The sequence below is a fragment of the Agelaius tricolor genome, unplaced genomic scaffold (assembly GCF_023055355.1).
Source record: "Agelaius tricolor isolate 1412-34295 unplaced genomic scaffold, bAgeTri1.0.p SCAF_1, whole genome shotgun sequence".
In the NCBI taxonomy this organism is placed as follows: Eukaryota; Metazoa; Chordata; class Aves; order Passeriformes; family Icteridae; genus Agelaius; species Agelaius tricolor.
In genome coordinates this window covers 97,807,513-98,960,945 of record NW_027269261.1, presented here as the reverse complement: position 1 = coordinate 98,960,945, position 1,153,433 = coordinate 97,807,513, and the positions used below count along the sequence as shown (strand labels likewise).

The 1,153,433-nt window shown below is 36.7% G+C and overlaps 2 protein-coding genes and 3 long non-coding RNA genes across 20 annotated transcripts; 2 read left to right on the top strand and 3 right to left on the bottom strand.

The window, feature by feature from the left end:
* Positions 1-371,328: 371,328 nt before the first annotated feature.
* Positions 371,329-716,558, bottom strand: LOC139598717 (uncharacterized). The gene is made up of 2 exons (XR_011681993.1): positions 716,062-716,558; positions 371,329-371,425 (listed from the first exon to the last, which is right to left on the bottom strand). It is a non-coding gene; the product is annotated as an uncharacterized lncRNA (long non-coding RNA).
* Positions 531,035-977,611, top strand: ADGRB3 (adhesion G protein-coupled receptor B3). 13 transcript variants are annotated; one of them, XM_071445310.1, is made up of 33 exons: positions 531,107-531,282; positions 533,992-534,760; positions 709,185-709,295; positions 711,557-711,586; positions 714,467-714,628; positions 721,848-722,012; positions 724,901-725,065; positions 725,917-726,081; positions 732,699-732,800; positions 733,364-733,470; positions 748,230-748,424; positions 754,877-754,945; positions 759,325-759,433; positions 786,982-787,128; positions 787,852-787,927; positions 796,739-796,841; positions 802,783-802,826; positions 880,681-880,807; positions 882,430-882,533; positions 885,209-885,311; positions 934,153-934,303; positions 934,866-934,935; positions 939,693-939,759; positions 941,889-941,974; positions 945,472-945,570; positions 945,883-946,054; positions 952,538-952,633; positions 953,980-954,019; positions 956,568-957,211; positions 957,370-957,483; positions 966,477-966,512; positions 974,777-974,881; positions 976,798-977,611. In XM_071445310.1, exons 2-33 carry the CDS (start codon positions 534,007-534,009, stop codon positions 976,984-976,986), a joined length of 4,707 nt encoding a protein of 1,568 aa, XP_071301411.1. In that variant the 5' UTR covers positions 531,107-531,282; positions 533,992-534,006; the 3' UTR covers positions 976,987-977,611. The 13 variants fall into 13 exon arrangements, 11 of the variants coding, with proteins under 11 accessions (XP_071301449.1, XP_071301497.1, XP_071301506.1 ...); XM_071445321.1 differs by lacking the exon at positions 531,107-531,282 and adding an exon at positions 531,396-531,533; XR_011681988.1 differs by lacking the exon at positions 974,777-974,881 and having other exon boundaries at positions 531,035-531,282; positions 957,386-957,483; positions 976,798-976,860.
* LOC139598711 (uncharacterized) lies at positions 855,524-879,510 on the bottom strand. Its single transcript, XR_011681991.1, has 4 exons — positions 879,281-879,510; positions 870,796-870,933; positions 868,813-868,972; positions 855,524-861,205 (listed from the first exon to the last, which is right to left on the bottom strand). It is a non-coding gene; the product is annotated as an uncharacterized lncRNA (long non-coding RNA).
* A 68,232-nt stretch (positions 977,612-1,045,843) lies between the features above and the next one.
* LOC139598657 (uncharacterized) lies at positions 1,045,844-1,068,350 on the top strand. 3 transcript variants are annotated; one of them, XR_011681973.1, is made up of 3 exons: positions 1,045,848-1,055,210; positions 1,056,399-1,058,985; positions 1,061,222-1,068,350. It is a non-coding gene; the product is annotated as an uncharacterized lncRNA (long non-coding RNA). The 3 variants fall into 3 exon arrangements; XR_011681975.1 differs by having other exon boundaries at positions 1,045,849-1,055,210; positions 1,058,876-1,058,985; XR_011681972.1 differs by lacking the exon at positions 1,061,222-1,068,350 and having other exon boundaries at positions 1,045,844-1,055,210; positions 1,056,399-1,059,923.
* Positions 1,068,351-1,068,492: 142 nt separating this feature from the next.
* LMBRD1 (LMBR1 domain containing 1) lies at positions 1,068,493-1,133,931 on the bottom strand. Of its 2 annotated transcripts, none has more exons than XM_071445273.1 (16): positions 1,133,777-1,133,931; positions 1,133,129-1,133,305; positions 1,124,975-1,125,035; positions 1,120,451-1,120,548; positions 1,119,411-1,119,478; positions 1,114,904-1,114,992; positions 1,110,904-1,110,977; positions 1,094,678-1,094,803; positions 1,092,088-1,092,240; positions 1,087,769-1,087,833; positions 1,086,905-1,087,007; positions 1,085,660-1,085,764; positions 1,085,077-1,085,226; positions 1,079,933-1,080,008; positions 1,069,652-1,069,743; positions 1,068,493-1,069,491 (listed from the first exon to the last, which is right to left on the bottom strand). In XM_071445273.1, the coding sequence occupies exons 1-16, from the start codon at positions 1,133,834-1,133,836 to the stop codon at positions 1,069,372-1,069,374; spliced, it is 1,617 nt and encodes a 538-aa protein (XP_071301374.1). In that variant the 5' UTR covers positions 1,133,837-1,133,931; the 3' UTR covers positions 1,068,493-1,069,371. The 2 variants fall into 2 exon arrangements, with proteins under 2 accessions (XP_071301374.1, XP_071301383.1); XM_071445282.1 differs by having other exon boundaries at positions 1,119,411-1,119,475.
* Positions 1,133,932-1,153,433: the final 19,502 nt, after the last annotated feature.

Genomic DNA, 1,153,433 nt, shown 5'->3' with positions numbered 1-1,153,433 from the left:
AAAAATTAATATTTATTTCTAATATATTATCCTAAATAGTAGTTATTCCTGAACTCTCCTCTTTTATGTAATATTGAATGTAAATTTTGGCTTTAATGAAGGGAACTTTAAGGACTTTATTAAAGGCTTCTTTCATAATGATAATGCTGGAGAAAGTTTTTCCTATTTTTTAGTCTCATCTTTAAGAGTCTACCTTTAACTGTGTTATGAAATTTTAATCAAACCAATGGGACAATGCCATATGAACTGATTTTGTAGTTTAGCAAGACTATAGTGCTTTCTAAAGACATTAAAGGTAAGAGGCGTCCTCTCCCCTTTTTGTGTTATAACATCATACAGAGGAAAAAGTTCCAACTATAGTATCATGAGAGCAATGATGTCTTATTTTGGCTAAAGTGCTGCTACTTGTGTGAATTAAAGAGTTGGGAGAATTGATTGTGATACTTTCACGTGTTAAGCAAGTACTTACACAGTGCTGCTGTTCATACAGGTGGCTGTGATTGCAATAGCTCCATCTTTGTCCTGAATTATATATGTGAAGATGAAATTTTTGAACATTCAGCCTGATAAGAATTGAAAGAAAAATACAATGTCATGAAACACTGATGGGAAATACAGGCAAAGAAGAATGAACTTGATTTCAGAAGATAGATAGCTATCTGAGGATGAAGACAAGCAGCCACTGACATTTTTACTATGCCACTGGGCTTTCATTAGCCTTACTGCTCTTGAAAGAAAAGCTATGAGTTACTGAAAATCATACTATATGCCCATTTAGGCAACAAAGTATTTAAGTCTGGGTCAGATGCTGTAATTGTAAAAGCAGCATGATCTCTGGTTGCACATCATTAGTAAATAGACTGCACTGTAGTAAATTAAATCAGAGTTGGTGTCTAGACATATTTGTGTGCAAATCACTGAAACTACAATGTATATGGGAAGAGTAGTGCACTTTGTAATCAGGGTTCTTGATGGTAAATAATATATCAGAAAAAACCAAAACATTTCTTCAAACCACACCTCTGTATCATCTCTACAATGTTTAATAATTCTTGTGGGAGAACAAAAAGGAGGTAAAAAAAGGCATTTAAAGCTACAATCTGTTCATTAATTAGTGCAAAATATTTTGATTTCCTGTTAAAGAACATTTTTCAATGTGTTGAAATGTGTCCAGTTTTGAATCTAGGAATTCAGTATTGCAGTTTGCATTACTCATTGATGGAGCAGATTATAAGGCTTAGGAAAATGAGTTACAGGGTTAAAAGAAGAAAAAGCAAAAGAGGTGAAAGTGCTTTGAATGCAGCGCTATAATCTGTTAAAGATACATATTCATGTTTTAAGTTTTTGAAAAGTCACTAACTGCAGATTTTGTCTAAATTTATAGGAAAGATAAGGGAAAAAAAAGAGAGCAAGAAAAGACAAAGAAAACTACCAAAATTTTCAAATTATCCTCTGTGTAACTTTATCATAAATACCTGTAAGAGCTTATTTTTGTCTTCTTTCAACTTATTTATCAGAGTTTGTTAGTTTACATCACTGGAGAGTTTATAAACTAAATCAGTAATTACTACCAGTAGAGATTTCTTTCTACAAACCAAAAGCTTTACTTTCAGCAAGAATGTACAGTAATTCAAAGATTTCTAACAGGCATCTCATTATTTATGGAACAAAGAAGCATCATGAGTATTAAATGTATTTTGATTATTCCATAATCTGTAGCAACTACTGGATACCTGTTGAAGAAAGTATCAAACACATAAAATCAGATGTGGTTCATGGCTACAATCACCTGTTACCTAATGCCCTGAAAGTTCAAGAAATACTTATCTCAATTTCCTCTTAGTTTATGACTTTTTGTAACAGGTAGTGCACACAAGAAGAAGAATTCAATGCCTTCCATAGAAACTGGTTCTCAGCAGAACAGAGAAAATTGAAACACTCTTACTACAATGCTTGATATTTAGAGATTTAAAACTATTATTTATGAATTCAATTCAACATAGTGTTCAGTTTTTGTGGCTCCAGTGCAGAAAAGGATAGTCTACCTTCTCTATTACAATTCAAAGTTGCCACAAATAGTGTTCTGTCTGCAGTATGCCATCTTTTCTCTGGAGATATTTATAATTCTTATTTTGTCTGAGGACTTTATTGAGATCAGTATATATTCACCATCACTGCACTACTTGTATTTTGTAATTTTTTTTCTAGCCAGTTCATGCTGCAAGGGAATGAAAACTATTAATAAGGTTTCAATTTTTTTTCCCCAGCAAGAAACCTTAGATTTTCAATGGCATTTTATTTGGTAGCAGAAGATTAAAAAAGTGATGAACAGTAGGTTTTCCATGGCGCTCAGTGTCATAGCTGAAATGACTTTGTCAGGCTAGCAACTTGCATTGGTAGTATTCTTTTCCATGGGCCATGTTTTGACAGATAATATTCCACAATACAGTAAAAAACTGCAACCCATGTCAAATTTAGATTTACTTCTTACACTAAGAACTCATGGTTTTTGTACAAGTAGAACACATAGGAATTTCTAGCATCAGGTTTTTTATGTGTTACTTTGTTTTTTTCATTATGTTTGACATTATGAGACAGATGATTGCTATTGACGGCCAGCCACATTCTTAGGAGAGTAAAACTTCAGTGAAATATAAAGTATGCAACAAGTTCATAGAAACTTGAAATGAACTTGTCTATGTTGGTAAATATTCTCAGAGATAGTTTATTATCTCCAATCAAGTGCAGAATATACAGAATATATCTGCAGAGAACTTTCAGAACAATGAAGATTCTTCTTCCCTATAACAGACCTTAACTGAAAAAAACCTTACATAATTTAAAACATTTGAGATGACTTGTTAGAAATTATTTCATGACTCAAAAATTGCAGCATGGTTTGAATAAAATTTTGCTTTATACCTACATGCATATTTCTTTTTCTGTGTGATATACTAACAATTTTAATGTAATTTAGAATTAGGATGTAAAATTAAGTATAGGTTTCTACTCACTACATGTATGACCTTTAATTGTAAATATCAGTTGTTTCCTATGAAGGAAGTGAAGGACTTTATTTAGTCCAAAAAAAGCAAACAGTATTCTGAAGGAAAGCTATTTATTCAAAGAGTATTCAACAAATTAGAGAAGTGGATATAAAGAAAAAACATGAGTTCAGGAAAAGAAAATGACCAGCCTTGCACTTGGGATAGAATTAGGCAGCAAGAGGAGAAGGTGGTAATTGAAAAGAGCAGAAAGCAGCTTTGCAGCAAAGGATTCAGTTTCCTGATGGGCATCCTGTTGATCACGAGTCACCAGTGCACCCATGCAGGGGTGAAGATAAAACATGTTTGGTCTGCATAAATAAAAACTAAGCTGACAGATAGAATGATGGGGTTACTCAAATCTGTCCATCATGTATGAGACCAAATCTACAGTTTTGTGTCTAGTTTGGGGATTTGAAGTGCCAGAAAGATATTGCAAGACTGGAGAAAGTTCCAAAAATTGCTGCTGAGTGACAGACTGGAGTTCAGAGGAATGAGGTGAGGCTACACAACAGAGTTTGTTCAGCCTGAAGAAGTTGAATAGGAAGGAAGAAAATGCCATGTTCAATTACCTAATCATAGAATCATTGAACAGTCTAAGTTAGAAGGGACCTTAAAGACCATCTAGTTCCAATCTCTCTGCTTCAGGTAGGCACATCTTTCATTAGACCAGGTTGCTCAGAACTTTATCAAGCCTGACTGTAAATACTTTCAGGGATGGAACACCCACAACTTCTCTGGGCAGCCTATTCCAGTGTCTCACTGCCTCCACAGTAAAGATTTTTTTCATAATCTCTAACCTAAACCTGTTCTCTCTCAGTTTGGATCCATTCTCCCTAGTCCTGTCACTACTCTTGTAAAAAGTCCCTCTCCATCTCCCTCGTGGGCTCCCTTCAGGTACTAGAAAGCTGCAATTGAGTGACCCCAAAGCCTTCTCTTCTTCAGGCAGAAAAATCCTAATTCTTCCAGCCTTTCCTCATAGGAGAGGTGCTCCATCCATTTACAGAATTATCTTCATGGCTCTCCTCTGGACTCACTCCAACAGGTCCATGTCCTTCTGGTATTGGGATCCCCAGAGCTGGATGCAGTACTCAAGGTGGGGGCTCACCAGAGAATGGCTGTGTGTGGAGAAATCAGACTCAGGCTTTTTTTAAGGTGAACAGTGTGAGGAATAGAGACAGTGGAGAGGAGTTTCAATAAGAAAAAATCTAATTAGAGTTGAAGAAAAACATTTTCAGCACAGATGTGAGCAAGCATGGGAGCAGTTTTCAGAGAGAAATAGTGAATTTTCTGTCTCTAGAGATGTATGAAACTAAACTGGCCTTGAACAAAACTGTATTACTTCAAATTTAATCTTGTTGTATACAAGACATTGCACTAGGTGACTTCCAACTTCTAACTTGCATCCTTCTATGAGCCTGCAATATCTAGACAGGGCTATCAAGGTTTGGTAAAGGAAATTAAACTTTCTTGAAACATTTATTCACTGGTATCTTACATAGGCTCTTCTAGTGTCTTTAAAATGGAGTTGGAGGTCTTTGCACAAATATATGAAGATGCCAACACTATTAAGTGATGTATTTTATGGACAATATGTACACTGAAGCAACATGAAACTTAAACTGGAATAAATATTGTAATCATAAGTTGGAAAATATTTTTATTTTACCTTTAGATCCCTGCTGAGTGTTCTATTTTATTCAGACTGTATTCAAGCATCTGACCTCCATATGTCTTCGAACACTTATGAAAGAAAGGAAAATAATCAATTTACACTAGATGGCTTACCTGTTAAAGCATCAGTGGTGGTCACAGATTTCTGGAGTTCAGGGCTTCCTAGTGCATAAGGCAGTGGGCACTGCTACAGTAAGCAGGCATGTTTTGGATTTTTTGCCACCTACCTAACAACAATGTGAAGAACTGTAAAAATAATGCATATTAAAAAAAAGCACAATTTTTTTTAGTGATACTATTGAAAGTGATCCAGAAAAAGATCTTCAGTTTTGAAGTGTTATCCTGCTTGATTTAATTTAAATATTTATGATCTGGTGAAGATATGTAGTAGATGAAATTATTTGAAGGCATGTTCTTACACTCAAAGTCATGTTATAGGCCATAGTCTCATTAATAATACAGTTAAATTGTGGGGTTGTTTTTTAAAGTCTCCCCAGTATCTATGCATTTTCTCTGATGTTACAATTATCTTCACAACATCCCTCTGGGTCCTAAGGTTGATGCTTCAGCCCTTCTCAAGAAGTATGGGAGACAGGGTCACAGTTACTTGTCAGCATGTGCAGGTGTCTGCCAAGAGAAGTGTGACATTGATGTTTTCTTTCTCCTCAGGCTTGGGCTCTGTCTGGTGCTATATTTATAGGTTTCCCTGTCACATTCCACTTACTTCTCCTGCACTGCCAGCTGCAGCCTGGCAGTGGGCCCTATCATCCCAAAGGGACTCCAGGCACACAAAGAGCTATAGTTTTTCAGACACTGACTGCAGTGGAAAGGGGTGACACCTCTCTGTTAACCTCAGAGCTGAAGCTGAAACAGGGGAAGTAGAAGTAACCGGCTCTGGTGCAGGGCTTAAAACAATGACACCCAGCTCAGTCTGGTCAATTTTCAACTTCTGTGCTTGCTGAGAGGATGTATGAATTTGATATATGTTGGATATTGTAAGAATCACATGCTTGGCTTTAATACCATTCAAAAATTTGACCTGAAAGATGAAATAAAGAATTTCTTATATCAGTGAGCTAGGCAAATTAGTAAGAATTCTGGAATGCAGGATTACAAATACACAGTGCTGTTGAAAAGTTAAAGGAATAGTTTGAAATAAAGTACCATAGAGGAGAGTATAAAATATTTCATCTGGGTAGGAATACTAATCAGTGTATATATTCAAAATGATAAATAGTGGGCTAAATCAAATTTCACTGCAGAATGTGACTTAAGAATTGAAGTGGACCACAAAAGATGTTATCCCAAAGAATAAGGTGTGAATAGCCTCAGGTGTCTGTCTGTTCTATCTCTGATTCATTACAAAAATATTCTGTGTCATCCTCGACCAGTGTTTGTCCAGTTTGTTCTCAAGGACTTAGAGTATATGCTTTATTCTCCTGATTTTTATCTAATGTTTGATCTTTTTTTTTTTTACTGCAATATAATCTCATTTTTTTTTTTCCTTTTCTATTGTGTGCATAGAAACCATGCTTTACTTTTTCATTTTGCAGCCTGTTATGAACATATAAACATACCTTTCCCCTTTAGGCATGAGGCCTATAGCTGTGAGATATGTGGTGAAGTGATTACTATGATAGGCTGCTGATAAGGATACCAGGTTATCAAGCAGAGGATGACCCTTACTGCTACAATCAGCCCTGTGGTGGGGGAGTGATACTGAGGTGCCAGACGCGTGATCTGCAGTCTTTGTGATCTTGCCCTTTAGTTACAAAGAGAGATACTAACTCAAACCCCCTCATTTACATGTGAAGTGGCTGCCTTTCCCTCTTCCCCTCCTCCTCTTTAGAGGGCAGCAACAAGTCATTTGGCTACTGCCTCACCTCCACTTCTCCCAAAATATAATTTTGTCATTTCTAATACTCCATGGAAGAATACAGGGACATTTCTTTGGTAGGATTTGTGCTTCTGGCTGCATCGAATGATACCCAGGTGAATTTAAGTTTAATTGATGTCAAAATTAGCCTGATTTAATTGCTACATTTATGAATGGCAATTCTGAATTTGTATCTCTGTAGTTTCAACAAACCATGAATCTGTGATTGTAAAAGTTCTTGTTGAACATTGCAGTCTTACAACGTCAAAATGGTTACAACCAGAAATTAACCCCAGCTACACCTGATATCTCAAGAGTCAGAGACACTTAATAATAAGCCTAGGGAGTCACAAGGAAAGTGAAGTGGATTCTGAAAGAGGGTCTTGCCTTATCAGTAAATTGAAAAACAAGCCTCACAGTCTCAAAGATGGGGAATTATATACTGCTTTGCTTAGTTTGTTTAGGCCTACAGTTTTACAGCAGAGCCTGGGTAGGATGTGCTATTGGTAGTGGACAGAGCTCAATGACATTTGGCAGAGATGAGAAATTAACCAAATCAGTTCAGCAACTGTGCTGAAATCAGTTCAAACTAGGTAAAAGGTAATTCCAGCAGGAGGAGATTGCAACACACAACCCACCTACTCAAGAAATCATTCAGCTCAGAAGAAGAGAAAGACTGAGTATGTGGACTAGTTAGCATGAGAAGCAAGAGAATCATTTAATATAAGGTAATATAAGCAATATAAGGCAGAATATCAATTAAGACAAGAACTACGTAACTTGTAGTAAATGAATCAGAACACTTCTGTGTATTAAAATGCATAAATAGTGTAAATTTTTGAGAATCAGTGTGCTGGCCTAGTGGATTTACTACCTAGCACCCATCTTCACGCAATATGAAATAAATGAAGACCTCTGCTCTGTGTGTGAGATTGGTTTATTGCACACTGGATGACAAATCCCATTTTTAAGCACAACACAATCAGCCCTCCTAATCTCTGAGGTCCAGCTAGAAAGCAAGGGTGCTTATATCCTTCCAAATTTCTATACTCTAAACTTGCAAATCCTTTTTGCAAGATAGCAAATAAGTTTTTTGCTCTTTCTATGCTACTAAAGATGCTGTCTAACAGTTTGAGCTGCTTCAGGTAATCATTACCAAAGCAGTCTTGGCCTTGAGATCATTGGTTTTCTATGAAGAAGCCAGGGGCTAATAAAATTAGCATTATTCAGGTTATGCTACAACTTGACTATGGGAACATCCAGGGCTGGTTTTGCAATAGACTCCTGCAGAGACTTTTCCAACACCCATCTGCAAGCTCCTATGTTGGAACCTGTCCATGGCTTTGCAAGGTAAATGGTACCTACCTTTACTGTAGAAAGGTATGATATGTACCTGACTGGAGGTAAACTGTTGTTACAATAAAGTGTTGCATAATTCTGGGCATAGCCAAAAAACCCAAATTGCTCTGTTAACTGATCAGATCACAGATATGATCACTGTAACTCAATGTTAAATTAATGCTAATGTTAAATTAATAGCACCATCCCTAGCTTTCTTTGAGATGGTTCAACTTGTCTCCACCCAGGAAATTTCCAGGCACTATTTTATGGCTGGCATAGGTCAGGTACTGTTCCCAATAGGCAATCTGGATGTAACATCCTTGGTATGAAATTTTAGGAATTGAATAGTGTGGATATTTAGACTGTTTACTTCAGGGTCATGGAGCAAGCTCTGGCTCTTATTCAAGTCTTTGTAATGCAGTTCTGCCTTTTTACCCTGCCCACGTCTCGGCACCACACTTCAAACATATGTTGGTTTAGTTAGAGCAGAAAATTGTGTTCTAGAAAATGTGTCCTAAACAAAATATTGAAAGAGCTAGTATTTTATGACAGTAAGTAGAAAAGATTTCAGAAGTGTACAATAATAGCATTCTATGAAAGATTGTGGCAAAGAAGCAAATAAATAATTGCCCTCTACACTATGAACAAGACAAGAAACCACAGGCCTATTTTGCAGGAAAGATTAAGCCTGAGCATAAATAAAGGCTTCCTGATGGGGAGAGAACTAAGCACCCAAGTGAGTCACTTAGGCAGTCTATGGAAATAAGATGGCTAAAGATTTTTAGATATACATTAGAAAAAAAATAAAAGTTCAAATTAAGTAGAATTAAAATAGAATATTATGGGTTGGAGGAGATTCATTAAGGATCATCAAGTCCAATTGTTGACTGCACATAAGGCAACATAAAAGTTCAACTATATGTATAAGAACATATACTCTTGTTGTCTTTACACTTGTTGAACAAGAGAGGTCATAACCACTTCCCTAGGGAACTTGTTCCAGTGCTTGATCATCATCTCAGTAAAGAACTTTTCCCTAATATCCAGTCTGAACGTCCTCTGGGGCAGCTTTACACCATTTCCATGTGTTCTATAAGACACTAGAAAGAAGAGATAGACACAAAATCTCAGAGTATTCTAAGTTGGAAGGGACTCACAAGGATCACTGAGCTCAACTCTGAAGTGAATGGCCCATTGAGGGCTACAAATTTGGCATTATTAACACCCCCTTCTCCATTCTGTCTTATAAAATGTTGTGGACAACAATGAGGTGACTCCTCAGAAACTGAACAAAGCATTCTTAGACACTTCATGTAAGTCATGGCTCTAGTACTTTTACTTCTCTTTTATCCTCCTTTGACACATCCTAATATTTTTATGTTCTTCTTATATTGTGGAGCTCAAAACTATTCACATTATTGGTGAGACTGCACCAATACAAAGTCTAGTGGGGCAATCCCTTCCTTTAACCAGTTATGCTGTGCTTAATGCTCCCAAGGACACTGTCAGTACTTTTAGCTGCCAAGGCCCACCATTGTTTCATTTTGGGCTTAATTGAACATTATTTGACATAGCAGTTGGAGAAGGTCTCCCTTTATGGCTTCTTCCAGCCCTATAGTACTACTACCACACCTATGAGTGATACCAGGGATGATGGTGTCATGACCCACTGATAAGGGAGATGATATTCATTATAAATTCTCCTCAGGCTGAAAATGACACCAGACCTCACATCAAGGGAACATTTGTGCTTTTATTAGTTGCCTTAACTTTGGCAATAAGCCCACTATTTAGACTCAAAAAGTGTTGGCTAATGCCCTCAAATTTTACTTCTCAAAAGTGGTGACTGACTAGCTCTTTTTTTTTACAGCTCTTAAATTCTTAGAGTATACTTCAATAAACTCCCAGCTCCCACAATCAACTTCTCAACAGTGCTGGGTTAAAAGGTGCTGGCTAAAAAGTCACAACACACCTCCTCAAGCTCCCCGCTCCCACAACAAACCTCAGTATGGAGTATGGGGTAGAATATGACTGACATTATTTGCCCAGACAAAGCAAAGCAGGAGAGCAATAAAGGTGGAAAAGAGAGAAAGAGGACAAAGACCATCTGTCCTCAGGTGGTCTTGCCACGTGGATGGTCCAGATCTGGATTAGTTAAACAAAGAATGTGAAAGAGAAGCAAAAGAGACAGAGGGGGACCAATTTGCTTCATTTATTAAAGTTAACCTGGTGCATGCCTCTTATGTAAACAAGAGTTTTTGGGCCATTTCATTCATGCAGGTGCAGCCAGCCCTTTTGAGCTCTGCTCCAGGAAGCGAGTCTGAGGCAGGGCATTACTGAGCATAAGTTTCCAGGTGAAACCATCTCTGCTAAGTTTGAGACAAAACATGCTTATACCTGGTTCTCTACAGGCAGCAGCCTCTGAGCTGAGCCTATGCATTGCACGAGAGATTAATGGTTGGATGGAGCTAAAATGGTGCTGGGGATCCTGCTAACAATTCAGGGCTATGCTGCTTCATTACTCCAGCTTGTGCTCTGGATCTGACAGTATCCCTAGTGCAGATTTAAGCCTGCATGGGATGATCAGGTCATATCTGTGTGGTAAACCAGTATTACTGTAGAATTTAAAACATGTAAACAAAGGGATTTGCGAGATAATAGCTAGGAAAATATTTAACAAATGTTTAGAGCCAAGAGAGAAGATATGGAGGACTGACAAACCTGTAATTAATGTTGCTGAGACTGGAACAGGGAGAGACATGGCAATCCAGCATGTTATCCAAGGTTCAAATCAGGAGAGAACTCGAAAACCTGGAACAGAACCTTAAAATAAAAGTAAAAGAAATATTAATTTGGGAAAATTTTCCAGTATTTTTGAGAGAAAAAATATTTCTTATATTGCTATATAGGTGGCAGTCTAGGCTAATGGTTTTAAAAATTGCAAAGAATAGCTTGTTTTTATGTAAGTCTACATTTAAAAAAAAAGCTTTAAATCGTTCCTCCTTTTTTTTTCCTTTTTTTTTTTTTCATAATGGAGAACAGCCTGTCACACTCTGGCACTAGACTAAAAAAAGTGGGAAAGTGGATTTTTCCCAGCTTCCTGAAAACTAAATATACACCCCCATTTTAAGGCAATGACTAATCCTGAGGGAAGCAAGGCAGTCTTAACCTATTTAAGGTTTTCATTTGAAAACCAGGGATTTTAATGAAAATTCTTCAATTAAAAATAGAGTTTTTAACATTCAGAACAAATATATAAATCTGACTATCTGACTTTCATTGTCTAAAAGGTTTTTTACTGACTTGGTGAAGTCACTGAAGCTACTTATAAATGATGTATGAAATGAAAGCTCACTGTCCAAGGCACAGAGAGAATACTGACACCACTTTTCAATCACTGCTTCCATGAGCTTTATAATTTACTATACTGCAGGGGGTTTAGGTTTTGTTTGTTTATTTTTTCTCTATTCTGAAGAGGAGCCACAAAACAGCATTAAGAAAAGTCAGAAAAAATATATAAGGAAAGCTAATTTTCAAAGAAAGCTTGGGTTTGGGTTCTTACATAAGTTTTTCCTTTATTTTTTCTGAGGAGATCTGTTTAAAACAATTTCCTATGCTTGTTTTTACTAAGAGAAGTTACACCAAATCATACATGTACTTCTTCCAGTCTCTAAGAATAATGCCTATCAGCTACATCCCATAAAAATGTTAGAAAATGGAAGGTCTACAAGGCAGTATAAAATAAATTTTAAATTCATTTAAACAACAAAATACATGATTTTAAATGCAGAGGTTTTGCCTTGGGGTAACATAAATGCATCCTTTTTGATCAAGAGTAATGTGAAACTCCAATTTTTAGTAGTATAAAGAACATGATTAAATTAATTTCTAAAAAAGTTCATATTGCACAGGTATTTACACATACTGCTGAAGTATGTCCATAATCCAGATTCAGAGGACGGACATTATCCACATCACTAAAATATATGCGGCTACATTTGAAGGTGACAATACCTGATACAGTTTTTTATGTTTTCCTGTTACTGGTTTCATACGTCATGGTTTTTAACCCCAGCCAGCAGCCAAGCCCCTCACAGCCACTCACTCCCACACCAGCAGGACTGGGGAGAGAATTGGAAGGGTAAAAGCTGGAAACTCATGGGTTGAGACAAAGACAGTTTACCAGGGAAAGCAAAACCTGTGCACACAAGCAAAGCAAAACCAGGAATGAGTTCAGTGCTGCCCATGGGCAGGCAGGTATTCAGCCATCACCAGGAGAGCAGGCCCCATCACAGTTAACAGGGACTTGGGAATACAAACACCATCACTCCAAACATTTCCCCTTACCCCTTCTAACCCCCACTGTACACACTGAACATGATGACATATCATCTGGAATCTCTTAGGTCAGTTTGGGTCACTTTTCTGGGCTGAATTTCCTCCCAATCTCCCTTGCACCCCCAACTTTGTCATCAGCCTGGCCACACCAATAGCAGAAAAGGCCTTGGCTCTGTGTAAGCCCTGCCCAGCAATAACAAAAATCACCTCTTTATTATCTACCCTGTGTTCAGCACAAATCCAATACAGCCCCATGCCAGCCATTGGGAAGAAAATTAACTCTACCCAGCCTAAGCCCAGCACGCTATAATTTTTTGGGTAATTGTACATACCGATGAAAGGACTATGTATTCAGATAACATAATACTACTCTGCTGTTACTCAAAATAGTAACATGTACCCCTTGCAAGGCTGAAATGTTTCACAAAAGTCAGTCAGAGGTCTGTTAGGACCTCTATTTTCTTTCTCATCTGAAGAATAATTCAAATACATGCATCAATATGAAATATTAAAGTAATATGTATTTATTAAGTTGATACTTCAAAAATGTATTATTATATGAAAATATTTGATATAAAATTTCAAAATACTTGTGGCATTTATTTTGTGTAGAAGACAAATCCTGTTATGTTGTATTGTTGAATTTTCTCAGCTAAATAAGAACAAAGTCAAAGGAAATGCACTCAACCTGAGTTTGTAGCAGGTATTTGCCTATTGTATGGCATTTGTTGCAGCTGGGTCAAGGCTTAGCAGGAGTTAAGATAAGTATCTATCCCATATATCTTAAATTCCAACACTTGATTGTTTTAGCATTGGATTCTCTTTCATTTATATATGCTTCTTACCTAACAAAAGAGTTGAGAATATTCAGAAAGGAGAAATAAGTGTTTCCTTCCAGGTCTCTTTTGAATGCATTACTTAACAACCATGTTATGATTGCTTTGTCACATGTAAGAGACTAATTCTTATTTATAGTATAAATTTGTGTCTCATCTCAGGATAATTGCTCTAAATAAAAAGATATGCACTATATGAAATGCTCACATTATCTTTAGATGGTTTAAAAATTGTGTTAAAATAACAAGCAGGAACTTGAAGAGAATAAAGTACATAAAAACTCTTGAATCTGTATCTTGTAGTACACCACCACAGTCAATACTTAATTCCTATATGTGAAGAGGTGTTTTAAAAAACAGAACCAAAAAAAATTTAGCTGTAGAAAGCTTTCTAGAAATGTGTATTTCTCTCTACTACACAAGGAAAGCTACATGTGAATTTCAGAATCTCAATAAGGCATCTAACTACAGGCAAAATGGACAGAGATGTTTCTTCAGTTTTTGGATGATAAGTAATTTTAAGTAGTATGGTGTTTTTTACAATATATTAAGGTAGGTTCTTTGTGGAAACAAGGCTTTTTGCAGATTTCTTTGGTCTGTGACAAATCTGTATCTTTTTACTTGTAAATATTATATTTGGCAGACAGCTCTTTCAAGTAATACAAGTCTTGCCCATCTCATTTAGTGCTTATAATGCAACTAGAATAACAAGAAAACTAATATTAAGCAATTGTAAGTGTGATAAAACTGAAAACTACAGTGAACAGAAATCCAAGTTGTCCATATTTCTCCCTTCATCATCAAACTAAAAAGGAATGTATCTTGATGCTGAAAATGGTGAAAAGACAAGATAATAAGGTTCTTGATGATTATGATTAAATACAGAATGACAAAGATGAATTTGGATAAGAAAATCAATAACATTTGTCACACACATAGAATCAGGAGTGTTGGGCCCCTTATCAGCAAGAAAAGAAAGAAATTGCAAAAACAAGATCTGCAAGAGTAGCCTGTTTCATTAATTTGGATATGACAATTAGAAAATCTATAGTTTTGAATGGAAATCACTAAAGGAAAACAAACAGGCATGTAAGGCAAACTAACAAGAGGATTTTTTTTCTTTTAAGCCTGGATTTTAACAGGCTTTGTGTTTATCACTGGTGTTCATCATGCATGAGTGGAGGGAAAAAGATGATGAACTACCAGGAAAGAGAGAGACTAACAAAAGGTTTTAAACAAATATGAAAGCCAGAAGGCAACCACCAGCCTACACAGCTGCCTACCTGCCAAAAAAGTGCAAATAATTGGGATGCTCCTATCTAAATTGAGTGCGTGGTTCAGTTGTTGAATGTTCCTTTATTAGCTGTTAGGAAATTATATCACTAAACAACCAAAGAATTTGCCACACAACAGCTGAGCATTCTGTAAAAAATGCAAATGTAATTGAGTGTTTTACATAACAAAAACACTTCTGAAAGGGATAAAATGTACTCAGTAATTAATTTTTTGTTTATGATACTTGTGCTGCATTCCAGTGCTTGATTAACAAATGCAAAATAAAACGCTTCCAGAGCAGCCCTAAGAGAAGATACCAAAAGAAAAAAAGAAAAAATAAACAAGGGGTACAGTGATTACACTGATTGGTCTTTCTATTTTTATTTTAAAATATGAGCCTTCTAAGAAAGGCAGAAAGATTTCATTGTTAAACATCAGGAGGGCAATACAAAGTCAAAATACAGCCAGGTTCTTCAAGGTTCAATGTAAAAGCTATTCATTTATTCCAGGAATTAAATTTGTCAGAGCAGTGAATGATAACTATTGTCTGGCACATCTCCCTCTTTTACTCCTTCAAACCATTAAATGAAAATCTGACATGAATCAAATCAAGGATCTTCATGGAAAGAATCAAACCAAGGGATTCATTTGGCTTTCAGGCTGATTAGTTTCAGAAGCTCTGTGGATTTTGTTTGAGGGACTGAGCACTACATTGTTTAACAATGGCAGAGAACACATTCCTATAAATTCCCAAGACAGACAATCATAGCTTTACCAAACTTTGACTATGTTTTAGTTTGGATAGACTGTTTCAGTCAACAACTACATAATGTTCTTTGTGGAATGTGAGAGGGAACAGGAGGGTAGAGTATGTGGTCAGCCATCATTTGTGTTACTGAACTCATGGCTATTAAGCTATTTGAAGAGTGTTGCTTCTTTTTAGCTGCTCAATCATACTCTCTTCAATTATTTTAAGAAATAGCAGACTCTGAGAAATAATTTGCCAACTCAAAAATAGGTATTGCTGTGTACTACTGTCAATGCTCAGTTACATGTATATATTTTTTAAATTTATTTACATGGGCTTGAATATAGGCATACATTCCCTAATAAAATTATAGGTTCTAATATTTATTACAATTTACCTAGGATGTATGATATAGATTTTTGTCACTTTATGCTACTTTAGTGATGGGAGAGTTAAAGTGGAATGATTAACCTATTTTCTTCTAAACTTTCCTGCTTTCTAATGGTGAGATATAGCTAAGTACCAAAGTATCCTCTGTTTACTATAATTAATGACATTCCCACTGATCACAATAGATACATTATTTTTCAGATGACTGATCTCCATATATCAGCATTCTGTACTAATAATACATTGTCAGTAAGTCAGTATCAATTCAGAACAGAAGAGCAGTTGAATTGTAGCTCCTTTATCATAAACCTACAAATGAATAATTCTTTCTGCTTATTGCCTCTTCTAGTTTTTGTCATTCCACAATAAATTATCTAGTAACACTTTTATAACTCACAAAGTTTAATAGCAAAATATAAATGGACTGTATTTGCAGCAGTTTTTTCTTCAGATTAATTTCCATGGCTAGAGTCAGTATTTTATTAGTGGCTTGTTCTAAACTAGGAAAAAGAAATTTGAGGAAAAAAGATCAGGAAACCATGTTAGATTAGTATTTTCTGAAGTGCTTCTTTATAAATCAGGCTGAGGATTTGGGGACTAAATTATTTCTAATGAATAAAGCGCCATTAACTACACACAGTTGGAAGAGAGTACATGCAAAAATGAACAGAATTTATGAAAAAGGAAAAAAATAGTGGAAAATTCTACTGCATCATGTATGTATGTATATATACATGTATACATGTATATATGTATATATGTATACATGTATATATGTATATATGTATACATGTATACATGTATACATGTATATATGTATATATGTATATACGTATATATGTATATATGTATATGTATGTATTATTCCAATAACCTTGCTATTAGAAGGATCTCTGATATTTCTAAGGTTCAAATGCTTTAGATGAGCTATTTTGTGTAGCATACCTGATATTTTCTGACAGATATTGACTTGATGCTGGATGAAACTGTAAAATGAGTCCTAAAATTGTCATCCCTACTCCTAGCTAATTTCACTTGAATATTTTATTTTACTTTCCCCCTCTCTATACATGTTTAGTAACTATATAATCTAATACACTTCCTTTTAAATTAATACAAAAATTTGACAGTTAATGTGTTTCACACTTTTGTGGGAAAAATTTTGTCTAATTTAAATTTTATCAGATTTAAACAGCAAATATGCCTATTTTGAAACTTGAAATTATATCCACAGTTTTACATTGCAAATAGTGCATCAGTCCTACTTCTTTTAAAATCAGTGGTTGTCTATACACCCAGTTTAAACAGAGCTGGATCAGGTTCAGAATCACTGACAAATTCTTGCACACCAGACTAAAAGAGAACATATGATAGGTTTTTCTTCTCTAATCTTTAAGCAGTGAAGGATAATCAAAATGAAAAAATGCCAACTGAATTTCAACATGCACCGTTTCCAAGTATGAACTGTATTAGGCTTCTTTTTTCATCTAGAAAGATCAGTAACTCAGCATCTTGGAAGAAAATTGTCAAGTATGAGATGATATATAAAGTTTAAGATCAATAGTTGTTCAGTACACATTGTATATGGGAGAGGAGTGAGTATATAACAATAACAAAATGTATATTGCAGGTGATGATTATCATCTTCTTTAATAGGGCTCCAATCACATAAGAGATTAATGATAGTCTTAAAATCCAGGTAACATTTCTGATAAAAATCTATCAGCCAAATTAGTGTTTTGTATATTTGAAGGCAGGAAGAAAATCCGCACAAGTGCATTATTTTACTTTAATTTCCTTATATGCTCTCAAATACAGTTTCATATCCATCACACATAATAGAATATATTAGAGGGGTAAAAATACATATGTCTGCCTTGAAATGGTGCACATTCAGTGTATTCAGGTATGAAGGTATTCTGTCCTGTTGCCTTCTTGTGAAGGCCGCGATGACCTGGTTTCAGGGGTCCAGCACTTCGATCTCCTTTTGTGGGATCCCTTGTGGCCAATAACGGACGCTGACACCAATGTGGTGGACGGTTAAAGGCGTTTATTGAGGGGTCTTAAGGGTATTTATGGACTAAGGGGTCTCTCTACATCAGACAGGGGTTTGGCTATACTTTCTAGGGTTAGTATGGAGTGGAAAGTTACTGGCATGCATAGGTTAGGGGGGCTACACGTCTGGCTACATTCCAAGGGTGATCCTTATCTATGGGGAGAGGGGTAGAAGGATTCCTGTAACTTTCCGTTACAACCCGAAATCTTCCGAGCGCCTGTCCCTGGCCTACCACACTGTCCATTTCTATTTTCACTGTACTTTCTACAAAAAGATTGCAGAAATGCAGGGAATTGGTGTGAACAGGACAAACATAAATTCTTTTTTATGCAAAAAAAAAATCATAAAATATCAATTTGAAATGAAAAGACATGAGTTCAATATATATTGCAGATGTTTTATAGTCACTTATGAAGTTTTTCAAGAAACAAGCTAAACAAAACCTGCAAAGAATACGTCTCCTTAATTCTCCTCTGTATAAAGGCAATCTGCCAGTCTGCTAGAAAGCTCACTTTTCACATCTATGTGAGTGATTTAGAATATGTGAAACCAGTATTTCTTCCATCTGTGAGTGACAGTTTGTGACTTTAAAGATATATGCTTCTTCCATTAAAAGAATTTTGTTTCCAGAACTAAAAATATTTTCTGTCATAAGCAGTATTTAAGTTGATGTGAAAGTGCCCTGCTTCTCTTCCTATGTGGCAAAAATGAGAAGGTAAGATAGAAAATGTAATCATCTAGATAAAATACAGAAACTTAAACTTTCAAATTTTAATTACACACAGTTCAATGGAAAAATCTGAGGTCATGAACTCTGGAAACAGGTTTTTTTTGTTTTTTTTTTTTTTTTTTATATGGAACATGAGATATATGATATATTCTTCAATTGACTTTTCATTCTAAAATCTGATGTGGCCACCTAGAGCTAATCAATGATTATTTATTCATGAAAGTTATCAGTCATAACCCGAAGCAGTATGAACTCCGGTGTGTAGAGATGTATTTGCAAAGACATGAGCCTTTAAAACATGTGTTGTAATGGTTTCAGGCTTTGTGAGGGACTGGAAGGACTGCTGGCTTGAAACATTTCAGGCACACGAGTGGGGAAAGGGGCAGGTCAGGTCTTGCCCTGGCAAGGTGCTGCCCTGCTCCACACACCCCGCAGCCCCAGGGGCTGGATTCCAGCAGTGGGGCCAAACCCTGGCATGTGGGAGGCAATGCTCCACACTCCAACCCTGGAGCCCCTAACCCAGCTCCCAAGTGGAAAAATGACCAAAAGTCTCATCTAGGGAAGGGCCCAGGAAAGCCAAACTGAACTTAAGCCAAAGCATCACCTGAGCATGTCTTTGCCCTACCTTCCCTTGGATTTTATATCAGGTAAAACACCATTGGAATCAGGAGTGGTAGCTATAATTGTTCTTTTCTATAACTCCTAGCTCTTTCTTGTTCTTCTAATTCCTTCTTCCTGAAGTTTGAGTAACTTAAATCTTATGGGTTGGAATGTGCTGAGTTGAATGGGCTTAGAGTTTGCTAAGGTAATGCTTTGTGAAAGGCTTTATATTGATTGAATGTTGTCATAAACTTTTGCCAAAGCTCCCTGATTTTCTGAAGTTTGCCAGTAAAGTTTTTTGTTGTTTTGACCTTTGAGAAAATCTTGTCAATGTTTCTCTTTAAACTCAAGGTATGTAAAAAACACAACCGTAAGCTCCTTTAAGGGACTTTGGCAAGTGCCTTCTAGGGCCTCACAAGCTTCCACCATGTACATTACAACTGTGGGCTCCTGCTATCATTTGTTTGCAGTCTAATTTTAGACTGAACTCAAAATTATATCCTAAAGTTGAAAACAGCCCTCAGACATATATATAATCCACCTGATTCAGTTGATACTATAAAATCCTTGCACTGCTTTATTTTTTTTTTTTTTTGAGTTGAAGAACCATAAGCATTCTTGGATCCATAATAGCTTGCTTCCTCATTTTGGATATCTGAATTTATCTTCCAAAATTCAGTCAGATAGATTTTGACTTTTTTTTACCACTAGGAGAAAAATTATTTTTATACACTATTAATGTGTGTTCTTTTAGAAACAACGACTAACAATGTCAAACAGCATGCTTTGCCACTGGTTTATTATACAAATGTAATTTTCCCTGTTTAACTAACAGTCAAATTTCTATACAGTCCCTTTATTATGGGTGGCTCAGGTAGTGGGCAGCTGTTATATCATCATGCTTTGCTCACTGTATAGTTTAAAACCAAGCTCTGTAAGTAATCTGAAGGTTACCATGAATCTGAACAGTTTTTACAAGACTGGTCTTGCAGCACACTTCTTATTTAGTCTATCCTGCTGTCCTATGCACATATCACAAGTAACTAAAGCAAGTTAGTATGCAGAATAGTTTATAGTTTCATTGCTGTGGGCTTAAATTTCATTATGCTTACACATGAATTAGAAATACTATTCTTTGAAATTTTCAGTAATAAGAATTAATACATAACTAGAATACATGCTTATTATAGTGCTTTATAGGATAATATTACTCATTTTTTAAGCAAAACATTAGAATTATATTCCAAGTTGAGTGAAATGTAGGCATAAATGGGGTAAAGAACATTTTATTTCAGAGTCTATCATTTGGATTCACTGTTGGAAAATGAAATACAAAGATATACATAGAAACATATCTATAAAATATATGTGGAAATATATACATAATTTTGGTTGTTTTTTTAGAAAACTATAGCATTGCTTTTCCTGCATACCACTGGTATGCAGGAAAAAAAGACTTTCTTGTCTAGAGACTCTGTCTTAAGACTCTTTATGAGAACTTATTTGTCTCCCTCTCTATATCTTAATGCTCTTGCTTTGAAAATTTTTCTTATTTTCATTTTTTACATTTAAAAGACATAGCTAGCACAGTCTCAAAGGCATTACAGTCATTCACTGAAGTTGAGTAAGCAACAGGCAGCTGGGACAGGGATGACAGATGAGACAGACATCTCTGAAACAAAATATTTATCTGAATACCTACATCATTATTGTAATTCAGGAGATCTTGCATCACACACAGAAAAAATACTTGTGTATAATTGACTCAGAGTCAGGCTCTGCAAGGTCATGTTGACTTGTTGCTGATGCATTTAAATTCTAATTAAGGGAAGAAAAATAGAGGTGGTTTTACCATCTGGGAAAGGCAGGTGATCCCTGCTCTGAGGGTGGACACATAAAAAGAAGGAGGGCTGCAGTATAATATGGTCACATTTTACACCTGTCTCAGAGAACTAGAAGCTATCTGCAAGAAACTGTCGTTTTGATACATTTCATATGTCTTTTTCAGGTAGGAAAGTCAGCTTGTCAGGTGACAGCCACTTTCCCAGCTGATATAGTTGCATTCACCCTCCGTAAATGCTCAGTAAGGAGTTGGAGGTTTGTCAGTTAAATATATGACATTGTTATGACTCTTGATGACATGTGCAATGACACAACTTAGCTAGAGTGCTAAAAGTCATCTCTCTGCCAACAATGTGAAGTGACACAGCGCTCATTCCATTGCCAGTTTTGCCTCTTCTGTAATTGATATGTTTGCAACAGTTGAACCAGTGATACAATTTTGCAGCTTTTATACAGTTTTCATCCAGGTCATGTGACAGCTCTGAGAGGCTCCATATTTATCCTGCAGGAAAAAAGGATAAAGAGGAATTACTCCACTTCAAATCCACCTTAAAAATTCCAGTCTCATCTGGCCTGTACTTAGTTAAATAGTATGCTCAGATACAAGAAGGGCAGACTTTTACCTTCAATGCCAGTGTTTTAATGTTATGTCCAAGAAGAAAAACCTCAGCTGAAGTCTGAAAATGTCTGCAAATACAGAGTTTATTGTGGCTGTTCACATCCCAGAGATAGTTTTGAGAATGTAAAAAAAATGTTCTGTTTTGAAAACAGCATCTTAAATGTTAAGAGAAAACCTTAAACCAAAGTGTGAACATATTGCCACTAAAAAAAAAACAAACTTATATGCTTACAGCCATGAGAAATGAAAAGATTTTTTTTTTGTTAAATACTATGTGATAGATGCCTTGTTTATTGCCACTAAAGTAATTGGAAAGCTTCAGCTGATTCCCACAAGAGGTGAAAGTAACTTTTGTGCAATAATGGAAAAATGGATAAAGGAATTAGCTTCCTAGAAAAAAGAAAGTTGTTCCTGGAATAAATCTGTATGTTTACTGCTTTAGGAAGTACATTATTTGCTATTTCTAACAGTTCTTAGATGCAAAGTGTGATGGTAAATGTCCAAAAATATACATGAACCTTGTGATGCTCAGCACTGAGTTATGCTTTTCTCTGCAACGTTATAATTTTAATTTTTATTTTTAACTGAAAAGATAGAGGTGCCTAAGCATGGGACTCACTTTAGGCAAAATACTAAGTAGAAAGGAAAGTGCTTCCACAAATCTCACTTCCACCAGAATTTCACAGAATCACAGAATTTGCTCAGCTGGAAGGGACCCACAAGGATAATTTGAGTCCAAGTCCTGGCCCTGCACTGGATCTTTAGCTTCTAGTTAGGCATTAAAGGGAAAAGTTAAAGGAAAAATCTACTTCTGTAGATGAGGTAGATGGTAAATTAATTCCCAGGGAAAGGTGGAAACCTGAGCTTCAGTAATTCTTAAAATTTAGGGATGATGAATGAATATCTCTTCTTTTAAAGAAAAATCATTATATCTTTTTGCTGTCTCAGCTGAGCCGTAATGTAAATGCAAGATTCATATGAGCTGAAACAAGAACCACAGCTCAAATACACTGGGCAGTGCCTTCAGCTGCAAATCAAGTGTGACTTTTGCTGTCTGAGTTTTTTAGTTTTTTGTGTTCAATATGAAATAACATGAAACCCTTAAATTTCTTATAGACATTTTGAACTTACACTGGGTACTATTCATTATTATGTGAGGTGGTTTATTTTTTTGCCTATAATTTGTTCATAACAAATCACTCTAAAAGTACTATTCAAATTTTGTTAACCTGATTATTACTCTTTTTCTTTTGTTTACTTTTCTTCTTTTCTATTTTTTTTTTTTTGTTGTTTTTGCAGCCCTTTGAAAACTGACAGGCTCTTTAATGCAATACTTTCTGTATTAAATTTGGGCTATAGTTTGGGAAGAAAAGTACATATTATAAAGGTGACAAAGAGCAAAACATGGCAATTACAGATGAAATATTGTGATGAAGATTAGATTACATGACCAGCCATTAGATTACATAATCAGCAGAATTAAGAAGCCTTTCAAGAAATTGGTGCTTTCTGCTCATTCTGCTTTGAGCTTTTCTCCTTTGCTCAGGTTTTGGGGAAGGTGGTCAAGGACATTAGCAATTAGCATTGCTTTCATAGACTGATACTGACTCATGTTTTGCTATTGAGTTTTAATTTCAGTTTGCATGAATATCAAAATAAGAGAAGCAGCAGAGGCAATTTTAGTAGGTACACTGAAAGAAGCATTTGACTTTTGATATTGGAAATGTTTTGAAACATTTGCAAATATTGTAACTTTATTCTGATACAAATGTTCATCAAATGCAAAAGACCACAATGTGCCACACATCTGACAGACATTTACATTTTTTAAACTAAATGGAATAATAGATATAAAACACAATGTGATATAAAACACAGTGTCTAGTGTAATTTCATTTCAATGGTGCCTTTTAGCAACACTTGGCAACAGTTTCATGGAAGACAGAAAAAATATAGAAACTTGTTTCTGAATGATTAAACAGCTTTCTTTTATAAATATACAACATTTCATTCTGAGCATGGATCAATCTATGAGGTAAAGTGGCTTCTTGAAACATGAAAGTAAATAAAACCCTATTCTATTATTGCACTGATTGTATTTATGCAAGACAAAGCAAAGGGAAAAGAAAAAATGCAGGGGAGTAATTTTTACAATTAAGTAATTTCTGATAATAGTAAGTACCAAAAATGCTGAAATTATTATTCAGATACGAGAACTGTTGGTTTGAAGAAAAGACATGCCTCAGATATTCCAGAAAGGGGTGTACAATGTGCTAGAGCACAGGGACCTTGTATAATTTGAGAAAGACAACCAATTCGGTAGTAGCTCAAAAGCGAAAGCAATTTGTTTTTCAGAATTATTTTCTGGTAAATACATTTTGTCTATCAAGATCTACTTAACCAGCAGTTTATTAAACTCTGGTTTGCTTTTCTTTGTATTTTTCCTCAAATTAGACATGTAAGACCAATGTTTCACCTATTGTTTGTAATATTTATCAAAAAGAAAAATATGCCGTAATTTTTCAGGGCTTTTTTTCTGTGTGGCCTGTGTCTCTGAATTTGTAAGTTAATCTGTGCAACTTGTTCTTAAGCTTATTTACTTTTAAAATTACAAAGTAATTCAACCATAAATAGTACTTAACATTAGTTTTGACGATTCTTCAAATATACTTCTGGATCGATGGGTATAACTTTATTTGAAGGTCTGTGGAAACAACATCAAAAACTTGATAAATTATGAAAGTGCCTTTCATTTTCAACTTTAATAATAGTTGATATTATATTTGCAAAGCAAATCACTCCAAAGTTAGAACAAGTTAGTATGAAGTAATCCACAGAATCTTGTGTTCTTGAGCATAAACAGTATAATAAAGTTTTTAATTCATTGCTCGTGTACTGTTCTGTCCATGAGACCCTTGCATCATTCAGCACACATGATAAATAGCATTCAGGAAATAGGTAGCAATTCAATATTTTGTTTTCTTGTTATTATTCACTGAGCAGCCTAAGGCCACTATTGAAGTGCTGCTAAGGAGACAGAATTATTAATCTCCTCATGTTTTATTTGATGGCAATGATCATTGTAGCATCTAATGCTTCACAAATAATAATTAATTTGTTCTAACAGAACTCCTGTGAAATGAGAGGGTATTATTCCTGTTTAAAAGGTGGATAGCAGAGATAAAGCGATATGAATGACTGAAGCTTATGAACATTTTGAGATTTCTGAGATCTGCTTCCTTAGAAGAATGTAAAATTTTGTAAATTTCATTTATTGAAGACATAAATCTCATTTATTTCAGATGTAATGTGAGGTGTGAATTGCAGCAAAAGCGGGCTCTTAGGGCTGGGGATCAACTCATGAAATACAGATGCTTACATTGCAGAAAACAGTAGTTGATTTAGATGCCCTTGACTCCATTCCTAGTCTGTGGAGATACTTTTAAGGTTTAGCTCATCTCATCTTTAAATAGGTAAGTCAAATGCTACAAATGCCTATTTTTCTCTCTCTCGTAGTCTCTGCTACAAGAGTCAGTGTAGACTAATCATAACGTAAGCTCCTCATCTTAATGCTCATCCTTAGTAACACTGAGTCAAAGACTGCATTATGGTTGTGAATTGTGACAGAGAGAAGGAAAGCTGGCAGACCTTCTGTGCCTTCTGTACTCTCAGATTCTCACTTTAGACAACAGTTGTCAATATTCTATACTATTAAGTAGGAAAGTAATTCACAATAATAACTGGGAGCAAAACTTCTGTGGGTAGAATAAGTGATGTAGTTCCCTAAAAGGATTTAGAGGATTTTGATGGGCAGATTGAAAAATAAAGATTATATCTGTGCTAACACATGCTTTCTCAAAACTTAAACAGAGGAGGTAGCTTTTTATGCTAAGAAACACCTCTTTGATTGCATGTTTCCTCATGGGTAAGTTGGGTGTGTGTATAGAAGCTGCAAAAAATGATTCAAAGTAATCTAAAACCAATTCTTTAAATTCAACATAGATTTTATTTCAACAAAATCAATAGCTCTGTAAGATCACAGATTTTTAGTTGGCCTATTCCTAGGAATTAAATATCTAATTTTGTGTTTTATATTCAATTAAGCAGGTTGCAAGTTTTAGTTCCATAAGCTTCTTTTTTCACATATCCGATATTTTCAACTGAGAGTATAGAATTAAATTATATAGAACCTAGTTACCAAATCTAATCACTGTTTGAAATTCACTGTTACATTTACCTAATGGTTTGTTTTGTGCCTGTCTACCATGACTTGCCAATTGACAGAGTTAATGGAACAATCAAAAATACCTTTCTTATATTGAAGAGTAGTTTTTAGGGCAACCATGAATGATAGATGTGATTTATTCCAGACCAATGCATTCCATTCTTTCTTTTTTACTTTACAGTTGTGAGAAAACACCTTTCATTTGACAAAAATTGGAACACATCTGCTCAAGGCTGAGTGATAGAAGTCTCTTGATGTTTGAACATGCAAAGCACATCATCACTAATGCAGAGAAGTGAGAGAATATGGGGTCTTGCTATGAAGCAAATAGTGTGAACAGTGAATAAGGATATAGCAAATGGAAATGCTTTCCTTTGTACTGATTTTTTTTTTAATCATTAAAACCTTCACAAGACACTTGTATCTCTGTTATTGGGTTCCAATTTTTATTCTAACATGAAAACTGGACAATGAAAACTTAAAAAAGCATAAAACCTTCAGAAATTTAGGAGCTTATGTAGATAGATATATGACACATAAATTCAGTCCAACTATTTTTCCAAACACTTTATTGAAATAAATATTTAACTCTTCAAAGCAGGCAGAGATTCTAAATTCAAATAGCTACATTAGAAAATAGATTAAAGTAGTCATAAATAGTATAGGTGTGTTCACTTTAAAATAAGGCAAAAAATGAAAGTAAAAACAAACTAAACCCTAACAAACCCTTCCAAAATATCATACGAAAGTGTAAGAAAAACTCACACTAAAGAAATAAGAAAAAAAAAAATTCCATGCTCCTTGAAGTGTTTGGAGTTATCCTTAGCTGGAGATAAATGTAACTAAGACTGCCCCCTACAGAAATATTTTCTTTTAATTAATTCCCTTATGCTTCAGTATTTTATTGACCCATTCTGCCCCCAGTTAAGCAGAAGACCAAAAATGTGTACACTTAAGAACACAAAGAACACAGAGAAGCAACTCACCTTGCTGTAGCAGAAATTGATATGTAGGTGCTAATAAAAAGCTGTTGAAACATCACCAGAAATTCAAAGGATGTCTCCAACATGAAACAGAATGCTTTTCCTGCTAGAGATGAAGAACACACAGGCTTTAGAGAATGTCAAGCTTGTTTTGCTTTGATGGCTTAGATCCTTATATTCATACACGAATAATAAAATTAATTTGGGAGACTTAGTGGATTTATTGTCCATTTATGCTTGAGCTGGAAGAGGGTGATTAGCTGACAATACTTTGTACTTAGAACTCCTATGTTGGTTGAAATTTGATATTAATAAAATATCTTGATACTAATACCAATTCTCAAACATAAAATTATGTCTACTATGTTTTTATATGGTCAAAATGAATAAAAACAAACATTTTCCTAGTTTTATTTGATGAAAGGAATCTGTAATTTTCTTAAATTATAGTTTTAATTCTATTAGCATGTGGTAAAATATTTTATTGTTCAAAGACAAAACCTAACTACTGTCAAGTCAATATCACCTAAAAAATGAATACATTGGTGGATATTGGAAATAGTATTCCGATGTGTCTAATCAGTCACTGTAGGGCAAAACAGTAAAGGAGTAATTATAGTCTGCAACTGTTCTATCAGAATTTAGAGCACATAATTTTTGGACTATAGTGCTGTACAGCTGTGAATGATCAGAAAAACAGTAGTGAGCATGAGGAGAGTGAAAATTTTAAAGAATCATTTGCAGCGCTTTCACATGAATATGGCAAATTGCATTACAAACTTACCCCACAGCATTGAGAGGCATGAAAGGAATACCTGCTCTATCTGTATTAGAAAATCAAATTCCCAACTGCAGTAAGTCATCTCTTCCTGAGCAGTATGTCATCTTTTCCTTTTGCATCAAATAATATTTGAACCTATTAAGATATGATTATTGAGAGATGCCTCTGCCTGAATCAAGGTGCAAAAGATACCATGTGCTGAAGTCCATAATAGGGATTTTATTTAACAATAAAATGTGAGGTATAGAGATTGAAATAAATAGGAAGGGGAGGGGGAGAGAGAGATCAACATATCAATATCAAGCAGAAGAAAGTCATCTGTCATGGATTCCTTTGGTCTTTCTTCACTCAGGGCTTCTCATTGCTGGCGGTTCTGAGGGTATTCAAAACTTCACTGTTCATACCTTTTAACAAACTGAGTAAGCAATGCTCGCTGGCAACATGATTCTCTTTATTGCTCAAATGATTCCCTCACTTCTAAGGCTAACTAATTCATATGCTTAGTCTTTCTCTCTTTCTCTTGAGTTAGTGGAATTGTTGGATTGGTGGGATATGAGTTGGTGGTCATGATTTCCCCCCTCCAGAATTACCTTTTACCTCGTCAGAGCTGATTTCAGAACAGTTGCTGAGCTGGCTTTCTTTGTGGCCCTTAAATTCTGCATTCTTTTTGTCCATTGTCAGTGATAAATTCTTCTCCCTCAGCTTTGTTAACCTCGCACAAGGTCTGAGATAAGATGATAGTACCACCTTTGCCTTCAAGTTTCTGTGGTGGCTTAACCACAGTTCCAGGTATCCATGGAAGAATCTTCAAGGGGGTTTCAGTGGTTGCTGGTAGTCACAGGAGTCGCAGAACTTGAAGTGATCTTTATTTGACTGGTGATAGGTGTATAAGCAGTTGCTTCTTCACAGAGTTTGCCACAGTGGGAATTTTTATCTGGATGCATTACCCGGTATGTACTAACTAGATCTTTTCTCAGCCAGGCTTGGAGTTAGTGTCCTGTCTCTCCTTTCTGTGCTTATCTCATGGCAATGTCCTTTTGTGTCCTTAACAGTGCTTGAGGTGGGAAACTGTGGTCTTTAAGACCTTAGAGAACCATACTCTTTTCAGATGACTATGTAGAAATATTTTCTGAAAAGGTAGTTTATGGTATATACAATGGCATCTGCTGATCATCAGAGATTATGTTGAGAAACAGAAGTTTCTCAATGTATTGAGAATATTTAACAACAATTTACATTAGAGCTATTTGGCTAAACCCCTTAAACAGGTTTAAATAGATCAATCTCACTAATTCAGGCTATGTACCCTGCATGATTTAATATTATTTGGGTACATCCAGGAGTCATGTCTGGATGGTTTATACACTAGGTGACTTACATAGGAACCCATGGCAGGAACCAGGAATAAAAGGCAAGGTAGACATCATCTCACTACTACTCCTATCTTGAAGACAGGATGGTAAAATGAACAGGCAGAAAATACGGTAGTGCCTTAAATCCCAATTCTTTCCTTTGAAGAATTCAGAAGTTTAGGGTACTAACTTAATGACTTTTTTGTAACCATGAAATTAAAGGTTCTATAAAGGTTCATGACAGACACTTTTGAGCATAACATAGACTGTGGTGTTGCAGTTTTGGTACTATGTGTCTACTGAATCTGAGCACTTAACTTGTCTGGGACTAACTCATTTTGAATCTTAACTGAGAATCAGATAGAGCTTGCACAGTGTTGGTTTGGAACTTAGATTTTCAATGCTGCTGTGAAACTCTGACTTAACAGAAAAAAAAAAATTACCCTTTAATCTGTTACACTACAATTAAAACAACATAACCTTCTCATTGAGGTAATAATGATATAGCTCGGTCTCATGTGGGGAGATAATATTAAGTACTTTTACCTGTTTATTAGTACATTCACACCAAGTTTTGTATTGACTGTGCCTCATTTGATTTCATAGTATTGTTTGTCTATGTATACATCCCTGGTATGATTATTTAAAAAATCCACTAAAATCCTTGTCTCCGTTTATCTACAATTTGGCTGTTAAGACCTTGACAAAGACTGTGGATCTAGGCTGTGGGCAACAAAATAAAAGGCTTCTTTCAAAACTGTTTTGCAGGGTTAGGCAAAAAGGATGCATTTCTTCAGGGCTTTCATTAATTCCTAACTCAAAGAACAATGGAATTCAAATAAACAGTGTGGTTCAACAGTAAGGAAAATACCTATTAATATTTCTCATCCAAAAAGAAGTTTCAGACTGGTAAGAAGTTTTAGACTTTTTAACTACCTTTGGTTAATTGGCAATCCAAAGCTGAACTTCAATGACACGGTGCTAATTTACTTCCTTTGTGCATCTGATTTGTAACACAGCAGTTTAGATAACACTGCATATGTGAAGATCCTGTCCTGAAGATTTTATGCTGGAAAGATACAGAAAAGTAATAGCCATCACAGGAAAAACAAATTAACCAACCAACAAAACAAAACCACACTAAACAATAAGAGCAACCTAACAAAGCAAGAAGTGTTTTTTCACTTGTTCAGGAGTTTGTTCCTGGGTGAGGTGAAAATCAATAATTTAGCTGTACTCTCAAATAAAATAGTGTATTTAAACAATTTTTGTCTGTTAGAGATTTACTGGACCCCTTACCATCAAAATGATATTCATAAGGCAGGTATAGATGTGACATGCTGTCATATGAAAGGGGAAGATTTTCTTGAACCCTTTATATTTGATCAAACTGTTAGAGCCCCAGTATAAACAAGATCCTTGGGCTTTGCCAGTCTGTCTGTGGCTATTTATATGGATCCCACTTGTTGCCTAAAATCAAAGGAGCAAAAACCCTTGCAACAGTTTTAAAATAGTAAAGTAAAAAGTAGACCTTTATTTGGAAGATTCCTGGTGGTGATGGGCACGTGTTCATCAGATTTCTGCAATTTTATAAGGTTTATTAATTAAGATAGACAACAGGTACATCCAATAAGAGATTCAGTTGCCCCAGTAACCCACCCCTGAGTCAGCCCCTTGGTGCTGGTCCAAGGGCTTCTTTGCCCAACTTCTCATTATGTCTTCTTTGCCCTACTTGGAAATAATACTAAACAGTATTTCAGGAATATGTTAGAAGGTTAGTTTATTACTCTGAAATCTAACAGGGCAGAAAAAATACCAGGAGCTTCATAATTAGTATACAGAGCTATGAATATATGAAAAATGCATAAAATTTAAAAATTTTTAGGCATCACACATCACACAGCCCACTGTATCAGAGTGTGGTCTGACTAACCTATTCAGGGTCACACAATGACAGCATGCACATTCTTGGTATATTTTCCACTGCTGGCTGCTGCTGCTGTCCTTGAAGGACTCACAGTTCATGGAATAACACACTTTCTTAACAAACACACAGATAATAGAAAACATTAGTGACAAAGTTCAGAGATTGTCGTTGGTAGTAACTGACTGCAAAGATGAATCTGAAGCACTATACAGACAAACTAGTCACCAATTAAAGCTAGCTTGAGGTGATAATTTAGCACACACAAAGTATGGCTCTTACCCAGTAGGCCTCCATATGAAAGAAAAGACAGGTTTAGCCCACTGACCAATCCCAGAAGTTACAATGAAGTAGTCTTTGGCCCACTTAAGCTACATTTACGTCATTTGCTTTGAGGAAGAGGAAGTGATGAAGTTACAGCTGATGTTATTTCATGTTTGGGTGGAATTGAAGTGACTTTAGTCATTAGCATATGTAGGGACATAAAAAGTAATATGCATTTTCAAGTTAATGAAGCAAAGTTCAGCTTTCTGTTATCATCTGATCATTCTTTTGATCGAGTTCCTACTGGCTGTATGGTTCTTGATGGAGCACAACCACAGCAACAATCACAACACTGCTGTGTTGCTCCATCTTTGTTTCATATCTGCATTGATTTCAACAGAGCACCACTGTAAGCACCTATGTGCAATCTTTTGTTTTATATCTGCTTTAGAGCAGCACACCAAGCACCCTCAGTGTTCCTGCTCCTATAGTGTGCAGTTTGTCACTGGTGTGCTGTAGGCAATATGCACAATTATTCTTGCTGAACTTTGTTTTTAGGTCCCAAACATGCACTGAATTTTTGCCATGACCTTGGTATATTTAAACATTTCTGGTTTTCATTCATATTAAGTTCTTCACATTGCTGAATTTTATTATTAGTTTTCTCACTGAAGGTAGGGACTTTGACCAAAGAACTAATGGGCCAGAATGCAGACAAATGTAGTACATTAGACATTACTTTAAAGCTTTCCACCAAGAAGGTGCAGAAGTATTGGTCCTTTCCCTCTTCAAATTCTATTCCTCCACAGGGAACACTCTAATGATTATTCACTGCCTTTCCTCTCTATTTTTCCAACCCAATTGAGTTGAAAACCATTATGTAACACTAACATAGTTAGAATTCTCTGCATGAAGAAATGACCCTTGATATTTGTTTAGAATTTGGTGATTTCCTTTATTTATTTCTTTAGCCTATACTCTGTAAATCTCAAGCATATAATTTTTTTTTCTAGAAAAGAGCCTTTTTTGTTCAATAATCTTTCAAATGTCTTCTTATAAAGCATTTTACATGTTTAAAAAGGCTGACTATGCCAAGGAAATCAATACATTTTCCTACCTTTCACACTAAATTTTCTTCAAAAAGCTGATAAAACTGATATAGGTAGCATGCAAAAATCATAAGTTGGAAAATCATAAGTTGGAAAATAATAATCTGCAGAAATTTTTGTTGTTCTAATATGCAAGTAAGTATTAATTACTGCTGCAGGGAATCTTTGCTCTGGGAAGTGGAACAGCTTCTTCCCTTCTCTCACTGACGCTGGAGTCAACACAGTTTTGTTCTCACATATTCTCACTCCTCTGTCTCACAACTTCAGCATTTTTTCCCCTTCTTAACAATGAGATGGTAACAGCATCACTGATGGCTTAACATCAACCAGTGACAGGTCCTTAGACATGGTTGGAACTGTCTACATCCAACAGTGGGGCAGCTCTTGGTGTCTCTTCACAAGCCCTGCCTCTGCTACAAAAACCCTGCTGTAATTCAAATACATTAAATCTAAAACAAAACATAACCACAAAAAATAAAAAAAAGCCGCAAAACCTAAACAAAACATGAAAACACCTCCTCCAAACCAAGCCAGCAGGAGTTGGGAGAAAAATGAAATAGAAGGAAATTTTGAATCAGATTTATAAGCAGAAAATGCTTTGTTCCCTTCTTGCTGAAAAGAGCACTGAACTGTTTTTAATGTGAGTCAGTCTTGCTTTCTGACTCACAATCTTCTGAATCACAATCAAAGGTTCAGAACCATCAATCAAAAAAGAAAGGTATGAGCCCTTGAGATGTTTTGTTGGTGTAAATAAGTTTGCTTACAGATTCGAACTAAAGCCAAATTATCCATGGCTGACTTGCAACAGATGAGGATCTGACTGATCGGTTCTGAAGAACTGTCTAAAGTCAGATGTTTCACCAGTTCTGCAAAGAAAACAAAACAAAATATAAAACCTTAAGATTAAACCTATGGTAAATTGTGAAATTCAAATTTATTTGTTTTGTATACCTTCATCTGCTTGAGATTCATAGTCATTGGCCCCTTCTTGAAGATAATTCCAAACTTTTCTCAAGACTGAGTCAATTAAACTTTTATCTGACAGATAGCAAGATATCACTTCTTATAAAGATTCCTTATGAATCCTCAGGCTAGTGTAAAATCTTATCTGCTATGAAGGAAGGAGAACAAAAGAATACAGCTACTGGTCAGTGTCCTGAGATGACACAAGAGTGTTCTGGACTTAAGTAATTTCTTGTGACTAGGTCATCCTTCTGCTAAAGCATGCTTTGCTGCATATTCCATGAGAAAGTTACCTTTAGGACTTAGAAGTCTGGAAAAAGACAACAATTAATTCAGATTTCCTAACTCCTAAACACGTCCATTAATTATTTTCTAACACAAGATCTTTACAACTTCCTGATTACATTCTTCAACTTAAAAATAAAATGCTATAAAAAAGCTAGCAGCTCTTACTTCTTGGGCAGGGGCTTGTCCTGGTCTGTATGCACTAGGACAGTGCTAAGAGCAGCAGCCAAGCTCTGCCTTTCAGAGAAGCTGGGCTCCCTTGCTATCTAACTCTTAGTCTTTCTTTAGTTCTAGTCAAGGTCTAACAAAAGCACAAGCAGAACATTCTGACCAGATGCTCTGGGTCTGTATCTGTTCCAGAAGAGGGGTTGCAGAAAATGTCTGGTGAAGATGAGGACACCTACTTAGAGTGGCTGAGCAATGGCTGAGGAAAAAGGTCTGTCACTGCAGCACTGTTGCTTTCTTCTGACCATGTCAAATTTCGACAATAACTTTTCAAGAAAGTGTCTTTCTCTTAGTTCCCTGGGTCATGGAAAGTTCATGGAATTTCATTGCCTACATATGCAGTGCATTAATAATAGTGGAATCATGATCAACAAGAAGCATACATGGCAGAAGCTCTCTCTATGCTGTGATAAACCCATCTTATCTTTGACAGAACTGTAGAAAGAATTATAGAGAGCAATCTAGGCATATAGGATTTGGGCTGGGGAGATATTATCTTTTTTTTTAATTTTATTATTTGATATAATGTCCAAAGAAATTTTAGACTTTTAGTTCAGATCTAAATAGGCATGAAGTACTATGGATGAAGATTCACTGAGGCAATGCAGAGAATAATCAAGGACAACATTTCAAGATGAAATGAAGTGTCATATACTGCCCCAGGGGTCAGAATCATCTCTTGTCCTATTAGACATCTTCATTAACAACCTGAAAGTGAGAGTAAAGAGCATATTAATGAAACTTGCAACTGAAAGTGCAGTGAGCATTCATGAGAAAGAATACAAATTCAACTAGAAAGTACAGAAGTATTTGAAGAAAAAATTTGAAAAACATTTTAATTGGAAAAAAAAAGTATTATGTAGGAAGGTAACACATGGATGATATTGTTAAAGTAGCAATAATTTAAAACAAATATTCACTATGATTAAAAATGGTAAGAATATTTTTACTGAGTTCATTTTTTAGGATGTGTCAAATTGTTTATGCTATGAATATCCATAGAAAAAGTGGATTTCTACATCTCGTTGCATACTAAATCATGCAGAATTATTCAGAATATCCTATTTTGACCTTCAATATGCTTAAAAAATTATTAGCTTTTTATGAAAAAATGTTAGTTAATTATAGGTGACGTCATTCAGAAGGATAAAATTGCAACATTTGGAAAATGCCAAAATGAAATATTCTAACTGACTTTAATGTAGGAGATTATTGGTTCATATATTTTTTTTACTATTTAATTCAGTTCTTAAAAAAAGGAGAACATCTAATATTTGAAAAAATTCTGGAAGTATTGACATTTCTCTTTCAGCTCTAAATGTGATGTTTCAGGGCAAAAAATAATCCAAGGTCAATGGAGATTTTGGTATCATATGCCAAAACATTAACTAATCAATCATGAAAGTATTAGTCACTGTCTATCAGGTCTGTTAAGACTGTGTCTGGCATACTTTATATAGTTCTCAACATCTTGGTACCTGATTGGGAAGGAAAAAGGAACAAGCTGAATGAAGATCAGAGAAAAGCAGGTAACACGATTAGATTGCTTGAGAAAGTCATTTAAGAAGAAAGGTCACAAACACTTAAATATTCACTACTTGACTTACAATGAGCATAGGTATGCAGAAAATTTAAAAAATGATAAATAGAAACACTTATTTATACAATGCCTAATCAATTATGTGTCCTATGGGACATATTGCAATGAGATGTAATTAATGGTAGATGCTTGAAATTAAAAATAAAAAAGACAAGAAAAAAGTCTAAGCTTTCTTGAACAATATTTACAACAGCAACGACAGAAAATATACTAAAAACAAAATATAAGAGAAACTACAGAATGGTTTTACATCTTCTAAAAAAAAAAAAGTTTTCTGTAGGTGCAAAACAACCAATTTTTGTAGTTTATCTCATAAAGCCTCATTCCAAGGTAGAGAATTTCTCTATCAGGTCAAATGTGTTGGACTAGATGAGTCCTTGATAGGAAGTGTTTCTTTTTCTTGTACAACCAAAGAGGAGAGACACTACAATAGAGATAGATTTGATACTGCAATGAATGTAGTGATGGAGTAAGATGTTTCCTGTAAATGCCTAACAGAAAAATACAGGCTGACTGTCAGTCAACAGGAATTTCTCAGGCTCAGTCTTACAAGGTCTTAGTGAGATTTATATGGTGCAACAGTGTGGAGGGGTGAAAAAGAGTCAATCTTGTCTCTATTTACTTCATCGCTTTCTTTTAGTTATACAGAGCAACTTTATTCCTCATAACATTAATAACCAGAAGGATTCTATTGAAGGTAAATCTAAAATCCTGATCAGTCCCTTTCTCAAAACACAGCTACCTTTCAAAGATGAAATCTTAATTACTACTTCTTCATGGCTACACTGCACACCTAGAACTAAACTTGTGAACTGGGAAACCTCCCTTCCCATTTCTTTTTTACCAACTAGTTACTGACAGCTAAATATGTTTGTTTCTTTGTGGGTTTTTGGGTTATGTTGTTTGGTTTTGGTTTTGGGGTTTCTGTGTTCTTGGTTGGGTTTGTTTTTGTTTATTTTTTAATTTGGTTTAGTTTCTTTTCTTGCCCCCTCCCTTCCCCCCAGTCACCATCTTGGATTTTGGAAAGTTAATTTCCATCCAAGTCCATTTTGTTATTTCAGTTTTTTTTTTTTTTGTTATTTCATTTTAAGATTTGTCTTATTCACAGGGAATGTAATAATTGTTCTATGTGTAGTTGCACTGCTTCTTAAGTATTTAGAAAACAGTCCAAAAGAAAGAAATATTACACATAAAGTGCTAAAATCAAGCTTAGGTTTACAGTTGGTTTTGGGTTGTTTTTTTTTTTTTTTTTTCCAGAAAACTGTTCTTTTCTTTAAATTCCTCCTTCTCATATTTCTATCTGTCATTTTCTAAACAGAAATGTTTCCAGAGATACAGTGTGCTATATATGTAGTGTGAAATGAATTCAAATCTGAGACATGCACCCTGCACAGATGCTTTTCATTTGCAAAATTAATTGGTCACATTGGAAACACATTGGATTCATGCTGAGAGGCATTGGTGGGATTTTGGCCCAAAGGAACTGGAAAATATCAGATCTATTTATCGATGCTTGAATGTTAATAAACACAAACACAAGAACTGTGTTTAGAATTGTTGGTTCACAAATTTTAAACAATTGTTTACATTTTCCTGCTAGTAGTCACAGAGTAGATGTAACACCTCTGGAGAAAGGAACCCACTTTAATAAATAGTTCCAGTGAAAAGGAAGTGAAGACAAAATCTATTTTGTAGAATAAGGAGCTTCTTGGAAGATAAGCTAACATACATGAATGCTTCTTGAAAGCAATTATAAAGGAGTATTTGCCATCTTTATAGCTATTTTTGGTCTAGTTTTTTGGTGCTGTAATAACCCCTTCACCTACTTGATTACCTGACTGGTAGGATTCATCTTACTGCAACCTAATTATTTCTTCTTTTTTCTACCTACAGATTACTCTACTGACAATTTCAAATTCTTTTTCTAACTGACCTGATTTCAGCTGGGATAGATTTAGTTGTCTTCTAAGTAGCTGGTACAGTGCTGTTTTGGATTTAGTATGAGAATAATATTGATAAAACACTGATGTTTTAATTCTAAATCTAAGACTTTCTAGTGTGTCAGAGTCTGCCATTGAGCAGGTGCACAAGTAATTGGGAGGAAGCACAGCTGGAACAGTTGACCCAAATCAGCCAAAGGGATATTCTACACAACATAGCATCATGGTCAGTATATAAACAGGACAGAGTTAGATAGGAGGAGCCAATCATTATTTGGGGCTGAGTTGTGCATCAGTCATTGGATGGTGAGCAGTTGTACAGTGCGTTGTTAGCAACACATTAATTTTAAATTGACAGATCTTGAGACTGCAAGTTAATGAGTGGCTCTAATATGATAGGAGTACATGGAAGATATTTTTTGATTGAAGGCCAAAATTTTGCTGTAAGTCTTTCCATCTCTTGAAAAAACTATTTTAGTTAATTTCTGCAGTCTCTCTTCATGTCTGGCAAAGCTTATTTCAATTAGTTATTTCAGATTTCCTTTTTCTCTCAGCTTTTATTTATTATGTCATTATGCTCCTAGACTGATGCATTACATCATGTAATACAAAATAAGTATAATTGAGTTACCTTAGGGATAGTGGTAGCAATTCTATAGTTGAAGTTGAATTGGCTGTTATACTATAAATATTTGAAGCATGATTAATACCTTGGCAATTTCTAGTTTCCTTTTGAAAAAAAAGTTGAGATGTAAGCTGAAAATATAGCTGTAAATCTACATAAAGGGAAAATAATCTGAATTTATCACCTTTTCTAAAACCTATCTAGGGAAAAATTTTCCCCTCCGTGTAGAAAGAGAAATTTCCAACCAAGTTCTTGTTCAGTTTTTTATTTGCTGAATTCTTTGAAGCTTTGTAATGCTCACTTTTTTCCTTGGGTTATGTCTTAGGACAAAAAAGTTCTCATAATCATGATCTTCTATAACATCAGAAAGACTTTTTAAATTGAAAAATTGAAGAGTTTACCTCTATAAGAAGTGAAAATTAAGAGTTGCTGCCCTATAAACAAGGCAGTAGGCTAAGTATGTGTAAAATACCTTAAAAACCACATAGAACATTACAAACTACCATTTAGTCTGTTAGGAAAAGGCTGAATTTCCACAAATAAATATGCCCCTCTACATTGTACGTTAAAGGAGTTTAAAACAGCTAAATTCCCGGTCTCTTTCTCAAAGAAAGTAGATAAATCCAGCCCACAATACCACATAAATATCAGAGAAATAAAACACCTCAGGAGGAATATGGACCAAAGAAAACTTGACTAACAGCTAATTTAACTTCAGCCCAGAAAGACTTTGAATTACTGTGATGAAGATTTCTCCCATTTCCTCCTCCCTTTATATTCCTCCTTTTAAACCTTATGTACATTAATTTAGAGAAGGAAACAGTATAACCACAGCTTAAAAAAACACACCTAGTATTTTCTCAGACTGGGATATTAAGGTTGCCTCCTGTCTTATCTTGGCTTGAAGGCACTTGCATTCATTGGTGTAATAAAAGGTTTGATGGGCTAAAACCCTCACAGGAGTTTCAGCAAGGACAGACCTTTGGGAAAATAGATGAAAAAGCGTTAGCATTTTTTGTCCTTCCTATATCAACAGTTATTGTTATTATATTATTTATAAAATTTCATTTTTTATTTAGTTAATAGCACCTAAAACTGGTGTTTATAAAAATAAAAATAATAAAAATATATTTGCACAAGCATAGCAATACATATTATAAAAAGAGGAGCTAGCACTGTATGGTGCACTGTAATTTGCCAACATATAACAGTTCTATTAGAACACGAACCAGAAACTTGAGCAAAGTAAAAATCAGACTTGCTGCCCCAAATTGATTAAGCACAAGGTTTAAAAAATAAAGATTTCCAACTTTCTGACTTTCCAACTCCATTTTTCTGACAAATTTGGCAACTTCAGGACTTCAAACATTCTTACTGTGAGCATAACAGCTTCCTTGTCTATAGGAGTAGTTGTTGACCCTTTTTAAGGTTAGACTTGGCTTTGCTCTCTGCATTGACTTCTCCTCTGCTCACCACATTCTGCATGGGTCAGGATGTGCCCTCTCTGCTCCTGTATACTTGCCTAACCCATGATCTTGGAGATTCTCCCCACTGTGCATGCATCCATTAACTCAATGGAGCAGAAATGTTCCCTTTCCCCTTGGTCCTGCCTGCCAAAGCATGCAGCAGCCTTGACAATGAAATCACTTCTCCTCTCTGCTTCCCATCTTGTTCTATACAATACGTAGGACATGTACAATGAACTATGAGCAGAAACTCTCAGTGAGTAGGTAATTTGTGACAAACATGTGAATTTGTCTTGAACACTAAATACTGCATAACTGGTCACTCGGCTGATAGAAATAAAGGAAGAATTTTATATATATAATTTTTTTGAAGTGTGTGAGCATAATTAATATAATAAAACCACCTGTCAGAAAAATAAGTTAATTTGAAAATTATATATACTAAGATTTGAAATTTTATACTTCCTTCAATTCCTATTAGCAGTGTTTATGCTCCTCACCAGGTGCTAGTCCACAATCCACAGGAAATTAACCTCATCATAAAAGTCAATACAAATTCTAGCTCTCAATCAACATTATCTCAAGGGCTTGGGGAGGATTCAAAGTAGAGATAGGCTTTCTGTTTGAAGCAGATAACTTAATTCTAGATAAAAAAATGAAACAAATGGCAATTATGACAACCATTTCTCAATTTTTGTGACTTTTAAAATGTATACATCAGATAATAACATTTCCTAAGCAACAGCCTTAAAACTTGCATGAAAAATATGGTACCTTCTGAAGAAACAGACCACAGTTTATTACAGCATTGAAAGTTTTACTGAAAAAAAATTAACAAAATTTATGCCCATTATTATATGTCATTCTCTCCGAATAGTTTTTTTTTCCCCTCTTGCAAATAAATACACAATCCTTGTCTGGTTAAAAGAAAAATGAATAGAAAAATAATTTCTTATTTGAAATAGAAAACCAGGTCTTCAATATGATTTATATGAGATTACATAATAATTGATTTATTCATTAAACGACATAAGCTATATAAACTAATCTATATAATTTAATATATAGAATATAATCTATATAATCTTAATATCATTTTGAAGTCAGATAAAATAGTTAATATATAGAAACTAAAAGAAGTTGGAAGTTTCTTAAAATGGTTAAAAGCAAAAAACAAGATTAAATATTTAGAGTGGACTAAAGCTTCTAATTGGCTTGAATTATTTCATATTTTAAAGAGTCATCTAGAAAATAACCACATTTAAAAGGCTTAAAGAGTTTTAATTTTATTTAAAAATCTGCTTTTTCTTTTTTTTAACGTCAAAAATTAAACATCAGCTTGCACAAATCTTATTTAAATTTGTAAGTTTTTATCTCCAAATTATTTTCTATACTCTCTAATCTTGAACTGCATGAGGAAGATGTAAACTCTTCCTGATAAAATAAATGCAATTACTAGCAAATATTATTTTGAGGGAAGAAAACTGAGATGAAGTGGGATATGTGAGATTATTTTGTGATAGCTTGAAGAACTGTTTAAGGTAGCTATTCAGAGCAAAAATATTAAAAATACTGGAGCAAAATGTATTGAAATATATGTTACTGGGTAATGACTTGCATGCCAAATCTAATGACAATGACATACAGAATTTTGATAAAGTTTAGTGAAAAATGGACTTAGAACCTATCAGCTGATACTAAAATTATAATACTAAGGATATTTTCCAAAAAATACTTTCCATAAAATTTCATGAGATGAAGAATCATTTTTTTTAACTGATAAAGCATCCTTGCAAATAAATTTTATCTATCTGAAATGTAGAATAAAATATACATTCATTAGTTACTACAGATTCCAGTATTTTTTTTTTTAATAAAATTCAATATAACTTGGAGGTCATGATAAGACTGTTGAGACCTTAGCAGTAACATTCTAGACACTGCATGTGTGTTTTTGGTAAAAATGTATTGTTTCTAAATTCATGGAAGCTAGGAAAAAAAGAATAAAATAATGCTTATGAAGTGACAGGTAAATGATTCATAGGGAATGATCTCTGAAAGTTCTCTATTTTCTTCTTTTTCTACAAGCACCAGATCAGGAAGACAGAAAAGAGGATATTACTTTTTTTCAGTCTCCTTTCTCTGCATAAAAAGGAAAGTTAATGTACTATAATTAACTGTGAGTTTTCTCTCCCTTTAAAAATTGCAAAATTTTAAATATGCTTTAAAAATTAGAAATAGTTTTCCCTTCTTAATTACCTAACTGTTCAGAGAGTAATCCAAGGAAATGATTTCTCTGAAATGTTCCTTCTAAGTATAAATATCTTATAATTTCGTCATGTGGCTAGTAAGTATGCATTTACCAACATAACAAAATTGGTTACTATTGCTAAAGTAATCAAGCCTAGTGTAGAATATTTACAGGAGGATTAGTAATGTACTTGGAAATCATAAAGCATTTATTTATAACAAAAAATAGAAAAGAATAATTCTAAAGAAAATAAATCTTGAAAAGCTTTTGAGTTTTGTCTCTGGTGATCATGAAAAAGACAGCCCTTAGGCTGAAAGCATTTCTATGAAAATATAACAAGTGTTAGGAATATTTTTAAAAATAATTTTCTGTCTTATCCATAATATTGATGCATCCAAAATAATGTCTTTAAAAATATCTATAATTGAAAACAACTTTGTAAAGACATTGTTAGACTAGCTTTTTACAAGCACAAAATTACCAATCTGCTGCATTGTTGAAAGATTAAATACTTACAAATTTAAAATGCAACTGAAACTATCAAATTTATGTTCAGCCAATAAAGGAATGACAGCATTAAAATTTTAGTCCAGATTAAATTTCAAAGAGGAATATCTTCCTCTTTCAGTGAAAATCTGAAAGACAAGCAAATAAACCTCTCTGAACCAAGTAAGCAACTTTGCCAGTACTCTGTTCTTTTGAAGCAAAATCCTGAAAGTGTTCTCTCAGGACACTGAGGCTTGAGGAAGGAAGATGGTTTTGTGTGGTCCTGTGCATAATGCTTATTGCAGAGATTTGATTACATCTAATGACTAAATATTACCAGGTTTTGCCAGTCTCCCAACTATTAATTCAAACAATTTGTCTGGTCCCAGGAAAACCCGAGCGTGATCTGCCACTTTGATTATGTATGGTTCATTCTGTAATGAAGCAAGAGAGGTCCAAATTAGCAGGATACACACAAACAATGTGATCTGAAAATTCTTACTTTACTATGTGCCTATGGTTTTAAGATAACTGAAAAATTTATTAAATACACCAAAAGACATAGCAATACTCTGATGCCCTTTGTTTAACACTTTGAAAATTGTGATGACAATTATCTATGAAGAATTGTATTGGGTCTACAGATTACTGGCTGAGAATTTTTTCATTGTTTCAATTATAAGCAAAGTATAAGCAAAATATGTCTGACTATATTAGAGACGAATTTTCTCTAATATAGTCTTAGAAATATTAGGCAATCTAATCACTTACTATTTCAAGTGATTTTGTTAAAAAAATTATCTATCACTTAAAGTATTGTGATCAATTTTCTTCACACTTTGCCAAAACTTTTCTTTTTCATCTCAATATTTCATTCTAATGCAGGAATTAGTAAGCCAAGTATGCACAAAAGGTAGGTCTATAATGATACGTACCTGCTGCATGACTGAGTTATGCAATTGAATAAAGATTTAAGTAAATAATGATTATTATAGTTTCTGACACATGAAATTCCTCTGTAAGAAAAGAATCCGCTTTTCTGTAAGATAACCATTGCACAGAAACTTCTGAAAAAGACGGATATTTACAAGTGAAGAAGGCTTTGTGGAATATAATACCTTTGTCTACCTGTGCACATTATAAAGTCATCCCTCAAAGTACATATAAATATGAAATTGGAGCCTAGGACAACACAGATACGGTAGAAAAATGTTAATGTCAATGAGCAAGACTTCCCTTCACAAATGAACAGAGGAATTTGGGATGCTGCTGCTCTGTCACTGTGTCAGATTCACCTTCTATATGCAGAAAGAATGACTACTTGATCACTCAGGGGGTGTGAATACCTGTTTCTTGATTTTCTTGGTATAGAAATACTTCTCTCCCTCCTGAAGTTTGTTTATTCTTTATGTAAAGAGAAATTGTCAAACTTGATTTCTTAAAACTGGTCCCATTTCCACTGGATATGGAAACTGAGCTTAAAAATGGTTCTTTTTATGCTTCCTTCTATTTTAAAAAAGGTAATTTTGTGCTTATCTCATCTTTCTCCCCTTCACTTTTTTACTGAGAGACGAAAGGTGATTGGAAATAGCCAGCATAAATTCATCAAGATAAATCATGCTTGATTGTTCTTGACTGTGTCTGAAATGCTATGTCCAGTTTTGCAACCCAAATAAAAGAAAAATATTCATAAACTGGAAAACAGCCATCTGAGGTGGTCAGGAGCTAATTGCAATCTTCCAATACTTTCAGAGAGATCATCAAGATGTTAGAGCCAGCCATCTACCCATCAGTGTCCAAAACCCTAACAGGGTGACAGGGGAAGTTCAGACTGAACACAGGAGCAGCAATTCACTATGAAAATCAGTAAGAATTGGAAGAAGTTACCAAGCCATTTGTGTAAGCTCCATCATCAGAGGCTTCTGAGAGCTGGGTGGACCAAATCTGAGTAACCTGCTCTAAGGTCAGTGCTGATGAGGTGAAGCAAGAAGAAGAAATTGCCCCTTTCTCAGGATGTGAAAGGTCTCATCCATGTGCTTTGTGACAGCAGATGGTACTATCTGTAGGATACAGAACAAACCTCTTTAAAGCCCTGATCAGAGATGGTGGAAAGGCAGGCAAGGTGATGGGGTGGGGGTGATGACAACAGGGGGAATGGAATGATGGAGGGGGCAGCACCTGGGGCTACACGGCATGACACTGCATGCACCCATGTAATCAAAGACCCAACTATATTTTGCTGTAATTACATTAAACCAATAAACATTAAAAATAGCAGTAGAAGATTCATTAATAAAATTATTCATAATAAAATTAGAATTCTCAGTTCTTAATAAATTCTTTCTTCATGCTTGGAAAGAAGGTTCAAATAGAACAGATTTTTGGAAATTAAAGAGACTATCTTGCAGTGATCTCATCTGAACGAAAGAGGAGCCTGAATTCCATTACTAAAAATTATATTCCATCACCACCGGTACATACATAGTTACGGGCAGAAAGCAGTCATAATAGTCAATGTTTGAAGTGTAGAGCTATTATGTAAAACAGGATTTTTTTTCTTGTTATTAGCACACCCATATTCTAAGCAACAAAGTCTTCACCTTGTTTATATAAATAAGGATTCAGAGGACTACCTAGAAAATTATGGCTGAACAAAACTCTTCCAATTGCAAGTACTTCTTTCAAACTGTTTTCAATGACAAATACAACCTTGAATATGTACTAAAGCTAAACAATAAAAACCAAACAAATCATGATCCTTGCAGCCATATACACAGTCACTCATGGCCATTTTCTCATCTTCCTTTAGTATTTTCTTCATCCTGGCAGTATAACAAATGATAGCATAGGTGCTGTCTCTCCTGATAAAGTTTCTGTGCTCTTTGCTGTTAGCAACAGCTCCAAAATACAGTCTGAATGGTCTATAATTTCCAAGTGCTGCAAGGCTGATTTCAGTGCTGCCATTCTACCCACTAAATCACTGTCTAGCTCTCTAGTACTTTTTCTTTCTTTTCTAGTATTTGGGATAGTGATAAGATTGCTTCATGACAGCTTTTTTTGTTTGTCCTGACAGCACCCACATCTGTCCAGGTAGTGTAAGCAGGGTTGAGGTTCATGTGACACTGGGTAACTGTGTACTGACTTTATGAAGTTGTGTTGTAGTGTGAGGATGGTGTTCCCCATCAATGTTTTTTTTTCTCTGTTGAATGTGATGAAGTACAGGTTTGTTACAGCAGTTGCTGCAGTTGCTTGTCCATGCTGCTGGAACCAACATCAAATCTCCATGCTGATGGCCTGAAGTCAGAAGCATTGGACTTGTAAGATACAGGCAGATTCAGAAATTTTGATGGACTTTGCCAATAGGACTTGAATAGTTGCCTACCCAGGCTTATGTGTGCTAAGTTTGTTTACTCATCCTCACTAAGGCTAAAGTCTCAACAAAACTCATCCAAGACCATCCTTATTCTCATCCACAAGTCCCAAGTCTACTGCTTTGGATGGAGACCATTTTATTCAGTTATTAGTGTATTTGATTTCTTGTTCTTTTTCTGAAGAAAAATTATATCAGGATGGTCATCCTGACACCATGCAAAGCTTAAAAAGATCATCAAACCCTAAAAAACATCAGAAATATACATTGCCAGAGTATATTACAGAGTATACTGGAAAATTTTATAGTTACATGGAACATAACCAGGATATATCATAAATAAGAGAGATGTATCCCCAACATAACAACATAAATAAAGGTAAATGTTTACCATGTATATTCTGCAGAGGCCCAGAATAGTTTTTGTCTAATTAGGAAAGAGCTAAACAGTTCCAAGAGTCTCATTCTGACTTCAAGATTCACTTGTAATCTACAATGTGCAGTCTGTGATTCCCACATCCTGTTTTATTTATCCACTCAAATGGATTTTTCCTCCATACAAACAATATTAAAAAAGATTTTTTTATGAAAAACAAAACAAAAAAATCCCAACTTGATAATATCTTTTGCTATAATATTTTTGAAACAATATATTATTTATTTTTATTCTATTTTTTCAAACTTCAGAATTTTCTAAACTATTCTGGAAATGTTTTATAGCTTAACCTTAAGATAAGATCAGCTGGCCCTAAGGATTTATCTAACTTTTAGCTCGCATTTCCTACATATTCTTGGCTTTTTTTTCTAAATAATATTCTGTGCTCAAAGTGGGTCTGTGAGCAACATCCATATTAATTGTTCATAGCAGTTGTTATATTTCAAGTAAAATCTCCTTGCTTCTCTTTGGTGATATACTTCTCCACCTACCATCTCTATTTCACTGAGGTGTATAAACTATAGTTAGCAGACAAAAATCTCAACCTAAAAGTGGCTTCAGTGTTCAAAGGTCAGCTTTAAATTCACTGCTCATGCATGTTTTTCTCTGATACCTAAACAGTCTGAGGTCAGAAGACAATACTGAGTGTTTTTTTTCATGTGTGTGTGTTTGTTGCAGGGTAAAGTAATCCTCCAGGAAGAATTAAATAAAACATCAAGATAAACCTTGATGTTTTACTCAAGTATTGGAAAGAGTGTAGAAGAAAAACGAGAGAGGCTTCAACTCTGGTTAGAACTGAACTTCTTCAAAAAGTGTTCATAATTTTTGAATTGGACAGATAATTATGCACATGATGAAGTGGGTAAAAAAAGTAATGCAAATTTCAAATCCAAGGCCAGAAATAAACAGCCATTTATAAAGCCATAAATTTGAAAAGTTTGATTAAATGTACTTTTCAAGTGGCAAAATTGAATGAATATAGGTACCACAGGGTACAGCTTGACCTTTATTTCTCTTACAACTGTCACAAATACTGAATGGATTTGTATGCCACAAATTAGAAAAACTGCTTCTAATTTTGCCCATAGGAAGAAAATGCTAGTTTAATCAGTTCATAGAACATGCAATATTGAATTCAGAGCTTTAGGGAAAGTTATATGACAGAACTGAACTGTGATTTATGATAAGTTAAACACCTTCATACTTCATTAGAATTTTCCAACATTGTGAAATATTTTGGAGACTATACTTGGAAATTTTGCAGTGAAGGATTCAACCTGTGGTTATGACTTATTTGTAAGCATGTATATTAAGTATGTGACTCTTGTAGTACCAGCACATTATTCTTGATGTATTCATGGCTCAACGGGAGCTTTCCCTGGATGAACCAAGCTCCACTGAAGTGCTAATTTACACATATATAAGAAAACCAAATGCATTTATTAACTAGAAAATACAGCTGTTATACCAAGGGTTAGGAATGTTTGAAGTTACCTGTGTTTTGTACAGTGTAACTCAATTATTTTTCCTTATTAACATATTTCTTTTAATAACATCTGTGCACTTAACTTGCAGAAAAACCTAAATCTAAAAAAAAAAAATCTCTACGAGGCTTCTGAAGCATGTCTGCACAATTTAAGCCCAGAGGGTAATTTTTTGTAGTAATACTATTTCTTTTAAGATTCTGATAAATGTAAGAGGTGCAACTGAATGACATATGAATGGAAAGAGGGAATCATAAAGTGTGCACTAAACTAATTATTACATCATACTCAGAATTTCAGTGGAATTAGAAGTTTAAAGTACAAAATATTAGTCCAGTAAAATACTTGACTAGGATGTACTTAGTAATGAGGGTGTGGATGGAGAGGGAGAGAGAGACAGATTGACAGGCAAATAGATATGTTAGATTAAAATGTCCATGTACATTAATGTACAGCTTTCATACAAAATAGACCGGTCAATATTTAATAAGCTCTGAATAACAAGTAAATTTCACCAAGTGTAATTTTTGTTTCAAAATCTGAATTGAAGTTCACCAGATCCTGAAACTCTTGTTTCCTTCAAAATTTGGTTTGCTGCTCAAAAGTAGAGCACAATGGAAACTTACTGTCAGAGAACGTCTAACTCTTTCTCTTGGTATAACTGAGAAGATATTTTAGCAAATTTCCTTTGAAGCCCATCTGATGGTCCAAAATATCTGCCAACTAGTTTTAAATTTAGAGTTATTAATGGAATTTTAAAAACTGCGACTCCATTTCAATGTGAAAATATTTCTTTCCTGAATTCATGTTTACTCGTGTTCCCATGATACTTCAGTTTCCTCCTGTTCTTCTTTTGATTGGATCCTACACTCTTCCACCTCAGCATGACTCTTTCAACCTGAATCTCATAATAGCCTCTCTTGAAACTTAAAACAGTATAACACAAAAGCATTCTTTCTTTTCCATGTCACAAGTAAGTGAGTATTCATTTTCTCTATTTCTTTTTTTTTTCATTCCATAAAGCTTTAAACTCAACATCAGGAACAAACTTATTTTTTAAAATGCAACAGGATTGCAAAACCAGGTGCACAGTGAACTCACCGTTATTCTGATATAGAGGCACTTGAGGGATCAGGTTTTTATTGATTGCAATTACTCACAAGATGCATCCTTCACTAACACTTTTTCTTCTTTAAATATTGTTCCTTATCAGAAAGAATGCATGTCTGTCTGAACAGAAATCCAGTATTTCCATTTACACAGGCTAGATAACCATCTTTCAGTAACAGCTTTCTTACAGGCCTCAAATGCAGCAGTTCAATCTCAGCTGGGTCCTCCTCAGTTCACAAACCAATCACAAGCAATTGCTAGTTCCTTTCATAGGATCTCACACTGCCAAAGCACCTCTAGTTTCTATATAGAACTCAGATTGCTGTTCTCTTATTAATGATAATTCCAGTTGAGGCGATACTCGGCTCACATTCAAAATTCATTCCACTAAAAAGTTATTTATGAGAAGGAAATGCTACCTGCCTTCAAAATATGAAACACATAGAACCTACACAATAGAGGATTATTGCCTTTAAATTCTCTGAATATTTGCAATTCATTTATATTTGAAATGCACTTACATATTGATGTAGGAGAGATTTTTTTCACTGTGTTATTATCATAATGATTTAGTTTCCTTTTCTCTACCTTTACATATTTGAATCTACTATTTTCTGTTCAGTAGACAAACATCTGTATTGCATTCCTCTCAACCAAAGTCTCAGCCAAAAATAAAGTCTGAAAATGGAATAAAACAAAGGCCTTGATAATGCCCTTATTTACAAGCAAATTTAATTTTTCATTTCCCTGAATGGGTTAGTAAACATATAAAAACAATAGGATAATCATATTGCTATGAAAATTGAATAGAATTTTGAGCATAAAAACATTGCTACTGACCACAAGTCCTGAAGGAAGCAAAATAATCAATTACTTCATTACCATGTGATAGAGGAAAAAGCAGCATTGTCATCACACTTCAGTCAGAGGGACAGATACCAAGGTGTCCAAATGTCAATTCAAAAACTTAGTGAGATTCTTATCTGGGTCCAACCAACCAACCTTACTGTTCAGGTGTTAAACTAATATAACATATGAGATCTTCTCGAGCCCTCCTTTTTACTGATTCCAATGTTTTATAAATTTTCATCTCAAAGGGGAAATACTACCTAGGAGGAATGAAGAATGCTAATTTCCATCAGAAAAGGAACTCTATTATTTATAACACATTTAAAAACAGCCCCCAACACTCAAAAGTAATCATAGGCATTGTCTCCAACTTGAAATAGATTTGCTTAGAAAAAATATTTAATAATGTGTACTGTTCCTAGAGCAATCTGAAATACAGATGATTAGCCTGTTTCCCAGATGAGCACTCTATACAATTACTGTGAGAGACAGATTCTTCCCATTCTTTTTCTGTCCATCACAAGTTTTTCCTACAGAAAATGCTATCACTTTATCCATCTGGGGAAATGTGGTAAACTCTTCCTCATTTTCCAATGCAGACAGTCTCTTGTCTGCTAGTCTGTTTGAAACTCCTAAGGCACAGGAAGGGACTATATTTTCATTTCCCATATGTGAAAGCATTGCATGGTTATGACATAATCTCTTTATTCATCTGTGTTCTAAAATAAATGAAACTTTTTATAACATGTTGCGAAACTACTAATCCAGGGCTTTGTTTTTTTTGGTTTTTTTTTTTTTTTTTTTTTTTTTTTTTGTGTTTGGTTTTTTTTGTTTGTTTTCTTCTAGCTATATCCTAAGAAATCCTGCTTATTGAATTTAGGAAGAGAAATATACATATATTAAGAAAGTATCTAGAAAGAGTTGCATCTAGAGATCTCCCTGCCCATTGCAGGTGGGTTGAACCTAGGTGAACTTTAAGGTCTCATCCAACCCAAACTGTTCTATGTGTCTATGATTCTATGATTCTGTGCTAGAGTAAGGGAAAAGTTATTAGTTTCACTCATTCTGCACATGGTTATTCACCTCAGCGGGTATACACAGAAATAAATCATGCCTGTTTGAAATGGCTAAGCTATAAAGGTATCCAAGATATGCCTGGAGAACATTCAGCTTTACTTCAGCTTTACACACCAGCTTCACTCCATACTTGTCGCTGCCAACATTGCTTTGAAATATGTGTGAATTTGAACATCATCTGCTAACACAATGTGATGCCATTCTGCTTCCAGTCAGCATGGTTGTCCCACATTAGGGGCATGATACAAGCCTTACCCAAAGATTCAGGTCTCTATCACTCATTCTGCTTCCAGTCAGCATGGTTGTCCCACATTAGGGGCATGATACAAGCCTTACCCAAAGATTCAGGTCTCTATCACTCCAGATTTCTCATTCACAGGGTGAACATATTAAACCACAGTGAATTCATATAATATTTTTCTGAAGAGGCTTTCAATATATCCTTATACTAGCTTTAATTGATGATGAAAGATTTTCTCCTATTTACAGCAAAATTCAATAGAATCAAAACATAAATGAGAACTGTTTCCCATCAGTTTCATTCTGGTATCTTATTTATTATGACAGGTAAATGGAAATTATTAACCCCTAACATAATGTTTTACTACTATGATACCATTAAACCTGAGATTTAAGCTTTATGTAAGTATTGCACTTGTAGGATTAATTTGGGTCTGATGCTTTAAAATAGTCCCTAGAAGTAAAGCCTTGAGTCAAAAAAGCTCTCTCACTTCATGTGATAAAGAATTTGACATAGAGTTACATAGTGTTTAGTGGACCAGTCAGTGTAAGGTTAATGGTTGGACTCAATCTTAGAGGTTGAAAAAACCTTAATGATTCTATGATTAAAAAAGATAAATAAATTTGAATGCAAAGGGTAAATTCTTATGATCTGATATTTATGTAAAATCCTGCATAACAGTTTAATTTTCCAAAGACATGAGCGACACAGCTTTTGCAATAGGCTGTATTAAAGGTTATTTGTATTGTGTTTAACCTGTGCAAAAGTTGAAGCTGTCTGTTAGGTTTTGCCCTATGAATGCCTAAAAAAACTATAAATAATTATATCACTGTATTTCAATGTATTAAATTGAATCAACATTGTATTTAAATATAATACTGTAAAATATAAATATTCATTTGCAAAGAAATAGTTATCTGAAACTTGCAGGAAAAATTGCATTATTTTTATAAAATGCTCCTTCACTTTTGAGATTTATTTATATATAGATATAAAAAAATTAAGAAGCTTTTAATATACTTTTCAATTGATTTTGACATCTATATTGTTTTAGCCAGAGGCTAAATATCTTCAGAACTGGACTCCGTAGTACACAGACCGATTCAATATTACTGGGGACATTTGATTCTTGATAAACTGATGCAGGTCTAGTATAATAACACCAGGTTTTTAACCTCTGCTTCCATTAAGCAGTTATGTATTTTTCTGAAAATTCAAACCAATGGAACTTTCTAATACAAGAAAACAAAAAAATACATTTGACAGAACTGCTTCTTTTCACAGTCTATTTCAGTGATTTTGGATAGTATATATTCTGAGCATATTTAAAAGACTTTAATATTTAAAAACATAGAAATTTATATATGAAAAAGTTAAATATTTTGAGCAAAAATATATTTTATTTTTGCATTCACTGAATTGCCTTTGTCTGTCAAGTAGCTGAGTTGAATTAAAACATAAAGTAAACAAAATACTATAAAAGTAGTAGTTATTTTGCTCTATATATCAAAGCTCAAATGACATTAGTCCATGATAGCTTTTTAGTGCTCTAAACAGCTTGTAGGTTAAAGTTTTGACCACAGCTGTAAATGGGATCTTGTAAATGCCAGTTGAGAGAAGCAGGAAAATCAGACATTGCCGTTTGGAATTGAAGATTTGTTTCTGTGCTTCTATCAACAGACCTTTATGCATACCTCAAGCACGTTGCTTCTTCAAATAATCACAATGTCAGTAAAAATTATGACATAATTTGAGTTCCTAAATTATTTACTGTATATCAAAATATGCAAAGGAAGCATAATAATGTTTGGATTTCTTGAAGCTGTAGTGCCAAAAGTGAACTTGTATTCAAGGTAACTGTGAATTTTACGTAACAAATTATTATTATTATTTATTAAACCTGCCATGCAATACTATCTCATCAACTAATGCAGAGATATCAGCATATCTCCTCTGACCATTCTTTCTGCCAACATTCTTTTTTAAAATAACAAGAACCTCTGTTTGGCCTTCATGTTCATTTCTCAGCAAAACGCATTCAGTTCCAGATATGCTATTCCGTTAAATGTCATTCTTTAATTATCAGACTCAATGCCCAGCATTTCACTGACAGCATCAGCCATATAGTGTAATTTACTGCATCCTGAATTGCACAGTGAATTTGTATTCATTAGCAGAGAGAAAAAAAAAAAAGACATCCTGAACTAGCCAAATCAAATACAGCTGGCCAGCCAACCATACAATTGAAAGCGATAAGCATGGCAGACGTTGGTGTTTACCCTTCGTTTCCATCCACTCTTTGAATTTAAGAGTGGATATTAGCTAAGTAGTTGATAAATGGTGTCTGATCTGAAAGCCATTATACTAGCACATCAATATATTCCTTTCAGATTAATTCAATACAGAGTGTTACAATAATGTAATGTCAGGCATTAGGTGTTCTGCAACAGAATTCATTCTGGGTACATTCTGTGACTGTAAATAGACAACATATGATCCAAATATTTGGCAGGCAGAAGTGAATCTTGTGAATTACTCATGAATGGTTTAAATCTTTTAACTATTTTATCTGTTTAGTACAACTCCATTTAAGTAGCAAATGTAGTTTTTTTGAGGGAAGGTAGCAAAGGAAGTTTTGTGACTATAAGTAGGGGCTTGGTTGCTTGGCTGCTCTTGTGTGCATAAAGTTTACAAGTATAGGAAGAAATATTCAATCACAATCTCATTTAGGAAATTTCTTTTATTTTTACTTTCATGGTCTATTTTGTACCTCTAAAATGATCACATTTTTGTACCTCTAAAATTATCATATTCAGCATCATAGGTTTTTGTTCCCAATTCCTGTGAAATTTTACACTGAAATAGTAGTGATGAAGGAAAAGAAAAAAGTAGATGACGTTTCATATGTGCTTTTTATTTAGTTTACATTGGTCATTGGACTAGCCTTAGACAGATCAGTGACACATGTACTATAAAGATATTGAAGAGGAGTATTATGTCCTAGTTCCAAAATTCCTTGTATAAACATGTCATACTTAGAGTTATAAATATCAGTGTTTCAATTTATAATTTAGTGATTTTCTTATTGAAAATCCAACATATATATATGATCCCTCTGTGAAAATGTATTTACTTTATTGACAATAAGTCAATGTTGACATTAACACTATCGCCAGTAATGCAAAATTATTAAAAATGTCAGTAAAGTTCTGGCTCTCTGTTACACTATAATCAGTGGCCTAAATCTAGCAAGCCTCTTAGCTTTGTATATATTTTTTATATATTTACATTGTAGTCATATCTTTCTTAAAATATATGTGGCAGGTCTGTTAATGAGTTCAAGTGATGTCTGAGAGACTCCACTTGCATATCAAGAAGATTAAAACTTAAATGTCTTAAGGTAGAACAAAATGTTTGTGTTATTATGGTAAAATTTCTGTAATATTATGGTAATATTGTAGAAAACATAGCTTAATCTTCTGCAGAAAGCTGAAGCTGCAGAAAACAAAGTGGATTTAGGAGTTTCCCAAAAGTAACAAAGTCGTTAAAGCTATCAGATATCAAAAAAACAGAAACAAAAATTATATCAGTGACCATACGTTAAGGGTTTTTTTAATCACATTTTTTATCAAACCCTCTTTCTTTAAGTGTTTTATTTGTAGGGATCATTTTAAATCATCAGACCCAAATGAACTGAAATAAAAGTTCTAGCTTCAATTAAGGTGAAGTTTCAGAATACCATGGAAAATTGAGTCCAGTGTTCTTTTTGTTTCTTAGTAACCTTCTAATTTTTGAATACAGAAACAATTCAGCAATGCCATTTAAAACATATTCTTATATCTACATTTAATTCTGAAGAGCTGTAAACTGATAAATGTAGTCTGCAATTAGGAAAAAGATGAATTAACATCCAGCTAAGAAGCTGCCAACTTTGCGGTCTGAGGATAGAAGTACTTCCTGCCATGAGAAATTATTCTTCTGATTGAAAAGGAGAATAATGCAGTTTCTGCTTTCTAAAACATCCTAAAACCTTTCCAAATACATTTTAAGGAGCTATATTTTCAATTAGATTTATTTGTAAAATTCTTAAACATATAAGAACAACAGTTCAACCAAGTATTTAAGTAGTGAAATAGTGAAAATCATTGTGACTTGATATGAAATTCAACATTCAAAAAACAAATTGTCTGACACTCTAAATTTGTGATATTAGCACTCATTCTCTGATTGTTAATATTGCAATTCTATGAGAGAATGTTATAAATTCTACTGAAGAATATGAAACTTTTGTTAGATCTGTTTAAAACTGCCCAAAGAGTGTACGAACAATTGAAATTCAAAACTGGAATCATAAAACACCTTTCTCAGACACCCTTCCCAAGCAAAATTATTTCCATATTTTCTCCTTATTCTAAAGAAGTTACTTTTCTTTTAATATTTGGAAATTCACCTAGATGCAATATCTCTTGTGGATGCAGTGAGACTGCCCTTAAAGGAAAGCTCTTATCTCTCTCCGTTTCAATTCATAAGCATTTTTCATCTATGTAAAAACAGATTTTCAGTGAGACAAATAAACAATATATACAGATTTTACCTACATGAGTATTTTATCCAGAATAGTGTGATTTGTTAATGAACCTTCCAATAGTTCTTACTTAGAGTATATTTTCTTAGTCTGCAGTTTTGGGCAGACAGACTTGGTACCTTTTGGAGTACTGTATCAGATGTAAGCAAAATGTTCAAGGACCATATTAAATTTAGTTTAATCTAACCATCATATGCTTCAATCCACTCCTGTTGGGCCAAATGCTTATATCACAGCACTTGCATGTTCATTTCACTCACGGGAACATGCAGATATGGATAGCATATGTAGATAAATAGTCTTTGATGACTAGTTTGAAAAGCCTTTTAATGCAGCTGAACTAGTACCTACAGAGTTTAGAGCAGGAGGGTTAACTAAGATAGAAAAAGAAGCCAGAAAGAAAACCAGTTAGTGGTATAGCAGCATTTGTGTTTTCACAAATAGGCAAGAAATGTGTATAGGAATTGCCACAAGTAAGTTGTTCTTTCTTGTCCAAAGAAAAATGAAAGTGTGAGTCTATGAACTGTTTATTGAAGATCAGAATGCATTGAATCTGTGAGGAACTCATTTCCTACAGCTTTGTGCAAGGGCACTGACAGCCTTCTTCAGAATACTTTTATTTCCCCTTTTTTTTTTTAACTATGATTTTGGAACCAACACTCAGAAAGTAATCAATAAACTAAAACATCTGTCTGCAGTTACAGAGTATTTGCTTCACAGCTTGAAGTTTAGACTTGAAATATCTCCATTTATGTGTCAACAGGATCAGAAAAATTATACCTACCAATTTACATCTCTTTAACAACTAGACATACTCCTGTTGTTACAGGAATGCGCTTGGAATTATTTTAGTATTCTTGTCAAGGAAATGGGTCTTCTTATAGTTTTTTAGTGTGGAGAAATTTTTCTGTAACTTTTCTTGAAAGATTGCCATTTGTTCATAATTTTCTGTGCCTGCTTTCCTTGAGCAAACCAGCAGTTTTGTGAGCCAGCACAGATGTGTTGCCTCTTTTGTCAGAAATTTAGACACCAAGAACACTACAAATGGCCTTCAGAACTGGTATAGGTTGTCATAACTCAGCTAAAACACTGCACAGTTCTTAGTATTTCACCAGTTAGAATAGGTCTATGGCATATATCACAGACACCTTCATGTTTAGGGAACAAAAGTTATGAGGAAAGCTATGATTCTAATACTTCTAACATAAAATATGAGATAATATAGTTAAAGACTACATATAATAGTTGAGGTGTTCATTCTTGTTAGCATGCTTCCCAGGCTAGTGTATATTGTGAAATTCTGAAAACTAGTGTATAGTTTTCAGAATTTCCGCGAGAATTTTCTGCTTCAAATTGAGACATTTGGTGGGAAATGAAATCTCAAAATATGTATTGAAATGTTATATAAACTTTACTGAAATTTACAGCAAACAGAGACATTTAAAACACTGAGGAATTTATCCTACCTGAATTGGATAGCTTTTTTTACTTTTCTGGAATACCTAGGCCACAGGATGGCTGGCTGCAGCCCTTCAGTGTGAAAAAAATTAAGGCTAGTGGAAGAATTCCAAATGCCTAATTGGGTCATCTAAAAACCAGATATTTAATTCTAAGCCGATCAGCACAGATTTTCTCAGTACCAGTCCAGAGAAATATCTATTTCTAGAAATAATTTTATAGGATGTTAAACCTCCTTCTAAAATATATGAGTGTGATCCTTCAGGTGAATTTTCCTTTAAAAAGTATAATTCTTCCCTAACTGATTATTTGAACAACTAGATACTGTGCAAGCATTTGAAAAGGGGTATATACATACCATTCAAAAAAGCTGTTGCTTTTTCAAAAGCTAGATATTGTATATATAAACCAGTCTCTAGTATGAGTTTAGTGGTAAAACATGCTTGAGACAATACGAAGGTATTTTGCTTAATGAAGGTATCCTTAAGAAACTCTTAAAAAAAATTAAAGTATCCGTGAGGAGGCTGATGAATGTCAACAATGAGTTCAAAGGTACTGTTCTGATAGATTCTCTATATATTACCAACGAATTTGAGTGCATGGGGTCTCTTGCACTTGTTAGGTATGCTACTTCTGGCATGACCAGTGTAAAACTTATGTTCTGCCTACTTGGTCCACCTATGAAATTAATTTAAATGTGATGAATATAATTGGATTTTATTGTCACATTTTTTACTTTAAAAGCATAAACTTCTTGTATTTTCAAAAACTAAGTAATCCTTTAAAGGGCTTTTCATCACGACAGACTACTCTGTTTCTGAGGAGCACATTCCACACTCTGGTTGTCCCTTTGAATATTGTATAGCAATAGAAGTTTTTACAGTTGAAACACTGTCATTTCAAGAAATGGGTTTTTTCAGCACTTATAAATGTTAACTGTATTCTCTGCTGAATTATTTTTTTCCAAAGGTCTTTTCTAAGTAATAGGATGCCATGATTTACAAGTCAAGATCTAATAAATATTCTTTCTGACTTAACAGAAAACACTATTTGGTTTTCAGGTTGGATTAGACAAGACCTATCTTATGAACCCTTTGTGTTAAATTATTTCAAAGAACAGTAATTATTCACATCAGAAAGAAGAAGACTGGAAACATTAAAAATATTTATTCATGCTAACTTTTTGAGGCATCCAAGTTAGAAGCTGTAATGGGTTGACCCTGGCTGGATGCCAGGCACACATCAAAGCCCATCACTCCCCTCTGCAGCTGGACAGGAGAGAGAATATATAACAATCGGTTCCTGAGCTAAGGACAGAGAGAGATCACTCCCCAAATACCTTCATGGGCAAAACAGACTCAAATTAGAGATATTAATTGAATTTACTGCTAATAAAATCAGAGCAGGATAATGAGAAGTAAAATAAAATCTCCAAAACACTTTCGCCCTCACTCCTCCCTCCTTCCCAGCTTTACCTCCTCCCCTAGGGCCCAATGAGAAAGGGAATGGGGGTTATGGTCATTTCATCATCCTTTGTTTCTTCCACTGCTCTGGGAGAGGACCTTGCCCCACTCCACAGTGAAGTCCTTCCCACAGGACATAGTTCTCCATGGACTGCTTCAACCTGAATCCATCCCATGGGCAGCAGGCCTTCCCAAACTTCTGTAATTTGGATCACTTCCACAGGGTGCAGTCCTTCAAGGACAGGCTGCTCCAGCATGGGCTCCTCTCTCATGGTCTCTCATGGGGTCACAGTCTCCTCCCAGGCACCCACTTGCTCCAGTGTGGGTCTCCTCCAAGGGCTGCAGGTGGGTCTCTGCACCCCCTGGCCCTCCATGGGCTGCAGGGCACAGCTGCGTCACCAGGGGCTGCGCCAGGGGCTGCAGGGGAATCTCAGCTCTGGGGCCTGGAGCACCTCCTGCCCCTCCTTCTGCACTGACCTTGGTGTCTGCAGAGCTGTTCCTCCCACATGTTCTCACCCTTTTCTTTGGCTACAACTACAACAGCACAAGAACATTTTATTTCTTCTTTTTAAATGTCACAGAGTTATTGCAGAGGTGTTACCACCATGTCTAACTGGCCCAGCCTTGACCAGCAGCATGTGCACCTTTGGAGCTACCAGGGATTGGCTCTGCTGGACAAGGAGGGAGCTTCTAGCAGCTTGTCACAGACACCACCCTGCTACAACAGCTTGGCCATGCAAACCTAATACAGAAGCATAGATTGCCTGGCTTCTGTGCATAAAAATTTAAAACATAGGTCACCTTAAAAAATTTTGAGTTAGATCAAAACACCTTAAAAAATTTTGCTTTAGATCAAACCAGCGATATTTACTACATACATTTATTATGCTCCCAGTTCAGATGCTTTAATGATATGTTAAATATGATGCACTTAATAAAGATATTAAATCAATCTGAGAAGTATAGAGGGAGTATAGAGAATGAGTCCAAGATTCATAACTTTGAAAACTCTGGTTCTATTTTTAAAAAAGGCAAGAATTCTTAAACTACATGCCTGTAGACTGAAGTATGCCTTTCTGAAGGCCATATGTACACCATATGTATAGCATTTTTAGATTAATGATTTCTTTTACTTAATAGTGCTCCTTTTCTACATACAATCCTTTCCCTATTGTTTTAGATTTGAGAATATTTTAGACTACAGAGAGCATTGGAAGAACAATAAATACAAACTGTGACTATGGCTTAGTTTCCTGAATATTACAACCAATTCTGATTCCATGAAAGGTTTTTTATTTATACTAGCAACAGCTGAATTAGGCCATAATATGAGAAAAAACTGTTAAATGATATCACTTTTTTTTTACACAAGACTGTAATTTTTGTCAACACTTTCAAATTCTTTGACTAAAGAAAATTAATTCACCTGAATGAAAGGCACTGGGTTTTGATCCTTTATGCACACATTTAAGTGTAATATCCCTAATAGCAAATAAATTAGATTAAATATAGTTACATGTGCTTAGGAATGGCTTTGCATAAAAATGTAAATCTACAAGCACAGAAAAATTTCCACTTTATTAAAGATATTAGATGATTGCTGTATCCTTTATAGAAGCATTCTTGTTACTTTGATGTTGCAAATCCCTCAAGAAAACCTTTTACTTTATGGAACTAGTAGTATTTTAAATTATTTTCTTGAGTCATGGCCTAGATTGAATTCACAATAACTAGGATCATTAAAACCTTTCTGCTTTCGTATTCATTTTTAATTGAAAAATTATTTAGTATTTTGGTTTTAAAGTGTAAATGAATATAGGGTTATTTCCATATCAATTTCAATATTAATGAAAGAGCACAAATTATTCATACTTGTTTGTATGAAAATTAAATTTTTAAAAAAATCAAAGATATAAACTAAAAGTTTTTTACTATCCCAGGCTTGACCCAAAAAAATCTTCACAAATCAAATAATGTCCAAAAAAAATCCATAAGTTAAAAACAAATCAAAATAAAAAAGAGAGACAACAACAACAAGAAGAAATGAGAGAATTCCCAATGTGATTCGATCACACAGAGAAACCATCATTCTGGTGTCACAGGATAAGAATTGTAGAGGAAGATAAGACTTGTTTATTGCATATATGACGATTGACAGCAGAACAATTTATTTTCTGTAGCCTGGGAAATTAAAAACTTACCTGCAATTGACTCAGTAAATTGTTGTTGTTATTAAATTATTTTTTCAGAAATATAACATAATTAATATTGGCACCAGCACTTTATGTTTGCCACTGTTATCTAATTACCATGGGATGTATAGTTCCCCAACCTCACACACAAATTTGTACACGTGAAACTCAAGTATAATGCTAAATGAGCTGAAGTAAAAGACCTTATGTATGACCTACATAAACACATATGTATCACAGATGCAAGTTTATTTGCTGTAGCATGCCATCATGAGGACTCACATGCATGAGCCCTTTGTATGAGTTTTCCTTTGAATGAATAGCTGGAAAGCCATTTTGTTGTTAGATGCATCTGTATAGACAAATGCATCATCTAAACATATTTTTTTAAGTACTGTTTCTAGTACTTTTGGCATTATACTGTATGAAAAAAAAAATTCTGTTTCTGATTCACAGTTGTTTCATGCAGATGCAACCTGATGACATATCAGAGGATGGATGGTATCTGAGAATTATTTTGTAGATGTGTTTGTGACTGAATTCAACACATTTCTTCCCTCCTAGCTCTGATATACATACATAGGTATAATTTTATATTTTATGTTCATCTTCTTCCCTTGTGAAGAGGTCTTCTTTTGTCCCAGGAGAAAAGCAGGGTATCTTAGACCTTCAGCTCACACTGCCAACTACCTGAATGAAGATTTTGCTACAGATCCCAGGGTTCTGATAAAAATGATTTCTTAGTATTGACAGTGGTTTTCCTCTTTTGGTACGCTGCTACTGGAAGCTTTTACTTGGTAAATCCCCAAAACTGGAAGAGCTGGGGAAATATATTAAGGGAACATACCATTATTTTCAATCTATAATCTTTCCTCTTAGCACAAAACATTTTCCTGTAACTTTTTATTACCACTCATATCCTCTGTTTTTTCCTTTGCATTATTGTGTTCTTCTGTCAGCCACTCAATAAGTATACTAAAAAAACTCTCATCTGTAGCAGCTTTATTAGTCTTGCTGGCTTCCTGCAAGAGAAATGCTACTACCAATTTCAGGCTTTCAAAATCAGCTAAAAGAAAGAAATCAGAGTTCTTTGCTGCAATACCAGACTCTGAGCCCAGCTCCTCATTTTAACTACCAAATAATAACCAAGAAAATCTACAGACTTCAACAGAAGCAGCTGACTCTGTAAAATGAGTACAGAGCTGAGGAAGAGAGGAGAGCCCATGCAGATGCAATAGAATATTTCCCTGTTATGTTATCAGACATAACAAATTCTGAGTTCTTCCTGGAACTCAGAATGTGATAGATAACTTTCATGAATCCTTAATGTATGGCAAAATGGAGGATGAAGAGAATGTAAAATTGCACATCAGAAACTGGAAAGACTGACAGAAAAGTCATTTGTAAACTGAGTTTCAGAGCCATAGTAGGAAGAAATTATTCTGTGGTGACCTTTTTGAGTTATAGGCTACAAACTAGAAGGCTGTCTTAATATAATCAAAGCCTTTTACAGGATGATTCCAACTCTAGGTTAGGACATATAATATGGCGTCTCTGAAAATTTGTGTCAACTTGTAAATGAATGAGTCCAGTCAGTAGAGTCAGCATATTCCACTAATCAGCTACCAGGTTAGGATTGGTTGCCCAGACATAGGACCAAGTGCCAGCTGAGACACTGCATGGGTCATAGCTCTTCTGGAATGGAAGCTGAGGGTCAGGTAGGACATCCCAGCATGTTTCAAGTGACTTCAAATGCCAGAGCCTCAAGGTTTGATTCAGACATTAGAGGAGTATTTTTTTGATGAACTAAACTGCTTCCCAAGTTATATGGACTATACTGAGATGGGCGATGATTGTAATGAGATTTATACACCACTAAGAAGTTTTAGACAGTTGGAAATATAAATGTGGGTAATTAAATCTTGAACTGAATCAAAACTGGATGTGATTCACCTGCCTAAAAACAAACTTGCAGTGCCATTTCAGTATCTTATCTAGATTCCTGTCACCAGCTCAGAGAGAAATTTTTCTGATTAGGATCTGTGTCATACCTCTCATTTTCTCACGTCTCTTTGGCACCTTTCAGCATATGGAACGATACTGGATATTTAGGAAACAGATGCCAGCATATCTCTATATCTCTTTAACCTCTTGTGAAGAAAAAAGCAAAAGAAATAAAAGGAAAGTAGTTATAGGTTACTCAAGAGCAACCACTGGTAACAAACATATAAATAAGGAATATATAACAGTGTCAAATGATAATGGCTTTAATATCACTATGTTAGTCATCCTAGTAGTTCCAGGAGGTGCTCTAGTATTTGCAAAGATTCTGATCTTCCTTGCTCTCAGATAAAAGATGTTGCACTGCCATCATAATATTTAAATAGTTTATATAATTTTTAAACATTAAGGAATAAACAAATCTGATATTAACAATATATTCCTCTGAAGCTTTCTTAAGTATAGCTAGTAACAATGAAAGACATTATATTGTTAGTATAGATCTAGATACATTCTTGTATTTAGAATTTCACTGTTCTGAGAGCTTTGTGTTTAAAATTCTCGCAAACTGTGTTAGGATTACCACCAGTGGTGTATTAAAGCACAAATAAAAGGCAGTTTTATGACCTCCTAAAAAGTAGAGACACTACTATTGGTAGATAAATTATGCATGTTCATTGGTACTCTGCATCTGTTGATTTGCCAAAAGCTAATTAAAATGCTTTAAAGCCATTATGCTGTTTTAGGCACATTTTGTGTTTTCATAAAATGTCATTTATTTAGTGAGAACCATGCTTGTTTGAAAATTCATTTCACAAAGAAAGAAGGACACAGCTTCTGCATGCAAATGAATCTCTCAAGAAACATGCCTCAGACTAGTTTGACCTAGAGTGAACAAGAGACAAAGTTTTACCTCTATTGACAATAAAAGTTGTTGCAACAAGACAAATTTCAGTGATGAATTCAATGTGGCTTAAGGGAAAAAAACCCCAAAAGAATAAAGCAATCGAAAAAGGACATTTTTTTATCTTTACCTAGAAGGCTGTATGTTCCAAACAATGGGAAATTCAATTATGCTGTGAAACACTTCCTACTCTCAAAAAAGAAAAATTAAAAAAAAAACAAAAAGAACCCAAACAAACAAACAAATACTGAAGTAGGCTAAACAAACAAACAAAAAACCCCAGAAAACAAAAAACACCAACACACACACACACACAAAAACCCCACCAAAAAAAAGCATTTACATTCATCCAACAAATTGTAGCCTATGTTTTCAGGAAGACCATTTAAATGATAATAGTTTTCTTCATGTAGTATTTTAATCTTAAGAGGATTGCAACAACAATAACTAATTAATCTTCTAAGCAATTTTACAAATTAGAAATTGATTTCTCCATTCTCTTTGTACAGAAAGAAGACTTGGAATCAAGTAGTTTAATTTGCTGAAATTGCAGCAACTTACACAAGGCTTAGTTTGGCCAGAAAAGAGGAAGAGCCAGATTGTCAGATGGTTGTAGGAACTATGACATACAGTATGTAAGAAATAAGTATGTAGTTCTGAAAGGGCCTTTCAAAATACAGAACTAGAAACCTGTAGAAAAAAATTGGAATGAGATTTGCAAAACTCAGAATGAAAAGTGAGAACATGCAAATTTCAAATAGTAACCAAACAGGATGAACAAAATGTCTAACATTGGCTGCCTGTATTTTATCCCTGCAGGGAGCAGTTGCCGAAGTTTTCAAAACATCCTCTGGATTACACAATGTATCTGGGAAGCAGAAACCTAAGAAAATCTTAGTCTGAAGAATTTGGATTGATGGCCAACACTGTGCTCTAATGCAAGCCTAAAAAGAATAAAATTTAGTTCCTTCATCTTAGTTGACATTCAACAATCTGTAACCAGAAATGCCAAATTCATAGGAGTTGAAATTGAATAATAATAGACATTCTGATAATGCAGTTCACCAATAGGACAATTTTTTTGTTTGGATGTCAGGTTAGCTTAGATAACTCCTACCAATTTGAAATTGTGAGACTTGAAATGGTCCACTTGAAGAGCTCTGATTACAAAGTTTATGTTTACAAGTAGATTGAAGAAAAAAAATGTCACTTATATGTGTCTGATTTTCATCCTACTAAATTTCCTTTGGCTAAGATAATTGTTTAGTATTTGACACATGGGGTGAGATTTAGTTACAAATAAAAATAACTTATTTTAGAAGTCTACATACAAATACCTATGCCTGTGCTAAATATCCTGGTATAAGGAATAATAGATGCTTAGTTAACAAATCTCCCCCCCAAAATTAGCTCACTCTAAAATCAACCTCTATAGTTTCATTCAGCTCCTGAAAGACATTTATTCCCAAACAGAACTCAGTAGAACAGTTAAGACATTAATACAGTTCTAGGAGGAGTGACACAGAGCCTATGTGAGAATATAGAAGAGCAAGGAGACACCTTTAAGACAGCTGGGAAACATTATTAGTATGCCCACATAATCGAGTATCTGGTGATCAGTCAGAATAACTTTGGGTTTTTTAAGAAAACTTTTTGCTATTGACTATGTTGATTAAATTTTACTGTGTGTGACAGAAACTTAGTCACCTAGAATGGCATCAAAATCTGTTGGCAAATATTTATTTTTAGGTCATAAAAATCTACCCTAATGGAGACATTCACTCAAAAACTGTAAATGTTTAAGGAAATTTTGGGGAAAATGTACCTAACAACAAAGTGTAAATTCTGTGATTAGAGTTTGGTACATATAAGACCTTACAGATCCAAACTTTGGCTTTACCAAAAGAAAAGTAGCAAGTTGTTGCTGGGAAAAACTGCTGAGCAGTTCAATTTAAACTCACTTTATGGAGTTTAAATCCAATCAGGATTGATTCATCCATTTATTAATGGCATTTAATTAACTGGCAGTCAATGAACTATATATTGAGAATCCATATCAGTAATACAGCAGATAATCAGCAATACGCTCAGTTACAAAATGCTAATAAAGACCTATTTTTTTGCTAAACTAACTTATATATCTAATCCCAGATGTCAATCACACACACACACACACACACACACACATTTACATGCAATCCCAGCCAGTGTGGTTTACACATAACCCCCATCCCAGAGTGTGGATGCAGGTTTCCCAAGCACAAACTCTCCTGTGGAGATGTGGGTGCTCCAGCTGAGCATGTATGCTTGCTACTGCCCATGCCCAGAGAAAGGAAAATGCATGGGCAGAAGCAACGTGCAGCCCCACATCCATCCTGGGAAGTTGTGCAGCCTGGTCACGGGCTGGGTGAAGGCTGTTCCTCAGTTCAACTGCGAGGTGCTGGGCCTGGCCCAGGCAGGAATTCAAGTGCCACAAGGTGATACTTGGCAGTGTCCAATCAAGGCTGCTGCTCCTAATCCCACTTCAAGGCTTCTTTTCCACCTTTTAAAAAATTTCAGGTTTGCTTTCAGTTTCACTAAGTTTTAGTGTCTTCCTGTAATTCCCTGATTTGATCTTGACTGTCTGCCAAGCTCCCAGCCAGCCTTTCTCTTTCTCACCATCAGCAGAATGAGAGGATAAAATAGGGTGGAAAAACTCCTGGATTGAGATAAAACAGGGAGATGATTTACCAAATTACAGTCATGGACATTGTCATGGTTTGACACTGGCACAATGCCAGTGCCCCCATGAAAATACATTCTCCCTGGTGTCTGCTGTGAGATGTGACCAGGAATAAGCAAAGCAGGCCCCCACTTAGAAATAAAGAAGAGAAAACTTTATTAACTTACAACTACATGTAAAAAGAAACACACAGAAAGAATGAAAACCTTCCAAAAACATTTCCTCCTCCCCCCACCAAATTTCCAATACATCCATCCCTCAGATCACCAACTCTCCGTCCATCACCACCCTTTAGATAATCAATTCTCAGTTCATCAAGCAGTTAGGAGTCCCCCTTGTGCCATAGGCTTCCCCTGGAAACACAATTGAGACCTCGTGTGTTTCCTGTCACTCGTGGCACCACCCAGAGATCATTTGCCATCGTGACATCTTCCTTCCATGCCCAGTGCTCCCACCACTGCCCATGGACCAGAGCTGCTTCTAGGGGTTTCCTTTTAAGTTTGCTTTGCCCAGTTCCAAAAAGAGCACAGTCTCTCACTTTTGGGACAGCTGTCCCCCCCAAATTCACCCCCTGGGGCGGAGGGGTCTCAGGAACAGAGATCTTCTCCTCCACTGAAGATCAAGGGCACCAACCACCCTCCTCATCCATTGTCTCTGTTCATTCACACCCATAACATCACTGCACTCTCTTGGGATCAAGCCATTGCCTCCCCCTAAATGCAGTCTCTCTGTCACAGGAAAAAAATTATTCTGTCCATGGCTATACAAGAAAAGTCCAGCCAAAGGCCACTCCATCACCTCCTCCCACCTAAGATTCTTCTCCACTTCTCTCCTGGCCCATTTCCTCTTATCTCTATCTCTCTTCTCATTCAGCTCCAGGAGGATAAGCATTTGTAAGGTTTCCATCATCCAAGAAAAGAGTTAAAAATCTCAGTCTCTGCCGGTCCATGAACTCCCACGCTGCCCTGCCAGGGACCTTCTCACCGCACCCTCCCCTTCTCTCTCTCTCTCTCTCTCTCTCTCTCTCTCTCTCTCTCTCTCTCTCTCTCTGAAGGGGAAGGGGAGATGGGGGGCGGGGGAGTGGCTGCCTGATGCCTCTTGGTGCTCCTCCTCCCTTCCATCCTCGGGGCCCAGGGGCCTCCCTCACCCGGCCGCATGGCTTCCCCTCCCCTGTCCGCCGCAGCAGCAGCAGCTGGGCAAGGGAGAGGCCTGACTTGTTTCCCTGGCGGAACCCAAAAGAAAGATTTCCCAGGAGTTATCTGCTTTTAACTCCTTGTGTTGTCAGAGGTATCCATCTCCCCAGTGGCCACACCAGGTGCCAATATTCAAATCTGAACACCTATTGGTTTGACCACAGCATCCCAAAAAAACTCACTTCCTCTCAAACCAGGACAGACACAATGGACTCATTTTGGGAAAATATTAAAATAGACTTGGATTTTGAGAAGCAAAGACAAAATTAAAATAAAACCTTCTTCCATCTTCCCTTTCTCAAGGCTCAAATTAACTCCTTCATTCCTGACTCTTCATTCTTTCCCACTCGCCAAGCAGTGCAGTGGGATGGGGGAATGAGGGAGTTATGGTTAGCCCATAAATTTTTCTTTTCCTCCTCTTTTTTTCTTTCTGTTTCATCATGGACTGTGCTTGAGCTTCAGTTTCCTTATCAGGTATCAGGTCCTCAATGTGCTACGTTCTAGATACCTGCTTGGGTACCTGGAGCACTTTGTCCCCTTCTTCTTTCTCTTGGTGTTCACAGGTGTGTTCTGTAAATTTTGGGTTTTTTGGGGTTTTTTTGTTTGTTTGCATTTTCTCACGCCTTTTTGCTCTCTGGTGTTTCCTGTGCTTTCTTAAGCATTGTGAATGCCTGGACACAGACAACACAGACAGCAGACACAAAAGCTGGGGGCTCCTTCCATGTTAAACATGATTGTTTGAGGTAATGAGGGTACCTTTTTCACTCAAATGCAAGAGGTTTTGGGCAAACATCCTACTGACAGTATACTGGATGTGCACATGCTATTACACCTACAACATAACAGGTGTTGTCATCCATGATGTTTTCAAGGGTGGACCATACAGGCACTCTCACATTAACTCAGCAACAAAAATTGTGACAGAATGCATGGAGGTTCAGTCTTTGCAGCTTTGTATCACTAAACTTGTATAATTTAATTTATTTGTGTTGCTGAGATGGTAATTATACTTTTATTCTATATCCTACTGTTGCACTGCAAGGACAGACTGCAAGTCAAGAACATGTTTTAATATTTCCCCCAATGGAAATTCAAATTCAGGTCATTTCAGTTAGAAATGGCAATGAATGCATAGCAGACACAAGACAAAAAAATCTTAATGTACTGTGATTTTAAAATGTGGCATTCCAACATATAGAATTAGAACAAGAAAAGTAAAAAGTACAGAAATTCACACTTACAAACTCGGTGAATCACAGAAAAAGTTTATCCCTCAAATTAAACCTATAAAACAAGGAACTCTAATTCTATGCCTAGGCAAAATCGTATTTCCCATCTGTTTCTTACTTATTTTCCCTAATTTTGCAAATTCACCTCTTAAGAACAATCAGATAATTTTAACCAATTAGTCATTCTGATTTCTTATAAAAACTGGACTGGAAATGATCTTGAGAAGGCTTACATTTTATCCCTCTAATCTAAGGAGATAAAATTCCTGACTTACACTTGTTTAAATATGTTTTTAAATACCCATCCACTGATGGATGCCAAAATCTTCCTCCAAGCAGTGTATGCCAGCACTTAATTATTATTACTGTTGTAATTTTTTCTAAATGTCTAACTGGAAACTTTCTTGCTGAATTTAATTTTCAACACTTCTCCATAGAATCATAGAATGGTTTGGATTGGAAGGGGCTGTAAAGATCCTCTAGTTCTAATCCCCTCACCATGGGCAGGATGCCACTACATCAGGTTGCCTGAAGTCCCATCCAACCTGACCTTGAGCATTTGTGGGATGAGGCATCCACAACTTGTCTAGACAACCTATTCCAGTGCCTTGCCTCCCTCACAGTTAGGAATTTTTTTCCTAATATCTCATCTAAACCTACCATATTTCAGTCTGAATCCATTCCCCCTTGCCCTGTCACTACATACTCTTGTAAAAAGTCCCTCTCGATCTGTTTTGTATGCTCCTTTCAGGTACTGAAAGGCTGCAATTAGGTGATTCTGGAGCCTTCTCTCCTCCAGGCTAAATGATTCCAAATCTGTCAGTCTTTCCTCATAGAAGAGGTGTTCCACCCTCTAATATCTTCCTTAGCCCTACTCTGCACTTGCTCCAAGAGGTTCATCTTCTTGCTCCGTTGGGGTCTGCAGAGCTGAACACAGTACTCTACTGAAGACTTAGTAAACAGGTTGTCCTCCTCTTTGCACCAGTATTTAACTTATGAAGACTGCTGTATGCTCTCACTGCAAACGCCTTTAGACTAAAAATCCTACAGCTATTGCAGTCATGGACCTATGTGCTGACCATTTCATTGTTTTACAATAGTTTCACTTCAGTTATGCAAGACCACACATGCTCAGGATAGCTTCCAATCATTTTATGGAGAAATCTATTAAGCAAATTTTCCCTGTCTTTTTCTTTATGCAAACAAGTATTCCAAACTCTACTACACTGTTTAAATTCAACCTATCTTTACAAACATCCCTTCAGTTTTTAAAACAGTGTGGAATTCCACTGTTATATTTCTATGTGATGACAGACCACCCCAATAATGACAGGTCAGAGACTAATTCTACATTTTAAGACTAAATTTCCATGTATGACATTTTCATCTTTCAAGCAAGGAAAGAAAACAAATTCTTTTAGAATTCCATTTCAGAATGTGTCAAAGTATTAATTTGCCAAAATCATATACTTACTATCACATAAGACAAAGATTTTAGTGATACTACTCTATTAATTCCAAATCACATGAGTTAGAGCTGAGAAATGAGTTACAGTATTTAATAGGAATAGAAAGCCCATGAAAAATATACAAATGTAATACTAAAGCGAGAACCACTGATCTGAATTTCTTTTTACCAATAACATTATTTTACTTGTACTTAGAAAAAGAACCAAAATAAGAAGAGTATAGCAAGCACTTTTTTTCCAAAACCAAAAAAATGCCCAAACTCTATCAATGATGCCAGAAAAGCTTCAACTACAGTTTCTCTTTAACTATGCCTTTTTAGTTGATATAATAGTGTTCTAAGTCTTCTGTATCCAGTAGAACTTAACTTGTATTAGTTATGAAAGCAATTACTTGTAGTGCTGGAACAGCTCATTAAATTTTTTTCTTTTTTTTCCTTTTTCTTTTCAAACCATATAATTGAGTGCTGTACCACTGGAACAATTAAGCCGTTGGTGAATTGTATGCGTTTATCTGAAACCTCATTGAACAGAGAGATATAGCAGGTCATTCATTTTTCTTTTCTGTCCATGCTAATACCTCCTATGTCTAGTTAAGCAATGACTTGATTAACTTAATTAACAGAAACTTTCTTAAGGCTTCAATGCTTTCTGTATAACAGATATGACACAATATATTTGATCTGTTATTCTTACATTCATTCTAATTGAAATGTACTTATTTCTTTTCTATCTTTATATAAGTCCTACTAGCACAATATCCACATGCCACACAGACATGTTTGCAACTTAAAAAAGAAGTTTAAATGTGTTTTCATTGTATCAGATAAGACACGAGTTTAGTTTGCACATAGCAAATGAGAAAACATTAAAAATGGCATCAGATAGCATTATAATATTTACAGTTGCACTTAAAATATCATTTGGTATAAAGAGATGATGACATTGTCATGTTTATTTTGCCTGGCTGCATATGGCTTCCAGGAATGGAAGCCAGTTACATTAGAATGCTAATGGTATTCTTGACATGGAGGAGATCTTTGAATTAAGAGTATCTACATTTTAATAGTAGAGATAAGTCAGTTCTTCCCATACTGTTGTCAATAACGGAGGGGATTAATTTTGTACTATGGTCTCAGCCTACAATCCTTGCCTAGGAAGATCAAATAAAGATGTTCAGAGACACTGACACTGGTATGACAATGAGTCTCACCTCAGGCTTAGACATCACCTGTCTGTGTAGACATGTAGAACATGTATACACATGATGGTAATATTTTACTTAATCCTGCATAACCACAGGCCTGGGCCATGTGAATTTGGGGGTGCTTTTAATCTGTAAAAATTATCCAGTAATGGGCAAAACTCCAAAGCCTAAATTAGAATTACAGAAGTTGGAGTATGATTTCTGCTACCCCAAAAAGGAAAAGGTTTCTTTTAGATCCTGCATTATGTTAAAATTTTCATCAATGTCATAGTGGGATTGAGTGCACTCTCAGACAGTTTGCAGAACCCATCAAGTTGAATGACATGGTAAAGGGGAAAGGACATCATCCAGGGGGACCTTGACAAGGAGAGTCTGTGCAAACCTCATGAAGTTCAACAAGGGCAGGTGGAAGGTCCTGCATGTGAGTCTATGTAATCCCAATCATAAATTCAGGCTGAGCAGAGAATGGATTGAGAGTAGCCCTGAGAAGAAGGACTTGAGATGTGGGTTGACAAGAAGCAAAATATGACTTGGCAATGTCAGTTGGCAACCAAGAATGTTATTCACAACCTGGGTTTCATGAAAAGATGTATGGCCCAGCAGGCCAGGGAGGGTGGTTCTACTGCTCCACTCTGCTCTGGTGAGACGCCACTTGGGGTATCATGTCCAGCTCTGGAGTCCTCAGTACAAGAAGGACAAGGACCAACTGGGGTGGGTCTAGAGAAGAGCCGTAAAAATTATCAGAGGGCTGGAGCACCTTTCCTATGAGGAAAGTCTGAGAGAGTTGGAGTTGTTCAGACTGGAGAAGAAAAGGCTCTGGAGATATCTCATTGCAGTGTTTCTCTGCTTCAAGGAGTAGAGGCCTTTCCCCATAAGATGAGGACAAACTATTCAGTAAGACCTGTTACAATATGAGACATTGCCACTTGCTCTAGCATGGGGTTCTCCAGAAGCTACATGGTGTAGATCTGCTCCACCATCATCCTCCAAGGGCTGAAGAGGTCTAGAACTACTGATAGATTTATTATTATTATTATTATTATTATTATTATTATTATTATTATTATTATTATTATTATTATTTTGCATTACTTGAGTAATGCTTCATGATCCAGCACACTGATGGTGGTCTTAAGTTAGTAACTCTCATGGTAGTTGGGACAAAACTAACTTGGCTTAATGCAAGACCTCTCACATGTCCATAAACTACAAAGTGCATCTACTGCAAGTTTATTCTCTTCCTCTTAACCTTATCTGATTATGAATTATCTTTCTTTAGGAAATCTTTTTCATGCATAATTTCTTTGACTTTCAAACTCAAACTTTTCAGATCTTTTCAGAGGTTTATACACAGATACAGAGTGACCAGAGAAGTTTTCTTAGGCCTATTAATAGGGCAAATAGGTAGCACTCCACAAGTTTCACACAGTACAGCTTTTCCCACTTTGCATACTGGACTGTGTCTGTATTTCTAGTTAGAGGTTTTCCAGGTGTTTCCCATTCAGTTCAATGAGCTGGCACCACTAGCAGGGGCAGACTCCTATGGGCTGACCATTCAAGTGCTGAAAGGAAAACTGATTTCTCTGTTCACTACTTGTTTCTCTTTTTATAAGCATTTAATTAGTGTTTGGTATAACAGTGGTTCACTCAGTATGAGGAAGATATCTCTAAAGAATATCAGACCTCTGACTTGGTGCTTTTCAGGGCAGTCATCCCATAAAATTTTTATATGGACAGCTTTGCATGTGGTTGCATTGAAATAATTATCTCACATTGTAACCAAATTACCAGATGATCCAAACCATACTCGTAACCATATCATATTTTATTTAATATTTATTATCCTACTAGTTTAGCTTTAAAAGCAAATATTTTCTACAACCACCTATAATTTTTATTAGAATTACATTTAACTGTGATGAAGGAGAAGTCTCCCCAGAGTACTTCTGCTTCTAAATATGTTTCATTTTTTGTTTAGGTAATTTATGTTTTCTCCATTTAACAATTGTGTTTTGAAATTTGCCCTGTGCATTTAGAGAGGCATAACTGTGCTTTTCCATCTATACACTCAAGCAAAAATTATCACGAGGTCAGATGTAAAGTACTAATGATTTTAATTAAGGTTACAGAAGATCTACAGGATATGAAATCTACAGGGTATGAAATAAAGTATCACAATAAAATATTCTATTTTCAGCAGTTGCTGAAAAGTTTGCAGTTATCAAAGAATAAACTAGGTGGGAAAAGATCTTTGAGATCATCAAGTCCATTATGAAGGCCCTTACTAAAAATCATGGCTATGTAGGCAATATAGCACATCTTTAGAGTGTCTTAATATAGAAAAATCTGCTCAGGTTCACAGACGATAAATAAAAAGTACAAAAATGTAACACACTGAGAGTTTGCATAAAAGAAGCATAATTTCATTTTCAACAAACACAATTCCAGTCAGATTTTTACCAGAAAACTTGGGAATCTAGCCCAAGAACAAAAGGCATGAAATGCCCTGGGTTCTTTCAGCACCTGTGCATGTTATACACCTCAAATCATTCAAAAAACTCCAGCTAATCGTTTTCTTGGTGACTCAGAAAAGATGTTTAAAATTCTTCTTATGATTAGCAAATCCTTAGAGATTTATTTCCCCAAACATAGGCAAATTTCTGCCATGTCTACATATAAAATGGCTTTGTAAAATGGGCTTCCTACAGGCAAATATATCATTCTCTAAACAGCACTGTTTTGCTGCTGTTGTGTCCTCAGACAAGTATTTTTAAAATATAGACATTTAGGAAAGAGTCAGATGACTACTCAGAATCCCATGGAGGAGAATAGTGACCAGTTTCATCATAAATAGTGCATCACTGGCAATAGCCCAAGATAAAGGTGTGAGATATAAATATGTATCACTGCCAAGAAAAGCATTTGTAAAGCACAATGAGACAGGACCATTTCACAGCTTTTGCTCTGTTTTGACTATATATTTGGGAAATGAAAATGAGAAAGCTAAGGAAAAAAAAATAAGAGAAACAGAATAGTGAGTGACTCAAATACAGATTTGACACTGAATAAGATCAAGGTGTGTAAATCTAAGAAACAGATTTGGGTTTTCCAGATTCCAGCCAAGACAAGGTTAATTACTGCAGTAGCTGTGAGGGGACATGGGAGGGCACAGAGGTTATGTTATAACCTCACACCATTGCCAGGGATAAGGAAAAAGGTGAAGGGTTTCATTCTGGTTGAAAAAATGTGATGGAGTGAGCCTGCTGGTAATATCTGTTTTTTGGGGGTGGGGGGAGGGCAGTGTGTATACATGAGTTTGTTCCGACTTATATCCTCTGTCATTGGTATTCCTGCTCTTACTGTTCATTTTATCTCATTGTGGTTTCCAGGAAATTGTTCTTAACTCAACTCATGATCTTTGCCTTTTGTGCTTTCAGTCATAGCCGGGAAGAGGAGTGGTGCACGGTTTTAGTGGAAGCACTAAATTGGAAAATACCATTTCTAAACCATGACAGGGGTTTATGGTACTGTTCCTCTTAATGTATTGAAACATGAATTATTGGAGTTTTTTTTTTTTCCTTAAGAACAATGCAGAATACTGCAGATTTAACTAGGTGCATTCATACCTTAAAAGCACAGACCACAATATGGTGAAGTTATCTTGTGGAAGAATTCTTTCTAATCATAAAATATAACTTGATAAACTTAGTCAGAAACCAACAGGTTTACATTCATGACCGAAACATGCACAAGTCGTCCTCTTACTACCTGTCTGTACCAAACACCGTGTCAGGTGTAAATTGGTGCTGACAATATCAGATACCTGTTGACTAAGAAGATTGACCAAGAAGAATTGAATGATCCCACCCAAATATAAAGACAGTACACTGTAGTAAGACTAATTGTAAATAATGCAAATAAATCCTCACAGAAATTATTAATATAATTTATCAATACTTATGTATCTATGAAAAATATACTTCAGTGTGGCAGTGTGATGCCATTTCCTGTTTCACCTATCCCAACCCCTCAGGTGTGCCAACCTCTCCTTTCCCCTTTGCCCTCCTGCTAAGAGCTGTCCATCAATCTTAACATTCCAGCAAGGGCGTGGCGTCATGTGGTTGGCAGAAGTTCAAAAGATGCCCCTCAGGTCCGGGCTCATTGGCCTGTCCAAGTGTCTGTATCCCTTGAGCCTTCCCCTCCTCACACCTGGTTGGCCCTCACCTGTCCCTTCCCCTCCCCCTGTCCCCAGGGCTTAAAAGGAGACGGGACCATGTGGCCCGGATTCTGTTGGGAGCTGTTACCACATTCAGAGGTCTGTCATCCTGGAATAAAACTCTGGATTAAAACTCTACGATAGAATCCTCTCCTTTCTCTTCACTGTCGCCTGAACCTTTTCCACCAGAGGTAAACTGAGTTCCTACTATGCCTGGATTTGTTCCGAGTGCCCAGCTGCAGCACCCAGCTGGCCAAAGATATCTCTGAGGTGAAACACCACAGCTGCCACCTTTGGTCCAGCAGCGAGGGTCAGACGGGGCCAGGCACGTCCCACCCGGTAATACTGGGATATTATCCCAATACTTCAGCTTCTCTGTTGAGATACAATGTTATTGCTTACTGTGCATTGTAACTAAATTAAATGCAGTCATGTTCTATCCATGCCCACAAATAAAATGTTATGAAAGCAAGTTCTAAATATGCTTTTTAGGCACAGTGATTTATTTCATGCTCATTGATCTCAACTTATCCATAAGTAAAAACTACCAAGTGAAAATCTCCAAGTTGTTACTGGCGAAGTTATTAAAATCACATTATGTCAGCTACAAAAATATTCATTTTTGTTATATACTTACATTCTAACTGTACCAGTTTTACACAAAGTTTTTAAGTGGAATGAAATCTGGTATTTATAGATAGTCTGTTAAACTCCAGAATTTAGTGTGCGATGCAAATTCCTACAATTAAAAACAAAGTTTATTTTTCTGAGAGGCTGAAAGTCTAAGATTATTTTTAGATTTTCAACTTCAGATTCTGAAGCCTGAAGTTTGATGCAGCTTTACAGTTTGTAACTTAATATCCTTATTTGCACATTGGTCATGTATTTCAAGTACTTTGAAACAAAGAATCTAACACAACAACAGCTCTCTAATGCATGAAATAATCATGCACTTACACCCAAAGACAAATCAGTACCAGAGATAATGTATAACAAAAATCAGGAACAAAAATCAACTCAGTGCATCACAGAACTTACAAAATTTTCAATTCAGTATGAACCAGTTAATTTGTCAACAAACTAGATAATATTATTGTATGGCAGCCCAACATTTTGTAAGGTATGATTCTACTTATTTCCAGTTTGAATGGCATGGCTGGATATACTAACCACAAATATTAAGTAGAAATAAGATACTAGTAGTAACTGTCTGTATGACATAGTGGGTCTCTTGCTAGAGTATTTGGCTTTGTTCTAGTGTCCTTATTTTGTAATGGAAGTTAAAAATATTGGAAAGAGATCTGTGAGTAATAAAATAAGAATTTAAGATTTTTACTATTCATTTTGCCAAGAGATGGAGGCAATTGCAATCTTCGAAGACCATCTTTTTCTGCTGAACAGGTTTTTCTTAGCATAAAAAGCCATACTATAGCCAAGTAGTTGTATGTTCTGGTTTAAAAAGTAATTCTGGACTGAAAATTCGCAAATTTTAAACAGCAATTTAAAATTACTCAGGAGGTCATGCAAGATTATTGTAACATCTTTCTCTGACAGTAAAACTTGCCACCCAGTGTATGAATTAGCAGAAGACACAGGTAAAAAAATTAAACTGAAGTTCAGTTTTCAGCTGCTTTCACAGGCTTCAGGAAGATAAATTACTCCATGTACTCAGGGCTAAGCTTATATAACTAACATGTCCTGAGTGATAAGAATGGTATATTCTCACAATCTGGTAAATGAACCTGCTTTGCATCAATGTAAAAATAGGGGGGTTTAATTTTGTCTTGGTAATTTAAAAGCATGATTAGTTAGAGTAACAGCTGAAACTCTCAAATAAGCTTTCCTTGAGAGCCAAAGGCAGGAGTAGTTATTCAGTAAAACTGTTTATCAGCTATATTACCTATAACTGAAAAATGGCACTCATTTTGTGCTACTTTGGATGAATTTTTAGAAGACTGTGAACATAAAGTTGGTATTAAATGACTTCTAGATGTTGATGAATTATGCCTATGATCACAGTAAGGAACCTGATTTATTTGGAGAATCTGAATTAAATTTTGAACATTACATTTGATACCTGCTCAATATTTTATATTATCATTTGTAGACTATTGCTAGACTTCAAGTCATCCTTATCTTGTACAGTCTGTAAACAGCTCATTCAGGCTTTCATTGCACCAGATCACTGCAGAAACCTATTTCTGTGTCTGTGAGCATTCATAAACTCAATTTTCTCATGCTTTCACTAGAAGGGTGTTACTAACACGTTGTACCAAGATGCAATATTATTTATCATCTTTCCACTCTTTTGAATGGGGGCACAAATTTTAAGTTCTCAGACAAAATTTAAAATAAATGTGTAAAAGAGCTACAATACAACTACTGTAAGTAACAGCAATTTTCTTTCACACTAGGTTGCTTTTTAGGTGAGAACATTGGTCTTCTAGATCTTTTTAGTAGACTGGGGAAAGATTGGCCCCTTGGAAGTTAAAACTACTGTTCTGCTGCATAAACTTAGTATGTATTTAAATATGTCCTGACAAAAAGTCTAGTTATAAACCCTCACAGGCTATTTAAAGAATTAAATTAATATAAAAATTTTCCTTTTATAGCTGTTCTTCCATCAGTTTGAAGGATATGTTTTTTAAAGGCAGACACACAGGATTGTTGTAAGATTAGCCACACCATCTGCCTATATTTACCAGAAGATCACATTTTATTTTTATAATTCATATTTTTCTGATGTTATTAGCATTTTCTTTTTAAATTAATCATCTATATTACTCAAAGACAAAGAGTGCCAGACATCTTATAGGTCAGAACAATTTCAGATATACCCTCTCTTTAGGGAATATCTTTTTAAAAAATCCCATATTAATAGACAAATGGGCATAGACTCAGTCTCCTAGACAATTTTTTTCTGTCATAATATATGCCTCAAATGCACCATTAAATTCCTTGAACATTTGACAGTAAGTAGCAAGGTAACTACCATCACATTGTCTAACTCACAGGGTGCAACAAGGGACTTTCCTGATAAAGTAAGTATTCAAAAATACTAACTAAACGGAGATATAATAATGAAAGAACCCTATTCCTGCACTATTGAGAGAAATAACCTAAGTTTCACTAAATACCTTAGGAAAGACAGATTTGCATATGGCTAAGAAACACTCTTAGGATATATTTAACCTAGTTAATGATATTGAAAGCTGAATTAAAAAGAAATCTATTGTAGTTTAAGGACATTTTAATAGGTACTAAAACAGGCAGAGAGCACAAATACTGCCCTGGCTTAGCAAGCATGTGGATTCACTGATTAACTGAAGTTTTCTATGACATATACTACAATATTGTCCAGAATTATGAATTTTAATAAATTTATGCCTGAAGTTACTGGCCTTGAACTTAAGGTGTCCGTCATAGTAATTAAAGTGCATGCTAAATTTTTTGAAGTCCACTGAGGGACTTCTATAGTTTCAAAGAGTTTATGTGTTTTTATGTTCCTCTGAGCTTATAAAAAGTATAGAACTTAGGTGCAAAGTTTAGAGGTAATGACAACAATTGTAACAAAATTTTTTTCAAAATGGAAGGTGTCAGCATCCAGCTCTGCTAAGACACTATGTTTTGGAATCAGAGAATCATTCAGGTTGGAGAAGACCTCCAAGAACTCTGAGTCTGACTTTTTATCATCACTTTGACAAATAGACCATAGCACTAAATGCCAGTCTGCTTTTGGTTATTTCTTGGACACCTCCAGGAATGTTAACTTCACCACCTCCCTGTCCCAATTCCTAGCAATCCTTTCCACTAACAAATTCTTTCTTATGTCCAACCTGAACCTCTCCTGGTGCATCCTGAGGCCATATCCTCTTCTCCTGTCACTGACTGCCTGGGAAAAAAGGCCAACTCTCACCTCACTACACTCAGGTAGTTATAGACAGTGGTAAGGTCTCCCTGAACCCCTTTTTCCTCAAGCTAAACAACCCCTGCCGTTTCTCATAGGACTTACTCTTCAGACCCTTCACCAGCTCCATTGCCCTTCCATGGACATGCTCCAGCACCTCAATGTCCTTCTTGTACCGAGGAGCCCAGGACTGGACACAGGATTTTGAGGTGCAGTCCCACCAGTTCTGAGCACAGAGGGACAATCCCTGCCCTGACCCTGCTGGCCACACTCTTGTGATACAGGCCAGGATGCCATTGGCCTTCTGGGCCACCTGGGCACATGCTGGCTCATGTCCAGCTGCTGTTGCCCAGCACCACCAGACCCTTGTCTGCTGGGCAGTTTTCCAGACACTTTTGCCTCAGCCTGTAGCACTGCATGGGGTTTTTGGGACCCAAGTGGGTGAAGTATCACTCTAACAGGTGTAAAAATACTTTTACTTGAAGAATAAGAGCTACTGGGTACTACTGAATATATTGGTAATTAGTTTTTTCAATAGCACTTTATCTCACATGATGAACTAGTTTAAAGTTTTAATTAGTATCTGACGAATTTTAGTTTGCTTCCTCTTGGAAAAAAAGCTACTAATACAAAAACAACAGGATTATTCAAGAAAGGATTTTAAAAAATATAGCCTGATATAGCTCTTGATACTATTTTGGTTTATCTTGATTAAAATAACGAAATACTTAAGCATTCAAGTTAATGAAAACTAGATTAGGTTAAGTATAGAGGCAGTGAATTTAAGATTAAGGTTAAATAAATTCAGGTATTGCTGTGTCTACTAAATCTGACAAAAATGTGTGTACAAGTTTGCTATTCAGTTTTTAATCTCTGACATTTACTTTTAAAAGATATTGAAAAGTAATTTACAGAACAGCCTTTAGGCCCAGTAGTATCATACATATGCACAATAAATAAGACTCATTCTGGCTCAATTTCAACTATTTTTTAGGTTGAGACTTAGGGGGATTTTTTTAATTAAACATTTTAGTAGCTACAAAAAAAAAAGGAGAAAATTACCACTGGATAATATTTAATCCACAACAGTAAATGATATCTATTTCCAGAAAGGAACATCCAGAGATGAAAATTTCAAATCTTTTCCTCAAATAACATTTAAAAATGCCTTAGCTCAACAGTATAAAGGAGCAAGAGCTTATTTCCTGCTAATGTAGGAACAGAATCCACAGTATTTCAGTACTGTTATGATATAGATTCCAAGATAAATTTTTCATTCCAAATGTGAAAGGTTGATATATTTTAATAAATACAAGAAATCTCTTTTGCTAAAGAAATACAAAAAATCTGAAAAATCTGATTATTTTATTAACAAATTTATTTGGATGAACTTTTACCTTAAAAATTAGAGAGAAAGATCTTGTTCTCTATTATTTTAAGTGACTGGCCTATTTGGCAAAATATAACTTTTTTTTTTTTTTAATTTACTAACTCTTCAATTTCTTTCCCTATTCTCATTTTCCACTTGTCCTTTTTCTCTTTCTTCTCTTATCACCATTTTGCATTTTCTTCTTCACTTAAAATATTTTTTGTTAAAAATTATGCATGTTTAAAAATATTTCTAATTTAATAAAAATAACATTTTCTTAAACATTCTTATCCCCAAAGTCTTTTTAAAATAAGAACTCCTTCTGAAATTCCTATGCAAAATCTTGTTTTTATAAATTTCCATTAACACTAAGTATGCCTTCCACTTGAAGAATTCTTTTTCCAGATGAAGTTCCAGAATTCTAAGAGTTAATTTGAGCTTGTCAGTCTTGGAAACCCTGTTGAATATATGGAGAACTTTGGAAGAAGGTCAAATATCATATAAATATTTTCCATCATTCACCATCCAATTATATTATTCAGGATTAGCTGTCAGAACTCTAGAGCTTCACATAATTATTGATTATTTGTCAGATTATGCTAATATGGTCAGTATTATGGCAGATAAATATTTGTACAGCCAAATAATATTTGATAGCAAATGTGTACATACCGTTTAAGGTATAAATGTCAATGAATCCATTCTGGTGATTGAGAGGAAAGTGCATAGATCATTAAGATCCACCTTTCCCTAACGGTCACAGGAACAGAAAATAGAAAACATGATCAAATTTTCTTTTTCTTATTGAGGCTGATTTGAAACAAAAATATCTATCATAGCTTAAAGATGTGGACGCAAAATATTTAAGAGTGAGTGAGTAAACAGTTTTATGTTTCCCTAAATATATTTATACTGTAGCATGGTTAACCAAAATTACTAGATAGTAACTTTGTAAAAATTAAAATAAATCCTCCAAAATTAATACTCAGTGTTTATTTTTTAGATCTAGATACAGACTATTAGATCTAAAGTGTCTAGATCTATAACACTATTTTGACATTTAACTTTATTTTCCTCTTTGTTCTAAGTACTTTGGTTCTAGACTCCATAAAATGATACAAAGACAAGAATAACAAATGTCAGAGAATGAGATTTTATAAAACTAGGAGATTCACCACCTTAGTCTGCTAGAAGTAAGCAGAAGTCTTCAATATTTTGGTTCTTGCAGAAAAAGTTACTCTACTATGCATGAAATCCAGATGAGCTATTTCTCAAATAACTAAGGAGCTAATGGCTATCCTGTCAAGGTAATTGGAATTAAGAGTGCTTCCCTTGAGCTATGCAAATTTAAGATGTTGTGTTGTCTTTAGGACAGTCACAGTTCAACACAACAATCCATCTTATATGATTACATTCCTAATGCTGCAGAGGAGTTTAACAGACAGAAAAATTGAGCTTCTTACTTGCTTGACATGAACTTCATGCACGGAAATTAAGTATGCACTTTGGATGCCCAACTGGTACAGCCAGTTTCTCCTTGACATGACCTGATGTTTCAGAGTTGGAAGTCTAGGACTTGGGCAATGAAGGCAAAAACATGAACTGTAATCAAGCCCTTTTACTAATGAGATGTGCATTAACATAATCCAGCTCCAGTTTTGTCAGAAAAAAAAAATTAAATATTTATCATACTAATCAAATAGGTTTCATCTGCCAACAGGGAAGGAAAAGAATGTGGCAGTATTTGAAAAGAAAATACCAAAGAATAGTCATCAGAACTTGATCACCTACTCAATAGAGTTCTTGTAAGACAGTACAAAATTAAAAATGAAACAAGATGAATGAAGATGTTGCTCATTGATATTCTTTCAATTAAAAGAAAGAAAAGTTCAAAGGGAATTTAATGAAAACAATGGTAAAAATATTACAAAAGTATGCCTCATATTGTACACCACTGAAAAATAAATGCAGATAACTATTCAGCAATCAGCCCTATTTGGTGATCCAGTCCCTGTTTTATGATTTATGTGCATTGTATTTATTAATTAGAGTTATTGAGCACACTAATTCCTTTGGAGAACCATACCTTGTTTTTCCTAACCCATGGAATATAATCAGCAGATTGCTTATAAATAGAAACACTGCTGAAACATAGTATATAGGAAATTATCTCTGGAGTTTTAACCCACTGTTTCTCACAAGATAAAAATATTATAGCTTGCTTCCTCCTCTTCAGTTGTCAACCTTTTCAGTAGAATGAATTTTTAAATGGAATATTGTTCAGAAATGCTACCTTGTGCACAAAGGAGTGAATATTGTTACATTTTTATGATGTGGTCAGGCCATAAGACTTTGCAAAAGAGGACCCCAACTGAGGGATAAGGAAGACAGCAAACACAGAAGTAAATTAAAGCAGGTGTTTTCATGAAGAGTCAACCTGAAACCTTGAACGCAGCTCATACCAACAGTGCTGGCCGGTGGGAACAAAACTGGTGTTAATCTGAGTGGGTGAATATGCACATATAATGAAATTTATAATTAATAAACAGAATGTAATTTTAAATATGCAATTAAATTTACCTTATTATATATACTTAACTTTATTAAGAAGTAAGCTGCTAGCTATAGTAGTTTTAGACTAGAACTAAAATATTCTTAGATGGGCATGGAGATACTTCAGTATGAGATGAAGCTTTGAAGTGATTTTCAATGAAAATGTCAATGAAACTGAGACTAAGTGCCTCTGGAATATCTAAATATTCTAAATTAATGGACACCTTAACAAGATCATCAACCAATGACATCAACATCAAAATTCTTAAAAAAAAATAAAACCTTCATTATGAAGTGAAAGCAATACATATGTAAAAAAATTCTTTGCTTTACTTCAATCTGCTCTTTAACTTTCTTCTCCATAATATTTCTTTAAAAACTGAGACAAGTACAGGAATATATATATCTCAAATTTATAATTATAATTCAGATGACTTTCATACTGAATAACTACATATAAATATCAGGCCAGATAAGGAGCATTATATTGTTTTCCAGAAATTTCTACCCAACAGGAAGTGTATAGTTCACTTTATTTATTTATTCATTTAAAAAGATATCATTAGAAACACAGATTACTTCAAAGGAAAAGAAAAATACAGATACAAAAAAATAACAGCTCATTATGGAAATTTGTCTATATTTATCTAAAACCTTCAGGCTATTATAAAGGACATTGCAACCTTATGCAAATTTAGCAGTTCTTCTAATTACATTATGATTGATATGTAGCCTCTGTAGAATATGCTTTTGGGTTTTTCTCATCTTTGACATTAAAATTACTGGTACATTATGGTCATTGAATCAACTAATGATTCTGTATTCAGAGCTCCCCCAATGAAATGAATATCAGGTGTATATTCATTTCAAAACAAGCTTACTAGGCTAGCATTTATGCCCATGACACTGATTTCCCACAGATTTCCCTACCACGACCAACACTACCTTTTTATCTTGTTCAGAGATGTCCAGTGAAAAGAATCCTTACAGCACATAATGAGACCAGTGGTACGAACAATAAGCTGTATAGTCTCTTCTCTATCGATTTCACTGTCCTTATGTAATAAATATGAATATATTAAATTGATGAATTTATTGTGTAATTAAAACATATGTGTTGCTCTGTGTGAGTGGGATTGTTTAGGAGTCAAGCTCTTGGCTCTTTTAAGCTGTCTTCACAAAAAACTTAAATTGACCGAAATTTGGTCTTAAAGCAATTTTTTTACAATTTTTTACAATTTTTTTCTCAGCTCATTACTAGGCAAAGGGAAAAAAAACCAGTCTGGCAAAATTGACCGTAAACTTGCATGAAACAGATATTAAAAGAGATGCCTCTTCCATTTTGTGAAGAGTATGAGCCTCACCTGACAAAATAACTATAGAAATGCATATAATTTTCACAAAACCAGCATGGGAAGGCTGCTCCCTTGAAATAAGTAAAAATTTCTCTTATGCTCCAATTTTCAACTGAGGACCTCAAAAGAGATTATGACTAGAAATTTATTCTGTTTCTGCTTTTGAAATTTTGACAGACAGCATCTGTTGCAAGAACATAAAGCAGAGGAAAAAGCTTCTCTTTGGGGCTAAGCCTAAGTAATCTGTGTAAGCAGAGTCACTTGGATAATACAGGTATCTGAGTACTTGAAGGGAGCTGTTTAGAGCTGACTTTAAGTTTCAAAGTACGACAGTAATGGGAAATACTAGGATACACAAAGACTTAATTGGTCATCCTCAAAGAACATTATAGTTCTGCATTTGATGAGGAAAAGATTCAGAAGATCAGATTCAGCAATTTTTTTTAGATTTTGTCATATTGAGAACAGAAGGGCTTAAATATCAGACCCCTTTGGACAGATCAACACCCACATTTGCTAGTCTGTATAAATTTTAAGCTTTTCTCTTTGGAAGACATATAGATCTGATTCATAGTTCTAAGGGTGGTTTCTCCATGGCTGAGATTCAAAGACTACGGAACTGTGAGCACCTACTTGGAACATTACACATTTAATATTCATAAAGAGAAAACTTCAGACTGTAGGAGGTGCCACACTGACAGCTCTCAAGTATCACATTCTCCAATTAAAAATAAAAACCAGTACTGGTACATCTAAAAGTTATCCAAAGAAAACTTCCCTACATATTTTAGTTTCTGTGACCCATTTTGTGGGAAGACAATGACACCATGTGAAGTAGATCTTTAGTATTTCTGTCATGCTGAATATTGTAATTGGAGATATATGGCTCAGCCTTCCCTGAGGAAGAAGCAAGTACAACCTTAATGAGTTTCCCTAATACTGCAACTTGCTTAAATAAAATAAGAATACAATTAAGCTTACTCAAATGTAAGGCTAAATCAGAATGCCATTAACTATTGTTCAGTGCACTGAAATGTGAAATATATGCTTTTATGTTGCTGCAAAAAAGCATGCACTTTTAACTTTGAAGGCATTGGATGTAGTAATACAACAAAGAAAAGAAAAGATAAATAATAGATAAAAATAGCTACAGTCTGAGACTTGCATGCATAATAAAATTCGTGAATGCACATGAACAAGTAAAAAACCCAACAGTTTTGCAATGCCAAGGGAAATAAAACAGGACAGAAATCCTTACCAAATTATTGAATCAGCTAAATTTCTGATACTGCCTGAAAATTGTATTATAGACCCTTTCAAACAGAATGATCTACAATTGAGTAGAAGCAATCCAATCCTGTCCTCCTATCCTCATGTTCATCAACATGTACTCAGATTGGTTAGACATGTCCAGACTGCTTTAGCACCTGTGGTCAAGAAGAGACTCGCATTCTTGGAACCAAATGGTGCTGTGGTCATGGGTTTGCTATGAACACAAGGGCACGAACCACATACATAGTGCAAAGAGTTTATTATTAGCTCAAAGTTTAAACATAGTAATCCAAAGGGTTAGTTCAGTTACGGAATTATTCACTAATAATCCAAATTAACACAGAGAAACCTCTAATGTTAGCTAATATAGCTAACAGGTTGTAGTGGGAGAAAGGGAATAAACCAAACTAAACCACTTGTCCTGGTGCTGTGCTCTCCCTCCCCTATCTCTGGCATCCTAACATTGTCAGCCTAGAAGAAGGGAGAATGAGGGCAGGTTGCAGTGAGCTGTCAGCACCCTGATGGTTTTGAAGGGAAGAGGATGATTTGCCAGCTAGGGTTTTCCTCCTACTTTTTGCCAGGAGAAGTATGGGGATTATAATTTCTTGCAGTTCAAGTTTGCAGTATGTTTGAGTTTGAGTTTAAATTTTTCAGTGTCACAGCTCACTCGCTTCCCCCACACAGAAAGCTGTAGCCTGGCACCATCCCCCAGAGCCACCCTCCCCTCTCTGCCCCAAGGGTTTGTCAGACAGACAGAAAGGGGATGTCTGACCCCAACAGAGATACCCCCAGAGCTCAAGTTGGAGCAGGGGAGGCAGCAGCCACCAGCACCTGCACAAGGGTTAAACAACACCAGTCCAGGTCATAACAAAGTGGAGCCCTTGTACTGTCAGATCAATGCACAGGAGCCGAGGACCTTATGCAAGCAGTGGCAAAAGTCTTATTTTTCTAGGCTACAGTAGCACAGACCACGTTCAGCTTATTGGCACAACTCAAGTGTGAACTATTTACCTTTGCCTTAATTTCTCAACTTAATTTATCTATCTATAGAAAGAGTTGTCTGCCTTCATCCTGCCACTTTGATGAAAGTTGGCACAGAAACAACACCAAGAAGTCTGAGCTGGAGGACAAGCTTGATCCTTAAGCTTCTAAGATATTATAGACACACTTTTAGAAACCCATCATCCAACAGATACAAAAAAACATGAGGTAGTGACTAAAAGAAAAAAGGTGATGCACCCGTGAAGATATCTGGTGCATATAACCTGAAATTGTATACATTTTTCAAGTAAGTAATGATGGATTACAGTAATAATAATTATGAATATAGGCTATGAAAAATCAGAAATGTTTTAACATTGGTGTTATGAAACTTTTTGGTTGAATTTTAAAAGGATCTATTAATTAAACATGAAGAGTCATGAAGTTCTGACTGAATTAACTTCAAAGAGGATTTGCACTAGAGGACATCTAGCTTTCATTTCATTTCTCAACAAGAGTAGGAAGCCATTGTGTAGTGTTTGCCATCTTTTTTTTTTCTTTTTCCTCGTCCGACTGATCAGACCCATAAGGTTTTAAAGAGCTACAATTTTTTCACTTTACTGTTATAACCAAAGATGCAAGAGTTGATCCCATAGATTGAAGGAATATAAACTACAAATCAGTAAAGACTAAATCAGTGATATGTTTGGTGTGTAAGCAATGTATTTGTTTAAGGTTTTTTGGATGGAGCCTGATTAGTAAATAAGGGTTCTGCTGTGAACCTGTCCCAAAGGGGGAAAAGGATCTTTGCACAGGAGTTAGCAGGGAGCTTTAAACTAATTTGAATGAGGAAGGGAGTAAACCCAGGATAAACCTGGGAGCAGTTCAGCAGTGTTTGAGATCCTTCAGTCTACTATTTCAGCGTAAGTAGGAGATGTAGATCCATCCAGTGGTAAAGATCCAAGGTTGATCACATAGGAATTAGGGCTAGTCTCCCCAAAAGATGGTGGATTCAATAGCCCAACTGAAGTGCATCTACACCAATGCACACAGCATGAGCTACTAGTAGAAGGAGCCAGAAGCCATTGAGCAGCAGGAAGAATACAAAAAAATAGTCATCATGGAAAGATGGTGGGACTGTCAAAACTGACGTGTTGCCACAGATGGCTATAAACCCTTCAGGTAGGATAGGCAAGGAAGGAGAGGTGGTAGGGTAGTCCTGTATGTTAGGGAATGTTTTGGTTGTTGATGATTTAAGGATGGTGATGACAGCATTGAGTGCTTATGGTTAAGAATAGGGATGGGGAAGGCCAATAAGGCAGATATGGTGGGAATTTTTTTTTCTGGGATTTTATCCTTGATAAAAATTTATTATATTAATCTGAGTGTCCTCTTTTTCTCCGTGTCCTAGTTCTGTTGATGGTATGGATGCACACAAATGCTGTAGGACTGAGGCAACTTTCATCTTTCATCTCCTAGAGTTTCAGTCTGAAACTCATTCTTAATGTCTGAAACTTATTCAGTTAACTTTTGTCTGGCTATGATATCTACCAGAATAACCTCCACTAAGTCCACTAATAGATAATCCTGATCTTCAGTGGAAGTTTCACTGATGCAAAAGAAATGAATGCTGGATTCTGCACCCAGGCTGGGGCAACCCTGGGTAATTGTACAGACTGGGGAATGAGCTGCTGGAAAGCAGTGACACAGAAAGGGACCTGGGGGTCCTGGCTGACAGAAAGTTGAACATGAGTCAGCAGTTCTGTGGCAGCCAGGAGAGCCAACCCTGTCCTGGGGGACATCAGGCACAGCATCACCAGCTGGGCAAGGGAGGGGATTGTCCTGCTCTGCTCTGCACTGGGGCAGCCTCACTTCAAATGCTTGGGGCAGTTTTGGTACTGCAATATAAGAAAGACATTTAACTCTTAAAGGGCATCCAAATGATGGCAACAAAGATGGTGAAGGGCCTTGAGGAGAAGCTGTGTGAGGAGCAGCTGAGGGCAATGGGTCTGTTCAGCCCGGAGGAGAGTGAGGGGAGACCTCATTGCAGTTTAAAGCTTCTTTGTGAGGGGCAAGGGAGGGGCAGGCACTGATCTCTTCTTTCTGCTGCCCAGTGACAGGATCCAAGGGAATGGCCTGAAGTTGTGTCAGGGGAGGTTTAGGTTGGATTTTAGAAAAGGGTTTTTCCCCCAGAGGGTGGCTGGCCCTGGAACAGACTGCCAGTGGTAAGTGGTAACTGCACCAGCCTGACAGAGTTCAAGAAATATGTGGACAATACTCTCAGGCATATGGTTAGATTCTTGGGGATGGTGCTGTGAGAAACTTGGAGCAGAACTTCGATGATCCTTGAGGATTTCTTCCAACTCAGTTTACTTTGTGATTCTGTGAATAAAAGAGAATTTCAAAAAATTTAATTCTCCATTGTTGGATTTGTTGCAAGTTACTTGTATGACTTTGGTGAGACACACTATGTGTTTAACTTTCTATTTTTTGATGTCCATCTTCTTTCCAATAAGGAGCAGTATAGGACAGTTCACTCTGATGGCTACTTGTCATAAATGCATGTGTAGAATTATGGTCTTTGTAACAATAACATTAACATCTCAACTAGCACAAGACTGGATGTATTAAAATTTACTAAGCAGTAAATAACATAAAGTCATTTTTCCCTGTGTTACTTCTTCATTATAAATAATAAGAAATAACTTAAAAAACTTCTAAAATGTTTACCATGTTTGATCTTTACTCAAAGACACAAAATATTAGTGAAAACTCAAGACAAAAGAAGTATTGGAGATAAGCTGAGAGACTAAAGAAATTGGAAAAAAGGATCTGACTAAAAATACTTTTAGAGACTGCAAAAATAGAAATAAAGACAGACTTGGCAAGAATGAACGTATCTGATTGCAAAAGAAATAATAACATTACCATTTTTTGTTATTTATTCTCCTAAAAAATAAAGATAAAATAATTGGCTTTGCTATCTAATGGGGGTGGATAGTTATGAGGATAAGCCAGATAATAATGATAGTATGTCTATCATTACTAAAGATAGACTGTCTAAAGATATCCCAAAACCTTTGTATCACATTTTAGTAAGAACTGCCTAGCAAAGACAAGTGGGATATTGAGTTCATATACAAAAGAAAAAAGAAAACTATCATATATGTAATGAGAATAGAATTTAGGCTTTTAAGAATTTTTTTTTCTGTTGAGGAGCCTGACAATATCAATCCTATAATATTGCAAGAATTGGCACACATAATCATAGTTGTAGCAAGCAATGATGATCTTTAATGGGTCTGTTGAACCAGGGCTAGTGCTATGTGATTTTAGAATAGCAAATATTCCACTTACATTCAAGAAACATCAGACAATTCGGTTTGCCCTTGGTAGTAAAGTAAGCCAAATGTGGCCTGCAGTCCATTGCTTTAAACAAAACTACATATTTTCTATGTACATGTCATATACATATGACAAGAATGTGGAATCCACTCTTTAAGATAGAAATGTAAGTGCAAGGGTGGGTGTGTAAATCAAACATGAAAAACTGCCTGAGAGGAGGTTTTAAATATTAACCAGGGAATTACAAAGAGGTACAAAAAGTTCAACAGGAAAGAAATATAAAAGAAACAAATAAATGTGTAAAAGGTGGGGGTAGAGGCCTTGGAGCAGGATGATGAGCAGTGCCTCTAGCTGGGCCCTGCAGGGCATCACCTGTGGCATTTCTAGCCCTACCTTGACAAGACTCAGCACTTTGTTTAGGACACAGAAACAGCTTGCAACTTGCCTACAACACAGGACCAGTGTGGGGCCGCCTCTGCTTCGAGTGTGTGGGTCTACCTGGGGGCCCTGCCCACAGACGGTGCCTTAGTGGGGTGCCAGCAGTGGCACGGGTACCTACTCATGTAGTGCATCCACACCTTCACAGAACAATCTGTCTCGGTCCCTCTGCGAGCCTCTCAGGAACCCTGGGCCACTCCCGAGTCGGCAGACACCGGGGGCAGCCCCGACATGGCCGACAGCAGGGAGACACTGTGTGTGCCCCGAGGGTGCTGAGGGCACCTGGGCTGGCAGGGAGACACTCTCTGTGTGTGCCCCGAGGGTACTGAGGGCACCTGGGCTGACAGGGAGACACTCTCTGTGCCCCGAGGGTGCTGATGGCACCTGGGCTGACAGGGAGACACTCTGTGTGTGCCCCGAGGGTACTGAGGGCACCTGGGCTGACAGGGAGACACTCTGTGTGTGTGCCCCGAGGGTACTGAGGGCACCTGGGCTGGGGGGAGACACTCTCTGTGTGTGCCCTGAGGGTACTGAGGGCACCTGGGCTGGCAGGGAGACACTCTCTGTGCCCCGAGGGTGCTGAGGGCACCTGGGCTGGCAGGGAGACACTCTCTGTGTGTGCCCCGAGGGTGCTGAGGGCACCTGGGCTGGCAGGGAGACACTCTCTGTGCCCCGAGGGTGCTGAGGGCACCTGGGCTGGCAGGGAGACACTCTCTGTGCCCCGAGGGTACTGAGGCCACCTGGGCTGGGCGCCTGTGCAGCACAAGAGACACCAGAGATATCGGTAGAAGAGAAAGGGCCGACTCTTAGCAGGGGTTAATCCAAGGTTTTATTAGGAGTCCCGAAGGAGCTCCTGCACCTCAGGGGGCCTCCTGCCCACAGCTCTGGGAGTGGTGCCAAGGTCACATTTAAAGGGAGGTGGAAACCAAAAGCAGATAACATTTTACCAACCAATAAGTGACCCTAAGGGATGGGTACTGGGGGATAGACATTTAGGACAGCGTATGGGGCAAGGCTTGGGGGGCTGACTCCCAGCCTCTGGCTAATCACTCGATGACTTGGACTGAAACTTCTGGATGGAGGGATGGGATGCTGAGTGATTGACAGAGAGCCAGGGTGGGGGTTTGGGGATGATCTCATCCCGGGAGAGAGATAACACAGGTAAAGGGAGGGGGGTACAGTCTGGGATAAACCATTTGGGAAAAATATGGGGATACAAAACAAAACTACTTCAAAGTATTACAAAATATAAAAACACACTACAACAACAATCTACATGTGGTGGAGCCTCACCTACACACTAGGTGGGTTACATTTCAGCCAGTGTGTGGTCATTGTTTTCAAGAATGAGTTAGAGAAGGGTTGTTATTAAATTGAAGTGGTTTGATAATGTTTTATGCATCAAATATTGTGGTGTATCTTTTGTTCTGCTTTTATTGGTGGACAGTTAATGTTAATATGTTGAAAACTTGCCTCTATACTGATTAGACTAAACTACACGAGTTGAGTTTTCCCATTAGACCAGCAAATTATTGAAAAAAAAAATAGAGTCACAGAATATGCTGAGTTGGAAGGAACCCACAAGAGTTATTGAAGCTCAGCTCCTGTCCCTGCACAGAAGAGCCCCCAAGAATCACACCACGTGCCTGAGAGCATTGTTCAAATGCTTCATGAACTTGTGTCAGGCTTGGTGTTGTGACCACTACAGAAGTCCTGTAGCCTGGACAGGAGCCTGTCCCAGCACCCAACCAGCCTCCAGGAGAAGAAACAGATTTTTCTAACATTTAATCTAAACTTCTTCTGACACAGCTTCAGGCCATTTCCTTGGGTCCTGTCACTGGTCACCACAGAGAAGAGATCAGTGTCTGCCCCTCCTCTTCCCTTTGTGAGGAAGCTATATGCTGTGATTAGGTCTTACCTCAGTCTCCTCTTTTCCAGGTTGAGCAAGACAAGTGACATCAGATGCTGTTAGTATGACCTCCAAATGTTGCTCACCTTCCTTCTCTGCTTTCCAATTTTCCCTATTTTCATGCTGCAGGTGACAGAACTGCTGTAGTGGTCACAACACCAAGCCTCACAAAGGTTCATGAAGCATTTGAACAATGCTCTCAGGCATATGGTGTGATTCTTGGGGCTCTCCTGTGCAGGGACAGGAGTTGGACTTCAATAAAGTATGAAGGCCAAGTAGAGTGAATCCTGAAAGGAACTGAGATGTATAGGCATGACAATATCTAGGAGAGATTGAAGGAGGTCATGAGAGCTACAGACATATTCAGTCTGATAAGTCAAAGTTCTTCAGAGCTTGACCACTCACTTGAGTTGTATTCTCCTTCTTTAGAAAATATTTGAACAAAAGGCTGAAGATATTAATGAAAAATGGCATAAAGATTAGCAAATGTGGATCACACCTGACCAATTTCATTAATGTTTGGAGGCCACTACTGACCTCCTATTAAATAAAAGAAGGCAGCAGATCTAAGCTCTCTGGATTTCAGATATATACTTGCAAAGGTGCCAAATAGGAAAGTAGAGAAAGGGACTGAAAGAGAAACTGAGTATAGGGAGAGAATTAACTGAAGAGTACTCATGGATACATGATATTGAAGTAGGACTACTAAAATGAATGCTTAGTAAAGCTTTTAACAGTTAAGACATTATATGAACAAAAGAAAAAGAGGAGTATTACACATATGTGAAGCTGAGAATTCATTTTTAGTCTTCTTAAAAGTTTTACCAGTGTAGAAAAATGCAATAAACATTATTATTAGTCCAGCTACAATAATACTAACACTCACTTTCTAAATTATCTAATCAATACAATATAGATCTTGCTAGTAATACTAAAGGTAGAAGTTATTATATATGACAAACCTGCCATTATCTATCCCTTTCCCCAGCTAGTGTGCTCATTATTCTAATATTCCTCTGTATTCTAAGAAGGATGGTTTTAGCTGGTGTAGGAGGCATACAGCAAATTTCAGCATTGTGAGGTCTCTTGAGGGAGGGCTATGGTATTCATGGTGAAGAGGTTTCCTCCTGCTTGGATGTGAGCTTTTCTTGGCTTAGTTTTCTTAGTTTTTTAATCACATCTCACTTTCCCACTGCAGCCTGGTGGTGTCTCCCAGCCCCATGCACACACAGAGATATTGTGTGGCAGACAATGACTTGGGGACTGGGGGAGAGTGTATGTCCAGAGCTGAAGCTGGAGCACAGGAGCCAGCATGACCACGGCAGGTCAAGGTCAAGATTTTTTCAATCAGTAATTGCAAAATTATATGTCCTAGCTATGGAACCCCTCAAGAAATATCCATTGAATGATGCAATACTGCTTTCTTTTTAATTTTCCTGGCACAAAATTTATGTATGTGTTGATAAATTTTTCAGATAGGTACATTGGGAGGAAGGTTTTTTTTTTTACCTGAGAAATAAAGCAATAGAAATGGAATAAACATTGGAGACTAAAATATCTTTCATTTAGGAGCTAATGAGAAGAAATTCTTCAAGAAGTTGTAGTCTCATTAGCTAAAAACTGCTGAAAACCAGAAAAGTTTGCATATATTAGTCATTGAAAGTTTACAGAATGCCAGAGTGACATAATAAAAGTGGAAAATAGTCCTATAATTTGTCAGACTAGGTTTTACTTACCGAATAAAGGAGTTATTAATTTCATTATATGTAGTAACAATCTTTTCTGTAATACTATATGCATTTTTGGCCCACCAAATAGTTAGTGAAGATGCTTGCAGATTGGAACAGGGGCAAGAATGTCTCACAGCTGCAGTGATCAAAAAATGAGCCTCAGATGTTGACTTTGTAAAGTTCCTGGGCAACTGCCTTTGAATATAAATGAGAACACATTGAGTATCCAGGTGTGCAGGGAGGTGGCTGTTGCAAAGCTCCCTAAAAGGCAGCAGCCTCTTCCATCTGCAGTCAGATGGGCTAACTCCAGGGGAGAAGCACTCAATGACAAACACTAGACTTAGGGCCTCTCACCACCCACCTGAAGGCAGCAATCACTGCTGCTTACTTCCAGTGAACACCTCTGAGAGCATGCTTCATTTTTCTAGTCTGTGTGCAATTAAAGACCACCTGTTTGCATGCAGGAGTTGTTTGCAGCTGTTTCCCACAGCTGAGACCACTTCTCATTACCTTTCAGCAGATAGATGTTGTTTGTTGAAGCCAGCCATGAGCATAGAATTCCACCTGACTATAGCAAAGCTGATTATGCTAGTGGTCATCAGTCTCAACCTGAAATAAAAGATTAATAGAACCTTCTAAAAAGAGACACGGTGGGAACGTTCCTCTCATCCTCTATACCAAGTAGGGATCAATGAATCATGGAATGGTTTGAATTGGAAGGGACCTTACAGATCATCTAAGTTCCAGTTCCTCTACCATGTGCAGGGAACATTACACTTGACCAAGTTGCTCCAAGCTCCATCCCACATGAATACTTACAGGAATGAGGTATCCACAGTTTCTTTGGCAACCCGTTCCTATATCTCAACTCTCGTAACAAAGAATTAGTTCCTAATATCTAGTCTAAACATGCCCTCTTTCAGTTTGAAGCCATTCCTCCTTGTCCAAGCACTACATGTCCCTGTAGAAGCCCCTTTTCAGCTTTCTCACAGGCCCCTTTTAGATACTGAAAGGCTGCTCTTCCTGGAGCCTTCTCTTCTCCATGCTCAACAACTCCAACTCTCTCCACCCGTCTTCAAAGCAGAGATGCTCCAGTTCTCAGATAATTTTTGTGTCCCTCACCTGGACTTATCCCAACAGGTCCACATCCTTCTTATGCTGGGGCCCAGGAACTGGATGCAGTGCTCCAGGTGGGATCTCACAAGAATGGAGTGGGAGAATCACCTCCCTCAACTTGTTGCTCCCACTTCTTTTGATGCAATCCAGGATGCATCTGGCTTTCTGGGCTGCAAATGCACATCTGGTCACATTGTGCTTCTCAGCAACCAACACCCCAAGCCATTCTCCTCAGGGTTGCTCTCAATTCTCTGCATAGCCTGTATTTCTGCTTGGGATTGCTCCAGCCTGTGTGCAGGACCTTGCATGTGGCCTTGTTGTACTTCATGATGTTCACACAGGTCCACTGCTCAAGCCTGTGCAATTAGCTCTCTTCTTAGTCAGAAGGTATCCCCTTCCTTCAGATTATCGACTGCACTGCATTTGGCATCATCACACACTCTGAGCCCCACTGTTCATGACAAAGATGTTAAACAGCCCCAGTCCCAATACTGAGCCTGAACAGCACTGCCTTTTCATTGAGACTTTTTGATACTGAATGGCATGGTATTGGTATAATTAGCAGCTTCCTAAACAGATGGTTAGAGAACAAAAGTTCTTTAAACAGTCCTCAATCATAGCTATTTTAATTATTTGGCATTCTGGCTCTCGTGTTTATCAACATGATCCCTAGCTTGGCACAGAGGAGGCTATAACACACTATAGTATAATCAGCACCTCAGGCCTGTAAGGATTTTATGTTAGGGAGTGTAGATAAAGGCAAGCTCTTGGGTTGAGACCTCAGTCAAATATACATTCTAGGAACAAGTTTTATTGAAAAGAAGAAAAAAGCTTAAGGTTACTATTTGCAAATGTACAAGGACACCAAGAAGCCAATTCATGCTGGTAAATAAACAAGCAGGTGTAAATTCACCAAGAAGAAACACAGGAAATTAAACGAAGCTTCTAATCACCAGCAAGTGAGAGCTGAAGAAGTGGCAGGAATAAAACCAGCTTATTTAAAGTTATGCTTCTATATCAGATAATTGACTATGACAGGAGAAATCTGGTTTTAGTATTTTAAGAAATTCTTCCAAATTTTATGTCCAATACTCATGGGATTTTTAGATATGATTTTTACAGTGCCAAAAGCGACAGTGCCAAAGTATGTCTTGTTATTTCTATATGAAATCTAGTTTCTGTGTTGCAGTATGCAACAATCACCTGGTTGGTGTTAGGCAGTTTGGGTCCTACCAGCAAGCCTTTAACCATGTAGGTAATTTTAAGTTTTATAAGCATCAACATCTATGGGTCAGACAGCACCTGAGTGGGAAATCTTCATGAAAGGGTAAGGTAAGATTTGGTTGATAAAATCCTTCTGTGGCTTTAATCCAAAATCCTTTTGCAATTCTCTCTAACTTATGAGAGTGGGGAAAAAATTCAATTCCTGCTGCAAAAGTGATCCAAGGGCCGTCACGCTTCTGAGAACAAAGCCAGAGTAAAACCACCCTCAGTTCAAAAACTTGACATGGGCAAAATCCTAGCTGATAATTTTTTGAGTGGATTAGGGAGGATTAAAGAAGAGAGAGCAGTAGAATAAAAATAAGAAGATAAGAAATTTTTCTCCAGTCACTTCTGAGCATAGTAAATTGGTACCTCTAAGATTTTCACAATGCCAAACGAAATGCTTTCGTTTTTGACACTTCACAATCCAAATGTCCAGACTGAGCAGTACTTGTAGGCTTATATTCTTAGATTGCAGTCAAGGCTCAAAAGAAGGAATAGAAAGTAAGCCAAATATTGAGATATAAAGATTTTTAAATTACTGTAGTCCACTTTTTTTGTTTTTGTGGTTTACATGTTTTCTTGGGTTTTTTCTGTGTATAATATAGCTAATGGAATAGTAATATAGTGCTGAAGCAATACTTTCTACTGGATTTAGACAATTCTTTATCCTTTGAAAATTCTTTATTGCAGTCATTAAAAAATTTTGTCCTTGCATTCATCATAACTTGATAACTGATGGAAAATTCAGGTCATGATCTTGTTGATATTCTTGATCTTTTCTTTTTTTATGCATACACATATGTATATGGGCTAAGCTGCTCAGTTTCTATGAATCGTTTTCCTCACTATTTGTGTATGTGTGAGTTGCATGTGTGACATATACAATGAAACATATCTCTCCCACTAAAACGTACTGACAGTCCAGGGTTTTTTTTTGTTTGTTTTGGTTTTTTTTGCTATCCAACCACTTATTTTCTTTCTGCTTCTGGATTTTGATTCATTGTTCCTTGTTTTAAAACTGAAAACTGGTGGGGACCTAAGATTTATATTAAATGGAAGAAAAAATAATGCACTGTGGAAGTATGTGTAAGGAAGGCAGGTAACATGCATAAAGTTTAAGACTCGTTAGAAGATCTACAAAAACAAAAAATATTTATTTTTATTTCTTTGTGGCTATGCCTATTGCTAGTTAGTGCAAATTTTCTCTATACAGTTACCTAAGAAAAAGTTTTGGCTGACAGCGTTTATTCTGAAATAAAAGTAAATTTTCACTCTTTTTTGCAAAAGGCATAGATAGTTCACATGAATGATATTAAATGAGAATGTTATGCAACTGCTTCTTTTTCTATACAGGTTGCAAAATCAGTTCTGTAGGGAAAGCCCAAATCCTGCTCTGCTGAGTCTTGTCATCAGAGTAACTTCTGGCAGAGAAGCCATAATAAGTAAAAGTAAATAAGTAAGTGTATTCATTGAGGAAAAAAAAGAGAGTCCCTTGATAGCTAGGACTACATTCAGAAATTACTTTTTGAGGCAAAGTCACATTTTTGCTTAAATACATATTTAAAAATATATTCATGAACAATGCACTGGTTGGAGCCTTATGGCTGTTAAGAGTTCCATAAAGAGTCTGCAAACTGATGTCACAAGCCAGTTCTGCACATACCCTTGCACCAGCATCAGGCCTGTAAGTGACAACATAGACTGCCTCACTCTGGCATTGGTCCATCCCTAATCACCACACCTGCTGCCCAAAGGTGGCCTCGAGTGTTTGCATACCAGGAAGGCTACAAGACAATGCTGTGATGATTTCTTAACTTATCACCAAAGTAAGATCACTCCCTTACAGGTAATTGTGTTGTCTCTGGCTTTTCTGCTTCCGGCCAGACATATCTTTGGCCACAAGTTACCAATGCAAGGCAGTTATGATTTTAATTTCCCTTTCAGGTAGCTGATGGCACTTCCCCTCAGCTGCTTCTATTCTTAAGATAAGGATGACTTTAAATCCAACATGGTGTCTGATATTAGCCAGATCTGGTAATCAGTAGGGACTGGACACAGGTGGAGTGGATGAAGCTCATTTTGTGTCATGAAGAACATAAGACTAATTGCACAAATCGGGGCTTTGTTTGTGTTAGAGCAGGTTCCTTGCTATAGTGTGTTGAAAATCAGGCATTAACAATGGCCAGGAGCAGAACCCTAGGCAATGATTATAAGAGGTAGGAAAGCAAACTGTGATATTTTCCTAAGTAGCTCTGCTACTAAAACTGCAATTAGATTCTTCCTACTGTATGTAGGCACCTTAGAGGTGCCTTAATGAAGGGTATCCAATATAATTATTCTTTCTTCTTCCATTAGAAAGGACATTGAAATAACTCAAGATTATATTGTAGTACCCTGTCTTTAAACCTGATGCAATCCTATCAAGTGCAGCAAAGATCATTTGTGAGCCTTTCCTATGGAAAACATAGAAATGTAAACCACCTATAAACAAATACTAAACCAAACAAATAACAAATACATTATGGAAAATCAGAAAGACAAAATCCAAAAACCTGAAGCAATACAGTGAAGTATTAGCCCCTTTTTTTTTGTTGTTCATAAGGAAATGAATTATTAGGATTTTAATAAAATTTCCAAATGTGTTTTTGAAATATATGCACATTTATATTATGCCTATTTTGCAGTGGTGTCATTACACTAGAGGGAAAAGACACAGATTTTAAATAGCAAAATAAACCACCTTTTTCTTTTAATGCTTGGTTGGGTACTTTGTTAAAAATCACGCAGTGGGAGAACATATGCACTTTAATCTTTATCACAATAAGCTATGTTTCAGACAGGGATGAATAGCAGTTGATCCATCTAACAATCCATCCATCCAAGTTTGTATCCTAAGTTCCTCATTAAAGTATCTGAAAGCCATCTCTTTCCATACTCACTTCAATGCAATAATATCCATGTCATTTTGATTCATTTTGCTAGATGGCTGTGAATAAAGAACTTAATAGATACTCTACTCATAAAACTGTTGAATCCTGTTTATACTTTGGCAGATAACAGATCTAATGAGTCAGTGTTTTCCATCATCTATCTACATAGGTTCACATATTGGCAGTCTTAACCATAGTATCTGAGTGCCTCCATAATGTCTGAGCACTATTTACTATATTAGGTTATTAATCCTTAGACACTGGATTGGATTCCAACCTTTCTTCTTTCTTAGGTGTTTTATTTTTGCAGCTCTAATTGTTTTTAACTTACACTTTTTTCGCTGTAATAAGCCCCTAATACTGGATGGATACAAGAGAGAAGCCCCTAATACTGGATGGATACAAAAGAGAAGCATGCCACTCAGTATCATTTTGATTACACCCATGCAATATTACACTCTGATTTTTTACTAACCTAGAAAAATATTTGAAAATAAATGCTAAAAATGTTATTTTGCATAAATGGAATCTGTGGAGACATATATCCTATGAAGACAATAGATAAGCAAGTTAAAAAAATGCAGGAAGGAAAAAATAAATTTAAAAAAATAATATTTAAATTATTAGTTTATTACTAAAATACATGGTTAGGACAGAATTATTCTTTGTTCAGAAGATGACAGCTATATTTCTAAACATTGTATATATGACAGCAGTATAATGATATTTCAAAAGTCTTTTCAGGTATTACTTAGATATCTTTACTCTTTGTAACAAAATTTTGAAGGACTGAAATTAATGGAAAATTATATGAAATATTTGACCTGAAGCACCCCACCTCATCCCTATCTTCCAGACTGTTTCATTGTATTAGCCTATTGAGATAACAATATGAAGTAGTAAAACAGATTTCTGCCTTTAAATATCCATTTGGAGCAAAATGGTACTTCAAACTATTGCTTTAGTGTAAGACTGCTGCATAGTGCTGCAGAGAACTAAGAGGAGAAAGCATGACAACTAGAAAGTATTCATGCAGTTTTGCCACAGCCTTTGTCAAGGAAAATGCAAAATAAATAAGCATATCCATTCAACATCCATCAAATAATGAGACTTTCATATGAGTTCTGGGTCTCTGTTAAAATATCTTGAGCAGAAGGTTTAGGTTATGCTCACAAAAGAGAACACTCACTGTGTTTTAAAAAAAAAGATTATAAGCAGTTACTCAGGACCGCATTATTCAGTTCTAACTCCTATTGGTATTTACTTGATTTAATTATCCTCTTAGAAAACTACTTTCATGGGTAAGCTTTGGATAACATAAGAGCTTAATTATCAGACTCTTTATTTTTTATTGCCAAATTTGGCAAAAGTTCCATAGTAACTTGCTTAAACAGGGAGGTTGGACCAGATGACTCACTGTACTCTCTTCCAACCTTACCATTCTCTGACTCTGTGATTTTGCTGACATTAATTTTAATAATAATTCCTCTAGAATGCCTTCTTGGTAATTTAGTTATGTAAAAGGCTTTTGATTTCGTCAGTTTACTGATTGTTTCATTTATATTCTATGTTACTAGATTGTTCCAGTACTAATCTTCCCTTCTCTCCCCCCACCTGCACCTCTCTTCTTTTATAATCCATTACAAAATCCACCTTGAAACACTGTGGATTGCCCCTGTTCCTAAGAGGCAGGAATTTGATCTTACCCTTCTTGTGTTGCTAATAATGACCTCCCTTGACCCAAATCCTGAACTACCCCCCTGTGATACCTTGTAAAAGCCCACAACCCCGCCTTTGCCCAGTCTTTTGTCTTCATCCTGCCCCTCCTGCCCCGGGGTCATAGATGGATTCTGGAGCTTTCTGAAACGAGGACCTTTGCTCCCCTGCCCCATGCCAGCTGCTGCATTCTCCCCGGTCACAATGAACTCAGTTGACACACGCTGCAACAGAACACAATAATGAAACTGAGTTCTGAATAGCAAAACAACTCCCTCATGCCCCCAAAACTTGAATCCTTTCTTACAGATTTTGTACTTCCTTAGCATAACATCTAGTTTTAAACTTCAAGCAGGATTCACCAGACAATCTTTCTTTCCATTTAACCTGCACTAAGTGTGACTGACCCTCTGGAGTCAAAACAAACATCCCCCCCATACAAGTGATACATTAATTAATGCACAGCCTTTCTTCCCCTTGTTATTGGTCATGTGTCCCAAGAACAGCTCCCAGGTCACAGCTACTCAAGCAGCTTTTTAGCTTTAAAAAGACACTAGCTGCTCTACTCCCATAATCCAATATCATCTTTCCCCACCCATGTTCAGTAGCAGTTCACACTCCTGCCCTGACAGTGTGTCCTGCCACTGCTCTCCCCCGCATACTTCTCTGTCTAATCTTCAGGTGACTCCCTGAAGAATGAGTAGGATCAGCACCTTACTTTGGGACTGGTTCTCAGAAAAAATGTGTACCTCATGTCATGGGTCCACCACCCCATACAGGAGTCAACAGCTCAGTAGGCATTGCTTTGGTGAACAAATTGGTTTTTTTCCAACATATCATACCAGTCCAATGCCTTGTGTATTTTCCTAAATCCTTCTCTAAAACATCCCTATTCTGGATATATAATGGGAAAACCTGAGGAAGCTGAGTAGTAGACACTTGCCTGCTGGTGGGACTAGCCTTATTTTATATATGGGTAGATAGATAGATAGATAGATAGATAGATAGATAGATAGACAGATAGACAGATAGATAGAATATAAATATTTATAAATGTATCATCAATAAACTGACTGAACAATGCTTCAAAATAATTTATTTTCAAAAGTCAAAGAATTTTGAATTTGACCAAATCTAAATTATGTACAATGTATAAAGATTTTACTTCACATGTTTTTAAAGCTATAAACAATTTTGATTTCTTATTTTAATAATGGGATCAATAACATACACTGGTGCATTCATTAAAAAATAAAAAACCCACAACAAACCAACATGTTTTCTAGTAAATATATCACTGTACATTACCTGAGAGAAAAATTATTGATTCTTTTAAATGTCTATCTGCTACACAGCTTTCTGCAGGATACATTCTGTGCTCATTTTACAGCACTACTGCCTGAGACTGATAATTTAGTCTCTGCAATATGATTCCTAAATACCACATTTGAAGAGAGGAGTTAGATAAGCATGTCATAGTTTTCCAAAAGCATGGTAGTTATAGCATCTGTTAGTTGTCCTCAGATAATTTTTGATCACTGTATGTGTACAAAAACTGCCGTACTTTTGGAAGGCAGATAGAATGCCAGTAGTTTATGATGTCACCCAAAATAGAAAAGCATTACATAGCTCTACAATCCCACACAAATAAAGATCATTTTAAGCTTTCTACTGAAGATGCATTTTCCCAGGTGGTCAATTGCGCTTGTCATCTGTTATTTTGGAAAATGCACAGAATTTAATAGATGAGGTATATCAAACTAACTACATTAGGAACACACCAGCTGTCAATATGGCTTCAGCCCAACAGCATCTTTTGGGAAAAGCAAATTCCAAAATGAAGACCGTATACTATTAGTCTGATAGAATGATTATAAGTTTCACCATCTGTTGCATATTTCACTATTAATCGTGATTTGTATGAACAGATACTTTCTAAAATCCACATTTTCTTTTTTATACAACAACAAAAGCAGAATGACAACACATTGTCTCAAGTAAGCATGTACCAATGCTGAAGCTAAATCAGGCAAACTTCACCCTTGTTTAACAAGGTAGATATCTAGGCCACTAATTACAGTTAATAGATCTAAAAATATCAGTGACAGAACAGAAAAACAAACCAGAATTATCCATCTTTGCTTGGAAAACTTAATAAATTTGCTTTTCAAATTTATTCAATTGTCCAATCATGTACTAGCTATGTTTAATATTTCAAAGCCCATCAGTTGAATGTGATTGGATTTTAATTGCATTTAATCAAACGTAAGTGCAAAAGCTACAACAATTTCAAAATGTTTCATGGCTAGATCTAAACTAGAGAGAAATTTTTTTCATGTAAAATTGAATATCTAGTCAATGTATTTAATGTGAAGGATTATGACATTGTTTAAAGGTATATCAGAAAAGAAAGAAAAATAAATATTTAATTATGTTTGCATCTTGGGGTTGGGTTTTGTGGTTTTTGCAAAGGTTGGGGTTTTTTTTGTAATTGTTGATGGTTTTTTGTTTTTTTGTTTCATTCTTTCTTCCTATATTTCTTTCAACATGATCCCCATCTGTTTCCGAGTGAAAGGCCTGGTTCTAGTCCCAGCCACTATTCTTCAGTTTTGGCTTGTTGCCTATTACATTATTAGGCTCTGTACAGGGCTATAGAATTTATTTAGAAATAAGATGAGACTCATGGTCAGACTAAGGGTTGATAATGTTTGCAACACTGTAAGCATAAGTTAAAGAATTTTGAAAGAAAAATATGGTATTATTTAAATTTTTTTCATTCTTCTCACCTTAAACTAATATTTTGCTTGACCTGAAAATAAGCCATCACTCATGTCATCTTTGTCCAAACAGGACTCAAAGCAAAAGGAAAAGCTGTAACAACAGGTACTTAGCATTATTGCCTAAGCCACACACTGAATTCAGATAACATTTTGGTTTTTTCAAAAGCTTTTTCTACTTTGTCTTCTTTGTATTAAAGAAACTATAATTTCTGGTTCTTCCCCTGCATTATTGTAACTTCATTAACTGATTAACAAAGGGAAAATAAAACAGAGCTCTGCATTGCCCAATATGAGAGCACTATTCACTATAGGCAGGAAATTACTATAGTAATTTTCACTATAGGAAATGACAATCCAATATTTAGAAGTCTCTGGAAAATCTGAGAAATAAAAATGAAGCCATTCACTCTTTCTCAGATTGGAAGCCATATCAGTGATTGCTCATGTCATCTGAAGCATTTGATGATATCTGCATTAGTAAGGGAATTTTTTTTGTTGGCCTCTTTGGTAGGTTTTTTTGGTTTGTGTTTTCTTTTGTCACTGTTTGGCAATCAGTCAGCACAGCAAGTGTTATCTTTTAGGACAACTGTTATCAATCTAATAACCAGTGCTTACCAACTTGCTTTACCAGATGAAAAACAGGCTTTCAACTTACCGGGGAAAAAACAATGTCCTTTTCAAGACATATGATGAAAAGTGGATCTACCGACACTAACAGCTTTTTGAGAATTTGCTGCGACAAGAACAATTTAAAAGTCTGTATCATGTCCATTAAAGCAGAGATAACTTTCTCAAATTTTCTTTAATCTTCATATGAAATTCTGTTAGAAATATAACATTCTGTGGAATTGAGAAACATAATTGTTCCTTTATAATTTCCTTCATGTTTATAAAAATATTATTGACAGAGAATTAAAAGGAGTGTTCGGGTTTGTTTTTTTTTCTTTATTTCATGCAAGGATCTGCTTCTGGAATGACATTTCGAAAGATCTGCGTGTTTTATAAGTACAACATCAGGCCACCACGGTGTATGAATGAATTTGGAGAGAGACTATTACAGATGCACAGCAGATTTTTGTCAAGCAAAGTTAACTAGATGTATTTCAAATTGATTGCCAAGGTTATGGCATTGCTGGCATACAACCAAAAGTACCTGCTTTTGCCCAGTACTATAAAGGTATTTTATAATATTAAACTTCAGCGTTAAGGAAAAGGCCATATATGGGTATTTTTAGAGAAGACATATTTATAACAGATCTTGAATCATTTTGCACTCTGGTGACAAATTCAAACACTCTAAATAATATTCTATATGACCTAGTGACATGCTTTGTTTTTCTAGGATATTCTTTGTTTCCCATCAATTAGTGAAACATCACATTTTTCTTTTTAATTTTCAAGGTCTTTATATTAATATTTTTACTCTTAGTCTTTATTGGAACTGCTAGTGAAGTCAGATTCATGTTCTGGCAACAGCATTCTCTTTCTTCTTACCAGCTCTTGAATTCAAAGAGCTATATCAATCATATTTTCAAGCCAATTACATTACTCTGCTTCTTTTGGATGACTTTAATGTATTTCTGAAAATGAAAATATGTCAGCCTGCTAGGAGCTGAATCCAAATTCCACATTTAATGACAGCACCTATGTCTATCTCTTCTTTTATCCTATGGTCAAATAGCAACTCCAGAAATGTTCATTATCCTCATTTCTTTGTAATGCTGATCCTCCTATTTGTAATTTTTGAAGTTGAAGCAGAAGGTCCATTTATCTGTTTAATATTTTCAATGTCTCTCTTCAGTCTTGAAGTAGTGTTCAGGTCTCGTCCCTTACAGTACATACTACATTCTGAAGGATATGGCAATGGAACATTGTTTCACAACCAGAGATTTTGCCACAAGATGGTATTTTTAATATCCACTACAAAATAGAATAGTGACTTAGTTCTGTGACTTTTCAATTTTTTAGTTCATTCATTGTCTCTTCCTGCATTTCTACTGTATAAGCAGAAGTTTAGCTCAGAAATGCTTATTTTGAAGTACTACTATTTTGAAGTACTACTATTTTTACTTCTATTTTCTACAGAGTAAGGTAAACCTAACCCATCTGATTTGGGGCTATTGATATCTCTGTGTAGCAGGAACTTGAGCAACTTTATCAAACTTTGTGTTGGCAAAGAAGCACTAAAGACCCTAATGTCACCACTACTGGTAAAGGACTTTTGTAGTGTTGATTAGAAGAGTTCCCTCTTAAATCAGTCTGAAAGACCACCATCAAAATGGTAACATCCAGACTTGTAAAAGTCCTTTGTCTGTTGATGTTAAAAATTTGCTTCATTTTTATTTTTAAACAGCTCTTTGCCTTAGAATCGTAGAATAGTTTATGTTGGAAGGGACCTTCAGATGTCATCTAGTCCAATCCTCCCTTCAAATACCACAGATATCATCAGCTCAGTCAGGTTGCTCCATCCGACGTGACCTGACCTTGGATGTTTCCATGGATAAGTCATCCACCTGGTCAACCTGTTCCAGTGTTTCACCACCATGTTGCCTAGTCTAAAATGGCCTTTTTCAAAGTTTAAAACCCTTACCCCTTCTGTTGCAACATGCCTTCATTGAGGTCTTCCTGGAGCCTTGTCTTCTCCAGGCTGAACAACCCCAGCTCTCTTGGCCTTTCCTCATAGGAGAGGTGCTCCAGTCCTGTCACCATCTTTGTGACCCTCCTCTGGACTCGCTCCCTATGTCATTCATATGTTGGGGCCCTCAGACCTGGAAGAAGTGTTCCAGGTGGTGTTTCAGAATAATAGAGTAGAGGTGGGCAATCACCTCCCTCAACCTGCTAGCCATTCCTCTTTTGATGCAGTCCAGTATATGGTTGGCCTTCAGGGTTTAGGTACACACAGTGGCTCATATCCAGTTTTTAATTCACCAGAACCCTCAAGTCCTTCTCCTCAGTCTTCTCCCAGTCTGTGCTCATGTCTGGGTTGTCCTGACCTATGTGCAGGATCCTGCACTTGGCCTTGTTGAATCTTATTAGTTCTCAAGGTCCCTCTGTACCTTGAGAGGGTATAGGTATAGGGTCTATATATAGACCCTATACCTCTGTATAGGTCCCTCTGGATGGTATCCCATCCCTCAAGAAATCCCTTTTTTCCCTTGCATTTGCTTCTAGCTCTTTAGTTTGATCAGTAGTTTCCTACTCAGCCAAACTGAGCTCTTGCCTTCCTTTCCTGATTTCTTACACCTGGAGACCAAGAGCTCTCTTGCCCTGTGGAATGATCTGCAAACTCTGTTCTGCTCCCTTCTCCCTGAGGACAGTTTCCCAGAGGGTCCTGCTGACTAACTCTTTTGAAGAACTGAAATATGCCTTTCTTAAAATTCAGGGTACTTTTTTCTTCATCTGACCCGTATCCCTCTGGACTGTAAATTACAGCAGTGTGCAATCATTGTAGCCCAAGCTGTCTTCAGTTTTGATGCCACTGATGAGTTCACTTGCATTGATGATCATCAAGTCCAGTAACTCACACCTCTGGTAGGGCTGTCTATTACAAGTGTCAGGAAATTATCCTCCATGCATTACAAGAATCTCCTGGATTGCCTACCGCTTGTTGTGCTATTTTTCCAGTAGATATTGGGGTGGTTGTGGCCCCCCAGGAGGACAAAGACCCTGTGAACATCACTCTGCATGATCAAGGGAAGCCTGTAGCAGACACAGACAAGTAAGTTCCTTTTGTTGCCTTGGACTCTGATTCTTACCCACAAGCTTTCAATTTTCTTATGGCTGTTCTTCAGAGACAACTCTTCACACTTAATCCAGGTCTTGATGTAGAAGGTAACACCTCCACCCCTCCTTCCTTGGTGGTCTCTTATGAATAGGAGGTACCATCAACAGCTGCACTCCAATCATGGGATTCATCCTTCTCTGTATTGCCTTCTGTTGCCTGGATCTATGATTCTAGGAATTACCTCACAGTGTGTCAATCCCCTATAATCTCTAGAAAAGGATCAGCCACCAAAGAGATAGAAATACCCCATAAAGAAACTAATGGCACAAAGGAAGCTCCCAAACTTAACAACTACTTACACCCCATAACAGATGCCAGCTCCAAACCAGCTGACCAATAATACACTGAAGGATTAGACAAAATTGCTAACCCCCCAAAAGAAAGCATCATCCTAAAAAAATAATATAAATTGAGTCATAGCAGTTCTTTTTTGGCTTTTCTTCAAGGTCTATGTCCTGATTAAAAAAAAAAAAAAAAAAAGTGAAAGGATCCAGCTTGAATGAACTGTCAGAATGAACTTCCCTACAATTCATTTCTTGCCTCCCACAGTTCTATCCAGCCAAAAGGTATATCCAGTAACAGGCACAACCATGCTACTTTTAAATGCATGACTCCCAAAGGGGAAAGAATTTTATGCATGGCTGCCACTGTATCTGGCAGTGAATCAGGGGCCTGTGTTCCCCAGACAGAACTAGGGAAGATTTATGTGTCTCAGAGTAGGGTCAAAAACAGTCAGCATGCTGAACAAGCAGCTGGTAAAGTAACACTGAGAACAAACTGTTGCAGAACTTCCACTTCAGTCTAGAATTTGGGTTGAAGTTTAGGCAGCTATTTCAGGATCTGATTTTAAAACATACTGTTGATGATATTTTGCATTTTCATGTAGTAGATGTCAGAAGTATTTCTGCAGGGATTGTTTACCTGGGCTCAGTGATATTTTCAAGATATGAATTCCTTTTCATATAAGATGTGAATTTCTGCCTACCCAGGGAAAAGCCTGAGCTGAATGCTGCCAGTGCACAGAAAACACATCATCTTAGTCAAAAAACCAGAAAGCTACAAGACAGGTTCAGAATCTGGAAATAAGGAATATCTCAACCTAGCAGGTTCCTGAGCCAATAGGCTTGTATTAAGATGCTTCCTAGGATTACTGTCCTTGACCCAAGGATTCAAGCTGTTTACTGTGCAGTAACTCACCTTAAACACAGAAACAGAAATTGATCTCTCCCATCTCTCTTCAAGCAACAGCCTCAGAATTAATAAACTTCCATGGAAAATATGAACTTGGATGTTCTTCCCTTTACCTCCCAATGCCTTACATCAAAGCTATAGGAAAAGATACACCTAGACTTTCTGAGTGAATATTTTCTCCTGCAATAGAAATGTATGTGCTTTTTATTTGAGGTATAAAAGCAAGCTGTATATTAAGTACTGTTCCATAATATCCTGTAGTTCCTCAGAAAAGTGCTAAATGTCTTCCTAAGAAAAATATATTTTCACATCAGTTTCAGTTCTTTTCTAAAGTCCTCAGGGACAAATTCAGCTGAAGTCAACATTTCACCAAAATCATAATGCAGCTTTTGGTAGTGATCCAAAGTAACAAAAAACTGAAAACAAAAGGGTCCAGCCACCCTAATCACTGTCACAGCCCTGATGTCCTGTGTAGTTCATTAATGTTTTGTTCATCTTCCTGTCTTGGCTTAACCACAGTCAACAGCCAAGCCCCATGCAGCTGCTTGCTTACTCCCCTACCAGCAGGATGGTGCAGAGACTTGGAGGGGTAAAAGCTGGAAAATTCGTGGGTTGAGATGAAAACAGTTTATTATGGAAAAGAAAAGCAGCAAACACAAACAGGGAAAAGCAAGGAATTAATTCATTGCTTCCCACAGACAGGCAGGTGTTCAGCTGTCTCCAGGAGAGCAGGGCCCCATCAGGCATCTTAGTATTTACCTCCATGCTGTCTTTAAAACAGAATGATTCCGTATTATTTCCTTTCTGATTTCCAAAAACAGGCTATTATCCAAATTTAAAGCTAAAAAGCTAACCAGCCCAAGAGATCCTGAATCTTCAAATGGAAATTTTGTGTAATTTCAGTAGTTTTTGCATACTTGCCTAAATATGTTTAGAATTAAAATTTTGCAAATGAATGGAAAGACCACTAATTGTGGCTGTTTGCAGATGCCTCTATTTGTAGAAGTTGCTATTTCTATAACTCTCACTGTATGCAGTCTTCTGATCAGGAGGAAAAATTGTCCAGCCACTTAAATTGTGAAGTCACATTTTACCCATTTAACAAACTACAATGACTATCAGATAATTAGAATATTCTTAGTCTTTACCTGGAATAGATATGTGCAACCATTAAATTCTGTCTAGATGAAAACTTTTTTATTTTAAGCTTGTTTACACCTTTAAGAAACTGCTGTGGCATTATTCATGTGTTTTCTTTATGTAGGATATGATTTATCAGTTCCCGGAAAATTCTATGTCATAGACATCTTACAAATATCATCAGTATATGGGATATTGAAATTTTAAAGATGTTCAGCAAACCTAAATAAAGTCTCTTTGGTGTAGATGATGGAAACTGGAATAGAACTGTCAGAGCCAAATTTGTAAAAGCTCTTCACTAGGCAGTGAATTTATGCTTTAAATATATAATAAACCTTCCTCACAGATGGAGGAATAAGCTGCTGCTGCTGCTGCTGCTGCTGCTGCTGCAGTGACAGAGCAAAAAAGTTGCTGCTTTTGTCATCTGTTAGAGCCAGCAGTTGTGATGGGAATGGCATCACCAGCACTGTCACAATCAGCAGTGCTAATAGATCTGTGGAAGTGGAAGGAGACATGAGAATTTTCAGATGGAGAAAGCTTATTTAAAAATTAATAAGCCTTTCCACTGTTGAAAAACGAAGTTTAATGCATATGATAGGAAGGAAGGAAGCTATTACAAAACAGAAAGGTTAAATTTAGTCTACAGCTCCATGTTTGAGTTTAAAAGATGAGAAACATAATTTTCCAGATGAAATAAAGTACCTTAATTTTAATGTCTTTTTCATGTCCTTCTCTGGTTATAACTATAATCGTTTATGGATATAGCAACTAAGAGTTTGAAGAGTCCACATTTTACTAGACCAATGGCTGAAAATAACAAAAACCCCCTGCTTTCAGCCACACAAAACTTTCAGATCTCATATTTTAGAATAGGTTAAGAAATAAGGACAATATTATGAGCACGAACAGCCCACATATAGCAGAAAATTAAATACAGTCTATGCAATGCATTACTAAATATTTTTCACATTTTTTATATATGATCCTCCTTTGTGCTGACTGTTATCTTTACGTACAGAAAAAAAGTGCCAGAATAATGTGAGCATAAGTATCTAATATTTATGTACAGATGTCCTTCATAAATGAAATTACAGCAGAACTGGCAAAAGAAATAGTGGCATTTTATTTAAGTGAAATAAGACAAAGTTATACCATTTTTCTCTAGAATGTTTTGTTAAAGTCAGATAAAAATAATATATTGAACTTGTCATCTGCAAAATTTTTCTTGTCAAGTACAGCCATCAGCAGCATCTATCACTACAAAGCAGTTGCAAGCACTGATACCAGGTGTTTAGGAGTAAAAGCAGCTCGCCGTTGTACAGGACTTTCAAGTCTTGCATTTCCCAGTAGTGCATGCACTGTAGTTTGGGATCCATGGTCCTAACCTATGCAATCCTAGTTGTGTCTATAATATCCTTCATTAACCAGCAGGTGATACTTTTCTAGAATAATGTTTGGCACTGTATGTATATATTATGTATGAGCACTATTATTCATATTTTTTCTTCATTTTTGTCAAGGTCAAGCTTCCTTTTAGCATTTCAGACACTTTTTGAACTCCTAAAATCCATCTGTCTAGACACTTAGATGCCTTTCCAAAAATTTTTCTTGCTGCTTACCAGTACACTATTTGAATGCATCATGAGATTATTTATAAATGATGCATAAATCCTGGTTTTACCTTAGAATTATGAGATAAAATTTACATTTACATGTACATAGGTGCAATTACAACTATGAAAAAAAATAAAAAAGGCTTTGGCTTAAATAATATTTCAATGAGGAGGAGGATGTGCATTTAACTGCTTGTTTTGCACATATTTGGGCAATTTTACAGGTATTGACAATTAAAAAAACCCAGAAATGTATCTGCCAAACCAAACGTAATGGAAGTTGATGGTTCATTTTTTAGGGGTTTTGTTTGGCTAGTTTGTTTTTGTCCTAGCATTGAATTTATTTTTACAGCTATTGCTAAATAATTTTTATTTTCAGCATTTGTATATATAGGGCCAAGGGCACTACTAGGCTTTTGGCACTCTGAGCTCAGGGATGTGCATCATCAGGGATGCACACCCCTGAGCTACATCAGAGGTGTGTCTGTGCTCAGCCTTGCTCTGGCCACTCTCAGGTACTGAATGGCCTTTGTGGATGGGTACCACTCCTGGCTCTTTACCTCGCCTTTCTGGGACTGTGGTACACCACATCCCGGTCAGAGAGAGAGAGGGATTGGCCTTGGGTACCTTTCCCTAGGCTGCACTGGGGGACCATGCTTGGCCCCTGGCTTGTGTTTCCTTGTGGAGCAGCCTCATTCTAGCATCTGCCTGATCCTAGTATAGATTCTGATTCTGTTAGACAAAACTGACAGATTTCTGGATTATAAACTTATCACAAGACACACACAAACACATAAAGAAAAGAAATTCAAGACTCATGTCCCACTGATTTGTTAATTAGTCATTCATGAGTAAATAAAACAGATTGCAGTATCTTTCCAATCAAGTCACACATAGAATTAATTTTTTAATGATTACTGAGCAAAAAAAATTGCCTTTTCTCTTATTCACATTTTCAGAAATGAAATGTTTTTCCTGATATAATGATGATATAAACCACAAAAAAAAAAAAAAAAGTTAGTATCACTAAACAACAGAAAATTAAGTCAGTTATTCATGAATACAAAGCATATTCTGATAAACAGAGATTGACCAGAACGGTAACAAAGGAATTTTAAGGTAGACAATTGCAAGTACAATACAACTGTCTACCTCACAGCATTTTAGTCTTGTGCAAGCTAATCTAGTTGACCTTGCTATGTACAGAAGGTTGAACTAGATCATTTCCAGAGGTCCTTCCAAATTCCTCCTTTCTGTGATTCTGCGATTCAAAAGTTTCATAACTTAATAACATAATAGTTCCATAACAGTTTCATTCCTCATCCTTTTGACTCTTCTGAAACCACCAGCCTTTGACTATGCAAGTTTCACTTTCACCTCAGCGTGTACCATGATGGATAAGCACGTGTACATCTCTAGGTTTCAGTTTCTCATAACAAGCATCTGTAAAGAGCTCTCCCCACATCACAACCTGACAGTGATGTCAGCCCTCTGCACCTGATGTGCTTCTTTCCTGTTTTATGTCCCTATCCCCTCACATATCATCTCACATTCAGGACCTAAACATACAATATTATTTCCACTCAAAGCAGTGTCACGAAAAACTAGTGCAACCAAAGATAGAAGTTCCATTTTAGGATTTTTGCTGAGCTACAGATTGCTAGTGGCTCAGTTTTCCATACTAGAAATATGTCACAAAAGGTCTTTCTTGTCCTTGGAAACCTGCAATGTCATGTGGGGCTTTTTTCCTACAGTTGAATATAATTATAAATTATATATTTCTATTTTCCCATGTGTATATTTCTATATGCCTCTGTATATGGATGCAATAATTGGGTTCTACTGTTAACAGAATGCTGTCAGAGGCTCCCCCTAGTAGCATTAAAAGGAAACACCTACAGGAACATAAAGTAAGAGACAATTTTAGGAAATCTACTTCATAAATTCCAATTTCTTGCCTCTATTTTAATTGCTTTTTTAAAACAATTTCCCTAAATAATTTTATTTCATCTAAAGTGATGAAGATTTTGTCATCCTTGTGAAGTGTTTTGCTATGTACCGATGACAATAAGAGCTACTATAAAAGATAGTAAACTCTGTATGTATGTAGGTTATATACTAGGAAAAGGCTCTTCACCCAGAGGGTGGTTGGGCACTGGAACAGTCTCCAGGGCAGTGGTCACAGCACCAGCCTGAGAGAGTTCAAGAGGCATTTGGATAATGCTCCCAGGCACATGGTGTGACTCTTGGGGTGTCCTGTGCTTGGCCAGGAGCTGGATTTCAGTGATCTTGATGGGTGCCTTCCAACTCATCATATTCTCTGATCCTACATCTAGAGATAGCACAATTGTTTATGGGATTGTGCTTACCCAGTCCAAAATATCACTCAACCCATCACTTTAGAAACCCCAACTAAAATGGAAGCATGCAGCAAATTCCAACCCATTAACAGAATATAGGGTTAGAAGATTATTTGCAAATAATGGATTCAGTCTCCGAGAATAGGACTTATTTTCCTTAACATCTGTCTTCTATGTTAAATTTCAGTGTTCTCATTGCACAGAAGAGAAGGCAGCACTTTCAAATGCATAAGCAATCTCATTTTTAACATTTGGTCCTGGATGGGAAGAATAATATGGTAAAAGAACCAACTTTTTCCTCCTAAATGTGAAAAGTCTAGCCAACTAAATGAAATATAGGGGTGAATCTTGTAGACTCTTGCACCTGTACAGGTAATAATAAAATTCTGAAGTGGAAACAAAATTGACATTAGTTTAAAAATATTTTGCAAGTATTTGTAACTTACTACTGTGCCCTCTGATCCTCCTTAGTGACTGTAGCACTCATTGATTTCCAGTGGAGATGATTATACCACCCTAGTACTACCCAGTACTGAATTGTTCTATAGAATTACATGAGATATTGCAGATGAATGACATAACTAAACCTACACTCACTTTTTATAGGAACCAGGTTTGAGGTACTAATGTGAGTGACCAATTCATGAGACTGTGACTGAGTTCTATGACCTCCCAGATTCGCTAGTATAGAGTGCCTTAAGGATGACATTTTGACACCCCAGTGAAAAGAACTTCTGATAGGAAAATGTCATTAGTAATTTGTAAACTCTGGGAAAATCAAAACATACTTCTAGCTGAAATAATTGGTGTTTCATTATGAATGAAAGCAGCAAAAATGTAAGCATCTGAATACTTACTCATGCTGTTAAACCTGAAAGTGTAGGAGATCCAAAATTGTGGTTAGACATCTTAGGTTCCTATATTTGTGTGATTCTAAATATGCCTTATATAGCTCATCTTGACTTCATAAAATTTAAATAAGCAGCTGTTAAGAATGCTTTTGTACATTCTATACACAAAGGAACATGATTTATTCCTGTTGTAGCTGTATTTCAAATTGTTGAAGTTGCACTGATCTGATGTTTCAGTATTGTTCATTTTCATAAGTCTGTCGTTAGCATATAATATGATTTTAACAACTTCCTTAGTTTAATTTTAAATTTGAATATTCATGGAATGTATTATAAATTCTAATCAGAATGATGACTATTGATATGCTTGTTCACATCCCCACATGAAAATTTTCAGAGTTTGCCTTCATACCACTTATGGGACTGAGTATCTTCTCATTTCAGGCTCTGGCTGCACATATTCTATCATTAAGCATCTGACATTCTCCATTTGTGATACAGAAGAAGTAGGTGCCAGATCAGGGACTGCGAATTCCATGTGTATTCTGAGCCAGGTGTCCAAAATATATGTTCATCAACTTTAAGATGGTGAAGTAATAGACCATACCATTTATGGCACATGGAAAAGTCATTACTTGAAACATCCACCATGCTGAGGGTGAATATTTCAAATAGAGAGACCAGGCAAAATAGGCAACTGTTTTGATCTCTGTATTCCTGGTGGCTACACCAAAAGTCCATTTGGAGCCTTTGGGTCCTTGAAGTACTCTTTTCTGAGGGTACTTGGTTGGTTAACACCAGAGGAATTTCTAAATGTCCTAGTCCTGCCCAAACAGAACCCCTACAAAGCCTGGGAGAAGATAAAGCTCCTGTAGTGAGAGATTGGGAAAGCCAGTGTAGATTATTCCTCACTTGTGAAAAGGCAAGCAGCTGTGGGATTGTCTTCACTCAAGGACCTGGGTATACTTGGTAAATAATGCAGAAGGATGAGGAGATCCAGTGCCTGCTTTCTGGAGGATTTTCTTCCCTGGGAAGAAATAACCAATGATGTGAGTTGCATGTCATAGGAAGTAATGTAACAGAAACTACCTGAACTGATGAAAAGGGGGCTTCACAACGAACTGGGTGAGTTCAGTGATGACCGAAATCAAGCTGGTGTAGGCATTCGGCAATCAAACATATTGCTTCTCTTGTCCTGAGCAACCACCATGACGCATGAGTCTCAGATCACAGTCTGTTCTTCCGGACATTTTGTGGAGTGACAGAGACTCATAGAGTGGGCAAATTAGGTCTCTCTGCTAAGGCATGGGATAGTTAATCAAAATCTATAAATCATAAAGACGGTTTACAGATGTAGCATAATTTTCAAGTGTTGGTAAAAGGGGATTTTGGGAATAAGAAACATACAATTGAATGGTCAGAAGATATCTAAATTTATCAGTTTATGTGGGACCCGAGCATTTTGCAAATGGTATGGAATATGGGCTAGAGATTTATTGGATTTGGCTGTGATGGAGTTAACTTTCCCCAGAGAATCCTATGTAGCACTTTGCTTTTAGTTGTAGTTGGAAGAATGTTGATAATATTTTGACTGTTGCCTAGCAATACTCCTACAGTATCAAGGCTATCTTTCCCAAACTCCCACATAATTGCCACTAGGCTGGGTTCAGGCAAGAGTTTGGGAGGACACACAGCTGGGACAGATAACACAAACTGTCCAAAGGGATGTCTCATATCATATGACTTTGTGCTCAGCAATAAAAGCTGAGGGGAAAGAGGAGGAAGGGGAGCAGTGTTCGTTGTCAAGGTGATGCTCTCCAAAGCAACCGCCACACGTACTCAGACTCTACTTGCCCAAAAGTCACTGGACGTTACCTGGTGATGGGAAGTGGAAAAAAAAATCATGTTTTGTTTTGCTTCTCTGCACAACTTTTGCTTTCTTTCCTTTCTTTGCTTAAGCTTCCTTTATCTCAGCCCACAAATTTTTCATCTTATTTTCTCCCGCTGCCCTGTTGAGGTGGAGAAGTGAGAAAGCCACCAACCAAGATTAACCCACCACATTTACTTAAAAAGCAGGTCCAGTCTTTGGAGTCAAAATACGCTCCAGTGACAAGCCTTCATGCCTTTTGCAGATCTGGAAAATCTGAGTAGTTAACAAAAGAAACTTGAAACTTGAAAATTGAACTGAACATAGACACAGAATGAAACTAAAACAGAAAGAAGACAGAAAGAATTTCTGTAAGATAGAAATTATCTTTGCAATGACTGAAGGAATTGAATTTTCATTGACTTCTGTGGGATAAAAATTTTGTGCTGGTTTGTTTTCTGAAGTTCCACCAAATAACTTGATTTTTTTTCTGGAAATCACTGGTTCTAAATACTTTTATACATTCATAAAATAGATTGATATTTAATCTTTGGGGAAAATGCATCTGTTAACATTTTCTGCAAAGCATTAGTGAGAAGTATTTCCCAATTAAAGTCAGAAGTTTTCAGAGGATATAATGGAATCACCATAGATATTTTCCAAAGAGTAGAAATCTCAGCAGGTGGAAAATGTTGGGTTTGTAATTAACAGCATGTAATTATTGTTAAGGAAGGTGATTTTTATTTTTAAAGCTGACAATTTTACTTCTATGTTTCCATTTAAATTTTCTACCAGGAAAAAAATAATGAAGACCAAATATGAATGTTTAGATAAATAAAGATTTTTTTTCTCATCAAGTGCATGCACTTCTCCTTTCCTTAGGCCAGTGATACCGAATGTCTGACATGTTTTGTTTTTTTATATCATGACCCATCTTATGTTGCTTCTTGTTCCCATCCCTCTCTACTATTTTTTCTCCACACAAGTCCTTGCTTCATTTCTACCAGTCTGTTCCCAAACATGAAAATAAGCTTATTCTAGTAGAGTGTGAAAAAATGTCCAAAGATAGCATATTAAAATTTCCAAACACTGTTATGCATCATCAGAAGATGGAATTAAAAGAATCATTTCTTCCTCAGTAGCTCCAGACAACCAAGGAATTCTGAAACACATTTCTGTATTTTCAATAGAGTCAAGTATGGTTGCATTTTTTGACATTCAGATAATTCCTCAACACAGTCTCCTCACACATTTGTTTTAAAGTTTGGAAAGGCATTCATTGGCATGAGGCTCTTTTCTTTTCTTTTCTTTTCTTTTCTTTTCTTTTCTTTTCTTTTCTTTTCTTTTCTTTTCTTTTCTTTTCTTTTCTTTTCTTTTCTTTTCTTTTTTCTTCTTTCTTTATTTTCTTTCTTTTTGATAACTTTTCTTTCTTTATTCTTTTTCTTTTTGATAACTTTTCTTTCTTTATTTTCTTTTTCTTTTTGATACCTGATATTTGTTTCGATAGCAACTACCTATATAAAATTGTGGTTCTAACACAAAAAGAGAGAAAAAGTCAATCAAACTAGCCACAGACATCTAGTCAATTTGAGAAACTGTTAAGTCAAGTAATGGGTAAATCAAATAAAGCCGATGAAATTCCCTTTCTTAATTGAATATTAGCAGTCAATATCTACTGGATCACAATGACTTTTTGTCACATAACTCATTAAATGCATAAATTGTATGGCTTCATTTCCATATTTCTCTTTAAATATGTATAAGGAGTAAAAGATTAGCAATGCATTTAACTAACTCTAAATACCAACAAACTGAGAGCTTTTCATGAGCCACAGTGGCATGTAATTCCTGTGAAAAGCCTCTTATAAACCTGTTTGTTTTTCTGTTTTTCTACAATTTGCCTTAAAAGTATTAAAACAATTCATCGTTCAAGAAGGAATTCCACCTGATTTCAGAATCACATAATTTAGGTGTGATAAGGATTGCAGTCATCACCTCAAAGATTTTTCTTATATGGATAACGGGAGCCAATCAGGGAATCCTGGGTGGATTACAAAGAGTAGTTGTGCCTCTAAAGAGACCAGTTGTAATCTAAAAACTTCAATAAAATGAACAAGATTTTATATAGAAAATACAGAGTTCGAATTCTATTTAGCTAGACGATGTACAACTAAATTTAGACAAAATTACATGTGTTTATCAAGCCATGAATAATTCTGTGCCTGTTTTTTGTCTATTTGTTTATTTTGTTGTTTGTTTATTTTGTTGTTTGTTTTTTGTTTGTTTTATTTTTTATGGTTTTATGGTGTTTCTTGCACAGTCTTCTCTAATTTGGAATTTTATCAGCATATCCAAGGATATCCAAAGATGTTCCTTCACTGATATTCTCTCAACCATGACATAGTAAATGGGTCCTTATTCAAGTTGTTCTAAAATTGCAGTTGTGTACCTAGCCTTCATTTTTGTAGTGCTAATATAAATGTCTCAGGACACTCCAATGAGATCAGTCTCATGGGGGGGTTGTATCTTTGGGTGATACTGTAGTAGAAGTAATTAAATAACTGCTTTCTCTCTTCTACTTTCCTTTTTTTCCTTTGTAGCTTATTTTCTTGTTTCAGACTGCTCCCCTACCCCATAAAATGCCTTCTTAAAATGATAATATCTAGAAAAAGAGGTGAAAATATTAATTGCTTAAAATTAAAAAAAAAACAGGACTATTTCTTTAGTTAACCTTAATATTTTATGCATAATTATTTCAGATCCTAGACTTTTTGCTGGGAAAACAGCCCAGACTGATTTACAGTGTGCTCAGTTTTTCTCTAGCACTTCAGCTTTCAAGAGACTGATAAGTTTTGATCTCACATCTCAGCATTTGCAGAACAATGCTCTCAGAGGATGGGAGCTAGAAGGCTTCTTTTCATAGCCACAAGGTATACGACCCATCACTTCACACTTTTCTTCTACTTTGTTGATAGTTTTTGCTTTTCTTGATTTAAACACATATGGGGCTTCCTTTGACTTAATTTTATGCTTTCAGACAGGCAGAAATACAAAACTGAGCAAAAAAGGTCACAGATAATAGTCATTAAAATTTAATACAGGCATTTTCTCAGCTCTTCACAGGGGATTTTTTATAAGCATAAACAAGGAAATCTTCAATAAGAAGAGCGTTCAGCTCTGCATTTCTTCCTATAGCAGTATATGAAATCCTAGAATGTTTAATAATTATCTGGTAGTGGAAAAGCTATGCATATTTTTAATTTGCTGGCTTAGTGTATATTGAGATACTGATAAATAGCATGTTGCAGGTAGTTAGGTTTGTTATTAGTTCTCCCCTAAAAGCATTGAAGCATTTTTTATATAAATATTGTGAGGAATGTTTTTCAACATAGGAAAGAAACAGAAAAATGAAACATGTAAAATTGCCAAATATAATTGAAATAATAAAATATTCATGAACCAAATAATGCAAACTAGCTTTTAATGAAGTGATTTTAACATGCTAACACCATTAAGTAATTTGGGTAATATTTTATTTTGATAAATATATTTTATATTTTAAAATATTAACAAGTTTTGGTATGAGATTACATAATGAAAATCAAAATTAACTTCTTTTTGCAACTGAAATTACTCTATGTGAGTAATAAAAGCACTAAACACATAAACAGAAGGTGGAAGAATGTAGTATTAAGTATGACTATAGAAGGTAAAATTTTAAAAGGCATCATCTCACTATTATCTGTGTGCTTGCAGAACATGCAAAAGGAAATATTAGAACTTGTGGAGATGGTAAAGTTATGAATTTATCTCTATAAATGAAAGAGCATGTATTCTTTAACAAAATGAAAATACGTATCTGTTTACTTTAATTAATGCACCTTTTCCCCAAACACTCACTTGCACCTTATTGCTGAGTCAGGCATATAAATACATGACTAGTTCTTGAAAAGCTAAATGACAGTAACTTTGGGTTTCTTACATTTCTCAGTGAATCTAAGCTATAAGCTTAGAAGAAAAATCGGGAACAGTTGCAGGCCTAGTGGAGATACAGAAAGCAGAACTGCATCATTTATGTAAAATAGGAAAATAACCCTAGATACTACAGAACTGTAGATGGAAATAAAACCAGAAATACCTTATAACAATGTTGTAGTGTGTTTTTATATTTTGTAATACTTTGAAGTAGTTTTGTTTTGTATCCCCATATTTTTCCCAAATGGTTTATCCCAGACTGTACCCCCCTCCCTTTACCTGTGTTATCCCTCCCCCGGGATGAGATCATCCCCAAACCCCCACCCTGGCTCTCTGTCAGTCACTCAGCCTCCCATCCCTCCATCCAGAAGTTTCAGTCCAAGTCATCGAGTGATTAGCCAGAGGCCGGGAGTCAGCCCCCCAAGCCTTGCCCCATACGCTGTCCTAAATGTCTATCCCCCAGTACCCATCCCTCAGGGTCACTTATTGGTTGGTAAAATGTTATCTGCTTTCGGTTTCCACCTCCCTTTAAATGTGACCTTGGCACCACTCCCAGAGCTGTGGGCAGGAGGCCCCCTGAGGTGCAGGAGCTCCTTCGGGACTCCTAATAAAACCTTGGATTAACCCCTGCTAAGAGTCGGCCCTTTTCTACCGATATCTCTGGTGTCTCTTGTGCTGCACAGGCGGCCAGCCCAGGTGCCCTCAGTACCCTCGGGGCACAGAGAGTGTCTCCCTGCCAGCCCAGGTGCCCTCAGCACCCTCGGGGCACAGAGAGTGTCTGCCCACCAGCCCAGGTGCCCTCAGCACCCTCGGGGCACATACAGAGAGTGTCTCCCTGCCAGCCCAGGTGCCCTCAGTACCCTCGGGGCACAGAGAGTGTCTGCCCACCAGCCCAGGTGCCCTCAGCACCCTCGGGGCACACACAGAGAGTGTCTCCCTGCCAGCCCAGGTGCCCTCAGCACCCTCGGGGCACAGAGAGTGTCTCCCTGCCAGCCCAGGTGCCCTCAGCACCCTCGAGGCACACACAGAGAGTGTCTCCCTGCCAGCCCAGGTGCCCTCAGCACCCTCGGGGCACACACAGACAGTGTCTCCCCTGCCAGCCCAGGTGCCCTCAGCACCCTCGGGGCACACACAGACAGTGTCTCCCCGCTGTCGGCCATGTCGGGGCTGCCCCCCGGTGTCTGCCGACTCGGGACTGGCCCAGGGTTCCTGAGAGGCTCCCAGAGGGACCGAGACATAACAATCTACTTATATGCTATTCAGTTTCTGTTTCCATGTAAATGATAAAAGCTGCATCAGGTACGTAGAGATCTGGAAACATGCATCATTGAATAATCTGTCAGGAATCAAATTTATAACAATACATCTAATGAGTTTCAACCTCCAAAGTCTTCATGTTTTGGACCTTATAATTTACCACAGACAAAATCCTGTCCTTATGACAACCTTAAATTAAATATGCAGTATGATGGGGTAGGTTGGCCCTGGCTGGACACAAGGTGCTCCCCAAACCCACTCTATTGGTCCCCTCCTCAGCTGTCAGGAGAGGGAAAATAAAATGAAGGCTCATAGGTGAAGAAAAGTGCAGGGAGAGATCACTAACCAGTTACTGTCATAGGCAAAACAGACCTGCCTCGGAGAGTTAATTTAGTTTATTACCAAGCAAATCAAAGTAGGATAATAGGAAATAAAATAAAATGTTTAAAAAATTTCTTCTTCCAATGCCCACCTTATTCCTGGGCTTAACTTCACTCACTAAATTCTCTACCCCCTTGCCCCTGGCTGCACAGTAAATGTGGGTTGCATTTAGCTCAGCACATGCTGTCTCTGCCACTTCTTTCTCTTCAGGGAGATGGCTCCTCATACTCTTCCCCTGATCAAATGTGGCATGCCTCCCATGGGAGACAATTTTCCGTGACTTCCTCCAAATCCTTGCCATAGATTTCAATTCTTCATGAGCTGCTTCAGCGTGGATGTCTTACATGGAGTTGCAAATCCTGCCAGCAAACCTGCTCCAGTGCTCCTCTCTCCACAGGATCACAGGTCCAGACAGGAGCCTGCTCCAGCATGGGCTTCCCACAGGCTCACGGCCTCTCCCTTTGGGCATCCACCTGCTCATTTGTGGAATTCTCCAGGGCCTGCAAATGGGTATCTGCTGCCCTGTGGACCCTCGTGGGCTGCAGGGTCACCATGGTCTTCACCAGGCTGCAGAGGAATCTCTTCTCCAGTGCCTGGATCATGTCTACCCACACATTCTGCACTGACCTTGCTGCCTGATGAGTTGTTAATCTCAAAATTCTCACTCTTCTCTTCTGTGGCCACAATGGGTTGCATGAAACATTTTTTTCCCCTTCTAAATTATGTTATCCCAGAGGCACTACCATCATCATTGGTGGGCTCATGATGCCTTGGCCAGAGTAATTGGAGATGTCTGGCATTGGATGTTGAGGAAAATTCTAGTAGTTTTTCTGAGTCCATCCCTGCATCCCCCTGCTACCAAAACCTGCCACATTGACTCAATACACACCATCCCAGTGTTCCCAGGTAAATTAAAACAGTTCTTTCAGACAGTACACACACACACATATGCATGCTTATTTTTGGGTGCTTGTGTTCATGAGTATGTTATTTTTCCATTGGCCTCCAAAAGGACTGAAAAACAGATCTTAACTCCTTTAACAGTTTTTTTTCTGTGATTTCATTCTTCAATGTATACATTCTTTAAAATATTATGTGTGGCCATTATCCACTTTACCAACTTTATGAAGCTATCCATCTAAATTTCCCTTACTTGGACTTTGATCTTTTGTCCATAGGCTGTTTTTTTTGCTGAAATTTTCTGATGCTCTGCTTTTGATTTAAGTTATCTGACTTACATAAAAAAAGACTACCTGAAAAAAAAAATCAAGAAATCTCTAGATGTTTTGAGGACATAAGTGTGATGATCTCTTCAGGGACAAATTAATCTTTGCTGTCTTGTGAAGCGTTTTTACTGAAAGTATAGAGACTCCAGACTGAGGTATTCCCCAGTAAGTACTGAAAAGAGAATAGACATAATTTCAAAAAGTGAGAAAGAAGGAGTAAAAAGTAAGCAGCTATGATTTGTAACATATCTTGTAATCACTGAAATATCCAAAACTAGAGATAACCATTGAATAAACGATCAAGACTGGTCAGTGGTGTAAAGTAAGACAGAGACTGTTTAGGAACACAGGGGTCCAAAGAGAACATGTCATAAAACAGTTCTGCTGAAATTGTTTTTAGGATTTTTGTGCTACATTTGTGCTCTATTTTTAACTGCAATACAGAACTGTAGATTTTCCATCCTAACTTCCACACCATTTTTCACATCATCATCATTTCAGCCAGTGTCATGACATGGAACCATACCGTGAACTGTCATGCTTTGTTCTTTCAGTGGCAACAGTTTCAGAAAGTATATGAATTATGTTTCACTCAACTGACAGATAAAAAGTTAGGATTTCTTTATTCTTTTAACAACTCTTAAATTATTCATTAAGTGGCCTTTACAATGGTAGCAAAAAGTCTTTTTTTTCTGCTGTTTATTTGGATAGAATACCTTCAATTTAAACTTAAGGGTAAAGACATTTTTTGTGTAGCCTAGCAGTTGCCAAAAAAGAAGTTACCATTATTTTTTTATCTATCAGTAAAACGTTCTTATGTTTTTTTTTTTAATGATCTTCTTTACTGGTAAGCCTAAAAATTAGAACTAAGTCATAGCTGTAGTGGGTTGACCTTGGCAAGCTGCCAGGTGCCCACCAAACTAATTGCTCTATTACTCACCCTCCTCAACATGATACAGAGAGAAAAAATTTCTGGGCTGAGATAAGGACAGGATGATCACACAGAAATCACAGGCAAAACAGATTCAACCTGGGGAAATTAATGTAATTTATTGCCAAATAAACAGAGTAGGATGATGAGAAATAACAAACCCCCAAACCCCCAAATCTTTTCTTCCACCCTTCCCTTCTTCCTAAGCTCATCTTCATTCCCATCTCTTCTGCTTCCTTCCATTAAATGGTGGATGGGAATGGAGACTGCAATCTTCTCCCTTTCTTCTTCATGACCTTGGTGCTTACAGAGTTGTTTCTCTCACATCTTTTCACTCCCATCACACAGAAATTTTTAAATGTGTAACAAAAAAACAAAAAACCCCTCTTTTTGATATCAAAGAAGAGCAAACAGCTTCAATCAGCCAACAGCTGATTGTCTCAGCTTTGACCAAGAGTGTCCATCCTGGAGCTGGCTGAATTTAGCTGTGTCTGATAAGGTGACAGCTTCTGAAAATTTCTCACAAAAACCTTCTCTGACACTCCTTCCATCCCCTGCAACCAAATCTTGCCACATAAACCCAATAAAATAGTTCTGAATAAAACCTTCATAGAGTATTTTCTGATTTTTGAGATAAATTCCCTAGGTGTTAAATTCTAACTCTCTCTGAGGCATTTTTCTTTACCTTTCTAAATAATATTAAAAATGTTAATTTCAAGAAAAGGTGCTAAAAATTGTTTGCTGTGATTTTACATATTTGAAAATTAAAATTTGTGCAAGAAATAAGAATTCCACTTTCCTACCCTTTTACTTCTCACTTTCCGATTTTAAACTGTCAGTCCTTACCCATTGTATCTTTGTATGTTGATTTGCAGAAACAACTGAGAGAAAAAAAGCCACAAGCAGCATAATGAATACATTATATCTTTAAGTACAACACGCATTTTTTAAAACCAGTTCAGCCCCAAATGAAAATTGTTTTCTTTGCAATCAGCTCATGCGAACACATAGACTATAATTACACAGATGTTACAAATATATCATGACAAACAATTCTTTATGAGTTTCAGCAGAGAAAAAATTAACCAAATAAATCTGATGCACTTTGAAATAAATGTGGATTTTACCTACCTTTTTTGTTTATTTGAATTAAATATTTCATTACACTGTGATATTTTTAGAGCATGAAAAAATTACCCTAAACTTGAAAAAATGCTCAAATAAAAGAGGAATCAAGGTATCATGGCTTTGTTATCTCATATTTCATAGCATATTTTTTGTTAAAGCCATAAGACTATCAATATTTTAGCATCCTTTTTTTTACTATTTATAAACGTTCTTGCATATAAGTGCGAATAAGCAAACTGTGTCTTTAATGTACATACCTCGAGAAAATATATTTTCCCTAATACAAGATGTGGGCAATGACTCTAAATTAAATATTGATAACCTTGTGAAATAAATAAATACATAAATAAATAATATATGATACAGTATTTACAGAATATATACAGTGATAGTATTTTAGTTTTAGGGCTATTGTCTTAAAGAATCAAATAATAAACAATTAATGCTCCCATTTTCATTTCACCATGCTTTTTACTGATTACTTCAATGAAGCATTTTGGTGTCACTGACTTTTTTTAGTAAGATTGGTTTTAGCTGGACCTTAGAACATTATTTCATGCACAAAACAACACTTAGTAACAACCTACTCTGCTTCCTCCTTTTAATATAATATAATAGCTGTAGTATTTAACTCAGAAAGTATAAGACAGAATGTAATTTCATTGTATCTGAGATGTAGATTGTTAGAGTGAATTACGAGATACTTGAGTTTATGTGTGAAGAGTGACATATTTATTAAATATTCAATGTTACTTCTAATCTTATCCAAATCCTGATACATTTGACCATAATTAAGGCTATTAGTTCCTTGCAGCTTTCAAAAATTAACTTTAAAGCTAAAAGCCTATTGAATTGATTTTCTTCATGTACGTAAAACTAGTTTTTAAAAGATATCTGAGGAGACCCTGGTATTTTATTTCTACATCTGAATTGAATAAGAGACACCTCACTTCCAAAAACTGTTTGGATCCTTAAAATGTTACTATACTCTTTAAAAAGTCCTTCCTATTGTCAAAAGTCCAGAACACTAGGGGCCACTACCAAGGCCAAACAGATTCAGGTTTACACAAGTTTTTCTTTAATTAGTTTTAAGATGATCAAAACTAAAAAATTTTAAATTTTGGAATATTTTAGGTTAGACTAGATTGTCAGAGGTCATTTTATCTCACCCCTTGCTGAAAGCTGACCCAGTCAAGCATGTTGCTAAAGAGCCATGTCCAGTTGAGTCTGAAATTTTATTAATGTTCTTAAAGCTTCTGAGGATTGGCTATAAAAATTTACTGGTTATACATTTGAGAATATTTTGAAATTGTTTGCATGCAGGAAATGGCGTTAAGACACATATAATTTTCCTATTGTATTGCAGAATTTACATCACTAATATTACTTCATACCTACATATTTATATGAGGGACTGTTTGAACTGACTGTACCTAAAGTCTCAAAAAAGAGAGACTAGTTCTCTAACATTTATTCTTTAAAATTTAAAGACCTCGTGATAGATACTGGACATTAACATAATGCTATTGTCCACAGAATAGAGAAAAACAGTCACCTGCTCATCTATGGGGCTCACATCACTCTCTCATTCACATATTATTTATATTGTTTTGAGACCAATCAGATGATACAGTTTAGTGGAAAACCCAAAAAAAAAAAAAAGAATTGTCAAAGAACCTGTATTTTAAATGAGCTCTTGTAAATACAATCTACAATAAGATTGCCTCGCTTACTGTATTTCAGCACTTCTTTTTTTTTATTTCTAAGTATTTGCAAGTTTCCCTGAAACAAAGGGAAAAGCAACTTCAACTGTCATTAAAATAGTTCCATAGGTGTTCCCATGCCATGAAATCCATGGTTTCCACTGCTGTCCAAAAAGTAGATACTCTGTGAAAAACTCAATAAATGCTATCAATGACAAAGGCAGTCAATGACCTAACCCAAGTATTATCATGTTAAAACTGTTTATCAGATACAAATTTGCATTTTTTAAGTGTAAAAGTTGGATCACTTAATTTAGATTTTTTTCTGCTATTTATTTTTAATTGAAAGAGTTCCATAAGATAATGAAAATTATTTAGAGGATCGATAAGGTTAACATATTTGCTAGTCAGTTTTTCTGTCAGTTTTTTTTATGCCAATGTTTGTGAAAATCAGTTTATAAAACTAATAATGAGGTATCTAGTCTAAGTTTTTCATTCATGTCCCACCTGTAGCTCATGCACCTGAATAAACAGCCATCTGGTAGAACTTGTCACTTTGTAAGGTGGCAGAGCAAAGCCAGACAGACCTTTTTGTAGTTTGTACTACAAGACTTGCTTTTATATGATCAGATTTGTGGAACATGACTACTGGGTACAGGGTTTCTTCATTAAAAAAAAAAAAAAGAAAAAAGAAAAGGACTAGGAGGTGTTGGCCTTTGAAAACAACTTACAAAAAGTGTTTTATTAGAACTAACTGTACTGAATTGTTTGGATTGAACAGAACATTAATTTAGTAAAAAGTTTCCATGATCCTCAATACTTATTTTATGCTCAAATGGACCCATATCCACAGCAAATGGTTCCATAAGCAGAATGGCATGATGAAATTTCTATCAGCAGAAATATCCTCCAGTTATGAAAACCTCCACAAAAGATCTTTTGAACATGCATTTATGATATTATACAAAAATATTGTATACCAATATCAAAGAGCACAACTGTCCAAGAGTGACAATTATTGAACATGAAAAGGATACAGAAAACACTGTACTACTACTGTGTTTACATAGACTAATTGTTATGAACAATTTTTTTTTTGTTTTCCAGAAAATTTAATTTATTTATGAAGGGCATTGGTTAACATTAAAAATATTAATATTATAGTATATCTTCCCTAATGTACATACAGAAAAAAACAGGTAGCAAATCATTGCTTGAGCATTTGTGAGTAGTGATTTATATAACTCAAAGAATTCACTCTTCTGAACAGTCACTTCACCTAGTGACTGCTATAAGTATATCTCTGATCTATAGACTGATATCACTGTCTTTAATTATTAAGTGGAAGAGTTTTAACTTCAAACAAAATTTAGCTTTTGTTAACTTCCAGTTTCTGACTTGAAGGTCAAAGTCAGGACTGCAGGGTAGAAAACAGTATCCACATTTTTTTGCATTAGTGAGTCACAATAAAGTTGACATAAGAGCAAAGCATATTAAAAGTAGTTCTCCCAAAAAATAAACTCAAGAAAAGGGGAATGAATGAAACAGCTAAGAGAGGGAACAAAACTGTAGAATAAAAATCAGATCATAAGGAAGCATTTTCACAGCACTAATTCATTGACTTGGTAAAATTGCTGTTTTACTATCTTTTGTAAAATTATGCTTATCAGATTTAGCTTTCCTGGAATCAATGCATTTACAGTAGTATCAGCTCAATGAAAAATGACCAGCAAAGTCAATAACTCCTTTTGGTGTTCAAATATACATTACAAAATAAATTTTAGCATCATTTTCCTGTGGGAAAGGTAGAATTTTCTCTTGTAATTTACTGCTTCACTTTTACAGCCCTGTCCATAGTTGTCTGCCTGCCACATTGGAGTCCAGAACTTAAATTTCCAAGTATTATAATTAATACACTTAACAATAGTGGGTAACATAAAATTAAATTTGTACTACTAAAAAAAACTGGGGAGGAACAAATTGTTTATGCTAGGCTGAAGAAAAAATGTTCTTAAACAAAATATGTAAAACTCAAACATTGAAAAATTGGGTGGGTTTTTCATTTTTAAGTCTACAGATGAAACATTGGGCAGAAGTTTAAAGAAGCTTGCTGAATATCTCAACCAGGTCACAATGGCACCTGGCAAAAAAAATTAGTCTGATTTTATAAAAAAGCCTATTTAATTTACTATAGTATGGCTAGGATTTGAAATGATCTTGCTGAAATATCTACTTTTAATTATGCTTATAACTATTGCCAATCATGAAAAGAAAGTAGAAAAAAAATTTCAAGAAGGAAAACTTAATAAATATTAAATCAAACTTTAAAAGACATCTTTCACGCTATCCTATAAAGGGATACCTTCCTCAGACAATTATAATAAAAATTATTCCAGTCCACTAAGCTTGATATTTAACTAAATATTTTCAGAAACACAGACAAAAGGTCAAAAAATGTATTATAATATTTACTGCTACTTCAGTTCCAAACCTAATCTCCAATATATTGTACATCATAATCAAACTTCTAATTATCTATGGAGTAGGCAGTTAAGTAGGTACAGGACATGCCCATTGATGCAACTGCAAAATTAAAAAAAAAAAGAGTGAAGAATAAAAAAACAAATACTCTGCCATTAAATAATTCAAATTACCACTCAGTAAAAGTTCAGTTATATGCTGTCACCAAGGAGCATCCTCCAGTCCTTTTTTTTTCATTTTTTTACTTTTGCTAAGGCAAATATAGTCTACCACTTGCAACAAAGCAGCGTAAATATTAAGTTTCCCTGTTTCCCTCTGCTGAAGTCCACCAAAGATGTGCACATTCATTCTAATGCCTGGCTTACTATCTGACCTATAACTTAGATCAAAGAAAAGTACATTATATAATAGAGGCTTTCCAAATAATACTTAGGCGAATATTGACCAGGTATTTGATCATCAGTGCTTGATATTCAACAAGATATTTATACAGGCATTTTAATTATATCTTCCAATAGATTTAAACATAGTATTCTGATAAAAAGAAATCTTTAATTCTTTTAGGTCTAAATAAAAAGTGTTATTTTTTTTTAAAGAAAACTATTTCAATATAATTTCTAAATTTGTTTTAATTGTGAATTTTTAATACTTATATTATGCACCAAGAATTTTCATCAAGGAATAAACACTGAAACATTCTAAAATAATGACATTGTAAATGCTAATCATTACAAAAGATTGAAAATCTTTGTCCTCTAATCAAAAGTTTAAAAATTTCATCTTTATTAAAAATTAAAATGTTTAAACCGTGGTTCAAGAAACTATTCCATTGTGCATCTAAGTTGAAAATCAACCACCAATTCAAAGACTGATTTTACAGCTCACTTCTGTAGTGCTCCTTGAATAGCACTTCTTTGATGTTCTACATGGGTCATTTTCAACCATGGCTGGTGAAATACTGTAAATATACATCTTAAATAGTGAATGCATTAACTCAGATACGCTTTATCAGATATACTAGAAATCAAAAGTCTTGCAGTAATCTGCACTATAATACAGAGCTAAGAAACCCAATTTCCAGTCCATATTTAAATGTGTAACTCCTGTGTGTTATAGCATAAATTATTCCATCCTAGATTCTTCCATTAGCTGAGTCACTCCCTCTTCTTAAGATGCATAGGAGCTGATGTTACCTTTCCTACCTTTGAAATGAAGAAAAAACCCCAAGGTTCTGTGGTATAGGAAAAATGCTTACCAAAAAAGAGTCTTTGAAATTATAGTGAGAGATTTAAAAACTACTAATAGATGCTTGTGTAACAATTAAAACATGGAATTTCTTACCTTCTCCACTTCTCTATCTTTCTGTGTGTCCTGCAACACATTTATTAGGACCAGTTAACTATAAACCAGATTAAGTTTTCAGCTAATATGGACGAGTTTTATCAAAAATTAGGAACTAACCAAACCCGGTGGAATATGTTCATCTGAAAGTTAACATACACAATTCACTTCATTTTTATTTCCCACAAGATTTTCTTTATAAGATCAAGGAAAACTTCTTTCCTGAAAGGGCTGTCTAACATTGGAACAGGCTGCCCAGGGAATTGAATGAGTCTCCATCCCTGGGAATATTTAAAAGCTACAGATATGGCATTTAGGGGCATTTGGACTCATTAATGTTACCTCAACAGTTGCATCAATATTCTTAAGGATCTCTTTCAACATAAATGATTCCATTATTCGGACTTACTGCTTCATATTATCCATGTCCACTTCTTTTCCTTTCTCTTCTTTGTTCCATTCTTTTCTTAAGTAACAGAATGTTATTCCTTTCCTTTCTTTCTTTTTGTCTCTATCTCTTAAAAGAGACCTGAAAAATAATTTGCCTTTTTTTTCTTTATATCAAGTGTCTTTGAGTGTAATCTGTCAGATTTTGTGTTACTTAGGATCAGAGGGAAAAAATCAGAACTCAACTCCTAGATATCTTTTTTCCATTTCTTAACAAACATTATCCGAGTGTATTATGAGCTGCATCAGGTAGACGCAACTAGAGACCTTTTTTTTTTTACTTCTTCTCCAGTGCCTAGTTTTGTTTTCCTTCTCAATATAAATATACTGTTAAATTGTTTTCTGTTTCTGCTTAAGAGTCAGTAAATTCAAATATTTCCGTTTCCATGCTGAAAACAAAGGCCAGAGCAAGGTATGCAAGACTGTAATCTATTTTTACTACCTGAAGCTCTGGAAAACGAAGAACAGTAGAAAAATTGCAATTATCCACTTAGTTTACTTCCTAATTCTCCAAAGAACCATTATGAAAATGGTTCAAACGCATATGAAATTATTATTTCTTTCCCAGAATTTTATATAAATTGACTGTGTTTTTCCCTGGAAATTTGAAATTGCAAAGACTTTTTACAAAAATACCAATGTTTTATTTTCACTTCTGAATTGATATACTGACTTTAAGGATAAATAAAAACCCAATACTCCGAGTACTAAAAGCACCTATTAAAAAAGCCAATAAAAGCAATGAGTTATGGAAAAATGTCCAGCTGAAAATTAAGCCCTCCTTCTACCCCTTCAGGCAACAGAGACAATAGGTGGAGATATTATGAAGTAGAGATATTGAGGCTTGAGATAACAATTTACTAGAAACAGCAATGAGATCAGAAAACAAACGATAACAGCAACAATGTACATAACAACAGTGTATAAAAGAGAGCGATTACATGCAAAATGCTCACCAAGCGTGACCTGATGTGACCAGGGCCAGTCAAAGACACAAAGGACAGAATGGCCACCAGACCCTCTGTGAATACGTTTTTTCCCTAAGCCTGAGACATGGAAAAACAATTGCAGACAAACCCTGCAGTCATGACCAGCATTACCCCATGGCTCCATTCACTGCTTGCTCCCCGGAAAAGGACAAAATGGCTCTGGAGCCCTTCTTCTCAGAGGTGAGAATGCTCTACTTCTGTGCCCCAGGAATGATGTATGTGGTACAGAATAACAACCTAGACACACCCACATGGCTTCAGACTGTGCCCCCTCACACCCTGGGCTGAAATTAGAACAAGAATTTTGAAATTACCTACTTGCAAATGTTCTTAAATAAGCAATAATTATTGTCATCAGTAGGTCTTTAGTCTTCATTAATTTGACACTAAATGTTGAGTCTCCAAAGAGAAGCAAACATATTTCTAGCTTCAAATTGTAAGATTAACAGAATCAAAGAACCTTTTTAATTAAACATAGTCACCTTGTCAATTACAAAAGTAAGCATAAAGCACCCTTGGAGAGTGAAAAAGAGAGGAGAACAGGATCAGTAAGCTTAAAATATTCACAAACAGCTCCAAACCAATCTTAATAAGCTTTTTACTAAACTTGAGGGGAAGAAAAAAAAGCAAACAACCGCTAAGCTGTAGGGTTTATATAATTTTCTTTCCATTCCTGTGACCCTGTAGTTGTGTGAAAATCATTCCAAATGTGGGTTAGAAACAAACCTATGCAATAAAATTCATATAATACATGGGCACAATGGAACCATAGACCACATTATAAATGTATTTAAATAATTGCAGTAACTCTTACTAAATAGCGGACCTTACATTAAACACAGTACTGAGAGACAAGCACTGGTTTACACTGAGCTAAAAAAAAATAACTGGGGTTAATATTAATTAAAACCTATTCATGTTTATATTTCCAACTTTAAACTTTTGTGTGTTTAACAAAGTCAATAAAAATTCAGGAATATATCCTGTATAAATGGTTTACCTCTGTGTAACATGTTTTGGCCATATACACCAAGACAAAGTTGAATCAGTATAATACAGGTGAATTATTCAAAAAGCTGATTAATATAATAAAAGAAATATTAATATATTTACAGATACAAATAAAAGACTAATAAGACATTTACACAAGTTATGTTTAAAGGAGGAGGTCTGGGGGGTTAGGGCATTATTACTGTTATGCTTCTACATAAATATGATTCTGACTGTTTAGTTATAAATAAATTTTTATATAGCTCTGGATAAAAAGGAAAAAATAATGCCAACAGGCTCACAAACAAAATCTTTTTAGGTAAAGAATTTAACTGTGTAATCCGGTGTATCAAATTACAACATTCAGTATTGACACAGTGCTTTTATTTCCTACCTATAATATTGCAGTCAAAATTATACTATAGGTAAAAGAGGATGGCCTCACATGAGTATCAATGAAGTTACTGTAAAACTAATGCTAATTATATAATGAATGAACTAATGTCCCTTTCAGCAGTTCATCACTCTCATATAGAAAAGTCCCTTTTCCTCTATTTACCCTTATTTCTCAGGTGCTATATTCAATCTTACACTGCCTAAATCCTTGGGCTGATGATACCCACCTTACTTCAGATGGATACTGGGGCTTCCAAAGGGTTGGTAATGACAGATATTCTTCACTGAGAGACAGCAGGTTTGATGGAGAGAGATTTCTTCCTTCTCTGTCTTTGATCTGCTTAGTGTGACTTTCATATATTTGCTAATGCAGTCTTGCTCTTTTTTCACTGATCCTCTGCACAGATTTGTTAAACATTTATCATATATCAGATTCATGAATATAACCAAACTCCCAAGACAGTCAATCATTACCCAATTATTAGGCAATTATTATGACAGCTTAAACAACCTAAACTTAGCTCACGCCAAGTCTACAGTTCTTCAGGCTTCAATGGTGGAAAAAGCCTGGGTCTTTTATTACTCATATCAATGATGTATTTCGTGGGCTACAGAGCTATAATTACAAATATTAATTAATCCTTTAATATGCCATTTTTGGTTAATCAATAAACTCTATGGGAAAAAATAAAAGACAGAATTAGATAGCCCACACTTGCAGAGCATTACTCTGAGAATTTTATGGGATTCTTTTTCATACAGATAGTGCAGAAGACTAGCAGATCTTTGAAACAGTCATGTTTATACCATTATTTGAGTGGACTTGGTGAATTAAGGACATATTAAGTGCTTTGAATTGAAAGTTTGTCTAATCAAACTTGACCTTCCTCACAACTTACCTTGAATTTTCAGGTTTCTGGTAACAGATGTGTATGTGAGCTGAAATGGAAGCTTTTGACATAGTCTTACAGTGATGGGATCATATATTTAGATATGCAAATAGACATAAAATTTTTACCAACCAGACAGAATGATTTATCCACCCCATCTCCTCTTCCATGTCTTTTAATCTGTGGACTATAGTAAGAAATTAATCATTAGGGATAATAGTTTATCTTATTCTGTGCACAGAGAATTTATTGGGAAAGATGGAAGTTGCATGCTGGCATCTCAGGAATAGTCCTCTAGAGCTGAATTACACTTTATTTTCTGTCTCTTCCTTTTACAATCACAGTTTCAATTCTATGATTGTAATTAGTATTTTTTTTTACTCTTGACAAATTATAGACCATATGAACTCTAATCTCCAAATCAGATAAAAAAATCCTATATCACTTAAACTTTTTTTCCCTACAGTTATATATAATTACATGCTCATGATTGACTTCAAGAAACAAAATTCAACTCAGCCATGGAATAAAGTTGTCCTGAGAATAAGAATAATTCAGGAATAAGCAGTTTAAGTGTTTAAAAAGCTCTAGATTTATATTTCCAATAATCTCAAGGCCTTTGACCTTAGCATTTCCTCTTTGTAAGTTACATAATCATGAATAATTTTCTTTTTTCCATACTTTATTTTTTCTGGATAATTAGGAGTACTAATTCATTTTAGGAGTTATAAAATAATTCAAATTCAATGTTTTATTCAGGAACAGCTCCTGTGTTGTGCTGCACTGTTCACTTCAAAAATTTCTAGGTGCACTTTTATTTTATAAATATGAACATAAATTATACTGATGAACGTCTTATTCACAGCCTGTCCATATATCCTTTGTTTCAAATAATTTTAGAGATGAGGAATCTATTGCAGCTGGGGACCTATGTAAGTTCCTTCTGCCATCAGTAAGGTGTGAACTATATGGGCTTTCAGACTCTCTATACATACTCAACCATCCTTTTAACCTTTAGTATCACAAAAGATAGCTGGCAGAGAAAACATGTTATTAATTTAAGAAAACATGTTATTAATTTAATTATTTTTGCCAGTAAGCTAGTATATTAAGAATTTGTATTCAGCAAACACTAAGATCAGACCCAGGGACTGAAAGCTAAGTGTTTGGAAAATAGTTGAACAGAATAGTGTAAAGAAAGAGTAGATATTTAGGACTTTAGTTATCAGTACAAGACATAAGCTATTTGGCTTAAAATGATATATCAGTTATGCGAGATATAAAGACTGCAGCACATCCAATGTTATGTCCATAGGGAACAATATAACATCTCTGCCAATGACCACTGAGATCAGTTGGAGAATTCTATGAAAGGCAGAAATGTGATGATATTTCACCATAAAGTTTTCTCACCTTCAGCATTTAGTGGATTGTGAACATCCAAAAGATCTTTTTCTTCTGCTTATTTGTCCAGCAGACTTTTCAGAGTTCTCTGAAACTGCCTGACATTTTTAGGGACTTTGTTGTTGTTATCGCTTTCTTTATATATATATATATATATATATACACTTATTTACTTTTAAATATATATATATTTAAAAGTAAATTAAATAAAAACATGATTTTAGAATATCTGTTGTTATTTCAGTAAAACATCTCTCTGTTAAAACATGCTGTGACATTTCATGATGCTCATTATGGGCAGCACATTTGGATATTCCTTTGTTTCCTTTACTAAAGTTGTGGTAGAACTAGGCTATTGAAAATATGATATTTAAAGTGGAAAAAGAGAAATTCAATCATATACAAAACCAATAGCTGTGCATTGGAGAGGTAAATGGCAGAAAGTGGAAACAATTCATGTGTTGGGAAATTGCTCCCTAAAATCTTCAGTGAAAATTTCTGCATCTATCTTGAATGATGGGCACACATAATTTCTCTTTATGGAAGCAGAGAGAAAAAAGGCACAGCATCACAGAATAGAAGAAACCCAAGAAGTTCTATGGAGACTCTGTAGTTCAATACACTCATGCTAAAAATAGGGTCAGCTAGAGCAGCTTGTTCAGTTGGGTTTTAAATATCTCCAAGGATGATGACTCTGTGGCATGTTCCTGAGCAACCTGTTCCAGTCCTCAACCAATCTTACAGTGAAAACATACCCTCTTCATTCCAATGGATTTTCTTGTGTTTCAGTTTGTGCCCATTGCCTCTTGCCCTGTCACTGAATACCACTGAGAAGAGTTTGTCTCCACCTTCTTTACTCTCCAATCAGGTATTTATACACATTTCTCTGTGCTTCTCTAAATCCCTTAAAATTATAAATAAAATGAAGTACCTTGTTGACAGGTGGTATTTTGTTATTATTTTATAAAAATACCATATGGTTAATTTAAACAACTCTCTCCTTTTGAGCTTAGGGAGTATTTATAATATTTAGCAAGTGTGATGAGAAAATTATAGTGGTCCCAGAATTAAATCCTATAGACTTTTCATTGAATGGTTGTTTATATACTTGCTATGTATTTATGTACATTTATTAATGTTTTAGTTGGTCAAATGTTTGTTTAATAATAATAATAAGCATTAAAAGAAAGTTCTGTGAAAAGCCTCTGCCATGAAATGCTGAAAATCCCACATATAGTTTGAAACAACCATGTTTTTTCTTTCATTTTGAAAGCATTTTTATATTTAATTATTTCAATTAAAGAGATAAACTTTAAAAAACAGTAAGGAGAAGATTAGCAACAGCTTATTGAAATCTGCAGGTTTTTAAAAATTTAGATTTTTTTTCGTGTTTGGCAAAGTTAAATAATCTATAAAATTGATTGTAGCCTTTTGAAGGTCCCTTTTTGAAATGTCACTTTGCAGTACTTAGCATTTAATTTGCCTGAAGTGCAATAGACTGTTTTTGTTGACATGTGTGATATATTCATTTATTTAAACGCATTAGGAAATGTACTCAAGTTTACTTCATATAGGCAGATTCTTACCTATCACTCTCTCTCCACAGAAGTTACTGTCAATTTGCATTTGTATGAATAAGAGAAAAATATTGTAAAATAAACAGGTTTATATTATATATATAATATAATTTTATTACAGAAAAATATGAGCCAAATCTAATTGCTGTTTCTTCATCTAAAGCAAATAGACTATGTATTTTTTCATGCAAGTGGTAATTTTTCCAGACCCTCATCTCTCTGGCACAATATGGTTAATTAAAATGTACAGCAAGATGAGTTAGAAATGGCTGTTTACCTTGCATTACTTGCCAGATAGTCACTAGCAAATATTTTAAATTTTTTTTAAAGGGCATGTGTAGAAAGGGTTAGCCTTTCTAGCATTCACAGAAGGTAAAGTATGCTTTAATGAGTCACAGTAAGGAATGAAATCCAACAGATTACATCCTGTCAGTAATTGCCTCCCACTTTAAAAGAGAAACACCAGCTCAGAAGTTGCCACTGGCATAGTCTGCAAGATTATATTCATGAGAGAGTGAGCAAAACAGAGGAGCTGAGACATAATAGGTATATTATAGGTTAACACAAAGACCCTGCATAGCCTGCAGAAGCTTTTTGAAAGGCATTACTTCTCAGAAAGTGATGTGATGTAGTCACAACATGAAAACTGCAGTTAACAAGCATGATCCACACAATGTATTGCTTCATTCTCTGAGTAGCCTTAAGGTGGTGACCACTGTATATTTCATTACACCTATAACAAAGGAATAACAAAGACTTGAGAACATTAAACTGTGTCTCAAGTGAACAGGATACACTCTTCTTGTACACAGATGAGAATTTTGGGCTCAGCTAGAGTTATTTGGGCATGAAAGAGAAATCCTGCGTACATTCTAGGGTATTAATTACTGATTTTTTTCAGCCAAAATAAAGTTGATTTTTTTTTCAAAATAGCATTCTTAACTTTCTCAGCTACAGTTTTTGTGGCCTCCCTTCAGCCAATGCTAGAATCATAGGGCCCTACAGCAAGTTAAGATTAACTATGATTGGAAACTAATCATGGGGGAAAACAATAACCAACACCAAAGATAAATGATTTGACTCCTCTGATTGCAAGTGCTGATACAAGAATGAGAACAGTTAAGAGTCCCTTTCAGCAGCAGGCAGAGTTAATTTAGTTTGTGCAAATTGTAAATCAGTATAATTAAAAATCTACCAACTCTTCTTCCCATTTTTCCAAAACTATCCCCCACCATCTCTCCTTTACTTCACAAGAGATTTATAGGTCTCTCAGAAGTTCATATAGGCTCAGGAAATAATTCATAAAAACCTGAGCTAAGTTAAATAAAGAATGTCAAGATGCATTCCTCTCTTTGTGCAGTGGTATAGTGATTATGATGGCTACAGAACAAAATAGACAGTAATTTTAAAATTATCCTTTGTAAAAGACACTTAAGTTTCAATTTCCCACATTCCAGGAAATTGCACTAAACATCAGTGTTTTGGCCTACAGTTCTTTAAACATTTTCTGAGGAAACTCTTTTACCTGAAATACGTATTTATAAAACTTGAATGAATATATGCCCATACTAACTGCCCAACATCTATTGATGACAACCCTGAGCACTGAGCTGTGGCAGCAGTCAATCAAACCTCTCTCTTACTCATTCTTCCCAAGCAGTGAACACAAGTTTGAACTCTGCTAGTACCAAGACCTCAGCAGTTTTGCCTTCTTTCACTGACTTTGGTCCCCAGATCTGAGGTGCAGATGTGCTCTGCCATCTGACACCAGACAGCGAAGAATTGCATCCAGATGAATTCCTAGTCAAAGCCAACCTGTGCATAGTCAAAACAAATCCATCAATATCCATTTTTATCTGAACAGCAAACTGGTATAATTTACACAAGCAAATGTAATGCTCACAACAACAATAAATTAACTATGCAAATTATTACATTATGTACACATATAAATTCACTTCATAAACAACCAATCTGTCATACAAACCTTGAGTTCCTTAACTTTAATTGACCTGTCACAAACCATTAAATTTGACACATAGACAGTATCCGAATGTCACGGATGGATCAGGCCATGAGTGCTACTCTTCTCTAGGTAACTAATTTTCAGTGGGGTCTCAAACACAGCACTAAGGTCAAAAGATAGAATCTGAACAAATTTAAACCCATAAATAAGCATCTAAAACAGCTCTACTAATTTTCAAAGGAATTCCAGAGATTCTACAGGCTTGACTGAATTTTTTTGAGCTTCTCATATAACTGGCAGTCTCTGGAAGTCCTATGTATACAAAAATTTCCAAAATAAGGCTATTTCATGGTATAATATGGGCTTGAAATACATATTTGCAGCAATATTGCTCTTATTTTTCAATCAGCACATTCATTTTCTAAAGATCTTGAAAAATTTTTTAAATAGTTTATTTATTTTAGTAATTATATTTATTTTATCTGTATTTAATTTGTTTTTTTATCTGTTTTTAATATGCATTTTTAATCCATATTTCATTTATTTTATCTGTTTTTCTGAGGAACCTGTACACGAACAAGTCTGTAAGATCTAACAAGATGTATCCCAAGTTCTAATATAGTTGCTATGCTGTTCATCACTGTATTCAAAGCAGCAGTCAGGAAGATCACCAGTAACTGGAAAAAAAAGAGAAATATCATGCCCATTTTTAAAAAAGGAAGAAAGGAGGACCCTGAATACTATTGACCAGTTCGACTCGCCTCTTTGCCTGATAAGAACATGGGAAAGATCCTCCTGGAAGTATGTCAAAGCACATGAGGGACAGGAAAGTGATTAGTAATAGCCAACATGGCTTCAAAAAAGGCAAATTGTGCTTGACTAATCTGATCATCCTTCTATGATGCAGTGACTGCATTGGTCACCAAGCAACTAATGTTGTCTGCCATGACTTTTGCAAGGCCTTGGACATGATTTCCACACAACAATTGAGTTGCTAAATTGGAGTGATATGGGTTTGATGGATGGACTATTAATTGGATGACAAATTGTCTTGATAACCATGTGTTGTCATTATATTGCAAGAGTTCTATTATTATCATATTGCAAGGGCTTCGTACTCCTAGAGTTTTATACATCCTTGATGTTTCTTGCAGGCAGCTTCTCTAAGCACTGACTCTTCCTTGTCCTCACAGTAGCTAAATGACTCCAGTTCCCCTCAGCCAACCAATCCACTCTTTTATAACACTCTTCTGATTGGCTACAGGTGTGGCCTGTTAAAATCAGGCTGGTTCATAATCTTTAGTAATTAACCCGGCTGCAACTCTTTAGGGGGTGAGGTTACTTTCTATACTGCCTCTATTTACTTATATTCTATCCCCCTACAACCATGTCCAAAGAGTAGCAGTCAATGGCTCAATATCGAAATGGATATCCATAAAAAATATGGTGTCCCTCAGTGGTCTGTATGAAGAACTGGTAGAATATAATTGCTTCAAACTGAAAGCCTTGCTGATGTAGTAGGCAATGGGATTTATGCTAAATATTTTGGTTCTTTCAAGAGTTTCCTCTGTGATACTTCTCTTCAAAAGCATTTGTATTTACTGTATGGAATTTCTTATTCTTTTGCCTGAATATTTAGGTTTGTACTTTTTTTCTTCCACAAGAGCTATGAGCTGAACAGTTTAGGGTGTTAAATCATCATTGCATCTCATAGAAATATATATTCCTCCTGAAAATCCTTTGTACATTTTGGATATGCAAAACTATGAAAGACTTTAAAGTAGACAGACATTAGTTATAGAACTTCTTTCTAGAGAGAAAAAAAAATATTTTATGAAGAAATAGGTGGTTTATTAGAAAGAAATTCCAAATCACACAGCTATCAGAGCTATTTCTGTTGAAATCCCAACAAATATATTTCTTTCAATCACTTCTAAAACCTCAAAATTTACTGTATGTTAGCAAGCACTGGAGTCTGAGTTTCTCTTGCTGTTTCAGATCCGTATGTTAATTTATGTCAGATTTTAACTTTTTAGTGACACCATCATATATTATGAATCAAAATTTGGATTCTGTTTTTCATTTCACAAAAAACTTGAAAGGGTTAAAATGCAATATATGGCTTTGGCAGATTATGAGGCTGGTGTTCAAACATTAGCACAAGTAATTCATGAAGAATAACTGGCTTTGGAACACTTTAGACAAATACTGAGCAATTCCTGTTGATTTATGCTTCTTGCTGACTACTGTGTTGTACAACATTTGTAGGAAGTAACTGTGTTCCAGGAGATTAGAAGAATATATGTCAGCTAAATAAGGGTCCTATAGGAACAATCCCTTATTGAGTCTGGGAATGGTGGTTTTCAGATAGGTTTTTTGTTGTTTGCTAAGTTCCTCTTAGAGAAACCATTTACATTCCAATTAATGCAAGGTTTATTCATCCTATTCATGCCAGAGTAAGAAATTCCTTTTACTTCAGAGACCATTAACAGAATTTCACTGCTGGTTGTAGGACTGGATTTCTCATGTCTCTTTTCAAACATATTAAAAGCTATGATATGTACAGAAAAGAACAGATGTGTAAATAGGGGACTTTCTGGCTGCGTGAGTTATGAGTAGGATAGGTTGTGCATGAAGTCACTCAAATTCCAGTACTTTGTAATGGTATACTTTAAGTTGATGACCAACCAGTGTCCTTTACGTAGGATAACTAGGATGGCCATGAGAGAAAAGAATTTGTCATACCTTCTTGTCTGGTATAACACCAGGAAGATGAGCCCAGGGTGAACAAAACAAAACAAAACATCCTTGCTTTAACCACTACATAAAGATTAAATAGACAGAGGTTGTCAAGTGACAAGGAAACTCTCCTTGAACCTCTCTGCAGTGTGGCCTGGGGTTTTAGCTGTTGCCTGGAGATTCTTGCCAATATAAATTAAGAGAAGACTTTTTAGGTAGGAATCATTTTGGGCTTTTAATTCGACTTTTGCAGTCAACTGCTTTTCAATTTGTTTAAAATACCTACACACAAAATTTAAGTTAAACAATATATACTGCTGGTTTACTTCTGCAAAGATTGCTTCCTCATCACGTCTCTCACATGATCCTTCTGGACAAAATGTCCAGCATTCACCTGAATAAACACATTGTGAAATGGGTGAGCAACTGGCTCAGGGGTGAGGTGCAAAGAATTGTGGACAATGGGGTGACATCAGACTGGCAAACTCACTACTGGGGTTCCACAGGGCTCTATCTTGGGCCCTGTGTGCTTCAACATCTTCATGCATGGACTTGAAGGGATACAAAGCAAGTTTGCGGAAGATACAAATCTGGGAGGAGCTGTTAATTTCCTCAAAGGCAGGGAGGCCCTGCAGAGAGACCTCAACAAGTTCGAGGGCTGGACAGTCAGCAATCATATAAAGTTCAACACAAGAAAGTGCCAGATTCTGCTCTTGGAATGGGCAACCCTGGATGAATGTACAGACTGTAGAATGAGATGCTGGAAAGCAGTGGTGTGGAAAGGAATCTGAGGGTCCTGGTTGACAGAAAGTTGAACATCAGCCAGCAGTGCCCTGGCACCCAGGAGGGCCAACCTCACCTGGGGAGTCATCAGGCACAGCATCACCAGCGGGGCAAGGGAGGGGATTGTCCTGCTCTGCTGTGCACTGGGGTGGCCTGGGGGGCACTGCTGGGGGGCACTGCTGGGGGGCAGTTTTAGGTTTGACAACAGAAGAAGGATACTAAAGGATTAGAGAGCATCCAAAGGACAGCAACAAAGATGGTGAAGGGCCTTGAGGGGAATCCATATGAGGAGCAGCTAAGGTAACTTGGTCTGTTCAGTGTGGAGGAGACTGAGAGGAGACCTCACTGCAGTTAGAACTTCCTAATGAGGGGAAGAGGAGGGGAAGGCACTGATCTCTTCTCTCTGGTGACCAATGACAGGACCTGAGAAGGCTTGAAGTTGTATCAGGGGAGGTTTAGGTTGGATTTTAGAAAAGGTTTCATCACTCAGAGGGTGGTTGGGCACTGGAACAGGCTCCCCGGGAAGTGGTCACAACACCAAGACTTAGAGAGTTCAAGAAGCATTTGAAAAATACACTCAGGCACATGGTGTGACTCCTGGGGCTGTCCTGTGCAGGGACAGGAATGATCCTTGTGGGTTCCTTCCAACTCAGCGCATTCTGTGATTCTGTGATTCTATGTCATAATGCATAACACTATTTAATTTATTATCCCAATGAGATTATTATAATTTTTCTGTGTTTAGTAAAGAACACATGGAAAATCAGGCATTTTGTCATGATCGGTTAATGTGGAAGAATCTGCTTATGCAGCTCTTTGTGTAACACAGAGACGCTAATAAGCTCTGCATTTAACCATCACAAAAACAGTATTCATAAAAGTGCAGTATGTCCTAAAATCACAAAAAGCTACAGTTTTAATATTTTTCTAATACAGTATATTAAATAATTTAGCTTCAGTCCTCCTTTACATCTTTTGATTGCTAGATTTAAAGGTTTAATTTAATGAGATCTGGTTATTAAAATATATTTATTGCCTGCATATAGCATATAGAGCATGAATAAATTATATTACTGCTAGTACATTTTGAAAACATTTTGTTAAATATGCAGGAATATTTCTTTGTAGAATCCTAGAATTACAGAATGGTTTGAATTGGAAAGAATCATAGATATCATCTGGTTCCAACCCCTCTGTTATGGGCAGGAATACCATGCACTAGATCAGGTTGTTGAGAGTGCCATTCAATCTGGCCTTGAGCACCCCAAGAACTTTTCTGTCAAATCCTGTGAGTCAGTGATTTCTGACTGACTTGTAGGATCAACACAGCACTACTCAGGTTCCTTTTCACTGTAAGAATAATTCCTTCTTCCTTCCTCCAAACACCTTTGCTGTCACCAAATTTCCTCTTGAAGCATTTGTCTTTGTCTCTTTCACCATCTCAGACTCTTGTACCCCTCAAATTACAAGTCTTTGTCACCACTCCAGTGGTCTTGATTAAAGTTAAAAAAAAAATATTATTCCTTCACTGCCAATCCTATAGCCATCAATTGAATAGACACTATCATTCTTCTGAGGTTATCATTGCTGTGATGATTTAAATGCCTCACCAACAAATACTTTTTTTTTTACTAAGTATAAGTATAATCAAAAGTATAATCAAAAGACTGTAATTTTTTTATTTTTTTTTTCTTATGGTATTTTACTTAAAAAGTATTATTTCAAGCATATAATCAATGATCAAATTGTATTCCCTCCACTCATTTCTCCAGAATATCTTGCTATAACTTAGCTCACCATTAAAATTAAGTGTGTGTACATATGAAACTGAATTTGTAAATCTTCTGAATTATACTGGCTGAAAAAGGCAAACACAAATTAAAGGTACTCTCTAAAGATAAAGCTGACATTGAAAAATTAATATTTGCAACTGAAATGGTATGAGGCCATTTAACACTGTACTGCAATACATGAAAACATACAACAGCAAGGATTGGTTTATGTCATTTTATACACAAAATGAAATGCCACAATATTATGAATAATCTGTTTGATACAATTGTTGATACAATCTTCTACTCCACAGAAATATTTTTTTGCATACAATTATTAATCAATACTTACTCTAATGAATTGGTAATAAACAGGGAAATTCATATTTATGCATCTTTAAAGCACAGCGAGTTTTCATTTCCCAGTAGATAAAATGTATATATACATTCATTTAATCAAACATCTAGGAAGCTAACTACATAGACAGTCAAGACAATAAAAAATGTAGATTATGCCCTTCATTCATGACTCAGTGGAGCATTGTAAGTGCCAAAATCTGTGCAAGCAGCCCTGGTTGAAAGGTCTAGGCCAAATTGATAACAGCATTGATTTGAAAACTCAGCAGTGACGTGAGCTCTACTGCTAAGGTTGGACATATAAATAAGACACTGACCCATGTACATATCTTAAACAGCTACCAGGTACTGGCAATATAAATATCTAAATTTAATTGCTTTCTAGCAGTTGAATACCTGCAATTAAAGAAAAAAAAATCAAGCTCCTGGGTGATGATAGATATATATACATCCCAAAAGAGATTCTTTCTCATGAAGACATCTAGAAGAATCTGGCAAAAAATCTGGCAAAAAATTTTGGTCAAAAGACATATCTTGTGTCTATTGTAATAATATGGAATCTCTTTTGTGGAAATTCTATCAACATTACATCATATTGGGTTAGGGAAACTGCCCTTTTCAAAGTAGTGATCACCAAGATCATTAGCAACTGTTTAACTTGTCTTTTCTAGAGGAATAAATGTCAGGGTACATATGTATGGATTTAATCACAGCCTGTACAGTATTTTTTATGACACAACATTCAATCAGAAAACCTGAATACAGAACTGGTCATGTAATACGGTGTTTTTTTCTGCAAGAGTTGTTGAAGGAGGTGGAGAATTACTGAATTTTTATGAAGCTTTTTCCTTAGAATAAAGGACAATTTCTTCAGATCTATGAAACACAACCTGAACTGTCCCTTTATGTACATCAGGGATTAGAAACTGACCAAAGTTTTAAACAAGATACAGTAGCTTTTCCCTTGCTTACACCATCTACAATAAATACATCTCCAACCATAGTTGCATCTGTGGGAAGTAATTGATTGAAAAATCCTGTAATCATCCTGGAAAAAAAAAAGACAAGCCTAAAATAAAACTTAAAAAAAGAAACAATAAAATAGCAGCTATGTCCCCACCAAACAACAAGAACGAATCACAGGCTTTCCTAGGTGCTGTGGTTTTTTGGACAAGGCATATTCCAGAGTACAGTCAGACTGTACAACTTTCCATCAAGTGAACGATATTCCATCAAGATGAATGATATTGAGCAGTGTCCTGAAAAATAACAAGCTTTTGAACAAATTTATCAGGAAATAATTTGTGCAGTAGCCCTTGGGCCAATCAGTATAGAACAAAATGTGAAAAATGTGCTCTATGCTGCAGCTGGGAAGAATGGTCCCTCATGGAGTTTTTGGCAAAAAGTAGCTAGGGAGACTTGAGGATAGCTCCTGGGATTTTAGAGTCAGAGATACAAAGGATCTGCAGCCTGCTTACCTCCAACTTAAAAAGAGATACTGTCAGCTTACAAAGGGGTTTGAGCCACTTCGGAAGTGACTGGCACCAAAGCACAGCCTCTCCTGACACCTTGACTGCCAGTGCTGGTCTGGATGTCAAAAGGGAAAGTCCCTTCCACATGTCATGCCACTGATACTGCATGGACCAAGTGTCTCACTTGATCACACAGCAAGCTTGAATAGTAAACCCCTATTGCCCAGGAATCTTGGGAATTATCATGAGCTGGCCTGAAGGCAAAATATTTGGGCTATCATCAGAAGAGGACATGCTGAGGAGGCTTCACCATATAATCAGCTACCAGAAAATGAAAAGTGATATGCTCTCTTTACTGCCTGTTGCAGCTATGTTGTAGGGCTACACACACTCTGTATGGAGTCTGGCATTGCGAGCCTCAGAAGCTCTTGGGCACAAGGAGGCTGGCTTGTGGGCTCTGTGACCAGTCAGGTCACAGAGCTGGAAGCCATCCATCTGGCTTTAGATATCGCTGAATGAGAGAAATGGCCAGCACTTACCTCTACACTGACTCGTGGATGGTAACAAATGCTCTGGGGCTGTGCATGACCAGTGGAAAAAGACCAATTGGTGTCACAGAGGTAAAAGCCTCTGGGCTGCTAAAGTGTGGCAAGACATCACTTCCCAGGTAGAGAAGCTGGGTATAAAAATGTGTCATGTCTCATGAGGAGAGTAGCTCATGGACCCACGGGCTGGGCTACTGAACAGCACTGAAATAATAGACAGGTAGATCAGGCTCCCAAAATAAAACTGTTTCCCTGTCAACATCTGATCTTGACCTTTTCTGCCTTCAATTCTCTCTCCAGTGCAATGCAGTAGGTTGGGGCGGGGCAGATGCGGGGAGAGAGGAAGCAGCGCATGATTTGGAGTGTTTCAGTGGAAACACTAAACTGGGGAATGCCAGTCCTAAATCATGATAATGAGATGTGCTGAGGAAAGGAGCATGGAATAAGAGCTGTAGGAACTTTTTTCCCTATTTTCCAGCAGTATGTGGGTAGACTTTTTAAGCTAAATATTGCGCTTTTAGGGTGAGCGCCTAGTCTGTACATGGAAAATTGGCAATATATGTATATAAGAGAAGCCATTCCAGCTTTTTGAGTTTCAACAAACACTAAGTTTTTCATGCAATTGTAGATGTTGTGAAGGTCTCCTGAGGGGCGGAGCTTCAGACTTTCTCTTCTTGGATGGAGTTTATTACAGTCTGTCTTGGGGATCACCATGCTCCCTTTATTTTACCAAACACCTAAAGGGGGTCTAAAAGAAAGCTGGAGAGGGACTTTTTGCAAGGCCATGTAGTGATAGGACAGAGAGGAGTGGCTTTAAACTGAAAGAATCATTTAAGGAAGCAGATCTTTACCGTGGGCTTTGTTAAGCTCTAGAACAGGTTGCTCAGACAAGTTGTGCCCCATCACTTTAAGTGTTCAGTCTGGATAGGGCTTTGAGTAATGCAGTCTGGTGGAAGATTTTCTGCCCAAGGCATGGAGATTAGAATAGATTATTTTTACTTTCCCTTCCCACAAAAACTTTTCTATGATTCTATTAATTTACCCCTGGTGAAAAAGCCCATCTAAACTCTGATGTTCTCAGATTTAGATGCCTAAGTTAGGACTAATTTTGACTGGTGGAGCTGAATGTTTTTATTTTTATACATTTCAGACCTGAGCATTACTATCTTTTTTAATACAATCTTCTGTATTAAGTGCCTTTTTAATGCCAATTTAATAGGCACTATTTCCTGACATCAAATGGGAGGATGAGAGCAGTGAACTTTCATCCTGGTCTCCCTGTGAAATAAAAAAAAGTGAGGTGAGACACTTTGCTTGTAAGGAAAAAGCCCTAGGAGCCCTCCCTGTGAGTTTGCAGATAAAACTGTGCCTTGCTCTTCCATAGCACAGATAACTGCTTGTAGACAGTGAAGTTACAATCTGTATGCTCTTATTTCTCATCTTCTTAGTCTTTAAGTGCCAGTTTACTCAAAAACTATCTTGATGTGTAAAATAAATGGATGGCATAGCAAAGGGTAAAGCAAATACCACTCTGCTAAATGGATGGCATAGCAAAGGGTAAAGCAAATACCTGGTGAAATTCTTCTGTGCTGTAGTCAATTCTCAGTCACCTGTCAGAGATTGCTCTCACATAGCTTGTTCATGTGTTAGACTGACTTCTCTGATAGTTGAAACAGATTCATTCCATTTCCTTCCTGTAGCTTTCAGTTATTGGAATTTTTTTTTCTCCATATTAGCTGGTTCCTCTTCTTTGCAGAATACATCATGATTTTGATTCTATGACTCTGTGTCTAAACACTATACAGTACTGTATGGACCTAACATATTTTCTGGTTAACACTTCAGGTTCAAGGCCATTTGAGAAATAGGGACTTTCTTAATGTCAGCAACAACCTCTACAAACACTACAAGTTGTCCTGGCTTTTTTCAGCATCTTCTTAGCAGTGCAAATAGCAGTGAATATTCTTTGCCATCAGACAAAGTAAATAAATAAAGAAATCCAGCCAAAGGAACCTAGATTTGTCAGTTCCACTTCCCAACAGATAAATCTGTTACCTTGGCGTCAAAGCTCCAGATGAAATTCTGCCTTGATCTTGTCAGCGTACTGCAAGTCCAAAGTTCCCCTAAGATTTGTGAAGCAAATTTCCTCTCAGGAGAATGACACTTTTCTTCACCTCATCACTATTAGCTGAGCGTTTGTAGTATCAGTATAAAATGTCATTTTAGTCCAAATCCCAATGCACATAGAAGAATTGCAATTAGAACTCAAGCTTCAGACACAGAGGTTTAATTTCCCAGAACAAAATTACCTGTAACTCTGGATATTAAATGAATATTATTTATTCAACTAAGTGATAGGTTGTTTGAAACCTCAACTTTTCAGCTACCCTTAATGAAAGCAAATATGTATCTGATGTCTTTGAATGTACTATTCTACTGCAGAATCTTACAGAATAGCAGTCTATAGAGTCTGGTTGAATTTAGCCTTCATAAATTTTCCCAATCATGTATAAGAGAGAAATTCTAGAGATGTAAAATGCAATAAAATAGAAATTCTAATTTAATTTTGGCTGAAAAAAAGAAGAAAAAAAATAAGAATGTTTATCCTGAGACTTCTTTATGGATTTTAACTTTATGATGGACAATAGTTTTTAATCAAGAACCACTGTGACGAAACTGACTGCAGGTTTACACTTATATTATACAAAATGCTTAACCAAAAGAGAGTTTCACTATCAGTTAATCTGCTTCTGGAGTACATTAAAGATACACCCTAAGGACAGAGCTTCTTAGCTGGACAAAGATAGAAAACCACCTGTGAAGAGTTGATTTTATGCTTACCTTACCCATAAATGCTCTATATATCAGTATTTGAAGTCATATTTGTGTCTGATATGACTTTGCATGGAAAATAAATCTGTTGTTTATGCTAAATAAATTAGGACAGCATTAGAAAATAAAAATCAAACAAGAATACATTTCCATCAGATAACTACAGTGATGCTTTATCCCAGCTGTTTTCTAACACATTAATATTTTTTCCATCTAAGCAAGGTAGTAGGTAATACCAAGGTATCCTTCCTCTTCAGTGTTATTTTCTCAGTCATGCAAGGGTACAGAGGCAATCAGAACAAAGAGCACTAAATGTCCTTATCATGCATGTGATTCAAACCTAACAGAAGGTTGTTTTTCCAGCACATGTACTTCCTCACCTGCAGGGCTGTTAACACCACAAGAAAGGATACCCCGATGAATCTACTGTGTTTTACTGTCATCAGCCATGTAATGTCCATCATGCAAGCAAAGAAAAAAATATTCCTATTTGTTTCCTGAACCCACTCCTCATTTTGAGCTGGTCAACACCCACATGAAGAGGTCACTGCTAGGGGAATAGTTGATTCTTGGAGAATACTGCTGCTGAACTCATCCTGGTCATCTTAAACTGCCTTTTGTATAAGGAAAATCATGGAATGAAAATAATAAGAAACCATGTTCTGTCTTTATTTTCTTCTTCCTCATTACCTTTTTGGTACTCCATATTACTTCTGGTTTATGTATTAATTTCAGCATTGTCTGCTAAGGTATATCTCTCTATTTCTGTCTGAGTTTCAAGTTGTCCGGGGGTGACTTTATGATGTATGAAAGTATCTCCATTCATCTCTATAGCCCAGAAATAAGTCCTGGGCCCTTAAGACTGGTTCCAAGAGCAAAAATGGGGGGAGAAGAAGCGTGGAGTTTGTTATCAGAAACTGCACTTGCTCCCTTGCATCCTTCTCCTGGACTGTGCTGGTTTTATTGTTTAATATTGTTCACTTTTTTGTGCTGGTGAATGCTTTACCTGAAAAATAAACAGGTTTTTTCCACTTTTCTCCAAGGAAATCTTTTCCCAAACCAGTTGTGGCAGGGGCCGCTTGAATGTGCTTTCTAGAGGAACTCCTTTGGAAGTTTTCTCCCAGATTTGCCCTTAACCAAGATACAAGTTTAATGACTATTTCTATGCTGTCATGACAATTTTGTGGTCTAGGTAACTTTGCAGTGGTGACTGCAAAATAGCTTAGGATTTGTCTTCAGCTGCCTGAATATCCCGAAGAAAATATTTTAACCAAGAAAATAACAAGACTGCAAAACCAAATAAACGTCACCAAACATAAAAATATTTGAATTTTTAATTTATTAATGTAATCCCAAGAAACTCTCATCCTAAATAAATACCCTTATTAAAAACCCTTCAAAAGATTGCCCTCTGTCTGACCACATAGCCATCTTTGGAAAAAATTCGGTTGTTGAGGCACGACATCCTTTGGTTGCCCCATGCTAGCTGCTCTCATTCCAGTATAGAAAATTCATGTGTTTTGGGAGTATTATGCCTTAGTTTTCACTCTGGACTCCTTCTTGGATCTACAGGACTATGTAGTTTAATAATTATCAATATATCCTTACCCTTTTAAAAGGAGATGTGTTTTCTGTACCTTACTCTAAATCCCTGCTGAAGGACAGTGATGTAATTTGAATATAGAAGAGTTGTTTCAATAGCCTGGAATGCCACAGTCCAGACACAGGTATTAGGTAAACTGGACTTTCAAGACAGTATGATCAGGAGACACAGTGAAAAATAAGTTTGTTTAGCTAGGATCAAAATGATATAAAAAGAAATAGAAGTTATTAAAGTGAGCTTTATATTCCAATTTCCAGCATTCATAGAGGTAGCACAACTTTCAAACAGTTTTAATTGGGTGTTTATGTTAAGTAATAACAATTGTATCTTTAAATTTGAGACACTGGACTGAAGCACCCCCTTTAGAGTCAAAGAAATATGGCTATCTCAGATATCAAGTAGAATGATCTTATTAAAGGCATTGGTAAAATTCTGAGGTGTGATTTCACTTAACCAGCCTATGAGACTACCTAGTTTATCTGGGATGAAAACTTTTAAGGATATGGAAGAATGTGAAATTATTTTTGTGAACATATGTCGACTTCAAAGCAGTCCTTTATCTGAAGACATGCTATTTTTTCTCATGTCTTCTTTTGCAATCTAAATTTACTACCTTCCAGTTCAGTAACTATTTAATTTCTTTAGCAACATATATCTGAAGAGAAGAGAAAGAGATAGAGAGAAACTTATACATTGGAATAAGAATTGGAACTGTAAGTGGGTTTATAAATCATAAAAATTATGTTACATTAGTTTGGTTTTTTTTCCTGTATATCCATAGTTTTTCTCTGTATAGGAGCAAAATATCTGCCCTGATCTATGTTTGAAGTTACTATTATAATGGAAACTGGGATGTCCTTCCATAGTTACTGTGTCAATGCTTTCAGGGTTGAATAAAATGACAGTAATACATATTTTTCAAAATCAAAATAGAAGTGAAAACTCTACACACAAAATTGTCCTTACTAGGTATTTTGGGTTAAATAAATTAGGACTAAAAATTTAATATGGAGGTGATAAAATAGGAGGATAAACTGAAAGTCAAAACCAGGATTCCTTCAAAAGCTTAGAAATATAGGGAACATCAAAAGGAGCATCTGCAGTACAAGTAAACTAATGTAGAGAATTTAAAGATTATCAGGAACTTGGTTTTGTCACATTTTAGACAGGATGTCAAGCAATTCATCATCACACTGCAGCACCAGTGAAGTCCTTGAAGAAGATGTAGGACTGCTGACTCATATATTCTTCTGAGAGCTCTTTGGAGGACTCTGCTATAAATACTGGACACACACAGCTTGTGTAGCTCATGGTTCTCCCTGGCAAAAACTTGTCAAATATCCACAGAACCAAATTCTATTCTAGTTACTTTATTGACAATATTTCTATGATGCACATCTATAAAGACACTGAAGTTTGTGACACTCTTTAGTTTTATCTCTCTTTTTTTGGTGGTTAGGTTCTTGAATGCCTGCTGGAGATCTGATATATGCATTACCAGAAAATAACAGCCTTTGAACAAGATGAGAACTCACTGCTTTACATTTTGCCAGCTTGCAACATATTCGTGAACTTCTTATCAGAACTCAGTAAGCACAGTGTGAAACCTTGTATTTTTAAAAAATGATAAAATTTCTAACAAGGTCCTCCTCTACCCCACCCCCTCAATAAAAGAAAAAAATGAATTATCTTTTGATTAACAGATATTTCTTTAAGCCCATGCTATATGTACTATATATAGGGACTTCCTATTTGTCTTCCTTGGCAAAACTGCTCATTTAATGATATCATTGTTTATTTTTGCTTTGAGAATTATTTCCTCCCTAGAATAAATATTGAGGTGTAAAATGCTGATGTCACTATAAAGCATGAAAGAGATACAGCAGATCTGGGAAAAAATCCAAAGTGCTTCAGACTGACTTTTCTGCCAACCTCAGGCTTTTTTACCCGACGTTCTCAGTCCTTAAAAACACAGAGACATCTTCAGAGATAATGCAGGCGTAATCTTAAATATTGGATTGGTGTGATCGAAATGCAATATGTCAGTTCCTTTTGTCACAATAGAAAAAAACCCAGACTCTATCCAAAATTCACTTCTAAAAGATGATGTAGCCATTTGTTATCTAAAGCCATAATTTTGTAGTTTATTTCCCCCCATCAGTACTAGATATTTATGTATTTTCCAGCACTATGCATATTTCAAGGAATGTGTATATAGGGACGAAAGAGGAACACATTTTTGCAAGTACTTTCTCTTTATAAAAGAGTTTCAAAGTGCAATCAGCAAAGCTACATGCAGAAAGCAGTCAGACATTTAAATTCTACCATTAGCAACAAAAGTGTTGTCAAGCAGGTGTCTCCTGAGAGACACCTGAAATCTGTGGGGTTCCAGTACTTTCATGTACTGGAAATTTTCTCTGTCATGTAGCTAGAGAAAATTTCAGATTTTAAGCTGACATAGAAAATGAGAAAAAGGTTAGACTAATTCTAAAGCAAGGACTTATTTTTCTAGCTTTATTGAACAAATGGAGGGAAACATGAATCCATACTTGTGAAATTAGGAAATGGCCCAATAAATGGACAGAATATAAATTCTCAAGTTCCATGAGGAGAAAATAGGAAAAGAAATTTGAGACAAATATAATTCTGTAGAGCACAATTCTACACTGTGGATTTATAAAAGTTTTGAAGTTGTTTGTAGCTCTCACTACCTTTCTTGTAAGGTCTTCTGCTAAGAGATGTTTTAACAACCTACCAGGAGCTCTTGGAAGCACTGCTCTGCTAGGCTGTCCTTGGTAGTTACCCCTTGAAGTGGTTTTATTTAGTACGCAGCCAAGAGCCACTTTCAGGAAGATGTTTGTTGCTTCTGAGGATGAACATTCATTTTTAGTCAGAAAGGATTTTCTTTCTCATGCAGTAGGCAGATAAGGTCAGGACATTGATTTAAGGTGAAACGCACAGTGGCTTGTAGAGAGCGGGCAGGGAGGAACTCAGGCCACCCTCTGCTAATGGAGATGCCCCCACCACTCCAGCTTTTGTATTCAGAGGGATTTCATCCATATTTGGGAGGCACCTCTTGCTGGGACAAGAGTGTACATTGTAAAATCCCATGTATGCAGTGAGCACCTGGTACATTCAAGTTTCTCTGTGTTCCTTGCATTTTGTGTTGACTGAGTTAAGTGGCTGAAAGTGTGGGCTCCTGAGACAGTCCCCTGAAAGAGTTCAGGGTCTTCCTTGCCCTGAATTGAGCTACCAAGGCCACTCCAATAAGATCACTAAACAAATGTGAGACACTAAATCAGGCTGACTAGGACTGATACTTATTTTCTGGTATTGCTAAACATGATACCTACTTCGTTTGGTCTCTGAACTTTCCAACCGTAAAATCAAATGATGGTTTCATCATCCTTACTGCAGTCACTGGTGGAAAAAACTAGTCATGGGTGTATTTTTAAAGGTTTAGAGGTCTGGTTTATTTACACAAACAAAAGTGTGAGCATTTCTTTGCACAGTGAATCTGAACATAATAAATGAGTATTTAAGAAGGTGATATCTGAAGGAAAAATATTAGATTTGTTCTTTCTTAGCTCCTTTATATTAAATAACGGAAAAATACAGGTATTTTCTTACCTTCTATTTGATTTTTAAATTAGAAAATCATGCCTTTCATAGTTAGGCAACTAGTGAAACAGTGAAATAAAAATGTCATAACAGCAAGAGAGTAAAGTTTGAATTTGAATTATGAAGTAAAAAAAAAATCAGTCAGGAATTTAAAATGCAGGGTTTGCTTTCAGGTGCCCTTAAAAAAATTTTGGAGATAAAAAAGTGGAAGAAAACATTTAGTACTCCAACTATTCCTTTAAACAGATGAAATTTTAAATTTACTATTCTGAAGCTCCTAAGAACTCCTAAGACAATGAAATAGCAGAGATGATTTGCACTTCTCATCTGTTTTAGGGATTAAAAGCTGAAAAATCCCTAATATCTTCTTTAAAAATTTTGCATTTTCCAAAACTGATATAAAGAACTTTCGAAGGAAGCAGAGCTACTTACAGACATAAACTTTGATAAGACTACTTACATATTCTTTATCTGGGAAATCAGATTGGGAAACTTCCTTCAATAGATTGTCAAAGGACAGACTGAAGTAATCAGACAGGTCAGAAAAGTAGCCTGATTATACCTGACTAGGCCTTTTTACACTCCAGCCCACCTCCCATACTTTCTCCTACCCACATTTATCTCTACTTTTTTCCACCATCATCTTTTCCAGAATACAGAAGCTACTCCTAGTTACTTTTTTGCCATTGGTCTTAGTTTTGGTACCAGAGGAAGCTGACTTTTGTTTATCTACTGTGACTACCTAGGTAATCTCCTTTTGCGGTTTTGCTAATAGATAATTCTGGTATTATCAGATTCTCCTCTCCAGTTTAATATTCTGTTAAATTATCTGTGAAATTTTGCCATCACTCCTAATCCTCCTGAACCATCAGTGAAATCACCCATACCTCATGGCACTATCTTCTACTAGCATAAACTTCTAATCCTAATATGCCCATCAGTTTCTTACTCTGAATCCAGTAGTTTCTCATGGTCTTTACATTTGTCTTAACATCAGCCCACTAACATGAAGATATGTCAATCAGGAGCTGAAACCTCATGCCTAACAGCTGATGGCTGGATTACCAATTGACTGTTTTGGTATGATAGAGTCTGCACTGATTATAAAAGAGGACAAATGCTGTCATCACCACTTGGACTCTTTCTTCAAATTGAATCTTACCCTTTGAAACATTGTTTGAAAATCTCCAGCATACTCAACACCTAGAAATATTGAGGGAAAGAGCAAAATCAAAGTCCCGAAAGGCTTCATATACTACAGAGATACAAAAGGCCTTGAGCAGATTTAATTCTGAATCATACTGTATTTATATGAACCTCATCCCTTGAAGCCAATTTTCCACCAACCCATCTCAACTCACACTGTTCAGCTCTACATACAAAGTAATGTTTTTCACTTTCTCTAACCTCTGTCTCTTGAGATCAGTTTTCTCATAATCTATTTCTTCAAAACTTAAACTACAAGAACTCATGAACTAAAACCTCTTTTCCTCAAATGGGCCACAGGCTACCTTTACAGTAAACTTATATGCTACTTGCTGTGTCCCCAGACACAGAATGCAACTGGTAGAAAACAACCTATATCTATGTTGGTAAAATGTTTTAGCCTCCAGAAGAGCATGGCTACACGCTAAATGCATTGGAAATGGTCAGTAGAGTCTTGTAGCTCCCAAACCTCATCCAGAAATAATTTTGAGACCTCTAGTTTACAAAGATTGAAAACATGAGACGTCCTTAGCAGTTTGGCTGCAGAGATGATTGAGTTTCAGCACCCAGGAGTATTTCAGGCACTGTTTAATCTACAAGTAGAACAACAGCCATATGGTCTCCAACAAGAAGTGCCTCATCATTCAGTCTCATTAAACTGACATGTGAAAAAAAAAAACTGCTTACCCTGACCAGGAAAACCTGGAGCTGTTTGCCCTCTTGTTTCAGAGGAGTCTCTGAAAGATTAGGATAATCTTCAGCACCTACACATGATTAGAGAGATCTAAAATGACAATATAAATGTAGCACAGAAAGAATGCAAAAGGGAAGAGGGAATTTTTTTTCTATGCATGAGAAAAATGATTCCTGAAAAAGACGAAGCTGCTGAAGATATTTTTCCCTTTCCTTGCTTAACTGAGGTTTGATTAATTAGAGGAATACAAAAATGCTTTGAGCTCTAAACCTTACCAGCAATTTGTTTAGCTTTCAAAACAGTGTATTGAAAATGAAAGATGAGCTTTCTATTTTTCAAAGGAAGAATGTGGCATATGTATCTGTATTTAGTCAAAGTACACCTAATCTAAGCCATTACGTATGTGTCACCAATTTGTCTGTGGATAAATCGGTGGATAGGTGATATCATAAGTTTGCTGACTGAAAGCCCCATACTAATGTGGTATTGACTTTGAGTATTTAACAGATGTTATTTCACTTCAAGCATGTTCTACACCTATAAAATAACTTGGTTTCTTGACTTACTCCTGGGTCTCTGTTTGAAATGCATGCATTTTCATTTACAAAATGAAGACTTTTGCTACAATGTAATGAGCCTTACACACTGAAAATATTCTATGGTAGAGGGACAGTTAACATTCATTACAGAAATACAGATATAATCTTGCCAACCTTCTCTCTGTCTGCTCTAATCTTCCAGCATAGGGGATGCAACATATATGTCTTTATAAGCTATGGAAGTACTACTCTTCCAAACATTAGTCTATTTCCACATTTTTCAGGTAAACTACTATACAGAATAGTAATCACATTTTGGGGAACAGCACACAGACTTTAGAAGAAACCTGGATCAAGTACTCTGCAGACAGTTCAGTAGAACGCTAGATGTTAGCCACATTTTAAGATGTGGAGCCAGGAATCTCAAGGTAGCAATCCACAGAATGAAAGTGCAGTCACAACATTGTGAAGTAAAATATAGATGGTTTACCTTCAGTGACAATGCAATATATTGTTCCTAATTATCTGCCAGGCTGGCATTTATGGTCTAGCAAGAGATCAGGTGTATTAAGTTTTCCTCTTTTTTCAGTTGGAACAAGACATATATTTTAAATCACTGATTCCAATCTGCTTCTGTATTAAAACCCTGTATCTAAATGTAACCCTTTATCTAAATGCTCAGAAATGTATCTTAAAAAGCTCAATTATCATCCTGAAAAATTTAAAAAACAAATTTTTTCATAAGACTGTGCATTTAATGAAACTAATTTTCATAATCTCTTTACAAAAATACTCACTGCAATTTTTTTGGAAATTTAAAAACAATACCCTTTTTTTCTTTTTTTTTTTTTTTTTTCTTTTTAGGTAATGCAGACATTATTTTGAAACAATGCGATCTATTTTTTTCTATAAGACTGTATGCCTGAGGTGAGTTTTGGGTTTTTTTTACCATTTTATGGGTTTTTACATGTTATTCATATAACCTGAAATTAACATACACACTAACAATGCTAGTCACGGAGAAAGTCTTGAACCCTACAGAAAAAACTATCTTTTTGGATGCTGAACATGAGGTGACAAATGACAGAAAAGGCAGTGTTTACCTTTCTGTCCCATTGAAAATCGAAGTAGTCTTCCAATTATCTTACACTTTTAGTAGTAAAATGTCATGAACTTACTTTCTTTTTGTTAGATATTTTTCCTGTCTAAAATCAAGCCTATCAAGGCTCAGCTCTCAACACATTTGTAATTGGAAGAGGAAAAGCAAACCCTAAACATTGCACATTGGCCTTCCTTGTTATCATCAAATACAAGTGATTTGTTTCGATAGTCCATTGGAAGCAGGAAGGAAGAAGGTTGTCACTGTTAGTATGTTAGTTAGACTTCACATTTTTCTAACTTTTTCTAAAGGGACTTAAGATGTAGTTCAGCCTATGAAGGAAGAATATTGAGAATTGAACTCTTCCTCTCCTATACCTTGTCAGACCATACACAACATTTTAACCTTGATCCAATTTTCTTACTAATTATCTGGCAGCCAACCAATACCTTTTACCCATTTCTTTTTCTTTTTTTTTTTTTTTAATTGTGATACTCTTTTCAGTGAGAAAAAGTTTCTTGGGTGTTAGAAATTTTATACTTATATAAATAATATTTACTTACTTTTAAGTAGCATAAGTGACACAGCTAAATGTTTCAGGCTACAAACCTCTCAGAAATAGAACTTTAGACATATGTTTTAAGCTTTAAGTGGATGACGCAGATTCATAAAGTTTATGTCAAAAGAAGAGCAGAAATATATCAGACATTATATGTAACAATAGGCACTGTAGAATCTGCTGCCTGCTTCAAATGATAAATTCCAAAGACAGATCATGGCATAGCATTCAAAGTATGAATGTGGAGTGCGTTTGTATAGACTTCTGTTTATATTCTTTATTTACATCAGAATATGTGAGATATGAAGTTTACTCACAGCTTTGCCTTTGAATGGAGGAGTAGAGATCAATTCTTGTAACAAGTGAAAGCAAAGTCATTCAAATGCCTATTGGCATTTCTCAGATTGGAAAGGAGCAGATATGCCAAAATGTAAAGACAAATTCTTCTGATTTAAAATTAATCTTAATATCCAAAGCCTATCTGATCTTCTTTATTAAATTATTCCACACATTCTCAGTAATTTGTTGTAGTGATATACAGCCAGCTGATATGTGAAAACATTCCTCACAAAGATATTCTATTTAAAACCCATGTGAGTGCTTCAGTGCAGCCTATTAAAATATTGCTGTCCTGTACCTTTCCCTACAGATGTATACCTTGTGTAGTATAAAGAGATTCTGTGGGGAAGAATATTTTCATCAAGGATGAGGAAAAGACTGAAGTATGTCGTACCTTCTTTGCCTCAGGCTTTAACAGAAAGACTGGTTATCCTCAACCAGAAGATAGACCAGACTCTGAGCTGACAGACAGGGATGGGAAGCAGAATAGACCCCCTGTAATCCAGGAGGAAGCAGTTAGTGACCTGCTGAGCCACTTACACACCCATAAGTCTATGGGGCTGGAGGGGATTCACCCAAGGGCACAGAGGGAACTGGAGAAGAGGCCACTAAGCCTTTCTCCATCATTTACCAGCAGTCTTGGTTAATCAAGGATGTCCCAGATGACTGCAGGTCAGCCAGTGTGATGCCCATCTACAAGAAGGCTCAGAAGGAGAATGTGGGGAACTATAGCCCTGTCAGCCTGACCTGCTGCCAGGGAAAGTTATGGAACAGATTGTCTGGAGTGCTGTCATGCAGGACAACCAGAGTATCAGGCCCAGCTATATCAGTTTAGGAAAGGCAGGTCTTTCTTCACCAGCCTGATCTCCTTTTATGACCAGGTGACTTGCCTAGTGACTGAAGGAAAGGCTGTGGATGTTGTCTACTTTGGGCTTCAGTAAAGTCTTTGACAGTGTCTCCCACAGCATTTTCCCGGAGATGTTGACAGCCCACAGCTTGGACAGGAGCACTCTTTGCTGGGCTAAAAATTGGCTGGATGGCCGGGCCCAGAGAGTGGTGTTGAATGAAGTCTTATCCAGCTGGCAGATGGTCACTACTGGGGTTCCCCAGGGCATAGTACTGGAGTGAGTCCTGTTTAATATCTTTTTTGATGATGTGGATTGTGGAAGAATGGCTACGTGACAGGGGCCACGTTCTGGACCAAGAATCAGGAGGATGCAGCTAATCTGGGTCCCTGCACCTGCAAAACACTGTGTCCTTGAGCACAGCTGTGGTACAATAATAAGTAGTGAGAGAGACATGAGAAAAGAAAGATGTTATCCCTAAGGTATGAGGAAGAGTAGTATAGCCAATTGTAGTATAGCCAATAGATTGCTTAGCTTGCAGAATATGTATGAGCTTATTACTTGTTGTGCATAAAGGTCTGATGCTCTCTTCAATAAACGAAGCTTGCTAAACACTCATATTGAGCCTCCAAGTTTCCCTCACCGCGACACTGGATGAGTGGATCAAGTTCAGCCTCAGAAAGGTCACAAACACTAAGTTGTGCTGCAGTGTTGATCTGATGGAGGGCAGGAAAGCTGTGCAGAGGCATCTGGACAGGTTGGATTGATGACTGGCGGCCAATGGTATAAGGTTCAACAAGGCCAAGTGCCAGGTCCTCCACTTGGGCCACAACAACCCCAGGCAGCACTACAGGTTGGGAACAAAGTGCCTAGAAAAGGGCTCAGTGGAAAAAGCCCTGGAGGTCCTGGTTGACAGCTGGCTGAATGTAAGCCAGTGTGTGCCCAGGTGGCCAAGAAAGCCAATAGCATCCTGGACTGTACCAGCAATAGCATGGCCAGCAGGAGCAGGGCAGGGATTGTCCCTCTTTGCTTGGCACTGCTGAGGCCACACCTCAAAGTTCTATCTTGCAGTTCTGGGCCCCTCACTGCAAGAAGGACATTGAGGGGCTGGAGTGAGTCCAGAGAAGGATAGTGAACCTGGTGAAGAGTCTGGAGAAAAAGCCATATGAGGAGAAGCTGAGGGAACTGGGGATGTTTAGCCTGGAGAAAAGGATGCTCGGGGTAGACCTTACTACTGTTTATAACTACCTGAAGGGATCTTGTAGCAAGGTGGAGGTCAACCTCTTCTCTCTGGAACCAGCAACAGGACAAGAGCAAACACGCTGCACCAGGGGAGGTTCAGGTTGGTCAGTAGCAAGAATCTTTTCACTGAAAGGATGGTTAAGCATTGGAATAGGCTGCCAGAGAAGTTGGAGTCACAATATTTGGAAGTGTACAAACAATGACCAGGTGTGGCACTTAGTGCTATGATTTAGTTAGTGATGTGGTGTTTGCTTAATAACCTTGGGGGTCTTTTCCTATCTTAATGATTCTATCATTCAATGTCTTCTTTTTCCCTATCTCATTGAAACTTTAGTTTTCTTTTGGAAGAAATCTTTTTTGTGTGAATGTTAAATTATGTCTGTTTTGACACTTTATTGTACCTTGTGGTTTCAGCCTAATTTGAAAATTTTAACTACACAAAGTATCAAATAGCTTTATATCACTTCCTTGTTGTTTTACCATACCTAATACTTCTGGAACTAGAAAAAGATGCATAGTTTTATTCTGCAATGTCTTTTTCTTCCTGGCAAATATTTTTTCCTTAATATGTTAAAGTACAGTGTATTTGATTGTCTCATAGTCTTTAAAATAAAAATCAGACCCCCCCCCATCAAAATAGAGAGAGATGGTAGGTAAAAGAGAATAGACCTATATTTTTAAAGCCTTTTACTAACTAAATTTATGAATATTATTAATTTTGACTCTGATATACATCAGTGGGTTCAAAAGCAGCCCTTTTACTATCTTCATAACTATATGTAAATGATAGAATCATGTACCAATGTACCTCAAGAGAGATGGCAGAGAACAGACATGGCAATCATGCTGACATCAGCACAACATCTGGGATAAATCTGTTGATACCTGTGAAATTATAAAGTTAGCAATGTGAAGTGGCAGCTTTGTCTCCTTGTGCATGGGTGGTCCTCAAAGGAAAATCTGCAAGTTGAATCTCTGGGCATTTTCCTAATTCTCTCATTGCTGTTTTGTAACACCGGGGGAATAAAATGTGTCCAGTAGCTTGGCATTATCCATCATCCAGACAGTGTACAGTTGGGAATGACATAGATTTGGTGCCCAAAAGCACTGTCTACTAAAATAGAACCTGGTTTCCATTCATCAAACTCTTAAAGCATTATCTCCCACTTACTGAGCAGGTGGATGAAGTACAGAAAAACCATAACACAATTTCTGTGGTAGTTGTATTTTTTGTCGTATTATAAATCCATATAAATCACTTTCATCTCTCAGTGTGTCAGGAACAGGTGATAGTGAGACAGGTTGCCAGCACAGCTATTTGAACTTAAATTCCAGATTTACCACCATTCAATAGGCACTATAGGAGACAGAAAAAAAAAACAAAGCAAGAGTGGGAGAACAGATATAGGAAACTGCAACTTATGAATATTTGTCTTCAAAGTAGCAGAAAATTATTAGCACACTTTTTGTTGATAAAGAAATTCTCCAAACCAGTAACACCAACATTTACTGACAATATTTATTTCTTCATGGTTGGAATATCCAAGATGGATGTTATTTTAAGAAGAAATATATTATTATTTGCTTGTTGAGACAGTAATTTGTAAAACCCACACTTTGGGTTTTTTTGTTGTTGATTTTTTGTTGTTTTTTTGGGGGGGGGTTGGTTTTGTTTTGTTTTGTTTTGTTTTTTACCTGTGTAATCACTTTTCAGTTCCAACTCCTTGTCTGCATCCTGTAAAACAGTAATTTCCATGGGCAAAGTGATTTCACTAATACTTCAGGCCTTGTTACCTGTCCACAGAATAACACAATGACAGATCAGTTGAGGTCAGAAGCAGCCTCTGGAGTTCAGGTAGTCCGACTTCCCTCTTCAAGCTGGGCCATCTACAGCAGGTTGCTTAGGACAGGTCCTGCTGGGTCTTGAATAGCTCAAATACATGTGTACATCCTCTCTGGAAAACCTATGCTGGTATTATAACCATCCTCATCAAAGAGAGTTTTCTTCTAATGTTTAAATGGCATTTCCAGTATTTCTGTAAAACCCATTGCTTTTTGTCCTTTCATGAGGAATGACTGCGAAAAGTCTAGCCCTATCTCCTTTACTGACTCCATCAGGTATTTATATACACTGATAAGAGGCTCCATGAGCCTTCTCGAGCTTAAACAATCTCAGGTCTGTCAATCTTTGCTCATATGAGAAGGGTTATAACCACTTTACCATCTTTGCTGGGCTTGCTCAGTACATCTGCATCTCTCCCAAGACTTGCACCTGATACTCCAGACATGTCTCACCAGGGTTGACCCAGAAGGAAAAAATCATCTCTCTTGATGTGCTGGCAGTGTTCTTCCTAATGCAGCCCAGGATGCTGCATGGTTGCTGGCTTACATTTAATCTGTTGTCCATGAAGACCACCAGGTCAATTTTTTTAAAGGCTGCTTTCCAAGAGTCAGTCATCAGCCTATCCTGGTACATGGGGTTATTTCCCCTCAGGTGCAGAACTCAGCACTTTCACCTGCTGAACTCCATAATGTTCCTATCAGTCAATTTCTCCAGTCTATTCAGGTTCCTCTGACGGGCAGCACAACACTCCTTTGGTGTTATCGACCACCCCTCAAAGGTTTTTACTAGATGAAAATTTTAAAGCTAATTTCTCTAAGTATTCCTGTATGCAACTTTTTTTTTTTTTTTTTTTTTTTTATGAAGAATCACAATCATAAAACTGAATAGCATTCTTTCCCCCCAGTGGGCAAAACAAAAGGAACATTGTGCAACATTTTTTTTAACATTCTGACAGACAGCCACAATGGAAACTGCCTTGTTCTCCTGTTTTAACTATTAATCACCAAGCTGCGAGATGCTCTTCCATGGATTTTTCCCTCTGTCCTCCATTCAGCAGGAGTATTTGCATCAGCTATACAGTTTTCCCATTCTGGATGAATTCACTCCAGTTTCTATAAATATCCGTAGTGCACTTGGCAAGTTCTAGTGATAGGGGACTGCATAAAGCCTCTATCCAAGCATATTAAATAACATAAAATTGAGCACATTTGAACATCTTTTCTTAATTTTATACTAAATAGAACATCAGAAAATCAAAAGCCTCTTGATTTACATTTCATATTGCATTTGATTAGAAGTCACCTATATACAAAGAATTACCTCCAGACATTGGAACAAGTTCTATACAAGCCCTGTAATTGAAGTTTGCCAAGCCATGCCCTTGACATGTCTCATCCATTGGGTATTTCTGCATTGCTTTCTTGGTGGTGGTTTCTGTGCTCTCTATGGGGACAATCTTGCTTTCCCACCACTTCCACAGTATAGAGGAGACATAATTGCAGGGATTTCAGTAGAGATACTTCTGATTTATGCTGCCACCAAATTACTACTGTTAAGTGTCCTGGTTCTGGCCCAGATCAGCAGGAGAGGACATGACCAATATGTTGTGTTACTTCATACCACATTACATCATTGAAGGGGTGGGGGAGGGAGAAGTGACTCTCTCACTTCTGGGAAGGATGGCAGCTCTTTCTGGGGGAACAAAGTGCAGCAGGGTGGGGAACCCATTGCCCATTGTTCATTGTCTTGGGCACTGCAGTGAGCATTTTTGCATGTGAATAATTCCCTATTTTTAAAATATTTTGTTATTAATATTGTTTTCACTGCTCATTTTCTTGTCTCATTGCTGTTTCCATGAAATTATTCTTCTCTCAACCCATGACCTTTGCCTCTTGCGACTCCAATTCTCCTCTCTGGCTACAGGTGGAGGGAGAGGAAAAAGCAGGGTAGGGTGGCTGATGAGTGAGTGATCAGCAGTGTAACTTGGAAGGTCTTGGTGAAAGAACTAAATTGGGAGTACTATTCCTAATCCACGACATTAAGACCCAAATTTCTCTCACAAATAAACAATTTCCATGAAGTTTTAATCTACATCTAGCTAAAAGCAAATTGCTGTACAGAAAAGGGGTAGACAGTGTTTTTAAATTATTTTATATTTTTTCCTTTCTTTTTCTTTCCAGAAATGTCATGAATTTGAACAGTTGTTACTGTAGCAAGGAAATAGCAAGTAGGAGAATATAAAGTAAACAGTTTCCAAAATAAAAGTGCTGTAGGCTTTTTTTCTCAGTAAGCACTTTTAATGTAATAAATGTACGTATTTTTGCCACCTAAGTATGAAAACGATGGTACATTAGTTTATAAATTCTCCAAAAGTTTTACAGTTTTCTGCCTTATGGTTAGGACTTGCTATTTGCATTTTGAATTGAAAAGTACACTTTACATATCTAGCCATACCATATATATCTGCTGCACTGAATGCTATTGGAGAAGTGGGCATATAGAGACCCAACAGATATATTGCTAATAATTTGCTGATAATTTAGCAGAGCTTGAGCCATAATAAATTCTAATAAGAGTCTAATTTTGCGAATCCAAGAAATCATATGCTTAATATTAAGCATATGTATGAGAGAATTTTTGGAGCTGGATATTACAGCATGTGTATTCATACTCTGAAAGTAATTAGAACTACTTTTTCCAGTTGTGTTTCTTTTCAGAAGAATAAAACAAACCACATCTGTCTCTATTCAATATTTTAAAATATTTTCTTTTAAACTATTCTTACAGAATCATAGAAAATTCTGAGTTGGAAGAGACCCACAAGGATTATCCAGTCAAATTCTTCAGTTAATGGCCCATATGGGGATCAAACCCATAACCTTGGTGTTATAAGCACCATTCTTTAAGCAAGGGAGCTAATTTTTGTAAGATCTAGCTTCTAAGGAACAAAAGGCAATGTTATTCCTTTCTGAAACAGAAATGTTTACAATTGAAGATTGTAAGGAAAAAATAATGGATTCTGTGAAGTATTGAGTAATCAATTACATCTGTTCATATTTAGTATGCTGGATCTATATATACAAAAATATAATTATCATTAAAAAAGTTTGCACCAGGCATACTGACTTAGGAATTTGGAAGCCGTTAGATACTCCTAGAAATTGCATTTTGTTAGAAGTAGATATTGGAAAGTTTGTCTCTGGTAACCTTCTAATAATATTTTTTTTGCAGCTTTCTTGTGTATCTAAAGAAATCAACCACTGTAAGCTGAATTTAAGAAAACATAAATGTATTTCTTTCAAATGTTATTATCAACTATAATGCTTTACAACTTAGGTTTTATCCTGAAGCATGTCCTAGACATCAAAGGGTATGAAGTGTGGGAAAGCATCTCACTATTCCCATTAACAGCAATAGCAGCAGCACTTTTAATTCTTCATTGATCACACTGACTATTTCCTCCTCAAGAGTCATGAAAGCCAAGAAACTTACTGTGAGGGGTGAAACCCCTGTAATGGACTACTTAACTAGATTCTGATACCTGAAGAGAAAAGAAAATGAAATTTCAGGAGCTGTATTTAACTGATAACATACTACATTCCAAAGAAGGCTATACAAGGATAAGCAGCAATGTTAGAAAAATGGTCCTGGAAGCAGTGGTTGTACAGAAAGATAAAATATAAAAGATAAAAGCAACAGGTTGTTACCCCTGGGACTGGAAAGGAGCATTAAATTGCTGATGGCTAAACATAAGAGCGGCTATTCTTGGATTCCTACTCATAACAGAAGGGTCTCCTAAAGGAGCTTACATATAAAAAGCCAAGGAAAAGATAGAAAGCTAGGCAAGAAGGTACAGCAGCCTTTAATGATGATCCAGAAAAAGGAGAAAGATAAAGTGTTCCTGCCAATCTATTATAGGTATATGTAGGAGGGATAAAAGTAAGTGACATTGAAGGACCTTACCTACCAGTAAATGTGTGAGGATGGGTAATGGGAACTATGCTTTTGCAGAGTTTGGATAGAATGCTAGTCCTGTATTAATGAAAAGACACTTCTGTAGGCAGAATTTAATCCCAAAATTTCATCTAAGTCTTTCTTTTGTCTACATGCTCACTGCATATTCAGCCTGCACATTCTCAGCCATGTCAGCACAAGAGCCTCTCCTTTGCAAAATCTCTCCTTTAATGCATCACTTCTACCGTATCACAACAATTTACTGAGCTTTCCTCATTTAAAATGGCACTGGAAATATTTTTTCTTTAGTCATTAGTGGTCTCTTCTGTTTAATATATATTGGTTGATATTTACTGTTGATACTTATCCTTTTAAAGTTTTTAATGTACGGCCATATCAAAGTTACTATCAAAATACATATAAATGTTCACATGTACACATTGACATAATTTATTCAAATCTAAATGTAAGTTTAAGGTCCAAGACCCATGTTTAACCTAATAAAATATGTTCTTACTTTAAATCTTGAAAATCTTGGAATTAATGGTAAGATTTAATAAGGCTTTAATGACCAGATTAAAGGTCATTTAAAATAAAAATTGCCTGAAATTGAAATTATGTATTCCATTAAAACAAAATAAAAATGTCAAGTTGTGCGTGTAGAAAATTCTGAATAACTCTTGGCTAATTTTGAAGGTAGAGAACTGAGACTGATACCATACTGGTTTCATTTTGAAGTTTCTTCTGATATATGGATTTAAGTTTCTGGTATGCTGTATCTAGTGTTCAATCAGTAAAAAATACAGACGCATACTTCCCTGTTGTTTCTCAGCAAGATAATCACATCCTGAAATGTAAGACATCTTATTTAGCTGCTTGGAGTAACCTACTGACTCTATAAGAACCAAGGATTTCTTTCAGATATTCTTCATCACACTCTAATGAAACACCTGAAGTGAGTGATAAAAATAACTTCACTCTTTGGCTTGATTCAGGCAATTTTAAAAAGTCAGTGACATAACACCAAAAGCACTCAAGAATATAACTAGTTTGCTTCAACCACACTTGCTTATTCTGTGACAAAATTTCCTCTTTGAATTTTCCTAATTGTGAAAATATATGAAAGTATCTGTGTTATGAGAGTTTCTTTGTTTGGTTTGTTTTGGGTTTTTTTGGTTTTTATTTTTTTGGGGGGGGGGGGGGAACTCTTTGTGCTTTTAAAGGCAAAATCTAGTAAAACAGCATTATATTTCTGTGTAATATTCTCTTCCTTGCCACTTTTTTAACAGCAAAAAAATTGCTTTTTCCCTAAGAGTGTGCAGTTCTTCCAAGTTTTACCAAAGGCAGGTGTCTGACTTGAGGACAAGATGGATTAGTTTATTTCCAGTTTTAGGTGAAAAGTTCATTTTTTTTTGTATATATTTTTCTGAATAAAATAATGTTTCCACTAAAGTCTGATTATTTCAGCTCATTGATTTCACCTTCTGTGTTTAAAACATGTGTTGAGCTTTGCTCCCAGTTCAAGAGTCAATACTTCCAGTTGATTCCTCTCGGATGAAGACGGAGCTCAATAGCTCAATATCTAATTCTTTCCCTGATAGTAAAACACATTACTCAGACAATGGAGTTTTCATCATCAAACCATAAACAATTCAGCTGAGTCACATAGGAATAAAACTGTTATTTTTTATTTTGGCACATACTGTACAAACAGCTCCACTGTTTTTGTCACAGATACAGGAAAGAATCCCTGAATGGATACAAAATAAATCATCTCTATTAGGTAATCAAGATGGGAAACTGATACTGTTCTTGTTTTAATCAATCCATGAAATGAAAGCAACTATAAAGCACACCAGCACAATGTATCCCCACGAGCCTCTTGTAATTGGGATGATCATTTAATTGGCACATTCTGTTTCCACTGGGATATGCTGTTTAAGAGGGACCTAGTTTACTCGGCAGTTGCAGGGCTTGTTATATGATCTCCTCAGCTAAAATTACTCGTATTGTGATGAAAAATGCAAAAGATGTATAGACTTTATGTCTTTATTTTGTCAACTGCTCAAACTACAGGAGCTTTACTTATACTGAGCTGAGGAAAAAAAAAGGCAATTATGCTGCTCGGAAGGAATGTACATTTCTCCACTGTGTTAAAAGGATCAAAGAAAAATTCTTCAGTAACTGTACTGTTATGCAGTATAATCAACATAGCTGTATGGCAGAGGGATGAACAGTGAGAAACACAAAGAAAGGGTAATATAAGAGGGGAAATGACTGAAAAATTAATCATTGAAGGTAAGTAGTGATTCTTGCAAATAGATTTGGATTTACTTATTTATTAAAAATATAAATGAAAATTTAAATTTATGGAAATAGCAGAATCTATTTTAAATACATTTCAATATTATGTCAAAGGCTTAGTATTAGATTACTTGTTCTTTGTTCTCCTAGCAAGGTGGGTAAGGAGGTATTAGCATAAACAAACTCACATGTTCATTGCAGAGAGGTGGGACTAGATGACCTTGACAGGTGCCTTCCAAGTCATCAGCTTTCAAATCCCAGGTGAGGGATAGGCCCTTATATAGCTACTGTAACTACAGCTATTCACACTACCTTGCAAGAAGCCTTCAGTTAACAAATTAAAGAAGTATCCCACATGCATTTTCTGTTCTCTAACTCACAGATTCATTCCAACATAAATTAAAAATTATAAACAAAACCCAAAACCTTGCCAACAAAAAATAAAAAAAAACCAAACAACAAAATTCTATTTGTGATGAAAAGAAATTACAACTAATAAGGGCTAGTATTTGGCTTATACAAAAGGTATTTTACAAATAAGTGAAATAATCACACATCTGTCTGCATGTCCCTGAAGATAACTTTTCATACTCCTTCAATGGTTTAATTTTCAATTAATGTTTCCTAAAGTTTTATTTTGAAAATTTAAGAGCAAATTAATCCTGAGCTACACTGTGAAAGAAATCCATTTACTTTTGTAATCTGGAAGACCTGTTTTCAGAAGTACTACTTGAAAATAGCTTAAAGGAAGGAAAAAAATTTAAAATATTCTTATTTGACTGGGTTAAAGAGTTGAAATCTACTCTGGAAGGAACAGAAACTTGATAGAACTAATATGGTATTGGCAAAGCAAGAGAAGTTTGTGAAAAAATAAACCAGAATGCTGTTTCTTCCACTCTTCCCACACCTCTAGTAGCATCCTCTGCCCTGCCTACACCTCTAAGCCAAGAGGAAAAACCTCGTATTTCAATTGTCACTTCTGGCTTCTACCTACATACCAGTAAACCAGAGGACTTCCATATTCCTTCTCCACTACAGGTAAAACATTGTACATATTTTGTATTATAGCTGCTTAGGGCTTTAGGTGTCATGTTAAAGTGGAGGCAGGTGATATCAGCGATATCTTATCAGACATACTATCTTTAGTAGATGTTACTCACATGATTTTCACATTCTTTGTGTAATTAATACTTAACTGCAGGGTGCACCACATGTCCCTCTACAACCTTGATTGTCACTCTCACCTTCCCTCATTTCAGCTTCTCTCTGCCATTTGCTGTTTGGATACACTGACTCTGGGTTTCTGCTCCGTGTTTTCTTTCATTTAACTTGTTTCACTACACATATGCTTTCCCAACTATCAGTCATTTTGCCTGCTCCTGACATTTCTTAGTAGAGAAGATGTATCTATGAAGGCCACACTTGCACAATATATCCAATTTAAAATTCCTAGTAATTTAACAAGAATGTCATTTCAGAAATGTTGAATAGCAACACTGAAGTAATTAGCATCTATGTCTACTCAGTAGCTAAAAATCAAGTACTGGAGGCAGATTTATGAGAATAACTCTGTGTGTATGGCCTTGTAACCAAAGAAATGAACAAGTACAGAAAAATGCAAGATGAAGGCACAGGGAAAAAAAAACCCTGTAATTGTTCTGTCATACTTGTTCTCAAAGTTATGCTACATTTTTGTTTTCTAATTTTTTTAAAATCATCTTTAATCTTTAACTTTTCCAGGAAAATGATGGCATTAGTTGCTGTTTGCAGAAAGGTAGTTTGCTGCCAGATTAATATCAATATCAATATTATTAACCAATAGACACATAGAAAACCCTGAACTGGTCATATGAAATCCTTGGCTTTTCAGAGATAGCAAGTACAAAATACTTTATCAGTGAAATTATATTAAAACAAGAAATACTTTCTATTACTTTAATCAGGTACACCAATATTTCATGAAATATTCAAAAAAATTCTTTTAAACTTGAACCTTATTTCAGCTATGGTTACTTCAGATTGAGAGTAATTAAGTGGAGTCATCGTGGTAAATACCTAGAGCTATTAATTTAGGAATGAAGTTCATGCCTTTACTGTGAAGAACAGTATTTTCTTTGTGTTTGCATCTGTTTCAAGGTATGTTGTTTGTTAGCAAATAAATATTTTCTTATTTCATGTGGATACATGTAATATTTACTATTTATGATTTTTTAGCACAGATTATACATTTGTATCTGTACAAAAATATTTGTATACCTAGACTTTATTTAAATCTATATTCAATTTTATTAGATTATTTTTTACACAAAGTTACTCTGACTGGACCTGATGATTTCCCCCACATGCTGTCAATTGTGTTTTTTCACTCAAAATCACTCTTCAACTACTCATGTAATTTAATTAATTTATTTATATATATACTCAGAAAAAAATGTCAGTTAGACTACACAATACTTCAAATGTCAGCGCAAAATATCTATATTTTGCAGTCACTACCACATTTTCTTTAGGATACAAAAGAGTAACTCTCTCAGGATCTACAGATTTTCAGGTCTCTGATGAACAGATCAATACAAAGCATCATCTTCAAAAGCAGTTCCATCCTGCCTCATTTTCACAGGCTTCATTTTAAATTCAATCAGGTTGAAAAAGAAATAAGTGACCAAGAAGGGTCACTGTGGCTTATTGTTTTAATTGCAAAATGTCATAGTGTTGGTGTTCTGCTCCCTTATTATACACAAATGCACCAGTAGCTTTGCTTTTCACTACAGCAATTTCCAGAAGGGATTTAATAGTTTTATTGACATCAGAATATTTAGGGTTTGGGTAGACACCAGTTCTGAAGCTGAAATGCAGGGAAGCTTGCTAAGTATTTGCTTGTTGATGCATTTCTTCTAGCCATTCCTTTTGTTTTTGAAAATCGAGTAGCAGCTGAGAATTATCCTTGACTAAAAAAAATAAAAATTGAAAAAATATCTTTCCCAACCTTAAGACAAGTCATGAGGAAAGAATAAGAAAGCTGTAAGTTACAATCAGTGTTTTATAACTCCAGCTGAAGTAATAAAACCTTGCAAAAGACGTGTCTATATTTTATTTTATGCTTGTCCTGTTAGAAGCCATGGTTTAGTAGCCCCCAAATATGAGCAAATAGTAATGTTTAGTTTGCTTCTCCGTGGGATCTAAGTTGAACATTCTTTTAAAGTAAACACCAGAGATAGTAGAACCCTATACATACATATTTATAAGTACAAACTTTTGCCCAGTTAAAATTCGGAGCTTCATTAGGCTTTCACACCATGGAATAACAGTAAGAGAGGGTCTAAATTTAATACTGAAGAATTTTGTGGGTGTCATTAGATTAATTTTCAGACATGCATCACTTTCACATTCCGCTAATAAAGCTTCTTTCTTGCTCTTTGGCCTTGTCCCTAATATTTTCCTTTCTGAAGTCCTTTTGATTACTCTTTAATGGGAAAGGACACTTCTATCCATGGCAGCTTTGGCTTAGGTCATACACAGAGGGGAAAAGGAAGAATTAGCACTCATAAAGTCTTCACTTTTCAAGACTTCTCATTTATTAAGTTCCATAAGTAAATGGCTTGTCTTGCAACTTGTAAACATAAGCTCAGAAAAAATGGGAGGAAGTGGCATCTCTCCACCATTTATTTTTTTAAATAATTAAGAAAACACCTGACATAGATAACTAGTTTCAAGAAAGGTTTTCCACAGAACTGTGTTCCTCTTTATCCCTTAACAGAGTGTTTCTTACCAGTTTGGTAGCTAGAGCTTGTAGAGGTGTGGTACGTTGTTGCAGTGTGATGCCATTTCCTGTTTCACCTATCCCAACCCCTCAGGTGTGTCAACCTTTCCTTTCCCCTTTGCCCTCCTGCTAAGAGCTGCCCATCAATCTTAACATTCCAGCAAGGGCTGTCGTGTGGTTGGCAGAAGTTCAAAAGATGCCCCTCAGGTCTGGGCTCATTGGCCTGTCCAAGTGTCTGTATCCCTTGAGCCTTCCCCTCCTCACACCTGGTTGGCCCTCACCTGTCCCTTCCCCTCCCCCTGTCCCCAGGGCTTAAAAGGAGACGGGACCATGTGGCCGGTTCTATTGGGAGCTGTTACCACATTCAGAGGTCTGCCATCCTGGAATAAAACTCTGGATTAAAACTCTACGGCAGAATCCTCTCCTTTCTCTCTTCACCATCACCTGAACCTTTTCCACCAGAGGTAAACTGAGTTCCCACTTTGCCTGGATTTGTTCCGAGTGCCCAGCTGCAGCATCCAGCCAGCCAAAGGTATCTCTGAGGTGAAACACCACAGCTGCCACCTTTGGCCCAGCAGCAAGGGCCAGATGAAGCCAGGCACGTCCCAACCAGAGACATTGAGATTAATATTCAAAATAGTACGTAAAACCAGCCATCTCCTTGATGTTTCCAATTTGTTAATTAATATAAAACTGAGGAGTGGCTGACACACCAGAGGGCTGTGCTGCTATGAGATGGGACCTTGACAGGCTGAAGGAAGTTCAAGAAGTTCAGCAAAGGGGAATTGTATAGTCTTGCACCTGAGGAGGAAGAATTCCAGGCACAATATATGTTGGGGGTCAACTGTCTGGAAATACCTTTTCAGACAAAGGATCCAGTGATCCACAAGCCAGCAATGTGCTCCTGCTGCAAAAAACACTATCCTGGGACACATTAGGAGGAGTTTTACTGGCAGGCTGGGGGAGCTGATCCTTCCCTTGTACTCAGAATTGGTGAGGCTGGAGTGCTGGTGACACCTGGAGTGCTGTCACCAGTTCTGGACTCCACAGCACAGAAAGATACAGCTATACCAATAGAGTTCAACAAAGGACTACTAAAATGATGAAGGCACTGAGGCATATCTCTATGACAAGACTGAGAAAGCTGGAAGTGTTGAACCTGGAGAAAAGAAATTTCAGTGGGAATTTAATCAATAGATATAAATACCTGAAGGAACGATGCAAAGAAGACAGAGCCAGGCTTTTCTCAATAGCACCCAGTGACAAAGGCAATGGACATAAAGTGAAATGCAGAAAGTTCTACCTTTACATCAAGCAACACTTTTTTCACTGTGAGGATGACTGAGGACTGGAACAAGTTGCCAAGGGAGGTTGTAATGCCTCTGTATCTCTGTGTACATACTCAAAACCCATTTGCACGTTATCCTGGGCAACCAGCTTGAGGTGAGCCTGTTGCAGGAGGGTTAGACCAGATGACCTCCAGACAATCCTTCCAACCTCAACCAGGTTCTATGATTCTAGGATTACAAGGCTCCCTGACAAATTTACTAGACCCATTACTGCCTTAGTATGGACCCAGCTCTTTCCATGCATTGTATATGGAATTTCAAAATATTTATATTTACCATGGTAGAGAATATGAAAGGAAGATCTGGTTTTCCAGGAGTTACCACCTTCTACTTGCTTATGACAGATCAAGAAATTCATGCTTTTCCATCACATCAGTGTGATACCTTTTGACTGACCATTCTGGTTCTCAGATGCAGTGGACTGATTATGTTCTAACAAAATATGTAATCAAGAACTGAATACAAACTGTTCCACTGAGGAAAATCAAATAAGGACAACATGAAGGACTGTCTTGGAAGGCAGTGACTAAGAGACCCAACAATCTCAGCATAAGTTTCTACTTTAATGTTAGGAGGAATAATAAGCTTCCTGGACACAGAAAAGTAGGAGTAAAATGTGCTCCTAATTTGATCATTTTGTACCACAGCAATTGCACCAATTCAAAATACTATGCTGTACCCAATTTTTATTTATATTCTTTAAATTTAGTATGGAATATCAGATTTATAGGGTCCTTGGGCTGAAAAACAATCCTTGTATGTCTTAAAATGTAAAACCTTACCAAACAGATGCTCAACACACAACTCAATCCCTAAACAAAGGAACAGGTGGCAAAAAAAAAAATATAAGTGAACAGGAGTTCTTCACAGCTGATGACAAACATGTAACAAGTTCCAGGGGCTGAAAACTAAAATTAGACAAATTCAACCTTGAAATAGAATGTAATTTCCTGGCTGTGAGGTAATTAGATATTAAATAGAGTGCTTGGAACTGGTGTTACTTTCAGCTGATATTGTTCAAGGAGACAAAATTTCTTTATTTACAAGTAAGCTTCACTGCCATTTGGGAATAAAAATATTTAAAGGTCAAAAGGATTTGGGTCCTTGGTTGTGATCACCCTCTTTTTTACAGTTGTTTATGTTTGTACTGATGAATCAGGTATTCACTGATTTGCATAAATATACTTATTGTAAAAATTTGTAAAAAAATTGTTTAAAGGCTCTCTCTACCTGCCTGTAAGTTTGAGAAATATTTTTTCTCTTGATAAAAATTTGGTCAAATAGGTCTTATTTCATATTGTTTTCTCCATCCTCTTTAATATCAGGGACTAGTCACAATCAGAGAGAAAATATTTGTCAGAGGTATCTAACACATTATATTATCTGGACAATCCCCTGTTTCTCAGAAACCTAATCTTGCTTACATACTAAAGCTCACATTAATCAGTTAGTTTATGGTTCTGAAGCAATCTTTTAGTTGTGATTAAGAAGTTTTCTGCAACAGAGAATGTGTTCATTTTGGCATATCTCATACAAAAAAAAAAACCCTAATATGGAAAGATTTTGGGTGATTGGTGCAACCTTGATCTTTCATTTGGTTGATCTACAGCATACTGCTGAATCTTTTGTTTTCTAAAAGGAATGTTAAGTAAAGTGTTTGATAAATGTGAACAGGTTAAGGACCTTTGTATATAGGAGGTCAATGGGACTTTGATATATAGAACATCAGTTTAGGTGATCTCAAAATACTTTGTAATGAATTTTTATACACCATGAACACATAGCTTAAAATTTACATTCAATGTGATATATAAATTGCACTGCCTGAATGGATTAAAAATTAAAAATATAAATTGGCTGAAGATGCAACATTAGAACAATGATTACATATGTTGTGCATTGAAAGAATAAAAATGCATATATTTTTGATAGAAAAATTATGCAAGGCAACAATGAAAAAAATATCCAACCACATTGATTAAAATATTGTTTAATTTTATTTTATTTTAGGTATTAGTGAAGCATAGAAACAATAATCGGGAAAAAAAAAGAACAGAAATGAAATTTTTATTAATCTAGATTTAAGCATGATTTTTTAAATTTACTAATAATTTCTTTTGAAATGAGCTTTCAAGTATTAAAAGACTGAAAAATTATGCCAGGAATATTTTACTAGGTTTGATCTAAAATGTAGTGATGCCTTTACGAATGTCTTATGTATTGACATTGACTTTTAATGGTTCACCATAGTTTTAAATGATGGCAAGCATACACTTCACAGTGTGCTGATTTTAGTTCACAAACTTGCTGCCACTAGGCCCTCAGGATTACTCTTCATGGAGTTTGAAGGGTTCTGTCAGCACTGTTACAAACAATCTGAAAAATGTAAAAAACACCAAAGCAGTCAAGTGAAAATAGAAAATAGAGCTGGATAAAATTGCTGCTCATAGATATTATCAATGAGAGATCTTTTAAAATGAGCGTTCTTTTATATATCTACATGGGGCTATTGAAGCAAACACGCATATTATTACTTAGGGAACAGTGCAAAAGAAGAGGAAATGGTGCACTTGGATTGATACAGAACTGTATCACTTCACCTCATGAAGCTGGTAGGTAGAAAACCTGGAATTACTCATTACAGAAAATACGGGCATTACTTCAAGCACAGCATTTAAACCCTGTTATCTAAGCTGTAATTTACATACAGTTTCTAGATTGCAATAGTGAAGAGGATAGTGAATTATTTTTATCAAGAGCTGCAAACTCCAGTTCAGACCCCCTAGAAGGAAAAAAAAAAAAGAGTTGAAATTAATCCCTCTAATTTAGAGTAGAAATTTAAGAGAAGTACCCTGAAAAAGATTGAGAGCTATCTAACAAATAGATTAACAAATACTTGAATTTAAAAGCACAGAGAAGTAGGAAAATGTTAATTTCAACCTGGAAGAATTAACCAATATTACAATATCTTGATGTGATGAAGATAGTGTATCCCAAATGAGATATTCTTATTCTGAGAAATAAACAAGGATGAAAAGTGGGGATCAAAGTATTTGTTGAAATTCCAGACATTCACTATTGGGTAAGTACACTATAGAAGCAGAAGGAGGACTGGCCTTTTTTTTAATTCTTCAAAGATACTAGAAGGTCAAAAATGTTCTGAATCCTAAATACAAATTTTACAGTACATCTCCCAGGATTTAAAAGTTTAGAATTCCCTCTCTTTCCTTCTCTGCCCCCATCAGAATGACATCTTTAGTTTAGTGCATTGACAGTAACAGCTACAGAATGGTAAAAGTTACCTAATCAAAAGCAACAAGGGAGAAATGTACCTGGCCTAAAGGTATTATACAGCCAAGAGACTGCAAGAAGTCTAGAGATAACAGCACAACCTATGAACACAGGTGATAAAACTCAACAGTGGTGTAACAACATTCACGGAAAGGAGTGATGAAAGGAGTGGAAATATATCCCAGCTCTGGTAACACCTGTGTGGGCACACAGCCAGAGAGGGGGAACACAAGGCACATCACTTAGAGGTGCTCATCCTTACAGATACTTAGCCCTTACTTCCCCTTTGGAAATCCCTGGCCCTATCCTGCTGAAACAGTTGCACCTGATCTGCAACTAAGAATGAGAAGATGTCTACAAGCTTCCCTACATTTATGGGGATGGACCCAGAACTGACTGGAAAAGGAAGCCCTTTCAAACCATCCACTCACTAAAGGTAAGGTTATTTCATAATCAAGGTATTGACAGCTCAAAGAAACACACAGCTGTGCTTTGTGACCTTAGGATTGTGAGGAAAGGTTGTGTTTCTCCAAAGAGAAATGGTAATAGAGTTGCTCTCAGGAGGAAGCTGATAAAAGTGTGCTAGAGAACTAATAAAGTAGTGCTGTGCAGAGACTTTCTGCGGTTGAAATCATCCTGAAAACATCCTTTTTTTGGAAAGGCTGAAGAGAATATAGCTATGTAGTCTCATTGCAATAATTTCATGAAAGGAAAATGTAGGGTGGGTCTCAAGGGCTATTCAATCATGACTTTTTTATATGCACTGAAACTGTCACATTTGGTGTAAGCTCATAAAATAATATATACAATTGGGAATGATGGTGTATTGTACTTGAGATGTAGGTTATTTGCCTGTATCTCAGAGGGATCAGATGGCGATTAAGGAATCTCTTGAGTATCAAAGCATCTCTGACAGATTGGAACTTTCTCTTAAATTTTATTTATACACAATGAGCAGTTCAAGTGTGAGGTAAGGAAACAACAGGAAGGATATACAAGAAAGGAGTGTTTGCATACACATTGATTCTTGAACTGCACAGGGAGACCTTACCAGGAAGGGTATATTTGAGTTAGTTATCATGAAGATGACAGAAAATGGATCAAACAGGTGAGAATCCTCTTACAAAGGCCAGTTGTTGCAACTCTGAGGTCAAATAGCTCCTGATCATAAGCTCCATATGAAGTCTGAGAAATTAAATTGGGCAGCAGGTAGACACTGCTGCAATGAGACCTCATTTTAGCTGACTGTTTAATTGCTGTCTTCAGAAATGAGTCTTCCCAAGACAAATACCTATTCACCCTAAGGAATCAGTCTTATCAATGGTAGAACATATACACTCTGTCTTCCTCAATAACTGATGTCTACATTGACATCCCTATGGAAAACTCCATTGGTAAATACCTTTATAGACAGGGTCCCTGGAGAATTAGCATCATGCTTTAAATTTAAAACCCCTCTCTCTGTTTTTATGTGCATTTCAGCTAGCTATAAATTGCCTCAAGGTCTCTGAAGTTATTATTTACAAAAGAGATTTTCTGGTTAAGCAAACATTTCTCAGCATCCATGTAAAACCAATTTGCAAGAAACACTTTTGCTTTTCCTTTGAAGGAAGGTAATGACATTTAAATTGTACATTTGTCCCATGGGTCTTAACTGTTAGAAGCTGGTACACCAACAGAGGCAAGGCAACCACAGCTCCATGTCCGCAGCTCTGGTTAGGAATGAAGCTGACTGTATGTTCCCAACAGGCACACATACACACAGTACATAAATACCTGCTTGGCTGCACAGGTCAACAGAGATTGAAAACACAGCCCTTGCTCAAATTCAGACACCACCAACAGCCTCCCCTCTTCCCTTCTCTCTGCATAAAAGGCCATTAGCAGAAGATACATACATACATACACACACACACATACATATACATATATGCATATATATAAATATATACAGTATTTTGTATATATTTATATATATGCTGCAAGCACACATGTAATAAGTCTTTCTGTTGCCTGGCTCAGACCTATGGCCACACCAGGAGTGATCTGGCCACACCAGATCCTGTGGACTCTGCAGTCACTGGATTAAACCTCCTGGTCCCTGCAGTAGCCAGCAAGTGTACCTTCTGGTCTCCACAGCACCCTGCACATATTCAGAGAACTTCCTATGTAATTCTCTCAATACAGGAACTGAGAGAATAGATTAGCTCAAAGGTTCAGCCGCAAGTTGAATCACAGGCCTATTGAATCACAAAATAATCTAAGATTATTGAGTCCAACCTTTGACTGAACAGCACCACATCAACTGGATGATAGCACTAAATGCCATGTCAAGTAATTTGTCAAGTGTTCAAGTTCAATTTCTTAAACACTTCCAGGCATTGTGAAGCCAGCATTTCCCTGGGCAGCCTGTTCCAATGCTCACCACCCTTTTAGGGAAGAAATTCTTCCTGATGCCCAACCTGAACCTCCCGTGGTGCAGCTTGAGGCCATTTCCTCTTGTCCTGTCTCTGGTTGCATAACAAAAGGGGACAGTCTCCACCTTACTGTAACTTCCTTTCAGGTAGTTGTAGAAAGCAATAAGGTTTGCCCTGAGTGTCCTTTTCTCCAGGCTAAACAACCCCAGGTCCCTCAGACATTCCTTATACTCTCTAGACCTTTGACCAGCCCCAATACTGAGCCCTAGGAAATCCCACAACTGACTGGCCACCAGACGGATGTGGCATCGTTCACCACCACTCTCTGGGCTCAGCCAGCCAGCCAGCCAGCTCTTAACCCAGTGAAGAGTGCACCTGCCTAAGCCATGGGCTGCCAGCTTTTCCAGAAGAATGCTGTGGGAGTCAGTATCAATGAATTTGCTAAAGTCCAGGTAGACTACATTCACAGCCTTTCCCTCATCCACATGGCAGTGTGTTGAGTTTCCAGCTCTATCTGGCAAGTTAGTCTCCCACAAGAATAAGGGCTTGCTACTGTGAAATCTCAGACAGCTACTCTTAGAATACATCTGCCTCCTCATCATGGTTGGGTAGTCTACAACAGACTTCCACCATGACAGTGGCCTTGTTAAGCTTTCCCCTGATTCTTAGCCATAGGCATTCAACCTCATCATCATTGTCCTGGAGCTCTGTACAGCCAAAACACTCCCAGTCTCTCCCACTTCACCAGTCCCTTCTGAAGAGCTCAGAGCCGTTCATTGCAGCACTCCAGTTTCTGTAATGGTGACTATGTCATAATTTTCTTGCTGCACAATGGCTTCCAGCTCCTCCTGTTTGTTCTCCAAACTGCATTCATTGGTGTAGGTGCACTTCAGCTGGGCTGTTTATTTCACCTCCCAACACCAGCATGCCATCCCCAGGCTCCTCTCTAGCAAGCCTTGTCTTAACCTCATCCTGCTCTAAACCTAGTTAAAAGCTCTTTCAATCAGCCCTGCCAACCCATGGGCTGGAGTTCTTTTCCCCCTTTTAGACAGGTGAAACCCAACTGTCTCCAGCATGCTTGGTGCCCTATAAACCACCCCATGACTGACAAAAACAAAATTCCAGTGATAGCGCCAGTCTTTAAGACACATGTTGGTCATGCAGGCTCTCCTGTTCCTTTTGGCATTCTTCCCTGCTACCAAAAGGATTGAGGTGGTCACCAGTACAGACTACTCCAAAGAAGTGGCAAGAAAGTAGAATTATTACTTATGGAATAGTATGTTCCCAGGAAAGTTTAATGTAATCTCCAAATTTTACATAAATATGAAGTCTTAAATATAAGAAAAACATTCAACATAACTCACAATTTTTGTTGTTTGAAAAAGAAATTAAAATTAAATTATAAATAGGTTTACCCAAGTATTTAATTGACAAGTTTAAATAGTATCTTTTTTTTTCTATCACTGGGTGAGAGTAGACAGGAAGACTGAGTCCAGTGCAAAAATGTCAATATATATGTTTATTTCTGCAAGTCCAGCAAGTGCAAGTTGCAGGTACTTGTGTATTAAGTTCAGCAAAATCTTTGCATGCAATAGACTGAAATACATTTTTTAGATCTTATCTGCATTAAATAATGATTTGTGCAGTTCTTATTAAAGATGCAGAATTTCTACCAGCTGAGAGGATTAAAAAGAGAGAATAAAAAAAATACTTCAGGATAAGACTTCACTCTTTTTGTAGGATCATGGAAAATCTGAACAACACCATTACCGCTTAAGCCTTCCCTTAAATCACTACTACCTTTCTCTCCAACATTTATAGCACAGTATCAATTAACAATAGATTGAATTAGGAATTGTTCTTTGGCTTCATTATCAAGCTGAGGCAATTGTTAATTCAGTTTCTATTTCTCTGTTGCATGGCAAAGACTTTTAAAAGGTTCACAATAAACTCCTAAAGATAATGAACCTGAAGTAGTGAAGCAGCTCTTGCCTGTAATCATTATCATGATACTTGGAAGTAGAAGTTGTTAAAAACTGCCTGGATTTTGTGTTTTGATTGTCCCTTAGTATAACATATAATTCACCAATGAGACATTATTTTGTTGTTACCATGGAAGTACTATAGTCACTTCATGAACTTCAGAAAGAAAAAAAACCCACAAAAATCCCTGAAAAACCTCCTCCAAAAAAGCCAGCCAGTGACAACATATGTTACAGGAACTAAGGTGAGGAAATGTTGGCCTTTTAAAAAGTGATTGTAAAGTTGACATTTCAAACAGTGTTTATTAGCAGCCACAAGTCCATACTGAATTGAACCCCATGTGTGGTACTGTGCCAGGGGCACTTTGAGGAGTGTACATGAGTCACCTTCCTTCTAGCACTTCCCAAAGCAGTAGTAAGAACTAAAAAAGCATGTGCTTTCTGTTCACTACCATTTACTAATATTCATCTAATTAGCACAGACAACTGATTTCTTCTTTTTTAATATATGATACTCACTTATCTTAAACACCAGCAGCACAATGTCATCAAGCAAATTCATTTTTTATTGCATAATTATTAAGTAACAATTGCTAGTTCCTGATTTTTAAAATATTTTTTTTATCCACCATGCCTTTTTTGTTTATAATTCTCAGTTTTTTTAGACAACATGCACAAAATGTTTTTCTTCTTCCAGGCCACCTTGTTTGTGGACAACTCTAGCTATTCCTGGTGAGGATTCTGGAAGACAGCATGTTGGGCGTGGGACTCTCAGCTAGAAGATGAAACAACGCCTTGGCCATTTTCCTTATCAGTGCAGTCAGTGGACTGTGCCACAGAATTAATCAATACATATTTAATGCTGTGTACACCCCACAGTGGGCTATGGGCAGTATGAGCCTGAGGTGCAAGACGATAGCTTGGCACATTTCCCCTTTGCTCCCATGTTAGTCTGTCAGCCCTCTTATTCAAGAAGAGATTCTAATAAATTATACTACTACTGACAGCTGCTTCTGCCTACTGCTAGGCATGTCAGACTCTGTTATATCATTGACAGATGAAAGAACTCTACAGTTTTCGAAATAGTTTCCTCCAAATAGAAACCAACCACCACCACCCAGTCATCTTTCCTGAGTTCTTGTCACCCTCCCTTTTGCGAGCGAGGCAAGTGGGCAGAAATGCAAGGCAATGCAATGACAGCTATGTTGAACCAAGCCCTCTCTTGAGTCATTTAGTGCTGTGGGGAAAAAGAAAATGTATTGTTCTTATAAAATTGTGGGGTTTGGAACAAGACTGGCTGTCATTTAAGCCTCTGGAAGAGCATTCAAGAGTGTACATGAGCATTTATGTGCACATGGCTTTGTTTGTGCATGTATGAGTCAGAGAGAAAAAGAGGGCACAACACAAACACCAGAGGAAAACTACCACATTTTACAAAACATAATTCTTCAGGAGGAAAACAATATTTATCAAAAAAATTTCTTCAGTGAAAAAAGGAGAAAAATCATATTTCTTTGCACAAAATTTTTCAAAGACATAATAATGATAATAATACAATACTGCAGTTGATAACTTCTTGTCTTCATTCTTTGGCCATCTCAAAATATTTTTTATCAGAAAGTGAATGAAGCAGCTAATACTTAAGGTGTCTGTTTTTCTTATATAATCCTAGCCAGGAATTCCCCAAATGAGGACATTTTTCACTAGAAAACATTGATTTGCAAACAGAAATGTGGTGTGAGAATGCTCTGGAGTCCACTGACTTCTGTAAAAACAAAAAATATAAAATAACCTATCCTGCTCTCTTTGATGTTTTCCAAGCAGCTTTCTTGGGATGCTAGGCTTTGAGAATCATAGTTTTTTCATCTGCTCTCTACAAGTGTCTTCCAGGTCCTCTGTCCCTTGACAAGCCATCCTGAAAATTTTCTAGCCCAGGGAAAGGTGGGTGGATAGGGGGGCCACAGTTACAAGAGAGCTGAAGGCAGGTGTTTGATGCTGTGGAACAGACCTGCAGCAACTGGACCGTGCTGAGGTCACAAGATCCCTGCTGTTTCAGTGGCACTGCTTCATGGTCCTATTCACTTACCCCATGGTACCAGTGGTGGTTTGGTAAATATTGTCTTTAATTATTAGTTGCTTTTACTTTACGAAGTTGTCTTTTTTTGTGGGTTTGTTTGTTTGTTTGCTCTCCCCCTTCTACCTCTTGAACTTCCTGCTATCCTGGTATTCTTTCATTCAGTTAAATACAAAACAGATGGTTGGACCAATTATTTTTTTATTTCCATGTCTATGTTGCTCTTATAATCCAGATTCCTTGCATTGCTTGAGAGGAAGGTAGATATTAAAAAAAACCCAATTCGGTCAATAAATTTTGTCATGATTTTTTGTTTCACATACATTTTGACAATGTGATCCATCTCCTAGGAGACAGTGATCACTAACGAGGAAACTAAGTGTACCTTTTTGAAAGCCAGTACTAGAAAAAACTGTTATTAATTTTGTTTATATTAACAGTGGCTGCAAAGATCTACTCCATTTTGTTTTCATCACCTAAAAAAAAGGATGTCATTTCTTGTAAGAAATTATAATATCAAACATTAGTGAATTGAATCAGACATTGTCTTTTCATTAATTTTTTCTAAATTAACATCTTGTGTTAGTGAAAACATGAGTGTTGTAAATGAACACCAAGTTCTGCTAAATATAAAATTTTCACTAAAAGAACAAAAAATATGGAAAATGTAGAAAATAAAAAAATATTACATGCTCTTGGGGGAAAAATGTGATATAGACATTTTTTTTAATATATATACTTTATTAAAAATCATACAATTGCTAATAATATTAATGGGCTTTTAAATTTCTTTAAAATTCCAGTAGGAATCCTACAATGAAAACATAAAGTTATACATCATTGCTTACTTCTCTTTTTCTTCCAGTAACTGGCCAGAAGGTATTGGCCACAACCCTCACTGACAAGGAGTTTCTTTATAATTACCTATTTGGACAATATTTTGGTGTTATGATTAGGAATTCCACAAAGCATTTACGCTCCTACAATATTAATGCTTCTGTAAATAAGAAATTAGGGTTTCGCTGCTTGTGAAGAAATTAGCAGCTGAAAAAGTGCTCCCAAATTTTGTCACCACAAAACTTGCTTTAACTTTGTGGATCACTGTTCAGTGATTTTTGTTACATAAACAACAGGGTAATGAATAAAAATTACAGAAAAATACTTTCAGATAGGGAAAAAAACCCTCCCACATTCTCTTAATAAGCCTGGTTGGTGTGAGAAAATGTGGTACAGTTCTGTCTTGTTCATGCTTTGAACATTTAAATATTTTAGGAGGAGATTTTAACCAGAAACACAAGTCAGCTACAAAGGTTTTCACAGAGCAGATTCACTGACAAATGTAGAAAATATATAATGATGTGATATAGCATATTCAGAGCTATGGGATGAGTTCTCTACTGGTTTCCATCTACACCACCTCATGATTTCAGAATAAACATGACTAGCAATAAACACAGTAGTCTACAACTTTCACAACAAACTTGTTTAAACGGTTGCAGAAAATGGAAAAGTTTTTACAGGGGGAATGCTAAGATTTTGCCAGTGTTCCCAAGCACTTCCAACAACAGCAAAATATGAGATAGTATAAATAAAAAAACTATCATAATCATTCCCATTTTAAATAGTTTGATATTTCAGTTATATGAATTTAAAGTTCTGCATAATACAGGTTGAAGAATTCTTTTCTTTGAACAATATAAAAGAATATCAAACCTTGATTTAGAAAATTAGAAACATGAATAATATTTTGTGGGCACCCATTTTACTGGCTTTTGTACTCACTGTTTAAAATACCACTTTATTATCTGAGATGATGATTTCTGCTTGCAAATCTTCAATCTTGGTGAGATGGACTGTATAACTTCTCAGCTGAGTATTTTATCATGTTGTAAACACTGATAACAGATGCCAGGTTGTGCCAAGTTGGCAGGGAGTGAATGAGCCTGTTTAGCAGGGAAATGCTTCCAGATTGCACCATTTTTGAGATGTCATTAGAGACAGATTCACAGCAAGGATTGAGAGTCTGTAGCTCACAGGAAGCCCAAAAGACTCTGAGATGCAGGGAGAAACTAGCTAGGTTTCTACCTAAGGACCAGAGGTAGTTACAGATTTTTTTTTTCCTCTTTTCAACCAATCTGGCAAGCAAGGGACTGTGCCAGAACCATTTGCAGAAGCTTTAAAGGAGCTGATGAAGCAGGTCTCACCTTCTTATGCTGGGTGGGCAGCACCAGGACCATCTGTGGGAGGTTTAAACAGTTCTAAGGAGTGAGTGTGGCATGGCAGATCATGTGGGTAGGGTGAGCAGGAAGGGTGCAGGCACCCTCCTGGCTTTTGGTGGTGGGTTTTGTGTTAGGTGGGTGTGGTGTTTTGGTTGGGTTTTGTCCTGTTTTGGTTTTTTCTCCCTTACTTGGCTAGATCCAGCAATGGTTTATAAGCAGCCAGAAACCATTGCTAGTGCTGCTCCCAAGACTGTGCTAACACTGACAGACTCCCCCAGAAGGACCCAGCTGTCTGTCACTGAGTGGCTGCAGGGAGTGTCTGAGCTTGGTGTTAGTACTTGAGGACAGTGCAAAAGACACCTGTGTGCAGTGTGAGCTGGTGAATGATCTTTGTCTAGTCACAGAGCTTAAGGAAGAAGTGGAAAGGCTAAGGAATATCGGAGAGAGCAAAAGACAAAGAGACTGGTGGAGTTGCACATTTCTAACCCTGAGAGAAGCTCTGCAGAATTCAGAGTGGTCCTGGCCCTTTTTCCATCAGGCAGAAGGACACCTAGCAGATGGGAGGGAAGGGAAATATGTCCCTGGTAAGGGAGATTAAAGAACCCCAGACCCCCAGATACCCTAACAGAATAGGTACAAGGCTCTGATCTCAAGGGTCAGGCAGATGATACTACATTAAAAAGTCTGTCTGAGAGTTTCCCATTTGAACTTTTTATCAGATGGATCACAGCCTCAACTAATATGAAGAAAAGATGGGGAATTATAGTAGGCAACTCCCTGAGGGGATCTGAGGGCCCTGTGTGTTGACCAGACCCACCTCATAGGGAAGTCTGCTGTCTCCTTGGGGCCCAGGTATGAGATATTACCAAGAGACTGCATGAAACAATTCTGCCCTCTGATTATTACCCACTGCTGGTCCAGGGTGACTGTGGTGATGTTTATAAAAAGGGTGCTTAATCTGGCCACTTCTGCAAAGGATAATAAATGTTCTTATAAATACTTTAATAGCAAAAGAAGAGCAGGGAAAACCTCCATTCTTTATTGGTTGGGGAGGGGCAAATTTAGTTTTTAAAGATGAGGAAAAGGCTGAGGTACTTAACAGCTTTTTTGCCTCGTCTTTTAACTACAAGACACATCATCCTCAGGACAGCTGGTCTTCTGAGCTGGTAGGTGGGGTCAGGGAGAAGAATGTAATCCAGGAAGAAGCAGTTGGTGACTTCCTTAGCTAGTTAGATGCCACAAGTTTATGGCACCAGAGACTGGAAGCTGGCCCATGTCACACCCATCCGTAAGAGGACTGGAAGAAGGATCTAGGAAAATGCAGGCCTGTCAGCCTAACCTCAGTGCCTAGCAAAGTATGGAACAAATCATCTGGAGTGCCATCACACAGCACCTACAGCACAGCTGGGAGATCAGGCCCAATCAGCAGCATGAATTTAGAAGGGGCTGGTCCTGCTTTACCAACCTGATTTTCTTGTATGACTGGGTGACCCTCCTGGTGGAGTGGAAAAGACTGTGGATGTTGGCTACCTACATTTCAGCAAAGCCTTTGACACTGTTTCCCACAGCACACTTCTGGAAAAGTTGGCAGCTCAGGGCTTGGACAGGAGCACTCTTTGCTGGGTTAAGAACTGGCTGGATGGCTGGGCTCAGAGAATGGTGATGAATGGTGCTGCATCCAGCTGGCAGCCAGCCACCAGTGGTGTCCCCCAGGGATTTGTGTTGTCCCCAGTTCAGTTTAATGTCTTTATTGACAATCTGGATGAGGGCATTGAGTCTACCATTAACAAATATGAAGATAACGTGAAGTTGGGTGCAAGTGTCAATCTGCTGGAGGGTAGGAGGGCTCTGCAGAGGGATCTGGAAAGGCTAGATTGATGGGCCCAATCCAATTATATGAAGTTTAACAACATCAGGTTCCAGGTCCTGCACTTTGGCCACAACAAACCCCTGCAGTGCTACAGGCTGGGGACAGAGTGATTTGACAGTGGCCAGGGAGAAAGGGACATGGGGGTACTGATGGACAGCCAGCTGAACATGAGCCAAGGTGTGCCCAGGTGGCCAAGAAAGCCAATGGCATCCTGGCCTGTGTCAGCAAGAGTGTGGCCAGCAGGACCAGGGCAGTGATTATGTCCCTGTACTCAGCAGTGGTGAGGCTGCACCACAAGTGCTGTATCCAGTTCTGGGCACCCAATTTAGGAAGGCTGCTGAGATGCTGAAATGTGTCCAGGGAATGCCTGGAGAAAAGGAGACTCAAGGGAGGTGTTATCCCTCTCTACAACTCCCTGAAAGGAGGCTGTAGCCAGGTGAGGGTTGGTCTCTTCACCCAGGCCACCACTGACTGGACAAGGGGATGCAGTCTTAAGCCAAAACAGGGGAGGTTTAGGTTGGACATAAGGAAGAAGTTCTTCACAGAAAGGGTGCACTGGGGCTTGGAATGGCCTGCCCAGGGAGGTGGTGGAGTGACTGTCCCTGAAGGTGTTGAAGGAAAGGCTGGACATGGCACTTTGTGCTATGGTCTAGTTGACAAGGTGCTGTTAGGGCATAGGTTGGACTCAATGGTCTCACCGGTCTTTTCCAACCTAGCTGGTTCTGTGATTCTGCCTAGAAGGCTTCTTATTTGACTGAGAAAAGGACTTAGAAGGATGAAGAACTGATTACACAGTTTCCAATCTTCCATTGTTTAAAAAATGAAAATTCAACTATTTTAAAAATACGTATTTTTTGTGTTTTAAACATATTTATATGTATTATACCTTCCTTCAATAAAATTTCCAGGAAATCTAACTCTACAGGTCTGGACTGCAGACCGTAAAGCTAGAAAATCTTTCTTAAGCAGGAGAAAATGTTCCTTACTTTAAGAATATGATGTGGCTAAATGTAGAGGTTTTTCCAGGAAGGGAAAATTTCACTCCTACCCTTTTAACCCCTCTCATGGAGTTCACTGCCAGATTTCATGAGTAGCCCACAATGGGTCCAGCATTTGCTTTGGGAAAAGGCAGAGCCAAGATTTTAAGTGATGAATTGTGAAACAGTATTTCAAATATCTAGCTTCCACTTCTCAAAATAATATATTATCATTTATTCAACCTATATAAAAGAAAAAGCCTAAACCAGTCTGAAGATTTTTAGAAACATTTTTTGTATATGTTTTGGAATTTTCTTATGGTTTATATTTAGATAAATGTAGCTCCATCTGATATTATTCCAATGCTTATTCTGTGCCATACATACATCAAACAATTCCAGTTGATTTTAATAAACTAGTACCAGTTAAAACCAGGAATATTTTTTCTGTGTTTTGTTAAGAGTTACTTCCTCCAAGTCTTAAATGCTACTATCTTTTAGACCTGTTTCTAGGGTTTGGGGGTTTTTTAATTGAAAGATTTTGGATTGAGACATTTGCAACTATCCAAATGAATCCTTTACTTTTTAAAAAAGTTTTCAGAAGAAAACTTATGCTATAAGTAGATAACTAACCAAGAGTCAATTATTTAATATATTCCATGTAGTTTTAGATTTAGCAATGCCACCAAGTGGGATCTCAATGGGGTTTGTAATGACTTGACACTCCATGCTGGGCTTGTTACTCATGCAGTTTTGATTCTTCTGATCTCTTACTGCATTGACTTCCATGAAGCACTGAAGACAATTTAGCCTTACTAATTTTTAAAAATTGTCTCCAAATGCGGCTAGAGTTAATAATATTTTTTATATATATTTTAATTGTGAAGCTAAATGTTATATTCTTGATTCTGTGCAGAATGTATAGTAAAAATTATGTCTTTCAAATGCAGAAATCCAGTTTGTAAAGCCATGTGTTGTTTCTCATTGTTTCTTTTATGAACAAAATTTTATTGTTTAACATCATGTACAGTGGAAGTTTTTCTAAATAGTACTCTTTTCTAAATACTAATGATATCTTATTAAATTATCATTTTCCAGCTTCCTTTTTCTTTCTATAATGCTATTTATAAGTGCAAATTTCTGCTTGTGTTAGTACTTTTCTGTTCACTGTTTTGCCATTTCCCAGTATTTTTCAAAACAGATATGTGTAATTTTTTCCCATTGAAATGCAGATAAAGTCAGTTAAGTAAAATACAGTCTTAGAAAGTGCACATGATTTATCCCTTAATATTCTCTCTGGCAGCTAACCTCAGTCAGCATGAAGTATTTTCTGTTGCTAAGACAGTGTGAAAAAAGCCTGATATAAAAAATTAGATAAAAGATAAAATAATGTCCTCTTCCCTGTGGAATGCCTCTCCAATTGTGTTGTTATTGATAATTGCAGTTACTGCAGCTATCCCCTGGGTGTGGGATAGGGGAATATTTAAGGTTTCTTGATATCTAGCCAGAAGCCTGACTTTGGATTTGTCTTAAGGCATACCGTCAAAAGACATAAAGAGAAATCCAGAATTTAATTTACATATTGCTAATTTATTTATATTAGTTACTTATTTATGTAAAGCCTTATGTTTTAGTCTCACTAAATTTTTTGAAAAACAAGAGATTTCTTTGGGCCATTTTTTGGTTTTAATATTTGTTTTTTCCTCTGGAAAAATAAATTTTGTTCCCTTTTCTGACACACATCCATCATGGAACCTTGGGATTTGATTATTACAACTATTTTTCAATTTGAATTTCATTACAATATGTAAATTATTCTTGACACTATTTTTAAATTCTATCTTGACTGCTATATGACACAAGTTCTTGGCTGTCAGAGCTGAATTCAAGGTGCCTTATTTACCTTGCCTAATTCATACACAATATGAAGCTGCTCCCATCAGGGGAAACACAGTCTTTTGGGGAGCATCCTGTCCTAAAAGGAGCAGTGACATTTTCCACAAAGCAGACAGAATGCAGAATGCAATGGGGCTCCATGAAGCTCCTCAGTGACAAGTCTACCTGCCTGTTTGTGTCTCACATGTGACTGTGTAGGAAAGCATTAAGGAATATTGCTTAAAAGCCACTGAGATTGCTTCTTTTAATATTAAAATAGAAGATCAAGTGATAGTTAGTTAAATGGTCCAGTAAGCTGTAGTGAAAGTATTTATTAAATAATTATGGGGCAATGTCCAGTGAGTTTTGTAGACTTTATTATGGTAACATCAACCTAATATCAAGTAAATCAATGCATAATAAGCCAATAAGAAAGGGATCAAAAACAGTATATAATATAATAATTACATGTAATATAATAATTAAATGTATAATATATTATATATATTATATGTAATTAAATATAATACTATTAATATAAATCCATGGTAGTGTGAGTAAAATGTTCAGGGCTAGGTATTATAACAGTGTAACTACTGGAAAAAGAGATTCAACTATTTTTTATCATTTTCTTTACCACCATCAACACACAAGAATTTTTTCACAGATATACTAAGTGTGAAGTAATCATTAGATTCATTTTTTCAGCTAATAGCTTTCTTATAAACTTATTCAAGACTTTTGTTGTTGTTCAACCTTAGCTGGCAACTAAGCTCACAGCCTCTCACTTACTCCCCCCTACCCTCCCACTACATTGGAATGGGGAAGAAAATTGGAAGAGTAAAAGAGGCAAAATACTGATATTGTGTTGATATAAGGACAGTATAATAGATAAAGCAAAAGCTGAGCACAAAAGTAATTTAAACCAGGAATTATTTCACCATTTCCCATGGGCAGGCCAAGTGTTCAGCCATGTCCAGGAAAGCAGACCTTTATAACTCATTAACAGTGACTTGGGAAGACAAAACACCATCTCTCTGAATGTCCCCTTCTTTTTCTCCCATCTTTATGTGCTGAGCATGATGCCCTATGGTATGTCATATCCCTTTGGTCAGCTGGGGTCAATTCTTCCAGCCGTGTCAATTCCCAGATCCCTGCAGATTGCCAATCTACTTTCTGGTGGGGTGGGGTAAGGAAAAGACCTTGGCTCTGTGTAAGTCCTATTTAGCAATAACTAAAACATCCCTATGTTATTAATATTGATACCAGCACAAATCAAAACCCCAGCCCCATACTAGCTACTATGATAAAAATTAACTCAATCCCAATAAAAATGGGTACAGTTCACCAGAATTAGCACTGTTTTATTATCCATCCTTCTCCTATACATAAATAGTATTGTTTATTCTGCTAGGTGCAAATTGTAAATAATTTCTTTTAAAGTCCAGTTTCATGTTTATTGACATTAGCAACTTTTGAAAAAAACAATTCTATTTCCATATAAAAATATATTTATAAGTAATAGGTACTTTCAGGTGTCTATTTTGTATTATGCGGACTTTAATATTTCTTAGAAATAGCTGAGCTCTGCAAAGACAAATCTGTTTGCATCTCTAAGGTTTGCATGTCAAGTTCCATGCAGAAATTGATTTTTGTGACAGTCCATTGTTATATGAAACATCATCTTGAAGTTCTGTTCTCAACTCAGCCCTCTGCTGTTTAGAAATTAAGTCTTATTGTTCGGGGTCATTTTCTTTGGGTTTTTCCCCCTCGTACTATGGCACTAATCTCACATATTGGGACTACATCCAACAGCACTGTTTTATAGCTCTGTCTGTGAGGTAATATGAGAAATAAATACAAGAGAGAAAAATAGAAAGGGGAATCTTTTCTTCTGACACCAGTTGATACATGTGGAGTTACACAGAAGTAAATCATTATGCAGGTTCTCTTCTCATGATTAAATCATGTAATATAAATTGACTGTAGTAATTAGAGTACCCTAGATTCATTTCAGTTAATAAGGAAGGAACAATATCTGCAAAGACAAACAGTGAGAGGCTGGGGAAGAAAGTGATGCTTTTCTCAGTTCATTGTTAGCCGAATCCAGAAAAACATACTTTATGCAAAACTTAACTACACATCAGGATAATGTGTATGCTGATGAGAAATTTGGAATCAGTCGAGTGAGCCACATCAGAAAAAAAAAAAACCATAAAATAATTTTGTTTTTCAGATACAAATGGAAATCTGAATACAGTAAAGAAATAAAATACATCACTACTATGAAAGCAAATGAAAGAGAGTTATAAAGAGTTAAATACAATATAATGGCAGATTAGAGACTAGCAGAGAACTTTTAATAGAAAATAGTATCATTCAATCTGACAGGCATAGGAATTTCTGATGAGTTCATGAAGTGGGGATAAGTTTAATTTTAAATACAGGTAGGCAACATGGCAATTTCATTCAAATTCGATGATGTGAATAGAATATGATGGCCATATCTTCAAATTTCAGCAGGGAAAAAGGCTTCCTTGGCCCTCTCAGACTGAGTAGCCTGTCTTTTTAATCCACTTTATTCTATATAGATGTAAATTGAGTTTATATAAATTCTCCAAATGATTCACTGTACATTTCTCTAGATAACATATTCAGGCAATATTAAAAAAAAACAAAAACAAACCACAAAATCAAACAGGAACAAAACAAAAAAGGAGAGTAGTGTCTCTAAAACCTGCCCTGTCAACTCAGTACAGCTGGAGCTGCAGACAGGTCTGCTGGAGAGCCTCTTCTTTAGGGGATACTGAAAATTTGTTCATGTAGGACTACTTAATAAGTGAGTCATAAGACTTAGGTTTGCAGAACAAGGCTTTTTTCCCCTAATTGAGTTATATAGGTAAAATGCTTTTACCCTTTTTGCTTTGGCATCAGTGCTTTGATCAAATAGCCTGCTTTTTTTTTGCTTGCTGTGGCCTACTCTGCTCATTCTTTGATGGTATGTATACACTAGATAGGTTAGAATAGCCATCAAATCTAAGGCACAGTACCAGATGTAATGTCAGCGAGAAAAGCGCAATGGGAAATAAAACAGCTGTGTAGAGCAACCCAAAGTTATGGGAAGGAATTCAGAGGAATTCAGCTTTTGGGACTGCTCAAAATCTTCAAAGTTCTATTCAGTTGCTCCTCAAATCTTATCTGGGGCCATCTAAACCTGGTATCTGTCACAAGAGAATGGTTGCACAGCTTAAAGAACCACCACCAAAGATACTGGCAAAAAGCAGGTTTCATTATAAATTTGTGGAGGTGCAACTTTAATATAACTCAAATACAAGGTTTGTTGCAGTGTGGCAGTGTGGTAGGAATGCTGCAATGCTCTTTCAAGTGTCTCCTTCAGAAGCTGCTCAGAGTAAGGCCATGAGAACAGCCATTTCAAGTCCATGCACACACACATGCCACAGATAGCTCAGCAGAGGACAGGAAGTGTTTTTGTATGATGTATTCCAGCAAAAATTTATTCCAAAGCATGCTGAAGGGATCAAAGACAAAGACAAAACCATGTGCTGCCCACAGACTTAAGTATGTGTCAGTGACCAATGACCTGAGGGCACAGGGGAAGGCACAGGGGAGGGCAAAGGGCAGCAAGGGGGAAATGAGGGATGAATAATTGGGGCGGGCAGTGTCAACTGCCCAACGGGGGAAGAGCTCTAATGTAGATTGGCAGTAGTGCTGCAGAGCACCATGGGCTGAGTCCTCTCTATCAATCAGCCTAGGTGGGGAAAACTCTATGATATATTCTTCCAAGGCAAGACCCTGGGGATTTGCCTGAAGCGGGGGATTCAAAGGATTCCACAACTCTCATGTTTTATCTCACTATGGAAAACTTCCCCAATGGACACTTAACACAATGGACACTTTCCCTGCAGACACTTAACAAGAAAACATAAGTAAAAACAATGATTACAACCTGAAGAATTCCTTTAACAAATTATGAAACCCATCCTGTCAACCCCCTTGTCCGAAAAGTTCATTGATGTAAACTGAGTTCTTCTCAACTTCTAAGTCCTTTACTTGCTCCTTCAGCCTCTAGATGTTTATGTGGATAGGTGTTGAGTCTGAAGAAAGGTTGAAGCCGTACATCCTTTCAAAGTCTTTGTACCTGTCTCCGTGGGCAAGCAGTGAAAAGTCTATTGCTGCTCAGTTTTCTAGTGTTACATGCTTGGTGTTATTAGCATTTCTTAGCAGCTTGCTTGTTGTCTAGGATGTGGCATTACTACATTTGCTTGCTCAGCTAGCGCTTTCAGTTCTCTTAGCGTTTTTAAAGTTTTTATAGCAGCAACCCCAGGGGCCAATACTGAGGCTGCTATTTTCTTTTTCTACCTCTAAAGTCAACTTTGTTTATGCAGTCAGATTTAAACTGATGAACAAATCTGCTATGCTTAATTTTTTTGGTCACGAATTATGTTAATGTCAGGTGCTAGCATAGCAGCCTTCCCCAAGCCACAGGGTGTTTTGGCCATGGAACCCTTTATTTGCTGAGGGGGAGTAAGATTTTGAAGAGGCTGCATGGGTGAGCAGGGGTTCCTCAGAAGTAATTTCTCGGAGAATAATCTGTAAATAGAAAACATCTACAAGAAAAAATTAAATTGTGATAGGCTTCAGGATTTAGTAAGGACTGAGCATTTGCAAATTTCAATTTCATGGTTTTGTTACGTCTAAAGTACATAGAGAGACAAAATTGTATTTAGTTACACGAGTGCTGCACATCCTTTAGTAAGGCTGTTAGAGGCTTTTGCATCTCTGCTTCTCTATGGCTTTAAAGATTTGTTATTAAGACAAAATTACTTGGATCTTATAACTACTCTTATAAAAAGGAGACAGTTGTGCTGTAAGAATATAACAGAATTTTGAAAACTGAAAGCATTCTTAAGCACTCACAAGAAATAGCTATAAAAGAAGCTATGGTTGTTTTTTTGGGGTTTTTTTTTATGAATTGCATGTATTTGAGCAATTGAACATTGGTATATATATTTACATGAAATTCAGAAATACAGAACAAAGAGTCTTATAAACTTATGAAGTAGCGGGGGGACATTTTCTGTGACGAACATCTGTGGTTACACTCTTTTTCCTTCTTTTCTTCCACACCCTTGAGCTTGGTTTTTTTGTTGTCTCAGAGGCTCAGGAGAAGTGGTTTTGGGTGCTGTATTTGGCTGTTCAATGTACTGCTTGATGCTTATGCCTGTAGATATGGAAGCATACACTCTGTCTGAGGTTATTGATGGAGAGGGGTTATTGATATCTAAAATGGATGTGTTTTGATCAGGATCACTCTTGCTTCCAGCATGGGAACCAGGAGTGACCAGATTGGAGGTGGAGGGGGGACAGGGTGCTAGGCTTGAAAAGACCTGCAAACAGTCCAGAAACCAGTCAAAAATCAAGACTTGTGCAATACTTTTTCCCCTTAAATATCAACAAAATACACAGAAATAGTCATGGATCTTGAATGGAATAGTCTGACAGAGCCATAAGTACAATGTGGCCCTGGTGGTTCTCTGGACCACAAATGTATGGCAATAGACTCTGGTTGAGGCTGTTATTTCAGTAACAGAGTTCTTGCTCCCAGATTTTTGCCATTTGCTCCCCTTTGTTTTGCAAAGAAGCAGTACTTGAAGAAGTTCTGATTAAAGTCAGTTCTAGTGCTGTTTGCTATTTATTTTTTTTATGAGTGCACATTGCTGGGTCACGTCCAACCTCTCATCTGCCAGCATCCCCAAGTCTTTCTCCCCAGGGCTGCTCCCAGTCTGTTCATAGTAGCAGTCTCGATTCAGCATATCTGTAGCAGATATATCTAGTAACAGAGTATAAATGTGACATAATATATTATCTCATTCTTCAAACTTTCAGAAGTTTTTCTCTTTAATGAGGTTTTCTTCCAGTACCTGTGGAGATCTAACACTTGAATCTAGCTGGAATTATAAGGGTGGACAAATCATTAAGCGGACAATTTCTCTTCTGGCTGATTCTGGCTGTCTGTACTGGGAAATCAAAAATAGTATTTTCTCTTTTGGTTATAGAGACACATTTCTTGAGCTCTGAAGCAGCAGGCATCAAGACAACTTAGGGAAGAAAAATCTTTCTGCTATAAAAAGAAGGAATTGAACCTAAGTGTATGAATTTACAGAGGGGATATATTCCCCCAAATGAAGGCAGCAACTTCTTGTTGACATTAAAGGACTGGATTTTTGACAAAAGACAAGGAAGTTATGATGCGAAAGGCCCGTGGCATGCCAGATTCTAGTTATAGATGATAAGTGCATAATGAAAAACATGTTGAACAAGTCAGCCCTTTAGAAAGTTTAGATCAGTTTTGACTGAGAGAATGCTTTTACTCATTTTGCTTTTGCATCAGGGCTTTGATCAAATAACCTGATGCCATGACTGAATACATTCTAAAATGAACTTAACAGCTCATGGAACTACAACCTATTTTGTAAATAATACAAAAGTCCCTCATTTTTGCAGCTTCTTATAATATTAATTTCTGATCAGTTAATACCTTCACTTCACTTCCAGTAACCTATTAAATCACATTCCATGCTGCAAAGGTTTTATGCACATATACTTTAGCTTCATCTTTATTTTTTACCTTATCTGTGTTAAAAGAAAAAAAAATCATAACTAGCACAATATAAATTCTCTAGGCTTCCATTATTAAGCATATCTATAAAGTTTAAAATAACACTTTTAGTACCAAACTATGGATTCGGTCAAATAAAGTTAAATACAATTTAATTGGAGAAAAGCTTTCTTCACACCTCCTGTGACCTCAGATTAAGTTGATTTCAACTGTTTTAACATCTGAGTAAAAATTCAGCTAAGATTATGAAGTTGTTGAAACTCCTGGATGAACATGGATGCACTTAAGCCCTTATTTTTGTCTGGAATACCTGGGAGGAAAAGAAAAATAGTTTCTGATTTTTCTTTTTCCTTTCATCTGTTCACCTTTCCTTTCCTTCTGTATAGTAATCAAAACATGCAGTGGTCCTAGGAGGAGATACATTATACATGTTAGAACACAGCCCTTCTGAAAACACCAGCAGGGATTTATAGAAGGAAAACACCAAGAACCCCTTTCTTTTCACCCTTAGTAACCACAGCAGCCTTCCCCCTGCTAAGGCATCTTATCAAGTCTTCAAGATTGCCTTGTTCTTATATAGGGCATAAGTCAGGTTCTGTGTAAAAACCTATAATCTCATTACAGTAACATTATTATAAACTGCTTTAAATGTTTTTTGATTTCTTTCTGTCACACATTAATACATCTTCAACTTCTCTTTAATTACCTGTGACTTCCCTGTAACATATGCAGAGCTGGCCCTTGATCTTGTCTTTATCTCTTGCTCCAAGAAAGACTGGAGATTGACCCTCCTACCCTGCAAAGCCTACCAAAGCAGCAACCTGAAGGAAGCAGTTCCTTTCATCTCCTGCTTAAACAAGACAAAAATTAAATAAAAAACTACATAAATACAGAAAATCCGACAATAGGAAGAGACTCACAAGGAAAGCAAAGGGAGCAGGAAGCATAAGTCTGTAAAAAGCTTCAGGCAGATCCTACAAGACTGGCAAAGCTCCAATCCTCTGAAATAGAAAAATCAATTAGATACACCAAGCAGAGATATGATGCACTAGGGAAAAAGGGGAAAAAAGTCCTATTCTACACAGAGACTGAGACAGAGACAGAGACTGAGAGAAGTAATCATGCACCCTCATCTTTCTCATCAGAAGCAGGTTGCAGCAAATCCATACTAATCACTCCAAAACCCACAATCAGATAGTTGTGGTGTCTGCGTGACTCTCAATAAATTCATGATTTCATATTTTAAACCCTGAAATGAAAGTATTCCATGCAGCCATCAAGTGCCTGCATTCTTGAATCCACAAAAAGATAAGCTGAACTCTTTTTTTGCAGAGGAGATGGTAATAAAGGTAATTAGATCAGGCATACTGAAAAATCACCCAGCTGGATAACTTGTATACCATGCAAAATTCTCTTTAACTTCCTTCCCTACTCAGAAGCTGTACAGAGCCACCTTGGGTCCATCATGTCCTGCAATTTAGACAATAAAAAAATCTTAGACAGGAACTCAGGCAATAACAAAACTGTTGTGGACAATTTTTCAATCAGGTCTCAGAAGGAACTGAATGAAGAATTTGATATTAATAATTGACCCACTAAATTTAGTTCCCTTCTACTTATTTAGAAGCGTTGAGAATAAATGTTTAAATACTTAATTTTGAATCAAGGCTCTGGAAATGGAATTTAAATGTGTAACTTTAGGAGGACCTCAGGGATAAAGTGGTGTCTGTTTATGGCTGTGGATAGTAAATTATCACAGGCTTGAGATATCTAATGCTTTCTGAAACTCCTTGGGGTATAGTAAGAGTTCATCCTTTACCCAGTATGGAATTTTGCATAGAGATGCCACTAGTTCTTTGTTAGGACTCTCTGTGGAAGAGACAAATGCACAGATTAAGATGCAAACTCAGCAGCTAAATTCCCTGGGCAGAACAGAGTTATCTACAATCTCCCATGGTGCTAAGCAGGTCAGCTGCTCCTAAGAAGCAATCTTGTTAGGTGTCAAAGCTCTGCATCAGCAAAAAACATTCTGCACCAATTGATGCAACTGTTTTCTTCTTGTTAGAGGCTCGTGGTTTAGGCATTGTTAGCAGTGTGTTCCCTCATGGGCACCATTCATTAGGCATGCTCAGAGCAAAGCTAGCATATATTGACAACACCGAGTTCAGCAGAAAATGCAAGTCACAATCCATTTTATTCAAAAGTAGGGACAGACATCCTTATGGCATAGGTCTTCCTGCCTTGTGAGCAGAAGCAGTTTCTGAAATAGGTTTAATAGGAAAGCCAGCTGCAGCAAACAAGAGTCCAATTCTGCAGTATATACACTCTTTTTGAGGAAGAGTGCATCTCACACCCATGTTATGGATTCTATCTGATTTTACCTAATATTTGCCTAACTTGTAATATATGAAAAACATCTTCAGCACACAAAAAGCATTCATAATTTCTAGCTAGATATCCTAATATTTAGGTTTCTCCATGGGCTGCAGGTGGATCTCTGCTCCACCATGGACCGTCATGGGCTGCAAAGGGGCATCTGCCTCACCATGGTCTTCACCACAGACTCAGGGGAATCTCTACATCTTAATGTCTTAAGATAAAATGAAATAGTAGCAGGAATGTGATTTACTATACTCTGTAGTGAACAGAAACAAAAATCAGGGAACATTACAAGGAACACTCTACTCAGGTTAACATTTCCAGTCCCCCTCATTTTCCTTTTGCATATTGATATCCTATGTAAGATGTACAAAAATATCTTTTGACAGTTTCCTGCTCTTAACTGCTGTTTAAGTGGCCTCTAGTGCTAAAAAATTCAGGATTATTAAACATGATAATTTTTAGTAATTATTGCATGTATGGCATTATACTTTGCAAGACTTTGCAAACAATTAATAAACACTTAATACAAAATTTATGGTCTTAGAAAATTTGATACTAACTCAGTTCTGTATTTCTTTTCCTTTGTTTTGCCTTTATGGATTATGTGCACTACTTGAATTCATGTAATTGAAATGTAAATTTTAGACCAAATAGCAGTCAATTAACTCACCAAACACCTTTCAGGATAAGGTGTAACATAATGCACTAAGACTTTTGTCTTCCTGCTTTTTAATTTTTTCTCAATATCATTTACTCTTTCTTTGTTTTGGTATGTTTTCCTTCTTTTTTATTTTTTTCCTTGGCCAAAGAAATGGCTGAAGTGGATTTATTTTTTTGCAGGCAATTGGAATTGACCTCCCAGCTGTGAATAAATATTTACTGTCTGCTGTACAGAAATAGATATCTCTATACCTGCCCATCTGTAGTTTTGTAGAATAAGACCTTACTCATAAATGTGGCAGCTGGCTAGAATAGTTAAGGTATGATTTTTTTATGACTTGCTAGTCAAGACAGAATAACAAACCCCACATAAGTCACCAAGAGATTAGTTACTTCAGCTTCAGGCTGCAGCAACTTATGTTACCAACTTTTGTCAAATTTCTTCACCTTCCCCATCTTTCCCACACACCTACACGCTTCATGTGGGAAAAAAAAAACTGTATCCATTTTTTATATCTTTCAATCTTGAGCATTAAATTTGAGGAGTGAAAACATGATTGACAACAATTTTGTGCACTCAGATAAATGCAGAATCAAAATATGGTTTTAATGAGTCAAAATTTAGACCTTGTTAAAGGATTATTTACTGAAAACTCATAATTAAATGCTTCAAAATACAGTGGCACTGTACATAAGAGATTATCCCAGTCTGCCTGCCATAGCTTCTCGCTTCATTTAAGACAAATTATGTCTGTTGTCAAAATACATTTACCTTTGACATAAATAAAAATGCAAAGGCATGATGCCATATAAATTAAGGATATTACTTGCCCTTTAATATTACTCGCCCTTTTGTTTTTGTCAAAACAAAATTTTCAGTGAATAGGAGGTGTTAAGTGGCAGTTTGGAATTCCACTGTTGAGTTTTTATCAGAAGTTAAGTTTTCTTTCACCAAGTTTGCACCAGTAATTTTTCTTTTGCTGCTTCAGATTGAATGCTATAGAGAGTGGATTACTTTTCTTTCACTGTTACCTCGTTCCCATTTAGCATCTTCTAACACTCTAATTTCAATTGCTCCCTATGCAAGTTTAAAAGTTTGTTTCTAGTAAGTAATAAAGTATTCTACCCATCTCTTTAGGAAGAAGTTCCACAGAAAAGGAGCAAGCTAATCAGTTCATTTATAACCTCTTGTTTTATTACATTAGCACAGAGATTAATAAGCCATACTAGCAAAAACTTAGCAGTGAACTGATTTTAGTTAAGATGAAGTCCAGGCTTTCCATGCTTTTACACCATCAAATAAACAGTGTAGGAAAAGCCACCTAGAAGTGCCTAGCAATCTCTGCTTTTATGCCTTAACAGAATATTACTTTGGCTAAGATTTCAGCACTTTTTTTTTCTGCCTGGTGTATTATATAGCAAGGTATTACATGACAGAATTCTAAACAAAGCCACTGGAATTTATTAATAAGTTTATTTTCTATGTAAATATAGGAGAACCTACACAGAACCATTCAGCACTTCACAATTCAGACATTAGGGCACTTATCTTCCTCATTAGCATTTGATTGGAACACTTTCTTTTTTGCTGTTAAGAAAAGTGTTTCAGCTCATTGGTCCAAACCCAGTTTTTTCTCTCTTTTTCCCCTCCCTTTGCACACATGGTTTGTATAAAAGGTCTTGTCTATTTTCTCTGCCCTCCTTTGATTTCTTTATGCTCTTTTCAGGCTCCATATTTACTGCAAATGGATCTTCTCCACTGTCTCTCTCTTCAAACTTATTGTATATTATTTTTATTCACCTGGAGGAGCTTTCCTACATAAATCAGTCTAAATAATCCAGCACACTTTTTAAATCCATTCACTGACTTCTCCTTCTCTGCAATCCATAACCTAAAGATTCCAGAGATTAATTTTCAGTGCATAACTCTATCTTCCTCTGTTCAAGCCACTCTGCCCTTTTATCTTGCCTCTTGCCTCTTGCAAGAGTTATTTGCTCTTTAAGGAACATAGCACTAATATTCTGGTAGCCCTTTTTCTTCAAGTAAATGCCAAAATTGCAGTGAGTATGGAACAAAGATCTCTCGTGCTGAACACTAATGGGTTGCTGATCATCTAGACCATGGTATTAGCTAGTAGCTGATATTCTGCTACTAGCTAACTAACATCTCTCCATCTCTACCCTGAGGAGCTATTTATTTGTTTTTTTGGTTCACCATCTACAAAAGAAAGATTAAATTTTTCATCTGTATCAAAACTATATTTACAGAATAAATAGATCAGAATATGTAGATCTATATGTACGTATTATAAATAAACTAAAATGTACAGACATCATAAAAGAGGCCTTATGGATTTATTAAAAAATTCAGTTAAAATCTTTCCTTAACACCACATCTGACCCATTTTTTGGTCGGTGTCATGGCAACAAAAAGATTAAATCCTATATTGCTGTATTTCGAAGTAGAAAATAGCAGCATGTCATCCATTAATCTTCGGTTCTATAGAGGAGGATGAGATGTGTAAAATAAAAGAACCCCACTTGAGATTTCACCTCCTGTCCCCTTCTTCCCTATTTGGAAATAAAATTATTTACTAACTCTTGTACTTTTATGAGAATATAGCAATTAAACATTTATCAAGAATACATTTTAGAAAGAGAAACCAATTAACAAATTAGCAAATGGCCCTTTAGAGATCATTTGGATCACCCTGGATTAACCATTATTTTATTAATTAAACCAGAGATGAAATCTCAGTCTCTCATATCCTAATGAACTGTTCTAACAGTTTTGTTGGACTGGATTGAGTTAAAGGAATAGAGAAAGGAATAGATCTGTTAATTATTTTGGAATTCTATTCGGTCTGTGTAGTGCAGTTTCTGTCTTCTTGTTTCTGTCTTCTTATCCTTACCAAGGAGCTTCTCAGCACTGGCTCTTTTGTACTTCAAAATAGTATTTCTCTAAGGATACCTGAGGAAAATGCCTGAATAAGTTATTTCCCCTGGATTTTTCACCTCAATATTTTATATAATTATTCTGACACTTGGCCTTTACAGTCTGCCTGTATAGAAGGACTGAAGTAAAATTTCTACTTCCTCCTGTCCTCAGTCATCATTAAAGATGAGTGAGTTTAGTCACTGTTTTCAAAAATTTAAATTATTAGTTGTAATATCCAACAAAGTCTGTAAGGAAAGCCAGTGAAATGCACTCAGTATGCTACTGGATGAAAGAAAGCATTCCTGGAGTTACCAACATATAACATAACACCCTCACTACTTTTCAGCACTAGTATATCCACATAAATCACACTAACACCAACAGCTTCAAGAAGAAACCTGAATTGCATTAGAAAAAAAAAAAGAAGGTCTTGGATTTCCTAGAGGTATCATTTTAATTTTAAAATATCAACTTTTTTATAGGAAAATGAAAAAGAACTGGGTCTAGAGCTTTTCCTTTATGCAATAACTAGTTTCAGAAAATTAAAAGTACTTCTTTTCCATTTATTACTAGGCCAATCAGCAGCAATCCTTACTTCTTCTCTTGCCACTCTCCAACATTTCCACCTTGAAACTCACTCGAGGGTCTCTAGAGCTCAGAAGCACCTGTTTTCCAAGCAGTGTTAAAAAAATAAGCAGGAAGAAAACAAATGAGAGACAGAAAAAGAGAGAGAGAGAGAGAGAGGGAGAGAGAATGAGATTTATAATAGTCTCTGAGACTGAGTCTTGAGAGTGGAACTATAATCATGTCCACCTGAGTGATTTCAGTTCAACAAAGAAGTGGTGGAAATGTTTTCTTAAATTGATTTATTTGAAGAATTGTGGTGTAACATTAAACCACTATGTGGTCTGTTTTACTCAGGTTTTGAGACTGTGACTGTCTTCAGTGAGGTTCTATGTACATTTGTCTGTCATATAAAGTGCAAAGCATGTTTTCAGTTCCCAAAGACTTGAAACTGAAGGAGTGAGTATTTTAACCCTTCAGTTCTTGCAGCAAGACTTTGCCTTTATAATCTACTCCTGATGAGAATGTCTATATGAGTGATAAATTTGCCTTAAGAGTCCAGGAAACAAGGGAAAATACCACTCTTCATAGGTCTTCATTTTGGTCAAACTCTCAGGGCCTGTGGTATTTTAATAACTGAATGACATTTAGAGCACCGGTTTGCTTGTGCAGTGATATATGATTGTGTAATATCTTCTCAGCTGAACTACAGTAGCCTAATGCCTTCAGAACCCTTATCAAAAATCTGCCTGTGAGGGTTTCTACAATGTGTGTTGAACAACAGGCAGTGAAGCTTTAAGAAGCATTTTTATTCCCTAGATGGAGAAAAAGAAGAGGAAAAAAGAATAACACTTCTGTTATGCCCAGGAAGATTTGTGCTTTTGTAACTGAAAGAAAAAAAGGAAGGAAAAGAACAGCTTTACCATAAACATGTAAATTTTAAACCACACTTTTAAATTTAGTTGGGTAAATCTGTTCTCTTATTAAGTAATATTCCAGAATGATACTGAATTCAATTTACTTAATCTCTATTTGTCTACGGCCAGGGATCTTGGGGGTGGGGTGGTTTCCCCCCCACCATTCTGTTCCTTGCCTTCACTCTTGCCTGTCAGAGGGTGTCAGAATCCATTCTGATGACCTGTTTCCAGATGGTTCTCTGCTTGGCAGATTTGATATGCCATGTCACATAAAAAGCTCATAAAACTGAAGTGGCATTCACTTCATACAAAGCTTTGATTATCAGCATACATACAGGGAATGGCACAGCATCTCCCTGCCAAGCACTTAGTGCCCACTGGTTCCATAATCCAAGCTGAGCACAGCAAAGTTTAACATTGTCTCTCTTTTTGTCACACTTAATTCTGCTTGGCTTCTTTTGAGTCAAAGAATGGACATGTGCAAATAAAAAAAAATAAAACATTTTAAAAAAAGGGAAAAACCATATTCAAAAGAAATTTCAGTTTAAACAGTGTTACTTAAGACATGAAAACTGAGAAATTTCAAGTGTTATTTCTAGCTTGATTGTTTTTTAATCTTTATTTATTGTATATCTGCATGCTCCAGTTTGCACTGGAGTACAGTACTACGTAAACTTTGATGGACAACAGGGCTACTTTCTAAAGATCTTATTTTTCCATCTGAAATTTGAATTAATGTTTCAACAAACAGTATCAGTAAGACAGTTCATTTTGTTGACTTTAGTTAAATACTCTCAGCAGAAGGATGGCTAGAGCAGCCTGGAATTGTTTAAATAGTATAATTCACTACAGATATTAAAAAAAAAATGTAAGTCCATTCTTTACATGAAGCTACACTCTGAATTACATTCTGCTGCTGGAAAAACAGCACTTTACCCTTTTGTAGATTTAACACAGTCAATGCCATCTTTACTGGCCTTATCAGAGTAAACAACAATTAAAACAGCAATGAATAGCTTTCTGAGTAATTGTAATACATATATAAGTTTTAATATATCTGGACTTTTTGCTTTTGCATAGGTCTGACCTGCAAACCAAGAAGTTTACATGACACAGGAGGGTCCCTTCCAGGAAATACATGGATTAGTAACCCTAAAAATGTGAATATTTGCCTGCTCCTTTTTCCTTCCATCTACCTCTTTTGATCATGGGCAACATGTCTGAAAATAAAGTCTCAGTTTAGTGGTGTTTTAGTGTTTCTGTCATTTTACCTTGGAAACAGACATAAATGACTGATCTATACAGATTCCATGTTTATGTAGCTAAGAAAATCTAATATGTACCTATGTATTTATGTATGTATTGTATGTATTTATATGTATCTGTTTATCTATCTATTTTGAAAGGAACCTACCAGGGAGAATTTTGAGGTCAAAACTAATCAGTTAAGAATTAGAATGTGCGAAAAAGAAATTTAGACTCTTAAATTCCTGACTAATAAGAATATTTGTATACTTACTTTTCTAGTTCTAGATTCTAAATTAATTTTTCTCATCTATGAAAATGTGAAATCTAATCACACTAATTGATTTTATGTATTGAAAAATCAAAAAAAAATTAATCTTATGTATATGCAAACTCTTTTCATGCAGATAAATACCAAAATGATATGCATATAATGTTAATTTTTTTAATCTATGTTATTAATCTTGTTGTTTCTCCTTCAGAACCTGTTGCTGTTGTATTCAGAAATCTTTTAAATGAAATTAAGACACATGGCATTTATAGGAACAGATTTCACCAATCACTGCTCTATAGCTCTATTGGAAGCTTTGTGTATCAAGGAGATTCTGTGAGAGTCACAGTGAAACAGCTTAAAAATAAGCACTACATTTATTCAAGGTGTAATAGTGAGTGGGATAATAGAAAAAAATAATGTCTTTAATAAAACTGAAAAATAATACTTGAGCAAGAAGTCAAATATTAGACTGAATCTGAATTCTCAGATAAAAGTAAGTTATTTTGAAATCATGGGAAATTTCTGCTTCAGAATGGAGTGAAAGAGCTTTGGTTGATTAAAGTGGAAGGATTATGGGTTTTTATTTTAAAAATAAGAATGAGTAGCTACACAAGAAATGTTCTCAGCAATATTGAGCAATTTATGCACAATGAAGTCACCATGTAAACACAAGGTCAATGCCTCATCATAGCACCTGTATAGTTGTTATTACTATTTGAAAGGATTTAATTCAACATTTCTGAACTTTCTGTTGAGGTAACAAATTGTATAATAAAATTTTGTAGTTAAAATGAACCACTATTTCTCCCCCCCTTCTTCTTACGTAATTGGATGAACTTAATAAGACTCACATTTCTTGCATGACCAAAATAAAAAAAACCCAAAACAATGCATAGCTAGCATTGCCATCTGTGTCCATCAATTTTAAGGTGTCCTACTTGTCTCTAAAAGTCTCCAGTTGTGAATAGTAGAAGAGAATCTGATGGTAACTCAGTTATAAAGAAAGAGCTGTGTCCTTGGCTTGACTGTTTAGGTTCTTAGTGGGAAGAAACACTGCATCTACTGCCTACAGTCATAACTTTATTTCTGTCTGCATCAGGTCTCACTAGAAAATTCAACTGTATAAAAAATCTGAAATGGTTTTATACAAGTAAAGCAGAACTGTGTGTGTGCCATGAAAGATCCATCTCTAGATCATTCCTAGTGCCAATAACTTTTTCTAACCTTTTTTTGGGATCAAGAGACATACTAGGAATATTCTAATGAACAAGTAACACAATTAATTCCTCTTACTCATTCATCCATGGGTTCTTTGTTTAAAAATTAATGTTTAGGCTGACTGATATTCTTTAACTCCCTGTGCTGATAATTCCAGATGGAAGAAATATCTGTGCTTATTAAAAATCATTATGCATTGGGAATTTTCCATTCAACTTATCTTTTTCTTCTCATTTCCTAAAAGAACCATTTAGAACTAATGACGTTTGCTCCTAGAATTTTTCCAAAGAACAGACCACTTTATCAACTGTGTATATAGGAGTAATCTTTTGTTTCTGCAGAAGATAACCATCAGCAAAATAAAAGGCTTAAGCAGGTCTACAGTAGTTTATTTGTCTGTCAGTAGGCAGGCAGCCATGCTTTAACTCTGGCTCATTATAGTTCCCTCTTGACATTACCTATCTTTAGTATATCCCTTGTCTTGCATCAGTAATGACTGTCTTCAGATGCCTCAGGCTTTTCTTAGACTGCTTTCAACCCCTTTTTTTTCACTTCATTTTTATTTCTCTCTCTTCTAAATTTTTCATGACTTTCAAATTATCTATTGACTGTAATTACATTATTTCAGGCCTTTCAGTCTGTTTTACCTGGAAAGACTCTGTGAGCATATACAACTACACTACTTCATTGTAAATTATAATGTAATGTCAGATATACCTGTCAACCCAACAGTTTTTATTAACTTCACAAACAGAAAAAATTGCAGTAAGATCTGAGGCCCTATATATAGTGAGTGACTTCTAGATACAGAATGAGAAATGTGCGAGCCAAATACGCAAAATTTAGAAAGTAGGTTCCAAAACCTGAGGGAAGGATTTCACAACACGGTTTTCTGTTTACAGGATATTTCGCCTGTGAATGTGAAATGGAAGATAAATTACATAAAAATACTTCCATGTTTGTCATACCTATCTAAGGAATAATAAAATGCAATTGTGTCAAGAGGCAATCAATGAAAGCGAGAGAGGCAATTTGAAAACTATATCCAGTATTTTTTTTTCACAAAACAAGTATGTATCTACATATATATAAATAGTAGCTGTGTAATAAATAAAAAGGATGAATGTAAACACAGAGACAGTCTAGAATCATACCTGTGAAGTGTACTGCTTTTAAAAAGTTCATTCCAGCAATGGCAACTTATATCAAGTAATACAGTTCAACTGTTGGGACACAAAGATCACTGGATAACAGTCTGTGCTGTGTATTGTCACAGATAAACTTTTTGTCTGTTAAATCTGTGGAGATTACCTTTTTATTTTTGTTCAATACCTGTGGAAATTGCTTCAGATTTTGAAGTGGTGAAGTCTTTGTCTGATTATTACTGTTACTAATTAATGTTATCAAAATAATTAAAGTATTTAGCAAGACTTCAAAGCCTGTTTGTGCTACAACCTGTATTCGCTTGCCATTAAAATATTTATCTTTCCTCAAAAAGTTATGAACTAAAACTGTAAAACTAGGTGGACACAAGAAACAGAAGAGGAGAGCACAGGGTAACAGCATGACAATTATGAGGAGTGTAAGAAGCAGAGGTCAAAAAACTCCAACTGCCTAGACAGAGTTATACGTGTCTTCTTTCTCCACTTTCCTTTATGTGTCTTTTAATTAAAAATAAGTGGCCTGATTTTCAAAAATCTGAGCACTCAAAACCTGCACTGATTTCACAGGCAGCTCTGGGTGTCAGCACATTAGAAAATTAGGCCAGAAGTGTTTTCATCTTTGGAAACTTCATAAGATTTATCCTTTAAATGTGAGTGACTAAAGGAAAACATTGATAGCTGTAATTTGCAGCAGTAGAACAGGGCAAGCTTCCAAAAATCATGACAAATTTAGTGTGCTATAGTTATCTTTTTCCTCCTCTTTTTGTTTCCTGGTATTGCATCTCTTGCCTGACACATTTCTGACCCATTTTCATATAGGAAAGAGTCAAAGAATCCTGGGCAAATTTCATATTCTTCTTGTCAGGGCAATGGGGTGGTAGGCTGGGAAATTTACTTCCAGTATATATCAGGTAAACAACCTAGAAATATCTATATCTATCTGTCTTTTGATTTCTTTTCTTGTTTACATCACATTTCTTTAATAGTAAGATATTCAGGGTATCCCAACCATTCCTATGGTTCACACTTACTTTTATCAGTTGGGACAAAAACTAAGGATGCCAAGATTTTGAAAGAATGCTATGTGAAATATCAAATTTTTAATTATTTGTTTATATATTTATTTATTTATGAGAGAAAGTTTTATTGGGTGCTAAAAATCCATTTTCCTTTAACTGTAGGAAATGCTACTACACTAGTAATAAAAAAATGGATATTCAAAGAGACCTGTGAAAAGGGGTAAAAAAAAAGTATCTGCACTCCCTTTCTTGTTATCAAAACACACCTGATACTGGCAAGCAGCCTTTTTTCTTTGGGCTGAAATTATTTGTGTCTTCACAAAGAAATTATGTTAATGTAGCTAATGTCCTAGCTTCTCGGAAGTTTCTTGTATACCTTCAATATACACTTACATTTTATACCTGAAGTTCCCCTTTTGCTTAAAAAATATCTTTAGCGATGTTCAGCTGATTCCATCATAAAATCATCCCAAAGACCAATACTATGATTTTTCATATCAGAAACTTCCTATGGAGGGATCAGATGAATTCCCTGTTGGACTTTCAGAGCCCTATTTCCATATTATTTTGTGTGCTGGTTTCAGCCAAGAACAGGGTTAATTTTTTGCAGTAGCTGAGAGGGTGTGTGGCTGAGAGGACCTGGCCAGGACCAAGATGTTACTGGATATTAACTTACCTCATTGCAAGGGGGTGGGGAGGGGAAGGAGCTCTGGCTTCAGAAGAAGGGGATAGCTTCTGGTCAGTAGAGAGTGTGGAGGATGTGCTGTTGGGGTAGGGTGCCAGCAGTCACAGTCACATTGCTTTGGGTCAGGCTCAGTGAGCATCTGTGTGTAAAACATCTTCTCTTTTGTACATTTTTGTTATAATGTTGTTGCTGTTATTGTTCATTTTCTTATTTTGTTGCTGTTTGTAAAGTTTTTTTATCTTAGCCCATAATCTACAAGAGCCTCCAGTTGTCCTCTTGGGAGAAGGATGGGGGTGAACGAGTGGGAGAGAGGGGAAAGGGGAACCAGGTGAGCACCAGTGTGGTTTGGTGTCTTGGTGGAGAACTCAGCTGGGGAGTACCATTGCAAAGCCACAACACTTTGTCAGGGAAGTGGGAAGAGCATGATCTGTGTGACAGATTACCTTGTTCTAATCCTTTTTGTTTTCTAATGTTTTGTATTTATGTTTGTATGACCTCTGGGGCTTCTATTTCTCAATTGACTTCAATATCAACATTCATAGTCATAATACACTTCCCTCATATCTTAACACTATCAATCTTCATAGATTTTTTGGGATGTTCTGGTATCAATACAAATGGGAGCTGAACAAATAAAAAATAGTCCTGTCAAGAAGGACTTGGGGGTTCTGGTGGGTGAGAGACTGGACATGATCCAGTAGCATGCACCCGCAGCCCAGAAAGCCAACTGTATCCTGGGCTCCTTATAAGAGCAAGAAGGGTAGGGAGGTGATTCCACTCGGGTTTTGTGGGAGCCCAGCTGAAGCACTGTGTCTAGCTCTGGGATCTCCAGCATAGGAAGGACATGAATGTGTTGGAGTGAATCCCAAGGAGGGCACCAAGTTGATTAGAGGGGTGGAGTACTTCTGCTATGAGGAAGGGCTGGGAGAATTGGTACTGGGATTCAGCCTGGAGAAGAGAAGGCTTTGGGGTGACCTAATTGTGGCCTTCCAGTTCCTGAAGGGAGCCTACAGGAAATAGAGAGTGAGACTATTTACAAGAGCATATAGTGTCAGGAAAATGGGCAATGGCTTCAAACTGAAAGAGGGTAGGTTTAGAGGAGATATTAATAAAGAATTCTCTATTGTGAAGATGGTGAATCAATGGAACAGGTTGCCCAGAAAAGCTGTGGATACTCCATCCCTTGATGTGTGGAAGACCAGGTTGGATGGGGCTTTGAGTAACCTGGTGTTCAGACCTGGTTATTAAAATTGTTAGAGAAATGCCTCTGCCTGAATTAAGGCACAAACAAGACCATATGCCAAAGTCAATAAAGTAGATTTTTATGTAACAGTTAATGTGAGGTAGAGAGAGAAAGAGAAAACAAAGGAAAGAAATAGGAAAAGGGGGTGGGAAGAAAGAAAGAAACAGAGAAACAGATTAAGAGAAAAAATGTCACCACTCCATGGATTACGAGTGTATCCTCTTGATCATCTTGTGATGTCCTCAGTGGTGAGGGTCCTGCAAAACATTCAATGAATTCAATGGATTAATATATGTTTGGGTCAGGTAGGAATACTCCAGTTCTCCCCGGGTGGGGGACAAGTTTCACAGTCTCTTGCAGCAGACTCTGGATCCATTGCATCACTTTGTGTCACATGCAGGGCTGGTGCACGGCCTCAGGAATCAGTTGGGGGGTGGGGGCACTTTGTGGGTCTTTGATGGTTTATGAGACTTCTCAGCTGCCTCTCAGGTGAATGTCCCACATGTGTGTGGCCTTCCCAGGGTGGGGGTTTCACAACTGAGCCAGTTTGTGTAAGGGAGGATGGCTGTTCACTGCCTCTGGCCAGAGGTTACACCACACACCCAAAACTCTCCTCCTCCTCCCCCCCTTAATCCCAGCCAGAGCTAATTTTCAGGACAGCTACTAGGTTTGACTTTCTTTGTGGATACAGTCTTTACCCTCAGCCTTGTTCATTTCATCCTAGACCTGAGAAAATTGGGCAACAGCATCACCTTTATCTTATCTGAAGTTCCATTAGATGACTTAACTCACAGTCCAAAGGAGGCGTATTCAGGGACAGGTAGGCTTTGGTGGTCACAACTTCTTAGCACAGTTTTACCATAACAGGAAAACATCCTTCATAATGATGTTTAGACCATTAACCATAACATTTCAGTCTCACAACTGGTCCAGTAAAAGGTGTCCCCACAGGGGTGTTGGATATAGATGGTCTTTAGTGTCCTTTCCAATGCAGGCCATTTCATGATCCAGTGTTTCTATGATTTTCAAGCTTCAGGTTCCTGTGGCTCATCTTGAAGTAACTCATCTGATGGTCTGCATTAGGAAGGTCCCCAAGGATCCTCCATATGCATTTTTTTAATTAATAGAATTCACTGAACACTGTCAACATTTCTGAATACTCATGAAGTAAAGCAAAACATTAATTTCAGCTGCACTTGAGTTCCTTTCACATGAGTTCACTTTCTCTAAATGTAAGTTTCAAGTCATTGATTAATTTTTGAAGAGCAACTGATAATCTATTTAAAACTAGAAAGATGAGTATTTAGATTTATAATTTTAGTATTATGCCATTTATTTATGTTTTCATGTGCATTGATTATAAAATATCTATTTTGCCTCATTTCAGCTACATAACAGTAAATTAAACAATTTAAATAAATAATAATTTTTTATTGGCCTGGGAAATGCAAGTACTTGTTTCTTTGATGTTTGTAATTAAGAAAGGAGCAGGTATTTCCCAGAACTGAGGATGACAAGCACAAATTTCTGACTACAACATCTAATTCTGTGATGTTATTCAAAGATATAAATATGATTATGTTTAATATGAATTCTCTTGGTCTAATGGGAAATATGTTTTGCAAAGAATTTTTAACATTGACTTAAAAAATCCATTGAACTTGGGCAAATGAACAAAACTTTGGTTTTAATTATCGTCAAACTTTTTACATTGGTCTCTACTTGGTTATTAAATGTTGTAATATGCCAGTTCTCATTATGATCTTGAATTTTTCTTTTCTCATCCTAATTCCAAACAGGATATGTAGAAAGGTCGTGGAAACCATCTGATCAGCATTACCAAAGGCCACTTTAATTCCTTTTACAGTAAAATGAACTTTGAAGAGGATGGTATTTAAAGCAACAATTTGTGGTTCTGTCCATCCAAAATGAGCATTGACTACTTTCCAATTCAAAAATACAGAATTCTAAACCACATTAAAAGAAAAAAAACCTTTGTATAAGAGGCTATATAGTGTTTTGAACAAAATATCAGAAAACTAGGCAGCTACAAAATTACTGATCAAATTTCTATTTCTGTGTTATCATTCTTTTGGAAATAAGAGGTCAGAAAGCTTATTTTGGGGTTCATAAATCCTATAGAATGATTTAACATTTGAGGCAGGTGGTCCATTAATGGCATTACTATGGACTTAATACTGGATTGGCTGAAATAGAATTATTTATTTTTTTTTTCTTTGCCCCTTAATATGTGCTCTACCTGGACAATGAGACACACGTTAACAAACTGGAGCTGCTGATGGGTATTTTATTGCCTATTTATTTGCATACTTTTCCAGGAAGTTCCTTCAGAGGAGAATTTGGCAAATTCTGGCATTACTTTTCATTGCAGCAGGAAATAATCTTGGAGTTCTTGGGAATAGCATTTTCATTTTCCATGAGGACATAAAGAATGCTGCAATAAGAAAAAAAAAAAAAAAAAACCTGAAGATGTCCTCATTAACTAGCATTCACATAGCATTTATTTCAAATACATATTGAATTTAAATAGTATTTTGAAATAGATGTACGCTTTCAAATCTAGTGTCACCTTTCTCAGGAAAGGCATCCACAGACATTTCTATCTTTGCCACCTTATTGTAAACCTTCCATACCTTCTCAGTAAATTCTCAGGGGCAGCTCCTCACAGCACTGACTCCTTCCTCTTCACCACAGCCAACAAACTCCATCTCTCCCTTCACCTAGCTAACCCACTCTTTTGTAGCACTCTTCTTCTTATTGGACACAGCTGTGGCCTGTAAAGGACAGGCCTGTTCCTAATCTTTGGTGATCAGTACAGCTGCAACTCCTCAGGTGTGAGACTACCTTCTGCACTATCTTTATTTTCTTACATTCTATCCCTCCACATTCTGTCAGTCAAAATTCAACAATTTAAGTTTTAATATTTCAACATCAAATTATTTTGATTGCATTCAAAGGCCTGGATGAATCCTGCCTCGTTGTTTGCATTGAACTGAGTAATTTTGAAATCCATAAAGGACCATAAAGGAACAGAAAATTACTTTTTTCCATCTCAAGCACCTATTTTTAACCACTTGAAGTGAAGATAGGTTAATTGTCACCAGATGTCTTGTACTACCTGAAATTCCTCCTCTTTAAGTCTTAGTGTTTCTATTTTAAAGTCCTCTGTTCCCTCCATTTGATTTATCCCCCATTATATACTGTTTCCAAACATATGTCACCAATATCATCTTTGTCATAGTTATACCAGCATCTCTTCTCACGTTCGTTCACACATAGATTTTTTGAGTACTGTGTTTAGAGAAAAGGAGAAGCAGTACTAAGTACAGTAAGACATGTATTAGATTTTCAGTATAACACAAGATATTATAAAAATAAAAGCAATGATTTTCAATCTTCATAGTATTTCCCTTTTCTTCCACAGCTTGCACAAGTAATTAATATACTTGAATAAGAGTTAGACAATGCATAAATTATCTCTTGTATTTCTGGTTTTATTCTTATATTAAGAGTACAGTGACAAAGTTAGTGAGCAGCACCTATATGCTGGTGATAGGCAGAAAATAAAAAGTAGCATCTTAAGGTGTCATAATTTGGATTAATATGTGGATACAAAAGAGTGTGCTACAGAATCCAGAATACTCTGAAAACATATAAAGGGATCACTTTTGGTTAGCTTTTTCCCAGTTTTCTGTTTCATTGAACTGTATGGCAGTGTTCTGGTGTTTTGTTTCATTAGTGTCACCATCAATACCTAGATCACTTTCTCAAGAAGAATAATTCTCAGTGCTACCTTTTAAATCAATGCAGGACTTCTGGAATATGCTTGAATGGTGTGTATGTCATCAGCAATAGATGCCTTTGGACTTCTATATCTTTAAGCATGAGAATCAGAATCATACTAAAAATGACATGGTGATTTATTCATCTTGCTCGATTAACTTTCTCCCATCAAACTTGTGAAAACTAGAAAAAGTTTGAGCTTTGGTGGAAAGGATGATGAATCATTATGAGGTGGCAGGGATCCAATAAATGTGATACTCTGAGTTTGTATTGATTTTCTTGCATTTACTGGCTTGTGTTGCTCTACTTACTAATTTCTGCAGTTTGGTCTATTTCAGTCTTCTACATTTTTAGCTCTTCACATGTTCCTATTCTGCCCAGAAAAAAATTTTGTGAACTATTGTCTTTATGTAATGCAGTAACATTCAAATTCCTGCAGTAATTAGGGTTCTTGGTCCTTTGTTGGTTCTTGTCACTTGTATTTCTCTCTTGTATTTCTCTCTAAGGCTTACAGTCAGAAAGTGTGATATTTGGCAACAATTACCATATCCTTGTTTCACAGCAGACAATAGTAATAGTAATAGTAATAGTAATAGACAATAGTAATAGTAATAATCTGATCAGCACAATCAAGAAATTGTGGTATTTTGTGCATTCAGATCTGGGATTACCAGGTTATTTTTTTTTAAAGACTGATTGCAGTCATTGACAAAACTCATGTGAATCTTCATACTAAAAATTTCTCTGTGATGTGTTCAGACTTCTGCTCCAGAAGTATGTAAAGGAAAAGATAAAAATAACCTGTAATTTTGATTATTTTTATAATTATTTAGCATCTGTAAACTCTTACACAGAATTAAAACCTGCCTCATGCATGTATATATCTTTCAGACATCATTTTAACCTGCTTGTTGTTTTACAACAACCTGGGTTGTTGTAAAACAACCTGGGTTGTTTTAATAGTCTAGATATTAAATTCTTGAAGAATTAGGAAAAAATAGTCAGTTGCCTGAAAGAGAAAGTTCCTGTTATTTCAGTTCTGAAGAAAATACTTTTGTGTCCTTTCAAATCTTATTTGACATCAGAGAATCCTCCAAGTAAAACACAAATCTACAGGAAACTGAACTTTGCTGGTGCTACTAGTCATGGTCCTACTTATTTTCTGTATGGTTCTGGAAGCACTATACAGCAACTTATTCTGTGTTACTGCTGTGTCTATTTTGCTATCATTTCTTTAATGTAATTTTCCTGCCAAAATATCTAATGAATGGACTCCTCAAGGCTTGCTGCCTTATTTGCAAGATGTTTGCAGCTGTGGAAACTTCTTTGGATTTCTGTGTTTTCCATAATAGTAGTCTTACTTCAAATAGTACAGCATGAGCAATTATTACCAAGTAGAATGAAGAAAAAAAACAGAGCGATGGTTTAATACTCCTTATGTTTCTTGAAGTGTCCATTTGATATGATGAAATAATTTTTGCACAAATTTGAAAATATCTAGCTGTATGTATTATTGAGTCCCAAAGCTAAAATACTTTACATAATTTTCCTGTATGAAAAATGTTCAAGTGTTGGTTTACTCATTGTCTTATTTTCTTTTCAGATTACAAACCCTCAACTAACTAATTTAGTCATTTCATAGAGAATCAATTTGAGGATATTGAAAATCCTAATCAACCCACTAAAACATTAAGGATCTTGAATTATGTTGGACATTAATGCATCTAAATATTCTAAAACATGTATTACCCAAGAGAATGTGTTTTCCAAGGTCTGGTTACAGTAATTATTACAGTGATTCTCATTAGTGCTGCTATGAAAGGTCAGTTATCTCTTCTTATCTTGATGCCATTTTTTCTTTCGTTTATGACCCAGCTTATTTCCCTTGATTTCTCACAGTGTCAGCTGCCTTCAAAAGTAGGTGTTAATCAGTGAAATAATTCCATAGGCAAAAGACACTAAAAAACCTTTCCTAATGGTTTCAAACATCTATAAAGAAAAGATTCTTTTTGTATTTCAATAATTTCTTCAGAACCTGTCATTTTTACTGGAGAAAAGAATTAAGACAGTTGTTATTTACCATAGAAAAATAGCTTCTGGGCATACCAAGCATATACCTTTATTATGCTTTGCCTTCTGCTTTAATGGTTATAATAAATCAGAATGGGACTGAAATAACTCCATTGACATTTGATTATTCTAATATCACTGGCTCATTCTAAATCTAAATGGAAAAAGTGTGCTTTCACTTTAAATTGCCATTATACAACTAGATGTACAAAAAATAATTATACTGACTTGTCAATTTTTCAGACAATGAGGGAACACCATATTGACTTTTTGTTGAAGGGGGGCCATTATGCTAAGAGTAAAAGAAAGTAGTTTTTGAATTGACATATGAGCATTATCACTTCAAAAGCTTTATTCTGAGACAGTGTTTTTATGAATCTGTGTGTTTCATGCTTTGGTGTCATTAAGACATAAAAAAATGCAATAATAAATGTTACTGTGGAAAGTAAGATTGAGCATGATTTAGAGTGAAACAAAGAAAACCACTCAGCATAAAACTCTTCACTTATTTTATATATGATGCTTTCTTGCCCAAAACATACCTGTGTTCTTGGTGAGTGACTACTAGAATAAAAACAATTCTGAGGCAGTTCAATGTATTATTCAAGATGGGAAGTTGAATGGTGTCATTTTTTTTCAGGATTTTCCCACAAGTCCTTTCTGTCAATTGGAAATAAAGGAAAAAATATATTCCTTTTTTTGGGATAGGCCATACACTCTTTTCAGCTCATTATAGTGCTCAGCCTCCTCATTTTTGCAGCAGAGATGTCAGACTCTGCAGATATTTTTGCCTCAGCAAATGCTTTTGCCTCTCTAGAGGAATTCTTAAGCATTTGGGCTGGCAGCTTTGGTGTTGTCACTTCTATTGTCATGTAGATATGCTTCTGATTAGTTCCTCTTGCTCTGCATTTAATTTATTGTCATTTTTTCTTGTTGATATAATTTTTGTTTTGCTATGACTTGTGCTCCTCCATTTTATGATGTGGGCTTCCTTGCATCTAACCACTCATAAAATCTCTTTGTGAGATATTTTAATAGCTTCTTAGCAGCAAAATATGGGTGAAAATATCATTTTCTCACCCTGTTTTCTTGGAAGTCTTCCATTGTACAGTTAAATTCATCTATAGTCATGTACTGGGCAAGAAAATTACATTTTGTTGTGAGCAGAGGTTTAACATTTTAAAACATGTATTGCATTAAAATATACATTTTGCAACAGATAAATAATTTGATGTGACTCTGTCGTGGTTTGAGAGGAAGTAAGTTTTCTGGGATATTCTATGGTCAAACCAATGGGTGTTCAGATTTGAATATTGGCACCTGGTGTGGCCACTGGGGACATGGATACACCTCTGAGAACACAGGGGTTAAAAGCAGAGCATTCCCAGGAAACCCTCTCTCGGATTCCAGTGGGGAAAGAGTTCGGATCTCCCCCCCATCGAGCTGCTGCTGCTGGGCGGGGCAGGGGAGCCATGCGGCCGGGTGAGGTAGGCCTGGGCTTGGACCGAGAGGCCCCGAGGATGGAAGGGTGGAGGAGGCATTGGGCAGCCCCCTCCAGGAGAGAGAGAGAGTACAGCCTGTGCCTGGGACTGTGCTACCTTGAAACTTGATAACATGTGCCAGCAGCACGGCTGAGAAGGAGAAGAAGGGGGGGGATGCCACCAGAAGAGGTCCAGCCACTGTGGGAGTTTTGGGTGGGCAGAGCCCGAGCTTTTAACCCTTTTTTGGACAATGAAAACTTTGCAGAACATTAACCTTTCCTAGAAGAGAGATAGAGATGAAATGGAAGAAGGAAGTGGGCAAGTGTGAAGGTCTGGGCAAGTGAAAGATGTCAGAAGAGTAGAGAAAAATCTTAGGTGGGAATAGATGGAGTTGCCTTAGCTGGACTTTTCTTGTTATAGCCATGGACAGAACCATGTTCCTTGCGACACAGATACTGCATCCAGGGGGAGGCAATGGCTCAGAGCCAAGAGGGTTCAGTGTTGAGAACCCTCAGCCCCAGGGTGTGAAATTTGGGGGGGACAGGTGTCCCAAAGGTGAGACTGTGCTCTTTTTGGAACAGGACAAAGCATCCTTAAAAGGAAAACCCTAGAAGCAGCTCTGGTCCGTGTGCAGTGGTGAGAGCACTGGACAGGAAAGGAAGAGCTCATGATGGCAGATGTTCTCCGGGTGGTGCCACGAGTGACATGGAAACACACAAGGCTTCAGCTGTGTTTCCAGGGGAAGCCTATGGCACAAGAAGGACTCCTCTCCTCTTGATGAACTGAGAATTAATTATCTAAAGAGTGGTGATGGACTGAGGGTTGGTGATCTGAGGAATGGATTGGAAATTTGGTGGGGGGAGGAGGAAATGTTTTTGGAAGGTTTTCATTTTTCCTGTGTGTTCCTTTTTACATATAGTTGTAGTGTAGTTAATAAAGTTTTCTTTATTTCTAAGTGGGGGCCTGCTTTGCTTATTCCTGGTCACATCTCACAGCAGAAACCAGGGAGAGTGTATTTTCATGGGGACACTAGCATTGTGCCAGCGTCAAACCATGACAGACTCTGAACTCCTCTGAACATACGAAAATTATTTGGCTTGAACATTTGCACGGAAACCCTTAGATAATACTACAAGATATAAATAATGGAAATAATGGAAGTTTTCTTGTATGGCAGAATTAGTAAGGGAAACTGGACATGTCTATATAGTAGAGACAGGACAGAAAGGAGAAACCTAAGGGAAATATGAAAACCTGTAACTCTTTTCTTACTATCACTCAGGTGCTTCAGTCATCTTCATGACTTTCTTCAGACTTTATTCTTAAGTTGTAAATTATGTTGCCTTTTGCTTTATTAAATATATCTAATTGCTTCTTAGGTGAGATTGTGGATCCAGAAGATTGTTATTTACAGTTAAATTTGGTAACAGGAGGTATATTGAATACAGGAGCAGAATGAAAAAAAAAAATCTAAATAGGTATCTTCACCATCCTTTCTATGTCTTCCTTCTTCTTTTAAGAAATCTCCTGATAACAGTTTAAATTGTGATGTCAGAATCTCCATCATTTCAAATGGTGGAAAACCATGTTGAAAGAGTAAAGATTATTGGACATATTGCACAAAGTATTTTAATACTCCAAACCTCCTGCTATGAGGAAAATCACAGAATCACAGAATGGTAAGGTTGAAAGGGACCATGGTGGGTCCAATCTCCCTGCTGGCAGATGAGCACAGAATTGTGTTCAGACAGTTCTTGAATAGCTCCAGTGAGGGAGACTCAAAAACCTCTCTGGGCAATCTGTGCCATTGCTTAGTTGCACAGTGAAGTTCTTCCTCATATTCAGGTGGAATTTCCTGTGCATCAGTTTCTGCCCATTGCTTCTTGTCCTATTGCTTGGCACCACTGGGAAGAGCCTGGAAACATCCTTTTAACACCCTCCCTTCTGATACTGATACTGACATTGATGAGGTCCCCTCTCATTCATCTCTTTTCAAGGCTGAACAGGCCAAGCCTCCTCAATCTTTCTTCATAAGGGAGGTGTTCAGAACTGGACACCATGCTCCCTACACTACCTCACTTGGGCTAAATAGAGGGGCAGGATTAACTCTTTTATGTGTTTGCAAGAAAGAAGTGTTTAGAAAGTAAGTTTTGGGGGTTTTTTTGTCCAGCACTTTTAAAGGTCCTTTAAAAATTAATAGCAAGAGTTTGAAAAACTTGCACCATCACTAAGCAAGTCAATGAGTGAAAAGCATTACAGATACATTTCATGGAGTGGAGGAAAAATAATTAAGGTTGAGAGAATGAAAAGTGGCTGAACATTTTTGTTTATGAACAGAAGTATTGTAATTACATTAGTGAAAAAATCTAAAAATTCCATCAGTCAAAAATCTATGCACAATATTTCAATATTACTTCTTGTATTGTGAAGTTCAGTTGCATTTGGGCTTGGTCTATATTTCAGACACATCAACTGAATTATTCTCCTGAATTTTTCAAAATGACAAAACCTTTTGTGAGATAAGTAAACAGTTTCTCTCAGGGCATAACTATTTTCATGAGTAGAAAGCACTAAAGCTTTTATTAATGAAACAGGGAAAATTTAACGCAAACCAAGGGCTGGAAACTGAAGCCAGACAAATTCAGATACATGAGAAGACACATGGTCTTCTTACCAGTGATAATAATTAACAGCAGAAGCAGAAGATTTTCCATCATTGAGCATTTAAAAAAATATATATAATTGAGGGCCCAATTCAGGCTGGCTCCATTAGTTTTCAATTTGGTGAAGGTGTCTGCATCATGTACCATTTCAGAACACTCAACTGATTGTTCTTTCTATAAAGAACATAAGAGCAGAAATACTACAGCTCTAGATATGATTTCATGGAGTTGACACAAGCCTTCATGTGTTATCCTCATGAACCAATGTGGTATTTAACATGTAGAATATGTAGCATGTTGTAGGACTTAGTCAAAGCAGTACTGATATGAAATATTTCCCAATACTGAGAGGAGCCACTTGGAAGAAATCAACAGAAAACACAGAAGTGCTTGTCAGCATCTTGCCAAACTGCAAGATGTTCCATTCAGTTTAGGTTCAGAGAATCAAAACCTGTACTGAACATGTCCACTTAAATGATCATTAGTCTGTTGTGGAGAGTACTGCTGTGTGTCTGAGCTCACTATTCTGACAAGAAGAGTAGTACCCCAGAATGTGGGAAAGTTGTGCTAAGTGCTCTGCTTGCTGGTTTTGTTGCTGCTTTTTTGCTTTTTTTTTTTTTTTTTTTTTTTTTTTTTAAGTACAAATATGTCATATGTTATGCATAAATATCTCTGGTGGACAGAGACCAGAACTAGAGATAGTTCTCTGTGTCTTTTCAGTGTGAAAATAGTAGTACTTCCTCCTGGCCTCCTGCCTAAACACATTTCCCTCCTGCCTGGAGTAATTAGTAGACCACCTACTAACAACTTTTAAGTTTTACTCTGTTTTAATATGATTTTCTCTTGAGGCTTCTGTGTTGCTTTAGAATTTATTCCCTAACCATATCACACCTTGTAGCTGAGACCAAGTTAGCCTTCTTCATCCCTTAAATTACCTGAACCTGAGCATTGCACTCCATATCACTGTCAGCTGAGTATAGCAAGCCCCAGTTAAAAAGAGATGGTGAAATATTGCTTTTCTTTTTAGATAGATTATTGCTGTTTAAAAATCACAACAAATCTGTGTTGAAAAGCAAAGGTGTTTAGATTACTGATGTAAGCTCATTTAACATCAAAAAGCTCAAAAAATTATTCAAAATCTATACAGTAAAAACTAACAATCTTAAACAGAAAGGATGGCTCAGAGGCCCAAACCTGACCTGCATCATGCATTCCTTTAATTTTTCCAAGATAAACTTGTCTTTGTTCTTCCTAATGAACATGAGATTACTGTAGGATGGTAGCACCCAAAGGCCTCTGTGGGGATAGTGCTGCATGCTGTACAAACACAGATAAATAGCTCACCCAGCACGGCTTATGATCTGAAAGGCACAAAGAGTTTGAGGGGTGGCAATGGAGATATAGCTTCTAAGAAAATGAAAACAATGGTGATTAACAGAGCTTTGGTAACTGAATGCTTTCTTGTTCATTTTTCTCTTCTAATAGGAGTAGAGGTCAAATACAGGAAATGGGAGGACTATGGAAGTTAATGAAGAAATATAGAGAACAAACATGAAATGGGAGGAATAATCACAGCTTGCTGTCTCTGGTTCTGTTTTACCTGTAAGAGCAGTTTGGTGTGATATTAGAGGGAGTTTTTAAAAAACTAAAAAATAATTTATCAATTTGATATTTAGATGAGTTGTTTTTTCTTTATAATTGTGGAGAAAATATGGGTACAGGTTATCCTAAACCTCTAAGCATTAATGAAAATACTTCATTAAACATATAACTTAGTAAAACAATAGCTGAAAAAAAGTGTCTAACCTAATCCTCGTACTGTAGATATGAATTTTCCACATACAGCTGAATAATATATATCTCTTCAAGTATTCATATATTCCAACCCAATCTATAACTAAAACAAAAAAAACCCCAAACAATTAGAACAGATATATTTTTTCATATGATTGAAAATGCAGAAACTATGAGCTTAAAAACACTGAGCAAGGGTAAAACCTTCTAGAGTTAATTTAGAAACCTGTGGATGCCAGAAGAGATTGCTATCTCTTCTGTGTTACTATCTGGGGCCTATTATAATTCCCTTAAAGTCTCCCCTTTTGTTAAATTTCAGATGTAGATAGAAATTTGTAAAACAAGTGCATCAGAAGTAGGAGGGCATGATGCACTGTAACCCACTTGGCATTAAGAAGAGAAGGCTTGTTAGATGTTGCCAGAAGAAAAAGCTTAAAGGCCACTTTTTTTCAGCATTTAGGTGCCTCAGTCTATGCAAGTGACAAGAATGATCTTGTCCTTGACAAAGGTCTATAATCACCTAAGTGGAGTTGATAATTTTTCAAAAGCTATTTACACCCATCCTTTTAATGTGATATTGGCCACAGTACCCTGTTTTCTCAGTGGTCAGAGTGCCTCTTTAGGATGCACTGCACAAGAGCTCAAGCCCCTCTTGTGTCTGAAAATATTCAAACCAGCACCCCTTTTTCTCCAATGAAAATACTGTAAATTTTGATAAAATTGGTTACACTGCTGTGATGAAGAGGTAATCTCAGTACTTACTGCCAAACATTTTTTGCCATGCAGAAAATACAAGGAAAATGCCATTGTTTAGTGGTACTGAAATTAACACCTTTTCAGATGTCAGCATGTCAGGTGCCGTTTCAATAGGTATACTATGAAAAAATGGATTATGTAGATTTTGAAAAATTGCCTGTATCTGTACCTTAATGCAAATTATGAGTGCATGATTTATTATAATAAATATCAATAATAGAATATTCGCTATCTTGCCTAAGGTTCTGAATTTATCTATAATAAAAAATAGGCAGTATACTAAAGTATGTCTGTATCTGAAGCATGAGCAGTTGCTCAATCACTCTTGCAGAGTTGGAGTACATTGGGTACCTAAGCAATTTACTAAAGAAACCCCTTCAAAAATATTATATTTGAGCCTGAGGTAACATGTATTAGTATATTATTTTCAGCTTCAGTACATAAATAATGGTAGTAGAGGAATGAATTAGCAGGTACAACCTGTACTAAAATCGTTTTTAAAAGGGATTGATATACAGAATAAATAAATAAAAGAAGAATTCTACTTTCTTTTGTAAAGTTTCCTTTAAAAATATAGAGCCTGTTCTTACACTTTTGAAACCTTTCTTATCATAAGCGGGTATCTAAGCTATTTTCTTCTAATCTTCCTCTCTCCATAAATACCACAGGCAGCTAATCATAGGTAGGTCAACAATTAAAAATTATGCTACAGATAGCGGAAACAAGGGTTAGAGATAATAAAAAAGTTAAGGTACTTTAACATATATCATGTTAAATGCTGGAAACTCTGAAAGTTAGACATCCAGACTAGAAAGAGAAATCCATAAAGCTGAATTAAGAGCCTAAGGGTGGTGTTCATTGATGCTTTCCTCTAGCGGTAAAACTTGTAAGAACTTTCTGCTCCCTCCTCTCTCCCAGTTATTTATTTTCAGCCTACACAGCAGTATGCAGTTTTCTCAGTCTGTTCTGATGCAGCTGTGTGCAGAGAGCATTCTAAATGGGTTCACTGGATTTAAAAAAAAAAAAAAAAGAGCTTTACAACAACAGCAACAGTAAAGAGGATTTCTTTTTTTTTAAATCTCATCCAGGTCACTTTAGTGATCCCATTTATAATACAGCCCAACAAACCCTACCTCATCTGACGTGGCAGTGAACTGTGTTGTCAGGATGCTGTTGTCAGGATTTACTTTCTGACCTGCTAGGCAAAATATGTTCCTGAACCCATACCTGAGAATATGATTTAAAAGAGGCAGATCTATGAAGGTGTAGTCTGGTAGTCATCTGTGTTATGGCATTTCATAATAATTTCATACTACATCTATTGCTGGATCACAAAGCACTGCAGATCATCTTGGAGCACAGGAATGTATTTCTGTTCAAGTAATCAGAGCAGATGATGGGAATTTTATGCTGACTTCGTACTTTTAACCAAGGTTTATGCTTGCTGTAAGTTGGTAGATGACACCTGAAGCAGCATAAAAATAGAGTGGTACAGACAGGTGATATTTTATCCAGCATAAGGCCAGCAAAGAAAAAAGTTCTTCCTTCAAAGGCTTGTAAACCAGCTTGACAAAATGGTCATGTGGCCAAAGTGTTTTGATCCAGTGTGAGTCGGCACTCTAAATCCACATTTATTATCTCATCAAAACATAGCATGTAATGGCTGGAGTCAGCACTTGGCTCAGCCAGTCCAAAGTGTTAAATAGAGGTCTGGTGGCCTTTTCACACATAGCGAGCTAAGTCTGCCCTTGGACTGTGAAGAACTTTCTTACTGTTTTCTTTATAAAAATATACATTGAGTATATTCTGTGTCTCTTTGCATATTAGCCTGGCTATTAAATTATTTGTTTTGCACTTGGAACTAAGTGTTCCAGTCTGTGCTGACACCAAAGCACTAAAATGCTTCAGCTGCATGTTTCCCTGTGGCCTTAACCAAGATGCTGCTAAAGATTCTGAGTGGGTTTTTTTCAGAGTGGGACAAAGGGCTTTCCAGAAATGCTTCATGCAACCAGAGAGGAAAGCAGATGAGCATCTCATAGCCTAAAGATTAAAAAGCTTTTAGGGGCCACTTGGGAGTCCATGTCCTTGCTCCTAACAGACTTTGTGACTTTTAATCCAGTGATATCTAGGAGCATTCAAAGAAGTAGTTTGAATTCCCATCTTTCCTTTTCTGCAGTGTGTGAACTATTTATGCTGGTATTCTCTCTGCAGGAACTCCTACTGTGCCACTCACTCCAGAAAAAAAAGGAAACAAACCCAAACTCCTCCCCACCCTAAGCAAACAAACAAACAAAGGCACAAAAATTAGGGTAAACAGAAACAAAAAATGATCTTTTCTTAATACAAAGAAAATTCCTTCCCCAAATTGTATTCATTGGTCCTGTTGGCATGATAGAGGTGGATAAAACACAACATACTTCTTTTTACTGCATAATCTCTTTTACAAAACTACAGACTAGCAGAGATAATTAGCTAGAGCCCGAGGTAACTTCTTCCAGACCTCATTAATGTCATTCATGTCTTGGACAGGGATGATCAACAGCAATACATAGTGTTTATTTCTCATAAAATTGATGCAAAGATAACCCTTTTATTCAAAAGGTGATTTATGACTGTCTATGACAGACTATGACTGTCTGGAGTCACAGTATCCTAGTCCACTGAGGCATTTGTAATATGATATGAAAGTCCTTTATTGACAGTATTATAAAAGATTTTGTTCTACCTAAAGTACTTATGTAGTCTCCACAACAGTACATGGGTCTCCCTCAACCTCAGAAAATGTTTACCTACCCAGTTTCTGGGGAAAGGAAATACAATTAGCCCAGTTTACAGTTGGAGAATGCATATTCATCTCTCTTCCTATGACACTGAAATCCACAGCCTTGAGTCAAGTACCTAAACTCCCTACTGTGATAATTAAGTACTCAAGAATAAAATTAAACATTAATTTTGCACCCTGGACAGTAAAGAGGAAGTTATGCAGGAGTAGAATGGGTCAGACAGGTAATAAATATTTGTCTTTATCATTAATATGAACCCCTATGACATGATATTCCTAATAAATTAATTTATGAGCAAAGAAATGGTAGAAACTAGCAAGGAAACTAGATTGCTTGTTTTTCTGTGTAATAAGCAGGGGGTTAATCAGCAATGTATGTAAGAATGTATGCGAAACATTATGGTAACTGTCCATGTTACTATTCTATGCTTTTTCTAAATTCACTTGACAAATTACTTCATCCTCTTAACTAAACAAGAGAATATGGAAATGGTGGTGAGTTGTAAGACACATGATCAATTTAGGGCTACACTGTTCCTAAACAATGGACCCTCTTGTCTACGGCACAGAATGTGAAATATTTCTGGGAAAAAGTAGATTCTTGTATTTGAGGTAGTCACCTTATATTCTATTTGTAGTGAGTGAGAAGAAAATTGGTACTTTCAAGTAATTTTCATTTTATAAGTACCCCACACATGTAGAGTACCTCAGGTGGTCTAGCTATTTACTGAGTCAAAAGTGATCAGATCAGATGTAGATGTCATGACTGCACACATTTAAACTTAGCTGATGTGAATCACACACAAAATGAATTGAAAAAGAACCAAATATTTTATTATTTCCAATATAATTGATGCTATGTTCAACTAACAGGATTTCAAGAGATTTGCTATTCACTTAGGCTATGAGGCAGAAAAATTAGTAAGGAAAACATAGGAGCACTAGAGAGAAGATGATATTGGATAAATGTAATACCTGGAATTACTTTTCACAGGTAAAAAAATGAGGGCACTACTGAATCAGCAAAAAATATTTACTTTGGGACATTTTCCTTCATTTCTAATCATGATGTTGATGCAATTAATGACTCAGTCAGCACTGCTGATGTTGATAAATCACTTTCTTGGCCAAAATTCATCCTTATAAGTGCCTGTGGGTTGCTGACTGAGCAAGACCCCACTGTAGAATAAGACTTGACAACTTTTTTAGAAAAGTTTCGAGAAAGTTTGGGTGCCTGAGGAATATGGACATATATAATTTTTTCGTCTCTCACAAAAATGTTTTCACAAAACTGTGAAAAAAATCCCTGAACAGGAATTTGATTACATAATCACAGATTTACATTACCCATCTGAAAAAAATTTAAGAGTTGAAGACTCACCAGGGAGTTAATCTAGATAGTTTCCAGAGTCTGAGCATTTTCCACCACTTGCATTTCATAGAGTAGAGCCATGTCCTATGAGGTGCTTTTAACGTTTCTTTCAAATGAAAACCAACCAGGATTTACTACAGAAGTAGAGTGGTAGGTGGAGCTGACATTTTCCCTCAACAGCAGCTGAAAAGTCAGACCATGAAAACACATGAACTTAATACCTATCTTTATCTTATTGGATTCAATCCCAATAACTCTTTGACTGGTGTACTTCTTTGAACTTCCTTTGGAATATGCCTAAATCAATTGCAAGAGGGGCTTAAATTTTGGTGCTGATTTTAAGGGTGGCATATCCGTTTTATCTTACAAAGGCACTGATAAAATACCAAACATATGTAATAAACTGGAACCCGCCAGTCCTGAGATGAACATAGTGAACATTCATTAGACTGATGTCCAGGCTTTTATACAACACCTTTGCCTTCAATATACTCTTTCTTATCACATAAAGTGAGAAATTTTTTTTATGTTGACTTTGTAGTACTACCGCCTTAGAATATGTGATGAATAGAGATGTGGAACATGAAGATTTGAACTCCTATCCATAGATATAAATTTATCTTGTGTTTTTTATCTGATCACAGGACCAGAGTAAAAAGGAAATCTCTACCTTTCCTTTAAAAAGACAGATTTAATCTTCAATCACAAGGGAAAATATTTGCTGTTTCCTTAAGGAAAGAAAGAAATGTCTAGTTTAAAAGAGTCTGGCAGAACTTACTTTGATATAGTCAAGTTGTTCTCTAGTGTTAAGACCAAGGTATTTATATATGCAGAAACTATTTCTGGAACCTAAGCAACTTCAATGTGAAGCTTAAAAAAACTTACGCACCTACCCTGTTTCTAGACATCTACATAAACAATCTAAGCATAGTTTGAAATGCTTTAGTGTCTTAAAATCAGTAAACTGAAACATGTGAGCAACTGTATGTGGTTGTCTGTTGTTTCACTGCATGTCTGAGTTTTTCTTGCTGCTCCCTTCCACTAACTCCACTCTTCTCCTGGGCCAGTTTGCTTGGGCATCTCTAGGCAGGTATAAATATACTATTCAAGTAGGATATATACAGTCTGTAATTATAAAGCAGTTGGAGCTGTTGGTTAATGCACATAAATAGAATTAGTATCTAATAAGCTGTGATGCCTCATTGTGGCATGGTGCTCAGTGAGCTTCACCTGCTGGACAGACATCAGTGAGTGGGGAAGTGGCCACAGCCCCTAGGGATATGGAGCTGCCATGTTACTCCTGTTGATGTGTTTTAGTTTCAACCCAGTAATTCCTGACTGCCTGACCCAGTGAGCTACTCCAGACTCTTCCAGTTAAGGGTAAAAAGCACCAGGGCTAGGGACTATCAGGCATAATCCACAAGTTTTACTAGTTAACTGCACATAAATCTTAAACAAAATACCATTTAACATGTATAAACACAGCACTGCTTATCATACTGGGAGAGTTAGTATGTCCCGAGCTTGGAAGTGGCTCCTTGATAAGGCATGGAATGAACAGCAATAAAAACTGGGTTGTCAGACTAATTTCGGTGCTAGATGTCAAGGCCAAAAGGAAAATAGAGAGGGGAAATACCACGTTAGTGATGAGCTACCACTGTGACTCTGTTTGCAAATGTGTGATTAATGTAACTTCATGTTCCACTGGGAATTTTACTTATGAGCTTTCCTTGAAGAGAAATACTAGTGCAGCAGTGTCATTGCTCAGAAAGGTGAGAGATCATCACCCTGTGTGATCCAGTACAGTTATTGAAGCCGTACGTCATATGTCAGGATACAACAATGAATCTCTCGCAGCCTTGCAAGGGATTTATTAACGGACTGGAACAGCTCCCAGATTAAATGCTCTCAAACTACATTTGCTAACAGAGTGTGAAGTCCTAGAAAGTCCAATAAAATAGTCCTCACAGTCATTCTCTCATGTTTACACAAGACTTTTTCCTTTCCAGTGTTCACAGTTCACTTCAAACATGAGAGTGGGTGAGGTTGGGTGTGCTCCTCATCTCTTCCTGCAAGGAAGGTATAGCTGCAGTCGACAAAACCTACTTTTACCCAGCTAATTTGTATGGTGCTCCATTATTTTTTCCACAGCACATAGACTTCAGTAAGTCAGTTAGACCCAGGGTGTTTCTATCCTTGAAACTGTTGCATTTATTGGGAAATAATTCATTTCATTCCAGACAGCCACACCAAATGGAAGTAAACTACATGACATGCTTGCTGCTGTGTCTTTCATCTCAGTGTATTGATTTGAAAGCTTATACTGATTTCTCCCAAATTAACCTTTTATTTTTTTTTTTAGTTATATAAATAAATAATGTGAGGGAAAGCAAGTGAAACTGAAGAGAGAAAAATCAACAGCACAGCTATTAGAACCTAAGAAAACCACTCTGAGCTTTCTTCAGGGAAAAACACTTCTCTCTCATCCCATTTTGCTCTTAGATGTGTCAGTTTTACTGATTCCAATACTATTAACCTGATCAAAATTTAACAAAGACAAATAGAGAAACTGTATACATAATACATAACATAAAAATACATGCACTACTCTCTGCTGGAAATCACTTATTTTTATATGATTCTCTGATATTCCTTAAGATGCTTATTTCAAATGTGAAACAGATAAAGAATTTATGATCAAAACTCTAAACCTTGCCTCATGTCTCTTCTGATTTACCTTTAAAGAACTGATTAGCAAATTTTATCTTGAAATAGTCACTGAACTGTAAACAATATTCTCAGTATTTTGCCCAGGTGATGCTGCAAATTCTGGGTAGGAAAGAAATGAAGATTACTGTCATGAACATTCTGTGTCATCCTTACTAGACAAAAAAGAATGTCAAATACTCTGGCAAAAGTAGTCTAACCTCTTATATTTAACTCAGTGGTGGATCCAAAGTTTCTGCCATTTCTTATAGAACTCCAAGATCCCTTATCTTGCCTTTTCCCATAAAAGAGCCACGGTGTCAGCTGTCAGCATCCCTTTTCTCTTTCTTTGAAGTGAGTTTTGTTACTGCAGGGCAGTGTGGTGCCTGACCTGGGATGGCCTGTATTGCCCTATGAAAACATGGCTTAGTGGAGAAGCGGGTAGGCAGTTTAATAGCTGCCAGTGTATCAGCAGAAGACACTGGACTGTTTGAAAGGCAAGCTCCCTCCCACACCATCCAGCCTTGTTTTTCTTCACAAAGGCCTGGAGAAAAGCTGCAACCTGAGAGGGCAGAGAGAAGAACATTTGAAAGCTTGAAGTACTTAGTGACAATTTTAAGAGGGAGCAAGAGTTCAAGAAGAAAGAGGAGGCAGAAAAAAAAAATCTTTACTTAACTGGCCAAGAATCTCTCACTTTTTATTATTTTTGTACTCCAAATTGCCTCCTTTTTTACTGTTTGTTTGTATCATCTCTCAGTTTTGTCTTGTTCTGATAATTATTCCCCTATAGAATCCTCAGCACTCTGCAGAATAGGGTTGGATACATATTACTTTGCCCTTTGGCTAATGTTCTAAAAACTCTTCTGCTTCTGGCTTCACTTCAGGGTTTATAATCCCCATTTCCATTCTCATTTCTGGGGTCATTTCCAGACTTGCAACCACATTTTGGTTTACATGGCTATACTAATTAGCTTAAGAGGGATCATGACTCCTGGAGTTTGAGAACCTCTGTTCTAGGAAATACTGCAAATTAAAGGATAAATAACAATGAGGTGGGAAAAAAAGGAATGCTAAAAAAGAAAATTGAGAAAAACAAGGTTATATCAGAACAAGGAGAAGAAAATTACCAAGGAACAGAAAAGGAAGATGAACACAGAAGAAAAATGAGACAGAAATTATATAGAGGAAGCTATGTAACTTTTTTAAGACAGTGCTTTGAAAATGTGTCTTATATTGTAAAATCCTTTCTTACTAGCTTTCAAAACAAAGAATTGCATATTCCCATCCATGAATATAAAACTTCTTTCATACTATTTACATAGAACTAAACTGTTGATTGTTTCTCTGGAAATTTCTTTGTTCCATAAGTAGAATGTCTGTAATCCATTTTATCATATCACTTAAAAAAATATTTTTAATTGTGTTCATCTTTTATTAACTGAAACATATTTTATAAACATGAGTCTGGTATGTTGCTGAATTTGACCAGTGTTAAAAGTCCCCTTGAAATGTGAGCCCCTACTGAGTCCCTCCAAGTCCTCAATCACCCAAAATACTTTTAAATAACAACTATAACTGAAAAAAAAAAAGTTTTGTCAGGTTTCACAACTTTTTTTTGTTAGTATGCAGAGTCAAAATATTATATTAATGCAAAAATATCTGAGATCCTTCAGAAAAAAATAAATCCATACATTAATTATTTTCACTATAATAAGATTTAATTGGCTTCTTAACAACACACATACTAATTGAAACTGGTATATAGTGGCTGTATAAAGGAAGGTAAAGTAATAAGAAGTAATAATAATAATAATACAAAAATATTCCTTACTCTGGTGACACAGTCAAGAATAAATAAAAGAGATCTTTCAAATACTGCCTATGTAATCACTTCCTGAAAGGGAATTTTTTTAAAATTTTCTCAGATATCCTGAAAGAAATAATCTTGCAGAATCCTAACCATCACCCTGTAAAATTTGTGCTGATTTCTTTGTCTCCTGCACATGTATTTCCTGCTGGGCAGTGTTTTAGCTCTAAATACTGATGTCCAGTATCTTATATTAACTTTCTCTCAGAACCTGAATGTTCAGGAACCATGAAAAAGACAAAAAGGGTCATCAACTGTGTTCAGTAGCATTTGTAAATGAACTGCAGGGACTGTTCTCTGGGCAGTATTAAATAATTCTCCAAAAGTGCATGTGGGTGAGATTTTAAACCTCTGCTTTTTGCAAAGGAACAACTAGCTAAGGCATTATAAGGAAATGCTAACTGAAGGAAATCTTGCTACATCTTCCAAAGTTAGTCTGTGTGATCTCACTTAAGTAGCCCTATGCTTATTTAAGCAAGGCACAAGCAAAACAGCAAGGGAGCAGAAGCTGATGCTATGAATAAATCCATCATTCCTACAAACAGCTACAAGCAAGTGATTTTCCATCCTCTGCTAATTTTATCAACAGCTACCAGCCAGCTCATGAGTCTGGTCCTTTCCTGTCCAGTCTTTGAAGGAAAGTCTGCCTTTAACAGTCTTGGAAGGAAAGTCTGCCTGCCCCTGTTGCACACTGACCTGCTGAGTTGGATCCTAAATTTTAAGACTATTAGAGTGGAAGCAAAAGGCTGAGATAGTACGCAAAGATAATGAATTTTTGTTTATGCTGAGAAAAACTGGTTCTATTACACATGCTGCTGCAGTTAGCATAGCAATTGAGATCAGGGTAAAAGTTCTCTCAAGTCTGCAGATAAGACTTCCCAGATTAAGAGATGAAAAATATCTTGGCCAAACCAGTGATAATTAACAATTCTAGTCAAAGTATTGCAATAGGTATTATTTGCAATATTATTGCAGGTCTCCCTCCATCTTCAGGCATTCAGACACTAAGTAATTAATTCTCCTATCAATCCTTTAAACTAGATGAATATCTCCATGTTTCATATAGGAAAGTGGTGGACACAGAATTAGAGTTTGCTTAGCTGGACACAAGTTTTTTAGTTCAAAAACTTACTGTCCCCCCATCCTGTCTTCTGAGAAGAAGAGAGGATTTTCATCAACCACATTTGTCTTTCACTACAAGTCATATGATTTAACTCTAACTCTCACAAAGCTAAAATACTGAAAATAGCAATATTCACAATGCCAATGAGCACACCTTAAATGCAGGGTAATCACTTGATCACTAAACTCCTGAAATAGTTCTAACCATTTAATTGATTTGTATATCCTATATCACATCTTAGTGGTAAAAATAAGAATTAATTTCTGCTATCTTTCCCTTTCATTTTTAGACCATTTAAGCTACAAATGTAGTGATTTGTTTTTATAAATAATATGAGTATAAATGTAAATATATATAAATAAAGCCATAATCATAAATACATACTATAAATGTGCACACACACACATAATCTGAATATAAAACAAACCAATTCAGAGCTAAAAGCTGTTTATTTGCATGCCTATCATACACTAGGAAATTTTCCAGAAAAGCTTGGAAATGATGAGTTATGCAAGGGTATGGAGGATGCAGTATGAAATCAAAAATTCCACCTAATTTCTATTGCACATTGTGTACCTCCATACAAAAGGCTACTGTGTTTTGAAGCCAAGCATATACAAAGCCAACTATTTAATTCAGAGTTAAGCACTGCTGATTTGAAACTAATCATAGACTATGCTGAGTTGGAAGGGGCCCATCAGGATTATCAAGTCCAGCTCCTGGCCCTGCACAGGACACCCCAAGAGTCACACCCTGTGCCTAAGAGGACTGGCCAAATGCTTATTGAAGTCAGTCAGGCTGGTGTTGTGACCACTTTCCTGGGGAGCCTGTTCCAGTGCCCAAATACTCTGTGGATAAAAAACCTTTTCCTGATATCTAACCTAAACCTCCCGTGATTTAGCTTCATGTAATTTCTTTGAGGTCTGTCACTAGTGAAAAGTGAAGAGATCATGCTGGACCCTCATCTTACCCTCACAAGGAAGTTGTACCTGCACTGAGGTCTCCCCTCAGTTTCCTCTTCTCCAGGCTGAACAGACCAAATGCCCTGACTCACTCCTCATACACCTTCCCCTCTAGAAAGTTCACCATCCTTGTGGCCCTTCTTTTGATACTTTCTAATAGCTTAATGTCTTTTTTATATTGTGACACCCCAAAACTGCTTACAGGACTCAAGGTGAGGCTGCCCCAGTGTGGAGTTTATTAAGAATGTATTAAAGTACAAAGCTGAAATACAGAGTTTTGCTTATGTCAGCCTACAAGAGCAAAATCTCAGAGGTCATCTCTTCTGTTATTTTGTTATAACTTTCAAAACAAACTCCCAGACTGGTTCAGTGACTAAAGTGAGCAGTAACACTTTGGGTATTACTTTGGAAAGCAGTGCTAGTACCCAAAAGTTATAAGTACCTATGCCGTGATCTGAAGCAACACTGATTTCTACAACATCTCAGCTTTGTGTTATTAACAACTATCACCCTGCAGACAATTTGCTTAGAATAATCTCAGAGAAGCTTGGTATGCCTTGGTGTTTTGCTGAGGAGAACAAATTTTTCATCTGTTCCAAGAATGTTTTCAATCAGAGTAAGTAACACCACATATCTTCTTGATTATATGTCTTTCAATCCGTTTGAGCAGAAGTCTGCCACACTTCACCCACGCTTAGCTAGACTTCAACTGCAAGCAAAGTGAAAATTAGGTATTCTTTATCCAATCCACAAGGGTAATATTCAAGTCTCAATTAACAGATGCTAATATGTGATCTAGAGAACATTTGAAACTATTCCTATACAGGTGAAGAAATAATGACTAATTTTTCATAACAACTTCAAATGCAAGGGAATATTATGCTAAATGCATAGTTTGACCCATATATCAACACATTTGCAGGTAATTTATTTGAAGATAAAATAATATGTTGTAATATACATTCACCTATACTTTCTAGTTATATATAAAAAATAAAACCAACAAAAAATAAAACCAACAAAAAAGCAAAGCCCAAAAACCTACAGTTGCTTAGAAAAAGAAAATATTTTATTAATAAATACACAATATACAATTTTTTTGACACTTTAATGTTTGAATGCTTTATAATAATGAAATTATGTCTTCTTTTTTTTTTTTCTTTGAGGAAATAATGCCTCATTTTCAATGTTTTAGGCATGAGAGATCAGAGTTCTGCAAGAAATTTAAAAATATCTAAGTCTAACCATGGAAAAACACATATTGACACTATGACTATATATGCAGAGAATGGATGTTCAAGAGTATTACTGAATGAGATGAATGATACTTCAGTGAATTGTCACCATTTTTTATGAGCACCTCAAAAACCTTAATAATTTTCATATACCCTCAGATTTGGGATACTCCAACCACATTCTTGCAACACTGTATTTAGAGAAGACCATATTAGTGTAGGGACTGCAATGGGGCTATATCAGTCCAAAGTCCAGAGTTATTACTGTTGGACTGATTTCAGCACTTGTCAATTGTCCCCACTATCAAATGGCAATCACACATTTAACTTTGCACTAGTGACTATCCACCCACTAACATAAAAAAGAAAAAGAGATTCTATGTATGAACAACTACCATTGACACACTTTTTATTACCAAAATCCTGTGATTTCTTTTTATCTGCCTGTAGAGCTAGACCTCTTTAAGATACACTACTACAATGATTTTTGGTACTTTAATTAATATTTTGAGTAAGTTGGTGTTGAGTTTGGTGACCCACTGATGTGTTTTGCTTTCCACTTGATTGACAAATATCACCTAAAGAAGATAGCGCAAATTGTTTTAATGTTGTTGTGTATCAGCACTATTGTATCACAACTAAAATTCTTTATTCTTTGTTCTTTATTCTTTATTCTTTATTCTTTATTGTTATTTATTCCAACACATCAACTATGTGTTGTCAATATCCTTATACCTAAGCAGCTACCATTTTTGCTTTACAAAATTTTGGGCTATGAGTAGGTGAAAGACTCATCAAATTAAAAATCTGCCAAATGATATCTAAAACATTCCAGACACTGGCAAATTTAAGAAGTTTTATGGAGTAGTTAATTATAGATTTGTTAGTAATTAATTATAGATTTGTTGGCCCCTATAAGAGTAGGTCCTGATTTTTTCTCTTCTGCTGATAGTATTTAAAAAAAAGTTTAATTTTAAAGGAACTTAATTTAGCAGTAATAAAATGAGAGGAGAGTCCAGCAGAAGATTTTCATCTCTTTTTCTAGCACATATACTTTCCCCTTGACTTTAGGACACATAATATAGCTTACAATGTATTGATTCCTGAGACCTAAGGCTACATGGAAAACAGAAGTCTCATTTCCTGACTGATTTTGTAGCTTGCTTTCATTCTGCATCAGAAAAAAGTGTAATTTTCCTTTTGTAATTTTCTGAAAAGAAGGCACAGAGGGTGTAAAATGGATATGTATACAGCATCTCAGCCAAAACAGCATTCTGAGGAAACTTTTACTGAAAACACATCTTCTGAAGCAAACAGTAGGGGTTAATATCATCAGCTGGTTGAACAGTCTTTTTCTCTCTGTGAATATTTTAATACTGTGCCTGTAGCTGATTGTGATCCTCAGTCATTTGCCAGCACATGTTTGTCAAAGAGGTCTCAGTGAGGTTTTAAACTCTTCAAACTTCCTTGATAGTGGCAAGAATTTTGTCACATTAAAATGACTTTAAGTATAATGAGAGCTTGCTCCTTAGTTATTTGGTCACTATAGAATGACGAGAAGGTGAAGGTTTATTTTGAATTATTAAATTTATGCATTATAGTATCAGATTTATATCCACAACTTTTTTATTTTTTTCTTGCTATTCTATGTAATCCTCTGATATTTTGTTGCATTTGCTGGTTTCTTCAGCAAATATATTCCTTGGCTGCTTTGAAATATTTTGCTACAGCAAAGTAATATTCTGTTGCTTCAGTTCATGAACCAGTGATATCAAAAGCCCTGAAAACGAATTTCATGGTGGAAAAGTATGCTATTCACAAATGACTCCTCTACCAAAGCTTTGTAGCTAAGCCCATCTAGAAGAGCTCTCTTTTGCTAGGAGTCAGTGTAAAGCCAGCACAGTGTTTGCATGTGCTGCTCTAGCTCTCAGGTTGTAGCTTTGGGCAGGTTTGTTGTTTGCAGGTCAGAAAAAGAAAATTCAGATAACATAGAGCCACTGTGTATTAGCTTGGTCATTTAAGAATTGTAGCAATTAAGCAAAAAAGTGTTTCAAGAACATATCAAGATTGTTTCAGAATACTAATATATAAAGTTGAGCAGTTAAATTCAAGGAAGTTTAACATGTTAAAAGATTTTTTAAGGCTTTTTTATGACTGCACAAGAGAAGGTCTCCACACAGGAAGGAAGGAACAGTATATAATAGTTGACAGTTACTCAGCAGTCACTTATCAAATAAACTCTTCACATGTAAAAATATAAGTTTATAAATAGCATTTAAGATATATAGGCTATAAGGTCAATTAAATCCCTCCCCTGCATGAACATTGTCCATTTGTGAAGTGGTTGAGTTTTTCTGTGAGAAATACTGAACATTTTTAAGAATTTGCTTTTTTTTTTTAAAAAAAACATGTGACAAAGAATTAATTAACTATTTTTTCTGATTTTTTTTAATAACCACACCAGCTTTGACTTTGACTGTGTTAAAAATTAACTAAGAATCAAAATGTCTCCTCTTAATGTATAGAAATCTTCTTTTTGAGTCTTATTTACCATCTTTTGCAGCAAGACTAGAGAAGGGAGAACACAAAACCTGAGAAAACTGAAAGGGAAGTATTGTTTCAATGTTTTTCTTAAACTTTTTAATTCACGCTTAAGTGAAAGTGCCACTGGGCTCCAATGGGATATTACTACTATTTGTTTTCGTAGAGAAAAAAATTAACCTTCGATTTTAAAGCCTAAACTAGAAGATTGATATGTCTGAGCCTTCATGCTAGAGAAAACAGTGGTCTAATGGTAGATACACTCCCACCCCAAATCAAATAATCTGAATAGTACAGATGAAGTGCTGGATGTGTATTTCAGCACTTAAGGGCCTGCAGGCTCATAGACAGCCTGCAGACCCTTAAGTGCTATAATACACATACAGCTTTTAAAACATGAACTTGAGATGCATAAAAGGGGAGGGGCAGGGAGTGTGCATACCTGCATACACTGAGATGTTTGATGCTATGCTGTAGTCCTGTTTGGGGTGAAGTCAGTTATTCAGGAAGAGTAAAGCAACCAAATAAGTACCAGGCAAACTCACAAATGTTCTTATGAAGAAGTAAATGGTGACAGAGAGGAAGAATAAAAAGAGGAGATATGTACCTGCATGATGATATGAATCTAATTAAAATTTTCCCAGAAAAAAAAAATGCTTACTTTTTAATGTGAGGCTACATATGCATCTTTACTTGTATTTTGATAATGACTTGTAAGCCACAAAACCACCCAATAGTAGTAGTACCCTGCTACTCTTGCCCCACAGTCAACTTTAAACCAAACACTTCAATCAGATAGTACTTTATAAACTCATTTGCTGATGTTTATAGGTTTATCAGCTTGCTTAGATACAAATCTTACAGACTGACCTATGATTTTTAGGGGATGAACATAATGTTTGTATGGTAAGAATGAATGTAGGCTGCCTTTTTTAAAGTGCAGAATTTTTGTATTATATCAAACCCACATCTTGATTGGTCACTTGAAATATACCCTTTCCACTTGAAATAAAGTGCTAGAATGCCTCTCCACTCTTCAAACTAGAATAGTTTCCAGGACAATATGGAAACATAAACACAATTACTGAAGCAATTCTATTGAATAAAAAAAAAATATCTGGAATAGCACAAAAATATAAAGGGCAATCAAATCAAAGTAAAGTACCTCCTGATGTATTAATGATAATTTTGATTCCTTTTGGGAGTACATGTATATTTTAACATATTTTTAAGCTTTATTAGTGAGAAAACAAGCTCTCTCTGTTCCATTTACTCTGAAACAAAACCAACCAAACAAGCACAACAAACAAGCAAATACAAATATATAAATAATAATACTGGTGTTGAAAATCTAGATTAACAAAAAATAATTTCTGTTTCCCATTTTTCAGCTGCAGACACAACAATATATTTATGTTCTGTGGATCTCCATGGCTATCTTTGGCACTTCAAGTGGACATGGCAGAGATTCTTGATCTCCTTTCCAACCATCTGCATCCACAACCATGTGCACTTCTGGAAGAGGATAGAGATGTTTCTCCATTGTGTGACATGATCATGGTGGTGTTTACATCCCTTAACCTCCTCTTTTACACTTTTGCTACATCTGCTTATCGTATGGCACACTGTGAAATTGGCATGAAACCATCAGACAAAGAATGATGCTGTACAGACAGGAAATTTTCTGTCAATGGGCTTGTACACACATTTAATATTAACTGCTGTCAGTGATCCTACAGCCAACTCCTCTGGCATTGTGGTAAATATTGAGCATCTCACTTCTGAGAATAATCATCTGTGCTGCTCAATAGATTTGTTCTCATAGTTCACGAATCATTAAATGAAGCAGAATCAAGATTGCCAGTAGATAATCTAACGCTTGAAAATTTGTCCTATCTAAATGAATATATGGAAATTATTAAGCTATTCTTGCATGTATGCTTGACCTATTTTAATAGCTCTTTTTATATGCACTATTATTAATATCTCTCTGGTATAAGAGATATCTCTTGTTCATTTAAGTTCATATGAATAGAAGTCCTCTGTAAGACTGAAGGATTTATATGGCTCTTCAAGCCATGATACAATACATATTTTTCTTTTATTGTTTGTAATTTCAGTGGAAGTCACTGACATGACAACCTGAAACATCTAAGCTAGTTCAAGACCTTTTAAACTTATAATTTTATAATGGCAAAATTCCCTAAACAAATATTTATCATGTGTTGTCATTCGGAACGCAAAATAACAAATGGAAAAAATAATTATTTCAAGCAACTGGTGTAAGTTATTTTGTGTAAGTTCTGCACAAGCAGGAAAAACACCTCTGGCATTATAAACTCAGTATTCATAAAGGCCAAGGATTCTTAATTTAATTGTAAAATCATATCTTTGCAAGCAACTTTTTTCTGATATAAACCTGGACTTATAGTTCAGCATGGAAAATACCTATACACACAAGAAACTTTATTCCAGTGTTCATACTTTTGAATTAGGTATGATTGATCATGTTTATATATCTTCATTCATGAGTGAAAATTTGTTATAATCTAGCTTCAATGTTTTTTTCTTAATTACACTTAATTACATCAGTATCCTAACCTAAGGAGAAGGGTGAAAAGTAAAATAAATTTTAGTAAGTAATCTTGTTATTGGCACAAGTTATATTTTTCAGTAAAAAATATCCTCAGGTACAAATCAAAGAAACAATAGAGAACTAGATGAAAAAACAGACACGTGTGTTTCTAAGGCTAATACTTAGGTATTTTTAATGAATGGCCTACTGATTATTTCTAAGACTTGGAGGTTATCTTAGGCAGTGTCTGACCTCCAGAGTGATAACATGAATGATTCTGCCCTAATAAATTTTAAATACTGAAATCTACCACTGCAATTATAACCAGGCAGTGTTTTTAATACCATTCAGCAGCCCAGTGTACTGAGAGGCTACCTGAAAGCAACAACAAAGGGGAAGTTAGAAATGACAAAGTTTTCATATCTCCATTACCAAACACAGAGGACACCTATAAAATTGGTTTTTACATCCTGATTGTGTCAGTATTCACTCTTATTACTGTTATACATTTGCTAAAAGAGGAGATGAGATAATCCTTTTACCTTGTTGAGAATGCATTTTTCATGGATGAAAAGTAGACTTGTCTTTTACTTTGTATAAAATCCTATTTCTTGATTAATAATTTTATCAACTTCTCGTAGTTGATCTTTGTTTCCATTTTATTTTAATGAAGACCTCAACAATGTAGATCCTAATTTGCATTGCTCCATATATAATTAGTGTTTCAAAGATGTGAACCACATTGACTTGTAATAGGATGTTACTTATGAAATTTTTGGAATATTGTTATCAGAAATATGCTTTGGAAAATATGTTTTATGATGTCACTATGTCCAATATAAACCCATAAAATAGTTCTATGAAAGCAAGAGTTACTACTGTCCTTAGCTCATCCTCTTTGTCCCTTAGTAATGCAGAAGCTTTCTCGCTCTTTTTAACAAATTAACATGCCAGCGGTATCACCATATGCAAATATAGCAGAAAAAAAAAGGAGAAGAAAAATAGTCAAGGTGTATGAATGTGTAGGAGGAAGAAATGATAATACCATTGAAATTTGCTTCATACTGATATCAAGCGACACAGAGAAAAGATCAGAAAACCTAACCTCTTAACCTCTGGTGCTCGGAGATTAATGTGAAACAAGTTCTACATCTCTGTAGATCTGGGGACATCTGCTCTCTACATACCCCATTTGTCTCCCTATCTCTCTGAAAGGGCGTTGGCTCTGGCTGCAGTGCTGTGGTTTCCAGACCATATGATGTTCAGCAGCAGGCAACAGTTCAAAATCACCTCATTTGACACAATTGCACTGCCGTGGCACAAGAACAACAGGCACAACAGAAATGTTTGAGAGTTTTATGTCAGCTGAGATATCTCTAAGGAAAAAAACAAAACAAAAGCCTTCGCTTTACCCTGTTGAAAAAATCATCAATAGAGAGTGACTGATGCAAGAAGAGAAAAATAAAAGTGAGAAGCAAAAACAATTAAAATGTGTAAATATTCCAGAACAAATAAACAAACAGATGCTGCATTTTACTATTAAAAAAAAAAAAGCATATGCAGTACTGAATCCAAATGGCATGAGTTCATCAGTATTATCCAGTGTGAATAGGTTGAGAAATTGTTTTTTACCTTTTTTTGATTTAAAGTGCTGGACTGACAGCAGATTTCAAGTATTTAGCATGTTCCTGGTGTAAGCACAAATAGAGCCACAGATGTTAGCATGTCAGCTAGGCTTGTCTCTAGGTGCTTTATTGGATCAAAACCTCAAGTTCTGTGGCTCAGTAGAGAAATTTCAGCAGTTTCATATTCAACACTGAATTCCAGTGACAGACCATTGTGCTGTAAGGCCAGTCAAAATTTTTCTTTTTGAATTATCATAAAGATGAGGTTTTTTCTGTTTGTCTAAGTGTTCAGTTACTCACTGTACAGTAATGCTTCCCAGCAGAGCAAACAGGGGACATGTAGCTTGACCTTTTTTATAAAAATCCCTTTCAGAATGCAGGGTTTTAAATTGATGGTAATTTTGTTCTTAGAAGGCCTCTGCACCAAATGATATTTTTGTGTAGTAGAATCCTGCAGACCCTCATCTCTGAAGAGTATTCACAGAAGCAAATACTGACCTCTTAAGGCAAATCTCCCTGGATTTCTTCAGTTAGCCAAGGAAAAAGATATATTTTCTAGAGGACAATTCATAGTGGTTGATTTAGACACCTCCTCTGAATCACTCTTCCAAGGACCAATCCTTGTGCATGGATTACTGAGGAAGTCACGGGAAATTAGTCTCATGAGGCCAGTTACTCTTTATGATTACTGCCTGTAGCCTTATATTTTATCTATATATCATGAATCACAGCTTAGCTGGAGTTGCCAGGTGATAAGACTTGGACCATTAGTTCAGGAGACAGTAAAATGCTTCTACTTCATCTCACCTTCTTTGTAACATTTTATGAATGACTGCTAAATAAACAAATATACATTTCTTTATTAAAATAAATATATATTGTGTTACAAGTTACTCAGAAATTGTAGTAATATACATTCAATGTCATATACTTGCAGTCCTGCACACCCACTCGAAATATGCTAATAGCATACTGAAAACATACAGTTTTGAATCAGAGCCACATCATGAAGGCAGTAGTCTTTACTATTACTTAAAAGGCATGAAAATTTGAATCAGAGTCAAAAGCTCCAAGAGGCTTATCATCTTTAGCATACAAGAAAAAATTTGCAAAAATGATGAGTAAAATTGTAGGTCTGGGATAAGCAATACTATAGTAGGAACATAGCAGTTATTTTGTTATTTTAAACCTAGCTAGATTATCAAAATTATACATATATTAAAAATGTAATATTTTCCCTAAGCTTCATCCTTACAGAGATGTAAAAAAAAAAAAAAATTCAAAGAGGAAATTCACAGCCTTTGAACAAAATATTCTTTCTGAAACACTCTTCTCCAAAAATGGAGTAATGGAAAAGCTCATGGATGGTGATTACACATGTAGTATATGAGCAGCATATTTTGTTTTCAGAGAGATGTTCCATAAAAATCAAATCAAAAAAGACCTCCATGCAGATACTTTTGAATATAACTTATTAGACTACATTTTCCAAAACAAAAGAATTATAATGCATACAAACTATAATTTATACATACGATAATCCACCTTCTGTTACTTAGAAAAATTAGCAATGGAAAATTCCATTCTCATGTGTATGGACCCGATTCAATGACACATTTCTAACATCAAGGTGCAGACCCATCAGAATTTTTACTGACTCTTTTGTCTTACCCTGTAATGACACCTCTTCACTTTGAAATGAAACAAAGCAGAACCAATCACAAGGAAACAAACCCTAACAAACATAGCACTTTCTTCTGTAGTCTGTGTACATCTGCATTACAGCTAGTAGTACAAATTTATTGCCCAAAAACATATCAATCTTTATCTAGTATAAGCACTATTATTGGCTTGGTTACAGAATCTTATATTTCAGCATAGATCAGAAAACTGAGAGGAATCTTTCATCCTTGCACTGAACTTCATATTTCCATGTATATCTTAGGGCTTTCCAAATAAATTAATTTCACCCCAAATTAAGAAATATTCTGTCATTAAAAGTACATGTCAGGAGAACCTCACAGTTCTGAATGAGATTGATGAATATAAGAAATGCACCAGAATATCTACTTTTCATAGCAGTCTCAATCTAAGTACATAAACAAATATATTAAAAAAAACCCTCAGCTATTTGCCACTAACCCAATGAAAATAAACTAATAATCTTTCTGAAGTCCTGCCAACCTACAGAACTAATGGAAGGAAAACCAAACCAAACAAAAGCAAACAAGTCAACAAATCCCACTTTGCTTAAAACAAGCATTAGAAAAAGACAGATATTTGTGCCATGACCCTGATAGAATATATGTGCTTTTAGATGTTGTGTTGCAGCAACAAGGCATAAATATGAAAAGAATTTATCCTATTTGATTACCTGCAGGTTTGCTTCAGACAAGTGCTGTCACAGGCAAGGCAATTGTTGTCAGCCAGAGTCATGGTGCCCATTCAGCTGGTCTCTTTCTTACCCATGTGAACTCAAGAAATAAGAGCTAGTATACATGATAATTTCTAGTGATGGAAATAATATCTAATGAAGTGTAGCTACAAGACACTGAAGAAAAAACCACACCATTCACTAGGAATAAGTTGTTTTTTTCCCACAAAGCAAAGTTTGTCCTTTAATGAGAATGGCCACATTCTTCCTTGGCAACCATATACCACACTGCTGCAATATTAATTTGATACCAGAAAGTATCAGCACATTGAAAAGCTGTGTCTTAAAATGACCAGAGAAAATCATGCTATCTACAGGAAAGATCAAATGTTATAGCCCATCCTTTCTATATGAGAAGTTAATGAAAAGAAAGACTCTTTGTTATTTCTTATTTTTATGCAAATCAGCTACAAAAAGAAAATCATGTTCTGTACAAATTGAACTAATATGAGCAAACTGGCTAGAAGTACTCTTGCAAGGAATCCAGATAAAGTGTTTCCATTGTCACATTGATTAACATCCAACACCTGTGCCAAACAGGTTGTAAAAATGTCTTTTGCTCAAGTCCAGTCTATATGCTGATGTAAAGGACAAGAAAATAGGTGCCATCTTACTCCCTAAAGAACAGCTTTATCCATGGTCATTTGGATAGGAGTTTATTGCCACATAGAAAGCAAAAAATCAGTAATACTACATATTACAATTCCATATGAGACTTCCCAAGTGGGAGTAGTAAACCCACTTTTTCTTCAATGTGATCTAATAGCTTGACCTTTATTTAAGATGAAATTTACATGAATGACCTTAGAATTTTCTAATTTCTTTTTATCTGCAGAGTATGTATAAATATTTTAAATTCTAACCAATTAATTTTCTGTTTCAACTTATTTTGTCATAGCTTGAAACTTGATAGGAAAATTGATTTACTTAATCACAAGCAAAAGGTAAACAAGGAATTAAAATAGTAAGAATTTTAAATCATAGACTATAGAGACTGTGGTTCAATTCAATGGTCAGCTCTTTAAGATACAAGTCATTAAGTTGCACAACTTTGTTGCAAGTTTCAGAAGCTTGTAAGAGATTTAAAACTAAATGTAGTAGAATAAACAATGCTATATATAATTGCATTTTATTTATATCTTCGATTGTTAGTGGTAATTCTAACCACTAATATTCTTTGCAATTAATGTAAGTATAATATCATTCTAGTTTTTAAATTATCAGATGTATTGTCTGGTTAAATGATTAACAATTTAATATTAAATCACCAGTACCTCAGAAATATAGAAATTCCACTGATGCATGCAAAGAAAAGCACTGACAGTAAGAGAAAATTTAATTAAAAAAAGAGAATGATTTCACTTTTAAGTCCTCCTTTGCAAATAAAGACTGAATGTTCCTAGGACCTGCCAAGTACTTGTAGATCTAGGTTATTTGCTTTTGAATCTTTATTAATACCAATGAGAGAAACTTGCTGAGTCCTCTCCGCTTCTGTTTGCATTTGGATTTCTGCAAAAATCCTGACCCTGCAAAAATTTCTAAGTTTAACAGAAGTGGCCACACTTCTGGTGTCAGTAGGACCATTCTTTTAGAAAGACAAGCATCTGCATAAACATCTGTAGATTCAAAGCTGCAAAAGGTCAAATTCAATCCCTCTCCTATTTGTCAGCATTTTTCCTAGAGGACCAGGACAAAATAACATACAAAATCTGATGCTGAAAAAAACAGAAAGGGTTGATTGCAGAATGTTTTAAAATCTCTTACTAAAATAAATTTAGTCAGACCAACAGAAAATTTTGGAATAAAGAATCTAGGCAGCAATATGCTTTACAAGTCAAAAAGTAGCACTTTATTTAGGCATCATCATGAATTTTACAGGAGTGTTGAAGCTTCTTTTCCTGATCATATGAAGTTCTTCCTTGCTGGATGATATGAATTTATCTGTTAGCTGCTAAAATATGCATCAAATAAAAATACCTCTGAAGAGCACACCTTTTTTTTTCCTTTGAGCTAGATTGCACAGGAGTGAGACATTCCTAAAAAACATAGTGTGCCCTGATTTGTGCAGTTTCAGTATCATGATATATTAACAGTGTGTACGAAAATAGCTCTGAGTAATAAAGTTTGACATTTTCTGTAAACAGTCTTCATAGCAAATTATTTGGCAAATATTTTGCTTCTCATCTTGAAAACAGAAAACACCCAAACTTGTAAATTTACTTGTAAGAGGACAACATTTACTTCAGTCCTATAACCTGTTTACCTCAACTTGCATCAATAATATAAAAAAAGCATTACCAAATATTAATTATTTAATATATTTATGACACTCTGTGCTGCATTTTCAATGCAGTCAAACCTCAAGAGTAGAATATTAAACTAAACACAGACCTTATTTTGCTTTAATGGTAATTAAATACATAACATTGTGGGATACCAGGGTCATTAATTTCACATAACCAGTTCTGGAGTAGCTATCCCTGTACAATTAATTGTTGATTTTGTTTTCTTAAATATTTTCAATTATGCTGTCAGCTATAGGCAGCTTCACTGGCTTTGTTGCACCATTCTATATCAAGAACCAACTCTTTTATATGTAGTCCTGAGACCTCTGACACCACCCTGTGCCTGTGTACTTGCAATACCTCTGCTATTTTACATGCTGGCTCCTCCACTACAACCTTGAGATGGTTCACTTTTGCATACATTCTTATTCTGGAGTCAGATTCTAGTTCCATTCTACACTCTGGGAATTTTTAAGCTTACTTGTATATACAACTGTAGCCCTTTCTCAACTACTTATTATTGATATGTAATTACAGCAATATTAATGGCAATCATCAAAGCTGTTCACTTAAATACATTTGATTCTCTCAACAGCTTTTATTAAAATCCTGAATTCACAATACCAGGGAATGAAATTATAATAATCCTAGAGGTGTTAGCATTATACAATTAATACTGAAGGTGCTAGCATTTTTGCTGTTATACAATAATGTCCAAAGATGCTGTTTCTCTATTCTCAAATACTTATGCTCATTTAGAGCCAAAGAAACAAGAAGTACATGACAAGCCAATGACAAATAAAGCTTCACCTTTTAATCCTATAAAAAGAGGTATCTCAGGGAAGAAAAAAGAAGCAAAACAATAGATTGATTTTATTTTAGTTACAGGGTTACTCCAAAACACCCAGGGTAGGTGTTGGGTTATCTAACCAGCTTAGGATATATTTTAAGAGATATGCGCAGTTTAATCACGAAACTAAACTCAAAATTTTTGTTTCTTTTTCTCCTGTCTGTAATTTTTTGTGACATAAGTGACCATAAACTTCATAAGCCATTAATTCTTCTTAAAAATATGCTCCAGTTCTTCTAAGGTTATGAAAACCTATAGGTACCTGCTGCAAAAATTCTTACTTTCTAAAAGATGAAGCAAACTGAAGGTCAGTTATTTTCTGAATCTTATTTTATAGGACCGCTATATACTGTAAATTACAAACTACAACCTGCTTTATCATAGGTCTAGTACTACTCCCACTGAAGCATTTTCCCATCAACTCCAGTGGGAGTTCAATGAGACTCTTAAAATAAATTCTATTCTGTTTTCTTAATATTTGTGTCCTCCCCTTAGGTCAGATCATCTGCCCTGCATAATGAGAAATTGAAATACTTACAAAAGTGTAGGAGAGACACTATCAATATTACATAATTTAAATTCCACAGTCATCTAATTTTGCATTAAAACCTAAGACAATGTCAAGTACAACAATACATCTAATACCTGCATTTGGATGTGTTTAATTCTACCTCAGCAATTCTGCTTTTGCTCCACTGGTTACAAATGGCACTTAGGTTATCAGCTTCAGCTATCAGTATCTGCATCCATTGTAACTTAAATTTTTGAAGCTAAGAACCTAGATTCTTAGTATGCCTTTTGAGTACTTGTCAATTTTTTTCCCCAGAGCTGACAAGAATCAACAACAAGGTCATTCACAGACTTTAGCTGTGATTATGCCCATGTACTGTAAGCTGTGAAAATTTGAAAAAAGCTTATGAAATTCTAGAACTTGAAAGAGTTTGCCATTTAAATTCAAATAGTGTGCTTAGGAACTGAATTGAAATATTTGAATATTGGAACTTCACTGAAAATGAGAACACCAAAGTTACAATTTTCATATATTGTCAAAAGCACAAACTGTTTTAAAAAAGTTTTTGAAAGGGAGGACATTAATTTTTTGCCAAACATGGAGGGAAAAAACTCTATCTTGAGAATATGAACATTTTAAATAAACTGTCCTGTTGGCAGTGTGAGCTGCCTTTAGTCAGAGAAGTAAGATTTAATCTCAGTGTGTAAGTGATGGTTTAGTTAAAGAAGAAACAACAAAATTTACGCTCCTGATTTGTTAATGTTGGTACCTTTTCCACTGAATCAATCATATTACAACTTGTGGTTTCAATTGTTTGGAGCAATATTTTGAGTTTTCAGATAATTGTGCTTTGCATTGCATGGGTTATTTCATTTTTGAAAGATCTGTTTCTGAAAGTTGCTTATAAATCTAATATCCATAAAGCACTGGTGCTAGTTCTTCTATTTTCTTTCAAAGGAACACTTTCTTTACAAAGCAATAGAAAAATAGGAAACATTCTTTTGCATTATGTTTTTCTTAGCTGTGGAGTATCACCCTAGAAAAATTATGTGAACAGGCTCCAGACAGTTAGTGGTGAGTCACTGCCTCTTTCCCTTTGTGACACAATTTTTAAGTGTCACACAGTTTTTTACACAAAATACAATTCATTACTGTGGAGTATACATCACCATCATCATCATCATAATCATCTTTGTCTCTTTTTAAAAATATCAACAAAAATGACCTCATGAAGAACTTTTCAATCTTGTCTCTCTTGTCCTTCATACAAATGGAAGCAAAAACATTTACATACACTTTATATTTTATTTGAAGTGGCAAGATTACTGAGAAATCAGATTTTTACTCTTAATCTGCAATTACTACTTTCTTTGGAACCCAAACTAGACTGATAATTGCTCCATAAAGTCTCATTAAACAACCTCACATTTTCCAGAAGATTGGAGATTTACTGTTGCTTTTGCTAATGAGTATCTTTGAACTAGGCAAATGGGCACACCGATGTTCAGTTATGAGGAAAGCGATGAAATAAAGAGAACCCTTTTGCGCATTCAAGAAATAGCCAGACAAGCCGGAGCCATATTTTAAAAGTATGTTGAATGAAAAACAGCTGGGAAAGGCATACATATTTGCCACATCTTTCCATGAAGAATAGAGGAAAGAAGTTTGAAAAGTTCATTTTGGAAACAATCATGTTTTGGATGTGTTTCCAAAGTGCAGTTGCCAGCCTTCTGCAGTTTTCTGACATCCTATGAAATTGTGATAGCCTCAAATACAGACTAGACTAATTTCACATAATTTCTATTTTCACTGCACTTCTTATGCCTGTTGGACTGACTGGCAAGCAAAAATTTAGTCTTTCATAGTCTCATATTCTGTTTAAATACTGTCTGCATATTTATACTGCACTTGAAAATTTCAGAGGGAAAAAAATATATCTACATAAGTAAAATGGCAATACAGTAGAATTGTGGCAATGCCAATACAGCAAATGCTGTTATTAATAATAACAATGTATTAAAACCAGTTGTTAGCTTTGCTTATAAACTTTAAGTTATCTCACATTTTTGCAGGCAATATATTTTGCCAACATTATCTTACCTAAAAATTGTTGTCTTATTGTAGTTTGCCATTTAATAGTTCTAATCCTATGGTTGTTACTTTGATAGCTGACACATCATTCAGCAATAAGTTTAAAAATGGCTTTCTTCAAAACTCAATGTCTTTTCAAAGAATATAATCTCTCCTTGATGCATACATGTATCTCCTAAAAATGTTAATAGTCTTTTATGAAGTCATTGCTAGAGAACATGATTTAAGAACACTAAATGCTTCTGTAGTGTGTTGATAACAATCATGTCTCAAAGTGTTTGATTCTAACTTTATTTACAAGGCAGCTCTGAATTTAGGGTAGTTTGACGTTATGATCCATTATTCAGCTACTGAGGGAAAAATACAAGCTAATGTACTAGACTATCTACAGAAATTATCAGCCATCTTGATTATCAACTCCATCACAGCTATCTTTTATCTATATTTTTAATTTCATGAAACTAGGACAGATCCTTAGCCTAGGTAAGTCTTTTTCAACATAATATATTCTTCACAAGAATACAAAGGAGAGGAAAGGGAATCTAAAATATGGTAGTTTCTCATGTTGTTTTCAACCTTTCCCAAACTGTTTGTAAGCTCAAAACTTTGATTTAATGTTCATGAATATTAGTTCTGTTGAAGTCAGTGAGTCATATTTCTGCTTATGTAATGGCATTGAAATCAATGGAATTAAATCAGGAAAAAAGGGCCAAACAGAAGCTTCAGCATGTGTCTTGGAGCAGAATACTCATCTAGTGAATCACTGTTGCATCTGTGTGCCAATTCGACCCAAATGGTTATTTAATGAATATACATATGCATATGAGGGAAAATTTGGAATTGCAATTATAATTAATTTTGTATTGAAATAACATGATTCAGCAGGTTCTGCCTACTTATTTTCCCAGGTAGAAATACATGTGTATCAATAAGGACCATAAAAATCAGAGAAAATGCTTCTATTTAATGACTTTATATGAAGACCATGGCAAAGTCCTCAGTGCTATATTCCACTTCCACATACCCTGAGCAACTCACTTTGTTTAGTGTCTTTTCTTCACTTCTCAATTTTTTTTTCTTTTTTTAACTGAGTTTTTCTCATGCTCTTTGCAATATTCCTTTTCCTATCCCTAAAACAGGAATTCCACTTTAATATTATACAAAAAATCCACAACCTTAATGCTGCAGGTAGGTTAGGAGAATTCCTTTGGAGGATCTATAATGTTCCTGTGCGTAGCTGTTTATGTGTGTGGTTGAGAGGAGGCTGAAACTGGAGTGGATCTGTGAGCCTTGTGACCTTATACTGCACAGGACTCAGCAACTAGGGAGGCCTGGTATCCAGAGGCCAGTCACTCCCATATTCCAACTCTAAAGAATTTTTATGCATTAAAATTTGAAAGAGATGCTGCAATATTTTCGTCTTAATACCAAGCACTTTTAGTTAATATAGGTTATTTTTTCTTCAGAAATAGCCAGAAAGTATATGGAGAAAATTGCTTTTCCTTGAATTATTTTTCCTATAAGTAACAATCTTAAGTTGATCTCAAAATTCTAAACATCCTGTAGTTATTTACATCAATAAAATCGGAATGTGATGTGGATTATACATGGTGCTAGACTAGAACAGCAGCAGCCTCCACTTATTTTGGACAGCAGATGCAGAAAAGCAAAAAATATTGTCTCTTCATAATTTGTTTCATATTTATGAATCGAAATTACCATTTATATTAATAATAGCACACAGTTTATTTAGCTGTTGTAGCCTAGTAGTTGCTATAAAAGAGACCTTTAGCAGCATGTGTAAATATTTATGCATGAAGTATGCTCTTGGGTTTGATGTCCACCAGTATAACTCAAGACTGCCATGGATATTTGCTTCTGAAATAACATATTGTTTCAGTAGTGTTTATAGCACTCTTGCAGTGAAAGCAGGAGTTTTTCTGAAGTCACATTAAGTCAGCATCATATCATAAGTATTTTCAGTGATGAAGGGTATGGTCATTTCTGACATAAATTCTTCAATTTAGTGAATTCTGTAGTGATGGCTGCACTAAAATAAAAAAGGCAACCCAAAGTAAATCCTCACTAACAAAGACACATTGATGTTGGGAGGAGAGAATACTATTCCCTTGAATCACTTCATACAACTGTTCAGGAAAGCTACAGAAAGGTAAAAACCAAACTCTTGAAATCTAATGTGTTCAGGTAATAGTCAAAGTGTTAATACATTTGTAATTGTCCTGCAAGCTTGTTGATATAAAGAGTTTATGTAGTTTCAGTATGGTCTAACAGAAAGAGAAAGCCGTGCAGTCACAGTTGCTTAAATTATATGTTTACCTTCCAACGTAGTCGTTCTTCCACCTCTACTCGATGTCTGCAGAGTACTCAATGTCTGCTTTTAGTCCTAACATGTATGAAATTGTGAAAAACTGTTATAACTTCTCAGAGCATTCCAGAAACATTAGGAAACATAAAGTCTCTACAGCAAGGGTACTGGCTACAGACACTTGAGTGACATTAGTTTCTCCTGGCCAGCTAGTATATGCTGATAGCAAGAACAAATTCCTCAGGTTCCCACTGCTTGTTTTCAGAACAGTAAGAAAATATATTCAGCTTGTAGTGACTTAAGGCAGTTCAGGAAAATTCCAATTTCTTCCCAGTCCTGGCAAGCATTTGATTAAAAGACTATATGCCTTGACAACATTACTTACTGTAAAAAATTCTGCCAAAAAGAAATCAGTTTCTATGGTTCTTGAAAAATACCAAACCTTTAGGAAGAATTATTTATTTTATTCAAAAGGCTTAAAATTAAAGCAGCTGCCTCCTTAATTATATATTTGTTTATCTTTTCCATTGCAACATCTGGGTTTTCCTGTGAGACACACAAAGCCCTTAGCTGTAGCTCTGTATTTCTGCAATTCTTGCAGAAGTAGATAGAAACTTGTAGATGCTTAAATAGAATGTAAGAGGGCACATGACAGATCTGTGGGTTAGCTGGTGTAAAGTTTTCTGGATCACCTAAGAGGTTGGGGGAGAATAGAGCTAGGGAGACAAGTAGGGAAAGTATTAGTACAAATCCTAGAATGTCTTTAATGGTATAGTATGGGTGGAAGGGGATTTTGTCGCAGTCTGAGGGGATGCCTAGTGGGTTATTTGAGCCTGTTTCATGGAGGAAGGTGAGATGGACAAGTGTGAGGCCTAAAATGATGAAAGCTACAGCTTTCATGGACTAACCTTTAGCCCCATTCCCCATCCCCATGTGTTACTCCAGGGGTAGGAAGAGGTAGAAGAGTGAATGGAGGAGTGAAGTAGAGCCTGGAAAAAGGAGGACATGTTCTATGGTGGATCAGGAACAGACTCTTCCCCTTGAAGGCACTGCAGCACATGAGGAACCCACACAAGAGAAGAAGAACAGAACATGAAGAATGGAGCACCAGAAGGAAATCTTTATGCTCTGACTGCAATGTCACTCCTGCTGCCTTACTGAAAGCACTGAATGCAACTTGCAGCATGAACAAGCCAGGAGAGGGTGGTGTCTGGAATGAAGCTGAGCCTGGGAAAGGAGGAGGAAAAACTGTTTACCCTTAGCTTGTAAATGTTTGATTCTGGGGTTTTTTTTAAATATTGTTTTGTTTCCCACTACCTGAATCAGTAATTAAATACTTATTTTAATTGGCAATAAATTAAGTAAATTGCTCCAAGTCAGATCTGGTTTGCCTGCAAGAGTAACTGTAATCTCCCAAATCCCCCCTTCTTTAACTTGCTCTCATTCTTCTTTTTTTCCCCCCCTGTCCTGATTAGGGGGAAGTAAGCAAGCAGCTGGATGGGCCGTTGGCTGCCAGCCAGTGCCAACACACCACAGAGTAAAATTTTATTTTAGAGCAGCTATCATTCAGCAAGCAGATGTGAAAAAATTTCTATTATCACCCTTGCTGAAACAGATTCAGCTATAAAACACAAAGCAAATGGTACTCTGACTGGGGAGAAAGTATCTTTCATTGGTTACTTATACTACTAGAATTATTCTTATTAATGATAACGAATAGAAGTAAATGAACCAATCTAATAAGTCTTTACATGATTAAGTGATCCAAAACACAAATGATGTTTACTGAGATCCAGCTTCTCATTAACAAACAGCTACTAGACTGCAAAAAACATTTATGGAGCCCCAGTATTTTTTACATAGACTGTGAAAAAGTCTTCAGGTTCAATAACATACTAACAGGATACAGGAAAGAATGAGAGCAGGAAGCACTGCTAGTATATCACCAGTTACTAACTGAATTCTGAGCAGCTGGAAGATGGGTGTTACCATAAGTAGTGACAACATAAACATTCCATATACATGTGTAAGGATACCAGTGACACAGACTAAGTACAGCACTTTTGCTGCCCGGCTTAAGCCTCCTGTCTTTGCTGCTAAAAGTGAAAGAAATCTGAGTTTCACTATGAAGAATATTACCATTGTCCACATCTCTTATATGAACAATTCCTATCATAAATAAATCTTCCATGTTGTATCTTTGAGGACCTGGGTGGTTCAAGCTATAAGGGGAAAGATTGTCATCAGAAAGACCAGAAAAATAGCTCATAAGATCAGTGAGCGTGGCACTTTCCTTAGGAAGCTGATGTTTTGCATTTTCTTTCAGTACTTAGAGCTGAGCATCTTAATTTTTATTAGTTTACTAGAATAGCTGCATTTTGGGCAGTTTTCTATTCTCATTGTATCTTTACTGGATGGTGATTTTTTTTTTTTTTTTTTTTTTTAGTAAGGATGATGAGATAGTGGAACAAGTTTCTTAGAGAGGTGGTAGATGCCACATCCCTAGAAATATTCAAGGTCAGACCAGACAGGTCTCTGAGCAACTTGGCTGACTTGAAGATGTGCCTGTTCATTGCAGAGGAATTAAGACTAGATAAAATTTAAAAACCCTTTCTAAGCCAAAGCATTTTATGGCTATATGAAATAGCTCACAAAATCCTCACTTTCTCTCAATGTATTGTTTCTGCTTGCTGTGTGTTCACTGTTCTGCTCCCTATACTACAGCTCATGTTCTCAGCATCGTAATACAGACTCAATATGAGAACTAGTTCTCCAAGATGAAAGGGTGTATATAACCCCCTTTGACTGAAAGACAGCCTTCATGGATTGAGATTCTGAGGACAAAGACAGAACACACAGATGATCATGGGGAAACTATCTTCATTGTTGCTGTTCCAAGATGCCAAGCAGCATGCTAGGAAACTATGAAACATGCCTAGACCCTAGTCCTGCCAGAAGTACTGTATTAACCTGGTGCTGAAATCACACAAAGTCCTATGCATTGATGGATACTTTTTTTAACAGAACCAAGACCTTATGTTCTTCTCCCTACATTATTTTTGCACAGTACTTTCCCTCCAATAATTATTCCATTTTAAAATATTTACCATCTACCATTTTTCTAAACTATGAATTAGCCTGATTGCATTTTTACATTACATCCATTTATGACAACAGGCCTATTGCCAACAGCTAAAGTGATCTTTAAAAACAAGGTTTGTGGGAGATAAGGTCTTTAAGGATATTTTTTTTTTCTCAGTACAGAAATCAAATTGTCCTCCCACTTACTATTCTTTTAAATATCCCAATGAGAGAATTACTATTAATTATAAGATGCAGTGATAGAAACAATGTAAAATGTACCTGTGTAATACAAATCATTGTTATCCATAAGTCAAACCGTTAGTCGAGATTTATGTTAATCAATAGATGTGCTTTATATAGTACTTCCCAGTGTAAAATTGGGCATATTGCAATACATCACACTCTTTGCTAATTACAGGGTTTTAAAGTTTTCTTCTAAGGAATTCATCTCTACAGAATGCTGTCTTTATCACTTTGGTATCCATTAGTGCTGCCATTTCCCATTTATCATGATGCTGTCCTAAGCCAAAATTCTTTGCAACACTTATGAGTCAGATAGACAAAACCAGTTCAAGTTAAAACCTGCCACCAGTTATTTGCCTGATAGATTATCTATCATCCATGTTGATTTTTGCTCAAATTGGATTAAAATATAAAATTCAAGAGCCAATCCTGACTGCATTTTTCTTATCATTGTATGTAAGTTTCAACTTGCTTTTTAAAACATAGAAAGTAATTAACTCCCTTTTCAAATGTGAAAATGACAGACACAAAACATGGTATATTCTTAGACTTTTTTATAACATCAGCATAAAGAGTCTGTTGCTTGGGGATTTTTCCTTTTTGTCTTCTGTAAGATTGAACTCTGGGAGTAAACAGAAAATACCTGTTACTAGGAGCTTGTCAAGCAGACTTAACTATCTGTATACAGAACTAAAGGGAGATGATGATATGAAGGGAATATAGCAAAAGTCTACAAACCTTTGAAGGGCATAGTGGACATGGAGGAACTGTTCGGCTGTTTATTCTCTGTTCCATTGGTCAGACTTGTGACCTTCATTTGAAGGTGCTAGAATACAGATTCAGACTAATCAAGTACAACTGATTCTCCATGTCATAGCAAACAGATCGACATTACTTCTTGACAAAGAATGCTGTGGATAAAAGAACTGTTTAAGTTTAAGGGGAGACTGAACAAGTGTTTGAGATAAACTTAAGCCAAGTTTAGGATGGCAGTGTTGCCTGTCCCATTATAGTTGTACATTTTCCAAATTTATGAAGTAAACACAATGCAAAGTCAATTGTCTTGGTTTAAGTGCATTTCAAAAAAATGTTCATTATATCACACCTTCATTAGCAATACCTGTGTTATATCATTTAAACATGGTATTTATTAGTTATTTTTACTCTGAAACAGAGTAAGTTCATACATAAGACCTTTAAAAACACAAATGGCCTCAGACTGTGCCAGATGGCTTATCTTAAAAAAATTATAATGTCCATATTTAGTATACTGACACTATTACCATTTTTTCTGGTTGACTACTTTCCTGTTGAAATCTGTGACTGATTTACTATCTAACAGTTCTAAAGGAAACTCTTATCAAAGGTTAAAAAAGATAACCTTTCAAATCTGTAATTTTAAGGTTTTATTTCCAAAGGTGAATCACCCTGCATCATCATCTTTTGAATAATTTCCAGTTATAAAAATGTTCATTTGGTCACCCTAACTGATTTGGAGGTCAAATTTGTTTTTCATTTCCACCTTCCACTTTTCTGCTATCCACTAATATTATTAACTGTAAATGTCTTTATTTTCTTGATTGTGCTTTCTGAAATGCATAAATATAACACTGAGATTGTTTGGGTTTTTTTAATTTGTTAATAATACTTGAAACATATTTATGTTAATTATTTTGGATTCATTATTCAGGTTCCTTAAATTTTTCAGTTCTCATTGTTTAATTCCCTTTGGTCTACTTCCTTGTCAACAATTTTTATCCTACCTTTTCTCACTGGTCATGTTCTGTAAAAAACATTTTTTTGTACTGTTGAACCAAGACCTCTTTTTACCACATCTGAGCTTGTTTGACTCAGAATAGGGCTAGCCCATGCAATCATAAAACCGGCACAAAATAAGTGAACTTTATAGCCTCACCCCAAGTCTGTTTTAATTTCCTTTTTATATACCTGTGACCTAGTTCATGCCTTTTCTATTACCTCTTCTCTATAAGGTTATTCTTTGTTCCATATCCAGATTAATGCACTAATGATTTCCTTCTGTTTCTTAGCATGTAAAATATTACGTCCTGGGTTTCCTTTTTCTCTGGGTTCCATAAGCTCTGTTTTGTAAAATTCTTAACAACACCATGAAAAGAAAAGGTATGGCAAAGGCCATAGTAATATTTTTCCTGACACTCTTTATTCATGATTAGTGAGGCATAATTAGCACAGTGTCATAAAATTATCAAGATACCTATGATCAGAATGAGCTGGATATTTAATACATCCTAAGTATAATCCTCAGGTGCTTGAAACAGTAAGAATTAGGGCTTTTGATAACCATGCCAGCAGCCAAGGGACAGATTTCCTGCTATTATCTAAAATCCTAGCCTGCATTAGAATATGAAAGTGGACTAAAGGATTATATGCTTGCTATCCACACCAAAGTATTCTTATTACAAGCAATTTATACTATACAATTCTCCAAATCATTCCATGAGTGGCACTTTATGAGCTCAGAGATGTTATTATTGTATTTCATGACCAGATTTTGATTTGTAGAAAAATGTAGCCCATCAAATAATGTCAAATGCTTAAAAAAAATGGATTTCCTGTAATTTCAGGAGGGTGGAGAGGCCTACTTGTGTTCTGTTAAATTCTGCAACTTCTATTTGAGAGGCTTGAAAAGATGGGACTTGCATGAGATATAGCACAAGCCACTAATTACCATCATTAGACATTTCACTAGCAGATTGTGCAATAAAGGGAGTAAAGTTGTAGAAGAGATGGTTGTTTGTCTCAGATTGAGGAAAAATAATTGGGTGACACACTCATAGGGAAAAAATTGATAAAGATACAACTGTGAATCCTAAGTTTTGGTGTACTAAGGGTACTGAACCATAATTTAAAATTATGGGTGAAAATATGGTTTCTATGCATCTTGCAATATTATATTTGAAATTGTTGTCATAATGCAATAGGGACTTATTTTGACAGATCAAAAGAAAAAAAAGGTAGATGATAATTTATTAGTTCAGTCTAGCTATATACAGAAAACTATACGCAATCCCCAAAACAATACTTATTAAATAAGAAGAAAATTCTTTTACTGAGAGGGAAAAACCCTATTTATTTACTTATTTATTATTTACTAACTATTTTACTTATACACCTTCAGAATTTCTCCTGATAATGATAGAGAATATCAAGACTCTGTCTTTATTGATAACTTATGAGTGATTACAGAAATTACAAAGGGTTTTTGCCTGTGTGAAATATTTATAATAATATTTCAGTCTTTTGGGAGCTGTTACCTCTTCAATCCCTAGTAAAATGTCAATCCACAGAGTACACTGAAAGAGACAGAGGCACTGTGTCCTGCCCACAGCATAGATTCACATTTGTCTGTGTCAAATTCTTCTCTTAGTGTTGAGAATACATCATTTTCTGGCTGATCCATTCCCAGTGACTACTTCCATACAGCTCCAAATATCTTCTGAGAATACTTTGCAGCTGCTTTGAATTGCTGTGTTTGCGCCAAGCTGCCAACCCTTGCTTTCTGTACAGGCACTAAGGTAGCTAGAACACATTTTCTCCTGTCCTCTGAGTTCATTTTAGAGATCCAAAGTGAAACAGTGATATATATGAATATCAAAGCATTATAACCAATCTATTGATATATCAGATCAGTATAGCTTCATATTACATGCATATATAATCTCATATTATATTCCAGAATGCCATTACACTAATAACTGAAACTTCTGCATATCTGTCATCTATAATTCATTGCAAAGAAAGTGTCTGTCACAAACTTACTAGGATAAAAGGATGAAAAATAGAATCTGGTCACACTGACTGGACAGTCTATTTATCTGAACTATTTTTAGCTGCAAAATTTTCTAAGCAATGGAAGGATCACATTTGCAGACACTGACAAAGATTACCCCTTTTCACTGGCAGCTCTTTCTCAGCAGCACCTTTTTCTCTGTAGATGTTAGGGGTAAATAGAAAAACACTCCAACCAAAATATTTTATATATGGCATACATCTCTTTATGAAACATCAGCCTTCTCTTTCCTTCTTTACAAACTTTACAGTAGACTGCAGATTGTAGAAATTCTACAAAAACCCTAAGGATGTACTTCTAATTAAGCAGTTTTAAGAGTGTGCTAATATGTCCTGCACATGATTCTGATCTATTTTTCCCCCCCACGAGGATATTCTGGAGTGACATAAGTTAAGACAGAGAGGAAAATAAATTGAAAGAAAAATAAGAACAGCTAGGAATATCCTTTTCCCTAAGATCCTGCACCCAGTGTAGTGGAGCTGACAAGTAACTCTTATGTTACAATACTGCATGGTACGTTCTAATATCATAAATTAATTTGTTAAGTAACACTTCACTTCAATGAAGCATGGAGCTTCAAGCATGCATATATATACACACATGCATATAATCCCACAAAACAGATTTTTCCAAAGCATCAGTAATAAGTCAGCTAGTTCACCCCATTAATATGGAAAGATTAGCAAACCTTTTCCTATTTTCTTTGAAAATATATTGATGGAGTGACTCACTTCCCTTGTAGGAGACAAGTAAAAATATGTTAACTGATATAAAAAAAAAGTGATTTAATAAAATTTGATAGGAAATGAAACAGTGGTTTATCAAGATTCAATGGCAAGGTACACTTGATTATTTACCTTATAGAGGAGAGGGTAAGACAAAACCGTCAGAGAGACACCCCACACACACTGAGTCATGGGATTCAGAAATATCACTTTGTATTCTAAATTCCATCCCAGAGAAGGGTTTACATGCAGCTTAGTCCCAGACATGGTCAACATTTATGTCTAAAAGAACACATTCACAATCAATCTCCCACATCAGTCACCTAAACTTCAAAGTTTAGCGAGCTATTAGTCACTTACTCTTTCAGCAAGAAATCTCTGTGTCTTGAGGAGTAGTTCTGAGAAGTGTCTCTGCTCAAGAGGAGATCCTGGCATGCAGGAAAGCTCAATGAGCCCTGTACTGTCCACTGTTTATAAAAATGATAGTGCCTGCTTTATTTTTAGTAAAGTCCAGTACTTTTGCGTACTGGACTAAACTGCCCAGAGAAGTTGTAGATGCCCCATTCCTGCATGTGCTCAAGGCCAGACTGGATGGGGCATTGAGGACCTGGTCTAGTGGGAGGTGTCGCTGCCCATGACAGGGGATCGGAACTGGATGAACTTTAAGATCCTTTCCTACTTAAACCATTCTTTGATTCGGTGGTTCTGTGATTGAATTATAGCCATATTTAACTACCAGAAAGATGTCCGGGTTCCCCATTCCACGCAGCTCTTGGCTACCACATTGCCATTCATCTCCCAAACTATGTTGCTAATTCATCTTCTGAAGTCCAGAGTAACCTGGACACAGCATCTCAGATCCCACGGGTAGTATGGCCGAAGCGAGGAGAGGGGCAAGCAGCTGCTCAATGCCACAATGCTTGCAGTGATAGAGGTCATGCAGTTCTCTAGCAAATATGTTCTAATGCTTACCTATTTTTATAGCTAAAAAAAAAAAAATAAAATAAAATATCCCGACATAAGTAGTGCTCACTTAACCTATTTACAGGTGACTTGGAGAAAACAGCTTATTACCTTACTCCTGGAAGGTATATTCTATATATAACGGCTATTATTTGATCTTTCTTTTTCCTTTTTTTCTACATAAAATAACCCAATTTCTTCAATAACTTAGCCAATTATTCTCCGTCCTCATTTCATGCGGCTGATTATTTCCACATTGCAAATGTCCTTATAGAATTGAATCTCTTTTTCTGAAAGTTTCTCCGTTTTCTCAAAATTATTCTGAATCCAGCTTCATTGTGCTTGCAGATTCCAAAAGGTTTATGTCATCTTTAAATTTAATCAGTGTACATGTCATTCTATCAGCCAGGCTGTTAATAAAATTGCTGAACATTACTAGAGCCACCACAGGCTCCCTTAGAATTCTGCTGTGTCCCCCTCAAGTTTCACAGTAAACCTTTAATAACTTCTTTTTGCACAGCTTTACAATCAAGTTTTTGTTCATCTGAGAGGAATCCTATGGGGAAAATATTATAGGCCATATCAAAAGAATTGCAAAAATCAAGCTTTATGGTGTCTCCTACTTCTCACCAGCAATTGCTACATTTTTTATCTTATAAAATAGCTAGAGTGTGGATAGTTCTTGATGAAGGAAAGTTGGTGGCTGCTCATTCACCTGGTCATTCTTGGAATGATTAAAAATTGTGATTATTTGGGATTTGCAGTCACAGGTACAATACAATGAACCACATTATTCTCATAATAAATATAATTATATATCTTGACATTTTAACTTATAATGTCTTCTAACTAAATATACAGTTTCCAAGTATATTTTTCACTAATATACTTCCAAAATGACAATTCTTCTACTCCTTGTTTAAAAAATATTTCCTTTTAATGATATACATTACAAACATCTTTTCCAGTTTCTGAAATCTTGCTAATCTTCCACATTTCTATAGGTAACCATTAAACATCATCTTATAAAGTAGCTTTTCTACACTACATGTTGTATTTGACTCTTAAAAGCATGTTGCTATAGTTTTATAATTCAAATTTATACTGCCAGAATTATAAATGTAGCAAATGCACTTAGCTTACATATCCTGTCATTCTATTTTCCTCATTGGTCTTTGCATAAGCCAGAGAAATAAAAAAAAAAAAAACAAACAACAAAACAAAACAACCAATCACTCAAATAATAATAAGACATGCATTTCACGTAGGCAGATTATTCAATTGCTCTTTTCAAATTTGCTCTACCAAAATTAAAGTCTCTTTTGGAAAATCCCAAGGTTTTTCAAGGGCATATTACCTCAGAAAATGTTGAGGTGGTTTGTTAGTTAAAACATGTTAATTTTTTTTAATAGATAAGGTTACATTTATTTATGTGTGATTTTTAGAGAATCAGTGTAAAAATGACATAAAAATATGTTATAATGTAATATAGATGTTTTAATTCTGCATAAAGTTGTTGATGCACTGTTTCCAAGACTAAGAATTGGTGCATTTTCATTAGGAATTATTTATGGGACTTGACTGTTTTTCACTTCAGTAATGTAACTTCTTCAGATTGGACTGAAGTTGCTGAATCAATTTGCTTAAGTCTTTCATTTGGGATGGGGCAGGGAGGAAAAGGGAATTGGAATATGGGAATTCCTTACCTTATGGTTTAATAAGTCTATTCTGTGGTTTTATATAATAAGTCTATTCTGGCAATAAGTGGTTAACCAAACAAACAGTAGGTAGATAGGGGATTTATTTAATATACTTTACATGAAAGGAGATAATGGAAATATTACATTCAGATTTATGCCAAAAACGCATGCTGCAGAACACCATAAATCTTAATATTTGAAAAGAAAAATGTCAATCATCAAATTGTCAAAGATTTTTCAACAAATTTCACCACTGTGGGAAGAAAATTTGTGTGGCCAGAGCTTGATTAGAGTTCAAGCAAGCCAGCAGTGTGAAGAACAACAAAAAGGGCTTTTTAAAAATTTGTTAACAGCAAAAGATCACAAATTAAATTGATCTGTTATTTTCGGTTATTTATCCATTACCTCACAAAAAAAGGACACAGACAAAGTAGAGAAGTTAAATTTCTTCTTCACCTCTGTTTTAACAGCAGTGATTGGCCCTGAGACCTGGAGCCCAGTCTTGAAACACCATGACTGAGAGGACAATGAACTCAGTCAATTCAGAAATTGTTTGAGATTTTCTGCTCCAGCTGGATGTGTATAGATCTGTGGCGCCCCATAGGATTCATCCCAGGGTACCAAAAGGACTGGCTGATGTCATCATGGGACCTCTTGTCATTATTTTTCAATAGTCTTGAGACTCTGGAGAGGTCCCAATTGACTGGAAGCTGGGAAATGATGTCCCAGTTTTAAGAAGTAAGACTATGGTAATTACCGGCCCATCAGTCTCAGTTCAGTGTTTGGTAAAATTGTGGAGAAGGTTATTCTAAGAATTAAAAAACACAGCAGTTGGTCACAGACTGCATGAAAGTCCTGCTTAACATACTCAGTTTTCTTTTAGGACAAAGTCACCCATTTAGTTGACCAAGGGAAGCCAGTAGATGTGTTCTGGGGGTTTTATTTGTTTTAACAAAGCTTTTGATGCTGTCTCTCACAATATGCTTCTGGGAAAAATATCCAGCTCACAACTCGACAAGTCTGTAATATTTTGGTGAGCAATTGGCTGACGGGTCAGGCTCAAAGGGTTATAGTAAATGATGTTGCATTGGGCAGGCAGCCAGCTACCAAAATGGTTCTCCAGGGCTCAGATTTAGGGCCAAAGTTTTTGTGAGTGACCTGGACACAGGAATTGAATATACAGTACATAAATCTGCTGATGATACTATGTCTGGGGGAGCTGTAGAATCCCTCATGGATAGTGAGGGTTTAGAGAGAGATCTGGGTAGACTAGAGAGCTAAGCTACCACCAAACATATGAAATTTACCAAGAGCAGGCACTGAAGTTTTCACCTAGGATGAGGTAATTCTAATTATATGTACAAATTTTAAAATTAGAAGCTGAAGACCAGCCCTGCAGAAAAAAAATCTGGGGTTTTCAATGTATGGCAAATTCAGTAGTAGTCAGCTCTATGCCCTGTCACCCAAAAAGGCCACCCATATGCAGGGATGCATAAAGCACAGCATCTCCAGCCAGCTGAGGGAGGTGATTGTTCCATTCTGCTCTGTGTGATGCAGCCTTTCCTCACAAAGTGAGTGCAGATTTGTAGTAGCTCAAAATAGGAAGGAAATCAAACTATAAGAGTGTGTCCAGAGGAGGGAGACCAGGATGATGAAAGGCCTCAAAGGCAAGATTTATGAGGAGCAGCTGAATTAACTTGTTTTTTTCCATCTTGGAGAAGGGAAAGCTGAGGGGGGACTTCATTGCAGATTACAACTTCCCCAAGGGGGAAAAACAGAGGGGGAGGTGCTGGTCTCCTCTCCCTAGTGACCAGCAGAAGTACATGGGGAAATTAAATGAAGCTGCCTCAGGAGAAGTGGTGATTGGACATTAGGAAAAAGTTCCCCACTATGAGGAAGGTCAGTCACTGGAACAGGGTCCCCATGGTGACAGTTCAAGGAGCATCTGGACAGTGCTCTTAGTAATGGGGTTTCTTTTTAGGTACTCATGTAAGGAGTGGTGATTTGGACTCAGTGATCCTTCTGAGTCAGTTTCAGGTTTAGATGATACTGACTGATTTAATTTGCAAATTTTTAGCAATAGTTTCAGACCACAATGTAATTTATAATTAAAGAAAATTAAAAACTCACTGTGCATAATGTGAATTCCATAAGTCAGCTTATTGATAAGGTCCTCAATTTCATTACATGTAGCACTGCTTGCTCCCCAAAAGTCTAATACAAGGGCATTATTTGCTTTTTTAATATTCCACCCCTCAATAATTAGCAACAATATGTACCCTTCAAAATTGTCTTAGTAGTTCCTGTCTTCGTCTGATCTCTACACCAAAATGACTTCTGTAATTGGATTTTCACTGATATCTTACTTTCCTTTTCCCTTCCCTTTACCTTCCCTTTTCTAATTTCCCTAATCATGTCATTGTTTAACCCCAACTACCAACCAACCAAGCTGAACACAGCCACTCACTCACTCCCCCACCAATGGGCTCTGGGAGACAATTGGATGGGTAGAAGCTGGAAAACACATGGGTTGAGATAAAGCCCATTTAATTGGGAAAGCAAAAGCCATGCACACAACAATGAAACAAAGAATTCAGTCAGTGCTTCCCAGAGGCAGGCAGGTGTTCAACCATCTCCAGGAGAGCAGAGCCTCATCACACATAACAGTGACTTGGGAAGACAAACACCAGCATTCCAAATGTCTCCTCCTTCCTCTTTCTTCCCCCCCTTTATATACTGAGCATGATTTCATGTAGTCTGGAATATCCTTTTGATCGTTTTGGGTCACGTGTCCTGGCTGTGTCTCCTCCCAAACTTCAGTGTACCCCCAGTCTCCTCATCAGCATGGCAGTTGGAGAAGCAGAAAAGGCTTTGACTTTGTTTAGGCCCTGCTCAGCAATAACAAAACATCTCTATATTGCCAGCCCTGTGTTTAGTGCTAATACAAAACCTAGCCCAATACCAGCTATTGGGAAGAAAATTAACTATATGCAGGGAAACTGTAAAAAAAAAAAAACATTAAGTGCTATTGGATGGCCTGCTTTTTAGTAAAAATTGGACATATATTTGCTAAACCCCTCAAAGACCCTCACTTTACATTTGAGACCAGAACCAGCCCCTGAATACAGGCACAGGGAAAAGGAGTAACTGAATAGGTGAAAACCTCTGCACCCATCTGTGAGAAATAACAGAATGTCTGAAAAAAATGCAGTGGGTGTGAGTCATCATGGATAGTAGCCTTTAAATTCTCTGCATGACAACCACTTTGCATTACAACCTAAATTAGGTTACAACCTAAATTAGTTAAGAAAGCTGAATTATTTCAAATTATCAGTCACTTTATTGCTCATTAAGGAAGCAACTAGTTACATCATCATTCTCAGTAAAACTTGATTTTGATCACTATAATTCTTGATGGTTTATTTGTATTGAGAGATTTTATGAACCAGGGCTTTCTGGTACATTTTTTACCATTCAACCAGGTTACAAAACCTTTCTGAAAGACATGAGAGCTATCTTTAAGATTAACATGGAAACAAAAAATCAACCAATTTTCCTGACTATTACTAGTGCAGTCTTGGTTACATAAATCATGTCCATCAATTGATTGTTCAAGATATTCTTCCTGCTTCTTAACTTTTTTTCCCTTTGGCCACCAGCCCCTTTTAACAGTATATTTCTTATTATCATAAGAAAACACAAGGACTTATGAAGTCTGAGACACAAGTGCCTGAGATTTCCAATATGTGCTAAACTCTTTGAAAACAGCAAATATTAATGTGATTGGTAAATCTAGTGAACCTCTTCAGGCATTCTGACATGCTCTAAAATTAAAGATATGGAGAAGATAATGAAAGACTGAGGTCTATAATGACTGGAATAGACAGTGATGAAAAGCATTTTGCAAATGAGCTGACTTAGTCAGACAACTCTGATTATATAAGACTATTCGTTGCAAGCCAAAGTATCATAACATGTTCAAAAAAAAATGCACTACATTTAAAAAGTAACATTTTAAGCACTTCATAGCTAATATAGAGGATAACTTGTGGACTGTAAATCACAAAGGACTAATTTTGTCATGTCTCAAAGGGCATCTGTTTGAGGCATTGAAAATGATCTTTAGCATGCTCTTCAGAAGCCAGTACAAAAAAAAAAATTAAAAGGCTAGAATCACACGAGATCCTATTCACTCCTTTCCCACTGGTCAAAATATGTCATTGTCTAAACATCACTGAAATTCCACTATTACTATGTACTTGACAGAACAACTACCTGTGGACTGTACTATACATAGATATTTGACATTACCAAAGTTGAATGTTCTTTTTCTGTTCAATAATTCCTAATTAAAAAAAAAAGAAATTATTAAAATAGTAAAAAAAATACTAACTTGCCTGCTATATTTTTCAAAAAGAACTAGCATTTTAATACAAGTATTTATATTTGGTTTTGTCTGATGGTGCCTAGATTCCAGTTTTAATATAACTTTTTAACATTAAAAAACCTATTGCGTAAAATCTATTTCACACACTTGCAGAATCATATAGTCTCTGTGATTGAAAGGAACCTCTGGACATTCTCTAGTCCAAAAACAGTTGGCTGCAGAAGGTTACCCAGGGCTGTGTCCAGTCGTAGTCTTAGTATCTAAGTGTAGACACTCCCTAAATTCTCTGGGTGGTTTGTCCCAGTGTTTGACCACTCCTACAATATAAATAAATAAATAAATAAATAAATAGGTATTTTACTGTGTTTAGACTGAATTCTTTGTGTTTTAATTTGTGCCCATTGATGAGATCCCCTCAAACCTTCTTCAGGTTGAGCAGGTCCGGATTTCTCAGCCTACATTTGACTGAAAAATGCTTCAGTCCCTTCATAATTTTAATATCCTTTTGATGGACTTATTCCAGTCAATTCATGAGCTTCTTGCACTGGGGAGTCCAGACATGGACTAAGACCTCCAGATGTGTCTCAACAGTGCTGCAGTGCTGAGCAGAGGAGGAGAATCACATCTCTCAATGTTCAGGCACCGCTTACCCTTAGGCAGCTCAGCATGCTTTTGACCTCCTTTGCCATGAAAAGCACATTGCTGGCTCATGGTCAGCTAGTTGTTTGCCAGGATTCACAAGTTCTTTTCTGCAGAGCTGCTTTCCAGACAGTTAACCTCAAATCTGTTTCAGTGCCTTGGGTTATTCCTCTGCAGGATTAAAACTTTGCATTTTCCTTTGTTGAATTTTGTGAGATTACTGGCAGCCCAATTGCCCAGCCTGTCCAGGCTAATCTGTCTGGTACATCAACTGTATTTCCCAATTTTGTATCATCTGCAAACCTGCTGAGGGTGCACTTAGTCCAAACTTCTAGGTCATTCAGCAAGAAGTTAAACAGTATTTCACCCAGTATCAACACATGGAGTACACCACTGGTGACTGGCCTCCAGATGGAGTTTGTGCAATTAATCACAACCCTCTGGACCAAGCTAGTTTTCAGTCCAGTCTCTAATGTGAAAAGCCTTACTAAAATTTATTAAACAAAATTAGATTATACGGGAGGATATGTGAAAACTTGGGATTATAAATATAAATATGTTAGACTTTCATATCATCCAAAGTCATAGCGATGATATAAAATTTCGATAGATAAACCAAATTTCATTTTTATATCTTTTATTTTAAAGAAAGCAAGCAAGCAGTGCTGGGTGGCCGGGGAGTCACCGCTCCACTCATGGCACACACCACTTACAGGTACAGTAAAGTATATTTACTGTTTTTAAGCCTACAAAGCATTTTCCAATGTGCTTGGTTAGTTCAAATCATCAAATATCAATAAGCTGGCATCAGCAATTTCATAATCTTTCCAGGTGGTCGCTGGCTTCCTGTCCTTCTCATGGTCATCTAGAGGGAGGCCTTACACTGGTGTGTGCTACATGATTTTGTCAAGTGCATCAAGCTTTTTATTATATATAAGCATTTTGTTGCTTTGTTGCAATATCTCTTAGCTTTACCACAACTTCCTCTATTCTGTTCTAAGCATCAGTTGTCTTGCTACCTCATCTCTCTTACTCTATTATACTTCTTTTATTTCAATGCTTTATTTTGCTATTTGGTCAGAAAGTTTGCTGTTCTTTGCATCTATTTTCGACACAGCAGATACAAGCATTTGCTGATCCAATTGCCAATGGACACGAATCACAAAAACATTTTTCACACTGAAAAGGAAAAAAAGAAAAACCAACAGGATATGCTTGAACCAAGTTAAATTGCTTCTTTGAAAAGCCTTTTAAAAGCAATGCTAAAAAAACTTAGATAAAGCTAAGTTATGTCACATTTACATAAATTAGAAGTGACTGATAAGCTCTGGTACTCACCAGGCAGTGATAATCACTCATCTGAGCTTATTTTACAACCTATAAGATAATGTTTTCTAATATCTCAGTCAAAACAAAAATGTTCTATGATGTGTTCTTTTTAAAACTCAGCAAATTAGATTTAGAGCATTTATAATGTACATATCGGGGAAAATATTTGTACCTGATATTTCATATTATTACCAAATTAGATTTGTTATAGATCTTCTTTACATTCTGAAAGTTATACTCTATTTCAGTGCACCAGAAGTCTAAAAAATTAAATCTTTGAGACATGTTCTTTTCTCAGACACCATCTGTCAGTGAAGCTATTCATTCAGTATGAATGTTTTGGGGTTTTTTGGGGGTTGTTATGGTTTCTTTTTTTATTGTTGTGGTACCAGTATGCTTTGAATTAAATAATTCATTTTAAAGTAAATGTTTGGTTCACCTGAATTTTTCATAACCATCTATCATGGAATGCACAGATTTTGGGATTCAATATTACTTGTCCTTTAGCAATCCTTGTTTGCATGGGATTATACTTTCAGCAGTTTTTATAAAATAATAACTTGCACAATTTTTGAGCAGGTATGCATTGAAACATGATATCTTGCTAAATAATTAAGTTTTCATTGAAAGCTTAGATTGGAATTTTAATGAAAAGCAAGCATCAAGAAAAGAGAATTCTAGACACAATCTGCTTAACTTCTGATGACTTAAATATTTAGTCTTATAGAATGTTGATGAGAAACAGGCTGTTTTTTACAGATATCTATTTATATATGAATAGGCTGTGCATGTGTATATTTGGGTTGGCATCTGTTGTGGAACAGCCCCAGTAGGCACCTAAGTACCACACAGACACTTTCTCACATCCATCCCCAGGGGGGATGGGGAAGAGAATCAGAAAGGTAGAAGTGCAAAAACCTTTGCGTTGAGATAAATACAGTTTAATCAGGAACGCAAAGGTCATGCATGTAAGCAAGGGCAAATAAGGAATTAATTCACTCCTTCCCATGGGCCATCAGGTGTCCAGCCATCCCCAGGAAAGCAGGGCTGCATCATGTGTAACAGTGACTTGGGAAGAAAAACACCATCATTCCAAATGTCCTCCCTTCCTCCTTCTTTTGACCAGCCTTTATTGCCAAGTATGACATTATATGACATAGAATACCCCTTTGGTCAGTTTAGGTCACCTGTTGAGATGTGTTGTCTCCCAAATTCTTGTGTAGCCCCAGTTGCTTGCTTTTGGGTTCGTGTGAGGAACAGAAAAGACCTTGATCCTGTGCAATAGCTGCTAAAATATCCTTGTGTTATCAGCACTATTTTGGTCACAAATGTAAAACAGCATTGCAACAACTTCTATGGAGAAAATTAACTCTATTTCAGCAAAACCGGTACAGCATTCTAAACTACATAAGTTTTGTAGCTCTTTATTTGCTTTCTATATTCACTATTTAACAATCAGAGGAGATCTGAGTGGTTTGAATCTGTAGTAATAGTGACATGGGAAACACACATTATCTAAATCCTTCCATTCCTAAAAGCAGAAATGCTTCCTGATACTCTATGTGCAGTGTTAATCTGATAATTCTAATCCTTATTAATAGCTATAAGGCAATCTACTGCAACAAATATTATAAGGCAAAAATCTTGCCCTTCAAGAATTGAAAAACCTTCAAAAACATTGACACCATCCTCTTCAAAGGCAGCTTACTGAAATCACTATTTCTCCATCTGCAGCCTCTGCAGAAGCAGATTTTCTTGCAGAAGCTGTGTTTCATAGAAAAGACCCATATCTGAACAGTTCATGAAGGATAGCATCCTGTGGAAGAAGCCTGATGCTGGAGCAGGGGAAGGGTGTAAGAAGGAAGGAATGGCAGAGAGAAAGCATTATGAATTGACTGCAGCTATGTTTTCTATCTACCTTGGCTGCATGATCAGGAGGTAGAATAGTCAGGAGTGAAGCTGAATCTGGAAAAAAACAGGAGTAGAGATGGGAGGGGAAAGGGAGGGTGTTTTCATTTCTCACTGTCTTACTCTATTACAAAGAGCTGTCAGTAAATTAAACTTTTTTCCCTGTGTCTAGTTTGTTTTACCCATGACTGTAACTGGCAAATGGTTTCCCTGTCTTTATCTCAACTCATGAGCTCTTCCATCATATTTTCTCCCTGTGTTCTGTTGAAGGGTGTAAGAGTGAGAAAGCAGCTTAGTGGGCACCTGGCAGCCAGCTAAATCAACCCACCACACATACTGAGGATCTATCCAGCTCTTATAATTTATGAGCAACACAGACATTTACCAAGACAAAGAAATAAAAACAAAATAATTGTTGTTAATGTGTTCTAAATGAAAGGCCTTACTGAGTACAATTAGAAGGATGAACAGCAAAGATGCCCATAGACCAGTCTGTCATAATCTACTTCATTTATACAGCTGTTCTGAATTTGAATTTTAATATGGTTTGCTAACCATATTAAAGGTTTCCTCAAATATCACATACAGAAATTCTGACAGATAACAGTAAGATGGAACCTTTCTCTGCACTGGTATTTTCTGCCTCCCAAATATATATGGAGCAGTGTTAAACACACCATCTTCTGTTTAAACAGATGGTGTCCTCATTAATGATAAATGTAAAACTATATTTATGTCAGACAGCAAATTAAATCTAATTTAGCTTAATTCAGTACTGTGTTCGCACTGCTCACTCTGAACCTATGGCATGGTTTTCTTTTGTTTAGGTTCTTCAATAATTTATCTCTGGTTTTCCTCAAGATCTAACAGAAGGAATAATTAGTGAAGAAAATCCAGATAAATTACTTGAAGAATTTTATTATTCTGGTTCAAGAAGAAAGTCCTCCCTTCCTCCCACTGTCAGGAGTGATAACATGTCCAGAAAGATTGTCTCCTCAGTTATGTGCAACTGTTTTGTTCATGGTCCAAGAATTATGCAAACATTTTATAACTGGATGAAATTGATACTTTTAATGATATATTTAAGTGGAAAACGCTGAATCATGCCAATTTTATCTCCTTGGGTTTCAGGAATCTCAGTAATGCCTTTAGTCATTAAGCGAGTCAAGCAAAAAGGAATTGTTTTCAATATGTATTTTCAATGATCCTGACAATTTAACTCAAACAAAGATAATGCAAAAAAAAAATAAAAAGAAAGAAAGAAAAGGATACCAAAGCACAAACAACAAAACCTTGAAGAAGCCAGAAAGTCAGTGCTTTTAAACTTGTGCAAAATTAGGCATATCAAAAAACAAAAAACAAAAACAAAGAAAAACCAGTCAAGATGGAAAAGAGCTACTACATTTACCTTAGATATCAATTGCACAGTGAAGGACAGACATTTCCTCATAGGAGTAAAGTTGCATAGTGAGTTTTACTAGAATCTACTTCTGAGTATAAATTATTACTTTTAATGGGAAAGCCTATTTTTGTTTTTAAGGATAGATTCCCTGTCTTCATCTCTGATGGTTTTCTGTCGACCTATAAATTCTAAAAAATGTGATTAATGCTAGGAATGTAGTTTCTTTTTATTTTAGTTCCTTTGAAAATTAAATCAACACCAAAAGTGAGCAAAAGCAGACACATGTGAGAAGTCTGCTGGTGAACCTGGGTAGTAAGACAAAAAGCAGAATGCATATTGATTGAGGGTCCCAACAAATGGTCAACCTTTTCTGAATTCTTATTTTTACTTGAGAAAATTGGACAATTGCCTGTCGTTACTGGTTTTGTCAGCTTCCTATCTGGTACCTCATTCTGGTCTCAAAGCCTTGTTCTTGCCTCTGCTCCACGGAATATCCAGCACACTAGAGTCACCATCTACAGCTAGCAGATAGGCAGGTAGCCATCAGATGCTCTGTCTGCTCAAATGGCCATCTGGCTTCTCTGTTCCCAGACTCTGAAAAACACTTAACCTTATATTTTCCTGCAGAAAGCAGAAACAGTGGAATTGTTTGAACTGGGAACTGTATTTCTCAAGAAGATAATAAGGAGAAAATATAAGGACAAAAAGAAATATACAAGACAAGAGGAGGCAAAATGTGAAAGGAAAAATGACTATCCAAATAGGAATGGGGTCCAAGATTTCATGGGAACAACAACATGATATTTCTTTACATATTTGTTTCTTCAGAAAAATTTTAATGTGGATCTTAGTCAAGATTTCAGATGTAAAAGTCATTAAGTTTTTTATATAATACATGCAAAACATCTGAAGGATAACAATGCCCACAGGCAGAGCAGACAGCAGAGAGGATGAAGAAAATATCACAAACACTTTTGCTGTCCAGTACTGGGCTCTGTTTCTGTATGAGCTACATTGTTTCACTGCTGTCTCTGCCCAATTTCATGGTTCATTGTCCTTGCTAAAAGAAGACTGGTTTCAACTTCATTGTCCTATACAAAAGAATAGTCCATCCTTCCAGAGATGACAAATGGCCATTAGGGCTCACTGTGAGTACCAACACCACCAGACACTGGCAGGTGCACTGTGGTGGAGCGATTCAAATCTGTTACAGTTGTCCTCTAACAGGGGAGTTGTTAAATGTATATTTAGTATTACTGTTAACCCTAGCCCTCTCCAGCAGATGATGAGCAGAAAGCCCAAAAGCAAGACAATTTTTTTTATAGTTTATCCTCTCTCTGTTTCTATTCTACCATTACATCTGCTACAGAGTATATATTTTGTGATAAATTATTGGTTTAGAGAAAGTGCAACATTTGGTTGGTTGAGATTGGGTCACCAAGGCATAACCATTATTGCCATCATAAAACAGAGGTGAGTCAAGGACAGAGCATTTGAAAGAGTTCCAGATACACCAGGAAGAACTGAAAATCTTGGATTATTTTAACAAGTACAGGGAAATGGACAGAATACTGTAGCCTGGAAAGCCCCTTTTCCTCTCTTATTTGTAAAAGAACAGATAGGAAGTATTAGAGAATTGAAGCATGGTTGGAAAGAAGAAATTAGAGCAGGATATAATATACCTGTATGAGAGGTACATGAACCTGTCCCCAGATAAATGTGTTCTTTCAATGAATAATCTGTTCCTTTCTGAGGAATTTGCATAGGAATTTTCAATGTGATTAATCCCCTTTTGGAAGATATTCTGGTAGTTTCCTGTATCCTCAAAAAGTTTCTCAGGCTATAGAAGACAGTAACATGTCTCCCACCTTCTCATCTGTCATCTAATATAATTAAATAAATTTTAACAAAATAAATATCATATTTTTACATGAACAGCAGAAAAAGAAAAAAAAAGCAGAAGAATAATGTCACAGTTGCTTTTCTGAGGAGAGAAAAAATAAAATTCCTATCAGTAAAAATGGAACAGTTTTTTGATATCAAATTCTTACACTGAGGTATCATTTTTTGTCATTGTACTCTATATATTGGCATCACATCTTTGGTGTCCTAAGATTACAAAAAAAGTTATTCCACCCTAAAAATATATAGAAAATAGAGAATAATAAGGAGACTGCTTCTTTTTGACTTCTACAGAAAGCAAACTTACAGTGTTTTTAAACTCAGTAATGCTAGACGTTATTGCCTGGCAACAGCTTTACATGGAAAATGCATTGTGTTTCACAAAATTCTAATTTTAAAAAAAGGTTCATGATTCTCTCATTCTGGGCAGGTATTTTTTTCTGAAAAAGAAAGCGGATCCAGTCTATGGCACATCAAAATTGAATCTCTGGTTTCAAGAAAAAAGAAACAAACACATTAAACTAATTTAATTGTTCCTTGTGTAAACAAGGAAACGAAAAATAATGACCCCACATTTTAAAATCACCAGTTGAGAGACATTTTATTACATTGAGAGACATACTTATTACATTGCATGCTTGATAACACCAGTAAAACCAGAAGACATTCATTCTTCTTCTGGGGAGCTCTAATAACAGCTGATAGAATTTGAGGTGGAACTCCTTAGATGTGAATTTATTTGCTTGGGAAATGGAATGTGACCTCAGTCAAATGTTCTCATGCTAATTTAATGAAAGACTTGACTTGGGATAGAGAAAGAATCACATTCATGTACCTCTGTATTGTGTGTGATTAAATAAGTTTTAGTAAGTCTTCAGAGATAAAATAGAAGAAAGAAATGTACATACCTTTGAGAGGAACTTAGCTGTCCCTGGAAAAAATATGGGCATTTTTTAGGAAGCATCTTTGACATATATCTTGTAGTTTTGGAGTGTGGGGAAGAAAGGGAGATGGGATAAAAATACACAGTCATAAACAGTGCCAAGGCTGTATTCTGACCCACAAGCCCAGAAACAACTTGCACCAATATTGTTAATACTCCCAAAACATGCACATATTCACATATTCCTTTTGAAGGGTGCAAGTCATCCAAGGCTGAAACTGTAAGAATCGAGCCTAAAAACTGATCTCTCAGAAAATTTTCTGTCTTAATTCTATGGTAAGAACTGTGAGGCTGTTTCAGAGATAGCAGTCTTTTTTTTTTTTTTTTTTAATGGAGTTAAATGGATTGGCCAATTTTCTCCTTCCAATTCCATATTGGAGTCTTACACTAAGTGAGATATGTTTGTTAAAAAAGAAGTATCTCTGTCCAGTCTTGATATTCATATAGAAGATTCTGTTTCACCAAAGCCTCGTGACATTATATCATCCACACCTTTCTTTTTTTGTTTCTTCTTGATCAAGAAGTTGCAAAATAAAGTTCCTTCTGGATAAATGAAATACTGGGCAATCAACACTAAATGGTGCAATATAGTCTTATGGTTGTGTACATTTTACTGTGTTTTAGTAACGCAAAACTTATTGTGTCTATGATGTACCAAAGCACAACTAGGCTCAATTTTAAATGGGAGCTGTGTCTTATAATCTTTAAGTGTAAACCATTAATGTTATTCAGCAAGTATCACAGTTTAGTGCTCAACACAATGTCTGTAGAATGTTATCATCTAATGAATATAAAGCCAATATTGACTTACAGCTCATTGAGCTCATTGGTATTTGTCCATGGGTCATTGACAGTAAAACATTTTACATCTACTATGATTGTGTTTGGATACATATTTATACCCTACAGTTTATTATTACAATTATATAGAAGATTTTAAATTACCCAGAGTTTAAAGCAGCCATGTAAAGAAAATTCAGCTTAAAGTGATACCCTCATAAAAATCTTACAGCGGGAACCTGGTATTATCCAATTACTGCATTGCTCCACAAAATAGAAAATCCATCTTTTAATCAATACTTTTTATTTACTAAGCAAAGCTTAAAACTGATTGGACTGCTGTTAAAACCCCTAGATGATGGACCATACTTTGCTGGACCAGCTTTTCACATATATTAAAACAACTCCACAAAAGGCCAAAGTCTTCTGGTTCTCATTTGTTTCTCAAACCCCTTTAATAAGCCAAAATAATGCCCTTGAATATTAGGACTTGCAGGTATATTGGTGCTATATTTCTAGTTGGAAAACATATCTCTGTAGAGGAAAACTTTAAATATTCATTTATTTATTTATTTTATAGGATTTTATATCACTGAATCAGGAATAGCTATTAGTTACAGTATAGTTAGGTACAAAATGTAACCCAAACCTCAATAAGGTACAGAAAAAGACAAAGACTATCTTCAAAAGCTAATCCAAAGAAAGTGTAATGGCCTTAGGAATTGAAAACCACTTAGATATATAGAATGAAATAAAGATATTTCAATGGTGAAAACTTTTTATGTTGGTTTTTTATCTGTTTTATGAATCAACAATACCCTGCTTTACAGGGAGAGGTAGGTCTAGCCTATCAACTGCCAAATGACAGAATGAAAAATACTTTAATCTCAAAAGCTGTGTTTTCAAACTTTGGAAGGGCAACAATAGGTAAAGCTTTAGCAGTGAAAGGTCTCACTTTGTTACAGAAAAGTGACTCATTCAGTACAAATGGAATTGGAAGGAGAAAATTGGCCAATCCATTTAACTCCCTCAAAAAAAAAAAAAAAAGACTGCTATCTTTGAAACTGCCTCACAGCTCTTACCATAGAATTAAGACAGAAAATATGTTGATTGAAATGAAGAAAAAATTGCTTGTTCTTTCTCTAGCTGAATAGCATTATTGTGAAAGTTATATATATCCTCATAATTAAAAAATATGGGACCTGAATTAAATTCTTCTGAATTTAATTGCTCCACTGAGACATTTGATTAAAATCTCTACTCTTAGCTGGGTTGAATATAAGTTTGGTATACATCCTGTGTATCTTGTTTCTTCTCCTGAGATTTAGATAAAAGATCAGTATTCTTCACAGAAGCCCTCTTTTCAAAGGTTTATTCTTACAACAAAAACACCACTAAGCTAAAACTTGGCTCACAAGTTTTCAGTCCAGATAGGAAATTGTTTTTTACAATCTAAGCCATCACTACTGCGGGTTTTTTCAGTCTAGAAAGAAGAGACTAAGAATGAATCCCATCATTATGTATATATTTCTCAAAGGCAGGTGCCAAGAGGATGGTGCCAGACACTTTTCAGTAGTGCCCAGCGACAGGATGAGGAAAAGTGTCCATAAACACAAGAATATCTACCTTAACATGAGGAAGAACCTCTTTACATTGAGGATGGCAAAGCACTGGTCAGGCTGCCCAGGGAGGCTGTGGAGTGTCCCTCTCTGGAGATATTCAAAACCCACTTGGATGTGTTCCTGTGTCACTTGCTCCAGGTGACCCTGCCTTGCCAGGGGGTTTAGATTTGGTGATCTCCAGAGGTCCCTTCCAACCCTAACAGTTCTGTGATTCTGTGACTGCATAGTCAAAGGGATTTTTTTTTTTTTTAATGCTTGAAATCCACATAATGGAAAGAAATTATTGTTTCAATAAACTCTCTATATTCAAGGCCTCATTCTATACTGTTTCATTTTTAATACTATAAAATAATTTCTAACAATGATAATAGGCTAACATGGGTGTAGTGGCCAGTAAGTCCACATCACTGATCACCAGTTAAGAATTCTTTCTCTTCCGTCTATTTTAAAATACATTTAAGTTTGCTTTGAAAGTAGATCCTGGATACAATTAAACATTGAAATTAATGTTGAAACTGCATTAAAAAATCTTCATATTTTATCAAAATTTGTCTCCAAAGTGATATTTATATTTCTATCCTTAAAGTATTTTATTCAAATATTTAAATGTGTTTTATATTTATCTTCCTTAAGATCTGTATAATTTTAAGAAAATATTATCATTTATTAAATACTGTAGACTGGATGATAAACACAAAGAAAACAGTGATAGATTATACATATTTAAAGTTATGAAATGATTGACATTAACCTGCTTTTGACCACAGATTTCAAAATTGAGCACTCAAATACAGAATCCTAACAAAAATCTGAGTTAAGCAAGGAACATTTTTTGCCTAATGAGTAATTGGAAACAAGAGATGTGACTGTGTCATAATAAAATAGAGTGATAATCTCCACATTCACACCATATTCACCATTTCTTCTTCATGAAATAACTGACGATTTTCTACCTAAATTGTTGAATGGCATAATTTGCCTATTACATGTCTTTTTTGCTTGGGTCTGGTTTATAACAGGTAGAAAAAGCTTAATTCAAGTGAAGCATTTTTAACAATTAAAATAAAAATTTAGTTTTGTTTTATTTAGATGTAAGAAAGTAAGAAAGTTATCATATTATCTAAAAAAATCTAATACCTTTTAAGTAACATGTTGTGTCATAAAGTTCTTACATTTTGACCTCCCCAAAAGTAGGAAGCTTTCATTAATGGTAATTTATAAATATAGTGACACAAAGTGAGGGAACTCATGTAGAAAATGCACTCTAAATATTGAATTTGCCCTCCCACTCCTACTTATGGTATCCCAGGAGACTTATAATAAATAATATCAAAATATCCAGTCAGCAGGATTGTTTTCATATGATTGAAATTGTAATGATAACTGTATTTAAAATAGTTATGGGCAGCTAACTTTTAACTCAGAAGTCAGATCACTGAAGTCAACAGGAAAGAAGCTCAGGCCTGTTTTGCTGTTCAGACACCACAGGAAGGACAAAAGACTTGCAAAACAAATGAGTGTTTGACTTTGTTTCTATTTGTGTTGGGGGGGGGCTTTTCCTTTCTTTTTTTCACATTAACTTCAGTGTCAGTTATAGAATGTGCTAATATATGGAATAGTGGTGGAACAACTGAAATCAAGACTTTCTGATTTTTTTCCCACAGGACACGGTTTAGCATTGGCATAGCAATTCTTAACACAGTACTGTAACAACTGAGGTTCCTCTCCCATAAATCTTTTTTTATTGTATTGTCTCATTATGGATAGTTTTCATTTGGACTGTATCAGACTTGGAACTAATCAAGTACCAGTTTTCTGATCTCTGATTATCTTCTCCATCTTTCTGATGTTACTGGTTTCTTAAAAGTGTGTGTTGAAAATGGTTACTCAAGTTAGCTTTAAAAGCTCAAATATAGTATCTGTGCCACCTGTCCACATGGGCTATTTTGCAGTCTGAAAGGCTGCCCTGTATTCTGGAGTGTTTCCTTGTAATCAGTCTATGCTTTCCCTTGATTAAGATTATCCAGTTTATACCTAAACAATCTTTTTGCTTTCCCACTGTCATGTTTATAGCCTTCAATTGAATGCCAGTCTTGTTTCGTCGATTATACTGAGCTTCCACAATGGTATAATAATGTCAGACGTGTATGTACCTTCCCAAAAAACCCCAAGATTTCAAAACTTCAGCATACGGAAGGGTGTTTGTTTTTTTGTTTTCCTTTTTGTGTTCTTATATATTCTCATTGCATTGCAGAAATAATAACAATTGTAACGGAAATCAGCTGTGGTTAGTCTGAGCTATTTTGTGAACTGACTCAAAGCAAGTAAATGTAAACTGAATTTATGCATATAGACAAGGTCAGGAGTTGGCATTGAATTCAAGCATATCCAGATTACTCTTTACAAAGCAGAATGGAATTTTTCATTTGTCTGCAAACAGGTGTTTCTGTTCAACACAGTGGCCCTATAGCACTTCATAAAACTATTTTGTAGTTCCTAAAAATGAAAGGTTATGTGCAGAGAGGTATTGAGGTAAAGCAGAAAAGGAAATAAAATAAACACAATGTTAATATATTACTAGTATTTTATTTGCATTATTTTTGCTGGTTTTAGGAGTACCTGGAGATCTTAACAAATTATAATACATTCACATGTTATAATTGAAAAGTATGAAACAAAAATATGCAGAATGTTGGTATTTTTATGTCCGGATCGAAAACATGTACTTGAAGATAAAAGAAAAACAAAGAAAGTACTAGTAATGACACACCAAATCTAACAGTTCTTAACTTGATGAAATAAAAGTCACTCTTATAAAAAAATCAGAATTTCAATCTGATCCATTGGCATCACAGTGGACACAGTTTGTCATCCCGTGAGTCTGACTGATAACTCTTGCAGTCTGCATTGGTGACAGAAGTATTGAACTATTGAATTGTTTCTTCTTAATTAACACTCGTAAAGGTTGAAACTTCTGTGCCAGTCTAGGACAGAAGAAAGAAACTTTACAATAACACAAATTATTTTGCAGGACATTTTTATTCAGAAAGAAACAAATATTACTAGAAAGAATTTAGAAGTTTTTCAATTGTACAGTTTCCTGTTACCAATGCGTGTGCTACTTCAACAGTCAAGATAATAAACAGGATGGTTTTTAACACTTTGTATATATTTTATTTTAAAATAAGTAAAATATGTAATATAAAAGTATTATTAAAGACAAGGATTGATGCCAGAAAACACATAAATTGGGGATGAATTCATCTGTGATGGCTTGGTAGCCCACACACATTTGTCCAATCACATTTGAGATACCCAAAACACTGTGCCTGGCCTTCAGGTTCTGCTTCACAAGGGAACAGTTCTCCCATCAATTCCAAGTCACGTTTGTCAGATTTCTTGATATCGCTAATATCCTATAACATTCAAAACACCTATTTACATGGACATTTGGGTAAATGAATCAAGCTTGTTCTGTAGCCTGCACAGAAATTCTTGGGCAGAGTGCTAAGTGAACTTTTGACTTCCTGTTAGCATTGTGTGACCATAATGCAGCAGTATCATATGTCATTGCCACAGTGGGCTGTTCCCTCATGTACTCAGTTGTCATAAGACAGATTTCATTTGTACATCTTCTTATCAATGTGTGTAAATATACGGTGGGAGGAAGTAAATAAGATGCATCCAGACTGTATCCAGAGTTGTTCAGGGACAGGACAACACACAGTGGTCACATATAGTGGTCACAGGTAATTCCATTTAAGCATAAGAAAAAGAAAATACTGTGAGGAGGATCAAACACAAGATCAGATTGCCCAAAACAAGTTGTGAAGGCTTCATCAGTGGAGACATAGTCCTGAGCAACCTATGGTAGCTGACCATGATTGAACAAGGATGTTAAACTAGATAATACTCGGGGATTCCTCAGAATACAGACTTAGAGGTTCTGTGATTTTTGTTCCATTAATAGTCAGTCTCTGTCAAACTTGTTAAACTTTTAACAGGTACAGTTTCCTAGAGCAAATACAGCTTGGTAACCCATTGCTTGAAACATCTTGTCCTCTTTTAAGCTAGTCTCCTCCTGGATTGTTCCAATGTGCCTTCAATCTTGTGTTGGAAAAAAAATGAAAAATCAATCCCTATCCTCCTTGCCCCCTTGCCCATAATTTTCATGCCCCTATAAACCTCTGTCAGGTTCTCCTTTGCACATATTTTACTCATAGTGAAGAGTACGAATATATTTATCTGTGGCTAAGTCATTCCTTCTCAGGCACGTTTCATGCACTGCGTTTATTTCTGTTCTTCTGAAGCTTTCCATTTTAATACACTTTTGTTGAAACTTAGAACTCTAGTATATACATTCATATCTTGACCTAATTCTTTACAGTCTAGTATAGTAGTTGTCTATTACTTTCAAACAATTCTTAGCAGTATAATCATATGCCTTTTATCTACTCCTACTAAATACTGAACAAATGTTCATATGGAACAATTTACCTTAACCCCCAGATTTCAGATTGAGTCACAATGATCAGCACAGAACACCTTATTTTTTATGCAATGTGATATATTAATTTATTTCTATATTTTAGTTTAATGGATTTATTGCCCACCAGTATTGTAAGAACTTTTCATGATTATTCACAGACTGTCTTCACAGACAGTAATAAGTAAAAAGTAGTTACTCATTACTTGCTAAAATGAGTAACATGATGACATCAGAAAATTTGTCATTTTACTGTTGTCAAAGGTCACATAAGCATATCTGGCACAGTTTGTTGGGGGTCTTCCCTGTGAACTCTGATCGCTATGAAAATTGATCATTGATCTTTACATTCTATTTTCTATTTCCTAATCATGCAAGGCCTTATATTTTCATCTAAAGTTTTTCTATTTCCCTGTCAAAAGACTTTTGGTGATCTAACAATGCATATCAGTGGGATTGACCCCTATTCACAAACCTGACTGTTTGACAAGGTATGTAAGGCAGGAGAAAATTTTCCAAAAACCATGCTGATTTCTTCCACTATTTTATACTTATGCACAGAACAACTACTTCTGTTTGCCATCTACCAATTTGCCTAGTATGTATTTGTTTTAGAGAACTGTATGTCAACCTTTTCTCTGAGGAATTGCACTTGTATTTGTATAATACATTTCCTACTGTACAAATTTCCTACATTTCCTTTCATATAAAGAAAGAAATATTCTTAATACCATAACTGCTGTAAGCAAACTGCAAAAGATCTCCAATTAAATAAAGTTTAATATGTAACATGAGATTATTAGGTGAAGGAGAACCTTAATGGAACCTTCAGGAGCCTCAGTGAAGAAACATAATTTGAATGACTAGACAGACCCCAAGTTACATTTGTAAGATTTTATTTTCTAGTGGAGAATCGTTTCACAGATATCCTATTGGTTTCAAATGTCTAACAGTTTGCAATATGCAAGATATTATTAATCTAAAGGTAAATGAATCATCACTAGTGCATTTTAAAATGCACATTTTCCCCTCTGATGTCAAAGTAAATCACAGACCATTACTCAGTTTTGTTCTAGTCTTTTTGAGAGCAAAGTCAAGTTAATCTGTACTTTACAAGCAGAAGGACAAAAAAGACACCAGTCTTGACACATAGGGTAGCATATGTTACGTGTCCTCTGATTTGTTAGAAAGAAATACACTCTCTCCAGGAGGATTTAAACTATATGTGTAATTGAATCTTGGAAGGTTCAATTTTTTGCAAAGTGACAGAACAAGAATTCAGCTGTCTGTTGTGTTGTTGAATTTCTTGCTGATAGAAACTTACATTTTGAAGATAATTTTTTTGGTGGGATATGTGGTAATTCAAAACTTGAACTTTGTTAATATTCACTTACATTTGGTTAACCACTCTTAGAACTGTTGTGCACCAAGTTCCTTATCAAGATGGAAACCTGATTCTTCCATGTACCATGTTAACATGCAATTAAATGCACTTAATCACAAATAGGTGGTCATATAAAGATGAAAGATAGTAGAGAGATGGGAAACTGAATCTTAAATAAGTGAAGTTTTGCTTCCTGTATTTTGGGCTAGGTATGAACCAAGCCCCTAATGCAATACATCCCACTTCACTTTAGTGTCACTGAAGCAATCCAAAGTAGTTGTCCCTGATGCCTGTGAAGAAAGTTAATATATGCACTGCTGTTTGCCGCTGACTTACTTGCCTGGTTATTTATTTTGGGGGTAAGCTGGACATACCAGAACAACCTTTGCATCAGACTTTTACTTTCATAGGAACTGAGGTTTACCCATATAAAAGAAGAAGATGAAATGAAGGTTATGAATTTCAAATGTGGTGTGAGAACATGATGAGAGGCCATCAGAACATGACTGGAGAACAAACACTTTTAGATTTAGCTTGATAATATTTTAGATTTCATCAGTTTAGGTACAACCACTGCAAATTTCACCTTTTGATTACTTTAGTTCAGTGACTTGTCTTAAAAACTCAATCTTGCCTGTCCATAGCTTCTTAAAGTTATTGTTTCCAATAAGACAAAGTCTTACCACAAATCTTCTGATTTTCTGTTATATGCTGTTTGGGGTTGTTGGTTTTGGGTTTTGGTTGTTTTTCTTGTTTGTTATGGTTTTTTTGAGGTTTTTTGTTTTGCTTTTGTTCTTGTTTTTATTTTCTTGATCAACTTAACAATAAGATCACTTCCTGTTAGTTTGCTTCTTAGCCATTCAAAGTACCAGGTGACCACTGAAAATAGGTGCAATAGTTGAAATTTTCAGTTTGGTAGAAAAATGGAAGTAAATACACCATGTTACCCACTTATGGAAAGATAAGTATTAAAATACTATTTCTGTGAAATGTAAATCTCATTTAATTTGAGGGGTGTTTAAAATATATCTGTTTTGCTTGTTACACCATTTTAAAAAGAAAATGTAAAATTAATTCAAAGGTGTCTAAATGTTTTGGTACTTCTTGAATGAAGCGCTATTTTGACTTTGCAGAAAAAAGCCCAGGCTTTTTTTACTCATTAAGTACATTTTTTTTACTCATTAAGTAAACCTATCCTTAGAAATAATGTCTTGCACATTACACTAGAGCTATTGACTAGAATGATCATATGTGAAGACAGTCAAATATATTTCTCTATGACTGAGGAAAAATTTACATTTTAATTCACTATAAAGCCAGAGCAATTCAATTGACAATAGATCACGATTTGGCACTTAGTTTGGGCATTTTCAACCCCTGGTGGCATTTTTTATTTTTCATTACAATTCTGATGAAAAATTTAATTTGGGAAAGTAATTAATTTGCTTGTTCCCTAGCCATCTGAATCTGTCGTGGCTCAGCATATTCATCACAAGGGGTCAAGCATGGGTAATGAAGCAGTTATGAGCTCTCTGGCAACTACTATGCCAGCATTGTTACTGAAATGTAGCCCAATCCTCACATTACAGTTGTCTATATTAGGGCATTGAATTTTTTCAGAGCCTCTGTCATAGCTGTATCATCATCATCATCCTGATCTTTCTCAATACTACTACAAAGGTTTTTCCTCAAATCAAGCAATGAAACTTTACCTTGTTTGCATGTCAATAGATGGTCTTTGCCTCAAAAAGCATAGGGGTAAAGGACAGAAAAAAAATTAGTTAATGTACTGAGGGCATACTGAGGCATATTCAGCTTCAGCTTTCTGTGATTTCAGAAGCATTCCATCTCTTAATAAGCAAAATAATTTGCAGATCATTTTCACTTGACTCCCTGAATAAGTTAGTTAAAAGAAACTTTTATTCTGCAAAAAAAAAGTTAAGCAGAGAAAGACAAAAGCAGGAGATATTTTTCTTGAGATTGACTCTCTAAGATAAAGTCTTCACAATGATCATCTTTGACATGAGGACAGTATAATACCAGTAAAGTTTTTATTCCCTAATCCTAATACTCTTCTGAACATTGCTTTCTTGTCATAAATGCTTGAGAAAGGTGATATATTTACAGAGATTTTGTAGTCTAATGTTTATAAATACTACTTATGTAGCTGAATTACAGCATTTATTAGGATTCAAATTTGCATTAGAATGTCTATCCTCCACAAATTGTCGCATTTTAAAATTAAGATCTTCCATCCTCCTGTATTATTATCTTTGAGGGGAAAAGACTGTTTGAAAGACAGAGGTCATATTTAGTGCTTCATCTGATGCGGCATCTGACTTGACAGTTTTACTTATCCTTTTGTGAATAGAAAATATTCATTGTGTAAGTGCTACAGTGTGACAATTCTACATTAATGGTGGTTGCAATAATGGCTTTGTTTCATTAATTGTTTATCAAGGTAAAATCGATTTAATTTCATATTTTGCATATGGTAATGTGTCTTAATTTGGTAATAACTAGTATTCTGTTAAGGCGATCAAGATGCTTAGAAGGGTTTTTTTAGCAGTTTCATTATCTTTTTTTCCTTGCATAATATAAATAAAATATATCTCAGAAAATAAATAATTATCTAATACAGTTTTTCACTGAGTTCACTGACAAGCTATTGTTCATTTCAATGAAGGCAAAAGGTATAAAGCCTTGCCTTCTGTTAAATTTTATACATCTCATTCTTCAAAATCTTACATACTGTAGTCTACTACTGTCAGAGAATGAAATATTATAGTTTATTACTTAAACATTTTTATGAAGGACTTTTAGAACTGTATAACAAAAGCTGCAAAGACCACCGTACCCTGAATAGGCCTCCTGATTGAGTCCCTACACCTTTGCTGATGAAGACAAGATAAAGTAACAGCTCAGGTCTGGGGACATTCACAAAGCACAAGTTTAGCACCTTCAGGGAGGAAATTATAGCCCCAGGTTTATCAGCTGCCAGACTCCAACAGACCCTCACACCAAAGGATGGGAGAGAGAGGCTTTGGAGTGTGTTGGAAAGCCTCTGGTGAGAGGCAGTGACCACCCATCCTCCTATGGGCAGAGGTGCCCAGCTGAGGGGCTCCTTCTCCCCAGGAAAAGCTTATCCACAGCAGAGGGGTGACATGGGCCATCAAAGAGCCCCAAAGGGGTCCCCAGACCCTACACCAGAGCACAGCAGAGGATGCAACAAACCCTCAGCATTGCAAGGGACAGTGTCAAACCAGGCCCTAGCAAGGGAGACACCTGGGCATTCCCACCTGCCAAATATGTGCATTAATCCATGGAATTCTGTACTCTGGCATGGCCTGGTGGCAGCATGGCCCTCTGAGGTGGTGACAGGGGACTCTCACCACCAAGAAAACCAGATGGAGGGGAGCAACCAGATGGAGGGGAGCAATGAGACATCCCTGGGACCCTCAGATGGGTCATAAGCTTCTACCTAACCTCTGTCACTCTCCCTGTCCCCCTATCACCACGACACTTCTTTTTCTTTCTTTTTCTTTCTTTCTTTCTTTCTTTCTTTCTTTCTTTCTTTCTTTCTTTCTTTCTTTCTTTCTTTCTTTCTTTCTTTCTTTCTTTTCTCTTTGTTTCTCTTTGCCTCTTTTACTATAAAATAAAGTATATCAATCTTTTGGCACCAGCATCTAGCCTCATTTGATTTAATCACATTTTTTGTGTTAGTTTCAAACCTTCTAAGTTCTTTCCATTTTATATACAGTGACTTAATTTTCTTTGCTTTTTTTGGTTTAAACTGGATCGTAACAAGTACCTTCCAAAAAAGTGGTTTGGTTAGGAATTATGATTATCTGCCATGACAGTGCAGTATTTCCCTGCTCTTGATGAATATTGCTTTTTTTCCCTTGATGCTTTGATTACTCTATTAGCTTCCTCAGACAACTGCAGTAACTAGTCTCCTTCAATGAAGGATTCCTAATGGAGACAGAATGTGAGTTTCTCTTCTTCTGGGAAACTGATTTTATAATGGTGAAGGTGTCAGACATAATTAAGATGAATGATTGTGTACCCAACTAAATGAATCTTATTGTTGTAAATTTGACATTTTTCCTATACTGTTCATGAGCCTAATAGGAGCACACCAAATGCACATCTTAGCAGGAGTCAGAGACAGGATAAAGTACACAACACTGGTAAATAACTGCTGAAATTGCAGAAGTCTGAAGTCCTCCTTCAGACATAATCCTTTCAGTATTTTCAACACAAATGTTGAAGGAGCAAATTTCATATTTTAAGATGTAAATGTGATTTATATAAAAATTTTTATAAGATTATTTATGATTTATATAAGAAATCAGATGTCTTCATTCAGTGAAGTTAGAAAAAATAGTACATAGGCTCTTAGTCATGATAATGTACTGAATCTCTCATGAGATATTTGGATCATTTTAGAGATAAGTGAATAAGTCAAAAATAAGGTCCACTACTATTCTTAATCTTGTCTTTCTACCACCTTGTCCCAACAATCTTTAAATTCTTCTCATGGTCGGTTTGAGTTTTTTGGGTTTTTGGGTGTTTTGGGGGTTTTTTGGGTTTTTTTTTAAGAAACAGCAGCTAATCCAGGACATTACAACAACTTTCTCAGTAAGTTAGTTCTCAAACAAATTTCAGATTCTGATGAAGATGATCATATACTTATTCTTTCAGAAAAAAAACTAAAAAAACCCAAAAAAATACTTTAATGCATGCCATCAGTTAGCTTATTATCAATCATTTACAAGCATTACAAAATTTAATTTATGTCTCAGTGTACATAAGTGTTCCATAAAAAGGGAAGACATCCAAATGTCTTGCCAAGTTTACTGGCAGAATCTTCATTTATATTATGTATTGCTCTAATTATTTCATATTAAGAAGTGAGCAGTAAATATCAGTCTACAACATCCAATGGTCCAAGACAAGATAGTGTTATCTTTTGATACTCTGACTTTTGGAAAAAAAAAATCAAACCTATTACAGAGAAAAGAAAGACAACAAAGAACAAATACCCAATGCATTTAAAGTAGAACACACATAGTAAATTCAGATAACATATCTAATTGCGAGTCAAGAAAGAAAATAACAAATAAGCAAATTCTACTATCTAAAAAGTATAAAGATCATCTCAATGTAATCCAAATGAGTAAGGAGAAATCATTGTCTTAAGCCTAAGATTCCTTCTGCCAAAGAGCTTGGGATGGTAATTTCCTATGTCTGACTTCTTCCTGAAGAAAATTATTTTAATCAAACCTAGGACCCAAGGAGAGTCCATACATGACCTGTATTCCCCTGCTCCACACCCCTGGTAATGTGGTTAGTATAATTTACACCAGCTGATAAATCAAGCAGCCATTCTCTGTGACCAAGTTAGTCACTGTTCATTTCCTGTTGTCTCACTATTAGGGCTGAAATCCTGTAAATCAAGTAGAAAAATAAAATAAAATAAAATAAAATAAAATAAAATAAAATAAAATAAAATAAAATAAAATCTATTTCTACTTCTACTCTGTATCAGTCTCAAGATTTCTGTGTGCCAGGCCAATTACTCCCTTCCTTCCCAGCGTCAAAGGTCCTAGGCACTTGACCAAACAGGTGTTTTTGATGACCCCATCAAAGAAGCATAACAACATACTATAAAATGAAGCAGCAAATTCTTAGTCCTAAGTGGTGATCTTGGATGGATAGGGGACATTTTGGGGCATACCTTTCATGAAATGATAGACTTTTCAGTTCTCAGAGAAGTAAGGAGGGGAGTCAGCAGAACTGCCACCTTGGACTTCTGAAGGGCAACCTTTGGCTTGCTTAGGAACCTGGCCAACAGAGCTCCTGGAAGACAGTCCTGAAGGGCAAAGGAGTGCAGGAAGGGTGGACATTCTTCAAGAAGAAAATCCTGAAGGTGGAAGAACAGGCCATTGCCATGTCCCAAAAGACGAGTCAGTGGGATATACCAGCCTGGCTGAACAGAGATTTGCCTGGAACTTGGGGAGAAAAAAGAGAATTTATGATCTTTGGAAGAAGGAGCAGGCAACTCAGAAGGATGTTGTGAAATTATACAGGGAGAAAATAATTAGAAGGACCAATGCCCAAGTAGAACTTAATCTGGCTCTGCCATAAAAGACAATAAAAATTTTTCTGTGAATAGATCAGCAAGAAAAGGAGGGCTAAGGAGAAACTCCATTCTTTATTGGATGCAGAGGAAGACAGAGTGACAATGGATAAGGAAGATGCTTAAGTAATTAATGTTTTTGTGCCTCAGTCTATAATAGAGTAGTTCTCTAGGTCAGTCCCCTAAGCTGAAAACAGGGATGAGGAACAGAATGAATCCCCACATCAGAGGGCAATAGGTCAGCGAGCTGCTACTTAACACAAGTAAGTCTATGGGGTCAGATGGGATCCACCCAAGGGTATTGAGGGAGCTCGTAAAAATTCCCAACAAGCCACTTCCAAATATTTATCAGCACTCTTGACCAGGCAGGGAGGTCCAAGTTGACTGGAGGTTAGCAAATATGATGTCCATCCACAAAAAAGGATTGGAAGGAGGATCTGGGGAACTACAGGGTACAGGCAGTCAGCCTGCCCTCAGTGCCAGGGAAGGTTATGGAAAATATCATCTCAAGTGCAGACCCATGTGTGTGTTAACATATAAATTTCTTGGTATGTTTGGACTGATACCTTTGTCTTTTAGACAAATGTTTAAACTTTAATGTAACAAAAGCCAATATGTCATTTGACAATATGTCATATGGCAATATGCCCTCCTGTGAGCTCTGATAGGGCTCTGTTGTCCTGGAAGCATTTTTCCTAAAGTATGATTACTGATTTCCAGCATATAATTGGGAAGCATAACAATGACTTATGCTGTAATTTGCAATAAAAGCAATGCAATACAAAGGTCAGTTACACAGACCTATACAACTAAAGTTATAATAAGAACAACATAAGACAAAAGTGTATGCTGTTGTGGTCCTCTTCTCTGGAACTTAACATAGCACAAGACATGAACAAGTAAAAACAGGGTAAAAATTAGAAAAAGAATACTTTTATCAGCTGCCATCAGTGAAAAAGGAAAAATAATTTAGTATATATAATTCAGTGTATCTTCCTCTCCCTACCTTAACAAAGAGTCATTATGATTTGCTTGCTCAGTAACCATTAGAATCTTCAATGTTAGAAGCAGAGGCAAATTTTCTATAAGACTGATGTTTTTCAAAAGTGTGGAATTCCAGGCTACCATTTCTGCTATAAAAAATTATCTTTAAAATGGTCTTTAAAATTTTCTCACACTCAAGTGTGTCCAACACACTCAAATGTGAAGAAGTGGAGAAGTGGATCTCCACGAACAGTACCTGAATTCCACTCTTTAAAGGGACATCGTTCTTCCCCTGTACTTGGCAGTGGTGAGGCCACACCTTGAGTGCTGTGTCCAGTTCTGGCCCCTCAGTTTGGGAAGAACATTGGGACGCTTGAGCGTGTCCAGAGGAGAGCAATGAGGCTGGTGAGGGGCTTGGAACACAAGCCCTGTGAGGAATGACTGAGGGAGCTGGGGGTGTTCAGCCTGGAGAAAAGGAGACTCAGAGGTGACCTTATCACTCTCTGCAACTCCCTGAAAGGTGGATGTAGTTTGATGGGGGTTGGTCTGTTTCTCCAGGCTGCAACTGACAGCATGAGAGGACAAAGTCTTAAGCTGTGCCAAGGAAAATATAGGAAAAAGTTTTTTAAGGAAAGAGTGATAAATTACTGGAATGGCCTGCCCAGGGAGGTGGTGGAGTCACCATCCCTGGATGTGTTTAAGAAAAAACTGGATGTGACACTCAGTGACATGGTTTGGTTGAGGTGTTAGGGCATGGGTTGGACTCGATGATCTTGAAGGTCTCTTCCAATCTAGTTATTCTAAATTTTAAATGCCAAAGTGTTCATTTTGCCTGATTAAACCAAAGCAGAAGTTCTTTAAAAAATTATCAAGAAAGTTAGAGGAGAGTAAATAGACAGCATTTACCAGATGACCTGTTTTACGTGCACAGGTTTTCAGTCTCGGCCTGTGGTCTCAGGGAAGTAACCAAAGTGAGCCTTTGTCTCAGTGTAAGGTTCCATGACTGAAGTTTTGCATTGGATCGTTGTTTGATACAGACCATTAAATGATACCAACTCATGTCTGGACCATAAATTTTATGGCTTTGGTTTTTTTTTCAATGTCTATTGTTAGGCTGAAGTAGTCATGCCAATTTTAGGCTTTGTCCAGTGATCAGGAAGAGAAGACATGTACAGAGATCTCCTAATCTAATTATGCTTTCTAGTGGATATAACTCAGAGAGTGACTCAGACAGTAACAGCCTTTTCTGTTAAAGTCAAAGGCTCTAGTTTCACTTCCTGAAAAAAATCCAGCTAGGATCAGTGTTGCATTCAAAAAAGTTCCTCAGAATTAGCATACTGCTCAATACTGAAAGCTTTTACAGCCAAAAACCATTGGTAGATGACAATATAAAATATTTATAATCAACTGTCATCTTGATTTCAGTGGGACAACTCACATCAAATAGATCTTGTAAGTGTTTAGGATCAGCCCCAGGCTCTGTCTCTAAACTTTTGTTAGGCATAATCAGTGTCTCACACACAGAAACATTAAGAGGTTTTCCAACTGCTGTAATGTGTGCAGTAGCATACATTATTTTTTAATCTTGTTTCTAAGAATTATATTAAAAAAATAAGGAAGGGTTGAAAACTTAAAGTTTAAATAAGCATTGAACAGATAGCTCAAGATGGTTATGGGATCTTCTTAACTGAAGGGTATTAAGAGTAGAAAATACTAGAAAATCCTACTCTGGGGTAGGAGGACAGATTACCTAATTTCTTGAGGTCCTTTCAAGAGAAAATCTAGATGATTGTCTATTCAGGGAAGAAAAGTACTTCACCCTTCCCTGATGGTGCCGCAAACCCTCCGTCTGCAGGTTGTTGAGGAGAACAATGTCTCTTGGTTGTCAAATTGTAATAAAGAAGCAAATAACCATCAGCTCAAATTTAATTGCAGTCTGCTTCCTCCCTACAGCAGGAAAGAAACACAAAATTAATTTAAATTCTGAATGAAAACCAATTCACTGGCCCAGTCCTGAGCTTTGGATCCATACTTATTCTTGAAAGAAATTTTCATGTTGCAAACTGTCCCCTAGGAAGGGTATAATCAGATTGAGGATATGCTATGTAATGGTTCTATAAGGCCTTATAAAAGATCAGAGTAAGTATTTCGTTATATCTGAAATCATATTTATGGAGATGGATGATTAGGAATTAGGATATGTACAGAGTGTGTCAAATATGGTTATTATAAGGTGAAATGGCTTCTAAAATTGATTGGGCCATGACCAAATAGCATATGTCCAAAAGGGTTAAGGAAATAAGCAGAGAAATTTAAGAAGTTTTGGCAGACATTTTTATGTACTTCTGTTCTTCAAAATAGATCAAGTGAAATCTGAGATGACTGGAGAGCAGCCAGCATTATGCCATTATTTTAAAATGGCCTAAGGAGAGACAAGGGAGGTAAGTACTCACTAACCCTTGGAATTCTCAGAGGATATGGCCATCAACCTAGACAAAGGAGATATGCACATCACATGAACTTTCAGAAAGCGTTCAGCAAAATTCTGTGTTGTACGTAGTCACAGTTGCAAAGTCAAGAAACTAATTAAGAGCAGACATATTAAGTTGAATTGACTAAATCAGCTATAATAAATGCATGCTGAAAGTAGAAAATAAAGTTAATGAGGACATTTTTGATCAAGTCAGCTGCTTAAAAAACAAATGTATAAATGAGATGTGACACAGCTAGACTGCTAACTGCACTCCTCCCTCCAAGAAGTCTTTCCAAAGGAGGTATCTTGCTTGAGATTGGCTCATTAATGTAGATCCTTTGAAGTCTGACATGTTTGTAATACTATTGTACTACTTTCTGCTGTCAGAGCTTCCTCCAACATACTGCCCTTCTTCACTTTAACACAGGTGAATTTTCATATTCATGAAAACATTCTCCTGTCATCCTCAGAAAAGAATTACTCTTTATATGCACCACAGGAAACTGCAGCATAAGGTTCCCACACTGTCCTGTGAGACAGGTAAAAAACATCAATTCTGTGTCTATACCATTCAGTCCATGACAACTTTATTGATATTACTAGCAATGGAACAATTTTATATTCGAGGGCTGTGCCACAGGCTGAGATCACAAGTGTAACAAATAAACATATTCCATTGAATTGTTTTAAGTCACAACCTTTGGTAACAAGTCAAGATAGATTTGTATTTGTAGGAAAGCAAGAACTGGCTTTGATCCTGATAAGCAATTCCCTGAACCATCTACTCTTATGATTGTTAGTTATGTTTCTATATTGCTTTTAAAGATGGAAAAGATGAAGAAAAAAACTGCAGAGGGATATATCAAAAGCTTTTGTACCTTGGGTTGTCATCACCAGTCTTCCCCAGCAAATATACTACCAACAAAGAAAGGAATTTATTATTTATTCAATATTTTCCATAACATTGATGAAGGATTGTATAAAATATTCCTTATCGGTTTTGATATCAATATGGGAATTAATTGGGGATACTTTATGAGGCTAATACAGTCCAAAATGAGTAAGACATATTTCTAAATAATTAAGACATTTTTTAAGTTTTGTTTTAATGAGCAAGTGGAAGATAACCTCAGCAGTGTCTTCCTTCCCACATACACTTTATTCTTTTTAAGTTATTTTAAATATTTTAGCTGAATTTTTATTTTAAGATGGTTTTATTCTGGAAACATCCTTCTTGAGGATGTGAGGAAACTATTTAGAGAATTGTGTGTTAGTGCAGGTCTTCTTAAATAGGCAACCTTGTTCTAAACTGAATATGAACAATCACCTACATGCAAAATAAATATATTGACCAAAACTTCTAAATTTAATTGAATCAGTTCCTCGTGGGGCTTTGCATGTGTTATACACATGCAAGTATAGTTCTGTGGTGCTTAAAAGTCTCCTCCATGAAATTGGCCTATCTCCTACATTTTAAGGTATTCCATCTCTCAGAAATTTTTGTCCTGTTACATATTTTTAACCATCAAGACATTGTGTTGTATGGGGCATAGTTGGCAAGCTGCTGGCAGAAGGCGCTGCAGAGGAGCTCTTTGAGGAGCTCTGTGAGCCAGGGCTGTCCTGTGGCAGACATAGATGGTTCAAGCTGGATCCAACCCACCCACTGTAGGGCACAGCTGACCTTGGGGCACCTCAGGGAAAATGTATTCAAGAAAGCATTTAAAACACTTAACAGAGGGAGGATGGAACAAAAAGTGTAAAAAACAACCCTACAGACACCAAGGTCAGAGAAAGAACAGAATAAGAAAACATCTGCAGCCGGTAGGGAAGTCCATGGTGGAGTAGATATCCATTCACATGGAGCATCCTACACCAGAGAAGTTAGATACTCCTGAAAGGCTGCTGACAATGTAGAGCTCAAGCTACAGTGGGGAAGACTTGAGGATGAAGTGGCCAAGAGGAGTTGTTGCTGATGGCTAATTATATGTCAGTTGGGGTGGGACTGGAAGTAGCATTGTGAATGAACAGGGTGCAAATGCTGTTCTTTGCTTGATATTATCCAAATCTATTTTAAGTAACAACAAACTAAATTAAATCTCTCAAATTTGAGACTACTTTGCCCATGACATTAATTGGTAATAATTATTCCCTATTCTTATCCCAAGTTTTTGCATCTTATGTTCTCCCCAGTACTCTTTAAGACAGCAGCTGGATGTAGGTTTGGCGGCCAGCCAAGGCTGGCCCACAACACGCCTATGTAGCTTAATGGGATCTTCCTTTACTGAGAGAAGCAACTCTAACTTCATGAATAGGCAGAAGAAATGACTGAAACATTTTTATCTCTTTTCATTGTCTCTAGATGGAGCTAAGATTAAACAATCAATTTATCAAGTCTAAGGTTTGGTAAGTTGAGTTCTGTTGTGGTTGGCAAAATGAAAGTTAGAAAGGAAACAGAAATTACTAAAAAGAAAGTGTTTCAGATTTACCTGATTAGATATGGTGTTATTTTCCTATATCTGACAAATGTCATCAGATTAAGTTAATTAAGAAAAGTGTGATATGAATGTATTGCACTGAGAAGTGTTAAAAGTAATCAACCATCATGTAAGACATCTTCAACCAGAGAACATATGCCACATACAAGACTTTTGTGAACCTTGATCCACACCTAAAAGGTAACAGGCAGCAAGGAACTGCTCTGAAGCACGAGCAGCTTCTGCGGTTTCTAATGGAGGGGTGTCAAATACTGGAATTCATGTGTAAAAGAAAGGATTCAGATTAAAATAGAAAATGGAAGTGCACATCTATTTTGGTCTTTGTCATTAACTTCTCTCACTAAACATGGGTATGTATTTTAGGAGTCTCGTAGCACTACCCATGTAGTGATTTATGTATTGTCCACCAGTGTTCCAACAGCCAAATCTAAAAAGAGAAAGACCATAAAGAAAGCTATGTTATTTTACTTTTCTCCCCATCATTCATTTAGGAAGTTTTCTCAGGGGATCATTTATAATACTTTCTGACCTACAGTTATGATATCCACCTGTTTCCTTCTAATTAAAGACATGGCCCTGTCTTTTGCACCCAGTATTCTCCTGAAGATCAATTCCCCAGCCATGAACTTTACTAATGGAAAATCCTAACTCAGTAGTATTACAATACAAAAATAAGTACTGTGGAAGAATTGAAGATGATTTTGTAAAAAGATCCATGTTTCCACAATGTACTTCATCACTGACACTCACAGTTTCTAAGGTCTTACTATTAAAAAACCCATTTCTACTAAAAGGATGAGTTTGAGGTATTTAGCCCCCAAAAAGTCCTTGTTTCAAACAAATAAAACTCATTCATAAACATGAACTTTGCATACACAATACAGGAAAAAAAAACCAACACGCCAAAACCCCAAAACAAATGCAGCAAAGGAAACCTTTTTTCAGCCACACACAGACACACACACACACACACACACACACATATATATATATAAATATATATAAAATAACCCATTAATTCCCAAATGGTAGTCTTTCATTGCTTGATGCTTGAAAATGTGCCTGAACCTCATGCACATGTACTCTACAGAATTATTGCCCTTGGGAAAACTTTACTGCATTTTAATTTTGATAAGATATTGAATATTAAAATTAACGTAATGGCCTAATGATGTCATCTCTATTGAAATGGAAGTAGTGCACTGAAAAAAATGAATTAGAAGAAAGCAAATACCACAGGAATTTATGTCAGGCATTCCTTTTCTTTTACTTTCAGCTGTGAAAGAAAAAATAGACAAATGACTGTGTTGTTGAAATGCTTAAAAAGAACCAGTTAAGGGACGATTATAACATAAAACAAGCATTGCAAATATTTAATAACTTATAAGTTACATTAAGACATATTATAAATAAAAGCACTTCTAGGCATTGCTTTCAGCAGTTCAACATGCTACAATTCTTTTTTTGGTTTGTTTTGTTTTGCATTGTGCTTATTCTTAATACATAGTAATCTGAGATTTTAAAGGATGCAGAGGATAGCTAGATTCTAGGTTTGTGGGGGTTTTTTCCCTTTCCTTTTTCAAGTAGAATTTGAAAGCTACACCTCAAGATTATTTCTCACTTAGCTTTTTCCAAATATGAAAATAGGAAGAATTTTAATGTCCCCATTTATTTTCTTTGAAGAATATTGATGAATACTAGCACAGAATTACCAGAAAATTCTCCAGCCAGAACAATTAGAAAGATTTCTGAATGATAATAAGCTTTTAACTGTGCCTTTTCCAGCCCCTTTTCAGTATTAAAGTACAGACTTCTCATAGCCTTACTGTGTCCCTGAATGTTTTCAGTTTGAGTTTTAACTTCTTCGTTTTTTCAACAGCAGGTATAAGGGTCATTCTACAACAAAGTAAAAGGTGCATGTGCACCATAAAGAACTTCTGTATCCCATTAACCTCCATGAACTCTTAGAACACTCCATGAGGCAATTAGGATATCAAGGTAAGTCAGCAGCCAGCTGAGCATTATGTTTTTCAAGACGTTTTTCATTCAGGACTTATAGGAAAAGAAATTGATCTAATCCTTGTTTCAGGAAGAAACTAAAGACCTGTGGCACTCACATTGAAAATAAAACTATAGAAAGCCTATAAGATGTTCAATGAACCATTAAATATTTTTACTAATCTTATCTCCAGTGAAGAAGTGAACCAATTCTTCCTTTATTTATACACTTAATACTTAGACTTAAAAAAATAAATTCAAAGCACTAAAAGTTTGCCTCAAAAGATTGCACTAAAGGAAGACCATGTAACAACACATAAAAAGTAATTTTTTCAGAGTATAGAATACATTGTTTCATTTGTTCAAAATGTCTAGTAATGCTAGTGATGTCCTGTGTTAAAAGTACATTGATATTCCTAATATCTTACAAAATAAGGACTTCCTACATAGCTATAAAGTACAAAACCCAAACACATAACTCCCCAAAAACCCAAAGAGTCATAAGTATTTCTAGCCCTTGATAGGTAGACTTAATTTTGTTCCAGACCTTGCTTAGTGTCTAATAACTGGGGTTTAGACAACTAAAAGTGTTCATGCAGTCATTTCATTAAGGTATTATTTTTTCCAAAATTTATTTTGTTTTCTTCCTATTGCTTCTATTGTTGTCATCATCACCTCTCCTATGACCTTGCATAAATCTTATCTTCAGCATACCTTGGAAGTCTGCTTAAGTAACCCTGAACCCCATGTGCATGGCCAGCTCTTCATCTCAATGTGAAACTGAATATCCCACAGAGAATATTTCACATGTCAGATGTGAATGACAGAGGAAGCTGGAGATAGAGCTGTTGTCTGTTTCAAGCCTTTCCACTCTTGCTCTAGTTGAGCAGTTCAAAAGTTTGGCTCATCATCTCCTAGTCACACTTGGCTTCTCCAAACTACTTCTGCCTCTTCAAAATGTTCACATACCTTGAAAGAAGACTCGTTCTTTATGTAAACAAACAACAAATAAACGTATTGGCATGCAAGTAATCAAATGGAAAGATAAAGAGTTCAGTCATCCAGCAGCTTGAATCTAAAAATTACTTTCAATGGCTTTCCTTACACATAATTAATGTCATACATATCTTCTTGGATAAGATTTTTAGCACAAATTTTCATCTTTTCCATCTGTCTTTCACGATCTTACTGCAGTTAACATGTGGAAAACTTCTTACCCTTATCATTATTTGTTGCTTTTAAAATTCTGGTTGCAAGCACCTGCTTGGTTGAATGAATGAGGTGTTAAAGAGATTCGTCATACTTGTTAATCATGTCCTAGCAGCATATAGACCTCATGATTCACAGACTGTTACAGAACAACGCTTAATTCTTCACTTTTTGTTAATCTTGACAAAAATTTAAAGCAGGCTTCTTGACTTCCAAGCACAAGTTTCTGTAACACAGATATCATATTAATACATCCCTTCATAATACACCTGTCCTACATTAGGAGCATTTTATGCAACTACATCAAAATGATCATTTAATTAATATCTTGGTAAGTGCTCTTTTATTTTGTGAGCACAGCTATCCAACAACATTCTTAAGCCAAATAAGCTTTAAAAAGGAAAAACATTCATGCTCACTTAAGATCAGCAATACAGAAAACTATTGATCTAGCTAGCAAATAAAAAAAAGAGAAAGAAACGCCACAATAATATGCTTGCTTAGAATAGAAGAAATGGACAGACAAAAAATATTCAATAGTATGGAAGAGAGAGAAATCCATCTGGAAAACTCCAGGAAAAGCTGGAGAAATATCCCCATTAAGCCTAATAAGTTGCTCTTAAATTTAATCCTTCAAATTTAAGCTTCAAATTGATAAATGTTTTCAAAAATTGCTCCGATATTCACAGGGAAAAAGTTTGCAGATTTTTTCAACAAACCAAAGGAACAAAAACCAACTTATTTATTTTAGGGGCCATACAGAGTTGAAAGGCTAATAATTGAAAATAAACTTCTATTAAGAACACAAGCAAAATAGAATAGAGCCAAATCCAAATCCAAAGTGTTCAAACTTAAAAGATAAAATGATAACTAAAATATTTCAGGGTGTACAGTAACAGATCTTGAGTTTTCAAAGATGCCTAGAGTTTCATGAAGACAAAGTTTATATTGTCAATGGTCTGTATTGCAGAAGGATGGACGTTTCTTATTTCTTTTTTACCAGTTTATATATTCCATGGTTTTAAAAGTGGAAAATAAAGTTTTTCAGAGACAACGGGAGATTGATTCTGCTGGGAAAAACATATGTCCCAGGGGAAAAAATTACAGAAAGTAGCAAGATATTGCCAAGTGAAAGGATCACACCATAGCAAAAGCAAGTTACTTGCAAGCATGGAGATTACTAAGAGGAGCAGAGAAAAGGTATGTAAGTCATGAAGGTTATAGAAAAATGGAAACTAAGTCTTAATAGCAGATGATTTTTGCAATTTTATGATCTCAGGAAGGTGTTTATTAGATGGAGACCCTGAAAACTTTGTATCTTCTCTTTCAATCAAGAAAGTTATGATCTAAGCCCTTACATGTCTGTATGTTTGATGTTAGTAAGACTTAAACTCCTGGACTGTTAAAAAGACTTAGAAGAAGAAGATAAAACACAGAGGAATACAGAAATTTAGAAAATATGTAACACAAGTTTAAAAATGTGAGTTAGGACAGATTAATATAACAACATTCTTCCATAAAGTCATTGTTATACAGGGGAAAAAAAAAAAAAAAGGAAGGTGATAAACCAAATCCACCTGAATTTTAGTATGAAATTGAGCTGGCAGCATGCCCCTGTGACTAGGAGGGTCAATGGCGTTGTGGGAGGGCATCAGGAAGTGTGTGGCTATATCAATTCCAGTCTTCACAGTCTAACAAAAACAAAGAGCTGCTGGAGAGGGCCCACTGGAGGGCCATAAAGGTCATAAGGACTCTGGAGCATCTTTCTTATGAGGAAAGATCTTGAGTCCACTTTAGCCTGGAAAAGACTCAAAGCAGATTTCATCAATACATAGAAATATCTCAAAAGCGGGTGCCAAGAGGAAGATGACAGAATCTTTTCAGTGGTCCCCAGGAATAATAGGAAGTCTAGACCATAAACCAAAACACAAGAAGATCCGATACAGCTTAACATGAGGAAGAACTTTACCCTGAGGGTGGCACAGCACTGAATAGGATGCCCAGGGAGGTTGTGGAGCCTCCCTCTCTGCAGATATTCAAAACCCACCTGGAGGTGCTCCTGTGTCACCTGCTCTAAACAACTCCGCCTTGGCAAGATGATCTCCAGAGGTCCTGTCCAAACCTAGGAGTTCTGTGATTTGGTGATTTGGTCAAGAGTTTGATGTGGCACAACACTGGAAATATTACCAGGGGGAAAATCCAGAGATTAATAGAGGAATTACAAGGTGAATACACAGCTTGTAATTACTATAAGAAAAATTCCTAATGAGAAAATAATAAAAAATTCCTAATAATTCCTAATAAGAAAAACTAAAGCAGAGAAGTATCAGACTGGCTACCAACAAATCAAAGATCAGCTCAGAGATCACTGTTATTTAATAATTTCATTAGTGATGTTGGCATGGTGATATTGGTGATAATAGTGATATTAGAAACATAATAATGAAGTTTGCCAAAGACATTATGCTGGAAACATCATCAAGCAGTGTTTAGAAACAATATAGAAAGAACATGATGGCCTTGAGAATCATGATAGTAGAAATTAAATTAGATATAGCTAGTACAGATATAGTCACACACTTTGTGATTAACATACAAAACTTTTTGTCAGTAGAATTATCAAATGAAAATTGAAAAGGAAGAGAACAAGAGTTTTAATATGAAATGTCTAGAACTGCCAGCATTTTTGATCTGTGAAAGAGAAATACAAATATAAGGCGCATCAGCTGATAAATTTTTCTGTGTAATTAAGGAAATATTATTTCTATCAAGTATATTCATCAGGATATAGTCTTGTTAAACCAGGTTTGATAAAAAAGAAGTCAAAAGGAATTAAGCAGAGGAAAGAAATAATGTAATCATGAGGAGAACATAAATAGATCAGAAATGCACAAGTTTTTACCAATCTCTAAAATGAATTCCAGACAAACCAGCTGTATTAAATAAGCTTCAATTGAAAGAGCTTTTTAGAATGCATTCTGTAAACACCTCCAACTTTTCACTTAGGAAAGCACCTTTTCAATTTACTTCACTTTGTTTTATATTCACTATGAAAAGAAAGCTAGAGAGGTATGTCAATAAGATAGGTAATGAGTTTATGAGCAGAGCCATAAAGAAGATCTGTTGGGAAAAACTCATCTCAAGTAAGTTTATAGTGCTAAAATTATTCCTTTGCTGAAATTATTCAAAATGCTAAGCAATGCATTATTAACTGTATTCTGCTGGGTGCTACATAAAAACATTCTTCTAGTAGAAATATTGTTACCCACAACACACCAACCTGTAAATTGCAACCTGCCTTGTGAATGGTTATATGATTTGGGATACATGAATCCATGTTGCAATGAGTGAGTTATTATTTTCCTTTTCTGGTTCTGCTAAAAAATTACTGCATTGAAAATAAAGGTGGAAATAAATTGAGTTGGGATGGCTTAATCTGATGGGATCATCAAGACATCAAAAAAATCTTATGGGAGGAGAACACAAAGCCAGAATTCAGTATTTTGCTAAATTTTCCAAATGTTAGAAAAAGTCAGGTAGTCTCAGTGTAGGTTTTATTGGAGAACCAGGTAGATTGAAGTGATAGTCTCCTGATTGAAAGTGAGCACATCTAGCTCATTTAGGTGCAGTTTTATCTCCTTAAATCCTTAAAACAAGGGAAAACTGTTGAGGGAATAAAGTATCCCAGTGGGGAATTTATTTTCTATTTAGTTTCATTCTGTCAAAATAGCTCTATATCAGCTTCCAGAATCCAGACCTTTGATCTGTCCTTCTGGTCTAAACAGAAAGAGAGCATTGAACAAAGGATTCAAGCTAAAGCTGAAAGTATACTGAAGGAAGTAGGCTTCATTTTCCAAAAGAATTGGAAAAAAAAAGGAATTATACACTTATGTTGATGTCCCCAAGCAGATATGTTACCAAGGAGATTTTTTAAATATACTTAACAAAAACAAACAAACAAACAAAAAACCCCAAAACCAAAAAAACAAACAAAAACCCAAACCAAACCAAACCAAACCAAACCAAAAAAAACCCCCAAAAAACCGAAAACCACCAAACAACAGGAAGAGGGAGAATGTGAGAATGTGCACAGGATTCTGTTGATTCAATCCTTTGCTTTATGTCTTCTCTATCTTTTGAGTTAAATAATAGACATAGATTTGTTTTGAAAACACCAATACACAATTCTGATGTATAATTTTAATGTATAAAGCAGATGACAAGAACAGTACTTTGACCAATAAATAAGAGGTGGCCTGAGGGAAATCAGTAAAAGGTAAAATCTGGGACATGGAAACTCCTCTGGCAGCCATTTCTAAGAATGAGCTTGAGTTGTTTGAGAAGTGGAAGAACATAACAGGAGGAATAAGCGTGTTAAATTATTTAATTTTTTTAAACAGTCTTACTGCCCAAGATGAAATCATATCCAGTAGTTAAGATTCTGCACTTACATACAGTAACACAGGTATTTTAAATATGGTCATCTGATTGAAAGTATGTGCTTCATCTCTGTAATAGTCAGGACAGTCTCTGTATATATAGTGATATTTCCACCTGAAAGCAGAGATCTAAATTGTAATAATCCTATGGTAAAATAAATTATTCTTCACTTGACTACAAAAAGACTATAGAGTGCTGGACTCCAATATATTTTATATTTAGTCATATGAGTCCCACTGCCATGGACCTGTGTGTTCAAACAGTTCAACTCAAACCTTTATTCAATCATACTTCTCAGTTAATACTGTGAAGAGTTTTGCTCCAAATCCCTGCCTCAGCTCTTTATATAAAACATTAGAATTGATATTTTATTTAGTAATTCTGGTGTGACAATTAAAAAAAATAATTAGTCATATTTTTAATGTCTGCCAATGTTGGAATAGATTTAGCAATGGAATGGTTATAACCTTGGAATAAGCATTTGCCTACTGTTCCACTTAACATATTTGTAATAATATAAATAGAAGCAGTAACAAAGCTTGCATATTTTTATAATACATTGATGGTTTATGTATTTAAAACTCAACAGAAAGTTGTAAAATATTTCGATGCATTGTTCAATTTTTCCATTATTTCAATATGATACACACTTGCTTTTCTTGTAGTAGCACTTACTTGAAGCAGCTCATGATACTGTTTTTTATCCTTTTGGTTTTTCACCTGAAACACTGCTGGTGCCAGTATTGCTTCAAGTTCTTTAAAAGTAATGGTTAAGGGCCAGAAGTGCAAAGACAAGGACAAAACACCATTGCTTCAGGGCTCTATTCAATTCTCTTTAATCAGGCAGAGTTGCCATTGAAATCAGTGACAACTCTGCTTGAATAAGAAAGGCTGGATAGGGATTTCAGTAGTATGAGTATGTAACTTAACAATCTGCCCTACATGGCAGGAAAGGACTAGCAAAAGAAGAACAAACATATTCTCTGAGTTCAAAAACACTCTTTATATTTCTTTTCTGTGGAACTGAAATAAAGCTGTAAATTTTTTTGAGAAACACATTCTTTTCTCTCCTACTCCTTTGTAAACATATAAACAATTTAGCTAAAACCCCTCATCCCTATCCCTATACATCTCTTCCAGTACCATGCCCACTTTTGTACAGGTGAGCTTTCCCATCTAAGAAACTTTCCTGCCATGGCCAAAAATAAAAATAAAGAATATAGGTGTACTAACAACATGACCCAATGCAACCAAAGTACTCTGATAACGTAACCCATAGTTTAAAAATATTTTAAAAATCTTTTAACATCTTTCTTCTTAGCAGAAAAGTAAAAAAATCTACAATATATTTTGAAATTGGAGAGTATTCCCTACCAGACTGCTGTGAGAGCCACTGAGTCATGACTTTAGAACACTCTTAATTCATACCATGGGAAAAAAATGCCAATGGTTTATTATCAGAAAATAAAGATAAATGGCAACTTGGTGCTTTCCTGACTTTAAAATATACATTTTTGATATCCTTTTATTTTCTCAGATATAAGTTTTGGTGAAAAATATGGTAACTGTAAAACACTGAAAAACAGCCTTAAGTGTGAATTTCCATGCTGCTAAATATATTGTCCTCATTTACTGACATGAAGAGCCACTTGGCAGTCTCTGGTGGAATAGAATTATAGATTATGCAATTCTTAATCAGCTGTGTAATTCAAAAGCTTTCCTCACCCAATTGTACCAGTTCAATTTAGGTCATTAAAACTGCCACAAGGCAGCTTTCTTCCTCTGGCATTGACTGTCTGGAAAGACATGATTTTCCAGCAGTACAAGTCAGCAGTCACCTGCTGAGAGAGCCGGTGTGGCTTTTAAAAGCTGGTTCAGCACAAGAAGAAAAAGAGAGCTGACACTAACTATAGTTGTCAGAAACTCAAGTATTGTGCTTTTAAACATCTCAGAAAACCAAACTGGAATGGAGAAGGAAAAAAAATTTAGGAGAATTAAACAAATTAAACAAATGGAAAAAAATAAGCCTAGCCAAGATAACAGAAAGGAGAAAAAGTAAAAAAACACAAATAGAAAAGAAAGGTCCAATATTAACTCCCTATAGGAAGGTATTGAAAAATAAACCAACAAAAAATATCTGCTCATACTTAAAAAAGAGTTCTGCACATACTTTAAAAAGCTTAAAGTAATGAGGAATACTTTTCAATTAAAATGGGTATTTAGTTTTGACACTGTATGGAATTGATCTCTCTCCATTGAAATCATATGAATTTCTCTGCTAACCTCAGCCTATATTAGGTATAGTCTCAAAAAAGCACAGAACCAGAATAGTTTGACTAAAAAACCAAAACCAACAAAACAAACAAAAAAAACCAAACCAAAACAAAAAACCCCCAAACAAACCAGAACAATAGATGAGTAAATGTATATAAATAGTAATTATTTATATATACCTACATGAATTTTCCAAGGATGCATCTACCCTATATATCACCTGCAGTTTCACAGGTGATACACACTCTTGTTAAACCAGAGTGTGGTGGCAAAAAAGTAAAATAGCATTGTACATATAGATAGAACATATTTTACCAAAGAACCTACAAACAATATGCTAGAATTTTGCTTGAAAGCACATCTGCAGAAACAAAGTACATGATAATATCCATGAGTACTGGGCATTAATTCGAGCTGACATTTGTTTGCCTAGGCAGGCTAAAAATATTAGTAAATATGAACAGCTTATTTGAGATGAAACAAGGAGGAACTGGTTGCCATGGAGGGTGGGAGCAGGGAGAGGAAGAGACATTTATGTTTCAAAATTTAGCCTCTGAATTTAAAGCAAAACTCCTACATATCAAAGGTAGAAGATGAACTCATAATTGGTCTGGATTTAATTTTTTACTAATTATTTCATAATATGATCTAGAAAAATCTTGCAAGTCAATCCACCAGAATTATTTTTTAAAATAGGAACTGGGTCAAATTAATGGTTTGTGGGACATTGGTTTTCCATGAGCAAGTTATCCTGCCTTAAGGCTGGTATCTTAATTGCATCTGAGCATTGTAGTGGTTTTCCAAGATGGAAAAGGTATGCAGCTCTTGAGATCTCCCCTGAAACACAAAAAACTAGAAAAAAATCAGCAAAGATGGAATGAAGGTAGCAAAATTAAAATCATCAGCTCTAGTGTTAGCTATTTTAGAGGAAGAAAGGGTGAAAAAATCAGGTGGATTCTCAGTTTCTGGGTCATTTTCACGCACAGGCTTGAATATATAAATAATAGCTTATTCAATATTCTGGCTTTAGCACAAGGGCATTCAGAAGAACCATGGTACGGGTGTGGAGTAAAATATCTAAGAAAAAAAGTTGCAATTTAAGTAGGCTTACAATTGAAGTCAGAAGTATAATGAAAGGAGGAAATTTATCAAAGATAAATTTTTAATGGTATAATTTCTGCTGATAAGACAAAGATTCCAAGATGAAGACTATTCCCATATTCCATAGTTTACAATGTACAAAATTCTAAGGATTTTACATGGTTTTCTTTTTCTTCCATCCAAAGTAATTTGGGCTTTTGGTTTGGATGAGAAAAGAAAAGCAGTTCTGGCACCAAGATGCAATTTATCTCTTTCAGATTGTGAAAGTTCCTCTTTCAATTGACCTATACTCAAACTTTGTTTTAGACTTGGCACACACCTAGTTCTATCAATGGATTTTCAAAGGATGGTGACTGGTTGCTGAAAAGCATTTATGTTCCAGAGTCAAGTTTCATTATCCAAAGGGAAACTCTAACTGGAACAGCCATACTGTGTCAGAACAAAGACCCTTTTTGACACTATCTTATGCACTGGCTGATACAAATTGTCACACTAGGAAGAGTCTCTTTGGTGCCACACATTGGCTTTCCTCTATTTGCCATCTCCAGTACTACAGCACTCACTCTCTTCCCTTTTTTTTTTCATTTACTGTCCCTTGAGATTATTTTGTTTGCCTCAATTCTATTTTTATGTTTTTCATTTGGGAAGAAGATATTTAAGAAGATATTTAAATACTTTTCAGTGTAATTATTGTGTGATGCTGATTGGCATGAGTAAGAACTCTGGCCATTAGTAGTCAGACTGTCCAGGGTGCTCTGCCTAATCCCCCATATAGTACATGGTTTTTGGCAGAGGGATGACAACTTATTTTTGTCCTCCTGTACTCATTGTTTGCTCAGCCCAAAGGGGAAAACCAACAGGAACAATGGTAGATGAAGCTGTCTAAGTGAATAAAACAACTCTATAACAAAGAAGTCTTCTCTGGTCCTGTTTTCCTTTTTTAAATTGTTTGTGGCCTAGCATCATGATATCCACAATTATGATTAAAATCTTTATCAGACTTCTCTTCTATCACCTTCCAAAAGTTTAGAAACTGTCCACATCAAACATTTATGGAGGAAAACTTCTGAAAATCTACAGTTTCTTTTTTATTCGAGAATGCTGAAGGCCAACGTGCAAGCAAGACTGTAAAGTTACAATTCCCTAATCATCCAGCAGACTTGGAAACATACAGCACCTCTTTGATGTTTGCAGACAATGTGCTAAACTGAAGAGAATGGACTGAGGTACCCAAAGGAATTCAGTGTATTTATAGAGTGTTTTCTTTGCTCTTATTTGTAATTCATCCTGCTTCATCTAGGGAATCAGTAAACATAGATTTGCTTCAATGGCCTAAAGAGAATAGAAGCTTCCAAAAGATGAGATCTTTTATTTAGAAAAAAGTGCAATTGTAAGATCTATGTGCTGTCACATCTCACAGAATCACCATAATAGCATTTTGATTGCAATAGAAAAAAACCAACTAATTACAATGTAGAAAATATTAAACCCAAACTTTGATAAGTAACAATGTGTAATGCAAGGGGATTCTCAGGTGATGCTATTTCTCAATACATTCAACTATTTCAAGTTTATAAAATGACCAAGGTTTTTTCTTGACAATTTGGTATTAGCAATACATATATATAGAAGAAATTATCCACAGAGGAGTGCAGCAATATCTTGCCTAACTAGCAGACTGCACTGAAGTATACGCTTTTCAAATTTGCCTCATAAATGAGCAATTAACATTTATTGTAACCAAATTGATTGTTTCACAAAATGGCCTGAAGTTTGCTTACTAAAAATCATATCAATAGCAGGAGTTTATCAGGTGAAGTCATGAAGTCTTCACTGGTTATGGGTTGTGACATGAGGAGAAACTTGGAGTGAAAGGAATTCATTTAGATTCTAAAAAGCAATAAACTTACACTACTCATGAGGTTAAAATATTTATCTTGATGCCATTTGACAGCTAAACGCCACCCAGCTGCTTGTGCTCTCCCACAGAATGATGGGGAAGAGAATTAGAAGGGCAAAATGAGGAAACTCAGGGGTTGAGATAAAGACACTTTAGCAGGGAAAGGGGAAGCTGTATGCCCAAGCAAAGCAAAACAAGGAATTCTTTCACCACATGCCATGAACAGGCAGATAGATGTTCAGCCATCTCTGGGAAAGCAGGTCTCCATCACATGCAACTGTGAATTTGGTAGACAAATGACATCACTCCAGGGGTTCCTCACTCTTCTGAGCATGACTCCATATGGTGTGGAATACCCCTTTGGTCAGTTGGGTTCAGCTGCCCCTGCTGTGTCCCTTTTTTGTGGACTGTAAGGGCTGACACCCTACTCAACACATAATTAAGACAAACTGGCACAAGACAGGGTTCTGACTGTAAGCCATACAGTTCTTTCTGATTATATCTAAGAGTATTAAAAGCAAAAAGCAACCAGCAAGCCAAGAGAACTGCAGCACAGACAAATACGGCTTTGATTCAATGATCACAAAGAATAATTGGTTTGTTTTCTTTTAATTATTCAAAAATATCTGAACTTAAACTTTCTGAAGCTCAAAGCAGGCACACAACTCTATGTATGCAATATAGAATGATAAAAATTGCTGACAGGTGGATGTGCTCATTAGGAATTGTAAGTCAGCAGCACAGAAAACTGTTAATATGCAGACTTCAGCTGAAGGAATAAATCAAATAAATCAAATATTTAGCTTGATACATGTAGTCATTTTTCTATCTATACAGTATATTTTCACATCACAGCTTCTTTGGATTTATTAATTATTCCAATATATTCCCCTTATGAATGCCTTATGAAATTGTGTATTATATGAAATACAAATAACGAATCATAAACCAGACATATCTGGTTCATAGCTCCTCTATGAATCTGAAATCTTTTGTCAAGAGATCTGTCCCAACTCATTAATTCAAAATGAGGTTAATAGGGAAACCAGCATCAATAAGCCAGCAAAATCCCTTTTACACTTTTCTAGAATGATCAACACCTCTGAACAATGTAATTCATTGTGGAAAATGTTTGCCAGTCTGCTGATGTCAAAGACTAGGCTAAGAGAGGAAAATATCCACAAAACAACTAATGGATTAGAAATTTATAATATTAATATCTGGGCACATAGAAATAATCTAGCGAAACAGATTTAATGCTTTGTATTTTAATTATCCTATTGAAAATAATATAATTTAGATTAATATTAGAGACATGGTGTGACAGTGTTCACAGGGGTTCTTGGATGAGGCAAGAGATGAGAATGTTGACTCCATGTTCAGAAGACTTGATTTAATATTTTATGATATATACATATTACATTATAACTATACTAAAAAGAAATAGAAGGAAAGGTTTCCTCAGAAGCTAGCTAAGAATAGAAAAGAAAAGAATGATAACAAAAGGTAGCTCTCTCAGACTCTGTCTGAGATAGCTCGGCCTTGATTGGCCATTAATTAAAAACATCCAAGATGGGCCAATCACAGATGGACCTGTTGCATTCCACAGCAGCAGATAACCATTGTTTACATTCTGTCTCTGAGGCCTCAGCTTCTCAGAAGGGAAAAAATCCTAAAGAAAAGGATTTTCACAAAAGATGTCTGCGACAACATAGCAGCTGGGATGGTAACAAAGTTAGAACTCTTATCTGTGTAATATACTTGCATTTACAAAGCTCTCAGTCTGCACTTTACTTATAATTGGGGACTCATATTTCCTATCTAGGACACTTTCCTTGTGCTTCCTGTAAAATTATCTACTGATAAGTCAAGCATTCAGAAGCTTAATGCTGTGACAACCAGGCTTGTATTTTCAGTTTTGCATTAGGGATTGCAGACTCCTGTGTTCAGAGGTTTCTTACTTTTGAAGAAACCAGAATTCAAAGTGAAGTCATTTGATAATGTAAATAAATCCACCTTTAATCCACAGATAAATTTAACCTGGAAACTACTCTGAAGTATCAATCCATAGCAGGTTGATGATGGGACAAAAATGACTCATAGTTTGAAGCAGGATTATCTGACAAGTTATTTCATTGGGATGCTCTATGAAAAAATAAGCAGTGCCAAGAATTTCAAGGTGATCTCAGCAGGAAAGTTTGAGATTGTTGCATTAAGTGTTTGTAATGTAATTCCTTTATTTCCATGTAAAATTACTAATGTTAATTAATGAAGGAATGTGCTGCAGCCTCCTTTCTGTACCTTGCTTCTCCCCACATAACTGCAGTATGATGAATAAAACTGCTGTAGAAAGGTTAGGTTTCATGATGGATCAAGATCTTTCAAAGAAATCAGATTCTTCAACTGTAAAGATTCTTCAACTGTAAAGATTCTATTATTCAATCACTTTGCCTGAAGAAAGCTGATCTATTGTGACTTTTCTATTAGTAATCTACATTTAAGTCGTATGATCTCTCAACACCTGGAAAAATGTAAATTACCTTATTAAGAAAGGGAGAACAGAGACCAAACCTGGTCTGGATTAGAAACAAAAGACCTCTCCTACTTATATTGCTTTCATAAATGTTTGTACTTAAAGGTATAAATTAAATCTTTAATAGTATCCTATATCTTTTACTAAAGAAAAGTTCAATTACTGTATCCTACCTACTTGTCAAATACAGATTTAGTGTTCTAACAGTTATGAAGACATAAGAGAATGTTGAACAATTGCATATGATTTTTTATTTCATAATGCTAATTTCAAACAAGAACATTATCCTTACCAGACATTAGTACAAATATAAAGACACTTTTAGCCTACATTAAAATTTTAAGTGTTTATCAATTTCATTGGTAAGAGAGAAAGCTGTTTATGAACAGACTGCGTTGCACTAATTAAGGCACTCAGAGATAATACAGAAGCCACTTCCTCTTTGGAAAAAGAAATTATTGTCTTTCTAAAAAATTGTCTCCATTTACTGAAAAAAAAAATATTTTAAAGGAAAAAAACCAGCATTTCTCTTTACAGACATTGTGGGTACTAAGCATGAACCATAACAAAAGGATATTTTGTACAGATGTTCTTGTTGGTGCACTGAAACAAATCAAAAGGAGTCTAAAAATACTTGCCAAATGAATAGTTTTTATGTAAAGAAACACTGTTAATTAAAATACAGATTAAGCAAAAGAAATTAGCTGTTACACTTGCAAAATGCTCCCCAGGGGAGTATGCTTCCGGACAAACTCTGTAGCCATCCTATGATCTGGGCAGGACCCTTGATTCAGAGAAATTACTTTGAAAATGGAGAATGTTGGGGATGAGGCATCTAATGAGACTGCAAGGTCTACATTTAAAATAGCTTCCAAGTTTCCTTTATGTGCAACTCTGACAGGCTGTCTTGGAGCAAAAAATACAGGTCTGAAAACAAAGACCCCTTTCAAGCAATAAGACAGACAGAAATTGAAAAGAAAATACAGATTGCACAGCAAATCTTTGACTTAGAAGCACCTTGAGAACATCCTGTGGCAAGCACTCCTGGAATTATTTCAGAGATATGGTAACCCCTTCTCTGCTCATGGATATGTTTGAGTCATCCTAGATATATTTTGTGACACATCATGAATTACATTTTGTCAGAAATGTAAGTTAGAAAACACCTGTGATAGAAAAACCTACTTCACAGATCATAGCCATGAGTTTTAACTGTCTTGGTTTTGTCCCCTGATTGCATGACTTTGAGCATGTAACAACATTTCTGTTACACTCTACAGAAGCTCCACCAGCAGAGCTGAAAATGGTAGGTCGATGAGTAGACTGCTGCACTGAAATCAGGTATCTGTATGTGGTTTCTCTGTTGTCAGAACTGTTCAGTGGGTAAAGAAACACACACAAAAATAATGAATTCTATTTGATTATGCAAATAATTGTGCCTGACTTCTACTCTGCTGTTTCATCTAGAGATCCTCCTGGGTTTAGTGATCATTACATTTTCAAACTGAAATGCATATCTGTGTTTAAATGACAATGTTAGCATTTGGAAAGATTTACCAACATTAAATTACAAACATGCACTGCAATGCAGTAAGTTTGAGCAAGTAAAAAAAAGAGAATGGTTCTGAATTAAAATATATTTATGTAAAAATTTGTAATTGTGACTTCCTTTAAGAAGGAATACTGTTTCATAGTGCCTTAGCTTTATTTTAAAAAAGGTTTGTTATTAGTCTCAAGTGTCAGACTTCTAAAATAATTTTTCATTTCATCCTTTTTTTTTTGATTTTAAAAAACCTCATAGAACAGTTATAGTAAGAGAGCTTTGCAAGCAGTTCTTCTTCAGTCCCTATTAAAAATATATGTGAGATCAGAAACCCTCAGACACTATCAGCTTTGTAGCCTGGAATCAAATGAGCCTCTACTAATTTTTTATGAAGGATCCTCTTCTATGATGCCAAGTCCCTCATGATTTCAGGAGCTTCTGAAACACATGGTACTAGTCCAAAAGGCATCACAGGCACAGAGCTAAAAACAAGGACCTTAAGACCCCCCATGGGAGTCTCAGCCTTATAGACTGTATTATGTGGATCAAGAGGCTTCTCTAGTACCCTTGGATTTCCCTGGTGGTTTTGTGCTGTCTTAGGCCAAAGCCTTTAAACTGATTCTTTTTCTCTTAACAATTACGAAAGTTTGACAATAAGGAAAATCGCACAATCTCTGGGAAGTTGGTGAGAAAACACCTGTCTTTCTGTTCCTGGTGTGTTGGACTAGACCCAAACTAAGTCAAGTTACACAGACAAACTGGTTTCTGTTAAAAACATCAACATAGCCACTAAAAGCCTTAAACATTATATTCATTACATTCTAGTTGGGTATAAGCCTTAGCCTTACTTTCAAGATTGTCAAAAGATTGTTAATCTCAAATATGAATGTTTAAGAAACAAACTTACAAGACTAAGGTTGGAATCAATGCATAATTTATTTAGTTTAATTCATAGAAGCTTCTTTTTTTCAAGAATTAAAACAGGTCTTATTCTTATAATGATACTTTCAAGTAAGTTGCCAACATGTAATTCAATAGCCACTCATTATTTGCTAAAATTTAATTGATTGGACTAATGAAGAACTAGTAGTGCAACAACATTTTTATCTGTATGATTCTTTTCCATATATGTTCTTCCATTTCTTGCCTTTTTATTGTGTATTTGTTTCCTGTGACTTGTGAGACTCAGACTAATCCTCTCAAGTTGCAAACTAATAGATGAATGAAAAATAACTTATTTATTTTATCTTCTAAATTGAGATTGTGCCATTATTGGAGATTATTTTCTATGTTACCGGTATCAAATACATCAATGATGGCTTCAGCATGCTGTTTATTTATCTGTGAAAGAATCTGTGAATTCATTTTTACTTAATGGTTTGTTCCCTCACTCATGGCAGTATATTACACACATATTTGGTTCATACAGAACAATTCACTGGACAAGGGTCATAAAGGCCTGTGCAGCTGGCAGCTGAATGAAAACTCTGCCTAGAAATGGAATAACAACACTCAAGGTCTTGTTGCAAACTGTGCAATCTGCAAAAGGCTGAAGAAAGAAACCTTCTGGTTGTAAGTTTATCAAACCCTTCTCTCACCAAGCCTTACTTTCTCATATTCTTTCCTTCCGTGCAGTTACAAAGCAATCTCTTCTATTCGTAGGACTCACAATGGACCCCAGTCCTTTGGCACTAGTAATTGCTTCTGTAGACTAAAAATGGACGAATTGCATTCTTTTTCTAAGGAAAAAAATCATTTCCAAAAAAACAACAAAAAAGCAACAACAAAACCCCCCAAACGAAAACCATTGCAAACTTAGTGCTCCCTAGAGTAATAATTGCAATTAAACATGTACACCAAAAGAGTACAACAACTTTGGGAATAAAGGCTTCCATTTTCTAATTAATTTTTACTTATGTCAGCAGAAAGCTACATAAGGCCTTAAGCATGGAAAATGAATTGTACAAAATTGAAAGTATAGTTATAATAAACTGCGACATTTGAAATATTCTTGTCACCATGTGAATTTGTTCCCTAACACATTCTACCATCAACAACTTTTTGATTAAAGGAAATACAAATGTTTCAAATAAGCACAAAAGGTCAGAATTGCAAAATGTGAGCTAGGCACTTAATCTTGTGTTGACAGGTGTTAAGTGCTTAAAAACTTGTGTGGATCTGAGTCTTAATTTTTGCATAGTACTCTTCATTTTCAGAAAGTATACCTCAGAATCTTCACATCATTAATCCACAAAATACATGTATAATTCCCACTTGATACAGAGCACAAAAAAATTATTTGCACAGGTAGGTAAGGGGAGAGAATTAGTACTGAAGACCTATTTATGCTTCACCAAGCCTATATTCTCCCATGTTACCCAAATTTCTTATAATTGAAAGATAAAATGATACTATCATCACTGCTTCAACCAATATTTAAGCACAACAGACTTCCACATTAACATATTTCACAATGTGTCTAGTGAAACTTGTGAGTTAGAAGACATATGGAGTGTTTTATTTCTAAGTGGATTACCTTTGGTTTGGTTTATGTTTTATTTTGCCTGTCTGACACTCAGCTTTAAAAGTCTCTCTTTGTGAGTATTTCTTTCTTTTCTGCATGTGATTATAATTGCAGCCAGGTTTTTTTTATCTGAGTCTTTATAATTTATATTCTGTATTGCAATTCAATTTACAGTTCCTAACAGCAAGGGGTGAGTTTTCTCAGTGACTAAGTAAAGAGGCTGATAGATGTGATTACTTCTGAAGAGAAGGAGAGAAGTGATTCTGGGAGTATAATTCTTTTTGTTTCTGAACAAGGGAAGTTATGATCAAGAAAGCTCAGCATATGAACTATAGTTATGATTAAAATAGTTTTGATCATGTTCATGAGGAGTTTTCTCTAAGACTTAGAGCACCAACAGAGAGAGCTTCATAAAGCAGGAAACCAAGTTAATTGCAACAAAGAGAATAAAAGTCTTCCTTGAAGAACAAACACTAGGAACTGGAAGTGACATTTCCAGCCACCAAGAGATTTGCCTGACGTACACTTCAGAGCAGAAAGGTAGTAGACTACCTAGCATAGATATCAGAATAACTATAGCTGTAACTAAACTGAGGTTGGTGAAGGTTGCAAAACCTGACTCAATAGTGAGTAAATCATGCCCAGTCCTCTAATGCTGTACACATATTTTTAGAGGTCAGCAAGATATGTGGCTTCAGTACAGCACTCTTAAGTTAGTGTTACACTGATTTTATTGTCCTGACTGTGCTAAGGGTATGCATGACCATTTTTGTCATATAAATGCCTAGTTTTTTTTCTGATAGTTGGGTTACTGGGTTCAAACTATGCAGAATACATATCATTATTAAATGAATGAGAAAAAACTTACTGAGAAAATATCAGCCAAATCATCCACACTTCTAGATCCTTTTGAATATTGCATCAATTATGCTGAAAATTTAGAATTACAGTATTTTTTTCTTTTTCCCAACCATAACAACAATGCTGATCTAAAGAAGAATAAGGGGTGATCTATGCGTGATGGAAACTTTTAGCAAAGATAAAGTCTTACTGCCAAATTGCACTTCACAAAGAGAGCTTGGTTTTTTAAAGTGGTAGAATTAACAATTATAGGGCAAGTTGCAGATTTCCTGATAGAGCTTTGTCTCTATTAAGAGACTACTTTGACTGTATCCCACACTAGTGTCTTACAGTGTATTTCTAGTGTAGGGCAGTCCAACAACAGCAGAATTTCTGAGGGTGAAGTGACTGCAAGGGGAAAGTGTCAGAACAGGGAAAAAAAGTAACGTTTTCAGTCATGCAGTCTACTATTTCACTGTTTAGACAAACTGTGTAATTTTTGAGCAGTAATAATCAGCATATTTGGAAGGTTCTAGAAGTAATCCAATAGTTTTCTTAAGTGGATTAAAATTCATTTAATTCTTAATTTAAGGCTTTAATTTAATACTTCCTCAGTGCCAAAGAGTATGTTTAACCAAAGTCTTCTTTCTGGCAGTAACCAGTAACAGATGCCATGGGGGAAAAATGGTGGAGCACAAGTACAAAAATGTCCTCAATTTTCAAACATCAATCATAAATAAATTATGAAAATCATAACATCCTGCGGTTAGAAATGCCATTGACTAATTAAAGTTTGAACTGCAAAACTCTCTGAAATCCTAGATTATGTGTGTAATACCCTTACTTTATAAGACTGATCCTGACTTACCATCTAGTGCTTGCCTAACTTCTCTTATAGTTCAGATATAACACTGTGAAACATACAAGGTGCACCAATCCCAACGGCAGACAATTTGTCGCATATTCTTAGCTTATCTCAAGCCCACTCCAGTAGGGTAGAAGCAACTCACAGAGGAAATTTTTCTAGGCATTGGTTTTGAAAGCACATTGCCTGGGAAGTCACCAAGACTTTTGAACATAACAGGACAAATTTTGCAACAATTGTGTAATGTATTTTGAAGTTGTAAGAGATTGAAGAGCTACAGTATTTTTCCTCATCACAGATATACGTACAAAGGTTTTTAACTTGGGAACTAAGTAAGCCAATCAAGTCAAATAGCACATTTATTGCACAACAATAATAGGAATGGTGTTTCTTCCTATGTTAATTATATTTCAAACACACACTGATGTTAGAACATTGATCAGCATGTGCCTTGAGTAATTTAAGTTCATACTTTTTAATTTTACCAAGTTTTGTTCCAATTGTGAATTTTTAATGCTGAAAGTCCAAGATGCTGAATATCTGTGTAAAGTAATGTGTATGTCAACCCATCTGCAATGCACCAGTGAAGACAAAATATCTATCTTATTTCATAATCTTCTGCAAAATATTTACTAAATTAGGGCCCATATGTCTTTTTGTCAATGGCTAAGATTTTTACTTTAAAAAATTAAAGTCTTTAGCACAAATTTTTCATATTTTATTCAGAAAATAAAATAAAACATGATATGCTCAAAAAGGCTGCATATTGTAAATCAACACTTTTAATGTAATATACTCACATAGGAATGATTAGATCAAAGAAGCAAAAATGGTTCAATAATGTGACCTTTCAATTGTTTGAATTACCATCCTTCTGTCACAAAAGCCAGTACTTCTTGCATTGGAAATTAATGGAGGAAGCAGATGATCAACCCACCTCTATTCATGAGTACTGCAGTTTAGAAAGAACCCAGTGTTCCCTGGGGCAAACTAGTTGTTGTTGGCAATATGTGCTGCTGCTGTTGGTACAAAGGGCAAGGTAATGTAGTAATATTTTACTAGTGTCAGGTGGTGCTGTGCAGTAAGAGGCTAGGGCAATTTAATGCAATGCCATTTATTTATAATGGAAGCCTGAATCTCCATCCACTGAGCTATAAACTTGCATTTTGTTGGATATAGTCTATTTCCCCAGATCACTGAAGCTATTAAAATCTGAAGACTAAGTTATTGATATGGAAACCTGTTGCTGAGCTGTTTAGATCTATCTAGTTTTCTAGCACATATATTTTGGAGGTACTAGATATTTGTTTCTTTTTCAAGCTTTATGGTATACTTAAGCTTGTCACATAGTCACTGTTTATCTTATAGATTACATAATAGGAAATATAGTTTTAATAGCCAAATGGAACAGAAGTTCTTACATAGTATAAACTGACTTATCTTCAAAATCAGCATATTGTCACTAACCCTTAATATTTTAAGAAAATGACCAGATATAATGTTATTAGAAAAATTTTCACTGTCAAATTCATACTTGTATTCTTGTCTTGGATATTGACACATAGTTGTCATCACTGAGTTGAATGTTTAATATAAAATAATATCTAGAAACAATGAAAAAAGACAGTAAAAATTTGTTCTTGCACTTTGTAATAATTTAAGCTATGCAACACATGTATTGTAGTGTTATCTCTCTGTTCAGTACACATTGCTACAGAGCATTATCCAAGCACCATAGAGGAAATAAGATGAATTCAGATTTCTGGTTTTGATAGGTCTAATATACTCATGGCCACTGGATGATAAACTGTGATTACAATAAATCATATCCTGATATGGCTGGTTAACATAGTTCTTTTATGTCTCACCAGAACTTTAGCAATACCTACTACATCTGTAATTTTCTTTCTCACTGCCAAGGATACTCTATCAGGTCAATTTTTTTCACATTTTTTTTAATTCGAGGCAGGGTATGCTGGTTTAAAACTGCCTATATGAAACAGAATCTATATCACAATATCTAACAGGTAATGATTTTTTTTACTGAAGTAGTTTTAATTCAAAAAGATATTAAATTTTCCAAGGACCCCAACTTTTGAAAAATGGAATTAATAACATATGAATGTATGATAAGAGAACAAAAGAGTCCAAGAGGCTTTTCCTAAGTGTAGTACAAAGGTTACTTCCACAGTTCCAGATGTGTGACAGACATTTTGACTGTTCTCTCACTAGTTCTGCTAACAGCTGGATATAATTGATTAAAAATCTGCCAACAGTCTTAAATTTTAAAAATCTGGTTAAAATTCTATCTTGGAAAAAATTAGATACTGAAAACTGAGTCAAAATTATCATAATGACTATTACAGATGATCCACATAGCAGGTGGTCCTCAGATCCTGTTGAAGTACACATTAATTTTCTGCACAGAGCAAGTGTAGATAAGAAGAGTAGAAAAATACATACAGTGAACATTCACACTCTTTTTCTTTCAATCTACAAGCATTTTTAGTGAAGATATTAAACTTGTTAGGTATGTTGAGTAAAATTAATTTTTGGTTTAGGGCCACTAAAATCAATGTAACAAAAAAAAATCTGATGAAAAATTGAAAGCCTCTTAGTGTTATGCCTAAGGCTGAGTAACAGCCAGTTATCACAGGAGAAAACAAGGCTCCTGCATTTATCATTAGGAATCCTAAGTTTTCAGTCAACATTAAACAGAACTGTCTGTTCTCCCAAATATTGGCTAATGGGCATTAGTTTTCACCAGGTCTTTCACATCTGCATGTCACATGTTTATAGTTACAGTTCAGACACTTTATCTAGAAGAAAGAAATTTATATTTGTGAGTAATAGGAACCTATGGAAATTACAGACAAGAGTATTGTAAAATATAAAATATAGCCGTGGAATTACATCTGTTTTTATCAGATAAGACCTTGTCTAATGTCAGTGATATTTCCAAGGATGATTACCAGCTGTGAATTAAGAATGTTTATTCCATTCATGCAGCACTGTGTTCCTGCAAGGAGAATTTGGGGTAACTATGCTTTAAATACTGTCTTAATTGTTCACAACAATTACAGTAATGATGGTATTGACAAAAACAAAACCAAATGGAAATGTTATTATATCCAACAGGGAAGTAAAAGGACTAGAGAGACTTTTCCTCTACTAGTTGGTAACTATCAATTCAATATTAATGATCTCTGAAAAGTATTGTGTCTGTACTAACCAAGTTTTTCAGCTTTCCACTTCTTTTCTCATATATATTTTAACTCCATGTTCTGTGTTATAAATCATAAAAATCAGCAATGCTACCCAAGGAGTGCACAGACTTCAATCCAATAACATCCAAGCTGTGAACTGGACAGCATGATTATCATGCCCTGCACCTTTCTAATACTAACAAAGCTTAAAGACTTTCTGTTTTCAGTCTAACAGTTTCTTTGGTTTAATTTCTGAATTCAAACTCAACTCTCCAAAAGGGTTAGTGGTGAAACTCCTGGGTTTTGCACTTGATTAGCTGAAGAAAAAGGTATGACATCTCTCTATCAACAGAGTGGAGAAGAGAGATCCCATACCTTTGACAGAAGGAGGATGAAGCCAGCATCACCAAGGGTCTGTTAAAATGAAGTTGTTACAATTCTGATTAATTTTGGCCCCCAGGTGATCATACATGATGAGAGCATAGGGCAAGATGCAGAAAAGGCACAAAGGAGCCGGGCTCATGCCAGTGAGTCAATTCCTTCAGCTGAACGATGAAGGCTTCAATATTTTGTAGCATCATGAGAAGCATGTCTCAGTGGCCACATCAAGAGCCCAGGATTCCTGCCTCTTAAGTCTCTAGACACAATGCAAAATATGACTTACTAGGAAATTGTGTCATCGGGGCAGATCTACTTTGCATTCAGACCTCTGAAAATTGAAGGAGCTTTACCTCTGTAACTATATGATAAGACATAAATTATGCAAGTAAAAATTATTCAGCATTACACATTTATTCAGAAAAATAAAAATCCCAGTCATGTTCACACATATTTATTTGAGACATTTCTACAGATGAAGGCCTTTAGGTAGCATATTCTCACAGGGTCAAGAAGTTAAAACCATTTCTGTTCATGCTTAACTGAAAATAAATCAGTACATGCATTCTTAATTTTATTGGCAGAATGTAAGAACACTCTAATCTTAAAATTTATAACATGTAATAATGCCAACTATTTAATAATAAACATCTCAATTGGCATTATAATTTTCAAGACCAGAGACAGATGTATTCCATCAAATTTCCTTTAGTGTACAAAGAAAGATGTTAATAAAGAAGAAAACCTCTCAGTTCGAAATCAATGCCTGTCAAATTTTGTGAAACTGGGTTCTCTCAGTACTTTGTTACCTTATGCATTAAGTCACTCTAAAAGATTACAGTGCTTTTTGAAAAGTTTCAAGGGCAGAGTGAAGAAGAATTAAATTATCAAGTAATGTTACTGCTTGCTCTTGTATTTACTTTTATCCTGGATGAAGTTAATTTATTGTGGGGGAGGGGGCAAAGAGAACCATACATCACACTAATGCAAAGTCCATGAAAAATTTGTCCTTCATGCTATGACTGGACACTGTCAAGCAAGGTTTACAACCTTTTTATCAGTAGCTAAGAAAAGCTGCAGCATTTAGCTATCTCAGTTGCCACTAGATACTTTTCTCTGATTATATTTATGAGGAAAAGGTGTAAAACAATTCCTCTGTTACAAAGAAATAACCTCTAAAGCATAACCTCCAGAATCTGACTATTGATTCTCTCATGTTTCCCCAGGTGGCAAAGCGGTGAAACAGAACCAAGAACACCCAGAGGCAGTTGCTGCAGCTTCTGTGTATGGAGTTGAGTAAAATCAAGATTATGCTTCCATTGTCCATAATATTGCTTTGGTTCCTTTTACATTATGTGCATATAGATTCCCATGTGAAATCTGTGAAAAATTAGATTTAAAATAGACTGCAGTCATGACTAAAGAGCTGTCAGTGAAATCTTGTAGAATAGGTACCCAGACTAAGATTGAAGTCTCACCCATGTAGAACAGAACACTGTAGAACAGACCTTTGGACAATAAGGTCATGACAAATCCATGATACTTTGTTTTTGCAAAAAAGAGATAATTTAAACTCAATTTGAAGTAAATTTCATGTGTGAAAGCTTAATCTTATTTTCACTCATATTCTTAAGTATTGTAAAAAATTATTGTATTACAATTAGAATTGTATCACAATTCTAAGTACTGTAAAAAAGCCTAGAGTAGAAGCTTTGTTCAGGAGAATTTACATTGTATTCTAAAACACATGAATAATCATCATTATTTGTCTTCTTGAAATTAAAGAATTATTTTGAACATAATGTTTACACATTCTAGTATTCTGAAAAGAACCAAATCAAAATTAAATTAGAGGTGAAAACTAAAAACCCCAAATCAATCCTTTGCATGAATAATAAAGTGAACAGTAATAGTTTACTCTTCCTCTAGCCACAGCATTCTCCTCTGTTTTTTTTCAGCAGTATTTCCATCTCTGTCACTTCATCTCAATTGCTCTGTCTGTTTCAAAGGCAGGGATGCTGTTTTATGCCTGCTGCAACACAGAACTCACAGCCATATGGATTGTCCCACAGAGACCCCTATGGGCTCCTAGAAAAGCTTTGCAACCCACATATGGTCCTTTTAAAGGTATTTTGCTCCTTTCTAGATTCATAAATCTCATAGGTAATATGATAAGACTCAAAAAAAATTTCCTCATGCTGCCACAGATCATAAATGAATATAAACAGACCAACCTGTTTATCAAGAAATACAGAATCAGTATTATCAGTGCATCTGCTAATGAGTCTGGAAACTCTTTTTTCCCCTCTAATAGGGCAAAGAGGATAGTAGCAGCAGTGAAAACATTTAGACATTATGCACTGGATATTTTTTTCTGGCCAGAATTATGACATTGCTCTAAGCAAAAGCTATTAAAATGTGGGAAAAGGCCCAAAACTATTCAATATATCTTGTGGAAACACTCTGTGGAACACATAGTTTTAAAAGGTTTTTTTCATTAAGAGGGGACCAACTTTTATTGAAGTATCGATGCTTGGTGCACTTTTATATCTAAATTTTATTATTAACATCACCTTTGAAAATGCAGCATGTAAATGCAGGCAAATATTGAAATGGGCAGTACAGGGAACTGCTCAAGAAGTTGGTAATTAGTGTTAGAACTTGACAGAACCTGGGATATCTGAAGTTTAGCTGGTCCTCTCTTACCTTTACTTACCTTACTGCTGAGAGACAATTGCTATCATCTTTTCAGGAATTGCATAATTCCTTGCTAATTCCTTTCAGATTGCTTCTCAAGTCAGCATTTGGCTTCCTGCTCTGTGATATATCCTATAACTTTTATCTGTGTTTAATAAATTTTGTTAACACACTGTAGATATTCTGTGTGCAATTATGCTTTTTAAAACCAAACCAAATCAAAATTGTAAAATCAAATTGATAAGCTAGACAAAATTGTACCATTATATTTCATGCTGCAAAGGTTTTCACAATTATTCAGTAAACTGTACAAAATAACAGAGTATTGATCTGTTATCAGTTTAAATAATAATTATCTACCTGTAGATTACCAGTAACCTACTATGAAAGTCAAAGTAACAATTTTATTGTCCCAAACTGATATGTAGGGGTCCTGTTTAAAAGATGCTGGAGCAATTTTGTGGGAAGCAATAATAATCATGCACTGCCCTTCTGAACAGACACAGCATACACATGCAAATGTATGTCACAGTTTTGGTCTTTCTCATCCTACAACAGTAGTAAAACCACAGTTATATTAGAGGAGTACAGACTTCTTGAAGAACAGCCACCTTCTATTTCTCCTTCACCAGTTTCCTTACTCTGAGTGTGAGCAGTGGCATCAAGAAATTCTGTTGCTGCAAGAGCAAATTCACCATAGCGTCAAATCTTTTTATGGATTTAGATCTACTATAAATTCAGAAGATTCAGACCATGTTCGGCATTTACTTTAAATGTAACAATACCAATGAAATTTTACTTTGGTATTTTTGCTGTCAAACAACTTCCAACAAAGTCGTAATTTTCTCTATATCACTTTAGGTCCAGCACCGTTCTTTTATGGGCTATGTGCAGAATTAGCTAATGGACTGTAGTCTCTACTATCAAGAGAATGTCTCCTTATAGAAGTGAATGATTAAAGAGTCTTGTTATCAAAACACTGGATAGATCATGCAACAGTGCATTGTAATACTGAAAATACTACATAATATACAGGAAATGTTTCCCATACTTAGCTGTCATAAAATTTGTATATTTACATGTAATTTTCTGTTGATTTCCCATTGGATTTTAAAATTATGCTTTTCTGTCGCTTCTTCAGATGTGTTGAGAAGGGAATAAATAAGCAGATCTTATTATTCCACACCAGAAAAGAGTTCTAAACCTAAACCAAGGCAGGTTTTTTTTAGACTCCCGTTCTGTAACACCAAATTATCCCCCATCTCTGTAATTTGAGACCTCAAATTGCAAGGAGCCTATGTATTAATTTATTAGCTGAAAAATTGCCTCTGAATCTCACTTAATATCTTGAATTCATTTCTAATTACTCTTCAGGAAGGGGTATGTTCAGATTAAATTTCAATTTTTTTTATTTAACTGATTGTCTTGGTCTGTTAATAATGCAAGAATGGTCTCTGAAAAGAAGATATAAATGATGATTGCATTGCAATATAATTGTAAAAAATTTGAAAATATACTCCACTGTTTCCAACATATGACAAGGAGATCATCTAGGGATACAACATGAGATTTCAGACACTGTATCAGCAACTAAAACAAAAATAGGGACTTATTTTTCTCATCAACATATGGTAGAATCCCATCTGGTATATCTAACCAGTCTGAGAATTATAACATGTCCTGTCTTTCAAATTTGTTAAGTCTTTACTGGCAACATTGGTAAAATTTTTATATTTGCAATGCAGTTGATAAGTCTGAATTTATGTGTGAATCATGTGAAGAGTCACACAAAGTGATTTTTACAGAGATATGTCAGTAACAGTTTCAAAATATACTTCTCTGTAAAATAAAAGAGACATGCTTATTAAAATCCATATGTGATTATTCAGTCAAGGTGAATTCTTATAAATTGATATAAAATAAAAAAAAACCTCCAGAACTTTTTTTTCGTTCTCATTCTTTATGAAGACAGGTTAACTGCAGCCAACAGAATACCAATCCTTCAGTTTGGTGCATTGTGCATTTCCATCAGAAATGAGAACACACAGGTTAGCATGTGTTTCAGGGCAGCAACATTAGGTCTTTTACCAATAAGTGATAAATTGTCCCACCTATATGTTTTTCTTCACTACATTAAAACATTTTGAATCCCTTCTGATATACGTTTTATTATTAAAGTGCATAGATAAACCAACCACAGTGACACTAAATAATATCAGAGTTACAATGCAATAATTCTGGATGCGTTTATGCTGTGCATAATGCTATATGTAGAAAGGTTGCAATAATTAGGTCAGGTAAAAGGAAGAAAACTTCAGAACTGTTACCTTGACCTAATAATTTCTTCTGAATTGCTTGCATTCTCATTATTTTCTTCATCTAAATAGGACTAGCAACATATAAGGTTTTTGATATATAATCTTAACATATTGTTCAGAAATATACATAGCTAAATAATTTCTACTATTGTCGTTGAGTGAGAATATAAACCAAGTAGAGCAAACACATCCTCACTGGTTTACTGTTGTACATCAAATAACGCTGATGAATTTAATGGAAAGCATGACAATTGTTATTTAAAGATTAACATGAGGAAATATAACTTCATCTGAGGAAGCTGTATTGTGTGACTATTACAGCCACACAGCTCTACTGAGAATGTCAAAACCTCCATTGTGACAAAAATACAAGCTACAAGACCAGGCATGCTGGAAGGGCAGGATTTACTTGTAAAAGATAGGTGAACTAAGATTCAAGGAATCCCCTAGGTACCCAAAGTATCCACATGATACAACAACAGATACAATACTGGAGCTGTGGATGACCCATTCGTTTTTAAAAGTGGCTGCTGAAGGGTACCTGAGCTGCCCTGGACATTAGATATCCACATGTAAACACCTGAATGATTCACAAGGTGTGTGCAACGCCTGGACAGCCTCCTGTACTCATAAATTCTGTTGCACATATACCAATTTTAAAATTCGATATCATTCTGTACAATTACCTGAAATATGTCTTTATAGGTTATAGGCCTCATAATACAAATAAAACAATTCCACCCTTCCTTTAGGTAAATATTTGCCACCCTTTTTTGATTTTGAAGCAGCTTGACTAATGAAAGGGAATGCTAGACTTGATAAGCTAGACAATTCCAAATTTCTCACTGAAAGTAAAAAACAGAGCAGAGGCTTTAGGGGATTTCTGTTTCATTGATGCTTCTACTTTTTGCACAACTATGTAACTATTTTTTTTTTCCACAGCGTACACAGAACCTGGATATATTTCATCCCTGCTATGGAACAAAGCAGTTCTTAATACACTCCATTTATCTTGCAAACTCTAAACCACTTAATTATAACATACTCTGTCAAAAACTTAGTATTTATACTTCAGTTTGCTCTCTATACTCCAATTATAATTTTTTTCAGAATGTGATACCTTTTTAAAGATACTAACTAAAGAAAACGAATATAATCTAGTGAATCTAGTTTCAAAAAAAATAGAAAAAATTTCTCTAGCTCTTGTAATGGTAAACAGGCTCTCTTTAAACCTGATTTTTTTTTTTCCCTCAGGGTGTGAGGGGGGAGGTCTGATAAAAATTACAGCACAAGAACTGAGAATTAATGATGTACCTACCAGCTCTGTTCCAAGTCCAGTTATTGCACTTATCTTGGATATATTTAATCATTGAACTCATTATGAAGACCTTTATAAGGCTGTCTTACCAGATGCATAAGGACTGAATTTTCTTTCTCTATTATCTTAGTGTTTACAGTAAAGAAAGAAATTACTTTTTTTTTGCCATGTGCCCTTTTAAATTAATGCTCGTTTAAATATATATCTTAATTCACATACAATTATTAGGCAACATTTTCTGTTTCCCCAGCACGAATTGAATTTAACTCCTCTTGCTTTAACAGAGTTTTGCTGCAGGTACCGTAGTGGCACAAAGAACAGCATTTTGCTTAGTGACACTGTGCAGATGCTTTCAAATCTCTTCCTGTATGAAACCAGGACAAAGGCAGAGCATTCAGCCTGTATTTGGGGGTGGAAAGATTCTGTGATTTCTCCAGTAGAGAAAGTTTTATTGCTACAGTTGAATCCACACTCCTGTCTCATTTTTAGGCCAATCAGAGCTTAGAAGTGAGGAGACAGCACAATAAAAATATCCAAAATATTTCAGGTACAAAGACTAACCTTTGAAGGTTTCTTTAGAAAAGAAACAGACACAAAGTTTTATTCCAAAAGGAGTGTAATTTTTTTGTTGGCCATTTTTCATGATACAAAAGGAAAGTCAAATCTAATAGGAATATCAAAGCTTCCTCCAAAGCTGGAAAGTAGCAAGTTGTCAGAAGAGAGAAAAAAGTCCTTGAATAATTGAAAAACAGCTACCTGCTCCACAGAGACAGGACTTGCTCTCTTGAGGTTTTAAAATGGTAGTAAGAAATGCAGTTCGTGCCAAACAAAGACTATGAATTTGAATTGAAATATTAAAGTTCTAGTAGAATATATATTATTGAATGCAAAATAATAATGAATAAGTTAGTTACTGCAAATGTCTACATTAGTTTTTGGATTATTCTGGTATTGTTGCTTATTTGAAAAATGGTTATGCTGCTTATGCTTATAGGATGGTGAGAAATAAAACAAAAACTAAAACATCCTAACCCCTCCTTCCTTCTCTCCAGCCTCAGCTCCACTCACTTTGCACCTACTCTCCATCCCTGAGCAGTGCAGGGGGATAGGGAATGGGGTTGTGCTCAGTTCATAACTGCTTCCCTCACTGCTCCTTCCCTCACACTTTCCCCAGCTCTGACATGGGTCTTCATGGGCCACAGCTGCTTCAGGAGATTTCTCTGTGCTCCAGCATGGGGTCCTCCACAGGCTGCAGTGTGGATGTCTGCTGCCCATGGTCTTCTTCCCATGCTGCAGGGGAATCTCTGCTCCAGCGCCTGGAGCACATCCTCCCCCTGTTTCTTCAGTGACCTAAGTGTCTACAGACACTTGTTGCTCTTGTATATTCTCACTCCTGTCTCTCACAACCTTCAGTATGGCATTATTTTTCCCTTTCTTCACATCTTTCTGCCAGGATGTCCCCACCAGGGCTGTGGGTTCAGCTATGCCCTGCACCAGGTGGGTTGGAGCTGCCTGGAACTGGCTGTGTCCAGCACCAGGGAACCTGCACCAAGTACTGCCCTCAAAACTTGACCAATTTCTTCTAATATGAGGGAATTTATTTTTTTACAAAAATTCCTACTTAATAAGAAAAAGCTTTAAATCTGTCCCTGCCATCAAAGGATCTGCCAGGAATCTCACTGAAATTAAAGAGGACTTATGCACTTAAATCTACACATACAGCTGCTTCATAAAAGCTACTTAGGTTTCAACTAGCACAAAAAAAAGTGTTATGTTCATTACAGTCAGCAAAGAAATCACATGAAACCGTGCATGTATCCTGAAAGTATGTCAATGGACACCTGATTTATCAATGTCCTTCATCCTATCAGCCAAGTCATAACTGTGACTGAGAAGATGAAGTTAGGGAATGGTGTGAATCCTTTAGAAACACGAAATAATTGGAAAGTTCTTGGTTTTGCTGATTAATTGTAAAAATGGATCATTTCATGCCATTTTTTTATTACAAACATAAAGTGTAACGTTGACCTATCATCAGAGATGAAGAAATATTTTAAGTACAACTGGACAATCACACGCTCCCTGGAAGTATTTTCTTCTTCTGACAAGTCTTCATTATGCTTTATGGCTTTAATTAGAGACAAAATATAGGAAAATATTTCAACTGTCTCAGATACTAGACAAAAGTAATATGCTTTTCCAAATAATATGAGCTAACCTCTATATTAAAAGTGCCACTGGAGTATATGATAGTACTCCTTGGACTGTCTATGTTTCTATCTATTTAAACAGTATAGTACAGATTGTCACTTCTTTACTGAATGTATGTCTTGTATTGTGGAACAATAACCAACAACATTTCGTATGGTAGATTACAAAAAAAAGTCTGAATTGTTTTGGATGAACTTTATTCTTTTATAACAGTAGAAATCACAAAACACTTATTAAAAATATATTGATTATAAATATTTTTAACCCATGTTTTCTTAGAGAATTACCTCCAACTTGTGGAGCTGGGGCAGTTACAGGTAGTTTCAGTCATAACAAGAAAGTATATAATTATCCAGGTGAGCTAGTTAAACCTTAAATACAGCAGTCTTTCCCTTTAAAAAATAATTGGTCTAGGGCAGTTTCTCACATTGTTAATTGTCTGGCAGCTATGTTGAAAACCTCCACAGGGCCAAAGGACTCTCTGCAATGAACACTTCAGCCTTTTTCAGCTCTCCCCAGGCTGTACCTGCAGAATAACACAGCAAACTGCTATAGTCTAAGTGACCTTGATGCAGGATAGGCTCAGCCACTTATAATTGCTCTTTTGCAGCTGGAAGGCTTGGCTCAGTTTTTGCTAGGAAACATTCAGTTATTTGTGTGGCAGATTTTATGTGGAAATTAGCTTTCGGATGATCTGGACTATGTAGCACAGACATAAAGAGACAGAGTGTTAAAAAAAAATAATTTCTGTGCTCTGGACACCCGGCAACTTTTGCATGGAGAACGAGAATCAATAACAGGACAGTGAGTTGCTCTACAGATGGAAACAGAAATCTCTCTTGCATGCATCCTACCAATTGTGTCTTCAGCTGGATCACAAAATTTTTATTCTGTTCAGTTTGTAAATTCCAGCTGGTCCCTGGTTCTACATGGCTGCTCCAGTTATTTGCCATCTTAACTACACATAAAATCTCTCTTAACTCTCTTCCCTATATACAAAAGGCTGGCCTGCATGACTACTTCTACATCTGCTGCAACAGTCTCTGTTGGCCATTTTAAAGTGCCTTATCTAGGTGCAATTTTGATAAATCTACAGCAGGAAACACCCAAGGGAACTTCCTGAAGGGCCAGATTCTCCACTTGGGGTTTTAATCAACATGTTTGAGTAGATGAAATTAGTACAGCCAGAGCAGAAACTGCCTGAGGGAAATACTCCGAAAGCCTTCTTGAGGCCACTTTGAAACCTTTTACAACATTTGCTCAAATACTTTGTTGTGAAGGATGGGGGATCTCAGTCATTCAGCTTGCCTCGTGTTCAGTGAGTTGCCTCTGCAGAAGAGTGCCTGGGGAAATTCCTCACTCCCCAAGGAATTAATGATCCAAGTTAACTGGATGTGTAAGAGGTACCACTAGGATACCCAGCAATGCAATAACTATAACACATAAACCGTATTTTATACTTTTAACTTAAATTCTGTAGTGTTTGCCATATTTGCAATACCTCATAATGTAGACTTGAAATGGCATACATATTTTAAGTTGGTTTATAAACTAGATTATAACTACTTCTCAGGCAGAAACAGAAATAAGGATGTTCAGAATTATTTCTCTACTCCATCTCCCAGAAGAATTTATCTTCCAATTGTAGAAGATTCCTGAGTCTCCCAAAACAGTACCTGAACAGAGGCTATATGCAGACTCTGCTTAAAAACAGACATGTAGGAGACTTTGCAAAGAACAGTGGACGTGAAAGCAGCTTTACCTCATACTTTACTCCCAGCAAACTTGGAACATAGTCACATCACTGCAGGTCTTTTAATTCATGTCTTCTACTCTAGGTTAGTTCTTTGACCCAACAGAACTCCTGCATACTGAAAAAAAATGTTGAGACATTTCAGTCCCAATGCTAGTCAGGTACATAAATAAATACATAAAATATGGAACAAACAATTGAATTCTCCTTGTCAGCATGAAGAACTCTTAGATTATGTCTAGGAAATTCTTTCTTCTGTATTTTTTTTCCCCAGGCTGGAAGTAGTTTTGAATTCTAGATTCAAATGCTTTGTCTGTCCCCACAGGGATCTCTGTTGTCCACCTCCACAAAGAAGGTGGATCCAAGCTGACTGTTGAAAGCAGTCTTTCACAAAAGTATCACCTGTGAGAATCAATACAACAGAACAGTCCCAGAGACTATTTAATGGCCAAATATATACAAAATTTAAAGAAAGTGAGTTTTTAGAAGACTGATACGTTAGTTCAGTTTTAAACTTTCCTGGACTAGAAGTCATTAATAACACCCTTCCTGCCAGTGGCTAGTTCTTAGTATCAGTCATTATAATTTTGTCAGTATGTATTCAAAGTAGTCAGTCTTTAGCAATAGCAACTGGCACTGGGTGCAAAAATGCAATACCAAGGACTTGATGCTACCTAATTAGCACTGATGGCATCAGTCCTGGTTGTTCTTAGTCTCCACAGTAAAGGTAAGAAGGATCTTCAGTGGATCTCTCCTCCATACCCACCAAATTCTGGATCTTTCATAAGACTAGTGAATTCTCAGCCCTCAGCCTCAACTCTGTTCTACTACCTGCCTGATCCTTGGGGAATATTACTTTTCCAGGCTGTGGCAGCTGCTTTATCCTGTGTTCATCTGCTACTGCTGCTTTTCCTAGAGCAAAAGAAATGTTCTTGCAGTTCAGTAGATTAATTTTTTTCAATGAGCACTTACTATCCATTGGTGTGTTGTTAATAGCTCTGGAGATGCTGCCCTCAACCAGCGTTCATATTTTCAAGGTCTGTGCTATTAACGGGCACTTAAACTATGCATCATAACAAGAGACACCTGGCATCAGGTCCATGTCAACCATTTCTCATAACAATTTGATATTCAGCCTCACAAGCCAGAACTAGAACTTCACACTGTCTGCATCAGGTACAATAAGTTTAAGGCCCATGACCAGCACTGGTAGCAAGGTTTTACTGGATTATTAGGTAAAAAAAGGTTCATACAGTTATGCTATAATAATGTGTTCCTGTTTGGGTTCAAAAGAAGCTATAATTAAAGTCTGCTTTTTTGTGCTTCTACATTTAGAGGTGCAGTATGCATCTCCTTTAGCTACAGATGTTTTATTCACTAATATAATTGTAGCATCAGGGACTGAAAAGTACATATGGCTGGACGGTTTTATTAAATTTACAGCTGGATGAGTTCCCTTAGGAAAAGGAGCAGCTTCCCTCTGTTTACCAGCAGGGGATCCCTTACATTTATTGATGGCATTTTCTCAGTGTTGACCAAGCCAGCTTTGGAAAAAAGTTGATCTCATTTCATACGCTTATAGAAAATCCTCCAAAACATGAAGCTTTGATCCAAAACACATCACTGTCCTCTAGGTTCTGCTAAACCTTTATGAAGTAGGTTCAACCGCCTTCTGCCTCTCCTGTTACGTCCTATTAGGCAGAGGAGCCATCACAGTCATCTTTGTACCCATTACTTGGCTTCAAGGAACATTCCTGACTCCTCTGCCACAATTCAGTGCCATATCCAGGGTTCATACTTTACATACCCTTTTGTGACTGAGACTGTCAGTAGCTATTGAAGAAGAGAGTAATAGGCTGCTATTCTTGGATTTTGAGCTACATATACTGCATGACAGTTATGTCACCTAATTTTCAAGTATTTACTGGTTGTATCCAAGCTTTTCTCAGCCTCATATATTTAAAACTCTGTGGAATGGCTTAACAGTGTGCAGCTGCTTAGGAAAAAAATCCAAAACATCTATTTAGGGTTCTAAAAATAAGCATTTAAATGTACCTAATTACAAAGTACTAGAAACCCCACAGTACTGCAGCTATGTAACCCTGAAGGCAACAGAAATTCCCCTCTGCAGGTTAATTTAAATTCCCTCATTTGATCAATGAGACACAAAGTATATATTGGGGATCAGGCTCTGGAACTCTTTCTTCTGGCTCACTTATAGACCCTTTCTCTCTCATCTGATTTCTACATTCCAACAAAATGACAGGCTGCCTTTCATACACAAGTTTGAGAACATTTTTAGACACAGACTCAATTGCTTCATCACTGAATTACTATATATAATACTTAATTTTTCTTGGTTTTACAAAGGACTTAGAGGTTTAATGAGTTAAGGATTTGTCTTCAGGAGAAGATGTCCCCCATGCTGACTTCTCAATAGACAAAACTTATCATCTGATAACTTTTAAGCCAAGGATCCAGGATCTAGAGTCCAGTTTCTCTGAATTCAATCACACCTTGCTCTTAGTGGCCTTGGTTTCCCTGGGAAGTTCACATATCAAGAGGGACAATTAAGCTCTTAAAAGTATCTAATTGTATTCCTCCAACATACAAGGACCTCAACCACGTTTTTCATCATTTTACCTGGCTAAGCTGGTGGGTTGACATTACAATACTAAATAAAGTGGGGGCTACTAATTTTATTAATTATATCATTAAACAAGATACATGATCCCAGTAAAAGCAAGAACAGCTCTAAGAAGGTATATGCTGCAAGCAGTACTCAAAGAATGGTGTGTCACATGTTTTTCTTTGCTGATCAATGGATAGTCCATTATTATTGCCTCCTATTAAGTGCTAATAGGGGTATCTTCCCATCTTATCTATACTCTCCACTAAATAACATACCTTGGAAAACAATTAGTCTTATTTTGTTAATCTCATGTGTATAATAATTATCTTGATTTAGTGTTGGAGCTCAGGAGAGAGGTCAGAAGTTTAAGAGGAAGAATGATAATGCTCAGCAAAGGTAATTGTTTTAATCTTGGATATAATCACACTCTTTTTAGTATTCACAGAGATCTAGTGGCAATGTTTAGTTCACACCAGATGAAAATAAATGGATTTGAGTTAGCTTCTCAGATGCCAATCTAATTAAACGCTTAATGTAGAAAATATAAGTGACATATGTAGCAGAGCATAGAAGTGTTCTGCAGTTTTTGTAGCAGATTTCAGGTGTAAAACATCAATGATTAAAGCACTCCATTGCTTATTTACTCACTACAAAGCAACTGGGCTCGGTTTTATGCAAAGCAAAGGCAGATTTTCATTTTAAATTACCCTTATGGGAGTTAAGTATCACTCAATAATGACACTAGGGGAAAAATTCTGCTAAAAAATCCAGCTGCAATTTAAACAATTCAATTATCCTTTACAATAGCTGGGGCAAGACCAAGTGCTAATAGGTTCTAAATGAGAAAGTGACTTTTTTTCACTGGCTTTGTTGGTCATTTTCTGTTGCTCTTTTCACTTTGTCACTGTTAAGGGAAACTGAGGTTGATTGATAGAAAGTATTTAAGAGTTTAGGCAGAAAGGAGAGCATCTAGAATTTCAGGTCATAAGCTGCCAGTCATGTCAAGTGGCACTGGATGATCTAGCCATTCCTGCTTGTATTTGAGCTGGGCTATGCACACAGCCAACAAACCTGGGCTCTGGAGCCCTGCATTCATAGATAGCTATCTTTATTGCCTGGTGGGTCTGGTTTATTATTTTCTCCAGACCACTTCAGTTTGACTGATAAATGGGTGTAGGTTCCCAACATGACCACACCATGGTAGTTTTCCATTTGAATACTCACAGCATTCTCTGGTGCTCCAGTCTGGTTAAGACTATGTTAGCCTATTGATGACTAATGGCTCTCACAGGATACCCTTTTGACTATTAACTGATACAGGATCAGTAAGGAAGTAGATAGGATGGCCATTGCAGCACATTTTTATTCATATTTACTACACATTACACTCTATTTTCGTGCTGCGGTAGTAACTTATTCAGGAACTGCTGAGAAAAGCAGTAGAATAAATTCCAGTTTCTGGGGTTGATTTCTGGTGTTAAAATAATTTTTTAAAAATCTGTCAGTGCAACTATGTGATGAACAATGAAATCTTATATTTGAATCAGTTTCCTTTTTTCCTTGTGTAGTGCGAACAAAGAAGTGTAAGTCCTCCTGCAGGGATTGTTTGCTTATATATTTCTGTATGTTATCATTGTGATAATTCTACATTAAACCATTCCACTTGCAGAAGAGATCCCTCTTTTACAGCCCCAAAGAATATTCTTCATCTTAAGCCCCTTCTGCTTGTCTTCATCTTAAACCCCTTCTGCTTGTTTCTGATTCCACAGAACATTTTTTTTACCTTAAAAGGTTTTCATTTGTCATTGCCCCTGTATCTTACTGTTTCCCAGCCATTCCCATATTCCCTCAAATGATCCTGTTTTAATTTGATTTGAGCTTTAATTCAGTCACTGTAAAAAGACAATTTCTAAAGGCAGGAAAATAATGTCCTAAAAATCAAGTCTTATGGGAGATCTATAAAATTACAATCATCTTCTTAAAATATCACAGACTTATTTTGCTAAGTATATTGGTAATGAATACTGTACTCCAATCTTTAAGCATGCAACCCAATTTCTCATTTCTCTTTTAAGCCATTCAGAGGAATCCACTGACTGAATTATATTTCTGCTATAGGAGAGAAATATTATTGTATTTTTGCAGTCCATTTTCTTCCTTGCTTATACAATATAACCTTTGAAGTTTTTAATACACAAATAATTTTATATGTATATATATACACATTAGGGATTCAATTTTGATTTAAAGTGTGACTGCTTCTAAAAAGGTAACAGACTAGGATTATATAGATGGGCTACTACAAAGCAAAGCTGATAAGATACATCTATAGTTTGGCTTTATAATGGTGCCCACAACATAATTAAAGTATTGTGATGGTGTCTGATGACTGACAGCAGCCTTCTCTTCCTTCCTTTTTTTTTTTTTGTTCTCTCTGACTTACCCCAAGGCTGTACAATTACTGATCTAATATTCCATTGCCAATCATTAGCTAGTTCTTTTTAACAACTTTTTGCCTGATACAATACTGTAGATGTCGTTACACAATCCTTGTTACTGTATTTCTCCCTGTGGATTTCTTAGATGGAAATGGGCGTTGAAGTAATTTAGACTGTGGCAGAAATGAAATAGAAGGGGCGATTGTGAAGAGGTAAGTGAGTAACTTAAGGTCAGACTTACTGAATCTTAACTAAATATACAAATAGAGAGGAAACTTAGGCACAATTCAACCTGTATTTCTGTCCTTTCCTAATTATCTTTGTATTGAATATTAATATTTTCATATATAAGACCCAAAAAAAAAACTTTTCCAAATATACATACACACTTTTATACATGTTTCTTTGTGTGTGTGTGTGTGTATTAAGAAAATCTATGTGATTCAATATATATGTCTGTTTCCTTTGTCAAGTTAAATTCCTCTTGTTTTGAGTGAAGTATCATTCAATATTTTCACTAGTAGAATAACTGCAGACTGTTCTTATTAATCATTCCTCAAAGTTTAAGCCAACATGGGTAGCCAGTATATTTCCGGACTGAAAGAAAATTAAAAATAATTTTGAAAATTCGAACAAACACTTGCATGAAATTCAACACAAGCAAGTTCCAAGTGATTAATCATTTGCATAATCTTGTTTTAAAGGCATCTGGCTAGTTAATAGTTCTGTATAAAAGCATGTAGAGGATGTAGTAGATCATGACCTGAACATGAATCAAAACGCTGCCAAAGAAATCCTAACCAAACAAACCCAAAAAACCCAACCCCCCCACAAAAGCCCCCAAAACAAAAACAAGAAAACACCACCCAGAGATTATCATAGATATAGAAAAAGTGGCACTTTCTGTCAGATGCATTTCTTATTTTTTTCCCTCTATTACCTCTAAGGCCCCAGGGCAGAAACATTAGATGCAGAGAATATAGTAGAGAGCAATGGAAATTCTTGGTCTAGAATATTGGTCTATATGAGGTCTAGAAAGCATGACCTATGAGAAAAAATTGGAAAAATTCAAATTGTTTAGCCAGAAGAAGACTTAGGTGGATGGAGATAGTCTTGAAAAATATAAAAGTCTGCTGTTAGAAAGAAAGGAATAATCTTTTTGACCACAGGGGATAGAATAAGTAACAATTGGCTTCAGTCTCAGAAATATATAAATTTACATTTAGAAAAAAAGTGCTTCATGGTCATACTAGTGAAGCTTCCTGTGAGGCTGTGGCATTGCATCACTTTTTTTTTTCTTGTGACCTGAACTACTCTGTTAGAAAGAACTGAGGGATCATTGCTCCTGTCTGGGATATTTAAAATATTAGGTAACCTACTGCAGCTCATTCCAGCATTATGAATACATTATTATAAGATTTTTTTTACATGTTTTTTAGGTTATTTGTTTTTATGCAGTAGATATATTTATATTAAAAATACAGAGATATTTTTAAGTAGAGCAGCAGAACCTTCCAAAAGTACTGCTGTGGGATGAGTAAATGACAGGAGTATTTAGATGTCCTTTGACAGATCAATATGTGTGAGCTTTACTTTGTGTCATAGCTCTTAAAAATCAAAATCATCAGGTTGCATTCAGAAATCTGGACAGTTTGCATCTTGATGCACAGCACTAGAGCACGTAAAACTTTAAACAAAATAGAATTTACAGGAAAGAAGCATCAAGTCATTCCTTCACTATATTATGAATTCTCAAGCTTTTTTTAACTTTTTGAAAACTCCAGAAGCCTTTGAGCCAGGCTTACATGGCTCCAGTTAAGTCCCTTCTGTGTTGTGCATGTCAAAATCCATTGAACTGCTGACCGCAGCTGGCTTGACATACTGAGCTGTTTATATCTGGGAATTTTATGCATTTGTCCAGTTTCAAATTTTAATGAAATGTCTATGGCTTAACACAGGAGAAAATAATAAAGTAAATGGCACTGATTCACATACTGCTTACATCAGTTCGTGTTTGAATTAACTTCACAAATGTCAGTGGACTTTTTTCTTGATTACACCACTGAACCCAACTTAGAATCAGGCATGTTTTTTACAACAAAATAAATATATGTTTATTTTTAAAAAAAGATTTCATCTCCAAATGCTTTAAATACGTAGCTAAACACCAAGTTAATAGCAAGCAGCATTGTTCTCCCGAGCTGTGGCTCAATTTTCTCACTCTGATTAGCTAGCAATTTGTACAATTACACCTAAATGGATGCAATGCTGATTTCACTGCTTATTTTATTATAGCACTAAAGCAGGTACAGACTTATCTGCAATGCTTGTTTACAGTACTGCTCATAAACAATTTTTTACATACTCTATTAAAATTTCCCAGCTTGATTAGCTACCAATCTGCACTAAAACACTCAAGTTAAAATGAAAAGCTAATTGCTCTGAGTTGCTCAGATCATTTACATGCAACAGGATTTATTGGGGCTAATGAAGCTCCAGAATGGGATGGCTTCTATCTCCCAGCCTTATTCTGCTTTTCTACTTAATAATAAAATACATTAAAAATGTTAGTATAAGAAAGTTCTTTTAGTCCTGTAAGGTAACCAATCAATCAGATGATACCCTTAAGTTTGTGAAAAAGACACAGAAATCAGTGGAACTCTAGAAACTCTAACTAAATTTGTATTTCAGAACTAATTGTTTAAAGAAAAATATGTAGTTAAATAAAAAATATCCTCTCCCAATTCTAGCTTATTAGGTTCATCCTACCAAAATTAATTTAATTCTGATGCAAATCAGACTTTTTTTGTTGTTGTTTTTATATAAGGGTAAGGAAATTTGGGAATTCTATAACAAGAGCTCATGAATATAATTTCTAAATAATATAGTTGCTGTAGTTTGAAATAGCACCTGATAATAGTTTATTTGCTACAACACAGGTTTATTTTCACTGCATAATGGTTCTTTCTTTTCTCTGCCTTTTCTGACTTGCAATATTCTTCTATGTGTGACATATTTCTGCTGCATTGTTTCATATTGGTTCAAGAAAGAGGAACACAAGCTTGTCATCAACCCTGGCCTGATTCATAGCTTAAAAAGGCAAGGCTTCTGATCCTGGAAAGGGAGTGGCTGGAGAAAACACAGAAATCAGGTCTTGGACAAATACTCTGATTACTGAGAAACTGTACTAAAACCTTTTTCTTGTCAGTCTTGCAACACACAAGTCTATTTATGAATCCACAGCCTAAACCCTACAAAAATCGTGTTAGTTTCCTAAACATTTCAGTTTGCTAGATGCAGAGTATTGATGTAAAGAGAAAGACAACGAACCAAGTCCAAAAACATGAAAGGGCTGATTGACCTCTGAAAAGCTCTGCAAGGGAAAGAGGAGGCCACCATAATCTACCCCATTTCAGGGTACAGTACTTGCCTGAAAAGTGTGAAACCTGAAATTCAAAATCTTTTTAGGCCAATAAAGTTAAATGCCAATAACTGCTTAAAAACTCAGCTGTTAGTTGTAGCTACGGTCTACTTTTTCTACTAGAGATGGAATGATATGGATCAAAGTTTCTAATAATCAGGCCCAGTAAAAACATGAAGGAAATTGACTTTTTTGCTGAATCTGGCTGGAATGGAGCAAATTTCCTTCATGGAAGCCCTTATGGTGCTGTGGTTTGAATCTATGATCAAAAGTTGTTAAAACACCAGTGCTTTGGCTACTGCTGAGCAGCTGCACAGCATCAAGGCCGTTTTTGCTTCTCACAGTGCCCCCCACCCCTCCAATTAAACCCACTGAGGGTATGTTTTTTCTTTCTTTTTCTCACTCTGCCTCCTGAGCTAGGGGAGTGGGGAGGGGGAACTAGCAGACTTGGGAGGAGACACAGATGGAACAGCTGGTCCCAGCTGACCAAAGGTATATCCCGTATGATATCAAGCTCTACAAAAATAGCTGGGGGGAAAGGAGGGAGGGAGTGGTATTTAGAGTGGTATTTGGAGCTTCTTGTCTTCCCAAAAGAGTTTTAGCCTGTGAGCTGGATATCAACTGGCTCTTTAAAACACTTGCACTAGGCAAACAAAAGTTGTTCTTCAAATAGAGAGGCCAGAGGTTTTTTTTCACTGATTTATTCATAAGTAGAATATATCCCTAACATGTCAAAGTTACTGGCAAAAAGCAAATAAAATTCACAAGTGAACTTTGTCAGAATTAGAATACAGAAGCCATCCTCTTAACATTGTCAGGGATATTTCTTAGAAAATTAGAAGGAAGGCATGTATCAGAAAAAAAGCATTCTTTGATAAATAGATGATAACAAGTGTTCATTAAGAGTTCATTGAACTCAGTAATGTTACTTTTATTTTGGCAGGAATAATCCTATCAGTAACCAAATACATGTTATAATAACTGAACCCTAGAAAAAATTTCACGTACAAAACCACTGTCAGTTTACAGTTTATTTTGAATTCAGAAATATCTTACTCCACCCAGACAGATGAAATGTCAGTGGCTTTCCAAAGTGTTAAAGCCTTTCAAAAGAAATATTGTGATGACATTAGAAATTAATGTGATAAGCAAGAAGTTGTGGTAAATATCATCTTGTTAAAATGTCAGCAGTAGGCAAGAAAGACAAACTAATATGAATTTGTACCCAGAAGGAAGGTTTACAGTGTAAAAATATTACAGAATAAATATTTTGAAGCAAATTATATTAAATTCTATTTGGAACCTTTTCTTTTTCTGTCAGGGTTTTTTACTTATGTTAAAAGATGGTTGCCCTTTAAAAATTCATAATCAAATTAAATAATGACAAATAAGTAAAAACTAGTTACAGAGGGCTGTGACAACAATATTGCAAGAAATGGGCTATTGCCTTTAGTATAGAGGATATCAAACTAGATATTCAAATCGTCCCTCCAACATTCAAAACCTCATGATTCTATAAATCTCAAAGGAAGTATAGAAGGACCTTAAAGATCCCATCTATGATATAGTTGAGGTTGTTTCAGGAAGCATACAGTTATGAAAGCAGTGGAAGCTGGCATTTTCTTGAATACTTTATTACAGACAAAGCAACACACTCAATCTGCCAGTTTTATGAAAATTGAGTCAGATGTAAGCACAATGCAATAATACCAAGACTCTAAATGTCGATAAGAAAAGCTAAAGAAGAAAAGAACGTAGAAAACTTGACTCTCTGAACTAATACCTGATGTAGTCATATAGGGATTTCAACTCCTTCAAATGTGAGCTTTGTTCACCAAATGTTGAATTAAGAATTGGAAAATAAATGCATGAAACATCCCCTTTCATATCTCCATACCCGGGAATTTTTTTCACATATTAAAAAAAATGTAATGAGAATAATTAATAACATTGATTTTTTTTTTATTTTTCATTTCCACTTAGAAAGGGATTCTGTGAAAATATGTCTGTAACAATAGCATAAAGGTTTAACAGACATCATTAGCAAAAGTTGTGTGTATCAAAAGCAAGCTTGGTCAAATGGCACACATTCAAAAGCAGGGTTTTATCTGAGAATAGGCCTCTTCATTGTGGTATATTCCACTAAGTAAGTCAAAATCTGTATAGGAGAAAGAAACAATATCAATTTTTATATTAATAACTCAAATAGTATAAAAGACTATATGCATACTTTTGGGCTATTTCAGCACCCCAAGATGGAAACAGTATTATTCTAGAATCTTCAGGGTCTTTGTTTCAAGATCCAATTTATTCTTCAAACAGAACAAATCCAGAAGGAATACAAATCAATGCAGTTTTCTTATTAAAAAAAAACAAACCAGCTGTAGTCTCTGCAAGGCCTTTTCTACTTGTTTGTTTTTCATATGCCCTCTCAGAATAATGCCTCTTATTTTAATAGTTTATAACATATTCAGAGACAGGGAGTACTTAATCTTCTTTTGACTATTTCACCCTGCCTGGGAGGGTGTCCACACTGCAAACAAATTAAAAGATGTGGTTTTAACTTTCAATGTCTTTTCTGCATTACATACTTTAAGATGAATAAGGAAGAATTATTATTTCAAGCTTATAGTACTCTCAGGTATTAATGAAAGAATCCAAATATGGAAAAGATATTTTAAATTAACTCTAGCCCTCAACCTCAGTAGATAATTCTTAGTGAACATTTTCTCTTTGTTTGTCCATTTTAATTCAAACAATCCAAAACAAAATGGGGTTTAAATAGAATAGAGATAGTACAAAAAATGTAGAGTTGTCTTCCTTTCTTAATATACATTACTGCATGATAAAATATGTCTCCGTGTATTTCAGAGGCAGCTGTCTAGAAAACAATAATGTGGTGATTAGGAATATTTCAAAATGAAATGAATAATATGGAAAAGCATGTCCATGTGCAGAGTATTCTGATACCACTGAGAAACCCAGTAGATTGAAATGGCTCTTATGCTATTTGATTCTCTTGCCCTTATTTGAGTTTAGTTTATAACTTTTCCCAAATCTACAAAGAATTTCCGTGATTTTCTCTCAGAACCTGTCTACCCTTTACTTAGGAGAAAATAATCTGAAACTTTCTATGCATTTGTACCTAGACACTTATGTGGAGCTACCTTATACTCTGTCCAAAGTGCATCTTTTTGGGAAATGGTATGCTATTCATAAAATCATAGTGTTCTTGAAAACTTTGTTTAGCAACAGGTCACTGAAAAACACCATGAACTGCAATGTGTGTGGTAATAAGATATCAGAGACTTCTTGACATGATTCAGTGCACCACGGACACGGAACATAGGTCCCTTGAGAGCCTGGTGATGTTTATCTGACATTAAATGTCACTGAATATGACTGATGTTGGAATATTAAAAATTACTGTGGAAATGAACACTTATGAAAGATCTTGTCACATTCACAGAATCACAGATTCACAAAATCACAGAATTGGTAAGGCTGAAAGGGACCACGGTGGGTCATGCGATCCAACTTCCATGCTCAAGCAGGGTCGTCCCAGAGCACACAGTACCAGATTATGTCCAGACAGTTCTTGAGTATCTCCAACAAGCAAGACTCCACAGCCTCTCTGAGCAATCTGTTCCACTCCTCAGTCACCCTCACAGTAAAGTTCTTCCTCAGGTGGAGCTTCCTGTGCGTCTGTTCCTGCCCTTTGCCTCAACCTATTGTTTGGCACCACCAAGAAGAGCCTGGAAACCTCCTCTTGATACCCTCCCTTCAGATACTGATAGTCAGTGATGAGGTCCCCTTTTAGCATCTCTTCTCAAGGCTGACCAGGCCCAGTTCCCTCAATCTTTCTTCATAAGAGAGATGCTCCAATACCATAAATATCTTTGTTGCCCTCCCCTGGACCTGCTCCAGGAGCTCCGGGTCTCTCTCTTCCTGAGGAGCCCAGAACTGGACACAGCACTCCAGATGTGGCCTTATTAGGGCTGAGTAGAGAAGCAGGATCACATCTCTAGACCTGCTGATTGTTCTCCTAATGCACCCCAGGACATCATTGGCCTTCTTGGCCACAAGGACACTGCTGGCTCATGGAGATCTTGTTGTCCACTAGGACCACCAGGTCCTTCTCCACAGAGTACCAGCCTGTGCTGGTGCATGTGGTTATTCCTCCCCAGATGCAGGACCCTGCACTTTCCTCTGTTGAGTTTCTGACAGTTCTTCTCTGCCCATCTCTCCAATCTGTCCTGGTCCTTCTGAAAGTCTGCACAGCCCTCTGGGGTATCAGCCACTCCTCTCAGATTTGTATCACCAGTGAACTTGCTGAGGTGGTCTCTGCTCCTTCATCCAAATCATTGAGAAATAATTCAAACAATACTGGACCCGGTACTGAGTCTTGGAAGGCACCACTAGTGACAGGCTTCCAACTAGATATTTTTTTAAAAAAGAAGAGAGCAGAAGGTTAGGAGTAGTCCTGTGTTTTAATAATTCTGCTGTAAAATGGATTGATACAACTACAATAGAACCAAATGATTTCTTTTGACATTCAATTCACTATATTTGTATTCATTTCATATTTACAGTTTTCTGTTATAATTCATATTTACAGTCCACTAGTCTATAGTTTTCATATTGGCAGGAAAGAATTGCATAAGAAAGCTTTTTGAAAGCTGGACAACTGAAAATCTGGCAAGGGAGTAGACTCATTATGGATTTTACAAAATTATGATTGTGTTATCCAAATGGTATTCTCAGAACAACCAGAAGCAATTGACAGTACTGGCTTGCTGAGACTTTAACAGTAGCATTGCTAGATTCCAGGTGCCAATATGCCAAAATTTTTCAACAGTTTTTGAAAAAAATTATTTCTAGTCAACATTATACAACAAATAAATAAACTAAGCATCCATTGACTAAATCACGGGTAGATTAACTGATGCTATTCCATTGATTGTTTTACTATTTAAATTACCTTTTTCAGTATATTTTGTACAACCAGAAATAATTACTATATTTTCCTGATTTACAGCATTTCTGATGAGCAGCTTTCTCAACACTACAATATGAAACACTCTTTCAATTAGAAACATTCTTTCAAAATTAGAAAGCTTCTATTCTCCTTAGCTTAATCATTAACAGAGCAAAACCAATATATCAGCAAGACCGCAGTACTAGTTCTTGAACACAGCCATTTTATAATCAGAGATGTAAACCAGGTATTGGAAGAAGAGTTTGATGGCAATTTACCATTCCAAGATCTCAAGTTCTTGTGAATTTTTTTACCTTCCTAATACTGCTTACCCCTCTCTCTCTCTCTCTCCAAAGGCATTATGAATGAGATTTCTCTCATCTAACTGTATATGTCCATACTGTAAGGTCATATTTCAAAATAGCCATGTTAGAAGCCTTTCACAGCTAGTAAACAAACAAACAAACAAACAGCAACAAAAAAGTTGTGACAAAATAGTTTAATCTCTGCTTTTGAATAACATGAGGTTTCCCTTTATTTTTTTTTTCTGCTGGCTCTTTCTTCATTGACATAATAGGAGTTTTAAAATGACTAGTTCATACATGGAAATGTCTGCTTTTGCTCAGAAAAATATGTCCTCCCTTGATCCAAAAAACTGTAGTTTCTACATATCTGGATCCAATACTGCTTTCAGTAATCAGTTAAAAAATATGTGACCATCCTTCCTCTCCAATGCAACAGGTCATTCTCCCTGATTCTAATAGGTGCTCCTGGTTGCAACTTTCCCTAGCAATGTGCTGCTGATCCCTGTGTGGAGGATACAGACCTTCAAAAGCAGGTCACATGCTCTGTGAATACAGAAGATGGAGCACAAGTAGATGGCAGAGTAAGGAAAATGGTTATCTTATTCATAACTTTAAATGTGTTTGAGAATAGTAAATAAGTAGATTATCTTTGTTTCAAAAAATAGTTTCAATGATTGATTTTGATCTATTGGGTTTCTTCTTAGCAAATTTTCTAGAAGTTCTGAGGAATTCTTAATGAGATTAATAAATTATGTACAATAATTTCAGTAATTGCAATATGACAGAATCACAGAACATTTTGGGTTGGAAGGGCCTTTCAGAGATCATGTGGTCCAACCCCTATGTCATAGACAGGAGCTTATGGCACTAGACCAGGCTGTTCAATGCCCCATCCAACCTGGCTGTGAACACTTGCAGGGATGGGCCATCCACAACTTCCCTGGGCAACATGTTCCAGTGCCTCACTTTGTCATAAAAAATTTCTTCCTATCTAAACATATATAAATATATCCTCCTTCAATTTAAAACTGTTGCCACTTGTCCTGTCACTACAGTGATTGGTAAAAACAACTTCATTCTTTCTTATGATTGTCCAATATATATTTAAAGATAAGGTTTCCCCTTAACCTTCTCTGATGGAGGCTGAACAACCCCAGCTGTGAGACTTTCCTCATAGGAGTTATATTCCAATCTTCTAGCAATTTTTGTGGCCTTCATCTAGGCCCATTCTCACAAGTTTATGTCATTCTTTTTCTGAGGATTCCTCAGTTGAGTTCAGAGGAAGAGTCAACACCCTGAATCTACTGGTCTCACTTCCTGTGATGTAGCCCAGGATACAGCTGGCTGTCAGGGCTGCATCAGTTATTGGCCAGATTTTCATCCACCAGTATCCCCAAGTCCTCTGTGGGGATGCTCTCAATCCATTCAACACCCAGCTCGTATTGATACTGGGGGCTGCTCAGCCCAGAGGCAGAACCTTGCATTTGGCCATGTCAAAATTAATGAGGTTTACATGGGTCCACTCCTCAATCCTATAGAGTTCCCTCATCAGTCTTCAAATTCCAAGAAACCATGAGATAAATTTTTTATTTTAACAATATTGCCAAAAAACATAAGACTTAATGATAATGACAATTTTCAAATATTTTTAATTGTCCTCTGATATTATCTTCATGTTTTTCCTATTTTTTTTTCTCTATCCAGAAGGCCAAGAAATTATTTCCTACTACTTTTTACATAAAGCTCAGCTTTTAAATAATTTGCATTTCTAGAATGGCTGCAGCTATCAGCAAAAGTAAGTTTAACAATATGAGAAATAATTAGCAGTGACAACATCAAATTAGACAGACTGGAGAATGAGCTATGCAAACCATTTTGTTAAATAGCTGCATGATCCAGTAATGACTGATGGTTTGGAGAGAAGAAAAATCTAGACAGAAAAATCATCCAGAAACTGCCTAAGGACAAAGGTTTCAATTTCCCAGTCACTTACATACCCAACTAAGTCAGTTCGCTCAGGTAGTTTAAATGAAGTTAATGGAACTGTTAGTGGAAGATATAGCTGTCTGCAAGACTGGGCCCAGAGAGGGCAATTCTATTTTCTCTAATAGACAAGGGGAGAACAATTTTTTGACACAAGCAGGAACTTGTTCAGAAAATAAGTGGGACAGCCTAATCTTCAGTTGCCACCAATTAACATATTATAAAGCATGTTGCAAGACTGGGTTTATTTCCCTCTTTGCTTTTTGCAAATATTCTTTCATTATTGTTCAAAGGCCATGCTCAGACATTTCAGTTATGGTAATTGTGGCAGAAAGGCATAAGGAGATTCAGTCCAAAGAGTGTACAGTCCTATAAACTGGAGAATGAAACAGAAGGAAAAAAAAGTACAAATATATGAGCTGATATAAAATTTCCACAGCCTGCATTTAATAGATTAAAAACATTAAGTGACTGTCTGATTGAAGAAAAAAATATTTCTATTGGAATCAATATTTATTAACAATATTCAGAATTTCAGAACTGATGCTGGAAATGGTTTTTTGCAGAATAAGCTGTAAGAACATAAAATTCATTTATAGCAAATACTTTTTTTCCTGGAAAATTTATGAAGGAAAACCTTAGAAGAGCATTTATGAATAATTTTCCCACTAGTCACTAAAGTTGAGTCAATTCTATCAATATTTTCTGGTTTCACTTTCTAGAGAGAAAAGTGTATGCATCTCACTAAACTCATTCATTATGAATGATGAACCTCAAAACCTAAGGCTTGGAGGTAGAAGGTATGAGTAGCTAGTGCCATCTTTTACTGAATCTTTTGCTTCCTAGGAGGACTTCTGCAGCACTGTAATGCCAATCTCCAACAAAAATTGAATTTTGGCTGAGGAGGAATAAAACGTTTTTCTAAATTAAGAACCACAGAAATGGTGGGTGTTATAGTTGCACTCTTAGTGCTGTCCTGGTGAAAGTACATTCTGCTGTGGCAAGAGTGGGAAACTGCCTGGGAAGTCCATGAGCCTGGTTCTGAAGCCTGGAAAACTAAAAAGCTGTATCTGCTTATCACAGAGATAAAGTCATGCAGTGTACAAAACTTCACCAGTGCTGGGATACAGCATGAGGACATATAATTGCCACTTAAATACTGTGCAATTTGATGCTGTGGGTGTGCTTTGTGGGAGCTGGGGAGTGCTTCTCACTGTAGGGTATTCACCAAGCATGAACAGCTGTTCAGGATGAACACCCTGCAGGCGCTACTCCCTGACATTGCAGCGACAGTGTTTCTGTACTCACCCAGAAAACTAATCATTTGTCTGCAGACCCAGAAGCATTTTTGAAATAGTTCCTGTAGGACAGATTGGCACAACATTTAGGTCCAAATTCAAAAAAATCCAGAAGATGCACCAGTGGGAAATCTGGATTTCTGAGATTTTTGGAGAGTAAAACTCCCCTAAAGCTATAAATCATTTAAGAAAATCTTGACTTACGGCTTTTTTTTTCTGTGAATCCCAAGAAGCAGTATCCTGGGCTTTGACACACTGAAACCTCTCTAATACTCCCTGACTTCCAGGGTCCCTCTTGGCCTTTCCAGCTGTTCACTGATTATTCTCAATGCTTGACTGCTTCTCTCAACTACTCACCCTCATCCTTTGTGACAGACCCTCTGTCTTCGATGCTGTGATTTTCTGCCATGTCTTTTTTCACCTTTGTGCCTTTCTCACCACTCATAGTCTCAAGGACTAAACTTCTCTCTCAGATTCCATCAGCAGGGATTCAAGATTTGGCTTCAAAGAAAATTATGTTCAGATGAAGCTGATGCATCACTTAAGCTCTTAACAGACTAAAATTTAGGTATGTGTAAAACAATTTTCCCCCACACCACCAGATTCAGGGCTTTTAGTAAGCCCTGAAATGGCCAAGCTTAATAGGCAATGTAATTAAAGCAGCAATAATTATATGCTTTTGTTTCAAAGTTCCATGCAGCAGTGACAGGCTATTCTTTAATGCATTGTCCAAAAAATGTCAAAATCTTATAGAAGATATATCTATTGCTGGTTGCAAAATTCTTCTGTTTCATTTTTTTGAATGCTTCTGGAAGCCAGGAAAGGAATCAATACCTCCCTTTCTTAAACCCATTCTTTCCAAATTGTCTAAATTTTCATGATCAGGTTGTTTCCTCTGCTGCAGCCTTCAAATATTGATAAATGAAGTCTGCCCCACAAAATAGTGGCCCAGTGTAACCAGACTGGGCCTAAGGTTACCTTAAAAATACCATAGGGGTTTGGGTTTGTTTTTTCAAGAAAAGATAAGTAATTGTAGCATTGTTTACTGTGCAAGGTGCCATGTCCAATCAATGTCAAAGGGAATTTTTAGGGCTGCTACAGGAAAGAAGGATTGCTTTCACTTGAGTATCCTTATAGCTGCTAGCTACAAGATTGGCTTATTTCCCTTGTAAGTAAATATTGTATTAGTGGATGAAATTTCTTCATAAAAGATGCAGAAAGGGTTTGGTTTTTTTTTTGTCTAAACCTACTTTAGCTCTTGGGAAAATTCTCTAAACATCCAGTTGTCAGTGTTCTGACAAACTATTCTTGTATCTGCTAAACTCCATTCGAACTTTTTTCCTGTGCTCTAGATGATGGCTGAAGTTTGTTTTTGTGAGATCAAATAAAGTCCTCCACAGTATTCCTTTTTTTTTTTTTTCATTTGAGAGATGTTTGTAGTACTATATTACATATGTAATTTGTACTGTATACAGGAACATGAAAGATAACAGTGACTCCCTTTCAACCAGTTTTTTTACACCCAACCATTTCTTCTTAAAAAGCAACATTATTGAGAGGCATTTTTAGATTTGGAACCTGACAGTATAGTACAGTAAATTTCATCCTTATGTCCAAAAACTCTTGCTGCTGCCACGGGAATTGTTAATGTACCATGTTATCCAATGTCAGCGTAGCAAAAAAAGGACCACACAGAGTAAATATTTAACTTAAAATTCCAGTCTCTAGAGATTCGAACTCTGACTGATCTCTTGGGATAATAAGCTGTCCCTGGGCATGTTTGCAGGAAACAGATTCTCCTCATCCTGACATCTTGGACCTTCTGTAACACAAGCCATTATCATCAGAGATTTACACTTCCAAGCAACACAAATGGATTCTTTTTTCTCATGAATTGTTTGCTTGATTATTTTTTAAGTTTCATTTATCCACTGATACATAACTGCTCTTCAGTTATAGACCACACCAATTAGATTGCAGTTCCTTTTTAATATGGTTTGTAATATTTCAGGATCTCTATGGTCAGAAGCTGCCCTTATTTTAGCCCAGAGGCTCCTCTATGTAGTAGATCTCGCTCTTTAAAAAGGTAAGGTTAATGTATGGTTATGGATTTATTTGTTCTTAAGAATTTTAGCTTACAAGATTACACAAGGAAGAAAAATTAAGCCAAGTATGCTATTCAAGGTACTTCAAGAAAAAAGGATAATTAGCATCGTAGTGGTAGAGAGACATTGTATTTTTAAAATTGGATGTTCTGTGATTGCTGAGAATAGATAAGACGTTAAGTGCAAAAACATAGTAGAATTTCTGATTCATGATTTAGTTCACTTTTTCTCACTGCTTTGGGTCCTATAAAATAGAATGTTGCTCAAATGGGCCTTTTTAAGAAAGTTACATATTGGGAGAACCCTTGGCAAAGCAAACCATGTAAACCATTTCTAAGTCCTCAGGAAGATCAAAAACACTGATGGAGATATGATTTTTGCCTGAGCTCCAGTTTCTATCTTTATTGCACACAGATGTAAAGAGAGATTTAGTCTTCAGATTCACCCTTTCTTTTCTCAGCTTCTCCCTAACATTTGTTTTATAAGATCATCATGAATGAGCTACCCTCACAAATTGTTCTTGATTTTCTGTCATATGTCAACCTCTATCAGTCCACAAACTTTAGTATAGTTCTGGGCCTTAGTATCTTTTGTAATCCATGCACTTGAAATTTCTTCTCTCTTCTCCAATCTCATCCCTATCTAAAGAGATCTTCCCAATTTCCACTGATAATTTGATTTTATCTTCTTATAGAATAATTTATTTTGCTCAGGTTTTCCTCTGAGATATTTTTCCTCATTTATTTGGCTATGCTGTAAACATTCAAACTAATTATGAAACAATATTTATCTGTGCATCCCCCCCATCTACTTTATGTCAATATTTATAAAATATTCCATTCATTCTTTTATATATCCAAACATAACAGGGTAAAAAAAACAAAAAAGAAAAGCCCAAACCAAAGTCCAGAGTTTATGACCTTTACTAGAGTTATAAATAAGCATTAAGTGTCTTTGATAGTATTTTTTTCATTTAAATTTCCCAATACAATCTGAATGAAGAAGCAAGCAAGGTATAAACAAAGGAGAGTAGTACGCCTTTTAATTGTGGTATCTAAGGGAAAGTAAAAACAAAATATACATCAGTTTCTTCAGATTATGTGGACTGTTACTCCATGATGCTTTGCTCAGTAGATGTAGAAATATCCTGTCTACCCTCAGTCTTCTTTCTTCTTCCATCATGGGGTTTGTGTCCAGCCTTGATAAGAAATTAAATATGGGAGTGTAATCAGAAGTCAAAGAGGGAACAGGCAAATTTTCAGTCCCCAGTTCCACATTCCTCTTTTACCATGGGCTCATATCATCAGACATTGCCCTTGCTGCCTCCCTGCATTGCAACAGGCTACAGGTGACCCCATGGAGGTGAAGACCCCATGGACCCTGGAGAACTCTACAGAAATCCAGTCTAAGGTAGTTCTTTGTTTCCTTCCAAAAATAAAAAAAGAAAAGAAAGTGAGAGAATTCTTCTGAAAGACTTAAAAACATACATCAAATAACTTCAAAATTAAGAATAAGTACTACCATTAATTATAATCTGTAAAATTGTGTATATGACAAAGATTGTGATGTCAGCACAATAACTTAGGGGTACCAACACAGCTTACACTCTTATGAAAGTTGAATTTCTCAGATATAAGACTTTACTGGGGAGTTTAAAGTAATTGGAAACAGATATGCACAAGTGCACATAGCCACAAACATGCATGCACATGCATATACCCATTCCTTTCACTTACCTGTCTATTTCTGTTTTCTGAAGAAACACTGTCTTACATTTTGTCATGGAAGGAAGAAAACAACACTTTTACAGGTGATGGATGTGAGTCTTAAGTGACTTATCAGCAATGACAGCAGTATGTGTAAAGAACACTACTGTGAGCCTGCAAACAAGTTTAGGTGTAGCTGTTAGTGGAGTAAAAAGAAAACAGGGAGGCTCCAGCTCAGTGGCCTGCCAAATACAAGGCACATGTACAACTAGCAAAAAGGAGCCAAGCATGGTTGACCTACTTATATCTGATCTGCTTTAATGCTCTCTCATATCCAGGTCTTGAAAGCATTAAATGTTTTCAAGGCTCTGTGTGCCTCCCCTACAGCCCCCAGGGTTTAGCTGCTTGAACTCAGTGAAAACTTTGATGATGCTTCTCTCTGGCTGTGAGAAACCCCACCAGTGACTTAACTCACTGCACCTGGGAGAGGCTTTTAACCTTAGGCTCCCACTCTTGATATTTCTCTGGCATCCCAGTCCTGTGCCTCCTTGACTCTGACCCAGAGCCCAGCTTGCAGATGACTTTGTGACTTTTTAGCTTGATATTGGACTTGCCTCATTACTATGGATCTACCTGATGTTTTGGTCTCTTGGCTGGTTGCTGCTGCTGCTTGGGGCGTGGCATCCCGGGCCGAGAACGGCTCGGTGGCAGCACCTTTGCCACACGGACCAAGCACACGCACTCGCCAGTGTGGTGGACGGTAACTGGCGTTCATTAACGGCTGAACAGGGTAGTTTATAACAGGGGCTAACGGTAAGGTAACAGAGAAGGGGAGGGGTTCCGCCCCACCGTAACAGCGCGATATCTTAACCTCCCACAGCTGATCATTGCAGACCTCCTTCCCTGTGCCCATCCCATGTGTCCCCTGCACTGCTGCCACTGCCTGCCACCCCATCACCTACCCTGGCAGGAGCTGCCTGCTATTGCTGCATCCTGGCAGCTGTAATAGCTGATTAGCAAGTGCAACCACTTAGAGAGCATAAATGTCCTATAAATGCCAGGTGGAAGGTTAATAATAAATAAGCACAATAAAAATAACCCTGTCTAATATATGGAGAGCACTAGATGACTTGAACTCCTCTGTGCCTATTCTGTAATGGGTGGCTGCCTGGTCAGCAGGAAGGGGGTTGGATTGGTTTCACCTGATTCTGCTGCATTTTCTACTCGTCATACTGCCCAAACAAAGAAGCCTGAGTGATGAGGCCAGCACGGAAGTGATCTGGTGACTGAATACTTTGGGGTCCCTGAAAGAGATTAGAAGGACCCCAAAATCATTTCCCATTGACCAGTCTGTGAACAGCTGGGCTCTGGAGCAGTAAGTAAACTGCAAGCTGCTGAAAGGACCAGCAGCAGCTTTCGTATTAGAAAGGCCATATGTTTCTGTTCATGGCACATTCTTCATCATGCACTTATATAACATTTAGAAAAAAAAAATCTGAGATTTTGGCTGCCCCAACATTGGGGTATTGAATAGCTTGTGATTAGAGAATTTAAATTAATTTTAAATGAAAAATCTTTCTCTTTGGGAAAAGAAAAAAAAGGCAAAAGCGAAAAGAAAAGAAAAAAAAAAAGAAAAAGAAGCGTGTAAGTGTAGAACTCAGTGGCTGCATTCTCTCATTATGGCTGCATCCTTGATCCAGCTGTATACAACTATTTGATTCTCAGGGAATTCCCTGCAGTTCTCTGTGGGCTCAGACTTTCAACTTGTAGCTCTTCTGCCAGCATACTAACCTGAGTTGTATAGCCTGAATTTTGGCATTGGTCTTCATTTAGCTGAGATCACTGCCTGCAATCTCTGCTGCTACATGGTCACAGCGAGGAGTTCAGTGAGAGTGACAATCAGCACTATGTTCAGTCTAAAAAAGAGAAAGTATGAAAGAATTCTCATAATGGGAAAAGAGTAGAGAAATCTAGATAGATGAAGCCTAAAGGGAAGGCTTTTTAGTTTCTATATTGTGTTCAGAGCTATTTTTTGGGAGAGAAGAAAATTTTTTCTGCCTTTGGACAATGTTACAATGCTGAGTTATTAAAGAAAGTGTAATCATTCTCATGGTAGTGATTCTGCCTAGCAGGCTGACAGGTTGAGCACACATATATAATACAGTCTCTGAAAAACAATCCATCTGATACCAGGTCACATGAATGAGTCATGACTACTTATCAGTGTGTCTGAATATTTATAGTAGAAAAAAAGGTTTGTGCTATATGGTATCACGCTCTGTGTCAAACAAACTTATGAACCTAGGAGACAGCCTAATACTCTCATTGCAGTACATACCTAATTTAACACACCATGTTGTCCTGGTATAACATATTATATGTTACACATTAACGATAGCACTCTATTGCCTCACTTTAGATACAAGTTTTGTTGCAGCTGGTAACAGATCTGTAGGAAATCTGAATGTCACTTTCTTTACTCCACCAGAAATCATAAATTACTTCATGTCAAATATCTTGAGAGTCCTCTGTGAGTCTCATTTCATTATTTGGCAGTGTACATACCTGCTGCAAAAGCAGTGTTCAGTTACCTGGGGTCATTTTCATTCATAGGTATTCTGTGGACCTGTCATTTATAAATACCTAGGGTCCTTGTACGCTCAAGCATAAACTGTTCATTATAGCTTCAATCATTTCACACTTACTGAAGTCAATAAAACACTTTTAAAAAAATATTTTTTAAGGAAAATGTATACCACTAAACACTTAAGCTTATTTATAACCTCTTTTTAAACATTCAAATAAGCACTCAGTGCCTGAATTAAATTTATCTCTTGTAAAGGCTTCAGAGACTTTCAGACGTCTTCATATGAAAACCAGAAAATTCTTAGTTCAATTTTATTTATGCAGAAGCTCCCTATGCTTGCCTTTGAGATTTAAAAATCATAATCTACTAAATTATGTTCAGAAAGATTCACTCAAAGACAAGACTAAAGAAATCAGCTCTACCAAAAATTCCACAGGACCTTGCCATTTTTCCAGTGCTAAAAGAAAAAAAAATTCTGAAAATCAAATAATCTGAGGGAAATATTTTATAGAGTTAGGGGAGACGTGTTCAGTTCTTGTTTGTGAAAACTATCTGAAATTCTCATATTTTATATCACTGTTCCAGGTTTTGCTATTTTCCTCAAAAATAAGAAGAAAACCTTTGCCTTCAAGCAAAAGATCATTTAAGTAAAAAAATCTATGAACAGCTTTATATATTAAGCTGACTTATGTATTACTGACTACTAGATATCTTAAAACACCTACTCTTGCGGACTTTCCACAAATGTCTAAACAGATAATTTAAAAGGAAATAAAAATCCCCAGATTTTTATATTATAGTCATGTCTTCCTCTGGCTTAAGATAAATCTTTCATGTTATACAGGTTTTGTCCATTAACAAGTGCTGATAACAGCTTATTCCACCTCCCCATGCATATCATTAAACTTTTTCTCACATAAGGTGTTATCTGCAACATAAAAATTCAGGATTTCTGTTTTGGTTTTAGTTTTCTTTTGTTTTATAGGAAATTACCATGGCTAAGACATATGATCATTTATGACTTCAAAGGTTCACCTGGTAAATAATAATTTAGTTGTTATAAGGACCATTTAGGACATCTCATTCCTTCCACAGTAACAGAATTTTCTTATCTGTTAACTTCTTCTTTATTACTACTATAAACAAGATGCTTATCTTCTTCAAATGCCAAACTTAATTCTGCCTCAACACATCTGTCCAAACCCTGTGTTTGGATGGGAAACGATAAATTAAAGTCTGGATTTCTAAACACCATTTTTAGCATAATTTTCTTTCATCTGCAAAAGCCATTTCATAGCTCATTGCACTGTGGTCTATTTTCTTGGCTTTGGAGAATTTCTGTGGGGTTTTCTATTTTAGAAAATAGAAAATGTGTATGTAAAATTGAACACATTTTTTGTATTATCATATGAAGTATAAGGAAGACTTTATAACTTAACTTTTTCTGTTATGGGGGTCTGTCATAGACTGTCTTAATTCCTCTTGATCATAGCTCATCACAGCTCACATACTGATTTTCTTTCAGTTCAGGTAATATTTTTCTAGATGTTCGGTTTGCCATTGACTCTACAGAATTAACAGGCAGATGCTCAATATATTTTTTCAAGGCTTTATGCAATGTGATAATAACAAAAGAGATTGTTGCAAAGTCTTTAACACCCACTGCAAAAATACAAATTGGTATAACCTCTTCTGGATTCCTAGAAACCCAAATAGAATTACTTGTAAAGGAAAGAAGTTGATAGGAGGGAAACATTCTGTTTAAAGACAAATAATGTGAAAAAAAAGTCTGTAAACCACAGAGACTTTGTCTACTATATGTCTAGCAGCAACTGCTAAATGGTGAAAAATTTGTTTATGTTCTTAGTCAAGATATCAGATTGTCTGACAAAATGTGTGTGTTCCACTTCCAGGCTTGGTCTCCCTCACTGATGTGAAATAAAATGAAATATGATTGCTATTTCTTGAGAATGTCTCAAGGCATTTATTAACTCTGTATATTCTAATTTGAAAAACTTTGGCAGGGTTTCTTAATTTTCCTCTATTATTTTCCTTTGCCTGCATGCTTTCTGTGTTCTGTATCTCACTGTGTCCATATTTTTATTGTAAAAGCAGGTACCACCATCAGATTAAGATCCTAAAACAGGATTAAGAATGTGGGTCAACGTAAGGAAAATGATTAAGTTAATAATGTTAGATTAATATCTGTGATTTGAACAGAAAAGACTGAACATAATAACTAATAATAACAAATGCATTTTCCTCCAGCATTGAATACTATGAAACAACAGATTCATATATGTGGCACATGTGCAGGAAAAAGAATAGGTCGTTGAGGGTAGAAATTATTAAATTCTCTTTCACTGACACAAGGTCATTTGTTATTACTGGACATGCAAAGGAAACAAGTATGTTTAAACATCTGTGAATCCTCACATACCTAAATGCACAAACAGGTGCATTCCAAAATGTACCCATCTCCAGTCACAGGCTCCCTTTTGACTTCTGAATCACTGAGTTTGCCTCTAGGAACATTTGAATCCCTCTTTGTTCTCCCTCTTAGTCAAAAGCATAAATTGTTTTCTTCAGGATGGATCGTTACTATTAAATATTAATCCCCAAATGCTTTCGGGGTGTGTCCTGCCTGGCTTCGTCTGGCTTTGCTGTTGGACCAAAGGTGGCAGCTGTGGCGTTTTTCACCCCATGCCTTTGGCCAGCTGGGTGCTGCAGCTGGGCACTCAGAACAAGTCCAGGCAAGATAGGAACTCAGTTTACCTTTGGTAGAAAAGGTTCAGATGGTGAAGAGAAAAGGAGCGAGTTCTGCCGTGTAGCTTAGATCCAGAGTTTATTGTAGCATGGTAGATTTCTGACTCTGGCAACAGCTCCAGACAGACAGCAGAGACAGAACCACGGCAGAGACCACAGCAGAAACCCTGACTGCATGGTCTCGTGTCCCTTTTAAGCCCTGGGGACAGGGGGAGGGGAGGGACAGGTGAGGGTCAACCAGGTGTGAGCAGGGGAAGGCTCAGGGGATGGGGACGCTGGGACAAACCAATGGGCCCAGGCCTGGGGGGCATCTGCCAATCACACGACGCCTTGCTGGAAGGTACCAGGCAGGAGGGCACAGGGGGAGGGGGAAGGTTGGCATCCTGGATGGGGATGGGATAGGTGAGACAGGAAATGGCGACACACTGCAACACGTTACAGTTCAAATTCATGGTATAACAATGACATTTTTTGACGATTCCCATCACTACCAAAAGAAACAGTTCACCTGTTGCAAGAAAAAGGACTGGAGCTACTTTCAGACACTCTTCTGAAGTAAACAGAAAGAGCAAGAAATCTTCTAAGTCTTACAGAGATGACACTGTAGTACTGGTGAGTCTCAAAATAAAATTAGGTAGGAAAATGCATTTGTTCTGTTTAGCTCCCTCTCAAAGGCAGTGCTTTCTCCAACTTCTCCTTTGTAAGCTACAATTCATGAACAGTTCTGGTGTATATGGTGTTTTTCACCCTACATATTTATACGTGTAGAGAAAGAAGATTCAAGGACATCACATCAAGAGCAATAGGTTTCCAATTTACCAAGAAAAGAAAAATTTTCTTTTCCTAATTAGAATTCTTTGAAATTGAAGTTTCAGTTACTTCTGTTCTCCAGTGTTTTAGGTCTCAGTTAAGAGCTTGAGATCAGCAATTTCTTACAGTGCAACTTTGGATCAAGTTCAATTTATACAGACCACATTAGGATTATGATGGTCTTCTTGAGTGCATTACTACTGTTAGGGTCTTCCAGATTGTGTTACCACGTATGCATTGTTGAACAAAATAAAAGAGGATAAGGTATCAAATAGGGACCTAAAATATAAATAATTTTTGGTGGTAGAGGGGTTAGTTTGGGGTTATTATTGTTGCTGTTGTTATAGGGTGGCTTATTGCTATTATTATTATTATTATTATTTCCTTTAAAATTTATTATTTTTCATATTATGACTTTATGTCAGTAATTATAAAAACTAAAGAAAGAAAAACCACAACAAAGATATCTGTTGAATGCTGCTGGCCATACTATGTTCAGAATTTATTTAATATTTATGTAAGACCTAGGCACTAGAATTAAATTAAATTCCACTTGAAAGTTGAATCATCTAAAACACCAGATTAAAGGAGCAGCTAGTTCTGAATTTGTATGCTATTGAAAGGATCATTCCATTCTTGTCACTTCTTGCTACTTTATATGTTGCTACAACAGTGTGGAACCTGATTTAGGAAAGGTTGTTCAACATTGTTCAGAAAAATATCTCACTAGAAGACAGACTGAATTGAGAAATAGGCTTAGATTGCTCCTGTAGGGACAGCTGATTAATAGCTGCTTACTAACTGGACTTCATAAAACATCTCTGTTCTTTTTATGGGTTTCTAGCCATGCTCCTCCCTAATAATTTGTTTCTAAGTAAAATTGGTAAAGAGTTTATATTACAACTGTTCCTGAAGCCTGTTTTCAGAAAGAAAACCGCATTTCCTCTTCCTATACTTTCTTATCTGTGCAAGAAAATTTGTGTTTTCAGGAAATGGTTGTAATTTGTCTCTCAACTGACTGCAATTACCTGAAGTTTGACTGTATCTCTTAAACTAGAAGACTGCAATTATTTATTTTGACATTATCCCTCTTGTTCTGCAAAACATATGACCTTTTATCATATGTTCTTGTTAATATTTTCCTCATAGAAAGCAACCTGCATATATAAGTGTATTTTCTATCTTTGATGCTTGAAGCTGGGTTTTATATATTGAAACTGGTGAGAGTACTGACTGCCTGTCACTGAGGCTAAAACCAGATGGGAAAGCCTATGGAAACCATGGTTAGCTTTGAAATGCTGAATGCTATCTGCTGAAACTGTCCCTGTTGGTAAAAATAATGACATAAGAACAAAGGATACACATTGATAGGCTGGATAAGAACACATGTGGATTGAATAATATCCTGAGAAAAGACCTTTGGGATGAGTGCAGGCAAAAATATGTCCTGGAATTTGAGCAAAGAAATAGTCTCCAGATGTTTAATTCTTCTTATGTAAAAAGAAACAGGATTTTTGTTGACATTTTTTGAAAATTTAATAAGCATCAAAGACCTACCTACTTTTAGTATTTTCATCCCAAAACAGGAGCAATGGGAACAACCAAACAGAGATGGAGATTACTTCTTGAATGTAGACATAAGAATTCTTGAGGATAAATCCCATTGTTCTTGTTCAGAGGATTTGTTGTTGGGGTTTAGTTTTTTGTCTTGGGCTAGGGTTTTCTTGTTTGTTTGTTTGTATGGGTGTTTTTCATATGGATTATCTTTACCTGGTTTTAGTAGGCAATTCCATTTCCCAAAAACACATTTAAGTACTGATCAAAAGCAGATATACAGAAAATATAGTGATAACAGATTGCCAACATCCTCGTGATCACTACAGAAGTCTAAAGGAACTGCAAGTAAAAGGAGTCTATCTGTTTTTAGTGTACCTTCAACCCCAAAGACTGATGTTTTGTCCAAGATCAAAACAGTAAACGAGGATCTAAGCTACAAGGCACAATAGGCATGAGGATAAAACTATTGATTGCAATTTTAACTAGGGTCTTATAATGCTCTGAATCTCTAACAAGTGGACTTAGACTCTGTATTTCAGAATAAAGCTCCATAAGGCAATGCCAAAATCTTATTTCTGATTATGCAAACAGCTTGACAGCTTTGAATGATACAGAAATAATTTTAAAAAGTGTATCTTGTGTATGTTGACTATTCTGGGCATCCAGTATCTGTTCGGCTGATTTGTGCTGCAAATCTGACAATTTTAAATTGCGTACAACTGACTTGGAAATGATGGATGCTGCTCAGATGCCTTGTTGTTATTCTTTAAGTAGTTTAACTTCATGGATATTTTTTTGCTACCTCAAAAAAAAAAAAAAAACAAAAAAAAACCCAGGTAATTATAGGGATTTTGTAGCAAGCACTCAGAAGTTAATAGAATATTTTAGAGCAGGAAAAAAAATTCCTATGAGAAACAAGTTCAAGTCAGATAGCTGAACAACAGGACAAGATTACTGGTTTCTTTGGGTATGAGTTTTGTCTCTGTGCTATTTAAGAGCACCATGGTATATCTTAGACTATCAACAAAAAAATCTTCTGAGGTTACTCTAATAAATCTTTCTAGAATACCATTTTTGAATTTTAACAATAGATTGTAAAACATAGGTCACATCTGATATGAAAGAAAAAAAATTATTTAAGTAGAATTATTGTGTCAGTCTACTATCAAAATATTTTCATCCAAAACTTTCTTTCTAGACTATGATGAATGGACAATAAGGGAGGCATTAAGGACATTAAAGGTGCAAGACTGCATTTTGAAAGGTGGGAGTTAAAATCTGGCATATCAGAAATGTGACCAGTTATTGCATATATTTTTTAAAATACAATATCAGAATAGAAAAGCTCAAGGTAGTTGTAGAAAAAATATTTAATAGCTGAAGTTTGTCATGGTTATAGGGACATAGGAGTGGTCAGCAAGACTCGTTCACACTTTATAGTCTGATATGGCCAGTGCTTAAGTCCATTGGAGAGTGGAGATTGACAGTGGACTATTGTGGCCTGAAAGAAGTAACACCATCGCTGAGTGCTGCTGTGCTGGGCATGCTAGAACCTCAGCATGAACCAGAGTTCAAGACAGCAAAGTCTTGGACTTTGACACCATGCACATTGACAATTCATTCTTCTCCATTCCTCTATCAGCAGAGTGAAGGCTACAGTTTGACTTTACCTGGAGCTGAGGGTGCAGTACACCTGGAACTGACTGTTCCAGGGATGGAAATACAGCCCCACTGTTTGCCATGGACTGATCCAGACTGCACTGGGAAAAGGGGAGGCTCTGAAACACTTTCATTATGTAGATGACATCATTGTATGAGGGAACACAGCAGAGAAAGGAAATTCTTTTTTTGAGATGAGACAGAAGATAATCCTGATCCTCCCGAAAGCTGTTCTGTCATAAAAAAAAAAAAAAAAAAAAAAAGTAAGGTTAAGGGATCTGACCAGAAAATTTAGTTTTTAGCAGCAAAATGACAAGGTGGATGTCATCAGATTCCAATGGATGTAGTTAACAAAATAACAGCTATGTTCCCACCAACCGCAAGAAGGAAACACAAGCTTTCCTAGGTACTATGGGGTTTTGGAGAATGTATATCCCAGAGAACAGACAGATTGTAAGCCTTCTCTACCTTATGAAACAGAAGAGAAATTACTTCAAGAGGGGTCCCAAAAAACAACAAGCTTATGAACAAATTAAACAAGAGATTGCCCATGAAGTTGCCCTTGGGAGAGTCAGAACATGATGTGATGGAAGGCACTCTACAGCAGGGAAGGGGAGAAGGAGTCCTTTCAAAGGAAGGACCTCTAGCAAAAAGTACCCAGAGAGACTTGAGGACAGCACTGGGGTAGTGGAGTTTGGGATACAAAGAATATGAGCCCTGTTAAACCCCAACTGAAAAAGAGTTCTTATCACCTTATGAAGGAATTTGAGCTGCTTCAGAAGTGATTGGCATGAAAGCAAAGCTTCTCCTGGCACTTCAACTGTCAGGGAAAAGTCCTTATACACATCATGCCATCATTCCCTGTGGAGAGAGTGGATCCAGTGAGCACAAGTAGGGATTCCCAGTCACCCAGGGCTCTTGGAGATCATCACAAATTGACCTGGAAATGAAAATTTTATACTACCACCAGAAGAGAATGAGGAACAAGTGACAAGTGCTGAGGAGACCCCACCATATAATCAGATGCTTGAAAATGAAAAGCAACATGCTCTCTTCACTGACGGTTCCTGTTATACCATTAGGGACAAATCGAGACCTAAAAACTGCTTTGTGGAGTCCTGCATGGTGAGTCTTAGAAGCTATTGGGGTACAAGGTGGATCCAGTCAGGTCACAGAGCTGAAAGCCATCCAGCTGGCTTTAGATATCACTGAATGAGAGAAATGGCCACCACTCTACCTCTACCCTGACTCATAGATGGTAACAAATGCTCTCCGGGTTTGGCTAGGCTGATGGAAAAAGGCCAGTTGGCATCACAGAGGAAAAAGCCATCTGGGCTCTTGAACTGTGGCAAGACATTCCTGCCTGGATAGAGAAGTTGTCTGTGAAAGTACATCATGTAGATGCACATGTACAGTGGCCAAGAGTTGGCCTCCTGAAGAGCATTGCAACAATGGACAGGTGGATCAATCTGCCAAGGTAAAAGTGGCTCAGGTGGATCTGGACTGGCAACACAAGGGTGAGATATTTCTGGCTTAGTGGGCCTATGATGCCTCAGGTCATCAGGAAAGAGATGCAATATACAGATGGGCTCATGACTGAGGGATGGATTTGACCATGAACACTATCTCCCAGGTTATTCATAACTGTGAAACTTGTGATGTGATCAAGCATGTGGGTGAAGCCCCTTTGATATTGGGGACAATGGTCAAATCATAAATATGGGGAGGCCTGCCAAATTGATTACATCACACTCCTGCAATCACACTCCTCCATCACACTTCTGCAAACCTGCCAAGGTTTATGTTATGTGCTGACAATGGTGGAGACAACTAAGGGATGGCTGGAGGCGTACCCTATGCCTCACACCATGCCTCTGACACCGTGCCTCTACCACCATCCTGAGCCTTGAAAAGCAAATCCAGCTCCCCAAAAAAACCCCAAAGTCAGACAATGGGACTAATTTTAAAAAAAACTCAGAGATATCTGGTCCACAGAGCACAGTATTGAGTGGATGTATCATATTCCCAATCATTTCACCAGGCACTGGGAAAGTGGAATGGAACTGTTAGAAAGCACATTGAAAGCAATGGATGGTGGGATCAGACATTGCGATCTACATTTAGTGAAGGCCACCCGGTTAGTTAACCCTAGAGGCTCTACCAATCAAGCTGGACCTGGCCAATCAAAACCCCTCTGTACCATAGAAGGAGATAAAGGCCCCGTGGTGAACATTAGAAGAGTGTTGGGATGACAGTTAAGATTAGTCTTGGCTCAAGCAAGGGCAAACCCATCCATGGCACTGTTTTTTTCAAGGACTGGGGTGCACTTGGTGGGTAATACAGAGGGACAGGGAAGCATGATGTATCACTCACGGGAATTTGATTTTTGGTTGAGAGCAGCTTGCAAGGTTTAATTGCATATGTGATATAGGTTTCTAAATAACACTGCCATTGTATGTCATCAATACCATGGTCAATGAGTATGGATTGCTCCAGTTACACCAGTCATGGACTAAAGGAATTCAACAAACGTCTTTGGTGGATTGACAGTGACTATTGAAACAATACCTGTGCTTGTGTATAATTATATGCCTCTGCATATGTATATAAATATGTGTGTATACAGTTGAAAGGTATAAGATCTCGGCATGACCTTGATGGTATAGAAAAAGGGGTGGATAATATCATGTGGAGTGGAGTTTCTAGCACTGTTTAATTTCATACTACCCACATCATGGCAGAGGCATAGTTTAAGCAGGAAGAAGATGGAGCTGGAAGCAGAAGGGACACTGCCTCAAGGGATGGGGTGTTCAGATTCCACGGTCAAAGCTAGCCCCTCTCTGCCACTGACAGTCTCCTTCCTGTTCCTCTGAGCTGCAGCTTTCCAGTTTTGGTGCTAAAAGACAGTGCTGGCAAGCTCAAGACACTGCTCTAAGGAAAAAGAAAAGAGAGTGGGTGAGGAGCAGAGCCCAGCTGAACCATGGGGACCCCAAGCTGCAGCAGTGGTGACCACAGCAGAGCTGCAGATGGTGACCAAGCTGCAGCGGAACCGTCAAGGGCTCCAGTCCCACTCCTGTAAAGTCAGGCCCAGGAAAGGTTCCCCTGACCTGCCTCAGAGCCCTGTCAGGTCCCACTAAGTTTTGTCTTGTATTTCCCTTGTGTTTGGGCTGGGGGTTGGCGGAGGGAAGTTAAACCACGAGCCTCCCTGGCTTACTGCCTCTGTTTTCCTATATACAACATGGCCCAGCCAGAAGCCAGTGGCTATTTCACCTTGGTCTGGGAAAACCACACCTGAAGCTGTCTTTGGGAAATGTTATCCTTTGTTGAGTGGTAAATACTTTTTTTTGGATAAAACACTATCTTTCATCAATATTGCTGTGGTTGTTGTGATTTTTCCATAAATTTTGATTCCATCTTACAGTCTCTCCTAGTGTTTCCTCCACTATCAGAAAGGGTGGGGGGACATCTTGAGTAGGTTTAATTTTCCCACTGGCTTTTAAACACACCATGTGTAAAAATGTGTATGATAGAAGAGAAAAACTGAGCAATACAGAAATTAAATTTGTGACTCTTACATGTTTTAATTTGCCAGTTAACTACTATGTATTTTTCTGCTCTGCAACTGATACTAACTTTTAGGAAAATCTATAAACCACAGTTTAACAGAATAAAGGAAAGTACTTTCATCCCTTTTGTTGTTCTTTCTTTCCCTCAGTTCCTTCTGTGCTTCCTCTGCCCTTTGTATCAAGCTAAATTTTTTCTTCCTTTTCATTCAAATCACCCCATCAGGCTACCTCAGGCTGTCTGTGTTTTGTTGTGTTTATCTCCACCTTCTTTTCCCATGAAGCTAGGCTTGACTTGTACTCCATTTCTTTTACATTAATAAGTTCACTGTTGTTTTAGGTCATGGTTCTAGTTTTGTGGCTCATAGTTCCTAAATTTTAGTTTCCCTAGCCAGTATATTTTCTTGATAAAAGTGCTCCAAAAGATGGCTTTCTAAATACTTCTTCAGATAAAAACCATAAATAATATAATTAATTTTAATTGTATGACCAAGATTTGTACATATTATATATGTGAGATTGTGCTCTCTCATGGATGCTGCTTGTCTTTTCCCTGTGGCTCCGAAATCTCTGAACAATACTGATTCTTCCACAGGACTGATTGTCATCTGACATATCTGACATGTATCACTGACACTATTAGCATCTTCTTCCTTTGAATCTATTTAAATTGCAGCAGTGCAGATATTCATGTATTTTCTAAGGAAATAGAAAATTGAAATAGAAAATTGACCAGAAAATATTAATTCATTGCTGTATTACAGTGAGAATACCTCAGCGCCAGAAACTGTTCCCACCTTCATTTCAAAGTTTAGTACGACACATGAGAATAACTCAAAATGGAGACCTCCCTCACCTCCTCAGCTAAACATGCATTTTCAGCTGGTTAACTTTCATTTTCCTTAGCTTGTGGGGATATGCTGTATCAAGTTGTGTGCTGAGAAATCAATCAGAAGAGCAGGTGATGTAGCGCAACTGGAGAGCCACATGGGGTTACATGATAAGAGAGGTTTTTAAAAGACACATGGCAACCAAGCAATATGCCTTCTACAGGGATCTTTTCAGCATAGACCTTTCCCTGAAAAGCATTGCCCCAGCTGTTATGCAAAGCCCTGGTTCCTTGTTTACCCCTTGACCCGTGTGCAAGGAGCAGCTGGTTACCACATTAACACACCACCAACTAACTGTCTGGCAGGTGAAGTCCTGAAAAAGGAGAAAGGCCAAGGTACAACGCTAGAAATACATGAGGCAATTATGAGAAGGGGCTCAACACTGTGCATCTTACTATCAGTGCATGCAGTTTGACAGGTTTTGCATTTTTGCCAGTATCACAGCTCAGTGCTCATTTCTCTGAGCAGCTGCAAAATTTGGGAAGCTTCCAGCTCACAGGAAATTCTAGATTTTTTCTTATTTGTTCATTTGGGCTGATTCTGAACAAAAACCCTTAAAAAAATTCTGGAAAGTGTAATGATGCTTTTTAGCCAGCTCTGCTTTATGAACTACTACATGGTAGACCAATTACTGACACTCAGTTTGGCTTGAAAATGGAATCTAAGTGCTGATGGCTATAAATGTCACTTTTAGGAAACACTGCCCAAATAAACTTACCCACATATGAATTACCTATGCTGTCCACTCAGTATTCATAAATTTTAATATTCTCTTCCTGATTTAAAAAAAAAAAAGTCAAGTATCAAAAAGGAAAAAAAAAAAAAAGAAAAATTTTCGTCTTTGAAATAATGATCCTAATCTCTTTTATGAAAGAGGGTAATCTACATCTGCAAATTCTTATATATTTTTAAGTAAAATAAAATATTTTATTTAGCATAGATTTGTTCTTCAGCAATTTCATTCAGGCCATTGAGAAATCCAAAGCAGAAATGGAAAACTGTCACCTTAAAATTTTTCAGGATTTTCACATTTATCTGCAACATCATGCTTGAAGAGCTATGGAAGCGTAGAAATGCTTAACACTTCTCATAAACGGGATAAATTCAGTGTGCTTCAACATAATCTTCAACCAGCTTAGTTTACTATCCTTCTGAAGAGTCAGTCATGTTTGTAGCATCTATGTCATATATTAACATGAAAAATCTCAAAACCCCCACATGTTATAGCCCCAAATAAACATGACTACCATGGCACTTCTGTAAAACATTGAGACTGTCAAAGATATCTTGACATGTTCACAAGAACTGAAGCAGTCAGTCATTTTCAATACAGCACAGATGAAGACAACTGAAACAACATTTCTGAGAGCATGTTCTACAATGGGAAGGAGACTCACTGAATGGCTGAGGTTGGAGAGCATCTCTGGAGAGCATCTAATCCAAGCCTTTTGTTTAAGTGTGGTCAGGTAGAGCAGGTTTCCCAGGATCATGTCTGGTTGGGTTTTGAGAATGTACATAGATGGTGACTCCTCAGCCTTTCGGGAGAACTTGTTCCAGTGTTCAGGCACAGCTATGGAAAACTTGTTTTTTATGTTTAACCAGAATTTCTATATTTCAGTTTGTAGCCACTGGACATCTGTGAGGAGGGTTTATCTCTGTCTTCTTTATTCCTCCCATCAGTTATTTTTACACATTTATCATTTTCCCCTGAACCCTCTTTTCTCCAGGATGAGTAGTCCCATCTCTATATTCCTATGTCAGGTACTCCAGCACTTCAATATTGTAGCTCCAGTTTGCTGGATTTGTTCTACTTTCTTGGACTCTCATTTCATACCTCCCTTGCACTGGTGGGTTCAGCACTCCAGATGTGTTTCACAAGTGCTGAGCAGAGGTAAAGAATCACCTCCTTCAATCTGCAGGCAACACTCTTATAAATGGGTTTCACAGTGGCAGATGTGTTTGGAAGCCTCTACTGCTTCCTTTGTTGTAAAGCTGTTCCTATAGTAGAAGTTTTCAGCATCAACTTCTATGAATTATGTTAATTAACTGTAAAAAAAAAAAAATCAATGCAGATGAAAAATAGGACCAAATACATTGAAAATAAACCAAATAAAGATTAAGTTTTTGGCTTCTGGGCTGAGACCTAGAAAACTCAGGTCTCTATGCAAACCTTCCTAATCTCTGTACTCTGCCTACTTTATTTAAGCTTAAAAAATGCCTTTGAGCTTGTTTAAGACTAGAAAATTTAAATTGAATCATTAAGTTAAAATTTCATCATTTCTTCTCATTGGCTGAAAATGTTTCTTTCACAGTCCTTGAGGCATCTGAAATCTGCTCAGCAGTTCCCCTGTTCTACTGGATAATGACCTCAGAGTGCTCACATCACTAGAAAATAAAGAACCAAGTACTGTGAGTCCCACTACAGCCATAATACAATGGCCACTTCTCACTCCTGATATTATCCTGGTCCCAGTCCCAAGTGTGCACATAATCTCAGTAATCTCCTGACTTGTTGTGGCTAAATCCAACTGTTACATCACCAAACATACATCCCAGGTGCAAGGCAACAGGGAAGCAGAGGTGAGATGTGAGTTGTCTTTTAAACTGCCACTCAGCCATTCATCCCATTTTAAACTTGCTTGTAATAGAACTGCTTACAATGCTCACAATGCTAGACACAGATTTGCATAGCATTAAATAGCAAACAAGGGGTGGGATGCTGACCCTGTCCCAGTAGTACTAAATGTAAAGACCATTTCACTCTGTTGCCAAATCAAGCAGTTCTGTTTAAGATGATGAGAGTTTTACCTAATCTGCCTTCAAAAATATATTTTTTCCTCTTAGAATAAAATCATAGAAATGTTAGGGTTGGAAGGGAGCTTAAAAATAATCTACTTCCAACTTCCCATGCCACTTTTTACTAGACCAGTTTTACTGAGAGTCCCACCCAATCCAGTCTTGAAAATTTCCAAGGATGGGGCAAGCCTGTTCCAGTGCTCACCAACCTCATGGTGAAGAACTTCTTCCTAATATCTAATCTAAACCTACTGTCCTTAAACATAAGACTTGAACTGTTGTCCGAAATCAGCAACTTTTTGATCTATAGCAGTTAAGGCAGCAAATAAAAAGTACTAAGAGTTTTAGGAGAAAGAAAAAAACCAAAACATTAAGTTATACTACACTGGTTTAGCTCTTTTAATAGCAATATCTTGTATGTAGTTCTCTTCTTTCTATCCTAAAAGTAAACTCAAGAAAGTACAAAAAAACATTACACAGATGATCAACATCTTGATTAAGTTTTGATTAAAAAAATTAAGATGCATACTTCTTTAAAAAAATTATTGAAAGGCAACCATGACATCATGGAAACAACTAAAAAAGCTTATTAGGGAGTAACCATTTATTCTTAAAGGATATCCTAAGGAAGGGGGACATTTTAAAAGAAAAAAAGAGATATTTTATTCAGACCTGACTGACAAAAATATCACCATAAAGAATAAAGGATAAAAATACATATATAACAATTAATTACCTTATTGGAATTCCATGTAACAAAAAAAAAAAAAAAAAAAAAAAAAAAAAAAAAAAAAAAAAAAAAAAAAAAAAAAAAATGTTGCATCGAAACATCAGCTCAGAAATTCCCTGATCTGTAAGTTGATGGGCTATGTGAGAATTATCAATGTTCCTGTGTCTGACAGTGGCTTGCATACTTGAAACCTGTAATCTTTTCACAGGTTTCAAGTATGCAAGCCACTGTCAGACACAGGAATATATGATAGAATGTATCTGGTAGCTTCTTGAAATGTCATCTATTAAAAGGAGGGGACAAATGTTGTGGCTGGAACAAAGGTAATGAGATGAAAATATGTGATTTGTGTCCCTTTTGCTTGCACTTTGCCAAACAGGCCTTGGAGAATGACTGTAAGAAAACATTTGTTCCATTTTTCTGGCACATACTACTATCAAACTCTGATCAAAATTTCTACTTTGTGGAATACTTGATCAATAAAATACTCAAAGCTGTTGTTACCAAAGAATTTGTCTTCCACTCTACTGAATTTTGTTACAATATTACTGTGAAATAAATAATGATTTCTAAAGCATGGGCAATGTATGGTAATGCCAGAAAAAAATTAAATGCAACCAACACTTTTTACTTTACCAAAGCACAGAGATTTTAGGTTCATTATAACAATAAAAGCAGAAATTGCGCTCAAAAAATAGAAATTTGGAAAGCAGATACTGAAAATATATCTGAGATCATGGTTATTTTTCAAACTGACATGCAAAGATCTCTGAGGCTTTTCTCAGCTGTGGAAGCCAAGAAACCAGCTGAAGAGTATTTCACTGTCACACTGCTGCCCTCAGAGCAGGTTATGGTTGAGATTTCACAGGTAACCCAAGGAGTGGCACTGCAGACTTAACATCTAAAAATGTCTGTGAGCCTACCTCAGCTCACTACTCCAAAACCTGCTAGAATAGATTGCCTGAAAAGGTCATGACTCTCCATGAATGAAGATTTTTATTTTATATTATGAGAAAAGTTGTCTTTTACTCACATTGTGATATGGGGAGGGGCTGTGTAGCAATTTACAATCCCTTCTAAACCTATTTTTCTATGAACTAGTCTTATCTGTGATTTGCTGGCATCCATGAGTAGACTTTTGTGAGACCCAGGCAAAGAAAAGGGAACTCATGGCCTATATGTTTACAGCTGTTATCACCAGATAAATAAATAAATATTTTATCACCAAATAAATATTTTATCACCAAATAAATAAATAAATAAGATATTAGTAATTTCTTTGAATGTCTAAGAAATTTTTGGAACATAAAATTACTGTGGAAACCAATTTCTCAACTGAAGTTTGAAAAATTCACGCCATGACAGTAATACATTTTTTTGTGTATCAGTGTGACTTGTGAAAAATGAGAAAGCCAAATCACACTAATTATGTCCAATAAACTTGGACTATGAAATATATTGCTGAACATTCTTTTGATTTTTTCTGATTAATTGCAGTGTTTTTCTTTCACAACAATTACAAAATCTACAAATTGAAACAAAGTACACCATTATAAATCTTGATGATCAAGTCTGGATTAATTTTTTTACAGCAAAATGCTGAAATGGGCCTGTTTTGTTTGTTGGTTGTGTTTCCCTAATGGTGATGAAGATTCTTTTCCCAATGTGTCTTTCACCACTAAAATCATAGGGATTTATAAAGGTCAGTTTTATGTAGTGGAAGGAAATAAAAAAATTCGATTTTGTTCAATTATGTTCCCATTGAATTCAGATTATGCTAAAATAGTTTCAATAAAATTTTGTGTTGTTTTCTGAAAACTGAATGTTAAAAAGGGGAGGAAAATAAGATCTTTTTATAAAACCATAAGAAAAAATATACTAGAGAGGAAAAATAACCAATAGCCAATCTAGTTGTCTGTTTTATATATGATATAAAAAACACTAAAAGAAAAAAAACCCAGAAATTTCTCATTATAATTACTACTTTTTCAAGTAGTAATTATAATGAGAAGTAAGTAGCAAAATTACTACTTTTTCAATGTTTTAAGGCAAGAAAAGTAGGTTCAAAAATTTATATTATGTAAGAATTTTCAGCACTGTTATAAACACTCATTAAAAAAAGACTGATGTTGATAGTGGTTTATTTGATCAAACGACTTCCAAAGTCTGATTAGACATTTTGTGAAAATCAAGAAACAAGCAAAATCCTGTTTTATTTTATAAATTTTACATTAATTGCTTTTCATTTCCTTTGAGAGTACTCCTTTGTTCCTACTCTGCAAGAATAAATATCCAATTTGCCTCTCCGTATTTTTATTATTTTGTGCAGCAGTACTGTTATCTCCCATTGTATACATAAAATAAACAGTCTCATTTTTTTGTGAATTGTGGAGTAATAACATTAAAACATTATTTGTTTTTATTTCAAAATGCCATATAAGTACTTTCATATACCGGCTTAGGACAGCTTAAATTTGCTTTAGCACAAGGTCAGAATTTTTTAAATTTCCTTTCCTCAAAGTAGCTTTCCATAACCATATGGTGCTACAACTCAAAAGGCAGTAAATTCAGTAAAGAGACAGAGCAAAAAAAATCAGCTCTGAAGCTGAGTATTCAACACAATGAACCTAACTGGTGGAAGTTAATTGAAGCAGTATTCTTGATGTTGTTCGGTAGAAGCATTTTCTTCTTTAGAAGTTTGGTATTATTCTTTAGAGTTATTATTTCATTTTCTAGTATTTCAAAATCAGGGTGAACAAGCATTTTCACTAGGTATGATTTTACTTAGTGGGGAAAGCAGCCCCATTTACCTTTAAATAGACATATTGGTTCTATTGCATGTTTTTCTTAAAAAAAATAATTTAAATCCCAGAAATATTAATAAACCCTCTCAGCATTCACATTTTTAGTGCACCATAATTAAGTGTCCAAGTTCTCATTTTTCATTTGCTAAATAAAAGCATGTTATATTTTTCTCATTGTGCTTGCAGTAAAAATTAATTGAACACCAGAAGGGCTTGCAGGTGCATATAATACATTTGACAAAGTCTAACTACACAGAAGAAGAAACCAGAAACTTTATTGATTCTCTATGGAATGGCAAGACTGTTACTTTACTTGAAGGTTTTGCTTTTCCACAAAAGAAATGCAACAAAGGAAATCCATCACATAAAAAAAGTATATATCAAAACAGTATATAATAAAAAATTAATCATTTCAGAACTAAACCATATGACATCCTACTGCTTATAAAGGAAATAAACACTTAGGTACTTTTAAAAAGACAATTAAAGAGAAATAAATCCACATGTGTGAAATTATTAATCCGTTTTTCCCTACTGTATATCCTTTCTCTGCTTGAATTTGGGTTGAAAACCAAGAAGAGGCTCCCTAAGTATTCAGAAGTGTTTCTTTTCCTTTAATGAAGCAAACACCAGAATTCATCAGAGCAGTGAATTTAATATCAACTTTAACATCTCTAGTGTATTTCCCAGAGATGCACTTTGTCATGGTAAAGGTTTCACTAAGCTAAGGTACAGTGTCAGTGGAAAAAGAGGAGTAGCATGACTCTTATGTTGGATGCCTAAGATACAAACTCATGGGAGGCTGAGGATCAAGTTCTTATCCTGCTCAATTCAAAACAATTCAAAACCCCTCACATTCAAGGGGACAAGAGCACTCACCTCACACTGAAAGTCCTGTATCTGCCCTGAATACCAATATAATATAGTGCTCCACAAAGACTTCTGTTTTCCTTCCAGCAGAGAACAAAAGCAAATGTCAGAATCTCAGAAGTCACCATGTAACAGAATAGTCACCGTGCCATCAGCTGCATAAGGAACAGATTTTCAAAGTCAAAAAGTGGGACACCTTATGCTGTCTCCTTTTATAGTCATGAAACTCTTATGTCCTTGGTCTTCTGCCTCTTTGAGTTGGTGTAGGAAATCTCCTTCACAGCAGTAAAGGCATCAAAGAAAGTCTCAGTTCTACTACTTTTCTGTTATGGGAATAGTCATTTATAAAAGTATAAAAAGTATTTTCATACTACAGCACAAGTAGTATTATCAAACCCAAGAGTTTAGGAAACCAGTTTGCAAGATAAACTTTGTCCTCTATCTGTTGCTCTGTCATGATTCCTGTGGAATAGAATTTCTTGTATCATTTTGTCATAGCACAATTTTCATAAGACCCTAACACAATTTTAAACTTCATTATAGTTTAATTCCTGCATTATTTCAATTTTAATAAATGTAAGAAAGTCAAAATATGTTTAAGTTTAAAGTTGTACATTTATGGGATTTTTTTAAAGCCAAGAAATAACAAAATATAAAAAGAAAAAAGGCATTGAAATGCCACACACTAACTCGTTTTTAGAATTGGAGAACATACTGCAGTTCATGCTGATATGTTTACAGACTTTTCTGTGAAACTCAGTGGCATCTGCTGAGTTCTTGTAAGGATTTTGAAATCTACACTCAACAACATTTTTATCTTTAATAACACCTTTTTCACACAGAATTTATATATACCTCTATCATGAATACGTACAATTTCACATGCATATATAAGGTCAATTGCTCAAAAAATGTTCTTTTTTGCAAGACATTTTGAGAAAGTCCATCAGATCAGCTGCAAATGCAATTACAAAGCAATGAGATATTTATTTTGAGAGATTTTATAAAATTTATGAGGGATTATATAATTTGAGAGAAAAATAATGTTTGAAAAACTATGAATGTTTTCCTGCCTAATCTATGAAAGTAATAAAGGTTAACCACATTTTAAAATAGTGTTTTGCAATTCAGAGTTCTTTCGGATAGTTTCGAATATGAGTTGATTTTTGCCTAAAATTTAAGGAGCTACATATGAACAAGGCAACGTCATGGCCTTTTACTTGTGTAACACCTAGCTATAGTACTTCATTCTCATAATTGTTTATTAATATTACACTCATTTAACCTAAGTGCATATCTCACTGCACGTGCCATGTGCACACAAGTGAGATTACGTTCTGTGAGTCACCATCCCTGGAGGTATAGACATGGCACTTAGGGACATGGTTTAGAAGTAGAGTTGGCAGTGTTAGTAGAATGATTGAACTTGGCAATCTTAAGGGTCTTTTACAGCCTTAATGATTCTATAGTTCTATGATGCTGTGAGCAAACTCACCTCATATTAAGAAAGAAAGGGAATGAAATAAATGAAGCCTTTAAACTTCTACTGTTATTTCCCTACTTCTTTTAAAAATATAAGAAATTTAATGAGTTTTCACACTTTCTGCAGAAGACCCAGAAAAGTCTAATGCTATGGCAACTAAATTGCTGTGTAAAACTTATTTTGATGCTGTTGATACTGCACATATTTATTCGTAATATTGAATTACTACATGAAGAGTTATACCATGCTGTAACTGTATACATCTATAGTGAAGAACTCAAAACACTGATTATGTCTCATCCTCAAAACACTTCTTATGTCTGATTTTACTCATGGAAGGTAAAAAGATAACATTACCTTTATCTACAGTAGTTGAAGAAATCTAAAGAGTATTCTGACAAGAAGAAAAATTCTCTTGATTGTTAGAATTATAACATTTAATTGAAACAGAAGTTCAAATCAGGAGTTATTCTATACCAACATCTGGAAATGCACTGACTTTTGTTTACCTGAATCTAAAGTCATTATATCCATCTAAGTATGTAAGAGTGGCAAAAGAATAAGAAAGAGATGGGTTAAAAAGAAACTTAGTTGAAGCAGCAAAAACTAAGCTTTTACAAAATTCTAGTATCAAACATGGAAAAGAAATGGACCTGAAAATCTCTGTCTTCTGCAGAAATTACATGAATTTCTTAGAGAAGTGTAGAAATGGATATTATTGTATTTTAGGTGAGGTAGACTATATCACAGAAGAAACTGAGATTTCAGATTTGATTTCAGAACCTTCAAAATAATAAACAAATCTGTGAGGACTCAAATCCCAAGACCACAAAAAAAAATGCATAGAGTGAGTGAATATTCATATATATTAAAATACTTGCAAAGATTCACATGTCTAGCAGCTAAACATGTGCAAAGTAGGGGCATTATTTTGAACTCACTGGATCTATGACAACTTGCATCAGATATTATCTTTCCTATATTTGATTGGTATTGTTTAGATTGAGAATTATATTTTTTCCAATAAAGAATAATGATTAATTAGAGCAGAGAACACATACCTATTATTTTTCCTTAGTTTAGTGCAGAATTTCCATCACTTTTGATTGATTAATGTTTGATAAATTAATTTCTTTAATCCATAGGCAGATGGATGTGTGGATGGATGGATGGACGGGTAGATGCATACTTCTGTGTGCAGACGTGTGTGTTTTCATAAAGTAAAACATAATACAAGTCTTGTAATAGAAAGGTTCACTTAACTTATGTTACATGTGAAAGTTACATAGATCTTATCTATGAATTATATTCAACTCAAATAATGGGGCTCTGATGAAAAAATATAAATAGGTCCTTCTAAAATTTACCAGTCTCATGTTATTTTTAGTGAAAAATTTTAAAAAGTGTGATCATATTTGAAAACACACATTTAGTTTAGATTTTAAGTAGCATATGGAATTTTTGTGGATCTTTTTTGTAGTTAATAAAAAGTAGTTATATTTTTTAAGAAAAATGAATCATAATGATGAAAATGTCTTTAATGAAAATGTACTGGAATTCTATTTTTAGGGAGAATACCAGTATTTGGTATTATGTATTTTTTTATAAATATGCTCAATTTATTTTTTTATCCAGTCATATCTGAATTCAAAAACTACTTGTGTCTGAAGAAATTATGGTAAATTGATCTTACCTTTCCCCTTCTTATGTATGATGGATATAAAGTTCAGCATCACAGGTTTTAGAAGTTCATTTTAAGTCAAATATTTAATTAAAACTGTCAACCTGTTCAGGAATGAGTAATAGTTTACTCTAACTCCAGATTCCAGTAAACAAACATCAGACAACTTATGAGTTGGAATAATTTTTATAACTCTCTCAGTTCTCTCTGCATAACATGTCCACATACAAGGTCTAAAGCTTAACAACATAGTAAAAGAAAATAAGTGTATTTCTAAAGGGTTATGGACTTTTACCATGTATACTATAGCTCCATATGTTCAGTTCAGCTAATAACTACTTATATGCTCTTTTTTAAAATTTATTTAAAACATAAGAATTAACAGAACTGCTAGGATAGTGACATTCACTCTTCCTTTCACACTTTCATACTTGGTTTTCAACCCAATAGTGACATTAATTTGCTCAGCTGGTAATTTTTTAATGCTTATTAATTAGAGTTCCTAAGCATTTATCCATTTCTTATCTCAATTTCTTATCTCAATTTCTTACCTGCTCAAAGTCCTCCAAGCAGCCCAAAAAAAAAAAAAAAAAAAAAAAAATCACTGTTAGGGTGATCAGGCATTGGAATAGGTTGCCCAAGAACATGGTGGAGTCCCCATCCCTGGAGGTGCTCAGGAGGTGTCCAGATCTGGTGCTGGGTGATGTGGTTTAGTGGTTACAGTGCTGGGTGGACAGTCAAACTGGGGGATTTTAAAGGTCTCTTCCAGCTTTGATGATTCTATGATCCTACAATTATTTTATATTTATCAAGTATTTATAGGAAGAACTTATGTCTGCTGATGGTGATGATGTAATGTTTTGTCAACATTCATACGTTCGTGGAGTTTGTACAAAGATAAGCATTTTCAGTATTTCAGCATTTTATCTCCCTCCTAAATACATATATACAGTTTTTTACATTCTACAGGTTAAATATGTGTTCCAGATCCACTTTTACAGGCAGTAGAACTCAGACCTAAAATGTATTGTCTTTTTATTATAACTGTACAAATGATTTAGAATGTTAGACACTTAGAAACCTTAGGCACTCCAGGATTTTAGGTGCAACATCTACATTTTATCACATCAAATTTAGGCATTTAGTCTAGATTAGTCACCCTCACCTCTAGGTAATGGGATTTCCATCTGCAGGTTAAGTATATTTCACAAAACTTGGCATCCTTTGAGGTTGTTACTATTCAGACAATGAACCCTTAATAATAAATAGTGATATCACACCTGCTCAGCTATTTTGGAAAATTCATAGTGTCATGCCATTAAAACAAAGAGAAAGACAGACATCATAATGAAACAAAGGTAAGTCTACTGTTATCCATTTACATGGAGTATGTTGGATTCCTAGGGATTTTCCACAGGATCATTTTGCATAAGTTCTAAATACAAATATCCCTGATACTTAGCACTGTCTCTGTCTCATCTTTATAAGGTATCACTTTATTATATGTATCAAAGACAGTATTAGAATTGAACTGCTGTTTAAACAAGTAGCAGTTAATAAATCCACATTTTCAAACAATGAGCTAAAGTACTTGGTAAAATAGATAATTAGTCAAACGCTCCATTCACGTCTGTGGTTAAGCGGGGATGAAAACTCATTTTCCTAAAGTCACTAGTAGTACCTATTTGTGCTAGTTTTGGCTGGGATAGAGTTATTTTCTTCAGAACGGGGCTATGTTTTGAATTTGTGCTGGAAACAGTGTTAATAACAGGGATGTTTTAGTCATTGCTGAGCAGTGCCTGGACAGAGTCAAGGCCTTGTCTGCTCCTCTCGCCACACCCCCGGCAAGGAGGTGGGGGGTGCACAAGAACTTGGGAGGGGACACAGCCAGGACAGGTGACCCCAAATACCAAAGGGACAACCCATCTTGTATGGGGTCATGCTCAGCATATGAAGCTGAGGAAAGAAAAAGGAGGCAGAATTGGAAGGTGTTTGTCTTCCCAAACCTTTGTTATATGTGAGGGAGCCCTGCTTTACTGGGGATAGCTGAACACCTGTCTGCTGATAGGAAGTGGTGAATGAAGTCCTTGTTTTGTTTCCATGAAAAGGTTTTGCATTTAAACTGTCAAACCATTGATTTTTCTCACTTTTCTCACTTCTCACTTTCTGATTTTCTCCCTTGTCCCAGTGTGGGGGCATGAGTGGGCCGTTTTGTGGGGCTTAGTTGCAGGATGGGGTTAAACCACAACAATATATTGATTTGCAAATCTTAAACTCTTCTTCCCAAGACTTGAAAATACCATTGACAGTAATATCAAAGCAGACTAAAAGATTTTCTAATTTTTAGTCCTTCAAATACTTCAGAAGACAGAAGGGGAGAGCTATGAGGATAAGGCAGAAGATAGGTGCATTACCTGTGAGTAAAGGAGGAAATTTCCATGTGGAGCAGCAGAGCATAGGACCATTTGCTTGTTTATTTTTAACATGTTAGAAGGTATTGGTTTCAAATTGACTAAATCTTTCTTTGTTCATGGATCATTGACTGGGTAGATTGTAACAGTTCCTTTGGAACCATTGTGGTACATCATTTCAGTACAACCACTGAGAGTGTGTGTGCAGCCTATCTGTTCCAACTCCACCAAAAATGTCATTGAAATCATTGCCTGTGCACTGAGCATATTGTTTTTAAACTTTCATCTAATAGTTACTTATATTTTTAAGTATCATAAGCAGTTAGAACATGCTGTAAATGAACTGTTAAAAATGTATGTTCTAAAAACTATAACAATGGTATAATTTAAAAAAATCCCTCTACAAGTAAAACAAAAATCATATTGAAACATTTTTAAAATCTTATTGAATAAAAAAATAATAATTGAAAACAAAACGTTACCAAAGTAGAAACACATCCTCAGACTACAGACTTTTCTAGGATTTGTGGGTACGGAGCCAGTTCTCATTAGCATGGTGCGCACGCTATAGCTCTGTACTGTTTCCTAAACCTGCAAATAAAGTCATGATCAGATTCAACAGAGGAAGTTGAAAGTACATGAGAGAGAGGCCTTAGAGTTGATAAGCATTTGGGAAATCTTAAGAAAGGAACAAAATAGTATTTCAGGTAGAAATAATGCCCCACTTGACAGCAGTGAAGGTTGCCTTGCAAAGAAGATATTTCAGTCTAAAATAGGGAAACAATATGTATAAATCATATTGCATGTAATGATCATTTCCAAATTAAGATTTTAGGTTTCTCTTTTAAAACATCTATTTCAGCAAAACTTTCTAAGGGAAACTGGTCTGAGTTATATCACAGTCTAGCAAACTTTCTGTTTTGTGAATATCATGGTTTCCAAAATCAATGGATTCCAAAAATCAATTACAGTCCAGAATTTTAATTAATATTCTCAAGTGTCAGCATATGTTATTTTATGGTCCTTTCATTATTATTGGGTTCAAATTCTTTCTCCCCTCGTACTAAAACAGAGGTGAAGGAAAGAACATTAAACAGCAGAAAATATATGGTAATTGTCCTGTCCTGCATGTGTTCATTCTTCATCTTCAGGTAGATTCTAACTAACAAATATATACAGTACAAAAAGAGACTGTGAAATTATGTTTTATATTGCAAATGAATGTTTTCTCACAATATATGACAGCAAATCATGGAATCATAAAATCAATGGCTTGGGTTAATAGGGACCTTAAAAGTCATATACTTCCAAACCCTCTGCCATGGACAGGGACACTTTCCACTAGACCAGGTTACTCACAGCTCCATCCAATCTGGCCTTAAGCACTTCCACACAGGTAGAAGACAGCCACAACATCTCTGGGCAACCTGTTCCAGCATCTCACCACCTTCACAGTAAGGAATTTCCTAATGTTTAGTCTAAACCTACTTTCTTTCCCTTTCCCCTTTTCCTATTACTACATGCCTTTGTAAAAGTCCCTGTCCAGCTTTCTTGTCAGCCCTGTTTAAGTGCTGAAAGGCCTCAATTAGGTCACCCCAAAGTCTTGTCTTCTTCAGGCTGAATAACCCCATCTCTCTCAGCCTTTCCTCACTCCAGCCCTCTTATCTTTGTTGCCCTGCTATGGAGTTGCTCTAAAATGTCCATTTTCTTCTTATATTGTGGGCTCCAAAAGTGGATACGGTACTGCAGGTGGGGTCTCACCAGGGTGGGATAGAGGGACAGAATCACCTCCCTCGGCCTGTTGGCCATGATGCTTTTTATGCAGCCCAGGATGCATTTGGATTTCTGAAAAAGTGCACATTGTTGCCTCATGTTGAGCTTCTCATGAACCAAGTCCTTCTCCTTAGAGCTTCTGTAAATTCATTCTCCACCCAGCCTGCAGCTGTTTTTGGAATTTCCCTAATCTACATGCACTTGATTTTGTTGAACTTCATGAAGTTCACACAAGCCTGTCTCTCTCAAGGCTGCCAGGGTCCCTCTGGATGGTATTCCTTTCCTCTGGAGTGTCAACCACACCATGCAGCTGGGCATAGCTGGCAATTGCTCTCCCACCGTCCATGCCACCAACAAAGACAATAGAAAGTGCCGGTCCCAAAGCCAGCCCCTGAAGAAGGATGCTTTTCACTTATCTCTACTTGGACATCAAACCATTGACCTCAAGCCTTTGAGTGTGACCTTCCAGCCAACTCCTTAAGACTGACTGTATTGTCTTCAATAAGGCTGAAATAGAGATTTAGGGAAAAATACATTATTCCAATTCCACAAGTTTTGATAAACAAAGTATCTCACCCAAAACACAATTCAAATTCAACTTTGAAATAATTCATAATTTCCATCAGCTCCCTTCTCTTTTTCTAACTCATAAGAATTGACTTTGTGTTGTGTTTCTGAACTGCATATTTACAAGAGAATCATGTATTTTATATTGATTAGAAAAATCTCAGAATAAAAGCTGAGGCAAAAACTATCAAGTGGCATAAGTGTTGTATGACCTCTCTGCTTGCTCTCTTCCTCTTGAACTTCCAAGCCCTGCAGTCTTTTACTAAACAAAGGCAGCCCCATTGGACTCATATTTAAAAGGGTTAACAGTGCACAAAATGTTATGCTCTAAAAAAACCCCCAAAAACTAAAACTCCCGGTCTTTTACTTATCTAGAATTTAGAACACTATAAATGCGGCTGTGTTTCTGAAGCTGTTACAGATAAAACTTCCAATATTCCTTTGAGACTATTGCATTATTTCTGCTAGGTCTTAGAGCAGAAGCCCAGAGTCATTCATCATCTCTGAATATGACATCTCTCTGACCAAAAAGTCACTTAACAAAATCTTCCAGCTGGTCGGCAGTAGTATATGTAAAGAGAGAAGTAAATCCCAGGGGGAAACAGATCCTTTCCTCCCCCTTTTCGCTTGTCTAAGGAGCATAGATTGCCTGGAAAACAGTTTTCAGGCGTCTGTAATTGAATGTGAGATGAACTTTCTCTTTAATGAGGAGTAATATTACTGCCCAGGCAGCAGAAGTTAGTGCTCTGCTCCACGTCCCAAAATATTTCATTAATATTAACCAAGGTTTCCTACTCTCCCCAGGCACCAATGCTGTAGCAGAGAAGAAAGATGCAAATAACTCTCATAGTCACCCCACTAATCACTGGAATAACGAGTACAGGGAAGTGATGTTTGTCAAGTGAAGGAAATAGGTCTTTTCCACCTGGAAAAAAGCTTTTGCTACTGTAGTTACAGGTAAAATCCTTTTGTACAGTATTTTAGTTTTAAAAGTGTACTTTTCTATTATTGGCTTTTGCACATTTAAAAATAAAAATAATTCCAAATAGCAAGAAGACATTATCATTACAAATTTTGCATTAGAGGGTATTAACAATAATAAATCCTTTGTCATGGCCTGCCATAGTATTCTGCCAATACTATGGCAGGCCATGACAAAGGATTTATTATATTGTTATAATATTATATTGTTATAATATTATATTGTTATAATATTATATTGTTATAATATATTGTTATAATATATTTAAAAATAAAAAATTTATAATTAAAATTTTAAATAAAAAATTTAAAATTAAAATTTTATAAAAATTTAAAAATTAAATTTGATTGTAAATATAAATGCATATAAAGAAGACAGAAGTGCCATCAAGTGTTTTGAAGGGCAGCTGAGCTCTCAAGGATGGCAGAGGACCATAATTTCTAATGTAGCTGTGCAATTTCTTCAACATGAGGCTAAGACGTCCTTAAGCTTGTAGAACCTAAGTACAAAACTACCATGTCTGCTTCATGCCATCTTTTGAATAGCTCCATTCTAACGTTTGTGTGGAACACAAAGGAACATGGATGAAAATGAACAGGCCCAGCACGAGACCTGCCATGCATCTATCCATAGCAAATCACTAAATGTAAAGTACAGATTGTTTGTGAAATGAATGTGTGCATACATTACCAAAATCTGAGTATAATATGAATGTTTACTTCATTCTAGTCATAGAGAGCTTATTGTCTTTGGTATTGTTACCTAATAACTTACACTATTCCAGAAGACTTCAAAAAGTTGTCTGCAGTCCCATATGTAAGGATTTTACAAATTACTCTAGTTTACGCAGTTTGCTTGCCTTGGGGAACGGAAATGGTGACCCTGAACAGCAGCTGGCCTAATATAGAATATTTCCAAACATGGGGGCTTCTAAAGTCATTGTGAAGTTTGGCAATACTTTATAAAGCTTGGTAACAAGTTATAGACTCCTATCCATCCTCCAGGAGAATGCACTGGGTTTGCAAATAAGGGGAAAGGAAAGAATTTATTACCAAAATATTCTTCAAAATTGATTTACAGATATGTTACATTTGCTGCCAGTTACTGTGGGCTGAGATTATAAAGCTAAGAGACTCTTGGGTAGAGAAGGAACAGCAGGAGGCTCTGCTAATTTTGCATCTCATTCAGGAACGGTTGCATGTCTCCCACTGCTGTAAATGTTCCCCAATTTCCCTTTGACTCTCTGATTCCTTCTTCCTTCTGAATACGCCTGCAATTCCTTCTCTTTGTCATGTCCTAGGCATATTTTCATCATTGCATCTCCAATGGATTTCTAGAAGCTACCTGGCAGCAAGTCACCCTTGCACTATTAATTTCTTACCTCCTACAATCTTTGAGGTCTATGTCTGAAAACTTTCCTACTGGAATGTATATGATAAAATAATTTGTTGAAAGATAGATACACACATTAAAAAGGATAAATATATAAGAGTTTAAGACACAATTTTTAGCTTAAAGATACATGCATTAGTGGCATGGTCACTGCAATGCTGCTGTAATTCCTAAGCACTAGTATCTTCCTCAGCATCTGAATCACCAGCCTTGAGTCACATGCAGAGGCATGAAGCCCATAACAACTAGAAAAAAAACAATGCTGTGCTGGGAGTCAAGAGTGAGGAGAAGTGAAAAGAAAAACTAGGCTCCACTCTTCCCCTGTGGTACTTCTTCCTCCCTCACCTTACATTTTTAACACAGAACCAAACAAATACATTGTCAGACTCATTCTTTTAAAGAGCCTCTCACCTGGGGAAGGGGGCTGGAGGGTTGGGATGCTGATTCTCTCCTCCACATAAAGCTACGTACAAGGTTCAGTATGATGCACACTGCTCAGGCCATGTTCTCTTTCTGCAAGGCAAAACAGCTCATTTTTCAGCAGGCCTGAAAATATTCCCAATTCCTGAGTAGGCTGTTATCTAGAGATTGAACTACTCTCCAGAGAGTAAGGATATATAGATTTATTTGCATATAAGATTTCAGCCATGAATTTTTTTTTTTCCCCTTGCCCTTTCATTCAGATTATAGTTTGAATATCTCTTCTTCTCTGATTAAACTAGCATCCTTGTCCTGTTTCAACCCACCAAATCTTTGCTCTATTCTACACATAAGATGAAACTATTTCTCCAACACCCTTAACAGCTTTTAATCTATTATTTATTATTAAACCACATAATTTTATTATTTATAGCTTTTCTTGTAAAGTGTCTTGGGATGCATTTTTATGAAGTGCTATTCAAAATAAAATTGTATTGCACTAAAGAACAGATCTCATTTATTTTTTAATAATTATTTGATCTTGCCTTGATTTACTGAGTCACTAAGGCATCTTATTCTGGATGATTTAAGGGATGCTATGAAGTTAAAACTCATATAAACTCACATCCTCAGCTAATGTAATAGGCAAAGTTCCAATGCAATCAATGGAGGTCTGCCAATTCACCCTAGTTCTATCCTACCACAGTTTGTAAAAATCTCTTCTCGTCTATGTTTTAAATGGCATTCTAGATGCCAAATAATTTCTTTTAATCTACCTTGCTCGTCACTGTATAAAGTTTATTTTTTCCATTTCATCTTACTTAGACAGGTAAATCAGACTGGTTTATTACTAAAAGCCTTTCAGTTCTGCCTCTGCTATAATACTATAATTTTGAAAGGTTTTTCACTGCTAACTCTGCAGGGAAATGCAATAAAATTGAAGCTATATGTTTTGCAAATTTTATGGAAATGCTTTTGTCAAATCATTGTCACCAAGAACTTCCTTATTAATATAACATTATAGTGCTCTTTCTCAAACACTGTAAAAAGAATATAAAATAATATATACATATGAACACCTGAATTTTTAAGTGAATCGATGATTTTAGGTGCTTCCATTGTCAGACACACAACTAAGAAATCACAGGGACACCTGAATCATTAAGATTCTGAAAAGTCACATAAATCGTGCATGCAAAGAGAGACTCAAAATATGACAAAAAAATACAGTAAGAAAGCCCTGCTTCTGTGTATGAAAAACAAAGTAGGTGTTATTTTACATTTTGCCACCTAATCTGTTTTTACATTTTCTTATTTATATTGACAAGAAGTTGTTACTAGTAGACATGGAAGAACAGAAATCCTAAAACTGTCTAGTGATGTGAAATACAGTTTTGCATCTTGATAGTCTATATAACTTCTCCAGCAATGCTCTTCATATCTCCCATTTCAGTATTAAGCCTTTACCTTCAGTAGCATCCCTAATTTTTACCCTCTGACTGCCTAGTTATAATTTAAAATTATATTATTTTAATATGCAATTTACTTCAGGTACAGAATATGTGGTGGTTTGGCTCTGGCTGGATACCAGATGCTCACCAAAGTTGCTCTATCACTCTTTTCCTCAGCTCAACAAAGAGAAAATACAGTGAAAGTGTCATGAATAAAGGGAAGGAAAAAAGAGACCACTCACCAATTCCTATCAAAAGTAAAAGAAAGTTACCCGAGAAACCTGGGGGAAATTATTTATTACCAAATCAGAGTAAGGCATGAGAAAAAAATCAAATCTTAAACCACTTTTGCCCCACCTTGTGATACTACCTGTCCTGATTTACTGTACCCCACTTCATCAGCACTACAAGGGCACAGTGTAGAAGCCCAGAAGATAAGTGGTTAATGTGTTTGTCTCAATACAATAGCCAGATAGCCATGGAGCCAACCAAGGACTGTTGGTAAGAACACACTGTAGGAAAAAAATGGATAAGATAGCCATATGGAGGTAGGGAAGCATTTTCCTGGGACAAATATCCTTGTTCTGATTCCTGGAGATAAGCTCAAGCACAGGAATGAAGTTCAGAAGCAAGCATGAATTTTCGAGTAAAGACTGATGCAGTAGGGGGGAAAATCAAGAGGACACAGGATCCCCAAAGCCCTCCAACCCATTTCCAGAAATGTCTAGAATGAACTGTGCACGATAAATAATTTGCATAGAAAATGAGAAAGTAAGCTTCAGGGTGGAGGAACTTATCTATAAAAAAGTATCCTCACAAATCCTGGGCAGCCCCCCAGGACCATGGACACCCCATCAATTGGATCAATGCTGGAGCCAGAACTGGTCTTCCTCTTTTCCTTTCCCTTTCCTTTCACTGTCCCTCTCTTTGGTCTCTCTCTTCTCTTGCACCCTACTCCTTATTCAAAACCCAGCACCATGTGTTTATGCTATAAGATAAGAAACTAGCTTACCAAGTTGACATTCCATGCCAAGTGTATCATTTACGAATAAAATTTTGCAAGTTTTTGCAGACCTTCTGACTTTTTCCATTCCTTCCCACTGCTCCAGCATGGGTCTCTTCCACAGGGTGCTCTCCTTCAGGAACAGACTGCTCAGCATGGTTCCTCCATGGGGTCACAAGTCCTGACCTGTCTGCTCTGGGACAGACTTCCCACAGGATCACAACTTCCCTGGGGCATCCACCGGCTCCAGTGTGTTCTCCTCCATGTGCCTCCTCACTATGGTCTTCACCACAGGCTGCAGAGGAATCTCTGCTCTGGTGCCTGGACCATCTCCTCCCCCTCCTTCTTCACTGACCTCAGTGTCTGCAGAGCAGTTTTTCTCATACATTCTCATTCCTCACTTCTACAGCAGTTGCACAGGTTTTTTTTTCCTGCTTCCTAAATATGTTATCCCAGAGTCACTACCACTGTCACTGGTGAGCTCAGCCTTTGCTGGCAGTGGGTCCATCTAAAAGCCAGCTGACATTGGCTTTATCAGACACAGAGAAAGCCTCTAGCAGATTCTCACAGAAAGCAGCCCTGTAACTCCTCCACTACCAAAATCTTGCTATGCAAAGGTAAATAAAAATTCCTTATTAGTTAAGTTGCTTCCTGGTTATCATTATTATTTTCAGACTTTTTACTATACTGAATTACCACAGTCAAATATAATGGAAGTTCATGTTTCAATTTAACATAAGGCAGGAGAGAAATGAAATTGTACCATGTATCTTCAGACTACCATTAATACAAAGGTCTAAAAGCTGCTTACTAAATTGAAGGCATATTGTTGCCTTAAATTTTGTCATGGTTTAGCCCCACAGGGAAACTGAGCTCCCCACAGCTGGTTCTTATGTCCCTCTGGTGGGATGAGGGAGAGATCAGAAAGATAAAAGTGAGAAAACTGATGGGTGGAGATAAAGACAGTTTAACAGGTAAAGCTAAAGCTATGCATGCAGGCAAAACAGAGCAGGGAACTCAATCACCGCTTCCCATGAGCAGGGAGGCATTCAGACATCTCCAGGAAAACAGAGCTCCCCCACTGTCCTGGTTACAGAGAAAAGGCAGTGGAGATTTTAATGCTCTTTATTCCACTCATGTCATTGCTGGGTGGCCTGGTTTCAGCAGGAAATACTGGGACCAGAAACAGGAAGCTTGTCATTCTTGCCTAGGTCACTGCAGTGCAGTGAACTACCCTCTCCAACCCCAGTGTCCCTGGGCCCTTCTGCTGCCTGCTGGCTTTATTCCCTCTTCCTATTTTTCTTCCAGAGCACTGCTATGGAGTTACAGAGTTAAAGCAGACAGCTTCAAGTGGCAGAGAGTTGGAGGTGGTGTTTCAAGCAATCACAGAGGACTGAGCTCAGCCAGCAGCTGTAGAGCCCCTTTATTTGGATGAACTGACCTGTAGGTTTTGTTTTGTCAGATTTTCATTTGTTTTGGGCTGGAGGAGGTGTGGGGTGGAAAACGTTAATCCAAGGAAGCTTTCCCCACCATATTGCCCCTTTTTGGAGACCACACTGGGCACTATCTTGCTCTGTTCCCAGTGGTGAATGCCCTTTTCTGCATAGGACACCTTCTTTTCCTGTACTTTTTCCTATGGTTTGTGTACTTACTGCTATGGTTATTGTGATTTTAGTAATTTTTTTATTTTCAATTTATAATCTCTCCTTAATGTCCCTCCATTATCAGAAGGGTTGTGGGGGAGCAGAGTAGCATATTTGGAGTTTATTTCCCAGCTGGTTGTTAAAACCAGCACAATCACATGTAATGGTGACTTGGGAAGACAAATGCCATCACTCTGCATGTCCTCCCTTTCCTTCTCCCTCCAGCTTTATGTGCTGAGCATGATCCCATGTTGTATGGGATGTCCCTTTGGTATTTGTGTTCAGCTGTCCTGGCTGTGTCACCTCCCAAGTCCTTGTGCACCCTCAGACTCCTCATTGGAGGAGCCACATGAGGAGCCAAAAAGGCATTGACATTGTGCTTGCAATAATGAAAATACCTCTGTGTTATCTGTATTCCAGCACAAATGCAAAACTTAACCCCATTCTAGCTACTATGAAGAAAATGAACTCTATCCCAGTCAAAACCAACAAAAATGGTTGTTATTTTTCCAAAGAATTGTAAAAAAAAAGATTTTGACAATTTTAACAAATTACTTCCAGGGTTTGATTTTTTTTTTAATAAGAGTAATCATCAGTTGAAAATGTTATCAATACTGAATTCTTTACTTTACTGCTTTTGTGGGAATGATTCATTGCTACTATTTTGACAAGCACTTTTAATTGGCTAATATAAAATGTAAAAGTGTGGTAAAAATTTCAGTAGATCATTTTTCAAGTAAGGAAAACAGCAAGACAACAGAAACATGAATGAAGTCAGGAGCTCTTTTGCTCTTAAAAATTCAGTAAGAAAGAAGTATTTTAACTTCTTCCACTTGTCCTTGTTTCAATTGGAAGAGTTAATTTTCCTTCTAGTGGCTGGTAGAGTGCTGTGGTTTGAATTCAGTATGAGAATAATGTTGATAAAACATGGATGTTTTGCCTTTTGCAGACTACTGCTTGCTATAAAGGAAGAACTTCTCAGTGTCTCATACTCTGCCAGTGAAGAAGTGCAGATGAAGCCAGTGTGGAGCACAGCCAGGACCTGAACCAGCCAAAGGGCTATTCCTTACCTCAGAACATCATGTTCAGTATATAAACTGGGGGGAGCTGGCCAGGAAAGGCCAATCACTCTTCAGGACAGGCTGGGCATTGGTCAGAAGTTGGTAAGAAATTCTTTATTGTGCATCACTTGTTCTGCTTCAGGTTTTTTTTGTTGTTGTTGTTGTTTTGTGGTTTTGGGGTTTTTGTTTGGCTTTTGTTTGTTTTGTTTGTTTGTTTGTGTTTTTTGTTGTTGTGGGGTTTTTTAACAGTTCTTAGCTAAGCACACAGGTTTTATTTTTTCCCATTCTTCTCCACATCCCACTAGAGTAGGGAATTAAGCAAGTGACTTCTTGGTACTTAGTTGACTGATGGAGTTGGGCCATGAACATATTTACTTTATAGTATACTAGTGCATTTGAGAATGATAGTAAATTTAAGATTGTGAGCAATCCTAGGCATAAAGAAGCTAACATAGTGTATTTAGAACCACTAAATACAGTATGTTAGTTACATAGAACCACTAACATAGTGTATTTTAGAAACTAGCAGATATTAATGGCTGAGCTAGTCACCCTTACAGTAAAGGAAAAGAAATAGGTACTGCTGGCATACACTTCAAATATTCAAAAGCAGAAGTCTGAAATGGATCTAAAATTTCCAGTCACAACAAAAGACAAGCTCAGCTGTTAGCATCCAAGATTCACTTCAAGATTAAAACACTTATATTTAGGTTTCTATGTTAAATTGTCTAATGGCATATGAGCTGTCAAGACTTGCATCATAGATAATGGAGACCTGGTAAATGCAATTGACGGATCCAAGAGCTAATTAGTAATATGATGTTTGCTTTAGCATCTTTTTCATAGTGAGCCAAACTGCTCTCCACACTGTATTGACTAAGCCTTTACTGTCTGATATGAAAGCTTAGTTAACTAAGATATGACTACCCACTGCCACACAGGTAGTTACATACTCAGTACTTTATCACAGATTGTATCTTGCGCCTTGGAATAAGTTTCAGATACCTGAAGATGGATGTTTCATGTCATTAAAGCACCCTCAAACATACACATTGCTGCTGTTGCAGGGTTACAAGATGTAACACAGGACTTGTGGAGGACTATGTCCTTTGAGAGCATCAGCTGGAAGCCAGGAAGATACCCAGTGGGATCTCAAATAACACTAGACATTTGGGTTTAGGCAAACTCTTAACTATTTGAAAAATCTCTGTTTTATTTATATCCCTATATTGTTGGACAAGGACTTCTAAAATCAAATTGTATGATGAGAAATCTAAGTCTCAGTGGGTCTAGCCCAGACTATGGGGCTATGGGAAGGGTTGAGGTCCATATCTTATATATATATAATAAATGGGGGCTAAGCTTCTGCTGTCTGAGTAAAAGAGACTGAAGAAAATGAGTAATTCTAAATTAAAGCTGTGTCAGGCAGCCACACACACAAACCCCAGCATATTAGGGAGTTTCTCTTCCTCATGTATATCACAGGATATCATTTCCATATTTGAAATGAGTTTATATCTCATCAACCAAGTCAAACATATTTTAGCTTTTCTGCCTCTAGAGATGAAGCTAATTATCATTTCTACAGGGGCTCAATAATGGAAAATCAAATAAAACTTGCAGTGCTAGTATATTTCAGAGCTTCATATACAAAATTTGTAGTGGACTGGCACAGAGTCAATTGTTGGGCTGCATAAGCAGTGTCCAGTTACATTGGGTGCCAGGCAGAAACTTTCACTCTGGGGGCTGTATATCAGCCTTTTCCTGAAGTGCTGAAAAAAAATTAACAGATTCACAAGGATTTTAAGGGGTTTCTGTACAGTAGCATAACTTTGAAAGTAATCTTGAAGCACATCTAGATGTGTATATATATGTATGTGTGTGTATATATATATATATATATAAACATGGACAAAGTTACTTAGAAACTTAGGGCTAAGCATATTCTATGATGGCGTCTAAAACTGTGAAATATGAGAATGAATGTCCTGATTATAAAGTTGTGAATCTGCAGAAAATATGGATGAGAAAGTGTGTTTCTTGTCAAGTTTTGCCTCTACCTGTTCTGATTTCAATGAATGAAATAATTTCAATGTTCGCTACAAAAAAAAGATGCAAGATAAAGCCCTTGTAGACATGATTGCTAACTTTCAATCACATAACCCAGGAATCAATTACAATAAATATAGCAAGGTAAATTAAATTTGACAGACTTTTAGTGGGACTCATTTTGTTTTTTAGGTAACTATCTGATGATGAGTTCTTTGCTACTGGGGAAGACTATTACTTCTGCATGGACCAATAAAAAAAATTCATTCAAGATTCAGTCACAATTTGACTGGATCATAGAATACTTTGAGTTGGAAGGAATCTTTAAAGGTCATCTTGTCCATCAATATACTTTTAATTATTCCCACTGAATGTGTTCCACTTTGTGTGAAGTAATTAAATAATTTTTCAGCCACACAAGGGGAGAAAGGGTGAATTATTTCTTATTTCTTTAGAACAGTCAGCTGGCAGACAGAGGCATGGGTCCCAGTCCCTGCCACATGGACAAGCTAAGCACTGGGAAGGCTGCTTTGTGGGCAGGATAGAGGCAAACACCCTGGTGCTCAGAATTTAACACCTACCTATCCAGCTTGGCAGGGTTTAGATCTAGAGAGCACCTCAGTGATAATTTTAAAGTTTTAAATTTTGGATTTAAAAGTTTAATCTGTACCACATAGGTCCATCTACCTCTCTCCCCCCCCTTTCCCCCCTGTCTGTCTAAACTATCTAAAAAGCAAAATTTATCATTTAGCCCATCTTCATCACATTGATAGGTATTACCACTGTAGCTAATAACAGTAAGACTTCCACTTATCTCTGATAGAACTCTAAGCACAAAGACATAAATTTTGGCCTAAAGTGACCCCAAGGATGTCTGCGACTTGAAATCCTAAAACAATTTTGTAAAAAAAAATTAGTGTCCACAAATTCCTAACTAATCCTTGATTAAAGCAGAAGATATAAAGAAGTACAGGTAGAAGCAGCATTAACACAAAATTAATTCATTTCAATCAATTCCTTTGCCGTGCACATAAAATAAATCCATGGTGACAAGACACTTGTTAGAAAGATATCTCTGAAACTGACTAAAAATGTCAAGTAAACAAACAAAGCTATCTGTAAGGAGTAATTTAAAGTTTATTACTTAAAGCAAACAATGAAAGGAGCAAATGGCCATGGTCTGCATTCAGTGATATCAGAATAAAGCCAGAGTAGTTATGTCAACTTTACATAAAACTCTGCTACAACTCTATTGAACTAATAACTACACTCTTCATTTCTTTATTCCAGAAATTCAAGCAGTCCTTTAATGTATGCCACTTGGAGCACTGAAACACTGACAGTCCCTCAGAGGTCATTTCCAGGAACACCTCTTTTCGTCCTGGAAGACTGAACTACTTCAATAGCTCTGAGTCCACCCATCCATGATCCAGAGATGGCATGATTACACAAACTTCCATTGCATCCTATCTCACACAGCCCACTTTCAAAAGAGTGAAGCACTCATAGTCATAGTGGAGATAGGATGGATGACATTAAAGTAGAGCTCCCAGTCCTGTAAGCAGGACATGATATTTTTGCCCCTTCCAAAAACACCCCCATTGATGCCTTGTGAAGGCTGACCTAGAACAGAGACTAGACAGTGTTAAAAAATAAAGTAGGTTTTTATTAAGAGGCCTCAAATAGATCCTCCTTGGGCAACACAATCCAAAATGGCCACAAAATGAATGGTCTCACACTTTTGTACATTTTGGTCCATTTGTATATTGGAACTAATTGTCCAATTACAGCTTTAGCCCATGAAGTCCCATCCTTGTTTTCTGTCTTCGGTCCACCCTTGCTTATGCTCTTGGGTCTGAGATCTGGATCAGCTGTCCTTGGGTCCCCAGCTAGAGAAGGAATTGTTTTGTCTACCCATTCTGTGAAGAGAGCTTACTATTCCCTAATATGAAGCCTAGACTTGCACACTAAGGCAGAATAGAATCTGAAAAATAGAAAGGCTAAAACCTGAGGCATCATACTACAACAATGATTTTTCCAGCTATTTTCCAAAGTTTTAATAAGGGGGTATTGTCTTTCTCACTTACTTTCTTCAAAAAGGTATGTTTCCAGGGGAAAAAAGTATAATTTTTCTTCCAAGTCATCTGTACATCAAACAACTGAGTGTGTAAAATATTATTTGTTTACTTTAGTAGAAAATTGTTTATGAATCAAAAGAAAATTGGTTCAAAAATTTCTCAGTCTTCTCTGTAAATTTACTATCATCGGATAACAAGGGAAACAAATCTAACTTAGACAAAATTTTAATTATAACAACATTGCAAAACCCCCCACATATTTCACTAATGATGGTAATTGAAACAGTGTTTACTTTGCTCTCACTGTAATTGCACTTCTAAATCCCAAGGAGCCACAGTCTTTCAGTTTGTCAAGATGTACTTTAATAGCAAGAGAATGTAATGTCAGAAAATAGAATAATAAATATGACTAGATGAAAAAGCCTTGCTTAGAGAGCTGCCCAATTGTAGGTTTAGCCTGAGTACTACCAAAAAATACTCTGCTGAAACTAACTGATTCCATCAACAGCTTATTTTAAGGACAAGTTATCTACTGTGATATGACAGTAGAGCATATTCTTCACAATTTTGCCATAAAATATTTTGTTAGTAATATGTTTTACACAGTTTTGTGCTCCTAAAAAACTCCAATTCCAACACCACTATTATTTTCAAGATATTTATATATGTAGACAACAGTCATGATTAGAAAAATTCATGCCCTATTTACAGAGGTTTTGAGAAGGGAGTATATAAGTACATAAGGTTCAAAACTCTGTGGAGTTTTGGCTCCTCAATCTAGTATACATTTGGTGCTTTGGAATCCAATTGCTTCTTCAGACTAATTCAGCAAGACATGATGGAAACAGCTCTATACACAAAAGTTAATTGCAACTTTCTATACATTTAAGTATGTCTTAAAGGCTGGAATTTGAAAATGAAGGAAATAGTTATGGAATGGAGACTTGCAAAAGCCGGTGTCTGTAATACTAAATGGAAAGCAGATTTTTTAAGACCTCTCAATCATAATTACCCCAGGATTGTAGACTTAGTCCTACTCTCAAGTGTCACAATTTTATTGACATGTAATGGGAATCCAATCAGGTCCTAAATCTGCTGCTTAGGAGATTGGCTGTCCAAGAAAGAGTTTTATGGAAAACAGAAAAGGGATTTTCAGAAAAGAGAAAAGGGATTTTCAGAGACCTAAAATGTTGCCTTTCAGCATGGCATATTTTTTACTGGTTTCTGAAGGGGACTGAATCTCCAGCAAATAAAATACATAATTCTTAAACAAGAGTGACAAATTCATGCATGGATGAAACTTAAAAGGGAGAGAACTATATCTCTTTGCTCAGTAGCTTAGTGACTGTCTCCCATATGGTTCTCTTTATGATCATTCCCTTTTTCTTCCTTTTCAGTTCAACTAGAATGTGAACTCTCAAACAGAAATCCTTCTGTTCAGATTTTCTAGATAATAATTTTCATCCCTCAATTTTTTTTTCCTTTTAACAAAAAATATTATATTACAGGCATTCTGGCTTCTGAAGAAGCCAAAATACCAGTAAACATATGTTATGAGTATATTTAACTCAGCGTTTCTTAAAATAAGTTGAAGTTTTTTGCTTTTTCTTTTGTAAAAAGCTTTCAAATATTCAGTGCTTCCAGATTTTTTTATTTTATAAAAAACAAGTCATGTACTTACCACATTATTCTTGCAGAAGTGGTTTCCTCTTTATATTTATAAGGAACTTTCAAGCAAAAAGGAAGTAAATGTAAAAAGATGAAGGAGCTGGAATATCTTGTGTTTTGTTTGTTTTTCTTCATGACAAATTATAAACAATTCATATTCATTTGCTGATTCATTTTGCTACCAAAATAAGTAATATATATTATAAACGTACTTTAATTTTATAATATTTATTAATTCACAACAGCTTTAATTTTTTCCCTTTGCTGCTTAAGAAGTATTAGAGTAGATGTTAAGTTTAAAGAGGAAGAAAGACCAGCCCAGCCTGGCACTCAACTAATATTTTTAGATGTTATTTTCCAGTAAAGAAACCTTATTTCTTTATGAGATGGGTTTTACTGTTTTCCCCGTGTCCATTTTGTCTGTTAGGCAGATACATGCACATATGTGCTCACAAAGTTGGTTCATCAGGTCACAGGTTCTGAATTTCCTGAATATATCAACAGGAGTTAGGAGTGTTAAAGCCTAACAGTTTTGTGTCAAGAGGTGAGGAAAATTCTATCAAAAATGTGGAGGAGTGAGGAGGGAAGACCTTATGGTGACCTTTCAGTACTTAAAGGGCACCTACAAGGAAAAATGGGGACAAATTTGCAATGGATTATATTAAATCACTTCTTCCCCAGATCGAGCCTGTTTTGCCTGTGATGGTAACTGGTGAGTATTCTTTCCCTGTCCTTATGCTAGGCCATGAGCCTTTTGCTATATTTTTTCTCCCCTATCCAGCTGAGATGGGGAGTGATAGAGTGGTCTTGGTGGGCAGCTGGCATCCAGCCAGGAGTAACCCACCTCTTGATTGACTGATTCTAAGCCTTCCATTAGTAGTGGTTGAGATTTGCATAAATTTGATTCCTTACACTCAATGACAATACAATATTTCCTGAATATAAATTTCAAAATACAATATTTTTCACTCCTAATGTATTGCCATTAAATTAAATCCATAATGAAATGGAATATGAGCTATGCTACCAAATCAAAGTTAAAAGGGCCCAGAAAACAAAAAGGGTATGAAGATGGAATACTGACAGGTTTGATAGCCTGAGTGACATATATTTTACTCTGAAGTTACTCTTGCAGTACCACCTAGAAGGAATTGAAAATTATTCTCAAAATAGGAAGTGCATATAGTATAAATCAGCGCAAATTTCGTGGTTTCATTACATTGTTCTATACTTCAGGAACAGTACTAGTGAAATGAATGGGATTATTTGCCTAATCAAAATGTAGCTGTAGCTTAGCTCATAATACATATTCCTCTGGCAGTCTGAACTATTAAACAGATTTTAAAAGAAAAAAGAAAAAATACAACTTGTAAATATACTCTATATATCAAATACACTGTTATCCAAGAAAGCATCACAAAGTACTTTGAAATAGTTGCTCCTTTACCAAAAAACACTCCAAGGGTTTATCAAAATACTAAGTATAATTTCAGCAGTATTTATCTCATTCCATTTCCCTTGACCTTGAGAGAAGTGTTTGACTTCTTGTCTAATAGGGTCATAATTCTGCACATATGTGCAACATTAAAAATATAGATTATATGGTTGTATTATAGACAAGGAGATAGTAAAAAATCTCAGAAAGTTCTGAGGTTTAGTTAAAAATGTTGAGTTTTGCAAGCATTTTCCATTTCCACACTTCCGTCTGACGTGCAACTGACTCTGCTCTCTACAACTATGTCTAGGAAGAGTATTATACTACAAGAGGACTATCAATAACTGATTTTTAGCCTCATGATTCATTTTTCAAAATAATTTTCAGAGTTTAAGTTGTTCATATAGGTGCAATAAAGATTGAAGGGTGCAAATTGCGAAGTATATATGAAAGTAAGCATCTACTCCATTACAGAGACTGCTTCAAGCCCATATCTCTGCCATGTCAATGGGAAATATTGTGCTGTCCAAACCTGTGTTGAGAAGCTGGATCAGTTGTGTAAGATTGCTCACCACCACTGCAATGCTCTTGATTCTACCACACCCAAAATACCTCTCTGAGAAGGGAGAACACAAAGAGTATAGAATAAATACGGATTTAAAAATGTCCATTATGATGGTCACTGAAATCTGCTGTTGTTTAGAATGGTGTTGAGAGATTGTGATACTAAATATAGAGGCTGTTTTCACTCCTTCCCTAGCAACTTCCCCTGCTCATGCCTCTTCAGTAAAGGACTTATGAAATCAAGCAATAACAATACAGGGAGGGCTCCATAGGAATGCAACTGACTGTTGGCTGATAGAAAAAGAAAGAAAAGCTTTTGTTCTTTCTGAAGTGTGAAGATGTTTACTCTAGAGTTTTGTTTGCTTAACCTGCTAAGTGACTCATTGCAGCAGAGTTGAGCCCTTCAACTTAAATCATCTGCAGTGTAATAGAGTGTAAGAATTAATAACTGGGTGCTGTGATCAAAAGTGCTACTTTTCTCTATAGTGCCTGTTTACTAAAAGTGTTTTATGAGAATAGGGTTTAAAATAGCTGAAATTTTCACGTCATAAAGTCTCTGTATAAGTTTATGGAGTACCCTAAGCAGAGCAGATAAAGGATATTCAATTATTGTCTGAATAACAACTCTTGCCAAAAAATGAGGGAAGAATATAGAGGAAGGAAAGGTAAAATCATCATATAATCCTAATTTATATGTTCTAAACAACAAATCAAGAAATTTTCTTTTTTAAAGACTGTGTCTATTTACAAAAACAATAAATGGGCCTAACTGAAAGCTTGGTTTTAAGTTTAATTTTTAATTTCTCTGTTCCTTACAGGAATTAAATACTTCATATGTGTAAAATACATATGAAATCACATATGAATGTGATTTCATATGTATTTTACACATTTAGTAAAATGTAATTTTACTATTTGTTTTTACTATTTACTATATTGTAAAAAATGTATTTTACACATTTCATATGTATTTACACATTTAGTATACACACATTTTTACACATTTAGTATACACATACACATATTACAGGAAAAAACTAATCTTCATATAATTTTATGGGAAGTCAGCAAAAAGTAGAGTTATTCATAATTTATGGGCCCATATCTAAGGATGATATACTTCCTCATATTTACTTGAATATATGTGGACAGTAGAAAAACTATAAACAATATTGATTCTATTGAAACTACTAAATCATCTATGATTCAGAAAATAATCTGCTTTTCATGATGACCTGGCACAGAATATCACTATCCAGAGCTGAACTGTCCTGAAGAAACATCCAAAATTTGTTTCCCTAGATATCTGAGACATCTGAAATTTCTATACCTGTTCCACAGAAAATTACCTTTTTTTTTCATTATCTATGGTTGTCTAAAATAGATTAATAATTTTTTTTTCTGATTATCTGATTTTATCTGATTGATATAAGTTTTTCTGCTGGAGGACATAAATTTGCTGAAGAGCCCCTGAAGAACTGAACAGATGAGCAATGAGAACAGATGTCATTAATAGACTCACAAAAAGGAAGATTGTAGTGGAGTACTAAGTTTTTAGAGGCACAGAAATGTACAGAGATGTACCTGTACAGTTGTAATTTGGAGTTCCTATCTCACACTCGAAATCAATCAACTCCCGTTTCTCTCCAGGAGGGACTGACAATGAAATGTAATCTTGTAATCTTGCCTTTATTATTGCAGGTTGACACACATTACTGATGACCTGTAGCTACCCTGCTCTTAGGATACTACAAAACTGGCAGTTCTTACAGCCCAGGACTATTTTGGGCTTAGTTGTCAAAGCACTGGCAGTGGCAGGGGTGGAGAGCCCATGCTGGAGCAGTGGAAAGCAAGAAGGAGAAGTGATGGATAGGAGCTATTATGAGCTCACCACAACCCACAATGCAAACCCTTCAGTGCTGTGTGGTGGAGGGACAAGACAGAAATGAGCCTGGGAAGAAGGGAACAAGGAGCAGGTTTTGAGGTTTTAACCTGTTCATATCTTATATCACCATTGATACATATTAGAACAGGCAATAAATGAAGTTAATTTGCCCAAGTCAAGTATGCTTTTCCTGTGACAGTAATCTCTCTGCCCTTCGGTTGACCAAAAAACTTTCTTCCATCTCATTTTCTCCTCCTGCCCTGTTTGAGGAGGGGGAGTGAGCAAGCAGCTGGGTGGGCATCTGACAGTCACAGTCAACACACCAAAACTGCACAGATACCAGAAGCAGTGAATGGCTGATGCAGATGCCAAGTCAGCTGGGTGGTGCTATGGGAATCACAGTAACTTCCTGGAATTATGCTGTGAGGACAGAGAGACATGAAAGACCCATAGAATGCCTAATGAGTAGTTGTGCTCCAAGGAAAATGCTGTCATTTTCTGTGATGTGTGACTTCTCCACTTCATTTGAAGATCCACTATCTCATTTATTGTTCTTGTCTCTTAGCATTGAGACCCTGCATCCTCCCTAGAGAGTCATCTAATACTTGATAAATTCATGCTAATATTAAACAAAATAATAATTAATTTTTTTTCAAAAGAAGTCCATTTTTTCTTGTTCTACTATCAGTAATCATAAAGTATACTTAATTACTCCGACTTCCTTTACATTTCATTTAGTATTTCAAACCAAATGTTACTGCTGCATCAGTTTCTTCTTTCTCTTGATGTCCTTATTTCATATCCCTAATAATTTATATTCCTGTCCTCTAAAGTGTCTCCTATTAGTCCTTTTGTTTTTAAGTCCACTGCCCAATCCTAGAGGCAGTATGCCAGATGTCTTCCATGCCAAACAAAGCATCATAATTACCTTCTGTGTCTTACAAGCATTATTCCGCTTAATAAAGCAGAAGTTGTTGGGAAAGGTAAGATATTTTATTAGCCCCATGAACGTAATTTAGATTATCACAGCTGCAATAATGTCATTATGCACTTTTGCAATGCACTGCAGCATTTTCCTCTATAAAGGAATTATTCCTCATTTATTTGTGCAAATCATAAATAATGCTGCTAATTTACAGTAAGTTTGCAGTCCATTGAAACACACAGTTCTTTTCTGCCTTAAGACCATCTGCCTAGTTAGTCCCCCCCTTTTTGTTTTACCATTGTATTGTGCATTTTTCCCTTTCATTGCTTTTTATGTCTTCGGTTTTTGTAAGTCTTTTTAGTCTTCCCCTCTGGCCCCTAGTTGCATTACTCTTTCATACTAATCCTTGCTTTCTCCTTATTTACAGATCATTAAGAGGTCATGTACCATTTAGTTTCTCATTACCCTTCTTCCATGTCAACACACTTTTGTTAGTTTTCAAGTTTCTGAAACATTTTTTATTTTATTAATCTGTAGTATTTGCTGATGTATTTCTTCTAGATCACTTCCAGGTAAGCTATTTTCAAATTATAGTCTAATCTGGTCTGCCTTTCATTTCAGCTAACTATTCTACTTTCGGAAGCAAAGGGATCTCATGTATAGTGGAAGAACTCATTGGATAATCTTTTATGATTCAAATTGTCAAATTTTAGGAAGCCAGCATACGTCCTTGGGTTGTCTTTTACAGCCAGTGAAGGGAGTTTAGTTAGCAATCTGCCTTCTGATTCATGTGTACGGTACATAACCATAGTGGACTAATATGTGCTCAATTCCATTCCTTTTGGGCTATATTTCTTTCCTTACAAAGATCCATAAGAAGCTGTGTGACTGACATATTTTATGAAAATCCTTTCACTAGGATTTTTCTCCTGAGAAGTGGAGCAGCCTCAGAAAAGAAATGTAAACAATAACTATCTGATGGCTGTGGAATGTGGTCTGGAGATGTTTTACCAACAGGTGCATCTTTGATTGGTCTCATGTGGATTGTTTTTACTTGATGACCAGTCATGGTCCAGCTGTGCCAGACTTCTGATTGGTCACAAGATTTTCTTATTCATTCTTTTCTAGCTTTCTGATGAAATTCTTTCTTCTATTCTTTTAGTATAGTTTTAGTATATCATTTTCTCTTAATATAATATATATCATAAAATAATAAATCAGCCTTCTGAAACATGGAGTCAAGATTCTCATCTCTTCCCTCATCCTGGGGACCCTCAAACACCACAGCAGATTCTGTACTTTGTAGCCTAAAGTGAAAAAAAAATTAAAAAAAATAAAATAAAAAAAAAAGGACCAATTGTAAACATTTTAGAATATCAACTCCAGCAAAATTTTGTACCCAGAAGCATTTTGAGGATTTAGGAGGGAATTCAAAAGAAAGAAGGAAAAGCAAGCTTTAAATGAAGGGTCAGATGGAACCTTGTCTATGCAACCATCATGCCCTCTTCCATGAAAGAAACAATATTGAGTCTTTACTGTTTGTATTGTATCCTAATCAAGCTATTAATATCCCCTTATAGCCCTTTTATTCTACAATTCTATTTCCAGCTATTCTAACATAAATGATGGAAAAGGATACATTTTCACAGAAATCTGAATGGAGGTGGATTCTGCTGTGATTTTACTGTGGCCCCAAGATCCTAGTAAATATTTTTGGTAGTTTTCAAACGATCAGTGAAATTTCACAGAACTATTTTCAGAGATTCCTTCTGTACACAGTCAAAGGCTTTATTTGACTTCAGTTATTCAAAGGCTAAAAGAAACTATCTGCCTTTTTTATTGAATCTAGTATTTACAAAAGAGTCCTTCTGTGATGTCTTGCATTCACTTTCATTCATCCAGTCCCTGTTGGAATGTCCTTTGATATTTCTGTATAAGTTCCAAGTTAAAAACTCAGTGGGTCTGGCAAGCTTTCCAGGAACAGACAAGACATTGCAAACTTCATCAAAATTACAATATCTGTTTATTATTTACCAGCTTAGAAATAGACTCCTTTGTGTACTGGAGATAGTCATGATCAATTTATTGATTGTTATTTGGAAGTTAATTTCCTCAATAAAGCATGAGTGATCCCAAGCATAAATTTACTTCTATTTTCAACCCCAGCGGGGAAAAATACTCCACCACCACAAGTCCACACAGTTATACTACTCCTTCAATGTGCAGCATGGTGTCTTCAGGTTAAAGAACACTAGTCATTCTGACAGTTACTGTGGATGTTTTACCAGACCTTAAATCTACTCAAAGCTGGGTGCAGTTCTTGGGTGCAGATATTGTTTTGCATTGCAGATACTTAAAGCATCCAGGTCTGCAACTTTATGCTTTAGTGGTTTTGCTCTGGCAGCACTCTTCTTGGGCTCAGCTGTAAATGCACTTGGAGAAAATAGATTTCCAAATTCTTTTGAATGGCTCATAATTGAGATGTCTACTTTTTTTTCCTGTTGGAATAATTTAGCTTTAATTTTGTGGCAACCAATCTATTTTGATATATACTCTATTTTAATACATCTTAAGAGTTTCTTATATCTGAAAGATAATTAGTGTTGTGCATTTGCAATTTTTTTTAGAATGTTCAATCTGTTATGGATTTTTCCTAGTCTAAGAACAGTTTCTCCTACTTGAAAATTCAGTTAGAGTTTCTTGTTTTTAAAACTGAGATTTTTCTTTAATAAAATTATTTTTTCAGAGATGTTTTCAATTGCCTACTACATTTGCTGAATTAAAATAACTTTATATTAGATAACACATAGTTCAAGTAATATACTTATGATAATTTAAAATTGAAATACTGCTAAATAATGTATTTCTATATTACTTAATATAAATATTGTACATCATTTTCCAGAGAATGGAAGTGCAGCTTACCATCTTGCTTAGCTGTGATTAATCTGCTGCTCCATTCAAAATAGCAGCTACCTGGATATGAATAAACTAAGTTTAAAGATATTTTTATGACCTTATTTAATCTAAGCAAGTGTAGCTTGGAGCATATTTTGGAGAAATACACTCTTTTTTGAAGATATTTTAAAATTTTTTTAGTCTTTTAGCAGATGAAAGGTTTTTGTATGGGTCACTTTCATTGTTTTAAAAGTAAATATCTAATTTGGTGTTAAAACTCCCTGGTTTCTGGTGACTTAATTTTCAATTTTTTTAATTTTTTTTTTTTATTTCTCTTCTAATATATATATATTGTGGTGAGCATCCAGTTTTCATTTTTAATTGATAAACTAAACCAAAAAACATTGGAATTTTCAGTCCCCATTTTATTATACAAGGATAATATACAAGGATACAAGGACATGTAACATATCAGGGGGGTTTTATTATGTATATTTATATATTATATGCATTTTATTATATATTTACCACAGGAAACAATTTTCCTTTTTCTTTCTTTTTTTCTTCTTAAAAATTTCAGTATGCAGAAAGCTTGACTGATCAAGCCATCCACTAGCTAGGGTCTTTTCAATTTCAATTTTTTAAGAAACTTCCCATACTACAAAATTATCAAAATTATCTTTATGCTAATTCAACATACCTCAGTGTCCTGACAGGTTAATTAAGAATGAAGTCCATCTTTTATGATTGTTTTTCTATTAGCTGATATTATTTTACTGAGGCCAGCAGAAGCATCACTATCCACTAGATTAAGATCAAGCACTCATTTCATGTTTGAAGAACTAATTCTATAAAATAATTCCATATGCAGGTTAAGCTTCAATCCATATTTCCTTTACTGGCTATCTTCCCCCTTGCTCTTATTAAAGAGTGTTTTATACTTCTCTCATTTTTTTTTTAATTTGTTTGTTTATTTGCTTCCAGTTTCTGAAGGCAGCTTTTAAACCTCTGGAATATTTATCTTTGTCCATCACTTTGCTGCTCTTGGCTATTTTCTTCAAAATCTGGGAAACAGCGGGTTAGGAGCCTTTAATGATACAAACATTCTCTGCTGAAAATTCTGAACTAGTGCACTCTCTGAAAGACTTCAAATTAATAAATTGCCTTGATAAAGGGTTAGGGAATATCTGTTGTCTGAATTTTACCTGACAAGGGATTGAACTTCAATTCAAGGAATAACAATGCAAACCTGAATTTTGCCTTTTTCCAGGTTAGAGAATAATGGGAGCTGGGCATTTACCTGGTAGAGATTGTTTCCCTTCCTACCTGCTTCGATGAGCTGCCTGGGGCACTTAGAGCAGAGATGAAAATAAAGGCTAACTGCCCTCATTTCTTCCTCTGCAAAGGGAGAGCATCCCCACCATCAGAGGAGCTGTAACTCAAAGCAGAGTCAACAGCAGAGGCTGTGCTGGGAGCCCCAAGACACTTCAGCATCTCCTGCACGCATCCTCCATTCAAGGAGTGCTTTTTACACAATCCTTCTGGTAACACCTACAATCCTTCTCCAGTGATGTGTAAACACTGTAACACAGCTCTAAATTCAGAGTGATGCCAATGCAATGAGAATAATGATTTAATTTTCAAAGAATTTTTAATACTAGCATGATCTATCTGTATTTAATACAAAATTGTATTAACCTTAGTAAAAGTGGGATTATGCTCAACTCTGCAGCTTCAAATTTGCATAAAGAAAAAAATGTATATAGAAAGTTTGACATAAAGCTAAATAGACTTTTTATAAACAAAATATCTTAATTTTGAGTCACCATTTCTGTCATTAATAAATATTAAAGAAAATTCAAAAGTTTTGCTGTTTCATAACATACTGGATTCCATACAATTTGGGATATATGAGAATTAACTTATAAATATATCTAGTTCTGCCAAGAAAAAGATTTACAAACAAAGTCACAGTGAGAAGTAACACAATAAGAGTTAAAATAGTAACTCTGACCCACTAAACTTAAACTGATCCATGGAGCAGAAATTTTTCTATTGAGGATTATTCTTTAAAAGAGAAAAGAAAATTAAGATATTGCTAAAGTCCACTACAAATATTCAGACACAGTTTTCTGTCTTACTTTAGAGATCTCATATTGCCTAAACCCAGAGACATAATCCTTATTCCAAAAAACGGATTTTTTAAGCGCTCTTCTCTTTTACCTTATTTAGTTATAGAAAAAAAAATCCAGTCTCTTATTCAATTGCTATAAAATCATATTGCCATATTTCACCAAAACATACACCAAAACAAAACCCACAAAACCCACGCTGAAAGTGTAACAAAAATCATCCATAAAACACCCTGACAAGGTTTTCTTCCATTGAACCACCCAGATAGTAAAGCCTGTATTTTACCTAAACATCACAGGCAAAGAGAGCAGGACCACCTGTCATGCACAACTGAGTTTCGGTAGACTTACACACTTTTACCTTTGCAAGAGCATTTTTCAGTGAGAGGATTACTCCATGCTTTCTGCTTCTCCATTGTCCTCTCTCACTTAGAAGTTAGATCACTTAATTGACAACATAAATCTCTAGCCTGAGAGGCATTTTCATCACACAGCAAAATTTGCTTTTAAGTAAGTGAGAGAACAAGACATAGGAACTCTCACTCAGCTAAGGTCAGATTCAACACCGCTATTTCTTTCTCAGACCTAAAGTATTTCTTGGAGTACAGACTATCCAACAATAGAAAATGACCTTCCAATATCCAATAACATTGTCTTTCCTGTCCAAAACTGGTATGACCTAACCAGTAGTCTACAGATTTTTCTCTTCTGTTCTTTCTGTTTGTTCTCTGACAAGATGTATTTGCATTTCTCGTGGCATATTGATAGAGCTTCATATTCAGTTGGAATAAATGGAGTTTATTCCACATTATATGCTTAAGAAAGTCAGTAGTTAAGAAAGGGTACTTTGGTCATGAAATGTACTATATATTTGTTGCTCTTCAGAAGAAGTGTTTGTCTACCAAGTTCTGATTAAAGGTTTTAGCAAGCAGATCATTATATAAAAATACATACAATACATGCAGAAATTTTTCTATTAATAAAAAATATAATACCACTGTATTAGTAAACCAAATTTTATCAATGTATATGAGACAGATTGTTTAAAAGATTTGCCCAGTTAAGAATACTTTGCCCATTGATAACAGTGCTGTGTGATGAATATGTGGCACACCTATTATGAGGGTGAATTAGAGATTCTTCAATTTACACATAATAGGATCTTGCATGAGGAAGAAAAATGTATCTCAGATGTAAACTGAGCAGCAGTGATAATCTTGGTGGAATGAAACAGTGTCAGAGCACATAGGCACTTGAAACACTTTTCAAGTAACACTGGATCTCTTCTTCAGTAGTTGTACTGGAGAAAATAAATCTACTGCAATGTAGTTGCAAGACTAGAATATGAATTAATGCCATGACTCTTTGGCCATGCAGAGCTGACCTGGGAGTACCTGGATTTCTGTGGTATAAAAAGAGCTCTGGTATAAACTAGAAAGCTGTGGGTCCTTAAAGCACTGAGGACAAATCTCAAACACCTATTGGACCACCCTCTCACCTGCCCCACCTATCCCATCTTCCCTCAGTCATTGAAATTAAACTCACAATCATTTCTATACAGACTCATGCTGTCTTTGAATAGTAAAAGAAATGCAGAAAGGGAAGAGGACAATGCAATGCAAAATCAAAAATCAAATAGTCAAGACCTAGTAAACACAAATATACGTGAGCCTGGATACTGCCTCTGTGCTGCACTTGACAGATCTTATGGGCAAAGCAGATTTTAAAATACTTCCCTTAAATTTAACATCTCTTATTTTCTTCCTGGATAGTGACTGACAGTTGCAACTCATACATGACATGTACTGGCTCACCAGGCTGTGACCCTGCCAGCCTCAGGCAGCCCACCTTCCCTAGCAGGGACCACCTGGTCCCCAGCTGCTACTCCAGAAGATCACAGATTTGACACAGGTGTCCTGTCTGCCAATGACATCTGAATGCTTAAGGTGCCCTTAGGTACCTCAGACAGCATTTACTCATTTTCAGTCAAAAGTGAAAATGTGAGCAAATGAGCCTTAGAGATTTTCTTTGGTGGGGAGACATATATTTTTGATCCCATTCTGATGATTCCAAGGAGGACCAGCCCGGTAAAAGTTAGGCCTAACAACAAACAGCAGTTGGTTTTCTATATCTGTACTAATAAACACAAAATTAGTAATTTATAAACATAAATAGGATTATCAGCTTCACCCTGGTAGGTATAAACCTCAAACTACAGCTTAAATTATGCAAAAACATTTCCAGTGGAAATATTTTCTTCCTCCAAATCTCTTTGACTGACAATGTTTACCTCCAGCTTTCATATTTTTCATCTGGAACATTCTCTAAGGGAAACTTAAATCTTTAGAAAATTGCAAAGAAGGACACTAAGTGCAAAGAGGTTTTAAAATTAGGACTTTGGACAACCATAGAAATAAAATAAGTCAATAAATGATGCTAACAAGTTATAGAAGGCATTTAATAATATGAGTTTGGTCTTGGTAAGGATAAACAATAACTGAGTCTGTGCATTCCTGTATGTACAACAGAAACCAACAGCAAAAGAGAAAAAAGGATATTGGAAAGTAAATACCATATGCTTAATTTATTATAGATTTATTTTTATATTTGTATGTGATATAGCTACAAAAATACACATAAAGTGTATGATCAATTAGCATTAGTGTTTACCAGCATGTTTCCAGTCTTATACAAAATATGGTTTTCAGAACAGTATCACTTAATTGTCTTTGCAGAAGTACTTCAGTGCATTTAAAGAAATGCTAAAGTGTGGTAGCAAATCCTGTATCATACCATTTATATCCTGGCAATGTGGAAAAATATCAGTATTTTTCTTTAGAACTCTTGGTTTATCAAGAGTGTATTAATTGCTCTTTTCAGAAAAAGGGAGCATTTGCATATCTATGGCAAGTTGTCAGTTTAAGACATATCAGGGGAAGCTATGTGAGTCACACCATGTCAGAGTACAAAGCACAAAGTAAGTTTAAGTAAATGCTGCAACCTGACATTCTATGTCAGAAGCAGATACATCATTACCAAGGTAATCCAATCTATGACAACTTCATTATCTAAAATTTTCAGTGCTGAAAAGCCATGTTAGCTATGGTTTGCAAAGGTCTTTTCTAATCTGAAAACCTCTGCTTCATGAGGGCAATATTGTTAGTGATTTACATGCCATGCCCAGGGCCACCCTTGTATGGAAGGAGTTGAATTTTCTTTTCACAAACAAACTAGCTACAACAAGATAGTAAGATATAACATTGAGATATCATAAATTTGTCATACATGGAAAATTTGCAAGATCAACAATACAACGGTGGGAAAGATGGATTTTTTTTTTTTTTAATCTGAACAATTGTGCATAGTCAAATGTGCACAGTCTAGCATTAATAAGCCAAGAAAAGATCCACCCAGCCTTGTTTGGGACATTTAATTTGGCTGCTGATTTAGGTACCTACAACCTGTTTAAAGAGTCTCTAAGGCATCCAAAATTTGTCTAGAAATCTAAAATCTTAATAACTTACTGCCTTTCTTAGGTGTCTAATTCAGCCACCTAGGTAGATGTTTAAGCCCTTCCTAATCTCTTGTAGTCGTTGGTTGTCGAGGAAGTCTTTCTAATAACAAATTTACTAGACTTTACTAAGGTGAATTACTGTAGGATATAGGAACAATCTTATTCAAATACATGGCATTTGTCATAATTCCAACAAAAATTCCTTTCTGTATAGCTTTGAAGACCTTCTTTTGGGACAGTGAGTGCTGAGTACATTGCAAATTTAATATTTGCAGTTAATGCATCTAGGTCAAAATCTATATACTTTAAAAAAAACTCAAAAACCTGTACCTGGGGAAGATCATGGAGAAGTTTCTCCTAGAAGTTGTGCTAAGGCACATGAAGGACAGGGAGGGGATTTGGGACAGCCACCACAGCTTCACCAAGGACAAGTCCTGCCTGATCAACCCAGTGGCCTTCCATGATGGAGTGACTGCATCAATGGAAAAGGGAAGGGCTGCAGATGTCATTTATCTGGGCTTCTGTAAAGCCTTTGATGTGGGTCCCCACCACATCCTCCTCTCTAAATTGGGGACAGAAGGATTCAATGGGGAGACTGTTAGGTGGAATTGGTTGGGTACAACTAGAGGATAGCTGTTCATGGTTCAGAGTCCCAGTGGTGTCCCTCAGTGAATCCACACTGGAACTGGTGCTGTTTAATATTTTCACTAATATTGGAACACTTAGTAATATTATTAGATATAGATTAAAGGATCGAGCACACCCTCAGCAAACGTGCAGATGACATCAAGCTTCAAACAGAAAAAGAGCAGGCTTAGATTAGATGTTAGAAATAAATTTTTTCCTGTGAGGAAGCACACTACAACAAGGAAGGTGAGGCACTGGAACAGGTGGTACAGAGAAGGTGTGGAAGCTCCATCCCTGGCAGTGTTCAAGGGCAGTTTGGATGGGGCTTTGAGCAACCTGGTCTAGTGGAAGGTGTCCCTGCCCATGGCAGAGGGTTGGAACTGGATGGTCTTTAAGGTCTCTTCCAACCCAAACCATACAGATTCTATGCTGATCCCACAACCTTTTCTGGTCATAATGTTTATAAGCTTGCTTTGGACCATTCTTACAATTCCATTCATTTCAGAAAGACACTACTGAGAAACCTTCACAAAGTCTCTTTTTGGAAATGAAATTTGAAGACAATTGTCCTCATAGAAAAATCTTGACTTGAGAGAGACAAGAGTCTTCCTAACTTTGACTGTTTGCTTGCATGTGTTTAAAATGGTTCAACACACTATGTGGATTATATACTTTTATTTGTTATTTTGCCCATTTGAGTATAAATTGCTAGAACATTTGTTTTGTGAGAGCACTACTGTCTGTGGAAAGACCTGTGTGAATCTAACAATATAAATCAATCCAAAAGACAGTGCACGCACTTAAGTGCACATCTTAGAAAATTTCGACTCTATGAGCACAAAAAGTTTAGAAATTGCAGCATGGACAAATCATTGAAAGTTAAATTGTTTAAGTGCAGTGTTTCCCAAGTCTGTAGAACTTAGCATTGGCCAGAGAAATACAGCAAACAAGGTACTGCTCAGGAGACCAGCAGTTTCTGGTTTAGCAACACTGGAATTCCTGGGAAAAGGGAAAGACTCGTAAGGGGCTAAAGCAATCTTTTTTTTTTCTTCTTTTTTTTTATTTTTTTTATTAGAGATACATAGAGTTGTCAATTACAATTAATTTATCTTTGTCATAATTTAGGCTATTGTCAGGTTCTTGATCCCCTTATTAGGACTACCAGTGTACACGGCTCATATCCCAGGGCAGACTGCACTGTTGTATTCATACTCCTTTTTAACAGTTTAAAAATTAACTGTCTCTTTTATCTGGGTACATTTTGTACACGCGCCTATATCCTGTACAAACTGGTTGTCCTGTTGAGTGATGCTTACTCCCACTGACGTCTGCTGTGATAAGATGGAATGAGTCACACTAGGTGTTCGTAAAGGTTAACAAGTAATATATTCAGAACTGTAGATAAATCACGATGCCCTTCTATGTGGCAGATGCTACAGAGCAAATTGCTGAGAAATGCCTAAAAGTAGGTAAATAAATAGGTAGAATCAGTGGCTTCAAAATAAATTTAAAGGTGCACATTCAGAAAGCTGAGCATTATCCCTGCACGAAATAGTGACACTGAATGACCTCTGAATATGATTTCATTGTTAAGAATCTGGATACACCATAGATAAAAACACTTTTTTAGCATCTTGTCACTGTGTGCTGCCAGTGTTAAATGTGGTTCACATCCCGATTTTTCAGCTTTTACACCTGTCTGATCTGCACCCTCCCTAGAGGATTTTCTAGCCAAGACAAATCAGCATAACGGTTCTGCTCTAGCTCCCTGCCCCTCTGCTATGAGAGTCAAAGAGACAGTCAAAATACACTGCTGGGGTTTCTTTCTTTTTTTTTCCTTCTTCCTCTCTTTCCTTCTATACCAAAGAAGCCAAGGAAACCATTGATCATCCCATGAAGGATTTGATAACTCAGTACATGGTATCTGTCTTCTGAAATACTACTGCAGAAAGGTTTTATCACAATTTTACTTAGGCCAATTTTCAGGAGGTGTGGAAATATATTGGTCTTGCTGCAGTCACTACAGATGACTGCACAGATCCAAATAAAGATATTATCAAGCCAAATGCTAGTTCTTACTACTTTATTCTGTCAAAAAATTGTTTTCCTCTGGTTTCTTCAAGTATGTTGCCCAATTTCCTTCCTAAAAAAGTCATGTAGTTCTGCCACTAGAGTAAAAGTTGATTTGTTCTGTCCTTGTGTTATCTGTATTCATTAATTAACTAGTAGCACTAACTCTCCTCCATCCTTCCTTGACATGGGAGTAGAAGATATATAGTCAAGGTTCTGGATTTTCTATGCTGATGTAATGGCCCATAGAAAATCATTGCAAACTACTAGGCATCTGTTATGCAAAGCAAGGTCATCAGTAAATTCTGATGGAGGAATATTTTACTCCATACTCATACATGCTAAAGCTAATATACTCAATATCTAGTGATTTGTTATTTGCTGGGTCTAGAAAAGTCCCTGTGCAGTCTATGCAAGTATTATATCATTCTATGGATGTACCTATCACTGAGACCCTCTAAAATTGTTTTTCATAGGCACCCATTTTCTCTACTGACTGGACAGGGAGTCTGTCTGTTTAGCTAAGGTGCTATGAATCAGGATACCAAGACAGCAATCCATTCATTAGACATTGTAGTATTTGCTTCAGGTGAAAACTCTACATTTCAAAATGCATAGAAGTTATATTGAATATAAAAGCTTTTACCTATGCAGTTATAATGTTGCTTATTGCAATATTTTATTGTCTAGGATTTCCATTCAACTTCTGAGTCCCAGGGCTCAAACATACCTAAAACTATTTTAATCTAAACAAACTGAAACATTGCAAAATATAAGAATTTCAGAAAAATTAAAAAAAAAAAAAGGAAATATATGGAGAGGGAAAAGTTTCAATGATCTAACTCCATCATCACCAGCTCATCAGCGTCTGTGTTATCGCTGGTCTTGGTCATGGATTTCTCTGTACTTGTATTTCAAGACTCAATTTCCAATAAAAATCACTACCATTATTGCTAATTTTGACATCATTGCTCCTCTCTTTGTTTTCTTTTCTCTTCAGTTCCAAGGAGATGGAGCAAAAGAATGCCTCACTACTTTGCCTCTTAGGGACAGGTTCTAGGCAGACAAAAGTTAATCAAATATCATTTTTAATTTGCAACAACTTCCTGTAATGGATAGTATCTATTAATGCACCTGGTATCTATTTCAAAATATTCCATTTTTATATGAGCTTTTGGTGACACAATCATTCCCTTTACATAAAACTCACAAATATATTTTTAATTTATCATATTATTATGTACCCATAATAATAATACAAAGAACTGAAATAAAATCCTTCAGAACCCCATAGTCTGAAATACCTGATGTACCTTGTGGCAAGGAAGACATTCATATTACAATAATTTTCATGAATATTCATAAAAATAAATGCAATAATTTTAAAATATGGTCTGCAGGCTTGACCTTCCTTTTAGTAAGGCAGTGACCATACTTCAATATCATTTAATTACTCCATTTTAAAACCTTTCTAAAAAGTATATTGTCTGCTTTGAGTAATGGTGTACAGGAGCAATCCACCTCAGCAGTTAAACATTTTAAGTGAAACAATCAATTTGAATGACAATCTGTTATTCATCCATAAAATGTATTAACTAATGAAAAATAGACATTTCTCCACAATATTACAGTCACACATTTCAGTGAGAGACTTAAAACAACTGGGACTTCACAACCTTTTGATACAATTAGATATGTCTATGGCTAAATCAGCAGTAAAGTGTTTGAAGTCTATCAGGGTTGAGTGAAATAGCTACATAACTAGAAGCTATGAATAAAATGAAAGAAGACAAAGACTTAATCACTAGTCAATTCCTTTGTGGGTAGAGGGAAAAGAGCCTAGTTATTTGACAGCTTTTATTTATCCAAAGCCCAGAATTAAGAAATATACAATTTACAGAAGCATTCTTTCAATAGATCAGGAACCTATTCCTTCATATATTTATGTCACAAAGCAGCATTCATAAAACATGGGCCATGATAATGAAAATAGAAAAGAAAAATATTTTGTGTAAAGGCAGATTCAGAGTCAATTTCCTGTTCCAAGAAACAATTTTACCATATTTGATTTAGAACTGGATAAACAGATTCCATCCCCACTGCAACAGAGAGTGCTATAGCATGGCTGTTTTGAAAGTTACTACATCACTACTTTAAGAAGGTTCTGATCAAAATAAAAATATCAAGATTTCATATCATTTTATGTAATAAAAAGCTTTCAGCCTCATGATGTTTTAAAACTGCTTTTTTAAGACACTTTATAGTTTTGCTTGTTATTCTGACAGAGAAAGAGAGAAAGAGAGAAAGAAAGAGAGAGAAAGAAAGAAAGAAAGAAAGAAAGAAAGAAAGAAAGAAAGAAAGAAAGAAAGAAAAAGAAAGAAATAGCATGAACCTGTATGAAATAGCATGTCAACATACCTGTAAAAGCTTTTATGCATCCAACAGCTTTAGTAGCAATGCACTGATGGGCCATTATTCATCATAGGAAAAAAGCACCTGCAAAGACTGCTTCTCCTTTAGGCAAGGGAGCAGCAGCCAAGCAACAGGATGAGGCATGTGCTGCAGACTGAAAAATAATTTTTTCCCTGGTTCAGGCAGTGTGTAGCTCAGTGTGAGAGCCAAAGACTGGGAATTGACTTGAAAATCAACCACCTTGTGAAAGAACAAGAACTTGGACTTTGAAACAGCTAAGAGTGAGGAGATGTTTACTTCACTTCTTTTTATGAAAAAAAGAGCTCTTGGCCTGGTCATCTGCACTCTGGTGACCGAGGACCTGAAGTATTGTTGCCATCACTGCTGAACAGTTCAACTCTGTGCAGCTGAGTACTCACAGCTAATGTTGAGTGTGCTTCCTGGGTAGTGATGGCTTTGAGTATATAATGGTAATGGTTAATAACAAGAACAAAAGAAATGTGTTGTTAATTACTACCAGTCTAGAAAAGCTTTATTTTACCATTACAGTCATTATTTATAAAGCTTTTTAAACACACCCATTACAGTGAAATCTGATTCCTACCTCTTAATTTCTTTTTAGTGTACATGTATGTATGTGTACACACACTTGTACACACAATCATATACAATAAATGGTTTCATCCCTAAAACTAAGATGCATTGATAGGGAAATGAAGGAAAGCTGGTCCATGGTAATGAAGGAAAGTTCCTACATGAAAACAAATAAGCGAGCTCTAAGAAACACTCTAGTTTGGTGTATATGAAAGAAAAATTTTTGTTATTCTCATGGTTATCTTTGATTTCAATAACACTTGGATCAGTCATGAAATCAGTTGTGCAACTCTCCTCCAGAACAAGAGTGTCATAATTTCAAAGTATTTCGAAGTGAGTTTCTTCTAAGAAGCCAGGAATTTGTTAATATTTGAAGGGTATCGTGCTTATGAACCATATCTGTCCATGAATTGTTATTGACAGACTTCAGCTACGGCAAACCTGTGCATGTTCACTGATTTCAGAGCAGCTATGCCTGTTTACCATGGTTATGAATAGGGCCTAATGATCATAGGACTACACCTGGGCCAAGAATTTGGTAAGGAACAAAGATAGGCCTGTAACATAAATGGTTTGACAGAATTAAAATGCTTAACTTTTGCATGCACTTTCTAATGCATTTTGTCTGTTTTATTATTATAATTTCTAACTGATCATACCTAAACAGTTCTTCCTGATTCTCCTAATACTATCCTGAAACAATTTATGCTGAAGACCTTCAGATCAGAAATGGGTTTATTTTTGCAAGCAAAGAATTTAGCAAAGTCACAAAATATAAAAATAATATCTAAGGTAAAAATTATAGCAGACTTAAGACATTCCCTTATTTAGTTTTTAATCAACATCAATTTTTTTTATTAATTCTATATCTTCAACACCTTATATTTTTCTATAGTTAAACACTTCTAGCACTTCATAAAAAGATAAGATATATTTTCTACTTCTCTCATATCCAGGGAATCAATTGTTCTATCAAATATAGATACCAAGATATCTTGGTATTATCTATCTTCTAAAAGATAGTTTTGATTTTTCATTAATTTCTATTTCTAGAATTAACTCTTCCTAATTTATTCCAAAGGTTTCTACACTCTGGAGTTTAAAATATAGGTTCCTCTTTCTCAGGGTTATGTTTTTCTTTCTATTAATTAAAGTACAATGTTTACTATTTTACAGGTCTACTTATACTCCAAATTTGATAAATCAGTTACTTATCAATTTAAAAGTGTGCCAGTTTTCATTATTCTGCAGTGACAATAAATGTCTTGATAAGAGCACATTAAATTCTGAGTTCTGTTTCCTCCTGAGATGTGGTAATTTCCATTTCTATTCTGACACAGCCATTAGCCATCCTGTCTCTGCCCCTGGATACACTTTAGTCTTACTGAAAGTGATGCCAAGTTTTAATAACTTTGATTATTTGCAACTTGAATGATTTTAATCTCCTTCCAAAATTCTTTTGGTCTCAGGCTTGTGTCTTACCTTTTTAGATCCATGTCTTATAGAAATTAAACTCTAAGCAAAGACCAATATCTCTAAAGAGTAACTCACCCCTGCTAAGATAACCAGTGATATGCCTCTTGGAGGAACCTTCCTTTGTCTGTAAATTATTGGGAAAACCTGGCTGCTGCTTAATTTAACTTTTAGTTGACATAAATTTATCCATAAGGATTGACAGTTGAATAAAAAAGTGAAAACATGGAGAATAACTGTTTACTTATAAATTCCCAGTTCTTCTTACTATAGTTGTAGTCCCAGGTATCACAGACCCCACCCAGTTACCACTGGATTTAGTGACAAATTCTTTTAGTGAACTTTACTAGGTAGCAAATTGGGATGGAAAATAGGCATAAATTTCCCAGTGTTTCAAGTAGATTGCTACACATTCAAGGATCAAAATAGCAGAAAAAATCTATTCAGAGTGGATATTATTCATCACTTGAAGTAACAATTCCCTGCTGAATTTCACATGGCTCTACATAGGTACTTAGAAGATTGAATCATACATTTTGAACAAAGAATATTAATTTCTCTTTTGTAATTCATATTTTATAGAATAGTTTAGTTGCTGACAGAAAAAGTGTTTGGGGAGTAGTATAGGAACAGTAAAAGGATTTAAAATTATTAGCCATATGAATTGCATTTCTAGTGTAGCCATCACTAAAAGCTGGCATTGAGAGTGGCACTAGGAAAATTTTACTTTTCACAGAAAATAATGATTGCAATGCACAATTATAGAAGTATTTGACCAGAGGTTGAGATTGCTTATGCTATGGTTTGATTTGGTATTTGAATCTGAATCAGAAGGGTTCAGACTTGAGGAAAAGAATAAATAGTATGGAAATTGTTACATCTTTCCATCTAATATTTTGACCCAACATTGCAGAAGGAGGGAAATGTGATATCTTGTTCTGGTCATCATATTGTGATTCTGTGAAAGAAGACTAACTTTCTCAAAAAACAACCACCACTGTAGACCAAAAATTTGTTATTATGGGATCATTGTTATCTACTGGATAGATACATTATGGCTTCATTTGCATACATTCCACTTGGAGCAGTACTCAAGGAAAACAGTGATCACAATTTAAACAGTTTGCCATACCATCTTTTCAGCTGCTAGATTAACACTTGCATAAGCCTCAGTTTTCAGCACAACTCTTGTAGCACAATTACAGTAGAGAGGTTGGGAATGAGAAGATCAGTGGAGGATGGCCCAAAACAGGTCAGCAGGACTAAACCAACCCATTGCTATATTCCTTCTCATCTGCCCAGCTCTAAAGTGGGAAGCTCAAACAGATTTCCAGCTGGTGGAGAACGAAGCTTCCCTTCAAGTGTTACATCTGTTAGATCCATGTCATATGACTGTTAGAGGAGCAATACATTCATCCCACCCAGCCCTAAGGAAAAATGAGTGACACTGGAATAAAGAAATGCAAACCCAGCATTTGTTTCTACCACTGTTATTTTTCAGCACTTTTACATGTACAGATACGACTTGCCTCATTAACTGATGGTCTTTGTTTTCTCCTTATTATTTTCAACTCTTTCTTGAAAATTAAATTGATAGATTTCCTCAAAGGTTTGCACAAAATATTTACTGGAACATCTGGATCTAAGGTAACTACTGTTTGAAAACAACAATTAAATATATTAACAGGCAGTGGCAAAAGTATTAAATTAACTAGAGGTTAATGTGTACCTGCCACTTCACGCACCATAAATATTCTTCTGTGCATGCTTTAATTGAAAAATTTATGAGAATTTAGGCTATGAAAATTGAAAAGCACAGTTAGATAAAAACTGCAGTTGGATAAATAGCTCAGTAGGAGCTCATCCTACAGTTAATGCTAAAAAGTGAACATGAGGCATCAAAATATTGAATATAGCAAATAGATATTAAATTCCATTTTATTTTATTCTTGGCACTTATCTACCAGCCTCCAAAGAAGTTATCTTGCTTGTGCTGATGTAAAACTATTCTGTAACAGTCATGACTATACAAACTGTAAGTGTAATCAAACTAAATAAAGAATAGCAATCAAAAAGAAAACATGAGCAAAACCCCATAAAATTATAGGATTGTGTGTCATAAAAAACACATGGCATATATGCAAGCAGTCACTGCAACAAGCAGCCTATATCTAAGTCTATGCACCTTTAGTTTATAACTACCCAAAAGGCAGTACAAGTAATAATATTCTTTAAAAATTCTTAAGTAAACATATCACCTGAACAAAAGACCATCAGGATGAAATCAATTTTCTTTGGCTTCAGGAGAGTCAGATCTTCATTTAAGAGCAAATAAATTCAATCTATTTTTATTAATAATAGCTTTCACACATTTCACACATACTGAACCAGACAGACTCATTGTTTTTCTTGACTTCACATGCCTAGTGACAGGAAAAACCTAGAGGAAACAAAGGAAAAAATAATCCTAGCTCAGATTATGAATATGTTTAAAGACTAGAAAGCATTCATAGTTTTCTGACAAGTCTGTGCTAAATAGGAGAGAATCTTTTGTCCCATGGAGTGTTTTTCAGTTATTGATTTATTGCAGAAAATATTGGTCCTTGTATGATTTATTCAGATACCATGGAGATAAATAAATTCCGATTTCTATATAGTGTTCATAGGAGCTCTGCTGGAATCAAGCACTTTCCATGTTGTAACACCAGCATTGCAAACACCAGTCTTCAATGATAAACAAAAGGAATATTTTTTTCAAATATCTATATACATACACATATATACATATATATGTATTTAAAAGTATACTGGTAGGCATAATGTAAACGACACATGCATATAGACACACACTCAACTTCCTTGGCACATACTGCTAGCCAAAAATTACTTTTGCAAGCAAATTCTGGTAAATCCATGTTATGCAACTAATTGAGGTAATCAAGATACTCAACATCATAAAATTGTGCCTATTGCTTCCAGAAATGATTTTCTGATTTCATTAGCTTTTAGAATTAGTACTTATCTTTGACTTTAAATAGACTACAAGCTCTGTACTGTGCATATAAATGTTCAGTCTGTCTGTTTAATCATTCAGTTTCAGTATTTTGCATGATGCCATATGTTCCTGTGACTAAACAATCTGCAGTTTCTATTCTGCTGGCTTTTATTTTTGAGATCTCTGGGATTTAAAATTTCTCTACCAGCAGTGCCATTCCCTCTATACTCTGATCTGCCTCTTAGCTTTACAATCAACAATCCATTTTATATTCCCTAAAAGAGAACATGGATGGTGTCATTTCTTCACATGATGATGTTAATTACTGTCACCCCATCACACTCATTTTTTCGTAACAGAAACTGTAGGGACACATCAAATTAACTTCTTCCTCATCTGTATGCCTATTCCAAAGCCAAGAAGCTTTATTTCTAAATTACCTCATCTTTGTATAAATATATTTAAAGTATTTCAAAGAGAATGATTGAAATTTAGAATGCCCTTCTTGTCCTCATAAAATTTACATCTATTTATCTCCTTCCTGGGTTTTATTATATATCAAAATTATATGACGTGTTGCATTGACCCTGGGTAGATTCCAGGTGTCCACCAAAGTGGACACTCCCCTCCTTAGCTGGATGGGGGAGAGAATAATATCAGAGAAGTCTGATGATTCAAGACAAGGACAGGAAGAGACCTCCCACCAGCTACCAAGGACAGGAAGAGACCACTCACCATGGACAACACAGACTCAGCTTGGGGAAATTAGTTTAGGTTATTGCTAATCCACTCAAAGTAGGGTAATGAAAAATAAAAACCAAATCTTAAAAAAACCTTCCCCTACTCCCTTCTTCCCAGGCTCAACCTCACTCCTGAGTCCTATTTTGCCAGCAGCTCAGCAGTACAGGGAATGGAGGCTCTGGTCAATTCATCACACATTGTCTCTGTTGCTCTTTCCTCTGCAGGGGGAGGACTCCTCACATTCTTCCCCTGCCACAGGAGACAGTCCTGCATAAAATTCCCCACCATGAGTCCTTCCACAAGCTACAGTTCTTCATTAGGTGCTCCAGCATGGGTCCCTCCCATGGACTGAATTCCTTCGGGAAAAGAGTGCGCCAGCATGTGACCCTCATTGGGTCCAAACTTCTCACCAGCAGGAGCTGCTCTCTCCACAGGACCAGAAGTTCTGCTAGCAAGTTGCTCCAGTATGGGCTTCACGTGGAGTCAAGATGTCCTTCAGGGATCCATGCTCTGGTGTGGAATCCTCCAGGGGCTGTAGAGAGATTGCTCCACCATGGACCTCCATGGGCTGCAGGGGCACATCTGCCCCACCATGGTCTTTACCACAGCCTGCAAGGGAATCTCTTCTCCTGCACCTGAAACACTTCCCGCTCATCCTTCACTGACCTTGGGGTCTGCAGAGCTGTTTTCTCTTGTATTCTCACTTGTCTCTTTGCCTGCAGCTGCCCAACTGGGTTTTGTTCCTCCTTCTTGACTATCTTATTCCAGAAGTGCACCACCATCACTGATGAACTTAATATTGGCCAGCAGTGGGTCTGTCTTGGAGACAGCTGGCATTGGCTCTGTGACACACAGGGGAAGCTCCTAGCAGCTTCTTACAGCAGCCACACCTATAGCCCCCTCACCACCTGAACCCTGCCACGTAAACCCAATACCTGTGATCACTTTAAGGAATTATAGTCACCCAACTGTAAACAGATTACAATCAAGTATTATGTCAGAAATATGTGTGCCTTCACTTTAAAAATCATAGAAAACACTAACAAGAAATATGTACAACAGCAACAAAGATGGCAATTTTTCTTCATACTATGCCTGAAATGGGAAATAAATGAAAGAAACTGGACACCACTGTCTTACTGCTGTTAAAGGCTTCATTACTAATTCAAGGCATCCATAGGTTAATGACAGATTATAGAAGCTTTCAGCTACTCCAGTCTTGATTCAGGCAGGAAATCAACCTGGCTACCAGCAATAGAGAGAGGCAGGGGAAGAGATGTGTAAATAAGCAGCCAGCCTTGCACCATTTTAGTTAGCATGTCAGGAGCAAAACAAACTGTACCTGAACCATGTTTTGTGCTATAATGCACAAAAGTAATAATGCCTCTCTTAAGGCAGAGACTGCTGCCAGTTGTGACTCCCACAGCAACTAGTAGGTACCTACACTTCTTGAAAGAAAAAGCATCTTAGTGATGAATTTGCTTGTCAGGGTGATAAGCTTATCTTCAGGAGCGTTCCACAGTGAAGTGGGGTAACAGCACACCAGAGTGGGTCCTGAAATTGGAAAGCCCCAGGAGAGTGCAGAGACCTCCCAGGAGCTGGTAGCTCCCACCATAGATGATGGGTGGTGGCAGAGGCAGCTCCCTCCTGAGAGGTATGAGGGCACATGTCTGTGAGCCTGACACACTCTCTACAGGGGTGTGCTGCTTGCTGTGTGCTGGTATCAGGGATGTCACTGAGAGAACACCAAGCCTTGTGCAGTTCATTATTCCCTGCTACTGTTGCTCCTTGTGGGCACCAGTGACAGACAGGAGCAGCCTGAAAAGGGCCAAAAAGGATTAGAGAGTCCTTGGACAGGCAGTAAGGATCTCAGGAAGACAGGTTTGTTTTGGTTTGTTTTTTTGTTTTTTTTCATAAATTCTACAGGTCAAAGGGAAGGAGTTTGAAAGAGATTAGTCAAAAGCAGCATGGCCAACAGGATTAGGGAGGTGATTCTGCTCCTCTACCCTGCTCTTGTGAGTATAGACCTGGAGTGAGTCTGGAGGTGGGCCACAAAGATGATTAGAGGGCTGGAGCCCCTTTAGAGAGTGACAAGGTTGTTCAGTCTGGAAAAGACTGGGCTCCAGGAGAACCTTATTGCAGCCTTCCAGTACCTAAAGGATAAATAACTACAGGAAAGATGAAGAGAGGACTTTTCATGAGGGCACGTGGTGACAAGACAAGGGGGAATGGTTTAAAACTGAAAGAGTTGGTTTAGATTAGATATTAGGGAAAAATTATTTACTCAGAGCATGGTGAGACACTGGCACAGGTTGCCCAGAGAAGCTGTGACTGTCCTACCCCAGAAGTATTTAAGGCCAGTTTGGATGGGGCTTTGAGTAACCTGGTCTTGTGGAAGGTGTCCCTGTCCATGGCAGAGAGTTTGGAACTTTCAGGTCACTTCTAACTCAAGCTAATCTATGATTTTATAATTCTGTGATTATTGAAAATACTTCCAAAAATATTTCTTCCCTCCTAGGTGGTGTTTTTATGATTTATAGTTTTATGCAGATAAAATTAGAGGCAGGTTTATGGGCCCAAAAAGGAAACAATTTCTTCATGTTCAAAAGTAGTTTACTCACCAAGGGCAAAATTTACACATTTTCTTTATGATGGAAATCAAGAACACATTATACTGGCAGTTTCTAAGGCTCATTAGACCAACTAATCTGATGCTTTTCTAAATTAACACTGATTATTTTCTTAATATCTTTTTCTAACTTTTTAACAAACTATTTTGGTTTTCATTGTTCTATGAAATCAGCTCCTGCTTTCATGTCAGTGCTTAATTCAGCAACAATGTTTTCTGAAGTGTATCTTTAGTCCCTGTGTCAAATTTAACAGCTTCACTTAGTGTTTTAGTTAACTTCCATGCTCAGCTACTTTGCCATTTATAGTTTCATCTGCTTCCATCTGCTCTGAACAAAGTTGCAGTAAATCTGGCCTCTTGCCTTTTCTGTCAATTTTTAAGTGAAAAAAAAGTCTAGAGGGCAGGAGCCCCAGATTTGGAAGGCTTAGTGGAAATCCTTATTCCCTCACAGACCCGTGTTATGCTGAATAAAACACAAACAGCCCATTAAGGGCTTAGGATTCTTAAGCTTTATTATATCTGGGGAGGATCTGAGGAAAGGAAGAAAAGAACTTGTAAAAGAAATTCTGTGAGAACAGAAAATTATTTTTTATCCATGATTACAGAATTATTCACTAATTTTAGGTATCTTAACCTTTCTCCAGTTGGCTTCAGTTACAGTAACAGGTGTTCCTCTCTTTGATTCATCACATACTAAAACTTTTGAACTGACAGGTGCAACTAGCTTTTGAAAAATTCAATTGAATTTTTCTGAAAATTGAAATTTTAAAAAAAGAAGAAAATATTTATTATTGATTCCTCTAAGAACATTTACAAAACACTCTTGTTTTGAGCTGACTTAGGGAGTTATGAAAGAAGGTGAGAGCTCATTTAATTTAAATATGTATTTAATCAAGAATGGGAATCACTAAGATCTCAGGATGAAAGAGAGAAAGAATAGAGGGAAATATTTGCCTTTGAGTGTGAAACTATTTTTAATTGAATGTTTGTATTAGTTCTCCTTCCTTCCTATCCTGCACTGAAGGGGCATGATGAAGCAGCTGTGCGGTGCTTTGCTGTCTAACCACAGCAACATTAGGAAAAACAAAAAACAGCCACAGACTGAACAGATCTATTCTACAGAGTAAATACCAGAAAACAGGCAATTAAAAAGTCACCTATGCTGTCTTCTTGATGCGAGATAGTTTGGAAGCAGGACACATAGAACAATAAAGTATTTGACTCACTGATCATTAAGTGGCACAAGGTTAGGCAGCATGAATACTAACTTTGAAATAATACTTTCATTTAGTTGCAAGCTCCTAAATTTCCCCTCATCCAGTAGAGATCTCTTGCAAGCCAGAATTGGTTTTATATTAGAAAACTGGATGAGTCATTACAGTGATAACATGAGAAGCTGAACTATGCCTGGAAAGCATTACACAGCCTCTTTAAGGAGGCTGTTGAAACAGTTAACAAACAACATAACAATTTACCAGTATAAAACTCATAAAACATTGTCTAATAGAGAAACAGCTTCCACTGGGGAAAGCTGGCAAGAGGAACTGCATATGAGATGCTGTGATTCAAGTGAGCACTAGAAAATTCTATTTTCCTCCTGTTTCCAAAATTCCTTTGTGCATGGCACATGGAAAACTTAAACAGCACATGGTTCCACATCCAAACCTTCTATTTTTTGTCTCAAAATCACATATATAAGCTAGCCATACTTCATGTTGGGCTATGTCAGTCCTAGTGATGCACCTTTGCTTTTCCTTTAAATAATCCTAAGGAGAGCTTCTGTTCACCCTGATAGATCCCCAAGGGTGGACAATAAAAGCATTATACTTGTGGAGTGTAAACCACATTCACTTCACACTATACACATAATTATTCACTGAGCAGCTTTATTTTTCCACTTTTTAATTAATACCTTCCTTACACAGAAAACAGAGATAATTATACATAAGCTTTCCTGAAATAAGATCCCACTTAATATTAAGAAAAAGTAACATGAAATTACTAAGGGTGCAAGAGAGAAGAGAATGAAAAACAGTACAAAAACCTCAATGAGCAAAAAGCACAGATAAAAAATATCACATGGAAATTACTTTCTGAAAAAAATATGCATGGGCATTGATATAAGGGAAAAATACGCTTTTGTATTGGGTTTGCATGGGTTTGGTAGCAGGGGGACCTAATGGGTGACATCTGTAAAAAGCTGCCAGAAGCTTCCTCCATGTGCAGCAGAGCCAATGCCAGCCAGCTCCAGGACAGATATGCTGCTGGCCAAGGCTGGGCCAGTTAGAAATGGTGTTAACACGTCTGTAATAACATGCTTTAGAAGGAAAAAAAGGTATTGCACAGATTTACTTACAGCCAAAGAAGTGTGGAGTGAAAATATGTCAGAGGAACAGCTCTGCAGACACCAAGGTCAGTGCAGAAGGAGGGGCAGGAGGTGCTGCAGGTGGCAGAGCTGAGATTCCCCTGCAGCCCCTGGTGAGGCAGCTGTGCCCCTGCAGCCCATGGAGGGCTATGGGGATACAGAGATCCACCTGCAGCCCTTGGAGGAGCCCCACACTGGAGCAGGTGGATGCCTGAGAGGAGGCTGTGACTCCATGGGAGGCCTGTGCTGGAGCAGGCTCCTGGCTGGGACCTGTGGACCCATGGAGAGAGGAGCCCATGCTGGAGCAGTTTGGCTGGCAGGACCTGTTACCCTGTGGGGAGCTCACACTGGAGCAGGCTGTGCTTGCAGGGCTGCACCCCATGAAGGGGGACCAAGACTGGAGCAGTGTGTGGAGAACTGTTGCCCATGGGGTGGACTCATGTTGCTGAGTCTCTTTTTTCCCTCACAGTATTCAGTGAGTAATTTCTGTCAACACAGAAAACTTTTGTTGTGTTTCCTCTGCCTACTTGTGGAGAGAAATGATAGAGCAGCTTTGGTGGGTGCCTGGCATCCAACCAGAGTCTACCCACTGCTACTACTTAAAACCTCAAATACTAAATTCCTTATACACAGTACTGGAGAAACTTAAAACAAATAGGAGATAGCACTACAGACCACTAGAAAAAAAAACCATATTACATACCTGAATCCTGCAGGAAAGACGTTTGAACTATTACGCTTGGAATAGGTGGAGAAAGAATATTCCTCCCCATCCCTTTTGGAAGTGGAATAGGCTTTTCTCTCTTATGCATCTGAAAGATGGGATTTGAGAGAATAAAACTGTTCATAACTGTGATTAAAAGCTCTTCTTATATGCTGTGCTATAATGAAATAAAGCAAAGTGTGCAACTGAAACAGCATGTAACTCATAGCACATTTCTTACACAGAGGCAAAAGAATGAAGGTTATATAGCATTCCTTTTAACAGATGAATGGAAGAATTTGAATGCTACAAACATTATTAAATACTGTTGACTGCTCTGATTTTTGAGGGGTCTTTCATACTGCAAGCTACAGAACACACCAAACCATCTTTTTGTCCCTTGCTTGTCCCATCTGGATCCTAGAGAAATCATTCAAAGATGCAGAAAGGAAAATACATCTGGTCTGGCCAAGAAATTGAGTGCTCTGAACAGGGGCACATTGTGCTTCTCAAAACTTAGAATTTTAATATTTCTAAAACTAGTGTACAGAAAAAATTCTGTGAAGTTTCAGCCTCCAGATATGTCTTCAGCCACACTGAATCAATTTCTGCTAGCACCACTTTAATAAATCCTGACTAAGCAATGTTCTGTGGCTTTGTTTCACAGCTGAAGACCCTGGTGCTTTGCTCACCTCGTCTGTGTGAGGTTTCAACTGAGTACAGCACCCTGCAAACAAAACATTTGGATAAATCTTTGAGGAGACTAATTTTTTATTATGATTTTCTTTATAGACCTGTCATTTAGGATTTTTTCACAATCTTTCTCACAGATTGCAAAAGATAAGTAGAAGAAATCGGCTAAATGTTTATTCATAGAACTAGAGTGGGATTATTTTTATCTCAGTCGGCACATCATAAGCTCAGAAGAAAAGTATCTACTTTTAAATTGAATAGCACTGAGGAAATAAATTTCAGAGAGCATAAAGATACCAAAGAACAAAGATTTTTTTAAAGGTTGTTTTTTTTCTTTTTAAAAAAAGAGTAACCTGTGGGACAGAAAAAATAAAAAAATCCCGAAATCAAACTTTATAAATAGTAGTTATATTGAGTCAATTTTTATAAGAAAAAGGCATAGATTTTTAGTAAAAAGAAATAAAATTGAGGAAAAGAGTGGTGGCAAGTAAGGGCCAATCTCTGCATATAGTAAGAGGTAAATTGGTGTACCTGTGGTAAGTACAACCTTAGAAGGAAACAAACACGTGCCATCTTCAATTAGGATAACATTTTACATGTTTGCACATAGTGGTGGCTACCCAGAAAAGAGTGTGACATTATACTACAAGTGTTTTGTTTTGACATCTAGCTGTAGCACTGGCTCCAGGCAACTATTAGCCTTTAAATGACCCAAGATTGACAGGTGTTTTCAGTCAGTGTTTATTCATTATTTTAAATTTGATAAATTTATATGTATAATTTGTTTCTTGCTGTTGAATATCCAACAGATCAAATTTAAGTCATAATTTTTAGCTGTAGCCATCCACAGAAATTAAATTCAAAGGAAAAATGAGCATGGTGAGAAGTAATTATCACTTAGAGCGATTTGAACATGCGTGGATATTTTTCTCATTTTATTTGTTTGATTTTCTGCTGGCATCACTAAATAAACTTTAGCCACGGCAAAAGACAAAGCTCATGATCCAAAAATAAATTTCACAAGCTTTGACATGCTTTTCAAAGTGAAATGTACACACCTGATGAAAAATATTCATACTGACAAGTGAATAGTTGACACTGAGGAAAATACATCCAGGTATCTTAAAGGATCATCATGAAGAAATGCACAAATTTGTTGTGACAGAAAAGAATGTTTCAAAATTGAACACTGAACAAATGGAAGAAGATTTAGTCTCCATTTTAGCTATGTGTAGATATAGCTAGGTGATAAACTTGCCCAATATTTGCTGCCATGGGAGATGGCACAGTTTTAGCCAGTTGTGTTAGATACTTTCAGTCACAATGAAAAAGAAAATAAGGGAAAAGCAAAAAAATGAGACAAATTTAATGAAAGAGTTCTACAGATAAAGCACAACAAAATCTCAGAGGAGGCAAGGTGGAAGATAATGTTTAAAAAGTAGAAAATTATTCAATGTCATGTGGCAGAAAAGGAAGGAGTTCAGAGAAATAGAACAGTGGAATTGAAAAGGTGATATCAATGAGTAAGATACCAGGAGTGCATGAACAAGGTAAGTGGTTATGGGACAAAGTTTATTCTGTGAGATCAGAAGAAATGATCATGATTCTGGAAAGAAATTATATACTCTTTCTTGAGATGTTAGTAATTATAAGAAACCTGAAAAAATGGTCAGAAAACAGCACTGATGTAGTTTCAGGCTTTAAGTGATCAATCACCTGGACTTGGCATCCTAGATTTGCTGAAATTTCTTAAAAAATGTTTTTCAGAAAACGTTACATTGATATATTCAGGAAGGAGATCTATAGTGGGGGATGCTATTGCACTGGAAGTAATATGTCAGAGAAAAATGTACTCAAATACCTTAAAAATTAAAGCAGAGAAGTGGGAAATATGTGCTAGATAATGATCTAAACTCCAAGGGTGCACTGAAGCTACTCATTATTGTCTACAAGCTAAAGTAGTCTGTGCTTTTACAGACAGAGACAAGGTTAGTGCTGCTGGAAGAAAAAAGAAAGTAATGACAGTGAGTGGCAATAATGAATGAAGGAGTAGAAGAGACAGAGTTTGACACCATAAATATTATTTTGCAACAACATTGGCTGTTAAAAACACTATTAGAAGGGAGAAGTAAATGCAACATGTTTTTTTCACAGACATGTCACTACAGTTATGACCTTCAAACTGTGTTGTTTGCCATTTGGCACAATTTCTCTAAAAATAAATTGAAGGATTTGCCATTGTTTAATTCAATATTTCCTCAATTTAGCAGCTCTTGTCTCCAAAGTAATATTATTTTCTCATAATATGCACACAAGCACACATATAAAAGCAAACACACATACAGATGGCATGTAATTTTGTGATGTTCTTTGTATCATAACAGCCATTGTCAAAACTCTCTTAACACAGGGTATTATAATTGCTTGATTATCCTGTTAAATTTTTGAAGATTTTTGACACTGTTTAATGAGTGTTCCAAGCCATTAACAATTTTTGTTTTCAGCACAAAAGAATCTTAATTCTACTTTCATGCTATTCATTCATCTGTACTGCTTGTAATATTTGTTAATTCTTTTTTGTATGACTAAAAATCAGAATGTATGACTAAAAAAAGATGAACAAGAGATAAATATATTGAAACAAGTATTCTGAGATAAATGTATAACCTGAGTCAATCAAAAACATTTCTTCAGAGATTATAGTATTGAAACACAATGTATTGATTTCAACAGAAATGGAATTAGGGAAAGTTACGTTGAAGAGTTGCAAAAAGAATTTCTGAACAAAAACAGATTAGGAGGGTTAAAATAGCAAGTATCCTACTGCTGAGGATTTAGCAGCATCTGATGAAGAACAGGGGAACAAAACAGCTAAATCCATTTCTGACTTAATGTAGACAAGGAATATGAATTTGAACCTTTTCTATCCAAAATTATTATTCCAGGAATTGGATATTTTTTGTTATGATTAGGTTCGTCCCACAGAAATAAAAGCATTAAAATTAATTCAAGAAGGAAATAACATATTTCATGCTAGGGCATACAAAATGTTTTGCACCATCTGTCAGATCCCACAGCTTGTTTACTACAGATTTGTGGTTGTTGTTCTCTGAAATCTACCTACCTTCTTGGCTTTTTTTCCTTGTCTGAAATGAAAGGTTTGTGGTCCATCTCCTACTTGTATTTTCTTGTTTACATTTGATCTTTCCTGTACAAAGCAAAACAGTCTGTGAAACCTTTTTTATTAGAAATTCAAATAAAATTAAACTCTGCTACCACATACCAAGCAAGGATGTTGGTAAGGACTCTAGGTCATCATCCTGAGGTTCAAATTTCAAAAGCTGTAATTCTTAGGAAACTCCTGTTGGTCTTGTAATTTTCTTGGTTTCTCAGATGCTTATTTGCATGGATAAACATACAACCAGATGCTCGGCCCCTATCAAAAGATGAAGAGACATCCATGCCTCCAAAATAATATACATTTAATATTATTTAGGATGTCCATTTTTTTTTTCATTTCACCAGAAGAACTAGGAGTTAGAATTAAAGTAATCTCCAATATGTCTTGGACATACTTTTAGAGATATTCATTGTGAGGCAGAAAATAGAATCAGGGATTGTGGTTCACATAGGCTACACCTACACCTGCAGGGTGTGCAGCCTGCCAAAAGTGACTTGGAGTGATTTCAGGTTTTGCACAGGATTTGAAATCATGAATGTCCAAAGATGTAAAGCACATCATAATTTTTATGACACTAAAATCACTGGAATTTCTAGTCGTGACAGTATGTTAATACTTCTAAAAATCTTGAATTGTGTTTCCTTTTCTTCTTTTTTTAAGGGTGGTCTTTAAATATGTAGGTATATGTTGTGGCATAAACATATCATCAAAAAGCATCTATAAATATATAACAATGATATGAGAAATGCCTCTCATGCTCTTTCTATTTAGTCTGCAGAAGAAAAGCTTTAAGATGTGAATCTTGCTTTATGGAGGGGAACAGCTGCAGTGAAAGTTTTCCCTACAGATTGTACCACTTAACTAAAGAAATCACAGTAAAACAAAAAGATGGAGTTAGTTATGCTGCATGGAAATAACATAATAATAAAAAATCACAACACATACACAGACATGCATATTAAGTATGGGGGACTCTCCATCTCTTTCTTTCTGTGGAATAATAGAATGGAAAAAACAATATTGGAGGAAACTGGTGTGATCTTTATTCCTTTTTGAGAATCTTTTTGATTCAGCATAGCTCCAAAAACATTGGGAAAATGGATAAATCTGGAAATAGGTGATATTTAAGGTCCAGCCTATACCATTCTGTGATTGGGCAAACTTAAATATTCCAGTATGCCATACCAACGTCAGCTACATTTTTCCAGTGACTAACTGTGTACATGAGGTACATGTAACTTTTCAAAGTACTGTGAACACCTCTAGGTGTGATATGCTTGTGCTTAAACTGGGAATCATCAAATTTTGGTTATATTCCTACGCCACCAGCTGCCTGCCAGACCTAGGAGAACTCTATTAACCTTTAATTGACTCTGTCACACGGTTTGAGAAATCAGGACAATATATTTGGCTCTCTTTATAATGCACTTTGACATCAGTAAGAGAAAAAAAGCTGGGCAGGTGCAAGACTGTTCTGTGTCACAGAACTGTCATAAATGCAAACAGCTCCAGGGACACACAATGGAAGATACATGACTGCTCTGTTTACTTCAGCTGAGCATTTTTCAAAACATTTGCCAATTTCTAATTATGTACTCATATGGTATTTGACTGAGAGGAAACTCATAGGGTTGTTCAGTCAGACTGTTCTGCCCCAAGTCAGGATCAGCTGACGTTTTAGCTTACAGCTTTCTGTCTTTTTTTTTCCCGGTAGACACAGAGAATTTATTACCTTTCAATATTTTGGCAGAATGATCAAAAAAGGAGCCAGCACCAAACAAATTTTTGTTAATGATACTTTGTAATTATTAAAATTGTTTTCTTGCTGAAAAAAAAAGGTCATTTTTCCTCGATGTCTTGCTTCAACTCTTTCATGTCCTGTGAAATTTAGCAAGATGCTTAATTTACATAAATAATGAACTAGTCCTGATATAGGTAAAATTATCTTTCCTATGGCTTAGAATTATTTTCAAACTTAATATTTTTTTTCTGTTAATAATAGGCAATATTACCATGAACTCATACAGTAAATGTAAAATAATTTCTTTAAATAATTCTTAATTAAGTTCTTTATCTCCTTGTCTCTTCCTTTTTTTTTTTTTTTTTCGATTTATATATATGTATATATTGGTTTGTTCAATGTATATATATGAATATATTGGTTTGTTATGGGAAACAAAGCATTATATCTTGACATATTTTTTCAAGTACTTACGTGCATTATAGTCTGGTGTGATTCCTTTTGAGTACCTAGATTTTAGACTGTCCTTTGTACAAAAAACCAGCAGTATTTTCATGCATAAAATAGCAAGGGTATTTATTTAAGATTATTTAAGTATTTGTAAACTCAGTGATTAATCATGCATCATATCTTAAAAAGATTAATTTGTCCTTAACTTTCATAATCTGATTTACTATTTATTCCACATCCTCTTCATCATCCTGATGCTGAATAGTTTTCCTGGAGAAAGGGGTGAAAATAAGAGTGAACAGTCACTTTATTACATGCTCTGAATTTTTAAATTACTTATAGTAATACAACAAGTGATATAACAAAATATTAAATTATGATGTCTAGGAACTGAAACTGAAACTTTATTAATCAGTTCTCTGCAGTCTGCTGTTCCTAGAGAACATTAAATGAAAGCCTGTAAAGAACACTAGCACAGGTGAAAGATCTGTTGCTGATTAAAGTAACATTTATGAAATTCATAATCAGTTTCAAATACATGTACATAAAAATCTACAGCTATGTCAGTACTTGCATTCTTTTAAGTGGACCAGTACAAATATCAAACTGTTGGAACAGATTTCACAAAGACAATAAAAAGTAATTTGTTTCTCTTGCAAAAACTAAAGCACTTACTAAACAGCCCACACCATGACACTATCTCAAAGTATTACATAAAAATTAAATAATTTTTCTGCACACAAATGTTGGTAAATATTAATAAATTTTCATCACATGAAGGGAATCTGAAGCAAATTTTTAAATGTGATTCATCTGCAGAATTCAGAAATGAAATCAATGATCTCAGAGGATTCCCTCTCTAACTGTTAGGTCATCCTCACACTATAAATATTTCTGTTTCATATGCAGAAAAATTATGTAACAATTAACATTCCAAACAAGTATTACATCTAACCAAAGTAAAGACAAGTTACAGGAAAGATTATTCTGTTCTTATAACTATGTATAATGCTAATTATGTGAAAGTGCAATGCAAAAAAAAAACCAAAAAAAAAACAACAACAAAACCAAAAACAAAAAGAAAAACAAACCCAAAACTTAAGTAGACTGTATTATTTTTTCCACTTTAATTAGGAAAAAAACCTCGTAATTCCATGACTGGCTACCACAGATAATGTTTTTTTCCTAAGTATTTTCAGGGGTTGTCCTGATGTCTTCTCTTAATGTTGACTATTTAATGCATACTTTGCATGTACTAGCAAAAGATTGAATGACCTAATCAGAATTATTTCACTAGATTTCTTTCCATGGAGTTGGAAAATGTAGAATTTGGGCAAATTGTTATTACTATGAGCAGACTGTTAACTGGCTAAGTATTGTTTACATAAACAGAAATTTTACAACTGCCTGTTCAACGAGCTGAAAAGAAGCACTAAGCTATTGAAGAAAAGTTATGTGCTGACATTAGTAACTGCAGGAACTTGCTTTTGAAAGTTTCCCTCATAATACATAACCTGAAAGACTCTTGAAGATCTAGGGATTGATTCTGCTGAAATCTTCTGTTACACCTCTAGCTGTGCAAAAGTATTGAACACATAAAAGAGTGCCACTAGCAATTTTTTTTCTTCTTTCATCTCATTGCTGGTTAATTGTTCATACTCAGGAAGTATGCCAAGCATTTTACTCTGTAATTTAGTTAGTATCTCCAACAAATATTCTAGACTTTGCTTGCAACCTGAGATTTCCTGTTAGCACCTGTTCTTTACCCTTCAGGTCAAGCATTCACCAATGGGAGACATGTCCTAAGACTGTTATGAATGATACAACCATGTCCCAAATTCAAAGAAAACCAAGCAATCCATGCTAGTCATTCAGAAACTTTTTGATCCAAGAAGTCACTCTAGTCTCTCCAGTCCAGTTGCAGTACAGTCTCCCCCGCCTGTTGCTGGCATCCAGACCCCTTCCCACAGGCACTCTTTGTAACACTTTTCTGCATCCCATAATATGTCCTGTGCTCCAGCATTGATTCTCTGTGATGGGTGTCACATGTGGACTCATCACAATGAATCAATGCTGGAGCACCTGGGCTGAGTGAGGTGACTGCCTAGGTATACAGAACACTTCATGGGATGCAGGGGAAGAGCATTTGCAGATGGCTCAAGACTCATAAGGGGATGTTTAGGGAAGAACCAAAAGTGTTAAAGGGAATCCAGATGATCTGTGTAGGAGCAAGACTGGGAAAACATAAGGATATGGAGATAAAAAGGCTAGTGCATGTAAAAAGCTTGCTGCTCAAAATAATTTGTCTGGCCATACCATGCATTTACTCAGCACAATTTTTAGCTATTTTTTTCTGTTGGAAAGACTTCCTCTTCTGTGTATCTGTCTGTGGGACAGGGTCTGAATACCAGCAATAGGTGTGGGACCACAGGTCAGAGGGTGCATTGGCCTGGCTGCCAGCAACTAAGCTGGAGAGACCAAACTGAGTGAAACCCAAGCACCAGTCCTGGTGTGGGACTTGAGTCAGGACATGTGTCCACAGTGCAGCACCTGGAGTTACCTTTGGTGCAGGAATGTGTGTGATCACCAGCAAAATTTCAGTCAGACCAGCCAGCGAGCAGGTGACTCCAGGGATCTGGAGGGAAGATGTATCTCCATGAGTGAGACTCCAGGAGAAAATGGGACTTTCCCAGACTTTGGAAAAGCAGAGGAGTGCCAGCAGTTTCTAGAGAGATTATAGGATCTGGAGGCTCTAGGGGCAAGACCTGCTGGTGTGTGTGTCTGTAAGGGTGAGAATCTGGGGAACTTGGCTGCAGGGTACCAGGGGAGCACCATCCAGCTCTGGGTGTTGGGGTGTGATCATGTGTGCATTGAGAGAGATGGTCTGCACCAGCAGCCAGAGAGGGGCTGTAGTGTCAGGGGCTTGTATGCCAGGTGCTAGAAACCAGGGAGACTGGGATCCAGGCACAGCTACTCGAAAAACTGAGTGTCAGAGCCCAGCTTCTGAGGAAGGTCCATGTTACACATATGTAGATACATATTTCTATTCATGTGCATAAATATATTTTCACTAGCAAACCTCCACCCTCCTCAGCTAGAGATGGGGGCAGTATAGGGCTGTTCTGCTGTCTGTGTTTGTGGGAGTGCTCTGTGTGTCTATGGTCTGTGTGGAAAACTGTGTCTGCTCTGTGTGTGTGTGTGTGTATGTGCCTGCTGGGGCCACAAGCTCAGTTTGCTGCTGGTTGCACCTATGGCATGGAGCTGTAACAGCCTCAGAAGCTTCTTGGTCTGCTGGACCCAGCATGATGTATTTTTCTGCAACAATAACCTTTTTTAAAAGAGAATTTTTGGGCGTGTTCTCCATGATATCCTATTCACTATGCTTTACTCAATGCTTCCTGTTAGACCTTGTTTTCTAGATCTCCAATCTGCATCTGGGACTGCTATAATTTAAAATTCCTCTCTTTGGCTGACACACATTTTGAAGGTGACCTACCCCAAGAGTACTCTAATTGTTGCCCCACTAATGAGTAAATAGGTATAACACATCTTGCACATTTACATTCTTGATTATATTTTGAATATGATGTTTGTTTTCTTTCACAACAGGATGATTTTACAGATTCAAGTTCAGTTTACGATCCACAATAATCCCTGGAAAGGCAGGAAATTAATTTCTTCACAACCATTTGTTTTTCTTCCCATTTACACTGTTAATTATATCTGTCTAAATGTAGTTCCTCGCACTCGTCTCAGTTGAACTGCATCTGGTTTTTTTTCCAGACCATTTCTTCAATTTGTCGAGATCATTTTTGATTCTCATCCTATCCCCCAGTATGCCTACAGTCCCTCCCAGCTATGTGTTGTCGGAAAATTTAATCATATGCTCTTGATTCCATCATCCTTGTTGTTAATGAAAAAAACGAATGAAGCTCCACTCTGTACATCTTTTCGTTCTGGCAGTGAACCACAAATAATTCTCTGGGCACAGTTTTCCAAACATTGTTTAAGGCTTCTGTAGAAGAGACAACAAAAGTCTACTTCTTTGCCTGGAAAAGAAAGAAAAAGAAAGAAAGAAAGAAAGAAAGAAAGAAAGAAAGAAAGAAAGAAAGAAAGAAAGAAAGAAAGAAAGAAAGAAAGAAAGAAAGAAAGAAAGAAAGAAAGAAAGAAAGAAAGAAAGAAAAAAAGAAAGAAAGAAAGAAAGAAAGAAAGAAAGAAAGAAAGAAAGAAAGAAAGAAAGAAAGAAAGAAAGAAAAAGAAAGAAAGAAAGAAAATAAGAAGTTATAACAGACAACAGCATACTAAATTCCTAATTTCCTTGGGCCTCTGATCTTGTGATGTAAAAAAATTAGGTGAGTTGGACCACATTTCTTTTTTTTCAAGCTCAGATTAATTCATCTGTCCATTATCTTTCAAAAGCTTGTTTTAGTTTATTAATTCTGAATTTTTTCTTTGTCAGTATAAATCTCTATCCCTCTCCTATACACCCTTCTTCCCCACAAGTTCTATGACCACTACTGCACTGCCTTTCCTTGTACTTCAGGGCAGAATATATGTAAAATGGGTATACATTACTAAGTTTATAAGGGTATAATAGCATAACTTTTTATCTTAATAGAAGCTTCCACAAGTTTTGAAGGTGTCTAAGCTCTTAATACAGAGAATATAGACTCTCCCCCCCCCCCCCCCGCATCCCCCCCCCAGTTACCAGTTAGATTAAATTACAAATGCAAGTGTCTAATATCATTTGAGGTCATGCAGTATCTCCAAGACAGCCACTGGGGATATAATACCAGATCAGTGTGTGAGCCCCATGTCCTCATTAGCTAGCCTGAAGACCACAAGTGGTACTGGAGGCTTAAATCTGAGCAACCAAAATGCATTTTGCATTCCACTGACCACAGTGGGAATTTAGGATTAGCAAAATCTGTTGCTATTTGAGATGTTGCAGGGTATTCTTACCCTGATTCATGTTCTTCAAGTTCCCTGTTTGGTGTGGGTACATGAGGGTATTTTAATCTAGTACCTGGCATACCTTTAAGCACCTACACAACAAATCTGAATTCAAGGGTTCTAATTTCAAATTGATATGCATTCATAGATCCTTCTTGAAATGTCAGTGAATTGCCCTGACATGTTTTCAAAATTGGGAGTTATGTAAATCATCACTAGTATAAATTTCCTACTCATGCTTAGATTCGGTTCAAACATTTAGTCTTTGCTCAGACTAATTATCTCCTGCCTCTAAGATACTTCTAGGTGTGCTGACTGACCTCCAATTGTTTCTCCAGGAGAATTTGTGTCATAACTGCTAGTTCTGTGAAGATATCACAGATATCCTAAATTTCATCTAAAAACATTACATTCCATATTTCAGTAATGGAACAGGTTTTCTTATTCTGCCTTCGCTGGCATTGACTACCCTAGTCAGTTTTTTTCTTCCCTACATTTTGGAGAAGACAGAAGGAAAAAAATACATTAAACGTTTCATCCTCCTTGGTGTAATCTGTTTTACCTCCCCAGTGAACAGTGGACCAACAATTTCATACTAATCCCCCTATAAAGTTCACTACCATTTTTGATGACTCATACTATTTGCATCTTGTTTTCTGTCTTAGCCTTTCCTACCCAAATGTTTTCATGCTTGTGTTACTTTTTTTATAAACCTAATGGATACTTGTGTCATGTTTTTATTTTCTATAAGATTTCTACTTAGGTTTGAGTTTAATGAAGAACTCAAGACAGTCACATTGCTCTCCTACCTGTGTTTCCCTGCCTTCTTCCATTTTGGGATAGTTAGTATTTGTACACACATATTATTGTTCCTTAACTCTTTTATTATCCTTAAGAACTCACTTATCAAGACAATTTTATTTAATGGTTTCTTTTACAGATGTGTAAAATGTGCCTTTTTCAATTTTTTTCCTTTATATTAGGTCAAACTAATTAGTTACAACTAATTTGAAGCAGTGTTAACAGTTTAATATATTACTTTAAATACTTCTCATTTACTTCATTCATTCAATGGTGCAGATCTTGTCTGTACTAGAGTGAAAATTGAAATAGTCTCCCAGAATTGTCTCTCTGGAAGGCACTATTCCCATGTTCTATTCATGAAGTCTGAAGAAGAAAAGGCCTTTTCACATGCATAGAATTATAGAATAACAGAATCTTAGAATAACAGAATTGTTAAGGTTGGAAAATACCTCTAAGATCATCAAGTCCAACCATCAACCTGGCACCACCACCATGTTCCCCACCAGACCATGTCCTCAAGTGCTATATCCATATGCTTTTTTGAACATTCCAGGGATGGTGACTCTGCCACTTTCCTGGGCAAAGGGAAGCAATGTTCATTATGTAGACATGGGTTAAGACATTAAATACAAACTCTTCTAACAAGTAATACCCTCCAATGACTGAAAGCCAAAACTACTTCAGTAAACAGGAAATAAATATTGTATTGTATGATTGATTCCATGACAACTCCAAGAGGGCCTCATCTGTCTCAGTGAAAAGATAAACACTGATGGTCATTAAATCAAGTCATGCTGATCAACAGTTATGTCAACAAAACATTTTTAAAGTGCCTAAGGGGACCAGGCAGATAACAAACCATAACTGGCATCATTGTTTGCAGTCCAAGACCACTTTATTTACCTAAACTCCTCAACAAAATGAATTATCTCTATGTGTTTCTTTCGAGTCATATCTTCCTCTTTTAGGAAGTTAATCTGGGGTTCAATATGAGGTTAATATACCTAAACACCCTAGTTATGTTAGCACTACATGCACACTGTCTCCCAGCTCTTACTATAGCCAACTGAGATACAGGGCTTAAATTATTCCCTAAAGGCAGGTCTCTCCTGTGATTAGAGATACAGTAGGCTATGCTGCCCAGCATTCATGTTTCATAACAGTAAGATCTTTTGTCAATAACCTTTCGTAGGCATGTTTTCTAAACTGCCAACACACACAGATACTGGGATCCTTTTGGTCATCTCAAGTGGTAATATTTAGGCAGCTGAACTGAGGCCCTACTGGCTGTAACTTGGATAAAAAATAGCTCAAGCAAGTGTATGAAATAAATGCAATTTTGATGTCAAAAAAGAGCATTACAATTTTTCCACAAGATGGCTTATTCCCATTTTTCTGCAAAACATAAACCAGTTTCAAGTTCAAGAGAAAAACTGTTAAGTTTATTCTTTCTGCACCACTTTTAGAATACCTTGGACGTGATATAAGTTTGACTTGGAAACCACAAGTTTACTTTTTACTTTTAAACTCTACTGCTTTCCAACACCTCTCAGCTCTCTTGCACCATTGATTTGTTCAATATAGCCCTTTTTCATATACAATATTTTCTATTATCTTCTCTTAAAATGAACTACTAAATAACACAGCACCCAATAGTTTCCCATCAAGAAAGTACCTTTCAGGGGCAATTGGTCAAGCTGAATTATATGCATTTCTACACCCAGTGAATTACAAGTCTTTTGGGATTACATTTTAAGAGGTTCTGTTATTTGGCAGTTCATAGAAATGCATCAAGTAACTTTATTTGAACACAAATAATTCCAGTACTGGACAATAGAATACATTTTACTAGAGTTGCAAATATGCCCCCATGTATAACAAAATATCTTCTCAATGCATTGGGAAGAATGAGCATTTATTTTTCTGACTGTGTGTACATGTTTATATTTAGTAATTAGCCAGGAAATGTAAGAAGCCATTAGTTCTTTTGCAAGGTTTATTGTCTGGTTGCTCATAAAATCCAAACACTTTTATTTCTCATTCTTGACACTGAAAAATCTCTGTTGGCTTTTCAGCCAGTATGTCATTTTTGCCTTTTGAGGTTTCATGCTCAGAATGGTTTGCATAATATGAGATGATACACATTTTCAGTATTCTTCATCAAGCCATGTGCTACATATCCTTTCCGATATTTGTTCTTCCAGTTTTATGCTTCAGTACCATGTTAACCCTTCACTACTTGTGTTGGTTTTTTTCTGAGTATCTTCTGCCAGTTCTACACTTAGACATGAAGCACATTCACTGACTTTTTCCTTTATAATTTTTGTTGTTTCATCATCTATTGCAGGTATGTTCCATCAATCCATTTCTATAAGAGAAATATCTAATTTTAAACTATGTGACAACTAGAAAATACTGAAATTTTGATTAATAGGCCTGGAAATCTGTAAACTAGTGAGCCTTACTGAAATGACCCACTTTAATTTGCTAACTATTCCTATTATTAATAGGAATCCATATGAATGTAGTCTAATTTAGTCTCTGGCTAAATTTGCAACTCCCCCATTCTTAAATTAATTTGGAAGATTTAAAATGCATCTTCGCAGCAAAAATGCCTCCCAAATATATCTCATGAATACTTATTTTGAGTTTCAGTGCCAGGCCTGCAATAATCAAGGACATTTGATAGTGATGATGGATATTTTAAAACAATACGTACTTAGAAATAATTTAATTCTTATAAATAGATCTATTTGACTGGTTGATGGAGCCAAGATTCAAAAATTATCATTTGGGGAAAACTATTGTTTTCCTGACAAAGAGAAAAATAGATTTGTAATCTTAAACCCACAAGATCATATCTTCCCATGGTTCTCTGTTAAGACAGGACTTCAGCAACCTCTCCTCATCTCTCCCTCACCTGAGAGCCTTTCTCCATCATCACCAGCTCTTCACATGCCAAAATATATCACATGCTCTCTCACAACTGTGATTCTCCCTTTTATCTCCTGCCTACACTTCCACCAGCGAGAAACATCACTCTGCTTTGCAGAGTTTACCTATCAGATTCTCTCCAGAAACACTTCAGGGCAAACACTAATCCCTGCTCTCTGAATAGTCCTGATACCTTACTGCAGCACACAGGCAAGGTGAAAGAAACGGGAAGGAAACTGAAAGCAGCAGAGGTACAATTCAAATACAAGCTTCAGTCTCTAGGACCCATCTATAAACCCTTATGAAGTCTGGGGGATCTGCAAGGGATTACTGCATAGGAAGTGTGACCTGCAGGAGACATTTTCTGAAAAATGGAAAGCTAGAGGGAATTTTGAAAAAAGTGCTCCTAAAAGTCTATATTTAAGCAATGAAATCTGCTTTCCAACATGTTTCGACCTAGGCATCAACTAATCTTGGCCAAGCATACCGAAATTCTTATCTACTTCCCTCTGGATATCCTCTGTGACTCCTCACTCCTCTTCCAATCCCACTTGGCACTAGCTCACATTTTCAGTAGCAAGTAAAGCTTAGAAGAGGTTTTAACTTATTATTATTCATTTTGTTGCCAGATAGAACATTACATGTAGATGAAACAAATTGTGTAGAAAAGATAAGTAGGTGGCAAAAACAATTAGCAATGTTAAGCAAAGAAATGGAAGCTTAAATTTGCCATTTATAGGAGCAGTATCAGATAATAGTGATCTCTTGACATTCCAGCTTGCTACTTTTAAAATATATATAGCTATATTATCCAAAATGTTACAAAATGCCTGATTTTGCTTGAAGATACAGGGAAGTTTCCATTCTTACAATCATTCAGAGTCTACCTGGACCTAGAGCAGCTCAGTACACCAAAACATAGGGTAATTCTGGATAACATGATTCAGTGTCAGACCAGCAGTACTTAAGCCAAAGCTTCAGGCTAAGTAACCTAGTTCCTACTGAAAGATAGATATTTTCTTTTTTGTGTTAACCAGTGAGTAGTATGAAATCCCAGGGTGGTAATGCATCTATAACAGGTACTGCAGTGGTACACTAGAAGTGTCAGAATATGTTCTGTTTGTGCTACTGGCCTAGATGTCTGAAATGCTTGATTTAATTTTTTACTGTAATAGTTGTGTGATTTCCAATAAGTTATTCACTGATTTTTCTGTCACTGCTCTTTATATAGAAAATTATGGAGTAGTTATTCATAGCTATAATTATCTCTAATTATAGAAAGTGCTTTTCTTCCTTACACCCTATGACAGTACTTTCTGTATTTCCTACATATGTATGAAATCTCTGGAGCAAATACTGCTTCAGTGTTACCTAAGTACCACACAGGGAAGAATGAGTGCAGTCGGAGGGGAATTGTGGTCAACCCATTAATGCTGCTCTCCAATGCTTTTTTTGTTCATGCTTTTCCCATTCTGCAGAGTGAAGTTCCACAGGCCACAGTTCTTTCAGCAGATACACCCATGCTGCAGTGTGTGGTCATCCACAGGCTGCAGAGTGGATATCTGCTAACCATGGTCTCTCCAGGGGCTTCAGGCAAGTTTCTTCTCCCTGACCTGGAGCACCTCCTCCCCTCCTTCTTCCCTCCCCTCAGTGTACCCTCTGCTGTCTCCTTTTATTCTCGCCTCCTTCCTCAGTGATGTTTCCTCACCTTTCTTCAATACATTTTCCCCAAGGCACCACCACCTTGGTGGCCAGACTCAGCAGTGCCCTGCAGTGGGTGGCCTGGAGATGGAAATTGTCTGTGTGGGCAACTGCTGATATAAATGTGGCCCATGTAGAGACCATGTTGGAGAGGGGGAAAAGCATGAAAAGAAGCAATATTGGAGATGGCCTGTTGTGGACTGTCCACAATCCTCTGTTCCCCCTCCCTCTCCACTGCTTTGGGTGGAAGGAAGTGGAAGAGTCATCAATGAAATAGTGAGGTTGAGCCAGGGAAATAGTGTGCTGAGGGGAGAGTGGTTTAGACTTCTTTTCTTACCATCCAACTCTATTTTAATTGACAATAAATTAGATCAGTTTTCTCAGACTAAGTCTGTTTTGGCCCATGTTGGTACTTGATAAATGATGTTCTGTCTTTATCTGAAGTCACAACGTACTGCATCCTATTTTTTCTTACTTCTTCTGTCCTGTTGAGAACAGAAAATTAGAGTTGCTAGGTGGGGATGTGACAATCAGCTAAAGTCAAAAGAAAAAAAAAATTAAAATAATTATCTTTTATAGAAAAGTTCTAAGTGTTAACAGCAACACATTTAACTTTTTAAAATACATTTCCTGGAGTTTATCACTCCTGTTTGGGGTTTTTTAAATTACTCTTCACTCCTCTCTGGGGTGGTAATATCGATGCCTTCCATCTGTTGGGGTAGGGAACAATGAGTCATCAGTCCCTTGCCCTTCACCAAGGATGGCTATGATGTTTGTGGGGTTTTTTTTCCCTTTCTAGGCTCTAGTTCATTTGAATACTTGCTAATCTGCTTTTACACCTTGGTTTTCCTTGACTGGTCAGCAAGCTCACATTATACTCAACTATGCTTATGCTAGATAGGGTGCAAACGATTTCTTTGTTCTCCTTGCTATTCCTCAAACTGTTTTTGTCTAGTTCCAGGTCTGAACTTCTCTAACTGAGTGCTGGTCAATTGTTTATAAGGATGGGGTTATGACCAGTACCAAGCTTATGAACGACGTATTAACATCCCATGCTGGTACTCCCTTTATGCTGCACCCTATTTTTCCACATCTCTGGGCCTCTGCTCTTATAAGAGGCATATATTTCTCCACACTACATTATCAAGTGACAGTCATAAATTTATGAAGAATAACTGCTTGTTAATGTTATCTGTATAGAATTATGGTGTATCACACAGAGATAAGCAAAAGTAACACCGCTTAGACATAGACCCCTGATTGAAAGAGAAGTTGCTGCTACAGCAAAACCAGGTAAAATAAAAACTCCAGACAGGTCAAGACAAGTTCAGAGTGAGACTCACAAGCCTCAGTCCTGAGGTCCTCAAAGTCATGACTAATCATGTGGCTTTACTTTACTCACAATCTCTCTACCTTCTGTCCCCCAGCAGCGCAGGGAGATGAGGAACAGGGCTTGGGGTGGGTTCATCGCAAACCTCTACTGCTTCTTCCTTTGCTGGGGGACAACTCATCACATTTTTCTCCTGCTCCAGTGTGAGGTCCCTCCTACAGGAGACAGTGTTCCACAACTCCTGCAACACAACTCTTTCCCATAGGATGCATCTCTTCACAGATTGCTCCAGCATGGGATGCAGTACTTCAGGAGCAGACTGCTCCAGCATGAGTCCCCAGAGGGGTCACAAATCCTGCCAGCAAATCTTCTCTAGCATGGCCTTCTCCCGAGGTCACAGCCTCCTTCTGACATCCACCTGCTCTGGCCTGCAGCCCTCCAGGTTGGTCTCTGCTCCACCATGCACCACCATGGGCTGCAGGGGCACAGCTGTCTCACCATGGGCTGCACTAGTGACTGCAGGGAAATCTCAGCTCTGGCACCCGGAGCACCTTTCCCCCTCCTTCTTCACTGACCTTGGGGTTTGCAGAGTTGTTGCTCTTGCATATTGTCACTCCTCTCCTTTGACTTCTGCTGGCGTTGCAGCAGGGGTTTTTCCCCTTCTTGACTACCTTATCCTGGAAACGTTGTCACCATCTCTGATGGGCTTGGCCTTGGCCAGCAGCAGATCCATCTTGGAGCTGGGCGGCATTGGCTCTTTTGGATATGGGGAAAGCTTCTAGCAGCTTCTCACAGAGCCGCTCCTGTTGCCTCCTCTCTACCAAACTCATTTGAAAAGGGGAACAACAAATATATCAGAGGTGCACAACTGAAGCTGTTTTTGTCCTTATATCATTAGAATGATATTTGACAGATAATGGATATTTATCACTTTGATATATGTGATGACTGATTAGTCCAAAAAGCCCAATAAACAATAAAAAAGAACATAATTATTTCCCAAAAAATAAACTCTTATTTTTTTGTTCCAGTGAAGCTTTATATAGGGTTGTTGGGTTTTGATTGATTGTTCAGGTATTTGTATAAACCAATAAAATGACTATGCTTTTTATCTCATTAATGAGAGAGGACACAAGTGGAGAAAATAAAGTTTTTATTACCAAATGAATAGCACAGCAGGGTACGACTTGATAAATAGAACATTTCATTTTACCTCATGGGCCTTACTATCACAGTCCACATCTCCTGAGTAATTTAATGAACACTGATGGTTGAACCAGTGCCAGTTTTAATACTCGACATTTTAATCAGCTAGGAAAATAAGTTATAACTGAGCAACACTTGAATAGCACTTCAGTGTGTAAAGGAATATGTTGCAGAGAATGATGCTTGTTAGTCTGGATGAATTAGAGAAATTGCTACCTCTGCTGGATGTAGCTAGTTGGACACTGGGGGCTGTTATTATTTCCCCTGCGCCAGGCATTTGAATTTTTCTCTTTATAACCTAATCAGGTTTATTCTTCTGTTGACCTGGTCATCCTCCATCTGTATTATTTTCCCATTATTTTCTTACTAAGTGTTGACCTTATTGCTGCCATCCAGTGAGGTCTGGAATTGCAAGCATCACATTCCTAGGTGTATATATGTCCACTGGTGTGCATGTTTATTACCTGCAATAATCCAGGCTTGTAAGTGCCACAATGGCAGAAGCAAAAGCACAGTCCAAGAATGCCTACACAACAGGAGACCTTCTTCTGAAGGAATAGAGGGCGGTTATTATGTTTGCCTCATCCTCTTAGTTTCCTACAACTTGAGCTCACAGTGTGCTCTATCCTTGCAGGGATAGGTTGAAGAAAGGTGATTTCATTTTCATCTGTTGAACATTTCCAGTTCCTGCTGTGAACCCAGCTGCTGGATGGAGGCACTATAGAGAAGGTGGGGCAGGATGTGTGTGGCTGAGGCTGATAGATCTATTCCTAATTACAAGAAGTGGAAATAGCAGCAGAACTAAGATACTGAAAGTCAGTGGACTTCCAGAAAATTAGACAGTAGATTTTGGCATTCTGTTCTCATCCATTCATTCAGCCCAATAATGGAAATTGTCATCAAAGTGGCCTAGAGCCTGTTTAATTTGGCATCATTTTATAAAAGACTGCCCTACTTTTCCTCCTTCTTGTTTTAGAGAATAATATGAAAGCAAAAAAAAAAAAAAGAAAAAAAAAGAAAAAAATAATGAACATTGAAATGTTCTTTTTCTCTTTCCAAGCAGGAAATGAACAGAATCCATTTACACAGCTATTTTCTACTTTATTTCTTAGTCACTGCAAAAAAGAGGAGGAATGAATATGAAAAATGGAAAAGAGAGTTTTCGTTCAAATTAAGTTAAAGGGATTATGGTAATTCTATCTATATTTGTAATGGGAAATTCATAGGTCCACATTTGCTATTTAATGATACCTATAGTAGTTGGGATCAAGTTTTTTCTTGATGGAAAGAATAAATGCTTGTCAGGTATTCATGTACTTGCTGTTAATTTTGACACATCTCACATTTTAATCCTAAATATTTGCAATGGCCAAATATTCACTCAATAATTGTTGTGATTTATTTCATAGCTACTTTTAATAATTATTATTAATAATTATTTCTTACTCACTGCAAAATTGTTGGAATGGTGTGTTCAGACACCTTTCTAACACCTGTAATGCCATGTAACATGTAATTCCTTTGTAAAACACTATGCAACCTTACTAACTAATTCTAGAGATGTATTAAAAGTTTAAAATGCATGTCATATTCACAATAGGTATTCCATAAACGCCCTTTTTGTGTAACATTGAAACTTCCACACCTTTAGTAATTGTACTGTACTATTGTGCTGGCATAATCCATTGTATATCTGTTCTGAATTTTCTGCTCCACTGCTTCCTCCTACCCTATTATTTGTCACTTTATTTAATTTCTATATTTGATACAGTGTCTATTGTTCTAATGGAAGGTTTCTAATAGGCTTCAGTGAGTGTTGGATTGCACTTTGGGCCTTTGTTTCTGAACAAAAATACATATGACAAGTTCATCTGTAAATCAGTTACTTCAGAAGAAATATTTTAAAATCTAAAATTAAAATACTTGCATTAGATGCATAAATGATCATATACTCCTTATTAAGTTGCTAATATTTTAGTCAAAGAAAATAGTCTATTGTTTTGAGTGTTTGCCTTGTAAACTTCAATAAGCCTTTAAATATTTTAATTTATTTATTTGTTTGTCAGCACTTTTAAGGATGTATTTAGTAGAAATTCTACTGTTAATTTAACTGTACTGAAATGCTAAAATTAAAAATCTGTCAATTTCTTCAAGATACTGAATTATAGAGATGTTCTGATGTTTAATACCGCAGAAACTATTAGCCCGTGTATATGATAGGTTATCCAATTGTTCCATCTTCTCTCTTGAAAATCTCACATTTAGCTAAAGTATATGTCTTGAAAAATTCCATTTTGATAGACAGCCCACCATTTTGAAAAGTTCTCCATACTTTTAGTCTTTGTTAAAAAAATACCTACAGTCTTTGCGAGGTTTTTTTGTTTGTTTGTTTTAGTGAGCATTCCTAGATTGTTTTATGGCTTTCTCAAGAAAAAAAAAAAAATGGTCTTTTTGCACCTACATCTACTTGTATCCTTGTAAAGATACACTTCATTGCAATTAACTTTGTCTTGGGTAGGCAACAAGAATGCATATGAGGAATATATGAAATATTCCAAAATAAGCCTCTTATTAAGCAAACACAGAAACAAAACCACACATATGATTGTCTGGTTCATCATTAACAGAATTCCTAAACTTATTGCTAGTATCTGGTCATTTTAAAAATTTCATCAAGTCTGCTTAACCAAATTTATTTTCTTCAAAGCCCTATTGACTCGATTTAGCACAACCCAAATCCCAGTATATTTGGGTTTGTTGTTTTAAACTATTATCTAAAATATTGGGCTGTATTTCAGCTGATCATCTGGTTTGTCCTTTCTTGGTACTTACTCAAAGATTAGAAGCTTTCCAGTGCTGTAGATGCACTTTTTTAAGATGTATTAAAAACTGATCTTGACAGACAGACGTTTGTGTAAATTACCAGGATTTGTCAATGTGCGACTGCAATGCTTTTTCCCAATTTAATAGTTTTCTTGAAAGTGCATCATTATGTCTTAGAAATTATGAGCAAGCAAACCAATAATACATAATTGCTTTCTTGTGATCCCCATTCTGCTTTAATTATATCACTGTTGCTGTATTTTTATATTTTATTGTAAACAATTTTTTTTACTGGAAATAAATTTTATTCAGTGAGTGTCTAACTTAAAACTTAACTGAAGAACACAAATTTTACCACAATATAAGTAATAAATAATTACAGCAAGCAAAAAAATAGAACTCAATTTCAAAGGGGATGTTCTTGCAATGTGTCCCTGAACTTTTAAATGCCTTTTGTGATGCTGTTCATGCAGTCACTCAGGCAGATATCTGGATATCATTATTTTATTTCTAACACATCTATTAAAGACAAACATTAAAGAAATATGAAGCACTATATAAAAGAATTTTCCACATCTATTCCAAAAAGATTCTGGTGTATTTCAAGAAATTATAGTTTCAAGGTAGAAAGTTTGGCATTACAAAGGTAGTAAGGTATCTCTGCAGTAGATGTCTCCTGATTGTCTATCTAGTGTGATCACAAAATAAAAGATTGTGTACAATAAATGTAGTCAGACAATCTGTTATTTCTGACCTAATACATTAATTTAGTAGTAAAAAGGAAGGAAGGAGAGAGAGAAAGAAAAGGAAGGAAGGAAGGAAGGAAGGAAGGAAGGAAGGAAGGAAGGAAGGAAGGAAGGAAGGAAGGAAGGAAGGAAGGAAGGAAGGAAGGAAGGAAGGAAGGAAGGAAGGAAGGAAGGAAGGAAGGAAGGAAGGAAGGAAGGAAGGAAGTTGATAGGGTAATCTTATTCAAAAGAAATTGCATGTTTTGTTCCAAAATTTTAAAAACCTGGCAAAGCAAAATGCAGGTAAATATAATTTTATGAAGTGAAAAAACATTGTGATAAGCACTGTAAGTGATTTATCTTGAGAGGGAAAGCATGGAAGACAAATCAACAGAGAGTATTGCAAAATTCCTTGCTGATTCTTTGTCTGATATAATTTGTAAGCTGTTTACTAAAATATTAAACCTTTTTATCTTTGAAGATTAAAGACAGCCAAATTAGATTCTGGCACATAGACTTGTAGAAGAATTAGATAGCTTTGTTATTGTAATGAGGTCAGAAATAATATTTCTTGGGTTTTGTGAATTGCTAATTTAATTCTTAAGAGCAATTTGCATTCAAGGACACTCTGCAGTTCCATTTTTAGTGAAAACAATCAATATTTTATTCTCTTTATTTAAAATACTGCTTGCAAAATATACAACTAGTTGGCTTGCAAACAACAACCTTCACTGGGGTTACCTACCAGCTGTCAGGCACGGGTGAGGAAAGTTGATCAGCAACCTGGAAACAAAACACCATAATGTTCCTGTGAGAACTTATTATTAAGCCTAATTTTGAAAGCTTTTTTGGCTATAAAACTGCTGGACAAGGAAAACACAAGCCTGTCATTGAAACATGTTATCTGCAGTATTTCTTCTATAATATAAGCAGTGTTCACTTGGCTGTCAAGATTTTGAAATGAACGTGCAGCCACTTGTCCCACCATAACTATAAGCAGACAGGAAATTGGGAGCTTTTTTCAAATTAACATGGAGATAAGAGATCTTTTCTTCAGATGTATTAAACTGGAAAATTTCTTGGCTGTCTCCTCCCAAAAACCTCAGAGCTAGCAACCATCATGAAAATACGACTTAAGATATTAGAAATATTAATCCAGAATGACAAAATGAATGCTACCTTTTGCAACTGAAATCTAAGCAAGATATTCCAAACTGTGTTTAGTGGCCCAAAACACTTGAGTTAGATAACTTAATGAGATTTTTCAGATGCTAAATCCTCAAAAATTACTGAGAATGAGAATGATCAATAAACAACCATTATTTTCTCTCTCTCTCAAAATTAACTGAAGTCAGTAAAGCCTAAATTGGGGGAAGAAAATAGAAAATATGATACCAAAGATACAAAAATACTTAAGCAAGTAAGATTTGCTATATGGTAAGGGATGGAGTTTTAACTTATATGGGTATAGACCAGCTGGTGATCACTTTTTTAAAAAAATAAAAGGTTAAATGAAACATCAAATTAATGAATCACAAGTTAGAAAGTCACTTAAAGCTGCTTATTTTAGTGGCAATACAGTCTTACTCTGTAAATTATGTCTCCCAGGCAGAGACTAAGCTGTGTAAATACCTAGCAACAAGTGCTTACCAGGCACTGAGGCATCTGAAGCGTTTCAGGTGTTTAGTTCCCAAAGGGGCTAGGGAGTGTAAATCAAGTTCTGCAGGAAGATCAGTGCTCTACAGGGGTGGCAGCTGGGGGTCAGGCAGGATAAAGTTAGAAAACCTCTTAGAAAACCTCTGTGTTTTCTCTAGTATTTTGCTTGTTCCTATTTAAACACTTCAGATGATGGTTTCTCAGCAGGATTATCAGCTAATGTAGAACTTCTGCAATTTAGTCTGATTTTATAATCTATGTGGTTTTTTCTTTTCCTATATTCTTACATTTTTCCATTTCAGAATAAGTTTTATCATGTATAGGTGATATTTTTGCCTGATGTCTGGGAGGAATGACGAGGAGGACTCCATCTTATTAGAAGGCTAATTAATTACTTTATTATACTATATTATTCTATATTATATTACATTGCATCTTAACTGAATCTGCCAAGCACTCAACTGCACAGAATTACACAGCATCTCATGACTGTCAGCCAACAGTCCCAACACACACACACAACCCTGGATTCAATTGGTCAGTGAATCAAAACACTCACACCAGAATCCAATTACCAATTCCCTTCAGGTAAGCAATCTTACACAATACATTCCACCTGTGAACAACACAGGAGCAGTAAATAACATAAGAATTGTTTTTTCTTTCTCTGAGGTTCAGACAATGTGAATCCCAGAAATATTCTTGGGAAGCTGTGCCTTGCTTTTCTCTGCGAAGAGAAATGCTGCTACAATCCTGTTGTCGGTCCTAGACTGGAATGGATTGAAAAGACTATAAGCAATTGAAAACACCTTTCATAACAGTTGAAGGAGCCAAACAAACTCTGGAAAATATAGGTACTCCTTTGCCACATTAACTTCTGCACTTTTTAGGGAGAATTTTCACTTCCTGGTTTAAGCATATTTTCACATTGTTATGTGTCTCTGTGTCACAGCCTCATTCTGGTGAAATCTACTTCAACCTTTTCCTTCAGGCATGCAGGTTATAATATTCTCTTTGACCTCAGATTTTAGTTAGAGAACAGTGGACATAACCAGGTCAACTGGGATACTTTCAGTGATTTCATCTTTTTTTCCTCAAAAGACTTTTGGTATGCTGTAGCACAGCTCTTCTTTCTCTTATTTTGTTTTCTTCTGCTGTCCCTCTATAAAATGCAATTTCATTTAATTCAAAATTTTCTGACACCTTAAGTTTTAGCTTTCATATTTTCTAGGTTCTGCACGGCATTATTACATAACTCTGAACTTCATATAAAGTGTAAGCAAGTTCTCTTCACAGTTTAGTTAGACAAAACAATCCTTTTTCAGCCTGAGAACCAAGGACACCATTGCAGCTTCAGGCCCAAAAAGTAAAAACAACAATGAATTGAGCAGAGCAATCTGCGAGGATGGAACTTCATAACCTGAAGCTGTAATTGGACAATTGACCCAAATATGTAAATGGACCTATAAAAGTGTGAAAACTTGTGACTGGTCATCCATCCTGGGTCCATCTTGGGTCTGTCTTGGGTAGAGCCTCAGCCAGGCTCTTGTGCTGCCCAAGGTGTATCCTTTGAAGGCCTTTCAATAAACACCTACTTTATTCCTTTAACTCTGTCCAGCCTCTGTTCCAGGAAGCCTCTTTAGGCATTAAAAATAGTTCTCACACAGATGACCTAAGCACCATGTGGCATTAATCTAAATTATACAGAACAATGCCTCATTTTTCATGTATTCTAACTACTTTTTTTTCCCCTAATGTTACTCCAGTAACTCTACATATATTGTCTAATAAAATGTCTTTACTGTCCACCTTTAACTTATCCAATAGGCTATCTTTCTACAGCTATAATAATTATATGGAGTTTGTGTTTTTTTGGTTTTTATGCTGAACCACAAATTGTACATGAGGAATAGAAGATACAGCTCTAAAGGAAAAAAATCCAACAAATAAAACATGATCTGTGCTGGTTTTGGCTGGGATGGAGCTCATTTTCTCTATATCAGACTGTAAGGTTCTGTGTTCTGGATATGTGCTGGAAACCATGTTGAGAGCACAGAGATATTTTATCTGCTGCTGAGCAGTGATCTCAAAGCATCAAGGCCTTTTCTGCTTCTCGCTACACCCCACCAGTGAGGAGACTGGGAGTTATGCTCAGCTTATAAATGTGGAGTAAGAAAAGGAAGAGGGACACATTCAAAGTGATGGCAAGTAACTGTGCATGTATAATAAAATCCTGCTTTCCCAAAAAATGGCTGAACTCCTGCCTGCCAATGAGAAGTCTCAATGTAATTTCTTTTTTTGTTATGCTTAAGTGCACAGTTTTTGCTTTCCTTCATCTTGATTCATGAGTTTTCTCACTTTTACCCCTCTGATTCCCTCCCCCATCACACTCTGTGGGAGTGAGGGAGTAGCCATGTGGGGCTTAATTGCGTTCCAAAGTTAACCCACAACATGATTTTAAGAAGATGGAGTGGGGTTCAAGTAATGTCAGAATTTTTGATTTCTCTGTCAAAGGCTTTTAACCAGAGTTTTACAGAGAGTGAGAATAGTGGGAAACATTTTCAGAACAACTCTATGGTGGATTTACTTTTTTGTGTCTGAGTGCCAGTGGATGGGAGAAAAAACACCTTAAAGAAGGGAGAAATGCAGAAGAAGTCTGCTCTTTTCTGGAAGGGAAAAATAAACCTCCTTTACTTAATGTCTGAGAAAAGTCCAGAAAACTTCTGAAGGAAAAATTAAATTATAATTAATCTTCATTGCCCCTTTCACAGAAATACACCATGAATTTCCTCTAAAAATTTTGTAGAAGCAGTGTGAATGGCCTCATAAAGTAATCACAGTAATTTCCAGACTGTTGAATACAAGGCTTCAAGGACCAGTTCCTGGAACATAGGAAAAATGGCTTATACCCGATACTAGACCATGACTAAAGCACTTCCCTGGGCAGCCTCTTCCACTGCTTCACAATAGAAATCAGTGGAGACATCTTTTCTAAAATCAAATCTTAACCTCCCCTGGTGCAACTTGAGGCCATTTCTTCTTCTCTTATCACTTTTTAATTGGAAGAGATCCCTGGCTGCCTACACCATCCCTTCAGGTAGCTGTAGAGAGTAATAAGAGCCCCTCTGACCCTCCTTTTCTGCAGGATAAATCCCAGTTCCCTCAGCCACACCCCACAAGACTTGTGCTCTGAACCCTTTCTCAGCTTTGTTACTCTTCTCTGGACTTGTTCCAGCACCTCAACATCTTTCTGGCAGTGAGGGGCCCAGAACTGGACACAGGAGGTGTAACCTCACCAGTGCCAAGCACAGAGGGGCAATCACTGCCCTGGGCCTGCTGGCCACACTATTGCTGATACAGGCCAGGATGTCATGAGCCTTCTTGGTCACTTGGGCTCTCTGCTTATGGTAATTTTTGTTCCTATGCTTTTTCAGTTCAAATTTCTTGAAACAGCATGAAAATTGTGTTACAGGCCACCAGAGCTATGCCTTTATAGCATAATAAAATGCACATGCTGGGTGCTCCAGCAAGTGTTACAGGGGTAGTATAGCAGCACTAGCAAAGGAAGGAACAATGAAACTAGCTCAGGCTAGGCTAGCTTTTCCTTTTAATTTTTTTCCCTTTTATCTCTTTATTTTCTTTTCTTTTTTTTTATAGACCAAATACAGAAACATCACTAGTTCTTGTCTGTCAGAAAGCTAATAGTAATGATCTGTAGAACAGCTGGGAACAAGCTGACAATTAAGCAGGATGGACAGACAAGTGTTCAGTGCCTGAGTTTGCTGCCTGGTGAATGTAATTGTCACTGTAGACATCTACCATTTATCTCTAGATGATCTCTATCCAACTCTACCTCTATCAAAATCAGCCATGTGGCACCTGTCACTTCAATGGAACATACCTGGGGGGGAGGGGGGGTGTAGGCATAAATTCAATGGTACATTTTGTCTATAAATACCATTTTCATAAAGTCTGAAACTACAAGAATGTTGCAATTTAGCCTCCACACACTGTACCTGTCATTCTTCAATAGATTTGTACCTATTAATGTAAGATATGTCCAACTTAATCATCTGGAACTGCTGGTGCCAAGGTGAACTTTGTTGCCATGTTATTTCTGAAATACAGAAGCCTTTCCATACAGCTATCACTTAGCAACTTGCTTTGAAGTCCTTCCCATTAACCCCGGGGGACAACATGGCTAGGAAATATTTTAGGAGTTTCATCTTTTTTTCAGATGGCTATCAGTGACAGCTTTAGATAGAAGAATGTTCCCAGCAAAGCTTTTTCATTCAAGAGCTCAACATTTTTTTTGTTCTTCCCTTAACAAAAAATGCACTCTTGCAAGCCGTAGGCTATGTTTATTTATGCTATAGCACCCCCGAGCAACACAGCCAGTGCAGCAAATCTATGGCACATGTGTAAGTGAACATGAGGATCTTCACTAACATTGTAACAAGAATTTTTCACTCGGAATGGCAAGCTTGTTTAAAATGTGTACTATGACTGCTTTTCACTGTTAGCTACTCATCTGTCATCAACTTCCACGCAAAAGGATGGAGAATTGGAGAAACAGACTTAAGCAGATTTGATCACACAGACTTTTAATGAAAGCACATTCATCTGTAGCAAGCTTTAAGCAGTAAGGAAACATCTCAATTTTATTAAAGCAAAATTCAAATGCTTCTCTGTGATGGCGAAAATATAATAAACAAGTTATATGAATTTTCCACATGCCAGAAGGACAAAACATATTTAAAAAAGTCTGTTAATAATTATTCAACAGTGATTTTTAAAGTGTTAAATAAATAACCCTACAAATATAGAGTTTCCTCAGGGAAGGTTTTCTCTACTTACTACAGAAGTTTTACTGTATATTTTTTGCAAATATGGGTATGATCACATGACTGAATGTGGTTGGATTTCCATGGCTTAACAAACTACTGCCTGAGACAGTTGACCACATTCTTGATCTTAATCAGTGGCAATTATAAGTCACATTTATTCACCTCCATTGTATTTCATTACATAGTGTAAGAGTAAAAGAAGTCTTGAGATTTTAAATGCATATGCAATAAAATGAAGAAAAAAAAAAGACATCTTATGAAAGAGGTACAGCCATTTACTGGGCTAAGATGAATAACCATCTTAAGAATCCACATTTTAAAGCTAACAATAGCTTTTGCTTATTAAAACTGTTAAAAATATTTAATCAGCATGTCTTTTGAAAGCTTGACAAATTAGTGTGTTCTATTATTAAGTAAGACTCATATGTGAAAGTGAGTCTAAACTTTGAAAAGGATTTATTTACTTCCATGATCCATAATATTTTTAATGGAATTATATACCTTCAGGGATATAGAAGAATTAGAGAATGGTAAAAATAGTATGTGATTGTTCTATTATTTTCTCCAAGTGAACAGAACAATATAAAGTAATGTGTGATAATGAGGGAAAAAATGTCTCTCATGCTTAAGCTTCAAAAGTATTCTGTGGTAACATACACAGAAACTATGAAAAAGCATAGATATGAAAGCATACCTTGACTACATGTTTAACTGAAACCAGAGAAAACCCCTCCCTACCAGCTCCAAACATCAACTCAAATAGATGATTTTCTCCAGTAAGTGGTGAATAACTACCAGAATTTTAAAAGGCAATATCTAAGGCAAATATGTAGTTGTATATATTATTTATGAAAATATTTTATCTGACATTTAGGGATCTGTTAGTACAACCATTATAGAACATGGAAAGGAAGTAATCATTTCTCCTGGAGAATTTTCTATCAGGAACACTAAAACTTTAAACATAATTTCAAAGACCTTCACTTTGCAGAAAATATTCTCAACTATTTTAATGAAAAGGGCCTTAGCCATAAAGATTTTACAGCACTTACTGGCTTATTATGTCTGTGACTTGCATGGAAATCTTATATTTTATTTTTACTTTAAAATTGCCATTGATCAACAGTATTTTCCACATACTATGGCACGTTCAATGAAAAGTCAGGGACAAGAAGAAGGAGAGGCAATAGGGCATATGTATTCTGAAGGAAAAGTTATCTGTGCAAATGGAAGTTCTTATTAAACCAGGAGGCTAAGGCCTCACTGGACTTGCACTAGCCCTTTCAGCTTCTGACACACATTTTCAAATCACATTCCTTTCTCATCAAATGGTCTGACATGTAGGCTTCATTTTTGCATCAGTTGCATCAGAATGTCACCTTTTATTTATTCCTTCGCCACAGCTTTTTAAATTATTCTTTTAACATGGACTTTTTAATACAATTTTCTACACAGCTCTGAATTATCTTCCTTCTGTGCCACTGTCTTGTCTTTTTTAAGGACATTTTTCTATACAGGGGTATCATATATACTTTGCTTAGTATTCATTCTCTTAATAATTTGGCTGCTTGAAATTCTGAAAGTTCCCCTGTGTCAAAAGTAAGTTTTCAAAATATGCTTTGATATGTGTAGGATCTCCACTGCATTCTGTGGTGGTCCCTCTGCAGCCAGGTGCTGACTGCTTTTCAGGACTTCAGGAGAATTTGTAAAGTCAGCCCACATAATCTCATTTCTGTCACTTTGTGCTATAGTAGGGAGCTGAAAGTAGCAAAATAAAAGCAGTAATTAGCACTACAACTGGCAGCATCTAGATCACTGGGGCTTTGGCAAGACTTTTATTTTCTTATGAAGCTTATGAAATTCCTGTGGCAAGGTTCATCATCAAAGGAGGTAAAAGGGAGATAGAGAGCATCTTGTCTGAAAATGAACAGCTTGAAGAACTGTTGAAGAACATGTACGATGTTGAAGAACATGTACCATGACAGTGAGTCAGAAGAACTGACTCACTGTCATGGTAAATGCAAGCTCTGGAGAAGAAGGATGGAATCTGATGGCTTCTAGTACCAAAAGGAAGGCTCCTGTCCCATCTATGGGTTTACAGATTCGAATTAGGTTCACACTCCTCACAGCTGAAGAGATGTCAGATGTGCCTGCGAGAACCTGGTTCGCCTAACTCTACATCATGCAAGACTACCAGAAGGTAATGGTGAGTCATTGTTACAGGTGAACTCCTGCTGCAGGGGAAGGAGACATGAAACTGTCAGACAAACCAACAAGCTAGAGAGGTTTTCTGCCCACCAGGGCCCAGGATCCTCGATGTTTTGGGAGGCCTATCAAAACTATCCTTCTGACTATCCCAGAAGTAGTTCCCTGTCCAAGAACTCCACATACTGGTGTGCTTGTACACTAATGTGTGCAATTGTGGGGAACACATGTGATGAGTTAAAGACCTTTGCACAGATGCAGGGCTTTGATCCTTTTGGGATTGGGGAAACATGGTGAGATAGCACCCATGACTAGTGTTGCAATGGAGGGATACAGTCTCTTTATGAATGACAATACCTGGTTCTCAGAGGGAAACTTTTATCACCTTGTTATCTGCTGGAGGGACAACACAGCTGGACATAAGCAGCCCAGTAGGTTTCTGAAATGCATCAATGATACCTTCCTCCTCCAAGCTGAGCCAACGAGGAGAGGTCTGCTGGTTCTCATATTGCCAACAATGAGGAACTTGTTGGGGCGTGAAGATCAAAGGCAACATTGGCTCCAATGACCAGGATAAGGTTCCTCAGGGCACAGAGGAGGTGAAAAGCAAGATCATAACCATGAACTTCAGGAGGGCAGATTTTGGCTTCTTCAGAGATCTGCTTGGCAGAGTCCTGTGGGATAAGCCCCTGGAGGGAAGCAGGACTCAGGAGAGCTATCTAGGTTACTATTCAAGGATCACCTCATCCAAGCTCGAGTATTCTATTCTAAAAATATAATAGGTCAGGTAAAAATGTCAGCATGCCAGTCTGGATGAAAAAAGAGACCACAGGAAAAGGCTGGAATAAGAAAGATGTCAATGAATACTTAAGCAAACTGAATATACCTAAGCACACAGGTCTTGAGGGGATGCACCCACAAGTACTGAGGTAACTGGCAGATGTCATTGCAAGGCCTCTCTTTATAGTTTTTTATCAATTGTGGCAGCTGGGAGTTTTACCTGGAGGAAAATAAATGCCACTCCTAACTTTAAGAAGGGCAAGGAGGCACAGGCAGCCACAAGTCAGTTTCACCTCAATCCTTGTGAAGATGATGGAACAGGAAATTCTGAAAACCATTTCCAGGTTCATTAAAAAGAAGAAAATCATCAGGAGTGTCAGGAGTACACTCAGGGAAAATCATCCTGTATCAACTTGTTGAATTTCCACAATGAAATTACTTTGCTGGGAGAGTAGTGAGTGTCTGCATGGACTTCAGTAAGACCTTTGACCAAATCTCTCATAAGATCCTTATATACAAGGTGTTGCTGTATGGACTGGATAAGCACACAGAGAGGTGAGTTATTAACTGCTTGAATGGCCAAGTCAGAGCATGGTGATCAGTGACAGAAAGTGTCATTGGAGCCCAGTTAATAGCAGTGTACCTCTGGGGTCAATACTGGCTCAAGTTTTTTTTTTCAAAATCTTAATTATCTGGATGAGGGAGCAGAGTGTACCCTCAGCAGTTCTGAGGATGACACAAAAATGGGAGGACTGGATGATATGCCAGAGAGTTCTGCTGCCATCCAGAGGTATCTCAACAGGTTGGAGAAATGAGCTGATGGGAACCTCAAAGATTTTGACAAGAAAAAGCACAAAATCCTGCACCCAGGGTGAGCAATTTCCTGCCACCCAGTTGGAATTTCCAGAAAAAGACCCAGGAATCCTGGGAGACACCAGCTTGGATGTGAGCCAGCATTGTGCCTTTGCAGCAAAGAAGGTTATCCTAGTCTGCTTCAGGCAAAGTATTGGCAGCAGGTACAGGGAGGTGATTCTTACTCTCTGTCAATTGTGAGGCCTCTCTTGGAGTGCTGTGATGAGCTCCAGGCTCTTCAGTATGAGACAAGGGGCCACAAAGATGACTAAGGTACTGGAGCTTCTCACCTATGACAAAAGACTGAGAGATCAGGCACTGTTCAGCCTAGGGAGAGCAGGGTCAGAGGGATCTTATCAATGCATATGAATGGCTAAAGTGAAGGTGCAAAGGGGATGGAGCCAGGCTCTTTTCAGTGGTGCCCAGTGATAGGACAAGAGGCAATAGGTGCCAAGTGGAATACAGAAGCTGATGTCTGGACATCAGACAATAGTTTATCTCTGAGAGGGTAGCAGAGAAATAGCACAGATTTCCCAGGGAGTCTGTGGAGTATCCATCCTTGGAGATACTCAAAAGACATCTGGGCATGGGTCCAGGTAACTAGCTCTGGCCCCACCAGATCAATCTGGGCAGATGACTTCCAGAGGTACTTCCAACCCCAACCAATTTGTAATTCTGTGATAATTCCTTTCGCACTCATTCTACCTATTTAAATAAGACTACTGTCTCACACCTCAGAGACCCAAGCCTGGACCCAAACTTGGATCATGACAGCTGGTAGAATACCTGGTGGCTTTTCAAATAACTCTTTGTAGATGATTTTTCACAGAAAAAAAAATCTAATTCACTGGACATCTGTCATTTGGTATGTTAAAGCAGCACATACTCTTCTTTATCAAATACCTCACCAGGTCCTAACAATGGATAACCCTTTTGTCTACAAAGATGCTCTTTGCAGGACATATCTGTGTACACAGTGATCTAGTGGCTCACCTGAACTTCTCCAGCCAGTTCCTCTTTAACCTATCAATCAAAAAGTCAGATTGTTCCTAATGGGGATATAGCCATTTCCTCTTAGCAAAATAATCCACTTTCTCTCATTTACTCAACTTATAGCTTCACCATAAATCAGCACAATGCAGACACCTGTTTTTTTTCTTTTTGTTATTTAAAGCAGATTAATTTTTGCTATAATGACTTGCAACACAGATTTTGTTGGTTTTTGTTTTTAATTTCAGTTCCATTCCTTGGTATTCCTGCTCAGTGATCCTTCATCCTGCAGGAGTTCTGAAAACAGTACAGCAAAAAGGTAGTATGTGCAGTCCCATAGGGCACTAGAGGTTACAAAGAATTCCTGCTTTATACTTCAACACAGGCAGCCAGTTTTATACTGGTAAAAACCCTTGAAATGGGTTTCCACTTTTGGAAGCATGAAGACATGCTCAACAGTCACAATTTGGGTCCATCATTAAGAGGAAGAAACGTTTACAGCTGGCCATGGCAATGTATTACTGTCATTACTTCTAACATTTCTAGTACCTCTCAGACTGTACCTTTCCTTGCAAATATTCTGGGATTCCAGCCGTACATCCTCATAAATCATGCAAATATCTCATTTGAAAAATGAACAACCTTAGGCACAAAGCTCTCAAATGATTTGCCCAAAGTTACACAACAAGTTAGTGTCAGAGAATAAAACCTAAGAATATTGATTCTCAACTCTGTATTCTAGCCACTAAACTCACTCTTTCATTTTGATGCACCCAAACTCAAACACACTAAGACTGTTGACCTGATTAAATTTGAAAACACTCATGGTAGATTTATCTTCTTCTTTATGCATGACTTTGTTCTTTCTGTGTGCATACAAAACATTTCCTACCTTTCTGTTTATTAGCAATGCATTTATGTCCTTATATGCTAATTTTGCAGAACACTAATGTTACAATAAAGTTGTTGCCAGTAGAGTCCCGTTGTGAAACACATTCTATTAAGCATGAGAACAATAGTGTGTTCAATCTTTTAAAGCAAATAAATTAGCCACAGATATAGTTTAGTTTCTGAGGGCCATTTGCTCACCACAAAGATACCCCTATATTTAATGCTTCTATTGTTTGCTGTGGGAAGAACCATGCCACACATGTCTCAGTAGTAATAGCATATCACTGTGTATATTCAGATAATTATTGTTTTGGAGGCATTTATTTGCTTACTAGACATAATTGAAAATTATGTTCTTTGTCTTCCAACAATAAAATAGCAGGCTTATTCTTACCAGTCACTATTGATGCTTGAGCCAAGAGTTTTTTTAGGCTCTAAGTTACCAGAGACAACCTATTGGAGAATGTTAGCAAAATCCAAGCTTATTGACATACCTAAATAGATAGAAAGACAGTATCACCATTTTTCTACTGAGGTGAAGCTTAGGAATAGTTTCAACAAGATTTTCTGACTACTTTTTTTCACTTGCTAAGCAGCTAATATATAAACTAACTGGTTCACAAAGTGCATGTCTGAGTTATCAGTGATCTATTTTCTACAGTGTCTCACCACTAGAAACAGCTTGGTTTCACATCAGCTACAGCAGGAGGAATTGGCTGCTTGGAAAAGCAGTAGAGATTATAAAAGTAACTAAATCACACCTTTTTGGGTCATTTTCAAATGAGAGCATGAGTGGCTCAGTCCTGTGTAGTTTCTAACTTCTCACAACAGCTGCGGCATAGTAATAAATTAAATGTGTCACTTTTTTCACGTTAAAAAATCTTAAGAATTTGCTGGCTATAAAACAATACACTGTGAACTAGACTAATAAGTGTGGCAAGTTTTGGGGTTTTTTTAAATTTTTTTGTTATATTGCTTTTCATTTAGCTTCCATTTACTCTATTCCCACATGGGTAAAAGGGAATAAGAAAGTAACTATCTGCAAAATGAAAGGGTTTTTTAGGCAGAAGTAATACTTTCTTTAACTCCTTTTTACTGAGAATTTCTTGTAAATGCTAACTAGTTTGCTTTTTTTTTACCATAAACCAGAAGCACACATTACCAAATAACCTCCACAGTAATTTTAATTGTTTCCCTCCTTCTATCATCTACTTCTTTGTTTCCAGGGATTTGTGACTTATCACTCATGACCTCAGGAGACTATTGTTCTTTTTTAATTCCAAGAATACTTTTATCACAGAAAACATGCTGGTGAGCATGGTTCCTGTATTTAGGAAACTGTGGTCTTTAAACTTTTAATTTACCACCAATTTCACAGCTAGACTATCTTGCTGCAAAGATTTTGCATTCCTCATCAGTAGAACTCAAGAAGGAAAATTCCTTTTTTTCTTTTTTTTTTTAAATATAACCTAGGATTAACTCTGATTTGGCAGGAGAAACATGTTACATTTTCATTAGTCCTACAGCTATGTGGATAAAATGTTATCTTTCTGCCTTTCAGACAAGTAGCATGGTTATTGAGGCATTTAGGGACAAATCCTGAGAAAATAAGTTTTAACAATCATGTATGCTAGCAGATGCCTTCTCTGTTTCATTAATGTTGCCACCTGCAGAAGAATTTCACCAAAGGGAACCTGGGGAATTTACACTGAGTGGTGCATAATTTAAGTTTGCCACTGATTATTCCTTATGTGTGTAAGGTCAGCATATGAAATCTTTGGATAAGGGATTGTGAGATGTGGGCCACAGAAACCAGGACTATCATCTCTTAAGCACTATAGAAAGAGATTCACAGAAATTTTGTAAGATTGGTAAACCTTAAATTCTCTTTATAGTCTCATCCTAACATAGTTAAGGGAGGATCTGTAGTTTTGTTTAGGGTTGTTATTTTGTCCTTTGTTTCCGTAAAATCCTATTGCATCCAGTCAGAAATAAAATATGAAATGTTTTGAGTAAGATATCCTAATGCAAACCTCTATTATTTCCCAGTGCAACATAAGCATGTGTGTCTGTATAGATTAAATTGTCTTACATTTTCTCCTTTCTTTACAAGGTGTGGAGAAAGTTGAAACTTAATCCTCTGAAACAAAGGGAATAAAACCTGAAGGAAATCACAGAATTGGTTGGGTTGGAAGGGACCTCAGTGGATGGACAAACCACTTTGCTCAAGCAGGGTCATCCTAGAGCACATGGCACAGGATGGCACATGGCACATGAGGAAGGAAGCCCCACAACCTCTCTGGGCAATCTCTTTCAGTGCTCCATCACTCCCACAGTAAAGAAGCTCTTCCTCATATTTAGGTTGAACTCCCTGTGCATCAACTTCTGCCCATTGCCTTTGGTTATATTGTTTGACACCTCAAGAAGAGCCTGGAAATGTTCATATGACACCTTCCCTTTAGATATTTATGCACTTTAATGAATTAATGTGAATGGAGTTAGCTGGAATATAAACAGTGTGTTTTCTGCAAAACAGCCAGAAGAGATCATCCTTAGCCATGCCTACATCTTCTTGCTAAACCTCACTAAGATATGTCAGATTCTCTTGACCCGGGGTTAGTTGCCACCAAGTACTGGTGTTTGCAGTGTCCTTCCATGAATGTTTTAAGTCAGATGACAAACAGGCTTAAAGCTTCCAGGATTATTTTTTGGTGTGGTCAGAGTAATCAATCGCACTAGGGTTTTTTGACCATAAAAATGATAAGGCTTTGAACTCTTCCTTAACATTTCCCAGAGCAGCTCTCTTCTTCATTTTTCTAGCATATCTCCACAGCAGAGGGAATGCTATAATGTTGTGATCTCCCAGAGGAATATCATACTCTAATGATCAAAGAAGGAAAAAATCAGAGGAAAGTGTTAGAAACCATATGAAGAGTATGAAAATGAGTTAAGAAGTATAAAGTATTTAAACAATTCCACTGCACTAGCACTCCTGTCATTTCTATTTTTTGCTTTGTTGAAAAGCTATATTTCTATAATCTGCCACAGGGAGTCATTAGGACATCACCGGAAGATCTCTGCCTTCTCATTCCTCAGTGATAAATGTAATGGCTTTCAATACACTGTTCTTCTCATCTACTCATTGTTTTTCTCTAAAATTATCTCTACATGTTTGCTGACATATTCCACAGGGAAAATAACATATTTCCAAATAATACTGGCAAAACCAGTATCACAGGAAGAATGGTGCTAATCAACATATAATCAATACATACTAAATAAATCTAAAAGTTCCAGCTCAATTTATTTTCTTACTGAAGAAATCTCAAAATATTAACACCACAGACAAGAATGGCAAAGAATTAATTGTAGAATCACTATTATATCTTATATCATTACTCTTTTTATTTATGAAACATTCAAATATGGCTCAAAGTCTAAATTGATTATATTTCTGACATTCTGTGAGACTAAAATGGACTGACTAGAGATTTTAAACTCCTAGGTAACTAAATATTAAAGTCCCATCTCATGATAACCAGAACAGTTATTTTAAGACTTGACAGAGGTACATATTTTGAACATTTTGCAGAACCAGACAATAGAAGACAATAGATCTGATACAATGAATGTAAAATTAAAATGTGTATCCTAATATAGCATTAATATAATTTTTGTCTGGGGAATAATAAAGCCAGATATTTTTCCTGATAGCTTTCCACCTATCTGTTCCACTTCCCCATTTTTTTTATTGGCAGTGGTATTCCTGCACACTGATGCCCTGATTCTCTCCTTAGCTGGTCAGAGGGTTAGACCTAATTTTTGATTCAGTCATCTGCCAGTTAGGTGCCAGCATACCACCCATGTTGGAATGGTGTCTGAACTCAAAGTATTAGGCACCCAGACTTATCTGATGGATGTTCTGTTGGAAGCTGTGTCCTTGGGCAGAATGGAAGGTCTCTGGAGCAGAGACAGAGTGCACAGTGGAGGCATTTTACTCTCCCTGAGGAGGAGCAAAAGTTTTTCACAGTTTTCAAAAACAAAATCAATCCATTTTATGAAGACAAATGCAGAGAAAACACATATTCCATGAAAATAATTTCTGTAGAAAACTCTTCATCAGTTTACTATGGGGGATTTCCTAAGAGAAAAACTTCAATTTTTCCTTGTTATGACACTATTATAAAAATGCAGACTTTAAAAAGAAAAAACAACAAAACCGAAAAAATTTAGGGCTTATGACATTTTACTGGTGACAACAGCCTTATCAAGAAGATTTTGCGTAAAAAATAAACTATGGAGCTAGAGATCCTGCATGGAGAATTAAGCCTATTTGAAGCATTCTGGACAGTAGCCCTTTGAAAAACTCATCTTAAAAGGAGGCTGTTGCTAGGATACTATGGCTGCTGTCATCAGCATAATGTGGTGGCATATATAGAATGTGGTGTGTTTATATATATATATATATATATATTTTAGTATTATTTTTTTAATGAGAGATCCTGACCAATGAGCAGCATAGACTATAAGCAACATTTTCAAACCTACTGCTATATTAAAGATTGAATAGAACATTCAATTTCATGCTGAAAAGACAAAGTGGAGTTAGTCTTCAAAGTGAAGCCCATGAAAGAATGTCAGAAGAAAGAGCCACAATGCTTGTTAGCTGCTTGAATACAGGAACACGGATACATGACTCAGAAGTGAGCTGAGAACAGAAGCCAGAGAGAATACAGAAAATGACTGAACAGATGTTGCTGCTGAGGTGAAGGAAGTGTGTAGACATTTCATTCTGCTGGAATCAAAGACAACTGAAATCATAAGGAGCAAAAATGACCATAAATGGGTGCTGAAATAGTCTTCTAATTGGGAATGGCTAGTTAGCTGAAATGATCAAAACAAGAGGATCAAGGACGTATATGGAAACTATACAGATCTGAAGTCATATTAAGTTTGTGGGCAAAATTATGACTCTGTTAAGACAGCACAACATCCCCTCAACTAGAAGAGGCCATTAGATAGTCTTCAATACATTTTAATGTCAAAGAAATTGTCCAAGGCTCTCCAGGCTGTTCAGGTATGCACACTATCTATTTCAGTGCAGTTTTGCCTCTGAGAGTCCAGGCCTGCAGTCAGAGCAGAATAGTTCACAAAGAAAATCAGCTTGCATGACAAATTTTGTACTCTGCCTCAGGAAGAGTGCAAAGGTATTCTCTCCTAATTAAAATATGAATGCTGTCATCTGATAATTTTCCTTGTGAGAAATAACAAGCTCACTAATTAAATGTGCAATTTCTTGACATTTAAACAGGTCAGTTCTCTTTTCCATGTGTCTGATCATTTATTTGAGGTGCTACTATCAGGCATGTTTATTATACTAACCAAAATTAATAACCAGCATAACAGACCTTTCTAAAACAGAAGGGTAAGTAATGTAGTTTTGTCCTTTTGCTCAGCTGTAATTATTTTATTATAGAAAATTTTTATAATTAAATAGAGAATAGAGATTTCCTTTTTTTTAAGTTCTCATCATCTTTCTATGCTTCCTATGTATGCCTTCTGATGTCTGTCTTTCATAAGGTTATGGTTTTATTCAATTTGGCTTTAATGAATAAAACGCTATTGCATAAAACTCAAAGAACATGGCAAGACAGACCGACTTAAATTTAGTGATATAATTTCTGAAAAGGATGCTATTGTAGATAGATTGCTAGTTTTGGTATGGATAGACTGGAAGACCTGTGGGCACAGACTTTTATTTTTAAAAGCTATGTGACTTCCACAATTGTAATAACTGAAAACAGATCTTGATTTTTAGTGCAATGGTGAGAATATGATAAATCATATTTTAAGTGTAGGTTTCAACAAGTCAATCTAAAATTAAATTTTCTCTTTCACAGAAAATTCGAAATTTCTTGAAATTTCATTTTGTCTGAATGGGATTGAAGAGTTCAAGTTTTCAAATATTCTGCAAATCAAAATTTTAAAAGCATTCTGTCTTGAAGAAAGCAAATCCAGTCCCTGTGAATTTACCAAGCTATTAATCACAGAATCAAAGCATAAGCTGAACTGGAAGAGACCCACAGGGATCAAACCCAACACCTGGCTCTGGACAGCACCATCCCCAAGAGTCACACCATGTGCCTGAGTGCATTGTCCAAACACTTCTTCAACCCAGGCAGATTTGATGCCATGACTACATCCCTGTGGAACCTGTTCCAGTGCCCAACCACCCTCTGGGTGAAGACCCTTTTCCTACTATCCAACCTAAAACTCCCTGACACAACTTCAGACCATTCCCTTGGATCCTGTCACCGGTCACCACAGCGATCACCTGCGATCACAAATCAGAACCTGCCCCGGTCTCTTCACGAGGAAGTTGTAACTGCAATGAGGTCTCTCCTCTGTCTTAATGAAAAATAAACTCCTTATTTCATAAAGTTATTAAGATGTATGAAGGAGTTGTATGAGTTACAGATTTAAATGTTTTGAAGTAGGGAATGGCCTTTCTCACTAGATATCTAAAGGCAATGTGGCATTTATTACCATCTGCTTTGTTCTTCAGCAGTATGAATTTATTTTATGTGATCCTTCTGATGAAAAACAAATGCATGCCCTTCATTGCTTTGACTTTCATGCTTTCATGGCTTGGATTTCTTTTTTTTTTTTTCCATAAGTGAGAAGTCTGCCAGGGGCTTGACCTGTTACCTTTATGCTGCAATTTATGAAGAGGTTACAGTAGTCAACCCTTTGTCACCCTGTTGCAGGGACATGGAGTAGGCAACATATTACATAGCATTGCAGTTCTCAGACCAGGATACTAATTGCAATTAGCGAATCCTTGAGCTCATATACCAGGTTATTAACTGAAGCAGTAAGAAACAGATATACTGCCTGCTTAGGACAGAGAGCTAGGGCAATAACCTCATATGCTGCAGCAGTGGGAAATGGCAAAACATGTCAGAGCTCTCAGAAATTATAATTTTCTGTGTGTAGCTAAGGTCGACAGTTGACTTTCGTATAATGATGAATGAATTACTCAGAATAAAAGTAGTGCTTTATCTTGATTTTTGATCCTTCTTATTTTAATGGATAATAAGAGATTGAACACTTTAGCATCTGTGATATTTTATCTTTTTATCTTTCTCTCTTAAGCTATCCAAACCCTAGGTATTCTGCTTTAAACTCTTAAATTTATCTTAAACTTTTAAGGTATGGAAAGGTCTTAATTGTATAGGTCCTTCTCCATAAATTGGTGACTCTCAGAAAGATTTAATAACGGCCTAAAGCAGATACTCAAACAGGGCAGGAGAAACCCAGCAGGTAAATAAGCACTGAATTGCACTTAAGTCTCTTTTCAACTAGGCTTCAGTAAGAATACCGGCAACTGAATTGACAAATTCAATTGCCAAAACTACACTTAGTGCCATTTGAGGTTTCCCAAATTGTCTATCTGCACACAGGTGATATATATGCCACATGACAGGGTAAGCACCTAATTTAGATATCAATATTGAATTGAATCCTTCCCCTGTACTTCTGATGGCTGAAGTTAAATGTTACAAAAATCTATCTAAAAAAAAAAACAAACAGGTGACTGCACACAGCTTCTAAAGCCAGTTGCTATTGCCATACCCTAGGGTCTCCAAGATATCTGCGTCAGACTGTCAGGTATGCACAGGCCCTACAAAAGACCTACTCAAATTTTGGGCCAGTAGCTGAAAAGCTCAAAAGAAATCTCTTGGAAAGAAGTCTTAAACATAATTCTGAACCACCATAAACCCCTTCAGATGACGCTGTCTCTAAACTACCACATAAAAAAAATATAAATATTGGTAGAAGGAGAAATTAAAACGGTGTGTTTATTATTTTGCAGTCATTGAAATATTAAATTTACTCTACTTTGTTTCAATAAGATGTAAGCCTGGAAGAACTGCAAATTTGGGAAAGAATTATTTCTTCTTAGATACCATTTGTAGTTTCAAATTTCCCTTTTTGACCAATATATTTTAGAATAAGGATTTATTGAAATCTCAGCTTTGATAGATTGTAAGTTATGTTATACACTGAAAATCATAGCAAGGTTATGTGTTTCCTTACATGAAAGTTCATCTCTTTCAAAATCCATAAAAGGCAAAATATGTTGTTAATCTATATATATCAATCCACTTTCCTTTATATCTAGAAAATATTATTTTGTATAGGGTAAAAATAATGATTTATATATATCTCAGAGTTTTATTCTTAATTCTAAATACTCATTCTAGTATTTAATTTAATTTTTTAGCGATAAAGATTGCTATCTGAAACTTCTCATTCCTGAAGAAAAAATACCAGAAAAGGAAGAGACCTAGAACCTGGCTGAAATACATGGGTTATTATTAGCTAAGAAGACATGGACTTAAAGCTGTTACTATGCTATGCAATGCACAGGAGTTCATCCTTCCTGGACTCTGTTGGACACGCTGCTGCTATGGAGCACAGTCTGTTGACAGGTAATGAAGAGAAATGTGGTTTTTAAGATAACTGTGATTCAGCACACTGACTATTTGAAAAATAAATTGGATGCAGAACTGACATGATTGTAATTTACATTGGTCATTTGTTGGAATATGCAAAGGAACTGTATTAAAACCTAAGATAAAAATAAGAATAGTGTCAAAATTAGAGATAGATTCTATATGCATAGAATCAAGGAATAGTTTGAGTTGGAAGGGACCTTTTAAAGGTAATCAAGTCTTTTTTTATCACTAAGTTCCATTTTTTAATCTTGATTTGTAATTGTCAACTGTTTAATATTGGAAACAATTAATTTTTTAGGATTAATTTTGAGCCAGGCAGTGGTAAGAAATAATTAGCTTTTGTGAAAATTAAAAATATACAAACTGCATAAACATGCCTCTCTAAGTGCATTGTTTTTACTTATAAGTTATGGTCTTTTTACACCCTGTGACACTTCTTAATTTCTCTGCAGATCAGCCAGAGCATAGTAATAATGAAAGCACATTTCAGTCACAACAGTAACACAAAACATTGCTGGCACCTCTGGACCATGCTACATTGCATGGAAAAGCACATTCAGAGATGCATGAAACAGACACACTGCACACAAATCCTTCTAGGAAGATAGCTTTAACTCTTCAGTGAGGAAGTGACATTCATCTGTGGCACCTCAAAAAAAGGGATTAAAATACCTTATTCCCAGAAAAAAAACAACTACTGTCCCTGTTTATTTCTCACTAAATAAAACAATGGAAAATTAACTGAAAGTAATTTAACAATGTGAAAAAAATCGCACTCCATTGAGCTACCAGCCATCAGGTAATGCCAGACAGTTCTTACTGGCCAATATCCCAATTGAAATGTCACACTCAGCAGAATGCTGATATACAAAAAATATAAGTTATTTGCTAGTTGGGCTGTTTATGCACTGGAAAGGAGGACAGAAATTGAGCAATGTAAATGAAAGTGTACACAGCCACAGTGAGTCCCATCTCCCAGATGAAAAGAAGTCAGGCAGTGCTGTGCCAGGACTAGGATTCCAGTCACAGATATCTATTTTTTATGAGACTAAACCCCTTCTCCATTTACTCATTACTGCCAGTATTCCAACATTGCTGATACTCACACGCTCTGCAATACATTAAACAAGATCCTAGAGCAGTGTTTCGAGGGAGCATCCAACATACAAAAAACCACTCTATATGTGGATAATTCCTGAGCCTTCCAGCTAGGGCAGGGGGTTTCCTTTCCTCAAAGGAATGCATGGGTGCACAGTACTGCCTCCAGTGGGCTGCAGAGCTCACCTTGGTGTTGGCCTTGCTAAGGCTGCTGCTGCTGCAGTGAGAAAAGGGGGAAGCATAACTCAGAGAGATTTTGCCCAGTTACAAAATTCCGTGGGCAATGGACCCCCACACATGCCACAGTCAGAGCTGCCCCTCTATGCAGCAGTTCTCTAAGTGTGTGTGCATGAACACACGGGTTTGTGCAGGCTGGGAAACTGTTCAAAACTGTAAAACACCTTTATGAGGTCTGATGCAATATGCAGATTTGCCAATGGATAAAAGATTTAAAAATAAAACATGTTTGGCAAGTTCCAGTTCTTGCTTGCCAACTTGGAAAGGAGAGGAGTGATCAGGTTAAAGTAATTAAACATTTTTAGCCTTCCTTTTCCATGTTATTGTCTTCACTTTATTGCTCAGTGTTAAGCTAGCCTAAATATTGCTTCAAAGCATGAGCTCTGAGGTCCTCCCCTCCTTGCACTCACACGCAGGGTTCTCAGCCACAGTCTCTAGACACCGCTTGTGAGTAATCACAGACTGGCACAACTACCACTAAACACAACAGAGCACAAATCTGGTTAGCAGAAAAGACTGCACTTTATAGCCTTTAGCTCAGCAATAAGATGTTTTTGAGATTCCTCCTTGTACAGTGCATTGTAATGGGTTGTGTGATTAACAAGCACCACTGCCAATGGAGTCAGACACCAGAGCAAAACATTTCCTTGCTCTTGCCAAGCAACAAATTTAGGGCCCAATTCAGCTTGAGTACAGCCAGTTTCCATGCTACAGGAGCTGGCCATGATTTTTACTGAAATAAGCCCTTTGCTTTTAGAATGCAGATGAGCATTCAAGACAACCTAATTAAAAACATCAATGATTTTTTTCCATTGCTGTTTGCTTCTGCTTGACATGATTTAATGTCAGATAGCTCTAAGCATCAGAGCTTTTCTAGATGTATGGCTGCAGCAAAGGATTCTTCATCCACCCCAGCCACAGTGTACCTTCTGCTAGATGACCTTTTTTTTTCTTAAATTCTAGAAATGTAAATCACTTCTTCCAAGATGATGTTCCTTTCCTATTAAGCTACCACTTTCTATTCATGTTGGCTTCCCAGCATAATAATAAAATCACCTCTTAGCCTCTACAAGATATTTTTATAGTCAGTTTGTTTGGGTATCATTAGCCTGGCACAAAAATACTTTGCAAGCAAAATATGGATAACTCACAGGTATAAAGCAATCCTTTATTGGCCAGTACACATAAAACACACCTGGTATTTAGTGAACTGTGGGGTTAAGCAGGGGTGTGCTGACAGTCCAGTACAGCAGCTGGAAAGCCTTCACCAGGCAGGCAGGTGCCACTGAGGAGTGAGGGGTTGGTGGCCATGGCTCCCAAGAGCCACCATGGGGGCAGAGCTGCTCCTCCCTCTTACTCCATCAGCATTGATGGATCAACACCAACCTGGCAGCTTCTGACTGTTCCTGGCTAGACCAGCCTTCAGCTACCTTCATTTATTTTCCTTAAGGTGTTAGCATTTCATGTTGATGTTTTCTCTGCTGAGTCCTTGTTCTCTTAGCTATCACAGATCAGCAGTCACTGCCGCTCTCTGTAATTTTTTTACTTTTCTTATCCCAGTACAGACGGTCTCACAGCTCTGGCTCAGCAGTCTGAGTCAAGGTTACACAGCTGGAAGGTATCAAAGCTGGACTCCCTACTCGAGCAGCTAAAACCCCAGCAGTGGGGGGCTACAGAGAGAGGGCAACAGTGTGCCATGGCATCATATGTGATTCTTCCTTGGACACTGTTTTATTCCCTCACACCTCATTCCTGATTGCTTCCTGATCCTTCCGACTCCGGTCCCTGTTTGTCTCCCCCAATATGGAATTCTGGAAGAACAACTATAATTACTAGCTTCCTTCAATTACTCTTTAGTTTTGTAACACTTGCCACCCAGAGTTGCCACCAACTATTGTGTGTTGGCTGTCCAGTACCAATTTGCAATCTACTATTCATAGAAACAATTCTGGGCACAAGTTTCTCACTGTAGGGTTACAAAACTCTTTCAGTAGGGAAAGGATATAATTCTGGATCTTTCCCCTATGAGTGAGCAGAATTTTAGCCAGGGAAATATGTTTTCTTCTCCTTTAATCCTCTTCACAGCAAAATTTAAGAGGAACACCCAGAAAAGACACCATATGCTTGAGAATACACCATCATATACTTTGTGAGCCCTGTAGCTGCTGCTGCCCTTTAGCCATTAAAACTGCAAACAGCAATGTTTCTAGGTAGCCAGATCATGTTTATCACAGTACATAAATCCTGTGTGTCCAAACTGATCATGAAGTGCAGCAGTCATTTCTCTGGAGCTTTCTGAAACCTTCAGCAAGTCATCAAATTCCTCTTTCCTGGGCAGGGAAAAGAAAAAAAAATCATTTAAACACAAATGACATATTTACTTACATGATAAATGGGGGTCTGTGCTTGAATCTAGTTGTAGGATAACTTCCAAACTGTGCTGTGGAGTCAGCCAAGATATAACATATATTCAGATGGGGTAATATTGATCTGAAGTGGTTCACTGTGAATCCAGAAAATTGTGGCACACTTCCAGCATTTCAAACATAGAACTACATAGGAAAAATACAACTTCTATTCAGATGCTTAATTCGAGTCTAAAAATTTTTTGGACAGAAACTATATCAAAATCAATCAGCTGATTTACTATTCTTCCTCAATTTCACAATATTGTCTCTGTGCAATCTTTTTACAGAATGCAAAAAGAGCAGAAAAGACATATACAATGGGAACATTAAACTGAATTTATGCCACAAATGAATGCATAGTGCATAAACATCAATCCTGATCTGACTGTTTTGCTCATCTAAGCAGAACAAAGCAGTCAGTAACACCTTTCAGGAACAATATCCATCGAGTAATATAGCACACAGTTATCCCTGGGGTCTAATCTGAAGGTCATCTCCACCTGACTCAAGACACAAAATCCACATTTTTACATCCATTACTTTGGACCCACCCTAGAGTGATCCACAATCTGCTTTTCAAAGTCCTTTTAGGACTGAGCCTTCTTTCTCTGTCCCCACTTGCTCTAATCACAAATAAAGGAGAAAGAAATAAAAGTTTGTAGAAGGCTAGAAACAATGGACCAAGAAATTGCAGAATCACCACTGCTGGATTTTCTGCAGCTATGGCTTTCAGTATATGGATGAATTTCATACGCAGCAGGAGGGGCCAGTAGACACCAGTAGACACAGTGTGTTGCATTTGGACATTCCACATACTGCTGAATTTGGGGTACAGCCAACTGCTGGGGATTACACTAAGGTAGGGTTTTTTTTACCTAAGATCAGCAGTTATAGGCTTAAACATAAATTTATGATTAAACCTAACATTCAATATAGATGTAACTAGACCCACACAGATAAGTATACTCTTGTATTGGAGAAGAATTTCTTCTTCTGCAGCATATTCATTTAAACAACCTACTATTTTCTCCCCAAACTACTTGTCAATTTAATCCAAATTTCCTGCATAATTTTAGGTGGAAGAAATAAGAAGTTATAACATTCTGGAGGACTGAATGCTGAATGCTCTAACATTATGTTCTTGGTTTATTCTGTGAGAAGTGCATACCTTGAGTAGTAGCAAATAGTTTCAGTTTCTTTTTCCAACTGAGAGAATCCAAAACCACAGCTCATACTAGTTATATGAATTCCCTAAATATCAACTGATTGTTCAGTCATTGATCAGTGCCGACAGATGAACCACAAGTTCCTACCTCCTCATTAAGTGTGCTCACAAGAAAACTATTTACCATTATATGGCTTCCTCAGGCATTGAAGTAAAAATTGATCTTTGAAAAGTACCTAAACATTTTTGAGATAAGCAGTAAATATTAACCTATAGCCCAGAACTTTGAAAATTCACCTTGAACTCCAAGTTGCATTAAATAGTTAATAATTTCAGGTATGCAGAGGAAGCAAGTTCTCGTTTGGAACTGCTCACTAAAAATTAAGAGATTGAAGAAGTAGTTCTGCATAATTTGGTTCTGCACATTATTTGTATGTAATAATTTCAGTGTTAGTGCCAAATCTAGTAATAATTTCAAGTACTGATTTCATCATTCCAAAACAAAACATTAAAAATAATCATACTTGATTTTGTTCTTAAATAGGAGTTTGAAATTTTATTGCTAGAATTCCAAGAGAAATAAGAGAATTCCTGGGTTTTTTTAACATATATTCTGCCAAAATATTCCATATATGCATGTATTCTAGGCTAATATATGACAATGAAATAAATCAAAATCTGAGCAGTACTGGTTTATTATTTCATTGCCGTGTGAAGAGCTGATGAAATTGAACTCTTGTGTACCATGATATTTTGCCTGCATAATGCAATAACCGCTTTATGGAAAATAAGTTAAGAATCTCATTACTTGACCAAGATTTATGATGGAACTTGTAAATGTATTTGCTTTCAATAAATCTGACAGAGATTGACCACCATCCTTGTTAACATTTTGATAGACATCCTCTTTTAATGGCACCTAATTACAAAACAGCCAGAGCAATACGGTACTAAGATCAAAATTCAGTCTAGAAATAGTAATAACTGCCAGATTTAACTCATACATTTCTTTTATGGAGATCAGAAATAGCCCTTCTCTTTTCTGACATGCATATTAGAAAAGCTACTCAAAAAAGATCTGAACATTTTCTGAGGAATTATAGAATCCATCTCATTGGTTTTTCTGAAGTATTCAGAAAAAGCAATAGAAGGCATGTACTTCCATTATGACAGTGTGAAGAGCTGCCCTGCCTGTCTCCACAGGAAATCATATGCTTCCTGTTACTGGGTGATGCAGATTGGTGTGGTCTGCAAGTGAGCAATTCCTGGCACAGGCTAAAATAAGATCAGTTGATATATTACCTGTAATGTAAGATATTGCATTCATTGTATATTCTGGGGATCAACCTCTTTTACTTCATTTCCTCAAAATCCTTTTTCTCATTTTGTTCCAAAGTATGAAGTTGTTGTTGGAGCATACCCTCATTTCTCTTTGTGGTTGTTCTCTCTGTTACTGGGATTGGTGCACAAAGATCAAAGCCATGAAATTGCCTTTAGAATTTAACCTTTTTCCTAGAAAATTCTCAGTTCTATCAATACGGAGGATGCAGATATAGACAAAACTCCAAACTAGTAAACCAGATAAAACACGTTGCATTATAAATTTATTTTGGCAAGTGCCCAACAAAGCAGTGTTAAGAGAAAGTTAAATACATTTCATGGTTGTACAAAAGGTTTTTTTAAAAACAGCCTTTAAAATGCACTTCGGTGGCACATGTTTAAAATCCCTTATGCATCAGTTCACAGGGGAAACAGATCACTTCAGTAACTGACAAGTGTTTCTGCGAGGGGAAGTTTAATTCAGATGTTTCAATTTCAATATTCAAATGCTACGGTCGTGTCTACCATGGCTCACATAGACTGAGTGATTCAGGAGTCATGCAGGTGAATACAGAAGTAATACAAGAAGCTTAAAAATGCAAAAAAATATAGAAACAAACGAAGTCATTTTTGACCAAATTTATTTTTTAAAAATAAATTTCATAATTTATTATGAAATTTATTTTTAAAAAAGAAGGCTTACATATCTTCAACTGTTTAGGGGCTGTTTTTACATTAGTCTGAAATTCTTCTGTGCCATCAAGTTCTACTGGACTCTCTTATCTTTTCATCCTAGTTAAACTACCCTATTGCATGAACAGACATTTTTATGCAAGTTTAAATCTTGTTTCATCAGGACGGATTCAGACTGGTAACTGAGCCATGATTAATCATGTATCTAATTACATTGCATAACCTAGTGCATAGATGAAGCTCAGTGTTTTGGGGACTTTGTTCTCATCTCTCATAAGTTACTTTTCTGTATGCTTCCTGACATCTATTTTCCACAGTCTCCAGTTCAGAACAAAAATTCTTTATTATTTTGTGGTGGTTGACCACAGTGGATATCCATGGGATGCAAGGAAAAACCTGTCACTACACTCTCTCTGCAGGCTGTAGGAGAGGAGAAGCTCTGGTTGTATGCCTGGATTACCTCCTCCCCCTCTTTCTTCACTGACCTTGGGGACTACAGAGTTGTTTCTCTTTCATATTCTCACTCCTCTATCCCAGCTTCTGATGGATGCATTTTTCTCTTTCTTAAATATGCTACCACAGAGGTGTTCCTGTTGTTTCTGATGGGCTCAGCTTTACTTAGTGGTGGGTCTGTCTTGGAGCCAGCTGGATCTCTGTCTGATGTAAGGGCAGTTCCTGATGTCTGATGTAAGGGCAGTTCCTGATGGCTCCCCACAAAGACTGCTCACACAGCCCCCAGCTACCAAAACTTTGCCACACAGATCAAAGTTGTTTTTCCAGTTTGTTCCACCTTACATAGTAAGGCTGTAGAATGAAAAATAAAAAATATTAAAAAAACCTCAAACAAAAAACTTTAGAAATGTCTAAAATGCACATATTCATTGATGGCAATACCAGACAGTGCTATTTTGTTTATGCAGCCTGACTACTAGTAAAAATGGTTATTTACTTTCATCCTTTGCTGTGAATACTCACACCTAGTTCATTACTTAAAATTGATCTGTTTGCAACTCAAACTTACCAGCTTTTTCATTAGTCACTGTACTTAACCATACTGAACTATTGACTGTGACTTCTGGCAGCAACCGAAGTTGCAAGCATGAGAAATACTTCCCATCATGAGGGATCTAAAGCTCTGCTGTAGATGCCCTCCATACTGTAGACAAGATTCATCTCACTTAACTTCAGCTGACTAGTCTAGTCCTGGACAGAGACAGGAGATTTCAGGCAGGGCTTTATCTGTCTTAGATGCCATGGGCTTTAGATACCTTTCCTTATCTTATGAAATAGTCTAGGGGAATAAAATTCCTGAGATTAAATCCATACTGTGGATGGGGTAAAGAACTCCTCAGAGGTAAGTGAACACTAGCAAATCAGTGGTCCTTAAAACACATTAATTTAAATCTTCCAAAAAATAGAATATTAAAAATGTATAGACTATCGTACATTATCATAACAGACTTCATGCCAATGTCCTACATTGGTGAAGGCAAAAATACTTTTAGCACATAGGTATAATTTGCAAGTATCAGTCTACTTACAGTGTAAGAGGGCCACACAGTATTGCAGTAGATTGCACAGTATTGAAGTAGTATTGCTTCCTGTATGTATGTTTGCTTAAATTCAGCAATCATGCAGTCTGTGAAATACACAGGGACAGGACTGCCCAGAAACAGTAACACCACTGGAGTTACTGTTGACTATAAAAAATGGGCTTTTTCAGTCAACATTTTTACACTGTAAACATTTAAACATAAACCAGTGGGACTGTAGGTCTGTTGGATGCTGGATGTCTGTTATGTGTTTTTTAGACGTGCTAGACCTAATGTCAGCATGGATCTACTGTGTGTTTGATCACTAAAACCCCTTAAGAGTATTAGACATAATTCCACGATTCATCTAATCTGTGCTGGAGTTTAATGTAAAGCCTGTTATGTTCAAAACATCCATCTTTTTGCAGTGCTTTGCACATTAGGATGACTAATTTTAAAGTTAGCACTTCCATCTAACATGCAGTATAAGTAAGAAAGTTGAAATATGAAAGTGTACAGGTCATTTACAAAGTGTTTATATTAGAATATACTAACTGTACAAAAGACAGAAACCTACTTTCTGACACTTTGCCCTTATTACATCCACAGACACTACAAAGATTTCCTTGGTATTCTGCTTTTACCTGCATTTAGGTTAAAGTTTAATACTAAAATCGACAAAATTATTTAGATAGCTAAATGAGCAGAAGTTATGTGCTAAAGGGTACTCATATTTAAATATCTCACAGATGAGACTATGCCCACAAATACAACAGAAAACAATTTCCCTGGTTCCCTGAAGCTTAGAGTTGCTTTCAAAAAATGCAATTTTTGTTCCTCCTTTCAGATAATCTATCTGCCTACTGAGAGGGGTATTAACTATCTCAAGACAGTCCCATTCTCCTTAGCCCTCATTATCATTTCCCATCTTCTTCTCTGTAGAATGTAACCAGCTAAAACAACTCACAGAACAAAATACTCTGGAGGCAAACTGCTTGTAATGCTTTTAATGGTCGCTCCCCGTGCTTGCCACTTTGCTGTGAAAGCCAGCATGGTAGGTGCTCCTGAAGCTGCCTGATGGGGTGTCTCTGCAGGACTTGAATTCTTTCAGTATAGAATCAGTCTCACATAAGACTCACAAGTTATTTATGAAAACAGTAGACAGTTCAAACATAGAGCATTCTCTTCTTTTCAAGGAAACAACAGAAAACAGAAGACTTTTTAGCCGAGGTACCGTCAGTACCCCATGAGAGGCTGTAATATTGGATTAGTCATCCAGACTACGAGTATGGAAAGGTGTTCTTGAAAGTTGTAGCAAAAAAAAAGGGAAAGTGATCAGTGCACAAATGCTCTTACATCCATTTTTAATGGTTTTCCCAGAATCTTTTATTTTTTTCATTTATGTAAAAGGAATTTAAATGAACTTATTTTCATGCAGCTAATCTTCAGTTAAAAAAAAAAAAGTGATCATGAAAATTTTGAAAATGTTTTGTTTGAAAGTAAGTTAACACTGGAATTCCTCGGTCTATTTAAACTTGTCATCTTCAATTGTTCATAGTGACAGATTTCCTAATGCTCACCAGGCACTCACGCATTTTATGTTTGTTGGAGTGTGCATCTTGTAATGTTCACAGCTTCACTGATTCAATCATTCCTATTTTTGCTACTGATTCGGAAAGACTCACAGTATGAGGGAGAACAACAGGAGTGAATTGGTGATGCTGATTTCATCCAAGCATTTTTTCAGGATTCATAAATATACAGAAAGCCTAATCTCACCATTTTCTTGGAAGAGATTTAATTTTCATCATTCTCTTTTCTCGCAGAAGATTTTTTTTATTATTGTAGAGCATTGATTCAAAAAAAGAAAAGCAAAAGAAATAAAAAGAATAAAACAGCCTCTAAGCTCTAGATAAGCATCTGCTCAAGCTGTTCAACTTTGTCTAAATAGTTCCATACCTATATTTTGCAGAGACTTCAAAGACACACTTTGCCTCACCCATTCAGTGAATACATAATCCCTCCTACAAAGAGAAACATTTCACCCAACAAAATACATGAGCTTCCAAACAGCATGAGAACTAAATAACCATTCAGAGTGACTAACCCAAATTTCTAGTCCAGAGTTTTTCAGTCCTTTTTCAGTTTGTTTACCTGCATAAATTTCCCAAAGGAGATGTGGATCCTTTCAGAAATGTCACATGTGTGTAGATTTCAGCAGCATACGGGAAGTTGAATTTTTATTTGCTGGGGTTTTTTTGCTGAAATCCACAGAGGTCTACAGAGCAAAGGCTGAAAATCCCTGTTCTGGTCTAAATCAGGCATTGCAGAGATGTGAGTATGCACTTCACCATTTACACTCCAGGGCCTTCCTCATCAAATGTTCACACAGGAGATGGCTTATGAGGCCAAGATTTCAATCAAATGCTGAATGGGCAGGGAGGAAACTGTGGTTTATGCATCAAACAGGAGGCAAGCTTCTTACACTTTTATTTTCCTAAAAAAATTCTAAAGGCTATAATTTCATATGATTCATGATAGGAAAATTTTAACATGTTGATAGAATGTAGGTCATTAAGATCTAGTTATGACCTTGCCACACAATCTGATATGTTGAGAACTTAGAAATTCTGAGATCTCCAGGGACAAGAAATACATGGGCCAAATTGTGTTCACAATGTAATTTAAAATATTTCTGGAATTTCTGAAAACTCTCCTCCATTTAAAAAAAAAATATTTATTCCACTTACAGAATTTGGGGAAAAGGGAAGAAGTACAGATTATGTTAAGCACATACAAAAGTGATGGTGACTTCTGAAAATAATGCAACTAAAAAAAGATATCCAAGCCTCATCAGTACATCCTGACTTTAAATTAAAACAGTTTGAGACTTTTTCACTTAAGATACTTATACCCATCATTCTTTCAGCTGAAAGCATGCAACTTCTTTCTTTAATACATGTTATACATAGACATATGGGCCATATTTTGCAATGGAGCTATGAAGAAAATATTTTGCTGCTATTAACACGAATCTCAAAGGAGATTATAGTGACAGCTGTGGCTGTATTACCTATCTAGGGGGCTCTCTGAAGTCTTTATTTTTCACCATTGCACATTTGGTCTTTTCAGAACTCAGGTGAAATATAAGATTATAGAGCTGCCTAAAATCATAGAAGGTATTTTTATCTAAGTTCCTAATACAAGACTAAGTTTCTTTCATACACATGAAACAGCATTAACATGGCCTACTAATTGTACAAAGCTCAATAGAAATAAATCCAACCAAGCTCTCACATAGCTCAAACCCCCAAATATGCTTACAGTACCAGAACAATAAACCAACAAAAGGTTAATAAATAATGCTACTAATGTACAATGGAAGGTCAAATGAACATAATGCAATACCTGCCACATTCACAATGCAGTGTAAATACCCATACTAAATAATTTTAAAATGAAAACCAATAGACTATGTTATCTTATTTAAGAAAGTTTAGTGAAAGGGCAAAAATATATCTTAAATTAAACTTGGGAATTTTAAAAGTAAGCTTAGTATTTCCAGGAAGCTCAAACAATAGATTTTCCCCCATATTCTTTTAGAGCATAAATCATTAGGAGAGTTAAATGTAAAATAGCCTTTAAAGGAGTAGGACTCAGTCAATGAGATAAAGAGGCAAGTAGCTTGTGAACAGGAGAGCAGTTAAAAGTAAAGATTCATCAGGGATCTTACCTAATGAAGACAGAAAAGACCTTGGAGTACCTGGAGTAGCTGCTATTTGAGGTTTTCAAGGACAGGCTAGTTAGTGTCAGCATTTGTCAACAATGACTGAGGTACAAATTATTCTCCTTTTTCCTGAAGCTTGCATTATAGTTTGTCTCTCACAGCCCCTTCCGGATCTCTTTTAGTAGGGATGCATGGATTTGGATTGGAAAGTGACTTGAGAGCCTTCATAAAAAATGCTGAAAACTGTGTTTTTTCTGCATCTGTTCCTACATAGAAGAAAGTATTGGAGCACTGGAGAGCTTGATTTCTCACCCACACTTCAGCAGATCTCAATAGAAAAGGTCAGGAAACCAGCTGCAGTTCTCTGATCCCAGACCACCACCAATGTACAAGATAGGACTGAGTTTCTAGATTCAAGTTATGTGTTGGTCTTGAGAGAGTATGCAAATGTAGCATCACAGGGTAGAAAGTCCCTCCTCTGTGGTGGTCCTTGCACAAGCTATGGCCCTTGGCATTTTCTGTTCCTGGCAGAGGGAGTCAAGAGAAGCTACATTACCCATCACTTGGATCTTCCCTATGAATGAGTATAAACTCTTTCTTAATGTTTATTTTAATTTATATTTACTTTAGAACGAAGTCCTCATTTCTAGCCTCATTTTCCCCAGGTATTTGAATATTTATGAAGATATATAAACAAGAATATCTGGAGATTGAGTATTCCTTTATAAAAACACAGGGGTAGGATTGACAGAAAATTTGTACTTTTCGTGACTGATGTTGAGAATTGAAAATATATTTTTCCCAGAAGGCCTATGCGGCTCCTGAAAAACCTGCCAGTTTTATACTTTACATTTGAGGGGGGGGAAAAAGAGCGAGAAAGAAAGAGAGAAAGAAAGAAAGAGAGAAAGAGAGAAAGAGAGAAAAGCAAGATGCAGGGGAAAATGCACTAGGTACTTTGTGAGGCTGCAGTGAGCATTTGCCTTTCCCAAGCACTTCTCCTGCTGCTGTTTGAGAGGCAGAGGCTGCACTGAGTAACAAGTCACAGTGCACACAACAATGGCCATCAGTGTCAGGCGTTTTACGGTGACAGCCTCATGCATCCTTTCGTGCCATCCTTGTTAGGAATAATCCGGTGGTACAGCACGGCATGGAGCAGCTTTGTGCATGGCAACAACACCATCATTTCATTTCTTTTTTCCTGTGTGTCAGGCCATTAAATGTCTACAGCTTCCCTGCAAGTTACCTTCCAGTCCTCTGTAGCACTAGGTAAAGAGTTCTGCTGCCATTTAATTCTCAGTGTCGCTGCTGGCAGAAATTAAAGCTTTGACACAAATCATGCTCATTCTTGAGCTGCTAATTCAGTGCTGATACAATCCTAACGACAGGGTAAGTTCCCCTGTAGTTAGGACTCAGGAATTTTTGCACTGTGCTACCACTTAGTCTTTTCCTAATAACATTGCTGAAAATTTGGCATAAGATTTGTTCATGCAGATGCAGCCACAGCGACCTTGCTTTTGTGCTTCATTTTTGCTATTTTCCTTAATTCAAAAATAATTCAGTCTAGATTGAACATAAATGTTTTATTCTTTGACTATGGAAACAATGAGATGACAATCCACGACTAATCACATTTTCAGTAACAATAACTGAAATGGTTTACTCAGCATGCATACATTTTAAAAGACAGTTTCGTAACTGCATTTTACTAGAGGGCAGTAAAACCTTCTGCTTCGCTGAGCAAATCCTGTGTCCAAATCTTCATTTACATCCCTGTGTGGGCTGTTACGCTGCAAACTTGGATCTGAGTGCATTTTCCTCCCACCTTCTTCTTCTTCCAGCCATTAAAGTTCATTTGAAGAATAACACTAGATCAACATTAAGCTAGAAGCAGTATTGCTACTTGTGGGCATCTTCTGTTTTCTTGCAGTCTTAGATAATCTATGTACAGAAAGGCATTTTTTTTTTAATTTTGGTGGATTGTTTCTGGATTTTTTTTGGTTCTGAGCATCTTTGCATTGAAACACTATTTCAAAAAAGCTCATTTTATTTATGAAAGAAAAATATCTGTGACCCTGCTCTAAATATCATATATTATGGACAGGCATCAGTTCTTTTTTTTGTGCACCATATGATGTAGTTAAAGAAATGGGGAAGCTCTTTTTCACACAGGCATCTTACTTCTATTTGCATTTTGCTTCTAAACTGCTGGGCAGTTGTATTCAAATACAGATTTTCTGATTAAGTGACTTGTAATATGCTCCCCACATGAATGAGACATCCTCAGTTATGCATGATAATCTTCTATTGTTAGGGTATTTTTCCCATTACGCAATACCAGTGTTGAAATTCCAGTGTAGCTATATTAATTAGCAGAAAAACAAACCAGTTTTATTATCAAGAAGGATGTATTTTGTAAGCAGTTGGTTACTTAGCAACAGCTTCAGGTATTAAAACTTCTTTTACTAACAAGCAGGAAAAAAAAAAAAAGGATACTGCTTACTACAGTACATTAGATCAGCATGCTTTGTGTAAAGGATTTTAACAGTCAAGAGATGTGACTGTGTTTAAGATTCCTTTTTCCAGTCACTAGTTCATTGTCAGCAGCATCTACAGAGCAGCTTTATGTGCATTCAGAGACAGCCAGGAAATTAGTTCTGCATGACTGACTCAGCACTGTAGCACTGAGAACCACTCTCACTCATTTCCTTAAACAATTGTTTATTTCTTGAGTGATAACAATGTTAATTATCACAATTCTAGATGAAAAATCTCAGATGCTTTATTTGTATTAAAGGTAAAAAAGTATTAGCGCTAGTAAAGTGAAGTCCTAGCTTATTTTTGGCATTACAGGACTTTTCTGTGATTATTATTGAAAGTTCAGAATGATTCCTGGTAGCTTGTTTAGTGTTTTCTTTGATGCTAAATGGAACTGAGGAGAAAAATACCAGCAAGTTAAAATCAAATGCAAGTAATAGTGCCTTATCAAAGTCAGAAATCTAAAATTAAATAAAATCTTTGAATCAAAAAGAAGATCTATTAGACTTTTCATGATAGAAGAACAAGTCAGATCTTATTAAGACCTATATGCATTGAGAATTCAGATGATTCAAGATAAAGCAAAGAGTTAGGAATCAGATGATAGATATTCAGCTGTTTCTTTTTGAGTTGCCTTTTGTCCAAGCTGCTTGGGATTCCCCAATGATGGGCATTTAGACATCTGCCCAAAGATGAGCACAGACAGTCCCAAACAGGAGTTTGGCAAATTTGAACAGGCCCAGGGAAGGCATTTTACTGCCCTCCAAATGCAATATGAAACAGTCTGGTTTCTGAAAAGAGAAAAAAGAAACAGTCTGGTCTCTGAAAAGAAAACACTGAGAACAGAGTGCATGCAGCATATTGCCTCTCTACACAGATGAGTTTATGAAGACACATGATGTACTCAGCATTCATAGTATTGAAGCCTTCCCTGAAAATATGAACTATAACCTTGATTCTTGAGCACTATCAGGGCTCACACATTTTTTTCAAGACACATCCAGGAGAAACCTCTCATTTCCCACTACCAGGAAGTAGAGGCTTGCAAATTTTATTAAATTCCAGAGTTAAGTAGCAGCTTAGTGGTTTCTCAGCAACACCATTTTGGATGTAGGCAATACATTCCCTCTAAGGCCTGCTGAAAGGGTGTGAACCCTTTTATTGTATCTTAATATTTTCTGATTTCTTTCTAGTTATGAAGTTAATCTGAAAATACTGTCTGTCAGTGTTTAGTGATGCTCTTGTCTTAAATTGGAGAGCTCTCCAACCAGAGGTTTGCTTTCTATTATAAGTTTCCACAATGTGTTAGTGGATAGGGCTAAAGGACCACTAAAAGCAGTGTGCTTTCCAGTAAATCTCCCAATTGCTAACGCAGTTTGGCTTCAGCCATATGTGGAATATTTTTCAATTTGTTTCTTGGCTAAAGCAAAAAGTCAGCTCTTATTTATGGATTTATCTATTCAGTTGGGTACATTTGTTTCCTGTAGCAACATGCAGTGTTTATTATTAAAGAATGAAAGAATATTGCTTTCTGTTGTGATAATTTTGCATTTTCTTTGATGTCTGATAAGAGATTTTTTTCTTATTAACCTCTGGGACAACAAGACAATTTCATGCTGTCAGTAAAATACTGACAAGACTGGGCTCAGAGTTTCCTTTTTTGTATCCTGTTAAAAAAAAAGGCAAAATAAAATAAATCTCTGATCCATAAATATAGATTTCATGAAACATAGAAAACATTTCATATTGGTTATATGCAGGAAAGAAAGATAATGGCACATTAGTTTGTCTTTTTAATACATTTTCCTACTATATGTAGCTGAGTAACTTCGGTTTTCAGTCTTGAATGGTTAGTAAGGAATTCCCAAGTGGTGGAATAAGAGTGATATGTGAAGAATAAATAAATGTTGCAATGTAAGAAAAATGTGTTATGTGACAGGAACAAAGATATCAGTTTGAAATTTATATCATTCTGTCCAATCCAAAACATTTCCTCTGAAATGTGTCTGCAATGTGCCTTTGTTCAGCAAGGAAGACACGGCATTACAACCAATGTGACCACCCTCACAGTTAGAGCAGGTAAATGTACCTATCCAAGAACATGTCAATATAAAGCCAGATGGAGCTTAAAATAAAAACTCTGTCAGATCATCATATTAAACGTTACAGCTGAAACCTGTGGGCTGTGCATGGTTCATTAAGATCATGCATGTTATGTAATTCCTCTGATGCTGACATCCTTTGAAAGCTTAAAAATACCCAAAAAACCTGACAAAAATTACAGCTTATTGTAAACAGTAATGCATACATCTCACAGCTCTCATTTCAATTTGGGAGAAAAATAGAAGTTGTTCATGAGTTTTATCACAAATCAGTAAGACACCATATTTAAATAAATTAAATTCTTAACTAAGCATCCCAGTGTAAAATCAAATTAATGAGCCAGTAATGTGCTCTGAAGGAAGAAAGGTCAACAGTATCCTCAGCTGTATTAGGAAGAACACTGCCAGCACTCCTTTACCTCTGCTCAGCACCTCACTCACATCTGGAGTAATGGGTCCAGTTCTGGAGTTCCCGGTACAACAGAGACACGTACACAATAAAGAAAATCTAGTGAAGGATCATGGAGATGATCAAGGATTGGAACACCTGATGTATGAGTGGATACTCAAGGAGCTGGAACTGTTCAGCCTTCAGAAGAGAAGTATAAGGGGGACTCTCATCACATAAATACCTGATTAGAAAGAAGTGAAGATGAGAGAACCAGAATCTTTTCCATAGTACCCAGTGACAGAACAAGGGGCACTGGGCACAAACTGTATGACAAGAAATTAATCTTAATTTTATTTTTTTTAGAAGTTTATTGGATTCTAGAATAGGTTTCCCAGAGAGGTTTTGTGGTCTTCATCCTTCAAGATATTCAGAACAATTGAATACTAACAGAACAATCTTGTTCTAGCTGACCCTGGCTGTAACAGGAGTGGTTGCACCAGGTGATTGCACCTGTTATTTGACGAGGATGGTCACCTCACAAACAGGGACACAGACAAGACAGAGGTGTTTAATGCTTTCTTCCCTTCACTCTTCACCACCAGTGCTGGGCTATGGGGGTCCCAGAGACCTGAGCTGGGGCACCATGGCTGTGAGAATGATAAAATCCCTGTCAATCCTGAACTTTTTCAGGAACTACTACCTTAGGTGCATTTCTCTGAGTCTCTGGGATTCCAAATGGAATTAATCTCAGAAGACTCAAATCTCTGGCTTATGTCATCACAAGGCCTCTCAACAATTTTGGAACAGTTTTTGCAATCTGAAGAGGTCCTAGTTGAGGGAATGGTCTGATGTTGTTTCATGGAAAGTTTATGTTAAATGTCAGGAAAACATTCCACACCCAGAGGTTTGGCACTGGAACAGGCTCCCCAGAGAAACAGTCATGGCAACAAATCTGCCTGTGTTCAAGAAACATTTGGACAATACTTAGTTACGTGGCGTGATTCTTGGGGCTGTCCTGTGCAGGACCAGGAGTTGGACTGGATGACCCTTGTGCATCCTTTCCAAGCCAGGATATTCTATAATTCTATGATCTCCAGAGATGCTGCAGGGCTCATTGCTCAGACAGGCTGTTTGTCAGGGAGTGTTGCAATAAGACAAAGGATAATGGTTCTAAAGCAGAACAGGGTAGATTCAGACTAGACAGAAGGAATGATGATGAGGGTGGTGCAACACTGGAACAGGTTGATCAGAGGTGGTAGATGCCCCATCACCAGGATATCCAAAGTTAGTTTGGATGAGGATCTGGGAAACTTGGTGTGGTTGCAGATGTCTCTCCTAATTGCAAGATCGTTGGACTGGATGGCCTCTAAAAGTTCTTTCCAAACCAAACTATTTTACGGTTCTATGATTCTGTGAAAAGAGAACCTCAGTTTAGGGTTGTACCTAGAATTCATCATCAATTTAAGAGTTACTAACTGATACAAACAAACACATAAATGATATATCACGTGACTGATGTCACTGAAGCACTAATTTTACTAACCCAATGAGTTGTTCTCCCATACAGGAATTACAGGAGTTTATTGTCTGGCTGATATTTAAACCTTAGTCTTCCTGCTTTAATTTATATTAACAGAATAATTAATACAATATTATATATTCTTTTATTTTCACATCAGAATGATTATACTTTCTAGTGCTATTTAGTTCTGAACTGATGTTCCAAAATTCAAGGTGATCCAACGTTGCATTTGTATATACTGTTATATAAAAGTGTAGTAATTCATAGCATTATTCTTAATGCTTAAAAGCATTATTTAAATATCAGTACTTATTTTGAAGTGTGCAGGGGATGCAAGTTGCCTCTTCCTATTCAAAAATAGAAACTTTTCTGAAGACATACAGAATAAAACCTCAGGCAGAGGAAGGTATCCCCTTAGGATGCTTGGCCTAGACACAGTGAGCAAGAGAAGCCTTTCAGAAAGCAAGAAGAAAAGCAAGGAGCTCGACAAGTTAGAAGAATTCCATATTTTTATCCAGTTCATCCAGTTGTGCAGTAAGGGGTGATACAGTGCAGTAACCTGATTCAAAGCCTTGGGCCAGACCATGATTCAATCTGGAAGTATAGAAGCCTATACATAAGTATATAGATATTTGACAGGATGAAAATTTATGGGAAGACACAAGTTACTCAAAGGCTAACACTCAGACCACTTATTTCTGGGGGTGCAGGGGTATAATTGACATCTAAGGATCCAAACCTCAGGCTTACCAGGTATCACACGAACCAGCTATCACAAAAGCTACTGTGGAAGTCATTAGTCAAGCACAATAGTGGATCAAGTGGGAGGAAATAGGATTTGTACTATCTCAGAGTGCGGGCCAGACGGGAAGCTGAATGAATTTGAGTCCAGGAAAAAAAACCCAAGCAGCTTGACTACACTGCAAATAATGGTAGAGAATGATCCTGAAATGTTTTTGAAACATAAAATGCTTTGGGTTGCAAGGGATCTCGCTAAGTCATTTTGTCTACATGCTTCTTAAAGCAGGATCATGAACAAAGTTAGGTCAGGCAGTTCAGGGCCCTGTTGAGTCAATCTTTGAATATGTCCAAGGATGGAGTTCTCACAGCCTCTCTGTGAAAACTGCTCTAATGCTTAATCACTCTCACAATGATTTTTTGACTTTTTTTCTTTATGTATCCTGCTGGATGGTCTTTTGCTAAAATTTGTGTCTATTGCCTCTTGTTCTTTCACTGTGAATGGTTGTCAGAAGTCTGGTTATGTCTTTTCTAAACCCCTTTAACTTTTAGTAGACTGCAATTAGATTTCCTTGATCTTTTCTTCTCCAACCTGAAAAACTCCTTTTCAGTTTTCTTCACCTCCTGCATCATGTGCTCCATTTCTGAATCATCTTCTAACCAAATATTGGACTTGCTGAAGTTTGTCAATCTCCCTTGTGTATAGGAAGAAACAATACTGGACAGAGTATCATATATATGCCCTAAAGTGTCAAAGAGAAAGGAATAATTGACTCACTGACTCCACTGCTACTAATACAGTATGCAGTTAGCTTTCATTGATGCAGATATTTTGTCCACCAGGGCTGCACAATCCTTTTCTGCAGTGCATCTTCCTGGCTGGCAGGCTGCAATGTTCCATGAGTTTATTCCATCTCAGACAGCAGGACTTTTTGTCTTTCCTGAATTACTAAATTATTGTTGGATTCTGTCTCTAGCATGTCAAGGTTTCTGTCAAAGGAAACTCTGCCATGCAGTGTATCAAGTAGTTCTCCTATTCTGAGGTCTCACATCAACCTTGTGATGAAATGTTCTGTCCCCTAAGCAGACTGGATTAAGATCTTAAGTAGCATGAACTTCAGTATTACCCAAGAAACATCATTCACAATTAGTTGCCAGTAAGGTTTCAAACCGTGGACCTTAATGGTACAGCAAATTTTTCATATTTATAATTTGCCCATCTAGTACATATCTCCCCAGCTTGGATGAAATGATGCCATGGGTAACACTGCCAGTCTAAACACTACTAAAGCAAATGTCATTCACTGATCTCCCTAGTGCCAGCCATCTTCTCAGAGAGGGCACAATCATTGCTACAGGAGTGTGCCCTTACTTGACCAATGCTAATTGTTCCAAACCACCTTCTTGATCTTTATGTGTCTTGAACTGGCTTCCAAGAGAATTTTCTTAATAATGTCCCAGGGACTGCAGGTAAAAGAAGGTAGTAAGGACTTCAGAAACTCTTGTCCTTCATTAGTGAAAAACCACCCCATCCAACATGCCAAAATTATTCTTTGGTTCTCCTTTTGTTTCTGATGCAGCTTTAGGAGCCTTTCATATTCTCCTTCACAACTTATTTTCCTTCCTATTTCCATTTGTAATTCCATCTGAATTTTTATCTTTCAGTTCCATTTCAGCATGTTCAGAGCATCATTGTACATCCCTCCCTGGTACTCCAACCATACTTCCATTTTCCATATCTACTTCCAGCTCCTGTTACATAGGCAAGTATACCCTACAGTTTATGATAGTCTTTCAGACTAGCCTTAGGACAGCAAGATCTCAGATTATGGATCTTCTTTATAGTAATCATGAGAAGTATGATGCCTTGCCTATCTCTTGCTGCACTTGTGATTCTAGGTTGCTTTTGTAACAGTAAGTCTCTGAAGAACTTCCGAACAAATGGAACAGAACATATAATTCTCTCTCAAAACACATTTACAGCTAGGCTAAAGAATCTAACTTTACCTGCAGTCACTGTAAAATTAACAGAACAATCAGATCTTTCTCCTGGCAATTCTGACATAATATCCTTTTTAACTTTGTAACAGATGTGCTTTAAACATATCACAGGAAAAAAGAAACAAAATTTCCCAGATGAAGTTTCATTTTCCTTCATCCTCACTGAGAAGCAGCTGGAATGCAGATAATGTACATTCTCTAGTTTTCTAAACACACTCATTATGGTTAATGACCTAGTCAGTACAATTTTTAACTTCATCTATGCTTTACACATATCTAGCCATGTCTTCATTTTCTCATCATTTTCTAAAATATCTTCTGTCTCTTTCACTTGCAAAAAAATTCTTATCTGGTCAAAGAAATATCACTTTGGAAAAACAGTCCTGTTTAGTTCCATTCTGATAAAATTCTGAAAATTATTTAGTTTAAAGAAATAAGGACATTTCAATACAATGAAGTTGAAGCTTATATATACAAGACAATTTAAATCACCTGTTTTCTTCACATCATTATGTCTCGCCTCAATACTGTTGTCAGAGAGCAATGATTGAAGGGGTAAGGAACAGAATCATGAGATGCATATTGAAAAAGTAATGCTGGCCCAGACAAGAGGCAGAGACACCTTCAGGTTCATGATGTTTCCAACTTACGGATTTTTGAACAAACATGACCATTAATTCTATGGAATAAAGTTTTTCTGATTCCCTTCCAGCTCCTTTGAGACAATTTATAGCTGCAGGGAGTACTGAAGGAAAAATTCAGTGAACTGTCCAAATGCATAATTGAAACTGCATAACCATAAGATTTTGTACAGCATCACAATGGTGGTGAGATATTTTACCCCTTGGCTCTTAAGTGCTTCACTGGCTTAGATTTTATAGAATGCAAATGTTGAAAAAATGGTAAATAGAGGGAGTTGCAATTACTGTTATAGGAAGTTCAATGTTTTGACAAGGATCCAGAAGTGGCAGAATGGATGTATATATTAGCAAAACGAAAAAAGTTCAGATTTAAATATCAGAAAGCTGGAAGTAATATAGAGGTTTGGAAGTAATATAGAGGTCAAGAAAAGTCATTTAATCTTATACCCAGAAAGACTCTATCCTGAAAGACCAAATAGGAAAGTGAGATGCAGTCAAACAATGAAAATGAATGAGGTACATTCCTGTGAAAATGGAAGAACAGACTAATTAGAATTGAGTGTAATGATGTTTGACTTCCATACAGACTGGTTGTTCTCTGTCATAAACCAGCCAAGACTGAAATGAGCAAATAAAGACATTTTACTATAGGAAGCATTGTGGGGTAGTGTAGATTAGAAAATCTGAAAATCACCATTAAATTTAAACCTAATAATAATAATAATAATAGAAAAAATAAAGTTGAAAATTAGATCTTGTTATCTTTTAAAAATATAAAAACAGGTAAGATTAGCTTTAAATTTGAGCATTCTAATCAAATCAAGCATTCTGAATATTTATTCAACAAAACCATGTGACTTATGAAAATTCAATAGTCACGTTCAAAATAGCCCACAAGATCACCCCAAGCTCATATGAAGATAAGGAATGTCATTATCTCTAATGATTCAATAAACTTGCTTGAAAAGGCTAGTTTAGCAGTTGGCTAATCTCAGCCAAAAAATTATGAAGGTTAAAGTTGGTTTTTTCAGAAGAAATTTGAAGGAAGCTAATAGATAACTAGATATCTGTGATTCTTGTGACAAGCCAAAGTAAAAAATTAAAAGTAGGTAGAGACCAGAATATTAAGCATGGGATCCTTGTCTGTTATTCAAAAGGGAGCCAATGATTCACTAAATAAGATTCAGAGACCAGATACCTAAGTGTCTGAAGGATCAGACAGAAGCAAGGAATGGTTTAGCAAAAGGAAAGCTGAGTTACAGGGAATGTTCATTAAAAGAAAGAATATAGACTATGAGATACTGATGAATTTTTGTACCAATTTATTGTCAGCTGAGCACTTTAACCATACACACCCCAAATACTTTTCAATTATTTTACTCACACACCAAAATTGCCTTTTTATGATAATACTGATGTATTCCACAGGAGAATTGAATATAAACTTAAATTGAATGTTTTCCCTTGGAAAAATAATTAAACTTCTTATTCATTTTAGAGCATTACATGGTGCATTTTAATTTGGAAAGAAAAAAGGATAACACCAAATTACACTAATAACCAAAGTAGTGTTAATAATTTTGAAATGAAAAAGATAAGAGTTCATTGATTGTGAGCAATTAGTCTATAACAGCAGGTTGCATGAGATTTCATTTCACTGAAGAATTTCTATTTTTTTTTACTTCAAAGGATTTAGTTTTTATGTTTAAATGAATTAAAAAAGAATCCTGAGGTGCCATAACATGAACACACATAATGTTACAGTAAACCTTTGCCCTTTCCCCCATCTAGACTCCACTTCTTCTATGACCTTGACTGCATACAGCATTTAGCTTGTATGGTTTCCAGGGAAACCAATTTATTCTTCCTGAAACACTTCACGCTCACTCACACCCAGGTATATTCTTGGATATATCTGAACTCCCAGATACAGGAGCCAAGAGTTGCCAAGATCACATGTGGACATCTACAGTGGGTGGTGGGTTGTGGTCTGACCTTGGATGGCTGCAGACCTCCACCATCTTCTCTGTCAATCACTCCCCTCCTCAGCAGGGAGTGGGGAAGAAGTAAGATGGAAACCTCATGGGTTGAAACAAGGACAGGGAGATCACTCACCAATTGCCATCACAGGCAAAACAGACTCAGCTTGGGGAAAACTAATTTAATTTCTTACTCATTACAAAAGGGTAGGATAGCGAGAAACAAAGACAAAAATGAAACCATCTTTCCCTCACCTCCTCCTTCTTATTCTCTAACTTTGGCATTTGCTCTGCTGTTTCTCACTTTTTCTGTTCCTTCCTCTTCCCTCCGTGAAGTTTTCATCTCTCCTGAACACCTTTCCCCCAAGGTGCCCCCACCTCAGCAGTGTGCTCAGCTCAGCAGTGGGAGCTGGCTGGAACAAGCTATGTCCAGCACAGGGAAGCCCTGGCATCTCTTCACAGACACCCCACTGTCAGCACTGGCACACATGTACCCTCTACAGCTCCAGAATCAAGCCCAGCTGAAATGTACCTAGATTTTGCTCCAGGATTCCTGAGGTCCTAATGGAGAGCAGGGGCTTCCCTGCCCTTCTCTGTCTGACAACAGTAGACTTTGTGTTTATGCTCAGCATTTACACTCAGGTAGTGGTAACACACTCCTCACCAGATGTTTCTGCAGCACAAGACAGATGTTAGACGGGTCTGGCTGAGGAGGAATTCATTTTCTCCACAGCAGCTCTCACTGTGCTGTGCCTTGCATTGGCAGCTAGAAGGGTGTTGAAAACACACCAGTCACACCAGTGTTTTGGCCACTGCTGAGAAGTGCTCCCTCAGCATGATCCAACATTCCTCCCCTTCATCAGGGAGCTGGGGACAGAGAAGAGATTAGGAAGGGATACAACTAAGAGAGCTGACCCAAATTGACTAAAGGGATATTCCATACCATAGGACATTGGCTTAGAAATAAAAGCTAAGAGAAGGAGGAGGAAGGGGTGGCATTCATTATTTATGATGTTTTCCTTCTGGAGTAACTGCTGCACATGCTGAAGTCATTCTTCCCAGGAAGTGGCTAAACATGGCTGGCTGATGGGAAGTAGAAAATAAAAGTTTGGGACTTTTTTCCTCTGCATGCGTATGTTCAACCTTTCACTTTAGTTAATTGCCTTATCTCAACCTATGAGCTGTTTTCCACGTTATTTTCTCTCCCCTGTCAAGCTGAGATGTAGAGGGTGAGAAAGTGGTTTGCTGGGCAGCTGTGTAGTGGGTGGGTGCTGGCTCAATGCCGGGCACCAACCAAAGCCTCTCTATCATTCCCCTTTACAACTGGACAAGGGAGAGAAAATATAATGAAAGGTTCACGAGTTGAGATAAGGGCCAGGAGAGATCACACACCAAATACTGTCACAGGCAAAAAAGACTCAATTCAGGAATATTAATTGAATTTATTACCAACAAAATCAGAGCACAACTGTTGTCATCTTATTGCAGGGGTTCCATACTGTTGTCTCCTATTGCAAAAGTTCCATACCTTCTTGGTGTTTCCTCATGGGCTGCTCCTCCAAGCACTAAGTCTTTCTTCTTCCCAAAGTAGCCAACTGACTCCAAGTCCCTTCTCCACCACCCAACCCACTCTTTTATAGCACTCTTCTTCTCATTGGTTACAGCTGTGGGCTGTTAAAGTCAGGCCTGCTCCTAATCTTTGATAATTTTCCCAGATGCAACTCCTTAAGGGTAAGATTACTTTCTACACTATCTTTATTTTCTTATGTTCTATCTCCCTACACATGACAAGAAGAAGTAAAAGCAAATCTTCAAAATACTTCCCCCCATCCTCCTCTCCTTCCCAGCTCTGCCTTCTCCTTCCCAATGGTGCAGGTAGACAGGGAAAGGGAGTTACAATCAGTTCATCACACATTGTTTCTCCTATGGTTCTGGGAGAGGAATAGTTCCCCTGCTCCACTGTGGGGTCCCTCCCACAGGAGACAGTCCTGCACAAACTCCTCAATCATTAGTCTATCCCACAGGCAACCATTCTCTAAGAACTGCTGTAACGTGGCTCACTCTTCCATGGGGTGAAGTCCTTCAGGAACAGCCTGGCCAGGGTGGGTCCATGACAGGGTCACAAGTTCTACCAAGAAATCTGCTCCAGCATGGGCTTCCCTGTCCATAGGTGTGCAGTCCTGCCAGGAGCCTGCTCCAGCATGGGTTTCCCATGGGTTCACAGCCTCCTCTCAATCACCCATCTGCTCCAGATGAGTGGGTTGGAGGTGGGTCTCTGCATCCCCTGTGAAACTCCCTGGGCTGCAGGGGCACAGCTGCCTCACCATGGGTTGCAATATGGGATGCAGGGGAATCTCAGCTCTGGCACCTGGAGCACCTTCTGCCCCTTCTTCTGCACTGACTTTGCTGTCTGCAGAGCTGTTCCTCCCACATATTCTCATCTTGTTTTTTTCTGGCCACAATTAAATCTGTGCAATAACTTTTGTTTCCTTCTTAAATGTACTATCACAGAGACATCACTATCATCCTGATTGGCTCAGCCTTGGCCAGAGCAGGATCCATCCTGGACCTGGCTGGATCTGGCTCTGCCAGGCATGAAGAGAACTGTCTGGCAGCTTCTCACACAAGATATCTCTGCAGTCCCCACACTTTGAAAACTTGCCCACACAAACCCCGTGCAACCCATCAAGGTCAACCTACAACCAATGCACCAGCAATGATTGTAAAGCTGCTTTGGAATTCTATTATTTTAATTATCCAGTCACTTTGTGAGATATTTTGACAAAATGTATTTGTTTTTCCCAAGGCTTCCTACAGCACTACTATTAGCCTGTTTACCTGTGACATTCTGAGCTCTGCATACTGCTCTCTTTGGGTCCAGCACACATCAAGCTGCAGTAGCAGCAGAACTGGTGTGCTCTCTTGCTATGTATGGCTTAATAGCTATGTTAGGAGGATGAAGGAAAATTCTGACAAAGACACAGAATATTTTCTGCTTCTAGATAATTAACAAGGATTCATTCATGCTTACAGAAAGAAAGAACATGTCATTACTTCCCATATGCAAACTGGAACACTTGAAAGCTGAACCAAGGAGCAAGATCCCATTGTCATAACCACCATATATGGTCACTTATCCTTATTTATTTGATACCCACCTCTATAAAATTTCTCAAGATATTTTAATGCCTGAACATTTCAAATGCCTTTTCCTGATCCTTACTCCTTGCAGAGCTTGCAAATGTAAGTAAAATTTTGCTGCATTCTTCTATGTAGCAAGACAACATCTAATAGTTTTTTGGTTCATCTCAGCAACATAAACGATGCTGCATTTTCACTGCAAGTTGGACAGAAAAAACGTCTTCCTTAACAGAAATTCATGCCTCTTTCCATATCTTCACCAATTGTAATGCTCTGTAGATACCTCAGGCTGTTGAGTCTGGAGTCAAAGCACACACACATTGGACATAAAAATTTTACATGGAGGCAGTTAGGAGGAAGAAAAGAATAAAACACAGGTTACAGGTGAATTATAAGGTTTTAAGAGATATATGCCTGAGCATAACAACACTGTGTCAATAGTGAGGAGAATTACAGATGTACTGCAGTGGCAGAGAAAGAAAATTAGCTTCCTCAGGATCTAATTTGGGCACACTTGTTTGTTCTACCAGAGCTGTGTTATAAATATATTCTGAAGAGTGCCAATCACTTGTAAAGCAATCTCAGAATGATATGCATTAAATTACAAAGCAATGTCCTGGTGTGAAATCTGGAAGACTTTAAGTAATTTTAAACTGGACTATATAAATACCTAGACAGCACTTTGTGGAAAGAATCATACCCTGAGAAAAGCATTACCTTAATGATCTCATAGATTTTCTGATTTTCTAATTTGTGTGGCAGTCATCTGATAAGTGTACATAACTAGAGGGCTGTAACAAATACTTGTACTTTACTTATTATATTTAGTAACAGCCTCTCAGACCTGCAAATATTCATTTCCTTATTCTTTTGTGCTTTTGAAATGTATTTCACAGTATTTCAAGGGCTGCATTTACAAATTAAGGATCTACATCTAATCTACATTATTCCAGTGAGAATTTTTTTTATACTAACAGCAGCATTCAAACACTTATAGAACTATTACACTTTAACCAGTGATCATGGTTCCTAAACTTTTATAGTAAAACTGAGAAACAAAGACCCATGGTTCAGGCAATCCAGGTAATGGGGCTACCAAAAATTTGCTTCCTCCTTTTGCACAGCAACATGGCTGGCAGCTTCTTCAGACTTTCACATTTCTCTGTTGTTACAATGGCCACTGTTGGATGACAGTCAGCTGCTTTTACAACTAGCAAGCAGTGGTACACAGTAGGAGTAGGTTGGTACAGCTAAACAGCTGGGGCTGTGGACCTGATATTGATGAAATACATGTTTTAGAGATGATTACTCTAAAAGCTGCTTTGGAACCATGAATCAGATACTTCTAAGCAGCCAGGGTGCCTGAGATAGGCATGCCAGGAGCTTAACCCAACACAGTCAGCTTAATTTCATCACTTCTGCACAGGACACCTGCTCTGTGACACCAACACCTGCCTCTATGACACCAATGATATCACAGAATGGGAACTAACTGCAAGACTGATCTCAAAAATACTTCTCACATCTCAACTAAAATCCTGATTTGAACGTATCCTGTCAGAGACTCCTCACACAGTGTTCCAGGTTTCTTTTTGTTTTCTGTCACAATATAAAACATATAGTCACCACTGGCTTCTGTATTTAGTTTCTTGGAAACGTAAAAATAGTTAAGGAACAGCAAGATTCTTTGTACAAAAGAACATCCAGAATTACTTTCTTATAAGACCTTGCTAGAATGTAAAAACTCCTGAAAAAAAAAATATTAGATGAGGTCAGATCCATGCATATCTAAGTTTAGTACAAAAAAATGACTCATGGCCCCTATGTCGAAATAATCCTCATTCTAACCTGCACTACAAATGCTACTGAAACTCAAAGACTGCAATAGTGTTAGCAACTGCTTGAGGGAAGCATTAACAAGTGGATTCTGCATCTAATACTCCTTCAAAGACCTGTTGCAAAGGAATTTTCTGTGAAATTGTGAAGTTGATCTGGAAGGGGTAAGGAGATGAGCCATATAACCTTAATAACACTTGAACTACAATTCTAGTTTGGCACATATTTCCAGGTGGAAATGAAAGGCAAAATTTGCCTCTGAAGTAATAAAACACTATGGAAAATTACTTCAGTACGTCAAAGGCTAGATAATGAAAGCAAAGAAGACATCAAAAGAGGGGAGGTGGGTTGGTTTGTTAATTTGTTTACATTCTATGTAAATAGAAAAAAAGGATTTTTCACATTCATTCCACAAGAATTATCAGCTCATTGTCTGCATGTTTTTCAGATTTAAAGTAAAAGCAACAGGATTTCCTTGCCCAAATAAACAAATATAAAGAAATATATGGAAAGTAAAAAGTGTCTTAAAATTCAAAGTACTAAGATACCTCTGACCTACTGGTATCCTATATTTCTATACATGTGGATATACGTAGCTATTAAAATACACAATCAAGTAGTACAGAATTACATAATATTTTGTTCCTGTATTAGAACTTAATGACTGCAAGATGTGCCCATTCAAAAATGTTTTGGAGTTCAAAAGTTTTAAACCCATTCCACTACTCTCCAGACTCTTTTTATTTCATATGTAGTTCTAAGTTCAGTTCAGTTCAATACAGTTCAGTTCAGATCAATTCAAGGTTCTAAGTCAATACAGGAATGACTTAGGGGAACAAGACCTTTCCTTATCTTTGGTAAAGACCCTAGTAGACCTGTAATAAACACCTAATCCTCACCAGCAATGGTGTGAGATTGTGCCTTGCTTGAAAGATGCTGCATAATTCTGCTCTCCCATTAATCACAATCCCTATGCTTCCAATGTCACACAATAAAACACTTTACTATAAATGAAAACCTCTAGTAGTTGTCCAGCACAGAATTTTTGTTTTCCATTATTAATTGTCAATTTCAAAGATAATTTTATAATTCTAAATATGCCATTTACTCAGTAAATAGTAGGGGTTGCAATATGCACATAAGTTCATATGTTTGTGGCTATTTATCTGGCTTAGCCATTTAGCTTAAGGGATATGGTTAATTTTGAAAGGAGTTAGTTAGCAGTAGGTTAAGAAGCTATAAATATTTTGCTTCCGTGTATTCTATACAGAAGAAAATTGCCAAAAATGAAGTATAATATACAAGCATCTTTCTTTTTACATGTAGATGCAAGATTTCATTCTGAATGGCACAATATTTTTAAATTCTTAACTATAATTCCTTTCCATTCTTATAGGATAATGAAGAGTAATAAAAAAGAGAGTTCTATGAAATATTTTAATTTATGCACATTTTAGAAAACAATTTGGTAAATGAGAAAGAGCAAGGCATCTTTTTCAACATGTTTTCCAACAACTCCAGGGCAAGTCTGATGCTGCTCATCCTTAGCATTACAATTTAACACTTACTCCCTCCAAGTTCCTCTTCATTTTACTGTTTTGTATGTGTATGTAATTGAAGTAGGTCTTGCATTTCTTTCCCACTGATGTTATTAGTCATGGCAATGAACTTATCCATGACAATAACTCCACAACATTTTTAACCCTGTTACTATAATTCTAATGGCATCTGGGTGGAAGTGTGCTAAAAATTACTACAGTTTTGTTTTTTTTTTCATTTACAACCCTTATTAATGTTTATAGGTAGTTTTTAATAGGTGGTTTCTATGGTACCAAAAATATGCAAAGTGTTTCTCAGTCAAGCAGCAATTGCTAATTAATCTCTCTATCATATATCACTATACACATTAAAATAAGTTGGCAGAATTATGAAAGAATATATATGAACATCTATGTACAACTCTAGTGTTTATATGAAATGCTTTTCAAATACATTTTTATGCCATTTGTCTACCTTTTAAAATAATCAAGAATTATTAGGATTTAAAAAAAAAAACCAACCTCAAAGGCTTGGTTTTTATTTGAGTAAATGTTTAACATTATGGTTTTTCTTAATCAAACCAAACTTCTAATTATAATTCTGCAGAATAATGATAAAAGAGGACAACACAAACATAATACCATAACAAAATGAGTTATACAAACTGCAGTTCCTACCAGGTCATTTGAAAGATAGAATAGTTCTACAATTGCATTTGCAGCTTGTTCAAAATAGCATTAAAGGATTGTTAAATTGTATTCTTTACATATGCTCTCTTTCACTGTGGATTTACAATATGGGGGTTAGAACTTCTGTGACTATACTCACATCTTAGATTCATTAAAGACTTGATTGAAGAAAAAATAGACACCACTGTGTAGACAGGTATTTAGGTTTTTTGTTTGTTTTCATCTTCCAATGAAGAGGTGATTTTCCAATTATTACTACTAATGCCATATTATCCTGCACACCATTATTAATAGTATTTGGTCAAAGGTGTATGTCACAAGACACCATATTACATGTATTCATACATTACACTCCTTCAACTCACTTCAGAAATTATTTTTCAGCTTCAGCTCTTTTTAGAATGCATCATATATTTTTCAACAACTTAGTAAAATCTTCTGGATGCTATGATAAATGGATATCTGTAACAAAAGGTTAACAAACGTGAGGTCCTTTTCATAAATCTCCTGATTTCCATGACATGTAAAAACATGAAAAAATCAATGGGTCAGAGAAAAGGGTCCTTTTTGTGTCCATTTAGCCTAGACTGTCAATCACCAAAATTCTTTTCAGAGAACCAATAAACCTGCAAATCCTGTTTTTTTTAAAAAAAATCAGCAATCATCCTGGCTATTTTTCTGTGTATAGTTTTCCTGCTTGGTTCAATATTGGACTAAAACTGCTTAAATGGTCACCTTCTTCTGCTGGTCCTTATCTAATGAAAGGAACAAGACTTTGGCTTCAGACAGGGGAGGACACTATTGACTGCAGTAGTTTTAAAACTCAGCTGAAATTTACGGTGCAACTTGAAAGTTGGTGCTGAAATGGCACAGAATCACAAAATCATTTAGGTTGAAGAGACCTCTGAGATCATCACATCCAACCTATGACTGAATACCAACTTGCCAACTAGCCCATAGCACTAAATGCCATGTTAGTTGTTACCTGAACACCTGCAGTGATGGTGACTCCACCAGCTCCCTGGGCAGCCCATTCCACTGTTTAACAGCCCTTTCAGTGAAGAAATTTGTCCAGCCTGGACCTTCCCTGGCTCAGCTTAAGGCTATGTACTGTCACTTATTGCTTGGGAAAAAAGACTAATTTCCTCTCTGGCTCCACAGTCCTTGTAGGTGGTTGTAAAGAACAATAAGGTCCCCCCAAGCCTCCTTTTATCCTGGATGAAGAACCCTAGATCCCTCAGTCACTCCTGATAGGACTTATTCTCTAGAAAATTCACCACTTCTGCTGCCCTTCTCTGGACTTGCTCCAACCCCTCAATGTCTTTTATGCAGTGAGGGGCCTGGAATTGGACACAGGATTTGTGGTGTCACCAGTGCCAAGTACAGAGGGACGATCCCAGCACGCTGTTGCTGATACAGGCCAGGATGCCATTGGTCTTCCTGGCCACTGGGCACATGCTGGCTCATACTCAGCTGCTTTCAACCAGCACCCTCAGGTCCTTTTCCACCAGGCCTCTTTCCAGTCACTCTCGTCCCAAACTGTAGTGCTGCATGGCATTGTTGCAGCCAAAGTGCAGGACCTGTTACTTGGCCTTGTTGAGTCTCAGGTCCTCATGCTGTCACATCTCCCCAGCCAGAATTGCAACAGAAATGATACAGGAGAATCAAAGGACATTGAAAGTCTAGATATTGAAACAGCAAAAGAGGGATGTACAAAACCCAGTGTTTATGGCACCTAGATAAGAAAATTAATACGATTTCTGTGCTGGTACATGCAGTGTACTAAGGAGAAGAGAATTAAGAAGAAGAAAATAAAGGACATCCCACACCCTGAACAGGATGGGCAAAGGTACAAAGAGAGACAAAAGGTACACAAAGGTACAGAGAGAAAGGAAAGCTAATCAAAATGATGCATAAAGTTTGAGAGGGTTCAGAGAGAATAAAACAATTGACAGAATAAAAAATCGAATTGAGGTGAGCTCCTAAGGGATATAAAACACATATCAAAACTATCATGGCTGCCAACATAGGAAAAAGCTGAGAGCCACGGTAGTGACTCTGTATACTCACTACCCTCCATGGCATCACAGGAAATCCTGGCAAGGCCACCTCAGTACATGCCTGTAAATCCTTGAATGTTGGACAGACTATTTAGACAAACACATTCTCTACTAGTTAAGAGAATGTGCATATGGGCATGAATTTAAAATAAAACCATGATTCCCTCCTACAACATCTCATGAGAAATTTGTAGCAAGAAGTCAGCATTATTACCTAAAAAGTCTCAAGATGCAAGAGCTAAGAAGGTGTAATCACCTGGTACTAATGGGAATGCAGCAATATCTAATCTGCTACTTTGCTACTGATTTCAAGTCCACAACCACAAGATCATATAAATGAGTGTCTGTGGTGGGTAGACCATGGCTGGATGCCATGGTCCACCCAAGTCACACTTATCATTCCCCTTCCTCAACTAAACAAGGGAGAAAAAAATTAAAGAGCATCACAGGGAAGGAAGAGATCACTCAGCAGTTACTGTGACGGGGAAAACCAGATTTAACTTGGGGAAATTAATTTATTACCAGTCACATCAGAGCAGGGTAATGAGGAATAAAACCAAATCTTAAAACATATTCTCCCCACCTGTCCCTTCTTTCCAAACTCATCTTTACTCCTGATTTCTCAGGGAATGGGGACAGTGGTCAGTTCATTGCACATTGTCTCTACCACTCCTTTCTCCTCTGAGGAAGAGCTCCTGATACTCTTCACCTCCTTCAGTGTGATGTTTCTCCTATGGAGACAGTCTCTGAACTTCTTCAATATGAGTCCTTTCTGTGGGCTGCAGTTATTCATAAACTCTTCCACTGGGTGCAGTCCTTCAGGCACAGCCTGCTCCACCCTCCAGTGTGGCTCCACTGCAGGGTCAAAAATCCTGCCCAACAAACTTGCTTCAGCATGGGCTCCTCTTTCCACGGGTCCTGCCAGGAGCCTGCTCCAGCATGGGTTTTCCATGGGGTCACAGTCTCTGTTGGGCACCCATCTGCTCTGGCATGGGAATCCTCCATAGGCCACAGGTGGATTTCTGCATCCCTGTGGATCTTCTTGGGCTGCAGGGGCACAGCTGCCTCACCATGGGCTACACCAGGGGCTGCAGGGGAATCTCAGCTCTGGCACCTGGAGCACCTCCTGCCCCTCCTTCTGCACTGACCCTGGAGTCTGCAGAGCTGTTCCTCTCACATGTTCTCACTCCTCTCTCTGGCTGCAATTGCTCCCATGCGGTAATTTTTTCCCTGTCTTAAATACATTAGCCCAGAAGTGCTACCACCTTCGCTGATGGGCTTGGCCTTGAACAGGGATGGGTTCATCCTGGATCTGGCTGACATTGGCTCTATCTGACATGGAGGAAACCTCTAGCAACTTCTCACAGGAGCCACTCCTCTATCTTCCCACTACCAGAGCCTTGCCAACCCACTACATTGTTTAAAGAAAGCCTGGACTTTTTCCATAAGGAAAGAATAATATAAACATGTAAATTAGGAAACATAGTTCTTTCCACGGAGTCCAGAAGAATTTGTAAAATTAGTTGCATGACAGAATAATCAGACATGGTGAACCAAAAGTTTCATCAACTGACCATATCTGCATGCTATTTTTAAACAGTTTATTTTTCAGTATTCAAAACTTCTAGTATTTGGTTTTACTTCCTTAAAAGTCTATATAAAATGTTTGCACTTCAGAACAACAAGGGCACAAAGCTACTATGATTTCTTTCAGGGAACAAATCCTTCACTACTCTCTTAATGTTTTGATTTAGAACTTGGGTTTCCATGTTATTTATTTATTTAAAGCAAGAAAAAACAATAAACACCTGAATATAAATGCCTTTTTTGACCAGGAAAAAATAAATTTATAATTTTCACAAAACATCTCAAAGGAAAATTAAATTAGTACCATGTAAATAGGCATTATTCTTATATTTAGGACTAAAATGGAATGGAAAATGTCTTAGATTTGGACTGTTACTTCTGATACCTGATATCTTCAGACAATGGATAGCCTATGTAAACATATAAAGAACAGTAGGATCAGTTTTGTTTCAGGTGAAGGGGTCTTACACAATGATCTGTCTAACATAACTTATGTGTTTCTGAGGAGCTCCATAAAGCAGAATGTCAACAATTAAAGGTCTAGCTGCAGCGCTCTAATATGAACAGAAAGACAAATACATGCAAATAAATATTTTTCAAGTGAAAAAAGAGGCAAGAATATTGTACTCCAGCAACAAGACTTATCAAAATGTTGTGATAGAAAAAGATAAAAAGATTCTACAAACATATCTTTGCCAGTAACTAGGAAAAAAGTGCACAGTTAATTTATTTTTCCCTAGATTAAGGAAATAGAGTACGTAAATATTGAGATCCAGGAATATAGAGTAATCTTGCATATCCTCAAGCTTTTCTGAAATTAAAAAAAAAAAAAAAAGACAAGTAATAAAGGCCAAAAGTGGAGGTATTACAGTCAGTTAAAATTACACTGCAGTAGGAAAACCAGAATTTCCTCAAGTGGCACCAAGCCGACAGAAATAATAAAAACACTACCTTTATCAGCCATCTGATGCTTTCCTTTATAGAAAGAGATAAGGACAGGAGAGATGTTTGCTGCTTCCAATACTTCATTGATTTCAAGTCACAAAGTATGCCTGTACCAGAGGTACAAGATGTTGTTGACCTCATCCTGCAACTGCAACTTAAACTGGAGTCAAGCAATGGGTGTCTATGGACCTCTTTAATGCATTTCCACTGAAAGTATTTTTTCCTTCAAATAATAGAATGTATAGAGATATGAGCAACTTTACAACAGCATTTTTTTTCCAGACACATGCAGCCAACCAACAAAATACCACTATCATCTGAACAATGCACATTTTCCTTTCTTCTAAAATTACAACCATTCATAATAACAGAGCTGGTAAGTTCAAAATATAAAAGAAATATTACATTATTTAAGCTATCCTTTTCCCAGTGCTAGACAGTGATTTTTTCCTTTTTTTGTTTCAATGTTTCAAATATTTTTGCTTTAAAGTTTCAAGTCTTAGTGATACTACCATAAGAAAACTATTTGTCTTTCAGTCTAAATATTCATTTTCTTAATTTCCCACTTTCATATTTATTTACAATTTCTGTTGTTATTTTTTAAACCACTTTTTTTCTATGATTTTACAACTTGCAGACAGATAAGTTGTATTTCTTCACAGCTGCCTTCAAAAAAATCCTAAATCAAATTAGCCAGCTTTGTAACAACCTATTATTTGGTAAAGCTCTTAAGTAGCAATGAACATAAAACTAAAACTTAAAAACTAAAAACTAAAAACTAAAAACTAAAACTAAAACTAAAACATAAAACTTCAGAGTCAAGGCATGACTGCTAAAAGGCATAATTTTCACTTTTCTTTGGTTACAAATCAAAACTTACTGTGCCTCTCTGCAAAGACTGTGTGGTTTGTAGCAAATGGAGCCAGTGCATTATGTGCACTTATCAGTGCATTATGAATGATATATGTAATGATTTTTCCATGAATCCAGAACCTTATTTTTCAAAAATCTTAGGGAAAAATTATGATTTTATTTGATCAGAACATAGCTTGTACATGGACTATTGATCCATTACATTATTTCATGCTCTGCAAGGCAAGGGAGTCTCTTTATCATCTGCATTTGCCATGGTAAATTTCTTAAAAAGAACACACTTTGACAAAAGGTAAGGGAATCTCACATAAAACCATGTCCTTGTGATATCATCTGAAAGAGGCAGATCTGGAACCAATTTATTGAGTGTAAATTACTGCCAATTTTGCTTTGAATAACAAAATGCTCCAGAGATTTCTGAGATATGTAGCTATTGGGAGCTGTCTGAGGATTTTTATACATGAGGATTTTTTTATGTTTCTTTTATACATCTTTCAGCTTAATCAGATACAAAACATGCACAACCTAGCATTCAGGGAAATTATGTGGATTTGTCACACTTCCTGAAGGACTTTGGGCTCCATGAACCAATGAATGGATCACACTGAACCATGAATGCAGTTTGTTCATCTGTAACAGAAAAAATATGGATATCTGCCACACAAATGTTTCAAAATCCCAGAACAACAAATAATTCTAACAGAATTTATTTTAAGATATTCACTAAAATTTGTTAATATTCACTTTATTTTCCAGAACAGAGTAAGATAGCATGAGTTGTGTGTATATGAATAGGACTATAACAGGCAGAACTGGTAAACTCTGCTGCTGAATTATTATGCATTTCCTAATTGTAATTCAAAATCTCAGATGAAATATAAAGGCAAAAGCTTTATGTGTTAAAATGCCTGGTAAAAAATACACTGATGGACCTCTTTCATCCCTGTAGTCCACACTTGGCATTGTTTATCACTGATTATAATTATAACCATAGGCTGTTAAAAAACAATTCAGCAGTGCACATCTTTTGAAAAAAAAAATGTTGTGAATGTTTTTAAAACAGACTTTAATTGTGAGGATTTGTATGCACTGATTTGAACAAACATAAGAGGCAAGGCAAGGCAAGGAAATGGAAGAAAAGGAGACATTTAGAACCAAAATAACAACAAAAAAGTATGCAAGATCAGCCATCAGATGCTGCAAATAAGTAAACCTTGCTAAATAATTATCTGAATCACTAATTTGTTGAAAAACTATAGCTCTTTTCAACTTGTCAGTGAATCCAACATCACCTCCCTTGGGCAGCCATCAGGTCTTAGCAGGTCAAGAGTACATCATGCAATAAATGAGAAACCAGACATAATTTTGTAAAGCATACCAAATCTGCTTGCTTATTTTGTCAAAGTTAACAGTCCATGTATCAGGTTTGCACTAAGAAAGATATTTTCAAGGGCTTATGTTAAAAGTTAACATGTAATTCACTGATTTGTACCCAGTGTATCCTATTTTAAAAACACAAGAGACTGAAATGACGGCAAAGACTTAAAATTGTTGTCCCTGGTAACTAAAATATAAGACCTAGTTTATTTAAGGGATCCTCCATCCTACTGAAAATACAATTATCTTGTTTGTTTTAACTTCTTCACTTCTATGTAAAAGTCCAACTATTGACTGTACTGTGAGAACACTGAGAAGTATCAGGTGAGCAGACTAAGCTCTCTGACCATGCCCAAGACACTGGAGCAGACCACGAGTAACCTCCTCAGAGATGAGCTGCTAAGAGGAAGGATTGTCAGAGCCCAGCTAAAATCAGAGCACTAATAAAACAGACACAGAGAAATCCCAGCCACTGTAGAAATGGGGATGGGGAGGTGATGGGGTGGGAAGGATTAAATGAACTAGATTTTTCCAGAAATCATACATTTCAAAAAGTATGGTGTTTTGTGAATTTGGGGTCAAGTCATGAAACCTGAAATATAAAAATGTGTTATTTATGAATCCTTATATTAATATCACAGGCATTTTATCATGCTGGTTTGTTTCCTCATACTGGTTTGTTTCCTCAACAATATTGAGTTCAGGAATTTACATCGTGCTGCCACCAGTAGGAAAGAACAATTAAAACTACAGAACTGAAACCACATTGCTTCTGTAAATTTGTGTGGAGTTCAGAACTCAACAGGTGCCTGGATCCAGAAGCTCTGCCTCTTACACGAGCATGCCGTTTCTGGAAGACTACGAAATTCATTGCCTCCAGCTACCAATTACTTCAGCACTTATAAGCCTCATGCCTCCCTCTTAGACAGGATTTTACTGATGTGAAAGCAGATGTCTTGGCTCTCAGCTCCTTCTGACTGCAATGGTAGCCAATTCCTGCTGCATTTGGAGCCACACCTGCCTTTTTTTTTTTTTAACTTCAAGCCCAGAAGATAATTCACAATTTGACTAAACCAGGCCAAAATTACTATAAAACTACCCCCAAATAAATTATGGATCAGAGCGCTTTTTTTTTCCCTTTTTACAAAGTAAAAATACCATGACACTATTCCTTCCTGAATTTATGAGACTGAAGTACAGAGGATGGGCTATGCAGTCTTAGATAACCTGTGGTTCATCTTAACTGTGTAAACAATGTCATCCAGGTGGTAAGTAGGGGGCCTCACCCCTGCTCTTAAACCTTTGTGCAATCATAATGACAATGCACATCAGGACACCCCAAAAACAGTGCTCACCTCCTCAAAAGTGGTTAGGCAACCCTAGTCCTGTCTCCTCTTTAAAGCAATTAAAATAAGAGCAAGGGAAAAGGGAAAGAGCTTTATTTTTACCTGTGAGCTGTAAATATTTTCTTACTCATGTATTTTACCTGTATATTTAATTTAAAACCTATATATTTTTATTGTGAGCTGGGCTGTGGGGGAAAAACAGAACTTAAAACAGTCCCAGCTAATTAGAGATCCAGCAACACTTAATTAGAGATCACAACACTTGTGACAGTTTGGGGAGAGGCTACAGATTTTTATTACAGCAGTTGAGGAGCAGTTAACCATTGATCCAACAGAAAGAAGGCTGCTGATTAGGGAACTGTTAAAACATTTGCTGACAGAATTTTTAAATTTTGTGGGAAGGATAAGGGTGATTCTTTACTTTCCAAATTCTCACATATGCAGACAAGATATAGCACATATAAATAAGAGTTGTTTTTTCAAGGCTGAATCACATCCTTAAAAAATCTACAAATCTGCTTGTATATGTAATAAACACACACACACACCAGTGAAGTGAAGTCTGTTTCAGATCCATATAGAAATTATATATGGATGGATAGATAGATAGATAGATGATAGATAGATAGATAGATAGATAGATAGATAGATAGATAGATAGATGGATAGAAAGAAAGAAAAACAGAGTGGAGAGGAGAGAAGACTGTGGAAAGAGAATTGATGAACTTTACACATGGTTTATCCTACCTCATTTCAGCCATCTAAAACATAGATCCAAAGTAGTACACTTTAGGCTGCCCCTATGGTGAATGGCCAAAAAAAAGAGGAGCCCAAGGAAGGGAGACATCCTGTTCAAGGACTTGTATATAAGGGAGACAAGGTGAAACAAAGGAATGTGGGTAGGTGACATCAGACACACAATTTTGCCTGGACTCCTCCAGGGTGGTTCCCACCCTCTATATTGCTAGCATCATTTATTATCTAGGCTTCACTGTCATGTTTTCTGAACACATCAAATACTTACCAGTTTATAAAAATTTGCTTTGAAAGCTAATATCAGCCATTTATCAGGCTCTTGCCTATGCAGCATCGCATTGATACTTTTGCAGGACATTTCCAAACGCTGAACCACTGAACAAGGCCTGTGCTACAACAGTGGGTTAAGCTGGCATGCAAGAAGAAAAAATTGTATTAGTTTCATGAAGCCTTCCTTAGCAGCTGCCTGTCTCACTGCACACACCTTCAGCCTCTCTACTGGAATGTGCTGCTCTCAGAATGGATGAAGGCTTCCATCTTTCGGCTCCCGGAGCGCTCTCCCTTTATCTTCCTGTCAGCTTGTCTCCCTAAGCAGTTTGTAACAACTGACCTTCAATTTCCTAGAAATCCAAACATATAAGGGTATTTGCTAACTGTTGTATCGCTTTGAAGACTATCTCTGTCAAACCAAAGTTTGCACCTTGTCAAAACCAGAACCGCTGACACTAGGAAATTGCAATACTGTCCTTCACTTAATGTCTTGGGAATGCTGACAGGGATGGATTGTGCACTTTGTTTACTTATTTATTTATTTTTGCTTATTTTGCACATAGCTTCCTGTTAAGTTAATCAGCCTAATACTACAGGGACTGTTCATAATTCACCACAGATATAGAGCAATGGGATTTCAGTGACCAAGGCAAGAGTAATATGAAATGTCAACAAAAATGCAATGTCTAAGAAATTTTGATCAGTATTTTAGATTAAACATTAATGCATAGTAACTTCATATCTGTCATAACTTTCAGTGTACTTCTAAGTCTCTCATAAAAAGTGAGCTTATAAAAATCCCACTTAACCTCCTCAAAAATCCAATTTTGCAATTCTTTCATTATTATAGATGCTTATTAATAGAGTAACCTGATAGAAAAAATGCTGAGTGACTTCTACTAGTTCTTATCCCCTCAAGTACTACTAATCCCCTCAAATATTGCTATATTTTGTGTCCTACAAAAATCTCTTCTACATCTCACCAGGGGTCATAACAGAGATTGAAAATTATGCAAACTTATGTAGAAAATTAATCATAATCAGCATTTTGAACTGGCTTGTTAATTTAGGTTTTTATGGTAATTTAGCTGTGTATTAATTTTGTCATGCAATATTTTCATGGGCTTTTTTTTAATAACCATGTACCAGATGGTGTTCCCTTAAAACTACCCATTTTAAACCACTTACATTTAATCTTTTCAAAGGTAAAATATTTGATATTTGTTATATCAAATTTAGTTATATCAAATTTAGTTATATCAAATTTTACCTTGAAAAATGGCTTGCAAAATATATTAAAGTAGTACAAATAGACAAATTAGCAAAAACACATCAGTGAGAGCTCTGTAAAAAAGCTGAGTGTTTATGTACTTAAACTAAAACTTATCCTTTACACAGAAGGCAGCAAAGACTTTGATTCTTATTTGTTTTAACTGTATGCTGTAACTTTCCCCTATTCATGGATTTTCATACTGCATTTTATTTTTCAACTCACTCATTGTTTTCATCTGTTTCAGATCAAACTGCATTCACCTAGTACAGAAGACAAGGACTAGCTGTTCCCTTATAACAGTTCCTTATGAAGGGCAGGCAATAACAAAACAAAATCAAAAAAAATTCCAAAAAACACCAAAGCAAAAAATTACAAGCAAAAGTCAAGAGTATGATCTCAGAAAAAACCAGAAAACAACTCTGATAATGTTAATATTATTCACAATGCTTTCATCCTGAAGGCACTTATATCTATGCTTAATTTTATGTACCAAATGAATAACTTTGTTGAGTTGTGAAAAATTACTCCCATGAACAAAATTTAATGTGCATAAAGGTATAAGGAGGTCAGGGTATTCATTCCCTTTCTATTACAAACAATTTTAATTTTCTTGAATGTCATCTATGAACACATCCCAGCTTTTCTGCACCCATTGTCACAGTTCTGTACTAAAAGCACCACAGGTTGTCATTGAAGAATAGAGTAAGAAAAAGGTTCTCTGTTCTCATTTTTATTATTGTGCTCTCCTTAGTTAACTTGGCAAAGTAATTTAACATCTTTTTGTCTACGGAATATAGTTACTGGAACATCTTTTGAAACACTTCAAACCTATAGTTGTAAAAGGTATGCTTATTCAATGTAGTATCATAAATACTTTACATGAGAGTAGAGTAAAATGGAAAAAAGGAAAGACTATTTAAAAATCAACAGATCCAATGAAAAGGGAGTGGTGGGGATAAAATAATGCAAGTTTCCTTCATTTTGCTTCATTCACAGTGTCTGGATGTTTTCTCCCTCATGAAATTGAACTTTAGTGATTTGCTTTCACTCCCCATCCCTCATTCCTATGAAAGAGATAATCATAACACAAAATAAAACAGAGAACAGTGACACATACATTGGCAGTGGTAGAGTTGTGCCAAATACTGGAAAAATGAGGAAAAAGAACATTTAATTCAAACTGAATGGCAGCCCTCTCAGAGAAAGAGGATGCATATATTCATTACTCAAGCAACCTTGTCCATTGTGTTTCATCCTTATCCCTGTATCATCACTGATTAGAGGGTTTTATAGAGAACAGTACATTATCTGAGTTGTCTGTGACTATGTGATGGTATGCTTTAACCACTTCCAAAAATCAACCCCATAAGGTGTGCTCTATTCAGGCCTCCATGATCATACCAGCATATCCCAAGCACATCCAGAGGTCAGAAAAAAGGAGTCTTCAGACATTATATCTCTCCCATAAGCTCTCACAGCACACCTCTAAAAACCTGCTCTGGGATATATCTGAGAGATCCACCCTGTATCACTGCATGGGAGATGCTGTTTAATTTTGTACCAGCATCTTTGACAGAGAGGAAGAAACCTGTGCTGGTGAGTTTTGCCTCTCCCTTCCCACTGTCTTCTAAAGGCCTGTTGGTGGTGATGTCTGAAACTGAAGACATTCTTTATCTACAGACTGTAGATTCATCTCACTTGAGCTCTTGAACACTAACTCACCCTCCAGTCTCCCACCTTTCATGACTAAGACACAGCAAAATGCCCTGTGTTACCCTCATTACTGTCTCTTTTGAATAAAGACTAGAAAGCTGCTCCATTTACAGACACCCAGAGCCACATCACAGGCCAGGCAGAGGAAACAGTGATGAGGCAGGAAGTCCTTTTCTGGACTGGTCATGTGGATGAAGTGTGTGTCCATATATGCTTCTAGATATGCAGGAAGCAAAAGATTTAAATGAAGGCATTCCTTCATAGTGTCAGTTTAGGAGACAGTATTGTGTAAATTTATTTTTTTTGAAGGGAATTGAAATATAGTACAGTAAAATACCTTCACTGTGACTCATGGAGCTCACGGCCAAAGAACTGACAAAGGGCTACTGGGATCTTGTGAACAGCTTCTCAGTGCCCTGTGGTTCTTCAAAGCAGCTGCTCAAGGCATCATACAGAGGGCTCCACCAACTCATCTAGCTTCAGGTCTGGAGTGAGCACTGACTGCTAAGTCAGCGGGAAAGATGAAGATTGGAAGTCAACATAATCAAGAGACAGGTTTCTTGCTAGAAAGCCCTTGAATTAATTTGTAGAGCTGGTGAATCACCCTAAACTTACAGAAAATCAACCAAAGGATGTCATAATTAATCTGCTCCTCAAGGTAATGCTGCAAACCAAGACAGGATTTGTCCATTCAGGTTTTTTACACAAAAATAAATCTTCACAGGGCTGCCTTAAACTTCCTTTAAGGAAAAAATCACAAGCAAAGAATAAAAGTCCTTCACCTGTGCTTAAACTTCTTTTCCTGCATTTGTGGTTTTTACCTCACCATGTATCCTGTAGCTTGGCTCTTCACCCATTATAGGGCTGGGCCTCTCAAAAGCTGACTTTGACATTGGTCCAAGACAAATCTGTAAAAGTGCATATTGGGGATGCTTACCTGAGGCAGAATGCAATCCACATCTGCCTAGTGACTAATCAATACAGGGTGTTGAAGACTAACTGTGATACTGTTCAGTCCAAAGACAATTCTTGTTAATTCCCATTCCTTAGAGTCATCTTACATGGAAGACACACAAAGCTGAAAGTCAAGAATATTTCATTTTTTTTTTCCTCCATGCTGTGGAAACACAAATAATGGAAACATTCAGGATGGAAAAGTCAGGAACAGGAACCTGGCCATTATCCTGGAGGATGGCCCAGTTGATTTGCTGCGTGGGAAGGGAAAGAGGGGCCAATAAACAAAATCCTGCTGCTGCAGAGTTTTCTGAAAGATCCTCTTTTTCCTGTACATAGATGCTACACAGGTGTCTTTGGCATTGCATTCGAAAATGCTTAAGAGAGGAACACTGTAATAAGACAGGGCATCTGCAGCTGCAGGGAATACTTAAGAAGTCAAACATTGCTGTGATCAGAGTAGGGTAAATATTTAGTAGTTGCCAAGACTGCTAATCCAGTGCTTTCCAGATAATTGAATTGTACATAAGTATACAAAATTCTTTAAAAATGTTTGTGTGTTCATCAGTGCATTATAAACTGTTACTATAAGATACACTACAACAATTTCCTTTTCTTTTATTTCTGACTAAAGACACCTGTGCTGTTTAGCCTTGTATGTCTTCACTCCACTAACTCCATGGTCAACAATTTGTTCATCCATTGCTATAGCTTAGTCAAGTAGAAACTGTCAAGTCAAACAGTGAAGGACAATAATTAGAATTTTGTGTCATGGGCTGAATGTGGAATGCTCTCAATGGCAAAATGCTGCTGTAAGAAAAGTAATTCTGACACAACTACTTAGGTGAAATATTTCTGAACTACTTAATTTCCCTTCTCATTTCAAGCAATCAAGTCCATTTCCGTCTTCACTTATTTCTCCATCTGATTTGTCAGGAAACATAAAAACTGTGTATGTTTCATAGTCATCTTCTTACTCCAAACTCTCAGGTTTTACATTTATGTTCACCTTATTACCAACCAGCTGGAATAAAAAGCAAGTGAGCAAGTGTTTAAACTTAAAACACAGTAAGTTAAGATAAAAATGGGGAAAATGCTTTCCTTAAAATGAAAAATAAAGTTGTTGACCTGTTGGAATGACTCCATAGGAGAGACACTGTTTATGACAGGACTGGAACACCATTCCTGTAAGAAAAGGCTGAGAGAGTTGGGGTTGTTCAGCATGGAGAAGAAAAGGCTTTGGGGAGAGTTTATTACAGCTTTTCAGTACCTTAAGGGGGCTTGAAAAAGAGGGAGAGTGACTTTCTATATGGCAGAGAGTGACATGACAAGGAACAATGGTTCTAAACTGTAAGAGGGCAGGCTTAGATTAGATGTTAGGAAGAAATTCTTTACTCAGAGGGTGGTGAGGCACTGGAACTGGTTTACTAGAGAAGTTGTGGACTCCCCATCCCTGGAAGTGCTCAAGGCCAGGCTTGAAAAGGTTCTGGTCTGGTGGGAGGTTCCCCTAATAGTAGAAGAATTAGGAATTTTATTGTTAAAAATGCATGTGATTAATAACTGAGCTTTACACTTTTTTTTTTTTCATTTTGAGCCTATAGAAACAGTTCAGATTTCTTATATATTAAACTTGCTTCTATTCCTCTTTATTTGCACCAACTATGATTTTAAAGTTTTCTAATTAATATCCCATGTCCAAAAATACAACAGGGAGAAAAATTCACATGAACATTTTAAAAATATGTTTTCATAAGAGACATGGTTTCTATGTTAAAACCACAGAGGCAGCAGGACTTCAGTGCAAAAGTTCAACTTCATAATTAATGCCAGTTGGTAACTCACAAGACATGCCACCTACATCCTTATTTCTAAGTGCTCAGTAGCAGTTACTATATATTAAAGTTAACTACTCAATGGCGTTTTCCATAATGAAGATCAGATTGAAGAAAATGTGCATATTCAGATCCATAAAGTTAATTAATCAATAAGCTGTTTGGATAAGTACTCATTAATGTATCACAAACCAAACCTTTTAAACAACAAAAAAAAAAAACCAACAAAAAAACCCAACAAGAATTTATGGTGAAGTTCTATCAGTTACATTTAAGATGTGAAGATAATTACTAATTATTGAATACATAGTTAGCGAGCCTGACCTTTGCAGACTGTGCCCCTTTTGTTCTGCTCTCAAATGTAAATTTCCAACTGTGGCCACGTATGTGAGTGCAGAGTTTTATTATATCTCATATCTATATTTAAATTTCATTCTAGCATACTAAAAATCACTTCTACACCACTTCTAAAGTTTTAACAAGACATGTCTCTGGCCCCAAAGGGTTCATAGCTTTAAAGAAACTTGTTAAGACATGTTGGAAGACAATAACTCAAGAAAGAAGAAAAAGGCAGAAGAGCACTGCATTAATGAAGACAAGCAAAGAAAAAAGAACCCAGAATATCATCTCTGTTTTTAACAGACCAGCAGTCAAAAAAAAAAAAAAAAAAAAACCAAACAAAAAAAAAGACATTGACTCCTGCAAGTCCTTCTACAGCAACAGTTGGTAGGGTAGGTATCAGAACCCTTCATAGGAACTGGTATGTGAATTCCTGACTTTAAGTGTACCACATACCTCCTGAATTCAGTAATTGTTGTGTTGCACTAAAAATTTACAAGCAGGGCTGTGGTGGCAGATTGTTTCCAGGCATGGAGGATCCCAGAGCACAGACTGGACTGCCTACAGCGTTCCAAGCCAGTGGCTGACAGCAGCTAGGTGCAGGAAGGGGGTGGTGGTTTTTAGCCATGTACAGCTGCCATGCTGGAGGAGGGCGGCTGCAAGCACTGCAGCAAGACAGAGCTCCTGCCTCAGCCTCAGCACTGCCCTGGGTCTCTGCCAGGCATAAAGCTGGCAAGCAGCCCCCTGCCTGCACCTCTCTGCTTCCTGGGGCCAGGAGTCATCAGAACACAGCCTGCTCTCAGACATGCAGACAGGCATCTTGCAGGAGGACATGAGAGTGTGATCCCACTGCTGCGCTGATGCCCTAGGCCAGCTTGGTGTGGTCCCACTGGAAACACCAAGAGATACAGGGTGGAAAGTGAAGATGGAAACAGGGTCAGAAAAACTATGCTGCTGAAGGAAAAGACATGGAGACAGATGTGGACATTCTTATGATTGCTTACTAGGACTTAGGAGGATACGTCTTCACCCCCAGACTGAAAGGACTGGATCTTGCATCAGAGACCTTCCTTGATGGGTTCAAAGGCACAACTTAAGTATGTCTTGTTACAAATAGCAAGTGCCTAGCAGAGAAATTTTATAAAAGGCCTGACTTCCATTCAAATTAGACACAAAAACAGATTTAAGGGATACCCAAAGAAACTGGGAAGTCAAACGGAGAATTAATTTTATCAGTCCACTATGAGAAATAAGGTTTATCTCGCACAGCCTCAGAAATTTACATCAGAACAGGGAAAAGAATAACTATCAGCATGTGAATCAGCTAACTTACTTCTAAGATCCAGAGCAAGATTCAATTAAAAAAACATTATTAGAATCACCTCTTTCTATTTGTTGACCATACCAGAGGAATAAGCAGCACAGATATACACATCTGCATTTCGGATGTCCATCTATCTCCATTTTAGCAGTCAGTCCAAAATTGGGTAGATGGATTCCAATGCATATCCCATTAATGGGACAGTTTTCTGAGGAATCGTGGGGAGCAAGAGACTGAGAAATACTTCCATCTTGTAGGAACAGCCAAGGAAGGAATCTTGATCTTCACTGTCAGATGCTCTTGGTAACTTAAGAAAGTTGCTGTTTAAATAAGCAATATCCTTGAACTTTAATCCAGTACTTTGTATTTTGAACTTTGTACTTGAGCTTTGTATTTCCAGTACTTGACACAATACTTTGGGAATTGAATTCAAAGAGCAATAATAGATGATAAAATTAGAATATAAAAAACAGTCCAACAATATAGATGTTTATAGGAAGCGAGTAGCACAGGCATAAGAGAAGCATGAGAAGAAATACTGAATACATAGAAGAGAAAAAAGACATAGAAATATATGGTTGAGAGAGAAAAATGAGTGCAAGAACTATATAAGAAAAAAGATTAGGCGAGGCTGTGTAAATGGGATGAAAGTATTGTATTAAAATATACAAAGAGAGAAGAAGCCAGAGGGAGCATATAAAAGAAAGAAAGAAAAGAGATTAGAACAGCTTCTTGTCAGTATATTTGAATACCATGTTTTAGTAGTTTCATCATTAAGTATTTCTCAGTATCTTTCTCTCACATATTTAAGATGGGTATAAAATAGAAATATGTTCATATCTAAGCATGGCACTGAAAACAGGCTACTGGTTTTTTTAACCCCGTGTCATTTTTAAATATACAGCACAGTGAAGTGTTTGAAACTACAGCTATTTGTTGGCTTCCCTTCTGCAAGGTAACCTACTTATTTTTAAAAGCCTGGTATTTAATACACAAAATATAAAGCACAGACAAAAATCTAATACTAATAAACAAAAATAAAGTTTATGAATAATCACATTACAAATACCTTTACCAAGACCAAATATATTTTGGAGCTGAGTTGCTCTGTGTGAAGGTGACACGCTCTAAAATTAATTAAATGTACAGTTAAGCCAGTTTTAAGGAACCTATACTGAGACATCCATTCACGACTTGCTTCAAGCACACAAACGACTTTATCAATTATGACTCTCAGGACCAGAATCCATACTGATTAATTCTGCATAGATCTGCTGACTTCAGTGACACTACTTACATTTACTGTGATAACAGTCAGCAATGTTCAGCAAGAACAGAACAATAAATCATTCACCCGAAATTTTTGGTTATATCACTCCAATAAAAGGTCTAGGATTCACTGCTTAACAACAGTGAAATAACAGATTCAAGTGTGCATACAGGAAGGAAGAGAGAAAGGCAAAAGAGAGAAAGAAAGGGAGAAATAGAGGGGGAAAATATTTCAGTGCAATCAGACACTGTTGGCAGCAGAGGACAGAGAACATTGCCAGAATTTATGAGAGACAAAAACCTATGGCTCTTAGCAGGAGGTCTAGTACATTTGGAGTAGATGCTCTACAGTGTGTTTGGGTTAATTCCTTTTATTTATTGGCCTTTTTGGATAAGGTGGTAGATAGCTATATAAATTAGTACATCTCTGTCATTTCCTTTCACTCACCCACCCATAGTCATTCATCTTTAAAAACAACAATAAAAACCCACCCTCCAAATACTCCCTTCTTGTGCCTGACAATTTGGGAACTACTTTTCTTGCAATCTCTCATATTTTGTATAGTGTTGTCAAAATGTCTCTTCAGAATGATGACAGCCACATGTAGCTCCTCACAGTAATACTCCACATTTTCACAGAATATTTTGCCCTTCAGTAATATGAATGTGTTTCTCTCCTCTCACTCTTCAGTTTGAGCCCAGAGCACATATCAAGAGCATGATTCCATACTCGCATATGTTTTACACTGATACCAGGCCATTGATATGAGCTGAGCTACTGCCAACACACAGCCCTCTAACTCAGTAAACTTAGCTATTCCTCTAAATTTCCATGCTGGAAGACTAATACAATGACCTGAAACACGTATTCCAAAAAGCTGCACTTCTTAAAATTTGAATGATACATTCACATCTGTTTTCCTCAAGCAGTTGAGCTTCACAGCACCACCTTGCAGAAGTGTGGACCATGAACCCCTTATTGACAGTCATATGAGAAATCCTTGCCATGTCAGTAAGAAGCATTTGTCATTCATGACTTTGGCTGTTACTGTCTGATGTTTCATCTTTTACAGATATTTTAATAATTTTTACAATATGAGGTCAAAAAAGAAATACCGAGTGTTTCAGTACAAAAAAAGTCTGTCTGACATATACACAAACTTTTAAACAGACTGCTTCAATGAAACAATTTACTCTGGACACCCACCATGCAGCCAAGGAAATGATTCTTCTTGGAAATTATGAGAGAGCATATTTTTTTCTTCTCCCAAGAACTCTCTTCCAAAATTATAAAGTATATAATTATTCCCAATTCTAAAACATTTGTTTAGCTTAAGATAAGCCTTGCCCATTCAATCAAATTTTAGATACTAGACGATTTTAGAATAGGACAGAACTTCTTCCCTTAAGATGTGGGGAATTGCAGAAAATGTGTTTACAAAACCAATGGTGTTTAGATGGAGAAAAAAGACCTTGAGAATTTCATCCCTGGGTCTCAGCTTGATCTGAAACTGGACTGTATCCTCAAATTTTTAAATGTGAGCACTCACTTAAGGCAATTATGGGCACTCAGCCAATGTTTTAAAACTGAAATAGATGTCCTGACATTCTGAACAATAATGTTCAGTGCTTGCTTCCAAATTTCAACCATTCCAGGATCTCTGGAAAAAAACCCTCAGATTTTCACCCCTGAAAATCTACCTCTCCAGTCGCTACTAAAATATCCAAAAAGAGTGAAGATCAAAATAGTTGTGCTGCCCTAAAATTTCATTCAGCCCCACATTTTGTTTGAGAAGTCATTATAAATGCTGAAGGAGGCTTAAGATTCTCCCCTAATACATTCCCAACTTCTAATTATTTTCAACACAGGGGAATTGCTGAAGTGGATCAGATTTGGCACACTTATTGACAACCCCCACCATCACTGGATTTCTCTTTCATATGCTTGTCAGTTTGTCCCTGAGTCCACAAAAATTTGTATTTTATTTATTTTTTATTATCTACAACATCCTTTGGTAAGGAGTTTCAAGGTCAGTTACTTGCTTCATGAGCAACTCTTCTGTTTTGAGCATGACTCCTTTCAGCTTTTTATGGTGCCTGCTGTTCTTTTGCTGGACAGTAAATTATCGATCCCCAGCCTATATTTCCTTGCCAATCTTGACTCTGTAGTACCATAGTCTCATAACATGTCCCTTTCTCTTTCCCAGGGTGAAGCTTCACCTAATCCTTGAATGGTCTTTCCATGGAAATACTGGGGATTTGAGAAAATATCATCCGTACAAACTCATCATACTAATTTATTTTTTTCTAAAAATGTATGCATTTGGGTCAAACAAGTATGCAAGGGAGGACTGTGCTGAGACTTCAACTCCTGTTCTTTAGCATGGAATTTGGAAGCCTGAGCCAGGAGGCAGCTTTTTGTTACACTAAGTTTCTTGGGAAGAGCTATGTGCCTCAGAAAGACATAATTCTTAGTGAGGGGCAACTTAAAGCCCCAGATAACTGGGGATACTGTTACAAAGGATACACTTGAAACCTCCCAAAATTCATTATCAAACTATCACTTCTGGATGCTCAGAATACAGAGTTCTGAATCCTCCCCTCAAATCAAGCTCACAGAAACTTTATTTTAAAGGGACAGGCAGGCCATACTTTGTCAGCAACAGTAAAACAGTAATGGAGCCACCATACCATGTGCATTTCCCCTCACTAGAACTAAAGAAAGAGAATAAAGAGCAACTTGGATGCTGATCCTAGTTTAGAAAATTCTTTCTGTGTTTCATGCTGAATAGACATTGTGAACTGGGTGTCCCTGAATGAGGTCTAAGAGGAATAACAAAAGCTGTTGTTAGTCTTAAACAAATGTTGGTGTCCTTTTCTCTGGCTTAGAAAGTTATAACAAGGAAAAACCTCAGGTTTCAAACCCTCAAAAAGTGAATTGGAACCCAAGACTTCCACTAAGAACTTAATTAATCAAGATTCTGCACAGGTATCTTGAACAGCATCTTAAAACAGATCACAACTGAACTTGGTAGGGGACAAGCAGCATAATTTGTGCATTTCTATGCTAGTTCTGATTGGGGTAGAGCTAATTTTACTTCATAGTAGTAGTAAAGTGTTCAGCTGTATTTTGGATTTGTGCTTTAAGCAGTGTTGATAGTCCAGGGATGCTTTCATTATTGATGGGCAGCGCTTGTACCCAGCCAAGGCCTTTTCTGCTCCTCACCCCATTCCATCAGAGAGGAGGCTGGGGGTGCTCAAGGAGCTGAGGGGACACTGCTAGGACAGCTGAGCCCAACTGACCAAAGGGACATTCCACACCATATGGGGTCATGCTCAGTAAATAAAGCTGGGGGAAGTAGAAGAAAGGGGGAAAAATATGAAGTGATGGCATTTGTCTTTCCAAGCAAACATTACACCTGATGGAGCCCTGCTTTGCTGGAGACAGCTGAACAACTGCAGGCCCATGGCAAGTAGTGAATGAATTCCTGGGTTTGCTTTCCTTGCCTGTGCAGACTTTGCTTTATCTATTGTTATCTCAACTCATGAGCTTTCTCACTTTTACTCTTTCATTTCTGTCCCCAACATGACTGAGGCAGGAGTGAGTGAGTGAGTGAGTGGTTATGTGGGGCTTAGCTGCCAGGTGTTAAACCACCACCATTTTAAACACGAAACTCTAACAGCAGAAAGTTAAACTCTAGACAGGTTTATCAGCCCTTCATTTTCACTAATGCAAGGAAAAACTCAACACAAGACATCATCTTTTAACACTGCCCTTTGTGATTAGTGGCGTTAATGACACACAAAGTACATAAAATTACTCTTCTCTAGCCTACATAAGCAAAATGAAGAGCATCAAAGATGGATTCAATATTAACTCTGAATTTCATTCCTTTTAGTAGAACAAGCCAAAAGGACACAGGGTTTGTGTGGTTTTCTGTATTTATCACAGTTCAATTTGATTAATGACTAGGCAATATTTTAGAGTACATTAATAACATCAGAGATGAAAGTGCATTTTTAAAATATTTTTACTCCTCCCAGTATAAAGAGGATTTCAGTGCATTTAGATAATTAACATGGAAACTGTGGCCTTAGTTTTATTTTGATCTTTGCATAAATATTCTCCAATTAATTTTTTTAAGTTTATTATCTAGCCCACATGTAGGGACTGCAATGAGTTTCTCATAACTTTACTGGTACAGCCTTAGAATTTCACCACCAGACTATGTGCATACATGAAATAGCAGCAAGTTTGTAATCAAATGACAGCAATTATATATGTAAGACATAAAGTATTTAAAATATTGATTTAATAGATTGAAAGGCTAGAAGTTTGTTTTTTTTCCCCACACACCTAATAAACAGAGGCAAAGAACACCAAGTAATCTACAAATGTTACTAGTAATAAAAATACTTCTGAGTATCCACTTAAAATGCAACCAAAGAAGCACAAATCCAGGAAATGTGCCATAGAATGACATCTGGTAAAAAATAAAGAACTTCAAATATTTATGCAAAATTAAAAATTAAAAGCAAAATAAGTGAAATAGAAGACTTTCCAATAGAAGGCTTTATGCTATAATTTTTTTAAAACCTACAATGCCTTGTAAACTGCCCTAGAATAACAGAATGGACCAGCTCTGTGAGGAATTTTGCTTTGTACATAAAAGATTCTATAAATTCCAGTGTGAAAAAATCCTCTAAGTGAAGAGGGCTTGAGAATGGAAGCTCAGGGCACAAAAAGACACATGTCGAAAAATGCAAGTCAAAACTAAGATACTAAGGGTGCAGCACAGAAAAAGAAAAAAAGCATGAATATGTAACAAAACACAATAATAATAAATTTTATACAACCCAATTAGAAAAAAAATCAGATCTGTAAATGGCGAAGATTAAAAATATAGTTTCTCAGAAATATAGGAAATTGGTTCTTAAAACAGCACATGACTGAAAGAAAACTATTTTGAGAAATGAGTGTCACCTTGCAAGACCTAAGACAGCCTTAAATCAATGAACTCCGCTTGATAAACTGGACACCATTATTAAAACAGAGTTTAGACATATTTTTAGACTTCAATTGCAATCAGCAGAAAGAAGTCAAGGATTAAGGATATCCAAACTAATATGTAAAGTGGTCTTAAAATAATGAGGTTAAACACATCTAACAAGATGTAAGAGATATAAAAAAATGTCACAGCACTAACCTTTGGACAAAGGCCTTCAATAGAATGCATGTTAGTCAAAATGTGGCATTTGTGTTCCTTCTAAAACCAAGAATACTTCCATTGATAAATGAACATATGGGGGAAGGGAGGAGATAAACAAGGAAGGAAAGTTGCAAAGCAGTGGAGTGAAATGAAAGGATTTGAGATGCTACTTGAGTTAAGCAGGGAATTGTCATAATCTGAAAAGGCAGCTTTCAGGAAATGAGGGAAATTATCATGGACTGTAATAGCAAAGATGTAAAAAGGGAAAAAATGGATAGCAAATGTAACTTATTTATGTTTTTATAAAAAGCATAATGTTAAAAATATAAAAACAAATTAAAAGAGCCTCCTTAAATATATCAAAAGCCAGAAACTTTTAAGAGTAACTATGTCTTCTGGGAACTTCAGAGAGTAAAGACAGCAATTAAGGAGAAGGACATTGCTAGGAGCACAGAAGATTTATTTGCATCAGTCTTCACAATAGAGGATGTTAGGGAGATATCTACTCTTGGGTAATAAAAATTAGGTACTATCAGATGAAGAGGTGCTGGAACAAATCAATCATTTGAAAAGCAGGAGGCCACCAAGACTGAAAATCCCGAACAAGTAGAGGAGCTATGCAATCTCTAATTGAAAAACAACTCCTTTACTGGAAGGTTAGAGAATAGCAAATATTTCACATACATCATAAAAGAAGTTTTGAACGAATCAGGGAATCAAAGATTCATAAATCTGGCATTCTGTACCTAACAAATTAAAAATAACAAAATAAAAGACTCACAAGACCATGAGATGATAGATCTGTGCAAAGCAAAATGATACCTCACTCATCTGCTAGAATGTTTTCAACACATCAGTAAACTACTGAAGTGGTCAAAGGAGAACCAATAGACATCATTTATTTAAACTTGCTTGACAAAGTTTCTCACAGGAGACAGATAAAAAGAATAGACATGGACAGCAAACTGAAGACGTCTGTTCAGTGTAGCAGCTCTCAGAAGAAGCAAGATATTAAATGAATCAAGAAGAGATGATAAAGAACAACAATGTTATAAAAATCAGAGCTGCAGCCTGATCTGAACTGCTGTGTGCAGTGCTGATTTCTACATCTTAGAAAGATATCAGAAAACTAGGAAGTGTTTGAGAGAAAAGGGACAAGAATTATAGAAGCAGGGTTTTGTGGAAACAGAGTGGAATATTTTAAAAAGATATTAAATAGAGGCATGGCAAAAATATTACACAATATAGAAGTTAGCCAGAATCTCACTTCTCTCTGCATTAATACAAGAATACGGTGACATATGAATATGTTGAATTAAATAAAAAGCTAGCAAATCTAACAGAACATAAGTTTTCACTTAGTATTTATGCTGTGGGACTCACCATTTACTAATGCTGAGATAGAAAAAAATTTAAGATTGAAAACAATTAGGTGCTTATGTAGAAAATAAGAATGCATGGAGTTAAACAAGCTAAATGATTATTGCAGGGGAACTTAGACTTATTTGGACACTTAAAAAGACCTTTGCATACTGGAGACTATGTGAGATTTTTTTGAAGTCAGATTTTCAAAAATACTCACGTTCTGGGTTTTCTGCACCTTCCTCAGGAGCCTTCAAGAGCCACCATCTGTGGCAGGATGCTGTACAGGCCTTACATGTGATTCAGGCCCCTTCTGCCCATGCTCTTAGTGTCACCTACTGCACGAATGCAATATTAATTATTTATTAATCCAATAAATTCAATAACTGGCCCAGTTATTGAATTTATAGGATTGAATGACAATATCAAAATACTTAAAGCTAGTAGCACAATTTAGAATTACTTGTGGAAACCTTTGCTGAAGAAGCCATACAAAGAATGAAAACAAACAAGCAAGTAAATCACTGACTTTTTCAACTTGAAAATTCTTAACCAACCAAAGGTCTGATTGAATTTGGAAGGTGACATTATTGATGAAAAATCAACTTCCCAAAAGTAAATTAGTATTTTTGCCAAAATTTTTCAATTTCAAAATAGAACATTTTATTCACCCATGCCTCCAGGTATGCTATATATTCTTGAGCACCATCTACTGGTGCTGCATTATTAATTAGCTATTTATGAATATATGAATCACTTCTCTAATAAAATTAATTAGAATCATATAATCTTTCCAAGTATATTTAAAATTGAGAAGGCAGAACATAGCCTATTATTTATTAAATTAATGTTTCCTCTTAATAGTAGAGAGAAAACTAATACTGGGGAAATTCACTTAGAATCTGAAATTAATAGAGAAATGCATTAAAATCTTAATGGTTTGTAACATCCTGGACCAGAAAACAAGTGCAAGTCCATGATTTTTTTTTCCAATTTGCATTTGTTCTCAATCTGTTGGAACAACAAAATATCTTTCTTCTCTTCTTATTTAGGTATTTAGTGAATTTTATAATGCCTGTAATGTGGCCAGCATATTCCATTTAATTTTTTTTCTTCACACCCAATTACATAACATTTCTCTTGAAGTGGTCACACCAGCTTTGGATTTAACATTTTCCTGACTCAGAGCTGGGAAATACGGCTTGGTGTTCTGCAGAATAATATGTAATGCAGAGTAGAAAGTCTATTCTTGCCAAAGGGGATTTTGAAGGGCCTTGCATATCTGTGAAAAGTGGGAAGTGGGAAACAGACCAGTGGCACCTCTACATAAGCCAAGAGGCTCAGTGTAACTATCCCTGAACTCTTACCTCTAAATAGAGTCTATAACAACAGCTTCCCTTCTTGTGTACATAGAAGGTCATATCTAAGTGTAACTCTGGAGTCAGTTAAACATGATGATGATGATGATAACAGTAATAATAATACTGAAAACAATTTTAAGATTTTTTTAAAATGTGTGCCTTCAGTAATGGAGACAGACTGTCTTATTTGCTCAAAGGAGTGACACTGCAGGCTGCAACAGCGACCTTTACCTGAAACGAGTCCCCCTAAGAGTGATTGATGATTGAGTAAGAGAACAGACCATTCTCCAAAGCCACTTGCTTTAAACTGTCATCTTCCTTTTTAAATTTGCACCAGAACTGTCAGTGGTAATTCCAATTCTGACTGTGTTGAATTTTGTGCTATGTTCACTAAAATCTGGACTGAAATCATCTAGCTGCTATCACCAAGACAGCAAAGATCTCAAAGTGCTTCTGCAGATCTGGGGGAAAAATCCCAACTAAACAAGCCCTTTAATTTATTCCATCCAACATATTAAATTGGGTAAGCCTCATTTTTTCTCATTAATACAGACATTAATTAAAAACATTACTTCCTTCCCTCTTTCCTAGTTTGGATCAAGCCCAACCTTGCTGAAACAATTGCATTGAGTCTAGAAAGCAACACTATAAATTTAGCATTCACTATGTTGTGCCAGTCCGTACAACACTACTACTGAGCAACATAACACTTCTTTCAGTGCCTTGATACTTTCTTTGTAGTACAGATGGCACCACGTGCACCATGCAGGGCTGACAGCCCTCCCATGAAAGAGTGTGATTGCATTAATGCATTATTCCTAGGTTTTAACAGAGGTACTCAAACAAGATTGATCTACTCAATATTTCCAAATTACGTGCATAGGTTCACTTTGCATCTGCCCTTCAGGCTGTAGCTTAGGAATAAATGTACACACAAACTAGGACCATTCCAAACACAAGTGATCCGCATGCCCAAATTAAACAAACCTATTGTCACATTTCTACCTATTTATATTTTGCAGACTTAAACATATCCTGACTCTCACTTCTAGACTATCAAAATAACACACACACATACAAAATAACATTTTTTCTTTTACCTCAAATGCTGCATGACACCTGGCAAACCATTTTTTTTTCTCAAATTGGCCTCAATTGCAGGAGAAAAACACCTGCAAGTGGATTGTAGATATTTGTGTACTCAGAAAAATGGTATGCTTATTTTAGTTCCAGTCATTAGAACCTGAATTGTTGAAGTCTAATTGTACAAATCTTGTAAAGAAATTTTCAGAGCACTCTATGCTGCCGTCCCATCCCATCTTGTCCCATCACTTCCCACCCCTCTGCCCCTCAGCTGCCATAGTTAATCTAAACACGACTTGTGCAACCTCCACCCTTTTCTTCATTTTGTGAACAAGAGGTTAAGGAGTCTTCCATCCCAGACTCCTCTCCAGCATTGACATGTCTTCACAAAATTGAAAAGATCAAGTTAATCGCTGGGTTGAAATACCTAGGAGATGTCTAAAGACAATTGCTTACCATACTTTGTATATTCATTATTTTTTAATTTCCACTCACAGTTAAAGGAGCTACAACTTGCCAATGTCATAGAAAACAGGTAAGAGTTCATTCAAGTTGGTTTTTTTTGTGACTTACCTTATAGTTCCTCATTTAATGTAAAGGAGATGAAAAAAATATTCAAATATTGCATTGTATATACACATTTGATTTGTTCTGCTCCTATCACTCTGTCAATGAACAGAAGTTCCCTTTAAGTACCTTAAGCGACACGATGATCACCCACAGATAGTATGGAATGTCAGCAAATGTGAGAGAATTTGATTATCTCTAAGCCAGTAACAGTTCAGTTTTCATTGCATTGCATTTGCTGGGCACAGACCCTGAATATCTCTCACATTTTCCTTGCTTTGGGTAGGTACTGTTTGTTTTATTTTGACAACAGGGATATAACATATTTATGAGTGTAAAAGCTAGCAGGGATGTGGTTTTACAGCTGATACCTATGGAAAATACAGTAAAAAGCTATAACCATGTTTTGGTTTACTTTGGTCGAAAGTGGTTTGTGACCAGCGATACCTCTGATCAGAATTTGTGCAGCATGTAATTGTAATCATAAAAGCTCTGTGTTACTGGAATTCAGACCTTGCAGGGGCTAGAGCAGGACCATAGGGGAGAAAACTGCTTGCTTTAAGGACTGATTGGTTTGGATGTTGTCCAGAAATTTAAACTTTCATTTCATCGGGGTGGGAGGTCGTGTCCAAAACCACACAACCATGATTCATATGAACTTTGAAGGCATGGAGGGGCTGTATTGCCCCACGAACTCAGCAGGGCCTTGTGCTCTCTGCAGAATGGCAGCAGTGGGAGCACACGACAGCCAGGCTGAGAGCTGCTGACTGACAGCAGCATTTATTAAAATGTCATCTCCTAATTTTCACGCTGGATATCTGTTGTCGTGCAGACTGCCCTGATATCTCACGCCAGCGGGAAGAACCAGAGGACAACCCAACCCGACCTGGGGAGCAGGAGGGACACAGCGGGAGGGGAGGGCAAAAAAAGCATGCCCAGATGTAGCAAAATTTAAAACAAAAACAAAAGAAAAAGGGGATCGCCTTGCTTGTGGCAAAGCTTTTTTCATGAACCTCCCCCGTCTGACCCCACCCGCCGCCGTCGGTGCCACTTCAGCCGCTGTCGCCTCGCAAACTCCGCTCTCAGCCGGGGCAGCGTGGCTGCCGCGCTGGGCACAGCGCCGGGCTCTCCATCCTTCCCGTGCGGAGAGGGCGGCCGGCGGCAGCCGAGGGAGTGGATGCGGCTGCGATCGGGCACAGCCTTATCTCTGGCGGGGAACAAACGCGGCGTTAATTGCAGCCGCGCTGAGAAAATTGCTATTGTTTCTAGTCGGAGGCGGGCGGCAGTTTGAGAGCGTTTATCCCGGGAGCCCTGTATCAGTTAATCTGCATCGCGGGGCCGAGCCGACAGCTCCCGGGGCTGCGGCGAGGGGGAGGTTGTGCTTTGGAAGAAAAAACAAGAGGAAGGAGATCAAGTGCGAGCTTCCCGCCCCGGCGTCCCCGTTTCCCTCGCTCCCCGCCCGCGGGTTTTTCTGACGCCGGGGCGCAGCCGGCCCCAGCGCTGGGAACGGCGGCGGGGAGCCCTGCCGGGCGCGGCGAGCGGCGTTTCTGGGACGCGCCGAGCGCCCGTGACGCGCGCACCGCTCCTCGGGCCCGGCTGTCGGGGCCGGGGGGCGCCGCGGGAACGCGCGGAGCGGGGCGCAGGCGCGCGCACGCAGCCGCCCCCCCCCCCCCCCCTCCCTCGTCGGGCGGCCGGGGGCGCGCGGGGGCGGGCGCGCACGGGGGCGCGCACACGCGCGCGCGCCCCCGGCCCGGCTCCCACGGAGGCGGGCGGGCTCGGCAGGCGGGGGCGCGCAGGCGGGCGCGCGCGCACGCACGCACGGGCAGAGCCACACGCAGCGGCAGAGACGCGCTCCCGCTCCCGCTCCCGCCGCCGCCGCCGCCGCCGCCGTGCTCCCTGCGCGCCCGGCGCTCACACCGCTCCCCGACATCGGCAACCGAGGACCCCCCGCCGCTGTCCGGCCATTAGTGCCTGGGGGGAGGAGGAGGAGGAGGAGGAGGAGGAGGGAAGGAGGAATAAGTCTATTAGTAATAACAACAACAACAACAACAACAAAACCCACCAACAAATCCGCACTAACGCCTTAGTCCTTCTCTCAGACCGTCGACTGCCTGGCATCGCCGTGCATCGGGCTGCTGTGCTGAGACTTTGTTTCAAGTAAAAAAAAAAAAAAAACAACAAAAAACCAAACAAACAAACAAAAAAACCTTCGCTTGCTCAGCCACTTCCATTTTTTTCCCCTGCAGTCTCGCTGGTTTGAGGTGGTTGGTTTTTTTTGGTTTTTCTTTTTTTTTTTCTTTTTTTTTTTTTTTTTCTGTTTTCTTTCCCTTCATGTGGTTGGATTTGGTGGATCCGGAGCCAAAGCTGATTTTTTCCCTCGGTGGGGTGTGCGTGTGGCGTGCGGGGATTTTCTCGCTGCGTTTTTTATCTTCTGCTGCTTTTTTAAATCTTGGTTTTGAACCTGAGCCGGGGAAAATGGGAAACGGTGCTTCCGTCAGAAGGGGAATCTCTCCATCACTGTTGTTGGGACGTGTGCCTATGGTGCTAGTGTTTTAGAGAAATAGCCTGACAGCTTTCGGAGTGGAAGGTAAGGGTGCCCCGGGCATTTCCATTTCCCATTTCCAGGGATTACGACTGGAGAGCTTTTAGCTTGGGATTCCGGGGAGGAGGCGGCGGAGGAGGGGGACAGGCTGTTGCTGAAGGATAGAGAGAGAGACAGCACATACGAAATGATCTCCGCATTTACTTCAGCGCTGCAGTTTAAAAGTTAGAGAAGTCCGTTTTGCGACAGGTCTGCTTCCCTGAGAGTAATTTCCAGCGAGACCGAGAAAACCTGAGGTTTGTGCACGATTGGGGTAATTTGTATGGGGGGTGGGGGGAATTGTTAGGTTAATAGGAAGTTAAAATAAGAGAAGTCAGTGGGTCTTCTGTTGGGGGGAAAAAAAAAATAAATGGAGTGATGGCGCCGTCTATGTTCGGCTAAACTACAGTGTCACCTAGAAAATCAGTTCGGGGAATATCCAAACTAAATGCCCGTTTCTTTTCAGCAGAAGAGAATTCTCCCCCTACCCAAATAGGCGACCGTAAACCTATGTGGCCATTCTTTAAGTCCTTCCTCCATGGAAAAGAAAGACCTTTTTAATCTGAGTGTTTTAATCCTTCCAGCGAGCAGGTTCACTCTGCATCTAGCAATGCTGCAAACTAACTGAAGGCTGCCGGCACACCGAGTTCGTGTGTGTGTGCATGTGTGCGTGTGTAATGCACACAGGGAGAGAGGGATTGAGACAGTGCTGTGTTTCAGTAGCCGTGCATGAACAAATGCACAACTAAAATGAGGGCTTTACATTTCTTCATAGAAAACAGCCTAGCACTGCAGAGGTCTTTATTTTTTCTAGTGCAGATATTACATAGGATGGAAAAAGTCAGAGGCTTTTTTCCTTTTCAAACAGAAAAGCAAATAAGCTCCCTTTCTACTTTCCAGATTATAAAATTAATCCTTTTTCATGGGTGGAATTCTTAATTTAGACACTTATTGTCACATTGGCTTTCAACGCCTACACCATCCTGAATAACACTGCGCAGAACTGCATTGCCTGCAAAGTGCTTCAGCAAAGGGGAAATTGTTTCCAGAATTCCCAATAAGTTTCTCTTTTTTAAGACCTTAAATGCTGTACCAGCCCTGTTTGGAGAAGGAGAACCATGTTATTCACTGAGATGGATGCTCAGAAAGGAGAAAATCTGACCATGTGGCACAGCAGCAGCCCTCCTTCTTTTTCTTTTTCCTTTTTTTTTTTTAAACCTCTGCTATAAAGAGGGTTAGAGTTGGTACTGCTTTTTGCCCATTTCAGGATTCAGAGTTTGCAATATAATCTAGGAGATAGGAAAATCTCTTCAAGGGAGCTTAATCCGGTGACTTGCTGTGTGTTACGCAATGGGAAACAGAAGATGCCTTGCTGTTTGGTGAGGAGATGAAAAGCTGGGCAAAGACACACATCAAAACTCAGTAACGGTGCCTGTGTGTATGTGTGCCTCTGCTCACAGAGCAACAGTGGAAGAGACTGCAATCTAGAGAGTTTTGAAATTAGGTCGGTATCACTTCTTTCTGCTTGCATTTAAGAGCAGAGGGTGAAAAACTACTCATTTGTAAGAGATAAGCAACTTTTCAAAGGTTAATGCTGAAAACCTTCAACCTGAAATTTTTGGTTATCATTACGGAGATAAATGTAACTCAGGTTCACTGTGTGAACCTAGGCCACTGTTAAAAGAAACAGAGCTTGTGGAGACTCAGAGGGTTGGCAGGTGCAGTAAAACAGCTTTATTTGGAGATACTAGCAGAGAAAATGTAATTTTTTTTTTTCCTTGTTCAAGCGCAGGGCTGCAAAACACAGGAGCTAATCAGACAGTACAAGTAATTCGTAATCAAAGGGCAAGTGCAGTCCAATAGGTGCAGAGATCCTGCTGTAGCATGGCCAGTTACATAGAGCTACTGATTGTAATACTAATACTGTGATCCATTTTATATATCCTTAGAGGCTGAAGCACATTGAAATTATTATCTTAAAAAGCTGGCATTTAGTGATCGTGTCAGACGAGCAGTAGTTATATCCGTCTTTGTTTCTTCTTCAATACTGTCAAAATTTTATTAATGCATTAATCTCAGTATTTGCTGCCTTTTTAGAGACCTGGCAGCCACGGTGAAGACATGTAGGCATATGGGAGATAATGTTCTATCTGTAACAAATAGTAATTTGAGCATTTTTAAATGATAGCTGTAATAATTCAGTTACTTCTTAGACTTAAGAGAAAAATAATATATAACAAATTCTACCGGCTTTCTTGTCCTATTCTGGTGAAATTCTGCATGTGGATATCGTATATGCAAGTACATAACTATAGCCGATTAATTATTTACTTTTTGGATAAATAAATAAATAAACTTCTCTTCTCTGGGTCTGCTAGGTAAGGCATCTAGGTTTTTACTTAAGTTGAGCAGTTCTAGTCCACGCCATGATGACTAAATCCTAGAGAGGAGAGGACATTCCTATTAATAATCTAATAGATGTTGAGTTTTAATTTGTCTGTGGAAGCCGTGTCTGCGGCGATGGCCACGTGATGGCGCTGTGCACACAGCAGCAACCCCGGCCCTTGCGTTATAAAATAAAAATTACCTGCCCTTCTTTCTGAAAGGGGCTCTAACTGCAAGCTTGAAAACAGCTGGCTCGAATATTGGAAGGAGTTTGGTTTTCTATGCGTGAAGAATTCTACTTGCATTTTTATTTCGTTTCATCTCCTGCAGGCCAAATGACATAGGATGAAGGCTGTTCGTAATTTGCTGATTTATATATTTTCCACCTATCTACTGGTTATGTTTGGATTTAATGCTGCCCAAGACTTCTGGTGTTCCACGTTGGTGAAGGGGGTCATTTATGGATCGTATTCTGTAAGTGAAATGTTTCCTAAAAACTTCACAAACTGCACTTGGACGCTGGAAAATCCAGATCCAACCAAATATAGTATTTACCTGAAATTTTCCAAAAAGGACTTCAGCTGCTCCAACTTTTCCCTCTTGGCTTATCAGTTTGATCATTTTTCTCATGAAAAAATAAAGGATCTTTTAAAAAATAACCATTCTATAATGCAGCTCTGCAACTCCAAGAATGCTTTTGTATTTCTGCAGTATGATAAGAATTTTATTCAGATACGTCGTGTCTATCCTATCAACTTCCCAGGATTACACAAAAAAGAAGAAGACCACAAATCCTTCTTTGAATTTTTGGTGTTGAACAAGGTGAGCCCGAGCCAGTTTGGGTGCCATGTGTTATGCACTTGGTTGGAGAGCTGCTTGAAATCTGAAAATGGGAGAACCGAGTCCTGTGGGATCATGTATACAAAATGCACCTGCCCTCAGCATTTGGGAGAGTGGGGAATAGACGACCAGTCCCTGGTGTTGCTCAATAACGTGGTGCTGCCCCTCAACGAGCAGACAGAAGGCTGCCTGACCCAGGAGCTGCAAACCACCCAGGTCTGCAATCTCACCAGGGAAGCCAAGCGGCCGCCAAAAGAAGGTAGGTGCTTCTTGGAGGGGGGGGCTGAATGCCATGCCAGTGTGCAAGTCCTGCTGCCAGCTCTCCTTAATACTCACATTCGTTTCAGTTGCTCTCCACTCTGGCTTTCCTCTAGATGAGGCAAAAGGGCTGGAGAAGATGCACATTCCCTTAAAGGCAGGCTGAATTTTCATTTCTAAACTGGCCTAACCTACAGCTTATAGTTCTGCTGAGCACCGTTGAAACTCCTCACAAGTAGGATCCATCTGTTCTAAGGCCTCACTTACAGTAATGCCCACAGGTGGTGAGCCAGAAATCACTTTCCCCCTCACCATCTCTTTACAGCAACCACCCAACTGAAAAACCTTGGCCTTCTTTATATGATCCCTTGACTTTGCAAGGAGAATATTTCCAAAGGCATGCAGGCAACCTGACCAAAAGACCAAGAGATTTACCATGTTCAGGACACCTGGTCCCTGGGCCAGACCTCAGCAACCTACAAATAAACCAAGAGCAAATGCAGTTTCTAAGTGTGAAACCTCTGCCTGAGATGCCTGGAGAGGCGAGGCACTGTGCAGGCAGGACATGCTGGTTTAACCTCCTGGGAGCTTTGGGAAGGGGCCAGTGGCTGCTCCTGCACCCATTCCCCAGGCAGTCCCTGCTCCCGGAGATGGAGGCTCAGAATCTCATTGCAGTATTAGCGAGGAGGGGGTTGATGTGTCATTCCCAGCAGCTGCTCCAGTCCCAGCAGCTGCTTCATGTCCCTGCTGGAAAAAGGGGAGGGGGCTGTTGCGGAAGGGTGGGAAGTCAGGGATCTAGCAGTTAGCACGGCAGCCTTCCACCTAGTCCCTCTGCTACGTACTCCTGTTTGAGCCTGACATTCTGGAGAGGCTGGGGCGGGAGGGTGATTTTTAGAAGGACTTTGAAGGGTTGTGAGGCAGGGAAAGCGTGGGTTGAACATAGATGGGGGCACTGGATGCAGGCTCTTGGCGAGGGGGTCCTTCAGAGCTGCCATGCGGGAGTAGGGGGAGGGTGAGGATAAATCATCGAGCCTGGGGTATTGCATTTTAATGCAGGAAATGTTCCCTCTCTCCTTGTTTTTTGCATAGCCACAAAGCTCTCAGTCTGTGGCGAGGCAGTGCCAAGCTCCCAGCCCCCCTAATAGAAGTTGCTTTGTGGAGGAATGTAACATTGACACGTTGTTAGGAGAGGATTTTCTTTAAGGGCAGCCAAGCCCCAGTGCTGTGGGAGAAGAAAAGCTGAACTTGCTCCAGCTGCCGCGGTGCCAGCGGCCAAGGGCAGGGCCGGGGGAGGGGAAGGCTGGCGAGCGGGACGCTTTGAGCGTCCTGTGGCTCCGCCGCCAGCCCGGGACCAGAACGGTTCTGACGGGCGGGGGAGGCCCGGCTGCCGCAGAAACCCCCTAGAGAAGCTCGTTCGGTGGCAGGGATGGTGGTGGTTCGCATCGTTCAGAGCTGAGCAGTGCCCCGGCAGGCGGGGGCAGCCCCGGCCGCAGCAGCGGAGCCCGGGGGCGCTGCGCGGGTGCGGGGCGCTCGCACCGCCCGTCCGCGGGGGAGGCGCCGCTTCCGCCCCCGGGCTCCGCCGTGTGAGTCATGGGAAGCGCGGGGGAGCCGCGGCCCCAGGCGGAGAACACGGACAGCGCGGAGCGGAACGCGCGCAGGGAGCGCGGCCGCGGTGCGCGGGTCCGCGGAGGGGCGGGCGCGCATCGCTCGCATCCCCCCCACATCCCCCCACATCCCCTCACATGCCCCGGCTCCGCGGGAGGCGCGTCCGTCCTTCCTCCCTGCCTCCGGTCCCCGTCCTCTGGCACCGGTCCCTCGTGGGGCGGGGGCCGAGGCGGCGCGAGCACGTTGGGCTCTCGCATCGTTCCCCAAAATACACTAGATTCCAAGGGGATAAGTGAATCCAGGCTAAAGCATCCGTTTCAGAAACATACTTAATTGAAAGGACAGAGAAAGCTTAGGGCAAGCTTTTCTTTGGTTTTTTTCCTTCCCTTAAATTTTGAAACGTGTTTCCAGCATATTCTGCTTCCAATTCCAGACATATTTTGATTCTTGTCCCTACTCTTGGGTTCTCCTGCATATGAGCTTGAGAAATGGAGGGTGGAAATTTCATTTGGTAGGTGGAAGGTTTGATTTGCTTTTTTTTTCACTTTATTTAGTGAGGTCAGTTTTGTACTGAAGAAAATTTCCACATTATTAGAATTACTTCAATAAATGCACTTCGAAAATTTTCATCAGATTTTTACTCAAAGTTATAATCGGTTTGCAAATTAAGTCTCAGAGTACTTCTCAGCTAGCAGTAAGCTTTTTGTTTTCCACTCAGTGTCTAAAACATTTTTTCCCTTTCCCAGAAGGCTAAAAATCTGCAAGGGAGGTATGTTTAGACTTTGTCTTCTGTAGATACAGTTGCATTCATTAAGCACATCAGTCAGGTGTATCTGTTTGTAAAAAGCTGGTTTGTGGTTCAGATCAAGGCCTTATTGAGGAATCAAAACGTAGAATGTTCTTGCAACAAATGCGATGCAGTTCATCACTTCTGTCAGCGAACATTAAGGCAAGAAATACAAATTTTGTTTTCACAGACAATCTAGTTCAAGTTAGATTGGCACAGGTGGCATAAATGAGGTAGACCAATACCTAAGAAATGGTTGTTACGGTTCATAGTGGCAACTGAAAGTAGAGTTTTGCTAGTGTAAGTTGAGTTTTAAGGGAAATAGAGTTTACTATTGAAGAGTGATGTAAATTTGGTTTGTGTTTTATGAATTTGTGCATTATTCTGAGGTTTGGTTCTGACATTGCCTAGAAGTGACTTTTGGAAAGGAATTGCAAAGACCTGACAGCTTTCTAAGTATTATGCAAACCTTCCCATCCATCAGAATTACTTTCATCAATCTTGACTGTATGAAGTGTAAAATCTTTCCCCAAAACTATTTTCAGTCACATTTTAGAGCCCTTATGTAAATAGAGAGCATTTAGATTAAAGCCAATTGTTTCTATTTTGAACCTCTGAAGACTTCTACAATTTTGAATATGATAACAGGCTTAGGAAAATGCATGAAAGTCAGTCTTTTTCCTTTTTAAGAAGTGTTGCCTTTTACAAAAGAAGTGACAAGTATACAATGGATCATTGTGTTTCTAAATGTTCTGAAGTGCTGAACAATGAAAGGATCTAGGTCAAAAAAGTAGAAGCTCTAACTATTGCTTGTTAATAAAATGGTTTGCAAATATGTGGTTTATTCAGCATTTCTTCTGTAGGAAGATCATCTTTGGTATCATTGATTAAGGCAATATTGAAAATCACTACCATTTTACTTAGACCCAGTTTCCTTGTATCTAGATCCTTTTCTGTGGCCTTACATTTGAGATGCTTACCCTGGATCAAAGCACTGGCAAATAGATCTCAGTGAATACTTTGGCAGGATCCTAAATTTAAGGGCTGTGGGGAATTTGTCCTCTTGATCTTCAGTGCTGTGACTGAAGTATGTCATGAAGTTTCTGTCAATAAGACAGGGCTCAGTTCCAAGTCTAGTAGACATGTAAAGACTTTGTAGTCAATCCAAGAGGGAATCCAAATATCTTTTTTCTTATTGTGGCCATAATATTATTGTGGAGTTTTGTGATAGTTACTTAGACAGAAACTATAGAGAGTTTCCTGTTGTGTTTACTGCCAGATCTGACAGGGTTCCTCCTGTTACTTACATCCAAGAGGGAAAGATAAAGGATGTTCACATTTATTAAATCTCAGCATTTGGAGCTCCAGGCTTAATCTTGTATTTTGTGTTCAGATGGTCTAAAATAATTGTAGTAGGGATATTTTATTATGCTAGAAATGCAGCTTTGGTCTAGTTTGTCAGAAATTCTAAGAGCTCACTGTGTACCAGCATCTCAGTATTCGGCAACTGATTTTTTTTTTGCCCTGATTTCAAATCTGACAACACAAAGATCTTAACAGAGGATTTAGTGTAATAGATGTGTCTTTAAAATAACAGTTTATGTCACACTGTTGAATAATAGTAAGATGTAGGATGCAGACAGTTTTATAGAACCTTCATGACATGTATGCATTTATTTATACGCCATTCCATGAATGCCCATTTCCTGTTGCACACATTGGAGATGAATTCATAATATTCATCACATACCCAGAGGTTACTAGCTCGATGAGTAGGCTGGACATCCCTAGTCAGGAAGTCATAGTCAGTAATAACATGTCATATCATGGCTCCATCACAGGATTAAAACTGTTAAATCAGTGAAGGATTTGTCTAGTAATATCAAAAATTACAAAATGGAATCTAACAACCATATACTTTGACAGGAATTTTTAATATTTAGTGTGCAACAACTATTTGAGACTAAAGTAAAATTTAGAAAATCAAAAATAAATAGAACAGTTGTCCAAAATATTGAATGAGTACAGAAACATACTTGAAAGAGGCTTAATAATTTTTAAATCCTTCTGCCTGCAGTGACCCTTTTATTCATGAGTTCAAGGGGACAAAGGAGGATGGGAAAAACACACTTGTGAATTTTGTGTTAGGAATATTTTTCATTATGTTTTACAAAATATTTTTTAAAAACTTCAAACTGATATACTGAAATATGCAGTTACCATGCAGGTTATGAGCAGTTTTAAGCAGTTTTGTTATTACACTGTAATGAACTGTTTGATCTCAGTGAAAATCTAGACTATAAAGAAAAGTAATTTCACTTTAAGTAATTTTTTAACGTAAATTTTGTTCTTGCTAAAATGCTCATGGCCAAAAATATCACTCGACATTAACAGAATCAGTTAAAGAGATCATGTTTGTGAGTATGGTTCCCCATGGAAGGAAATATTTCTAAATCTCCTGTGGATTCCCATGTGCTACATAATATGCCCTGTTTTGCTAGAAGAAAATGATCACCCTAAAACTTTATACTTTTAGTACATATTTGAGCCATTCTGAACCACTCATAATAGGGTGCTTTATCACAGTCATGTGAGTTCTATTTCAAATTCTTTTTGATGCAGCGCACTGTAGAAAAAGCAGTTATGAGCAGCACCTCCTTTAATAAGCCTTAGCTTTATTTTAAATTATCATATGTGATTATCACTAATGACTGTATTTTAGTTTGTGCTGTATTGATTATTTCTACCTGATTTACTTCAGTAAACTATGAAGATTTTTGTTTTGGCATGAAGTTTAGAAGTTTGTGTGCAAGAGTAATCAGTACTTCATGTATGTGTATGGAATTCAGTGGGATTTGGATCAATCCATAAGTGAATAGTCTGATGCTTTGAAAAAGGAAAATACCCAGACCATTTCCTTTATGATACAAAAAAGCCTATATAAATGGCTTTGCTTCCAGTTAGTTGAATACTTTATTAATAAATGTACTCTCTCACTCTAGGTGGTAATTTCTTTGGTATCACAGATTCTGTCAGTATTTTGTTCAGCACTTCTCACACACTAATGAGATGGCATGTTATTTTTTGGGAAAAATCAGCCGGCTTCAGTCTAATGTTTGCCTTAGGAGGGATCACAGGTGTCTTGTATAGGATTTGAATAGCAGTTTTTCATCAACTCACTGCTTGTTTAAAACATTCATGGCTTCAGTTGAATAGGATGTTATGACCCAAACCAGGATTTTAGTTTCTCAGCCTGTCATTTTTGCTTGAATTAAACCTCTGTTTGTGTACATTATTGCACTCAAACATTGTTAGACCTGCTCTCAACTGGGTATAAATGCTGCTACAAGCTTCCACTCTAAGAAATGCAGGATATAAACAGAAACCAATGATAAAGAATGGGCACGGTATAGAAACAAATTAAATGTTCAGAATGAAGTCAAAGCAAGTATCCAAATTAGGAACAGAATTCAAACTGTCTTGCTGCTGCCTCCACTGAACAAGTGCTTGATAATTCTGAGTCCTGTACCATGAGGTATTTCACACCAGTCTTTGTTGGCCTTTCTGGTACCAGTAAGCTGTGCCTTTTGTCTTCAAATGCTTCCAATTACCCTTTGTCTGGGTGGGAAAGGTCCACAGTGTGTGTACTGTATTTTGGACCTTGCCCTCTGATTTTCGTGTGCTTTTGACAAATGTGGAAGTGTTCCAGTATAGAACAGCCATTAGCAGAAGTTGATGTAGATTCTGCTTACTTAGTGGGATTTCAGTTGCTCAGAATTAGTGACATTACATGGAATTATATTATGACATAACACAGGTACTGCATTTTTTTATTATTATGTGGTGGTTAACACCTGCGTATTTCTATTTTATGCATTTATATAATACAGTGATTATATGATGTTTTACATTCAGTCTGTTCTCCTGTGCTCTTTTTAAAGCAAGTTATCTTCTTCTGTTCAAATCTGTCCATATTGCTGTTTTGTTTAGTTTTCTGCTTGCAAAAGCATGGGAAAATCTGCTTTGTCTGTGGGTATACACAGAGGAATTTTCAGAGGAGACTTTCTTTTTCTCTTCTTAGGGAGTTAAATTTATGAAGTTTATTCAGTTGTGTTTTTATCAAAGAATTCCAACTCAAAGTTGTTGTAGCTCTCAAATTGGAGTTTAGTTGTTCATTTATAAATATGCAGTAATTATAATAAAACAAAGGTCACTGCAGAATTCCATTGAGCATTATTTGCATTCACTGTTAACAAGAAATATAAAATGCTCTTTAGGACAGAGAAAGTTGTACATTATATAAAATACAAATTTACAAATTATGCATCACTGATTTATGAATATTTCAGACTTTCAGCCTTTCTGATGTTAGTTTAATCTCAAGAGGAAGACAGTCAAATTTTTCAAAGTCTTTCTCGGTTTTGTTAATCTTTTAGAGAAGTTATACATAAAGTTTTTGTCAAATTACTGACACAATTTTCTGATGGACTGGCCACCATCAGAATTAATAAGGACGATCAATAATAACAGGGTACGAGATCCATGTTGTTACTTTGCTCTGCAAAGGCAAAGTTATTGTCCTTACTCAAGACAAATTCACCATTCCACCAATATAATTTGGTCTAAACACAGATTAGATTAGACCCAACAAAAAAGGTGTGAAACAGTAATAACGTATTTCTACTAGCAAAAGCAAATTATTTCATAATTTTAATTTATAAATTCTTTTTTATAATTCCCTGTAGTTTTACTTTTGAAACCATCCTTGACATTTGGTGGAGCAAAGCAGATGTACTTTCAAGAAAGCTCACTTATGTAGCTTCTTGCTGCATTTCTTTCAGTTGTAGCTGGTTAGTCTGTGTCTGCTTAATTTCAGTTTCTTTTTCATTGTCTGGAGGGGAAAAAAGGCATATGATGCCCTGAAATTAGTATTTCTTTGATGGTGTTGAAAATGTGTGCAGCTGAAATTTGGAAGCAAGCTATTTTCAGTAATGAAGTCCAGATTTTATTTATATTTCCTAGAAATGGCAGAAACCACAACAAAAATATAAAATTTGAACAGCATCCATTTTCTGGTAGCTCAGTAGAAATTTGGTGACAATGGGGTGAACATGTCACCCACTTTTGGGCAATTTTTGCTAAATTGCTCTCTTTAATTCTTTGGGAGATGTGAAACATTTTGGGAGCTGACTGGTACCTGTTGTTCTTCATGTACTGCTAGCTCATTCGTCAGTTATGTGGGGATAGACCGACATAATTATTATTATGATAATTATTATGCAGGGATACACCTACATTCCTTATGTTAAATAGGAATTTGTTAACTGTTGTCACTCTCTGAGATGTGCTATAACAGGTTGCTTGTGAGAATCTGAGGCCCCATTGTGGCTTTACTGCTTTCCCTTTGTCGAGCTATGTCAGTATACCAGCCAAGTAGAAAATTATTCACCTTAGGGTTTTAGATGTATGATCTTGATGTTGGGCAAGTGTGCTATAACGGCCTAGCTAAGCTTCCACTGGAACCTAAAAGTGGCACAAAAAAGAGATGGGGACAAGAAGCGATGCTGGTTCAGCACAGTTTCAATTTGCTTAAGTAAAAAAGTCTATCAAAGAGTGGTTGATACATGTTACCCTTGCCTGCTCTTTTGTACAGGTTGGCAGCCAATTCCATAATACTGTGTTTCTAGGCAGTTGCACCATGTTTGATTACAGTATTACTGGCAGATCCTTCAAAATAGAGTCCAAGATACATGTTTATCCAGGGCTTCCCACTGATGATTAAAGAATGGTGCAGATTGCTATGAAAGTGTGCACGGAGTGCTTGGGGATAAGTCAGCAAACCCTTTGCAGCTCATTCCAATAGTTAGAAGGGGTTTAAATTACAGATTAGAAAATCAGAGAATCTAATTCATGCTGTTCACTGATTATGAGAAACAATATTGCTTCGTGCAAGACTACTTTTTCCAGAAAGGCTTTTGGAAAATCTGAAGTCTGAGCATTTCATGTGAAATATTTCTTTGAATCCTAAATGGTTCACTTTTTTTTTTTTTTTTTTTTGTAATAGTGTTTACTTCTCTATCCTATTCTTTTCATTCCCTTCTGTACTGTACACATGGAAGATTTTAATTGTCTGCAGAGCTGAGCACTTCAGCTTGAACCGTAACAAGTTGTGTTTTTATCCTTGGAAATGTTTTGTTTGTTCTGTGGCATTGGCCAATATCTGCAGTAACTGGCAAACATACAGATGCTCCGTACTGGTTTGTTTGAAGGTTGATAGATGTGCTTCACACTGACAAAGGAGACGAGGGAAACGTTCAGCACTGCAGGTGTAATGTGAGTACACAACCTTGTCCAGCTGTTCTGTCTGCATCAATTGTCTAGGAATTCACTAATAATACAGAGCATATCATATAGTTTCACTTTCCTTGGAAGGGAAGGATGTGCCAAGGCTGGGATATTAGCCAATCCCAGCAACTGATAAGACTGTGAGAGTTATGTATGGGGCCATAGGGCTTCAGTGGATTATGCTGTTATTTAGGTTTATAAATGCAATAGATACTGGTTATACCTCTTGAAGCAGAATTATACTCAGAAAAGTTTGGTGATCATTGTCCTGGGAGACCTAAAAATAATTGGAATCTGCTCTGGAACCAGTGTTCTCCTGTCTAGTAAATGAATTTTCAATTATGTATTCACTGAATCTTTAATATTTTCATGAAAGTTGGAACAGCTTCATAATTGGGAAAAATCAACAATATTCCTGTTCCTTGACCAGATAGAACCTTCTGAGAAGCAGAGCCAGATTGCTCCAAGTGCTGCAGTTGTTCACAGGACATTCAGGTCTCGGTTGACAGTTCATACACAGAAGATTATAAAAGGATGGTGCCCTTATAAAAGTAGGATGCCATCTCTGGTTGTGCCTTGTGAAAAGGTTGGTCAAGCTGGTATGATCCAAGACCACCTTTTGGAATCACTCCGCTCAGGAGTTTGCTGCTTGTCACTGTGAGGCAGCACCCAGACCCTTGTGTGCACCTTGCTCAGGTTGCCTCGAGGCTCTTGAACACCAGCAGGTGTGCGCTGCCCTGGGATGAACATTTTGGAGGTCCTCAGTTTCAGTGTGGGTCTTGATGAGGCATATAAACTTACTTGAATTCTTTTGTAAATGCTTTTTGATGTTCCTTTACCATGGTGTTGTTATATTAGTACTGCCTTGCCTTCTGGTAATATTATGAGATACGTCAAAGTTTTGCTTGGCAATTGGCGTCACACTGTTACTTAGTGTATATAGATTATGCCATTACTGCTAAACCTGAAAGTCTTTTTTTCCCCTCATAGTTTGGTGAAAATCAAATCCATGTTTTCCCTGAGTATTTTCTGGTGGTTGAAATGAATGTGTGAGTTTATTGGTTGCTTGTCCGATGAAACAGATGAAGAGAATGAAGGACTTTGACATTTATCTACTATTTCATGTTTTTAAGCTTTTGGATAATGGATTTTGTCCATGTGAAATCTGAATTCTTGCAAAATGTAGGTTTTAGTCTGGTAACATTATATGTACAGTAGCTTTACAATAACTGAATTTCTGGAATAAATAAGACATCACAGGGTATCCAAGCATGCCAGGATGTAGCATCTAAATATTTTTCAGACATTACTAAATTCCTGCTTTTGTGTTCACTTGTATATAAATAAACTCATTGAATCAACATCATTACTCATGTAAATGGTATTTAATTAAAAGAAGGTTTGCTGGTAAATGCTCTCAATTGGAGATGTGGATTCCTGAAATATGTCTAATAAATATTAGAACAGGAAGCCATTATTTTATTATTAAAAATATTTTCTCTAAATATTATTAGAAATTAATCCCACTAACAATAATAAATTGCAATCAAATGAAATCAATATCAATAAATATCAATAATAGCAATTAATTTACTATATATAGACTGCCTTACATGAGTTCAATAAATATTCTTTGCTTTTGTTACCCTGGAACTCAGTTTTGTGTAGTTCCCAGATTTGCACAGCTTTAGATGATCATCAGTATATTATTATTCATTAGCTCTGGGATGCCCAAAGCCATCTTTTGCCTTTTACTGACCCTTCCAGACCTGCGCTGCACCCACTGTCTCCTGCTTGGACACCTCTGCTCCCAAAGCATGCTCTTTGCCTGCGCTGTGCTCCTCTGCACTGCACTGTTTCGCTGGGGTAAATACAGAACAACTGTTTGCTGCTACCCTCTGTGAAAATAGTATGGCTCTACTAAGATGAGCAAAAGTTAAACAAATCAGGCAATAGCTGTCTGGTCATTAAACAAGCTGAACAAAGCTCCAAGAAGGACAAAACAAGTTCAGACAATACTTGACATGTCCTGAGGCCTTTAAATGGCAATTGCAGTGCTGTATGTATTGCCATACAGGGCTAAACTAAAATAGATTTAGAATAATGAAGAATGGCAGTGGTTATCATCATTGTATTTTTTTCTCTTTTCTATTGAATGTGTTCAGAAACTGCCATGGAATTTGCTGCAAAATTTTAGCATTCTTAAACTTGCATCATTTGTTTGCTAGATGAAAAGAAGGAAGTAGTGTCACATTATTGATTTGTATTTGACAAATGGTATCACACCAGACACATCTGGATAAAAAACAAGCATTTCTTTAGGAGCAGTTGGCTGATATTTGGCTATGACTTACAACTGCTGTAGAAATAGATGCTTTTTACATCTTGTTTTTGTGTAAATTTGGGGTTGTATTTATCTCTAGAATACGTCTGAACACAAAGTTGACAGTCATTTGAAATGACAGCTACTGTCAGGCAGTTCATCCCAAGAAGAGGGCATTCAATTATGAAGTATTGGAAGATGATATTTATTTCAATATGAACTGTGGAAGAATATATGCCGGTAAAGGATGTTAGGATACATAGGAGAATTTATCAAAAAAATACAACAGAAAGATCATCTTAACAACAGAATTTGTAATTTACTCAGATGTCATGAGGTGAGAACTCCAAAACAAGCATGCAAGATGTTTTGGCTATCTGCAGAAACACTATATAGCAATTAATAGGTTTCAGAGATTACTAACTGCCATTTTTGAAAATCCTAACTGAGTATCTTGCAGTAATGCTGTGGCATAATTTCAAATGATTTTTTACATATCTAAAGTTTGTGTTGCGTGTATACTTCAGCCCCAGTATTTCACTTCAAACAGATGGGTATAGAAAATCATAGAAAATAACTTTACATTAAAATAAATGTGGATATTTTTGAAGATCTGGTTGCTATTATTCTGGCTAGGATTGGTCTCAAAAAATTGTACTTATTTTGCTAGCAGAACATAATGTTGTGAATTGCATAGCTCTGCTAACATAGGTCTTTGTTACTTGTCTGAGACCAACCTAGGATTTAGAAGTCTTGTCCAGTCTTTTATCAGAGCTCAGTTATCATTTCAAGTCCTGAGCTTATGTGTCATGACTGCTTACAGTCTTTGTGCATTTTAAAGGCAAATAATGAATGGTGATCTTTTTTTGGCAAATTAGGGAGAATCAGTGTTGTATTCTGAGGTCTATGCAGATATTTACACCGAGAAAATCAGATTTCAAGTTGACTTAAAAGATAAAAATTTAGAAGGTATTTTTTGTTTTATGTGGATTAATTTAAAATGCATAAATAAATTAAACAATGGTGAATAGACGGAGGGTAGACTTGAGATTTCTTTATGAAAAAATACTGGAGATGCGAAATCTCTTCTATTGAAAGACACTTTTGCGATATGACACCAAGATTGTGGCTGGTATCGTGATACAGTCGGGAATTCTGCCATTTCAGGACAGGGATCCTTTTGGCATGCAGTTAAAAAGACTCCCGGTATTCTTCTTTGTTCCTTTGGCAGACACACATTGCTCATGGTAGCAGTGATGTGCTGGCGAAGACACAAAGTGCTGTGTTGATCAGAGAATACATTATGTGCATGCTAACTTGAAGGATGATCACACACTGTTCCTCTCATAAGACAGACCCTCAGGCCACAAAGTCCGTTTCAGCATATTTGGTATTTGTAACTTGTAGTTCTCTGTTAGAAATTGTCACAGTGCCCCGATGGAGCTAAATAGTGAGCATGCTTCTTGGTTTGCAGCTCCTAACATGAGGTTTATACATACTTGAACTTCCCTTGAAATTATACTCGCTCTAAGCATGGGTTTTGATTTTTTTCCCCTTTGGTCACCCTGTGCTTTTTCTTGTGTCTAGGTTTTTAGCTCTTGACATTACTCTTTCGGCTAAACTCTCAGATTTCCCAGAAGCTTGCACTTTCACAGAACACCAGTCTTATTAGTGCTCTAAGCTTACAGTTTATCACATCTGGGGCATAAAACAGGTGAAGTAAACAAACAGAGAAGCTTCATAGGAATTACAAATGAATGAACCCTGAAAACAAAACAAAAACCTGTCTTATTTCAGCTAGCCTGAGAAGTGCACAGGCTTGAACAAGGTAATAAAGTCCCTGTATTCAATCCCCATGCTTTTTCCTCATCACTCCAGCCACACAACCAGTTGAAGTCACTGAAGAGTCCAGTATTCCCAGCTCTAGTTTGCCCATCATTCCTCTGTGTTCTCAGCAAATTTGTTTCTTTTCTCCCATTGCCTTGTGCCATCTGCTTCCACTGGTTTTCTCCATTGGTTTTATGCACAAAAAAGGTTTCAGTCACAAAAGGCAGGATATGCCTTCCAGCCCATGCCTCATTCATTTCTGCAAGGCCTCTTACTGCTCTAATGGTAGAGTCTAGTCAGGCAACCAAATTGCAGTGGGCTAAGCAGGGATGTGAATTAAATGTGCATGTGTCCCCCAGCCTAGTGTTGCCTCGGTCAGGAATCACTTTAACCTCCAGCACATAGTGTGTTTCCTTTGAGTTGCTTCTGCTGACCCCATAAATCTTGCTTTCTTATGTCTTGCAGTGCTGTAGTTTCATAGGAATTCCAGAAGCTACTGACGCTTAATATGAGCCCTTTTCCTACTAGTGAAAGGGCTGTGGTTTCATAGGAATTCCAGAAGCTACTGACTCTTAATATGAGCCCTTTTCCTACTAGTGAGAGCAGTATCCCAGAAAAATCAAGGGCTTAAATTTTCTCAGGCTAAGTACAACCACAAACATGCAACTCTTCCTCGCTAAGAGTTACTTCCTTTAAGTAGCATGTTTATATGTGAAGGGTATATTCCATCTTTTTCTATGGTTGTGTATTTTTCTAAGAAAGAGTCTTCGGGATCAGCTCAATATTCTCTCAGATATATAGCTTTGCCCAAGAGCATGTGGAGGTTTGGTCTACAGCAGGTCATGTACCTTTTTCTGTCACACTGCAGACTCATGTGTTCACCTAGGTCCCCAGCCAAGCTCACAGAGGGAACAGAGTTCAGTGGGCAGTCCTGAAAGCCTTCATTTAGGCCACTGGGAACAGAAATGTTCCCACATAGGCTCTTCAGGAGCTAATTTCAGATCATCTCCACCACTTCCTTGAAATACAGCTTTCAATTCTGCTCAACTCTCTTTTAGCAGGTATCTAGACCATGTGCAAATATTGTTAGTTATTCCATTTGCAGTAACCTTGGAGATTTTAATGATGTTGCTTGTCAAGCCTTGCTCGTGTTAGTATTTAATGTCTTCTGATGTCAGTAGGATTGAAGGGAAGAAGGTTAGTCATGGAGTCTCATGTTCTTTGGTTTTGGGTGTTTTTAGCTTAAGCACAAGAACTGCTAGGACGAGCCACACACTCTCTTAAAATTGAAATTCACAATGAAACTTCTAGGTTTCTTATAGCAATCGTTAATTTCTGTGTTGATGTAGAAGTACAGTTTCAAGCGAGATACTCGTTAGCGTAAGCCAAAGGTGCAGGTGTTATTTAATCAAGGTTTTATTTTTCTTACTGCAGTTGTTTCACTATCACAAGTAATCACTTCATTTTTAATAAATCTGTCATGGGTACATGCACTGTAGTCTACTCAAATCTGACAATACCTTAATCTAAAGGACATAAGTCTCTGGAATCACATGAATTATAAACAACATGGAAATACTTTCATTTGTGAGTAAAAATGGGCAACAAATTATATGATTAAAACAAAGAGTTCAATATATGTTGTACATTTTCTATTTTAAATTATTTATAATAAAATTCACTACAAGTTCAGAGAAATTGAAATAATTGTCTCCATAGAGACATCATTTACAATTTCATTTGGAGGGCCTAGGTGATGAGAGACCATTAAAACCAGTGCTTTTTTTTCCTATAGAATAATATCTGTGATCCTTCAAGCCCATTGTGGGCAATAGCCACAATAGAAATTCTTTAGATTGTCCCCTGGATTTTTATGGGATTGACTCTGTTTGGTTTGAGGATTATGGAATGTTAAATGCTGTTAGGAGAGAGTAATCCATGTGGGCTGGTTGTCACCTCTGCCAAAGAAACAGATGGACCCGTGACCTTTTCAGGGCAATGTTACATCTCTGTGCTTTTGACTGGCAGTGGTGCTAGGAGCCCTCTTGTGCTTGGAGCTGTCTTTATTCAGTTAATCTTCATTTTTATTACTGAATAGCTGCTTGTTTTTTATTCAAGAAAATGCTCTAAATTACCCCTCCCTTTTTTTAGTCACTCTGTCTCTGACACATTGCCACACATAAAGTAATCTTAGTTCTCCTAGGTGAAGATTTAGTAGCTTGAATCTTGAACTCTGGCCAGATATCATAATCATATCATAACATAACATAAATGTCTTTGTCCACACAGGTAAACCTTTGAGTGCACATATCTGTTTCCCAAGAAATTTCATTTCTGTGTACACCACTGATCAGTCATATGCTAAGCACAGCCACACAGAAAGAACTCAGTTGTATAGTTCTAACAATTATGTGTTCCATTAATGTACAAATCCATGGTAACCTGGAAAAAAATCAATGCCAACTCACTGAGAAATATGCATTTAAAATGTTTAAACATATTTTCCAGTGCCATTAAACAAAATTTACTTTTCCCTGAATTTATTGTTGGTCTTACTCCTTTATATGTGCATTAGACTGTTTCCTATATTTTTGCCTAAATTGTTGATATGGAGTGACCAAAAGGTAATTTATGCCTCCACTAGTATGTCTGAGAAGTTTATGAGAACAAGAAGATCATGATATCTGAGGCTACCCTCAACCATTTCAGTGCTTATAACATAAATTAAAAAAGTGCTGGTGTTCTTTGCAGCAGTTCTATCTCTCCATTTAGAAAAACAGAATGTTTGTAAACAGCTTTACTTTTGGGGAGGGTTTTACCTTTTTTTCCTTTTTCTTTTTCTTTTTCTTTTTCTTTTTCTTTTTCTTTTTCTTTTTCTTTTTCTTTTTCTTTTTCTTTTTCCTGTTTTTCTTTATTTGGTTGAGGGGTTGATTTTTTGGGGGGTTCTGGGGGGATTTGGTTTGGGGTTTTGGGGGAACTTTTTGGGTCTTTTTGTTTGTTTTGTTTGATTGGTTTGTTTAGATTCTGCTCTGAATGGATATGAACTTAAAATTGGGTAACCTCAGGAAAACATTGACAAGTCAAGTTGGAAGCTTGAATCATTTACAACATCAGCTGGGTGAGAACAGTTAGTTGGACATTTTTTATTGCAAGTGAGCATGTAGAACTGATGGCAATCCCTGGAAAATCTCTTAAAAATCCATATTCACAATTGTGTCATATTTTAGAATTCCCCTGGTGTGATGTGGTGCACAGAATTCAGGTATTGAGCACTCACAGAAGACAAGAGTTCAAGTTTTCCAGGTTATGGCTGAGATTTTTTAATATATGAATGCATGTTAAGATTTTGGGGTTCTTTCATGTTTGAGAGTAGTTCACTGTATTGATATTAACAGATGAGATAATAAACTGAAGAAATCTTAAGGTTGGTACCTTAAGGCTAAAATTTCACTTATTGACCTATTTTTTGAATAGATTAAAAAATGCTTTTGAAATTATCTGAAATAGACTCATAGGTAAATTCAGGTTTGAAGGATTCTGATGGCCATGTAGTTGAATCCCTTGCTCAGGGTGAAGCTAATTGAGTTGTATATTTTATTTCAGTCTTCTCCTTAGTTCATGGTGAGGTTGTTTTGATCCCTAATAGTTTGTACATATGTCAGGATTAAGCAAATAACCAGACCCATAATCAAATCTAGTATGTACGTTGTCAGTGAATTTTGTTATTTCTGTCAGTCACTGTAACGGACCATGGGTTTTTTCAATTATTCTTTATCATGCTTCAGGTTGTAGTATTCTAACTATTAGAAAAATGGCCTAAACTGCAATGACAGTGGGCAGAATGGCCAAAATAGTTAATTTGAAATACAGCGAATAAAAAATTCTAGAGATATTTTTCCAAAAATAATTATGGCTATCCTTAATGTATAGATTTTTGAAACCATTTGGTATTTAGCAAGGCAGGTTCGGTGATGCCAAGAGGTTGCATTAAAAAAAAAAAATTAATAGTTTCTCTACAGTATTTTACATCATTCTCACAAAGAGAGGCATGTTTGTGTGCCTTCCCTTTTGCTTGTGATATGTCACAGCTGTACTGTGCTGTTGGTAGCTTCTGGCACTGAAAGACAAGATAAGCAATCACTATTGAATAGTGTTCTGGAAAGGGGAAAGAGAAGAGGCAGCCAGACAAAAATATTCGAAGTTAAATCTTGTAGGGCAAAGATAAGGCAGTATAAAAAGAGAAATGGATTAATGCTAGCCAAAGGGGTTAAGATAATAAGGATTTTCTAACAACATCATAGGGAAAAAACAAATGCCGAAAAGACCGAAAGGGATGATAATAATCTTATTTAAAATATCTAGTTAAAAAGCTTTTTTTAGGAATGAGAAATTAAGGATTAAGATTTTAGAACAATTTAAAAGTAAGGAGGAATCCAAATCTGAATATGCAGGAATACTGTGTTCCAGGGAATGTGTTTTATAGACTATTGAAGTAAATAAATAACAAAGGATAGTAAAATCATCTTTTAATATTTAACAAGAAATTAGTTAACTTCAGTGCTCTAAGAATCCAATATCTAGATTAGTAAAACTATTAAAAAACCCTGAAAGGATACCACTTGGTAAAAGTAACAAAATGTTATTAATTATAATGGCATTCTGGTTTTATTTAATTCTAATACTATAAACATTACACAGCTTTTGGGGGAGGGGAGTTGTAAAATGCATAAAGTATTAAATGAGAAGTTATGGATATTACTCATATTTGTATAAAACTTAATTCATGTTGGTTTAGGTTTTAACACATTTAAAAGTGGATTGGAGTCTATATGAAAACTATAAATTAATATCAATGGTGTACTGAAATACACAAAAAATAATATTTGAACTTATATCTTCTGTAGTGATTTAACAAAGAAAAAAATGTAATTGATGAAACTTGGAATTTAGCAATATATTAGGAGGAAGTGCAAATAGTGTTGGGGACTGTGAGAAAAGAAGGCTTTATATCTGTTAGAAACATGAGGAGTACATATGATAATATAATTCACAATACTGTAAAATACTGTAGTACTCTGTCTTAGAAATAAATTCAAATAAAATGGGAAGGGAAAATCCTGAAAGCACTAGTAGTGAATGATACTTGGAGGTAATTACAGAGAGGAAGAGATGTTAAGAGTGATTTGGAACTCAACAAAAGGTCCCTATGTAAGCAAAGAGTGAAAAGGTCTAGCTAAATTTATTGTTGTTTGTGAACTGGATATATGTTTAAAAGTCTTTAATTTTTGTAGAATCACAGAATAATATAATATAGTAAAGTTTCATTCAACACTTCTCTATTTTTCCTAATCCTAGGCATTATTGCTACACATTTTTACTCAATAACTAAGTTTACCAATTTATCTCACTAAAAATATAGATATATATCAATAAGTCTGAATATATATCTGAGAGGCTATAATAAATATTATCTATATTATATATTCCATTCAAACGTCTATGATCAGGTAGTAAAGAATTACATGATTTCATAAATAAATATTTTAATGAAAGGAAATTTCTCTCCTCTGAACATGAAGTAATTAAAATATTGTAGGCACAGTAGGCTAATTTAATTGCTAAATTTATCTGTTATTTTTCATTATAGAATCATAGAATGGCTTGGGCTGAAAGAAACATTAATGATCATCTGGGTTCCATCCCTCCCACCATGGGCAGGGACACCTTACACTAGACCAGCTTGTTTAGGGCCCCTGAACGCTTCCCAGGATGAGCATCCCCAAATTCTCTAGAGAGCCTGTTCCAGTGCCTGAGTACCCTCTGAGGAAATTATTTCCTCCTAACATAAAATCTAAATCTCTCTCCTTCTGGTTCAAAGCCATTCCCACTTGTCCTGTTATTATCTGCTGGTGTAAAAAGTTGCTCTTCCCTTTAAGTACGGGAAGGCCAGCACAACTCGTGGAGTCTTTGTGGAGCCTTCTCTTACCGAGGCTGAGCAACTTCAGCCTTCTCAGCCTGTTTTAGTCGGAGAGGTTCTCCATTCTGATCATCTTTGTGGCCCTCCTCTGGACTTGCTCCATGTCCATCCTGTGCTGAGGGCCCCAGAGCTGGACATAGCACTGCCAGTGATGTCTCATGAGAGTGGAGGGGCAGATTCATCTCTCTCAACTTGCTGGACCCTCCTCGTTTGATGCAGCCCAGGATGCAGATAATGGCATCTTAATGACAGATAAGGATGAGCCATGAATGATGGAAGGGCATGAATGACACAAACCTCAGTGTGGGTGGGAAGGGTTAATTACTCATGGGATGGCAAATTGGACCAACCATCACCATTGCCCCAGGGTGAGCCTTTCTGTTCATTGAGTTATGTGAGTATTAAATTGTCATTTATTTCAAAATAGAAAATCAGCTCAAGAACTGTATATTTCAGTGCTTGCAGCAAGACTGAAATGAAGCCTATCTTGTGCATAAATGTTTTTCAGTCTCTGTTGTAAGGTGAACACTATCCTAAATACCTCCAGAAAACATTCTGGGCCTGCAAAACAAACCTAGCCTTTCCAGGGATCACTGTTTTCTCATTTAAAAAGCAGCTTACATCAACCTGGAGGGATTCTTAAGGGGTCACACGATACTCAGAAATCCAGGGTATTTTTGCAGGACTTTCTTCTCTGCTATTAAGGTAAAGGCAGTCTTTCAGTCAGCCTCCAGCACTTTTTCTTGTTTTTCTTCTCAATTTCTCATTGCAGGATTGATTCCTTGGAGACTAGAGCAGAATATACTCAGGGGAAAGCCTGCAATGATTTCCTATGTCACCCCTAGATTGTCTTAGGGCTAAATACACCAAGCATGTCACACTAAAGCAAAGAATTAATTCACTGAGACCGAGATATTGGTAAAAAGGATTAGACAGATATAGGAATAAAAGAGAACATCCCCAGTTATACAAGAGAGAAGTTTAATTCGTTTCTTACGGCACAGAATAAATTACTTGTTAGATGTTTGGAAAAGACTTGTCTGCTTTGGATTTCTTCAACCATCATAAGACTTGTCTTAAAGTGTCTTTAGCAGGTATGTTCTTATATATTCCAAAACTCAATGCTAAAGAAAACTTGGGATTCTGGCATATGTCAGCTGAGTTGTATTGAAATCTAGAAATCTTGCTTTCTTAGTATATAGAAGTTTCAAATCTCTAACACATTTAATTCCTTGGCAAGACACTTCTTGTAAGAGAATACTAAATGAGGTATACCCTTTTCAGGGTATATCCATATACATCCAACCTGGTATTTCCTAGGCCCCTATAAGCAGATTTATAGTGAGGCAGTATTTGAAGACAGAAGAAATCTTTATTAGAAAAAGCATTACAATAGACTACAAATACGGTCATGTATTTGTTCACAAGCATCTGCCTTAAAAAGTACACTTACTTTTTCCCACCAGGGAATATGAATTGCCCTTTATAAGGACACAACAGCCTCTGAAATGAAAGAGATATAAAAGATGGAAGTACAAGTCCTGGAAACACTTTGATATTTTAAGAGCACAGAGAGCTGCTTTCTGTGGGAAATCTTAACTTTTCTGTTATTCTTGCAGTCATTCAAAAGACCTGCATATTTTTCAGTTCTTTTACACAAGAAATAAACAAACTCTACTAGTTTTCTTTAAAAAAAAAAAAACAACAAAAAACTGAAATGAAACAGAAAAAACAAAACAAAATTTGAGTCTTTTACACTGTAGTTTGCTAGGGAGACATAAAAATAAACTTTATGCCTGAAGGAATGTGTTAGACTTTGAAAAATGTCAAGAAAATTACTTTTTTTCCTTTTTTTTCCCAACATGCTGTGTTCTCTACAGAAGAACCATGTAGAAAGTTCTTAATTTAAGAGAAAATAAATCTTTCTGAAGTATTTGCAACAGAAAAACTGCCAGGTCTCATCTTTTTAGCAGATGTCATTGAAAAACCCTTTCCAAAGTATACTATATATTGAGTACCTCATTTACATCTGTAACTCACTAGACTAGCAGAAAAATACTTTAATAGCATTTTGAGTATATTCTTGGTTCTCACAAGACAAGTTACATTGCATAGGTTGCTCTTTGTTTATTCTTCAAGAACAAAGAAAATTTGAAAACAAAAATCCATGGACTTTAATACAGAATATATATGCATATGTATAGAAAGAAAAAAAAATCCAGCATTATATTTGAGAAAAAGGAACAAAGTTGTTCATTTCCAGACTTAGATATCATTAAGTAAGAGGTTTTTTTTCCTGTTTATTATAGTGGTTGTTCATAAGAGGAATTCCACTTTTGCATTGTTGATCTAATAAAATCCTAAAATCCATTGTTCTCTAATAAAATCCTGCCTTGGTTTCTTGAGGTAAAAGTATCAGTTACATTTCTTCAATGATTCATCTGCAGTAAAATCCTGCCTTTCACTTTAGATCCCATCAGATTCATAAAGCCAACAGAGTAACAGACTTTCATACTTTAAAAGGCTCAAAGCTTAAGGTCAAATGTTATAAATATATATATATATATCTCAATCTGAAAACATCAGTAGAGTTATTAATTTTTAACATTTATTTCAGCATCTAGAATATAAACCTCCTCTAAAAGGTCTGTTTTTAGTCTATACTACTCTTCATGATACTCAGTTCAAAAGAAGCCGGCTTTGAAACAGAGCTGAAATCTGACAATAGGTTTTATACAAGAGAATATAGACGGGCTTCATTGCCTTTTTTTTTGAAGAACATATATTAAAAACACAGTAAATAAAATTAATCATCAGATTACACAAAAACTCTAAGCTTACATAATGCTAAGTCTGCTAACATATTTTATTTTTGACTATAGTTTTTATTAAATCTAATAATTGTTGTTAAATAAATATCCTATGCCATCATTGCATTGATTCATAAACAATTTGTGGTAAAATTCTCAGATACTTTTTTTTTTTCTGAAAGATTTTGCAATCTCCAGAAGTATTATATAACCCTTTTATGAATAAATCCCAATCCTGATGTAAACTGCTTTTTACTCTTTTTCTTCCCCATGAAGATAATGATAGTGGGATTTGATGCAGTAATGTAAAAGAAAAATAATTTAACTTCTTACAGATAATATTTATTAGCACAAATCAGGGAATGCTTTTTAATGAGTAAGTTATACTGGTAAGTTTCACCCTCCCTTCTAAAGGCAAGCCTTTGACCCAATCAGGATTTTATTAAATGCATAATTTTCTAAATACTGAATTGTTATTTCTGTTATCTTTTAATCTTTGATTTGATCCATTTGCCAATCCATGATTGCTTATGTAACTAACATATAATTTCTTCTGTTCCTTACTTGAAAGAATTTAAAATCTGTTCAAAAAATAAAATCAAATCATTTCATCAAATCATTTAAAACCCATATGTGAGAATGTGTGAATTGCAGTCTATGTGTAGAAGCGTATTTTCATTTCACAATCCAAATCTTCATTTTTGTGTTTGTACAACTTGTCTTTGAAAATCCTGAGACATGAGTTTTCACAGCTGTCATTCCATCTCTCTGACTCTGTCTTTTAAATAACCAGTGGTAGAAGAAAGTCTTCAGGTTACCCTTGAGTCTGGTAGAAGTAAATTGCAATATGCCTTACTTTCTGTGGTATCTCGAACCTTTGGAGCGCCAGTAAAAGCAACACTGCTGTCTCTAATCTTGCTCCCATGAAACTCCCCTAGTCATTCTATACAGAGTAATGCTTGTCTGTCCCTCAAAGCTTCTAGACTTCTGGTAAGTTTGTTTCAGTTTTTTGCTCTTAAAACTATTTCCTTTTATAAACAGAGTTTATGTGAAGGGGAGATACAGTAACTCTCTAGTCCAATAATTGTGAAACTTACTTACAGTAAAAACAGTAGCAATTTAGGGATGTGAATGTGATCTCCAATATTACCTGGGAGTACTACAGTCAAACACAGCAAGTTCTGTATTCTCTGTCTTTTATGGAGAATCTGTGGATGTTTAAGTCTATCCTGGCCTCATGTACAAGCTGGGAAAAAAATTAGTTTTACTTTTGAGTTGGTACCTTGTCTACACCATGCTCTGAATTCAGATTGTTTGCGTTATATTAAATGACATTTCTCAGAAAGTTGAACTAATCAGTTCAAACTGTCAGAGTCAGTCCATGTTCAGTATAAGAGTCTTGTTTGTCCAAGATCTCTTAGATGCTGTTTGTAGACTTCAGAGTAAGGATAGAAAATGTAAGAAAATGTAAGGAAAGAAGTGTATTACAATGCTTATATTCTGAATTCCTGTGGTTTTTTGTTGGTTGGTTTCCAAACAGAATATCCAGGCATGTTATGAGGTGAAATATTTTATCCCTCTATCCTACTTAATATTACATTTCATAGGGGTTGGATGAGAGAGATGTTTATGGCCTATCAGAACAAACTGCACTTATTTCCTTTAAATGGTCGTGTTTGCAGTTCAGATGTACCAGCTATTGTTACACATGGGTGAGGGCTCACTGCACTGTAGAGCAAAACACTTTATACTTTAGGTTAACTTTGAAGTGTGTCTGAAGTGTTTATGTTTTTGCAAAAGATGGTGTGTCTTCTCTGTCTGAAATTTAGTACTGTATGTTGTATAACCTGATGTGCTTTCACTACCTCAGTGAGTTGGTCTAAACTGCATTGTGCAGAAGAAGTTTGGAGGACCTTGGGAAGTCACTATATTTTTCCTCTTTCCCCCCCAAAAAATTCTGAACCTGATCTAAAATGTTCCTGAGAGATGTCCATCTAACCCATTTTTTAGACACTCCCAGGAACTAAGGCTTGTCAGCTACCACATACCTGTTTTAGGAGCTGTTCTTAATAAAAGTTTTGGCTTGGTTTTGTTTTATTTAAAGATTTTTCTTATTAATCAGTTCTTCTATTAATCATTGTGAATATAAAGAAAAAATTACTTCATTTTTCTTGATAAGTTTCTTTTATGTAACTGAAGACTGTAAACACCCTAGATAGAACCTTGAAAAAATGTGTTTAAATAAATCCTTCCAACCATAACTCTTCCATTTTCTAGGCTAATTATCTCCAATCTCTGTGGCATTTCCATGCAGATCACTCTCTACAGCTTTATAATTCCTGTTTTTCTCTTCTGGATTGCCTCCAAATAAACCACTTTCTGCAAGAGCAATTCTCAAAGCAAGATGCAGAGCTTAAACCACCTGCTAGTTCAAACAGATTACTCCTCATGTCTTTCAGATGACACAGATGACAAGTATTGCATTAAGTTGAGAACTACTGCATATTGCTGGGTCTGGTTTAGTAAAAATTCCAAAGACCTCCAGATTTCCTCCTAAGAACTGCTGCCTCATAAGTTGTTCCTCCAATGTCTTTGTAGGTCTTAAATAAAGAACACTGTAGTTGCTCTTATTTATCCCAGAAATTTGTGAATTCTCAGTTTCCTACCATCTGAGAGTTATTGCATGTAATATTTACATGCAATCCATGTTATGTTATCCATGTTATTAAAATATTAATAGAACCAGAACCCAGATAGAACACTGCAGCATTCTGCTTAATAAAGCTTTCTGTTCTGGAAGTCATAAGTGATACCACTACTTCTAAGTACCTTTTCCATTATGTTTGCCATTTGTTTTATCATGTGTTTTATCATGTTAGTTTTATCTGGACTCTCTTCTGCTAACTTACAGAATTGTAGAAAGGATTTGTTTGGAAGAAACCATTAACTATCATGTAGTCCCAACCCTTGGGCAGGGATACCTTTGAACAGACCAGTTTGCTCAAAACCCCAACCAGCCTGGCCTTGAGCAGTTGCAAGGATGTGGCATCCACAGCCTTTCTGGGAAACCTGTTCCAGTGTCTCACCACCCTCATAATAAAAAATTTCTTCATTACGTACAATCTGAATCTATTATTTCAACTTAGAATGGTTGTGTCTTGTCTGGTTACTACAAGCCCTGGTGTAAAATCCCTCAGTCTTTCTGATATGCCCCTGCCTCTAAGGATTGAAAGGCCACAGTAAGATCTCCCCAGAGCCTTATTTCCTTTAGGCTGAGCAACCTCACCTGCCACAGCCTTCCTTCACAGGAGAGGTGTCCCAGCCCTCTGATCATCTTTGTAACCTTCCTCTAAAAGTGCTTTAGCAGATCCATGTCTTTGGTGTACTGGGGGCTCCACAGCTGGACACAGTGCTCTGGGTGCGGTATTATGAGAGCAGAGCAGAGCAGAGCAGAGGGAGAAATAGCCTCCCTCAGCCTGCTGGCCATGCATGAGTTTATGCACCGTAGGCTATAATTGGTTTCCAAGATTGCAGGTGCCTACTGCTGTTTCACATTTGATTTTTCATCCAACAGTATCACCAAGTCATCCTGTGCAGGACCTTGCACTTGGCCCTGTTAAATTTCATGAGGTTCACATGGGCCTGCTCCTCAAACTTGCCAAGATCCCCCAAGATTCCCATTAGTGAATCAATTGCACCCCTGAGATATCCACAAACTTGCTGAGAGTTTCATTAAGAGCCACAGGCTATGTAATTAATAAAGATACCACACCTGGTTCACTTATAGACCATGGGAAGACACTATTTGTTAAGTATCTCCATTTGGACATTGAGCCATGACTGCAAATACCAAATAGTTTTGAATTCCAAGTTGGTTTTTCTTACCTGGAATGAAGGTCACTGTTTGGGTTTTTGTTTTTGGTTTTTCTTTGTTATTGCAGATGTTGAAGACAACTTTGTTAATATGTAGAATCATAGACTGGTTTGGGTTGGAAGGGACCTTAAAGATGATCTAGTTCCAAATCCCTTCCATGGACAGGGACACCTCCCACTAGAACAGCTTGCTTAGGGCCCTGGGCAACCTGGCCTTGAGCACTTGCAGGGATGGGGCATCCACGAATTCTCTGGGTAATTTTTTCCAGTGCCTCACCACCCTCACAGTAAAGAATTTCTTCATAATAGTTAATCTAAACCTACTCATTTTACAGCCATTGTACCTTGTCCTGTAACCCCCTACACGTTTGCTTGGGGTTTTTTTGGCCATTCCTAATTGTAGTCAAACACTTGGAAAGATGTCTAAATTCCTCATTCTTATTGTTAATGTTATCAAAGAAACAGTATGCAGAGCAGCATTTTTTGGTTTTTTGAGATTAACAGTATGCAATTGAATAATGTAAATAAACTTTAAAAGAGGAGCAATATCCTTATTAGTTGTCTGTTTTCCTGTAATGGGTATCTATTTGTCATAGTATCCTGTTGATAGGTAATAATTAAGAGGTGATTTATTTATTAACAGTTTTACAGCCCTGAATATACTGCAATTTATGTTTTGCTGAAGCTTTTGAAGTTAATTCCCATTTTCTGTTAAGTAAATTATACCATAATTTAGAAGCTGTTAGTGTATAGGATGTTTGTTGACCCTCTGCACTAGAGTTTTATTGTACCCCAGTTGCACTCCCATGGGAGAAAAATACAGTTGTACTGTCAGCAGAAGCAACCCAATATGATTTCAGGCACATCCACATGAATGGATGGGGGGGAACCTGAGCTCCTCCAGTTTTACTCTGAACTCTCTGGATATGAGCCAGCTCTATGATCCAAAATCAGTGTTCCCATATGAGTGAATTTCTGTGCCCTTTTGTAAAGCCCTTTTGCTGGAATGTGCCATTTTTCTGATGCAGCTGAATTACTTCTGGCCCAAAATGGGCTCATGACTGACAATGTGGAGTATGAATGGAGTTCTGTCTGCATCCATCCGTACAAACAAGACCTTAGGTAATGAACCAGATACATCAAGTACATAATTGGGAGCAGAGCAAATAATTTCCTGGACTGTAATGAGCACAAAGAAGTTAATTGATTCCTGAACAAAAGTGAAACTTGAGAACAGTGTGATGTTTTTCCATTTTCACTCAAAAAATACAATTTTGCTTATGTTTATTAGAAAATCTTTTTTTAGCAGGCTACATAGATATTCAGAATATAATCACACATGATTTTTTGCTCCACTGATATTCCTGGGCATGGCTATGATGAGGGTTTGACTGTGCTTTTTTATTCAAGTAAGCTGTTCAGGATTGATTTCTTTATATATATATGAGCTAGAGGAGTGGAAGAAGGGGAAAATATTGGTATTTTTAAGTGCTCCTACTTGTGATACCAAATACAAAGCAATTTCTCTAACTTACAGTTTTGATCATCACTGTACCTTGTTCTAGTAAGGATGGTTAACAATGCTGACAACAGAAATACCTATCGATCTCTGTTTGGACATTGAGCCATGACTGCAAATACCAAATAGTTTTGAACTATAGTTTTGAACAAATAGTTTTGAACTACTGTATTTAGCAACTTGCAGCACTCAGTCATTTGAAGGCACTTTGGTATTTGTTTTGCCCTTATTTCCTAGAGTAGAGTACTGTCTTCAACTCTGAGGCCTCTAACATAAGGGCATGGCCTGTTGGAACAATTCCAGATGAGGACCATGGAAATGATCGGAGGGCTGGAACACCTCTCCTGTGAGGAAAGGCTGGGAGAGCTGGGACTGTTCAGCCTGGAGAAGAGAAGCCTTCAGGGAGATCTTAGAGCAGCCTCCCAGTACCTAAAGGGAGCCTACAAAAGAGATGGAGAGGGACTTTTTAGAAGGACTTGTGATGATAGGACAAGGGGTAAGGGCTTTATACTGAAAGGAGGTAGGTGAGATGAGATCTTAGGAAGAAATTCTTTACTGTGAGGGTGGTGAGACACTGTCATGGGTTTCCTAGAAAAGTTGTGGATGCCTCATCCCTGGGAGTGTTCAAGGCCAGGCTGGATGAGCCCTGAGTAACATGGTCTAGGGAAAGATGTCCCTGCCCATTGCAGTGAGTGAAAAACCAGGAAATTGTGTTGTCAGTCTGATGGCCAGTCAGTATCATTGGTGAGGACTGGATGGGATGGATGATGAAATGTAACAATATTGAATATTTGTTTCTTGAGACCACCTGAGACCAGCTTTTGTTCCTGGTGCCCACCATTCCAGCAAAGACTCTTGAGGTTATTTTATTGCATGTGGGGAGCATAATAATGCTTAGTTTGCTGGCGTATTAAATCTGATCTATCTTTGGTATCTATTAGGCAATAAGTAACTACATTATACTTTCAATCTGTATATATCCTCCTTGCCATGGTTAAAGATGTCTGACCAAGACAATCCAAACGGGGATTGTGACACAATCTCAGGAAAAAAAAAGCCCTAAAAAATTTAGTCAACAAAATAAAGGGAATATGATGGCTTTCATCTCCTACCATGTATAAATGAGGTAACAAGTACTTTTTTTCCTTAGGCTTTATCTATGATTTTTACATAACATAACTACTTATTAAGGTTGCTGATATCTTCTCTTTTCTTTATTAATTTATTAATTTCTTATTAATTTCTTTATTAATTTCTAATTCTAAAACATAATATTTGTAGCATTATTTGTGGTATTTATGGACCATTTCATGAATTTATAAAAAAGGACTGGAAAAAATCCCTCTTTCAGTAACTGAAAATTTTCAGCCTACTTGATGAAAATAATGCAATAGTTAAATTTAGTTTGTACACGAGGTTGAAGGCTTGATGGAAACTGAATTATCAATTTATTAAACAAGAAAAATTGAGAAATAAACTTCAGATTTTAAAAGTTTCATAAATTTAGTTTAGTTTTTTATATTAAATAAAATAAAACCACCACCAACAACAAAAGAACTCTGACACTTGTTCAAGAACTCATACACAGAAAAAAAACTATGTAAAAAAATTATAAAATTAGTGGAAGAAGTCAAAACCAGCTTTAGTGGCTTGTGCTTCATCAGGAGAGTCTGTCTCATCAGATGATCTGACAAGCATGTCAGCAGCTCACCAAAAATATCCATGGCACAAGTGGGTGGGGATAAGGTCATTACAAGACAGCAACTGATGGGTAAAATGACATTTAAGTTTAGTGGCACTGCTTTACACGTTAAAAAAATCCATTTTAACCCTAAAATATTGTTTTGGTGCAATTTACCTTATGTGAGTATCTGTTCAATAGTTAGGAAACAAGCATTAACATAACTGCCACCTTTTCCAACCTGGTCTGCAAAAGAAAAGAAAGGAGATGACTCTATTTCATTGCTTCTTCCAATCTGGTTTTGTTTTGTCTCTTTACCGGCTAATAACAATCTTAAACATCTTTACCAGCTAATAACAATCTTAAACATCTTCTCAATACCTAAATCCACATTCTTTTTCTTGTTTATATATTGAGACATTTTCAGTAAATTCTTTATATTACTAGAAGTATCAAAAACACTATCATGAAATACACTTAGCTTTGTGTGTAAAAGTGAAGCTTCTCAATGTATTCTGCAGAGCTACTCTTCAATAGCTTGGTGACCAGAGCTGTGTCTTAGTGGAGCTTTTGACCTTGTGTCACTGTCACTTTTGTCACCATCATGGCCCCCTGATTCTTCAGCAGATTATCCCTGCTCCCCACTCCTGAATTTAATTTCTGAGAAACTAGGAGCACTTTAGATGAAGGGCTGCTTAAAAGTTCTTCCATGTTTTCCTGGGATAAATATTAAAATTGGCAAGTTTCTGCTGACTGTACCGTGCAGGATGATCCAGACAGCTGAGTGGTTGCTTAAGGATCTGAATGACAACTGGGAACAGCTTAATGGAGGTTGACATTATTGCTTCCATCTCTTTTTGCCACCTGCACTGCACAGATACTGGAGTGCCTGTCAGTCAGCTGATGAACTGTCACAGCTTCCATCATGGCATTTTATGCTGTGCCATTCCTGTAAACCAGAGGTTCAGGATGTGGCTGCTGAGGAGCACAGAGACCCCATGAAAGTGCGAGGTGGAACCTCACCAGTCACTGTGAGCTAGGCTGTCCCTGATTGCCACACAGTCCTTAGTCCTGGGCAGCAGAGAAAACAGTCATTCTGGACTAGAGAAAGGTATTTTGGAGGACAGATGAGTATTTCTGCCTTGCTTGTTCATCAGAGCAATAGAGACTAATGGGGTGACTTTCACAAGAGCCATTTTACCTCTTAAGAATCTTTTAAGACGTGCAAAATGGAAATCAGAAGCTAAACTAAGGCCAGACTTTAATGTGCATTTAGAAACCTCATTGATAAATCTATAAATTCTGAGAAAATAACAAAATGTATGCAGATTTTTGAGAACTGTGAATTATTTTATCTACTACATCTAATAATTTTTATAAATTGCCCTGTACTCAGAGTAAAGCATCTGCAATTGGGAGGTTTTGGTACAATTTAATTTTCTTTAAAAGCACAAGATTCAATAGAAAACTGCACTGTCAGTAAATTTTACTTGAAAATCCTTTCAGGAGATGAGATTGTAGAGAAACTAAGCAAAACTAATGGAAGATTTGGGGATGGGTAAGAATGTTAGTTATGTGACCCAATTTGGTAAGGTATCATCATACAAAGAAAATGTTCAGGGATCAAATGTATTGTTCTGACTATTCAATCTGTTCTAAGATTACTTTAGGTGGTGTCAGTAATTTCCATTAATTGAAATGACAGGCCAGTCTCACACAGTCTGAGCTTTAAACTAAGTATGATTCCTCAGGTTCTGTAAAAATTTGGCAATTTTTTTTCTGTATTACTAAAGAAATAAGGCATAGCAGTAATATATCAGATGCTGAACTGCAGTAATTGTTAGTAGACACTGGGTTTTTAATAGTATCCTCTTTATGCAATAAAATGCAATTGTGTGAAAGACTTTAACCTTTTTTTGTACTGTTGTTTTCTTCTCTTTATCAGCTTTAGACTACCCATAGGCTTTTCCAGGATAATTTTTAATCCTCTATTTTCTCTTGTGGAAAAGCAGTGTAGAAGTTTATAATACTCTGGACTTAATTAGAAATCTGTGTTTAATTGGGGAACTTTTATTCCTATTAACAGTGACAGAGTAGCAGAAGGTGGTATTTTAATATTAGTATTTCTGTAAAGGTTGAGTTGTAGATAGTCTTCTGAATTTTTGTAGAAGTGTAAATGGATGTATGAAAAAGACTTGAATCCATGCCAGAAATTGAGTGGCTTTTGTGATATTCCTGGCAATTCTTCTTAGTGTGTGGCTGCTAGGTTTGAAAAAGCTAAAGAGGAACAGGCATTAGTTGGATGATTTATATACCCTTAGATTTTATCACAGCAACAGAAGCTTCTATCAAAGAAGTAAATACACAGAAGAAGCATGAGAGCAGGAAAAAAAAAGCAAACCAGAAATGGTAAGTTAGCATCAAGAGCTTACTGGCAATGCCTCCATTAACTGAGGTTACCATTTCCTTGTAAGAGACATTGTTTATAATCAGATTTACATCTTTTCAATGAGAGAAATCCCAACTAAAATGCTTTCATAACTAACATCCAAAATTCCAAGGGGAGTGAAATGCTTCCATTACCTTTGATGGCAGTTGCACATTCTCCTGTCTCTCCAAAAGCATTGGCTAATTTATCATTTACTTGCTTTCCCTCTGAATTCTTCTTTCTGATTAAGTACAGTGTTTTACTTAGGAATGAGATTGAGCGCATTCTTAGAAAACTGAGAAAATCAATTTGTGTTAAGAGTGATCTACAAGGTAATTACTGTGCCTAGAGCAAATCAGGATATACAGTAAATTTAATCTGAAAGTATATTGTGTACCTATGCCATTATTAAATAAAAAAAAGATTCTTGGTATTATGATATTAGTAATCACTATTGAAGTCTCTAATCGTAATTATCTGCTATCTTTACCATAAGTAACCTTTTAAAAGAGATGCATTTTTAGAGCGTTTCCTAAGAGCTGAGAGGAGAGGTATCTCTCTGTACACAGGAGCAAACAAAAGATGGTTCCATTAAGGTAGCCAATGGGTCCACTTAAACGTGATTGCCATCTTGGCATTGTGGAGGTTGACTGTGTTGATGTGACTGCTGCCCGGACTGTAAAATAAAATCAAAGAAACACTAAAAGTATATTCTCCTTTAACTGTTACTGAACTTACATTTCTTGTCTTTATGTGCTAGGTAAGAACTGTAGCATTTTAACTTTCCTGTTGTGAGGTGAGTGGCGAAGACCAATGTAAGGCCAATATATGAAAAAATAGGTACCTAGAGAAGGAAGGGTAAAGAAGAATGAGTGAGCAGTGGGCTGTGCAATGCTTTGAGATCATCAGCCTATTTGCTGGAGATCAGAAATAGATAAGGGATGAACTGTATGTAACCTTATGTGAGGTTGGGGAGTCTCCTGGCTATCTCCAGGAGACTCCCCACATATATTCCTCAGTGAGCATGGGAAGCTTACAGATAATGTAACACAGACTGAAGGTGCATTATCAAAAATGAAAGTTTCTTCTTGTCTCCAACTTACCTTGTAAATCTCAGCTCATCAATTGTTGAACCACTGAATGAAAAATAAAGATAAGACTCATTTATTGTCGAACTTGTCAGTATAGAACAAGAAAGATGAATTAAGAGCTACGTCTAGGCAGGAGAGAGAAAGACTGCCTATACCACTTATTGTCATTTAGTGGCAAGGGCTCCCTGTGTGTCCAGCATGAGAAAATCAGAGTATCCTAATAGACCCCACTTAGGATATTTTAACTTCTGGAATGCTGTTACTGTAAATTTCCTTTGACTGCATATATGGCTACAGCAACTAATTGTTTATGAACTGCAAACCCTGTGAGTGTAGGAACTTTGTCCTTCTGCCAGAGCTCAGGGGAACAAAAGGCAACACTGTGAGGTGGGTTAGAAAAAGGTTTAGCGAAAGGTCAGTGGGAAAGTTTTGAAATAATTGCTGTTGAATGAGGAAAGACACAATGCTGATATAAGAGTGATGATGAATCTGTGCTATAGATTTTTTTTTTTAAATTTACCAAGGAGAAAATGGGGAATTAACAGCTTTGGGAAGCAAACATTTAATACTTACTTGGAATTTAAGAGTGTGTCTTCTAGTTCAAAGTGTAGACATATCCTCTGTAATATGAGATTTGGTTACAAATCTCTGTCTACCAGCTTGAGGAATGGTTTGTGATTGGAGGCTTGAACTCTGCTAGTCCAGGTATTAGCTATATAATACATTTTTCTCAGCCATTCAAATGAAGCCCTTATGTCAGATGTGTAGTTCCATTCTGGGCAGAGGTGATTCGATAACTTGTCTTAGGAAGAGAGAACCAAACTAGTTGTAAGTAGTTGGACAGTTAGTAGACATATAAATATACACTTTGGGAGGAGTCATTTGAAGGCCTGAAAAGTGGGCTCAGGGGGCACGTTATTGCTCTCTACAGCTATCTGGAAGGAGGTTGGAGCAAGATGGAAGTCAGTCTCTTCTCTCGCATTACAAGCGATAGGACGAGAGGAAATGGTTTCAAGTTGAACCAGAGAAGGTGTAAATTAGATAATAGAAAAAAATTATTAATGGAAATGCTTGTAAAGCACTGGAACAGGCTACACAGGGGAGTGGTTCAGTCACATCCATGAAGGCATTTAGAAGACACGTAGGTGTCGCATTTAGGGACATGGTTTCATGATGGACTTTGCAGTGCTGGCTTAATGGTTAAACTCAATGATCTTAGAGGTCTTTTCTAACTCAAATGATGCTGTGATTGTATGCTGCTATGATTCTATGGAATTCTGGTTTAGTTTGCTGCATTCTAATTCTGATCTCTATCTGCTCGTAACAGAAAAAATCCCCACCAAACTTGAAGCTTATAGTAAGAGTAACCACAACAAAAAAAAAAAAAAAAAAGGTTTCATAGTTATGAAAAAAGTGAGATATACTAACTGCTGGGTGAAGGAGAACAGGAAGATGTAAATATTGTGAGCTTCTCACGTTTTGATTCTGAGTGTTGGACTAAAGGGATAGTTACACATGTCACAAACTTTCTCCTACTCTCTGATACTTTATTCCAAGGAAACACCAAGCTGTTAGACATGCAGTGACCTGTTTATGGTCAGATCATCTGGCATTACTTTCAAAGTCATGATCATGCTTTTGCTGCTTTTCCCTTGATCCCTTCAGATTCTTAGAACAGTTTTACCAAGGCAGAGCCTGCCACTGTCCCTTCACAAAGGTAAGCAGACACAAAGATCTTACCTGCCACATTATTATCATCCTCTCTTTGTCAGTGCTCCAGAGGTGAAGAATGTGATGTGTTTCAAGCAGCTGAATGTGTCAAATGCATGCAAGCTCCCAACTTGTACAGCCCCATGTTCCTCTTTTGGGTCCTTTGCAGAGTCTCACCCCTTCCTATGAAACGATGATTTCACACTCCTGATGTGACAGACTGTGATGGTGTGAGGCTGCAGAAAGGGTGTTTTTTCCTTCTGTATTTGTTCCTCTCAAATTCTTTAAGTAGCTGAGAGTTAAATAGAGTATCAAACATTAGGAGATGTCACAGTGCCACGATAGTCTCCAGACAGCAGGGAAGATGTGGGAATACAAGGCAAAATGCTTGTAATTCACAAGAGGAGGTTACGTTTCCTCTTTTGATTGCCATCTTCAGGAAAAAAAAAAAGATAAGGGCTCTCTCTGGTTGACAGTTGCTGCTTGCTGACAGGCAGGGACAGAAACCTTCTCCTTCTGGAATAGAAAACGCTTTTGTAGGCTCAAACACAGTTTGCATTCATTGGGGTACTCTAAAATTCACAATATTCCCATTAGATGTACTCTTGTCCTTATATTTTGTGTTTCAGTAACAAATACATGTGAAATGGTTACACCTGAATTTATTTCTGTAATAAAATTAGGTAAGTTTTTGTAGGGGAACACAGTATGGATAAATGGAGGTAATGTAGAATGTAATCTTATCCCCCAATGAGTTGCAGCTGGACCTTATTACTAAAGATTAGGAGCAGGCCTGATCTTAACAGGCCATACCTGTAACCAGTAAGTGGCATAAGAGAATGGATTGGTGGGAACTGGAGTTAGAAGAGACAGAGGAGTCAGAGGAGTCAGATGGCTGCTGCAAGGACCAGGAACAGTCAGTGCTTAGAGGAGCTGCCTACAAGAAACATCGAGGAGGTCCTTGCACCATAATGATAATAGAACTTTTAGATATATAAGACAACATTGCACTATAATGATAATAGAACTCATGATATATAAGACAGCATTGATAACTAAGACAACAAGTTTTTTTTAAAACTGATTAGCTTCTAGGCAAGGGTATGATTAGGTGGTACTTCAAACCCATTTCAGTTTTCACACCACATCTGATATTTAATCATCAAATTTATACTGTACTCTCATTTTTTTTCTTCATCCAAAAGCTTCCATTATCTTCACCAGTTTAGGAATTAGAAAGCCTCTTCCTCTAAGGAACATATTGTTGTGTTGCACTTTTTAATAAACCCTGCTTACAAGAGGCTGGGGGTTTTTTTTAAGGATAATTTTTTACATTTGCAAACCAATGTAAAGGACCTCCTCAACTAATAATTAAAATTCTTATTTTGTTATGAAGTCATTAAGAATGTGTGCTCTCTAGGGGTATTCTAATTTTGTGTGTGACAGATTTTCATGTTTATGTTTAAATTTCTTTTGATGGCATTCATTTCTTCTTAGCATTTTGTGTCTGTTTACTTTCCTAGTTTCTAATAATTTCCATCTATATTTTTTTCAGTGTGGCCTACATATGTTTCTTTTTCTTGCTTTAATCTTTCTACTTTTTGATGAGTTGCAACATCTAACATTACATAAAGTTATATTACTAACATGATAAAAGCTTATGTGATGAAAGAATATCAGAGATTAATCCTTGATCTTCATGATTAAAAATAACTGCACTTATATGGATGATGAGATCTTAAACACTTGCCAATTATATACTGAGATAAATAATATCCTGTAAAACCTTTTTTCTTCTATTCATCTTAATAAAAGTTTTTTGACCTCTGAATTCTAATACTGTATGTCTCATGAAAAGTAGATGGGCATATTAAATCTACAATAATAAATAGAATTTTTTATACAGTTCATATTAATGGTGTCTTAGGATATGAAATAGATCCTGTGAATATCAAAAAATACAGTTTTGCAGAAGGCAATATCAAAATAATATATTAATAACAGTCCCTTAACAAAGAACAGTGGACCTAACCCCTTGATAACTGGTAAATCATTTTAAAAAAGTGAATTTACTAATGAAGTTTATACTCATATAGTGCCTAGTGACACTGTTGATCCTATGCAAGGATCACTAATGTCAAATTTGCCATTTCCTCATCCTTATTCAAGCTGCTAATACTTCTGTTTTACTTCATGTATTTGAATTTTTGTGTAATGCATTTGTATTTTAACCATAAATATAAGTATGAGAGCATACTGGGTTTCTTTTCACTTAGTAATTTATAAATGGCATTTTAGTTATCTATGGACTTTTAACTAATTTTAAAAACCTTCTTAACATCAGTTTTTAATTTGAAAGAAAAATCCTACTGTTCTCTTTAATATGTGACTAGATGGAGATGGATTAAAGGTACTCATACTAACTACACTTCTAATTAAATAGGTTCACATGTCCCTCAGTGGCACTGAGGCACCTCAGTGAGAACTATGCTTTTGAGGTTTGCACTTATGAGCTATTGAAAGTTCTTCCCAGCTGTAGAAACATTATTTTCTTTTGGAAGGACTCCCATAAATCATGATGAGCTAAATTTACAGTGCTGCTGTATTGTGACACAAGAAGACATTTTGCATGGTAGAGTGTAACTTCCCTTGAAAGGGGGGGCACGTACCAGTGATCTCTAGCACGGCAGGCCAGTGGCTATCAGTGCAAGGGCATGGCAGGCTATTGTTCCACATTTCTTTATCTTTCCTGATTTGTATTTTGCTCTTGAGTAGAGAACTTGGCAGCAATCCGTATACTCCCTTGTGTTCTGGCTAGGACTGCTGCAATTCTGCAATGCATTTGCAGAGGCCTTAGAAAAAGAGGAAACTCCTTTATTCCCTTCCTACTTGAGGTTGCTTGAGTGTTGGCTGGGTTCCAGATACACAAAATTAGTCGTGGTTATTGTTTAACTAATGAAGTTGACCAGACACCACGTAACACTTCCTGTGTATTTGTGGTTTGGTATAATGCTTGAAGACATCTTTACTGCAGTACAACATAAATGCTATGTAATTTTACTCGATTCAAAGTACATATTTTCTTTAGCTGAATGACCATTTAAGATGACGGCAAAGTTGCATTGGGACTATTAGACCTGAAAAAAGTAGTATCTGACTCCAGCCCAAAAGCACTACCCTGCTGCACAATAGAAAACAGGCAGGGTAGGACACCTGCCACCTCCACACTACTGGAAAGCCTGGTTTCATGAACTAGAACTTGCTGCAGAGTTTTTAGAACTGCATTCTATATGTTTTGGTTTATAAGGAAATAGAACTTAGAAATACAGGAAATCTGGCCAGATTAGGAAATTGGTCCTAAAAGGAATTTCTTCAGTGGCTCCTGTGCTCAAATCCATGGGTTTTCCAGTACCTTTCTGCTTTGTTGAGTGTAGGTGCATTTGGGGTATTAAAAACAATTAAATGCAGTGAACTGTTCATGATAGAGTCTATTAACTTTCCAAATAAAGATATATCCACTGAACGTAGAGCAAAACTAATTTTTTCTTAGTGTGTCTGATTAGTTCTGTCTCTGATTTGCTCTGCTTTTGACTTTTGCTTTATGCTCCATGAAGGAGACAATCTGGCTGCTTTAATAGCTTTTACTTTCTTTTAAAATTGTTTAATTTCAAGTGTAGCAGAGAGTATCAAAATATTTTAATTGACTCTATTTCAGCACTGTCCAAATATATTGTTCAGTGATTGAAAATAAAAGAAGAATTATTTTTCTGACCTTTTGAGAAGTGAAAATTAATGTTGTTGATCCTGGAAAAATGTGATAGCATTATGGCATGTTGCCTCTTGCTCTAAATATGCTCAAGCCTTCTGCTGTGCTTCAGGTTTGATGGGAGGTTGTAGACATCTGTGTGCATTTTGTCAGATAAGCAGCTTTGATGGGTGTGTATAATTGCATAGAAGTGGCTACAGAGCTAATGACCAAAGAAGCCATATGTAACTCAGAGACTTCTGGCAACTCTGGCACTTCTCACATTCTATATGTTCTAAGTATGATACTTACAAAAATAGGATTGTTTCAAAAAAAAACCCACAAAATATTGCTTGCTTCTGTTGTTACTCTGTAATGCTTCAGAGGCCTTAGTTTTCAAACATGCAACTGCAGACATCTCAGATGGACACATAAAAACCATTGTCAAGTTGTGTAATGTTTATAACACTGTATTTCACAGACTAAAAGTTGAATTGATTACCATTTTTAATACTGTAAGTAACTATTGTATAACTAATGCTGAAGCCAGGATATTTCATGATCATAAAATTTCAGACCTTTCATTTTATAAGCAATAAATGTTGTCCATTTTTTACATTTTAGTTAAAGTGTGGTAGCATTTTTCTGTTTATTTTGGTTGTGCATTTGAGTGTTAGTATTTCAGCCTGGGAAAAAAAAAAAGAAGCAAATCTGTGCTACTGTTTTTCCTAAAATAGTGTGTTTGTAGGATCTGCCCAGATGATTAGAATATCAGGCATTACTCCTACAAATAGACTTCAGATAAGATTGACAAGGATAAAAAAAAAGTTCCACAGAAATACCACATACATTATATGATGTGTATATAGATTTTGTAATTTTCCTGTGGCAGAAATAGGATTCCAGCTATAACATCTAACAGGTACTTTGTCTATCCTATTATAGGACCCCATGCCGCAGTATGACATGGCAATCCCATAAGTACTTGGAATAAAGGGTGTTACAGCTCAGGAACAACAAATCACTCATTTAAAACTGTAGGTAGCACAGACAATTATATCTAACTCTAGGGGCTCTTCCCAAGTTGGGTTTTTTTATTTGATTCTTTGGATTTTTTCGTAAAAGACATATCCAAATTACATATTCATTATATCTTAGCTTTTCACTGTGGGTACCTGTAGAGTAAGTGGTAAAAGTCTCCCACAGCATGTTCATTTTTAATGAGAACAAAGCACTTACACTGTGTATCACAATCAGATCACTTGTCATTCTCTAACAGGACAACTACCAGCTGAGCTGTTCTCACAGAGTGCCTCTCTCCTTTGGGCTGAGTTAAGCTGTACAAATCACTTGTCAGGTCTTGGTTATGGCCTGTATACAAATTGTGATCTAGAAAACAGCCATATCATCAAGTTGGTGTTCATCTTCCCCACTATTTAAGGTTGTCTGAATAGAAATTAGGGTTCTTGTATCAGTTTTCAGGCAATAATTACTTTGGCTGCTCTTTCATATATGGATTGTGATTGAGTGCTTATTATGACTGCAACAAGGTCCTACTTTTAATGCATGATCAGAACTAGCCTTTCACTCATCTAAATTGATACAGTTCTCTTGCTATAGTAGAAGAAAATTATATAAGATGAAAAAAATCAAAATTTAAGGAGTTTTGTAAGATTGTGGAGTCACAAAAGGACGAGACACAGCTGCATAGCACTGTAGCTCCTAACTTGTAACCTGCTGGTATCTAAATCTCTGCTACTGTGGTACAAAGAATTCCTGTAGAATGGATCAGAGTTTGGTGTCTCAGAAAAGGGTTTAGAAAAAGCATCATGCTGAGCAGGGAGACTGAGTTAGCCAGTAGGAAATGCTGAACACAGAAATACATCTTAAATTAGATATCTCTTTGAGATTTAAGCACCTTACTCAGCACTACTGGGAAGCATTACCATGCTCTGGGGATTTTAGTCCTGAGTTGTTTCCTGACCTAAGTGTTTCTTCAATATATTAAGCACACAAATACATAAATAAACGGTCTTAATACTTTCTGGGAGCTAACCTCATGACTTCCCATTTTTCTACAAGTGCAATGTTTAGCTTGTTCCAGTGTCAAAAAACATGCTCCTATATTTGAGGAGAATGGCCTAATGATCAGGTATAGATGTGTCTGGAGTGGGGCTGAATTGTTTGTTCAGTCCCCCTTCTGATGAAGCTATTGCATTTTACATAAAGGAATTAAAGATCTGTTGGTTCAAGAAAAAACTTCAGTAGTGTTACAGAAGATTTGCATTCTGAGAAGACCTTTCAGTCACCTGAATGAACCAGAATTTCATTACTTTAGGTTTAAATATCTATGATGAAATTACTGTATTGTATAAGTAGTAGTGTAAATGCCAGTATTTTTCAATATCTGCTTTTACTCTTTATATAATCTGTAAATTACCTAGAGAAGAAAAAGTGTCCTATAATGTTTCTAAACCCATTTTATATTCCATTTTCTCTATTTTAATCAGTGCAATACAAATCTTTTTACTATACACTTTGGACAAAAACCCCTCATCTCTTGCATCCCAAGTGTGTAGAATTGTTCTGAACATCCTATTTTTTAATGTATTGTGCATCAGCAGTAGGTAATTAAAACTTCTTCAGTCATTTTCTTAGCACCACTTTGATTTACTCACAGAAAGAAGTTTATAAAATTACCAGAGGAAAGCTCTTTTCTGCTGAAGGCAATAGAATGAGAGTTAATAGATCTGTCACAGAAATCCTATGTAAAGACGTTATTCAGTACTCTTTTCCCTTTTTCATCCTGACCGATAAATTGGATGCTTGCTGAAAATCTGCAACAATAAATGCTTAGACAATTAAGGAACTGCTATCTTCTCAGGAGGGCACAATGTCTAGGTAACTTATGCAAACACATGTAGGAAAGAAAGAAAGAAAAATACCTTCCTTATATGAAAGACTCTTTCTTATATGCCTTCTAATACAGATTCCATTATGGATGTCCTTTTTCCAGAGTTTAGAAATACAGAAATTTGGAACGTTACCACTGTGGAGATTATTCTGGAAGAAGAGTTCAGCTTTGATTTGCCTCAGTAATAAACCTTGATAGCAAACAGCACAGTATTTTTGACATGAGAGCTGTGCTGTATCATTCTGCCACCTGGCTGGTGGTCATGGCTGTGCCAAGGTAGTTGATGTTTTGTGTTTTGGTTGACCTGGTACTTTCCTACTGCTTCTTTAAAGGAGAAGTTAGAGCTGTTACTTTGCTATGGCAATTTTATCTGGAGGACCCATGATTTTCTCATTATAGTTGAAGACATCATATAAGCAAGCATAACACCAAAATGAAGTTGTCACCTTGTTTAGCTTTAATTTCCTTTTTAATATTGGTAAAAATATAGTTCTAAAGATACAGGTTTTATACAAATATAATTTAAAATGGAAGACATTTTCAGCAATTTAGGAGTGAGTAGACCAAACAAAATTATTACCACTTTCTGTGTCATTACTTTCTCACTTATCAAATGGGGCATAATACACTAATGCAGGAATCTTAAGGATCCTTACCCAGGCAAAATTCCATTAAATTTAGTGGAAGTGCTTATGTGTAGGAAGTGAGTGAGATGACCTTAAAGCCAAAACCGTGTGATGGATGGTTCTGATGGACAATCACTACTCATAGAACAAAATTACGACAAGTGTTTTCAAAAATATCATTTTGCAAAACCTTTTTTGTTTCTTTTTGAAGACATATGATTTTCAGCAATTATCTGTACTGTTTAATTTTAAGGCTTTTTTTCTTTTAAACATGGTATCTATTATATCCACGTAGAATGTGATTTTTAAAGAGAAAATATTCTTGCTGTTACTCAATGTGTTACTCATGCAATAGCATATTTTTGTTTGTCTGGTTTGCTCCTCCCATGATATTTGAGCAATGTAATAGCTACAATCTTAGGATATTAGAAAGACAATCCTTGAGCTAGGTAGACCTAATCTCAGTAAGGGAAATTAAAGAAATGCTGGAGGAAAATATGGCAATTTGTAACTTCATACACATTTTCCCAGTACAATTTGGTTAAACATATTTTAAGCAGATTGTGCATAATTTAAATTAATGCAAAAAACTGTTAGATACAATGATTAATTACTTCCATATACCACTAATTTTTAATGTGTTTGTATAATTTAAGATCTAAGATATAAGTATTAAAATTAAGTATCAGTTTTTCATCAGTTTTATAGTTTAAGAAGCAGCCATTGACTGCAACTAATTATAATTCTATTATTAAGAATTTAGCTACAAATTATAATGAATTTTGGAAAAGCATTATATCTTTGTAAAAATATAGTGTTGCTTATAAAATGTGTTTTAGCCTGTATTAGAGTAACAATCAAAATTCAGTCAGCAAACAAGGTAATGTTTATAGTCCTCTCAAAGTAAGAAGTGTTTTCTGTTGTCTTTTTAGTATAGAGAGTGTTTTTCCTTTGAAGAGTTAATCCTATTTCTTTAGTTGCATGAAACATCCCTGGATCAGTGTTCTGATAAAACAGCTGTCCTACAACAAGAAAATAATTTCTTTCAAATAGCTTCTTTCCTTTGTGTCCTTGTCAATGTGTAGTCTTGGGAAAAAAATGTCTACTGGGGTCACTGTTTCAAAGTATGGAAGATTCCTTTCAAAAGAAGTAATACAACTCTTCAATTACATTTTTCTATGAGTAGAATAAACTTCATTATGAAAGTGGTAGTCAGGTCAAACCTCTGCTGTCATCCTGTCAGTCATTAGGATATATTGTGCTTCCAAAAACAGCTACACTAAACCAGCTACTGAATCTTTATATAAGAGCAGACTATGGCAAATCAATGAAAATAATAAAATTAATTTTATTCAACCAAATTAACAGAAAGAAGACAATATGTCTTAGATTATATTAACTTGTTTGGTATATGACTTCCATTTATTTTTGTTTGTCTGATTCATAAACTAGCTGAGGATTGATTCTATGTCATTAACATCTCATGTTCATTTGTTTTGGTTTATAGCAACTTCATAAATAGAGAGTGTTTGTAAAAGATGTGCTTAAAAATTACTTCTTTTAATTAGCTCCTGATGGCTTGCACCCTGTTCAGTTTTTCATGGTATTCCCAGCTCAGGATTTAATTTGTAGAACAGATGGAAGTAGTGACAAAAGTAACATTTGGAACATATTTCAATTTAATTTTGCTCCTCCCAGAAGTAAATTTTATTCATATATATTTGTAAATTGGATTGCTCCCCCATTGCTTACCAAGAAAAGTCAGATGTTACTTTTATTTAAGCTGCCCTTTCTTGAGAGAAATGCAATACTGATAATTCAGTTAGGTTGTTTTTTCAGAAACCACAGTATAGCTTCTATGGGCTGCATTGGGGCCATAACTTAGAGGAAATGAGTATCCAATGAGAACCCTACTTACATCTGCCTTTACTGAAACTCCAGCAGCAATAAATCCTAGACCTCCTATTAAGCTTACTGTTTGATGTTTAGCCGTTCACTGGATTTAAAAACCTCTTATGTCTGTCCTTCCTCTTCTGGTGCAGACAGGGGACTCTGAGGTAGCACCAGGTTAAGAATGTTCCTGAGAAATGTTAACCAGGTTTCTGTGGCATCCTGCCTCCTGCCAGCACTATGGCAAGAGCAACCTTCATGCATGGTTTGTGGGGCTATGGCTCACTGGTTACAGAATGACCATTCCTGCCGTGAGGACTGGGAGGAGAGAGCAGCTGTTGCAAATCAGGCCTCCTGCATAGCATTAAAACCCCAGCTGGAAGTCGCACTTGAGTTATTTTTTTGGAAAAAAAAGAGGGCAAATGTTATTCTTGGTCTCAGTCACAGTAAGCATGTTGAAATTTGTGATGTATCTCTTTTTTTTTTTAACAGAGTTTTTACTTCTAACTACCTACTGAAATTATGGCATAAAACACACACACCCCCCAAAAAAAGGGATAGAAATTCTCCTTACCTTATTAAATTCTTAGTTCCTGTTTCCAGATATTCTCTAGATGAAGGCAAAGGTTGAATTATTTACCTTAAACAGAGGAACTGCAATCATATTATCGATATTAATTTCTGCTTTTGTAGTTGAAGTGATCCATGTAGTGATGTTTTTCCTTTTGTCACTGTCACTTATAGGATGGAAGCAATAAACAGGCGTGGCCAGCTTGTAAGTGAGAGCTGGCTTTTCAGCCCTGGTGGGAGCAGGGTGGCAAAATATTCCAAGTTATTCCTGGGGATGCAGGGAGGGAGAAAGAGAGAAGCAACACTGAGTTCAAATATAATGAAAATTCATAAAATCCTAGAATCACAGAATGGTTAGGGTTGGAAGTGATCTTAAAGATTATCTAGTTCCAAGATCCCTGCTATGGGCAGGGAAACCTCTCACTAAATTGACTTGCTCAAAGCCCCATCCAGCCTGGTCTTGAAAACTTCCAAAGATGGAGTAATCACAAATTATCTGGGAAACCTGTTCCAAAGTCTCACCACCCTCCAAGTAAGCAATTTCTTCCTAATATCTAATCCAAACCTGCCCTCTTCAGTTTAGAACCCTTGCCCCTTTTCGTGTCACTATCTGCCCATATAAAAAGTTGCTCTCTTTTTTCTTTATAAGCCCTCTTAAGGTACAGGAAAGCCATAATAAGGTCTCCCCAAAGCTTTCTCTACTCCAGGTTGAATAACCTCAGCTTTCTCAGCCTGTCTTTGCTCTACTCTTTGAATATTCTTCGTGACCCTCCTTTGGACCTGCTCCAACTGCTCCACATCTTTCTTGTGCTGAGGACCTGGATGCAGCACTCCAGGTGGGGTCAGGACACTCTGAGATATCATAATAAAAAAGGAGGTGCTGTGCTAACTTTTGGTCTGTGCATGCCTCTGCTGTCCCCCACTGATTGATCTGCAAGTGGTTTTAGCAGTAGCCACGATAACAGCGTGCCAAGTCCCTGACAGCTGGTGGCTGGTTTCTCTAGTCTGAAACATCTCAGAGCCATGTGGCATATTTCTGCAAGAAAAACAAAACAGAACAAAATCCCTAGCAGCAGAATACTGCTTGCATTTGCATTTCTCTGTCTGAAGCACCGTTTTGACCACTGCTGATGTCACTGCAGCTACCGTCGCAGTTTCCATGGCAGTTAATATTACAGGTAATATTGTTAAAAATCTCATACAAAGGGAGAGACTTGAAAAAGGCTGTAATACATCTGCAGAATTCCCACTCAGTACATTTGATGGTTTTGCCTGTTTGTTTTTGCCTGTCTTCCTCAGAAAAAAAGAGGTGATTTTGTGCTTTGGGTTCTACATAGCTACATCTTTCAGAACTAGTGTATGCTAAGACAAAAAAAAAAAAAAATTGAAAAATGGTCATCAAATAATTAATTCTTTCTAAGCTCAAAATCTTTTCTTGGGCATCACATTTATGTGGAGACAAGAATTTATTGTTAGCCTAACTGGAAAGAGAACATTCACATTGAAATACCCCAAAGAGGGATTTTTTTCCAATTATTATCAAGTAGGTTCAGTACCCAAGTAACACAGTACAACTCTACTAGGAATAATACTCTCAAAATTATTAGTTAATACAAGTTAGACTTGTGAATATCTACCCTTTCTCTGAGCTGCTGTGATGGTCCTTCTGGGCAACAAGGTCAGGAACACCAGTGCTGCTGGAGGGAGAGGCTGGGTGTCTTAGGGAGCTAGATCTTTCCAGGAGGAGCTCTGAAGACCCTCACATTCCAGCCCTGCATCCACCTGTGGCTCTTCTTATGTTTCCCTGTCAGAGCCTGCAGACACAAAGGTCTGTTGCTTGTCAGGCAGTCAGTATATCACTATAATTATCTATGGTAGTGTGGTAGAATTGACAGCTTTTGCTCAGGTGAGGGATACTGCTGGACAGCTGTAAATCAAAACCATGGGATATTGGCAGCAAAGTAGAGAAATGAGTACAACAACCCTTTGCAGTTTTGACATTTGACATTTTTGCCAGATTTACCCCATTCTGATTCTGTTACTCTGGACAATTTAAACTTGTATTTGTAGGTTATGGATCTATCTGATCAATGAATCAGATTTGCCTTTGCTTGCTAAGAAAATAAACAGTATTCACATCATGTGCTCTTTAACTTTAGGTATTCTGAATTGCTGTACTACAGGCACTTCTTTCGTGCTATGTGACAGTGCAGGGAATTCAAATTCCTAATTTCTCTTAGTACAGCTGCAGTGAGCAAGGCAAATGCGCCTTTCTGTCCTCTTATGAGTTATTCATGCAGTTTGATAGTTTTTTGAGGTAATGTTGCTAAAACCTTATCAGTTTTTTCAAAGAAGTTCTCCAGAATTCATTTCTTACATGATAATTCTTTACAATTTTAAATCCTGATATTGCAATCCAAAACAGTGTTATGGGCCTATGCATAGTTCAGTGACTTTAGAATGAATTGGAAAGTGTACAGATGAATAAAAGTTCATCTTCATAGATGCAGTTAACAAATTGGAATGAAATTACTTAATTACTGGTTACTTTTATTTCTTTATGAACCTGTAACTCAGAAATTGAATTAGCAGCCTGGGACAGAATATGGGTGCTTAGAATGTTTCAGTAGTTTGGAGTCTACCACAATGAAAGTAACTTACTAGTGTGACACATGAACTAGTAAGTTGCTGTAGCCTATTTTTGGGAAAACAGCATAATGGCCTTAAAAAAAAATTTTAAAAGATTAATTAGTTAAAATGTGGAGAATTTGTTCCTATAGTTTCAGAATAAGAAGATATATGAAATTTTGTATAAGTAGCAGAAGAGGCCAATAAATATCCAAAATATTCTTAAAAGAATACTTAGTGAAATGAAGAGGAAAAATAAAATGAAAGACAAGAGAAGAAGATTGCTAAAAATAAAAGCTGGACACTGTTTCTGACAACAGGAAAAAGATAACACCTCTTGTAATGATGTCACCTTGGGGAAACAATGCATCAGTATGCAATGTCTAACAAACTGGGGGAGACATTCATCCAAGAGAAATGTCATGCCCAGAGGTGCTGCAATTCTAACAGGCTGAGAAAAACATTGTAAGTCAGACAGAAATGCTCACTGTTGTGGAGCAAGAAACTTTGTAGTTTCTTTTCTTTATATCTAGCATTAAAAGTATTCAAGTATTTACAATTATGTGCATTTTAATTACTAATTTTTATTCCCAATTATGGTTGGAAGCAAAACTATGTTAATTGCTGAGATGTAGTTGTAGTGTCCTGGTAGATTACTGCTATTCATGAAGGCAAATGAGGTTTTGCTTTAAGCAGGCAGAAGAAAGGTGAGTCAACATTATTTAGTCAGACCATGTGTCTGTACTGAAAATCATGCTACAAAGTTTTTAACGTAAGCATTGGGTCTGTACTTGTTTTGTTGTAACAACTACTTTCAGCTATTCACAAAACAAACTTTTTTGACAGTTTTTTTTCTTATAAGAGTTCTGAAAAGGTCAAAGCTTTTTGACCTTTTCAAAATGAAAGGCCTCACTTTTTTTCACCAACAAGTGACATTTTGAAAAATAAACTAATCCTAGTGAAACAATTGTTTTAAAGGTCATAACTAAATGACCTAGACCAAATTTAAAAAAAATGTTTTCTGAAAATTCAAAATGTTTTCTCTTTTACATTCTGTTAAAAGATAGGAAATATATTTGAGATATTTGAACCATTCACAGGATGACAAGAGAATTCATTTCCTAGTTGCACTGTAATATGTAGAAGATTCAGGTTTTAGACATGTTAAATATTTATTGTTTTTCCACCCAGGGAGACAGATTGTATCAAGTTGCTCAGGGACTTTTACATCTGAATTTTTAGCATCTCCAGAGGTATATCTCTGCCACACATCTGGATACAGTGTTTGCCCACACTCGGTGAATTTGAACATGAAGTTAAAATTTGTCTGTGTTTCCTATGAAGTAGACCTGAGAGAATTGAAAGTTGTTAAGCTTGGAGAAGAGAAGACTCAGGGGAGACCTTATTTGTAGCCTTCCAACATATAAACGTTTCTTGTAAGAAAGATAGAGAAAATCTTGTTACCAAGGCCTGTAGAGGCAGGGCAAAGAACAATGGTTTTAAACTGAAAGAGGATAGATTTAGATTGGATAAAATGAAAAGATTTTTGATGATGAGAGTGGTGAGATGCTGGTTGTCCATGGAAATTTCCCAGAGAAATGACAGATTTCTTTGGGATAGGTCGCCTAGGGAAGTTGCAGATGCCCCATCCATGGAAGTGTTCAAGGCCAGGTTGGATGGGACTTTCAAATAACCTGATCTAATGAAGCTTTGAAGCTCCCTGCCAACTCAAACCACTGTAGAAATCTATGATTCTGTGTTGCAAACGGTGTCTCTTGTCTCCCACACTGCTGTCCACCTCTAAGTCTGTGTTTGGTGCTTCCCATAAACATTTTAAGAGGCAACTCTGACCCACCCAAATGGGTGTCTGCCCTACTGTCAATCCCAGAGATGCATCCAGCTGAACTTGGTGCTTATAACTGCAACCCTAGGAAGTCAACATGCCAGCCAGTTTGTTTTAACCCCCTTATCTAGTCCTCATTTGAGTATTTGGCTGTAGTGATATTATAGGAGACAGTGTCAAGGGTGCCTTGTCAATATTAAGTCATGGGACATGCACTCTATCCCCATGGTAGAATATTGCATTTCTTGCAGTATTTTTGAAGGCATAAGGCCACACTGAAGTACTTTGGTGAAAGGCAATTCAAGTTTTTCTCTGAAAATCCTTATAGCTCATTTCAGCTCTCCAAAACATATTTTTTAAATTCAATTTTTTTTAAAATGGGACCTCACAGAAATAATCTTTTGGTATTTAATTCAGATGCTTGAGAACAAGTGAGCATTGGAATTATAATGAAAGTTTGTAAATTTGTGAAATGTGTATCAATTTTATAACTGAATTTTTAAAGGAGAACAAAATATATTTCTGCTGCACTGAGATCTATCATATTACCAGAACTGTAGCAAGAGTCTTAGTGTTCAGAGCAGTTTAACTCCACATCTACATGGCTTTTGTGTTAGACCCCATTAGTGTCAGTGTTAATCACAATCTCAGTAAGAAATGGACTCAGGCTCTGTAAGGTATTTCTGAGAATCCCACTTCTTGCAGCTAGCAAAGTAAGGAAAAAGACAACAGAGAGCCTCATGGTCCTTCCCATGTGAGAACTCCAAGGTGTAGAGTGTCACAGGATGCATTGCTGCTCAGGGCACAACACAGAGAAGTTCACCAACATTGTAGTCTCTATTGGTCTTCTGGCCTTTTCTTAGAGGAAAACTTTTCTGTTTACAGCTTCTACTATGAAAAAAAGACTTTTGCATAAGATCTTGCAGGTTCACTTTAAGGCAAAGGTCCCACAAATGATGTAATCACCAGTACCAAGTGTGAGCTGCCTACAGCCTCCTCTATTCCAATCAGTCCTCTAAGTTTATCCTGCAGCCGGGTGTTGCCATTACATTGCAAAGGTTCCATATTGCAAGAGTTTCATACCTCCTTGGATGTTTCTCATAGGCATCTCCTCTAAGCAGTGACTCTTCCTTCTTCTCACAGTAGCCAGCTAACTCCAGTTCCCCTCAACCAACCAATCTACTCTTTTATAACATTCTTCTTATTAGATACAGCTGTGGCCTGTTAAAGTCAGGCCTGCTCCTAATCTTTAGTAATTAGCCCAGCTGCAACTCTTTAGAGGTAAGATTACTTTCTATACTACCTTTATTTTCTTATATTCTATCCCCCTACAGCCAAGGAAAGGTAACACAACACAGGCCAGAGTCCCTGCTATTCATGCAGCGTAGCGCTGGAGAGCACAGCCTTTAACATGGATCTCTGACTCCTCAGTGTATGGTAGTCTTCTGGGTAGCCTCACTTTATCTCTCATACTTCATTTCGTGTTTTTGGGCAGTTTCCACCTGCTGCCATGTAATAGGTGTCCTTCTTCCAAAAGCAGGAGAAGCATTAATTGCAGCTGAAGTACAGACAATTTATACTCTTCATCCCTCTCCTTAGATAATGCTCTCATGTCATCTCAGATTTGTCTCGTCTTTATGTGAAATGCTACATAAATACCCATTATCCAGAAAAGGGTGGTTTTTGCCGTTATGGAGAAGGAATGAGCACCAAATGAATGCCCCAACTGCTTTTGTCACTTCACTGTCTATAGAGACGAGTGTCAGCGCACTGGATGGCTTCTCCAAAGAATAATGTTGAAATGAGAAAAAAATAATTGGAAAGTTCTGTCATTTTCTAGTCTGCAACACTGGGGTGCTTACCAAGATTTCCAATAAACAGAAACAGGTGAAATTCAATAAAGTAGACAAAGTGTGGGCTAAATTTTTATTCTTCTTGCAGTATTTGCAGTAATCTTCTGTCAGAGTACCCACGTAATTTACAGTATATGTGGGGAATAGAAGAAAGAATAGTTAGAATCAAGTTTAGTAGGTAGCAGGTTTATTTGTCTATCTTCTCTTTTGCTCCTTGCAATACACTTTTTTCCCCCCCAGTAATTAATTTCCGTGGGTATTTAATTTAATCTTTCAGCATCAGCCTTTCTGGATTATTGTTTTTCCAATATTTATTCTCTGTATGATGGCAGTCCTGGCTTGTGCAATTATCCTTAAGGGCATTTCAGTTTTTCTTACTTTTTTTCATAGTGCTTTACAGCCAAGTGCTACAAGTTTGATTAAAGTGGCAGTTTGGTCTGACTCATTTATGGCCTTTATGTGCCTTTTACTCCAAGTGCTACAACTGAAAGCTTTTAGTGATCGCCAGAAAGTGGGGTGGGAGTTCTCTATTTGTTTTGAAGTGTAAGGACTAAATTTAATCCTAATAAAACAAACAAATTTTAAGTGAGATTGATCAGTAAATAATGCATTATTTGCACCCAAATTAATGGATTTTTCATGTTTGTGCCATTAGTTCCTAATAAGAACAGTGGTATGAACTGTGCTGCAAATGCAAAATTGCATAAAATATTTCATCTTCCATCCTTATGGTTTTGATATCTTATAATGCCATAAATTCCTGTCAGTGTTACTTAAAAGGGAGAAATCAAGGACAGGATTAGGCTGTAGCAGTAGAATGCAGCTGCAGAAAGAGCAGCATGACAAAGGCCAGTCTGAGATTCAGCAGATCACAGACTCTCCTTAGCTGTTTTTGTTGACAGATATCTTGCATTGTTCACACTAGAGTGAAAGCTGGCCCTTTCCATACTGTAGCTCTGTAGACAGCAATCCCCCTCTGAAAAAAAAAAAAAAAAAGGTAAATTGTTAGTCTATCTCTGCAGTAGATCTTCTGAATCAAGAACATTGTGCTCAAATAAAAAAGGCTCTAATTCTCTTCTCATTTAAACAGTAGCAAATGAGAAATAATTCTGAAGAAGGAACTACAAATTTCTGTGAGAACGGGGAAGAATTTTAGCTGTTCAACTTAGTAATAGATATACATTAAAATCTTACCATCATTGCACTGTGTACTTATTCTTGCTTGTTCAACTCTCATATTTTATAAGGGCAAGGTTTTTTTAATATATTTGTGAATTTCTGATTTTATCTTCCTTCTAAACAGCCTTTCTATTGTGTAATAAATGCTGAGAATAGTCTGAAAAAAACGCTGCTTAGTTCGTGAAGGAACAAAATCACATCTGCATATTAGGTCCAGAGGCTTAAAGTAATGACTTGGCCTTTGGTGGACAAATGTTGAATGACTGAATCATTGCCCCTAAAGTTAAATAGAGAAATACTGCAGATGTAGCTTTTGCCAGTTATGGCTTTCAGATACTCCTTGGGACTCCTGTGCCTCCAAATGCAATTGTCAACTGACCCAGAAATATCATAGCTGTTTATATAATTAGGTGGATCATGATGGTATAACTGCATGATACAATAGTGAACAAAACTATATCATTTAGTTTGCAGTTTTAACAAGGGATCATTTGAGCAGCATATAACAGTAGGGAGATTTTTACTTATCCAGAGATTTTTTTTCCATGACAGATCCTTTTAGAAAAGATGTATGAGCCAAGCAATATTTTGGACAGACTCAAAGTAAAGCTTTTTTGGAGTGTGCAACTTAGATACCATGAAGCTCAAGGCCATTTTGTATAAGGCCTTGAGCAACCTGGTGTAGTGGGAGCTGTCCCTGGCCATTGCAAGGGAAATTTGGACTAGATGATTTTTAAGGTCCCACTCCAGCCCTTAATATTCTACGATTCTAATTTTTTCTTGACTTTAAAGTCTGTTTGAAATCAGAGAGAAAAAACACATCTTCCATGAGAAAAATACTGAAAATATCTTCTGGCAGTTTTAAACATTCAGTGGTACTCTGACTTTGGTTAAAAATCTGGGCAGAAGGTAATTAAAATAAAATTGAAAAGTTTGGTTTAAAAAAATGCTCCAAAAAGATATTTTAGAATTTTTAGTTTGTCTCTCTCTTTCTGGAAAAAATTTCAGTGACATTGCAAGTCATTATTATTGTGCAGAGAATTACTTATTAACTACGGTAATCCTGATTGCCTAATGAAGCAAACACAGATAAAAAAATATTATAAACACATAGGAAAAAAAAGTTGCTTCTTTATCTACCCAGAATGGAAAATATAATTAATATAGAGGAGGGCATGAGATGATAAAAAAGTTTAAGAAGTAATCATTCTAGAGGATGGCAAAGCTCGTGTATGCTGAAGTGCTTTGTAATAAAATATAGAATAGCAGTCTTAAAGGTGTAGGTGAAAAGAAACTTCCAGTTTTTGCTGAACATGAAATATGAGCTAGATACAATCTGTAACTTAAATTCATAACAAATATTCCAGTTTCTCCTACATCACCCAGGGAATGGTCTATCATCAGAATTTATACATGTAATTATAAAAAATATTATTGATCAGCTGTGCTCTCAAAACAGGCAATACTGAGGAGGTATCTGTGTCAAGTGGACTTGCAAGGTAAACTAAATATATCAGAAATACAGGAGACTTTCATGCTCATAACACATTGAATAACTGGAGCTTATGGGATCGAGGAGGACCAGCAGTGGTAGTTGCAAATATTGATATTTGAAAACTTTACTAAAGCTGATGACATGCCTTTGGATAATGACTGTGCTTTCTATCACTTCTATTTTGTATATTGTTCAGGCTTTCGTGTTGCTTTTCATACCTAAATTAGGTGGTTTCTTTTCAAAGAGAGTTATAGAACATTGATGGCTTTAAAAGAATACAAAACCTGGAGTTTTAAGGAGAAAAAAATTATGTGAGATATGCAATAAAACTGAAAGACTTTGAGAAATAGCAGGATTAATGAAGAGCCTAATTCTGATTTGTGATGGGAGGATCTATCAAAATTAATAGCACTTTTATATTTGTTAGGGGATTTCCTGAGCTAAAGAGAATATGCTACATAATTCCTCATGTGGATTTTTCAAAATGAAGATCAACAGGATAGCATTGGACTCTCTCTCCAGGCTCTGCTGGCTGTACCAGCTTCCCAAGGGCTATAATCTGAGTTTAGATGCATTACTCAAAACTGGACACTTCCATTTACATATCCTAATTTGAAGCCGAGTCCTACACAAAGTGCTGAGAAATTCTAACTCTTTTTTAAATATTACAACACATTTACTGTTCCAATGAGGGATGCAGCCTTGCTGTTCTCCTTTGTGGTAGACTTAGATCAGGCATGTTTTACAGTCACTTCTAAAGAAAAAAATGCCTTCTGATGGATATGATGAAGGGATTTTTTTCCCATTCCAATTTTTAGAGATTGTTTAGCAATGAATATGGATCAAAGTTTTCCTGTTACATTTTATTAGTTTTTTGTCAAGTCTACTTTTGCCATTTTCAGCTGTCTGAAATTACTCAAACAGAATGGCCCCTTACACAAAGGAATTATTTCCTAGGGCTATGAATAGCAGGACACAGACCCTGAACAGGACTCTGAATTCAGGAGGATCTAGCACAAAGAGACTGCAAAAGTGGCATGTCTGTGACAATCCATTTTGCCAAGCACAATGTAGTGCAGTTGAACTCTACTGTTTTGTACTAAATGAAATCTTTTGAAGAACCTTGTCTCCATTTCTGAGTATGAGGTGCAGTAATCTACAAACCAAGAACGAGTGTATTGGCCTGTGAAATATTATTGCTGGTTCAGGAAAACTAGGCAAAATTCAGTATAACAAGGGCCTTTTCTCTGCATCTTGTCATCTTGTCTCATCTTTGCTATGCTCAGGTATTTTAAGAAGATGAAATATGTCCTAACAGTGGGATAGCTCTACGTATGTTTTGCATTTCAGCTCGTGGTATTTCATCATCTTTATTGATTCCTGCATTTATCCAACCCATCCTCCTAAGCCATGAGATACACTGATCTAAATGCAAACTTGAACTATCACCAAGAAAAGGGATAACTCCACATTGTTAACATAGGAATTCAGGTGTTTTCTTCATAGAAGCTTACTGAGTTTGTGTAAAAATTTTAGGGACATGCATTGCCCCCTAAGTATTTTAAAATCTTTATTTATTTTTTGTTAGGAGGGTATTTTCATGTATGGCTTGGTTTACTTATCTATAGTAAAAGCATGGTGAGAACTATGTTCACTCTAATGGTATTCAGCCAAATTGCAACAGACTTAATCAGGGGGCAGTGAGCATCAACTGTTTTAATTAATTAGAAAATAGGTATCTAACTGTTGATGCTGCCATGTTTGCTGCCTAAAGCACATTACCTGCACATTTACATGCTGCTGTATCTCAGAAGTGGGAAGAAAAAGAGCATGCTGGTTTTACGATAATTAATCAAAATCTAGTAAGAAACACAGCTAATGTTGACTAACATCATAATGAGTAGCAATGGCCTGCTAAGTATCCCAAAACACTGTTAAAATCTCAAGATACATTTTCTTAATAGAATGCAGTGAAATAACATACAGGAAGAGAAATATTTTAAAATTTTAAATAGGCAAAATTGATCTGATAATACTACAGCTTTAGTACATTTGTAATTATGTTTGTCAAAGAAAGGAAAAATCTGTTGGAAGAAAACACTGGTATGTAGCCTATGAAAGAAACCCCTCTGAGCCTGACTGAAGAAACTGCATTTCAGTGACCCTCAGAATGCTGCCAAGGTCATCCAGTCATCCAGCCCTTCGCTTCTGTGCTACAGCCATTCATGCAAATTAAAGCTGCCTGCAGGCCTGCTGCAACTTGCAATATGCACAAAGCTCTTCAAAGAGTTCTGAATACGTGCAAGTAGATTATTTGGGTTAACCTTCTTTTCCAGTCCTTCTTTTATTTGTCAGTTTAGGATTCTTGTTACCTCTACCCTTCTTCATCTCATACCATACATCCAATTTGCACATTTTACAAGAAAGAATGACTTTTTTTTTGATGTAAAGTGAGATGTAGTCAAAGGGAAATATTACATCAAGGGAGGAAGAAAGCCTGGAGAAAGCACTAGGATGTGGCTGCCACAAAAACCTAACATGAATTCTACTTTTTTTGCTTGAGCAGTTTCAGTGTTTGTTGTTGCTCTCATAATTTTGTTATCACTGCAAGCAGCAATGTAAGCAGCATTTTGAATTTCACTTGTTATGAGCTATGTTATAATTGTGTTGTTGCTCATTTGTGGCTGCGTAGTGACTGAAACAGATGTGGCTCTTTGGGGTGAGCAGTGCTCAGGGGCTTATCTCTTTGTAATTGCTCAGGGCACTGATGAATTCAAAGGAGATAGCTCAATGTTATGGCAAAAAAAAAACTTAAACAAGAGTGAGGACAAAGAAAAAAGAATATAGCTCTGAGTGCTGGGGCTATTTCCTTGATATATACTCTTTACTCTTTTATCTTTTTGTGTATTTGTTTCATCACGTCCCTGTATAGCTTCATATGTGGCAGAAAGCATAGTATGAGTTGCATTTCACAACAGAACTGTCAGGCAGCAGAGCTCAACCTTTTGTATCATTTCATGGAAGTTTGGGGGCTACTTGTCAATGCATTAAACAAATCCTACCTTACAGAGAGGGCATGGTAAACTTAAGGGAACTCTCTGCTTTTTTAGAGGTGAATGTGCTTTCATTTTTGGCTGAATCATACAGCTGTAAGACTTGCAAAGCAAAAATCACTCCTTGTCATCAGTGCTTTTTCCCTTTCTTGAAAAGCTGGAAAACTAGACTGTATGAATGAATGTACCAAAGAATGGCCAAAACCAGATACAAACAGTTAAGAAAACAAACTCTTGGATGGAGTTGAAGTTTAGACAACCTTTTAAGTCTCTTGTGAGAGAAGAGGATTAATTTGTTTTGGGACATCTGCTTAGAGCTTACTTTGTAGCTCATCCATCCAGATTTAGTATTTCAGGGCATCATAAGATGGAGTCCCCTTCAGTTTCTCATTTGAGACCATGATAAAATCATTACTTGAAGCCTTGTTTCCTTCAGAGTTCTTTTCCTGCAGTGAGCTTCTCGTAGCTGATGCAAAGACATTTCTGAAAATATTATAAGCTGCTCCTGTGGTACTTTGCCCAAGTAATTTCCAGTGATTCTTGGCATATCTTTATGTAAAGTGATCACTACTTACAAACATAGTCAAGAAAATGCCAGCATAACTTCACAATCTGAGCATAGATTCTGGGGTTTTCTGTCAGTGTTTTGGAAACAAGCTCTTTTGCCTTTGCCAAGCAAGCATGCAGCCCCTAAAGCCTGGAAACATGTGACTGGTTCCCTGCCTACTTCCCGTCTTGAAACTCCAAGTTTCAGGTAGCCTCCTCACTTCACATTTTGCCAAAAATTAACTTGATTTCTGTCTGCTTGTAATACAAACTGTAGCTAATAATGAGACTGGAAGAGTATTCTTTTTTTTCGGGCTGTATTCCTGTCTCCTTTTTAACCTCAGGCATTGTCAAGCTCTAAATGAGTTGAAAAATTAGTTATAAAAAGCATAAAGTATTGATTAGGAAAAACTAGGTTTCTCAGACAAGAACATTGATTTAATTTTCTTAAATTTGAAAAAAGTAATTTAAAAATTTCTTCAAGTCACAAAGGAACACAAATCTGTTGACCTGATATACCTGAAATGTTTTAGTTGAGATCAGTTGGTCCATTATTTAATTGTGTTTGAACAAGTATCTCATGGAAACTAGAGCTGGGATGCCTTCCATCCTAGGATTTTATATGTCAAAATCCACCATAGTTTTTGAGCTGCTTGAATCACATCTGTGCATTTGTGGCAGGCTATGTCTGTGATGCATCACAACGACTGCACTTCTTTTCCAAATGCACTAAAATCAGAGGCATAAATGGTTCTCTGACTGCTTCTGCATCATTGTTAGTAACTTGCTGGTTCTTACTGTTTGTTGGAGGAAGTCTGAAGGCCATTAATGGCATGAAAGAGATCTAAGGGGTTTGAGAGTTTTGAGTCTACACTAGGTAAAAAGCAATATTTTGAATTTGGAAAAAAATAATTCAAAATATCAAAGTGGGATACTTTGTAATACTTATACTGTCATTAAAAAAATAGAAAGAAGTTTTACATTAAACAAAATAACAGATTACCAGGATTTCTTACAGGATGGCAGCTTTTACTCTTTGTAAATTCTAATTTCAGTTTAACTTGCTGATACTAAATTAATCCAATCTTGGGGATAATATTGAGCTACTAAGAACTTAATTATTGTGATTGGTGTAGGCTTTTTTGGTCAAACGGTGTTATACGCAACATTTGAAATTCTTTCAGACAATACCTAAATCTGCTGGAGTTTACATTTGCTATTGTTGATTGATGCCAAAAATACTGCAAATTGAAAAAAAAAGTTGGTTTGTTTTAGAGTGTTTTTTTCTTTTTGTTTCATTGATCTCCCTGTCTTGTTGAGAATGTTTAGTTGACCAAGTAGAGCCCGTGTTCATCCAGGTCTCTAGTCCTACAAATGCCACAAATAAGTCTGAATAGCTGGTGTCTACTGCATTACTGCTAGTCTGTATAAATAATGCAGAAGACACTGTCTTCTTTAAAAAAAATAATTATTTGACTGTTCCAATTCATGGCTTCAGTGTAAGAGAGTCATATGCAGTGAGGTGTGCACAGCCTTCACATGAATCTCGTTGTTTTTCAGTTTTTAGAGAAGGATGACACTACATACTCCACTAATGCAAGATAGAGAGACAATTAATTGCTCTGGCCTGGTAGGCCATGTTAGGCTAAAAAAGGCCAGCAACTATACTTGTTCTTCACTAATGTAGTTCTAAGAGCAAGCTAATATAGACAGTCTGTTTAGAATAAATTTAATATCACATTTTTGTTTAAATGACAATTTTGTACTTTTAGGCCATAAATTTTATCTTTTAAATTTTGAGGCTTTCTTATAGAGTGGGTAAGATGTACCTGCTTTGTAGACAATAAATCACTTAGGCACACCTTGTAATTTATCAATGTCCAGAAACACATGTGTGCATCATCACTGATTCAGAAAATTTAATGGGTCTTTCCTATAAAGGTACAAAAACCTTAGATTGTTTTTATTCTACAGTCATACTGCCGGATCAAGCATAATACACCCACAGCCTTTCTACACAGAGTATTTGGCTTATCATGAAAGGCATAAAACCAAAAAAATCCAAACCAAGCCAGAGCAGTGCAGTGAGGGGGAGTGCTGGAGCAGTCCGGAAGAGAACTCTGTCAAATACGTGCTTCCCACACTCAGTCTGCTGCACCCATTCTGCTCCTTGCATTGGGAGAGATGGGACAGCTGTGGCCAGGAGGAGGAATGGTAATGCAAAGGAAAACTATCTTAGTACAGTATGATAGAAGAAGCAAATATAACTGTCATGTTTTATGTTAAATATTAGGCAGTGTACAAAATCAAATGGAAACAATGGACAGTACCTTTTTCCCAGTTGGTAAATATCCATACATTCCTGCTCTGAGGATACTCCACTCATGCATTAGTACATTTGTGAGAGAGTTACCTAGTAGTGCTTTTCAGCTGTTCCCATGTTGCCTGGGGTACTAAATGAGTCCTGCAGGAGTTTTCTTTGCTGTTTCATTGAGTTTCCTTTGTGAGGGAAAACTGCCCATACTCCACAAGGCAAAATACAATCTTTCTACCCATTCAGAAAGAAAAATAAGGCAAAAAAACCCCAAGCTTGAGATGTAGGAATTACATTATGTAATCCATTTCTGCCCTCTAATTTGAAGCTTTAGGAACAAAAAAAAAATTAAAAATTGCTCATATAGTTTGTGACAATTAACAGTTTCTGCAACAAAATGGTCATGCACTTCCAAACCTATGGGCTGATTATTGTAAGAGTGCCAATTAATACTTTCAGATAAGAACCTTTTTAATTTCTGGCCATATTTTTCTTAGTAGGAACCAGTAAATTAGTTAAAAAAGAACAGTGTGTGCAGGTAGTTGGTTTCCATCTTCCTTGGCTGCATGGCTGGATAAACACACACACACTTAGCAAATTGCAGTGCTGGAGCCGTGAGGGTCTAGGTACAGAAATGTGGGATGATTTGTAGAAAAAGGTTATATCTTACTGTACAAGCTGAGGGAACAAAGAGTGGGGGAAAGATGGAGATGAGCTTTCAGGCAGACAGAGCCATGTAAGCGAAGATTGGTCCTATAAGCTCAACCTAATTAGATCGATCAGTGAGGCAAGTTGGCATGCACTTATGTGATCACTTTAGTGCAGACTGGGAGGGCAATTTTGAATAGGATCCCTAAATCATCTCCACTTACAGTACTTAAGCTGTGGCAAGGAATGAGCTCAGAACTCATACCATGTAGTCTTGCAGACTAGAAGAAAACCAGAAGATGAACTGTAGGAACTTAAGGCCTTCCATTTTCTGGACCATACTAAAACGAATCCAAAGTAATCTTCAAATGCATAAAGTGTAGACACTGAGTCCATTGCACCAATTATTTTATTCAATAGATCAGCCTCTACTAAACTTCTTTGCAAGACAGATAGAAATTTACATTTAAGTAGCTTGTTCCCATCATCTATTTCAGTTTTAGGCTTGCAGCTTCTGCTTCCAGACACAGCTTACATGCATCCAAATCTCCTGAATTTAAGGAGAAAATAGTTTGAATAATAGTAATCATCATCATCTGCCTATAAACTTTGTCTTGCATTTTTGATCACTTAAAAAGCATTCTTAGAAATGCTACTGGAAAGCAGTGGTGGAGGGGTTAAATATGTACTTTCACTAAAACATTGGCATTCTTCACTCTGTTCTGAGAAATGCCAAGGTAAAGAAATGTGTGAATTATCTTTCACTAGTGTGAAACTAGCAAGAAAAAAGAAGACAATATGTTCAAAAAATCAGTTTCACAAGATTTGGAATCACAAGCTCTGAAAATCTTAACAGAAACCAAATGGTTTCTTTGTGGTGCTACTACAGTACAAGAATTTAGATTGCATGGTTATTATGCTGTGTGTTTCTTCCTTAATATACTTGAATTTCTTTACAGTTTAACCTTCACATTGACTTTTGGGGATATTGAAACAATTATAGTTTTTCTATCATGTGCTTTATCTTAAGTTTTTGATATGCATTTGCAGCTGTAACAGTTTTTTCTTTTTTTTCTCAGGGAAAGATAACGAAGGTTATAGCAGAACTGAAAAAAGAACAGTTTTCATGAAGGACATATATTAGTGTGGACTAAGGGCATAATTGAAGTTGTTTTTGATGTAGTTGGAAACAGCTGAGTCTGAGACTGCTGTATGCACATGAAAGCTCTGTTTCTTACAGTTGTGCTTACTGCAGCACTTTTCATTGCAGCCCTGAAGTACTGGCATATCTGAAGTACTGAGATGTCTGAATTTTGCAGCAGAGACAGAAACAGAATGAAAATTCAGTGGACATGGGATTCTGAGGTCATAGATCTCACTGTGCAAAAAAAAGGGGGACTGTAAGAGAAAGCATGAATTTCTCTAAAGCTTGACTTTGCTTCAGTATTGGTAATTGGAAATATTAATTTGAAATATTAAAATATTTTTAAAGATCCTTGAAGTATCCAAAGCAAGTATGAGGGAGTAGATACTATTGTGAATATTTCTTGTCACATAAGTGGGCATTCTAAGGAAACTGGTGTAGGGGACACCATTTGAAAGATCAATCTGAAAGAGGAATCTAATCTTAAATCAGTTTTAACATACAAATACATAGAAAGGCAAGAATGAAAATCCTGGAAGGATGAGTAACCAAGACTAGTCAGGCATTAGCTTCCCTCCCACTATGTACAAATGACAGGAATCCATGCTGGGAGAAGTTATGTTTACTGAGACAGATGGTGTGGAAGTATGGAAAGTGCCTTGTTGCAGAAACCTTTGGTAGCATCAGGTGCAATTGAAGCAAGTCAAGGAAGGATTTTGCCAAAATTTTATGTGGAAAAGATGTGGGATCAGAGAATGTCCTCAGTCCTAGAACATAAAATAGATTAAATGCTCTAGACAAGAAAACATCTAGATATGACATCAAAGTCAAAGCAGAAGCAATAAGACTCCATCAGATCAATAAGGCAATCCAGTGCAAATCCTCAAGGATGAATTAGAACCAAGCACAGTTTTTTAAAAAACTCTATCAATTAAATTAAAAAAGGGTAAAACAAACAATCAAACAAAGAAATAATAAAAGCTTTCTTCAAGTGAGTAACAGCCAAGAAGTAATTAACAAATTCTAGAGAACTCTAATGGGGAATGAATCCTAAAGAGCAGAGATTTAAGACAACTCATGAACTTCCATATGTAAAGTACAAGAAATCAGCTCTATACAACCAGAAATAAGAAGCCACTTTCATAGTAAATGGCTCTGTCCTAGCAAAGCTGTAATTTGACCTCCATGAAAGACCATTATGGTAGAATCAGAAAATAATGTTACCCCATATTGACTAATCATTATGGTGGTTGTAAAACAACTGCACAGCAAATTATAGATCTAGAAACAACTGAAGGTACTGAAACAGACATGGCTGTCAGTGTCTGCTTTATGTATTGATGATAATCTTGTGTGACCTTTCCAGAGAGAGAATATTTATATCCTGTGGAGTCATAAATCTGGCACCTGACATTTAGTTTTTGCACATAGAGCTGGATGAAATGTTCAGTACACTGATGTCTTTGCAATGCTATTTTGTCACTACAGATGGCTCTGCACAAGCACAGAGGGAAAGAAAAATTCTGGTATCTTTGTGAGGATATCAACATCCATCCAGGAGAGGTTCAGTGGGATGAAAACATTTTAACTACCATCCTTCGTGTACGTGTCATAAGCTGTGACAGTGAAGCAGAAAACAGCCAAGGATGGTAATGCTTATAAAGAGGGAATAACAAAGAACTAAAATTAGAGAACCTTTCTTCTTAAGATACTAGGATTTGGTATCCTGTTTATCAGAATGAAGAAAGTGAAGTCTGATTCTAGTGGGTTAGGGCAGATAAAATAATGCCCGCCTCCAAAGTGGAAGTGGAGAGCAACAGTATAGAGATATTATGACAGCTGTCTAAATTTTGGCCTCATTTGTGGGCAGGAGAATGTAAATCAGTATCTGTGCAAGAAACAGTGAGATACCTGGGTGATCCCTTCATATTCCTGCTCTGAACTCCTGGACAGGTGAAAAGATGGAAAGAATACTGATGGCAGGAAAGTTAAAAGAAGAGCCAGATGTTTGTGGGAGTGTACTTTTTAGCAGGAATCAATTCTTCTGTGGCTGTACCCAAATATAGAAAGAGCTTTTGGCTTAATCATTCAGGATGAAGTGGTACTACCAGCTTAGCAGTGGTTATCCTGCTGTTAAAATTGAACTCTCAAATTACAAATGTTCATTAGTGAGAACTACGGGCAAAGCCTCCAAACTGTTGACATAGTATGTTGCTACATCTCAGTGCTGGGAGGTATGAATCAAAGAACCACAGAATTTCATGATAGCCTGTGTCTTTATGATAGTTCCACAGCTTGAACATTCCTGGACAATGGTAGACTGCTGAAATGGTTACTGTGCATCATCCTGATTTTATCAATTTTTCAGTTTTAAAGAATAAGCAATAAGAACTCAAAATAGCTATTGAGTGACATGAGTGATTAGCACAGCAGGCATAAGTCACGTAGAGCAGAATCTACAAAAAACGTATTGTATTTTTGGAACTCAGAGCTGCACCTCTGGGATGTCTTAATCAGGAGCTTCTGCAAAAGCATTCGTGTCCCATTGGGATTTGCAGTTTCTGCTAATAGATTCAAGAAGGTTAGGATGAATGTGTGCAACAGTTTTTCATAGATTTAAAAAAAAAATAAAAATAATAAGAAGAAAGCTTTATGGTAGTCATGTTAGAGAAGGGAAAGTCAGGAAAGGGAAAATATATTAGAGATTCAAAGGGATCTGCTACAGCTAAATGTTTTAGGAAACTGCACACCAGATCTAGGTAATAACCAATAGAAACACAGAAGTGATTGCAAGCAATCTACCAAGATTTGGTTTTATTAGGGTCAGAGGTGGTATTGGCATATGAGATGTAGACAAAAATAATCACTGCAAGCCCATTACCATATTGCTTCTCTCCTCATAGATTAGTTTTGATGTAAATTCTGCACATTTGGAAGAGAATGAAATGTTCCCAAATAGCAATGTTGCGTGCAGTCAGAAACAGTACAGCAGAAATTCACCTAAAAGTAAACTGAAGTAAAAAAAAAAAATCATCAACGTTATTTGGCTTGTATTTTTCTTTATTGGGTTGAAAATAGAACATAGGGAATGGCTGCTAGTAAGGAAGTCAGATGAAAAAACCCTCAGGTTTCTGAAGGGAGTATTTGGAAAAAGGTCAAAAGTCAAAGTGTAGAGTACAGCAGGAACAAAAAGTATCTAATAATTTAGATTCTTAGATTTTGATAACTTTGCCATATTTTGGTGGGGGGGGGCAGTTGAAGTCTTAGAATCATGTACTTGTGACTGTTTCCTGAAGCTCAAGGAACAAAGCCCTTTTGCTGTAGTCCTGAGTTGTCTTAAACTCTTGTGTTGAGTATGTGATCATCTTACATGTACTTAAAAAAAAAAAAAAAAAACCACAAAAAATAATTAAATTTTTAAAATCTCTTATGGCCAAATAGAAATTGTCAACTTGCAAACTAGCAAGAATTTCAGGCTTTTGCAGGCAGCAGAAAGGGTTTAGGAAATGGTAGCGATCAGTTTCAACATCTTAAGGTAATCCATCGGGAAATAACTAGTGTGTGCTGAGGTGTTTGTCACAGGTTACTTAATAATGACAAAATGTTGTCAGTTACATCAAAGAAAGAATTCATTTTCTTAGGGAGCATCTTATCCTGGGTTATGAACATGGGTGTTTCAGGGCTATAACATAGTTATGCAGAAACAACTCCTTGGGCTTTGGGGGACTTTTAAATCTCAGATCATCATCATCATCATCCTAATAATTTTTTTTAAGTTTCCAGAGAACAATTTATAATTCAAAATCAATTACAGAGAATTTAGAAAGTATTATTTTTAAAAAGTAATATATGTTGAACTACCTAATCCAATAGATATCAATTAAGACATAAAATGCTAATGTTTGTACACAGCATTATTGAAGAAATGTTTTTTGCCATCTAGATAAATTACAACTGTACCAGAATATTTTTATTAATGTTCAAGAGATCTGAAAGCTTGCTGTGACAGACTTTTCTTCTTTCTTTGTCCTCAAATTAAATGAGCATTTACATTTTAAATCATGGCCTGATACAGTCTAAATGGGCAAATGCAGCAGAAGCACTCTTAATTAACGCCTGCATTTATTAGCAATTTTAAACTAAAACCCACTGCAATTTGTAAAAATTACTATAAATCACTTGAGTGTATACTCTGCATTTGGCAGAATGAAAATGCCCTTAACTTTCAGTGACCAATTTTTAAAACAGTTTGTTCTACTTTAAAGCCCAATGTTATGGACATTTTCAACCTATTGCCTCATTAACTACATTCATATTAAAATACCACTCCATTTCAAATGAGAAGATAATTATAATACCTTGAAGCAAATGAGATGTTATTGCAATAATTAAATCTGAAATGAGATGCAGATAGTTTGGACCTGCTGCTTTGCTGGCTCTTTAGTACTGAATACTGTTTCCATTGGTCACACTGAATTACAATATTGCATACCAATAGCACTGTAATACCTGATAGATTAAAAGTGCTCTTTCAGGCTGAGAGTTTATTGGTGACTGGACACTTTGTTCACCATTTACAATAAATTACTTATTTTCCTGTGTAGCTTTTTCAGTTGTATACTCCCTTTCTGCATAGAAGAGGGAAAAGAATAAGGATGCTGTAAAGTTCAACCTCTTTCTTTAATTTCTTCAGTCATGGTGATGACCCTTTGCCTTGAGTAGCTGAGACTGTAGAAAAAGTCAAGAAGAAATTCACTTATTATAGAATGTTCCCACTATACTGTCTCAAGACTGAACATACTAATCATGTCTAGCTGAGGAAGAAGTTTTTACTGCCTTTTTTTTCCCCCAGCTCTTAGAGACAGCAGTGTGTGTTTCAGAGTCAGGGCTGTCTCTATGGAAGAACAGTAATCTAAAAATTTTACAATTGATCTCATAAACCATAAATTTGTCAGTTAATTTTGTCCATATTCTGTCTATGTACAGCTCCTGGTTTCAGGAGAGGAAGCAACAGAAGATATTTTGCAGTTGAACTTGAGGAAGGGAATTTATCTTTAGGAAATACTGCAGCCACTCTTTTTTATCCTTTTTCTTATACAGTATTCAGTTAAATATAAATTTATGGACAGGTATGGTATGTTCTGTACATTAGTTGTTGATTGTAATTTTAATGCTACTGATCAGTATTAATAAAGACACTATCTAATTTTGCCATCTTATTTCACATGTATCCTCATAAAAATAATGTGTGTAAATGAAAATCCTACATGCTCTAATACTAAGCACTGCAGTGGTTAGCAATAGATAATCCTAACCTTATTTTTAAGACTGGTTTTTAACTTGTACCACATATAAAGCAGACACATAGAATAGAAAAAAATACCCAGTATTTAATATTTGGTTTTTTGTATATACTCCATTGATGGATGTCTTTCAGCATTATCTTTTGATGCTGAGAGCATTATTGTTTACATAAAAGGTTAAACAAAAAACAAACAAAAACCCCTGCAAAGAAAACCCCTGCAAAAATGACAAGGAGAGATTAAATGGACAACGCAGAAGGGGATTTTCAGCAACATGATTTCCATTTGGCAGAAGGCTGTTGCCTTAACAAAAGATGTGATTTTCCCCAGAGGCAGTTTGCCATAAAATCAATGTTTGTAAAAGTTTTATTCCATTTTATGAATCTCAATTCAGGGCAGAACTGTGAATATGCAGGTGGTATAGAAGCCACATGTGTTACATTTGTACTGCTTTAACTAATAGGCAATCTGGTAACTATCAAAGGAGAATTCATATCAGGTAGGCAAGTGCAGAGTGTCTGAGTTCCCTGGTGGCACAGCATAAATGGCACATTGAGACATCACAGAGAATTAGCTTTCACGTTAGAAGCCAGTTACTCTGGGTTTAAGGCTGTATCCAGGCAATCCAAACACCCCCTGCTCAGCAGTGCCTAACCTGGGTAGTGCTTAGAAGTCATTTTGTGCCTTTCTGCCTGGTGATGGAAGTGCTCTGTGGCTGGTGTGCAGCAGTGCTCTGCTCCTGGTAAAACAAACACCAGCGCCAGGCACAGCCACACATTCTCCTTCCACCCCAGGTTCACCTGCTCCAGGGGAAGGGCAGAGGACAGCTCCTCTCCTTGGCCTCCCAACATGATGGGACCCCTCTTAAAATTCACCTGCAACAGGTTTCATGTTGCAAGTAGATTCAGAGAGAAAGGAGAGTTAACTATGCCCGTGCTAAAGCAAAGGATAAAATGTACAGTGATTGAGAGACTCCGGGGCTGAAGAAACATCCCAGAAGAAATCTGATCATGGCAGCAAGGAGCTGCTTGTGCTTTGATTTCCTCCCACCCTGGAGACTGATTTCCAGAGTGACTCCAGCATTACTGAAAGGAGGAGGACAGGAGAAAGCACAGTACTGTGTGCCTGGTGATTTAGGATGTGTTTGGAAATATCCACAGACCATTCTGTCCTCTGCTGCTTTTGATGTCTGCAAGTATTTGTTTAGGAAACCCCACTTTTATTTCTGTTTACATGTGGATAATTGTAATTGTTCTGATCAAAGCCAAGTGCAGGCAGTGACATGTGCCAGTTACATGGGAATGTGTGCTTAGATGTCATTTGTTGTATTCTTTGTAGTAATTTTAGGGAGCATCTTCTGATTTCCTCAGGACCAATGGGATATATATGACAGATTATCACAATACTGCACAAGGCTACAGACTTTGTTTCCTTGTCTCCCTTTTTACTGCCACAAATCTCATATTCCTTTCACCATGTTTCTACAGGTTTAATAAAAAAACTCCAACAAAACAAAACCCCTAACCAAACAAAAACCCCAAGAAAAAAAAAAGGGAGAAAGAACAAAAGAAGGTTTTTCTATGCCTAAAACCTTAGAATCCCTTGGCAGAAAGTCATTTCAATGGATTTACTCCTGAGTAGACAGAGACAGCTTTTCTCAGCACTAGGTCAGGCACACAAACAAGGAGGAATACAAGCAGGAGATCAAACACCTGTAGTCAGCACTTTTACTGGCTGGTGCAGGAGAGTCTTCTCCACAGTGGTTTTTTTTTAACAATAAACCCTTGTGAAGCTGTTAGCCCTCCCTTACCACTTGTGGAGATGCTCAGCAGGTGGCTCTGGAAGCTCAAACACACTTCACAGTTTCAGTGTCTGAGTGATTTTGCAATTTCAAACATGCAGGAACCTTTCATTAGATTTAACTGTGTTTTTAGAGACAGGGTCAGCATAAAGATTTCTTTCACTAACTGGAGAGCTTAATTGGATAATCCTTAAATGATGAAATACATAACAGACTGAAAGAGCTCTCTGAAGTCGTGTCATTATTTTACTGTGATATGGTGTGAGTATTGAAATTTCAGATTTTAGGGTGAGGTAAAGTTGCAGGACTCTCCCAGGGAGCCTGTACTCCTTTATTTGCAGTATACAAATAACTTGCATTGATTGGAAAAGGGTGGTAGAAAACCTCTGCAGGTTTTCTTTTGATTCAGATATCTTTGAAACTGCTTCTTCTTGGACCTTAAAAATCTCAAGACATTGAACTTGGAGGCCTGACATCTTTTTGAATACAGACTGAAGTAAATGCATTTGCAGTGAAAAATCAAACTAGCAGGCAGTAGGAAAATGAAGATCAGAACAAAGTTCCTAAAGGAGTTCTGGGTGTGATAATTGGTCTTTTAGTGAGAAATGGTTATGACAATAACACATCTTGCATTTATTCTGATGTGCCACACATCATGAAAGTTTTGATAATTCATGTATCTATTTTTGTTATTTCTTTAACTCACAGTGGCCTCATCTGTGCCATTCCAAAATTTATGTCTTAAACAGCTCATAAATTAGAATCACAGAGAGCTCCCTCAGTGAAGAATCAAGTGTAAATGATTATTACTTTATAAAATAGGGTTTACATCTGTTATCATATGCCTGATACTCTCAGAAAGTAACCAGAAGGGGCCTCTGAATTGTAAACGAGCCTTTCCAGTTCCTCCTTCCTCCTCCTCTTAGTTCTGGCATCCTTATCTTACTCAGCAGTCAGAGAGATGCTACAATAAAATGAAATTTCAAAGCAAGTCACATTAGGACTGAAATGTACTAGTTATCCATGACAGGGAGGGTGCTTGGACTGAGTTTGACATCCTAGATTGTATCCACGAAGTGGCATGAATGCTGTCACCCAGACTTTGCCACAGAAAATAATTGTCCCAGATCAGAATGTGCAAACAAGTAAGAATCTCTGTAGTGTGAGTGACAGCAGCATTAAACCCCCACTGCAGAAGTGTAAAGAGTAACTTCACAGTATGGAGACACCTAACAGAGAGTTACTGAGTCATTTCATAGAGCTTCTGAGGCTCAGTAAGCATTTTATAAGCCGGTTGAGTATTCACAATGTCAACTTTCATTTTAAATATTTTTAAAACTTTTGGAAATTAGTAACCATTTGCCTGTTGTGATTTTTTAAATGAACAGAATTGTTTTACTTTGGGTTCTAAAGGAAGCTTCATGGCTGCAAAAAAAGGTGGCAAAAACGTTACTCAGAATTTAATGTCTCAGGATATCCCAGGAAGCAAGAAATAACCAAATTTTTGCTTAAAAGCTTGAAATATTTTATATATCCTGTTAAGCATCTTTACCTTTTGAAAGCTGTCCAGTACAAAACAGCGGTCCGTAGTGTTTTTCATGGAGTTCTTTTGTTTGCTTGCTTGCTTACTTGTTTTGTAATAGTTTTTTCTCCCCTAAAATGAAAACAGTAATTCACACAAGGAAGTCATTTCTGTATATAGGGGGAAAAAAACCAACAGCTGAAAAAGAAAATCTCTCTTCTTTTCAAATATCAAATGCCTGTTGGCCATTAGTAATTGATTACTTTATTCCAGTCTTAGTCCTTTCTACTCAAGTCTTCTTTCACTAGCTAGTTCATCAACTGGCTTTTACTGTCACCTTTTGTTCTTGTTGCAGACTGGTTTTTGCAGCTGAACCTCTTACTGTTCAGGATATAGCTGCTTGTTTGTTTGTTTGTTTGTTTTTAGTTCTGAGACCGATAAAAGCATATTAAGGTTAATGAATGCAAAAATGTTCCAGCAGTTTCCAGAGATGAGAATGTCAGAGGTTCAAATTGGGTAAGCTCCCTAGTAACAGAGACATAATAAACAACATTCAGAATAAAATGATCAGAGGTTGAAGTCAGTAATGATAAATTCATTGCAGTGCTTTAAAGTATAATCTTCTCCTTTCCACTAACCTAGATTTCTTTCCTTTCTTCATCCTATTTCCAGTTATTTGTACTTCACTATTCATTAGTAAATTGTGACAGTACCAGTTCTTATTGCTACCTTTGTATTAATGTGATTTGGAGCCATTGTCATCTCTCAACAGATTGCTCTGGAAGCTCATAATATGGAAATACTGAAATCTTGATGGCCATAGCTGATTGCATGATTTGAATGCATCAGATTATACCAGCTTCCTGGCTGGCCTGTGATTCTGTAGCCTTTATATGCAGAAATATAGTAGCATTTTAAGTAATATAAATTATTAGGTTTTTTTTCTGGAAGGGTCCACTGAAGCAGTGCTGTAGCAATGTGGTTTTGTGGAATATGTATTGATGAGTTTAGAACTATTAGCCTCAGTCAAAAGCTTCATTTGAAAACAAAGCTTTCTTAATTGTCCTAGAAAAGGTATTCCATCTCTGTCTAGATGTCTGATGCCACTATCCCTACTTTCTATGTCCTAATATTTAATAATTGATACTGCTTAATTCTCAAAAATTTAGTTTTCTAATTAAAATTAGAGAGCAGTAAAAGAACAGTACAGGAAGGCATGAATCAGAGAGGCTGAGTTATATGCCTTAATGTATTTTTGTGTCCTGCTGGAAAAACTGCAGTGGTGTAAAACCTGTTCAACAGTCTCAGAAGGATTTACATGATAAAACCACTGAAGGCTGCCTACCTACCAGGTTGTCAGTACCACCACATGGTGACAGATTTACCACTGAGGTACTTTTTCTTTCCTTGTGTTGTGCACCCTTTACTCACAGTTTGCAGTGTGCCATTCAGAGGTTAGTATTCAGTGGTGCACCATCAGAGTCATCTGTGGGCCAAAGTCCTGAAATTTGGAAAGCCTTTTTATATTGATCTAAGCCTTTAACCTTATATATGGCTGCTGGAACAGGAATGAAAAATGCTAATGCTTGTGTTAGTATAATCCATGAAAACAGCATTTTCCCAAATGCATAGTCCATTACACTCCTGGCCAAGTTGGAAAAAGCAAGAATTAAGTGGGGCTTCAACTCCTGTGACATTCTTGAAGACCCCTTTCAAGACTAAAATGAAATTAAGCATAAGAGGGGCACAGTGAAGTGGCCATACTTTGCTATTTGAAAAGGAAAAATTCTGGCTTTACTTTGAGCAAACATTTCAGTATGGAAAAATAAAGCCTTGCTTTTACTGGCCTTATTTTTCTTTTGCCTCACTGTCAGCAGCTGCACTGTACCTTTTGTTGTTTGTTTGTTTGGGTATAAATACACTGTGAAGACATATGCCTCAGAGTAAAGATCTGTCATTAATTGTCTAATTTCACTCATGTTTCTACATTAATCTCAGTTAAACAAATGATGCATGGAAGGATTTTCTTTCATTTTACTTACAGGCTGCTCTTGTTATAGATGATAGGAGGCACATTCCATTTTGTCTTCCTCTTGTCCAGGCTGACAGCATTCTCTATCTAACTTTCTAGCAAACATCTTTTTCTAGATACCTAGTAATTAATTTCACTACATACAGTTTTAATTTATTAGTGATGGAATGGATGAACAAATGAAATATTTTTGAAGGAGGAATTAGAGTTTTAATAGGTTAAACTAGGAAAGAAAAATTTAGTTATTGACATTTTTATTTTCTTAAAATGAAGATTAGAAAAGTGAGCTAGTTATGACAAAATCTGTTCTTCATCATTTAAGGCATTTTCAAGGTAGACTAATTCAGCTACCCCTGATCTATTCCCACTCAAGTATGATACCCTAACCTTGAGCTAGAAGAAATTTTAAGCATTAAAAGATTGTTGTATCATCTCAGAGTAGGGTAAAGAAATTAAATGGAATTCTGTATGAAAGGCTGTACATTGGTCTAGAACCAGGTCAATGCCTGATAGCTTTCCAGCTCTTTGTGGCTTGGGGCACAGAAAAGGTACATCTGATTTTGAAAGGCTCTTGAATCCTCTGGCCTTGTATGAGCCAGTCTGGGTCTTTTACCACAGCCCAAGTAATTGTGAAATACAACCATTTGAAGTAACAAGAAAAACAAAATGTCTTACTGTGTTTTATCAATACAATTTAATGGATAAGATTGCTTTTGTCTGGTTGAGAGGCACACCTGAATAGACAGAGTTAGGTTTATTTGATTTGGCTTTTTTGTGTCATTTGTAGCAGTTTGACAGCAGTGTCAGTCCATGCTGACAAGCACATGGGGCTTCAGGAATACAAGAGTTGCAATAAAGGCATCAGGGGTGCCTCAAAAATAAGTGTGACATGGCTAGTTGTGGCTGTCAAAAGAAAAGATCTAACTTGATAGTGTTGAGAAGCAATGATGTTTGATTTAAATTCTCAAGAATCTGGATTATGAGAATAAACAACAATAATGACAGTGCAAATATATGGTACATAATATTGAGCCATGATGCATATACATTTGTAACTGCATTATTTATATTTCACCAAACAAGTCCCTGGGAAACATTCAGGGTTATCCTAGATGGTGCTCAGGAGCCTGATCTGGTTGAAGATGTTCTTTACTAGAGGGGAGGTTGGACTAGTTGCTCCTTGAAGATCTCTTCCATCCCAAACTATTCTATGGTTCTATAATTCTATGTTATCTTTGTCTTTAAGAATCTTTTCAGTGGAAATAAAACAACTTAGTGAATTCTAAGGGGAAGAAGTTTCATCATACAGACACAGTTTTGTTGCTTTTCCATGGCCATGTTAAGTGGTTGGCTCTGGGACTCATTCCCAAAATAATCATTAAGATGTAACCCACCACTAAGAGCTCTGAGTATTTATGTAGCATCATTGGTTTTTATCTCTGTATAATCTTTCAGTTAAGGGTCAGCTAGGTATGAACTGTAAAGTCTTTAAACTGTCCCTTTCCTCAAAATATTTCTTTTTCTTTTCCCATAGTTGCAAAGAAGAAAAATATTTCATAATTGTGTTAGTTAGTATTTATTATAGCTATAACCACAGTATTCCTGGTGTCTTTCAAATAAATGAAAGATTTTTTCTTTCAATCACAGAAGAACAAGGATTATTTATGAAAGGCATTTTTTAATACATGCAATTTAATCTGAATACAAATATGAAAATTTCTCAGATACTGTCATGTATTTTCTGCACAATACTATGACTTGACTCGGGATTAAAATGATTTTAGTTTTTCAGATGCATTTCTGTATGTTGATGTGTTTAGATTTCTGTAAGGGTAATCATTATTCTAATTCATAATGGCTGGTACTGGGATTACAACATTTTTTTTTTCTTCTAAATTACTGACACTTATAAACTTAATTTAATGGAAATACAGTTGTTTTCTGGGAATAAATTACAGGCATGAGTAGGTAGGTGAGTATTCGTCTCACTGGTAATGATTATAACTTTTTAGATTTTACTGGGTCTGGTTAGGACAGAGTTAATTTTCCTCATAGCAGGCCCATATTGCTGTAATTTGGATTTATGACTAAAACAGCATTGGTAGCACACCAGTGTTTTGGCTATTGCTGAGAAGTGCTTACCCAGCACCAAGGATTTTTCTTTCCCACTCTTGTATCCCCAGTGAGTTGGCTGGGGGCACACAGAAAGTTTGGAGGGGACACAGCCAGGAGAAAGGACCTGAACTGGCCAGTGGGATATTCCATCTTACATTCATCAAAACAAACAAACAAACAACAACAACAACAAAAAAAACGGAAGGGAGGGTTTTTTAAGGAAAATAGCCTTGCTCAGAGAGCTTCTGGTAATCAGTCTGTTTGTGAGTGATGGTGAGTAGTTACCTTCGCAACATATCCTTTGTTTCCTTTCAGGTTTTTTGTCCTTTTCATTTCTTCATCTATTAAACTATCTTGACATTGAATCTTTCTTTTGGTCTTCTGATTTCTCTCCTGTCCCTCTGCAGTGGGGGTTGAGGGGGAGTGAAAAAGCAGATGTGTGGTTAATTTTAGGCTGCGTGTTCTATCTTCATGTAAACAGAAAATACAGAAATGTACCAAAGATGTGAAGAGATTTCTAAGAAGTTGTTAAAAAAAACCAAACAGAAACCACAAAATAAACAAAATGCTCCAAACAAAACCCCACACCCTCCCTCCTCGTAAAGCATGGAATGATAAAGGGACTAGATTTTTCATAAATAGTAATTTTCATCAGAGCATGGCAACTACTTGTCATCACAATTTCCAGAAATTATGATGGATGTTTGGACATATTTATGTGGGCTTTCTATAGCATGGCTACTTTTAAGTATTGGAAAGAATGTATGAAAGAAAGCAAGTGAAAGCATTTTTGTATCATATGGAATTTAAGGATGGAGAATGAGATTCATCTCTTCAGTTCAAAGATCTGACTTGATCTTCTGAACTCTGTTTATTGTCAATGTCTTACAGAAGAAAAGTAAATTTATAGAACAATACAACAACCCAGGTTGAAAAGGACATCAAAAGATCATCTGGTCCAACCTTTAATTCTAAAGTGCCATTATTTCTGTAGTAAAGATGAATTGCACTTTAGAACAGCCTGATTCTCTTCCTTGGTTGAAAAGAAGGTCCAGGTTGGAGAGTTGAGATGAAAACCACTTACTCATGTGGTTTGGGTGAATGAAATACTCAGATTTATTTTGTGCCTACGTGGAGTCATTGTTCTATGAATATTCTTTTTGTTAGCTACAAAGAATAGTTTCTTCTTCCACCTGCTCCCACATTCCTGTTTTCTGAAATAGGTCTTCCTTTTTTATATACTTCCTTTTGGGTTCCTAAATTTGTTTCAGCTAGAATCTACCAAATTCTCTCAATGTATTATTTAGGGAGAATATTTTTAGCCTACTAAAATGTTCAATACATTGTTAGTATTGAAAAATACATATTAAAAAGAAGACAAAACTTTTCTTATTCAAGAGCACATAAATATAATGATTAAAGCATGACTAACAAGCCAAGTGACATCATAATAATTATAAAGCAAGTTGCTATCTCATTCAGAGTTTTTCAGGTGTGACTTGGTTAATTTGATGTGTCACAACTACATTACTGATGGTTCCCATCAGCTGGACCAACAGAGGTGTAAAGGATGATGTTATGGACAATATTTTCTGTTAGGATGTTTAAAGAATGAAGTGAATTTAATGGAAATAAAAGTATGTTAAAATAAAGAACAGTTTAAGACATTGATAATAATATTTGAACTATGTCACAGAACCTTTTTTGGAAACCAATTAAAGAGAAAAATAAATGTCCAATATAAAAGATAATGGAATAAGGAATGTTTTTCATATTACTGTCAGTCCAAATCAAATCAAGAGGCTAGAAAAGATAATTAGTCCAGAGCATAAGTTCAGATGTTTAGTCTTGAAAATGCTTAAACAGTAAGGAAATCAATCCATCTTAGCCTCTGATGTTAAAAATACATTGTTTCATTGGATTTTTCCTCAGATTAAGTTATGAGATTGATTTACAGAAACAACTTCAGAGCAATAACTACTCAGGGTTTTAACTTAACTGCAAATACCTCAAATTAAAAATACTATGTGACTGTTTATACTTCGACAAGTTCACATAAATAAAAATACTTTTTATATATTTGATTGTTTATAACAGTACTTTGGTAAACCCCCTCCAAATTTAAAAGAAGTTGAGAGCTAAAAATAGAAGGTAAGTTGTAGATACACAGTTTGTGGTGATTGGGAGTGGGGCTGTGGCTGAGCCTCACCCCCAATGGGCACAGCTGTGAGCAGCAGGTGAGCAGCACTGACAGCAATGAGACAGGGAGTGCCCAGGGGCACTGACCAACACCAAAGGGAACAGAGGGCACTCAGGTGCAATGCATGAACAATCAGGGGTATAAAAGATTGGGCTAAAGAATGAAAAGAGCAGATATTTGCAGCCTTCTGATGAGGTATGGTGTTACTCTGTATGGGTAAATGCTTAAAGCTTTCTGATATTGTATGGTGCTGTTCTGTGTATCATGGCTGTCTTGACTGTGTAATATGCTGAGACAATAAGTATGTAAGTTAAAATTATTTTTGAAAAATTGGTTTACAATTTAGAGTGTTCAAAGAAAATTAGAAAGACTAAAGACATAAAAAGTTGGAAAAAGGGAAGGTAGTTATTATTTCTTTGTTCTTATTTTCATGTTATCTTCTGACTTAATTTTTTTTCTTGATATTGATTTTAGTTTAAATGGATGCTTAGTGTCCAATGGAAGAAGTAAAGTTGCTCTTCCACTGGAGTGTGTTTGACTCAACTGTGATGTGATCACAGACCGTGAACAGATCGTGACTCTGCAAAATTATCCCACATAGGCTAGAGGAGTTACAATTTTTCATTAGACTTCTGTGGCTATCAGAGATTCCTGTGCTATTTTTGTAGCACAGTGAAGGGAGGCAAGTGCCTTTTCGTTTATATTGCATATATATGAATTTGGCATTTTGTGCCACTTAAAGATAAATACTGAAGTGTGAGATGGTGCATTGGGTTTTGCTGTATCTGAAGACAGGAGCTACCAAGGTCAGTAGATGCAGAGGACACTCTACTAACCATGCATCACCTGCCTCCTTGTTCACCTCTGTAACACTTGTTGGAGCTCTTGTTTCACAAACTTTGAGGGATCATTCATTCCTAGGGCTGTTTCTACACCATCAAGGGTAGCAGGGGCCGTTCTCTAACACCAAGGCTGACTGGTAGGGCACTGCCCATGTTCATGTAAATCTCTTCCTCTGCAAAACATATTGGATGCATCACCACTGTGCAATGAGAATGCTTGTTCACTCAAGACAAACTGTTCATTGGCTCGAACCAAAACAGTACCAGGCTTGGTGCTGTCAGTAGGACAGCATGGATGATCGTGACAATATGGATAATCATGGAGATGGGGTTTTTCAGATGGTACCTTTTTCTGATGGTTCTGTTTAGTTCATTATTTCAGATTCTCTCTAGGAGTCCAAAGTAGCCCCAGTTCTTTACATAGCAGTGGCCACTCCTCTGCTGACTTTTTTTATTGTGATTAGCCTCTCTCAAATTAAGAGAAGTCATTGCTACTGAAAGCATTAAACCCAACAAGTATCAAGTTCAAAGCATAGATTTTCTTCCTCCTACTGAATTAGACAGGCTCAAGACTTATTTTTGTTGCCATGGCCTTATCCTCAATAATGGAAGTAATGAATATGGATTAATGTCAGTGTAAGCTATATCATGTCAACTAGATGAGCTTCTTCTTAAATCACATGGAAAAAGTTGTGCTCTTACTGTGCAGTATTAACCAGATTTGTAATTGTGGGTTGACTGTATGCTGCATTTTTAATTAGTTCAAATACAAAATTACTTGTTTACATAGTTGCCCTTAGTACTATTATTTTCTTACACCACAAGATTTTAATTTTTCTCTTAAAACAAGTTTATAAATAATGAAAATTAAGTCTACTTGCAGTGATAGGCTAAGTTCTTTGTTATGCTTTTCTAAACATTATTCTGCTTGGGACATAGATCTAAAACTCAGCTATTCACTACCATACCAGTATTAAATTAGATAATAAATAGTCTTACTCAGTCTTTCATGCTCTATTGGTACATCCTGACCATCAGGTGCAGAAAATAACAGCATTACGATCCTTTTTTATGGTGACAAGTACTGGTGCTTGTATGGAGTTTTCTTCCTCAAAAAAGGGAAGTTACTTATGAATGAAGGTCAGCAATTACTCCCTTTACTAATCTTCTTCTCCATGACCTGAAATCTAAACACTTCCTCCCTGTTCCTTTGACTTTCTAATCAGCTAAAGATATGATATTACTCTGTAATCCTTTCTGTTACCCTTATCTAAATTCTTCCATCAAATTCCCTTTGCACAGCATGTAGTTTTTTTCATTGTCTGTAACACCAAGGATAGAATATTTGTTTTGGTATTTAAAAAAGTCTCTGATATTAATGTAAATATATGATATTGAATTACAGTATTGTCCTGCAGCTTGTATTGACATTAGCTGACTTGCAATCTACCAAAAAACTGCTGACAACTTCTGTATCCAAGATATCAGCATATCTGGCCCATTTTCAGGGCTATGAGTTGTATGGGTCCTGAGATTTGATTGATACAGCCATTCCATTAAAAAAAAGCTTCTCCCAGGCCTGTTTTTGTTCTGTATTTAATGTTCCAAAATGTGTAACCTTCCCAAGGATAGAGGATACAAACATTGTGTGCTCCCTTGGTGATTACTCCTACCACTAGATTAAGATGCAGCCAGCTTGTGTTTTACCATGGTTTTATTTTAGGTACTTAAGGAAACTTGAAGATGCCTGGTTAATCTGCAATTATAGACAGACCCCAGGGCATCTAGATCCATAAGTCAGGCTTGGATCAGACAGATTTGGGTTCAGAAGGCTGGAAAACCTCCTGCTGATTATTTGTATGCTTGAGTAATCTTGCCCCTCACTTCAGTGGGATGAGCTTACCTGTGGAGATTGACAAATAGCATCTAAATAAAATCTACAGTTGTAGTGCTTTTGGATTTGTTCTGTTTGCCTAGATTTAGACCATTGAATGAGGTAAACAGAATACCTCTTTTTGGAACTTCAAGTCAAATAAGATATAGCTGAAATGCCAGATAAATTAGAGACCACCTAATTTTTTCAGAACTGTTTCAAAAGAAGAATGTAAGATTTGGTCCATAAGGTTGACCTTGCTATATTAAGACAGGCAAATGTTTGTATTCAAAAAAAATTTAAATTATTATAGTTTCATGTGAAATTAATAAGTAATTCAGTTGCTCTTGACTTTAAAATTGTGAGAAAAGCAGTTCTTGCCTCACCGAGCATTTGTTCAAGTAATAATTTTAAGGGAAGCATCTAGGTTACAATTCCATTCAGCCCATATTGGTTTACCTTTAAATTACCCTGAAATTCAGCAGTTAAGGAAACTTTTAATAGCTGCAGTGGTGTGTGCTACAGTGCTGCCTGACACCCTTGGTAGAAAAAGCTGAGCTAATGAGATCTCATGGAATAGAAATCATTTGCTTTGAGCTATTCTTTCTCTTTCCTTTGAAAAATCATACTGACAGTTTGACTCAATAGGTCAACTGGATGTGGAACTAGCTTTTCACCAAAGATGTGAAAATCCCATAAATGTGGGGATGGATTGGACCTCAAACTTTGCCCGTTATACCTTTGTCATACAGCTGAACGGGAAGAAAATCAGTACAAGTTGTGGTATAATGGCGATGGTTTATAAAGAACTTAAACTTTTTTTTGTTAAGGGGAAAAAGCTTTTTAGGCTAATTTGAGTGTATCTCAGTAAGTTGTGACCACTAGTTAAAAAAAAATTAATTAAAGCAGTGAGTCATGTGGAACATTCCTTTTCTCTGACTCAGAGTCCTGGTCTCTCTGAGAATAAACACTACAGGTAGTAACTATAACTAGGTAAGGGATACATATTCAAGAGAATTGTCTAAAATATGGAGAGCAACCCGTAGACTTGAATAAGAATTCAGTGTGCTGAGTTTTTTGTGTTATTACTGTCTAAAACAAAAATACTTGAATTTTACACATCTGTTACTCTTCTTGTTTGCAGAATAAAAAAGCTGTGTGAACATGCAGGCTTGTCCTATGATTTACTACATATGGATCAGATTCCCAGATATTACTGGCACTATCAGTTTATTCATAAATTGCTCTCCTCTACAAGTTTTCAAAGCCATTTCTCATATTACAAGATTTCAAGTAAATTAGAATGTTAAACATCTCAGTAACCAAATAACTGTTTGTAAGCTTCAGCAACAGCTATATATTGTCCAGTTGTTTTCCAGTATAAAGATGTTTCCATGGACAATGAATGTGCTACTTTTATTTATTTGGTCAGGATGGGGAGGAGGAAAACTGCCTCTCTATTTAGGGAATCTTTATAGCAATATAGGAAGATGCTGCTCTGTTTTCTGTATTTAAAATACAGATTATTGTAAAAATCACTTTCCAGGAAGCTGGATATGCTAAATAAAAAGGCAAGCCTTTTCCTGGTTGTTTGTGGGGATTTTGTTTGTTTTTCTTTTCAGTTTGCTCTGTTGCTGTTGTTTTTGTGTTTTGGTTTTGTAGGGTTTTTTAAATGCACATTTATTGATTAATTTTCAGTGTTTTCTGTACTGGTCTCTCTTTCTTCCAGTCTTTCTCCTTTTCAATAATGTTGTTGGCCTCCACATTAATTCTGAAATGAGTGGGAACTCTTATTTTAAGAAGATTTTTCAATAGCAAAGTGTCTTTATATGGTTTCAATCACTGAACTATTCAGCTTTAGTAACCGGTCTATGTGCTGTTTTCTTTAGGCTCATGTTCTGCTTTTGCATTTCTACTATTTTATTATCAGTATGAAATAAACAATCCAAACCAAAGTCCAGAAGTTCTGAACTTCTGCATGTGGATTTGTTTAGAGTCTATGATTTTAGACCATGCTATCCAAAACCATTTGAAAATTACACATGAATAAACATGAATTGAAATCTTCCTTAAACATTTTAGATGTGAAAGTTTAAGAGCCTACTGGCAAAATTGGCAAGAAACTGAGCGGTGTACACACTGGGATGTGTGCACAGATGCCTTTCCAACCATCCCATTCTGTTCATCACTTTTGGAAACAGATCACTGGAATATTCAGCAGTGTGAAGTCTGTCTCCAATCTGTTAAATAATAATGTTGTGATAGTACTGTGAAGACTGCAAACAGGGAAGTAAATTAAGCACCATTGGAAGTATGCACCTATCTATTCCACCCCTGGGATCAACATCAGCATTTATGTATCTTGGATATGCCATGACCTTTCTCAAAATCAACAACCTTTCTTGTGGTTCAGAAATTATATGTTTGTGATTGTGACAGAGCAAAACAAAAATGGGCATGGCACCTTTTGAGTAATTCAGATTTACCAAAGAACACAAGTCTGGCCGTAATCACAAATATCAGCTAAACTCAGTACAGGATTGTACGGATTAAGATGAGAAATTACCAAACGGAAAAAGTCAAGGCATAACATGCTGCAGAGAAAAAGAAAAAAAAACCTAAAAACTTTTGAAAAAGGTAAAATCATATCTTCAGATAGTGTGGAGGATAGAATCAGTGTTGCTGATTTTAGCATTGAATCACTAGCCTTCACTTCAATAATCTCCTGAGGACTCGGTGTCATGTCAAGAACTCATTTGAATAACATTCAAAACATTATATAGTTCATGTCATCCTAAAACTGTGGAGAGAAGAATCTGCAAACAACAGCAATCATCTCAATGAGAGAAAAATTCCCTGAAGACACTGAGAGCTTAAAGAAGAAAGAAATGTAGGGTGGGAAGCAAGGTTGAAGCTGAAGCTCCACTAACAGAAGCAGACACCGAAGGAATGGCTATACACACACACCTTGGAAACCATTGATGTCAATCTCTTTTTATTCTTTCCCCTTGAACATGCTTATCACCTGCCAGCTACCTAGTCATTCTGCTGGAGAAGCTTGTTATCCCAAACCAACATCTCATTAGATATTCCACTTTTTCTTCTTTTTTTCTGTATTCCTTTCATCTTCCTCTTTGAAGTCTTTCACAAGCAAGGAATTATTTTGGTCAAAAAGCACCTGTGAAGGTTGTCCATTACACACACACCCCTGCTCCAATACCCCAACTTTTAATTAAGTCTGTCTTCAAAAATGATCTTTGATGGATAGTCCACACCTGGTGACTATAGCAATACCCTGAACTTTCCTGCCTCATAGGATATTGTGTTATTATGTTTAAAAGGTGAGTATCCATGTGGCAATGTGCAACTATGTTTCCTTTGCTTCTTATTTCAAATAACAGTTACTAGAAAATTTTCTCAAGTTGTTCAGAAAGAACTGTATTCAATAGAAGAAAGTGTGATTAGTCTAAATGAGAGATTTTACCACATATTTCAAAGCTTGTAAAAATCTTAAAATATCGATATTTGCTGAAAGACTTGCAAAAAGCTACAATGTCAATTATAACACTTAAGACTATTGCTACCATTTTTTAAAAATTGCATTTTTAATTTTCACATTTTTATTGGTGCTGTTGTACCCACATTTATGAAGAGGTGTAGTGTTGGCTTAGTCTTTTAGAATGAGCATGTGATATAGCTTGGAAGACTGTGCCTTTTCAATCCAATTCAGCTGTGATACTCAAGGAAAGAAGTAGTATGACAGAAGTATCAGAATTCACTGTAGGTAGGTAACGTAGTCTTTTGTAGACGTTTCTGTGTGCTTTGCAGAAATAGTGTATTTATGACTTCTCAAAATTCCTGCCAAGAACTATCTGAAATGTAATAAAGCATACAGGAGAGTCATGAGTAGTAAACACAACAGTGTTACATTAAACTGAGTGCTGGATCAACCTGGTTTCTCTCAGTAGAATGATGTGCTTGCAGATCAAAAATTAGTATACATATATAATATTCTTAATGACTGAAAACCCAAGATGTTCATCCACTGGTCAAGCTAGTGGTCAGCTCCAGGAGGAATTCCCTGAAAGTGATCAGAAAGAGGAATGAGGGATAGACATCTACCTGTGTAGCTGCAGAAAAGAATTTTTGCAGTTCCCATTCTTCCTGTCAAAAAAAAATCTGTATGCCACTCAGTCCATTGTATTTGTAGGTATTTAAAGCTAGTCTTGGTGTATATATGTTTCTTTTACAGAAAATAAATAGTGTTTTTGAAGATTTTGCCCCATATATTGTTACTGTCATTGAAAATGTTGTCTGTCCCTACCAGCACAGACCTGAGATGAGCAAAAGCCTTCGCAAAGGAGAGTTTGAAAACGTTCATTGGCTTCCACCTTTATCCTAGGCAGGTCTACATCATCTGTCTTTAACAGAAGACATGAATATTCAGAGGCAGGAAACTGAGTACTTAAAATATACTGCAAGAAGTATTACTGACTGGAGTGAAAATATTTTTTTATGTCAGCAATGGTTTCTGCAAGTGATGAGGAATATAGTCAGTGGGAGAAAAGAGGAGAGAAGGAGAACAGTAACAATCTTCTGCATAACAGAAGGAAGGGCATGAAAGCCCTTCTGATAGTCCAAGTTCTACATTAATCTTTCGAATTGTGTGAGGAAAAAGGGATGTTTCTCTCAAACTGGGAAGTAGATGGATATGGTTGGTTTAACTCTCTGGAAAACTGCAGGGTTGATGAAGGCAGGTAAATGAATGAATAGTTCTGCCCAACAGCAGCTTTTTAGTGCACTGTTTTGCTTCTTACACTCTGATCACCTGATGCTGGGTTTAGGCAAAAGGAGCACTTTACAATAGCTGCTGTGATTTTTGTGTGTAATGAAGAGGATGCTCCCTTTTCCCTGAACCATCACACAAAGTGAGAGTAAGAAAGGCTTATGCTATTTGAAGCTAGTTTTGGATGGGTCGTGGGCTGATGATAGTCTTTAATGGAGAGGATTGATGATTTGCTCTGCACAAGTTATTGCTTGCTAACCCCTAGAATTAAGTTAAAAAGGTTGTGAACTCAGCTAAACCACATCTGGATATGGTGCCTGTACTTTGTGTGTCAGGCTCAGTGATTAAGTTGCCTCTAGCATTTCATAGATTTGTAGAGCCTTTCATTTTCAGCTGTTCTGTTTCCCATCAGCTGCTACACAGTGATGGGTCTTCACATGAAACTTGCAATGTGCTGTCTAATTAATGAATGCATGATAACCATGTATTTATTACCATTATTTTTAAGTAAAAGATTAATGAGTGGAATTCAGTAGTGATGCAGAAACACAGTGCCAGGCCTCAGTCCCAGTAAGATCTATGGCATATGCAGAGTTTCAGGCATCTATGCTTTTGGTCTGGAAATTCAGCTGTTAAAACACTTGGCTATCTTCTTTTTCCTAGCATGGTGATTATCCTCCCTAGTGAATGATGAGCCTTACATACTTATAAACTTTCTTCAATTTAAAATATGGAAAAATACTATGGAAAGAACTCCAGGATTCAGAAAAATACTGGTTTAATTTATTTGAGTTGCATTTCATACTGGATTTCTGCATGACATACTAGATTTCTGCATTTAAAATGTTTTAATAATGTGTATTTTTACATGTATATGGTTTTACTGTCTAGGACACTGTCATAGCTTTTTTGCTTCTGACTGCTGACAGAAGGAAATTAATCAAATATAATTTGTGTTAGTGAAAGGAAATTTCTACTTGTCCAACATATGCAAATGCAGCCTGCTTTAACATAGATGTTCACTCAATTATAGCTCATCAGCTGCCTTCCTGTTCTAAAATATCCTACATACAAGAATGCCTGAGTACTTGATAGAGCAATGTCAGAGCAGACAAGTTTGTAAGAAACTGAACTCTCCCCTGCAGACCTCCTACCCCAGCTCCAGAGAGCCACACCTTCTTCCAGCCCCCCAGGTCATGCATTGGGGGACTGACACAAAGCTCCTGCGGTATATTCTGAATGCAAAACTGTAGGGCTCTTGTAAATCACCAAGGAAATCAAACCCCCAGGTGGAGGAAGTGGGATGAAGAACATCCTCCTTGTAGCCCTGTCCCAACAGAGCCAAAGGATGTTGAGGGTTTGTGCCTCTCTGAGTTGGTTCCAGCACTGAGTGCTGCTTCAGCATCATCCTGTGCACTGCCAGTGAAAACTTCTGTGATTCATTCCTGACATCCTGCTGCGGTTCAGAACGAGATGCTGTTCTTTTTGTTCTACTAATCCCAATATACTAGCTAATAGATTTTGCCCACAATTATATTTATTTAAAGCCCTGCACAAATAGAAAAAAAAAGCTTTGTAACTTGTACTCCAGTGGCTTTCTTGCAAAACAATTACTTAAAACATATTTTTGTACTACATACAAAAAATAATTACAGCTCATAAATGCGTTTTATAAAATTCATCCATACTAAAAAAAAAAAAACTATTCAGGGGGAAAAAATGTGATTATCATGTCAAAAAAAAAGGAAAATTCTCTTTTCCAATATGTATCATATAATGACTGTTGATATTGAACTCAATAAAAAGAAAATAAACTAATTCACCTCTTCTCCTACTCCAGCTATCAGGTGACCAGCAATTTGGCCTGTTAAATTTTTTGTAGTACCATAACATATTATAGAAATCTCTGTAAGTTTATGTAGTGTATAGTGTCACTAGTTATAAATAGTCCAAGACTTGTTACACCATCAAAGCTGAGGAGTAAGCCAAGACACCCATAGTCTTTTGTAGACGTTTCTGTGTGCTTTACAGAAATAGAGTCAAAGCTGCTTTGACTCTTTTATAAAGCTTCTTGTTTAACGTGAAAATCTCAAGGACATGCATCCCCAGGGGTGGTTGTCTTATGCTCCAGTAATGGAGATTAAATTTGTGGTAGTTAGCTAGCTAGCTCTTTTTCTAACAAGAAAACTAAAATTCATTAAAAACTAATTAGGAATGTATAGGAGGTTAATACTCCATGTTAAGCCTTATTAATGTGAGATAAGTAATTCATAAAGTATCAAAGGACTGCAATGGACAGAATTAAGAAGAATTATACCACCAAAAACTACATTAAAGCAACATTAAGGGTCTTGTTTGAGCTTGAAAAACCCAGGAAATTCAGAGTGAAAGCTAAATCTCTGATGCCAGCTCACTTTTTTTATGCTGGGGTAATGCCCATGATGGTCCTCCATTAAGAAGACTCAGAGAACATCATTAGGCATTCCTTTTCTACCACTGAAGCTTCAGTATTAATTACAAGAGAAATAAATCTTGAAGAGTATAGATTGACCAAATGGTTTCACATTCTTAGGATGCTTTACATGCAAATTATTAGTTAAATCTGAGAGATGTTTCTTCAGATCACACAGCTGCTTTCCAAGGCACAGTGACTTGCAGTTTTAGCAGTCAAAAGAGCTATTAGGCTGTAATACTTGTTTTCTAAAGTGCAGTGTTTTGAATGTCACAAATTTCTAAATTTAAAAAAATAATTATTTTGTTTTGGCTTTTTTTTTTAATAAGCTTCTTTCAGTCTGACTTCACAGAATAATTTAAAGTGAACAATGTTTCACAAAATCATAAAATATTGTGTATATTAAATAATCTTCATTGTGGTGCTCCAGCCTCTACCCGTATCCAGCCCTATTCCAGCTTCATCGCTGCAGCTGCAGTGAAGGCACATGTGCTAATGTCCCCCCACCCCAAGCACTTCTGCCCCTTTCTAAATCCCATTAAGTGCTGATGTAAATGTCAGCTACAGTCCCATCTACTACAGCACTTACTAGAAAATCTTGTACAAGTTTTCTTCAGCAATGTAAGAATTACTGAAATGACATTTGGGTGAAGGATTAGAAACTGGCATTTGTGGGATCCTGTGCTTAGGGAAACTGTGTAGAATGGGAGGAGAGTGAAGAGGAACAGGGGAAAGAAACTATGTGTGTAGGAAACCCTCACATATGTTCCTTACCATTCCAGTAGCAAATACCAAAAAAGGCAAGTAGAAAAATCCCAATGATTTTTTGACCTAGCAAAATGATTTTTAGATTGTAGACAGTCAAAAGAACTGCTTGCTCCTGCATGTGGATGGAAATGCCAGGGAAAGCTGGCCTTCTACAGCCTATATCATGAGTAACATTTGAGGGGGGTATTTCTCCCAGGCACTTGCCTCCATTAAAAATGAAGTGCAGGCAATAGATTTTTAATTGAAGTGAATTAGCATTTGTACGTTTTGCTGCAAAAGTGAATTTTGAAGCTGATTTGAGTGATAAGAAAGTAAAAAGATTTGACAACTTAAACACACTAAGAAATACTAATACCTTACATTTTTAAGTGCTTTTTATCCCAAAGGAGCTCTAAGTGCTTTATAAGCTATGTAGATGAATTACTTCATGCATCACTGAAATGCAGCCACCTCTTTCAGTAGAAAATGGGACTGGCTGTACAGCACACAGCCTTATGATGCAGTATTGCTAAACAGGCAGAGGAGGATGCCGAGGCTTGGAATTATTTCAGCTCTCCTCTGTCTATCCAGGTGAGAACATCTCTCACGTGTCTGCTTTTGATTCACCTCCTGAATAATGAAGTTCAAGGCATTTGTTTGGACACCAAAAATGATGGCTGGGCCAATAGATGAGTGCATGCCTTGGGAGGGTAATTCAAACCTGTATTTCATGATGTCCCTAAGTCACAGCTGTCTGTGGAAGTATGCTCTTTGTACCAGAGAACATACATGAAATTCTTGGAACTTGTTGGACCAGAGCCTCAGGTACAGACAGTTCTAACCTCTCTGAAAATTCTTGCACATCTGAAGATCCTTGAGGAAGTTGGGTAGCTGTTTTGATAGCAGATGAGATGAGATTTCTTGGGGAGATTTCTTCTATTCCAATTCCTTATCTTTGTACTATAAAGCATTTTAGGTTTTCTTTATGTACGTTGCTTAACTTTACCTGTATATATTTCATTATATTGACAATGAGCTGTGTGAAAAATAGAAAAAGTAGCTGTCTCAGACTTAAAAGTATGGAAATCAAAATCCCACTATTATTGGTTAAAATTAGCATATTTAGAGCAATTATAACATGAAAAAGTTATAAAATACTAAAGAAACTGGAATTCTTTTGCCACTGAATAGAAAAAAATTGATTCAGTGAATTCAAAGTGGAGAAGTAGATTTCTTTTTCAAAAGTATGTTGACAAACCATTATAGAATTTCTTTCTCTGTTATTGCAAAGATAACAACATACAATATTCTTTATATTGGTAATAATATATTCACCACACCCTGCTACTTGCCTGCTGTGAACTGAAGTTCTCTCAGTGTTTAATAGAAATTCAGAAGGGATCTGCATGTTCATTTTGCATAACTTTTGCAGAGTAAGGGCAATAGTATTTACTTGTTGCTCCTCCACAGAATCTAATAATTAGCTGCATAACTAGAGTGTGCTTTGGAGGTGAAAAAATAAAACAAAGCATACAAAAAAACCTAAACAAATATATCTTCTTCATTTACTAATTTATTAATCCCTCAGGATATAAAATCCCACTTCATCACATGGTGAGATGATAAACTACAACCCCTATTCCAGGTATTCTCCTAATTTCTAGAAAAAGTTTATCTCTCATGACCTTCAAAGGCCACAGAGACCTCTACTATATCCTTTTATAGGGCATGATTGAGTAATCTTTTAGGTGACATTCCTCAATATTTTCATCTGAAGTCATTTTTTGACATTTCTCTAAACCCTGACTGATCTTTCAATATTTTTCAGCAAATCTGACCTCAAGAGTAGCGTACAATATACCAGATATGAGCTTCCTAACTATGCATACAGAAGTCTCTTCTCTCTGTTTATTGCCTTAGCTCTTTCAGCTCCAGTTTCACACAAAGTGATGCATTTTACACAAACAGATAAGCACATAAAACATATGCACAAACTTCTGTTGGCAATAGTTGTTTTGCTCATCTTTTGGATACTGCAAACAAAGGCAAGGAGCAAACCCCAGTTTTACAAACAAGGGAGCTTGATTAACAACCTGCCTAAACCTTTAGGTTCTCCTGCAGAACTTGGCTGACAGTTTTGCAGAGTATGACAGAGCTCTCATGACACAAAAAGAGTATATGCCCCTTTTCCTCAGCTACATGTGTAGAGACTTGTCTTGAGGAATGCCTGAAAAACACAGCACTTTTAGAAGCCTCTTGAAACCTGTTAGGATGGTGTTCTTGGGATATGGAAGGGTTGTCTGTGGGGTATGGCAAGTCAGACCTCATTACAGAAAACATCCCTCCAAAGAAGACTTCCAAATATATTTTTTTTCAAGAAGCAACAAATAGTTAAAATAGCTGATCACACTGAACAGTTCATCATTTGTATCCACTTAATATCAGAAGATTTATAGGACTAGGTGATCCTAAACTTGTAGCTTTGAGCAAAAAAGCATGTTTGAATTTTTATTCTATCCTAAAAGGAACAGTTTATCCACATAAATCTCATCCACAGCTTGTTTAAATTCCATTTTTTTTGGTGGAATAGCCAAGTAAAAAACCACCAACTATAGTTTGATTTTATTATTTTTATTAATTTCTACTAAAAAACATACAGAAACTGGACAAGAAGAGAACACAGCTGCCTATAGGAGCTATGGTCAACATAAGCTCCTTTGTTTCTGTTTTTTGTGCCATTTACAAGCAGACTTGTACTGTGGTACATCCTCTGGGCACACCACTGCCCAGGTACCTGAGAAACACATGAAGGAAAATACATTTAAAATGTGCTTCAAGTCCAAAATAGAGGGCTAGTTTGCAGAAATATAAAGAAGCCACAGAATCACAAAATATGCTGTGTTGGAAGGGACCCATCAGGATCACTGAGTTCAAGTCCTTTCTCTGTATCAGATGCTTAAGGATTCAGATAAATACATTTGTCAGATATTTCTCAGCAGCAGTGTAGAAATTCAGAATGTTCAAGGACGTTTTTTGATCCTGTTGTGGTTGATCTTCATTTTCAAACGCCTCAATACCTTTGAAAACCAATTCCAGAATAAGTAAAGCTATTGTGTTAATAAAATAGAAATTTAGGAAGATTTCTGGTCCAGACTCTGCTAAGTACCCACTAGGCACATTCCAGTCACTGAAATGAAAGATTTTTAGAGATAGAATAATACGAGAAGAATATTTCAAATAAAATTTAATCTATCCCTTGGCTCACAGAAAGCAGACAAATCAATACTTTTCTCAAATTTAAGTAAGATATATGCCTCAAATTAGGTAGAACGACACACTGGGTCTTTGAAATTCTTTGAAGAGCATGATAAGATGGAATAAATATACTTTCAGGGAAAAAAAGCACAACTTAAATTCTTCCGTTTTTATTGTAGAAGTCTTTTCCAAAGTCACATTCTCAGGAAAAACTAAGCTGCCAAAAGAGTTATTGGCTAGATGAAGACTTTGAAATTAATTTTCTGTCATGACATTCACACGAAGTATTGTGTGGGGGTGAGTGGTTCTTACTGCAAAGGGTGTTGGCAGAGCCTTGACTGTCTCATTTAAGTGCCTCTGCATCAAGGACTTTTGGTAACCCTGTCATCAAGTTGCTTTCTGTCTTGTATGAAATATATCACCATTCAGTGCAACAACTCAAGTTCCAAGTCTAATGTGATTTCTTTGACATGTCTATAACTAAAATTCATTTGCTCAAAATTTGAACTACACTGCAGAATTCCATGAGTGAATATCTCTAGAAATTTTTATTGGGGGCTTTCTGGTATTCATTCTGTAGTATTCATAGCTGTAGTAAAGGTTCTTTCGTGCAAGGAGTGATATGCTTAGAAGTTAGGCATCTATCTTTTGAATGGGAATCAGTACTGATTAAGGAGGACTTAAAGTAGAACTTGGATAAACTCAGCTTGAGGAGTTGACCTGTTAGGCAAAATACTTCAAATAAAATTATCTGACATGAAGTAATGCAGTCAAAACCTTGCATTTCTGGCAAAAGAGAAACCTCTCTTTTTTCCTGGTCTTTTCTCTACTCCTGACATGCACTTTCCATCTGCTCTGTGGCTCTTCAGGCTCCTCTGGAGCTAATTTTGTTCACTATTCTGGAAGAAAACTAAACCAGCAAGAAAAGAATGAGAGTTTTCCTTGAATTCAGTGAGTTGAAGCAGCAAACTATGGACTTTAGTGAAAACCAAGGCTAGTGTGAGGGTCTGGCAGCATGACCAGGAGCAGAGCAGGAATGGGGAGACAAGCTGGTGTGTGTTGGGAGCAGCCAGAGTGAGTCACAGAGACACAGTGCTGTCTTTCACAGCTGGAGTTTCCCTGTCAGGGCTGCGTCCCCTCCTTTTTGTCACAACCTGCTTCGTTCCTCCATCAGTTTTATTTTTCCCTTGAAATAAAGCCAAAGAAGAGGATGGAGCAGCTGTGGTCTTGATTTAGTTGGGCAAGTGAACTTTCAACCAGGCACAGGAATACCCATTTGCACAACCTTGACAAGTTTTAGGGAACGCTTAGATTTCCAGGTTACAGTACTTTTTTGTTTTGTTTTGTTAAATAATTTTCTTAAGCATTCTGCCTAAATTTAAATTTGACTGCACCCACTATTTGGGTCTTGCCCTTTGCTCTATTTACAGTTCCCCTGAATTATAATATAATAAAATGCAAATCCTGCAGAGGCCATTGCAAGATGACAGAACAGTTCCCAATGTTTAGAAGGCATCCCCTAGCCTAGAAATGGAATTTTGTGTTAGCAACAGACTGAGCAGTTCCTGCACCCTGTCTGTTAGACAGCTGCTGGGGTGACCTAGTCACTGAGCAGTGTGAGCAAGATAGCCTTTAATTCTGAAATTCTCAGTTGGATCTCTGGGTACAGGAACATACAGTTTTAGATGTATAAAGCTCAGCCTAGCATCTCCCACACTTTTAAACCCTTTCCTTAGAACTGCAGTTCAGAGCCTTTTTAGGAATGCTTTATTATTAATTTGATAATGGTGTAGAGCTTCTGAAATCATGATTGCTTTTGCTTGAGAAAAAAGCAGAATAGGACACAGAGTAGCAGAAAATTAAGTGTGCCTCGGTGTAGTGCCTAGAGCAGCCCAGGAGGCACCCAGACAGCCCTTTGGAGGATCAGCACAGCCCTCCAGAGTGCCCTAGCTCAGTCTTTTCCCTTCAAGGTGAGATAAAAAGATAATTTCTCCCTCTACACTCAGGAAAAAAAAAGAAAAAAGACTCGCTTCTTATCTCTGAAGACACTTGCTGCATCAGATCCCTCAACTTGAGGCATAAGGGCAAATTACTGTTCTCTTCTAATGATCCAATCTCCTTCAGCAGGACTCCCCTATCAGCTCCCATCAAATGATAACGGACACCTGACAGACGCCGGTCACCAGGCAACCCCTGTGCTCATCAACCCGCGCTCCTGGCTCCCTCATTATCCATCCCAGCTGGTGACACTGCAATGGCCCAACACCCAAGTCAGGGCCTTGCCTTTGTTAGCCCTCCAGGAGGCTGTGTATTCATTTTAGTCCAAACTGGAGAGCAGGTGACACGAGGCAGGAGTGATTTAGCAGTCCAGGCAGAAACTGCTGTTTGCAACAGGGTGCTGTCTGCAGGCTGCTCTTCACCATGGCCAAGGTAACAGTAAGTGGAACTAATGTGATTGTACAATCTAGTTTTGGTGCCAGTTCTGTTTTAAAAGCAAGCCTCAATTAAACTTATATGCAGTTAAAGAGCATATGTTTATGCAGCTGACCTCCACATTTGTCACCTTTGGTACCTGGAACCACTCTTTGCCTGAGGTACTTTTCTCAAAGACAATTATCATATTTGGAGGACTTCAGGGATACACAATGTTATTTATATTAGATTAGGGAGTAATTTGAATTAAGAATAATTGATGAAAAAAAGCAAAAGAAAACCTGATTAAAAAATCACTAATAATCCATGTGACTCATGGAGCTACAGGCATTGTGTTTTGTTTAGCTTGGTATTAAAGAAACTATATGGCAGGCTGGAGGACCATTTTTGGGTCACTAGCTGTCTGATATTCATAAATGTATGTATTTTGCACAGGATTCTGTTGCCTCAGCCTGATCATCTCCATATCCAATCACCCTCTCAACTAAAAGAAGCTAACAAGTACCACTTGCAAAGGATTTGCATGTGATTTGTGAAAATCTGCCTCCTGTGCCTGAGACCACAGTCAGAGTTCACAACTGAACTGCCTTCTAATAAGCAATTACTTCTGATTATTACTCACAAAACCATCAGTCCAGTCAAATCTGGGAAATCTGAGTGAAATGTTAGTTTTTATTTTTTTTTCAGACACAGAATTAGGCAAACTAATATCATTAAAGTGCAAAAGCTCATAATTCAGAAAAGCACACATGAAGAATGAAAACAAAGTCTAATAAGGGAGTTCTGATGTAAGCAAAGCCAAGGGGGAGGAGAGAGCAAGTTTCAATTCTTCCTTTCAGCTCTGCCAGTTTAACAAAGACCACTTTATCTGTGATTGTGAGGATGGGGCTGAGCTTTAGTTGCTGATTTTTTCAACTAAGTCTGAAACTTGTGCCAACAAATGCTTCTTTTTTACAAGAAAAGTGGTTCCCAGTATTATATATGCATATTTGGAAGACTGCCAAAGCATTAGATGTCTATGAACAGATAATAAAGAAAATGTCTGTATACAGCACCAACTGTAGATCTCTGTCCTTTAACTTTTGCATTGTTCTTAGGGAAGAGCAGAAGAGTAAGCTGAACTGTTCCCACTGCCAGTTAGCCACTTTCTCAGCAAGTGATTTTCTTGTTAAGACAAACTTGTGCGCTCTTATTTGCAGACAGCTAAACTTCAGACATGTAGGATGGTGCAAAAATTGAGAGATGGGATGAGAGGGAGAAAGGGAAAGATGGTGAATTTGGATCCTCATCCAAATGGTGTTCATTATATAAAACAAGGACAAAAAGGAAGCTGAAAAATGCAGATTCGTTTTTAGCGGACTCACTTGTTTGTCTTTAACAAGGGAGAGAGCTTCAGGCTTTTTCTTCTCTCTTCTCAGTAATTTTTATGCACATATAAACAGTTCTTGAGAAAATGCCTAAGTGCACTGTATTCCCACAGGTATCACTGGATCTTCAGATTTATGAATAATGTGATTAATAAATCACTCCACAAAGATAAGACAGTTTTTTTCTTAGCAACACAAAAAATATTAGACTGAAAAGTAAATAAGGAAAGCAACATATTGTAGAATCATAGACTAGTTTTGGATGGAAGGGGCCTTTAAAAGTCAACCAGTGCAATCCCCATGGCACAAGCAGGGATGTCATCAATCCAGTCAGTTGCTCAGAGCCCTGTCCAGCCTGACCTTGAATATTTCTGGGGATGGGGCATAATCCACCTCTCTGGGCAATCTGTTCCCATGTTTCATCATCGTCATTGTGAAACATTTCTTCATACATCTAATCTAAATCTACTTTCTTCTGCTTTAAAGCCATTACCCCTTTTCCTACCATAACAGGCCCTGCTAAAACATTTATCCCCATCTGTCCTATAGACCTCCTTTAAGTACTGAAGGGCTGCATGATAGAAATAATATTGGTATGTAATTTTTTATGTTTATTATTTTGGTCAAAATGGAACTTTGATTTCTAGTATATGTCTGTTTTTTCGGAAAAAGTTTTAAATGTTTGGCATTACTATAGTCTTTTGCACTCTGTGTTGGAGTATAAATAGTCAAATAAGATCTCCTGACAAAGTTATTACTTATTTGTTATACCCTGTAAATACAGGGTATTCAATTTGTCATCATATTGATATAGCTACACACACAATGAAGCATAACAAAAACATGTGAAACAAAAACTGTTCTTGAATTTAGTGACTCAGTGCCATTAATTTTGACATTAACATTGCACTGTTTTGACTTGTTTCCACAATTGCTTACATGTTTCTAAAGCTATAATTCAAGTTTTTCTAAAGAATAGTTCTAACATATGAAAAAAATTACCACGTGTAATTACAGTAATGTAGCTGTAAAGCCTCCCACAAGGATTTTGTATGATTACACAACTTTAGATGAAGAAGGAAGGGATTGGAAGACATGATCAGAATGATCAGAATCAATTATATTGTATTTGTCATTTCTTTCTGTTACTTCTCTTTTTTTTTTTTTTTTTTTTTTTTTAATTAACATGGTGGTTCTAAGAATGAGCTGGTACCTTTATTTACCTACCTATACATTTTCCTTATCATGAAAATTAGGTCACTATGCTATAGTGAAATGCTATAGAAAAACTCTACAAGCTGACTGAATGAGTACTCAGGCTTACAAAAAAAAAAATAGAGATATATAGATTAAGTATTAATTAGCAAAATTAAAGCAAAATAACTCCCTCCAGCTCTGTTATGTGGAATGATAGAAAATAGAATTTTTGAACACATCCAGTTGCTGTCTCACTCATCAGCCATCTGAGAGAACAAGCTGTAACTTCTGATTAAGTAAAAAACAGAAAGTGACCATCCCTAAGTAGAATATTTGATAAATTTTTTTAAGAATACTTATTTCTGTATTGCACAACACAAAAACAAAAAAAAGAGATCAAGTCTTGTAAGTCACAAATCTGCATGAATGATTACTGAGACAATTCCTCAGTGAGATAAAATTGAAAACTAAAAAAAAATTCCAATTGGCACCCACAGTTATCGAGTATCCATCTTACAATGATGGAGGTCACTTCAAAAACAGAGAGTGCTTTATCCCAAGCTTCAGTTCTGTGGTACAATTGGGAAGAAGCCAGAGGTAAAGCAGTAAACCATACCCCTGGCAAAAAAAAGGGAAAGCTAGAATGCCAGGAGTGCAGTGTCAGGGGGAAAACAGCTGTTACTGAAAAGTGTTTTGTCCGCTTGCCTATTGCCTTGAATATTTTGTATTTCTTCCTCCTTTCTCCACCACATGTAAGGTATCACAGAAGGAAAACAAAGAGACACTGTAGATCTTTTCCTTCAAAGTCATAGCAGGCAAAGGTAAAGTTTTTCTCTGATTATATAAGGCAAATACAGTGTGTACAGGTGGACATACAGAAAAAAATATGCTGCCTTTCAGCATGAAAATCTTGCAGGTAGGACATCTGTCAAATATAGGAAACATTCCACATGACACATTTTAAGTGCCTTCACAAGCAGATTCAGAGACCTCTAAAATGTTGATTATGTCTGTTTGAAGATGGCCTCCTTGGGTGCTGTTCTCCTCTTTATCTATCCTGCCATCAATCCTTGATTTTTACCCATTATTTCCGTTAAAATATGACAAAACAGAAATGTGTGATGTATGACTCTATAAATTGCAGCTTTCTCCCCAGTGTCCCAGTTTGACTGGGACAGAGTTAATATTCTGCCCAGTGGCTGGTACAGGGCTGTGGTTTGGGTGCAGTGACAATAATATTGATAACAAGCTGATGTTTCAGTTGTTGCTAAGTCGTGCTTACTCCAAGTCAAGGACTTTTCATCTCCCATTCTCTGCCAGAGAGGCAGTGCTTGAGAGGCTGGGGGGGAGATTGGACAAACCAGCCAAAGGGATGTTGCACAGCTTGGAATGCCATGCCCAGGGTACCAGCTGGGGGGAGCTGGCCAGGAGGCACGGGCTGGGCATCAGTCAGAGGGCAATGAGCAGTTGTTTTGTGCATCACTTGTCCTTCTTGGGTTTTATTTCTTTCTTTTTGTTCCTCCCCTTTTCATTATTACTATACATTATTATTATTATCATTATTATTATTATCATTATTATCACTTATTTCAATTATTAAGCTGTTCTTATGTCAAACCATGTGTCTAGAAGGTTTTTCCAATTTTTATCCCCATCCCACTGCTGGGGTCAGGGGGTGAACAAGCAGCTGCATGAGATGTAGTTGCCAGCTGGAGTTAAACCATAACACTTGATTATAAAAGAATACAAGAGGAAAAATTATTAGCAGAAGATTGAAAGCAGAAGATTCTAGTGCATATATTTTTTAATGCACACATTTTCTATATTTTAACAGCCTATTTATGAGTTATCCTGAATATTCATTCTCCAGAAGTTAAAAATCCCTTTAGATCTAGACCAAAAGGGTGCTGCAAACTGCTAACTGACTAAGAATCAGGCAACATGACTTTCTGAACTGTTTTATTCATGTCAAATACATGGGGAATCATTGATTTTATAGTTTTCATTCATCCTTTTTCCTTCCAGAAATGCAGATGTTTTCTATAACTAAAACTTATACATAAAATTATTTTCAATTTGTTTCAAAACCACCGGCATATAAGAAATGAATAATATTTTATTCTTCAATAGCAGTACAATAGCTCTTGCTTCATACAAGAATTTTAAAATGTGAAAATAGGAACGCACAAATTGCTTAAATCTAGACAGAAGGCTGGAAATCAAGCTCTTAAGTTCTTGTAAAATTGGAAGATTGTACTCATTAGGTTCTTGAATTTTGAACTGATTGAAATATTCAGTGGTATGAGAAACAAGTTGGTTTCTGATTGCAGGAATTTTGCCTACAACTGTAAAAATCCTAAATTAGAGATATATATCACATGCATGGAATAGCATCTGCATCAAGCTTCAATTATGCAACCTAACTGGCCTTTTTCAGGACTTCTAGAAGTATTTATTTTGAAACAGTTTCTTGGACAGATTGATTAGAATCAAGAGTACCTCCATAAACTGCCAATTTCTAATATACTTCCTAGGAGTGTGCAACATTTCTGTATCTGAGCTATTAGGGGTTCTATTCACAATGATTGGACTTTTCAATCAGTCAGAGGAACTTCATAATAATGCTGTATTTGAATCTTATGGAGATACTCTGAATTGTAAACCACTAGAGATACCTAAATTTAGCCTGATGAATTCCATCCCAAGAGAATCAGTGCTATTACATAAACCCACAGGTTTGTTTCAGAGTGAATAGAAGAGGTAGGAACCTTAGGCTTTCAGTCGGAAATTCTGTTCAATTTTCATATAAATTTATTTCTTTTGCTGAGTGTTTGGTGCTAGAGATTTTGGAATTGATCTATGTTACTTTTAATGCAAGCTCTTGACACCTGCTTGGGATTATATGTCATTTAATGCCAGTTCCACACTGAAGCACAGTGAAAAAGGATAACAGGTAACACGTAGAAATTTCTTGAAGATGTAGCTGACACCTTTAAGTTTGCACATTATCATTTAGTTCCTGAAGGGTGAAAGAAGATAGAACTTGCATTTAACGTTCTGTCTGAAGTGCATTCCTACCATGTAATGTATTTGGACATTTTGCTCAATAATTCTTAGAAACGTTGCAATTCACAACTAAATCCCAGTATCAGTTTTTGGAGATTGAATGGAGGCTATAACAAGGGCTTAGTTTGCTCTGCTGGGTGATCTTGCAATTTAAAATATCCAAGAACAAAATGAAATGCCTACCTTCATGTAGTAATAATGTAGATCTTGATGTGATCATCTCTAATATATTTCATTATTTCACTATCATCTTCACTAAACACTGTATCTTTCTCTTTTTTCCTTTTTTTTTAATTCAGTTCAAACAATGTATGTTGCTACGCAAAAAATTTGTACTTTTTATTTTTCTCTCCGTCTGCTAATCCTCTTGTTTTGAATAGGATAGTTTTCAATATTTATTTCTGAGTAGAAATACTTGAGTTTTGAAGCTGTACATTGCTTTATTTTGGTGACTAGTTCTTTTTTGGTCTTTGTTGTTTATCAGTACAATTTCTGAGGATGATAACTAAATGCTAACAGCTTTCAGCAGTGGCATTTTAATGGAGGAACCTCAGTGTAAAAAGTACATTTAGTAAATACTTGTTATTAATTAAAAAAAAAAGTCCCCTCTCTTCTTTCAGTTATTAAAAATATTATGATTGAAACCCCAAAGTTGTGCTCTTCCTCTGCACTAGTTTAGAGAAGGATCTAGTTTAGTTCAGATGCATGGACAAATAGATTCTCAGGCAACACTGCAGCTCAAATTCAGCCCCACTCTTCTTTCTCCCTCGTGCATATTGCTCTTTAATTCAGTAAATAACTGAGTCTGATGGCTTTCTGTTGCTGTCTTATTCTTCAAACACAATAATCTATGTGTGCATATTGCCTAGGATTAGAAAACTCTCCTGTCAATGCTAATGTAAGGAAGTGCAGTCTGTTTGGAGATACCTTACAGTTTCAGGAAAGGTTTGGTCTGCCCTTACAGTACTGATGTCTCACTTCATTTTTAAGTAAAGAATAATTTTATAATACATCAGAGATTACGTGTTTACGCCAGGTAATAGCTACAGTTTTTATTACATGTATACCACTGCTCTTTTCATTTAAACCAAAAATTCTTTAGTGTTATTTAAAACTAATTTCCATTGGATTAAGACTTCTCCTGACAAGAATTCCACTCTTCATGCAGATCCCTGCTCCTATTTTTGAGTATGAGGGCATTTGTTGGTCACATCACCAATTTGGAGATAGAAATATATCCTGGATTTATTCCTTTGCACACTGTAGTAGAAAGACAAAAGCAAATTGTTCCTGGCAGCTGTAGTTTCAGGAAACAGAGGTTTTTGTAAAGTTGCATATTTATAATGGTGTGTCAGCTGGCCAGAGGGTCTGCTAGTCATGTTTGTTTTTGTGGTCTGATCCTGTCACAAAAAAGTACAGAAAAGCTCATATTGATTGAGAAGGAGTTAACTTGCTGCTGTAATGACTCTGCTGACTAAATGGCTGCAAGTTAAATTATCAGAAGTAATTGCAAAGAATGAAGGAGGAAAAAACAGTGGGAAAACAGGATCCAATGAGAGCTCTCCTACAAAGTGCAACTAAGAGTTTGTAAGCGTTACCCTCACTCAATGCTAGAGCCCCCAGAGATACATTGATTTCCTCGTGAATTTCAATAGTCTCTAATCACAAAGAAATTATTCAGCTTGCCTCCGTGACTAACATAAATATGTGGGAATAAGAGTAAAGCACTATATACACTGATAAAATTCAGTCAAATTTTTAAATTGCTCTTGGGCCTGTAAACGAATAAGCTATAGTGACCCACTTAAGCAGCTTGTAGGAGAAAAAATCCTGCATAAAGTCAGCGAAACCCCCTTTCTTTGCTGAGATCATAGTTGTAGTGTGCTAAGCCTGCTTTTTTTCAGCAGCACTGTCTTCTTTAAATGCATGGAGTTAAATCACCTAGTTTACCAGCTGTGAAAATGTTTCACTGAAAGATTTGATTGTATTTGGACAGTTTATATTTAAGTGCTGAACAAATTATACATTTTTTTTTAAAAGTATGATTGCACATGTGCCTCAATACACTTCAAAACACAAGAAAGAGAGACTAGGAGCCTTATGTGTTCAAGATAAATTAAATATATGGTTAGTGCAAATACCAAAGACAAATTAATTTTCATGTAAAATCCAATTTTTTTTCAATGCTTGCTACTTTGTGGTACTAGGGAAGCTATAGCCATGGAGCTGTTATGCCTATCATTAATACATACTGAAAAATTCCACAATGAGCTGGATTTATGGCCAGAATATGGGTATGGCTGTGAAAATAATCACTGTACGATAGTTTGAGACAAAATGAAAAAAATAAAAGGTGTTGCGTAGGTAAAAAAATCCCCAAAACATGACTCTCGGGGAAAGAAACCCTACTTTTCCCCTTCTGTATCCAAAGCTTCTAGGAAGACTGGGATTAATTGCCAAGATAATTTTTTTCTGAATGCCAATGCAGGTAAATGCTGTAGCACAGGGCTATAAATAGATGTTAAATCCACTTAAGGGTATGCAGCAAATGTGATTGCTCAAGGCCTGAACTTTGCACAGGTTTCATAGAGATGTTAGGTGGAAGCCCAAGGAGCACATGCCAGCTAGTCAGGAGTTGCAGTAGCTATTAGTAAGACCTCAGTCTTTACAAATGAGTGACAGAGGAGTGACAGATGAGCACTGGGGGGTTGTATCTGCAGGACAGATCAAATGGTCCCTCAGTGAATTTAAGAGGGTGACAATTATGTAGGATCTTGGCTTTGAGGAGCATTTCGAAAAAGAAGAGGGGAAAACTCCATAAGTGATTTAGGTGCCTCAAGTAAGCACTGTAGTATCTCAGCTTGCCAGTAAGAAAGAATCTCTTCTTTATTCATACAGTAAATATCATCTGGAAAAAATGTCCACAAAGGCCTTGTAAACACAGCAGTGCTTTCCAGATGCTAAGTTACAAGCTGAGATAACCCAAGAACTGCACAAGGAGTTTAAAGACGTGTGAAACACATGCAACTTCTTTAAAGTTCATTAAGGTAGTAGCACATGAGATAAGCTGCTGATGTTCATAGAACACACACAACCTCTCAAAAGTTGTATCTTGTTCTGCAGTATATGGTCTGGCAGCACCTTCTTTAAACAATGTTTTAAGGGTTATATCTTTTACTTGGCACACAGAGAATGAAGCACAAAAATTCCATTAACAATAATAGAAGCTGTGTGTCTAATTTCTCATTAACAGTTCTGATTAGCGCACACTCTTTAGTGCTAAGGCATGGGTTTGGTGCAGCCTCCTCTTTCTTTAATTACAAAATGCTCTCCAAACCTATAAAGCCTTTACACCTATTAAGTGCTGTACTTTTAAAAATAATTCCCACATAGATTATGTAATTTATTTTTTTTTTCCCTTGACTGGCATTAAATTATAGCTTTAGGTACTGCAAATGGATAATGTAAAGACTGATTTTGTAGGTGGCTGTGTACCAAAGCTTTGGTTACCTTTATTACACCTTAAGCACAAATTAATTTGCTTTGATCTGTTTGCTTCTAATTTTTTTCTAAACTTTTTTATCATTTAAAATTCTGTTTCACATGACACAAAGACTAACATCTTTGAAGTGCAATTGTAAACCTCAGTGTGTACAGAGAGGTATACATGTATGATATCTATATCCCCTTGCCTTCAGCTATGTGTTTGAAAAATACTTATCTCATTTGGAAGAGGAAGGAGTACTTACAGATCTAATACAGTCTCTCTTAGTCACCTATTATTTATGAGAACGCTTTAGGCAAGTGCTTTCAGACATGCCTACCTAGAGCTAGTCATATTTTTTGTATGTAGGCAATTTGACAGCAGCCTTGCTTGGATAAGTGAGTGCAGTCTTCATTGCATGTATTGCTTTAGATGCAGGGAAAAGTAATAATTGCTTTGTCAAAAATCTTCTCACATGGGCCTTAGCCTTCTGTGTTCCATAGGGCCATTTATATGTTTAAATATTCCTGAAAACTTCACTTTGCTTGTTAAGTGAATCCCATGGATTATTAACAAGCATTTGCAATTGTAACTCCTATTTCATAATACTGACCTACCTTTTTACAGCTTACAATTTTAATATAGATGTGTGGAATAGTGATGATTATGAAATGGAGAACATCCAACTGAAAGTTAACCAGTCAATAAAAATATAAATGATGGTACTGAGCTTTCCTAAGAGAAGGAGTACATAACACTGAATGTCTTATTTTTATAACATCCACCAATGTGTTTTCAGATAAAAGGCTGAGAAAGGAATTAATGTGTCAAAAGACTATGTTTTGCAGCCAATAAAGCAACAAAGCATTTCTTCCTGGGTCAACCTTAGCCTATATAGTAGATAAAATTGCACTGACCTTTTATCTGTATTGACAAAGATTTCATTCAACAGAACTGATTTTTGACTTTTATACTTGAAAAAGTTGTATACTTCAACACCTTGGCAATCAGACCTTTTCAGCCCAGACAAAATACACAGGTAACTGGGGAAGATGTTAGAAAATTTCTTTGAAGATCAACAAAGAAAGGCACTTCAGACAGGCTTCTAAGGTTTTTATACTGCTGTGGTTTTATTCCAGTTGTTCTTCTCAAACCCTTTTTTTTTTCTTTTTTCAAAAATGGAAATAAATATAATAGGTATATCAAGATTTGTGTAAAACTTTGAAATCTGAAGTTGATCTGATTTTCTTTTTAGGGTCTGTATGGAAATGACTAAACATTAGTGTTTCTTATTCCTTAGATTTCTTTCTCAGGTTTTCAGATATTCTAAATGTATCAAAAGCATAATTAAATTGTGAACCAGAGAACAGCCAGATACTATCATCCATCAACTTGTCAGTGGATACCAAGCAGAAGCATAATCTATTTTATGTGCTGCTGGCTTCTCTCTTGTCAGTCCAGTGCCTACATACCCTATATACTAATGAATCAGATAAAGCCCTTGATTTTATGAGAGCACATAATCCTTTCTGTACACTTTAAGAATACATTTTTATAGTATGTGGATTGTTTGGCTTCCAAGCAATATTTAGTAGATGTCATCATATGTACTGGATTAATATCTAGGAAGCTCTATTTCTATTTCTGCCTTCATCTCTTATTCACATGAGTGCTTTAGATATAGAACTGAACTACTGAATATTTCAGCTTCCCATCTTTAAAAAATGAGAATAATTTTGGAAAACATTTGCTACAGTAATTTAGTGTCTGTGGATTTGATCTGCCATAGAAGTGCTAGATATTAAGCATGGTTTCACCTCAAGAAAATGAGACTGGAGGAATCACTTTCTAAGAATATTGTTTTGAGTAAAGTGCTGCAATGTAGACTCCTGAAATGTAGAAGTGGTTTTGGTCACTTAAGTGGAGGTTTTTTCCTTAGTCTTTCCTATCTCAGTCAAACAGTAATTGCTGCTGAGTTACTGAAAATCTGGCAGTAAAAAAAAGCCAAGCTGTTCTCCTGATTCCCTTGTTTGAAATGTTGACAAATTAATTTGGAAAAAAAGATTTTTTTTTTGCTAGGTTAGTTATAATTGTCTCAAATGACTGTCATATTCTGAGATTTGTCTGGGCTTAGGTCATTTAATAATTATGTCCATAGGTACTGGTTGATGAAGAATACTCTAGGTTGAAACTTAACTTGATATATGCAATGGCAAATTGTGTTAAAAAACATTTTATTAAGCTAGGACTTTAAAAAAGTCAGATCCTCAGCATAAAAATATTATGTAAATCAGGTCAATTTTTTCCAAGCAGTGAAAAATAATGTCAGAAAATACATATTTTAGCATAAATTATTTAGTGAAAAGTTCACTTCTTTTATAGTAGTGTGCCTGAAGCATTCGAATATGGGCATTTTGTCTGGTCATCATTAACACATGCCATAAGAGATTTCACTTCCTTCCAGACATTATCTTCAAGACTTTTGCCATTCAATATGGGGTTTTTTTAGTAACACAACTCTTCTTCCATTATTCTCTCTGTCAATATTCATGTATTTTCTTGCAACTTATATCAACTAAATGTATTGACAATTATATTTTAAAGTGTTTTTAAATTGTTTAGAAATTTTAAAATTGTAAAAGCACTGTAAGTTTTTTTAGAAGAAGAGGAAGAGACAAAGCAAAGGATCACTGAAGGATTGCAGAGAAAATGGCTATTCTTTCTGTTGTTTCCAAAAAGAAACAGTCTTGCATATTCCAACTTCTTTATTTCTTAAAAAATGTGAAATTAAAAGTTACATATTTATTTTCTCTACATAAGTAGAGAAAACTTAAGAAAGTAAATTTTGAAACTCTAAACTGCATGCATACTTGTATATGGGAAGTTATTTTTTAGTTACAGCTGAAGAATTCAATTGACAATTTTAGCTTACCAGCAAACTTTAAAAATAAAGCTTGGGGGGAAAAATTCCTTAAATTCTTTAAAGTTTTGTACATAAGCAAGAAGAAAAATCCTCCCAAACCAAAAAGAATTAACAAATTAACATCATTTATGCATAATATGAGTGCTGGAACAGACCATGCAAAGTCATCTAGTCTACTTCTGTACTCTAGGCTAGAGTGTGATAGGACACTTATTCCTGACACTTGTTTCCTCAACTTTTGCATTATGACAACACCATCACCACCACAATCCCTTCTTAAGTGTTCATGGACAATATATTTCAATCTACACACTAGTTCCTTTTACTAGTTTGTTTGAATCTTTGCTGCCACTCAATTTCTTATTATTGTAGCTGTTCCTTCTATCACCTCTGGACATAGAAAAAAATATTTCCTTATTTTTGGCAAGAATTTTTTACATCCTTGAGCTTTACTATCCTATCTTCCTCTTTCTGTGACTGAGCAAATCCAGTTGTTTCAGACTTGGTTAGCAGATAAGACATTTGGTCTGATCATTCTTATTATTGTCCTTTAGCTGGTATCTATCTTTTTATTGAATTGCAGTGCCTAAAACTGTCCTTCATTTCAGGTCTTACCCATCTTGAGCCTATCAGCAAGGTGAATTCACATGGTGTGCAAGATGCATTCCTGTTGAACCAAACCAGTATGGTGTATGCATGCTTCACAAAATTGTGGGTTTTTTTTACCCAGGAGAAGACCTACTTAACAATTTCTTTTATGGTGTCTTGTAGTGACATAGTTGATTTTTCCATATAGATCATCTTGCATTTCTCTCTTTTAAAGAATTCCTCAAACTTTAAATATACTTTTCAGGTCTAATCGTCTCTTCCAGTTTATCTGAAATATCTACGCACCTGGTTTCCATCTGCTGTCTTAACAAGAACTTTCAATTCCCAATCATAAATGCGGTTAATAATAATATTTTTAAAAGTAGACCTAAATTGAAACCAGAGCATGTCAGCAAGTCTATGATATATCCTTCCACATCCATAAGAGTCTACTGATACTTAGTAAATATGGTCATCTTGTCAGCTTTATATCTACCCATACAGCTACCTTATTTTTTGTCTCTTTCCTATTAAACTTCCATTTATTCCTATTCTATATACACTTTTTTCTTTTTTTCTTATGAGCATCTGTTATTTCATTAAATCATTACCTTAATTATTCTTCGTTTGCATGTCAGCATCAGATTAATCACTGCTGTCTTCTTGATAAAGCCTCTGATTATGTTCCACTCTTTCTTCTTTTTGGGCCCATTTCCTAGCTCATGTACCTTTTACTTTAAAGACTGAGGGGACAATAGAGCATATTAGAAGGGCAGTATGGAACTGTAGAATCAGTCATAGAAAAGCTGATGGAAGGGACCCCCAAAGATCTCCTCATGTACCTGCTCCGAGCAGGAGCGTCCCTGCGCTGGGGCACATGAGTCACGGCTTTATCCGCCTAAGGCTTGGAAACCACCCACGATGCAGGTTCCACAGCCTTTCTGGGCTGTCTGTTCCACACGTTTCTATGTAAATGTGTGCTTATGGGGCTGTGGGTTGCCTCCTGATGTCCAACCAGAGACTCCGAGGCATAATTTTTTTGGCATTTTCCTCCGACACCAAAATGAGTTTGGCTTCAGCATCCTCCTTACTATGTTTTGGAAAGTGATAGGTAACTGTCTGTTACTGGCATTTTTGCTAGCAGGAATGACACACTGAAATAGAAACAATCACATTTCTATATGCTGCAACTGAATTTTATTTTAAACCCCCCCTAAATAGACATTTTATAGTTTAAGTGTCCTTCCCATTGTATAAACCCAAAATATTTGACAAACTGAAAAATATTTCTGTTCCTTCCGGGGCAAAGAGGTAATTAAAAGCTGGGCCAGAAAATAATGTGAAAAATAATTGACTGGGAAAAATCTCTACCCTTCACTGAAAAATGATGCTTAAATTTTTTTTATTTTTTATTAAAAAGTTTCAAAGGTTATGACTTTATTTGAAATGGAATTCTCTTTTGGATGTCAGAGTATGTTTTTTAAAGTAGGAGCAGATTAAATGTAATTTCATAAATATATATAAGAATCTGCCAATATATCTGTGGCTAAGCCATAGAAAGATTGAAGTAAAAATAATGCTGTATTTAGATCTCTGAAATTCAAGTTTCTGCCATTGTGATAAAAAAAATCATAAAATACATTATGATAAATAGCACAGTGGATTTTATTTGGCTATAGTAGTAAAGCTTAAGAGTGTATATCTGCAAGCTAAAAATTAAAATCTAAAAATAAAGCTAGTAGGATATTAATATTTATATTGAACTTAGTGGCAGAAAAAAATGCCCTGAGCAAATTTCCTGCTAAAACATTGATGTAGTAAAATACCTTCAAGTTAGGATCTCAGACAGTACTTTGAGTCCATGCTTAATGATATTAAATGTAAAAGAGTAAATTATGTACAAACCTGTAAAAAGATAAAAATGCTGAAGTGTATTTAGCTCTCTGTGTGATGTAAATCAGGAGAACAGTAGACATGATTCAGTTTAAAAAGAGTGAAGAAAAAGCAGAACAACTTTTTTAAGTTAGATAAATATTTTTGTTAGATTTTGCAGAAATTTTTACTCTTTGTTTTTCAAATGTAGTAGGTAAAATAAAATAGTATTTCAAATTTTCACTTACTTTTGTGTTTCTCTGAATACTTTATATGCTGCCTACACACAAAAGGACCACTTCACTTTAAGGATAAGCTGATGGTGAAGCAAAACATTTTTCAAGAATACACAGCTATGCTATGCAATGTGAAGTGTAAAATGTTTAAATTATATTGTGAGAAAGAAGCTGCTGATGGCTATTTTAACTTTGGAAATCCACAACGGGATCTTTGAACACATTAAAAGTCATGTATAGCAAATGGAAAACCATTGTGAAAAATTACAGAGGAGCAGAAATTTGGCCATGGCAGATGGAGCTAAATGAATGAAGCATGGGTTCTAATGTCAGATGATAGAGTTTAGTTGAAGAGAAATTTGTAATAAATCACACCTTCTTAGAGTGAGAGTAATTAATCATTGTAATGGTTTATTGAATAAAGTAGTAAATTCATCACTTGGAGTCTTTACCAACAACACAATTTATTTCTAAAACTACCCACCAAGATGCTGAGCTTGATAGAATTTACTTATGTAGTAGAGTATTTCCCACCAGTGGAAAATTTATGAACTAGAAATTTATTGTGTAAAAGGTGAGCCTAAATGACTCTAGGATATTTCCATTTTCATTCTGTTATTCCAAGTGGTTTCATCTGATATTAAGGTAAAAAGCTGAAGGGTGGCAGGGTTGGTGGTTATCACTTACTTGAGTCTTTTCTTGGAATTACACTTACTTACGAACACTCAAGTATTTTATTGTTTCATATGTTGCCTGATTTATGTAGAGTGTTTTTCCATGATGATTACATTCATTGCTTACATTCTTATGAATGTTCATCCTGACAGTAAGTCATCTAACTGGTGTACCTCCACTTTCTATGTCCATATGTTCTTTGTCCTTTTCTTGTGTTTCAGATCAATGATAACTCTGTCTTCCTGGCTAACTAAAATTTGTGCTTGCTTTGGAGTATGACTCAATTCTTTCATGCCTTGTTAATTAGATAAATGTTTTTATGATTTTATTGGGTCATGGATAACACTGTTTGTGCTCCATGAAGGATTCTGGCAAGTTTTTGTATGATTTAGAATGAAAATTTGAGATACTGATATTTTACCATATTTCATTCCGGAAATTTTTTTCAGCTTAGAGCTGTGACAAATTCTCTACTTTTCTGTCATGGAAGTTCACATACACATTCACAGAGTGGCTGCTCATTTGCCTTGTCATGCAAATGCAAAATTTTATATTTTAACTCTGACAGATGTCGAAGATCACTTACTTCCTCAAGCTTGCAGCCTGAACAATTTAAGCACAAAGTGCAACGACAGATCCTATCAACCACTTGGTTGAATGTGGGGACCCAAAAATATTTAATGGTAGAATTTCTTTTTCACATAAAAAAATCTTGTCACACAGTCCTTTGCTATTCTTCTTTCCTCCTGTTTTTCTTTTGTTCTTCTGTTCTTCTGTTCTTTTTATTATCCACTGCTACAGCCTTTTTTTTTTTTGGTCCAGATTTCTCCTCTGCAGTGTACTCTATCTTCAAATAAGAGAACCATAAGATAAAGCTGTAGAGCCCTAAAAAACAACACTTGAAAATAACCTGAGATTTTCTCAGACCCTAGTGGCCATTCAAAAACGAAATAGTGCTGAGAGCCCCTGTCAGATGTGATCCTGGCTTTCTGATGAAACAAACAATTCTAATTTCCCTTTGACACCTCTGGGTCAGAAAGCCCTGGTCACAGAATGTCAGCAAATGGCACAGACAGTCCTCCGTAGCTGAAAGAATTTTTCTATCTGAGCCATTGACAATCAATCAGGAGTAAAGGGGCTCAGCTCAATTTCCCACATCTTCTAATGCAGGCTACTTCATTATCCAAATTAATCTTGTTCTGTAGCACAGGACAGATGTAGATATATAGATGGATCTTACTAAGGGAGAATATCAATCTGGTGCAGAAGGGTGCCTATTAGCCTCAGCAAGAGTCTTATATTTGCTGGGCTAAATAAGCCATGTTCTTTGCCTTATCTTCCCACACGCTGCTTTCCCACCAACCTTAAGTTATTGGTATTCTCCACTAGAGTAATGTGGATTTTTTTCCCTTTACAAGGTTCCATATATCCACCTGTTATGAGCTTGTAGATATAATTTCTATCCTGAAGTGTAAAAAGGTACTGGTTTATTTGTTGTCCCAATAGCAACACATACTGGTTTTTTTTTTTTTATCAAACTCCTTCAGCTAAGATGGTTGTTCACATTCTCAAAGTAAAGTGATTCTTGATGTCTATATAACATTTATAGACCAAGTATTGGCTGAAGTCTGTAATGAAATGTACAAAATAAGAAAATAATTTAGTTACCTCTTTTTATTTCCAACTATGGCTATGGCTTTCCTAAACATGTTTTGAAGACTGGTGTTTGTCCAGTAGATACTCAGAGCTCTCTCAACCTTGAGTTGTGTCTGTCTGTGGTACACAGAGCTCATGCAGCACTTGATAAATTGATCCTGTAATTGTGACTTACATAAAAAATTAGAAGAAATGAGTAATTATGGAGTAAGAAACTTCATGGTTACTGAACATATGGGAAGTACTGCTGGGAATTTCAAAGACCTGTGGGATGGTGGTGGCCAAAAGACAGAGAAGGCATTGTATTCACTTGGTACACTGCAAGATATGTTGTTCATGTGTTGATTAACTTCTCATGATCTTCCTCCCATTCTTGTAGAGTTCTGGTTAGAATTTCTCTCTTGCATCCTGCTTTTGAGAAGAAACTGAAGTGTTAGTGGCCATGCTTTGCTTCAAGTGTCTGTATGCCTCCAGAGAGGGCCATAAGGGCTGTGACAAATCTACCTGTCAATCCCACATCCCAATGAACTCTAGTAACTGGTTAATAATCTTGCTTTAGATTACATCAGCCCACAGTTTATTCTTTTCTGATGTATTTGTAAATGCTGAGTTGAAAATTCATACTGTGCTCTGAATTTGGAAAATAAGATTGGCATTATTCTACATGAATACTGTGCACTTGGATTCTTCAGACAGCTTCCAAACACCAATGTATTAAATCCTGCTGTAATATTAAAAATTTAAATGTGAAGGCCGGATTCTGCAATTCTGTCTAAAATGTCTTCAGCAAGCAATCAGATGGTCATTGCAGGGTTGTAGGACCTGGCCTACACTTACAAAATATCTCTATCGAGCCATGATACTGTTAAGAGTTATTAGAAAATATTGCTGAGGATATTAATATCGAATTATACTAAACTGATTTGTAATTAACTCCACAGGAGCACAAGAATAATGCTTGCAGAATTAATTAGGACAACATTAAATAGAAGACATTTTTCTATTTGTTTGGTTTAAGAAATCAATGTGGTTATTTTGGAAGGTTTCACTGGTTTCATGTCTTTTTGAGCTTCACAGGCATGCAGGTTCCTATGTAAGAAAGTATTTTCTTCTTTTAACCTACCCATTTTACTTATGCTCCAATTTGGAACCAAACAAGTATAAGGATTGCAAGTCAGGATTTATTCTTCACCTTAATTAAAGATTCTCCTGGTCCCTCAATAAATGTCCCTTAATTTGTCCTATGTAAGATAATGACCGTTTAGGACCTTGGCAAGTCTAAAGGGTTTTTTGAGCTGTTCTTTTGGGCTACTTAGCTTGATATAAATGCAGTTAGGCATGACCTCATTTACCTCTCATGGAAATAGATAATAGTGGCAAGATGTCAGTCCTTTATTTAGCTGTTTTAATGCCAAGTTTTACTTTTTTTTTTCCTCTTCACTGCTGACCTTCAGGATATGCTGCAAAGCCCTACCTGTTTGCCAAGTTTTCCATAAGGGTTGAAGAAAGAACGTTTAAGAAAGGAGTGGGAAAGATCTCCATTCCTGTGGATTAGGAAGGGCTTAATTGGTGTTGTCTCACCTCCTTAGCTGCAGCTGGAGGGATCACAGCACACAGAAGAGGATAGACATTTAAGAGGCACTTCAAGACACCGCTATGTTTTTTAAGTCCCTTATTAGCTTGTCTCGTTTTTCTCAGGCCCCATGAATTTCAAGGGATGTGCACAGATGCCCTTGTTGTCTTCCAGGGCCACCAATAAATTCTCACTTTAGGGTTGCTTAGTTGCAGCTGTACAGAGAAAATAGCTGTAGAACGTCCCAAGGTCTTTGCCCCGTGATGAATTTACATACACTTCATTTTGTAAAATGTGTTTTAACACCTGTTCATTAACTCAAGTCATTTCAATAGAGTCTTTCCTGTAAAAATTACTTATCCGTATTACTATAGTGCACAAAAGTCTAATCTTCACAGGTCCTCACTGGAATAAATTGTTCTTCAAGTACTGAGTTAGGTGTAATCCTCACATGAAGGATTTCCCTCTCAAATAAATTCCATTTTTATTTAAATGTGGAACACTCTTCTGCTATCTAAGCCTGAATCCTCTCTATGTTTCTTTGCTATTTGGCAGCAGACTTTTTGTTCACACTTCTGTGTTCAAGAGGTGCACAGATCAGATGTTTCCTTCATCTCTGCTTTCTTTGATAGAGAGGAGTTGTTTCCAGGCTCCACAGCTTTGCACTGAGATACAGCTGCCTCAAGCTAATTTTGGCTGCTTAAAAACATTTTGTCCATTTTTTTCTAAAAGCTCCTGAGATTTAAACCTACTATCTCCATAGTCCCAGGCTGCTTGGCTCCCTTGCTTCTGTAGAAGAGATAGCCATTAAATCTGGTTTTAATGCAAATTGCCCAGCAAGAAGAAGGAAGCCCAGAAAAAGTGGAGTAGACCAGATAAAGTGTGATTGTTGTGTCATGTCTTTTCATGAGCTTTTGAACATGTTTCTAGCCTGCTGGCTTCAGCTTTTCTTATGGAGAACTTAATCCTTGGTACTTTTAAGAAACTGTTTCTAGTGTACAACCATATTTCCCTTCTTCTCAAGGGATGCTTTCATTCCCAAGCTGATTAAGCCCCAGTTAGAAAATCACACAAACTGTCTCAAACTGAATGGTAGTAGCAGGTAGCATAACTGTTGTTTACTTTTGGCAACTTTTAGCATAACTTTTATCACAGATTTCAAATTATACCTCAAAAGAAAGGTGGTAGCATTTGCCATTCACAGATGTCAGACATTCTGAAGTAGGTTGGGTATGAACTATCCATAGTAGCCTGCAGCAGGGAGTTGTCAGAGTAGAGCTTCATCCAGTTTACTAATACAGTTTGCTGACTACATAAGCTGCAACAGCAGGAACCAGCTAATGTGGTACATTTGTATGTTCCCCAGAGGAAAAGTTTTTAGGTGCTAGATATAACACCTAAAAAGAATAATTGCTTTCAATTACTGAGTCCCCATTTATTCCTCCATTAGCAAAGTCACTGCTTGTGTGACATTGCATAGCATGATCTATTAATGAGGTTAGGAGTGTGCACAGATATAAATTTGTGCACATTACACACACATCTCTGTGTTAGAATGCATACACATTGATGAAGGTTCTCTCTGTGTATGAAGGTGGAAGGTGGGAGCATAGGAGGTACAGAAAAAAGCCCTTCTCTTGCCCACTGTGCTGCCCATCTGCAGTACCTGACAACTGCATCACCTGCAGAGAGCACATTTGGCCTAGATTAGAGATGAGCACCTAGTCCAGGGAGAGGCCACAAAGATAACTTAGGGCCTGAAGTACATTTCCTATGAGGGAAGGCTGAGACCTCTGGAACTGTTCAATCTGAAGATGAGAAGGCTCAGGGAGCACCTTACCAATTTATAAATATGTCTAAAGGGAGGGTGCAAAGAAGACAGAGCCATTTTTCAGCGGTGACTGGTGGCAGGACCAGAGGCACTGGGTACAAACTGAAACACAGGAGATTCCCTGTGAAAATCAGGAAACACTTTTTCTCTGGGAGGGTGGCACTGGCACAGATTGTCCAAAGAGACTGTGGATTCTCCCTCCTTGTGGGCCACGTGGAGATGGTCCTGGGTACCAGTTATATCTGTGAGGTTGGACTGGGCTGACCTCCAGGGGTCCTTTCCAACCTAAATCACATGTGATTTCTGTCATCTGGACTAAAGCTAAATTTTAGCAGAGTAATTGTTAAATGGAAGGCTGATTCTTCAGGTAACATCTTTTGAGTTGAGTGCAACCATTCACAGGTCTGTCCTTTACATAGATTTTATTTTTTATGTTTGTATATATTTTATTAATGTTTGTATATAGTTGCAGAGTCAGAACCCCAGTGGTGGTGATACCAGCTCTGGGGGTTGCACTATCTGAGGTAATTTTGACTAGTTCTAGTTCTGCAAGTGATCTCCCTTCTGATCAGAGCATAATAATTCAGAACAGACATTGTGTTGCATTGGGAAGACCTCTTTTGGTACTTAGGTTATCAAGCTGAATGTTGCTTAAAAGATAACTGTATTTTGCACTGCTCTTAGTGGTGCTGGCATGGGGTGTGTTTGGCCACTAATTAATTTTTGTCTGGCTGGTCTGCTGTATGATATGCCCTTTTGTTTTTCTGGACTGCTTTCATCTTTTGTCCTTGCCAAAGTTTGTTACTTCTTTTGCTTACCTTCTCTAAGATAGCTGTTGTGTTACTTGGAATTATTTTACCCTGCAAATCTAAAAATAGTTTGAAAAATGTTTGGAGGAGATTTGAGACCTGCAATGAGTAGCAAATTGCAGGATAGATGCTCTGTGGCCTATTTCCAGTTTAAAATGCTATTGCACAGTTGCATAACTGATGTGCTGAACTCAATTCTCTTGTCCACTTGTTTCCTCTGAGGCCTATGCTGATACACTGCTACAGGAAAAGAAACCTTCACTTTTTTAATATCGTAGTAATTTTAATGACCAAAAAAAAAATATTATGGTAAGAACTTTGAAATAAAGCTGTAATTAAATTGTAAATATCATTCTTCAAGTTTCAGTCAATAAATTGTTTAGAAAAATATAGAAACCATTTTATTATTGCAGCAGCTGTGAAGTTTCACAAATTTTTTTGTCATCTTACAGTAGCCAGATTACAATGTGGTAGCTGAAATTAAAAGCTATAATTCATGGAGAGTAGGATCAGATCTGGGTGAAATGTCACTGACATAGCACCCTGTAGTTAGATGGAAGAAAAAAGCGTAAGCAAAATATTTGGGGTATGTATATGTATAATTAATTAAAAATGGTATTTTTGCTCTCTGATAATTACCCAAATTTGAAAAAAAAAACTTTAAGCCTCTGGCAGAAGTCCTTTTCTGTTTTTCTGTTTTTCTTTCTTTTTCAATCCCTTTATTCTGTATGTTTTTGTCACTTTCATATCTTTCTTTAATTACTCTTTATTTTCAGTAAATGTTTCCACACTTTCAACTATGTCATCTGTGGCTCCTCTTACTCTGCTCCCACTGCCTCTTGCCTTGCACTGTTACTGCTGAAACCCATGCTTTGCAGACAGCAGTCTGCATTGTTCAGGTTCTCTGCAGCACTTGTGCTCAATCTTTTTTTAATGAAACGACTTCTTCCAAAATGCCTTTTTTAAACAGAGATTCAAGTCATCCTGGTAAAAGTGAAGCCAAGGGACATGGGGTCAAGAAAAGGGCTAATAGAGTTTTAAGTTATTTTCTGCAGTGTTAAGAGAAGGGTTGGTGCTTTAGAGAAGAGTATATAATTGCAGACATTTGCTTGTGGCTGCTGGAGATGTGAAAGTGAAAACAGAGGTTGACAGGAAAAGGGAAGTATGATGTTGCCTGCAGTCTGTAAGTGCAAGTATTTTTCTTCACAAAAGTTGGAGACACTACTCTAAAAGCTTATCTGATAATGGCTACTGTCAGCTGCAAACTATCCATTTACAAGGACCTCTTATCTGGTCTAAGGTAATTCTTAACATTCAGGTTTCTGAGCACTTTGTTCTCTGTGTTGCAATTTCTTAGGTGCAGAAGTATGAATTATCTGATTATGGAATTTAAAAAGTGATGGGACTGGGGAGGGAAAGAAGGGCAAAGGCTGAAACCAGATGAAGTAAATTATTATATACTATAAACCTGGTCAGATTTATTGAAGGCCCACTCAGCAAAGTCAATGACAAATGCCATTGCTAATCTGTACTAGAATTCCTGCTCTCCAAGGATGTAACTATTTCTCCAAACCTCTCATGCATTCTTTATTTCAAAAGCTTGATTCATTAAGTGATTTTCTAAATTTTGAAACTGATAACTGTTTATTTATCTCAGCCTGACCTGCCAGCAAATTGTTTCTTCTGCTTCCTTAACCTTTCTCTCATCATCCTCCTGGAGCTGACATAGTAGCAGTACCCTCAGGCTCCTTAATGAAATTGAAGCACCTTGCCTCTAACTCAGGAAAAAATACTATTTTGGGAGAATTTTGATCGTTTGCTTAATTTTTGCCTTAAAATAACAACACTTTTATATCTGTTGAGATTTTCTCAGTAATTACAGAACAAAACAAAACATAACAAACTAAAAAGCCCACATTTTCTGATCCAGAAAGAAATTAGAGCAAATTTTAAGATCTACTTGGAGAAAAGAACTAATCAAATATATATTTTAAGTTGACAACAGAAAATATTTTGTCCTTGCCCTCTTTATTAGTTTATTATTTTATTGAGGAAAATAACTGTTCTAAGAATAGTGGGCTGTTTAAGTACTTTCATTTCCTTGACTGTGTGTGTGCCAGTAAATGAGATGGACAAGAGACCACTCTCTGACTGGCTGGGAAAACACAGCTTAAACCTCTACAGTTGGTTTTACCACCCAAAATGGAGCAGTCACATCTAAACTGCCTGTTGGAAATGAACCTTGTCCCAGGGTGACTCTCAGGCCTTGCTCTGGACTCTGGACTGAGGAGGTCTTCCAGATGACCCAAGCTACATCTGCACTAGAGGTATAAAAGCAGGGACAGCTCTATTACAGAGTTTGAGCCCTGGCTGAGTTACTGGTGTAGACATGGATTCTATGGCATGCAGGGACAACTGCAAATAATCTTCTTCCTTTTTCCCCCAGTACTTTTTTATCCTTCCAAACCAGTGCAGCAGTGATATGAAAGCAATTCCTTACAGTATTAGTTAAGTCCTGTTTCAGAACACTGTAATTATAAATTAATGTTATGGATGCCATAAGAAGACTTAATACATTTCATCTGAAATGCTATCCTGGTTTTCTTAAAAATGAATGTATCCATCACTGGTCTGACAGTACAAAGCTGTTATCACAGCCCAAGTGATACCTTTTCCCAGTACCTTTTTGTGCATGTTTCTCAGGTATGGATTGCAAATGTGAAATCAGAGCTGTTTGTCTGGCTGGTATGCAGTATTGTCATGATCAAAATTCCTACTGGGCTGCAGAGAAGTACTTGTACAGTGATATGCTTATTTTTTTCAATACATTGATTTTCTGAGGTAAAAAGAAATTTCTTAGGTCTTTGTCCTTATGTCTGAGGACCAAAAATAGTGCTTAATAGAATTGTTTGCTGAACAGAATGTATAATCTAGGCAAAAAATGTCTTACCTTGCTATTTCGGAACCTTGGTACACTTTTTCAAAACCATTAGATGGGTGAGAACTCATATATAGCTGTAGCCAATTGCTTTAACCTCTGCTTTTTAGAGTGTGTGTTCACCCAGAAATCCTAAATCATAAATGCAGGATGAGTGAGAACAAAACCAAAAAGCAGCTAATCTGTTGAAGGGAGGATGATTACTGTGTGAACAAAGGGTTGGAAGGAACCTTGAGACTGTCAAATTCAATTGGTATCTCCAAGCAAGGCCAGCTTCAAAGCTACATCAGGTTGTTCAGGGTCTTATCCTGTCAACTTTCCACACTCTTCAAGAACTGATGTTCCACAGCATCTCTGATCCATCTGTTTTAAGGCTGTCCAGATGTATGTCAGACCCTGGAATAACTCACAGTTATTCAGATACTAATATAGATCTTTCTTTGTGCACCAAGGGAGGCAAATTCTGTCTCTAAATATCCTTTAATGGACTAAATAGGAGAATGAGGTACTCAGATATCAAAAATATTTGGTTGTGATGCACTTTGTTTTTAACTGAAAAAAATAAAAATATTCATAGGGAAAGAAATTTTCATTGTGATATACTTAAAACATAGGGAATAATATTCATGCCTACAAAAGAAGATGATATGTTTATAATTATCTTTATTAGAATAAGGCCGGTAATTTTAAAAAAGAACACTGCTATCAAAGAGAATATCATATTAAATTTCTCTTTTTTAAGGTTTTTCTAAAGAGAATGTATAAAAAACATACCTTCTTTTTTTTCCTCCTTAATATGGTGTTAATATCAAATAGTGATAATGTAGAAAAAACAGCTATATTTTTATAAAGCATTCCACACTACCTTCTAGACTCAGGCAGTAAGGCTCATGCTAGCAGTTTCTATATAAACTGACTGAAGAAAAATTATGAGAACAGTTTTAGCCTACTTCAGTTTTCAGATGCAATCAAAATTACATTGAACAATTTACCCCTGCAATAAAATTTTAGTAAAATTAAGGCATAAAGTGTAACTGAGTATTTCTTTTCTTGATTTACACTTTATATGAAAATTCCTATGCCAGATATATTGTATTGTTAGCATCTTCCAATAGTTTATTGCATGTTGATTACATTCTAACACTTGGTATTTCTGTAGAATATTCAGTGCTATGGTTTTTTATTGGTTTTGTGTCACATATATATATATGCATCTGCAATATATATAATAATATTTTCATTTATATGTGTCAATGTTACTGAAAGCAAGTTCAGAATGTCAAAAGGGGCTGTTGGGGTTTTTTCCCCTCCTTAGAGCAGAAAGTTGCAAGTCCATTTGTGATCCTCTTTGCTTTCTGTGGGAAGTAACGTGCACAATTTTAGGCTGAACGTGCAGAAAGAATCTACTGTAAAAGGATTCATGCTCTCCTTCATATCTCTTTTCTATGATCAATTGTAATTAGTGGTTGATGAAACTGATTTTATTTTTAAAAAACAAGACAGAACCTCCTTACAAAATTGACCATAAGTGAAAGCTGAGGCAAAAATGTGTTGGAAGTAGCACTGTTTCATGTCTTTAATTAGAATGGAACACAAAAGTTCTATTATACTTTTTCCAAAGTATAAAAAAAAAAACACAGGCAAAAAATTTACTTTGCAGAAGGTCAAGAAATAAGGACTACAGTAAGTGCCAAGAAGCACACTGAAGAAATAGCTGTGTTTGAAAGCACTAAAATGCTGACCTTCAGAAAGAATAGTGGCAGATGATGCTTTTATTTAAAACAAAAGGCTTCATCTTTTTATGAATCCGATGCATTATCATAATCAGCATCAGTTAGCAGCCTTCACTGACAAATATTACTTTTGACATTTCTAGACTTAGCCTAGTTTCAACACATAAAGAAAAGACCTTGCCCTTCGCTGTCTTTGGAAGAACAAAATACCAAAGGAAAAGTATGTGTGAAAAGTTATTTAATAAACAAATGGATTAACTTTGAATGTACTTCCTCTTAAAACAGGGGTTTTTTTTATCATTTGGTGTTATAACTGCTGCAGTTCTGTCCTGTGTTTGGCTGGGATAGAGTTAATTTCTTTTCAGGAGCTTGTACAGTGCTGTGTTTTGGATTCAGTATGAGCATAATGCTGATAACACACTGATGTTTTGGTTGTTGCTAAGTAGTGTTTATCCTAAGCCAAGGACTTTTTTTTCTGTCTCATGCTCTGGCAGTGAGGAGATGAAAATAAAAAAGCCATCAGGGAGCAAAGCCAGGACAGGTGACCCAAACTGGCTAAAGAGATATTCTGCACCATAGAACATCATGCCCAGGATAAAAAATGGGGGAGTAATACAGAAGGGAGGCTGATGGGGATGCAAGGACAGGGTCTGGCAACAGTCAGCAGCTCTTGAGCAATTGTGTTGCGCATCACTTTTTTCCCCTTGATTTTGATCTTCTTTTCATTATCAAAACTATTATTTACTGTTATTAGTTTTACTTTTGTTTCAATTATTTCACTGTTCTTATCCCATCTAAAAGTTTTACTTTAGGTTCTTCTCCCCAGTCCACAGGGATGGGGGAGGTAAGTGGACAGTTGTGGGGTTCTCAGTTGCTGCCTGGGGTTAAGTTGTGACAGTTTTTATCATTTGGTGTTGTAGCCACAGCAACCCACACCAATGTTCCATGTAAAGACCAGGTCTGTCTGTACAGTTCTGTAATCTGAGGTCACTCAATTCAGCTAATGGGCTTTAGGATATAATTTTCTCTGCATTGCACTTCAAGTCTCTGACTATGTGCCGCATGCAAACTGCACCTGATCATTTTGATTTCTAAAATAGTACGTGCTTAGTTCTTCAGAGTTTCTACCCTCCCTTGGTTTTATACAGGTCAAGGCAGGTGTCTCTCTCTTTTTAAGTCTGCCAGCTCCCAGTTTATAGTCCAGTCACACTTTTCCCCAATTGGATGACAGTGTTAAAATGTAAAAAGTGAAATACCAAAGATAGAGTTCAGGTTGCTCTGCCCACTCAGACAAAAAGGCAGTAATGAAAGCTGACGGATCTGTACCTTTCTTTTTTCATGTAAGCAGTAATTGAGTATCTCAGCTGATAAATTGAATAGAACTATGCTTCTCTGCCTCTCTTTGGCTATCCTCTCAATATGGGTAATTTGTACTACAAAAGATGGATACAGTCTGAGTATTGCAAAGTTATAACCATTTACTTAGGACAAAGATGTCATACATTCTTTCTTCTTCATCTGCTTGCTGCTACCTCTCTATTTCCAAAGCCATAAATGTGAGCAGAATCTCGTACCATATTGGTTCTTGCAATTCCATTATCAAATATGGTACAATTACCAGGTTGGGTTGTCAGAGGTGATTTTGCTGGATAGAGTAAGAGAATATTAAAAGGAAATATTTTTTGTCTTAAGGAGCTAGAAAATACCAAAAATACTTGTAACAACATTCATAGGTTAGTTAACAAAATTTTCTCTGACCTGAGAAAACACACATTTTCCTGACCAAATCCCACTAGTCTCCTGATGTGGCATCAAAGAGATGTTGTGAAGAAGGATTTCATACTCACCATAGATGTACAAATCCACTTATTTATCTGTAAACTTGTACAGAACTTTTTCAGAACATCCTGGACTTTCAATGAGAAAGGAAAGGGAGAAATGTTCACTTGGGGGAAAATTTGTATTGGAAATTGAATACAGAATCTGTTAAATTCTAGCTAAGTAATCCCTGCAATGTGTCTTAACAGACTGTGGAAGCAAAGATATGTCTTTATCTTCTCTCATGGTACATACTTTTTCACAACAACACAATGAGCAGGACTCTTCACAGTGGTAAATTGCAACTTCAGTTCTCATTTCCTTTATATTTCACATGATGACATTACACAAAAAGAATTGTCAGGCCTGTGTAGAATATAGCATCACTCAAATATACACAGACTTCTCCAGACAGCATAAATTACAAAAAAAATTAAAAATTACAAAATTAACCCCAGAGACACAGTCATGTCTTTCCCAATCTCTTGCCTACTTCTAAAGGGGAAAAGTAGGGCAAAAAAGCTACTGTATAGATTTATCTCCCCAAAATAAGTTGATTGTAGCCTGTATCATTCTAGTGATGCATGTTGTGGCATGGCTCCAGAAGGAACTGTACAAATGTAGAAGAGGAAACTTTAATCACTGGAGCACAAAAAGAAGATTGGGGCAGGATGTAATGCAGAAACATGAATATGAATGAAACATGAATGTTTGTCAAACTTCACTGCCAAGTCCAATATCTCTTTAAGCCATGCTCCCAGAGTCTTGCAACATTTAAGACTTCTCCAAATGCTCTTGGGCTTCAGGCACATTCTCTGACACCTCAATATGGAAGCTTTTCTGATCTTGAAAAATGAGCTGGTCTGGGTTCAAGGCTGTCTGGGGGCTGGGTACAAACCTGATGGATAGGGGACCAATCCTTCTATCAAACTTTAAATGTCTGAAGACAGAACTACTTGTCCTTTCTTGCACTAAGACACAAAAATTCCTTCCTCTTATTATTTTATCCCTCTAAATTATGTTGCTAGATAAGAATGGTTTGAACTGAAATAGTGTAAAAGGGACCACCCCTGTCAGACAAAGTGACAAGTGACATGGAACAGCTGGTCTAATAGACGTGTTAGGTGGATTTTGCACTGTAGAGGTAGCATAAAATCATAATTCATTTTCAAAGTAAGATATCTGAACTACCTTCTGAATGGCTTGCTGATAACAGACTATTTTAGAGAGCACAAGCTCACAGAAAATAAATACAGCCAGGAAACCACATACGTTCTTTTTTCAGTTTCTCAGAACTTCTCTTTCAGAGAGATGCTGCTAGTCATTTCTGTTTATTGTTCTCCCTGTTTCTAGCTGTTCAGTTGCCAGATGAACATAATTACTGACAGAAATTACAATAATTTAAAATTAAAATTGAATTACTCTTACCCTTCCAAACTGTATCTGAAAGGATTTAGAAGGGTTCAGATTTCAGACCACTGTACCATTATAGAAAATCCCATATTCCTCCTTCTTCAATTTTTTCTTCCATATTCCACCTTCCATACATAATAGTTTCCATTCTTTGACAGGTCAATATGTTTATTCCTAAATATGATTATACTGATTCACCATTACAGAATAGGAAATTGTGCAGTCTGGGCAAACTCATTTCTAGTACCTGCCAAATGCACATCTTCCCTGAAAACCAGCTGGCTTCTGCTAGGTGCAGGACTCCCTTACACTGGGAATCTGATGATGCCATATCTTATTATCATCTGAATATCTGGTCACAAAGGATGAGTAATAAATAATTTCCAGACAGAGCACTCATTTTTGCACTTCTTGATCTCTATAGCCTTCTCTATGTAAAATGAATTTTGCATTTCCTGTATCCTAAGGATGCTGGTATGGAATGAATACAGTATGAAAAGGCGTTTGTATAGATAATATGCAGTTTTGGAATGCAAACTGATGTGGTGCATTCTTCCAGAATATGACCTCACTGAACTAACAGATTTCTCTGGTGGACATTTGTATCAATGATTCCTATAGTAAATAAGATGAAGCTCCATCAGCATACCCCCTGCCTATGAACCAAGGACACAGCTGGCTACAGACATCTCATAGAGTACAGTGACCACAATTAAAAAAAAAAATAGATTATTAAAACAATTTATTTTCACATATCTGTAAAATAATGTATGCCTGGGTTTTAAGGAAAGATGGCACAAATTAAACAAAATAGAGCAAATAAAAATTAAGGCCTGTAGTTCTGTTCTGTTTTCTTTTACTGTCACTTACAATCTTTCCCTAAATATGGGCCATCTCCAGCTGCTGTCCAGTTAGGAAAATGTCCTCTTTTCTTCCATTTAATGTAGCATCAGCACACTGAGTGAAGTCATAGTAAAATGACTACAAATACTATTAAACAGAAAACATGTAAAAAACAGTACTATTAGAAGCTGAGTTTGGCTGTACTGATGTGACTTTACATCAGCACCTGTGAATAAGCATCCTGACTGCTGAAGGTTTCCTAATAGGAAAACTTTATTCCCTGGCACTTGTTCTAGTCTTTGGCACTCAGCTTAGCACAACCATGATTGTAGTCAAAGTTAGATCTACAAAACTTCTGTTTTCAAAATTACTAACAAAGAACTAATGTTTTACCAAGGTACTTAACATCGGCAGTAAGAAAATGGTTACAAGGTTGAGACATAAAACAGATGCAGTTGACCAAGCAGGTATTTTGTTGCATTTTATATTGGTTTAGGTCTTATATCTGGACTCACACTATCTTTGCAACCTTGTATACATGTGCAAAAATAGATATTTGAATGTATATATATCAAAAATATGTATTTTTAAATGTGGCCTAGATTTGCTGTGGAACGATGTTCATGCAAACAGAGTGCACAGTGTATGTGCAAGGTAATAGATACACAGTATTTGAGGCAGGTCTTCTGTTGCTGCATAGACAAATCTATAGGTGATTCTCATATGATCAAATTTGGTCTTATTATATACATTAATTTCATCCCAGTTTTCAATTTTTGAACACCGTTTGGGTGAATAATAAAGTACATTTATTTATTTTTAAATAAAATCCTCTTCAAGAATTAGCATAGTAGGCAATGTGTTCAAGTACAGAGCCAACATGGAGGCACTCCTAAAGAAAGGTAAACAGTAGAACAGAAGGTGCCTTTTGTAGCATAATATATAAAGGGTTACACTGATACTTTAAAGAAAGTGCTTCATGCTGAACTGCTACAAATCTGAGCACTGACAGCAAATGGAGATTTCCTGATATGGTTTGTTTGTTTTTTTTTTTTTTTGAAGATGATATTAAAAGCCTCTTTTTTTGCATTTTTATTCATTGCAGAATCTTTACTGTGTAGCTCTTAGGATGCAGAGGAAGACAAAGCATTCTTGCTCTATTGTCATTAGTAACGGAGTTATCTGCTTTTGACTGACTTCTGCCTATTTCTTCCTGGAGACTTACAAAATATTGTCATATTTTTGCTTTCCGGTGCTAGAATGAGATTCCCATGCTTCTGCTTTTCTGAGAATCCTTTGTGGGATTTTGCAGTTGCAAAAAGATTCTTGTTCTTAAAGCTGTTTCACAAGCCCAACAGTACAGTGGTTCCCATAGAAGTTCTCTTAATGCACAACATGGCCATGAGTTTCCCCTTTATTTCCATCAGGCTTTTGGATCAAGCCTGGTTACAGGCAGGGGGTGATACCTGGACTTTCTACCCTGCAGTTTCCAAAGTGTTCAGGTTTGTAATTTTGGTTCTAGTAGCTTAAGTGTCTTTCCATTGAAGTGGAACAGACAGTAATACAGACCATCACATAAAAAATTCTCAATCAAATTAATCTGAAGTGTTCCAACCTGAAAATTGGAAAAGCAGATATCTTGTCCCAGATCTGTCAGAAAGACTAAATGCAGGAGAAGAATGTCAGAACAGCCACCATTGCCAGATTCTGCTTCATGTTAGGATATAAACATTAGAAAGCTGTCATGCTCTAAGATCTCTTTAATCTTATTGTAATTACATGTCAAATTAAGGGGTTAGGAAAGTAAACCTTTCTATTTGGATTGTCTTTTTTCTTATTTTCTGAAAGTAATTTTTCATGTCAGAAATTACTCATTCATGGGTCCAGGGCAAAGTTAAATATAAATGTTTGGGAGCCAAGACAATGAGTTAAAGATGTCCTATAATTAACTTTGTTTTATTAATGTTTCACTATCTTAAAGTAATTAAATTCACAGAAGTAGTATCATTGTATTCTTAAAATAAATTATATACATGCTTGAAATAACAAGAGGGAAATCAATCTTCCACTGCAACTGCATCTCAACTTAGAAAACACAAAGCCATGGACCTGTGCCCCTGCACACTTGGCACTTGAGTGAGGTTGCTCATATCTTTAAGTGCAAGGAGAGATATGGTGTCAGGATTGAGGACTATGAATTGGCCTTGACTGGAGTTCAAGCTGACTGAAAACAATGACCTTTCAATAACAATAAAGATATATCTATTTGTATAGCTTGTTTAATATAATGCATGTTGCATGTGTACAAAATAAGTATCCAGTAGCAATCCAGAACTAAAACAACATACTGTCTTTTTGTTCTCTTTACCTATAGTTTATAGCAAGCAATTAAAATTAAAATCCTGTTCTGAAAATGGCTGAACCATTTTTTCCCCAGTAGTCATCAAAAGACAGTGAAACTTTGTGGTTAAAAATATTTACTGAATGTAAATGTAGTTATCCTAAGGACATACCAGTATTCCAATAATTTAAGTGATGCTTTGATTAGACTTATTTCCACTTAGAATGATTAAATTCATAGAGGGAGGATATATTAAACATAAGTAGCCTTTAGCGAAACTAGAGAAGAGGTGATGACATCAGCTAGGTGAGTAGTTAATCTGAAAAAATATAGGATTGTAGACTTTAGATGGATTAAGGGAAAACATACCAGAGAAAAATTTCAATTCCTAAGGCATAAAGTCATATAACCAATAGAATGTGTATTTGTGTGATCCTAGAAAATGAATATGCACAGAAAGTGAGGTCCATCTGAAAACAGTAGGTGTTTGTAATGTATCCACATGATATAGTTTATTCATTTTGCCATTATCCTCTAATATTTTATGAGGATTTTCTCTCCTTCCTTAAAATGGAAAGATACTACAGTCTAAGTCTTTAAACTTGTGATTACATGTCAAATTAAGGGGCTGAGAAGGTAAGCCTTTCTACTTTGGATTTTCTCCTTTTCTGAAATGAAATTTTCATATCAGAAATTATTCATTCATGTGTCCAGGGCAAAGCAAATGTAAATGCCTTGGAGATAAGACAATGAGTTAAATACTCCCCTCTAAAAATTACTCCATGTTATGAGAACTTATTGTAAAGTATGGTAATAACCTACCTTTCATGTGTGATGTAGAAAATATTATAGTGACACTACTATAGAATAGGAAATGTTTCTGTTTAGCTAAAGCATAATGCACATTCCCTGTAGCAGAAGAAAAAAAAAAAATTCACTACAGACATTTACAGAAGGAGATAGATTTGCACAGTTCAGACATTCAATATATTTCCTGCATAAATTACTTGAATTTTAACTGATTGTTTTCAATTCTTAAACAATTGCTAGAGATAATCAATATGAGATGTTCTTTTGAAATATCAGGCAGAGCTGAAGTGTTTGGGTCTGGATTTACCTATACAGGAAATTGCCTCTATCCATTTTGAAGTGGAATTTGTCATTTATTTTTCATCAAGGCCTTCTCATTTCTGTTTTGCTGATAGTATTCTTCTGGAAGGGCTAGGGAAGAAAAATAAATTGATGGTGCTAATTTATTAGGTACTTAAATCCTACAGCAACTGTGGGACCAATGTAGTTGGTCTGATACTGCTATGTACCAATGCTTTCTAATCCATTCAGTCATAGGCTGGGTTTATATTCTTTGTTTAACCATATAAGCACTTTGTGATTAGGCTTTAAAGACAGTGCTATAGAAAATTATATAAATGAATTTCTTTTGTCTCAAAGTTACTTAATTGGTTATGTTGCTCTTCACTACCCATGTTTAAAGTGTGATCCTGAAGTCTGCAGCAAATCTGGAAGCATTCATATTTGTATGGTGTTTAGTGATCTTAGGCATTTAGTTTTGATTAAGGGATACTATCAGGGAGAGAAGTTTTACTTTCTGTAGGCCTCCAACACTAAAGGTTAACAATCCATATAACACAGGAACATATTTGATGTACTAGCACCAGGAGCACGAACTCTGATTCTGACTTAGCAAATGAAAGTTGTTTCTGTCTATAGGCTAGAATTATAGCCTTGCTACATGAAATAGATAATTTATCTTTAAAAATTTGCACAATATTTAAAAGTAATATTGTAGTTTTGTTGGAAAAGCCACTCCCTGTTTGACAGCATCCTTTGCATCACAATCCTGAATCTTGATATATGAGGCCATTCTATCATCTGAAAGCAGTGATTGTTTAGAGACAGAAATTATTAGAAGAATAATTTTTAAAAGGAATTTCATCACTCTACACTATTACATAATTCTGTATTATTTCCTATCTTCCTAATTTGATTTTTTTTTTTGGAATACCAATTTTTTCCAGAAGACATTTTTTAAATAGAAACATGTTAAGGTTATTCATCTTTGAAGACATAAATAAAAACCTTTCTGAAATTGCAACTGAGAATAAAAGTTTATAATAAAAATCATTGTAAACAATCAGTAGATGCTTCTTGACAAAATTATTACAATATACCACTTCTCCTTAGTGCTGTATTTTTGAAATTAAAAGTAAGCACTTCATGTATAGGAAGCATATTGGAGTTAAATACATTAACATAGAGAAATTTCTTCATTCACTTTTCTCTTTAGAAGAGTCAAGATTCAGCTAAATGAGTCACTTTCCATCTACATATACAAGATATATCTTGTCTGTGTTCTAATGCAGAACAGATGCACAACAACTGTCTAGACATCCCCCAGCTCATCAATAGAAGAATATTGAGAGCATCAGAGCCCAGGCCTCTGATTTGTCTCCCCAGTAAATGAGAACGGAATCATTGAAACCTGTGGGGAATCTGAGAAGAAAATATTATGGATTTCTGTCTAACATTATTGATGAAAGTTAAATGTCTGCTCAGGACCATAATCAAGCTCAGGAGGCAACAAAACATTTGTGTGAGCTGTTTAACTGGAGCTGAGGTGAAAAGGAATCCTGTTGTGAAAACATGGGCTCTTCAGGGGTGCAGATTGGGCAAATATCTGGTTCTTGAAAACAGGAAAGAAGACTGGGAATCACAGATTGCTCTTAAAAATTAACCCTCTCTAGCAGGGGTGCCCTGTAATTGCATTTTTTCTGTCCACATATTTTGCATCAGCTGGAAAGGTTTTTAACTCAGGGATCAAGAAGCTCATCAAAATGAACCCTATCCGTGGAAGCACAGCTGAGTTTTTCAACTTCAGTAGTTTAAACAACATTTCCAGCAGGCCCAATGTTATACTAGTTTCTTTTTTCTTTTTTATAATAACCATCTTTCAGTTTGAGTAGTTCAAGCCTTAACATCATAATTTTTTGGTCCTTAGGACTGATTGCCTTATAGGAAAGATTGGAATTAAAGGCTCCTTTCTGATTTTTAAGTTTTTTGAAATCTGATGGCTTACTTTCAGCCAGATGGGACTGCCTCTCCTCCATGACTGAACCAGATGTTGATTTGCATCAAGTTTTTGGCAAAGAGTTCATATATTTTTTTTACTGACTGATTAATTTGCATAGCAGCCTCATTAATAATGTATAGTCTCACTGCAGTGAATAACTGTGGCCATCTTTTCTTTATAATTAATTCATATAGCTCATCACTGCCCTAGATAAATGTACCAATACCTACAGGTAAACTAAGTATTAATGCTACTTGTGATCTTCTAAAATCACACTGTAAGTGCTTTGATCCGTTATTTTAATCCTCTATAAACTAAAATTCAGAGTTTCAGATTCAAAAGGAAAACATGCACCTGCATGAGATGTGTCCATCCCCAGGAACAGAGGAACCCAGGACTAGAATTCATTACTTAGAAAGGGAGAAATCAGATGCACGGTGTAATTTTCAGTCTTAATTTTTTCAATTCTTGTGTTCTCCAAGACAAATATGGGATGGTATCTTTTCAGTGAAGTTCTGCAGAACTGAGACTGAACAATGGTGTTTATTAGACTGAAAATCCATTTTGAGCCAGCTGGAGGAGCATGGATAGGCCACAGTTGCCCCCAGGCATTCACATCATCTGCTGGTCATCAAATATGAAATTGACTTCAATGTTGTGCTTGGGAAGAGGCTCTGGAATGCAGCAGATCTTGAAAGGTTCATTTACCTCAAGAATGGAGCTTATACATATATTTCAGTTTTGGAGAACACAAGTCTGCCTTGGAATCTTGCCAAAGGTATATATCATGTCAAAAACTGATTTTTTTAATATTCTTTTTAAACAACAGAGGTTTTCTTATTTGATGCAAGGCCTACATTGCATAATTTGTTGTAACATTCTGTTGCTATGCTTCACTTGGAAAGGAAACAGTTCCAGTTCTTTCTAGACTAAAGTTATTGAAATTATTTTAAATAATATATTTATCTCCCTGATAGTATCTGTGGATATATCCATATATCAGGGAAGACTTTTTTTGCAGCCCCTGTAGTCCTGAGCTCTTGGTTATTCAGGTCAGGCAACTCTTGTAATTTTCTTCTAAGTTTGTTTCTCCCTTCCTGAGAGCCTAGGAGAGCAGGAACATTGCTGTGTCCTGATGTCTCATCCCATCATTTAGCTGGAACATGGCCAGTGAAGTCAAAAGAGATATGAGAAGTGGGAAATATGCACAGAATCTGTCTGTCTGCAATCAATAGTCTCTCCTGTTGGATCAGCTGGAAACAGTGACTGGCCAGAGTTTGGGGCTTGCAAAATGTCTTCATGACCGGGTACTTCAAAATTGGAAGGCTAAGTATAGTAAATGCTACAGTGGCCATAAACTAGAAAAAAATAAATGCTGTATAACTCATCAAATAAACCTGACACACTACCCACATGAAAGATATTGTCCATGAAACCCTCCTACTCTATCAGATTCACAGGATATTAAATAGATGAGTAAACTATGATTTTGCTTCCAGCATGTGTCAATGAGCTGCCCATGAGCTGGCCAGGTTGGTAATTGCTGCTATAATGGGAGGTAGTTTCCTGCATTTTGGGGAGTAACAAAGGTTGTTTTCTTCTTTCTGCAAACTGTTAAAATATTGGCTCTCACTAGCATAGAGTTGAGATTGAACTTTGCTTCTGACATGATTCCAGCAATGTCCTTTTAGTAAAGGGCTATAACTAGCAGCTTCTTTTCATTTGAGAAACTGGAAGCTCAGTTTTTAATTATATTATTGCTTTATTGCTATTAAAATATTTGATCTCTTCAAATAAGTCAATTACCCCTTTATATCAGTTTCTGTATCTAAAGACTGGAATGGTCACTTTATGGGAATTTTTAGGGATGGGATTAATTAGCCAACGAAATGAAATGTAAGCATGGATTCTCCTGTGCCCATCTCCAACAGTTTAATAATTCCTTCAGAGAAATAAAAATTGCATTATTCAAGTTGCCAGACAAATTTAGATTTGCAGATGTTCCCGTATTAGAGTTTAGTCAAAACTCCATGAATAACACTTCTATTCCTGTGAAAAATGCATATGGAATTGTAATAAAGGACATTTGTTTTCCCATAACTTGGCTTCATTTCACATAACACATACACATTTCACATATGATATACAATTCTGGTGTTCAGGTGTATTATTAAATATGAATCTACAGATAAAAATATATATCCACAGATAAAAACATTTCTTTTTCTTCATATCCTAGCACGAAAGCTGCTTTGTTCATCACACACCATGAGAAAATGTAGATAAAAACAATTTGTACAAAAAATTTATTTAGATTACATAGGCTACTTCAGATAGAGATCTTCAACTGAGTCTTGTCTTCTTGATTTTTTTTCACTGAATTTACTGAAATTCAATAGCATAAAATAGAATAACTGTAGGGGGTTTGGTTTACCTTTTTTTGTTCCTTTGTTTTGTGGTTTTGCGGGGGTGTTGAGGTTTCGGTTTTTGGGTTTTTTGGGGGGAGAGAGACTTGGAAGAGGCTTTTTTTTAAGTTGATTACCTGGTAAATTCACTGGTTTCATAACTATATTGTCTAGTGGGAGCACTATAATTTTACTTTTCAGATAGCCTTATGTTTCCAGCTCAGGGAGGTATTGCTAAATGCTAACTTTATAGTTTATAATGGATCCACTTGTTGCAATTTTTCTCCTTCTGTATAAAGTATTTGAAAAATAGCTGAAATTGTAAACTAGCAGTGAAGACCTCTTAATTGCCAGCTTTGTTGTTTTGGGTTTTGTTTTTTTTTTTTTTTAAATAATGTCCTATTTGTGCAACATGCACAATAATCATATTCATATGAGAGAAAATAAATAATTTGATTTATTATGGTAGTCCTTCCTCTAAACAATTAACAAATCAAAACTTGAAAATACTTTATAAAGGCACTCAGTAAAAAGTTGCAAGTGATATTTGGATTATGTGGAAGGAAATATATACATATAAAATTACTTAGGTAAAGTGATGAAACTAGAATTCATTTCAGATCTGGTCCCTGCATACATTGTATCTCAAGTTTTGCTGTGCATTGGGGTAATGTATTATGAGAAAAAAAAATTAATTTGTCATATGGTTCACAAAAGAATCACACAATACGTATCAGGAATTACTTTTCAGTTGAGCTAAATAAATATACTTAAGCCTTCCTCATAACAGAGAGGTAATGATTTTTTTTTTAATAAAATCTGAAACGCAGATATAATCCACTTGTGCTAGGGCCAGTGACAAAAAAGGAACTGTGACTTTTTTTTAAGTAGCCTGCTCTGCCCATAATGCTCTCTGTGCATATTTCAGTAACAGAATATCTCTCCTCCCCCCCTTTTTTTTTCCTTTTACGACTTCTTTTGCCTGCAGCATTGCACACAGAAACAATACAAGTCATCAAAAATTAGATAACCAATTTACTTGGAAAACCAATTAATGCTTTTCCCATCTGACAGTAATTTTTTTTGGAATTGTGTCTCAAGTGGAAAATGCTGGCTTTGAGTGCAGGATAATAACAGTTACTTCTTTAGACTCAACAGGCTGAAATGCCAGGACTGGGAAGCCATGTCCCCGAGTGTGACTGGAATATAAAGTGACAACCTTGGTTGGGTGTTTTGCTCTCACTGTTCAGACCTGGGAAAGAGTGAACAAAGTCATCAGGATTAAAATTTGTAGTGCATTAAAAAAATGTAATTATGAAGAAATCTGTATTTCCATAAATGTTTACATGTTGCTTCATAGAACCTTGGACATACTCACTAGACTGTCACTAATATTTTGTGGTAGGTCTCCAATTTGCATGAAGACACTTCTTATTCATGAGTGAGTAGCTACTGGTAAGCTCTGTCATGTAGCAGCCAGACTAATCTGTAATTGGTTTATTTTCTGTTGTCTGTTGTCCTGTGAATAGTGCAGCAGCAGTGAGAGGGGCCAGGTTTTCTCTGCTGTAGTCGCCTCTGCTAGATAGATAATATTTATGATGGAAATGTGCATTCAAATCATCATTTATTAAGCATTTTCATCTGCAAAAATGTTCTATGTATTTTTCAGTTTAGCCCTTAAAATCTCATTTTTACACAGACTGGATTTTTCAATACCAAATGCTACTCCATATTCTACTGTCACATCATTTTTTATGAAGACTGGCAATATTTCTGGTACTACTTAGCAATGTTAAAGAGGATTGTATGGCAAAATTGAAAGTAGAAAGTTTCATGTAGCCAAGAGAAACAAAGGAAGAATAGCAAATTTGTATTTATAACATCATCTGACTGTTTTTATGTAGGTAAAGGGTAACTCACATTCTGATTAAACAACCTGGGTCCTTCAGTGTTACTCTGCATGCAATGCCGTTCCTCCAGCTTTGACTGCTGGTGGCTGTGCTCATCCACAGCACATTTGGGGCAGCAAAGTCCGTGAGGCTGGGTGTCAGAGGAATCACTGAAGGACTTGTGGATTTAATTCGGGGAGCCAGCTTAGCATGTAAATAAGAGAATGGCAGGAAGCTTCTCTGGAAAATTATTGCAATTCTGATTTAACTTATTACCTTAACACAGTCGTTAAAACTGTGGCATAATCTATGTATCATCACAAAGTTTAAGAAAACTCCTAGGGACTTTTTAAATGCTAAAATAGTTTGTAGTTTTATATAGGGATTGTTTTGAAGTTCCTTAGAGCACTGTATAAATGCAAAGCATATAAAATTAATTTTGGATAAAATGGTAATTAATCTGCAGCAGATTCAATTTGATTTATGTAAGACTAAACTGGTGTCTTGTTTGGTTGCTTTTTTTTTCCCTAATAGTTTATTTGAAAAATATATTGTTTATAGTCATCTGTAAACTACAGGTGATTCACAGAAAATATCCAACAGAAAAAAAAGGTATCCAAACAAATGAAGTTGGTATTTCTCTTTGTAGTCAATAGCTTATAGGTTAAAAAAATTATTCCTTCCATGCTAATGGTTTTAACACATCTTGGTTTTTACAGAATTACAGTAACAGAGTAGGAAAAGCCATGTGACACTGTAAATATTATTATTGTCTAATATGCTTTCAGTAAAACAGTGACATATACATCTATGTAAACATAATAATCTATAACATATGTCAGTTGTCTATGTGCTAGAATTTAGCATAGCACACTTAAGGCCTCCAGCAGGCTTTATGGATGATATGTGGTTTGCTTTCCTCAACACAAAATGAATCACAAGGTGAATCAGACCCTAAAAGTGCATATTTCTCTTCACTGATTGTAAAATTAGTCTAGCTGGGTAGCTCATTTATAAATATCGACTTTGTATAGGTAATCCACATTTAATCAGATGATTCCTACTCTTGTTTCAAAAGTAATAAAAAAGTAATATATTGTGCCAGTATATATATGTGAAAGTGTCAACACACTTAATTGGTTGATCAGACAGTTTTTCATCACTGGGATGTTTGCTCAGTAAATTACTTCAGACATTAAGTCTCAACTAAAAAAAGAGTTCAAATCCATGAGTTGAAGCAGTTTGGGATTTGGATGGCTTGCTGCTATCACTTTCTTGATTTGTTGTTTGTCACTGTTTCTTCTTGTTTCCTGGGAACCCTCAGGCGCAGTAACTAACTTGTAATTTTTTAATGTTTTTATTTAAATGTAGCTAAGTAAAAAAAGATGAAGCATGCAGCCATGTCTCCAGTAGAACTCACTCTTTCTTAGAAACCTGTCTGCTTCATTAAAGTTGAATTTCACCTTACAATGCTCAAATGCTTAAGGGTTTGTCATTGTATTTGCAGCAGCAGTGTGTTATAATTGGAACTAATGAGCCAAACAAACTGTTCTTAACTCTTCAAAATGACAGACTAAGAGATTTCTTTGGAAATTGGGCAGAGGGGGGTGGTAATTGTTAGTTTTCATTCGTACCACATTGCATGTCAATGAAGAAAAAAATAATTCTGTAATATATATGAAGGCATGATTTATTTTAAGTGTTTAGCATCAAGGCAAGCTGTGATATAGACAGCATTGGAATGGAATACCTGTATAGGTCCTTGCAACAGGCTGCACAGCAATGCAAATTATGATGAACTTCTCTAATATGGCATCTCAGCCTTCCCCTTGAAAGACTATCATGTAAGAGAAAATAATTAACTTTGCCAATTGACACATCAGACCTCAAAGGAGATTTTCTGTTTAAAACTGTTTTTTACTGACATGGTTATCAAATGCCAGGGGTCGACATGGCCTATTCAGAAACATACTTAATGTAGTTAGTTTCAGGCATGTTTCAATCCTAGCCTCTTTTACAAGTAATTGTGTGCTTGAGCACACAATTAATAAAATAAAATAATAAAATAAAACTGGGATTTCCTACTATTGCCCAGATATCACTGAAAGGGAGAAGGTGCCCTCTCACCAGTCCTTTAATTCCTCACCCTCTGTGCAGAGCACACTCAGTCCTGGTAACTCCACTGGGAACTGTGGATGGGAGCACAACAGGAGGTGAAGGCACCAGGAAAATGAGGGCAGGAAGTGGGACTTTTTTGTAACTTTTAAAGTATTTTTAATTACTGTCCAGATTGCTTTAAAGCTATGCCTTTTGTCTTGGAAAATAACAGACTCTTTTATTATAGGAAGCCATGGAGCCCATACTCACAGAATTAATATTTTCTTAATGATTATTGAACTACTTATTAAAACCAATCTGTAACTGTAAAATAAATTTTACACACAAAGCTGAATGTAGATGATTTCAGTAGTGTATGGAGTGTTGTAGTGGTTACAGGCTACCTTGGGATACAGGAGAGCTTCACTTCCCTCATCTAAATATTTTGGTATTTTCCTGTTTTGCAAGATCTGGTTTTTAAGCCACTGTTTAAGAGTTATGGTCATATTTCATGTGTTCTGGACTCACAACTTACCATATATATGCAAAGCGGAATAGCCTCAGCAGTAATGGGATGATTCCTTCTTTTTCTCTCCCCACCTCCCATCCCGACCACCCATTAATGTATGACTGTTGTGTAAAATGCTTTTATAGAAGGTAACAGTTAAAATTCCCTCTGACAGGTGTGGGAAGGAAAGCTTCTGTAACCTGTATTATGACTGAGTGCTTTAACTCTTCAAATCCCACTCTGCATATCAGTTTCATTAGAAAAACAGAGTACAATAGGTCTGCTCTGGTAGAGTTTAAGTGATTGAGGCCTTTCTGCAAACATGGTAGAGAATAATCTATTTTGTGAGGCCTGATAGGACTTAGTCTAAGATCAGTGCTTCACTTTTTAGTAAATTCCAAAGTAGAACTTCAGGTGCCATGAGAGCTTTGATTTGGGAAACATAGAGCTCTGCAGGTTTCAGACATGAGTAGGCAGCAGCAAATTAGATATTTCAGGCATCTGTGTTTTGTATTTCAGTTCCTAAATCCTGGTTATGTCCCACTTTAGATGCCTATGCCCTTATTTCAATGTCATCTATAAAACCCAGATCTCAGAGGTATAGCTCTGTTAGAGCATTAGTCTCTCACTTGTTCAGTAGAAATTCACCATCTATCTTTAGGTATCTAGGATGTTAAATCTTATTTATTTAAATTCTAGGATGCTAAATCTTATTGAAAAGCATAGGACTTAAATTCTTAAATACTCCCATGTTCCAGAAAAAGAAAGTTTAATTGTGCAAGAAAGTTGGTGTAATTTTACATTCTTAGCTATCCCACTGGTTAAAAGAATCAGATCATTTCAACTGAATTAGATATCCAGAGTCCCTGCTCAATGCCTCGCAGGGGAGAGGCACCTGGGGAAAGGTATGTTTATGTTATGGTTTTGTCCTTCAGATTTCCAGTGTAGAAATAGCTAGCTTAGGCACTGAAACAGTCCACTGTACAGCATGTTGTGCAGACTAATGTACCTTGAGAATATAGGCTCCCTGCAGTAGGAAGCATTTAAAATGGACTTTGATATCTTCACACAGCACTGTCAGCCTCTGCAGTAAAGCCAGATACTGACAATGGGCCTGATGAAACTCAACGTATTTCTGAGTAAGGAGCTGATTGAACCACTCTATAGAAAACACCATGAAAGGAAGTGGGGATAAACTCTGCCCTTTGAAGGTCAGAGTAAGGCATGTGACTCTGCTCAGGGCTTTTGGATTATGCATGAAAGCCAGATCACATCTTTCCTGGGAAAGAGATAGTTCCTAACTGTTGTACCCAGTGGTAAAAGATGGCAGTTTTCAAATGGTTCACTGGTGTGATTTCAAACAGGCTTGCAGCCACCAGGCAGCTAAACTATTCAATTCTGTGGGGGTCATCTTTTCTCAGTTCCTGTCATTTTTATTGCTGTTTCTTCTTGCACAATTAACTATTCATTGAAGTAAAACTTTGATCCTGATTTCCATCCCCCCAGCTGTGCAGTTTAACAGGTGGATTAGGGAGTCAGTCAGCAGCATGATATTAAAAGTTTTGCAGGAGGGAATGGGTTTCAAAAGGTTATTACTGCTTGCCTCTTTTACCCATGTTTTCTCACCAGGCATTCCAAGTTACCCCCTTTCAGTTTTTTCTTGGCAACTCTTGCATGGCTGGGCTGCAAATACGAGCAGTGGAGCCCTCCAAAACCTGGTGCAATTAACTCCTCTAATTTTAGCACTGATGTACTTTGCAATGCAGTCCCAAAAACGTTACATCATGGTAAAGGAGGGTGGGGAAGTGAAAAGGGGTGCAGGGCAGGGCTGGAGGAATTCACAGAGGCAGAGGAGTCAAAACCCCTTAAACTGAATTTACCATGCAAATATGCAACATAATAATGTAGGATTAAATCAAGAGTGCCCCTGCTGCCTTGCATTTTGGCTGTACTGATGGTAAAAATATAGTGAGTCCATACTAAAATGTCACAATAGTTCAACTGCATCAGTATGGTTAAAATAGTGCAAGGTTTCTGTGCACATCAGCCCTAAAAATGTGTAATCTTCTTCATTTAACATGGTCCTTACAGAACCATTGTCCATATTCCAAAATCCTTGCCCTAGGCAGTCCTGACAGACTGACCAGGAGCTGAGTGCATATGGAAAATGAATTGACTTCATAGTACAAGGAGTTGTTTCTCCAGGGTCAAGATTTGAAACACATTAGTGGAGAAGTGTATGCTCCCACTGTTCAGGCAGAATTTTTCTGGAGATGAATAAGAAGACTTAGCTGCCCTAGGCTGTCACTAAAGCAATTTTTTGTGAAATAAAAAGAAAAAAAATCTTGACACTGAGCCTTCTAACCTTAATGGTGTTCCCTTCCAGATATATTAACTGATTTTCTTTTTTTTTATTCTTTCAGTAGCTGAAAACTTCATTGGTATCAGCATAAGCAATGAAATTGAAAGCTGGGCTTCCATGATAGGATTTTATTATAATGTTTTGTTATTGCTCCCCAATGAGCATCTGTAAACACTGGATTCAGAAGTGTATATGTCTTGTCAATAAATCTTACAGATGTGGTGGATACAGTTCTGCTAAGAGGAATGTAAAGTTCTGCATGTTTGCGGGACTCATCATCTATTTAGTGCAGAAAGCAAACAACTATGTAGGTAGAAGTTCTGCAGAAAAATATCTTGGATTCAGAGTGGATGGCAAATTCTGTGTGACTCAACGTTATTAAGCTGCTGCAAACAAGGCAAATATCCTACTGGGATTTGTCAACAGGAATATAACCTGTAGGAGTAATTCTTCTATCCTGCTTAATGCAGAAGTAAGGTTTCAGCTCAAGTACTCCATCAAGCTTCAGGAAAGACATAAAGCAATTACAGAGTCCAGAGAAAAGCAATGGAACTGGCCATAGGTCTGGTAAATTATGGCTGCTGAGGAAGGCATTTGAGGTTGTTAAGCCTTGGGAAAAAAAGGGGAGAAGATATCATAGTAGTCTTTGAATAAGTAAATAGATGCTATGATGAGAAAAGAGATATATTGCTCTCAAATAACAGGCTTCAAGGGCAGCATGGGACACTGGGAAAACCATTCTAAAGGAAAGACTGATCGGGTTTTCAATGGAGTGCAGTGATGTAGAATTTCTGTTACTGGATGCTTTTAAGAAAAGGTTAGACAAATACCTGTCAGGAATTATTTAGGTCACTAGGATAGATAGAAAAATTACTTTTTGAGTTGCTTTTTATAACTGTGTTCTATTTTTCTCTAAGTAGATATGTGACTTACATTTTTCACTTGATAGATTCTTTGGCTATACACATCAAGGAAAAAAAATAAACTACTACAGTTCTTACACCAGGAACAAACACATACATTTCTGACTTACTGTATTAAATAAAAAATGGAAATCTCACAATAACTGTCAGGTCTGTTGAATAGTTAATAAGGTGAGAAAAACCATACACAAATGAGTCATTCTGTATGCTCCAGAAGTCTGGGAAGGTAGAGTGGGCTTTTAGAATACCAAAAACATAAACTTAATTACTGGCATTTCATTAAATCTGAAAGAATATTTTTTATTGAATGTTTGATAAAACCAATTTTCTAATAACGAAAAATTAAGAGGATAAGTAAAAGGAATCAAAGTCATAAAACATGAAACAGTTATAACTGAAAACTTCAAAAGGATCTTTATAATGAGAAAAGAACAATTATTTACCACTTGTTAAAAAAATGTTTGAAAAAAAACTTTACAGGATGGTAGTCCCTGGAGAAGTAAAAATTAAAATAAAAATAATAGGGGAATACAAAGCAAAAGTACTGAAATTTTCTGCAACATGAAGGTCAAGACCTAGTACTGTACAGTGCAGGAGACCGAGTGAATGTACTATTATGTATAGCAATGCATTCTTAAGTATCATCAGCAATGGGGGTAAGAGAAGAAAAATATTTCATAATTTGTAGTCTTGAACTCTTCACTGAAATATCTGGGCATTTTGTTTGTTAGGGCTGAAACAATTAGGGTTTTTTATTTTAATCTTGGGAAAAATAAATACAAGTCATCATTATGACACTGAACATCACCCTAGGGGTGTTACCTTTGACAGTTTTATTTTATTTGGTCTCACATCACTTTGTACAGAAATAAAAATCTGAACGAGTCATAAAGGAAACACTAAAATATAAACAAAGATCTATTTCAGCTTTAATTTACTCAGAGCTATGAGGCAGTGTTTATGAATCAGGGTTAAGCTGTATATGAGAGAGCAGCCCATACCACCTAAGCAGCCTATTTCATGTGTGTATTGAATAACAGAAGCAAGGAGGAAGGATCCTTGTGTCACGCCCCAAAAGAAGGCTGATTGTCAGACATCTGCCTGGGATGGTTGTTTTCTTGATCGGTGCCCAGCTGTCTCAACACTTAATGAATGCTTCCAAGACGCTTGATTCTTCTTATATAATATGTGTATTTATATGTATATAGAAATATTTATTTTCATAGCAGTGACCCAACTCCTCGGGCATGCCTGGAAGAGGGAAAATACTCATGTTTTAAACCCATTACATAAGCCTTTGCAGCTGATGTAAATTTAAGTAGCAAGTGATTTTACAGTATGCAAAGTATTTAGAATACAGAAGCCAGTCACTGTGACTGTGTCTGTATTAGTAAACTCTGAAGATCAAGGTCTGCTCTGACCCTGAGGGAATGTGGCACGAGAGTTTTCATTCCTTGGCTAAGTGCTCTTCCCTTCTAAATGTGCACCAATGGAAAAAGCATTAGGAAATCCCATTGAGCATCAAACAACCATTGAGACTGAGGAGCTTGTGGCCCTGTTCAGGTGTATGTGAGAGGGAGCCACAGGCCAAAGAGCAGTAGTAAAATATTCCAATTAGAGCAGCAGTAAACTACATGCATATCAGCTCAGCTTCCCCACTGTCTGTCCCCTCTCCAGTGAAATTTTGGAGAACTGGATGTACCTGGTGAAGAAAATACAGCAAGCAGAGTTTGTGGAGGGGGGAGGATAGATGTTTATGTGTTTGCTTAGTTGTCTCTGGTCTTCTCTTTCCCAGTACTTAGAAGAGCAGTCAGCAATTTGTGTTGGTTAGCAATTGATTAACTGAAGTAAAATTCTGCAGCTGGCGCCTGGTTTCCCCTTGACACCCCTGTTATTCTTACAGCCCTGCCCAGGAGGGGACTGGGATTGCACGATCAAACAGTGGTCAAAGATATGTCAAGCACTGCCTGGCCTACAGGACAGTTCTTGATCCCATGCCTTGGCCCTTTCTGCTCGATTAGGATAGCCTCCAATAAATCCTGGCAGCTGCAAGCCCTGGTGTAGCATTAACTAACACATTTGTATCTTGGTAGTACCCTTATAAGAATTTTACTGTCGTGGGGTAACTGTTTTCATCCCACTTGTTCCTTTCCTTAGTTGCTTTAGATGCAGTTTTATCCAAAAAGACACCTGGAAGTGACAAGTGAGACCACAGCCCTGTATTAGACCTAGTGAGCAATATGGCAGATTCAGCTTGTGTGGTCTTCAAATTCCCAATTGTCAACAGGCAAAGCAAGAACTGTGGACTGAATTTTTCACAGCTACAGGGAGCTCTAGAAGAAAAAGTCTATTTCACTCCTGACCCTTGAGGACATGAGTAAGAGATCCATTTTCACCAACAATTTCGTAACACCTTGTCCTTTTTCAGGACAAGCAGTAGTTGCAGCTCAGTGGAAATCTACTGTAGGCATTTCTGTTAAACAAGAAATGTTTAAGACACCCTGAGACCATAACAATGCAAACATTTCAGTCACTGTGATATTTTAGTAATTTTCAAGATAATTTTTTAAGTAATCCTTATGGACAGTTCTTTTTCTTTACTGCTAATATATTGCTGACTTATTTTTAAATGTCTTTTAAATGGAGAACTTCTAATGGTGCTTTCGATTCTGTATGCCTCCTTTCTTCCCACCACTTCCCAGTTTTTGAAACTTCTCAAAAAATTTCAATGTTGCCTGCTTGACTAGACTTTATTTTTTGTGCTTATCCTTCTTGTAACACAATCAGCTAGTGTCTCCCTAACACCATTACGGGAAAAAAAAATCTTCTATACAGAGAGAGAGTCTGAAAAATAATCTAGTTTAAATTGTTAAATGCACTGTTGCCAGTTTCCTTTTCACTGCTGCCTTTTCCTGGCATTATGTTCATCCTTCCACTCATCTCCTGCATCTTAGGGCCAGTACCTTCAGCAGGGTGTCTGTGTAAAGGGGAGTAACTTGTCATTTGCTGTAGGCTCCTGATGTATCCTCCTCCTACCAAAAAAAAAAAAAAATGTAGGAAAAAACTCAGCTTCAGGCAAGTCAAGAAGAGTTCAGACAGGGCAAGACCAAGGCCTTGTAAACTCAGCACAAAACTTATGGTCTCATACTAGTGATAGCAGTACTGTGTTTCAGGAGTACAAGGTAACAGTGAAAGTATTCTCACCACAGGTGTCTGATTTTCTCTCAGGGAAAAACTATCAGAGACTGTGACAGCTTTCTTTTCTAATCTCAACAGCTCCATTTCAACACATCCTTTGTACTGAATTTGTGTCTTCTGACATCTTTCTAGCTCTGTTATTCCTTAATTCATCCCCAGTTCTGTTCATTCTTTAACATTTAAGAGAATCTCAAATAATAGTAATAATAGTTATAACAATAATAACAATAACAATATAAAGCTCTTCCTTACTAGCCATATGCACATGAAAATTGGAAGTTTTTCTCTTTCATTATTACTTTTAAACAATTTTTTATTGCCGGCAACCATAATAATGAGGTAAATAATTGAATATGAATGTAAGGTAATATTTCTCACAAACATGCTAACATAAAGTGCTGCAGTTAGTAAATTAAATTTCTAAAATACTTGATTAGAACAAGGCACCTGAAATCCAGCTTTCATTTTTATGACTACAGATTTTATCTCAGAAATGGTATTAAAATTGTTATTGAGCAATTATGCTCAGACAGCTCTGTCTGGTGGTCATATGGGCTTTTAAGCTACAGGGTTTTTTTTCCAACACCTCCATAAAATCTCGTAAGAGTTTTGAGAACAAGGAACAGTATAAATTAACAAAACCTTTTGCACATACTAAGAACTACATTTAGTTCTGAGTTTCCTTTCAGTATCCTTCATAAACATCAGCTGTCATCCTATTAACACTTTGAAAGTTAACGAAGTGTTAAATTAACAGCAGCGGGCCACATTCTGCAGTGAGGACACCACTAGAGCCTCCACACAGAAACCAAACCTTACCAGGCCTGCTGTCACTCAGATTGAAGTTGTGACACTGGAGTTGTGAAGTTGTGACACTGGAGCACTAGGATGTTCTGAAACTGAAGCGAGGCTAGGAAGAGAAACATCTAGAAATCACTAGAGCATGATGACTTAGCTCGTATTAAAAAATCCAGTTGTGTTTTTTCTCAGGCCATAACCCTCTAATTATGAAACAGCAGACAGGATTGTGCTCTCCAACAGTTACAGCCACGAGTGCCCCAAGAGCAGTGGGAGGGAGGGATGCCGCCTTCCCCCAGGGGCAGCCGGTCACTCTCAGCCGGTGCCCTTGGGCAGGCGGCGGCCGTGCGCGATCTCCCGGCTCCGACTAGCGGCGGCCGGGCTGCGGGAGCGATGCGGGAGCGCTGCGGGGATGGATGGGAGCGCTGCGGTGCGGGAACGATGCAGGGATGGATGGGGGCGCTGCGGGGATGGATGGGGGCGCTGCGGGGATGGATGGGGCGCTGCGGTGCGGGAACGATGCAGAGACGGATGGGAGCGCTGCGGGGATGGATGGGGCGCTGCGGGGATGGATGGGGGCGCTGCGGGGATGGATGGGGGCGCTGCGGGGATGGATGGGGGCGCTGCGGGGATGGATGGAGCGCTGCGGTGCGGGAAGGATGCAGGGATGGATGGGAGCGCTGCGGGGATGGATGGGGCACTGCGGTGCGGGAGCGCTGCGGTTCCGCCCGTGGTCGCGGCTCCAGCTTTGCGGCAGAGCGGGTGACGGCTGCTTCCTAAGGAGCCAAGCCTTGTCTGTGCCCGAGTCCTCCGTGGGCAGGTTGCGGTTTGTTTGGGGTATTTTTTTTGTTGTTGTTGTTGGTTTTTTGGTTTTTTTTTCCTTTGTAGGTTTTCTTTTTTTTATTCGCTTTGAGTGGCTCGATAGATGGATGCCACAGAAGTGTTTTAGATCGTGTGCTAACCCCGATCATTTAGTTTGCATTATTTATTATTTCTTAGACTGATTCCTAAGGCATGTGGCACAGTTGCACTCTCTGGTGGGATGACCCAAGCTTTCCAAGTAGGCGACGGACCCCTCTATTTTTAATTGAACGGAATGTTCTTAATCAGTTAATGAGTTTATTGTGCAAATAATAAAAGAGCTCTTCAATATGCCAGCATACTAGTGCAAATACTCCTACATATACTGGTTTGCAGAGATTTTTTGTAACCATGAATATTCTATTGAAGAAAAGTTGTTTACTGAATATTCATGAAGAGCTGGAGGAAAAAGAGGTCATGAATATGGACAAGTCTAATTTGGCGGGGTTTCTTCCCAAAGAAATAGGGAGGCATTTAGTTTTGCTGTTGCCATGCAGCTCTATTTTATTCATTTATCATGACATTCACATTTAATTCAGCAATGATAAAGTTTACTGGAAAGCTGGATTTTAGGTTTTACAGTTTTTTAGTAAATTATCTGTGTTCCTCTATCTGGACTCAGCTGTTATATGTATAACACTCTGATGTCTTTTCAGGGGAGCATGTAAAATTGTCCATAGTTCCTTCAATCACTGAGACAGTTATTTAAACAAATAGTTTTTTAAAATTGTATATAATTCCTTCTTCTTTAAGCATATTCACTCTTCCTGTGAAATATACAAGGAAAAAATTTGCTCAGAACTTTGTCTCTTTTTCTTAAAAATCAGCTTTCATCAGGCTGGGAAAAAAACCCAAACCAACAACAAAAATCAACAACAACAACAACAAAAAAACCCACTTTAGAATATTTACTTGGGGTTTTACTTTTTTGGCAGTTAATGAAATTAACTTTTGCTTTTACCTTTACTTTCCAAAAATCTTCTTTTTTCTTTCCTTTAAAAATTGCAATACTTTGCTTGATTACAGACAACTGTGATGCATAATACTTTGGAAAACTTGGAACAAATAAATATCCAACTGATTTAAAAACAGATTATAGTATGTAGAGATACAGTGATAGAAAGGAATAAATTAAGATTACTGTGTGCAGTAGTGAAGATCATCCCAGTCAACCTTGGGCATAACAGGATTTGAATTTTTCAAATTCTTGAGTACAGATATTTCAAATAATAGGTAAAACATTTAAAACTATAAATGACATCATTATTTACATCACCAAGTCCTACTCACTTTCCATGGCTACTGGATGCCTATGTGTGATTTTTAAAATGTCTGCCTATCTGTTTAATTATTTTTAGCAATTAAGGTTGTAATTTGTGGATGTTGCTTCAGCTTCTTGCCATGTTGACTGATATCTCAGTGTGTATAATCCATGTCATACAATGTGTTCCTTGGTAGCTCCTATTAGGCAGAACATTTTTTTCTTTCTAACCAGGGTTTTGCTGGTACATGTTTCAGGAGAAAACAGAAAAGTACACTGGGTCTGTTTCTCCACTGTTCTGCTCCTCGTATCCATTTCTCATAAACATGGCAAGGGAGTATGAATTGGCAATGAACAGAGAATTCTTGCTTTGCATGCCTTCTATGCTCGCTTTGTCCATGTGGAAATAGTTTAGAAAGTATTAAGCTGTTGAAAGATCAGTCCTGTGAGGCTCCACGAGCTTCAAGGGACTGCTCCTGAATTACAGGCACAAACCACTAACATCACTGAGTCCACTGAAGAACATCTTTATGCATTGTATACCCACTTTATGACTCAGTTCCTGCACATTTTTCAAGGTGGCACGTAGTATTTTTGTGACCATAAAATAGAAACAATTGAAGCCACAAGATGTATACCTACCTGCCAGTGGAGCTTGTTGTGGATAAATGAGTGTGCTGGAGAAGAAGCATATTAGGAAGAGAGCAGTTTTAGGAAGTCTGCAATTCTATTAGTCCAGAATCCTTTTTGTCAGAGGAATGAGTTATCTAGTTCCCGTTTTTAGCACATTTATATAAGAATGAAAAAGGGGAATAGGAAAATTGTCTCAGAGGTTTTGGTTTTATTTTTATTTTTTCTGGTGAAGACTAACTGTATCTTTACTTGTTGCTATAGTGTCTGCTACAGCTAGTTTCTAAATTAAATTTACTTGATGGGTGCTGGTTTTATTTATATAATGGTGCTTTTGATCAAAGATACAAAAAGATAATACACATGATAATTTTGATTGGTGAAATATATGAGGCACTTCCAAATGTTTTTCAAGCACTGTTTGAAAAAGAAAAAAGCCAAAAACATATTAGCAGCACTAATTAGTAGTGGGGAGCCTTGGATTTTCCAGGGTGGAAAACATTTTTAGCATTTATTCAGAAGCTTCAAAGCTCAATTTTAAGTGCTCAGCTCATGGTGATAGGAACTGAAGGGTGACAGTGACAAGGAGTAAACAATATTTACATAGCAAAAACCATTTGACAACTAATTTATAAATATTGCAAATGAGAGGGAAAGCTCATAGCATTTTTAAAACAAGATCTCCTTCAGAATTCAGTTCTTATTTTTTTCTCCTAGTGTTCTATGAAGACCATTTTATACCGTACTTTCATGTAAATATTATTTTGTATGAGCTTTATTTGAAAAGCAAACTTAGGTATTGAACTGTAGTGCAGATCCACATTTAGTAATTGCTAGTACCAAAAGTTGCTAAGGACAAATGCATGTTCTACACCTGTGTACAAGCAGACTTGCCACAGATTTTGATAAAAAATCCAGTGCTTTGGTACCAAATCTGCCTAAAAGATCTAAAGTGAGGACCAGAGAGGGCAACATTGCTAAGTTCCAGCAATTACTTTGGCTGATTTGCAGGCAAGATAACCCTGAAGTACAGGAGTTAGTTCTTGGTCATTCAAGTTACTATTAATTCAACACCTGTAAGAAGAAAGATCCTCTAGGACTTTTTCAGAAGTAATTTAAATTCCCAGCTTTAGAGTTACAGAGATTTGCAGTTTCCACATTAAGAATTATTGTAGAACAACTATAAATCTAAATAACAGAAACATTCCAAGAGGCCACACTTGGTGCTGATCCAAAACACTCTCAAGATATTATACACAAGCTGTCTAGAATTCCCAGGTCTAACTAATCTAGCATACAAGATCATAATTCCAAATCAATAACTATTTATTATTAACACATCAAAAACAGGCACTCAAAGGTAGATTTGACAATAACTCCATAGCTGATAACACATAAAATACCAGGGTTGCCTTTCTGCTGCCTCTGAGCTAACAGGTCTGTTTGATGCCATCTCAGACAATAACCTGCTACGCTCAGTCACTGGTCTAAGATTCACTGGCATCCTTAGGCTAGTGTGTACTCCAGTATTTACTCTATTTCCAGTGCTGCTCCACTAAATCAGAATTACTCAGGCAGCTATAAAGTGAATCTTACATGTACATTGCTAATGATTAATTATTAATCAAGTGGTTTGTGGTTGTGCCTAGGGACAACTGAGATTCAAGCCCCATTATGTAAGGCACTGTGCTGTTATTCAAGAAGGCTGTAGATGGATTTTCCCTTTTAAAACCAGCTGTGCTTTTACCACATTCAGGCTGGTTCCACTTTTTACCCTTTTATGCATCCTTACAGGTTCAACACATTTGAACTTTTGAACTTCTAAATTTGTTTTGTTTGAACTTCTAAATTTGAACTTCTAAATTTGTTTTGTTTGGCTTCATCTACTTGTTCCCTGAAGCCCTGTAGGAAGGGGAGAGGTGGTGTTGCAAGATGCAGCTTCATCCTACCTGAGAATTGTTAAAGTGCAAAATTCTGATTCATTTGGAATTGGGTATTTTACTATGGTTCTAAGCAGCCAGCTTCTCCTCTGCTACTGAACTTCTTTCAACAATAAAAAGTTGTAAACTGAAGTCTGCTAGATTTACTCCTTTGCAGTGCACATCAGCAGCTGGTATTGTTGTTAGCAGGAGGGATGCTTCCACAAAGGGTACCATGCTCAATACATTTTTGGCAGAGTCAGGTGGCCATCGTGAGTCACTAAGGCACCTGCTGTAAATCAGTCTGCTATATTGGCATTCTCAATTGTGTATGAAATCCAGATTTCACTTTCTTATATTACTGGAATTTGGCAGGTGCTCTATCAACAGGTGTGATAATCCATGATAGGGAGCATGCAGTGATGATGGGTAAAAGCTTGCACAAATCCTTAAAAGGACTATTTTTGAAGAGGGTGAGAGATTTTATGGTTAGCAGAAGTTTCTTGTTAGAATCAGACTTCTTCCTTCTGCTCTTACCCTTCCCACTCAACCGGAATCTGAAAAATAAGATGAAAACTGCTGGAAGACTCTGATGTTATTTTCATGAAATACGATGGGAGCAGTTTCATAACAGAACAAGTGAAAAATAAAAGCCACATTCCAGCTGGCAGAAGGAAAGAAGGTGGATGAGAAGGGAAGGTGACTGGGTTCCATAAGGAAATATTAAATGAAGAGGGGAGAGGAGAATAAGAAACGAGTAATGTGTGAAATTTCAGAGGGGAGCTCAGAACCATAGAATATTGAAAAAAGACAGAGAAAGTTAAGGGAGGAATGGAGAGGTGAAACAGATAATGGTGAAGGGTTGTTTCTAGTGATAGTGTAATGAATTCAACAGAACCTCAGAAGATAAAGCAAAATTAGGTGTTCAGAAGTAGAAGATAATCAGCAAGTACAGTTCACACGCAGCTATTCAAAGTTCAGGAGAAAATGTAAAAGAGCAACAAAAACTTTTGGAAAATTATACCTAAATAGTGTTTGAATATCATCTATATGTAAAACAGTAATGGATATAGAAACTGGTTATGTTTTGAGGCACTGTCATAATTACTAACTTAAACTAACATAGCAGACAAGAGAAACTCTTAAGTTCTTATTCACCACTTTGGAAACATTTTCTCTCTAAACAGATCATTCACTGGCATCTAAGCAGTCACCTTTCATTGCTTGACACCTATATCCCCGGGGAAGGGTTTGATGAACTTGTAAACAAGCACTGTGCTTTGAAGTTGAGATGAGTATGAGGGTAGACAGCAGACATCACATATGTGCACTGGCTGTAGGACTTCATAATAGAATTCCAGTCCAAAAACGTGAGTGACTGTTTGCAAGGTTGTGCCACTTGTACTTTTGCTCTCAACTGCATCAGCTTTGGAGAAAAATACCCTAACAAAATCAACCAGAAATTTACCCAATGAAGAAGGTCAGGGTCTGAACTCCTCTGAGAATGCTTTGATTCATGTCTGTTATGTGAATCAGTAGGTAATCAAATGGGGAGAGGCAAAAGATAGTCCACATGCTTCAGCGACTTCAGTTCCTGTGTTATTTGCATATTGCAGGTTTTTATGATGCTCATGCCAAGGTTTTTGGTTCTGAAACAGTATTGAAGTTAAATGAGATCAGACTTCTTTGTAATGTTTCCAGTGTTCTCCATGATCAGCATAGCTTCCCTCATGGTTTCTTTTTCTTGCTTTAGGTTATGGTTGAATTAGTAAGATAAAAGACTGATGATAATTTTGAAAAGTTGATTGAAGTTTAATGAAGTTCAGAAGTTTCAACTTAAACTGAAATTATATGCAGAATTGTCTGCTTGCTTTGTATTTTCTTATGAATTGCTTATCATTCAGGAATAAGTGACTACCTGAACAAGGTATTTGGGTAATGCAGATATAATAAGCAGAGAAATTTTTGACATTAGGAAATTACTGTTATGTTAGCCTTCCCTACTCTGTCATTCTCTACTTAGTTGCCAGGGACCAAGGTCTATGACACACTATGATATTATGAGATTCTGGGATTATGAAGAAAGAACCTCTCTCCCCTCTCTCATTTCACAGTACTTAACTAAATTTCCATCTGCTACCAAATACTAAAAGCTATATTCCAAAAATGCAAACATGTACTTTCCTGGTTAGAAGACCCAACTGAGTAAAATCTTCATATTCTTACAAAGACTCCTTTAAAGATATTGTTATTTTGGAAGTTGTCCAAGGCCGTGCTATGAGGTAGCCAACTCTAGCAGTCTTTGTGATACATTTAATGGTGAGATGTGAAATGTTTAGGTAAATATATGGATTTTCTTCAGAATGGTAAATAAAAAGGAAACATCTTAAAGAAAAAAAATACAGATTTTAGGACTTTACTAATAGCTTTCTTTGTTTGCATGCTTTCATAAAAACCTTACTCTTTAAAAACTTTCAAGTGAAATAAAGCGATGCTGTATATGTTGTCAGTAACTTGTTCCAGTTTGGCTTCTTACAACTCAAGAGGAATTCAAATCATAGATTTTCAGTGTTGTTCCCAGCACCAGTATCTGGTTGTAGTATCTGGTTGTAAAGTTTAATTTTGTTTATTAAAGTGCTACAGCTCTTCTCCACACTTACATCTTTGTAAAACTTCTCTGGAAATTTGAGCACCATTCTATACTACTGGAGTAAGCTCCTCTGTCTTAACTGGAATGAAATCGAGTCACTTTTCTCAGAATTATATGGGGTAGAAATCAGTGAGGCAACTGAAAGATGTCCAAAGCCAATTCCCCAAATGATTCTTTCATCAAATTGCTCAAGAAGCAGTTTCAACTAAAACACTTGAAAGCATTTTTTTTTCTCCATGGACAACTTGGAAATTTGTTGCTGTCCATTATGACTTTGAATCAAGTCAGACTTTGAAATCTCCAGAGCAGTACTGTAAGATGAAAAGGTTTCATCTTACCAGAAACATTTCCTGGATCACTGAGCCATTGCCCTGTCTTCTGAGGCTGTACGTCTGTTAATCCTATGTGAAATAAAATTTCCATCCTTGACACAGCTCTGCCCAGCAGCAGATCTGGGTTCTGGCTCATTTCTGATAAAATGTGGTCAGGAATTTTGAAGAGTGGTTAATCTTTCAGGTCCCTGCTTGATACCAAAAAGGTTATAAACTAGGAGGAAAGTGTAAAAAAGAATGAGACAAAAGGTGAATAGGCTAGTCTTGTAGTGAGTTATCACCTTTATGCTGTTAGTTTGGATGAGAGATTGGTGTTCTTCTGTTTCTGCTGCTGAGAGTACTCTGAATGGTAACGGGTCTGGTCCCTGAGGGACAGAGTAGAGCAGCTGAGACAACATTAAATCCAGCAGATGAAGGTACAGTAAATGCCACAGGCAGTGTTCAATTTTGTGTGTTAGCAGCAAGGGATAGACATTTAAGAAGTGGAGAAATGGCAACCTTGTGTGATGGGATGTGATGGGAAAACATTGCATTTGTCCTGAATTGGCCTCTTATGCAATTAACTATGCTTTCTGTTATTTCTTCTTTGTGATGGAAATGGCTAATGAGAAGAAGAAAATTAATTGACAGTATAAATGTGTTCTCCACAAAACATAATTAGAATGGTACCGTATGACACTTGAAAGAAGTGTGTGAAATACATCCACAGAAATCAGAGAGAAACTCGGGGTTATTTCTAAGCAGCTAGAGGACATCCCTTCTAAGCCAGAAGGAGGGTTACAGAATAAGGCTACAAGATTCCTTATCAGTCTATCAGAGTATACTATCAAAACAATCCAGGTTTTACAGAAAAAAAAGTTTTTGGGATAATATCTCTAACTGCAGTGTAGCAGAGGACACTTACTTTTTAGTTTTGCTTTGTTTCTTCAATCCTCTATTAGCTGTAGGAACTTGAAACACCTCAAATCTCACAGTGGCTATCATGAGAAGGATCAAATCAGAACTTTTTCAATTGTACTTAGCCCAAAGAAGAGATTAAGCCTTCTTATTCCTTCCATTAAATTTGTCTACATGCAGCGCACACTCTGAAATCTGTGTTCTGTGATCTATGCTAATGGCTGTGCTGTGTGCAGAAGTGTCCAGATAATTCTTCCTGAACACCCCCAGTATCAGAATCAGTGGAGTAGCAGTCATAAAGCACCCTAACTACTTAGTCTTCCAGAGGCAGAATTTCTTTAATTAAATCTGGACCCTCCCTACTGTATGTGTGTGCAGCTGTGCTATCGTGTGCCAGCTCAATGAGCTGGGCTGATGTTAGACTGAGGATTTGTGTGGTGCACACTGTTACTGAGTGTAGAAATTCCTGCCCTGCACAGCATTATCAATTGATTGTTACTAAGAATCTTGAAAGAAATTCTGGCCAAATGTAAACAATGGGAGATATTGCCACTGACAATAATAATGACCATCATATATACTGAAACGTTTTTTCTTATCTAAAGCAATTGCTAAAAAATCTGTTGTTCTAGGAAGCATCATGTAACATTAATTTCTCTGAATAATGTTTAAAACCTGCTTTTTTTTCCCCTGGTTGCTAAAATCAGTTTTTCTTTATTGGGTAAATCTGTCCAGACTATGGGAATCTGGAAGCAGATTCCACTGATTCCACTTCCTGTCCAGATTTGTCCTGTGTCTACCACCCATCCCCTCTGGGGAGGGAAGCAGACATCCAGGCCAGAAGGAAGTACACAGGGTTTCTGTACTTCTCCTCTGACAGGAGCTATCAGAGGCTGGAGTATTCCTCAGGTATCCTGCCATGCCCACCTTATCTTCAGCATTGTGGACTGGTCCCATCAGCTACCTGAAAGGACAATGTCTAAACCCACTGATTTCTTTGGGTGAGGAGTAGTAGCTTGGCTACTGCCCTAACAGAGGAAGCTAGAACTGAAATAAAAATAAAATACAAATTCCTTGGTACGTGAAGGACACCAGGATATTCACATAGAGAATGGCAATCCTGTAGAGGCTGTCATTGCAATAGTGATTTAATAAAGGTATAGATATACCAAATTTATTAACATTTCCTCCTAATGAACAAGGTTTTTCACAACTTCTCACTGAACTCTTTGTTTTATGTTGGTTGGCTGCATGACACATCTTTTTGGGGAGTTAACTATTGTTTTGATTTCAAAATGTTTATTGGAAATAACTTGCTAAAATCAACAAGAAAATAATGAAGCTTAACCATTGAAATTTTATATCACCCTTTCTTTATACAAAATTAAATTCAAATTTCATTTTTTATCACAGTTAAATAAATCTGGATACTCTTATTCCTAAACTCAATTTTTCCATATCAGAAATTGTCAATGAAAGTGGTAAAAGTGGACATATTTGACAAAGTCTTCAATACCAATGCAGCTGGTTAATTGCTCTTCACAATTTAAAAAAACCCAAACTCCTCAATAGCTTATTTTTCTTCCATCAGATTTTATTTGCCTTGCACATAGTCAAGTGTCCCTATTTCCCCTTCTGTGAAATAGAAGGACACTGACATATAGGGATTGGTCAGGACTGGGAACATACTACTGTGAATATCAATTCTCTGGTCTAAAATGTATTTTTAGCAGTAGATGCATCAGGTATTTGTAGGGATGGGATTAAAACAATTTTTTAAAAGGGGTCAGGGAGGTTTCTTCAGTGCAAAACCTCCAAGTTGTATTTATTTTTTTCTAACTTCATTAGTTGGTGTAATAGGAGATATTTCCTCTCTCTGCAGGACTTGCTTTGCTTTCATTCTAAAACCAGGAGGGATACAATGGTACATGAACTTTGTGCTTTCAGACTTCTCATCCATTCGTTTCCTCCAAACACAGAGCCTAGTTTTCTTCTTTCACACAAAATCTAGTGATTATATACTTAATATTTCTATAACTGTATACCCAAACTATTGCCAGGTAATCCTGCACACAGGAATAAACACGGATGCATTTTGTACGTGTTATACAGGCAGCAACTGCTGTGTTGCAGATTACTTCCATGTTGCACATTCGGGAGCCTTTTGCCAAATGCTCCTTTTTGCCTGTTAGGATTGTTTTCTTTCTAGCTGTACTTCGGTTTAGCCTTTAGGTGGCAGCATTTGAGAACAGTTGTACTTGTGGGCTGGCCACCCTCTAGAATGCTATTCGTGGGCAAGAATTATAAATAGATAGGACCAGGCATGTAGGTGCTCTGCTCAATATGCAGCTCGCAGCAAAGACACAGCAAAGCTTATACAGAACCATTCAAAATGTTAAAAAATATGCTTGTACATGACCGTTTCGTTCTTAACACTTCTGCTCTAATTTATGTATTTTTTATACAGCAGTGTATTTCTACCAATGCATGTACATACATAGCTTTTGAAAATGCTTTGAATCAAAATGGAATTTTTTTCTGATTTACTAAATGTGAACTCCTTTATCCTAATCCATCCTTCCTTCCTTCCTTCCTTCCTTCCTTCCTTCCTTCCTTCCTTCCTTCCTTCCTTCCTTCCTTCCTTCCTTTTTTTCTAAAATACAATTATAATCCAAGAAAAAAAAAAGAGAAATAAAGGGTCTTGAATTTAGCCTGTATTTTGGTTATCTTTCAGTCTCTTTAGGATGCCGAAATCACAATTTGCTGAATATGGTGTGATCAAAAGGATATTTTTAAAACATACACAATACTTTTTCTCTATTTTAATTCACTGAAAACTAAATTAACAGTGTGTATCTCATGTTGGGTAGTGTATTTCTTAAATCTAAAAGATTTATTTATAATTTCTCATGTTCATTGCGTGTCATGGAAATAGGTACTCAAAAACCATACATCCTTGGCTTTATGGAGATTGAGATGTTCATGTGTGGTGGACAGGTATGGTGGGATAGGCAGAGTGGACATCGGTGCTGCTACATTTCCTTCGACAGATATAACCTCTAATAAATGTAAGAGAGAAATTTTGTGTCCCAACACTAGTAGAGATAACTTCTATTTCAGTATTTATACTTCTTCTTAATATCTACCCTAAATCTGACTTTTTCTAAACTTAAGTCCATTAAATTGCTTCTTGGTCACAACATAACCATTCGGTATTCAAATAAATCACATTTGCAAATAATTCTTCAAATGCTGAAAGTCAGAAACCTGACTATATAATTGTAATACAGTCTACATAGGCTTTAACAAATTAATCAGCTATGTGCCTCTGTGCTAAAATTTGCTGATTGAACTACACATGCAAAGGAAAAAAAACCTAACAAGATTTTGAGGATCTGCTTCACAATGTGTAGAACATCACTGGTCAAATAGTAGAACTTTTCTGAGGAGAGCTACATGTTTATTCCACATAAGAACAGGAGAAGATGAGAGCCAGGTCAACCAGTTAGCAAAAAAACAAAAAAGAAAAAAAAAGGAAAAAGTCCACCTGGCAATTTTGAGATAGTATTGTATCAATCTGTTGTATTGATATACTTTGACTCAAAAGAGAAAGGCTAAGAACAGACTTGGTTTCATCATAATCTTTACCTAACTTATATTTTCTATCTTGGTGGTTTTGTTATGCAGGGTCGTGTGGAAAGGATCAGAAAAGAAAATTTGTGACAATGACAAAATAATGATTAATACACTCAAAGTTTGATTCCTTTTCCTTTCTCCTAACTCCCATTCCCCATTCTACATGGGAACCTACTACTGAAACAAAAGGAGTGTTAAAAATAAGCATTCAGCTTTGTATTCTTTTGAGAACCATATCAAAATGCTGCAGCAGTTTCATCACAAAAAAACCATAAAGTTGCATAGAAGAAAAATAAATCAGACATAGGAAGGTTTCCCACTAGTTATTGGATGTCTGCCTGTTACTGCTTTGCAAATCATAGAAATTTGAGTCTGTCATTTAGATGTCCACATCTAAATGTACTATTATAAAACATTAAAAAAAAACTAAAGAGGTGCCTTGTTGGAATAAACAAGGACTGCATGCAGTGAGATAGGGAGACAGATTCCAGACTTGTCTTTGTGGGAATGTCACAGAAAATTCAGCATCAGCAGAAGGTGTGACCCTGAAATAAAGTACTTATTTTACTTTTTGGACAACTCTTCTTCAGAGTTAGAATGACTTTAATTCTTTTTAGCTTAATTTACCAAGTAAGCTAAAATGAATTAGGGCCATTTTAACTCTGAATGAATAATTTAGTCCACCAATTTAAGTGAAATGCTTTGGTAGTTATTCATGAGCTAACCCAAGCCTAGCAACTAGACTGTTTAATGGGCAGTGGCTTTAGGCAGCAAGAGACAGAGCATACTTGTCCCTTTCATTTGCATTTGCATCCACAAAAAAGCAATCTAAATGAAGTTGAAAAGTTATCGCTTCTGAATTATATTTTTCCCACCAGTGGTTAATATATGATATCACAGATATGTACCTAATTAACCAAGTCTAACATGCATTGAGAAACCTGCTATCCATAAATGAATTATTTTTACAGGTTTAAGACCCAATATTTTATGCCATTAAATATAGTACTTTGCTTTCTCTTTCATTTCATACTCAGTATCAGCATATATCTTTACTACAAGAGAACACATAATGATATATTTAGAAAGCTGGGATGGTAAGTCAGATGGAGTTAAGTGAAGGAGTAGTGAGACAAGGAAGATCAGAGCTGCCTACATATTGGAATGACAACATGGAACTTTTTTACCCATTTGGTCACACTGAGATGGACACAGAAGTATATTAATATACATATTAGTTGTTTTTCCCTTTAATTTAGATGATACTTGTTCAGAGAATGAGATTGACATTGATGACTTCATTATCATGTAGAACATGCAGTGTCTTAACTGTCAATTTTAAAGACAGTAATATCAGATAAAGACTGGATGCTCTCCTATGAAGTAGTCAATGTTGCTAAAGAATGTAGTTGCAGTATTTGCATTTCTCTTGATGACTTACACATTTATAACACAGGCAGGTCTGACATCACTGGAATTAATGTAGCCATGCTGACAACTGTAATACAGGGCCATGCATAATGGGTTAATGTCATTATGTTTATTACTATATCTTAGTTTTTATCACTTTTATAGAAAGTATCCTAGGATCTACTTGCATAGAAGCATAGAATTATTCAAAAGGCTTAAAGAATTTGTCCTGAAAATTTATGTGTTTATAGGCAAACATCTGCCAGGTCTGAAGCAATAGTTATGTAAATAAAGCTGTGACTCAGCTGTTGAAGTCTTAAATATGTTTCTACCGTGATTTCAGTGGAAGATACAGTAGCGTGAAAGACATTTGCAGTTCATGAAGGAAAAATCACTCACATTTTTTCAAGGCAAGGGAATGTTCTGTGCTCATCACCTACACAGCTGCCAGTCTGTAGTATCTGTTAATTTGACTATCAGCTCTGGCTCACATTGTGGCAAATATATTTTGAATAGTCTTAAATAATTAATATACTTAATGATCTGTAACATCATGTTCTTAAAGTCAAGGTCCTGATCTGATATTCCTTTGGAAAAAGGAGTTTAATTACTCTGAATGTCATCTTAGGCATATTTCTCTGCAATACTCCAATAAAATAGACTATGATCATGGAGGAAACATACTGTGAAGAAAAAAATAGATTAAATTTCTCAGAGATTTACTCTATTTTTACAAAACAGGAACAAAATATATGTACCTTGAAGTAATATGAATTGCTTATATAAGATCTGCTTCCCAAATATAAGCACACTGTGGTTTTGTGTGAGACATGAATGAGCAAATGCACATAGAGGCTCACAGAGACCACCTAAAGAAAACTCAAAAATATATGTTGTCTTTGTAAACTCACAGTATTGCTCCCATTACATTGTTCCTTTGTCTTTTAGTCATCTCAATGTAATCATCTTGACTAAGGCAAGAGAAAAGAGAAGATGAACAGTTACACAGCTGTCAGTGTTTCATTCCAACCAACTTCATTTATTCACTTTGACTGGCCTATATGGGGCAAGATCGCTGCAAATTTAATATAAAAAGATTTGCATTTCTTTTAGCATTTCAAAATCATCCTCATTGACCACCTTTTTATACCTCCTTTTATACCTCCTTGTCTGCTTCATAAGAATTCCCTGTTCTCCACATTTGTCATCTCACTTTTTGTGCTCTATACCAGTTGAGCAGGAAATATTCCAAAAATTCAATTCTACCCCTCTGAGGTGTGCTTCTTATAGGTTTCTTATAACCATGTGTATGTTCTTCAGTATGTGTATAAATTTACCTACTGGGCAACTGAAAGGAAAGTTACAGCTCTAACTTTTCCCTGCTGACTTGTTCTCTATTTCTGGCTTTATTTTTTTTTTTCTGGCTACACTACCATGTCCCTATTACTCTTTAGCATATGAAGGATTTATCTTAATTGAATAGGCAGGACTGTTTAATAGACATAAAAATAAAATAAAAAAATAATAAATAAAATAAAATAAAACAAAACAAAATAAAATAAAATAAAATAAAATAAAATAAAATAAAATAAAATAAAATCTGGTTTCAAGAAAGAAAGAATCCCCTAAACATGTGCTATAGATACAGGATGTATTGATATTAGTGGAAACCTAGGGCTCTTTATAATGTATGGATATACGGCTTTTGAAAGTTTACAAGAAAATTTCCCATTCCTAAGATCTATGTATTGTGTGCTAAACACAAATGTGGAACTTTCCTTTGCTTTTCTGAGGCCTAATGAAGTTAGGCAAGTAACCATCAGCTCCTTTCCCTAGAAGGAAGCTGAAGAAAGCCTTTAGGGAAGTGGAACTGACAGACCAATAATCAATTTTGCCTTAGTGTCTAATGGGGGTGTGTCCTAATTCTTTTTTATAGATTGCTAGATGAGAGACAACTATTCTTTTTAGATAGCCTATGCATTCCAATGGGCTCATTTCTTGCACTTTGGCAGTCTTCTAACAGAAAAAAATAGTTTATGCTGTTTAACACACTGTGCTAACTGAAATATTTAGACTTGGAATAACCACTCCTACCTGAAGTAATTTTGGTATTTTTCATGTGAATGTTTAATTACAGGATAATGCACAATTTCAAACTAATACTTTATTCCAATCCTGACTTGTATCTTAGCAAGTGCACTTGTTTCAAAGACCTCTAGTTAAAAACAAATGTTTCAAAGCAGAATACAGAATATGCAAATAATGAAATACTACAATGCTGGCACTGATATTAGAGAAAATGTCTAAAAAGATCTAAAAAAAGAGTTTTATGTGGCTCCTTTTTTCTTCAAACTTTCTGTAGTTTGCCAACCAAGTTTCAATAACCCAAAGTGTCTATCTATACATGTTTCTGAAACACAATACATATTTCCCAAGAAAAATGGTAGAAATAACTGTTTTATTGTGGAGTTTTTAATTTTATTTTCTTTGCAAGAATAGAGCTATCGCCATTTATGAAACAGAAAATGAGATGCAAAACTTTTACTTTTTCAGTTATAGATCTTCAGTTATTTAACATGTTGTTGATAAATAGATGCATTAAAATTAAATGAAACACATTTTGTTGAGCCACCAGCAGGTCTTAAAGCAGTGTGATTAACATTGAGTTTCCACTGTGTTCAGTGCCACATCTGAGTCTTTTCAGTATTTCAGAAGGAGTAAATATACAGCCACAGCTGAACAAAACAAGTAATTCTAAAAATGAAGCAGTCTTTTTGGATGACTTGAATATCTTGGTGTACTTTGCTTTACTGATGTAATTTAGTCCCTTGCTTGTAGATGTGTCTGAGAATTCAGAGAACTTAATAGAGTGATTTAGGTTAATTAATGTGAACACAGTGTGATGCCGGTACATGAAGGGGCAGGAAGAGATTTTAGGTGTAGAAACTGCATGTTAGGGGGCTGATAGAGTCTGAGCTGGAGGATGTGAAATATTTTCATGGCCATAACTGGTTACAAGTAAAACTGTGTATGGCTCGGAGGCTCTTACTTTTAATAGAAAACTGACAACTGGAGTGGATGCAGAGAAAAGTCTCTGAAATTAAGTAATCACAGAAAACTATAATAGTAAAGAATGAAACAAATATCAATGGGAGTGAAAGTAAAACTGAGGAATTTAAATGTTAAAATAGGGTCTTCCAATTTCTAAAATTTAGTCTACACTGCCTGAGTTGGCTGGGCAACAATTTCCCAATGAAACAATCACACGAGTACATGTGTTAAATTTATTAAAGGAAAGGTTTCTAAATGATAGGAACAAATCTCAAACACTACTGCTGGGATGATTGTCTTCTGAAAGTGATTAATAAAGGCATAAGTAGAAGAAAACAGGCCACCTCTTGTTTTTAAGAAAAAAAAGCCCAAACAAAACACTATTTTTTAAAAAAAGTCTCTATCTGGCTTTCTTTTTCTGAGGTCCAGCTTCTCTGCCATGTGCTATATTTCTAAATTAATATTCCCTTGTGTTTGTTGACTTATAGCAAAGAGCACTGAACAGCTTTATGTTTTGTCTTTTCTAATACCCAAGGGCCTTTGCAGTGGCAGCTTTCTGCAGATGTGAGCATTACTGGAGGAGGGCCTCTGTGTATTTTGGGTGCAGGAGCTATCCAGGCTGCTTTGACAGCCATGCTGACTGCCTTGAGAGAAGAGAGGCCACTGCTCCCATTTTCATGATCAGATCTGCCTCCCTATCTTTGGTCACCTTGGTCCAAATGAAATTGCTCTTATTCACAAGGGAGGCAGCGCTCTCCTTCCAAGCTTGGGCAATTTTGCTGTCTCTAGGTGAAGACAACTGCATTCACCAAACTCTCTGTAAGCAGGAGTACAAGCCCTTATTCACAGTTTGTGGACTCAATGGTTGAAGATGAAACGATCTTATTATGGTTCTACAGTGGCACGCACAGATCTCCAGAACCTTGCTGTGCCACGATTGATCAGACTTAGAATAAAATATCTACTGCTGGGTCTCTAACAAGCACCCCACAGGCCTCATCTGTCACTGGTTATTTATATCAAAGTGACCTTAGAATGATGTACAAGCAGAAGATGCTTAGGGAACATGATATTGATGATCAAGGAAAATGTCCTACCAGGCTGTCAGTGGCCTCGCTACAAGCTTCTTGAGGGCAGCCTAGCACTCAGCCTTCAGTCTCAGCATGCAGAGCCCTGCACTAAGTCCCATGGACCCGCAGGATCACAGGTCAGCTCCCTGCTGAAGTCACCAAAGGAAGCAGGAGCTGTGGAGACAAACCTGCACTATTCACACCTTCCGTTAAAGCCATTCCAAAAACAGTATGCAGGGAGATCCCTTTGATAGGGTTATGAAGATGCAGAGCATCTGATTAGAAGCAAAAGCTTGAAGAGCTGAGTTGCTATTTTGCCATCAACCGGGTCAGAAGAAATATGCCATATTTGATTTGAAAGGCTTCATTCTTTAATTAACACATTGAATGATCATGCTTTATAGGCTAATAGCTGAGGTTTCTTGTGGGATCAAAAATGTGTATATTTGTCTGCTTGCAGTTCATTGCATCAGTTTTGAACAGTAGCAGAATATTTATGAACTCCTACAAACCTTACAGTCAGCTGAAACTCCTTTTTCCTAATGAGAACTGCAGCTGACAAGCAGCAGCCTCGATAGCTTGAATATGATAAGAATTCATAGCCATGAAACAGAATTCCAGGTCTGAAGCTGAATAAGATCACTGGTTTTAGGTACTCGTTTTCTGTGTGGCTCCGTTTATTCATCCTTAGCACATGCAGAAATTACCAACAACTTCTCCATCAGTACCTGATTATATAGAATAGGAACTGTGAAGCAATACATAGGTTTCAAAGATTCTGAGCTGCTATTTCCTACTTGTTATAAATTTAGAATTGTTAATTTCTTAACAACCTTAGGGGGGTGGGATGAGCAGGTTTGAAGCTGCTTATCATTAGGTTATCGTCTTTAACATTTTATTCCTCTGCATGCTCAATGTAATTATGATTCTTGGATTACATCCCACATAATTCTTTTACTTCTTTTTTTCACTAAGTAAAGTTGATATTATTTTTTATTATGAAGGATAAATGTAGGAGGTAATATTTTATTTTTACTGTAAATCCTACTGTGTTTCAATAGATGCAATTTTTTTTTTTTCTAACTTGTATTTCCCCAAATCTATTCACTGAAATAATTTCTGAAATAACTGATTTTTTGCTTCATGGCACAAATATATTTTGGGTTGACTTAAATGTGTAGCTGAGAAAGGGCTTTGGTTTTAGTTAGAATTAAAATTCAAATTGTAGCTATTACACAAATAACACAAATAAAGCTATTTCAACTTTTTCAAAATGCTCTTCTTCTTGCTTCCTCCTTTCTTCCCTTTTGTCTGAAACTCTTAGCTTAGTTTAGATTAACTAGTAATTCTGGCCTTGGGAACAGCTTTTTCTTATGAAATTCTTGATATGATAAATATCACTTACTGCCCAGTGGAATTCCCTATTGATACAGTCTCTCCTGAATTAGATTTAATGTTTACCTGTCCCTGTACTGTATCATGTTAAAATGAATCAAGATAATCACATGCAATTTTCTTGTGACATTTTTAAGAGAGGTTATTTAGCTTAGAGATAATAGTAAACAATGATGTAAATAAAATTAAATGAGTGTATATATATATGACATACTAAAGTTTTAGTTAAAAGCAGAGCAGTTAAAACCGGTACCATTCATCTCATTCATCTTACATACCTTGAGGATGCTCTGAAATAAGTTCATAAACAGCCAATGATAACAGAAGCCCTGATGATTAAGTTACTCTGTCATCCTCAACCCTATAATCTTCCCGGGCAGAGCAGAGCCAGACTGACCCTAATCAGACATGTAAGCATATGTGATTTCTTTGCTTCTGGAGAGACACGCTTTTAGGGTTTTTTTTTTTTTGTTGGTTGGGTTTTTTGATTTTTTGGTTTTTTGGCTTGGGTTTTCCCTCTTTTTTTTTTTCTTTTCTTTTTTTTTTTTTTTCCTTCATCCATTTTTCTGCTTGGCTGATTTTCTTCTTTAGATGTTGCTTAGTTAATCATAGGAATGCTACTTTTTCCTGATGTTCTGAAGCCTGCAGAAGTCTCTTTTCTGGTATACCAAATTCTGTGTCCAACAAGTAAATTTCTATTTGCAAGATTTCCAAGACCTGTAAGAGGATCTACTCCTTGCAGAGGGAAGGAGAGAAACCAGAAGTAACTCTGCCAACAATTTCCATCTTAAACGAGTGGTATTTATGCAGACTCTTTACAAATTAGTCATAAATATTCCCTGGATCCTGAATTTATAAGTCTTAAGGTCTCAGAATTCCTAAACTATGTTCTGACTACCAGGGTTAGGTAATTAAATAACCATGGAAATAATGCATCTCTCCAACTGTTAGTCTCAAGTCTGGATCTACAGCTAGTTTTTGAAACTGGTGTGGGATTTAAAATTTGTTTCAACTACAAATACCAGCTAAGGGATTTATCCTTCCTTACACAAAAAAAAAGAGTTGTCTCTAGGGTCAGGTGGGGTTTTTTTAAGTTTTATTTATGTACTTTGAATAGCATCTTCTTTTCAGACTAAAATTTGTGTACTTCTCTATTGCTACAGGCGTTTGTTCAGAAGAGCACCAATTCTCCAGTCGTCCCGTGTAATAATTTTTCTCTGCACAAATGTTTTACTATTTTTAATAAATTCTTGCTCTTTTAGCAAGCTGCCAAAGACCTGCCATAGAAATGTTTAAAAGATGTAGTGGCTGATATTCCTAACTGCAGTTTAGTACATACCCAGTGAATACAACCATAACATTTCAAGTCAGTAACAGTGATGGGCCTTGGAATAGTAAGAAAACAGCAACAAGAAAAGCATTGTCCCAACTGGCACTTTTTCTCCTGGGTTATTGCACTGTCTCATTTTTAATACTGGGAATAATTTACTGTGATTACATTTTTAAAAACTGCTACTTAGAGGGAAATCCAAGCTGACCTCATCATGAATAAGGATTTAGTGAAATCACTCTTTAACTAGCTGCAATTGTTCCTGTAATCTAAAGCATTAAATAGTATGGATATGCAGAAGAATCCTCATGATCTAACAGAACATAGAGTTAGAAGCTAGAAAATCATTATTATGGGTCTGGCAGTCCTGTGTTCTGCTCAAAACCAGATAAATTAATCTTTCTGGAGCTAGTTCTGCTCACACAGCAGTTATATGCACATTTAATTCTGTTATTTCATTACTTTTGATTTACACTGGTGGAGGTCAAAGTATTGTAATTTGTAGGTAATGTTACTCTAAAACCACACAACATGAGGTAGAATAAAATAGACAAGTCTATTCTTTTGATAGTGGGAAATCATTGAAATGCAACATAAAGTTATCAAAATTATATATGTGCTAACTCGGATTACCAGTATAGGGGGCTGAATATTAGCAGTAATGACTTATTTTTGGACAAAATCTGTTACATAAAAAATTGCTTCTTCATGTCTTTTGGGAACCTGTAATGATTTTTGAAAAGCATAAACTGCATGAAAGGACAAAATGGAAACATCTGTTCTATGGTCTAAATTCTATACATGTGCAGTTATATGGCATCAAGCCCTTTTCCTAGAGGTAGACCTTGTGCACCCAGGCTATCCTTTGGAGATGTTTTACATATGTTAGCATGTGGGCATTTGTATAACCACATCTTGCATCAGTGGGTTCTGCTGTCATCCTGGGAAATAAACTTCCCTGACTGCAAATGTAAGTACCTAGAGTCCAGAGTCAGTTCTGGCACAGAGCACTCCAGTTCAGTCAGGCTTTGCAGACCTATTGCTGCATTGCTTTCAAACCTTCATTAAAACTAATGGCACGTTACTTTTATAACCTAGGATTCCTTAAACAGATTTTAGTTGAGTTATAGTTTAGTTTAGTTATATATTAAACAAATAATGATTTTTAAAAACCAAAAATGTATTTTCATTTGCTGAAAACTGTTGTTAAAATCATAAGACTTTAATCTTTAGAACTACTTTATTTACTCTGAAATGTAAATGAATATCAAGTTGAAGTAACATTTTAAATAAAAACAGATCAAACTTAAATATATCTAGGAAAATAGAAAAAAATATTCCTCAAGATCAATACAAAATGAGCAGTCTGTATTTGGTCTAAAGCTAGGATTTTTTTTCTGGTCTTTTTAGAACTGCTACTTTAGGAGCTTCAGCATAAGTTTTTCAGCCTACTTAACTCGCTCTTGATGACATGCTCTTGACTGAATGCTGTATAACTTCTGTGGTCAGGATAGTGGGTTGTTGTCTGAGTTTTCTGAACTCATGATCTCCTCTGCCTTATTATTTTTTTGAAGTTTCCTGTTAATCACTTCAGTGAATATGAATATATATGTAATCTGTTCAATATGGTAGTAGTGTTGGAGCCATGGTCATCTAAGTACATACCTATATTTCTGCTTTTGGTTGGACAGTCAAAATAAGTCTGTAGTGAGCATAATTTAATTTATTTATTCAGAATTTTTTTTTATGTAATTATTCCACTCTACATGCCTACAGTAGACTTCTTTCAGGTAACCAAATAATTAGGATATTTTCAGAGAGCCAACACAAAAGAGGCAAAGGCCTAATTTGAGAGAAATTCAATTTTTTGTTTAAAAATAGCTTTGTATAAAAGCTATTTTATTGAGCTCTGTAGGGAACTCATTCTTTTCCAGCCCTTTCTAGGCAGCAGAGTAGAGGCATTTGGAGAGATCTGTAGGCTATCTGTGGGAAGATGTGTAAGCAGCACTGTAGATTATTCAAAAAAAAGGTTTCTAGTTAGGAGCAGTAGGATGAGATTCAAGTCTCTTAAAGACCATGATATACATCCCAGTCACAGGTCTCTAGCTGTTAAAGGAAAGTCTGTTTGCTCTAAGTAAAACATAATGAGCTGCAGACTGCTCCAAATTATATTAGGGTTTTTTTTTTTTTTTTTTTTTTTAATGTCCATAAGCAATAGGTCATTCTGAGAATGCATTTATGGAAGTTACAGAGATCCCAGGGTAATGAGTATTGCAAACTCTATAGTTCTAAGTCCAGAACAAAACACCTTCACTGAAAAAAATCCCTGCTTGCAATCTCCACACATTGATATATCTTAACTATTGGCATAATTTCTGCAAATGTTGGTCCATGGTGAACTAAGACAGATTTTAGGTAGCCACATTGCATGTTTTGCTGACAAGCTGAAATGAATTATGTAAGAGGTATCTTATGTAGCCATTATGGAATAGACACTTCTAAAAGATCCTTATTATTGAGATGTGTAGGAGAAGCTCTATAGAGTACACTTCAGTTAATCATTGTGGAGGTCATAAGGTATAGATTGCTGCAGTAATATTTGTAGGACATGCGTGAGAATTTTAAGTGATTCAAGTGTGTAATATCATACCAGAATGTAGGAATAACAGGAATACTAAAATCAATTATTTCAGTGCTTATTGATGAAAGACAAGCATGCTCTTCCACCTCTGAGGATGTACCACTTCAGTAGTGTCATCCCCATGATTTTCCCTATGAGTATCAATGTTGTGTCAACTAGATTGTGTTTTCTATTGCTCTCTAATTTAATCAGTGAAGTGGCCCAGAAGGCACTTTGCTATGACAAAGTAGAAATCTCTGGCATGGCTGAAAAACAGCATTTAAAAAAAGTTTTTTTAAAAATATGTATGTTGCAAAAACCAGCATTATATTGATGGGTCTCAGAGTAATCTATGTGCTTGGTAAACCTGTAGAGCATCATTATCAGAGTCTCACTAATTCTAATGGATTCATCTGCTCAGTCAGTAAAGTGCTGTTCCTGTGTTAAGAGCAGTACACTGTGATCAGATAGATTACGCCTATGGAATACATCTGCTCCTAGGTCAAATCTTCTGCTCTTTGATTTTTTTTATTATTTTATATTTTGACATAAGGTATTTTTTTCTGGTGTTAAGTAGATGAGAAATCCTGCACCTCAGTTGTTCTTTAATGCAGGCTTCAGGGTGAACTTCTGTAAGAGGTGTTTGACAAACTGTGCTTTGTTTAGCTCAGATCTGCAGCTGAACTCTTAGTTTGCTTTTGCAGAAGCATTGCATGGGCAACACCTGTAAAATAAGCTGTGGTACTCTCTGACACTGGCCCATGGTGCTAGGAAGGAAGGACATGGTAGCAGATGCACTGAGATACTTTTTTCAAGTGTGGATGATGCAGTAAGAGTGAAGAAAAACATTGGGTTTTAGCCTCAGTGAGATACTCGACTCCTTAAAAGCATTAAATTAATTGCTGGATCTGACTCTGAAATCAGAATTTCAGAGATATAGAGAAGTGCTTTTACTAAAGCCAGTGAAAACATCTAATTTATTTCTAAAAAATCCCAAAATATCTAGGTCCAAGAGATTTTCTCTGATAGTTTTTGTTTAGATCTCTTGTGTGCTTTCCTACTTAAAATCCTGTGCAAGTATTTCTGAAGGAAGGATTTAGATTTATTTTAAGATTTGGTTTTAGTTATTTAGCATTGAAACAGGCTCTCTAGGGAAGTGATGGAGTCACCATCCCTGGAAGTGTTCAAAAAATGTGTGGATATGGGCACTCAAGACATGGTTTAGAGGTGAACATCATAGCAGTGCTGGGATGATGGTTGGATTAGGTGATCTTACAGGTATTTTCTGATCTTAACAATTCTATGATTCTATGATTGTGAAAATTGTATCTGAGGTTTAAATTTGAATCACTGGGTTTCCTCTCATTTGTGTTGTCTTTTCTCATTAAGTTTATTCTATTGACTAGAGAAGAATTATTTATGACTCATATTTAAGACCACAGGTGTCCTACAGGAGTTCAGAGAGAACTTATGGCACCATAAGACACCTTTTAAGAGGTTCCAGGTCTGTTTTGGAAACCACTGCAACACCCTTCCTATCAGGGCAGTGTGCCATGCACAGATCTCCCATGATGAGCTGGGTGGAATAATGTTTGAAACTGCATGTGTGTGTTAATTAACCTGCAAGTGACAGCTGGCAAGGGCACACACCCTTGTGAACTGCTTATATAAACCTCTTAACTCGAGTAGAAGGTCTCTTGTTTTGGTAAACACCTTCTCAGCTTTAGTCTGCCTGGGTGGAATGAGGCCATTTTACAACAGCCAAGGCTCCTGTCCTTTACTTTTATTCTTCTCTTCTCTGAATAAATTTAGCAGCCATTCATGATGTCTGTATACATAACAGCCAGCTTTGTGGTATCACAGATGATAAAAATGTAATGTGCAAAATTCACATCCAGCAACACTTCTTCCATTTTTTATTATTTTTTCATAAAAACAATTTAGGAGACTTAAATAAGGACAAGAAAATGCTCTTAAAAAGGCGTGCAATATCATTTAGCTTCACCTAGAAGCTTTAACCATTCTAAAAAAACATCCACACTCAGTTTAACTGTTCTTAGTGATTACAGTTTGCAGTACCTGTTATTTAAAATATTGATTCTTGTTCCTTCCCTTCATACAGCTTTAGAATCTTTCACAGAGTATAAACTTCCCTGTCAAAAATTCATAGATAATTCATCTCCTATTTTAATGAGTGCTTCTATCATTTAGAAAAGATTAGGCAACCATCTGCAGGAATGTCTGTGCTAAATAGTTGCAGGGCAAGGAAATAGTCTAGATGTCCTTGTGAGCCCTGCTTTCTACAGTTTACTTCTTTTTCAGTCTTTCTAGAACAGAAAATAAGAATTATTGAATACAAGAATAGCTTAGGAAATTACAGTTTGTTCTCAGTCATCATCTCTTGACTTTTAATTGTACAGAACACTAAAGAGGCACATACTGGCCTGTGTGTAATAACCACGTAGTTTGCTGCAGAAAACAGAGTGTTTATATAAAAATGGTGCCATTCTGAAATAACTCCTCCACTGGCTAACCATAACAGTAATTCAATTAATTCAATATATGGCAAAACCAAAATACTTAATGCAGAAGTAAAATAGTATGAAATTTAGGGAAGAAATGAAGATACTGAAGAATCATTATTATACAATGATTTAAATTTTTAGCGGCTACACATGAATAAGTTATTATAGTAGAAACATTCAAATTATAAGAATACTACAAGAGAATGCATTAAAAGTGTTTCATTTTAAAAAACAAAAATTTATAAAGGTAAGCCCCTGTGCTTTCATTCTTTAATGTGTTATTACATTCATGTATCTTGAGAAAACAGTATGGAGTATGAGAATAACATACTGCTGTATTTACAGGATTTAAATGTTAAACTTGAAAATGTAAAGTGCTTTTATCAGTATTGTTAATTTTATTTGAATACAACCATTTTGGGATGGATTACTAGGGAAATATTAGAATGGGAAAAATGTGAACTACAGAGCATCTTCTGCCTGCCTGGCTATGATAATTACAAATGTCAGATTTGGTAGATATAAAAAGGGGTGAAGTTGCATTTTGGGCTTCCATCCACCCCTCCTTTTCCTGTTTGCTTAGTTATAATTCTGCAAAGCCCATGTGAAAACACACTACCTGCTATGGTGACATTTTACATTCATTTTGAACACGTATGAGTCACTTTACCAGATTTTTATTCTCAGTTTCTCCTGTAGCAAACTCTGTTATTTCCCTTCCTGGCCCCAATTGCTCATCACCATACACCTGCTCATCAGGTGAATGGTGATGAGCAATTGGGGCCAGGAAGGCTAATAATAGAGTTTGCACGGTTTCAACATTCTCTGCACATTGAAAGTGAAGAAATATTACATCTTTATGATATTCTTCACTTATCAAATCTGTAACCAGCTTCAAATCCACTGATCAAATAAGTAAACAGGTTCAGATCCCACTAAAGATAATGGCTGGCCAAGAGAGTCACTGCAGAGATGCACAGAGAGACAGCAGATTGCATTGCCATGAGAAATCTTGCTCCTTGGGATTTGTGCTATCATTTATATTTTAATTCAGCAATACTTCATTTCTTATGTCATTAAAAATACCAGCAGTAGTATTAATCCATAGTTATGTCCTAGGAGTAAATGGGTCTCCCTAGAGATGAATATAAACTAATTACCTTTGTACAATATGTTGACTGTTTAGAATACATAATTGTTTTCCCTAATTTTTTGAGAGATGAAAGAATGCATACATATATGTATTAGGATATCTCTGTCTACAAGAGTAAAGAAATCTTGTATCTAATTTCTCACAAATGTTTACCTGTCTTTTATTTCATAAAATGCAATAATTTAGTACAATCTAAAAAATATACTGTGTTAGTACAAATGCTTTTGCCTTTCATATTTCCATTATCATAAAATCCTTTCTATGTTTTCATGAGTACTAGCATATTTTTCTCACTGTCCTAATGAATACAGCTCAGTTCAGATCTTAATTCACTCTATTGAAAGAAATTATTCCATTCAGTTTGGAACTGATCAAAGCTCTTCTATACTGTTTTGGAGAGCCAAAAGGGGACTTTTTATGGGACCAGGATCTACGTAGGAAGTAAGCAAAGGCTGTTTTAAGAACGTTTTCCACATTCACTTAGAAGAGGTTCCCATGGAAATCTAATTCAGCTAATAGTTACGTTACTCTTTTGGCAGCTTGCCTGCCTCATGAGGAAATATCATTTTAAGGGGTTCCCATAGAAAGCTATAGCTTAAATCTGTACTGCAGAGTGATGGTATTCACTAATGCCCTGAAGCTCTGTGTCCTGCCAATGCAGCATTAGAGAACAAATGCTTCCTTGTGGGGTCTGGGTACACTGCTACAGTGAGAATGCTACTCAGATTTCCTTCTGTCATAGGGCTTACTGTAAGGGAAAAAGAAAAAAAAAAAAAAAAACAGAAAAAAACCAAGGAAAAAAAAAGCGCTGCAATTCGTGTTTTATTCATTTTGGGTGTTTTGTTGGGGTTTTAGTAATCTTCAGACCTACACAAGAATAACTAAAAATAAAGAAGAAAACAAAAACCCCTTAGTCCTTTGAATGTAGTGATCTTTATTATGTATATATATGAGAGATAATTTTATAATGAAAATGTAATAGAAAGTCACAGCTTCTTAAGTCAATGCAAAATTGTGCTTCCAAGTCAACACACATTCTGCCATCTAGTGACCAGAAGAAATTGTACTGACCAGTTCCCATGTGATGAGAAACCCCAAGTACTGCTACTGCTGTGTATCTTTGTGGGAGAACCTCTAAAATGGATTAAAAATTGTGCAGAAAACTTTTTCATGCTCTGGGAAGTCAGAAATTTATCAGATCTACTGAAATTAGTTAATATTGCAGCCCAAAATTGGATTTAAACAGACTGATTCTTTATATATTTCTGTAGTCTTCTTTCTTCCTTTCCCCTTCTCCTCCTCCCCCTTCAAGTGAGACTTACATCAGCATTTTGCATAATTTCTGGGAAAAATATTTGTGTGTTAGCAAAGAGAGGATGCCATGCTACTGCAAGGTCTATTCTGTTCATTCAGCAGTCAAGAGTAAATGAAAACACTTGTTTGGCTAGTTACAGTTCAGGAGTGGGTAGGGTAGTATGAATCACGCTGCTGGAGCATTGTGGGTGACAGAAAATGACAGTCACTTTGGGGAGTTGACTGCCTCCTTTTGCTTTATAAGTTTTTAAAAGCTTTCAGGAAACTGCTCTACTTGTTCTGTACAAGCTGATGACACTCAGCAACTCTCAGAAGTTCCTTGGCATTGTGTGTGTCCTAAGGGGGTAACCCTGGAGGTCTCAGAACCACTTTTTTTTTTTTTTTAGTTCATTTATGATGTCATCACCAACTTCTATGATGAAAAAGGCTTTTTATATTAATGCCAGTGTGTCCTGAACCATAAATAGCACAATTCATAGTAGATGGTACACCATAATACATTTTTCCTCTGAAGTTCCCATGAAATATGATAAAAAATAGCCATAAAAGCCAGACCAACATGGTTTATAATGTCATCTGATGATTAGGATATATATGTAACAAATATATATGTTATGAATATCATAAAATAGCCTTAAAATTTGTTTGATATTTACCTTAATTTTAAAGAATATCCACTTGTCAAAAAGCAAAGACTTGGTGAGTAGAACCTTGCAAAGCTGATATTTTTCTTTTGTATTTCTCAGTTGTCCTAGTTTGCATTTGTACACTGTTAACAGATTTTTTTCTTCTTTATCCCTACAGAGAGCACATGGCACCTCTCTCCTCTTCTAAAAATGCACACCTACACTGGCCGCAAGATTTTAGCTTCTCCTCTAAAAACTAAAAAGGTTACTCAATAGGAATAAAAATTCCCATAACATAACATAACATAACATAACATAACATAACATAACATAACAATAAAGGTAAAGCCAATGGGACTGGTGATAAGAGCTGTAAATAATACCAAACTGTAAACTTTGGAATTGCAATTTTTTATTCTGTCCAAGAAGGCATGGAACTATATTACATGCCTCTGCTTATATGTAAAATGAAATCATGGAATCAGATAATCATTCAGGGTGGAAAAGCCCTCCAAGATCATTAACCTTTGACCAAACACCACCATGCCAACTAAACCATAGCACTAAGCGCCATGTCCAATCATTTTTGAACACTTCCAGAGATGGTGACTCCCCCACCTCCCTGGGCAGTCTGTTCCAATGTTTAACCAAATGATACAGCACATCCATATTAAAATGCATGCATCACTGAAATGCTTTGAAGTATTGATCCATTATGAGCAGCTGAGGAGTAAAAACATAGGAATCCTATTGCAGTGATCCCTTGTGCTTCCATAGCCACTGACAGCAGAATAAATTCTTTTATCAGATAATGAAACCTGATGCTTTCCACCACAAATGTTTGGAATGTGTTATGATTTATTATAAGTCTTGGTGTGTTTAAAATGATTCAAGGTTCCCCATAATGCTATTTTTATTTACATTTTGAGATATTTATGGGTTTTTATCTCCATGCTGTGTAGATTATAGCATTAACAATGTAATAAAAAGGCTTAAAACCCTTGCATGTTTTCAGGCCTAACTTAGAGTCACACTGTCAATTTCTGAATTAGACCATGCACCTATTTGTTGCTGAAAGGATTTGCTTTCCCCCTGTATTTAATGAAACAATATGATTAATATCAATGTTAGAGATGCTAGAGAAGAACTGTCCTGTTTCACCCAAATAAAATTTAGGACAGACATCACCAAAAAAATTCTCTTCAGAAACTAATGTCTACAAAAATACCTTCTTCTGGGTTAGAAAACTTATTTTCGGCAGCAAAAATTAGGTAAGAAGAGTGAGAATGATAAAAATTAATTTACTCCGAATGTCAATTCAAATATCCAATATTATATCCAGATATCAGGTCTTGAATCATGCTGACTTGACCTTGCAGGACACCTCTGTGCTATAATACTGCCTACATTAGGATGGTTCTTACCACCTTTCCCACACAAACAGATCCTTGAAACTTCTGTGCCATTTAGTCATACTCTAGACTGACTTGGGTTAAAATGCTTTCCCAGCCCAGACAGCATTTAGATACTGCCTCTCTGTGAAGTATTGAGGGAAAAAAAAAACAGCATAATGGGTTCACCTTCTGTGTTTATTACCTAGGATCTGAAAATGAAGGAAAGTTTCATTCTATTTAGTATTTATTGCAAACTTAAACAAGATATTATATTAAAAATGCTTCATAAAAATGCGTTACTCTTAAACTCCTTAGATTAAACAATTTTGAGATCATTGTTTCTACTTATACACAGAAAGTGGACATTTCTGATCCCATTACAAAAATGCACTTGACCCTTTTTTTTTTCTCTCATGAGGCCTGAATTTTAATGAGGTCTCACCCATGCCAGTACATTGCATTTCCTGGTACCGCTTTTGTTCTCATGTGGCATTTGGTTAAATACTTCAGCTGAATATGAAAATAAGAGCATTGCATAAGTCTGGTTCCATTTTTTTGATAAAACTTATAAAAATATTTTTATCTGGGTAATGAAAAATTTATCTTTAATATATACTTGCTATATAAATGCTTAGTATATCAAAGGGAGATTAGCTGAAAAGTGCATCTCAAAGACTATCAGCAATAGTTGAAGTGAATTGAAAATATTTTGTTGCTTAAGTGGAAAAATGAAAAAACCGAGGCATTATAATCATGCTGAGTGGTATTTGTAACTCCATCATTATGACTGGGGCTCCATCAGGTATTATCCACAATGCAGAAAACTGATCTCCCAGACATCCCTTTGCCTCTCCACCAGCAGTCTCTGTCCTGCAGGACACTGCATGTGCCTGCAACCAGCACAAGATGCTGCAGGACTGGGACCAGAACATTCACCACCTCCCTGTATGCCTCTGGAAAGCCTTCCTCTAGCAAAGGTCTCCCATTATTGCACTCTGTACCTTCAAAAGTAGAACTAAGTCTTCTGCAAGAATGGTGCCATACCCTCTAAATTGCCTGACAAGCAGAGATCATGCAGGCAGCAAACTCAGAGTAAACATGCCTTGCTGTGACAGCCTCTTCAGGGGAGAAGCTATGTAAAGTCTCCTGCCATTACCATGCTATTAATTACAGTTTAAATGTGTCATCTGTACTGCACCCTGTAAAAATTGTAAAAAATATTCTAATCACAGTTTGCATTAGAATATTAATTGTAATAAGAGATTTTCCACAGAATCAAAAGCTATCTTAAATCAGACAAGCTGTAGAAGAGGTGTATTTTGGAAAAAAATTATTCATAGAATTTTGCACACATATATGTATACATACACATACATATAATATATTTGCATGTGTATATATACATATATCATTTAATTATCTTATATTTATTTCTGGGATGTATTAAAATGTTGAATGTTTAATCCTCAAAATATATTTTATTAATTATATTTTCAGATATTCTCTTTAGAATGTGAACTGCATTGCTGTTCTCAAATGAATAATTAAATTTATATTTTAAGTGGTGCCAGTAATGAATATTTACAAAAAGAAACGCTAATTTGGAGAAATACATGAATAGTTTACTAGAAAGGGAAAAAACCTCTTTCTTCTGATTGACCCCTTAAAATAAGTTTACCTTTTATTGTTTCTTTAAATAGAAATGTTAATGTTTTAAATTATTTATCAAGACAATGTGTTTGCAAATAATATTTATTAGGGATATTTACATATCATATAATGTTTTGTGGTTTTTGAGGCAGAAAGGTAAGTTTTATTATCTTCATGCCTTTACAAATTGGGGAGAATTTTGAATTTTGCATTTGCAAGGTAACCTTCCAGCAGTAAGGTATTTTTTAATGTTTGTGTTCCTTGTGTTTCAGACACCTTCTGCCTCATCAGAAACTTTATGTGATTGTAGTTGAAGTAGTTTTAATGTTAACCCACATTTCCCAGCACATGCTTCCTGAATTAGAGTCCCAGTTTTTGGGGTGGTTTTTTTACAGAATATTTAGCACTGAGCTGCAGACAGCTGTGTGTGCCTGGGAGTATCATAGGGAACTGTTCTGAAGATACAGCAGTCCCCCTCTAAGTGCAAAAGACTTCCTGCATTTCATTACAGAAATGAAAAGTAGAGCTAAGGTAGAAGTCTAGGAGGTTTGCACAGGAACAAGAGAGGGTAAATGACAGCAGTTATAACAGGATTAACAACTAAAGCATCATCTCCCACACTCTGGGGCTTGATGTCACCGATTTTTCATGGGTTTTCCCTATTAAAATCAATGTAGAGAGTAAAATACAATTTTTAGTCTTTTAACTTATTGGTTTCAGGAAGGAAGCAGATCACAAGCACTTGTTCTGCTGTATTCAACCTAAAAAATTAAACAGTTCATTGGCTAAATAATTATAATTTCCCACTGCCACCATTCCCAAAGATGACTTTTTATCTCTGTTGAAGGCTTCATCAGCCTGAAAGATGAGTGCAGAAATAGAAGTCCTCTGGAGGAGCAGCAGGCTCTGCCACAGAACAGCAATGTCTAACACCGTCACAGTCATTTTCTGGTGTGGTTTGCACGGATTTCAAATAAAGGAATAGAATGTCTGCATTTGAATAACTGTTTTTGTCCCGTGTCATACAGCTGATTTATAGAATGTGTCACTACATTGAATGTTGGTTCATAAAATAAAATCATATTGGAAAATCTGCAGACATAAATTTAAGTATTTATTGAAAGCTGAGTGTAGCAAAGTTAAGTTGATGTTAACTGCCATGATCACTTGCCTGACTCTTGCCAGCAACTTCCAGGTATGTTTAGGAACATATTGCATGAGACAGTATGTGACTTTTGAGAAATGTCTACACACAAGCTTTCATAAACCTTTATTCTGTCTCTAGAATTTGGAATGATGGGAGATCATACAATTAAAAGTCAGCGACCTCGATCTGTTCATGAGAAAAGGGTCCCTCAGGAACAAGCTGATGCTGCTAAATTTATGGCACAAACTGGTAATACATCAGTTACATTTTTTCTATTTACTGTTGTTAATTTTAGCAAGACCACTGCATGTTTCCATAATCTTTTGCTGCATATTTGTCAGTTTTCTAAGCTGATACTTTTTTTGAGTCATTTATTTTTTTTTTCACCAGTTAAAGTCCATAAATAAAGTAGCTAAGAGTTAGATAGATCATGCAAAAACATGCACTGTGAATGTGAATACCAAATCATTTAGTGTAAGCATGAATTTCTTTAGTAGTAAAAGCAGTCTCACATGTACAAACACAGGACAGCTCACTGTGACATGTTAACTTTTTTTCAAAGATGTTAAGAACATGCTTCAGAATTTCTTTATAAATAGAATGTCTAATCCTAGCTTTAGGCTTTTATCAAATTAATTAATTACTGGGGTGACTTTAATGTGCATGCGTTCAGCATTTGCTATCTTTGGCCCAGCACGATGCTCTGTTCTCTAGTTTCCAGAGTCATAATTGCTAAATGAAATTGGCCGTAAGTAGATTTTAATTGAATGTGCAAATTATCTAACAGTTTTTCATCTAAAACATATTTTCTAATTTTGTTTGAGCAACTTCATCTTCTTTATCTAAAGATACCAAGATGATATTGGAAACCTGGAACTGAAGTAATTAAAAAAAAGCCTGATTAGCCTGTTTACCAACAGTTACCACAGCTGTCTTTGAGGTGAATGATAAAATTTTAGTGGTGAGTTGAATTAAGCTCTCATACACCAAAACTACTGCCCATTTTGACTTCAGTAATGATCCATGTATCTGTTGGTAAAAGCTAACTCTTTATAGGTACCCTACACACTTCATTCCAGTAAGTTACTGAGTTGACAATCTTGTACCCCATAATTGTTGTATGGATTTGAATCAACTTCTTCTGTATCCCATAGTAACTAACCTAGAATATATGCCTGCATCAGTTGTACATAATGCTTCCAGTTTTTATGCACTTCAGTAAAAGAGCTATAATTGCTTCTAGTTATGTTGCATGTTGACTTCCTTAGTGGTAGGGTGCTTTACTTAACAGATTTGCAGAAATCGGTATATTAAGCAATCTAAGTATAGCCAATCAGCGTAGACCTGTTTGATAACAAATTTAGAATAGGAAAAAGTCTGTTTCCCTCATATTAATCTATAGGATTGCTTTTATGGCTAACTCCCAGATACTACTGTAAGCAAATGCAGTGGAAGAAGGGAGCCTAGAGTTCTCTGGGTCTCCATGCAGTTTTTGTTTAGGAAAGTAGAACTTATCACTTACATACCTAGATCAGACATATAATGTTAGTTGCTTACTACATAGAATAACACCTCTGCTTTTATGCTGCTTCTTGAATTCATACAATTACTCAAAAAATAATAAAATTATCCTGGGGTTTTTTCCCATATAAATCCTTAAAACTTTAATAATATCACGCAAATCTTGTATTTGATAATTTTTAGTCATGCATTGCAGTGCATCTATTCTGGGTATTAAGAGAGCTGCATTACAAGTGCAGCCCTTATACCATCACCTTCCAATACATTGTGTGTGTGGAGTGGGAGATGAGAGTTCCAAATTGCACAGGATTGGTTTTCAAGGTCCTGTTCTGAAAGCATGTGAGATGTATGAGCATATAAATTTAGATGCCAGAGTTTGGGGAAATATATATTTTCCATGCTGCAGGTTAATACATTTTAAGTAATACTTGTGCTCTTTCTGGACATACTAATTTTCATATCTTCATTTTGTTTTTCCTTTGTAGTGATCATTGCATTTTTTCTTCACCTGTAATGCATTCATTTTTCTTGCAATAAAATGATTGTGATATCTTCCTAAACTGATTCATAAGGTTTTTTTCCTAACATAGCTATCTCATTAATTTATCCACTAAGAAATATTATTAGTAATTGGTTATTGAGTTTATGGGGTTTTATATTTTAAGCCTTGATAGTTTATTTTGTGTAATAATAAAACAGATACAAAAGTGCAACAAAATATTTGTATGTTTTTAAAAGGCAGAGAGATAGCAATAGAGAAATGTCCTGGAAAAGATTTATGAAAAGCATTTAATAATGTTTGAATTGTGGACTTAATCCACCAAATTTTGCTGGAAATTGAAGAGTTTTAAAATGTGGTATTAAAATATGTATTTTTCTGGTTTTGAAGAGTATTATGAAGCAGTAAAAACATTTATTAAAAATACTGTGTGAATAATTTCTTGTTCTATATTTGTCATTTTATGTGTTTGGACTGATCCTTCCCTTAGGTGTTATGGGATTTAGAGAGTATAATGCAGGTAAGTTTTACACAGATCAATGAGGCCTTCCATACAGTAAGTTATGTTTCCTCTTACGTGTCAAGCATCAGGGGAGAATAAGAGTTTAGTAGCTTGCTAAGAAATAATTTGGGATTACAGATTTAATATGATTGATATAAAAATTTAAGAGTTCTCAAATAACAGAAAACAATAAGGTAAATAAAAAGTAGCCTGTTCAAAATTCTCATTTCAGAAAAGAATGGATAAGAGGAAAGCAAACAATGGAAGATATATTTGCAGATTTTGTACTTAACCTAGATTTATTCTAGAAAATATAGCAGTTTTATGTGCTGAAGTTAAAATGGTAAATTAACAATTATATATATGTAAAGATGTTTTCCTTCTTTTAATCTTTTAAAATAAGTAATAATTGTCCTGAAAACAGTATAAAATACTCTGAAAAATTAAAAATTACCAAAAAAATCATAATGCATTGTATAAAAGGAAGCAAAGCAGCTGGTGAGATAAGTGTGTTCTTTATTTTGTTTACATTTTGCTCTTTTTGGCACTGCATGTTAATATGGAGGATCTTCCTCCAGCAAATGTTTAAGCCTTCTTTACATATAATGACGTATATTAAGAAATTATGCTTTTTGTGAATGAGCAGTACATAAATTCTCAGAACTTCTAATAATTAGTACCAATTTCAAAATTCACTCAATACATTCACACAACAGTCTGACTACAGCCTAATAATCATGTTGCTGATATTTTCCATCATATTCCAAGGGTTTAGAGTAATATTTTTATCACTTTAATATATAATTTATTTTTAATTTCTTTATTTTATTAGTTGTGTAATGTCAATATGTCTGTGTTGAATAATGGATTGTTTACACTGAGTATATATAACTCTTTTACATAATGAGGAACATCTTGAGAAACATAGTTTAGACTTTTTCTGCTGCTTGACCTTTTATCTAAGCAATTTTAACAAAGGCAAAGTCAAACTTCAAACATGTAGGAAAAGACAAAAAGTATTAGCCTAGAAACTCACAGTACTACAAGTCTTTTTACCATGCATATAGGGCTTATAGTACATATTTTATAATTTTTAATGTCTACATATATATTCAATATATTTAGCATGTTATGTCATCTAACCTGAACCTAAGCCGTCTAACTGCCTAATCAAAGTGCTAAATTCATGTCACAAGAAGTATTAAAACAATAATCAGTGATTTTTTTTTTCATTTTTTTCACCTAACAAATAAATAAAAGGACTACAAAAATTACTGGTGAATTTTTGTGTGTAGAAAGCTCATAATTTTGTGGTTTTCTGTAGAAATTTTTAGAATTGCATATAATTTTATTAAAAACAGAGGGATTTGTGTGCTAATTATAACGCATTCTGTCTTTTTACTGAATAAGAAGCACTTTTTTTTTTTTTTATAAAGCATTGAATAGCCTCAGAATTGAACCTTAGAAGTCTAGCAGAAACAATCATTTTGCAAAGGCTTCCTGCCTGACCTCTGGGGGAAAAAAAAACAACAACCAAAAAAAGACAGCTTGGAGAGATTCACAGATTCTTGCTACAAAGTACAGTTTGATGAAAGAGCATGTCACTTACTGCATTCTTGGAAGATAGCACCAGAATATTCCTGCTTTGCAGACAGTCCCTCAACTGTGATCAGTATCAGAACTTTTGGAAGGCTAGAAGTATACTGAGATAACTGAAATTTCAAGCAAGCCCCTCAAGTCTGCAGATTTTATCATGCCACTGATTTTAAAACAGAAAGTCCCATTTGTTTCAAAAAAGGCTTACACTAAAAAATTAAGCATGCAGTAAGGATTTCAGCTGCCATTTTACATTACATTCTGAATTTTAACAGAAGAAGCTAAACATCAATGCACAATTATTTACTCAAATTGTTCAGTGAGGTATGTTCACATTATTTTTGCACTTGCTTTCTGAGAATACTCAAGGGACTGATTTTTCTGAACAGGAATTCCTTTGGAAAAGGAATTCCACAATTGTGTGTATAGCTGTTCATGCATTCTTTCAAAATTCAAGCATTCTTTCCAGAGCATCCATGGAAGAAAACATTATGCATTACTTGCTTTCAAAAAATAAAAATTTAATATTCTGTCTCTCAGAAATTAAAAAAAATCCTCTTTTCTAATATACAGTATTAATAAATCACATCTGACAATTTTGAACACAGTAGTATGTATTACTTTCTGTAATTAGGTCTGATACACCCAAGAATTCAGCATACCTGTAGGTCAAAAGCAAGGAGTAAATTTATGCATCAAATTATCAAAGTTTCCATCCCACATTCCAGGTTAAAGTTTAGTAAAAAAAATGGTTTTCTTTGTCAGAGAACTTCATTCAAATGCTATTTGATTCTGCTGAAGAAAATGTAAGACATTAGGGGCTGGTTTGTCTGGGTTTTTTTCATTGGAATTCCCTTACTGGTAGGGCTCCTTAAACTGTTACTGAGCATTAATTCTAGAGAGATAAGTATAAATATCAAAGACAAATCCTTTGCTATTATGTAAAAAGAGTTGTCTATGTTCTTACAGAATCCTGAGGGTAGTGTTGTTTCTGAAGTGTTGAAGGGCAGTAGTTCTCATAAAGTTGTAAATGATGCTAAGACATCAAAGTGTTCCCCTCTGACAGGCATTTTGTGATTGCAGCATCATAGGTGTCCTTGTTTTCTATTCATTGCACATTTTCACAGCTGCTTTACTCCATAAACCTTTAAATATTTATTTTGGTGTGGTACCTTTTACTTTGATTTATAAAAGCGGATGATAATGAGCTTCAGCAAAAAAAAAAAAAAGAAACCAAACAAAACAACCTGTGTCATTAATACTTATGTCTATATTCATGTTTGTTTGTTGTCTTGAATACAGGTGAATCTGGTGTTGAAGAGTGGGCCCAGTGGAGTACGTGTTCAGTTACTTGTGGTCAAGGGTCGCAGGTGCGAACCAGAACTTGTGTATCACCTTACGGGACACACTGCAGCGGCCCTTTAAGAGAATCAAGGGTTTGCAATAACACTGCCCTCTGTCCAGGTAGTGTTAGCAGCCAATAAATAAATTGTGGATGTTTTTGAACTGTATAATGATAAGAATTTGAAACTAAATATATTTTTATTTTTTATTATTGTTACCATGGATTTCGTAGGGGCATTTCAATTAAAGCAGAGAACTGTAATTCTATTTACCTGTGATTTTTTTTTCATGTAGGTTATTATTTTTATTTTCAGAGCAGTCAAGATATGGAGCAAGAGCACCTTTTTTACTGACAGTTTCATATTTTTTTTCAAAAAGTCTATATTCTCTAATTTTCACTCAGAAAAGAGAAGGTAGCATAAGTACAAAGACAAACTAGGGAAGAAATCCAGATAATGAACACATTAAGGAGCAGAGACTAATTAAGAGGGTGGGTTAACATATATTATTTGACATGCAATTGTTTTCCCATTTAGAATACTCTCTTTCAGGCAATGGGCCAGACAATGTTCTATGCACAGTTATGTCTTCATGGACTTCCCTTTACATTGTTCTGGCAAGAAAGGGCAACAGCTACCTATCAAAGGAAAAAAGATCAGACAAAAGTAACTCTCTTACATCTGACACACGGTAAAGGTCATCAGTGTCTTGCATCACAGTTTTCCTACTCCTTTTGTCTGAGAGATCTGGACATGGTTGGAGTTCAGCAGTAGTTATACACTAAGGAGAAGAGACAGGCATATTCAAGTTAGTTGCTGAAAGGGCACATCTTTCTTTAGACTCTACCTGTGGATCTGTGATGGGAATCTATGCTGGGAAGCAAGAGGGAAGGCATATGCCTCATGACTACATTATTTTTCCTCTGTTGTGACTGAAATGCAAAAAAAAAAAGAAAAAGACTATATAGCATCCTTCAGATGGTATATAGTACAAATTCAGGACAAATTCCTCAGGTCTCTGGAACATTTGATCCCAAGAGGGTGGTGAGCTATCTTCAGCTTCTGGGGAAGCTCAGTACATTTTTGAAAGTAAACTAAATTGTCACACAGAGAGAACTCTTGGACTGTGTCTCAATGAGCAGTAATATGTAGGATCCAACTCTCATGTTGTTACTGTGTATTTAAAAATAGCCAATGGGAAGTGCATGTGATCCCATCGGTTTCTGTATCAGCATTATAAGCATTTAGGGAGCCTCTGTAATGAAAATGAGCTTACAAGATTGTCTCTAGATGATGCATGATGGTAACAAGAATTGCTCTCAACACCTAGTGTTTCCTATCATGCTTAAGTTAATCAATTCACATGAAATTCTATAATATTTCAGAGTAGAAATGCCTAATTAGAGCTGAATTTTAATACTTTAGAAGTGGTAAAACTTTACACATGGAAGTGTTTCCATACAAAAATGGCAGGTATTTCTAAAACATTTAGAGTATCTGAGTAGCTTGGATTGTGCCAGAGTTGGGAAATACTGCAAAAGAACTCTCAAGTACCAGAAGAAAAAAAAAAAAAAAAAAAAAAAAAAAAAAAAAAAAAAAAAAAAAAAATGAAAGAGGAGAACTGTAAAAGAAATGAACAAATATTGCAAACAATCAAAGATAGATTTAAATATTCATTTGAAACTATGTGAAGAATGAACATGAAAACAGTCCACCTCTCACAATGAGTTCTGCCTGATTTTTTGCTAATATTAACAAAGAAGAGGGAAGAGGATTAAATAACCTAATTTTCAGAATTTTATCTTCATTCTCTCCAGAAAGGGATATTAAGTTTTTATACAAAAACAAACCAAAACAAAAAACAAAACAAACAAACAAAAACAACAACAACCAAAAAAAGCAGGTAATGCAAAAGCCAAGGTAATTACTTTGCTGTCAAATTTAAACTGGAAAAAAAGTTAATTCTTAGATATGTTATGGACAAAGAAGCCTTTAACAATGCTCACCCCAAAACACTGCTCCATATTTCTCAGGTCACAAAGGAGCTGTTTCCTTATATCCTCACACTTCAGGATACAGCTTTTGTTTCCAGATACCCAGTAGCAAAGGCTACAAATTCTTAGTGTCTGCAATGCCAAGATATTTTCTTTTTCAGCTCACCACAGCTGATTTTGATAATCTCTATGTATCTTGAGATACCTTTCCTAAATAATCAGTCTCCTGGGCTTAATCTTGCATATTGTTCCATGCAGTTACAATACCTTATTGATTTATGTTTTTCTCTGTTTGACTACAGGATCACTACTGTGTAGCAGTGTGCAAGATTAGCAATTTAGAAATATGCTTTTCCTAGGCACTGCTTAATTAATTTTTCAAACATCCCTTTAATTATTAGCCCAAATATCCTCTGTCCTCATCCTATTATGTGTCCTGACTCAGAAAGTTGCATAGTTCCTGATCCCTGGTCCATCCATTAAAAAAAATATATATAGTCTGTATACTAGGGTATTTAAAACAGATGTTTGAAAAAATGATTAGTAAAAGGACGTGGGGCATTGTGAGAGCTGGAATGTTTCCTAATCAAAGAGTTGTCCCTTTAACATAAAAAAAATATGCAGAATCACCTACTGTACTTCATGATCTACCCATAGGCTTCAAAGGAATCTGTTAAATTTGCAAATACTAATGCAAAGCTTTCAGACTATTTTTTCTATTGCCTTTATATATTCTTTATATACACTTTAACATATTTTATATGCTGTCCAAGATACTCACTGGGATGTTAGAGAACATATTTCTCTGTGATCTCGGTGTCCTGGAAAATTTGGAAAATGGGATTTACCAGCTTCATATATATGTATGTATTGGAATAGATATTTAAATTTCAAAATAGCATTACTGATTGTTGAAGTAAAATAATGAAAGAACTACTTTTTACATAATTTTGGGTTGTTTATATTTATTTCAGACCAATACTATTCTAAAGAAGTGCAGCATAGTAGACAACAAAACATAGATAATTTTTATTGTCACTGGTCCTTTTCCAGGTGGAGATACCTCATGATCCATTACTGCAGTGCTACTGTATTCATTTCAGTTTAGTGAATTATTTCTAACACAGCTAAAACTTAAGGGGAAAGACCATCGGATTTCCATGCTTGCAGATCATCTCAGCTTCTGTTTCTCCTTCTCCATTGCCTTGAACACCTTTTGCCACAAAATCTACTTGTAGCTTAGAATTTCCAGGCTTATGGGTAAAGCAAGACATGGCAGGAGCAGGAATACACTAAGCCATTTCAAACATTTGTATTCTCAAATGCTCTACTTTGGCTGGTGTTATTTGCTAAGGTAGTTTTACTTACCTCCCTTTTTTCTCTCCCTCATCTTATTGCAACAGGGCCTGACAAAAAACTTGTCTGCATCTTTCTTAGACATCCCCTTTAACCAGCAAAAGGCCACAATAAGGTCTCTATGGAGACCTCTTTTCCAGACTGAACAACCCAAACTGTTCTATCCTGTCTTCATAGAGGAGATGTTCCATCTCTCTGATCATCTCTGTTGGAGTGCTCTGGACCACCTCCAACAGGTTCATGTCTTTCTATGCTGAGGATCCAGAGCTGGATGCAACACTCCAGGTGGAGTCCCACCAGAGTGGAGTTGCAGGGCAGAACCTCCTCCCTCATCTGCTGGCCATGATGCTTTTGATGCAGCTCAGGATGTGTTTGGCTTTCTGGGCTGCAAATGCACAGTGCTGGCTCAGGCCCAACATCTCATTCACAAACAACCTGAAGTCCTTCCTTGCAGGGCTGCTCTCAATCCCATTATCTCCCATCCTGTGTTGAAACCAGGTTGCCCCCAAGCCATGCACAGGACCTTGTTGAACCTAATAGCATTCACATGGTCCTTCTCCTACAGCTTGTCCAGCTCCCTCTGGATGACATCTTGTCCCTCAGGTTTGTCAATCACACCACTCAGCTTGGGGCTGTCCACAGACTTGCCAAGGGTGCGCTCAGTCCCGCTGTCTGTGTCGTTGATGAAGATATCAAACAGTACTGGACCTACCTGCACCATGGCAACAGCCATATTTTTTTCAATATCTGTTCAATTTAAAGCTGAACAAATCAAAAGTGTTTAAACCCCAATAAAAATCTCACAAAATATGCTTGTAGGATGAAGGCCAGCATGGCCTAACGCCTCCTTCCACTTCACAGCAGTTGTGTGTTGTGAACACTGTGGGTGTTCACTTCAACATGATTAGGTTCACAGAGTGGCAGAGAGATGGGAAAGAAGCTTTGCAGTAATCCAAACTTGTTGTGCTAGCAATGTTTTTGACAGAGAAGCTGGCAATAATCTGAATATTTTTGTCCCAAATAATGAATCTTGCATCTGAAATTGTGTTATAGAAAACAGTAACTCCTCTGCGGGCCAGCTCTCCATCTGGTGTAATTTGGCATAGCTCATGTGGCCATAATTCATCAGATGCAATAAGGGATTTTTTTGCATTTAGAAAATAGTGTTAAAGAAAGAATGTGTAAATAAAATATCAGAAAGAAAAATCAGGGGTAAGAAACTTTTAATTAAGATGTTCTTTTAACGATAATCTGGATAATACTGGGCACTTCTGTAATGTGTTGTTTTAGTGTTATGCCTATTCCATCCTTGATTTTGTTATTGGACTACTAGTTTCAGATATAAAAGTCTACAAATGCAAGAAGATGCTGTGAAACTTTTACTTAATGAGATAAAATTTGTCATAGAAGATGATTTTTGGCACAGCTTAATTTAAACCACAAACAGATAGAGGCTGCTTTCAGTCCATCCAAAATGAAACATTTTGTTTTGGCTTGTGTTTAGTTCCAAAATCACATAGGAATTGTTTTGTGTTGCTGCTAGCATGCAATCAACTCTTTCCTGAAGAAATACACATCCTCTTGGTTAAAGACCTTTAAAGAGCCATTCAGACAAAGACAACTAACTTAGAACATTTTGACAACATGAATCAAAATTCCAAATTAAGCGATAGGCTTAAACTTGTATGTGCCCTGAAAAACCCCACTCTATGTCTACATAGAGTCAAGACCTTTTCAATTTTTTATTTTTCTAGAGAATAATCTTTTTAGAATTTGGATTAACTTTGTTTAGCTAATTTTTATACTTTTTAAAAATCTTGTTGCATCTGAACATTTTAATCAACCATTGTGGTATCAGGAGATGAAATTATGTCATGTTTTTATTACTGGTTATTGTTTGGAATCTGATCTGACAAACTGTTTTCTCATTAATTTTGCTCATATGAAAAAACTGGGAATCTTAGAGATGTGTCTGGATTCGTAATCTAACACCTTGCCAATGAGAAAAAAAAAATCAATTATATAGCTGAATAAAAACAGCTGTACAAGTATAGTACTTGTTAAGAACAGCTGAAACTAAAAGAGTTATGGGCAGGTATAGTCATAAATTTACTATTTTTAGAAGTGCAAGACTTTCTGTTTTTGACAAAAATGTCAAAGTTAATCAAGGTTTCTAAACTAACTAGACTAAAATCTGTCACTTTAACATTAATTTGGACTGTTCCTAAGGGTTATTTTTTTAATATAATGCAGATGGATATGATATTTAGAGAAAGATAATAAGGACATAGGATGTGGTCTTTTTGACCACTTTTATGTGACCAAATGAAAACCTTTCATTGATTGAGCTGTTGTCCAGTGAGTTAAAATCTCCCCTGAATAAAGTCTGACATTTTCTGTCAGGTACAATTTCTCAGAAGTTAACTAACAAACTTTTTATCTCAACATAATGTCTGAAATGACAATTTTTCTTACTTTAAATGAAAGGCAATAGAACTTACCTACTTGCTGAATTCCCCTTGATCTTACTGATGAATTTGTGATAATGTGCCAGGGAGCTGAATGTCCTTCCACAGCCTTGCAATTGAATTTCACCTCAGGAAATGTTATTCTGATTCCTGCAAGAAAAGAATTGTATTCATAGAAACTGGGCAGGGGATATATGCCTTCAGGGCAAAGGAAACCTATATATGAGAAGTTCTTTCACAGTGATGAAAAAAAGTGAGGACAAAACAGAAAATCTATTTCTTCTGTAATGTTGTGAATCATTACTACTGATACACTCAGATGTTATACACAGTTTGCCCCTCCAGACACCCTTCAAACAGACAGGGCTTCAGAAACAGAATTATGTGGTACTGGGTGAGATGTTCAGTCTGGATAATAAGTTTGGATTTCTCTTAAATGCTTAACATTACTGCAGTTCTCATCACTACATTCCTGTTCTGACATTGCCTAATTTAAATTTGTGCAACTGCTCTTATTAAAGCAGAAGAAAAATAAGTAAAGTTTGCTTTGCAGTATTATTCAATTTATGTAGAACTGTTTCACAGATGTATGTGTAGAGAATTTCCTGAAAATTTCACTGATTTTTTTCTGTAAAGGGGTTGCATATAGTATGGAAGCTCACATGGATATTGTATATCAGTTTCTCCTATAGTAGAAAATGCTTAAAGTATAGAAAGATTCATCTTCTATGATTTCTTATATAATTATTATCAAATATTTGTATGTAAAAATAGTGGTATAAGTTTGTAATTTATTGTGAACTCTGAAGGTATTTGCAGTTTGTTGAATGAATGTTTTTCCAAGAGTAAAGCATGTATTACAGTCTGTTAAATCAATGAATATGTTCATGTATGGAAAGGGGAAATATCTCTTTTACTTATGTGGTCTTGGAATTTTTGTTGAAGATAATCAAGCACATCTGCCACCATATTTCCACCAGAATTTAAACAATTGAAAAAACTTTAAGATTACTGCCCCAATTTGTGATATTGACATAGTAAGAAATTACTGCATTTATTCCTATAATTTCAAAAGAAAGCTTATTTTTGATTGGTTTTAGATTTTGCCTTGATACAGAAAGTATATGCCAAATTTTCACAAAAGCATGCCTCCTGAAAATCAGGGCTATTAAACATATCAAGTCAGGGACCAAAGATGTCATTATTAACTTCTGAAAAGGAAAGTCATTATGTGTAAAACAGTCAAAGAGGAGAAACTGATAGTGATAGTGAGATTAGTTTAAAAATTAGAGAAAATGTTTCAAAGTATATTTTTAAATATACTTTAGAGAAAATATGATTAAATTAAAATCAACTAAGCTTTTAAAAGTATGTGTTTTCCTATGATAAGGCTTACCTATGAGCCTGATTTCCTTGAAGGTGGCAGAATAACTCCTATTTAAAATGTTGATCTTGTTTATTTTGAAATCCTTTTGTTACTTGTGTGTCTATTTCTGGTTAAAATCTGTGTGGTTTGTTGCAGTACATGGCGTTTGGGAGGAATGGTCACCTTGGAGTTTGTGTTCATTCACATGTGGTCGAGGCCAAAGAACTAGAACAAGGTCATGTATACCTCCCCAGTATGGGGGAAGATCATGTGATGGACCTGAAACACAGCACAAACCTTGCAATATTGCACTCTGCCCTGGTGAGCTCATACAGCAACTCTCTGCTTTGTTACAGTGCATTTCATGTGGGTTGTTTGTGGTTTCTTTTATAGCGCTTTGCACATAGGAACAAAAACATTATCCAAAGTGACTAGCTAGAGTAATATTGTTTGTTGGGAAGGATGGCTCTTACAATTGTTCATAATTATGACTGTAATGGTTAAAGTATATAGTAAGGATGGTAACTGTTCAAGACAGAGGCAAATAATATTTAGTTTCTTTGAGGTACTCTCTCTGTAGGGCACAGTATGTTGTGTAGGAACTCTTGATTCAGGATGGGTCTCAGAGAACCAAAAGGCAAAATACTTCCTGACTGTGCCTGAAAGAGGGACATTCAGAGGTCACATAGTTTGTGTCCCCCATATCTGTACAAATTATAGAATACAAAATACAGTTAAAAAATTACAGTTTGCTTGGAGGTTCACTGTAATTATTTATTCATCATATGTCAAACATATTTGTGAAACCATAACCTTTAAATTGCTAATTTATCCAAAATGGATATTATTTACATGTGTACAGACAGAAAGGCTCACACAAGCTAGGGCATTATTGAATACCCATTAAGTTCTTGTATTACATGTTTAGGTGACTCATTTCTGGTAGTTATGTGTGAAACCAATTTCAAAAAATTGCCACTAACCAAATAAACAATGCACAGGCTTCATGTTAAAATGTCCATCTACTAAAATTAAAGATTACTAAAATAAAGGTGTTCTTTCAAAATTGATTTTCAACTTTTTGTCTTTAGATTGTGATTAATTTAGACCAACTTTTTCAAAATACATGTATAAATCTAATGCATCCAGTTTGCTTCAATATTGTGAAGAAAAACAAAATATATTTTGACCTAATCTGTCAAAAAATTACTTGAGAACTCTGGATTTTGAAACATCATTTGTACCTAAATGAGTTTTAGAGAAACTTCTACACTGTTACATTTAAAAGCAGAACTTTAAGTCTTTGCTCAATATTAAGATTTGCTGCAATTTGCATTTTCAATTTATTAAGGGAATCTTCACGTAGAATTCTCTATTTTTAAAAAGTGTTTCTGAAATAGAAAACTCACATGCTCTTTTCTCCTAAAGATAAATAAGAGAGATGTATGAAATATATATGAGAAGCTGCAGAATGAGTTTTCTCCAAAGACAGTATAATAATTGATTTGATCTTTCCTATCCTAAATAATACTATATAGCAACGAATAAAACTGAAGAGGGTGCATTGAAATGTAATTTCCATAATGTTTTCCTCTTCACATAAACCTTTTATGATTAATGAGTGGAACTAGCATCCATGTTTGGAAAGATTTCCATTTTCTTCTGAATAAATTATCAGGGCTCAGCTTCATAGCTTCAGAGGCATCTGCATTGAGAAGTGCTTCACAACCAGGCATTACACAGAATATTTAATACAGAACTTCAGGGAAAAGCCTCAGAAAATCTCTTCCTTTAATTCACTGGTGCTGAGATCCTGGGCCCAGGATATGGATAGTATCTTTGAAATGTTCTGTTGTTTATGTCTGACATTAGCAAAGTAGTTTGCCTCCATTATTCACTGAACAGTGACACACCCATACAGAACAGTATGTTTAATCACTAACTTTAAGATTCTTCTTTCTATTTTAGACATTAACATCATCAGCTTAGGGAGCTGCTATTCCAACTCCCCTTTAGAAGAATCCTGAAAACAGGGTTTGGCAAGCACACCAAGTGAAATTCCTTGTTTGGAGTGGTGGTGCTTATATAGCACTAGTAGTTATAGAACCAGGTTTTCAAGGACGAGTATTAATCAAAATTATATTAGAACCTACATTTTGAGATGATATTTAACTGCAGGGGCAATGAGGAACTGATGATTGCCACAGTCTATATGAATGCAGGATCCTGAATTAGCACAATTAGTCATAACACATTTCATAATGCTTGCCTGTTTTTAAACATACTGCCTAGTCCTATTATTATCGACCATATAATTTTTAACTTGTATGGAAGCATAATTGCTTTATGTTTTTTTCATTACCTTGGTTTTTAATATTTTCATTTACCTCAAGAAGCTTTCTGATATACAAAATTATTAATAACAGTCATTAACCTTTACTCAGGAGAATATTCATCCAAACTCAAGTGCATGGGCTAATACAAATTACTAAATACAGAGCCATTTCCACAATTTTCATTTTGTTTAGACATTTAACTTGTCAATTTCAGAAAGAAGATTATGCAATATGCAAACACAACAGCAGATCTGATAAGAAAGCAAGGAAGGCAGTTTCTGTCCTGCTACATTTTATCTTAAAAGAATGTTGAAGAACTGGGATCATTTCTCTCACAGGGAGGATGAATGATAAAAATATATTCAGCATTGTGAATACAGAGATGAGAGCCTGTATGTGAGGCAAAGTGGTAACTCCCGTTTTCCTTTTCCTGTTCAACTAAAGAGATCTCTTTTCACCGTCAGCACCAATAATGCTATAATCTGACCTACCTGAACTATCACTGCAGCTCTTAGAAATCACTTCAGAGGGCTCAGGGTTCACTTACAGTATACAAGAACGGCTCTCACTTTTGCCTAAAAAGACCAGTCTTTTTATAAGGTCTTGTTTTTAATAACACCCCTCAAACAGTACGTGACTGAAATAATTATTTATCCTTTTTTACATCAGTGTACAATTAGAGTAGATTGGACGCTCTTTACTTGAGGGAAAAGGAAAACAGTTTTATATTAGTTTAAAACAGCTCATAACCTTGGTTTCTGTATTTGATTGCCATGAGAAGCCAGGCTGGGCCCAGCCCGAGGGGCTGCGGTCACCTGCCTGGCTCCGGCGGTAACTCTGCTGTGTCCATCTCTTTTGTGGCCGCGGCGGCAGTGGACGGACAGTGGCAGGAGTGGAGCTCGTGGAGCCAGTGCTCGGTGACCTGCTCCAATGGCACCCAGCAGCGAAGCAGGCAGTGCACGGCGGCGGCCCACGGCGGCTCCGAGTGCAGAGGGCCCTGGGCCGAGAGCCGGGAGTGCTACAACCCCGAGTGCACCGGTGAGTAGCGAGCGGCTCCGCCCGCTGCGGCTCCCTCCGAGCTGGAGCGGGGCCTGCAGGGCGGGCTGGCCTGGCCTCAGCGGGCTGCGAGGGGCAGGGCAGCTGCTGGAACAAAAGCCACTGACTACAACACAAGAAGTTTCACGTCAACATAAGATTTACATTGAGGGTGGCAGAGCACTGAAGAGGCTGCCCAGGGAGGCTGTGGAGTGTCCCTCTCTGGAGACATTCAAAACCCACCTGGAGGTGTTCTGTGCCACTTGCTCCAGGTGACCCTGGCTTGGCAGGGGTGCTGGACCCGATGATCTCCAGAGGTCCCTTCCAACCCTAGCAGTTCTGTGATTCTGTGAGTCCTGGGTCCTCATTCATATTTACTTGATGATGAAAAAAGCTGAAGAATGTGCCCTGAAAAGTTGCATGAAGGCTGCACATGAACTTTTCGGTTTTATTGCTCTTTGAAGGACGTTCAGCAGTTTTAGGCAGGTCTTTTTGAAGCCTAAAGTACCTAAGTTTTTCATGAACCTAGAAAGTAAATATATGTGAACTGATTCCCTTTTAGCCTGAGACTACTACATGATCCTCTGACAGTACAAAAGCAGCCTTTCAGGGGTGTGTAGATTCTATATGGATTTACCTTTAAGCCTCATTTGCTCTGTGAGAACATGTAAAAATCAAGATCTTAAAATATCGCATGCAAAAATGTTTTTACTTAGTTTCTTTTAAGGGTACTTAGGCATATTTTAAATGTGTATTGTTACTGTACAACAGCACTACAAATCAATTTTAAAAAAGAGTAATTCTCCATTATGATTGTCATCATATCACCACTGTAATTATATTTTTCCAAACAGCAAATGGCCAGTGGAACCAGTGGGGCCACTGGAGTGGCTGCTCCAAATCCTGTGACGGTGGCTGGGAGAGGCGGATAAGGATCTGTCAAGGTGCTGCTGTGACTGGGCAGCAGTGTGAAGGAACTGGAGAGGAAGTTAGACGGTGCAGTGAACAGAGGTGTCCTGGTGAGATGAAAATACAATTGCTGTTATTATTTACACTACAACAGGGCTTATTTTTATGGGCATCCTTAGGAAAGATAAGATCAATGTCTGTAGAGTAATAGCCATAAGGAGCCGTACCTGGCCTTGCTTTAGACAAGGCACTGCTGGTTTTCTCAGTGGATTTCTGTTTATGCAGCTAAGTGCAAATGAGCCCTATTAGACATATGAGCAATGCATCAAGTTTTGAGCAAAGGAAAATACCATAGTAAAAATAGTTATAAAAAAATACTTGATTGCCTAGGAATGCCTGTAGTATTTGGAGCAGGAACAATTTGCTACGGAAAATCTCTTTGAATGCACTGTATCTGAGAATATCAGGGCTGTTTTCGTAACCTGGAATTCCTTTTATCCAGTATACAAGTGACATCTCTTAAACATTTGGGGTAAATTCTAGTGCAGTAAAAATAAGAGATAAAGTGAGCCTTACCATAGTGTAGAGAGTGAATGAATGAATATGTGAACCACATTTTATAAAAGGGAAAGTAATTGAAAGACACATCTTTCTATTATTAAGCATTAATATAATGCTTAAATATCACTTTTTTAATATAATGCTTTGTATCACTCTTTACTTTGCCCTCCCAACAGATTTAAGTCTTTCCCACTAAAAGCTAATGAAAGTGTATTTTTGACCTTCTTCAAAAATGATGAATAAAGAATATCTGGTGAATCAGATACTATTTATCATAAACACACATTGTCCTAAAGTAAAAGAATGTATTTTTGAATAGGTGAAAGATAAAAAATAAGTAGTTAGTCAGGAGGGTAGGATGTTTTAGCCATCCACTTGGGAAATTATGCAATCTGAACTGCAAGCCAGGAAGCAGCAAAAAATCAATCTAGCAATCTGACTTCTGGACATTTTTGCTGGCTGTTTTCTCTGGTGGTCAGGGAAGGACTTAAATGGCAGGGATGCTTTGGGTCAGGAAATGAGAAATTTATCAGATGTGAATTTTATGTTATCAAGTCCAAATATTTCATAGGTGGCATATTGATCCCTTGACAGACATCAAGGAACAGTTTTCAAGGTACTTGCAGTACAGTAGAACAATTAGGCTCATTGCATTTGAAGAACAACAAAAAGACTATTTGTAGTTAGAAAGTTATAACACTATACTGTAGAAGCTAACTGAATTTAACTTGCCTTTTAAATGATCTCTTTAATTTCAATAAAAATTTCATCATTTGAAAAGCAGTACAAAATAGTATTTGTATTGGATTCCTAAGCAAACTAATTTCCATGGGTAATTCAGCCTTCCTCTGTAAAGCACAACACTAATAGAAGATTAATATGAATCTTCTCAATAAGCAGTCAGATGAACTAGATGCTGCTTATAAAACCATTCTTGAAATAATTTGCATTTGTATATATAAAAGGAAAACGATACTGCTGCAGTCCAATTTTCAAAGGTTGCCACCTGCTGTTAATAAAATATTTTACAGATGTATTTACAAGTCAAATGCACACAGAGATTTATTTGCCATTTGGTGAAGTTATTTATTTACTTGATTAATTTCAGATTAGATTTAGTGTGCTTATAGAAACTCTAACCTAAAGCACCTTTTAACAAGCTATGCTTGTGCAGACTATTAGACATGAATTACAGATTTATTTGCCTCTAGACTGACGTTTACTGAAGTCTCAGATTTAAATGTAGAGATAATTTAACAAAATTTTGTAAAATTTTTTAAATAAAATTTTTATATAAAATTATATAGAAATTACATTCTATAAACAAGTAACATTGGAAAGTACTACGCAGAGTTCAAAGTATAAGAAAATTTCATTATTTGTATGCATTTCTTCCTAGCCCTGAAATAGCTCAGAAAAGCTATTTTTATCTCACTAGTTTCTTGTTCTATGTAAGCCACTAAACAATGTGAGAAAACTATAATATTGATCCTTTTTCTTGTTTTAGCATTGCTTTGAATAGAACAAGATCCTCAGGTGTGTAGAACCATGTAATATTTTTGTTAAGGGTATGAAGCTGCACCTGCTTGTATCACCCAGGGGTCGATTGACTTACAAAAAGTTAAATTATAGCTGCTTTAAATTGCGAAAGCAAAAGGCTAATAAAGCCTTTTTCTGTTATAGTGACTGATGTTAATAAGGTACTTTGCAAACAGAGTGCTTACTTGATAACTGAAAATCGTGCCTGGACATTGTGTAGTTTGTGTTCTGCATTATCTGAGCATTATACAAAATTTTTTCATAGTTTCTCAGTGCTTCCCTTCAAGTGGCTGGGGCATGATCTGAATTACTTTCATCAGCATTAAGAGAGGCAGACTCAGAAGTGCTGTCTGTGAGTTGAGGGTGTGAAGTGACGCAGAGTCACCAGGCAGGTGCAAAGGAGAGCTGCTTTATTGCAAATACCTGGCCTTTTTAAGCAATTAGCCAGTTATCAGCTACACAGATTAAAATCATAACAAATATAATTCAACCAACCTCCATACACCACGATGTGAACACACGGTGGTTACATAACTTGTTTTTCTACCTCTAAATCAGCTGAGTCACTTTCCCATAGTCCTTTTCTGCTTAGCCAAAGTAGCAGGCCTGAGCCATGATTTTACAAAGCCTTTACTTGGTAAGGTTTTACCTATATGCAACAACTATCTGAAAACTGGTTTCTCAAAAAGCTTGGTTTCTGAACAAATTTTGTGCATCTTTCTTTCTGATTTGTTTATATTCACAGCTAATTTTAAAACTGTTATTTTTTCCTTCCATTGGGTAATAATCTAGGAATGAAAAAACAAAGATCTGAAAATATTTTGGGTTCAGTTATTGCTGCTTTGCTGCATCCCAAATGTCTTAAGTTAAACCTCACTCCTAGTAGGTCAGCACTACTCTGCACTCAAAATATTTTTCTGTGAAGGATAACTTCAGAAAATTGGAAACAAATCAGAGAAAGTAAAAAATGCTTCTATATTTGGTAAACAGCTAGTCACTCAGGAGTCACAGCAGAAAACTTACATGAGATGAATGAACACTATATCTGTCCCGTAAGAATAATGGAGACAGCTAGATAACAAAAGAAAATGCATCTGATAAGGGGTTGCATGGCAAAACGATCAGAAACTTGTAGAAGATTGTATAAGAGAAATAAAGCAATTTCCACCAAATGCGTCAGTAAAAATGAAGAGATGGGACAGCCAAAACCAAAGTGCAGCACTATACAGGGTAGAAGACGTCTGTAAATTTATTTTTATAAAAATAGGACTATGTTCTTATGACAGCCAGAAGAATGTTTCAACAATACAGTATTGGTTTCCAGAAATACCTAATTTCCTAATATTTAAATCTATATTACCTCTATAATTGTTTCCAATAGTAATGTTTTACCTGGATTTTACTCAAAAAAGATTCTCAGCATTTTTCTTAGAAGCATATTTTCAGTAGTATAAAGCCTGATATGGGAGCACTTTAGACCAAAGTATAACTGAAAACAGTGCTAGACTATCTTGTTAGCTAACAGAAAGGCAAGAGTGCACAACAACCAAAGATTGGCTAATCATTTCCCACTGATGATGGAAGTTTGTTTCACAGCAGTATTAAATAGATAAGATAGAATAGGAGGAGGGAGAAGATTCAAGTAATTCAAATGATACTCAGCTAAATGATAAAATAAAAACTTTGGGGAGTTTTTTTGTCTCTGATTACAGCACTATTCTATAAGACATCCAAAAGCTTTTTTCCTGTTGCCTTTGTTTATGATAATTTTGCCTGGGGCATTGAATTAGGATTCAAGAGACGAGCTGTAGTTCTACCATCATTTGAGCTGCTGTGTGCTGTAGGGTCACTTTTCTCACCCTTTCATTACCCCCTCCCATATTTGTTATCTGCCTTTGTAGATGGTAGATTCTGTGAGACCACATGTGTCTCTTGCTTTGTGGGCTGTACTGAGCTTCCACAGATCCCAGCTGGGTTGATTGCCTCTGGGAGATGCATGTCTTCTCTCCAGTAATGTCAGAAGAAGACTGTGCTTCTAGACCACTGACTTTGTTGAATATTTGTGCTGAGGTGGGATGAATTCAGGCCTATCGTTACAGGGGTGTAGCGTGGTACGTTTGAGTGCATGCTCTGTGTGGGAAGATGCTGGTGATTCACATCAAGAGTGAAAGAGGACTGCCTTTTATTTGCCAATGATAGCAAATTTTACCTCAGTATTTGCTATTTGCTTCTAAATTCTGGTAGTTTTCTATGATTTTGTACAGCAAACTCATATTTACCTGTGGGTGTGTTATGAATTATTTGTGCTATAGTTACAGAAATACTTGAACTGTTTCTGAGGATCAACAAGGCTTTTGAAGTCAGATGTAGTGTGCCTGTAATGCCTCCATGAGCGACATGGGTTGCAGCCTCACAGATGCTTTAATGTGGGCGAATGCCTGATGAGTAAGCTCTGCCAGATAGGTTTGAGCTTTGGGAAGAAGGAGTTTGTTTTTATCTGCAGCATTCCTTGATCCTTGTACGAGGCATTAAAAGGCCAAGAGTCAGCCAGAGACCAGGAAAAGGTCTTTGCCTGGGCTAAGCAAAACTTCTTCCAAGTTCCAGCTGCTCCCACACCTCTTTCCTGATGACTCAAGGTCTTGGGAGTGCCTTTTACTTTTGAAGACAACACACAAGTGCGCTGCTTATCTCCAGCAGTAGGTTAAAGTTTCAATATAATCTTGAGTTCTGAAAACTTTAATTCAAAAGCACACTAGTATCCTTCCAAATAGGTGGGAAAATCTCTGATACTACCTGAGGCTTGCTAATGTGAAAGAGAAAATATGGTGCATATAGATGCATTTATATATTTTTTTTAAAGCAAAAAATCTCACATGTAGCATTAAGTATGTGGAGAGAAAAACAGTTTTAGTTCTGAGAATCAGCACCTAAAGTGCTGATTAGTGAACACAACACATTTGAAATGGCCACAGCTGCATAACAAATATAGTTCTCACAGAGCTATAAGCTCTAGCAAATTTATGTAATTTATAATATAACCTCCTTATTATGTTAATTTACGCTCCTCAAAACAGAACATTTCTTTTGTTTATAAGGTCATAATAGAATGGTAATTGCTTTTGCTTATGTCACCAGATGGCTTATGTTTATCAAAATCTGTTTTCTCCCAGTGTATCACTGTCCTGATGCATTCACTCTGTGGGCATATCTGAAGCAGGGCTGGTATTCTAGATTATGGATTTAACTGACTTTCTTTGGGCTTTGCCATTAATGGATGTCTTGCGTTTTATGCAGCACCAACTGTCTTGATTTACGATTCAGGAATGCTGGTGGTGAAGCAAATTTAGCAAGCAATTTTTCTGCCCAACTGTGATTCATATTAGTATTACTGAGCCATCTGCTAGGTATTCTTTGTCCTCTACAAAGAGAGGGTACAGCTTTGTGCAAAAGTCTACTCAGTTCCCTTGCTCACACTTCCGTCAGCAGAAGTACAAAACAGGGAAGATGGACGATTTTATGGGGTAGATAATGGGATGGGCAAAATCTGTGGTCTGTTCCTGACTCTGCTAGAGATTTCCCATGCAACCATGAGTGAATCATTGAATTGCTTTCTGCCTTATCACACCATCTGCTAGAATGAATTTCCTTTCTCTTTTCTTTTTTCTTATTTTGTAACCACTTTGCTGTAATACAGCAGGGTTACTTTTTTTTTCTGGAAATACATTTAATAATAAACAATTCCTGATTTTCTCCACTGAACTTGGAGTGAATTAGATTTCATTAACTAACATATCAGTGATGTGAGTTGTGAGATGACCACAGCCAGATGTTTTCTGTGCTAATCTAATTTACTCAAAAATCATAAACTGGAATATACACTAACATACAAAGAGCAAGAGGAATCTGCTGTTGTGACCATGTGAAAATAAAACATGAAGCATTTGCTGAAGTTTATTTTTCCCTATGCAGTTCTGTTAGTATAAAATTGTGACAATATTTTCCCTTTAAATGGTATTGCAATAACCAGTAAAAGGTTATTTTGCTTTATAGACATTATTGACTCAGTCCCACATTATTGACTATACTTTCTTAATTATCAGCTTGTACTGAAACACATTTCAAAGAAATAGCCTGGTTTTATAATATCCTTCAGAATACAAAATTCTCATTTAGCGCCTTTAGCACATTTAATGTTTCAACTGTCTTTTCAGAACTATTTCTTTCACATTAAGATTCAATTTTAGAAAAATCTTTACAAATTTTAGTTTAAGATTAGCATTATAACTTATCACAGTTTAAGTCTCATCATCTTCTGATAGTTTCTAAGTGCTATTGATGAAAATAGAGCAACAAGGAATGAGTCAAACCTGTTAACATTGTAACTACAACCTAAAAAGTGCTTGCTTGCTGGGGAGAATAAAGCCATGGGTTATATGAAATAAATACTGTCACAAAAACAGATATGCAAAATTTCAGGCTTCTCGGTTTTTTTACTTCAAACTTAAAATTAACCCAAGTTATGTTAACATACACATCTCAGGAAAAAGTAGGATGAAATGGAACACTTATTTTTTCTGATATAAAATATGTTAATGTTTCTATTTAAATTCTCATTTGTAAATGACAGCACCTTATGAAATATGTCCTGAAGACTATTTGATGTCAATGGTGTGGAAAAGGACCCCAGCTGGGGACATGGCATTCAATCGATGTCCTCTCAATGCCACAGGTACAGTACTACTTTGAAATTTTATGATGATAAAAAGGGGAGACATATTTTGCTTTGTCTTAGATAAATTATTACTGGACTCATATAAATATGCATAGATATGAATATATCTGTATGAACATCACATATTGACTTATGCATGTGCATGCAAATATACACATGTACATATGACGTCTCTTACAGCTTACATATATGCATGGGTCTGTGATGTATGTACTTTTATCTGTATATATACATATATGTATACACGTACATGTGAGCATTATAGCCACAAAGAAAAAGCTGACAAGAAATCAATTTGACTGGATCTGTCAGGCAAAGTGATGAAAAGGAGGGAGAACATAAAAATCTTTTTAATTAAGAAAACACTGCTGAAAAGCAATCAAGTAAACATTGAAATATGTTTCAGGATCTTATACTACTCTCTATATACCGATGATCATTGCATGAAATTGTTTCTGTGTGTGCCTTTAAAATAGCATGGAATATAGATTAAATAAGGTTTATTCTTTCCAGTTGCTCTCACTTATATAAATATTTTCTGTCTCTTCTGTGTCTTACAGGCACCACTAGCAGACGCTGCTCTCTCAGTGTTCATGGAGTGGCCTTTTGGGAACATCCAAGCTTTGCTAGATGCATATCAAACGAGTACAGACACTTGCAGCATTCAGTAGGTGCAAAGTCAGCTTTAGTACTTGCTCTGTTTATTCATTACTAATCACTGGCGTAAAAAAGAAACTTACTTATTTGGTCTCAGGTTTCTCTTAAGCAATACCAAGAGGAAAACAGATCTGAGAAAGAATAATTTATGTTAATGGATATTATTTTGATCTTGTATAATGCTGGTGTTTGTGAAATAAGCCTTGTCTTACTGTAGAAGTGGAAAAATGCATCAGATTCCCTTCTTTCATGTCTGCTGCATGAAATTTTTATAGGGGTCAGAGGCAAGACATATTTTAGTTTATTAGAAAATGAGATGTGAATAAATGAGATTTACTGGAAGAGCAACTTGCTGAGAATTCTGTAATACTGTGTATTCTTTAATTGCAGAGTAGGAAGCCAGGAATGTTTCTTTTTGCTCTCAAATTTAGAACTTCACATTTGAATGTAACAATAGGAAATGATTATAGGGTAAATCTATTGCAGTGTCTTGGAAAAGGTAAAGTAACTCTAGATGAAGAAATACTATGTGAGTTTTTTTCGAAAAGCCTAAAAAAAGTTTCTTTGCAAAGCATAGGCATTATACAATTATGCACTGCCTAAACATGTTTATATGGATAGATGTAATACATAATGTATATTGCTTTATAAATGTATTACCATCATTTACGTTAGGTATATTAGTTACCCTCCATGTCCCTAGCTGAAGCATTCAGCCAGGTTAATACTATAGTGGGAAATGAGCCTTTAAAGATTCTCATGGACAATGGGTTTCCCTGCATGATATATTCTATTGACATTCTTATTACTCTGCATCCTTTTCCAAAGGCCACTGCTCCGTTTATCATTCAGCAGCAGCACACTAATACAGCTCTGTGCTTCATAACTTCCCAACTTCTCAACCAAGTGCAAAACTTCTGTAACATGTTTAAAATTCTTTAGTGGCTTGAAAAGCAGTAGCCTGACTGCCATTCCTCAAATCTGTATTGCTACTTAGAGGAGATTTTGATTAATTCCTTTGAGCTGCATTTCTGTTTTGTTAGACCCAATTTATTTGAGGCCCGGGATTCAGTTTCAGAGTAGGTCAAAGCAAGAATTATTTTTAAGATAGGACAGAATAGATAGTCAAAGGAATTTTCCCCACTACACAGAAGCTTCTATTTTACCCAACTGCCTACATGTTTATCTCTCCCTTTAGTGTTCACACTCAAAAAACCACGATAAGTTGGCTGTAACATTTTTGCATTTAATAATTTTAGTATTTTATTCTGTGGCAACAATTTCATTTGTTAGGTCTATGCTAGTTTGCAGCTCAAACTATGCAAAATGCTGTTTCATGCTATTCAGTGGTTTGACTTACCTGGCTTTGGTAGGCAATGGTTATTTTGCAAGAGCTGCAAGTCTGACTTGTTGGACAAAAGACATTTCTAACCTAGAGCAGATTTCTCTTTTTTTTCTATTTTCCTTTTTTGAAATATTAATTATAAGTAAATTACACTGTGAAATATTCTTTCTGCCAAAGAACATTTAAAAATTGGTAATGCTTTTTTAAAATTACAGAAGCACCTAAACATATCTTTTTTCTGCACAAAATTTAAGTCTGGCTCATGTGCATACAAATTAAAGTGGACTTCTTTTACACTTCGGAACTGTCCACAAGGAAACTTGATCTGTCTTACATCTTTCTGCTTCTCAAAGTGAACAACGCAGCATATTTAAAAAATCAGAGAAAATAGAGGTAAAGACCTATAAGGTCATTGCCCTGCAAATGTAGGCTTGTCCCCCCACGATACATATGTCAGTTCCATAAATCCCTGAAAATAGGGCTTTATAAGGAAGCTGCTGACAGACGGTGTTGCTATAATAAATATGTGTGCTTATGAAAGCATGTATGAGTTGTCTCAGTGTGCTTAACTTACCAATAAAGTTATTTTACCAGTGCAGACCAGGAATAGAGTGGGGTATCACTCAGTTCTCTGAATATTTCCATAAAATCTGAGCTGAATCTCTTTCATTTATTGTCTGAAATATATAAAAGAAAATCAGATGCACAGTCTTCAAAAAAATGATGTTCCTGAAGCTAATATAAAGCAGTTGATATCCATAAATACGATATTTAATACATTAAACCATAGAAGACAAACAAATCCCTGTCTTTATGCCCTCCAATCAAGCTGCATATGATCTAGAACCAGAAATCACATAGTAGAATTCACATGATGCTGTACGTAAGAAAATATTATCTATAGAAAAGTGCTCAGTATGATGGGAGCCAGAGAAGATTTCCTTGGCCATAGACCCTGCTAACCTGGCTACACAGGTACTGAACTGGAAGCTTATAGTTATACTAGTAAAAAAACTTAAGCTTAAAAGCCATCCTTGTAGTCATCTGCACAGTTTAACTGTGTATGTGTTAGCATGCTCCCTGGCCATTTCAGACCACACCAGTGAGCACTCTCCCAAAGAATGCCTACCACCCTTTGGAGGATAGCGTAGCAGAGAGGCCATTGTCAGCAGGCAATAAAAACATGATTTTCTGGGACAGAGGAGGAATAGAGAGCTTAATGTGAGGAAACCACAATGCTTTGCTATATATAGTGTAGAATTTTACCACATAACCACAGGTGATTGACCCCTGAAGACTGTCCTTACTGTATGTAACTGCTGTAGATTCACTGCCTCACGCACAAAGCTTCTTGTATTTTTACAGTTTTCTCTATTACTCACCCAGAATCGACATGGGACAAATTTCAACCCTTAATAAGCAGTATTAGAGAAGCTGAAACCCAGTTAGTGCTGTATGTTCTTCAGCTTGACTCAAGACTTGCACTGAGACCAACATGGTAGCTCTGTAAATCATGCCAGAACGGCACCATATTTTAATCTTAAAATCCATTTGAAAGTCTATTTGTAAAGATGGGGAGTCATTAAAGCTAAAAATACACCCATAATGCTAAAGATAATATACTTGGCTCATAATCCCCAGCACCATGAATAACATGGCTTTTTCCAGTCACTTACAGAATGTGCCAGGCAGAATTACTGCCTCTACTGCATGCCCTGCATGCCATGCTTCAGATGTAGGTTATGGCATCTCAGAGGAAAACAGGGCTGAGTTACATTGTCTGGACTCATGGACCACTTTTTGATACATATATCAATATTATGCTTAATATTGTTTTGCAACAGTTTCAGAATAATTCCCAGTCTTAAATTAATATATGTCCTCAATATATTTTTGAGATGAGTCTGTACTACATCTGCATTTTTTGTTGATGGAGGACTGAGACCACTTAAGCATGAAATTTATCTCAAGTCTTCTGAATTATTGCCTAGCCTCTCTTCCTTCTTAATGTTCCTACATGTCCATGGGACAACTCAGAAAATTCCTGGCATAGTAAAAATATAACAAACACAAAGCATCTAAAGAGACTATGTGCTTGAACACGATGAAATAGTAGAGGGGTGTGGTTTGACTTGTGGAGATCAACACTCAGTTTATGTCTTTCAAGGGCACCATGTCCTACACGATAGGAGTTTGAGGGAAAGCAGTTTAAGAGAATTACGAATGTCAGCTGTGTTACAAATGTACAGCCTGTACTTCTGTTAGTTTATTTTACCTTGTGCACTGTGGTACAGGTTCCTTTTAAAGCTTGGGATGATAATTAGATCTCTTTGAATAACAGAACCAATTAGTCATGAACAATTTATCCTACATTTGGTACAAATCAATCATCAAATGAATTCAACAAATACTGTTTGACCAGCTTTTACAGCTGGTTGACTAATAAGAAAATTTATTCACTGAACATATTAAGGGACAAAAATGCCCAAATCCGTGAAATAAACCTTTAGGAAATTATTTGCTTAACTGTAATAATAATAATATGTAAAGAACCTAGTTTGGATTATTCTCCCTAAAGCACTATAAGTGGAAAATTCAGAATGATAAATAGGTAGACTTTGTCTCCTGGACCTAGAGGATCAAGCAATAACTTGATGAGCAGAAAAAGAAGCATCACAGATCATATACCAAATTTTGTTCTGGTTTTCTTGCATTGTCCTCATGCATTTGCAGTGTCTGCACCTTTACATTAAGAAAATGCTCTTAGTCAAGTACATTGTCTTGAGTCTGTTACCAATCATTGTAGCTGAGAAGAATCTTTTTCCCAATTCTGTGCATTTTTTAAAATGTGTTCTTGAGAAAGAGGGGATTATAACAAGAAATTCTTCCAACTGTATTTTTTATTGTGGATGGAAATGAAGTAAAGTCATAAGGTTTAATAAACTCTAGTGGCAGAGGATATCCTTTCTTCACTTCTTCTGGAAAGTTCTTAATCGCATACTGATCACCGGAGTTGTGTTAATAGTAAGGAAATTCCTTCCTTTCTTAATTCCATATTAAATTATCAGAATTTGGAGGATTTTTCCTTTCTGTAGGATAGACATAATTTGGGTTTTCAGAGCATTTTACCAAATCAATTACTTCTATAGCAGAATGTTATGGACTGTTATGTTCTGTTATAGCAGAAGTTATGGACCTTGCTGAAGCCTGTTTTCTCTTTCTACCCTTGGCCTATAGTTTCATTTTCTGAAAACTGAACTACTTCAGTCTAACATATTTTAATCTCTTTAAAGTGTATCTGTTGCTAGCTTAATGGACTGTTATATGTAGAAAGGCAAATTAGATGATGATCTAATGACCCAAACTTAGTCTGTATAATATTACGAAGTATGTTCCTCATTGCTCATTATCTCTTTTGATCTGGAAGCAGAAAATTATATGCCTAATTACTTCACATAGAATTGTGTACTTTACCCAATACTTGGCTAGTCTGGACTAATGTCTTCTGAGGTGTGGTTTGAGGTTCTTTTTACTTTATTTGGGTAAATAGGGTAAAATCCTTCCTGAGAATTAGAAATTTATTTGTTCTGTGTTTATGAGTGACTGCAGGACCAAGAATAGAATCAGTGATTAGGACCCCACAGGCCTACTTCAGATGATATAAAAAAAAAAAATAAATTACCTAAATGCCTCAAATAAGAGTACATTTTGCTTTCATACACTCTAGAAGCCTATCAAATTTGGTATCGTACAAGCAATAATACTAAGAAGCAAGACCTCAGAATTAGGAATACCCTACATTATCATTCTTCCAAGAAGCATGAATAAAGAATTCTTCATGTATTCTTAATACAGTGTGTGGATAATAGCCACCTAAATTAGAGAAAAACACAGCAAAATAAACAAAACTATACTAAACTAAACTAACTGAAATAAGAAACCACTCAACTCATCCCCAACTGTCCAAAATCTAAAAGCAGGAAAGAAAATACTTGAATGGGGACTAATGAAAAAAATTAAAATGAGATTCAAATAGTTAGGTGTGGAAGAGCAATGAGATTTCACATTTTATGAGCTTTCTAGGAATTGAATATTGATGCTTTTCTGTCATTTTTAACGAAAACCATTAATACATAAAATCTTACCGTGGAGCTTTAGAAATTGATTTTGTGAAAATTGAGGAAATACTTGAATACACAGGTTATTTCTTTTTTCTCCTCTGTTATGCACTCAAACTAAGCAATAGGATTTATTGAATTACCAAAAAAAGAAAAAAATTTGTGAAGAATCGGCTTTAAAAAGTATTAGTAATGTATTATTGTCTTACTACACACTGAAATAGCCCTTTTGCCTAAAGTGAATTTTCCTCTACATGTCTTTTGCATGCTCTAGTTTGGAAGAGATTTGAACTACACTCATAAATAATGATGATGAAGACTAAACCTGTTATCAAGAAACTTTGCTCCTGAAAGACATCTCCCACAGTATTAGAAAATCTCTGCTAATACAGACCCTTTTATAAGCCTGTGTAGCACAGTTTTCAAGCCTAGATGATGAAATTTATATTTAGTTTCTGTGATAAAAGTAAGGCAGTATTTCAATAGAATCATAGAATGGTTTGGGTTGAAAAGGATCTTAAAAAACATCTAGTTCCATTCCCCTTGCCATAGGAAAGGTGCATTTCAGAAGATCAGGCCCTTCAAAGCCCCATCCAACCTGGCCTTGAACACCTCCAGGGACAGGGAATCCACACCTTCTCCAGGCAACTTGTTCCAATGCCTCACAGTAAAGAATTTCTCCCTAATATCTAATCTAAATCTACCCTTTGAACAGTTTGAAGCTGTTCCCACTTGTCCTGTCACTACATGTTCTTGTAAAAAGGTACTGGAAGGTTACTATAAGACCTTTCTAGAGCCTTCTCCCCAGCTGAATAATCCCAACTCTCTCAGCCATTCCTCATAGGACTGGTTCTCTACCTCTCTGATCATCTCCGTAGCCCTTCTCTGGACTCACTCCAACAGGTCTATGCCCTTCTTATGTTGGGGGTCCCAGAACACAGTGCCACTTTTGGTGATATAACACCTAATATAACATGCATTTTTGCAAAATCGGCTGCTTTTTATCAGAAAGTCAAAAAAAGTAAAATATCTCTTAACTCTTGGGAGTTAGGAAGTAAAAATCTACATATGAATTACCACATTGATGTCAAAATATTAGCACTTACAGAGGAGCATGGGAACTTATGCAGGTGAATCTTTACATACCAAACTAATAATATAGCCATAAAAATGCATTTCTGCTGCTTCTGCTCATACTATAATTTTGTTTCAACTTTTTCCACAGCAGTGTTATTCACAATTTTGCAAGTGCTTGGCTAAAATATAATTTGATAAAAAGAGCTTTGAGGTGAATGATGATTTGCTCAGCTGCAGCTCATTAGAGATGATTTTGTTTTTCCAAATTATATTACAAGGGCAGCATACCAGCCTGTCCATATACTTCTCACTGAAATGACTGCTGTACTCTGAGGAATGAAAGGCTTCCTACTAAAAAATTTACAGCTCCTTTTTTTTTGCTAGTTTAGTGCTTCATTTCTTTTCATATAGCCACAGAGCAAAGCAGCCAGGCTTAGTTTTATACATTTGAATGCAGATGCCTCAAAAACAACATTTTTCTTCTTCCTCAGTCTATACTTATATTGGTATATGCCAGCTATTCCTCTTCACCTTCACAGATTTTGATAGGCAGGGGTGTCAATATATGATCTGCTTTCCTTTCCTTGATTCCCTTGCAAGGCCAGAATTTGCAGCTCTGTTTTGTCATTTCTGTTATCTTGTCTGGAGAATGACAAACTTTTATCTCATCAGAGAGCAACTGATCAAGAGATTGTGCAGGCAACAGTTTTCTCCTGCCTCACTAACATTTTCCCATTTTACACAGAAGAAGATAAAAAGTTAAGGGAAAAAAAGCTAGTCACTGTTGACTTGATGGTGAGGGCACTCTACAGCTACCTGAAAGAAGGTCTCTTCTCCCAGGCAACAAATGACAGGATAAGAGGAAATGACCACAAGTTGCACCAGGGAAACTTCAGACTAGATATTAGGAAAAGTTCTTCCTGGAAAAGATTGTCAACCTCCAAACCCTGGAGGTATTTAAAATACATATAGATGTGGCACTTGGGGACATGGTTTAGTGCTGAAATAACAGTTGGACTCAGTTATATTAAAGGTCCTTTCCAACCTAAACAATTCTAAATAATAAGTAACTCTATGATTCTGTGATCTTGTCAACATGTACATGCACCTCAGTCTTAGAGAGACTATACAGTAGGAGAAAACATTTGTCTACTTTTCTACACAAGCACATCATAACTTAATTCAACCTCTGGAGTTCCTTTTCATCCTTTCTGCTTTTGAATATCTGTTTTTTAATAGCCAACCAATCCCATTTGTTAAATTAAAAGTCCCCACTATCATTTCAGGGTCCATAATATTTTTTTCCATATCTGGAACATACACATTTACCAAAGATTAATAAGTGTGTTACATTAAATGTGTTCCTGTGTTTGCTGCTGCTGCTGTGTCTTCTGCAGTAGTGAGCAACTGAGTGTTCCCTGATCACATTGATAATCCCAACCAACCAACCAACACTGCAGCCACAGATGAACTTCACTAAGGTATGGCCAGAGGTAAAACAACAGAAAGCCATTTAAGAGCTTGGTAGAGAAAAATTTCATCTAATTTTCCCTTAAAGTCTACCAGAACTGCTGGAACCTCCACTCCAATTGAATGTGGCACTGACTGCGAAATGACTGCGAGAGTTTGGCTTGGCAGCAGGAGACAAAGAAATGGTCACAACATCTTACACCTACAATTATTCCCTTGCTTTTTGTTCACTACTTCATTTGCTGCAATCCCTCAATATGGTTTATTAAGTACATGAGGGTCAAAGGATTTTTCTCTTGCCCATTACTTTATGCTGCATGCCCATGCAGAGATTAGGACTCCCAAATAATGATAATTTCCTTGAAAAAAACTTTTTGGTTATTCTTGCAAATACAAGTGAGTGTCACAGAAATGACTGTATGGAAGCAAAATGATATACATATAGAAATTGGTTAGAATCAAATAAGCATTTCAGTTTAAGCATTTATCAGAGCTTTATGGTTTAGGGACATATACTTACAAGGATGACCATGTAGCATAAAAAATGAGAGACAGCTCATTTGTAGTACATCCTTTTGTGACCTGTAGCTTCAGCCATTCAGTCACTATGGAGAACCAGGAGATTTTACCCCAAGCAATGTTATGTCTGTCATAAAATGAAAACAACCCTCTCAGAGTCGTCATTCTCTTTTTCCTCTCAACTCTTGCTCTTGTCAGGTTGCATTATACATAGATAACACAAATCTTTAAGGCATGCCCTCTGGTTAAAAACAGAAACAACAGTAACAACAACAAGATCTCTCACACAACATGCCAACGTGAGCAGGATTTAATCACAGATAATTGGAACATTTAAGAGCAATGCTTAATAAAATAATAATACTAGCCTTGGTCAACAAACATAAAAATGAATACAAGAAAAAAGTGATCTGTTCAGTTATTATTCAGTCCTAATCCTGAGACTCATTTGTTATTCTACTGAGAGCAGTCTTATTTATATAAAATATCCATTAAAATGTTTTGTTGGATCCATGCACAAATCAAAATACTGAAAATGTGTAATTACTTTCTGTTACCTATTTAGTGATAATAGCTCAAGGATTTGAATTGACAATATTGATGATGATGAATATGAGGATGATGATGTTGATTAAAAAAAGGAATTATGTAATGGGCTAAAGTGGTAAAAAATCTCTTGAATAGCATAGTAGGAGTCTTCCTGTAAAAGAGGGCAGAGGAAAAAAAGATACAAAAGATACAGTGGAGCATTCCTCTGAGCTGTTCACACTCTTCTAAAAACATTTTTGACCTCCACACATACTAGATTTTTTTTCAAAGATTCTTCTATAAACCTGATCACATATGGAAGAGCACATGCAATTTCATCTGTGCAGATATTCAGCTTGCCTGAGATTAATTTCTAAGACAGCAAAGGATTCTGTGTAAATAATCCACCTTCTTTTCTCTAAAACCAAATCCCTATTTCAGGGAACATTTTGCTTAAAAATATTTGGAAGTATATGACAGTGGCATGACTGTTTCAATATAATGAAGTGATCCTAATTTTTTTTCCATCTATATACATTTTAAATAAGTTCCCTAAAGCATTAAGTTGTAGTGGTTTCAGCTGAGTGCACAGAGGCACAGATTGATGCACAGTTTCTACAAAAACTTGGTTCAGAAGATTGCACACCATGAGTGTATGAATGCAGGAAGGCTGAAGTTCAATTTCAGGGCACTCCTTAAACTTTGACTTTTCTGGATGGGATAAGTTATAGGAGGCTTTAGTTTCGGAACATTTGTAGGGATGTGTTACAGAGTTACAGAACTGAAAGGAAATTCATGAGACCATCCAGCCCAAACTTGTGTCCTATCAGAATCAGCTATGCTTGTGTTGTTGTAGCTTTTTTTCCTAGGCTTTTATCAAGGCCTCCAGTATGGAAGTCTGCATAGTGTGTTCAGGTAAACTGTACATCATTTCCTTTGCAGTTGTAAAGTTTTTCTTAATTTATATCCTTAATCTTCCTTGACATAATGTATAAAAATTTCTTTTTCCCTTTACTGCTGCACACAAAGGGAATATATGATTGCCTTCTTCTTTGCACAAAATGTTTATTTAATAGTGTATTATCGTGACTGAAATTGAGACTACTAACTAATTTCACTGATGAAAAAGTGGAAAATTACTTTGTATTGCTTGAGGCACTTCCTTCATAAAATACTGAATATATAGAAAACATCTCTTGCATGACATTAGGTTATAAATATTTGAATGCATACCTGAAGATGCATAGCCCTATCTTTAGACCTCACTCTGTTTCTTTTAAAAGATGGATGAAATTATATTCTCAAACACTGAAACAGCCTGAAAATAGACAAACATAGTGTAAATAATTTATTATATTGAGGGAAAATAAAGTTTTGTGCCAAAGCAGTTAAAGGATTGTCTATTGACTATCAGAAAAAAACAGCCTGTAATGAAGATTTTGTCAAATGCGAACAACTTTCTTACAATGACATCACATTACAGGTGTGGTGTGAATATTCTTACAATTTCTATATCTAAAGAGCACTATATTTTACAAACTATTAGTCTTGAGTTCTGAAGCAAAGTAATTTGCAGATTATGAGGAATTTCAGGATATATTTTTATTTCAAATGATCTTTTCTCGCTTCTTTGTAGGGCTTACTAATTTGGGTTCTTATAGTTCCCCCTTCCATAAAATGTGTTAATGACATCATTAGTAATACCTGGCCATGAATCCAACATCATCTTAAAAAATAATGAAAAATGGTTTGTGGTTTAGTTACTCTTCAAATTAATGATACTTTTCAGTCTTTTATAGGTTTCTGGAGGGTTCATTGTTTTCTGTCCTTTTAAACTACATCTAGCTGTTAAGTCTGCAGTAATTACTATGCAGTAATAAATTGTAATCCAATGCCAACAGCCTAGGAGATCTGACTTTGTAGATAGGCATTTTTATTATATCATACTTTCTGATAAATCGGGGCAAAAAGGCAGCTGGACCCTGAGTCAAAGTCCACTTAAACATTTCAGTAATTTTTCAAGTATGCAGCCACACAGTGCAGGCTGATAGTGGCTGGGCTGACAACTGAAGTGTCAGCTTAACAGCTGCTTCATTTCACTATCTCTCGGCTCATAAACTTTATTTTTAATGAGCCTGCCTGTAGGACCACTAAAAAATGACCTTCACACAGGGCCTGGAGTGGTGACCAAAATAGATTTCTTGGGCAGTGCATAATATCACAGTGACCATAGCACAGAAAATAAGCAGTATGGTGAGAAAGATGTTGTACTAACTACTGATGAGAATATTCTGTATTTTCATACAGAAAGATTATTGTGATAGCTGTGCAATAATTCACTGCCTTCGACTTATACTAATCTGAACATCTTCAGTGGCTTTAATGGTATTGTGTCAGTTTACATCAACTGATTGAATGGCCTGTGATTTTAAAGTTGTGTTTAGGAGTTGTAAGCTGTCTTACAACAAGAAAATACATTACATAATAAACAGATGATAAGGGGGCTGTTAATTTTTCCCTGCACATTGCTTGCTGGTCTTAGAAAAAAGTTCTCTTTATTAACTCTAATTTTCACCTTTTTTCTTAGCTAAACGCATTACAACCTTCTGTTTTGCTGTGCTGTTTGTAAGGATATTCTGCTAGTCTAACTTGAAGCACTGTGGGTCTGGAGAGGTAGCTAGGGATTGGGAAAAAGGACTTCCATGTTGGAGTATGAGAGGATGAAAAGAAAGGTGCTCTTGGAGCTGTGTATGAGGGGTGTGTATGAGGGAGAAAGGATCCTTGAGCTGGGAAATCAAGCTTTCTGGGTATGTAATTTAACAAAAAAAGAGTTCCAAACTGAGCTATAGTTTTTAAGAGCCAGTAAATTTTGATATACTTGAAACAACTTCATCACAACCCTGGCTGCTTTTGAAGCAAGTGTAATAACTTAGTCCTGTGACACTGTGGGCACTTGCTAGACCTTTTTTATCATTGTGTCCTAAGAGCAACCAAAATGTCTTCCTGAAAGCACTAAAGGCCATACTACAGCTCCCGCTTCTGCTCTTAGAGATCTGCAAAAAAACCAGAGCCTTACTTGTTTGAAAGTATTAAAACTTGTCAAAAGTAGGATAATTTCAATTTATAATTTGCATTCCAAAATCAGCTGAGCCAAGACTTCTGCAGGCTTCGTATGTCCCAAAACCATCAACAACTTAGCCCCTGGCATCTTTAAAATGTGAACTTAAAGCCCTGCAGGAGCACGAAAAACAAATGGGAGGTGAACATACAGATGAAGCAGAAGGAAACAAAATAATGCACTACAAAATAACTTGCTGAATAGTTCAACAGCCTTCCTACCAGTGTTTATACAGATGTAACAGGACAGCAGTTTTTATGAGGACTGATCAATTGCTGTTATTACTGATATTAAAAGAACATCTTTTTTCTCTCTTAAACCCTGCCTTCAAGTTGTGTGATGCCTTTCCCACAGGCCGTTCTGAGGCACACGTTAGATTTGGGAGTTCAGCTATATGGACTGTCTTTTATGTCTTTTGAGCTTGACTAAAGGTACATTCAGTATTGTTAATCCTCAAAATCTGGAAATATGTTCTGGTGCAAGGAACAGGTGTATGAGTTACAGCAAAAGTTCTACTCTTCAGTGTTACTGTGCTGGCTGATGCTCTTTTCACTTGCTACTGAGACACAATGTGTGAGCAGACAAATGGCAACATTTCACAAGAAAATTTTCTCAGCAAAAATGCACAAATCAAGTTCATGTTTGCTTTTACTTGTTCCCAAGAAAGTAGTTCATAATGTTATGTGTACAATATCAGATTCCTGAATTTACTGAAATTAATTTCCTTCCTAAATTCTCACACCTTTTTATTCAGTATTATTTTCCTACACAATTATGTCCAAAATCTTCTAAAAGGAATAGAAACTGCATTAAATTATTTCTGCAAGCAAGCTTCTTGCCTGATTAGGTATTGCAGGATTCTGAAGACTAAGGGAGGTATTTCTGCTGAAATATTTGTTAAACAAACCAATCAGTTATCACTGATTTTTTTTTTCTAAATATTAATAATACTATTAACTTGTACCTCTGTACTCATGCTATAGCATAGATTCACTCCCTGTCCATGATACAGCAGGCAAGTATTCTCCCAGGTCTTCAGTATTTCTAGGATTTTGTCAAGGCACTGGTGGTCCATAAAAATCCCCAGCTGCTCTTAAAGATTATTTAAGAGCTTCCTCCATGGAGCAATCCTGAGGCAGCCACTTTGCCCAGCCCCAGCTGTGTGACATATATCTAGTTTATCTGATGAGTGGTTGAGAATGTAACCAAAATATGAACCAACAGCACGAAAAAAAACCTACCCTGCTTAGAATTAGTATCAGAGGATGATTGCATTTTTTGAGTTGCTTTCAAGGGAGTTACTTTGGACCCTTTTGAACAGTTTTATTACATAGTGTTTCCCTTTGCATTACTTTTTTATAATGAAGGCCTGCATATTGACACAAAGTGTCTGGGGAGATCTGGAAGTGGCAACAAGTATTTTTACATTCTTCCTTCTACATCACCACCCTGTTATCACCGAATCATCAAGGTTGGAAGAGACTTTCAGTATCATCTAGTTCAACTGTATCTTACATTAGTAATTTTTCCCTCCATATGTCAGTAATAAGGCAAGTTAAAAAGCAATTGAAGATACATTTTTAAGGATCATGACTTTTTTTTTTCCAGTTTCATAGTATTTTCAGCCCTCCTGCTTAGAATAAGGTCTGTCTTGGCTAATTATCTTTAGCTAAAAACCTTCAAAATCAGGATATTTTATGATTCTATGATATTCTAGTTTTTGAATTCAGAAGAACTTGTGCTTTTATACTTAAATTATAAGGTATATTTAAAAATAGGTTGTTTAATCCATATGCTCTTTCTTTTAGCCTTGTCTGGCCTTGTCCTGTCTTTGTGATACTCTATGGATCTTCCTGGGATGCTGAGTCAGCTTTTAGAATTAACCAGATGCACAAGTTCAGGTTCTAATCAGGAGGGTACTTCTAGCATATTTGTTTTGGATCACTAGCCCTGAACACATTGGCTGGAAGAGCTCCTGCTAAAGTATGCTCTTTTGGCTGATACACAGGAGCTATTAATAATTAAACTTGCATTTCCTGGAAAAAGCAAACAGGATTGTTCCAAGTTAACACCTTTTTGCTACTGCTACAGAAGAGAGCACCATAACCAGCTTCCAACTAAACCACCTCTCTTGCACTGACTAGCCAAGCTGGGCTGGCAGAGGTGAAAGGTCTACTCTCCTATAGTAAATCAGATTATAACAAGTACTGCCTTAGCATTTATTCCTTTCAGAGGTCTCAGTTGTTAAATGAGGGGCAGCTGTGGCTGTACAGATGTTCTTCTGAGGAAGGGCAGTTCCTTGCTGCATCATGACAACAAATTAAAGCTGCAGTCCAGCCCATGGAGTTTCAAGAAGCAAATGTGTGAACCACAACAAATTCAGAAGCTTTTGGTATAAAATCAATGATGCTCTGATAAAAATAATATTTCTATCACTGTAGACTACTACTTTGTCTTATCTTTAATGGCACTTTTTTTTTTTTAACTGGTTTTAACATGTAATGTTTTGGCTGTGTTTAGAATTTATCATACATTTTTCTCAGTAAAGTAGGTTCTGATAATAGGTTGGTTTTTTTTTTTTCCTTTTGGTACAGATTAAAGAGCATCTTGCCAAGGGTCAGAGGATGTTGGCTGGTGATGGCATGTCCCAAGTAACCAAGACACTATTGGATTTAACGCAGAGGAAAAACTTTTATGCTGGGGACCTTCTAATTTCTGTGGAAATTCTCAGAAATGTTACAGACACCTTTAAAAGAGCAAGTTATATCCCTGCATCTGATGGGGTGCAGGTAAGAGAAACATTGTAAAGGTAATTTTTCAGTTGATGGAGTTTATGTCTGCATATTGCAGTATACTGCATGGCAACTGGTTTGCCCACAGAGGAAACAAAAGTCTTCCACATGATAGACATCAGCATTCTTCACATAAAACTAAGATCCAAGTGTAAAATTGGAAGAAGACTCAGCTACATTTAATAAGACAAATATCCAAACCAATGCAGCAGGTGAAAAATGTAAAATGCTTTCTTTGTAGCATTTCAGTATCTTTGTCTTTCAAGGTTTCTATCAATTGATAGGTGGTGTTGGTAATTTTTGGCACTAAGCATTTTGCTAGTGTTCTTTGTTCCAGTTCATTTCAGTTCTAAGCTAGTTCATTTCAGTTCAAAATCCAACCACATTGTTATGTAATTCTGGCATTGATTCTCCATTTCAGATAAATGAAGCTTATTAAAAGTGCACAGAAGTGATGGATAGGGCATTTTATATAAATTTTCTATTTTACATTTTAGATTAAGTCTTCTTGTGCAAGAGGACAAATAAAATTCTGTCAGAGCTAAAACAAATATAATTATTTCTACATAATGGGCTGGACAACTCTTACTTAGGACTTCTGGATAAAGATATTGGTTTCATCTTATATCTGAAAATTTTAGACAGTTTTCAAAGATTGTAGACTACTGACAAAGAATACTAAGAAGGCAGATGTGTATAATATTTATGAAAAAGAGAGATTAATGATCATTCATAAATTACAAATGAAGTTATTAATGCAGGTCATGTATATGTATCTGTGTAAAGGTAAGCATAAATTATAAATACAATTCAGAATAGAATCATGCAGATGAAGGGAGATATGTTGGAAAAGACATTTTTTCACAGTTTATTTTTCAAGACTTGCTATTATATTTTCACTTTTCTAGTTTTTCTGTGCACAAAGAACAATTAAGTTCCACAGTAAAACGGACATATCTTGTGTTGGCCTGTAGCCAGCTGAAAGTATTTTTTTAAAACAAAGCTTTTCAAAAAGTATGTTTACTGAGAAATTCTTTTTTTTTTTTAATTGAGAGTCAGTATCTATTCAGTAATAGTTTTACTATTAAGCACGATGTAATACACTGAAAATTTTCATGCAGTCAGGAGTCTGATAGCCCAATGTGACTTCTTTGTGGTTCACAGGCACTAAAAACTCTTTATTAAAATTGAGTGAAATCTTGAGTGATTTTGTCCATTTGCCTAGCAGATCAGGTCATTTGCAGTTTACATATGTTAGAGAGAATTTGATTCTTTTCCCACTGATGATAGTGCCAAAAGTTTTGCTTCATTCTGCAATGTAGAGCTGTTTCCAAAATTCTAATAGCCTTCAGGCATAACTTGCCAATGTTATTAAATATTTTTTGAAGAATTTTAATAAGTAATGTAGAAATTCAGAAATTAAAAATATAACAATTGGTAAGCCATATTCTGACGGATTTCTCAAACCAAAGAAAAATAACTGTATTTCAGTATTTGCATGCCTAAATACAAAGAGTTCTTTAATCCCAGTTTAAAAAGACACTCAAATTCCAAGTCAGAAAAAATAAAAGTATCAAAAAAGAAAAGAAAAAGAAAAAAGAACAAACATCAAGCTAAGGTAAAATTAAAAAAAAAAGAAAACAAACAGTGGACAGTATTCAGGAAAGTAAGTGAAATCAGACTAAAATATGTGTTTGGCCCAGGGGATATATTAAGAAAGGTTCCTTTTACTGACTTCCGATGATAGTGAAATCCTGGCTCAGTAGCAAAAGTTTAAAATTTACTATAAATTTCTGAGAAACATGGATTTTTCCATATGTAAACATATGTCATATTCTGCCATACTCTGGAGTATTGTATTTATTTTTTATTTTCATTAGGACATACTTTCATACTTCCTAGCTCATCATCAAAGTGAGTGACAAAAAGGTAAAAATTAAAATTGCATGAAAAGTCTTCTTTATGTAGAAGCTCTGTAGAAGCTCTGTGTGATGTTCTAATTCCATTCTATACTTTAACTAGATAAAGAGTAGAATTTATTTGATGTATTTTTGTTTTTAAGAAATTATCAGAAATGCATGAATGAGGTTTAAAATCCCTAAAAGCCATAATTTATCATTTTGTGTGATGATGGAAAAGTAGGTTATGATGAATTATAGACAACAGGCTTTTTTTTAAGATCCATACAAAAACAACACTTGATTTATGACTGAGAAAGAAAAAGTATATATGTCTAAATATATTTGTTTCTTATACACTCCGTCCATCTAGATGGTCCTTCAAATGACTACAATATCTGTTTTATATTAAGTATTAATATTCATGAATAGTGCAAGATTTGTGATTCAGAGACTCCATAACAAAATGAATGAACAGAAAAGTGAGATAAAATTTGAAAATTTCCAGCTAATTCTCAAAAATGAAGGTACTGCTGCCTGATGTGCTGCATTGAAAATGTCTCTTGTTTAGGCAGACTATTCCAAGAGCAAAATAAAGTTTTATGGTATGCATATTTAGTGCCAAGGTATTTATTACATGACTCCTTTTATTTTGCATCTTTTAACTGTTTTTTGCAACAGTATCTATGCACACTTGAACATACAATGTCAGGAACAAAAATAAACATTTATGACACAGTTGAACAAGAAAGTGTCTTACATCAGTGACTGAGAATATCAGTACAGTAGCAGAAGATTGCAAGACAAGTCATTCAATTCTTCTGTAAGCAAGGTTTTTCATTTAATATAGGAATTCTTTAAAATACCCTCTGCAGGTACACTGAGGCTATGAGATGGACACTGCACTTAGGTGAGAATGATTCTCAGGAAGAGAATACAAATTTTAAATAAGCAAAATGAAAGCAACATTTTGAAATATTATCCAGAACTGGTCTGAAAGTGCTTGAACTTCCTTCTAAGGACAGGATGGCAGGAAAGTAACTGCATTTCAGGACAGAATGGCAAAGCAAGTTCTACAATCCCCTGATGCAGCAACCAACAGGAAGAAAGGTTTCTCCCCAAAGAAGTTAGAGCAGTCTAATCCCTTTTATATTAGCCATAGGGACTATTGCTGTGAGTCAGGGTTTAACAGGATTGTCCAATCCTTTTTCCCTCCACCTTCCCCCTCCCACACACATATTCACTATGCTGAAGTCCAAAAGTGGAGGTGACTTAAGGCTATCCATTAATTCCTCCTAGGGAGGAATTCTTCTCTAACTGTATAAAAGGATTTCTGACAGCTTTATGCCTGCAGAGAGGGTCAAAGAATTTGGACTGGAACAGAGAACTGCAGACATTGTATTACAGTAGAAAAAATTGAAAGGAAGGAAATTAAATGAGGAAAACATCGTTGTCCATTCCCAGCTGTAACTGGCATGATCATCAAAAATAAAAGGGCAAAAATAAAGGACTTCAAAATTTGGTTCTGGCTGTCCCAACACTTTCTATAGTGACCAGTTCAGTAATATGCAAGCCTGGCTATGAAAGAAAGAAGCTTGATTCTACAGGGAGGTCCAGTGTTTACTGCAGTAATTCCCTCAGATCACATCCATAATGCTTCTAAAATTTAGCCTTCACACCTGTCAATCATTTTACTAAAGGACAACGCTGTTTTTTTCATGATTAATGCAATAAACAAGAGAGTAGTCAAAGTAGGACAAAGACTTTTTAACCCTTCCTCCCCTGTCACATTTTTTAAATACATCTCATATCTATTCATTATTGAAGCAGCAAATCCATTTGCTCATCTCCGTTTAATTCACAAAGCACTGGCATTGCTTTGAAAAATCACTTGGACTGTAAAACCTGCACACATCTCACCCTCCAGTGCTACCATAAATATGGCACCAACCAAGATTAGAAATAGAGAAAAAAAGATCCCAAGAAGAAATATATTTGTATTACTAAGTTCATACACCTAATTTATACTTCTTTGGCAAGTGCAAAAATATATATTAGGCAATTTATTGCTCATCTTTTGTTTGTGTCTGAGTCTAGCATTATTTATAAACTTTTCCACATATATTTCTGTCAATTATTGGTAATTTTAATTCTTTCTGTAACTAAAATAAATATAAAATTTAACTAATACATAATATTATTAGAAAAGCCATGTAATATATCATCTGCAAGAAACATTTCAAACTCCTGAATGCTCTTCATGCAATCTAGGCAACTCTCAGATAGATCTCATTAGACAGACATGGATACTTTTGCAATTAAGGCTTAGACTGCAGGGGAATCAGTGTCTGCAGTGTAACGAAAAACTACCTTCAGAACAACTCTCTAGTATGATAAATTATCCCACACTGAGTTTCATGCAGCTGCTGCTAGATTGCTACCAATGCCCTAATAAGTTAAAGTTAAAATTTCCATCCACTGCATTTCTACAGTATTACACTGGAAGAGTTGAGAACTACCATGTTTGGAAAAGTGTTTTCCTTCAGGCAAAATCTTTCATAAGGCAAACTCTACCTAGCAGAAGTCTTCACCAAATTACAATGCCCTACAGTAAGTGTGATTATAGTGCCATGAAACTGGCATGCTTTGACCAATATAATTTATTTTACTTGGGGGACCAGTGAAGATACACATTTTTCATAGCTGAAGTTGCATTTACAGATTTGTGATTTGCCAACCTGGTTAAACAGGCAAATCCTTTGTAACAAATACCAAATGGAACTCCTTGCATTGTGGTTTATTTTGTTATGGAATGTCTGAAAGGGATTAAATGTATTCCAGGTATATAAGCAGTATGTTACTATATCTATTCTTCTTAACTTGACTGGAAATTCTTTAGTATTGCTGTGAATTGGATCAAATAATGAAAACATTTTTCTTTATTGTCCTATCATTAATTCCCATCTTGTCCAAATGCTTACTTAAATTTTCATAGGAGCTTGCTGAGCCATTTTGTTTCTTTTCATGAAGTTTGTGTGTTACTGAAACTTGTGGATATTTTGCTAGTGACCTCAGTGAGAGAAGAGTTGTAGCCTCATTAATGAACAGGATTATTTTGTCCAAATTCAGCAAAATTTCAGTCACCTCTCGAGTAAATTTGGTCAAGTTAAAGAAATTTCTATCCATGTGAATTTTATAGTTAGCATGGTTAACTTCCTAGTGGTTAGGCAAAGATAGATCCTCTTGCTTGTCAGGTGCTTAGTATTGGGACCAGGTTAGACTGGTAAAATGTTATTATAAAAAATATTTTTCACAAGTTTTCTTCAATTTTGCATCCTAAAATGTTTTACTTATATAGTTGTGAGACAGCTGAAATGTTGGTGATATCTCTAGTTTGAAATAAATGTCTTTTCAAGCATACCCACCACAGACTAATGTTGGAAGTTTTTTCCTTTCTAGTTTTAGTCATTGTGCAGTTGAACCCTTTGTACTTTCATTAATAGTGAGTTAAAGTTGCTTCTTACTTAAACCTTATTTAGGTCCTGTTTATTCTGCAAAATGCCTAAAAAGTAAGTGCAGGTGAGGTAGTGACCAGTAATCTGAGTTCCAGCAAGGTCACATTGTCGGTATTCCAGTTAAAGTCTTTGAAATTGTGGGGAACTTAATTGCACTCTTCAGCTAAGGTTACTGGAAACTACATGTATCTTTTATGAAGGAACAGAAAAATTATAATTGGCAGGCTGTAGAAAAAATTGACATTCTGCACAAAATGTGATACAGAGATGAGAACAGACTGTACAAATTCTTAGCTTTTAGGGATGAAGAAGTTGGGAATACAAATTGCTAGAGAGAGCAGACAAAATTAGAGATTTCTCCACAAACATTTGGAGAAAAGTGATTTTTTAAATGTATGATTTGTATCTAACTGTTCTGCATTTTTTCCCTTATACTTAAATGAATAGGAGAATAAGAAAAAGGAGTTAACAGCTTAAGGTCAAAGAAAAAGAAACTGCTTATTCCTTTTAAGTTGAAATTCCTAAAAGGATAGAGACAAGTGTGACATATAGAAGTAAGAAGCATCTGATTTGAAACTGTATTGACCAATGAAATGTCATTGAATGCCCTATATATGGTTATTAAGGATCATTTTCTCATTTTTGAATAGAAACTAAAGACTGGAGACTGGTGCTTTCTTAAATGTACTTTGGTTTTTTGCAAAATCTGTAGTTGTCTAGTTTCTGGAATGAGAGCAATTTGTGAATAGAACACCATCACATTTAAAAGTTTAGCAAGTTTAAAATGGTTCTTGTTTCATAAGAAGTGGTACTATGGAACCTGATTATATACACAAGTATTAAAAATTTACCATAAAATATGTGCCCTTTTATCAGTCTAATGTATTATTTTGCTACTCTTCTACTGACAGAAAATAGGCTGCAGAGCTGTATCTGTAATAGGGAAAGGAAAGCCTTCTTGATGTTAGATTAAGGATGTGGTTGTTCATGTCTTTCAAATCATTTTACTTAGTCTTTCATTTAATTGATTTTTCAGAACTTCTTTCAAATCATAAGTAATCTATTAGATGAAGAAAACAAAGAGAAATGGGAAGATGCGCAACAGGTAAGATTTGACAAAATTTAATATATGTTTTCAGAAATCAGGTTAAAGATGCACCCTGCTGTAGTTGAAAGAAAATCCTAAGTGATAGAATATTTGGGCAAAAAATTGGTTGTTTTCAGAAAGGAGCAATTCCAGGACCCACCAGCTAATTTCATATATTGAAATTATATTTAGAATATAAGTTGCTTCTCTTGATAAAAATAGATTTTTATTAATATTCCATAGGATTATTCACTATGTCTTTGCTTTGGACATTGTGATGAAGTACATACAAAAGCTGAAAAATGCTACTGAGGGCTAGCTGCAATACTGCTTTTGTCAAACACAACACATCAGACCCCACCCAAAGACCTCATACAACACCCCTAAACAACTTACAGAAATGCAAACAGTAGACCTGTCATATAAGGTTGTATTTAGAAGAACAGTTGTCATCCTCAGGACTGAAAAGTTTCTGGTCTAGAAATTTTTATAAAATCAGAACGTTTAGCAAAAATCATGAATGTATGATAAAAGAGTTAAAATTCAAATACCGCCCCCTTTGTTTTTTCTTGGATACAAGAATTTCCTATATTTCCTACATGTGAACTTCTTGTACCAAGAAGTTACTGGACAACGTATTTGTGTTCTTGAACATGACCATAATACTGTCAGGTTTATTCAGGTACAAATAACACTGACAATGGGGATGAACTTAGTTATGTAAAGAGGAAAGTTTTTGGGGATGCTCAAAGGCAGGGAAACATTTCTGTATGGAGAAGGATTAAACAAAACAAGATACTTCAGAATGGAAAAGAGGAATACTTAATCTACTCATTTATGCTTCTTGTAAAATAACTAAAGGACATCAAAATAGTGGCAGATTCAGAATGAATACAGGACATACTTATTCTGTAGAAGGCTACCTTGCAGAACTTCTTACAACTGAAAGGACACAAGTTAAAAAGGTAAATAGGCAAATTTATGGAAGAAAATCCATGGTTTTGCATAAGGCAGTCTTTTGGCAAAAAAAGCTGGGCAAGACTTTCCAAGCAAGTATCACTATATTCCTGCTCCCTTATACTCCTCCTTAGATATCAGCTTTTTGCTACTGTCAAAGGCAAGAAAATAGCTGACATAGATCTGTGCTCTACTCTTGTGTAGTCATTGTGACTGTGTTCTATAGATACTTGAACTTTGTTCACTTTTTGTGTCATTCCTAATAAATCACAAGGTACTTAAAGATCATTGAAGCTATTTACCCTCAGTTCTGTAAGTTCACGTTTATGATATCACTGAGAAAGGGAAGATCAGGTTTTTTCACTACTAATTCAAACCTTGCAGTAGGCACATGACACTGCAGCTGACCCAGTACAATTCAGCTGGGAATATTTTTTCTTTTCCTGTTATTCTGTCCCTCTCTAGAAGAGCCAGATACAAAAATAGACAAAGTGTGTCATTTTCTTTAGCAGTGATGGATGGAAACAGCAAAAGCACATACATGTGGGCAGTTTCCATAAACAACACCAAGATAAGGAAACCAATATTAAGCAATTATTTTACTAATAAACAGACATGATACCACTCCTATGTTATCGACCTTGTCTTCTACCTCCATCTTGCCTGCTTACCCATGCCATGTCAGCCCTCTGACACTGGAGATTTGGGGATGGCAGCACTTAAGAGGAAATTCTGAGAATGTGGAGACAAAGAGGCAACAGTAAATCTCCAGTTCCCTCTTTTCACTGCTGCTTGTAGAAGGAGCAGTGTTGAAAAACAGAAAGGGAACAAGTTGTTTGTACTTTTTCTCCTTCTCTCTGTCCCGTAAATCATTCTCGCAGATCTAGGTACAGCAGAAACCCAAAAAAAAAAAAACCAAGATGAGCTGAATCCAGGAGTATTGGGGCAATAGATTCCTGGTTGCAAAGCTAGAGGCTTCATTCAATTTTAGACCACTGAGATATGACCACCCCAATGCCCCTCATTTTATTTCTGTTCTTGTGCAGTTATGTAAGCAGGCTCAAAGTAACCTTGGAAGCAAGTAGCTCTTCATAACAGTTTGGAGGAGTGAGCAGGCACTAGTGAATAAAGGTGATTCTGTTTCTGGTTCAGCCACTCAGCTTAATTTTCTATAATAAAACATTGCAAACCTAGGTGCAGTCTGACCAACCTTTTTGCCAGCTTGCACAGTTTTCATAAACTCCACAGCTACTGTTAGCATAGATCTCTTAGCCTGTTTTCTAGATTCTCTGATGGAAAGAAAATCTTACTCACTGTCAGCAAATTGCTGACTTTCAATCAAGTATACAGCTGCAATGCCTCAACACATCTGTTTTTCTAGCTGAAATGCCAACAGTTAATAACCATTAATTACAGGTTATATACCATTCAGATAACCAGCACTCACTTTAATACTTGCCTTTTTTTAAGAGCTGATGTAAAGCACTGCTCACAATCCCTTTCAATCCACAGTGTGTAAGTTTATACTGGAGTTTCAAAACATGGGAGCTGTTCTGCATATTCTTCATCAAGATCTGCCAGCATCCTATTGGTTAACCAGTACTTCAATCCTTCAGAAAAACCCAGAGTACCTGCTCAACTGAGTGCTCAACAGTTTATTACTATAAAATTTTGTATGCATGAACGAGCGTTTAAAAAATATGACATTTTTCCCTAGTAAATAATCTGTGAGTATGTGTGCTTTGAACGAGATGGATGCAAAAACCACACTTAGGACCTCAGTAATTCATCCTTAAGAAGATGGACATTGAGTCTGTCACCTGAAGCAGCATTAGCAACCTGTTAGGATCATAATTATCACAACAAATTCTTCTTCAAAACAGTATTACTACCCTAGCTTTTATTAACAGATCCATGCAGAAAACAAAGCAAAAAAGTTCACTATTCTGAACCTAACAACTGTGGATCTAGATAGGTAGAGCAAGATGAAGATGAAGTGCAGCATGCTGGAATTTATAGTCTCTGTAGGGCTTTTTTAGAGTCTGCAGTCCCAGTAATGGAAAGAATGGGTTGAATATTGCTTATAAAGTTGAATTTGGACATTTCACTGATATGAAGAAAAAACCATCATGAACAGGTCATCTGCTATTTTTTCTATTGCACAACACTCTGTTACTGAAAATTGTCTTGTTCATCACAGGCAATAAAAACCAAAATTTTTTTTTTATGTATGTGATATGAACAGAACTTTTAGTCATATTGATAACTTTTATATCTCTAATGCTGTTTTGTTGATGAATCCTTACTGTACTATTGTTAAATATAAAAGAAAATGTTTCATATTTTTTAAATTATTTTTAAAAGCTTCAAAAAGTATTTTTAAAAGCTTACAGCTTTGCAAATAAATTTTATTTTTTGAAAATGTGGTTTTATAATTTTAAAAGCCAAATTGAGAGGCTACATTAGCAATGCCAAGGCTACTGGCATTTATTTTAGTTTACTCTGTCCAGTTCTGGGCTCCTCAGTACAAGACACAAAGTAATGGCATGAACCCAGAAAAATACCATGAAGTTGTTTAGGGGAGTAGAGCATTAGATATGCAAGGATAGGCTGAAATAGCTGACACTCTTTTGCTTGGAAACATGACAATATTAAAAATTCCTGAAAGGGAAAACATTAAGAAGACTGAGCCAAGTCTCAATGGTGTCTGTTGACAGAATAAAAAACAAGGCACAAAAATTAAAATACAGAAAAGGCCGTTCATGTATATGAAAAAGTGGGAGTGGGAGTGATTGAATGCTAGAACATGTTGTGCAGATAAGCACTGGGGTCATCTTCCTGGGAGACATTTAGAATCCAGCTGTGTGTGTTCCTGGGCAACTTGCTAGAGCTGATCTTGCTTTCCACAGAGGCTTGAGCTAGATGATTTCCACTGGCCCATTCTAACCTCCAATATTCTATGATTCTACTACTCCATATCAGCAATGAAAATAGTAGTGCCAGTAAAAATTTAACTTACTTACATGTTGAGTAATGCAACAAAGGATATCATACTGGCAAGGCCACAGTAAGATTTGCATTACTGTTTGTATCAGTAGTTCTGAAGTTACTGAAGATATCTTCAGAGGAAGGGAAAATATTTTAATTAGAGTTGTTCTGTAATATGAAATGCTTTAACCATTAATGAAAATAATGGCCACTAAGTTTTTGAGAAGTGCAGTGACTTAGCGGAAACATTTTCCACCGTTCCAGTGCACAGTTGATTTCACGTAACTTTGTGGGAAGTAGTGTCTGTTTATATGAGGATATAAACAGACTATTATATCTGTTTGACTGTTACTTCTCAATTTGCTTTTGATGGCATTTAGATTTTATTTGAATTTGCAGCTGTAGACATTTTGATATTATAGTAAATGGCATGTCTGACCTTCTTTTGTTAGATCTATCCAGGTTCAGTGGAGTTAATGCAGGTGATTGAAGATTTTATACACATTGTTGGAATGGGAATGATGGACTTTCAGAATTCATACCTAATGACTGGAAATGTAGGTAAGAAATAGAAATTTCTTCTATCAAATTTATGACCTATTGAAAATCAGAAGTTCCAAGTATGTACTATAGAGTTACTGTTTCTGTCACATTCCAGATTATCTGTTGCTTGTTTATCCCCTCTCTGGTTTAGCACATGCAGAATGGCTTACATGTCAGATTTCTTCATAATTATATCTCAAAATATAATGCAACATTTTAGAATCGAAATTAAGAAAATACTCACCACAATACTATGAACTGTAGGTAGAGTGTTTCCAGGAGATGTAGTGTTTCAAATGCTAATTTATGAAATTGTGCTAATTGAGTTAAAATTCATATAGTTTATAGTGTGAGAAGTGTTTATTTTGTTGAAATTGTCTTGTAATATTCCATTCTCCCAAAAAAAAGTCTTTGCACATGTTATGGTGTGATAATAATCAATACAGACGAACAATAATTTAAAAAATATACAATAGTTGCCAAAATAATTAAAGCTTAGAATTTGTTATGTTAGTTTTTCTATGTGTAAAAGTTTCAAAATTTTATTTAGATTTATTTTTCAAACTTTGTTTTTGCGACTGGAGAGTTGCCAGGTAATAGTCATATAATAACAAACATCAAATATAAAAATACCTGGCAACTCAATTACATTTATTAGCAAATAATAAATGAGCTGGAATGAAAGAATTTTTTTAAAATTAAACTTAAAAATCTGTTTGAAAAGCTATTCTCTAATAATTTTGTCTTTTTTTAGTACCTTTTTTATTCAATTAACTTGCTGTAGCTGCATTTTTATAGTGTCAGGAAAGTATTAGGAAGTTGTATGAAAGGAATAAATCCAAAATATGTGTTGTCTGATAGCAAAACTTCTGGTGTTAATACATTTTTTCAGATTTTAAGTTAGCATCTTACTGCACATATATGTCGGTTTTTCAGCAAGTCATTAGAATGAGTAAGAAAATATGGTCATTTTGAAATTAGTTGGTGGAATAAAGCAGGGAAAATGTTGGATTGTCCCTATTGAATATTTAGCTAGCTTCTCTACAATAATAAATATTTATTATTGTTGTTCAGTTCATATTACAGAGTGACAGTACTATAAGGCACAACCTTGTACTGGAGACATTTCAAAGAACTCCCCAAGAAGAAATCTGTCAGCCTTAAAATGTTTAAAACATTGCAGGAGGGTTTTAACCAGTGATTTATTATTTTTGTGGTACTACTGTTTGCACTTTAGTACCACTTAAAGCTTCTTCCAGTTGCCAGTCCCTCATTGTGCTAGACCCTCCACAAATTCATAAAGTATCTTTTCTGAAATGTTTGTTCTATGAAAATTTTCTGACAAAATAAAAAGTTGAATTTATTTAAAGCACACAGTCCGTGCTGCTTGGCACATTGTAGTACATTCTAATCTGTTCGTCCTCTGAAAAATGTGAAAAAAATATCAAACAGTCAAATGCATTCAGATTAAGAAGGTGCATTCAAATAATCTGTGTCTCTACATATTCATGGCTTCACATGGGAAACACCAACAACATTCCAATTGGATCAGAAACTTTGCTGTGCACTGGCTGGTTTAGATAACTGCAGAATCTTTACAATCTTTCTTTTGATTATCTTCTTCTTCCCACATATAAGGTATTTTTAGGCACCCAGGAGGTCTGTTCCTACCATCAAAGGAATAGAAAAAAAAACTGAGAAATGAGTGGTGAAAACTGGAAATGAATTTATAGGTTTAATCTGACTTCCTAGCTCTGTGTGTTGATGTATTGGCATGAGTTTATCCACCCCATGCTTGGTCAGCCATCAAAAAAGGACAGGGTCACTGTGGTGCAAATCATTGATCAGAATACTTGAGCTCAGGTGACATGCTGAGATGGAGACAGAAGGCTGTTATCAGTAAGGAATAATTTCTTATTTTCACTAACAAGAAAGGAATGTATCTGGAATAATTCAGTTTTAGTATAGTTGTCCTCAGGGCATTGGCATAAACTGTCTGACTGTGTATGTGTGGGTTTTAGGAAATATATATGTTGATCTCAACTGAAAAGAATAAACTGCAGTTTTTGACTGGTCAGCAATAATTGTTCTATACCAACAAGAGTTTATAAATATGTGAAGTCTTATCTATAACAATTCTTTTAAGTTGGCAAACACATTTAATTCAGGCAGCGGATATTGTGCATAAATGAGACCCAAATTTTAACTGTATTCGTCTTTAAATAGAAAAATCCAATAGTTCATAGAATAAAATCATAGAACAGTTTGGCTTAGAAGATACATTTTAAACTCACTGATTGCTCAGGGCCCTGTAGCGTGTAACTGTGAATGTTTCCAGGGATGGGGTATCTTCTACTACATCTCTGGAAAACCTGTTTCAGTGTTTACCAACCCCTATTGTAAAAAATCTTTTCCTTATATCTAGTCTAAAGTTATCCTGTTTAGGTCAAAACCATCACCCCTTGTCCTATTTCAACGGCTCGCTAAAAAGTTTGTTCATCTTTCTTATAGGCCCCCTTTAGACAGTGAAAGGCTGCAATAAGGTTTACCTGAAGCCCTCTCTTCTCCAGGCAGAAGAACCCCAACATTCTCAACCTGTCCTCATAGCAACAGTGCTCCAGCCCCCTGGTCATTTCTCTCACCCTCATCTGGACCCACTCAAACAGATTCATGTCCTTCCTGTGCTGGGAACCCCAGAGCTGGCTGCAGCACTGCAGGTGGGGTCTCACCAGAGTCGAGGGGCAAAAACACCTCCCTCACCCTGCTGGCTGTGCTGCTCTTGATGCAGTTCAGGATACAACTGACTTTCTGGGCAGCAAGCCCTCAGGTCTAGCTTTTGATCCCCCAGTATTCCCAAGTCCTTCTCCTCAGGGCTGGTCTCAATCAGCCTGTGCTGATGCCAGGGGTTGGGTAGCAGCAACCCAGGTGCAGCACCTTGCACTTGGACTAGTTGAACCTCTTGAGGTTCCAATGGGCCCAGTTCTTGAGCTTTTCCAGATCCTATTATTCAGGTGTGTCAACCACACCACTCAGCTCGGCGCCTTCTACAGACTTGTGTGGGGACACATTTGATACATTTGTCATTGATGAAGATGTTAAACAGTACTTGTCCCAACTCAAACTCCTGAGGGACACCGCTTGTCGAGTGTCCATCAGTATACTGAGCCATGAACTGCTATCCTCTGGATGTGACCAACCAAATTCTAATCTATCAGAGTCCCACCATCAAATCCATACCTTTACAATTTAGAGAGAAGGGTGTTGTTGGGACCATGACAAAGGTTTTACAGAAGTCCAGATGGCATCTGTAGGTCTTGTGTTGTCCACTGATGCAGTCACTCCATCACAGAAGACCACTAAGTTGGTTAGGCAGACTTGCCCAAGGTGAAGCTGTGTTGCTGTCTTTAATCACCTCCCTGTCTTCCATTTGCCTTAGAATGGTTTCTATGAGATTTCCAGACACAGATGTGAGGCTCACAGGAGTCCTGTTGAATCAATAGTTATTTACCATAAAATATTCCCTCAGCATCTTCATATGCTTTAAATGCTTTTTGCTGTGTTTTCATTTTCAAATCACTTTAAAGTGCAGAAAAATTACTCTAAATATGAACTAAATATGAGCTACATGTGAACTGCTGCTCAAAAAAATCCAATTTTGTTGCAAATTTAACAGTAAAACAGTGAGTTCTTGGTTTCCTTCTACTAATTTCTGTTTATAAGTTCATTGCTAATTGAATGACATTTCTAATTGAATAGTAGTTGATGTAAAATTTGAACCCCTAATTGTGTTTCACAGATATGCTAATCCCCTGAGATTTTCCACAGAGGGGGTTTTATTTTCTCTTTCTTTCAAGACACAGAAACAAGTAGTGGCTTAGAAAGTTACTAAACAGCCATGCTGCAATGAATTTCCATTGCACATTCAATTGCAATTCATGACAAAGGGGAAGTGATGAAAGGTACATTAACTATACAGTAGGCTATCACAAGCCACATTATAATACATTTGAAAATAGCTAAGACCAAAAGTTGCCATGCCCCTGTTAAACTTTTCATTGTGATGACTTTTAACACAAATTTTTCATTTCTTCTGAACAAAACATCAAAGACTGGTTTCAAATCCAGATAATCCAATATCTGTACTTTATTGGGGAAGCTCAGACAATTCAAATGCATTTCCATTAAAGCAAGGCCCATCTCCTATTAGCTTTCCTCTCAAGGATAGCCAATACACTACTAAAAACATAACAAATGTAAAAGCAACAATTTACTTTGTGCATGGTGGGGACAGATGGTATATGTTTTGTATATGGTATATGTATATCATTGCACTCTGTATTATCTGCACTCCTTTAAGAAATCATTAGGTGAAATAAAAGCCTCTGATGGGAGGTAGAAGCCTCCTTCCTCATCCTGCTCCTTTTGTTCTTCTTCCTCCACCTCCTCCTCCTCCAGACCAGCTGAGCAGGCACGAAAATGATAGTGTGAACAAACAGAAGCTTTCACTATCCCTCAGTGTCCCTGAATTTACTGAAAGCACAGACCCACCTGCAAGGATACAACATGCAGTGGGACAAAAGCTTTTAAACCATGTTACCATTCTCTGTTAACCAATAGCTTTCAGTTTTGTCTGTTTTAAAGATAAGTTCCTGATTTTAGATTAAAGAATTAACCTTGGCTTTTAATAGCCTTTTGAATTTTTCTCTGAACACTAAAGACCTGAGCAGATCATCTCAGTGCTTTGGCTGATTTGAGTTCTCATCAAGGTGAACCATTAAGAGTTTTGAAAATATGTAATAAAAGGTGGGTGAACTGCTATTAAGAAATATTCAACTTTTGACTTAAAAAGGAAATTTCTAACTAGAAGATTGGAGTGCCACAGGCACAGCTGTCTTTAAAGATAAAGGTGGAATGTGGAACTGGAAATAGAGAGCAGTATTAGGGGATACGTATTTCTATGGCAGATTCAGATTCTTTTGTAAGGGGAAATTTTCCCAGTGTTGTCAAATAAATTTCCTTAATAGCAGCAGCCAAAAAATAGTTAAAGGACATTCTGTTGTCAAAAATCAAGCTTATAGCTCTAGAATGATATTAATAAAAACCCAAATAATCTTGAAGAGCAATATGTTGTCATGAGTGTTCTTTAGAACTGAAAGGAAAAAACAAATGCCAATTTTCAGCATGTGAAAAGCCACTTTCTGTTAATGTTCATTTTATGAATATGGATGTTCCAATGATCAGTAGTTTTATAAAATGTGCAGATATCACAAAGTTACTTAGACTAGTCAAAGGTGGGAAAGATTGAAGATTTCCAGGAGGTACAGCAAAATGAAAAGGAGAGGATATACACTGCCATATTAAATTCAGTTTTGACAGAGCATTTAAGAGGGAGTAGATCAAGACATTCAGAGAAAATAACAGCATTAGTGTGCAAAAGTAGCAGTCTAAAGAAAATACAGAAATTTTTTTTCAGTTTTCAGTAGCTATCACTTGCAATACTCTTTTAAATTGAGATTATATATCTTGGATTCATTTTACTTACTTTAAGCATCACAAAATTTGCCAAAGTCACTCTAAGCTTCCTTTAAAATCAAGGGAGAGTACTGCTCAGGAGAGCAATTAATATCATCTCAGACATCTAAAATAAGGGCATGGATTGCCTTATGGAAGTTCTGCCACTGGCTGTAAAGGCAGCCTAGTGACTAGCTCATGTTTCAATGATTCAGGTCATCTAAAGCAAAGAAGAGTGGTTTTTTGTGAGTCAATAAAACCTGTGAACACAGAGAGGTTCAGAGCTGAATGATCAAAAAACCCAAATAAAATAATAAAAAAATAAGTATAATAATTAAAAATCAGATTAAGAGTTGGACTGATTTCAACAGATATTTGAGAACAGATTGTCAAAAGGGACTGCATGTACACAAAGAGTGTATACAAAGCGAAACTGAAGAGTGAATACAAAGTGAAACTAGGCTGACATCTCTGTTTAATCTTGCTCACAGGAAAAAATGAAGATTCCTAACTGTACTGTACCACTTTTAATTCTGCATAAGCATGAAGTCAAAGTCCTACAAGGTTCAAAATAGGAACAAGTAAATGTGTTTCTACATGGTAGATGCAGCTAGCTATAATATTATATGAAAAAATGAAGAGGTGTAAACCATATTTCCATGCATAAATCAACTTTTAACAACCTGTTACCTCTCAACTTAAAAATGGCTGCTGTGACACTGGTACTCTGATGAGTAATCTGATTTAGTATAGTAATTAACATTTCATTTAAAACTTGAAACTGAGTTGCTTACATAAGTTTTATAAACGTTGGCAGGAAACAGTCTGATTTCTGCCTTCACAGACAGTCTAGGATGCCATATGGCAGAAGATGTTTTGAAAGCGTCCATTGTCTCCTTTCTTTGCATACCTTATTGTTATACCTTCAATCTCCCATTTCATGTTCATGTCCATGAAATTTTAGGAAAACACAAAAGAATCCTGCAGGCGTATGGAGTGTATCTTAAAATTTTCCAGTCCTAGCTAGAGACACTTAGAAATGTGACCAAAAGAAGCTTTTGGAAAATGTACCTACTCTAGCTATAAGACATGACCAATGGTACACATGCAGAGCTTTGGGAATGCTAGAAAATAAGCAAGTTGGATTGCTGTCTGTTACTGTGGGTTCATTCACCTTATCCCAGTCTAAGACTTTTACATCTTGTAAATTGTAAATCCTGTTTATGCTTTCTAGATACTGTTCACATTATATGCTTTGTTTACTTATCTGAATGGCGTCTGCCTTAGTCTGCTTATCTTTTTTGTATTAGAATTAGTGATGTGTTTCTTCAATGCAGCACTTGAGATCCTCTGACTCATATATCACAAATGTCATGCTGGCCTAAAATATACCAAGAGACCGAATTTATTTAAAATTTGGAAAGGGTCTTTTTTCAAATATGTTAGAGAAAACAGAAAAAAAGCCACAGATGATATTAACTTGTACAAATGCATAAACAAAATGTCTAAAATTTTTAGCAAGGAAACAAGTATTTCAATAAATGCATACACAGATTCTCAGAATTCATTTGTAATTAAATTACTTCTTTTTCTGAGTCTGTGTAGTGCTAAAGCACAGTGTAGATTTTAAAGTGGGTATTTATAGTTAATAAAAGTTCAGCTGCTAATATTTCAACATTTTCTCTTAATAGAAAGAAAGTTTAACCTATCACACAAATAAAAATTCAGATCCTGTAGAGTGGCCCCAAAATAGCCCTTCAGATTTCTCTCCTGTTTCCATCAAATTATTCCAGAGTACCTCATGTTTTCACAAAGGAAAATTTCACCTTTAAGCAACTGTGTGAATTTTACTTGCTCCTTTAAGAAGGCAAACAGGAATCACTCCTTGTAGTGGTAGTGTGTCCTACTTCATATGTAAATATGTAAACATCGTCAAGGAATCATCCAGGGAATGGGCCAGGTGAGAAAACAGTCTTCACAGGCAAAATTCATGCTTTTCTCCTTGTCCTGTGGAGCACAGTTGGTCACACTCTTGTTCTTGGATTGTAAAACATGGTGGTCAGAGAAGTTCTAAGTTCTGCCTTCTGCCACATATTTTTTCATTCATGACTTTGGCTTCTGGTTCTCATCCTCTTTGTTTCACACTCAAATGTGGGCCATCAGTCTTTCCTGCCCCAAACCTCTATGCTGTTGATTGAGCAGATGCTCTACTTATGTGAAAGGGAACACCTATCACATTTTCTCTTCAGTTCTCAAAAAATCCTTCAAGTCCTAGGATTTACACACTGCCAGTATCACTCTCCTGTTTCTGTATTCTTTACTTGCTCAAACCATATGTAACAATCCATAGCTAAAGGCTTCCAGAAGAGAAAAAAATAGATAAAAGAATAAGGAAACTACAGAGAAAGGTCAATTGCAAATTTTTATACTCTTAATACTTCTGCTCTATATATATTCATATAATTTCCTTTGCAGCAGTCTCAGCAATTCCTTGATCAGATCAATATGTTGGCTTTCAGAAGATTCAAGCTTTCTCCACTGATTAAAGGGGAAAGACTTCATGCACACTTTGAAGGTCTCGCTCACTGCAGCATCTGACTTAATGCCTGAAGTAAATGCTCAAGAGCTCATATTTCTTTCTCAGTATAAAATAAGCTTATTAAATGATTCACGTTCCCTGAAAACTTGCTGTGAACAGAGCATAAAAGACTAGACTTTTTCACTCTTTTCTAAACCTACATACTCAATGATCCTGAGAAAATACAACTCTGTTACTTAAGATTGAAAATTCCAAATGTGAAGAAAACTACTATATGAATCTTTATCAGTCTTCACAAATTGGGATAAAAACCTAACTTGATGCCCTAGCTGTACTCTTAGTAATAGTCATAATTCTGTAGTTAGTTTTGTGTATACAGTTTATTAAGTGACCTTAAAGATAAATAAATTAACCATTCAGTATTTTTAAATGGGTGCTATGGAAACTGGAATAATTGAAAGTGTTTCCCTTCTCTACCTTATATTAAGTGGAGTAAAACATTCTAAACAAATGGAAGCTATGAAAAACGGCAACATACAGGCTCTTGTCTCATTTAAAAAAATGTCTCCAACTGAAAAAGAAAGTAGCATCTACAGCCCGTTTGTGGAAATTCCTTTTTACAGTATCTATGTATCTCATATTGTTGTATCATTTCTAAATTTCTGCCTCTGCAAACTCCCTTCTGAATAATTCTGTTTCTTGAAATGAGCAATTAAAAGCTGTTGTTTTCTAGAGAAATCAATTTGTATGACAGGCCATTTATTAACTGGTTTATTTAGCTATTGACCTGAGAAATTAAATACCTGACCTTATTCACTCATTTGCCTCAGACAGGTGGACCTTTAGGTGACTTCCAACAATTTCCGGGTAGAATGAGGCTTAAGGGGGTAGAAATTAAGCATCCATGGTGGTAATTTTACATTAATGCAGTAATGGAATCAATGCACACCCCAGAGAGTTCGTTTCATGGTAAGGTAGTGCCAAGTGGCAACAATCATGTTCAGTGAGTGTAGTGTCGAGATATTTCAAACAATACAGTCCTTCCTTAAAGAGGAGTACCACAGTCCAATAACAAGATGCAATTCTGCACGGATTGATGATTCATTCTGGGGTTTTTTGGCCCTGAAAGTGTTACCACAAGAGTGTCCAGCCATCATCTGGTAGTACATCAGCTAGAGATGGTGTGGCTAAGTACTGCAAATAGCAAAGTTCAGGCCCAGTTTTAATGATTTCTACAGCATTTTTTTTACTTACTCACTACTGAAAATGAAAGAAGGAAAAACTAATAGAATTAAACTCCCCAAAATTATAAGTCAGTTAAAATAGGAATAAAGCCAGCTATTAGCTCTGCCTAATACTAGCACTGTGTCAGAAACAGGTCTATTGCCAAAAGCTCCATTGTGAATATGGAGTTAACATGGTTTATACCAAGCTAATGATATGGGATACTGCCAAAGCTCTTTTTCATTTCCTGGCCTTTCAAGGGCAAGGAAAGAAAAACCAAGAAAAACCACAAAACCCCAAACAAATAAAGAATAAAAGTACAACATCCCCCTCCCCCTGCAAAAATAAAAAAAATTAACCTCCCGCAATAGAAACAGCAACAACAAAAATCTAAAGAGTCAAAAAAACCAACCAAAAAATCAACCAACCAAGCAATAAAACAGAAAAAGGAGGGGAAAAACTTCCATGCATAATATTAGACAAATCAACTTGCTGTATTGAAAAAGTATTATTTCCTTGATAACGACTGTAGGTTTTAATTCCAAATAGTGGTAAAGATCTGTCTTTTTCAAACTGCGTAGCCTGAAGGTAGCATAACAATTGAGGTAATGAACTGGAGAAAAATATTTCATTTTTTGAGTCAGTTTCATGAGGGTGTTAGTAGACTAATAATATCAGATAAAAGTATTTTTATGGTAATAATTATTTTGGAATTGAGACTGTCAGATATTGAGGTCAAGCTTCAAAGCCATGTAAACATATGCAGATATAATTCTGCACAATTGTGTTTCTGTAAGTGTAATTTTTTTATCTTTTTTCAATATGGAGAGTTGGACTTCAGTATATAGACCTAAGAGACTGCATATATCTCTGCTATTCTGCTGAGGTCAGACTGTATAATGCCAACAGAGCTAAGTGTCAGTAAGATCAGTTCAAAGCATCCCCAAGGGTCCATGTACTGGGTGGGCTAAAAATCACCAGCAGGGCCTGAAATTTCTAACACATGTTTTGTGCCTTCTGATTTCTGAACCCATGAGTTCATCCATTTCACAGTGTAAGTATTTCTTTCCCTTGGCTTCGGGTATGAGTTTTAGGACCTCATTTGTTGCTCTGTCTAAAGGTAGAGATAATGAATCTTTGATAAGGTTTGTGATAAAAAATCAGAGGCTTGTTCTACTACAGATGAATATACATTTTTTTTCTATGTTCTAAGCCCCATTACAGTGGGAAGGAGACAGAGAAAGAACTTTTCCTCACTCAAAATATGTGGTACAGCTCTGTGGCCTGAACGGCACTAGATGCATGCACAAATAGTTAAATCACCTGCAGTGGCACCAAATAGCTTGATATTGTTTTTCTTTTGATTGTTTTTCTTTTTTTGTTTAAACAAACACTCTCTACATCATGGAGACATGTAATCAGCCCTAGGCAGCATTATTCTGTAAATCTTCTATGCATATAGGTTGGGAAACGGTCTTCTAGAAAAGATATTTGATCTCATTGCTTGAAAGATTTTTCATATAATCTGTGGTTCAATGCTTATGGTGTTATTTAATGACTATTTTTTTGTGGATTTTTTTTCTAAGATACAAGATGTTCCGCTTAGGTCACCAGTTACTTTAATTATTAGCAGGGTTAGCTATATGCTGGTTTTTGTAACACATTGCTAGTAAAATCTTATGGCCTCGTGCTGTCTACTGTTACTCAGTAGTCAAATATTTTGAAATTAGATAGATTTCAAGAACACCTATGGGAAAATAGTATATTGGTACAGCCACTTCTCCAGAAAATCCTGTCTGGGGTCCTGTTGTAGAGGAGCATAACCAGAATGTGAGCTGATATCAAAGGCGAGTACTTGGAAACCCATCCATATGTGTATGAATTGTGCCCCTTGGCGAAACATAGTTCCCCTATATTGGCACCAAAATCTTACCTCCAATAACACAGAGGAATGAAAGAGACTGACCTGCCCAAAGGGAAGGAACTGTGGGACAGTCATCAGGATGATTGGATCTTTAGGGATTGGCAAGCAGGCAGGCTGCTCCATCTGCACACCCAAGACTTCTCTTGTTTGTGAAAAAAACATTTATCAAAAATATAGCAAGCTTATCCCCTCCTTGCTCATTTTAACCTCAAGGGAATAGAATATGTTCATAAAGATTAAAGGGAATGTCTCATTTTGCCATTAGGTATCTTAGATTGTTCATTGCAGAAGCATGGAATGAATGTTTTTAATGCTCATTTAGCTTTGAAAATTGCATCACTATCTAGGCAATGAAAAATAATGGTCTCCATTCACAGTCAACAATGCACAAAGAAAAGTTAATTTCTGCAAAATGAATGTCATTTAGCATTGCCAAATTGAACTTATACCTGTTTCTTGGATGAATAGTTCCACTGCTGGAAGACATGGCTGGTGATTTTATACTGCATCATCTATTTTACATTTGTGGTTGTACTTAGAAATAATTTTCAGAAGTTAAAATTATACATACCCAAAACTCTTGTAAAGCTAAGTCATAGAGACTGCACGTCAACAGGGCAAGACATTCAAAAATGGGACAGCTTCTTCTACTTAGAAATGGTATTCAACAGCAAAGCTCAGAGGATTTTGAAGTGTTTATGTATATACTGTTTCTAATTTCATTTGACAAGATATTAGATGTAGTTTGCTGACTGTATGTGTTGGTTCTTTGGGTGTACTTAAAGAATGGATTTAAGAATTTTCTTTCAAAGAAAGAAAAAGATGGGAAAATGAGTAGGCAAGTAAATGTGTAGGAATTTGGTAATTCTTGTTTCTTGTAGGCATTTGTTAGAATATTTTCTTCTGTTCATAATTTTGTTATTCTTTAAATTCTCTTACAGCATATTTACTCATGAGCTTCTTAATACAGGGTTTGACAGAGTCTCTGTCTAGAGAGCCACATGCACATTTTCAATGGGTTTTTTCCCTATAGGTACAGTTTTTATTGATATCACTATCCAAATTTTTACCTGTCAGTCAGTATTAATCTGCACTACCAGTGGCTTTAGAAATGTTTCTAGTCTTTCCTAGCTATAGCTGGTCATGAAATGAATTTGTTTAACATGAACCTTTTTTCTTCTTTTTTTTTTTTTGGGGGGGGGGTTGCTTGGTTGGTTGTTTTTTTAAATTTTTTCTTTTATTTAGTGCTGCATGGAAATATAGATAGACCTTCCACTGAAAAATCTTAAACAAAGTAATATTACCTCACAGCTGTGTTAGACAATTATCACAGGCTGTCTGACAAGCTAGAACTTGTTAAATTTTAACATCTTGGTGTCACAGAACATTAGGACTTAATATTTATATTGTTGTCTTAATCTTTCATGTTGAAATAGTTTTCTTTAGTAGAAGTATATAAATGGGAAGAATTTTCTTTCATTCAGATCCCTTCTATAATATATTGAAGTTTGGACTAAAGGAGAAAATTATTCTGTAGTTGTTGGCCAGGATTTTCCCAGGAATGTAAGAAAACAAAGCCAAGTTACTGTTCAAGTGAGGTTTCTTTGTTCTCAGTTTAATCATTTGCACCCATGTAAAATTGATCTGTTGCAGAAAGACCTAAAAATGAAAAAAGGCATAACATAAAAATTCCATAAAGATAACCTAAATGTAGTGTATCATTATTAAAAAGCCTAAGGATTTGCTTATTAAAACATACTTGCAAATTTTATTTGAAGGCTTCCATTCCACTCTTATCCTATCTTGTGTATAATTCCCAATATTTTATACCTTTGTTGAATAATAAAACTTGTTTACTCCTATTAATGTTCTTAAATGAGCTATTTCACTTTATTAATTTTACTTATTTTGTCACTCCTACTAAATTCTCATCAGCTCTATTTTTAATGTGTATAGAACCATAGAAAGGTTGATGTTGGAAAAGACCTGTAAGATCAGTGAGTCCAAACATTAACATAACATTACTATGTTCACCACTAAACTATGTCTCTAAGTGCTACATCTACACATCTTTAAATAACTCCAGGGATGGGGACTCCACCACTTCCCTGGGCAGAATGTTCCAGTGCTTAAGAAACCTTTCATTCAATTTTTTTTTCCTAATATCTAACCTAAACCTCCCATGGCATAACTTGAGGCCATCTCACCTTGTCCTTCTGCTTGTTATTTAAGAGATGATAATGACCCTTACCTGGCTACAGCCTCGTTTCAGGCAGTTGTAAAGAGTGATAAGGTCCCCCTCCAAGCCTCCTGTTCTTCAGGCTAAACACCCCCAGCTCCCTCAGCCACTCCTCATAAGCAGTGTCCTCCAGACCCTTCACCAGCTCCATTGCCCTTCTCTGGACTTGCTCCAGCACCTCAGTGTCCTTCTTGTGGTGAGGGGCCCAGAACTGACCACAGCATTTGAGGTGCAGCCCCACCAGTGCCAAGTACAGGGGGGAAATCCCTGTCCTGGTCCTGCTGTTCACACTGTGGCTGATACAGGCCAGGATGCCATTGGCCTGCTTGGCCACCTGGGCACACTCTGGTTCATGTTCAGCCACTGTTGTCCAGCACCCCAAGGTCATTTTCCACCAGTCAGGTTTTCAGCCACTCTGCCCCCAGCCTGTAGCACTGCACGGGATTGTTATGACCCAAGTATGGGACTTTGCATTTCATCTTATTGAACCTCATACCATTTTAATCTGCCCATCAGTCCAGATTGTCCAGATTCCTCTGCAGAGCTTTCCTACTCTCCAGCAGTCACACCCAACTCACTATCATCTGCAAACTGGCTGAAGGTACACTCGATTCCCTCACCCAGATCATGGATAAAGACATTAAACAGGACTCGCCCCAGTGCTGAGCCCTGGGAAACTCCACTAGTGACTGGCTGCTGCCTGGATGGGACTTCATTCACAGCCACTCACTGGGCCTGGCCACCCAGACCCTTTTTAACCCAGTGGAAAGCGCCCCTGTCCCACCCATGGGCTGCCAACTTCTCTAGAAGAGTGCCGAGAGTGACTGTGACAAAGGCTTTAGTAAAGTCTAGACAGACAACGTCCACGGCCTTTCCCTAATCCACTAAGCAAGTCACCTGGTCATAGAAGGTAACCAGATCAGTCAAGCAGAACCTGTCTTTCCTCAACCCATTCTGGTTCAGCCTGATCCCCTTGTTGTCCAGCACACGCCGCATGTTGGCACTCAAAAGGATCTGCTCAGTCAAGACCTTACTTGACGAGGAGGTCAAGGAGACAGACCTGTAGTTCTCTGGATCCTCTTTGCAATCCCTCTTGCAGATGGGACTGTTTGTGTAAGTTTGGGGGAAAAAATTATTCTGTATGTTGTCTCAGCACATGCACTGAATGATGACTTTGATCACCTTTTGAAAATGGTTCATTGCAATGCAAATATTCCTTTGCAATAAACTTAATGTAACTGTAGAATACAGATTTTTAAATCATAAAGATTTCATTAATAGCCACAATTTACATCAAGATTGGTCCAGATTATGCTGACCACATCTATGCTTCTGGAAAAAGGGACTGTTTTGAAATATTATCAAATAACTGAGCATCCTTACACTGACCCCTAACTTTGTTCGTTTTTTGTTCAGCTTGGAAATTTTATTATGAATGTTTGCCACCAGAGTGCAGTCATTTTAGTTTCCAATAAAGCACCATTTAGATGTTTTGGGATTAGAGACAGAAAAACCATTTAGTACATAAAAAAAATATTCCATAACAGCAAAAGCACTGAAAAAAAAACACAGAGCAAAGACAGGAAAATAACTAAAGGGGGAAAAAAGCAATTTTCTTTCCAGGATCCTGTAAAATACTGTTTGTTGGGTAACAATGCTATAATCAGGATATTGTGGGGAAGAAGGATCATATATAAATTACATGTTTTGATTGTCCAGTTCTCCAGGGTATGATTTGTAGTAGGAAAGCCATCTTGACTACAGATTATAAAACAAATACTTTTGAAAGGCAAGAAATCTTTTGGTTTTTTCTGGCTATCTCCTGGATCTAGCTGTGGAGATAATTACAGCTACTCCAAGTAAGGCATGGCAGTAATAGCAGAACTGGACTCAGGTGTAGAATACTTGACACTGCATAATTTTGCAAGACTGAGTGTATAGATTATTTTTTTCAATAATTTGCAAACATTTTCACTAAATGTATAGCTTCTCTGGCATATACATTCAGTTACTCTTTTTTAGGAATTTCAGGTAAAGGACTTCCCATTTTGTTGTATTGATGGGTTTCAAAAACTGTTGATCAATAGAAAACTAAAAAAATTCCATTCCTGCTTCTTATTTCCAAATGTCATATTCATGATATTGCTTTGAAAAAATTCATCATGATTTTTATGTAATAACATGCACAAACTCTTTCTTTTCACTTTAGCTCATAGGTATAATTGTGTTTTCTGGAATATTGCACAATGTAGAATGACATTTTAACTTTACAGAGCTTCTACCTACAGGCAATATTTCCAGAAAATAAGGGATAGTTCACTGAAGCAATATAGCTCCAGTTTGGGGGACTCCCATTCGGAATAAATATTTCATAAACATACTGTAATGAACAGCACAAGAAATTGAAGAAAGAACAACAGCAATAAACCCCAGATTTGTATTGAAATAACTGTAACAGAAAATAGGTTGCAGGTAGGATATAGTGCCAAAGAGAGAGTCCCATCAGGTGCTTGTGTTAGGAATGCAAGTGTTGTGTTGCCAGGCACAATTGTGGCTCCTTGTAACTGTATTTGTCATGCCTCAGGAAAACCTGAGATATTTTCTTAATCACAGTAATTTCTACACGTTAACTGTCCCAAGTGGTGATTTTCTACTGCATGTAAAAGCAAAACTAAAGGCACGCTAAGGGCATCTGAAAATTTGGTCTGAATCCAAATAGACTTTTTTTTAATATGTAGAAGCCTCTCTGCTGCAGGTATAATGCTATGTTTTATCTTGAGTTGATTGTTTTGACCATATTCTATGTTTACTTTTGGCATTGAGGTCAGTAATAATGCGCATTTTTATGTACTCATCAGTACAAGTAAGGGTTAATCCAGTATCCCTATATGCAGTTTAAGCTCATTGTGCATCAAAATTCAGATGATTTTTTAAAACCCTGAGAAGGCAACACAAGCAACCCTGATTAGGCATCTCTATCTTTCTCTGTCAACTGCTCTTGGAATGAATGAAAATGTAAGACACCTGAATTCTGACAAAGGAAACAGTAATGGTGTAACATCTGACTTAGCTGACTAGTTGACTGTTTGTTTCCTTGATGCTTGGATGTTTTTTGATTCCTCCTCCCACAACTTTGATAAACAAGAAAAGCCTCTCATTTGGGGGGAGTGGGAGGGAAAAAGCGGGGGATGCTGGAGATGGGATGGCCAGAATTAGATAACAAGAGCTGAGCACAAGGTCCACATGCCATAGTGATTCATGTGATTGCGTTATAACAGCTCATAATAACCAAGCTCTGTCATTCTTTATAGGCCCAATTTTCTAGTTAGATCTTTTTTTAAAGCATCTCCTCATTGTGCGGTTGTTTTATTGAAATGACCATAATAACACTGAGATATTTCTCCCAAGTTATTAAAGTTAATTTAGAATTCAACAATGTGAACAAGTAAATCAAACTCAGTCTAATTAGTATTACTTACTACTTAGATTGGATAGCATCTATATGTCCCAGTGAGGTACTGGGTTTTGTTCTGCCATGCATGATGTAAACAATCTAAATAAAGCATGTGTGCATTATCCTGAAAATTATATTTCACAGTGCCCCAGGACAACCTTTTACAATCCCTTGAGCAAATCTTAATCCAGTTTATGTCCTCCATGGAGAATATTCAAGATGAATTAGACATGCCTCCAGAATACAAAGACCTAGTTATGAACTCCTGTGAGGTAGGTTAAAATCATGGCCTCAACATGAAACTCAGACACAGGAGATCTCTGTTTCTAACAGTTCTGTTTCATATTTTCTGTGCGACTCTGCTCAAGCCTGTCTAGAAGGCATTTAGTGTTCCAGCATTTGCTTATTAGCTGCTGTGTTCAGGGAGAAGCAAGAGTAGGCTGCTCTGTGAGAGAAAACAGGAGACAGCAGCGTGTGCACACTGCAAAGGCGAGGTTCCACAGCATCCAAACAAGAAGAGCAGAGAAGGTCTGTGATGGTAGCCAGACCCAGCTAATATTCCACATCAGCAGACAAGTCTGTAACGATCTGACATCAAGCGAAGCAGTCAAATCAAAGCATCAGGGTCAGGATCTGGTCCAGTGATCTTGAGGAAAGCCCATACTGATAGGGTAGGTCCAAGGTCATTAAATCTCGACATGGCATCCACAGGTCAAGGTTCAGAAAAGCAAAATGCATAACAGTGTGCAGCCACAGCAGATTCAGCTTTAGTGCAGCTCCTGAGTGAAGGGGCTGTGGGGCCCCACTTCTCACAGCCTTTTCACTGCAGTCTGATCTAAGCCATAAAGTTGTATGCATTCACAGCTGATTTTGAGTACCTGCAGCTTAAGCTGTAGAGGAGTGTGTGTGTGTGTGTGTGTGTGTGTGTGTGTGTAATGGAGATGCACTGGTACTGACAGCTTGAGCATCGTGTTGAATGCCAAACTCAGAATGATAGATGTCCACTAGAGAATTAGTGTGATGCTGACCAGGAAATGCTAAACTTGTGGCAAAATTCTGTGTCCTAAATTACCAGTGTCAAGAATTTACTAAAGCACTAATTTGAGACAAAACACAGTTATCTGGGATTAATTAAAACAAACCTGCCTTCCTTCTGAACCCTTGATTTATATATTATGCCAGTGGTCAAATGAATATTCAAATAGGGAGTTGGTTTTCCTTTCCTCCTGGGTAAGTTTTGATGATGATAGCCTTGAATCCTAATGGACATTCTCATCCAAGTAAGGAAGGTATGGTTTGTAATGCCTTCAGATGGGGGCCCCATGTTTAGAGGGGGACCTAATTGCATGCAGATCTTTCTACTTCAAGTGCTCAAAACATAAACTCAGTATTCTAACAAGCAATGTTAGACCAGTAAGTCTTTCTCTGACTTGGCCAGGTTTTGAAATTGTAAGCAACTGCAGATGCATATAAAGAGGGGACTAATTTGGTTAGTAAACATACCTAAAGGCTTGAGCTTTTTGGGGATCTTATCTGTCTGATTTCTCAACATTCATGGAGCTGAAGTGTAAAGAAAGCACTGTCTCCTGCTTCTGGAAAGAAAAATGGAGAAACTTATATACATTTCTGCTGGATTGCTGTGAAAACAGGAGCCAGCTGCAAGCATTTCCTCCATATCCACTGCTCTGCAGGATATGACTTTTAATCGATCTTTCCTGCTCAGGATTCACTAGCTGCTTCCATACTAGTAATCTCTGTATTTCTATGCCAGAGTAATTTACAGTTCTCTCAGTTTTAATTTTGCTGTAGTGTTATCCTAAAGTTCTTCACCATGCCATTCTGTATGATTAAAAAAAAGCTGTTCAACAATGAAATATAGTAGAGATCTGGTTTTGGTTTCTTACAAAAAGCTATGATTAAAAGTATATATTGATTCCCATTATTTATTTTTTCCCTCTGTGTGGCTTTCCTACATCAAATTTTCTGCCTCTATGCCTGTGAATTTGCTTCTTACATCATCTTTCAATATCCTGAATAACTTAGTTCACATCTTTATAGATTTCTGAATGATAGATTTAGTTATCATTTCCTTAGAGGTATAGCCATCTCTTCTTTGCTTCATGCTTTTGGGAAGCAATCATTCTACTCTGCTCTACATCACTCCAAGCAATGTATTGTTCATAAAATATTTTTATCAATTCTCTGCTAATGGTTTTTATACCTGCTTGCCTCCTTACTGATCTCTTGTCCTGTCAAGTTCTCCCCATCTTTCTTTCATTGTTTTTATTGAATAGCTAACCATTAGTAAGCTTGATAAATAAACATGTAAATGATCTCTCAGTCTCAGCTTTTCTTCTTTCACCCTTTTCTGCTTCATCATCATTTCCATCCTCTGAGCTTGCTACTTTAACATTGTCTTCACTCTCGCTCTCTTTGCTCTTGTTATCAGCTAGAATCATCAGCACAGACACTTTACCAAGTCACCTTAGTGACTGGAAAATGTTTGGCTTCTGCACCTTACCTGACCAGTCAATCAAATATTGTGTTGTAGGTGATCTTGCCCCCTCTATGGTTTTCTAACTTATGTCTGTAAATTAAAACTCATTCACTTAAATGGCAGTTCCTTCTATCTCCTGCATCAGTCTCCATGTTCTGTCTTGCTTTATGCCGAGTCTTTCTTTTCCTTAAGAAGTATTTTATGACCAGGCAAGAGAGGCTGCCTGAGACCACAGTTTTAGTAGCATGAATGCACAGTAATACTAAGAGGAATGGAAACAAATAAAGCTCCTTCAGAAACAGAGCACCTTTGATGTGGCTCTGGGGCTATTTGACTGCTCATAACTTCATCTTCTTCAAAGTAATGCCCAGAAGGTGGAGTTGTCTTCTAATTAAAGAAGTACAGCTTCCTACCATATGTTTAAAGTGTGTTTCTAGATTATCACATTTTTCAGGAAGTATTCAATTTATCGCGAGAATACATTTTCTTCCATTGCTGATAAAAAACTATTTACCTTTTCATTAGTTCAACTGGATTTTCTTCATACTTGTTATCCAGATTAGGAGATTGATTTTGCTCTTTACATTCCACATGTGCTAGCTTCAAATAGACATATTAAACTTACAGGGTGCGTTGCTAATTAGTAAATAGTAAAAAATTATTAAAATTTACAAAAATGCTGAGCTTCCACTTCTCCCACCCCCTGCCCCAGGGAACACGCAGAAATAGTACCTGGAACATATAGAAATTCTATGATGTGATAGCTATTTCCATTAATTAGCTTTCTCAGGGAATAAACTTTAATATTTTTATAATTATTTAAAAAAAAAGTTAATATCTGTAAATACAATTTTAGATGTCTAATTATTGTTTGAAGTTTTGATTTTAAAATTTTATTCCCATACCTGAAACAAAGTTATCATAATGAATGTGAAATCAGAAATCACTTGTTAGACTGAATATGCATACGAGATATTTCATGAGTCTATGAAATTTGTATATTCTTGAGTTTTTCCTCAAATACAGAATTTGGTCTTGAGCAACAAAAGTACACACAACCAAAAGAAAACACTTGCCTGCTGCCTATGATTTTTTTAAATTATGTAAGTAGCAGAAAAAATCTGAGTTATTATTAAATGCATCCTGATCATTGCCTGAAACCATGCTGCTTTCTAAGCTGACCTATATATCATACTGATCATATTATGGTAATGGGTAATCTTTTCCCCACTGCACTATCTATAGAAAACAGAAGAGAAATATTCAGAGATCACTGTTAAGGTAGCTTCTTGATTAACCAACGCATTATTCTTAACCTTCATACAGTGAGTCTATTTAAGGCAGAATTTGCTTGACAGCAAAGGAAGGATTCATGCAAAGTTCATCCTTGATCAGTGAAAATATCTATGAAGTGTCTATTTCTGCTTTTGCCTATACTGGTACTGTGTCTTGCTACCCAAAGCATGAATATTGAGACAGTAGCTTCTTTGGTCTGATGAGCCTCAGGAATTCAAGTGCCCAGCAGGCTTCTAGGGATATCCCTGTCTTGTCTGCCCATGGAGCAGTAGGTTCTAATTTAAGAATTTTCACTTCTGTAAGGATAGCTCTGAGAAGTAGCAGATCTGTTAAGTTACATTTTCTTAGGAGCCTTTTTCTGAACATAGTTACATGTTGGTTCATTGTGAGGAGATTTCATGAATATTATTTACAGAAGGAAAATTGCCATGTTGTTTTTCTCATGTTCATGTAAGAGGATGCCACTTCACCACAGTCCTTCTGTTATACATAAGCTTGTAGGTGGTAAGAAGTGAGTTTATCTTTGGACTGAGAGAAGGATTTTAATCAAGCCTGCTCACATGAAGAGTTCTTTAGCAAATCTGGAGATCCACAAATGACTCTCCTTTAAATAGGGGTTTCACCATTTGTGTTTGTTGCAAATTTTCTTTAAAATGATGGGATTTAAGTGGATAGAGGAAGTCTGTTATAAATATCTCTTCTTCAATATGTCCATCTCACTCTTTGTTGATGATCCAGGCAAGACTTTGTTCCCTATGTATTCAACATGGGCTGACTTCAGTAAGATTCTTCATTCTATAAAAAAACAAAGGTTTTACATTTAGGGTCAAAAGAATAATTCTAGAATATATATTTTTCTAACTGATTCTTCTTAACAGAGATGTTTTGCAGAAATGCTCAGTGTTCAGAATTTCAACACAAAAACCTTTCATATTCGTTGTTAAAATTCTTTGTTCTTATTCTTGTTAAAATCATCTGTGACAATAGCAATCATATTTTACCCAGAAATAGATTTAGCAGGAGCTGTTCCAGAAGGGCAGTAAAACATTGTCTCTTTCAAAAATCAAAATGTGTGAAGTGATGAAGTTTACTAAATGCTGAATAATATATACCTAGTATACCATCAATGAGCAAGTCAAAATAGGATAAGAAAATAGCAAATGAGACTGCTAATATACTCATTCTCTGTTGTCTGTAACTGAGATCCAAATTCTGTATTGTGAGTTACTGAAAATTATAGACCAACGTGGTTACTGTGCTGTTAAAGCACAACACACCAGAATATTATCACCCATAAGAAAGCAGAATCAGAACTGGTATTGCAAATAAGGGGAGAGATCTGTAGCAACCTGTAGTTCAGGTCTACAGCCTCCCTTGTTAGGGGAAGAGGTGGGGCAGGTGCTGCACTCTTCTCTCTGGTGACCAATGTCAGGAATCAAGGAAAAGGCAAGATGTGTTGGTGTGGTTTAGGTTGGATATTAGGAAAATGTTATTCACTAGGAATGTGGTTGGCTCGGGAAAAAGCATCACAACACCAAGCTTACTAGGGTTCAATAAACATTTGAACAATGCTCTCAGGCTCATGGTGTGACTCTTGGGGTCGATGTCCTGTGCATGTTTTAATTTTAAAACTTGAATCTCTATTGTGAGATCTGTAGTTGCATTTAGTACATGAGAAAACATCCAGTTGTTTTTCTGTCATGCCTTTCAGTGAATCTGATTTCTGTTCAAATATTATTCAAAGGTCTAATTCTGAAATTTTACTAGTTTTTGTTGAATACAGGAGACTAAGGGGTGAATACTAGAGAGAATGGGAAAATTATTCATGACACTTACTTAGTTGGGGTTTTTTTTGTTGTTTAGCAGCCCAGAGAGCTGCTAGAAGTTGCATTAGGCAGCAACTAGAAGCTCAATCAGAGAGCTACTAGAAGTTGCATTAGGCAGCTTATAACTCACTCAGGGTTATAGGGATCAAGGCAATACATTTCAGCTTTTCTTTTCTAGGCCATGATCACAAAAGGTACTCATACAGGAACTACACTATATTTTTTCTCTCCAAGTTTTCTTTACACATGAATTAACCACTTTTGTGCTGTGCCAAATAATCTACTTAAATATCATTCACATATTGTTGTGTGTAACCAGGTCATTTTTATAGCTATGGAAAATTGTCTATTCCTATCAGCTTGGCATGAATCAGTTGCAACAATATTTTGTATTGGTTTTAGTATGATCAGTTAGTAGTTACCAATTCTGAAATTTTCAGTATGGCAGTATCAAACAGATTATCTGCAACTGCAACATGAAAATGAAATAAAAGGAAAAGAAATATTTATAAAGGATATTAAGAATCAATCAATTACAGTTCAAAGCATCGCTAAATTGATTAGACTAGACTATTTACATGAGTTCTTCTGAATCAATAATTACTATGGAATCATCAAATATTTATGTATACTTATGTGGTTTCGAACTACCAAATTGATCCACCAAAGTGCATCAAAAAATTCTGAAAGAAGCCTTCTGTCTCAGGCTTCCTCCACCCAGAGCTCAACCTACAGCTTGCACTGCAGATGTGCACAGTGAGCACCTGTACTAAATCACAGAATGATACAATTATAGAATATGCTGAGTTGGAACAGACCCATCATTAAGTCCAGCTCCTGGCCCTGTGCAGGACAACCCCAAGAATCACACCATAAGCCTGAGAGCTTTGTCCAAGTGCTTCTTGAACTCTGTCAGGCTTGGGGCTGTGACCACTTCCCTGGGGAACCTGTTCAGTGCCCAAATCCTCTGGGTAAAGACCCTTTTTATGATATTCAACCTAAACCTCTCCTGACACAGCTTCAGGCCATTCCCTTGGATTCTGTCACTGGTCACCAGTGTACAGAGATCGGTACCTACCCTTCCCCTTCCCCTCATGAGGATGTTGAAAACCACAATGACGTCTCCCATCAGTCTCCTCCAGGCTGAACAGACCGAGTTACCTCAGCCATTCCTCATGCAGCATCCCCTCCTGACTCTTCAGCATCCTCCTCACCCTCCTTTGGACACTATCTAATAGCTTAATGTCTGTTCTATATGATGGTGCCCAAAACAGCAGACATGACTTGTAGGAATTGCTGTGATACAAATAAATAAAAAGAGAATTATCCATATTGGAAGAGTTTAATGTAGCATGATACATAAATATTTTCCTCAGCTTCTGCTTAGGTAATTTTAATTTTAGATGTCTTTTTGATGTCTTTTTTTTTCTGGTTTTTCATATTTTTTTTCCCATTTTACATTTTTTATTCTTAGTAATATTCTCTTTGACTATTTTTCCAGTAGTCTACAATTTGCGTGTTTGTATAAACAAGCAAAAATACTCATACCACAGTGCCTAAAGGTATTCTTGTTTGCCAAGTGTTCCATCTCGTGAATTCAGGACATGATGATTTGGTATGGTTATTTGAAGTAATAATAATAAAAAAACCCAAACCTGTGAGAAACCTTTGCTTTTTTCAAATGAGAAGACATAGTCCTTAGGTGGCAGTTGCAGAACTGAATCATTTGAGTTCCACAATTTGAAACATTGTTTTCTAATACAAACCTAACATAAAAAGAATACAATAACGTGCAAAGTGCATGACGTCTTACTACCTGTGTTTAAGAACCTTTCATTTGAGTTTCTGACATACAAATGACCCAACACATGAATTATATACATTCTCCTCTTAAAGGCTTGTTGACTTTCAGTTCACAATAAGTAATTATTTTATGCTGCAGATTAAAACTGAGGTAGAGAGCCTCATTTCACAATGGAAATGAGCCAAAGTTTCATTGAAACTAGTCAAAGACTAGTATTTAATAAGAATATTAGCTTTCCTAAATTATAAAATACAGTTTGAAGTCATACTGAAGACCTGGGAACTATTTCATGTATCCACCTGGTCATGTTGATAGACCTGAACTAGTTGCGTCTACTCAAATTCCATTAAATTATCTTACACCTTGGAGCATCAGAGCCACATTAGGTACATCCTCATAGAATCATTTGGCAAAGTATCCAAAAAAGGACTTTATAGTCTGTGTGGATCTGTAAGAGGCAGACTTTGAAGGATGTGAAATATGCACTGCTGACTCATAGTCCACTTTCCATCACCCAGGATGCCTAGGTACCTTTCCATGGCACTGCTTTCCAGGATCTCATTCCCAGTCTGTATGGAAATCCAGGGTTTGCCTCATTTCACATGTTGAATCCAGCACTTTCCCTTGTTGAACTTTAGATGGTCGGTGATCACCCAGCCCTCTGTTAGGGTCTCTCTGCAGGGGAGGTCTCTCTGCCTTTGAGGGAGCTTCGGCAGCTCCTACCAGTTTCTTACCATCTGTGAACTTGCTTAGTACCTCTTCCAGTCCTGCCATCAAGTCATTTCTGAAGTTGTTGATGAGAACAGAGCTGAGGATGAAGCCCTGTGGAACCCTCTAGTGACAGGTCACCATCACCCTTTGTGCCTGACCTGTGAGCCAGTTGCTCACCCATCACATGATGTGTTTGTCCAGCTGAATGCTGGAGATTCTGTCCAGAAGGATTCTGTAAAATACAGTATCAAAAGCTTGACTGAAATCCAAGATCACGTCTACTGGCTTCCCTTGATCAGCTAGGTAGGTTACCTTGTCATAAAAGGAGATCAAGCTTGATAAGCAAGACTTTATTTGATTGTAAGTAAAAAAGCTTTTCTGAACCATGAATGGGAATATATAGGATCATAGAATCATTTCAGTTGGAAAAGAGCTTCAAGATCATTAAGTCCAACTGTAAACCCAACACTGTCCAATAAACACATATATTTATATTTTTTCCATATAAGCTATAAGTCAAAGTTTTAGGTTTTATGCTTTGCTTTTGTTATTCATCACCTAAAAAATTACAAATATTTTGGAATTTTTAGTTCTGAGTATTGTTTAGGTGCCGTGATAAATGGCCCTATTTAAAATACAGAGAGAGACAGAGTACGGAAAGTACTCTCCTAGGCCCTCACCATTTATCCAGTCCTAAAGTGGTTTTCTGTTTTGCAGAGTGAATTCCATTGAATAACATTGATTTCCTATTTCAATAAAAGGAACTGTCATCCAAAAGGGGGATGAAATATTAAGGCTCTACTATCTAATTAGATAGATAGCTAGATAGGTAGAAGCACCAATAAATACTGTGCAAATAAAAAAACAGCCTAGTATTGTCTTATACAGGCTGTATTTAATTTTTGAAAACTAAATAACTCTTAGTTTAATTTTATTTATGGGGAAAATAAAATTATTTTTAAATTTTAAGAGCTATTGGAAAAAATCCATTTTTACAATGTTAATATATTCTGTATAACCACTGATTGCATGTGAAAACACGCAATCCATTTTATGCCCCAGTAATTCTGAAACACCTGAACTCTATTCCCTCCACACACCACCTGAAAATTCACAAGACTAAGCATCCCCTTAGTTCTGGGAATGGATTTGACAATTGCAGCCTGGAGGGGATTGTAACTAGCATTATAAAGCCCTGGTAGTTTTATAATGGAAAGTTTGAACCAACCTGAAGTACCACCTCATTAGTGTGATTCTGTATACATAACCAGTCTAATTTGAAAATAAGAGGCAGTCATTAAGGAATATATTTGTAGAGTTAATATTGTTAATTTTGTAATTTTACACTTCTCTTGGATTTGAATTACAGTTTTCTTTCAAATAAAAAGTTCTGATGAGACACCTCATGGTTTTCTACTTTAATTATGTTGTTCTTCTTGTTTTTACAGCTGTCCCCCACTATATTTATGTTTTACCCCCTTGCAGATTCCTTGCTGTGAAATCATTATGCAGATCAAAGTATAGTCCTGATATCCAAACTCTTCCACCTACATCAGCCTCTCCATAAATTGATTAGGAAGGACATTGCACAGGAAATGTCTATCAATGTGGCTTACATTGAGAATGGAGCTAGGCTCCAAATGTGGTGTTTGTCATCTCTCTGACTGTATGTAAACACTTGCAGCCCTGTCAATTCCTTTAAAGTCGTTTGAGTCTTACTAGACACTGACTGTGTTGCCATGGAGTTGTACTTACATTTCACAGCAAAGCTGAAACTGATTTCCAGGAGATAGTTGAGTTAGAAAACAGGGAAAAAACCAGAATGAGTAAACCAAATTCCAAACTGACTATTATTAGATTTGACACCTATTTCTTCTGTCTTGATATATCTGTTATAGACATAACACCGATGTTGTTTGGGTATTGGGGTTTTTTAGGTGGAAAAAATACAATAAGAGTTCAGAATGGAGATTATTCTTTCAAGAAAAAAAAATAGGTGTGTCAAACCACCACAAGGTGCTAGACTGCTCTACTTCACTTTGTATGAAAACAAGAAGGTCTTTTAATATGTTAATCTTCTTAATGTATCTATCTTGAAATTGTGCCTGTATAGAGGATAAAAGTTCTTATATTGCTTCATTAGCCTGTATCTAGAAGTTATGTTTCCCAAAGCAATTTTAAGCATCCTCTTACTTTTATTGTCACATTTGATCATTTTAGAATTTGCTCTGAGGACACAACAATGTCTTTATGTGTGAATTTCAGGGTATAAGCTGGTACATTCAATGATCCCTGTTAAGAAATTTAATCAGAATCTGACTGACAAATGCTACAATCAATACCACACAATTAATCCATAGTAGAACTGCATAATAAACAGAAGATTATGCTTTCTGAGCCAGTTATTGTCCTATGAATTCCTGCTTTACTTGAAATGTGTCATTAAAGGTTTTGTAATTGCTGTACAGTTATCACTCTCTGATGCTTTAACATAGGAAACAAAATTTTAAATTTGTATGATTTTATGATTTCTCTTACTAGTGGCTAGCATTCAGAAGCTTCCTGCTGCATCTGTTTTAACTGACATCAATTTCCCCATGAAAGGAAGAAAAGGAATGGTTGATTGGGCACGAAACTCAGAAGACAGGGTTGTCATTCCAAAAAATATCTTCACTCCCATGTCAACAGGTAAAAAACCATATCAGCATGTGAATTTTCTATTAGCTTTAGCAAGGCAACTGTGACTCTGTCTCATGGGATCGCTGTATAATATGGGAATAGTTCTTTTATTCCTCTTCCAAAGAAATACAGTACTCATAAGTTTATCCTAGAGAGAAATGAATGGGCTTAATTTCAGCACCTTGAACAAAAAGTGCTGCATAAATCCTAGACATTATTTTCTACTCCAAAGAAACAATGCTTTACTTAGTATTGTTCACAAGATTTAATCTGTTTGATATGAGGTGAGATGAAGTGCAGCTCTGCTAAATCCCCTGAAGCTGCTGTGTTCCAGCAGACAGTCGTTCCAACATAACTCTTACCAAAGGAAGCTCAGCAGGCAAATTAGCCTAAATTCAGGTACAATTTATAAATATCATTGCAGTGCAGATCTCTGACATTAGAGAATTTACAGACATTCTTTGAGAATGCTTAATTATAAATGTAAATGAACTAGAATGGATGTCAGCATACAATGATGGATTTTTTGAAAATGTGATTTTTGATAGTTTAAATCTTTTCATATGCTCCTGATGGTGCTACATTTTTATGACAGACTTCTAGGAGATAATTCAAAATTATGATGGTTTATTTAAAATAAAACTTTTATTGCAAAGATAAATGTTATTCAGAGGTTTTCATGCTGATGAAAGCTTGGGAGAGTATTAAAATGTTTTTCCTTACTCTTTTCAGAACTAGATGAATCAACTGTATTTGTACTTGGAGCCGTGCTATACAAAAATTTAGAACTCATTTTGCCCACTTTGAGGTAAGAAATTTCATAAATACAATATGAATTGAACTATTTCAGGATAATAAATATACTATAGATAAGAATAAAAGCAGACAGTCAAGGCTATTTGCATATTAGTATTGCTGGATATTTTTTTCATTATATTTATAATGTTTATGCATGTATTAATCTTTTGTTCATGCTTAGTTACTTGTATGATATAAGTAGCCTTTTCATCAAAGTGCCTTAATTTCTATTGTATGTAATCTATATTAAACTTAATTACAGAAATGTTTGATCAGAAGTATATGCAGTGATGTACATTAATGCTCAGGCCAGTTGTGCTTCAGTCTACTGTTTGTCCAGTTAGTACAAATGGTCTTGTAATGACATTAGAACTTGATATATTAAACTTGTCTGCTTTGCTTCTACAGAAGTCTCTAGCAGTAGTTTTCCAAATATTTTTTCAGTGCAAATTGTATTCAGAATCGACAGCAGGGCTATAGAGAAGATCTGTTCTCGAAACAAGACATGCATGTGCTGAACAGCTGGAGTATATCAGTTTTGTGGGCCATATACATGCAAAAAGATATAGGAAGGCATCTTGTTTCACTGTTTCCTTTCTGTACTTGCAAAAGACAATTTGGAAATAAATATTTCACCTCCTCTTTTCTAATTAGCAGTTATGATAATTTTGTGGTCCATTTATACTATATTATTTTATGTGATCCTGGTCTTTTAATGCCCTTTTACAGTACAAGAAGCACATGCAGATTGTGTCCCAATAGGTGCTAATGAATTCACAATAATTAGAAGAAAAGATAGTAACAAGGAAGACACCAGAAAACTTTTCCCTACTCTGCTTAGCCCAAACGTCAGGATTTGAAACAAAGAATGGAAAAGCAAGAGGTTTTTGCCACAATCTATCTGAAAACAAAAAAGGCTAATTCCTAAGAAAATTAAAATCTACTTCCTAGAAAAGTTTCAGTGTGCTGTGCAATGAGGAGCTGCAATTTAGGGACAAAAATGTCTCTGAGGTAGAGCCACAATTTGAACAGTGATGTCCTGACAGAACACCTTGAAGCCTGAAAGTGCTGGCAAGGGCCATCTGTGCTTAAGGCAAGGTATAAATGACAGCTCATCCACTTCTGAAGTGTCACTAAGCACTTTCCATTTATTGTACCAGTTTCTCAAATTAGCCACGAAGGAAGAGATGTTTGTAAAAGATTTTTTTTTACCCCATACTCAAAGAACCATGACAACTGACTTATTGGATTTAGTTCTTTTTGGTAGACCTTAGGAAAAATCTGCCAGTCCTAGGAAAGCATCAATACGGCCATGTGCTTTTCAGATCTTTACATTGTAAACTGCAGTCTATGATCATGCCTTTTCAGCTTTCACATGTCAATAGTTTTAATTTACAGAAAAAAAAAGTGTAAACTTTAAATTCTGAATATTTGCTTATATGAAAAGTCTTTCAGGGCTCTTATTTCATCCATTATGAAGGTGAAGTTGATGTGCCTTACTGGATTTTTCCTAGAAACAATACCATACCAACTAGTGGGAACAAGGGCAGAACAGGGACATAAAGTGTAGCAATGTAAACACTATGGATTATGGGTGCTTTTTTGTTTCCAAATTTTTTGCTTTTGTCTGTTCTGCTTTAAGCTGGTTACTTATTTACACTGCAAATTTAACCACTTCTCTGTACAATCTGGTTCACAGATAGGTTTTGTAACTTACTTTTCCAAAATGGTCTAATAATCTGTGGATATCTATTAATAAATGAAGTCTTTAGAAATTTAAAAACAAAGGTATCCTACTTTGCCTCTGAATTTGTTCAGTATTATTTGAATCTAATTCTCAGATGTGGAAAGGAAACTAGCACTATTACTTTTATGTATGTGAATGAGGAATCAAAGTAATTATTAATCTGTGATATAAAAATATAATACATACCCAGGTACCTCTTGTCTCTTCTTTGTTTGGAATATAGCACTTTGCATTTCCTTAATGAAATATATTTCTTATAATGAAGCTATACTGAAACTTTTAAGTTTACATCTCTTACCTCATCAGGAAGTGTATCATGCTGGATTTCTTTGCCCATGGCAGTCATTTTCAAAATATGATCTCATGGCCTTAAAATAGTACCTCAAAAAAGTCACAATTTCAAATTTTTTTCATAGAATTATAGTATTGAAAGGTTTGGGTTGGAAGGGGCCTCCAAAGATCATCTAATTCTAACTTCCTGCCCTGGGCAGGGCCACTTTCCACTAGACCAGGCTGCTCACAGCCACATCCAGCATGACTCTGAACACTTGTAATGACAGGACATCCGCAGCTTCTTTGAGCAACCTATTCCAGTGTCTCAGCACCCTTGTAAAAAAAAATTCTTCATTATGTGTAATCTACATCTATCCCATTTCAGTTTAAAACCTTTGTGCCTTGCCCCTATCACTACAGATATTGGTAAAAATTCTCGGTCTTTATCTTAGGCCTCCTTTAAGAATTGAAAGCTGGCAATAAGGTGTTCAATGGAGGCTTCTCCAGGAGGAAAAACCTCAGCCCTCTGAACCTTTCCTCATAGGAGAGATATTCTAGCCCAGTGATCATTTTCATGGCCCTCCCCTGGACCTGCTCTAACACTTTCACGCCTTTCTTGTGCTGGGAATTTCACAGATGGACAAAGCACTCTAAGTGGTGTCCCACAAGAGCAGAGTAGAGGCACACAATAGTGTCCCTCACCCTCCTGGCCATGCTTCTTTTGATGCAGCCCACATTGCCTGCTCATGTTCAATATTTCATCTACAATATCCTCCAATATGTCTTGACAGGCTGCTCTCAGTCCCTCTACCCTCTAGACTGTATTGATTCAACCAGGGATTGCTTCAGCCCAGATACAGGACCTTTCCATCAGCTTTGTTGAACTTCCTTAGTTTTGCATGAACCTGGCTCTCAAGCCTGTGGAGGTCCCTCTTGGTGGCATCACTTCCCTCCCCACTGTGGATGTCAGCCACACTGTGGTGTCATCTGAAAACTTGCTGAAGGTGCCCTCAATCCTTTTGTCAATGAAGATACTCAATACTCTTGAATGCATTTTAACACATTCAGATATTTTAATGTTCATTCAGATAGAATGTCAGCAAATCCTTTTATACTGTCTCCCATGGCATTCTCCTGGAGAAGCTGGCAGCCCATGGCTTGGACAGATACTCTTTTCACAAGGTAATAAACTAGCTTGGATGATCAGGCCCAGACTGGTGGGGAATGGTACTACCTCAAGCTGATGAACAGTCTCTAGTGGGGCTCCCCAAGGCTCAGTATTGTCATCCCTGTTTAATGCCTTCATTGATCTGGATGAGGGGATCAAGTGCACCCTCAGTAAGTTCACAGATGATACTAAGTTGAATCATGATCTACTGGAGGACAGGAAAGCTCTGCAGAGGTATCTGGACAGGCTGGATCAATGGGCTGAGGCAAAATGTATGAGGTTCAACAAGGCCAAGTGCTGGGTCCTGCACTTGGTTCAGAACAGCCCCGTGCAGCACTACAGCCTGGGGCAGAGTGGCTGGAAACCTACCTGGTGGAAAAGGACCTTGAAGTGTTGGTCAATAGCAGGCTGAACATGAGCCATCAGTGTGCCCAGATGGCCAAGAAGTCCAGGGACATCCTGGCCTCTATCAGCAATAGTCTGAGCAGCAGGACCAGGGCAGGGATTGTCTACTTGTACTCTGACTCGCTCCTTGATGAGGCCCCATCTCAAATCCTGTGTTCAGTTCTGGGCCCCTCACTACGAGAAGGACACTGAGGTGCGAGTCCAGAGAAGGGCAACTGAGCTGGTGAAGGGTTTGAAGCACAATTCCTGTGAAGAGAGGCTGAGGGAGCTGGGTTTGTTTAGCCTGGAGAAAAGGAGGCTCAGGGGTTCTCTTTTCATTCTCTACAACTTCCTGAATGGAGTTTGTAGCCAGGTGAGGGTTCAGCTCTTTTCATAGGCATTTAGCAGCAGGACAAGAGGAAAAGGCCTCAAACTCTGCCGTGGGAGGTTCAGGTTGGACATCAGGAGGAATTTCTTCACTGAAAGAATGCTTAAGCATTGGAATAGGCTTCCCAGGGGGGTGTTGGAGTTCCTAGCCCTGGATGTATTCAAGAAATGACTGGATGTGGCACTTAGTGCTATGGTCTTGTTGATAAGGTGGTGACCAATTAAAGGTTGGATTTGATGATCTCTGGTGTCTTTTCAAACCAAGTGATTAGATGATGCTGATGATTAGGTGACTCTGTGATTCTGTAACTTGAAATTGGAAAAGAAGCTGCAGCTGTGGTTAGTGCTGAATTTGTTGAGTTCTTACACTCCGTGAAAATTTGAACTGACATGCAGGTTTTAAAGTGATGTTTATTATGGTCTGTTTTTTATTATTTTACACTTGTTTGGGTAAATGAATGAAGGTTTCTATATATCTCACTGCATTTGGAAAAGGTATATTCTAGTTTGCTCACATTTTGCAATGAAAAAATATCTTACACAGGTTTATATTAGCTACTCTTTCTACTAATCTTGCTTAACTGTAATAAATATTATTGTAATAACCATATTAGTGTTGAACACAATGATACGGTTCACTGCATTATTGTTCTCTATGGAGCAAACACTGTAAGATGTGCAGGAATGTAACATCATCTATTTTTTACATGATGCCTTGAAGTGCACAACACTGGAATTAAAAAAAAACATTCTGGATAAGTATCTTATGTGATGAATTTCTAAGTAAAATGACAGTTAAATATATAGCAAGGGTGAAAATAAAGATGAAAAAATATTAAACCAAGGTAAAGTAAGTAAAATGATCTCATGATTGAGTTTGAAGGCCACATCATTTACACCTGATAACCTAATAATAAAGGTGATTTCTACCAGCTGAAGTTAGATATCTAGAAAGCTTTACCAGTTCCCATGTGATTTCAGTTCCTGGCTGTACAGGAGTTAGGGTGGGAATAAAGAAAATATTTGGTTGTAGTTTCCAGCAGAATAAAGACAACATACATTCCAATGCATTCCTTAATTTTATCACTCAGAGGTATGCAAACTTCTGCATCATCACAAGAAACTGCTTTTTAAAAATAAACAAACAAACAATTTTAAAAATCTCAGTATATTTTTAGGGAAAGTCTTCCAAAGTACATAACCACAGAATTGCAATCTGCTACATCACAGGTGTTCTGTGAGTAAAATGCGGATTTCATTATCTAGAGCAGCCTGTACAATATATTTCACAAATCCAAAATTAGCTGCATTTTACCATATGTGGTTGATTTTTCTGAGTTTTACTAGCATAGAGTCTACTGGAAATTACTAAACACAGTGTGAGATAAGAACTTGCTACTGCATTAATATAGAAGTTTTTGGACTTGTGTTTATTCCTATGGGTACATGTACATTCAGAGAATTTTGCCATGAGTATTTAAATGAGAGTTTAGGAAAAAAAAAAAAAGGTTCTTCCTTATAAAAATGGAAGAATGGGGTTTTTTTCCATGCACAAGTAAATAAACTTCATCTGATTCCATTTCCTAATGTATTTTCCTGCATTGCACTGTTCTTGTAATGTCTTGTGGATTTTTTCATAGCAGATATTGAAATATCAAATATTTTCAGAACTGTAGACTGAGTATTATTTCCATAGCTCTTGCACCCCTGAGCACATTTATGTTATTGTTAAGTTCACAGAAAATTGATTCTCAGTACAATACTCATCTAAAAGATATTATCTATAATTTCTCTCTTGAGCACTCTGAAGGAATACATTGCATGTTGCCATAATATAAAATAGTTTTTTAACTTTTCCTGTAAGAAATAAGAAAAATAAAGAATCAATGATTTTGCTGTATCAAGAGGTTTTTTTCATCACTAAAATAGCCACCATGAATTTCTTGCTAAAATTTTTTTCACTGAAATGTTATTTCCCCCCATTTGAAACGTTGTTTCTAACCCTGAACTTCAGGGGCTGTGCAACCAAAAAAAGCCCCTTAAATTTCTTTAGGTCAGCTTTGTTAGACTAAGGATGTACCTCACACAGGCTTTTATTGCATCACATTACAGATTTAGCATCTGTAATTTTTCTGTAATGCATTCAACTTTTACACATTGATCTATAGCTTCGATCATGCTGTCTTGGGATAACAACATGCCTTATTCATAACTTCATTTTTCTTAAGTAACAGATTCATTCTAAAAAGAGAAGAAGACATGAATTTCATGCCACATAGGATCAATATGATTTCTCTTATATAAAAGAATATGCTCAAACTGTATATACCCTGATAGGAAAACAGCTTAATCAAACAACTCTTTTATTAATATCATTATTAACTCACATCAGAAAAATGCTCTAGGACACCAGCTCTGAAAGCATTTCTTGAGCTTTTACTCCATCACTTTGCTATCTTGAATCTTCAAGGATTTATTCAGCCATAGTTTCCAAGAAATTTAATCGATTGTTTTTGAATAATTTATTTCAAAACTTAACCCTGATGAGCATCTTTCTGGACTGTCAGCTGAGCACCATCCTGTAAAACTTCATTTCTCATTTAAGTTGAATTTTAGATTATTTTTGATGAAGGAGAAGAAGCTTAATGGTGGAGTCACTCTCCACTACAAAAAATCTGTAATACAATGCACTTTCCCAAGTGTCAGATGGATCATCACCATTCTATGTCATTCGCAACATTAGAGGGACTGAAGCTAAAATGTCCAAGGACATTTTGTAAAATCTGATTACTTAAATTCCTGTATAAGTGTTCTCAAAACTAGGCTGTTTTTTACAAAAAATATCTTCAACAGAGATAGCAGCAACACTGCACCAGTGGTTTTGAGATTTTTTTCAAATTTTTAAATTTTTTTTTACTACAAAGCTTTGAGCTTTAATTTAGAGGCATCTTAATAAACTAGGTGAGTTTAGAATGTACTTGACAGATTGTATTCTTCCAGGGACTGTCCAAGCCGTTAAATATGAAATATGCAAGTAGGCATTCAGCCCAGACAGGACAGCGATGAGGGATGCAGTTTTCATTTCACAGTGATATAGGCAGTTATATTTATTTTCTTGTGAAACAGTTTGCTAGGGGCTCTTGAGAATGTAAGGGGATTGGTGGAGTTTTAATGAGACTGAGGTAAAATGAACATACTGAAGTTACAAACTAGGTACTTCGATGTGCCTTCAGATCTCACCCCAGAACTGTTAGAACTGTTAGAAAAGGAGATGATAGACCAAGGAAAACATTTTAAATGACGAAGACTGTAAAAGAGTATTGAAGTAGCAGTATTTACAACACTTTCCATGAATTTCCAAAATTGATGTAATCTCTGAATAAATAGTAAGTGCCATTTTCTCTTGTCATGATGTGTTAGAGAAATCAAGTATTATATTTATTTAGAGTTTTATTTACTTTGGGGAAGGTTGGTTCTATTTCAATAATTACAGATATTCAGCTACTATAACTCAACAGAATGCTCTGAAAATTAGCTAAACTTTAAATTTTAACCTGATAGATACGTTTTTGTCAATAGTGTGTGAGATTTAAAGTTTAACCAAAGTGAAGAAATAGGAGTTAAGTAAAATAGAAAGTCCGTTCCATTATATTTACATTATGTGATTTGGCTGAGTAAAATTGGACTAGAACTCATACCTTGCCCCAGAAGGACAATTTCATTCCTTGTGCTGAATGAAATGCCTGCTGAGCTAAGTTTCTATTACTGTAGCCATGGCAATTTCTGTTCCAATGATCCAGGAAAATGGAATTCTCTCCTAAATACAAACTCCCTAGAGAAAATAAGCAATTAAGGAACAACAGAAGCACACGAATATTTATACTGTCTATTATAAATAGATCTAAACTGTTTTGTTTCTTCTTTGATAACATCCTTGGATAACATCCTTTGATGACATTTCTGTGAGGTGCAGCAAGCTGCATTACACACAAAGTAAACACCATAATGATCACCAGAAACAGTCAGGCTGATAACCGATGGTCATTCTCGACCTGATGGGGTCATAAGAAGCAAGGATCTCAGACATGAACATGTCAACATTTCTTTATGGCTGTATTAGCATAACCTTGGCATTACTAGGTCTGTCCTGAAAGGTTGCTATGATACATAGCATTCCACATTTTACATGAAAAAATAAATTGATGATGCATTAGAAAAATTGACAGAAAGCTATTATTCTGTGTAACCTGTGTAACCTAGCATAAGACCAAATCTAATCTCACATATGAGAAAAAATTTCATTTGTTTTGGCAAGATTTCAGTCAGGGCACAATTGTGGTTTAAATTCTGAACAGTATTTAGCTGATGAAATTACCCACTCATATACCAAATACAATTTTTTTAGAATTGGAAACAGGTATGTTTTTTCCATGAGCACAGAATCAACAGAACTGTACAGTCTCCCATTGCACTCATCCATTTTCACAATCCTACCATTAACGGTCAGAAAAAAACCCAGCACAGCACTTGGGAAGAAAAATGACTGTCTTTTATAAAACATATCTAGTATAGATGAGATACACTCAAACATGCACAGAATATTTGTGTTACCAATGCATTCTTCTAATCGATAAGTAGTAATTTAAGGAATTGCAGTTCTGCATCATTGGTGCTTTTCAGTCTTCAACGTGTGGAGTACAGTTGGAAATAAGTGTTTTCACCATTTTCAACAAATTATATTCTCCCTTAATATTTGTCAATTAAGTCACAGAAAATACCTGATGAAATCTTAAGATGTAGTGTTAGAGGTCTCATTTAACCTTATGAACACTTAAATTTTCCATTTTTGCATTTTCTTACAGGAATTTTACAGTTGTTAATTCAAAAATCATTGTTGTTACTATACGACCTGAACCTAAAACTACAGATTCTTTCCTGGAGATAGAACTGGCCCACCTGTCTAATGTAAGTACAAGGATAGTTGATATGCTTTTACAAGAGTATTTGCCAGATCACATGAGAGAAAAGTGATGTTTTAATTATCAGGTAATAAAAAGCAGTTTAACTTCTAAAATTTAAGCCCAGGAACAGTGTAACCATCTTCGAAAGGAATGTGTGCTTCTTTCATGCATCCTTATAAACAAAACAAAATTAATTGCTGTATTGTGAATGTTGAGGGTTTTTGTTAAACAGCAATTTCTAGTTTCCATTAAATGCATTCATGATTACAATTGAAAATGTATTATTGTACTGGCTACTTAACCTTTTGCTCCCTGCACAGGTCATAGAGCTGTAATAGTTCTTCAGGCTCTTTCTTCCTTTCTTTCATTATTTTACAGAAGCCAGTTTTTACTTAACCCATTGTAGCATACTGAAAAAATGCTTGGGTTCCAATTTAGCTAACAATCCTCATAAATGCCTGAGATTTTTTGTTTAAAATTCATTTAAATTCATCATTTAAATTCTATACTTTTTAGGCTTTAATCTCATATTAAAAAGGTTATAAATGTGAAAAAAAGGACTTTATTTCCAAATATATGAAGATACAAAGATTTTTTTCCTTTCTGTTTTTAGCAGTCTCCCAGTGCTCACAGGGAGAATGAAATACATCTTTTGTGGAAAATTTTTGTCATATACAATACTGGGAAAATAATGTTAAAGAGCAGGCATGGGGCTTATTTGTGTGAAGGCACAATATATAAACTCTCTCTGTTTATGTTGTTAATAGCTAGCATTTGCTTTGAATAAAGTCATAAAGAGTCAGAAGAGACAATTACTCAAGCTTTTGAAAATAGTATTGGTATGCAAAAATCTTTAAAGCTGTTATTTTTAAGTTAAAACCGGTTACTCAAGTGGTCATACAGGTACAATTCACCTAGAGAAGTTCCAAATATTTCATTCAGTAGCAAAATTGAAGTAGTGAATCTGGTCAAAAGTATGAAGAAAACTTTTTAAACTCTAGATCTTTCATTAACATTTTACTCAAGGTTAGAAAAACTATTCACCATCAATGGTCATTATGACCTGCCATTCAGTTCCCAGAAAAATACCAGTGCAAAGAACATCTTAATGACAGTTTGGCAGAGAAAAAGGAACAGAAGAACATAAGCTGATCTGACTCATTACCTTTCAACAATACCAAAAGTGTATTGATGAAGAATTGTGTCGATTTGGGATTTTATGGTTCTCTGTTTAAATTTATTTATAAGATGGTTTAGGACATGTAGATATCATTTTCTGTTTTGTTTTATTTTCCTTCAAACCTAAATTGCATTGTCTATATTAGAAGAAACATAACTTTTACATAACTTTTACTTTCTTTCCGGTATTTTACTAAAGATATTACAAAATATTTGCTGAAGTAAACACAAATTAATCCTTTACACCGGGGGAAAAATCAATCACCTTTGAAACAGACTACTTATTTTGATTTTACTAAGACCATTATTAAGAAGAATTTATGGTAATTTTCAATGCTAGATTTTATAATAATTATTTTAACAATGCTTGAGGGGCTATTACACAAATTTCAGAGTATGACATATTTTGAAGCTGAAATCACTGCTTGCAAAAGTAACAGGTAAGGTGGCATGTGGGGTAACAGGTAAGAAAACACTTCTCATTACATTGGTTACATGCAGGAAAAGAAGTTTTAAAATTATATAAGAAAATAATACTTGTAAGCAATGTAAATAAATAAAAAAATAAAACTCCTAAGCATTGAAAATATTTAGACCAAACACAAGCTAATAAAAAAAGCACCACACAGGCAAGAATAGACTAATAAAAGCTTGAACTGCTCACCCCAAAAGGTGATATTCTACAAAATTCTTGGAGAGCACTTTCTTTTTCAACTCTTTTTTATCAATCCCTTTGATTAATTTACAGAGCAAGTTTTTTCCAAGTTTGAAAAACTTGGAAATTAAACTTCATTGTTACAAAAGATCAGATTAGAGACACTGATTGTCACTTTGCTTTGGCAATCTTTCAGTAACAGAATATTAATTAATATTGTATGAGCTAGTGTCTTGACAAAGCAAAATTATAATAACCTTTCCAATACATATCAGATAATTTCTCTTTTTTGGTTCAGTTTTCATCTTATAATCCAGAGAAGCATCAAGTGCTTGGATCAAATTTTCATGCATGCTATATTTATGTAGGATCTCAATCCATCTGAATATACAAGTTGGATTGGCAGATACAAGGACAATATATTGCTTCAGAAAATCTGTGAATACAAAATCAGTTATATAATTTTAAAATCTTTAAACATTTTGTCACTTGTGTTCAAGACTTCATTAAGAAACTTTTTCCCTTAAATGGAACTAAAGAAATAAGGCTGTAGATGCACAGAAATAATAATTTGTAAATTTGAGTGTTCCTTTAGAATCCAATTTGCTGCAATTTTTTCAGCTGAAAGTAAGGATTTATTCTATTATAATATATTTCCATAGAATGTGTTTCATGTACATACAGCAAGATAAAACCATTGTTAAAATATCTTTAATATTGGAACATTATATATTAATGGCTCACAGATTAAACATTATGTCAGTTAAATAGATTAATTATTAAAGAGAAAATATGTTCTCTTTCATCTAATTTTTTTTAATGTCTCAGTATTATATTTGTTCTTTCCAAACCTTTGTTCTTACAAATGCTGTTCATTTATTCAGAACAGTTTGTTTGCAAATTGATTTAATGATGATATTTTTAAACATTTTGTAGAGCATGCCTACTAGTACATAGGAGTATATCCACACATTTGCTCTTTTACATCCTTATCTATTGCCTAAATTAAGTAGATAAGATATTATGAAAAAAGATGGGCAAATGGATTATTTAAAGAGTTAATATGGCCGATTAAAATCAGGCTTAAAATACCAATTTATTCAAAATTTATAATAATGTCTTAATTTTTTTATCTGGTATATTAAAAAAACTGGAGGATTATCTTTTAGAGGAAGTGCAAACCACAATTGCATGTGCTGTTTGAAATATGTTGCATGGTATTTGGATTTGTAAATAAATATGAATATAAAAGGAAGCTGACCAGAGTGGAATGTGGGTTGCAATGCATCATTGCTCAGTTGGTCAGAGCATTGTGCTAATAACAAATAATACCACCAAGGTTGTGGGTTCAATCCCCATATGGCCATTCGCTTAAGAGTTGGGCTTGATAATCCTTGTGGACCCCTTTCAATTCAGAATATTCTGTGATCTGTGATTTAGAGAATGTGGTATTTGGTCTTAAACTGTGAACATGTAGAGGAATAGTGGCCACATTTTTCCAGTAGATTTATTAGATTGATTAAAGGGACACCAAAGCAATCTTTTACAAAAATGCATAACTCAAACAGAATCCTATTTGCTCTAGAGAGAATATGAACTCACCTTCTGACAGCACAGAAGTTTACTCCAGGGCCACTGGAATAACAGGCCAGCAGTAGCATAGGACAGGAAACTTTCAATGTGACTGAAAACCCTGGCTACAAAACACAGTTGGCACGGTGCTGGATCACTGTCAAAGCTGCCAATCACATCTCAAAAGTTCAGTTTTATATGCCAGACAGAGATACATACACCTACACACTCACAGACATATGCCCATTTTTGAGATATCCAAATAATGTACTGTGGTGTATAAATCAGTGCTACAGCAGTTGAAAACACTACTGAACACAGTAGCTGCTTCCTTAGCTGCAGCTGAGGAATTAGCCAGCAAGAGCACTGCCCTCACAGACAGCCATGGCTGTTGGGGGCAGCTCTACAACAGCAGTGCAGCATTGCCAAGAGGTACCCCAGAAAGGCCGTGGAAAAGGGAGCAACAGATTAAAGGCAAAGAAGCAAATACAGAAACAAACTCTTTGTAGTCCCTGCAGTGCTTGAAGGGTATTTGATCAAGTATCAAAAGAGGAAGAAGTTTGGAAAGGTGCTGTGCTGTTACAAGCTGCCACTTCTGGTGGAACAAACCCTCCCACAAGACTTTCTTGCGGAACAGGAGTAATATTTATCCTGCCTCCCATGTTTCTGCCTAATCTCTCATTAGTGACTGCAATGGCCAAACAAACTCTTTCTTTTCATTTGAACACATTTCAAAGAGAGCAAAGTGTGTGATCTGACAGCAATTTTATCGTGTTTCAGTTTTCTGCAAAGGTTTTTATTCCCCTCTATTTTGTAGATTACTTTATAATGGACATTTTTTGCTGAAATGTTTTTGTATTCTTCTTTTTGCATTGTGGGAATAGCAAGCATGAACTGTACTATGTCCATTGCTGGGAAAAGCAAGTCTTAGATCTGAGAGATGCAGAGCCTTACTATGATGCAGCTATAGAAGTATGCAGCTATAGAAGTATGTTTTTAATATGCATATAGCTGTATCAGATTTTAAGTAAAACTTCTTCACCTAGACATATGATACAAATTAATAATCTTTGTAAAATTACATTTTAAAGAAAATTTAATTCTGCTCTGATATTCTTTTGTTCCTAATTCTTACACTTCTATCTCTTAGTCCATCAATGTACCTGAAACCTCCTGGCAAGTGATGCAGGACCTGGTCTCTGAATCTCAATTGCCCTATTATCCACTGCTTTGTCCTGTGCCCTCTTCCCCTTCCTCTTCTTTATATTATAAATACTTCAGGGGATGGAGCATCCTTTATTTATGTTTGTACAGTGCTATGTAAATATAAAGTGCCATAAGTATATGTTGGTCTTAAATATTTATATTCTACTCATAAAATTCAATGCAGTCAGCAAAATACTGAAGTAGAGGTTCAAAAATTCCCTAAATGCCGCTCTCATGAGCACCTCCAAAAGGACCTTTTTGTCTTTGACAAAGAGGTAGATGGAATAATTTAAATATTTAATAGATTCTTATTTTACAGGTTGCTATGTTTTTCTATAAATAAATAATTTTTGAGAATAAAATATTAAGGTGATCTTTTTTTATATGAAAGTACCTTTATATCTACTGCATCTACACACACCACTAGCATCGACATCCAAAAATAGTGAATTCCACCTGTTTCTTCAAATCACTTATGATTTTCTAAAAATATATTTTAATTCCAAATTTTATATAATTTTTTATGTAGTTCTGACTCCTGGGAACATCTAATGCTTATGGTGAACAGGAATACAGTGCAGCCGTTTTGAGTACTTCTAAGTCAATCTGAGGGAATTTTTATTTTGTCTCTACATTTCCTAGGCAACAAAATAAACATGAACAATTTTACAGATTATTCAATTTCCCAAAAAGTTCGCCATTGTTCAGTGATTTGTAATAAAATACTAGGTTCCCATTCTGTTCTAAATCAAATCAGAAATTTTCCACAGACTTTGAAGAGGTGGGAGCCAGTATTGTAAAGCTCAACCACAAACAAAAAAACCCCTATATTTTGAGAAAACCTCTGCTGATTGAGGACCTAATTGACAAAACCTTTGACAACTGAATGTGGGGTCTGGAAATCTGAAATCCCAACCTCAAGACATTTTGCCCAATATATGCTTAAGCTTTTTAAATCCATTACTGATTTTGACATCCTAGTTCCTAAGGGGTCTAAAGTTCTTCCTCTAAAAATAACAGAAATATTCAGACAAGTCTCCTAACAGGTTAACTATTATTTCATATTGTACTTCCACTAAGATATACCAAATAGACAACTTTATGCTTTCCTTATCTAAGCAGAGAATGCACATATTATCTGCTCTGAGGTTCAAGTGACTTCAGAATATCCTATAAGAATTATAGGATATTAAGCTTTTGCCATTTTAGTGGCATCAATTCATCAGAGTATGAGGATCATCTTGTAGGAGGAAACCCAAACAAATTTTTAGGTCAAGCATGACAAATATTTTTGCATATTGGTAACTAATAGGTCTGTTTGTTTTCTTCTTAGGGCACGTTGAATCCCTACTGTGTGCTGTGGGATGATTCAAGAATGTAAGTGACAGATTTTTGCTTCTATTGCTATAGCTCAAATATTATGAAGTACCTAACAATATTGAAATAGTTGGTCAGTAAACGGGTTGATACAAGGACAGAGAAAATGAACCTTTGACAGACTGGAAGTACTGAATTCTCCAGTCACTTGGCTTCCTTTATGCAGATATAAAAACTGAAATACTGCAATATCTCACCAGAAAGAGACTACTCACATAGTAATTTTAATTCGCTTTTTCAAAGTTAAAATTAGAATGGCTAAGGACTGTAGTTCCTTCATGGTAGTTGCTGAGCAACAGGCAAGTGGGTAAACGATGAGACAAATAACTAAGGAAGACTGCCATTTCTGTTACTGCAGGGAGAAATACAATTTTCAAGTGTGATCCCCACAGCAATCTTCATTTTAGTAGGCTCAAATTTTCATTTAAGTTCATTAAAATAATGGCTGTATACTAAGCAGTGAAATCTTACTATTAGTCTTCTGCATTTTTAGTCGATAAAATTGTTTCCCTTCTATAGCAAAAAATAAATATCTGTTTCCCTTCTATAGCAAAAAATAAAATGTTGCTCTAAGAAAGCAAACTGGTAAAATCCAGCTGTGGTTTAAAATTGATCCCAAGTTTTTGCAGTTGTAATTTGCTGCATTAATCTTTCACAGTAAATTTCCCATTAAGGTCAAAGTGACCTCTGCATCGATGCAGATTAAGTGCTTCAAGAAGGATCCCTATATGGTTGCCAGGTTATTGTTTTTTAAAGGTGATGTTGTACTTCTTATCCAGGTATATTATAGATGTCTTACAATACAGACTTATCTACAGTGTTAGAATTGCATGATTTTTGTGATTTTGTGAGTGTTTTTATCCTTGAGCTTGGATTTACACCAGCACACTGATGGCTGAGAAACAGCATTGTAGTACAGAAATGAGAAACTTTGGACATGATACTAGAAATCTTTCCAAATACAAGTAGTACCATGGTCTGTGCCTCTGCAAAGAATCATAATTTGCCAGTAACATCATAGTATTCAATTTCCATTAAATCTGTGGAATGAACTACATACTTCCTATTATGCATTATTAGGAGCACATAAAATGCAAAAGATTTGGACCACATTCTTTGTTTTCTCTTCACAGTATTTTGCTTATACAGGAGTGATACAGCGCTTTGTTTATAATTTTTTGTATGAGTTACTTTCAGTACTGTGTATTTAGAGCACATGCTCTGATTTCACTGTTCCAGTCCAGAATATCAAAGGCACAGTTGAGTGTAATTAGACTGCTAAAAAAAAACTCCAGCACCATGCTGCATATTTAACAATGTGATTAAAATATTTTATTCAGGTATTTGGGAGGAATGTGTGAAGTAGTTGCAAACAAATGCATTTTGTATTTGCCACTTGTTTGGCATTTCTCTTAGTGTTTTTTATGGAGAAGTTCAGTGCTACATATATGTACTGCTTTCAATATGATTTGGAATCTAGATTGAAAAGTAAATTTGTGAAACATCTAAAATTTAGATAAAGCTTACATAAAATAGTCTGAGGTTTTGAGGGAGAAACATGTGCTTTTGTATTCTGAAAGATATCTTTTCTAGGCATATTATTTAATATTAGATATTGAATATATTAGAAAATATGAAGACTGGGGTTGTTCTTGGAGATTTGTCCATTTTTAAAGTGATATGAGCCCTGAAATATTCCCAATAAGATGTGATGCAGCAAGGTCTGCATGTACACCAGTGTCACTTCTTTTGAAAATGTATGTGTGATATTTTTGGAGAATGTGACATTATCTCTTATCAGATGGTGCAAGAGCAAGAGCAAACTTATACTTTTTTCATCCATCCCTTCGGAGAATATCTCTTCTCTTAGCTTATTCAAAATATATTTCTGTAGTTTTTATTATTTTGTTTCTTTTTTAATTTGGACCATTTTTATTTGTATTTGTATTTGGTTAGGAATATTTCATAATTTAAACTTTGACACTGTGAGTTTTTAAATTATGAAAGTTCTGTAATGCTGAGTCAATTCCTATCATTTATAAATCTAAACAAATAAATATGTAGAGGACTATGCAATTAGTTAGGTGCTCATGATTATGTTGGGTTCTTGGTGGCTTGGTTTTCTTTTATTTTTCTACTTTTTCTAAGTTTCAGGAATTAGTTATCTTCACCAGCAGGCAACTGGATTTGATGGATTAATAGCCTAATTCCCATTGCAAATCCTAGAGAGCTGTGATGTACTCATGTCCTTCCAAACGGGATAATTTTTGCATAACCAGGACTTGGCAAGCGTTTTGGAATAAACCCAACAAAAAGTAGTCGGCTTTAGCTGAGGGTGCTTAACTAATCAATAGTCTGTCATGAGTCAGGTGTTTTAAATTAAGTGGTTTTCAGATGAAAACTGTGTTTGCTTTTATCATTGGTATCCAGCCAGCAGCAACCTCTAATGGGTTTTTCCACCTTTTTAGCCACTTCTCCCACACCTTTATCTGCATTGGAAATTCACGTTTGGTAAATGATACTCCTTCCACTGATCTTGTCAGTTTAATACTTCTCCAGCAGCAAGGAAGGCTTTATCTACCTGGATTTGGACATGATTTCAGGAGATTGAATAATGATTAGTTCTCTAACTTCCATCCTTGAAGAAAGTTCTGGATCTCTGAGATGTTTAATCACACCAGATCATCAAACTTATTCTACTGCCATTGGTATCTGTGACAATTTTGTCATCCTAACTTCAGTAAAAGTAGTTTTCATCTATTCTTTCAATGAGATTTGATGATTCTTCCCTCTGATTATGTTTTATAAGAATTCCCATTTATCAAGCTGGCAGCCTTGTGCCCCTTCTGTAAGCATCTAGTCAAATGTGTGTGCAATATCCAGACAGTGGAACTAAAGAACAAAATAATATATCATGTATTAAACTCAATCCAATAATGCAACATTTTATTTCAGTATATTATCCCAAAATACAGAGCACATCTCTCTGTGGTGATTGAAACCAGGCTTTTTTATGATTTCTGGTGCTTCCTTTGATACTTCCAGCTTCCCTACACAAAGCTGGTAGCACCAGTTGTATGTAAGTGGTGATTTTTCCCCCTCAGAAATGAGTGATAACTTCACCTACTCATTTCAGAAAATGTATTCAGATGTTGCCTTCAGTAAAATCTCAGGATCCTGAATGCCTCTCCAACTAGTTCATAGGAAAATTCTTGGAATATTTTTACTTAACATTCTAGGGAGAAACAATTCAGTTTCCTAAACCAATCAGTCAAAAAAATCAGGAAGAGTTGTGTCTTTTCTGTTTGCATTATGTAGCATGAGCAAACAATCCCCACTGTCAGGAACTGTTTGTGATCCATTAGTTCAAGAGTCTCAGTCCACAAAGAGAAGGAAAAGGCGTTGGTCAGGTACGAGCAGGACAGAAGTGATTTTAAAGATTTTAAGTTGAAACAAAACTTGAAAGCTTTTCTTTGTCCTTCCTAGCTTTCTGGAGAGGAAAACAAGAAAGGATAGGGAGACAGCAAAAACAGTCTCAACCTACATTTGGGTCACCTGTCTTGGCTGTGTCTCCTCCCAGCCTCCCAAACACTCCCAGCCTCTTCACCAGCATGGCAGCATGAAAAGCAGAAAACGTCTTGGCTCTGTGTAAGCCCTGCAGTAACAAAAACATCTCTATATTATCAACCCATTGTTCAGCACAAATCCAAAACATAACTCCATAGTAGCCACTGTGAAGACAATCAATTCTATCCCAGTCAAAAGGAGCACAATGGATCTCTAGCATCTATGAAAGTTTGGCCTGACAAAATCAGTTATTTGTCTTAGAGGACCCAGCCCCTGGAATCTTGAACCAGGTGCAGAATTCAAAACACAGTAGGAGGCTGGAAAGGTGCCACAGTACTGAATGTGGGAAGTACCTCCCTCACATGCAACCCTCAGCTATCACCACTGCAGTGAGGGCAGGGAAGGTGGGGTAGATGTGTTGGGCCACAGAGTGGAAGTGATATCTCACATGGCAGTTCCTAGAGTCACCAACTGAGGAGCAAAATAGTGCAGCTGATGTTTGTTCTTTTAGAAATGTGTTGGACATAATGTGGGCACATGTGCTCTCCACAGGACAGAGTCAGTTGTTGCTGATGTTCTCCACATCTGTATGCAGTGCAGCACAACATCTCACAGCACTGGATCAGGAAAGGGCTTTAGTTTTCTGAAGCTCTCTCTGCCAGTTGCTGCAGAAAGATGTTATAGCAGGATGGCAGTGTTTTATTTGACCATATGTGTGCTCATAATAGCTTGTGCCTGCTGACTATACAGTTGGAAGAAGTACAATGCAATTAGCTGAAATTTTTAATATTGCAAGAATTTTGACCTGGTTCAGTTTCAGATTAGGACAAGTGGTACATCTGCTCTATTTTTTTTCCATATTGCTATGCAAGTTTCCATGGGCAGGGGCTTAGATTTTCTACCCTTAAGCTATATGAAAGTATGAATACCCATATATGCAAAATGACAAAATGCATACATTTATATAAATTTTGATTACACTCTAGACATATTTTTGCATCTTCCATTAAAGAGGGTTAAAAAAAAGTTTACAATTACTTTTTTTTTAATTATCTCCTACAGCTTTTAGCTTTTTTTCTCCCGTTGTCCCTGGATACAAGTCTGGAGAAATAGTCCAATAAATGAGAGTCTACCAGCTAATTTTCTGCAACTCAGCTTTTCAATGTAAACTTGTATGCACACCAACAAACAACTTATGCATTTTGTTGCCCGGTGGTAAAATTTACAGGGAACACTGATCTGCTATGTCTCTCTCCTCTCCACTTTGATTTTTAAAACTAGCACAATGGACCAATAAAGGTTTAGGCTTTTTTTTTTTTTTTGTCCTAGCCTTTTAACCTTTGAAAATAGGTTTGACAACTCATAATAACTTTTTTCAAAATGTGTCAAACTAATCATCAAATCGTTAGAATATCGTAAGTCAGAATTTTCTTCTGAAAATCTTAATAGTAACCTCTCCCCTCTCCTTACTTTATGTTAGTTCACAGTCATATTGCTTTTGTCCCCAGAAAGAGATTGAGGAAGTTGAATGACAGTAAGTATAGTTTGGCAGTACATTCCAGATAAAGCTTTGCTTCTTCCACTGACTGCAGTCAGTCTTGTTGGTCCAGCTTTACAGTCAGACTTTACTCCTGGCACATTTTTCAAGGCAGAAAATTCTCTTTCTATGTTAGTTTCTATGCTTATGTTCATTAATGAAGTTGAAAGATAAATGCCTCCTGGAACTCCCATTTTCATGAAGAACTTTCCCTACTGGAACCTATGTAACAGCACCCTACACATTGTATCCCTGATAGTCCTGCATAAAGACTTGGAAGACTTTACAGAATCATGTTCTTTTTCATTAAAACAGTATGAGATGAAAAACCTGATCCAAACTCCTTTGCAGACAACCAAAAGGCTTTGACTGATTTGAATCAGATCAGATCAAGTGAAGAACCAAGCAAGATATGTAAGACCTAAATTTAAAAACTTTTAAATTCACAAACTGCTAAGATAATAGTGTAATGTAGAATATTAATTCTGAAATATTGCACAATATAAATGGAGTTTCTTTATGTTGAAAAAGAGTCAGACCAAAATTTTCTTTCCTTAAGTCACACAAAATGAATCAGTATATATGGGAGGAATTTATAATTTAGTACTTTTTTTATAACACTGCTCTTCACTAACACCTACACGGCCATGAACAGAGCTTACATGGTGTACTGAGACTTATAACAAAAAAAAGAAATCAAATTAATTCCTGATAATAAGTTCACTCTTTAATTCTTTCAGGGTGATTAATCAACTCCATTTGTTGAGAATTCAATTGCTATTTATTGCTGTTATGTAAATGTAGATTTTTCACAAACTAAAAATAGTGTTGTCTTGCAATATCAGGCACTTTAAATTCTGGACTGTAACTAAAAAGAACCAGTGATTGTATCTTCATAATCAAATTTAGAAATTATAATTGGACTTTTGACAGATTTTTAGTGTATAATGAGGACAAAAGATAATTAAGCAGTTTGAATAAACTTCACTACAGGAAAAAATCAGTCATAATTTGGTTTTGTATCTAGGTTTCCAGAAAAATTCATGTATCTTACTAAGTCAAATAAAATGCAGTTGTTTTTTTCTTAATGAAACTTCACCAAGAAATGCAAAAAACAGGATCTGGAGATCCACCATGGTGCTGGCCTTGGACTGACTTGTAGAAGGAAACAATGTGTACCAAATAGCACAGCTTTCAAATGTACAAAATAGCACAATTGAAACTGCAAAAGTTTAGCAACCTTTCTCATTTATGTCATGTACCTCTTAAAAGTTTTTACACCTGCAAATTTAAAAGCAATTTAACATAGAGGTTCATACCATTCTCCCTGGTTTACATCTAGGGGAAACTAGAGCATGATGAAAGCAAAGCTGTTCATCCAAGTTCACTCATGGTAGAGTTCCAAATTCCTGAGTCCTATGTGACAATGTTCCCTACCTCTTCTCAAAGCCAATATCATTCTCCTGCCATGAAGCAGATCTCTGAAGTTTGAATAGTTTTATAATGATATTTCTCCTTCTTTTTTTTTTTTTTTTCTTTTTTTTTTTTTTTTCTCATTCATTCTGATGATCTCAGGACTGTTGTCTGTTTTGGAGAATTTAGCTCTGTTTATCCAACAGAAGTAATGCAGAAGCACTAAAGGTCCTTGTATTATACCATCATTAAATAAAAGTAAAACCTGCTTATGCCACCAAAGAAGTTGAATAATCTGGGGAATATTTGCTTCTCCATGTGAGAAGAGCTGTGCACCTATTCCTTTGAAAATAGGGGTACAGATCATGTGCATAAAATTGCTTGTAAGTAAATAATATTATTTGTTACTTTTCAATTTATTTGCAGTCAGTACAAAAAAAAAAAAGCCCAAAAAACAGAACTACAACTGGTATAAATATAGGTAGTTGTAGTAATATGATAAGGACAATATAATACAATATCATACAATGTATTTTTTTACACTTGCAGAGTGTAGGTTTGCTTGTCTTTACTTGAAAATGTGTATATCTAATTCTCCTGAAATACTAAGTAATCCCTCTGGTAAATCAAACATCCTGTAATTCATTGAAGTCTGGTCTGTCTTACTACAAGTGTTTTTTGGCAAAATGACCTTAAATAAAGGTCCTTAAATAAAATGACCTTAAATAAATTAAATAAATATTTGAAATTATGTTTTAAAATTCATCTTAGAGGTTATCTTCCAACTCTATCAGTTGTTCTTGAATTGTCAACATTGAAATTTTATCTCTGCCTGATAAAACTGTAAAAACTACATCAAAACCAGTCAAGCACATGTCCAGTGTAAGTCTGCCATATGTTACCAATCTCTATCACAAATATACATGTTCTAATGCTGTATCAGCGTCTCACTGACTTCTCACGTGTCTTTACACGTAATAAATCTTTTGCTGAATCTCTGAGCCAAAGTTGAGTAAGATGAGCAGATTCAGTTTAAATCTCTTCCTGGACCAGTCACTAGAGGGAAGCAAAGACCTTCACGTGCCTGTTCATGACGTCAATCAATGTGTATCTCCTCACTGACAAAATCTGGTCAGTATTCGGTCTAAAAATTTTAAAAAGGCTTATTTGGTAAAAAAATAACTCTTTCAAAAAAAAAAAAAATTCTGTGTGGGTTATTTCCAGAGGTCGTTGTCATTAAAATATAGAGTTATTTTTGTGAGTCATGTTTTCAGAATTTGAATCTAGACAAGAAATTCAGTGTAGAGTGGATAAAGAAGACAGGTTTAAGATTTTCAGCCTTTGAAGTGTCCCAATATTCAGAAAAATACATTGAAAGATTAGCAAAGTAGTAGCTATGCACTTGCCACATGTTACAAAATCTAAGATAAAATACAGTGTTTTCTTCATATCTTTTTGTTGATTCTCCCTTAGGTATCCATGCTTCCATTCCATTTTTTTTCCTTGGGTAAATCTCATCCTGTATAAGCAGTTCTTCGGTATATACCAGATAAACAGATCAAAAGAACATCAAGTCATTAAATAAGACTACTTCATCATGTACTCTGTTTCAGCACAGAGAAAGCATAACATGTGTATACATCAACTCATATTTATCTGACAATTTGTGACAGATTATACATGGAGGATGTTTACCATACACTATATTTTTACTGTAGATAATTCAATCCAGTTCTACTTAGTGAGGATGCAACTCAACTTACCATTCTCTCCCATAAGTTAGGCTGGTTTAATTCCTTTAAAACAGAAACATTTGAGGGCAATGTTGCATTTGATAAAGTGGCCTTTGATTAAAGGAATATATCTGATATGAATTGAATTAGCCATAAAACTGAAATGACTAGAAACAAGGATAAAAATAATGTTTGTGGGTTTATTAGTTTGAATTCTAAATTATTTAAAGATTGCAGGGACAATATTTGTACAACTTATCCATTTGAATAGAAGATCTTTTATTAAGCTTAAGCTATGCAGGGTGGCCAGACCTTAATGAGAATAATACAAATGTATATCAGGATTTAAGTGAGTTTAAATGGAAGGTAATATGCTAGATGATGAGCTCCAAGCAAAGTAATTTCACAGGAAAACCAAAACTGTTGTGTTGAATAGCTGCTAGATTATGGCTAAATAGATTTTTAGCTGAAAGCATGGTGTAGTTGTGATGGTTTTTTAATGTTATCATCATCTTCTCTGATAATGTTGAGTAAGAGAAATTTCCTGTATAGCTAGTTAATGAAATGTAATATACATATACATTCAAGTGCATGTGCTGGGAATAACATTCTGCAATCGTGCTATTATTCAAAGTAATGGAGTACATAATATAATTCTAAATTTCACAGGCTGTAGTTATAATTCTTGATGCTACATGTTATACTAATGATGCAATTTCTAGTGGTTGTCTTTTCTGTTCTATCTACCCATAACTATGGAAGCAAAGCAAAATATCTCTGCACGTAACAAAAACATGCATCAAAATGTCATCATGTGACTGTCAGTTCATGACTTAACATGAATATGATCCTGATGTCAAGTTTACTAATAGATCCTTACATGGCCCAGGCTTAAAAATGGATTTGGAAAATAGAACTAGAATCACACTGCAGGCATTGACACAAATCCAGGAGTTGTTCCATCAACATGAATGGCAATAATTAAGGGATTGCATGTTCTGACATGTAGAGCAATAGAGAACTAGAAAAATAATATCACTGCTTATAATGAATCTGATATATTTGTATGCTTAGCCTGTAAAGAGTTCATTATTTTGACCAGACTTAAAACCAAATCCTTTAAGTTTATACTTAGTCAAAATTGCTACTTTGATTGAAATATAGAGCTATTAAACATCTTTTTTAAATGTTGGTGTGTACTTCTTTGATACCTTCTTTGATACCTGCTCAATTTTAATCTTTATTCACAAAAATAAGCCATGATTTTAATACATCAAAATACCTTAAAAGGTAAATATATAAAGTATGAGATAATAACACAAACAAAATTGCTTAAAACAAAAAATAATTATTGCATTTGCACAACTTCTGATTGTATTTAGCCAATATTTTTCCCTGCAGCTAGTAGAGAAATTCTTAAAAGAGAGCAAGAGTCAGCAGCATTCAGGAAGCAGTCTAATCTCTTTTTAAGCAGTTTATACTCTGAAAATTGTAGCATGCACAGGAGAAAGTTGATAGTATCGTTTTCTATGCACATCACATCTTCAGCCCATTCTTCCCCTCCCTCCCACTTTTTCTTGTAAATGGACAGCCAAACATCTGATGTTTTAGGTACACAATTGTGTGTGCTTAAACACATACTTCTTCATTCTGTGTACATGCAGAGAGTAAAATTTTTGAGGAATAAAGCATGTAAAAATATTTACCACTACCCCCTCAAGAAGTACAATTAAAAATATTAAACATCCATTTCTTTATTTTATTATACAGCAAAGCATGCTCTGTATACTGCAATGTATATTTATCTGATGTCAGGTTCTACATGCTCTCAATGTAATTTATATTGGAGAACATATACTGATCTTAAATTAGATGACAAACACCTCTTGTATATTGCCTCTGCTTTGTTGCAAATGCAAGAGAAAGGCAATGCTAAATCTACAAAACCACCTGTTTTTCTCTCTTTGTCTGTCTATCTATCTATCTATCTATCTATCTATCTGTCTGTCTATCTATCTATCTATCTCTTTGTCTATCATGTGTCTATCATTAATCTTTCTTAACTTACTTTGCCTGTACAGTTGACTGTTAGAATATGTTTTATTTTTGTTTTTTCGTCTGAAGCGGACTACTCTGCCCTCATATTTTTGTAACTGATTTACACAAGAAAAATGTGATTAGACACGACATTCTTTTCCTCTGAGGTTCTTCTAGTAGATAGAAAAATTTTCATCACAGTCAAGGAAATATATGGATTTCTAAATATAGTGAGTCAGTGTTTCAGCCAAAATTAGAGAACAAGGTGCTTTTAGGTCCACAACCCTGTGATCTAGCCACCAGAATTACCTGTCTTTCTTTAGTCTAGAATATGTCTAGCACTTGTGAAAAGACCCATGTGATTCTCACCTTCCTGCAAAAATAGAAACATCTCTTGTGTGTCATTTTAAGGAGCTATGAAAGACTAGTGTGTAGATGCACAGCTATCTAAGAATAATGATAGAAGATGAAATCCCAGACAAAGACCATCTTAATCTCTGGAAAACATGGAAGTTGCTTGTTCAGACAATTGTGGGGAAGAGCCAGGGAGAACTGGGAGTGAGGTGAGAAGGCATTTGCTGACACATTCTGCTGTGTAAGGAGTTTCTGTAGATGCTGGGCATTCTGTTTTAGAGATACCCTTCTGTTACAACCTCTCTGTGCCACTGCCAGCTCAAACTATTATCCAAATGTCACTTTATAACCTATACAACTAATGCTCCTTTTGGTTTGACTAGACCTTTACAGTTTACTTTGATTAATCCAATTGTTTCTGAGAAAATAAATATCACAAAACCAAGGAAAACCCAGGTCAGTGTTCTGGGGAAGTGAATAATTTTTTTTTGTATTATTTGTATTTGATTTTGAAGTATAGGTCATCAGTGGTCAACTTTAAAGCTGATGTTTTTAATAATTTCTCTTCTGGATTTCTTTTCTGTTTAGTTTTATAGAAGAGAAGGTATTTTTTGGCTATGTGTTTGAATATGCCTTAAATTTGAGGGTTAATATTAAAGCCTCAATTTAGATACCCTAATACAAGCATGTAGAACAATTTCAGTATATATGCACAGAAGATAAGAGAAAATAAACCTTCAAAGCAGGGGAAGGCACCGGAAGGCTTTTTTAGTAGTACTTCTTTAGTAGGAAATTTAATCAATTACTAACAGCAGAATAAACAACATAATTGAGAAAACACTCAGATGTTTATAGCAGCAAGTGCCACTGTCATGGGGTACCTTATACAGGTAAAGTGTCCTCTAGGCCCTATAGACTGTACTGGCAAGATGTCCTTTGACTAATGGAAACTTAAAAATTGTACATACCTATAGGTACTTATATTTAGAACTTTCAATACCAGACTGAATTCTACACTATATATAAATTTCTTCCTCAGCATATGGATTTTTAAATTATGTCCTTGGGGTAAACACATACTTAATAAAGAGATAAGGATGACCTTTTGTAAAATAACCCACGGTCAAAGTCTTTGTGGAGCACTAGGGATTCTCACAGCTTTTTCTTTCCAGGAGACAGCCCTGACCATCAGACTACAAATAATGATCTCATTAAGCTGTGTAAAAATAATAAGCATAATTTAAAATATGGAATATATGCTATTGACATTGAACTCACAAAACTAGGTATAGAAGAAAGCAGTTCAGAAATAAATTAACATGTTATGCCATTAGTTTTTAGAGACAGAAATTTTCCAACTTTGTAAATTCATTGTTAAGGACATAGTGACAACCAGTAACTTTATGAAGGAAACATCCTCCAAAGGCAACATAGAAAATAGCTGTGTCTTGTCAGAGGACAGGCAATACATTGGGTAAAGTTAATATCAAATCAATTTGATAGGCATTTTTGAATAAAATATAAGGAGAAATGAGTCCTCATAAGTAATAGGACATGCTCTGAAACATAATGTCTAATTTCTAACACATAGTTTGTAGTGAGAATCAGGATGTAATAAAATAATGCTTTGCCTTCTCTCCACACTTGAGTAAGATACTAAAAAATGTAACTTTGTGGTCCTACAAGGTTGATTATGTTCCCAATAGCATTTTTGGGCCATTTTCTGCCCTGTTTACAAACGTATTTATGAAGTGAAAGAACTTTAATATATTATTAGCCTTCCATCACTGTTAACAAGCAGAGATTACAATGAAGTTGCTTTAGTGGTACACAGTCAATCCATTATCATTATAACAGGTGTTAAATGAAATGGTCTGACATTCACCATAAACTTTTTGAATGCCACAATTGATATTGAACAAATTATTGTGTTACTGAAGTGAGAACAAGTCTAGGATTTCGTACATGTGACAACACTTAGGTGGGGATTTTTTCTCCTTTGGTGGGGATTTTTTTCCTTTTTTTTTTTTTTTGAACTGCAACACAACATTTTCTGTGGTTTTAGGTAGTTTTTCAGATTTTTTTTTTAGATTTTAATTCCTGTCACAATATACCATTAATGACTTTATACAGGCTAAGATTGACTCAGGCGAACATTTCTGGCTGTATGGTTCCTCTGCTGTATTTTTTAAACAGTGAGATGGTCTGACTTTTGTGAAGCAGAAAACCTAGTCTGATTCTGCATTGTGACACAAATTAAGATTACAAACTTCCCATGACTTTTTTAATACCAGTTATAGCTCAATGGTTTTGATTGCTTCTCAAATAATTTCCTGGAGGCCAAAACCTGAGAAATAACCTTGTTAACCTTTCTCAATTAAAATGTACTCTAAAACATAAAAGCTGTAGCTGAATGGCTGACATCACACTCCCCTTTCCCCTATCCACTGATATGGTGCTGTTATTTTGTCATGTGAATTGAAATTAATTTTATAAGACAGCACTCACACCTGCAAGTAGAACCCATTTAGGTGCAAACATCCTGGTTGCAGGGATTACCTATGTCAGCAAACAGGACTACATAGCATGAAAACTAATTAACAATGAAACATGACCAGATGCATTATAAAAAGCCTTTAATGAATTGTGTCTTATAAATGTTCCAAAACTGGTTTTCTCTACCATGCACTGAGTAATTGCTATCATGTTTGGAATTTGCTTGCTCTCAGTTCTCACTTAAACTTCATATTTTAGTCTCTTCTCCAGTATGCTGTATAGGACATAAATTCTGATCATCATTAAATCACTTTTTTATTACATTTTATGCATTCTTTCCAGAAGGATGTGTAAAAATAATGAAATTTTAGTCTGAGGGATATTTTGCCCTTTACAATAATGTAATCAGTGAAACGTGTGGAAACTCCCAGGCAGTTACTTGAGTGGTAAAAGGCAATGAATAACATAAGGATCATATTTCTTTCCAGAGGAAAAAAAGTTCTGGTTAACAAATAATTCAATATTTACTTATTTTGCTCTTATGCATACAATCAGGTAACTTAGAAATATCTATCTAAAATTATTTTTACTTTAGCCTTTGTGCTTTTTTTTTCCTCAATCTTCTGGAATTATGACAGATAAAGTAATTTTTTAGTCCTGCAGATAATGTTCCTTGTGTTTTCAACTTGCTCTCCAACTGGGCGAAAATGTTAAAACTTTTTACAAGTACTATGTCAATGACACTTGCATTTTTTTTTCCATGAACTATGAGAAGAGCAGATTAGCCTCTACTGCTAATTTTTAGTGAAAAAATGTAAACCAAAACCATAATATAGGAGAATGCTATATAGCAGACATTCCAGTTAGTTATGTAAGTAGGTTCATTACCTTCAATCTATGTGAGTTTAGTTTGATATCTGCACATTAAATGAGCTTGTCTGTCAAATTATTGGCACTGATTGTCTACCTAAATTTAAGCTCCTGCTTTGTTGAACTGAGAGTTCTTTTATCATTTATCTGCTGAAAGAAAACTTCAATAGGTTGTTAAAGGCCACAGTACAACTGTAGCTAAATTTTAAAAGAAAGAAAATAGAACGTTTAATACCAAGTGTACTCCTGTGTTAAAAAGGATTTCTCAGGTAAGAACAGAGAACAGTGATGCCATCCAAAAGTTTAGTAGTTTAAGTAGACATGAGTAGACCCAGTTTATAAAGAGATAGATTAATTTTTGTTTTTATTATAGCTGAGATATGCTTATACAGGAAAAAATAATTTGTAGTAGTCTTACTGACCATCTGACCATTGAAGTCTTCATCTTCTGTTTTAATTGTACACTTCCTTCCTCAATAAAACTCCAGGCAAGACATCTAGATGCCCTTGAACAAAATTTAAATTCATCAATACATACATTTAATTTAATACACTGTAAACCTTTGTCCAAATAAGGGCAAAAGAAATACGGCACTTTTCTGAAAATAGTCTGCATCAGAATGGCATTATGAAGTGTCATATCTTCTCTCAGTGACTTTCATTTAACTTTGGATGGGTTTATTACTAAAAGCAAACAAACAACAGACAAACAGCCAGTTCTCACTTTAAAACCTCAGTCAGAGAGCTAAAAGTCCAGGGTGTCTTTTCTGCCAATCAATAATTCTTCCCTTTGGAGTGAATTCACAGAATTGGTAAAGATGCACCAGAGCTGCACACTATAAGATGATTCCTCATGTACTGAATCTGCACATTTTCTTTAGTTCGCTCTCCCTAGCTGTAAGAGGTCTCTGTTGGTAAAAGAGGTACTGCTGCTGCTAAGATGATACTGGTATGCTAGCCCTTGTCAGTGCCATTTAAAAAGGAAAATAATTTCCACTTTACAAATGAGAAATCTTAAGCCCAGATGTGCTTGTTTAACTTCAACAGTGGTGAAAAAGTAAGAATTCAGAGGTAGATATTGAACCCACGACTTCTGAGTCCATGTGAACTCTCAGGGGTTCTGTAGTGTCAAATGTACATAAGTCCCTGAAGCAGGAGTCCCATACTTTCCAGAGAAGAGACATCATCATTTGGTTAGTATAGTCTGCCTATTTGTCATTTTCTGGCCCTATGAATAATATGTTTATATATTATATATATGCAGACTGCAGCACAGTGCAACAGGTTGTAAAAAGAGTGATCTTCAATCCAGAATTTCCAGACCCTGAGTTAAGATGCTTGTGAACTCCTGCTATCTGATGAAGACCTAATATCCAGGGCTCCCCTCTTTGAAGTAAAAGGTGTTTGGGACAACACTGCTTGTATCTTTCTGGCAGCTTTATTTAAAAGGAAATGAGCCAGTTATCTGTATGATGCTGTTATCTGTGAATGGAAAGTGGTTTCAGGTGTCAATCCCTGGAGGCATTAACTAAGTGGAATTCTTAACATTTCACTTTGCAGTTTTTCTATTGATTCATTTATCTGTCTTTTATTCAAAGCTGCTGAAAATTCTGCCCTCAAGCAGCTAACTATACCTATTCACTATTAAAAGAAACTTAAACACCTAACTCTCAGGTTAGTAAATTTTATTTTCAGTGCCATGATTACCATGTTATTTAAACACATGGCTCTTTAACACCTACCCCACAGCAACAGTTTCACTGGGCTAGAATCAGTCCAAATCTGATGCAAATCGAGCATTTTCCTCCTAGGCATTTAGTGCCTTCTAAAAATTGGATTAAACTCAAAGAGATTCTGATGTTTTAGTTCAGTAAGTAACTATTTTCATATGTGACTTTCCGATTTCACAGTTTCTCTCGAGACCCACATCTCACCAAAGTATTAGATTAAGACTGATTAAACACATATCCTTATCTGAAATCTACAGGGGGCAATGTTCAAGATCATCTCTAAGCTTGCACAATTGAAGTTGTCTTCAGCATGGGATTAGAAATTTTGATATGCTTTGTTACAAATAAAACTAGAAGTATTTACGTTTTCCGTCATATATGCTCAAATCTTCTGGATTCTCCCATATGTGTACAGAGAGATGCAAACTTCCAGAGGAAATTTTTTGGTTTATATATTCTGTTGTTTTCCTGTTCTGTGTGGTTTTGAAAGTAAGGAGGAAAACCCTGTCTTTGAGAAGGGAAAATACTAAAACCAAGATGATTATAGTGGTGTTTAGTTTGGAAGATGTTTTTTTCAGTTTTTAGCCTTAGTTGTGTGCATAAAAACAGCAACAAGTATATGTGACTAATGGCAACATTTCAATGTTGGACTTGTGATGAACTGCAAAATAACACTTACCAAGAAGCAGCCCACATTTTGCTATTTCTAGTTTCCTTGATTTTCCCATCCAGTGATCTGTAACATTGATCACAATATTTCGAGTATCACTACAGATGCCAGCTATCTCCCAAGACATCTAGATGCAAAGGGAAAAACAATAATTATAAACTTTTTCTACACCTTGTCATTGCAGTCTACTGTAGTGTGGAGTCGATATATTCTACACTACCTTCAGCTGCTGGTTTGGATACTGGTAGCTGCCTGGTTGTGATAGAAACAGCTCAGCACAGGCAGTTTTCTCTGATTCTGTAAACTCAAGTTATTTCGGGAGCCATTATTTCCCAAGAAAAATCACTGCTATAGTATGGCAAAGGAACACTCTTTCTGAGACTAAAATAAAAATAAATACACTTTTTGAGGCCATAGTTATTTCTTAACTATACATGCTTATGGCATAAAATTAGGACTATGATATGTGAATAATATTAATAATACTACGCATTTCAATAAATTAATTTTATTTAGCATTTAACACTGAAAGAACATCAACTTTTACCTTGCTAAGTACTGGTCATATAACTTACTGTTTGCTTATGTGTGCACACACTTTGCAGTCGTGTTGGACATTTGGTATCTGTCTGCTTGGGCTTTTTCTTTTGTTTTGGAGTGAGGTCTCCCAGTCAGAAAGTCAGTGGTCCTAGTTAGTGTTTAAATGCAGGAATGAGACTTGCCAAAGGAAGAATCTGACTGCAGATGCTGCATGTGGACAATGAAATTGCCTGCCTTCCTTTAGTCTTTGATCCAGAGCAGCAGAAATGGAAGCAGTTTATAGAAAGTTGATGTTAATTAGGACCCAAAAGTTAGAAATTTATTATACCATAAGATTTTTCTCTGTCTTCCACATAAAATCAGTGGAAATGTTGAGCAAATATTTTCCAGAGTATCAACAGTGACTTCAGAGGGAAATTTGGAAGTTTAAAAAAAGTTACTTTAATATTGGAGTTTATTTCTATGTTCACTCTGTGGACATTCAAAAAAATCTCTGCAGTAACCCTTAGGTGGAATTGGACAGATGAGGTTTTATAGAGAGGGACTTTCAGGCAGGAAAACATTGAAAACTTCTTGAGTCAGCAGTTCTGTAAGAAGTAATCTGTTAAAGTCCATTGCTAGTACTAAATATACTTTTGCTTTTCCTGATCAGCAAAAGTTCCTGTAAGCATTTTTTTCCTGATATTTCAATTCATGTTGCATTTCTGAAATCTTCCAGTATAATTTCAAGAAAATTATGTTATATCTCTTCTATAAAATACACCCAGATCTGCTCATTTTTCTACATGCATATTTCAGCCTGCAATACTCCAACAATTTTTATAATTTAATTTCACAGTTTGACTGAAATTCATAACCTATTAAAAAAATGAAGCTAGACATATATAAAATGAGCATTGCCATAGGCCACTTCTTTCCCCTATATTGTATATGAATAGACTAAATCTGGTTCATTCATTAGAAATACACAATGGTTGTGCCACCATATAGTCTAATAGGTTATGAAAATTATAATTCTTATCTCTGCTCATGCATTCAAGGAAGGATGAGAAAAATCCAAGCAAAGACTGTCATTCAAGTAGCTACACGTAATTTTCTTTTTCTGTGGAAAGTTTGTATTCCTCATTTTCTTAACTTTTCTGTAGCAATTTTTTAGCTTACATCTATATTCACTCACAGAATATGGATACTTATTTTATTCTTTGTCTTTTTTTTTTTGTAATGCTGTGAGAATTCAAATAGTTGAACAATGTTTCTGATCTAGTTTAAGCATGTGTTAATGTAAACCAGACAGTGCTAAACATCAGTGCACTGATGCTCAGAACAAATATTCTCTGGTTCCTATTATTAAAGAGTTATTTGAATTCTGTGATGTTCCAGAAGCTACAATAAACTCTGTCGATTTATTATCTGAGAAAAGTATATTATTCATCTATCAGGTTTTCCTGTTGATAAACAATATATTTAATCTGAATGTCACTTCCTCTGAAATATATAAATACCTAAAAAAATATACTGTTCCCTTTTTCAAGGCTACATCATGTCTTTTTGTTATGGTCACCACTATGAAAACATTTGGCTAAAAGTTTCATTTGTTCTGAGTGATTCCAATAGCTGAATATATTCTCCAAACTAGGACTTTTTGGGGTTGTCAATCATACTGGAATGTCTTTTCTTTTCCTATTATTATGCCATATGGAAACTTAGTATAGAAATTGAAAATGACCAGGCAAAATACTTCATCATGCTGGTGGGCTTGGAGTTTGTTATTGAGAGAGAGAATTGCAGGAAGAGAGCCAACTGCAGAAATGTCACTGTAACTTACAAGATGTTGAGTAGACCTATAACATAAAGGCAGAAAGTGCATAATTCCCAACTCAGAAGGGTTGATTTAAATAAATATAACTATTTCTATAAATGATGGAATATCTAAGGTACCCAGTACATATTTTTTGAGTCAAGGAATATTCTCCATTTATTAATGTAGAAATTATTAAGTCAGATCTCTGTGTAGCCATAGTATCATTTTTCTCGTAATATTTTATTCTATTTCCACTCAGCCATACTCCCCAAACGCCAAACCCTCAGATATAGAGATGAGATGTAAATCTATTACATAACAGGAGGGTGAAAGAAATGGATGGAAGCCTTTAATGTGAGGTACTCTGAAAAGTTTTCAGCTCTCCATGCTTCATAGACCACTATCTGGACTGTTACTACCAAAGTGGAAATTGTTAGCAGATAAATGGAAAGAATTTGGATTACTCTAAAGTTTTCTTCTCCTCTTTTTTTTTTTTCCTTATTAATTTAGTTCTAAGTCTGTTTACAAAAGTACTAAAAGCACTTGACTTGGAAATATTTATTTGAACATCAGTAAGTTGTGACTTCTATCTACATTGTAGAAAACCTGTGCATTAAATGTGTTGGGAAGGTCAAATAATACCTCCATGTAGACCATCCCTTCTCCATTACCACCTAAGTGCATTTAAACCAATTTCCAAACACACAGGCATTTTTTCCCTACCTAGCAGGCAAGTAAAGGCAGAATCCAAATTTGTCTGCTTGTATCATATGCTGTAACCCTTTTAATTGAACAGCAGACCTTTATACTCCTGCCTCCTTCCCCCAAAACCTCTCGATGTGTACAAATCCACATGCAGTACATGACTGAAAATTCATGACCCAAAGGCAATAATTCAAAATTTGTCTTTTCTAGCTCTTGTGAAAATATCCAGTACTGTGGCTATCTCCTCCGGCGGATGTTCTGTACTTACAATACTGCCTCTGGCACTGTCTGCTACAGAATTACTCAGTCAGTATTATGCTTCCATGTACCACTTTCTTTTCACTTACCCTTTGAATTTTACAAGTACATACAATACCTTGTAATTAAATATACACCTATTCCAAAGTGAAGTCAAAGGAATTTTTTCACTGGGACAAATATTCAGCTTTCACTTTTCATTTTCTTCATACACTTTTATGCAAATATGCATGCTACACACCTTCAGGTGTTAGAACAGTCCTAACGTTAAATTAGAACATATATATTTCTGTTGCAAGGGTGCCAGTGAAATGAGTTTTTAATAATTTTGAATCCAGATGTTCCGAGTCTCTTTAATAGTGGACTTCCTCTATGATAAATTATTTTTAAACTGTACAATATTTATTCCTAAAAGTAATTTCAAATGTAAGAAATTTCACCACACTTAAAACTTTATTTATTGCATTAAATGTTTGCAGAGGATAAAATAACTTTTCACCTTATCCATTTTAAGGTGAAACTTCAAGATGGACTGATTTGGATTTTCAGGTCAAATGCAATAGCATAATCCAGTTCACTTTCAGTTAACTGTTCTTCAGAAATAAAGATACATCTTTGAACCACCCAACATTTGTTTTACTGCAGTAAGTTGCTAACAAGTTTCCTTTGTACATGGTTCATTAATTCAATTTTTTTTGATCTTTGAAGAAATTAAACCCAGAAAAGAATTAACATATACTACAGTTGTCTTTACAAAATAATGCGAGAAAGAGTGGAAATTCAAAGTACCACTGAGAGTCCAATTGCAGCACTGTCATGGTGTTTTCTCACTGTGTGTCTAGCAGGATTGGACAGGGCTTCCTGGATCACTGCAAGCAGCTTTGGCAGGCAATCACATGGTAAGGTTTGGTTATAAAATCTTTATCACAAAACCTGTTAGACTGTGACTTGTCTATGTGCCAGTGTTACCCAGGTTAAACCACTCTTTTCCGTCATTATTCTTCTGGTGAATATATTCTCAAATATCTCTCAGACTTTCTTTTGCAAGATTTAACAAATTCTTTCAGAATAGAGAAAATTGAGTAACCCTTTCTGCACAGCACTTTCAATCTGAATTCATGTTCTTGAGCATGAGTGACAAAAGTAGGGCACATGGATTCAATATTGCACTTTAATGATGTGGAGGAGGACAAAGAATTAAGTGGTAATCTATCTGAGTCAAAATTGATTTGGAAAAAGCTGGTAAAGGATCTTCTAATGAAATAGAATTAGACATGCTTCTTAAATACAAATGTCAGATTTGACCTTCGATGAGGCTATTTTAAAGTTAGCAGGGAGATAAATATGACTTAGAACTGTACTGCACAAATGGTGGGACCTCATTATTTCAACACTTCAGAGCTTATAGGAATTTTCATATTAGGGAACTAAACACTGTATGTTGCCATTTCAAAAGTTGATTTTGGCAAGTAATAAACGCACTGATTGCAAAACAGCTACCTACGTGAAATAATCTTGGATTTAGTGATCATACATTAACGTTAAAAAAAGTAGAGACATTATTTCATTCTTAAAGTTTCTCCAATTGAAACTGAAGATATGGAAAAATTTTACCAGATTTAAAAAATGATTCACCTGTGCAGATGTACGTGAAAAATTTTCTCTGGGAGAAACCTTGCATGAGAAGCTTCTGGAACAGCTGTTTTACTTCTGCTGAGGGCACAAACACTGAAATGCAAAGAGTCAAGTATTAAAAGTATTGAAATACCTCTTGTCCTTCCATTTTCCACAGGAAGTAACTATACAGAAGACTAATAAAAGACATAGGAAATACTACAAATATAAGTGACGTGGCTTTATGCAGAAATTGCTCCTTTTCTATTTATTTACTAGTCTTCAGTAATAATGCTTGGCTTAATGAGTTTTAATAGATATGGAGGAGCATTCCCATATGCTATAATAAAGTGTAACTTGAAATCTGCCAAGTAACACCAGACCAAATCAGATGGGAGTGTGACCTGTAAACTCTGTGCTGAGTATGTCCGAAGTGTAATCAAATATGTGTGAACTTCAGCACTGTGTTTTCAGTATTCATTTTCGAGTACATTTGGCAGCTCATTAATTGTATATCATTAAGACAATATTCAAAAGGGTATTATAGTGATCATGGTATGTCTGGATATTAGTACAGGAAAACCGGGAGTCATAAAATTTATGTTTTTCACAGGCATAAAAGTCACAGAAATGCTTTATCATTTTAACATTTTCCTTTCCAGTAGTTTAATCCAGAGGAGATTAGGGACTCCAGAGTTCTCTGTATATATAGAACAAAAGACGCCCTCAACCAAATCAGTCTGAAGGCGTATTTTAGCAGACCTTTTAACATGTGTACTTCCTGTGACAAAGGACCCCTCAGATTGACCAAACTGACCTCGGGAAATGGTGGTTATACTGATTTCCTCTCTGCTCGAGTATGTACCTGGATGTGCCTGGATGTGTCCCATCCCGAGCTAGTTGGGTCACTTCCTACACACTCCACGCGTCTGAATGACCGGATAATGAGAGTGGAGCACCTGCAGGTCAGCTCTGATGCTTCCACCACAAGAGGCTCTACCCAGAAACAGACTTATAAATGTTTTTAACACAGGGAAAACTTCAGCTGGATCTGTGAATGTGACAAAAGGACACATATCCATAAAAATCATGTTGTCATGGTTTAGCCATTTCATTTGTCCCCCACTCCTGCGCAAGTCCGTCCGTCCGTGCTGGGTGATTTCTGCTGCTGTTGTGCACTCGTGCCTCTAGGTGGAACTGAAGGGACTGAGATTTGTTGTAGGACCTGTACAAACACACATCCAATGTTTCACAAGTATGATGATCTCTCCCTTGAAGAGTTTCTGCCTATACAGCAAAGTTATATTGTTGGAAGAGAAACAAACCAGTAAATCAAACGGCTTGGCCTGAGTATAAAAGCAGGAATTCATTAAGCAGTCATTGACTCATTTCTTCAGTAGTCACCAGTGGCAACTCCTTCTGAAAATTATGGCAGTTTTATACCACTTCCTAGAACTTGTTTCTCTTGAACTGAAGTCCTATTAAATCCTCAACATGTATGCAATTTTTTTAATAATTAAATTAAATAGATGGGTTTTTTCCTACATAATTTCCATGATTTAGAGCTACACTCTTAAATAAACTGCAGGAGAATGGCAATTAATTCTAAAGTATGTGGACTGAGACTGACCAAGACATTTTATCTTTCTCAGCTTTTTTCACATTCAATGAGGATTTAAATTTCATTTAGAGAAACACTAGTGTTTTTTTTTAACATAAGCAAAGTAATAAACTATGCTCAAAATATTTGAGAGGTACTAAGGTAATTCTTATTATTGCTCCTCATTTCCTATTTAAAAATAAGTGGAGCTATATCCAGATTTAGTGCATTATTTTTTTTTCCAGTCACACTGAGAAAATGCGAAGGTATTTCTCTTTTGCCATCATCTGCTGGTCTTCTGGAGCAATCTAGTGAATTATTTAATATTTCTGCATAGTTGTCTACAAGAGAGATTTTTATGTTCTTTCTCTATTGCATAATTTGTTGTGAGAAAGTGACAGAAAGAAAGATGGCTTAACTTTTTCTACTTGATAGGTTACATTTATATTCTACATTTTTCATGGAACTGAAATTCACTTCCTGGCCACTTTTTCTATCCTTTTTTGTTATCCACTTCCCACAAAATCCAAGAAAACAAACTCTTGTGCAGAATTTTGTTTCTACAACATGACAAGAAGGATTATACAGGCTCATTTATAGTGTCTCCCTCAACTGTGGTAAAGACACTCAGGCTTATTCTGCTGCTTATACACTGTGGTGCTTTACCAGTGGCACTTCTTTTATTTCTGATTGAGTGGGTCATGGAAAAAAAAAATCAACTGTTCCATCATGTGTCTGAGATTTTTCTTATAATATGTCAGGAGTGGGAGGTGGAGAATAGGAGTGGGAGTAGAAGGAAAAAGTCCCTAAGTTGTTGGGGTTTTTTTTCTGAAACCAGGAATGTTATTAACCACAATGTGCTGAGATGAGGCCTTTACTGCTTCAGTTCACAGATATGTGGCCTGTTTGTCTGCATGTCCTAGAGGTTCTCAGTTTTCAGGTGAAGCTTATCTGAGTTACAATAGATTTAATTCTTTCTCCTTATTCATTAGCTCAGAAAAGTCAGTAATGATCAATCCTGATGAGGTTTAAAACTCTGTTCTCCATTCCCAATTTCTCCAAAGGGGAAGTGGCATTTCTTTTGCTCATGTCACTGTTACTTTATTATGGGCATCTTTCCACTGCAATCAGGAGCTTGAAAGTGTGACATTGGCCACTCATAGCAAAACCAGATTGCACTGAGAGACAGGAGCAAATACCTCACTTGCCTGTGGCCCTGGATAAATGAGCAATAACCTGGCTGTGATGGCAGGTCGCAGTTTGAGGCACTTTAACTGCCTGGGGTCATTCTTAAGCAGTTGTACCATACTGGCAGTCGTGTTATATTTGTAAGTTAGGGTGAGATAATGGCTGGCATAGGCTGCTATTTCATGGTTGCAAGGCAGACATATTCTGATAATTCTCACTGAATCATAGAATGGAACCATATCAAATGCCAAGTTGGGAAGGACCCACCAGGATCACTGAGTCCAACTCCTGGCCCTGCACAGGACACCTGAACAATCACACCATGTGCCTGACAACATTGTCCAAATACTTCATGAACTCTGCCAGGCTTGGTGCTGTGACCAGTTTCCTGGGGAGCCTCTTTCAGTGCCCAGCCACACTTTGGGTGAAGAACTTTTCCCTGATATCCAGCCTAAACCTCCCCTGACTCAGCTTCAATGCCATGTTCTCAAGTCCAGTCACTGGTTGCAAGAGTAGCAAGATCGGCACCTGCCTCTTCCCTTCCTCTCACGGGGTATTGAAGACTGCAATTGTAATCTTGTTTGGAAATTATATTTCAAGGTGCAATTGTAATTTGGTTCTGCCTCTCTGATAAATGCTCACTGTTCTGATGTTCCAGATCCTCTGTGTTTATAAATGCAATTCACAGCTTCATCCCAGTTAGTTACACCACTTAGCATTAAGACAACAGAACCAGAACACAAAAAATAGCTATTCTTTTCTCTCAGTTTCTATTTCTTTCTCTGCCACAATAGCTGTGTGAGATTCTGCAGACAGAAAAATACAAAATATATCTTCCTTGCGACAAAAAGTAGGTACATACTCATTGCAGTGATTCAGACAAGAGACATTTTAGATTATTTGGGTTTCTTATATTAAGCCTGAAGTCTTGAAAACTAACATTTTTTTAAGTTCCCATGACTTTTCAGGAAATAATTCACTGTGTATTCACCAGCTAACTGCCAGCTTCCCTCCTGAGGATCCCTAGGATCATGACTACCCTCCCTGTCCAGAAAGCAATAAATACTCTGTGTGACCATTTAGAAGATGCTGTTGTGTATCTAGAAGGACAACCAGGTAAATTAATTTAGGAATACCAGAGAAATCACAAAAAATACCCAAACCCTTTACATCCAGTACAATGAAGGTACTTAAAAAGTCAGTCTGGAATTAGAAAAAAAGTGTGTTTGTGTTATGTGTGAATATGTGGGTGTATTTCACCCTTTTGACTAAGATCCATAAAATGCACATATATTCAGGCTGCTTTAAAGCGACTTTATTTTTTTTCTTGAATCCAGATATTAAAGCCAACATAAATGATGCATTGCATTGACCTTCTCCTTATTATTTATTATGTTCTATTTATGTCAGGAACAGAAAAATAAGCATCATGTCCAAGGACATCATAATAATTATCTGTAAGAAATTTTCCAGTGACTTCTTGCACTTATAAGTTTTTAATATTTTCCTTTCACCACTGAAGCCTAGTAAACTCATTATTTCTGCATCACCTAAACCATTCCTCAGCATATGAAATCATGAGGCAGGCTTTGTCTTTTTCTATTGCTTTGCTTACCTTTCTGAGAAGCTGATTTATTTCCAACAGCGTTAAAGTTTGCTGTCGCTGCTGCCTCATGTTTCAGACTCTCATCAGCAAGGAGAAAGTACAGGCCGGGTGCTGCTCATGGTGTCAGGGTGTAGGGCTGATAGGAGAGGCTGGTCACCAGCCCTGCTGTGGTGTCACTGAAGCAGGGGCTGATGGCCCAGGTGAGAGGATGTGGTCAGGTGGGGGAACCCCAGGAGTGTAGCAGGGCAGGGACATGATGTCCTGGCAGTGCCCTTGGGGCCCTGCTTCTTAGCACATCTTTCCTCAGATATGGTTTCTTTCTATCAAGGAGAGAAGTCAGTCCTTCAGAGGTGGGAATTCGTATCTCCACAAACTCCAGTAGCTGGCAGGGACTCAGGAGAAAGGTCTTCTGAATTCCAATCCTGTCTCCAACTCCCTAGAAGTTCTCAGGTGCTTGTGCAGGGGCAGGAGGAAAAAGTTGCTCAGATAAGTACAGAAAGTAACCCAATGTGGGAAGGAATGAACATTTAGAGTGCAAATTTAAGCATTATGGGGCACAGGTAGTCCCAGAATTTTAAAATTTATTGATTTTAAAATTAACTTCTAGTTTCTGATATAATACCAAGTTTTCATTTGTTTACAACTTTGTCTAAGTATGACTGGACTGGTTTTTCTGTGTCTGTCAGTTTTTGCTCTCTGCCTAAAATGTAAAGGGTGTAAAATTTAAGCTAAATTATCAGTCATTTATTTGTGTAGAATTTACAGGAGGGTTTTTTTATTGTTTGGTTATTTTTTTTTCTCCTGGTATTTAAACTTAGTTCCTTTTAAAGATTTAGGTCTCACATGCTATGGCATAGGATATGAAGTGTCAAACACATACATATAGGCACCTCAGTTGAAAACATTATGCTGTATGAAGCCAAGAAAGAATTTGGGAAAAATAACAGAACACATGATGCTGAGTTTTGTCAGTGTTTGATTGCTAAACTTATTGAAGATCAACTCTGTCCTAAGCATTACTGGTGTTCTTAAAATGACTTCTGAAAGCAACAAAATATTGGTGTGGAACTTGGCTGTAGAAAATCAATAGAGGAAAACTCCTGTGTCTCAATGCACAGGGGAAAACCAGCCAAGTTTCAAAGCCTGAGAGTGAAGAGGAAGATCTGGGGGTGTGTAAAGAAGGAATATTGGCATAATGTGTAGGAGAGAGAGAGATACTGGCAAGAGAAACAAAGTGGGCAGATTTGAAACAGTAGAGGGGGAGGTAGCAAAAGGCGTTTAAGGAAGGGAGACTGCAACAGAAGTGGGGACAAGAAGCAATGAAAAACAAGTGCACTGAAAATACACCGTAAAGTGAAAAGGCTCTGACTGCTGGTATTGAGTCCACTCAGAACTTTGGGAGGGAAAAAAACCCCAAAATTCCTAAACTTCAGAAGATTGTCAGTAAAATATAAGGGGATTTTAAACAGAGAGATTGAGAACTCTTGCTTGTTTATCTTTTAAACCTAAGAGCCTCCATAAAACCAAAAAATCCTAAGGTAAAAGAGCTAGTATTCATGTGACCACTTAAGTTCTAAAGAGTTGGAAAATGACAGTATTGAAGCTGCGTAATCTTAATTCAGTCATTTTGTGCTTTGGTGCAATTTTCAATTATATAATCTTGCACTTCTTGTTTGCTGTAAGACACCTGCTTCTCTCAGTACATACACATCCTCTGCAAATTAATCAGAAGTTTATAACATCACTTCACTCCTTCCAGGAATAGAAGAGTCCATTTTTACTGGGGCTATCCTACAAAAAAGTCTGAATCCTTATAGGCTCCATGAATTTACAGAGCTAGAAGTCCAATTAATGAAAGGGTTCAAAAGACTATAAATAGAAAACAAAGAAACCCAGGAGGCTCTGAGGAGGATATAGAACATAGTCTGCTGATTGCCAAGGGGAGCAGTAAGTGCTGCCCAGGAGCTGGGTAATGGTTGGGGCCAGAAATAATTTCAATGGACAAAAAAGTGATCATAGAAAATATCACACAATTTCAGCAGAGAAAAGATTAGCTTCATATCTAAAAGAGTTGAAGGTTGCTATGGAAAACAGGATTCTTCTCCTCCCTCTGTCCTCCCTGTGCTGAGTCATTTCGATCAGAGCCTTCACCGGTGGTGCTGCTTGTATGGTCCTCAGCCATTGCTCATTGCAACTCATCCTCTGGTCCAAATCTTTGAAATAATTGACTCTTTCTTGCCACTCGTGTTCCAAAAGTCATCCTATTAGTATGATTAATTATCATTATTAAGTATTTATTGCAGAATTTCATACAGACTAGTATAGGCTCCATTGCATTAAGAATATAAAAAGTGATAAAATTATCTCTCTACCCTAGAGATTGTCACTATCTGAATACCTAAGACAGGCATACCACAGGAGGTGAGACAACCAGGACAGTGTGGTGAAGAATAATTTGCTCAAGGTCACTCAGAAGACTTTTAATGACAGGTCTGGAAGGAGATACTGTCAGAATCACAGGAGTTCTGGAGCTAGAAGTAATTTGTTTAAAAAGATTGCCATGCATTTAAACAAAATGATCTGTAATGGAAGCCTGTCACCTGTGATGTGAGTAAAGTAATTTATTATGCAAGAGCCATATAGATAATTTACAACAGTTCTTCTGTGCCTTTAATGTATAGTAACTGTAATCATGGAATTGCTTCTGAAATCTCTTTTATGCTTCTTGGCACTCCATATGGTAGTTGGATAGTGCAGAAAAAAATATCCTCCAGGAATCATTGAGCCAGGCTTTAAGCCAGGCAATCTCCTCTAACAGTTTCAGAGCAAGCCATACTATAAAAATGTAAATGTGGCAGCAATACTTCTTCTTCACACCATTTTTCAAAAGGTAAATGTAAGTGTTGTTCAAACCACAGTGCAGCTTGAGAGCATTTGTGAAGGACATAAAAAATCTGAGTTGCTTTGCGTAGGTGGCTTTACACACCTGTTACTGTGAAGGCTCTCTGATTCAGACATTTATCATCAAACAACATCAGTAGAAAGACTTCCAGTAATTGCAGCTCTGCACAGGTTTCTTTCCTCTTTTTCCACTCCCCTTCTCTTTTACACATCTTTTGTTTCAGGTATGCAGGCATTCCTCCTTCCTGAAGCATTTGGGTAAACATTTCCCACCAAGAGGTGTGGTTTTCTCCTGTGTTCACTGGCATGAGTGAAGCAGATTGCAACAAACAAGGAGCAGATGAGATCACTAAATACACTAGCAAACACAGAAAGATTATATGCTTACTGCAATCCAGAAAAGGAGAAAAGAGGAAAAGGGGTATCCAAAGGGAGGCAAGAAAGAGAAATTGAGAATAGAAAAGAGAAGACAGACTGTTGAACAAGAGTAAATAGAAGGGGAGAAAAAAAGAGCAGGACTAGCAGCCCTTCCCAAAACGTTTAAGAAAGGAGTCAACAGGGTATGAAGACTAAAATGACTGTTATCTCAGAAATTAGAAATGTGGAGTGGGAGCCTTGCAGGAAGAAGGTGGTAGAAGAAACTAAATTCTGTTTTTTCAAATATCCAGTTTATTATTTTGAATGAGTTTTGCCTGAATAAAGTAAGTACTTTTTTCTTTCCACACCACCCCATCACCTAACTTAAAATGTAGTGGTATCACCTGGAGAGGTCAAAGCTTAAGGTTTTTTTGCCTCTGCCCTGTGTTATCCCTGATCCCCTTCCTTCCCTGTCCCTCACCCTTCTTCTGGACTTATTTCTGAATTCCCCTTGGATGCTTACAAAAATTTTTATTGTGCATAACTGTGTGCCACATGAAGATCTTTTTTGAACTTCTCATTCTGTATTTAATCACTTCTTAATATTATTGATAAACATCTTTAAGAGAAATTGAAGTAACCTTAAAATAAAGAATACAAAACAAATTACAATCCTAGTAATCAGCATACATACATTTTAAATAAGCTATTTTTTTCATTGTTGTTAAGCCATGTAATTGGGTTTGATTTCCTCATAGAGGCATATACCAGGAATGCTATAACTTTTGTATATGCTGCAATTAGTTTCAGCTAAAATTCAAATTCAAGTTCAAATTCACAGAGCACAGAAAGAAATTAGTGTGAGAGAGGCAGGGAGCAGGCATCTATTTACAAGGTTTTTTAACAGCACGACCTCTGTTGAAACTAAAGGTTCTGAGGATCACAAGCTATTCCAGTGGTATGGCCCTGCTTAGTTTTTGTTCTGTAGCCAAGGAAACTGCCAAGTAGTGAGGCTTATTTAAGCAGACTTCTGCTCAGGATTTGCTAAACCATTTTTGGGGCATGGCATGTTTCAGCAGGCAGTACCCCTTGTAAGTTCCCAGCTGTTTCCAGGAGTGTTTCTCAAGCATGTTTCCAGCCTGTGTCCCACATCCAAGGCCAGATATGGCTCTGCACACACCATTTGTACACTGGCTAAGTCTGCTCCTCATTGTGCAGACCACACAAGTCCCAGAAATGATCTGTGGTGCAAGCAGTAGGTTCCCAGTCTGGGAAGGTGCCCAAGCACCACGTTATGCAGAGACACCTCCACACCTCGGCAGGTGCTGATTCAAGAACTTGTGTGCTTTAACCAGGTGAGACGTGTGCAGCTTTCACCACTGAGACACAACCTGGATTTTTCTCAAAATGGGATGTCCAGAATCTCTCTCAAAACTTCTTTTTTAACTTCTGGGGCCTTAAGGTAGCTATTTTTTCTTACAGAAAGTACTAAATATGGCTTAAGTCACTGTAAGAACGCACTTCTTGGACACTTTGGGTATTTTGAAAGCTGCAGAGAAGAAATTAAGTGTTGGGAGCATTTTCTAATTGTTATGTGCTACAATGTCAGTTCTTGGTTCTGAACTCAGTTTTTGTCTCATTTAAAAAAGATCAGTTGCTTTTAAGCTGAATTTTGTTATTTGCACATTCATTTAGTAATTTGCTTTCCTAATTTATTTTGTACTTACATACATAAATTTCTTTGAAATTTTACCCTTTAGTGTGAAATATTGCCTTTGAAATGTACCTCACAATATATATTTTTCAGAAATTTTCACCACACAAGTCCAAAATGCACTAGTACTTTTCCCCAGATTTAATGAAATTATGTTTAGCTGTAAACTAAGAAGGGGAATTGTTGAGTAAAGAAAGTTTACCTTGAAAAAAATTAGGTTTGTTTTTTAATAACAAACAATTACGCCCATCTTTGGGCATAATTCTGCTTCATTCTTTTAAGCCTTCTTATGCTTTTGAAGGAGTGTATTTTTTTCCACATCCAGGTATTGAAAATGTATATATTGAGAAGCACTTCTGTTAGTTACATCTATAGCAAAATGAACAGCAGTGAAAAAGTAAAAGAAATTTTTAGAATAATGAAGGTTATTATTCTAAATAATAACCTTTATTAGTTTTAGGTCTGTTTCTAGCATATCAACTTTGCTCAGTCTGCAAGTTCAATGACTTCTTGTGCCTAATAGAGGGTCTGATAAATATTCTTATAGAGAAAGTGTTTATTTTCTTTAAATTTTAAAATAAATTTCTAATGATCTCAAAATTTCTGCAGATTATAGCATCCTAAGTATTTATGTTCTTGTTAAGTAAAAGGCATATGACAATTCCAAAAATAGACAGGACTCAGTAGAATTCAGTTAATTAATTATTGCACTGGGGAAAATATTTAGCTATAGTTCTGCTGTCATAGTCCTTAAGGCATGCTACAGGGATTCTGTGTCACTACAATACCTTTAATGCTTTTTTCCTTTTATGACTGCAATTCCAGTGATATTCCCCTGAAACAAGTGAATCCTGATGTAAGTGTAACTTGTAATTTGGTTTCAAATAATATTTGGCCACTAATGAATGTAACCAAAGCACATTTTATTCTTTAAATATTCTAGCAAACATTTTTGGGAGCTCTTAGGACTAGCTTTTAATTTTTATATCAAATCAAAACAGGTTTGATGGTAAGTGCATGTCTGAATGTTAAACAAAGGGTTTCTCTACATAAGTAAAGTTGAGGCTGTTTTAAAATATTCTTTTATCCATAGTTATGTGGCTGAGTTTTAAACAGTCTGCAAATCCCTACCTGAGCTATATAACTACCTGGTTGGTTAGAAAACTATTTTGAGCAATTTTATATTAATCATAGGAATTATATATATTTATTCAATGGTTTGTACTTACAAGTTGCACAAAATCATGTCTCAAAGATGCTTGAAGGTACAAATTGGAAGTCAGTAGTAAGGGATTAGCAATAAATATTTTTCTAACATACATTGCAAAGTTACTTTCAAACTTTGAACATCTCATAAATGTCTTACAAAATAAAGGAAACAACTACAGACATATTTGGAAGTGTGGTAAATATAGAAAGATGGAAGTAGCTGTTGTTAAAACAAGTAATAGGGTATCAAACTTCCAAGATTAATTGATGTATGCTTCAGCAAGCCTGACTTTCTTTCAGAGTACATGGTATGGAGCTAACATTGCTACATTCTTCTCGGATTTAAATTTGTGCAAGTATCTCCAATCAGCTGGGCATGCTTGCAATACACAAATCTCAAGCCCAACTGTTTTCAACTGTTTAGCTCTATTCTTCCACAAAGAAGAAGAAGAATGGAGACCTATATTTACACAATATGTTTTCAGTTAAGAAGTGTGAGGAGATGTCAGCCTGCAGATAATAGTGAATCAGCTGTGAGAGGACTGGGTTGGCAGCATAGCATATATATATCAACTGATTACAAATTAAAAATGGCAGAGATAACCAACTTCTATTTGAGAAGTTTTCTAATTGCAATGTAGTCTAGATTTTGATAGCTGTTAATAGGCAGAAATAATAGTTTTTAAGGAAGGGGTCAAGATATTATGTAGAGAGCTGGTTCAATGTCAGTTCCAGTGAAAAGATTTGGAACAATTTTGCACTGTCTACAGTCTAGCTAGGAACAACAGCATAAGACAGTACAACTTACTAAGATTGTGAAATTTAATTACAAAAGGTGCAGTGTAAAGAAGTCTTACTTTGTTTCTGTTGAATAAGAGAGTTTGGTTGCCTTACACATCTACAGTTACAGTCAGCTTGGGAAACAAGACAGCTGCCTTTCACTTTAGCAGGGCAGGGTTCAGTATCAAAAGCATTTTCTTCTAGCTCATCATTTTGATTTGTGGATCAAATCATACCTAATCATTAGATAGATATTAATTTGAGAACTGATCCAATAATGCCATAAATTGGGTGTTCTCACACCCTAAAAAAGTATTTGAGCCAGCTATTGATTCAAAATCATGCTCCCAAAATGTGTAATATAGTTAAATATATATTTTAGAAACAATTGGCATATTCAAATCTTATTTATGCACACACTAGATGGCTAAGTGGGTAACAATGCACAATATTAGATGGGAATATAAAATATCATCAAGTTTCAATTTACATTTGAATGATGCATACTTACATTTATATTGTATTCTTTTTAGCCTAGATAGTGAGTCAAATATCAGTGACTGAAAGTGATTAGTAGAGTGTTTTTAAAAGAAAAATATTGAGGGGGGAAAAGGCATTAGAAAGAAGAAAAAATTAATAACACTGTAAAAAAACAAAAAGCACCTTTTAAAAAAACTGTTATCACAGAAAGTATATGCTGTGATTTATTATGCTAATAATTATGCAAATGCTGAAATCTATATATATAATACTTTTATTTATAATGGGGTCTAAATACCAGAAAAGGAATAGCATTGTGTGCACAAATAACACTTACATGATTACAAATGACTACAGGAAATTCATTAGCATTTGAGACTGAAAATTAAGCCTTCATGAAATTAAATTCATAAAATCACAGAATCATGTTAGTTGAAAGAGACCTGAGTAGGTCATCTAGTTCAATCCCCAGCTCGAATGGATCCACTTGAAGGAGGTTGCTCAGGTCCAGTCAAATTCTCAATATTCACAAGGCTGGAAACTCTGCAGCCTTTCTCAGCAGCCTGGTCCAATGCTTGGTTACCCCCATGTTCTGGAAGAGCCATCAAATTTTAGAGATTATGTGGCAAATAAGGATGAAAATTAGCATATTTATTCTCAAGGGAGTGTTGATATATTTGTAAACAGGACTCAGTATCCATGGATTAATGTTCTGTGTATCACAGCTGACCCTGCATCCCACATATCTGTGGAAGAAGGCCCTCTAAAAGTTCTGTTCATGAAGATGTTAATGATATACTCCAAGCACAAGCAGGAACATAGACCAAAAGAATAACTAACTTCAGTAAGCCTACAAATTTTCATTTCTAAAAACTTAGAGATGAAGGAAAATGTACGGAATAGATTGAGAAAAATAAAAAAAAATATTTCCTGAAAAGATTGATTCTGGCAATTATGATGCCATAAATATTATCTGAGTGCCTTGTAAAGCAATGAAATAAATATTCCATCATTAGTAGCTGGGACAAGAGAGCCATGAACAGTAGGCAGTGAGAAATTAGAATTCATCAGTCAAACATCATTTCTTATTTTGATGCAATTACAAAATTAATGGGCAATGGTAATGAAGTAGATCATATACATTTGGATTCTAGTGAGGCATTTGATATGGCATCTTCAGAGTTTCCAGTTTTAAAATTTGATTCAATGCTGCTTTCAATAAGATCATAACCATGCGGGCTGTAAACTGCCTAAATGAGTACATAAACCAGAAATATTAAACAGCAGCATATTAGGAAAAGGAATCTAAAAGTTGGCATTTGCTAGCAAGATTTGGCAAGAGTTATATTTGTTTAATTTCTACATTAGTAGTCTGAAAGAAAAGAGCAAACTAATGAAATCTGAAGATGATATTAAATTTGAAGGAGTGTGCAGATAATTAAAGAAAAAAGATTAATAGGAGCTTGAGAAATTATAGATTAAGTAAAACTGGAAAATGCTATTCATCTTAGAAATATGAAAGCCTGTTCCCCTTGAGGTAAGATTCTGAAACACTGATATGTTGGAAGATATTGGTATTTATTAAAAAGAAGGTAAATTCAGAAAATTCCATGATGTACTACCATTGGTACCTATAACTATGATTTTATGGGACAGTAACAATAGTCTCTCCAAATGTGCATGAAAACAAGCTTCAGTTCAGGTGGTGCAACTAGGCTGGAAGACATATTGTTAAATGAGATGCATGCACAGGAAAGGGTAAATAAGGAAGCTGAGACAAATAATGTGCAAGCAGTGACTAAAACAGATCAGAGTTCAGCTGGTTCACTGAAGAGTCTTCAAACTAAAAGATGATAGAACATACTTAGGGCAAACTTACCACATTTTGTCTATTTCCCAGTGATGAAAGCATCCCTTGAATGGATATTGCCTAGGACGTTTTATTATTGTAGGGACTGTTTAATTGTTCTTAGAAAACATGGGATCTCAAAAAGGCAGATGCAACTATGAATCAAGTATGAATATTGTGCTTAAATAAATTTAAATATCTCCCATCAGCAAGGGGAGTAAAGTAAAAGAGGAATAACATGCATGATATTAAGTAATGCAAGAAATAATGAATAAATTTTTTTTAAAAGGCAAATGCTGCATTACAGCAAACTGTAGTTCCTGCTGGGTCCCTAGAAAAGTTCTTTCTAAAATGTCACTTCAGAGTCTGTGTGTGTACTCTTCTCTTTTCAAGATTCCTTAAATCTTGTTCCAGGCAGCCTGTTGTCTGAGCTTTCACACTTTCTGTCACACCTTTAGATGATACAGCTGTGTATGCCCAAATGCTGCTGGACAATAAGTGATCCTCCTCTTCAGAGACTCACTTGCCACTTTGATGGCTAAGACAAAGCAAGCAGTTACATTTCTGCCAGCTGTTCTGCCCCATTCTCAGAAAGAATCATGGCTGCAAAAAAATAAAAATTAATCAAGGTGCATCCATCCAAGTGATGAGCCTACTCTCATCTGCATTTTCTACAGAATTATACTGTGTGACTGACTCAGAAGTATGCATTACTCTCAGCCAGCTACTTAGAATCATCCCTCTCCCCTGCAAGTACTACTAATAATCTGAAATTTACTCTGTGCATAATACCAGGGAAACTTTTGAAACATCTTCCATTCCTATTTTGGTATCTATTTCAACACTCAAAATCTTGTTGCAGGCAAAAGGGAACAAACATATGTAAAGCTAAGGGTTTAATTTAATTGAAATTTTTACAGGCATATCAAAAGACAAAAATCTGTCCTTAGTTCAGCTACAATGCTACCAACAATCACAAACCAAATTAATGCAGAAAAACTTCATTAGTAATACAGATAAAATTGTTATACAAAATTTCATACAATCTGCACCTTTTCTCTGGTACTGGATTCCCTACCAATATTCCTGTGTCCTAAACTTATGCTGCCTATATTCCTCAAGCAGAACAGGGGGAAGGGTTACAGTGAGATATCAGCATTCTGAGGCATCAACAGGAGAAGTGCAATGTTCAGGGTGGAAGCTGCTGCTTCCTTGGTGTTGAGTGTGCTTGGTGTTATTTTTATATGTGTTTTAACACAGTCTGCTCACATGCCCTTCCTTTTCTTTGGTTCCAAATCAATCAGTTACCTCTGTAACCTCCACTGCTGGATTTACTTGACTACAAAGCCACTAGCATGTAGTGACCCCTAATGGACTGTGATTTGTTGTGTTTGTGTTTTATGGCTATATTAACTGCAGTTTGTGTTTCTTGGGAACTCTGATACTAACTTGTGTCTCCACACTCCCAAAGTGCATCTTATTCTGCAATTAGAATGTTCAGTTCACACACAAAATAATTACTTGCATTTACTGTAAACTAAGCAAAACCAAATTTAGGCTGCTATAAAACTGCTTTCACAACTGAAACAAGTCAGTACAGGGAGACCTGTCCTGAGTCCTCACACTGTCAGGTTAACACAAACCTTGTGGCCTTAAATAGTAATGGCATATTTACTGAAAAAACAGCATCACCACAAAACTTTGCCTTCCATACTTCAGTCTAACACACCACATCCAGAGTCATAGGTAGATACTGCTTGTTTACTTACTCTGCCTGACACACTAAATGACAGCACGTCTTGGAGAGCTTTCTTAACTTTGTATAAGATGTGGAAACTGATATTATGCTGTCACTAAGTTCCATAAATGTATCTGCTGCATATATATAAAAAAACCTGATGCTTTATAAAAGTGCTTTATAAAATCCACATCATAAAGACCAGTAAGCTGTCACCTTATTAAGGAAAAAAAACACTAAAGGCAAAAGAAAAATTGAGACATTACTGGCCTGTAAGTGTAGAGATGTTTCTATCCATCTTATTCAGTCAGTTTAATGGTACTATCTAAAAGGAAAACAACTTTCATGAACTCTGAAAACAACCATGTTTTCTCCTCTGACACTCCTAAGTATCATTTATGATCTGGTGCTTCACAGGACTTGACTCTTCACTGCTTTTTTGAATCACATGCACTATCTAGTGGATATTTGGATTCTTAAAATAAAAATTATGAATTGCGAAAATGAAAGAGGAAGCTAAATGGCCACATATACCATCTCATTGTTGTCCATCATACATCTCAAAATTTGATTATTATAGCCTTATTTTAATTGCTAGATACACATTGGTCAAAAGGAGTAATTCAAGAACATATACTATTTCTGAGGGGTTTTTATTTAATATTGGAGTTCATATTCATCTTTCTTGTTTCTCTTGTAATTATTGTAGTATAGTTGCAAGTGGCAATAGCTAGGAATTCAATGTATGAGTACAAGAGACTATTGCCATCTTTTCACAAGACTGTGGCTTTAGGATCATAAATAGATATGGTTCCATGTAAATTTTAAATAAAGAAAAATACTCTAGTTTTAATTTTCAGCTAAAAAAGCCCAATGATCTTTTCAAAAGTAGACATTTTTCTTGATACTTTTATATGATTGAAGAAAGCCCATTGGTGAAAATTATTGAAATTGAGGAATTGTAACCAAAAATACAAGGAGAAAAGAAGACAAATATCTGAATATCTTCTTGTACTGAAGAAGCCCTAAGAATAATAATTTCTTCCTAATATACATTTTCTTCCTCAAAGTCAATCACACTGTGTCTAGCAGCCCACTTGTCTGGCTATAAGTGGTAAAGTTGCATGAGAAGTTTACTTAGAGCCTTTGTGGTTGTACTCAGAATCCATTGGATCTGAATCAGTCCTTTGATTAATAAACTCAGCATAAATTGAATGCATATATTGCCTCTTGCTTACAACATTCTTAGGAGTGTTCTCCTTGGAGGATGTTATAAAATTTTGGAAAATTATTTTTCTTGCTTGTTCTACATGCTTAATGCTTCCAGCTATCAAATAATGGAGTGTAATAATGAAGTCTCCAAATAGAGCACTGGACTTTTTGATCATCTCAATATGATTAAAAGAAGTAGATATATTGCTTATAAAAAAGTAAAATCTTGCATATGGAGAGGGAAAAAATTAATTTGTTTATTTTAAATCCATATCAGTGTAAGAAAATCACAGAATAATTTGTCTCTGTTTCAAGAGATAATCTTCCCCCAAAAAAAATTATTTTGTCATGAAGCATTTTTGGTGCTGCTGAAGATAAATTTAATGCCCTTCTTCCCAAAACTGTTTGAAGACATTATTTTATCCCATTTGCTTCTGACCACTGTTCTGAAAATATTTTGAAAGAGATGGAGAACACACAAACACCTTCAGAATGGATTTGTTGCTTTCATTGATAAGAAGAGGGGAACATATTTTAGGCAAATAGCAGTTGGTGTAATGCACACAAACAGGTTTGAATTTTTACTGATGACTGACTTCTGTACTAAATGAAAATGTGCTGGAGCATCCAAAGCATTTAGACATCATCTTCACTGTAGTAACTGTGATGTGTAGGACATTGGAAGTAAAAAAGAGTAAAAGATAAGACCCAAAAGTAAAATGCTACCCAAATGTATACAGGTGAGATTCCCTCTGTAAAAAGACGTGAAATATTCCCAGTTTCCTTTACAGGATGTAGGAAACCATGGCACATGTAGACAATCATCCACAATTGCTGTATGAAGATACAGAAACTGGGAAGACATTTAGATTAAAATCAACTAAAAGACATGGACTTTTCCCTAAATCTGAATAGGTTAGATGACTTGCACTGCAAATTCAAACATTATAGGAAAGTTTAAAATGTATGAAAACTTGCTAGATATAGAACAGCATATATTTAATAATGATACATACCTGAAAAGTGAAGGTAAAGTTGTCTAGAAAAAAAAGAATAGCCATGAAGAACAACAACAAAAAATTCATATGAAAAATATTAAATTAGAAAGGTAGCAAAACACCAGTGGTATCAGTACTTTTTTTTTAAATGTTGGGAGCCTAAGCAGTAAGATGCAAGAATTGAATTGAAACTTTCTTTATAATAAATATGTAAGGAATTTTATGATAATGGTGATGTAATAGTGGGGTTCCCTATTACCTTAAAGTGTAACATAGGGTGGCTTAAGTTTGGTTCAAATGTAGCATAGGTCTCTATGAGATGAGCTTTAATGCCTGAACATTAGGAATATGCCATTAAGGTTATGTTGTCAATTAAACAAACGAGATGGTGGCAGTGGCTCTGGAGGACTGTGAATAACTAGAAATACTGCAAAGGCAGAAAACACAATAATGGAAGATGAGTAGGCACTTAATGAAATTATCAGATAAGAGGTTTAAAATAAACAAAGCACTTTTTCACTTAGTATGTAATTAAATTGTGGAGCTGAATGTGCTGGATGTTCTAGAAGCCAAAAATCGAAATTAATTCCAAAACCTCCTAGGCATGTTCACTGATGTCAGGTCTATAAACGCTATTAAGTTCAGTGGATTCAAAAGGAACCACCAGGTCAGGAAGTCCCCAAGTCCCTGACATCTCAAAGGATGTCCAGAGACATATCACCATAGGCTTGCTTTGTTTCTGGCTTTCACAACAGAAAGGATGCTGAGCTAAATTAGACCTTTTTCTGCTCTACTGTGTAGAGTCATGTTCTTACAAGTGTTGTAAAAGACTCATTTCAGAGTGATTCCTGTCTACAGTATTTGATCATTTTTATTTTACTTAAAAATTACTTTGTCTTGATAACAAACAAATAAACAGACTCTAGTGGGGGGTTGCCACTATGGTAATAGCGACTTTTACTTGATCCTAGTGACATGAAACCATTTTTTAAAAGCTGACTCTGATAATTTAACTGTTGAGTGCAATGGTAGTTTTAATTTGGATGGAGGGAAGCTAGTCTACAATATTTTGACCACTTAGCCCTGTCTGTACAACCAATATAGCAAATGACTGTTACATTCTTGGTGATAGGGAAGCAGGTTTTGTTGTTAGGGGTCCTCCCTAGTTTTTCCAGACTTAAAAAATATTAGTGAGGCAAGGGTTGTGCCCCATTATTGTCCATTATTCCAACAAGGGAATAACTATTGAGCATAAAAATACTTTCTTAACCCACATGAACTATTTATGCTAATTATAGCTTCAGAGTTCAGTTCACTGGTATGCTCTGGCTGTGCTGCATTGTCTCAGCAATGGAGAACATCTGTAAGCCCAGCTGCATTGTACTGTCAGATCTGTGCAAAGCAGGTGGAGTGAATCTCATGTGGTTTCCCCTGAGTAGAAACCATTTGCATTTTTAAAATGCTGAAGAGCAACTTCAGCTTTTCGAGTGTAGATACTGTGTTTGGCTCCAAACCACTGCAGTACTGAAATACACTTATTTCCATGTCACATCCAGGCAAAGTTGTTGGCCTTATGCTCAGGGATGCATGGAAACCACTCTGTTTTTTAAAGATATCCAATGACCTCAAGAAGAGATTGCTCTGAATTTTATCTCCTGAAAGCATGTAGCATCAACTGGCCTCCTGCTATCCAGTACTATGCATTTCAGGAAGTGTCACATCTTGGAGATGCCTCCACAATGGAGAGCATGTTATGAAGTAGCCTAGGAAATGCCAAATAGCTCCTCTGCTTCTGAGCGTAGTTATTATTGAGGGAAAGTAACTCTCAGGCGTGATGACATGGGCAAGTAAGATATTCTGCTGTTAAATTTGTCAGCACAGTTGCACTAAATGCACACATCACTGGACTCTCCTCAACTGTAAATGTTTTTTATTGCCAGACAATATGGTGAATTCCCTTTAAGTCATGTTAAACTTAGCTGATGCTGGTTTAAATTGTCCCAAAGTTATTGAAGGATAACCTAAAATCAAGACAAATCCTGCTGAATTCTGTCAATCTTAAAAATACATCTCCGAGTAAAAATTTGTCAAAGCATCAATTTAGGAATGGATACAACATTTACATAATATTTTTGATAACTAGATTATTACAAAAAAAATGAGGGGTTAACAAATATAACCATTTGTTACTACAGAACTGTTTATAGTGTATTTCAGCAAAAAGAATTTTCCTTGGTGTTCAAAGTACAAGGAGCAGGCAGAATGCTTACAATACTTGTATTGTTGTGTTCTCCCTCAAACCCCATGTAGGTTTCAAACTAAGTTAGTAATCAGTAGCTCTTGTAGAAGGAGATGACAAAGATCTTCCAGCTGCATAGGAACAGAAAAACTGTTTCAGACTCATAATTTCTATTAACTGATTCTTATGTGGCCCTGCATAGAGACATCAGATCAAATGTTTCATTCAGGTCACAGTGTAGTTATTACTAGTAAATTAAGTGTGGTCTCAAAGGTAAGAAAGCTACAATAAACGTATTCTGAGCACAGAAGAAAAAAGTCTGAATGCAAGAAAATTTGCATAAAGGGCATAGCAGTGTCTCTAATTAAAGATAGGTTATGCTCATAAAAAGCTGACTTCCTGTTACAAAACAGTGGATCACAGAAGGCCAAAATACAGCTTGTGTGAATTTATCAGTACAAGTTTGCATATTTAGATATGGATATCTTTAAACTGTGCTCTTTCCCTCTTGACAAAAAGTGAAATAGCTTGCTCTTTGCTTTTATATGAAGGAACCCTCTGTGTCCTGTGTAGCATGTACATCACTGTACATCAGTTGTATTTTGCTGCACTGAATTTGAATTCTGCAGACTCACAGAGGTGAAAGAGCCACTTTTTCAGTGGATGAAATTGCAGCTCTTCATGGTGAAATGATACCCAATTACAACTTACTGATAAACGCATCTTAATGTTCCATAGATGTATCACAAAATTATTGTGTATCAGTGCTGTTCTATTTAGAAGTATTGAACTGCAATGTCAAGCTATCAGGCCATGATTATTTAGTTATATTGTTTTACTCTGTTTCATACTGTCTTTCTAGTGGAGGAAAAAGACTCACAAGTCTCACCATGTTTTAAAACAACAACAACAAAAGTCTGCAAATGGAGTACCATGAAGGGAAACAAGCTGCTGGGAAGTCACAAGCACCTTTGGATTTAAGATAACCACACTATGTGGGTGATTTAACCCAGCAATCTGCTTCCCAAAAGCTCTACATCACAATTACACAATGGGAAATGGAATTGGGGTCATGAATATGTCTTAAGGATGGAGAAAGGGAAGAGAGCTAGTTATGTAAATGGTAAGGGCAAAAAGATGTGTTTGAAACTATCAACAACTCTTACTGAACTGAATTAATGAAAGTGAGAAGATGATCTCAGTGTCAGTATTGGTACAGCCCTGTTTCATACCTATAATTAGAGATTCACAGAATAGATTATAAACCTCCCTCCTTTAACATGGGAAATTACCTACCTCCTAACTTCTAGGTAAAAGTGCTGGTGAAACATGCCTGTTCTGTTACTTTGGCTGCTGATGTCTTTTGCTTCAGCCTGAGGCACTAAGAGATTTTACACCAAAATTCTCTTTCAGAACAGTAGGACACTCTGTTGAGAAGTAGGGCATTCAGATTCCTCCAGAAATACAGAGGAATGGGACCCAAGGCTTTCTGTACCCTAAGGCAGTGCTTTAACCCAGGGAATAGGAAAAAAGAGAACTACATCTCTCCCAACTACAATTTTTTTGTGAATTTTCTCTGCAATGCCTCTTCCCGACACATCTGCCCAACAAATTCAACCTGCATTTGCAAATAGTTTCAAGATATTTTCACAGGCACTTCAACATAAAAAGAAAGAAAAAAAGTTCATATTAATCTAAGTTCATATCTCCAAGCATCATTAATCACAACCTATCTCTCTAATTGTTTCACAAAACTCTGCAGCTAGTACAGTGGTGGCCACATGAGAAAAGTCTAGTTCAAGTTAATTGAGTGTTTGCATAGCATTTGGTGTTCTAAGACTTTTACTTTATTAGGTATAATTTTGGTCAGCTCACTATTAGGAAAGTATACTTTAGGTAGAGATGATCCAGGAAACCTCAATATAGTTAATAGAAAAGATGTAAGGACTAATGCTAAAAGGTGGTGAACAGCATGTGAGCTTTTCATTTTTTTTCCAAACACTCTCAGTTTGCTATATTTTTATTTTGATCACCTGTTTCTGTTCCTCACTTACAGCTCTGTTTTATATAAATCACTGTGCATCTTTAATGGGAACCTAGTTTACATTGGAGAGAGACTGTACATTATAATTCTACAGAATCTGTGCTTAAGAGCAGTTTTAATTTTCCTTTGTTATATTACTTTGAAATCACTTCTATTTCCCCATAAACATACCTTGTGACCATTTCTTTCCTTCTGCTAATGCTGAGCTTGTCCAATGACTCCATCACCTCTAAGCTATTGATCTGTCTGACATCTGACTCAACCTGCTTGCCATTGTCTGGACTGCTCCAAAGATAGATCAAAGAGATTCATTACCTTCTTCTCTGACACAAAATGTCTAGAAGAATAACACTTTTCCTCAATCAACAAGCAATTCTTGGAGATTTTTTTAATAATAATTTTTTTAATTAAAAGAAATTTATTCACCTAAGTAGCAAAATGGTGGCAAAATACATACAAAAGATGACTTATGTAAAGAGAATTCTCCTTCATTAGGCCATAGTTCAATAGGATCTCCTGTGTACTTCTCTAGCTAGGTTTGATACTTAAAATGAAGTTGAGTCACCTTTAAACAAAAGCTAACTGGCGTCATAATGAAAAAAAAAAGCAAAATACATACATACATATATATATATATATATACACATATATATATAAACAAAATAATGTATTTTTAAAATTAACTCTAATTTTTATGAGTCCTGAACTGTTCATACTTCAGACACATTTTCATTATACCAACATGTATAAATGGGTGTTTACAGACACAAATGGAAAAGTTGCTGCTGGCTGCTGTTCAATCCTGTTCAGCTCTTCTTGCCTTGTATTACAATACATTTGTAAGTTCAATTTACAACAACTTTGAGATAGGCAGAATTTGTGTTTGCATTTCAGAAATTTAAGTCAAAAGAATTCTTGAAAATCCATATTGTATATCTTCACTAAAAAGGAGGAAAATTAAATTATTCTTAGTTTATTCCTTCAGAATTTTGTTTAGGAAATACTAGACAAATCTGTAGAAACACAAAAATAGTAATCAGCACCTCTAACACAGTGAAGTATAAGTTTCAGGTTACTCAAAAGCCAACAGAAATGGAGTTTGTGAAGAAGATCTGAGTATATAATTCGTTGTAGGGCTAATCTGGTGGTCAAAGATCTGATTGTGGTATACAGATCTTACTACCACTGACTTCAGAGAGGTCAGGCCTGTGTTTTGTCTATGTAGTCAAACTCCCTGTACTTTTAAAATTAATTGAAATTATATGTAACTTTGACAAAACTGTACCTACATCTTTAACTACTTCTGTTATACTATTCTTATTCTATTGTATTAGTACTGGATTTGTAATACATGTTGAGCTTCTTAGAAAGTTCTTAAGCACACAGAAATAGCATGCATTATAAAGAAAGCAAGGGTGGTTTTGTATGTGAGCTAAGGGGAAACAGCTCGGGGGAAAAGGTGAGTCATCAGTGTTTAGGTCAGTAGAAATAAAAGCACAACTCGAAGTGGCAGACAGGACAAAAGGAACGGAGGGGGTGGGTGAGGCTGAAACTCAGACTCAGAGAAAGACAATAGGCTGGACTGGCTCCAGGCACAGCATGGAAAACAACAAACATAATGCTGACAAGATACACTGTAATGTGTGCTAGAGGCAAGGCTGAGAACCTGTCTCCGTGGGAGAAGTGTCTTATACTGTAATTAACTGGAAAGTATTCAGGAAAAGAAAATATTCAAACAAAGTGTGAACTTCTGTGGAAGACAGACTCTGCTGGCTAGACACCCAAATTAACATGTTGTAAGCAAAGTTAAAACTGTATCAATTGAATTACTTTAAAGACATTGAAGCACTGATAGTGGTTTTTTTCTCTCTTATACTATAAGATTTTGGAAGCAGAACTGTTTTTCTTGTTAAAGCACCAGGAGTTTCTTTGGTAATATATTCAAGAGATGCTCCAGGTATATACTTTTATTCTTTGTATAGGTTGTACAAAGGGTCACAGACAGGAGGCATAGCTTTGAAATTAAGGTGACTCAAAGTACATGAAGAAACATTTCCAGATTGGTGGGATAGAAGTGAAGTCTTCAGCACATACTTAGAGATGAGATATGTAGAAAGGACTGGCCTGGAAAATAACTGTTTATCAAATGAATGGCAGAGGGAGAGAAAAACAAATTTAGAGTTACCCTTGTTGGTAGAAACTGGAATTAGAAAGTTTCAGTTAGAAAGCAGAACTAGGAAAAGGAAGAAAAACAGAATACAGTTATAAACTTTTGCCTAATCTTAAGCCTTTGCCATTTTGAAAGTGTAACATATACATAAGGGAAATCTAATGGATTTTTTTTAATGTAACTTTGTTAGTGAACTATACAGTTTCTCGAAAGTGAAAAGTTCATTGTGCCTATCAGGTTCTTCATTAATATACTCCAGTGCTTTTCTGAATCTGTTTTCTGCAGCAACATGAAAACTGAAGGCAGCATTACCCTTCCAGTTTCGGTCTTTCTCTTTGGTGTTCTTGAATATGTCAGGAATTCACTATTGAGTGCAGTGAATACTTGTTCATGGTGTTTTATTCCCATCTCTGCTTCCTCTGAAGCTTGTACTTTTGCAGGTGGTATGGATAGATTGCACTGCTAGCAGAGTGGCCAAGCAGAGAGGTCAGTTGGCTGGGAACACACTTTAGATTCCCAGTAATATTTAATGACGCTGGGAAAATGACTTCTCTTTTCTGTACCAAAGCTTTATCACCTCTGACATAAAAATAATGTAGAATTCACTTGCAAAATTATTTTCAGGTACACAGTTGTACAACTCTCCAGTTTTCCCTTATTTTTAGTGACTTTGGTGATGTGTTCACCCATTTTAACAGAAACTTATTTGATTAGTTACAAACTAACTCCACTCAGTGGTCAGCTTCTTCAGGTCGATTTTGTTTTCTGGCCTACTTTACCTGCTTTGTACCTGTTATTTTTTCCAAATATTTCTCTCACAATTATTAAAGGGAAAAGAAACTTAGTTTAAAAAGTTGCAAAGTCAGTGTGACCTGAATGAATGTGATATTCAGAGCTACTCATATGCAGATATGGCAGAAAAGAGGAGAGCTTTCAAAATTTTCATAATTGATGGGGCAAAGAAAGCAGGAACTCCAAAGAAACTGCCTAAAGAACAGTTAGCTGCAGAGGCTCAAAAGAGATGAAAAAGCTGTAGGTATTGACCTTCTTTTTGAGATCCTCAAGAAAGATCAATAATATTGAGATCACACACAGTAGAAGGGAAAAAAAACCTCAGAAAGCTATAATCAGAATCACATGATAGATCTTAAAGAACCTGTAAAAGAAATGTTCTGAGCAGAGTGAAAACTGAAATTGAAGTTAAAAAATCATCAAGGAATCTGTTTTGTAAAACCTAGTGAGGAAACAGCAAGGATGATCATTGGGTTTGCATAAGAAGAGATTAGAGGTTATGAGGTCAAATATGTATGGTTTCCAAAACTAGGGAAATAGTGACAGTTTAACACAGAGAGAAAAGCATCAAGTGGAGGATAAAAAAGTAGGCTGATCTGCTGATTTTATATATAATACAAATGATGATAAATGAGCACACCTATAAATAATGAAAACTAAGCTATCAGCTGTATTCATAGATACCCACATGGTTTTTGTGTCCATCTGTCCATGTTTACTCACTCCTTTATATTATGGATGTTGCTTATCTCAAACAGCTTCACTATGTTTTGGTTTTGCCAAGAAGAAACTCTTAGACTTGCTTTTTTTTAAAGATTGAAAGTCTTCCATAAAAAAGTGGAGCACTTCAGTGCCTCAGGATGGCTCTACACCATACTCACTGATCTGAAATTATTGCAGCAGTTCACTTTTTGTAATACACGTCTTTCTTTTAAATGGTAGGGATTCTCAGCTTGCAAATGAGAAAATAATTTAAAATTATTGGTGTGCTTCATATTTTTAGGAGACCTTCATTCTTCCAAATTAGAATTCCAATTTGTGAAGCGCTCCAATATCTTTAAATTGCTGTGTACTCTAGATCCAAATCCTAAACTTTCCAAAGTGAAGACCTTTTAAAACTGCTGAAATAATTCTGAATTAAATTACAGATACATGACTAGAGTTACAATTTAGTTTCATTTTAAATCGTTAATTTAAAAAATCCTGAACTGAACCAACTACATAAATATAAACTCATATGTTCTGTTTCTGATGCTCTTGAATTTTTCATAGTCATGTTAAAACCTTTTTGTTTAATTATCGTGAATGTCAAAGTATTTTTGGGGAAAGCTGAGTTCTTTAGTATCTTTTTGAAAGTGACATTTTCTTCATTTTCTATCACACAATATGTACAGACCTCAGACTACTTGCAAGTCCTTAAGTTCTTCTATATATGGCCCACAAAAACTCATCTGTAGTTACTGACAGAACTGTAATTATCTGTAGTTATTGACAGAACCATGTGATGATCTTCTGTGGTAGGCTGGGAAAGCCAGAGGCAGGAGCTGATCAGCATTTGGAGAGCCAGGTCTTTCCTCAGTTCTTCCTTTTATCTTACACAACAGCAAGAATGTATATTGAAGCTTTTCTTCTAAGGCTTTACAGTGCAACGTTTATTCATGTATATGCATGATTTTTGCTGTCCATCCACGACCTATCCTGAGTTATGAAGTACTACTTCATAGTGCACCAGTGTTTATACATAAAACAAAGTCAGAGAAAACAGTTTCTCCACTATTCAGGTACAGTCTGCTGGATGCTCAGCCCTTTTATGCATACTTTTTCTGTAAAACCATTGACCCAGAATTTTCCAACATTTGCAAAGTAGAGTGTGGAGCAGCATTCCATGCAAACACAAAAATTTATGCATAGCACTTTTATAATTTCATTTAAACCATCTGAATGCTCAGAAATGTGAGGGAACAAGAGTGAAATCTGAATGCACACTTTGTTGAATTGATGAGTTGGCATTTGAGTGTGCCATATACACACATGACATTCCCCATAAATGTGTCAAATTGCCCAAAATTTCACTCAACTACAAGCATATTACCATTGTCACAGAAAAATGTAAACTATATGACCTTCTTTACATTTAAAGTAAAAAAACAATGTATTCCTCCTTAGCTTGCTAAAGAGGTAGAAGGGAGCTCAACACTTGACATTGATTTTTTAAAGAAGGGCCACATTTACTGGTACATTCTGTCTCACAGTGCTCCATTGATGCCAATCACCTTAATCAGCTGAATAAACTCAGTTCATGCCTGCTGTGCATATCTGAAGAGGTACAAACAAGCAAAGCAAAGCACACCAGTGAAACTGGCTCAATATATTACAAATAATATTGAAAAGGCATTAGGTTTAACGACTAAGCAACTAGAATCAAAATTGAGGAAATGCAGCAGGTATCCTGGTATTGAGTTTTATTTGACCCTGCCTAAAACTGGATTTCTATGTCTTCTCTTAACCAGAAGTAGTTGGAAGAGTGATTCTTCATTCTTGTTAAAGCTTTTTTTTACATCCATATATACTTTCCATTACCTTTAAAAGAATATGTTAACATAAACACCAAAAGTTCAGACTTTTTATCTGAATTAGGGACACAAATGTAGTGAAATATTTTCATCTTAGAGATTGGGGTACAGCCCCTTTCTCAGCTGTCTGCCCTCCCTTTCAAGCCTAAATTCCATGTAGCTCTGAACTGCCTGAGGCTGATTTAAGACTGTGGATGACAAAAATTGGTGTAAAGATATTTGTTGCAATGCCAAAGATGGTGCAGGCTCCAGTTATGAATAAATTCCAAGAATATCCATGCATACAAATGTTTGTACAGTTTTCATGGTAAGTTTATGGTCTAGGTTGACTACATGGGACAAATATTTTGCATGTATGCAGTGCCCAGTGACATTTCTTCACACCAAAGGTGCCTCCAAAATGCTCACAGTTTATCCTGGAAGCAGAGATGGCTCTCTTTTTGCATGGCATCTGTAAGCAGATAAAATTAATTAGTTCCCAACTTTCTTTGTTCCTCTTCTCTTTTCTGGAGAGTCTAGCTTCAGTCAGTAACCACATCACTCACTTTGTCTGCTGGCTTCAACCCAAAGTCTTGCAGTTAAGGATCACACTATAGCTGTGGATTTGACCCAGAGAATCTTCCTTATGAGATCCTGAACCCATTGCCATTGTTAGCACCAGGAAAAGAAGGGCAGTGCAGTGATGTATTGTTTTAAACTCTCCTACTCCACTGACCTGCCTGTGGGAGTTCCCAGCCCAGCTGCAAGTTGGCTCTCTGCCACCATCAGCTCTGTTTGAACAGGAAAGCCTGCTTTTAACACAGAGAAAATCAATGCAGTGGGCAATGGGATGTGAGAAATTACATGCAAGCAGTATAGTTATTTTAAGATTTTTTTTCCTTATGTTTTCCAGCCATTTTTCCCTATTCCCAGTTACAGAGAAGCACTAAGAAAAGGAAAAAAATTAATCAGATGAGCAGCAGGAGAAAGAACTACTCACAATAAAAATATTTGCTCATAAGACATGTTTACAGAAGTTTTCATTTTGGAATATTGGTTAAATTCATTTTTCTATACAAATTTATAGACTTAAAGGAAAAACAATAACATCATAACTAGAGAATTTTGGGCCAATTTTTGTAAATATTCAGGAATTTTGGGTCTTAAATACCCTTGGTAAATATTCAGGAATTTTTAGATGACATTACATGCTTCAGAAAAAGAAAGGAAAATAATTCCTCTGTCATTCTGAGAAAGAGGAAATCACTTAATATCACCTAAAAATTTCTTGTCTAGAAATCCTCAGGGGGAACCTTACATATTCAGCAAGCCTTATGTGAGAATGACAAAAACTTTTTACGTGAAAAATACATGTTGCCTTTATTCATAGCAGACTGTCTGAACATACTATTCTTATTCTGACATGTGAGATGAGAACCTATAATCAGCTGACCTCCTTTCATCTAGAGATAAGAAATTACTTTTATGGACTTTTTTGGGGGCTTTTTAGAAATTTATTTTACATGTAAAGAGATAGAAAGCTGGAAATGAAGACCGTGTAAATTTTATGCAAATTTTCAGTCTGCCTTGAATTCCATACCCTATAGAAAGAAACATTGATTTTCAAATTTTAGACTAAAATTCCTCAGATTTTGGCTGGTTCAATTCTTTTAACTATGAGTTAATTGAAAAAGTAGGCTCTGCTTTTTGTTAAAACTAAGTGACTATTTGTTGAGTAAGCAAAACTCAACAGTTCTGCCTTGTATTTTATATTCAGATAAAACACAAAACCAGAAAACATTAACCTAGCTTCAGATTTTTACTGCAACCTCTTCAAGAGCTCTACCAGAGACTATATTTTGGAGACACTCTTCGATGTATGTCCACTGGAATTGCATCTGAGTTTGATGCCATCTACTAATATTAATCTAATTGTTGTGTAAAAATTATTTTAAGAACACTGAAGCTCTCCAAATAAGTTCTAAAATGCATGATCCAAAAGTCTCTATCCATAATTACATAAAATTAAAAGATACTCTGAAAATTGTGGCAAAATAGTTCTTGAATTCCGTTTGAGTTTCTTCAGTTAAAAATTGCCGGTGGCTATTCTGATTACTGTTATTGGGTGTGTACCATGTTGGTTTGGAGCTCTAGTGCTACACATTTGCCACCACTTTGTGATGTATAAAAAGGTACATATGGGTTTAGTGCTATGAGATCTGATTCTTGGTCCTCACTGTTGCAGAATTCCTTATAGTGAGCCCATAACGACAGTTTTAGAAAAGAATGAGGATTTAAAATGGTGTCTACTGCCCTTAGGTATCATATATTTCTGAGGCATTAAATTGACCAAAATTTCTAAATGTCCAAACCTTGTAATCAGCTTGGCATGCAGACAACACAGATGAGAAGGAATATTAAGAGCTAATTTTATAACATCAATCTGTCTGTCATCAGCATACAAATGAAATTTAGGCCAACATTGACAGATCAGATTATTAAAGAGAACGAGGTACAGATTAAAAATCAGGACCTTGAGGAGAGAAACTTGTGTGATACCTGCAGAGAAATTTTTGTGGAACTGATCAAGCCACAGGAGGTAAGACAATCTCATCTGTATAGAATTAAGTTGAACCAAGAAATAACACTTCAAAGCACCTCTTAAAAAGAACTGAATATCTACTTATGTCAAAGATAGCTATTAAAGGTTGGAGGCTAACTAGAAAAAATTCTGCTTAGATTCTCAAGGAACTGCTGGTGGCTGTAATGATGAAAGCTTGGTAATGTATTGTGATCTGAAGCCAAACTAATCCTAAAAGAACAAGGGCCTATCCAAAGGCAAATAGAACAACTATCAGTTCAAGAGAATTAGTAGGAAAAAACAAGATTCTCAAATAAATGATCTAATTATAAGAGAAAAGTTAAAATTAATTTTAGGGTCCTTTACAAATTTTTAAAGTGACTAACATGAGTATGAATAAGTTTTCCTGAAGCAAAGTTATAATATTAACAGATCACATAGAATCATAGAATCATTTAATTGCAAAAGACCTCTAATATCATTGGGTCCAATCATTAATGTACCAGTGGCAAATCCAACACTAAACCAATGTCCCTAAGTGCCACATCTATACATCTTTAAATATGTCAGGGATACTGACTTAACCACTTCCCTTGCTAGCCCATGCCAATGCCTGGCAATCCTCTCTGTGAAGAAATTTTTTTCTAATGTCCAATCTAAACCTCTCCTTATGCAATTTGAGCCCATTTCCTCTGGCCCTGTCACTTGTTACTTGGGGAAAGAGATGGGATCTCACCACACTATTTAAACAATACATTTTAAGACAATACATCACTGCACTGAGAGTTTAAAACAATACATCACTGCACTGCCCTTCTTTTCCTGGTGCTAACAATGGCAATGGGTTCAGGATCTCATAAGGAAGATTCTCTGGAGAATCTAGGAGAGTTTAGAACAATACATCACTGCACTGCCCTTCTTTTCCTGGTGCTAACAATGGCAATGGGTTCAGGATCTCATAAGGAAGATTCTCTGGGTCAAATCCACAGCTATAGTGTGATCCTTAAGTGCAAGACTTTGGGTTAAAGCCAGCAGATAGAGTGATGTGGTTACTAACTGAAGCTAGACTCTCCAGAAAAGAGAAGAGGAACAAAGAAAGTCCTTTCAGGCAGTTGTAGAGAACAATAAGGACAGTTACTCCCTAGTCCTGCTGGACTCATGATTTTTGATCTACCAGATTGATAACTGTTTCTCTGAGAAGGTTTGACAGTGAATATTTCCTTAGGTTTGAAACACTGTTTAGTTTAACCATCAGCTTGAGTACAAGGTATAAGGGAAATCATGAAGAGTAATTAGGACATGATCACCTGCTATTTTGAAGAAAAAAAGTACCAAATCCTAGCCAGAAAAATGGAGAGCATCTGAGAGCAAGTTACTTTATTACTAAGAAAATCAAAGCAATTTGTCACAGGTGCTAGAAAGCACTCCCAGGTTACCTTCAAGTTTTACAACAGTAGCAGAGGAATCAATCAATCCATGTTAGTGTATGTACAAAAGTGAAAGTATTTTCCCATGCTATAATTAGTATAATGCCTGATAAATATCCAGTGGTTACACATTGATAATAGATAACAAAGGGCTGATTATTGAACCCTGGGAATGCCTCAAGTTTGACTCCACATGGATGATTAAAAGTTGTGTGTAGGGTGTTAAATCCATTAGAAGCATTCAAGTGTGATACAAGTAATTACCAGACATGTTTCAGGAGTAGAACACAAAATTTCACAGTGTGTAATATCAAATATTGCAGTAAACTTACAGAGAAAGGAAAAAAAAGGAAAACCCTTGGCACAGTTTGTCAGCAGACCATTTTTCATTTTTTATCTGCTAGGAGGAACTTCAAGGCAGACTTGAAATATTCTTCACCAGCTTTGGTCCAATTGAGCAAAACCAGAACAAGTGCCTCATGCATGAGAATTTAGGCAAAAGTTAGAGAAATTGAAATTGATTTGTCAAACAAACAAGCAAAAAAAAAACCACACAAAAAATTCCTACACCAAACCCAAAAACAACAGGAGGAAACAAAACAAAAAGCCAGGACCAAACCTGAATCAACAGAGAAGGGGGAAAACTGTCATCTCATAATGTGATTGGTAATAGGCAGTGCAGGGTCAGAGAGATGACTACATCAGACAGTATGGAATACTGAAGAAGGGTACCTGGAATATTTTTCTTCTCAGTATTGGGTACATAAGTAGAAATAGACATGGAGAATCAGACATCTCAATGAAGCTTAATTCAATACTTTACAGTTGTAGATGACATTACATGTTTATGGACAATTGTCTAGGTGCTTTCATCAAGGAGGATCAATGAGGCACTCATCTATTATATTATAGATTTTTATGATGGCCTTTTATATGATGAACTCTGTGATGGCCTTTAAGAGTATTTGCTTTTGAAGCTATAATTCTATCCTCATTTTCCTTCTGAATGCCTGGAGCTTCCTTCTCAAAGAAAAGTTTCAACCACAATCACATTTACTGTTGTTGAAGTTGAATAATTCTGGAAAAAAATAGCTTAATAGGAGTAGAGGGATGAAATTACATAAATTCTGTTTCTGTAGCCAAATTGATTTCCAAGAAAACATATTGAAGGGAAAATTCTGGATTCTGGGCACGTTTGCATTGTGTTTACATCCTGGGTATCTTCTGTATCCACAATTCTGACTTAGCCCTGAAAGCAGGCCACAGTCCAAGACTGTGTCACATTTCAAGAATGGGACATACCTGCGTTTCTACAGACAGTCGTAATCTACTTTAGTTACTGGTTCCATAATTCTTGTGTTCTGTCTGTGGTTCATTTCAGCCTAAAATGTGCCTGGAGCTCTGCTTGCAGCCTGGTGCTGCAAGGCTCACCATCCTGGAGGGTGAGATACAGGTAACTCAGTCCCCTCACAGAGCAAAAATATGAGAAATTTCTCTCCCCTTCATAATACACATAGATGTTTTTAAACTTTTTTTTTACCCTTGTACTAATGCCAGTGCAAATATTTCAGGGCACATCCCTCACACACAACAAAATTATGACTTTCTGTGCCTGATTTTCCCCCTGTGCTGAGGACATCAGCACAAAATAGATACACAGTGCCTACCCAGTAGTCCTGGATCATCCAGGGCCCATCCAAACCTAAAAACCTTAGGTCTGTCACAGCAAACTGAGGTTGCTAGGCATTCTCCAATCATTCTCAAATGGCTAAGTCAGAGATGTCTAGTATCTACACACTGCATTCCAACATGTTTTAGAAGGGAGAAAAGAGAAATTTTCCAATGTTCATCTCACCTCCATTAAGAAAGAGCTTCCTTTCTATTAATGCTGAAGCTATCTTGGTATTCATTGTATATAGGATCATGATAGAGCTCTGTGTTTATGGACCTGCCTTAAACCAGAGTTCAGGATAGATACGTAGAATATGAATGATAGAGAAAATTTTTCTTAAATGAAGGAAAATAAACCTTACTAGTACAAATAAACTTTTTCTATTATGCTAGGGTCAGCTTACAGGATAAGATGCATTGGGAATTATCATAGTGCTGTTAGCATGCAAACCTGTAAGGATTTTTTTTTTGTTAAATAGCCTTGGGTGACAGCACCCTATCCTGCTGCCTGGCCAAGATTTCAAAGAAAGTATGGAAGAATCAAACAGAACTCGAATGTTTCCTGTGATATAGGGAAAAAAAAAAGCTGTGATTAGTGTAATTAATTAATGGACATTTGTAATCCATTCTTGCAATACCATAGGAAAAGACATCTCAAGGTCCTTCCCTGTTCAATGTATTGTATTAATTTGCATAACACTGCTCATTGTGCTGGATAATACAGTTTTTCCTAAAGCTGGTTAATAAGGATCCCAGCCTCTCAAGAAAGGTGATGAAGCTTTTTTATTGCCCTCAATGGATTAAGACAAAAAATGAGAAAAAATTCTTATTCTTATTATTCATGTCCCTTGTTTACATGTACTTGGATTATGGTACAGCACGTTGACCTCAGAGAACATCAGGAGTGGGTCCTGATGGAAGGTGGAGCTGACAGCAAAACCACTGATGAGAGGTGCAGGTTCAGCCATAGCCCACTGATCACCAGACAGCTTGCAGTGATGTGACAGGTCTGAGAACAAGCTGGGAAGTCAAGTCAGCAAGGCAAGGTCAGGACTGGCATGGTGCAAGGCCAAGAACATCATAACAACAGCACAGCACAGACATGAACCATGAGCAGGGGCCTGGGTTTCAGCACAGCCCCTGGGACAATGGGTGAAGTGTGTCCTGGGAGGTCCTGCTTTTCACACCTTCTGTCTTATGGCAGAGGTGTTTTTGCAGCAGTCAAAAAGACATGCAGTTCTGGCAGAACAGAAGTGACCTTGAGCACAGGAAACCAAGCCTCTGGAAAGTGTTGGGAGGAAAAAGGTCACAGAGGAGGTTTGTAGAAAAACACAGTTATAAATTCAGCAGAATAATCAAAGCCTGTTGGCAAAATTAGGGCTCTGACACCTGTTAAGAAAATAGAGCTTTTATAAAAGTGCCCTTTCTAATTGCCAGTCACTTTAGCTTTGATTTTTTAATTGTTTATATGTAATATACTACAATATTAGCATATATCTTCTTTGGTCCACAAAGTTTCTATTGAACTCAACAGGAATTGCTTGCAGAGGTCAGTAATTGAAAAAAAAAAGTTTTTTAGAATTATAAAATGTGCAATATAGAGCCTTATCTACCTTCCCGGAGGTGATATGTCTTGTCAACTCTAAATAACTTCACAGAGAACATTGTACCTCACAGGAGGTCATTGTCTAAGAAAATCAGGCTTTTGGTCACTGACCTGCTTCATGATTCAGTTTCACAGATTGAGTTTCTCTTTGTGTCAGAAAGAACTTTGTAATACTGTTTGATATTAGTCCATTTTACAAATCTCATTGTTTTTCAATATGATGAATACAATGCTTAACAAGGGAACTTTTCCACAGAAAATCAATTTTCTGCAATATTATTTTGTTCCTGTATAGAACAATAAAAACCTGAAAAAATGCTTCTTATTATCATTGAATTGACTATGGTATGCTTTATAGCTAGGATTTCTCAGTGTGCCAACTAATTAGCTTCACAAATTACTAAAAAATTCAACTGTTTCCAATTGATTGTTAAGAATGTATAAAATAGTTTCTGCGTCATCTAAAAATGAAATATGACCTTTTAAATGTTTAAACTTTACCTCCCTTTTTTGTGAGTCATGATACTCAGGTTTATGTTCCATATTATATTCCTGTTGAAGCAGCATTCACACACTTAAGATAAGCCCAATGCTTAAAAACACGTTCAATTTGATTGTAAAGTATGTATTCAGATTATAATAAGTGTTTCATATAAGCACAGAGATTAAGTCTCTTAACTGGCAAATGGGGAGCCTGTCCACCCCAGAGATTAGGGTATTTCACTTTTTCTGTTCTGAGCCAGAATACCACAGTAATTTCAATTCCTAAATGAGGCAGTTTAAATACACCCCTGAGTCAATTACACAAAGCCAACACTTCAAAGTCAGGGCAAGTGGCTGTAGAAATGTTTCCTTCCTCCTCTCCCCAGCACACACACACACAGAAGCCCGTATATGACCTTGAACACACACAAACCTGCTCCAAAGCCATCAAAGCCAGCTGAAACTCTTCTGCTTACTTCAGCTGGTTTTGGATCTTACATTTGCATTTGTAAAACAGCTCAGCTCAGTTCTGAAATCTAATAGGTCACATCTGTGCAAATTCTGAGACAAGCATACAACAATGAAAAAAAGAAGTCTTGCAGCTTTCTAAGCCATGAGGATAGACTGCCAAGTTTTACCTTGTCCAGTTCCCAAGTTTATGCTCAAATGTACCTGCTACAGCACAGTCCTATTACAGTCATTGGTAGTGGAAGGCACTTCAGTCCTATTACAGTCATTGGTAGTGGAAGGCACTTCAGCACTTTCAGGACTGCAGCTCCCTTTAGAAGAAATCACTGGCTCGTAGCACATATTGAAGGCAGTTGCTCAAGAAATCATTTACCTTTGCCTCTGACCCATTCCGAGTTGAATGTCTTGTAGGCTTCAAAACTTGAGATGATGTCAATTCCACAGCTCCCCAAGACAGTATGATCAAGGCTTCGTTGTGTCTACAGCTAAGAAGTTTTCCTTAGGAACTCCTACTTCAGTCTGAGCACCTTTTTCCAATCTCTGGCAGAAAAGAGCAGGAAAGTACTTTCTCTTCCTGGCAACCTCTTATACATGAGAAAACTGTTGTCATGTTTCCTCTCAGGTTTTCTTTTTTCTCAATTGAATATCCCAGTTGTTACAGTTTTTCTCATAGTCATGTTTTCTGGATCTTTTATTGTCTTTGTTGCTCTCTTCTGTGCTCTCTCCAATTTTTTTGCCTTTTCATCAAGCATTGTGTCTTGAACGTTGCCCTGATGCTTGGTTTCAGTAGAGGATTAAACTATCAAAATATTCTCTATACATATATATGTTTCTACTTTCATTGGATTTGCAAAGGAAGGGGAATATTTCATGTCTCACATTTCTTGGGACACTAAGCAGAATAGAAGATAGTAAGATCAAACATCAGATCACAAATTTTGTCAACAATATATAGCCAAATGCCAGCTATAGATGTAGGTCTACTTGGGCATCATAAGATTCCAGTAATCCAGTTCATGCTGCTGTTGCTGGTCTTTCAAGAGTTAATTTCTTCTGCATATCCTCCAGATATTTTGCATATTCCTATCTGTTGGGTTTTGCACATCTTTCAGTCAGATGAGTTTGAAATCTGTGTAATTAGCTATTTTTCATGTTAGTCTTGAATTAAAATACCTACTACCTTGTGACACAGAAGAGAAGGTGGGAAGAAATAGATCTTTTCTTAGCTCTAAGTTTTTAAGATATGTTACAGGAAATGAATGCAAAAATGATGTGGCTTTCATATGTTGCAGAGTTGACTCATAAGCTGAAGAAAATTGGCAAACAATATTTTAGTGACCTGTTAATCTAATGAGATTCCAAAGAGGAACTGCAGAGATGAAAGATTATCTGGAAAGAGAAGCAATTGTGGTTGATAGTGAATACAAAATGAAATACAGTATGTTGCTGTACTTCATAGCTTGAGTCATAAATATATACACATTCTGTTTGTGTGTGCATGAGCTTTCCACACAATTCCCTTGGGAGTTAGTGAAGAATTTGCTTTTCCAAAATAAAGCTTTGGTATTTTTATATACTGTCTTTTCTTTCATGAAGCAACCTCCTTTCATTTACCCAAAAGAAAAAACAAACAGTTAAAATGATTATTCTAGCTCTCTGTGTATAAGGCATGGTGTGAATTTGTGAAAGGACCCAAAGGTAAAAGAAAACATGTTGGAGTCACACAATAGCTGGAGGCCTCTTCCTTTCATTAATATGATGACTTGTCACAGAAAGCAGTGCTTACATTACATGCATTTATGGCTATGTTTGATAAGTTGCCTCACAGACACAGAAGCAACATATCCAGAAAGACCTTCACAAAACCTTAATGTGACCTTTTCAGGTTCTGGCAGCAATTTCACAGGAAATCTCTGAACATGAGTACAGACAAAGAAACAGACTGTGTGCTGACTACACTGGGACATACTCACATAAATTCTTATATAAATTCTGTGAAACAATACACAGAATTAGCAAACAAACAGGTTACTGCTGCCATTTGCATTTCAGATTTCAAAAACACCATTTCATTGTATACATGGTAGCATTAGAACCAGATTATTCATGGACTTAAATATGTAAAGATAGGACTATCCACATGTATAACATTGCATTGACAACTCTGTGAATGCTTAGAATCTCAGTTATATGAACAGTGATGTTTCCTGTATATCTAGGTTTCCCTTCTCAATTCAAAGGAACAAAAATACTATGTAAGCAATTTAATTTCAAGAGAAAAACAAGATTTAATGGCAGACTATTTTTGAAGCATTCGTGAAATCTAATGTTGAAGCTTGTTTTTTAGTCTTTACATTTTTGTCTAAAGTAATTTTTATAAAGTTGATTAAAAGACTACATCAATTGATTTTTAAATCAGAAATTAAGTGTTTTGAGAAAAATACTGTTCTCACAAACACCTGTTTTCCATGATTTGATGGAACATTCATTCATATAATTTTTCTATTTTTTCTAATTAACTTCTAATGCTATTACAAACATAAATTAATATTAACCAATAATTTAATTGGTATTCATTTGTCAAAAACTCTTAAATATTTATTCCTCATATCCAAGACCATTTTCCCTCATGTTCTTATCCCATTCTTCACTTTTGCAATCACCTTTCATATACACCACATTTACTACAGGCTTGAGCAAAACTTATATTAACATCATGCAGGTAGTGCTGGATTGGTCCTTCATCTTGAAGCAGTTCACATACATCACTGTTAAATGAGGATAAGATATTTGAAAACGTGTTAATTTGCTGGGGGAGGTACATAAACATGCTGAACACAGAAATCACAAAGATGTTTTAGGAAAGTTTACAGAACTTTTAATTAAAGTGCCATCTGCTATGTACAGACATAAGAGAATTTCTTGGACAGAATATGCACAGAGGCATTATGCAACAAGCTCTGCTTCTTCCTGACACCCGTCACAAGTAGTGCAGTGTTTCTTTTCCTCAGAGCTGCTCCAGGCCATGCTCTTTCTTGAGTTCCATTGCCCTCCTTGTATCCCTAGCTGTACTCTGTCAATAAGGCCTCCCTTTCCTGCCACAGTTCTCACTTAACACTATGAGTAGCACAAGGGCAGCTGCATCAATAATACTTTTCCTTCAGATGTAAGCATTCATTTTTTTAATAGGTACCTCCATGGAACTGTCTCTACTCAAACCATTTCATGTCAGCAGTGAAACTTTACATGAGTTTCACATGATTTCACTCATGGAAAAACAACAGTATCCAGGTAGAAAGTAGAGCAGCATGGTCTCTCTTCCCATCTACTGACATCTGCTAGGACTTGTACCAGCATTTCTCCCAGTAAATGTACATTTCCTGATGACATTGAACAGTAATGACTGACAATTAAGTGAGACAATGTTAACATGAACTTTGATTAACAAAGAAACATTTTTTGCAACTACTAGAAAATATTAATTGCCTATTGATATTGCCAATAAATAAATAAGGTAGGGTGTCTTTTCCTGGATGTTCAGCACAAGTCGTACTGACAATCTTGTATAGGTACTCTGGACTTCAAGGGACTTAGGAACTGAAGCATTTGAGAAACATCAAGACAAATAATTCTATATCATGGAAATGACAAGGTTGGAATGTATTATCAGTCATTTTTCTTTTAAAAATTGGTGAGGAGGGGCTGATAGGGGCTGATGAGGTAGAAGAATTGCATTACATGTACAGAGGGGCCTTTAAAGCATGTTTTGATAGAGGCGTGTTTCAATGATTTTCATTATTATTTGCAATCAATTTGGAATTGATTGCTAATTCTGCAAATTGTTGCAAAAAGCTATTAAATTAACATAAATCTGTTTACAGTATTTGCTCGACTCTGGGTTTAATCGTGAAACATAATTTATATTATTAATAGAAATTATAGTAATACTATAAAGGTCATTTATTTGAATGTACATTTTTTTAAAGGTCATCAGGATTAAAGTTCAAGAATTATCTGCTCTGATTATCAAGTACAGCAGCATAGTATCTTGCTGTCTAGAATATGTGACTACTGATCCTTACTTTTGAATTTTAATTCATTGATGTTTTGTGATTCTAAGATGGAAATACCTGTGATTTCACATGGAACTTGAGCATATTAATACCTTTGACTATATGAGGAAATCTGCTGAAATCACTGGCATATGAAGTTATAGACATATTTAAATGTTATGCTGATCCATGGTCTCAGAGAAGTAATGGATTACGGCATTTTTGAATTTGATTTCCTATACTAAAAATCTGAATTTTACTCACAGAAAGTTATTCCAGAGTTAAAATTAATGAAATGAAAAACAGCAAAGACTTTGAAGACAGTAATTTCAGTTAAAGTGGAATTAATTCTGTTTAAAATCCATTCATTTTGATTTTTTTTATAGTCAACTGATTTAAAAACTGGAAATTTGTGAAACATAGAAAAATGGAACTGTCAAATATTTGACATTTTAAAGTGATTGAATTAATATTTTTCTGAAGAATTTTTTTTAAATCTCATCAAAGTAGTAGTACTAGTATTCTTATAATTCTTCCACAGAAATCTACAGGAAATTACAGTTTGCATTGTACTACGTATTAGGATTAATTAAGATACCATTGAAAATGAAGGATGGTTTAATTCAACTAATGTTGCAATCATTTTAATTAGTTTTAACATTAGATGGCCTGAAAGATAAAAAGATATTAGACATTAAAACACAAGAAAAGTTATAGCTGAGGTCATTGTGTCTGTATTTCTGACCTTGAGTGAGTGTTTCATTCCTCTATTTTTCCAGAAGTGCTAGCATGTTTGCATATTTGTTTCTAGCATATAACCTTTAGAATGAGTTACTCTTTAAAGCATTTTCTAGTGCTATTTTCATACGCACCCGCTGTAAAACTAGATATTTTACTCATCGAAAGCATAGGGCAAGAAAGAGCAATAAAAATTTTCTGAGGTAAGTTAAAAGTGGTTTTCTGTTCCTATAAAAGAACTCCTCTGTACATTTTCTTTAAAATGTCATGACTTCAAAGCTTGATAGCTGACAGGACTGAAGGGTTAGAAGAAAGGTCTGTGAGTCCAATTGCAAAGCTGAGGATTTTTCCCTTTACAAGTTATTGCCTCTAGCCCTGCAGGACTAGTAGGTATTGGACTTAAAAGCAGTGACATTTTTAAATACAGAGTAGATGCTACTGGCTTGGGATTAAAACTTGACCATTCTAAGGGTCAGGAGGTATAATTTTATAGAGAAAAAGGCAATGCTGTGAAGAAAAGTAGCAAATATTTTTGTAAGTTCTTAACAGTTAAGCTCGTGCACAGAATAAAAAGTGTGAAGCCATCGATAGTGTAAATCTAAAAGTAGACCTTATGAAATATACTGAAATCAGACAAGATACAATAACAAATATCCCTACTGGAGCATCTGTTAATTAATTCTTATATTCTTAAGTAATTCTTAATAATTCTATTAAGATATTTATTTGTATATGTATATATATATATATATATATATATAAAAACACACACAAATACATATCTTAATAGAATAATACATTTCAGGATGTGAATGTACTTGTAAAATCCCAAGTCTACACTATAAATTTAAGTACATAAGATATTCTCTCTCATATGAGATAAAACATTAATTCAAAGTAATAAAGATTAAATTCTGTTCAGTGTCCACTTATGTGGTGCCAAGAAATTAAATTTGTAAGTTTAGGATGTCATAGCACCTCACTTTATATTGAGATACAGCTAAGATACTGCTGTCTCAGCACTATGTTTTGGGTTTAATATGCCTATAGAATCATAGAATTAGTAAGGTTGGAAAAGACCTCTAAAATCATCAGGTTCAATTATCAAGCCATCACTGCCAAGTCCACCACTATACCATGTCCCTAAATGCCACATCTACAAGTCTTTTAAGTAACTCCAGGAAGGGTGAGTCCACCACTTCATTGGGCATCCTATTGCATTGCTTGACTAGCCTAATCTTTCCTAATGTCAAATCTGAACCTCCCCTCGTGCAACTTCACACCCTTTCCTCTCATCCTCTCACTTGTTACTGGGGAAAAGAAACTGACTCCTGCTTTACTACATCCTTTTTCAGGGGGTTGTAGAGACCAGCTCCTTTTTCCAGTCTAAACAACCACAGCTTCCTCAACCACTCCTCACAACACTTGTGCTCCAGACTCTTTACCAGCCTTGTTGCCCTTCTCTGGACTCACTCCATCACCTCAATGTCCTTCTGCTAGTGAGGGGCCCAGAACTGGATGCAGGATTTGATGTCTGGCCTCACTAGTGCCAAGCACAGAGGGACAATCACTTCTCTGGCCCTGCTGGCCACACAATTGCTCATATAGGCCAGGATGCCATTGGCCTTCTTGGCCATCTAGACACTCTGCTGGCTCCTGTTCAGCTGCTGTCAAGCAGCAGCCCCAGATCCCTTTCTGCTAAGCAGCTTTCCAGACACTCTACCCCAAGCTAGTAGCACTGCTTTGTTGTAACTGAAGTGCAGGACTTGGAACTTTGCCTTGTTGAACCTCATGCTGTCATTCTCAGCCCATCGATTCAGTCTGTCAAGATCTCTCTGTACAGCCTTCCCACCCTCCAGCAGATCAACACTCCCACCCAAATTAGTGTCATCTGTGAGCTAATTGAGTTCAATTCCCTCATCCAGAACATTGATAAAGACTTTAAATAGGATCAGCCCCAATACTGAGAACTGAGAAACTCCACTAGTGACCATCTGCAAACAGGGTTTGACTCCATTGACCGCCACTCTCTGGGCCCACCCATTCAGTTTTTATGTAACGAGAAGTCCATATATCCAAGCCATAAGTAGTTAATTTCTTGAAGCCAATCCTGTGGGAGACATTGCCAAAGGCTTTACTAATGTCTGGGAAAACTGCATCTGTAGCCTTTCCCTTATCCACTAGGCAGGTCACAGGTTGGCTAGGCAGGACCTGATTTTTCTAAACCCACGATGGCTGGGCCTCATCCCCTGGTTGCCCTGTACCTGCTGTGTGATGGCCCTCAGGATGATCAGCTCCATGACCTTTCCCAGCATCAAGGCCAGGCTAACAGGCCTGTGGATCTCTGTACCCTCCTTCTGGTCTACCTTGTAGCTGGAAGTCACATTTGCCAACTTCCAGTCAGTTGACACTGCCCTGGTTAGCCAGGAGTGCTGGTAAATAATTGGTGATAAAATATTGGTATAAATTGGTGATAAATATATTGGTGATAAATATATTAGTGAACACTTTCAGTGCTCCCTCAGTTCCCTTTAGTAGATTCTGTCTGTTGCTGATGTGTTTTTTAGTTGTCTTTTACAACATTAGCCAGATTAAGTTCTACTTGGGCTTTGCCCCTTCTAATTTTCTCCTTGTATAACCTTCTGGCATCCTTGTAGTCTTCCTGAGTTGCCCACCCCTTCTTTCAAAGGCAATATACCCCTTCTTTTAGCCTGAGTTTCAGCCAAAGCTCTCTGTTCAAACAGAGCAGTCTTTTCCTCCAGTTTGTCTTTTGGCATATGGTAATGGCCTGCTCCTTCATCTTTAAGATTTCCTTCTTGAGGAATGTCTGGTCTTCCTGGACTCCTTTTCCTTTCAGGACTTCAGTGACACTTCCAAGCTAGATGAACCATTGTCCTTGCTGTTGTTCAGGTCTACTTACAGAGCCTCACACTATTAGGCCAGGGCACCTGAAAAGTCAGAGAAAATGTGCCTGCTGTTCCAGACATTAAGTGTGTTCTGCCAGGACAAAAGTGGACAGGGAATCCTCCATATTGTGCATTCTCTCTGCCTGTCAGGCCTGTCACAGGGAAAGCAGAGTGAAATTCCAGTGGTGTCTCTCTCTCTTTCATGCTCTGTCAAAGGAGCATGAAAGTAACCAAAGGAGTTCCTCTACCTGGGTGCCCCTCCCCAGGGTGGGCTCACTCCTCCCTTCTGCAGAGCACACCCTGCAGCTGACTTCTGAGTGTCAGCATGTTCCCTGGAGCACTGTGGGCAGCTGCATCAGTCATGCTGGGTGCAGAGCTTAGAGAGGCTGTAGCTTTCTGCTGGTGGATGCCACTGCTTCCTGGTTGAGCTTGCAGGGTTTTTGTGCTCTTCCTGCATACCCTGCACCAATTGCCATGCCATGCCCTGACTGGTAGTGCTCCCTGAGGGATTCTTTTTTTATTGGGGGGCTTGTTCACTGTTGCTTCTGGCCCTGCCCAGGTCTTGTCAGCCACTACCACACAAGCTGCAGCCTTCTGTCAGCTCTCTTAGCTTCCCTGATATTGCCCTGGTTTGGGAAACCCCATTTTACACTGTGCCAGAGAGCACCACTGCCATTTGTGCCAGCAGTGGATATGCTCCCCTCAACTACATACATGCAATGTGAAACAAGCAGCAAACTGAAATACAATTCATTTGAAAGCAAATCATTTAAATCAGGAATAATAATTTAAGCATAAACTGGGCTGAACAGGCAAAAGATTAGTCTGGCCCCAGCATCCTGCCTGCTACAGAGCCTAGAAGAATACTTAATGGCAAGGTAACAAATGCCTAGAAGAGTACTTAATAGCAAGGTTCTTATTTAGTAGCTATTCCCTCGGTATGCATCCTAAATTCCGACACATTTGGGATGTACAGTCAGGTTTTTTATCTTTGTGTGCTGTAGCCTTATAAGATTTTTTTTGTTTGTGAGTTTATCTAATTGCTCTTTCAGTCCACATAATCTTCTGTCATTTATAAGCTCCTGTGGTGACAGCTTCCATCATTTAACTATGCCCTGTGAGAAAAAAAATTGCCTCCTATTGTTTGTTTTAAATACACAACCTAATAACTTCATTTAATGCCTTTAGATCATGTATTACAAGGAATAACAGTAATTTCTGGTTCACTTTTACCATGGCACTCTTACAAATATTATCAGAGCTCCCTCAACCACCTCCTACCCAGACTGGAGGGACTTACCTTATAGAAGCTGTCCCATGTTCTCCAGAGATCCCTCTAGTTCCACTAGATCTGTTAGAGTTAGGAAGAGATCAGAACTGCATACTGCATTCAAAATGTGGGCATACCGCAGACTTTTTTAGAGTGGCGTAGTCATTTTTTTGCTATTTCCAAACCCCTGCTGAAAATGAATATAACTGAAGAACACATCATGCACTTGACATGCTCCAGCATCTTTGAATTAAAATATACACATGAGTTTTCTCCAATGCATAGTCAATAGAAAGATGTTTGCTTATATGTAATTTTCGATATCATTTAGCTGTCTGAGAGATCAAAATATAGTGCCAGGTTCTAATGTGAGTTATACTGAGGATATTCCATTGAAGTTGACAGGTCCAATCAATATACAGCATGCACAGAGATGAGATGGATTCATGACATTTCCTGAATACTACATGCACAGACAATAATTGCAACTGCTCTCATTATGTAATTTCTAGGAGATATATTCTAGCTAATCCGTTTCATGTACTATGTAGTCTGTGTGTAATTCAGATCAAGTAGTGTAATCCAAATTAATTGTATTCTTTTTTATTGCACTTTTAAAACATCAAGTAGTGTGAGAACATAACAGAATGTAAATTACTTCAAAATGCAAAAAGGCTCTCTAGCAGTTTCTCTTTACAATATTATGTCTGACTGAAGGGAGAGGCATTTCAGATTTGGAGTTTCCAGCTAAAGCATGCCACATCTGTGACATACCACAGACAGACAGACGTGATGAGATATGCCTTTCATGCCAATGAGAACAAAAAGCTGCAACATTAACTGAATAATTTTATTGTATATGTTTTATATACATGTATTTTCAATATCCTAAGTGATACAGTTTGATAAATATCAAAAGTGCTGCAAGCATCTCTACCTCTGTGAAAGTGGAAGGAAATAGGTATAGCACTGTATTTGGTTGTATTTATTTTTAAGGTAGAAGAAATTTACCTTCAGATTTTGGTTTTGGCCTTCAGTCCTAGAGCTGATCTCCGCCTTATGTTGAGATTTAATATGACACTGTCTGTTTCAAGGCTTTCTGTTGAAAGCTACGTAATCATTAGTGCACTAACACTGATTATTGTAGGACACTTTTTCAGTTCTTTTCTATTATATCTGAAGGCTGAAGCCTATACCAGCTTTGTCAGTGGATAGAAGATAACCTCATTGTTACGACTCTTGTATCTGTAGATTACTGGTGCTACTTCCCATCAGGAAGACACACACAAACAAAAATTTCTGAGGAGATGAAAGTGGATAGGCTAGTAATCTTTACTCATTTGTTCAGGCACTTTCTTGGCACCTACTTAAGGCACATACTCCCCAACACCTCCTCTCTTCCCTTTTTTTAGACTGTGAAAAAAAAGCACTTGTCCAATCTCTTAAACAATTTATTCAGTTTTTAATGCCAGCAGTCACATTTGTCTAAACATTCTAGCTGGCATGTGACTAGCTGAAATGGATTTACCAGGCGAGTAAGAGGACTTAAATTCTGTAGTATTCAGCGCAGTAAATTTTTCTGAGACTTCCAGATATATTGTTATTACAAATGCAAATTATCTGTTGCATTGTGAATGCATCAAACATATTGTACATGTGCAGATTAAATTTGAAGCATGTCCACAGAATCCACCTGTGGGCCTTGAGGACCACAGTGGCCTCCTCTGCAACATATGCCCTTTTACTATTGAGTGGCCACAATCCCAAGTACATAAAGCTTGCTGTTCAGACGTGGCACAGTGCAGACCATCACTCTTTCCAGAGCGTCTGTTTTCATGTTTTGTGCAGTGTGATGCACGTATCCTTCTTTCATGCACTCCTAGCCAAAACCTCAGTGAAACACTTAGGATATTATCTCCAGAGATTATCATCATCAGCTGGCTTTTTTTTAGGCAACACTACCATTACACAGGTGTGAAGAGGTATTAAAAACATTGGTTAGCTGTAATTTACCTTTCTGGGCAGTTGGTTTGTACATACAAACACTCAGGAAGATTCAGATGAGCAGTACCTCACATGGCTGGAGTCCAAAGAGGGTACTTTGAGTTTGGAAGCTAAGCAGACACATTAATAAGTCCCAAGGTAATAAACCTGACCAAAAGACAAGAACATCAGTGCTAAGATTAACTTAGAAGAGGCTAAAAAATTCACTAAGGAGGTGTCTCTTGCATTTTCTTTTTCTTTTAACAAGAGAACCTCCATTTCCTAAATCTGCACTTGACTTTGTTTAACGACAAAAACGACATATTACTTTATAGTGATATAGAAGTTAGGTCTGTGAATTAGAGAGTTTTCAATATACATCTTACATGTACCAGCTTAGCAACATCTGGATTATTTACTTTCAGTTTTTAACCAGATCATAGAATCTCTGAAAAAGCTTTGTGTTTAGCTGTGTTGCATTTAATTTGCTCAGAGCTGGGCATATACAAAGTCAGCGCATCTCAACTGCTCACTCAGATTTGTTGCATTGCCCCATTTTAATTGTTTGAGTTATTATATGAGATACAGAGATACCCACTACTCAATCCTTAATGTGCTTTGCCAGACCTCCTCTCCAATCATTGTACAACTCTGGAGAATCTTAAATCCAGAGGATATTTTGTGGTTTATATTCAGCTGTTTTGACCAACAACTCTTTTTTCTAAAATGCTCAGAAGAACCTTAGCATCAACTCTCATCAAGGTACTTAAGCACGTTATCTCTCTGTCAGTCTTGACTGTGGCTTTTATTAACAGTGAATTGGCTGATGCTTAGAACATGGACAGCACATGTATGAAGCCCTGTGCTGTAAGCTTTTTGTCTGGTAGTTCAATGGTTAGAAAGCTCACCCAAGATGGGAGAGACTCAAGGTGGGGGTCTCATCATTGCAAGATTCAAGGCCATTTTGAGAGGAGTGAATCTCTGTGCTGCAAGAATGAAATTTCCATGCTATAAGAATGAAATCGTTAGGCTGCAGGGCATTTTGGAGTAAGGAGGCTTGTTATTCACCAGTAATCCTATTCTTTCCTATTATAACTAAATATTGACTATCTGAAAGGGAAAGAACTGCTCTGTTTTACATTCTGTAATTAAGGTTATGGCAGAAGAGAAAATACCTAACCAAAATGTAAAGCATCAATCCTTACAACCCCTTGTCACTGGCTTATTATGATGTGTCTGATCTCAGTCAAGAGCCAAGAGCAATCTATATGCCTTTTTCCCACTGAGATATTTGTATCAAATGTGTTTTTAATGTGCAGCCTGATAACCAGTAAAAGATTTGGTGCAGATTCAGCCAGGATGCATGCTGACTCACCAAAGAGAGAATAGGGAGATAAGGATTACTCTTATTGAAGCAGCTGTTAATTGGCCAGTCAGGTACAAAAGATAACATCTCATCTAAAAAAGAGACATCTCTAAGAAAAAGAATACTCATTTTAATTAAAAGGGGTGGTCAGATAATCTCCCAAATAAGAAAGAAATCAATGCATTTGAAGAAAAACAGATTAGATCTGTTTAGGCTTCCGGGAAGGACTTACAAAAAAGGATTGGTTATAAAAAGCAAGTGTCTTACACGAGAAAAAGGACATAACCTGAGGCCTAACATATAGAGAAGATAGAACTCTTTGTAAACTGAATTTTTAAGAAATGTTGCAGCCTAACGGCTGGATAAAAGCGGAGACATAATCTCCATGTCAGTAGAGCAAATGTCAGTTTTATTTTATTTCTTTTTTTTTTTTTTTTTTACAAACATTTGTAACTATGTCCTATTTTTTGATTTGTTGTTTGTTATATCTCAATCTGGCTTAAGTTTGTTTTCAAAGTGTAACGAGACAGAAAAAGGTCTTCTTTCTTTAAAATTGTACACTAGGGCAATAATTTATCTCCAATTGCCATAGCCCACAGCATGTTCTTCAAAGAACCCATGGATAACAGTTGTTGGATATGCAGTAGGATTGTGTAAGAGCAGCAGGTGGTATCACAAGATACAGGGGAGGAGATGCTGACAACTATGAGTGTTCTTAGTCATACAGCTAAGATATGAAGGAACAAATATGAAATCTGAGGATCTTCAGAGAACATGGAATACTGAAATTCGAATGCTTAATCTGTAGAGTAACATTGAATGTGGCAGGAACTGGAATGAAGATGCCAAACCCTGTCTTCTTGCACTATGGCTACAAAGTCCATGCTTTGCTTTACCTTCTGGCCCGATGCATAATTCTACTTCAACAAGAAGGTGTGAAAGTACTCTTACTCCAGAATATGCTGTAGTTTGGGGTTAGGTCGTTTCTGCAAGTCCTTATCCTTTCAACACCCCTCAGAAACAGCATGAAATTGAACTCACATATTCTCAGAACCATTGAGCTGCAAGATAAGAGGGAGACTCTCCAGTTAGGTCCGAGGTGAACCTAACTCGAGATTTTGAAAGGTAGTGCGTAAACATCTAGCACCAAAGAAGAGCTCTCTCTCACATGCATCACGACAGCAATGAGCATCATTACAGCGTCTGACCACTTAACATGTTTGCGTCTGCCATTCTTATTATGTGTCTTAACATTTTCCCTACATTATGGTCAGTATCTCTGAAGTCTGATCCAAAGCATTCTTTGAGGAGGTTGGACATGTCATGGTTTTAATTTTGTCTGCACATATAATGTAGGATAGCATAGGATGTTGTGGCAGCAACACTAACAGAAGCCCAATCTCTTATCTTTCCCTCAGTTGTTTCACACCTGTTCCTCTCCCCGCTTGTAGTGCTGGCCTTGAAACTTGAACTAATGATACTGTGCTTTATTGCTTGTCTTTTGGAAGAAACATTAAAAATAGATACCAAGTTTTGACATTCTTAATTTCCAGGATAAACTTCCGAGCCCCTAACCTTTCCCAGCCTCTGGCCATAGGCAGTTTACAAGGTTCCTTTCTGCTAGGAGTCCATGTGAATAATAGTACAGTATGAAAGATTTTTTTGGTTGATCAATTGGAAAGCACCACATGACAATTTTTCCTTGGTTCACCATAAAGCTATATACATATCTGTAGGCTAAACAAAAGAACATGAAAGATTTTACTGATTTTGTAAGGACTGTGTTGCATTAAAAGTGTAGAAACTGGGAGGAAAATAAACCCTTTTACTTTCCAGGTAGTCCTCAGAGATCAAAGGGGTTCAGTACAGCTAGACTTAATTTCTGATTATAACCAATTCAGTTCTCTAAGTCTGATTGAATTCAATGAGATCTCAGATGTACCAGTACTGTGGGTATCGTTCTCAATTGCAGATTTATCAATTTTGTGGTTTACCAGTTCAACACTATAAATCTGGTCCAGGTCAATACGAACTTCCATGAACACAGATTCACAAATAATGTGGTTTACTTGTAAAACACTAAGTCTGATCATGAAGTTTAATAGGAACTTTCATGAACACAGATTCACAAATAGTATGGTTTGTCAATTTGACACAATAAGTCTGTTTTAGTTTGATTAGAACTCTGCTTCACATAGTTTCTAAGAACTCAACAAGATTTCCTAGACAAGATAGGAAGATTCAAGATAACCTGGGAGGGAAGTGGGGCCTCTTGTCTGCACCAGTCATTCTGGGGGTTCATGAGGAACCCCCAGAGGAGGTTCATAGTTCTCAAAAATTCTAAATAGACGCCAACATCCTTGGCCATTGTGTACACAGTACTTCAATTGTACTTTCTCTGAGACCATCTGCAGAGTCAGACAGAGATAAAGCTATGGAAAGTGATTGGTTTCCTTCCAAATTTTTGATGCACCAATACTCATACTCATCTTCTTAGGAGATTTTCTCTATAATTTTGAGAAGGGGAGGAAATGGTCTTGTTCAAATGCAATCCACTGGGCTTATTAGGATGCAGAAATGGAGTGAAGGACTGTTGTTTATCCAATATTGTTTAAAAACATGAATGAATCCCATAACTCAAATAATGATAATTCTGTGCAGTAGCAGTAGTACAGAGGACCACTAATCAAGAACTATGCAGTAGGAGGCAGGAAACTTCTAGTATTTGCTTCATCCTGGTTTTGTAATTTAATTTATTTAAAATTTCTTTTCATTTTACGCATTGATACACTTGCAGTATGCTATTAGAAGGGCAACTATTGATTACAGCACACTTCAAACATACTGTGTGCTAGATCACGCCCTAAACTGAATGGACAGGGAAATATAGGAATTAATAAGATATTACCACAAACATTTATACTCACTTCCATAATTCTCCTTTTGATGAATCATTTATCTATTGCAGCTAAACAGATAACCAAGGCAATTTTTGATCCTTCCCATGGAACTTTCTTTAAGTTGTACATTATTAGAAAGTTAATCTAACAATATATGCTTATAAGTACAGTGTCTCTGTTACAAATCCTACTTTTTACAGTTTAATACCTCTAGTTTAAATCATATTAAAATAAAACTTGGTTTTCAGCCCAGATGCATATTTGTTTTACAAAACAATTATTTATATAGGATTTACTTTTAATATAAAGAGCAGTGAGAAAATTAAATTTTCAAAGATTTCTGTTTTCTTTGACAAAAAAGATGTTCACAAGTATGTCTTTGAGGAAAATTAAACAATTCAATGTCTGAATTAGAAAAGTGGCCTTAGTCTTTGGGAAAATGAACTTCCTATAGTATTCTGGTTGGAAATCCAATTGCAAGATATTCATCTCCCAGTTTGTTTTTCTGACACCAGAGAAATGCAGACATCCTTTTTGGGACTTTTGCAGTATTTTAGACATGTAGTCTTAAGGCAGTTGGTTTTTTCAGTTTTATTTTTTTTCATTTCCACAATTTCATGGTTTTTGGTTGTTTTTTTTTTTTTTTTTTAGTTCTGTGAGGGGAAAGAAAGCCCTAAGTCATAATGACCTAACATTAATCATATTAACAACTTCAGGGTAAACAATACTTTTTAAAATTGCCGTTTTATGGGTGACATTATTAAGGAAAGTATGTTCATATCTACGAATTCTTTGTCTTATTTTTTAATCTTTTTCCTTTATATTATTTTTTACTTTAGGAAAGACTGTGGCAATAAACCAGATGTTGCCATATAGTGCTGGTAGGAATAGGACTGATCACAGAAGAAATTGTGCATGCTAGGAGTTCGGTCATGTCTCAGAGGTAGGAACATGCACAAGTGAAAGGCAACTCCTGCAACTGAGCCTTCTCTATGGCTTCTCTGGGATTTTAGATCCAGGTGTAAAGAAGCAAGCAGGTGTGGGAAGGACTTCATCTTCACTAATGTGCCAGCTTACAACATCTGAACAGGCACAGTGATATTTATAACCTGCTATTCATAAGGGCCACAAGCTTTTTTCTTGACTTTTGCTGGCTAAAAAATTCTGATGTTTGCATTTTCCATGTACTTCTTATCATTATATATCATTCTTTACTGAGAATGAAGTTGGAATACCAAACTCTGTCCCAAAGGAAAAACAGCATCTAGTTGAACAGAAAAATAAAATTATAGAAATGTACACACACAAGAATTAAGAAGAATTAAAATCATTTCAGCAGAAATAATGTTATAATTTTTAAATTCTGTGTAGTTTACTTTCTACAAAGCTGTAATTAAATAAGTAAATAACAGCTTCTTGCTGCTAAGTAATACAACAAAAAGCTTTCTTATCCTAATTTAGCCAGTTACCAATTAGTAAAGAAATTACTAGAGTACACTACTATCGTAGATGTATAGCAAGATATTAACTCTTTGTTTATGATTATCAAAACCAAGGCAACTACTTGGATCACTAGTTGCTAGTCTGGGGAAAAGTGTTTGCTTACGTGTTGTTAGCTACTTTGTCTCACGGAATCTCCATAAAAAAGTTAAAATCTTTCATTTGAAAAATCTTTCTTCAAAATACACTAATAAAGTAGATAGTGTATGGTATGAGGTGAAGTCCTTTATTAAGTGAGTGTGTCTGATAACAAAGTCAAAACTGATTTTTTATATATCAGGAAGTTAAAGTAAACAAACCAATGCAATTAGTAAAATATGTATATTATTAATTGTATAAAAAAATAGTAAGTTGTTAATAACCATGCCATGAGACCAAGGCAAATACTACAAAATAAAGGAAACAGTTTTTAAAATATAAAATGTGGCCTGATTGTCATTGTCAGATAAACAATTGTGTCGTCAGTGAAATTTTTGTTTTAGAAAGATGGTCCTGTCTTAAAACAACATTTCCCTTTTGATATCTGAGATAGTAATATCGTTTTTTTTCAGTACTGAGCATAGTTATGCAATATTGTGTAATACATTATGTGAGTAAAACTCACTTTTTTTTCCTTCCATATAATACACCTTTAAAATAATTTTCTGTATAGGATTTGGCCATCGTTTTTGTTGCAGAGAACCAGGAAGCTCTCCTTAAACTCTGAAAAGGTACTGAAAAGACACTCCCATATTCCACTAGCTGCAAGACTCCTTGGAGAAGGGCACACTTACAGATAAGCATTGGAGCTGAGGGTGTTCTTGGTCAATATGCCATATTAGCCATAAATCCTTAGGCTCAAATTACATCCTATTTAGAATTTTTCCCCCTATTTCCCTGATTCCTCTGCTTTTTTTCCCTGCCTCAACTGCAGGATGACACAAGATCTGCAATGGTGAATCTATGCTTCTTGGGAATTCCTTTGCTTCTATCATGGGACTGCTGCCAGGTTGATTAAATCATCTGTAACTCAGTAGAGGAGTACAAAAATTGCCAATAATGGGCATGAACCTACATCTATATTTGCTAGATATTTTCAATTCAATAATTTCCCTAGATAAAAATAGAACATGTGTTAATAGTACCTGTCACTCCTTTATAGCTTTCTGCATAACAAGAAAGATCCACAGGAATAATAGGTGCCCTTTTGCATATTCATATGATAACCCTAAATGTTAGACACATACTCAAAGAAAATCACACTGAAAAGGAATGGAGCTTCTAAGTGTGAGATAGATTCTGGTTAGATCAGAAGAGTTGCATTACAAGAGGGACAGATCATAGATGGAGTGCTTCATAAAAAGTGTTGCATTGAGATGTACTGAATGCAATATATCCATTTTTATTCCGTATTTCCATTCTTTATTTACTTATACCTAAAACCAAATCATTACTTTATGTCAACAAGTCAAAATTACCAGCATCTCTGAGGGAATTAGTAATCATGCTTTTGCTGTTCTGCTGGCGTAAGCCTCATGCAACAAATTGCAGTTATGCTTTTCTTCTGGTCCTTCTCACTGCTCAGTCTCTTTCATGGACTTAGTGTAACATTCTGTGCAGCTTCTATTAGCTGTAATTTCAACAGACTACAAATATATTTATTAATGAGGCTTTTTTTTTCTTTTTAGCTGCACTGATTAGAAGAGAGGAAAGGAACTTATTTAATGAATTTTGATCTGCAACATATAAAAACATAATGCTGTTCAGCAAGAAATTGAAGTGTATCACTGAAAAACATGAACAATAAAATGCAAAAAGTGTCCATATTAGACTGACTTGGCTCCTGACATGATATCTTATTTGGGAGTCCAATTAGACTGCTTTGTTCATTTCAGACTGCTTTTGGAAATTCTACAAAATTTTCAGTAGTATTGAAAATTTTTGCAAAATATATATTGAATTGTGGTTCAGTTACTCTATGACTGGAAATTTCTATTTGTGCAAGTGTCTTGAAGAACTGAATGAACCAGTGTAAATCTGCTGGTCTGCCCATGATTTATAGTACTTTAAATATAATTATGATTTTAACAGATGCTTTGTTTTAAATGAAACTGGTGTCTGTGATTTTATAATTTGAACTTCTTTAACTCTTGTGCATTGGACACCATCTGCAAGGATTTAGTGCTAACTGGATGTATTGTGCATCCAATGCTTTTCAGCATAGGGTGAATTCAATTTATTAAATCTTATTCTCAGGATAAATAATACTACCCTTTTGTTTTTAAATATGTCAATTTCTCTTAAGCTATCAATCCTTAGTATTTAATCAGAAAAGATAAATGCATCTCATTTGGCCTTAACTGTGTGCCACAATAAGAGAGGAGACAAGAAAGCTAATAAAATAAATTGTTTAAGTTATCCAGAAGATAGTGCTTTTGAGTTTAAAATATGTAACTCTATTTTTCAAAGTGGATGTTGATTTAGGCTGTGGCTCTCTGAAAAACACAATTTGCAAGGGAAAGCTAATAAACTGCTTTAGTGGCTTGAAGAATTGGTGATTTTCTCTCAATTGTTTCCCTCAGTCACTGCTTGTTTTGTTTATTACAGGATTCTGTTTCGAAGACAATAGTGTGTAAGGGTTACATCTGGTGTGTTCAAAAACTAGTGGCACAAAATGCTGAGATGGCCTGGGGTGAACTGCACTCTGAGAGCAGGCTTTGGGATAACAAATTGCCTTTGCATGAGGGCCCTGGCATATAGAATGACTTACAGAGGTGTGTTGTCAAGGCAGAAGAGGTGAAACAAGGGTGGTCACGGGGACTGGAAATTTTTATTCTCCCTCCTGCTTTCTTCGACCTTCATTTTTCTTTTTTTTTTTAAGTCATTTAGTGACCTGAGGTGAAATGGACAGGAATTGACAGCACGCATGCTGTTGCTGGCAGCAGAGTCACTGCAGTTGCTCCTTGGACATGAAAGAAGGGGAAAAAAGATGAAAGAAACCCAGTTGTTCTCTAAATATAACACATGTAAAGATAATATGTTTGCTTCAGTTGAAACCAACCCCTTTTTCCTGTAGAAAATATTTCCCCCTCCCCACCGCAGTTCAGGAAAGAGGAGAGATGATTTTCTGTCTCTCCCTCTCCTTCTCCTTGCTTGCACAAAGAAAACGTGGGTTGATACCATTTTTATTGTTCTGCTGGGGTGGGTTTCAGACCTCACATTAGCATATTGAATGTCTAATTGAATTCGGGGGCTGTGTTAATCATCGTGTTTTGTTTAGGGGTGGTTGGTGAAAGGTGCCACCGACTGAGTGCTTTGGCTTGGGGTTAGCTTGGTGCTGCCACCCCAAGAAAAAGACTCGAGAAGGGGGAGGGAGCCGGGGAAAGGCGAGTTGGCTGAGTGATGTCTGGAGGGCGAACTCGTGTGTCTCTTTGGTGATGTGTGCTGCTGTACTGAAATCCACCCCTCTGCTGGAGCTAAGGCAAGAGTTGGAGGCATCTGATGCTGCCGTTTCCAGGGTGAAATTTCTAAGGCTGCTAGCTAAAAACAACAACCAAAAAAAAAAAAAAATCCCAAATCCTCAGCAAAAATAGCAGTCAGAACAGAAGATCCGGCATCTCCCGGTCCAACTGGCATAACCCAGGCAGACGTTTGAGAACCACATGCTTTTAACCTAGCCACACACACGAGGGGGGGGGGGTGGGGTGGGGGGGGCGGGGAGTGGAGAAAGAAAGGAACCAAAAAAGACACCGCAACTACAGAACATCACATTTCTCACAAAAGGCCAGAAACAGAGCCGGTAGGAAAAGGAGAAAAAAAAAAAAAAAAGAGAGAGAGAGAGAGGGAGAGAGAGAGAGAAACAAAGCCTCCCCCTCTTCCCCCGATGAGTTTTTCGCAGTGCTCTGGTGAGGCTCGGAGGTGGCTGGCAGCGCAGGGGGCGGCTGCTGCCGCGGCTGGCGGGGCTCCGCGCAGCAGCGGCCGGGCGCTCAGCACCGCCGCCCGGACAGCTCCGCGCCCGCGCCCGCCCTGCCCCACAACAAGTCCCCGCCGCCGGCCGCCAACTCCGCGGCGCGCTCCTCGCCGTCCCGCTGCTTTGTCTCCTCGCGGAACCGGCCGACAGGCGTAATTACCCCCGTTTCCCCCACCCCCTCCTCTCTCTCTCCTTTGCAGGAACGACTCTTTGGGAACCTGGTCCACCCAGGGATGTAAAACTGTGCTTACCGATGCATCCCATACGAAATGCTTATGTGATCGTCTCTCTACCTTCGCCATTTTGGCTCAGCAACCTAGAGAAATAGTAAGTAACAAAGAGGGGGGGAAAAAATCCAGTTTTAATGGAAAAGGGAATGCGGGGGGGACTGCGGGGGGGAGGGGGGAGCTGGTCCAGCTTTCCTCTCAGGTATATTGCAGACGTTGCATTGAGGAATTGTTTAATATTGCAGGTAGTCAAATGTTAGTCTCCTGGTGTCTTCAGTGTCTCAGATAAACGAATTCCAGATTCTGTGATACAACTAAATCCTAGTGAAATTTGCATGCTCTCGAACTCTATAATTTTTTTAGAGAAAGCCTTGTAATTGTGGTGCAAATGTGTAGAAAACTTTTGTATTGAACGATTAAGGGAACGTACAGGTCTCTATTATTGCTCTTGGTAGGAAAACCCTAGATACTGTAGTTAAACAGATTGCAGATCTGCATTGGACATTTTCAGCACAGATTTTCTATGTAGTCTGTTGATATGATGTAAGAAAAATAATCAAGCTTTCACGAGAAAGAGGGGACATTAAGTGTATGAGCAGACACTCCCAATATTATTGAATGTAAAAATAGCTGAAAAGCAAGTATTTGTGAAGTTATCTTGCTAAAGCATGATTTCCTTTTCCTGGTTTTGGAAACATATAAACAGACTCTTTTTAATAGCAAAGTAAATCCATTTGGAAAAAAAGTGGTTGAAATAAAATACTACTTTCTGCCTGAGATATGGCCTAAAAGTACATCTGTCTTATATTCTATTTGGGTGGCAAAAGATACCTTGATAAATGTAATTTACAATACATCCCTGAAGCTTAAAAAGCATTTAAGTAAACCAGGCATGATATCCTTTAGAACTTTTAGATCTAATTTTTTTTCCATATTTATTAGTAGAACCCCTGTCTATTTCAGAATATGAGCACATATATAGAGAGAGGAAAAAACTGACCTGATACCTGAGGATAATAGCTTCCCTTAGAGCAGGGAAAGCTAGTTTGTTTTCAAGGTCATGAATTTATTTTCATTTTTTATTAGCACACAGAGTAAAAATGAAAAAATTCTGAATTTGAAGCTTTTTTTTATGAAGGCTTATGATACTGTTGCCATAGATATCCTGCCATTCCTTCTAGGCCCAAGGAAATTAAGCATGTGAGAACAGTGGATTGAAGTCAAAGTTATTAAAAGTCAGAAAGTTTGGTCATTCTGCAACAAGCATGAATCAAATTATGGGACAAATTACTGGATGGTCTTCAATATATTAGAGTGAAACCAAGCTGTATGTTTAATGCACAATTATAAATATTGCTATTCTGAAGAGAAGTATGTCTTTTAATTGATGTTAACTGGAGAGTCATTTAAACTTGTGCTAACATCATAGTCTCCTGTTACACTGTAATATTACTAGTTTATTTTTCAAAGTATCATGCAGGTATTACAAGGCATTTTAAAGCTCAGAGGCCTCTGAGGAATGTATTAAGCAGATCTCAGAGTTATGTAGGGATCAGTTTTGGAATTAAGTTGATTTCTCCCTCATAACTAATATTACCGAAACAATCTGCGGTAGTTTGTCTGCTTTTAATTTTGCTCTTTTTGCTTTTTTTTTTTCATTTGACTTGTTGGTTTAAGTGCTGAGGATGTTTTTTCTTCATGGTTGCCTGTTGTAACTTACAGATCATGGAATCATCTGGTACACCCTCAGTGACCTTAATAGTAGGCAGTGGTCTTTCCTGCTTGGCCTTGATCACTCTAGCAGTTGTCTATGCAGCATTATGGAGGTATGTAATGGGTTGAGAAAGCTAAATGTAAATACACTGTTATATTTATTTGAATTGCAGTTTAAAAAGAGCATTAGAGCCCACATTTATTGTTTGGAAAGTGAGGAAAGTGTAGTGCATGCTTTGATGCATTTTTTGATGAGATTGATCAGTTTTACTGGTTTGGCCTGCTAATGATGGTAGAGCCCACTCTTTCCCCACTTCAGTGGGAATGGTATTTCTCTTTTGGTGGGGTATTCATAGTGCTAAATGCAGGATTCTTATATATGATGTATTTCATGTGAGGCTTCTGGCCTATATCTTTAGCTGCTTTTCTCCCATCTACATTTTTAAACAAAACTTATAAATAAAATAATATTGCAGTGGCGCATTTAGGGAGATTCAGTCAGCTGATTTTGAGTTTGTTCACATCAGTTATAAGTTTGAATAAAGACCATAAAACTAAATAGTCTTAAATAGTGTGGTGGTACATCCCAGTGATAGATTTTCTTTCCATCCTTAGTATGCAATATTAAAATACTATATTGACTTAAAAATGCAATAAATACTTATGGACTAAATTAATCTGAGAAGTAATGAGAAGTAGCATAATGTCTTAGTGCAGAAAAATAAGATAAAAAGTCATGCAAAGTAATAAATGTTTTTAAAAAGTGAACATGGATTCTCATTTCGCTTTTTTCAATAATTAAAGTAAAATAGATTCTTATGAAAGTAATAAGAAACAAGGGGATGAAACAATAAATTCTAGAGTAATCTAAAACCAACCAATAGAATTTTGCTTTTAGAAGCAGCTTGATAATTTTGCACCCATTTCTCTATCACTCTTATGTACCACAGAGACTGAGGATTAGAAATATATATATAATTATTAAGAATATCCAGTTACATAAGTTATCATAAAAGACTATAAAAATTATCAGTTCTTGTCTGTCAAAACTAAGAATGAGAGTACTTCAGGATATAATTCCCATCTAAAGAATTATAGTGTTATTTTTGCACTCCCCAGTATATTTAGCAATTGGATAGAAATACTGTCATGCTCAGTGTAACTGGTCTAATCCATTATTTAAATTAGATACAAGGAAGAAATTCTTTACTGTGAGGGCAGTGAGGCACTGGAACAGGTTGTCCGTAGAAGTTGTGGATGCCCCATCCCTGGAAGTGTTGAAAGCCAGTTTGGATGGGGGTTTGAGCAACCTAGTCCAGTGGAATGTGTCCCTGCCCATAGCAGGGGGTTGTAACTGGGTGATTTTAAGTTCTCTTCCAACCCAAGCAATTCTATAATTCTATGATTCTGTGAATTTCTAAGTGGAGATAAAATGTTATGTGTTATGGCTTAAGTCAATGCTGTGAGCTCCTGTTGCACTGCATTTATTCAACCACTAAGGTACTTTGTAATCCATGGGCACTCAGTGTTGGGAATTGGCCCAGGTGAATCAATAGTTAACAAGTTAGAAAGTAGCAGTGGGCTCTCTGTGTGAGCAAAGGCACACAGGACTTCTTGTATTTGTTTGGAAATACATAGAACCAGAAGGTTGCTATGTTTTAAGGAAGAATGTGGATTGTGGTATTTGGGTTGTTCTGTCTAACTGGAAAAATGTAATCTACATCTCTTGATATGCAAGCAAGAAGGACTATAATTAATTTCATGACCAAAGCTCAGCATTTCTTGTGGGTTCAACAGCTTTTTTATTACTTCCTCAGAGTCAGCTATGGGTGTACATCCCAGGAGGAGACAGCAATATTAACTGAACTCCAGTGAGAAGCATATAGTAGTGGTCATAGCATATATAAAGATCTGGCGTGGTCTTCAGAGGAACTGACCACCCTTAACTTCCATTTTTTTTAGTAGTCAGCATTTACTGTTAACAGCTCTAAAAATCAGGTCAGAAAGGCACTTCAGTTGTAACTATAATCATTCTCTTTTTGTCCTGTAGCATATAGAAGGACTGTATACAGAAAAATGAGAACACTTGCATCTTGAAATCAAATATGTGATGAGACTTTTTGACTTTTTCATCCTAAACATATTTGTAAAATAAATATGATAAGTTTGCAAGGGTGACTGTGATGTTCACTGCTATAATTTAATCTTTCTGTACACATTTGGATATTTTTTGGCATTCAATCTTATGAGTATATTACAGTACTATTAAAACATCAAGATTAATGTTATCCTTGTCCCAATAAGATGTTTCAAAATTCACTGCCACAGTATCATCCACCAACCTGCATCTTATTTATACATCGTGGATCAAATCTTCTGTTTATATTAATCACCATATTTTTGCTGAAGTTAGTAATTATGAGTGGTCTGTGCCAGCTGTGGATATTCCCAGGGACAAGCAGAGAGCATAAGAATGCATGTAAGCCCATTATTGTCAGTATGGTGTTAGAAACATGTTGCCAGTGGTTTTCAAAAGAATCATTGGTAGATTATTTTTAAAACACATCGAGATACTAAGAGGAAATTGTGCAATATCTATCAAAATATTTTAGTTTTCATGTTTGCATTGTTACAACTCTCTCTCTCTGAGCACATGTAAGGAAACACCTCTCAGAGTATCTGCAATATTTAATGCAAGAACTAAATCAAACCTTTGTGTGACTTAGTAGTTGTTTTCCTTTTATAAAATTTGTACCCCTCTCTTTTTTTTTTCTTTTTTTTTTAACAGGTACATCAGATCTGAGAGGTCCATAATTCTAATCAATTTCTGCCTGTCGATTATCTCATCAAATATTCTTATCCTGGTTGGACAAACTCAGACACATAACAAGGTATGAGATGGATTGTATTAAATTTTCCCTTAAAGATTAATATCATTGTTTTATTTGTTTTTAGCTTAAAATAATTACATCGATTTACTCCTATACTCATAGGACTTGGTGGTTTTGGTAAAATATTAAAAGACAAGGGAAAATATTTACCATCTTGAATAGTCTTTATTTCCCTTCCAAAAATCCCTTTTGGTATTGTTCCCTCTAGATAAGCTGTGTTCTCTGTGGTAGACTTGTGTGTTTTATAACTAAATTTCAAAGCAAAAAAGTTCAAAGGCTCAACATCAAAAGCAAAAATTCTGGTTCATTATAATAGTTGTAATAGGATTGTGCTACAGTGTTTTTGTCTTTTTATTAACACACTGGTACTCGAAAGGCAAGTAGAAATTGCTTAGAAGTTGGAGTGCGATTCTTGAAAATGTGCAGAAACAGACATCATAACAAGCCATAGAACAGTTAGATCTCTGACTGATGTAGCTATAAGAAAGTAATAACCCTACATACCTTACTTAGTGATGTATTGCTGATTATTAATAATCTGTTTTCTGAACATCATTGTCATTTGTGCCTCTCCTGTAGAACAGCAGGATTGCCAGTGTTTTGAGGAATCACCCAGTGCCTGGTGATGCTAGGCAGCTTTCACAAGTGTCAATAAGTGGTTGCTTGAAATCAACCATAACTACAGGATTGCTTGGAATAGAAAATAGGATGTAGTTGGTTAACTGGGCAATATGTGATAGAATGCTGTGAAGTTTAGGAATAAGCAAGTGCTTGTAAAGTAGTTTTTTTTTTTTTCCTACCATGTTAAACTATGTAATGCACTGCTCATCTTAATTTTTCTGATATCAAATGAAATAATGTCCATCATCTGCTACAGGAACTGATGTTTCTGCAACACACCTGTAATTAATCATTACTTCTTCTCAAATAAGTGCTTAGCAGTTTAGCTGCCAGAATTCTCATAAATTCAATGCACGTCACATAGCTGTACTTTGTAAAACATATCCAAACCAAGCACAGTCATTTCCAGCACATATGGTAACAAAATTATTGAAGTCAAGATATTAATATGCTTTTAAAGTTTTGAAAGTGTGTAGAGGTAAAAATAAGCAAAATATGGATTTCCAGAAGAAAGCCATGTAACTCTCACAGATTTTATTCAGGGGGGAAAAGCAATGTACTAACAACCTTAGTGTAACAGAGTACAGAATTAATCCTACCTGGAATTTCATACATAGTCATATATACTATTTTATTCTGCATTTCAAGAATAGATATGGTTCAGTAGATGCAAGTTCCTGTGTACATTGCCACAGTGGAATCAGAGTTTGAGGGCATCAGAACAACTGTGTTGGCTAACACATTTCCTAGGTATGCTGGCAGCCTTTCTCTGATACTTGACTCAGGGAGCTCTGAACTAAAACATGCTCTTAATCCAGTTCCTTTCTATTAATCTTAATCTCTTTGAGCTCCCTCACTTCTCCTTCCTGAACTTCTCAAAAGACAGAGATATTACACTGAGATATTTCTGAGACCAACAGATCCAAAAATGCAGATTTCAAAGGAAATAATTGACAGAAAAAAAACACATCACGAGGTTTATACTTTTAATATGCAGTCTGAAAAATTACTGTAAAATAACAATTCTTGCAGCACTTGTCTTTTTTTTTTGCCCACATCTTGCTTTTGATATATCTACCAACCTGGAATTTCTAGCCAGGAAGCACCTCAAATGGATCAAAGGCAAAATGCATCTGTTATATCTAGCAAGACGTCCCTTATTACAAACCAAAACTATTTTTATCACAATGTTGACTGATACATGAATATATTGCAGCTCTAAGGGGCTGGCCTGTGAATGCACCATCAACAAAAATGGCCAGCTAACACCACTGTTTAGTGAAGACTTATTCAGATAAAAGCAATCATATCTGGGTATGACTTCACTGTGTTTGTAAGTAGGGATGTGTATAGGCATCAGGTGTATTTGAATTCAAGTTCTGTTTTTTTTCATTTTCAAGATAATATATGATCCCAAGAAATGTTTGATTTTTAGTCCATACATCTAGATTGCAATACTGGCAACTGTAGGAAAAATTATGTTTTCATTTTGCTGGGCTGGAAAATTAAATCCGTACATGAAAACTTTAGAAAGAGAATCGGGTCCTGACCTGTGATTTAAGATTAAAAATATCTTAGATTTGTTTCTGAGATTTTATTATTTACTGGAAGTGAAACCGTATGAGGTTTTTAGTGTTTGAAAATTTTGGGAGAAATCATGGGAATATTTTATTAAGACAATATAATATCCAAGACAGCAAAAATTGTTTGATGAATAAATGCTGAATTAGTATTTCATGGCAAGAGGAGCTCTTCTTTTTTTTCTTAATGTATTGGAGAACATTTGAGAAACATAATATGCCAAGTTTGAGTTTGTTTACTGTGTTCCATTGTCATTCTTCTGGTTACCCTATTCTTACCTTATTGGGGTAGAAAGTTAATGTTCACATGATGATGTTAATATTCACAGTGCTGAAGCATATCCCGTTTCTCTGTGCTTTAGTTTTGCTCTGAATTTAAATTGTCTGTAGTTCTATATTTGTGTATATTTGCTTTTTGAGTAGGTCCTCGTAAATGTCATCAAAGCTGAATTCCAGATTAAAGTTGAACAGTATGTAAATTTAGCATACTAACGATGTATTATTGCAAACAGCATATTGTTGATTTGTTTGCAGTTTGTGGTTTCATTTATCTGCATTAAACACTTCACAAACTACTTTTATTAACTTCAGTGCTATTCAGTCTCCAAGGAATTTCTGCGGCTTGTTTTAATTACACCCATTGACATCTACGACATAGAAAAATCACTGAGTGTCTCGGTCTAGATAAGCACAGGGTTTTTTTGTTATTTTCTTTCTGGTTTTAAAAAATCATAGATATTCTATAATGTTAGGTTTATCTCTGCTTTTTGAAAGCTGAGTATATCATCAATATTTTTGCAAAAGCTTCTTTTAATGAAAGCTGAGTGAGTTTGAAAATTGCTTTCTCTTTGGTTCAACTAAGTTGTGTCCTTTTTTTCAGTAAAATGGATCACCTCCCATGGTCAGAAATTGACAAAATATTTACTGAGGACACGTAGAAGGGATTTATATTTTTTCAAGCTCCAAAAGATTTTCCATTTCACATATTACCTGTTTAAAAGTGATTTTTTTGTCTATTTTAAGTAACCTGAGGATACCAACATTAGAACAGAGGTCTAGGTCATGGATCATTTCAGCTCGTTTTAGAGTAGTTCGTGAGGGAAGTCACGGAGGGGAGTAGGGTTTCCCTTCTAAGGTTTGGATTGGGATAGCAAAACACCTTTTGTCAACAGAAAAGCTTTGCCCCTTTGTTCCTTCTTAGCAAAACATGTTCTGCATTTTGTTGAAGGACACAACTGAGAAATGTTCTGATTTTTTCATTGTTTCCCTAAACCTTGGAAAACACAGAACTCTATTCAAAGCTTTCTTAATGTTTCAGACTGTGTGGAAGATTTCTGTTCTGTCAGATCCTGTTTTGAAATACAGGTCACTGAAGGCTGAAATTACAAAAATATTATTAAATTAATTATGCATCTTGTTTAAATATAGTTGGTGTTATACTGTGCATGAGAAGCATATTAATTTACTTTAGTATTTCTTTCTGTCTCGTTTTCTTTCCCCTGTTAAATTTTAGTCACATAATCATATTTAAACTTGACAATATGCAATTGCTACACTTTAACAACTGAATTTAGTTTTAACTCTTAAATTAAGTGTCCTGAATTAAGGAAGGGTAAAACTTTGAATGTATAACCTAATTGCTAAAATATCTGTTATTTCACAAAACCTGAGAGATGTCCCTAACATCTACAAAAGCATTACTTTATAGATTACACTTACTTCAAAGTAAAAATATTTACTTTGAAGAGACTGACAGGTATTTTTAGGAAATATCTATCAGTGATTTGTAGCTTTCACTATATCATAACTCTGGCTATCTTATGTTTCCTAATGTTCTTCTTGCCATCTAGAAAAATGGCTGTATTTCTTCTATATGTGGGCCTTTAACATTTAAGCTATAAACTTTTACTAGGCTTCTGATCTCATTTAATGAATAAATTCCCTACCCCCATAAGTTATTGATTAGTATTATGTGGATTTTTTTTCATAAATTCTCTTTCCTTTTGTGTTCATTCAGAGAATATCTTGGTTTGTTCACAGTTTTGCCTAAACAAAAACACATTTGCATTTTGATATAAACAATTCCTGTATATTTATTTTCCTGTGAAGTAAACAAAGCCAAATACATTTTGAAAAAAAAACAATAGAATTCCTTATACATATGAGGAAAAGTTAACTATTTTCTATATAATCTGATACTGGCTATAATTAAGAGTTCATTGCTGATATTTGGGTCACTTGTGAAAAAGTGTCATATTTTAAAATACTTTTAAAACACGCTTTAATAATGCTGTATGACTCAGTGCATTTTTAGCCATAGTCAGATTTCTGTGTGCCTACTATGGAAAGAGCAGGGAAGATGTTAATGCAAGATTTAATAACCCTGATATTCTGTATCATTCATGTTTAATTGCAATATCCAGTTTATTATGCTTACTATTGTATTTTGAAGTTCATCTCTTAGACCATAACTTAAAGGATATGAAAAAGGCCTGTCCTGATCACCATAACATAAACTGTCAATAGCCTGACGTTGTAAACAAGCAAAACCCCATGGAAATGTGTAGATAATAAGATTAGAATGTTCAGTAAATTGACTGACTGGACAAAAAGAACCCACTTTTAGTATTTTTTTAATAGAGGTGTTATGTTGAAAGAAACAAGTAGAAGTGGAAAAAGCTGAGAAGCCAAACATCCCATTCCCATAGCGCTCTGAAGTGGCTGACTGCAAAACTAGAGCTCCCTCAGGTTTTGAGAGATGGTGGGTGGTGGGATCCCCTGAGAAACCTGCAAATGTTCAGGTGATACTAATGATGCCTTTAACCACGTGGCTCTTGCCCCATATCTGCCACTGACTTACAGATGCAGGCATCGTGGCAATATATCTCCTAGGAAACAGTGGGGGAGACCTCAGAGCAGATGGAATGAACAGAGAAATGATGCTAACACAGCATTAAGGTTGTTTTAGAAAATCAATGAGGAAGTAGGGAATTCAGTATGTCAAGCAGTAGCGCTCCATATTTCAAGTCTTTCTGTAGAACTTCAAGGGAATACCCTCCATTTAAGAAGCTGAAGCCTGTGAAAATATACCCTTCCATTTTTTTCAGTATCTGACTTCCAAATTAACACTCTGCTGATTGTATTTTTTTTTTGTGCGTGCAACAGCTTTTTGAACAGCTGACCCAGAGGGTCTCTGGTATGGGTCATCCATCCCAGAAACACACCAGTAAATAGGTCAGGAGTCAGAGTGCACTGCACCACACACATCTGTCTGCTGTGTGTTTCAAAACTCAGAAACAACAAAAAGGAGAAAAGCCAATTTAGCTGAATAACTATTACAGGAGTAGGTCTGTTTAAGCAATGCTGTTTTACCATGCCAAATTCTGACAAAACCTGTTAACATCAGCTGAATTAACTACCTGCTTTTAGATTCTCAAGAGAACCTCTGGGAGCAGATCTTTCTTACCCAAGATCACTAAACATTGTCATTCATGTTACTGTTACCTGCCTCGGAGGAGAAGGTAACATTCTTCTCAAAAGTGCCTGTCAGACTGTTTCTCAAAATACATTCACTTTATCATTCACTTTGCTATATCTAAACAAAACAGACATTTTGATTGTAAGCAGGTTACAGAGGAGAAATTGGTTAGATTTTGGGATCATGTGTTCTCTGTCTCCTATCCCCAGAACCTTTTAAAAAGCTCTTAGAACTACTTTAGAATCCCAAAATTGTTAAGGTTGGAAAATGTATCCAACTTCTTTCTCAAGGCAGGGTCAGCTGTTAGGTCAGAACAGGTTGCTCAGGACTTTTTATAATGGTAAAATCTTGAAAACCTCCAGGCATGGAAACATCACATCTTCCTTGGGAAACTTGATCCACAACTTGACTGTCCTCACAGTCAAAATGTATTTCCATATACCTGGTATGCATCTCCTCTTGTTTCTTTATGCCCATTGTCATGTCATCCCACTACACATCACTGTGAAGAACCTGACTTCATCTTGTCAATGACCTATCTATGGGCACTGACAGGTTGCTCTGAGATGCTGCTAGCTCAGACTTTCCTGAGGTAACTCTCTGCTGTCCTACTCTTCCCAGAATTGTGTGGTTTTTCCTCCTTGATCTTCACAACCTTTTTAGAGTAGTTGTTTCTGTTCTAGAATTCACCCCCACAGCTCTAAGGAAAATAGCTCATTCTCTAACAAACACCTTTCTGAATTATTTCAGACAATCTGTTGATGACTCAAGCAGCTATTTTTGGGCTTCATACCTTTTTCACACCTCTCTTTTGCCTTTTTTTTTGAATTGCAATAGAAATAGAGAGGTAGTCAATGGGAAATAGAACAATCTACAAACAGTTAAATGTTCATGCCTTTCACTTACATGATCTTACTTTTAAGAAAGAGGAAACAATAGACAATTCTAAGCAATAGTAAAAATTATTTTAATAATGTAGTTACCATGACAATTAACATCACAAGACTAAAGGGTTTAATTAAGTATGATAACAATAGCAACATCAAAACCAAGTTACTTGGTTATTTTCTTTGTAATACAAAAGTTGAACTTCCAATGGATTTTCATATGTGAATTACCCTTTCTAAGAATCTAGGCATAGAAAGTCTTTGTCACATAAACCTAAACAGATACAGAAACACAGTAAGATTTATTTTTTTAATAGATACCTGATAAAATAATACATCAAAAATCATAGCTCTGAGATAAATGCAACATAAATCTTCTACCCTAAAATAGTAATTATTACATCATCACTCCTTCTGTATAACAGAATGAAACAACAGAAAACAAAGTCACTTGTAAAGGACTATTATTTAACAAATAATAGTGTAAATTTGCAAAAGATTGTCCACCTATTGTACTGATTTTTATTTACACATCACTACAACTCCCTGTTGTGTCTGCATTTTTTAGGAACATATGGTATGCTTTAACCTTGACATGCACTATGAAGTTCATTTGTACAGTTTTGCTTTTATTTTCCTAGGTCACAGGTTTTAGGCCCTATATCTTGCAATCACAGCAATGAGAGCATTTTAACAGAAAATTACTATTGGATTGATCTGATTCTCTGACTGGTCTGATTAGAGTTTCATTCTCATTTCCACTTTCTATCTTTTCTTTAAGGTGATGTTAAGTGAAATTTCATGGGGAGTGGGACAAGAGTATGCAAATCTCTGTCCTAGACTGAGGTTAACAATAAAATGGAAAGATGGAAAGACAAGGATGGTCATTTGAATTCTCACCTTTCCTGCTTTTTCTTTCTGAGAAAGAGATGGTGGTCACTGTGGGCCCAAGTCAATGAAGTCAGCATTCAGCAAGTGTGATCTGAGCATATTTATGACATGAGAAATACGAGTGCTGGTAGACTCTCTGAATTACAGTAGGGTTTTGTCGTGAGAGGGATGCTCAGCTTGTCAAATAAAGGGAGACTCTTAGGTATGACCAGGGACCCAAAATTATGTACCTAGAGATCCTGTTGATACCAGTGTAAAAGGCATGTAATGCTTCTAATTTTGGACTGCTGCTGAAACATGACCTTTTTATACTTGTTTTCATGGACATACATGCTTATTTTGTTGAATCTCAGTGAGTCATACCATAGACATTAAGCCTGGTACTGACAAATTTGACAGTAAATGTGCTCTGGTATTTTTTCTCTTCTAATGGTTTTGTCAAAATTCATATCAAATTGACATTTTGGATGAATAAGGAGGTATTTTGTGGAATTTAATAGAAAGTTATGCTCAGAATAATTGTTGAAAGGAAACTGTAAAGGTAAATCTACAAAACATGCATTTGGCTGTAATCATGGACATTTTTAATGAATGTAATTGTAAGATTTCCAGAACCCTGCAGGGAAGTGTACATGTTTGTAATAAAAAGGCCTCAAGCTGTTAAAACTGATAGAATTCCTGTAATGTCAAGAAAGTTCAATATGCACTAGACTTCTGGGTTTAAAAACAGGATGGAAAACATGTTAGTATCTTTCTCTCCTGAAGAAAATGGAAATATATCTGGCACAAGGAGTCCAGCAGTTGGAAGGAAGTATGAATAAGTTTGGCACAAAATGTTGTTCCATTAGTAAGTGATTACATATCTGTCTCTAATTAGTGGCGTGGCATATAATTTGTGCTCTGTGCTTTCCATTTCATGAAAAATTGCATTTGCAACCTATCACATATTTGCTAAATAATTTCTTTAAGCTAGAAATCTAAATGGATGCATTATTCTTTAAATACCACTTAAAGTTAGGTGAAAGATTAGAAAGAGAATGGCTTCCTTAACAAGCTTAACTGAGCCATACAGGACAATAAAACCTCATGTGTCAGAATGTACAGCTATTGAAACTTAGGGTTTAAAAAAATGGGATTAATTGTAAAGCTGTTGTTATTTGCAATATTTAGATATTACACTTCTTATATTTAAGAGGGCTTTTAAGTCTCTGTCTTTTACTGTATATCCTCTTATGTCAAATCAATCAGAATTCATGCTTGAGTATTAGTAATTTAATTATTGCTATAAAACCTTAATTTTGACACTGTTTATCCTTTAAAGTAAATACAGAATAGTAATAACATTTTACTGAACTGAATGATCCGACAAGGCATAGCAGTTGTACTACAGTGGAAGAAAAATGGTTTTGCTAGGAATAATTGTTAGACCTCAGTATCAAGACAGCATTAGTGATGAACAAGAACAGTTGTTAGACTCAGTTTGTCTCTTGTAGTTATTCAGAAACTGCAGCTGATAAAAATCACTGCAGAAACAAATATGTAAGACTTAAACCTGATCAAGTGTTTGCTTTCATTCACTTCTAAAGGATTCTTCTTTTGAGAAAGAGGATTCAGCAATAATACCTAACACTAGTAAAAACATATTCTAGAGAGTTTTTTAAACATTAATGAGAAGACTCAATCATAGTCCATGAATACCTAAAGAATGTATCTCTCCTTGTTAAACATTAGGCATTAAACAATCAATTGTATCTTTTTAACTGTAGGAAATTTCCTGCTGATTGCAAATAGGAAGTGTTCAAAACTTCAAGTTCTGGCATTAATCTCAGTGCACACATTTTTCCAGTAGCAAATGCAAAGCCTGGAATGAATCAGAACTAAGCCAAATTGTGTTGCCTTGCAGTTGCCATGGCTAGGAGCATGCACACAAGTTATTGATACAGCTCATATGACACACGTTATGCCATGATGACTTCATTATGTGCTGGAGCCTCTGGAGATCTCAGTTCATTGAAATTTCAATATTTCAGTGGGTAGGTATGATGAGCAAAGCAGAGCCAAAGAAACAAATCTGGATTTTTTTTTGGCAAAGGAGCACTTTACAGATTAGCCATTCAAAGTATGTATATGCTACACTCAGTGCAACTGGACCTTGGTATCTGTCAGTGACACTCTCCTAGTGTTAAATAATAACTCAGATGGGCTTTTCTAATCTCAGCTCATGGTTCTTCTATTCTCTATATTTAAACTTGTCATCATGTGTCTTCTAGAAGAACTGGTTTAGGGCACTTGGATTCAGTTGTCTCCCTTAGAAACTGATGGGCAGAAATCTGCTAGTGCACTACAAAAGCTTAAACTTCTGGAAGGAATTTGTCTAAATGGTGTTGAAAACTAGGGAATAAGGAATGGATGATAACAATTGCACAAACAGTAGCCCTCCAGTGCAGTCCCTAGCTTCCTTCTTCTCCTAACTTCTTGTTAGGCTCGTATGTACGATTGTCCCCTGTGGCAGTCTGGTTCTCTCACCATGATCTGCAAGAGGCTTCTATTTCCTGTAGCTTTTAAAATATGAGAATAGATCTATAATGAAACATTAGCCAGAGTGCTCTAAACCTGTATGTACCAGTTGGTTTAGAGATGTTGCTTCGTGTTCAGAGGATGGCAGTGATTTTAGTTGTTGGCTCTGCAGGCAGAGTTATCTGGTCTGTGCAGGTCGCAGAGCATCAGTAAGGGAATTCCCTGCAGAGGAGCAGAGGGAATACAAATAAACATTCCAGAGGTAATTTGGTTATATCATGTCATCCAGAGTGTGATGGATATGGATATAGTCTGCAAGATTTTGTAGGAGACATCGCTGCTAAGAATATGATCTAAAATGTCACATTTTATACTTGCTAATTTTAGTTGCCAAGATGGATCTGAGAGACATAAAGCATTAATTATTAATTATTGTTGTTGTTGGTAAAAATAAACCTATCATTAAGGCTCTGAGAGTTTTTCCAACATCAATAAATTTTCCATTTGATTTATTAATGGATATAAATATTTTTCTTTTATTTTTCCCTCTGGTCAGAATCTCAACTTATTTAATACTTGCCCCTCCTATCACAAAAAGCTTGAGTAAATGTATCAGCCTTGCACTCTTTTCTCAATGTCAGCGCATTGAGATCTGCCACCTCTCCTTTAGAAACAGAGTGAAGACCTGTTCAGGTATACTAAGACTGTTTTCTCTCCATTAATGAGGATTTTGACTACAGAAATGTTGATTGGTACATAGAAGTAGTGGATGTTATGAAGGCTGGATGTGAAACTCTGACAGATAAAATGGAGCAAAAAAGATGCTCTGTTTTCATCCAGCAGTGAGGGTAGGGTCACCTACAGGCAAAAGCTGTACCAGAAGCAGTAGTGCTGTGAAGGGGACAAACTTTGCTCTTACTGATTACAGTCACACATGAGTGGAACCAAAGAATTTTATTTTTTTTTTGCATTAGCAGAGGCTTCCGACTGGTCTGGAAGTGTCACCCACTGAGCACTCCACATGTAGAGCAGATTAGAGTGGTTAAATATTTAGGCCTCAAAAGCTGATATACCAGTGAAACACATAGCAGAGAAGAAAGGTCACAACTTCCACTCTATAAACTTATGCATGCAAATAACGGTATTGTGATAAAAACCAACATTTTGTAATTCAGGAGCTTCTACACAGGTGTTTTCCACTTTCAAATAAAGACAGCTTACAGGATACCATCTTTACTTTCTGATCATGTAGGATTTTTCAGCATTTGAATTTCACTATTGAACAATTTTGTGATGACAGTAAAGCACAGGAACTCATAAGAAAGAGAGGCAGCATCCAACTACAGTACTCAAATCTAACGGCTCTGGCCAGCTGGGCATTTCTTACAGAGGAGCCCACCATGCTCATGGACTGTTGGAGGGTTTGTCTGTTGCTCCAGCCTGGAATCTGACAGAAAACACCTCTTTAGGGATTTACAAGTTGAAAGTTAGGAATGACAAGTTAGAAGGCCACATGTGTGGTCACAATGAGTTGAGTGCATTTCTTACTTTCCCTAAGATACTCCTTGCTCTTAGATGTTCTCTGATTTTAGTGCATTCCACATGGATAGCTCTGTGCCAGATAAAAATTCATCTCTTCCTGCTAATGCACTATTTTTTCTGCTGATAGTCTGTTAGTACATATTGTTTTAGATGAGAACTGTTTGCATCCCATATACATGAAATTTTTAATACAAGACTCAGTGAGACATAAAGCCAGAGGTTAATCATGTGGTTAGCCATGCAGTTAATGACTTAAAATAAATGAATAGATTATATTTCCTTTAAAAGGCTACTAATGAATTCTTTAATAAGATATAATTTGTATATAATAAAATGCCTGGGCTCATTCAATGATAATTTTGCTACTTAGGAACAATTTGAAGTCTCACACACTCAAAACAACACAGAAGCATTTACTTTCCATCTGAAGCTGTATGGTAAACATCTATGTTTCTTTGAGCTTTATGGGACATGTTGCATTTTGCTTAATATTTTTATGGTTATTTACCTGTCAAAATAACAGAATCTAAATTGGAACAGAGCTCAAAGCATTTCAGAAAAAGAATGTTTATATATGCTAATGACTTCTAATTAGGAAGAAAAATACTAGAAACTAAGATAATGTATTGCTAGCAGTACAGTTACTGTGTCTTTAGTTGTATGCAGCGCCTTCCAGGCCACAGAGAGTTTGAGCAGAGAAGAGCTGACCAACATGCTTAGTAGACAAGACAGCCACCCATTCCTCTCCTCTTGAGCACCAAGGAAAAATCATTCTTGTGAAAACAGAACTGTGGTACTTCTGGCTCTGGAGAGAAGGGTCACCATAAAATTATTTTATTTCCTAGTTAGTTTCCTAGTATGAAAAATTTAGTTAACTGGTGCTACATTGACAATTGGACTTGATCATCTCAGAGGTCCAACTGTACCAATTCTATGATTTTATAATTATTGGGCAGGAGTATGTGTATAATATCTTTCACTGGCTGTCGGAGAGGAGAGAGAATTTTTCAGCCAGACTGTCTTGTTAGGAGCCAAGCACCACTTTACATTGCCCCTGCTCTGGAGCATGGTCCTAATTTTAAAGGTTGCATTTTCCATTCTTATCAACTTCTTGCAAGGAGTGTTCATAGTGACTGGAGATTTCTCTTTCAGACCTGCATGTGGAAAAAATAATCTGTTTTCAAATTAAAGACTAAGAAAGAAAAAATATCATTGCATATTCTCTGATTTCGTCAGCTGTGGTTTCTTCTTTTCTTCCCTTCAGTTCTTTTATCTTCTTTCTTCATTAATTGCTTGTCTTGCTTTTATGATTTGTGAATGCTTTTGGTCTGGCTTTTCTCATCCATTCTGTTGTTTCATGCCAGTTCTTTGTCATCCGACATTATGATCAAAGCCAATATTTGGGAATTCATGGAGTTCTACACAGGGCTTCTCCATTTCCAAATAGAAGGACAGCTTAAAGGGTACCAGCTTTACCTTCTGATCGTATAGGTTTTCTTCAGTATTTGCATTTCACTGGAGAAAATTTTTCTGATGGCAGCAAGGAACTGAAACTCATAAGAGAAGTAGCATCCAACTACAGTATTCAAGTCTTAATGGCACTGGCCAATGTTTTGTTTCCAGATCATTTCTTATAGAGGAGCTCATCACATTCCTGGACTGTTGGAGACTCCAAACTGGACAATGACAGAAGCAATTTCCTTAAGGATTTACATATTAGAAGAAGGAAAGTTCCTTCTCTGTTCTATTTCCACCCCTTTTTTCTGCCTCTCTTTAATTTTCTTAGTTAAGAGGCAGAGATCTTCCTGTTCACTTTGTCCCTCTGCATTTCTTGTCCAATTTTTCACTCAACTGTCAATCTTCTCAACAGATAATCTCTTTAGAGTAATGGCTATCCTCTTCTCTTGTTGCCTTCAAATTATCAAATTCCCTTTCTCAGTGAGGATAAGTTGAACATTTCAAGCTTGGTTATAAAAACTGAATGCAGTAGCTCTGCCTCATAGATAGAAAAATGAGTAATAAAGGGTGGTTATGAGATGTGATAGCTCAGTAAGACTCTTATGATGTGCCAGCGGGACATAGATTGTGTACAAGGAGTTAGTTCTCCATTGCAGTGCTTCTCACAAGAAATGTTTTGTTCTTCTTTCTGTTATTGAGATATAGTTTAAAAGGCTGTGGGGAGCAGAGATTATAGCACTATTTATACTTAATATAGAATTGTATCATTGTGCAACAATGTCATATATAGTAGATTTTGCAAATTGTGGAATGAATTAAGGAGGCTTCCACTCAAAATTAACTAGCCCTGGCTAGGGGATGTGTCCTAAGCCAGACAGCAATCTAATGCATCACTGACACTCCTGCAGCCCCATGGCACAGAGTAGGACTGAGAAACTGCCTCATGCACAGGTACAACATAACCTAATGATGTAAGAGCATGTTCTGAAGTCCCTTCAGGAAAACATCCATTCTGGCATGTGACTGTCCTTTATGCTATTATGGGAAATCACACTATATAGCATTTATTTCTTTAGGAAGCTGACCATCACTATCTCCCTTGCTGTACTTGTATCTTCAAGTACTCTGTTATATTATAAAGTAGGCCAGATATTCTTCACTTAATTTGTGGCCAATACTACCTTCTAAAAATCAAATCTACTTTTACAAAATTGTGGGGTTTTTTTTAACCTGTTAACAGAATAAAACTTTTTAAAGGGACAAAACTTAACTCAGTAAATAAAGAAAGAGATTGTTTATTAAACACCCACTTTCTAGGCTGATCTTAGGCCTGTTTTGATCTCTGTGTTATCAGAGATTGAGAACATTAGATTGATGCTCAGAACATGATGTCATTTCCATGTTTGTCTGTCTACCTTTTAAAATCAATGTTAAACTATGGGCTGGTTGAAGAATATTGAACAGGATTGGATGTTAACTTATACCTGCAGCAAGTAAAGCCTTGCAAAATGTGAAAAGTGTAACAGTAGAACTACTTGAAAACCATCACAATCAGCACACATCAGTGTGAATCACTAGGTAAAGTGAAAAATGGTGAAAATCAGTCCTGAAGTATTATTCCTGAAGTATTAGTCCTTTGCATTCCTTTCAAAATGTAAACAGGCCATAAAGTCTCTACTGACTAGTTAAGCAGTTAGTTTACAATTGCTTTTTTTCAAGAGTTCAGCACAAAGTAGCTTGAATACACTAGCGAATATATCCTTCTTCATTTCTTCTAGCTGCTTGTCAAGGAGTAATAGAATAGGTGCTGTTTCCTTAGTTTCTGTAATTCCAAATATGGGATTTACTCCCTCCCAGGTCTCATTTAGGGGCAGATTTTCCATACGGTGCTTTCTAAGTTGCACAATACCCCCAGATTATAATGGGGGCTGTGTAGCATGAAATCCTGCAGAGCTTTGAAATTTAACTTAAAAAGCCTGCAGTGCTTTGGAAATAATGGCTATTTATTTAGCAATATGTTGAAACAAGAGTGGCAAAAGGCCCAGGATTTTCGCAAATATTGCTGGGACAGGATTAAGGTGTTCCAGATAGGACCCATTCAAGGAACACCATTTTGCATTGACTATGGCTGCCAAAATAACAGGATATCATACATTTGCTATACTTTTGCAAACTTTTACAAATGAGGTCATAAAAACCTAACAGTGGCAGATCCAACAGAGAAGCAAAATTTGTATTTTCATTATATTAACTTGCTTTACTGTGCAATGGTCTTCTTTGCAATGCATATAGCAATCCTTTTTGTTTTTTAATTCTTTTTAAGCCATCTTTTCTAATGGGACAGTTTTCTGTGTCCTGAGTTATAGTGGATTTGAAATTGGAAGATCTAACCATTTGTACAAAGTTATAGTAAGCAGGACATTGAATCAACAGAATGTTAAGTCAATAGCATCTACAACTGAATCAGACCATAATTCTTCAGTGAATACCTGCCCAACCAAAGCTCTGGGACCTGTGCAAAAATTCCATTTAAGATAGGTCATTTGTTGTAATGCTTGTGGCAAGGTTAAAAAAGCTAAAGTAACCATTATCACACAGCTATGTGAACCAATTAGTTTTTAAGTCATTGTTCCTCAGTAATTCACAGTCCACATACTTAACACCGTTATGAAAATTCCAGTAATTCACAGTCCACATATTTAAAACCCCTTTGAAAATTTTGCACGTTTCTTTCAAAAGGGTAAATATCTATTCTTTAAAAAAAAATTTAGAATATTGTATCATTGTTTTAGATTCTTAGGGATTATTCAGTGAATCTCTTGAAAATACAGAATGCCAGAGCAGTTTGGAATAAATTCTAAAAAACAAAAACTCCATTAAATCCTATGGAATTTTCTTTGTGAATGTATATGTGTGTACATGTGTGCCTGTGTATGCTGATATGTGTAGGATTTTCCAAATAGGAATCTGTCATAATATTTTTAAATGCACAACTTTGTTTAGTTACAATGGGATGTACAAGTGTGTATGAGAGTAGAATACAATTCATTAGTGACTAGATCAAACAGGCACAGAACCCTGAAATCAAAATGTAACATTGATGCATTTCCAATATGAGCGAGTTATGTAAACAAAGATAATGTGCCAGATACATATAACCAATTCACAAAAATGTCTGAAAACAGCAATATGGGGAATCTACTATTCAATCAAAAGGTAATATGCTTTATTTTACTTTTTTCCTTTCTTTGAAGATATGTTTGAAAATAATTAAAATGGCAATTTTCTTTGAAATCAAAGCAAAAAAAATTGTTTAATATTGCAATATTGTAATGCATATGAATTCTTAATATTATTTATATATCTCTTCAGTCTCATATGAGATTGGTATCAACCAAATAGAAGAATTAAATTAATAATAAGCCTTTTTCAGTTCAGAAATATTTTAAAGTTAAAAATAATGTTTAGACTTTTAAAGAGGGTGACAGTGGCAGGTGAAGTTTTTACTCAAACAGCACACTTGATATCTTTCTACATATTTGACACCTGGTTCTATACATCATATGTTTTCCTGTATCATTTGTCTCACATTCATGAAATTTTAGTTTTTGTTAGAAGTATCAGCAATTTTTATGGCTATAAGAAACTGTGAACATGTTACAGATCTGTGGGCAAGCAGATTGAATTGATCTTATTTTGCACAGTGATGCAGTTTCTTTTCAGTGATTTGAGAATCGAGTCATGTCATACTTTAAGTAATCATAATATTATATCCAGATGAATTTATTACTCTTTATATTAATTTTTTCTTTGAGCATTTACAATACTGACAAGGCTGCCATATTCACATTTTTAAGCAGCTAGTGGGGCTGATTTGCCTAAAGGCTCCCAGGGGACAGTGGGTGTTCCAATCCTTTCACAAAAAGAAATGACAAGTTGGGCTCTCTTAAGTGACTGTGCCACTTTCTTTATGCTTCTAGATTCCTCCATCTCAGCAGGAGAAACATTAGTATAGATTTGCATTCTACTATTGAACTGATTTGAGTTTGCAGCTTTTCTATTACTGCTCTTACCATGTATAAGCACCAGTTCTTGTAACATGGAGGACTTTAGCCTGGTTTTCATTACCTTATCTGTCTTTAGGATAGAAAGAATTTATTTATTTAATAATCTAACTAGAGAGTTTAGTATGGTGTTTATCATTTAACTTGGGTTTTCTTAATAAGAGAGTGTTCATAACTTACTCATTTCTTGTAAATACTAATATTCAAGCACACTAGTCATGAAATCCACTTACATTGTGGCAGCTTAACTTATAGTAGCAAAAGATACCACAGATGCAATGACAAGGGGCTTTAAAATTGTTTGTATTTTAAGTATTAGGCACATTCAACGGGGCACATCCCCAATGATATGTGTGAAATATCATTCAAACTTCAGTAGTCTAGACTAAATGAAGTTAGTGAGAATTCTGTGCCAACTCTAATAGCTTCATGACTTTGTCCCTTCTGGAAGGATTAAGTCCAGACACTTTTAATTATTTTTTTTAAAGAATATATTTTTTAATATCTTATGACTTCCAGGGAACGATGTCAGACTTGCTTCAAAATGTTCCCCTCTATGGAGTTGAACTGCTCAGCATTTTGCTTGCCTCCAAACCCATGTATGATACAGAAACCAGATATTCCCCCAAGCACCAGCTCTGAAGGGCTCATCCTCTTCTGTGTTCTGAGAGCACACCAATTCTACAGTGACAGAGCAAACCTCCCAACAAAAAAAAAAAGAAAAGCACTGCTTTTTTTTCCTCCCTTGAAGCTATGCTCTTGCTAAAGGGATAAATTCAAAGTTTCCCACTGTCAAGTTTTCTACTACAGGTATTCATGTTAAAATATAGTTAGGAGTCTCCTGCTTTTCTGAAACCAGTGGAAGGTAAAACTTAGGACTAATTTATACAAAACAGCATCTGTGGAATTCAAATGCTAGCTTGAGATAATTTAAAATTTTTAAACTGTTTTTTTCTTCTGATCTTGTGTGAAACCAAACTGCCTGTCAGTAACACCTTCTTAAACGAGGATTATAACACACCAAGCATTTATCCATGGAAGTGTTGATATTAATTATCTTTCCGTAACAGGAATGTGCTGTTGGCTGACTGTAATAGGATTTAATCCTATTTAGAGAGTTTTCAGTCTTACCTAAAGACACATCAGCTGCACTCCTTCAGCAGCAGTTAGGCTGGTCCTTGGTCAAGGATTTGTACACAACCACTGGCCCCAGTGATGGAGTGCGGCATCCAGGGGTGCCTTGGGATTGGTGCACAGCACTGCTCCCTGGCACGTGGAGGAACTAAACGTACAAATCTCATTTTTCACACCAGCTGCTCTGTGTGCTCATCAGTGCTATTTTCTAACACTGGTTTCTGTACACACTTTGTGAAAAAATATGACCGTTAAAATGGTACATTTAACATACATGATGGATTTGTTTGGATTCTTAATCTCAGTGTCAAGTTTCATTTAAATGAAAAAGAAATCAAGGTGATAAAGCCGTTGACATTCAGATTATTTCTAAATTTTTACCATTACTGTCTTTCTCTTGTGATGATATACACTGAGATAAAGAAATATACTTTTAAAATTTGAACTTTCACAGTTTTGTTTCAAGCCAGAGCTTTTATAGATTTCCAATCACATAAATAGTTAAGAAGTATCATTTAATTTGCAGAAAGATAAATCTTGGCTACAGCCTATACAATTAAGCAAATGAAAGCTGTTAGCCTTGTTTAGCCTTATTTTCATATATTACATAGCATTAAAGGCAACATTTTTTCATTTTTGTACAGTCTCACACCCATTCCAGGGTTGCAGGCAAGATTATAGCAGATTTTGAAAATTTTGTAATGGATTTATTATATTTAACGACCATGCAATATATGGTTCCTCAGCCTTGGCTGACATTTTGAAATTAGGCTTCCAGCAGTGAAATCTTGTCAGGGATGGGTTTTAGATTACCCAAGCTTTCAGGATTAGAGCTTTTCATACATAATGTCAAGTACAATCGTCTGTTTAATGCTAAATGAGCATACCATCGTTAATGCAGTAGCAGCACAGAGAATAGACTCTAGAGAATCTTAAGTTTAAGAATCTTAAGTCTAAAGTTTCTGAACTTTATTATGAACCTTACTCACAGTTTTGTTCTTGAATGTGTGAAGACATTAGGGAAAGATCCCTGTAGAGATTTTAAAGGTGTATTTTAAACTGTTTTCGTATACATTACATTCGAACAAGTTATCTGAGTTATCAAAAACCCAAAATATTATTTTTATTTAGATTTCTGCCAGATTGTTTGCCATGTATAAATATCCCCTTTATATAGTAGAAATATAGTTGTACCTAAGTGAACTCAAACTATTATTTTCTTAAAAAAAAATGACATCTTAATAGTTCTGTCTTGCATAAGAATTTAAAATTATGACCAACCTGAAAAATAACTATGTTTTAGAGCAACAGACATACACAAATAAAATGTCATATGCATGATGTTTTCTCATGTTATGCACATTAATTTGTACTGACTTAATTTAATGACTGTCTAAAATCCCATATCTTTTGTAACTATAAAGCAGTGGTTGAGCCAGCTATGTTATTTCAGGCCCAGATCTGCAGCAAGAATTTAGGTGTTAATTCAGTAATATGGAAGTTCTTAGTCAGAAAAGCCATAGAAGCTAATGCCATCTGTGCCCTTATGTAAGATGGCTAGGCTCCACTGCTCAAAGTGTATAAATTGTTGGGAGCCCTGAAAAAGTGTGTGCATAGATATATATCAGTGTGCTGAGTCAGCAATGTCTAAGCTGGAAAATGAGGAAGCATTGAGGAGGGGTTTGCAGGTCACCACTGCAAGCTTAGCACTTGTACTTGCTCTAAAATCACAGAGAGCCCTTTCCAAGTTCAGGTCAGCCCTCCCACTTTGTGGGGGGAGCAAGACACACGTTTGTTTCTCTCCCTGGCTCTCATCTTGCCTTGTCACAACTGTGTGCAAGTCTTGAGTTCTAATTAGACAAAACATGATTTTTCAACCTAACCATTCATCTTTAATTTAATTGGTAACTCCACCAATCCACCAATAATTTATTATCTTTATTTTTTAATTGATTAATTCCTCAGTACAGTAGAAAATAATTGATGGTTTAAGTATTTTGCTACTGTTTAATATTTCTTATTTTGAAGGTAAATATCCTCAGAATCTATCACTGGGAGACTGTTATCCTGTGACAACATTTTAATCCAGTGAAATCTTTTAATTGCCTTGACTCGTTCTGTTTGATCTCACCAACTACTAACCACTGTAAATATTCTTTTTCTGCTTTTTGCACCTTTTGGTGACAACATATTTTCAGCAATACACATCTACTTTTGTATGTTTGATCATTGCTCTTTAAAATGGAGCATTTTTTGTGCTGTGAGTGCCTCATGAGGCAAGACCACAAGGCACTGAGCCAATTAGATTATTGGAATTACCAGGCTAAATTCCATTGACTTTGCCAGCATTGGGCTAATTTCTGTAGTGTCAAACTTGGGTTATATCATTTCATCTGACAAAGAATATCCCATCAGTCTACATACTTTGCTTTTGATTTAACAATTTTAGGTTAGTAACTAAATGTGGCTGCTCATGCTGGGTTTTTAGGGGGTTTTTTGGGTCTTTTTCTGAAATGGTACAGTTCTGTATCATCAGAGTTAAAATGGCCACAAGGCTATGTCTAGCACCCCTCGTAGCACCATTTCAATATGATCTTCTCAGCCCAGTGTGGTATTATTTCAGTAGCATAAGACCAATCTCAAAGCCAAGATTACAGGAATAAGTAAAAGGGACATTTTTCTCCAGTCCTCCCTTTCTCCTGTCCTGTAGTGACCAGGGCTCAAGGTGAGACCATAGCAGCCCTGTTTCTGATACACCAATTCAAAGAATGTTCCAACAGCCATGTGTAGACCAGCACCAAACTCATTACAGGGAAAAGACTTCTGTGTGTGTGCACCTGTGGCATCTGTTCCTGAATTGTGCTCTATACACTATTAGCACACATGGAGACTCATCCTGGAACATCTGAGATTTACTAACTGCAGGCATAATAAAGTAAAGGCTGCTAAATATGCACAGAAGTCTACTGACCAGCAGAATTAAATCACAGCACTAGAGTTTCCACTTATGTGGAATAAGCTCACTCCACTGACTTCAAAACAGATACATTGGCTGAGGCCAGAATGGTCTGTGGTTCTTAAAGCAAGTTAGAGTCCTGAAACAGAGAGAAGACACACGATAGTTTTCCACCTTTTGTGAAAGAATGTGGGGAAATGTTTACAAAGTGTCTAATTTCATAAGGATGTAGAGAGCATGCATTGTCAGGGTACTGGTCACTAGACTTCTGTGAATATTTAGTAGCCTTTATTTTATTATGCATGTAATTAGTAAATCTCAGATGTTCCAGGATGGGTCTTCATGTATCAACCATAAGATTAAACCACTGGTCATATTTTGAAAATATAGTGACAAGCAGAGCAGCAGAAGTGTGCAGGTACAAATAGCATGAAATTCATTAATGTGTAGGGCCATTCTTGTCTCTTATTTTGAGTGTGAATTTTGAACAAATGATAGTACATTTTATGGTAATTATTGACTTTTTGGTGCCTCAGTAGTGATGGAAACTGCAGAGTTAAAGCCTTAGAGAAGGCAGCTAACCTGTTTGGAATATATAATTTAATGTCTTTAAAAACTTAAAATATATATATTAAAGGCTGTGATAATTTTTGAACAGAAGGTCTTTAGGGTCTCAACACAGACTTTTCTGGATCAGAATTCATCCCATTACTGGAAATTTGTATTAGTACAAAATTAATCAGAAATGAACAACGAACTCCAGCTCATTCCATCTCCCTTTCTTTGCTGCATTCTCAGATATCTGAAGAAAAATGTTTTTCCTACCTCCTTTGGAGAGAGCTAACAAGTTCCCTGCCAAGGTGAGCTAGCAAGACTTGGTTAGTATCTCTGATAGTCTCCCAGGAGTCAGAGCAGAATGAAACAGTCACCCTCTTTCAATTAACAAGAAAAGTTGCAATTAACAAGAAAAGTTGCACTAAAAATTTGTTTTAATTCATTAAAGTTCATGAGAAATGTAAAACTAGAAAACCATCTTATAGGTAGCACAGTATTATATCTCCTCTTTTATATTTCTGCATTGATTTCAAGTTTTCCTGCACTCTCAGTTGATCAGTAAAAGTATCAATCATGGTGTTCTTTGAGGTTTCCAATATCCTTTCCAGTTATAAAAATAATGAAGATTAAAACATTCTGACATTTAAAGGGGGAAACTTTGAAAGGATCTGTTTCTCAAAATCAAAATTATTCAGTTACCACCAGAATATTTTCCATAAATGTCAAGTTTATTCTAAAATATCTTTAAGACAAGTCTGAGCATAAACTACTGAAATTGTAAGACAAATATTGCTTTACTGCAAATCTTTGCAGCCGTTTATGACTAAATCAGATCAATGGCAACATGTTCCTTTCAGGACAGTCTCCAGTATCTTCTACATGTCTTAAAAGCTTTACTAAGTCTCCAGCAATTGATTAAGTTTCCACTCCTGCGTTTATTTGCATTCATCCCTCCTAGCATACAGGCTAACACAATAATGGAGAGAAGTTATTAATTTTTACCTGACTAACTGAGAAAAATGAACATAGCAAAGTCACAGCCACATACCATAATATTTCAGAATGGACTTGTGCAATGACAGTTGTCATTATCCACCTCTGTATAGCCAGCAAGGTTTCTCAGTTTGTCTAATTCAGCATTACAATGGCAGGAGATACCTTTCTTTTCCATCCTATCAAGCACAATTAGAACATGATGCAACAGGTGTGACTTTAGTACATTGCTAGTTTCTCTCACTCAGCTTTTGTCCCCACCTTTATCCTTTGTCAAGTCAAACAGGAAACTAGTTTAATGTCCTGTCCTGATGAGAGGAGGCACCATACAAAGTCTTGTGGAAACACCTATTTAGTGATTTACAGATTTATTGCTAGTATATATCCTGCTACTCTCCTGCAATAAAGTACCTCTTCATGTTTCACTCCGAAAATACCCATTTTCAGTCTTCCCCACTGAGAAAGACCCAGGTGTGAAATATTCCCTGAAGACACCTAGCTGCAGGCTGAGGATAAGGCCACAATGCTGGCAGAGGAAGTGCATTTTGTCTGAGAGAGCCTGTCCCACAGACCCTCCAGAAAATAGAGAGCCTCCTCACACCCAAATGCAATAAAATTCCCCATTCTAACACTAGAGTACCTAGGAAAGCTGGCTTTTTAAAACTACTGGCTAAGTCTGCTGGTAAATGAAGTTTGGAAACTCCTCCCTGTTATGCCTGAATCGTTAGTGGTGTCCTGTTTTAAGGGAAGAATGCATAGCAAGCTATTGGTTCTCTATCAGCTACACTCGATTACACTCCATCAACTGCTGGCAATTTTTTTTTATAGCCACTCTCTCTCAATTTTCTCTTTGACTGACTGGCAAAGAAGACTTATTGCAACAGAGGCATATTGAGGCTTGCAGAGTAAACTGCGTAGCAAATCTCTCTGAACAAACACCAGGCACTGACAATTTCTTGAAGTCTTAAGGTTTTTTTTCTTCAAAATTAATTTATTATACATTATATAGCTTAATTATGAGATCCCACTATCAGCTTGGCTGTGGTTTTTTTCATATACCAAACTCACTCTTTCCAAAGTAGAGGATGACAGTTTATTTTTACATACTTACAGATTAATGACAGCGACTCAGAGAGAAGCATCTGCCAATACTGGGAATATTGTGTTCTCTCTCATACCTACAGCTCCCTGCTTATAACAGTCTTTGTCCTTATCTTGACAATATTGTACAAGCTTTTCCATTTCAAGAATCAGGCTTGCAGTTTTCTCTCTGCTTGCTCACACATGCTGTGCAAGTAATATCCTTCGTATCTCTGTCATTACAAAAATTCGCATCACTCACATAAGTAACATAAAAGTAAAAAATTGTACACTCTTTTAAAAATTAAGATGTAAAAAGATCTTCCAGGCTGGTCTTACTAGCTCAGGTTTCATCTATTGACAGAAAAGTAAGCTTCATAGCTCACTACTTATAAAATCTGAAGAGTGAATGTGAATTTTCTCAGAGGGAGAGAGGCAGCAAAATTTTTGTTCTTTACACTTGCAAAAGACATAATCAGTTAATATTTTAAGGACTTGATCATAGCTGCCCCTGAAGTTCTGTAATATTAATGTCTGTTAATGTCTTAGAGTCATCAGTTAAATGGTGGGACTAACTGAAGGATCTTACAGCACAAAACCCAAAATTTAACATGTGAAATATTATTTATCCTTCTTTTACAGGTCTGAACACTATTCCCCCACCTTCTTTATAGAAAGTAAAACAAGAGGTTTCTACCTGTTCACACATGCTTGGCTAAGTTGCTGTGCAGAGAGTATGATATGATGCATTGATTTTTTTCTCTTCTCATTCACCCATTTATCTTATAGACTATGATTTACATCATTTCCTGAAGACCTCATTACAAAATGTTGTAAGACGGTTGTATTAAAAAACCCAACTGATCAATAAGGAAACTTATTTTTTTGAACATTTTAAAGAAATAAGCCATACTTGTATTACATTTTTAAGACCAAGAAGGTCTTTAAGTATTTAATTAAAATTCCATATCACTAGAGTTCAACAAGGACAGCTTTTGGAAAAACCATTAAAATCAGATTCTTATATTTGTATAGATTTGTCAATTAAACTGCTCAAATAGAGTAAGAAGCAACTTAACCTCAAAACTGTCTAATTAATTGATTAGACAAAAGTCCATTTATATCTGTGAAGTTTTCTACTACCTTATGCAAGTTCTATAACTGTGAAGCAAGGTCAGGGCTCCATAATGCTTTCTTGCTGGTTTTGATCAATGTAAGCACATCACATATATTAGCATTTAAGCCACAAGGCAAGGCAGACAACCACAACCAGATGAACAGAAGTGTCCTAAATTCCTACCTAAGCAGCAAAATTATCATAATAATTGAAAGATGTTTAATATGGCATGATCCCAGAATGACAGAATCACAGAATACACTGAGTTGGAAGGGACCCACAAAGATCATTGACTCCAGCTTCTGGCCTTGCACATGGCCACCCCCAGGCATCACACCACATCCAGCAGGGTTGGCCCTCTGGCTGCCAGGGCACTGATGACTCATGTTCAATTTGCCATGCCCAAGACCATTGTCCAAATGCATCTTGAACTCTGTCAGGCTGGTGCTGTGACCACTTCCCTGGGGAGCCTGTTCAGTGCCCAGTCACCCTCTGGGTGAAGAACCTTTCTTTAAAATCCAACATAACCCTCTCCTGATAAAACTTCTGGCCATTCCCTTGGGTCCTGTCACTGGTCACCAGAAAGAAGAGAGCAGTGCCTGCCCCTCCTCTTCCCCTCATTGTAACTGTGATGAGGTCTCCTCTCAGTCTCCTCTTCTCCAGGCTGAACAGACCAAGTGACCTCAGTCACTCCTCATGTAGCCTCCTCATGGCCCTTCACCATCTTCATTGACCTCCTTTGGACACTCTTTAATAGCTTAATGTCTTTCTTATGCTGTGGCACCCAAAACTGCCCCCAGCACTCAAGGTGAGGCTGCCCCAGTGCAGAGCAGAGCAGGACAATCCCCTCCCTTGCCCAGCTGGTGATGCTGTGCCTGATGCCCCCAGGACAGGGTTGGCTCTCCTGGCTGCCGGGGCAGTGCTGGCTGATGTTCAACTTGCCATTGACCAAGACTCCCAGGTCTATTTTGGTGGCACGGCTTTCCAGCATCTCATTCCCCAGTCTGTCCATACATCCAGGGTTGCCCCAGCCCGGGTGCAGAATCTGGCACTTTCCCTTGTTGAATTTCATCTGGCTGCTGACTGTCCAGCCCTCTGATTTGTCAAAGGACAGATCTATTTAGTGAGACTGCTGGAGAGACACTCAAGCATTTCAAATGAAAGTGGAGAAGATGATGTAAAGTGGGTGGACCATTAATACAGAATGAGTACCAACCCACTGACTACCTGCAATGGCACCCAGTGCAATGGTGTGTTATCCATCATTCATGAAATCTGGATTCTGGAGAAAAGGCAATAACACACATAGAATGAGTAGGAGCTAGCAGCAAAATTTGCAAACCTTAGGCTTATTACCTTAGGCTTATTGGGTCAGAATTCTGGAATGAGAGGGTATTGTCCTTCTTTAATGATTGCAAGAATTAATTGATTATGGTCATATCAATATGGTAAAATACAAGGTTTTTTTGTATAGGACATAAAATTGCAAATACATCTTTCCAGAATGAAGCTTTAGATAAATATACCCTTATACCCTTCTTTTCTTTTTTTTTTTCTTTCTGTGTCCCTCTCTGATTAAGAATCTGAGATTTCCATTAGGAATTCTAAGGGTGTTTTGTTGATGTTGTTTTTTTATATGACAGAGAAGTATGCCAGGGGCAAATGAGGCTAAAAGGACAATAGAAGAGAAAAGGAGAATGTCAATACTGAACAGTCTGTTCATAGGAGATTGATAGTTGTAACAAAAATTAAGGAAAGAATATAACAACAATGGTTAAATAAAACCTAGAAAGATTAAAGGAAAAATCATTTTTAAAAGAGCAAAAAAATCCCATAAGTTCAATTAAAAAGTTAATGTTGATGTAAAAGGCACATAGAATTATAGAAGTGCTTTAAATTGTTGTTAAACCTCTGGGAATATACAACTATCAAAATTGTGCAAAGCCGGACATCAATTTTTATTGTCTTCAAGGCAAGACTGTAGTTTTCTTCATGCAGTGGACTATAGAGAATATGAAATTCTAGACATAAGAGATACAAATATGAAGTGAAGCAGCAGTGAAACTGCGTTTGCATACAATAGCCAGTAACAGTAACAATAATAGCCAAGTGACTTTGACCAGTGTATTTTTAATGTTGAGTAATCTTGCCCCTTGTTTGTAATAAATAGGATGTTTTCCATTGCTGTACAGTAAACTTTTGTATCAAATTGTATCAAATACAATTTGAAATGTGAAGTTGCTAGACCAGCAAAACCAACGAATGTAGAAGAGGAAGAAACAATGTTCCTCATTTTCTTCTGTAACAGCCATCTGACACAACCATCATCCATCTGACACAACCATCATCCATCCACCAGGTTAAGAAATGAGTTTGTAGCAAACACAAAGTAATGCCCACACCCTTACACACACACCCTCTAGAAAGAAGGGGATTTACATGCATAATACAGGAGGGTTTTTCCAAAGGGAAGACCAAATTATTGTTGGTGCTTAGGCATCTAGAGGTGCATCGATGAAAAGTTCAGCCTATAGATGAGACTTGATCTCATCTCTACTTTGACTTGCTTACTCTCTTGTTTGTTGTGAGCTGCTACTGCTACTGGCCATCCATTTCAAATATAGAGAACAGTTTTCAAACAAGGAGAACACTGCAGAATTTAAGACCATTTTACATACAACACTTTACATAACGCTTTAATAGCAGTTCTTCAGATTTTTGTTTGGCACGATATTATCCATTGTTTTGCATTTAAAATTACTTTACTAGTGTTGAGCATACAAAAAATATTTATTATATTGTCACCTGTACAAACAATATTTATCTTTTAATGTTGATGCTTCTGTTATTGTCTGTGGAATGTAAATGCACATACATGACTATAAGCTTTTTCCTATTAGATGAACTAAATTTTTCCTGCATTCCTTAATTTTTTTTTGTTTCATTTATGATGACTAAAAAGAATTATTTATCCCTAATATTTAATAGGAAAGGTGAAAGTGCTTTTGCATAATATTCTAGTTTAATTGTTCTGCACTAGTACAGTAATACATCTTGAATAGTATCAGCAGTTAAGAAGGGCAATAAACTGAAAGAATCCAGACTGTGAGGTTTGCTATATTCCAAATCCCTATTTAATTCTGTAGTAATCTCACACAACAGGGCAGGGATGAAAGAAAGGTCTTGATTAAAAAATGGGGATCTGCCACATGCATTGCGGACGTCCAAAACGTTTTAGCTGAAAGTGCTACACTATGAAAAATTGGAGTTATTTGGAAGAATTAAATAGAAGGCTTGACTGTTTACTTCCAAACACTCCACATAACCATTTTATTGTTGTTCAAAGTGGGTCTAAGTGCCACAAAATGAGAACAGTATTCCTGTTTCTAAGTCATATTAGCAAAAGTTAAGAAATATTTATAGGTATATAAATACAGAGGCATCTAGTGCTTATTCATCAAGAGAAAGGATAGGTACAAAGATGTGCAATGGCCAGAGAAGTTCAAGTAGTAGAAACTTTGAAATGATTACAGCTGTAGTTGATCTATACATAGGTAATACAAAGTCAGGGTAAGGGAAGAAGTACAAATGTTACTATTGATGAATCTGGAAAAACTGAAAAGAATGTAAGTCTTTTACTACAAAAACTATCTATTGTAACTAGTACGTTAGTGAAATATAAATTATTTCCTGACAGCAGGTATCTGGAAGGGGACAAAGCAAGCTATCTGTTATTATAACATTTTCCATTAAGATACTAGTGATAATTAATAAAAGCATTAGTTTGGTTTTTGTCTTAAAATTCTGTAAAATCCCCTGACTTAAAGAAAAGTATGTAGTTCTCATAATTCATTGTCTGGGAGTTTCACATTCATCGCTGTATATGTTCTTACAGTACTTTTGGAGGGAAGTATTATTTTTCTCGCTTCAGAAATGCAGGGGAAGAGAGGGGCTATCAGTAATATTTCATATAATAAGTACCTAGGCATGTTTGAGCAAAAAGAAATGATAGAAAACTTCCTGAAAATTTTGGCTTCTAAATTAAGCCTTGAGGCAGTAGAAGAAGCATTAATCAAATGGTTTCAGAAAGATAAAAAATCCATGTTTTGTTACAAGGGTTTCAGAGACTTTGGTTTTGTCTATACATCTGCAATCAATTCAATGAGCCAGGAACTCTTCTCTGGCTCTTGCCATAAAAGCTCTTGCATTCCAGAAGAAGCAAGTTGTATCCATGCAGCCTTTTGGCCTGTGCAGTCCAGTGGAGTGTGATGAGTATCACACAGGGTGGTATTGCTTGTCAGAGACCATGGCAAAGATCATGCCAGCATTCCAGCAGTATGGATAATCACCTGCCAGGTACTGGAACCCCTAGCCTATCCCTCCTTAGCTTGTTAGTCTAGTCATGGTCTGCATTTTGGAAATATTGATTGACTTGATTTGTATGCATGTGATGAAGTCTTGAAACTGTAATCAAGTTGGTATATCTAGCAAAGTCACTGCTACAGGAATTTTCCTATGTTCTTTGTAGGAAAAACAAACCAAAACAAACAAAACCCCGAACAAAAAAAAGTCCAAAAGTAAAGTCTAAAATAACAGCACTAAAAAGTCTCCATGCCCCTTCCAGAGAGTTTTCTAGAATCTGACAAGTTTTTTTTTTTTTATCTTTTTGTTTGCTTATTTCCATCACCTTATTCTCCTAGTGTCTGAACTCAATCAGAACAAGCTACCATATAGGTTATTGTTCTTAGTGTGCTGACCCTGCTTGATCCAGGTGTCTCTCAAATTTTGGAAGACATCTCTTCCTGAAGTACAATATGGATTAGATAGTGCTGCCTCTTCAATATTTGGCCATCAGTTGTGTGCAATCAATTCAATCTTTCCAAAACAATAGTAAGTTTGTTAAATGCTGACTTCACTAATACTTCTCTCTTTGGCAGAATTTGGCAGGTTTCTCACAAGTCTAGTCCATTAGTTATTCATCTCTTAATTTGCTGAAATTAACTGTCAGATACTGGGATTGTTTCCAAGAGAAGGTCAAAGTAGACCTGAAAATCTTTCTTTAAAGCCTTTTGTCCTTGTGTTGGTAGCTGCTTAATTTAAGGAGTGCATACTGACCACTGTCATAAATGTTTTTGCCTTTGCACTCAGTGCTATAAAAATCAGTCAAAATATCTTGAAGTCTGGTGTAGAATGTGATGCAAGATTTTGAACCAGAGAATTCCGCTGAGCCTTCAAATTTTTTTTTCATCATAATGTGATAGGAAAAAAAAAAAGACTGCTAGTATCTCCATTTCCACTTCCATCAGTCCTTTCTGTAAGGACTTTTCACATGGCCATAACTCTTCATCGTTCTTCTTCCAACTACTTTGTCTACGTGTTTGTCTATGGCATGCTGATTACAAGATGCTGTAACCAACATTGCTCTTGTTATGGAAAAACTCTCTAAAAAAATATAATCTCAGAATGGTTCCCTTCATCTTTTTCTGTATTTTTTTTAAGTTGTGTGTGAGACTCTATAAATGTAAAAACTAAAAATAGTTTTTAAAAATCATTTCTTCATTATAGCCAGGCACTGTCTTATATTAGAAACACCCTTGATAGTAAAGGTTTTTCTAAAATTGTCTGAATTTCCTATTTATTTATGTCACATTTATGAATTTCCCAATTCATCTTTCAGTCAGAGAGATACCCATTTTTTGGACCTCAAATCTGTATTTACTAATGTACTGTATTTTTAACATCTCTGCTGTAAATGCACATATTCTGGTCATATATTTGGATATTGAGAACTATAGATGGAGTCATATCTGACCACAACCAGTTGTGCTTACAGAGAGTGGGTAAGCACTGCAATTAGACAGTCTGAATGATGGTTCTGGAGGTGCTCAGATGGTGAAGGTCCATGACCAACACCCGTCAGATACACAGCTTCCTGATAAGGGCTTTCCTGCAGGTGTACAGCAATTCTTTAGCTGGGTGGATTTGTCAGGAACCTACAGTAACATCTGACTGTGAGAACACTGATCACTGACATTCAATTTAATGCCCAGTGAGGTACAGACAGCAAATGGTTTTGTCTGTGTGTCCTTATAAATGCACAACTTCCCTGATGGGCTTTGGCTAATTCTTCACAGTTGTGACTTTCTCTTTTCCTCAATATTGCCTGATAAAATCCCTCTTTTGCTGCTAACATGCAAACTGTGTTGCTATTTTTTAAGGCTTCGTGAGACCTCACTTTTCCTGGTGTGAGATCTGGGTCTAAATAAAGCTGTGCTGGCAAACTAGCATCTCTGATGCTATCAGCTATCTTGTCTTTTATTAGTGTCTGGTTTTAACATTCTGTTTTTGCAGGGTTCAGCAAGACTGAACTAGACTGAACTGCAGCAGCTAAAACCTGTTTCTTTTTTTTCCTCCTCTCTTGCTCCTGGAACTCTCCAATAGATTTGGCATTATCAATTTTTTTTTTTTTTTTTTTTTTTTTTTTTTTGCCTAGCCTATTAATATGAAAATTCCCTTGTATTTTGTTGTATCCTTTTCTTTTACTGACTCTCGGGGAAGGGAAACATAGGGTCTTTAGCAATGTCACTGATATTGCCAATTATGTTAGCCCCTGATGCTGCTGATGTCTCTAGACAGAGCAAGGCCCTTGCAGTAGCCTTTATCACACAAACATTTGTAATCTTGGCTTCATTACTGCAAGGAGATGGAGTTGAGTTTCTTTCAGAAGTTTTCTCTTTTTCCTTAATTCACCCTTGCACTGCTGTTGCAAGGTTTCTTTTTCTATATTCCTCCTTCGGACAGCAAGATTCTTTCCACTTCATGTGTCACTGTAGGTGGCCACATATAACAAAGGCGCCTTAATATTTGAACTTCAGCTGAAAAAATTCTCAAATGTGGACATTCTTTCTGCTTACTGTCTTAATCCTTCTGCAGGTTGGAGTCCTCTCCTCTAAAAAATTGCACAGATCACTGCCCAGCCCATTGTTTCATATGTGGATATAAAGACGCAACTCCTTTCTAGTGGTCAAACTGAAATTTTCCAGCACCAGAAATAACAGTCAAAACAAATCTCTTGAGCAGACAGTATGGGCAACAGCTGTGGATCAGGGTGAGCTTTGCACTCAAACCCATCTGTACCTGGCAGGAGTTCTAACCCAGGCCCAGCTGTGAGGGTCAGATGAGCCTTGCAAACCTCCCTTCACCAGACTTCAACCCCACAGGCAAAGGAGATGCATTATCTGCCAGTGTTGTGGCTTTGGAATTTCCTATGGTGAACAATCCCCTTGCCAGTACAAAAAGGCACAGAGAGAGCAAAGATCTGGCCCATTCAATTTCAGTTGCCCTAGGAAGATTACTTCTTTGAAATTTATGACCATGTTTTGGCAGATATAATTCCATTAATTCTAGTGGCTTTGTTAACGCATCATAGCACATTTCTCAGATCCTTCACCTCTGGAAAAAGTGATGTATAAATATGCCTGTCATATCAATTTCAAAACAGACTAGAAAATGGGGTTACAGCAAGGTGAAACAGTCCAATGGCTGGGATAAACTAAACAAGTGCAAAGCTCGCTTGGTCCTGTTTAATGGAGTTAAGCCACAAGAGGAGTGGGAAGCAGTGCAGCTACTATTCTCAGTTGTTCATTTTTATTAAAAACATATACAATCCATTTCTTTTTTATTTTTGTAATAATTTCTTTCTGAAGACACCTGTTTCAGTGCCTGAAGCATTCCTTTCCTAAAAACTTGCTTTACAAATTAAATACAAAGAAGTATATATTTTTAAAGTAGAAAAATGTGTCAAGAAGTGTGTCTATCACGTTCAAGAAAGACCAAGCAATAATTCTTGTATCAAAACTGAGTGTGAAACCCAATATTTCTGTTAACAGAAAATTTAATGTTTCATCAGTTTGTTCTTTTGCTAAAAATAAACAAAACCAAAACCAAAACAAACAAACAACAACAACAAAAAAATCAAACCCAAAGGGAAAAATAAAACAAAGGGGAAAAAAAGGACCCAAAGAAACTCAAACCTCCAAATACCTTTGACTGGCTAGAAATATGCAATAAGACTATGAGAGATAAATATCACCAGCCCTCAATTTCAAGAATGCTATTTATATTTTCAACTCACAAAAGTAAACCAAACTCCAAAATATAAGCACAAACAGTTTTTCATTTTAAAAGAGAATTTATAGAATTTTCAGGAAGCTTCTATAAAACAAAACAGCTATAAAAAGCCAAATTTCTTGGCCTGTCTTCCATTACTAGGCTTTGAATCAAGTAATTAAACCCAGTAATTCAGATAGCCATGCAGATTCAAAATAACCTGGTGGATCCTTCATTGACTTCTTACTTTGCCTTTTTATGACTCTGGGCATCTTCCTGAGGCTGTCTACTTCAGTCAGATAGAATAGCAGAAGGCAAAAGGACAATATAAACAATACATGAAGCTATTTTTATGGTGTCTGAATCGGTCTCTATGGCAACATTTTTTAACCTATTTAGATTTTTTTTTAAATCTCTGTCTCTCTCTTTCCCTTCTTGCATTATTCTGTTGAGCGACAAATACTGATAGAAAGATAAACACAATGTCCACATACAAACACCTGTTGAGTTTGGAAGAATAGACACTTGTTTGCTTTGTATTTGACCTTTTGCTTAAACAGATATTTCAAAGATCTCACTGAAGTTCTTTCCTGTTCTTTGAGAAAAAATTACTAGGAAAAAAGAAAAATACATTCAACTTGCAATCCAATTATTCCAAACATGCATAGATGTAAAAATTTTTGAGTTTGTGCTTGAAGAGGGTGGTGTGTGTGTCATCATCACTGTTTTTTAGTTGAGGCAGACAAATACAGGCAGAAAATAAAATAGTTTTCCCAGGTCATCCAACCAGCTAGCAGTTTCACTTACTGTAGTAGCAGATTTACACATTCTCAGTACATTAACAAGTGGTTTCTGATATTACACTTTGTCCCTAAGCTCTCCTTATTTGGCAGGTTTATATATCTGGCTCACTGTATTCTTGCCTTTCCCTTCTGCTGTTGTATGAAAAATGCCCACAAACAAGCAGGAAATAGGACTATACCCCAAGAACTGCCAAAATTACTGCCTCAAACAGCTGGTAAATTCACAGAGAAAAAGATATCTTTATGAAAGTGGAGGAAATTTGTTTTTGAAAATCCTATTTAGCTGTAACAAACCAAAGTTTCATGTAAGAATTGTAGGTCTGAAATGTATGGTTTTTATTGGAGGACGAAAAGTTTAAACTGAAGAGTGCTGTCTATAATAATGTGAGGATGATAGTCCTGTGCAGCACTGGAGTGAAAGTGACTGGTGCTGGTCTGGGCTACCTGCAGAAGAGTTTTACTGAGGATCTGGACCTTGGTGAAACAGACAGCAGAGGAGTGCTTATTTTCACTGTGTAGATGAAAGGAATTTTCTTCACACTTGAAGAATTCTTATCCCTCATGAAGTGACCTGATTTTTAAAATTGTCTGGTATAATTTTGCTACCTGCCAGCTTTAGAACATTAGAACAGCAGTACCAGCTCAGCTCGGTGATCTGCCTTCTGCACTGTGCTGTCTACATTAACCAGACATACAGGAAGGGCTACAGAAACAGAGCATGAATGATCCTATCTCTGATATCACTTCATGACTTTTTGCAGTCAGCAATTTAAAGATTTTCTGAGCCAGGACCCCATCCAAAGCATCCATCAGTCAGGCTATTCTTTAATCCACTTCAAACTCATTTATCGCTTTGGCTACCTTCAAATCCTAAAGCAGCGGTTCCACATTTCAATTTTTGTTGTGTATCAATGACATAAAAATCAAATAATAAGTTGAGCATCCTAGTTCTAACACTTAAAATTTTATTTGAATGCAAATTGCATCATTTGTATCCTGAGCAGAGTTGTTTGTCTTTACAGTCACTCACAATAACTGGAAGTAAATTTTAAAAAGCACCACAGATGAGACTGATTCATGTGTATCCAACACTCAGACAAAATTGCAGATGATCGGCTGCATCCTGTTGGCTGTTATGCTTCATGCAAAACCCAGAGTGCTGTGATACAAGCCAAAGTGTCATCATTTCAGCTTCATCAGAATGTGCTTATATTTTTAAGCACCAGCAATTTTCTCACAAATACTATAAACTCTGCAATTTATTTAATTGAAAATTTAATATTAGATAGTTTTTGATTTAGAATAAGAAACTCTAAGACGAAGTTTTGAAATGTATTGGGGTAGTTTACTGAGATCAAGTGAGTAATTAAAATGGGTGTTCTCACCAGAATTAATTTTTTTTTAAAGAGTGTCAATATATCAACCAGTATTTTCATATCACATATAGACAGCAAGCTGTCTTACAACTGGACAACTAAATGTAGAATAAAAGAGTAAAAAAATAGTTTAAAAATATTTTAATTGCTAAAATTAGCAAAGTTATTTACAGGAGAGAGGGAAAAGAAAGCCACTAAATAGCCACTTCATCTGGATGAAGTTTATTCAACAGTAGTTCTACAGTAATTAGTAGCAAGCACTTACCATAAAGCCATCACAGCATTGCCACCTTCAAGGGCTGAAAACAATTTATCTTTAGAAACTATATTGCTAGCATGGATTGAGAAGGTAATATTAATGAAGGAAAGAATGAGGAAATAGCAGCACACTTAAAGCTGACTAGAACTAAAATCAATGACAAGAGGCAGCCAGACACACATGAGTAATTTATTAAGCAGTGATAGATTTGGGTAAGTAACACTGCAAAATCTGTCCTTCTTCAGATATGTGGGGCGAAGACAAATTGGCAGTTTTGTGAACTGAGAAATTCTGTCTGCCCTTTGACTGATATGTAAAACTGGACTTCAAGAAATGGACTTGCCCTTTTCCTACCTGACTTTCACTGATGTATTTGTGTCAAAAGCAAAATTAAATACCCTGGGGTAAAGACACTGCTGGAATTAAACTTCTGTCCAGGCATTGCCCTGGGTGATTATGTTATTGGCAGTCATGTTTATCTGGTGTCCTGGAGTGCTGGGTCCTGCACCAACACAGGAAGAGCACCAGGGCCTCCTCTCTCAAGGAGACTGCAGCTGACTCAGGCACAGAGCATATGCAGTTCACAACACTGAGGTGAAAGAAATAAAGGTGTAGGCAAGTCCAACCTCTCTGGTAAAATATATGTTCATTCACACAGTGATCTCATACACATTATTAGAGACTACAAATCACCTTCTTATAAAACATTAATATCTTCTGTGTGTGTGTTTAAGTGGCCACTGTTCTGCTGAATGGAGCAGCAGATTAAACAGCTCAAATAACTGTGGGAATCTCAGGCCATCTTCTTTCATGTGATACAAGAATAAAATGCCTTTTAAACAAATGTTCTTAATGGGGAATTTGTATACTGCCTGCTTCCTCCTGTCACTGCTTAGATGTTCACTGCTCAGAAATTTATATTGGATTTAATTTATATTAAATTGATCCTGTAGACTTTCTGGTTTCTTCCTGCTTCCTGAAATATGGAGACACTATAAGTCTTTTATTGCTGTAGGCATCTTTAATGGCAAGCTCTTCAAATTCCTTGGAAAGCATTATCTAAGAGCACAGATAATGCCCTCCTGAAGAAAGCAGTCATGTTGCTAGGCACTAGTTCTCTGTAGATCATCTTGCTGAAATCTCTATCCACTGTCTCCACAAATTTTTTCCTTCCTCATTTGGAAACCTCTTTTGTTCCCAGCAGGAAGCTCATGTTCTTAGACTCCCTGGGAGTTAAACAAAAATGAAACCAGTAGATATGAGGCCTTGCAGAGAGCTTTGGGTCCTCACAAGGCTCCTTAGAGTGACTTCCATAGGGAGAATGTATTTAGAACATATAGGAGGAAGAACCTTCTTCCTACTGGTATCTATGAGGAACCAGTGCTATCCTAAGAGTAATGATGTCCCAGATTCCTCCTCCAGATTGTGCTGACATATTACCTTACATCATAAGTATGGACTAACTCAGCTAAACCTTTTCTGTGGCTCTGTGAGAAGAAGCAGAGGGAAGTGGAATACAAGCATGAAAGCCAGGGCCAATAAAAAGACTGCTATTTCCCTTTTTCAAGAAACTGGGCCTGAAGTAATATGATAGAGGAGCTTTTATTAGTTACAACTTCTGCTGCATATGAGTGTTCTACAAAACCATTTCATCCTTTGTTCCTTTAAAACAACCAGGTTGTCATAGTGTTCTTCGTTAATAATCACAACATTACAAATTTTTTAAATCATGCTAAAGGAATCAGTGAAAGTTTCCCCACTGCTTTTTCATAAATATTAAACCTTTTTATCCTACTGGTTTAACATAGCAGATAAAGAGAATTGAATGAATGTGATTCCACACAATTTCCTCCTTTCTGGAAGACAATGCTAAGGTATTAACAGCATAAATGGTTTCACCTTTTATTAGAAAAAAATTCTTGACATTTTTCTTTTTTGTGCAAGCAATGAATAGAAGCTAATGTCAAAATACTAGCTGACTTTTTAACCTATTGTCCTTCCCATTCTCAATCAAGCTTCCATATACATGTGTGGTCACAGTCTCTTCTCTCTGGTTGTGGATACTATTGCTTTTATCTTTCAACTTCCATGAATTATCTAATTTGATTCCAGTAGCCATGGTAAAAAATGACAAGAAACTGCCTCCTTTGATTTTCTGTGTGCATAGGTATCCATGGCTCTACAATCTTCCATCGATGTGAAAATCGCTGATTTCATTAATATCATTAGAAACACATAATAACTCAATGTTTTGCCTCTTCTGTATTTAGAGGGACTCTAAATTTATAACCTATTTTTAGCTATGTTTTGTATTTAATAAAGCCCTCTATTAGAAATTAGAGATCCAGATGCAGTTTAATCCTGAGGATGAGGCAGCTTCATTGCCATTATGTGTATCTCTGCATGAACAAAAAATGGATGGGCTCTGAAACAACCCATGGCTAATGCATTAAAGGCATTAGAAATTAATATCATTACCATAAGAGGAATTAATGTGATTCATGATGCTATTGTATAATAAGTTTGCATTGACACTGCCAGTTCCCCAAAGTGGAGATTCTGTTCTTTCCCCTCACTCTGCATTCACTCTCACATACACAGGCTGACAAGATCTGATACAGAGCTGCAAAGCAGCCTCCTCTGTCTTCTGTCTGCTGAAAATATTGTTTTGCAATGCATTATCCATCCAAAGGTCACTCTACTTCCACTTGCTTTTCTAGTGTGATAATGTGCTGGGATTTTAAATCTACAGGGAAAGAATATATATTTCTGAAAATAAATATTAAAATTGGGTTTTCAATTAAAAGAAACAATAGAAATTGTTGAACTACATATATACATATATGTATCCCATAAACAACTTTCAGAAACATTTACATTATTTTAAGTGTCTGTTTGTATGTGTATGTCTACACATCCTATGAACAGGTCCAAAAGCATCTGTTGCCCTTTGTTCATAAGCATGTGTCGGGTCACATGCACACACACACTGCATTTGGGCTCTTTTTAGGTTTCTGTACTGGGTTTGGCTGAGATGGAGCTAATTTTCCTCACAGAATCCTGCAGGATATTGTGGTTTGGATTTTTGAATAAGAAGAGTGTTGATAACACACTGATGTTTTAGCTATTTCTGAGCAGTGATTACACAGCATCAAGACCTTCTCTGTTTCTCAGCTGCTCTGGCAGTGAGTTGGCTGAGGTGGACAAGAATTTGAAGGGAGGGAACAGAGCCAGGACATCTGACCCCAAATGACCAAGGGTTATCCCATACTGTAAGACAACATGCTCAGCAATACAACCAGCACTGGTCTTTTAAAGGTGCCTGTTGCTTGGAGACTGGCTGGGCAACAGTCTGCTGGTGGGAGGTGGTGAGTGACTGCTTTTGCATCACTTGGTGCAGGCTTTTTTCCCCTTCACTTATTAAACCATCTTTATCTCGACCCACAGGTTTTTCTCACTTTTGCTGTTCTGATTCTCTTCCCCATGTTGCTGGGGGAGTGATCAAGTGACTGGGTAGGTGCTTAGTTGCTGGCCCAGGTCAGCCCACCACATTTGCTCCAGCCCACTTCGTGTTTTGCTGGGTAAGAGAACAAAGTCAAAATGTTCTACATGCCTCTGTAGGTGGGCATGACCCCAAGCATTGGCATGAAGTCATCCATACTCTGGAATAATTAGCATGCCTCCTGGCATGATTTTGTCCCACACTAGCTCACATTATCCCCAAGCTCGGGATAGCTGGAACTGGCAAGAGACCAGTTTGGATGTGGCCACCTTATTTTGGAGTAGAAAGAAACTCACTAACACAGGCATTTTCTGTACCATTCCAGCTGGCTGCAGAATGAGTGAATGCTTTCTTATCCATTTTGTTAGGAAGTACAAATAGATGTAACCATAGCATATCTTTTAAAAAATTGCTTTATCTGTTATTTTTGAAAAATAAACAGAAGTTTTGTGGTATGAGAAGGCTTTGGATTGCCATAATGTAGATATTATCTCCCTTTCCTGGATTCTTTCAATTTTGGACTTAAACTACTTCTTTCAAAATGACCATTTCTTACTGTGTCCAAACTGCTTATCCCAAAAGACATTGTCCTTGGAGGAAAACTGAGCATGCTTGAAATTGAGGATGCTCTTAGGGGCAAAATCATCCTTTTCATTTTATTATTCTTAGATAAAGACTTTTAAGACATATGTATACACTATGATTAAAAAAAACAAAAGCAAGCCAAACAGAAAAAGAATGAAGGTAGGTGACATATGGCGCTGTTGTAATAGCATTGCAAAGCTATCACTTCAATGGTTTCAGTCAATCATGTAAAGGGATTAAACTCTTACAGATATGCAGAGAAGGAATCTTTGCTGATACCAGTATCCCAGACAGGAAGATGGACTGTTTTCATAAGGCAGGATTATAATCATCACAGTCAGACTAACTGAAAGACAACTGCAGGCTTTGTTGTTGAACTTCTCATTCTAGGCATCAATTTGATTGCTGAGGAAACTCCCTAAAATTACAGCAATTTTATTGTTAGCAAATACCATCAAAATCTAAAATAGAGCAAACAGATGATCTGATTTAAGAGTAGAGATACTCAAGTGATAACAACATTTTCTTAGAGGAAAAAATTATTTTACAAGAATGTTTCACTGGAGGGCAACACAAGGCAGTATTTTCTGCCTACCTAATGGCAGCTTTTCCTGGTAATTTGGTTCACCAGGACATCAGTTTGCACTGGCTACATTTGGATCCTCATGTAGGAATCTGAAATCCCACATATCAATATCCATTCCACTACCTTCTTATGTTATGCCATCTTTTCAAGGGAGCTCCTTCAATTCCTTGCCTTTGTCTGTGCCTGGACACCTCCTCCTCTTTTACTCAGAACTCCGTAGGGAGATCCCTCTCAACTGTGCTCTGAGCCACTCTTTTCTTTGCTGACATTGCTGACTCAGGTGTAACCCTTGTGCTTAGCTCAGCCACCTCTCCATTACCAGTCCTGGCTCATTGCCCCTAGCTGCTCACACAGCCTCCATCATGAACTTTTAAATAAATTAAAGTTGGGAAAGGTGGGAAGACTCAGGACCTTTGGAACATGGTTTGCTCATCACACTAATTGACTAATGGCTCTTGTATTCTCCATTCTCCAAACAGGTATAGCCATATAGCTGAAGCAAACAAATATTTCTTATAACCTAATATTACTTGCAGCAACCCAAAGAGAGATTTAAAAAGCTGAATATCTTTACCTAGTAAGCTGAAATGATTATACAGCACATCATATGTTACAGAGAAACAGCTTTTTCTTCACTGTTAACATAGTTGTCTCATTATTATCTCTTCAAATCTGCCAAGAGCATTTCTCTTCATTTAAGAGAGCACACTACACATTCCATATTTTAAAATTAAAGCAATATGGAATTTTCAGAGCCTAAAAACAGTTCCTGAGAAAGAACTGTCCTGAAAACCAAAGTGTAATACCATCAGTGAAGCTTTTTTATTACTGATCCATAATCTATACATGAATTTGCATAGTTCCCAAGTAAGTAGAAGTCTTTCTGACAGCCCAGTAGAAGCATTCTGACAGCCAGCATGCATTCTCTTTTCTCCTCTGAGTTGCTAGTTCCCTAGTTGCAGAGACTTTTCAGGCCAAACTGTGCATGCATTCATATGAACCCAGTCCCTTCTGCTCACACTTCACATTCAGTTCTGCTTCTATATTGCTGTTACCCACAATGATATACAAGAACTTAATTTTTCAATGGTTTTCAGAGACCAGGTTGCTTTTTCTTGCCCATCAATTCAAAAACAAATCTATATTTTATCCACAAATCTACATTTTATCCTTCTTTAAATAATAGTTCTTTCAGACTTTCCAACACAAAACCTCACAAAGCTATTTTTATAGAGCAATTTTTCAAGATAGCATCAATATCAATTCAATTTTTTAATTCTAATTCCTCAATAGCTCAGTAATGAAGAAGTTGTTTCAAGAAAGATACCAGTGATTTCCACTTTTTTGCCTAAACTGAGCATCATCACTGAAAAGAGTCTTCTCTGGTACAGGGAAGCATCATTATTACAGCACCGTGATAGCAATTTGAGACTAATTAGACAGGAAGGAATTGAAAAAAATTTGTATAAATTTATTTTATGCTTTGGAGTTTTAAAGGGCTTCTTATTTTCTTTTATTCTGCCTGTAAACCTCTTGTTCTGAGCTTTACAAACTTCAAAACACACTTATTTGAGGTCACAGTTAACATACTAAGTTTTTTTGTCCTGACCGAGCTGACATTTACCTTGTTTAAAGTGTTTAACATCAAAGTCAACACAATACATTCATGATGTGAAGTAGGCCATATTCACTTAGCAGAAAAAATGCTCATCCAATACTTTGTAAACATTTAAAGCACTTAAGATAAGAAGTGAGATCACAAGCTTCTGCTCATGCACATTTCATCCCTTATTCTATAGGTGCAACAACCATTATAAAACCCAATTAAATTGATGGGAGTCTTTCCACTGACTGTGAACGAGTAGAAGATCCTATTCCTTCATTTTCCTGCCTGCCCAGGAAAATACACATCTTCACAGCACAAAGGCAGAAGGGGAGGAGATTCTGTTGCCAGGTTTTGTAATCGAAGAAAGTAAATTGCCTCTGAGTAACCTGTTCTGTGATACTGCTTGTGCAGAACTCATTTGCTTAAATATAACCTGGCAATAACAATCCAAACCAGGCAGAGGACTAAAATGAGTGCAAGTGTAAGGAAATTGTATGAGAATTGTCTTCCACCTGGCTTTCAATTTACTGTAGGCATGTCACCAAGAAAGCAATTCTAAGTTAAACAATACAAGCCTGAGCTTTGTACAGACAATCTCCAGAGAATGCTGCAAACAACATGGAATGAATTTTACTGTCTTGTATATTAGTCATAGCTCAGCATAATATGAATTATCCAGCTGGACATCTTGTCTCTGTCCCTCCTAGTCACCAAAATGAGACACAAATATTTCTATAGCCCCAAGGCAAATTAGCACAAGACAGCTTCCATCCCTTAGACCTGAGTCCCCCAGGGCAGGAGGACACTGAGTGCAAGCTGACCATCAGGAAGGGTTCCTGGCCCATGGCTCTCTTTTCGTCTCTGTGTGGGCCTGGGCTGGGACATTAACTTTTGGCCCAGGTCAAAACTCTGCCAAGGAATTTACTAACAATTTATGCACATGCCAGTGCATAAAGGATACCTTTGCAGTTACTAGTGCAGACATTCTGCCACATGACAGACTGAGAAAGGTTTGCACATGCAGCCAGAAACTTTACTGAATTCTTTTTCACCCCAAAAAATGGGAGACTGTCTCTTCATATCAAATTAATAGAATTATTTTGTACTATATGTATTATAAACCTGGAGAAGAATAGTGGCTAGCAGAGGAATTATTTTGAATAAAACCCAGCAGTTCTCCATAGGCATAACTGATGCTGCAGTACAACTATGCTGTAAAAAATTTAAATGCAGAGGTTGTTGATATGAGTGGTAGAGGTGACAGCTATCAAGGGAGAACTTTGAAGAAAAGTAACTCCAAAGGGCAGAAGTTAAAAAGAAGGCTCCACAGACATAATGGATCACATATAAACAGCACTTCTATTGAACTCTGCACCAGGGAAAAATAGGAGACATTCCGACTACTAAGTGTGAAAAGAGATTGTAAATGCTTTACTCATAGAGGGTTGATTTTTAGAAATATCTTCAAGGTAAATCTTGATAAAAGAGGAACAGGAACTGAATTTGTTAGTAAAATCTGAAGAAACTTTAGGAGAAAATAGTAAGAAGGATATCAAAAGTGTATGTGCAAAGCACAAATGCAGAGAAAAATTACAATTTGATGTGTAAGTTTACTTCCAGATACACTTATACTGTTGCAGTAGGATCACTGTGGTTATATTGTCAGATAAAAAGACAGATTCCAGAAGAGAAGAAAAACCTTAAATCGAAGTAGCTGAACAAATTATATTGCACCCTAAGACTGGGCACATGAAATGGTCCCAAAGTTTAGCAACTATTGTGATAATTTGCATATGATAACAAAAAGAAAAGAAAAATAAATTTTTTTATTGAAAAACATTTGCTGTGAGATTGCCATGCTGTTGATAAAAATAGGAGCATAATTGTAAACAAAATTAAAGGAACTGCAGAAAGAGCTGGGTCATTTACAGCCATCTTATATGCTATTTATCAGAACCTAGAAAGGCATCTTGCTTGTCGTGGGTAAACAAAATGATTGAGTAGAAGGACAAAAAATTGAGTGTCCTTAGTTATCACTCATTATCTTTGTAAGGCAGATCACCTAATTGCTCAAAGATTACTGCTGTTGCACAGCAAAAACAGCTTGCTTTAAAAATCCAAGTAAAAGCTCCCATTCACGTTGTCTTGTACTGCATATAGAATCCTTCCGTATAATAATTAACTGTATATCTCATCACACAAATTCAAGTCAATTAATAATTATTCTGGGCTATCATGTCAGATATCAGACCAAAATGTAGTGAAGTTAAACCACTTGAGTCTTCAACTGCTAAGAACACCAGAAAAGACTTTTAGAAGATCCCTAAGTTTTCCTTTGTGTTAATTAAAATAAACACTTTCATAGATGTTGGTTGAAAACACAAATAACATTATTTCAGAACAATTATTTCTACTATATTGCTATTAACAATCTCAGTATATCTGATTTCCTGAGTTCTTTGCTAGAACAAGTGGTGTTAGCAGCACAGTCTGTCAAAAGAAAGGAACATGGGATTTTTTAAATGGTATCTTTAAAGCTTTATGATGTCAACAATATTAATGATCCTGGAAGAGAAACTGTAAAGACTTCAGCTATGATTTCTCAGATATTTAAGATGCTAAGAGTTTCAAATAAGTTTGCAACTGAAGAAACAGCCTCTTTAGCCATATTTTTTCTCATTGCAAACATGTCTCTCCTCCAGAAAACCACTCCTGAAAAGAATGTTCTTACTTCTTTGTCCCACAGTCTCTGAAAGTCTATTTTAACATGTCACTTTATAAATCAGTATTTAATCTTTCATTCAATATCATCTGACCAATATACTGTATCTCTGTATTCTGGAAGTCTGCTACTCCTGAGACAAAGACTTACTCAAGTCAGTTCAGTTTAAAAATAGATGATAATAAAAAAATAAAATTCAGAATAATAAGCAGTGTCTTATTTTATGAATTTACATTTTTGATTTAAAAAGGGGAAAGATACACTGTTTGAGAGTAGATGGCTTAAGAGTGACTAAAAGAAAATAAAATATACAAAATTCTATTTTGTCATAGAATTACTTTTCTGCTTTTTACTGTGTCATTTGCATTATCTTTGGGTTTTTTGCTCTTAGTTTCATTTATTCATTATTCTGGTCTTTAGGTGCTCTTTGTGAACTCCGTGCATGATCAGAACATCATAAGAATAGCACCCATTTAATTTATCTTGTTAGGCTTATCTCCGCAGAGAGAAGTCAAAGGCAAGATTCCAATCTCTAAGAAATTTTATTATTTAAATGCTTTTCTACTACCTCTTATTTCTTCTTCATGAAATAATCTGAGTCAATTTTAGCCCTGTTCATTTTGCTACCACCAATACAGATTTCATTTTTCATGTTCATCTTCAAATAGCTTTGATTTTTATACTGTTTATCAGAATCCAGAGAGAGTCAACAAGTTTGTTGAAGGAAAAAGAACTGGTTTCAGGGCCAGAAAACAAATCAGGCATTCTTACTTAACTCTCTTTGCCTTTGTGCGAAAAATCTACAGCAGAAGACACTGCTATTAAAAAAACCAAACAAACAAACACATATTTTTCTATTAAAAAATACCATTGTTCTTTTAAAAAAACCCAAAACACAACAGCCAAATGCTCAAAGAATGTTGAGAAATTCTTATTTTGAGGTTACATTTGTGACCTACTTTGCAGGTCATAAAAATTGATGTATTCTCTACTTCACTCGTAATTATTATATAAAAATATTAAAGTTTAGAAAATGTAGCTTTGAATTTCCATTGTTTTTTAGATTTCTCAGCTGTGCTTCAGTACACACATTTGAAGTAGGTGTCTTACAAGTATGAGAGAAGGAAATCATTTGTTGCCTGATGTGTGTTCTTGCTTTCATTAGTATGTTGTTTATTAAAAAGGGATGAATGGTCTTACTTAGATATTCCAGGTAGCTTAACACCTGAGACTCAATTGAAGTCCATGAAACCATGCATTCTGAGGACAGAAAAGCTCCTTCCCCTCTCTTATAAGTAAATATGGGGAGCCAAGAACAAAAGCTGTGGGAGGAAGGGGAGGTTAGAGTAAAAGTTTACTTAATTTCAGAAGCGTGAAGAAATAGTGAATAAATTAAATTTAAATTAATTTTGTTGCAGGTTGACAGGTCCTCAGCACAGGTAATTAATTCAGTGAGTTTTAATAAACTAGAATTAGAAGCAAATGAGAAACATCTCCTCCTAAAGCAACGGGGAAGATGTGTACCATTATCTCTTGGTGCAGGCAGGCTGACACACTGCAGCTTTCTGTGGGTGCTGAGCCACAAGGTTTGAGTGATGCTGCTGCTCAGACTGAGGGGAGGTGGCGGTCCCTGGCCAAGGAAGAAGAGGAGAGGAAGGAGCAATTGGCAGTAGTTCATAACTTGGTGAGAAAGAAAAAATGCTAATGTATATTTCTAAAATCAGGCATATTCAATGGCTCATTTAATAACAACCTTCGGTGGAAATGGATTTTTGTTTCTATTTGGAAATTGACTTCCCAGATGCGTTGCTTTCCCAGACAGAACAGCGTTGTTTCCTTATTTATTTATCAAAGGGGAAGAATAAGGAAGTCCATAAAAGCCAGCTTTCCAGTGGGGTACTGGATAGCTGTGCTGAGCCCATGGCTATGCCTGGGAGGGGGCAGTTTTGTTTGCCAGGACGGCTCCTCTTGCAGGGAGGGAAGCTGAGATCTCTGCAAGCACTGCCTGCACATGAACCTGCCATCGCAACCCCACAGCGGTTGTTTGGTGATGTTTGCAGGCTGATTTGCATATTTTTGATGGCATGTGATGCAAATACACTGTTCTATCAGTGGTACAGACTTACCATTGTTGTTCATTAAAGACCTGTCTGCTGCTCACAAGAATTAGATATAATCAGCAGTCATATATTGCAGCTAGAGCACAGATCGCTTTTCATAAAACTTGCTTCTGTCTTCTCATTTTCTGCCTAACATTATCATTAACATTTTCATCACAGCTCTTTCTTCCACAGTAGCCATGTCCACATTTGTCTCAGATTATTGTCATCTTCTCTTTTTTTCAAAATAGAGGATAAATTATTAATTAAATCCTACACTGGGCACTCAAGTCAACCATAAGAGTTAGCAGTGTTTTCACCAAAAAGATCAGGATTGTTTGTATTTACATTATTTATAAGGGAAATAGTATATTCACCTTTTCTTTTTTCAGGATGTGTTTTTACCTATGCAGTTCCTCCATAAAAGATTCTGTACTGTTCCTCAGTAAAAAGTAATTTTGTTGTCAAATTCTTGCTCTGACAGAACTCTCTAGCTTTTGCAAGAACATTGATAGGAAAACAAATTAAAATTGCATAATAGGAATTAATAACATATGAACCAGCTAGTTAAAGAAAGGCAGTTTATGAATTTTCTATTGTGTTTATTGTGTGTTTCAATGCAGAACTTACATTTTAAATATGTGGGGTTTGGGGTATTTTTTTCATGCACAGGAAACACTGCTATTAGTCAGACTTCAGCTGGATAGATTTTATGAATCCATATACCTTAGGGGCATCTAAACATAAGAATTAATGGCAAAGCCTAGGATGGAATACCTACTGCCTTTTCAGGATCTGTTGTTTTTTTCCAGTTTACATTACTTGGTTTGGTTTTTTTTTATTATCAGCAGTTCTCTTGCATATCTTTGTACAGAACTCCTTTCCTCTAGATTTAAATAGATAATTTGATACAGGGTTTGAAGACAAGGTGTTTGTCACATCTATAAATTCAAAGCAAGAGAGCATTACATTTTGAGTCTTCAAGTTCATAAATTTTTGAAAGTTCAGATGTCAGCTAATGCTAATGTCAGTTGGTATCAGCTATTTATTTAAGATAACTGTTGGAATTACCCAGCACAACTGATTTCAAATAAGAATCTGGGGAAATTAACACCACAGAAAATTCAACTCAAAACATATTGGGAAGTAATTGAGAGCATAAAAAGAACTAAAAAGCATGAATGGTGTAATACATGGGTGTCATAAATGTTGTATCCTTCCTATCAGCCTTGAATCAGCAATATATGCAAGTACCTATATATAAGCAGGAATGTGCATATTCTCTCCCTAAATAATTTGCTCAACTGGGATTTTAGTACAATAAGTACAATTTAGTACAAACTTTTGACACAAGGCTAAGCATAAGGTAGCTATTAGATGTGTATGATGCATAAAGAAATAATCATAAAGTAATATCTTTCATTTTTTCCATGGGTTGACCTCATTGATGTTGGGGGTGTGAACTGTTCTTCCTTTTAATCTTAACATAATGTTGACACTTTAATTTGTGCTAAGGATAAATTGTGCTAGTGATATTCTCAACATTACTGGTGTAGTCTTGGTTCTGGGGTACTATGCAGACTGCATTTTATAGCCTGCTGCTGGCATTTTAAGCAACACAGTGGAGCACAGATCATTTATGCCAAGAAGCTCATTTACGCAAGCTACAATGTCAAGTTTAATTAAGGGCTACAGTGACAAAAGAAAGCCAATTGCATGTGCTCAAAATACTTTTCAGATGACAAATGACTGATACCCATAAAAACAATATCCAGGGCAACTGTTAAGGTTATGATACTTAAACTAGCCTAAAAATATCTAAAGCTAATGTTCTATAAAATTTAAATTTGAAAAATAAAAAATTCAACTTTAAATTTTATAATCAGGGTCTTTCTTCATAGAGGGAAATAAAATGTAACTGGTAATTAGGAGCATTTCTATCCCCACATTTTCTCTGTTCAGCTCTATGTGATTTTATAATCAGTAATTTTGTAACTGGCTTACCAGAATGGCTTTATGATGGTCCCTGGTGAAAGTAAATGTGTAGAGAAAAATCTGCTGGCATGACTTATTTTGTGTTTTTGTCCCTGCTCAGAACACTCAGTGTTTAAGAAAACAAGTCAAAACCTCTTCTGCCTAATCCCCATCAACATTTCTCTCTCTTTCTCTTGCTCTTTGTGGCCACCACATCATAAAGGGAGAAAAGGGAGAGTTGATGCTAAGGATAAAGGTCAAGATGATAGAATATGACAACTCTTTGACTTGAAAACAGAAATGAGTGTCCCTAATATTCAGCATGAGCTTCTCTTTGCTCCCTGCAGGGCATCTGCACCACAACCACCGCATTTTTACACTTCTTCTTCTTAGCTTCATTCTGTTGGGTTTTGACAGAAGCGTGGCAGTCATATATGGCTGTTACTGGAAAAATTAGGACACGACTCATAAGGAAGCGTTTCCTGTGCCTTGGATGGGGTAAGTCAGTAAAATTAATTTCCTAAGAATCATTGGAATGAAACATTTAATGCAGTGGCAATGTTAATAATATAATCATTTTCTTCAGTAAAACTGAAAAATAGTAGACAGCAAGTTACTAAAAGGAAAACTAGGTTAGAAGCCTTTCCACTGTATCTCAAGCTCATGGTATGCTGGTGTATAATGTAGCATTCTTTTCTAAATATATTTTAACAAAATTTTTGAAGATTTTCAGCAAGGTAGTGTAATATCAAGAAATCAAAATAAAACAAGAAAGAAACATTCTCTGAATATTCATGAAACCCCTTTCAAGCTAAGACCTGTCAAATGTATCAGTAATTTAGCTACATCAAAGCAGTACACCGTGGGCAGAAAACAGTGTCCTCCTCCCTGCCAGAGCTTTAGAAAAACAAACCCTACAACAGCAATGTGCTTCATTAAATAATTCATTCCATGTAAAATTGCCCATTTTGCATTAGCTTGCCCTGTCATTTTTGTCCAGGCAGAACAGCAATATTTTACTCAGCATCTACTGATTATTGTTGTTTTGGTTTTTTTTCAGGACTGCCAGCATTAGTGGTTGCAATATCAATAGGCTTTACCAAGACAAAAGGATATGGAACAGCTCACTAGTAAGTCAATCTGAAATGATAAACTATGTTTTTATTGACCAAGATTGTCATACCCATCAGGAACTGCATAGCACGCTCTACAGCTATCCATTCACACCTGGCATTGCACTGAGAATCACTGAGTGATCCACATAAGAACAAAGAGAAAACAGCATGCCAGTCTTGGACTGAGCTCAGCAAAGCACCAGGAATCCCATATTTCATTTGAGATTTTGAAATAGCAAGCTTGTAAGAAGCACTGAGCATTAGGTCCACGTAAACAGCTAACATTTATATAGATTTAAAAAAGAGAATCTTAAATGTTCTGGGTAACCTCTGCCAACCTTTAAACTTGTCCAAAACTGTACCTTTAAGAGCCTCTTTGGCACTCAGGTTTCTGCACACCAAGCAGGTACCTCGAGTTTAATGCCCCTGAGCAGCTTGGAGCCAAAGCCCTTCAAATGTCTCAAAACAGTTCTGCCATCCATCCCCTCTCTCCTGGACACCCTGATCCAGTCCATTTCCTGGACTGAGCTGTATCTGAGAGACAGAAAGGAGGAAATCTGTCTCTCAGATTCATTTACATTCAACTAATAGAGTACCAGTTTAGCCACCTGGCTGGTTCCAGTGTGTATTTAGCACCTTGGAAAATTGACTCCTCAGAGAGGCTGCCCTTCAATGTTCTGACGAAGAAGGAGCTGAGCCTTCCTTCTGCCAGTGGAGCACTCCAACCACCATTATCTATGCAAGAGTGTGCTTCCTTTGGTCAGCCTGTTTGGAGCTCTCCTCACTCACATTGCCTAAGAAATTAAGTATGCATCTGGACAGAAAGAGGAAATATGACTCTGTAGACTGGTAATGAGGGCATTCATCAGTGATGTGGATGAGTAAGGTCAAGTCTTCACTTCAATGAATATTTAATTATTCTCTTTAGCATCATCATTGAGATCAGGATTCCCCCTCCCTTCCCTGTATGTGTCATCATCTTGGCACTCCAGCTCTGGGTGGGTAAGAATACAAAACCAATGCTCCTCCTGAGTTCTGGCTCCAACCACTAAGCTCTGTAGTTATAAACTGTGACAACGTCCATCTTGAGTTTTTTAATGAGGAATGTCTTATGTAACTGAAATGCTTAATTACACTTAGAGCTGGCAAGTGCAACAGTGGTCTTAGTCCCCTTTTGAGTGTTATATTGAGAACCTACTCCTCTGAATTATTTTTTCATCTTGCTGGCTTTTTTTTTTTTTATTATTTAGTCCTTGAACCTCAACTGGAAAACCATTTAGGCTGTGAGAATTACAAATCACTAAATAAGGATGTCCAGACCCCCATTGGGGATGTAGCTCTGTCCCTTGCAGGATTAATCCCATTACATTTGCTCTACTGAAATCATTCATGTGTGAGTACTTGCTTTAGTTAACATTTCTTCCTGCTTCCTTCCTGGGCTGAATGCATTTTTAAAAGAGGATATTCTGAAATATTCAGACAAAGCAACAAATCATTCATTAAGAGCAACCTGGAAAGTAAAAAAGAGCAGGTCTCTGTACATGTAAAAGCTCTTCTCCCAGGATCCAAATCCAGCTGACATGGTACTATGGGAGAAAAGATCAAATGAAGGCGTACAAGGGACAAACAGAACCATAATTCAGCTTTTTCATCTTATTTGCAAATATATTTTCTTGGCATTTGACATCAGAGTTACATAAGGAAAACAGTGAAGACAAGGAATGGAGATTCCTCCTCCATCACCAGCTGATGTGCTGTCCCACTCCAGAAGGCAGCAAAGAATTTTGTCTCATGACAGCTGTCGGACAGTGTAAAAGCAGAGCTCCTGTCCTGCTCCTCCTACCATAACTAAAGCACTTGTGTAAGTTTTTTAATTGCTTACACTATATTTTGCCTAATTGGTTTCAGTCAGTTACACACATGCTGCTATCAGAAACACACCCTGTTGCAAACTATTCATGCTCTTGAAGATGCTCATTTTTAGAACATTAAAAGTGAAAATTAAGGAATTTATTCCAGTTCCATAGTCCCACACATGAAGAGATTCATGGAAAAGGAGAAGGTCCAAGAATCTTTGCAGCACCTCTCATTTCTCTATGTTGTATGTATGATGAGAGTGCTTGAATTGTTCACACTGGAGCCATTTCTGTGATCATCAGTCTCTGATTTCTGTCTTTTTTTCTGAGTCCTAATTATTAGACAGTTATATTTCTGTATTTTTTAAACTGCATAAGAAAAATATTTCACCCAGACACTTGGAGGGATACAGATATAGGGATAGAGATAGAAGCTGAAGGGATTTCCTAAAAATAATTTAAAAACCCAAAGAGACAAGCTTTTAGATATTTCAGGTTATCTGGAAAAGAGTAATGTGTCTGAAAGCTAAATAGCTTTTTCCAGCCTTTAATCTACTAAATATTGTTGCTATCTCTTTTCAGACACTCACAGCTAGGAAAGCATCACTACTAAAACTTACAGTTAATAAACCTGCTCATGTTAACATACAGTGGAGATAAATTCCAGGAATTTATTGTAGCAGCAAAAATCAAAATTCTATCATAGTCATACTCTTGCCATGCTCTCTTAAAAGCAACCAATCTCCTGGAGAGTATCAAGCATCTCACAAAATGCACAGGACACAGGAGCAAGTGTACAGATGCTTCATCACTCGGCAGAATTTTATGATCATGTAACATGGTCCCATAAAGCCACCAGTGGCTGCTCTTAACACTAATCAATTTATATGGCTTTCTGCTATGTGCACATCAGGGAGAAAGAAGAGAACATGAGAACAAAATAAAAACAACTATAAAACACAGGGAGGGGAGGGAAACTATCAGAGCAAAGAAAGAGGAGAAGGAAAACTAGTAAAAAATCAACAGGAATTGCCTCGTGGTATAGGAAGGCACCTGAAAATCTATCTGCAGTCAGTCTTCAACAGAAGAAGATGGAGGAAAATTTATTTTCAGTCATCAGCTAGGAAATGTTAAATATATTACAATAATGATGTCACACACTGGTGAAAATCCAGACTGTTGAAAATTCAGATTGTGTAAAAATGAGGTTAAGTGAAAAAAAGGACAACCTCTACATTTTTTTCCAGCTCTGCCTCTAAGCAGAAATCACTTTTGAACAGCCATTTTACTTGATAATATGGAAAAGAGAGGGAAACATTTTTCCTTTATCTCAAAGTGTTTTGTGATAAAAACTTTTATTTTTTATTTAGGACCCTTTTTTCAGCACAGGTAACTGAAGTTATTTTCAAACTACAATACATCAACAACTATTTTTATGAACTGCTGTTTCTGTCTCCCATTAACATGAAAATTTTTATTACAAGTCCTAATTACTCTAAGTGGTCATCTTCACTAAGTTTGAAAGTTCATACTGGTAAGGAAGTGCTCTATGAATGCACTTCCCCCTCTCAGAAGTCTGTGTTCCCAGACTGATAATAATAACCTAGCTTTTGAAAAAACAGTAGGAAAAACTGCCGAAAAATTTGAAAGCATTTTTCTTTGACATTGCAAAAATAAATTGAACATTAGTGTTGTAGGTGGTTTTTGAAGTAGGATGTAAAATAGCTTGGCATATACTACCTTTTTAACTGTGAAGCAGATAGGAACTATTTGCATCCTTTTATCATTCCAGAATTTAGCACACTGGTGCTGTTGCATTCATGTGACAGTTTTCACATGGCTTCATTGCAATGGAAAATGCTTTTGTTCCTTGCAGTGAGAATACCAGCCGTAGCAGACCATTAATATTATGGTGTGCCTGCAGTTATTTTACTGGGTTTTGGAACGTACAAAAGCACTGATGGAAAATAAAGAAGATATGTGTGATTCTGATGTGAATGTTTCTGGATATGAAATCCAAGTAAATTATTTGAATGTATATGCTAGTTTCCTCATATGTAGGTGTGATCATGCATTCAAATAAACATGCTGTTCTTTGAATGTGTAATCACTGGGAAAATAGCACAGCTGCATTTACTTCAGTGTGTGTAGCTCCTGTTCTTTTGCAGATTTGAAAAGTTTTACATCATATTATATCAAATATTTAGAATTTGATTCTGTAAGTGCTCTGTGTTTGGAAATCTGATGGTTTTTAGTGAAATCTCTGATGCAGAATGACAAACTCTTTGAGATTAGGAGGTCTCCAGAAAATACAGTTCTCAGATGACTTAAAATATACATTTAAATTGTTTGCAAAATATTAGAAGGAATACAGAACAGATCATATATCATATATTATTTTTCTCTAATGGACGTATTGTCTTTAAGGTGTAGTTCTAATAGCAATTATTAAATGACAGGATATGCAGAAACCTGTTTTTTTCTGAAGTTCCATATTACAGGTGCTTGACCATTTCATCACTTTTAAGTATAGAACTATCAGATGTAGTAAGCTAGAAATGTTTCTAGATGCCTATTTGGCAAGGCCTGTTCAGTTAACTCATCATACATGACTAGAGATTCAATAAATTTTTGCAAACTTACTTTCTGTTTTGGTCTTTATACGTTTTGGTCATTTCAGTTTATGTGTAACTCATGTTAAAGACTTTGAAATGTTAACCACTAGTAATGGAAATATCTTTCACTTCTGTCTTTCACTATCTCTGCTTCTTCATATCAACAAGGCAGTTCTTTTTTGTGTGTGCATATGAATCTCATACATCAGAAAAATATGCTGTATTAATTATTAATGCTCTCTTGACAGTGTGTTATGCTTATTTTTAATTTGTGTTAGTTCTTCTCTAATGTTCTTTCCAGCTGCTGGCTGTCTCTGGAAGGAGGGCTACTTTATGCTTTCGTTGGACCTGCAGCTGCTGTTGTCTTGGTAAACATTAATCTAATTCCCACTATCTTTGTATGAAATGATAGAAAGTGCTATGTCCATTATAAAGCTTAGATATACATCAACATTGCATTTCGCTGTAAATACTGAGATCATTGCTGTTTAACATACCTTCAGTATTTTGAATGCATGATTCATTTGATTATATCACTTCTTTATACCAATTATCTCTCCATGTTTACACAGTAAGCTGTGAAAGAATAATGTACTGATTAGTGGCACAGAAAACTTGTTACAGGCATCACTGAGTTATTATCAGCAGCATCTACGCAATTGTCACTGCCTTGTGAAAGTCAGTGACAGTCTTGATAGAGTGCTGCTTGGCAGTGGATTGCTGTGCCAGCAAAAGCAACAGAAGGAGTGGAACCTGCCAGCAAGTTCTCCATGGCTACTGTATTTGAAGGCAAAGAAAAAATTTTCATAGCTGGGAAATGTTACTCATTTGTGTATTGATCTTCCACATCTCTGGACATGCATTTAGGTGTAGGATTCATTTCTGCCTAATTGTAGCTATCTGCAATGTAGATTTCTGCATCTAAGTCAGTTATCCCAGCCATATTTCATTGTCAGTGAAGAAAAATACATACTTTTAGAGATCAAATCATCAGAAGTATTTCAGCTGTCTACTTCAGGGTAAGATGAATTACATCCTACCTGTGCCATCGGCTATCAGACATCTGCTCTCCAGTCTGTATGTATTTTTTACAACAATTTATTTAGCATTTTTCCCTTACAGATTTTGAATCTAATTCCTCTTCCCACTCCAGAAATTTTATACTGTGATAACTCTATCAGCACTGGTTATTTCTGGTTTTCTCTTGTAAAAGAGAATCAGTCTTATTAGTCATCAAAGATAAAGCTATTCATCTACGTGAATTTTCCTGAAATGGATGTTTACTACTCCCATAGAGTTTGTCTCATCATTGCCTGGAGTCAAGCCAGGATCCTTTTGTACAACTCACAGTCCCTGTCATGGTAGAGGAGCCAAGGATGTTTACAAAAAGCCAGTTATAATTTTCACATGGAAGTAACTGTATGTTCTCTGTTTAATTGGCAAGTCTTTGTTCGGAGATGTTGGAAGTTCACAGTTGCAGTTTGCCCTACCATTAGCTGGTAGCTGTGGAAAGGAGCTGTTCCATGCAGCCACTTAAGCCTAAGTGTGTGAAGCCAAAGAATTATATAACACCAGCTGAAAAATGTTAATGCTGAAAATAAAGTTGAAAAAGAATTGGCAGGGCAGACTAGCAACAATTAGATATTTTGGCACAGGTTTTGAAAAACCAGTTTGACAGGAAAAAAGGATTTTCCTTCTTTAATAAATAGAAAAAAAGGAACATTAATAGATTCAAAAATTGGTGTTACCTATTTGCAGGGCCATGCAGAGACAGGTTAATAGAGTTCAGTTCAATAATACAAATGGATAATAACAGTCATTAAGTTGTCCATTAAATGCCATTAATATGTCCTTTAAGTCCCAAAGTCTGACAGCTAAAACATTTAAATCTTTTTTAGGTTAGATCTTTAACCCATGTTTGTGATCATAACACCTTTTACTTTAGTGGGGCTAAACAGACATACCAGGAATTTATCTGGTCCACAAAAATAGTAAATTGCAGCCAAACAAGGCTCAAAACTGACATTTTGGTGAATGACATAGACAGTGATTTAGGTGCAGGAAGATATGGAAAACCACAGGCAGGTTCTGCATAAGTGGGAACACCCACATGGGCCATAAATGTTTAAAAAGGAACCATGCTCTTCCCTGTGCAGGGAACTCAAATTGCAGCAGTTTTCCTGGAATAGGATATATATGGGTGCAATTAAAACTGACAAAACATTAAAGTTATATTACTCAAGCTTCTGGCCATCAGACATGTACACATATACAGTTTGATACCAAGCATAATTCAAGGTCCCAAAACGAGCCTGTTGCAGTGTGTGTGATTATGTCACCTTTTTGTTACAACCTTTTGATGTGTTCAGGGACATTGCTACATGAATGCTCAGAAATATAAGAGGAGGCATTTTGCTGGCCTGTAATACAATAGAGCCAGGATACAATATTTTATTTTAGGCACTGAAAGATCAACTGTTTGTTTTCTGTTTGACAGGTCAACATGGTGATTGGCATTTTGGTATTTAATAAACTTGTTTCCAGAGATGGAATCCTAGATAAAAAACTCAAACACAGAGCGGGGTAAGCAACAACTGGGTTATTTTAAAGCATATTAAAATTTTATCACCAGTTTTCAATTACAGATTTTCAACAAAAATTCTTTTGATTGTGCTATGAACTTTAATGTCAGTGTGACAGTGTTTCTAACAGATTCCAATAATCTCAAAAGCTGCTGTTGCATTATCCTGAGGGAATGCAACTAAAAAAGCTAAATATAACAAAACACAGGTACAACAGTATTAAGTTAATAAGAATGAGGATTTACAAATCTGAGCAGAGGTCACAAGATGCTTACATTTGTAAAGCTGTTGCAGTTAGGATAACAGTTCTGTGAACTGTTTGTACTGAAGGAACTGATTATTTTTGTCTAGATGTCAAATATAATTACTATGGCAAGAAATGTTATTCATTTGTTTTAATAGTTATAACATGTATTTTACAGCAATATACCCCTTACATAGGTCAATGTTATTCTGCTATTTTGACTACATTAAGAATTTGCCTTTGTTGTTGCATCTACATAACATCTACATATGTGTATTTTCTAAATTAGTGTAAAAGAACATCACAGTAAAAAAATTCCCGTAGTTAAAGAGTTAAAAAAGAAAAAAAAAAAAAGATAAATGTGTCTTATTGATTATTTACTTGTATTTACACAAAAAAAAAATTAATATCAAGAGAAGAAAAGATTATGATAGTGGTGGTATCAGAAACTGTTCTAGAGTGGGTGACAATGAAGTACTGCAGCAGCAAACCTATATTCATTGCATATTGGAGAAAAATATTTCACAACTGCATCATCACCTTCCCAATGCTTATGAAAATGTATTTAAACTTTGAATAATGATTTTTTACAGTTGTATTTTCTAGTATTGTACTTTGGGCCAGGTTGTAGTTTAACTCCATCAATATCTGAGTTTTTAACAATGATAAATGATGGTATTTTCATTTTATGTGTATTACTGCTATGGGCAAAGTTATTGCAGATTCACTTTTAATTATTTTAAAATTACGTTATTACACGTAACTAACAGTAGCATTCCTAATAAGTTTGATGAGTACACTTATAATAAATACTTTAGCTGGTGTGATTTGCATTTCATGTTAATGCAATCAAGTATTTCTGCTTTTCAGTTCTTCCACCATCATTTTGACAAACATGTACCAAACCCTGTATTTTTATTTCTTCTGTTTTCATCTGTTTTCATTAGAAAGTATTAATTTCATAACCTTACTTTTGTCTACATTGCTCCATCAACATTCTGAACTTTGTAGTAACACTAGTGAAATCTAGACTGTTATAAAACTACCCAAATTATTTCAAAAGTAGCAATGACTTAGTAATCACCAATTCAAATTCACATATGCTCTACTTTCAGTGATATAAGGAGCTGGAACAGCCACAGGTTTGGCTTTGTAAGTTTTGTAGAGATAGTCAAACTTAGATTTAACTGCTTTTGGTTTTGTTTTTCTTCCTCAAGCTACTCAGTTGTAGGCTATAGAAATCTATTTGCTTATACTTTATTGTCTTGATGAAACAAATAGCTTGTTTTCTAATTGTGCAAATTAGTAAAGAAATATTTTATTTTAAAATAATCTATCTTTAAAATAAATGGATAAAGAATCATAGATTGTTCTGTTAGAAATAAACCAGCTATTTTGGGAAAAGATGTAGATACCCTAATGAGAAACAATCTTAACTTGTGTGATATTATGAGATGGTGGCTTACCAACAGCATTCCTTGATACTACTTGGCAGATGACATCTCTTGAGTCATTCTTTGGGGCATAGAAATTGGTTCATCATTTGATCCCCTCTAGAAAAGTGATTGTCACTCATTCCTCAAGTATCTTTTGCCAGCCATTCTCAGGAAGGCAACTTCATTCTTCATGGCAAACACTGAACTTATATTTGTCAAAAGTTCAGTCAAAAGTTCAGTCCTAGGATTTAAAACAAGTGAATGGGGCAAAATATATTAACTCCAAATGTTTTTTATCACCTTAATAAGCATATAGAGAATCAACAAGTGGGAAAAAATATGTTGATGGATCTCAATCACAACCTCAATCCTTATCCTGCTAAAAGACGAAGCATATGCAAATACCCAGGCTGAAAATTTACATTTGGTTTATACACACATTAAGTTCTATTATTATTTTCAAGATCCAGAGCAGTTTTTTAGAGGTAAAGAGAATAATCCAGTCTAATAATGCTGAAGCACTGCAAGGGAAAGACAGAAAGTACTTTCACAAGCTTAGTTCATACTTACCCAAGGCACTTTTCTAGTTCATTCTTTAATCTATATTTTTAATTGATACCAACTGATGTGGATTCACTGAGTTATTTTCTCACCCCAAAATCATCCTATAAAAGGTCTCGGTTCTCACTGTTTTCTTACAGAAGAAACTGCCTTTTTATGTGAAATATACTTTGCACTTTTTAGTGGAAAATCTTCATTTAGTTTTTCAAAGTGGAAAATACTGCAGTTCAATGTTGTTTTGGACAGTATGTTAAAAGTCTTGCTAGTGCTGGATTTGGCAACAGCAAAGAGTTCAGTTGGTTGAAATATCTGGGAAAAAAAACCCAAAATGTTACTTATCTTCACCATGCTGACCACTTTCCAGCTGGAAATAAGTAAAACATCCTTCCTGTCAGCTATGTCACATCTTATTCAGCTGTGGTTACTCCCATTTCTGATAGCAGAAAGAGAAGGAGTAGGAAAAATATTTTTTTAGTTGATTTGAGAAGCTGATTGCATGCTGTATGGAAAACTTAAATTCCAGGTTTTGTCCTTTAACTCTCCTGACAGGTGCAGAGGTACAATTGTCTATGCAAAATGCTTTGAGTTTAATGCTTGTGTACTGTGTTGTATTAAAAGGCAAAACAGGTCACCCTTTTTTGGTACCAACTGATACTTATTTCATCAGTTTCCATATGTTTCAAGCCCTGTATTCAGACCTTCAGATGACATGAATAAATCCATTCCAGATATTAATGGGCCCTGCAGGTCACTAGTAAAAATCTGTCTATACAGTATGGACATACTGATTTGAGGCTTGAATAAATTTTGCAGGTTTCTTTCCCTATTAATGTTCTGTAATGGTCCATAGTTCACACTTCTCTTTTAAGTGACCTGTGCTCTTTCTCAAGCATGTTTGGATGCAACAGTTTTTCATCAGGTCTGAATAGAGGGATTTCACTTTGTGTGTCTATACTAGCACGTGCTTATGTTTACTTCAGTGTACTGAGCAGTTTTTGATCACATTTGGGGCCTTTTTTAGATTAAGTGGAAGAAATAGAGTTTGCATGAAATTAAGCCCCATAACATTAACATGTAAAGCTAACAGTAATGTAAAGTACGAAATACAGTTTTGCAACAATATAGAGCATTCATCTTGAATAAGTCTACTTACTTTTTCTGCATGACGTCATATTTAAAAGCTAAATTTCAGTAGCAACGTTTTTTGGTGACAATTCAATATTTTGTTCTTTTTGTGGGTGTTCTGTTTGTTTGCAGTCAGATGAGTGAGCCTCATAGCGGTTTGACGCTCAAATGTGCCAAGTGTGGAGTAGTTTCAACAACAGCTTTGTCAGCCACCACCGCCAGTAATGCCATGTTAGTCCTGATCATTTACATCTTCTTGTTACAAATCTTATACAGTGCATGTGAGACAATAGTTTGATTATGACAACTGTGTTTGCTAACACTGAATAAAGTGCTAAGCACATTTAAATACTTTTTTAAAAATTGCAAATGAGTTTATTAACTGAATACAGGATATTCTGTAGAATGTAAAGTACAAGTGTTACATTCTTTTCTATGATTTTCAAGTTAAATTGATAAAGTGACATCCTTAAATATGTTTTATTTAATGGTAAGCTTTTAATATTTTTTTTCAATATGCTGCTTTTCTCTTTTTTTCAATAGGGCATCCCTTTGGAGCTCCTGTGTGGTGTTGCCACTTCTAGCACTGACTTGGATGTCTGCAGTTCTGGCCATGACAGACAAAAGATCAATATTATTTCAGATACTTTTTGCAGTATTTGATTCATTACAAGGCTTTGTTATTGTCATGGTCCATTGTATTCTCCGAAGGGAGGTGAGAAATGGCTTCCCAGTTTTCCAAAGGGCTGTGCTCCTGTTAATCTCTCAACTGCTCTTTAATGTTATATACAGCTTGCTCTGCAGAAATATATTTCATAGAAAGAGAAAAATAATTTATGGTGACATGTATAGGAACAAGTGAAATAGAGAAAGAGCAAAAGGGGAAGAGAGGGAGGAGATAAGTTAATTCCAAGTGCAAAATATCAGTATAAAACTTTACCAACTTAATTCAAGGTGTCTTTTAATCAGTCCCAAGTACAGTTGATTTCTAAGTGTTAGTCTTTCCCAACGAGTAGAGGAAAAGATGAACATGAATGCCCTTCTGAAGCCCTATCAAAAGCTATAGATTTTTACACTCTAAAACAGGACGAAACACAACATTTTTTCAGCTTATACTGTTCCTGAAAGAGGGCACAAGGAGATGATGTGTTATGTTGGTGAAGATCTACCCTTTCAGATCTGCAAACTCAGGTACATACTAAAGTTATGGAGACAGCAAGGATGAAGACAGATGAGTGCTGTGAGAACAGCAAGGACTGGCAGTACCCTGGCCTGCCCTTCACAGCTCAGTGCCACCTGCCACAGGATTCATCACCACTGAAATCTGATGGCAAAGCTCCTACAAAGGTGCTCTTTAATCTGGCTCTGGTGACAGCTTCTCTAACCTGCCTAACCTGCTAACTAACCCCACATTTTATTGAGATGGGTTTGAGACCAGTGGCATAAAGCTTTGTTGGCAGGTCTGTGGTAATGGGGCTCTCCATCAAAAATGAGCAGGTGGAGCTGGACTGGAGAGTAGTTCCTAGTCCATGGGCATACCTATGTGCTATTCATTTATCAACTTCAGGATATTTACCACACCTGTAAACCAGATTATAATGTACAGCATATTTCCCTGGGATGGGCAAGAGTTATTTGAAAACCTCAGGACTAAAATATAACTAAGGAAGATGTTTCAAGAAAGGTTTATTCTCAATGCTGAGTGAGGAATCTCACACAGGAGTGTCCCTTTTCACCACTGACACCCTTTAAACACTGAAATTCCGTATATTAATGAAAAATAATTATGAGTAACATAATTTATTTAATTCTTTCAGCATTGTGCCACTTTGCATGAGATTTATATCACTATCCTTCACAGTATGCATATGTGATTATCTTATCAAATAATTACATTGTGCTGAATCTTTCTCAATTTAATCACTCTGTTAGGAGTGATGAACTTTTGTATTTCTTGGTTTATCAGCTCTCATATTGGAAGGGGCTTACCTCATTTAATACCTTTTCTTCTTTCTTCCTTTGACTTTTGTTTAGGATAAAAATATATGCAGAATAAGAGATAATATTCAAGAAAAATCTATTTTATGTAGAGCTGTCTTGCAATCCCCTTATTTTGTTCAGTAATTTCTTTTCCAATATGATTTACATCTGGGAAAGAGGGTAGTCTCATCTGTAAATCTGAAAGCACTCATTTCATAAATTCTTTTGGTATAATGGTAAGACACTTCATCGATTTTTAGTACAAAGGAGAGTGGTTTCATACTGGTTTTCTTCTCTCTGAAATTTTTGTATCCACTGGGATTTATTAATTAGCCTAGAAAGGGCATACAACATCCCAATTACTGTCTTAGGGAATAATTTTTATTTTAAAATATTTACTTTTTGCTCATGCATGTGAAAAATTCGAAACTAAAGCAGTATGAACAACATTATCTTTCACAGTCATAGAATCTTGTCAGTAAGAGGAGACCCATAAGGATCATTGAGTCCAACTCCCTGCTCCTCACTAGACTACCTAAAACTAAACCATATGACTAAGAGTTGTCCAGACACTCCTTGAACTCTGACCATGGCTTGGAGCCACGACCAAGTATGTTCCAGTGGCTGACCATCCTCCAGGCAAAGAACCTTTTTCTAATGTCCAGTCTAAATTCCCCTATTCCCCCATTCATTTCTTGTTCTTCTAATTACATTTCCTTCTGTTGCAGTTCCATTTTCATGTGTCTTTTGTAAGGATCCAGAGAGGCTGAAACATATACCTGGTTATCAGTCATTGATTTTGTCAAAAAAACCCAAAATCTGTGAAAAATTATTAATATAACTTAGAATAGCACAGTATAAAATAAAATTTAAAAAATTAGAAAGCAGTAGTTAAACTTGCATCAGTGCAGTAATGCAGAAGCTTATTTGGAAAAAAAATGTATTTTGACTGTTGATGAAAGATTAATATCAACAGATATCTACCAACAATTCCCTAAGCCTTGAATTAAAGATGGATTTCCTAGTCTAATGGCAGCTCTTTGCTGCAAATGCTTCATTCCCAGGCAATACTTCAATAATGTTGAACATCTCATAGAAACATTCTTGTCTGACTATATTCACAGGTAGGACTGTGGTGATTGAGGTGGAATTAGTCTTTTCGATATGTAAACTCAATTTTCAAATTCGTAGGATACCTTGACTGGAACCGCTTTTAGCTCACTGTTTCTAATGTAAGCAATATGCAAAAGTTATAAGTTAAAAAGCTTATAAGTATGATTCTAGAGGAATCTTTTCTTTAGATTTATGTGTAGGAAATCAACTAGTTATGGTTTATTTTGTTCACTGCTTGTTTAGCAAATCACACACACACATATATATATACATATATATATATATATGTATATATGCAAAGAATTCTTACTCTGTTTAACAACTAACAGAAGTTGCTCCAGCAAGTCAGTCTTAGCAGTTACACATTGCGGTTCTAACACGGAAATTCTAGAAGAAAGGCATTTTATAAAGCAGCTAAATAATCTATTTACGTGGTGTTTTTAAAAAATTGCCTCATGAGAAGACTTGCCAGTGAGGCCCAGAAAGCACCAAGGTTTGATAAGGTTCTGCCTTGTCAAAATGGAGGAAACGTTTCTTCTTCAGCCGTGACAACTTAGGCAGAAGTCAATGTACAGAGACATCTTATTCACTAATCAGCAGTTTATCTGCAGCCAAAATTATGATAGTGGTGGTGGAAGACAAAGAAGCCTAGGTATATTGCTGATTGAACTCTATTTGAGAGAACACATTTAATTTTCTTTAGTCCTCCAGATTTAAATTGCAAACTGGTTAAAACACTTGAGGAATTAATTAAGGAGATATTTTTCATATGGGAAAAAAAAAATCATAGAAATTTCTTCAAGAAGCACAAAGAAGTTCAAGTTGATGCTCTTGAATCAATTTTAATTTCAAACTTATTTGGTTCAGTTTGTAGCAGCAAAGTCAGGTGTCTACTACACAGAGAGAGATGTAAGTCCAGTAAGTTATGTTTCAGTCTGATTCTGGAGTCTGGCTTTCCAGCCCCAGAGACCCTCAGGTGAGTACAGGCCAAGAGAATGGCCATCATGCAGAGTGGGCAATGCCATCTTTGCACTGCACATGGTGCCTCCCAGCTGAAAGAATAGTCTGGTACTTCTGGTTCTCTGCAAAAGCATTTAGCTCTGCCAGTGCCTGTCAAGGAAATCCTGCCAGAATATTTGTCACTCTTGATGACAGATAGAAAGCTATCTCAGTTATAGCCAATAAGATTGATCTAATATTTATAGCATGCCGACATAGGCAAAACAATAATTCTGACTGTCAGGGGGAAAAAAAATCTGGGGAGGAATATATCTCCATAAAATTCAAACAAAGAGGACAGCCCTGCTTTACTATGCCTTTATTGTCATTACATCACAAAAAGAGACAGACTTCTACAATTATATATAAAAAACCCCTTTTTATTCTCTTAGTTGTATTGACATAAAGATAAATGATGGAAGTATTTGTTACTTTCTCTAACACACTGTATTGAAGACCTTTTGTGACAGAAGCTGGGTTAGGAAGCCAGGGATTTTTACCAACTGAGATGTACAAAGAAGAAGACTGTGATTTCTCTATTCCTCTCCACCATCAATTCAGTGTCTTTTGGAAAGGCATTAAATCTTTCTATACTTATATTTCCTAACTTCAAAAAAAAATGTGATACTTTTTAAGCATAAGACCTTTCATAGAATATTTGGAAATTTTGGAAGAACAATGCAAAGTAGTTAGATATTATTGCTTCGTTTTGCCTTCTTATCCCAGAGAGCCTAGAGCTGTTTTTTTTTTTTCCTCACCTTCCTGTTTCAACACCTAATTGGGCATTGGAAGATGGTGATGGATGTGTCACAGAACGATACAAGGGGTCAGCATTGAGGCTTATCTATCTCAGCAAAACAGTTTGCCTGATCTGCTTGAACACAAGATGCTTTAAAGCTGATTTGAATCACGCTTACTAACTTATGTTAATGTTGGTGATGGGAGGAACCCACATGTAATTTTTTCTTTAGCTGTGCTCTGCAGCGTAGAGAGCATTTGGATTAAATTCATCGTTGGCGTCTAGAGCCCACATTTCAGAATTGCTGGAGAAAAATAAAAAGTACATGAGTAGGGCAAGGGTAAGTTATAAAAGCTTGGAGCTGGTTACTGTTGCTAAGGAAACTACTTCCCTGGTATCCGCACGTTCATCACATCTGTCTCTCCTTCTCTGCCTGGCTCTAAGAAAATCTTGTAACTTGATGTTAAAAGGCAGTGGGGAAAACAAGATTATGTTTCAAAGTAAAATGTAAAGACAGCACAGTCTTTACATACTCAAACAACAATTTTGAACAAGCAGTTTAGAAGAGCAAGTTGATATTTAGAAAGTTCAACCATTTTGATTCTGACTTGGGTGAGGACATCTAAAAATTGAAACATATGTCAGCATCCTAGATAATGCTACATTTTACATTCTGTTAACATGTTCAGATCATATGCTGCTTGCACTTCAGAAGCATTGTAAGAAACATGCACATTCAAGAGGATCCTAAAATCAAGATTCACTGCTTTAAGTAGAAGGCACTGAAAATATGACATGAGTTCTTGAGATTTCTAGACCTATTAGAACTGGGGAACGTCCATGAACAAAGAGTCCCAAAAATTAGGAGGCCCACTGTACAGAGTGGAGTGAGATAAACAGTATGTTCTGAAGTAACTATGCTTTGGAGTCAAGCATCATGTGCCTGGAGATGAGATTCAGCACAGCTGGGGATGCTTTGAAGGAAGCATTTTTTATTTTATTTTTTGTCAAATCACTGTGCCAGTGCTTATCCAAGAGTATAAAACTCTGAAGTGTGACGTAACTTTAGCATTGATAAAGTGAGAGAAGACTTGGATTAAATTTGCAGCAACTGGGAGATGCCAAATTAAATTAACATCAAAAACATGGAAAACCAAAGCAAGTGTAGTGACCTAAAATCACAATCTGAGTTTCAATACAGCAAACTTTAAATTACAATGTGTGGTAAGGCTTGGTGTTTTGAAATCAATCCAAACCTTCCCACCTTGCTTCATTCTTCCTTCTGCCCTATTTTTGCTCCCTCCACCTGTAGCAGTCACTTATCAAGACTGCAAAGCACTCCTATTCATTTAAGCGTTGAGCCCTTTAATAAAATGCTTGCTATTTAGAATTTTTTTCATTTCATTTTTTCTTTTGTGATGGCTTCTAAACAACTCACATTAGAATATGATACATTTAAAGGGGACCGCTCCTCACCAGCAACAATTGATGAATTATCCTCTTCCGCTGTTCACAAAATGTCCATGAGTAGAAGAAAATTTTATTCCTTTTAATTATTCGGAATAAGATATCAAGTAATTTTTACAGATAATAAATGGAATTCAGTTTTTTATAGGCATTTCATTCATAGTACTTTTTATATTTGAACAAGCAACTGGATCACCCAACCAAGTTCTTGTTTCCCAAGTCACGTCTTGCTTTTGTACTTTCAAAAAATCTGTCTATGTGCAAAAAGTCCACTTCTTCGTGTGCTCACATTGAAGATACTTCTCTCATCTGGAGAATTTTCCTCCTAGAAGAGATGCATTAGATTCCCTGTACATGGAGCTGAAGATTATTATTGGAATCAGTATTGTCTTTCAAACAGACTTATTCTTTAAAGTACAATTAGGAGATTAGAATATTTGTTAAGAACTGATTTCAATAACTGTCTGGTTACAGTAACTGTAAAGAACTGTCTTTCAAGAATCATACATTTATCAAGAAGATACACTTTATCTTGCAATATTAACAGTTAACAGTATGTCTATTAATCTTGTTATCAGACATTTACCAAAGTGAATAAGACAAAGCCAAATACTATCACCAAGACAAATGTGGCTTAAATACCATATAATCACTGTCTAGTAGCTAATTCTGGCCATACATAAAACTAATTCTGTGGTCTCTATGTGATAGACTGACAAATTTATAGCAGCCACAAAGTATAACAAATGTATGAAATGACAAAAATAGCCATTTATGTTTATTGCCTCTGATTTATGAAGTGGGCTAAAGAAAAGTCATGCATCATATTCCATATGGTTTAATTTAATCTCTGCTAGGAGTCTACAATGTTTCACAAGAATCAGTATATTTTTTCCACAGGTTCAAGATGCATTCAGATGTCGGCTAAGAAATTGCCAGGATCCAATCAATGCAGATTCTTCAAGCTCTTTTCCTAATGGACATGCTCAAATCATGGTTAGCTTTTATTTTTTTCTTTGACTATGAATTTAGTGTTCCTAACAGAAAGAAAAACATACTGTGTTGTATGTGACAAGTTTGCATGGCTGAAATATTAACACCTAAGCAAAAGACTGTTTAGGTTATCATCTGCTTGCTTAAATATCTTAGCTAGTTTTAAATTATTGGTGTGTTTATTTAGTGGAGCACAGTGACTTGGTATCTTCCACCAGTGTTCTGTAGGACAAAAGAATCTTAAATTAGAGAACAAAAAAGAATTTAATAATATATTGTGACTTTTTCTAGTGTTGCTGTAGAGTACTGATGCATTTCCCTTCCTGAGGTCTTGAAAAATGTTCTCAAACAAGATGAGGAGAAAGTGCTAGACATTCTACAGGGGAAACCTATTTAGTGTGTTAAATTAAGAGGTAGTGAATTTTGCTAATATTATTAGGTAATATATTAATACAACATAGTGGTCTCTTCACTTTGAACACCAGTTTGTCATTGACTATAGTGGGGTCAGAATCAGGCCCTAAAGACATGCAAGGCTCAGCAAGAATGCAAGGTACAGCAAGCAGATGCCCTTCAAATGATGAATCAAAAAAAGAATTTAATGTTTGGACTTCACAAGCAAGAAAGAGATCAGTTTTGCTGAACATTTAGCATGGAATAAACTTCTTGTGAAAATAAAAAGTAAAAAAATTCTCTAACAGAATAGTTTTGTTTAACTGGGAAGTGGGCTTTGTTTTCGAACTGTTAAAATTCTTCCTTATTCTCACAATTAATTTTTGAATAATGAAATAAATAATAGTTGTTTTCAGGGAGTACAAAAGTTTTATATGACTACATTAATAGGAAGAAATGACAGAATTTTTCATAACATAAGCACTTCATTTACACAAATTAATGACGTTTCAAACAGGATGGACTATTTGAATTACGCTTATTCACAGTAATTTGTATTGCAGGCTATTTTTTCATACTTTTTTCATAACATTACCATGAAAATCTTCCTGAAAGAAGATCTTTTGGTGAGATGTAGAAGTTATTCTTCCATATACCTTAAAAACTATACATGGTATCATTTTATTAAAATTATATACTCTACTTCCACCTGTTTTATTTTATTTTTTTCTGGTCAGGCAGCATGCTTTGAAAACCACCCAGTTATACTTTAGGAAACTTTATAAAGCTCTTCTGTTGTAAAACAATACACTTCACCTTCTCAGCAACGAGAAACCATTTTTAATGGACTATGACCCTGTAAGTAGGACATTTTGGAAGTGCTAGTTGGCAAAAAGGTATTGTGGTTTATTTTTGAATTATTAATGGCTGTTCTGTTTCACTGTTTCTTGTTACAGACTGATTTTGAGAAGGATGTAGACATTGCTTGTCGGTCAGGTAAGAACATTGAGAGAGTGTTTAGCCAACAAATACTTGTGTACAAGTTCCTTGTGAAGTGAAAACCAGAAAAATATTGGGGTTTAGCTGTTTGTAGGAAATATTTATTCATTTAAACAAAATAAAATGTGGAAAATGATGTCACTTTGTGAATACATTATTTAATTGTGTTACTAGGGTCATTAACTAGAATTGAGCATTTAGAAAGTAGTCAGAGGTGTGACTGTCTATTAAAAAGCAAATACTTGTGGAAAGAAGATTATTCTTAATGCATTAAGCTTTCCTTCCCTGGTACACAAGCAAATGTGAAAACATCATTTTACTTCAACAACAAAAAAATAGTGTATCTTGACAGCTGTGTATATGAAGGATGCATCAATTTGCATTCATTTTAAAATGGGTATGTTTTTTAGGACTCTAAGTGAAATCAACAATAGTTTAAGCAAATTAAGTTTTATTCCACTTTAATGAGAAAAGTTGCAGGTTTTAAAAATATATTTCAGTAGTGTGATCTTTAATCAGTTGGCTATGTTTTTTTCCATATATTAAAGACAACAAATTTTCACCTATTTATTTGCCAACCTTGTTTAAATAGTGCAGTATAAAATAAATTACTATTTAAACTCTACAGAAGTATTTTAATCTAGGAGATATTTCCAAAGGACAGTTTTTCCTAGGGAAACAGTCTTGCCTAAACACCCTCAGTTTTCAATAAAGGGAGAGTGTGTCCTCTCTATGGGGTGAGTCAGAGCAGAAGCCTGATTTAGCTCTTCTGCATCAGCCACCTAAAGGACACTTTCTCTTCACTGGCTAAATGCAGAGCCAAGAAAGCTGATCTCATTAAGGTGAAGTTTGAGTTTCCAGTCACCCACCTTTAAAAAAGTGCCAATTGAGTTTCTTGCTATGTAGACTTAGTTCTTCCCTACAGATCAGTTTTAATATGCACATGTATTTTGAAGGAATCGGGGTAGTGCATTGTAGCACAAATGCCTGTGTGTCACCACCCAATGCAGACAAAAATCCAGCATTGATCCATGTAGTTCCCACTTCAGTGATAACATAGCTCTGCAGTACAGAGGGCCTTGCCAGAGGTGTCCTAAAGGAGATTGACTTTGAATGCTGTTATGAACAGGCTTTACTTGATAAGCATTTGAACTCACTTTCTGATAATGAAAAAATTTAAGGATAGATCACTGTTTGAAATGTCTGAACAAGTGTCATTGGAAACAATGAAGCAGACACTGAATTCAGGTATTTGTGCACTGTTGTTTAGAAGAAAATCATTACTTTCATAATGGAAAAAATGAGAGTTAGTTTAGTGTGAGGAAGGAGAGTCAGATGTCTTATGAGCTGCTTGGAAAAGGCAGTGAACTGACAGGCGGGTGCTGGGGGATCTGGGTCATCAGAGCCCTTGGGCAACCAGAATCTATGCAAATGTAAAACCTAGATACTTGAGTCTGTCTTTCTGTCTCAGCCCATGAGCTGGGTTTTGTTGTATAAAATAGCACTGGTGTGAATGAAAATATTTTCAACCAGGACCAGAAAATCCCTGTAGGCAGCTGGAATAAGTCCAGCAATTGGTTACTTTAATTGTTTTCTACCCTTTTTCTTTCATTACAGATTTTGGATTATAGACGTACTTTTTTTTTCCTCTTCTTCTTCTTTTTTTTTTTTTTTGTTTGTTTGTTTTTTGAAAGATGAATAATTGTGATTGAATATCTGCTTTGCTTTTGAAGCCATTCTTCAATGCTTCTGGAAATTTTGAATTTTATAACAGGATTAGTAACTTTTACATGTAAACCTCGCCCCCAAAAAAATCATTGAATGTTGCTACAAGTTTGACCAGGAAGGTCTAGGCCTAGAACAGAAGTGGATTATGACTCTGCTATAAAACATGTTTATATTCTTTATAACCTTTCCAGATACAGTAAAATATTCTTTCCATACCAATGGAATTTTTTCCCAATGTGGTAATTCTTTTGTCACTTTTATTTAAAACATAATTTAACAGAGAAGAGTTTTTAAAAGTCAGTGAAAAGGAACATTTAGGAGTTTAGGAACACATGCTCATAGTTATAGTCTTATGGTGGGTCATTACAATGGGTTGACAAAATGATTCTGCCTTACAATCTGTTTGACATTTTCCAGAAGGTTATGTGGAGTTAATAATGGCAGTAGGGATGTCATACTGTATTTTTTTGGAAAACCCTTAATGAGTTCCACATGGCAGGCTTGTGCTTAAGCTCTAACTCACCTAAAATCTATAGAAGTCAGTAGGAACAAATGAAGTGGTTTTAATTCATATATATGACTGAAGTTAGTCAGAGATCAGTGTCAGTTATACACAGCAAATTAAGAGAACAAAAAACCCAAAATCACAGAAAAGCTTTTCCAAAAACAATAGTTATACCATGAAAGCTAATAAGTGGATAGAAAATATTTTAGAAGATACACTGGTAAAGAATCACTGCTAGATAAAACCACAATAAAAAGCAGTGTTGGGTTGATATGGTTTCATGCTGTAAGAATCCTATTCTCTGGCCCACAGTTCTGCATAAAGACATTGGACCTTGCAGAGCAGCCACTATAACAGGAACACTTTCTAGAATTTCACTAAATGATGAAGAGGAGGAAAAGGGACCAAACCCAGAAGGAATGAGCTATTCAACCTTGCCTGGAAACATCATCTCCAAAGTCATCATCCAGCAACCAACAGGTCTCCACATGCCTATGAGTATGAGTGAACTGGCCAATCAGTGCTTGAAAAAAGACAACAGCGAGCTGAGGAGGACTGTGTATTTATGCACTGATGACAATTTGAGAGGTGCAGATATGGACATAGTCCATCCTCAAGAGCGGATGATAGAGAGCGACTATATAGTCATGCCCCGGGGCTCAGTAAATACCCAGCCATCCCTGAAAGATGAAAGCAAAATGAATATAGGCATGGATACCTTGCCTCATGAAAGGCTGCTGCACTACAAAGTTAATCCCGAGTTCAATATGAATCCCTCTGTAATGGACCAATTTAATATCAATTTAGACCAGCATCTTCCCACCCAAGAACATATGCAGAGTTTGCCGTTTGAGCCCCGCACAGCAGTGAAGAATTTCATTGCTTCAGAGCTGGATGACAATGCAGGATTATCAAGAAGTGAAACTGGATCCACAATATCAATGAGCTCTTTAGAGGTCAGTGGTGCATAAACAAATTGCATGCTCTGGTGTTCTAATTTTATGGTAAGACAATAAATTGTGTCTTGTGTCTAAGGGGTGAAGCTAATGTTTTAATTCAGTATAAATTATTGTTTGGGATCATACACTGCTGTTCATATTTCTCTTATTATCAGAAGTGTTTATACCTAGAAAACAAGACTAAAGTTTCAGAGCCAGTCTGTATGAAAAAATATAGTTCTGGAGATTTAACATTCCACACGACTGCCGAGGATTTCGTGACCTACCAGGTAAAGTCCACTGGAAAATTCTGTGTTGCTATGAGAAGAAAAACTATTCCTGCAAGATAAAAGTGCTAATCATTGGCCCTACCTGCAAGCACATGCAGCTAAAAATATTTGCCATTTTATTGCTGACAATCATATCTGTCTCAGATATGATAGGTCTGATTCTGCTCTCATTGGTGTAAATCTTGGATTCTTCCATCCAATAGTTCACCATTTACTGATTTAGTTTTGTTTGCATGTGCATGCAGGCATTGGTACAACTGATGTGTGCAATAGGTACAGGTGGGCTTCGTGTGGAGTATCATAGATTCCAGTCAGATTGCAAAAGTGAACTGAAAAGCCTTTAAAAGGCTTTCAGTTATTACTACAATCTGTCTGTGGGATTTAAGCATTTTCAAAGTGAAAACTGTTGAAATAAATGGTCAAGACCTAAGCATCAAATACTGCCATTCTTATTAAGCTTTTACATGTGAAAGCCAGTAGTGAGCTGGAGTTTATTTCATACTTGGACCTCCTTAAGACCTGGGAATACATTTCACCAGCACGTCAGATGTTGTGAAACATGGCATTTTGTGGGAAAGAGAAAGACAAATGAGAAAAACATGGTACTCACTCATTCTCTGAAAGAAGTCACGCATGGAGAAAAATTCTACTTTATTGTGCGAACTTGAAGCCATTAGCCATGGCTCTACAGTGTTTAGACCCGTCTGCGTAGGGAAGAAGAGACTCAGCCTTATTTTTCAATTTTTAGATACAACTGTAGCTGATACTTCATAAATGGTGGATACTTATAGATGTTTCTTTTAAAATGGAATTGAAGTTTGATGAAGATGAAGTTTTATGAAGAGTTTGGGCAGAATATCAGAATTTAGATTCTTTTTAAGAGATATCTTTACAGGCTTTGAAAGCAAAATATTTTCTGTGCTGTTTATATTGCGTGTGTACTACAATAAGTTTTTACAAGAGTTGATTCAACTTAAAAATTATTAGAAAATGAAGTGTGCGGATCTGCAAGGAATCGAAAATTATCCATGTTTTGGTTGTTGTTAAAGTGAATATGTATAATCTTAAAGAAATTTTCAAAATTATTTCTAAAAGATAGTTTAAATGCTTGCCTTTTCAGTTCTCAGACAGGCTCTTTCAAAGCAAGTCTGCATTGTTAAAGAAATTACTGCCCTCAGTTCAGGTATATTAGTTAATAGATCTTGGGTGATGCACAGGAGTTCTCAAATTTAATGCAACCCCAGAAGCAGAATAGATAAGGTCACCTTCCAGCAGTATCCTCTCCCAGCTATCTACAATTCCATCTTTCAGATCATTTTTGTCAGATACAGAGGCTTAAATCCAGTCCAGTTAATATTAGACATATGGATATGTGAGGAAGATTCATAATTCTTTGAGAAGATGGACATATTTGCCACCAAACCTCCACCAAACTCTAAATAAATTTCTGGTGATGCCTCTTTTCTTCCATTGGTGACAAAGTTCATCTAGCACACCTTAAAAAAAAAAAAATATCAGATCTTAGTTAAGTTGTAAAAATTGTGACAATAGTTACTTCATTGTACACAAAATTATAGTTCCTGACACCACTTTGGAATATAGGTCTGAAAATTGATCAGTATAATGTACTGCTCCTTTAAAGTTATTTTTCTAACTGTATTTGTATCATATTTTAACTTTATCTCTAAGATGGGGTGTAGACACAGAATCTCAGTCACCATTCTGTATATCATTTTTACACTCAGGAGGGACTAATATGTAGTAGAAAATGCAGTAAAACATTACAAAATAGTAAATATGTAGCTTCTTCTAACTTGGGAAACATACTAGGTTTAGCAGGCTGTATTTTGATCCAGAAAACCAGTTATGTTTGTAAACCTCATGAAACCCAACATAATCCCATATATTAGGAAAAAAGCACAGATACTAGGGCAGGTCAGAAATTAAAGAAAATGTTTCAGCTTTTGTGTCTGCCTTTGTGATTCCCAAAATTACTGGATGAGGATGTGCTGCACTGAACTGAAGATAAAGATGTGCTGCACTGAAATGAAGATAGAAGCATGAAAGAAAATTGTATGTAGAAGAAAATCAGAGTCTCAAACAGATCCTGATAAGCAGATCCACCCAGATAAAGAATGTGATTGCATTTTTACTATGCAGGTGTGTAAGAAGCAAGGGTTGAGGCAAAGCCCGAAATGTTATTGGCTGGAAGTGACCCGCTGGATTAACTTTTGTGTCTGCCTTAAACAAAGTAAAAATGGGGGGGCAAGGAATTTGGTTTTTGGAAGATTGCAAGACTTTTCAAAAGACAGGGCTTTTTCAGACATTATGGAGCAGCAAAAACTGCAGCAGGACATTCAAGATCACCCTGCCCACCTCTTTCCTGACAGAGCATGACTAGACCAGCTCTAAAGGAGAATATCCTGAGCAGCAGAAAGCTTCCCCCTCCTATCAGCTTGTAGTAGGAACACAGCTACAATATCAGCACAAAAAACTTATATCCTGACTTCTAGCCCTGAAAGGAGGATCCACCAACCCTACCATTAAATATCTAAATGTAGACATTCCCCTTCTGAATTGGAAAAAGAGCTCTTCACATTTGGCTCCCCTATAGAGTCAATTGAGACAAATAGCCATTTTTAGGCCACTTTTAGACATCTGCTCCAGGATGAAGTAAATTACATACCTCAGTGCATGTGTCTCTTTTCAGATTCCATAGAGGAAGACAGAATGAGTAGTTCAAACACAAGCACCAAACATGTTGATGTCCTAAATTTAGTCAGATGCATCCTCCTGTTTGTCACAAACTTTCTTCTAAAACTTTTTCATCTATTTTTTTTCCTAAGGAAATGCTCAGATGTGAACAATTAAATGCTTTACTATGTCTGAAGGAATTTTAGTGTGCAAAAGATAGCTTGAGAATGCCATAATATTTACATACAAGTATTGCCCAGATAAGTATAAATTTAAGGACGTGCAGATTTGCAATGTGCAAATCGGTGATTTTTATTGTATTTGGTATGCACCCAACAGTACTTATGTGATTATAGGCACAGGCAGGCATATTAGCACAACACAGAGTTTCTGAGGAGGACTAATCAAACATCTGGTTAATCTCCTGAACATTCCTTATATGCATGGATTAAAACTGGCTTTGCTACCTTGGCATCAAAGTGGCTTGTAGTATGCTCCTTCAGTTCAAAGTGTTTTGATTTTAATGAAGAGAACACTCAATACAGTCTTTTGGAATGGCTGTTGTTTTGAAAATGTACACTGAGTGTTGTGCTCATTAGAGTGAAATTACTTTGAAGTGAAGTATTGCATTCCCAGACACTTAGATGCAGAGGAAAGTTAGGAGGATTAAATGTAGAGGAAGAAGCTGATCTGGGAAACATATCTCCAGAAAAAGTAATTAATCTCTTTTTATTGGGCAAAAAAAATGGATGAAGAAGTAGATACCTGTGAAGAGACTTGCATTGTTAGCTTTGTGGAAGAATGAACGGTTCTTTGAAGGGAACTGTGGTTAGCGTAGTGTGAGCAGAAATGGGAAAGAGCTGAAAGAAGACAAAGACTATAAAATATTATAAAATTAAAAACATGCAAATACAGGCAATAGAAACATTTATTAAGGGGGGTGGAGTGAGGAAATGTCATGTGCTTTACAAGAACAGGAAGGAAAGGACTTCACAAATTATTTGTCATGTAAAGAACTGAAATTCTCTTTCCAGTCTCTTATCTTCTTTGTTTTTCTGTCTCAGATTCTGCTGTGAGATTTTTATGTGTAGTAAGTTGATTGTGTGACCAAAATAATCCTTCCATATTCATTTATGAGAGCTCTTAATACATTCAGTCAACTCTGTAGGTCCTTGGCCAAATCACTGACAAGGGACTTAAGGAAGAAAATACTGCTACAGCTGAGAAAATAAAGGGGTATGTTTAAGATAGTGAAATGCAAAGAAAAATTAAAGATCGGTAAAGAAAAAAAAAAAGGTGGGAAATATGGCAGAAATGGAGGAAAAACAAAATTAAGATATTAGGAAGAATGAGATAAAAACAGCAGGGAAGGAACAAGATCAAAAATAATAATAATAAACCCAATTCCCAAACCAGGAAAAGAAGGGAAAAATACAAAGTTAAAATAGTCAATTTCATCAATAAAGTACCAGAGCATCAGGCAGGGAAATAAAGCAAAATGTTGTGATTTTGATTTATGACATGAGAAGTAAAAAAAAAGAGAGAACAAAAATATAGAGATGAGCACCACAGGAATTTCTTCTTTATCATGTTTCCACATTGCATATATTTTCAGGCATTCTGTATCTCAGACTTCTATCCCTTCCATTCCTCATTTCATTCTTCAATAAGCTATGGAGACAGCTCTTGCCAATTTTGTGACTCTCAGTAAAATGAAGTCTAGCCCTGTAACAACCCTCTCTTTCTTTCACTTGATTGAATAGGTCCCAGAGTCCTCTGACTTCAGAAATTGATGCAGGTTATTTTCAGGGTATCTTACAGAAGTGGGGGGTAGAATCAGGCAGAGTTTATTGTAGTAACTGAAGATGTGAAGCATTGAAATTTTAATCAGTCTTATAAAATGCAGCATATATTGTAGACTTTATATTATCATTGCCTATGTAACAAGTGCTACATTTTCCCTCAAAGCACTCAGAAACACAAAGCAAGTGGTCTTAGTTGATTAAGTAAATAAATATGCAGGCTGCTCTATAAAAACAGGGAGCAGCAGGACACAATAATTTGTCAGAATACTTTTAAAGTGAGATCTTTGAAGTTATGTTTATGCTGTGTATTGGCATACTAAATTTGCTAGTGTGTTTAAAGACTTAAAATTCCCACATTAAATTCTTTTTCCATGAAAATTTACTGCCTTTATGTCTAGCTCATGTTATCAGCTAGTAGCCAACAATCTTCTATTAAAAAACTAGAGTGTTTTTCAGTTATATATACACAAAAGGCATTTAAAATCAAAACCATCTTTATATCTTCCACCTTTATATCTCTGAGGGCCAAATCAGATTTTTCTTTACTTTTGTTCTGGGAAAAAAGTCCTCCTCAGGCTAAGATCTTGTGTGTCTAATCTCATCTCAGAGCAAATTATAAACTGCTGATAATAGGACTTTATATTAATGGAAGCATGGTTATAGCCCTCTCTATAATATGGTATCTCTGGTTTCAATTATGCTTTGCACAATGAAATATATCTTTAGGAGTATCTGATGTAATTAATCAGATAGTGGTGTAATGCAGAGTAGAATAAGAAGAAAAACAGGCATTTGTCATTTTACAGACATGGAGAGGGATTTTATTAGTCTTTTCGTAGGAGCAGCTCTTTCCTGGTGCCAGCAGATTAGTGTGTGCTGGTGTATGGAAATTATTCTTCAAAATTCTATTTTTGTCCCTCAGCAGAGTTTAAAGTTGTTCTGGAATTACACAGAGAAGCTATACGTGATTAGCACAAAGTAAAATTGATTTAAAATAAATTACTACACAAATCTCTTTTCACAGAGTTTTATTTTGGCTCTGGCATGAAGGGTACGGGTTTTTTTCTACATAAAATTGGTTTTATCAATTAAGATTAAAGAGCCATAGAAGTCAGAGATGGAAAAATTCTTGTCAGGTCATCTTTTCTATCAGTGCAAGAACATCTACAATATATTTCTCTAAAACTTAGTCAAACTTCACTTTCAAAACTAGAGTGAAGGGATTCCACTGTTTCCCTTAGTAATTAATAATTTTTAATTAATTATTAATTAATTAATTCCCTTAGTAGTTTCCATGCAAAACTAATTGCATGGATCTTCAGGTTTTATACACTCCCTTTATTACTGACCCTTGTTGTTCTGCAGCATTTGGGGCTCTTCAGCTTGGAGAACAGATGAGTGAGGAGGGACTAGAAAACTATTATTCATGTCTCCTATAATATCAAAAAGAGGAACATCAATAAAATGTCAAAGAGATAAACAACCTAATTTCCTTCGTCATGTTTTACATATTTAAACTGTGGAATTCACTACCTCAGCACATTTTAGAATAAGCTCCTCCCAAGAAAATTCTGAAACTACTGAAGACTTACAGAAGGTATTGTGGTAGAAATGTGATTTTATACTTGCCCTTCTCTGTATCATTCCTGAAACATCATAGCAGGACCTGGTCAAATACAAAAGACTAAATGAGGCAAACCATAGATAATATCCTTTACAGTTTTTTGTTATTTGTATTCTTTTATCATTAATACCCAAGTGAATCTCCAACTGACCCTTGGGAAAAACCCACCAACTTCCAGTGTAATTTTTGTGTTGCTAAAATAATTCTCAGTTTTGCAGGTGCATAAAGGGAACAGCTTTTTGGAAAAAAACATATTGGTGTGACCAGTTCAGCAGCTCATTTGACACAAGGAAATTCACCCCCTTATTCCACTCAATTGCCTTTTGTCAGTTTAATGTGTAGAATGAGCTAGATGGTTGATTTCTGAAAGCATTTAGGTATGTGTGGAAAGCTCCATTTTCATCAGCCAAAAGAGACATAACAAACTTCATATAAGAGGAAAATATATGCAGTCACAATTAATGCAACTTTTTTCATGGCTGTTATATATCATACAGAAACTAGAATAATTGAGTAAAATTTCAACTTCCAATTGAGACTGAGTGGAAACTCTTTCATCCTTGTAAGTTTCCTAATGACTTCATGCTTCTGAATATGTTCCCCCTCTCAAAAAATAACACTGCTGTCATTTCAGGACAATGATGTAGCATCCAGGAGGACCTGATCGTGTACCTAGTGGTGTCAGTGACAATATTGCAAATAACTTTCCATGGTTCAGGATCACATTCATAACCAGCATCCTTTGGTTTTCAAACCTTGCAGAACTTTTCTGCTCCTCTGGCAGTTACACACATTTTATGTTTGATGCTCGGGCAGCGCTTGTAACTGTATTTCATTGTATGCAGCCACGCAAAAAATGTGAAGCACAAGCTCAGGAACAGATGTTCCTTACTATATAAGTTTAAAATAAATGTTTTTCTAATAGGTTCTTGTTGAGCCCTAGAAAAATCCTCACTGAGAAAAACCTGTGGTATATGACCTGTTTAGTCATAACTGGTGTGAACCAACAGCTGAATTGAAATACTTGCCTCTCTCTGACAGTAGCACAGCTGAATATTTTGCTGTCTGATACTTATGTATTTTCACCATATAAGCAGTGATAGAGTTGTCTGGGTGCAAAACCTAATAATCCAGCTATGCCAGGAATATTTTCACTGCAGTCAAGCACACAAAGAAATATACAAATGTTTCAATGTTACAAATCACAGTACCTAGCCAACTGAACTTTTTTTCCTAAATTTGCTGTATTTTACTTAGGATTCATTGGTATCAGGTTTATTACTGAACTCTAACTTAAAAATAGCTTTTTCAAACATTTTTCAAAGTTACTTCTGTAAATTTCACTGCATTATCTGTTGTACGTGTTTCTTATTTTGTAGCCACTGAGCCTTTTCAATGGTAGATGTGGTCTAATTGTACCTTAAAAGCAGATCATTCCTCATCACAAATGCATAGACTCTCTTTAAATCAGCCCTTGATGATTAAAGATACCTTCTCCAAAGCTTTTTTTATTGGTGGTTTTAACTTAGACTGTTATTTTATAGAGCCTCAGAAATCTTTACGCATCAGAGTGTCTACAGTGTTGCAGTAATATTCCTGATATTATTGTGGAATGGAGCATTAAAATTTTACTACAAAACCAGACAACATGTCACAAAGTGGTATAATCAAGGGCTCAGAGACCAAACATCTTCCACTTTTTACAGCTGGAAGACTTGTAAAATCATTCCTTTCAATTCCAGGAAAACAAAGCAGCTTACTAAAACCTGCAGGTTTGTTAAACCAAATAATATCAAAATCAGAAAGATTCTTCCTCTTGACTTAGTGAGTTTGATTCTTCTTCACTGAAAAAATTAAATGCAGTGTGAAAAGGTCCCTTCACCGTGACTTAAAGCCATCATACGCTATCATAAAAATTAGGGTTAAGCTTCAAAGCAAGCCTTTTTGGGTTTGGGAGGACCTTTTTCTTCTTTAACCCTCCTTCCTGTAGAAAAATGTATCTTTTTTCTCATTCTCAATTTTTTTGCATTCTTTTCAGCTCTCACAACCTAGCTTCTTCTTTCTACATCTCTTTAATCTATTGCAAGCCATTTAATTTCCAACTTTAAAAGAAAAATATATTTTTATCCCTTCTCTATAATATTTCTGCTTCTTTTTGATATAATTTGACTTTATAATTGATTTCTTTTTGGATCTAAAAAATTCTGTGCTAAATTATTTGTAATGTGTCTAAGCAATCATATTCTGTTGCATTTTATACAAGTGATTACTTCACTAGTAAATCATTCTTGCTTTATATCAGATGCTTTGAATCAGATTTGTCATAAGTTTAAAACAAAGTCATTGCTTTCTCCATTCAGATTGCCATTGCAAACAAACAAGCTGAAGCTGTGGCTTCGGCTTGATTTTGCTGTCATTTATTCCATTAAAATCAATGGAGTTGTACCAATGTAAGCCTGATGTAGGAAAGAATCAATTTCTGTAAACCTGTAAAAAGTCTAAATCATAGATATGTATAGGTACCTGCGTAAAAATGTATAAATATGATGATAATTTTCAAATACCACAGAAAGTATAGAAATATTTTATACAGCAACAGGTTCAATTGCATGCAAATAACATGCACATTATGCATCCCACTGAAATGCATTCTGGTTTATTTCAGAGAAAATATGATGATACTGGTCTAATAAACTATGCAAAGTCACACATTACTCTTAAATTATCAATATAAAAATCTCTATCTTCTTACAAAATACCTAATATATACCTGATAGGAACAAAAGAATGTTATTTAGACTCATTAGTATGATTTGAATAGTCCCCTTGTTAATAAAACCTCTTTTTTCTTTTTTTTTACTGCTTAATAGAGAAGAAAATCACGTTATTCGGACCTTGACTTTGAAGTAAGTTTTACTGAATTATTCCTGAATATTAAAAGTATTTTCCTAAAAGTAAATGTGAAGTGTTCATTTTAGCAGATTTTAGCCTTCTGGCATAGTAAATGTGATAGGGGATTCAATTGGTACTGTACAGAACACGATGAACAATTCATTAAAACTACTTTGGTGCAACTTGTTTGCAAAATATTCTGAGATCAGACTGTCATATTGCAATATTAACCATCATGATTTCAGTTTTTAAATTCTTTGCCTTTTCATTTTCATCTGGGTTTGGTTTTTTTTACTTTTTTTCTCTTTTTTTTTTGGCTGGCTATCTACTTACTGGGAAAGCGTGACACTTTTATAGGACAGGCTAAATCACAGCAGAAGTTTGCTTTGCTCAAGAGATATTCAATAATTTCTTTTCTCTTTCCTCAATACTACTTTACTGAAATATGACTTTCACATCCAACTAGTGATTATGAATGTGTCAAATTTTGAATGACATAGTGCTGCAGGTGTCAAAGCTTATGGATCACATGCTATATAAAAAATACAGTTCATGTAAGGTTCTTTAGGTTGGATATGCATAACTTCCAACTTAGATCCTGTCAAGTGAGAAGGTTTAGTTGTGTTCTTTAATGACCATTTTGTTCTCGGTCAATATGATTAAGTCTCTTAGAGATTTGTTTGAAGTTTTTCTCTCTGATTTCTACCAGAAGGAATACAGCAGTTAGTTTTCAAGGGGCTGTTCATAATTTAAGGTTTTCACATAGGTTGTCTATTCAAGCATAGAAGTAGTTGGCTATAATACATTTTGTGTGTCTCCAAAGAAACTGAACAATTATATTTGTATAGAACCTACAGATTGTGGGCTAAAATCTGAAAGCCTGTGATCAGCACATATCAACTATAACTCAAAAACTCCCCTGTTTGCAATTACCCTAAACATGCTTTAGGATAAATGCATAGAAAGGAAGAAGAAATACATGAAACAATAACAAAATTCTGATGAGCAAGCAACTCTAAAATTAAATTCAGGCAGAAGTTTTATAACTGTAGTGATATAAAGAATTCTAAGCTTTAGTGGTTTTGTCATTGAAAAGTAGAAATATTACAATGAGAGCATTCTCTGTGGCAACAGATACTAAAACATTCTTCCTGTCACTCAGGAACATAATCCAACACCAAATAAACACCCACAATGCAGTACACATTTCTCTCAAGAAACAGGATTCCTCATTACATAATTTCTCTTGACTCCATGGTTTCACAGACTCACAGAATGGGTCATGTGGTCCAACCTCACTGCTCAGGCAGGGTCATCCTTGAGCACATGGCACAGGATTGTGTCCAGATGATTATTGAATAGCTCCAGTCAGGGAGACTCCACTTCTCTGGGCAGTCTGTGCCAGTGCAAAATCACCTGCACAACAAAGAAATTCTTCCTCATTTCAGGAATTTCCTGTGCATCAGTTTCTGCCCTTTATCTCTTGACCTGTTGCTTGGCACCACTGGGAAGAGCCTGAAAACCTCCTCAACACCACTTTTTAGATACTGATGGGCAGTGATGAGGTCCACTCTCAGTTGTCTGTTTTCAAGGCTGATCAGGCCCAATTCCCTCAATCTTTTCTCAAAAGATCGATGCTCCAATCCCTTAATCATCTTTGTTGCCCTCCCCTGGACTTGCTCCAGGAGCTCCATGTCCCTCTTCTACTGAGGAGCCCAGAACTGGACTCGGAACTCCAAATGTGGCCTCACCAGGGCTGAGTAGAGGGGCAGGATCTCATTCTCTAGACCTGCTGGCAATGCTCTTCCTAATGCACCCCAGGACACCATTGGCCTTCTTGGCCACAAGGGCACTGCTGGCTCACAGAGAGCTTGTTATCCATGGTTCTTCTTCCACATTGTCCATGGACACCCAGGTTCTTCTCTGCAGAGCTGCTTTCCAGCAGGTCAGCACCCAGCCTGTCCTGGTGCAGGGGACTATTCTTCTCCAGGTGCAGGATCCTGCACTTTCCTCTGTTGAGTTTCAGACAGTTCTCTGCTCACCCCTCCAATGTGTCCTGGTCCTTTTGAAGGGCTGCACAGCCCTCTGGGGCACCAGCCATTTCTCCCAGCTGTGTGTTGTTGTTTATTTACACCTTTTTCTTAACTTGTTTGCAGTATTGCTGTTCCATGGCCTAGTATTTTTAGGATTACCATTAAAATGCAGGAAAATAGTTTTTTGTAAAAAGGAAAGAATGGAACCACTGGGAGTGAGTGCTGAGGAACTGAGAGCATCAGCAATACTGTGCCAATTGCTAACTGTGTTTTACAAGTATTGATGCAGACTAACCCCATCTCACCCCCCAGCTTTATGATTTTTCTGATTAAGTCTGTGGACTTTTCTGTATCCTTACACATAACACGGCTGTCTAAGGTAAAATAAAATTAAAAAGCCAAAAAATGTTGAAATAATGTGGTGTGGCCAAAATGCTGCTCTTTGGATCCCCCCAAAGCAGCTTGACTGCAAAATGGAATACAGTCTGGAGGTAAGATCAAGCCAAAGGGATTGAACATTCTACTTAAATGTTTAACACTTTCTCTGCTTTGTCTGTGACCAGTGCCAGCTGGCACTCTCTGAGACAATGCCCTTCCATATTTCTGAGGATTCTAAATCATAAAATGACACGGGTGTGGTTCTGAAGATAAAAAATGTTAAGTATGCAGTGTGGACAAGGGTGGGACAAGTTTGGCTGCTTCTGTCCTTTTCCTTTTAACACTCTCTCTGCAGTCTCTACACCCTCAACCTTTCACACATGTCTCTATACACATTCAAGAAAAATACTCCAGCTATGTCAATCTTAACAAATTAGACATTTGAGGGAATATTCCTGGGTGCCAAAAATGCCAGCTTTTAAATGGATTAGTTTTTAGAAAGACCATCACTATTTTCATCTAGACCACCCTTTTTTCTCCAAGAAATTCTTGAGTGTCATTAAGGAACTCAGTTCAATCTGGATACCATTCACAATAGACAATTTGCTTTTAGACTAAGAGAATTTATTAGCGCTTAGTATTTATGGAGACCATTCCATGTAAGATGTTGCCAGAGAATAGTTTTGGACATGTTTGGCTTATTACTATATACTTACTCATGGTTTCATATTTAAAATAAAAAAGAAAATAAGATTATTCTAGTGGCTTCCAATGGAAATTCACCTTCATATAAATAATTTGAAAGAAAAACAATAAATATACATTTAAAAAATACATGAGAAAGGCCATTTTTCTCCAAGACCCACAGAAGAAACACAAAGCCACCTGCTATGCAATATGAACAAAACGAGACTAAGACTATATAACATCACAAACTACTCTCTGTCTCTGTTATCCTCAATACATGTAGAAATATAGATGTAGTTTTAAGGGCCTTTGCAATGGATTATAAATAATGAAAGTCCTGTGTCTTGTGTGGGTTATAGAAAATGTATCTCAGTCAAACGTAAAGGAGAGAGAAAAGGATGACATCAAAACTGGCATGGGCTTACCATAGATCTCAAGGTGGTTAGGCGGGGGAGTATCAAAACTGGGCACCTGTATCTTGTTTTCCCTTTTTTAAGTAGCTTGCCATTATATTCTTAAATGATCCTTTCATGTAGGAAAAAGGAAAAAAAGAAAAAAGACTGTAACAAACAGGGCTTCGTCTGTCAGCAGGAACTATACATAATAGTTTCTGCTACATAATATACTGTCCACAGTTAGAATTTGTAAAACACTGACTAATCTAGTCGAACTTTGAAGTTTGCTAAATGAACAGTCAACATAAAATAACTTTACAGCTCTTTTCTTGCTATTAATAAAGATAAGTTTGGACTCATTCATGCAGTCTGGTGTCCAAAACATGAGCAAAATTATTGGTCTGGACATTTTGGATCCTCTCTGCCACAGGCTCTGCTAACCCTAGCTAAGTGCCCTCCAACTCCTGTCATTTTTTCTCTACAGCTGGACAGGTAGCTTTTTCATTAAGTCTCAGCACTAACAGTTATCTGTCAGATCAAATAAAATTCATTCTAATTATGTTGAACAGAAATACAGATGCTGTAGAAATTCCCAGGAGGGCTTTATAATAGGTGAACGCTGGCAGTTACAAAAACATACAGGAGAGCTAAACAGTACTATTGGCATGCATTTTAGGATTCAAGATCACAATTACCTTTACATTCTATGAGAGACTCTGACTTTTGGATTTCCCCAGTCACCCCGCTCTCTCATTTCTATCAGCCATTCATTGGATCTATTCTGTTAACAACATTTATGCCAAATAATTCAGAAAATGCCTTATTACCTTGATTTCCAGGAGTCAAGTCATCTCTAGCTCTGGGGGAGAACAAGGATACACAGAACAAGTGTGAATACTAGACTGTCTTCTTTCCTTTCCACAGATCAGTAGACTTGCACCAACAATAATGCTAAATTGATCACTGCTTGCTGGAGCTGCATTCTTTTAGAATTTCATCTGCCATAGCTATTTATTATAATACTACTATAACTCACAAAAGCTTAAAATCATTCTCTTACTAACCTGAAGACATCTCTTTAAGGCAAAGGTAAAAAATAAATATGCCTGCAGGTAAAAATTATTTCCTGTTCCCAAGTTTGGCAACTGATCATCTTGAAACAGCAGCATGTTTCCATTAGAGGTCTGGGAAGGCATTCTCCCATCTGTTCTTTCAACTTAGCTGTTTTGTACACTATTTGAGAGAGACCATTTTTAACTGCAACAATGTAGAAAATCTCCAAGGCAAATTAAATTACCTGGTAGTGGTGATGATGGTGATGATGATATTGGTATTTATGAGATTGACCACAAATCATAGAATCGCTGACTAGCTTAGGTTGAAAGGGGCCTTAAACATCATCTCGAGCCAAGCCCAAGCCACTGGCAGGAACACCTTCCACTAGACTAGGCTGAGCCTCATCCAACCCAGCCTTTAACACTTCCAGTAATGGGAGATCCACAACTTCTCTGGCTACCTGCTCCAGTGTCTCATCACCTTCATCATAAAAGTCTTTTCTCTATATCTAATCTAAGCCTACCCTCTTTCAGCTTAAAGCCATCACCACTTGTCCTGTCTCTATATGTTCTTCTAAAAAGTCCTTCTCCAGCTTTCTTGCAGGCTCCCCTTAAAGTGCAAGGCTGCTGTACAATCTCTCCAAAGCCTTCTCATCTCTGTTAGAGATGAACAGCCCCAATTCTCTCAGTCTGAATTCATAGGAGAAGTCCTCCAGCCCCCTGATCGTCTTTGTCACCCTCCACTGCACTCCCTCCAATATGAACCCTTTGTTGGGAACCCCAAAGCTGAATACAGTACTGCAGGTGGAGTGTCATTAAATATTCATGAGTATATTTGTCTTCAGTTAGAGTTTAGCTAAATCCCTGTCATAAATAAAAAAGGGAGCTGGTTACAGAGTTACGTTCTAAGTTCTCCCTATCTTGCTGACAGCCGTCCACACTGAATCCTTTTCTGTGAGTAGGTGATCATCAGAGCAAGGCATAGACTCTTCAAAACACACACTCTATCTGACTGAAGAGTAGAAATGTAGAAGGGGTGTCGATTCAGCTTGAGCCCTTTAGGGTGTGGAGCGCAGGAGTGATGGAACCTTCAGGAGGCACCACAAGAAGATGTGTGTCTGCAGCCTGGTGGCTGACTCTGGCGCTTCTGGCAGGGATGCAGCATCAATGGGCATCTGTGCAGCTGCATCTAAAGAAAAAGGGGCAGCACAAGTTCATTTCCCATCCTTTTCAGACCCTAATGATACTACAGTCATCCTAGTATTACTGGTCAAGACCACAGGCTTTGTATTGTTAAAAGTTAGTATTTCTAAGGTTAATAAATGGGTGTTGTCCACATTGCTCATTTAATAGAGAAAACAGAATAACATGCTACAAATACTTTGTAGGTTGTTTTCTCATAAAAGAGAAAGAGTTACCCAACCAAGCATATTTTCTAGAAAGGAGATAAGATGGTGCTTTCTAACCAAAAATTTTTTAGAAGTCTAGAAATTGAGACTTAAAGTTGGAAATTTAAGTTGCTGCACCTTCAGTTCAGATTGTTCTTTATAAGCAATAGGGAGGTAGTGGGTGTCAGTGGGTAGGAATTATGGAATGGAAGCCAGGAAAACACAAAGTAACCAAAAGATCCATGGGTACATGTTCATACCAGTCATGCTGCTATAAAGAATAAAATGTAAAGATTTTTTTTCTGGCAGAGTTCCCAGTGCAAGTATTTTATTTCTCCTCCCACCTACTTCTCCTCAGGAATAATGTAATGAACTGAGTAAGACATTTGCATTATTCATGTTTGCTATTTAATGACATCTTGGGTCCATGATTAAGGAAAAGATACCAGAAAGTAGCATTCTCTATGTTCCCAGCTTTCTACTAAAAAGTTTCCAAATGGAGATACTTGTTTCACAGACTTATGTTATTTCCTGCCTTTTAGAGCTAGTGTTTTAACCCACCAAAACTGTTTTATTCCCATGACCATGTCTCCTTTTATAAACCAATAATAATATTTGAGGTAGAACCCTTTTTAAAAAATTTTATGTATATGAAAATTGCTATATACTCTTGTCTCTACCATAGCAGCAATATCTGAAAAGAATCCCTAGGAAGTCACTTAAGTAAAACTCCCCTCATAAATTTTGATAGCTATGTCTAGTTAAATTACCTTTTGCAAGGAGTTTATTACCAAATACTGCAAAAGGTTTTCCCTTATTCACCCCACAACTCAAGTTAATAGGTCTTTAATTGCTGATGTCTCATGTCTCTTTGTGAGACATATTGCCAAACTTCTTTCCTCAGAAGTGAACAACTTCTCAAGCTACTGTGTGGCTGTATTAAAGTTAATAAAGATATTAGAGCATAGCAGTAGAAATTCCTGGCCAAAAGAGCAGACACGTTTCAGGAAATCTCTAAAGACATAATGCAAATGAAGGGCAAAGTTGGCATTGATAAAGGAATATTGAGAGTCAGCTGTTGCCACTCCATTTTAAAAGGTACTAACCTAGGCTTGGCAGGGGTGTTATTTGATGGAAAGGGTCACACTCAAGCACCACATACATAAGTTTTCAGGGTTTCACTCACAACTCCAGGGAAAATCAGGCTTGACACAAAATCAGGACTTGCACAAAGGCCTGTGTCCTGCACCTTGTCTGTCAGCATTCCTGGTTGCTGCCCTGGCTGTAATTCAAGTTCAAGCAGTTACAGAGCTTAAGAAAAACAAAGCCAAGCCCATCCACTGTTGGACTGAGGTGAAGCATCCTCAGAGCCTCCCATCCCCGGAGCACAGAACCATGAGACTGGTCAAACAGCAAGCAGCCTTCAGCTTGGCTCCAGAGGCTGCTCTGAATCCATAACTGAGCATGAATTCCCTTTGAAAACAGCTCTGATGAGCATAGCTTACAACCGAGGCTTGAAAACAGGCTTCACTCTCCAAGTAGTTGCCCAGGCAGAAACATGGCTGAGGCCTGTGCACTGTGCATTGTGGGGGCTCTTTGGGGTCACCCCTCTTTGGGGTCACCCCTCTTCCACAGGAATGCCAATATTCGAATGCAATAATTCATTTCTGTGGAAGAGTGCCCTCAGCATGGGCTAGAGGGAGGACAGTTTCCAATTTCTTTGTCCATGAAATAAGAAAGCAAGTAAAATTGAAAAAATGTGCCTACTTTTCTTAATATGAATGCAATTTCAACTGCATTTTATGGTGATTTGAATGACAAGAAGATGTCTAATTAAAAAGACATAACATTTGGGGGGTTTCCATTTTGAGCCAAGATTTCTGAGTTCAGCATTCTCATAAAAATATTCCAACAGGGACCATTTAAAAGTGCTGTTGCTTTCCTATAGAAATTAAAATTTAAGCATCTATGCTGAAAACAGAAGTTCTAGAAAATATTCTTGATATGCAAGAAAAACATTCTTCTGAGAAATTGCCATTATTTTCAAGAAACTTCCAAGCTAACATTAGTGGCCTCTACTTTCAACAACTTAATAAACATAGGGTTAAAACAGTCTCTTGTACACAGGAGGAGCATTAAACACAGCAGAGAGAATGGCCAGGGCAATTCACTTCCATTGGTCAAATCTATAGGGAAAAGATGACCCTGCCAAATTCAATTTACTTTATTATGTTGGAAAAAGTAATGCTTCTCTTAAAAAAAAAAAAAACCAAAACAAAAAAACGCAAAACAAAACAACCAGATTCAATTATATATATAAGCAAGTATATTCCATTTTGCAGAAGGTCATGCATACAAGAAAGAGGCATATGGAATTGTTTCAAGAGTTAAATCAGAAATTTCAGACTCTGGACAGATTTCGGGATGTACCAAAATCAGGCAGTATGGTAAGTGTCCTTCTATTATATTTAAAATATGGTGGATCTTAAACAACAGTGAAACAAGAGCCTTTTGAGTCCAGTGCATTTCCCAAGACCTCACCTTTAGGTACCTCAGAAATGAGAACCAAAGCTATTTTCAGTAATCCAGCCTATGATGAGACTCATTACATTCTACAATTAGACCACAACTAACTCACTAACATCATTATAGATGACAAGTAATTGAGCTGCAGGGAATGCATTTCAAATCTGTATGTGCCTGCTGTGTCTAAGGGCCTTTATACAGAGAAAGCAGCTCACTGATATAATTTGACCAATAAGGCTTTTCCTCTAGCTAGGCAAGGGAATAATAAATTAGATACTACAAACAAGTCCAGATGGGTTTACCTGTACATGCAATTGTCCAGAAAGCACACAAGATCTCTGTAATGCCATGTCTTTTCCAAAATAGATGTATAAATATTTACCATGGGAAAAGCAAAAATTAAATCATCCTGAGTTGAGGCTGCTATCATCATAATTCAAATTTATACAGACACACTCATACACACATGCATAACACTCTGACTACACCTGATAATGAGAGCAAGGAAATAGTTGATGCTACCTAATTAAAACAGCTCATTTAGTCTGACATATTTTTATCAGTAATATTTTGATTAGTAATAATTTTTATATAATTTTATAATGTGAAACTTGTATATTAAATGGAACTGAGCTAGAATCATTGTATTCTATAACTTTTTCAGAAGAGCTGCTTTCAGACATGAAGAAGAGGTATTAAGCAGATGTGAGGCCAATGGATTTACATCTTTTACATCATCTTAATCCAGCAGAAATTTAGCCCTGATTCTTTGATGAACCTTTATCTGTGATATGTGTTATTTTGTATCAAGTTCTCACTCACTCCTCCTTTTGAGATCAGCTGACATGTAACATTTTCATTTGTCTCCCTACTTGAGATTTGCTATTCACATAAAGCTTGAATTAATTCAAAATCTCAAAGGGAATCTCAGTGGAAGAGTTGTGTTTACTCTGTTTCACATTGGTGCTGTGCTTTTGAAAAGTCTGCTAATAAAAGCTGCCTAGAGGAATGGTTTGTTTGTGAGACAGTCAGAGAGTGATCCAGGTACCTAAATATAGGCATCACAGGCTATTTTAGACAGAGGTCTTGGTTTACACCACAGCACAGGCAGCAACGATACAGGGCTCAAAGGAGATCTGCACCTCTCGTGAAAGATAGTTGGAGATCAAGCAGAAAGTTCAAAGGCATCTTAGATGGTGCAAAAATACTGTATTTTAGCAACTAAATCCCACTCATCATGTTACAGCAGAAATCACTAATTAAATTGGTCCATCAGGTCTTTTACCTTATAAAAGGTAGCATTAAAAAAAAAAAAAAAAAATTCAGTAGAAAATAACCCCCTTTCAGCCTGTTAATCCTAATATACATGAGCTCATCCACCTGCAAGGCAAGGTGGCTCTCACAGCATTTTCAAGGTTTCTGTCATTCTGCCATGCACCTGCCACAATTTAAAATCCAGCAGGCAGTCTCGGTTTCAATCCACTCCATATTTCAAGCCACAAACTCTTCTCTGTTACCTTCCTTTCTCTTCTCCCTCTTTTCTCCCACTCTTAGAAAGATGTCTATTGGTACTGGATCTCTCAGCCCATTCCTCTCACATTGGTTCTTGTGAAAGAAAGGGCTTAGCTGGCAGCTCAGGTGAGGAGCCTGCCAAAGTGTTGATTGTTCACAGAGAAAGAGTCGCAGCGGTGCCGAGCACCCGCCAGCCTGGCTCCCTGCAAAGCCATTTCCCCTCTCCAGCTTCTGTGTCTCATGAGAGCACGTCAGCAATCAGCCTTATAAATGGAAACTGCATTATTTCATCCTTGATTTTAATTCTTCTCTCTTTGGTCTTCAGGAGAACTCAGGACCGAGCAAGGCTCCATGGGACAGTTTCAAAACCACAGGTGACTACCAACACTATACAACGATAAATGTATTAGACACAGAGGCAAAAGATGCTTTAGAACTCAGACCAGCAGAATGGGAGAAGTGTCTGAACTTGCCTTTAGATGTGCAAGAAGGTGACTTTCAAACAGAAGTTTAACAAAAACGAACTGAACAAAACAAAGTAAAAATAATTCATTGCACTGACAGTAAAAAGACTTTGGGAATCCTGACAATCCTGACACTCCTGTCTGAACATTGCAACTCCTTTATGTCAGGCTCTTCCTGTGCCAAATGTCAGTGGTTTTTTTCGTACAGTTTATTCCCACTAGTGCAGCTAGTGGAGAACCAGGTGTACAATTCTTACCATCGTGTGTTGTAAGTACCCGTGGAATGGATTTGTAAGGTAATCTTTATAGATAAACCTCAAGCAACGATTCATGTTGTAACAGCTTCATCTGGTTTAGTTTTCAAAAAACTTCACCATGAAGCACAATGTATATATATATGCAGTTTTTAAAGTTTATAACAGTCTGTTTGGCCATTACTACACTTTTTACTTTATAATATAAAAGCAAAGTTTTTGTCATTAAATGAATGTCTGTTGAGCTACATTCTTCATTGCTTTAAATGCAATAAAGTAATAATCTCACTTTTATATGAATAATATATTTCACATCTTTATTATTGCAGTTTTCTCTGGAAAGCTCAGAATAGCTTTCTCTGCTGCAGCTGTGTATAAAATATTTAAAATGTTGTATGGTGTAAATAAACCTTTGTCTACATATCAGTTTCCTAGTGCATTTTATTCCATATTGTTTCTCTTAAATTTTAATATTTATACAATTTTCTATAAAACACAAGTATTGAATATGTATTTGCAGTTTTAATAGCATGTTGTATGTAGCTTCTGCAAAGTTTCTAAATCATATTAGTAGGCTTGTAGCCATTCTGAATTTTCTTAGGGGTTTTTTTTCCAACAATGTACCATATAAATTGGACTTGTCTGAATACTATTACAATTTTTCTGTTTTATAAGAATTTTTTTCTCATTGTAGAAAGACAAATAATGGAAAATAAGTTAAGTTTCAATGCACAGCACCCAAAGAAAACACTGACTTAGAATCTTGTGCATGCTCTTCTTGCTGTATAACAAAAAATTATTTCAAGATAAAAAAAGTTCCTAAGTATTTTAGATTTTTAAAAAAACCAAAACAATGAACCAAACCGAAAAAAACTGAGTCAGTTTCATCATAAATCACAAGCAGAATATGATTATTCTTTGTATTGAAAATACAGTTAAACTATTAGGAATAGAAAGATTAAATCTCCTTTTCCTTCCATAGAATCAAAACCAGATCTTCAAAAATCTCATCTACAGCATAGCTGTGGGGGACAGAGATGGAAGGATATCTCAAATCTTCAGATGTCAGAGTTCTAGAAAAAAGTTTTAAAAACTATTTTGGTTTCTGCTGTACAAAAGTGAATGTGCTGCAGCCTACTAGCTGGAGAAATCTTAGAGAGGAAGAAAACATGACCACCAATCTGCTAAGGAGGAGAAAAGATAAGAATAGAGGCGTGTCAGTGAGAACTTAACCCAGAGAGTTGGAAGAGGAAGATCAGCATCCATCTGTTAAGAGAAAAGTACTTAGGATCAACCTTAGGACCAATCTTCAGAAACAGTTTCAGTTTGACAATTTTTTCTCCAGGCCATAAGGTATTTTTAAGTCACAAAAGGGAGCCTGACTTTGCCTGCTTTGAGTGAGCACATCATGCTGAGTGAAGACTTCTCTAATCTAATGCCTCAGGGTCTAAATCTTTAAACAAGAAATAATTAACCACCAGCCTGGTGCCAGGTCCAGCAACTGGCTTAGGTGCCTGGAGGTTAGATGATGTAGTACCATCACCCTGGGTAAGTTTGCAGACAACACTAAATTGGGCAGGAGTGTTGATCTGATGGAGGGCAGGAGGGCTCTGCAGAGGGATCTGGACAGGCTGGATCCATGGGCAGAGGCCAACGCTGTGTGGTTCAACAAGGCCAAGTGCCAAGTTCTGCCCTTGGGTCACAACAGCCCCAGGCTGTGCTACAGGCTGGGGACAGAGTGGCTGGAAAACTGCCCAGCAGAAAGGGAATTGAGGGTGCTAGTAGCAGCATTTGGACATGAGCCAGTGTGTGCCCAAGTGGCCAAGGAAGCCAATGGCATCCTGGTATCAGCAAGAGTGAGGCCAGCGGGACCGGGGCTGTGATTGTCTCTCTGCACTCTGCACTCTGCACTGGTGAGGCCACACCTGGAGTGCTGTGTCCAGTTCTCTGCCCCTCAATTTGGGAAGGATGTTGAGGTTCTGGAATATGTCCAGAGAAGGGTCTAGAGAGTAAGTCCCATGAGGGGCAGCTGAGGGAGCTGGGGTTGTTTAGCCTGGAGAAAATGAGGTTCTAGGGAGATCTTATCCCTCTCTACAACTCCCTGAAAGGAGGCTGTAGCCAGGTGGGGTCGGTCTCTTCTCCCAGGCAACCAGTGACAGGATGAGGAAGTGGCCTCCTTTGCATCAGGCGAGGTTTGGGTTGAACATCAAGAAGAATTTCTTCACAGAAAGGGTGGTTAAGCATTGGACTGAGCTGCCCATGGATGTGGTGGAGTCTCCATCTCTGGAGCGTTCAAGGAACAGCTAGACATGTCACTTAGGGCTGTGGTTTAGTTGACAAGGTGGTGTTCAGTCAAAGTTGGACTTGATGATCTTGGAGGTCTTTTCCAACCTTTATGTTGCTATCATTCATTCAACACTGTGATGGTTCAATCATTCTGCACTGTGATGCATCAGTCAAACTGAACTGGCCGTTTTTCAAGAGCCTGATGCAGAAGGAGGCAGATGGCAAGGCTGGCTATGCAGCCTCCTAACTTTTCAGATCAGATAGTGCACCAAAAACCTCTCACTACATACAACAGAAACTGCAAATTTTTTAAGGATTTCATTCCATATGGTAGGAAGTCTCAGAGCATGTTTTACAAATTTATGATTTTTGAGCCCAAATGAGGAAGCTTAGACCCCTGAATCCAGATATAAGCCTTATCATCCTCCCTGACTAATCTAAACATAATACAAATCTTGAACACCTTGGTATTTCAATAACTGAAATGCAGAAATTATTTGGATAAGCTTTATATCACCTAATGATAGTTTAGTTGCAACTGTAGAAAGTTTAGGGTAGGCTGCAAACTTACCCAGGAAACATGATAAATCAGTTTACACTCAATACGCTGCTGACCCAGTTGTGCTGTTATTAATAACTGCTAAACCTGAATTATTAATAATTCAGGTTTAGCAGTAGCCTGGGTGTTTGTGTATCACACGGCAGTCACAGATGTGACTTTCAGTGAGCAGCAACATTCACTGTGCTTTCAGTGAGCAGCAGCATTCAGTGCCTCTTTATTTAGAGTTGGTGCTGCTCTGAGCAGAAAATGCAAGGCATTTTTATTTTCTTACGTATTTCTTATTTAGAAATAAAAAGTATGCTGAAACCCAGTATATTTACCTACTTATTTGACTGCTTCCTATTAAAACAGAGTTTGTTTCCTATAAGCAAGATGCCACTCATACTTGCAGTTTCTGCTCAATGTCTCTGAAATGATGCATGTCAGACTGAGCCCAGCAGGAGAGTACAAACTTTTATGCACTGGCTTTAATGTTGATAAAGCACTGAGCAGATGTTTGGCATTTTATTATATGCAAATAAGAATTAAGTCAGGACTCCCTAAATCATACTAGACACAGACATGACAGGGGGCCCTGCATCTGCCTCCCATCTTGTGCCACCCTGCATGGCCTGGCTACCTCAGCTGGGGTCCAGCTGCAGCTACAGAAAGGTTCAGGTGTTTGAGGGTGGTTCAGGTGTTTGAGGGCTCAGCCAATGTTTCTGTCACTAGCACTGGAGGAGACTGAGGCAGCTGAGCTCAGCCCAGAGTTTACCCAGAAGCAACACAAAATACATGTTCCTAGATGTATATACAAGAGACAAAAATCTTTTTTATTAATGGCTTCATTTTCTCAACAGTTCAAATACACAGTAACAGTTGTATAGAACCCTATGCAGTTTCTCTGTCTCCTTCTTACATGTGTATTCAGGGAAATTTTTTTTTTTTCTGGCAAGTTAACTAAACAAAATATGGCCTGGAATTTTCAGTGTAGGGAAGCAATGCATACAGGAAATCTAGCCCAGCAGCCAAAGATCACTCAGACAAGAGTTCAAGATGTCCAGGATTTCAGATCTAAGGCAGTTTAAAGGGATTTTGTGTTGCTACCAAAATGATTTCCTACATGGGCCTTTGCCAAAGTGATGCTATTTACCCCAGAAACTTGGAGGTAAACTATGAATTAGTCACAATTAAACTTCAGCTCATACTCTAGAATATCTCTTGGAGATAAGAAGGGAGGAAAGTGTAAGTGATGCTACAAGGGATGAGAGGTGAGATAGCAGTGCTACCATCCTGATGCACTTTTGGAATACCAGTGGTTTAATGTTGGCATAGATCTAATGCTAATGACTGTTTATGATGAAGATTTGGGACAAAAGACACAAAAAGGGCTAGAGGTCTTTTCCATTAAATTAACTACTGAGTCTGAGTTCTTCTTTAGCAGTGTGTCAGTGCTCCTGGAAGTGTTGTCCTGACACTCCTCCTTTGAGATTGTCATTCATTTCCATGACAATGAGACATAAATCATCTAATATGGTTTTACACAGGATTAAGCTGGGATGATCTCTTTTAAAAACAAAGAAAAACAAACAATGAAGCAAAAAAACGTCCAAGCCCCAAGCTGCATGAGGAGAAATCCTCTCTGATGCTTTGGCTTGTCTCTGTTTCCCATAGTTGCCAGACCAGGTTTAACAAGGCCTCCTTCCCCCTTGGAAGGGGAAGCATCCTTCCCCCCTGGAAGGACCCATTACAGAATCAGGAGAATGCCTTCCATTGGGCTCTATGAGGGAAAATGGAAATCTCTGTTGGCAATCAGCAGATGGAGACATGCTCTGATAGCAGAGTCTCAGTTCCTCAGGCAGTAGCTCAAGGCTGTGCTGCATCTCTGAGTAAGGCACCAGGAGCAGTTTATAGAAGCAAACTTCATTTCCCTCTCTCAAAAAAGTGTCATAGGGCTCACTTGTGCAATCCAACCCCTTCTCATGTGCTGAGGTAGGAATCCAGAGAGGTACCCAGCTGAAGATGTTCTTGGGGAGCTGTGGTTCATTTCTAGCTGGGTCTCAAACAGTGCAATGCTGTAATCTTTCCTACTTACTTTTTTAGAAACATCTTTCTTTGCAAGGAAAGCACAAGTGGCCTCACTAAGAGAAATTCAATTACTGATAAGATAGGCATGACTACCAACCCTAGCACTCCCACTGAAGTGTTTTGTCCATTAATTACAATTGTAGGATAAAGTAAGAGCCATTTATCTGGTTTTGACAAAATTGCCTCTTAAGCTGCATTGGACCATCCTGTGGCACTGAGTTACTCCAATTAACTAACAGTACTGATCCTCTTGTTTGTTCTTCACTGGTGTCATTTTATACCTCATTACTTATGAAGAACAGTTAATAACTAACCAATTCAACTTCCTCCCTCAACTATATAAGTTACTGCTGTTGGTCCCACAGTTGCTTCTTTTTTCAGGATTACAAACCCCTGCTCAGTTAGTTCCCATGTACAAATCCTTCTCTGATTTCAACTATCCCTGTGTCCTTTACAGTTTTTTCAAGTCTGCTTAAGTTCTTAAATGAGTTCAGTAAACCCATTAGAGTATTCTCTCAGTAAAACTCATTAGAGTATTCTGTTGTTTCATGTAGAAAAAGGAAAAACTCAATGAGGAAGCTTCTAAAATTAATTTTTATTCAGTAGGAGAAAACAAAAACTCAGAAATACTTAAACTTTTACTTTTCTGTCTAACCCTTTAATGGAAAAGGCATCATCATCTCTTTGAGCAAGAAATGGGCATTAGCAGCTTCTCTTAAGTAATTCTCTTGATGAGTACACTGAAATGTTTTTTTCTGCTGCTCCTTCTCCCTGGTGACATGAAGGCTGACTTTCTTTCCTAAATTGCAGTGTTGTACCAAGACTTACAGAGATCTCTACAGCCCACTGACTAGGTGAAAGTCCAAAAGTGAGCAAGAACTGTGTTAATCCTTTCAGATGGAGTAGTAGCTGTTTCCCACACCCTGTAGTGTGCTGAATTCTCAGCTTTTATTTCAATTTTGGTGAACCTCCTTCCTCTAGCTGTGTGTTCAGAGTGAGGACCATCACTTCCCGACTCTTCCTGAAAACACAGAATGGGCATCTAAGACAGGGAAGGGCTTGGCATCTGCTGCTCATGTCTGCTCATCCCTGTGACTTAAGGTCCTCAACAGAGGTGGGATTTAAGGAACAGCTCTGGTCTCAGTGCTTGTTTTCTTGATTATCTTGGGCAGCTATTGGGAAGCCCAGCTGGAGATGTTTACTTTGTATGCACTGTATAAGCAGATAATGTCTTGTTCAACAGATGGAGGCAAAAATAGGAAACAGGCACCTAAACCTTACATAATGCAATGCTGACCATCAAAAAATCCAAGCCCTTTTGTGGATCAAGTCCTTAAGAATTGAAATGCTTTAAAAATCTAGTTCTCAGAATCCAATTTTAAGAACAGCAAAAAAATAGTGTTTATTCCTATTATCAGTTGAATGATTTATTGAATTAAGTCCCTAAATTATTGATTCAGGAAATTGCAAAAAGTGATGCCTGAATGACGTCACGGTATTTAAAACAAACAAACAATCAAACAAACAAACCAAACCAAACTGCATTTGATTAGTATGTGTCTGTAGATGTTCAACTTCTTATTTGGTGTCTCCTTGGACCCAACCACTTTCTTTTGTGCTCTTTTCAAGAGCTATGTATTAGAAAAAGATTTTCAGAGCTGTTTTCAGCAATTAGGTTCCTAAATCAAGCAAGAATTATATATGGTTTGTAAAGACAGCTAGGTAGACTTCTTTCTATCTAATTTAGAATTCTAACCAAAACATCATCCTATCAATATTTCAGCACAGAACTCTGCAGGGCAATCTAACTCTGCCTATTGTAGCTATCCAGGTTATTTTTGCAACCTGCAGAAAAAGAGAAGCATTCTGAAGCCCAGCTAGACTCAGCCAGTTCTCAAAGTAAAGATTGATTGTACAAAGAATTTAAAAGCCTCATGAGGGCAATAAAATTCTTCTAAATTAAGCACCAGATTTAGTAGGATTTAGACATCAACTTGTGAGCTAAAGTCTAAACTCCCATTATAATTACTGAAGAACAGGTCAATACAGTCAATGGAGTCTAAAAGCCAGTTCAGCTTTACTAGAAGAAGGATGCAGTTAATATGAGATGGCCCACATGTGAAACATTTACATGGGCACTGCACACTTCACCCCACATCTAGAATGATACTAGTTCTTACATGGGAATCCCACTCCAGAGGAAGATTTTCTCAGATGCTGCAGGATATCCTGCTACCAGCTATTAATTAAGGAAGGCCTGGGATTATGGGTGCCATGCTGGATTTCCCAACTTCCTATGAATGTCAGAGCTACCCTCACTATCACACAGTGCCACTATTTAATCAGAATCTACCTTGCCTGCCCTCTTTTGAACATTCATTTTCTCTATAATTTTATTGTTACACCTCTAAATCCTGGTGTGGATTATCCAGATTCTCATCCTCCTGAGAGGCAAAGGACCCCAACCCAGGACATTTAAGGCTGCCAAGTATAAGTAGACTGTAAAAAAGCACATTCTGGAAGATTAAATATGGGTCAGGCAGGCATGATAGAGTAACGGAGCCAGGAAAATTACGGTGTTATGCTTTGAGCTGATGTTAGATTTCAGCCACAAGTGGTGTGCTAGAACATGAATGCTTGCCTGGCACTGCAGTCTTGATTTTTCACTCTGTGAGAATCTCCTAACAACTGGGCAACAGTCAAGCTACATTTTTTTTGGACTCTAGCCCTCCAATGCTCTTATTTCTGTTTACTCAGAGGCCAGACTGGAGGAGATGACAAGTAGGTTTCACAGGGATACTGTGTGACACCTTCCTGAATCTCAAAAGGTGGTGGTTCAAACCTTTCTCAGATGAGTAGGATGGGGAAGCTTTGCAGCTTCTTTATACTGTCTTCTGACCAGCAAATAATTATGCAAAGAAGGAAAGCCAATCCCCCCCTCAGAGCAGATAGAGCCACTAGCAGTTAGTGGGTAGACCCAGGCCATGCCATGTGAGAAAAAATTACACACTATAATTGACACAAAAACATAAGGATGGTTTCTCTGTGGCTCCCTAACCAATTAGTTTAAAACCAACCAGTTCTCAAGGGAGATTATACAGAAGTAGAGAGAAAAATCTCTTACACCATAAAAAACCCTCCAATTATCATTGCATGAGAAAGGAGGGAATAATGTTTTGTATTACAGTCCAACCCTAATCTGTAACACAAATGGTGATTTTTCAGGTTTTATATGGAAAACAAATTTTAAAAAATTCATTATCTCTCAACTAAGAAAATAAGAGAATATTATAAGCTTTTAAAACATGCTTAATTCTTGGTCTGAAATAACTGTCCATAATTTCATCATATATAATTTCAAAAAAAAAAACATTCCAAATCATCTGTCTCAGCAATGTTATAACAGGATGGCTACCTTTTGGGGCTGTGCTGGTTTTGGTTGGGGTAGAGTTAACTTTCTTCACAGTGGCTGGCATGAGGCCGTGTTTTGGATTTGTGCTGAACACAAGGATAATTATAGAGATGTTTTTGTTATTCTGAGCAGGGCTTACACAGAGCCAAGGCCTTTTCTGCTTTTTGTACCACCAGCCTGGTGAGGAATTTGGGGCTGCATGGGAGGCTGGGAGGAGACACAGCCTGGACAGGTGACCCAAACTGACCTAAGGGATATTCCAGACCATGTGGCATCATGCTCAGTGTGTGCAGTGGGTGGAAGGAGGAAGGTTGGAGGGAGGGTGTTTGTTTTCCCAAGTCACTGTCACTTGTGATGGGGCTCTGCTCTCCTGGGGATGGCTGAACACCTGCCTGCCCATGGGAAGCAGTGAATTAATTCCTGGTTTTGCTTCACTCAGGTGCATGGCTTTTAAATTGTCTTCATCTCAACCCATGATTTTTGTAGCTTTCCCTTCCTGCTCTCTCCTGGATCCTTCTGGTGGAGGAGAAAGTGAGTAGCTGTGCAGTGCTGGTGTTAAACCACAACAGGGACAATTATCCAGGCAATTAAAAGATATTGCCACATGTACATATATTCAAAGTGAAGAGACTAACTTTGACCTGAAATATTCATTATTTTGAAAAAGCTCATTACAAAGATGCATATTAAATTAAAAGAAGATTTTAAGTAATTTTTTTTTGTTTACTTTATAATGGTCACCTAACACCCCATGTTCCTCTAAAACTGTGATGGCAGTAAAGAAATTAATTAATTTTGGTAATGGAAATAAAGATCATTCTTTTTACAGGAATTAATATTTGCATAGCAAGAGGTCCCCTATTTTAATAAAGAACCCTCTTTGAGGATGACAGTCTTCAAAGTATGCATCAGAACTTCTTAAGAACTCAATGCAATAAGTCTCCAAAAGTTAGAAAAAAAAAAACAGAAAAAAAAAAGTTAGAAAGAAAACATCCATTATTCATGTAGTTTGGAATGAGTTCCCAAGACAAGATCCAGGTTTTGCATCTAAATAGGAGGTTAAAACCTCTTCTAGACAATCATTTCTTCCATTTTCAGTACACCTAAAATCACAAAGCGCTGGAGAACGTTGGAAACGTCAATGATCTGAAGACACCACAGAGTTTACAATAGGTATGGAAATCAATAGCACATTATGTATGGGTTATTAGCTGCTAAGTACTTGACTACAAAACTCTGGGTTCTCAGGTAATTTTCTATGTTTTTTACCATTTTGAAATTTTGTGTTCAGAACATTTTCTTCCAGTCTTGGCCAGCTGTGTGGCATTGTATTACCAAGCAAGGACATAAGCAGATAACATTTTGGAGAGGGGTAATTTTCTAAAGCTAGTGCTTAGAGAATTTTTTCTGAAGATATGCTGTCTGATTTTGAATAATTTGTGATAAAAGTCATCAACTAAAAGTTTATTATTGAAAAAAAAATAGCCCAGGATCCTGGTGTAGCTCTCTTCTGAACAGTGCTTTTGGTGCATCCCTCCTGTGTCTCTGCATGGCAGCCCAGCTTGGACATACCAGCTCCTTGCCCCAGTTTGATGTCAGCCTGATAAGAAAGCATTACCTTACACATTTGACCAATTGGACAGGTCTCAAAAGAGACCCCTGCAGTGCTGCATTTACAATCTGTCTCTAAACCCACAAACTCTCTCAGTTCAACAATTTTTCTACCCACCTGGCTTCCCATCCATTTACTGTCATCCTCTTGGCATCTTGACTTGAGTACAATTACAGAATCATAGGATGTCCTGGTCTGGAAGGTACCATAAGATCATCTAGTTCCAACACCCCTGCCTTGAGCAGGGTCACCTTCCACTGGACCAGATTGCTCAAATCCAATCAGACAAAAACAATCAGCTCCTACAGCTGTCACATCTTCAAACCATTTCACTTCTGCAAGGATGGATCCTGAGAGAATATTTGGAATTTAACAGGCTGCAGCTCACACATTGCTTGAAAACCCACTGAACAGGTAAAAATATTGAGCAAGCAAGATTATTTGAGGAAATCTGTCTAATTGCAAATATGTATTTCAGATAATTAAATATTTGCTGCCATACCAGCTGTTCTATCAGGAAATGCTTGTCAGCTTTGAGTCCACATTCAACTTTATCACACAGGCCGAAGACAACAGGATGTATTTATCTCTCTTTAATCACTGTATTTTGACTACTTGTGACCTGTACTGTGACTTAGATATTGATTCTAGTCTTCTATAGGGCAAATATTGATACAGTTATAACTTTTATCAAATTTCCAGATTTTCCACCCAAGACAGATGATGGGGTTTAACATTCATTACACTGTTGACTAAGAAAGATATATTTTTTATATTTTTGAAAGTGAATACTAATAAATTCTCCATTCTTCCAAAATATCTCTTTCAAAATATGCTAACCACTTATTAAAAGATAATGATAAAAAACCCTTTATGAATAATATTTCAGGATTGTAATATATCCATTTTCAAATATGTGTGATGAATATTTTTGAATCTTATTTTTACACAGTAACTGTGTTATACCATATTGTTATTAGCAGTTAGATTGCTGTGGAAAATGCCAAGACTGGGCAGGGAAAGTTCTTGCTCAAAGTCTCCAGAGCTTGTTCCAGGAGGGAGCAGGTGTGCACTTCTGGTGATGCTCTGTCCACCACCCTATCAAACATCTGTAGGTCTAAGACACAGGGACACGCTGGCTGCTCAGCCATCCTTTCCCTTGTCTGACAGCACAGGACAGCACACAGTGTGGTTTTGTGTCCCAGCAGGTTGCCAGGCCCAGGCAGGGAAGGAGGGCCAAGGCAGAAGCGGTGTCACACGGAAGGGATGGCCCAGCAGCACCAGACCTGTCAGCCACCAGGAGGTCGCTTGTTCATTTGTCCAGAAACTGATTCTTTCTCCCAGCTCCTGAGAAGCTGTACACTGCCACCCTCCCATACAGAAACTCCACTAGGAATACAGGCAGATGTATGCCCAAGAGGTGCTTGTCAACATGTCCTTCTCCACCTGTGCTGAAATTCTTTCACCACCAGATTGAAATTCCTGCCCTTAGTGTGGGGACAGGCCTAAATCCATCTCCTTCTTCTGCTGGCCCGTGTAGAAGTGAGGCAATTAGCAACACTTACAGGAGAGAAGAGGAAAAAATCCCAGCACCAGCATATCCTACCCTTGTGCACTCCCATTCTTCTGACCCTGAGGGGAGATGACTGGATACCCTTGCTGCACTCCAGCATGAAGATCCTGGTAGTGCTAGTCCTTATTACAAAGCATGAGAGAAGTGAAGGCTCTAATCCTCCATCCTTCTCTCAGGCCTAAAACTGCTGAAGGGTTCACATTGCCCTCTGCCTGGCACCATTTGGGATGTGCAGCACACATCTGGGATGTGCAGAAGCAAATTGATGGTTCTACCTCTGCCACTGACCTTCCTGCCATTCCTTCTTGACAGCAGTACTGATTATCTAGATGTAAGAAGGATGGGAAAACAAAGTGAACTGTCTCAGCCATTTAGTGGAAAAAAGGAGTCAAATATCCCATCCTTCTTTTTAAAGAATTAAGAATGATGGAATCACTAAGAGCTTTTTTGTGGACTCTTATTTGCTGGCCTGCTGCCTGAAGAAAACTATTGAAAAGATTAAGGGGTCTACAAGAGAAAAAGGAGAGTCTAAAATAGATTGAAGACAGGAAGACTTAAGTAAGGCTGTTTAAATGGCATTTTTATCTCAAGAGCCTCTTCAAAAAAACCTTTAGCAACTCATCAAAGGAATTTCACAATGATCAGAAACCAAATTATTACAATTCACTGATTTCCTGGTTCAAGAAGTGACTATTGCAAAGTTTACCAGCATTTCAAAGGGATGCCTCATCTCAGCAGCTGTTTTTTGTGTCCCAGATGTCTATTTGCCCTCTCTGTGAACTGACACACAGTGGTGCGCTAGTTAGTTCCACTTCTACTTCAAAGCTCATAAAATCACCCCGCAGTTCTCCCCAGGATGTGAATGTTTATGAAACACCAGTCAGCAGCCCTGACTGCAACCAGCAGCACCTATTTTTGAAGCCAGCAGGCTTCAGTGTGCTTCATGCTACACATCCACAACATCAGAGTCAAATATGAAAACTGAATTAACCTGCATGAGAAAGAGAAGCCAGAGAGTTCTTCTTGCCAGGGAATGCTTCAGTTTTATTGCAGCCTTGTTGTCATCTGTGTCACCATGGATGGGCACAAACAAGAAAAATGTGTGCCCTATTGCCTGAGGCATGCTGGACAGGCAGGAAGGATGGTGAAGAATTTGTTTTGGTGACAGCTGGAGGGGCCTAGAGGGCTGTCAGCTCTAATACAGTCAGATTGAGGATTAATTCCCACATGCAAGATGCAGGTATAAGCATCAAAATTTGGAACCCATTTAATCAGGGGAGCAGCAGTGTCTGCTCTGGTCAGCAGGGGATGTGTAATTTGCTGTGGTACTCTCTGAAATACACAGGTTCAGGGTTTTCTCTTCAGCAGAGTACTCTTGTAGATGCATAAGCTGACTGTTTCAAGTTCCTGAGTATTGGAAAATCCTTCTCTTTCACTGAAGAACCATAATAATTTTGCTCCAAAAAAAGAGAAAGATTGCAAATGAAATTACTTGAACTGCAGGTAGATCACCTTACCTGAAGAGATAAGCAAATTAGGACAGGTTTTGTTCTTCATAATACCAGATAAATCTGGAATAAATCATAGGCCTCATCAGAGCTGTCTTTTATTCATACAAGTGTAAGCAAAGCAAGAAAAGTCTAGTTAGCTCTTTTCCCATGTAGGGTAAACAGAGATTTGCACATTTGATCTGTATATAAAGTGATTAATTTTGTTCTATCAATCTCTCTTTATGTATAGTACTCTGATATAAATCAGGAAAATACATCTATACATTTGTTTTCTTTTTCCTGTTTTAAGGAAGACTCTGGCAAGGACAACCCATTGGCAAGAGGCAAAAGTTGAACTCCAGCTATCATTACTGGTGTCCCAAATACCATATGAAACTTTCCAGAAACATTGAGAATATCAGTTTTGTTTGGAACTTTCCTAAAAGCTTCTCTTTCAGGCAACATAAAAAAATCATTATGTTACAACAGTTAGGGTTCTGACAATGTTAACAACTAGTCATTAGATTTTCATAATTGCAGTGTTTCCTAGATACATTATGTCACAGATACACATCTGTGTAATCTTTTATTGTATGCATTCAGTCTGTCCTTAAAATCCAGAAATGGAAAAATAGCACCTCCTGCCTAGCAAAGCTATTATTTTAAGTGTCAAGCATCAGGCTTTTCGAGACAAGTGAACCTGTAGTAAGTAAGAAAAATTTTATGTGGAGAGTCTGATCCTGAATACAGTCACTCAGACCTCAACTGGTTAGATTTTCAACATCAGAGAAAAGGCAGACAAAACCCAGCTTTTCACCTGAACTCAACATTTGAGACATCTTTCTTTGAGTAAAACTTGCTATATGCCAGATTTGGATGATTTTAGCTCAAGCTGAGGTTCTCCTGGATCAGTGCATGTGTAATCTGAAAAGCTGGGAGGGAGCATGGGATGGGCTCCTCTTGTTCTGCAGAAGAATCACGGAACAGAAGTTGACCCTACAAGCCTCCAGTGCACTGATACTGCAGAACTGAGATGTTCTGAGGAGGGGAAGGTGTCACTAGTATCCTCTTCCTTGCTTCAGTCTAATTTTGGCAGATTCTTTAATTTCCTAGGGTAAGTCTGACCAACTTGAAACCATGCCATTCTAACAGATTGGTACAAGCATGAGGGCAGGAGACAATGTACAATAGGTGTATGAAATGTGCCAGGCTATGAAATTATTTTCTGCCTAAAGCTTCCATACTTCTTACAGCTAGGGCAAGTGCTCAGGAATTGCAGTAAACTAAAAAAAAAAAAAAAAAAAAATAGAGTGAAACAAAATTAACTTCCACAGCTGCTGGAGGCTTTCCCTGACCTTTACATGTATTTCTGAGCATATTTCTTTGCAGAAAGGCTTTAAGGAAGATACTAAAATGTGCTTTCCTACCTCTTCCATATCCCACAACAATTTCATTATTTTCTTCATTGTTCCATACCCTCACGAATAAAGAAGAGATGCTGGTTTTCAATGGCCAAGAAATGCCTCACTTTTCATCTACAAAATCAAAATTCAACTTTGTCCTGACTAACTGAGTTAGTCTTTTGAAAGAAATTCATTAGTGTATGACCAATGGAATTAAAAAAAGAAATGCATCTGTGCAGGAACAATTTTGATCTGTGCAGGAAAAATTTTGCTCCACAAATAACTGCAGAAAGTCAGATTCGTGTACATTGACATCAGGGCTCTTCATTTGGATCTTCACCAAAACAAGTTATAAAAAAGAGCATGAGGCATCCCACAACCAGCTACTCCTAGACTGCTGCAAGCAAAGCTGTGAACACCAGGCAAGACACAATCCTCACTGCTGCCATGCAAGATACTACTTCTGAAATTCTCCTGTGTTTTTCTTGGCCATGCTAGTAAATCATCAGGGTGTTTTTAGCAATCCACACATCTATTCTGCCTTTAAAAATCATAGTTTTGCACTCCTGCAGTAAATTTCACTTAAATATATGCAAAATAAAATATTTACTTTCAACATCATTCTCAAAAGATATTTTTGATTTGTCTGTTTGGCTGTGGATGTTGTTGTGTTTTTTTCAATGGAAGTGGATCTAGGTAAAATTGAAGACTTCAAGAAATCTGAATCACATAATGAAAAGCAATTTACCATTCTGCCTGGAGAGAGAGGTTTTCAATCAGTGTGTCCTTCCCACAATGACTTATGGATTATAAGCACAGAGGTTCTTAAAAAAGAGAAAAAGGAAAAAAAAAACCAACTAAGTGAAGACGAATATAATAAGATGCAGGCTGAGAATAGCACATACAGACAAGAAAACAAGGGAGTGGTTCTGCCAGGAGACTCAACAGAAAATAAAAAGAGTGGTCCCGGGCCAGGACCTGCAAGATAAAATGATAAAAGTTACAGCAGAGGAGCTACACAACAGAGCAAGAGGTGAACACAAAAATAATAGAGAGGTGAGGTGGAAGTACAGATATTGTCAGTCACAGACAGAGCTGAAAAGCACTAGGATGAAGCATAAGTGACAATGCTTGGTTCCCCTGGTTGCTGTTGCAACTCATTTCTGAAATCCCCATGACATGTATTTCTCCACATCTTAAAATTATTAAAAGCAGATGATACTCCAAGAAAACCATGTATTTCTAGAAAATATTTCATTAAAAGAAAAATAAATAAAATAAAATGTTATATAAATGCATTACATAAATCCCAAAACCTACTATGAAATTGCATGACTGCTAATTGGGAGGGAGACAACCTAATGTTTGCACTGAGGGATCCACAGCCTGTAGCTCAAAATCTCAGGGTACAGAGGAACTCTCTGGTGATCCAGCATTCAATTACTATAAATGTATGAGCTGCCCACAGCCTGAACATGTACAGAAATGTCCTCCTACTTCTAATGCTACACTGGGCACTTACCTTAAGTGTGCTACAAGTGCACTTACCTTACCTTATATTAAGCTAATATTAAAAGAGTACCCACACTGACCATGCTTGTTATATTTGAGTTCATACTATATGCAGTTATTCCCTGCATAAAGACTTAAAATCTTTCAAATGGGCAATAGAAGACCTTGGTTCCTGAAATCTCTGCAGGCTTATCTGCTCGCTCCTGGTAACTGTGAGTGCACTCTTGAGCAACAAGTAGTCATGTCCTTTTCAATATCCAGCCCTCATCTCAGGTGATGCTCAGGCACAAGTCACCTGAAATAACAGCAACCTGTCCCCCAGAGCTGAATAAAGCTGGGCTGATCCAGAAATTTCTTGCTGCCATGCAAATAAGGCAACTGGAAGACAAACAGGGAGCAAAAAAAGCTCAAAGTGAGATTTTGCAAATATGTGGAAAGTCACTAAGTCACTTCCTTCAGCCTCTCACACCAAAAGCAGTCCTGTTTGCTGAGGGCTGCTCTTGACCTGCCTCCCAAACTCACAGCCATAGGAATATATTGCCATGAGGCAACAGAAACACTGGTCTAATTCAAAACTTTTCAGAAGTAAGTCTGTAGTAGCCATGAGGATGAAGATAATGAAAGATAAGAATGGTTATGAACATAAAAAAAGTCATCAACAACTTTGAGGAACATTTCTATCACCCTCTGGACCTCAGAGCTGTGAATAACCTGTGTGGAGTGTGCAATTAATTGCAGGTATAGGGGAATGACTTGCCTGACAATTGTTATGCAGCATCCCTCTTGAACCAGAGGCCACCAAAACGAGGCACTTGAAACTTAACACAATACAGCACAATTCAATACAATTTCATTATTAGCCCCTTTCAGCAAAACAGCTGCCTGAGTTCCCTTAGAGCTAATACTCATGACACATGAATTCTTGTTAAATTGACTTATTTTGGATGACCCCGACTATCTTCCAATACCAGGGGTTTAGAAGGCTTAGCCTGATGTTCCCCCATCTGAATAATATTTTTCAGTGCCATTTTTTCCAGCCTGCAGAAAAAGGCACTTCTTGGTAAGCTTAAAGCAAGACAATACTGCTTAACAAATCTGCTGGGGCTGGTTTGTTTAACAGCACTCATTTTAGATGGAGGTGCTGAATCTACACACAATTTGCAAGTAATGTGATTTCTGACAGCTATGACTATTAGTGTCCTTGAATGCTTTGGGAACAGAAGTCAGGGTAACAGGTTGATATTACTGAATACAGTGTTTTAAAAATGTGGCTTGCTGCTGAGACATGCACGTGAAGGAAGTAATCTACATGGAATTAAGGAAAAGAAACCCCAACCCTTTGTTTATGTACACAGAGCAGAGAAAAGGGCATCATTTCAAATTACTTTATTTTCAACAAATTTTCCACATCCCACAAGAGAAAGAAGACTGACTCCTTGAGTACAGATCCATCATTTAATCATATTCCAAATGTATTTCCCCTGTGCTTGCTTTTACTCTTATGAGTGCAAAAACTTAGAAGACTGTATTTTGAAAACCTTTGCAAAGGTGAAGTGAAAGGGGGCACTAAGGTGAAAAGATGCTCTCCCACAATAGAGCTGTTCATATTGCAGGTTACATTTGCAGGAGCATGGCTTGTAAGGGAAACTCTATTCCATCTCCTCAGCAGTGGTGAAATGCATCTGATGTAGCTTCTAGTGCCCAGTTTTGGTCACCCACTATTCTAGAGGGACATGCAGAAAGCAGAGAGGGTTTCTAAGACATTCAGAAATCTAGGAGAAAGTGGAGAAAGTCTCCAAAATATTCAGAGTTCTGCAGCACATGATCTACCTCTATGGAAGAAGATGACCTCCAGAAATCCTATCCCACCAACATTCCCTTCAATCTCACAAAAGTATAATCCATGATGCTTCTAAATTGTAAGAGATTCTTTGAAAATTGGGCAGTGTAGGACAGGGAGGATAGTTTCATTTTTTGATAGATAAACAAGGGCTTATAAAGATGAGAGTGTAATAAATGTTGAATAGAACCAAAAACCCTTTGAAAAGCATTTGGCATTAAAGCTTTAACCCCCAGGTGTTTAAAAATGGTAAGGATTCTATAAAGTCAAAAGTCAAACATATTCTACAAGCAAGAAAAGTGCAAGGGTGTCATCAAAAAGCCGGAAATCATCTCAGGAAAAATAAAAATGTACTCCAAGAAACTTAAAGAGAGAGAGAAGTTCATTACAAAGCGGTACAAAAAATAATCTGTTCTGTAAATATCAAAGTTAATGAAGAGTTGAAGTTGGAAATGGAAAGAAGCAGTAACAGAAAGAGCAACTTCTTCACAATGTTCATCTTTGCATTTCTGAGTAATGGAATCCTTGACCAAAATTCAAATAGGTAATGAAAGTGCTCTATGTTTAACCCAGAGGTAGATAGGCACCTAAAAACGTAATATAATTGCAAGTTTGGCTTTAAAATTAGTGTTCAGAAAGATATTGCATAAATGGCCAGAGGCACTTCTACTTTCACCCAGAAGGGTTTGATTCAACATTTTGACTAAAATGTCAGAAGCTTCAAACCTGTGTGAAACAAAGGAGCAAGGGTTGATGAGACACCACACCTGAACAAAGGGCTATGATTTCCACTACATTCCCCTGAGTTTTTAAATCTTTTTAGAAATGATAGAAGACAACTGTAATTCATACTACAGAATGATTTGCTGCAGTAAGTAAGCTAAAAAACTTCTAAATACATTTATAAGAGACATGAGCCTTTGACATCACCTGGTACCTTAACTATTGTGGTAGGACATGTATTTTACAAAATTTAAGGACATAAGAGAATCCATAGATTTGCATTTCCAATTTATGTCTGAAGCCAGTAACATTCAGAAAATCCTTCAATTTTTCCCAAATCAGAGAATTTTCATAAATCTAAGATAATTTTTTTTTCTACCGAATTGTGATTAAAAATTTTTAGTAGCACATCTTCAACAGGACTGTTGTCATTTATTTAAACCAATGGAAAAAATAATTCAAAGTATACAAAGTCCAATGAACATGAAGTTTCCCACTAAATTATCTGTTAATAAAAAGTGAGTTACTTTGCTTTGGGCAAAGAGAGTATCTTCAATAATATTAACAATGATATTTTACAAGCCAATAACTGTCAGCTTCACCTGTCATAAAATCATCACTATATAAAAAAAATCTACATTTCTGGTAATGCAAGTGCTTGGTTTTACCTCAATACCTTTTTCATATGTCAACACCCAGAATCTTCTCAGAAGACTCCCAAAACCTCTACAGTCCATTTCTATTATTTTTAATCAATTGTGACCCAGCATAAGATTGCAAACGAGCCATTCAACTACTTTTTTTTTTTTTTTTAGGAAAATAGGACAGAATTGGAACATCCAGTTAGTATGACTGGTTTTGATTCTCATTTCCATTCCCCCATCAAGATGTGAAACCTTTAGATAATAGTTTCACAAAATAAATTTAGAAACAGCTATTGAAAATTTGCCTTCTAACTACTGTTATGCTAGTCATATCTCCAAAGGCTTATTTAGTTATTCTGTCCAAATGAGAAGACCAGCTAGATTTCTTCAAAAACAAGAACACTGTCACAGAAGAGAAAATTTAGTTGGGAGCACAGACAACTACTGACTCCTTAAGTAGACCCTGAGCTGGCAAAGTAACAAGAGAAATATCACCATTAGTTGCAAACTCTTCCATTTCGGGTAGCATGAATTACCTTTGAAAATGTTATCTAATGCCATCTAATCTTGAATCTACTGAAATAAATTCAATTTGTTTACTGCAGAATGCGATGCAGCTCTTTTATTTATTCTGGACCTTTTCAGGATTTCTAGGAAGATATGCAGAGATATTGTAATGGAACAAATGCTATGCTAAACTGTTCTTTAAACTTTCACAGTAGAAGAAACTAGTACCAGAGTCCACTTTTTAAAAACAGCAATTAAATGAGCTCAGGCAGTACTAGTTTCCAAGCAGTAAGACAAAAACCTCTATGTACCTGCTATGTACTCAGATAAATATGAATAGACGTGAATCATCATAATGCAGTTTTGTTTGCAGCTGTTTTCCATGCTATCATGTCCCAGGAAGATTATTTCCACACAAAATTTTTTAGTCTCAGCATGCTTTTTTTCATCAAATAAATTAAGTATTGGGAAATGGTGAATATCTGATCTACTCTACTATGGCACAAGTCAGTTGTGAACTATTAGCCAGATAATCACTTTTTCAGGAAATTTTATGTAAAATAGCACAGTTTTAAACTGTCTGTGAAGATGAAGAAAGTGTAGCACTCCATACCATTGAATGATAGGGGAAGTTTGGAAAACTAGTTATGAGTATTGTTAATACTGGGCAAGAATGACTGGCAGTTAAGGCTCACTTAAATGACTGTCTGGAGGAGCTAATGGTCTGAGGCAGTGTTCACTGCTCAGACAGTCATTAAGTATAAGAATCTACCTGACCTGGAGGTCATTACTGCTTACATTAATTACTGCAATGATGAATACTCCATGCGACTCTACCACATCTCCCTAAAGTCATTTCTGCATCAAAACCTCCCTCAGGTTTCAGATCTGTGGTGACATCTGGCAGCCAGGACCAGCATGTATAAACACATTTATTTGAATGAAGATAAAACACCAAATGTTTGAACTGATCAGAGCCACCAACTAGCTGGCAGACTCAGCCTGTAATTTTGTAATGACCCTAAGTATCCCTTTCCACAGTCACTTATTATTAGCTATAAATCTCCCATACTTAGACTGTTCAAGAATAACTGTGTGTGCATAAGCCTTTGTACTTACCCAGCCTAAACAGCTTTTTAACCAAAGATCTGCTAGGAGCTACATTAGGGTGAAAAAGGCTTGGTGCTTACTTGAAATGAAGTAGGAATCAGGAATAATTTGAATTACTATTGCTTATCTGACAGTAGAAGCTGTAAATAAACCTGCAAGTCATGCATCTACAATACTTGTATCCCATGTGAGGTCCCTGCTCTGAAAAGATTTGAGTTCTCATAAATATACAAGCAAAGGATGGCAATAAAAAAAAGTCAGCATTTGAAATTTTGACCTAAAGAGATATGCTCAATGGAAGGTCTAAGGTAAGAGAGACCTGAAACCCATGTAACCTCCAGGACTTAGCCAATAGCTCACAATGCTATTGGACTCAGAGCAGAATAACACCACTCAAAACCTTCTTATAAAACACCATGGTCAAGGTCGGGAGACTTTCTGATTTGCATTGTATTTTGAGTTGTTTACAGTGCTGCTCCTCAGGTGAAAGTTCATGTCCTGGGTTCAAGTCCTCATGTCCTTACTCACTTGTGAGCACCAATTATTTGCTCAGTATCACTGGCTGAGGTCAGAGAGTGAACTCCAGTGAGCAGCTGCTCCCCAGGACAGAGCAGGGGTGACAGCCTGGTCTGGAGGCTGCGTATCTCTGCCCTTTGCAACAGCTCACTTCTCTTTTACAATGCAGAGCATGTCAGTACTACCATATAAAACAAAAATAAGGTCTGTTTTCCTTCAGATTAGTTAAAACCATTTGTGATTTTGGATTCTGACACACCAGAACTAAAGAGTATGAAGATAACCATTATCAATACATTAATTTTGAGAGTTCCCATTTGTCTGTTTCCAAGACTGCAGCTGCCAATGCAAACAAGGTCTCTTTATTGGATATAATAGATCAAGTGGACAGTTTCCGCAAGAAAATACATGAAAGAATGGGAAAGCCTCTTCAAAGGATCATTAATAAAAGGATGAACATTCTTTCAATATATCTGTGCTTTTATAGTAGTCTTATGCACTGCTTGCTGCATGTGACCCAAAAATTGTAATGCAAGGCCTGTCTGTTCTTGACATGTTGTATTATAAATTATTATAAACATCTCCAGTGCTGCTGGTAACAGTGTGAGCTGCTTTCCTGAGGTATTACTGTAGACTTTCAAAAGTGCTACATGAATTAAGGATTTGACTTTTTATGGCCATGGTGACTTTTACAGGAATATAACAAAGTGTTTTATTAGTGTACTTTGAATGTTTAGTAATTCAAGAGCAACAGTTTGCAGTGGCTTTCTGTATAGCTCTAGCAAACAATTGAGGTTTTAAAAGACACAGAGGGGAAGAGTATCTGATAAAAAAACATAAAAAGAATTGTCTCTCTGCATCAGTAGTAATAACATCTAATACTTTGCAGGAAGATGGCCTAATTGGTCTGTTAATATTTTTTGTCTGATTTCGTGCAAATAAAAAGCAACACTGTCTAGTCAGTGTAATTTTTCATGCTTAGCCCAGAAAAAAACAATAGCTTTAATAAAGAACACCTCCAATTCCTTGAAGACCTCCAGACCTGTCATTCTTAGAAACCATGGGAAGATAAAGACTTTTTTATTGACCTTTCTGCTTTAAAATATGAATGTAAATGACAGTGTGCCTTCACATTTTAAATGAAGGAGGAGCTAGGATACACTTAAGAAATATATGCTCTTAAATCCAAATACTGTACTACTCCTTAAGTAATTTGTTTATGGATGTAAAATGTCAGATGAGCAATATGTGGATTTAGTACACGGTGCCTATTTTTTTAAGGTAGAAAATTAAGATATGCTAATATAAGCCTCTAGCAGGTAAGTCCAAGTGTAAGAATAGAGGCTTTCAGGCACAGAAAGAAGAACTTAGACAAAGGGGAAATGAAATGACAGAGCAATGTATCTAAAACTGCACATTGGTTCTAGGGACTTGAAAGAATGTCATGTCAGATAGTATCAGACGTCAGACAAAATGCCTGGAGGATAAGAATAAAATAGTCAGGGTCAGACAAGCAAAGATTATCCCTATCATGTCATGTACAAGCAGCAGGAGAACCTGAGCCTGGCTAGAAAGGAAAGGGTGAGCTGGTGCAGGGACTACATGTGTTAACCTGACACTTCTTTTGGCTCTGTGCTAGATGCCTGGGTGAGAGGCACAACATCGAAGGGGAAAACAAAAGGCTGTCTAGAAAGAAATTTCTGAAAGACAAGCTGCAGGAAAAAAAAACTTGATCTTCAGATAAGGTTGGAGAACAAATATAAGTGTGTTTCAGAGCTTAATCACATAGTTCTGCTTCAAACTCAGCAACGCAATTGAGACAAATCCAATAAGAATTCCTTTTCTTTTGTTCCACAAAGTTATTTGAAATGTCACACACCTTGGAGTGTGGCAATAAGAAGAACTTGATTTGCTATAGCCTTTCAAAATATTAACTATTCAGCTAGAAAAACATTCTAGGTGACTTGACCTGTCTATTTATGCTTGTCTTATTCTGGAGTTACATGAGTTCAACAAGACCTGTAAGAATACCATATTAATATGCATATTATTTTCAAATCTTTCACATCTTATTCAAGATCTAAGAGCTTTAGGCTTTATCACTATAAGCATTTCACATAATTTTTAAATAAAATTATTTTAAAATTATATAAGCTAACTGCAGGTGTTTGTTCTTTAATTTTGCCCTCCACACTGTTTACAAAATATAGAGGTTATGCAAAGAGGACTCTGGTATATTTAGAAGGATTTTGCAGGTAAATGTTATTTCACAGTTATGGCATGTCATATATTTTTCTTCATTTTTGTAATATGTTTCCATGTCATTCTTTTTCATAGAAAAGAGTAATAGGTGTGCCTGGGCTTAACAGTAGTGGTTTCTGGACTGTGGGTCAGGCAAAATGTTCTAAGACAAGAAGGTTCAGTCTTACTTGTCAGTACCTGAGTAAGAACCTCAAGAACATCTTTAACTCAGGAAATCTCAGGAAAACAAGGGCTTGCAAAAGTAGTGAAAGCCAGCAGGATGGTAAGAAAGGCAAAGAGCAGATATACAAACAAAACTCAGAGGGGACTGTCATTGAGGATGTCATTGAAAGACTCGTCCTCAGAGAATGCCCAAATATCTGACCCCATTTTCCTGTGGGCAGAGGTCTCTCTACTGTGCCCCTTTATTTGTGTTTCTTCTCACACTACATTTTCTCTAGTGTACACATTCTGATAGAACTCACTTTCAGAGATTCAAATGCTGTTGGTGTTCCCAGAGAAAACATTAAGAAGTAAATGTCCCTCAATACAATAGCTAGCACAGGGTCCACTCTCACAGGAGTGGTTTAAATTCTTTAATTATCCTTTAATTTCCACAGGAATAATTTTCAAATATAGGCTGCCCACAGAAGGAAGACATCTAGGCACATCTCAGTGTTCAGAAGGATGTTTAGAATTTGAAACAAAACCCTTTTTACCTCAGCTGTACATTTCTAGGTTTATCATGGTAGATTAATCTACATACTTCCATTGTCTCACAGTGGTTCAGTCAACAAAGACACTTTATACAGGCAAACCCACGACCAGCTGGAACCCACTTCCTGCTATTTTATATCAAAAGAAACAATGATTTTTTTTTAATAAGTCTGAGAGAAGCATTAATCGGTGTGGATAACTCTTACCCTCTCGTACAGCCACCACTCTTCCACTGGACCTGCTCCCTGGTTTTCCACTTCCCCTTATGATGTCACTTTCAGCATAACTGCTCATGCCATTCATTATATATCAAGAGCTTCTCTGGTTTTTTCTACATTTCATGCCACCCCATCTCTCAACTCTTAATAAAGTTTATAGTAAGGAGGGTGAGAGCAGTAAGAGCAGAGCTGATGACTCTCATGAGTCAGGAAGGTATGGCAGATGGTGCACTAATGTGTTAATTAAATGGCTGCTTTGTCTGTGATTTTCCTGTTGCTCACCTCCTGATGTTAAGAGCTGAGAAATAATGGAAGGGGTTAATGAGACAGAAACTTATCCAGGTGGTCAAAACTTCACTGCAGGTCCTGGGCACTAGGTGCCATCTCAGCAGTCACCAGCAAAAGGGATGAGAGGGGCTGCCATCACTGCATGCCACCAGCACTACAGAGCACGGCAGCCTGCTGCAGGACTCATGTCCTTGCAAAATGTACACAGCTGAGGGAGCACAGTGTCAGCAGATGAGGAAAAGGCAGAGGTACTCAATGCCTTCTTTGTCTCAGTCCTTAAGACCAAAAACGGTTACCCTTAGGATATTCAGCTCCCAGAGCTGGAAGTTTGCGACTGAGAGATGAGTGAAGGCACCATAATCCAGGAGAAAATGCCTGGTATGCCCACTGGACACCCAAGGTCTACAGGTCCAGATGGGATTCACCTGAGAGTAATGAGTGAGCTGGCAAAAAAGCCAAGCCACTTCCAAGCATTTATCAGCAGTCCTGGTTCAACCAGAGAAATCCCAGTAATCTGGAAATTAGCAAATGCAACACCATCTACAAGAAAGGTTGGAAATATTATCCAGAGTACTGCCAGCCTGAGGTCAGTACCACAGAAGGCCATGGTGCAGGTCATCCTGAGTGCCATCACAGCATGTGCAGGACAACCAGGGGATCATGCCCAGCCTCTCACTTCAAAAAGGACACTGAGGTGCTGGAGCAATCCCAGAGAAAGCCAACAAAGCTGGTGAAGGGTCTGCAGCACAAGTCCCTGAGGAACACCTGAGAGAACTGGGGGTGTTTAACCTGGAGAAGAGAAAGATTATAGGGAACTTCACTCCTTTCTACAACTACCTGAGGGGGTTGTGGTGAGGTGGGGATCTGTCCCTTCCACCATGTCTCAAGTGAAAAGATGAGAAAAAATGACCTGAAGTTGTGCCAGGAGAGGTTCAGATTTGATACTACAAAAAAGGAATTTTCACTGAAAGAGTGATTTGGCATTGGAATAAGTTGCTAAGGGAGGTGGTGGGATCGCCTCAGGAAGTGTTCAAGAGGTGTCTGTATGTGGCAGTTGGAGATATGGCTTAGGAGTGATTATGGTTGTGCTGGGTTGATGGTTGAACTGGATGGTATTGAAGGTCTCTTTCAGCCTTGATGATTTCTGTGATTCTGTGGTTCTGTTCTGTTGAAGGAGAAATACTGCCAAGCTGATAAAGCCAAACACACCCAAGGGGAGAAGTTATAGTTGTGCTACAGCTTAAAGAAGAGGGACAAACCCAGTATTCTAGAAAGCAGTTGTCCCCACTGCTTCCAACCTTTTCCTCAGGTAAGAAAAACCTGCCCAAGATTAATTGTTCACACACTTGGCTCTTTGCTATCTACCACGGATTTAATACATTCTCTTTTTCAGAGACAGCAGTTACCCACAGGTAGCCTCAGCTTCCACCTTTCCAAGCAGAAGTACTTGTACCTCCAGGAGCTGTTTACGCCAGACAGCAGGGAAACAGAAAAGATAATTTTATCTTCTTTACTGTGTCCTTACTAAAACCTGACACTGTCACATAGGAGTCCTGTGATGGGTGTTCCGTCATCAGTTTATGCCAATAAATGTGATGCAAAGCTGTTATTCTTTCTTCTCAAACCTTACTTCAATCCCATTTTTCTTTCACAAAGGAGAACCTCACTCCTTTTCCAATACTGTGATGCCTACAAAAATTCATAGTATCCTCTGGTACCCCGACAGTCCTGCTTTTCCTTCTGATCAATGTCATTTTCCTGCTTTTGTATTTGTACCCATCTGCTTCCTATTTCCTCATGCTTATGCTGCATATAGGCTGGACAAGGGATTATTTCTTTGTTCTGCATTTAAACAGTGCATGGAGTTGAAGTAGATCCTCTGGTTAACGATTATAGCTCCTAGAGGCAATGGCAATATAAATAAATGAAACAATGTTAATAACCTTAGTCGTTTAATTCCAGAGATTGAACAATATCCAAGGATCATACACTACCTCTGTTTCATTTCTGGGGATATTTACAGGGATAAAGATGCAGAATGTTAAAAGACTGTGTGCAAACCAACAAATATCCACACTGGAAAAATACTTGCAAGCATAGTTAAGTGGATTCTGGTGGATTCAATAAGAATCCAACTCTTGGGAGGTCATCAATCATTTTAAACCATTCCAAACAAACCTTTATATGTATCCTTGCTCCACAAACAATGCCCTGATCTTGATTTTAATCTATATCCAACCATTTTTTGTTTCATATGCAGTTACACTGGGGCCAGTAAGTGAAAGTCTGCCTGTGAGTCAGTAGGAAGCAGGCCAAGATTATTCTGAAGAAGCTGAAGGATGTCTGGGTAACTTAGAAAATATCTCAAAGATCTCTATTATCATATCTATCTTTTTTGGCTCCCAAATTCCTTAAAAAATATTACTAATAATTATCTTGGTTGGCTTTGAGAAAATCAATCATATTTGTATTTTGAATGAATTTTTAAAGACATTAGGGTACAGAAAGGGCAGAATATAATGAATAAATCCAATATTAAGAAACTGGAGAGGATCCAGAAGTACAGAGCTACTGAGATAGTCAAAGGTTAAGAGTGCACAGCCTGCAAGGACATCTGGAAGGAGTTGGGCTGATTTAATTCAACAGAAAAGTGGGTAAGAGGGGATTTAACTACCTGCCTATGGCATTAAACAATTACAAAAGTTCTGGAGCTAAAGTGATATAAAGTTTGGCAACCACCACAAGTTGTGGGTTAGGAAATTCAAATTAAATAACAGATGGGGGGAAAAAATCATGAGAAGGTCAATTCAGTGTTGACTCCTGTTGTCTGGAGAGGCTATGGACTCTGTGCTTGCAGGTTTTCAGGACATGATTAGACAAAGCTATGGAAAACTGTTCTGTTTCAGGTAGGTGAACAAACTCAAGGTTTTTAAAGGTCATTTCCAAACAATATTTCTATGGTTCTGCAATACTGTGATGCAAATTTTTTACAGCATCAAGACAGTGGACATTTTAGAAATGTCAATGTCTTTAAAAAGCATCACTTTTTGTTCCTTAGTTGATCATCTGTAAAATGAACACCATACCTGCCTACTTTCCAAAGGGACTAGTTAGGGGATAGCTCCCAAGGGAACTATCTGGATGAATGAATTATGTCTGTGAAGCTGCCATCTCCTACAGTTAAGAATGCCAGAGAAAATGAAAAAAAAAATCTAAATAAAAATATGTGACAAAAGCCTGTGCTGGTCTAAACTGCTGTAACTCTAGTGACTGAGACAATATTACACTGATTTACTCCAGCTGAGCTACCCATGCTGTAATGAACAACCCCATGTTGTTTATTCAGCCAAACGAGAAACTGTTAAGTTGAATACTGCTCAGTATGAATTATTAAAGTCAGGAAGATTTGCATGCAAAGTATAGGCTGTCTGAAAAATAATGTCTGCCTCAATTTAGGGTCACCATTGGGGAAACTTTGGAGAATTTTGAAGGACTCCAGGAGAACAACGTTTAAAGGACTATTCTTACTGAAGGCTAGTTATGGTAACAGGCTGCTAAGGACTAAATGCTTTTCAGGAAGAGAGACCATTTCTCACATTCTCTTAGAGGTATAGTAAAAATTAGTACCTGAAAATTCTAAGCTGTTATATTCCTTCAAAACCATTTCTATTTCAAAACTGCAATTTCTTATGCAAATCTGAAGGACAAATAAAGGACCCTCGTTGTACTTAATTGGCCTCTGTGTTCATCAGACAAAAAACCTTGCACAGTCAAGCAAGGCACCATAAATTGAAACAATTTTCAAACACACTTTCCTGGAGATGAAAGAAAAGTTCATAAAAAGGTCAAGACTGCAGTCATCAAAGTAGTGGAATCAGTGCTTGAGGAGAGAACTACCATTTGCAGGGAATGGAAGTGTGCCAGATAAGAAGCTGCTGCCCAGACTTCTTCAACCCTTCCATAAGAAGAGGACTAATTTCTTAAAGAGCCATTAGAGAATTATGCTGTCTCCTCGAAAATGGAGAATCACTTAAGAAATCACTTACAAGGAAAGAGGAAACCTTTTCTGAGAAGCCAGGTCAACTTCACAGATAGTCTGGTAGAGAGATTGAATGTGATAAGCATTGTAAAAGGGCTCAGATTAAATTAAGTAACTCTTTATTTCTATAGAAAGCCAGCTGAGCTTTGAAGAATGGGCAGGTGATTAATTTAATAGGGTAAAACATACTGCTATGACTGGTCAGTAATTAATTAAATTGGAGACCAGTGTGCAGGTAAAAGAGTGAGCAAAGTCCAATAGGTTTAAGAGTACGTACCAGTGAATTAGCCACTGGCAGTTGAAACAAACGTCCTTTCTGTCACAGAAAAGCCCCATTTGCTAGATGATCTTTGAACGCTGGTACAGCCCGTGAAACAGGAGGTGACAATTCTTCTATCCATAAGTAAATACCATCTGGAACCCCCTGAGGAAAAATACTAGAAATAGAGATTCTTCTTTAACCCAGCAGCCAGTCACTAGTGGTGTCACCCAGGGATTAGTGATGTCCCCAGTCCTGTTTCAAGTCTTTATGGCTTATCTGGGTGAGGGGAGTTAGTCAACCATTAGCAAATTTGCAGATGACAACAAGCTGGGGGAGAGTGTTCCTCTGCTGGAGGGTAGGAGGGTTCTACAGAGGGACCTGGAAAGGCTCAACCAATGGGCCCAACCCAGGGATATGAGGTTTAACAAGACCAAGTTTTGGGTACTGTTCTTTGGCCATGACCATGCCCTGAAGCACTACAGGCTGGGAACAGGGTGGCTGGACAAGAGGCAGGCAAAATGAGACCTGGGAGTGTTGGTTGACAGCAGCTGAACATGAGCCAGGGTGTGCCCAGGTGGGCAAGAAGTCCAATGGCATCCAGGCCTGTGCCAGCAAGAGTGTGGCCAGCAGGACCAGGGCAGGGATTCTTCCCAGCACTTGTGAGGCTGCACCTTGAGTGCAGTGTCCAGTTCTCTGCCCCTCAATCTACAAAGGATGTTGAGGTGCTGGAATGTGTCCAGAGAAAGGCAACAAGGCTGGTGAGGGGTCTAGAGAGGGTAAGTGCCATGAGGAGCAGCTGAGGGACCTGGGGTTGTTTAGCCTGGAGAAAAGGAGATCCAGGGGAGACCTTATCCCTCTCTACAACTCCCTGACAGGAGGCTGTAGCCAGGTGGGGGTTGGTCTCTTCTCCTATTCAGCCAGTGACAGGATAAGAGGACACAGTCTTAAACTGCACCAGGGGAGGTTTAGGTTGGACATAAGGAAGTAGTTCTTCATGTGACTGGGCATTGGAATGGTCTGCCCAGGGAAAAGGTGAAGTCACCATCCCTGGAGAGGTTTAAAGATAGATTGGATGTAGCACTCAGTGGCATGGTCTAATTGACAAGCTGATGCTCAGCCATAGGTTAGACTTGATCTCAAATATCTTCTCCAACCTAGTTGATTCTGTGGTTCTGTGAATAATAAAATATGTTCATGCATAAAGAATACAGAATAATAGTAACACTAACAAAGAAAAAAGAATAAACAAATAAAAACCTCTGTGTTAGCTATAATTTTTCTTCATAGCAAACTGTCTAAGGCAAGACAGCCTGACTCTTTGCAGGCCACACAACTCTGTCTTCTTAGCACCCCAGCAACAAGAAGGAAAAAAAAGAGGGGAGCACAAGCAGAGCATGGCTGTGCTGCTGAATTGACAAGCCCACACTGACAGCTTCCCCCAGAGCACTGTGAATGTTTCTACAGGGACAGCTACAACCACCCTCACATTCACATTTCCCTTGTAAGTCTGTGCTCATACCAAGCCACAGCTACTTTGGGTTTACTGTCCAGTGATCACTCTTGCATCCAGCTGGGCTTGCTGCTTCCAGCTAATGTCTGACCCAGCTGAACACCACACTGACTACAGCAGAGTCTACCACACCCTTATGAATATACTCAGAATAACTCTGATTGTTCTTTCTTCCCTTAATATAAAACCTCTTCCTCTGTTTGGGTTTTCATATTTTTCCCCACAAAAACTAACAAAATTACATTCTCAAATGGTTTCCATGATGGTCAGCAAAAAACCTGATGTACCTGGACTGTAATCGAAGCTGTTTACTAGGAGATATCATGATTAAAAAAACAAGACTATCTACTGTATGCACTGAGTGAGGAAAATGTCCTGGGAAAAACAGCATGTGGTTTTATGTGGTTGAAGGCTATCTTAATGTATATCCATCAAAAGTATTTTGGTATTTCCAGATTTTTGAACGGTTGATTTTACAGCCTTGAAAATACTCTACTACATATTTTTTTCTGTTTCCTTATGAAGCCTTTACTGTCATATAAGTCTAGAGGAAAGCTATCATGTAACGCAAAGAACACATGCAGCTTGAAGTGGAAATTGATTGCAGTAGCCAGTTAGCATAATTTCAGATTTTGTCTGCACTAGTAAAGAGAATAGACATTGATCCTAGGAGTTCTTCATCCATACTTCATACCCATCAATTGTTAGAACTGCCTCTGATATAGTTTCTTTTGGGCCAGGTAGCCTTGCCACCAGCTAGTTCAACAATACAGGAGAAGCCTATTATCTCCTCTTCACAAGCAGGTTCCCCCTGAAGTAATTTTTCCTCACATTTCTCTTTTTTACTTCAGGTCCACTAGGTTTCCCAAACCAGTGTCCCAGCTCAGTCTCAATTTTCACTGTTACCTCCAAACTCACTGCCCAGCTTTCCCTAGTGTCAGCACCCCAGCTGATGACAGCTGACACAATGCCAGGCTAGAGGGGGTGCTCATTGTGTCGAGTGCTGCAAGTGCAGGGTGAAAACTCTTGAAGCCCAGTCAGGAATGCTGCCCACAGCTGACAATGCAGCCTTCCTCATAAACCAGCCCACAGGATTTTCATATACCAGATACCAGCTCTGTATGTAGCTCCTTTGGAAACTGCACCAAGTGTTATCTGCCACATAAAACCAGAAATAAAGAAACATTTACAAACCTGAGCATTTTCAGTTCTTGACATTGCTAGTTTTCAAATGAAAATGGGGAAAATTCCAGACTACATAGCAAAGTTTTCATTCAGGTCCACTGTCACATTGAGACTGTCCTCCTCATTTTCACTGAAGAGACTTTCATAAGCAAATTAACAGTTAGAGGAGTGAAAGGTGCACAGAGCTGTACTTTCTCTGCTCACATGTGCTCCCATGAAACTGTTATGATAGTTGTACACAGGCTGATGAAAATGTGATCCAGTATAATCTGAAAGTAATGTAAAAATAAAAGAGCATTTAATTGCGTCTCCATTTTTAACCCAGAGTGGAAAAGAGAGAAGTGTCCCTATGTACCTGCTTCACACTGTATTAAAGAATTTTTATGAGGTTTTTGATAAATTTTATTTAATTTATGAACACTTAGAAAGCTTAGAAAATTGATAGACAGCAAAATAAGGCTTATATTTCATGAGAAATTCAGTTCGATCATTTTGAGCAATTGGGATACCACTGTCATTTCTTGGATGGAAGAATTCCTTTCAGTTGGGTTTTCAGGTTATCAGAAGCTCTGGTAATAGATACAACATTTCTCTGAGTACAGAAGGCAGTAGAGAAACATCTCTATCTACTCCTGCAGGAGACTGATACGACAAGGAGAGGTTGAGTGTCACAGTGGGGACAAAATGGAATGACTACATAAAACTGTGTATCTAGAAATGTAATTTCCAATAAAGATGAGGGTTATGTGGAGTGCTGTTTTCATCTCAGGGGGATTCATAGGAATAAGATACCAGCATTGTAAATGCCTCTTTTGGCAATTGCAATAGCCACTGTATCTCTGGCAGTAACTCACATCAAGTTTTTAACTTAAAAGTCACTTTTATTGGCTGATGGAGTACAGGCCAGAAGAGCTGTATTTTTTTTCTCTTCAGAAAGCACTGAAGGATCTTTAATTTCCACTTGAATAACCACCAGAAATGGGCACAAGCCTGGTTTTGACTTTTTTTCTCACGTCTTTTTTAAGTAGGTCATTTTCTCATATGTCTTTTGAAAACTGTTATCTGAAGCATGTCCTGATAACACAGTTGATGCCAATTATGCACTCTCTGCCCTCTCCTCAGCAATTCTGCTCATTTACTCATTTGTTCTGAGGTGGCTAATGCATTGTACCCTTAATGCCAGAGAGACACAGCAGTGGCCTGCACACTGCTGAGTATTGAATTCCACTCTATTCCAGACCTCCTTCTTCAGCTGAGGCACCATCTGGGCCACCCACCATATCTGGATTTAAGAGCTCCCTCAAGACCAAGAACAGAACATTTCTAACAAGGAGGTGACAGCTGAGTTTAAAAAAACCCAACGACCTAATAAAATAATTTTAAAAACCCAACAAAACACCTACACAAATTCTTTCATTTATTTATCTTAAAGACTAGTGAGAAACAACCAGAGTGTATGCAACAGGCAGAGATGACAGTTCTTGGCACTGACACAGCCCAAAGAGGTAGAGAGTGTCAGACCAACACATGTAGCAACCCTAGGCTGCAGCAGATTTAGACTGGCATTTGAAGAGAAGGGCACACACAGTATTTGGCACTTAAACTAGCATAGCAAGGGGGAAAGAAAATAGAGGACCAGAAACAGGAAGGACATTCTATTCCCTCATCTCTTCAAATCTGACCAGAAATGCAGTAAACTCTGAAATTAACCATTTTAGCTAGCATGAGATGACAGCTGCCACCCTTTAAAAACTGGTAACTGCTAGGTAAAATGACCATAGACATCATGTCACACAAGCTGTTTTTAAGTAAGAGACAGAAGTTATCCCACAGTACATCATCAATCTCAGTGACACCAGCAGTGAAACCAACCCCAGAAGCAGCCTACACAAGCAGGAGCCAGCTAGGCTTGGCACAGCTGAGCTGCCTGCAAGCAGCAATCATTGGTTCCACAGAAGTGCCCATTCCCTTCTTGCTATCCTGGGATTTAATACCAGCCACCAGTGCACAGGGTGACAAAAGTAATTTTGGTCAAGGTTGAAGCTTCAACTCCCTTGATTTCTCTGAAGAGGGAGACAGGAAACATAGACTCCCAAATTGCCAGATTTTGGAAGTAGTTTTGTTGAGAAAAATATACATGCCATGTACTTTCTCTGGAAAACTGACAGCATTAAAGGGGTTGATATAAAGGTGATTCCTTGTTCCTGACAGATTTTGTTCAAAGCAAACTCAAAACTTTATCCACTGAACAGATGAGTTCCTGGGTTCACCTGTACCTGAGTAAGGGTACTAATAAGTTGGTCTTTACAGACTGGCAGGAGCTGTTTTAGGCTATGTCAATTTGAGCACAGCAGTGAAGTCTGTCTCTGCAGGAGCTCGTATGCATCCATGTCAGTGTCAGCACCTCTGCTGGTGTCCTGAAGTCTGTCGTCCTGGACAGACTGCCCTATTCCCACATCTATTTTCCACCCCTCTGCTAGCTGCTTGGGTGCCAGCTGTGGAACCACAGCACTGGGTTCTGCTGTGCAATGCTGACATAACTTTGGAAACTCTGAGCTGAGAACAAGAAGGGCAAGCAGGGATCAGGATACTGAGCTTGACTTAGCATTAGGAGAAGTCTCTAGGCCCAACACTGATAACATGCATTACTGAGTACACAGAGCTCTGTATCTATGAGAAATTCCTGAACACTGATGTTAAATACACTGTATTACCACACATGACGTGCAGTAAAAAGCATAGGATGGTTTTAGAAGGCCTGCTGACCTCAGCCCACAAAGTTCCAGCCACCCAGGCACAGCTGAAAGCTTTAATCACAGACAGAAACATCATGACTAAAGCCTACTAGGAGAGAATACTCAGAGGAGGAAATAAATGGGCTATGACATTCAAATATTATACCCAACATGCCACAGAAGAGAAGGGAAAGTAAGTTAGGAATCCACTGTTTAACAGATCTAAGTTTGATTAACCAGCATAGCAACTGGTAAGATTATCTTCCCTTCCTGCTTCTCAAGACTGCTTGCATTTTCACTACAATCAATGTGGAAAGTATTCAATAATATCTGTTCATATTTCAAAAAATTCTTTAGAAAGCATTGCTAAGCCCCACATTTACTGAGAAAACTAATGGAACATGGCATTGACTTAGAGTTATTTAATGGCTTTGAATGGAAAGTCCCTTTTTTTCCACTTTCACATATTTATGCAGTAGCTAACAGCACATGAAGGTAAAGACACTTGGTATTCTCTCTCTCATATAGAAAAAAATATGTAAATTTATATCAGTAACTAAATAATTAATCATGTCAAAATACTAAATATCAGTTTTAGAAACTACAAAAAATGTGATTATGTGATTTAAAATGTCTCTCCCTTGTAGTACAAAATGGATTGCTATAATTAACTATCTGAAATCAAATACATAATTTGTACACTTCTTGAAGTCATACAACCCATCATACAGTTTTTTTGATTGTTTCCCAAAAGATTATTAGCGCATTTTGAATAGCTACCATGCTTTTGTTAGAGTTGCCACATTGTACTCCTGAGAAGATAATCTTTCAGAGGAAAAGAGAGAAGCCATGTGTTGTGCTGTGTTCTTGCACATCCAAAGCTAGCACAGCAGCTTACATCCTGTGGTGTAAATCTGGCACCACCATTAAAGTACACACAGTTATGAATTGGCATTAGAGTAAGCAGAATTTGGGCACAATGCATATTCATTTTTATTAAAACTCTAAAGCATTTTGAAAGCCCTCAGGTAAGAAGTACTAAAAGAAATGTAAAGCATATTAACAGTTATCGATGTGCACGCTTTCATACATAGAAAGTCTGAGTAAAAGCTGCAAAGGACTATAGAAAGGGAATAGTGGATCCTGTGAGAGACAGCACAAGCCAGTTCAAATGCTAGGGAATGAAAACATGCTTTGTACTCCCACACCTGCTCTAATATACACCTGGCTCAGCTCAGACACCCTCTGTGGCTGTATACATCTAAACTGGAGCTGAAAACCTGGTAATTATGTATCAATTTAAAGCATGTGATGCCTGACTTGTGATCGCAAAGGTGCACACACTGACAATGACTGATATGGCCTCTGTTTTCATGTTTATTCAAATAGTATGAATATTCAGGCACATCAGATTTACAGAGCACAGAGGAACAATCCCTATACTGTCTCACTCCTGCTATGCTCTTGCCATTCTAAGCAGTGGAGCTGGGACACAGGTCACTAAAGCACATCCAGCTAATGGCTCCCAGCTCCCTCTCCAGTCCACACAAGGGTGTGAGTGAACAAGTGCAGGGATCACTGCACTTTGGGTTGGGAAAATGCTCATACACAAATCTTCCTATTCATGTCACTTCACACTTACCACAGGGAATTATTTCCTGGAGTTGTTTAGGAATTAACATTAATCATATTTTCTGGCCAGAGCAATTGCTTGAATGGAGTCCTAGTAATTTTTTTTACTCTATCTTGCTTTTCCCCTTCACTTTTTTTTCCTTACATTCTATTATTTCTTTTCTTTTGTTGTATTACACTATCCCTCTCATCATGAAGTTCATTCCACCCTCTCCTATTAGTAATTTTGGGGGTTTGTAATCCATTTTTTCCCAGCTGCTAGATAGGGTGGTCACCATCACTCACCTGCAGATCCCTTGTCAATGCCAATGGGCTCCAGCAGTCCCTTCAGCTCCATGTGTCATGTTGCTAAGCTACATGCTTATTGGTAGGGCTTTTTATTATTGTTGGTATTGTTGTTCTTAGGACAAGTAAAGTTTTTGTTACATTGAAACCATTTTAAATGCACATTCATTGCATAATTCACTTCAGTTCAAAATACAGGAAAATGTTGCTCAGGGGAGTGAAGGAGCACAGCAGATGAATCCTGCTGTGGTACAGAGATAACGTGAAGTTTGTCTGCATGGGTACTGCTATACAAAAAAAGAAAAAAGACAGGTGTAACAACACAGCCTTATGTTTTGTCACTTGGAAAGCCCTGCATAAAGAACCTCACCCTCATACTCTTGTCACATTCTTTGCCAAGTGACTGCAGGGGGATGGATTGACATTAGCCTTAGAAGCTAAGGAAACAGTGGGAATATTAATGTTCTAATTAAAAGAAAGGAATCTTACATGCCCAGTGAAGCTTCTCTGTATACCAGGTCCTTGAAAGGAAGTTGCAACAGATGGGTACTAAAGAGATTTCTTTAATACTATTATTATTATTATTATTGTTATTGTTATTATTATTTTGTTTCCTAATATTATTAGATCAAAGCAGTTAACTCCATTTCAAAAAAGGTAATTTTACTATAAGCAGTTATTTACACTTATAAGGAAAGCAGTTATTTAAATTTATAGGGAAAGGCTAACAAGACAAAGACTTGTGAACATGATTTTTAATCTGGTCCATCAGAGACTTTCTGTGTAACATTAGATAAGTGATTCATGCTCTTTTCTTGATTCTCCTCATCTAAACTTTAGGTGTTTCCTTCCTAGTTCTTAGGAGTCACCACAGGAGAAGCAACTAGCATTTCCAAAAATATAGAGTTCTTTCAGTGGGAAGTGCTACATAAATATAAATTGATATTTTAAAGGAATAGTAGTTCCTACAGAAATATTTTCTGACTCATACATGGTGCTTTTGCTCTCCACTTGAAAGATTATTTTTAGACTCTTTCAGCCCTCCCCCAGGTGTACGACTGAAATAATCCAAGTATGTACATGGATTTTATGTTTATGAGAAATGCTTGTGTGAAAGGTACAAAGATGGAAGCAATCTAACCACAGAGGAGATCCAAAGTTAGTGTTAAAGAGGCATGAAGCCAGTGATTATGCCTAACAGACAATGCTGCTCCTAATCTCCACACAGTAGTTTTCCCCCATGTTTGTATAATTACCTCTCTTAATCCAGACATTTAGACACTTGCTTCATTCAAATGTAAGGTCTTAAGCATCTCTAAGGGACTGTTTCTCTGCTTAGATTTAAGCATGTAAGGAGTAAGGATGAAGAAGATTACAGTCTGTCAAACAGGATTTATTTCTTCTGTGAGAAAAATACATTTTAACAAATATTAAAGGAATTCCCTTGCTGTCAAGAAGTTAAAGGACCAGAAAAAAGAACAATGCCAAGTGATGCAGAAAATGTTTATATTCTGGGCTTCACTCCTCCCAAAATTAGTTTGTTGAGGCTTAATGAAATTAAATTTAACAACCAGCAGGAAACTAAGCCAAAAGAAGAGGTTCAATATTTAGTAAATAAATGTATTCAATTCAGCAGGGTCTTATGATACTCACCAAAAGCACTAGGGAAAAGGAATTAGGACAAACCATTTTCATCCCTTTGGATTTAAGAACATTATCAGAAGTCTCCCTAGTTTTAACCACATGAGTCCCAAAGGACTAGAAATAGGAAACTTTGAAAATGGGAAGGTGTGGGGTGTGTGGACAGAGGGGTTAAAGGAAGGATCCAGAGAATTACAGAGCACTTGACTTCAATTCCCAGAAAGGTTCTGGAACAAACTCTTAACCAATCGATTCAAGAGCAGCAGAAGACAGTAAGATAATAAAGGACAGCTCACTTGAGTTTGTTAAGAACTGATGATGTCAAACCCACCTAATGTCCTTGTCTGCCAATATAATTGGCATAATGGATTAAAGGGAAGCAGTAGATGTAATGTATCTTGCTTTAGCAAGGACTTAGCAACTGTCTGGAGACACATTCTTCTGGAAAGGCTGAAGAAATATGACTGGATCGATTGTTCTCACACCAGAAACACAAACAGCAAGGCTACATGAGCCACTTCCAGGCCGTGCTCAGCAGCAGCTGCTCGGGCACCAAAAGCAGGAGGTGTGAGACACAGCACTTCAGGCTTGGCTGCAAGGGCAGGCTGAGAAAGAAGATGTGGCTACAGAGGTCAGAGGAGTTTAAGTGAGTGAAAGAAAGGGGAATGGGAAATGAAGTGTGATAAAAGGAAACAGGGGCAGGGAAAAATACGGGTAAGATCTCGATTTAAATACTCACCTAAAGGAGCAGTCCAGGTAGGGAACACCAAGCTGGAGAGGCAGACATGGACAGTGGATTCTAGGTCAGAAATCTGCGCAGGTAAATTAGACTGTACATAAATACATTTTTGTTTGGGCAGCAGTAGTGAACTGTGAACCCATTGTAACACTGCCCTGTGCCTACATTTTCAAGATGTTTGGAATTTGGCAACTGATCTGATCTGGCAACTGGAGCTAGTGCATTATTGCCCTGTCAGAGCTGCCCACAGTCCAGAAAACCTGGACAAATGTATAAAAACAGAAATTTCAAAGGCAAAAAATATCCTGACTGTTATGATAAACTCTTTAATGGACGCAGAGAATGAAATGCCACATAGGAAAGTTGTACAAATGCTTCCTTTCAAAGTTTCTAATGCCTCTGATATTCATCTCTGAATGAATCCTTATGCTGCTTCAGAAGAAAGGATTATGCTGGAAAATTCTGTGAGGTCTTCTCCAGTCCTGCATTTCCATGGGGACATCCTTTTATTGGCAGTTTAAGATGTGGCACTGCACTCTCTAGGCAAGGTCCAATGAAACAAAGGACAACCCTGTCACTAAATCCCAGACTTACAGGAGACATGCAAGCTGAAAAAGTGGATCTCTGTTCCTTAGAGCCCCACCTGAAAAATATGCTAGCAGGAAGTCTGCCTATTATCTGCCCTCCTTTGCTATTCTCAAAAATTTAAAGAGCGAAAGGGAAAAAACTGTATTTGAGGAGTTTAAAATGTACTGCTAAGTTTGTGAATGCTTTAACAATCAAATTAAATTATAGCAAATTAGCCCAGTTTCAGGAATACCAACACTTATTGTCCAAATTGACTTTTAAAAAGCCCATTTAATACCTCTAAAACTTTTATACAGGAAAGCCTACAAATACAGACCCCTTTTCCTGGCTGGTATCAGTCTTGCCCTTCCAGCATAGTCTGGTGAAAGCAGACTGACAGCCTCCTGTCCCTTGAGCAGTAGAGGCAGGAGACATAATGACAAACCACCAGCACCCTGCAATCCTCAGTGGGAGGAGCACGATCCTCCTGGTGAGGCTTTTTTCCCCTTAGTCCTGGCCTTGCCTGTTTTCCCAGCTCCCAAGCTGCTGTTTGGCAGTGGCCCCCAGGCCCCTAGCCCCACACACACTGAGGGCAGTGGTTTGCCAGGCAGTGACAGCAGACAGCAGCCACCAGCACCAGCTCAGAGTCTAAACCAGCAACACCCAGCCCAGGCCACGGTGAGGCTGAGCCCCTGAACTGCTGGGCCTTATCAAAGCAGGCAAAACAATCTCAACTCATAAAATTGTACCTAGCTGTGGTATTTTCTGAGACCCCCGGCGAAGGGAGGAATGAATGAATCTGACTCCATGTTCTTAATAGGCTAATTTATTATTTCATGATACTATATTATATTAAAGAATACTATAGTAAACTATACTAAAGAATACAGAAAGGATACAGACAGAAGGCTAAAAGATACTAAAGAAAATTCATGATTCCTTCCAGAGTCCCAGCACAGCGTGACCATGATTGGTCATTAAGTCGAAACAATTCACATGAAACCAATCAAACAATCACCTATTGGATAAACAATCTCCAAACCACATTCCAAAGCAGCAAAACACAGAAGAAGCAAATGAGATAATATTTCCTTTGAGATAATATATCCTTTTCTCTGAGGCTTCTCAGCTTCCCAGGAGAAGAATCCTGGGCAAGGAGATTCTTCAGAAAATATGACAGTGACACCTAGTTTTTACTTCAGTGGCAACATACATAAACTTTTATCTAGTGTGACCATGTTCACAGGGGTTCTTGGGTAAGGGAAGAGATGAGAATGTTGACTCCATGATCAGAAGGCTTGATTTATTATTTTATTATTATATATATTACATTATCACTATACTAAAAAGAAATAGGAAAGGAAAGGTTTTCTCAGATGCTAACTAAGCTAAGCTAGGAATAGAAAAGAATGATAACAAAGGCAGCTCTCTCAGACTCTGTCTGAGATAGCTCGGTCCTTGATTGGCCATTAATTATAAACATCCAAGGTGGGCCAATCACAGGTGGACCTGTTGCATTCCACAGCAGCAGATAACCATTGTTTACATTCTGACTCTGAGGCCTCTTAGCTTCTCAGAAGGAAAAATCCTAAAGAAAGGATTTTTAGTGAAAAGATGTCTGTGACAATCTAGTGATTCAGAGACGTAGGTTAATAAATAAAAGTCAATGTACCAGTGGAAACAATTTTCCTCTCCTTTCCTCAGCTTCAGCCCAAACTTCTCCTCCCTTCAGCAGCTCTCCTTCACCCTTACTCATCCCAGCTCCCACATTTTCAGTATGCTTGCACTCCAGCCCTCCTAAGCTCTTGGTTGAGGGGATGGACGGAGCAGGAGGTTGGAGTCTGGATGTGATGGCTCTCTCTGCCCCTCCTTTCTTCTTACTCATTTTCTTCTGACTGCCCCTCTACTCATGCAGGGCTTACCCCTGACTAGACCCCCTCAGGAGTGTCCCTGCTCTGGCATGGGCATGGCCACAGTCCCTCAGAGGCACCCTACCTCAGTCACCGAGCACTCCTTTCCATGAGGGAAACTCCAGCTGTGTCCCCGTCTGCACCTCTCCTGTGTCTCCCAGATGTGTCCTCATGTAACTCCTCAGGTGAATTCACAGGTATCTCTTGCCTCTGTCAGCTCCCAGCCTTTCTTGGACACTTTAAAGGACCACACTGCTCCAACTGGCTGCAGTTTTAGGGCGCTGTGTGGTGTTTCAAGCTGTGGCCAAGCCATATGGAAGTAGCCGTGACTTCCCTGGGCACACACTCCACCAGGTACACTAAATGCAACCTCTAATAGGAAAATTAATGTTCAAGACAAACCAACATGTCATAAGAAAAAAGAAATGGGCTTCAGGAGACATCATGGGCTGTGAATTGACATAAAGACAGGAAAAGGGTCCCCCGTATGGGCCCCCTGAGCTTGCTCTAAACACAGAAATCAAGTGGTTCCCAGACAAAATGGCATAGGATTTCAGCTCTGAAGCACTGAGGACTGAAAATGAGGTTAAGGGTGGTTAAGAGCAACAGAGCAAAGTTCCTTTAATAATCTGGAATTTATATTTTTTCTCTTTTTTGAAGTTTTGTGAGACATTCTACTGCTACAGTCAAGACACTGAATTCTTTCTGCAAATATTGCAGATATTTGGCATGACATTTTTTATTAGTCAGTCTTTATATACTGAGCAGAACAACCACGTGAAACTGGCACAGCATAGCTTATTTTTTGAAAAAAAATCTGCTAATAATGCCCATATACATTCTTTAAAAGAAATTAATCCTTTATAATAGTAAAAGTCTATATAATTAGGAGAAATGGAATCCAATTAGGTGGGAAAAATCAAGGAACCAGCAAATATCTCTGACACTGACATCTATTTGGCTGGGAAATGACATTCAAAGGAAAATGTGTGCACTCCATCTTTATTCACTTTGAATTTAAATGACCAGAACCTGAATGACTGTTCAGTATAAAACAACCCTGCATAGAGTGTGAGTTACAGCCTTACTTCATCTAACTTGTGTTTGTATATCATATTTCTTGAATTCAGAAAAGAGAGGTTATCACATAAAGCATAAAAGTCTTTATATTTATATTCTCAATATAGATTAGGCTTTCAGTCAGAAAGAAATAGTTATAGATATCTACAGTGATTTAGGGCCTTTTTTGTATTGATTTATTGATGGCTACCCAAGATTTCAACTGCATTAAAAGATGCAAATTTTCACCCAAGATTGCACTTATTGCTTTCAAATCACCAGATATGTTCCATCAATGTTTATGGATATTGCCTTCATAAGAACAACAAAAAAAAAATCACAATGTAGGCAGTGAATCAAAAGCTACACTAGCTAATACCTTCCTTATGGCATACACTGAAATGATCATTTGTTGTTTCTATAAATTAAAGCTGTGTCAGTCAATCATTTTTTAAAAATTACTGCCTCCAACCTGCTGGCAGTTCTTTAGAAATGGGTGGCTTCAGCCACTCACAAGGGACAATCTGTGCTCACTATCTCACCAATTTATTCTCACCCATAGCCAATGAGGCAAATGATTTTCCTGCTGGGTTAATGACCTCTGATTGTGCTGTTCCTACAGTCTCACTAGCCTGGCCTCACAATAGGCAATGGTCTGATGCAGATGCTGTCAAGATAAGGAATCCAGATTAGATTCAGCATTTGTTTTGACAAACAAAACCCAAGGATATTTAAAAGTGGAATAATAAGAACAAACATACCGCTCATAAAGTGTTGTTGAAGAACAGAGGGTAATTTTTAAATTATTTTAATAGACAATATAGTCTTCAAGGGTCAATTTCTTCAGCTGTGGCTTTGTGAGGGGGAAGGGAAGGGAAGGGAAGGGAAGGGAAGGGAAGGGAAGGGAAGGGAAGGGAAGGGAAGGGAAGGGAAGGGAAGGGAAGGGAAGGGAAGGGAAGGGAAGGGAAGGGTATCTATATAATGAATCAATTGGTCTGATAAAATTCAATACTAACCATCAGAGTTTACAGCCATTTTCTATTTCCCATAGCCTCATCTGAGCAGAGGAAGGACATTTTGGTTGAAAGATCACGGAGAAAAACAAAGTTATTTGAAAGACATTACCAGCAGTAAAATCCCTTCTTGGTCTTAAAATGAGGATTTATTTCCACTAAGAATACCTTTAATTTTATCTAGAGATCATTGTGCAGAATCTGGGGCAAATGTAACATACCTCTGTAAGAAAGACCTTGAAATCTAAAGACACATATATAAGTTAACAGGCTGCAGTTAGAAATCTGTTATAATTAAGAGCTGGTTGAGGAAGACAGTTCATGTTTATAGGCTGAGACTTATCTTGAAACATTTTGGAAAAAAATGCTTTATGCATCAAATGGCAGTGAAAATAATGGTATGTTTGCTTGCAAAAAGTCCCTGGTTCTCAGGGACTTATTGGGCACTTCAGAAAAACAGAACAGAACGTTTCCATATAACCACAGTAAATTATCATCTTTATTGTTTCACCAGCATTTTTCCCTACTTTATCTGGTCTTAATCCACACTGTGCATTAATTAATCACCATTATATAAAACTTAAATCACATTGCAGCGTACTTAGGATTCAGCCCATTGGTTAGTAATTAACCTACCTTGCCTTTAGCCATAAACCTTTACATCACAGCCCTGCTTTTGATATATGAATCAACAAGTCTGAAAGTCTTAAACTCTGTTCAGATTAATAGCTGACCAACTATAAGATAGATTTTTCCATTTAAAGACACCTTTTACTCTTTGAAACTTACTGCTTTCTCAAAGGTAGGTTAATGTGACACGTAACTGTGACTTAAGGTACCATGAAATTTAAGATTTCACACATGAATGACAGTGATAGGATTCCTATTGATTTGCCACCACTTGCAAGTTGATATGTTCTGTATATTCCTGCCAGGAAAGCTCTGCAGGTTTCTGCTGATCTGTTAGAGTATCTGAAGGCAGCCATCTGCATCTCCTGTGCCTCTGTGGGTACAACTTCTCAGCGTAAGAAAGAACAGGACAGCAACCTCGTGCATTACATCCTTTCATGGCAATGGGACTCATGTTCTCACTCACAACTTGCCTCAGCCATCCCCCTGGACTCTGAGCACCTCTGGGAGCACCCTTGGTCCTTTCAGGGTATTGGTGTTACTGAGACCAAGTAAGGTTCAGCTCAGACCACTTCCATTCTGACGTGCCTCAAATCTGGTAACCGCATTTGCGCTGTTCCTCCTTCAACTACAACAGAGCTCCTACCCAGCCCTTGCTTCTTACTTCCTTTCCAGAAACCTCTCATTTCTGATAGCACAAGAAGTTCTTCCTTACTTCCTTCCTTCTCAACATGGGGCTGACCTTCCCTAAGAGAGGCTGAGCCTTTTCTGCTGTTGAATTATACTGACTCTGTAGACTGGGCAGTGAGCAAGCAGCACCTGACTGATGTTCACAAGGCAGTGTTGATGGAAGCAGAGCTGCATATGGAACTACTGGCAGCTGATTTCAGGAATAATCATACCTGTTTATGCAGTAGGGGCCAGAACTGGAATAAAAATTATATTTTTTCTGGGCCACTTTTTTTTTTTGCCCGCTCCCTTTGTTGCAAAATAGAATTCTGGTCTTTGGAAGCACTGGCTAAACAAAGAGGGTGAGGAGGAAAAGAGAGGGAAGGAGAGAGGAAGAGAAGGAGAGGGAAAAGGTGAGACAGAGAGAAAGGATTAGGGAAAAGAAGTGGAACTTCAGCTCAAAACATTAAGTAGATGTCACGGTAGCAATCCCTAAACAAAGGAAAATCAAAGTATAATCACCAATCTTGTCATTATATTTCTGAAACAAGAAAGTCTGGGGACCTGTGTGGATCTGGATGAAACGCCCTTCTCTTTCTTTATTAGTCAAACTTCAGAAAGAGATCTGTGGCCCATTTAAATTACTAAAATTTGAATTGCATTTAATTCCCAGTTGATTACAAGCAATTGATTTGGTTTCATCATAAGGAAATTACTAAGATTAATTGGGGAAAAAAAAAGAATATGGAAAGACTTCTTGGCTCCTGCACAAAAACCAAGGGAAAATAAGGACATTACAGCCTATAAACAGTTATTATCTTATCAGTTATTATCTTTTTCCTAAAGTGAAATATTTTAAGAAAAAAATAACTGCTTGCATAACTAGGGATATTTCCACAAAATCAGAATGACCTTAAAACAAGATCATGCCTAAGATTATTTATTTAACTATGTCCTTTTAAAAGAAAAAATCTCATGAAATCTCATGCTATGAAATAGGAGCTCATTAGATCATTGCTTAGATCAGCTCTTTTGGACTCTTTATTGATATTTTTTTACCTCCCACAGCCTCATTAACAGACTGGCAAGGTTCTTGCTTATTTTTCTCATTCCTTATGGAATACATAGATTTCAGATCATTTTTATCCTTATTTTCTATGCTGGAATTAATATTTTTTTTCACACACTTAAAAAGCTAGAAAAATGCACCACCTCAGATTTCATTTAAAATAATTACCTTCAGTATGATTAATAAAAGAGTGCATTACTGACATGTGGAGGTGGTTTTATTTATTTGATATTCTTTGTCTGACCAGCAGCAGCATAATAGCAGGAATATTAAAAAGCAACAGGGAACTGACATCATCCTACTTTTACAGGACAAGTATTCTTATGGAAAAAGAGGAAAGTTTCCCTGAAGGGAAAGCATGTTCTTGGCAAGGCCTTGAGCTGTGACTCAGGGTATCAAAAGTCATTTTCCCATTCTACCACAGATTTTCTTCGTTATCTTGCACAAGACTGCTTAAGCTGAGCAAAAGTTAAAAATATCTTCCTTCCTTTGACTGCTGTCATGACTATTTATCACATGCTCCTCAAGGGAAAAACGATTTCAATTTCATCTCTCCGCGCATGTCTGCAGGGAGGGGCTGAGCTGCCAGGGAGGCACACATAGCTTGTAGTGCTCCCTCTGCCCATCACAAGGGGAACACAATCTCCAGAATGCTCACTACAGTGGCTTATGGTAGATTTTGGAGCTGAGTCCATACAGATTCCTGACAGTGGGAGCACTTAACCAGCAAACTGATGACACTTACAGAGAAGTTATTGGTCTCTATATTGTGACATGTCAGTCTAATATATTTTTCCAAAATACCAATTGGAAAAAATAACAATGATTAGTTATTAGGAAACTATGCCTCATTATATAAAGATTTAGAGTTAGCTATGCATACATATATGCTTCTCAAATGCAGGTTTATTTTTGCTGTTTATTTCATAGGTTGAAATGAATGATTGCTTGCTCTAATAGTTAAGTTTAAATTCAGAATTTTCCAATTTGAGTTAAAGATTACAAACATACACAGTTAAACAAGTAGTCAGAAGCACTACTTTTGCTTGGTCTTCTTATGGTGCCCACTAAAGGACATGTCTTTACAAAACATATGGAATTTCACAGGACACAGGATATTCTAAATCTGAAACTGAAAAATAAGCTTAGGAAAAATAAAAGCCTATCTTAAAAGCCTTTGGTTTTTTTGCTAAAGGTTAATCACTGTTCTACTCTCTGTACTCTAACAATACATGACCCAAAAAAGCAAAGTGTGATTAGACATCAGACTAAAACACCTACCTTTACACGTGTACACAACTGTCTACAAGTACACAATGTGTCCACGTTCCTACTATGGTCACAGAAGATCTATGCAATAGAGTCAGTGGTGACTCAGGATTAGTTCAAATCACTTAGACATCTGAACTTGGTTAGATAAATTGCATTTTAAACTTTGTTAGCTGTACTGATTAGGTTTCCAATAATCTGGGCAGAATCCTGGGTTTTTTTATCTCCAGTTGACTACTCTCACACAGTATGTGTTCTGTTAGAGAAAACTGATATCTTGCAATCCCCTGGAAACCAGCAAACAGTTTTGGTAGCCTTGTAATAAGCAGCTCTGCAAGGCTCTGCTTCATGGGTGAGCTGCACCTGTCATAGCTGTTTATGTTTTGAGAAAGTTAAACTTGTAGCTTCACCTCCAGAGCTAAGGAAGCCTTGAAATGGTTGATTTAATGGTTGATGGCTCAGGGGCAAGGTCTACACATAGAAAACAGATTAGTGCCCATAAAATCCTATCCTTGGTGCTGCAAAATGATTATCCAAGAGAAAATAAGGATTCAGTATTGCAACCACAATCAAACATGCAACATCAAATCACAAGTCTTGTCCAAAAGGTGTCAGAAGTATCATCTCAGCCTCTCCTCCCTGACCGGTGCTTTATCCGAGCCGCTAGCATGAGCACAGTATGGTCCCTGCCTGGCTGGCTGCCAAATGTGCCTCCATCATCCCTGGACAATGGCCTCACTATTTAGTCTCTCTGGTTGGCATGGTGATAGAAAGCTGAGTGTCAGTAGAACATCAAAATCACTGCAGTTTTTTCCACATTGTTACCTGTTCTTGTGGCCCAACAGGGAGATGGGATGTTCAGCACACAGCTTGGTAGAAATGGGCAAATTATAAATAAAACTGCTGGGGACATTAATAAACTGTGCTGTGAGAAAAGCCTCACCAGCCATGTAAAATGATTTTAATATTGTCAGTAATACACTGTCCATGCACTCTGCAACTCCCACATGAAACATCCCCAGCCAATCTCACAACATGACAACGTAAGTTGAAATTCTTCAAGGATGTAGGAAATGGAGAGGTACTTCTCATTCTGGTGTGATTTTTGCCACTTCTTTTTCATAAGAAAAGATCATGAAGGCCCAATAATCAGGTGGACATGAAGGAAAGCACTGATTATCAAGTTTAAGGATTAAAGAGCTGAGAAGACAAATCTAATAATTGTTTCTTACAACTCGATGTTTTCCTTGGCATGCTTACAGAATTGCTGTGGTCTCCTACTGAACATTCAAAGCTTGAGCACTTCCCATCTGTTGCTGATAGCTGGGGTCCCAACTGTTCACATTTTCAGGAGTGTGCCAAAGCACTGAGTCACTCCCTTATTATCTCTAGCATACTGTTTTCAAAAGTGTTTAGGACACTCAGTCTCAGAAAGTCATTGGTGAGGCAAATTTTTGATATTGGTGAAGATTTTAAAAAGGAAGTTTGTGGAGGGGGTTTTGTGGTTATTTCTCTTTGTAGGAAGAGATAGGGCTATGTGTAAGTCATGTTCATAAAAGTTATGTTTCCATTCTTTACAATTAATTTATTTAATCTTGCCAAGCAACTAGTCATAAGCTTACCTTCTCATTTTACTCATTTGTCTTCAGGAAATGGTCTTTTAGGACTCTCATGGAACATTATGAATTGTAATTTATATTAATTATATGTTTATGATGCCAACAACTGTTCATTCTTCAGTACATTACTCAGCCTCTTACAGCATTTTTTGGGTCTGTTTATTATAGTACTTCTTAAAGTCTACTTTCTTGCAAACTGGCACTTAGTAACAGTAACTTAACACCTAAAGTGTACCTGCAAGATCAAATATGAAATACAGAGAAATATAATCCAAGGAAAAATATAAATCTTTTTTTTTAATATTCAATGTCTTAATATTCAATGTCACCCATATTATTATTCTTCATTAATACCTCAAAAATAATATGCATCAAAGTCAGTTATATATGATGGAATAAAACTAGAATCATCTTTCAGGAAATCTTCATTTTAAAGGAGATTCGAATCTATTCCCTTGTAATCCAGGTCAGGCTAACACTACTCAATGCCTAGACATAAAAAACATTTCACTTGCTTTCATCTGTGAAGAGTGAGGCAAAGATCTCTGCACCAAGGAAGAAAAAGGCTGTCATCCTATATGGTACAATTTGAATATAATATGGACATCAAACAAAATCTGAAGATAGAACAAGCCATCTGACACTTGATCCAAATCAACAGGCAGTCTCAGCTTGGATGTCCATTCTGCATAAAAAGAGATACAGGGTTTCTAGATCCCAGCTGGCTCTTGCAGTGCCAGTTTGGATTTGCCTTTCCTGCACTTCACAAGGTTACTCTATACATATAACCTTGAATAGTGGGGTTGGAATACCTGATTTTAAGAATATTTATGTCTCATTACCATAGTACGTACAAACTTCAATCTTTAATTAAGCAAATACATTTGTGCCTTTTTGTAACTGAAGAACTGAGAGACTTAGTAGTAGAGAAGATCTGAAGTTATTGCATAACTCGAGCTCATTCTCCTCACCATATATCTTTACAAGAAGAATTCAATTTTACATGAAAATGTGAAGCATTCTAGGTAGTCTGGTGAAGGCCATCAAGTATGATTTATTTTTACTGTGATGTTTTTCCAATCATTACAGTCAAAGGAACTGTTTCATCCATGTAACATGGTCCTCAGACCTTGAAGTACTTTCAAATCTATTATTTTATGAGACTAATAGCATTGCAGACAAAAATGTTATCAGAAATATGCCATTATGCACATCTGTAGGATTGGTCACAAACCCTTCAAGCAATCCTACTCTTCTCCAAAATATTCTATTGGCAAGCAAAATTGGTGCCAATAGCTTCATGTCACAGGCCCGCCTCAGTCCTTTGCCCCAACGTGCCACGTGTCCCTGTTTGACAAGGTATCTGCCTAAAATGATCTGATTGTGGCCTTCCTGTCTCCCATTTGCATCAAGATACATCTAGCCCATACGATCCACAAGAACTCATGTGACAGAAAAAATAAAAAACCACAAACCAACGCTGAAAACATACAGGACTAGAAGGGTAAAGATGCAACAATGTGGTGAGCAAAGACACAGTGGGCATGTGCTGTAAAGCAGTTATTGCCACATCATTAGGTGAACAGCATATGGAGCAGGAAAGATTTCAAAATTAACACCTATCCATCCCCTCAAGTGTAGGACTTGGGAGGTCAAAGGCTGCTTCCATATGTTACAGGGAAAATAATAATTTAACTTCTTGAAATTACCATATTCCTTTTGCATCTCTACACCATCAACTAAAGATGAGTGAAAACTACTGATGTGGCCACACAAATAGAGCATTACCCTGAATAACACACCATAATTTTGGTACTGTCTGCCACTTCCCAAGGGAAAAAAAAAGTTTGCTCTATATTACCTTAGTTACTTTCATTGACTTAGTTTTCTAAATAAAGTAGTAAATACCCTTCTGCAGGTTCTTCTTTGTTTCTCAGCAGTGATGCCAAAATGATTTTTTGCTTTTATATTTCCTTCTTACATATTCGTAGCTCTGTACACTACTTCTGTATAGTTATATAGCTACTAGCTAACTCCAGTACTTTTCCTACCCTAACAGGCAGAAAAACACAAAACACATTCCAAAAGCCCCTCTCCTATCTTGCCTCCTCTGGGAACCAAGGTAAAAACCAGCTTCTTGAGATATTTTCTCATAAACGAAGAACAACTAATACAGCTAGTAGCAAGAAAGGGGGATTTCCAGAAGAGGTGGAACAAAGGAGAGGGTTTACCTCATTACTTGTGCTTCTAATTGGGAATTCTTGTCAATTATGCTAATTTGCTACATTCATAAAACTGTACTCACCCTATGTGGGGCAGGCACTTTAACATATCTGGCCCTAGAGGCCTCCAATTAATGAACAGATTTTATATTACCTCCTATACTAATGTTGTCTCAGAAGTGTGTTGTTTTATTTCTAGGTCATTATGGTCTTTAAGACCTATTTCTATGCATGATTCAAAATTACATGGCATGAATTTTGCCTGGACCTTGCACTAAAATGCTGTTGGTCTTGACTCTTTGACCAAATAGGGACAAAGCCATAATCTTCAGGGTGAGATGCCTTCCCAAGCAAAGAGAAGGGGCAGGGGAATGGGGAAACAGGGAAGTCTGCCATCCAGAAGTGAGAGAGAAGGGCTCACAACCAGCAGGAATGGGAGTCTCTGTTCCATACCACAGGGGGACCACCACCCTGCATTTTAGGTAATCAGGTGCTTTCAATTGTCCATAATCCATCAAGACCTTCAGCTGGTCTGTAAACATAGCACTGTCAGATTCAGAGACAAGGAAATTCATCCAGCTAAGGATCTGGCTTAAATTCAACCAAAAGGGGGTTTTAAACATGTCCTCTGATGATATAACTGAATAGCACATAACTAGAAGAGCCAATTCCTTTGCTCTAAATTGAAATTGTGGTTCTGCATAGTGAAGAGAGAACACTGCCTTTGCTCCAGGACAAATGCAGACCTGGATGCAGCATTCTAATTCTAACTTGTTTCTTACAAATGTCTGGGTTTGGAGGTCATGTCTAATTGCCAGCCTCATGTGCATGTAAGGGAGAGGTATTTTAGCTATAATTAGTATAAATAATTATGAGTACACAAAAAGGCAAAACCCAAAAATGTCTCATGAGAAAGCATTCTTTGTGCCATGTGTTTCTGTGCACCAAATTGATTTTCAGTCCACACAACCTCTTTCATTTTTCCAATTATGAACCTCAGCCTAATTTGGAGCAAACATAAACAGCAGGTGAAGATGAGAAAGGGGCACTTGCTTCTGACAAACATTGTGAATCTCCTTTTATTTTTAATACTGAACCATAATCTGCACAGATGATAAGGTAATTAAAGCATAATGGATGTAGGATAAATTATAATGACTTATATGGCTTAGGATAAAGATGCTTCAGAGTAATGTATTAATGCCTGAGAAAATCGTCATTATGCATTACCAGGCCACTGACAGATGGTTACAAATTATAAACTGTTAAAGAATTTTTAAACTGAATCAGATATAGTGATCTTCATAAAAGAACCAACAAGAAAATTTTTTTATAATAAATAAAACAAAGGCAAACTTGTGACCTAAGCTGCAAGATGCAATTGTCTAGGTGTGGGGAAAAATTAATCTTCTACCAAAACACTGAATATCTTCCTAAATATGATCCTCAGTATACTCAAGAAAATATCAGTTGCTTTAGGTTAACCCCTGTCATGGTGGCCATTAAATTTCAAATGAGTTTGAAACAGCCATCCATTTCTTAAACTCCACAATGACTCAGAGCCAACAGCCTGTGACAAACCAACAGTGCACAAGACAAAACATGGGAACAGCCCATGTGTGCCATGCTGGCACTGCTGCTGTTGTCTAAGCCCTTGTGCAGACTGAGAGGTGCCCATATCCATCTCTGAAGCCATCGTCTGAGTGGAGGCTTGTAGAATGAATGCAGAAGACTTCAGTTTAGCAAACCTAATGATGGAATAAAGGCTTGGGAAGTGGACAAGGGAGTTAATGCATCTGTTCGATCTCACTCATTTAAAAACTGTGGCTAAATGAAGAGCTCCTCAAAATGGTTTCAGATATGCATAATTGAGCCTAATAAATGTTTCAGTGTTTTATTAGTAATTCTTAGAGTAGAACTCCACTGAAATGTAATATTACAGTCTTCATTATATAATCTTGTCTAGTAAAATTTAGCTGACAATTCTATTTCATTTTTTCCTTTGGCACCTTGTTTAGATTTCCATCTTAAGTAGGACTTGGAGATACACTTTGGCAGAAGTGTATCTCACACAGAACATCCCATTAAAAAATTAATACCTTGCTGGCTCTGCTAATCAAACCTGGAAGAATTTACATTAGTGTTTTAAAACCAGAGTTCATGGTTCATTACAAACTAGCTTCACCAAGCTTAAAAGAGAGGTCAATGCAAATGGGTGCAAGGGAGACTGAGCTATTGCTTTTATTTCTTCTCTACTCCTGCAGAATCAGATTCATTTACACTGCAACCTTTAAACCTGACCATTTTAATTTGGCCTACAACAAAGTTATCGCTGCTGGTGTATATGTTCCCATGCTGAAGGAGAATACAAGAGACTCAAGGGCCATTCTTTAAATTAATGCTACTCTGCTCCGATCGTTATACACCATTCTGCTAGACTCTGAACAAGTAAATTCTAAAACTAGTGCAAGCCATGATCCAATATAAAAAATGATATAAAACAAGGCTGTAATATACCTAGCCTAAGAGATACAGATCATATACTACAGAATATTATGAAGATATAAATTCCCCCACTTAAACTTTAGCAGATCATTTCTGAATTTGGCTCGTAAGTCCAGAAATGTCACTCCTAATGTATAGATCTATGATACTACTTTCACCACTGTAGATTATCATGTTCCTTCCATATATTTCTAACTCACTACATGAAACTCCAGTCTACATATGTTAAAGCTGAAATAAGTATTCTTTGCAAGCATCCTGTTGACATCAATAAAAAGCTCAGCTAAACTACCTCAAGATTGCCTCTGAAAACAAAATCAGCACAAAGCACAACTATGCAGGACTCTGATTTACCTTTGTCAGTGGAGTTATCTATTACACAGTCCTTGTCCACCCTGCAAGAATTCCTCCCCTTTAGGCAACCTTCAATTTCCTAAACAAGGAGCCTGATTGGATCAAGTCACCTGTACACTGTTCAGCCCCTCAGAGCTGCCTCCACTTTCAATCTGTCACCACCACCCTGTAGCTGCTTTGGCTATGCAGATTTACTTACAAGACCTAGGATGCTCCTAGATTAGGAGGAGACTTTCCCTCTGCTGTGTTCCAACTAGAATGGGGTTAGACAGGCCTCACACAACATCAATTACACCAGATGGATTTGTCACTGACAGTGCAGAATAAAGTTATTGCAAATACTGCAGGAATCAAGAACCTACTTTATTGCTCAGTGTCTAGATCTGGCTCCCTATTTTACCTTAACATGTTCTAGCAGAAAGAATTCACAACAATCAGGAGCACTAATGATAGAAGAACTCTTAAAAACCACTTCATTTTGCATAGTTTTTCATTTTAATTTGTCTACCTAATGTGTTAATATAAGAATTATATGATTAATTATGGAAATTGTCTTCACCAAGCTGGTGTCAACACATTAATTTGTTGCCATGTCAATATTCCCTTTGCAATTTCCCCATATGCAAACAATTTTTGCAAAATCAAACACAAATATGTTGGTTTTATTTGTCTTTAACTAAAGTTGCCAGCTTATTCTAGAAGACAAGGTGACTTATGTTTTAGCATACTTAGTATGCAACTCACATCAGGTGTGGTTCTCAGGTCTACATTTTTTCTGGCTGCAATTCTGTAAAGTTAAGACTTGAGTTTCTCATTTAAGCTCCCTGACTCAATTGGACAAATTGTGATATAGACCCTTTGCCAGATGAACATTTTATTCTTTTGATAACCAGCATGAACAAAAACTACTTTATTATTCCAAAGGCACAACAAATGTCTTACAAAACTTTCTAAACCTTACCTAACTGAACTTCAAATGGGATTTGTGCCATCTGTGGCTAGAGAAGGGGTTCCCTCTCCAGTGAAAACTGCCTACTTTAATGCTCCAGCAGCTTTGATCCTCTTTCTTTCCATAAAAGTGCCAATGGTTTGTGCTGCCATCCAGAAGGACCCAAACAGGCAGGAGAAATGGGCTGACAGAGCTCACCACATGAAGAGCAAAGGGAGATACAAAATCCTCCAGCTGGGAAGAAACAATTCCTTGTACCAGTGTATGCTGGGGAACCACCATCAGGAAAACCACCTTGCAGGAAAGGCTCTGGAGGGCATGGTGGACACCTTACTGAGCACAGGCCAGCAATGCACCCTTGTGGCAAAGAAGGCTGGTGGCCTCTGAGAGACATCAGGAGGAGTGCTACCAGCAGGTCCTTGGAGGCAATCCTTCCACTCCACTCAGCACAGGTGATGCAAGACCTGAGACACTGTGTGCATTTGTGGGCTGCCCTTCATGTGGGAGGTACAATGGAAAGTCTAGCAAAGGGCTGTAAAGATGATGAAGGGACTGGAGCATCTCCTCTGTGAGGAAGAGGAGGGAGCTGAGCGTGTTCAGCCTGGAGAAGAGGAGCCTCAGCAGGGAATCCCATCAGTGAATATGAATGCCTGAAGGGAGAGTGTACAGAAGATGAGGCAGGCTCTTTTCTGTGGTGCTCAGAAACAGGACCAGAGGCAATAGGCACAAACTGAAACACAGGAGGTACTGTCTGGACATAAGGAAAAAATTATCTTGTGAGAGTGACCAATGAGGCTGCCCAATGAGGTTGTGGCATCTCCTCCTACTTGGAGATGTTCAAAAGTTGTCTGCATACAGTTCTGGGCAAGCAACTGTAGGGGAAACTGCTTGAGCAGAGATGTTGGACCAGATGACCTCCAGAGGTCCCTGCCTACCTCAGCCATCCTATGATTCTGTGAAAAAAAGTCTCAGTAACCTCTTCCCTCACTGCTCGGAATTCAAACTGGATTTCCACATGCAATCATGACAAACTGATGGACAGGTAAGATTGACAGAGCTTTTGTAGGACATCAAGTTCTGACTCCAGCTACTAAAGGTAAGAAAGTATTATTAAAGAAGGTATGAGATTAAACTGTGTGGTGGATTAGCCTTGGCTAATCCACCCAGCATCTCATCCTCCTGCTTCCCTTCCAGTCAGCAGAATGGAGGAGAAAATAAGAACATTAAAACAGCACCCTTCACCTGCCCCCTTGCCCCCCATTCCAAGGCTGACTTCACATCTATAGTTACTTCCTTCCCTCTCAAATTTTACACCTTTCCTTCACCCTGAACACACAGGAGGATAAGGAATGATGTTTGGCATCAGACCCTAACAGCTCCTCTTAGCTACTCACTCCTTCCTCATCACTCTTTTCTCTGCTCCAGCGAGGGCTTTGCATAGCTTGCAGCTGCTTTAGGCCATATCCACATGCTTTGGCAAAGGGCTTCAGCCTGGATAACTGCTCTGCCATGGAGCACCTTCTCTTCCTCCTCTTTTCCCTGGGGCACTTTGGCCCTTTCTTAAATATGTTTTTCTCAAGGCATCAGTATCTTGGCTGCAGGCTTAGCTGTGCCCAGCAGCTCCAGTCTTTCCTCACAGGGGCCCCAACACAGCCTCTACTGCTGCCAGTGTGGCCTAATCTACATCATTTTAGATTTTACCCCTTTTCACCTCCAACTTTTCAATTATTGTTTTTGTAAGAATTACTCCTAAAGTGTGGCACACTGTTGAATCCAGACATCAGGGTTTGTAGTTGTCTAGTTCTTTTGTTTCTCCTTTCTTTAAGAATAGAAGTTCAAAAGCACAAAAGATAGAGTTATGGAATAGCTGTAAGCAGCAAGGGACAGAAATAACATTTACAAGGGGACAGTCTTACAGAGCTCAGACATCTGTCATGGTACTATCTTAAGAAGCTGGGACAGACTGTCAGTGTGTAAGCCCAGAGCGTCAGTGCTGTGAACAGAACACAGCAGAATGCTTTGGTTGGGAAGGGACCTCACAGACTGTCTGATCCCAACCCCCCTACCATGGGCAGGGACACCTTCCACTACACTGGGCTGCTCAAAGCCCCATCCAACCTGGCCTTGAACACTTTCAGGGATGAAGCGATGAAGCATCCACAACTTCTTTGGGCAACCTGTTCTAGTGCCCCACCCTCCTCCCAGTAAAGAATTTTTTCCTCATATCTCACCTAAACCTACCCTTATTATTAAATACTCTTCTAAGTGTACAAGTGAGTCAGAAATAATCCTTTGCAGAAAAAACAACCCATTAGAAATTGATGTTATTTAACTGTATAACACAGGAGGAGAAAGGATGGTTCTCTGTTGCAGGAAGAGATTAAACCTTTTGAAATTGACAGCTCTAATTACTATTTTCACTTCCTTGTAGTCTTGCAAAAGTCAATAGAACTATTTGCACAAGAAAATGAGCAAGTTTTGTTATTAAATCTCATTTGATTGTTCAGGTTTCACTCTTTTTTTTTATATCCATCAGTGTATTTTTTTCCACCGAAAATGCAGAATTCCAGGGCTCAGAACATTCTACCAGTTACCACAGTGATTGATCTGCAATAGCAAGATTAACAATGAAGACAAATCAGTAAATTAAATAACCTCTTTTCACCTTCATCCCTTTTTATTTGGTCACATAAATCTGTTGACTGAAGATTGCACTAAAATACATGTACTTTATGAACTTAATATCATGTAGATCAAGAAAAATGGATGGAGGGGCTTTTACACACCATATATACATATATATATATATATATATATATATATATATATATATATATATATATATGTCCCTATGACTGATTTCCATTGATTCAGGTTTGTGATTTCTGATGTTTATTACATATTTCAAATAAGCATACAAAAAATAAAGACCTCTTTTTGTGTCTATAGGTCTCTGTATTAATTTCATGGTGAATGTTCTATAAACATATTATCCATCCAGCTGCAGAGGTCAAAGCTAGAACTTCCCCCACACAGAGGGAGCTGTGCAAACCAGGTAGGATACACAGCTACACCACACTTGGAGGCACAAGGATTCGAGTACTTACGTCAGTGACAGAACTTCTAGGGCAGAGAATTGAATTCCTTTTCTCAGCCCCTAAAGTCCAGCAGTGAGACATTCTCCAGGGAGGTGGGACTGAGAAGAGATGGAATTGAAATTCTTTTTCTTTAGAAAGTAGAACCAAGTCTTCTGCATCCTGGATGAGTGCCTTACATGCAACATGGAATACACAAAGGAGGAAACCTAGCTAGGTCTTTCTCTGCCATGAAGCAGACAAATCTTTAAATTATTTGATTTTCATTATTTGGAAGCAGCTAATTAAGCACTGTGGGAACCCATAAAATTAGACGGTTTTAAGAAATTTGCAAAAAGCAGGCCTCAAATACAGCAGAATTGTCAGTGGAGCTAAAAACAACAGTCATGAGATAAGTCAGCAGAAAAATTATTTAAACTGTAGAAAAGGCAAGGGCAAATAGAACAATAAACCTATGTATTAATGCTTGTCTGAATAGCTTTCTAAGTTGCAGAAAGTTTATCTAGCATGATATTAGGAAGGTTAAGCTTAAGAATGGAGCTCTGTGCGTTGTCTCTAACAAACGAGTATTGTATTCAAAATAAGCAAACATTGTTTTAGCCAAAGCTACATGTGCTTATGGTGATTGGATAGAACTACTGTCAATATGCTTTTGCTTTGTGTGATTGGTCGAAGAGCTTATAAAGTATGTTGTAACATTAAGTTTTCTAGCCTAGATTGTGAGCTGTTAGCATCTTTCCATTGTCATAATCATGTAATGAGACTGATGCTGAGAAAAAAACAGCTTGAGACACTTTCCCAGCAGCCCCATCTCGTTTGTGGTCTGTAAATAAACCCCCTTGCTGGTGTCAAAGCACCTCTCTTCAGAACATGGTTTCCAAGCCAGTGAAGTTCCTAGGAGAGGCAATTTAAGTTACATAGAGTTACACTGAAAATCTTGAAGATAGAAGAAAACACACCCTATATATGGAACTAAAAGTCTTTTCCTTAGGTTAGAAAGGGCAAACAAGAAGATAATTTTGTGTGTTAATATGGTATAAAGGACTGTGTCAATCCTATTGTAGAAAATATATAGAAGGATAAGATCAGGTGATAACACTTGTTGGCAGCACCATCTGATAGGGTCCCTGGAGCCACCCTAGGGCAGACCCTCAGGGGCAGCCCTGGCCAGTGCTTCTCATCAGGCCCAGTGTTCCTAGCAGCACCTTGGTATCTCGCTTTCCTGCACTGTGACAGCACAGCTCAAAGATAACCAGGGCCTTTCCCTCGTGTGACCTGCTGCAAGCACAGGTGAGGCTTGGAGGCTTTACAGCTATTTCAGTGGCCTCCTGCCCAGCCTGACTCCCTGTGAGCACCCAGCTGTCAAATGAAAGCTTCCTGATGAGTTCTGGATTCCACTGAAGTTTTCCCTAGAGGAAGGACACTATCACTACCTGTGATTAAAACTTTCATTTTCAGGTGATGGGAACTGAACTGTTCATGTTAGAAACATGATCTTTAGTTTTTATGTTATGGCTATCACTTGTCATATATTTTGAACTACCTAAGCAGTGCTTGTGCTTTTCAAGCCAGTCTTGACGGTATTTAAATCAGACAATGAAATAAACATTGCTGCTGCCAAACAAGAGACTGGCCAGAAGTCTAAGCTTAGATCAGCAAAACTTGAATTAATCACAAATCCGTGGCTCACTTCCAAGTCTACTAGTAAAAAGCTAACTAGTGAATAACTTAAAATAAAGAGAAAGAAGGAGAACCTGATCAGTGTTGCTGGTTTAAGCCCTGGTTGGGGGCAGGGACTGCTGCCCCCCCAGCCCCAGCTTCAGCCCTGGCACTGGCCCTGCTGGGGAGGAGGTGACACACACACAGCCCCTGTCCCCCAGCCACTGTCTGACAAACCACAGCCATTTGTGAGTGGCTGGGGGCCACTGCCAGGCTGCAGCTGGCAGCTCAGGAGAAGGAAACCACTGAGGAGAAGAAAGCCCCACCATGACCATCACTCTCCTCCTGCTGAGGACAGCAGGATGCTGGCACTTTGTCACAACACGTTCGACCCCTCTGCTCCAGGAGGCAGGAAGCTGTCAGCCTGCATTGGCCAAGCTGCATTGGAAGGATAAGCATGATACTCAAGCAAAAAGATCTACATTTTCAAGCTTTCCTTATGTAAGTGTGTTAGAAAAGCATTTTTTCAACTTTTTCAATCAATGTGGACAACGAGCGTTGGTATTCCTGCAGCTGGACTAATGATACATGCTTGGTGTATTTTGGTTAGACTTTTAAAGTATTCACCAGAGTAACAATAAATTTTAAGTTCCATATACATATATATGCATGTATAATGTCTTCCCTTTTGGCAAAAAAGAAAAATAAATTTGAGTGCATCATCTGCTGCTTCTTGCCTGGGGGAGTTTTCTGTTAGATTTTTTGCCTTTCTAAGGGATCTTATTTCATCTTCCTGACTGCTTCTGTGAAAAACACCTTCATGAGGGCAGTGGTCTATTACAGGGACCAAACACAAAGATTTGAGTCTAAATAAATTACCTGTAACTACTTGGGAAGAGTCCAAAAGAAGCAGGAATTGGACTGAGATCATGTCTGCATTCAACATAAATTCACCCTAACTGTCAGAGTAGCACTTCTCCATAGCACTTTTCATCCTTGGGGTTTCCAAGACACTTTACCTATGAAATCTGTGTGTTAATTATTCATTAAATTCTGGATTCATTTTCTTGATCTCTGATACACAGTATTTATTCTACAGGACACAGCAACAGATCTCCTGGGTACAGAACTGGGGTGAAGAAGTAAATTGTTAATTACACTTTAAGTGAATCATAAGGCAGAACATAGTTACATGGTTGAATGTATTTTCCAGCTTAAAAGACAGCACCTTCAGCAACATAATGCCTGTGAAATTGTCCCATATATCAATTTGTTAATAAAAAACTGTGTCCTAATGAATCACTGGGACTTTTTACAGTACATTGTACTTGATAGCCATAAAGCTCTTAAGGGCTGTGACCTATCAGTAAAACCCCACAATGAAAATAATCTTTCCCTTAGATAAATTCATAATGAAACCCTTCTATTTTGACATTTTGAAGTAATTTTGATACCTGGAATTGGGAAATAACTGAAACTTTCTCAGAGGCCACAAATTTCCATTACAGAGACAAATTTTCAAGAACAGTAATGAATCCTTGGCATTTAGTATAACTGCATTTCAGTATGATTGGACATGCTGTGGAAGAAGAAAAGTATCATTTTCCTCTCCTCAGTTGGAAGAAAAATGACAAAGTAGAAAGCTGCAGAAGAAGCCCACAATGCCAGCTTTGTCAGGGAAAATTTACATCTCTACAGAAAATTTACATCTTTTACTTTTAAAGGAAAAGGCTTTCTGCATTCTTCCATTTCTGACTTTCATGTCTGAGTTGGCAATTTGCCTGAAGGACTGATCCTCTGACAGAATTATTGTCAGAGAGGTCAGCTGTAAATTTCAATCAGTCAGTACAGGGCATGAGGAAAACATTGTCAGGAGTATTTTTCTGCAACTTGGCATCAGATAAAAACACTGAATGTATGGCTCTAAGCATAAATCTTCAAATAATAATTTACCCTGAAAATCAATAATTTTTAATTCTAACCACAGTCTGCTAATTATGTACAAAATCTCCAGTGATAGAGCTGCTTTTCTGTGCTGTGGAGAAAACTTTGGCTACGCTTACTGGAGCCAATGAACATCCCAGAGAGGAGAAAGCAAACATTATTTTATTACAGATATTAAAAGGCAGGAATTACTGGGATAATCACTTGCTAAGCAGTAAATTAAGAGGAACCATGATTATAGACATAAGAATTATATTGGACATCCATATAAATTATATCTAAAATAAGACTAAATTACAATGTTTGTATCCAATTTTTGGTGTTGCCAGTTCATAGATTTTAATCATGGAGCTTTATCTTAAAACTTTAGATTTGTTACTGTCTGAAGATACCAGAATATTACTACCAATTTAAATTAAGTTTTAAAAGAAATTCCAGGGGAAAAACAAAACAAAAAAAACCAGACCAACCAAACCAAACAAAAAACCAAAACAACAATAACAACAAACAAACAAAAAACCAAACAAAAAATAATCAAACAAAACCAAAAAAACCAAACCAAACCAAAACAAAAAACCAACAAACACACTTTATATTCCTGATGCTTCTGCTCACAGGGAGAAGCTTGAAAATGGGTCACAAAGGCAGAAGGGTCAAAAGAATATCGTCAGAGAGCATGTATTCTGACACATCTAAGTGTATCATCATAAGTAACTCAATACCAACCTCATGTCATAATTTTCTGAATCCTGACAGGGTACTAAACAGATGAGTCCTATTCTGCCTTCTGAAAGTTTTCAGAGCCAAACACTGTGTGTGCTGGCTGAGCTGGGACCTTGGTTCAACCGTGTAGTGCCATCTCTATGTGCCTTTGAGAAGACACAGCTTCAAACAGGAGAAGAGGAATTGACAGTTCTGGTTTAAGCTGGGTGAGAAATTGTTACCAAACTTTCTAGCACAGGCCCCCATTGCAGGCAGCAGTATATTCCTCTGACCCCTGTAACCCTGAGGGTACAGCCATCATCTTTTAGCTGCTTTTGCACATTCTCACTCAAAGACTGGAAGGACAGCAGCTGAAAGCAGCTCAGGCAGAAAGGCAAAGGTAGCGCACGTAAATCCTCACAGGTTCAAACACAGCCCTCCCAGTGCAAGGGAGCTCAGAATCAGGGTCACACAAGGTCTGGATGTCAGTGTTTGAAAGAAGTTCTCAGAGTTTTCATGTGGGTTCCCATGGGACTGTACAGTGAACTTCAGTCCTGCTCTGCTGACATAAACTCAAGTCTTCTGTTAGCAGGATAAGCAAAGTGTTTTCACTTCTACTTACCACTTAAGACAAAAATAACTTCTGTGGTTCATTCTGTCCTCTGGCTACAAAAGTCTTGTCTTACTTGGTGGTTTGAGGATTCAGAAAACACAAACTGAAACAGAAGGACTGTTGCTATTGCAATAAAAGAACTTTTACATCCTCTGCTGTTTTCTAAGAAATAATCAGTTATTACTGGATGTGTACAAGAGCTAGGACAAAAGCTCCAAACCTAAGTTTCTCTATACCAATAAAAAATGTGCAGACAGGATGGGGAAAAGGAGATACTTTCTTTAAGGATCATCTTCCTCCTTCAGGGCTGGGGACATAGGGGACTTTGCAGTATTGGGCCAGGGTCTTCAACAGGCCAAAACTTGCAATGAAATTATGCCCTTTCTTCCACTGTGCGCCTCCTGTAGACATAAAGCCTTATTAGGACACAATTAAAGTATAACTATTAGTAGTAAAAATTCATCTAGAGAAGGGAAAAAATATTTTACTAAGTCTGCCAACAATATATTTCTATGGAGAGCATACACTGTAGGGTCCTCATGTAGGTTCTCCCAGCCCACAATGCCCTACACAATGCCCTACACTCCCCTGAGTGCTTGGCCCAAGCTGTTCAGAAGAAAGACACAGATTATCTCTTCCTTCCTTAGGATTCCCATTTTTAACAGGCTACAGCAGCAAACAGGCTCCAGTACATCAAGGTAGGGGAGGGCTGGTTTTTTTATTTGTTTATTTCTCTTTTTTTTCCCTTAAGAAAAATAAAAATTAGTTTTCGCAATTACCAGGAAATACAAAGGGGAAGAGCTGGTTCTTCTCACACCAGTGGGGAGACAGAGAGGTCCCAAATAATTAGTCTCATGCTGGATCCCAGCCTCAGGACAGGTTTTAAGTGGAACAGGGGTCCATTTTTTACAGCAGGGTGCTATGGATTGCTAGTGACAATATTGCTATATGCAGTACTTGAATTAGGAACTAGAAACAAATTAAACTGCTTCACCCTTTGTGTGACTAAGTTCATGAAAAATCACTGAAAAAGCCATCACAAAGCAGGCAAATTTTTCTGCTTTGAATGCTTTTCTGAAGAATGCTTTCCCTGTGCTTGCAAGGTGAAAGCAAGCTTGGTAACAAAATAATACTTGTAATATTTTCTTATTGCTAAGGGGCTCAATCATTAGTGTTGTTCTGATAAAGTCCACTTCAAACATCTGATTAGCATCCTAATAAATCCATTAAGGGACTAATTTATCACAGTGCCATTTTTCCACTTGGCCAAGTGGCAACAGAAGACAAAAAAAATTCAGTGAATAACACAAAAAATCTGCAGCACTGACTCCTTTTTGTTTCTTTTGCATCACTATAAAGATGACTTCATGTATTTTGAATGAGGTTAATTTTAAACAATTTTTCCTCTTCTTCTTACCGTAAGTGCTGTGATTGTGACAAGGTTAAATCCTAAAGGACAAGGTAAGGCTTTGCTGTTAAACTTCTACCACAGTATTCAGGCAGTCAGGGGTGCACAAGCTGTGATTTACTCTTAAAGGGACACCTGAAAAATGGTTATTTCTAATCAAATATGGCTTGGAGAAAGGAATCATGCCTACTGTGCTCATTCCTCCTTTAACAGTAAGTAAACAGATCAGACAGAAACAGAGATTTGGCAGGATATATCTACATTGAAAAGTAGCTCTGTGCAACAGAATGGATTTGTAGAATCCCTACAATTCAAATTTGTAGAATTTTAATTATTTGGCACTGAGAGCATACCTGTTCCCAGTACCAGAATTTTGAAGGTTTTGATTCAGTCTGCTTCTGATGTGGTCAACAGAGTGAACACTTCCTCATGGCTGGAGCACACCTTGGATTTCATTTCTGTTAACACAGGCCAAAACTTCTTCACAGTGCAACTCCAAGCCTGGTAGGTAGGAACTTAACACATTTGGATTCACTTCCAAAGTCTGTTCTTTGTTTGAACTCAAACATTAATATAGTTGCTGCCTTTGAGTCTCTCAACTAAGAGGTCTCTGGCATGCATGGGAATTTCTTGGCCATCTCCATGGCATAGCCAAAGCTACTTTCCCTTTGCAATCTAGTCTTCCTGCTGTGGTAGGATTAAGGGTTATTAAAAATCATGCTTGCAGAGATTACAGGGGGGTTTCTGCATCTATGCAACACATTATGTTCCTGAAAGACAGAATTTACAGCCAGGTCTACAGGATTGCAATGCACAGGTGTGAAAAAATAGCTGCATCCAGGGTTCTGGAAATCTAGGATGTTATTTTGACACTGAAATAAATAAATTGAATATTTAAATGTCTGGTATTAATACCATTTTGGCAAAAGTATAAGTTGTGAAGCAGATATACCTGAGAAGATTAGTCATTGCAAAGTTTAAAGAAGCAATTAGACTGCAAACACAATTTCAATGATTTTTTTAAATATAAGAAAACATAAAGACAAAAAAAATTTTAGAAATTAAGTGAAATGTTCCAAAGTTGGAAAAATAGTGTCATCTGTAGTGTTTCTACACTGTATGTTCTGAAAAAAAAAGGACAGTAGGTATTTTTAAATAGTACCTTAAGAAGAACTTTCAACCTGCCTTTTTTTTTTCAATTTCTAAGAGAATAGGAAAAAAACTAATCATAAAAAAATATAAAAGGCTGTCTACACCCAGGGATTTAAGAATAAGGTATCTCTTTATTGGACCAAAGTGTGGACCAAAGTAAAAAACAAACCAGAGTCCATTTCTCCATGAAATACTTTTTTCCTGCACCAAAGGCCTCAGCATTCAGTGACAGGTTATTTAAATCACAAAAATTCAATTAAATATTTTTACTTCTACAATTTTATATTGCTTGTCATTTCCTATTTCTGTCCACACCACTCACCTCCTACATGCTGCACATCTTGCTTTTGAATCCTCCTGAAAAGTTCCAATTAATTTATTCATTGTTGGTAGTACTGTATATATCTTCAAGTTTAAAATGCATGAAGACTCAAAATTTAATTTGAATTTGCCTTAATCTTGTCATCTTTGGATCTTAATAATCAAGCTGCAGAGTAAAGATATAATCAAATTATCTGTAGCTTCACTAGAGAAGTAGTCTTGACTGCAAGAGTGTTGTCTTACAGAGAATATTACTTTTCTCTGAGAGAAGACCCCTACATTTGTATCCATCAGTAATGCCCCTTCTTCCTTTCTCTTCTCCCTAATACTGTCACAAAAGTCATGGTGTCTCTGAGAACCTCTTTTCATGCACAGTTGCTACAGAAGTTGGGTTATATAGCACAGGATTTGCTGCAGAAATGTGCAATCATTTTGGCTTCCCCGACATGACTGCAAAGATAAAGAATACAAATCTGAGGTTACCACATTTGAGTTTCAAGCACTTTCATGTACTTCATCCATTTCTTTCTATCCATAAGGAACTGTGATGTTTTGGCTACAGGCCATCAAGAATAAAAAGAGGAAACATCTCCAGGAAATAATCTGACCCTTGAAGCAGAAGGCAGATAATATGACCCCTCAAGTTTTCTTCCAGCATACATCCTGTGATCATGCATTCAGTTTTGCACTGAATACTCAGTTCTGGAAAAATTGCCATTATTGTGATTTTATCAGTACTTGTCCATGGGAAGTTTAATTATTAGTCAATTATGATTTTATGATTTAGTAATCAACAACTTGTGTCCTTAGCAGTTGGAAAGGGAGGGGTCAGAATTTATTTTGTTCTTTAGAAGGTATTTAAAAGAAGAAGCCAAAATCACCACATTTTATTCAATTGTCTATTTTGGCACTATTTTTAGAGATATAGTGCCTAGATCAATAGCTTAAAAGGAGGCTACTTACAAATACGAAAAAAGATACATCTGCAAATATTTCTTCTTGACCTTGATGATAAAGTATTTTATTTGGAATTTATGAACATTTTATACATCAAATTTTTGTTCATGTAAGGGCTTAAGAAAAGTCTCGAAGCTTACATTCGCTCATTAAAAGAATAAAAGGGGAAAAGAACAAAGCTATATTAAATAAATCTTATCACCATGGTAACTAAACACAAGCTAATTTTGTAACCAAATTTAACTGTGAGGACAGAATAGATCATTACCTCTATATCACTTAATCAGAGATTAAGAAAATCCCTAATAAATGATTTCTCAATAAACAATAATTACCTGAATACAGAATTCTTAAAAAATTCATGAAAAGACAGTTTCAGGCACGTTTATATTATATAATCAAACAAGTTTTCGGACAAGTACCTTTGTTTTAAAACTTTTAGAGATTATTGGCAAAGAAGAAAACATGTTTAGTTAATGATTACTTTCCTTTCAAAGAAGAGTGTAATGTCTAAAGGCTAACTACCTGTGCTATTGAAAATATTCCCCCAAGAGGAGGATCAAAATTGTACCCAGTGTTCTGCACTGAGAAAGAAGTAGGAGATGTGTTTGATGGGCAGAAGTGCACAATGAGTGATGAGCTGCTCACCTTACCCACGCACTGCCTACCCGAACTCCAAACGTAGGCGAATTTACAGGGGACGTGAATCTTTTAAAATGCCACAGAGTTCAAACACCTCAGATCAGTAAAGGGACAAAATAGATCCATCAGACTAATTACTATCAGCAGGCAAGAAAGAAATATCAGATTAATTTCTTTGCCCATTTAGGATTTGACCTTTCAGCTGAAGCTACCAACAAAGGTTTCCATCTAATGGCAATTTTGGTGGCACTTTCTGTGACATGCCCATCCATCTACAGCCTCCTACCACTTGCATCTTCCCAATAACTCAATACCCACTTCATTATTAGGACCTGGATTGCACTGAGGAACACATTTTTATGAGTTAACACCTATGCAGCCCTCACAGAAATCCTGGACTTCTCTAGTTCACTATAATATATTGTCTGCTGTCCTGTACTTTATGGAGCAAAATATTAATGTGCAGTATAACAAATTCCCCACTGAAATAACTTAGTTTAGTGATCATCACTTCACAGCACACTGCAAATGTCCCTATTCCTTTTTGAAGATTTAATCTGCTACTTAATATGCAGAGTCTCTTTTACAGTTCTGGTATGGACAAAGCTATTCTGAATGAAAACAGGTATTTTTTGGGGTTTTTGGTTTGGTTTTTTTTTTTTTTTGTTTTTGCTTTGTGTTCTTGTTTTGTTTGTTTGTGGGGTTTTTGTCTGTTTTTGTTTTTAATAATTTTTTGTATGGTCCCATCAGGCCTAATAGAACAGAAATAAGTTACATATATTACATTATAACAATTATACATTACCTTCAACTCCCGATAAAAGCCCATAAAAACATTTCTCAATAGCACTGTCAGCAAGTTTTCTTTCAATACTTCCTAAAAAACAGCTAATTATACTCTATGGCAGATGCTGGACCTTTTTTTCCCTCAGGCTCATTGTAGGATTGCCTTCATTTTAACTTCATGTTACTTCTTAGGTGGTCAGATACCATTTCCACTTACCAATGAATATTTCAGTATTTTATATTAAGTATTCATTGGAGCAGGAAATCAAATGATGCTGTTTTGCTTCCCTAGCAGGTAGCCTAACTACTGGCCTGGACAGCCCCAGCCTTTTCTGCTTTCTGTCTTTCACTTAATGAATTTTTAAGTAGTGTGTACAAAGTGGATTTATTACAAGACAATAAAACTTAAGGACTGGTAGAAAACTTCACAGTCCCTGATTCTTAAATCAATGTCTCTAAAAGAAGAAAGGGGGGAGGGGAGATATACACTTAATCTCATTAAATGACATCTGAATGTGTATTGGGACTTCTGTGTTCCAAAAGCAAATGTCTGTCTTGTCAATTCTGCCAGTACTGTTATATGATAGAAACTAAGTGATTTGAAGGTACCAGAGTTTAGGCAATCATGAGTAAAATTTAGTTGCAGAGTCAGGTTCAGTGGCTGCAAGCCTAATGGATATTCTGTGAACATTAGTGGGAGCTAAGTGCTACACTGAAGCACTTGGAGGAGCATGCAAGTACATCATCTTCTTGATGTACATCTGGGTATCCAGACTCCACAGGATTTATCTGATTGCTACGGAGACAGCAAATAGTTTTCTGTTTCTTAAACAACCTCAGCATGAAAGTCATCCTTAGAAACTCTGTGGAATTAATTTTCTATATTTCACTCATTCTTTTATGGGTGGTTTCCAACTCTAGATGAAGTGCAAGTGAGTGAGGACTAAGGAAATATACAGAGCTATTGAATGAAAAAGAATTTTCTCTGGGTTTAATTATTTGTAATTTTGATGGCAAAAATAAAGTCAAGTGAAGCATGTTAAGAATTCAAAACCATTTACTGAGAAAGTGCTGTCATAATTCAAATCCAAGCAATCTATGAAACAATGCCAGCATCATCTCACTTTACAATAGCAAGCCATTTTAGCTCAGCATGTCAGAGGTTTTATTACAATCTCCAAGAAGCAATAAACATCTTGAAGCAAATATCATCAAGATTTTGCTCTGAAAAGGGGCAAAATGAAATAAAGCTCTGAGAAGACATGCTCATTGAGGTATCAGTGACATTAAGAAAAGGAAGATAGGAATTGGTTCTCTCACTGCAGCCTCACCTCAGTGGATAAGGGTAAAACAACACAGGCAGGATAGGAAACACTCCAATTTTCCTTACTGCACAACTGAAACATAGGCTGGGAGAGAGAAACTACCCTGAATCAAACCCACCCTGCATATTATAAGGGACTGTATGATAAGAAGACAGGAGGTTGAGTAAACAAGGTTGCATTTACAAACAGAAGAGGAAACACCCATGGATTCACCACACAAATCTACTAACACAGGACTCAGCAGCTGATAGTTATTCCAAAAGCCTACTTGGTTGCCTAACTACCATAAGGATAACAACTATGGAGAGCTAAAACTTCATGGACAGATGATTCTGGAAAAGCCTTCCCATATTTGAAGCAACAGATCTGAAAGAAGTCAGTTCAGCTTTACCTTATTTATTGCCAAGAGGCAAGTCTCTTAAGAAGTGGAAGACAATGAACACCTTATTCTCTACCTCTGCACAAAGCCAGTAACTCAGGAAGCATCTTTGCATCAACAGAAAAGATAGCACTAATGAAAGAGGCAAAAGAGGCAAAAGATTACTAATGAAAGAGGCAGAAGAGCTCCAATAGAGCACACTCACAGAGTAAACAAGTTCAATAAAAAATTGACTTTTTCCTGATTGAACAACAGAGAGAGAAAGAATATGCATCCCAAATGCAGATATATGGCATTTAAAGTCATTTGTCTTTAAGAGGACAAGGGGAAAAAAAGATAACATGGCATACCATTTCTCCCTAGAAATCAAAAAGAACTGGGTCTGGAAAGGAAGTTGGAGGTCTAAGCAAGTGTAAGGAAAGTGAAGAGAGATGGACATCAAGCAAGTTCAGTTCTCAGCTGCTGTATGAAAAGGATTAAATGGTGTCTCTCCAGCTCAGAGCAGCCATGCCTGGAACACCTGATTAGCCTGGCTGGAACAAACAGCACCCAAAAAGAGAAGTGATAAGGAAGAAGTCTTGCAGAAAATAACTTGACACTGCATGCTCTATTCTTTCTTTTCTTGGATGCAGATGCAGATGTGCCCTGTGAGAAACTTGACAAAATATAAAGGGCAACCTCTCCATGCTCAGGTAAAAGAAGTAAAACATTTACTATGTCATGAGTTCCTCTACTTCTGGCAGTCAAGGACTGGATACGTTCTCCTGGATCAATATCAGACTTCTATCGCACATTGTGAGTAGTCCTAAGAATATAGCTCTTCTTTTAGAACACCATACATTTTAATTTTAAAAATGCCATTTGTGGGTTATACCAGCTGTTTTAGGCTGAAAACATGAATGGATTCATAAAGTTAACACTGCAGTTAATCTAGTCCTACAAACTATTTAAAAAATGGTACAGCCATCTTCTAAAATGTTCATCCAAGTAATGTCTTTATTTATTGCTGTTGGTTAAGTTCTATAGCTCCTAAATTATTAAGTCCTACAGTTCTAAATTATTCCTTTGTCTAAATCACAGCATAAAAGCCATTTTAATATTCTCACATAAGTTTTAGGTGACCTTTCTCATTCCCTTTCCTACTCAGATATATGGTCTAATAGAGCATCCAAAAAAGTAAGCAAACAGCCCTCATAGAAAAAAGTATTTAACACAGCTTTTTTTTTATATTTTGGTACAGATAGGAAAAAAATCTATTTTACTTTTCAAAAAATATACTTACCTGAAAGGAATTTTCTTTCTGGCACCTTCCTTATCTGCACTATGCAGGTATCCCTAAAAGTTTACACACATGCAGACAAGCAAAGAATTCTTTTTCTTTTGTATGTCAGTAAACCAAATGTTAAGACAGAAAAAGGAGATGAAGGAATGCTTATGACATAACAGGATGTGCAAACGCTTCACATCTTTCTGCTTTTGTATCTGTGAATAGGAATTACTCCTACAAGTGCTGCAGTTAATGCTAGACTCTAAGTTGATGAGCTTAGGGGACAAAGAGGAAGCATTCCAAGGTTGATAGTTTATAGTGATGGCATTACCTTTCTTCCTCAAGATAACTCCAGTTGTGTGCCAGGGCTTGAATCTTCCCTCTAATTACTTCCTGACCCAGTGAACAAAACACATTGGTCACACATCCAAGTCTTTCATGCTGTGATTTACTCTTCTTTGCAGCACTATGCTGGGCCATTAGACAAATCATCCATAGCACTTTCTAAGACCACGAGTCAATGAGTTGGATTACTGCCAATTCACAAAAGTCCTGCTAAAACTAGCTGTTAAAAGTTACTCAGCAGAGGTCCTGAATTTCTAAATTATCAGGACCAGAATTTAAAGGTTCCACATAATTTGCAATGGCCTTTGGAACCCTTTTGGAAAGCAACAAAAAAAAAGATACACTTTAAATAACCCTTATAAGAAATCTTTGCTACGTATAAGGTATCTCCCGTTTCATGGGCCCCCCTGGCAGCCAGGAGGGCCAACCCTGTCCTGGGGCATCAGGCACAGCATCACCAGCTGGGCAAGGGAGGGGATTGTCCTGCTCTGCTCTGCACTGGGGCAGCCTCACCTCGAGTGCTGGGGGCAGTTCTGGGCACCACGATGTAAGAAAGACATGAAACTGTTAGAGAGTGTCCAAGGAGGGCAACAAAGATGGGGAAGGGCCTTGAGGGGAAGCTGTGTGAGGAGCAGCTGAGGGCACTGGGCCTGTTCAGCCTGGAGGAGACTGAGGGGAGACCTCACTGCAGTTACAGCTTCCTTGTGAGGGGAAGAGGAGGGGCAGGCACTGATCTCTGCTCTGCGGTGACAGTGACAGGATCCAAGGGAATGGCCTGAAGCTGTGTCAGGGGAGGTGTAGGTTGAATATCAAGATGAGTTTCTTCACCCAGGGGGTGGGCACTGAACAGGCTCCCCAGGGCAGTGGTCCCAGACCCAAGACTGACAGAGTTCCAGAAGTGTTTGGACAATGCTCTCTGGCATGGGGTGGGGCTCTTGGGGATGGTCCTGTGCAGGGCCAGAAGTTGGAGTCAATAATCTTTGTGGGTGCCTTCCAACTCAGCATATTCTGTGATTCATGACAAAAGTTACCATTTTTACTTGCAAACAAGACCATCTGCAACTCTAGATATAGCTAATCTTCACTTTTTTTGGCCTGTTTCATTGCCATTGGGGCAGGGAAGCAGACATGCCTGCATAAACTACTAAGGCTATAAAAGGAAATCATGGTTCATTTACTGTGGCTTGATCCTTGCAAGTGCTCAAATAGTCTTTTGAAAAGAGAACTGATGAATTTATTATATACATACCACTTATTGCAATCAAAAAAAAAAAAAAAATCCAGGCCTCCTAAAGTCTCATGTGGCATTCAGTAAAAAGAAGGATTAATTCTCCAAAGTCAATACTATTCTTAACATTCAGAAGTTCTGCTGCAATGATGGAGATACGAAGTGTGGCTATGGACACAAAGAGCCAAACCTGTGATAGAAAAGCAAAGCTAGGCTATTCTTTTTTTTAATCTAAGCAGTAGTTTAGACTGAAATGATATTCTCAATAGAATTTAAATCAGTATTCACGTGAAGTTCTTCAGCACGACTATAGTGCTCTCACACATGGCTTCTAAGGAGCTGTTACAAATAGATTTTTGCAAGGTACCACATTTTTGTATCACTTCTTCTGAATACCTTAAAAACCCAACTGTATCATTAATACCTCAGTGTAAAGCCTAGGATAATCTTTAACAATGAATAATATAAAGATGGGAAGAAAAAAGCATTTAAATAACAAATGTGTCGTTTTGTAATGAGCAAATATATGGGGGCTTCTGCTTAATTTCTACTTGAAAATACAATTCCCCACAGTGTGAGACTGAGCAATATTGGAGCAGAAACCATCTGTCTGTGCTACAGGAATCCCAAGAGATGTAGATCATGATTGAACTCCATTATTGCTGACATTTAACAAAGCCATTAAAAGAGAGTGTTCTCATTCCTACCACTTACAGTCAACTATTGAGTAAATCTAGTTAAGGTGAAGAGCATAAATTTGGAAGGAGATGAGGACAGGAAGGTTGTAGGGGTATTTGGGCTAACATGAAGCATTTGTAATGGCTAAGAGAAACATGAATGCATATATATGTCTGCATGTATGTGTAAATGCTACTATAGGCACACACAAGCATAATGGCACTTGTCATGATCACTTGACAGTGAGCCATGAGTTCCTCACTCATTTCATCAAGGTCAGCAAGGGAAGATTGACTTTGAGTGTGAAGACATTAGCACTTAAGGAGTCTGTGTATCTCAAGTAGATGGCAAAACCTGAGACTGAACAGATGATGAATCAAGCCAAAAGTGAGAACTGACACAGAATGTGAGCAGACAAAAGAAAGGAATTTTCAAGAGCCTTATTGCAATGAAGAAAAAGGTGATACATTAAGAAAAGTAATTTCCAGCTTGTGCCCACTGTCTCTGCTCTTGCCACTGGGCACCACTGGAAAGAGCCTCCCTCTGTCCTCTTTTGCAACCTTCCTTCAGATATTTCTATACATTGATGAGATCCTCCTGAGCCTTCTCTTCTCCCAGCTCTGTCAGTCCTTTCTCATATGAAAAGTGTCACAGTCTCTTACACATTTATGTGGGCCTTCAGCCATGTAGCCACTTCAATCATTAGTGTTTCACTTTTCCTGTACTCTTTTGCAAATTCCGGGACTTTTGTTTCTATCTTTTTGAAAACTGAAGATTTTCAGCCAGTGAAATTGCTATGCTATTTTTCTGTTAGAAGATCAAGGAAAATTATCTTCAATTACAGATGTTCTGATGATTCCTGGTCTTGTGATGTACAACATCCCTTCCCAAACAGATTTGAAATTGGCTAGAGAATACAATTATTCCACACTCTTCATACTTCAAAGCCTTGTCCAAAGCCCAGGGTATACATAGGAGCTCAAGCACATTTGATTTCCTGATTCTATGAGGAGGAGCTGGGCTTTACTTTTGCATCTAGAAACTAGAGCAGAAACAGCTGCTGGGAGTTGCATTTCATTTGCAGCACATTCCTGCACAAACTCTGTGTAGAATAATGCTGGATGACATTTTAAGATCAATGTGAATCTTTGAATCAGAGCAGAGCCTTCAGGAAAAGAAGTGACACTCAGGAGACACAAAAGCCAGGCTTATTTTCTCTTTTCATAGTGATAATTTTGTATTGTCATTATACCTCTTAGGAGAAATGAAGCTGGCCTGTTTTCCTGACCCTTCAGACAATATTTTCTGGAATCAAAACATTAGCTTGCTTCCTCTTCAAATAAAATGGGATTACAAAAAGAAATGAAAGGTTTTTAGAATTATAAAATAGTCTTCTGCTGCTCATGAATTCCTACAGTAACAGGAACTGAGCACATTTCACATCTTTTCAGTATAATGTATTTCACTTGAGAGCAAGAATTTTAGTTATAACATCCCTTGAAACAAAGCAACTAATACTAGTCTTCAGAGTGAATCTTCACAGGACAATGAGGAAAACTTAATGAGAATTTTATTAGTCATCCTGCACAAATACTTCAAATGGCTCAAGGAAGAGAAATTATGAAGAAGGTGCTGTGTATACGCCATGGCTTTGAAAGAAATATTGGATCTTCATTTGCAGTGATAAAATTCCATATAAATAGAAGAAATTATGACAAGTACTGTTTTTCACCCCTCATCACTTTAGCAGCTCAGAACAGAGTTAAATTGCTCTGCAGCATTGAGCAGCACTCGAGACACAGGAATGGTCAGGCTGCTAGCAAAACAGGCTTCATTTTGTCTGGTGCTTAATTTCTGCATTGTTGGTCCTGACCCTTCAGTAAATGATGCTCTGAAATTAGTGCTGGGAGCTGCAACAAAAGGATGTGGCCATTCATCTGTTTCTTCACAAACTAGTAAAATCCTTGATGGTGTAGTCCAGGGAATTAAGTCATTATATCCAAGCATTCCATCACCCAGTCCTCAGTGTGGATTTACACAGACTTGAATTACACACTTTAGACCCCTGCAAAGTGAATAGGGGCAGGAAGTTAGCAGTGGAACACACAGCTGGCTTGCTTTCTAATTAGGATCAAGGCAGGTATCCATAAGTAGTGATAAAGTCAGTCATATACAACATAGCATGTCTTCCTGAAATTTTAGGGTGCCTGTGGGAAACAGTTTCAGAACCTGACACGCTTTAAGACATATAAAAAGATTTTAGCGGCAGCAACCTAGGGCAAAAGAAAAAGTATTTGTGTCAGCATCATAAGGTAATAAATTAATTCAGGCAGGACACAGCAGACATGGTGTCCGTTCTTTCCTCAGACTTCTCCCACTTCCTCAGCAGTTCTTTAAGCCCAGCACCACTGTGTAACTGTGGAAGGGTAAAGGGAGAAGCACTTTTTGTCCATCCTGTTAGCAGTAAGACACCGTGCAGCAAGTTACAATAGAGAAAGGTAAAAAAAACCAAACAGCTAAAGGGCTCCTGGAAGCCTCACAAATTCTTGGAGCTTGACCCCAGAGAAGCTGAGAACAGTTCAAACACCAACTGTCTCACCCCACACATGAAATGGCCAAGCAATGCTTTACTGCCAGCACATGTTTTATCACACAGTCATTGCTCAGTACATTCTATAGACAGCCAGGTAAATATGCTTGCACCAACACCAGCCCCTTGAAGTCTTTCACAGGTGTCAGACCTCTCAGAAATGAACATGTCACTTTTATCATTAATTTCAGAAATAAATGATGCAAATAGACTACTTTTCCAATTTGGACCTGAAGTACATGATCATTTGCATTTGTGACTTAGAGCCCAGATCACTCCCCCATGCTGTGGCTGTGCTGTGCCATACTTGCAGAGCACCAAGGCTACCTCTGCTCCTCATGCTGCTCCCCACTGAGCAGGCTGGGGGTGAGGCAGGAATCTGGGAGGAGACAGGACAGCTGACCCCAACTGACCAAAGGGATATTCCATATGGTATGACATTGGGATTAACACAAAAAACTTGAGCAAAGAGGAGGAGGTAGCAGGAATCAGGACACTCCTGGTTATGGCTTTTGTCTTTCCAAGTAACCATTTCACATGATGGAGCTCTGCTGTCCAGGAAGCCCCGGAACATCTGCCTGCTGATAGGAAGCAGTTAACAAATTCCTTATTTTGCTTTGCTTGGCTGCACAGATTGTTTCACTTATTAAACTGTCTTTACCTCAAGCCACAAGTTTTCCTGGTTTTGCTCTTCTCTCCTCCATCCTGCTGTGGGGGAGAGGGGAGAGGGGGAAGAACTTGGGCAGGCAGCTGGGTGGGTGCTCAGCTGCTGGCCCTGCTCAGCCCACTGAGGCCAGAAAGATGGCATTTTATCAGTGGCCATGGGCACTGCCAAAACAGGAGAGTGCACACCTCTCCTTCAATTGCTACTGGCTTTGATACAGTTGAGTAACTTCAGAGAGCAGAGGCTGAAACGCTGGCTGAGACTGCCACCAGCCTGAAAGACAGAGCACACAGCTGGGGTGGCTGAGGACAAGGCTACAGTGAAAGTAAGAGCAAAAGGAAAGCCAAACCCAAATCTTCCAGGTAAGGTCTTCACCTACAGTCATACCCAATCGATATCAGCATGCATCTTCCTCCAATTACTATTACTCATGTCTAAGAAGTAGATGAATCTGTCTAGGCTGTAAACTAATTAAATATCAAACAGCTACATTGGATTAGCATTGTGTCCAAACCAATAAAACTAGAGGACATGAAGGGAAGGGAAAGAAAAATCAAAAACTTGAGCCCTTCATCGTGATATAGGGACTACTTTAGAGCACCATACCATGAAGACCAGACAAGTCAAGGTTTTGGGTTTTTTTTAATACCTATTAAAAAATTCTGAAGTGCTCAACATAGTGGTACTCCAGTATCTAGATCTCCATTGTGGAAACAAGTACAATACAATACAGATTTGTCATCAATGTCTTAGAGTAAAAAAATAGTGGACTACCTCTTCTAAGCTGGAGAAAAGAAAAATATTTTCCTATAGTTTTTTCATATAAATTAGAAAAGTTAGTTGAAAAAACAACAGTAAGAGCCAAATCTTGTACACAAGTGGCTGTGGAATGATGCTAATGCATCTTTAGTTAGGCAACAAAGGAAGAACACAGATTTTAAGAACATAGCTTTCAAGACAAATTTGCTGGCTAGGATAGCTAGGAGACAAGGACAGGGTGGGGTGGAGGGAGATTTTTCCAATTACTACAGAATGATAGTAAAAACACAGGTAGAAAAAAAATATAATCCTTTAGCAGACAAAGGACAAGAATTCATGAGCTGTTCAGCGGCCTGAAACTTGAAAAAAATCAGTACATGAAATAAAAATAGGTTCAAATTACCAAGGTAGAAGACTCAAATGAGAAAGTCTAGGATAAAGTGGGAGACATGTTTTTTCTTTATAATAACCACAAAAAAAATTCAGTACATGAGAGTCACAAGAGGAAGGACAAAGAAAGAGAAAGGCAAGAATTCTGTGTGGAAAAGGAGGAAAAAGGCAAAACCCAACTGAATCAGTGGATATTGACATGTTTTAGAAAGTATCAGACATTACTATCATCATCTCTGAGTTTTCAAAATTCTGGCCTAGAAAAGTGTTTGGTGTGACCCACACTACAACTCTCACTGTGTTCTTTACCTTTCTTCTGCATTAGAACTGATGAAATTCAGGGTCCTGAAGAGAAGAAATTCCAGAAAAGATGGAAAGTGTCATTATCTGCCTTTCACAGGGGTACAACAAGGAGTCAAACCCCCCCACAAAATACCTTGAAGTCAATTCCAAAGAAAAGACTGGAACATATTATCAAGCCTATATTCAAGCAATGCACAGACAGTGAAGATGAATATTTAACCTGTCAAGAGTAAGTCATTGAATCAGTGGCATTTTCTTCCACAGTATTTTTCTGTACTTTTCTTGTACACTTGGTTCTATGGATAACACTATCATGGTATCTTAACTGAATAGCCCTTACTATCAGTGTTCTAATGTAAAAACAGGAACACGATTGCTGATTTACAGGGGGATGGGGAGGGAGGGGGATGGTACACCTCTTAAGTGCTGCACATTCTCACATTTTGACTTGCTCTACATTATTTGCTTAACTTTCAGAAATTCTGTCACAAAACAGCCTGTTTCCATGAGTGATTTTTTTGTCACTGAAATTGATTTACAGTTTTTCAAAGATTTATTTTTGCCCCAATTTATCTTGGCAGTCACCAGCACTGGATATTCAGCCTGGCTTTTCCTTCTTAAAGAGAAATCAGCAGAAGTCACAGTTGCAATATTTTCTTCATTTGCTCCTTGACAATATTTGAAGAAAAGATAAATTTCTTTTTGAATAAACCAGTAAAATGAGGCATTAATGTCAAATGGGCCACTTCTTTCTATAGTGTGAATTCAACCTCTGAAACACAGACAACCTATACAGCTAGAAAAGCTTTAAATCCCCATGAAAATACCCCTGTGCTATAAATTATAGCCCAACACTCCTGTCTCCAATCTCCTTTTGTCCTGGTTTGACACTGGCCCAGCGCTAGGGACCCAGGAGAGTCGCTCACTCACCCTCCCCTGACACAGCTGGGCAACAGAGGGAAAGGAAAAGAAAAAAGTTAACAAAGGCTTATCTCACTTCATGAGTGAGATAAGAACCCTGGGAAATATTTCAAGAACAAAACAGGTTCAGCTTAAGTTGCCAAGTGAAATTTATTACTAACAGAATCAGAGGAAAATGAGAAGTAAAATAAGTTCTTATAACACCTTCTTCCCCTCAGCCCCTTCCTCCTTCCCACCAACATTGCAGAAAGACAGGGCATGGGGTTTTGGTCAGTTCATCACTGAAATTTTCTTCTGCTGCTCTGGGAGAGGAGTTCTTCCCCTGTGAGGCCATGGTGTCTCTCTCATGGGAGGCAGTTCTCCAGGAACTCCTCCAGTGTGGGTCCAACTTCACGAGCAGCAGCCAAACCTCACCTGCTGTAAAAGTGTAAAAGTCACCCTCCCATCGGCACACAGTCCTCCCAAACCTGCTGTGGCCTGGATCTCTCTTCCACAGGGTGCAGTCCTCCAAGGACAGGCTGCTCCAGCCTGGAACAAGGGCCCTCTCTCTCCACTGGGTCTCCCACTGGACCACAGCCTCCTCCAGGCATCCACCTGCTCCAGCATGGGCACCTTCCTCACGGGCTGCAGGTGGATCTCTGCATCCCCCTTGGATCCCCATGGGCTGCAGGGGCACAGCTGCCTCAGCAAGGCCTCACCACGGCCTGCAGAGGAATCGCGGCTCTGGAGCCTGGAGCACCTCCTGCCCCTCCTTCTCCACTGACCTTGGTGTTGTCATGTTGTTTGCCTCACATGTTCTCACCTCCTCCTCCTCTTCTCTGACTAGAAGCAAAACCTATGACTTTTGTTTTGATTTTCTTCTTAAATATCTCATCACAGAGCCATTACCAACCTCTCTCGTTGGCCCAGCTTTGGCCAGCAGCATGTCCATCTTCAGAGCCATCAGGGATTTGCTCTGCCTGACATGGTGGGAGGCTTCCAGCAGCTTCCCACAGGAGCCAACTTCGTGGCCTCCCTGCTACCAAAACCTAGGTCATGCCAAACCAATACACCTTTATACTCTCACCTGTAAGGAGTAACAGAGAGACTACCAGAAAATCTTGAACAGCAGGATAGAAGCATTGTTCACAATGAAGAGACCTTCACAAGATAGATGTTAGTTAGAGATACAGGCTCTAATGTGTGTTGAGTAGCATGTTTGCAAGCCTGTCTTTAACAGCATAAGCATTTGGAAGCATAACACAGGATTTTGCAGTGCCTTGAGACCCCCACCTTCGTTCTAAAAAAAGCATAAGAACAGGTTAGATATAGGTCATCCATGACTTTCCTAAACAACATGTTCCAAAAGTTCACAGTTCTTGCTATTAGAAAAGTTATTCTAGAAGTTCATCCAGCCTGTGCCTCCAAGTCATGTCTTGACACCTAATCACTCCTGTTACCCTCACAAGATTTTCATCTGATTTGCTCTCAAGCTTCTTAAAGGCCGTACCCAGAGCAGCAGGATGTATTCCTCCTGGTCAAGTCTTAACATTTTTAAGTGGAAAAATGATTTCACAGTTCTTGAAGGTCAGCTACCCATTTATGTGTTCCTATAAATTTGCTAAGGGCTGAAAAAAACTATAGCCTCAAACTGTACTTGTTCATCTTGTAAAGCACAGTAATTTTTCAGAGAAATTTCTAAGCTAGACCCAGGAGCCATTTGTTCTTTATTTTGGCCCTGTCTGGTCACATCAACCATTCTTGTAATTTCTCAGAACTCCTAAAAATTCCTTATTTTATTCTACAGCACTTGTACTCCTCCTCAAACTTAAAATATTTGCAGGCTTATTAAATCTATTCTACATTTCATCATCCTGGTCCAATCATAATGTTACTATAGTATAACACTGAATACAAGGAAGACAAAAATACCCAACCTAACACATTTTTCTGGGTTTATTAATGATCAGTTAACACCTTTTGAGTGCAGTTCTCCCATCACTTCCACATTTAGGCTCCAGGAGGTTTCCCAAGATTCCTTATCAAAACACTATCAGGACTGTCAAAATGCCTTTCCCTGTCTACAGTGCCCATACCTTTCTCAGGGTAGGAAACTGATTTCAGTAAATCTATGGCAACTACTACTTATATGCTGGGAAGTTTACAGGTCCCTTCCAACTATTCAACCATTTTTTTCTTGGAAGCTGATGGGGCTGGCTTTTTTTGAATACTACTTTCAGCTCTACAAGTGAAAGAAACATTCAACTTGCTTTTTTTTAGTGTTCTGACACATCATCACTGACATACCCAAAAGAGCTGAAAGAGTCTGATATCTCATCAGCCTTTTTTTGGGCAGGATGGGAGGTGGGACAGGTTTTGGGCAGGAAGCAGCAGAGTAATCTGGTCGATTTTAGGACAAAGTTCACCAGGCTTAACCCAAGTGGTAGTATCCTACGATGTACCTTCTTAGTATGTCCCATCTTTATACAAAGCTAAATTTTACCTTTTCATCACTAGGTTAAATCTTTCAGGCATCAGCTCACAGGAGTCTGCTAACTGACCCTTTCAGTGAAGACTGGCTCAACAAAAATTTAGTAAATCCTCTGATGGCCGTAGGCAATTCATGTTGAGATTCCTGAGTCACCAGAGATTCCAGAGGAGTCCTTCCCTGTTTTCTGATGTTCACAGGATTCTTTTTTACTGTAAATAAAGCCCTTCTCTTTTAGTTTTGTCTCAACGATGAGATGAGTCTGAGCTCCCCCTTTAGCATTGAGCCTGACTTACTCCATAAGGAGTACTGAGCCCACCTGCTCAAGCAGTGCAAACACACTTGCATTCCAAGGAACTGGCAGGCAGTGACAAGTCAGTCAGCTCTTCTATCTCATCAGTTCCTTGTGGACCCTCAAGGATCAAATGTGCACTGCAGTGCTTCAGCACAACTCAAAAACCCCTTTGTGGTGACCTGTCAAAAAAACCTGGCTTCTCTCTCTGCAGGTGACAGCTGTTCCCTAGTCCATGCAAGTCTGTTGTTCTCTGGATACCTGAACAACATGGAAGGGGTCTGGGCATAGCCAAGGCATTGCAGAGATCTGCTGCATCTTCAGGTGACAAATGTCATGTTATCAACTCGCCATTTAGACCATTTTTATTTCAACTCACAGTTGAAATAACTGTGAGTTATTGTTATACTTATATATTGTTAAATAGCAATATATATAGCAATATATAGCAATAATATTGTTATACTTATATATTGTTAAATGGCAAAACATTCCAAAAAGATTTTTAAAAAAGCCCAAAAGGACACCATATATTAGCAGTACATAAGTACAAATTATGTAAAATGACAAAATGATGACAGGCAGAGGTAGAGAAAGAGAAGGGGCAAGAAAAGAAGCCCTTGGCAACCAGACTTCCCTAGGACATAGATATCCCTTAGCTAGACAAGTGACCTCCAGCATGGCTAAGACAGCATCACATCCACCTTAATATCCAAGTCTGCGGTTCTGACACAGACACTCCTCTTTTTCTGGTAGAGCACCTTAGTTCTTACAGTTGTCTTTCTGGAGTCTTACACAGATGGAAAATCTTTCTTCAAGAGCCTTACAATGTGATCACTTGCTGGCTGTCCTGAGGTCAGTCACTATCCTTCCCCAGTTCATCACACCACTCCACTCATGCTTAGTTCTCCCTCCTTTCTGCTCCCTAGCTACTGTTTATTTTTGCTATTACAGTAGCAAAATGAGTGGGCTCTCAAACAGATTAAGCAAGCACTACATGCTGCAGGAATATGCAGAGACAGTCCCTTTTGGCAGCAAGCTACTAAAGCAGTTCAGCATGACTCCATTTCATACTCATCCTATTGTTTCCTTACCTAAGGGACAATGTATGATTATTCTTAATACAAATAGGCACCGTTTCACTTCTGCATGTATACTTTTGTATTTCACTAGTTAAAAAATTGAGAGTGAGAACTCTGTTGTTTATAACTGCCACTTCTGAGAATTCTGTATAAATAAAATATAACAGACACTAAACTTTATATGCTACACCAAACTACACATTTTATTAATGTTACGGAAGTGTCCACATTATGAAAATTACGCTTCACATTCCTATCTCTGGGGCAAGATGAGACATAATGGAAGTTATTTTAGTACTTTGGCACAACCATTCCCACCCTAGGAACTTTTTAAAATTAAACTTCATTGCTGTGGAAGAGCATTTTTCATAACTAAGAACTAACCACATGAACACATAATATGCAAACAATATGACTCATTATTTGCTCTTGGAAGATAATAACTCTACAGCAAAGAACCAGAAGTGCTTTAAGGATAGTTAAAAACTGGCTATGGCTTGCTGGAGCTGAGCAACTTCAGAGAAAATCTGACAAACTCTCGAATGGAGCACATTAGAGAGTTTTATTTTTTCCTTCATATTGATGACTGCCACTGTACATGCCTACAGAGCAGGATCCTCTTCAGCACAGCAGGATGAGAGCAGCTAGCTGAATGCATTTCAGTATGGAGAACAGCTCTCATCCATGCAATTTAACACTCAAGGCCAACATGTAAAGTTTTATAACTGCAATGTTATAAAACTCACATAGGAGCACTACAGATTTAGGAGTACTGGCATATTTCAAAAAATAATGATGCTGTATGAGCTGGGATGAAATGCAAGGGAAATTAAAAAAGTACATCTGTCAACTAGCAGCATAATCTTTGCAGTTAAAGAGCTCAGGATCTGCAAAAGACTCATCAGGAATGGTTTTGGAAAGAGTCCAAACAATACACAGAGCACAACAATAGGGCACAAGGTACAGCCAGAACATATAGTTTATTTTATCCATGAGAAGATCATGACTTAGGAGAATTCAACTACACAACCAGATTATTTAAGTGCGGCTCCAACACTACTTAAGGATAAATTTTGCAATGCTATTACATAAAATGAGTAGATTTCTCAAGGCACTTAAAGATCATTTGCCCACTGGATTGGATTAGAGTCCTGAAAAAGCATTTTAAAATATAGGCTGAAAAACATATGGAAAATGTTATATGGAAAAGCTTAAAAAAATTGTTATTGGAGAACAGTGAGTTAAGTCCTATATTTAATTTAAATGGAATAGGTAAATCTAAATAAAACTTGTCAAAAACACATGGAATAAGATTAAATGTAACACTACCAGGAGTAATACACTACATTTTTTTATGAGATGAGCTCTTCAATTTGAAACATCCCCATCGTATGAGACAGCTCAGAGTTGCTGCTACAAATATTTTTTCAGGCACTGGCCTAAAACAGGACACTAACATGAAAACATTTCTATTTCAGTACATTCCTTAAGACAGAAATTCACATGAAGAGCAGCCCTTCTCCACATTATTCATCCAGTCCAATGATAGATTTACCATATCTGAATGACGTACTTATCACTGTGTCTTTGGCATGGGACCTGGGAGCCTTACTGGGAACTGTGAACACACATCCAGCAAGCCTGTCAAAACAGGGCCTGTTCACACATTGCTAAGAGGATGAGACAGAACCATCCTCACATGATTTCTACTGTGGCACTGGAAATCTGTGGAAGCAGTTGAAAGGCATTAAAACAGCTTCTTGCTCCACCGTAGGAGGATGCCAGCTTGTCAGGATGCTGATATTGAGCTTTTCCTGAAACAAAAAATAGACATGCTTCATCTCCAGAAGACAGGACTCCTGTTGGTAGGATGTGGATTTCTACTGTTACCACTTGGAAGTGGCACCATTTGTCTGCTCAGCAAGCCTTGCACATCAGTGCTGGCTCAACACGCCTCACGTAGTACTGGTCCCACAGCATGAAAAACATTTTGTTCAGCAGGACAACATAGCTGGATGAGCAATAAATGTACTTTTAGGTTGAACTACGCTACAATACAGCTTTTTTTAAAGCCTGGAGGACTAATCTAGCTACTCTTGGAATGCCTCCAAGACCAGAAAAATTTTAATTTGCTGCCAGCCAGGTGCACCACTCTCTGGTCAGACCACCACCACCCTTGCCTTGTGGACACACCACAGAGCAATTGGTTATAGAACCCGCTGCTTCTACTTTCCTTTTTGATGTCAAGAGATGTTTAGAAATCTGCAATACATCCAGTTGAACAGCAAGGACAAAGCTCTCCCTCAGAGCACAGTGATGAGGATTCTTTTCCAGGTGTGAAAACAAGTTTGCTTCACCCAAATTGAGGACAGTGTAATGATGCAGCAGTACTGGGTAGATATTGCAGCCAGCCTGCATGAAGTAGAGTGTATTATCTGTACTTAAAACAGGTCAGATACTAGGATATCTGCAGAGAAGGACATCTCTGAATATACAAGGGATCTTAACTAGAGATTATGTAGAAAGTTTGGTAACCCAAACCATGAACTAAGTTTTAAAAATACCTGGAATAAATTTGTTCAAATTAAATGGCTCAGGTTTCAGATAGGACTTGCTCAGACTAAATTCTGCCCACATGTTTTAATCTACCTTTGCTATGAATGTGAAAGAACTACAGTGGAAGGTCTAATCATCCAGGATCAACACCCACTCAGCTTCTACCAAATGTTGCTCTTTGCCACATTCCAAAAGAGGTGATACAGCTCTTGAGATCTAGAATATTACTCTATGATTCCATGAAGAAAATCACAGAATGGTTTGGATTAGAAGGGAACTGAAAGGTCATCTAGTCTAACCTCCTTTGCAATAAGCAGGGACAACTTCAACTAGATCACCTGTCCAGTGATGGACTAGAGAAATCTGATTCTCTGTCAGCAATGAAAACCTTCTTGTAGACCAAAACTTAGAAACCCACAGATCAGGTTGAGGTCCTGCACACCTGTAACCAGCAAGCTCCTTTCTCAGCACTCAGCTTTGCTTTACACCACCCTGCAGCATACAGACTCCCCACAATGCAAATCAGCCTGGAGTGAAGCAGCACTGAGCTGTTAGATAGCAGAGTGTCTGAAGCGTGGATCTCTGTGGTGCAAGCTTTGAATGCTGTGGATCTAGCACATGTAAGAGTCTTTTCTCTCAACCTTTGTCTTTTCTATGAACAATTGCTTCCTAGAGCTGTAAGTTCCTTCCAGAATACTGTCAGGGACCATTTGGATAAGCTCTGAAGCAGAAAAGCACAGGACTAAGAACCAGAAATTACAAAGTCTCCACAAAAAACCCACATTCTCTATTATTAAGTCCCTTAACTCTTTGCTCAAAGATAGCTTAGGAAAGATTACAATTGATCTATAATCAATTCTAACATTACCCTTCTGCTGCCTCTCAGAACCAGGGACAAGACCAGGTAAGTCTCAAACCTGTTCTACAGTGATTGAATTAGTCAAATATTAACTTTTCAGGAATGTAGTTTCAAATACCTAAAACTGATAGCATTTTAAACTCCATTCATTTAAAGTATGAAAAAAGTATGAAAAAAAAAGTATGAAAAAAAAACAAAGAATGTTTTTAATATATTTAATTACTTCATTAACAGAAAGGAGAACAGTTGGGTTTATATTTTCCCTAAGTTCTTCAAGCACAAAGCAGCATGTTCCAAATCCCCTGGGATCTGAAACCCTTGATGTTTTCAGTAGGAGCTCCACTCAACGTTTTTGAAAATCACACCAGATATTCTGATATCAGCCTCTCCACAACTAAAAAAGCATTATCTTTCTAGACAAGGAAATTAATAAAAATATCATTACTTTGATACAAATTTTTGAAAAAGTAAAGTAGCTGCTGGGAAAATGAGGAATCCTCTAGAGTTCATATTTTCCAGTTATGATTTCTTTTTTCTCTGTGTACTAGAAAGATACGTCCATTGTTAAGAAATTAACTTCTAAGTTTAAAAAAAGCTGTTCTAGATTCGGGACTTCACACCTCAAGATAGAACAAAACACTTTTCTTTTTTCAATAAACAGAAGTGTTCTTCATTAGCCCATTCCAAAAGAACATTCCATGCAAATCAGATATACTTGTCAACAGCATCTTACCATTTTTATTTGGAAAGATTGTAAAGGTACCATACAATAAGGATGCAGATTTGCACTTTTCAATTTAAAAGTTTAAAGAAGACTAAGTAAAACAGAGAATTCCAAAACATGTAGATGTGATGCTTAGGGACATGGTTTACTGGTGGACTTGGCAGCGTTAGATTTACTGTTGGACCTGATGTGGTATCTTTAACTTATATACTAAGCGTATATAATAAAAAGTGTATATAAAATAAATATGTTTATGTCCCAGGACACTCCTTCAAAAACCTAAGTGATAAGTCCCTAGGCTGTAAGTTTGGGAAGAGGTTTATATGTGTGAGAAATATCATAGTCATTTACACCATTTACACCTTGCTGTCCTGACTCTGAAGTACTCTTGGCTGAAGAAATACTTTCCACAAGTGGTAATGTCATGATTTATGCTTAGGCATTGTAGCAGAAGCAGACGTATTAATCTATATTTTACTTCCTTGCAGGAAGTTCCACACATTCTAGTGAAAAGCATCATATCCAGACTGGAATTTCAGTAAGAATTACACACTTGTTCAGCTTCACATTTACTTTGAATGTCTCACAATCTCCATTTTAATGCAAGACTTGGATTCTCATGATAAGGATTTTGAAATTGTCCTGCAAAAATGCTCAAAAAAAAATTAAGCTGTTTTATTTTATAGGCAACCTGCACTATTTTCTTTATGAAAAACCACAGATGTTTATAACATACAAAATAAGGACTCAACATCAACACAGAAGGATCACGAAACTTACATCTGTGGCTTATCACTATTACCGGTCCACTACAAACCCAAATTCTTCTGTCTGACCTCCTAAATACACCACATTTCTAGAGGTAAATCTGGAAGACAGCTGTAAATACAGCTTGTTAAATGTGCTTAAACTGTCTGTTTATTTAAAAGAAATAACCTTCTTTATAGCTATAAATTTGACTGAACTGCTATCACTCATGCAACTTCTCTGAATAGAAGGAAGTTAAAAATAACCCAGCTTCCAGATAATTCTTGTAACAACCACATCAGTAAAGCTGAAGAATTTCTGATCCATTTAATTATCCAGAATTGGCAAGTGTCTTAATTTAGAAGCAGAATTTGATTTAGAGTATTAATAGAAAATTGTATCTTGCCACAATCAAAACAAGGCTTTTATTTCTTTTGGGAAGTACATTCAAAATACACATTTGCAGGAGAAGAGATAGTAATTCTCAATTTCATTTCTTTGCTTTATCTGCAAGAAAAGTGACCTTGCAGAAGGTTAAAAGAGAACAGATCTACACAAATGGAAGAAGTACTTTCAATATGAACTATAATCTTTAACCTGAGATCCTGAAAAATGTTACACCTTGAGTATTTCAAATTATTTTGATAATTTTAGAAAGGGATACATATTTTTTCCTTTGCTTTATCTCTGAAGCAAGGCTTTATTTTCCTGCCTGTGCCCAGAACTGTGTCAGTGCAGTCACAAGGGTTGAATAAATGTCTGCTTAGTTGTTGAAAAAAAGTTACCTTGTACACCTCACCAGTTACCTTAAACACTTCAACCTTAAACACTTCAACAAACACTTCATACCTCTGCTATGCATAACAGCACTTAGCATTATTTTAGGACAAACCACATAATAGTTTCTACAGGGGGGTAATGCTTTTCAAAACTCTGTTGTAGGCCAACTCAAACTTGTGTTGACAAAGTCAAATAACAGCTGAAAATCCAAGAAATACAGTTTCTAAGCAGTAGAAGACATTTCAAAACTGCATGGTTATGTCTACACTGATTATTCAGAAGGAAATCATAAGCATTGAAAAGGTTCATTAGCTTTCAGCTTAAATAGTCAAATTTTCTGAGCATGCAATTACCATCCTTTGCAGCATGGCTCTTGTACAGGTACACTCTACCCAGAAGTACATTAAAATGCTCAGTGCAAAAATCTCAAGCCTACCCTGCAATCATTTTCCTGAAATTAAAGCAGAAAATACAAAAAGTTAGCAGGTATTTCTTTTCATCTTTACCAGGAAAGGCTTTTCACTTGTTTCTGACAATCAGCAGGAAGTCTGCAGCACACTCAGCTTCAGATATGAAACAAGCAAACTATTACAGGCTTTACCATACTTATGACCTGGAACTCTCAATAAACTACCAATCACTGTAGTCCAAATAACAAAATGAGAAACTATTTGGCACGGTGTTGAATTCTATCCAACATATTCTGTGTAATCTTGCTTTATTTGACATGTCAGCAAGATTTAAGGCTCTCTAGTTTCTAAATGGTCATGAACCTCCAACATGGTAGAATCTAACTAGAGAAGTGCAACAACAAAAGTAACTTAAGGCAGGTCTGACAATAGCACTACAGAAGTTTTGAAAGCTCACATTTCAGAGATGGATTTGAAATATCACTCATTTAAAGAAAGTAGTGAAAATTTCTGATGTCTTTTAGTGACTTCAGTCCAGAAAACAGACCTCTGAAGACTCAGCTGAAGATATTAAATGTTTGCTTGCAAGGTAGAACACTATTGTAACATGACTGCAAAGTTCAAATTTGCTCCCAAAACTGCAGAAAACTGGATTATCATTTCATATTTAACAGCTAAATTAGTAGATGTGCTGCTATAGCAGCACTTTGTGGATGAAAAGTAATGACTTGTTCTAACTGCAAGTATTTAAGACCGCACAAGAGACAACTAGAATGAAAACACACTGGAAGTTCTGTTTCTTGGAAGTATTGATCAAAGCCAAGTATTTTAGATCACAGCTGTCTTAAACTTCACTGCTAGGTTTCTTGACTCGGTGATAATGGATGTAGAAACACAGCCATAGTTCACACAGTAAACTTCAAAAACACCTCTAGTTCATTTTAAAGGCACAGTACAGCTAAAAAGTCAAGTTTCCATCACATGAAGTATTTAGAGATGAATTCTTGAGTGTATATTCATTACAATTACATTAGTGCATGGAAAATCTTTTAAAACCTTGTCAGTCAAATGGTTCATTGAACTCCTGAAAAATTTTAGTGAGGATGTGGCAGGTGACGAATAATTCTGATTACGAATGCTGGCAGTTATTTACTGCTTCTATGACTGAGGGTGACAGCAGATGTCTAAAGTAACTTTTGAACTCTCCTAGAGAAGCCTGCTTCTTGATAGCTGCAATTAACAATGGGCTGCTTATAAATCTGATTAATATTTGGATAAAAAATCTGGTACTTACTGAGTCCTCCAATTAAAAAGACAAAGTCACCATTTCAAAGGCAGATCGCTGCATTATTGCATATAGATTATTTAGACAGGAAACAGAACTGGACTGGGAGAAATTCCTGGAAATTAAGGAAATACTAGAAACATAAGAGACCTATAACAAAATGTACCTAGGCACTGGCCAGGCACCTTGGCCAGTGATCCCCTAGGCCTGCACATAGCATGAAGCAGCTGCATGGCACAAAACCAACACCTTCCCAACAATCTTCCACAAATGAGCAGTGATCTCCCCAGGGCAAAGTTAGGGCAGAATGGATATAACTCTGCAAAGTTGTGTTTCAAACAAACCTGTAAGAAGGAAGTGACAATTTTTGGTTAAAATTGAAGACAACAAATTAATAAAACCCAGAAAGAAAGGAGGACATCTCAGCAGTTAACTTTATTTAAATTATCTCATGTAAGCTTTCCACTAGGGCATCTACAAATAAGTATACTCCAAGTTCTTGCTATGCTCTGGATGTAGCTTCCAGACAGTCAACATCACATTCTAACTTCTGTTTGAATTACTTGAACTCCTTACAACTTATTCCTTGCAAGCTTCTCCAGTTGTCATGTTTAAATAATATTCAGCTAATTCTAGTCAGACAGTTCAGACTGCCTAGTCAAATTTCAGTACCTACTCAGTGTTTGAATACATTTTTGTCCTTTCAAATGTCACATTGATAGCAAACAGATTGATTGATATTAGTTGAGCAGACCTGACTGTGTATTTTCATCTTATGAGCCACCTCCAGTGCCAGGAGATGGACTCCAGATCCATATGGGTCCCTTCCAACTCAGCTTATTCTGTGTGTGATTCTTCCACACTGCCACATCAACATTTCTATTACTGGAGCAGTTGGCACACAAGGCTTGTTAAAAGATAGCAGGTGTTTTTGTTCCTATAGTTCAAACATCAGTTCCCTGTGTTCCTGCACGACCTACACAACTCACCCAAGACCTTCTCCAATAGTCAAACTAAATTAGAATTCAGAAGTTCCTGAGAGCCTGCTGTTCTGAAATACTGCAGAAATAGGCAGATTGCTCTTGAGATAACTTTAGTGTTTGCAAACATGAAAGCAGGACATAATATTAATAACTACCCTACATTCTAATAGCTATTTAACAATTAGTCTTATAAAAAAGACTACCTAATAACTTTTCCATGTGCTTGCATAGACTGTAATGTCCCTTAGGTAGCATTAGAAGCTTAAAAACCTGTCCTTGTAAAAATTTTCTCTTTCAGAGTCTGTCAAAGGATATATGAAGATTTTTTTCATCCTTAGAAATATAGCTCAGTAACTATATAGCTAAAATAGGATTATTTTACAAAGACAACACGAATGACAAAAATATTTTTGAATTGTGTTTATATAAACATATTGGTTTGTAAACAAATTGACAACATTTACTTTAAATATTGAAAGAACTTCAAACTAGACAATTTGCATTAAAGAGAAAAATAAGTTAAAAATTAATCACATCTTCATTATTCCATTGGTTATGACTAGATCAGGCACCTGGAAGTTTCAGAACTTAACCATACTAAAACAATGCATCAATGCTGAATATTGTAATTTACACTGTGACTTCCTTTGAGAGAGCAAAAGCCACCTTATAGTTACCTGAGGATTTCCATGGTAACTCAGTGGAAATCACAGTATGAAAATTACTTATTTTTCACAGATTGGAACCTCACCATTTAAATAATATTTTTGGCATACATTAATGGAAAGTCTCTTGTTAGCTTTAGTTTTATACAGAAATCACAGCAAAACTAATGCAAAAGTTAAGTCAAGTCCTTCTGAAAATGTAAACTTCATCCAAATCTCTCCTGCACTACTTGCACTGTTTTGCAGGATTTTAGTTGTATTTATGAATAAAAAAGTCCTACAGGTTAAGCATGAAAGTATTTAAGAAAACCTAAGTTAACAGAAAAGCATTGTGAATTATGAAATAGTAACAACAGTTCATCAAATTATACATCAGAAGGTTACACATATGTTTAATCATAAAACAATATTTTCTATATATTACTCAAGGTCAGCTTCAACATTTGTTCTCATTTAACAGTGATACTCAAAGTGATATTCAGGTTTTTTATCCCTTTAAGTGAGTACACTCATTTCATTTATTTTTACAGGTGCAAAGATGCTTATCTGGATACAAGTTCCACATGGGCATGACTCTCAATGCAATTTTACATTTTTTCATCTTGAAGGCAAAAGGCTGTCAATGGTAATAAACAGACAGTTCATCGTCACTCATATCTGAATCATCATCATCTACTTCACCTTCAATGACTGATTTCTTGCCTTTGCAGCATGAAACAATTAATCCAATTAAAAAGACCTGCAAATTTAAAGTAAAAAGTGTTACTGTTATTGAGTTCAGGGGCATATAAACACAATGTAAGTAAAACAAATTGTAGAGTGGTGATGCCAATGATGCAATGACAACTACTGTAAATTACCCAACTCAATTCAGAGGTCTCCAAAATCCAAGTACTTACTGCAATGAATGCCCAGTTCCCAAAGTAGTAGGCTGCACTGAAGAACCAAAATTTATGAAGAAAGAGGTACGTCCGAGTGACAATACACTGATCTAAATTGAAAGGAAATAGTACTGATTAACACAGAACAACAAAATCAGCTTAATAGCATATAGTAGGATAACATTTTAGCAACATTTAGCAATATTTAACTCTGCAGAACAGTTACACTCTATTTTATCTAATTCACTCTCCTGCAAAGGAGGAGGAGAACTTACAACCAAGAATGTATACAAAAAGGACAGTTTTTATGGGGAAGCGACCATGACAGGTTACACAAAGCTACAAGTTACATAGGTAACCCTATTACTACTCAGGACAATTTCTCATGCAGATGTGTCAATGATTCACTATAATCTATCCAAAAGGGAACTCACTTCTCATTTTATATAAACCACAGCCATACAAAGCAGGTTCTGGATTAAAACACACATTTTAGGACTTTGAAAAACTGTGCTGCTACCAGGATGACATAAGCTTTGTAAAAATCAAAAGTCAATTGATTACATGTACACAAAATACTCCAGCATGTACTGGGCCTTTTGCAATCCAGATAACGGAAGCCTTATTTGTACACAAGACCTGACTGCACTGGTTAAACCTTACTTCTCTAACAACAAGAATATTGAAGTAGGATTTTCTGATGCAGGTGTGTTTTTCTTCATTTCTAACTGGGAGATTTTAAAATTAAGAATCAAATTTCCAAGGAATTTTCAAGACACAGACAGAGAGGGTAAAGGCTTGTACAGGACACTGAACCTGTGGCATTCAAGGGGTCATGCTAGAGGATGGCCAGCAGCACATGCAAGCCAGTTCATTAATCTCTCAAATGCAAGGAAGGGCATGCATTGAGTTCAGGCTAAGGTAAAATATCAGTTCCTGGTTGCTCATCTTGTTTTTTTTTATACTATGCTTACTATGCTTCAAACCCCACCTAAAGGTCATTTCAGAGCAGGAATTGGTGTGCAAACATGCTGAACACCAGAGAAAGTAAGCAACCCAGAAACTGCTGGTTTGTGCCTCAGTTCAGACCCCAGGTTGGGAAATATTCCCCAGGAGCAGTTCAAGTAAAGATTTCCTGCCTTCTAAAGCTCTGAGTGATACACTACTCATATAATTACATAGCTCACTTTTCACAGCCATCTAAGGAAGAAATGCCGGTGAAGATACTTCAGAATTAAAGATAATGTTGTCAATACCATCTGCAGCTCTCCAGCTGGTTACTTGAATTAAAAAACAACTAAAAGACCTTCAGATGGCACTCTATAATAACTGGATTAACTAGATTATGATAAATATTTTGGAATAGTTTGACCTTGCAAGAATATTTCTATGCAACATTACAAGAGCAGATAACTAAATTTTAGCTATTGTTTCTGAACAAATGTTACTTAATAGGCTGACATGACATTTTTCATTAACTGATTCCTCCATATGACTCAATGTAGAATAAGTTATAATGAATAGCCTAAAGATAGCTACTTGCTATCCAGAATGATCAATGCGAGTATTAGATGTCTCTTGATCATGTGGAACAAAAGTACACATGGAAAGCTACCAAGCCTCCAACAGATACTGTATTTTTTTGTATTTTTGATTTTTTGTGTATTTTTTAAATGCCACCATTTAAAAAATACAATATCTTCTATGTACATATGTAGTGCTGACCAAGGAACAAAGCTAAACAGCCAGGATTCAAGACAAAACAATTTTTAAAATGAAGAATGACAAGTACAAATAGTCATTACTACCAGAAGAGTCAACTATTTTTTGGTTTGAGTCCACTGATGAAGTTTTTCATTATGCTAAGAAATAGTTACACTTAATGTACTATTTTCAAATTAAGGCTTCTTTCAGGAAGTGAATTAGCTAGCTTATGATGAATTACCATGATAATTCTGTTAGAAGCCAAATATTAAAGTCTAAAACATGATTGTGTGCACAGAAAACTCAAATTGTGAGAACTTATTGATGAGGTCAGTCTTTTACACATCTCAAAAGACAGTAGGCTTTCACAGAAGTACATAGAAGGAAATGGTTTCTTAGGGAAGAGTTACAAATTGTTGTGAACAATGTAATTTATAAACATGGGCATTATTTGAAAGTCAATACTGTACACTTGTTTTACCTGTTTATTAATCAACTAGACAATGAAAGAGATTATTCCCTCTGTAAATCCATAGATCAAACTGGGGAGAAATAAAGAGCAGAGGTCCAACACACTAGATGGTCAGATTTAGGAAAGGGCTATTTTCAAGCCCCTTGAAACAGTCCTCAAAGTTGAACAGAGACAGGAGCCCTGCACCTGGAACAAAGTGACACCATGCAATAGTGCAGGCTCAGGGCTGGCCAGATGAAATGCAACTGTGCAGGAAGTGACCTCATCTCCCAGTAAACAAACAGAACATGTAGCTACCAGTGTCCATCTGTAACTCAGAAGTGTAACTGAGTATCAGTATTTCACTACCTGGAATGCAGTGAAACTCCACAAAATTGATCAGTTCTACCACTGTGACAAACTGCATCTGCAGTGGTGCCACTTTGGGCTGCCCAGTACAAAAGCAGCATTCACTTATTGAAGCAAATCTAGGGGAGGACCACTACAACAGCTTAGAGCACACAGCAGACAATGAAGATGTGTTCTTTCAGCTTGAAGTTAAGGTGCTAGCAGGGGTGTCTTACTGCTGCCTCTGCTGTCTAGTGGCAGCAGTAAGACACTCGTCATTTAATACTTACAAAGTACTAAATGAGATTCCTCCTAGACCTGCATAACAGTACAACAGATGGCAGAGCTGCAGCAAGAAACACACCATTAAATAGTAGGAGAGGCAATCAGCATAGGTAAACATTGAAGTAGGCTGTCCCTCAGAAATTCAAAGCTGGATGGATGTGAGCAACCAGCTTTACTTGCCCCTTGCTGGGGGGCTGGACCAGATGACCTCTTAGGTCCTGTGTGTACTCAAAATCATTACATGAAGGTAGATATTGAGACAACACAAATCTAAATAACAATGGTATTTTTGGATGGAAAACCCCAGAGTGAGAAGGTTATCCAAAGACAGATGAAGTCTATGTCCCCAGATTCAAGGAGAACTTAGTTTTACTTAAAATACATTCAAAACTACTTCCAAAGGAAAAGCTGCATCCTTACTGTGCTTGAACATCTAAGCACTGCAAAATTTCAGACCCTAGAAGTATTGAAGGCATAGCTTCAGGTATCCAAGAATACTTATTTCATACAGCCTTGCTGCCAAAAAATCGAAACCTTGCTGTCAATAAATCAAGCTTTTTGCAAATCATAGCAAAAAGGAGCTGCTCTTTGAAGGTTCTAGGTATGGCTTTGTATCACAGATCAAATTGTTGGGACAAAGCAAGCTTCAGGAGTCTCTACAGGAGGATATTAACAAGTATATTAAAAATTTCCCTATTTTGTACCTATCATCTCACAACCTAACATCTTGATCAATATTTCATAGTGTTCAGGTCACTCCAGTGCTTCCAAAGTCCACAGAAGTTTATGGTAAAGACAGTATTTCACATATCACTTCCTCATTTCTCTGGAAACAGATTCATAGAATGGCAGCAACAGCTGTTCCAGCCACAAATACAGGATTTTCTTTTCTTGTTGGCTAAACAGCAAAAAATTACTACATTCTTAATTGTCCTTTTGCCATTGGTTTCTACAAGTGTTTTTTTAATATACTATTTGAGCATATCCCCACTTATTCCATATTTTTCTCTGCTGTGATATATATGCCCACACACATATACTTATACACACAGAATTAATAGCAGCCTCATTCAGCTGCTGAGCCCATCTTCACACTTGACAATCCAGTCCCTCCACTGTTGCTACTTCTCTGGTTTCACAAGCTAAAATTAATCACCTAAACAAAGCTTTTACAACTTTTGGGTTGTGGCATCCTATACCAGTTATCTTTCTCTCAGCTAACTTCTCCCAGAAACTGTTTAAATTTCAATTCATCGCTCATTCAGCTTTCACAATAATGCCAGTATTAAACAGCTTCAGCACCACTTGCTTCAAGGTTAACTTTGAAATAAAATTACACCTTTGATCCCTTATCAGACTGAAAAGCATATTGGAACAAATACTACTCACATATAGCAGGGATTTGAAAATATTTCCCAACTGGTTGTAAGTAGCTACACTAACTCCCCACTTAGGGATGTCAATCACTACACTTCCAACACTTCAAGCTGACAGCACTTTGAAGTATTACAGAGCACAACAGAAGCATGAGTATCAAATCACTCAGATGTTAAACAACAGTTTGCAGCTATCTAAAATCTTCTAAAATCTAGGTCTAACATACAAGCAAAAAAAGCTGCCTGCTGTTTCATCCCAGTTGTCTGGCTTTGGTGCAGCTTTTTCTTGCTTAGCTGGAAGTGGTAGTGAGATGGCACCTAAATTAGACCTGTAGAGACCAAAAGTCTAGCCAGACAAGTCTAGTCCAAAAAGCTCTTATTCAACAGAAGCTGCTCAGTAGGTCTGGAATCAAATCCTGACAAAGGAAAATATTTAGCAGGGTAAGGAGGAGCCAGAAACCTGGAAACCAGGAACTAATGAGGAGCCTGAAAAAGCTATTTGGGACAAATTATTTAGAAAGCAAACTCTGTTTTTTCAGTGCTTCAAGTTACAGGTAAATTGTGTGTGATACTTCTCATGGTCTATCTGCAAATCAAACACAACCTGATATAAAACCAGACAGACAGAAAAAATGATGTAATCAATGTGAATCAGTCTCATTTTATAACAAATAGATCTGATTTTGTAACAAAAGTTACAAGTCTGGATAACCAATAGCTATTTGCAGTTATTTTACAGTAAATGAACAACTGCAGCAGTCACAAAATTTCTTCATAATAATTACACATTATGAATATTTACATTAAATGGCTCAAGAATTTTCAAGTCACATCAGTGCTAGCAGGGCTTTATAGCATAAGGAGGCTTCCAGTAGGATCCTCCAAGATTCTGTGCCAAAAGAAGGAAAAAAAGCCACTAATCAAAGCTTCTTAATGCTAAATAATAAAAGTACTGTCTTACTGAATGATCTGGGTGTCCCATTTTTTCCCCAACAGTCAAATTTAAATGAAGTGACATGTAGGAACAGGATTTGCATTTATGTATGAATGAAGGATTTAGTTGTAGAAAGAAGGTTCTGGGTCTTACAACTAAGCACAAACAAACTTTATCCAAACATAGCAAGAGCTTTCACTACTTCCCTCTATACATTCAGAGAGTCTGTCAGTCCTTTTTGGCTGTTTTAGATTTGGAGTTCATCCTAGCACAGTTATGGCATTATAATGCAAAATTTCATCCAGCTATAAGGTTTCTATTTCACTTTGGTTACAGAGGATCTGTGAGGGTGCCAAGATTTGCATGTATTAACACACTAGGTGAAAAACATTTAATGAGATTTGAAGAGCTAAACCTGTTAATCTCATTTTTCATAAGTTTAAAGGATGACTTGATTTTAATGTTTATTAAGTGCCCTCGAGTGAGGAAAATACTAATGCTACAAGCCCATGTATAAAGTGAAAAGGTATAGCATTTGCCAAAAGCTAAATCTGAAGCCATTTTAATTCCAAAGAGATAATACCCAGTTTCTACAGGGAAGCAATAAACCATTGGATCAGCCTGCTGATGGAAAGAGTGTTCTCAGTGCTTTTGTTGAAAGTAGAGATCCTTTGAAACATTGTGTACAATTCAGGTTAATTGCAAGCACTGGCCACATGGGTTTTAAAACAAGCCATAATTGTTACTTCACATCTATGAATTGCCACCTTAAACTTGAAGTTCTTCAAGAGGCATTTTCTGAGTCACCCTTGAAAACCTTATTTTAAAGTAACTAGAGGCAAACAATTCTTATTATAAAGATATAGCCAGTGATAAACAAAGGCAATACTCTAGGGATGAACACAGATGTAAAACTCTACAAAGGAAGCAGCAGATAGCCTAACCTACTATTTGCATTCTTACTAAAACCTCCTCCTTTAGGTAAAATAATTGTTGGAATTGACATATCTAGACCAGCATGTCAGTGAACAATGTCCTGCAAAAAGATACTTATAGCAGTCTTAGCTGTTCATATTGTTTACAGGTGTCAAAAAGGGCTTTCTGTGCTCAGACATGCACCACTGTGCTTATCTATACAGAGTTCTTATGGTTATAGAGGACTTAGAAAGTGTTAGGTTTAAGTATAGATTCAGGGTAAAGTACTAAGGAAGTCATTCACAAAGAAACAGGAAAATATAAAGTACTCACTAAAATCCTTACTTTATGTTAAGCACTCTGTAACTTTTCAAATTAAGTAATTTAGAACGACAGTTTGGAAGTGATAACCTATAGTCATACAACTCTTCATACAAAATTACTAATATAATAATAATAGAGGCTTCTTAGAAACTTGCTTGTGGTTTCCCTCTGCACATCTCCTGAATTTCTCTAGAAGAGAAACAGAATATGCTCCTGTTTTGGCATTTGTATTCGGGCCTCCTTTCCAGCTTGAGTAATGTCTACATCTAGTCTTTATTCAGGCAAAAATAAAGCCTGAGGTCCTGAACACTTTGACTTCTACCTAATAAGTGTGTCTTAAAAGGCAGCACAGATCAAGTAATTTCAAAGCCTTAGAAATGAGATTTATTTCTTTTTTTCCTCACATCACATATAGCTCCAAATCAGCACAGGTCTATGAAAAAGGCCTAGCAGACAGACTGTACCCAGCATGTAACAGGCCTTGGGCAGGGCTCATTTCCTCAATGAAGGAAGAGAATCCAAGGGGGATTTAGAGCAAGTTATGCATTTAAAGTGAGTGATGCTTAAAAACTAGATCTTTTAATCTAGAAAGAGGAAGATAGTGTTTGTCAGATCTCATAGTTTGGGCTTGCAGCTGAGTCATTGCTCATTTACATTAAATCCCATTAACCTGTTAAGGTAAACCTATACCAAGTTTTCAACACATTAATCCCGCTGCAAGAGTCATAATCAAATAATTGAACTTCTTTGCTTTACCTTATATTCAAGCAAATTGTGGACCCAGCATTTCAGCTGTCATTAGCCTTGAGAACAGTCATCAAATGATATTTTTGCCCAACTATATTGAACATGGAAAACTAAAGCTTGTTTTGCCTATAACAAATATAGCAAAAATAACTTGCTGCCCCCAAAAGACTACTTAAAGAGTCTTTTAAGTTAACCAAAACACAAACTTTTTGTGCAAGATGATTAACTAAAAAAAGGTACTTAACTTAAAAGATGTACCCTGCTCTATTATTTTTGTCTTCTATTCTGTTTCATGTAGTTACACTATTATGACCCTTATCTGAGTATAAAACAGATTTACCACCTGCATATCAGGAGTAAATAAAGACAACCTTTGCTGAATGAAAGCATATATATCTCCAACATCTGAGCATTCCATAAGACAACAGATTGCTTTAAGCTTATCTATCAGCACAGCCATTAAAAGGTCATTGCTTGCTTTATATTTAAGGAAAAACACCTGTTAGAATTTAATCAGTTTAAGTGGAACAAAATTAATTGAGGAGACAAATCAATGCTTGCTTTTAGTTATAGTTCACTGGTTTACACAAAACCCTAGTACCAAAGAAGGCAATCCAAACTGCAAGTACTTGACCAACCCTTCTTTATCTTAAAGTTATTGGCACCTATTTTTGCCCACATCTAATAGCCTTAAAAATAAGAGAAATTGTACTTAGAAGTTTAGTTACTACCTTTGAAATAAATCTGACTTGTCAAGATGCTCTGTCTGATCACAGAAAAGAGTAGCATCTACTTTTCATTAGTTTTGTTACCAGCTATTAAAAATTGCAGGTATTCCAAGATAAGGATTACATCTCCAGTTTCTAAAACTGACTAGATTAAACAATCATTTAAGTGTTCTCACTGATGCAACTTTTTAAAAAAAGTTGATTCTTACAAAATAAACTTTTCTTTCAGTTATAAAAATATATGAATGGCCTGAATGTATTACCTACAGTTAACACAACTCCACTTAAGCCTTTTGATCACATTCATATTTACATTTAAAAAATATCCATCCATTTTCTACTTAGACTAGCTCAGCACAGGACAGCATATCAACATCTTCACCTCTTTTCTATTAAGAAAGGAGACCATGACTCAGAGATAGCCATTGCAACAACATGATGATGACAAACCAAAGCCATCATTTACACAAACCAACTTCTGCTCAGTACATCAGAAGACTAGTTTTAAGCATCAGCGTATTGTTTCCATTGATGAAAGTAAACTAAGAAAGAAAATCATGTAAAGTATTAAAAGTATTCAAAAAATTCAAGTATGGGTGGAATTGAGCAAGTTTATTTAAATCTAACCCCAGTTTCTATAATTAGGCAAAGTCTGAGGAATTCAGACTATTTTAATTTCTCTCACAAAGGTCAAGACTAACAAGCTTATCAATGCCAGTGAGTATATTCTGCTTTCAGCACATACTGGCCAAGTCAAGAAGCTGCTTACAAGAAACAAACATCTGTACAATTTGGACAAAAGTGATCTCATTTTGAAAGGCAACAAATTTGCTCTTCTAAATTTTGCCAGAGTTTCTATATTTAATCACAAAAACAGGACAGCTTAAACATTAATTGAACAACTGTATTTGTCAAAATATCTAAATACTTGAAACTGCATTATGTCTAAAAACAGCCATCAAAAAAATGGATTAATGTTTTAATTAAGGGGAAAAACAGGGGAAAAAATCCCCCTTGGGAAATGCTATGAACCACCAGGAATAAGACTAACACATACACTAAATTTGAAGATAAGCACAATAAATTTGAAGATAAATACAAGGGAACTGCCCTGCAGAAGAGACCTGGCTTGACAGACTCGGAACAAAGAAGTAATGGTCCAGTTACCTCTACTAGAACAAAAATAAATTAAGTTTCATATTTCCAATAACAAAAGTAGAGAAAAACTGAGTGGGTATTAAGAACTTCAAGAAGCAGTCAAAAAATCAGGTGTTACAGAATACTGATAATAAGAGGAGAACACAGGACAGCTATTTATCTTTTCTATGAAATAACTAACACTGTAAAGCATTTTCAGCTTTACATACAGAGGAGCTGAAAGTTGTATACATAATACAATTGCTGTTCATACAGAGGAGCTGAAAGTTGGCCAGAATAAGAACAATTGAAGGCTTAGGTTCAAAAAAATCTGGACCATTCTGAAGGCTACAAATCTTATGCTGAGATCAGTGTTAGCAATCAATATGATTGTGACCTTAAAGAGTACTTTTTCACTGTTGATTTGCAACAGCTTCTGCAAATCAAACTGTGAAAAAACCCTATATATGCAGAAGGAAAGGAAGTGTAAAGGAACACTGCAAAAAATAAAACCAGCATGATTCCAATTAGCTTGGTTTTTTTAATAAAACCAGGCTAAAAGTCACTCACAACCTTACTCAAGTTCCACAGAGGAATAAGCACTAAAAAAAATGTTACTAGTCTCTCTCTCAAAAAAAAAGATTAAAAAATCAACCACTAAGGCCTGCATAGATAGAAAGTCCAGGAACACTCCAGCACTATCCATCTGCTCTCTAATCATTACTTAACTCTAGAACAACCATAATACATTTTCTGCCCAAGTAACAGTCAAAAAGGGGCATTTAGTAATACAGCTGAGAAAATTTATCATTCCCTATTATCTCCAGCATACCTCTAAGAGAATTAGAGGAAAATAGTCTAAGATTTCTAGTTCTACTGCTATTGTTGCTCATGGAAGAGCCCACATTTACATCTCATTAAAAATTATGTAATTCTCTGATCTGTAAGTTTCCACTGAGAATCTCAAGTTCCACTGAGAAGCTCAGACCTTTGTTTTCCTGAATACCTTGAGAGACCAAATAGAATACTTGTCTGCATGTTTGTATGATAAACAGACACAGTGAAGTGCACTTTCAATGCTAAGCTATTCACCAGCTGGGGTTTATTTTTAAGATCTTCTACATACACATTAAAGCAAATGTGAGATTTTAAATTTAACTGGAATGCTTTGTTACCCATGGTTTCTACTAAAAATAGTCATTCCTTCAAATGAATAAAGTAAGGTTTAACTTAACTATACATCAAAGCTTCATTTTAGGCAAATGAAAGCCATCAAGACAGATTAAGCTGCTTATTACAGCTGAGCATGTACCCATCACAATGGAAATAAAAGGAACTAATTTATCTTACCTTCAGGTGCATCTGCATCACAGTCTTTAGACACAAGTGTCACATTCCTTGGCTGACCATCAATTGTCTTATTACTCTGCATCATAAATATGGACAATTAGTACATTAGTCTTCCAGAAGTCGTGTTCCATAGACAATGATAATGCAGAAACCAAATATATTTTCCAGTGAATTAATTTAAAAAACCCTTAAGTCTTGTAGACTAATCAAAAGTATTTTTGAATAGCAAAAGCACAGTAAGCTGTGAGCAGTAAAACAAGAATATTTCTAAGTATGATTTCATTAACAATAGCCTGTGTTCTTTTTGAAGACTTGAGAAAAATACTTGAGCTCTTTTTGAAGACTTGAGAAAAATACTTGAGCTCTGAAAAGAAACCTTTTAACTGTGTATAAAATTAATTTGAAAATCAACTTTGGTGATGAAGACACCACAGAATTGTTAAAAAGGATAATGATGATAATAAATACAATTTACTTCTGGTCTAAAAGGTAGATGACAGCATGCAATGTACTTGGACTGCCAGAGTGGAAGAAGAAAAATTATGCTTAAGTCAACTATTGAAAATCCAAATGTACCTGCTTAAATGTCCCAAATCTTTGGAAAACTGACCCTTTCAGGGAACATGAACTCTGTGCTCCACATTTTTGAACAATCAGTGAATAATTTTAGCAGAGTCCAATGTAAATCCTTTGCTCTACAATGATTTTTTTATACCTTGATACACTTTAAAGGGTCACATACCTACTTGTACTTCCTTGCACCCTCATGATTTCCTAAACAGAAAATCCTCTAAAGAAATCAGTAAGAGTCAACACCTTTTCTTCAGACTGAAAGAAGTTCCTTAAAACATATCAGCAATCAGTACAAGCTGGCACATAAAACTAAACTCTAACTTCTCTGAGGAAGTTTATCAATATTAAGCAAATTCAGCTTTCACTTTGAACAGTCAAGAGAAAAAACTCAGTGTCTGTACAAAAAAGTAGCAATTTGTACATACAGTTAATTTTGTTTCATGCAAGGCCATGAAAGTGGGGAGACTGTCCTAAAAAAATGGATCTAAATTGAATATGACTTAGTCACAGGGATCAAGAAAAAAAGAGAAAGTGTAGACAAACAACAGGGTAAGAACAGAACACATGAAATTTCAAATAATTCAGTGTGCATTTAGCAGTTTCCCATCTCCAGAATGTATTCCAGCTGACTGTCACTATTCCAGCTTACACTGCTCAGTCACAGCAAGCATTTCTTTCAGAAGGACAGTATCATACCTTGTACAATTCTATGGGACACACCAAAAGCACAAAACAACCACAACATAGCCATTTCAAAGTTTTGCCTTCCTTATCTTCATTTACTTTACCATATTAACAGAACTTTAAATACAACAACAGCTAGATCTATGGGCTTTTTCGACAACATCTATGCTTTTTTCCAGGTCTTATATCACTGTTCTCCATGAACACTCCTATAATTCCAGACATTTTTAGTATAAGTATTGCCAGAGTAAAACTTTAGTGGTCAGTTATCCCATCTACACCGATGCAGAAAGCAGGATGCATCAAGGCCAAGCATGAGACAAAACTATGGACAGAAACTCAGTATGTGCTTCAAGGGCTGACACATTTTGGACACCTCAGAAAATAGCAAGCTATTATATAAAGGGTTAGGATACAGCCTGTTACACCTACATGATTAGTTTCTTCTTATGTTAAGGACCAAGAACTTGAAAAGATCTGTTTCCACACAGCCATTCAAGGGATGATACCTCTGGATTCCTGCTGCTGACAATTGAGACATTGAGTCCTGCAATTTAGCTCCACTCCTCCAAATTATCTATGTGATGACTGAAGAAAGAAAGCAATCATTGCTGTTCTGGTCCCCAGTCAGGGAAAAGTATCCATGTTGCTTATGGCAAGTACTGGCTTTTTAATTCCTGTCTGGTCCAATAGGTCCACTGGGTACAAATACCAGTAAGCAGTGGTCCTTCAGACAAAGGCAAAATAACCCTTGGCCTTATTGAACAGAAATAGGAATTATACCTCAAGTATGGGCAAAGTTATGCTTTTGCTAGAAAGCTAAGAAGGTAACCTAGATGTAGATACAATTCTTTCTTTGTGAAAGGTTATAAAAAGTCATTGCTGATTAACAGTCAAGACAAATTGCTTCAAGAGGTGAAACTAAGCTATCCTTGGTGTCTAAAGAGCTATGAAAGTTGAACAAATTCCTACAGAAGGATTCAGTTGGTATGGGCACTACATCCAGAAGAAATTTTCCCAAGTTTCCTACAGACACCAGAGCTGAAGACACTTTTGATGAATTGGGGTCACATACTTTGAGCACACCAGTGCTCAGAGTTAAAGCAAGTAGCCCAGGTCTAGTTAATGTTAATTGCCTCACAAAAGCTCCAATTTCATACATATAAATATTCAGTTAAAAGGAAAAGTTACCAGCACTTCCAAATTAAAAGCTCTTGCCAAAAGTAACAGTATCCAAAGGAAACAGTCCAAGATTCAAATAGGAACCTAACCTATCCCATGCATTACTATAGATTGTGATAACAACTTAGCCTGATACATTACTAGATTTGGAATTACTGTACAGCAAAGCAGAAGGGGGAAGTGCTCCTTTCACACAGTCTATGAGCCACCAGACTGTCATACACATGTTTATAGCCCAGCCATCCACTAAGCTTTCCTGGAATAATGCTCATTTATTGCTTGGTTCTTACACACTGTTGGTTACCAGTGGTGAATTCCAAAGGATGAAATCAACTGTAATGTGAGAACACAATGAAAATCTGGACTGTCAAAGTGTGCTGGTGCACAGGGTTCTCAGGTTCTCATCATCAGGAAGCTTACTGTGCCTAGTTCACTTGCCCTGCTCCTGATTATGCTCCTGGACACTCCTAAATCCATAATCACCAATTTACTAACTCTTAAGAACCTCTTCATTACTACCTCCACAGAAAAATACCTTGCTTCTCTTCATTCCCAGACTCCATCTCTCCTCACTTCAAAATCTCACAATTTAACATCCAGTTTCCAAGGTAGTCAGACATAGAAAATGTTTCTGATACATTCTGAAATACTCTTGGAGAGGATGTTTTCAGAAAACCTTGTATCTATTTGGTATGCCAGAGAAGCTCAGATGTAATTTACCAGCACATTCATTATGCCTCATGTTATTTTAACAATAAAACCAGATTCTACTGTACTTTAAACACAGTTCTTTGAAATGAGACATAACCTGGAGACTCAGGATGGCTATCTTGACCAGAACATTTTGAAATCCTTTAAACAGAAAGTTACAGCTCTTCTCAACCATTCCAGCTAATCCTTCTTGCAGTGCTGATCAGGATTATATTGCAATAGCTGCAAGAATGACAAGAGCCTTTCTACTGATGTGCTCTATTCTCTTGGCCCTTTTTTTCTCAGAAATTATATATTTTTCTTCAGGTACTTCTTGTCATAAACAGCTAACATGCAAGTGTTTAAGTGTCAATCCTTCTGCCTCCTGTAATATACACACTTTTTTTATTCATAAAGGAAAAAACTTCTAGCTACAGTCTTTATTATTTTCTCTTCAAATCTTTCATGCTATCTACAAACTTTATCACAAAGTTCTACGTAAACACACCTAAACTGACTTTCATCTTAGTTTCATGCTACTACTACCCTAATTCTGACAAGTTGAGCCAATGAACACCTAAGCATGTTTATTTTGTGTTAGGTATATTTAGCACAAAATCTAATGAAATTAATTACATTTCCTAAATACCACATATTCACATTCCCTACAGTGATTCTATTACTGTGCTTGGATTGCTATCAGGATGAACAATTGCTCATTACCAGAGAATTCCAATGTAAAGACAGCAGTAAGTAGCATTTACTGAGACCTCCACTTCCTGCAGTGACAATCCTACTGCACCAATGCATTTAAGTTGAGCAAGTTCCTCTTCTCTAGCCTATTTAACACTATTCCAATTTCAATTTCTCCTTGTAATCCTTTTGCCCCAAGAATTCTGTATCCACTGTTTAAACGAAGAGAATTGATAGTAATAAATTACAAAAATTACTAATTTGTTGCAGCTGAAGGATGTCAGCAGGTGCTTGGTCTGTAAAGCAGGTGTGTTCTCCCACAGGAACATCCTCCCAGAGAATTACAGAGATATTCCAAAAGCTCAAAGCAGCATCCCATCACTTCAATCTCATTTAAATCTTTTCTTTTGAACACTCCAGCTCAACTGTTTTGTCTTTGTGACACTTAAACATCAAACAGCACACCAAGGGATCTTGACTTCACTGTGTCTGAATAAGCAACCAGTTCATAACCCGGTTACTTGTCTACATTTGCAAGATCAGATCTAATGAACTCTACCCCTGTAAGATACCAGACCTCAATAAACAGCCAGCCATGAAACCTCTCAAGATGCTTCTGATATGCAACTCTGAACTTCCCCATAAATATGCAGGCTGCCACTCAAACTAAGATGTAATACAATAATTTAATTCTTCAGGTACAGAAGATGAAAGACGTAAAAAATCAAAACCTTGAAATACACAAAAGTGCAATAACAAAATCAGAGATTAAATTTTAATTGCTTAATGCTGTAGAATATTTTACAGTGCAAGAACTGCATGGAGTTTCATGAAGCTCAACAGTACAAAGTGCCTGAAATGTGATGAATGTGCACACACTTAGCTTCACTCAGTTTATTATTTTCTACTGTACCAATTCTATTCTACTGTCATGATTAAAAATCATCAACCATAGAACAGTATTGATTTCATTCTGTACACAGCTTTACACATTCAAAACAATCATCCCTGCAGTCACTCAGCAACCTAAGCAGACCAGCACAAAATCTAGTGGAAGCTATCAACTGTCTTATCAAAAGGAGTAAAACAAACCTCAGTTTCACACTAAGTCTTGAGATGACTAAGTCATAATTTCTTGGGAAATTAAGTTTTGTCATGTATAGTGCAATCAGTTTCTGCCTTGTGTATTACCAAGAGCCCTTCTAGTATTTAAAAAACTGCCTACCAAATCTCTTTGAAAACTGCATCTGACTTTCAAAGTTTCTGTAAACAGTACATTTTTAATACAGAAAATAAAATTTAAACAAAAAAAAGCATCTCACCTGTACCAGGTATTTCTGGCTTCCATACATTACATACTGTGGGGCAAGACTATAAATCATGTAACTTGTATGAAGAACTATCAACAGAAGTATCATACAGAGAAATAAGAGTGCTTGAGGTCGAGTTTTTCCTCGTCTGATTTTATAAAGCTAAAAATCAGAAAAACAAATATTAATACAATGAAATAGCTCTTTTTTTTTCCTGAAGGCATTCAGAAAGCTCTTTAGTTCAAATAAGTTTTAAATCTACTGCCAGAAGTGGGAGGTTGCTAAAATTATCTTCTGGCAACTTAATTCCAGTGGTTCAAAGCAGGTTTTCAGGTGTATTTACCTAAATTTCAAAGCACAGCTATTCAACCAAATTAAGTTCTATTTGTGTTAATGGCCCAAAAGTCTGATAACTTGGTAAAATGAAACACCTTCCAAAAGCAGTGCAAATGGTACAACAGGCTTTTAATGCTCATTAGACATACAGACAATGCTATTGGCAACACCCCACATTCATGAAGCAATACAAAAATCTTAAATATATTCAAGAGCACATTTTTTAAATATCTGAGTATTAGAAACACTCTTAATTTACCCTTGTCCAGAAGAACCATATTCCCATATTTCGAATCCCTGCCATTGAAGTGAAGATAAAGTACATAACAATGGTTGTGATAAGAATATAATCAAGTGGAAAAACCTAAAACAAGAACACAAGCAGTTAAAAAGACAAGGAAAAAAGCTCTTCTCCCACTCAAAACTAAGTAGCTTCTACTTCTATAGCTTATATCTGAGGTAGTCAGAGCCCTATTTTACATAGCTGACTCCAAATATAGCTAACATAGCTTGCTGCTAATAGAGCTTAGACAATTAATCTGGAAACGCATTAAGTATTAAGTATTTTTATTAATTTAAGACATGCCTTAATTTTGAAGTGTTATGCATTTTTAGACCAAGAAATACTTAATTATTTTAAATACACCCACAGAATGACAAGTCCACAGTGACAACAATTAATTTAGGACTGCATATTTGTGACTATTTTTCTGATCATATTTGCATACAAAACTTATATTTACATTAATAAAAGCTTGAGATAATATTGCTGCTGAACACTACTTTCCTCAGTGAACTACAAGCTTAGATGTTCAACAGTTTTAAAAGCTATGGGGAAGCAATGCATTGTGCTGACCCATTACACCAAAAATACAGGAATATCTCAACTGGAGGGGGAATAAAGCATTAGCTTAATATCAAAGCTTTTCTTTTTCTCAGTTTACTCATCACAAACTCAAATTTTTATGTGCACTTGTTGCCATCCAACTCTACTAAAGTTAACTGATGCATGTTTTTACATTGGGTTTGCTTCCAAGACTAATGCCTTACTATAATATAGCCAATGTTGCATTTTTTTCAGTGTGCAATATATTAAAAAGTGAAAAGTTGCATTTACTTGACTAAAAAGGCCTAAGTTATAGCAGTTGTAATTACTATGTACTGATGTACTGGTGTACTGATCAGTACACCAACGAGAATGTATGCAGGACATGTGACCAAGTTGTTTTATTCTGTGCATAGTAACTACAACTGCTGTCATTCTCTGTTGCCACTGTATTCTCATCACATAGAGATCAGTTTCAAGCACCACCTTCCTTGCCCAAACTAGATTCCATTCACCCAAGATTTTCATATTGCAACTAGTAACTAAAAACAAGGAAGTTGCCTTGCTTTTACTGAACACATATTTAGATAATATTGTTTTAATCAATTACTTGGGGAGAAGTTTAAAAGGAAATAGAAGAGCATCCTTACATATGTACATCACCACTTCTTTACTTACCCTTTGAAGAACTGGTAACAGCATATTCAATGGATTGGTCAGATTAGTTCCTAGAATTATAAATCCAGAGTCGAAGCCAGCCGAATGCAGAGCTTTGTCCAAACTGCAGTAATTAGAAAAGCTGGGTAAGTACTGTGGCTCTCCCAGAGCTCTGTCCTTAGTTTTAAAAGGGCAACTCAAAAGAAAAAAAAAACAAACAACAAACTGAACTAATCCCAGAGAGTGACAGCTGTCTAACATCTATACAGACACATGCTTTGCTTTACCACACTCACTGCACTTGTTCTGTGAAAGATATATTGATTTCTGCATCTCCTCAGCATTTTTGCTTTTCCCTAGTTTGGGTCATAAAGCATATGTCCCCAGTCTGACAGATCAAAAATGCCAATATTTGAGACCTTTGGTTAGTATCAATCCACATTGACATCTACCAGATTTGCAGATGGCTATGTTGCTTTTGACACTATAAAGCCATTTCAATGTAATGCACATCAAAATGGATTAAACATGTAATTTATTGTAATTTAAAGATTTTAAGCACCTGTTAACTAGTCAAAGTACCTGCAGTAAGACTCATTCAAGCAAGCAGAATACTTCTGTCATCTGAATTAAAACTTCCTGAACATATATACTTAATTTCTCTGCTGAATCAGAACTGTTTCCCACCTGAAAAATATTCTTTCTTCAGTTTGTTTTGGTACATTTTGCTCCATTTCAATATAAACTATTATAACGAGAAGTGCAGCTCTATTGACAGAAATGTAACATTGAAAAGAAGGGGGCTGAGGCAACCATCCAAATTTTTCTATTAGAGCAGAAACTAGGTAATTTAAATGGTCAAGGAAAATGCTGAAATGCACTTACTTTGACAAGAACAGAGAGACAGTGAAGAGCAATGCCACAATGATGAAGAACACTCCCCACACAATCTACAAGTAAAAAATTTAAAACAATTTAACAAAAGTGTTGGCAGTTGATGCATGAAGTGAACACTTGCCTTTGTTTCAATAAGAAACTAATGATACTGGAGCACTTCAGGGCTTAAATACACTTGAAACAGTAACTTTTTGGTAAATACTTGAGAGAAGTGCTCACAAAACTTTTACCATGTTAAACATAGTTTGTCAAGTACTGATATCACATGCTCTAGTGTAACACAAAAATCTACCCCAATGTCAAAAGTGACATTAAGAAAAGAGATGACACATTATATTTAACAAAAACTGCATTCAGCAGAATTCACAACCTGTATTCTCTTTATTATCTGGAAAGCCTTGACCACCCCATGTGTGCCCACCTTCCAACAGGAGGCAACCTGTGCACAGCTTACAAGGAACACCTCACCCTTCCTGAGTAAAAGCTCCCTTCTGTAGCACTATTCTGAAATGCACAATGACCAAGACACTTGGGAGTGATGAAAAACTCAACCAATCCCAAATGCCAGGTCTTCATTAAAACATAGAAAAGTGTTTTTGTTATGCCTACCAAATACAGCACTCCAGCCAGAAATTGATTCTCCAAGCTGTCTCAACCAGAACACCACCTACTGTGTTTCTTGGATTATCAGCTAGTTCAGGAAACTATTCTCCCTCCTTCTGACAGGTTTTCTCCCTCACAATCTTTTTCACTGGGAGTTATGGGGATGATACACAGAAGAGAACCCAAATAGGAAACTCATTCAGTTACACTGTATTTTCATTACAGTTTCACTGTATTTTCCTGGAAACCCTAGTCATGGAATACAACCAGATAAGTGCACTGAAGTTCCCAAAACAACATTTTCAGATTGCTAGACCTGAGACCTCAACAGAGTCATTTCAAAATTCTAAATGCAGGTACTCAATGCACAGTCTTCCACGTGAATGATGGAGTTTCACAGTTTTATTAGCCTCAAAACTTGGCACACAACCATCATGAAAAGGTAAAGAACTTTATTACAGCTGCTCATTAAAGACTCTCAGAGATACAATGCTATTATTGTTCATTAAATTCTGAAGATAAACTTCCATCTGCAAACTCTAACACAATATTAGAACATCACTTACAGAACAACTCAAGTTATGTAGGTCTTATTAGATATAGATTTAGAGATCAATATCAAGGTAAGTATTAAGTTTTGCATTTCCACGTAATTAAATGTACTAAGATTTTACCTCTCCACAGCAAATCCTACTAGGTATTAGCTGTATGGGAAATAGATATTGAAAACCAATAGAGACCAAGAGTCTGAATCTCATAATTCTTCACTATCTTCTGCCAGCTATGCCCACTAGACAGGTATTTGTATCACCTCTGGAATATGCCTGTCTTATGAAGTGACATCTAACATTAAGAAATCCACAAACAGTTGGTACTTGTTTAAAAAGCCTAAAAAATAACTTCCAAAAACTGTTAATATTCATCCTGTAGACAGACAACAAGGTCAGCAAAAGAGGTGCTGCTCCAGAGAATGGAGCAAGACATTTCTATCCCAGCCTGTTAAGAGGACTATGCTGCAGCAAATAACTACACTTAGCCCATGGAGTTGAGCCTTGGAAAGAGTCGGCATCTCTGCTCATGGAGATCTCAAAACAGAGCACTTGACCTCCTTATATTACCTTAGGCATTTCCAGTTTGCTCCCAACAGCTGTGAAGTACACCATGAAAATACAGATGCAATACTGCAAACTTGTTATTTTTGAGCAGACTTCCATGTTTCATATCCTATAGTTTTGTTCACATATTGAGCAAACATAGCTATGTGCTCTGGAGTTTGTTTTCCCTAAAAAAATTTTAGAACTCCCATAGTATACAACATTTCTCTTGTTGCTGAGAGTATCAGATGAAAGTGTAAGAATCCATAAAAAAGGAAATGTCACATTTTGTAGAAAGAAATTAGACTAATTTAACATTACTCAACAACCTCATGTTGGCCAATACTCAGTTCCCTAGGATCTTAAGATGTGAAGCTTTTGAATGAATTGAAAAACTAACAGCTTCATCTTTGAGTAAGCTTTGAGTAAAATAATCATCAAAAGAGGCTTTCTACATAAAGAAAAAAGTTTTGCCTTTAACAACAAATCACACGCTCCTAGATACTTAGCAGTAAAAACAATTAAAGCAAGAACACTTGAGGACACTATACAAAGACATATGATAACAGAAGTTTGAATGTAGACACTGTGCTAACACCATAAAAGACCTTGAAGATTAAATGCAATTCCTGAACATGTTATTCTGTTCTGTCAGTCCCAATAAGAGCCAGCAACTCCCATAAATTGACCATCCCAAATATAAAGCAGAAAAAGGATTCTCTATCTAGTACTTGCTTCACAGGAAATGGAATTTTTCTTGAAGTCTGAGAAGCAGACACACAATTGAACAGTAATATCCAAATTGAAGGCACTGAAGGTGAAAATGTTGTAAAACAGTAAGCAAAGCTCCAACATACTTTCTGCACTTCTACATTGAACAGAAGTACTACATATGGATATCAAACATATTTTCACCTTTTCTTAAAGCCCAACTGAACAATTCACAAGTTATATATCTGCAAAGACATCCCAAAGGCGCTTCAAGCAACACTAAAACAGCTCTGAAAGAGTTAACATGCAATTAAGTGATGGACATTACCACCTTCACAGGACAGCTCTAGTCAAAGTAAACAAGTTCTCTGACATGCTTCATAGCACAACCATAGTCTAAGAAAAATCTGTCAGGAAAAATTATCCACCTGCAACTCTGCTTTAGTCTGTGATTCATGAGTCAACAACTCACAGTGACTGTCACAGTTACTGAGTGAACACAAAGCTTTCAAACCATGAAAACAAGGAGACACTGGAATACCATCAGACTGTAGGTGATAAGCTGTAACTAATGTTATTGTATGCTTTCCTGTGAGAACACAATGAAACATTCAAGTACCAGAGACAAAATATATGGCCAACATATTTCTAAAATTTGAGCTTTATGTGAAAAGTTGTAGAAGCTTAATACCTTATACACAAGATGTATTAAGTATTTTTAAATCAAAAGGAAGCCTCCAAACTGTTAAGATGAATAGTTAGGGATATTTGTCCTTTCAATGAAAGAGCTCAGTCTATATTTGTAATGTATCATAGCAAGATAACTCCACTAAGAATTGCACGCTGAAAGCTTTTGTTCAGTGGCAATTTCAGCCCAGCACTCAGCATTAACAGCAGCAATGACAGAAGAAATGGTTTACCCACCCCTCTCCCAGCTTTCCCAAAAGCAGCCTACAGTTTAAAGTAATGCTGAAATTTCTTCCTACCTCTAGTTGGCAAGAAATACTTTATATGGCAATACTGTTCTTAAAGGTACTAGTCTTCAAAACCAGGTATCTACTGAAAATCAAAGTCCTAAGATCAAAGAGACCAAGATAAAAGCTTTACCCCAGTAACCATCTCCTTTGCATTGGTTAAGTATCATGACATTACATTCTACTCAGCTAGCTTGCTATTTATCAAGTAATTCCTTGGCAAGATGCTTGCTCCAAATGCATATATTATCAAAGTGTCTCTCATTTCTGCTGGATACATGTAATTTGGATTAACCTAAGCTAACTGACAGCCATAGAATTCTTCCTTCTTCCCATTTTCATATTTTGATTAAAAAAGTAAGACATTCAGATTTTCTATGGCAGAAGCACCAAAGTAAATCAGCTAGGATTTGTTCATTTTTAATCTTAATCAGAGATGAGACAAAGTAGAAGGTTTTCCAACAGCTCAGAGTTCACTATTGTTGTAATAGGACAGAAAATAAAACAAGACGCATGCTGGAACTTCTAAGGTAAAAAGAAGGGCAGTTTATTTTCAAGCTCCTATATTTATAAACTTTCAAAAGTGACAGTGGATTGGAGGATGAAATTGCCACCTCTCCAATGATGAACCAACAGTTCATCAACTTTCTCCTCTTCCAGAAAAGAATGCAAAAACAATCATTACTTACATGAAAGCATGTGAGACCTCCATTGCAAAAAATGTAAACATCAGAGGGCTTTGAAGAACTTAGAAGAACAGGGCAACACACTATAGGGCTATCATCGTGTAGTACTGGAGTAAATTTAAAAAAAAAGCGCAGCTGATATTCAGGGCGGTAATTGATAAACTTCACCTGTGATTTATGTGGAGATAAGGCAGTTGGAAGTTACTGCAACTTAAGTATCAAAAAGTGAGAAGTTTTACCTTTAGAGGTCGAATAGCTTCACAAGCTTTTGTCCACCAGCTTTTCTCAATAGATTCCAGATGCCTCTCTCTCCTTCGAAGTGTCCTTAACCTCTCTTCCAGTTGCTGCAATGTCCGTCTATCCCTTGATGACAGAGGACGACCATCTCTGCACTGGTAACAAAAGAGTGCAAAAGATTGAGAGTCACCAAGTCAAGAAAATAGACTTGACAGCTACTTAAATTATTTACAACAACTCTTAAAGAATTACTAGTATATAATTCATGCATGTATAATTTCTATGACTGTCGAGAGCATGAAGCACAAAAGCCACAAGCTGCAACAAGAGGAATTCCTATTAGGTGGCAGAAACCACTTCCCATAATAAAAATTTTCAAAAACTTTAACAGGATGGAGATTCTCCATTGTAAGAAATAGTTTAAAAACACAGTCATTATCTAAATAACCTGATCTAACCTGAAAGAGATGCATATTTTGTGTGGAGGATTGAACATGGTGATTTTCAGGTCACTCCCCATTAAATTCCACTATTAGGCCAATATATCCAACTCAGCACTTCTTATTTTCTTTCCAACACTCCACTTGATACTCAGTTATGTTTCTTGAGCAAGAAACAGGTCAGATAAGAGGAAGCATCAGCCCAAGAATTAGGTGAATGTACCAGATAGTATGTTTGATTATTATGTTTAGGAAAGTATTTTAATTTTGAGCCTTTACACTGAGCAGGAACCATTACACTCTGATGTAAAGTGAGTAGCACATCCTCACATCTCAGTTATTTGGTATAAGCAAAAGCAACAACATGGGCATAAGGGAGCTGAACCAAAATTGTTTCTAACATTGATGCTTGTGTATTACAAACTCATAATTGGGAAAAAAGATTCTTTTATAGTAGGAAATGCACTAAAATGATATTTTAAAGTCTTGAAATTCCTTATTAATTTTCTTCTTATTTTAAAGGATCCTTCCTTCAAATAATATAACAGTCTATACCACTGAAGAAAAAAAAAAAAAATTGTCAAAAAGATTATGACCACATCATAGCTGTACATAACACTTAAATTGGAGATTACAATGTACTTTTACTAGGAACACAATACTATACCCTGTATAGTACCTCTGTGACTTAAAAAGGACTTTTTGACAACAGTTCAAGCTCCCAATCTACAAGTTCAAGCTTCAATTATTTAAGACTAATGAAATAAACCTACCAGATGCACTAACAGTACAAGAACATACTACATATTGAATCTCAGTAGCATACCTTCATACTTCTAGTTTTTACTGTATAGTAGTCTCAGTAACACTTTCTTCACAACTTAATGCATACATAACTGAAGAACTAAAACTTCCATTACAGAATGCGGCAGAATCCTGACCAGAATCCATAAACCAAGAAAAATTAGTTTGCACTAAAGGTCATATTACAATATAGACCTAAACTAAGAACTTCTGAGTTTTTGAACCTAAAGTTTTGCCAGACTGAACAGTAAGACCAGGTCCATGCCAGTTATCATAATCCAACAAGGTCTTCTATAATAAGTAATGATCCATTTGTCACAGCTTTCTCATTTTTCTCATATTGATTCCAGTAAGGGACACCTTTGTGCTGTAGTGCTTTGTGCAAAACCGAAGCATGATCACATAAACAGACTACTTTTTAGATTTCTTTATTCAACAAAGTATCTAGAACACTGAAGATGCCCACACTGTAGAGGTAAGCCAAGTATCAAGGGAAGACTGTTGGAACTGCTTCAACATCTCTAAGGTCTACTATCACAGAGCATATAACAGCACAGATGGACTGCCAGGAGGGAAGGGAGGCACCTCAATGTCACTTATCCCTAGTCAAGGCTGTAAAAACACTGGTCAAAGCATTATCTGAAATGGGATGAAAAAAGAGGTGGGAGATTCTCCCCTATCCATCTTGTATGTAAAGAAATCTTACCCTCCTTTCGCTTGCACTCAGATTGTCAAAAGTGTCTTGTTTATATGAGGCACAGCATTCCCATTAACTGCAGAACCATAATGGGTTTACAAATGGTGTTCACATCCTAGGGATATTTAGGACTCAGAACAGCTTTCCATCTGTATGCTTTTCCTAAAGAAATTATTTATAACAGCAAGGTACATTAACTGGGAAGCAAGAATATCTGGAGCTGTTATTTATTCATAAAGATGATTAATAGTTTGATGAATCTAAATCATGGCAGCTCTTTGTAGCAAGTATCCAGTGTTAACTGTACTGCATTGAGTAAATCAAACTGGATGCTGTTTCTGGTAGCAGACTAAGTGAGGTTAATATCTACAAAGCATCTCTTCCATCCAAGCAGGCTTGGAGAAGCTTGAGTTTAATTTGTTAACACTTACTAGCTAGACAGAAGTAACTACTGCTGCAGGACTGACAAAGAATGTAATCAATGTAATCACTGCTACACAAGTGACCACACGTGTTTCAAAGTAACTCAAATAACTGCAAGCTATTAATTTCTGACTTGCTATTTTTTCTGGAACAGACTCTACAGCATAACCATGAACTAGTTAGCAAGGTAAAAAATCATTAAGAAAGTGAGAACAATGAAGACCTTACCTTTGATTTAATCCTCAATAAATGTTGTTCCACTTCTTCAATATCTTCAGTGTTCTCCAAACGTTCATAAGATGCACTGGTAGTTCCCTTAATCAAGTTCAGAGGCAGAGCTGACATACCATAAGCCTTAAATAAAAAGGAAACATACATACTCAAATTTTCTGCCATGTATTTTCATCTGATAAGGCTGATCAATGTTGTACAGCTATAGCACATATGGGTGTTTTTTTCAACCCATCTCTTACTAAGGAATCCAATTCCTTTCCTCTTTTGAGCAAAACATAAACATGCTATGCAAATTCCAGCATCCCACATCATTCCAGTGGTACTTAATTTTTGTCTCATGACCACTCAGACATGTATTAAGATTTCATATAAGCACAGTACATTGATGATTTATTATACTAGTCCTTGATTTTGTAAATCACATAGATTCCAGAAACCTTAACTTTCCCACTTTAGATCAAAATCAACATTTTGTGTAATATAGAAATTTCTAGAAATTGAATATTAGTAGTTTTAGAAACAAAATATACACAATTTCTTTGCAGCCAGTAGTGTTCAAGTTGCTTTTGAATAAAATTGAGTTGAAAGTACATAATTTACTAAAACCAAAATTCTGCAGTAAAAAGGCAGTAAAAGCTACATGAACATCTGAACTCAGTTCCATTCTAAGACTGCTTAGACAACCATTCATAAATTTTGTCAGAATTTATTCATTACAAATTCTATTTGATATAAAGTGTTTTGCCAGCTTCTACATCAACAGTACACCCAGATTTTTTCAATGCAAAATCCATAAGCTTTCCACTAACAAAAAGAAACATATCTGAGGCAAGGTAAACAAGAAAATGGCACTACTTTCTCTCTGTTACCCTACAATTCTTACAGATCAAGGCCAAGATCAGAAGTTACTCCAGGCAGTTTAGCAGCATTAGCCATAAGCTTGTAATTTGTTTATTGTGGATGATATGTTGCTCTTAGTACAGAGCTCAGCAGGAAGGTTCTTTCCTCCCTCAGCTATTAACACACAATTTTACTAGAGTCTTTGATATCTGAACACTTGCTAACTTCAGAGAATTGTTTAGGTTGAAAAAGACCTTTAAGATTATCCAGTTCAACCAGTAAGCTAACACTGCCAAGTCCACCACTAAACCATGTCTTTAAGGGTCATGTCTACAAGTCTTTTCAATATTTCCAGAAGTTTGAAGAGCAGTTTTCTAGATGTTCACAGAAATACCACTTCCTCCTTCAAGCACAGTTTTACATTTTCTACTGAGAATAGATCTAAGACAAATGCTAGTGTATTAAAAATGGCACCATACATGCTGTCACATAATGAATTTTCTGTACACAAGACATGATTTGACCTGCTTAGAAACCTACTTCAACATACTAAAGTCTCACATGCTGAATCCAGAGCAAGGCACTGCTCGTTTCTGATTGTATTTTTGAATATGCCATAACTCAGCCTGGGCTTGACAACTGTCTGTGTGTCAGCTCTTTCTTCAGACCATCTCCTTTGAGAGGATTTAAGTATATAAGCTGTTTTGCCACCCACATGAGGCTGCAGATATTGTCTACCTAGACTTCAGCAAGCCTTCAACACCATATCCCATAGCACTCTCTTGGAAAAGCCAGCAGCCCACAGCTTGGACAGGAGCACTTTGTTGGGTTAAGAACTGGCTGGATGGCCAGGCCCAGAGAGTGGTGGTGAACGGTGCTGCATCCAGCTGGCAGCCATGGTGTCACCCAGGAATTTGTGTTGTCCCCAGTTCTGTTTAATGTCTTTATTAATTATCTGGGTGAGGGGAGTTAGTCAACCATTAGCAAATTTGCAAATGACAACAAGCTGAGGGAGAATGTTCATCTGCTGGAGGGTAGGAGGGCTCTGCAGAGGGACCTGGAAAGGCTGGATCAATGGGCTCAATCCAATGAAATGAGGTTTAACAACACCAGGTTCCAGGTCCTGCACTTTGGCCACAACAAACCCCTGCAGTGCTACAGGCTGGGGACAGAGTGATTTGACAGTGGCCAGGGAGAAAGGGACATGGGGGTACTGATGGACAGCCAGCTGAACATGAGCCAAGGTGTGCCCAGGTGGCCAAGAAAGCCAATGGCATCCTGGCCTGTGTCAGCAAGAGTGTGGCCAGCAGGACCGGGGCAGTGATTATGTCCCTGTACTCAGCAGTGGTGAGGCTGCACCTCAAGTGCTGTATCCAGTTCTGGGCACCCAATTTAGGAAGGCTGCTGAGATGCTGAAATGTGTCAGGGAAGGGCAACAAACCTATTGAAGGGTCTGGAACACACATCCTATGAGGAACATCTGAGGGAGCTGGGGCTGTGTAGCCTAGAGAGGAGACTCAGGGGAGACCTGATCCCTCTCTACAACTCCCTGAAAGGAGGCTGTAGCCAGGTGAGGGTCACCTCTCTTCTCCCAGGCCACCAGTGTCAGGACAAGAGGATACTGCCTCCAAGGGAGGTTTAGGACATAAGGAAGAAGTTCTTCACAGAAAGGGTGATTGGGCATTGGAATGGGCTGCTCAGGGAGGTGGTGGAGTGACTGTCCCTGGAGGTGTTCAAGAAAGGACTGGATGTGGAGCTTGGTGCTATGGTCTAGTTGACAAGGTGGTGTTAGGTCATAGGTTGGACTTGATCTCAAAGGTCTTTTCCAACCTAGCTGATTCTGTGATTCTGTAAAAAGCACTCTCCTACAATTCTCTTCTCTAGACCAAACAAATTCCTTCAGTTTTCATTTATGGGTTGCTCTCTACAACTTTGTAATCATGTCCATAAATGTTCATTGGAGCCTCTGTTTCATAAACTAGGGGACCAAAACCAGACAGTTTCCAGATGTGGCTTTGGAAGTGCCAAATGACATCTACTCTCTTGCTGAGGCAAGCCCTGGATGCTATATTTCTGCTGCAAGGCACACTGCTGGATCATGCTCACCCTGCTGCCCACTAGGACTTCCAAGTCATTTCAGCAGAACTATCTCCCAGCTGATCAGACTCAAGCACTAACTGTTGCTTGCAATAAACCCATTGCAAAAAACTACCTTAAGATCTGCTAAACCTGATGTCACTCTTGTTGGCCCAATTCTCTCATCAGTCAACATCTCTATGGTGGCTCTTTGTTCTATCTACTTCTCCCAGTATGACATTTCTCAAACTATATGATTACTCAAGCCCATCACCCAGATCATTTGTGAGGACTAAACAGTATTGGGCCCGTACTGACCCCAAAGAGCTCACTCAGGTCACTAGCAGTGTAACTACAGAATTTAGGGGACATGTGAACACCATACAACATCGTCAACTAGAAGGCAAGTCACAATTTACCTGAGGTCCCTCTCTGGAACACAAATATTTCTAGCCAGTGCCAGTATGCAGAAACATGTAAGACATTACTATGAAAATGTGCCTGAACAATTTTACAAACCTGAGCTAAGAAGTAATTAGATTTCACCATCTGAGGTTTCCACCTGTTCTTCAAACAGCTAACATATCAATTAACATAGCAAGTATTCACTCTATGAAACAGTTAAGAAATAAAATCCAGGGCTTTAAAGCTTAGTTTAAGTTTCTACAAAGAAAAATACAACTCTCAAAGTGATGCATTGTTTTGCTGTTTTTGAAAACATGAACTACATACTTGAACATCAAGCTTGCTCCAGTGATAAAGGCTGTCTAAGGGCCTTCCCTGAATACAGAAGATGCTAATAGTGAGATGATTATGCAAGTAAGGCTCCCATCATCAGTGTGGGAAAAGAACACATTGGTCCTTCAAGATAACAATATATAGAATGAAGGACAGAAAAATGAGTCATCCCATGTGATGTGTCACAGGTCTGAACAGAAGCTGTATTAGCTCATTTTCAGGGCTGCATTTCCATTCATGCTGATAAAGAAGTTCAAAGTTGCCCTGGACAAAGTTTTAATCCCTTGGGTTAGTACAAGTGTTAAATTATTCAAGGGCTATTATGTTAGGCATCTGCAACTTAACAAGCAAACAATGTATTGAGGATAGCCAAGGAAAACAAATCAAAGATGCACACTCCAGCCAAGAAAGGTCTTAGTCCTGAAACAAACTGTGGGTTCAAAGTTTGAAATATGAATCAAAACATATCAAAATGAGCCTTTAAAGCAGTTAACACAAGTTAACTGATGTACATGAACTTACATAAAACAAATAATTAATTCTTTACATATTTATACCACTGAAACAACAGATTCCAGGACTTATTTTTAGACAATTTTTTGGTCTAGAATTGTTAAATCAAATGAGAGACACTACCAAAGAGTAAGTAACCAGACATCCAAATGTACAGTCATTTACAGTATACATCAGTTCTGCAACACAGGCTCTTAAAAATGAACTGAGTCTGGTACCAAACACCAAGTGTTCAGGCTGGTATCTGATAACAGATGTTGCAAGGATACATCTCTAAGCCTCAGGCTCTATCTCTGCTCTTGCTTGGATGCCAGATCAGCTTCATTGAAACCACATTTTTGAGTAGAAAAATAATTTCAATTTATAGTTAAGCCAATTTATTTTAGAGACATCTCCTGTCTCTCGAATTACCACAAGTGCTCAACGTAAGAAACACCACTATCATTTAGCTTAAGGGCTGGAAAGCCAAATCCTAAGAGCTCACTACCTATTAACTACAAGTTAGAAGCATCATCCACGAGAAGCTGTCTTGTTCTCACTTGAGTTTCTGTCCACAGGCATCTCTGGATAGATAAGTTTTTACTTATGGACCTTTTGAAGCATAAGGCCTTCTACGCTAAAGGATAAGAAGAAAAACACAGAACAACATACTGCAACAGAAAACCCAGCTTCCCAACCCTATGAGAACAGCCTAACCAAAGCTTTTGAGACTCCTGTCTTATTTGTTACTCATGGAAGTGGTAGTTCAGTCAGACAGGAATCTGAAAATAAATCCATCTACAGGAAGAGCCTGTGACACCCATGAATGCCACAAATAGATCAGTACCTTTATGCAGTACCAGTTGGCACTGAAGAGCAGAGAGAAGCATGCTCTACCTGTTCTCTGAACATACACTGAACACAAATAAAATCCATGCTCCAGACAGAGCATTCAATACCTTATGAGAAACCATATAAGCATTGTGTCTAATTTGCTTTATCTCCACTTCTCCCAGGTCCCTTTCCTTCTCATCTTGCAGCAGATTCAGCCACTCTCATGTCATTCACAGTGAGGATTTAGAAGGAAAAGCTGCTGTTCTGATTCTTAGTCTCTTGCAGACTCAGCACATTGCAACTCTTGAGACTTGCCACACTCACATAACCCATGGCCAGATAAGGGAAGTCTTTCTTATTAGTTGCCTGCCATGCTGATAATAATCACTCAGAAACAGAAAACAGAACATAAGTGAGGTTGCAACAAGTTGCAAAATCATGTTTTACTGAAGTTGTTGCATCAAGCAACTACTTTAGGGATAAACTCTTGAGTATTAAAAAGATCCAGAAAGGTTTTCCACTGGAAACTATAACCTCTAGTGTAAGATTTCAAAATTGCACAAATGATGAAAGAATATCACTTAAAGGGAATGTTAAGGTGGGAACACCTAATCATCAACCACATCAGCCATAAGCACATAGATCAGTTAAGAGGAAGATAGCAAACCACATTAAAATTAATATACTAAATGACTTTAAAATAGAGTTAAATGACTTAAAGCTGAACACCTACCACAAAAAAGCCAGACGCCAACAGGCATTATAATTTAACTGGAAGTTGATTATGTTTCATTTTCTAATCTGCTATGTTCAGCTAATAAGATATGGTCAAATGATTAACCTGTGGCCCCAACAGGATAATCATTCCTTGTTAGAGATCAAACAGAAAAACTAAATTTTTTCTCATCAGCTTGGTGCACAACCAGAACTAAAAATATAGATAGCTTAACAGCTCTTTCTGGTTAAAGATATTTAAGAAATAAACTTGTGATTTCAATAAATTATTGAAAAACACTTGTGTAGCTATCAGAAAGACTTCCTACTCCATTTATTATTGGGGGGGTCTACATATCATGCAAGTGGCTTTGAAGTGGCTATCACTGAGGTTTTTAAAAGATGTCTATCTCGTCTTGGGCAAGAGGTGCAGAAATAAATATTGACAAACATTTCTTGCACCGCAGTGCCCTCTAGCGAAGTCACATAAAAAAGCCAAATTAAACAGAGAATTCTTATAACCACCATATAAAAGACAACAGAAGTGTTCTCAGCCTTAAAGACAAATATTCATATTCCTATTTGCTTACAACAGCTTATTTCAATACTTAACCTCAAAGTGTGACCATGAAAGACAAAATGTTCAGTTCTACCAACTGGATTGACAAAAATGCAACTATTCAAGTTAGAACCAGCTAAACTATTTTAATATATGCAGTACTTAAGAAATACAGTCAAGTATGAGCTAATTTTCTTTAATACAAATGCCCCAGTTAAAAACCTCCTCCATTTAAATAATGATTTTGGTATAGAAGATGCTTTTATATACTAGTAACCTAATCAGCTTTTTATTTCAATTATGCTAGCCACGAGGGAAGTCACAGGATACCTTTTACCCTTCACAACAACTGACAATTCAGTTGCTTATATTGAACAATTTCCTATGGATACAAGGCATTCTTGCCAGCACTGCTTCTGACTGAGCACACTGGTCAGTCCAATTAAACAGCCTCAAGGGAGGTGCACTTTCAGGTGTCACACCAACCCAAGACACTAAGTTTATGTAAGAGGAACTGGGACTCCACTTTGATTGAAACTGTACCTTCTCTGTGCAGCTTGACTGCACAGCTCTTCTGAAAAGTTATCTGACCTTCCAAGGATTCATCACCTGCTTTCTTCTAAAGCCACATCTCCCCTCTCTGACTACCGACTCATACTACCATTCAAAAATAAAAATTGGAATTTAACAATCTTATTTTCAGAATATCCTTAAGCATGGCCAACAATAACAGCAGTTTATATACCTTCCCTTAAATTACGAGGGCTAAAGGAGAAAGCCTACTAAATGCATCTGAAGATGGCAAACTCTCTCATGGACAGTTGGTTCTTTGCTTCCTCTAAAAATCTCATGCCATACATCTTCAAAAGTCATTCAACATGTTTTCATAAGAAAAACTGAATTTTTACCAGATGTTTTAGCATCCAGTCTTCAGTTGCTATGAGAGCACATAACTTTTGAATAACATTGTTATAAAAAACATCTCAAAGCGTGATTGACCAAACAGTTTCACTATGGCAATTCTTGCATGATCTGTAGTACTCAACATGAATCTTGCACTGAGCACTTGTTTCTCCATTTCTCTATTCTTCATCCCTACAGTATCCTGCTATACATTCGCCTTCATTTCTCATAGTAGTGTTTTCTCTCCACTATACAGACTCGTTATTTGTCAGTGTTTAAGTGGACAAAAAAAAGCTGTCAAATTTCCTAGGATACAGAAGCCAAATACAACAGCCTCTCTATGACACCTGTTCTACTACACACTGTGAACGTAGAAAAGCATTAACGACCAAAAGATTATTCTACTTTCCAATTCTAAAATTTTAAAGTACAAAACTACAATTTATCCGCCAGTTTAATATCTACAGTTCTCCAACAGTGTAGTAGGAATCAGGCTGTTAAAACAACCATAAATCACTGGGGAGGGGTATTAGCATGGAAATTATTATTTTGGTTATTTACTACTTCACAGAGAAGTGAACATAATGAAAGAATTACATTCCTATTTCAGAATTGGCATTGAAGTGATTAAATAGTAATGACGATGAATTGATGACTCTCAAGTTCTCAATAGCTGTTTGACATCAGCTTAAAAGAATATCACTCATGAATGAGTGCTTTTAAGGTTAGGCAGATTCTAAAAGGTTCTAAGCTCTTTGGTTGTTAATAACATCAACTGCAGAAAAGTAAATCATAATCCAGACAAAAATTAGGTGTGAAAAGGTCATCACATTTGTGAGTAGACAAGCTAAGGTTTCTAACATTTCTTCTTTCAGGATGGAGAAAAAAAATGAGCATTTTATAGTTCCATAAGAAATCAAATAATGCTTATTAAATGTTTGGAAAAATTACAAAGGCAATTATAATCATCCTTCAAGGACATGCTAAGTGAGATGCACAAGATCACTCAAAAAATTAATCTGCCTATCGTTGTATGAGCAACTCATTATTCTGTCTCAAATTCAAATAGCAACCTGGAGCTGACAACAACTATTGTTTTAATACCCAAGGCCATGTAGAACCATTTCAGTGAAAAACACATTAATGAAAAATAGATGCAAACTACATCATCTGTGAAACTGTTTCAAATTCTCCCCCAGCCAAAACCAGCATAGCACTGCAGGCCTAATTTATCATTTTCTTGTTAGTATTCCATATTTATAGACATAGAAAGCTGTCAGTATAAATCATCAAGGTCACAGATTTGCAGAGCCCCCCTGAAGATCACCTATTCACCTGTCTTACAAAACAATTTTAAGTATCAAGCATTGTACATCAGTACTATACATTACATAAAGCCAAAAAAGTAGACTTTGTGATAAAGCTTGGAAACAGAAAAGCAACTACCAATTAAGAATTGTGTTGAGAATTGAGACATATCAAGACATAGATCTAAATAACGTTGTTCATTTGAACATTGCACGTACTTGAGAAAATGAAATATGTTTATGCTCTTGCCAGTAATATTAATGTATCAAGTGAACATTTGTAGACTTCATCTACGTTATTCACCTATGCTATTTTATTTTTCCCCTTAAAAAGTTAAAAATTTAGCATACACAAGTTGCATCTCTTTTGTCCCTTCTTGGTCTTCCAAACAGTCAATTAAAATCAAGAAAAGATTATTCTTTGCTGTATTCAGCAGGGAAATCCAACATGAAGTTTTAGTATTATATTCTAAAAAGACATACTAAAAAGTACCACCTCAAAGTCAGTCAAAAGAAACATAATTGCAGCTTTTATATTTTTACATCCATTTTCAGAAGGAAGCAACTTTGCTTTTCATCCAACCAAGTTGCAAAGTCACAAAACAATGGAAAAAGAAATTTGTATTACTTAGATTAAGAATAGGCATTAAAAGTTTGGTTTGGTTGTTCCCCTACTCTGAATTGGCAGTCTCCCTTTCACTTACCCAATGAGCTTCTGAAAATTGCCACCTATCAAAGTACTTCAAAGCTATTACTATCTTCTGACAGAATAATCTTGCACAAACTAGCAGTTATTAACACATAACTACTTATTTACTGACATGGCATAGTTTTACAACAAAGTGCCCAGTGCACTTTTTGAAACACTAGTTGTACTGAGGTGAATAAATCATAGTAAGAATCTCTAATAAATCTTTTATTTTTTCCACAAATTAACAGCTGTGATGGAATAAATAGTTGTCCAACATGAGCTAAATAAGGTTCTAACAGTAAAACCAGTATTATAGAAAAAATTAATCCAATAAAGAACCAATCTTATTGTCAACCATTGTCACCTCAACCCTTTCAAAGGCTAGACCCAAGCTCAAAGAGAAGACACCTCACACCATGAGGTACAATGTGACCCATTGGTACCACTGTAAACCCTGCAGATCCGCACAGCAGAATGCCTGAGCTTTGGATGGACTCTGGAGGTCATCCAGTCCAACGCCTCTGCCTAAGCAGGGTCCCCTGGGGCTGCTTGTCCAAGACCATGTACATATGGCTTCTGAGTATGTGCAAGGAGGAGACTCCACAATCTCTCTAAGCAACCCGTGCCAGTGGTCAGACACCTGCAGAGGGTTTCAGCTTGTGCCTCCTGCTCCGGTCCCATCCCTAGGTACCAGTGAACACAGCCCAGCTCCATACTCTTTGTACTGCTCCTTCAGATGCTTGCACATGTTGGTAAGACTTCCCCTCAGTTGTCTTTTTGTCTTGGCTGACAGTCCTGGGTCCCAGTCCTTCATAAGAGGAAAGTGCCTTGCTGATCTTTGCAGGCCTTCACCAGTTTCCCTTCTACAGCTCCATCTCTCTCATACTGAGAAGACAAGAACTCCAGATGTGGCCTCACCAAGGCTGAGAATAAAGGCAGAGTCACCAACAGCCTGCTGGCAATACTTGTCCTAGAGCACTTCAGGATACCACTGGCCCTCTCCCAGCAAGAGTACATTCCTGGCTCATGGTTAACTTGGCATCCACCAGAACTCCCAAGTCTCAGAGCTGCTTTTCTCCTGAGTGGTTCCCCTGGATATGCACACATTGATTCCCCCTCAGCTTTGCATGTTCCCTTGCTGGCTTTGATTATGTTCCTGTCAGCCCATTTCTCCAGCCTAGCAAGGTCCTTCTGGACAGCTCCAATATAAACTCCAGAGGGTATTCTCCCAGTTCTGTGTGAAGTTTGCTGAGGGTTCTCCCCCATCATCCTGATCATTAATGAAAACACTGAACAGGACTGGAACCAGTATCAATCCCTGGCATACACCACAAGTCACTGCCCTCCAACTAGACCTCATGATCACCATCCAGTGGGCCTAGATATTCAGCCAATTTTCAATTCACTTCACTATCTATTCATCCAGCCCATATTTCACAAGCTTCTCTAGGAGGATCTTCTGGGAGAGGTTCAATGTGAGCTAGATGTACATTTTCCAAACATGGCAAAGCCACATCACCAACAAGAGATGCTGTTTCCTTGTTACAACAGTACAGTAGTGTGTGAAGAGCTGAAGGCTGACATGGGAATTATTACTCTGAAAACAGCTTAACTCAAAAGTGTTCTTCAGAATAAAACTTTTGAAGCTTCAGAATTAAGTGCTATGCAGATCTGTCCATAAACTTGCTTCCAGAACTCTGAATTGTGTTTAAAAATTTTACTGCAGCAATATGAATAAGATCTGGAGACAGCACTCATTTAAACTGTTATACACAGTTAGAAAGAAGTCATGCTGTTGAAAAACATTCCGGCTGACCACACATCTAATAAATTTTTGGTTTCTTTGGTCCTAAGCTATATGCCTGCTACAATCCAAGCTTTTGGGAAATTTAGACAATTCAGTTCTGTGCCCACATCTTGAACAAAGTAAGTACCTTAGGAAAAATAACTGTTCAGTGGAATGACCATAATAAAAAAAACAAAAAAAAACCCCAAAAAACACAAACAAACAAAAAAACCAAAAACAAAAAACCCAAAACTAAAAAAGTGAAAGTTTAAAGTTAAGTTAAGTTAAGTGAAAGTTTTTTAGGGCAAATGTAAGGAAGGAATTTGAGAATTTACTGCTATGGGCTTTTTAATAAGGTGAGACACTGTTGCCACATTGTGCAGGACTGTCCCAAATATCACCACATGGAAAACTAAACAGAACAAACCAATTTATGTTTCATTTAAAGTGTGAAGTCAAAATCCTCTAAATACTCCTTAATCATCTTCCTTGCAGCTCATTTTCTCATTTGAATGACATGGTGTTAAGAAATACCATAAAGCATTTACATTGCTCTGGACTACTGAAGGTATTTCCTAGCAAGCATGAAACTTGAATTAAAATCTAATTCTTATAATAATTATTGCTTTTTAGTAGGTACCAAATACATAGACAATCTTCTGTGTTAATTTATCAATTAAAGTAGTTGTGAATTTTCTCACTGACCTTTTTTTGGAAAGGTAACTTTTGCACTAACTCCTTAAGCTGGTAATTTCCATGCTAATGCCCCTCCCTAGTGATTTACCTTAAGGGATGAGATGCTTTCAGGAACAGTATTTATTACTAATACCTTCAAAAGCTTTTAACTAGTATTTCACAGTAATTGAGGAGATCAGGAACTTCTCATACCAAAGAAATTTTATTTCTTTGGCAATTTCAGTTTTAACAGTGCGCTTCATCCTACCCCATTCAGATGCCAGGGAAAAGCTCACAACTCAAAAGCAAAACTCTGCATTTTCCCCTCAAACTGCAAGAAAAGCTCTTCTCTGTATGTACCACTAGATGAAATTTACTGTGATTTTGAAGCCATAGAAAATGGAAGCCAGCAATCTAATATAATGACAACCCCATTGAACTGTAGCATTATCTACATATGTATCATAGCCAGTAACACAAGTGCTCAGTTATCTGCAAATCCAGTCCAGCACGATGCTTCAGTTTATACTGTCCCTCAACTGTCACCTTCACCCCCAAACCCCAACATATCAAATGCTACAACACAATATGATCTGATAAGAATTCTGTTCTTCATTGCATTAATAGCTCACCATGTACTTCAGAGTAATGTATCAAACCAATCAGGGCCTTGAGAGGCCTCAAACACTGGACTGATGGTTAAAAAATAGGTTTTAACTACATTAGTCCTTGGGGTAAATTTGTTAGTTCCATAATTTAAACTGCAGCCATTTACAATCTCAGTAACACCACCCTGCTGTATCCTTTCTCCTGTGGAAGCAGGAGGATATGCTTTCATAAAGGAAGCCTGGGCACATACACATGCTGAAGTGAGCTTTTGCTCTCTATTTCTGCTCAAATTCAAGGCTACTTGCTGACAGTGCCAAAGCCTTTTCCCCCCAACTTCTCACATTATTGTATATTACCACAACACAAATCCAATTTTAGAGCAGCCATAATCTAATTCTTCATGCTGAAGGCCACACAAAGCAGTACTGTTAACATACATTTAACTAATTGTAGAATGGATAAATTGCACTGCCAGGGACTTTAATAAAATCACTTGATTCATCTCTTTCATGGTTTCTTCCATTGATAACATTTTAAGATGAAATCAGTCAACTGCAGTCACAGCACTCCTATCTATTTTTAGTGTTTTCTGTTACAGTAGGCATTCAATGTAAGGCCATTTTTAATTAGGTATGAAGGGATTTGCTAACATATTACAATACAACCTTTATTAGGCAAGCATTTAGCATTAAGATATTTTTCTTTACTGTGAATGAGTACATAGAAGACCAGATATACCTGTTGCTAATTTCCCTTTAACAATAGAATAGCAAACTCTGGCACTGAAACAGGTTGAGGATATGCAGAAGTCAGGGGAAATATCAAAAAATTTCAGTTGCATCTATACTAAAAATCCTGAACTCTTCACTGTGTAAACCACAGATCTGAAATCACCTCCGTCCAGAGACACAGGAACTCAGAGACCACACACCTATTCTTTTTTCCATCATCTACTAAGCATTTGTGGAATATTTTGAAATAGGTGTCTTAGTTCTTGTGTTCACTCTTACATAATAATATTCTCTTTCTGTGCTTAAAAACAACAACTAACACCAATGATCAAAGAGTGGTTTGATGACTAAGCACAAAGATCTCCCACCTTTGGAAACTGGCATAAACAATTTGATAGGCAGCAGAAGGCTACCTGAAAAACAAAGACTTGTCTGTGCACTCATGTCTGTCTCATCTAGAGGTGATTTTTTTTTACAAGGCTAATACAGCAAAAAAAAAAAAAACAAAACAAAAACCCACCCCACAACACAAAGACATGGGAAAGTACCAAGAGAAAACAGTCACTCCTTCCAGAATCGTGTTCTCCTGCTCTGAAGTAGAGCAAGTGGAGTAATCCAAACTGGTAAAGACAGACTACACTCTGAGCCAACCATTCCCTGAAGTTCAGGCAAGTACAACAGCCCAGAAACTTTTCATTACTAAAGCAATTTTTGCATTATATCATACCACTGGGATAAGTTCAGCCCATGCTGCTGCAAGTGAAAATAGCTTAAATAGGGAAGCCTGACCATCACTGCTGGTGGGAAAGGTGTTATGAAAGCTCTAAAGCACAAGGAAAACACTGTTCCAGCTTGGAGAACTGACCTTCTAATAGGTGACACATTTGTACCTCAGTCCACCCATTTATCAAAGCCAGCTCAATGCTAAGATTCTACAACTGCCTGCAAACAATGAAAAAAACTCACATCAGACACAGATAACAACCCACTCCTGTGTGAGCTCATGCCCAAAACTTCTGTAAAATAACTCCTCCACTTCTCCCACTCTCCCTTAACACCTATTGTAAAACAGAACAGAGAGTTACAGAAGAATGAAATACAACAGTTAAAAATAAAGGAAATCAATTTCACACTCCAGGCATTTGCATAAACAGCTCAGTTGAAGTTTACAAAGCAACAAATTAGCCCAAAAGTCTTAGTAATTAAGGCATTCAGTAAGAGTTAGTTCTCATGCTTGATGTTTCACTTCATGTCTAAGTTGTAAATACATTGACACTAAAGCAACAGTATTGAAGATTTTGGTATTGCCTTCATCTGAGAAAACACAGACAACACAGAACACTGAAGTTATTGAACGTGGATCTCCAGGTTTCACATATTTCCAGGTTCAGCTAGTGTTGAAGACAGAAGCATACTGTGATACTCAGCTGAATGGTGCCTATAACCAGTATGGGTTCAAAAGTAAGTAGGCAGTAACACTGGAAGTAGGAAATATTAGCAGTAAATTGAAAAAAAATTCCAAGAATCACATAATCATTAAGGTTGGAAAAGACCTCCAAGATCATCAAGCCCAACTTTTGATGGAATACCACCATGCCCACTAAACCATATCACAAAGTGCCACATCTGCTACTTTTTTTGTTGTAAATTGTTAACATTTCAGTCAGGAATAAAATGGCTTTATTTTCACAATCTCACATTTTAGATGTTTGCTAACGGTTATAAAAACCATACTTGGTTTTTTGAACAAAACACTGATATTATTCTCCCAGCTAAGGTGTTTTTCTTTTGTTAGTATCATAGCTAAAATAACACAGTATATGCACTGCAGCAATTCAAACAAGAAATGAATATTTTCTTCCATAATTAAGGGAAACTATTTACAATCTGGCACATTATTACAGGCTAAGTGGAGGTCTAGATCTTTTTTGATCATCACATGATCCAGATGCCAGCAAGATAGTTTGAATAATTCAATGACCCATGTCACTTTAAGAAAAGGCTTAAAGTAATAAAACTTATCATTATCTTGATCAGGTTAAAGCACTTTGCCAATGGGGCTGAGAGCAATGCAGCTCACCTAAAATACCCACTAGTTCATCCACCCAGTTGCTCTCCTACCTACTGCACAGACCCTGATGGCCACTAAGCTGTCAGGGTTCTGACACATCTGCAAACCTGTACTGAACTGCCCTCCATAATTCTGCTGTAACTTACACCAGCTAGAGAGACAGAAAATCATTAGGTATGCTTGTTACTCATTTAACATTCTAAAGGTAGTATTTCATAAGCACCTTACCTCCTTCCCTCTTTCTTAAATCCTTTTTCAAGTTTTATAGATTTATAGTTTGCCTGAAACAGACACCTTCTTGGGTACCAACGCTTCAAAATAATTTACTGCATATGCTATGGCTACAAAGGCACTTAGAATTCACTAGCAAAGCTACGTAGGAACTATGTTAGAGCCAGCTTCCAATGTAGAAAACATTTTATTAGCAAGGACATGAATCTAAAGATAACAACCTGTCAGAAAAACAGTAATTTCTGAGAAACTTTAAAGCTTTGTCTGTTATCAGCCAGTTATCTTAAGGTTTTAAGCTGCTTCTTTGTTGCAAAATTTTACCTTGACAACAAATTAAACATGTAGCATCACAAACACACTGATTATTTACTGAATGAAGAAATAGAACAAATTGGGAAAGCAAATGACCACATAAACATTAAATGTTGACCAATGTCAGTAAGTTAAAACAGTTCCTTTTCTTTCTACATAAAAGCAAGAGTCAAGCAGTTAAACTAACATAACCTTAATCATACCATTTACAATTGGTTACAGAAGGAACCCTTCCAAATCCCTCTCATAAAGAGCTGCAGTACCTTGGCTCCATATCAACTCTAGGTTATGCCACAGTTCAATGAATAAAAGAAGTGCAACATTTAATCCCCAATATCAGGGTGGAGAAATAAAATAAAGGCTTAAGAACAAGTAAAGTCAGTGACTGTGTTACAAGTCACAAGTAATGGGACATCCCCTTCCATAAATACATCAAAATTAAGTCTGATCTCTGCTCACTACTAAAACAGCAGTCCTTAAATTTGCAGCAAAAAATTTAGAACTTAGAATGACTATTTCAAACCATGAAAATCCAGAGCTAAAGACACTACTGAATCTTTTCAGGATGACAAGTTTTCCACACAGGTAGAGACAGTGATAACCGCAAGTATCATGAAGGTAAAAATCTGAAAACGCTGCATAACAACTTACTGTGTAAGTGATAGCTGCCAACATTCCAATCACAGTCAAGGAGCTAATGGAAAATGAAAGTGCAGTCAAGCCATCTGCAAAAAAAAAAAAAAAAAGAGAACTTGTTGAAAATACATTAGATGTGTAAAAACAGTTCTTCCTAAATTAGTTTCCAGAACAGATTTAAGTTCATGAGAAAGATGAAAACATAGTTAAAAGTTATAACTCAGATGAAAAACTTACCTAAAAGAGCTTTTTGACCAGAACAGATCTTTATATGAAATTGCAGGAGAGACTCTTGTCATTTTCACAAGCTCACAGAAGTTACATTGACCCAAATGGTTGAAAAGATGCTAATGAACTTGCTCCCATAAATTTCTAATACCCCTTCAAGACTTATTTCTGGCCTCCCCAGGGAGCTGCGGTAACTTGCACAACTTTCATGTGCATTCTGGATGGTTCATCTTAGTTTTGTTTGCTACCACCTGATTCCTCCTACTAATAGCATTATCCAGAATCAGACAAGCATGGATCCTTTAACCAACCAAAAAAACCCTCAGCTTCACTCAATGTATATACAGACCAAAAAACTGGACAAAGCTCAGGGGACTATGGAGTTAATGTAGCCTCGTAACTCCAGTAATTTTAAGCGATAGTAAAAGAGTGACCAAATAAAAAGGTGTTTAACTCACTAAAATCTTCTGCATAATTCTTCAGAACAGGTCTGCCCCTGACCTCACCACTCAAGACATCACAAGTGGCTTTGGTTACTTAGTAACATTGAAACTTATAGTAAATTACAGAAATTGAACTTCAGCAAACAATTTCATGTTTATGCTCAGTCATAACCAGAGTTTACTGTTTTCCCCCATGTCCTCCCCTCTACTTAATTCAAAAATTTACAATAACTTTTATTTCTACTCACACAGATATACTAGCCTGTTTCTATTCAGTGGCTAGTTTCCATTCTTATTTACTGAGCACAGTACTAAGCAGTTGCCAACTGAGAAATCATAACCTTACTACTCTATGAGAAACTGTACCCCTCTTCTGACCAACCCTACAGGCCTCCTTCCAAAACCACCAAAACCTAATAGAATAGCACAACCAAATCCAGCTTCACTGCTCAAATCTCTCCTTTACTATTTTTGCTAGATAACATCAAACAACTTCCCCAGAGCTAAAAGCAATGTGTTCCTGTGTTTCAAACACTACAGCTATGTTTAAAACTTATTAAAAAACCCAAAAACCTACCAAAAACCACCTAGCACTATTTTTCCTTCAGTAGCTGTGAAAATTTGAGTTGTTTTTGAAGTTTAGGGGGCAAAAAATACCCCTCAACTGGCCCCTACTTGTAACATATTACACAATGTAGTTACACACCATATTTGATGATCCTCCTGTATTTGAAGTATTTGAAACCAACATTTAATATCCACTTTAGAAGTATGAACTGTGCTCAATGCAACATTAAGAAACTAACTGGCTGAAAAATTGATAATTGTATACCAGCAGTATATAATCAGGCTTTGCCTCAGTGGAGGAGTTTGCATTTCTTTCATAAGCGCACAGCCAACTACCAAGTGATGACTGGATGTTTGTTCTACATCTCAAGATCTTTGAACTTCTTGCACTACTACAGACAGACAAAGGAAAAGGGTAAATTAATATAAAAACAGGACAACAGGCACAAGTAAAGACAACAGGCAAGCATTTTGTCCTTATTTCTCCAGCACCTGGAACACAAAACAACCCTTTGCAGAGAGTTGCTGTTTGTGGAGTAGCTCTATGAAAACACAAGGGACTCCTGCATGGGGGGCTTGGGAGACAGCAATCTGAAGGTAAGCCAGCAGCATGCTGTGCCAGCATGGAAGTCCCATGGCATCTCAGACTGCATCAACAGCAGTATGTCCATCTATAAAAGGAGGGGACCACACAGTGCAACCAGTTCTGAGGCCCCTGCTGCAGGTTAAGACTAATAAATGTGAGCAAGCTAAGTGAAGAATTACAGTGGTTGGAAGCTGGAGCACATGCTGTGCAAAGCAGCTGAGGGAGTCAGGCTTGTTTGGCCTGGAACAGAGACAGGTTTGGAGACCCCCAATACAGCCTGTCTGCTTAGGTGGAGCCCAGGTTCTTCAGTGGTACACAGCTGTCAAGTGTGAGGCAACTGGGTGACAGCAAGTATATCCACAACAGGTGAGAGATTCTTCCAGAATGAGTTCAGTCTACAAACTTGGGGGTTTTGAAGAGCTAGGTGATGAAGCCCTGAGCAACCCAGTCTGATCTTACACCTTCCTTCTAGGTGCAGATTTGAATAGATAACCTGAGGTCTCTTCAAATTGAATTATCCTATGAAATTACAAGTCGCAAGAGAATGCTGACAGAAAACAAAATCAGACTTTCACATCCCAACCCAGCATCTTAATCAGTTGACCTTCCTAGAAATAAACATAGGCTATACTGTATTTCATAGCAAAGGCAGCCAAATACTTTGTTACAGTCATATCAAGGTCACCTGGAAAAATTAGCTTACATCTCAGCTCAACCATTATCACAACCTGTATAAACAGTTTAAGTAGCATTTTATCCTGAGCTTTTATAATCTTTGCAAAGCAAGGGGAACATCAACAAGCAGACAGCCAAAACATTCAATAAGCTATGGATTTGTCCTCCCCATCTCCTACGCTTACAAGCACAGATTACAGCACAGAACATATTATGATGAAAGACCCTGCAAGGATGTTACAGCAAACAAGGGCTTTGAGTATTTAAGTGGCAAGAGGAAGAAGAGGCAAAATAGGGGCTTGTTGCTGAGTGGGGCAGGGGACCTGGTGAGACAGGACTTTTCAATGACAAGTCTGAGCTACTGAATGCTTTCTTTACCTCAGTCTTTTACTAGAAAGACTAGACTTCAGGAAATCCAGGCCAGGGAGCAGAGTGAGAAAAACTGGAAGAATATTTACTCTTTGTGGAAGAGGATCAGGTTGGAGAATACTTAAGCAAACTGTACATATAAAGTTGATGGGCCCTGAAGGGATTAGCCAGCTCTGTCAGTGTTTGGTGTATGTCATTGCAGGTAAGTTTTATTCAGTACAGAACTCCTAGACTAATGCAGAATATGACTTGATGAAGGCTTGTATAATTATATCCTAAAACATTCACACAGATGCCAATACTCTGATGCATATCAAGAATGAAACAAAGTAATGGAGTACTTATGCACTGGGATGAATGTCTGTTAAACAGCTTTTAGTTACCCTTTCTGATATCACTTTTCATTTGAAAAGTGACATCACATCTGTTTTAGCTCACCTATAAAACACTTCCCTCACACCTTTACCCTGAAAACATACCCTGGCTAAGCACATGAACTACACCACATAAGTGTTAAACACTATTCCATGGAGTTTGGTCTTCTCAACAGCTCTTTACAGCCCTAGTGTAAAGTGTAACAACTGCTAACAACAATTTTAGAAGAGGTCAGTACTGTAAGAACAAAGGGAAGAAGTTGTAACACCCACAAGACCTTCCCATCCAAATAGACAGAACATCATTTTTACAGTGAACAGCAGTACTGCATTTCATTAGGTAAATGAATGAAGACCATGACAACACAATGGTCTTCACAACCATCACACACTCATCATACCCTCAATGTCAGTGAACTCCAGCATCCAAGCAGCATTTAAGAGCTAAGTGAAGTCTATGGAAGCAAGTATCCTCTCTCCCCACCATAAACATCAGTGGGCACAACACTGGAGTCCTGGCTGTCAAATGGGGACTTGTATTTAAAGAACAGAGACAAGACGCTGGCAGTGTCTGCTTTCACGATAGTCCTAATTTTTGTTTTTCTCTGAACAGAAAGAAGTCTTATTGTAAAGACTTACTGTAGCTAAGCAGTCAGAGAAAAGTTAGAAAACTGCCACCAAGGAAGTTAATTATCTTGTTCAGTCAATGAATGAGTGGCAGAGGTTAGTAGAGTAGCAACTCATGCAAAGCTCAGAACAAATCTCAAACTTACGACTACTTCCAAATTCTTCAAACAGGAGCTTCACTTTCTCCCACTCTGTGGAATTCTTCTTGTTGGGAATATCCAAAGGAACAAAAGCACTGTAATACAGAAAAAAAAAAAATCTTTCTTACCCTAATTAGCGAAAAATAGGAAGAATTCTATTTCTAAATTAAGAAAATAGAAGCCCATTCATTCCTGAAGAAAAGGCAGTGCTCCATTTTATTCACATTCTCCTCTGCATTTAGATCAGCAGAGTACATGCATGTGTGTGTACAGTCAGGTCTGAGTCAATGAACAAGTGATTTTCTATTTACCCATCCTAAAAGAGGTAAGGACTCCACACTCAAGTATAATTAAAAGACATATTAATATGATTTACTATCCTGATTTGACTCGTATGCAGAGGAGCAAATAAACTTCAAGCATCAATTGAGACAAATTCTCATATAAATATACACTTCTGAAAGCCAAAATAAAATAATGAATGATTCCTTAAACAAGCATTGAAATATAAAGGGACATGTATATCTTCCATTATTACAACTAAACACATCTGCTCCATTCCATTCTTTGTTCTGTACTTGGCCCAAAGAACTGAGCTGCAGAGAAGTTCACTAAGTTGTTTTGTACTTCCAATAAGCACACTAGCAAAGAATGCTCAGGTAAAACAGTCCCCTTAGCTGAAAGCTTCCTGTTGTCAGGCTCACCATCTAAATTCAACTAATAAGAATAACTCTTCAGCACCTGTACAGACAAAACAGCTGAGTTTGTAATAGCTGGAAAAACAGTGCCTCCATACCAAAAAACCACTGAGACTGTAGCTTTGAGACATGAAATAGAATGGCTACAAGTCACAGGGAAGACAGATTTAGAGGGAAACACTTTAGGCAAAGACTGAAAGAACTCAAACCTAAGTCCATAAAGAATGTCCATAAGTATCATTTGGACTTGTGTGAGAAATTTATATTTGTACAACATGATTAGACCCCTGCTTGAAGTCCCAAACAAACACACATATTCCAGGAGCAGTCTCAAAGGACAAAATATGCTTTTGCTTCCAAGGGTAGAGCTAAACCAACTGTGTGCACATATAATCATCACATCAAAACCAACCTGATACTCGGCCAAAAAAAAAAAAAAAGTTGACATTTTAAAAATCAAGATTGTAATTTCTAAAGAAAGCTTCTTGTCTGTGCAAGAGGCAGACTGAGGGCTAGCATTTGCTTAAGTTGACACATGCTTGTTGACTAAGGATTTAGCTCTTGTATATGCCTCTAGCAGTAATTCTTTCTGTGCAACAGCATCCAGACAAAATGAAGACACAGGTATTAAAACCAAGTTAGGCAAAATTTCTACTTGTAAATGATAAAAATAAATAACTGGAGGTTTATTTGCTAAAAATGGTTAGAGGAGACTGAGAACATAGCTCAATTCCTTTTTATTTTAGCACAACTATGGATTTGCTATTTGTGGACCACATGCAGGAAACAAACAAGATGGAAGAACATTTTCAGATATTTATAACTTGCTTGCCTTTTTTTTCCATCTTGAGGACAACAAGATTCCTTTTTTTTTTTTTTGGAACCAGCATGTCAAAGGACACTAATCAGAGCAGGGGCTACTGAATACATTATACTGTTAAAGTAGTACTCAGATAAACCTTGACTGAAGGAGATGGACATCTGATTCTGCTCCTGCTCAAGTTCCATGCACCAAAGGCCCCAGAAAGGAACACAGGAGTTATAAATTTAGGTAATGCAAGCAAACAAAATGGCTCAGCTGTGGTGTCTGATACTTGGAGTTCTGGGCACAAATCAAATTATTAACTGTGGTAATTTTAAGAATAGAAGCAAATTGCTATGCTGTTCAAAACACATCCTGGGTAAATTATGATTAAAATCTAGATCAATATCTAGGCTGCAGAACAAGGAAAGTAAATGCAAGACAAGCAGTTTAAAACTAGTCACTTGGCAGGGCTAATACACAAGTGTAGATGGATAAAATTTGATCCTTAAATCAGAGTGTCATTAACTTAGGAAATTATTTTTCAACACACCAGATTTAGACTAATTTCCTTAAGTGAATTCTGCTGTCATATAATTTGCATAACTATTTATAGAATAATTAGATATATTCATAGCTTTTTAAGAACTAATGGTTCTAAAAAATCTAAGGTAACCAGTTTAATTCTAAACACTGACAACCAGAGAAGCATGCATTTTGGAACTAAATGTTCATTAGCCTCAAAAACAGCCTTTTTTTTTTTCATACTAGACTGCTTCAGGGTTCCTTAATGTAAATTGCAGTATGTCAAGCCCCTTGACAAGCACATGACATTTAGAAACAGTAGAGGGAAAGTGCCTAACTTACAGGAAGGGAAAGTTATGATAAGTAAAAACTAGTTCTGAGCACCCCAGTATAAATTTGCCCTATACTTTGTTTTTCATGGTACTCTGCATCAGGTTATTTGTGTGCAGAGGATTTAAGTATTTCAGACATGCACATTTTTGCCAGACAACTGTTTTGTAACAGACAAGTAAAGTAAGTAGTCCAAACACTATTCCTGATAACAATTTGGACAACAACATCCTGCTCACTGAGCTGTGTTATCAAGTCAGAAAAACCTCCAATACTATGTGGCACTAAACACATTTGTTTCCCAAAAAAGTCACAATGATCTCTAGTGGAGCAAGGGCAACATCCCAGTAAGAAAAAGACACTCAAACTTTGAACTTAATATAGCTTTTATAATTCATTTCAGGACAGCTGACCAGGGAAGAGGCAAAAAATTCCTTATGTAGACCTTTAAAACTATTTATTGACCATTTTAATGATACAGATTACTTCCTAAACCAATCAGAATGGAGGTTGTCTGGCCATGAGACACCAGCCATGTAAGCACAGGAAAAAGACTATTTGTTAGGCACTCAGCAGGAAATATTCCTACACCCCTCACTCTCAACTTGTATGTAGCAGCACTCTAGTTCATTAAGCCTAGACACCTAGATTCAAACCCAGAACATAAAATTCCAGTCTATTTTAACATGACTCTGATCCTAATGACCAGTGAGAGAATCCCCCACTACTGCCAGACTAGTCTTCACTACAGTCAAAGCACTCAGATAGAAGCCTCAGCTCCAACATGTTTATCTCTTTCTGGTCACATTGGAACTCTGTGGCCACTTCCTTGCTATGAAAACAGCTGACTAAAACAGGTAACTTCTTCTGAAAAAAATATACATAAACACTGAGACATATGCTACTTAACCTAGAATAAAACTATACTGGAAATAGAGTTCACATTTTTCTTCAGCACAGACACCTCAATTGCCTCCTAAAATGGAGCCTTTTCCCCTTGAAGGGAGTCCTGCAGTTTCTCTTAAAAGGGAAATAGAAGAATTACCTTCTTTATCTTACTGGAAGGGAGGAAGAAACATGCTTACAGTTACTGAGGATTCAGGTGACACCTGCTAGAGACACTACCAAGATTTCTAAACTGGATGTGTAATACAATACATCTATCTATACCTATGATGTCAACTGTCAGAAACAGCTTTTACCAGAAATTTTAGCAATATTTCTAGACAATGATTAAGGTAATAAACTCCTGCAATCTCTTATAAGAGCAAATACCTTACTTTCACTTAAAAGGACAAGAGACTTGATAAAAACATACCTTTAACTTTTATCAAAACTAAACCAATATTCCAGTAAGATAATGTACAACTGGAAGCATTAAATTCACTCTAGTTTCTACTTCACACTCCAGTACTCTGATATGGATCATTTTAGCATACATGTTGCAATTTTTACCAACTTTATTGCTGAGGTCAAAATGCTAAAAAGCTTATGACACAGTAGGCATGAGAAAGATTCAGTATTGGTGTGCACATCATGCTTAATGGTGATCTGAAATCAATTTTCTGCTACTACTTGGAGTTTCAGAACAACAGCACTTGCTGCAAACAGGTTACTCACTTCAGTAACATTTGCCTTTTAAACAAAGGCCAGCAAAAGCTTTATCATAGGAGGCACAATTAAGTCAAGTATAACCTCATACTAACATTCGTCAGACAACATTTCTATTTAGCAAAGTATAAGCACATAGCATCTAATCATTTTCCTAAGAAGCTGTTTTGCAATGTCCCTTTCAGAAAGAACACTTGTGAAAAGCAAAAAGCTATTTGATGAACATACATTAGGACAAATTTTTTACTCCTGTTGTACACTGAGGAATTAATGTAGTTGTGTCAAAGCCACCATGTCCTTGATACCAATTTGCACTGCACGTTCAATCAGCTTGGAAGCACAAGCATCCCCATAATTAAGTAAAACCATTTTATCTTCCAGTTAAACCCTTACTTTTCAGGTACATAATTCTCAGGATACTTAAGCCCTATTAGTGATTAAGCTGATGTTGATTATACAGATTGAGTGTATCATAATTTACCTCTTAGAAGCACAGAACTCTGATAAACAAATCTTGCATAGAACAGTGCTCAATACAAATACTTACCCAATTAACAGAAGAACTGCACAAACTGTGATGAATCCCAGAGTGTATTTGAGTGCAGTTTTAACCTGCTGAATATTAAAGAGAAAGTTAATACATTGACATAAAATGAATATAAAGGGATTTGTGCAAACGATGAAGTATTATACTTAGCATAACAGGTATTCTACAAAAAACCTCCACCAAGAGCATGAGTAGTTTTATATATAACTCATAAGCATACATTCTTGAAATATCTCATAGCTTGAGAACTGTGAACAATGACATAGAATTCTGCTTCCACCATAAGCTATGCATCCGAGCAGCTGTGGATGGAAGCCTGGATATATTCACTGCAAATACACTAAAAGAAAATATATACTACTAATACTCTATATTATGGCTATTATTAGAAGTCTTCTTATGTTAAGGTTACAACTAAACCGAAGGGATAACAATCATGATTAATTGATCAGAAGATTATTTAGAAAAGTATTTTCATTTGAAACATAGTACCTTACTGGCATGCAGTTACCATATTCCCTGGCAGGTCTCAAACCAGAGCATTAAAAAGTAAACATCTTAGCTTCAGGTAAATTACTACCACCTACTTCAAGAAAAAAAAGCAAACACTACAGTAGAAAGACACAAAATTTGAGTACCTCTTTCAGAATCAGAACCATCTTCTTATTCTCTACTTTAAAAGCTGTCACTACATATGGTTTTTATTCTATGGAGTCTCACATAAGAAGTTTTAACTTCCTGTGCATGACATTCTCCTCAAAAGAATTTTTAGAAAGCTTAAAGACTTCACGAAAATACAGACAATTACTTATCTCACTAAAGTTTCATTTCATGTGAAATGAAACTTAGTGCCTAGACTAGACAATGACAGACTATGTCTTACTAAGAACTGCTCCAGGATTTTTATGGAACTATAGTAATAGACTTAAATATCACAACGTTAATACCATTTGTAAATTAAAAAATCATTGTTGCTTTTATGTTTTGGCTATATTAATTTGCCTTTTCATTGCTTGGTGCATTTACTAGTGTAAACTTACTGAGCATGTGTTGCCATCATCTTCTTCCTTCTCCTCATAGTAGAAATAGACAAAGGGAATCCACAGAAAGACGCAGAACAGAATGATCGAGTACAGAGCTAGGAGGAAGAATTAAATTAAGAGACAGTTACATTGGCACTTCATTTACCACACAGTAATTCAAAGGAAAGAGTAAAACATTCATTTCCTCTCATTCTAGCTCTTAATTTCAAGCGTTGAAAAGTAAAAGTCACTAGCCAGCATACAATTACTGTTTTGTGAACTCCAAAGAACTTTAAAGTGAACCATGTCAGAATAAGGACTTCAGATCTATCTTCAATTCAGCAATAACAAAAGACTAAAAGTAATTAACTGTATGCAAGTGATATACAATACTAGCACATTAACTTAAAGCATAGTGAATAAAAGCAAGCTAAGCCACCCAATTGTTGTTCCAAACAATGTATATCAAATGAAATTAATTTAAAGCTATTTTGATCACTAGACTCTGTACCAGATTCACCTATTAACATAAGTACATCATGGATGAAAGACATGGCTGTTACTGACCTCAATTAACACCACAAAACAAGCTGTAGCAGTGTAGTATCATCGCTTCATGCTCCCTTTTTAAGAGGACTAATTGGAGATTGCAACAGATATTTAACTGTGTAGCCACTAAACCAAACAGTCCTTCTGTCATGTCACTTTGATGCACAGGTGATCATAAGAAAGTAGAAGGTTTAACATATGTCTTCAAAACTTGACAGTATTTGTAAAGACATTAAGATGGCTGGTAAAAATCAATTAGATTGATTAGCCAGTGGCTAAAAGACCAATTTCAGGTAGAAAACTTGAAGTTTAAATCTTCAGCTGTCTGTATTATAAGCTGAACATGCTTTAGAACATGATTGTTTAGGAAAACCTTTTAATACTCCACATTATCTTATACTATGAACATTGCAGAAGTCCATTAGGAAACTAAAAACTGTGAAGCAGTATGTTACAGTATTTCCACCCCACAAGAAAAGTATCCTAGAATAATTTACTAAGACTTCAAAATGTCAGAACTGCTACACAACCAAGACTGCTTGTGCCAGCACAAAATTGCACCTTTGAAGGAATAAATAAAAGTACACAGGACCACATAAGTCCTGTAATGTTTGTCTATTTTTCATCTTTGCCTCATTTTGCATGACTAATTAACACCTTTCCACCTATACATATAAATGTAATTAACACCTTTCCATGAATACATTCATTCCCAACTTAAGTTTGTGACCTCTTATCTTGGCTGGTGCACTCCTCACAGTGCCCACGTGCCACAAAGAAATCTATCTTAGCCTTTTTTCCTGAAGCTGGTATAGAAGCCAAGTAAGTTTCAACACCTAGAATCTAAATAGAACTCATTCTTTGGAAAAATATTTCAAAGTGTTAAAGGTATCTACTGCTTGGTGTATTTAGTATGGCAATGCAAGAAGAGAAAAAAGTTCTGAGTTAGTTCATGAACTCTCACATTTGCCAAGAGCAAATTCAGCGCTATATAACACCTTGAAAACTCAAACTTGAAAAAGAAGCCTTCCTAGGCATTCTATAGCAGTAGTCATACTACTTCAATATTGTGAATAAGTGTGACTTTCCATTTATGTTCTAGCACATTGCTCTCAGAAACATTACCCTGTTTAGGAAAGTGTTTCTGTAGATCAACTCCACAGTATTTGTCAAGCTACAGATCTCTCAGAGTATTGAGAATGGCTTCTCCTAGAACCAGACCACGAAAATATGAAGTCATATTTGATTTGCACTTAGTTCCCAGAAGCCCAAATTCTTGTGTCAATGACTTATCAAACACTTGCAGTAAGCAGACAAAGCTCCATGTAAAAATCATCCAAGTAATACCACTTACCCTTTTGGATAAATTCTTAGTCAAATTTTAACCTAGGAATCATCAGACTTTTGCTGACTCAAAAAGGAAATGGAAAATCTCAAGTTTAGCATAGACCTCAAAGCACACATGAAGAGACCCCATAAAACTTAGCGGACAGTCCTCGTCACACTGTAGCTGAGATTCATCTAACACATGTAGGTCAAGATCTTGGTCTATCTCACAAGCAGATTAGAATCTACCAATAATACCCTGTCACCATACACAAAATTTCATCAAAGGACACTGGACATCAAGGTGACTCCAACAGGTCGTATTTACTCACTAGAGGAAGAGCTGCACAACACACCTCCAGGTTACTGTCAGCCTCATTCTTTGTGATACAAAGCAAAATGTGTTGGACAGTTTTCAATTATAACACTTTCTGCAAGAGTTTTCCTTCCACACAAACTGACATGCTTTTTTAGAGCATTTGCCAACCATTGATCATTGTTCAATCACTAAAGTACTGTGAGGCATGTTCTATTACATTTGGGGTTAGAAATAGTAACACACTAAGCCACTATGGCTTCAAAGCAATTATTAGACTGATTTCCTAAGAAAAGCTTTTAGGCTGCTGAAATCCCACTTCAAGATACAGTTATTTCAAGCTTCACTCTGAGAGGTACCTCACTTACCATTCTACAAATACAAACTCATTCTACTTTTGTATCAGTCTAGTCAAGAAACCAGGTGGGAATGAGAAACAGAACACTTCATGGGGGCTAACACCTACTCAAAAAACCAAAAAAGCTTTTCTATGTTTAGTTACAGCCTTATCAGTAAAAAGCAATGCAAGTAGCAAAGTAATGACTAATATTCTAAACCATCAGTTAAATCCCAGTCTCCACATTCTTGTTACAATTACAAGTGACTCGGATTGAAGAACAATGATCTAAGTCCACCAATTATTAATACCATAAATTGTCAATACAACTACACAAGTCAAGTAGGATCTATATAGTTATTCTCCTTTTTCAGGAGACACAAGAAAATACTGGTATTCGTGTTCTAAGTACAAAAGTGTACTTCACTTCTGCCCATCCTGTCTGTTAAAAAAAAAAACCCAAAACACTATCAAATACTTTCCTAGGAAGATAGCAAAAAAAACTGGAATAGTACTACAATGGAAGAGTTGCTTAACTTTCTCCTTCTCAGCTGTTATGGCACTATGCTGGGGCAACAGCAGCAGGGCACTAGATAATGTAGGAGAGGCATTGTGTTTTTATATATGATTTTTGGAGACCTCTGAAAAACTAGTTACACTTTTTCAAAACTGGTTTTATAACTAGAGCTATGTTGAAGTGAACAATAATAGTATCCACTCAAATTAAGATAGCAAGAGAAAAAAATTTTAAAACCATGTTTAAATCTCTACCACCATCTGGAGGATATGCTATGAAATAAGACATTTTCCTACAGTATTTCAAGTAGACTTGTCCAGAAAGGCCAAAAACAAAAGCAGTTCTCCCAATTTAAGTTTATATCTTTTTTTAAAAATTAGTTCAAGATTTACCACAACATTCAGCTAGCCAAAAACACCTTACAGAAATTCATCAATCAATCAGTCTCACAAATCTACAGCAAGCAGACCACAGAAGAGCTTGAAGATTATTCCACCTTTTGAGTTGTGAAATATTTCGTCTATTAAACAAGACTTTGGCAAACTACAAAGAAAAGAAATCAAATACATATCAATTCCACTATTATAAAGTGAAGAAGCTCTGTGTTAAAAGTTGTTTTTTGAAAACAGAAGTCTTCTTACTATTTTTACTTTACTCATTTTTATGCTGAGTGAAGCCAATTCTAGTTTATTACTATCACTGGAGGGCAATAATTAATCTAATTTAATGAATTAAGTCCACTATTTTAAATAATCTCCTGAACTAAAAAATATTTTCAAAAGAACCACAATAATCTAAAAGAAAAAACTTCAAGTCTTTGGAAATGTGACCAAAAGCAGGGAACCACCTCAGAGCTTGCACCATTAACTGAAACAAGCATTTTACTCAAACTGTGCTGAGCACATTTCTACACCCACTACATATATCCAGTAGTAGTAAAACTTCTCATAAGTTTCATAAGGACTGCTAAAAAAACTGATATAAGACTATGCAGAGGTTTGGTGAAGTTATTTTATTTCAGTCACTTTTTAAAATATCAGTTCTATTTAGGATTACCACTTTTGAATTAACTCCTTTATGCTGCTCCACAGTAACTGCTACTTGGAACACAGTAGTTGCTGAATCTGAACACTTAAAAGTGTTGCACTCAGTTGCATGAACTTTATACATGGTAGATGAGTTTCACACTGCTGCATATGTTAAGTGCCATAAAAGCTACAGCAAAACCACATATTTCCCTTAAGGGACCACTAAATACACACACAGGAAACATGTGGACCACAGATGATACAACAGCAACCATTAGCCTTTTGATGAACTGGCTTCAGTATATTTGCATTTTTAGGGGGCTTTTGAAGATAAAAAATATTCTCTGAAGAGCACTAAATATAAGACTCATGTTTAAGCAAAAAGGGATAACCCAATATGACCTCTGAAAACTTCATTACTTCACTTGAAGGTCCTATTACTTGAAAAAAAAAAAGGTAAAATACTTACTGTAATATCCATAAAGTACGGTGTCTTCAATTTGCCTTGAAACATTAGCATCAGCCCAGACCTAGCAATAAAGGATAGAAGCATTTATTAGCAAATGTAATAAAAGACTACATGAGAACCAACCACTAAACACAAATAAAGGGAGAGAAATAAAAATGCTACTTCTAAAGAATCCCATGCTAGAGTGCTAGCAACAGTGAAAACCACTGGGCAAACAGGAATAAGCACAGGACAGTTTCACAAAAGGAAGGTTTTAGACCCAAAGGATCATTAAGCAGTTTTGGCAGCTCCAACATATGTTCTGCTAATTTCCACAGTATCTTTATAAGAGTCTGTGAAGATAATCATAGAATGATCTGGGTTGAAAGGGACCATCAAACATCACCTAGTCCATCCATCCTGCCATGAGCAGGAACAGCAGGTTTCTCAAAGCCCCATTCAACCCGACCTTGGAATGCTTCTGGTGATGGGCATCCACAACTCCTCCGGGAACGCTGTTCCAGAGAACCATCAACCTCACCATACATTTCTTCTTTAAGCTGAATCTACACCCTCAGTTTAAAGCTGTTACATTTTCTTCTGTGTCCACAGGCCCTGGTCAAAACTGTTTCTACATCTTTCTTATAAGCTCTCTCTATATTGAAAGGCTGCAACATCAGCCCCACAGAACCTTCTCCTCTCCACACGGAACAACCCCAACTCTTTCAGACTGTCTTCACAGGAGAGGTGTTCCAGAACTCTGACCATTTTTGTGGCCTTGTTTTAATTGCTTTCTTGTTAAAACAAGGCCACAAAAATGGGCCACATAGTTGGACAAAGTACACAATGTACACAATATCTCCATTATAGAATAGCTTTGTTAAAATCTGCATATACAGATGCAACAATACTTAGACATAAGAATATGAAAGAAGTTTTTATTATGCTCAGTTATATATAATTCATTAAATTTACTTTTGTTAGTTATTACATCAGTGTAAGATATCACCTCCTTTTTCAGAAGTACCAGACTTCACTTTTTTGTTTGACAAAGACTTGAATTACATGAATATTCAACTTAGCAATATCTAATTTTACAAGTCAAATCCCAAGAGCACTTATATCCCTTATTTCAACAAGAGCAAAAGTAACAGCACTATTCAGACCCAGGGAATAGTCTGGAGAACAGAAGCAGTGAAAGTGAAAATGCAACTCTTAACTATGTTGGAAACTGCAGTCAGCCAGATGGATGAAATCAAGTTCTTGTGCCCACTCCCCCTCCTCCAAGAGAGAAACTATTGGTTTAAGGAAGCTAAATATTTTATGACAATCATTGACAGAAACTCAGGGGTTGAATAAAATGATCCAATGCTGCCCATACAGGTTAAACATATTTCAGAATTGTTTTAGTTTTGCGGGATCCAATCTACATGTGGTGAAGAGCAACAAAGTAGTTATCCACATGCAGAATTCTTTAAAGGCTAGAGAACACACCAACATAACTGAATTGGCGAAAAAAAATATCCAGTACTGCCAAAGCCTGCATACAGAAGTGAAAAAGGGCTCTCTTCAAACTAGTAAGGTAAATCCCTTCTAGTTGTAAAGACACACACATTAACAGGGAGACATGAAATGCAAATGAGCACACTACTTAAACATTGCTCCCCTAAGACATAAAGACACTTTGGCATTTGGTTTTTCAGTTCCCTCAGAATTGCATAAAGTCATCTGGAATATGGGCTTGATGACATACCATGAACACTTTCTCGAATCTCTCAGAAAATCAGCACCAGCTTCCTTGTTTTTACTACACTAAGACTTCTAGTAGATGAGTTTACATTAAGCTTTTAAAATTCACTGTATGAACTAAATTAGATTATCATCCAGCTGGAATTTGAGCAGAAAAATACACATCCATTTTGACATCTAATCAGCAAAAAAATGGGATGAAAAATATTATAGCAGAAGGGGCAGAAGCAACACCTGAAGTACCTGTCAGGTACACAGTAAGCTCAGTCTTTGAAGACTGCCAGGCTCACACCCAACAGCATTTTTAAAAAGAAATTTCTAGGCATTTGTATTAAAATATACCCCAAAAGAATTTGACTACAATAAGAAAAAAACAGATACAGAACATTTAAATTGCCTCATGTTATATATTAAGAAAATGCTTACTTTAATCAAGGCTAAGGGAAAATCAAGACTGAACTGGACTGTTTGCATTACTTGATTCCAAGTAGCTATTAGACAAAAGGTCTCTCTTATGAGCAATGGAGACATTTAAAATGCACAAAAACCAAGAACAAGCAAGAAAAGCAACAGCGAGACCCAAAGTTTAAGAGAGTTTAAGAGACACAGCCATTGTACAGAAGAGGTACCTAGTAAAGGAAATACAACATGGCTTGGCTGCCCAAGAACTGCTTCTCCTTCAGCTCCAGAGAAGCATTTTTAACACAATTCAGATGAAGAACTTTAAACATTGCAATTGCTTTTCATTTTGTTTTCCAAATTAAGTTGCACACAGGACCAGAATAGTATACTAGGAAACATACACTACACCATAGTAAAATTGTGAGGTGCTATATTACACCAAACAAACTCAAATTGCAAATGTGTGCATTTCACCATTACTTACATGTGCCTCAGAACACAAACTTTGCATTACTCTGCACAAGAAGAATATGTAATGCAAGTCAATTTAATGGTATATCATAATTATTATGTCAGCTTTCAGTCAGCGGCCGAAGCCCCACATTTAAACAAACTACAAAGCAAAATGCTTAATTCTAACTGGCAGATTATCCATATGCACACACCATCAGCAACTCAAAGGCAGTAACCAGTCCATCTGAGCTGTCTCAAAGGCTACTGACAGCAGCACTGTCTTGTCAAAAGCAAGCACTGCTACCTAATGAGTATCAGAGTTCCAACAGTCATATCATCTCTGTTGACATACCAAGCTGCTCAGTATAGGAATTTACTCAACTAGCACATCCAGCACTCAGCTGAGAACTCATCTGAGCAGCCTCCTAGATCTAGTCTTTTTCTTTTCCATTCATTACAACCCAAGCATACAGTATATACAGTGAATGGCTTAGAAGCACAATAGATTAGGGAGGTGAAAATTCATACGGCCTTCAACAAACAGTTTAAGGTGTCAAAATGGGACCACAAATTCTCTAAGGACCTGCTGCATTCAGGCATTCTACACTGTTGTGCTGTACTTCATTTTGTTCCATGTAGTTCAGCAAACACATATCACCTTTAAAACACCTGTACCAATACATTGTACTGAGAGACAAGGGAAACTACAAATTGCAATGATATGTGCAATGAGCATAATGACCCATATTAAACTATTATGCTTAAGTATTTTGTAATGTAGGTCGTGCTAAAAACAAGTGTAAAAAGTACATATGCTCATAAAATGTTGCTAAGTAAGTAAAGATATAAAAAAGCAGCTTAAGACACTAAGTTTACCTAAATGCTAAAGCCAAAGCAAAGCTCCCTCAGAAGATTAATTTTATAATTATATTAGTGGAAAATTAGTTACAAAGAACACTTGCTCCTGCGTTAATCATTGAGCAGAGTCTTTCTTCTCCCAGCAACTCTGTCCAGTTAGTGACTCATGTTAACATATTTTAACAGAACAATACTATTCAAACTCTACAGATTACTTCCACAGATAAAATCATTGCAAGTTCATCTGACTTTCCATCGTTTTTGGTGAGGAACAGCCATGAATTTCCTTCTTTTGTCCCCATTAATTTTGACATTTTTACTGTCACTGCTGCACCCTGTAAGACTTCCATGAGTACCCAGGGAAGCTAGCTCCCATTCTCTGCAAACGTCCCTTAACAGAGCTTAAAGTTATGCAACATTACAGGTCTCAGTATTTGTGATGTTTCATCAAATGCAGATGCAGCACTCATTCTTCTGATTAGGCTCTCCCAAAGCTTAGGCAACAAAAGGAAGATGCAGTATGAAAGACTGGAGACTGAGTCATAGCATGGTTAGATATGAGGAAATTTCATATCCAGATCTCAGATTTTCCAGCCTGTTACCTCAAAAATGGGACAGTGCCAGGATTTTGACTGCCAGATGGAAAGCAGCATCCAGAAACATGCACATCTCAGCCTCATCTGCCTAGCAACAAAGTTTTGGCCAAGTATTATTGCTTCCTAAGTAGTAATTCTGACTCGGGAAGGAGGCATGGTCTCAGTCAATAATAACTTCTCAGTTAGCATCTTTCTAAAAATAAAAACCCTGGACATTTCTAGTGGTTTTGTATTCTGAGCATCTACATAATGAGTTGTTCCCCTCCCACCCTAGTAAGATGCAAAAAACCTTAAATGGTCTACAAAAAGGACCTCCCATCAAGCAGACACTACTCTGAATCAGTAAGAGGACAACTGGCTTTTAGCAGCTCATGCAGACACCCAAGGCTTGTGACACATTCAGTCTTAATCAGACTGAAAGAAGACACTGGCTTTTAACTTGATATAGTAACAAGAATTCATACATTTCAAAAAGGAAATGAAAGGTTTCATTACCTTCTCTGCCTTCTGCTAGAACAGTAGGAAAAGAGACAGTTCAATGATGTGAGCATCCTTGTTTCAAGCAGTCTTCCTGCTGTAAGACAGCATCAGCTATGCTTTAAATATTTATGAGACTTGTAGGTCAGACCCAGAGAACTTGGGCTCCAGCAAAAATATTATGTTTTTAAGCTATGGCAAGGTTTTCTGTTCCTATGTGCTTGTAAGTCCAACAAGTTTTCAGATCAAACAGATCAGACACAAGTGGATGCATTTGAAATCCTTTGAAACAAACTAAAGCACTGACAGTGCTCACAGTCAAAACCTTTGAGCTGAAATGCTGCTGTTGAACATTATCAGGACTTCACTTACAAGGCAATACTCAAGTTTTTATTAGTATTAAACCAAAATCCTCCTTTCCTACTTAACAGTACTAGGAATCAAAGTAATCCCACCCTCCAGAAAAGGTGTTCCAGTGAATTCTACTGTGTAACTACTGTGCAAAACATGCCAATACCAAACCTGCTCAATTCACTCAGTATAAAAACTTTAGGATAGTATTTGTTAAATCTCAAAATGTGGCGAGACACATCATTATGTGCTAAATGCTACAAGCCACTTTAACCATAAACAATAATTTGTAGTAATTGAAAGATGCATTAACAGTATCTTAACAGTCCTGTTGAGATGAACAAAACTTCAAGTTAACAAAGGCTGACCAAGGCACAGCATACAGCCCTTGTCAAGGAAGGCACTTCAAAATACATGATGGAAAAGGGCTACACAACACTTTAAAGAGAATTCCTCCAGAAAGCAGCACAATATTCACAACCTTCAGAAAAAGATACTTTGCTTGGGTATTACAGTTCAGCCAATCTTTGTAGCCAGGACATACCACCTTCCCTTGTCACAGGACACACACAATTCCCAATGAGAACTTTGAACCATCAAAGCCTGCAATTTAACCTCTGTTGTTAGTGTAATGTGATTCTCTCTAGGTTTGCTACAACCTTATTCATCTTGTAAACCTTCAGCTATATCCACAAGTTGACAGTAGGGTCAGAGACATCAAAAGTGAACTGAAAGTTCACATATAGTACCTCTTTCAAGTTGAGCACCCTTGTTTCTCATGACTCTTCACACAGATACCAGGAATTACAGCTGGGACATAGAGGAAAAGCGTATACACACAGAAGAATTTTTTACTTAGAATCTGGATAACTGCCACTACTCTTTTGGCATCAGCTCTGAAATCATCCTGGTAGAGTTTTTTGATGAACTACTAATTTATCTACAGAGAATATTATCCACATCTGCTACCTGGATCTCCCTCAAAAAGTCACTGAGAAAATTTAAGACTTAACTCACTCCGCCCATCCAAAGCAACAAAGGTTTCTTGCCAGAGCCATAGTCCTTCAGACCCCAGCATCATTTATAGGGTCTTGGAAGTGTTGGGCTCGAAAGAGTGGTCCAGAGAAAGGCCAGTAATCTTCAGGAAATATTCCAAACACAATTCAATCTATCCTATTTGCAAAGCAATGGCAGGAAAGAAGCACATGTTACTGAGGACAGTTTAAAAGCTTTAACAATTCGTAATGACCACAGAATCATAGAAAATACTGAATTGGAAGGGACCATCAGGATCACCACTCCCAGTACAGAACACCATGTGCCTCATTTTAAGATATTGTCAGCCTCCTGCCTCATTACCCCTTAAACTGGAATTACCAAATCAATAAAGCTGTATTTACCTATAGGTTTGTAGGTTCTGACTGATTTCAGATTCACTCAACTTAGAAGGCCACATTAATATTTCTATACCATAATTTCAACACCTGTGTTTGGATCAAATGCATTACTGTCAGTAGATATGTTATTTCTGCAAAGCTAGAAATTCAATTCAGCTGAGACTTAAAAGACACAGAAGAATGCTTAAGGCAGTGTGGAGCAATTGTATTTTAACAAGACATAAGTACCTACCAACATTAGGAACTAAGCAGAACAAAGAAGCCTCAAAAGCATAGGCAAAAAGGTACTTTACAAAAAAAGTGTTTACCACAAGCATGAATGTTTGCTCTCAGTACAATTTTTAAATAGAACCTATCCACCTCACCATATCACAACATGTGTCCATTAACAAGGAATGCTAACCCACAAAAAACAGTATTATAAGTAGTTTCCCTTCTAGTAATTGTATTTCCTTAAGTAAAAATTTGTAGTGACTGCATGACCACCTTTGATGACCTGTTCTCACAGGTTTGTTTCTAATCAAAGTACACATAGCAAAATGTGTACTTTGCAGCACAGAATTCTGCTCCATCCCCACTAGATGCATATTTTTCAGCTGGACCTAGTTGCACTACGGTTACTTCTCTAGATAGTCAAGCTCAATGTATTTAAGACTACTGTTTTCATTGAATTGCTAGAACCCTGACATATGAAAGATCTCTTCCATCATCTATAATGTCTTTAATTCCAAACAAGCAAGGCCTGAAAACACAAACTTTTCTGAATAGCACTGAGTAACAGCTTAATTTATTCTGTATTCACCATGAGCAATAAAGATGACAAAAAACACATCACAGCTCAATTCTAAAGGCTTCTCATAACTTGCATTTACATAAGCACCAACCAAAAAGCACTGTATGAGCTGCAAGCTAGTTTTGAAGCATTACACAGATCCGGCAAGCCCTATATGTTCCTTTGGAAGTAAGGCTGGAAAGGAGTACAATCTGGTGTGCAGGCATTTACCTTTCTCCCACTCTATCATTTGTTTCAGGATCATAACTTTTACAATAGATCCAGTTAGGCTCCAAACCCAAGTAAGTTGTTATTCAAGTTAGCTACATGCTCCAGTTCAACCTCTTGTTACTCACAATGTCCTCACAACGACACCAGGTCAATATCTTCAAGAATTCTGCTTGAAAATTCAAGCAATACTTGAAGCATTGGGAAGATCTCTTACAGAAATACTTAGAGCAGATGACAGCAAGTACTCATCTCATTAGGAACTCATTTTGCACAGCAACCCCCTACAGTTTATAAATGCAGTAGTTCAGTTAAGGCTTTATCAGCCAAAAAGAGATACTACAGCATTCCCCTCTGCCAAGGGTTCCTGCAGCTTTCAAAATGCTTGTTAATTCAGGCTTTACACTGCAGGTAGATTACCACAGTAAATCTTTATAAATCTTTAAATGTTCCAGCACCAAATTTTTTTTGCTGACAAAAAAGACAATTAAAATAATCCTAAATTACAAAGGGCCAATACAGTCTATTCTTGAACAAAAGTGCAACAAGTTTTATTCTACAATGCCCCATTACGATGCACTAAAAAGCAACCCTTACGCAATTTGTTTATATCTTCAGGATAGTACATTGACTCTTACGCACAACACAAGGAACAAGCATTTGGAAATGAGTAGAATATCTGAAAAAGCATAGAAGTCAAAACTGAAACCCAATTCAAATACCAGATACGAGTGTTTTATACACAGTATTAGTACCCAGCTTTGAGAAAAGTCGAGTTACTAAAACAGGTATTATTAGCACTGGCTTCAAACACTTTCACAACCCAGGAGCATCCTTTTGCAACACAAGTGCTTCTTTTGAAGAGGCAATTAACATTTTTTAAAGTCCATACCTTAAATGTACCATTTTGGTTTTTCATGTATGAGACCAAAAATATGTCCACTGGCAGGAGTGCTGATGTGATAAGAGCAACGGCCAAGGCAAAAATTGCTGTTATGGTAGAAATCACTTCACTTTCCCGCCGACTCTGATACTTGCGCACATAAACCCAGCAGAAAATTAAAATCGCCTGAAACACACAGGGAAAAACACTTATGAGTTGTATAATAACAATGTCAGCAAGTAGGTACTGATACTAGACCCTGTACGGATGCCTGGAATAGCATCAGCACACCTTTTACCTCAACACTCAGCACCGGGGTTATGCTGACCACACAAAAGTCACTCTTCCTTAAGAGCAGCTTGAGCAACACCACCAGCGCTCACACACGGAACACGCGAAAACACAAACAGGGCGGAGGGGCAAGGCAGCCCCCGCTGCCAGCTGCGGGCTCTGCCCTGCGGCACCACCGCCGAGGCACCCGCGGCAGCCGCAGGGGAGCACTCGCGGCCGGGGCAGCCCCAGGGGCACGGACGAGGAGAGCGAGCGGGATGCCCAGCACTGGAACAGCGAGCGGCTGAAGAGGGAGCAGCAGCCGGCCCAGGGAAGGGGAGGGGATGTGTGAGGGGGCCGCCACAGGGCGGGAGAGCCGCCTCTCACCAGCAGCGCCAGGCCGAAGAGGCACCATCCCGTCAGCAGGTCAGACGCCGCCGCCGCCATCTTCACTTCCGTCAGCGGCAGCACGGCCGCCCCGCCGAGGCGGTGCTTAAAGCGGGGCGGGCTCGCGTCACCGCGGCAACCGCCCCACGCCACGTGACGTCACGCGCCCCGGCCGCCCCGCCCACGCTGCCCGCCCCGCCCGCTGTCCCCGCCCCGCGGGCGCTGCCGCCGCCTGCGCTGCCTACGGGACAGCGGCGCTGCTCCGATGGCTGAAGGGACCGCAGCCGGGAGTCTCCCGGCCCCGTCCCGTGGCAGAGCGCAGCCCTCGGAGGGCCGGAAGAGGGAATCGGGGTGATGAAGAGCTGTCCTCACTCTTGCTCCCGAGAAGGGTTTCCTGTCCTTCCCTCCTGGGGCCGGGAGGCTGAGAGGGCAGCGCTCGGTCCGAGCGGACTCTTGCCTGAGGGACAAAGGGAGGGGAGGAAGGGGTTTGAGGAAAGGTTAAAAGGTGCACTAGGAGGTATCAAGCACTTTCAGTCCTTTTGGTTTTGCTTCTTGCTGTAAAAGTATCTAAACCATGTCCCTGCAGCGCCGGGCAGGTGTGCGGGCGGTGCCGGCGGATCGGGGCCGCTCCCTCAGGGCAGTGCCGGGAGGGTGTGCGGGAGCCCCGCGCCTCGGTGTCTCTGGCCCGGGCTCTATTTAACCACGACAGTGCCAAACTTCGGGCAGGATCCCGGTCTGGTGGGAAGCCTCGCTTCGGGACGCCGTGCCCGGTGTGAGGGCAGCCGTGGGCCGGGAGGGGTGTGGGGTTAGGAGGTGCCTTGCGGAGCTCGTGTTCCCGAGAGTGTGGATTTGGTGGCATAGGCACTGGGAGACCCTCATCTGCAAGGTGCTGCCGTGTGTCTTAGTCTCTGCTCTAAGTGCTGCACGCATACAATCATGGAATCATCAGGTTGGAAGAGACCCTTTAAAATCGTCCAGTCCGACCGTCCACACGGTTCTTGCCACTAAGTCTTGCCCCTAAGTCACGAAACCGCATCGCCCAGCACCAGACCCGGACACCTCTTGATGCACTTCCAGGGATGGAGACTCCACCACCTCCCTGGGCAACCTATTCCAGTGCCTGACCAGCCTAACAGTGAAATTTCCCCCCATATCTAATCCGAGCCTCCCCTGTCTCAGTTTAAGGCCGTGAGGCTGGGTGCAAAGGGCTCTGTCTGCCTGCAGGAGTGCCCAGGGATAGCCTGGAGCATGGGCTGCTGTGCCGGGTGTCTGCTGGGTGCACAGGCAGCTCAGGGGTGGAAATGTTTCAGAGCCTTGCTTGTTCCTCAGCCTTGATACAAGGGGCTCGGAGACCTAAGCAGGCAGGGGTGGCCACATTCATGTCCTGAAACAATAGATAACGTTTTCTATGTTTCCATTTGCTGTGAGAACAAGTGTACTCGTGCCAAGTAAGAGGGGGTTGAAATTCAGACTCTTTTGTTTGTAGCCTTGAGAGAAGAGACTGATTTGAGCAGGGAGAGCTCAGCCTGGGAGGGATGAACTTTCAGGTGCTGTGAGGCCAGTGGGGTGATGGGAGCTCCTGGTATCAACAGTGCTCATGAACCAAGTGTGAGGTCAGGTAAATGGAAGGACTTCTTGTGGGCTCATAGCCTTGAGAGATCTGTTGATGAAAGGGCTGTAAGAGCCTTACTCAGACTGGTTTTTGCCCCTGCTAAGACTTAATTTGTATGGGAGAACCATTTATATGGGACAAGAGTGTATAGTGGTGCTTGTGAGCTTTATCCAGGGCATCTGAGGTGTGTGCTCAGGTGGACCGGTTCTAGCGTGGTGGAACAGCTTTGTTACAAAGTGGCTGATAAGTTTGCTGGGCTTCAGTTTGCTGTGACAGTGTTGTGACAGCGCTCACAGGCTATGTGTGGGGTGATTGGGGCAGCAGGAGTTCGGATAGGCTTGCAGCTTTGCAAGAAAGGGCCCTGTGTTTGGGAGGACAGGAGAATTGGAAGCTGTGCCCCAGAGCAGTGGATTCGTGCTGCATCTCTCCATTTGTTGTCAGGGCAGTGTGGAATGCGTGCCACGCATGTGGCAGCATTCATTAAACCAGCGATAATGGAGCTGAGGAGGGTTCTGGAGAGCTTGTAAACCTTGCAGGGAGGTACCTGCAGGGGCTGTGCTGACTCATGGAGGAAAATGTTGCTTGCAGGGGCAAATACCTGTGCCAAAAGCTACTGTGAGAACAGTGCAGGTGGGAGCACAATGAAGTGAATACTCAAAAGGTGCTTGGATGGTTGGTTATGGGTGCAGTTTTTAGGTGAGCTTGTGGCATTGCAATGAAGGGTCTGCTGGTGGAGAAGTATTTTTTGGGAGGCTCGTTCTGGAGGGGCAGGTGTTTGTGCTGTGTCTTGTTAAGTGTGAGGCAGGGGCAGTAAGCAGGTGGCTGTGCAGCTCATAAGCTAAATGGATAGTTCATGACAATCCAGGTGACCTTGTAGTCAGATAAGAAAAGCAGCAGATACTATATAACTATAATTAGTTACAGGTCAGTAAGCATATTGTGTATGTCCTTTTAGTTGTTGGAGATTTAGGGGTTTTTCTTTGTATATTTTACTATTAATGTGTGTGTATTATCTCCACCACAGAAAATATTTCCCTGGATGTCATTACTATTAAATATGTATGTTGTAATTCAAAATTGCCTAAGAACCCATGAAGAATTAAAACCCTCGAAGAACTACATTAAAAATAAACTATTCCCAAGAGGGAAGGGAAGTAATTTGCCCTTGGAGTATATAAAGTTTTTATGTTTTGTACAGCACACCTTTACCAATAAAATATTGATATTCCAAACATCAGGGACCTGTAACTGTTTAAGAATTAAGGCTGCTGTTAAAATTAAAAAAAAAAAAAAGAAATGCTATAGCTCTATGCTACCAGAGTTCTTTTTGTTTTGAATCAAATGGTAACATGAATATTTAACTTGCTATAGTAAATAAGTCTTAAGTGTACTTCAACATGATCAAAAAATCTTTTTTCATTCTAAACAGCTGAGTTCATATAGTTTAACAAGGACTAAAAAAAAATCAAGCACACAAAATTATAGAGTTTCCACTAACAGAAAATCCAATCTTTGAGTCTTTTGCTAAAATCTTCCTGTATTTTTGCAGTAAATGGTAATATTAAATTCCCATCATTCTGTCAGATCTATTATTTTTTGGTAAATATGGTTGATAACCTAGGTTTATTTGGGTAGTGGGCAAGGTTTTCAAGGTTTCAGTAAAAAATGCCATGTCCCTGTGTGTTAAATGGTTAATGGTAATTCATTGTTTAAAGGAAGAACTCCAGTTTTTATTGGAATGGAAGTAATGCTTTTAAGTACAGGAAGTGAAGAAGTGTACAGGCAAAATGGAAATTTTTCTTATGTTACCACTATGGTATCTGAATATGTTTGTTTTTTTCAATACCATGTCACCACTAGCATTCTGAATGTTTTTTTCTTATTCCATAAAGTTCAGGTGTTATAAACTCAAATTATTTTATCCCTTATTTTAATAAAATTAAAATCTTTATCTGAGGAGTTATCTACAAACAAGATTTAGAGGATCAATTTACTTTACTTTTTTTACCATTGGGTGGGACACTGCAGATGTCAAGTACACAAAAACACCCCAGTTTAATGGCAAAGCTTGTGTTTTGGGGGGGTTTTTTATGTTCAAATAATGACCTTTTTCTATACACATTGTACCAACAAAAGTCCTATAAACATAAGTCTTAAAAATGGTATTCAGTTGGTGTGTTGACTCTAGTGAGGAGGTGGAAATTTCAGCCATTGTCGCCGTTCCTGAGGAACCTAAGACTAGCATTTTTCATGCCTGTATTCACACAGCTCTTTATGTAAGAGGGTGCTCATGGATAAATTGGAGATCAGATTCCTGAGTACTCACATTGTCTATTGACAGCACTACACTTGAGGATGAATTGGTTAGATGTTTCTTGGCATATCAGGGCTGTGTTTGTGTTTCTCAGTCCTTGTAGACAGCTTCTAGGATGGCTGGATGTAGTGTCCCAAGGCTACCTGCATTTTACTCAATTTAGATGTTATGTCATGGGGTGAAAATGAGCAAGGGCAGAACAAAATTACATAAGGCAGTGGGTCAGTAAGACTAATCAGTGTGAGACCATGGGTCAAGAAATAAGAAATGAGGTAACTGCTCGCCAGCACAGAAGAAATATTTCCACTCTCTACAAATGGAAGAGGAGGTGAGAAGAACAAATGTACTTTTTTCTGCAGAAACTTACTGCTTGAGAGAAGGTAGATGTTTGTGATATGAGCCAGACAGTGAAGTAGCATCATTAATACCAAAGTTATTGATCACCTACAAGCTGAAAGCCAGTGTGGTGCCACATTGAGTGCCTGGGATCCTCACGATCAGCAGTGCTACTGTTGGCTGCAGTGCTGTGTTTCCAGCAGCCAGGTTCAGCTCACATGGCATGTAGAAAAACCTCAGTAGTAGCCTCTGTTGTGCTGTTCTCTCCTACACTTCAGTAGTGGATGTGGCTCTTTTTCTGCCTACACACAGAAATTTGTCTTGTGCTCTTTCACGCTTCTTTGCCCTTGCTAATGAAAGCTTTTCATCAGGATGTCATCATGTGCAGCAAGATCAGTGAATGCTCTAAAGAGTGATGGTGGATAGAAGTACTCATGTAGGGAATCATGTATGGAGTCAAGAGTGAGAAGAGTAAAAAAAATTATTTCTGTAAAGGTTTTCTGGGCATGTTTGTAGCAGGGGTTGATAACTGCAAGCTAATAATTAACTGTCTCTTTAAAAATTTTCACTGTACATAAAAAATGGGGAGGATTTTAGTGAGTCATTGAGATAAAGTGTGAATGAAAATAGAATAAGTCTGAAGATAATCCTGTTACTGTATTCCTCAACAAAACCTTATAGGCATTGTGGTGGTAATAGCCATAGCGTGAAAAAATAAAGAATTATATCAGTGGACTTCCCTAAATACCATTCTCCTTTCCCACACCAGATGGTTGCACAATGCCAAAAAAAAAAGAATTACAATAATTTTGTGTTATAATGAAAGTACATAATTTTAAAAGAAACTTTAATTATATTGCTTTCAAAATAAAATCTTTGTCTAAAAAGAACTGTTATAGTAATTCTTATGTATATTGGAAATAAATCCAAACTAGAGAAAATGTCTTTGTTGCTACTTAATAACTTGTGGAATTTACTTTTACTAAAGTATTCATGTGGTAAAAAGACAGAGAAAGAAGATGATTGGTATTATAGAAATTAAAGTATATGAAACAAGACACCATCTTCATTTTGACCAGGACAAGGGATTAGAATCATGCTTGAACTGGATAGTGTACATACCAACAGGGAGCAGGTGCTCCTTCTCACTTGACTGAGCTGCTCGTGTCACCACTTGATAATCCCCCAAGTTTCAAGGGAGCTGGAAGTGTGTGGGCTAATAGCAATGCCATAGTTTAAAACTCCCTTATTAACTCTACTTGTTTTATTTTTTTTTCCTCATGTTAAAAGAGAAGATAGTGAAACTGGGTTTAGCAATATTTCACAAAATATGTCATGATCTTATACTTGAAGGTGTAATTATTCTTTATGCTATGTGGCTGAATCCAGTAAAACCTGTACACCTGATGGCGCAGATCACATTGCACCTAGTACTCTCCAAGTACACACAATTAACCATTGGGAATAATAACAACTTTCTTTCAAGTGCTTCAACTTCTATGAATAAAATTGACTGTAACTTCTTGAAATGTATTTTGTTTGATGTCTTATTTAACCAGTAGCACACCTTTAGGTTTCTTCATAAATGCCAGTAATAGTTAATTTTCACTCTGTGAGTATGATTTTCTGCTGTACCCACAAACTTGGATGTTATTTATTGTTAGTTTAATATAGAAAGAACAACATGATGCCACCTTCACATCTTTGCTGCTTGTATTTTCTTATCCTAAATTGGTCTTTGTTTCAAGATCCTCAGTCATACCTGTTTTCAGAGTGCTTGGATTTAGTGCAGTCTATCATTCTTTTTCACTAAGAGAAACCTCATTTTCTCTTTAAACCTTTTTCAATATCAGTATATTATCATGATGTATCAGTGACTCAACATTTCATGAACATTTCAGTTTGACTTTAACTTGGTTTAAATCAGCTCAATTCTTATTTTGGGTAAGAGGGAAAAATTTTTTCAAAAGAAATAATGATGTAATGATGAGGGAAAGAGACGGTTCCATTGGTTTGGGAATAAGGTTTTCTCAATATTTAGTGGAATTGAGGGGAAAAAATGCATGTAGTGGGTAAGTATACAGTGGTGTTCTCCCCAGCATACACATCAGCACTGGCACATTGTTTTTTGGGTAGCCCAAGTCAAAGGTGGAGTCACCATTTTCAGAGCCTAAAGATAGGCTTTCCGTGCCATTAGTTCACTTTTTATGTCTATTTAGCATGACCTTCTTAACAACAGTTTTATAATAGTCAATGAAATATCTTATATAAATAATTTATATAACTTTGTATAATCAATATATATATTAGTTGAAGTACTTAAAATGGCAAAGTCCAGTCCCCAAAACATGTGACTTTCTAACATGTAAAGAAAATCTGGTATAGTTTGGGACTAGAAAACTCTCAATGAAACCACAGAACTGTCACAAGGTGGAGAGGAATAGCTAATCTGTACACTAAGATGTGTGTGTATTTTCTTGTTGTGGTAGTATTGAAGAAGGATAAAAGGGTTTTTTCTTTAAGTTTTTATTTATTTTGGAAAAGAGGTCATCCTTCTAAAGGTCACAACATACAAATAAAAATAAGAAGTTGAGTCAGAAATTTAGAATTAATCTATGGAAGAATTTAGAGTGGTTTTCTTTTAATGAATTTCTAAGAACTGCACGGTAATGTTTATGGAGGTTCTTTTTTTTATTCTTGGTTCCTTAGTTTGTTTACTTGAACAAAACCAGAATTTTAAAATAGGATTCTGAAGGCAGAAGAGGTGATTAATTTCTCCAGGACATAGAGAGTGTAGGTTATTTTCTTTAAGAAGGGCTGTAAAAACAACTGAAGCCTTCAAAACTCAATTTTATTTTTCTGAACTCAATAATTAAAAGCTTTTCTGAATGTAAATTATAGTTCTGCATTAAGTGTTAAGAACAAAAGTAATGTGAACTTCCACTACAGAAGTGTGTGAACATTCCCAAAACAAAAATGAGTGTGAATGTTGTTTTCCCATGAAACTTTCAGCCTGCAGTTTTCAGAGGAAAAAAGAGAATACCACAGTATTATTATCATGGCACTAATCAAACAATGAACTGTTCATATTAGAACATCTGAAGTACTGTTTTCTGCATGTTTGTCTGAAATTATTAAAGATACTGCTAGTCTTTCACACATGGGAAAATTACAACCAAGGCATAAACTTGGAAGGAAAATATCTGGAGATCTTCCCAGGATACACTGAAGAAACAAGATGGAAGGTAAGCAAAACAAGACATTAAATTCTGAGCCCCTGAATTTAATGGAAGAGCTGCCACTAAGTTTAAGTATTGATACTACTGGGAAGGGCACAGTGTAATTGTCATTATTCTCCATGGACAGTGAGCTGCTTTGATACCAGTGTCAAAAAGTTACCCAGAATTTTTGATAGTTCAGGGGATGACAAGTGTGAGCAAAGTGAGGAGTACCTTCTTGTGTACAGAAAACAGTAAGTAATTTGGAATCACCATCTTGGAAAAGATGCTGCTCAAGGAGAAGTGATAGCATTTTAAAGGTTCTGACTGGCACAAGGAACAGAGAATAGAGAACAATTAGCCATACTCATATCAAAAGAAAATGGGCACAAAATAAATCAACAAGAGCAGACTTAAAAAGAGAGTGCTTTGTGAAATTCAAACCAAAAGATACTCTTAACATAGGATGATTTGAATGCCAAGTATGCATATGTTAAAATTTAATAGAGAAATTCATGGATGAGAGGTTTGTCAAGCAGTATTAAGCACTAGTACAGAGAAGCAGCCTCCAGCTCAGAAGGCCCCTCAGCAGGGGAGTGCCAGGACGGACAGGATTTGCAAGGGGAGAATGTTAAGCTTTCCCTGTTTTCCAAAGGGTTTGCTGTTGGCACTAAAAGGTCAATGTAAGAAGCTGTACAGTTTTTCAGTCATTTCATCTACTATCTCTCAGATAGTTCAGCTCAGCATGCCTGTTCTAGGGCACCCACAAAGGCTGGGATTTGTCAATTTGATGGAGTTAGATGGTAATCTTCACGATAAAGGTGGATTTCTTCTGGCTCAGAAGACTGACTCAAAGTCATCTACATTATTTAAACCCAACATATGGACTGCATAAAGAATCCTGGGCATCAAGGGCTGTCTAGCAGCATAGAAGAGGTTATTTTTATAATGAACAGTACAAACAGGTGAGCCTCCTCTCTCAAAATAGGCCTTAAGCCCATACCCAGGAGCACAAGAAGTTTCCTGTTATTTCAAAACAGGGGGAAAAGCAGGTTTAATGCTTCCATGTGTAAAGAGAGAGTTGATGAATCTAATTTTCTCAGTTCAAGAAACAGACTGATAAACTAGAGTGGGTTCAGGGGAGGGTCACCAGGGTGTTGGACTGTGTAGTACTTGTTTTGTGTGGAGAGGGGAGGAAGCTGGGCTTGTTCAGCCCACAGAAGAGATGGCTGTGGGACCTGAACAGCAGGCTGGCAGGGAGGCTGGCCAGACAATGCAGTCGGTAGGGCACAGTAGGAGAAGTGGCAGTAGACATACATTAAAATAGAAGGATCTGACTGAATATGTGGGGAAAAAAAAAAAAAAAGTAAGGATAATTAACCAGAGGAGCAAATAGCCTGGATAGGATTTGCAACATCTGTTCTTGAAGGTTTATAAAATTTGACTGATAAAGCCTTGAGCAAGCTTGTCTGGATTCATTGTGACCCTGTTTTGGGTGTGAGGTTGGACAAGCAATCTGCTGAGAGTCATTTCCAACCTGAACATGTCAGTGATTAATGCCATTGGCACATCAATTGTATTTAGATAGAAGATAATATTTTGGAGAATGCAAAGGAAATCATTATTCTCAGCACTTGCACCAGGAATTGGATAGTAGGGCAGTAGTACAAAGCAATATCCTAGAGAGGAAGAATGGCATGAGATTATAGCTGCTGACTGAAGATTTATCATTAAAACCTTTTTGATCAGTAGTGGCATAGCAGTAGTTACCTCTGTAGTTTTGTCTTCACAAAAGAGCAAATAATTCCACTTTCTGCCATTTCTGTCCTATCTGAAATGTATGCTCCATAATGATGTGGATCATTATCTGTTAGTTTTCAGTGAATATGGATACAAACAAACATACTCTGTACTTGCCTGTTACTTGAGGCAAAAACTTTAAGCAGATGGAGTCAAAATAACTGATTCTGGCACTGGAACAGGCTTCCTAGAGAAGTTGTGGATGCCGCAATGCTGGCAGTGTTCAAGACCAGGTTGGATGGAGCTTTGAGCAGCCTGGTCTAATGCAAGGTGTCCCTGTCCATGGCAGGATGATGGGAGCTAGATGACCTTTAAGGTTCCTTCACACCCAAACCATTCTATCATTCTAAACCAGCTCTGCAGAGCCAGGCATGTGTGTGTACATAGTGAGGAGCAAGCTCAGAGTCTTGATTCAATATTGAAAGTTCTGGCTCGTATAATGTTTATTCTACAAGACCCAAAGGAATGCTAGGGCTTCAAGCTACCACTAAGACAATGTTCCCTGTACCCAGTAAAGGAAACAGCAGAGATGGATGCATGTTACAGCAATATTTTTTCTTCTATGTTTTTGGCAAGGATTTAGTTTAAGGTGCTCTTCCTGTGTCATTATTTCCTGCAGGTGAACTTCTTCCTCTTTGGGTTGCAGTTGAATAATCATAGAAGGATTTAAGGGAAACGGATGATATTAACAGAGGAAGAGTGATATCGAAACTCACAATTTTTTTAATCGGTGATTCAAATAAATATTTTTAATCAATTTATAGTCACGAACCGCTTTCAGGCGTGAGGATCCCGTTTGAGCGGCAGAGCCTGGCTGGGCCGGCCGGGGCATTTTCCGCTCTCTCCCAGCAGAGGGCGCGCGCGGCGCAGGTCTCCAGAGCCGTCCCGGTGCCGGAGCTGCGCCCGAGACCCCAGCAGAGCCAAATCTCCCAAGCATTACTTGAGAAATTTCGCATTTCCGCCCAAGTTTTAGCACAGCAAGAACTTCGGGAGTTGGTGTGCAATATATGAATTATTTATCTTTTTAAAGCTAAGTATGTATCAGTTTTAAATCAAGTTTTCCAAAACTAAAATGGATTGTTCCAAATCTTGCTTTTTTTTGTTAAGCTCTGTCACTATTGATGGCACCATTGCTTTCCAAAGCATTCAAGCCTATGATTCAGTGCCATCATAAAAATTTCCAATTCTGTAGATATGCACAGCTAGAACTTACCTAAACTCTGCTATTTCTTCACTATATATTCAAGAAAGAATTCTTTTCTATCAATGGATGACTAACTTACCTAAAACATTCTTTCCAATATTTGCAACCACAGCATTTTCATTCTGAACTCTGATGAACTTGGTAATTCAAGAACAGATAGAAAGTCATAATAAATATCATCCTGTTAATCTTTTCACCTTAATCTTCCAGTCTCTGTTGGTCTTTTATTTGAGCAACCTGATCTAGTGCAAGGTGTCCCTGTCCATGACAAAGTGTCCCTTGTTACATGACAGACGCACTAACAGGAGTTTGTACAATCCTGTATCTCTTCTATGTATTGACAGATCCCAGTGACTGCTCTTCCCTTATTTCAGCAACTATCAACTATTCTGCTTTGTCACAGAGAGCTCAGTTCATTTGCCAGATTCTGTCCCCATTTTTTGGCACAAAAATAAAGTGATACAGATAGTATTTTTCAGTGCAAAACACTAGAAATGTACATATTTTTTTGTAAAATGATGCATGGCAAGTATTCACTTAAATGATTATGTGCTTGTATTTATTTTGTTCATATATTTGTTTTGATGTTAAAAACCTTTCCACTTCTATTTTTCACTGGGTTATTATTTGCTTTCTTATAGTCACCAAATTAAACAAGTCCACCAGAAATTTTGCTCTATTTAAGGTAGCTGTTTGCTAGGTCTCTAAAGTTTTAGCCAGAGGAAAGACCAGTGCCAAAAGAACCATGTGCACAGGCTATACTTTCTGTAGAAACCAAGGACATCAAAATACCCCACAAAGCTTGTTTTTAGTCACTCCAAGAAGACAAACCCTGGTGGGAATCTGGTATGAAGAAGAGTTGAAAATAAAACCAGATGTGTTGGTAGCCATATATTTTGACCATCATTTTGTTGCTAACATTTTCCTGTTTTTTCCATGTTGGCTGCATAAAAGATGTAGAGCAAGTACAGTCTGCAAAGAAGACACAGTTTGCTTTCTGTGTCAGCAAACTTGCTATTCCAGGAGGGTATTTTTTTGGCATGGGACTGATCTTTGACTAGCACAGAAAAGTCTTCAGGACACCTAATAGCAGCTTACACACAGGGCAAGGTCATTGAGAAAAATGAAGCTGAGTGGTTTAAAAGTACACGACAGGAGGATGCCAGCTGGGCACAAGTGGAAACAAGAGAGGTTCCAACTGGATGTGAAGGGAAATTTCTTCCCCATGAGGACAGTCAGACAGAGGAGCAGGATGTCTGCAGAGATGTAGCCTCCCTCCTTGCACACTTTCAAGCCCTGACTTGCTTCACTACCTGCTGCTGATTACTATTTTTGTAGCACTTCACACCAGCACTCTCACACTGGTAAAGTCATTCTGCTGTAGATATTGCTCAAATTTCTCCCTGCCTTACCTGGTGTAATCAGTTAATTTCCAGTTCCTTTGTTACAGAAGGTGTCAGTTCAACTTTGCCATGTTTGTGCACAGTCTCCATTGTGTAAACTCTATAATGTTACAATATAAATGTCATTCAGCAGGTATGTAAGTTTTGCCCTGTTTTCTACAATGACAACAACATAACTTATACTTGTTGGTCTTCCATAAATTAGTTCATTTGTATTTTTGTGCTCTTTTAAGCTCAGAGTGTGTGTGATATTTTCTAGCATTCTACAGGTTAATTTTCCAATGTGTAAGTATTTGTATTATGACTTTTAATATAGTCACCATCATCTTTGCTCATGTGTGGTTTCATGTTGATCACCTTTGAAGTTCTAGCCATTGCAGATGTTATCAGGTTTTATTCCATTTGGGTTTTACTTGTGTTGACTTTTGGATCATTCAAAAAATAATACACTACATCAATTGAAAACATGAGCACTTTCTAAAACACACCTGGCATCCAAAGGATAGCTTTCTAAATAAATCATTCATTTTGGTTGTTACTATCTATTTTCTCCTCAACAACAGGGTTCTCTAGCAATATCTATATTAGTTTTTGAGAGAATTCATATGCCTGCCACTGAAATTGGACTGGTTTTGTAAGCAAAGCAGGTCTGCAAGCAAGGTCTCAGTGCACATTTTTGTATGAGAGAAAGCAGCTCTGAATGTTTGTACTATACTATCCTACTTGATAGTAGTGACTAATCAAATATTTTTGAAAAATAAGCAGTTACAAGTTAGATCAGGCATTGCTAAGAAATTTTAAAATTTGTTTCAATCCTACTTTTCCTATTCCAGTTTTCCAGTTGTCAGAAAAATAATGTTCTCAGATGTACTTAGAACATTCCCATAAAATTTGGAGACTGCTCAGCTGGCTTGCTGCAAAACTATCACATTACTGTGAGATAAACATCATTAAATTGAGTTCAAGGCTTTGCTTTCCTCAGCTAGAAAACATTGTGAACATCTTGCTGTTGACATGAAAATGATTGAGTAGGAAATAATGGTACATCCATTTTTGTAGGGTGGTTAAGATTGCCCAGGAAAAAGGTGATACAGTGAAATCAAATATCAGGTTTTATTTGTGGGAGCAAATACTGCAGGGGTAACCTTACTGAGCAGCATACAGCATTTTGGAAAGTTGAAACTTTTTAAGAGAGGTAACAATAGCTTCACACACACTGGGATGGCTTAAAAAAAGTTGGGATCTAACAGAAAGAAATGCTAAGTAGCAGTAATGTAGCTGTGTTACTGCTTTATATGGTATTGATTGTGTGGCTCTGCCATTGTCTTAGCTTCCACTGTCCAAGCATTCTTCTTGCTAATTGATGTCAATGAGCAGGAATGGTTCCAGAAAAAGACTCAAACCAACCAAACAAAAAACCTACCTACCACAAAACCACGGTGCTTTGTAGCAAAAAACAGATGAAATAAAACAAAAGCTCCTCAATCCATCTTTGTTATTCAGAAAGAGTTGAATGGCTTACATTTGTACATAGAAAAAAAGACTTCTGATACCATAAGACTATTTAACAGATAAAGGCATATCATAATCCAAGCAAGCAGTCTCTTTCTGGTATATTTCTTTCTTAATTGTGCTCTGTCTGACGATGACAGCAAGCACTGGTCATACTTTCTGTTTGGAGTGAAATCCTGGCTTCACTGAGGTCTCCAACACTTCTAACTCACAGCAACAGCTGCTAAGGGGAGGTCACAGAAAGCAGGTGTGACATTCTGGCCCAAATTAAGTTTATGCCAGAGACTACTCTGACTTTGTGAATTCAAAATTTCACTTTAAGTAAAAAATCTTAAATAAACTTCCCATGCTCAGCAGAAAAACAGAGGTGTTTTACTTGCACTGACTTTTTAGCTCTCTTTTTATCATTTTTTCCAGTGAGATCCTGGAGTGGAGCTATCTAGCAGCAGCATTCTGCAAGCAGCACAGGAGAAAACAACCATGTGCTAAATAAGCAAATCTCACAGCAGAAGGCAAGGTCATTAATGGAACTGGGGTCATTCCTGTGGGAGAAAGTTTATTTCAGGAAAAACAGTAAGAAAAGGAATTACAAAAATTTATTTCTACATAAGGATTTTTTAATATGTTTAAAAATGTTTCTGTTTTTAAATGAACCAGGCTAACGTTTCTTTTTAAGTGTTATTTAAGCAGAAATTAAGTCAGTGAAGCTATTTTCAGTAGGGTTTCTCATTGTGTTATTCTAATAGTGAAGGGTATTTTTTCTATTTTCATTTTTTCCTGACTTGTGGTGTTCTTGGCCTTAATGCTGATAGGTTTATATAGGTGAGCAGTGTTAGCCTCCGATGTGCTAGATGTCATCCTGCCTCCTGCTCCTTTTCCTTGTATGGTTTTCCTTGCCTTGTCTTTCCAGTCTAGAGACAGCTGTCATCATGCAGGAAGGCAGAGGACTGGGGAGTTTGATGGGACAATTTTTGAACTCAAAGTGATGGCAATGACATAGACTGAGAAGTATTTAAGACTTCTGAATTAACTTCTGACACGAGAAATTATAGTAAGGTAGGGATCTGAGCAGTTATGACTACCTGTCAGTACTGCCTGGATCTAAAATGCAAGCGGAGAATGTTCTTTTACAAATTTTAATGTTCATCTTTAATACTCTGATAAAATCACAGGAGTGGAAGTCCTCCACTGAAAACACTACTTAAATTTTTATCATCTCCTACATAATAAAGTTAGATTATATTTAAAAAGGATATGCACACCTTTGCTATAGGCCAAGGTGAGTTTGTGTTAATGAAACTCTTGAGGAGACCTGGTCCAAAAGTAAATGGAAGGTCTTTATGTAGATGTAACTGAAAATTCTTATTTAACCATGTCTTCTGCAGGCAATGCTTGTGGAATATTCCTTAAAGTCCTCTGAACATAGAAGTTGACTCATTTATTAATATCAGTCCAATTTACTATGTGAACAATTTACGTAATTATAAAATGTGTTGCAGTAGTGTAGCTCATTTTTGTAGTTAACTTTCAGCCATAAAAAGAGTATAAATATTTCTAAGTACATAAGACTACCTTATCTAAAGATATCTAAAAGCTGTGCTGGTCATAAAGTTTATTTAAACTGCTTAATAGTCCACAGATTCTATAAAACCTTTAATCACACCCAGATTCAGTTCAGAAACTAAGGTGTCATGTTGAATTTAAGAACACTGTCACTCTAAAATCAAGAGAGAGAACAGTTAGCCCCAAATCTGTATTTTCCAAGGGAAATGACATCTTTAGTTTAGACATCTCTGTTGCCTCACATGACTTGCATTCAGGTTTCAGCCCACTTGCTGTTTGCTTGCATGTGTAGACAGAAGTATAGCTCCCTTCTATAATTCCCTTGGCCTGAACTAACAATGCTTAAAGCTGGATTTAAACTTGTGATTAAACTACTTTTGGGTTATTAACTCTGTGGTCTTCACGCCACAGGAACACAGAAAATCAGGTGAATCTGTTGATTCACATGAATCACCACATTCACAATCAATACAGGATTGTGTCTTGCTGTACTTCAGAAGTGTGCTTGGATATAGACAGCTTCTTTCTTTGTGCACTGGTAACACTTCTCCAGAGGTTTGCTGCGATGTGCCCCAGGCAGACATGGGATACACTCAGACTCCCACTGATTTATGCAGTAAAGCTCACGACTAGGGAGGACTCTGAAGGAGGCTTGCCAGATTTGTCATTTGGAACCAGGCTAGTCTAATTTGGCAGTCAAACCCAGGTCCTGATTGCAAGAAGTAATTCTGTGGGAATGATAAACCCTTTGTAACAGCAAATGTGTGCCTCATTTTTGGTTATGTATTCTTCTTACAGGCTTTCCATGGTTAGCGGTTTTTTTTGGTTTTGTTTTTGTTTGTTTGATTTGTTGGTTGTTTTTTTTTTCCACTCCTGCCAACAGGCTTAGTGTATTCTGTTTTAACCTGTTTTTTTTTTCTAATTTTATTCTCCAGGCATCAAATCATCCGTTGGAGTAAACTTTAAAGTTCCCTAAAGACCAGTGAAGTATCTGTAACACATTAACAGTTCCTTAAAGAAGCGACCTCTATTCTAAGTCCTGGGAAATGGAGCAATATTCAAAGAGGAGAGACAGGCTCAATGTCACTGATGAATCTGTGAGCAACTCAGTCCTAGAACAGTTTGCAAGCTGTTATTTTTTAACAAATCTGACCTTTTAGTTTTAACACATGAACCAGAATTACTTCTTCACACATAGGTTTGAAAGTATGTCAAGCTACGACAGTTCATGCTAAAAAAATTTGGACAAACACAATTTTATTACAAAAAAACTAGTTTCTTTGTGAAAAGTGTCTTCCCCTTGTAGAAACGCAGAAGATAAAGAGCTGATATGTATGTCTCATGTACTGATAGGGGTGGAGCCAACCAAGGACTGTTGGAAATAATACTTTGTGAGAAAGAACAAGATGTGGCTGGAGAAAAGGGGGAAACATGGAGGTGAGGCAGCACTTTCCTGGGGAAAATGTCCTTGTTTGGACTCCTGGAGATACATACAATGCAGTACAGCACTGGAATGAGGTGAAGAAGCTGGCATGGACTGTAAGGGAGGATCAAAACCACCCAGGATCCCTGAAGCCCTCCAACCCATTTCCAGAAAAGTCAAGAAGAATGAATTGTACATGCTAACTGACTTAGTAGGGAGAAAGAAGTTTAACTCTAGGGCTACAAGGGCAACAAAAAAGCATGAATCCTTGGAGCATCTCCATGAACTCTTGGAGCATCAGCTGGATCAACACTGGAGCCAGGACTTTTCTCTCCCTCCCTCCCTCCCTCCCTCCCTCCCTCCCTCCCTCCCTCCCTCCCTCCCTCCCTTCCTTCCTTCCTTCCTTCCTTCCTTCCTTCCTTCCTTCCTTCCTTCCTTCCTTCCTTCCTTCCTTCCTTCCTTCCTTCCTCTCCTTCCTCTCCTTCCTTCCTCTCCTTCCTTTTCATCATGTGCACCTAAACAGTTGCAGGATGCCAGTCTAAACTGTTTGAACATAGTTGGTTCCAGCATTAACAATTGGTTCCAACACAATTATTCAATGCCTAATTGGCAAGATTAAGTACACAGTTTACTAACAAGATTTATCTGGGTTCCACTTACCAGGAAAGGGAAGAAACCAAAGCAGTTTGTAGCAACTCCAGGCTTCATCAAAATGGCATTTTCATGTTAAATCACTTGGCCTTGCTCCAAAATTAAATTTCTCCATTGTGTACAAACCAGTTTTGACGTGCCAAAAATAAACAATGTAGAGATTGAGGCAAATGGTACTCTTGATACATTACATGGCTACATTTATTTTAAGAACCTTCCATTTATTTAAATAGTGACCTTTCTAGGAGGTAGCATTGGAATTTTCATTCCTAGTAAACAGGAAACTTTACGTGAATCGCAGTGCATAAACACACAAATAGTCATGCAAACATGGCCTGATAGGTTCTCCCTTTGGACCGTCATCTTCTCTTAGTGCTGAAATCATCAGTTCCCAAAAATACATAAATACACAGGGTGATACAGGACATTGACTTGCAATATGTATAGGTTAGTAGACTGGTTTAGAGGGCATGTGACAGCCATATTTTTTCTCTTTTTGCATGTACTTCAGTCTTCTAGCTGCAGTCTTTTAGACACTATTGAATTAATAGTTCTTTTACATCAGAGACCATAACAAGATAGCTCTAGGCTTACACATGAAGCTTACATAAATCTAAAAAACTACTTTCCTAAAAGTATAATGGTTAAACCCTGAGACTATTACTCCTAGATGAGAGGCAACTAAAGTATGTGAATGCAGAGATACAGATTAAATATGCACTTACTAATAATTTTGAGATTATTGTGCCTATTTATTCAGCAATAAATGTAAATAAAATACTTGTCATTTTAATATTTCATTTTTATGTTGCTTGACAGCACTGAAATAGCATAATAGTAAATAGCTCTGCATGAACTCAAAATCCTGGATGGGTGAATATAATTGTAGCTACTGTGTGTTGATAAAACTGATGGTCACTATATATCACTTAGTATGGCATATGCAAATTTAAAGAAGTTACTTTCTGAAAATTTGAAACTCTTTATAACTGGACCTAAAAAGTGGGTTATTTATCACAGTAGTATTCCATTTTTAAAAACTATTTGGGCAAATTTGCTGGCTAGAAAGGACACAACAGTAGGAGACACCAGCTAATACTGAGACCTGAGAACGTTTAGATATATTTGTTACAATTTAAAATCTCTGTTTCATCTTGCTAAGGTTGAAAGAAAACAGGCGTAGAGTATTCTCTGAGCTGAAATAATTCTGCCCATTAAGCCTGCAGGTTTTATACTGCCTAATCTATTTGTAGGATTTTTAATTTTGCTGATAACTTTTTTTTTGCTCTTCAACTTCCTTTTTATAATATTTGCACTATATAAATTAACAAATTTTAATTTTATATTAAATTAACACATTATACTGATTTATAGATGCTTTCAGACTGTGTGTAGGATCTTATAGAAATATTGGGCAAACAGCTACACTTCCCAGCAAAGCTGTCTAAAACCTGGCTATGAACTTTTCATTATGTATAATGACTTTTAAAGATGAATGGATACTTCAATCTAAAACAAGCCAGAAGACGTGCTTTCACTTGTTTTAGAAAATTGCCTTTCAGCTCTTCTCTTCCATAATCAGCTGTTTGACCACTTACTTTTTTCTTGTGCAATACAAAAGCCACCATAATGCATGTATTTTCTGCTTTACGTGTAGGGCAGATTCCATTTGAAGGCAAGAAGAGGAAGAAGAACTGTGGTGAACTTTAATTTTTTTTTGGTGTATCTTTGGTTCATGAAACAAGAGAACTTGTTCCAAGTTGTCAAGTTGTTTAGGGTATGGCTAATATATATATATATATATATATATCCATAGGAAGAAAAGGGAAAGTGTGGTGCCTTTCACTAGATAAGGAGCATTTTATTGCTATTAATCTTGGCATTGTTTCTCTAAGCCTGGACTGATGTTTTACTGAATTCCGCAAATCCAGAAGTATTTCAGGTTTGAATAACTTAGCTTTTGAATTTTTGAACTAACACTTTAAGGGTAGTATATACTACATTTTTAAGTATATACTGAGAAATGTAATTTTTTTGAATAATAATGAATACTGTTCAAAGCATATGATACAGTTTTTGGCATGTTTGTGACTGGTAAATATAAGCAATATATCATGACATTGATTTATTTACTTTGAAAAGTGTACATTTTGAATTACAATGCCACTATTAAAAATATGATACATATTAGAACCAGATAACACTAAACATTGTGAATGATTATTTTTTGAGATTGGGTTTATCAGTAGCAGATAAGATAAAAATGTACCTTTTTTCATTCTTTTTTTATTTTTGGTTGCTGTACCATTATATTTACTACCAATTGGTTATTTTAGGACACGTTGTAAAGTGTCAAAGAGTAGAGAAAATGCCTGAGCTAAGACAACAAATACCACAAAACTATAATGATAAGTATTCTGTTTGTATTTTTTTTGAGTTATTTTGGCCCCTACTGAAAATCTGAGAGCTGCTTAAGTATGCAGTAGAAGAAGTAGCAGTTGGGTTTTTTCCTTTTTGTCTCCAATAGCAGAAACAAGTGACATCCAGCTTTTCTGTTGGCTTTGATGCTTAGAAGTGCTTAGTATGTGTGCACAGGCATATAAATAATTCCCTTTTTATGT

Coding starts and splice junctions, on each gene's coding strand:
- ADGRB3 (XM_071445310.1), top strand. CDS start 534,007: ATGAAGGCTGTTCGTAATTTGCTGATTTATATATTTTCCACCTATCTA. Junction 939,760..941,888: donor CTGCAGCTGCTGTTGTCTTG/GTAAACATTAAT, acceptor TCTGTTTGACAG/GTCAACATGGTGATTGGCAT. Junction 974,882..976,797: donor TACCAAAATCAGGCAGTATG/GTAAGTGTCCTT, acceptor TTTGGTCTTCAG/GAGAACTCAGGACCGAGCAA.
- LMBRD1 (XM_071445273.1), bottom strand. CDS start 1,133,836: ATGGCGGCGGCGGCGTCTGACCTGCTGACGGGATGGTGCCTCTTCGGC. Junction 1,133,306..1,133,776: donor TCTTCGGCCTGGCGCTGCTG/GTGAGAGGCGGC, acceptor TGTGTGTTTCAG/GCGATTTTAATTTTCTGCTG. Junction 1,069,492..1,069,651: donor GGAACTGGGCATTCATTGCA/GTAAGTACTTGG, acceptor TTAAATTTGCAG/GTCTTTTTAATTGGATTAAT.